This window comes from Homalodisca vitripennis, chromosome 1 (assembly GCF_021130785.1).
Source record: "Homalodisca vitripennis isolate AUS2020 chromosome 1, UT_GWSS_2.1, whole genome shotgun sequence".
Classification (NCBI taxonomy): domain Eukaryota; kingdom Metazoa; phylum Arthropoda; class Insecta; order Hemiptera; family Cicadellidae; genus Homalodisca; species Homalodisca vitripennis.
Window position 1 is genome coordinate 215,605,898 of NC_060207.1, and position 1,153,433 is coordinate 216,759,330.

Consider the following 1,153,433-nt stretch of genomic DNA (forward strand, 5'->3'; position numbering starts at 1 on the left):
TAAGTTGCTGAGAAATATCAGATTTACATACAAAAGCACGGGTTTTTTAGAAAAAACTGAAAATAATTCATTTCAGACCTAATCTTTTGAGTTAGACTTTTTTATAACCGCCATTGTATCACATTTACATTGCATTATAACCCAAAAAATTCTGTCACACCAAGAGCCACTCACCCTGTATATGTTATTATTTCATTACGTTTATATATATATATATATATATATATATATATATATATGGGGATTTTTCTATATCATCACTGCACATAATATAATACAATATCATCATTTCACAGATTGGAGTTGTTTGGAGCAACGACTCTAATCCGTAGGCGTTATGTGTTTTTATAACGTTGTTTACGTTACCTAAATATCAGTAATCATTAAAGCAGATTATTGAAACCATTTGATATTTTTAGAGTTAAAATATATAAATATTAGTTGATTGAAAATATATAAATGCCCCTCTATATAATAAGAAAAGATCACTCATATCACAACAAAAATGGTGTACTTTACAGCAGTGAACATGTAAAGCTATTTGCTACAGCTGGTAGAGTTGACGGGTGCCACATAAACCTACTCATGGAGCATAGAGTTGTATAAAAGCGCAATGAAATGAGAGACTCCAATTATACGCACCGCTCTACACCAACCAGCGCAGCGTGAAGTGAGAGCGACTAGATGTTGCACATGCACGATTAGTTCAAATCTCTACGCTTAATTAATATCAACAATGCTCTGTGGTCCACAGCAACCTTTCCATCGTGAAAGGGATTATCTTCTTAAATTTTAATTCAGCTTATTGTACATTAAGTAATGAGACTGTAAAAGCACTTTTAATATCTTGTATACAATAAATACATCAAATGACTGTAAGGTTTTATGGTTAGATTAAGATTTAATTAGTAAAGTTGTGAAATATTAAAATGTATTATAAGCAAGGGCAGTTGTTAGAGGATTTAAATAGTAGGTTCGATAGGCTGCACAACACACTCAAATGAACTAATACAATATTTTATTTATAGTAGCATCTCATAATATGGATGTAATCCTTAATGAAAAATGGGAATCATCAACAGACATATTGAAAACACTTTAGCCTTAATACAAAACATGAAATATGTTTAGTATTTAATCATTTATTAAAAGTTTATGAATCATTGTTTTTTTATAATATTTATTAGTTAAACATAATAGTAAATTTGTTAGTGCTTCAATAAATATGTATTCATGAATTAAACGTCAGATAACTTTCTTTTAAAATGCCTAAACATTGACATACATGTATATGATGAAAACAAATGAGTGACTTTTACAAATTGAGAAAGTTTACATAAAATATATAGAATAGGAAAATGTGAATGTCAAATATCTAACTATTAATTAGATTTCTACACATGATAATCTTTTCCTTTAGTCACTTTATGTACAGGTACCTTGGAATTTTAAATGAATCATAAAAATGATTAATGAAAACTTTGATGTATAATATTACGTTCCTAAATTTTAATACAAGTTTTTCGTAACTTACATTTTGTTTGCACTTGACACTATTGTGTCTAAAAGATTTTTTACCGCATACAAACACTCGTACTCGCACTCCCGAACGTCGCCTTCCGAATCGACTCCCAGACTTTATCCATCTCCCTCGTTGTTCCTGATTTTTGAAGTTGCCCCCACCAGCTCATCTCCTGACCACGTCTCTGCCAAATTTCTCCATTCTTCAATGGTGAGTACCAATATTTTGATATCAGTATGGCTGCTCTTGCATAGTCGCAAGATTTTTAGAAATAAGCACTTCCGCTGCTTAAACAAGCATTTCGTGTTTGTTCATCATCGGTGTCTGGGTGGATGTGCTTATGCACTTACATCTAGAGGTACCAGACTTCCTTTCCAGCAACAATCTGTTCATTTATTCTATTAATTATGTTATACAAATAATTACGTATGTCTTACATGATAAATTCATATAAATAAACATTGATTAGTTATAATGTTATTTTAATTCATATTTATAATTTTAGTAAGCTATGGCATTTTAATATTATATAATATACATTTATCGTGCTGCAGTGCAAATTTGAGTTCATTATTTAGAACGGTAAATACAACAATAATTATGACTAAGTGCATTTTTTCTGGATACCTCGTGAAATAATTTTTGAATAAGAAGCAATAATTAAAGAATTCAGGATATTTGATCAAGACAAAAGCCTTCCTGAATACTATCCATAATTGTATAAAATCTAATCATACACAGATCATTACTAGGGCAATGTTAATATAATTTCCTTCACAGTAAAGTCTTACGGAGGATCCCTAATATTCTGCGTTGATCAAATCCATATGTAGCAATAACTGTAAAATTATAAGAGTTAGTTATTTTACATTACCTTCACTATTGTATAAAACTAAATCAATAATGTATATATCACACGCACCGGCCTCCTATTACCGTACAATGATATTATCTACGTCGTTACCCAGACAACAGCATAGACAGTTTGTATTCATATTTAATTCTTTCAGTGCGTTTATAACTTAGTTTATAGTTTTAGCACACACGCGCATAGTTACCCTTTATGCACTTTCAATCAATTAAGCGTCTTATGTAAATAACATAATTGACTCGCTTTGAACCAAAACAGATCGATACTCTGTGTACACTTCCAATGTGTTTTCAACAGTAAGTTCACTATGTACTGCTTTGTACTCCCACCAACACACACATATTCTTAATTGTCTTGTATAACATAGCAAACTTGCTGCGTTACAAAACCAATCGATACGTTGTGTACGCTTCCACAGTGTTCTCAAATATGCACAGGAAGTTTACTATGTAATGCTTTTGTACTACTACCTTCACACACAGTTTCCTAACTGTCTTGTATAATATAACAGACTTACTAGGTTACAAACCAATCCATACGTTGTGTACGCTTCCACAGTGTTCTCAACTTTGTACAGGAAGTTTTCTATGTACTGCTTTGTACTCACACATTCACACACAGATTCTACTGAATATAGATTTACTATCGTACTTCAGATGGATTTCCCATAAAGTTTGACGTGGGAGTTTAAGACCTAAAGCTTCTGTATACTAATGTCTGCATTTCAATATTCTAATATTATCCAATATTCTATATACAAAGATGACAGTTAACTTAAAAATAAGCCTTATCTTAACATGATTTATCCACCGTATCTGACTCTTAAACAGTATTTCCCATCTCCACTTATCAAACTCCACCTCGCGTCACATCAGATACACAGATAACGACTATCAACTACCCCACACAGGCTGAGTGAATTTCTATGTCTCTTATTTATCTTTTCTTATTATATTTTTCCTGCATATACTAAAACTGTGAATTGGTAAACCAAGAATGATAAACTTTACAAACGTATTATTTACGTTACAGATTAGACTTACAAAACATTATCTACAACTGTTACCTAATAATTATTGCCTATAAATGTGTATATATAATATTTATTATTATAATTAAATTATTTATGAATACTCAGAAAGTATTTTTAATGTACGAAAATGTTTTAGAGTTGGATCAAATTATCATTGTTTAATAGCACTATAAGTTTCAAACTAACTAACTAATTCTATAATTGGTCGGTCTGAACAATTAATAGCCGTCATTTGTTAAAAAATCCTGTAAAAATTCGCTCTCTAATATTCATAAACGGTTTTCAACGAGTTATAAATCTCTTTTATAATTTGAAGAACAACGAACTGGCTTTGCTTTAAACAAGTACTAATTATTATAAAAAATTACTGTGATTATAAGCTGTGATCATAATAAGGACCTAAACTATTGTGAAAACATTTCTACGAACGAATTTCTTTATACTGTGATTTAAATTCACTCATGATATAATTTTAGCATGAATAATACACAATTTGTGTTATATAAACCCCAAACAATTCTTTGCTAAGATTCATTTACTAGGATGTTGAAACCCACATTGTTAAATCATTGAGAGAAAAAAAGACTAGAATTGTCTATTTAGATCCACTTGTTTGCGCTTCATAACCACAGAACTGCGCAGAACTTTTCAATAAATCATTTATCGTAACCGCACTCCGTGAATGAAAGTACCTCTTGTCCATTTTACATCAAAACTCTCAAGGGCCGGCTGCGGTTTTTCCCAAAATTGAAGGGACTAAGGATTGAGAGCTCATATCGATGATATTTGAATTACTTAATTTTGCTTTGTATGAGATTATATATAGGTACATACTTTATACTCTTAATTACGAAAATTATAGTTTTTTGGTAGGCTACTATCAGCAATAAATAAAGGTAACTATGGTAATAAAGGATAACTTTAATAAACACCATTGGGATCAGCTCTGTACAGAATTTTACTTGTAAGTAACTTATTCAACTAATATATTTTGCTTAATTCCATTGCTTCCCATGTCTTGTATATCTCAGTAAAGAAGTGTAGGACTAGCACTTATACAATTTGTTATTAAAATTGTAAAACTATTATCAAAAATAATTATAAACAATAACCCAGTTGTAGTTATTGTTATTTTTTACAGTGAGCATTGGTTTATTGGTATAGTAATAGAATTAATTCAATTAATCTCCCTACAAGTAATTGGGAAAAGAATATTATATGGTTAATTTTTTATAGTTACCTGAAAGAATACCCATACTGGAAAAGCTTGCTTTAGTACAATTTTAGTCTTTGGACTAGAATTTAGTTATTCGTTTATGAACCATATTAAAAGAATAAATGTATTTTAATCCTTATTTTGAAATTTTCATATTTTAAAATAATAAATCTGATAAGTTACAGATTGATAGAACTCTCCCTCCAATTAACTGCAGACAGAGATTGTATAACTACGAACAATTTTCTTTATAGGTACTGTATAATATGGTTTGTTCAAAAGGCAAGAAGCCCAGCCTACAACTAATATTAAATAAGAAACATAGAACACACAGATCTAATAAGTTAGTCAGAATAATAAAATTATTGAACCTTGCATATAAAAATGTAAAATTAAATTAAGAATTCGATTTTTGTCTAAAGGAAAAATTGAGTACCGCTTCTCTGATCTGTTAAGATCTGCTAAATTAAGACGTTAAGAATTGTGGTAAGTTTTCTCCAGCTTACCAAGCAAGGATATGGGCTCAGAAGTACCACTATAAACCACTGATAGTGTAACCAGTGGTTTCTAATCTCCGGCATAGTTTATGGCCGATATACTCGCTCTCGAGTCTTTCCCCAATGAGTCAACCCATCAGACAGAATTGTCCAACGGCAACCTTGAGAGTGCAGTAATCCGGGGGCCAGTTAAAAAACCCACAATGCACAATCAGGAAACTTGTAAACATAGAATTATAGGCACTACCATTGTCCATAACGAACAAATAGTAGGTTGACCATGGCTTTTACTCATCAGGGAATTAAAAATAGAAATAAATCCAAACTTCTCTTATATTTATGTCCATATCATTAACAAGAAACTTTTTTCTCTAAAATACTTAGAGATTAGAATCCTTAGCCTCTATGAGAATTATAAGTTCCCTTAATAGGGCTAATAATTCCTTAATAACTGATAATCGTTCCAGGTTGTAAAATTACTCACAGCTAATTAAGTAACTAAGTCAAGGGAGGAATCAAGTTTGCTCTTAGCTCACACGCATGTCCACTCGCTGTTATCGAGTTTAGTCTATAATAAAGGAAAATGAACCAAACAGCACACTAGAAACAAAGTAAACAGCTAAGTTTAACTCTGCCGTTTATTGGGAAAGTTTCTACCTTGTCAGAGCCGGATGGTAATACATCCATTGTGTTCCATTATTGATGTTATGAGGGAATGTAAAGTAGTATTAAAGTCCCATGTATATTTTGTGGCTTTTGTAAAAACAATGATTTATAAATTAAATAGTTATTCGTAATAAATATGTTTTAAGAAACCTGAAACAGTTTGTGCAGTTTAAGAAATGGACTTAATTTTTCGAATATTGTTAAATATCTAATCTATCCCACTCTTTGTAACCTCAACATATGAGTTTGTCTGTGATAAAAAAAATCAATTTAATAGTACCCACTTTGAACTCCTCTCTGTAACAGGGTAATATAGTACAATATAGTACGCATAGGAGAATATAGTAAATACAGTAGTATATAGTATACACAGGATAGTATAGTACACATAGAGGAATATAGTATACACAGATTAATAATTTATACAGGAGAATACCAGTTTGATTATTAAGTTAAATGAAACTGCCTCTCTCGGATGAGGCCGAAATATTACATTAATTTAATAAATGTGTAAGTAATTACGAAACGTGCTGAAAACAGGAAAACTTAAACGTTATTCATGAAAAATTCACATAAGACTACAAAATATTCTTGGTGAAGAAACGTTTGGTTTCGACCCATCCGTCAACAAAGGACATTCCCTCTTGACGTTTATTAACAAAGTTTCTTCTGCACAAGAAACATTATTGGTCATTACCTCCATCGTTTTCTTCAGTCATGGAAAATGTAATTTTTTATCTAGTTATTTATGCTTTTGTGAACTCTGTTACGTGTTTACTGATTTACTTTTATTTAATGGATGAATGAAACATAGAATAAATGAAAATTTAAGCCATATTTTTAAGTAATGTATCTCTTTATACACATTTTAAATATGTAAGTATTCACAATACTGTATTCTACAATACGCACAGTATGCACAGTGGATTCCAAATTCAAAATACCCAGTAATTTAGGATACCATTATCTGAAACGTGTACATTTTGAAAGTTTCCAATTGACAAGGAAAAATGAAATGATCAAAGGCTTGTAATGAGCAACCATCATTATTAGCTATTTAAAAATTTGATAACAAAGCGGAATACATATTGCTAAAGATAATTCGTTACATATAACTAGATATTGCAATAAATCTATTTAAATATATATAAGTTTCTACCGAAAGGAATAGTTTATGACAACGTATAATTGGGCAATCAAAGTATATTATACAATTATTGAGTATATTACTCAAATATTCAAATGTATCGTTCATAAAGTTTATCGTCCAAACTTCGTCGAAACTCAAGTACCTTGAATAACTATATTTATGTGTTTCAAATTTTCTGTCCATACGAAATCTCAAGATCGAACTGACTATATATGAATTTTTGGTATCAATTGCAAATAGCATGCCTTAATCTTTTTTATCTATTGGGTGAAACGGCGACATGGTGAGGTGGACTATTACCTCACCGAGTTTCTCACCGGTCATGGATATTTTCAGTCCTACATTTTCTTAATGCGAAAGACCGGTTCACCGGACTGCATTTATTGCCCGGGTGTTCCCGATGATGCGGAGCATACATTCTTCCGCTGCCCACATTGGGAAAGGCCCCGCCTTGAGGCAACACGCACTCTGGGTGTTTTTTCGGTGGACTCTGTCTGCCAAGTGATGCTGGAGGGTCAGGACAACTGGAACTGTGTGTCTCATTTTGTCCAGGGTATTCTCCGCGCTAAAAAGATAGATCTAGACCTAAATGCGGTTTAGACCCTTTGACTTTCTGATGGTTGGATAGGCGCGAGCCCTGAGTGCTTAGGAAAAATTCAGACCTAACCTGACGTAATGTGACAAACAGTTTCCGGGTTGGGATCCTGAAGTATAGAGGAGGTTTTTAGTGGGTAGTTTACCACCTTGTGAGAGTCCCACACTACAGGCTGGCCACCTGTGTGCGTAAATGCATTTTCCTTCATCTCCCTAAAAAAAAAGAAAAAAAAATCTTTTTTATCCTGTACATGGATATTATTCCCAGGTACACATATTAATGAAATGTTTTTGCTATTTTGCACTTTTGTCTAGTTATAAAAACAATTAAACAAGTTAAAGAAAATCTTAAAATATGTTGTTATTGTATAAAATCTAAACCTATCGTACTGTCACATCAATTCATGGTTTACTGGCACGTTAAAAGTGACACGTTATATCAATATAGTACACAAGTTGGAGAAAAACGCCACAGCACAGGACGTACAATTAATCTTCTGTAGGACCCCAACGTGGGAACAATTGTTCAAGATTAATGTAAGGATGCCAGAAAGTGTATGAGATAACAATGCTTCAAATTCCTGAAAATTCAAGCACTAATAACATGGTTTACCTAAAGTAATCTTATAGCATTGATTTTTTCATCCGGTGATTGGACAACTGATTATTTTCTTACTTGCTGTACATTTTGATTAAGCCTATAATTAGAGGGTCTGAAAACACTTTGTTTCTATCCGACTGGAGGTTTTGTATGTCTGTAGTGTCGTGTAATACTTCCACGTTTATCCACAAATTGTCTACTGTATGATAAAACGTGTGTCACATTTAACTTGCCAAACCACCATGAATGGATATGAAAGTTGATCACTACAAATTTTATAGATCAGAAACCATGCAAGTAAGTTGCAGGATTTATTGGGAGTGCTATCGTAAATCTTTAATAGCTGGACAACAATGAAAACAATTCATAAAATATTTATTATTTAAAGTTTACTAATTACGTATTCATAACTTTTTTGTATTCAGAGACTTTCATATCTTCCTCAATAGTTCTGCAGTGGAAAGAAAAGATTTGATTATTAACGTCTGTTGACAATATTGTATACAGAATCTTAATTTAATAATGGTGAAAATATAATATTTATGAGTAACGCACAAAAAAATATGTTATATACAAGCAGTTTTTACTTTAAACAAAAATGCATTGAATTATACTAATATCAACATGAGTTTGAGCGTACGCCAAAACAAAACCGCTTTATTTACTTGGTGGTAACCATTTGACAATGAGGTTAGCGTTGGTCAACCGATAAATCTAGATCAAACATAAACTTACCAAAGACAATTTCTAACATGAACTTGCCTTTTTTGTAACAAGTAGTCAATTAAAATATAATAAACTTAAGTACAAACTGTTTAGTGGTTAATCGTTAAAATTAGCGGATAATACATTTTATGTTTTATATATGTTTATGAATGAATTTTAGTTTTGTAATGTTGTTAAATATCACCTAAACTTTTCGACAGTAACTAACGGTGTTCATATTGAGCATTTTGTGGCAATTTTGACACTTTGTCAAGAAATCAACAGATCTTGTTCTTGTTTCAATTTTTAATAGCCCTGTAGTCTATTTGTAAAAATATGTGCAGTATCTGAAAAACTTTACGCGGTTGGTTATACTTTCCAGAAACGTGTCGCAAGTGAATTTTTGGTTAGTTAAAATTTGAAAATTTTTGATTGGTATATAGTAATTAATTAAATTAATAACAGAATAGTGGGACCTTACATTTTCTCTCCAGCACTAAATCAAGTACTTGTTATATTTTACCATTGAATGCAAAGGGACTGGGAGGGTCAGTGATGAGTCAATAATTCAGTTTTCTTTTGTAAAACACTGAATACAAACAACTGTTTTTAAAACAATGCTGTGAAGTTATGGATTAGGTAATAGGATAAAAAAATTGTATTTTTAATATTTTTCGGACCATTCTGTAATGTTAATCTGAAATATACCAAAATTAAGAAAAATTTGAATCGGAAAAGCATTTATTTCAGATACTTTGGTTAAATCCGTAATTACGTAACTTTGGAGTTTGTCTCAACGGGACGCTCGCTGGTTTCAGGTAATTTATTCTAATTAAGATTAAGTTGTATTCTTCTCTTAGGGTTAAAACTGTCATTATATTTATTTAATCTAACCAGTTTTTAATTGGTCTACTTAATTGTACATTTTAAGTCTAGATCAGGAATATTACATTACTAAAACAATGATGTGAATAAATTACCTTATATAATGAAAATATTACACAATTTAATTATAGACTTAATTCTATTATGGTTGAAATACAAGGCAATACATTTGGTCAAAATGTAGTTAATTACGAATCGAAACCACAATAAACAATTGCAGATTTATACGCTTTGTTCCAATTTTTATACTTTCTTAATAAATATTTGAAATTAAACAATTTGCTTTAAGTCTTAAATATATTAATAATGTTCTATTCATTTCTTTAGTTTTAAAACGTAGGACTTACAAAATTATTAAACAATAATCAAGCACTAAATAAAAAATAAATATTATATTTAATTTTTATAAGACATTGTTTACAATAAGGAATGATATATGCTTCAACACATGTACTCGCTTAATTCGGGGGGTTATTTTGGTTGAGATGGCAATTATGTTAAACATTTTTTAATCATCCTTTTGAACTATGTTATCTAACAAATTATTTCAAATAGGAATTCCAAGTTATCTATTACAATGATACAATTTTCCTTGTTAGTATTATGCATGTGTATTTATGTATTTCATATTATTTCATCTGTTCTATTTTAGGAGGTGTTGCTTTCATTAGTAGTAGAAAAAACCAAATACACGTTGGTTTAATATACCCTCGAAACATAATATATTGAACTTGTTTAGCTGTATCAAAAGAGGCTTAATACTGAATATTAAAAGCCAAATTTAAAAGTCTGTGGCCGTAATTTGGCTACAGAAGTGGCCGTAATTTGAATCACATATTCTGACTTTGGCAAAAAGTTTAATTAATACTATTCAGTTAGCTATTTGTTAGGTGTCCTTCAAAAACTTTACATATTGATTTCATGTGTTAATATTTGTAACATGACAAAGAACCAGTTTCAGTATAAATTGGTGAAGGAGGTTAACCAAAGTATGAAGGCCATATGATAGCGGTATCCTGTGTGTAACCGCAGAACTATTTATCAGTAGGCACCATCGACCTTGTACTAAATCGACTTTATTCCTTGTGTTTGATTAGATCCTCCAACTGAATAGAATACCTTGAGATCGTTCAGAATAAGGCTTTAAAATGAGATCGGTATACTATCTTTGAATAAATAATAGTCAGAAAGCGGCTGAATTAAGTGTCTTGTATTTTAAAACAGATATTCAAACAACTTGAAAAAGTCTATTCATCAAAACCAACAATGATGGATAAGAACCCTTTCGTTGAAACCAACGTTCAGACTGAATCAACTTGCAATAAAACTCAACTGTAGTAGACCTAACGTGGTAAAAATATTTTCTTTAGCATTAAAATGCATTTAACAGGCCTGTTTGTTTGTAGGCAATCATAAGACCGTTTAAGAAGTCATATATACTTGCATTGTGTTTTTGAGGCTTTACATTGTTTTATTGTAATGGTTTTCTTATATAAAAATAACTCTTAAAAGACAACTAACAAATGCAAATTACACCTTTACTAAGTGTTTAAGGTTATAACTCACCAATTCAATTTCTTATGAGGGTAAATGTTCATTCATATCAGCAATGGCAGGGGGAAAATTGGATGTTTGTTCGAATAGGAGTAAATAGAGTTGGGTTTAGTATTATCTTTGAAATAGTACAGGAAATTCAAAGACAGAATCAGTGAGCTGATTTGGTCCTTTGGACTATTCGTCCGATGTGTCCACCGCTTCTTCCGTTTGTGGAACTCACCGCGGGGTGCTGTCTATCTGTTTGCCCGACCGGAAGCGGCCCTTTGACGCCTGACCTGCCAGTGTACCGTCGGATTCGTTCTAAACATAACATGCTCCAGTATTGGTAACTCGTTTATAGTTTGAGTCTCGTCTTAGAACTCGCAGAGTTATTAAGTAGCAGACATGGTCTTATTTTCTTTTTACCAAGATGCGAGTGTATTTAATCCCCCTTGTATATCTCGTTGGACGTAGCAATTCGGTCTTGGCTTTCATCTCGTGATGAACGATATCCAAGCAAACTTTCCCTGTTGTCGTCGGCTGCAGTATTGCCATCATGAGCCTTAATTAAAGACTTTGTAAACTCAGTTGCATTATTAGTTCCACTTTGAACTTTGGCTCGTGTACAGTAGAAAAATGTATTATCTCCAAACTTGCGTCCCACCTCGATGCCAGTGATAAGAGAAAGGTCGTACGACACGTAGGTGGCCCTTTCTTCCATAGGCTCCGCACCTACCCACCCCTTGTAAGAAGACACATGAAGTGGTTGATTTGATCATTCCCTGAATCCTTCTTTTCTAACACTATACCGTACGGAAACACATATTTATATTACAAATAGAAATTAATAAAATTAAATGGAAATACATTGTCACTTCCTTAAATCGTTTCATTGTTTCACAATATGTATTATGTTTCTCACTTCTCCTAACTCAGAGAAAAATTGTTCACAGAACACATTAGAATTATCACTTACAAAAATCTAATACATCGTCTCAAATAAGAGTATGTATTGATTATGATGACCGTCAAGGAGTTGAATAAATTGATTTTTTATTGGTGCCTTTGAGTTACCAATACCAATGTTTAACGAAAGTGCCTAAAAAGCTTATTAAGAACTTTGCATTTTATTCAGTTAATTAAAAACTATTATCTGGCAGTTTTACTATAGTGTGTACCATTTATTTGTTGTATTGTTACCTCTAAATTGATAAAATAAAAAATAAAAATATTTTTCGTTCATTTAAAAACCAACGTAAAAAATATGATTTTTTGAACAAAAAAAGGACAAACTATGTAAATTATTCACCTGTTTTGATTCCCAAGGACGAACAAGGAGAAAACATTTACTTGTCATTTAATAATAAATTTCAACAAAGTCCATGAAGATAATAATTTTAAAAATTAACAATAATCAAATTTAATTCTAATGAAAGGAATTGTACAAAATAATCTTTAATGCATTCGAGTTATCAATACCAGTGTTTAACAAAAGTGGTGAAAAAGCTATTTAAGAACTTAGCATCCAAATTCAGTTAATTAAAAAGTATTACTTGGTTTACAAATTTATAAAACAAGTTGCATTGAAAATCAGATAATAGAAGTCGATTTGGACTCTTTAACTAATATATCATTTGCCCAGGGCACGTACTGTACTTTATACAAGTATTTGGGACGTTGGTATAATTAGGCAACAATATGACTTTTTATGAAGGCTTGTCAGCCATACTGTCCGCTGACAAAACGCTGTTCGGCAATTTTCTGGTAAAGGTTAGGTAAAACGAGAAGGTGTTTGCATAACAAGGGGTCGGCATATAAATAAAATCTCCTCGCCTTTATGGTGCTAGTGTATGTGATAATTATCCTTTATAATAATAGGAATTAAAAGAAATCTATTTTGAGCATCGTGAATAAAAGTAAAGAAATATAAACATAAAGTAAAAACTTAAAGTAATGAAAAATAAACATTCAATAACTTATTATTGATGCAAATGAAGGCTGTATTTTTTTCAGAGTTAAAAGAATGTTAAATGTAATGGAAATATTAATACGAATCAAAATAAGGTAAATAAATGTAATTTAAAAATCACTTAATTTGTATTTAAATGTTCGGATTTTTAATCTGTGCCGAGTGAACGGAACTCTTATAGAACTTTACAATTTGTTTTATTAAAAATCTACCTTGTGTAAAAATTTGTTTTATTAATATATTGACGATTACAATAATAAAAGTAAGTGGTTTATTTACTTCAAATCTGAAGATAAACAATTTTAAGATAATAGAACAGAGAGAACTACCATTTTCTCAAAGAGAAAAGTAACTAAAGGCCAAAGCACAATAGAGCCCTTGGGAGTGTTCCGTGTCCCACTGCAAAACATATTGTCCAAATCCAAGCGAATATACATTGACAGAAGGGATGTTACTGTAGTAAAATGTTTATTCATGCGGTTTCTTTCTTTGCGAAAACAATGTTACACTTACATGTTACATTTTGTTTTTAGATACATTTACAGATACAGGATATTTATAAAATATCTGTGGCCGGATTCATCATGTATATCATGTATAATGTGATATCATTATGCAAATTTCTGAGAACTATGAACACGTTTAAAACATATTTAATAAGAAGTATGTCATAAGGGTTATAGTTTTCCTTGTGGTGTTTATCATTAATATTTTATGGTTACATCTACATTGATAAAATAAAAAAAAACAATCATATTATTTATATTTTAAATACCAATGTGAAATGTATGAATTTTTGAAAGCAAAACGATAATTAATGTAAAATGTTTATTATTCTCACACGCTCATATCCCAAAGACGAAAATATAAGGCAAACAATTAGTTGTGGTATATTAATAAATTGTAACTAAGTGCACGAAAAGAAAATAATGTTTAACCTATAAGTTGTGTTTGACCCAAATATGGTAAATCGACTGTAATGTATTGTATACAAGTATTTAAAGATCCTGCATTTGAATTTGCACTATTTATAAAAAAGTATGTTGAATTTTCAATATTTCAATAACATTATAATATATTGCACTGTTTATAAACACTGTACTACTTTTTCCTGTACTAAAACCAGTATACAAATAGAGATGTCCAGGAAAGTAAAGGATCCCATAAAACGGAGAGTAGTGTGGCAGAAAACTGCGTTTGACATCCAATTTCCTCTTCTCGGGAAACGAGCGTCAACAGTCTGTGATCTAAGAGTTTTAGCTCTCTATATCCTAATATTGTTTTTGTATTTTGTAGAGTTGTAATTGTAAAATAATATAACAAATTATATTTTATTAACTTACAGTGTATTGTTAACTTTTGGATAGTATAAATAAATTGGATTTTATTCACTGAACGATTTATTGCGTTAATGTCTCCTCTATTATATTAAACAATTTCAGAAAAATTTCACTTTGAAATAGCAAACATTCTGTGTCGCGTTATTTCATAAGGAAGAAACTATTATGAAACCGATATTAAGCACATACATATAATTGTATATGCTCATTTAAAACATTTTATAGTACATTTCTCTGGAAAAACATGTGAGATAAAAGTGAGATTTGGGCGTATTTTTAATTGTGTAAGCTAATTGTGTTGTAGAAATAAAAACTTGATTATTCCACTAGACAAATAAAAAGAGAAATGTATAAGTAGTAACAACAGTTGTAACATAATTTCGTATTATATTAAGTTATTATATAGCATACTTAATATGCTGCTGTGGGCAAATGCATGTGTAGCAAAATGTGTTGTAAACTTGTAAGAGTCATTATTTATTTTATCTATTTATTTTAGCTTCACTATTGTATGAAACTAATTAATATGTATGCAACACTCCCTCCAGCCTTTTATTTCCGTACAGTGATTTTATCTACGTCGTTGTCCAGACAAGAACTTAGAAAGTTTATATTAATATCTAAAATCCTGAAGTTTTTTCATAACTTAACTTGCAGTCTTACTACCCACGTGCATAGATATCCTCTGTGCAGCTTCAATATTGTATTGTTAATTAAGCGTCTTATGTAACTAACATTATTGATTAGCTTTAAGCCAAAACGGATCGATACATTATGTAAGCGTCCACAGTGTTCTAGTACGTTACAAAACCAAATCGATATCACATTCCTCTGTTCATTCCTTTATAGGGAACATTTAATGACGTCTCAGTTACGTTATTGAATCGACTTTACTAGCAGTTGGAATTATGTAGTATATATTAACAGTTGGAATTATGTAGTATATATTAACAGTTGGAATTATGTAGTATATATTAACAGTTGGAATTACCCCATGTTTTCTAGCAGTTAGAATTAAACAATGATTACTAACAGTTGCAAAAATAGCCGCCACATCTGGAGAAGGTTGTAGAAAGATTGTTGCTGGATTTCTTCAGAGACAAATTCGAAAATAACGTCTTCAAAATATACAACTGCAGTTCTTAAGGTATAAGGTGTTGGCTCACCAAGACATCCATGAAGCAAAAAGTTAACTAAACGATTTGAGTTACTTTTAAAATTGGCTAAACCAATAGAAAAAATAAATACGCGAAAGAAAGATGAATCATCACAACAAATGAATTTCAGAAATTGACAATACATTTGAATTTGTATTATTATCGCATTTAAGTTACTATAATCCTGCAAGAGAAATGTGCAGAATAAACATAGGTTGTATTTAATCTTTGGGATTCATATTCTTTCATGCACTAGTCAGAATATGAATGTGCAGTACTGAAGTAAAAGATTCGAGTTAATTTCATTACAGTACTCGATTCAGATATTGATGTAGCTGCATTGAACAGAAGTATAGACGTGAGTCAATGTACCGTTCTTCAAGCTGGCTGAGACGTGCAGAAAAGAATTTACTTGAAAGGATCAAAGAAATATGAAAACATGAGTATTGGCGAGCTAGCCACCTGCGATAAGATTCCCCTCTATAAATATTTTATTTCTCAATTCTCTTAAGATCAGTACTCAATGGGTGGAAGGTATATTGTAAAAATATAATCAGTTTATTTGGTTATCCTTCTCAACTAATGTACTCAGCCTAGATTTAAACTGAGGGAAGGAAAATCTACGCAATTGAACAGCTGATGAGACAACGAGAATACTTCTTCACTAATTATCACATTTTATTTTTATATTTTATATTCCATTTTTAGCTTCTTTGCCATCACCTTTTCCTTGATATCATCTGACGAACACGCCTCCATATTGTTCACGTCTATGATAGCGTCAAACTCAGACACTCTATTATAAGGAAAGTGAATCAGAGCAAAACACAACCATCACGTCTTTGAGAGATAGTAACTGTCTGCACAAGAATTTAGCCAAGTTACTCAATCTTAATAATTTCCTGATTCAATTCTCGTATAACACGCTACGTATATAAGAATTACTGCAATATCAAAAGAAGTCAGCTGTTATTACAGAAATCTAAAATACCGACGATTTACTCATTACTTAAGCTCTATTTTGGGGTTACTTATGGGTATTACTAAGGAGATAAATAATGTTTATGGGTACGATATATCAAATATAAAAGATATTGCATTAAGTAATTCTTGTAACCAACAATTTCAATCAAAAGTATTAATATTTTTACTGATCAATATAAAATAAGTGTAATGAAAATAATTGTCGATTTTAAATAAATGTTTAGCGATAAAACTTTTGGACTTGGAATTTATGAAATAAAATTATTAATTAATTTTATTTCCTAACAATAGTTCGGGAAATTCTAGTTTTGTAGTAATATTCCTTAAATGATTTATGTATAATATACTGTAGAATATTTATTTTAAAAAGTTACATGCTGAGAGAACATTTTATTTGAGTTTGGCTAAGTATTCGGGCTAATTAGTGACTAGTCTAACATGGCATAATACACAAGAGCTGTCATTTGGCTGGCAAATAAAGAGGCAACTCTGTGCTAATTAATATTAAATAGTAAAATAAACTTTAGCAATGGTAACTAATTATAACCACAAGGTGATTCGTTTTATATTCTGGGTAGGTCAAACGCCTTCATTCTATTACCCACATTTTATCACATTGTGATTTTAAAGTATTTAATAAAAATTACCTACAATGCAGAATATGGATTAACTATCGTACTTTAGATGGATTTCTCAACAAGATGGAGGTGTTAGTGTAAGAAATCCTAATTCTGTGTTAAAATATCTGCATGTTAATCTTCTAATAACATAAAAAAGATAGTTAAGTAAAAATAACCCTTATCTTATCATGATTCATCAACCGTATCTGACTCTACGACATTTTCCTTCTACATTTTATCAAACTCCAACTCAAGCCCCAGCTAATAGACATCTAACTACTGTCAATAACTTCACATAAGGCTGGAGTAATCGATCAGTACTACTGATTCAGTTGTCGTTGTCTGATCACACAGTAACATCAGAGGCGATATATACAGTCTAAGCTCGTTATTGTTATTGCTTCGTTTTCCATTACTTCGTCAACACGAAGAAGAAATTCTTGAGTGCAATAAAAAAGAATAAATAAATAATAGATACATTATGAACCTAACCTAGTTGTTTTTTTAAACGTGCGTCATATTTACGTTGGAACAGCTGTGAAATATTATCTACCCCTTAATAAATATTATTTATAAAAATTATATAAGTAAATTATTCATAAATACGCAGAAAGTATTTGTAAAGTGCGAAAAATTTCTGGAATTGGATCCAAATATCATTCTTTTAAAGTGCTACAAGTTTAGAACTAACAGTACTTATAATGGGCCGGCCTGAAAAATTAATACCTAATTGTTAAAAAATCCTGTAATAACCCACTCTGTCATAATAATGAACTATTTTAACAGTATTAAATTTATCTCTTAATAATAGACAGAACAGAAGTTTGGTTTTGTTTTATGTAAGTACTGAAAGTAAGTAGTAGAAAACAGTGAGATCATAAGCAGTGATCAAAAGTATCGTGAAAAAACTTCTACGAATTTTACAAATTATTTTAGTCGTGCCTTTGACTCTGTGAATCATAATTTATTATTGTCTGTTCTGGAATCTTATAATTTTAGTTCCGCTGTGGTTGATTGGTTTCAAGATTACTTGACCAATAGACTTTAGCGGATCAAAACAAACAATGGAAATTTATCAGAATGGAAGAATAACTCTGTAGGTGTTCCACAGGGATCCACACTTTCTGCTTTACTTTTTTCTTTATACATTAATAAGATTGGTAGTTCTGTTATATTTTGCAAATATATTGTATGCAGATGATATTCAGTTATATGTAAACAGTAGGCCTAATATTCAATGTGTACACGATGCTGTTAACTGTATGAATGCGGATTTGGGTACATTACATACATGGTGTAAAGATCATGGATTACAGCTTAATATAACAAAGTGTAAGCCGGTATTGTTTGGATCCTCAAGGTTGCTACCTCACATTGATGTTAACAGTTTGACACCTTTGATGATAAACAATGTTGATAAACATTTAAATTTAGAGAGCTCAATTTTCAATTTAGGTTTAAGAATGTCTAATGATTTATCATGGCGTATACAAGTAAATTATATTGTTCGGAGGGTATTCCAGTGTTTGTATACATTTAGAAAATTAAGCTTTAATCCTCCAGTTTATATTAAGAAGCTTCTAGTAGCAACACTAATATTACCTATTTTTGATTATGCAAATATAGCTTATTGTGACATAAATAATGAGTTAACTAATAAGTTACAGAAAGCGCAAAATGCATGCAAAGATATATCTATAATTTAAGGTGGGATCAACATTTCACACCATATTATAAAGACTTTGGTTTATTGAAAATTAAGGAGCAGATGGAATTGAATATAATGAAATTAGCAGTCAAATTACTTAAAAATGAACAACCAGTGTATTTGTTTGAAAGATATAAAAGAATGACTGATGTACATGTTAGAAATACTCGTTTTTCAGGAATAACTTAACAAATTCCGATTCATAGAACTGTTATCTACAGTAAGTCCTTCTTAGTGACATATATTAGATTATTGAATGTACTGGAAAGAGAACTGCAGGAAAGTGATAGGGAAAGCAATGCATTTCTGTTAAGAAAATACAAAATGAAACTTTTAGAAAGATGTGAATTATAAGTTCATAGTACATTAATACTGTGTAAATTATTCTTTCTTGTGTAAGATAATTTTTTTTCCTATACCTATAGGAATTTAGAATTGAGACCATACAAAAAAAAAAAATAAATAATAATTTGGTATTGAATATACAATATATAAAGCAAATATTAAAATATATAACTGAACTGCAAGTAGGGTATATTTAAGTGATAAGATTATTTAAATAGAATATATGATTTAAATAACAATATTGTTGTAGATAAAAAGAAAAAAAAGTTTAGTTTGATAACACATAATAAGGTAATAGATATAAAAGAAATGTAATTTGTAAAATTAGGCTACTGATCAAATATTTTATAACATATGAATATTATATTGTTTACCTGTCATAGAGGTGGAGTGGACCATTGGTCTAAAGCATGACAGGATAAATAAAGAAAGTATCAAGTATCAAATATATCTCTCTCACTCCCCCCCCCTCGCTCTCACTACCATCTCTCTCCCTCCCCCCTCTCACTCTATACATATATACACGACACGAGCTTTGATCGGTATTTTTTCTGCTAAATCGTGTTTTGGAATTCATTTCATGCTGTACTTGTCCAAAAAAGATGAAATTTTTAATCCCAATGCTATTTATTGTTCTTTCAACTTCTGCATTACATGATACTAGACCAAAAGATGCCCTTATGTTTCTTATATTATTATGAAACTATTCGGAATAAAGGTGACGGTTTAAAAAAATACGTACTAATTCATAAAAAAAATGGTTTATTCCATTAAAATTCGTCCACCTTTGGTGATGTTTTTGGACAACATTCACCAAAAGAATTTAATTTAATGCGATTAGAAAGCCGTTTCTCGAGGAAATGCAATGCTCCTCAATGGATACACAAAATTTTAAATGGTCCTAAGGCGTGATATTGTATAGATGCATTAACAGCACATTTATACTCGTATGTCATAGGTATACTCGTATTTATATAATTAATAAGTTCTACAACCCTACGACATCTTCCGTCTTGGTTCTTCTAATCGGTATTCTCGTTGCTTGTCATTTTCGTTAACTACACGTTGTGCCCACACTGCCGCAAATCTTGTAGACGTCGAAACATCTAAATCATGAGACCGTTCTGCTCGTATAATGTTAGTTCAGGTTTGCAGGCTTTTGCCTTTAGCAGTACATGTGAGACGAAATATATAAATTATATTAATAGATGTAATTTTAAAAGGAGTTAAATTATTCCTCAAATTACATTACAATAAAAATTTCCTTACGGTTAGTATATAAAAAATTTTATTTTAAATAGTTTATTTTTACTCTTTGGGGTTTCTGATGATACATCAGCTGTGAGGATTGGTTTCCTTCCTTTTATAATATATCAGATGTTATTTAATATAGAATGTAAACAAAGAAATAAAAAAATAAATAAATATTGACTTTGTAGCAGTTTTTCATTGCTTTATGACACGGATAAAAAGTTTTCTAAAAATGAACCCTAGCTAGAAATTTGTCGCCCCCGAAATCCCTGCATATTAAATTAAAGGTATTATCTGATTTTTAAAGGTATTAAATAGTAAATTTAGTGTAGATAACAGTTTTTTTAACAATGTATATCGTCGTCTCCATGAAAACAGATTTTTAAATTGTTAAACTTCAAAATATTTGACATAGGGCACATCCTCATTTAGCGTAGAATGTGGTTTTGTGACTATTAGTGAGAGGATACAACGGTTAGTGGACTTGAACTCTGTCATATACCAAGATCCGGTGTGTCACCATCTCATCGATATGGGACCCAAGAGGATCAGCCTGGCACCTTTTTTAATGGTAAATCTAAATACTTTATTTATTGCCACAGTCGTAACTCTTCCTATCTGTATATAAGTAGTATAAGGTCTGTAGATGTCATACGTGTATTGCTTTGGGTATTTTTTGTTGAAAAACTATGTAACATTACATTAATGAAGAAACTAACACTCGAGTTAATCCAAAAAACACAAAAAGATTACAAAAGTATTTGTTTTAAATCTTAAAAGTTTGATTTTAAAACTTAACACAATTAAACGATGAGTTATTTCTATTATTAGCAAAAGCTAATAGTAAAAAGTTTTAAAAGATACACCAATTTTTAAGTTTATTGTACAGACGAACATGTTAAGTTACCATCGATTCACACTACATACATTAATGAGTTATCCCTCACAGTCATCATCATGAGACTCTGTCACTGTACGGGTTAAGTAGCATTGCAATTAGCCCTGATAAATAATAACATTAATTACGTTACCTCTTATTCTGGTTGCCCCCTCGGGCAATTTAATAACTATACCAACCCCTTAATTACTTACGATGTAACACTTTTTTTCATAAAATACCGGCCTATTACTCTACTTGAATTACTATCTAAAATCAACAAATGTTGAAGTGTAACTAGAATTTAAATGTTATATGCGTGTTTTTTTCAAGTAATGCTGTAACTTACTCACCCTATAAGGTTCCTGATTTTTTATACAACTGGCTGTCTCATAATTCTTATATTTTAATTTTATGTGCGTAACCTTTAATCTGGTTGCCTATTGCTATATAATTATCTATTAACGACACTCCCATAACCTGCCTAACCACGATACATTTTCCATCCTGGTATAAATGTAGGTACTTATTAATTCTATTCCGTTCAATTATATAATCATCCTCGGTAGTTTAAATGTTTGTATATCCTATTATCTGAAACTGTACTTCATTTCCACGTTTACCTGCCTGATAATATTTTTAAATCATCGGTTGATCGCCTTTTCTGCCTTATTACGCCACTTCTCATGGATCACGGGTCTTCTTGAGGACCCAGGAGGAGGGTTGGTACAGTACAAGGTCGATGTTACTGATAAAAAGACCGATGGTCACTGACAGTATTTGAACTTACGCTATTTCTAATTCAGATCCAAATTCCGAGGTATTAGACAGCTCGTCCATCGGCACTCCAAACCCTCAGGATACTTTTTGTTTACTCTAAATGTGGTCTTACTATTTTGATAAACTCCCGTGCTTCTCATAGGCCCATTCCGCCTTTTGTTTCCAGCCAACAACAAAAAACCTGTAACTCTCTTCTACAAATACTAAGCTTAGCCCCTTTTTGTGTATGACTTAAATTTCAGTATACGTATCTCAGTGATGTATGCCTTCCTGCCTTTTGTATTTGGTATAAATATGAAATTCTAATAACTATGATTCCTTACCAAATTACATGCCTTCTCTATACAATATAGGTTTGTCGAAGCGTTATTACCCACTACCACCATCAACCATTTTTAAGTGAGAGGTGGTGGGATGTAACTCACGGGTTACTCACCAACAAACCGTCTGTTCTTTAGGGATCTACCACGGTATTATCCATAACATTCAGGCTAGGCCTACTTTAGCTTACGCCCTTAGGGCTGTCTTTATTTGTAGCCGTGCTAATATTTGGTTTAGTCCAATACTCGGTCTTGATCAGACATTTCATCGGAGAACATCTTAGGAAATTTGTGACACTCAATCCCAGTTTCTCTTACCCTCCATCACCTTTCGCACACCTCATCCACCAAGAATGTACCACGTGGACGATTGGTCTTTAGGCGAGGGAATAGATACAGTTTGATGCATCGGCTTGCGTATCCAACATTCCTTTTCTAACAATTGCATATTCATCTATATTTCTAAGGGTTCTTGAGAACAAAATAGATTTGGTATTATTATACAATCTCAGTAAAGCATGTTATGGCACGTTGTGATGCTTACTCTTATAAATTGTTGTTAATTATTCTTATTTGGTAATTTTATATGTTATTTGGCATAAGTTTTCTTATTTTATAACCAAAATTATACATTGTATCACCGGTACCGATTACTAAATGTGTTTCCTGATCTTGTTCAACCGATCAGTAAGCACGACCGTTTTGAGGTTGGATTCAGTTGATATTTTGTGGCAGATTAAGCGGGAATGACAGTAGACTGTATTTATTGATCAATTATATTTTCCGTGTGCATATTTAAGTTACAGATCTTGAAAAAATTCAACATGTTATAATTAATTCTAAATTATTTTTCTTTATTTACTGTAATATTTCATTTTTAAAGTTAATATTGTATTTTGTAATAATTTAAATAAATTCTCCAATTTTGGTAATAATGTTTCGCTTATTAGTTGGGAATTAAATTACTTTCATATTGTTTTCTTTACTTTAATATTATATTATTATGATAATATTATTCATTTAAACGAAATCGACAATGAAATAAATGAATATGTTGCTATGAATACAATGCTACAGTTTACACTATTACCAAGCCTCACATTAATATCTTCCTAACTAAATGTATAATAGAAGGATATAAATTCGTTTTTATACAAGTTTATTTACAAATATCTAATCATTCTTTGTTGTAGATCCTTTCAATGATGATTTTTTATTTTCTTTACAATTAACGGAATCGTACATCAATTGTTTGTGGCTGGCATCCTAAGACTTACATCGAAGAAATCTTCTGGTCTTCTCTGACACTGACTATAAAATCATGCACTTGAATAAAACATTTTAGAAAAAATTTTTCAGAGGTGAGATAGTTGTTATTACACTGAGGTAACGTTTTACCTAAGGTATATAGTGTTTATTCCGCTCTAGATAGCTACCTTTGTTCACATATATAAGCTACTAAAAATTTATTCAAACTTCGTCAATGGTTGGCAACCTTATTTAGGTCGGATGGACACAGGGTAAGTTCAATCGAAGAAGTAATCAAATAACAGTAATTTATCTAATATAATAGGTATTAACCCTCCTACTGTTGTTCATCAAAAGTTTGATGGACACAACCTATTGGTGATTGTTGTTCGTCAAATATTGATGATCAAACATTCCCTTGTATAATCACTCATTACAGTATATTCCGGCAACGTATCGATTCGATTCATGCACCATTGGATTCGGGAAAAAAGCCTAAGGAATACTATAGTTTTATTCCTCTTTGTATTGTAGTTGCAACGTACCAAGTTCGTAGTTTGGAATGTAAAAGAAGATGATGCAATTCATTGTGACCGCCATGTTGTCGATGCCGTCTGAGTTGTTGATGTGACGAGTCGTGTTTAGTAGTAAGTATTAGAAGGTTTATTTGTGTTTTAGTTTTGTGTTTAGTGTGTGGTGAATTGTTAAATATTGCAGTAGTGCAAATAAATATATTTTAGAATAAATAAATTTCTCGAAAATTTTTCACAAGTTGTGAGTAATGACAAAATGAAACTTTTTTCGACTCTTCAAAAAAAAAAAGTTATGGAATTTATTTTACTACTGCTGTATAGTTTACTTCATTCTGAGTAATAAAATATGCAATATAACATGTATTGAAGTAAAACTGTATTAGTACAACTTTTATTAGCAAAATCTTACATATACACCCTATTTTCACAATTTATGCGCATCGCTGCTTTTTGTTATATAGTGTTATTATAGTTTTCATAAATTTCTATAATGCTTATGTGTTTCTGAAACTAGAATAAATTTGACACAAAATGGCTATCTCACTTTTATAGTGTTCTTACTATAACTTGGTTTGATAGGTATGGTCCCCCCAAATTAAAAAAAAAGATGTAAATTTTGAATTTCATGGAAAAAAGATTTTTAGTAAAAAATTTTTTAAGGCCAAATTTAAATACTAATAATATTATATGTTTAATTCTAAACACAAAAATATATACTTCTATATATATATATATTACTTTTAATTTATATTTTTAATAAATTTTTAAAAAAACCCTTGCACGAGGCTCGAAAACATGCCGCCACTACAGGAAAAAATGACCGCCAGTTGGAGGGTTAAAATACTAATATACCCTGACCTGGGGTTACTTTTTGATAGAGGTATGCAGGTAAATGAGGGGAAATTTCAATAAATAAATCCTTGTAACCGCAAAACATCATCGCCTAAACATTATTGAGAACAGCAATACTGTTCAATGAAATTGCTTCGAATTACAGTCCGTTAAAATAACGAAATACCGGAGGTGGAGCATGGAGCAAGCCTCACTATACGTATGCTGAGATATATTATTACGTGACAGTGTTAAGAGGAGGTGAGAGCAGGTGGGATTGTATTTTATCCACCTCATCAGGAAGGGAATATAAACTAGCCTTTGCGAAGTGTTTTTGATAGTGTATCGATCCGAATAACTAATAAGGTTGTCATGAACATCGAATGGGTCTAATGCAGGACTTACCAAACCGTGGAAGTCACAACGTCTTATGTGCAATGCTCAACTTAAGATTGATTGCAAAGAACTAGACAAAGGGTTAAGGAATTTTGTTTCCTGTGATTGGTGCAGAATAGACCTTAATATAAGAGCGAAACCCTTTTTTGGTAGAATATTCTACACATACTTTGGATAAAGCCGTTAATATGAAATAAATGTACACCAAGGAAATAATTATCGTAGAAATATTAACGAGTTCCTCGAAAATGTTTGAGATTGGTTGGATTATAACAACTAAGTAATAGTTTGTTGCCACAGCTAGAGCTTGTGATCGTGGGTGATGAAAGAAGGGAATGAAATGTTCCAACCAGGAGTAAAGCCTTAGATCACCGGCTAGTTAAGCTATCCTCGTTTGAAGTACAAGCGATCTCCCTTACATGAATTTAATGATAACAATATTTCATACATCATTTCATGTTATAACTTTTCTTCAGGTGTCAAACCCCTTAAGGTTAAGCATGCACTAAAATTAAAATTTAATGAATATGTAACACTTAACTTATAAAGTCATGGTTCATAAATTAAGTTGTAGGCTATATCAAAAATACTGAAGCATACATTTGAGAGTCAAGAGTTACACGTGACGCACGTACCAACCATGTTAATGAACAGAACAAGTCCACTGAATATCACATTCACAATCCGTCAGTGGTCCCTCTACCTTCGGTAGCTTAGGCATTACGATTTTGTTCTTGATGTTAGTCTTAGTGTGTGTTCAAATGTAGAAGTAGCCTTGCTTCAAAAAAGAGGTGATCTAGTAGTTGATCTGCCAATTTTATGTATGAAACCTGGTATAGTTTACATATAAGGACCATACTGCAAAAATGAATGTCGTGTTTTTAAGCTTTACTTATATTGTATAACCAAAGGCAAGTAAGAAAAAGGGAATAGATTTATGAAACGACAGTTATACTATAACTGACAAAGACCTTTACTGTAATGGTACACTTTAGAATGTTAATGAATGTTAGTTCCACCAATGCAAACAAATTAGAGTTCTACCTAATACAATGAAATAAATTCTTTCTAAGGTGTATTATGTTGATTAAGTTCCACTATGTAATAGTTTTGGACCGGCAAATAATAACGAAGGAAACGCAATCATCTTTAAACCCCTTGTCCTCGAAAGGCCAGCAGCACTGGCCACACCAAGGTTGCAGACAGATCGCGTTATTTTTGCCATAGTTTGTCCTCTCAACTTGTATGGCCAGTGCAGATGGCCGAGCTACTTTCACAGACGGCTCGGCGGCCATATTTGTTGTTTGCCTCCCAGATCGGAATTACTTTTCAATTTCCTCCGCGTTACTTGCAAAGTAATTTAAAACGTTTAAGAAAGAAATGAAAAATTATTTAAATAATTTATACGTACGATAAACATAAGTTTGGGACATTTAACAACACTTATACAGTAGGTAATAATAATAATAAACTTTATTGCGAACAAGTATTTAATGTTCTTAACATGTGTATGTAGGTATGTTCTTAACTTGAAATAAATTGTTATAAATTAGGCTTTTACAGGTATTTTATACTCAGACATGAACTATTAAACATTTTTTTCAGTTCTTTAAATTTTTTACGGAATATAACTTTTATAAATACATTCCTATGTGTAGTCAAGAATAGTTTGCACTAAACTTCTATTAAGATGTTCTAGGTTTCTATCCCTTCTATCACTGTAGTGTACATGCCCACTACGCGCCATTCGTCTTATTTACACAGTCTGTATAATGTTTAGAGAATAATTATAGGCTAATTAAAAATTTACTGCTTTATTTAAAAATTACTTTAAAATAAACGTGCTTGATAGGTTTCAGCACTCAACATTCATTATAAAACAAAGAGGATATTAGAAAATAACTGCTATTTTAGTGGCCACCACGCCTCCCGACCTATGGACGTATCAAATCTTGGCCAGTACAGCTTGGCATACGAGCTGAGATAACATTACGGCAAAATTAATCCGCGCTTCCGACAAAATGGCGGCGGAGTAGAGCTGGGCCATACGAGCCCAGGACAAATAAGTGCATATGGTAAATAAGTGCCTTTGAGTGCATATGGTTTAAGCGTGATTATTTTGTGTTAGGGAAATAGCATTTTCTGTTATGGTACAAATATTTCGTCTAGTCTTTTGTATTACGATTTATGAAATTCTGGTCTAAAACCTCTGAATCACTTAGAATATCAGGGTATTGACGTTCATTAACGTTCATTAATAATAGGAAGGTCTTATATGAAAGGGTGTAAATTATTTTGTTTTTTAACCATTCTATCTGATGCAATTATCATGTTTACAAGCATTTATGAGAATGGTCACTTTCTGGACTTAGTGTACTGTCTGACTACATATTTAGAGTAAAAGTTAAGAATGTCCACAAAACTATAGTGATGACATTTCCTTGAGCTTTAATAATATATATTATGTATAAATCACGTTCTTTTTATCTATTTAAGATCCATCAATTTCGTTAAATAGAATTTACTTTTTTACTTTTAATAGTAATAACCCACTATTAATGTACATAATTTACAAGGCAACCAATTGTAATAATATTCTGATTGTTTTGTTTCAGCATACATTATTAGTTTACATATTCAATGGGAGGAAGTCCAGTACCGTAAGTCTTTGAAACATTTCAGATATAAGTTATAACGCCATTCTGAAACTACTGTGTTGGTCACATGTTTAGATTTACAGCATTCTCTTATAAGTTTGAAGGAATGAAATAGGCAACTTCTTGGTACCATATTTGTGATTCGAGAGTTTTGTTCTGATTATTTTCAGGTGGCTTCGGTCCTACGTTGGCTTGTCGTCCCCTCTGCGACACGAACATCTAACACTTATCCACGTGTGTTGCGAAACACGCAAAGTATGAATGTTGATGAATGAGAGTGTGAAAGTGAGCGTGCGTGTAGAACTACATATAACTCCAGCAAATACCTATTCACTGTACAACACATTCAGGTATACTATATTTATCTTATCCTATTCGACTTAAGCTTACGCATTGTTGTATGACTTTATGTTTACTGACACGTTTAATTCAATATCTAATTGTTTCAGAGATATAACCTTAAAATCATTACTGTAAACATTTATAACGTATTAATTGCAATCATAAAATTAAAAAATACATGTTTTTCTGATTGTTCCAGGGTGATGCGGCCAATGTGGCAGGAGGCCGCCCCACTTACACTAATACACACACTACACATACATTAGGTAATGTATTGTTCTATTTAAAAATATAATCAATTTGACCACACTGGTTGTTTCAGAATGGCACAGTATTAGTAATTATTAGTAGTGTGTATTTCTGCTTAAGAAGATTTAGCATTAGTAATTATAATTACTTTTATAATTATTAATTAACTGACTTGATTTTAGTTTATGATTAATTCATAATATTAGAATTGTTATGTTTTAATTCTTATGGTATTCTCTTCTCAAACTGTTATTACAGGAAAGAGTAATATATGGTGAGTACAGGAAGGAGTAATATATGGTAAGTACAGGAAGGAGTAATATATGGTGAGTACAGGAAGGAGTAATATGTGATGAATAAGGTTTCTTGTAATGATTGCCTAACATTTCCGCGTTTGCAGACTTAGGGCTTGCAACGATGGTGTTTGTTTGTCTCGTAACAATTGTGTCCGTGTATGTGCACGCGTGTGCGCGCGTGTTCTTGTTCCCGTTCGTCTCCACCTACTTCTAGAAATCACCCTTCGGAAGGTTAGATTGCAATGAAAAAGTGACTAGCCAGTTCCAGGCAGATTATAAGATTAATCGGATACTAAAATACACTTGAATATCTTTAATTTTTACAGAGATACGTTATTATTTCAGATGTTGCAATATATTACAAGTATGTTAAATATTCAATTAAAATTTTTATGAAACAGAATAAAATGGTCAAATCCAAATGTCACCTAGAATCTTGAATACGTGTACATTTTAGTATTTTTAACCTCAAAATTAAGTAATAAGAAATTAATCATTCAAAAACTTTTAAGTACATACTAAATAATAATCAGGTTGGTGGTTAACGTGTGGTTGAATCACATGTTAGACGTTCTTTTAAACCACTATGGTAAACGTTTATGGTATGAAGGTTTAATATTTTAAACATAAGTTTTTCATAAAAATTTAAATATGTGGCTAAATGTGTCGGTAAGTGTTAATGACGAAAACGGCTGGACCAATTTGGATATTTCTTTTTTAAATATATTTTGAAATTCACTGACGTTTCGTATGAAAGAAAAGATTTAAAATTTCTCAGTATAATTTAGAATTGTGTAAAGGAATATCTATGTTTTAAATAAAAGTTAAATTACTAAGACGCTGTTAAATCTCTCTTCTGAAGTTTGTCTAATACGCAAAAAAACAATTGTTAGAATTTAAATTTGAGAAAAATAACGTATGTGGTATAGAGGTTTAATATTTCAAACATACGTTTTTCGTAACAACTTAAATATGTGGATAAATGTGTCGCTACGTATTAATGTCGAAAACGGCTGGACGAATTTGGATATTTCTTTTTTAAATATATTTTGAAATTCACTGACGTTTCGTATGAAAGAAAAGATTAAAAATTTCTCAGTATAATTTAGAATTGTGTAAAGGAATATCTATGTTTCAAATAAAAGTTAAATTACTAAGACGCTGTTAAATCTCTCTTCTGAACTTTGTCTAATATGCAAAAACAATTGTTTGAATTTAAATTTGAGAAAAATATGAAATATACGCAAGTAGATGCTTTTTGTCCGAAGTAGATTTCCGGACTTTCATATGTATACGTTTTCTTAATTGGGACAGTAAGGCAAACGGAAATAAGCCACGGATGTATTCGTAAATTAGACCGAATGTGAATTTAACAGCCGGAAGCAGAAATTTCAGAACGCTGTAGGCTTCACAGTTCTATGTACGTATATAATATACATATTTTCTCCATCAGGACAAAGACACAAGCATTATGATTGTGGGAGTGAACTCTATTTGGCCGAAATAGGTTTTCCAGAATATATTTGTATTATTTCATTACTATTTTATTTTATATACTGGTGTGTTGCCACTCTATGTAAAATGTCACTTTACTTTTCCATTATGGAAAATGTGGTATATAAGTGATATCTGTAGGGATATCTATCCCTAAAGTTGTAGCAAACAACCACTAAAGAGTTATTATTTAATGAGCTGAGGGTTAAATTTCTCATATAACTTTAAAATCGTGACTTTCCTATAACGGAAACCCTTAATGATAATAATTTATGTGTCTGTGTTTCAAGTTTAATAGTCGGGATGGAAAGTTTTTGGGACATCTGCTATTCATAATGATTATGTCCTACCATTTTAAAAACAATTCAAACTTATATTTAATAAAGTTATTTAGAGCTTATATAACACTTATTAAACAATACTAGTAATACAATACTATAATTATACTATTGTAATTACTTACTATTACATAAATTGAGTATATAATAGGACTTATAAATATGAGTTGTAATGAGAAATTAGGAGTCTTGCGTTGCGCATATCAGTAACGAGAGGATGAAATATTATCCATAACGGCCCTGATAATATCATCCGTAACACGTTATTCCCGACATTTACCCGCAAATAATGACATTTCTCATCTTTATTTAGATCTCTGCTGATATGATGTAGCTCGTGCTTTGAATATCAGTAACGGGAGGAAGAAATATTATCCATAACTGCTCTGATCACATCATCGCTCCTGAAATTTACCTGCAAGTAATATTTATACCTCATATGGATCTCTGCTGATATGATGTAGCTCGTGTTTTGAATATCAGTAACGGGAGGAAGAAATATTATCCATAACTGCTCTGATCACATCATCGCTCCTGAAATTTACCTGCAAGTAATATTCATACCTCATATGGATCTCTGCTGATATAGCTCCCCTTCCCATAACATTTTAATATTACAAATATAAAACTATAATAATTGTCTTTGATCTATTATAATGAATATAATATATGGTATGTTTTGAATACTTCATAATTTCTATTAAAAAATAGTGTAATTATTTTGAAAGCATTTATTTATAATAAGAAAAGTATATTCCCTACAGTAGATTGGGAAATGAAAACCCATCTATTAACCTTAATTTTATAACGAATTACGACTGTCGGGTGCCAGTTCTCATATATGATAAAAATTTAACGAAAGAAAGTTATTACAAGGTTAAAGTTTGTTTAATAAATTTCAAACACTAAAATTACGTTTCTTTCTCTTCATACGTTAAAATCGCCCAAATAAGTAAATCTAATGACACAAGTTCAAAGTATCCTTATTGGATCCAAATAAATGTGATTAAATTGGAATTAAAACAAAATGACATACATAACATGATGTCGATTACAAAGCGGAGAAATGACAACTACACACCCAAAAACATTTCCCAACCTCATTACGATTAAATGAAAAATGTTATTATACATTTAATCACATAGTTGATACGTTTTGTGTAAGAAGGCACGTTTTCTGCTACATGTATAAAATCTTATCGAAACTCTGAGTCTTACTTATAGCCATCCATGACCAGAAAGGCTGTGAACTATGTAAGCAATTCACTTGACAATGAACTGAATTACATACAGGTACAAAAACTAATCAATAATATGTTTGTGTTCCTTTCACGAACTAACATCCTCTAAATAACGGGACATTGTGATCTACTTCATAGGGTTAAAGCAACCAAAAATACCTAAGGTACAGTCTGTTGTACGAGGGTGTAATATATCCGCTTTGTTTCCAAACTTATCAACATCATGTATATGTGTCTGAACTATCATCCTCATTTCCCGGAAGTTTTCGTCTGTCATTAGGTTAAAGCCCCAACAAAGAGCTGAGTTACAAGCGTGCCTAGTAGGGCGTAATATCTCCGCTTAGTTTTCAAAATTTAGCGACATACTATATATTTGCATTTTGTTGGGGTTTTAAAATATAGTGTAAACCAAATTACCGTATAATTTAAAATGTGTTTGCTGTGTTACTTCGTTTTCCTTTGGACTTTTTATTTTTGGAAGTTTTCTTTATATATTTATGAACTGATATATTGTATCCATTATAAAATCTTACTAGTCTCATCAATTTGTTGGTCTGCCTCGGATTCCTTTATTCGAGCTGCAATTTGGTAATATTTTTAATTAGTGCGCTAAAATACGCAATATTTGTGTAATGAAAATGACTCGAAATGAAATAAACAAAATTGTGGAATATTTTACAATCAAGGATTTCTTAAACATCATAAAAAACTAAAATGACTAAGCCAAGTACTTAAGAACAGGCCCCTTCATCTCTCCCGATCTTTAACATGAACGCAATGCAGCCTTCCCCATAAGTAGAGTACCAGGAACCCCCTCAAGACACCTGTATCTGACGCCTTTGGGCTTCGTCACGATATGTTTAAAAAGGGATCAACAGTGACAAAGAAAGTGATATTTAAACCATATTTTATAACTGCATGAATTTGCAGCAACACACATTGAAACATATAAGGGACAAAAGAATCCAGAAATATATGAGAGAGATCTTCAGTTGCCCACCTATTTGCCTAGCTAGGCATGAACTTTATGATACTAATGCAGAGATATGGAAACCTGCTTCTTTGTATCTCATTTATCAGTGATACTAACTATACAGTGTGGCCACTATTTAAATCATACTAAAAACATTGTTTTTAATCCATTGATATTTTTTACTTTTTTGGGATTCTTGCTATTTGCGAGAGTTTAAAGATTAATCTTAGCTTACATAGATTCTTAAAGCTGTATTTGTTTAATTATATAAACCAGGAAGTTTGAAATTACGCGGATCGACTAGAGTGAGATGCACAGTTGATATTCTGTGATAAATCGGGTTGTATATTCGATCGCAACATTGACAATCAACTTATTTTGAAAACCTCCTTTCCAACATCGGTAACTCACACTTTGAGCTCTCCCCCTGAAATTATGGTTTACGTTGTCAATAAATTGCCATCCATAGATATTCCATCCGTAGCTAGCTGGTGTTAATAATACAGCTCATAAACTAGTTAAGGTATAGGAAATTACTCAGACTACTGAAATCCCCATCACCTTAATAGTGACGGAAATATGAATATTTACTTTTTTACTGTTAATAATAAACATACAAATAAATTTCACATCGAAGAAAGCAAACCATTTATAATTAAATATTGTTTATGTTTATAAAATATAGTATGATGGAATACAAGTATACTTTTATTGAAATTGGATATGTAAATTGTACGGTTGAATCCATGACGTAAGACTTAAAAAGCGTTTTGATGCACGAAAATTAACAAAAACTCAAGCCAACAGCTGTTAATTGGTAAACAAAGTAATTTAATAGAGCACGCGCAGTCTAGTAAACTATATAATTAAAGTATTAACGCATCACAGAGTAAGCAGTCTGCAAAATTATTGATTATGTAATAGGCTAAAATTAAAAAAATCGTTTCCGTCAAATTATGAGATCTGGACTCAAAAAGTTAAGTTTAAGCTTGAGTAATTGTTGAGTTTGGACACTTAAACTTCCATTTACTTCCTTTTTAAGCCAATATTTATGCTATCAGTGTTTTGTGCTTGACTTTATGCTTTTGAGCCCGTGTTAAATAGTCATTTATTAATTATATAGACACATCCCATAGTGAACAGGGGCTTTTAAAATGTATCTGATACTAAGTTCCCTCTTTGATGAAAGACAAGACTTTGTGCTACCGCCGCTTACAGGATAGTCTACAAAGTGTTCTACCTGACCAGCTTTAATATCAGCATTATTGAACCAAACCAATCAATAAAGTTTGCATATACACAGCTAGGCCTACGTACCGTACATTATAATACCTTATCCTGTGTAGTACAGAATGAAGCGTTAAATGGTTGATTTTTATTATTCATAATACTATGAGAGGTAAATAAATGTATTCCCTCCAAATAACAAATAAAAATGGAGTTGGATTCCCAGGTCAGTGCATCTTTACCTGTAGAATAGCCTATTATGTTTTATTTATTACTAATAATTTTACGTACTCTCACTGTAAAAGATTAATATCACAAAACGTTTATGCTGTTGTCCATCTATAAATATTATTAAAGGATTTTGAAATAAGACTGGTTCTGTATATGAACGCCTTTTTTACTGTGGCGAAAACGCCGTAATAGTTTAGGATAGCCGGAATGAAAAGTTTTGTGATATGATTACAGTGTGTTCCGGACGCTAACATACATTTCAGGTGAGAACTTCGTATAAATTGGAAAATTTTATGAATTGAAAAAATGAATGCCCCCTCTATATATATATATATATATATATATATATATATATATATATATATATATATATATATTATATATATATATATTTGGGGTTTTTTCTATATCATCACTGCACATAATATACTACAATATCATCATTTCACAGATTGGAGTTGTTTGGAGCAACGACTCTTTAATAATCCGTAGGCGTTATGTGTTTTTATAACGTTATTTAAGTCTACGTTACCTAAATATCAGTAATGATTACTGCAGATTATTGAAACCATTTGATATTTTTTAGAGTTAATATATATAAATTAATTGATTGAAATATACGAATGCCCCTCTATATAATAAGAAAAAACGATCACTCATATCACACGAAAAATGGTGTACTTTACAGCAGTGAACATGTAAAGCTATTTGCTACAGCTGGTAAGAGTTGACGGGTGCCACATAAACCTACTCATGGAGCATAGAGTTGTATGAAAGTGCAATGAAATGAGAGACTACATTTATACGCACCGCTCTACACCAACCAGCGCAGCGTGAAGAGAGAGCGACTAGATGTTGCACATGCACGATTAGTTCAAATCTCTACGCTTAATTAATATCAACAATGCTTTGTGGTCCAAAGCAACCTGTCCTTCGTGAAAAGAATTATCCTGTTAAATTTTTATACAGCCTATTGTACATTCAGTAATGAGACTGTAAAAACGCTTTTAATATCTTGCATACAATACATCAAATGCCTTTAAGGTTTTTATGGTTAGATTAAGATTTAAATTGTAAGGTTGTGAAATATTAAAATGTATTATGAGCAAGGGCTGTTGTGAGAGGATTTAAATAGTAGGTTCGATTGGATATTATACAACACACTCAAATGAACCAATACATATTTTATTTATAGTAGCATCTCATTATATGGATTTAATCCTTAAAGAACAATGGGTATTTTCAACAGACATATTGAACACTTTAGCTTTAATACCAATCATGAATTATGTTTAGTATTTAAATTATTTATTACAAGTTATGATTCATTGATTTTTTTATAACATTTATTAGTTAAACATTATAGTAAATTTTTTAGTGTTTCAATAAATATGTATTCATGAATTAAACGTCAGAAAACTTTCTATTAAAATGTCTAAACATTTACATAAATGTATATGATTAAAACAAATGTGTGACTTTTCCAAATTGAGAAAATTTACATAAAATATATAGAATATGAAAATATGAATTTCAATATCTAACTATTAATTTGATTCCTACACATGATAATCTTTTCTATTAATCACTTTAGGTACAGGTACTTTGGAATTTTAAATTAAACATATTAAAATGATTAATGAAACTTTGATATATAATATTACGTTCCTAAATTTACATACAAGTTTAAATACAACTTACATTTTGTTTGTACTTGACACTATTTCGCCTAAAAGATTTTTTAATGCACACAAACACTCGCACTCGCACTCCCGAACGTCGCTTTCCGAATCGACTCCCAGACTTTCTCCATCTCCCTCGTTGTTCCTGATTTTTTATGTTGCCCCCGCCAGCTCTCCTGACCACGTCTCTGCCAAATCTCTCCATCGTAAATGGTGAGTACCAATATTTTGATATCAGTATGGCTGTCTCTTGCATAGTCGCATGATTTTTAGAAATAAGCATTTCCGCTGCTTAAACAAGCATTTCCTGTTTGTTCATCATCGGTGTCTGGGTGGATGTGCGTATGCACTTACATCCAGAGGTACAAGACTTCCTTTCCAGCAACTATCTGTTCATTGATTCTACGAATTTTGTTATACCAATAATTACGTATGTCTTACATGCTAAATTCATATAGTAAACATTTATTAGTTATCATTTTATTTTAATTCATATTTATACTTTTAGTAAGCTATGGCATTTTAATATTAGATAATATAAATTATCGTGCTGCAGTGCAAATTTGAGTTCATTGTTTAGAACTGTAAATACAACAATTATGACTAAGTGAAATTTTTCTGGATACCTCGTGAAATAATTTTTTGAATAAGAAGAAATAATTAAAGAATTCAGGATATTTGATCAAGACAAAAGCCTTCCTTAAACTATCCATAATTGTATAAAATCTAATCATACACAGATCATTACTAGGGCATTGTTAATATAATTTCCTTCTTACAGATTTAATTTCTTATAAAGTCTTACGGAGGATCCCTAATATTCTGCGGTGAGCAAATCCATATGTAGCAACACATGTAAACTTGCAAGAGTTAGTTAATTTACATTAGCTTCACTATTGTATAAAACTAATCAATAATGTATGTATCACACGCACCGGCCTCCTATTACCGTACAATGATATTATCTACGTCGTTACCCAGACAACAACATAGAAAGTTTATATCCATATTTAATTCCTGAAGTGCGTTTATAACGTAGTTTCTAGTCTTAGCACACACGCGCATAGTTCTCCTTTATGCACTTTCAATATTATAGAGTTAATTAAGCGTCTTATGTAACTAACATAATTGACTCGCTTTGAACCAAAACGGATCGATACACTGTGTACACTTCCAAAGTGTTCTCAACAGTAAGTTCACTATGTACCGCTTTGTACTCCCACCACCACACAAGATTCTTAATTGTCTTGTATAACATAACAAACTTGCTACGTTACAAAACCAATCGATACGTTGTGTACGCTTCCACAGTGTTCTCAAATTTGTACAGGAAGTTTACTATGTAATGAATTGTACTCACACACAGATTCTTAAATGTATTTTATAATATAATAGACTTACTAGGCTACAAAACCAATCGATACATTGTGTACGCTTCCACAGTGTGCCTACATTTGTACAGGAAGTTTACTATATACTGCTTTGTACTACCACCTTCACACACATACTTTCCTAACTGTCTTGTATAACATAATAGACTTACTAGGTTACAAACCAATCGATACATTGTGTACGCTTCCACAGTGTTCTCAACTTTTTACAGGAAGTTTACTATATACTGCTTTGTACTACCACCTTCACACACAGTTTCCTAACTGTCTTGTATAACATAATAGACTTACTAGGTTACAAACCAATCGATACGTTGTGTACGCTTCCATAGTGTTCTCAACTTTTTACAGGAAGCTTACTATATACTGCTTTGTACTACCACCTTCACACACACAGTTTCCTAACTGTCTTGTATAACATAATAGACTTACTAGGTTACAAACCAATCGATACATTGTGTACGCTTCCACAGTGTGCCTACATTTGTACAGGAAGTTTACTATATACTGCTTTGTACTACCACCTTCACACACACTTTCCTAACTGTCTTGTATAACATAATGGACTTACTAGGTTACAAACCAATCGATACGTTGTGTACGCTTCCATAGTGTTCTCAACTTTGTACAGGAAGTTTACTATATACTGCTTTGTACTACCACCTTCACACACAGTTTCCTAACTGTCTTGTATAACATAATAGACTTACTAGGTTACAAACCAATCGATACGTTATGTACGCTTCCATAGTGTTCTCAACTTTTTACAGGAAGTTTACTATATACTGCTTTGTACTACCACCTTCACACACAGTTTCCTAACTGTCTTGTATAACATAATAGACTTACTAGGTTACAAACCAATCGATACGTTGTGTACGCTTCCATAGTGTTCTCAAATTTTTACAGGAAGTTTTCTATGTACTGCTTTGTACTACCACCTTCACACACAGTTTCCTAACTGTCTTGTATAACATAATAGACTTACTAGGTTACAAACCAATCGATACGTTGTGTACGCCTCCATAGTGTTCTCAACTTTGTACAGGATGTTTACTATGTACTGCTTTGTACTCCTCCCTTCACACACAGTTTCCCAACTGTATTGTATAATATAATAGCCTTAATACGTTTCAAAACCAATCTATATCGTATTCTTCCCAAAGCTCATTACTTGACATTTTACAGTTTAAATTCCTCACACGATTCTATATTTTATAGGCCATGTCTGTGACAGCGTCAAATTCCAGACACTCTACTAAGTGGAAAGAAGTATTGGAATTGGAGTAATACTCAACAATCACATCTAGGATAGATAGTAATAGACTGCATTACAATTTAGCCAAGTCACTCAATCAGATTAATGTTAGGCCAATGAATTCAATAATTTCATCATCTAGGTCAGTAATAACCTGATTCATTTCTTGAGTATCACGCTACTGATGTGAGAACTACTGAACTGTAAAAATAAGTAGGCTGTTATTGCTAAAACGTAAAATAACGAGGATTTACTGACGAATAAAGATCTATTTCAGTTATACTTATGGTAAATGTAACTAAATGATCTTGTATTTAGTATTTACTGTAACTAACCACAACAAATAAATGTAAAAATTTTAACAAATTCAATTGATAATATTTCTATTTGTACTAATGAATATTAAACGAATGTGAATTAAAATACTTTTTGGTTTTAAGAAAAAGGTTGTAGCAATTAAACTTTTAGGATTTGGAGTTAATCATTTAATATTGTAAATTTATTTTATTTCTCCACAATAGTCTAGGAAATTCTGGTTTTTCTAGTATTACTCCTTTAATAATTTATGCGTAACACAGAATATTTATTTATTATTTTTATAATCAGTAGGAAAGTCTGGGCTAAGTAAAATAAAATTGTAAAATAAACTGTAGCGATGTCCATGGCATTAATTATGAAAACAGTGATGGGGTTTTTACTCTAATTAGATATAAGTGCCTTCTTACAATGACCAAATTAATCATTGTGCTATTACAATGTAGATTGTAATAATCATTGTGCTATTAAAACTGAATATCGATATACTATCGTACTTCAGATGGATTTCTCATAAAAATTGACGTGGGAGTTTAAGACCTAAAGTTTCTGTATACTAATGTCTGCATTTCAATATTCTAATAATATACAACGAAGATAGTTAACTTAAAATAAGCCTTATCTTAACGTGATTTATCCACCGTATCTGACTCTACAATAGTATTTCCCTTCTCCACTTATCAAACTCCAGCTCGCGTCACAGCAGATACACAGATAACGACTATCAACTACCCCACACAGGCTGAGTGAATTTCTATATGTCTCTTATTTATCTTTCTTATTATATTTTTCCTGCATATACTAAAACTGTGGATTGGTAAACCATGAATGATAAACTTTACATACGTCTTATTTACGTTACAGTTTAGACTTACAAAACATTTATCTACTGTTACTTAATAAATATTGCCTATAAATAGTGTATAGATAATATTTATTATCATAAGTAAATTATTTTTGAATACTCGGAAAGTATTTTTAATGTACGAAAATGTTTGAGAATTGGATCAAATTATCATTGTTTAATAGCACTACAAGTTTCAAAGTAACTAACCAATTCTATAATTGGCCGGTCTGAACAATTAATAGCCGTCATTTGTTCAAAATCCAGGAAACATTTCCTCTCTATTAATAATAAACTGTTTTTAAACGAATTGCTTTAATCTTTTATAATTTGAAGAACAACAGTCTGGCTTTGCTTTAAATAAGTACTGGAACTAATTAATATAAAAAATTACTGTGATTATAAGCTGTAATCATAATAAGGACCAAAACTGTTGTGAACAAAACTTCTACGAACCAATTGCTCTATACCGTGATTTACATAAATTCACTCATGATATAATCTGAGCATGAATAATACACAATTTGTGTTATATAAACCCTCAAAGATTCTTTGCCAAGATACATTTACAAGGATGTTGAAACTCACATTGTTTGACGTTGTTAAATCATTGAGAGAAAAAACAGACTTTAGAATTGTTTATTCAGATCCACTCGTCTGCGCTGCTTCCACAACCACAGAACTGCAATTTTCAATAAATCATTTATCGTAACCGCACGCCGTGAATGGAAGTAACTCTTGTCCATTTTACATCAAAACTCTCAAGGGCCGGTTGCGGTTCTTCCCAGCATTGAAGGGACAAAAGCTTGAGAGCTGATATTGATGATATTTGAATTACTTAATTTTGCTTTGTGTGAGTTAATATATTTATACTTTATACTCGTAATTACGAAAATTATTGTTTTTTGGTACTATTAGCTAAGAAGCTACGGAATATTATTAATATCTTTATTAAATCATATAATGAGAAAAAAATTAGATTAATAAAAGAAAAAATTTATCTTTTTGTATAAGAAATAAAGGGTAACTGTAATAAACACCATTGGGATCAGCTCTGTACAGAATTTTACTTGTAAGTAACTTATTCAACTAATAAATTTTGCATAACTCCATTGCTCCCCATGTCTTGTATATCTCAGTAAAGAAATGTAGGACTAGCACTTATATAATTGTTTTTATTAAAATTGTAAAATTATTATCAAAAATAATTATAAACAATAACCCAGTTGTAGTTGTTGTTATTTATTACAGTGAGCATTGGTTTATAGGTATAGTAATAGAATTGATTCAATTAATCTCCCTTCAAGTAATTGGGAAAAGAATATTGTATGGTTAACTTTTGATAGTTAATAGCCTAGTTTGCTGAAAGAATATCCATACTGGCAAAGCTTGCATTAGTAGTTATGAAAATACTTTTGGTTGTGCATATAGATTACTATTTTAGTCTTTGGATTAGAATGTACTTATTCGTTATGAACCATATAAAAACAATAAATGGATTTTAAAGCTTATTTTGAAATTTTCATATTTTAAAATAATAAATCTGATAAGTTACAGATTTATAGAACTCTCTCTCCAATTAAATGCAGACAGAGATTGTATAACTACGAAAAATGTTCTTTATAGGTATCATATGGTTTGTTCAAAAGGGCAAAAGGCCAGCCTACAAATAATATTAAATTCACACACAAACATAAAAACACACATATCTAATAAGCCAGTCAGAATAATAAAATTATTGAACCTCGCATATAAAATATGTAAAATTAAATTCAGAATTCACTTTTTGCCCAAAGGAAAAAATGAGTACCGCTTCTCTGATCTGTTAAGATATGCTAAATTAAGACGTTAAGAATTGTGAAAGTTTTCTCCAGCTAACCAAGCAAGGATATGGGCTCAGAAGTACCACTATAAACCACTGATAATGTAACCAGTGGTTTCTAATCCCCGGCATAATTTATCGCCGATATACTCGCCCTCGAGTCTTTTCCCAATGAGTCAACCCAACAGACACAATTGTCCAACGGCAACCTTGGGAGAGTGCAGTAATCCGGGGGCCAGTTAAAAAACCCACTATGCAAAAGCAGGAAACTTGTGCACATTAAACTATTGTAGTACTAAAAGATTGTCCATATCGAACAATGAGTATGTTGACCATGGTTTCACTCAACAGGGAATAAAAAATGGAAACAAATCCAAACTTATCTTATATTTCTTTCCACATTAATAACAGCTTTTTTGCTCTAAAAAGTAATATTTATTTACCAAGCATTTATTTTTAGCCTCTATGAGAATTTTTTAAGTTATACCTTAACAGGACTGAAAATCCGTTAATAACTGATAATCGTTCCAGGTTGTAAAATTACTCACAGCTAATTAAGTAACTAAGTCAAGCGAGGAATCAAGTTTGTTCTTAGCTCACGCGCTTGCCCACTCGCTGTTATAATAAAGGAGTTTCGTCTATAATAAAGGAAAATGAGCAAAACAGCACTGGAACAGAGTAAACAGCTAGGTTTACCTCTCTGTCGTTTATTGGGAAAGTTTCTACCTTGTCAGAGCCGGATGGTATTACCTCCATTGTGTTCCATTATTGTTGTTACGAGGGAATGTAAAGTAGTATTAAAGTCCCATGTATATTTTGTGGCTTTTGTAAAAACAATGATTTGTAAATAGTTATTCGTAATAAATATGTTTTAAGAAATCCGAAACAGTTTGTGCAGTTTAAGCAATGGATTTAATTTTACGAATATTGTTAAATATCTAATCTATCCCACTCTATGTAACCTCAACATAGAAGTTTGTCTGTGATAAAAAAATCATTTTACTAGTACCCACCTTGAACTCCTCTGTACAGGGTAATATAGTACATACAGTACAATATAGTACGCGTAGGAGAATATAGTACACACAGGAGGATATATTACATACAGTAGTATATAGTATACACAGGATAGTATAGTACACACAGGATAATATAATAAATACAGGATAATATAGTACGCATAGAGGAATATAGTACACACAGAATAATATAGCACATACAGGAGAATATAGTACACACAGAATAAAAGGAGAATACCGGTTTTTATCGTTATGTTAAATGAAAATGCCTCTCCCCGATGAGGCCGAAATATTACATTAATTTAATAAATGTGTAAGTAATTACGCAACGTGCTGAAAACAGGAAAACTTATTAACGTTATTCATGAAAAATTCACGTAAGCCTACAAACTATTCTTGGTGAAGAAACGTGGGGTTTCGACCCATCGATCAACAAAGGACATTCCCTCTTGACGTTTATTAACAAAGTTTCATCTGCACAAGAAACATTATTAGTCATTACCTCCATCGTTTTCTTCAGTAAGGGAAAATATTATTTTTGATCTTGTAATTTATGCTTTTGTGAACTCTGTTATGTGTTTACTGATTTACTTTTATTTTATGGATGAAAGAAACACAGAATAAAAGAAAATTTAAGCCATATTTCATGAATAATGTATCTCTTTATCCACAATTTTAATTTGCAAGTATTGACAGTACTGTATTCTACAATACGCACAGTATACACAGTGGATTCCAAATTCCAAAATGCCCAGTAATTTAGGATACCATTATCTGAAACGTGTACATTTTGAAACTTTCCAATTGACATGGAAAAATTAAATGATGAAAGGCTTGTAATGAGCAACCATAATAATTAGCTATGTAAAAATTTGGAGGATTGTAAAAATGGAGGTTTTTTATGTCTGTAGTGTCATGTAATCCTTCCAAGTTTTTCTACAAATTGTATACTGTATGATAAAACGTGTATCACATTTAACCTGCCAACCACCATGAATGGATATGAAAGTTGATCACTAAAAAATTTCTAGATCAGAAACCATGCAATTAAGTTGCAGGATTTATTGAGAGCGCTATCGTAAATCTTTGATAGCTGGACAACAACGAAAAAATTTCAAGAAATATTTAATATTTAAAGTTTTCTAATTACGCATTCATAACGTTTTTGTATTCAGAGACTTTCATATTTTCCTCAATAGTTCTTCAGTGGAAAGAACATATTTTATTATTAACAGTGTTTCAACAATATTGTATACAGAATCATCATTTAATAATGGTGAAAATATAATAGTTATGATTAACGCACAAAACAATATGTTATACCAACATACGCGCAGTGTTACTTTAAACAAAAATGCATTGAATTATTCTAATATCAAAATGAGTTTGAGCGAACGCCAAAACAAAATCGCTTTATTTGCTTGGTGGTAAAGGGGTTAGCAGTAGTCAACCGATAAATCTAGATCAAACATAACCTTATCAAAGACAATTTCTAACATGAACTTGCCTTTTTCTGTAACAAGTAATTAAAAAGTAAAAAAAGTAAAGAATGCCTTATTTTACCAGGCGAAGTTAGGGCTAAGAAGCCCTCTCTAATACTTAACCTGGGGACCAACGGATTAATGGTGACTTCCGAACCACCACCAATGGCCGGACAGGCGGGCCGCTTGCAAGGACAGATCGCTCAGCGGTCACCTATCCAAGCAGCAGCCACGCTCGACGTTGCTTGATCTGGTTATCTTGCGATAACCGCCGTACCCGCTACACTGCGCCATTGATTAAACTATAGTAAACTGAAGTATAAACCGTTTAGTGGTTAATCGTTAAAATTAGCGGATAGTATATTTTATGTTTTATATGTGTTTATGAATAAATTTTAGTTTTGTGATGTTAATAAATATCACCTAAACTTTTCGGCACTAACTAACGGTGTTCATATTGAGCATTTTTGTGATAATTTTTACACTTTGTCAAGAAATCTACTCACTTTGTTCTTGTTTTATTTTTTAATAGCCCTGTAGTATATTTGTAAAAATATGTACAGTTTCTGAAAAATTTTACGTGGTTGGTTATACTTTCCAAAAACGCATCACAGGTGAATTTTGTAAATACTTTGGTTAGTTAAAAATTGAAAATTTTAGATTGGTACATAGTATATTAATTAAATTAATAACAGAATAGTAGTGCCTTACATTTCTCCAGCACTAAATCATGTACTTGTTATATTTTACCATTGAATGCAAAGGGACTGGGAGGGTCAGAGATGAGTCAATAATTCAGTTTACTTTTGTAAAACACTGAATAAAAACAACTGTTTTAAAACAATGCTGTGAAGTTATGGATTAGGTAATAGGATAAAAAAATTGAATTTTTAATATTTTTCGGACCTTTCTGTAATGTTAATCTGAAATATACCAAAATGAAGAAAATTTTAATTGGAAAATCATTTATTTGAGATACTTTGGTTAAATCCGTAATACGTAACTTTGGAGTTTGCCTCAACGGGACGCTCGCTGGTTTGAGGTAATTTATTCTAATTAAGATTAAGTTGTATTCTTCTCCCAGGGTAAAACTGTCATTATATTCATTTAATCTAAGCAGTTTTTAATTTGTCTACTTAATTGTACATTTTAATTCTAGATCAGGATTATTACATTACTAACACAATGATGAGAATAAAATTATATTATATAATGAAAATATTACACAATTCAATTATAGACTTAATTCTATTATAGTTGAAATACAAGGCAATACATTTGGTCAAAATGTAGTTAATTACGAATCGAAACCACAATAAACAATTGCAGTTTTATACGCTTTGTTCCAATTTTTATACTTTCTTAATAAATATTTGAAATTAAACAATTTGCTTTAAGTTTTAAATATATTAATAATGTTCTATTCATTTCTTTAGTTTTAAAACGTAGGACTTTAATAAATACAGCTACTCAAAATAAACATAAATGATACATTATACATGGTTCTTAATTGGTTCAAAAGCTATCTTAAGTTTTTAAAAGATTATTAAAAAATAATCAAGCACATAATTAAAAATAAATATTAGATTTAATTTTTATAAGACATTGTTTACAATAAGGAATGATATATGTTTCAACACATGTACTCGCTTAATTCGGGGGGTTATTTTGGTTGAGATCGCAATTATGTTAAACATTTTTTAATCATCCTTTTGAACTATGTTATCTAACAAATTATTTTAAATATGAATTCCAAAATATCTATTAGAATAATACAATTTTCCTTGTTGGTATTATACATAGGTATTTATGTATTTCATATTATTTCATGTGTTCTATTTAGGATGTATTGCTTTTATTGGTAGTAGAAAAAACCAAACACATGTTGGTTTAAGATACCCTTGAAAAATAATATATTGAACTTGTTTAGCTGTATCAAAAGAGGCTGAATACTGAATATTAAAAGCAAAATTGAAAAGTCTGTACTTAAGAGGCCGCAACTTTTAATAACATATTCCGAATTTGGCAAAAGTTTAATTCATATTAATCAGTTAGCTATTTGTTAGGTGTCCTTCAAAAACTTTACATATTGATTTCATGTGTTAATATTTGTAACATGACAAAGAACCGGTTTCAGTATAATTTGGTGAAGGAGGTTAACCAAAGTATGAAGGCCATATGATAGCGGTATCCTGTGTGTAACCGCAGAACTATTTATCAGTACGGCACCATCGACCTTGTACTAAATCGACTTTACTCCTTGTGTTTGATAAGATCCTCCAACTGAATAGAATACCATGAGATCGTTCAGAATAAGGCTTAAAATGAGATCGGTCTATTATCGTTGAATAAATAATAGTCAATAAAGCGGCTGAATTAAGTGTCTGGTATTTTGAACAGATATTCAACAATGATCGTTTATATTTGAATTTAATTATTGAATAAGTATGTTTGAGGTCAAAGTAAGGTACTATGAACAATAAACAATTGAAAAAGACTGTGGACTTTTTATATTCCAACAAAGTTGCCTTGAACAGTCCCGTGACTATTCATCAAAACCAACAATAATAGATAAGAACCCTTTCGTTGAAATCAACGTTCAGACTGAATGAACTTGCATTAAAACTCAACTGTAGTAGACCTAACGTGGTAAAAATATTTTCTTTAGCCTTAAAATGCATTTAACAGGCCTGTTTGTTTGTAGGCAATCATAAGACCGTTTAAGAAGGCATTTATACTTGCATTGTGTTTTTGAGGCTTTACATTGTTTTATTGCAATGGTTTTTTTTATATTATAACTCTTGCAAGACAACTAACAGTTACACATTACACCTTTACTAAGTGTTTAAGGTTATAACTTACCTATTCATTTCTTAGAGGGTAAATGTTCATTCATATCAGCAATGGCAGGGGCTAAAAGTGGATGTTTGTTCGAATAGGTGTAAATAGAGTTGGGTTTAGTTTTATCTTTGAAATAGTTCAAGAAATTCAAAGACAGAATCAGTGAGCTGATTTGGTCCTTTGGACTATTCGTCCGATGTGTCCACCGCTTCTTCCATTTGTGGAACTCACCGCGGGGTGCCGTCTATCTGTTTGCCCGACCGGAAGCGGCCCTTTGACGCCTGACCTGCCAGTGTACCGTCGGATTCGATCTGAGAATAACATACCCCGGTAGCGGTAACTCGTTTGTAGTATGAGTCTCGTCTTTGAAACTCGCCGAGTTATGAAGTAGCAGAAATGGTCTTATTTTCTTTTTACCAAGATGCGAGTGTATTTAATAACCCTTGTATAACTCGTTGGATGTAGAAATTCGGTCTTGGCTTTCGTCTCGTGAAGAACGATATCCAACAAACTTTCCATTTTGTCGTCGGCTGTAGTAGTGAGGGCCTAATCTGGGGCCTTAATTAAAGACCTTTGTCAACGCAGTTGCATTATTATTTCCACTTTGAACTTTGGCTCGTGTACCATAAAAAAATTTATTTTCTCCAAACTTGTGTTCCACCTTGATGCCAGTGACAAGAGAAAGCTCGTACGACACGTAGGTGGCCCTTTCTTCCATAGGCCCCGCATCTACCCACCAACTTGTAAGAAGACACATGAAGTGGTTGATTTGGGATCATTCCCTGAATCCTTCTCTTCTAACACTATACCGTACGGAACACATATTTATATTACAAATAGAAATTAATAAAATGAAATGGAAATAAATTGTCACTTCCTTAAATCGTTTCATTGTTTCACTGTTCACAGTAAATATGTATTATGTTTCTCACTTCTCCTAACTCAGAGAAAAATTGTTCACAGAACACATTAGAATTATCACTTACAAAAATCTAATACATCGTCTCAAATAAGAGTATGTATTGATTATGACGATCGTCAAGGAGTTGAATAAATTGATTTTTAGTGCCTTTGAGTTACCAATACCAATGTTTATCGAAAGTGCTTAAAAAGCTTATTAAGAACTTTGCATTTTATTCAGTTAATTAAAAATTATTATCTGGCAGTTTTACTATAGTGTGTACCATTTATTTGTTTTATTGTTACCTCTACATTGATAAAATAAAAAATAAAAATCTTTTTCGTTCATTTAAAAACGAACGTGAAATGTATGATTTTTTGAACGAAAAAGGACAAACTATGTAAATTATTCACCTGTTTTCATTCCCAAGGACGAAAAAAATGAGAAAACCATTACTTGTCATTTAATAATAAATTTCAACAAAGTCCATGAAGATAATAATTTTAAAGATTAACAATAATCAACTTTAATTCTTAGAGAAAGGAATTGTAGAAAATAATCTTTAACGCATTCGAGTTATCAATACCAGTGTTTAACAAAAGTGGTTAAAAAGGTATTTAAGAACTTTGCATCCTATTCAGTTCATTAACAATTATTACTGGGTTTACAAATTTATAAAACAAGTAGCATTGAAAAGCAGATAATAGAAGTCGAATTGGACTCGACTTTACCTAATATATCATTTTCCCAGGGCACCTACTTTACTTTATACAAGTATTTGGAACGTTAGGATAATTTGGCAACAATATGACTTTTTATGAAGGCTTGTCAGCCATACTGTCCGCTGACAAAACGCTGTTCGGCAATTTTCTGGTAAAGGTTAAGTAAAACGAGAAGGTGTTTGCATAACAAGGGGTAGCCATATAAATAAAATCTCCTCGCCTTTATGGTGTTAGTGTATTTGATAATTATCCTTAAAATAATAGGAAATAAAAGAAATCTATTTTGAGCTTCTTGATTCTTAATGAAATGAAATATAAACATTCAATAACTTATTATTGATGCATATGAAGGCTGTCTTTTTTCGAGAGTTAAAAGAATGTTAAATTTAAAAGAAATATTAATACCAATCAAAATAAGATAAATAAATGTAATTTAAGAATCACTTAATTTGTATTTAAATGTTCGGATTTTTAGTCTGTGCCGAGTGAACGGAACTCTTATAGAACTTTACAATTTGTTTTATTAAAAATGTACCTTGTGTAATAATTTGTTTAATTAAGATATTGACGATTAAAATAATAAAAGCCAGTGGTTTATTTACTTCAACTCTGAAGATAAACAAGTTTAAGATAATAGAACAGAGAGAACTACCATTTTCTCAAAGAGAAAAGTAACTAAAGGCCAAAGCACAATAGAGCCCTTGGGGGTGTTCCGTGTCCCACTGCAAAACAGATTTTCCAAATCCAAGCGAACATACATTGACAGAAGGGATGTTACTGTAGTAAAATATTTATTCATGCGATTCTTTCTTTGCGTAAAACAATGTTACACTTACGGTCATTTAATACATTTTGTTTTTAGATACATTTACAGATTCAGGATATTTATAAAATATCTGTGGCCAGATTCATCATGTATATCATGTATAATGTGATATCATTATGCAAATTTCTGAGAACTATGAACACGTTTAAAACATATTTAATAAGAAGTATGTCATAAGGGTTATAGTTTCCTTGTGGTGTTTATCATTAATATTTTATGGTTACATCTACATTGATAAAATAAAAAAAAAAAAAAAAACAAATATATTTTTCGTAATTTAAATACCAATGTGAAATGTATGAATTTTTGAAAGCAAAACGATAATTAATGTAAACTTTTTATTATTCTCACACGCTCATATCCCAAAGACGAAAATATAAGGCAAACAATTAGTTGTGGTATATTAATAAATTGTAACTAAGTGCACGAAAAGAAAATAATGTTTAAGCTATAAGTTGTGTTTGACCCAAATATGGTAAATCGACTGTAATGTATTGTATACGAGTATTTAAAGATCCTGCATTTGAAGTTGCACTATTTATAAAAAAGTATGTTGAATTTTCAATATTTCAATAAAATTATAATATATTGCACTGTTTATAAACACTGTACTACTTTTTACTGTACTAAAACCAGTATACAAATAGAGATGTCCAGGAAAGTAAAGGATCCCATAAAACGGAGAGTAGTGTGGCAGAAAACTGCGTTTGACATCCAATTTCCTCTTCTCGGGAAAAGAGCGTCAACAGTCTGTGATCTAAGAGTTTTAGCTCTCTATATCCTAATATTGTTTTTGTATTTTAGAGTTGTAATTGTAAACTAATATAAAAAATCGGATTTTATTCACTTACATTGTATTGTTAATTCAGAGTAGTAAATTTTGGGTACTATACAAACATTTTATTTTATTCACTAAACGATTTATTGTGTTAATGTCTCCTCTATTATATTCAAAAATTTCAGAAGAAACATTTCACTTTGAACTAGCAAACATTATGTATCGCTTTATTTCAAAAGGAAGAAACCATTAAGAAACTGATATTAAGCACATACATACAGAATACTCATTTAAAACATTTTATTGTAAATTTCTCTGGAAAAACATGTGAGGTAAAAAGTGAAATTTGGGCTTATTTTTATTTGTTTTGTAGAAATAAAAACCTGATTATTCCACTAAGCAAAACAATTGAGAAATGTATAAGTAGTAACAGTTGTAACATAATTTCCTTCTAACAGTAAGTTATTATGGAGCATCCTTAATATGCTGCTGTGAGCAAATGCATGTGTAGCAAAAGTTGTTGTCAAACTTTTAAGAGTCAACATTATTTATTTTATCTATTTATTTTAGATTCACTATTGTATGAAACTAATCAATATTATGTATGCAACACACGCTCCAGCCTCTTATTTCCGTACAGTTATATTATCTACGTCGTTGCTCAGACAAGAATATAGAAAGTTTATATTAATATCTAAATCCTGAAGTTTGTTTATAACTTAACTTTTAGTCTTACTACCCACGTGCATAGTTCTCCTCTGTGCACTTTCAATATTATATTGTTAACTAAGCGTCTTATGTAACCTAACATAATTGATTAGCTTTAAGGCCAAAACGGATCGATACATTATGTAAGCTTCCACAGTGCTCTAGTACGTTACAAAACCAAATCAATATCACATTCCTCTGTTCATTCCTTTATAGGGAACATTTAATGTCATCTTAGTTACGTTATTGAATCGCCTTTACTAGCAGTTGGAATTATGTAGTATATATTAACAGTTGGAATTATCCCATGTTTTCTAGCAGTTTGGATTAAACAGTGATTACTAGCAGTTGATAAAATAGCCGCCACATCTGGAGAAGGTTGTAAAAATATTGTTGCTGGATTTCTCCAGAGACAAATTCGAAAATAAGGCCTTCAAAATATACTACCGCAGTTCTTAAGGTATAAGGTGTAGGCTCATCAAGACATTCATTAACCAAAAAGTTAACTACACGATTTGAGTCACTTTTAAATTGGCTAAACAAATAGAAAAAATAAATAAGCGAAAGAAAGATGAATCATCACAACAAATGGATTTCAGAAATTGACAATACATTTGAATTTTTATTCTTATTGCATTTAAGTTACTATAATCCTGCAAGCGAGATGTACAGAATAAACATAGGTAGTATTTAATCTTTGGGATTCATATTCTTTCATGAACTAGTCAGAATATGAATGTTCAGTACTGAAGTAAAAGATTCGAGTTAATGTCATTACAGTACTCGATTCAGCTATTGATGTAGCAGCATTGAACAGAAGTATACACGTGAGTCAATGTACCGTTCTTCAAGCTGGCTGAGACGTGCAGAAAAGAATTTACTTGAAAGGATCAAAGAAATATGAAAACGTGAGTATTGGCGAGCTAGCCACCTGCGATAAGATTTCCCCCTTTAAATACTTTATTTCTCAATTCTCTTAAGATCAGTACTCAATGGGTGGAAGGTATATTCTAAAAATATAATCAGTGTATTTGGTTATCCTCCTCAACTAATGTACTCAGCCTAGATTTAAAATTGAGGGAAGGACAATCTACGCAATTGAACAGCTGATGAGACAACGAGAATACTTCCTTACTAATTATCACACTATATTTTTATATTTTATATTCCATTTTGAGCTTCTTTGCCATCACCTTTTCCTTGATATCTTCTGACGAACATGACTCCATAATGGTCACGTCTGTGATAGCGTCAAACTCAGACACTCTATTATAAGGAAAGTGAATCAGAGCAAAACACAACAATCACGTCTATGAGAGATAGTAACTTACTGTCTGCACAAGAATTCAGCCAAGTTACTCAATCTTAATAATTGCCTGATTCAATTCTCGTATAACACGCTACGCATATAAGAATTACTGCAATATCAAAAAAGTCAGCTGTTATTACAGAAATCTAGAATACCGACGATTTACTCATTACTTAAGCTCTATTTCGGGGTACTTATTGGGTATTATTAAGGACATAAATAATGTTTAAGGGTACGATATATCAAATTTAAAAGATATTGCATTAAGTAATTCCTGTAACCAACAATTTCAATCAAAAGTATTAATATTTTTACTGATCTATATGAAATAAGTGTGAATGAAAATAATTTTCGATTTTAAATAAAATTTTAGCGATTAACCTTTTTGGACTTGGAATTTATTAAATAATATTATTAATTAATTTTATTTCTTAACAATAGTTCGGGAAATTCTAGTTTTGTAATAATACTCCTTAAATGATTTATGTATAATAATTATAGAATATTTATTTTAAAAAGTTACATGCTGTAAAAGGAGAACATTTTATTAGAGTTTTGTCTAATTATTCGGGCTAATCAGTGACTAGTCTAACAGGGCATAATACACAAGAGCTGTCAGTTGGCTGACAAATAAAGAGGCAAATCTGTGCTAATTAATATTAAATAGTAAAATAAACTTTAGCAATGGAACTAATTATAACTACAAGGTGATTCGTTTTATATTCTAAGTAGGTAAAACGCCTTCATTCTATTACCACATTGTGATTTTAAAAGTACTTGATAAATATTACCTACAATGCAGAATATGGATTACCTATCGTACTTCAGATGGATTTCTTAACAAAATGGAGGTGGGAGTGTAAGAAATCCTATTTCTGTGTAACAATATCTGCATGTTAATCTTCTAATAACACAAAACGAAGATAATTAAGTTAAAATAAGCCTTATCTTATCATGATTCATCAACCGTATCTGACTCTACGACATTTTATTTCTACATTTATCAAACTCCAACTCGAGCCCCAGCTAATAGACATCTAACTACTGTCAATAACTTTCACATAAGGCTGAGTGATCGATCAGTACTACTGATTCAGTTGTCGTTGTCTGATCACACAGTAACAGCAGAGGCGATATATAAAGCTACAGCTCGTCATTGCTGTTGCTTAGTTTTCCATTACTTCGTCAACACGAAGAAGAAATTCTTGAGTGCAATAAAAAAAAAAGAATTAAATAATAGATACATTATGAACCTAACCTAGTTGTTAATTTGTAAATACACCTACACTCTCTCTAACAGTAAACCTTACACCGACGTATTGCTGGTTTTTATAATTATATTGTATTAGGTTTGTAGACGATGAACATCAATCAACGTAATTTCTATGTCTCGTACTTATATTTCATATTATCTTATGCCTGCACATCATAAGAATGTGGACTTGTAAACCAGGACTGATATAATTTACATGCGTCATATTTACGTTGGAACAGCTGTGAAATATTATCTACTCCTTAATAAATATTATTTAAAAAACGTTATAAGTAAAGTATTCATAAATACGCAGAAAGTATTTGTAAAGTGCGAAAAATTTCGGGAATTGGATCCAAATATCATTCTTTTAAAGCGCTACAAGTTTGGAACTAACAATATTTATAATGGGCCGGCCTTAAAAATTAATAGCTATTTGTTAAAAAATCCTGTAAAAACCCACTCTTTCATAATAATGAACTATTTTAAAAGTATCACATTTATCTCCTTAATAATAGACAGAACAGAAGTTTGGTTTTGTTTTATGTAAGTACTGAAACTAAGTAGTATAAAACAGTACTGTGATCATAAGCAGTGAAGAAAAGTATCGTGAAAAACTACAACGAATTAATCGCCCTATACTATGATTTAGATAAATTAAATCATAATCTAATCTGAGAATGATTAATATACAATATGTGCTTTATTAAATCCTATCAATACTTTAGATGGTAAATGTTCATTCGTATCAGCAATGGCAGGGGAAAAAGTGGATGTTTGTTCGAATAGGTGTAAATATAGTTGGCTTTAGTTTTTATCTTTGAAATAAGTTCAGAAAATTCAAAGACAGAATCAGTGAGCTGATTTGGTCCTTTGGACTATTCGTCCAGGGTTTTGAAACTGGCATGGTTTCATGTTGTTAAATCATTGAGAAAAAAATCAGGCTCTAGAGATACCTATTCCGACCTGCTCATCTGCGGTGCGAATACCACACCACAGGACTGCAATGTTTAATAAATCGTTTATTTTGACCGCACGTCGAGAATGGAAGGATCTCTCGTCCATTTTCCATCAAAACTCTCAAAGGATGGTTGTGGTTCGTCCCAGCATTGAGGGCACAGGCTTAACAGCTGATATTGATGATACTTAAATGACTTAATTTTACTTGGTGTTAGTTAATATATTTCTACTTTATAATTACGAAAATTATTGTTGGGGTACTTTAAGCTAAGAAACCTTTTAGGAATTTTATCTTATCTAGAGGCCTTTACTATAAAGATAATCAAAAATTTAAACAAACCTTTAATTTACTTATATTTTTACCATATTAATAACAAAAGTTTCTAAAAGAAGCTTTGTCATTCTAAAGTGTAATACACACACACACACACACACACACACACACACACACACACACACACACACACACACACACACACACATCTATATGTAAATAAATAAATAATTATATATATATATATATATATATATATATATATATATACCAAGAATTACAACCTTCTATGAGAATTGATTTTACGTTACTAAATAAGAGGAATAATAATGCCCAAATAGCGTATAAACGTTCTAAATAGTAAAACAATTTACAGCTAATTAAGTCACTAAGTCGAGCAGGAATCAAGTTTGTTGTTAGCTTACACGCTTGTCCATTCGCTGTTATCGAATTTAGACTATAATAAAGGAAACCGAACTAAAACAGCACTAGAACAAAGCAAACAGCCAAGTTTACCTGTCTGCCGTTTATTGGGGAAGTTTCTACCTTGTCAGAGCTGGATGATAAAACCTCCATTGTGTTCCTATTAATACAATTATGGGGAAATGTATAGTTGTATTAAACTCTCATGCCTGTATTGTCTCCCCTATAAACACAATGCATAAGAAAATAATTATTCGTATTAAATATTTTTCACGAATACTGAAATAGTATATTTAGTTTAAGATATGGCATTTTCCCCCAACATTATTCCATATATAATCCACCCCACTCTATGTAACTTTAACATAGAACATCATTGTTGTTGAGTTAATTTGTCAAAGAAATCCGTTAGTCTGTGATTAAAAACCCAATCATGATATAGGTACTCTCTTGAACTTCCCTGTACGAGGGAGAATATCTTATATACAGTTAAATATAGCTTATACATACTTATTGACTAAAGCTGTGTCTTCCCGATTAGGCTAAAAATTTAATTAATTTATTAACTGCGTGAGCAATTACGCAACGAGGAGGAAACAGGAAAACTTAGATATTAGTCACGAAAAGTCACGTAAGCCTGCAAACTATTGGTGAAGAAATGTGAGGTTTTGACCCATCCATCAACAAAGGACGTTTCCTCTTGACATTTATGTTCAAGATTACTATTAGGATACCAGAACGCGTACGAGATAACATTGCATTAAGTTCGTAGAAATTCAAACACTAACAACTTTGCCTACCTAAAGTAATCTTTTAGCATTATTTTTTTTCATTCGGTAATTGGAAAACTGATAATTTTTTATTTGCTGAACGTTTTAACTAAGCCTATTAATCGAGGGTGTGAAAATATTTCGTTTCTTTCCGTTTGGAGGTTTGTATGTCTGAAGTGGGGTGTAATCCCATTACGTTTTTCTACATCTTGTCTACTGTATGATATAACGTGTGTCACATTCAAGCTGCCAATCACCACGAAAGTTATGAAAGTTGATCATCACAAAGTTTCTACATCAGAAACCATGCATGTAGGTTGCAGTATTTAATGTGAGCGTTTTCGTTAATCTTTGTTAGCTAAACCATTAGGAAACCAATTCATGAAATATTCAATATTTAAAGTTCAGTTATTACACATTCTTTTTTTTAGATACAGTCATATTCTCCTCAATAGTTTTTCAGTGGTTTGTGGTGTAAAAATCCAATTAAATTTTTTTTCGTAAAGAACACATTTAATTTGATTATTAACAGCTGTTAACAATATTGTATACAGAATCTTCATTTAATAATGGTGGAAATATAATAAGTATGAGTAACGTCAATCAAACATAATGTATTTTATGTTATATCAAAATACATTAAAACAGTGTTACTTTAGACAAAAAATTCATTGAATACTAATATCATAATGAATTCGAGCGAACACCAAAACAATCTTTTTATCTTGCTTGGTGGTAACCATTAGATAAATGGTTTAGAGTTAGTCAACCGATAAATCTAGATTAAACATAACCACATAAAACAATTTAACATGAACTTTCCTTTTTTGAAACAATTAGTTAATTAAACTATAGGAAAAAGTACAAACTGTTTAGTGGTTAATCGTAAAAAATTTGTAGATAAGATATTTTACGTTTTATATCTGTTTATGAATAAATTTTAGTTTAGTAAAGTTATTCAATATCACCCAGATTTTTCGACAGTAAATTACGATGTTCATATTGAGCATTATTTTTATGATTTTGACACTTTGTCAACAAATAAAGTCACCTGGTTCTTCTTTCATTTTTAATAGCCCTGTAGTCTATTTGTTAAAATATGTAAAGCATCTGAAAAATTTTACATGGTTGGTTATACTTTCCAAAAAGATGTGTCACGAGTGAATTTTGTAAATATATCAGTTAATGTTTTTATTATTAAAAATAAATTTAGTTGAATCAAAAAATCTTTTAAACATTTTAGATTGGTAGATAGTATATTATTTAAATTAATATCAGAATAGTGGTACCTTAACATTTTCCAGCCCTAAATTATGTACTTGTTATATTATACCATTCAATGCAAAGTGATTTGGAGTGTCAATTATGAGTCAATCTTTCAGTTTACTTTTGAAACACAGAATAAAAACTAATTATTTAAACAATTATGTGAAGTTATGAATTAAGTAATAATACTAATAAACTGGAAGTGTTTTAATATTTTTTTGACATTTCCGTTATAGCAATCTGCAATATTACAAAATGAAGAAAATTTGAATTGGAGAAGCATTTATTTGAAATACTTTGTTTAAATCCGTAATTACGTAACTTTGAAGTTTGGCTCAACGGGACTCTCTCTGGTTTCCGGTAATTTATTCTAATTAAGATTTAGTCTTATTCTTCTTCCAGGGTAAAACTGTAATTGTATTCATTACATCTTAGCAGTATTCAATTCTTTTACTTAATTGTAACATTTTAAGCCAAGATTAAGAATAATATATTACTAATAAAATAATTTAAACGTAATTTAAATGAATATCATGTTAATTGAAATACAAGGGAATATTATTTTTCTAAATATAATTAATTATAATAATATTTATAGCATATTAAAAACACAATAAACAACTTAATTTTCATACACTACGTTGCCATTGTTAGACTTTCTTACTAAGTTTATGAAATTAAACTATCAATTCCAGGTCTCTCTAATATATTATTTATGTTATATTTATTGCTTTCATTTTAAAACGCAAGACAAAGCATTTTAAAATGATAAATATAAATAGACAAAGTAAACATAACTAATATATATATATATATATATATATATATATATATATATATATAAGGTTTCTAATTGGTTAAACAAAATTACTGTATCTGCTTAATTTATGAACAAACACTCCAATAATTGAGACATTTTTATTTAAGTGGTAATTGAAAACGAAAGGCCTCACTAAAATACAAATTTCTCAATTATTGTAGTGTTTGTTCTAAAATAAAGCATTTGGTTTCCAAGAAGAAGAAGCTGGTAAAATGTAAGTACTATATCGTAAACTATATTCATAAGACTTGCAACCTTTTAAAGCTTGTACGTGTTTATAAAGCTTTTTTAAACTACTGTTCCTTAATTCATGAAAACAACTGAACTAATAAATATATAACAGTTACAAATTACAAAGTTGATTGATCAAATATTTTGTACGAAAATAAAGTTTTAATGAAGGTTTTATAAGGTAACAATGCGACTACTAGATTAAAAGCTTCATATTAGACTGAACTTTTGTAAGACTTTTTTTAAATATGGAATGTTATATTCTACACTAAATTCAGCTATTAATTTTGTAGGGGTCAGAATTAAATAAATATTTTTTTCATATCATACTTTGGACACATTTATCTAACAAATGATTTAATATAGAAATTCTAAGTCTTGTATTAAATTCAATTCAATTTTCTGTGTTAGTATTACGTAAAGGTATTTATGTATTTTATACCATTTACACCTTTTCCACCATTTGGGATGTTTTCAAGTTTTTCTTTTATTGGTAATATAATAAAACCAAAAGCAGGTTTGTTTATGATACGTAAGGTGAACATAGTTTGCACTTGATTAGCTGTATCAAAAGAGGTCTGATATTTAATATTAAAAACCTAATTCAAAATACTGTATTTCCGAGGCCATGATTTCTAACCGAACATCCTAAATTTTGAAAAAGTGTCATTAATATTATTCCATTAGCTTTTTGCCAGGTGTCATTGAAAAACTGTACTTAGTGATGTTATTTGTTAATTAATTCTCGTAAAATGATATAATTCTAATACGGCAATGGAGGCTAACCATAGTATGAAAGACGTATGGTAGCAGTATTCTGTCTGTGACCGTACAACAGCTTCTTCGACCTTGTACTGAGTCATTCTGTTTGATAAGATCCTCCAACTGACAATTGCCCTGTGAGATTGGTCATAATAAGTCTTAAAACGGGATCGGACTATTATTGTTGAATAAAAAACATTGAATAAAGCGTCTGAATTAGCCGTCTGGTTTTTGAACAGATATTAATAAATGAGGCGGTTGAATACCTGTCTAAACTTGCTTCCTATCCCAATGCCAGTGAATGTTATTATTGACACTGGAGAGGTGTCGCTAATGACCGGTTCTTCCAAGGAACCCGCATCAGCCTTGTAGACCCTGAACGAGTTGGAAGTAAACCTCTTAATGAAGGCAGACATGAAGCTAGAACAACGTTGTTGAAATGGGATCATTTCTCGTCTTAACACTATGCCATGAGCTCAATCTATCTATCTATATTATAACAAAACAAATGCATCAAATTTAATGTAATTAAACTTTGAAAACATATGTCGATCTCATATAAATTAATAATCTAATTAGAATCCAATCTAAAAATAGATATTTGTTTATTATTTCACTATATATAGCAGTGATGTATTAAGTTTTTCACTTATCCCAACGGGACAAGCAGTCTACAAAACACAATAGAATTGTCACTATTAAAAATATATTAATTTGTGTAAAATAAGAATTTTTTTTATTAGTAAAATGTCTTGTTCTGTCAGTAAACAAAATAAAAAAAACTTAATGCAAAATTTAAATACCATTAAGAATACAATAGGTATACACAATTCAGAATAACTACATTTTTAATAATATTTTTAGAGTTATAGGCTGTGCTGTGTGATGAGCGGGACATTTAAACAACCTTTTAATATTTTTTCTTTTTTACAAAAAGGTGCGTTATATAAATCTTTGTTACATTAAGATATTGGCAATTAAAATAAACAAACCCAGAATTAAGTTTTTTTTCATATATTAATACAAACATTTTTAAAGATAACAGACCAGAGAGAACTAACGTTTTCTCAAAGAGAAAAGTAACTAAAGGCCAAAGCACAATAGAGCCCTTGGGGGTGTTCCGTGTCCCACTGTAAAACAGATTTTCCAATTCCAAGAGAACATACATTGACAGAAGGGATGTTATTGTAGTAAAATGTTTATTCATGCTGTTTTTTCTATACATTAAACAAAATTACACTTACAGTCATTAAAAATATTTTGTTTTTTGATGCATAAATAAATATGATTGGGAAGAATATTTATAAAATATCTGCGGCCAGACTCACCATCTCGTAGATCACGAATACTATGATATAATTATGAAAATTTATGAGAACAAGGAACACGCGTGAAACAGGTATGATAAGAAGATACTTTGATAAAATATATTGTTTTGATACTTTAAATACCAATATGAAATTTATGATTTTTGACGGAAAAGATAAATTGTATAATCCTTTTAATACTCTTCCCCATCCATATCACTAAGACGAAAATAAAAAACAAAAACGATTACTTGCCGGATATTAATAAATTATAAGAAAACTCAAGAAGAATATAATTTTAAAGCTAGGCAAACATTTCTAAATAGTTTTTCACCCAAATGAGGTTCATAAACTTTAATTTACAACGAAGGAAATGTAGGAAATAATGTTTAGTGCATTTAAGTTACCAATAACCGTGCTAAAGTGCTTAAAAAGATAATTACGCAATTTGCGTCCTATTCAGTTCATAAATAAGAATTATCTTGATTAAAAATTCTAGAAACAAGTAGTAAAGAAAAACAGTTAATAGGAGTGGTATTAGACTCTGTAGCTAATATATTATTTACCCAGGGAACGTAATTTATACAAGTATTTCGCAGGTTGGTAGAAGTTAACAATAATATGACTTTTTAGGAAGGGTTGTTAGCCTTAGTGTCCGCTGACAAAACGCTGTTCGGCACTTTTCTTGGAAAGGTTGGGCAAAACGACAAGCTGTTTGCATAACAAGGGTTCGCCGTATAAATAAAATCACCTCGCCTTTATGGTGTTAGTATATTTTATATTCATTTAACGGAATATGCAAGTAAAAGGAATCTGTTTTGCGCTTCGTGAATCTTATTTAAAATATAATAAAATAAATAAAAAATGATTAAAATAAAATTATTATTTTGCAAGCATTGTATCATAATAATTTAATCAATAATTGGAAATGTCAAACATCATTTGTTATCATGAGAATAATAAGTAATTATTTTAATAAAATTATTTTTTATTGCTCTTTTAATTTAAAGAGATATAGTTCAATTATTTATTTTGAACTATCAGTGACAGTTCCTTGCTACATAAAAAAACCCATTTTCAATGTACTGGGTTAATTCTTCTACACCTGAATAAGAGAATAGATTTAAATCCACGAAACGTAGTGTTGTACCGTTTTGTACATATGACGAGGGCTATTTGTTTTCCGATAAAGGGATAGTTCACCTGAAATTGTCCACAAATATATATATATATATATATATATATATATATATATATATATATATATATATATATATCAACTGTTATAGCCTATTTATACAGGTTCAGTAACTATAGCCAATAAATCTAAACTGCCGACATATTTAAATCTTTTAAAACCTTCATAGCGGACTATATTCTGTAAGTTAAATTACTTGATATAGTCGCTATAGTTTCATGAGGAAAATCCTTAAAATGATAGCTAAAACTTAAAATTAATAATATAAAAATAAGGATTCTTTGATGTATTATGAATTCTCTTGTCTAGTATAAATAAAAACTATACTACAAACACTATTAAAGAGTCTCATCAGAACTAGCACTTTATGTGATTTAATCTTATTGAAATTTAATTAGGCTATTACTAAATATACCAATTCTATTAGTGTTTTAAGAGTATTTTATCAGATACTAGGCCTCCCGATAATATGTTTAGTGGTTCAAACCGATATGTCACAAAAACTTTCAAATAAAAAATATATAAATAAAAAAAAGTTAGAGCCCCCATGTAGTAGTAGCATGCTAACCAGGAACGCAAGACATACTGGTTTAAGTGATGGCGGGAAAACTATTTTCTGTGATTCAATATTTATTGAAAATTATAGAAATTGTATATGAGAATCTGCGTATCCTGTATTCAAGTTCAAATATTTATAAAAATTCCTAGAGTTATCAATATTTCAATAAAATTATAATATACTGAACTGTTTAAAAACACTGTACTCTAACAACAGTATACAAGTAGTAGAAATGTCCAGGACAGTAAAGGATCCCATAAAACGGGGAGTAGTGTGGCAGAAAACTGCGTTTGACATCCAATTTCCTCTTCTCGGGAAAACAGCGTCAACAGTCCTTGATCTAAGAGTTTTAGCTCTTTATATCCTAACATTGTTTAGGTAATTCAGAGTAGTAATAGTAAGCTAATATAAGCAAACTGTATTTTATTCATTTAGGAATTAGTTGTGTTGCTGTCACTGTTATATTGAATATTTTCTGAATAATTACAGTACGCAACTGGCAAAAATCCTGTCTCGCTTTATTTTAAAAGTAAGGAACGTATAAGAAACCGAAATTATGCACATACACAAACTCTTATATATTAATTTATATCATCTTAGTGCACATTTCTGTAGAAGAAAAGTTTTGAGGTAAAAAGTGAGATTAGGGCTTAATTTTTAATAATATAGGCTAATTGTTTTGTTGAAAGAAAACCCTGATTAGTCCACTAAACAGATCAGTGGTGTATTAGTCCTCATATACAAAACTGTTTGTAAAAGTTGAAAATACGTTTTAAAACATATATTTATTTACATATACTTGTTTAATTTTCAAGGTACGAGTATGCCATACCACTCGGTAACTTCAAATCAAAAGATCATTGCATTCTTATAAATAGGCTCCATATACTGCGGCCATGCAAATAGACAATCATACATAAAAAGTAATCTTTACATTATCCAACATAGAAAAGAGAAACATACTTAGCCTACTGAGTTATTAATGTCAGCATATCGTATTGTTGCTTATCAATATTAATTATTATAGTACGATTTCTCGTCTATGTAGATATACAAGGAGTCACGAAAGATGAAAAGTTTTTATAATATATTTAAAATTTTGTTATTTAAATTTGGTTTCATATCAGTATATAATCAATAGTAATCTACATTGATTATATACTGATATAAAACGAAAACAAATCATCACAGCCCGTGTATTTGGATAGTTGGGCTGCATGTGTTAGTATATTACTTGTTATTATCTTATCCAATTGGGATCAATGTTTTACGACTTTATTTTCCTGCAATTCTTGTTGCTCTGGACAGAACACGAGATAGACAGACGGATAGACAAATTGGACTGGCTCCCAACATTTTCTAGCCTTATAGGCTTTACTAACATTCAGCCAATTATTACCAAATTTGATATATTTAAACATCAGTTCAGTGGTAGGGTACATTTAAAGTGGGGGTTTCCCAATTGTTATACGTAAGATACATTGTCTTGGATTCAATGCTGGAACATACAGAACAGATCATACATCACTAACACGTGTTAACTCGGGCTAGAGCGCTGAGCTCATCCGGTCCTACTAATCAATAGGGACTAGACAGAGCGCTGTGGCACAATTAATTGTTTCGTAGGATCACAAAGAGGAAGCAAGAGTCGAAAATTACGACTGTATTGGAAACTATAAGATAAAATCGCGTCAGTGTGTACTCTCGTCCACATTTTATTTCTCCCAAAATTTCATATTTATATGAAATAGTTTGCATCGTAATTTGTTGTGATTTTGTGTTAGTAAGTCATTAATTTTACAACATGTACAAGTTTTAATTTTCACACAACCCTCACCTACAATTTACTTTTATAAATTGAGAATGACAAAAATGTTCATGTCATCACCCTGAATTGAGTATTGTAATAATAATAAATAATGGTTCCTTATATACGTTTTAAACGTCATACTATAAACGTCATCCATATTTATTTACTTTATTATGATGTTTCCATGTTTAAAGCAGTCTATATCATCGCAACCAACGTTTAGAAACTGGAACCCTTTTACGATGTATGTGTGTTATCTATAACCTTACATAGGTTGACAAGAGTCGTTGAAAATGTTTTTCACACCAATTTTCCTGTTCCATGGAAACCACGCTCCACAGTTTGCAAACTTTTAATAGTGTCCACATGCAAGATGCCTGGAAATTTCTTATAACTTACTAGGACACTTAATAATTCAGTTTTATAAAATCAGCAGTAAAATTTTCTTCATCCTAATTATTATTTTAGTTTAATTCCAAACTTGATTTGAAATATTTAAAAGCCAATTTAAAATATGTTTTTAATTCATTTTATTGTAATATATATGTGATATTCAGCTCTCTATACTTATAAAATATTGCTGTATTATTTCTCTAATCTCGTAGCTAATATAAGGAAACGAATCACTGTAAAATATATTTCGTTATTAAGTTCATTTACTACTCAGTACGTGTAATTTTCAAAATAAAATCAAACTTACATAATTTTTACATATCCTTTCTTGAATGTACTGGATATATCATATTTTCCTTCACAGTTTAGTAAGGAGAATAAAATATTATTTTCAGTGGTTCGTGGAGTAAATGTCGATTTGTGATTTGTAACATTCACATGACAATAGATTTCGTATTTTATATTGTTAGTTATTTTAAAGAAAAACACGAAACATTTTATCAGTGCATAGTTTATATGTTTGATGTTTTTTAATCTTCTAAATATATACGTAAAACGATTTATAGTATTTTATCAAAATTGTGATCATTTAAATAACATGTATACTAAATTTATTGCAAATTCGCCCTATACTGTCGTTTCAAACGCAAATTAATCAAAGTCAAGGACGATCACCGAGTACGTGATAAGATGTAGGGGTGACTTCAGAAATAAACAGCAAAGAACGACAGCGTTCAACACTTACCGTTTGACATCGGCATGAGACTAATAATTTAATCACTATTAAGCTCCTTCAGTGTATTAAACATCTAAATGATACCAAATAATTCAAATGTCGACTAAAACATCTTTAATTGTCAAAGGCGTTTCTTTTTGTTGAAGTCGTATTTATATATATTTATTAGCGAAAGTGAAATCTCAGTTCTAATTTCGAAAGCGATGCCCTAAGTCTTATTGTTGGCAGTTTAATTAGTATTATAGTTATATATTTATAGTAGTATTGATAGATTATATTCAATCGTATTATTGTTTAAGTAATAAAGGGTATTAATATTATTACAGATGTGGTTCCTTCCTTTATGGTCCCAATATGTATGAGTGTTAACATTTCACATTTCTAGATAACGGCGGAGGGAAAGGTTACTACTGAATCAGTCAGTAACTTTTCATGCTTCATAAACGAAATCAAATATCTAAATGAAGAAACTTTGTTGCATGGCAGTAAACACTTACAAACTGAGCGTTTAAAAACAATAAAAAACATTCAACCAACACAATAAACTCTTTCAAACTAGGTAAATGAAATTTCATTCAACTTGTACATTATTTTATTTTGTAAACTATATTCAACGTTTATCATTGTTCAATATATTTGTATCCAATAACTAATCATTCCTTTCTTTGTATAGAATGATATATTATAAATTACTCAACCTTAATATAATACGGTAAAAATAACAAAAAGTTATTACATTTTTTGGCGGTTTGAAATAAGTAATAAGTTTAAACACAATGTGTTCAATGATGTTAGATATTTGAGATTTCAGATGTAACAATGTTACGAAAGGAATTAAATTTGAATTGGAAAAGCTTTTATTTGTGGTACTTTGATTAAAACCGTAATTACGTAACTTATAAGTTTGTCTCAACGGATGCTCACTGGTTTCCGGTAATTTATTCTAATTAAAATTGAGTCGTATTCTTCATCTAGGGCATAACTTTTATTATCTCCATTCCAGCTGAGAAGTTTTATTTGCTTAATGAATCGTAACATTAAAAGTTATTATAGTAACGCAATATTTTATATAAATACACATAATTCTTTTTTTTAATAAACAGAAATATTTTAGTTGTTTTTTTTTAAATATAAATTGCAAAATATATTTTATTAAGAATATTTATGAATTATAAAATTAATACTATATATTTTTAAACACTTTAATGAAAATCTGTTTTAAAATTCATTTAGCCTACTAATTAAAGCTTCAATCTAAAAAAAAAATTGTAAGTAAATAAATTCAATTATATTATATACTTTACATAATTACTTAACTGTCTAAGAATTATAGAAAACTAAGATGATTTGTATTATTCCTTAATTACAATATTGTGTAAACTACAATGACAGGAAAAATAAGAGGGTATTTTCTACCGGGAACAGTAGCAGTATTTATTAAACAATATATGTAGTAGTTTAAATTTTCACAGGTATTCTAGAAAGTATTTATTGCATATGATAAATATTGAAAGACAATTTTCATTTACATTATTGAATTGGATCACTGATCTTGAAAATTGTCCTTGTATAAATCGCTTCTGCTCCATTTTTGTCTATGTAGACTATCCGTTTGAATAACGTAACATTTTAAGATCAGAAGCAATGGACGTTGTTTATGAAAATTTGGCATTCTATTCTAATAGTTCATTGGTTTAAGGTGTACAGTGCACCTTATTTATTACGATAAGATTAATAATAAGGGGTACGTTCCACCGTCCACAGTAACAAGTACCTATTTCATATGATATATAATAGTTTACATTTTCACAGGTATTCTGTAAAAGTATTGATTGTCAATAATGAATATTACAAGAACATATTCATTTAAACTATTGGATTGGATCACTGATCTTGAAAATTTTCCTCGGACACATCGGTTCTGCTCATTTTTTTCTATTTAGACTATCCGTTCAAATTACGTAACATTTTCAGTCAGAAACAATGAACGTTGTTTATTAAAAGTTGGCATTCTATTCTAACAGTTCATTGGTTTATGGCGTACAGTGCAGTATTCTATAGAAGGGCCCTGGCCGATGATAAGTAACTAAAGTACATAGGGTGTTGAGATGTATAACCATTCCAAAGACCATCACTGGCTTCATGTAAGTTGGCACTTTCTGCACAGTAAATTGTAAATTTTTGAATCTTAACACTTTTACTCTTAACTCTTACAATTATTTTTAGAAAAATTTCAAAAAGGGTAACATACATGATACTTAAGTTACAACATGATATATTGTTAATAAATTGGATCGAAAACAGCGAAGGACATGAATAAAAGTATTTAATTAGTGGATAGTTATTGTCCGAGCCTCAATTAAGGTGCTGTGAACAATGAATAGCTCAATGGAACTGCGGCTCTTTCAACCTCTACACAAAGGTACCTTGCACTGTCCTTGGGTTATTTATAAAGTCACCAAGTCTCTGGTGGCTGCGAGTTTTTAGTAACGTCACACTCACAATATTATTCACCAGTTGTATTAGACGTAGACAATTATAAATTTTCTTTTCCTGTTAAAATATCTTTAGTCACCTTTTTGAGGAGTACACTTAAAAATTTGTAGTGGTGTCGAATAAATAATTATATTTTTATAACGCAATATAATTTATTTCTAACTATGGTAAAATCTATGTTAATAAGGATGATCTTTTACACTCATATAAGTCTAGAGAGTTTGTACATAATTATATGACGGACTCCTAGGAGTGGTTACTCTTTTAGATCGTTGTAATGACCTTTATGTGCTTCAAAGGCAATACTTATTCAATTAGGAAACGGGAGAGATTTCTCTTTTATCACAAACGTTATTTAAGTATTTTTTAATCAAAATATTGCTTAGTTATGTTTAAAGACCTGAATTTAAGCTCTCTTAAAGAAAACAAAGCTAAACAATTTAGCTTGTTTCCTTCACGTTTGAGAAATGCTTTTAAAATGTAATTTATGGGCTATAATAGCTGCTTTAAGTTTTTATTAAAAACACATATTTTTGTGGAGGCAAATAGACTGCTAAACATCCCACACAAATTATTTTAAAAAGTACAAAAACAGCCATTGCCAAAGTACTTTTGTAAAATAAATATAATCGAAAACTTCACTGCAATCAGAGTTGGAACGAGGACGAGAAACACTTACTTGACCAGACAAATGGTAGCTAACGGGAGAGTTGGTGGCAAACTCCATTAGTTTTGTTGTTTGTCTAAGTTATTAATGATGAACCAAAACTATTACGAGATTGGCCTAACTGGAGTCATAATGATTGAGAGATCTCTAAAAATAGTTTATCATCCATCAAAGGACAATCATAATTGGAGATGATTAATTTAGTATTTTTCTAAGACTGTTTTACTTATTTAAATCAATTTCATTACAACTATACAGGATTTTAATATTTATTTTCGTTATTATTCTTATCCAGTGTCCTGAATTTGACAATTTTCCACTTAACAAGTGGATGAGTGCAGATGGAACATTGTTAAGATGAAACATAATTCTATTAAGGAAGGAACTGGAAGGACTGCCTAAAATAAAATCATTTAAATATAAACCCAAACATATAATGCTTAATGTAATAGAGGAAACTAGATATATGTAAATCTACTCTTCCCAAATATGTAGCCTATTACAAGGTAGAAGAACACCACATCAAATTATAGAATTCAAACTATAACTTTGAAAAAACCGTTAAAGTGAAAGTTTTTGTCGCTAAGTATGATGGCAACCAGCCAGAGAGATGATGTGTAGCAATCAGCTGACTTTTCAACAACCACCACTAATATCAGTTTGGCTTCAGTCCTGGACACTTCAGATCTCACAGAATACAGTTTTACATAAGTACCTTGACAGAGTTTGGCTGGTAGCACATCCTGCACAAAGGAAATAAGGTTTTAATGTTTTCACAGTATAAAAGAGGTTAGATATATTTTTAAGAATACAATCCAGCCAGAGTGAATGTCACTGGGATAGTTTACATAATTATTATTTACGTCGGAACGGTTTATACTTAATAAATCATATTATCTACTATTTATTAATAAATATTACTTATAAAAATATATAAGTAAAGTATATATGAATACTCGGATAGTATTTTTAAGGTGTGAAGATTTTCGGGAATTGGATCCAAATATCACTCTTTAAAAGCACCAAAATTTTGGAACTACATATATATAATGCACCGGCCTGAACAATTAATATTTAATTTAATATTTCAGATTTAAAGAATTCTCCAAGAACTACAGAAAGAGATTTTTTCTAACTACCAACAATTTTATCTTTATAGGTAGCATAGGGTTTTTTCGAAGGGGTAGTAGTCTTGCTTACTACTGAAATAAAATAATAAACTCGAAATCGCACATATCTGTTAATTCAGTGAGAAAAATAAAGTGAACCTTGCAAATAATTATGTACAAATAAATGACAAGAATTCGCTTTTTCCTAACAGGCAAAACTTTAGTATCGTTTCTCAGATCTGTCAAAATCTGCTAAATTAAGACGTTAAGATTTAGGAAAGTTGTCTCCATTTAACCAAGCAAAGGCATGGGCTTTGAAATATCTCTATAAGCCACTGATAGTGTAACAGGAAGATTATAATCTCCGACACAATTTATCCACGATAACCTCGCCCTCAGCCCCAACAGATATATTTTCTCAAGGGGATACAGTAATCGAGTAAAAAACCCCATCATACAAAAGCTAGAAACTTGTTCATTCTAAACTACAAGTACTACTATTGCTCATCCCGAGCAACGAAGAAGTTGAGCATTGCTTTTACTCAACAGACAATTAAAAATTGTAAAAAGCCATAATTCTCTTATATTAATTTCCATAGTAATATATTCAAAAGAAACATTGTTAACGTATCCTTGGGGAAAACCTTTTGCACCTCTACACTGCGCATCACGTCTCGCGCAGGAAGCCGAGTCGCTCCGACCAGCCACGGAAACGCCCGATTTATCACGTGTAGTGACAAGCCTAAAAGATCAAGCCATTGCGATCTGTCAGTGAAACTAATTAATTGTTTGTGTACCGTTTTTTCTGCATGTATATTATTTAGTTGGTGTAGTATTTTGTATTAATTGTTTTGACTGTTGCAACATGTAGTGTAAGTTAGTTACAGTGTTTCATGGTTAACGCTTTAATCTTCAACTAGGTACATAAAGTACCGGTAGAGCAGTTTTAGTTCTGTTTTAGCGAGACGTCGCGTCGTAGTGTTTAGTTGCAACAATCGTCTCACCCCCCCCCCCCCACACCAGCAAATACTGCAAACCTTGGTTCTTTTGGCGTATGTGTGTATATCATTCGGTAGTTGTAAATAGTGTACTTTATAGTGTATGGGATTTATGTAGAAATTGTTGTAGTAATATTTATTAGTGTTTTTTTTAATTTACTATTTTAATCAGTATGCCTCCAAATTTTATTTGTAGATTCTGCGACAAAGTATTTACAGACAATTTTGTTTGAAACGGCATATGAGAAAATGTACATAATGTAGATATAATAAAGGACATGAAAGGAAATTTTCGCTGTCCAATATGTCAAAATGTTTGCTACTAAACTTGAAGATTTTGATCATCACTGCTCAGTTGTGCATGATATAAATTTGAAACGAGAGACCTTGTATTTTGAGAGTGTGAACGCATTTGACTTGTGGTTGAAAGAAACTGAGCGCATTTCTAAAAACCTGCTTTGTAAAGAAAAAATCCGATCCAATTAAAACTAACAGCGATACAGTTATAAAAAACAAGTCATTTGCATTGTAGTAGGTCTGGGGTTTTTTTAACCCAAAACCTTCTAAAGGAAACTAGAAAAAAGAGAACTAAAAATTCAAGGTACGAGGAAAATAAATGGATATTGTCCTTGTGGCATTAGGTGTTACCTATTTTAATGACGGGAAGGTAACAGCGGTGTATTTTCCCAGTCACGTAGGGCACAAAACTGACTTGGCACACTTGAACTTATCACTAGAAGAGAGAAAAAAAGAATAGCTTCAAGTATGGCGAGAGCAAAATTCCATTCGATGTCATACTTGACAATGTGCGTTTGTACCGTCAACAAACAAGAATTGGACCGAGTCCATCTTTTAACCAAACAAGATTTATACAATATTGAGTCAGAGTTTGGTTTAGATGAGACTGTGTGACATAAGAATGATACTGTCAGTGTAGATGCGTGGGTACAGGAGGAGAACATGTCAGCCAAGAGTTGTGTCTTGTTGTATAAACCACAAAATGAAGTAGTTGAGCAGTACACAACTTTCAAAAAAGAGGATTTTTGCCCTGGGAATCATGACTCCCGCTCAAGAAGAAATGTTAAGAAACTCGGCAGTGACTGTGTGTGCGTTGATGGGACCCACGGACTTAATAGTTATGATTTCGAGGTCGTCACTCTAATGGTCATTGATGATATGCGACAAGGGTTTCCCATGTGCATTTTTTATTTGTAGTCGCATCGACTCCGAAAACAGTAGGCACATTTTTCTCTTTTCATTAAAGAGAGATTAGGCGACCAGCTGAAGCCAACGGTGTTCATGTCTGATATGGCCGACTTAGTCTACAATGGATGGCTACCAGTCATGGGCCCTGTAAAAAAAACGCCTTTACTGTACATGGCACGTGGACAGGGCCTGGCAAACAAACCTGACTAAAATAAAAGAAAAAGAAAAAAGGTTAGAGGTTTACAAAAAAACTCTTGCTTCAAGAAACTGATCAAATTGCTTTCATGAAGATGCTACCGTCGATAAAACAGACGCGTTGTGTGAAGATGAGACCACTAAAGAGTATGGCGAGTATTTCAAGTCTTACTATTCACACTGCTACATGCGATGGGCGTATTGTTTACAGGGATCAATGCAGGGGTGAATACGAACATGCATCTTGAAAGTATGCACAAAACGATAAAACATTTGTTTCTGAAAGGAAAAACTGTAAAACGACTAGATAGGGCTATTCATGCCATCATGCAGATGACGAAGCAAAAACTCTTCGATCGATTAACAATATTAGAAAAAGACAAATTAACTTCAAAGTTAAAAGATGTACGATCTCGCCACAAAACATCGCTAGAAATGGACGCAAATCTGATTGTAAACTACGGTAATTCCTGTTGGGAAGTTGCATCTTCATTAGGGACAAGTCTACACCGTGAGACTTGTAAAACCCGGACTGCATAACTGTCGCATTGAATGCAAACATTGTTCTGCGTGCATCCACAGATACAGCTGCACTTGCATTGACGCCTGCATAAAGTGGAACATGTGCAAGCATATTCACTTACTTTGCCGAAATTGAAGTCTGTGGAATCAACCGCTACTCAAAACACTGAAAAGTCAGGAGATGAAGTGTGCAATCTACAAATTGACATTGATATGAGTAATACCTCTGGCGCAGAAAAAGCCGCAATTTTAGAAGATATTGGAAATAAAAACACAGACAACATTTCTGCACTCGAGGGTAAAAAGATGTAGTTGTTAGACAGTTTCAAATTAATAGTAAACCAAATGGAATCCATAGAAGAAGTCGACATGGGAGCATGCTATTAAATCACTTCAATTAAAATTTAAACCTATAGGCAAGGACAGCAACTGCTTAGTGACGGGACCTTCGTTTCCCGATGTGAAGTCAGGCAAAAGCAAAAAATATCGATCCACAAAGGCGATTTCTCTCACTTAAGAAAAAAAAAGAAAGCAAGGATTTCAAAAAAAACCCCAAGTGAAGAGTGTCAACAAATTGCTCTAGACGCCCTTTTGCCGAAGCTGACAACAAAGTTGGAGGAGACAGGTTTCGTAGTCAATTTAAAGTTATTATATATATTTGGGAAAAGGTAAATTTGTGAAGTTTAATTGTTTTTTTTGTTTGTTTTAATCTAAAAGAAATTTCTTGCCAAAAAATTACAATGTGGGTTTGTCATGTTACGTTACTAAACTTAAAAATCTGATAATTAATTTACATTGTCTTCTGTACTCCTGTAAATTGAAAGGAGGTCGTCGAGTCTATTTCTTTAGAAGTAAGTCTATACTTAATATCTTTCAATTCTAACCAACAATTTTATGAAAATGATTAATGAAAATAATAAGTGTAAAACCTAACGGCTATTTCTATTTCTAGGCAACTCACAAGAAATGGAATAAATCAAATTGCAACGAAAACCACCTGTAAATATTTGTACACATTTAGAAAATTTTACTTAAATAAGAAATTGTTGAAGTTCTACAGTAGTCTTTAATGTAAGTATTACTACTATCCATAATTGTTATTTTAAAAACAAGTGTATTGCTATGTTAATAGTTTGGTATTGTATTTACATGTTTTAGTTTACATATTAAATAGTCACAGTAATCGCGTTTTTATAAAAAGCGACGATAAAGGTGAAAACATTACTAAAATTATCATAAAAAAAATAGACTAAAGAGAAAATAATGTTCTCTGAAAGCGTATAAATAGCATTATTAATCGCATGTAGGATAATATGTAAGAGCCGGAATCACGTGATAGATCGGGCGTTTCCGTAGTAAGTCGGAGCGACTCGGCTCCCTGCGCGAGACGTGATGCGCAGTAAAGAGGTGCAAAAGGTTCTCCCCAAGGATACGTAACATTGTTATCCTATATTTATTGACCAACAAATTATTTTAGCTTCTATGAGAGAATTGTTTTTACATTCCTCCTTAAAAGGAATAATAATCCCTTAATAGCTGATAATCGTTCCAGCTGGTAAAACAACTTACAATTTATTAAGTAATTAAGTCAAGTGAGGATTCAAGTTTGTTATTAGCTTACACGCTTGTCCTCTCGCTGTTATCGAATTTCTCCTATAATAAAGGAAACTGAAACAAACAACACTAGATTAAATTAAACAGTCAAGTTTTTTCTAGTGCCGTTTATTGGGAAAGTTTATACCCTGTCAGAGCGGGATGATATTATCTCCATTGTATCCCTTTTTTGCTGTTATGAGGTAATTTAATTATTAGTAATATCCTACCTTTGTTTTGTGGATTTTATCGAGACAATGCATTGGTAAATAATGATTAGTATTAAATATATGTTTCAGAAATCTGAAATAGTCTGTTTAGCAATGGATTTAATTTCCCGAAAATTCTTAAATATCTAATAAATCCCATCCTATGTAACCTCAACATAGAAATTTGTCTTTGACATAATTTCCAATTACGTCACTGGTACCTACCTTCAACTCCCTTTTACAGGAAAATATAAAAAATACAGTAAAATTTAATAAAACAAGAGAAAATAGTTCATGCAGTAGAATATAGCATATGAAGGAGAATATAGTACGTACAAAATAATATAGAACGTACAAGAGAATATATTACATACAGGAAAACATGCTATAAACAGGAGAATATAGTTCATGGGGTGGAATATTCCACATACAGGAGAATATAGTACATGTAGGGGAATATAGTACATACAGGAGAATACTAGTCGTGGTTTATCATTAAGTTAACTGAAACTGCCTCTCCCCGATGAGGTAGATATATTACATTAATTTAATAAATGTGTAAGAAATTATGCATCATAATGGAAACAGAAATGCTTAGACGTTATTCCCGAAAAAGTCACGTAACTATTCTTGGTGAAGAAACGTGGGGTTTCGACCCATCCGTCAACAAAGGACATTCCCTCTTGACGATTATTAACAAAGTTTCATCTGCACAAGAAACATTATTGGTTATTACCTGTATTTTTTTATTCAGCCAAGGTAAAAATTGTTTTTTATCTTATAATTAATGCTTTTCTTATGTCTTTTATGTTATGTATTTACTGATCCACTTTTAATTTACTAATGAGTTAAACATCGAATAAATTGACATATTATGTCATAGTTCATGATTAATTTATCTCTTGATAAAAATTTCAATGTGCTAATATGCACAGCATTACATTACAATACACACAGTACGCACAGTGGATAATAAATCCCAATACGCGCAGTAATTAGAATTGCTGAACATTTTAACTAAGCCTATCAATCAATGGGCTGCAAAATTTTGTTTCTATCCTTCTGTATCTGTATATGTCTTTCGCGTGACATTTCAAAAACGGATAAATCAATAGAAATCATTTAGACTGAATCTTTATTTCTACATACACAACATTAAGCTCGATCGATGCTGGTGCTGAAGGTACTCGCCGCTGCATAGGATTTACTGAGCGTTAAAGAATATTTTTAAATAGATACCTTTTATTTTTACAGGTCTTATTATTGGTCAAGATGGTAACGAAAAAATCTAACTGTTATTAAATATTATAAATATGCTAAGAAACTGTGTACAGACATATGATATTCTAACACATGACACTAACTCGTGTAGCCTAATGAAATGAACTTGAAATTGTCCACGCAACTTCTCTGGAACCAGTTACATGATACATGGAATGGTGTACTCCTACGGTATTTTTCTACAACCACTAGCTGTTACCTTAAAGTCTGCTCTCATTTATCTACTGTTTGATTTATGCGCCTGCCAATCACCCTGAATGGATATGAAAGTTGATCATCACATACTATTTAGACGGAAAATTTACAAATCATGAAGCCAAGTCAATTCACCGTCCATTTAATGTGAGCGTTACCGTAAATATTTGTTGTTTAATTAATAAGGAAACAAATTTATGAAATATTTTAAATATTAAAGTTCACTAATTTTTAATTCATAGTTTTTTTATATTTAGAAGTTTCCATATATTCCTCAATAGTCCCTCTACGATTTATGGAGGAAGAATTACATTTTTTTAAAATTTCATTTCGAAAGAACATATTTTTTGTATAAACAGCTGTTATCAATATTATATACAGAATTATCAAAATGTAATACAGTGCTAAAAAAAATCACGAGTAACGCATAAACCAATGTGTTATATCAATATACATTCCAACTGTGATAACATAGACCAAACATTTATTGAATATTATATCAAAATAAGTTTGAGTTAACGCTAAAACTTATTTAGCGTTAGTCAACAGATAAATCTAGATAAAATATAACCTAATCAAAACAACATTCTTAAAATACACTTTGAATCTTTGCAACAATTAGTTAAACCAACTCTTCCAAACACAAGAACAAACTAATTAGTGGTTTATTCTGTGCTGAGTGAATGAGACGTTAATTGATCCCTACAATGTGTTTCTTAATAAAATAGGTGTGATATATAGTCTCTTGGTTCATCCCGATATTTCCAATTAAAGTAAACAATTATAGTGTTTTATTTACTTCACCTCTAAAGATAAGCTTGTTTAAGGATTTAAATACCATTAAGAATACAATAAATATACACAATTCAAGAAAAACTAAATTTTTAATAATATTTACAGAGTTATAGGCTGTGCTGTGTGATGAGCGGGAAATTTAAACAACCTTTTAATGTTTTTTTTTCTTTTTTACAAAAAGGTGCGTTATACAAATCTTTGTTACATTAAGATATTGGCAATTGAAATAAAACAAACCCAGTATTAGGTTTTTTTCATATATTAATATAAACATTTTTGAAGATAACAGACCAGAGAGAACTACCATTTTCTCAAAGAGAAAAGTAACTAAAGGCCAAAGCACAACAGAGCCCTTGGGGGTGTTCTGTGTCCCACTGTAAAACAGATTTTCCAATTCCATGCGAACATACATTGACACAAGGGATGTTACTGTAGTCAAATGTTTATTCAATCTGTTCTTTCTTTAAATTAAAAAACTACACTTACAGTTATATAATATATTTTGTTTCTGGATCCATGAATAAATATGATTAAGAATGATATTTATAAAATATCTGTGACCATATTCATCATGTAAATAATGAATATTATGATATCATTATGGAAAATTTCTGAGAACTAGGAACACGTGTTAAACATGATTATTAAGAAGTATATCATATTGGTTATAGTTTTGTTATAGTGTGTACCAATTGTTTGTTCTATAGTTATCTCTACTTTGATAAAATATATTGTTTCAGTAATTGGAATACCAATGTAAAATGAATGAATTTACCCAAAAGGATAGATTGCGTAATTTTTTGTATTATTCCCTCTTGTTCATATACCAAAGACGAAAAGATGAACAAAAAATATTACATTCTATATATTAATAAATTCTTAAGAAGTTCATGACAAACACAATTTTGAAGATCAGCAATGATTTTTAAGTTAGTTTTAAGCCAAAATAAGAAGTATCAACTTTCATTCATAAAGCAAGGAAATGTAGCAAGTATTTTTTAATGCATTTGAGTTATCAATACTCTTTCTTTAAGAATGTTATTAAAAAGCTAATAAAGAGGTTTGCGTCCTATTCAGTTCAAAAAAAGCTATCATATTGTTTACAAATTCTTGAAACAAGTAGCATTGAAAAAGTAGTATGAGTCATATTGGACTCTGAACCTAATATATCATTTGCCCAGGGTATATACTTTATCCAAGTATTTGGAAGATTGGTAGAAGTTGGCAACAATATGACTTTCTATGAAGGGTTGTTAGCCTTAGTGTCCGCTGAAAAAACGCTGTTCGGCACTTTTCTGGTAAGGGTTGGGTAAAACGACAAGCTGTTTGCATAGCAAGGGGTCGACATATAAATAAAATCACGTTGCCTTTATGGTCTTAGTGTTTTTCATGTCCTTTAAAAGGAATTGGAAATAGACGGAATTTGTTTTTCACTTCGTGGATGCTTAAAGATATATAACATTACATATTTTATTTTTAACGCATTTTATGATAATAACGTGATCAATAATTGAAAATATCAAACTTGATTCGATATAATTGATTTAAAATATAATTTATTTTTATCGTTCTATTTATTTAAATTGAGCTAGTTTGTAACCTTTACAAACTGTATTAATAGTGTCCTGAACACATTATTCTCTTCCCATATACGCTGTGCCTGAGCTAGGTCACTCCAGACGTAAGTTAGGTATTATAAAATACTACTTTAAACTCTGAGTGACAGAACCTTGTCACGTGTTTAAGGATTTTAATGTATTGTGTTTATTAAATATAACCCCCCCCCACAGTCACAGCGACTTGGACTTGGACTTGGACCTGAAGAAGAAGATAGATTTCAATCCATGAAACGTAGTTTTATACTGTTTTGTACATATAACTAAGGCAAATTTGTTTGAAATCCTATATAGATATAGTTCTCAAATATATATTTTAAAGTTTCTTTTCAGTTTATCATTTGGTTCAGTAATTATAGCCAACAAATCTAAACTGCCGATATACTGAAAACTTTTAACACCTTCAATGCGGCTATATATTGTAATTTAAAATACTTGATATACTAGTTATAGTTGCAAGGGTAAATCCTAGAAATGAGAGGTAAAACTAGATTTAAAAAAAATATTAATACTTGTATCTATTATGAAGTTCCTGTGTATTATAAATAAAAATTACATTACACAAAATATTCAAGAGTCAAGGCAGAACAAGCTCTTTTTATGATAAAATTTGTTGAATTAAATTAGGTTGTTACTATGTATACAAATTTTATTTGCGTTTTAAATAATGATCAAGTATTTAGCCTTTCAATAACAAATCAGTGAATTAAACAGATATTTCAGAGATTCAGTCAAACATAAAAAAACCAAATAAAAAAAGAAGGCCTCTGTGGTGTAGTGGTGGCATGCTCGCCTGGCACGCGAGACATTCGGGTTCGAGTCCCGGCGGTGAAAGAAAATTGTCCGCGAATCAATCTTTATTGAAGTTATAGACATCGTATACGACAATTTGAAGATTCTGTATTTAAATTTCTACTATTTATAAAAAATATATTGAGTTTTTAATATTATAATAAAATTATAATATACTGAACTCTTTATAAACACTGTACTTTAAAAACAGTATACAAGTAGAGATGTCCAGGAAAGTAAAGGGTCCCATAAAACGGGGAGTAGTGTGGCAGAAAACTGCGTTTGACATCCAATTTCCTCTACTCGGGAAAAGAGCGTCAACAGTCTGAGATCTAAGAGTTTTAGCTCTCTATATTCTAACATTGGATTGTTAATTCTGAGTAGTAATTCTAAGCTAATATAAGGAAGTTGGATTTCATTTATTTAGGAATTTATTCTGTTACTGACACCTACTTATTTTTAAATCTGTAAGCTAGTTGTGTTGTAGAAAAATAAACCTAATTATTCAACATAAAGAAATCAATGATTTATTTGTCCTTATATAAAAAAAACAGTTTGGAAAAATAAAAAAAGTTTAAAAACTTATATTTATTTTTTCAATGTTATGTTTATTAGGTAGGAGTACGCCACACTATACGGCAACTGCAAGTAAAAATCTTATTGCATTCTTATAAATAGGCTACATGTATTGCGGGCATAAAGATAGAAAATCATATATAAAAAGTAATCTTTACATCCTCCACCATAAAAAATAGAAAACATATTAGTCTACTGATTTATAACTATCTGCAAAATTGCATGGTTGAATATTGATATAAATTATAGGAATCATTGATGTAGATATGAAGTTTAAGGCGACATTTAAAATGTAAGGATAAACACTTCCCATATAGTTTATTTATTGTTTTGTTAATTAAGTTTGGATTTATATCAGTATATAATTAATATTAAACTAAATAGTAGCAAAATAAAACAAATCGTCACTTAGTATGAATTGGTATGATTTTGGGATAGTTGGGCTGAATGTGTTAGAATATGATTTGTTTTAGTCTTATGTACTTGTGCTCAGTGTTTTACAAATGTATTTATCCTGCAATTTTTGTTCTCTGGTCAGAACATGAGATAGACAGATAGGCATACATACAGACGTTTTTTAGCCTTATAGGCTTCTCTAGCATTTAGTTAATTATTACAAAATTTTATAACCTTTAGGTAATCGTATATTGGAGAGTAATTTTCTGCGTTGAATAAACCAGATTTTTTTTACAACGTTGTGTATTATCAGTTCAGTGGGAGGTGACATTCAAACTAGGTTTAGTGTCCAATGTTATACCTAAGACACATAGTCTCAGATTCAACGCCGGAACATACATAACAGATCATACATCACTAACATGTGTTAACTCGGGCTAGAGCGCTGAGCTCATCCGGTCATACTAATCGATAGGGACTAGACAGAGCGCTGTATCACAATTAATTGTTGCGTAGACTGCTATAGAGGAAGCGAGCATCTAATATTGCTACTGCATTAGAAATTGTATAAGATACGAGTAAAACTACGTCAGCATGTATTCTCGTTCATACCTGTTTTCTCCCGAAAATTAACATACCTTTAATAAAATGGCATCGTAATTTGTTAGGCTTTTGTGAAAGTAACGCATTATTTTGCAAAAGTCTTTATTTACACACACCCCTCCCCATCACATTTACATTTAGAAACTGAGAATGAAAAAATATTTTTCGTTAATCCCTATGACTTGGATAAATCAATAATGATAAATATATGTTCCTTTATAAATACTGATACATTACTCCGTAAATACTTTCCATAATTATGTATTTAATTTCGTCTCTATACTACGTAGAGCATCAACGTCAATGATCGTTAACCCTCCAAGCGTCCACTCTAACACCTCTTGGCGTCACAGCCATTTTCTACCATTTGTAAGGGTTTTTTTAAATATACAGTAGTCATATTTACTAACAAAACCATGCATTGTTATATATCATTTTATTCACAAATGAATAGAGATTACATAAAAAATCCATTTAATATCCTTACCAGTTAGAAACAAATTCAAGTACTCAATAGGCCTACTATTACGAGGAGGGCAGTTTTTGATACCAGGATTTCTGATTTTCTGGCTCTGTGGGATAAATTCTGAGCCATGGATTCAAATGGCCTGCAGGCCTATCACGGAAAAAATTACCATTATCATAAATATCATCATTATTACCTGGATTTTCTCTGTTAGATGTTTCCAAGTTTTCATAATCGGGAACGTATTCCCTACATCAATGTCGATTCCATTGCTCTCATCTTCACTAGAAATCACTTCGTCTAATATATTCCGTATAGGACTAGATTGAGAACGTAAAATGTCATTCATTTTCAAAAGATAACCAACTTTAAACCCGAACCGACCATAACAAAACAGTGCCACGGCAACCTGCTGTGCAAGAACAGCTGTCAGTAACACGTCATTGTTTTTCTACAAGCCGTGCAGCCCCATACACATTATAACTGGCTTGAGACAGTACTCGGCAGAAAGTTTGTAATCTGCTCTTTACAACGATATACGGTACTTGACGTTTGTTGCGATAGAAACGCATCTAGCGGCGTCTTTGTAAACTACTGTCTACTCGTCGATTATTCGATAACTGACTCTCCAGCGGTGTACTTCGACATCGAATAATCGACTTCTAACGCTGGAGGGTCAATGTATACTACACAAATATGTACTAATGGAATGTAGTTTAAAACACAGCCTTTAGAGAAGGTTATAATCAGGAATAGTTTTTAAATTATATTATACACTCCGAAATACATCTCGTTTTACCATTCTCTACCTGATATTTCAGAACCATCAAAAAAATTTCACCGGGTTTAAATATTCATGAAGGCAGTTACCGTTACGGAAAGATGTTCCAGTTTCACCTTTCTGTGTAGATAACATACGCAATTCAAACCAAAAATTGGTTGAAAATATTCACAGGATATTCATTTTTTATGTTATGATGTAGGTATTTTATCTCTAATCTTACATAGAGTGATAATGATGAAAATATTCATCATGTAAATTTCCCCGTTCCACGGAAACCATGCTCTATAGCTTATAACTTCTTAATAATGCCCTCATACAATATGCGTTCAAATGTCTTCTTATATCTAGACCTTGTGGAACCATTATTTATTCATTTACGCAATATAAATGGAAGACCTACGGATGCTTATTCGAAAAAGTATACTTATACGTCATGATAATTCAACGCCTAACTGAGATATTATCATATTGATCCTTATTTCCTTTTTGGGAAGTAAGGACTTCTTTCCTCTGGGATGTTATTACGGAGTTCTTAGAAATCATGATTTGCACAGGGACTAAAATACCACGAGAAGTAGGACGATGATGATTTATTCTAGAGTCATCCAATCTCGGTGTAATAATATTAGAAGCTTCAGGTTAGAAATGAATCATTGGTAATATTCTACTTATAGTTAATATATTTAAAAACAGTTTCATTTAATCAATTTTTAAAAGATAATCTGTTTTACATTGTTTTAGTACAGATAAATAATCCAGTTCTATAAAATCATATTTTTAATACTAAAATTTTAAACTAAACTATTTGTTTGGTTTAATTTCAAATTTAAATTGAAAGGTTAATAAGTAAAATGAAAGTATTTTTAAATTTCTTTTATCGTAAATTTATTTCATATTCCGCTCTCTTTACTCATAAAACATGGCTTTATTTATCATAAAACCTCGTGACTAATAAAAAAAAACGAATCACATTAAAATATATCCCGTTATTACGTTCATTTACTAGTGATTACATGAATTTTTGAGATAAAAACCTTTCATAAATTGTACATATTCTTTTTTAAAAATACCAGAATTATAATTTTTTCATTCATAATAGTGGAAATTAATACATTACTGGATTACATACACGTGTTCTGTGAAGAAAATGTCGATTTTTTATTTTTAACATTACTCTTCCAGTACATTTATAATTTTATAAGCGTAGTTATTTTAGAGAAGAGAAAGAGAAATTAAAAATATTTTGTTAGTGCTTAGTTTATATGTTTGTTGTGTATTTTTTAAAATTTCTTTAGTTGTAAATAAAACCAATTTAAAGCATATCTAAAAAAATTTATGAGAATTATAAAGAATTATTAGTAATGTCGCCCGAGCATTGTGGTTTCTAACGCGAAATGGTCCAAGGCAAGGTCTCGAAAAGGTCCTCTTGTTTCGTTCTGGTAGACGTGTAAGGACAAGTTCAGAAATAAACACAGAACGACAGCGTTAACACTTGCCGTTTGAAACTGGCGTGAGAATAATTAATTATATAATCACTTATAGGCTCCTTCAGTGTATTAGACATCTAAAAGACACTAAGAAAGTCAAATCTCGACGAAAATCCTTTTTTTTGTCAAATGGGAATCCTTCCGTTGGAGAGGTCATATTATAATTGATGAAGAAGGCGAAATCTCAGTTCTGATATCGAAAGCGATATCCAAAGCCTTATTGGTAGCGTTATAACTGGTATTGTACTTTTATTTATATTAGTATTGACGCATTATATACAATGTGTTATTGTTTATTTAATAAATGGTATGACTATTATTACAGTTGAGATTCCTTCATTTATTTCAAAGTCCCAATATGTATGAGTGTTACAATTTACATTTCATGATATAACAGCCGAGCGGAAGTTTTTTTTTGTTTCATAATCGAAATCAAAAATATAAATGAAGAAAGAATGATTCTTGCCAGTAAACACTTCAAAACGGAGAGTTTATTAATAAAAAATTATTACATTCAATCAACACAACATATATTTCAAATTACCAATTAATTTACCATGTAAAACTAGGTAAACTCAGTTACATTCAACTTGTACAGGTACGTTACATGGTTTTGTAAATTATACTCGACGTTTATCATTGTTCAATATTTGCATCACTAACTAATCATTCCTTTATTTTTAAAGAATAATATGTAATAAATTAATCGACCCTAATACAATATAGTACACATAATAAAAATGTACTACAGTTTTTGACGGTTTGATATAAGTAAAAAGTTTAAACACGATGCTTTCAATGATTTCAAATATTTGAGATTTCAGGTAACAATGTTACGAAAGGAAGTAAATTTAAATTGGTAAAGCTTTTATTTGTGGTACTTTGATTAAAACCGTAATTACACCTAACTTTTACGTTTGTTCCAACGGATGCTCACTAGTTTCCGGTAATTTATTCTAATTAAAATTGAGTCGTTTTCTTCTTCTAGATTAAAACTTTTACTATTTCGTTCCAATCCAGCAGTTTGATTAATTAATTGTAACATTAAAAGTTATTAGTAACGCAATAATTTGTATGGATTCACTTAATTCTTCTTTTTATAAATAGACATTTCAGTTATTTTCTACATATTTAAACTGCAATAATTATGAAATATTATTATTTAAATACAGCATTATAAATTAAATGCTATATTTATTACAATACTTTAATGAAAGTTTGTTTTAAAAGTCATTTACTAATTAGAGCCTCAACTTACAACAAACTAATATATAAATAAATGCAATAACATTGTTGTAAAAAATAATTAATTACTAAACTTACACTAAGCATAATCGAAATCTTAGATAATGAACTTTATATTATTCCACATTACCATTATTATGTAAATTAAGATAAGATGAATAATAAGGGGTACCTTCCACTGTCACCAGTAACAAGTACCTATTTCATATCATATGTAATAGTTTACATTTCCACAGGTATTCTGTAAAAGTATTGATTGTGAATAATGAATATTACAAGAAAATAGCCATTTAAACTATTGGATTGGATTACCTATCTTAAAAAAATTTTTTCCTCGTACACATCGGTTCTTCTAATTTTTTTTCTATTTAGACTATCTGATCAAATAACGTAACATTTTAAGATCAGAAACAGTGGACGTTGTTTATGAAAAGTTGGCATTCTATTCTAATAGTTTATTGGTTTAAGGTGTACATTGCAGTATTCTATAGAAGCGCCCAGGCTGATGATATGTAATTAAATTAAATAGGGTGTTGAGATGTATAACCATTCCAAAGACCATCACTGGCTTCATGTAAGTTGGCACTTTCTGCACAGTAAATTAAATATTTATTTACTCTCAATTTGAAAATTTGGAATATTATTATAATTAAGTTTAGAAAGTACAATATTTTAATTGGGTAATATCGAATTTACCAAAGATCTATGGTCATAAATTAGTTTTCAACAGCGAGAGACATTAATAAATTTAAGTAATTAGTGTATAATTGTTGTCCGAGCCTCAATTAAGGTGATACGAACATTGAACAGCTCAATGGAACTGCGGCCCTTTCAACCTCCACACAAAGGTACCTTGCACTGTCCGGAGGATATTTATCAAGTCGCCAAGTCAATGGTGGCTGTGAGAGCTTTTAGTGACGTCACATTCACAAGAGTATTCATCAGTTGTAGACGTAAACAATTAAACCTTTTTATTATCCCGTTAAAAATATCTTTAGTCATATTAACGAGAGGAACAATTTAAAATGTATAGTGACGTTGAATAAATAATTATTTTCTTTACAACGTAATATGATTTATTTCTTACAGTAATAACATTTATGTTATTGATGACGATATCTTATAGTCTTATAAGTCTAGATAATTTGTAAATAATTATATGGTCGACTTCTACGAATAGTTAGCCTATTAGATCATTGGTGACATTGCTCAATGATCTAAGTAGCCAAAATACTGTTGAAAATTCCTTACTTATTTTTACACAAAATTTCAAATCTTCCAATGCCAAAGTAAAATTGTAAAAATAACTGCTTTTCAAACATTCACTGAAATCAGAGTGACAAAGGGTATGAGAAACACTTAATTGCCCAGACAAATGGTAGATAACGGCAGAGTTGGTGGCTAACTCCATTAGTTTTGTTGTTTTGTCTTGGTTATTGATGATGATTCAAAACTATTACGAGATTGGCCCAACTAGCACCAGAATGATTGAGAGGTTTATGAAAATAGTTTATTTATCCATCCAAGGACAAACATAATTGGTAATAATTAATTCATCATCATCCTAAGACCAATTAACTATAGAAACCAATGTTATTACTACTATACAGGATTGTAATATTTATTTTCCTACTTGTCCTTATTCCAGTGTCCTGATATTCACTATTCTCAACTTAACTAGTAGATGAGTGCAAATGAAATATTATTCAGAATGTGTTCTCCGAATTATACAAAGTTTGGTTCATTTCCATAAATAGATAGTGGTCTACGTCATCGTTGAGTCAATGTGATTAACTATGCAAGATTATCTGAGTAGTTAATAGAAAACACAATTATCATCAATGTTTTATCTCAAGCTCAACATTGAAATTATACTATTTAATTTAAATAGTTATATAGCTTGGACTTTATATAAAGTGAGCATCGTTTAGGTTGGGTAGTTTCGAAAGCCATAGACTATTCTAATTGTTTTTTTTTAGTTATATTTGGATAGCCAGTAATACAATTTAATAAATTTAATAAAAAAATTTTTAGTATTTATTTTAAAATGCATGGCTAATTATTACTTTTAAATACTATATAGATTAGTATATTTTCATGCAATATAGATATGCGTTCTAGTATATGTTTAAAATACAGATTTCCATTGCATAGTATATATTTCACTTGGATTTTGGTCTGATTTTTATGTAATTGCATTAAATAACTGTTTATAATGTTATACCCATATATGAAGTTCTAAAGTTAAAGAATTATTTGTTTGTTGAATAAATTAACCAGCTCCAGAATTTTTGAAAATGTATTTTGCAAATAAATAATCAAACTTCTTTTGAAATATCGACAAGAAAATGTTTAACGATACTCTGTAGACCCTGTAACCTGTAGATTATAAATCCTCATTTTAATATTAATGACACCGCTCTAAAGTTTGAAGCGGAAAAGTATAGTTTGCCTTCCTCATTTATTTAATTTGTTTTACATAACTACATAATGTTATTTCTAACACTAAACTGGAATTCACATGACGCTTTTTAGGTTTTTATGTTGTCTTGATATCGAAAATAAAGTATTTTATTTTGAAGGCACAGAAAAAAAAAATTATACGTAAGAAAGAGAGATGAAATAAACTGTCCAAACAATATTAAAATATTTATTTTAATAAACTAAAACGCACCCTATGGTTAGAAGGATATTTATAATTTAACATTTGAAAATGAAAAAAAGAGTATTCACACTTATTTCACATGACTCAGCACATTGGAATCAAATAAAAATAATCTAAAATAATCGATATACTCTTATATTACTGTCAAAATTATATTCCTACTCTAGAATATAATCTAAACGTGTTTTGAGTTTAGAATAGTTTAATATTAAAGCGTTTAATTCAAATTTACTAGTTCATTTATTTTATAGGATTCAGTGGTGAATTTTCTAATGAACATAAAAACGTAAATTAAAAAAAAGTTCCAGATTAAAAAAAATTTTTAGAAGAGTATAAAATATTACAGAAATTAGTATTCACCACGATGCATTATTAAATGAAATGTGCCAATACTGCAAAAATACGTTAAGAATATGTCCAAGCACACAACTCCTCACACTATTTTCCCATTAAACTCTACCCAACCATGAATGTATCAAACCAGATCATTACACCGCACCCTTATTCACCCCCGGGTCAATACTAAAACCGTGTTAACTTTGCCCCCAATCTGTGACCCGCCATGCCCTTATTCACCCCTGGGTCAGAACTACAACTATGTTAACTTTGCTCCCTATCTGTGTATACTCTCGTCTATACTTACCACAGGGACTCGCGGCCTTATTCACCCCGGTTCATTACTACAGTTTTTGTAACCCACCCCCCCACCAATTTGTGAATACGCGAATTTTATTCACAATTGTCTTTACTTTTTCCAAAATATGTCAATACTAGTGTCCTGTTTTCACCCGCGAGTCATAACTACAGTCGTGGTCACTTTGTTATAAATCGGTGAAAACCCGCGATGTGAAGGATACATGTTAGTACGTCACAGATAAACATCGGGAGAAATTCTAAGTTTCATGAATTTATTATTTTACCCAGAATCAGTGAATATCTGTGAATAAAGTTAAATTTTGTATGGGACTGCTACAAGAAGGTCTAGGTTAATGGTTGATACCATTAGAACCCATGGCGGGAAATAGATAATGCTTAATAAATTTTTTGAGAGAAACTTTTGAGTTCTTTTATTTTAATTAATGGTACACAAAATGCTTATATGCTTCTGTTATATCATCTCCACAAAGAAAATATATAAATTTAAAAATGAATAAGAACAAATGGACTGTTCAAAAGTAACTAAACCATTATAAATAATAGTGTATACGTTAAGTTATAACTATTTAAACACTAAATGTTTAGTTTATTTTGAAAACCTTTTGTATTTAACTGGCAACCTTACAGGAAATGTTTAGTGCCCAAAAGGTTTTATTGACTATGAATTATGCAACACTACTTTTTGTAACAGACTTTGGTGAGGTTGCATGCAAAATTAAAATCTGTAGCTCACGCCACTCTCTACATATCCTGTGGACAATAATATATGAAAGAAGTTGACACTAAAATAATGCATCATGCAACTCATTCTTGTAGAAATAAAGTTTCGTGCAAATTTAATGTATACATATAAAATCGTTCTAGAGTGTATTTACTCGCATACAGGATCCCACATCCTCCACTTCGGTCAAATCATTAACAAGCAGCGAAAACAAGCACAAAGGCACGAATATAACTTTGTGTTAAGCCTTATCAAAACTCTCCGTTATATCTCATTTACATCATAATTGTGCCTGTATCATTATCTTCAACCGATTAAATGATTAAAAATTTTCGTCGAAATACCCATAATCTATGTTGATATTGGAAGTCCGTCATCCTCGGTTAGTTATGTAGAAAGTGCTACCACGAGGGCAAGAGCAATAGGCTTGATTTTGTATACAACACCTACGTAGGATAATACGTAATGTCTATATTATTAAATTTATAAACTTTACAATGTTATGATTTGAGTAGTTTAAGACTAAGCAAAAGATTATTCAATTATCAAGATGACAGCGTATAAAATGGAGTTCAACTATATCCGGGAAACTATATTTCCATATTTAACCGTCCTTGGATCTTCGGGTCTTTGGTCTCGTGCATTATTGTCTGTCTGGATTTGAAAACATCCGTTTGTAACACACATGTTTCACCTTAATTTTTGTCTCAATCATATAAATCCCTGTTGTTCTCACACCTTTTATTTTGTTTCAGGAATTAGCAGGTTAAAAATATCTTGGTAAAAACAATACAATATTATACTATAACTACCGCTATCAGAATAGGTAAAACGAGTATTACGAATACTATAATTATTTATTGAAATTTTCATGGAATTGTTACTTTATAAATAATAATTTGTATCATGACGTGTTGTAAAACATAATTATTCTAGTTTCCTAGAATCCTCCATAAACCTGAAAGAGGTATTACCGTATGGAGATAACTCTATAACAATACGATAGGTAAATACATGTTCTGAGTGAATTGCATTGTTGAGTAATGCAAGCAGTTTATTTTGGATTTAATATTCATAATGCTTAGTACCATTTAAAAGTATTTATTTTGACTTAGTCATTATGAAGAAATGTTTTTAATATAATATTAATAATTATATAAAGTTGACAAAAAATGGTGCGTTTTACTGATCAGCCGCCATGGTCGCAATAACAATACTAAATTAATGACAATGCCACTCTAGGCCGTTGTGGTCGGTACTAATTGGTTCATGGCAAACATCATGGTAGAACATTGGTAACCTCGGGGTTTATAATTAAATAATCTGAAATTAAGTTATTTTATTTTAAAGCTGCAGTTAAAAGTGTTTCAATTAATTCATCAAAGCAAGAATTACTTAAGTAAAAGTGGATCGGTCACTACGTATGTTGGCCTGCGGCCAGATGGTTGATGTGGGAAAAGCTGTTGACTTTTCAAAAACGTTTGCGGATATCAGTTCAGCTTCAACCCTGAACCCTTAATAGAATACTTAGTAAATTGGTTCTGTTTATACTAGAATAGAATATGAGTAATTTATCAGGCTCTCTAAATCTTTCCTTCTGTTTAGCATAAGTGTTACGTGAATGATTAGGAATTACATATGTGAATAATTAATATACATAACGATTCGTTCATCGTTTCTCGTAATTGCAATGTAAGATACATTTTATGGAACATTTCAGCAATTTTTATTGGAACTAATTATATATCCATTAGTATAATTATAACATTATTTTTATTAATTTATACAGTACATATTATTGTGTATTAGTATTGATATAGAATGATTATAGACGCAATAACTAATCCAAATCCTTTTTTATGTGTTTTACGGTGCAGCCTAAGTTGTCGCTAAAACAACATCAAATGACAATGTCAGTAACAGGCTGTTGTGTTGTGACTAATTGATTTCAAACATGCTTCAACGGTAACAGTGTATTCATTATATTTTTATCGAATTGATGTGTTCTCTGTTCATTGCTATTTCGTGTACTACCCATGAAGCATTTTTATGTGATGGCTTTAAATTGGCTTTTATCAGTGTACAAATTAATAACAGATAAATAAACACGTTGCCAAGGATAAATAAACAAACGTATATTGGTGGTGAGGTCTTATGCATGCAATATAAAAATATACATAAAACTTTTTTAAGTTTTCTTTGATAACACATATTTTGGGTACAAATTTAGTTTTTGTTGACATTTTCCTTTCTGGAAACGATTTTTTCCATAGAAATGTCTTTGAGATCCTTCCATGAAAGCAATAATGTGGCTGGATAAATATTAGGTTTTATGGGTTTTGTTTATAAACACAGAAATATTCAGCTGTACACGAAGATCATATCTCTTCTAATGCATTATCGATGGTTTCATCATATTTCTCCTTGAAATTTCCCGATTTCCCCTTTAATTCTGGGGGCACATTGGTTAAATGTGATGAAGTCGAAATAACAGAACTTCTTAAGTAATTATTTGTTTCAAATTTCTAAATTAATCTTCCATAAACAAAGTAGGAATATGTATTTATTTATACTATATTGATATATAGCATTAAACATACATTAAAAAAAATAAATATTAAATATGATAGGGCAGACATTGATACCTAGAATACTAACCGCTTTCACTTTAACCTGCCCCCGAAGTGAGACGGCGGATGATGAACTATTTTCACCGATAAACTCCTCAAAATTCTCTCAGATCTATTAATCATCTTCGAAATCACTAGAAACATTCTTCAAATTCTTCACAAAACCTTTTAGGAGACAAGCTTTTTAAAATTCGAGTGTGTCTTATAAATAAAATCTCTGCGATCTAAGAATTCTGGTCTTGTTTGTCCCATCAAATCCATATTTTTAATAACAGATTTCATTAATTCACAAATAATATGTCAGTAACTGATTTATTTAACTGATGAATAAATAATTAGTGTTTAGAATCTAACAAACGCAAAATCTAAAGAAACGTATTTATTACATTATGTTGTCTCAGACAAAACACGATAGTTGGGGGAAATGTTTTTACTTATCTGCAGAGATTTGACCAGAGATCTGAATAATTCAAGTCCCAATTACCATAACGATGATACGCCTACCGGTCTCCTGCGGTCTGGTATAAAATTAAACGCCGCAGTTTTGCATTTTTCCTACCTCATAAATCCGTTATCAATTACTCTGGATATTTTTTATCTGTCTATACACAATTATAACTACTACAACTGATTTTATGATAATACTCTCTTTAAATTGGAGTATATTCGAAGAAGTAAATAAAAAAAATGTATAAGTATGACAAACCACCTACAAGCCACAACTAAGCAAATTATAAATTTGTTCGTGATACTTGAACATTAACTCCTTTATATAGACATAGTGATAACCGAAAGAAGAACTCCGTAAAGTTATACTGAAGAAATAGAAACGCTTCTATATTGTATTGTTGTACATTTTATTTTATTATTACAAATTAATTTCTAGGCTTGTAACTATCTTCAAGCACTTCCGTCCTTTTACGCCATTTGCCTCACATTGTTCCTTTTTACATTCAAACTGTAAACTAAGATTGTAATAACAGTTTGTAAAGAGTAAAAATAACAAATCCAACCCGGTTTTAACATAGGTTAATATCAGGGGAAATCTATGCTTGCTGTTTGCTTAGAATATGTATAATACAATATCAATAAACCTTTTAACACTTTTTTGTAAACTTTTATTTTTGTTACTATGTACATTTCGAAATCTGAACGAAAAAAGGTGAACTTAACCTTAGTACCTGAAGATGAAATCACAGATTTCGAAATGTACATAGTAACAAAAATAAAAGTTTACACAAAAGTGTTAAAAGGTTTATTTATATTGTATTATACATATTTATGAAACACTTTTCAAGGCTACATCTCTAATATGCTTAGAATAGGTTTATTCTAGGAGACACCTTTGCTTGCTATGAGATCTAAATGAGTTTAAAACAAGGGATACCGCTCTTTTTTCTTAAAATAAATTCATACCAGGATACATGTCCTTGATATGTACTTAAAATCGTCATGTATCAGTGGATAACTGTGCTTTGTTATTTTCTTAAAATTTTACTTATCCCACGAGACACATTGCTTCCTATCTGTCTTAAATGACTTTACACCAAAAGACACCACTGATTATCATCTGCTAAATATAGATTTAGAGCAGCAGATACATTTACTTGTTACGTTCTTGAATTGGAATTAGACCAGGGAATACTTCATTTATAGTATTAAAAGTATAGTGAATTAAGCAATATGGTACAGACGGACATATGTTTGCCAGCCTCTCAACTGATAGGGTTTACTAACACTCTGAAAATAATTATTGTATCTTATATTTGATGTCAGACCTGTCTTTAAGTTTTAATTAGTCTTTTTGAGATTTTTCACCTTCCTACTTTGAGTTTATGTCTTGCTTGATCGTCGGAGATGGAATTCTAGAGGAACTACCCAGAGACGAAAGATGCATGAATCTTCATTTCTACCTGGGCCACATTGCATTCGGTGGTGATGCACATCAATCCATTAGAGATTTTTGCACAACTTTATCTAACGTTTTTTACATTTTTCTTATAAGTATTTAGAGGGGTCAAGAAAAAATTTAAGAATAAATTAATTTATAAAGAACTTGAGAAAAAGCATATGACGTTTTAACGCGTGACGTAATAAGTCACGTAGTCTTGTGCATTAAGCTATAGTCGTGACAAGTAGTATGCCGTATTTCTATGTTGTATTTGCGTTTACTGAAATTTGTAATTTTAATAATATAATTACATACATTAGATTTCCAATGCACGTACGGTAAAAGACGTCGAACTGGATCAAAGCTAGAGATAATGCAGGTTCAAATTATGTATGCAACAGTACTGTGGACCATGTACTGTTCCGACTCCTCCCTTTGATCCGTTTGATTTAATCTTTGTAGAGGCCATGGCCCATTAGGCCGGGCCTAATAAGGGTGAAAAGAGGATAGGCCTCTCATTAAAGTAAAAAGTAAATGTTTTAATATAAACACAAAGCTACATAAAAACGCAGAAACGTTACGTAGTCTTTTTACATTTCTGAACCAAACAACATTAATATGCACAAGGCTAGTGGTATTGTTATTAAATCCAATAAACTTATAACACTAAATGTAATGAAAAATTGAAACTAGTGAGTTAAAGGAAAATAATAATGTAAAAACGTATAGTATATATATACTTATCTATTAAAGGTTTTATCTCTAAGAAATTCTCCCTTCGACTCTTTGTCCTATTTTCCTTTGGTAAATAATTCTTTTGAACACTAAATCCATAAAATTTAAATAATGCACAATTTGCTAATATTTTTCATAGTTAGTTGTATAAAATTATATATTTTAAATTCAATTTTTACTTTACTAAGAGTGTAATCCCTAATTCTCTTTTCTATATTTATTACAAATTGTTTATATTTTTATAAGGCTTTTTATACATATAAAAAGTAAAATATATAATATATAAATAGTGCAAATCATGAAATATTACATCTATATCTCTTCTCTTTACTAAAAGGATTTATATTTATTAACCCCAATGCCAATTCCAATATATTTCTCAAATTCAAATTGAAAATACAGTTTTGTTAGTACAACTTAAACACGGCTGTAAAAATTACATTAAGAATTAATTTACGAACTATTTTAATGTGCAATAAAATTACCAACAATTTATTAACAGAACATTTCAAACCACAGGTTATATGAAAAAATTTTTATAAAAGGAAAGCAGTACAGTATAATTAAATACCAAAACTGTAATGAAGGAGGAGGAGCTCTTCTTAATGGAATATAAATTTTCTATTATTTTACAAAGGAAAACTCACAATTCTCCAATAATTTGTGTATTTTTCACGAGGCCTTTCGACATCGAAGAACTGTAGTTTAAGGTTTAATATTAGTGTAGTAATTTTGGCGAATTATTCAGATTAAATAATTGTTTTGTTGATAAAGCTAGCCTATATTCTCCAACTGCCCATTTCTTTTGATCAAACTTATACTAAATGATATAGTTCAAATAACTAAGAAACCTAGTATTAGTGTAATGAGTTTGACGTAAGATTAAATTTATACCTTTACCACCGTTTAATCTGATGTTTAACTTATAAATTTAATCTGAGTAGCTTCAGTTGAACGTTTGAGTAAATCTCAAATTCTCCACCACCTATATTTTTATTTCATATTAGAGATAGATTATTACGAAAAACATATGTATCAAATTAATAATATTATGACGAGATTATGTTAAAGATGTATTTATTTATGTTCATTAGTTCTATGGATAAGAAATCACACTTTTAGTTCCTTCAGTTACTTCTAATTTTGGCAGTCATAAATGTATAATGCCTAAATGTTAAATAATGCCAAATAATGAGAAGAGATGTTTTCCTCTTAAGATTTAACGTCATTATCATCCGGGCATAGAAAATTAACAAAATCAATAAAACGTTTCTAATAAACTTTGGGAAAAGCTTCACTTCAGCCCATATAGCAGTAAAAATAGAAACATTATTTACCTTAAAATGGTACCTTAAGAACTTCATGATCTATATCATAAACCTGACAAAAACAGTTTGCTGTAAAATAACTTTAATTTTTTTTATCGGTGTCTTTAGCGATAAAACGTTAGATGATTTACTATTGCGAAACAGGTTTTCTACTGATTTGTAATACAGCCTTTTTATAACTTGATAAAATATAACTATTGCAATATTCTGCAAGTAATTTAAACTTTATATGATACAACTGGAGCGGATAAACTCGTTAGTTCACGTTTTAACGGTGTCACTAACGATAAAATATCATTATTCAGTACAATACTACTTTGAAATAGAGGGCGATATTTTGTGCCTGACGATTAATTAAATAACATTTTGAGTAATCGCACATATTTGCTTTGAAATATATGAGTTACTCTAATTTCATGATCAGTGGTTTTTCATTAAACAGATTACATGACTAGAGCGCAAACAGCAAATAAGGTTTTAATCTGTTTCCATAGAGTTGAAAAACAATACCATTAAAAAAATTCCCTTAATTCAAAAAAACATACATATATGTAATAATTTTTTAAGTAATTTTCATTATATATTTATATATATATATATCAAAACTTACTCTTATATTTACAATATTAAAATAATTTCAATTTAATATATATATATAATTTATATATTTCAAATATTAATATTAAAACTTCACATAAAAACGACATTTCTACATATATAAGAACGATACAAGTTTAATCTTGGAATTAGGCCGAGCGTCATTATGCCTATCAATTAGTATGCTGAACCAATTTCTACTAAGAGTTTCGTAAGAAAAATCCATTACAACTACATGAAGAATGATTAAAATTTTACGGACTAAACTAGTGCCATGAACTTATTAATTTTACAAAAGAGGAGCACAAGGGTGCCCAACGAAACAACATGATAAAATGTTTGAAAATTTATTAAAAATAATACAGAGTTAAATATATTAAACTTCCTAGGTATAAAATCATTTATTTACATACATAAAGGTTAAGGAAGCCAAAAAATTCATCTTAACATGACGAATACTTAAATCTTTTTTTATTTTGCTGAGCCTTTGCTTTTAGCACATTAGTTGTCCCAATAGTATTTACTGTATTAAAAACATGGTGTACACAACGTGTTACTTAACAGCCTTTGCCGTGGTTAAGATCACCATATTACGTATAAATTTCATTTAATTTTTGAGATGTCCTTTGGATAGAGAAAAAATCATACAGAAAATAAAGTTCTACAACCACCTTGTTTAATATATCCTAAAATGTATAGGTTTTCACACTAAATTATTATTGCTATTTGTAAACATTTACATTATTACATAGGCAATTCACTCAAATGTTTAGTTACATAGTATAAATCTCTTAAGTTGTATTTCACAACATAGACATAAGAAGAATTAATAAACATTAGCTCCCCCACTCATAACACCCCAATTAATATCGATAGATTCAAAGAGATTTTTAAAGTTATTTAGAAGGAAATATATAGCAAAAGGCTGCTAAAAAATGTGATGCAAATATTATACGAATACATTAATATCGGTAAGAACTAGCTACTCACGTCCACAGACTAAAACAAGAGGAGATGGAGCCATAGCTCTTCTTATTTCAAAATTTTCCGAAGGATACGTTTCTGTAAATCCAAAAAATGCACCTTCTGCATTTCATAACGAATATAAAAAACACTTAATCCTAAACAGTAAAGTAGATGTGCAAAGTTATATGAGCAAATGGCTTAATTCTAAATGAAGAACAAGGAAAAGTACCTAAATGCATTAAACAAGAATGAATTCCTGTATTTTAAAACTAGTATTGGATAGATTTAAATAAATTACAATCCAAGAAACGTAGAATATATTTCAAAGATAGCATTATTGGTGACACTAATTACGTAATATACTATGCCTATGTAATCACTGAGGCTTGGAGAAATAAAACAAATACTTTTGTGTCTGCGGCCATAGAGAACACTAATTGGATTAAAACTACCAGAAGCATTACAATAAAACGTCGTTGGTGGAACGAGTTGGAATCAATTTGTACCAACACACTGGTGTATTGTAACACGCGACTAGCGTTGTCATTTGACATGTTTTTGTGAAAATAATGTCACTGATGTACGAAAACACATTTGTCTAGATTTGCTAATACCATTTATCCTATTAAAATTATGTTATCCTCTTTTGACGCTTTGTCACTACGTGTAGAAATCTTGGCTCTTTCATACTATTTTCACATAGAAAGTGTCTTCTTTCCCGATTTTAAGGCAGAGATTCAGAAATGGAAATTGTCCCAGCTCCTAGAGTGATAAAATTCGCGAACACTCAGGCAGTAAATTGAGCTTTGATTATTTTAAAGGTATATAGCCTTCTTCAAGTGAGTTGTAAATATTGCACTCAGGAGAATGCTTCTGTCAATGTGCATACAAATTTCAGTAGTTCTGTTGTGACATATGACGATAATGGACCAACTCTACATCTGTAACCTGCCATTCAATTCCATACCGAATATGTAATTTTCTTTTTTTTTATATTACATTAAATTGTATCAATGAATGATATTGTTTAATTTCTTAAAACAAGTTTAAAATATTAATTCACCCTGCAAACTGGTTAGTTATTAATTAATGACCAGAGAAGAAATATTTATAAAAATATAGATTACGTATTTTTTAATAAATTTCAGAATAATAATGTATCCAGTATAAGATATTCCCTATATTTTGATTTCTACAATTTATTTACGAGGCAATAAGAAAAAATACCTTAGATATATATATCCTTTCTACATATATTTTCTTTTTAAATTTATATAATGAATTAAAAACTAAAAAATTATCATCAAAGATTTCATAGTATTTTCTTTACTTATTTAATTACAAGGTTAAGAACCTGGATAATACGCATACGTTAAGGAACCATAATACAGAGTTTTTCTTAACCACTAATTGTATCTGTTTGTTGTGTAGTTATTACGATATAACAACAAAATTGTTAGCAGATAAAGAAAAAGCAACGTGTGTAAATTAGGTAAGCCAATAATAACTTTGTAGCCCAGATTTATGAATTCAAGTAGGGATTACAAAAGACAACTCCATCTCGCAGCATAGTTCTGCAATGATAATTGTAGTGTAAGGTAATCAAGTATAAAGGAATACTAAACGATTTGCAGGAAAGAGTAAATCTCGCCCTCTGGTATTTGTAACAATAACTTTTGCCGGTATAGATAAGGAACCTAAACCTTTTGTCACTGATGTACGTTATTGATGAAGCTATTTTTCATATTTCTGGAAAAGTAAACAATGTTGAGGAAGGCCACGTATCATAACAGGATTTACAGAGTGCATGCAAACTTTCAAACTTACTGCCCATTTCATTCTAGAAATTTTGTATGGACAGATACACACACGGACAGAATGTTGAATGCAAGGAAGAAAAAGACCCACGTAGTCACTGAACGCGTGCGAGATTGAATAATTGTGGAACTATTAGGAATGTGGAACTATATATTCTGTAAAACTCCGCCGATAAAGATATTTAGTAATGCTTGACTGTAGGGCGCGGCGTACCTGCCATAGGTCAACGGATTTCCGTCAACACTGGACGCCCATTTCTAGCAACGATGTATTGGAAACAATGAAAACATTGTTCTTATAATATCACAGGTCTTAATGTTTCTTGTGTGGCTTCATAAAGAAAATTATATACAGATCATAAGTACATACAGTAACTTAAAAACATTATGTTTTAGTAAATTTTTACCACAATGGCTTGAGAACCCATAGATAGAACTCGACAATTACCCCGAGGTTTTCCAAGTTATTAATGGAGAGCATAAATTAGACATTAACATTATTTAGAAGGAAACTTTTTATTAAGGCTTTGCATAAATAAAACGAAGTATTTGTTTGCTTTCATATATGCCTTTATATTTCTATTAACCAAAATTTACTACAGTACTCATCTGTGGGTAACCGGTATATTCATCGACACTAAAATTGCTTTCTGTTCCATCAGTATTGAGTTATAAACCTTATAATGGTACAAAACAGTGTATACAAGGTTTCTAAATTAAATTTTTTTAGTTTTAATATATAATTCCTAGTTAAAAAAAACCAAACGTATTTACAAAATATTCTGAATATAATATCGATTTGAATGCTTGATAGGCTAACACTACAAACATGATAAAAAACCTTTGCAGTCTATAATAGTTTTTTATTTATATTTTGTGAGTAAGTATAGTAAAAAATATAAATTTACCCTGAAAATACCCAGAAAATGTTTGCCAATAGCCTTGACTGATAACTGGCTGATGACTGATAAATTAAGCTTCACAAGTTTGTCTGACAAAGCTTATAGAATCACTAGATTACTTCCTATCATATGATTATGACATATTTCATTACTAAACATACAAAATTTTACCGTATACTTCAAAATTTTAATCTTTACATATTCTATCCATCCGCTCAATGATTTACTTAGAAATACTTAACGAAAACTGTCTCCCAGATATCACACAGTACAGTAGCAAGGTATTCAGAAATAATCATGACTTGCAATTTTATACGTTAGAAATTAAAATGAGGCCCACTTTGTTAGCCTAGTGACCCCTTGTTATATAACAGCCTCTCTCGTGTCAGCAAAATTTGCTATAAAAGTGCTGTGCAGCAGCGTTTTGTCAGTAAACGTTTCAGCCAACGACTCTTTATATAACACTGTAGTTCTGTCAACTCCTACATACCTGTCAAATATTCATGTCAATTTCGGCAGATATTTGGGAAACATTTCTTGTTTAAACAATAGTAAGACTATTGTATTAAAAATCGCCGATCTACTTTAAGACTTGTCATGTGTTTGGTTAGCGTTAGTTACTTCGATTTTAATACACAGCAAAGTAATAAATCAAAATAGTTTTGCTAAAGAAACTCTATATAAATCCACGATAAATTAATAGTTCAGTTTTAAAGTATTAATGCTCATTTTTTTAAACTACATTTTGGCCATCAGAGATTGTGTTGTGATGAAATTTGGGTATCTTATTAAGAAACAGTAAAATCATTATCAATTAAGTGAGACATTCGTTTAAAAACATAGGTTCTTATCCAGGGCTTATTCTGTTATTAGTTGTCCAAAAGAGAACACATTACAGGAAGGTTATGTGGGACAAAGTAATCCATATAGCATCAGATTAATATACCAGTTTCTTAACTGTAAATAATTTCCTAAGGAGGTATTTAGTTTTAGTAATGGTAACAGTACTGATAATCCTGTGTTGAAATCCCTTGTAACAAACACTAATGTGCCGATATTCGACACTGCAGTAAAGTAGAGCAATATGTCGATAGCTGGCAAACAGCCAATATGAGCGATATTGAAGCGTTTGCCAGTTGCAAAAGACATTACGTTACATATAGTTGTACACGTAGTGGTTAATATCTTTTCCTGCACGTAATTTATTTTTAAACTTTAGCCCAATGTTGAAAGCGGAGACTGAGATACAGGACCGATAGCTGACTAGTGAGGCCACAATCATATATATATATATATATATATATATATATATATATAAATTAAATTTATATAAAATAACGATATATAGTTAAAATTAAAATTTTTAATTCATTAATTTTTGACTTGGTTTATTACAATAGATAATAACAAACTGGAAAGAAATATTTCATGTTGTTATGACTTTTTATTTTAATTCATCTAATTATCTTTGTACAGTGAAAAATCAATTATGTAAATATGCATTCACAGTAAAATAAATCTACATGTGGTGTTATGTGTTTATTACATTTTTTGGTAAATCTTTGGTAAATCACTTATCGTTTTCTCTTGAAAATGTGTTAATTATACTAAATTAACACAAAGAGTATTATCAAACACGTGCTTCTGATTTTTATTCAAGGTATATCATTATAAATTACATCTTTACCAAGCACATTAAAAAAATTAAGTACTAAACTACAGAAACAAACAATAAAAAAACCTATCTGTTACTAATTTTAAAAATATAACTTTGTCATATAAATGGTGTTATATTATTTTTAACATATAACAATACGTTATATATAAAACGCATTTGTCCTAAATAGGTAACGTTTATCTATTCAGTTCCTTAATTTATAAGTATTTAAACTATCACAATAAATAGAACCAATTGTATCCTTAAGTGTAAAATTATAATACATACACTATGCGAGATATTCTTATTTCTGAACTATCTTCTGAACATGTAATAACTTATCTCCTTGTCTTGAGGGAACCGATGGCCAAGATTATTAAAATAACGATCAGATCACGTGGCTCATTGTTTGGTTATTGCTTCCTCAGTAAGTTTCTGTTACACGGAGCCTACAATAATTGTAGTGTGTTATAGGAAAATAAAACAATTAATGTATAAACACGTTATAAATAAAAATTTATTTTGTATAATACGAGTTTTATGTTTTTAATAAAACGACTAATAACGATGCTGCAAGAATAATCACAAAACATAATAAAACTCTCGGCGTGAATCTCTTAAAACTGGGAAATCTGTTTTATTTCCGGACACAGCATACACCCCAGGGTCCAATTGTGACTTGGCTATCAATTATGTAGTTTGCTGTTGGAGTGAAAAGAACATTTATGTCACAAGTTATTTCTGAAACTTTGAATGGTACCTGTATTTTATGCTTTTTCTAAGGAAAGTGAATATTATTTGTTTTCATATTTGTAATATCAGTTTAAATTGTACTAGGAAAAATTTATATTAATGGCTTGGTTTTCTTGTGTACTTGATAATACTGTGACCTTCGTCTGAACATTATACTCCCCCTTCGTTATGTTTATAAAAAGAATCTCATAAGGAATTTTTCTCAACACTCTCTTTACCTTAACTAATGTGTTTTCACTCCGAATTCTGAATTTAGTTTCTATTTGATTGCCTGTAATATATTCTGAAAAGCTTTGTTTCTTTCATAATTTTTGATGTAAAGGAGTAGACAGAAATATATATTTATTTTTGAATATGAGATAGAATTAGAGTGAAAAGTTAATCTCCTTGCCTTTACACATGGTTATTAAAATGATAAGCACTTAATACGTATATTGAGTCAAACAACTTGGGATGTTCCGCTCCTATAAGGTTCAATGAAATTATATTAAAGGTGGGTGGCAACACATGAGTAGAAGAATGTACTTTAATTCGGTGGTTTTATATACTAAAACTATTCCATAACAATGAATATTTAGCATAAAATCAGCCTATGTCTATAATTACGAGTGTTCATATCAAAAGGAACAGGGAAAGAAATATTTACAAGATATAACGTGCTGTAGATATTTAGAGATGAACGCTGGATATTGAGGACTTTACAAACAATAACAGAACAGTAAGATCCCAGGAGCAAAAGAACTGGACTACATAAAATTTTACGGTATCTTATAGTATTTCGACACTGTTTACACAAACTATTAAGAAATAAAAACAAAGCATTTAACTTTTTGTTCTGTAAAAAGTGTTAGTATCTTGCCTTAAAATTGTACTGAAAATCATTTGATGAGATTTATTCCTGTGGAAAGAAAATTATAATAATTTACATTTATTGCTATTTATAACTTAATGAGCAATTATATTACACATCTCAAAATGTTAAGTAATTGCTAAAATTTTTGTTTTATATATATGTTTTTTTTTTAAAATAAGTGTATAATTTATTATATTACATATATGTATATATATATAACATTTATTATATTATATTATAATATAGTGGGAGAAAGACTAACAACATGCTAAAATGAAGAAAACTAATAATGACAGTAAAGAGTATTTTTATGTTAAAGTTTTGTTATTTTCAATATTAAGGTTAAAAAATAACATACCCCAGGAGGGTTCACCTCTGGCAGGTCTATACCTACTAGTAGAACTTACTCTGGACAAAGCAAAAACCAATGTATCACTTAAATATGGAAACCTATTGGATAACCGAAAATGTCAAGATTCTTGAGTGCAAGGGTAGTTCGATAGGTCTAGTCTAGTGCGGGAAATGAGTTATGGAGTTATGGTGGCCTAAGAGTCGGAGATACTTGCAAGCCTAGACAAAAGGGCGTGCCACTCCCTGCAGGCTTTGACTGGAGAGGCATCTTCAGAGTTTGCTTGCCCTTCTTCCAAGGGGACAGGACTGAAATTAATGCCTTACATTCTTCCTCATGAATTTTAACAGGAAGTGGCATCTACCCCCAATCTTACATATTTAGAATATCCTGTCACTCCGGATACCGTGCAAAGGACCTTTTAGGACGATGCAGTTTCTACGTCTACTGTCCGATGAGAAAAAAAAAAAACTAAATCTTTACATGACGGAGTCCTTTTTAGTGAAAATTTAGACATATAAATTTAAATACTTTAATACTTTCCCCAATTATTTATTTTTTTGACGAAGGCTTTCAAAACCAAAAGGTTTCATCATCAGGCGACTCAAATTTGGTTTCGAAAGGCCTGGTCAAAAAAATACATAATTTGGAAAAAGTATTTTACATTTAGTAGGAACTATAAGAGTTTTTTTCCAATTGCTCCAAGAGAGCTTCCTTCAATTTACACATATGTTCATAATAAATGTTTGTGTCTTAAATAATATTTATATAATACTAAGTTATTTATAATTTATATTTATATATACAAAGTGTTTGTGTATTTTTACACATACACAAAATAAAATCCTACTAAACAACTTGTATAATTTCGTCGTTATTTTAAACATCTGATTATGATAATGCGGGTGGCTCGATACAGTTTAAAAATTGTACGAGTACGAATTGTAATATTTCAAAGAGCTGCGAAATGTAGCTTTATAAGTAAACCACTCAAAGCCTTTCGCAGTGAGGAAAATGACACTCAGCGCAATAAAAGCACTTAAATTTGGGGGCTATAAGAGCCTTTGCCACTTTCTAGCTTGGAAGCTATTGGAAATTACATTGTTTCATTTTCATGACAATTACCTATTGCCCTTATTTACCGTTACTCTCATATACATATGTTATTTCCTCAAAATCTACGTTAGGACAAATGTAGAACGGTTCTTAAAAATTAGGAGGATTGTAACACCATGCGGTTTGTAAACAGGGAGGGTTTATACTTCATAAATAAATTACATACTTCTAATTTTTTTTTTGTTTCTTCCCTTAACATATGTAAAAGGGAATTTTGTTATTGTTATAAAAGATGTAACCTTTTTTAAAATAGTACAGAAAACAATGCTACTTTATCAAACAACTCTTAATTCTCTAAAGTAGTGTCACTAGTGCTATAATAGGTGAGCCACTAGCGATGTAAATTTGTTAGAAAGGTTTTGGAAATTCTTCATTTGACTTTTGTAAAGCCTCTGATAACTTTTTGGGCAATTTAAAAATCTTTATATACATATCGTACAAATGTTTGTTTTTTATAAGCAGCTGACAGTTCATTAAATTAATATAAAGAGATATTCTTATAGTGCTATGGCTGAAATATATTTACAATTCATATTCATTACTATATTAAAATGCAGTAAAGTTAAAATAAATAAGAATTATGAAGGTTGATTTTACTTATGTTTAGCTCGTAAGTTAAAGAATCCATAAACGTTGTAAAGTGATACAGGGACCTGATTAAAAAAATGCCGAAAAATACCTACTTAAAATTAATTATACTTAAAATGTATATTATAATTATTAATTATATATATATATATATATAATATATAATTATATATATATATATATATAAATTTTAATAAGTAAAATGGAAGAGATTTTTATTAAAACAAATGCTATACCTACAATAAAAGTATTGTAAAGCTTTTGTTTTTTTATCATAGTTTTAGTTTAAATTTATCTCTTTGCTATAATTAAGTTAGGGTATGATATATGCTGTTTGTTGAAATTGTGTTTGCACAAACATTTTTTATTGCACTTGCATTAAATTTATAATTTTTACCACCATGTTTAGCTTCCATTTCTCACACCAGTTTTACCCTTCTGCCAGATATTTATTTACAGCGATGCTTTTGCATAAAAAATAATTACAACCAGGTGTCTGAGAAATTTACTTTTGGAATGTTTTGGTGCTAAAGAGAAAGTAATTTAATATTTGTAACTCTAATTTACCATGGTGAAAATTATTATTCATTGTAGCTTTATCAAATAATATCTGTTTTACAACAATATGGAATATTTATACAAATATTGTATTGGCAAAATTAATGAATGCTTGAAAGTGTATAGTGAAAATTATATTGCTAAGTATCACTAATATTAAATAAAATTAATCAATGTTCATATTGAATTTCTGCTTGCCATACGACGATGACAAAATACAATAAGTAAGAAATAACAGCCGGGATAATGTATCATACAACAAAACCAGTGTAACTCTATTATAAATCAGTTCTAAATGCTTTTAGAGCAATTCTTTTACTTCAATATAACATAATTACTGATTCAGTTACCAATTACAGAGGAAATTATATTTATTTAATAGGATTTATATCTATTTGAAAACAATATCTTTTACATTCAATAAACCTTTGGAAAAAGCTATATTACAAATGACTGTATCGTAACATTGACATATAATATGATTATTGCCATGTGGTATATTTACATAACGGAGGTGTCATGTCAGCACATGGCTAGGGATTGTAGCACGGTTCGGTTACGTCAGTTAATACTAATGTAATCAACATCACGCCTGAGATTGTATTAATGTAACACCCCTACCAATCACACTAAGAATAAACCACCTCCCTACACTCCATACCTTTAAATTTTCTGTTTTACTCGTTAAATTTTCATTTTTATTTCTCAATACAAATAACATCTGACATATATATATGAAATTTTAAATCTTAAATAAGTGTTAGATAAAGTTATTGTGAATAACCTGACATTTTGAAACCTGTAAAGCATTACCCCTAAGTACTTATAATATTGTCACTAAAGTAGTAAACGTGAAATGAGCACAGCTAATCGTTCAAAGGAATATATACTGTTGGAAATTGAAATTCAACAGAATATGATCCAATTTCATACATGTAGAAATGTCTTTTCGATGTTAAGCTTAAACTAACTGCAGGTATATGGCATTACTAAATAACTTTATAAATTCTGTAATAATTATAATGTTAGTGAACGTTTTTATTCTAATTTTATTTTAATTTCCTAACGAATAGTTTTTCTTCAGTAATTATTTTTAAAACAGAACTTTAAGAATAATTCTGCTGAATACTTATTTTTAGTTCATATTATTCCACTTTACTATTAATGGTCAAAATTGAGGATTTGTACTAAATTTAACTTATTTTGAGATACGATTCATAAACATGTTGTGGAAAGAATTCTGTAACAGGTGCCTCTATAAAATTGATGTTTCGATAGTCCCAAATGCTACTGAAACCAACGATAGAATTTGGTTGTGATTAGCTAACATCTTATTTTACAGAATGTAAATTCAGTGACATTAATCACTTGATTATATTTTTATTTTTACAGTTAACCATATTTGAAATTTTTATCTCTTCCATGTCATATTTACTTATATACAGTTGAATGTTCCTGGATGACAATTTTAAAACTGAGTAAGTACAATACTTGTCTAATTCATTCAGATTTCATTTGTGAATATGTGCACGGATGAAAATCACTAAAGAAGAAGTTTGGACATTTTATAAGTTCAACTGCTGAGGTATATACCGTACGTTATTGAATAGTTGCGTTTCTTTGATCATATCTGTTTATTTTTGTTTCCATTAAGAACTTTTTACTTTAATCTCAATATTAATTTTATAAAACCTGATAAATAACTATATTTAATCCAATACAACATTTTGATTAATAAAATATATTATTTCACTTGAACTATTTCCCCATGTTCCAGGTTGGTTATAAATTGATAAATATATCTGCTTAATAAAAACACGGAAAACAACTACTATTAATTGAGATAACCTATTAGCAATTTTTGTTGGAAGAGCTTATAAGAATTAGAACATACAATTTTTTTATAGTAATGTCAATTTTAACAATTTCGTGCGATGAAACTTTATTTAATAAATACGGTCTGAAAATGTATAAAGCAACTTCCCAGTAGTTGAAAGGAGGCTGTACAAAGGACATATTCAGATATTCAACAATAGGCGACTCGCCTGTTCAGTGAAAATGCTCTGAAGCCATTATCATTTAGTAACCAACATTGCATGTGCTGTGAATAAAATATTCTCAATTCAATTTGTATGTATTTTTATTAAAAAATAATTACAATTTATTTTACATTCACGCATTATTAGCTAAACCTCTATTATTTATACGAACTATAACTAAATGAATTAGTTAAAGCAGTTTTTCCTTGTCATTATATCTAAGTTTAAGATCCCAGCTACCATTCATAAGCTCTGGAACACGTTATAAGTAATTCTTGGAATTCGCGCTTGTGCAAAAAAATAAACAAACATCAAAATATTTATTTCATCGAATTTCAAAAACTGCTATCCCTGAATAATTGTTTTGCACTAGTTTGTTTTCACAGATTTCTACAAATGTTGAAGATTTTTGGAATAATTTAAAATGTATGGAAATGGACTTTTTGCTCACTGAAAAGTTTTTATTTTTATTTTTCGTTTTGTTATCCTAAACTCAAAATAATATAAAAGCCCAGTAATCACTTCGAATCGATATGCCCCTTAACTATTTTAAAATAAATTAATCTATATTAAATTGTCAAGTTTAACTTCCTTACATTTTTAAGACTAATTACTGTCCCATAGTTCATCATATTTTAAAGTTTATTTTGCCGTATTACTCTCCACGCTTTTAAATTAAAAGTTACATTATTTATTACATATATGAAAAAGTCCATACCATCAAATTCACGTAACACAATTTGAACGTAAGAAGAAAAACATGACATACGAAGTCTGTTGCAGTCTTATTCACAAAACACAGCCTCTCCCAACACTTTCTCTCTTCACCTAACATGTCTTCACACCTCATGTCGCCAACAACTGTGAGACACAAATATATTTCACTCATGAATATGACTTGGCACAACATTACAGTTTGATTTAAAGTGCAAGGGTTTATTAAAAAAAAAATAACAAGTTTTGATATGTGAGATTTATGTTTATTTACTCCAAATAACAAAATATGTCTCGTAAGCTCTTCAGTATGCAATATCACAGGGTCTTTACAATATAAATCAATTTTTAGAAGCTTAAATATCTTATATACGTAAAAAATGTCATGTTGAAGTCCGGTCTAGAATTTCTGCTATACATTACTTTATTATTTTCAAACATATCTCAAGTATAATTTGAGAAATTATTTTTAAAACTTATTGTGCTGTAACCTGTTTTACGAATACAGGCTATAGAACTAAATAGAATAAACAAATAGAAAACACTATTTAATAGTTGGTAATGTTTAAAATAGTGAATAATAATAGTTAAAAATAAAATACAAGCATAAGCTGATTGCTGGCAAATAGCCAAACTTTAGAGTATCTAGGTTGTTTAGTGTGTGTTACTGGAAGATTTAACAGTGGCTACTAGTGTATCAGTATTGCAAATTGCAATAAAATACAAGAATAAACTGACCGCTGGCAAATAGCCAACTTTTACGCTATCTGGGTCAATAACGTGTGTTAGTTTGCCAAGCGTATATCATGGCACTGCAATAACCATATTTACGTAGTAAGCGATAATGATGAATTATACTTTGTATTTATTTTCTGAGCGTTATCGAAGCCTATTAGGTGAGGGGCTCAAAGTTTTCTTACACATCTGTTGTATATCATGAGAACGAACTGATCTAGAAACTTCATTTCTATAGTGGCAATAACTAGTTCAGTGATGGTTCATGTATTTCCATGTAATTTTCCTGAGCGTTGTTGAACATTTTAAATTGAAATTATGGATAACTATCACAGTAACATGAAATTGTAAAGTAGAATTTGTATAGACATGAAATGTTGTATGTAACGTTATCAAACCTGTTGCGCGAAACGCAGTGGAGTATGGCGTTCCTACCTTGTTTACTTCTCACACTTGATGAATGAGGCGCTTAGAGTGTTAGTGGCCCAATTCACAAATTGAGCTATTTGATTGATATTGGCTACGTATTCCTATAAAGTTTTTTATGAGATATCTAATGGCCCAAGACATCTTCCATATTGTGTCTATTGGAGCACTTCGGTGGTCTTTAGAAAACCTATAGTGGCCTAACCCACAAAACATTGGCAATTTGATGAAACTGCTGTTTCTCTGTGGCTTCTCCAAAAGTGTACTGGCATCGCTAAACCAAACCTGATTTAACTAATAGTAATCCCTATGCATTTTATTCAGTGTAGTATTACTACGTACAATTCTAACTGTCAGATATATAATGATTACAAATAAGATAAGTTATTGATAAAATCTTTTTCAAGATATCTTTTAAGATGATTTTATATATCAAGATAAAATATTTTTCCATACACTCACAATTTGTAAATTGAGTTGGATGTCATAGAAATGCTTATATTTAGAAAGTTAACGTACACTTTTAGTATACAGAACACAAAAGGTCACCGAGTATTTTGTTAAGATTATGTTGTATGAGTAGGTATAGTTAAGCAACATGAATTAATATGTCACATGTTAAAATGTTATATAATTATATTATTTTTTTCACAATTTAAGTTTTCTGAAAATGTCTTTTACCCATTATGGTAAATCTTTAGAGCATTTAAGAAATATTTGGTAACAATGAATAAAATTACAAGGAATGAGATGTGCCATAATCAAACTCAGTGTTGAATAAATATAAATGTAGCTTAGTTCGATACATTTAAATTTCATATATAATTTTGTTCTCGAGATGCCAAGCGGTTGACAGAGAGACCAAAATGTGTTTTCCAGCCCCTAAAGTGATATACTTTTCTACGACTCAGCCAAAAATAATTATGTTATTAAACCTAAATTTTCCCCTTAGACTTGTTGACTCTTCAAGATGTAACATAACAGAAATCCATTAGTTATACCAAAAAATAATAGGACCTGTAAAAGCAGATAGTTAGAATGGGGTATATAATGTATCAATGGAACAATAGAGATGCACCAGAGAAAGCGCTCCACGGGACGTTACATCGGGTACTTTAGTGTAATAATGGCTTGCTCTATCTGATGTTATTTTACGCCAAGTGACGTATTTCAATTGAACGAATCTGGTTTAGTCCAATCTGAACATTTATCTTCAAATAGTGAACAGAACACCCAGCCCATAAACAAAGAAGAACCGAGCCTTATAAAATGCTTCAAAGCACCTACATCCTAAAATTACAATTTTTACATAACTTGTTTTATTTTTTAATCTTTTAATATTAAAAACAGATAGTTCCCGACAGTGGGATCCTTATCAATGGAAAACTAGTAATAATCTACATTTTCTGAGTGCCTTAAATCAGAATTTAAAATTTACTTAATCCAGAATCACGTAATTTTTAATTGACGTCATATAATACTAACGTATTAACATTAACTACATTTTATATCCAATCTGATAAATTGTATCTAACAGATTGCGGAATCGTGAAAATAAAGGATTGTGTAGAGAATTATTTGGATGTGATTGATCAATTAAATGCTATATTTTAAAGTGAATTAGATGTACTGCATTTGTCTAATAGTCCATTAAATTAATTAAATTTAAATGTACTTAAGCAATAATAAACACGACATTATAGTCCATATCTTACCAAATGTATGGATATTAGTTTTAGGAAATCAAAACAATCATTATGAAAAATTTTAAATATTATTAGGTGACCAGTGTATTTTCAGTTTTTATTTTCCTTATAACTATTGATCACTCAGACTGTTACCATTTAAATACCTGGAATGTTAATCGTATAACACATATAATCTTTTCATTTATAGTCCTTGGATCATAAAAAAATATACACCATATTTTGAAATATACAAACCTCTTCTTATAGTCGATTATGTTAACAATCTGCAACCAATAAGCGTAAAGTCTAATAATTTGAAACTTATTAAGAGTATTTTATGACACAAGGGTAGAAGTATGACAAATGGTTTATTTATTTCTGGTATATTTATTTCAAAATTGTGACTGTTTATAAACTACTGTTTTAAAAAATTAGAAAGCCATCGATTTCTCGAATATTACAAAACAAAACGCTTTCATTAAAGTTATTGACGCTTTATTGTAATGTGCGTCAATAACAGTCACTGAAGGCATACATCTCTTGAGATCCTACAACACGCAACTGTTTAATGCATTAAGAAAACGCCAGTAGCACAGCACGCCTCATAAATCACCTTTCATTATTTTTTTCTATTAGTTTTACTCATTGCCAGAAGACTACATTATCACGTTAACATATGGTCCATTTAGTACATAATAAATCAATGTCCTCTATTTATTGACTTTTATGTAACGTGTATGTACTAGATTTAGGTAATTCCAATGGAAATTCCAGAGATGTTATTGCTTGCTATTGACTTTAACCCTTGAACGTTCACTGTGAGCTTCTTACCAGTTGGAACAAAAGACGCTAAACAAAGGATGGCAAAGATTGAGTTAAAACAATCAGTTCGTTCATTCCTCTTTTGAGATTTCCTTTGTAACGATTATGTTTTACATTTAGAATTACAATTCCATCACTATTAATCATAAAGGTAAACTAAAAATGTATTAATAATAATATATTTATTTTTTTGAACAAGAACATGAGTTATACAACAACTATAACAGTACACCCTTAACTTAATCTAAATGAAAGGTCTGACCGGAACAATGCTGCTGAATAATGTAACAATGATATAAAAATCACTAAATTAATAGACTTCAAGAGAAAATAAAGGTGAAACCTCCAAGACCAAGCCTGGGTAAGAACGAAGGCGTAGGAGTACTTTTTAAAAATATTATTTTATTCATTATGAATAAATACACTGATTTAAAATTTTATAAATTCACGATACCGGTACTGAAAAAAAATTAATAACAAAGTAAAAGTTTTAACCGCGGGTACGAACATATATGACCCACTCTGAGTAAAAAGTGTTTATCCTATGAATTCTAATCGAAATTCCGTAATTTGACATAATATGGGTTTGATGTGTGACAGATTTATAACAATTAAATAATTTATGAGGCTAGGGTTACAACTTTCTATATACAAGAATTTTATATTATCGTTTATTGAATTATATACTTTCTCTTATACGCCTTTCATCACTCAAACTTTGCCTGTTAGTATTGTCAAGTCATGAAGATCTTGAACACAATATAATTTCCTTGGTTATTTTTATATACTCTAGTCCTTCCCATTCTTGTGCTACTTTGATTATAAGCTTTGATACTTTGATATTTATAATTGATCTTATATTCAAAATATAAATTAAACAATCCACTTATACATATATGTTCTATTATTTTGATAATATTTACCTTCGGTGTAAACACAATCTTAGATGGAAACTCATAATGTGAATGTTAATGCAATATACACAAAATGTATTTGACTCTATCTTTTCACTGTCATTCATGTCTGATTTGATTTGATTCATGCCCTTGCAATTTACATAGTGTCATTCCTATATGCCATTTACATGGCATAATTGGACAGTATACACAATTATTCACGATAAATTTAGCTATAAAATTTGGATTAGGTTAGGGCTGCTATGGATGACATGTTTTTTTTTATTCCTTTTAGGCACTTAGAGACAGAAAATGTATCAATAAAGGCAATATATATATATATATATATATATATATATATATATATATTTTTTTTTTTTTTTTTTTTTTTTTTTTGTAAATGTTGGGAAATATAATTAAGGCTTCAATTAATTAGTATGTAACAAGTTGATAAAAGTGTAAGCTTTAATAAAAAAAGAGAAATATTACAAAATAAAAACATATCTTACTTAAAACACAGAAATATCAGTTACAACAATTTGATTATCATTATGAGTTACGCTTTGTTTAACAGAAGTGTCATATCAGTATGCGGTCTGTGGAGGAGAAGTACGGTTGCAATATTTAATACTAATCAACGCCGACAAGACTGAGATTGTATTAATGTTACATCACCACCCATCTGTCTCTCAGCAAGTCCTCCAGGCAACCACTTGCTATTCAATTTCTAATAAGCAAATTCAACTTTAATGCTTCCTAGAACTAACATAGTAAAACAATTTTTATTAAAATGTATTTTTTCAATAAAATAACACGAAATGGTTTATGATAAGTGCGTTATTTGCCAAAGATATTAATTTAAGTTTAGGTCACGATCTATATTACCATATTATCACTGAAGCGTATTGGACAAGTTTGTTATTGAGTAGTATACGAGTTAATGTAAAAAGAAAATTATTTTGTAAATGATGCTAAATTTTGAAAAGTATTTGTAAAAACAATGCTTATTTTCTGTTTAGAAACAGTCAACAACTCTAAAAACGTATTTATGTTATTATATTATTATTTAAGATATTGACATCAACCTCTAATAAATTATAAAGGTTTAAACTCCTAGCTATTTCACTTTAGTTAAAAGACCCCTAGATTCTTCGGAAGTACATATTACAATTTCAATAAACCGTGATGTATACAATACAATATAATACAATACAATACAATTTACAATACAATACATTGCGATTTACTGGCGATTATTCTTCCACAGTACTTAAAATCTTAAAAATAATCTAAAGTAAACGAATTTAGTATATTCACTTATTATGTATTACTAAAAATCAATTACGAAATAAATCTAAGACATAAAACCACGTTATACAAGGACACACGAGAAGAAACCATGACATACGACGCCTGTTTCAGACTCGTTGCCATACAGCTCCCCCTCCCCCCACCCTTACAACACCAACAGCGCTGTATCACTCCTCTCACTTTCTTGTGCATGTTATGAGCTTCAAGCACCATATATTACGGTAAATACTCTTGAGATATTCAGTCAATTTCATGCTTGCAAAGCGACCAATACTCAACAGAACATTGATTCACTAGTACGTTACATAGAATACAAATTTATAAGTTAAAAATGTACTCCATCAACTAATTTTTAAATAATAAAAAATACACACAAATCTCTTAAAAATGTTAGTATAAATTTTCGAATATTATATATTTAAGATTTTTATGTTAAAAAACTGATGTTACTTGGGTTAAGGCTAGGTGGATAGATGACAACGTCTTAAATGCACATTTTTATACAACGTTAAACAACACATCTGGAAACTATTTTTAATTTTAAGTGAAATAATGTGTATTGATTTACAGAAAAATTAGAAACGACAAGAAATTTCAGAATATCAGGGGATAAAATGGGGATGTGTTGATAGGAAAATGGGTTGGTTTTGCTGGTAATTGCCACTTGAAACTATAAAAACACTTAAGCTCGTAAGAGCAAACGCTCTTTCCACTAACTCTCACTAAATGTAGATTTCCAACATTATTTTCAAAGTAAAGTAAATTAATATGATTGTCTTATATTTACCAGGTCAAGTTTCAGCTAAGAAGCCCTCTCTAACACTCAAGCTGGCGACCAACGGCCGAAAGGTGACTTTTCAACCACCACCAACGGGCGGACAGGCGGGCTGCTTGCAAAGACAGGATCGATCAGCATCCACTAACAAAGCGCTTGACGTTGTTTGATCCGGTTATCTTGCAATAACCGTTGTATCCGCTAAACTGGACTATTAGCTTTTGTTAGACTTTACTTGTGAGTTAGTAATGGTTTTTAAAGAAAGAGTGTTGAGAAATTAATGTTCCTGTGTAAATAATATGGTTTCGGTAGAAATATATCACTGAGAATGTGTGAAATAAACCATCATGTGTAATGACATTTAAGTTATCTGGCTGAAAAAGCGACCACCATCAGAATTATTTCTGCCTCGCTCTGAAAAGCCATCATCAGTCAATATATGTGTACCCGAAAAACACTTTTTACCTTTCGCAGTTAATCTCAAATCAAATAAGGACAGCTTATATTTTCTCTGGAGAACCTAAATATTTCATGTGACTCTAATATACTATACTTTGACATTCAAACCAAAATATTTTAATAAGAAAATAATTAATACATTTACTTAAACCCCAAAATATACAAAAACTAAATTACTAATTCTAATTATTCAGCTAAAGCAGAAAGAATTAAATAAAAACAGTTAAAAACCCCTAATATATAATCATTTATGAACAGTTCTTAAATGAAAAATTTAATATTTCTTAATCAAATAAGGTTTTAAAATTCTCATGGCACAAACATGTTTGATGCTGTCAGATCAGTTCAGACCAGACTCCCTTCCTCAGAACGAGCTCCAAAGAGGAACATGAAACGTTACCTCATGGTTTTGTTTCCTTCAGACCCGCTCAGATCGTCCGGTTGGGTGAAATTCCACTTAGAATGTAGGCCTGATCTAAGGGGGATATACATGCACAGATTGGTTAGGCCAGAGATAGTAAAGTTCTGCTTAACACGAATATTTCATTTTATCAGTGTTCCTTTATTGCTAAACTGCATACAGTAACAACATTTCGAGGCTAGATATTAGCAGAAGTCAAAAAGTGTAGAACACACTTTTCCGTTTCATTTGCACTTTTCACCCGGATTGCTGCAACTGTACTGTACTTTGTATATTGAACGGGCCATAACATATTTAACCAATATTTTTATCTCTAAAGTCATTCCAAACGTGTTGTACCGTTATTATAGTACATATATTAAATTTATATGGAGGTAATACTTCGTAAATCAAAACAACTTTTCGGAAATACTTGATTTATTCCGAGATTAAAGTTCACTCAAAATTTGACAAAGTTTACAAACTTTAGATTCGATTTTCTTCAAAACTTCACGCAATCGAACAAATCTAATTAAGAGTCTGATCAAAAATGAATTAAAATTAAAATGAAAGTAAAAATGTATACTTCTTAAAAAATGGTTTAAATTAACAAAATAAAATAAAAAGTTCTCTTCTCAAAATATTCAAAAAATCAATATAACACAAAACTTGATACTAACTTTACGACCAAAATTTAATTTACAATACTTCAAAAAAATTGAAATAACTCTCAGACTCTGTGGGAAACTTTAGAAATTTTAATTACAACAGTATAAAAATAAAAGATATTAACTAAACGCTGGTACGGGACTTACTACTTTGAAGATTACGGACGCAAATAGGGATTTAATACGCACTGAAAGAAAAATTAAATACTTGAAGTACATTTACACGCGATAAAAGAATTACTCTAAATCCCAAACTATAGGGTTAGAGGAAGAGCTGCCGCTTCTCAACAGGACGTGTGCACCTTCTCGTGGAAACTCCAAGACTGATCTGATCCCCCTCTCTCTACCCAACAAGCCGGGTCGAAACGTATCACCGTAGATATCTCGATCAGCTGATGTACCGGTCTAACTAAACAAACAATGACCACGCACCGCGTCTAGTTAACAAAGAGCCTACTTACTACCGCGATTCAGCATAAATAATTACGACTACGGTACAGTGTTATGGCAGGCTGACATACTACCAAATACTAAACAACAAATATAATACCAAGTATATTATAGCAAATCAATTAGGTGTAAGATAATGCAACCCACTCTCCCACCTACCCATTGAATATCAGAACCCGCATTGAGCACCTCTTAATTAATTGTCTTGAGACGTCTCTATTCGAAATATTCGAAAGCCTCCAAAATATTCTCTAACACTATTATGAAATTTTTAACACAATTTTTAATACACTAATTACTGTACTAAATAAACTGAATTCCAAATACAGCAACGTTTTAAAACGGTAGTCTTTTCTCTTCTTTCACCGTCTCCCACACATGCAACAATAAAAAGCACATGCCCAACCTCCGGGCATATATGTTATTACAAAGGATACAACAGCTCTTCGTTTCGTTGAGACTTTATGAAATTAAAAGAATTGTAATTTTTGATGTTTTTTTTGTAATTTTGGAAAAAAGGGCAAGGGTACTATAAGTAAATGATTACTCTAACCTAATTCCCCGTATATTTCTTGATGTGTTTCTTTGTTTAAGTATCAATGTGTAAAATATTGCATATTAAATATCTTATTACCCATCCTGGCAAGATTAATGAAGATTATAAATATGTAATTAAAGGCACATTAAACAATAAACAAAAAATAACCAACTACATTTACTCATACCTTGAAAACATAAACGTTTAACTTAGATCAAATATCACAGCTAAGGGAATACTGCAACAAATTGCAAACTTTACGGTTGCAACGTATGATACATGCAACAGATCAGGAACTTATTGTAACTGATGCAATGGAGCATGTGATGCAGCGATGGATCCCCAATATGTTCTCACTTTTGTTAGTGTTCTTACTCAATATTATACTGGGATTGCGGCATACATGTTTATGACTTTCCCATTCCTTTTTGACTTGGGTATGTTATTTACTGTTATAAAGTCTTTACTCACTTGTATGCTAAACCTTATATTTAGGATTCGAGGTTAGAAAAAGATTCAAACGTTGTTACTAACCTAACGCCAGATCTAAAAAAAGTTTTGATTCCGTTGTAGAAGTAACTTGAAGTAACACATATTAATATATTAACACAGTAAACTTGTTATCTTTACGTATCACTCTAAAACTTCTCCGAGAACGGGCAGTTTAGTTTATGTAGATTATTTCGGGTATTTTAATATCATATCTTTCTGAAATTTGATTCATGTCTTAATTAGGTCAAAATAGAATATGGATATTCTCCACCAGGTTGAATTTCTCTTTTACACTGATCAAGGAATATTTGAGCTGAAAACGTGAGCTGTATTTACCTTCTATTCAGTTGAATATAAACTAAAGCCCTGAAACGGCTTCTCTGAATATTTGGTTTAAGTGTCTAGCCGTGAACATACCTCAAGTTCTTATTCACTTATGGCTCAACGAAGGTCCACAGTAGCGCAATACACTTTTCTCCTTCTTTTTTTATAAATGTTAAAGCACTTATATAGTTTATTGATTAATACGTATAAATGTTCATGAAAATTGACTGAGATCACGTTATATATAACTAATATGTGGGTGGGTTGAGCATATATGATTTTATCTTAACATTTTCTCTTCCTTATGTTTCATATACCGTTAGTGTTAGATAATAAAATAAATAATTAATTCAAAGCCTGAAATTTCCTTTTGATCCATTTCATCATATTGGAGCAGTTCGCTAGATGTCTACAAAATTTAAAGAAAATACGATGATAATATGTAGGCAAATAATGTTAGAAAATAAATTATGTATCTTGCGGCAACATTATTTCAAGTACCACGTTCCACGCAAATGGAAAAAGTAAATTTCCCTCTCTGTATTATTGGCTCTCTAAGATGTAAAAGCCAAGCATTACATTGGGTTTTAAAATAACAGGATCTATAAAGGAAGATTGAGGTACATAATGCGTACTGGAACAATAGTAGCGCCCGGGAGAGTGAGCTGGGGAACATTACATCGGGAAACTGTACCCCCAAAACGGCTTGCTTTATCATACCTCATTTTTTAAATAAAGTATCTTATTTCTGTTGAAAGTACGCTATATTTATATCAATCGTAATATTTATCTTTAAGTACTAAACAGAGAATTCTACTTTTAAACTGAGAAGCACTAAGTTTTGTTTCATTCTATTATGTATTTATGCTGTTAGTGTTATACTGAAAAAATTTGGGAATACATCACACCATGATTTAAAAAAAATAGGCTTAACTGATGTTGCATGACGATTTCTAGTCTGTAGCTCCTTTAACTGTGATATATATGCTTTATGTGTACATATTTGACATGTTAAGATTTCGTGTGAATTTATTAAAATTTATTAATGCTGCGACTTTCTTGTTGCCAAAATCATTGAACTGGATGTTGGCTATACAAATAAAGCTTCCTGCAAAACTTCGAGTAAATAAATCCATTTTTATCTAGATAACGTGCGGACAGATAGACAGTTGGACAGAAATTAATTTTTTATTCCCTGGATTTCCCTAAAGCTTACATTATTATTCATATAGACAACAGACTTTAATTCAAAGTTCAGGTTCCAACGTCGGTTTGGAACTTAGTCATAGTAACTTTCATATTTTTCAATCATGGGGTACAAAACAATATTTTACTTAGAATGTGTAACTATAGAAACGATAACTGTTACATGGGTTCATACAATTTTATATCCAATGAACGTATATACATGACAGAATAGAACTTATTACTTGGAAGCAACTAATGTGTTTTTTTATAAACATTAATTTCTTATCGGTAGTAATACATATCACCCATGCTAACAGTTTCCAAGGACATAAATATCGTGTAAAAAGTATTGACATCTATCATATAAGAGTACTTTCATGAGATAAAGTTTTGATAATGTCATAAGAAGAGATTTCAATGGTTTAATTTCCTAATTGATTTGAGGAATAACGTTTGGAGTCATAAGTTTGTGCAAATATAATTGAAAAAAAAAAATATATATTTTTTATTTATTAAGACATATAGATAGCCAGATAGAAGAAAATTTTTCACAGAACCCTCAGTTATAGCTAAGCAAATTATATAAACTTTAATGTTTATAGCTAACTTCATTATCAAAATGTTATTATGATTTATAGGCTCCACTATCGCTCAGAACAATTCTACTGAGGAACATGTATTGGATTTTATTAAGATTACAACATTGCAACATGTTAATGAGTAATGTGTTAAGTCTGATAATGTAATGGCAATGTGGTTTTATGGTTATTCAGTTGTTTATTCATGGGCTGTATAATAATGACTTCACATAAATATGGTTTATAATACGCCCACACGTATTTTAATTTTGGGTAAACTAAACATGTTTCTTCATTTTAAGAACAAGTTACTTTATAAAATTATAATATATGATTCATGAAATTCATTTAGTGTTAGTATTAAGACTAACATTTAAAAGTGTTCAGTTTTAAATATAAAATATTACCTATAGCAAATGTCACACAAGAATCTTTTATTTCGTACATTATTTCTCATTTAGTGTTACTGTGCTTAAGAAATTAGTTCAACATTTACTTACGGGTCAATATTTTAATAATGTAACTTACATAAAGAATTTCTAATCGTTAATTCTTTGAGATATGTAACAATTTATACTATAAATGATTATTTGGTGTTATTTATTTAGTCTTTGAATTTTTGCTTATAGAACTAGAATTAGTATTTTTTTATTATTATTTACGTGTAGCAATTTTAATTGAAAGAAATAAACGTTTTAAATAAAGTTTCATTATGATAAAAATTATATTACTTATTTTTATAAATAACAATGGTTTATTTTTAAGTGACAGATATTGGAATCTCAATAAATACTTTTATTTTACAGATAAAAAATGAGTATTTCTGTCAAAAAAAATATCACAAAAAGTGTTCTGATACACATAAGTTAACTGAAGATGGCTCTCCAAAGTGAAGCCGAAATATTTCTGAGCAATCCTTAATAACTTTGTGAGCCAGAAAACTTACATGTTGCTATACATGATGCTTTATTTCACACATTTACATTTATAAATCTCTTCCGAAGCCCAATCTAATTAATACGTTTCTAATATGCATACATTAATTAAAAAAAAACGCTTTCTCTTAAGAAAAACAATTAAAAACGAGTAAAGCCTTACTGAAGATAATGACGGAAATCTACATTCTGCGCGAGTTAGTGGAAATAGGGTTGTTCTTGTGAGCTTAAGTATCCTTCTCCAGTCTCCAGTGGCCATTACCATTTGAACCAACTCCTTTGTCTTTATCAACACATGTAATGTTTCAAAATTGCTCCTCGTTTCAATTTTTCTTTTTCGTTAATCAATACATAGTATGGACGGGGACAGGAATATTACTTTAAAAATCAACGTTCATTGCGAAGTTAGCTATTTAATGTAATAGTCAATAATTAGAGAGGGGCTCAGCACCAGCGAATCTATCACTCGAAAGGTTTGAAAAATGTTACTTCTATATCTGTTCATACGATATCTGGAAAACAAACTGTAGTATCATTCTAGAAAAAATTATACAAACAACCTAACATGTTTATTTCTAATATTTAAGTTAAACGAAAAAGTGGGAAATCGTCGAGTTTGTTTGATAGAGAATTCGTATTTCAACCATTCTTTAACCAATGTTGAACACAGAGTTAGAAAGCGTACAGAGAAGAAAAGTAAAAGTGTTCGAAAAGTATTATTTTAACTAATGGTGTTCTAGCAAATATTAAGTATGTAGTGTTTCTTAATAATATTTTATATTTTAAGGGTAATATCTAACTTTTACTATAAATTTAAGGGCTTTTAGAAAACCCCATTTTAGTTGCCTTTCTCCAGAGGTATGTTTCTCATATCTGTCTGTGTACGAGTATATGTCCGTCGTATGTATATTTACTTTACAGGAAACAAGGCAGAATCGACAATTAAGATCGGAGTAGGTTACAATACCCATAAATATAACTTTTTTGCAGATTGTATTGTTCTTGGCTGTAAGGCAAACTTAACAATGGCGACATAAATATAATTTATTGCAACCAGAAGTGCTCTCACATGTGAAAACCCAACGAAATGGCATTCAAAGTCGCGGGTAGTTGCTAGTGGTATATAAATCTTATTTTCAGAAACAATAATCTTCTTCCCGAGTGAGACATTTTGCACCAATCTTTAAATTGGAGTAACAGTAACATAATTTTATATATCTCCGCATGTTTAGTATTTGAAGTAAAGTACCAACTCCAGATAACTCTATATGAAAATGTAGAAAAATAGCCCTTCATGATTTAATTTTGATAAAATTGTTTTATTTTAATTAGAAATTTAATATATTAATGGTTAATACGGATAATATAAAAATTAGTAAATGGAAATTTTTTTAATAATAATTTCAATAATATATTCAAAACTGTTCCCTGCACATCGTAGGACGAGGTCTTTATTTGGGATGTTAAAGTTTTTATAAGCTCCGGAATAAATAAATTCATTTTTTTAATTATTAATTTTTATTTTAGAGTTTTACAATTAAATTTAGAAATGATAATGTATTCCAGAAACATTTAAAATTAGATACATAAAATTAGAAGTTTATGTATACAAACATTCAAATTTACATAAAGATTCTGGAAGAGAGCCCCTAATAAAGATTACTAAAAATTTAAAAGTCAAGAAGAAAAACAAACAACACCATTACATAAAAATATTAGTAACCTACGATAAAGTTAGGGCTTTGAATCCCTACCTACCACTCAACAAATAATTGAGTGCGGAAACGTGTAACATATTTATACTTTATATCAAAATTAAACAACATTGCTTAATGTTAATTAAATAAAATAACTCTTGAACTTAAAAATACAATTCTTAATAAAGGTAAAGAAAAGATCCAATTAAAAGAGGAAATATAAAGAACAATAACGTATTCACCAACCCCAAACACACTGTCTGATCTCACACACAGCGCAAGCACCATCGCCCGTCACCTCCACACTCCCTCCAAATCTCTGACCCTCGCCACGAATACCTCCAATGCTTCTAATATCATCAGGAGAGTGTTTCAAAGGCCACGAACCTGAACAGTAAACGAGGTATTAAACATAGATAATGTAATACCAACACATTGAGTGATTACTTAATAAGAAGTTGTTGAAAGTATTCATTCAATCATTTAAAAATATTTCTTCTTTTTTTACACTCCAAAATGTGTTTATCTGCAGTTAAAAAGACTTTAATTTTCTTTTATTTCCTTTAACAAAAAAAACTAGGTTTCCATGTGATACTACATTTCGGAAAGTGCTAAAAATTTAATTAACGTTTAAAATTAATATTGCACTGTATATAAATAATAATTATGATAAGGTCTTGTACAATATACGAATATAACGTCAACAAACACGTTTTATCTGCAGAATGTTGCAACGTTCTCCCCTAGGGGAATTGTGCAAATGTCCGGTATCACTCAGTGGAGAAAGGGGGTGGTCCTTGACAGCGCGCCGTAAGGGTAAAGGGTAACCTACGATTAGTACTTCTTCTTCTTTAAGGTTGCTCGGTGAGGGAAAGGGCGCCACCTTGTTGTAGGACAGGTAACAGGCAGGGCTCCAACAAGGAAGAGTACCCCTGCTCCAAGGAAAGTACCAATCAGGCTCCCTACTACCATACACTAAAGCTAATTTTTTTTTGTCAACCAGGCCTTTGGATTACACAGATAGTTGTATTGAAATATTCTGAATATAAGGTTAAATATAGACCCCTAATACTTATGCGAGGTTATCTAAATCCAGTTACTAGGACTGAACAAAAGAAACAAAACACCCAAATGTTTGCAATTAAACTAATTATTTATGTGCAGGAATTGTATGACATTATCACAAGTAATCCAGCCTTACAGTAAGTAAATGCTTTAGACAGAAAATAATCAACAACAAACATAGCGAAGATACAATGTTACCACTTATTAGAGAGAATTACAAATGGCTAAATGAACTCTATTTATGGTAGGGAGCGCTCCACTTCCTCAAAACAACATTCAACATACATAAATAAATACAATAAACACATGCAATAAATGGCCTAGACATGTAAATAATAGACGACACAAGTAAATACACTAAAGATACACTATAATGCACTAAGGTGTGCAGTTAACGTCTGGAGGGTAGCGTTGAACCAAATTTTAAGGGCTCCTTCCACAATACAAAGGCTCCTGGTCCAGAATTAGACATCAGTCCGCGTCCGACTCACTAATCCATAAGAGCACTCTGTGAAATAATCCAAGTCTGTACTCACCAACTGGGAGTCACAACACAAAAGGCCTACTACGTCCGGTCCAGACCGTGGCTCGGAAGAGCGGATCCGCGGTGCGGTAGTGGTAGGTGTAAGGCGGCACGGCTAGGAGCAGATCCCAGTGTCAGGGTAGTGCAAGCTGGAGTACCCACTAGCGGCTCGGCAATAAGTCCACCAGGCTCCGGGCGCAGTCCAGAAGTGTACCCATACCAAATCCCAAAAAGCCCTGATTAATATGTTCAACCAACAGAGAACATCAGATAACAACAGTTCTCAGTAGCAATTGAAATGGACATTTACTGTACATACAAATGAAAAACAACAATGAAAACATTTAAAAATAAACACATTCGGTCTTAGTTCGTTTGAAGCAAAGAAAGATCTTATGCTAGAATGTCTCTCCAGCTGATTAAGCAACAATACTCTAAGGTTAATGAATCCACCTGTATTTATGCAACTTCTCGCTATAAAATCATGAGAATTGTAAGCTTGACTGTTCATATCAAAGGCTAATAAACACTGTCGAAAATAATAAACAGTTAAAGTACCCTACATGTACACAATATGATTTAACATAATAGGCAGTATAATAACAAAATTGAATTTATAAATTTAATGTGATATCAAAGACTAATTATTAATAGCTTGAGGTAATAATTTACCTTGACTTTTATTACAAATAAACATTGATACATTAAGAAGAAACGTTGAAACTATTGTATCGTACTAACATGAAACTGTGACACATCAAATTAGGACTGTACACGGTCTGTTACAAAATATATGTCAATCATGGTTGTATTTTATGCGACTTGTATGTATTTATATAATTAAATACTTACTTTACTATAAAAGAGGTAAATTTTCTTCGATTAAAACATTTAAAACATTGCAGTTATAACAGTTCAAGTTGTGACATTAATTCTCAACATATGTACTATTTATAAGTTTACCTCTTTCTCTTAGAAATGTTGTCAACATAGTTAGCGTAATTGGTTTTGAAACAAATACTTTAAACAAATTATTAGGTAAGATTATTAACTATTAAAAGTAAATGCCACGTTTTAGCTTTACACGTTCAATTCAAACCCTAACAGTTTTTCCAAAGGCTCAGTTGAGTGATTCTATAATCTTGAGTAGTGTTTTAAACTTTAAAATTAGTATATTGAATTCACGTAAGAGTGACGAGAACTAAGGAAAATATATGGTAGTAGTTCACCTTGGCCAATTTATTAGTCGGCTCCCGAAAATCCAGCGAAGCTGAAGGGCTCGTAGACACACACAGCACCGACGCAATCCAGTCACTCGCAAGCTTCCTCACTAATCAATCCACCAGCTGTTTGTTATCAGTTCACCTGCCGCAGCGTGTCGTCCGGTCATGCGGTGAACAGTCCACCGGAGATAAAAGGTTACTCAATGGGCTATTCTTTTATGCAGAACAGGCAAGAGTGACGTACGGGCATTGGTATAATTGGTACAATGTCGGCGCGCTACGACATTGATGAATTGAAATTTATATAATGTAGAGTGATCAGTTCTACATTATTTATACCATAACTCACCATAAACTGCACACGTCACAATGTATTCCAGAAAAAGAATGAATTTTTGCTTTTCATCGTTATATTTTACAAACTCTATAATAATGTTTTCCAATGCTGTAGCAGCGTCAGATAACCGTTCCGTAATAACCTAAACAGGTCACATGTTATCGCTAACGACACCAATAACATATGGATTTAAATATCGTTTCACAATAAACTGTGTTTGTCAGATTTGTTTTATAATATCATTTTAATATAATATATTTCTCTAAAATGTATTCAGTTTTGTGTGTTGAATACATGTAATTTCTTTTACTATATGACCGTAATTGTAACATCTACCATAAGATGTTAAAAATACATCACATCAGAGAAAACTAGACTAAAACGTCAAATTTTATATAAGTGAAGGCGAATTCTCATTTTGAAATCGCCTCATCAGACACCTGTATACCTATATTACAAAGTTCTTCGTACTAGTACTAACAGCTAATTCACTTAGTGATTGGGATGAAAATACATCATAACGTTTAAAGGATTACTTGAAATTGCTATGCTATAAATGTATTAACAAAAAGGTACTATTTTATTACAATGTATTTGTGCAGCGGAAGTGTCACGTCAATACGCGGCTCATTGGGAAGACGTTTAATACTAATCCAATCAGCAACAACAAGACTGAGCTTGTACTGATGTTACATCCCTGCAGATCTGCTGCTCACCAAACCACTCCCTTCCCTACAACAATTCCCCTACAAACCCACAACACACCCAACATCAGGTGCTTAGATCCAATGAACAATTCATCAGTAACTGTTTACGTCCTGTATCAGTTGAACTACTCAATGTCGAGGAAATATTCGCATTAGGAATGTGCTAAAATATTTGCCTCATTAATCATGAGCTGACAATCAATTTATAAAATACATACTTAATCATTTAGCGCGTTTATAATATATTATATTATCTATAAAACATATGAGCTAAGTAACAAGATACACAGTACCTGCTGCAGATGTATTAATAGTACAGTTGATATTTCTTTTAAGTAGTATACCTAGTGTGTATATTCGAAACAAAATGAATTATCAATCTATAATTCAATAAGTTTCTGACAGAGAGAATACGAGCATTCAAACTGGGTGTGTCTGAAAAATATTGCAGGCTGTGAAGTGAAAATATCGTTGTCACTAAACAAACAAGTAGGCTACGTGAAGCCTAGACATGTTCATGGGGTAAACGTGATTGTGTTGAGGTTGAGGGTTAAAATGGAGGGTGTAGGTCGAGTGTGGGTGGGGGTGTTTTTGGGTTAGGATTGGCACGATGTGTCACGTCTTGTTTCTATAGTTCCCGATGCACGTGTAAAGTAAGCTTAGGAGAATCCCTGAACCGTTTCGGTTTAACATCTCATATAATTTAGGTTGTGTGTAGTTAATGCATTTTTGAAAACACAATTCCATGACTATTATAGTTTTTTTTATCGCTTATTTACAAGTTCTGATTAAACCTTGAGCTTAAAAATGATGATGGAATAATCATTAGAAAATAGTAACATAACCTATATGACGTCATTTTGTATAGAATAACACAGAACATATACAAGGTAATTAAAAGGTATGTTACCCGCTACTTTTATTTCAGATCAAAACATAAAAATATGTAATGAACTATTTTATGAATAACTCCCAAAAAAGATTTACATACTTCAGAGCTCTTTATTTTTATTTATTTTAAAGAAATCAAACCTAACAATAAAATCTCTCAAGTACTATGCAATTATTATACTGCCAAATACAAAATAATTTAAGTACTTTAATATTTTAAGTGAGTGTTGAGTTTAGCTCTTGTTCGCATTCCTCTTAGTGCAGCGTCCTCAAGCCTGACGCTGTCACATACTTCATTCCTGGAATTTGGAGTCATGTTCGTCTCTCTAAAAATCCAAAGGTCAGCGATTAAGAAGTTTAAAACGAATTATTTGCCTAATTTTGACATCAGAGACGGCTAGACTACAAAATATATAGTAATCAGGTAAAGAGAGAGTGGGAGGTAGTGTAGTTCTCATTGTATGATCATAGGAACTACACTATTTTAGTCACAGTTCCTTAAGCACGGTGAAGTAACCGATGTTTTCTACACATAACTTAGCAGTGATTGAAAAGGGTTGATTTAATGTGAATGTTGAGTTTTAAGAGGAAGTTGAACTAAACTCCTCATAGAATTATAAACTACCCACCATATACGTGTAGGATTTTCAATAGCCTGCATGTTATCTTACGTATTGCTTTCAACCCTGATCTGTACCATCCAACGTTAAAATTTGGCATTACCGTAGTCAGTATGTCTATTTAATAACCAAATTAAATCCTATTATGAATATGATTACATAATGGTCGTACAACGCAGTGTATGCTATCAACGTAGAGGTCAAAAGAAATATTTCAATTTAAATTTTGAACAATTTCAGAAATAACTAATTACTATTTAGGATCTACTCCTATGTATAATCTGCATAATACGTATCAAGCTAGATACTTTCCTTAAAGAAAGTATTACGATAGAGTCGGAAATAATATTACATGGTTCAATGTGTATGATAATATAGAATTAAATGAAATGTTTTAATTTTAGTATAATTAAGAGATAGTTCATCTGAAATTGTTCTCTCTCTCTCTACACACACACACACACACACACACACACACACACACACACACACACACACACACACACACACACACACACACACACACACACACACACACACACACACACACACACACACACACACACACACACACACACCACACACACACACACACACACACACACACACACACACACACACACACACACACCACACACACACACACACACACACACACACACACACACACACACACACACACACACACACACACACACACACACACACACACACACACACACACACACACACACACACACACACACACACACACACACTATTACTACATACACCAATTGCAATAGTGTTTTAACAGTTGTTTGTATATGTCACAGAAAAGGTCGTAAGGGCTCTGTGGTGTAGTGGTAGCATGCTCACCAGGATCGCAAGAGATACTGGTTTAAGTGGCGGCGGAAAAACTATTTTCTGTGATTAAATATTTATTGAAATTATAGAAATTGTATAAGAGAATTTGAGGATCCTGTATTTAAGTTCCAATGTTTATAAAAAAAATCTAGAGTTTTCAATATTTCAATAAAATTATAATATACTGAACTGTTTAAAAACACTGTACTCAAAAAGCAGTATACAAGTAGAAATGTCCAGGACAGTAAAGTGTCCCATAAAACGGGGAGTAGTGTGGCAGATAACTGCGTTTGACATCCAATTTCCTCTACTCGGGAAAAGAGCGTCAACAGTCTGTGATCTAAGAGTTTTAGCTCTCTATATTCTAACATTGTTTTGGTGATTCAGAGTAGTAATAGTAAGCTAATATAAACAAACTGTATTTTATTCATTTAGGAATTATTTGTGTTGCTGTCACTGTTATATTGAATATTTTCTGAATAATTACAGTACGCAACTGGCAAAAATCCTGTCTCGCTTTATTTTAAAAGTAAGGAACATATAAGAAACCGAAATTATGCACATAAACAAACTATTATATATTAATTTATATCATCTTAGTGCAAATTTCTGTAGAAGAAAAGTTTTGAGGTAAAAAGTGAGATTAGGGCTTAATTTTTAATAATATTGGCTAATTGTTTTGTAGAAAGAAAACCCTGATTATAGTCCGGTAAAATATGGATGCAACCTCGGAATCAAAGATAATAAGCTAAAATTTGCATACTTATTTATTTTGATGGTATAAAACTTACCTCAAAAGTCTCATATAATCGGTATAGAAATACTAACACAGAGAAATACCCTACCATTCCCATCATCAAGTAAAATATCTCACCACCACTACTGTACTTATACATAGAAATTAGAAACTCATTCGTTACGGTTTGTAGAAAGTAAAAAAAACCGGTCATATATAACAATGGAGCATCTGCTACAGCTTCGCAGAAACAGCAAACTTCGAACAAGAGATTTGTATTTTGAGATATAATATTCAAATTAATATATTAATATGGACGAAAAGTATTTCTTTCTGAATAATTAACAATATAACTCATTTATTTATTGTATTCTACTGGCTGACCTCGCATTATCGTATATACAGGTAAGCGGTCCCCTACTCTTTGCGCTGTATCTCAAAAAGGGTTGAACGTACATAAAAATACTTCAGACAAAAGTTGAAGAGAATTTTCCGTTCTACAATTTCTCTGACCACCTTCAAAGTCATTTAGCGTAAGGGAAACGAGATATTTGCAAACAACTGATTTTCGTGAAGTTTGACCTTTAATATCTTAAGTCGCGTACACGTGATTATATGAGACTTTGGAGGTAAGTTTTATACCATCAAAATAAAGACGTATGCAAATTTTTAGCTTATTATCTTTTATTCTGAGGTTGCATCTTTATTTTGCCTTATTTTACTGAGTTATTAGTTGAAAAGACGTTTTAAAACATATATTTATTTGCATATCCTTTTTTTTTATTTTCAAGGTACGAGTATGCCATACCACTCGGTAACTTCAAATCAAAAGATCATTGCATTCTTATAAATAGGCTCCATATATCGCGGCCATGCAAATAGACAATCATACATAAAAAGTAATCTTTACATTATCCAACATAGAAAAGAGAAACATATTTAGTCTACTGAGTTATTACTGTCAGCATATCGTATTGTTGCTTATTAACATTAATTATTATAGTACGATTTCTCGTCTATGTAGATATTAAGTTTAAGATAAAATTTTAATGGTAAAGAAGAAAATTTTTTATATAATATATTTAAAATTTTGTTATTTAAATTTGGTTTCATATCAGTATATAATCAATAGTAATCTACATTGATTATATACTGATATAAAACGAAAAAGAAAATCATCACAGTTGTGTATTTGGATAGTTGGGCTGCATGTGTTAGTATATTACTTGCTATTATCTTATCCAATTGGGATCAATGTTTTACGACTTTATTTTCCTGCAATTCTTATTCTCTGGACAGAACACGAGATAGACAGACGGATAGACAAATTGATAGACAGACTGGTATACATCCCAACATTTTCTAGCCTTATAGGCTTTACTAACATTCAGCCAATTATTACCAAATTTGATATATTTAAACATCAGTTCAGTGGTAGGGTACATTTAAAGTGGGGGTTTCCCCATTGTTATACGTAAGATACATTGTCTTGCATTCAATATCGGAACGGACAGAACAGATCATACATCACTGACCTGTGTTGAGCTCATCCGGTCCTGCTAATCAATATGGACTAGACAGAGCGCTGTGGCACAATTAATTGTTCCGTAGGATCACAAAGAGGAAGCAAGAGTCGAAAATTACGACTGTATTGGAAACTATAAGATAAAATCACGTCAGTATGTACTCTCGTCCACATTTGATTTCTTCCAAAATTTAATATTTATATGAAATAGTTTGCATTGTAATTTGTTGTGATTTTGTGTTAGTAAGTTATTAATTTTACAACATGTACAAGTTTTAATTTTCACACAACCCTCACCTACAATTTACTTTTATAAATTGAGAATGACAAAAATGTTCATGTTATCACCATGAATTGAGTATTGTAATAATAAATAATTAATTGTTCCTTATATACGTTTCACACGTCATACTATAAACGTCATCTATATTTATTTACTTTATTATGATGTTTCCATGTTTAAAGCAGTCTATATCATCGCAACCAACGTTTAGAAACTGGAACCCTTTTACGATTTATGTGTGTTATCTATAACCTTACATAGGTTGACAAGAGTAGTTGAAAATGTTTTTCACACCAATTTTCCTGTTCCATGGAAACCACGCTCCACAGTTTACAAACTTTTAATAATGTCCACATGCAAGATGCCTGAAAATTTCTTATAACTTACTAGTACACTTAATAATTCAGTTTTATAAAATTAGCAGTAAAATTTTCTTCATCCTAATTATTATTTTAGTTTCATTCCAAAATTGATTTGAAATATTTAAAAGCCAATTTAAAATATGTTTTTAATTCATTTTATTGTAATATATGTGATATTCAGCTCTCTATACTTATAAAATATTGCTGTATTATTCCTCTAATCTCGTAGCTAATATAAGGAAACGAATCACTGTAAAATATATTTCGTTATTAAGTTCATTTAATACTCAGTACGTGGAATTTTCAAAATAAAATCAAACTTAAATAATTTTTACATATCCTTTCTTGAATGTACTGGATATATCATATTTTCCTTCACAGTTAAGGAGAATAAAAGATTATTTTCAGTGGTTCGTGGAGTAAATGTCGATTTGTAACATTAACATTACAATAGATTTAGTATTTTTTATTGTTAGTTATTTTAAAGAAAAACACGAAACATTTTATCAGTGCATAGTTTATATGTTTGATGTTTTTTTAATCTTCTAAATATATACATAAAACGATTTATAGTTTTTATCAAAATTGTGATCATTTAATAACATGTATACTAAATTTATTGCAAATTCGCCCTATACTGTCGTTTCTAACTTAAATTAATCAAAGTCAAGCACGATCACGAGTACGAGATGAGATGCAGGAGTGACTTCAGAAATAAACAACAAAGAACGACATCGCTCAACGTTTGCCGTTTGACATCGTCACGAGACTAATCATTTAATCCCTAATAGGCCCCTTCAGTGTACTAAACATCTAAATGATACCAAATAATTCAAACTTCGACTAATACACTTTTTATTGTCAAAGGCGTTCCTTTCTGTGAAGTCATATTATATTTATTAGCGAAGTTAAATCTCAGTTCTGATTTCGAAAGTGATGCCCTAAGACTTATTGTTGGCAGTATAATTAGTATTATAGTTATATATTTATAGTAGTATTGATAGATTATATTCAATCGTATTATTGTTTAAGTAATAAAGGGTATTAATATTATTACAGATGTGGTTCCTTCCTTTATGGTCCCAATATGTATGAGTGTTAACATTTCACATTTCTAGATAACGGCGGAGGGAAAGGTTAATACTGAATCAGTCAGCCACTTTTCATGTTTCATAAACGAAATAAAAAATCTAAATGAAGAAAGATTGTTGGATGGCAGTAAACACTTCAAAACTGAGCGTTTAAAAACAATAAAAAACATTCAACAAACACGATAAACTCTTTCAAACTAGGTAAATGAAATTTTATTCAACTTGTACATTATTTTATTTTGTTAACTACATTCAACGTTTATCATTGTTCAATATATTTGTATCCACTAATTAACAATTCCTTTCTTTGTATAGAATGATATATTATAAATTACTCAACCTTAATATAATACAGTAAAAATAACAAAAAGTTATTACATTTTTTGGCGGTTTGAAATAAGTAATAAGTTTAAACACAATGTGTTCAATGATGTTAGATATTTGAGATTTCAGATGTAAAAATGTTACGAAAGGAATTAAATTTGAATTGGAAAAGCTTTTATTTGTGGTACTTTGATTAAAACCGTAATTACGTAACTTATAAGTTTGTCTCAACGGATGCTCACTGGTTTCCGGTAATTTATTCTAATTAAAATTGAGTCGTATTCTTCATCTAGGGCATAACGTTTATTATCTCCATTCCAGCTGAGAAGTTTTATTTGCTTAATGAATCGTAACATTAAAAGTTATTACGTAGTAACGCAATATTTTATATAAATACACATAATTCTTTTTTTTAATAAAAAGAAATATTTTAGTTGTTTTTTTTTTTAATATAAATTGCAAAATATATTTTATTAAGAATATTTATGAATTATAAAATTAATACTATATATTTTTAAACACTTTAATGAAAACCTGTTTTAAAATTCATTTAGCCTACTAATTAAAGCTTCAATCTAAAAAAAAATTGTAAGTAAATAAGTTTAATTATATTATATACTTTACATAATTACTTAACTGTCTAAGAATTATAGAAAACTAAGATGATTTGTATTATTCTTTAATTACAATATTGTATAAACTACAATGACAGGAAAAATATGAGGGTATTTTCTACCGGGAACAGTAGCAGTATTTATTAAACAATATATGTAGTAGTTTAAATTTTCACAGGTATTATAGAAAGTATTTATTGCATATGATAAATATTGTAAGACAATATTCATTTACATTATTGAATTGGGTCACTGATCTTGAAAATTGTCCTTGTATAAATCGCTTCTGCTCCATTTTTGTCTATGTAGACTATCCGTTTGAATAACGTAACATTTTAAGATCAGAAACAATGGACGTTGTTTATGAAAAGTTGGCATTCTATTCTAATAGTTCATTGGTTTAAGGTGTACAGTGCACCTTATTTATTATGATAAGATTAATAATGAGGGGTACGTTCCTCCGTCCACAGTAACAAGTACCTATTTCATATGATATATAATAGTTTACATTTTCTCAGGTATTCTGTAAAAGTATTGATTGTCAATAATGAATATTACAAGAACATATTCATTTAAACTATTGGATTGGATCACTGATCTTGAAAATTTTCCTCGGACACATCGGTTCTGCTCATTTTTTTCTATTTAGACTATCCGTTCAAATTACGTAACATTTTCAGATCAGAAACAATGGACGTTGTTTATGAAAATTTGGCATTCTATTCTAATAGTTCATTGGTTTATGGTGTACAGTGCAGTATTCTATAGAAGCGCCCTGGCCGATGATAAGTAACTAAAGTACATAGGGTGTTTAGATGTATAACCATTCCAAAGTCTATCACTGGCTTCGTGTAAGTTGGCACTTTCTGCACAGTAAATTAAATATTTATTTACTCAAATTTTTGAATCTTAAAACTTTTAATCTTAACTCTTACAATTATTTTTAGAAAATTCAAAATGGGTAACATACATCATATTTAAAGTACAAGATGATATATTGTTAATAAATTGGATCAAAAACAGCGCAGGACATGAAAAAAAGTATTTAATTAGTGGATAATTATTGTCCGAGCCTCAATTAAGGTGCTGTGAACAATGAATAGCTCAATGGAACTGCGGCTCTTTCAACCTCTACACAAAGGTAACTTGCACTGTCCTTGGGTTATTTATGAAGTCGCCAAGTCTCTGGTGGCTGCGAGTTTTTAGTAACGTCACGCTCACAATATTATTCACCAGTTGTATTAGACGTAGACAATTATAAATTTTCTTTTCCTGTTAAAATATCTTTAGTCACTTTTTTGAGGAGTACACTTAAAAAGTGTTAGTGGTGTCGTATAAATAATTATATTTTTTATAACGCAATATAATTTATTTCTAACTATGGTAAAATTTATGTTAATAAGGATGATATTTTACACTCATATAAGTCTAGAGAGTTTGTACATAATTATATGACGGACTCCTAGGAGTGGTTAATCTTTTAGATCGTTGTAATGACCTTTATGTGCTTCAAAGGCAATACTTATTCAATTAGAAAACGTTAGAGATTTCTCTTTTATCACAAACGTTATTTAAGTATTTTTTAATCAAAATATTGGTTAGCTATGTTTAAAGACCTGAATTTAAGCTCTCTTAAAGGAAACAAAGCTATACAATTTAGCTTGTTTCCTTCACGTTTGAGAAATGCTTTTAAAATGTAATTTATGGGCTATAATAGCTGTTTTAAGTTTTTATTAATAATACATATTTTTGTGGAGGCAAATAGACTGCTAAACATCCACACACAAATTATTTTAAAAAGTACAAAAAAAGCCATTGCCAAAGTACTTTTGTAAAATAAATGCAATCGAAAACTTCACTGCAATCAGAGTTGGAACGAGGACGAGAAACACTTACTTGACCAGACAAATGGTAGCTAACGGGAGAGTTGGTGGCAAACTCCATTAGTTTTGTTGTTTGTCTAAGTTATTGATGAGGAACCAAAGCTATTACGAGATTGGCCTAACTGGAGTCATAATGATTGAGAGATCTCTAAAAATAGTTTATCATCCATCAAAGGACAATAATAATTGGAGATGATTAATTTAGTATTTTTCTAAGACTGTTTTACTTATTTAAACCAATTTCATAACAACTATACAGGATTTTAATATGTATTTTCCTTATTATTCTTATCCAGTTTCCTGAACTTGACAATTTTCCACTTAACAAGTAGATGGGTGCAGATGGAACATTGTTAAGATGAAACATAATTCTGTTAAGGAAGGAATTGGAAGGACTGCCTAAAATAAAATCATTTAAATATAAACCCAGACATATAATGATTAATTTAATGTTATTGATTATTTAATTATAGTAGAGGAAACTAGATATGTCTAAATCTACTCTTCCCAAGTATGTAGCCTATTACAAGGTAGAAGAACACCACATAAAATTATAGAATTCCAACTATGACTTGGAAAAAAGCGTTAAAGTGAAAGTTTTTGTCGCTAAGTATGGTGGCAACCAGCCAGAGAGATGATGTTTAGCAAACAGCTGACTTTTCAACAACCACCACTAATATCAGTTTGGCTTCAGTCCTGGACACTTCAGATCTTACAGAATACAGTTTTATATAAGTACCTTGACAGAGTTTGGCTGGTAGCACATCCTGCACAAAGGAAATAAGGTTTTAATTTCTTCACAGTATAAAAGTGGTAAGAGATATTCTTAAGAATAAAATCCAACCAGAGTGAATGTGACTGGGATAGTTTACATAAGTATTATTTACGACGGAACGGTTTATACTTAATAAATCATATTATCTACTATTCATTAATAAATATTATTTATAAAAATATATAAGTAAGGTATATATGAATACTCGGAAAGTATTTTTAAGGTGTGAACATTTTCGGGAATTGGATCCAAATATCACTCTTTAAAAGCACCAACAGTTTGGAACTACATATCTATAATGAACCGGCCTGAACAATTAATAGCTATTTTAATATTTCAGATTTAAAGAATTCTCCAAGAACTACAGAAAGAGATTTTTTCTAACTACCAAAAATGTTATCCTTATAGGTAGCATAGGGTTTTTTCGAAGGGGTAGTAGTCTTGCTTACTAATAAAATAAAATAATTACCTCGAAATCGCAAATATCTGTTAATTCAGTGAGAAACATTAAGTGAACCTTGCTAATAGTTATGTAAAAATAAAGGACAAGAATTCGCTTTTTCCTAACAGGCAAAACTTTAGTATCGTTTCTCAGATCTGTCAAAATCTGCTAAATTAAGACGTTAAGATTTGTGAAAGTTGTCTCCATTTAACCAAGCAAGGGCATGGGCTTTGAAATATCTCTATAAGCCACTGATAGTGTAACAGGAAGATTATAATCTCCGACACAATTTATCCACGATAACCTCGCCCTCAGCCCCAACAGACATATTTGCCCAAGGGGATACAGTAATCGAGTAAAAAACCCCATTATACAAAAGCTAGAAACTTTTTCATTCTAAACTACAGGTACTACTATTGCTCATCCCGAGCAACGAAGAAGTTGAGCATGGCTTTTACTCAACAGACAATTAAAAATTTTACAAAGCCATAATTCTCTTATATTAATTTCCATAGTAATATATTCAAAAGAAACATTGTTATCCTATATTTATTGACCAATAATTTATTTTAGCTTCTATGAGAATTGTTTTTACATTCCTCCTTCAAAGGAATAATAATCCCTTAATAGCTGATAATCGTTCCAGCTGGTAAAACAACTTATAATTTATTAAGTAATTAAGTCAAGTGAGGATTCAAGTTTGTTATTAGCTCACACGCTTGTCCTCTCGCTGTTATCGAATTTCTCCTATAATAAAGGAAACTGAACCAAACAACACTAGATTAAAGTAAACAGTCAAGTTTTTTCTAGTGCCGTTTATTGGGAAAGTTTCTACCTTGTCAGAGCGGGATGGAATTATCTCCATTGTGTCCCTTTTTGCTGTTATGAGGGAATGTAATTATTAGTAATATCCTACCTCTGTTTTGTGGATTTTATCGACACAATGCATTGGTAAATAATTATTCGTATTAAATATTTGTTTCAGAAATCTGAAATAGTCTGTTTAGCAATGGATTTAATTTCCCGAAAATTCTTAAATATCTAATAAATCCCACTCTATGTAACCTCAACATAGAAATTTGTCTGTGACATAATTTCCAATTACGTCACTGGTACCTACCTTCAACTCCCTTTTACAGGAAAATATAGTAAATACAGTAAAATTTGATAAAACAAGAGAAAATAGTTCATGCAGTAGAATATAGCATATGAAGGAGAATATAATAGTACGTACAAAATAATATAGAACGTACAAGAGAATATATTACATACAGGAAAACATGCTATAAACAGGAGAATATAGTTCATGGGGTGGAATATACCACATACAGGAGAATATAGTACATGTAGGGGAATATAGTACATACAGTAGAATACTAGTCGTGGTTTATCATTAAGTTAACTGAAACTGCCTCTCCCCGATGAGGTAGATATATTACATTAATTTAATAAATGTGTAAGAAATTATGCATCATAGTGGAAACAGAAAAGCTTAGACGTTATTCCCGAAAAAGTCACGTAACTATTCTTGGTGAAGAAACGTGGGGTTTCGACCCATCCGTCAACAAAGGACATTCCCTCTTGACGTTTATTAACAAAGTTTCATCTGCACAAGAAACATTATTGGTTATTACCTGTATTTTTTTATTCAGCCAGGGTAAATTGTTGTTTATCTTATAATTAATGCTTTTGTTATGTCTGTTATGTTATGTGTTTACTGATCCACTTTTAATTTACTAATGAGTTAAACATCGAATAAATTGACATATTATGTCATAGTTCATGATTAATTTATCTCTTCATAAAAATTTCAATGTGCTAATATGCACAGCATTTCATTACAATACACACAGTACGCACAGTGGATAATAAATCCCAATACGCAAAGTAATTAAAATTGCTAAACATTTTAAACTAAGCCTATCAATCAAGGGGCTGCAAAATTTTGTTTCTATCCTTCTGTATCTGTATATGTCTTTCGCATGACATTTCAAAAACGGATAAATCAATAGAAATCATTTAGACTGAATCTTTATTTCTACATACACAACATTAAGCTCGATCGATGCTGGTGCTGAAGGTACTCGCCGCTGCATAGGATTTACTGAGCGTTAAAGAATATTTTTAAATAGATACCTTTTATTTTTACAGGTCTTATTGGTGGTCAAGATGGTAACGAAAAAATCTAACTGTTATTAAATATTATAAATATGCTAAGAAACTGTGTACAGACATATGATATTCTAACACATGACACTAACTCGTGTAGCCTAATGAAATGAACTTGAAATTGTCCACGCAACTTCTCTGGAACCTGTTACATGATACATGGAATGGTGTACTCCTACCGTATTTTTCCACAACCACTAGCTGTTACCTAAAAGTCTGCTCTCATTTATCTACTGTGTAATTTATGCGCCTGCCAATCACCCTGAATGGATATGAAAGTTGATCATCACATAATATTTAGACGAAAAATTTACAAATCATGAAGCCAAGTCAATTCACCGTCCATTTAATGTGAGCGTTACCGTAAATATTTGTTGTTTAATTAATAAGGAAACAAATTTATGAAATATTTTAATATTAAAGTTCACTAATTTTTAATTCATAGTTTTTTTATATTTAGAAGTTTCCATATATTCCTCAATAGTCCCTCTACGATTTATGTAGGAAGAATTACATTTTTTTAAATTTCATTTCGAAAGAACATATTTTTTGTATAAACAGTTGTTATCAATATAATATACAGAATTATCAAAATGTAATAGTGCTAAAATAAAAATCACGAGTAACGCATAAACCAATATGTTATATTGTGGCGTGATGACCACACGTAATTTAATTTTAAAAGTTCTCGGGTTCTAATTCGGATACGGTGATGGAAACTAGCCCAGGTTGCTGTAATAAAAATTCTCTCCTCGGTTGTCCAAATAAAACAATTTAGTTTATTGCGAAAACAATTTTAATTTTATTGCATAATTTAGAATCAGTTGAACAATTACAAATTTAGAACGGGAGAGAGAGCGAGAGAGCGATTTCACGCGAGCTTGACGCGTTCAAAACCCTGGTACGACTGCGACTCAGAACAACGAACTCCAGGGAGCAGCGTTGTTCCAGACGCTACCTCAGCAAATTCCTGCCTGTTTACCACCCAGTAACTGCGCAGCTGCTCTGGGTATGGAAAGTTACCAGGCTTACTGCTGACAGACTTGGACTTACAATTCATGTGCTGAATTAAAACTATATATCTTCTCCACCTGCACTGCTTAACCTAATAAGTCTGACTGCATATATTCATTACTCGTTACTACAATTAGATGTTATGATGAATAAAAATAAAATATATTACTGATATTTAATATTTTAAATTGGCTGATTAAGACCGCATACGATGTCACCGGTCTGGTCTTAGAACTATATGCTGGGGTCGTCACAATATCAATATACATTCCAACTGTGATAACATAGACCAAACATTTATTGAATATTATATCAAAATAAGTTTGAGTTAACGCTAAAACTTATTTAGCGTTACTCAACAGATAAATCTAGATCAAATATAACCTAATCAAAACAACATTCTTAACATACACTTTGAATCTTTGCAACAAGTAGTTAAACCAACTCTTCTAAACACAAGAACAAACTAATTAGTGGTTTATTCTGTGCTGAGTGAATGAGACGTTAATTGAACCCTACAATGTGTTTCTTAATAAAAAAAGGTGTGTTATATAGTCACTTGGTTCATCCCGATATTTCCAATTAAAATAAACAATTATAGTGTTTTATTTACTTTACCTCTAAAGATAAGCTTGTTTAAAGATAACAGACCAGAGAGAACTACCATTTTCTCAAAGAGAAAAGTAACTAAATGCCAAAGCACAACAGAGCCCTTGGGGGTGTTCTGTGTCCCACTGTAAAACAGATTTTCCAATTCCATGCGAACATACATTGACACAAGGGATGTTACTGTAGTCAAATGTTTATTCAAGCTGTTCTTTCTTTAAATTAAAAAAACTACACTTACAGTTATATAATATATTTTGTTTTTGGATCCATGAATAAATATGATTAAGAATGATATTTATAAAATATCTGTGACCATATTCATCATGTAAATAATGAATATTATGATATCATTATGGAAATTTCTGAGAACTAGAAACACTTGTTAAACATGATTAATAAGAAGTATATCATATTGGTTATAGTTTTGTTATAGTGTGTACCAATTGTTTGTTTTATAGTTATCTCTACTTTGATAAAATATATTGTTTCAGTAATTGGAATACCAATGTAAAATGTATGAATTTACCCAAAAGGATAAATTGCGTAATTTTTTGTATTATTCCCTCTCGTTCATATACCAAAGACGAAAAGATGAACAAAAATATTACATTCTATATATTAATAAATTCTTAAGAAGTTAATGACAAACACAATTTTAAAGATCAGCAATGATTTTTAAGATTAGTTTTAAGCCAAATAAGAAGTATGAACTTTTATTCGTAAAGCAAGGAACCTTAGCAAGCATTTTTTAATGCATTTGAGTTATATTTCGTTCTTGAAGAAAATGATTAAAAAGCTAATTAAGAAGTTTGCATCCTATTCACTTCATTAAAAACTATCATCTTGTTTAAAAGTTCTTCAAACAAGCAGCAATGAGAAGCATTTAATATCAGTCATATTGGACTCTGTACCTAATATATCATTAGTCCATTGTACATACATTATCTAGGTATTTTGAAGATTGGTAGAAGTTGGCAACAATATGACTTTTTATGAAGGGTTGTCAGCCTTAGTGTCCGCTGACAAAACGCTGTTCGGCACTTTTCTGGTTAAGGTTGGGTAAAACGACAAGCTGTTTGCATAACAAGGGTTCGGCATATAAATAAAATCACGTTGCCTTTATGGTATTAGTGTTTTTCATATCCTTTAAAAGGAATTGGATATAGACGGAATCAGTTTTGCACTTCGTGGAAGTGTTATATTTCTTTAACATGACATATTATATTTTTCATGCATTGAATAATAATAAAATAATCAATAATTGAAAATATCAAACTTAATTTGTTACAATTGATTTAAAATACAATTAATTTTTATCGTTCTATTCATTTAAATTGAGATAGTTTGTAACCTTAAAAAACTTTATTAATATTGTCCTGAACCCACTATTCTCTTCCCATATACGCTGTGCCTGAGCTTGGTCACTCCTGACGTAAGTTAGGTATCATCAAATACTTAATTAAACTTTGAGTGACAGAACCTTGTCACGTGTTTAAGGATTTTAATGTATTGTGTTTATTGTTCTACACCTGAAGAAGAAGACAGATTTCAATCCATGAAACATAGTTTTATACTGTTTTGTACATATAACAAAGGCAAATTAGTTTGAAATCCTATATAGATATAGTTCACAAATATATATTTAAAATTTCTTGCCTGTTTATCGTTAAGATCATTAAGATCAGTAATTATAGCCAACAAATCTAAACTGCCGACATACTGAAACCTTTTAACACCTTCACTGCGGCTATATATTGAAATTTAAAATACTTGATATACTAGTTATAGTTGCAAGGGTAAATCCTAGAAATGAGAGGTAAAACTAGATTTAAAAAAATAAAAACATATTAATACTTGTATCTATTATGAAGTTCCTGTGTATTATAAATAAAAATTACATTACACAAAATATTTAAGAGTCAAGGCAGAACAATCACTTTGTATGATAAAATTTGTTGAATTAAATTAGGTTGTTACTATGTATACAAATTTGATTTGTGTTTTAAATAATGATCAAGTATTTAGCCTTTCAATAACAAACCAGTGAATTAAACAGATATTTCAGAGATTCAGTCAAATATAAAAAAACTAAATAAAAAAAGAAGGCCTCTGTGGTGTAGTGGTGGCATGCTCGCCTGGCACGCGAGACATTCGGGTTCGAGTCCCGGCGGTGAAAGAAAATTGTCAGCGAATCAATCTTTATTGAAGTTATAGATATCGTATACGACAATTTGAAGATTCTGTATTTAAAGTTCTACTATTTATAAAAAATATATTGAGTTTTTAATATTACAATAAAATTATAATATACTGAACTGTTTATAAACACTGTACTTTAAAAACAGTATACAAGTAGAGATGTCCAGGAAAGTAAAGGATACCATAAAACGGGGAGTAGTGTGGCAGAAAACTGCGTTTGACATCCAATTTCCTCTACTCGGGAAAAGAGCGTCAACAGCATGAGATCTCAGAGTTCTTAGCTTTTCAATATCCCAACATTGGATTGTTAATTCAGAGTAGTAATTCTAAGCTAATATAAGGAAGTTGGATTTCTTTTATTTAGGAATTTATTTTGTTACTGAAACCTGTATTATATAACACAATTTCAGAAAGATTACAGTACACAATTAGCAAAAAATCCTGTCCTGCTTTATTGTAGAAGTAAGGAACCATTAAGAAACCGAAATTATGCTTATACACATACTCTTATATAACAATTAATAACATTTTAGTGGAAATATGTATGGAAAAACGTGTGAGGTAAAAAGTGAGATCAGGGCTTTATTTTTAATTATGTAAGCTAGTTGTGTTGTAGAAAAATAAACCTAATTATTCAACATAAAAAGTTCAATGATTTATTTGTCCTTATATACAAAAACAGTTTGGAAAAGTTTTAAAAAAGTTATAGTTAAAAACATATCTATTTTTTCAATGTTATGTTTATTAGGTAAGAGTACGCCAAACCATACGGCAACTTCAAGTAAAAATCTTATTGCATTCTTATAAATAGGCTACATGTATTGCGGACATAAAGATAGAAAATCATATATAAAAAGTAATCTTTACATCTTCCACCATAAAAAATACAAAACATATTAGTCTACTGATTTAACACTATCTGCAAAATCGCATGGTTGAATATTGATATAAATTATAGGAATCATTGATGTAGATATGAAGTTTAAGGCGACATTTAAAATGTAAGGATAAACACTTCCCATATAGTTAATTTATTTTTTTGTTAATTAAGTTTTGGTTTTATATCAGTATATAATTAATATTAAACTAAATAGTAGCAAAATAAAACAAATCGTCACTTAGTATGAATTGGTATGATTTGGGATAGTTGGGCTGAATGTGTTAGAATATGATTTGTTTTAGTCTTATGTACTTGTGCTCAGTGTTTTACAAATGTGTTTATCCTGCAATTTTTGTTCTCTGGTCAGAACATGACATAGACAGACAGGCATACATACAGACGTTTTTCTAGCCTTATAGGCTTCTCTAGCATTTAGTCAATTATTACAAAATTTTATAACCTTTAGGTAATCGTATATAGTGGAGAGTAATTTTCTGCGTTGAATAAACCAGATGTTTTGTACATCGATGTGTATTTATTGATGAGTTCAGTGGAAGGTGACATTCAAAGTAGGTTTAGGGTCCAATATTATACCTAAGACACATTGTCTTGGGATGCAACACCGGAACAAAGAGAACAGATCATACATCACTGGCATGCGTTAACTCGGGCCTAGAGCGCTGAGCTCATCCGGTCCTACTAATCAATAGGGACTAGACAGAGCGCTGTGGCACAATTAATTGTTCCGTAGAACAACTAAGAGGAAGCGAGCGTCTAATATTGCTACTGTATCCGAAATTTTATAGGATAAAATTACTCCAGCATGTATTTCTCGTTCACAAATGTTTCCTCCCAATGTTTGACAAATTTTAAATAAAATGGCATCGTAATTTGTTAGGCTTTTGTGTAAGTACCGCATTAGTTTTGAAAAAGTTTTCATTTTCACTAAACCCATCACCATCACATTAAAATTCATAAACTGAGAATGAAAAACATATGTTTCGTTAATCCCCATGAATTGGGTATTGCAATAATAATAAATATTTGTTCCTTATAAATACTGATACGACATTCCGTAAATATTTTCCATAATTATTTACTTAATTTTGGTCTGTATAACTACGTAGAGCATCAACGTCAATGTTCGTTAATGTATACTACAGAAATGTGTACTAATGGAATGTAATTTAAAAACACAGTTCTTTAGAGAGGTTATAATCAGGAATCATCCCGTATAGCTTTCATTCCATGTTTAAGTAAAACTATTTTAATCCCCTACAACACCATATCATTATTTGCAGCTCAACGTTAAGAAACTTGAACCCTTTTATATGGATGTTGACAAAAACTCGTAAAAGAAATGTCTTTTGCTTACACATATAAAGGTATTCAAGGGTTCAGTCATTCTTTTTTATATTACATTATACATTAAGAAATACATCTCGTTTTACTATTCTCTACCTGAAATTTCAGAACCATCAACAAAAGATTTCACCGGGTTTCAACATTCATGAAAGGCAGTTACCGTTACGGGAAGATGTTCCAGTTTCACCTATCTGTGTGGATAACACACGCAAGTTAAACCAAAAATTGGTTGAAAATATTCACAGGAGATTCATGTTTTTATGTTATGATATAGGTATTTTTCTCTAATCTTACACAGGTTAATAATAAGAGTTGTTGAAAATATTCATCACATAAATTTCCCCGTTCCCTGGAAACCATGCTCTATAGCTTACAACCTCTTAATAATGCCCTCATACAATATGCGTGGAAATGTCTTATAATTTCTGACATCTAGACCTTGTGGAACCATTATCTATTCATTTACGCAATATAAATAGAAAACCTACGGATGCTTATTCGGAAAAGTATACTTATACGTCATGATAATTCAAAGCCTAACTGAGATATTATCATATTGATCCTTATTTCCTTTTTAGGAAGTAAGGACTTCTTTCCTCTGGGATGCTATTACGGAGTTCTTATAAATCATTATTTGCACAGGGACTAAAATACCACGAGAAGTAGGACGATGATGATTTATTCTAGAGTCATCCAATCTCGCTGTAATAATATTAGAAGCTTCAGGTTAGAAATGAATCAGTGGTAATATTCTACTTATAGTTAATATTATTTAAAAAAGTTTAATTTAATCAATTTTTAAAAGATAATGCGTTTTACATTGTTTTAGTACAGATAAATAATTCAGTTCTATAAAATCATATTTTTAACACTAAAATTTAAACTAAATTATTTGTTTGGTTTAATTTAAAATTCAAATTGAAAGGTTAATAAGTAAAATGAAAGTATTTTTAAATTTCTTTTATCGTAAATTTATTTCATATTCCGCTCTCTATACTCATAAAACATGGCTCTATTTATCATAAAACCTCGTGACTAATAAAACAAAACGAATCACTATAAAATATATCCCGTTATTACGTTCATTTACTAGTGAGTACATGAATTTTTGAGATAAAAACCTTTCATAAATTGTACATATTCTTTCTTGAAAATACCAGAATTATAATTTTTTCATTCATAATAGTGGAAATTAATACATTACTGGATTACATACAAGTGTTCTGTGAAGAAAATGTCGATTTTTTATTTTTAACATTACTCTTCCAGTACATTTATAATTTTATAAGCGTAGTTATTTTAGAGAAGAGAAAGAGAAATTAAAAATATTTTGTTAGTGCTTAGTTTATATGTTTGTTGTTTTTTTTTTTTTTAATTTTCTTTAGTTGTAAATAAAACCTATTTAAAGCATATCTAAAAATTTTTATGAAGAATTATAAAGAATTATTGGTAATGTCGCCCGAGCATTGTGGTTTCTAACGCGAAATGGTCCAAGGCAAGGTCTCGAAAAGGTCCTCTTGTTTCGTTCTGGTACGACGTGTAAGGACAAGTTCAGAAATAAACACAGAACGACAGCGTTAACACTTGCCGTTTGAAACTGGCGTGAGAATAATTAATTATATAATCACTTATAGGCTCCTTCAGTGTATTAGACATCTAAAAGACACTAAGAAAGTCAAATCTCGACGAAAACCCTTTTTTTTGTCAAATGGGAATCCTTCCGTTGGAGAGGTCATATTATAATTGATGGTGAAAGTGAAATCCCAGTTCTGATATCGAAAGCTAAGTCCAAAGCCTTATTGGTAGCGTTTTAATTAGTATTATAGTTTTATTTATAGTAGTATTGACGCATTATATACAAATGTATTATTGTTTATTTAATAAATGGTATGACTATTATTACAGTTGAGATTCCTTCCTTTATTTCCAAGTCCCAATATTTATGAGTGTTACATTTCACATCTCATGATAACGGCCGAACGGAAGTTTTTTTTTATTTCATAATCGAAATCAAAAATATAAATGAAAAAAGACTGATTCTTGACAGTAAACACTTCAAAACAGAGAGTTTATTAATAAAAGAAATGATTACATTCAATAAACACAACAAATATTTAAAATTACCAATTAATTTACTATGTAAAACTAGGTAAACTAAGTTTCATTCAACTTGTACATTACTTGGTTTTGTAAATTATATCGACGTTTATCATTGTTCAATATATTTGCATCCACTAACTAATCATTCCTTTATTTTTATAGAATGATATATTATAAATTAATCGAACCTAATACAATATAGTACAAATAATAAAAATTTACACAGTTTTTTACTGTGTGATATAAGTATTAAGTGTTATATTATTGTTTAAGTAATAAAGGGTATTAATATTATTACAGATGTGGTTCCTTCCTTTATGGTCCCAATATGTATGAGTGTTAACATTTCACATTTCTAGATAACGGCGGAGGGAAAGGTTAATACTGAATCAGTCAGTAACTTTTCATGCTTCATAAACGAAATCAAATATCTAAATGAAGAAAGTTTGTTGCATGGCAGTAAACACTTACAAACTGAGCGTTTAAAAACAATAAAAAACATTCAACAAACACAATAAACTCTTTCAAACTAGGTAAATGAAATTTCATTCAACTTGTACATTATTTTATTTTCTAAACTATATTCAACGTTTATCATTGTTCAATATATTTGTATCCACTAACTAATCATTCCTTTCTTTGTATAGAATGATATATTATAAATTACTCAACCTTAATATAATACAGTAAATATAACAAAAAGTTATTACATTTTTTGGCGGTTTGATATAAGTAAAAAGTTTAAACACGATGTTTTCAATGATTTCAGATATTAGAGATTTCAGGTGTAAAAATGTTACGAAAGGAAGTAAATTTGAATTGGAAAAGCTTTTATTTGTGGTACTTTGATTAAAACCGTAATTACGTAACTTTTACGTTTGTCTCAACGGATGCTCACTACTTTCCGGTAATTTATTCTAATTAAAATTGAGTCGTTTTCTTCTTCTAGATCAAAACTTTTATTATCTTCATTCCAGTTCAGCAGTTTAATTTGATTAATTAATCGTAACATTAAAAGTTATTAATAACGCAGTAATTTATATAGATACACTTAGTTCTTTTTTTTAAATTAAACATATATTTTAGTTATTTTCTACATATTTAAAACAACGATAATTATGAAATATTATTATTTAAATACAGCATTATAAATTTAATGCTATATTTCTTAAAATACTTTAATGAAAGTTTGTTTTAAAAGTCATTTACTAATTACAGCCTCAACTTACAACAAACTAATATATAAATAAATGCAATAATATTTGCAATAATAGTTGTATACAGTAGTTAATTACTAAACTGGCACTAAGCATAATCGAAATCTTAGATAATGAACTTTATATTATTCCACATTACCATTATTATGTAAATTACGATAAGATGAATAATAAGGGGTACCTTCCACTGTCACCAGTAACAAGTACCTATTTCATATCATATATAATAGTTTACATTTTCACAGGTTTTCTGTAAAAGTATTGATTGTGAATAATGAATATTACAAGAAAATATTCATTTAAACTATTGGATTGGCATCACTGATCTTGAAAATTTTCCTCGTACACATCGGTTCTGCTCGTTTGTTTTGATACTTAGATTATCCGTTCAAATAACGCAACATTTTAAGATCAGAAACAAGGGACGTTGTTTATGAAAAGTTGGCATTCTATTCTAATAGTTCATTGGTTTATGGTGTACAGTGCAGTATTCTAGAAGCGCCCACCTAATGATAAGTAATTAAAGTACATAGGGTGTTGAGATGTATAACCATTCCAAAGTCTATCACTGGCTTCATGTAAGTTGGCACTTTCTGCACAGTAAAAAAATATTTATTTACTCTCAATTTGAAAATTTGGAATATTATTATAATTAAGTTTAGAAAATACAATATTGTAATTGGGTAACATCCAATTTACCAAAGATCTATGATCATAAATTAGTTTTGAACAGCGAGAGACATTAATAAATTTAAGTAATTAGTGTATAATTGTTGTCCGAGCCTCAATTAAGGTGATATGAACATTGAATAGCTCAATGGAACTGCGGCCCTTTCAACCTCCACACAAAGGTACCTTGCACTGTCCGGAGGATATTTATCAAGTCGCCAAGTCAATGGTGGCTGTGAGAGCTTTTAGTGACGTCACACTCACAAGAGTATTCATCAGTTGTAGACGTAAACAATTATTAAAACTATTTTACTATCCCGTTAAAATATCTTTAGTCAGCTCTTCGAGAGGAACAATTTAAAATGTATAGTGACGTTGAATAAATAATTATTTTCTTTACAACGTAATATGACTTATTTCTTACAATAGTAACATTTATGTTATTGATGACGATATATTATAATCTTATAAGTCTAGATAATTTGTAAATAATTATATGGCGGACTTCTAGGAATAGTTAGCCTTTTAGATCATTGGTGACATTGCGTAATGATCTATGTAATTGGGTAGCCAAAATACTGTTGAAAATTCCTTACTCATTTTTACACAAAATTTCAAAATCTTCCATTGCCAAAGTAAAATTGTAAAATAACTGCTTTTCAAAAATTCACTGAAATCAGAGTGAGAAAGGGTATGAGAAACACTTAATTGCCCAGACAAATGGTAGATAACGGGAGAGTTGGTGGCTAACTCCATTAGTTTTGTTGTTTGTCTTGGTTATTGATGATGATTCAAAACTATTACGAGATTGGACCAAACTAGCACCAGAATGATTGAGAGGTTTATAAAAATAGTTTATTTATCCATCCAAGGACAAAAAAAATTGTTAACAATTAACAGTATAATTAATTCAGTATCATCCTAAGACCAATTAACTATTGAAACCAATTTTATTACTTACTACTATACAGGATTGTAATATTTATTTTCCTTCTTGTCCTTATTCCAGTGTCCTGAAATTCACTATTCTCAACTTAACTAGTAGATGAGTGCAGATGAAATATTCTTGCACGATTAAGTGAAAATTTGTAAGACAAAACATAATTCTTTTAAGGGAGGAACTTCCTAAAATAAAATCATTTAAATAATGTAAACATATAGTGCCTAATTTAAAGTTATTGATAAATTAATGACTATGGACGAAACTAGATAATATGTAAGTCTACTTTTACCAAGAATGTGGTCTACTACAAGATAGCAGAACCCCACAATCACACTACTACATTCTAACTATGACTAGGAAAACAATGTGTAAAAGTGAAAGTTTTTGTTGCTAAGTATGGTGGCATGCAGCCAGAAAGATGATATACAGCCAGCAGCTAACGTTTCAACAACCACCACTAATATGAGTATGGCTTCAGTCCTGGACAATTCCGATCTTTAAAAAACACAGTTTTATATAAGTACATTTACATAGTTAGGATGATAGTACATCCTACAAATAAGATTTTAATTATTTCACTGTACGAAAGAGGTATGATTCGGTTTAAAAGTGGTGTATTTTTAAGAATAAAAGTCATTTCTGAATAACCCTAGTTGAATTGTAAAGGGTTTAGAACAATTAAAAAAGAGTCAATCCAATCAGAGAGAATGTTACGTGAAAAAGCTGAAGGCGAACTAATGAAAGACAGAAGATGATGTCTGCTCACACAGAGTAGAGCTGAAAAGAAAACCTAATCTTTAGTAGGTATATTTATTAGTTCGTAAATGCCCGTTCAGAATATGTTCTCTGAATTATACAAAGTTTGGTTTATTTCCATAAATAGATAGTGGTCTACGTCATCGTTGAGTCAATGTGATTAACTATGCAAGATTATCTGAGTAGTTAATAGAAAACAAAATTATCATCAATGTTTTATCTCTAGCTCAACATTGAAATTTTAATACTATTTAATTTAAATAGTTATATAGTTTGGACTTTATATAAAGTGAGCATCGTTTAGGTTGGGTAGTTTCGAAAGCCATAGACTATTCTAATTGTTTTTTTAGTTATATTTGGATAGCCAGTAATACAATTTAATAAACTTTATAAAAAAGATTTATAGTATTTATTTTAAAATGCATGGCTAATTATTAATTTTAAATACTATACAGATTTAGTATAATTTCATGCAATATAGATATGCGTTCTAGTATATGTTTAAAATACAGATTTTCATTGCATAGTATATATTTCACTTTGGACTTTGGTCTGATTTTTATGTAATTTGCATTAAATAACTGTTTATATTTTAAATCTGTTATGTACCCATATATGAAGTTCTTCAAGTGAAAGAATTATTTGTTTGTTGAATAATTAACCAGCTCCAGAACTTATGAAAATGTATTTTGCTAATCTTATCAAACTTATTTTGAAATAACGACAAGAAAATGTTCAAAGATAATCTTTAGACCCTGTAATCTGTAGGTGATGACTCCTCATTTTAATGTTCATGACACCGCTCTAAAGTTTGAAGCAGTAGAAAGTATATTATGCGTTCCTTATTTAATTAGTTTGTTTTACATAACTACATAACGTTATTTATAAGATTAAACTAGAACTCCCATGACGCTTTTCAGATTTGTCTTGCTATCGAAAGTAAAGTATTTTATTTTGAAGGATATTTTATGTTCATTTTTCAGGTGGTGTTTTAGGGGCACCGAAATTATAAAGAAAAAAATTTTAGACGTAAGAAAGAGAGATGAAATAAACTGTCCAAACAATATTAAAATATTTATTTTAATAAACTAAAACGCACCCTATGGTTAGAAGGATATTTATAATTTAACATTGGAAAATGAAAAAAGAGTATTCACACTTACAGTATGTCACATGGCTCAGCACATTGGAATCAAATAAAAATAATCTAAAATAATCAATATACTCTTATATTACTGTCAAAATTATATTCCTACTCTAAAATATAAATTAATAAGTTTTGACGTTGAATAGTTTAATATTAAAAACATTTAATTTAAATTTACTGGTTGATTTATTTATAGGCTTCAATAATTAATTTTCTAATGAACTTAAAAACGTATATTAAAAGAATACAGGATAGAGAAAACTTTTAATCAATGTAAAATATTACACGAAATTAGTAATCTCACAATACATTAATAATAGAAACTGTGATAAAACTGCAAAAAAGCATTAAGAATGTGTCCAAACACATAATTCCTCACACTATTTTCCCATTAAACTCTACCCAACTAAGAATGTGTCAAAACCAGATCATCTTCACCGACCCTTATTCACCCCCGGGTCAGTACTAAAACTGAGTTAACTTTGCCCCCAACCTGTGACCCGCCATGTCCTTATTCACCCCTGCTTCAGAACTACAACTATGTTAACTTTGCTCCCCATCTGTGTATACTCTCGTCTATATTCACTTCATGGTCAGTACTAAAACTATATTAACCTTGCCAGTAATACGAATATGTGAACCTTGCCTCGTAAGTGAACACTTGCGTCCTTATTCACCGCCGGTCATTACTACAGTTTTGTTAACTCCCCCCCCAATTTGTGAACCCCTACCAACATTGAATTCGCAATTATCTTTAATTTTCCCAAAATATGTGAATACCCGTGTTCTGTGTCACCCGCGTGTCATTATTACATTTGTTTTCACTTTGTTATAAATCTATGAACACCCGCGATGTTAAGGATACATGTTAGTACGTCACAGAAAAACTTATCAGGGAGAAATTCTAATTATTATGAATTTATTTTTTTTATCCAGAATCAGTGAGTATCTGTGAATCAAGTAAAAACTTTTTATGGAATGCTACCAGAAGGTCTAGGTTAATGGTTGATACCAATACAACCCATGGCGGGAAATTAATTTTAAATGTTTTTCTTTATACATTTTTTAGAGAAACTTTCGTGTTCTTTTATTTTAATGGTACACAAAATGCTTATATGCTTCTGTTATATCATCTCCACAAAGAAAATATATACATTTAAAAATTAATAAGAACAAATGGACTGTTTAAAAGTGACTAAAACGTTATAAATAATAGTGTATACGTTAAGTTAGAACTATTTAAACAATAAATGTTTAGTTTATTTCGAAAAGTTTTGTATTTAATTAGCAACCTTACAGCAAACTTTTAATGTCCAAAAGGTTTTATTAAGTATGAATTAAACAACACCACTTTTTGTAACAGACTTTAATAAGGTTGCATGCAAAATTCAAATCTGTAGCCCACTTCACTCTCGACATGTTCTGTGGACAATGATACATTAAAGAAGTTGACACGAAAATAATGCATCATGGAATTCATTCTTGTAGAAATAAAGTTTCATGCAAATTTAATGTATACATATAAAATCGTTCTACAGTGTATTTACTCACGTACAGCCACATCCCACATCCTCCACTACGAGCAAATCATTAACAAGCAACGAAAACAAGCAGCAAAGTGACTGAGAATATAAATTTGCCTTAAGCCTTATCAAAACTCTCCATTATATCTCATTTACATCACACTCGTACGCGACCCATTATCTTCAACCGATTAAATGATTAAACATTTTTGTCGAAGTACCCTTAATCTATGTTGATATTGGAAGTCCGTCATCCTCGGTTAGTTATGTAGAAAGTGCTACCACGAGGGCAACAGCAATAGGCCGTTTTTGTATACAAACATCTACGTAGGATAAAACGTAATGTCTATATTATTAAATGTTATAACTTCACAATGTTATGGTTTGTGTAACTTAAGACTAAGCAAAAGATTATTCAATTATCAGGATGACACCGTGGAAAATGGAGTTCAACTATATCTGGGAAACTATAATTCCATATTTAACCGTCCTTGGATCTTCGGGTCTTTGTTCTCGTGCATTATTGTCTGTCTGGATTTGAAAACATCCGTTTGTAACACATGTCAATCCCTTAGTTTTGGTCTCAATCATATAAATCCCTGTTGGTCTCACACCTTTTATTTTGTTCCAGGAATTAGCAGGTTAAAAATATCTGGGTACAAACAATACAATATTATACTATAAATCCCGCTATCAGAATAGGTAAATCGAGTATTACGAATACTATAATTATTTATTGAAATTTTCATGGAATTGTTACTTTATAAATAATAATTTGTATCATGACGTGTTGTAAAACATAATTATTCTAGTTTCCTAGAATCCTTCATAAACCTGAAAGAGGTATTACCGTATGGAGGTAACTCTATAACAATATGATAGGTAAATACATGTTCTGAGTGAATTGCATTGTTGAGTAATGCAAGCAATTTATTTTGGATTTAATATTCATAATGCTTAGTAACATTTAAAAGTATTTATTTTGACTTAGTTATTATAAAGAAATGTTTTTAATATAATATTAATAATTATATAAAGTTCACAACAAATGGTGCGTTTTACAGATCAGCCGCAATTGTCGCAATTCTAACAACACCAAATTAATGACAACGCCACTCATAGGCCGTTGTGGTCGGTACTAATTGGTTCATGGCAAACGTCATCATGGTAGAACATTGGTAACCTCGGGGTTTATAATTAAATACTCTGAAATTAAGTTATTTTATTTTAAAGCTGCAGTTAAAAGTGTTTCAATATATTTAACAAAGCAAGAATTACTTAAGTAAAAGTGAATCAGTCACTACGTATGTTGGCCAGCGGCCAGACGGTTGATGTGGGAAAAGCTGTTGACTTTTCAAAAACGTTTGCGGATATCAGTTCAGCTTCAACCCTGAACCCTTAATAGAATACTTAACTTAGTAAATTGGTTCTGTTTATACTAGAATAGAATATGAGTAATTTATTAGGCTCTCTAAATCTTTCCTTCTGTTTAGCATAAGTGTTACGTGAATGATTAGGAATTACATATGTGAATAATTAATATACATAACGATTCGTTCATCGTTTCTCGTAATTGCAATGTAAGATACATTTTATGGAACATTTCAGCAATTTTTATTGTAACTAATTATATATCCATTAGTATAATTATAACATTATTTTATTAATTTATACAGTACATATTATTGTGTATTAGTATTGATATAGAATGATTATAGACGCAATAACTAATCCAAATCCTTTTTTATGTGTTTCACGGTGCAGCCTCAGTTGTCGCTAAAACACCATCAAATGACAATGTCAGTAACAGGCTGTTGTGTTGTGACTAATTGATTCCAAACTTGCTTTAACGGTAACAATGTATTCATTATATTTTTATCGAATTGATGTGTTCTCTGTTCATTGCTATTTCGTGTACTACCCATGAAGCATTTTTATGTGATGGCTTTAAATTGGCTTTTATCAGTGTACAAATTAATAACAGATAAATAAACACGTTGCCAAGGATAAATAAACAAACGTATATTGGTGGTGAGGTCTTATGCATGCAATATAAAATATACATAAAACTGTTTAAGTTTTCTTTGATAACACATATTTTGGGTACAAATTTAGTTTTTGTTGACATTTTCCTTCCCGGAAACGATTTTTCCATAGAAATGTCTTTGAGATCCTTCCATGAAAGCAATAATGTGGCTGGATAAATATTAGGTTTTATGGGTTTTGTTTATAAACACAGAAATATTCAGCTGTACATGAAGATCATATCTCTTCTAATGCATTATCGATGGTTTCATCATATTTCTCCTTGAAATTTCCCGATTTCCCCTTTAATTCTGGGGGCACATTGGTTAAATGTGATGAAGTCGAAATAACTTCTCCTAGAACTTCTTACGTAATTATTTGTTTGAAAATTCTAAATTAATATTCCATAAACAAAGTAGGAATATGTATTTATTTATACTGTATTGATATATAGCATTAAACATACATTTAAAAAAATAAATATTAAATATGATAGGGCATACATTGATACCTAGAATACTAACCGCTTTCAGTTTAACCTGCCCCCGAAGTGAGACGGCGGATGAACTATTTTCACCGATAAACTCCTCAAAATTCTCTCAGATCTATTAATCATCTTCGAAATCACTAGAAACATTCTTCAAATTCTTCACAAAACCTTTTAGGAGACAAGCTTTTAAAATTTGAGTGTGTCTTATAAATAAAATCTCTGCGATCTAAGAATTCTGGTCTTGTTTGTCCCATCAAATCCATATTTTTAAATAACAGATTTCATTAATTCACAAATAATATGTCAGTAACTGATTTATTTAACTGATGAATAAATAATTAGTGTTTAGAATCTAACAAACGCATAATCTAAAGAAACGTATTTATTAAATTATGTTGTCTCAGACAAAACACGATAGTTGGGGGAAATGTTTTTACTTATCTTCAGAGATTTCGCCAGAGATCTGAATAATTCAAGTCCCAATTACCATAACGATGATACTCCTACCGGTCTCCTGCGGTCTGGTATAAAATTAAACGTCGCAGTTTTGCATTTTTCCTACCTTATAAATCCGTTATCAATTACTCTGGATGTTTTTTTTATCTGTCTATACACAATTATAACTACTACAACTGATTTTATAATAATATTCTCTTTAAATTCGAGTTAATTCGTAGAGGTAAATAATAAAAAACGTATAAGTATGACAAACCACCTGCAAGCCACAACTAAGCAAATTTTTAATTTGTTCTTGATACTTGAACATTAACTCCTTTATTTAGACATAGTGATAACCGAAAGAAGAATTCCATAAAGTTATATATCTAAGATGCTCTAACAGTTGTTGATATAAATATAAACGCTTCTATATTGTATTGTTGTACGTTTTTATTTTATTATTACAAATGAATTTCTAGGCTTGTAACTATCTTCAAGTACTTCCGTCCTTTTACGCCATTTGCCTCACATTGTTCTTTTTTACATTCAAACTGTAAACTAAGATTGTAATAACAGTTTGTAAAGAGTAAAAATAACAAATCCAACCCGGTTTTAACATAGGTTAATATCAGGGGAAATCTATGCTTGCTATTTGCTTAGAATATGTATAATACAATATCAATAAACCTTTTAACACTTTTTTGTAAACTTTTATTTTTTTTTACTATGTACATTTCGAAATCTGTCATTTCATCTTCACGTACTAAGTTAAGGTGAACTTAACCTTAGTACCTGAAGATGAAATCACAGATTTCGAAATGTACATAGTAACAAAAATAAAACGTTTACAAAAAAGTGTTAAAAGGTTTATTTATATAGTATTATACATATTTATAAAACACTTTTCAAGGCTACATCTCTAATATGCTTAGAATAGGTTTATTCTAGGAGACACCTTTGCTTGCTATGAGATCTAAATGAGTTTAAAACAAGGAATACCGCTCTTTTTTCTTAAAATAAATTCATACCAGGATACATGACCTTGATATGTACCTTAAAATCGGTCATGTATCAGTGGATAACTGTGCTTTGTTATTTTCTTAAAATTTTACTTATACCACGAGACACATTGCTTCCTATCTGTCTTAAATGAGTTTACACCAAAAGACACCACTGATTATCATCTGCTAAATATAGATTTAGACCAGCAGATACATTTACTTGTTACGTTCTTAAATTGGAATTAGACCAGGGAATACTTCATATTATAGTATTAAAAGTATAGTGAATTAAGCAATATGGTACAGACGGACATAAATTATGTTTGCCAGCCTCTCAACTGATAGGGTTTACTAACACTCTGAAAATAATTATTGTATCTTATATTTGATGTCAGACCTGTCTTTAAGTTTTAATTAGTCTTTTTGAGATTTTTCACCTTACTACTTTGAGTTTATGTCTTGCTTGATCTTCGGAGATGGAATTCTAGAGGACGAACTACCCAGAGACGAAAGATGCATGAATCTTCATTTCTATCTGGGCCACATTGCATTCGGTGGTGATGCACGTCAATCCATTAGAGATTTTTCAAAACTTTCTCGAACATTTTTACATTTTTCTTATGAGTATTTAGGATGGTAACGAGAAAATTAAACAATAAACAAATTTTTATAGAACATGAGAAAAAGCATATGAGGTTTTAACGCGTGACGTAATAAGTTACGTAGTCTTGTGCATTAAGCTATAGGCGTGACAAGTAGTATGCCGTATTTCTATGTTGTATTTGCGTTTACAGAAATTTTGTGATTTTAATGATATAATTATATACATTGATTTCCAATGCACGTACGGTAAAAGACGTCGAACTGGATCAAAGCTAGAGATAATGCAGGTTCAAATTATGTATGCAACAGTACTGTGGACCATGTACTGTTCCGACTCCTCCCTTTGATCCGTTTGATTTAATCTTTGTAGAGGCCATGGCCCATTAGGCCGGGCCTAATAAGGGTGAAAAGAGGATAGGCCTCTCATTAAAGTAAAAAGTAAATGTTTTAATATAAACACAAAGCTACATAAAAACGCAGAAACGTTACGTAGTCTTTTTACATTTCTGAACCAAACAACATTAATATACACAAGGCTAGTGGTATTGTTATTTTAATCCAATAAACTTATAACACTAAATGTAATGAAAAATTGAAACTAGTGAGTTAAAGGAAATAATAATGTAAAAACGTATATATATATATATATATATATATATATATATATATATATATATATATACTTATCTATTAAAGGTTTTATCTCTAAGAAATTCTTCCTTCGACTCTTTGTCCTATTTTCCTTGGTAAATCATTCTTTTGAACACTAAATCCATAACATTTAAATAATGCACAATTTGCCAATATTTTTCATAGTTAGTTGTATAAAATTATATATTTTAAATTCAATTTTTACTTTACTAAGAGTGTAATTCCTAATTCTCTTTTCTATATTTACTACAAATTGTTCATATTTTTATAAGACTTTTTATAGATATAAAAAGTAAAATATATAATATATAAATAGTGCAACTCATGAAATATTACATCTATATCTGTTTTCTTTACTAAAAGGATTTATATTTATTAACCCCAATGCCAATTCCAATATATTTCTAAACGGAATGTCAAATTGAAAATACAGTTTTGTTAGTACAACTTAAACACGGCTGTAAAAATTACATTAAGAACTAATTTACGTACTATTTTAATGTGCAATAACAATACCAACAATTTATTAACAGAACATTTCAAACCACATGTTATATTAAAAACATATTTAATAAAAGGAAAGCAGTACAGTATAATTCAATACCAAAACAGTAGTTTAAGGTTCAATATTAGTATGGTAATTTTGGCGAATTATTCAGATTAACTAAATGTTTTGTTGATAAAGCTAGCCTATATTCTCCAACTACCCATTTCTTTTGATCAAAATTATACTAAATGATTTAGTTCAAATAACTAAGAAACCTAGTATTAGTGTAATGAGTTTGATGCAAGATTAAATTTGTACCTTTACCACCGTTTAATCTGATGTTAAACTTAGCAATTTAATCTGAGTAGCTTCAGTTGAACGTTTGAGTAAATCTCAAATTCTCCACCACCTATATTTTTATTTCATATTAGAGATAGATTATTACGAAAAACATATGTATCAAATTAATAATATTATGACGAGATTATGTTAAAGATGTATTTATTTATGTTCAATAGTTCTATGGATAAGAAATCACACTTTTAGTTCCTTCAGTTACTTCTAATTTTGGCAGTCATAAATGTATAATGCCTAAATGTTATTGGAAGGCATAAATTCTTTTGTAGATTGATATTTATTACAACATAGTATATCTTACAATATATAACTTAGTATTTGAACATGTTAGACACTCAATTGGCTGTTATTACGTTAAAAAATAGATTGTAATTTCCTTTCTGCATGAAAATGAGTTGAAATGAAATTTTCTTTAGAAGAAATTTATGTCAATATTAAGCTCGTAAAATAAAACATGTAATGAAGTCGCACTAAGCGCTGTTAGGGGAAGGGCGCCAAAAATAAAGAATTATCTAAAATGTCAATAAAGTCATATTTTACCTTAAAATTGCATTAGTTGATATTCGATCTATAATATCATTAATGTAATAAATTGTGGAACTATCCTAGCTGCGAGCTACTGGACAAGAAGTCGAGCCAACCCAGTATTGTGCGAGAAAAACACTTTAAAGACTAAAAAAGTTTAACTTCATTTTAACCATGCTCCTGCATATTGTGAAACACTACTTCTTAAATCAAGTAATTTATGAAAATCTAGTAACTATTTAATGTTGACAGAAATTTTAGGCTTTCTTTATTGGTTCTACACCTTTACTTCCCTTTTGAGGCTACATATACAGCATACAGTGATTTAAATTAAGAGAAGAGATGTTTTCCTCTTAAGATTTAACGTCATTATCATCCGGGCATAGAAAATTAACAAATGAATAAAACGTTTCTAATAAACTTTGGGGAAAGCTTCACTTCAGCCCATATAGTAGTAAAAATAGAAACATTATTTACCTTAAAATTGTACCTTAAAAACTTCATGATCTATATCATAAACCTGACAAAAACAGTTTGCTGTAAAATAACTTTAATTTTTTTTATCGGTGTCTTTAGCGATAAAACGTTAGATGATTTACTATTGCGAAACAGTTTTTCTACTGATTTGTAATACAGCCTTTTATAACTTGATAAAATATAAATATTGCAATATTCTGCAGTAATTTAAACTTTATATATGATACAAATGGAGCGGATAAACTCGTTAGTTCACGTTTTAACGGTGTCACTAACGATAAAATATCATTATTCAGTACAATACTACTTTGAAATAGAGGGCGATATTTTGTGCCTGACGATTAATTAAATAACGTTTTTTGAGTAATCGCACGTATTTGCTTTGAAATATATGAGTTAATCTAATTTCATGATCAGTGGTTTTTCATTAAACAGATTACATGACTAGAGGGCAAACAGCAAATAAGGTTTTAATCTGTTTCCATAGAGTTGAAAACAATACCATTAAAATTCCCTTAATTCAAAACATACATATATGTAATAATTTTTTAAGTAATTTTCATTATATACATATATATATATATATATAAACTTAGACTTATATATACAATATTAAAATAATTTCAATTCTATATCTATATATATAGAATTGAAATATATATAAATATAAATATAACTCTATAATATGTACAATATAATATATAAAAATAATATCAATATATATATATATAATTTATATATTTCAAATATTAATATTAAAACTTTAAGTTTCACATAAAACGACATTTCTACATATATAAGAACGATACAAGTTCAATCTTGGAATTAGGCCGAGCGTCATTATGCCTATCAATTAGTATGCTAAACCAATTTCTACTAAGAGTTTCGTACGAAAATCCATTACAACTACATGAAGAATGATTAAAATTTTAACGGACTAAACTAGTGCCATGAACTTATTAATTTTACAAAAGAGGAGCACAAGGGTGCCCAACGAAACAACATGATAAAATGTTTGAAAATTTATTAAAAATATCACAGTTAAATTACAGAGTTAAATATATTAAACTTCCCAGGTATAAAATCATTTATTTACATACATAAAGGTTAAGGAAGCCAAAAAATTCATCTTAACATGACGAATACTTAAATCTTTTTTTATTTTGCTGAGCCTTTGCTTTTAGCACATTAGTTGCCCCAATAGTATTTACTGTATTAAAAACATGGTGTACACAACTTGTTACTTAACAGCCTTTGCCGTGGTTAGAATCACCATATTACGTATAAATTTCATTTAATTTTTGAGATGTCCTTTGGATAGAGAAAAAATCATACAGAAAATAAAGTTCTACAACCCCCTTGTTTAATATATCCTAAAATGTATAGGTTTTCACACTAAATTATTATTGCTATTTGTAAACATTTACATTATTACATAGGCAATTCACTCAAATGTTTTGTTACATAATATAAATCTCTTAAGTTGTATTTCACAACATAGACATAAGAAGAATAAATAAACACTAGCTCCCCCACTCATAACACCCCAATTAATATCGATAGATTCAAAGAGATTTTTAAAGTTATTTAGAAGGAAATATATAACAAAAGGCTGCTAAACAATGTGATGCAAATATTATACGAATACATTAATATCGGTAAGAACTAGCTACTCACGTCCACAGACTAAAACAAGAGGAGACGGACCCATAGCTCTTCTTATTTCAAAAGTTTCCGAAGGATACGTTTCTGTAAATCCAAAAAATGCACCTTCTGCATTTCATAACGAATATAAAAACACTTAATCTTAAACAGTAAAGTAGATGTGCAAAGTTATATGAGCAAATGGCTTAATTCTAAATGAAGAACAAGGAAAAGTACCTAAATGCATTAAACAAGAATGAATTCCTGTATTTTAAAACTAGTATTGGATAGATTTAAATAAATTACAATCCAAGAAATGTAGAATATATTTCAAAGATAGCATTATTGGTGACACTAATAAGTAATATACTATGCATATGTAATCACTGAGGCTTGGAGAAATAAAACAAATACTTTTGTGTCTGCGGCCATAGAGAACACTAATTGGATTAAAACTACCAGAAGCATTACAATAAACGTCGTTGGTGGAACGAGTTGGAATCAATTTGTACCAACACACTGGTGTATTGTAACACGCGACTAGCGTTGTCATTTGACATGTTTTTGTGAAAATAATGACACTGGTGTACGAAACACATTTGTCTAGATTTGCTAATACCATTTATCCTATTAAATATGTTATCCTCTTTTGACGCTTTGTCACTACGTGTAGAAATCTTGGCTCTTTCATACTATTTTCACATATAAAGTGTCTTCTTAATATAATAATAATTTAAGACAGAGATTCAGAAATGGAAATTGTCCAGCTCCTAGAGTGATAAAATTCGCGAACACTCAGGCAGTAAATTGAGCTTTGATTATTTAAAGGTATATAGCCTTCTTCAAGTGAGATGTAAATATTGCATTCAGGAGAATGCTTCTGTCAATGTGCATACAACTTTCAGTAGTTCTGTTGTGACAGATGACGATAATGGAGTTTGTGTGTACCAACTCTACATCTGTAACCTGCCATTCAATTCCATACCGAATATGTAATTTCTTTTTTTTAATATTACATTAAATTGTATCAATGAATGATATTGTTTAATTTCTTAAACAAGTTTAAAATATTAATTCACCCTGCAAACTGGTTAGTTATTAATTAATGACCAGAGAAGAAATATTTATAAAAATATAGATTACGTATTTTTAATAAATTTCAGAATAATAATGTATCCAGTATAAGATATTCCCTATATTTTGTTTTCTACAATTTATTTACGAGGCAATAAGAAAAAAATACCTTAGATATATATCCTTTCTACATATATTTCTTTTTAAATTTATATAATGAATTAAAAACTAAAAAATAATCATCAAAGATTTCATAGTATTTTCTTTACTTATTTAATTACAAGGTTAAGAACCTGGATAATACGCATACGTTAAGGAACCATAATACAGAGTTTTCTTACCACTAATTGTATCTGTTTGTTGTGTAGTTATTACGATATAACAACAAAATTGTTAGCAGATAAAGAGAAAGCAAGGTGTGTAATTAGGTAAGCCAATAATAACTTTGTAGCCCAGATTTATGAATTCAAGTAGGGAGTACAAAAGACAACTCCATCTCGCAGCATAGTTCTGCAATGATAATTGTAGTGTAAGGTAATCAAGTATACAGGAATACTAAACGATTTGCAGGAAAGAGTAAATCTCGCCCTCTGGTATTTGTAACAAAAACTTTTGCCGGTATAGATAAGGAACCTAAACCTTTTGTCACGGATGTACGTTATTGATGAAGCTATTTTTCATATTTCTGGAAAAGTAAACAATGTTGAGGAAGGCCACGTATCATAACAGGATTTACAGAGTGCATGCAAACTTTCAAACCTACTGCCCATTTCATTCTAGAAATTTTGTATGGACAGTAGGTCACATACTTTGTATGGACACACGCACGGACAGAATGTTGAATGCAAGGAAGAAAAAGACCCACGTAGTCACTGAACACGTGCGAGATTGAATAAACGTGGAACTATTAGGAATGTGGAACTATATATTTGGTAAAACTCCGCCACTAAAGTTATTTAGTAATGCTTGACTGTAGGGCGCGGCGTACCTGCCATTGGTCGATGGATTTCCGTCAACACTGGACGCCCAATTCTAGCAACGATGGATTGGAAACAATGGCCACCTTGTTCTTATAATATTACAGGTCTTAATTTTTCTTGTGTGGGTTCATAAAGAAAATTATATACAGATTATAAGTACATACAGTAAGTTCAAAATATTAAGTTTAGTAAATTTTTACCACAAAAAGCTTGAGAACCCATAGATAGAACTCGACCATTACCCCGAGGTTTTCCAAGTTACTGATGGAGAGCATGAATTAGACATTAACATTATGTAGAAGGACACTTTTTATTAAGGCTTTATATAAATAAAACGAAGTATTTGTAGCTTTTATATATGCCTTTATTTTTATAAACCAAAATTTTACTACTACTCATCTGTGGGTACCCGGTATATTCATCGACACTAAAACAGCTTTCTGTTCCATCAGTATTGGCTCTAACCTTATAATGACACAGAATAGTGTATATATTTCTGCCTTCTCAATTATATTTCTTTAGTTTTAATATACAATTCCTAGTTAAAAAACAAAACGTATTTACAAAATATTATTAATATAATATTGATTTGAATGCTTGCTAGGCTAACACTACAAATATGATAAAAAAACCTTTGCACTCTATAATATATTTTATTTATATTTCATAAGTATAGTAAAAAATATAAATTTACACTGAAAATACCCAGAAAATTATTGCCAATAGCCTTGACTGATAACTGGCTGATGACTGATAAATTAAGCTTCACAAGTTTGTCTGACAAAGCTTATAGAATCACTAGATTACTTCTTATAATATGATTATGACATATTTCATTACTAAACATACAAAATTTTAGCGTATACTTCATATTTTTAATCTTTACATATTATATCCGTGAACTCAATGATTTACTTAGAAATACTTAACGAAAACTGGTTCCCAGATATCACGCAGTACAGTAGTAAGGTATTCAGAAAATACCTTGACTTGCAATTTTATAAGAATTTTTGCCTTATTTTAAAATAAGGCCCACTTTGTTAGCCTAGTGACCCCTTGTTATATAACAGCCTCTCGTGTCAGCAAACTTTGCTATAAAAGTGCTGTGCAGCAGCGTTTTGTCAGTAAACATTTCAGCCAACGACTCTTTATATAACACTGTACTTCTGCCAACTCCTACATTCCTGTCAAATATTCATGTCAATTTCGGCAGATATTTGGGAAACATTTCTTGTTTAAATAATAATAATAATATTATCGTATTAAAAATCCCCGATCTACTTTAAGACTTGTCATGTGTTTTGTTAGCGTTAGTTACTTCGATTTTAACACAAAACAAAGTAATAGATCTTTAATATTTTCGCAGAAGAAACTCTTATTAAATATAAATTATAAGCCACAATTATCAACAGATAATAACATTTTTAGGACGTTATGAGCATTCAGACAATAAGTCCAAGTTTCTACAGTGAAGCATTGGTTTTTTAAAAGAATCCTATTTATATTTAGTTTTAAACTTTAGCCCAATGTTGAAAGCAGAGACTGATATTAGCCACGCCCGGTAGTTAACTAGCGAGGCCACAGTTATTTCTATACAAATTTAATTTTAAATAAATGACCATATATAGTTAAAATTAACATTTTTAATTAATTAATTTCACTTGGTTTATTACAATAGATAATAACAAACTGGAAAGAAATATTTCATGTTGTTATGATTTTATATTTAAATTAATCTAATTATCTTTGTACAATGAAAAATCAATTATGTAAATACGCATTGACAGTAATATAAATCAACATGTGATGTTATGTGTTTATTACATTTTTGGTAAATCATTTACACTTATCGTTTTCTCTTGAAAATGTGTTAAAATACAAAAAAACACAAAGAGTATTTATTATCAAACACGTGCTTCTGATTTTTATTCAAGATATATAATTATAAATTACATCTTTACTAAGCACATTAAAAAAATAAAGTACTAAACTACAGAAACAAACAATAAAAAACCTATCTGTTTCTCATTTGAAAAATATACACATATGTCATACAAATAGTGTTATATTATTTATAACATATAACAATAAGTTATATCTAAAACGCGTTTGTCCTAAATAGGTAACGTTTATCTATTCAGTTCCTTAATTTATAAGTATTTAACTATCACAATAAATAGAACCAGTTGTATCTTTAAGTATAAAATTATATACACACACTATGCGAGATATTCTTATTTCAGAACTATCTGCAGAACATGTAATAACTTATCTCCTTAACTTGAGGGAACCGATGCCAAGATTATTAAATAACGATCAGATCACGTGGCTCATTGTTTGGTTATTGCTTCCTCAGTAAGTTCTGTTACACGGAGCCTACAATAATTGTAGTGTGTTATAGGAAAATAAAACAATTAATGTATAAACACGTTATAAATAAAAATGTATTTTGTATAATACGAGTTTTATGTTTTTTTTTTAAAATACTAAGAATGATGCTGCAAGAATAATCACGTAACACAATAAAACTCTCGGCGTGAATCTCTTAAAATTGGGAAATCTGTTTTATTTCCGGACACAGCATACACCCTAGGGTCCAATTGTGACTTGGCCTTCACTTATGTAGTTTGCTGTTGGAGGGAATAGAACAATTTCTGTCACAAGTTATTTCTGAAACTTTGATTTGTACCTGTATTTATATTTTTACTAAGGAAAGTGAATATTATTTGTTTTCATATTTGTAATATCAGTTTAAATTGTACTAGGAAACATTTATCTTAATGGCTTGGTTTTTTGTGTACTAGATAATACTCTGATCTTCGTCTGAACATTATACCTTCCCCTTCGTTATGTTTATAAAAAGAATCTCAAAAGGAATTTTTCACAACACTCTCTTTACCTTCAAAAGAGTGTTTTACTCCGAATTCTGAATTTAGTTTCTATTCGATTGCCTGTAATATATTTCAAAAAAGCTTTGTTTCTGTTTGAATTTTGGATGTAAAGGAGTAGACAACAAAATATATTTACTTTTGAAAATGAAATAGAATTAGAGTGAAAAGTTAATATTTTTTCTATTACATATGGTTATTAAAATTGATAAGCACTTAATGTATTTAGTCAAAGAATTTGGGATGTTCCGCTCCTATAAGGTTCAATGAAATTATATTAGAGGGGGGTGGCAACACATGTGTAGAAAAATGTACTTTAATTCAGTGGTTTTATATACTAAAACTATTCCATGACAATGAATATTTAGCATAAAATCAGCCTATGCCTGTAGCCACGAGTGTTCATATCAAAAGGAACAGGGAAAGAAATATTTACAAGATATAACGTGCTACAGATATTTAGAGATGAACGCAGGAAATTGAGCACTTTACAAACAATAACAGAACAGTAAGATCCCAGAGTAAAAGAACTGGACTACATAAAATTTACGGTATCTTATAGTATTTCCAAACTGTTTACACAAACTATTAAGAAATAAAACAAAGCATTTAACTTTTTGTTCTGTAAAAAGTGTTAGTATCTTTCCTTAAAATTGTACTGAAAATCATTTGATGAGATTTATTCCTGTGGAAAGAAAATTATAATAATTTACATTTATTGCTATTTATAATTATATTAATGAGCAATTATATTAAACATCTCAAAATGTTAAGTATTGCTAAATTTTGTTTAAAAATTTTTTTTATTTAAAAATAAGTGTATAATTTATTATATAATTTATTTATATTTTTATATTATATATATATATATATATATATATATATATATTATATTTATTATATTATATTATAATATAGTGGGAGAAAGACTAACAACATGCTAAAATGAAGAAAACTAATAATGACAGTAAAGAGTATTTTTATGTTCAAGTTTTGTTATTTTCAATATTAAGGTTAAAAAATAACATACCCCAGGAGGGTTCACCTCTGGCAGGTCTATACCTACTAGTAGAACTTACTCTGGGCAAAGCAAAAACCAATGTGTCACTTAAATCTTGGAAACCTAATGGATGTTCGGAAGCAGCACATCACTAACTGAAAATGTCGAGATTCTTGAGTGCAAGGGTAGTTCGATAGGTCTAGTCTAGTGCGGGAAATGAGTTATGGAGTTGGTGGCCTATGGGTCGGAGGTACTTGCAAGCCTAGACAAAAGGGCGTGCCACTCCCTGCAGGCTTTGACTGGAGAGGCATGTTCAGAGTTGGCTTGCCCTTCTTCCAAGGGGACAGGACTGAGATTAATACCCTACATTCTTCCTCATGGATTTTAACAGGAAGTGGCCCCTACCCCCAATCTTAAATATTTAGAATATCCTGTCACTCCGGAAACCATGCAATGGACCTTTTAGGACGATGAAGTTTCTTAGTCTACTGACCGATGAGGAAAAAAATTATCTAAAGCGTTACATGACGGAGTCATTCTTAGTGAACATTTATACATATAAATACTAATAAATTTAAATAATCCAATACTTTCACCAATTATTTATTTTTTAGACGAAGGCTTTCAAAACCAAAGGTTTCATCCTCAGGTAACTCAACTTTGGTTGAGGATCACTGGTTTCGAAAGGCCTCGTCAAAAAAAATTTGGAAAAGTATTGTATTACAAGTATTTTACATTTAGTAGGATTTATAAGTTTTTTCTAATTGATCCAAGCGTCTTCAATTTACACATATGTCCATAATAAATGGTCGTGTGTTAAATAATATTTATATAATACTAATTTATTTAAAACTTATATTCATATACACATAGTATTTGTGTATACACACACACAAAATAAAATCCGACCAAACAACTTGTATACTTTCGTCGTTATTTTAAACATCTGATTATGATAATGCGGGTAGCTTGATACAGTTTCGAAATTGTACGAGTACGAATTATAATATTTAAAAGAGCTGCGAAATGTAGCTTTATAAGTAAACCACTCAAAGCCTTCGCAGTGAGGAAAATGACACTCAGCGCAATAAAAGCACTTAAATTTGGGGGCTATAAGAGCCTTTGCCACTTTCTAGCTTGGAGGCTAATGGAAATTACATTGTTTCATTTCCATGACAATTACCTATTGCCCTTATTTACCGTTACTCTCATATACATATGTTATTTCCTCAAAATCTACGTTAGGACAAATGAAGAACGGTTCTTAAAAATTAGGAGGATTGTAACACCATGCGGTTGTAAACAGGGAGGCTTTATACTTCATAAATAAATTACATACTTCTAATATTTTTTGTTTCTTCCATTAACATATATGTAAAAGGGAATTTTTTTATTGTTATAAAAGATGTAACCTTTTTTAAATAGTACAGAAACAATGCTACTTTATCAAACAACTCTAAATTCCAAGTCTAAAGTAGTGTCACTAGTGCTATAATAGGTGAGCCACTAGCGATGTAAATTTGTTAGAAAGGTTTTGGACACTCTTCATTTGACTTTTGTAAAGCCTCTGATAACTTTTTGGGCAATTTAAAAATCTTTATATACATATCGTACAAATGTTGTTTTTATAAGTAGCTGACAGTTCATTAAATTAATATAAAGGGTTATTCTCATAATGCTATGGCTCAAATATAATCACGTTTCATATTCATTACTATACTAAAACTAGTAAAGTTAAAATAGATAAGAATTATGATGGTTGATTTTACTTATATTTAGCTCGTAAGTTAAAAAATCCATAAACGTTGTAAAGTGATACAGGGACCTGATTAAAAAAATGCCGAATCTTTCCTACTTAAAATTATCAATATATAAAAAACAATATATTAATTTAAATAAGTAAAATGAAAGAGAATTGTATTAAAACAAATACTGTACCTACAATCAAAGTATTACAAAGCTTTTGTTTTTTATCATAGTTTTAGTTAAAATTTATCTCTTTGCTATAATTAAGTTAGGGTATGATATATGCGGTTTGTTCAAATTGTGTTTGCACAAACATTTTTTATTGCACTTGCATTAAATTTAAAATTTTTACTATCATGTGTAGCTTCCATTTCTCACACCTGTTTTACCCTTCTGCCAGATATTTATTTACAGCGATGCTTTTGCATAAAAAATAATTACAACCAGGTGTCTTGGAAATTTACTTTTGGAAAGTTTTGGTGCTAAAGAGAAAGTAATTTGATATTTGTAACTCTAATATACCATGGTGAAAATTATTATTCATTGTAGCTTTATCAAATAATATCTGTTTTACAACAATATGGAATATTTATACAAATATTTTATTGGAAAAAATAATGAATCCTTGAAAGTGTATAGTGAAATTATATTGCTAAGTATCACTAATATTAAATAAAATTTATCAATGTTCATATTGAATTGCTGCTTGCCATACGACGATGACAAAAACAATAAGTGAGAAATAACAGCCGGGATAATGTACGAGTATTATACAACAAAACCAGTGTAACTCTATTATAAATCAGTTTTAAATGCTTTTAGAGCAATTCTTTTACTTCAATATAACATAATTACTGATTCAGTTACCAATTACAGAGGAACTTTAATTTATTTAAAAGTAGTTATATCTATTTGAAAACAATATCATATCTATTTGAAAACAATATCTTTTACATTCAATAAACCATTGGATAAAGCTATATTACAAATGACTGTACCGTACCATTGACATATAATATGATTATTGCCATGTGGTATATTTACATAACGGAGGTGTCATGTCAGTACATGGCTAGGGATTGTAGCACGGTTCGGTTACGTCAGTTAATACTAATGTAATCAACATCAAGCCTGAGATTGTATTAATGTAACACCCCTACCAATCACACTAAGAACAAACCACCTCCCTACACTCCATACCTTTAAAATTTTCTGTTTTACTCGTTAAATTTTCATTTTTATTTCTCAATACAAATAACATCTGATATATATATATATATATATATATATATATATATATATATATGAAATTTTAAATCTTAAATAAGTGTTAGATAAAGTTATTGTGAATAACCTGACATTTTGAAACCTGTAAAGCAATACCCTTAAGTACTTATAATATTGTCACTAAAGTAATAAACGTGAAATGAGCACAGCTAATCGTTCAAAGGAATATATACTGTTGAAAATTGAAATTTAACAGATCCAATTTCATACATGTAGAAATGTCTTTTCGATGTTAAGCTTAAACTAACTGCAGGTATATGGCATTACTAAATAACTTTATAAATTCTGTAATAATTATAATGTCAGTGAACGTTTTTATTTTAATTTAACTGGATAATTTCCTAACGAATAGTTTTCTTCAGTAATTATTTTCAAAACAGAACTTTAAGAATAATTTTGCTGAATACTTATTTTTAGTTCATATCATTCCACTTTACTATTAATGGTGAACATTGAGGATTTGTACTAAATTTAACTTATTTTGAGATACGATTCATAAACATGTTGTGGAAAGAATTCTGTAACAGGCGCCTCTATAAAATTGATGTTTCGATAGTCTCAAATGCTACTGAAACCAACGATAGAATTGATTGTGATTAGCTAAAACCTTATTTTAAAGAATGTAAATTCAGGGACATTAATCACTTGATTATAATTTTTATTTTTACAGTTAACCATATTTGAAATTTTAATCTCTTCCATGTCATATTTACTTATATACAGTTGAATGTTCCTGGATGACACTTTGAAAACTGAGTAAGTACAATACTTATCTAATTCATTCAGATTTCATTTGTCGAATATGTGCACGGATGAAAATCACTAAAGAAGTTTTAGTAAGGGGACATTTTATAAGTGCAACTGCCGAGGTATATACCATACGTTATTGAATAGTTGCGTTTCTTTGATCGTATCTGTTTTATTTTTGTTTCCATTAAGAACTTTTTACTTTAATCTCAATATTAATTTTCTAAAACCTGATAAATAATTATATTTAATCCAATACAACGTTTTGATTAATAAAATATATTATTTCACTTGACCTATGACCCGATGTTATAGAAATTCGTCCAGGTTGGATATAACTTGATAAATATAATTATCTGCTTAATAAAACACGGAAAACAACTACTATTAATTGAGATAACCTATTAGCAACTTTTGCTGGAAGAGCTTATAAGAGTTAGAACATATAATTTTTTTATATTAATGTCAATTTTAACAATTTCGTGCGATGAAACTTTAGTTAATAAATATGGTCTGAAAATGTATAAAGCAACTTCCCAGTAGTTGAAAGGAGGCTGTACAAAGGACATATTCAGATATTCAACAATAGGCGACTCGCCTGTTCAGTGAAAATGCTCTGAAGCCATCATCATTTAGTAACCAACATTTCATATGCTGTGAATAAAATATTCTCAATTCAATTTATATGTATTTATTAAAAATTATTTACACTTTATTTTACATTCACGCATTATTAGCTAAACATTCTTTTATTTATACGAACTATAACTAAAGGAATTAGTTATAGCAGTTTTTTTTGTCGTTATATCTAAGTTAAGATCCCAGCTACCATTCATAAGCTCTGGAACACGTTATAAGTAATTCTTCGAATTCGCGCTTGTGCAAAAAAATAAACAAACAAACATTTAAATATTTATTTCATCGAATTTGAAAAACTGTTATCCCTGAATAATTGTTTTGCACTAGTTTGTTTTCACAGTATTTTATTAGGAAACAAGACATTTTTACAAATGTTGAAGATTTTTGGAATAATTTAAAATGTATGGAAATGGATTTTTTGCTCATTGAAAAATTATTATTTTTATTTTTCGTTTTGTTATCCTAAACTCATAATAATATAAAAGCCCAGTAATCACTTCGAATCGATATGCCCCTATACCAACTATTTTAAAAGAAATGAATCAATATTAAATTGACAAGTTTAACTTCCTTACATTTTTAAGACTAATTACTGTCCCATAGTTCATCATATTTTAAAGTTTATTTTGCCGTATTACTCTCCATGCTTTATTTTTTTAAACTAAAAGTTACATTATTTATTAAATATATGAAAAAAGTCCATACCATCAAATTTACGTAGCACAATTTGAACGTAAGAAGAAAGCATGACATACAAAGTCTGTTGCAGACCTATTCACATAACACAGCCTCTCCCAACACTTTCTCTCTTCTCCTAACATGTCTTCACACCTCATGTCGCCGACAACTGTGAGGCACAAATATGTTTCACTCCCGAATATGACTTGTTGCAACATTACAGTTTTATTGAAAGTGTAGCGGTTTGTTTACTTTGCAAAATAAATAAAAGTTTTGATATGTGAGAATTATGTTTATTTACTCCAAATAACAAAATATGTCTCGTAAGCTCTTCAGTATGCAATATCACAGGGTCTTTACAATATAAATCAATTTTTAGAGGCTTAAATATCTTATATACGTAAAAAATGTCATGTTCAAGTCCGGTCTAGAATTTCTGCTATACATTACTTTATTATTTTCAAACATATCTCAAGTATAATTTGAGAAGTTATTTTTAAAACTTATTGTGCTGTAACATGTTTTACGAATACAGGCTATAGAACTCAATAGAATAAACAAATAGAAACACTATTTAATAGTTGCTAATGTTTAAAATAGTGAATAATAATAGTTAAAAATAAAATACAAGCATAAGCTGATTGCTGGCAAATAGCCAAACTTTAGAGTATCTAGGTTGTTTAGTGTGTGTTACTGGAAGATTTAACAGTGGCTACTAGTGTATCAGTATTGCAAATTGCAATAAAATACAAGAATAAAGAGACCGCTGGCAAATAGCCAACTTTTACGGTATCTGGGTCAATAACGTGTGTTACTTTGCCAAGCGTATATCATGGCACTGCAATAACCATATTTACGTACTAAGCGATAATGATGAATTATACTTTGTATTTATTTTCTGAGCGTTATCGAAGCCTATTAGGTGAGGGGCTCAAAGTTTTCTTACACATCTGTTGTCTATCATGAGAACGAACTGATCTAGAAACTTCATTTCTCTAGTGGCAATAACTAGTTCAGTGATGGTTCATGTATTTCCATGTGATTTTCCTGAGCGTTGTTGAACATTTTAAATTGAACTTATGGATAACTATGACAGTAACACGAAATTGTAAAGTAGAATTTGTATAGACATGAAATGTTGTATGTAACCTTACCAAACCTGTTGCGCGAAACGCAGTGGAGTATGGCGTTCCTACCTTGTTTACTTCTCACACTTGATGAATGAGGCGCTTAGAGTGTTAGTGGCCCAATTCACAAATTGAGCTATTTGATTGATATTGGCTACGTATTCCTATAAAGTTTTTTATGAGATATCTAATGGCCCAAGACATCTTCCATATTGTGTCTATTGAGCAGTTCGGTGGTCTTTAGAAAACCTATAGTGGCCTAACCCACAAAACATTGGCAATTTGATGAAACTGCTGTTTCTCTGTGGCTTCTCCAAAAGTGTACTGGCATCGCTAAACCAAACCTGATTTAACTAATGGTAATCCCTATGCATTTTATTCAGTGTAGTATTACTACATACAATTCTAACTGTCAGATATATAATTATTACAAATAAGATAAGTTATTGATAAAATATTTTTCAAGATATCTTTTAAGATGATTTTATATATCAAGATAAAATCTTTTTCCATACACTCACAATTTGTAAATTGAGTTGGATTTCATAGAAATGCTTATATTTAGAAAGTTATCGTACACTTTTAGTATACAGAACACAAAAGGTCACCGAGTATTTTGTTAAGATTATGTTGTATGAGTAGGTATAGTTAAGCAACATGAATTAATATGTCACATGTTTAAATGTTATATAATTATATTATTTTTTTCACAATTTAAGTTTTCTGAAAATGTCTTTTACCCATTATGGTAAATCTTTAGAGCATTGAAGAAATATTTGGTAACAATGAATAAAATTACAAGGAGTGAGATGTGCCATAATCAAACTCAGTGTTGAATACATATAAATGTAGCTTAGTTCGATACATTTAAATTTCATATATAATTTTGTTCTCGAGATGCCAAGCGGTTGACAGAGAGACCAAAATGTGTTTTCCAGCCCCTAAAGTGATATACTTTTCTACGACTCAGCCAAAAATAATTATGTTATTAAACCTAAATTGTCCCCTTAGACTTGTTGACTCTTCAAGACGTAACATAACAGAAATCCATTAGTTATACCAAAAAATAATAGGACCTGTAAAAGCAGATAGTTAGAATGGGGTATATAATGTATCAATGGAACAATAGAGATGCACCAGAGAAAGCGCTCCACGGGACGTTACATCGGGTACTTTAGTGTAATAATGGCTTGCTCTATCTGACGTTATTTTACTCCAAGTGACGTATTTCAATTGAACGAATCTGGTTTAGCCCAATCTGAACATTTATCTTCAAATAGTGAACAGAACACCCAGCCCATAAACAAAGAAGAACCGAGCCTTATAAAATGCTTCAAAGCACCTACTTCCTAAAATTACAATTTTTCCAGAACTTGTTTTATTTTTTAATATTTCAATATTAAAAACAGATAGTTCCCGACAGTGGGATCCTTATCAATGGAAAACTAGTAATAATCTACATTTTCTGAGTGCCTTAAATCAGAATTTAAAATTTACTTAATCCAGAATCACGTAATTTTTAATTGACGTCATATAATACTAACGTATTAACATTAACTACATTTTATCTCCAATCTGATAAATTGTATCTAACAGATTGCGGAATCGTGAAAATAAAGGATTGTGTAGAGAATTATTTGGATGTGATTGATCAATTAAATGTTATATTTTAAAGTGAATTAGATGTACTGCATTTGTCTAATAGTCCATTAAAGGAATTAAATTTAATGTACTTAAGCAATAATCAACACGACATTATAGTCCATATCTTACCAAATGTATGGATATTAGTTTTAGGAAATCAAAACAATCATTATGAAAAATTTTAAATATTATTAGGTGACCAGTGTATTTTCAGTTTTATTTCCCTTATAACTAATGATCACTCAGACTGTTACCATTTAAATACCTGGAATGTTAATCGTATAACACATATAATCTTTTCATTTATAGTCCTTGGATCATAAAAAATATACACCATATTTGAAATATACAAACCTCTTCTTATAGTCGATTATGTTAACAATCTGCAACCAATAAGCGTAAAGTCTAATAATTTGAAACTTATTAAGAGTATTTATGACACAAGGGTAGAAGTATGAAAAATGGTTTATTTATTTCTGGTATATTTATTTCAAAATTGTGACTGTTTATAAACTACTGTTTTAAAAAATTAGAAAGCCATCGATTTCTCGAATATTACAAAACAAAACGCTTTCATTAAAGTCATTGACGCTTTATTGTAATGTGCGTCAATAACAGTCACTGAAGGCATACATCTTTTGAGATCCAACAACACGCAACTGTTTAATGCATTAAGAAAACGCCAGTAGCACAGCACGCCTCATAAATCACCTTTCATTATTTTTTTCTATTAGTTTTACTCATTGCCAGAAGACTACATTATCACGTTAACATATGGTCCGTTTAGTACATAATAAATCAATGTGCTCTATTTATTGACTTTTATGTAACGTGTATGTACTAGATTTAGGTAATTCCAATGGCAATTCCAGAGATGTTATTGCTATTGACTTTAACCCTTGAACGTTCACTGTGAGCTTCTTACCAGTTGGAACAAAAGACGCTAAACAAAGGATGGCAAAGATTGAGTTAAAACAATCAGTTCGTTCATTCCTCTTCTGAGATTTCCTTTGTAACGATTATGTTTTACATTTAGAATTACAATTCCATCACTATTAATTATAAAGGTAAACTAAAAATATATTAAAAATAATATATTTATTTTCTCGAACAAGAACAAGAACATGAGTTATACAACAACTATAACAGTACACCCTTAACTTAATCTAAATGAAAGGTCTGACCGGAACAATGCTGCTGAATAATGTAACAATGATATAAAATCACTAAATTAATAGACTTCAAGAGAAAATAAAGGCGAAACCTCCAAGACCAAGCCTGGGTAAGACCGAAGGCGTAGGAGTACTTTTTGAAAATATTATTTTATTCATTATGAATAAATACACTGATGTAAAATTTTATTAATTCACGATACTGAAAAAAATTAATAACAAAGTAAAGTTGTAACCGCGGGTACGAACATATATAACCAACTCTGATTAAAAAGTGTTTATTTATCCTATGAATTCTAATCGAAATTCCGTAATTTGACATAATATGGGTTTGATGTGTGACAGATTTTAAAAAATGAAATAATTTATGAGGCTAGGTTTACTCTTTTGATATACAAGAATTTTATATTATCGTTTATTGAATTATATACTTTCTCTTATACGCCTTTCATCACTCAAACTTTGCCTGTTAGTATTGTCAAGTCATGAAGATCTTGAACACAATATAATTTCCTTTTTTCTTTTTCTATACTCTAGTCCTTCCCATTCTTGTGCTACTTTGATTATAAGCTTTGATACTTTGATATTTATAATTGATCTTATATTCAAAATATAAATTAACAATCCACTTATACATATATGTTCTATTATTTTGATAATATTTACCTTCGGTGTAAACACAATCTTAGATGGAAACTGATAATGTGAATGTTAATGCAATATACACAAACTGTATTTGACTCTATCTTTTCACTGTCATTCATGTCTGATTTGATTTGATTCATGCCCTTGCAATTTACATAGTGTCATTCCTATATGCCATTTACATGGCTTTATTGAACAGTATACACAATTATTCACGATAAATTTAGCTATAAAATTTGGATTAGGTTAGGGCTGCTATGGATGACATGTTTTTTTTTATTCCTGTTAGCCACTTAGAGACAGAAAATGTATCAATAAAGGCAATATATATATATATATATATATATATATATATATATATATATATATATATTTGTTGTTGTTGGTGTTGTAAATGTTGGGAAATATAATTAAGGCTTCAATTAATTAGTATGATAACAAATTAAATAAAACTAACAAGTTGTTTTATTTTATTAAAGATAACAAGTTGATAAAAGTGTAAGCTTTCATAAAAAAGAGAAATAGTACAAAATAAAAAAAATATCTTACTTAAAACACAGAAATATCAGTTACAACAATTTGATTATCATTATGAGGTACGCTTTGTTTAACAGAAGTGTCATATCAGTATGCGGTCTGTGGAGGAGAAGTACGGTTGCAATATTTAATACTAATCAACGCCGACAAGACTGAGATTGTATTAATGTTACATCACCACCCATCTGTCTCTCAGCAACTCCTCCAGGCAACCACTTGCTATTCACTTTCCAATAAGTTAATTACATTTTAATCCTTCCTGAAATATTAAACATTTCAAATATTTTTATAAATATGTATCATTAACAAAAATTTATTGTTATTAAACCGAGATATGTTTGGGTAACAGAAGTGTCATATCAGTATGCTGTCTGTGGAGGAGAAGTACGGTTGCAATATTTAATACTAATCAACGCCGACAAGACTGAGATTGTATTAATGTTACATCACCACCCATGTGTCTCTCATCAGATCTTTCTAATAAGCAAATTCAACTTTAATCCTTCCTAGAACTAAAATAGTAAAACAATTTTTATTAAAATGTATTTTTCAATAAAATAACACGAAATGGTTTATGATAAGTGCGTTATTTGCCAAAGATATTAAGTTAATATTAGGTCACGATCTATATTACCACTATAGACAATGTTTCTCTCTGAAGCGTATTGGACAAATTTTTTCTTGAGTAGTATAATGGAAAAAGGAAATTATTTTGTAAATTTTGCCAAATTTTAAAAAGTATTTATAAAAACACTGCGCATTTTCTTTCGAAACGGAAAACACTCTAAAAACGTTTTTGTGTCATTATATTAGCCTTTAAGATATTGACATCAACTTCTAATAAATTATAAAGGTTTAAACTCCCAGCTATTTCACTTTATTAGAAGGCCCCTAGATTCTTCGGAAGTACATATTATAATTTCAATAAACCGTGATGAATGCGTTGCGATTTACTGGCGATTATTCTTACACAGTTCTTAAATCAATCGAGAGTAAACAAATTTAGTCCATTCACTTATTATATATTATTAAAAAAATAATTACTAAATATATCTAAGAGATCAAATCACGGAATACAAGGACACCCACAAAGAAACCATGACATACGACGTCTGTTTCAGACTCGTTGCCATACAGCTCCCCCCCCCCCACGACAACACCCTCAGCGCTGTATCACTCCTCTCACTTTCTTGTGCATGTTATGAGCTTCAAGCAGCTTATGTTACGGTAAATACTCGAGATATTCAGTCAATTTCATGCTTGCAAAGCGACCAATACTCAACAGAACATTGGGTCACTAGTACGTTATATAGAATACAAAATTGTAAGTTAAGAATGTACTCCATCAACTAATTTTTAAATAATAAAAAATACACACAAACCTCTTAAAATGTTAGTATAAATTTTCGAATATTTTATATTTAGGATTTTTATGTTAAAAACTGATGTTACTTGGGTTAAGGCTAGGTGGATAGATGACAACGTCTTAAATGCATATTTTTATACAACGTCAAACGACACATCTGGTAACTATTTTTAATTTAAGTGAAATAATGTGTATTGATTTACAGAAAAAAAATTAGAAACGACGAGAAATTTCAGAATATCAGGGGATAAAATGGGGATGTGTTGATAGGACAATGGGTTGGTTTTGCTGGTAATTGCCACTTGAAACTGGAAAAAACACTTAAGCTCGTAAGAGCAACGCTCTTTCCACTAACTCTCGCTAAATGTAGATTTCCAACGTTATTTTCAAAGTAAAGTAAATTAATATGATTGTCTTATATTTACCAGGTCAAGTTTCAGCTAAGAAGCCCTCTCTAACACTCAAGCTGGCGACCAACGGCCGAAAGGTGACTTTTCAACCACCACCAACGGGCGGACAGGCGGGCTGCTTGCAAAGACAAGATCGATCAGCATCCACTAACAAAGCGCTTGACGTTGTTTGATCCGGTTATCTTGCAATAACCGTTGTATCCGCTAAACTGGACTATTAGCTTTTGTTAGACTTTACTTGCGAGTTAGTAATGGTTTTTTAAAGAAAGAGTGTTGAGAAATTAATGTTCCTGTGTAAATAATATGGTTTCGGTAGAAATATATCACTGAGAATGTGTGAAATAAACCATCATGTGTAATGACATTTAAGTTATCTGGCTGAAAAAGCGACCACCATCAGAATTATTTCTGCCTCGCTCTGAAAAGCCATCATCAGTCAATATATGTGTACCCGAAAACACTTTTTACCTTTCGCAGTTAATCTCAAATCAAATAATGACAACTTATATTTTCTCTGGAGAATCTAAATATTTCATGTGACTCCAATATACTATACTTTGACATTCAAACCAAAATATTTTAATTAATAAGAAAATAATTAATACATTTACTTAAACCCCAAAATATACAAAAACTAATTTACTAATTCTAATTATTCAGCCAAAGCAGAAAAAATTAAATAAAAATAGTTAAAACCCCTAATATATAATCATTTATGAACAGTTCTTAAATGATTAAATTATTTTATATTTCTTAATCAAATAAGGTTTTAAAATTCTCATGGCACAAACATGTTTGATGCTGTCAGATCAGTTCAGACCAGACTCCCTTCCTCAGAACGAGCTCCAAAGTAGAACATGAAACGTTACCTCATGGTTTTGTTTCCTTCAGACCCGCTCAGATCGTCTGGTTGGGTGAAATTCCACTTAGAATGTAGGCCTGATCTAAGGGGGATGTACAGGCACAGATTGGTTAGGCCAGAGATAGCAAAGTTCTGCTTAACACGAATATTTAATTTTATCCGTGTTCCTTTATTGCTATCCTGCATACAGTAACAACATATCGATGCTAGATATTATCACAAGTCGAAAAGTGTAGAACACACTTGTCCGTTTCATTTGCACTTTTTACCCGGATTGCTGCAACTTTACTGTACTTTTCATATTGAACGGACCAAAACATATTTAACCAATATTTTTATCTATAAAATCGTTCCAAAAGTGTTATGGCAGGCTGACATACTAACAAAGACCAAACAACAAATATAATACCAAGTATATTATAGCAAATCAATTAGGTGTAAGATAATGCCACCCACTCTCCCACCTACCCATTGAATATCAGAACCCGCATTGAGCACCTCTTAATTAATTGTCTTGAGACGTCTCTATTTCGAAATTTTCGAAAGCCTCCAAAATATTCTATACCACTATTATGACATTTTTGATTTAAAAAAATTTTCAAATACACTAATTACTGTACTAAATTCACTATAGTCCAAATACAGTACTCGACCTTTTAAAACGGTAGTCTTTTTTCTCTTCTTTCACCGTCTCTACACACATGCAACAATAAAAAGAAAACACAAGCCCAACCTCCGGGCATATATGTTATTACAAAAGATACAACAGCTCTTCGTTTTCCTAAGAGAATTTATGAAATTAAAAGAATTGAAATTCTTGATGGTAATTTTTTGTAATTTTGGAAATAAAGGCCACTATAAGTAAACATTACTCTAACCTAATTCCCCGTAAATTTCTTGATGTGTTTCTTTGTTTAAGTATCAATGTGTAAAATATTGCTTCTTAAATATCTTAGTACCCATCCGAGTACGCTTAATAAAGATTATAAATATGTAATTAAAGGCACATTGACCAATAAACCAAAAATAACCAACTCAATGTACTCATACCTTGAAAACATAAACGTTTACCTTACATCAAATATCACAGCTAAGGGAACACTGCAAAAAATTGCAAACTTTACGGTTGCAACGTATGATACATACAACAGATCAGAAACTTATTGTAACTGATGCAGTGGAGCAATCTCATGCTGGGATACAGGCATGCGTGTGACTTGGATATGTTACTTACTGTTATAAAATCTTTACTCACTTGTATGCAAAACCTTATATTTTAGGATACGAGGTTAGAAAAAGAGTGAAGTGTTGTTACTAACCTAACTCCAGATCTCAAAACGTTTTTATTCCGTTGTAGAAGTAATTTGAAATAATACATAATAATATATTAAGACAGTAAACTTGGTATCTTTATGTATCACTCTACAACTCCTTTGAAAACGGGCAGTTTAGTTTATTTAGATTATTTAACCTTTTTTAAAATCATGTTCTTCTGGTATCTGATTCATCTCTTAATTTAGGTCAAAACATATGGATATTCCCCACGGGTTGACTTTCTATTTTACCCGTATCAAGGAATTTTTTACCTGAAAACGTGAGCTGTATTCACCTTCTATTTAACTGGACTTCTCTAAATATTTTGTTGAAGTGCCTAGCCGTGTACATACCTCAAGTTCTTTTTTTTCAATCCTGGCTCAAAGAAGGTCCAGAGTAGCGCAGTAAACTTTTATCCTTCTTTTTTTATTATTTTAAAGCACTCACACATTGTATTAATTAATACGTATAAAAGTTCTTGAACATTGACTAGCATCACCTAATATTTAACAAATATGTGGCTGACTTGAGCATATATGATTTTATCTTAACATGTTTTTGAAATCTAATAGTCTTCTCTTCCTTTTGTTTCATATACCGTTAGTGTTACATTATAAAATAAATAATTAATTTAGTCCTTTAAATTACATCTTGAACCATTTCATCACCTAGAAGCAGTTCGCAAGGTGTCTACATGATTTAAAGAAAAGACGAAGATAATATGTAGGCACATAATGCCAGAGAATAAATTATTTGTTTTGCGGCAACATTAATTCAAGTACCACGTTTCACGCATATGGAGAAAGTAAATTTTCCTCTTTGTATTATTGGCTCTCCAAGATGTAAAATCCAAGGAACATTGGGTTTAAAAATAATAGGATCTATAAAGGAAGATTGAGGTACATAATGTGTCACTGGAACAATAGAAGCACCCGGGAGATTGAGCTGGGGAACATTACATCAGAAAACTGTACCCCCAAAACGGCTTGCTTTATCATACCTCATTTTTAAAATAAACTATCTTATTTCTGTTGAAAGTACGCTATATTTATATCAATCGTAATATTTATCTTTAAGTACTAAACAGATAATTCTAATTCAAACTGAGAAGCACTAGGTTTTGCTTCATTCTATTGAATACATAACCCAACGATTTGAAAAAAATAGGCTTAACTGATGTTGCATGACAATGTCTAGTATGTAGCTCCTTTAACTGTGATATATATTTGCTTTATGTGTACATATTTAACATGTTAAGATTTCGTGTGAATTTATTAAAATTTATTAATGATGCGACTTTCTTGTTGCCAAAAGCATTGAACTGGATGTTGGCTATACAAATGAAGCTTCCTGCAAAAGTTCGAGTAAATAAATCCATTTTTTATCTAGATAACGTGCGGACAGATAGACAGTTGGACAAAAATAATTTTTTTCTCCCCTGGCTTACCCTAAAGCTTAGCGAATTATCCATATAGACAACAGAGTTTAATTCAAAGTTCAGGTTCCAACGTCGGTTTTGAACTTAGTCATAGTAAGTTTCATATTCTTCAATCATGGGGATTCAAAAAAAATATGTTACTAACTTAGAATGTGTAACTATAGAAACGATAACTGTTACATGGGTTCATAGGATTTTATATAAATAAATATATATACGTGACAGAATAGAGCCTATTAGTAGGAAGCAACTATTGCGTTTTGTATAAATTTTTAATTGGTTATTAGTAGTAATACATACAAGCAATGCTAACAGTTTACAAGGAAATATATAGAGTGTAAAATGTGTTGACACCTATCATATAAGGGTACTTTCATGAGATGAAGTTTTCATAATGTCATAAGAAGAGGTTTAATTCGTTTAATTTCCTAACTGATTTGAGGAATGACGTTTGGAATCAGAAGTTTATGGAAATAAAAATGAAAATATCATTTAATTTTATTCTGATTTATTATAGGTAGATAGATAGGTAGACGGAAGAAACATTCGACAGAACTCTCAGTTATAGCAAAGAAAATTATAAAAATTGTAATGTTTATAGCTAAATTTGTTCTCAAAATATTACTATAATGTATAGGCTCTGCTAACGCTCAGAAAACTTCTATTGAGAAACATGTATTGAATGTTATCACCATTTTGTATCAATGCATGTTGTAAGTTATTATTATGTAAAAGAGAATTATAAACACCAATTGCTATAAGAGAAATAAAATACTTTATTTTAAGGGGCCATAGGGAGAAGGACTTATTGACGTTGATATAACATGTATGTCACTCCTCAAGTATTACATAAGTAAAACTTACGAAGAGTATTTTAGTAGGCAATTTAAATTCGAACGGTTGTGTTTTACATAATTATCAGGTAATCTTTTCATACACTGTTCCTGGGTCATAAAGAAAGAAGAAAATTTAAAATATACAATTTTTTCTTTGAAATTTTAAACCCACCATTTTGTTTCGTACTTAATCATTTTATCGAACCAAAAAGGTTATTTGAGCTTAATTTAGAATGGGTGTTCCTTAAACATAAGGCTAGTAAAAAATATTTTCCACACATCTCACATAACCATGCAAAAGAATTTTTATTATTAATAAAGATTACAACATTTCAACATGCTGATGAGTAATGTGTTAAGTCTGCTAATGTAATGTAATAGCAATGTGGTTTATGGTTAGTCAGTTGTTTATTCATGGGCTGTATAATAATGACTTCACATAAATATGGTTTATAATACGCCCACACCAACATGCTTCGACGAAAAACTAGTAACACTACGGGTGTTACATACAATAGTCAAGAATTTCCAGAATTATTTACTGGGTAATTGAATTATATTTTTTTATTAGAATATTTAATTACAACATTAAGATAAATTTGGTTTAGTGCTTCACATTTAGTGGAGTATTTAACATGAACTTGGCAGCATAAAGAAAGTATTTAGGAATCAATTAACAATGGGGATCCCAGAGATGTTATTGCTATTGACTTTACTCTTAAACGTTCGCTGTGAGCTTCTTATTACCAATTGGAACAAGAGATGTTGAACAAAGGATTGCAAAAGATTGAGTCAAAACAATGAGTTTGTTCATTGCTCTTTAGAGATTTCCCCCCGAAACCATTATCTTTACATCAGGTTACTAAAACGTATTTTTACTATGAAATTCAATTTAATACAATAAACTAATTAAAGGTGCATCCAGTATATTTATAATTCTTAGAAACGTGTTCTTATTATTTGATGTTTACTATCAATGCACTACCTGAAGTAAACTTTCCTGTAATTTATTCAGTGAATCACATAAAATTGTGATTCATATTAGTAATTACTATCGCCTTATGTACCTGAGTTTTAAGTGGATTTGTTACACTTACAGGCATTACCTCCTTGCAAGGGGTCCTTTACTGCTTTCCTAATTAAAGAATTATTCCTAGATCCTGCTCCTTCCTTACACCTTTACGGTGTATCAAAATTCATCCCTTCTTTCTTCATCGTGAGGATGAGAATAGTTGCTAAGTATAAACTGATGTCCTGGAGTCTGTTTGTGCGCCAAGGTGAAAGTCTCCTATACCCTCTTTGTCATCATATTTATTAAGAATGTATGATTTTGGTATTTTAATTTTGTGTAAACTAAACATGTTTCTTCATTTTAAGAACCACTTAATTTATAAAATTATATATGATTTATAAAATTCATATAGTGTAAGAAGCAAAATATTTTGTTGGTATTAAGAATAAAATTTAAAAATGTTCAATTTTAAATATAAAATATTACCTATAGCAAATGTAACACAAGAATCTTTCATTTTGTACATTATTTCTCATTTCGTTTTACTGTACTTAAGAAATTAATTCAACATTTCTTCCTGGTTAATATTTTAATAATGTAACTTACACTAAGTATTTCTAATCGTTATTTCTTAGAGATATGTTACAATTTATACTATAAATTATTATTTGTTGTTTTTTGTTTAGTCTTTGACTTTTTACTTAAACAACTAGAATTAGTATTTTTTTTTTTTAATTTACGTGTAGTAATTTTAATTGGTGTAGTAAATAATTGTTTTAAATAAAGTTTCATTACGAAAAAAAATATATTACTTATTTTATAACTAACAATAGTTTATTTTTAAATCACAGATATTGGAATCACGCTAAATAGTTTTATTTTACAGATAAAAAATTAGTATTTCTGTCAAAAAGATCACAAAAAATGTTCTGATACACATAAGTTAACTGACGATGGCTCTCCAGTGAAGCCAAAATATTTCTGAGCAATCCTTAATCACTTTGTGAGCCAGAAAACTTACATGTTGCTATACATGATGCTTTATTTCACACATTCCCATTTATAAATCTCTTCCGAAGCCCAATCTAATTAATACGTTTCTAATATGCATACATTAATTTAACAAAACGCTTTCTGGGGAGTCGGGAGCTCTATTTAAGCCCATGTTAAATTCTCAAACTTTAAGGAACATTTACCAAAAAACTATAAATGATAGCACTTATAACTTTTTTTCTTGATAAAGCACAACAATATGCATATTTTAACACAAGATTTTTGTAAAAAAATATTTTTTGGATTTTTGGCAATTTTTAAAAAAATACTCTAAAAATTACCAGTAATTTTTATAAATTAGTCGCAATGAAAAAATTGTCTGATTGAAATTTTTTTTAAACCATGTGTCAAAATTTGTAGAATAATGCCCTCTCCAAGATAAAAAAAAATATTGATCTATCATTTATAGTTTTGGAGAAAATGTTCCTTATTTACAAAAAAAAATCATTTTCGGAAAAAGCCATTTATTTGGAACATCCATTAGCTTAGCAACTAAACTTGCTTTATAAATGCATTCCTGCACCATATGAGGGATTGTCTGCTTCCTCTGCTTCATAGTTGTCTTCTAGCCTCTTTTTGCCAAGTGTAGTCTGTCTTCGACACTTTTTTTCTATTTCATCGACGGCTTTATTCGCTTTTTTGATGCGTAGCATGTCCATGTCTTGAAGCACATACACACAGTTTACCCCAGGTACAATCCCTAATTTAGCAAACACTTCGCATCTGACTATATTGCCTTTGTTGAAGACAGCAATAGCATCATATACCCCTAATTCTAGAGTTGATAGCATGACTTAAGTTCGCTTGGGAATACTGGGCGATAATCATGTTATTGAGCGATTCACTTTGGTTCTGTTTCAAGCAGGTTTTGAAGAATTTCCAAATTTACAATGTCATTAGTGCCACAGTTACCTTAGTACTTATTGTAATCTGCAAGACAAGAAGTAATTTTCTTACTAGACAAACTCTCCTTTTGAGGCTCTGGAGGAATTGGGCTTGGTGCACTAGTCCTAGGTTCAGGGCTTTGTGTACTAGGCCTAGATTCTAGGCTTCTCACACAGTCACTATCTACAAACACCACTTTAGGCTTCCCTAATTGCTTACGTTTTTTAAAAACTTTGTTACAAAATCTAGGCATTGCAATACCTTTGAAATAAAACTTCTAACACACAGAAAACACCAGGAACTTCAGAAAATAAACTGTGACATTTGAAATGTTATTCTTGGTTATAAACAGAAGAAAACAATAACAAACAAGGTAATGAAAGAAAAAACAGGTGACAAACAACTGTACCAATAGCAAAAAACATAACAGTAATACAGCTCTCTTTTGCACAAAGATTTATAGTACAATATAAAATACTGTCTCCTGAATGCTGAAACTCTCACCAAAAATTTGAAGTACAGCCTTTAGAAAAAAAAATTTTATTCAAGAACTACTTGACCGATTTTCATTAAATTGGTCTTGAAATAACCGCTATGAAAAGCAGAATAATATTCAATAAAAACACAAAAAAAGTAATTTTTTGACCCATTTGACCTCCCGACCCCCCTTACTGAAAGCCTTACTGAAGTTAATGACGGAAATCTACATTCTGCGCGAGTTAGTGGAAAGAGGGTTGTTCTTGTGAGCTTAAGTATCCTTCTCCAGTCTCCAGTGGCCATTACCGGTTGAACCAACTCCTTGGTCTTATCAACACGTCATGTACTGTTTAAAAATTGCTCCTAGTTTCTGTTTTTCTTTTCCGTTAATCAATACATAGTAAGAATGGGGACAGAACTATTACAATACAAATCAAAGATAAATTTGAAGTTAGCTATTTAATGTAATAGTCAATAATTAATTACTAGAGTGGCTCAGCACCAGCGAATCTATCACTCGAAAGATTTGAAAAATGTTATTTCTATATCTGTTCATACGATACCTGGAAAACAAACTGTAGTATCATTCATGTAAAAATTATACAAACAACCTAACATGTTTATTTCTAATATTTAAGTTAAACGAAAAAGTGGGAAATCGTCGAGTTTGTTTAATAGAGAATTCGTATTTCAACGATTCTGTAACCAATGTTTAACACAGAGTTAGAGAGTGTACAGAGAAGAAAAGTAAAAGTGTTCGAAAAGTATTATTTTAACTAATGGTGTTCTAGCAAATTATAAGTATGTAGTGTTTCTTTTCCGTATTGCAATGCAAATATAAAAATAAGAGGTTAATATCTAACTTTTACTATAAATTTAAGGGCTTTTAGAAAAACCCATTTTAGTTGCCTTTCTCCAGAGATATGTTTCTCATATCTGTCTGTGTACGAGTATATGTCTGTCGTATGTATATTTACTTTATCAGGAAACAAGGCAGAATCGACAATTAAGATCAGAGTATGTTACAATAGCCATAAATATAACTTTTTGCAGATTTTCTTGATCTTGGCTGTAAGGCAAACTTAACAATGGCGACATAAATATAATTTATTGCAACCAGAAGTGCTTACACACGTGAAAACCCAACGAAATGGCATTCAAAGTCGCGGGTAGTTGCTAGTTGTATATAAATCTTATTTTCAGAAACAATAATCTTCTTCCTGAGTGAGACATTTTGCACCAATCTCTAAATTGGAGTAACAGTAACATAATTTTATATATCTCCGCATGTTTAGTATTTGAAGTAAAGTACCAACTCCAGATAACTCTATATGAAAATGTAGAAAAGTAGCCATTCATGATTTAATTTTGATAAAATTGTTTTATTTTAATTAGAAATTTAATATATTAATGGTTAATACGCATAATATAAAAATTAGTAAATGGAAATTTTTGTAATAATAATTTAAATAATATATTCAAAACTGTTCACTGCACATCGTAGGACGAGGTCTTTATTTGGGATGTTAAAAGTTTTTTATAAGCTCCGGAATAAATAAATTAATTTTGTTTTTAAATTTTACCCAATATTAATTTTTATTTTAGAGTTTTACAATGAAATTTAGAAATGATAATGTATTCCAGAAACATTTAAAATTAGGTACATAAAATTAGAAGTTTATGTATACAACCATTCAAATTTAATAAAGATTCAGGAAGAGAGCCCCTAATAAAGATTACTAAAAATTTAAAAGTCAAGAAGAAAAACAAACAACACCATTACATAAATGATTAGTAACCTACGATAAAGTTAGGGCTTTAAATCCCTATCTACCACTCAACAAATAATTTAATGCGGAAACGTGTAACATATTTATACTTTATATCAAAATTAAACAACATTGCTTAATTAACATAAAATAACTCTTGAACTTAAAAATACAATTCTTAATAAAGGTAAAGAAAAGATCCAATTAAAAGAGAAAATATAAAGAACAATAACATATTCACCAACCCCAAACACACTGTCTGACCTCACACACACCGCAAGCACCATCGCCCGTCACCTCCACACTCCCTCCAAATCTCTGACCCTCGCCACGAATACCTTCAATACTTCTAATATCATCAGGAGAGTGTTCTAAAGGCCACAAGCCTGAACAGTAAACGAGCTATTAAACATAGATTATCAATGAATTGGAATTGATAGTAAAGTGGCTCTCATTATAGTAGGTCATTTACTAATATCAGAGGTAAAAGTAAAATAATAATCGGTCAGCTAAATAGGAATTTAGTTTTGATAACTAAATGTAGAATGGAAAGAACAAGGGAAAATCGTAGTTCTTACCGTATTAATACGCGTTAATATTGGACAATTAATTTTGCATAACAGGTATTTAAAAGATCTAATTTTTTAACGAAAAACAAAATGTGACATGCAATCGTGCCTGTTTTTAATACGTCAAGGCTTTTGCTTTCAGTTATAAATCCTTTTTAATTTTTGACGATGTTCATTGAATTCGATGAATTGCATCATTGCATTTATAAAGGGTAGTGTAATACCAACACATTGAGTAATTAATTAATAAGAAGTTTTTGAAAGTATTCATTCAATCATTTAAAAATATTTCTCCTTGTTTTACACTCCAAAATGTGTTTGTCTGCAGTTAAAAAGACTCTAAATTTCTTTTATTTTTATTTCCTTTAACATAAAAAATAGGTTTCCATGTGATACTACATTTCGGAAAGAGCTATAAATTTAATGAACGTTTTAAATTAATATTGCACTGTATATAAATAATAATTGTGATAAGGTTTTGTGCAATATACGAATATAACGTCAACAAACACGTTTTATCTACAGAATGTATACCAGAAAAAGAATGAAGTTTTGCTTTTTATCGTTATATTTTACAAACTCTATAATAATGTTTTCCAATGCTGTAGCAGCGTCAGATAACCGTTCCGTAATAACCTAAACAGGTCACATGTTATCGCTAACGACACCAATAAAATAAGGATTTAAATATCGTTTCACAATCAACTGTGTTTGTCAGATTTGTTTTATAATATCATTTTAATATAATATATTTCTCTAAAATGTATTCAGTTTTGTGTGTTGAATATATGTAATTTCTTTTAATATATGACCATAATTGTAACATCTACCATAAGGTGTTAGAAATACATCACAATCAGAGAAAACTAGACTAAAACGTCAAATTTTATCTAATTGAAGGCGAATTCTCATTTTCAAATCGCCTCATCAGACACCTGTATACCTATATTACAAAGCTTTTAGTACTAGTACTAACAGCTAATTCACTTAGTGACTCGGATGAAAATACATCATAACGTTTAAAGGATTACTTGAAATTGCTATGCTATAAATGTATTAATAAAAAGGTATTGTTTTATTAAAATGTATTTGTGCCGCGGAAGTGTCACGTCAATACGCGGCTCATTGGGAAGATGTATTGTACTAATCCAATCAACAACAACAAGACTAAAATTGTACTGATGTTACATCTCCGCAGATCTGCTGCTCATCAACTCACCCCCTTCCCTACAAGTATTCTCTAACAAACCCACAACACACCCAACATCAGGTGCTTAGATTCAATGAACGATTCATGACTTAACTGTTTACGTCCTGTATCAGTTGAACTACTCAATGTCGAGGAAATATTGGCATTAGGAATGTGCTAAAATATTTGCCTCATTAATCATGAGCTGACAATCAATTTATAAAATACATACTTAATCATTTAGCGCGTTTATAATATATTATATTATCTATAAAACATATGAGCTAAGTAACAAGATACACAGTACCTGCTGCAGATGTATTAATAGTACAGTTGATATTTCTTTTAAGTAGTAGTGAACCTAGTTTTGTACTTTCAAAACAAAATGAATTATCAATCCATAATGCTACAAGTTTCTTATAGAGAGAATAGGAGCATACAAACTGGGTGTGTCTGAAAAAATATTGCAGGCTCTGAAGTGAAAATATCGTTGTCACTAAACAAACAAGTAGGCTACGTGAAGCCAAGACATGTTCACGGGGTAAACGTGATTGTGTTGAGGTTGAGGGTTAAAATGGAGGGTGTAGGTCGAGTGTAGGTGGGTGTGTTTTGGGGTTGGGATTGGCACGGTGTGTCACGTCTTGTTTCTATAGTTCCCACTGTACGTGTAAAGTAAGGTTAGGAGAATCCCTGAACCGTTTCGGCTTAACATCTCATGTAACTTAGGTTGCGTGTAGATTATGCATTTTCGACAACACAATTATATGAAAGACTATAGTTTTTTTAAATCGCTTATTTACAAGTTCCGAATAAACCTTGAGATTAAAAATGCTGATAGAATAATCATTAGAAAATAGTAGTCTAACCTTGATGATGTCATTTTGTATAAAATAACACAGAACATATACAAGGTAATTAAAAGGTATGTTGCCTGCTACTTTTATTTCAGATCAAAACATAAAAATATGTATTGAACTATTTTATGAATAACTCCCAAAAAAGATTTACATACTTCAGAGCTCTTTATTTTTATTTATTTTAAAGAAATCAAACCTAACAATAAAATCTCTCAAGCACTATGCAATTATTATACTGCCAAATACAAAATAATTTAAGTACTTTAATATTTTAAGTGAGTGTTGAGTTTAGCTCTAGTTCACATTCCTCTTAGTGCAGCGTCTCAAGCCTGACGCTGTCACATACTTCATTCCTGGAATTTGGAGTCATGTTCGTCTCTCTAAAAATCGAATAGGTCAGCGATTAAGAAGTTTTAAAACGAATTATTTGCCTCATTTTGACATCAGAGACGGCTAGACTACAAAATATATAGTAATCAGGTAAAGAGAGAGTGGGAGGTAGTGTAGTTCTCATTGTATGATCATGGGAACTACACTATTTTAGTCACAGTTCCTTAAGCACGGTGAAGCAACCGATGTTTTCTACACATAACTTAGCAGTGATGAAAAGGGTTGATTTAATGTGAATGTTGAGTTTCAAGAGGAAGTTGAACTGGAACTTGACTCATAGAATTATAAACTACCCACCATATACGTGTAGGATTTTCAATAGCCTGCATGTTATCTTACGTATTGCTTTCAACCCTGATCAGTACCATCCAACGTTAAAATTTGGCATTACCGTAGTCAGTATATATCTATTTAATAACCAAATTAAAGCCTATTATGAATATTATTACATAATGGTCGTACAACGCAGTGTATGCTATCAACGTAGAGGTCAAAAGAAATATTTCAATTTAAATTTTGTACAATTTCAGAAATAACTATTTACTATTTAGGATCTACTCTTATGTATAATCTGCATAATACGTATCAAGCTAGATGTAGTACCTTAAAGGAAGTATTACGATAGAGTCGGAAATAATATTACATGGTTCAATGTGTATGATAATATAGAATTAAATAAAATGTTTTAATTTTAGTATGTGAATGCTGAACTATTATCCCTCGTATTTGATATTAAATAAGTGTTACACATATACATATTTCATACATATATTTACACACACACACACACACACACACACACACACACACACACACACACACACACACACACACACACACACACACACACACACACACACACATATATATATATATATATACATATATATATCTTCCATTACACTTATTTACGTTAAATTGGAGCGAAGATCCTACTTACATTGTATACAGCACACATCCTGGGTTCCTTAAAACGAATAGAGATATTTTCCTTAATTAATAATTGGATTATCACCCTCGCTAGTTTGATTTGCAGAGAAATAGAAGAATTATAAAAGTAAGAGTAAAGTGAAGAGGTATAAAATACACACACCAATATAAACAAACACTCATGGCAGCACTCAAATAAATTAAGGGTCTTTATTCCAGCAAGTGGTATACCTAAGATGGCATAATGGTTGCTATAAATGAAGTAATAACCTGTGCTGGCCAGTACTGGTACCAAATACTAGTGTGCCAATATTGGGCAATGCAGTAAACTACAGCAATATACCAATAGCTGGCAAACGGCCAAACTGTGCGGTATAAATGTTACGATTGGCTAGTTCTGGAAGATATTATCTTATATGTCACTGAGGGAAGACCATAGGTCGCATTTCTTGTTTCATTGTAAATTATGTACTTATAGCAGACAGTAATATAATGTAAACACAAATACCAAATACACAATTAGCATTGTGCATGTATTTTTGTCTGTATGAATGAACAGACAATGTCCCCTTTTAAAACATGAAATATCATATATATTTGGTAATTCACACAGACAAAAACACATGCACAATAATAATTGTGTATTTGGTTTTAGTGCTAACATTTTATTACTGCCTGTTATATCTACATAATTTTTAATGACACAAGAAGTGCGCTATATATATAACTTATTCAAATGAAAAAAAAGATATAAAACTTCTATATATTTTGTGGAATTTATCGAGAGAACAAGAAACACAACAAATAAAAAGAAAATAATCAAAAATGTAAGTACGCAACTAATACATTAAAAAACCCAGCTGTTATATTTATTATTGGCACAAAATTAAATTTGGAAAATTTAATTTTATCTAAAATTCAAACCATTTGGGTATTTCATTTTAAAAGTAACTGATGGGCCTGTTCGAGATTTTTTAATTTTAATCTATTTACATTTTCTTCAGGACAAGGGACCTTGGTAATTCCTTTAAGGTCATAACACTCTTCAATTTTGTATTTTTTGTGCTCAGCAGCATGTTTGGCCAATGGTTCATTCTTGTCTTTATGGAAAATATCATAACTGTGCCCTGTTATTCTGACTCTAAGGTGGTTAGATGTTTATCCAATGTACTGTTTGTTACAAATTTTAAAATTAATCTGGAAAATTACATTCTTAGAGTCACAGTTTACTTTGCCAATGTTGAAAATTCTGTTACACTACTTTTGAATTCCCTAGAGTCTTTCTTAATTTTACAAGAACCGCAACGTGGTTTTTTGCACGGTTCACATCCATTAGTAATGGGTTGGTGTAATTTAGGTAGTTTAGGGTTGGATAATTTTGTTTTTCAAATTTCAAGGTTTTCGAAATATTACTCTAGGTACTTTAGCCATAAAAGTTAGGATATCAGGAGAGGAAAGTAGGAAATTATGGCCAATTTCCATATTACTGTTAATTTTGTGTAGTCCAGGAAAAAACTGTGTAATAAACTTTGGTTGCGTTTATAATTTAGTCTTGGTGGATGTTTAGGTTTGCTTAATTTTTTTATTTTGTCTGGGTAGTTTAAATGTTTAAAAGTGTTGCCTTATTTTTCAATGTAAGTTAAGAAGTCTATATCATTGATGCATAGCTTCTTGGCTCATATAGATAAACTGTTTGGAAAAGACTTTTATATATATATATTGGATGGCAACTTGAAAAATTTAGATAGTTCATTGTGTTTGTTGTTTTAACATGCAGTTTTGTTTATACGTAGCCTGATTCTAAAACAAATGTCTAAATCTAAAGGAGTAATCATAACATCAGAATAGTCCCATGGAAACTTGAAAGGAGAGAACTCTTGAGAATTTTTCAAAAACTTTTGCAAAGATTCCATCCCATGATGCCATATAAAACATATATCATCGATGAAACGTACCCATTTCAATGATTGAAGATTTTGTGAGGCTAGAATTTTCTTCTCAAATTCGCCCATGAATAGGTTAGCATATGAGGGAGCCATCCTGGTGCCCAAAGCTGTTTCCAAAATTTGGAGATAATTATTTACGTCGTTAAATTTGAAATTGTTCATTGTAAGGACGAATCGGATTAAATTAATCAAAACGTTGGTCGATGAAATAACATTATTTTTTCAATCGTCTAGAACACTCCTACAGCGTGCAGACCCTATTTATGTGGTATGTTTGTGTATAGATCATTTACAGCTTGGTGGATGTTTTGGTTTCTTTATTTGATTTTTTTAAATTTGTCTGGGTAATTTTAATGTTTAAAAGTATTGCTTAATTAATGTAATTTAAGAAGTATATATCATGGCTGCATAGCTTCTTGGCTCGTGTAGATGAACTGTTAGAAATAGACTTTATATATATATATATATATATATATATATATATATATAGGACGGCAACTAGAAAAATTTAGATAGTTCTTCACACACACACAAACACACACACACACACACACACACACACACACATAAATTGGGAGAGACAATCAACATTTTGTAAACTGTAAATTTGAGCAAACAATAAGTATAAAGTGCTCTATCAGTATCGTATTATGGGTGTCAAAGAAGAAAATATCTTTATTTTTATATAGATTAAAATGTTATTATATCTAACTTTTTTCAGTAATTAGCTTCTCAGACCTACTTATGTACATATTTTATTTGTTTGGGAAACCAATAAAATTTATCGATGATACCAGAAATATATAAGAATGGAAGTCAATTCAAATGGCCCAAATATAGACGAAATAGGCTTCTCGAACATATGTATTGTTTCTTAAAAGGGGTCATAAAATTAAATTAAAATATATCAGAAATACCTTACACCGGAGTAAATTAAAATATGCAGTAGTAGGGTATATTCGTTTTGACTGAATTAAGCTTCTCAGATCTGTGAATGAATATTTTCTTTATGAAGCCAACAAGGCGAACTGAACCAGAGCATCCGAAATGTAATAAATTGGAAGCAGAAATGCTCATGTGTATGCAAGGTTTAAAATACATCCCATTCATAATTTCGCTTGACGCATAAAGAAAGCTCTTATTCATAAGTACTGAAATAAAATGTATCTAAAATATACCTACTCCCGTATCTACATTAATTCGAGACTCATTATTATTATATCATAAGTGAGTTATCTGAAACTCTAAGGAGTTAAATCATTTTAGGATTCCTCTACACTGGCCTAAGATAGTGCCATTATTATTGAAAGCGTTGGAGCTATTTAATTGAATATGAAATATCGAAGGGAAAATCGAGTAATTTCACACACTTATATATAACTTACACACACACTCCTCTAAAGTTAAAATCTAAATATAGTTATCTTTTTGTATCCTTGCTATTGAAAAACCTCAGAAATAAAAGATTAAGATTGTTTTAATTTTTCTATTTAATTATTAGATTACTTACGGTACCTAAAATAGTTAGTCAAGTAACTACATGAAAAAAACATCCCTTTGTAAAAATAGTAATGTACACGTTTTCTTACTTCATTTGTAAACTTTGGGTGGCGAATATATCACTCATAATTAAAAGAGAAATGATTTTCCTAATAACACAGTTTTTTTGGGGGGAAAAGCTAGAACATTATTATTTAGTGTAGGTTTTTAAAATCTCTAGGTTGAAAATCCTTATCTTGTAATAAGTGACTTCCACTATGGGAACTTACAAATAAGTTATTTATTCCTATTACCTGAAAAACAGGTAAAAATTAGCGAATCCATAATAATATTTTAAGTGTTGAAAGTGGTCATAGGAAATAGTTGAAATTTAATAGATTTTCCATATTCGTTACAGAGTCATTAATAATGATGGAAAGTCAAGAGTAATACCTGATTCATTCAACGAACCATGGTTATGTTAAACGTGTATCCACAGTCTACAGTAATTAAATCTAACAATATCCTTTAAAAAGCTACTACATTCCGAGTAGTAAAATCCAATACCTAATATTCAAACAAAAATATTAGAAAGTTTGTGCCATCGTTTAAAGCAACATATTTATATACAGTTTTTAAAGATTTAGATAGATCTCTGATTAATAATAAAGAACTTTTAACTCAGTACATTTTTTGTGAAGGATTTCCAAAAAAGACATTTATTTAAGATCTGGTGTTTTGTTTACAAAAATCAATTTAAACTAGTGTATAAGGGATAAAACTTTGTTTTTAATAGCTTATTAAGAATATTTCAAAAGTTTTTACATTTGTATTTATTAAAGCTCATGGCTATACAAAGGGAAACGTTTGTTATGTAAACATTATGGTTGGCTTTAAAACTGATATAATTTTAACTACAACACGGTATATTAAAGCTAATAAAAGGCCTGACAAAGTGAGCCATTATTGGGATAAAGTATCCCAAGGCATTGTCCCGTACAGTGATTTATCACAGTCGTCTCTTATGTTCCAATGACTCATGATATACATTAATATTTCTTTTGAGATACTCGTAGTTGTTTTTCCATTCTCAACTAATATTAAAATTTCAAATATACTTAGTTAAATTATTATCAATCTTTTAAATGTTTTTAAGAGACCTCTTTTTCAATATACAGTACTTCACATTATTTGAAAACGTTTGAATTAAGTGTCCATCTTATTAAGTATCAATGATCAATGAAGCAATGAATCAATGAATCAATACTTCAATGAATCAATGAAGTAACAAAACAACAAAAAGAAGTTTACTTATTTATTGTAACATTTTGTAAGAACTGTCATATTTTGAAATATTTATCTATTAAAAAGTAAATTTTCCCCCCTTATTCTATAATAAAAATATAGAATTTAACATGCATAATTATTGGACTTACTAGAGATATTATTTCGCTATTTTAACGAAGTATAAGGAGTTCCGAGGATCATTATTTAAAGTTTTATATTTCTATAAACATAAAATCGTTTTTATGTATTGCTTTGACATAAGAGACTCCTAATCTACGAAAGATTTCTGACGGGCTTACCCAAGATTCATTCAGCACCTTCTAAATAAAGAAATTGTAGCGAAGTTTAAACGATACACGATGTTTGCTCGCACGTAATCGTGAACGTTCGTTTTGTCTCTCACACTTCCGAGAACTCATGCTCAAGTTTCCAGGTGTCGTCAACGATAGTGACACATTTAAACTAATCAAGAGGTGAAATGAATACTAGAATTCAACTTTTCAGGAACATAAATAAAAATACTACTAGCAATGTTATAAAATACCTTAAAATATTTAATATTAGGATTTCATGAGTCAAATTATTTAATCTCATGCATATCATCTATACAGCCACTTTTATGTTTACGTTTTACACCTTTCTCCGCATCAAAATACAGGTAAACGAGTTTTATATCTTGATCAGTTGTTTTAAATTTTAAGCATGCCCCTAAAAAAACTATTATAGACAACAGGTGCCTTAATATAACGGAATATAGGTTACAGAGAACTCGGTAACATTTTATTTGGCAATGAATCAATGAAAGTGGTTTTAGAGATCGTATTGCTATTGACTTTACACTTCAATGTTCGCATTAAGCTTCTTACGAGTTGGAACAAGAGATGATAAACAAGGAATAAAGGAAGGTTGAACTCAATCAGTTTGTTCACTTTCTCTCGGCAGATTCTTTTTGAAACATAAGGCTTTAAGTTGAGGACAAAGCTTTCATTCATCTTTTTAATGAAAAAAGTACTTTAATAAATGTTAACAAACAAGTAATTATACTAGATAAAGCGTGCGTTTCCTGCTATCAATACTTTTAACGCTTCTTGTTCACAATTCTCCGAAACACATGATTACCATGATTAATTTGTTTGTTTATGTTTGGATGGTGTAAGATAATTTTCTTTTAAAACCTAATAGCATATAATATACACACTATTGCTAAATATAGCTAGAAACTCATTACACATGATATTAAAAGAGTCTTTACACCTAAAGTATTACTTTGTTTTAACTGATACCTTAAAAAATAGTTACGGCATTGATTCAAAATATTTATTTGACTCCAATCTAAAAATATACTTATTTTCACTTAATATAAAAGTTACCGAAGAGAAAGTTATTTATACTTTATTTTAACAACGGTTTACTATAAAATACAAATACAATTTAGCTATAATGCATACATACATTGTGTACTAGTCAATATTTTTATTCGCAGCATCTGTCTAAAAAATCTGTTTTCAAACTATAGGAGAGAATTTCAAACAGTAAGAAATGATTTACAATATACTAGTGTCCCATATTAGTTCCAGACTAATTGTACGGAGTAACTGATCTTTTGACTTACATAAAAGTTTGATAAAAAGTTTTTAATACTTATTACATTTCGCTAGTATTTTAGTTGGACAATAGAATTTTTATTTTAGGCCTTTCATAACTACAGGTGATTATACAAGTGATGGGCTAAATGTTATAAGAACTAATTTCAATTGGGATTTTACGAATAGTAAAATATACGTGCGATATTATCTCTCTTTCAGCACGTCTGAATAGCCTCAACCCCACCGAAATCTCAGTGACATTTTCAACATCAATGCAGAAATTAGTCATCGTTCCTCCTTGCACATAACACATTCCTTCTAAATGTCCGTCAAGCATATTTTAAGGATAATGTTGATAGCACCCCTTTTTTACTAATTAATTTTGCTCGTAGATTCGATATATCGGACGTTAAAAATTGGACAAGATAGGATTAGACACCTAAATTACGGATATCTGATATTTAAACTAAAAAAAAACGTAGGCTATCAGTTATGGTTATCTACGTTTCTATGTCCGTGAATCGCAATACTTAAAAAGTACTCAATTACTTAGAATTAGTTATTATTGGCTGTATGGTGTAATGGTAACACGCTCGCCCACATTCGGGTTCGATCCCAGTGGAGAAAGTACTTTTATGATTATATATTTATCAATATTATACGAGGCTATTACCATTTGTTCAAATTTAACTTACATCTACCTATAAAGTATTGCAACAATCATGACTAAAGACAGTTAACATACCAAACCGAAGTATACATGTAACTAACTAATAGAATAATATTGTTTATTCGGTAGTTATATACTATTACAAGGCAGGACCGGAACACGTGTCGCGTAACAGGTTTCGATGGGTTTCTATCCATTAAGACAATAACTAATTTAATTATTTACAGATGGAACCACGGACAATCATTCTGCAACGTAACAGAAATTTAGCATCCTCCAGCTACGGACTCCAAAGACGCTCAGGTAAATTAGAGAAAGTAGGAGCACCATCATACGGGTAGAATAAATTTTTGGGTAATTCTGAGCAATTACTTGGTCAATCCCAAACTTTTTCATATTTTACTACGATAATCTAGAGATGTATGTGAAATAAAAAAAAACATAATTTAAGTCCCGGAAAGTTAACGTAAATTAAAAATAATACTGAAATGAGCAGAATTTTGATCCAAATGAACGGCAATGTGTTTTTCTTAAATTTCAAGCTACAAATTAATTAGTTGTTATCGAGTTGAGACGAGTGCCTCCGGCCATCAGCGCGGGGCAGCACCGAAAGAAACACATCCCTCGAGATAGTACCTATCAGTAAAATATCAAAATCTAGAGGGCAAAATTTGGTGCGTTGAAAAACGGCGTGTTTTTAAAAAAAAACGTTTTCACTTTTCCTGATCTTCACTTGAAACCGTGAAACTAAGTAACGTGTTCTCACACCCGTCACATAAAAAAAGGATTATCGGAGGAACCACTAGCCATAACGGTACTGTCACAACTGGCCTTCCGCGCGTCTCCAGCAAGCCACTCATATCGCGTGGACTTTGAACCTTCTTATCGCTCTGCAACCTGTAGGACGCCCTTGCGGGGCTTGAATTATATGTTTCCTGATTTATGAGAACATCCTTATGACCGTAGTAAAATATGAAAAAGTTTGGGGTTGACCAAGTAATTGCTCAGAATTACCCATTTTTGTAAATACATTTTTAAATATATATACGAATGAAGAGTTTTGCAAAATTTTAGTATAGAGTTCAAATCTTTTCGAGATACCTTGCTGCACGATATATTATCAGTAACTTTTTCATTATATTACGTTTAAAATCAATGTTAAAACTATATAAATCTACTCACCAAGATACCATAAATGATCTTGTAATTGTTGGGATAGATAGGACTGCATGTTTTAATATGGCATAGGTTCAAATGTTTCATAAGTGCCTGATTTTGTTTAGAAAATTATTTAATATGCTAATTACTCGTGCTATCATGGTTACCCATAAACTTAATATGACAATATTCTACGACGCTTAGCAAAATCCTATAGCGTGACGTGAATAACATGAACTATCATTGAACTCCTTGTACGTAACTGAAGCTCCATGCATGATCTAAAGTATGTAAATCTGTTAGGTTTTGCGATACCGTGAGTAAAGAAAGAGACATGGTCAGACAGACCGGTTTGATAGGCTTCGTTAATGCTCAGCTAATAATGAATATTAAGTCGTTTTACATCGTCGTTTTACATATATATATACTGAATTACAAGTTTAGTTGTTTTAACAAAATTTGTACTAATGGTGACCAAAAACAACATAATTTAATTACAACAGTTTATCACTGTGGTATATAAATAACATCCTCGTGAAGGGAAAAGCAGTGTCATAGTGATTGGTTTTTAACATGTAAAACAGATATGGTCGTATTATTAGACATAGAGTGAGGGGATGACGTGTTGTTGCATAAATGATTCAATTGCGAGTAAACGCGGGGTTCGTTTAATACAATGTTTCATTTATTCCAACAGTGATTTAATTTTAACTCCATTTCACCTGCACTCGTACCGTTTAAATTTCCACTTACTCGGGTTTTACTGGGGATAACTGATAGCAATCTAAGTAAATAACCATTCGTCCTATTAATATTTTTCAAGAAGATTAATCAAAGTCATTAAAAGATAAGTTGTATTGCATTGGAAACAACATAATACGTCCCATGTTTCAATTATTGTAAAGAGTACTGTCAACGCAAAATACAGAGCGTGGGTGAAAGAATAATAGATTATATTCCATATAAGACCAATGTAAATATTTTTGCTAGCGCTTTCGCTGAATCTCATGAGTGACATGTAACATCATCAAACTTGATAATCGTTATATAAATGTTTATCATCCGAATTTTAACTTAGATTTTGAGATATTGTATAAAGAGAGATACAAAATAACCAAAATTTTCCAGCCTCTTCAGTTTTGTTAACACTCAAACAAAAAGAAAAGCCCAGTATCAAATTAAAATTTTCCAGATTTAATTTTCAAAAATCATACCATTATACCATTATCATGTATTACTAATTAATTAAAAATTTTTACTTACTATTTTAATTAAAATCTCAGATATTTGCCCTCTCAAATACTTACACCAATATACGTATAACAGTACATCTAAAAGTGATAAAATATTTACAAAATATCTAACTACACTACACATTAGGCTCATATACGTACTTTATAAGAAGGTGTCCCATGTATACGAAGTAGATACGGATAACAAGTCTGCTATCCTACCCTGTCGCTATATTTATCCAAGGTTGACTTTCTGGTCACGGGTCGGCAAGCTCATGTTTTATGTAAACACAAAAGACCAAGAGACACCTGCTGTCACACCGCGCAAAGCAACGTTTCGCCTAGGCTTAAACTTTGTTAAAATGTTCATATTCTTGTACCCCGTTTATTTCCTCGCATACAATACGACATGTGTGAGTGTACTCACTTGGTTAATAGTACTAAGAACTCTACATTAACAGTGATTCTGACTTTATAATAGTTTCATAACTTCTAGTTTAAACTTTGTGTGACCTGTTTTTGAATAATATTATGAGTAGAATAATTCTAAAATTAATGTTACATTGTTACAATAATATATATTAAAAATCAATATCTGTCTTTATATCTGTAAAATATAACGGTATATAACAAATTGGTATGACAAAACCTCATTTAAAAAATAATAAATGATAATGAAATTTATTAAAAAAATACAGATTTTACAATCAAGATTATTATTGAATATAATCTAACCACATTAACAAGTTTCGTCGTATTTAGATAAAACTAAACAAAAGACAAGGAAAGGTCTGATAATAGTCCGGCCTTCTCTGATAAGGACTTGATTTTCAGATCACTGCGGTAATACTGAAAGTTTCTCACTATATTTAACTAAAATTAAACTTCTTGTGGCGTACTTTTTTTGCTGTTCAATATTTGCTTTCCATTTCCACTTCTTATAAACAATAATCTTAATATTTTATAAGTAAATATATATTGTATGGGAAAATATTTTAATTGTTGGTAAAGAGGGTAAGAAGGGTCTCGCCTTTTGTCCTTAAGATTAAACGTATAAAAGTGTTCTGCGTTACTCTAATATTGTCTATTCTTGTTTTAGAGCTGCTCCCCAGCATATAATACCATACTGCAATCTAGAGATTATATAAGTGTATAATACAGAGTACGTAACAGCTATTCGTGACATAAATTTCTCAAAAAAAATTAAAATTTCTAACGTGACTTCTAATTTGATTTTGGACGGAAGATATATGTTTTTTTTCCAATTTATTTTTAAAAATATAGGCCTAAATACTTTTAAGAATTCACCTATTCTAATTCTATACATTTAAAAAGGTTGTACAAGTTTCTTCGTGATACTTCACAGGCACATTAAAACTAAAGCCCTTTAAATAAAAATTGACAAATCTTAATTAACCGAATAATTTCATAATTCCTTACATGCCCTACAATTACAATATAATTTTACTAGCATGATTAATAACTGTAGGTATTAAAAAAAAAAAAAAAAAAAATTAATGAAATATTACAGATTATGATTTTATTGCCTTCCTACCAATATGACTGAAATAGTTTTAAGTAACCTTCATATAATCTAAAAGCAGAATACGTATAAAATATAAGGATATTTCATATGAGTAAATGATTTCTTTGTCTCAATATCCTTAGTTTGAAATGTACAATTTCATAACACAGATAACGTAAATACTTTCTCATTGCAGCGTTTCATTAATTATATTTTTTTATGATATGTAAAAAAAGATTTTGTAAATTTTAAAATGTTTTAAAAAAAAACTTTTTTCACAGTAGCTTTATTAGAGTTATTCAGAAATTATTGCCCACCTTTTTTCTCCTAAGCTTATTTTTGAAACCGCTAGTAAGTAGTTCTAATAGTTGACTATTTTTGCTTTTTGTAAGAGAATCACTGGTATTTAAGGCACTAATAAAGATGCCCTCTCATTTTCATGTAATAATATTTTATAAACAGGTAACGCATATTAGTACACAGTGAAGCTCAACAAAACTTTATGGAACGTACATACAGAATTTTGTACGATCAACGTCCTCAGGGATCAGGATCCTATTTACCGATTCTATTTAAATTTATGCGACTCATCCGTGATATTATATAAAGAAAGGTTATTTATGCAGACGAAATTCTTGTAGTTACTCAACAGAATAAGGTCCACACAACAGGAGTACACTTAAATTTTACCTTGCAACTCTCAGAAATGTATCTTTTCATTTAATTGTCTATACGCTTAAATCAAAATACGTTGTTTACGAGTTTAAATTTTAGTAACTACTACGTAAAATGCAATAAAAGAGTTGTATTATTACTATTTTAAAGCACTTCGTACCGAATTCCACATTTTGGAGGGAAACCCTGATGACACACACACATTATTATTTGTATTTAGACGAAACTAGTTTGCCGTGCAAGTGTCATGATAGAACGGTTCACACTAGAGTAAACTTGTTCAGTCTAACTAGTTTGTCCTAAGCGTATTAGTTCTTACCAGGTCAAACAAGTTAGAGCAGTGTTTGACACAATCAGCCGTTTAACACAAGGCTTAATCAGAGCAAAATAGTAATTTATCGTTTAAAATTAGGTAATTTAAAAACGTCTTTAACATAGGTAACCTTATCTAGTTTAATTTTTTGCAGATAATGATCTCATAGGAATCCCTGCCATGAAGGTTTTTTTATATATATATATATATAAAAATTATATTATATATATATATATAAATATATATATATATATATATATATATATATATATATATATATATATATATATATATATCAAATTCCGAAATTAAATACTACTTGATATTTCAATCAAGAACAACTTTAAAAATTATTTAAAACGATGTTTAAAGCTTTTTTTCATTTTTAATGTTGTATTGTCTGTTCTTTACTAAGTTCATATAAACTTGCTAAGTGAAAGGAAAGTTAAAATATGCGTTTAATTTTTATTAAAAATATATGTTCAAAGCTTGCTTACTTTTAATGATGTTATAGTGTTTTATTGTCTATTTGAAGCATCACTAGCGAAACACCGTAAGCTCAGTTTGCATTATAAATATCATGTCTATAGATTGTTTCACTTGGTTATACCTCTTCCCTAGCGTTATAAGATAAACGAAATTTTCACGATACCGTCGCGATACCGTAAGACCAATGTAACAATTTTTGAAAATGCTCAGCCAAAGACCATTGGGTGGCAGTCACCAATATCAAACTCGATGTTGCGTATATAGAAATAAAGATTTATACTAAATTTCATGTCTGTGGGTCACTAAGTTCTCGAAATATCTTTCGGATGGACAGACAGACATAGTACAAGAACCGTTTTTATAAACCTCCGATCTCTCGCCGTGAGGGCCCGCTACATAAATTCCTCATTTATAAATGGAATTTTTTTTAACCCCTTTAGTAAAATGGTTCGCTAATGGACAGCCAATTAAGCCAAACTTCATACTGTTTATTACTTTAATTTATGGTGTCCACGAATATAATGGTAAAACAAAAAAATGTATAAATAACCTATTATGTTACATAAAACCCAGCAAGAAATATTATATTTGTCATTATTTTATATATAAATTTACTAATACATGCTTTTATTGGGTAGTTATCTTTGGGGTTTTGCTCAGTCATCCTCCTGGTAAATGTATAATGACCTAAATTTAGGTTTTAAAATAAGCGTTTCCTCCACAACCATTAACGTTTGACGTTATCAAACTCGATTTCTCTTTTCGGTGTAATTAAGTATTATGCGAATTGTCATGCCTTTTTATCATTAATCCAAACCGGTTTGTATTGAAAACTATACCTAATATATCAGCTTTACTAAGACATAAATATACAATTTTGAATAAAGATGTCTACGGAGGCATGTGAATGTATTTTTAAATGGATCTATATATTATATTATTTAGAATATCCATGTAAAATATACACCTGTTTATGTAATTATAAAACGTATTTTATAATATTTACATAAAGTATATTTCCTGGTTTACTTTAAAACAGTACACAAAAGATTATAGAAAGAAAACAATGGAGTAGGAAATGCAGTAAAGAGTTTTCCTTTTGTCCTATTGTCTGGTGACAGTAGACAGCGACAGTGACGGTAGATAGGCTAAAGCGTGGCTACGTAACCCTTGACAACACTTTCTCCAAAAGAGACACTATCTGTTCTACATACAGCTTCGAATTATCAAATATATTTTTAATGCTAAACTTACAATAAAGAGGAAATGATAGTTATTATATGACAACAAATTTTTTTTCTGATAATAGATGTCTCTTATTAGAACTACCAAAGGAACGTATTGGTAAATTACAATTTGGTTGAAAAACTCGTTATTTTCTTTTATTATCTCTCATTTACTTTTATTTTATTCTATTGTATTTTAAATAAATATTTCTGAGTAGTAAATAGCGTGAGTAAATTTGTAATAATTTTAAAATAATTCTGAAAATTTATGATCTGTTAAGAGGGATTACTTTACAACCACTGAGATTGGTTGGTTATATATTTTGATATAGACAAAATATTACCTATGCTTCTATATAAAATAATACAAAAACATATACAAAGCTATACTGTAATATAAGGAGCTCAAAACCGTTTCCAATTTCAATAAAATTTGCTAAACAGACCTTATGGATAAAAAAGCAACCTACAGACTGGGGAAAGATAATATCTGAATCTTTGTGGATCCGGAAGTAACTTTATATTTTTTAATTTAAGGTATCTAAAGAACAGTGAGATAGTATTTTTTTTTTTTTTGCGAAGATCCTCAAGCGATCAAGTACTTAAACAGTTAGGCCAGTGTGTTTGTGAGACTTTATGGATAGGAGCTCCTAGGGTCTAATTATTATTTTCAGGTTAAGGAATCATAGTTACCGTGAGGAAACCTGAGGAGGCTAAAATGAGGGAAATCGAAGGCTCTAAACTGTTAATACCTTACAAAGGGAGAAATATTCTTCATTGTTCTAATAAGTAAGATAACTAGAAACTTTAAATAAATTTAAATTGAAAGAGTTTTAATGGGTGGGGTTTAATATAGTTGATGAGCCTGTGTACTATAATAATCTAGATTCCTAATATTGGCAATGTGTTGGAGAAATAACTTATGAATTATTCGTACGAAGAAATAAGTGTTTTCAGAAACTAATTGGTCTTAAGTGATGAAACATTTACCAGTGTACAGTAATTGATCCGGTAGCGAGTATTGAAGAACATAGAACTTCTCATTGACCAGAATCATATTAAGATATTTTTATTATTTTTCTTCCTTTTGGCGAAAAGAAGATTTTAGATGAAGTTCTATATATTTGCTGCTCTTAATTGTTTATAACATAAATAGTACAGTGTAAAACATTAATATTTACGATAGCAGAGGTAATTTAATCGAGCTATAAAGGATTACAACGGTGATAGCTCAGCAAGACATAGTGAACTCAATTTGCTAAAAGCTAGGGGGATCTAAGCTTTGAGCTCCTGAGATTGTAATCTGCCTATATTACATTCTGTAGTGGCCAAAGGCTTTCTTCGCATTACACCCCATATATCTTACTGATTTGCTTTCTTTTCATAACCTAAAGAGCCTATCGTGATATTAAAGGAAGTTCTTATTAAAAGTAAATTTATGCAGATGTGCCAAAAATAAAATTAATTTTCTTAAATATATATTTGTACGTAAATAATCTTATTCTATTTTAAATCGGTTTTTTCTGATGACAAAAACGGAAAACTAATAGCAAACACAATTACAAAATTAATTAGCTACTGTGTTATAATCATCCCGTACAAATATGTAATAAGTTATTATTATGTTCCCTTATTTTATTTAAAACCAAAAATGTACAAATAATATTAGGTATTGTACGCAATTTTTATTAATTTTATGTGATTAATTATATCGTTTTCTACAACCTAATGTGACTCGTAGCATATGTCGTTTGTCGAAAGATACATTTAAACGCTTCAAATATTAGGATTGGTTTTTATGCCTTGGTGTCCTTTTCATTAAAACGAGAATAACGTTAGTATTTGTCACAAAATAAAGAGGGTTTATCAGGCAATATATAAAATTGTATTAACTATAGTTAATCAAATAATATGTATTTGATGTTTTTTATCCCATTCACATACAACGAAGGAAGTTTAATAATATACAGTGTAAATAGAAAATGTGTAGGTTAATGTATATCTCTTACGTAAAAAATTGCAAGTACGCTACACAGTGAAATGTAACAGATCCTTTAAACCTATAGCTCATTTAATTCTGGAGATGTTCAGTGGACATATAGAAAGACATACAATCATAAATAAAAGAAATAAAATTAATATGCTTCAATGACGCACAACAAAATTCCATGCTTGTACATGCACAATAAATTATTGAATACACACTTGTCTATGAATAAATGAAGTTTTATGAAAAAAATTAACTCTACAGGTGCAGTATTTCTCAAAATATCATGTCACTAGGGAAATTACCATTTTTGTTCGTTTAAAGTTAAGTTCCATAATAGTGTTCAAATAATAAAGTGTCTGTGAGCTGGGGATTGTACTTCATCACAACAATACGTGACGTCAAATTTTGTCAAAGAACATTAATATTCACTTCTCCCTTTTTATTTTATAGTCGTATAAATGAAAACGAATTTATAATTGTGTTTTTCAGTTCCATAACCTTAACGCATAAACAATAATCTCAGGAGTAAAATCGTTAATATTATAAACAGGTACTTAAAAACTGCAACGTCCAGAAATGAACTAACGTTCAAAAATACGTGACATCAATTTGATATCCAGAACGTTTGTCTGTTTTAGATCAAATTAACCTAGATGTTGTCGCTACTCAGACGTTAAGAATACAAACAGTACGTCACGCTCGCACCAGTAAAATTAGAAAACTAACAAGAAGATCAACGTCTGCATTTCTTGTAGTATCGTAGCGCGTCTTCTGTATCAAAGAAACATGAAAGCGATCGGAGAGGAAGTAAGTTTTTAGGTATGAAATTATTTACACCACAGAAGAGGGTACATTTCCATTCTCGGAGTTTTAAAATTTGTTTAACTTAAAAGAATGTTCAATAGTCCAATATGTACTATCCTTTAAAACCATTTGTAGTCAATAAGAAACATTAAAACAAAGTTTTATGCAATAAACTTTCTCGTTGCAATCAATATTACTTATATTATACCAATGTAACGATGTTTCCTAACGCTCAACAATATCCTTTCGGTATGGCAAAAAACCATCATCAAACTCCTGGGTTATAATTAGGACTTCAATGATGCTCAGCCAAATACAATTAATGGGTATGAAATAGAAATTTTTTTCTATATAGAAATGAAACAATGAAACTTCGTCCTCGAGATACTACCTTAAAGAGAGCGATGGAAATTTTTCAGCCTCCTCAAGTTAAAAGCTCCGCTGACGCTCAATTAAAATGCGTTATTACACAAATGATCAGTAAATAAAAACTTACCCAACTATCCACATCATAGTAAAAGATATCAGTAGTTAGAATCCTAAGAGTCCAAAAGAACTCTAAAGCCACTAATATGAAAATCTTAAATTAATACTTGAAAAAACTGAGTAAGCTATTAATTGGGTATCATAAATAATTATAAAGGATGTCTTTGGAAGTGTTTATTTTATTTAAGCACTTCCATTTCGTAAAGGAAGGTAATATTGTTCCAACCACAAAGAGAAGTTCACACACGTTCACTAAAGTAAGAATTTCTATATATATCCTTCACCAGTTGACAAGGATAACTTTAAGGCCACATGGTATGTCTAAAAAGGCTAATGAAAAATAGAAACTTGAATAATTGAAAACTAATATTTTTACTGAAGTATTATAGATTTATAATACTGATTTTTACATAATTTTTAAGGAACATTAATTTTCTGTATAAACCAACAAGTTTTATACCAGTTGGGCTATTTTAATGATGGAGTTTCAATAACTACGACAAACAACAAAACTAATGCAGTTGGCACCTAGCTTTCCTGTTTGCTACCATTTGTCTGATCAACTAATTGTTTCTAGTGAAGAGACTTTTATTGATTGTTGATATTTTATTTCAATTGGATTTTGCACAATATTCTTGTAGTTTTACTACAGACAAAGCTAAGCTTAAAAAAAACTAGAGAGTATAGTCACTATATAAGTAATTGTAAGAACTAGTGAATATTATTTATTATAGGTGGTATTATGGGCTATGTTTAGAATATTAATAATATTTGGTTAAATTTTGTTAGCTGAGCGTTAGTGAGTCCTGTCAGAGTGCAGTAAGAATTTACTTTCCATTTATCTGTCTATCCCCACGATTTATCATGAATTAATTAACCGAAAGACTTCATATGGTGCTTCATTTCTGTATACAAAACTTTGATTTCTTAGGTAGTGTATGTGATTTTCCATGAGATTGGCTAGGAATTAGCAAAAATTATTACATTTGTGTAATTGGTAAACCTATCAAAAACGATATTATATTATTTTAACAAATAAACGAGGAACACAGGTTTCCATACAAACGCATTCTGATGTTAATTAATCGAATTTTATAAAGTAAATGTTTTGCAAAACTAAACCTTTCTGTTAACAGATTTTATATTGTTGGGTGGCCCTGTAATAAAATGTGGCATTATTCTGTTATCTACATATTTACCTATTATGCATTTGAGATTTTTTTAGGTTTATTATATTTTAATTAATGGAGACTTGTTTTATGCAGTTATCCTTTCATCTTAAATCAAATAGGTGTGGCTTCCTAATTTGGCTAAATTTCAAACTCAACTGCCGTGTAAAGTAGACTATTATAAAAATACCGAGCAAATTTTTATAATGATAGATTTCATCCCAGGTAAAATAATGTTATGGGCATGTTAATAGATATATAATAATTAAATAAAGTGTTTAACAAAACTGTATCAATTGTGAGTAAACATTGATCTCTGAGTACGTTTAATACGTTTGATTTATTCCAACAGTGATTTCATTCTAGCGTTAAATTTTCCATTAGCTTTTGTTTTACCGCGGAGGACTGATAGCGGTTATTAAAGCATTAATATCCCATTAAACACTTCCAATTGCTCCTAAAGTAATTTATTTTGTTATTTAATACGTTTAGTTAATTTAGTTTTAAATTTTTTATTATTATCTTAACATGTATGTAGTTAAAATTAGTAAACACTATTACATATACCATAGATTCCATTCAAAACCATTTTATTCATTTTCAAGGAATGTGTGGAATATTATATGTACACACACACACACACACACACACACACACACACACACACACACACACACACACACACACACACACACGATGTTTATATATACATTATATAAACATCGAAAGAAAAAAGTACTTGCTCCACCGGGACTTGAACAGGCGGAATAAAAGTTTTGTAATTCAATGTTTATTGAATTAAATTAATGTGTATATATTGGAAAAAATAATAAAATAATACTAAATACTATCATACACCGCGTTGTAAAACATAGTTAAGTTTTAATTCACTGCAGTAAACTTAGTATAGTTGATTTGATATTCACGATAAAGATTATATCTAGCAATATGCTGCTCTGACAAAAAAGGAATATAATGTTATATTCCTTTATATTCCAAGTTATATTTAACTTTTATATTATATAAAAGTTAAATATAATGTTTATACTATTTTTCTCGTTATTTGATAAAATATTCATTAATTTTATTTATTTTATATGTTACTATTTGAAAATGCACAGTCCATACTGTACCATTCTGTACAGTGTTAATAAGAGGTAAATAACATTATAACTGTATTTGTGATAACTCCCAGTTTCTTTATAACTTTTATTATGTTTGACATTGCACGTTACCGATTGTTACCGGGGTATTTTGTTTGGACAAAGTGAATACTGAAAACCATTGATTACCCAATTATGAGAACTTTAATTTGCCGTGCAATTAAAAACATTACATCTAATGTAAAAAAACCATTTGACACTAGAACACTAATATTTCTTTAAATAATCATTAAAAATGTTGTTGTTTCTATTTTATTGCTTTAACATTTTTTATGTCACTTTGTGGAATTCAGTCTCATAATCTTTACTAGTTGATGACATTTTTATACACGAATACAAACTGACATACTAGGAATTAAGTAAGGAGTTTTGAGTATTAATATCTCCACAAGATAGGAACCTTTAAATTCTAATTCACAATTAGAAAAATATTTGCAATTCCAATAACTACAATGATAATAATATTTACCATGAAATAAAATTATTCCCATTTGAGAAAAATTGTTTTATAACTAAAAACATATAAAGATCTTTAATATAAAAACTTCTGGTTAGCTGAAATTACAAACCTGACTAAAATCTTAAACCGAACTTGTATTTAGTAATTTAAAACTTAACATAACAAGTTTTAAAATTTATATTATCATTTAGAAAAGTATATTATAAAGGTTTTTTACTACTTAAAACATTAGGAATAGTTTTAATAATTGAAACCAAATTTTCTGTTGATAGCCAATTGTAGTTTGTTTAGGTCAATTGCTGACACGATAATTATCCATAGTAAAACATCTGCATTTTTAATATGATATAGTACATTATACTCCTTCAAAGACCAGCAATCTCTATTTTTGTGCTGTTTATTCCAATTAGAATATAAGAAAACACGACGATAATTTGTTTTTTAATTCTTCTAAAACCTGGGTCTCATATCCGTAGCTATAGAAACGAAAAGTTGGGATTAGGAATAATATACCGGTTTTCCTAGTGAATTAATAGTAAATAGCATTTAACACACAGAATAACAAATATAACATAACAAACAGCATGTAAATATTTCGGGAAATGTCACAAACACTTAACACATGAGGTTATATAACGGAGTTCACTAGTGAAACGTTTTAAAACTGCATGTTACAGTGCAAGAAGTTTCTACAATCTGTCTCGCAACTATATAATTCAGTTGGTGAACAAATTCAAAAGTTAAAATGATTCACTTAAATAGTAATGAAGGCAAAGTGACAAGTCTTCTTTGCGCTGAGTGAAAACTTCTACCTCTTGTCTCATCAGTCTGTATTCGCTGGAAAATATCCAAATTAAAAAAATCTAATGCAGAATATGTAAAATTTTTACCGCTGTTAATGTATTTTGATGGTTTGCCAGGTGAACGCTTTCTTAACAACTATTAATTTCTAGCTAAAGACGGGGACAATTTAAGAATGCAAAAGTAAAAAAATCTACGATAACTTAATCTACCGCTTTTAAAAACGATATGTTAATGCTGTACTAAAGTAAAGCATAATTTTCCATTTAGTGATGGATTTTAAACTGTTGTAATAATACAATTGATAACTCACTAGCTGATACAAAGTTTATTAATAATTTCCAAAAATTTTCTCCCTTTTTAACACTAACAATTTTAATAATTTATGAAGTAATTTAAGCACTGTATACCATACAGACATTATTTAAAACTTTCATTTAGTTTATTTTCTCCGTGATTGTTACTAATTAAAATAATGTTACTAATTAAAATAATCTTTTATTACATATCAAGATACGTTGCCCGATGATTTAAATATTATCATTATAAAAACAAGCTAGACAAATTTGACTTATAAGTGTACCAGTTATTTGTTTCAATGGATAACTTAATCTACCGCTTTTAAAACGATATGTTAATTCTGTACTAAAGTAAAGCCTAATTTTCCATTTAGTGATGGATTTAAAACTGTTGTAATAATACAATTGATAACTCACTAGCTGATACAATGTTTGTTAATAATTTCCAAAATTTTCCCCTTTTTCAACACTAACAATTAAAATAATCTTTTATTACATATTAAGATACGTTGCCCGATAATTTAAATATTATCATTATAAAAACAAGCTAGACAACTTTTACTTATAAGTGTACCAGTTATTTGTTTCAATGTTATAAGTTTCATTAATTATTTCAGGCCCAGGCGTCTAGGTTACTCTAATAGTGTACCCTGTTTATCTAATGAGATAGCTTATTGAGATACATATGTAAACATATATTCAAGTTGGAATTAGAATCTTAAAATTAACAATAATAAATTTGACAAGAAACATTACACCTGTATTTACAGTTTTGTCAGAAACAAGTTACCTAAAAACTAAGAAAACCTCTTTTAAAATGTTTAATATTTAAAAAGAAGGGAATGTGCGTAGGATCTAATTTACAAATGCTTGATCAATTAAGGATTCCGTTTCGAATTTATTTAGCAGAAATATCTCAAAAATTAAAAGTAATACACGTTTGCAGGAAGAGTACAAACTATTGTGAAACACAAATGCTTTTAAAAATACAAACCTATTTCAATCTTGATTATTGGTAAAACAGTTAAATGTTTAGTCAGTTGTAATCTACGACGAAAAAGTCTTTACAGTTTTTTTTCTTTGCACCACTTAAAACACAGTGAAAGGAAAGTTTAAAGCTATACTTATATGATATTTAACACTTCATCTAAAACAATATACCAGTTTTTAATTGAAATATGTTGCAATATGTAGTAAAACTAGTCCGTCGGTTTATATTCGTATTTAACATATAGGCTTGTGTATTTCAAATAAAGTATAGAGAGCTACATCAAACTACAATGTTATAACTAATATAAATAAATAGAGGTTTTTAAAAGTTAGGAGACCGATGTAAAATTAGTGTTACAGTAAAAATTACAACAAGCAGAATAAAATAAAGTAATGCATATAGGGTAATGGTTATCCTTTTGAAGAAAAAGAGCACTGCCTAAAATATAAAACATTAATTGGCCACGCACATAATTCCAGATAATTGCTTGTTGAGCGATAAAGTTGCGGGTTGCCTTCTGTTCCCAGGTATGTCACACTTGCACTTCTGTATTCTTTGCCAAACATTGATATTAAATATTCCAGATGGTTGCTAAGGTAACAGACAAATTTTGGATTGTCTGCTCTTCTCAGCTATGCTCCACTTACACATCTGTATTTTCTGTCAAACATTGTTAGAGTTGAGCTCCGAGTTACAGCAGAGTTATAATGTGTTCCAGACTTGGAGAATGTCAATGTAATAAATATAAAAACATCAAGCATATTCTTGTACTTTCACAACTGAAACACTTTCAAGGAGAACCATGATCCCTAAGATGTTAAATAATTTGAGATGGTTTTTATCATTTAGCTTCCATTTATTATATTTATTGTTTTAAGCCTACAATTCTCCATTCCCACCTGTCATTTTTATACAGAATTGTCATACCAATTAAGTTGTACACTGACATGTCTTGCAGTTTATATGAATTTTCCACTTAGATAGACCATCTATTCTTAATATTAGATGACATTTTTAAGTTAATATCTTAGTATCATTGAACTTATTTAAATTTCCTAAAAAGACGTATAGGTATAACACAGTACTTAAAACCCAATTAATTAACAACTCACTGAGTAAGAACCCAAATTATTGTAGTAGTTTGCAGGTAATCCTTTCACCATATAAAATGATAATACAAGAAGAGTGTCTATATCATACCTGCCACCAAAAAAAATCTATTTGGTTAAAAAAGATGAATCATGGATGGGAGATTTATTTCCTGACCACCTTTCATAATTAAAGTAATGCAACTGAGAAGGGTATAATGAAAATCTATAATAAATATCTTTAATTACTTTTAAAAGCGCAGGTATTAAAGAAATAGTTTTCAAGAAGTGTTTTCCATTTATTAAATAGAAATCATTGCCGTTGTACAACGTATTTACTAATGTCAGCGTATATTTCAAACTATAGGTGTTTAAAGGTAAAATAAAACTGTTCCAGTTTGTTTGTGTGTCAGGAGAGTATAAATCTGAGACGAGAATACAAGTCAAGTGCAGTCACGATATGTGATGCTTTTGTGTGAGAGAGACGTTCGATTCTTGCCTCTAATGTTTTAAATGCAACGATTGTTGAATGCAAATTTAATACTTCTACGTGTCAGGAAAGTACAAATCTAATATAAGGGTACAAGTCAAGCATTGTCGCTATATAAGATGCTTGTGTGTAAGAGAGTTGTTTGAAGAGTTTGATTTTTGCCTCGGGTGTCTATAAAACGTGTGTTGAATGTAAATATGTTCTTACCTGCTTTCTTGCTACATATACCGTATATCTGAGTAGATCTATGTTGGCGGTTAAACGTGATAAAATAACGTATATTAATTCTCTGAGCAGTAGCGAAGCCTATCATACGAGAGGCTGAAAAATACATTTCTGTCTGTCTCCATGACGTCTAGAAAACAAACAGGGTGTCATGCAAAATCCCAGAGATAGAGTACCCCGAAAGCTACTCAAATAACTTAAAAAATGACCTTTCATTTTTGTATGTTTTCGAGTTATTAATTTTTCTGTGTTTTTTTACTGAACTATTGGCTGTTAAAAGGTTTTTGGCTATTGTTATGTAAAACGTTATGATTATTTATTGAATTAAAAAAATACCTTACTGGTACATTTATGTGAACTATATACATTTATTACCATAGAATTATCTACGCTAATTTGAAAAATCATTGAATGTTGGAAAACTTTAAAAATATGAAAAAATAATTGTAGAATGTTATATTCTTCAGACTGAAATTTTCTGCTCTGTGCGTTTTAGGTGGAATTTTAAACGATATGATTAAAGATAGCACTGGCGTATTTTTAGAACAAACAGGTGACAAACGTATATTTGTTTAAGTACATCTGAGAAAAAATAATATATTTTTTTTATTTCCCTCAGATATTTTTAACACGTTGAGAATTTCACATTTTCTAACATTGAATAATTTTTAAAAACCGCATAGACAGACGTAAAGTGAACAATTTATATCCGTTAGATACATTATTTGCTAATCAGGTTGTTTTAAAAAAATTCAAGACATTATCTCTACTACTTACGTATTAATAGAATATAGTCAAGAGTTTATAAAAAAACACATACAAAAATAATAACTCGAAAAGTAAAAAAAAAGAATTAGTGGTTGTGTTTTATTCCCAAAATTTGTAAAAAAACAATGCAGTTTTGTGTAATGTCCCAGAGTATATGTAAGGTGATATTCAAATGATAAATGTATATAAAAAACATATTGCTCATATATTAATTTGTCTGACACATCAACCTTTTTTTAAATATTGCCATTATTTTGTTTCTGTTGCATGAAATTTGGTATTAATATAACTAATTTTACTTTTTATAGTACATTTCAATTCTCTAGTTTTAAGTTTTTCTGGGATGTTCAGCGGGAAATTCTAGAAAGACTTAAAGATTGCGTTTTAAAGTTACTTAGGATAGTAGTTTTTCTTTCTCTTAAATTTAAGTACATTATATTTCTCCTTTTTACGTACCGTATAATGACACTGTACATATATTTATGCACGATTTGAAGGTTTGTTCAAGGATTATTGAATGTTTACAAATGAACAGATACTGATATTCTTGGCCAATGTCAGGGAGTACCTACGACAACACTCGGCTAAAAGTATTAGTTGAAATATTACAAAACCTTTTTCTCTCTTAAGGTAAAACCAATAATGAAATATAATATCTTCTCAACCAAAATTTTTAACAAAGTTTAAGAAGGGTCCATTAAAAGTTTGAAGAGTGACCTGCGACACGTCTGAGGCCAAAGTTGAGTAATTGATCTTGGCCCAACTTTTAGTTGCTTCTGAGGTTTGTCACACAACGTCACTGCTTATTACTTTTATTATGATTATTGTGAACACAAATTTATATATTTTTCATAGATATAATAATAAAAATAATAATAATTGTATAGTTATTTTTGCTCTCATTTATAACTAAATATAATTTTTGCAATGTATTACTAAATATATAAAATGGATACATGAATGAGTACAGTACCAAACTATTAAATGTGGCCATAAATGAGCTATAAGATTATTACAAAATGTTCATTGATTTTTATGAAAAATTATTTAATCATTATATTTGAATAACAACTTTCTGCACTCCTTAAAATTTAATTATACAAGTTACAAACCATAAAATGAAACAAATATGCAGTAAAACCTGATTGGGTTTTGGAATTATACGCATATATTATCTCATGTAGAGTTCTCTGGCAAAACTTCTTTACTGTAAATGTTTTGTAAAGGGAAGTTTTCTCTAAGTCTTATTTTTTTTACTTATTTTCATTGTAAAATTTAGTATTGGACATATTGAGTGTACTGGAATATAAATAATTCCAGCCTGAACTAAACATATCATATTAATCTCTGACTTTCTTAGATCGAGGCAATAGCCAAATATCACCGCCAAACCATTCATATTTTTGAAGCAGATTTGCATACTAGGGAACTGACCGGTTTTATGAACTATATCTTTACTGAAGAATGCGCTACCAATGTTTTTACTTGGCATGAAATGGAAAACCTAAAAGGTACTTCGTTATTGAAGCTTTTCATCATCACTAATATAATACTCACTACATTTTCCTTTGCTATATCCAAAATAACGATTCTCGTTAGCATTTCTTCCATACTACTAGTTATGCTACTTATAAACTGATAAAGAAAGGCTCATACTTTGAAAGCGAGTTATTACTAAACTTTTGCATGGCAGCATGAACAGTTTTACTCTATGGGAAGTATCATTGATAGGCAGACAAACAGAAACGAGCACTTGACATGTAATGTAATATCACGCCTTTGAAAACTCTCACCTTTGTTTCTTCCCTTATTTTATCCAGTTTAAAAGAATGAATGATTGTTTGATTCTACAAGGTAGTGTTATAACGTAATATAAAGTTTTTGCTTCACAGCAGTATCGTGGAAAAATTTAATCAAATATAAAAAAAATATTTAGACAATATAGACAATACAAACATATTTTATAGGATAACAAGAACTTACTGAAGTTCAGTACTTCGTTGTTGTATTTCAGTTAATGTTCTTATTGAACTAAGAATATTGTTCATTTTAATAATAAATTCCAATATTTTGACGCAAAGGGCCAGTACTCATCTTCTGTTACAAATTCATGGAGTTCCGTTGAAGCAATATTACATTAAATTAAATTTAGTATACTATCTCTTATATAAATAGTTTTTATAAATTTAATAATTCCCTGAGCTTTAGCAAAGCGTATCACTCCGTGGGGCTGGAAAATGGTCTTTTATGTATGTCAGTCTGTCCGCAAAATATCACGAAAACGAACTGACATACAGACTAAAAGATTTTGCATGAATCTTCATTAATATGACGCACGCTAAATTCGATATTGTTGCTTGTCACTCCATGGTTTTGGATAAGTGTTAGTGAATATTTCTAGATTTTTCTTACTCGTAACAATGATAGAATATGAATACATAAACATTAAACAATAAACTATTTACAATCAAATAATATTTAACAAGTGTCATATTTATTCATAAAAGGAAAACAAAGTATTATATACTGAAGTGAAGGTTTCAATTCGATGTTAATATTTGACATCAGTGCACTCTTACGGACTATGAAACTTAAAATGAACGATAAAATAAACAATTTAAAAATATTAAACGATAAATTATTTTATTTTAATGTATTCTGTCTACAGCTTCTTCTAATTAAAAAAATATACACAAAATTATATATTATGTTAATAATTTATTAACATGCAGGAAATAAATTTATGCAGGTTAAACAATACAATTTCATTATTCTATTCGACCGAGGAATTCACGTGTAGCAAGCTCATGTTTTATGTAAACATAAACGACTGGAGACGAACGCTGTCATGCCGCACCGTCTCACCTCAGCTTAAACTGTATTATCATGTTAAAGATCTTGTACTTGTTTGTATAATACAAAAACAGATGGAATTTGTATTGGGTATATAAGGAAAACAACGCTGTTAGCCAATCATGATACAAGATGTCTCCAAGGTTCGGCTTCTGCTCACGTGTCGGCAAGCTCATGTTTTATGTAAACATAAAAGACCTGGAGACGCCTGCTGTCATGCCGCACCGTCTCACCTCTGCTTAAACTGTATTATCATGTTAATGTTGTTGTACTTGTTTATATAACAACACAACAGATGGAATTTTTATTGGGTATATGAGGAAAACAACGCTGTTAGCCAATCATGATACAAGATTTCTCCAAGGTTCGGTTTCTGGTCACGTGTCGGCAAGCTCATTTTTTATGTAAACATGAACTACCTGGAGACGTCTGCCGTTATGCCGCACCGTCTCACCTCAGCTTAAACTGTATTATCATGTTCATGTTGTCGTACTTGTCTATATAACAACACAACGGATGGAATTTGTATTGGGTATATAAGGAAAATAACGTTGTTAGCCAATCCTGATACAAGATTTCTTCAAGGTTCGGCTTGTGTTAACGTGTCGGCAAGCTCATGTTTTATGTAAACACAAGCGTCCAAGAGACACCTGCTGTTTTGCCGCACAGTCTCACCTCAACTTAAACAGCTGTATTAACATCTTAATGTGATGTACCTGTTTCGTTTCCTCCCATGATTTAACGTATTATTAGCATAATGTAAGTACAAAATACTAACTGTATGAGTTTGTGTTATATATCGACATACGTCTGTGTTGAAGTAATTACTCATATGTAAATTCAATAATAGCCAATACTTAAAATATTTATTTATTTCACAATTTAAATTAAATAATTTGAAAATTAAAGTTGTTGAAATTGCTTATTGGCTTAAAACGCCCATTAATCGTCCATTTTATAAAAATTGTCTTCAAATTAACTCACGAGCACATTTGCTTAAGCCGGGGACATTCTGGTTACTATTACAGTGCAGAAAGTCACAGAATATTTGTGTTTGCGTGATAAATTGTAATTACTCTATCGTAATTTCAATTGAAGTACTTGTAATGATAAAATGGGTTTTAAATGTTTTTATCATCAGTAAAGTAGGAAGCCGTCTGCAGCCTTTAATGCTCAATATTGAAGAGTGGTCTACACAAAGTTGACATCCCCTGTGACTAAAATTATTTAGTGTAGGTTAATATGTCAAAAGTGATTGATAAAAAGCACAGAATCGTTTAAAATTGCAGACCATGGAGTAGTGTGTAAATCCTCTTCCCTGCTCTCCACTTTTATCTCATAAGTAAATTGTAGTTTCAAAAATAATTGTTAATAATATACCAAGTGTATGACCTGCGTTGTCATCAGATTTTGTTTTATATATTTGTAGCCTGTGGTGATATTCCCTGAACCAAATAAACAAAATATAATAAAAATGTTATAGCCTGTGTTTTATTGGCTCTCCTCAGTGAGTTGTGTATTATTTCTACGAGTTCACACTAGAAAATGTACACGACAGTCATGTCGTAAGTCGCGTGAGCCAAATAACTGATACTATATTTGTTTAGTTCAACTAAGTTCTTACAGGTAAATTGAAGAGAGAGTTAGCGAAGTTTATAACACGAGGGACTGAAAAGTTCTCTTCCGTATGCCTATCTGCCTTTTTTTCTTTTTTTTTACGCGATATATCGACAACGAACTGAGCGATAGATTTGAAATTATAAAGCTTTATTTCTATGTTTGCAACATTGAGTTCAATGTTGGTGCATATCACTTCGTAGGATTTTTCTAAGCTTTAGAGAATATTTTCACATTGGTCTTATACCAAGAACAATGATGATAGAAACAAGGATATTGCAAAATCAAGTTTGTATTCAAACTGAATTAAAGATCGAAATGGAAGGGTAGCGTAGTAATATTAAAAAATACAAGTTAAATTCTTTCACACCTTTCTTTCAATCTTTTTCAAACGTAACACACTAAAAATCAACTAGTATTTATTTTTTTCATCTACACACTCTCGTACAAAATCAAGTTCAGAAGCTTGCTCAAAGGCCATAATTTAACAGTTATGATTTATTTTGTTTTCTAACTAACGCCGACGGAAATGTTTCGGTAAAGTTCGATGCCTTTAATTTAAATTTAGAAATGCAATACTTAGCAATGGCAAACTAAAAATAATATTTTATTATCTTAAGAAGTCCAATTACAGTCAACAATAAAGTTTGTGGTACATTGATCACATCCATATTGCAACAGGCCTTTGGGCGAGCTGACCGTCTGCTTGGAAAACAAACAGTGAACTGAGGGTCCTTTCGTTTATCCAAGTTTACGATTGGTTTTCCAAGCGGAATGTTGTCTTGCTCAGAGATGGCCTTTTCTGAAATATCCAACTCAACTTATGAACATGCAGAGTATTTAATTTAGTCGCATTCATATGTTTTGATGTGTTTGGTAATATATTCGTTTATACATAGCTTTTTGAAAATATATTACAGTTTCATAATTTAAAAATGCCAATAACTACATAAAAAATAAGAAGAAATGAGTGAGCTATTAGGACATTTTGATAATCATAATAAAAAAGCTTTTTATCGGACTATCAAATTTAAACAAATAAATATTTTGTTCCTGATATGTGATGAGAGTTATTTTATACGGATTTAAGTGCATGTATCAAACAGTATACATTGGACTAAATCAAAAATGTTCAAAGTTATTTAAAAAGAAATGGAACAAGATAACAAATATAATGCACATCTTCTCTTAATAAGTGTTATAGATTTAGTAAATTGTATTTGGCCATAGAGACTTTAATTACGCCACATTTAAAAATATACATTATAACAATGGGTTAAATCTTTGATATTTATCTTTATTATTATAAATTCTTAAACTTAGTACAAGGTAATCAATACATCTTTTATATTCGCCCGTTGCCTGTCTAATATTAATTCATAGTTCATAAGAAAAGATCATTGTTAGGAGTAAACATTTTTCATTAACGAAATCATTAATAAACAATATTGTTAGTAATTTGAAATGTTTACTATATAATGTGAGTTAAAATTAAGGATATATATATATATATATATATATATATATATATATATACTGTTTAGTCTTTTATGGATAAAGATGGAGGAAATGAACCCAAATGGTAATGATATCCCATTGTGGAGAAATAAGCATAGTTAAAACAGTGAAATACCAACACAACCAGTTGGCATAGTTGCCAATAGCGTAGTGTAACGGGTACAACGGTTATCGCAAGAAAACCAGATAAAGCAACACCAAGCTGGGCGATCCTATCCTTGCAAGCAACCCACCTGACGATAATTGGTGGAGGTTCGGAAGTCACCTTTAAGCCGTTGGTTCCCAGGTTGTGTTAGAGAGGGCTTCTTAGTACTAGCTTCGCCTGGTGAAATTAGACATCTTTACTTTACTTTACTAAAATGTTCACTTCTATTTCCTAGAGAGATGTCCCGAGTTCCATCCCTTTCATCTTTATTCATCACAAACTAAATATCCATACTTTAAACTCATACTGTATATCTTATAAGTAAACCCCGGCCATAGATATTAGTTATATTTAAGCTAAAATAGGTCATTCCTGCGTGTATAAGAATAAAACAGCTTGGTTTTTACACTGTAGTCAAGTTGTTCTGGTCTTACTAGTTTGCTCTGAGTGTATTAGATAGAATACATCGGTTCTCCCACAGCAAACTAGTTAAGTGTAGACTTTGTCTCAATAAATCGAGTTGTGTTAAATTTTATAATGAAAAATTAGTTATTCTTAACTAAAGTATGACATTAAAAACGTTAGTTATTCGTTACTAGATTTTTAAGGTCATAATATCGTACAATTTTTACACCTGAAGTTCATATTAGCTTTATAGTGATATAAGTTGTACTATTATTATTATTATTATATTATTATTTTATATATATAAAGATATATATATATATACTTTTATATATATTCTATGAGTGTTATTGAGGAGCTGAAAAAAATTAATTTCAACCTGCCTGTCTGTCCATAATCCGCAGGATATATCGAGGGCGAACGGACTTATAGATTTGAAATTTTTTTATGAAGCTCAGTTTCACAATATTATTTTTCATTTCCTATATTGTAGACATCAAGTTTGATGAAATTTGTTACAGTGTTGTCATTGGTTATATAAAATTAGTTGAAAGGTAGAATAATGAAATGAGCAAAATACTTGAAATTTGTATATAACTTTAGCATAAACTTGGACATGTTCTAACCTTATATTAAAACATAAATTACTTCGAGGGTGGTGTACTTTTATTATGAGAATAAACGTACGAAATCCGTTCCGGATTTTATAAGGAAAAAATTAGAGATAAATTATATAATTAAACTTTCTGTCGATATATTTATAATTTAACTTAAAATACAATAGCAAAAATGGAAAGGAGACTAGATTTTTGTCCGAAATTTGAAATTAATTTCTTTGAATTGCTGCTTAAAACATTTTAAAATTTAACTACCAGCACTATAAAGCTACAATAAATCTGAAATGCACGATATCTCGAAAATGAACTGACCTAACAGCTTGGAATTTTTAATTTATATATTTTTAACACGCTGTTAAATCATGGTTTAGATCACTTCATCGCTTTTGGCGTAAAGTTATCGTTCCTTTTTACATTAATTTGTCTTACAGGTGAACATAATGAGTACGCTACAAGAAAATATCAGAATATATATATATATATATATATATATATATATATATATATAATTATAAACAGGTTTAGTAAGTAATATCTGAGTTATGTACATGTAAGATTTTTATTTTCATAAAAAATATTAATACAATAGAAAGGGAATGTTCACAGGTAGAGAAAAGTTTAGATTTAAGAGCTTTCTTGCCTTGCAGTAATTTTGCTCACTGAATATTTTAATATTTTCCACTGCTATGAAACCTATCTTAATGTAGGAGAATATGAATAAATTATGTAGCAGGATATTGTTGGAAAAACTACATGTGTATGTTTTAAAAATGTTACCTAAAACTTAATTTGAACATAGTATTGTCCAACCATAGTATTCGTCTAAGGGTCACTTACTACTGAGATAATTTCTCTTTTACTCAGCAGGGGAGTTTACAATTTTATTTCTTGTATAAATATATGTCTGTCCGTCTGTCTGCAAGACGTCTCGATAATGATATAAACGTATAGTTAGAAACTTTTGCAGTCTGCTCTTAATGTTTGGTGTGGTCTACTTATATCTAATCTTAAATAGGATTATTCTGAAATTGAGTTTTATCGGCTACTTTTAAGCATTACTTAGGATGCGTATAGAGTTTAAATGTTTTAAAAATATTAAAAAGGATCTTTTATATGTGTTGGAAATGTGCGAAAATTTTTTGAAACACGTATGAAATAAATTGCCGTACTTTAAAGCGGCTTGTATTAATAAAGTGTACAAAAGGCTTTTAAAATAAAACAATACAGCGGGAGACGCAGTAAAGCGTTGTTCTATTGTTCCATTGTCTGGTATAGTGACAGTGACAGTGGATGGGCTGAAGCGTGGCTATGTTGTTTTCAAGAACACTTCAGTTTAGAAAGTGACTCTTTCTCCGAAACACTTGAAGTAAAACTGTGAATTGCTATTAAACACAGGATATTATAATGTTGTTAAATGATTATAGAAAAAATTTGGAATTAAAATATAATTTATTAACTACTAGCTGTTAATCTTGGCTTTGCATGCGATATTAAAAATTGAATTTTAAAAAAATACTTATGACGTAATATGATGGATGTCTATGAAATTGTTAAACGTAGTTAGGATATATCAATTATATCGTTCGAAAAACAGTTTAACATAAGATTTTTAGTTATAAATATTTATAATTCTCAGTCACAGCTGCGTCCTGATAAAAATATAAATACACAGGTCTCGGAAATCTACTTTGATTAAAAAGCATTTACTTATACCCCTTGTCATATACTTTCATGTAAGAACCATAGTAGAGTATGTCTTGTTGTCCCGAGGGAGAACGATATACACATACGTCGGACTTGGATGCTTACTTCGGTGAAAAATTGCCGTCGTTTAAATTCACTTTTAGAAAGATATTTTGAACAAATATGCAGCAAGCACATGGGATATGACCACTCTTGTGTTTAACTCTACAGAGTTCTCGTTGGTTGTGTCCTGACAATTCCCTTTCTAAGGTGTTTAAAGTGACACTCAAAAGACATGCTTACCCGAAGGATGAAAACCAGTGCCGACAAAGTTATTAATAATATTTTCGGTTAAAACTAGCTGATTTGTTTGATCAGTTGAATATTCTAAGAAAAATACACCAATATCTTAAACCTGTCTGCAAAGATAGAAGGTTTATATAAAACTCGATTTTAGGAAAGCTATAGTGGCTAAATATCACCTTAGATTTCCCGCTTTTTACACAGTTTATGGAAAAAATAATTCCTTTTCTAAGGTGTTTAAGGTGACACTCTCAAAAGACATGCTTACCCGAAGGATGAAAACCAGTGCCGACAAAGTTATTGATAATATTTTCGGTTAAAACTAGCTGATTTGTTTGATCAGTTGAATATTCTAAGAAAAATACACCAATATCTTAAACCTGTCTGCAAAGATAGAAGGTTTATATAAAACTCGATTTTAGGAAAGCTATAGTGGCTAAATATCATCTTAGATTTCCCGCTTTTACACAGTTTATAGAAAAAATATTTGACTGTAGAAGATGAGCTTAATGATCTATTTTTGCAGTATTTTTCTCTAATTAGAGTATATTTTGATGAATATCTACTAAAATCAACTACGTCTCTAAGGTGGGCATCGAATTCGTGGAAATAAGAAATATTCCTACACGTCTAAGCGTCAAAGAGAATGAACAACTGATTGATATTCAAAACTCCTTGCTAGAGCTTCGTTTTAACGTCAAAAAATACCCGCCAATTTCCAAGAAAGCTTTCCCTGTATTGATACCATTTTCTGATTCCTATCTTTGTGAGATGGATTTATCAGCTGTGGCAGCAATAAAATCAAAATGCTGACCAAATTTTAAAACTTTTAAAAGAAGTATGTGGTGTAATTTTCACATAACTCCAGATTTTTTATTAGCAATCAAAGGAAAAAGGGCTCACCCTTTGTACGATTACTATATTTTAAGCAAATATGTCCTATTGACCTTATGCCACTCTAAATAAATTTTATAAACTGTATTACGACATTGAATCTGTTTTATCTGAACTCTCCCTTTTGTAAATCAATTACATTAAACCCATAGGAAAAACAAGCAACGGATATTTTTTGGGGAGTGTTTTGTTTATGGTATATTTCATTCAACAGATTACTTTACACAGGCAAGAAATACATTAAAATTATCTCCTTACACAATTTACTTAGTACACACAGTAAACACAACCCTCTTCAATGTGTCATTTGGGTAAGACATTTTTTAAACCTGTAAGCAATATTATTTTTGTAAGTAAAGCGGATGATATATATTTTGTTGCAGACCATTTTGTTGGTTTATTATCTTTGTCTTTTTTTATATTTTAACTTTATTGCGAATAAAGTGTAAATTATGCTGTACTATATATTGTTTTGATTTGCGGCTTATAAATACTGTATTGACAGAGAAAAAACTAAATATTAACGGTACACTCCGCCTTACAAGAACTACAGATTATTGAGCTGTACGTATTATAACGATGTGGAGTTTTCAACAAGACATAGGAAACCCAATTTGCTAAAAGCTGCGAGAGCCTAAGCTTTGAGCTCACGAGATTGTACTCTGCTTATATTACATTCTGCAGTGGCCAAAGGATTTCATGCCGTTACGCACCATATATCTTGCCAAGTTTTTGTTGTTACAATAGACCACAAAAACCTGTCGAAATATTACATTTTGTAGTATTCTGTAGCTGCTGTCAGTTTCTATAAGACGATAGAAATGTATCCGTTTAAATTTATTGAAAGTATTTACTGGCTAACATAGACAAAAATGTAAAACCAGCCAGTGGTATTTAAAAAAAAACTAACTTTTTAAGTGAAACTACAGTCATTCTTTTTAGATGATATTAATGGAAAAGACATTTTTTATACTTCCACATTAAATTTATTTAAAAAGCGCTTTCACCGGTTAAGGCATCATCACTTTGATATTGTTTACGATATCAAACTGATAATGCCTTAACCGGCGAAAGCGCTTTTTAAATAAATTTAATGTGGAAGTATAAAAAATGCCTTTTCCATTAAAACCTACTCACTTCCACCAAGAATACAAAGCAGAAAATGAAAAACTTTTTAGGTGAGTCAAATATTTGTAAATAAGGATAAATACATGAATTTTATGAGGTACATTCTATTACTCTTGAAATTATTAACTGCAGATAAATGTTGCACTTAAAATAATGGGTAAACCTTACTTATAGAAGAAACAGCAAAAGACAAAAACTAGTTTCTTAAAAAAAAAATTTAAATATTATTTCTTTTAATATTTTCTTTAAGGTGGAAAAATGTAAGCACTGAGTCTCCACACCCAATGAAAACGTTCTTACAACGGCGAAGGGATTTTCTGTTCGAAATTCCTGTTTAAAATCCCTAAATTCAAAAAAGAGACTAGTCTCACTGATAAGAATATAAAAGAAGGACGAATACAATTTCTTTATCACAATTACAACGACTGATCTCAAAACCTTACATTTGTAAGTTTTTTTCTATCATAAATGTGTCTATTGCAGTTATTCCACAATTCCTTTTTCAAGCTTAATGATGAATGATTTGAACGGTTAATAGGATTTTGGAATATTTACAATTATTATATGAATTAAACATGAAAAATTCATTGTTTTAAATTTATAAACTAATTCCGACATCACTTAAACCCTAGATTATTATGCTGCGTTAATATAATGGTGTTTTTTCCAAGATGTTTTAGACTCCTTACAGTTTTGTAATATGTTCTCTATATGTCTGGTAACGTGGCAGAGAATTAGTGCCCGGAAATGACACAACGATATGAAGTCCAAGGCAATAAGGATTCTTAATAATGGTAATCAATAATACTCAGGGGTTGTTTTAACCCTTTTAGTGCCAACGTCCGTAGGCCTCCATATAGAATCTCAGTCGGATTTTGCGTTTTTCTTGTCTTGATCAATACCGATGTATCGTTTGTTTGTTTAAGTTTCTTATTTGAGTAAAAATTTAATAAATGTGCAAATATAGACCGTTGTAAAAAGATGGACAATTTGAACTTACTAAGAAAGAAGTATTGCCTGTATAAACTCATAAATAGATGTCGAGTATCATACTAATCTCAACTTTACAAACTAGATTTCTTATTGAAATTTGTACTTGATACAAAGTCAATAATTATCTCACTAACTTTAACAATTAACTTTAATTTTTTTAAGTGTCACTTTTAAGTGGTTGGACCTGCTCAAGGAAATTAGTTAAATGTTCCAATTTGTGAGGATTTACAAACGGAAAACTACTTTAATAAAGTGCTTATTACCAGGATTTTTAAACATGTATAATAGAAAATAAGGTGACTATTTTTTTCAAAACGCACCTTAGACATTATTAAACATTTTTTCCCTAATATACTTTGCAAGATCTTTAGATCCTATAATAAAAGCAGAAGCAATGTAAACTTAACTGAGGAAAGTTACACCTGTAAATGAGGGAACGTTGAAGGAAGTGAAATTTTTAACACTAAAAAGATTAATTTAAATTAGGATTGATACTAATATATATGTAATAAGGTGTTTCTTGGGGTTTTCAAAGTAACTTTTCCTCTACAAACAATGTTTAACATACTACATCAGGAAAATACTGAGAGTCCAGGAACCAAAAGCCAATTTACGACATTGTGTGAGAACACAACCTGTTTTTTCTTAAAATCACTAGAGACATTACTCCCAATGCGATTTAGTGGAGTTATTATGGAAGGTTATCAAAGTGGTTAAACATATAAAATGTTAATTCTTTTTCTGACCCTACTTTTCTTGGCTTGAGAGTATGAAGCTTAAAACCAACATCAAAGATGGAAATAAAAGTTTAATAACATCCATCCAACCATTTACAGAGCCATAAAGTTGTAGCTGACAGCCCCTTTATCCAGTTATCTGACTATTTAACTACGATTTATGGTTATTACGATTGTTTCTTTCTATAAATTTTAATAAAACTATGCTGCGTGATTAAATAATGCAAATTTTGCACTTGCACTATAGAGATAACTCTTATACGTTAATAGTTACACAAAATGTTCTCTTAAATGTACCTGTAAACTCCAACATTACTGGTTGATTATATTTATTAATTGCTACAAACAAAAATATAGTGTTGTGCTAAGTGTTTGTTATTTCTGCAAGATGACACAAAACAGACGGTTGTATTACACAATACGCCTCTCTCACAGAGAACTCACCGTTTTGTGTGACTAAGTGCTTCTAAAGTGCTTGTGCTTACTTCAGGTCTCGGTTATTATTGTTGGAGGTGATTCTGTTCTTGAGTAAACACATTTTTTTTATCTGCAAACTATATATATATATATATATATATATATACATACACAAAGTATAACGCAATAAACATAACCAAATTTTTCATACAGGCTGCTTAGAAGATTGATTCATAAACTTCTCATTGCAAAACTGGACAGCTTGACTCGGCATGTAATTTGAACATACATCAGTATACGAAACAATTTTTGATATTATTTCCATATTTATAGCTATATTTTGCCCTTCAAAAAGACGCAACGCCCTTCAAAATATTAGGTTTAGAGCCGGCTGTACCAAAATGCCTTTAGCTTTTAAGAACCCTCATAAAAACAATTTATTGCTAACCTTAAACAAACTTGGATAAATATTCCGTATATACAGTTACTGTTGGACATCCTTAAATTGTCGAATGTGATCTGACATCAGAAAATTTGGACTATCTAAAGGTCAGAAAAGTACTTATCAAAGATGCTCATGTTCGTCAGTACGGGCTTAGGCGCCGGCTTGCGCAATTCTGGTGTAAGAAGAAAAATATCCTCGAGATAGCACCTAAATTCATGCTCAAGTCACTTGAGCGCTCCTTACCTTTGTATATTTGTAATATCTACATATATACTTACTTACTTATTAAGCCTTATGAATAATATATACTAGCTTCCTCGCCGACATGGTTTCCTTTTAAAAGGCAGAAAACAAAAACTAATCATCATTATAACACGTAAATTTCACAGTAAGTGAAATAATTCCTATTCTCAGATGTTTCGTCGAAACCGTTCTTAAATATATACTCCCGTTACAAGGATAGACATTACCTAATAGTCTACTTAAATGTTAAACTAGCCTAGTTGGTTCTTTGACACTATGCTACAGTAAGTTCTCCGACTACAAGGGCAATTGTAATAAATTTTTTGGTTCGTCTTCAAATTCTTATTTGAAATTAAATTTTTAAAGCGAAACATCTTTTCACGTTTAAAGAGCCACTGCAATACCAGTCACACACATCTCGAATATATAAGTATCCTTAATATACTGAATCCCTTTACAAGACGTTGGACCCAGCGATTCAATAAACTGATTTCACTTTTCTCAATTCTAGTTCTTACATGAAATTTTGTGAAATGTTTTTATCCATATGGATACTGATTTAGTTTTCTCAATATTAAAATTCTTCATATAAGAAATGTTTTAGTTTCCATATTAAATGGTATATTAAGTATGTCATTGAGAGATGCCGCCCTGAAATGTATATTTCTTCCGACTGAGCCAAAAATGAATATTTTATTACGTACTACCTACGTACGATCTTATACGTATATTATCGTAAATTAATGAATGTTTAATGTTACTTTCTTTGGCTAAATCATTGCGAATTTTATGGATCAGTTCCTGGACTAACTCTGATTGATTTACTGTTGTAGCTCTCCCGGACGCTGAGGTGTGAGCGATCAGGGCAAACTTCCACTACTTCCGTCACTAATGATCTTCTCCATCTCTCGCTCCACTCTAGGTTTGAGACTTGAACTGCGTTTGACTCACCCTACCTGATAAGGCTATCTTAGAGCAAATGAGATATCCTCGTTCAACTACATTACAGAGGCAATCAAACTGAAAAGAATTAAAAATAGTGATTATATAACAGTGTCTATGGATCCCCACAGATATAAAATTCTACAATTTTATAAGAGTTTTTTAATTATAGTAACAACATTCGTAAACCTGGTTTGGCTTATTCTATATAATCATTCAGTTTATAGTTGTAAAGTGTTTATTTCCCATTTTTAACCTCCACGCTTATGATATTGTAACAGAGCAAACATTGTAAATTGTAAGACATGAGTGTATGGGTGTCAAATTAGAGTGCAAATTTACAGGAACATAATTTTTGGCATACACATAATTAATGCACCAAAATATGTTCTCGCTATGTTTTTAAGATGATTGATTACATATCTGTGAAATAAATATACCAATCACGTATTTTTAAAGTATTAAAGTGTCTACAGATTGAACTAGATCGAGAAAATCTAACACACATAAAACATATGTAGAGGGATATTTTTGGGGCAGAGCGTCGCACCTGTTGTCTCCAGGTTCTGTCAAATCATAATACAATACACGCCACATAGATGACTATAAATCAGACTAAGTTCCAACTAAGTTCACTGTTACGGTAAATGATGTGTCTAAATATATTTAACACTTTCTTAAGTACGATAAAGACAAGTGAGGTTAATAAAGAATTAACATTAAATGTTTTGTTTATATTATTCAGTTTTGCTTCATTGTTATGTCAAATAGCCGATACCTGGCAGTTGAAGGACGTTCTTTAAAATAGGTTTTCAAAGATATTGTCAATACTGATGAACGAATGTTAGCACTTAACATTAAACCCACATAAAATAGGTTTTACACATTATCAATTAATATTTTAATATATAAAATATATGAAAATACATTTTCAAGGTATTATAAAGTTCCTCAAAAATTACATAAATCACTTATTACAAGGACACCAGTAGGTTCTAAAATTAAATGTTCAAATTGGACTAAATTAGAGATCTTTAATAAAACTTATGTTCATTACTTCAGGCAGTACATTAAGACTTTATGTATACTAGTATTTACTTAACTTATGTATAAAAAACTTTGAACTTTCACTACGTATTCTAATGTGCCAAAGCGTTTGTAAAATTTTTTTCATAAACTTAATTTCAGTATCAATTCGGATTTATACAGAGGAATAAATGATGAAATACGTAATTTTCAGTTGTTGAAGACGACCGTACAGCCTTTATATGGTCCGATGAGGCTTATTTAATTTTTATTTATGTTTCTAGCTGATAATTTGAGGGCACCCCGAATTACATTTAACTATAGCGATATTACAAAGTACTGCTTTATCTAAATCCTATGGGATTTTTTGCATATTTAAAAAACAATTATTTAATTTTTTTAATCTAATTATTGTTTTTCTATTTCCTTAATCGTGGCAACAAGGCATACTTTAAAACATTGTTGGAAATATAATTCAATGAACGAGAAATCTGTTACGCGGGCAAAGCTTGCGAAAATCGTACGAATCCGTGGAAAACACCTGGTATGTCATAAACAGTAAATAGTTTACTAACGGATTTCCTCCAAAACTCATTTTATAGCCCAGTTAACAGACATAATAAACAATGTTCAAAGGAGTAAATATTTGATTATATTTAGTGTTGTAAATCACTGTAATTAAGAGATTTCAGAGAGTAATAATTAATAAATAAGAGAAAATTTACAAAAAATCTGTTGTGATTTATAGCGCCCTTAATTTAATCAGAATAAAGAAATCATTTAATAATTTCGATACTCTCTAGCTTGACGACTGGTGCGATCGACTATCGATTTATTTCTTAGAAGACCTTCCATAATCGACATTACTTAGGATTATCTTGTGTGATTATACGATGAAAATAGACTCTCGACTACTAGAGTATAATGGATTTATATACAAGAAAGTAAAATGTTGTATGAAAGTATCAGTAAGAAGGGCTGATAAAGGTATGGTGTAGCTTCGGAATCATATATCTCAATATTGTGTCATCGATTTTCACTCGGGATGCAACGTAGATACATCGTACGAATACAATATTGAGGAACTTATAGCTTTTCCTATAATTCAGAACGTAGCTGTAATGCTGACTATTAAATGTTATCTACATATTATATGATTATACCAGTTCAATATATAGAATGAATTTAAGCTGGCCAATATAGTAAACTTCACACAATCCGTACATTGTACATTACTTACGTTAAAGAGGGTTAACCGCATTACCCTCTTTAAGTACTACCAATAAACCGTTTGCAATCATCGTCATCTCATAATAAACGTACACAATAACTTAATCGGATATATTACACCGAACACTAGTGTTATTTGCTTTTATAAAGAATGTTTCCAATTAGTTTTAATCTTATAAACTGAAAAATTAATGCTTAAACTTGGATAGTGCTTACTTAGAATGGTATGCTCTAAGAACATAATCGCTATTGAATATTAAAGGGTAAATCTAATATTCTGTTTTATAAAAATTAAATAAATACATCACAGTTGCGTATTTAATGGTAATTTAAAAAAAGTATAAGATAAAAAGATATATCTTTAAATTCCAAACCATGACTTACACAGCACACAATAGTTTGAGTGAGATTTAGTTGAATCACGGTTTTACACTTGGAGAGGAAAGTTACTATGAGATTTCGCGTCTCCCTCGGACTTCCTGTTTCCTCTAAATCTTATTACTCAAGATCTTTCTTGTCCGCTTCCGTTTTCTCACAGCATCAGAGTTCATATCTTGCTCATTTGTTTCCTATTTAAAGTTCTCCTTAGAAATCTGCATTACTATTGTATTTTTTTCAACTATTTGAATATATAAATAAAATATTTTTATTTATGTATTTAAATATTAAAACTGCAATATATTTTATATTTATCAATATACCAATTTTCTTTTAATATATTAATAAAAGCTCCTCGTTGTGTAAGCCATATCTATTTAAACCCTGCTTGGATGTTACTATACCGTGACATGGGTTTTATAAAATCTCTTGACCTATTACACTTATGTAAAGCCTTTTAAATTTTAAACTGTTTATTGTATTGTAATAAGTTATTCTAAAGAAATCTCACATCTCCAAATCATGAAGCACCTTCAAAGTAATGTATAATATAAATCACTTATTGATAAAATAATCATATTTAAAATATACCATATAAAGATTTTTCCGTTTATCTGTATCAAGTCTGAATACTCAAAGCATTAAATACGACCAAAGCTGAACAGAGCATTACATATTGTATTTCGTATTGGAGACAAGATCACATATATTACCGAACACCTTATTGACTTGTACTATAGATTTGGTTCATATATAGGTGTATCGTGTTGTGCAACGCAAATGATGTTAAAAAAATCATTATGCTTATATTCACTACACTAAAGATCTTCAAGTAGTTCTAACACCGAAAAGTAGCGTTGACAACTTCGTTGATGGTTACAGAATCAATCCACAAATAATGATTTTACAAGAAATCGAAATATCCACCTTTTAGTTTTTTCTACTTCAAGAATAACTTATAAAAACGATCTTGAAAATTCATATTATTCCAAAACACTTTTACCATTTGAGTGCCGGTCATATTTCGTATGTACATGCCAGATATTCTAGATTTTCAGATTCCCGACCCCCAGGAAAGCACACATTTTCTTAAAACAACATACATTTTAATTTCTGAAAGTAATTGTTTTGTATTTTTATTTCAAATTAAATTTATACGTATTCATGTGTAAACTCATAATGAGATTTTCATCACAAAAACTAATAATTAAGACATGTTTGGTAAGTAAAAAGTTGTTCAATCGATTATATTTTAAATATGTATTACTGTATAACATCACAAAGACTTGATATGTTTTAAAGCTACAATGAAATGTTTATGCTTAAATAACCGTCGCAACATTTTTCTGAAAAGGGCAGGGATACAACACGCTAACCGTTGCGTAACAGATTTCACCGAGGGACCATACAATATTTCCAGTCACTCATTTCATTAGGTTATATATATATATGATACAATGCCAAATTTTAAATGTAGCATTTTTTAATTTATGTATTCTGAGACTATTTCCTTGACATTTTCGTATCCCATAATACAAAATAATATAAAGATCTAAACCAATACTCGGATATGGGGCTCGATTGGGTGGGGTTTCATAAGAGTCAAAAGTTTTATTGTGGTCTAGAAGGGCGTGACTACCTCCCTTGTAGTCTGAGTATTTACTGTGAAGCAGTGCTAGTTGTATGGTACATTCTGCATTGACAACACGAAAAGGTCAGCACAACGTGTAGGTGGTCTAGCAGAGCGTGCCCTTCTACCTTGTAGTCGGAGTAGTACTTATTGTGAAGCAGTGCTAGTTCTATGGTACATTCTGCATTGATGACACGATGTCAGCACGTGTAGGTGGTTTAGCAGAGCGTGCCCATCTACCTTGTAGTGGGAGTATGTTACATTCTGCAATGATGACACAACAAGTTAAGCACAACGTGTAAGTAGTCTAACGGGGCGTGTCTATTTTCATTGTATTTGAGTATTTACTGTGAATCAGTGCTAGTTTTATGGTACATTCTGCATTAACGACATGACAATGTCAGCACGTATAGGTGGTATATCAGAGCGTGCTTATCTACGCTTATCCAATTTTTATTTAGAGTATTTACTGGGAAGCACTGCCAGTTGTGTGTTACAATGTGCAATGACGACACGGCAAGGTCAGCAGAAAGTGTAAGTAATCTAGCAGGCCGTGCCTATCATCCTTTTAGTCAGAGTATTTACTGTAAAGCAGTGCTAGTTGTAACATCTGGTTGTTGCTACGCCAAACAATGGATATAGATGGCAGCACCGTTACTTTAATATCTCATAATATGGTATACATAATGTACACATGATATAAGAAAATTGAGGTATTATTGCGACACACAGTATAAATAATATTTTTTATACCTACAATTACAACCAAAGCAGTATATCCAATAAGAAACACATATTTAAAAAGGACTTGACTTCTATATTATTTTAAAGTACCTGTAGCTTTATAGCAAGGAAACACATTTTATTTAGAAGATTACAAAATATAGCAAATTCGTTTGGATAATAATATTTGAAGGATTTCAATAAGTTTCAGAAATGTGCGGTTCTCATTTTTCGAGAAGGTAAAAAGAAGTAATTTTACTTTTATCCTTTCAATCAAACCTAGTTTCTTATATTTTCAGGAATAACAGTAAGCAGTTACAAGCATTTAAAATTTTTCATACTGGTACCGTACTTCATAACTCAACTACTTTACGTATTATACTGATTCCTGTTAAAATAAATCCTGATTTGAAGCTGTCACCTACATGCCTGCATTATGAGTTTTAAACCTAATTCAATCAACCGAATAAGCAGGTTAAATGTGAAAAATATATTTATCGTATATTTATAAGGTTAACAGAATTTATTGAATAAATAAAACAGCCTTTACGAGATGTGAAAAAGCTCAACAATAATAACTGAGTCCAGAGGTAAAAACAAGCACTTTAGAAGCACTTAGTAACACAAAATGGTGAGCGAGACGCATTTTGTGAAACGAACGTCTATCTTAATATGTCATAGAATACATCATATAAGTAACAGGATATTCGATGCTCGTTTACGATGTTGAATGACAACACTATAATTTACCAGTATTGAGTATGTACGTAAAAGAGAATATTTTGTCAACATATTGACGTAGACAGATTAGTTTTGTACTATATTAATTTTTATATAAATAAAAGCCATTTATATTTATTTTCCTATGCTAATTAGCATTTCTGCAGTCGCTGGTGATTCTGGTGTTTTGAAACCATGATAAAAAATCTAGAAATTTGAACTAAATTACCCAAAATCATAACTTTTTACAAAGTTCGTCAACTGCACTTTCTAAATTTTTATGTTGTTTAAGCATACTTATAACATTATTTATAAAATAATATAATAAAATAATTTAATTGCAATATGACAATTATCTGATCATTATTATATCTTATAACTATAAGATATTTTTAAGGGTTTTTGTCTTTTTAGTTGAAAATAAATTTATTTCAAACAGTTTATAGTACTATAAATACGTACCACGACAAGAGTAGGCAAACTGTGTGTGCCTGACGTGTAAATATTGTTTTCCATAAACAAACATCTACGTAAAGCTAAGAAATAATTACGATAAGGAGTAAACGTGTTTGTGTGCAAGATTTGTCCTGGTTTAACATTGGGGATGATATCTGTAAGAGGGTGGGCGTGTTCTGGGACCGAGATAAACACGGTCTGTCACGTTTTGGTGTTATAGTTTCGTTTGTACGTGTCAAATAACTTCAGGGGATTAGTAATATAGCATTGCAATTTTTCTTTCGTTAAATATTTAGCTGTGAATAAATCTGACATACGCTATAATATATTTACCGTATTGAAATATGCTATTTAATGTCTTTTTAATGAAACCATTTTATATAGCTAAAGTCAGAAACTAGCTTCACCTAATATTTAACGGTATATGAAACTGTCCCAATATACAGGGTGATTCAGGAAGTTCTCCCCCCACTTCTACAGCACATTGTACTAGTAAAAATAACGAAAAAATGTTATATAAACATAGGTCCGAAAACGCTTCGTTAGCGAGTTACAGCTAGCGAAAGATTTCGCCTGAATTCCTGGGTAACGAGTAAAATAAAGCCATACTGAACTTTTGGAATGGTTAATTAAGTAAGAAATATCGTGGATTCTTATGTATTTTTACCTGATAAAGCTAATAAAATAGGTTTCAGAACTGTACCTGTAGTAGTTTTTGAGGGATTCAGGGTTAAATGCAAAAAATTGGGGCACGAAACAATGTTTTTTTAAGTTTGATGTACAATAACTTTGTTAAATTGGTAATAAATACAAAAAATCAACAAACAATAATTGTAGAGAAATTAATTTTGAGAAAATTTATATAATCAAAGTCTAAAATAAAACAGAAATAAGTACCAAAAAATCGATTTTATTCAGTATAATACATTACTAGCTGTAAAGGAATATCGTACGGTATTTAGTTAAAATAAAACAAAAACAAAATGTTTGTTCCTTAATGATGAGATAAATTGAGAAAACAAGATGTTCGAAAATGAGGCCATCATTATCAATACATTTTGCAGCACGTTTGTGTATTGCTTTTGTTGCGTTTCTTAATTTTTCAGTACTTCCCTGTATCGCACAGCCGAATCCATAATACGGGCAATTAATTCATCACGAGAATTCACTTTTGTCTTGTATACAATGTCTTTCATCCATCCCCAGATGCAATAATCCAATGGAGATAGATCTGGTGATCTTGGTGGCCAAGGGAGAGGCCCTCCACGACCAATCCAGTGTCCAGGAAATTGATGATTTAAGTAAGCAGAAACGGCACGTGAAAAGTGGGGAGGTGCTCCGTCATGCTGGAAGTACAAATTTTGTCTGAGATGTAAAGGAACATTATCTCACAGCTGCGGCAACTCTTCTTGAAGGAAGTGCAAATAGAACTCAGCATTTAGGCGTCCAGGTAATATGAAAGGTCCAATCAGCCGATTGTGCAAAAGGCCACACCAGACATTGACGCTAAATCGGTGTTGAAAGTTCTGTTCCACTACCTCATGTGGATTTTCTTCTGCCCATGAGTGTTCATTGTGCAAGTTATTGACACCATCCCGAGTGAATTGTGCCTCATCCGTAAACAAAATACGCTTGTAAGTTGATTATTAATATTCAAAAAGTTGCAAAACTCCAAGCGAAGCGGACCATCCCCTACCTGTAGATGTTGAACCTTTTGTTTATGAAACGGATAAAATTTCTTTAGATTAAGTGACCTCCACACCGTTGACTGCGAAACTCCTATCCGCCTAGAAATACGTCGTGTACTTACACCTGGACTGCGATGAACAGCATTAATAACAATATCATCATCAAGTTGGACAGCTCGTTCATAATTGGTTCTAGTACTTGGTAGTGATCCTGTTTCCCGAAGAGTACGAAAAGTTCCTGAAGTTGTTTTGGTATCTGGAATCCTCCTATTAGGGTAACGTAGTTCATATTCTTCTACAGCAGCTCTAGCATTACCATTACAGTAACCCAAAATAAAAACCATATCAGCGTATTCCTCTGATGTAAAATAAGTAAGGCATTTTTTCGCTGAATAAACAATCGAATTATAACTCACAGAAAAATTGCATTTAATAACACGATTCACAGAACCCGATCTCGTGCTGTAGCTTGCAAAACACCACTAATACACAGTTCTAAACGTAACAGTACAGAATACCATTGTTGATCAGCTGTTATTCGTGCGTTACCAACTTATAAATTAATAAAACAAAAAACTGGATTTCGATGATTAGTAAACAATAATGGGAAAATGTTTGATTCATTTTTTTTCGAACATTTGATGTAAATTTTTATTTAAAAAAAAGTACAACGTAATAAAACATGATATTTTTATTTACAAACAAATTTATTTAACACTTAATCTTGTTTTCTCAATTTATCTCATCATTAAGGAACAAACATTTTGTTTTTGTTTTATTTTAACTAAATACCGTACGGTATTTCTTTACAGCTAGTAATGTATTATACTGAATAAAATCGATTTTTTGGTACTTATTTCTGTTTTATTTTAGACTTTGATTATATCAATTTTCTCAGAATTAAATTCTCTACAATTAATTTTCGTTAATTTTATGTATTTATTACCAATTTAACAAAATTATTGTACATCAAACTTAAAAAAAACATTGTTTCGTGCCCCAATTTTTTGCATTTAACCCTGAATCCCTCAAAAACTACTACAGGTAAAGTTCTGAAACCTATTTTATTAGCTTTATCAGGTAAAAATACATAAGAATCCACGATATTTCTTACTTAATTAACCTTTCCAAAAGTTCAGTATGGCTTTATTTTACTCGTTACCCAGGAATTCAGGCGAAATCTTTCGCTAGCTGTAACTCGCTAACGAAGCGTTTTCGGACCTATGTTTATATAACATTTTTTCATTATTTTTACTAGTACAATGTGCTGTAGAAGTGGGGGGAGAACTTCCTGAATCACCCTGTATAGAACAACGTGCATATTTTATATTGTATCCTATCCAGAGTCATTGAAATATTAGGTTCTGCAATTTTGTAAACAAACCCTGATACAGGATTACTTATCTCCATAATTTCAGTAAATACGTTCAAAATCATTGCTTATGCAACATATTGGGGATAAACCTCACATGAGGAGAAGATAAGGAGAGGATTTTTAAATATACCACCAACAATAATACATGCCAGCGAATGAGCTAAAATGTCTGCTTAAATGATTACATTGTCGAGTTCCTCTCAAATACAAACAATAATAATAAAAAGGCTTTTAGGTATACGAGATAATCCCAAATTTTGCCACCGAAACAGTGAATAAGAATGTAAGCTCTTTAGTATGCCCCTATAGTTACAAACTCTTAAGATTGAATACAATGCCTTAGTCTGAAATACAGCGAGAATATAATTTAAATATTATTTAAGTACCGGTCAGTGTGAATGATGACGTAGTTAATCAAGGTAGCACTCATCATGAACTACTAGTTGCCCTAGTATAAGAAACTTAAAAATATATATGTTCAATACTATCTTTATCTCCCTTAATTATCGAAAATTTTTCTGTATATTGTATCCTTTCACCCACCCATTTATTTATAAAGCCAATAGGAATATCATATTCTATTATCGTATTAAAATTTGATATAGAAACTAGTAAAGAATTTACATTCACGTGTCCATCGCATGACATGATTAACTGACTCTGCAATTATGACTACGTTCTTCAGAAAAGACAAATGTATGAATGAAGTGAAGTCCCAATGAAGGAGTCCCTTTTGAGTCACATAAATCACGATAAATTAATAGTTCAGTTTTAAAGTATTAATGCTCATTTTTTAAACTACAGTTTGCCCATCAGAGAATTTATTTTATGAAATTTGGGTATCTTATCAAGAAACAGTAAAAACATTATCGATAAGTGAGACATTCGTTTAAAATTAATATAGGTTCTTATCAAGGGCTTATTCTGTTATTAGTCGTCCAAAAGAGAACACATTACTGGAAGATTATGTGGCACAAAGTAATCCATATAGCTCCAGATTAATAACAGATCTTAATTGTAAATAATTTCCTAAGGTGGTATTTAGTTTAGTAATGGTAACAGTACTAATAAACCTGTGTTGAAACCCCTTGTAACAAACACTAATGTGCCGATATTCGACAATGCAGTAAAGTAGAGCAATATGTCGATAGGTGGCAAACAGCCAATATGAGCGATATTGAAGCGTTTGCCAGTTCCAAAAGACATTACGTTACATATAGTTGTACAAGTAGTAGTTATATCTTTTTATTGCATGTAACGAAATATCAAAACAAAATGTAATATGATATTAAATTATAATATGAGATACATACCCCTATTACACCATCTCTAGTAGTATCCATTGATTTCCTGCAGCGAAATTGCTTTCGTCTTTTGTTTCTTTTTAGTTGTAAAATCCGTTAATAAAATCAATTTAAATTGCAATTTGTTTTATAAGAGCTTTGTGTTAAGATCGTATAAGCTTATTTTTATTATGTTCCATTTGAAACTCATATTAGAAGTCACAATATTTTCATGTTGGCAGTTCGATCAAGGGTCAATGTACTTGAATAGCAATACTACAATAATGAATATTTGCTATATTCACCTATATAGTTAAAAGCTTCTCCTCGTAATGTGCATTGTTTATGTTCGTAACGTCTGAATATGACCTTATATCCGTTGAAAGGGTGACAATTTAACTAAGCATTCAGTAACGCTTTAATAACAATGTTATTATAACTGCCGGGGGATATACTACTATGTATAACAATAGAGAACTATAAATAAATGTCCAAATACGATGCATATAAGAGACAGCGTTATATATGTTATTTGACATTTTACAATAACGAAACAACAAGGTAACACAAACACAATGTGTACCAGTAAGTTGTCTAGCAGGGCGGGCCTATCTCCCTTATAATCAGAGTATTTACCGAGCGGCAGTACTAGTTGTATGTTACATTGTGATAAAACAAAAAATTCAGCACGCCGTGTAAGTGGTCTATATAACGTATAGTCTGAATATTTCCTGTGCAGTAGTCAAATTCTCCAATGACGAAACAACAAGATCAGCTTGATGTGTAAGTATTCTAATAGTTCGCGTCTCTCTCAATTCTACTCCAAGTATTTACTGTGGAGTAGTGCCAGTTGTATGGCGCATTCTCCAATGACGAAACAATAAGATAAGCTTGATGTGTAAGTGTTCTAATAAGGCGTTTCTGTCTCAATTATAGTCCAAGTATTTACCGTGGAGTAGAAACAATAGTTATTTTTTTCTTTTATTTAGAGGTAGAGGCAGGAAAAATGCAATTACGCACCCAGGTGGCCAGCCTGTAGTGTGGGACTCCCCTATAAACGGTTTTACCCACTAAAAACCTTCTGTACTCTTTAGGATTAGGAGCCTACTTCGCGGTCCAGATCAGGTTTCTTTTCCAGGAGGATGCCCCGGACGAACTGTGACAAACAATCCCAGTTCCCCTCATCCTCCGTAATCTTTTCGCAGACCGTATCAACCGATAAAACACCGAGTTTTCTTGTTGCCTCCAGGAGGGGCCTTTCCCGACGCAGACAGCGGAAGAAGGTATCTTCCACGTCGTCGGTAAAGCCAGGGCAGTAGATGCAATCCGTACGGTTCAGGTACGACTTGAAATAGCCGTGACCTGTCAGTAACTGCGCGAGGTAGTAGTCCACCTCGCCATGCCGCCTTTCGACCCATGGTTGAACCTGCTCGATGAGTCGCGCAGTCCATCGTCCTCGGGTTTCGTGCTGGAAGGTTCGGGCACGCTCTTAGGATCTTGTTGCGTCCTTGTCGATCTCGCCTTGTCTCTGATAAATCGCCTTCCTCTCCCCTGCCAAGAGCTTGACAGGAATGACTCCGGCAACCACGAGAACGGCAGGCTCGGATACTGCTCGATAGGCGGAACACACCCGGAGCACAGCTTGACGCTGAACCCGAGCGTGTCGCAACCTATAAAATTCCTTGGTAAGAGTGTCTGCCCACACCTCTGCCCCATAAAGGAGCACGGATTTGAATGCGGACATCAATAACCGTCTTTTGCTTGACCGAGGATCCCCAAAATTGGCCATGAGCTTACTAAGATAAGATACTACCTTAGAAGCCTTGTCCGCCGAACGGAAGATCTGGTTTCTCCAGCTTAACTTGTTGTCTACCATGACTCCGAGGTACTTGGCGGCACGCGTTGACTGGACCACTTCCCTTCCCACTCGCAGCGGGACGACGGTGTTAATTCTCTTCTTTGTGACAATCACGATCTCCGTTTTGCTCAGAGCAAGTGAAAGACCGTGATTAGACATCCAGGCGTTGACCACTCGCATGACCTGGTTCAACTTTAGCTGGGCCAGCTCAACATTGCGTGCAGCGATGAGAGCCGCAACGTCATCGGCGTATCCAACTAAGACGGTTTCCTCTGGCATCTCGGATCTCAGGAGGCTGTCATAAGCGATATTCCAGAGATCCGGGCCGAGTATTGAACCCTGGGCGGCACCAGAGGTGACTTCCACCGTCCGCGCTCCGCCTCGAGTGTCGTATATCAGACGCCTAGAACGGAGGTAGTTCTCGATGAGCCGCAACAGATACTTTAGAATGCGGAAGGTGTCATGAAGTGCATCCAACATATCGACCCATCTCGCCGAGTTGAAGGCATTTTTGACATCAAGCGTAACAAGAAGCACTACTCGGCGGGAGAAATGGTTGTGGCTCACGGCTCTCTCAACTGCTTTCTGTACTTCCGTAATCGCGTCGATTGTTGATCGTCCCTTTCTGAAGCCGTGCTGACAGCAAAGGTCCCCGACAGCTACCATGGCAGAAATCAGGCGGGAACGAATAAACTTTTGAAAAAGGAGTAGAAGCAATACTGAGTTATATTTACTTTAAGTAGTGTCAGTTTTGTATAGGATTTACAATAATGAATAGGTCAGTTCGACTTTCAAGTGGTCTAGTAGGGCGTGTGTATCTCCCTGGCCGGAGTATTTACTGTGGAGAAGCTGCAACATCAGTTTGTAACATCAGGTTGTTGCTGCGTCAACGAATGTTGACGGTAGAACAATGTTTACCCGTGCTAGTCGATATACATACAACACACACATAATGAGTTTACATGAAACCCTGCACATTATACGGAGTGAAAATTATGTACAGTGACGAAACAACAAGGTCAGCTAAATCTTACCTTAAGTACTTCAATATTCCTATTACAATATACACCTTACGTGTTTACATGAAAGCATGTGCACAATACTGCGAGTGAATCATGTAATAATAAATTGTGTATTACATGTGTATGCTTAGCAACTGCATACTTTATTATTAAATACGAGATTATATATTATTATATTTTTTATATAATTATTATATATTTAATATATAATATATAATATATATATATATATATATATATATATATATATATTGATAATATCTCGTATTATATATTTCCATATTGTAGAAAAAAAGACCGTAAATAATTAATTACGAATATTTAATAAAATTTATTATAAGTTTATGAACTCCTGTTACAGGAGTATAATATATATATATATATATATATATATATATATATATATATATATATATAAAACTATAATATATACTGTACAAACTTTATATTCTAGCTAGTGAGAAATAGATATTTCTTTCGTAAGGTATTCAAACGTTTACATAAATAATATCGATTTGGTCAAAAATATATTACTGAATACCACAACACGTGTAACTAGTTAAAATCAGTCTAAGAACTCCAGTATTTGTAATTCTATTTAGTAACAAAATGTCACAGTTTAAATAATTAAAGTAGGTTTTGTATATTACCAGACAATGAAGCACATAAAAAATGGCTTTTATCGATTGATTTAAAATTTTGGTATACATATTTTTAGTAATAGAAAGCAACATTAAACACCACCATTATAATCACCATTATTTTAGTATTATTTTTATTGTAGTAAATCATATAAATCTTACTTGTAAATCATAGAAAATTTTTATTCCTGTAGAGTAACAGGAAACAGGCTTGTTCTCCTGAAGCAGAAGGACTCTCTTTTGCTAGCCATAAACAATCACAAGCAAAAACACCTCGTCCTGTCAAAACATCCCGATATAAGTCGTATACTTCTCTACAGTACTTATGATTGACAAATGTTTTTAAATATATAGTGTTTTATGGTTATATTAAAAGGAAAATATGAATATAAACTACTATACTTTACACAAAAATGTTAGTTTTATATTTTTATAAACCTTTTTTAGATTTATTTTGGGAAAAGGTGACGTTTTTATCACAAAACGTTTTATCAAAATATACCTTTCCATTTTGTCGTTATTTTGAGATAATTACTTGTAACTATGTTATCCCTTTTGTATATTTAAGTTATGACGCATATAAATGACTTCTACCTGGATTAGGTTGGTATTAATCATATCTTTCTTTATAATATAGCCAATAAATGAAGTTGTTCGTAGAAATTAAGGTGTCATTGAGTTTTCTTATACAAATATCAATAAATATACTATGCTCTCAATATTACCTGAATAAATCGGATCTCTATTACTACATGGTAACAACGTTACCGTTCATCTTCTAAATTATATACAGCTTTTAAATAAATGTATCAACTGCAATAATAAATGTAATTGAACTTAATACTACATTATTAAAATTTTAATACAAAACTGAAAACTCTAAACAACTGATATACAGTTAATATGGGTTTCTAACCCTTAACTAAAAATGTACTTGGTACTTATTAGGAGTAGTAGCAAAACAAAAATTTATTGTCAGTAATAGATTTTAAAACTTATCCTTTCCTTTTGAAAGTAATTCATTTTTATAGTTTATTATCTCTAATATACACAGAACACAAGTATTGGTTCTATTTATCCGATATGGAAATACACTCTGTACAATACTTAAGATTTTACCAACCAATGAGCCCTCTTCTTAATTAATTACGAAGGGCATAACTGTGTAATATTTAGTTACATTTCGTGTAAACGTAGATTATTGTGGTGAATAAAGAAGGAATAGGTTTCTTGAAAACAGCGAAACCTCAACAATAATAACTGAGGCTTGGCGCAAGCACAAACACTTTGGAAGCTCTTAGACACAAAACGGTAAGTTTTCTGTGGGAGAGCCGTATTGTATAACACAACCGTCTGTTGTGTGTCATTTTTCAAAAATAACAAACACTTATTGTTACAGTACGGTTCTCCTTTGCAAATCCAAGAAAAAAATCTTTAGACATTATAGATGAATCATATTTTCAGAACTATTATAGTCCATTTCCCGTCGGTAATGGAAAAATAATTTAAATATTAACATAAACATTTTTCCCATTTATAAAGTGGAAGTGTGATATCTTATAAATATTTTATATAAATACCGTACGTTTTATAAATGCCTCATTAAAACATACTTGGATAAACGAAATATTAGGAAAGCAACGGAGACTGATTAAAATGTATAAAGATGTTTGACATCCTACACCTTACTTTTGACAAATAAGTTTATTAAAATTTGATAAATTGTAAAAAAAATCAATAAGCGTATATGTTGCAGGCTTTTTTTTAACAATACTACAATACAGAGGTGGAAATATTTATTATATTATAATAAATAAGTGCCTTCCTTTGCATCCTGGTAGATATTGATTCAAACACCGGAAATACATTTATTAACAAACGGAAAAGATGGGACATTGGGTATTTATAAGTTTAGAAATTTCTAGATGATAAAAAAATAAAAATGTGTTTTGGGTTAACATGTTAGAAATTCATATATGACTTATAATTGTACTAAATTGTATTGTGAAGGAAACAGGATTTTTCCGGATATTTGCCATCGTTCATGGAAAAAAAAATCAGTAACACTATGTTTCGAGATCTGAAATCTGATCTCTTCTTCAGGTAAATAACTAACCTAAAATGTATTGTAGCTTTGAAGTCTATTAAAACTGGCTGTAACAGTACTATTTAAAAAAAAAAAAAAAAAAAAAAAAAAAAACAATGATATACTCAGAGAGTACAGGATGTTTAGTTTCAAAATGTTTAGTCATTAATCTAGGAAAGTGCATAACTAACAAAAACAAGTTTAAACATATAAATTAGTATTAAATTTTAAAAGTTTAAATTAAATTATTTAATTTTATAAGATTAAGATCAGGATACACTTTTTAAACTTCTTCATTGCTTCTTTAAAATGATTTCTTTTAAACAAAATGATCGCAGCAACAAACATTATGATTAATTGTTCAAATATTTGTAAAAAAACTAAACACATATTACAATTTAAAATACGTATTAATATTTATGTTTATATACTATATGTGTCGTAATTTATTCACAGTAAATACTCATTTCATGCTTTTGTTTTTATGTGATCATTTAAACGAAAAATAATTTTTGGAAACCATGCCATTCAGAATTTAAAACTAAATGTTAAAGATAAAAATGGTTTTAGTATACGATTTATTATTAAATTTAAAAAAATAACAGAACATACTTTTACTGTGAAGGAAACAGAATTTTTCTGGACATTTACCACTATTTAGTAAAAGAAAATTCAGTAACACTACGTGTCGAGATCTGCAATCTGATCTCTTCTTCATGTAAATAACTAACCTAATACATAATTACAAACTAGGTTAAATAAACAAATCATACCAAATCGTTGTGACACGCCTAATTCAGGAATCACAACCACCATGTTGTACATCAACTTCACTAACTATAAAACATGCACTTAATAAAGAACTATACACAACACTAATCATTAAAAATGACCTACAGACTACAGGTTACAATACGTCTGCATTAGTCAGCCAACTACCTACGGCAGCAGATTCCTGACTAAGTCTAGTGTATTAGGTTAGTTATTTACCTGAAGAAGAGATCACGTTGCAGATCTCTAGACGTAGTGTTTATGTTTATCTGTTTCATTTAACAATGACAAATATCCGGAAAATCCTGTTTCCTTCACAATCCTTTCATAGTCAAAAATAAACTTCAAACAAAGAATACTTTTACTGGGGCCCACAAATGCCAAACAGTCAGAAGGGGGATCGGAAAATTGTGCTCTAAATGTTTGTCAGCAGGATATATCGAGAGCAAATTCTGCTATTTGGAAGAAACTTCAATTCGTCTCACAACAAACATATAAATTTCACTTTACTACTTTTAGTAATGGTACAACATTGACAAAATCGAAATAATAAATAAAATTAAATTTTTAGTGCTGCTCTTATATAAGATTCCTTTCTAACCCCTGGTGGGCCATCCCATGACTGGCATGACAAGAAATGGTAGTTACATCAAAAATTAGATTTATAGTTGCAGTAATTACGTACCAAGTTGTATTACTTTAACTGTAGCGCTCGGGAATTATCAAACTACGTCCTCGACCTTTTTACACCCTGCATATTTATAACACATTTTTCGACAAACATTGAATCACAAAATCAACTTGCTCTGCCAGAATTCAAACCCGAGTCTTAAATTATATTTATAGGTAAGCTTAGTTAAAGTTATTAGGTTCTATAGATGTATACAAGAAATAAACACATTTTAAAAATATCGACAATCGACATTCAAATGTTTACTAAATAAATAATGAACTTTAAGTGTTTTTTGGTTATCAAGTGGGTATTAATCTATATATATATACAGAAATGAATGTTTGTGTGTATGTCATTTATAGACTCAGAAACTATTAGATCGATTTAGATGAATTTTTAGTGTGTTTTCAGTGGAATTTTAGAATGGTTTAGATTAACAATTTAGTCCAATTTAAATAGTTTATCTAATTAATTTTTTTATTATAAATTGTTGTTGATGTTGCAGTGTTTTATATTGGATCGGACAGACTGCGCTACGACACGTAATACAAAGCGAACTGATGCTTAACAGCTGTTAATACTTTCAGCTGAAGTTCATCATGGAGGCAGAAACATTTGTTTACATTTAAAATTTAGAAAGTGCTTGATTAGTAGTGTAATGCAGGTTGCATAGAAGACGTCATTGCCTAATTTTAAATTCAGATTGCACCAATGATCAATAAACTATCTAATACAATTAAATTACAATTAAACGCTATTATGAACACAACCTCATTGTACAAATCCGTGAATGTTTACACATAAGGTAATCGAATTTGGTTACATCAAAGGTAAATGAAAAGAGCCGAAAGAAGGCACTTTATGATCGAAATTGGGTTTCTTTGGTACATTTTCTTGAAGGCACACTCCTAAATAATACTGGAAATATCTTAGACAGAAAATTTATTTTATCAGACCGAATTTGATTCTTTATAACCTAATTAGTTTACCGAGATTCATCCATATACATTAAGTGTTCTGAATAACTTATCAACCCCTAGCAAAAACCACGAAAGATAGAGGCAGGAATATGGTACATACCTTCATAAATCGCCCAAGAGGCTCACGAAGGAACGACTATCAATTATCTCAGCAATGTTTAGAATGTGATAGAAAAAGAATAAGTGAGTATAGTGTACTGTTTTCAACGGGAAATTGCGTGCGAAGCCGCGGGTAACTGCTAGTTTATTTTATGAAAACCAAACCATATATGAAAGTTTTATAGTCAAATCACCTTGTCAAAAATTGATCTTATAACATCTTTGGCTCCTAAAATGCGCGTGTTCTTTAAATATCACCCCATTTAGCAGTGTTTTGATCGTCAAATTTGTGAAATATTCTCAAAACCTTCGACCTACCGATTACATATTCATATACATTAGACTGATATCCTTAAAGATTTTTTTTTATTACACTGTTCTTTTATTTTAAGAGTTTAAAATGTTTTTTAAGAAGACATTTGCTTCGTATATTGGTTTTAATTTTTTTGAGTAATCGTATTACTTGCAGTATTACTATAATAGGGTCTATTTATTTGTTATATTTTGTTAAATATGGGAAGTGATTTTTCTGTGTAATTTGATAGTTATAAGATATAAATATATAATATATAATATGTTACAATGTAATTGGATTTTGCCATCGGTATTGTAGCATTTAAATAAATAAATAAATATGGAATTCTCTTACATCACCTGAAAAAGTGGAGTCTGATTTTTTTTGCTTTCTAGACACGTTACAAGAGAAGAACTTTGTATTAGTGTACTACTTCATAAACTACACAGAATACTATGCAGTTCATCTGCATACTGAAATGACTTATGATTGTACTCAATATGCTTACGTATTAAGCTTAGTTTATTTATTTTATAATATTTTAGTAGCCATCAATGTCAGCCTTAAGACCATTGTAAACATTTTGCAAAATAAAGCTCTAGGAAAAATTTCAAGTGAATAGGTCGCTTAGTTATCATTTGGTCAGATAGAAATATAAATAGACTGAAAGTGAAATCTTTCTTTCTTCTCGTGTAATAGACTATACTGACGCTCAGCCAACGAGGCAAAAGCCACTAGTGACGAAGTCAGTTGTACTGTATTGATTCCTCTCCAGAGGTGCTTATTTACATGTCGTATTCTACACTCCACATCTCTGCCCCGTTATTTTTATCCAAGTCCCCTCATAAAACAGTACTTGTTACGGTAATAAAACCCTAATAGTCAGCCATGTGGGCTAATGTCGATTTACTATCAGACAAAGTACAATTTGCCACCAGTAAACGTCGTATGCAGGCTTGTTGTTAGATCTACTCCTTGGCTGGATATGGTCGGGTTTTTGTGTAAAAACATTCACAAAAAATTAAAATAAAGTCCAAATTATTTACAGTGAATAAATTTGTTTGAAATGGAAATTTGCTATTGCCTGTCTTATTGATTTATTGGCGCTTCTATTGAGAGAAATACGATTGGCAGGACCTATTTTGATTTTAGAAAGATTAAATCTATTATTAAATTATTCACTTCCACTGTCAAGATTTAGAGGCGTAACCATCATCTTCTAAATTGAAGCCAATGCATACAGTTATCTAGTTAATTTTTCCTTTCTTATCATCGTCCTTTCATTAAACAACTATGCAAAAAACAAGTGGGGAGACGATTATAGGAATGAAGTTCCTCATCATTTAAAACTCATATTTTTAACTGGTTTTAATCAAATATGTAATAATTTATCGTTATTATGTATGTTGCCTTATGTAAACAATCAATATTTCGAACTAATGTAATAAAAGCAATATATTTTTAGATATAAATAATAACAAAATTAAATTTAAATACATAAATTGAATAAGATTGACTTGAAAAATTGAATTTGATAATCAATTATGAAATCTAAACAGTTACTCTTAGTACAATCTTAAAATGTTTTAGAACAAAGTTGTGCTCTAGATGCAATTCTTGAGAGGTTTAGAGCCTGCATGAAGAACTGAAATATAAAATATTATAATAGTTACTTTCTCCATGTTGGCATAACTAAAGGTTCTATTAGAATTCAAAAATTAAAAATAAAATATTTAAAATATCCCTTTATTATGTCTTTTCCAAAATTGGTTTATTACAAATCCACATACCTGTATCTCTGGAAAACAAGAGATACTTCTGAAAGGACGGTTAGGTTTTGGAAATCTACCATTGTTATATGTAACAAACCGTATAACACCGTTTATAATTTTGAAATTCAAATTATTCTTTAAGACTCAAAAACCCGAATTTCTTGATAAATGAAGGAGTAAATTCTTTTCCTGTGATTTTGCTGCCGGACTGATTTCTAAAATATCTTCTGTATAAGATTTTACACTTCATTCAAGTACTGTGCACATCCATTCTGCAAAAATTGCTCAATAATACTGATAGATCACAATGACTTTCCTACTTAAAATATTTTGTAACATATTTCCCCCTCCTCTATTGATACAATATAACTGCAGAATACTGCATATAAACAAAAATTTCCGGTATGAGCAGGCAAGTGTAAAAAAATCATTTATTAGTGGTTCCTTTGGGTATTTTTCACAACCACTATGATATAGTGTTTATATATAAAATATTTTATAGTATTCATATATTTGTAGTAATACTTAAAAAACCTTTTAAATATATTCCAACAGGGGAGTTAAGAGAGCATCGCCATCAGACATTTAATAGCAAATATTCAATATAAAACTATAATACACCACTTATCCTGGTAAAAAAAAACATGTTTAAGTTTAATTTCATTATTTATATTTTTACAATTATGTTTGTATTCCTAATCTTGAAATATCTAAACATCTAAAGACTGAAATTTTTACTCAGTTTTAGGTATTAAACATGGAGAAAGCTATAATATCCAACTTTAATTTTCTTAAATAAACTGATAATAAAAACTCATTTATTATTTATGGAAATGTATAACAGAGTAACTGTTTTAAGAAGACGTTATTCCAGATTACCAGCCAGTGTTTCTAATGCCTTAAGCCCTTAAAATCGTGCAACTAAATAAGGCATGGATTGTTAATTGCTCAAGTAGTGTAATTTGCAATTAATTATATTGGAATGCAGTATAGTTGTGTGTAAAGTTATAATAATGTTATCAAACTGTGATAATATAAAACAACTTAAAATCCATCTAATTTGAAATATTTAATTTTGAGAACACACCCCATTAGTTAATTTAAATTCTTTCTTCTGTATTTTATGGATATGGTAATTTTTAATAAATATAAATAAAAAATCAATCCATTTCAGTAGGGCCCGTGATTTTCATGTATGTAACGTTCCATTCTATAGATAGTCATAAATTGTCCATAATACTACAGCCCAGAACTGCGACTAGACAATTAATACTAACACATAACTTCATCAGGCAATAGTCATAACGTTGCCATAGTATCAACTTTTAGTGTCATCTTCTGGTGTCAATAAGTATTAAAGTTTGGGACTGTTCACCAGGAGTAGTCATAGTGTGAAATGTTAGTCAAAGTAAAAACAGGATAATAGGTACATATGCGTTGAGTATAACCCGACAATACAATGTTTTAATAAAAGATATCTTAGATCCCGTAGCGTAGAACTAGTATTCAAGACGACAAACAGCAGGAAGAAACTTTTAAATAAATGTCTCAAAGGAAGGATACTAAATAATCTTGATAGAAACAAAATTATAAGGATTTCAAATGGAATACATTAGGGAAACTCGTGTTGAGTAGCTACAATTCGGTTCTCATTATTGGTTCATATAGCACTCCATCGTAACAGCACCTCGTCTACTGACCTATAGTACGCCAAATATTGTGTGTTTCGTAATATTTTTTTTTTATTTTCGTTGTGTTTTTGTTGTGCTTGTAATATTCAAACTACGACTCCAGATGGATTTTCGCTGTTAATACTTATTGACGCTAGAATATGACTACTAGAAGTTGAAGCTATAGTTGCGCCATAAACATTGTTTTAACTGTTTAACAAAGGTATGTGTTATTATTATTATTCATCGTTTATTTAAAAAGTAAAATACTATAAGGACTGAGGAATTTTGTTGAAAAGGCCTAAGGGATTGTTGTTAATATACAAATTCAAACTCTGGATGTACAGGATAGTATATATTTAGCTGAATGATTCTAGTATCGAGTAACCTTTCCTGAAATCGTAGATAACTGGACAATAGTGGTTGACTTGCGGGATGGTTCATGTAAAAGTTCTAAACAAATTTATTAAGTTGAATTATTTTTTAAAAAGGTTTACTTGGATACCGTCATAAGAAACATCAAGGAAACATAAACTTCAATGTTTTTTTATTTTATCATAAAAACGTTTAAAGTCGGTGACAGATGTAGACTGAAGGATGGAAAAGTGTACAAATTCACATCTTAGTTTTTGTGTTCTACCATGGTAAAATTGGTTTTAGGTTAAGTAAGTATTCTTTAAATCTTATTTCTAGGCGTGCCAGGGTTAGAAATTTAGGAGTGGGATGGAAATTTTCAAAATATTTTAACTTGCGTTTTTATCAGATTTCATTATCACTAATAATTAGTGATAAATCTGGGAAACTAATTATTAGTTTTCCATAGGAAAAAGTCTCTATGAATGGTGAGTAATAATGCTTGAGACAAACAGTGGCAGGACTGTTTGGACTTCTCTAACTAATTAACCTAACATACAATCATCAATTTTGCCGATAATATTTGATTATTCAAACAGTTTAACAATATATTTAGATTATTGGAATAAAATTAGGTATAGTTGAAAATATAAACATATATTTTAAACAGGAACTGTAATATGGTTGCTGGAAAAACTTCGTAACAAAAACTAATGGGCCAATATTGGACACTGCAGTAAAGAACAACAATATCGGTGTCCTGGCAAGAGGCCAACTTTGCAATATCGATGTAACGCCAGATTGGTGCTAGGGTTTATTATGTTAAATATGATTCTACGTTTTTACTACTACATTTGAAAGCACAGATATTAGTTTCAGCTTTGTCGCTAATGCGGAATGCCTCAGAGGTCTAAATATGGACACTCTGTATAATGAATAATAACAGTTTCAGAATTTTTATTTTTCAGATCAACCATTTTACCTTGACAAAAATTTTATAATTTGATATTATAAGCAAAATATACTTCTCAAATTTAATTAATTTTGAGACTTAGAGGTTAAGAATTAGAATTAATTACAAAGGCTATAGCTTTGTCATTTTCATTCAAAGGTGACCCTCTTTCTTTAAATTCGTAAATAGAATTCTTTTATTTTTCCATCATAATGCACTGAATTCTTATTGATTTCGTTCAATTTTTAAAGAATAATTTGTGTTGTAGGCGAAAGTAATAAATCTCAAGTATTAGCAATAGTAACTTTTGTAGATTTTTATGCATTATTATACGCACGATAATGAGATATGGTTAAATTTTTTTCTCATTTTCCGATTGTTTGGAAGTTTTCTAGAATCAATATACCTCATGAAGGCAATATATCCATTTATTTAATTTGGATCTACAATCCTAGTAGCTTTGACTTTGAATGATGACATAACAGCGATTTCCTTAACAAGGAGCATTTTAAAACATTTCTAAACATTTATTTGACATAGTGATGTATGGATAGGACAAAGTTGTTTTAGTCGATATTTGCCACTAGAGAAGGGTTCTTAAGCCGCGTGAAAACAACCCTCTTTCTGGTAACTTTAAGATTTTGCAATACCCGTTACCTTCTCGGTGGACAGTTCACTTTAATTTGTTTAAAAAAATGTGAATATGAGATAAATGGTTATTAAACAATCAGTTTAACTAAAATTCAAAGATATTTTGAAATGTTATGGATAAAAACAACTATTTCGTCTATGGATGGAATCAATTATGTAATACGATAACTAGTTAAACAGGATAGTGCCCAAAATTGTATAGTACATCATAAACTACTACATTATATTGTCTTAAAGTTAAGGCACTAAAGTTATCTTGGGTTAGGATGAGTAGGTTTCCTTTAGAAATTTGTTTAAATAAATCATTTAGAATTTGAAATTATTGTATGAATTTTTACTAAGACACATGTGATATTTATGAAATAAATAGTCTAATTGTGTATGCATATGAAGTGACAATATGGTTTATATTATATATTATAATTTATATTAACATATATATTATAATTTATAAAAATATATGTTATAGATTGTCAGGACGCTACTCAATGTCATATATATATATATATATATATATATATATATATATATATATATATATATATATATATATATATATATGACATTGAGTAGCGTCCTGATAATCTATAACATATATATATAACTTATGGCTGCTCGTGATTTTACTTGCAAGTAAAGTTATAACGTAAACCTTAAAGGGCCAATTTCTTAGGAAATCTTAAAAGTTTAAAAAGTGGCACTTAGCACTTTTTAAAACTCAAATTGGTTACATGTTTTGTTTAAGCGCGATTCGTCAAAATGTTATATATATATTTATATATATATATATATATATATATATATATATATATATATATATATTATACGTCATATATATAATTTCAATAAATATCAAATCACAAAAAGTACTCGCTCCGCCGAGACTCGAATCTAGATCCCTCACATGCTGGATGAGTCTACTAACTCTAAACCTCAGAGCCCTTAATTTTTACGATTAAATTATGCATACGAATAAACCCTTTTAGTATTTAATTTATTAGGGAAGACTCCTAAGCTGTATTTTTAAAAATAAAAAGGTCAATATTTTAGAATAATATAATGATAACAATATTTTAGTTATAACATTTATCACTAACCGAAAATTGTGGTCCTTTATAATTAACTTATATTTTACACCTAGGGCGAGAACTTAAGTTTTTATCCGTCTCCATTTACAGTTTTTTTATTATTGAATATTAATAAGTGCATTTAAATAAATTAAGATTTCTTAGAAAAGAAACCTGAAACCATACATGGTACTTTACATACTGACTGTGATGTTTAATTATTGGTATATTAACTGAGCAAGATTGAACTTCTTGTGTAACATAGAAACAGTCAGATAAGTCAGCCCTGGTACCTAGAGGGTACAAAATGTACTAATAACGTACATGGTATTGTTATAAGGTGGTTCATTAAAACGTACATATCTAGGTTACAGTTGTAGTTGGCTGTGTATGGTTCGGTTCAGTGCTGCAATATGAATAATTTAAGTCCCAATTATCATAACGATGACAGTCTCCTCCGTTCTGGGATACTTTTCTAATTTTATGCTATGATTTTATTACCTAGTATGAGTATATATGTATGTATGATTATATGTAGTATGTTAATAAGTACATTAATAACAATCCTTTTTTTAAGTTTGCAATTTCTTCTTTTCCGGACCTTTTGATACATACGGTAATAAATTTTAAATCTCACAAAGATTCAAGGCCTATTCAAAATAATTCTATTCTTAATTGTCCTCCTCAAAGATAAACCAATCATTGGCCACACTTGATTGCGGTTGTGATATGCGGGTATATGCGGGGTAAATATTACATGACATATTTCTAAAACAATATTATACTTAGCTTTACACATTTCAACATAAAGACATACAGCAGTTTTATCACAGTAATATAATATAAATTAATTTAAAGTCACTGTTTCTACCGAGTAATCACTCTGTGAACACAATGGTTCAGTATTTAGTTTATAAATTAAAGCGTTCCCCAATTATCAATAAAAGAAATAACTGATCAAACTATTCATGAAAGCAATATCTCGATAGAAACTATAAAGTATTTGTATTAAATATCCAATACCTAAAGTATTGCAACAAGGAGAGAGAAATGCATAAACCTAATCACAACAATGCTTGAATGATATCCATCAGTTATTTGGAACGTTTGGTATTACTTGTTAAAACAAACACTGAGCCGCTGAGATTGGCTCCACCAGAAGACTGTAAAATTTATTGAATCATCGAGCTGAAGCAATTCTACTTTCCGTCCCTTCTTCGTGACTTATTCAAGAAATCGGTCTTCGATAACACCGAATTGTTGGTTTTGCATTATGCAATTCCAATTTAATGTAAATTCGAGTAGCATTCTATTCAATACTCATAATAATGTGGGGAAATTTACATCTCTGATTGTGCTAATAAATTGAATATTATTTTGATAATTTCGTCAGGGCAATAATGTACACCGAGTAGGGATCAGTCCTACTACTGTGCCCAACATAAATCGATGTTTCACTTAAATATGGGTAACATTATGCATATCCCGGATTGGCACATCGCTAACCGCAAATGTCTAGTTTTTGGGGTGCAAGGGTACTTCGATAGGTATAGTCTGCTGGTGGACATGAGTGTTGAAGTTCCTGAGGTTCATTCCCAAGTATCAAAGGCCCTTGCTAGCCCCAACCTCAAGAGTGTGCCACCCCCTGCGTGCTTTGACTGGAGAGGCTAGTTTAGAGTTACCCTCCCCTTCTTTTGAGTGGACATGACTTGATACTAGTGCCCTAAATTCTTCCCTTTCTCATGGTTCTCGATTAGAGGCAGCCCCTACCTTCAAACTTATACATCCAGAACATCCTGTTTCTCTGGAAGCAGCCCAAAGGTCCTTATAGGAGCCACTTATATTGTCCAATGCTTCTTGTCCTAAGAGAACAAAAACGGGCAATAATGACTTTTGCAATTATTGCTGATTGTCTAGCATACACTTTTGTAATGCACGTGGTATCTCGAGCATTGCAGACAGAAGTAATGTCCAAAATTCATGTGATATTTTACTGTCCAATGAATGGTAAATGAGAGCAAATAAAAGTATCTGTTTTATCAAATATAGTACGCCTGTTTTTCCATAATCTCATCTATTTCACCAGACCAGTGGTCGACAGTAATTTTGTAGCATTGTTGCTTGTTTTATAATGACTGTAGTCCAGCTAAAATATTTATCTGTTAATATATATCACACACAATTTTAAAATGCGAAGAAGTATGTTTTGGTATTGGCCACAACAGTTTATTGCCTAAATTTATAATTGGAATGGCCATTTATCCCTTTTCTTGGTATTTGAAAATTAAGTATCTTGAATAATACTTTTATCAATAAAACTAATTTTATTATATGTAGATTACATTTGGCTTTTCATTAAGACAGTAATACTGTGTCTCAATATGGCATATGACGTATTTTACTGAAATTTCCAATCAAATGCAATCAAAGTAAAATTGTTTGTCTGCATTTTTATTGTTAGGCCTAATTCATGTTTTTCAACTGTGGGTATTGAAACTTTCAAGGGCACATTAGGAATGGTCCAATAAGCTATACTTCTCAATTGAAACATGATACTTTAAAGCTAATCCAAGGCCTGATAAAGTGAGCCATTATTGGGTTAAAGTATCCCTAGGCATTGTCCCAGTGATTTATCACAGGCGTCTCTAAAGTTCAAATAACGAATTATATGCCTTATCTTATCTGATTTTAACAATGAAATAGTTGGATTTTACGTCCTTAAGCAACCCAATACCAAACAATGGCAATCATTTTAGTTTGTAGTTCTGTTTTTTAACTATATATATAAATTTTCGAGTAAACATTCTGAATGGCCCAAACATCTTTATTTCTCAATTGAAACATGATACTAGCTAATCCAAGGCCTGATAAAGTGAGCAATTATTGGGATAAAGTATCACAAGGCATTGTCGCACAGTAATTTATCACAGGCGTCTCTAAAGTTCAAATAACGCATTATATGCCTTATCTTAAACAGTGAAGTAGATGGATTTAAGCCCTTAAGTAAACAATCAAAAAATGCCAACATGTATTTTCAAAATGTATTCTTCCCTTTATATACATTTAAAGAATGCTCCAAGTAATAAAATTCCCATCCTTAATACATACTTATCTTGATCGTGCCAATGAAATCACATAAAGAGATTGATACCTTATTAAATTTCTTAGAGTTATATAGTTTTATATATTTTAAGAATTTTCTTCCAAAATGTTTTAAAAGAAATCGATTTTATAGCATACCTTAAATATAAATGATCGGTATAATTAAATACTTAGCCGTTACTGAACTTTTAAAAGTAAATGTATCACTTGTCACATGCATTGAAACTATTATTATCATTTCACCACAATAATTACGGTTGCTTAATAGATAATCAACTTTGTAGCTAAGAATTACTAAAGACAATCCATCAATGTATATCAGCATAACACAGTATTATCTCGCTTTTTTATATTTAAGATTTAGTAGGTAACCAATTCGTTTCTGTTATACAAGGAAATATACCGGCTGTCCCCAGGGCATACCTTGTTTACATCAAGATTTCTATATAAATCCATAAATGAAACCAATATTCATGCATTGTATATATATATATCAGTCAGACAAGGGATATGCAATACTTGCTTCATCAAGTTGCTCTGCAGTTGAAATTCAGTAAAATATTTGTGGAAAAGTGGTTTTAGAGATGCTACTGCTGTTAAATTTATACTTGAATGTTCACAATAAGCTTCTAAGAAAATAAAACACTAAATATTATACAAATAATGAGTAAAATTTAATAAAAACTATAAATTTAGTAATTTTACTCTTTATATCGTTTCTATCTTCTATTTGTCTAAAATAGTAAAGATTATACTCAGAATTACAATATTGTTTACTGTTTAAATTTTTAACATTTAGCTAGTATTGTTTACTATTTATTTAGTATTATTAACTAAGTTATTTAAACATCAATTCTTTCAATTCTTACAGCACTTATTTGATCATGTAATTAATGATTAGGTAAATGTAATAATTTATCATGTTTCTTTTTTATGAATATTATTCAATGATATCACAATATATGTCATAATAAATATGTTTATCTTGTCAGGCAACTACATAATGAGGCTTATTTCAATAAATATCCCTACCACAATTTTAAAAATAATAATTTCACGTAACAGGCTTATCTAGCTTGGCGGACAAAATTTTGGAAATTTATTTCATTTATTTGGATTATTTGTTTTTTAATTTTATTTCTCGTAATTGGTTCGTAGTCATCATGGTTACCTATAAAATCAATAAAAAAGTGTTCGCTAATGCTCATCCGAATCCACATCAACGAAATCTAAATAGAAAAATCATAATTCAAGCAACATTTCTAATCTATAGATTTACTTGTTCTCGAGTTATCATGTGTTCAGTATTAAATCAAATTCGTTTACCCCATCGAGTAATAAGCTTCACATCGCTCAGCCAAGTGATATTTAAAGCAATATTTCATATATTTTGCTATTTTTAGACGTTAGTGTGTATCGTAAGAACGTAAAATCCTATTACAACATTGGTACTAAAATTTTAACTGTGTTCGTTTAAATAAAGACTGAGTTAAATCTCTAGATGAATCACTTAATTATACAGTATCTTTGAATATTTAACTCAGTATTGCTTAAGTTAATCAGGATACTTATTATATTTTAGTTCTCAATATTAATCGTACATGATGATTAAAATTAAGAGGTTAAATATGCCAAGTAATCCATCAATCTTTTAAAAAAGATAAATCTTATACATCTGTAACTCATTTTACTGGGGTATACATATGTAAGAGTATAAAAGGATACATCAACTGCTACACACAGCCTTATTCACAATACCTTATTGAATGGCGAATTTTACAGATGGATACAAATCTAGTAACGTATTTCCGCTCTCCATTCATACGTCCTGCTTTCTCGCAATTTCATTACTTACGACTTTCCCCTTTTGATTTCCTTTTCATAACCTCAAACTTTTCATAATCTGCTTATAACACTATTCGATTTTAGTGATATACAATTATAGGGTATTAAAATGAAACATCTTAATTTTTCTATTTAATTTATAAGTTAGATACGTAGTATACACAGTCACGTGTATTTTGATTGTAATGAATTATTTATTGAATATTAAAATTAATTTTTTCAGTATAGACAGTTTTTAAAATTTTGCGTAAGAGGTACAGCTCATCTAACTATCCCTATGCAAGGAAAATACATAAAATTAATAACAGTATTACAAAAATTCTAAATAGTTAAATGTTCTAAATAGCTCTAATGTTAACAAATTCTACACATATCTGTACTAATGCAGACTGTCCAGTCTAGTAGTTATGAAATTACACTATAAGGTTTTGTAGTTTTTTAAGTTATGCTGTCAAGTGTTGTAGTGTTGTCTAATAGATTTTTTCAAGATTCCTACAAACTAGTATATATATATATTTTTTTTTAGTATATATTTTAACCTTTACCTTTTTTACTGACTTCTTTACTCTCCATTTCTGGAGAAAGACAACATCCTTTCCAAATCAGTTGGAATAAAGATAAAGTTATTATGTAACCGTAATCTGTAAATATCAAATAACGATGCTTTATTACTTTAGGTGTTAAGTTTGCACAACATTTATGAGACATCCACTCTCCTGTGTTAGGAGATTAATATACAAGTAAGTCTGAGAACTCCGTAATCAAAAAGCCGTGCAGATAAAATTGTTATAACAATGTATAACTTATTTCTAATCACGTGGACTTTATTTAGTTACAATTGTTCCGAAATTAAATTACTAATCATATTCCCATACAACGGTTCATTTGCATACTTTCATAACTACAAACCGTCACTATCCAATCCTTTTTTTAAACCTTCCTTTCCCAAAACTCACTTTATACAGAGAAATCCCAGTTTTGTATAATAGTTAAACTTTTGAACGCCACAAAAATTAAATATTACTCAGTATAAGAAATACGGAAGTATGTATCATTATTTAACATTACCTTAAAACTCTAAATGAGGAATAATGTATGACGAAGGTAACCTATACATAACCCTTTATGCGCATCAGGACACTAATGTAATAATTTTATTTTTTTTTTTATTATCATAACTTTACTTTATTTAGAATTTTGTATTTTTAATTTTTACTAATTTTATTCTATGTAGTCTGTAGGCAATATTAGTACATGTTGTGATAACCTTATACTTTCTTCCAAACCTTCCTTATACCAAAATCTAGTTTTTTTAACAATTTAAATTTTTTCACAAAGCAAAAAATACTAAGAGTCTAATTTTATTTGCACTATAAGGCATAAAACTTTTATAAGACTATTAATTTTTCAAATCAATAATAACCACCATCTTGAAACTTTAAGATATAAGTAAAAAGCAGAAAGAATAAAAATAATTTATGTTAGTTTTATGTTATTGTAGGTAAAGTAATATATTTTTAAAATGTATCGCTTGGGTCTATGTTGGCAATTAGTCGACATAACAGTGGTACTCGAATTGATAGAATATAATAATTCTTTATTCTCACGTTCAGTTTGTGTTGGAGGTAATTTTAAGGCTAACTTTTAAACATAAGTATCATAAGACAAACAATTTTAAATTAACCCATGTATTATTGTAACGAAAATTAATAAATATTATTTCCGCTAACCCGTTGTTAAATTTATTGTATCTACCTATCCACCAATATTTTATGAAGGTTAAAAGATTTTTTTACACACCCTCAGTCATTCTTAGACCAGTTTTTCCAATCTCGTAATAGCTTTGGATCATCATCAATAACCAAGACAAACAACAAAACTAATGGAGTTCGCCACAAACTCTCCCGTTAGCTACCATTTGTCTGGTCAAGTAAGTGTTTCTCATCCACGTTCTCACTCTGATTTCAGTGGAGACTTAAGAATGCAATTTGTAAAAATGTCACTTTATACACCTTATACACCTTTGTTAATTTTTATGTATTTATAATATTTATCTATAAATGATTGTTAAGTTTGTATAATCTACTGAAAGATTTAACGATGATTATTTGTTTGAAGTTTGATTTTGAGGATGGGAATATTGTGATGAAAACAAGAATTGGCCAGAAAATTTGAAATCGTTCAGATACATATATCAGTGTCATTACGTTTCAAAACACGCAACCCTATGTCTTCTTCAGGTGAATAACTAACCTAAATACAATCTAGGTTTAAATAAACAAATCATACCAGAGCGTTTGGGCACGCCTAAGCCAGGAATGACAGCTAATACGTTGAGTATCAACTCCGAGCACACCAACTCTAAACCATGTACTTAATAAAAATAAAATACTAATTATTAAACTTTCCTAAAGAATACTTACCTGCACTAATCGACCAACCACAGAGAACTGGCAAGAACCCAATATTAAATATCGATCGTCATATCAGAAACAAGACGGCGAATAGTGATAATGTTCTGCAATATTACGTTAAAATTGTAATTCCAATAAAACAATTTTGTTCTTTAATCAAAACTAAGGGTTTTCTCTTAATTGAAATAAAATTTACACCGCCAAACAATTAATAAAATGCATTACAAGTACACGTATTTACGACGTAAAGAAAAACTTAGTAGTTTTATACTTTAGTCTGATATATATCTTATTTTATCAAAGTAGGTTAAAACAATTAATTTATCTTTCACACAAAAACATAGACCTTTTTAATGACATTTAAATACTGATAAAGTTTTAAACATCAGTAAATATTTATGAATTCTCGATTAATCACTGTATACCCACTATATAATTCTCTGACTGCATGAAAACAAAATTATGTTAACTGCTGATCTATATCATTATTACTTAAAGCTTTATGTAATATAACTTTAGCGTTAGATCAATTTTTTGAATATGTTTTAGTTTTCATGGAAACAGTAGAATGTAACAATTTTGTTTCAGTAAATTTACGTTTCTTTCATTGGTAAAGTAAACGTAAGGTATCCAACACAATTCATTATTAAAATAACGATTATACTGATACGTTTTAGATAAAATACAACACAGGAACGACCACGAAAATAAATTTAAAATAAGCGCTTAATATGAAGTGTTGTAGAATAAATGTTTTAACTGTAAGTAAGCAAAGGATGCTGCATTTATTTATTACAACGTTCTATTTATTCAACAGTGATTTCATTTTAACTGTATTTTGCTTGATCCCGTGGCTTTAAATATCCACTGATTTTTAATTTACCACTTGTTGTTATAGCAATTATACTAAGCAAAATATGTAACCAAACACATTCCCGCTGATTAAGAAAAGCAATTTAAAATTGAAATTAGTTCAAAAATATTTAAAACATTTTGAATGCATATATTTATGAATATTGGTACTGTTAACGTTATACGAACTAAACAATTTAATCATATTCGTTAAAACAAAAATATTTTTGTATATACAAATTATAATAATTTTTTATGTGGTTGAATAAAATAAATTTGCGCTGTGCTGTAACATAACATAAAATAAAACGGATTATATAACTTAAACTACCTGAAAATCCTAAATATTTCAAAACATTACTTTAATAATATTATTAAAACTAATTCTACAGAATCATTATGATTTTATAGATAGTACTTAAAAGTTGCCCATAATAATAGGCACTTGAATATTTTTAGTAATTGTTTAATTCACTTCTTCATAGTGGTAATGCTATAGGTTTTGTTTACCTGATATCAGGCTTATATTGATTTAAACCATCTTCTATAAATAAAGAGTAAAGTCATAAAAATCCATTTTCGTTAAGAAATTAACCTTAAATAGCTATATAATGCAGCAAAGCATTCAGATATCCTATTTTGTTATTTAATCGTTTAATAGTTAGTGAAAATAAAACTTTAATTACAGTGTATTTTGTACAAAAGGTACAACCAAAAAGCTATACTCAAAGTTGTTTGGAAAATGATATGGACTTTGTAAAATTATTTTTGATATATTATTGTGTTGTATTTCGGGTAAAGTTTAAAACAATTTCCATGGTAAAAATCTACCTTGTTGTAAGTATATGCATTTCTATAAAGTCCTGGTACGACTTAGTAATTTCACTAAGAGAGAATTACTTAGTAATTCTTAGTGGCGAGAGAAAGAGAGAGAGAGAGAGAGAGAGAGAGAGAGAGAGAGAGAGAGAGAGAGAGAGAGAGAGAGAGAGAGGAGAGAGAGAGAGAGAGAGAGAGAGAGAGAGAGAGAGAGAGAGAGGAGAGAGAGAGAGAGAGAGGGAGAGAGAGAGAGAGAGAGAGCGAGAGAGAGAGAGAGCGAGAGAGAGAGAGAGAGAGAGAGAGAGAGAGAGAGAGAGAGAGAGAGAGAGAGAGAGAGAGAGAGAGAGAGAGAGATTTATAACGTGTACATGGTATTGTTATATTAATTATTCTAAGAATGATGTGCGTCAGGAAAGGATTTTTACATATACAATAAACAATCTAATACAGCTAAAAAATATTATCAAAATGCTATTCTAATTGACTAACAAAGAGTACATTACATTTTTATCTATTCATCAAGTTTATATAACGATGTATGCCCAAAGATCCCAGTTTTAAATATGTCATATTTTCATATGCAATTTCAAGATACGTGTAGTAATTATTTTTAACCCTGTACGATAAAACAATAATAATTTTAAATTTTAATCATTGTTTGTACCATCCAAAACACATTCTAATCTTAATAATAATTGCATAATTAAAAACACATTTTATTTTTATAAGCATATTCTTTACACGTAATTATACAATACATATTATATTTTGATATGAAAAACTTTATATACATATCATAACAATATTAATAAATAATCATTAAACATTAGTACAAAAAAGCTTTAATCTAATTTTCTATAGTGTGAAATGTATGGAATTGAAGCGAATTCTAATTTAAGCAATTTAAAACTTCACCTCCATGTCTCAGGGGGGCTGAATTTTGCTAAAGCGTCTATATGTGTACATGTTGAGGATGCTATTACTTAATTAATAATGAAATCCAATATAATACAAAAAGAACTGCACAATTGTTCCAATTCAAAACACAAACTGCCAAGAGACACCTCTTGTCGTACCGCACCGCCTCGCCGATACTTTAACTGAGGTTACGTGTTGTTGTACCTGTTTGTTAGGTAATACAACAGGTATAATTTGTTTGTCGCTTTCATGTTGTGTACAAGACCGCAAGTCTTCATTGTCACTACATTTTTCCAATGTCGTTTTTTTTTGGTCACAGATCTCCAAAATCATGATTTATTTATACACAAACGACCCAAGCAGAAATTCAAAGTACAATGGTCTTTAAACATTAAAACTCATAAAAAAACCAAATATCACTCCATAAATTACAAATGATAATTTTCACTGGGTTAAAGGAATGAAGGGAGTTTATATATTACGATCAAATAACTGTAAACAAAAATGTTAACCCCATAACAGACTAGATGTGATCTGCAGTAACATTCTCACGTAATTACCTATATTAAATGGTTATAGCTTGCGTTTATAAAATATAGAGCGTAAACTATCAGTGTATGTTAGTAAAGTCGAAAAGTAATAAATCACGATAAATATGTTATAATAATTATTAAAAAATTCAAACGGGTAATACTCGATTAGTCTTCTCATAAAAACACGATTCCTCTGCCTTAAATTCAATAAGCTAACTTAATGAGTTTTTTATAAGGGTTGCAGTCTAGTAGTCTATTTTAATTGTTGTAGAATTATTATATATTTATAATGTTTCATATGATTTTGTAAAAAAAAAAACACTGTTCTATTGGTATAACTGAATGTGTACAGAAAAACACTGGGACTAAAGAACTACTTGAATAATTTAAACGTTAAATGTGTTATATGATATTAAACGAAATAAAAGTGCCAACATATCCACGTCTTAACATTTAGCTCTTCTGAACATAAGAATTTGCCGATTTCCTACCGAGTTACTACATTTCTCCAAGGTTGGGTTTCTGGTCACGGGTCGGCAAGCTCATGTTTTATGTAAACACAAACGACCGAGAGACACCTGCTGTCACGGGGTGCAAACCCGCCTCAGCTTAAACTGTGTTAACATGTTCATGTTGTTTTACTTGTTTACTTTACTACATGGAAAACACACCCATCTTCCTTATATAATAAATAACAATATTTCAATATATTAAGTCTGTAAAATTCAATTTAAAACTTCATTCCTTCAGGCATTGCATAAATTAATATTATAGACAAGCTTAACCTTCACGAATTGACCGTTGTTAAATACCATTATTTCAGATTTCACAAATACAAATTCAAATAACTGCGTGATAAAATGACAGATTGATATCAGTATAAACATTCAAAATTAACATATAAACCTGGTTTTTTATTAATTAAAACAAGTACAACATTTGAATTAAAGTATATTCACATATCAATACATTAAACCAATATAATACAATAATCTATTATCGAACTAAGCATTATATGAAAGATCTGTTCCGCAAAGACAATTATATCTGATTACATAAAACATATTTTATAGATGAATTTATTATTAATTTTAAATGTTAACAACCGGCAAAAGGGTCTAAATAGTTATCTTTTACTAAAGTTTAATTTCTAATGGCATATAAGAAATATTTTTATCTGACTCACAGAAAATTTAAAGGAACTTAAATTACTTATAAAATAAACTTCTACATAAGTATTATCATGCAAATGTTTCAGCTAGTTCACTCCATATTGTAAATAATGTTTTATTTAGAAAAATATCTATTAAGAACTGGGTATAAAAACAAGGCAGGAGGATGCAAACTACAGGTTGGTAACATACTTTATATTATAAGAGTATTCCAAATACCGTTAAAGTGAAACAATAGAGAGAAATAACGAGACGCAGGAAAGCGTTTTTATACTGTCTAATTTTCTGGTATAGTGACAGTGACAGTAGATTGGGTAATACGTGGCTATGTTGTCCTTAAGACCTCTTCAATCATCGAAATTACCTCTTTCAATTCTCCACTTAAACTGTAGCTTTTAGTTATTATTAAATAAGTCTTCCATAATCAGCAAAATGGCAAATGCATTGCGAAATGAATTTCTGATATTACTATATCTTGCATTAATACTTTTTTTGTGTATCTTTGTAGTATTGTTGGCTAAGATATTTTAAAATTATAAAATATTAGTTTATTTTTACTTTTTTATTTAAAATAGCATATAACATCTTGTTTTTTGCGTTCTGTAAAGTCTCATCAATCAACAAATATAACCGTTAAGCATGCACAAAAATTAACAATTCGCTACACAATGAACAACTTAATCATTAAATTTATTTTAATTATACGTCATATAAAACTGTATTGTTATGGCCTTTGCTATGTGTCTTTTCTATATCCATTTTCTAAAATAAGCTGGTTATACAAACTTTATTTACAAAGGAGTATTTGGTAATTGCTTTAAGGACAAAGATTTTTGTTTTCATAAATCATGAATTCAAAACACAGCAAGATTTTTTGTAATGAGAAGCAGAACATAATGTTAATATTGGACCTACTGTTAAATTTTTTAACTGTGATACCAGTGATAAATAAACAAATTAGTGGAAATACAGACTCTAATATTAATCAAAGTCATTCATCAGTAAGTTAGCAACATATGATGAATATCGGAATCTCATTGTATTGATGTCTGCAAAATTAACCATGAGACATTTCAAGCTCACAGGGAAGAAATATCTGAAGTAAATATATGTAAATGCAAAATGTGCAGAGCCAATTATAATCCCATGGAGGGGAGAAGAGACGACGAAGAGTAAAAGTTGATTGGCTTAATCATCTAGCAATTAAGAGAGGGAACGATTTGGTTGATTTGATTAAAAGCTTGAGCGTTTTCCTTTAATGTGTAACGTCCTTAGTGCTAAGATCTAGCTTCAGGTTATCGATATAAAAGAAACAAAGCGTTTGCAAAATTCGTTTACTTTAGTTTTTTGATTGAGTATCGATTTCATTCAGTATGAGGAATAGTATGGTTTTATCAAAAAACATTTGACGGCTAAGTGTATAAAGTAGATACAGTAACATCATAACAAGGATTAGATTAGTCAAATATTTAATATGTTCGTATAAGGGGAGTAACAAATAGATGGTTGGCGATCTACTAAAAAAATTATTATTCCTCGATTGCTAAAAGTGTTTTTGTCTTGTATGTACAGTAAGTTTCCTCGGTTCGGAGAGAATGAGAATAATTTGTTCGCTAACATATTATTATTAACCAATCGTTATCGGGATATATTGCTTGGTAATTCATTCATTAAATATGACGAGGTTCTTCTGTATTAATTTAGTAAAATGACTATAAGTTTAACGACATTTACTTCTGTTTATAACATAACATTTGTAGACACACTGCTATTTTGATGCATTTGTAAAGTATACAATACATCCTTAAAAATATTTGTTCACGAGTATTTATAAGAGGAAGGTCTGAGTATGTACAACGCTTGTTGTTTCCTTGAAGCTGCATGCCAAATTAAAATTCTAACATATATGTGAAAACGGATTGCATCTCATCTGTATGACCAATTCTGGTTGCAGGGAATTATATTTCTGGCGTTAATGTTGAGTTTGAATTTTTTCAAGAAAATAAGGTAAAAAGTGTACATTTATTGCTAATTAAATTACCTCTGGTCTTTGTATTTTTGCTTCCACAACAGATTTTCCTTTTCCCCGATCAATAAAATATGCTTAGACACACAGATCCGAGAAGCCTATTTCAAACAACTAGGATAGGTTTCATAACAATATTTAAATGTATAGTAAAAGTTATACCACTCTGTTTTTCATATTTGCACTGATGTCAATTACCCGCTGTTTTGCATACAATTTAGTAGCTTTTGTACCTGTATGAGCGCCAGTATGAGCACCTGTAATATATATAGACGTACACAGGTTTGAGAAACATACTTGTGTTAAAAGACAACTAAGATGGGTTTTATAGCAGTCTTTAAATTTATAATACAGTTAGTACCATTTTCTTTTATATGTGCATAATTACGGTACTAAAAAAGTATCGCATAATAATATTTAGTAAAATTTAAATTTTAAAAAGTAAGTTTTTAATATAAATTTATATTTTTTTTCTTTTGAACAGAGGTTGCAGAAAATTTAAAGTAAGAATTGTTCTTATTATCATATTACTCTCTGCTCTAACATTATAAATGTAAACAAATTGAAAATATTGGTTATATTAATAAAACATATTGTTGCGCGCTTTCATTAAAACAATTTTTATTCATTACAGTTTAACAGGCTCTTACAATTAATATTTCACTATATTTCAGACGAAGATGGGGTGTATCGCAACATTAAAGACTAGTGAGAGTAGCCCGGATGGATTTTAAAAATAATAATATCCTAAATTTATCACAGGAACTCTATGACACCGTGTAAAATTTCAGTACAATAATTTAAATAGTTTATGCATGAATGCTAAAAAACAAACAAAAGCACTTTCATATTTATATGATAATATTTGGATGACACATGAAAGTAATGTATTTATTTAAAAATGTTCTCGATGCTATTAGCATATCATATCACTATAAAAAAATTCAGCTATTGCATTTGTAAATTTTATTTCTGTTGCATTACACTCATCTTCTTAAAAAAAATTATAATTATTTAACTACTAATTACTTCTACTTACAACTCCTTTAATGTCAATAATGATGTCTCCTCTGTATTCTTAAAAATAAAACATACTTTTTTATATACATGAGTTTTAACTTGGATGTACGATGTCTATAAAGTAGGATAGACATATTTTTATTTCTTCTAATATGATAAGTTCTTAATTTATCCATACAACCAGATTAACAAAAACTATTAGGTTTCTAAACACATGTGTACAGCAATAACTGAATTCATTAATTCTGTAAAATAGTGCTACTGATTAGTTCTATTCTAAAAACAAAATAGATTTGAAAATATAGAAATTGTAATATAAATGAAAAAAAAACAGAAACTAATCCATCACTTTTACTGCAGGGTATTATCATCACGTTAGTTCGGCAATACATAGTAAACTCAATTTGCTAAAAAGCCACAAGAGTCTAAGCTTTGAGCTCCCGAGGTTGTATTCTGCTTATATTACATTCTGCAGTGGCCAAAGTCTTTCATGCAATTTACTCTTCACATATCTGGCTTGCCTTTCTTTTTATTTTAACCTAAAAATATTAATTTACTCTCATATTATTTACTGTACTAAACGTTACTTTATTATATAATTATAAATAACTGCTATATTAACCACAAAAATGGTACTAAACCTTGTTAAACAGTTCCAAAATATTGTAGATGTTCACCACATGTTTCGAAACAATAGCTTCATTATCAAATGGTTCAAAAATTTATAAAAGACCCCTCATGGGATTGTCAAAGGTACAAATGTTAAAATAAAAACGTGTAAAAACACACAAATGAAATAGGGACACACAAGTCGAAGTGTGCAGCTGTTTGAGGCTCCTCTTTCTGGTACTTTGTTCTTATCGGTTAGTTTATCAGCTGTAGATAAGATAGTATACTGTGTCAGAATAGTTTTAACAATAAGGTGAGCTAAATTGTTGTTCCATAGAGGTCTTTCTTATATTTACGTAAAATTTATAAATTGATCTTAATTTTCCCCTTATTATTATAACTGTTTTCAACAAGATACTGTACGAAAGACGATTTTTGTTTATGTAACAGAGGGTAGGGATGATGTTTTTTATATCTGGGGTTAAAAAACCTGTTCAGTTTGCCCGATATATATGCTGTAACAATCACTACAATTTGACGTATATACATCGGTTACTATGTTTGGCTCGTCGTGGCTGCCTCCATTCTGCTCAGGATTTTACGTACTTTGTTTATATTTTAAATATTAAATGTATATTTCAATCCTTCAGTGTATTTTCTGGGTCTATGTTGTCATATTTGGTTATAGTTTTCTATTGGTTATTGATCATGTTATTCTCCTCTTTGTATATATGTTTATGTTCAGACATTAATATAATTACGTCCATTAGCTTTTTATTATATCCGTTAGATATGTCAAAATATTCTATAATATCGACTTCTCTATTATTTGACTATCATGACAATGGTACGTTTAAAAGGCGATGAACAACTTTGTTGTAGACGGCAAATTTGTTAGAGAGAGGATGGAAAGAATTGTATTGTATGGTTCGTTCTGAAGATGTAGATTTCCGGTACATACTGTATTCCAGTTTACTTATTTTTTGTTGCTGGTTTTTTTTAATGAATTAAAAAATATTTTATTTGAGTTCACAAGTTCAAATAGTCTGGTATAACCATTGAAAAGTACTAGTATGTCTACATTGCTATGGTAAGGCAGACTATTCTCACTGAATTAAATAATATAAAATATGTCATACTTTATTATTTAATATTATATAAAATTATATATATATATATATATATATATATATATATATATATATATATAAATAATTTTTATGATAGATAAATTTTCAGTGTGGTTTACACTAAAGCTCTGAGTTTAAATTGAGAAATTAAAAACATAAATTTACATTTTTCTCAGTTTTAATAATTGACCCATTGTAAATAAAATTATCTAGACATTTTAATTTATATCAATACCTGGATTATTATTATTAGGATCAGGAATGCATATAGAATGGTAATAAATTTCGTAGTTTGCAAAGTTAAAAATTTCATAAAATTTGTGTCGATTATAAGGAAATAAATTACACCTTCGGACTTAATAAAGTGAAATGCTGGGATTTGCAACAGTTAAAACGTCTGACAAATAATGTCGCTAGCCCCGGAGCAGCCCTAAAGCATTTTAGTGTCCAGGTCGGAGTTCTCAAAAATGTGTTGTAAGAAAGTAATGACTATTATTCAGAGGACTTTTAAAGAATATACAATACAAATATATAAAATATAAATAAAATAAAATGTAATTTTAAATAAATAAATATATATACGTATGTGTTTATATATATATATATATATAAACATATATATATATATATATATATATATATATATATATATATATATATATATATATATATATATATATATATATAAATATATAATATAAATAGCAAATATATAAACAAATAGGTGTTGCAAAAGACGTATCATAAAGTAATACCACCCTGATAGTAGTTAACAAATGATAAAACAGTTTTAATATTCATTGTACACGATAAAATGCTTAGATTTGTAATTACAAAATAAATTTTAGCAAAATTAACATTATTATAAATTAAAATAAAGATTGTCTCACTTTCATGTACCAAAAAAATAAACGTGTATGAATAATTTGAATTTAGTAATATTCCATTAGAACAATGATATCCTAAAATTCGGGAGATATACGCTTTAAGGGTGTGAGAAAAAGGAAACAAACAGGAAAAGTCTTAAGTAATAGAATTTAGAGGAAACCGGAAGTCCGAGCTGAATCCCCTGGCAACTTTCTTCTCCAAGTGTAAAATCCTGACTCAACTTCACTTTATCTGTTGTTTGTACATGCCGTGTGGTCAGAAGTCCTGGTTTGAATTCTACAATCGTACACCAAATGATATAATAGAATCTCTTGAAATAGAAGTGTATTTATTTTAGGTGTTATTTTATGTATGTATATATATATATATATATATATAAACGAGCGCTTACTTTTTCCGATTAATTTATTTTGTATTTGGCCGTATCTGTCACATATGCTTTTAAATAAGCAAACTAACATATGGTCGGAAGACCAAATACCTGTCAAACGACTTTTATTTACATTAAATTGTATAAATGGCAATTGCCTTATTTAATTTCAATAAACATTGAATCGCAAAAAGTACTTGCTCCCCCTCTGTAAGAGCACATGCAATGAATAAGCTCCTGGATTTGTGTCAGATTGCTCATCTACAAGTATTCTTCATAAAAGCACCTTATTTCAGAGACATAAATTCGTTATTAAACTAAGGCCGTTTACTCACGATGTATGTAAAACTATTCAATCATAGAACGTAAGTAAGATAGAACTAGGTAAACACTATGTAACGTGATTAACAAGCAATACTTTGAAATGGTACTCGTTAGCTGACGTTGAAATTAAAAATGGTTAACTTTTATCAATATGTCCGTTAAAAGTTTTAACTGAATAAGGAAAGAATTGCTTGGATTTCAGATGAATCATTAATTCGAAATATTTGTTAAATGATAATTACCGGCGCAAATTATATGTTTAGTTTATGCGTGTTTATAAAATAACAGATTCTATGTATTTTCTAATAATAAAAATCGTATTTTTCCATCCTACACAAAAAAAGTTTTCAGTTATTTCAGATAAAATTTACTGGATTGTACACTACTGGAAGTTATATCGTTGTATTCAAATAAATGTTCATTTCCAAATGAGTTACTCTACGGATACTAATGGTTTACTCCAACATGGAAATCACAGTATTTATATGTGCCATATGGCGTAACGTGTAACAAGCATAAAATGCTCAAACAAATTAGAACTAGTAACAAAAATGTTTCATTGTCAAAATCTGTAAACCATTTCATACCAATATGGCTGGCTTTAATTTCTTTCTAATTCACAACTTAGTTCAAAACTAATTCATAACTTAGTATAAGCATATACTAATATCAAAAATTGGAATGCTAATTACATTGCCTACCTAAATGTATTGTTGGAACAATAATGTTGTATCTCGACCGCATTGTGAATTAGAGATTACATATAAATCCAGTAAAAAGTAATAAATTACTATTTTTTGTGTGAAAAAATCTCTAATATTGAAGGAGAAGGAATATTTCTGTATAAAATAACAAAAAAAACATTTAAAGTTACGGGCTGCAGGCTTAGCGTTGGAATTCAGAACTAACTTAAATAATCACTGGACTCCAGCAAACATTGTTTGCAAATTATTGATTTCTTTTTAACTAATAAAGGCAAAGGATATGTCTTCTTAAAAGATTTAATTTCGTTTCCTAGGGATACTGTTAAATGATTATTTCTTCACATATTGACTCAAAGAACCAAAACGCTTTGTTTGGTCGTCAATATTAAATGATTCACATTTCCGGCGCAAACGTATTTAATTTGAGAACTAACCGTATCTCGTGTTGTAAAACATCTATTCCTACTACATTTAAAATTATAACAACGTAAACGTCTTAGACTGCCTAAATGTTTTTGAGCCAAGAACTATTCGGGTTATGAAGATATTATTTTTATTTATTGCATTGGCTACTTCAAATTGCATTTACTAAAAAGGCCAATGCTTTCCGATAACATTATAATTTCGAGGTATTATTTAACTAAAGTTTGACCGGTAATTTACTATCCAATGTTTACTATTTAAACAAAGGGTCGTTTAAAGTACTTGCTTCGCGACATTTGCCTATTTTGGGTTTCAGACACTTCTTTTTATTTTACATAAACTAATATCGACAAAATGTAAATTAAATTAAATTATGTAAAGGTTATATGTTAATAGTTTTATATTTATATATATATATATATATATATATATATTTATTTATTTATAGTAATGTATAATATGTTAATAGTTATGCATTAGGATTTTAAAATGATGGTTCTTAAGTTATGATAGTAGGAATAACAATCGGAAAGTCGATAAAAACATTATCTCCCTGCTATTACTGTATCTTATTCATGACAGTGAATTAAACGTAGATATTAGATTTGTACAAATTTTAAAATACAATCTATTATACTGTATTACATTTTACATTTCGTAAATGGTGTTAGGGACAATTTTACAACTACTAATTATATTATAATACTATGTTATAGTTCAATATTTGATGAACTATCAATAATTAAACGTGAAAAGATTCAGTCGCATTAGTGGATTGTGTGTTGATACATTAAGCGGTCGTGTGTTGATAATTAAGTGACCTTTGATTGATGCATTAGGCAGCTGTATTCTGGTGTACTAGGTGAATTAGCCCACTGAGTACCTGCTTTTATGGATCATGGTTGACTTTATCATAAATATTAATACACAGGTAGTTTATTTGTAATAGACTGAGAATTGAGCCTTTAAAGAATTTGAGGTGACGCGTATAAGTAGCCAACATTTTCCAAACTACAAGAAAAAAACAATTTTTACTGTTTAGTTCTATTTGAACAATTATTGCCTTGTTTTTAAGTGCTCTTTCGTACATAATGAGCGGGTAATGTGATAGTTTTTATTCCTGAATTATGCGTGTTACAATGCACTGATATGTTAGTTATTTAGCCCCCTGAGGAAGATATCAGATCGCAGATCTTGATACTGTGCTTCTGATTTCATCTGAAGGATCGCGAATTTCTGGAAAATCTTACTTACTTTATAGTTGTTTTTATTATCAAGTATTTTTTCATAAATACATGTCAAATTTCATCTCAATACAATATAGTACAATAAAATAAAATAAAGCAATCTCATTATGATATAGAAGAATTAAATTAAAAGAACAAAAGGATAGTCCAGGATCCCAGATACAGTTAGCACTGTATAGGCACGTTACCTGGGTTTACTTGAAAAATTGTGCAAAAATTTTCCTTTAGAAAGAAACCAAACGTTAGCTGTGCTGGTTTTGGAGTCAGTCGAAATGGAAGTGTATCAAAAGGGTAAAATTTACGATAAAAAGGTTAGGGGAAATCATTTTTATAAAATATCATATGCAGACTCTTTTTAAGACAAGTTGTCTCTGTATCTAGTTGTCTGACACAACCAAAAATGAACTTTATTTTACGTTTAAATTTAGCATTTCTTGACACAGGCCTAATATAATTCATATTTAACGTTATTCAATAAAATATCATGAAGTATTGAACATAAACTTTAGAAATGTCAATAAAACAGCTGTGCTCTCCGACTTTAGGGCTCCACTTCTAAACTTAAATCTAAAGTGGATCATACGATTCGAATATCATTAAGAGATTTCTACTTATCTCCGGATTGTTTGAAACGCCATTTAAAAGGAACATAGATTAGAATATATTACATGCCCAAGGTGTTCCTATTTTTAAAGTTAAATTGCATGCGAAACCGTGGCAAAGTGCAATAATGTTTATGAGATATACATGACAGTTAATTGAACACAATATTTAAATTAAAATCCTTTTCCCTCGTAAATAGTGTTAACATTTGGTGTACTATAATTCGTTTAAGTAGCATTTATTGGCGTCTAAGGATAGTTTACATAAATAAGAAAACTATCGTAAATTTTGTTGTCAAGCCAGTCCTAATCTATTAACCGGAATTTGATTTCATTACTAAAAAATATCACTAAAAAGTTATGATTTCATTAATTTATAGTTGAAATCTTAAGGTATACACGAAAGTGACGTATTTTACTTTCTAAGATAGTTCAGTTACTGATTTACAAGGACGCAGTTAATTCAGCACTAAAGAACTGTTTGTGTACGATGAGTATCTTGTGTATTTTAGGTCAGTAATTTATGTATTAGAAACACGACGTGGAATTTATAGCTAAGTGTTCAAAGTATATCAAAGTGATTAATAATTCAGATATTTAAAAAGTTAACAGGAAAAACGTAACGAATCGCACGTGAGCACCTTTAAAAGCGTTTACTATATTCGATTGTATTTCTATTAAAAAGATAAATCCAGTATGTCTGTCTTTGTAAAGAAAATAATATATTACACTTATGAAAGCTTTTATTAGTTCAGTAATATGATCAATTTTATTCCCAATTAAGCAGTAATATTATAGATTAAACGTGTTTATAGCTCAGATTTTGGCGTTAAAAGTTATTAGGCGAGAGCAAGAAGAGAGAACGGGGTGTGGGAGAATATGTTACGGCATGAGTCTGAAACAGACGTCGTATGTCTTTCTTTCTTACTGTGAATATTTTCAAGTAATTTTGTGTTACGGATTTTGTTCATAGTTTAATATAATATAGTACTTAAACACGACCATCGGCCAATATTCCAGTTATGGTAAGAGTAAATCAAATCATAATTCATAATTATTTTAGAGTTTTAGTTCTTTGAAACAAGATCAGCCAAATTTAGGTCAATAAAATTACTGCTGTTTCATTATCGTAGAGGTATTTATTTTGAAACTGTATAAACTGTTTACACAAATTTGATGGGCTGCAAGACTTATTCGGACTCATTCAAACATATTCGGACTGAGGAGATACACAAGTTTTGTTTAATTACAGGATTTTCCCCTCAAGAAAGGTTAAAGTTAGTGAAAGACGTTTATAAAAGTTATTAATTTTCCTTAGTTAAATGGGTTGATAAAGGATTGTTAAGAGAAAGGTTGTTTTGTACAATTGTATGAGTTTATAATCCTTCCTGTATTCAACGGTATGTGGATTACGGTGTGTTGAGTTGCAGGTTATGATTGGAGAAAACACATAAAGTTTCTTAGACACTCCGAGATGAGGGTGATTTCAAAAGGCAGATATCCATTTAAAATAAATAAAACTTTACCGCTAACCAAACATGATCGTACTAAAAAATTCGAAAACATCTAGTTTATTATCCCTTCCATACTGTAGTAAATACAAACAGTTTATTGGTACAGGAAAAAGATACCGGTAGCTTATTCAAATATATATAATTACAATAATAATTATGTGTGTGTTGGTGTGTGTATGTGTTTAGGGACATATTGTGTTAGACTCACTTAAAAAGTTTACTTAAAGCTGATGCTTGTTACTCGTTTTAGTTTCTTCTCCCGGCGAGTGCTATATATCAAGTATGTCGTATGTTTAGTAAAAAAAAAAAAAAAAAAAAAACGCTTGAGACAAAAAAAGGTTTCTGTGATATTAGTTTTAGATGTGAAAATCCACTATTAAAAGAGTTTAAATTAATGAAAATACGAATTATCAGTAATTGAACTTTAATAGGTTTAGAACACTTTCATTAAGTGAATGAAATAGTCATCTTTAGTGAGTTTCTGAAAGTGCCCTTTGTGCAGTTACAATTTCAATTACGGGTAAAGTGTTTCTGACACTTCCTGAAAAAAAAATATTAGTTCATAAGACTGATGTCTGAAACCTATTGTCATAGAATAATAAAGTAAAAAAATAAAATCCCCTCCCACTTATCATTTCATTCACATTAAAAATGTTTAATGGTTTTCAATTTATCCACACAAGAATAAATTCAGTAAATATTTCTCCTGCTATAAACAGTTTTAGCACATTATTGTTATGAGCTACCCATGGATAATTTATTACTTGCAAATATCAAAGTTATTAAGTTTTATATAGATTCTGAGTTATCCTTCTGAACTGGGAAAGATTATAAATTATTAGGAAGGGGGAAAATCTTTAAATTACTAATATTTGGATTTCCGGCCTGCTTTTCAATAACAGTTTATAATATTTTGGTTTACTAGGATAGCAGTTTTCTAGATGTGTATACAATTTTATAATTAAATAGTTTAAATACTATGCATGTAAAATACGTATTAAATAAGGATTGAAATAAAAAAAGGAAGATGTTTTATACATTTTCATTAAGAGAAACCTGACAAGTAAAAATACTCTTTTTGTACGAGATTAAATAATTTAACCTACTTACAAAAAATTTCTTAAATTTTTTAAATCAGTTTTAAGTCAGCTGTATTTTTTTTCTCAGCGTTAATGAAGCCTATCCCTTGAGATGCTGGAAAATTTTAATTCCTCTTTGATCACTAGAAATATCAAGAATGAATTTACCGATAGTCTTGACATTTAGCATAGTCTTTCATTTTTATATAAGCAACATATAGTTTTGATAACTGTGCGTTTCATAAAAAACGCTATGCAAATATTATTTTTCCATTACTTGACTTATTTTATTTATTAATGTATAATAATGTTTTTTTACATTAGTTGTGCTACTAATAAATTAATCAGTAACTGTTAATCAGCAAGTTAGGATACTGATAAAGGAGCGATCAATCTCATTGTTGTGTGCAGCGACTGTATTGTTTCTTGGTATTGCACCACAAGACACCAAATACTGTATTCCATGGAGCTTAATTAGAGTGTCTGAAGTCATTATCGCTTCATGTTTGCTATAGAGGTATCAAATAGTTTCCTCTCGTTGCGGTAACTGTTGTGGAAGTCAAATTATAGTTTGAACATTGATGTGGTCCAATCGGTGTTAGGATCGGATAACATTTTGTTTTTAACTAGTTTTGGCTCTTCCGATAGATTCAATGAAGATATAAAAATTAGTAGTATTGTGACACGAAGACTAACACAATACCGTTTGTCAAATAATTAAAGTACTCCTACATACTAATATTATGTAGGATACTAATACATACTTATACACTAATAATACTAATACATTTAAGTACTTCTCTCTTCATTTGAACTAATCAATACAAAACCAAAGCCACTAAGAAATAAATACATTTTTAGTAAAGAATACTTAACTGTCATCAAGAGCAGTAAAAAACGCTAACAGTGGCGCAATTTCTAGCAGACTCCGGGAGAATTGATGAAAGCATTCACAGCCCCAGACTGTAAGGGGTCTTCTTACGTAAGTAGTCATTTCTTCGCTACAAAAACGTCCAATGGTTTAGGTACTTACGTACGCCTAGGCACTACTTCTACAGCTCTTTTAAATATCATATTTTTATAGGGTAAAATGAGTTTGTGATATCGTATTATTACACACTGTATAATATCTGTTGGTGACCCTAACACTAGAAAATTATGAAATGATGGTAAAAGGGTTAAAACAATTGCAATTGTTATATGTTACTAAAGGTTTAAAGATTTAAATTGAAAATTTTAATTTCAATTTAATAATTAAATTAAAAATGAAAACTAAAATCTTCTTTAGGAGAGTATATAGTTACTTTTGTGAAAAAAAGAAGATAAGCAAAGAAAAAGAAAATGTGTAAAACATACCCGAAAACTACTTGGAATTCATACAGGAGAAATGAACCCAGGTGTCACTGCACAGGATAAAAGTCACTTAATAAGAAGAAATCATTGATGGTAGAGGCAGCCGCCTACGGCCCTTTGTTTTGATCCTAGATCCGTTAATTATTATTGGGGTTGTTATCAATTCCGATATCAAGGGGGTTTGATTAGTAATAGAGGTCTTTTTATAAAGCCACTATAATGTTTATAGTGTATCGCTTTAAAATATGTCTAATAAATGATACCATAGAGTGAGAAAGAGATTGCAACGTAAAAAATAGGTTCCGCTTAAACACTTTACGTCTTCATTATAAATGTCGTTATTTACCTGGGACATATTTTGAAGGTTAATACGATTTTGGACATATGCAGAACAAAAATATAACCCCATGTTCTAGTTCAGGTGCAAAACCTCCTAATATATAAACATGCTTAAATAACTTAAAAAGTAAAAAGTGCAACAGTGAACTTTCACAAAGAACATAAACAAAATTCATACACACACCATGACACTGAGTTTCAGAATAAAAATAAACTGGAAGCGTTGAGGCAGCTCATGACCACTCCCCTTACCGACCGCCAACTTCCTGTAGTTTTTTTTCCATTTCAATAAATGTCAAATTTTAAATTCAATACAATCTTCCACCACCGCTAGTTCGTATGAAGTTTTGGAAAGTGATATTGGTTCTTTGAAGTAACATCTTCTGGAGGAATTCTTACCAATCTGGACTCCATGCTCTTCGTATAACTCAGGTATTAATTGAAATTTAGATTTTTAAATTTTTATATATTACCATTATCTGAAATTTGAACTATTGGTTTCAATCGTTGAAACTTTTTGCTCTTTTTTACCATATAATAGCCCTCTACTTGCGCATCTGAAATTATGTAATTATGTTTATGATTTAGTGATTTTAGATAATTCGTGGGTAATGCAGTAAATCTACGTACCTTAATTAAAATTTTTGATATAAATAAAAACAGTTAACGAACACAAGATTTATTGATAGCTTGCTCACAGTTTATGTTAAAATTTACTAATTCACTTTCATTTAAAACTTGTGAAAACTTAGAACTGTGAATTAATAAATGTTTCATTTTATTTAAATCTAATAACTCAAATCATAGCTGAATTCATTCATACAAATAGTAATATGATCACTTATATATAAGGGTATAATGTGTATTCAATTCACTTTTCAAATTAATTTAACATGTTTTTGGATACAGATTTTACCTAAAAGCTAGTAATAAATAAAAGATGAATTTTTATATTTGCTGTGGTAGTTCCAGGCATGAATAATAAAAAGTAGTCATTATAGAAGCAAGCAGAAAACGCAACAGGGCCGTCCCCTACAAAATCGAGTATATTGCAGTAAAGTGGGCTTATCAATAAATCACTCTCGTTTTCCTATATAAACCAAATAACCCATAGTTATCCCCGTCAATAGGCACTCTACATTCCATTTAAATAAAAGGCGCTTATAAATCCTATTCAATAATTTATTGGTAAATGTAAAACTAAAGGAATGTACATTTTATATAATATAAAGTTCAATGGCTCGTTATAATGTCTTGTGCCAGAGAAATTCATACCAATCGGTAAGTCTTGTGCTATGTGTGAAATAGATAAATCAAAGCGTTATTAATGTAAGAGTGTAATTTCACGTGTATATTTTTTATATATATATTACTGTTAAATTAAAAACCGATAAAAATCTGAAAAATAACAATTCGCTGAAAAGTTTTAAAATATTGAAGTAATAAACACGTTACTCTAAAAGGTTTTCCGTATAACGTTTTATAAAAACGTTCATCTGTCACAGTAGAACTGCTGAAAGTTGTATCCACATTGAGATGTGGCATTCTCCTTCGTTTTAAAAGTATTATATATTCAGTATAGAGGGGAATGGCAGGTATAGATGCAGAGTTAGTACACACAAACTCCATTATTGTCAACTGTCACACCAGAACTGCTGAAAGTGTTATATGCGTTGAAATTTAGTATTAAACTTAGATAAATATTGGTCCTGTCTTTTTATGATTATAGTGTTCTCTATTGAGATAGGGGCTTCTGACTAGACCTTACATAACTCTTTTGCATTCATACTTTTAAAAGTACCTTTTATTTTTTGTTCTGATTCCAATAGACTCATGTTTATTTATAATACAAATAGAAATTTATAATTTATTTTTACACAGTAAACAAATGAAATGCTTAATCAAACCATCCCTTCACGGTACATGAGTGACTGGTTGGCAAAAGGGTGTACACTTCTGGCGGGGGCTTTAATAACCAGAAAAAAACTTGAAAACTATATTAAGCCATACAGAAAATGGATTATAAATGACAAAAATAGTCTCCTAAAACGTGGTATTTCTCTATTCAGTATTGAATATAAGTAAGATGTAACGATCACATATAACATGTGCTAGCCATCACAAATTTGTCTACTGTACATCTTTACTTTCCGATGACCAATAATATTGTTATGACCGACAACATAACCACTATTGTACAAAATAAAAATAATACTACCGAATAGTTTTAAACCACTCACATGACACATTCAGTTTAGTATTATACACAAAACTAAATAGCAAACACGTCACTGCTAGTGTCATTCAACATATTTCAATATTCAATATATTTAGATTAGTCAGTGGTCGGTTTGTTCCATTGCTAACATATTGGATAAGTTAAGAGTAAGATTAAACACTCATATGTTTTTATATTCTTACACTAAAAACCTTAAGGATGGAATTTCCTACTAGTAAACCATTTTGGCCCCTCGTTTATCGTTATAATGGATTTTAATCAGTCGGGTTTTCTTTGTCAGCAACTTTTCAAAAATGTTTATTTTATTAATCCCTGGAAATGATTTATCCGGCATATTTTCCTCTTTAGGAAATTATACCAGAAAATATAATTTTTATTTTTTATTATATCCGACCTGTAGTGTAACGTGTGCGGAAAAAAACGGTAGAGACCTTGATGTCTTCGACGTTAACATTAAAGTGTGATCACTTTCAGGAAGAACATTTATCGGACAAGGTAAAAGCCGTCAAATCACCTCAAAAACTGCACCTCACTGAGATATTTTTCTCAGCCTTTTGTATCCTAATTATTAATCTAAAAATTATAAAATACTAATAAATTTCATAATGAGTCCCAAATATGTACTTACATAGCTTACTTTTCTATTCATATGTCGTGTAAAAATATTAAATGGGAGATGATGTGTACATTTTAAAATATAAAATACCGTAAGAGTAATGTCATAACTAGTTTCAATTGTTTATTTTATATAACAATTTAGGATATGATGGTTTTAACTGAAGAATGTAGTATTGTTTTTGTTATCTGCAGATATTTGGGTGAATATCTGAATAATTCAAGTCACAATTACCATAACGATGATACTCAAACCCGTCTGCTTTGTTTTGGGATAACATAAAATACGCCGTACATTTCCTTCTGATACACTCTCTTTTTAAACGGCATTGAATTATAAGTTTTCTATTAACATAAATTTAAATACTCTGTACTGATTAATGAATGTAATTCAATACAATTGATAAGAATATGCTTTGGTAACTACGATAACATGTGTTAAAATAGCCGGGCCTAGTTGAAACTCTGCCTATATTAATTTAAGCTGATTAATAATCACGAAAGACCTAAAAAATTTTATCATTCGCTATAGATTACTGTTAGCCCAAAAAAACAACCGAACATGAGCGCAGCGCCATCTGTATGACACGTGACGTACTGTCAGCTGACGCCCTTTGTTCGGTGGACCAAAATAACAAGAGGGACACCCAGCTGTTGGCGTGTAGCGAGTTAACGCTTAGTTGGACGGTAACTTTAATCTGAAATATACATCGCTTAATATATACGCGTAGTATGGGCAGTTTGCAATATACAATATTTTCAGTATTAAAACGTTATAATTAATTCACTGTTCTTCGTCACATGTTGTTGCTGTAAACTAATTGATATTTTAGTGCGACTTGCATGCCCTTACCTAAATTATAAACTGTGACCTCATTTACGATTACACTATATTTCTCTTAAATAGCAATTTATATTAGGCTATTGTGGAATTAAAATAGGAGGTAGGCGATGTAGAATTCAATTACGTAGCAAAAAGCTAAACGAATGAAAATAGAGAAATCAGACAATATTTATATAAAACAGTATACAGCTTTTTTATTGTTGATTTTTTAGTAAACAATACTGTTTTTTTTTAAGTTTGGGTGCTTGGGCTTATATGTACATACTAAGAAGTATAAAATAAATTATATTTAAAAAAATACTGCATTATAATTAACAATGCAATACGACTATAATATGCTTATAAAATCAAAATGCCTTCTATTTATAAAAAAAAATCTTTTTTTAATAAATCTCTTAAAATCGAAAAAATCCTTACATAATGTTTTCCTAATAGGCCATATAACAATAAATCCATTCCTTACAACTATTTATACAAACATAAAAAATTCTAGACTAAAACATGTTACACCAAATATGCATATATTAATTATAAATACAATACCAAACAATAAAAAACCCTTTCTAGAGCTTGATTATGATTTTACATTAAAGTTTTCAACCATTTAAAATTCTATGGCATTTGTGTTTTAATAGTCATCCATGCAATACGTTTTGAACACATTAGTAAAGATTTAGAAAGCGAAAAAAATGACTTATTTACACTAACTGCAAAAAATTCAAATTCAAATTCAAATGACTTTATTTGTATTATATATACAAAAGGGCGAATTTAGGGCCATAAGGCCCTGTCTTACAATTGACCCTAATATAATAAAATAGAACTTAAGTCAAATAAAACTACTACTGTACATTTAAAATAAAACAAAATTATATATAAATAAAGGTATCTTTAAGAATTTAGTATACATACATTCATACAAAAAATTCATACACACATTCACTAGCACCCTATCCGTCCTCCAAAAACCTACCCCACCAATAACCCGTCGCTGACATCGTTTCTAGCAATTTAGCTTTCAATAAGGCTGCAAACCGATTTCGACTCCCTACTGACTTAATATGGTTAGGAAGGGAATTCCAAGCTCGACAAGCAGTAACGACAAATGATTTGTTGTAAGTTGAGGTTCGATGGCGGGGAATAAGAAGCATTGATGAGGCCATTCTTGTCTCTCTTGCGCTCGTTTCAGAGATTCAATTTTTATTTGTCAGCCAGATATATAGCTCTCCAGAGTTAAGACTAGAATACACCAAAATAAGAATTTTTAATAATCTTGTATCGGCCAATTTTAGAATGGAATTTTGAATATAGATATGCGTTATATGATTGTCACGTCTTAGATCAAATACAAAACGTATAAACAGTAATTTTGGCATCGCTGCATAATTTGTTAGCCAGATCCACAGTCATATCATTGATTATAGAGTTACAATATGAAAAATGAGGAAAAATCAGTGTTTTTACCAGTAAAAGTTTCACACGTTCTGGCAAGAAGTGCTGCATCCTCTTTAGTGAGTGAACTGAAGCAAACACCTTTTTACAGATGCCCACAACAGCAATCACACCATCCAAGAGTTGTGTTCATAGTTAGACCCAAATTTTTTACTTTGTCACAGTACGGAAGAGAAAACGTTGTTTACAGTAATTTTGGGGCAATATTATTTGTGTCTATATAGTTCTTTAGTCGTGAGTGAGAGATGACAATTGTTTGGGTTTTGTTTTCGTTAAGCTTCAGTTCCGTGTTTCGTTGTCCATTCCACAAGTTTTTGAATGTCAAAGTTTATGTTGCGTATTGTCGTTTGTATATCACGGACCCCACAGTGGGCGTAAATTTGTAAATCGTCAGCGTACATGCGGTATCTAGTGAATGTAAGTACTGTACAAATGTCAGTTACGTAGAGTAAAAATAAAGAGGTCCCAGTATTGAACCTTGCGGCACACCACCAAGTGAGAATCCTGTAGTCAGATACTTTTGTCAGCCACACTTACACACTGCCGCCGATTCGAGAGATAAGATTTTAATCCAGGTAATACTAACCTCGGAAAATCTAAAGCACGCAGGCTTTCTTAACAACAAGCCGAATATAACACAGTCAAATGCCTTGGAGAAATCAAAACAATGCCATAATAGTGTACTGACTTCTATCCATCGCTTGGCGAATGTCATCAGTAACACTGAGAAGCGCCGTTTCAGTGCTATGATTTGATCGAAATCCTGATTGAAACTTATTCAAAATATTATTTTCTTTTAGGAATATTGAAATTTGACAGTGCACTATATTCTTTCCAACCCTTTGAGAGAGCAGGAGAATGCTGATTGGTCTGAAATCTTTTGCTTCAGTGGGAGAAGAAATTTTATTTGTTGGACGGATAAGGGCAGACTTCCAATGTTCAGGAAAAACTCCCAGTGGTTAAAGATTTGTTATATATAACAGTCACCACAGGAAGCACAGCATAAAGGATCTTTTTCCAGCATCTTAATAGATATTTTATCAGTTCCGGTGGCATTACTTTTAATCCTGTTTTATAGCTCGTAGAGTGTCAACCTGGAGAATATGTTGAAATATGAATTTCTCATATGGGAAGATGGGTGGAGGTTGGTTGTCTAGTTTCTTGCAGAAATGATTCAATAGCATTTGGATTAGTTGATTGTGATGCCAGTAATAAAAAAATCATTAAGTTCGTTTAATGGTATATTGCATTGAATATCCATTTTCCGCTTGCCCATACCTAAAGATTTAACATTCCGCCACATTTCGGTGGATGAGGATCTTTTATCAGGAAACAAACGTGAATATATCGCAGGCCGAGAGTTACGAAGGTCCTGTTTAATTCTATTGCGGAACTGACGATACTGAGCGAGGATGTCTGGGTCATTAGTTCTACGAGCTCTGCGGTACAAAGAGTCGCCACTGAGCCATAAGACTGCGTATAGCAGGTGTTAACCAGGGACGGGCCGCTTCTTAGAAACTCTCCTTGTAATTAATGGAGCGTGCTTATCATATAGACCCAGAACAAAGGAATTTAACCTGTCAACCATTTCATCGACTGTTTTTCAAGGTGGGTAATGGACTCCCAAGGCGTATTTGCAACATCACAAGCAAAAGAACATTCATCAATTATTTTTAAAATCTCTGTAGGTTATATAACACGAAGACTTAACACTAGGAGTTTTAGTTTTTAGAACACAGTATATATGAGGTCATGATGTGAGATGCCAGGGACTGGAAGCTGCCATGAAGGAGGACCTCGGAAGGATCACTGACCACCATAAGGTCGAGTAGGGTATGGGAGCGTAGCAGTGTGATGTGTGGGATTCAATGGCAGTATAGTCAGATTGCACGAGTTCAAACATAGTAGTCAGTTGATTGTAGTCATAGTTGCGTCTAGTCATTAGAAGGTCTGTGTTCAGGTCCCCCCATTCACCAAGACACGAGTGTAGGTCGGCATGTAGCGCAAGAGAGCATTTTCGAAATCGACCATGAATCCTACCCTCGGAGGCCGGTAATAGCAGATCCCTAACAGGAGGTTGCTCATAACCTGGAATAAAAATTTCAACTAGCATAAATTCAGGCTTAGCTGAATACTCAGAAGGTGAGGAATATAAAAAGTTTGTATTTTCAAACCCAACGCACATAAAGCGCAACTCCACCGCCTTTTTTATTAATCCTGTCATTCCGCAAGAGTGAAAAACCCAGGGAGCGCTACTTCATGAGACAAAACTACGGCTTAAGCCAAGTCTCTGAAATACCTATTAAGTCAAAATTATTATACCGGAATATTGAATTGACCTCATCAATATGTCCTAGAAGGGATTGGGAATTTATGTGAGCAATTTTGAGATGTTTTGGATAGGGATCGAGGGCGGGCAGAGAGAATGTCCGGCTTGTGGAGTGAGAGGAAGTGAGGCCGTCACCGTGTTACATACCATCACTGTGAGAGTCAGGTCCAGTCCCTACAACCATCATGTGACGCAGCAACTGGCCAGCCACGACGCAGCAACGAGCCAGCGAGGAGCATACCTGAGGACAGAATTTAGCGCGCGCGCGCACGCACGCACACACGCATGCGCACACACACACACCACACACATGCACACACACTCTCTCACACCCGCACACACACACACGCACATACGATACTCAAACACAATCAATTCATTTTTGTACGACAAATTTATCATTGTCATTGAAAAATTCAGCTCCTTTGGAACATGTTTACGAAGATTAGATTTAGTTTGATAAATTTAATGTTGAAGCCGAACAGATCTCGTTGGTGGATCGTTGTTGGAAATCCATTTGAACATCCCACACGACGTTTATTCTGCAGCAAGATTAAATATCTACTACAAACTTATACGAAAACTTACTGCGTTCAGAATCTCACAGCATTTTGAAATTGAAGTCCTTCTGATTATTATTATTATAATTTCATTTACGACTGTTTAAATACTACTTATGTCAAACAGAGTAATATTATTTATATAAATTATTTGTAAATATTGTGAAGAATTCAGAGGGTTTTATGAAAAAGAGGATTTTGAAACTAAATCCTAATATTGTTTCATAAATTGAAACCTCGCTTCACCTAATTCTCGTGATTCAACGAAATAATCGATTCAAAACTGTATTAAATACATAGCAGTATCACAGTAATTGATTATACGGCAGTACTTAAATGAATAGAAGGCTGATGACTGAAGTACAGGAAATAATTATGATTATAAAATGTATATTTATATCAAAGCAATACCCCTGTACGTGACAAAATTTAACATAAAATACATGTACATCTGTTATAAAGTTCACCAGTTTACAAGGTATTGTCCTCAATCAGACGCCACCTCTTTCATCACGACTATAATTGGCTGAAAAAACAGTTTTTGTGATAGTAAGAGAAACAGGACCTCATCCAAAAATTTTGTGAATCCATTAACTTAGCCAAGTCCTTAATCTGTAAAATTCAAAAAACCTGGTGTTCAAAAAGTATCCGGATTGCTGATGTGAAAAAATTAAGGATTTTATTTCAGATCTTGAGACTTTTTAGTCTTTGAATTAGTTACTTTTTGATACCATAATCTGGGCCCAATCCATATTCCACTGCTTCCAAACTCGTTTTTAAACTAGCTTATTGTAACTGAAAAATATACTGCGTCACATTTTTTGAATCTTCATCGCATTTTAAATCAAAGACATTTTCAGCTGAAATTATATTTTTGGAAACACAGAATAAGCCATGCTCCAAAAATTCACGAAGCGGTATTTTTTCAAATACTAAATTTGGAGAGAAACAGATTTAAAATCCAAATTATATGTTTTAAACTTCTGAAACGGATCAATATTGATTAATAAATCCTCCCATAATTACTTTAAAATTTACCGTATTTTATTAATTAGAGTTTTTTTAACTGCATTGTTACTTATCAAGGTTTAAAAACTTAGTTTTAAAATTTAAATTGAAACAAAGGTCAGTATTTCTTTCACGAACTCCACGAAAACCATTTTTATTTCTAAATATTTGGATAGTTTGGATAGTTGAGTACCATGAAAAAATACTTAATTTTCCCGAAATTGGACCGCAGAATATAAAATATGCGTTCACAGTGTTTTTATTCCTCTTTCAAGCCTAAGATGGTCAACATCACTATTAAAATTGTGAAATCTATGCTTTAATTTATACAGAAATAATACAAACATATCCAGGCACTAATTGTATTTATTTTTAAAGGGAAAGTGTAGAAATGCGGATTTTTATTTCATTCTGGACCACACAAGATGGGAGAGTACCATCGGTATGGTAATTGAGGCTTGAAATATTCAGTTCTCTACCCAAATATCTGCTGATAACAATAATATTTCCTCTTGCTATCTTTTCCTCTCTAAAACGCCATAACTAAAAGAAGTTAATTATATTGATCAACTGTGCGTTGACATCGTATAGTAATTTTTTTTTCATGCTCAGACATTCAATTAAAACTGTGTACAATGTATGGTTAATGGGGGTCATTTGGTGTGAAAGTCAATTGCCAAAAACTTTTGTAATGTATCATTTGGAAAGATTATTTTAATGTATTATATATACTTATTCGTGCTCAACTTATTATGTGAAAGGAAATGTATATTTCAAACTCTTTCCTTTATATATACAGTATCATGGGGCTTAAAACTTGTGTATATTAAAACGTTTCATGCACGATATGTATTCTTTTCCGGTTTCAGTTATATGTTATTAAGGAATTACACCTTCTATGAGTCGAATATAAGCACCACATTATAGCAAATATGATCTCGTTATCAACAGGACCAAGCTTCTCAGTAAAACACGTAATACAAAAATCATAAAGACTAGAGTTACTTAAAACCAGCTAAGTTTAAATATTTGTAACAAGATCTATAAAGCGTTTCAGTGGTTAAATCGTTTCCTTAGGTATAAATTACACGTAAAATGGTAATCGAGTGAGTGAAATCTAAAAGTGTATAATCGGTTTATATTTGTATTACCACCACAATCATAATGCCTAAATACAGTAGTTTTATTTTTTCTGAGCTTCACTGAGAGTATTATCCTTTAATTTTAAGAATTGGAAAAGTAAATTTTTTTAACTAACACATTGGATATCCGTGAATAATAAGTGAGCAATGGAGTCTCCTATAGGTTTGCTATCGGAATAAAGGTGGAACAGTTAATATTAATGTAGTTGTTACCAGCCAAAGCAACAATATGGTTAAAAATAGAGAAACGTTACATGCTATTGTTGAAACAATCGGGAATCAATTATTGCCAACGGCTACAGCCCGTGACTGACATTGTCATTTGATGTTGTTTTTGTGACAACTGTGTTTGAGCAGTTAACCACATTAAGCAGAATGTGTATTACTTTTTAGGTGTAACCGCCCTGCAATAAAATCTTGATTATCCAATTCTTTTATAGAATTATATTTATTATACATTTGTAACTTCCATTAAAGATATAAATTGCATAAAAAACATCCTACAACGTTTTTACACTATACCTACCAAAAAAGGAGGAAATAATGTAGTTAATCTTGTTTATAAGTCACGATTTGTGTTTCTTAATCTTTTAATTTCTCAAATATAGCATTTTGTAGGATATACGTTAAAAAAACTTAAAGTCTATGTATCTAGTAGCTAATTTGTAATTTTCATAAAATAACTACGACTTACATCAGTAATCAGGTAAGTTTTTGAATGTCTAGCACCCTGCATCGATCACTTCTGGCTGGCTTATTCATTCCAGTTGAACCTACCAACGAGTACAGGAAAAACCGATGTGTCACTTAAATCTGGGCAATCCTATGGATGTCTAGGATTGCCACATTACTAACAGGAATGTCGAGATTCTGAGGTGCAAGGGAATTTTGATAGGTATATTGTAGGGGGTTGATGGCTGAGTTTGGTGGGGTTCGTTTCCTAACTATCAGACATTTTTGCTAGCCTCATCAAGAGTGTGCCACACACTGCCTGCTTTGACTGGAGATGCTGGTTCAGAGCTGGCCTCTTCTCCTTCCGGGGTGATATGTCTTAGAGATTAGTGCATTTATTCTTCCAACAGGAGGCGGCCCTTACCTCCTAACCCTACCTATCCTGAATATCCTGTAACTCCTGAAGCAGCGCTAAGGTTCTTACAGGACTAAGTGCAATATAGCCTACTTGTCGTAAGAGAACAAAAGGTTTTGGAATAATACTGACGATAAATCTTCTTTTCTGTCTGGTTTTGCAATAATATCCCTGTTTGATCTTCCCACTGGAATTTGAAATCCATCCTGAAAAAATTCAGACAGGTTACAGATTAGAATTTGTGTAAATAATCATAAGTTACCTTGGAGATGTTTATTTGAGCTTAAAACTCTAATTGTACTAATTATTTATCTAAATCTTCTGATTTTTAGAATAATATCTACATTGCAGCGAATTAAAAGTCATTATTATGCAATTAGAAATCACATAATAAATACTTTGAGATTTTCTAAATTACTATGACTTACCTTCAGGCAAAATAGGGTAAGTTACTGTCAATTATGAATCCTAAGTACTCACAAATACACTAAAAATTAGCCAAAAAAATATAAGCAAGGTAGATTTAGTCCAAGGTAGATTAGTCAACGTAAACCTGACATTTTCTCAGTAGATAAGTTAATACATTCTCATTTTCAGTATGCATAAGACTCGAGCATAATGAGATAAATATAATTCACTTATAAATTTCCATGAAATTTTAGTAATAATACAAAGACATTCAAACAAGATATTTTTATTACATAGATGAAGATATTTGAAAGCGACAAACATTTTTGAAGTCCAAATTTTAACCAAACTTAAAATTAAGGTAATTAAATGTTGGATTGGTTGGTAATATTTAATATAACAAGATAAATATTGCACAGTAACTTACTTATAGAAAGGATTTGTGTTCAAGCTTCCATTGAAATACTTCGCTAAGAATGTAGTTTTTATTAATAAATGCTGTATAATCCTAAAACAATTTTCTTTAAATTTTTGCTAATACTGCTATTAATTATTATGCTATTTATAAATGAATAATATCTATATTGTTGCTTTCAATTTTCAAAAATACAATATAACTTGTTATTGTTATTATAAAATGCACTTAACAAATTTTCATTTTATTTATAATATAACTAAATTTAGTATATTATATATAAAATAGATATGTATTAATTTATTTAAGCAATTTTTAATGAAGTTTGGCACCAACCAAAATTGTGGGTATCGAGTAGGAATCATTTAGGGTAGTAAAAAAAACCAGTGATGTATTTTAGTTAAATTTTCCCGGTATAATTTTATTTTTAAATCGGTCGTAATTTTTGTACGTACTCTGCCACAGTATAATATTACATATTTTACTACGTAATCTTCCGCATCCCGTATCCCACATTTTGAAGAAATTAACTTCATAAAACATCATAAATTATACATGTTCATTCGTTTTCTTAATTGTATAAACTGAGCTCATTTACGATACACTATATTTCTCTTAAATAGCAATTGAAGATATCAATTGCTTAAATATCAATTCTACAATAGGCTATTGTAGAATTGATATAGGAGGTAGGCGATGTAGACTTCGATTACGTAGTCAAAGCTAAACGAATGAAATAGAGAAATCGGACAAGATTTATGTAAAACAGTATACAGCTTTTTTATTGTTGATATTTTTCTTGTATAACAATACTGTATTTTTTAAGTTTGGGTGCTTGGGCTTATATGTACATACTAAGAAGTATAAAATAAATTATATTTTAAAAAACAATAACTGCATTATAATTAACATGCAATACGATTATAATATGCTTTTAAAAAACCAAAATGCCTTTTATTTATAAAAAAAACTTTTTTTAATAAATCTTAAAAATCGTAAAAATCCTTACATAATGTTTCCTAATAGGCCATCTAACAATAAATCCATTCCTAACAACTATTTTATATACAAAATAAAAAATTCTAGACTAAAACATGTTACACCAAATATGCATATTATTAGTTATAATTACAATAACAAACAATACAAAAAACTTTCTAGAGCTTGATTATGATTTACATTAAAGTTTTCAACCATTTAAAATTCTATGGTATTTGTGTTTTAATAGTCATCCATGCAATACGTTTTGAACACATTAGTAAAGATTTAGAAAGCGAAGAAATGACTTATTTACACTAAGAAATGGGACATGTTTACGAAGATTAGATTTAGTTTGATAATTTAATGTTGAAGCCGAACAGATATCGTTGGTGGACGTTCTTTGAAATCCATTTGAACATCCCACATGACGTTTTTCTGCAGCAAGATTAAATATCTAGTACCCACTTATACGAAAACTTACTGCGTTCAGAATCTCACAGCATTTTGAAATTGAAGTCCTCTGATTATTATTATAATTTCATTTACGACTGTTAAATACTACTTATGTCAAACAGAGTAATATTATTTATATAAATTATTTGTAAATATTGTGAAGAATTCAGAGGGTTTTATGAAAAAGAGGATTTTGAAACCAAATCCTAATATTGTTCATAAATTGAAACCTCGCTTCACCTACTGCTCGTGATTCAACGAAATAATCGATTCAAAACTGTATTAAATACAAAGCAGTATCACAGTAATTGATTATACGGCAGTACTTAAATGCATAGAAGGCTGATGACTGAAGTACAGGAAATAATTATGATTATAAAATGTATATTTATATCAAAGCAATACCCCTGTACATGAAATTTAACATAAATACATGTACAACTATTATAAAGTTCACCAGTTTACAAGGTCTTGTCCTCAATCAGACGCCACCTCTTTCATCACTACTATAATTGGCTGAAAACAGTTTTTGTGATTAGTAAGAAAGAGGACCTCATTCAAAAATTTTGTCAATCCATTAACTTAGCCAAGTCCTTAATCTGTAAATTCAAAACCTGGTGTTCAAAAAGTATCCGGATTGCTGATGTGAAAAATGAAGGATTTCATTTCAGATCTTGAGACTTGTTAGTCTTTGAATTAGTTACTTTTTGATACCATAATCTGGGCCCAATCCATATTCCACTGCTTCCAACTCGTTTTAAACTCGCTTATTGTAACTGAAAAATACACTGTGTCACATTTTTTGAATCTTCATCGCATTTTAAATCAGGACATTTTCAGCTGAAATTATATTTTTGGAAACACAGAATAAGCCATGCTCAAAACAAAAAATTCACGAAGCGGTATTTTTTCAAATACTAAATTTGGAGAAACAGATTTAAAATCCAAATTATATGTTTAAACTTGTGAAACGGATCAATATTGATCAATAAATCCTCCCTAATTACTTGAAAATTTAACCGTATTTTATTAATTACAGTTTTTTAACTGCATTGTTACTTATCAAGGTTTAAAAACTTATTTTAAAAACTTAGTTTTAAAATTTAAATTCAAACAAAAGTTTCAGATTCTTTCACGAACACCAACCATTTTTATTTCTAAATATTTGATAGTTATGGATAGTTGAGTCATGAAGGTCATGACTGGAAAATCATCAAGAAATTCCAACATAGAGGTGGTGCAAATATACATATTTCCATTAAATTTACCTAAAACTGTACAACTTGTCACTCCGCTACCTAACCAAGTCTGTACTATAACAATCAATAACACGTTTCTTGTATATGATTCTTTCCATACCGTAGTGCCAAAAATGTATTATTACAGTGAAAAATGCAAGGTCCAAATTCAAGTTTATGTCTATATTTGTGTGCGGGTTTGTACTTTAAAATATTCATGCATTAAGAAAAGAAAGAAAGAAAATATTTATTTCCCAAAATAAAACATAGTTAATACATAATGAACAATAACAGATATGTATACAATAAAGTCCTTGACCTGCCAGGGTGTCGACCAGAAAAAATATGCTATAAGATTTACACTAAGATAATTGAAGCTCACAAAATTAAAATATTAATATTTACATAGACATCAATATAATCTAAAAGCTTAACTCAACTGTTTTCCTAGAATGTACTAAAATTAAAATAAAAAATAAAAAAAACACGTTTTGGTTAATTAACATACTTAAAATACTCTCCCCCAGCTCTAAATAATTCATCTTTTTTTATATTTTGGGAAATATAATATACCTCTAAAGGCAAGCCTGTGCAGAGGTACATCTTCTACATTGACAAAATATTATAAGTCGAGCATAATAATTAAATAAATAATATAGTAGCTAACTCATTATATAATTAATAGACTACAAATAATGATAGGAAAATATTCTTTTTAGGTGCTGATCATATGTCCCTAATTTTGGCCGTAAAAGTTTAAATGTGTCAAGAAAAAAACCAAAAAAGAAAAAAAAATGACTTTGTCTGTCTGTAGGCTTTCGTGATTTGAGCAGCGTTTTGTGTGTGTGAGTGTGTGTCGGTTTATGTGTTGGTATGGGTGCATTATTTACTTAGATAATATTGTATGTAGGTGTAAGTGTACGAATTGTTGTGAATGTTGCTGCAAGGTCGCCACTCAGACTGAAGGCATCCTCGCCACTTGCTCCATCATGCGGCTCTGAGCGGAGACACTCCGCCCGTCAAAGCTCAGTCCATGCATGGAAGGCAGTAATGCGAGGCGCCCCAGCCACAAGTCACGCCTTAGCCCACTACATTGAATAGGTAGTCTATACTGTCTTGTTTGAACAACCAGCTTCTTAGACTGCGTAAAAATAACTTTAAACTTGGTAAAGCTTTTATATTTCCAGGAATAACGTTATATATGCGAGGAGCTATATAAAATTAAATGTTTTTCTAAAATAATCTATATAGGGTTTCGGGACACAAAAATTCCTTCTATTTCGCAATGCCATACTATGTAAAACCTCTTCTCTTGCGGCATATTTATCACGATTTATGTGAAAAATTTCAAAACTTTAAAAACATAAATATATCTTACTGGTAAAATTTTTGTTTGACTAAATAATGGAAAAGATGGTTTCCTCGACTTAGATTTATTAATTATACGAATGAATTGTTTTTTGTAAAACAATTAAAGAATTTAAATTCGTTGCATAAGTACCACCCCAGGCTTAAATTGCGTATTCCAGTTTGCTGTGAACAAGCGAAAAGTATACGGTACGTAACACTTCACTGCTGCATATATCTTTAAGGAAATAAAAAATTCTTAGATGATTGCTGAGCTTAGATGATTAATTCATATACTTACTTCAAACGTTACAATCAGTCGGCGACTACTCTATAAAATATATATGTGTGGTACCTAAAAATCATTGAGAGTAAATACAATTTCTTTCTTACTAATTAGAGAAGTGAAAAACTTGATTGAGAGAGTTTTAATTACTGAAAATAAAAAGTATTGGTTAATGAACAATGATGGCTTTATAACACTTTCATTAGGCGAACGAAGAGTCATTTATTGTTGAGTTTCTGAAACGTGCCCTTTGTACATTTAACCTTTCAATTACGAGTAAATTGTTTCGGACACTACCTCACGCAATTCATTGGTGCCACATATTGGCAATTGAAGCCTATTGTCACAGAATAGTAATGGTTAATTCATGTTCAAATCCTCTCTTTCCTATCATTTTATCAACTGTCAAAATTCTCAATAGTTTTTAATTAATCGAGAATATTTTTAATTAATGTATTCCTTTTAACTTGTAAATATTATAATATTTCTATTTCAAATTATTTAAAAAGTAAATACAACCTTTAATTCACTAATGTTAACATTTTCGGCTTACTGTGCAACTACAGGGATATGGTTTACTTGAATTATATTTTTTTTAGATAATTAAGATGTGAACAACTCAATGAAGTAATTTTTCTTGAAATATTGCGCGTACAACATGCATAATAAATAATGCATGAAATTATTATACATGTTTATAAAATTTCATACAAACTTTTAATACAGTTTCATCAGGGTAAACTTGACAAAAGGCAAAAATATGTCTGTAATGTGCAATAGTTGAGATTAACTTAATTTAACTATTTAAAAACATTTCTAAAAATTTTCTAATCGGTTTTCCTAATTTTTGGCTAAACGTTAACAAATTCTATCACTCTAGAGGCTGGAAAATTAGCATTTCTGTCCGTCCGCGCAACAAAAAGCGTCAATCAAGAACAAATTAACCCATAGTCTTGAAACTTGGCAGATTTCTTCCTTTCTATATAAGCAACATCGAGTTCGATGATAGTGATTCTCATGTAATGTTTTTCCAAATAATGTATTTCCAATAAATGATGTATTTAACCTATTAATATACAGGTACAGGAATCTTTGTGTAAATTAGTAATGACACTAATAAGCTAACCTGTAACTATAAATTAGCGAGATCGAAGTTGATTAGAGAGTGATCAATCCCACTGTTGTCTGTAGCGACTGCATTGTTACTTGGTATTGGACCACAAGAAATCAAACACTGTGTTGCAAGGAGCTTGATTAGAATGTCTCACGTCATTACCACTTTATACTTTGCTATAGATGTATCAATTGTCCCCTCCCTGTATTTAAAGTGTTATTGGAGTATAAAATTATAGTCTGAACATTAATTTAGTCTAATCGGTTTTTGTTTGGATTAAGTTTTTTTACTTCAAGGATTCTTACCTCGACATACAGTAAATTTTCTGATAGTATGGAAATAAAAAAAAATGTTTACGTCACAAGAAATTACAATTTAAATTAAAATTGTACATTTATATGATTTTTTAGCGGGTTCATATAAAAAGGTCTAAAAATAAAAGTTTAATTTGTGCATTATGCATTTACTTAAACTTCAAGTACATTAAGTACCAGAGGATGTTTTTAGAAATGAATGAAAAGAGTCTTTTAAGAAAAACATAATTTGATAAGGTTATTTTACTCGAAAGATAGCTGATATAACTGTAGTAGAATTCCAAACAGTTGCCATTGTTCTGTTAAAAAAATAGAATATTTCATAGCGATTATACTGATTTTACCTCTTCCTCAGGTGTAAAACGCCACAACACATATTTAAGATCAGCACTAAAAATTTCCACACTAACCATTAAGATAAATAGAAAAAAACTAAAATGTTTTGGAACTAGGGTGAAGCTCAGACGAACCCTATAAAAAATGCACTATCATTGCTAATAAACTTGCCCATTTAAAAATGACTGTTTATTCAAAATTTGTTCATTGATAGCTCAACTCGTCCACAAGATATCTCTCCGAGTGGTAGGTCCATCTGACAATCAACTTAATAAAAGTAGGATGTTTTTCATTTTCAAATTTAATAAGTTCCATGGAGCATTTGAAGAGCATACTCAATTAGGTTCTCTAGATAGGATATAGAGCATAGAGTCCGTTAACGCTGACCATCATTCTTCAAGGTATAAAAAACAACCAATGTGTTTTTAGTATATACATAAATAAGTATTCAGCTAACAATTTCAGTCTTTGTCTGAAATCATTCTCCATATATGTTGCGACAGAAAGATAGACGAAAAAGAAATATTGAAAACACTCTAAGTGATAGAACTTGCTAATGCAGAGCCAACAATTCAGACAACACTAACACGCTAACAAATTCACCAATTTTAAACCGTCATCGCTAACTAAAAACAGAAAAATGTTTATTTTTTCATTTACCTATATAAAACAATTATTAATTCAAAATTAAAACGCAAGAGCATGTAAAACATATACTGTGTAGAACAATGTAAATGTAGTTGCAATAAAGCCATATATTTCTTAGCTGCAAGTTTTATATATATATATATATATATATATATATATATATATATATATATATATATATATATGTATTCTGTTAAATTTATTTTCATAATAATTAACGAAAGAACTAGGGTATTTGAAAAATAAATGAACTAAGGAATGTTTATTTTTGCAGGTGATGGTAGGACATTTGCTTTAGTACACCTAACCTGAGTCATAGTAAAAGGTTTCTAGGAGAAGATATGAACGTCATATATACACATAAAAATGTGTGTAACAATATTTACATTACGGCATGATTAATATATTTTGTGTTGCAACTGGCCGTGTACTCTGGATTGTGTATTTGGAGTAGTTATTTAAATACTGGTAACACCTGGCAAATATGATTTTTTTAACTATTTTACCAAATTATCTGTAATATTAAAATTTACAATGGAACTCTAAAACTCAAATAAATTAAATATTTTGTATCTCACCCTGTAAGGAAACTAAAATAAATTCAAATACAGTATAGAAAGGAAATCCTGTTTAAACCAGACCATACGCTTCAAAATCTTTCCACCTATACCCACAGACATATGCCGACTACAATTCCATAATTCCTCATCATTTAAACATATCACATAATTAACATATACTGGAAATTAGACATGAATATCACAAAACATATTGTCACATCAAATGGATAATAATGCAATTTATGAAACATAATTATTTTGATATATGAAAAAGAAGTAAATTCTGTAGGGAATAACCAAAGTAAAATATTTATTTATGTAGATTAAAGCCAAACAGTATAGATTTAGCAAAACACTGAAATATTCAGATACACCTCCGACATTTAAAACAAATATTGAACTACGTAACATCTTAAAAAGTAATTGGAACAACCACGACAAGCCAAAAAAATATAACTAATATCCAAAAATATGAAATGCTGTAATTGTCATGCCATATACATGGAAAAAACTGGGAGGTCCTGGAAAACTACGTATATTTAATTAATACGCTCTCTATCCCGCAAAAAAATTTTTAAACATTTCAAACACCAAGACTTCAGATATATAATTTTAACGAGAAATTTCAGTTTAATTTGCATTGTATTTTTAACAAAATATTCTTGGAAGGTATATCATATAATCAGCTAATAAAACTAGAGACAAGAACGCACCGTGAAGCAGAGTGACATAACATTTGCAAACTGTTTATTTTCCGATCGACCGTGATCGTATGCGCGGTTGTCCGTACCGTCGTAATGTTCGTTAATTGTATGTGACTATTACTTCTCGTTGTAGTTCTGGATGAGTATTTTTTTTTACAAGAATACCCATTGTGGAGCAATTTAACTGTTATTACCCACCTGAAGATAAAACATTCGTTCTGAAACATGTGGTAGTAATCTGTAAAATTATGAGAGGTTTTTTTTTAATACGTAACATATTTTAGTTAATTGGAGATCCATTGCTTATTGAAATTCGATAAAAAATGTAATGTACTTAAACGATTGTGCTAAAACAAATCCTAGCCTAAACTTTAGACTGAGTTACTGGCCAGGATGTAAACGTGAGATAAACGGGAACAAACGTATGAAACGAGATACACAGTGTTATATTGTTTACCTACTATGCGGCAAGGATTAATAGCTACACTTTGCACTGAGTTATTGGAGAAGGCACAAATTTTTATATAAACAACCAACTTGTATAACAAGATACACAGTGTTATATTGTTTACCTATTGTGCGGCAAGGAATAATAGCTACACTTTGCACTGAGTTATTGGAGAAGGCACAAACTTGAGATAAACAACCAACTTGTATAACAATATACACAGTGTTATATGGTTTACCTATCGTTCTGCAAATAATTACAGCTTATATTCTGGACTGACTTATTTGAGAGTCTAAACACCTGAGATAAACAGCAACAAACTTATATAACAATATACATATGTTATATTTTTTACCTATTGTGCTGAAAGTAATTATAGCTTATTCTCTGGAGTGAGAGACCGTAGAAGCTATGCACGTGAGATAAATAGCAATAAACTTAGATAACAATATTCACAGTGGGGTATGTTTTACCTAATGTGCAACTGGATATTATAGCCTATACTCTAGATAGACATACCATAGAAGCTGTAAACGTGAGATAAACAGAAAAAAATAGTTACATATCAAGATACACATTGTTAAACGCTTTACCTATTTAAGGGAGGATACAGTACGTCTCTTGACTGTTACCGACCAATTACAAAAATTTCAAGTATAAGTAAGTTATTTGAACTGATTTTTTAAAATGGATTATCACCGTACTTGCTCACAAATAATATTCGAGAGAGAAACAGTTCGGTTTTGTCAAGTGCCGCTCTACTGGTGAGGCACTGGTGACTTTTGTATCTCATGTGGTCGCGGAACTGGAGAGAAGACAGCGGACACTTGATGTAATGATAGATCTGACTAAGGCGTTCGACTGTGTCAGTCATGGCAGACTGATGGAGAGTTTGCAACGCAAATGAGATACTGAGGTGGCTAGAGTCGTACCTGAGGAATCGTAAGCAATTTATCAAACTCAACAACCACTGCTCATAACTGATTGAGATTAATTTTGGAGTTCCCCATAGATCAGTACTTGGACCAATTTTGTTTACATCCTTTACATACATTCTTAAGTGCTGACTTTATACAAGGAAAATACTGTTATGTATGCTGATAATATTGCCTTAATATTTTATAATTATAAGAACAAGATAAAATTAAAGCAACGTACCTTTATCCATTGACACTAGGCCTATGAATTTATAAACAATCTAAATTTACATCCTAATTTAAAAAACATACCTTAAAGAATTCAGCCTCCATATATTGAAATAAATATGAAAAAATAGAACATCAATTATCAGTAAAATATTGGGACTTCAGGTGGACCATAACTTGACTTGCGATCCCACATGAACTTTGTATCTGCATATTTGTCTTCATCGTCCTACCTGATATTGTTTCTAAAATATCACTATATTCAGTTATTAAAACAAATTTATTTTGGTTTGGTCTCTACCGTGACTCTTTACGGTTGCGGTATTGACTTCTAGTTTAGGGCTCAACACCTTAATACTGCCAAAAAGTGTTTTCGTTTTACAGAAAACGAATTGTGCGTGTAGTGGCTGGCATATCTCGCAGAAGTTCATGTAGAAATGCATTCAAAAGACACGCCATTTTGATCTTACCATCTTTGTATACTTACGAAACAATCATCTATGGCAGGTTTAATTGTGCAAATGTAGTAGATGGAGCTGCTATACATGAGTACAACACAGTAGCCCGCGACAAACAAAACATCCCTCCGCTCTGGCAGGTGGACTGCCTCAAAACTCAGTGGCTAGGTTATTTTGGAAGCTCCCTAGTCATAAAAAAAATATAACAAAAAAACTGTTTTTATACACATCTAAACGAATATCTATTAGAGGGTTAATTATATTCAGTTTGGGAGTTTATAGCCTAAACACTATTGCATTAATCAATTGTATTGTTTTTTTTATATTTTTTACTTAATATAAGTTTAGTTTGTTATTATTCTAGACTTTCATAGAAATATTGTATTTTTATATTTTAAATTACAATAATATACTACTGAATTTTGTTACGTATATATGTAATACATGCATATGTCAATAAATTATTGAAATTTTAACCTATGTGCCGCCAGCAATAATAGCTTATATTCTGGATAGAGATACCCGAGAAGCTATACACGTGAGATAAACAGCAAGAAACTAAGATAACAAGATACACATTGTGGTATGCTGTACCTAATGCGCCGCAAGTAACTAGGTTGTTAAACGATGTAGTAGAGACACGTGTTCTACCTGATTATACTCAAAATATATATTTGTTGATTTTCAAGACTATAAATATAGTAAATTAATAATTCTTATTTCTTCGGAATTGTGGGAGTTGCAATTAGTTTTACCAGCATATTCTTACTCCAGTAATATCTTTACATATTAATATTATAGACGTTACATTATAAAAATTTTAAAAATTGTTTCAATAATTAAAAATATCATGAAATATAAAATTTGGGGGAAAAATTTACCACTTTCTCTATGATTTATAAAATAAAATCGTTCAATGCTAACGGAAGTTAGTAGCAATCAAAATCCAATTAGATTCTTTTTGTCATATCCATCTGTGTTCTGCGTTCACACACTAACATCAAAGCTCAGTTATTAAAAGAAAAACAAGGAACATAGTTTGCATAAGTAACATAACCAAAATATAGTTGAATAGTTATAGTTTTATTTATATATAATTTATTAATTATATATTTATATAATATTTATAGTTTTTTTTTTATTTATATTATAATTTAAAAAATTACACTACGGAAGTTATAACAGGGCATTTTAGATAAACATAGATATTGTAAGTAGTCCGGAGTCTTTCTCGATATTTTGATATTACAGTTGATTACTGATTACTTTACCTTTATTTAAATTCTCTAAAGCCTATTACTTTTAGTAGGTAAAGATATTGTTTCTTTTTACAGAAACGCATGGATATACATTCTGGGTAACCTATAATCGGTCATAAAGTAAACATACATCCTAAATCTGCCGGACCAATACTGAAGTAATTTAAAAAAAATTACCGATTTAAAACTCTAATTAAAAACAAGACATATTGGAACGTTGTTAGTATTGAAAATGATAATAGGGCGTGCGTTCCAAATAACTATTTTATATTATTCTTCATTTTGTGACTCAAAGATAAAACAGAATGCCGATTGTCAAATAATTAAATTAAAATTATTTATTTATTTCTTACTTGATTGGTACTGATCGCAACGTAACAGCAGTGATAAGAATAAAACTCAGTTTCAGTAAACAATAAGTAACTGTCATAAAAAGCAATTAAAAATGCGATGTAAAAAAATGTTAAAAAAGCAGTGATGTAATTTCCATCAGTCTTTGGGAAAAGTGATGAAAGCATTTACAGCCTCCAGAACGTAAGTGCTCCTGTTACGTTTGCAGTAATTTTTCCTCGTTACAAAAACGACGAACCATTTAGTTTTTGACCACTAACTCTACAGGTATTTTAAATATCACATTTGTGTTTTAGAATGTAACAAGAGTAAATATAAGAATTGATGTCATTTTATTAACACATTTTATACATGTTTTGGTAACATTGACGCTAGTTAATTATGGAAAGAATAAAAGGGCTTAGGACAAATTGAAATTGCTGTAACCAAATGTACAACACAATGGTATAAGGATTGAAATCTATCCTCGTCGTCAGGGGAGGTTATAAGTATTTCATAAAAAACATTCTGAAAACAAGCAGTCAAACATACCAATTTAATTACAAAGAAGCTAATTATTTTTATGGTTGTTATATATCACGATTTCTAGTGGGTTCAATTGTTAATAGATATGTTTAAAATCTATTTTATACTTTCAAGTGTACAGCTTTAACAAACTTTAAACAAAGTTCAACCTAAAACTGTACGACTTATTTAATATACGACTTAAATTAAAGTTTTTCATTGACAATATATAGGTTTAAAGGTAATAGCGATTGTAAATATAGTTAAAAAATTTACAAACTAAAAATTAAACTAATTATTAGTTGCCACTAAAACAAAATTCAACCTGTAAAGTCCATAAATTCAATACTGAAGTCCAGTTACAAAAAACGCCGGAAGCGGTGTGGCAGAACTTGAGCGCTCTCCCTACCGACTATCGACTTCCTGTTCTCTTTTTTCAAATAACAATGAATGGGACAGTATCATTGAAAACTGCGACGTTGATTTTCTACTCACTCTCTGATTCGCTAGAGCGTATAACGTGTTATTTACGTCATTGTTTCGGTGAAGTAACATCGATTGGTGTCGTCCTCACCAGTCTGGACTTCTTGCTCTTGGTATATAATTTTGATATTACATTAATTTAATAGTTAAATATTTATTCATTTTGACATATTCATCTATTTAATAATAGAATACAAAGAATATTTTGTTGGCAACAGCACACTTTTACATAAAGGGTCGGTTGTTATCTCAAGGGTTCGCTGGCAAAACGCCGTTCAGCATTTTCCTAGTAACGATTGGGTAAAACGACATGCTGTTTGCATAACAAGGGATCGCACATAAAAATGAATTTTCTCTGAACATCATTAGTGTAATAGGGCTAATAAGGTTCGTAGCTACTACCTCCTCATTCTTGCAAGCGTCATGAGTGTTTGATTTAAATAGACATTTTTAACAAATTATGTAAATATAAAATATAAAAACGCAAGGCTTACAATGAAGTATGAACATTCTTTATCTCAAATACATTAAAGCTATAATACTTCCTACACATAACTATGCTTGGCAAGAAGGACTGATTCAACGAAAATTTTTAGTTTCCCTCAATTTCACCTCACGCAATGTCTGAAATCTGCAATCTGAAAATTGAACATCTTCGTCAACTACTTTTTCTAGTAGTATTCAGATGGAGGGAGCTCCAGATTCCAGAGTTCAGGTCTATCACAGTGTCAGGTTTTAGCCGCTGAACTCAGTGCAAAGTGAATTAGAGCTAAACTTAAGATTTTGTTAGCTGATATCATGAGGCACAATTTTGTCGATTGCTTTACTTATTTTTAAGTTTTTTATACCTCCAATCTGTATGTTGAGTTTTCAGCTCTTCAGAAGAAGTTATAAAAAACTCTGTTTGCACATACATATAAATTATAAAATAACATTTGATACAAACATATTATGTATAAACTATTTTTGGACAAATATTATGTTAAAACGTGTATCGCGTCTTTTACTCAAAAACTATTGGTATTTGTTAAATCTGAATCCAGCATATCTATTTTGAGAATAAATTTTAAATCGGTATAATCTAGGCATCTCATATCTTTTTGTAGCATGATAATTGGAAAATGACTGTCACAAAAGGTATGCAATTGGACATACCTGTTTAAGCATCATATACAGTATGAATTTCAGTTTTGGTTACTGGGTGAATTTGCCATTTGTTCACCTCATTTATTTTACTGTACTTTACAAAAATTGGAATGCAATGCGACATCCACCCTTGTATGCATTCGCTCGCCCTTCTGAATCAACCTTCGACATTCGCGTATCAGGTCAGCAATTTGACTGATTTTAGTTCCCTTTAATGTGTTACTGACTAAATAATTTTCTTCTAGTTGGCGTTACAATTATAGTATCATACCGCTTGAAATAAATTTATATTGCACGAAACTGCAATGAAAATGTGTGTTTTAAGTCGTATCTAGGTAAGAAAAGATTACAAACAACTAAACACTAATGTAGTTATACTTACTATGCATTAATTAACAACGTTTGCATAGAACATTTACAGTATATGCCCAAAGCATAAGAAGCATACGGCCCACAGTATAAGGTATATGAACCGAATCACCTATAGAGAAGACTATTGTTTTATGATTTACGTGGATATTTAATATTTTTTATATATATATATATATATATATATATAAATATTTAAAATAATTATATTCTTAAAAGTGAACAAAATTTAATTATATAAAAAATATGTACTTATTCTGGAAAACGTTTTCATGGTACAATATACTTTATGTTGAACGCATAACAGCGCCAAAATAATACTGGATGAAAACATAATGCAATGTTTATTTAATCCTTCTCTCTTTAATATTCTTTGTTGGTTGGTCGTGAGCAAATGGTTTGTTTGTTTTTCTTTTAATGTGGTAGTGAAGTCACATTATATACACGAATATATTGGTTTCGTTAAATTTTTATTTTTTACTGTATATAAATATTTTATTGGATTCTGAACTTCCATGAACATATAATGTTAGGTATGACATTACATGTTTAGTTTCAAATTCCTTATCACTGACTAGTAAAATATCCTAAAATAGACAATTTTATAACTGTTGCTAAATTTTATTTCTCAGTTTCTTACACCCATTGTTTTCCTGTTATTATTTAAAGTTTGTTTTTGAATCCAAAGTGCACAATGTCTGTTCCACATAATGGTGGCTTAAAATATCAATGTATCGAGTAATGTAAATTTAAATTACATACGGTACCTGCGAGTTTTACAACCCTAACTAGTGTTGACTATTGCTTTCAAACATTAACTTATAGTATGCATACCACTACTATAATGGTGTATGGAGTATGGTGTTTGTGTCTTTAGAGATTTGTCTCTAAAAAGTTCTTGATTTTAAACAACGTATATTCTAAAATAATATATCATTATAATACTTTCTTATAGTCTTTAGAGTTATAAAAAATACGGGTAGTCTATTTGACTGTTTTGGTCTTTATTTTACACCCTTAAATGATTTATTTTAAGAAGTTCCAAGACCACCTTAAAATAAGGAATAAGAAAACCTTCTTCCTCACTGTGATTCATTACAGTAATATGATAAAAAGTTTCATTACTTATTTTGCATAAAGTATTTAGAATTTAGTAGCTTTACTGAAAAAGGTAATAAGAGGAAACATTTTTTGTCATCTGCTGGGATTTAGGATGGTTATCTGAATAATTGATGTAAAAATTACCATAATGATGATACTCTAACCCGTCTGCTTTGTTTTGGGATAAAATTATGTACTTTGAGCATTTCTTTCCTTCCTTCCGATATACTCTTTCTTAAAACGGTAAATAAATATATATAAAACTTTTTGTCAATGAAATTTTAAATAATACGCACAGATTATGAAATTTATGATGATATTTATTGTAGTAGATCCAGAGCCTGAAATTCTGCCTTAAATATTGGAATATTATATTCATTCCACGTGATTACAAATTGCAAACAATATTAAATCCTATTATAGTATAATACCATTTGGCAAAAATTCCAATGAGTTCATGTACTACTATTAATTTTAATGTTGTATTTATCTACTTCTATTGATATCATCATGCTACATTTTTTATATACAAGTAGGCCTACTATAAGAAACTTTATGTGTGATTCTATTTGACATTGGTCCCTAGTACAGAGTTTGTAAACTGTTATTATTTATAAACTATAACATTACATGAATTAAAACGTTATAATACTTTCTTTATTTTAGATGAATAAAGAACAGCTGGTAACAAAGAACATAGTGAGAAACTCAAAATACGGTTAGGAAAGGGGACAAGAGGCAAGGAATAATATAGTAGAGCAAAAAGATATATGACATATTTGTTTTACCCACCCCCCCCCCCCCCCACCCCCCCCCCCCCCCACCCCCCCCCCCCCCCACCCCCCCCCCCCCCCACCCCCCCCCCCCCCCACCCCCCCCCCCCCCCAACGTCAATTAAAACTGGCTGTAACAGTACTTAGTTTATAAAACTGTGATATACTGAGAATATTGGATTTCTTGAACTTCATGAATATATTTTAAATTCTGTACTGCAGATATATTTTTATTTGAGATATCGTCTTCGGAACAAGACATAGAGATTCAAATATCAGAGGATAATATAAGTCCGCGCCCATTGAAAATAGAACCATGACCAAAACATTTTTTATGATTTTTTGCTGTAACAAATGGTATTACAGAAATCGTATCATTTATATATTGTTCAGGAATAACTGTTAAATTACGTTTTCCAACACAATAAACAGCCCGTTAATAAACATTGAAAATATAAAACCGTTGTTTCTTGTTTGGATTGTGATTACTTAGGACCTTTACATCTTGTATAGATTTTGTTGGGTAATAGAATGAATGTCTAAGGCGGTGCTTTGTATAGTTTTTTTAATGGTAAACTACATTTAAACAACTACATAGATTCACAAGTATAAACGAAATTTCAGAGAGATTTGCTCAAGAAGGACCACGAAGGTACTTGTTATCTAACATCGGTTCCGGCTGGTAATGAAATACAAGATTTTAAATTCTGATTTAAAACAACATTCTCTAATTCAAACATAAGCTTGAAGAAAGTATATATTATTGATATAGTATATATATTATATATATTGTAAATATATATATATATATATATATGTAATATATATAATATATAACGTATATACTTCAAATAATTTATAAACTAACTTAAATGCCCACATGTTTCTTAACAAGGAAGTGAACCCCATGAGCATTGAAAATAAAAGTTTATACTTTACTTCCCAATCAAATAATAGTACAGGATTCCTTCTTTCCTATGTATAAAAAAAATATACTAAAGTGGATTTTAAATCAATAATATTTTATCTTTAAGATGCTTTATATCAACATTTATAATACTCTAATAAACTCTGAAAAGGTTATGGCTTGAAAAGGAAATTAAGTTTTATCCGGATTAGTGGGAAATCCGATTTTACTTTCCAAATTGTACGAACCTATTTGCCTTATACATTACAGGTGTGGTTTATATTCTACCTAATTTTGTGTGGTCTATAGTTAAATATAATAATCATACCCTTTTTTAAGTAATTCAAATGAAATGTGTATTAGGTAAAATAGCATATGTAATTAATTTTAAATAAAAGCACTTATAGCATTCTGTGATTCATGTTAAATAAGTAATTTAAAATCAATTTTTATTGAAATACAAAGAAATATCTTTATTGTAACAGGAAAATTTAGCGACACAAGGCACTTCTCGTAAAATAATCCAGTGTGTGTATAGTGGCAATAGATCAACTACCGTGAACATTTGTTATCCATCAAAATATGATACACATTTAAATTTAATATGTTACAAAACATTTAACAAAACTTTAAAAAAGTCCATAAATGAGCAAAACACCTCTTTGCCTTTGTTTGCTAAACAAGAGTATGTTATGATAGGAGCAAAATTATTAGAACCCTTTCAGATGCAATGGACCTTCCAATGGTTTTGCTAAGAGAGTAGATTCACTAAATACACACTACAACTACAAATAATCGTATTTCAACGATTCTGTAAACCAATGTTTAACACAGAGTTAGAGAGTGTACAGAGAAGAAAAGTAAAAGTGTTTGAAAAGTATTATTTTAACTGATAGTGTTCTAGCAAATATGAAGTATGTAGTGTTTTTTTTCCGTATTGCAATGCAAATATAAAAATAAGAAATTAATATCTAACTTTTACTATAAATTTTAGGGGTTTTTAGAAAAACCCATTTTAGTTGCCTTTCTCCAGAGCTATGTTTCTCATATCTGTCCTGTGTACGAGTATATGTCTGTCGTATGTATATTTACTTTACAGGAAACAAGGCAGAATCGACAATTAAGATCGGAGTATGTTACAATAGCCATAAATATAACTGTTTGCAGATTTTCTTGATCTTGGGAATGTAAGGCAAACTTAACAATGGCGACATAAATATAATTTATTTGCAACCAGAAGTGCTCACACACGTGAAAACCCAACGAAAAGGCATTCAAAATCGCGGGTAGTTGTTAGTTGTATATAAATCTTATTTTCAGAAAGAATAATCTTCTTCCTGAGTGAGACATTTTTGCACCAATCTCTAAATTGGAGTAACAGTAACATAATTTTAATATATCTCCGCATGTTTAGTATTTGAAGTAAAGTAACCAACTCCAGAATAACTCTATAATGAAAATGTAAAAAAATAGCCCTTCATGATTTAATTTTGATAAAATTGTTTTTATTTTAATTAGAAATTTAATATATTATGGTTAATACGGAAAATATAAAAAATTAGTAAATGGAAATTTTTGTAACAATAATTTAAATAAATATATTCAAAACTGTTCCCTGTACATCGCGGGACGAGGTCTTTATTTGGGATGTTAAAAGTTTTTATAAGCTCCGGAATAAATACATTCATTTTTTTAAAATTTTACCCAATATTAATTTTTATTTTAGAGTTTTACAATGAAATTTAGAAATGATAATGTATTCCAGAAACATTTAAAATTAGATACATAAAAATTAGAAGTTTATGTATACAAACATTCAAATTATACATAAAGATTCTGGAAGAGAGCCCCTAATGAAAAATTACTAAAAATTTAAAAGTCAAGAAGAAAAACAAACAACACCATTACATAAAAAGATTTAGTAACCTATGATAAAGTTAGGGCTTTGAATCCCTATCTACCACTCAACAAATAATTGAATGCGGAAACGTGTAACATATTTTATACTTTATATCAAAATTAAACAACATTGCTTAGTTAACATAAAAATAACTCTTGAACTTAAAAATACAATTCTTAATAAAGGTAAACAAAAGATCCAATTAAAAGAGAAAATATAAAGAACAATAACATATTCACCAACCCCAAACACACTGTCTGACCTCACACACACACACCGCAAGCACCAATCGCCCGTCACCTCCACACTCCCTCCAAATCTCTGACCCTTGCCACGAATACCTTCAATACTTCTAATATCATCAGGAGAGTGTTTCCAAAGGCCACAAGCCTGAACAGTAAACGAACTATTAAACATAGATTATCAAATGAATTGGGATTGATAGTAAAGTGGCTAGTGATAATATAGTAGCGTTAATATTTGACAAACAATTTCCCATAACAGGTATTAAAAAGATCTACTTTCTTTATCAAAAACAAAATGTGACATGCAATCGTGCCTGTTTTTAATCCGTCAAGGCTTTTGCTTTCAGTTAAAAATCCTTTTTAATTTTTGACGATGTTCAATTGCATTTGATGAATTGCATTGCATATATAAAGGGTAGTGTAATACCAACACATTGAGTGATTACTTAATAAGAAGTTTTTGAAAGTATTCATTCAATCATTTAAAACATAATTTCTTCTTGTTTTAACACTCCCAAAATGTGTTTTTCTTCTGGAGTTAAACAGACTTTAATTTTCTTTTATTTTTATTTCCTTTAATAGAAAAACTAGGTTTCCGTGTGATACTACATTTCGGAAAGAGCTAAAAATTTAATTAACGTATTAAATTAATTTTGCACTGTATATAAATAATACTTGTGTTAAGGTTTTGTGCAATATACGAATATAACGTCAACAAACACGGTTTTATCTACAGAATTTATACAAGAAAAGAATTAATTTTTACTTTTTACCGTTTATATTTTAACAAGCTCTATAAAAATTTTTCCAATGCTTTAGCAGCATCAGATAACCGTTCCGTAATATCCTAAACAGATCACATGTAATCACTAACGACACCAATAAAATATAGATTTAATTATTGTTTGACAATCAACCAGTGTTTGTCAAATTTGTTTTGTAATATCGTTTTAATATAATGCGTATACTTGTTTAAAATGTATTCAATGTTTCTGTGTTGAATATATGTAATTTATTTTACTATATGACCACAATTATAACATCTACCATAAGGTTGTTAAACATACATCACAATCAGAGAAAACTAGACTAAAAACGTCAAATTTTATCTAAGTGAAGGCTAATTTTCATTTTCAAATCGCCTCATCAGACACCTGTACACGTATATTACAAAGTTTTAAGTGCTAGTACTACCAGCGAGTAGACTTAGTAACTGGCATAAAAATACATCATAACGTTAAAAAGATTACTTGTAATTTCTATGCCATAAATGTGTCAATAAAAAAGGTGCTATCTTATTACAATGTATTTGTGCAGCGGAAGTTTCGTGTCAATTACCCGGCTCGTTGGGGAGATGTACTAACCAAATCAACAACAACAATACTAAAATTGTACTAATGTTACATCTCCGCAGAATCTGCTGCTCATCAACTCACCCCCTTCCCACAAGTATTCTCCAACATACACACAATACGTCCAAGATCAGGTGCTTAGATTCAATGGACGATTCATGACTTAATTGTTTACGTCGTGCAACAGTTGTGATACTCTTTCGTAGAGGAAATATTGGCAATAGGAATGTGCTAAAATGTTTGCTTCATTAATTATGAGCTGATTATCAATTAATAAAATACATACTTAATAATTTAGCGCGTTTATAATATATTATAGTATCTATAAAACATTTATACTAAGTAACAAGTTTACAATGTAACCTGCTGCAGATGTATCAATAGAACAGTTGATATTTCTTTTAAGTAGTGTTACCTAGTGTGTACTTTCAAAACAAAATGAATTATCAATCCATAATTCTATAAGTTTCTTATAGAGAGAATATGAGCATACAAACTGGTGTGTGTCATGAAAAATATTGCATGCTCCGAAGTGAAAATATTGTTGTCACTAAACAAACAAGTAGGCTACGTGAAGCCAAGACATGTTCACGGGGTAAAACTTGATTGTGTTGAGGTTGAGGGTTAAAATGGATGGTGTAGGTGTTTTAGGGTTGGGATTGGCACTGTGTGTCACGTCTTGTTTCTATAGTTCCCGCTGTACGTATAAAGCAAGCTTGGGAGAATCCCTGAACCGTTTCGGTTTAACATCTCATGTAACTTATGTTGCGTGTAGTTCATGCATTTTTTGACACAACACAATTCCATGGGCGACTATAGTTTTTTTTATCGCTTATTTAAAAGTTCAGGATAAACCTTTGAGAGTAAAAAAATTGAAGTAATAATCATTAGAAAATAATACCATAACCTAGATGATGTCATTTTTTGTAGAATAACATGGATTTAAAGGTCTGTGGCCTGCTTCTTTTATTTCAGATAAAAAAATAGAAATATTAAATTGAAACTATTTTATGAATAACACTCAACAAAAATTTACATATTTGAGAGATCATTATTTTCTTTAACAAATCAAATATAACAATAAAAATTCTCAAGAAAACTATGCAAATATTATATTGCCAAATACAAAATAATTTAAGTACTTTAATATTTTAACTTTATGAATGTTTAGTTTAGCTACAGTTCACATTTCCTCTTGGTGCAGCCTCTCAAGCATGATGCTGTCACAGACTTAATTCCTAGAATCTGGAGTCATTTTCGTCTCTAAAAATCGAATAGGTCAGCAATTAAAAAGTTTAAAACGAATTCTTTGCCTCGTTCCGACATCAGAGACGCCTAGACTACAAAAAAAGAGTAATCAGATAAAGATAGAGTGAGAGGTAGTGTAGTTCTCATTGTATGATCATGGGAACTACACAATTTCAGTCACAGTTCCTTAAGCACGGTGAAGAAACCGATGTTTTCTTACACATAACTTAGCAGTGATGAAATGGGTTGATTTAATGTGAATGTTGAGTTTCAAGAGGAAGTTGAACTGGATCTAGACTCATTGAATTATACACTTCCCACCATATATGTGTAGGATTTTCAATAGCCTGCATGTTAACTTACGTATTGCTTTCAACCCTGATCAGTACCATCTAAAGTTAACATTTGCCAATTACTGTAGTCAGTATATATCTATATAATAACCTAATTAAATCCTATTATGAATATTATTACATAATGTGTCATACCAACGCCGTGTATGCTATCAACGTTGAGGTCATAAAGACATATTTCAATTTAAATTTTTAACAATATCAGAAATAACTAATTAACTATTTAGGATCTATGTATAATCTGCATAATACGTATCAAGCTAGATTTATTACCCTAAATGATGTAATACGATATAGTCGGAAGTAATATTACAGGGTTTAATGTGTATGATAATATTGAATTAAATAAAATGTTTTAATTTTAGTATGTGAATGCAGAACTATTATCCCTCGTATTTGATATTAAATAAGTGTTACACATATAAAACATTTCATAAATATATCCACCACACACACACACACACACACACACACAACACACACACACACACACACACACACACACACACACACACACACACACACACACACACACACACACACACACACACACACACACACACACACACACACACACACACACACACACACACACACACACACACACACACACACACACACACACACACACACACACACACACACACACACATACACACACACACACACGCACACACACACACACACACACACGCGCACACACACACACACACACACACACACATATATATATATATATATATATATCTTCCATTACACTTATTTAAATTACATTGGAACGAAGATCCTACTTATATTGTATACAGCACACATCCTGGGTTCCTTACAATGAATAGAGATATTTTCCTTAAATAATAATTGGATTATCACCCTCGCTAGTTTGATTTGCAGAGAAATGGAATAATTATAAAAGTAAGGGTAAAGTAAAGAGGTATAAAATACACACATCAATATAAACAAACACTCATGGCAAGCACTCAATTAAATTAAGGGTCTTTATTCCATCAAGTGTTATACCTAAGATGGCATAATGGTTGCTGTAAAGGAAGTAATAACCTGTGCTGGCCATTACTGGTAAAAATAATATTAGTGTGCCAATATTGGGCAATGCAGGTAGACTACAGCGATATACCAATAGCTAGCAAACGGCCAAACTGTGCGGTATAAATGTTACGATTGGCTAGTTCTGGAAGATATTATCTTATATGTCACTGAGAGAAGACCATAGGTCGCATTTCTTGTTTCATTGTAAATTATGTACTTATAACAGACAGTAATATAAAATAAATAAAAATGCCTTTATTTTCAATCGATTTTCCTGTTATAAAACAGCTTTTCAAAATAATTTTCGTTCAAAAACAAACAATACAATAAAAATACAAATTCGGTCTTAACCTAAATACTTATCTAATTAGAGTACATTTGATTTTTTCTCTAAAACTTGCAAGACAAAGGTCTTTGAGGCTCACCGGGAGTCCATTGTACAATGCCGGACCAAAATAGGCAAACCCCCTCCTGCCAACTTCACGACTTATCCTTGGGAAATGGAGGAGCCCGTCCTGCCGGGTGCCTCGCAAAGCGACATCACGCCGAAGGGAGAGTTTGTTCACAGAGGTACTGAGGCTCTCCAACAATGAGAGCTTTATGGACCAAACAGCATGTCAGCACTCTGCATATGACATCCATGGGGGGTATGTGCAGGGCATCTCTGAAAGGCGACACTCGGTCACGGCGGCTGAGGCAGAAACACAAACCTTATGGCGCTGTTCTGAACCTTCTGTATACTCCCCATTTTCTCTTTTGAGATACTATTGCCATACGCAGGATAACAGTATTGAAAATCAGTGACTGTACAAGCTGAATTTTTGCTGCCTCTAGCAACAACTTTCTAAATCGGTAAAGTCCTCTTAATCTACCAACTGCACGTTGAATATTCAGGCTAATATAGTCAGAAAAGGAGAGTCATATCACGATCTAATGTGACAACCAAGAGTTTTGACCTTGTCACTTGTCATGAGTGCCTCCCCATTTCAAGTAATTGCCAAGGATCTCTCGTTAAGGGACTGTACAAGTTGTTGTGACGCTATGTGGACTGCACTAAATTTCTTAACGTTTAATTTTAGACCATTTTTGGCAGACCAACAGGATATATTCTGTAGATCATCATTGATGTAGCCGATTGCAAAGTCGACCGTCTTTGGGCAGTAAGCAGTAAACAGCTGACAATCATCAGCGTACATGTGAACCGTACAATTTTGCAAACATTTTGGTAAGTTCAGATGTGTACAGGTTAAACAATACTGGCCCAAGGCAGCTACCCTGAGGTACACCACGATCCTTTATAAGCAACCCAGATGTCTCACTTCCCACTCTGGTGACCTGCGCTCTGTGAAATAAGTACGACCTAAACCAAATTTACTGCATATGAATGTTAACACAAATACCAAATACACAATTAGCATTGTGCATGTATTTTTGTCTGTATGAATGAACAAATTCAACTTTCAAAATATGAACTATCATATATATTTGGTTAATTCACACAGACAAAAACATATGCACAATAATGAGTTTCTTCTGACTCCTAGCGGGGCCGCCCCCCTGAGGAAGTACCGGATCACTTGAATTTTTGTGATGAATATATATTTTTTATGTCCAGTAACTTTGTGTAAGGTTTTGTAGCTCTATTTTAAATATTTTGAAAAATATTTAACCGACCCGGGACTTTTTGGACCCAAACTCTAGCTATCTTTGAACGGCTGCCATTTTTGACTCGGTTATCCATTTGAGGTCGTGTTTGCGGCTCTGTACTCTACTAATAAATACCTTTTATTTGATATGCATATCAACCTATGCTTACGTTTAAGAGTTTCTTCTGTCTCCTAGCGGGCCGCCCCCCTGAGGAAGTACCGGATCACTGAATATGTGATAATATAGATTTTTATGTCCAGTAACTTTATGTTAGGTTTTTTAGCTCTATTTTAAATATTTTGAAAAATATTTAACTGACCCGGGTCTTTTTGGGACACCCTGTATATATATATATAATAAGTTAAATACTATATATATATAATATATATATATATATATATACATAGTTATATGTAGTATTTTAACTTATTTTAATGAAAAACAAAAGATATAAAACTTCTATATATTTCGTGGAATTTATCAAGAGAACAAGAAACACAACAAATAAAAAGAAAATAATCAAAAATGTAAAGTACGCATTTAATACATTAAAAAACCCAGGTGTTATATTATTATTGGCACAAAAGGAAATTTTTAAAAATTTAATTTGAATCTTAAATTCAAACCATTTGGGTATTTAATTTTTTAAAGTCACTGACGGGCATTTTCGAGATTTTTTTAATTATAATCTATTTACATTTTCTTCAGGACAAGGGAACGTATTATTCCTTTAAGGTCCATAACACTCTTCTATTTTCTATTTTTTGTGCTCAGCAGGATGTTTGGCCAAAGGTTTCTTCTTGTCTTTATGGAAAATATCATAAATGTGGCCTGTTATTCTGACTCTAAGGTGGTTAGAATGTTTATCCAATGTAATGTTTGTTACAAAGTTTACAATTAATGTGGTAAATTACATTCTTAGAGTCACAGTTTACTTTGCCAAGGTGGAAATATTCTGTTACACTACTTTTGAATTCCCTAGAGTCTTTCTTAATTTTGCAAGAACCGCAACATGGTTTATCGCACGGTTGACATCCCTTAGTAATGGGTTGGTGTAATTTAGGTAGTTCAGTTATTTTGTTTGTCAAATTTGGAGGTTTTCCAAATATTACTCTAGGTACTTTAGCCATAAAAGGTTGGGATATCTGGAGAGGAAAGTAGGAAAATTATGGGCAATTTCCATATTACTGTTAATTTCGTGTAGTCTAGGAAAAAAACTGCGTAATAACTTTGTTTGCGTTTATAATTGACGTCTTGTTGGATGTTTAGGTTTGCTTAATTTTTTTATATTTTATCTGGGTAATTTAAATGTTTAAAAGTGTTGCTTAATTTTTAATGTAAGTTAAGAAGATATATCATTGATGCATTAGCTTTCTTGGCTCGTCTAGATAAACTGTTTGGAAAATACTTTTTTATATATATTAGATGGCAACTTGAAAAATTTAGATAGTTCGTTGTATTTGTTGTTTTAACATGCAGTTTTTGTTTATATGTAGTCTTATTCTAAAAGAAATGTCTAAATCTAAAAAGAATAATCATAACATCAGAATAGTCCAATGTAAATTTCAAAGGAGAAAACTCTTGAAGATTTTTTAAAAACTTTTGCAAAGATTCCATCCCATGATGCCATATAAAACATATATCATCGATGAAACGAACCCGTTTCAATGGTTGAAGATTTTGTGAGGCTAGAAATTTCTTCTCAAATTTGCCCATGAATAGGTTAGCATATGGAGGGTGCCATCCTGGTGGCCATTGCTGTTCCCGATATTTTGAAGATAATTTACGGTCGTTATATTTAAAATTGTTCATTGTATGGACGAATTGGATTAAATTAATCAAAAAGTTGGTCGATGGAGTAACATTATTTTTTTCGATCGTCTAGAACCCCTCTCTACAGCGTGTCAGACCCTATTTATGTGGTATGTTTGTGTATAGAGCATTTACAGCTTGGTGGATGTTTTGGTTTCCTTATATGATTTTTTAAAATTTTGTCAGGGTATTTTTAATGTTTAAAAGTATTTATTAATTTATGTAATTTAAGAAGTATATATCATGGCTGCATAGCTTCTTGGCTCGTATAGACTGTTAGGAATAGACTTTTTATATATATTGGAAGGCAACTAGAAAAAATTTAGATAGTTCATTACAAACACACACACACACACACACACACACACACACACACACACACACATATGGATATATATATATATATATATATATAGAGAGAGAGAGAGAGAGAGAGAATTTGATAAATTATTTATTTAACCTGCCCTGGTTTAGACCAACGGTCCACTCTTACACCAGAACAGGCAGAAAAATATACAGAATATTACAAAACATTACAGTTGCGGGTTTTGTCTTACAATTGTTGCTAAATACAAATATGTTATATATTATATAGCACATATTACTACACCCTAAATACATTTCATATTACAAGTTAGATCGCTTTTTTTGTACAACTCTAAAAATCCTAAAATCAATACAGTTGTCACTTATTTTATCACTAATTATACACTTACAACACAGACACATCATAGAGGATAAATTATTTGGCGTTAACTATTACACGATTATCTATTCACTATATCAATATTATCTTACAAAAAGTTATGATGTTGCTGCAATTACATTGAGCTGACAGTTATATCACTGATAACAATCGATCACTATTTCTAAACATACATATCTTATATAACTCAGGAAATTACATTTTTTAAAATTAATTTTTCTTTTTGTTAGTTCTCATATCTTAGTAACAATAAATCTTTTACTTTACCAGCAAATATGTGTTCTTTTTCAATTCTCTTTATACTGCTATCCAGACTATTCAACAATCTTATTGATGTCACTAAAAACGACTTTGTGTACGTGACAGTCCTGTGAATTGGAAACTGAAACATCTCATCGCCAAATCTGGTTGCTCTTAAATGGACATTGTGCATTACATTATAACATTCAAATAAATATTCTGGTTTTTTATATTTTAAAATCTTAAAAGCTAAATATAGTACACTAAGTTCCCTTCTTTCCTGTACTTTTAGCCATTTAATTTTTTATAGTAAGGTGTTACATGCTCATCGTATTTCAAGTTTATATATATAACGTATGCAAGCATACTGAGCTGTTTTGCAGTTGTTTCGTTAGTACACTGTTAACATCAACAGTAAGCTGCGAATTCCGTAATCGATTATAGGAAACACTAAAGCCGAAACTAGTTGCCTTCTTACATCCAAAGAAGGTCTAAAACGTAAACGTCTAAATTGATATAAACATTGATATATCCTTTTAGTGACATAATTAACTTGATTATTCCAAGACAATGAATCACTGAGCCTTAGACCTAAGTTAATTACATCCCTTTCAAGCTTAATAGTCTGCTCGCCAATTTTTATCGGAGCTATGTTATTGTGTAAAACATTGTTCAATTAGTCTAGAAGATCCAATTAAAATCGGTTTACATTTGGTTATATTTAGGTTCAAGCCATGATCTCTACACCAAAAGTACACAGTCATAAGGTCAATATTAAGATGGTTCGTAATTGTATGATTCAATTTATCTACGTCCACAATGAATATATAGTTGCATGTCATCCGCATACATCATCGTATTACTAAACAATATATTATCACTTATCCTATTTATATACAAACTAAACAAAAGGGCTAACAACCGTAGAGCCTTGTGGAACACCATCAGAATTATCTCTCCAATCAGAGGTTGCTCCACCTTGTGTCTTTACTCTTTGCATTCATCAGACAAATAGGATTCAAACCATTCGATAGATGCATTGCCAAAATTGTACGATTTTCAAAATGGACATTAGCAAGTAAATGATTGACACAGTCGAAAGCACGACTGAAATCCAACAACATAAGTACAGTTAGACGTTTATTGTCAATAGCTCTTCTAATATCGTCTGTAACTTTAATTAGCGCTGTTTGTGTTACTGTAACAACTTCTGTAACCTGACTGGTACTTAAACATTATGTTATTTCTATTAACAAATTCATTTAATTGATAATATACTAACTTATCAAGTAACTTGCCCAGTACACATAATATATTTATTGGTCTAAAATGACTACATTGTACAGAATTGGCTACTTTAGGCAAAGGCAAGATATTGGCTTTTTTCCTTCATTGGGATAAACACTATTACTAATGGAGTAATTAAAAATATGACATAGCACATGCTCTATTTCCTTGAAAATCAACTTAAGAAATTTAACTTGAACCCCATCTGGACCAACTGCATTTGATGAGATTGTTATTAAAAGCACGAAAAATCTGTTCCTTTGAAAACTCACAAAAATTAAACGTTTGTTCGTTAGGTTTACTTAGGCTCTCATAGTACTCAATGAGGTTCAAGTTGAACTCCACAAAAATAATCATTCAAATTATCAAGATTAATCATAGGCTCAATTACCCTATCGGTTTGTTTACCAATACCTTGATTTCTAATAACATCCCACATTTTTTTATTTGTACCCTCAGAAGAAATCAATGACTGAAAATAGCTGTTTCGTTTGTCTCTCAATAATCGTTTAACATTATTTCTCAGTACTCTGTACCTTTCCCATATATTAACATTTCTTGTTTCTAACGTAATGTCTATTCAAAATATCTCTCTCAGTCATCATATTTTTTACAGCAGTATCCAGCCAAGGGCAAACAGGCCTCTTTTTATGTATTCTCCTTTCCGGAACATACTTATTAAATAAAACATTAAGATTATTAACAAGTATTTTTACTTTATCGTCAATAGATCTTTGTTTCATACAAAATCATTCCATTGTACATTAGCACATTCGGCTTTAAGCTCCTTAATATTAATATTCTTAAAATCTCTAACTAAAATTTGTACACATATTACTTATCTTAACTTTTAAATCTATTGCCACATATATCATGTCATGGTAAGATACCCCGGATGCTGGAACCTGCCCATAATTCTTCACCTTGTCCATGTCATTACAAATAAGTCAAGCCATGTATCAGATTGCGGTAGGTGATAGGTAGGTTGTAAAGGTAAGATAGTGAAACTTAAATTATCCACCAGATTTAGTAATTGAGTTCTGTCATAAGACGGTCTACTAGTATTAAGGTCTATATTAAAATCACCTAGGACTAAGATATTCTGGTAGAATTAGGTACTAAATTTGCAAACACATAAAATAATTATTCAGCTAATTGACCCGCTTTAGGAGGTCTATAAACACACATGATAATAATTTCCAGCCGTGACATACTTCTACAATTAAATACTCAGGTTTTTTTACAGTAAGTGGGTTTGAGATGATGATGATACTATTTTTAATATTTAAACATTTGATTAATATATAAAGCAACTCCTCCCCCTTCCTTACCCCCTCTGTCGTTCCTTACAATATTATATCCGTTTTATTTTATATGGCAAAGATGAAATTACAGGTTTAAGAAAGGTCTCGGAAACAGCTATGAAATCAAACCCACCATCATTGACAAGACTAAAGAAAGAATCGTAATGCACAATTAAATTTTCCACATTAACATGAGCAGCTTTGAAACACAATTTTTAGATTTATTACAACCAGCTGATCTCGTTTCTCTTTGAGTAATCAAGTTATCCGACATAGACAGGACTATAAAACATAGCGCAAGACTTGTAATACTTAAATTCACAGGTGGTAAGGAGAAGTGACATCTTAAACATTAAACACAATAAAGCACATTAATCCACAAACAAAAAACTGAAATCTGAATATAAATGGAAAAAAACGCTCATGCGTATTGGCAACTATTATACTTTCCTTAGAAACTAATATATACGTTTTTCCTGGAAATAACTCATGAAGTCATGCCAACTTTTCCAAGTCACTGACACTTTCTACAGTCACATACCGATCGCCCTCATTTTTCCGCAGGAAGATGCGTCCGTTTTTCACCCAAAAATACGCGTATTGCTTACTCTTCTTTACTTCTCTCGCCGCTCTCAGTAGTTGGCGGCGCTCTCGAGTTAGAGTGTCATTGACATATATAACGTGACCGTCTCCAGTATTGAAACCAAGGTCCCGCGAATTGAGATTTTTCTTCTTCCGACGACAGTCAATAAATTTTATTTTATCACGTTTGCGAAGAAAGCGCACAACAATGCCATTAGGTTTAGTGGGGTCCGTATAGTTAGATTTGTATCTGTAACAATTATCGACCATTTCTTCCTCAAATTTAAATCCTATTACTTCATATATTTTTTCCAGTATTACTATAATATTTTCTACCTTTTCACAAGGTAAGCCCTGAAACTCAACTTCATTTCCCAACTCCCGTTGTTCCAAATCATAACATTTATTAGTCAATTTCATAAACTTTATTTTTAAAATTGACATTTTCTTGAAAAAGTGTTTCAATATTATTTGAAACAACAGTAAGCCTATTAGATACATCCTCAATTTTCTTCGCATTTTCTTCCAACCAATCTGAGTACTTTTGCAATGTGCAATTAAGAGAGAGAGAGAGAGAGAGAAAGAGAGAGAGAGAGAGAGAGAGAGAGAGAGAGAGAGAGAGAGAGAGAGAGAGAGACAATCAAACATTTTGTAAACTGTAAATTTGAGCAAACAATTAAGTATAAAGTGCTCTATCAGTTTCGTATTATGGGTGTCAAAGAAGAAAATATCTTTATTTTGTTATAGATTAAAATGTTTTTATATCTAACTTTTTTTTGTTATTAGCTTCTCAGACCTACTTATGTGCAATTGTACATATTTTATTTGTTTGGGAAACCAATAAAATTTATCCATTATACCAGAAATATATAACAATGCAAGTCAATTCTAAATGGCCCAAATATAGACGATATAGGCTTCTCGAACATATGTATTGTTTCTTAAAAAGGGATAATAAAATAAAAATTAAAATATATCAGAAATCCCTTAGACTGGAGTAAATTCTAAATATGCAGTATTAGGGTATATTCGTTTTGATTGAATTAACCCTCTAACTGTTGTTCATCAAACTTTTGATGAACAAACATTCCCTTGCATAATCCCTCATTACAGTATATTCCGGCAACGTATCGATTCGATTCATGCACCATTGGATTCGGGAAAAAAAGCCTAAGGAATACTATAGTTTTATTCCTCTTTGTATTGTAGTTGCAACGTACCAAGTTCGTAGTTTGGAACGTAAAAGAAGATGATGCAATTCATTGTGACCGCCATGTTGTCGATGCCCGTTCTGAGTTGTTGATGTGACGATTCGTGTTTTATTAGTAAGTTTTAGTAGGTTTAATTTGTGTTTTAGTGTTGTGTTTAGTGTGTGGTGAATTGTTAAATATTGCAGTAGTGCAAATAAATATATTTTAGAATAAATAAATTTCTCGAAAATTTTTCGCAAAAGTTTTGAGTAATGACAAAATGAAACTTTTTTCGACTTTTCAAAAAAAAAGTTATGGAATTTATTTTACTACTGCTGTATAGTTTAACTTCATTCTGAGTAATAAAATATGCAATATAACATGTATTAAGTAAAACTGTATCAGTAAAACTTTTATTAGCAAAGTCTTACATATACACCCTATTTTCACAATTTATGCGCATCGCTGCTTTTTGTTTATACAGTGTTATTATAGTTTCATAAATTTGTATAATGCTTATGCGTTTCTGAAACTAGAATAAATTTGACACAAAATGGCTATCTCACTTTTATAGTTTTCTTACTATAACTTGGTTTTGCTAGGTATGGTCCCCCCCAAATAAAAAAAAAAATGTAAATTTTGAATTTCATGGAAACAAATTTTTAGTAAACATTTTTTAAGGCCAAATTTAAATACTAATATTAATTATATGTTTAATTCTGAACACAAAAATATATACTTCTATATATATATATATATATATATATAATATAATATATATAAAACTTTTAATTTATATTTTTAATAATTTTTTTTAAAAAAACCCTTGCACGAGGCTCGAAAACATGCCGCCACTACAGGAAAAAAATGACCGCCAGTTGGAGGGTTAAGCTTCTCAGATCTGTAAATGAATATTTTCTTTATCAAGCCAACAAGGCGAACTGAACCAGAGCATCCGAAATGTAATAAATTGGAAGCAGAAATGCTCATGTGTAATGCAAGGATTAAAATACATCCCATTCATAATTTCGCTTGACGCATAAAGAAAGCTCTATATTCATAAGTACTGAAATAAAATGTATCTAAAATATACCTACTCCCGTATATACATTAATTCGAGACTCATAATTATTCTATCATAAGTGAGTTTATCTGAAACTCTAAGGAGTTTAAATAATTTTAGGATTCCTCTACACTGGCCTAAGATAGTGCCATTATTATTGAAATCGTTAGAGCTATTTAATTCAATATGAAATATTGAAGGAAAAATCGAGTAATTTAACAGACTTATATATAACTTACACATACACACACTCCTCTAAAGTTAAAATCTAAATATAGTTATTTTTTTGTAACCTTGCTATTTAAAAACCTCAGAAAATAAAAGATTAAGATTGTTTTAATTTTTCTATATAATTATTAGATTACTTATCTAAAAATAGTTAGTCAAGTAACTTACATGAAAAATACATCCCTTTGTAAAAAATAATATTGTACAAGTTTTCTTACTTCATTTGTAAACTTTGGGTGGCAATATATCACTCATAATTAAAAGAGAAATGATTTTTCCTAATAACATAGTTTTTTTCCGAAAAACTAGAAAATTATTATTTAGTGTTGGTTTTAACATCTTTAGGTTGAAAATCCTTATCTTGTAATGATTGACTTCCACTATGGGAATTTATAAATAAGTTATTTATTCCTATTACTGAAAATTAGAGAATCCATAATAATATTTTAAGTCTTGAAAAGTGGTCGTAGGAAATAGTTGAAATTTAATACATTTTACATATTCGTTGCAGAGTCATTAATAATGATGGAAAGTCAAGAGTAATACCTGATTCTTTTCAACGAACCATGGTTATGTTAAAACGTGTATCCACAGTCTAACAGTAATTAAATATAACAATATCCTCTAAAAAGCTACTAATATTCCGAGTAGTAAAATCCAGCATCTAATATTCAAATAAAATTATAACTAAGTTTCTGCCATCGCTTAAAGCAACATATTTAATAGAGTTTTTAAGGTTTAGATAGATCTCTGATTAATAATAAAGAACGTTTAACTCAGTACATTTTTTGTGGAGGGTTTCCAAAAAAGACATTAATTTAAGATCTGATGTTTTGTTTAAAAAAATCTATTTTAAACTAGTGTATAAGGGATAAAACTTTGTTTTTAATAGCTTTATTAAGAAAATTTCTATTTATTAAAGCTAATGTCTATACAAAGGGAAGCGATTTATTAAATAGACATTATGGTTGGCTTTAAAACTGATTATACTTTTAACTAAAACACGTTATATTAAAGCTAATAAAAGGCCTGACAAAGTGAAGCCATTATTGGGATAAAGTATCCCCAAGACATTGTCCCTTACAGTGATTTATCACAGACGTCTCTTATGTTCCAATGACTCATGATATACGTTAGTATTTATTTTTGAGATACTCTGATTTCTATACCCAATGAAGTAGTTGTTTTTCCATTCTCAATTAATATTAAAATTCAAATATACTTAGTTAAATAATTATCATCTTTTTAATCGTTTTTAAGAAACCTCCTTTATAAAATACAGTAGTTTACATCACATCATTTTGAAAACGTTTGAATTAAGTGTCCATCTTATTAAGTATCCTGCATCAATGAAGTAACAAAACAACAAAAAGAACTTTACCTATGTATTGTAACATTTCTAAGAACTATCATCTTTTAAAATATTTTTCTTTTAAAAAGTTACTTTTTCTTACCTTATTCTATAATAAAAGTACTGAATTTAACATGCATAGTTAATTGGACTTACTATGATATATTATTTCTCTATCTGAACGAAATATAGCGAGTTCCTATGATCATTATTTAAAGTTTTATATTTCTATAAACTTAATATTAATGTTTTTATGTATTGCTTAACATAAGAGACTCCTAATCTTCGAAAGATTTCTGACGGGTTTACCCAAGATTCATTCAGCATAATCTAAATAAATAATTTGTAGCAAAGTGTAAACTATACACGATGTTTGTTCGCACGTCATCATGAACGTTCGTTTTGTCTCTCACACTTCCAAGAACTCAATCTCAAGTTTCCAGGAGGCAAGTCAACGATAGTGACACATTTAAACGCTGTACTAATCAGGAGGTGAAATGAATACTAGAATTAAGCTTTTCAGGAACATAAATAAAAATACTACTAGCAATGTTATAAAATACATACAAACATTTAATGTTAAGATTTTTATGAGTCAAATTATTTAATCTCATGCATATCACCTACACAGCCACTTTTATGTTAGTGTTTTACACCTTTCTCTGCATGAAAAATACAGGTAATCAAGTTGTATACCTCGATCAGTTTGTTTAAATTAAGAATACCCCTAAAGCAACTATTATATACTACAGTTTCCCTAATATAACGGAATATAGATTGCAGAGAACTGGGTAATATTTTATTTGGCAATGAATCAATGAAAGTGGTTTTTAGAGATCTTATTGCTATTGACTTTACACTTCAATGTTCGCATTAAGCTTCTTACAAGTTGGAACAAGAGATGAATAAACAAGGAATGAAGGAAGATTGAACTCAATCAGTTTGTTCACTTTCTCTCGGCAGATTCTTTTTGAAACATAAGGCTTTAAGTTGAGGACAAAATCTTCCATTCATATTTTTAATGAAAAAGTATTGTAATAAATGTTAAACAAACAAGTAACTATACTAGATAAAGCGTGCGTTTCCTGCTTTCAATACTTTTATAACGCTTCTTGTTCAACAATTCTCCGAAACACATGATTACCATGATTAATTTGTTTGTTTTATGTGTGGATGGTGTAAGATAATTTTCTTTTAAAAACTAATAGCATATAATATACACACTATTGCTAAATATAGCTAGAAACTCATTACACATGATATTAAAAAGAGTCTTTACACCTAAAAAGTATTACTTTGTTTTTAACTGATGACCTTAAAAAATAGTTACGGCATTGATTCGAAATATTTATTTGAATCCAATCTAAAAATACTTTATTTGAAACAACGGTTTACTATAAAATACAACTTTAGCTATAATGCATACATGCATTGTTTACTTGTCAATATTTATATTCGCTATCTGTTTTCAAACTATAGGAGAGAATTTCAAACAGTAAGAAATGATTTACAATATACTAGTGTCCCATATTAGTTTCCAGACTAATTGTACGGAATAACTGAACTTTTGACTTACATAAAAGTTTGATAAAAAGTCTTTAATATTTATTAAATTTCGCTAGTATTTAGCTGGACAATAGTAATTTTTATTATAGGCCTTTCATAACTCCAGATGATTATACAAGTGATGGGCTAAATTTTAGAACTAATTTCAATTGGGATTTTACGAATAGTAAAATATTACGTGCAATATTATCTCTCTTTCGCACGTCTGAATTAGCCTCAACCCCACTGAAATCTCAGTGGACATTTTCAACATCAACGGAGAAATTAGTCAACGTTCCTCCTTGCACATAAACTACACATACTTTCTAAATGTACGTCAAGCATATTTTAAGGATAATTTTGATAGCACCACGTTTTCACTAATTACTTTTGCTCGTAGATTCGATATAACGAAACGTTAAAAATTGAGCGAGATAGGATTAGACACATAAATTACGGATATCTTATATTTAAACTAAAAAAATAGTCCTGTCACTAATGGTTATCTACGTTTCTATTTCTGTGAATCGCAATACTTTAAAAAGTACTCAATTACTTAGAATCAGTTATTAATGGCTGTATGGTGTAATGGTAACACGCTCGCCCACTTTCGGGTTCGATCCCAGTGGAGAAAATACTTTTATGATTTAATATCTATTAATATTATATGAGTCTATTACAATTTGTTTCAAATGTAAGCTTACATCTACCTATAAAGTTTTGCGACAATCATGACATAAATGAACCAGTTAATACCATACCAATACGAAGTTATATCACTGTAACTAACGTAAAATTAGAAATATTGTTTTATCTCGGTAGTTATATACTTATTACAAGGCGTAGGACCAGAAACACTGTGTCCCCGTCCTGTAACAGGGCCTTCTTTCCGATTGGGGTTCTATGCGTTAAGTTCCTGCTAAACTAATTTAATTATTAACGGATGGAAACCACGGACAATCAATTCTGCAACGGAACTCTGAAATTTAGCCACTTCCTCCAGCTCACGGACTCAAGGACAGCTCAGGTAAATTAGAGGAAGTAGGCGCAAACCCATCATACGGGTAGAATAATATTTTTGGGTATAATGTCTGAGCAATTACTCAGCGTCCAATCCCAAATACTTCTTTTCTCCAATATTTTACTAACGATTGAATGTACGGAGATGTTATTTGATAATTAAAAAAAAAAACACATATTTAGGCCCCAGAATAATTAATCTTAACATTAAAAATAATAGTGAAAATGAGCAGAATATTTGGAATCCCAAAGATGAACAATGTGGTTTTTTCTTAAATTTCCAAGCTTACAAATTAATTTAGTTGTTATCGAAATTGAGCACGAGTGCCTCCGGCCATCAGCTGTTCGGGGGCAGCACCACGGAAAGAAACACATCCCTCGGAGATAGTATCTTATTCAGTAAATTTATATCAAAATCTAGAGGGCAGACCTTTGGTGCCGTTGAATAACGGGCGTCGTTTTTTTTACAAAAAATAACGTTTTCACTTTTCCTGATCTTCATCTTGTACAACCTGTGAAAACATAATAGGTAACGTGTTTCTCACACCCACGTCGACATAAAAAAAAGGATTATCGGAGGTGTACCCACCTAGCCATTAAACGGTACTGGTCACAACTGGCCTTCAGATCCGCAGCGTCTCCAGCAAGCCACTCATATTCGCGCGTGGACTTTTGAAACCTTCTTATCCGCTCTGCAAACCTGTACGGACGGGCCCGTTGCGGGGCTTGAAAATAAGGATGGTTTCCCTGATTTATGAAGGGAACATCCTTATGTACCGTAGTAAAAATATGGAAAAGCTTTGGGGTGTTGACCAGAAGTAATTGCTCATGAATTAACCCATTTTGTAAAATACATTTTTTAAAATATATATGATGTACGAATTGATGACTGATTTTTTGTCAAAATTTTTAGTATTGTAGAGTTCAAAACTATTTTCGAGGATACCTTTGCCTGATCACAATTATATGTATCAGTTTAACTTTTTCATGTATATGTACGTTTAAAATCAATGGTTATAAAACTATAATAAATCTATCTCACCAAAGATACTCATAAAAACGATCTTTGTAATTGGTTTGGGATAAGATTAAGACTGCATGTTTTTAATATGGCATAGGGTTCAAATTGTATTCATAAGTGGCCTGATCTTTGTTTTAGGAAAATTATTTAATATGCTAATTACTCGTGCTATCAATCGGATCTTACGCCAATAAACTTAATATGACAATATTCTACGACGCTTAGCAAAATTTCTATAGCGTGACGTGAATAACATGGAAACTATCATTTGAACTCCTTGTACGTTACACCTAAATCTCTCCATGCATGATCTTATAAGTATCTGGTAAACCTGTTAGGTTTTGCGAGATACCGTGGAGTACAAGAAAGAAGACTCATGGTACAGACAGACCGGTTTGATAGGCTTCGTTAATGCTACAGCCTAATAATGAATATCAATATACTGACATATATATACTGAATTACAAGTTTAGTTGTTTTAACCAACAAATTTGTACTATATGGTGATACAAAAAAACAACATAATTTAATTACAAACATGTTTATCACTGTTGGTATATAAAATAACATCCCTCGTGAAGGGGAAAAAGCAGTTGTTCATAGTGATTGGGTTTTTAAACATGCTAAAAACAGACTATCGGTTCCAGTATTATTAGACATAGAGTGAGGGGATGACGTGTTGTTGCATAAATGATTCAATTGCGAGTATAAACGCGGCTGCGTGATGGTTCGTTTAATTTACAATGGTTTCACTCTTATTCCAACAGTGATTTTAATTTTAACTCCATTCTTCACCTTGCACCTCGGTAACCGGTTTTAAATTTCCACTTACATCGGGGTTTTACTGGGGATTAAACTAGATAGCAAATCGTAAGTTTAAATAACCATGTCCGCTCCTATTAATATAATGGTTGCAAGAAGAATGTAATCAAAGTCCATGTAAAAGCATAAGTCTTTGGTTATTGCATTGGAAACCAACATAAATACGTCCCATTTTTTTCAAATTATTCTGTAAAGAGTACTGTCAACGCAATAATACAGAGGCGGGCGGTGAGGGACACTGAAAGAACTAATAGATTATATTCCAATATAAGACTCACAACTGTTAAAATATTTTTGCTATGCGCTTTGCTGAATCTCAATGGAGTGGACATGGTAACATCATCAAACTTGATCAATCGTTATAGAAATGTTTTATCATCCGAATTTTTACTTATGATTTTGAGATATTTGTTATAGAGAGAGATACAAAATGGTCCAGCCCCTCCAGTTTCTTAACGCTCCATTTCAAAATGAATAAGCCCAGTATCAAATTTTAAAATATTTCCAGATTTAATTTTCAAAAATCATACCATATATACCATTATTCATGTTAATTATTACTTAATTAGAATTAATAAAAAAATTTAGTTATTTTTTAATTTTTAATAAAATCTCAGATAATTTGCCCCCTCACATATCATCAATTACACCCAATATAAAGGTTACGTTATAACACGTAGCATCTAAAAGTTGGAGAAAATATTTTACCAATTTATCCTAAACTACATACTACACATTTAGGCCTCATTTTTACACTTTATAACAAGGAATGTCACCATGTATAACGAATTATATACGGTATAACAAGAGGGGGGGGGGGCATTCTGCTATTTTACCCTGTCGCTATATTTCTATCCAAAGGGTTTGGTGATTTTCTGGTCACTGGGTACGGCATAGCTCAATGTTTTTATGTAATTACAAAAACAAAAACCGACCAAGTAGACCACCTACTGTCACACCGCGCACTCAGGCTTAATACACTTTGTTAAAATGTTTCATGTTCCTTGTGTACCCCTTTTATCGTCACTCGCATAACAACTTTATCGACATGTATGTGAGTGTACTCATTTAGGTTGTAATAGTACGTAAGAAACCTCTATCATTAGAACAGTAATTCTGACCTTCTAATAATCAGTTTCATAACTTCTAGTTTTAAAATGTGTGAACATGTTTTTTTTAAATAATATCTTATGAGTAAGGATAATATCTAATAAATTAATGATAACATTGTTTACCATATTAATATTAGAAAATCTCTAATATCTGTCTTTACATAATCTGTTATATAATATCAAACGGGATATATAAACAAAATTGGTAATGGACAACAACCTCATATTAAAAAACAAAACAAAATAATAAACATTTATTCCGAAACAATTACAGACTTTACCCAAATACAAGATTATTATTGAAATATAATCTAACCACTTTGAACAAAGTTTACCGTATTTAGATAAAACTAAAAAAAAAAAGACAAGGATAAGGTCAGATAAAAGTTCGGCCTTTCTCTGATAAGGACTTGATTTTCAGATCACTGCGGTAATTTCTGAAAGTTTCTCACTATATTTAACTAAAATTTAAACTTCTTTTGTCCGTACTTTTTTGCTGTTTCAATATTTGTCTTCCATTTCCCAATCTTATAGCTTTGTATAAAATCAATAATCTTATGATTTTATAAGTAAATATATATGATTGCATGGGATACAATATTTTAATGTTGTTTGGCTAAAGAGGGTAAGAAAGGTCTCGGCATTTTGTCCCTAAAGAATTAGACGTATTTTCATATAAGTGTTCTGCGCTTACTTTAATATTGTCTATTTCTTGTTTTTAGGAGCTGCTCCCTTAGCATACAAATACCGTACCGCCCAAATCTAGATTATATTAGTGAACAAAAGCTATTGGAGGGACAAAAATTTCTCAAAAAATAAAACATTTATAACGTGGTGACTTTTCTAATTGTGATTTTTGGCAGCCGAAGATGTTTCTTTACCATTTATTTTCTTTTCTGGTAAAAATATACGCTCTAAATACATTTAAAATATTCACCCTATTCCAAATTCTATACATTTACCAAAGGCTTCGTGCATGTTTCTTCGTGATATTCACAGGCACATTAAAACTAAAAAGGGCTTCTTTAAAGTCAAAATTGACTAAACTTGGTCAACTGAAGAATTTCATAATTCCTTAGATGCCCTACAATAACTATATAATTTTACTAGCATGTTTTAATAACTGTAGGTATATATAAAAATAAATAATGAAAGTATTTACAGATTATGAATTTTATTGCCTTCCTACTTAATATGACTGTAATAGTTTTAAGTAACCTTCTTATAATCTAAAAATGCAGAATTCGTATATAAAACAAGGATATTTCATAGGAGATTAATACTGATTTATTTGTCTCAATATCCTTAGTTTAAACATGTACTAATTTCATAACACAAGAAACGTAAATACTTTGTCAACTTGGCAGGCGTTTACAATTAATTATAATTTTTTTCTAATGATATATCATAAATATGGTTTTGGTAAATTTAAAAATTGTTTTAAAAAACTTTTTATCACAGTTAGCATTTGTGTAGAGTTATTCCCAGAAAATTATTGACCCACCCTTATTTCTCTTAAAAGCTTATTTTTGAAACATGCTAAGTAAGTATTGTTTTAATAGTTGACTAATTTTTGCTTTTTTCTTTTAAGAGAAATCACTGTGGTATTTAAGCACTAATAAAAGATGCCCTCTCATGTTTCATGTAATAATTATCTTATAAACAGGGTAAAACGGCATATTAGTACACCAGTGAAGCTCAACAAAACTTTATGGAACGTACATACAACGTTTTGTACGATCAAACGTCCTCATGGGAATACAGGATTCTATTTACCGATTTCTAGTTTAAAAATTTATGCGACTCATCCGTGATAATTATATAAAGGAAAGGTTAATTTATGCAGGACCTGAAATTTCTTGTAAGTTACTCAACAGAATAAGGTCCACACAATAAAACACAGGAGATACAACATAAAATTTGTACCTTGAAACTTTCTAAGGAAATGTATGCTTTTCATTTCAATTGTTATATACGCTTAAATCAAAAATACGTAGGTTTTGGTTTACGAGTTCTTTAAATTTTAGAGTAAACTACGTTAAAAATGCAATAAAGAGTTTGTATTATTATATTTTAAAGTCACTTTGAACCGAATTCTACATTTTGGAGGGAAGGGGAAACCCTGATGACACACACACATTATTATTTGTATTTAGACGAAGACTTAGTTTGCCGTGCATAAAATTGGTGTGTCATGATAGGAACGGTTTCACAACCTAGAGTATACTTGTTCAGGTCTAAAAACTAGTTTGTAACTATGCGTATTAGTTCCTTACTAGGTCAAACCAAGTTAGAGGCAGTGTTTGGGACACAATCAGCCGTTTAAAACAAGGCTTTAATCAGAGCAAAATAGTAATTTATCGTTTAACATTAGGTTAACTTAAAAGGATCTTTAACATAGTTACCTTATCCAGTTTAATATTTTGGAGATCATTATCTCATATGAATCCCTATCTGAAGTTTTTATGTAATTTGCACAAAAGAAATATTTTTTTAAGAATATATATATGTATATCATATGAAATTAATTCCGAAAATTAAATACTACTTGATTATCTCTAAATCTAGAACAATCAATTATTAACATATTTTTTTTCATTTCTAATGTTTTAGTAATGTTTTTATTGTCGCCTGCTTGCTACTAAGTTTATAATTTAACTAGGTAATTGAGTGAAATTTTAAGTTAAAATGATTTCGTTTTAAATTTGTATTTTAAAAAAATATTATTTTGAAACATTGTTCACATTTTTAATGGATGTTATTGTATTTTATTGGTCTATTTGATTACAATCACCAAACGAAACATTTTGAGTTGAGATTGCATTATAAATGTTATGTCTATAGATTGTTTTTCTCTAAGGTTACACCTCTTACCTAGTATTTATTAAGATGACACAAAATTTTTCGATACCCGTTGCGGGGTAACCGTAAGAACCAATGGTTAACAATTTTTTGAAACATGCTCAGGTCCAAAGACCATTGGGGGTGGCAGTCACCATCATCAAACTGGGATGTTTGCGTATATAGGAAATAAAAGATTTATAATATTGTAAAATTTCAATTTCTGTGGGTCACTAAGTTCTCAAAATAATATTTTCGGATGGGACAGACAGACACTCAGTACAAGGACCATTTTTATAAACCTCCGATCTTCTCGGCCCTCTAAATTGTGACGGCGCCCGCTACATTAAAGTTTCCTCATTTATAAAATTAGGAATTTTTCCAACCCCTTTAGTAGTATGGTTCGCATAAATGGACAGCCAATTAAGCAAAATTTTCATTACTGTTTTTATATATCTTTAATTGTTATGGTGTTCAACGAATAATAATGGGCCATAAAAAAATAATCCTATTATTTTACATTAAAACCCAGGCAAAAAATATTATAATTTGTCATTACAGTATTTCTAATATAATTAATTTAACTCAATACATGCTTTTCTTGGGTATTGTATCATTTATCGCTTTTGTTCAGCTCATTCCTAACTTGCTAAATGTATAAGATGACCTAAATTTAGGTTTTTTAAACTAAGCGTTTCCCCTCCACATACCATTAAACGTTTTGACGTTTTAAATCAAAAGTTCGATTCTCTCCTCTTTCGGGTGTAACTTAAATATTATGCGAATTGTCATGGCCTTTTTTCTCATTAATTCAAACACGGTTTTGTATTGAAGAACTATAACCTATATCCTAGCTAAACTTTAATAAAACATTCAAATATATAATTTATGAATAATATATGTCTACGGGAGGCATGGTTGATATTAAATTTTTATACCCTTTTAGTGCTTACAGCGTCTACGTCGTAGTACGCAGCAGTATTTTTATATGTATTGGTTTATAGTTTATATGCATAGTTTACTGGCTGCAAACGAATGACAGTTCATGCCAAAAAGCCATAGAGTAAACGATATTTGTTACTGTTTTGATTGCCGACGACCCAGCTGTTTATACGTCTTCGACCGGTAAAATAAAAAGTAAGCGGTCCAGGTTCCGGATTGGTTATACGTTGCTACAAGCGAAACTGGACCGGCGTGCTTTGTTTTAACTCAGTTTATTATCTTATTTTATCCATCTAAGATTGTTGTTATAAATTGTGTTAATACTAACTTCAGTGTAGTATTCCAAATCATTTGTATTACTTCATTTTTTTCATGTTGATGGTTTTCCCGTTGTGGTATTAGTATTTTACTAAGTTACAAACTATTGTCTAATAATAACATTGCGGGTCCATGATGAGTTTACTTTATCACCTTTTTATATTGTGTTTTTATTAGAGGAATAAAAACAATTTATTTGTAGGTAAACGATTGTTAACTGTGGCCATGAACTTCTTCTTTTAATAAATAATAATAAAGTTAATAAAGTAAATGTAATTCACATTACTTCTTGAGCGTTTTCAATAACATTACATGTGGAGGTCAAAAATTTGGGCCGCGGACAATCATAGTTATAATTTTCATCTACACTTATTATTTGTAAGTAAATAAATAAAATGAAAATAAATAATATGTGGAATTTTGTTTTTAGTTTTTAGTTCTCTCTTTCCGATGGTAGCATGCAGGAAAAATAATATATAAAATTGTTTACATAACTATAAATTGTATGCCCAAAAAGTGAAAGAAATATATAAAACAATTTACTCTTACTAAAGAAATCGTTTTTTTCCAAACAATCCAAATATGGTACAAATGTACTTTTTTGTATTTTTATTTCATGTTTAATTGGATTATTTATCTTTCAATACAAAAAAGAATGTAACACAAGATAAGGCTTCAATTAAATGCCCTAAATGCCTATGCTTAGCACTCTTGGGGTATGGCAATGCACCCACCCTCTTGAGCACTAAAAGGTTTAACAATGGAATCTATATATTATATTAATTTAGAATATCCATGTAAACATATAATCCTGTATTAAAGTAATTATATAACGTATTTTATAATATTTTACAATAGGTATATTTTCCTAGGTTTATTTTTTAAAACAAGTACACACAAAAGACTATACTCAGAAAACAATGGAGTAGTGAAACGCAGTAAAGCATGTTTTGTCCTATTGGTCTGGTGACAGTATAGAACAGCGGGACAGTGACCGGTTAAGATAGGCGTAAGCGTGGCTACGTAACCCTTGACAACACTATTCTCCATAAGAGACACTATCTGTTATACATGTCAGCTTTCGAATTATCAAATATATTTATAATGTTGTTAAACTTACAATAAAGAGAAAATGATGGTCTAAGTTAACAACTGACAAAAAAATTGTTGTTTACCTGATTATAACAGTTGTCTCTTACTAATAATGCAATTGGGTTTAAACCTACCAAAGGAAGGTAATTTAAATATTAATATTTTTGATGAGGGAACTCGTTTATTTTTGTTTAAATTACCTCTAATGTAATATTATTTTCTTTCTATTGAATTAGTTAACAATATTTTTCGGTGTAACTATATAGTGTGAGTACATTCATAATAATCGTTAAATAATTAATAATAAAATGTTGATGATCTGTTAGAGAGCGTGTTAATTTTTTTAGATCACTAACCGATTGGTTGGTCTATTGTATTTTGATATGCACAATAAATGACCTTTACTCTCATATTATAAATTAATGCATTATTTACATAAGTAGAAGTACAAGTACATTACCAGGAACTCCAAAAAGCCGTTTCACAATTTAGGATTTATAAAAAAAAAAACTTATGGATAAAATAAAACCAACCTACAGATTGTAGCGAAATTAAATAAAATCTTATGAATGAAAACTTTATAAATCTAGGAAGAAACTTTATATTTGTGTTAAGGCACAAAAAGGGCTTTTGAGATTAGCATATCTCTTTTGTGCTCACACCGATCAAGTACTTTAACAGAACCATTTTTGCCAGATGTAAAAACCTTTAGGGCCAGTGTGTGTGTGAGCCTTATTGGGAGGATCTCCCAGGGTCTAATTATTTTCAGGTTATAAGCAACCATACTTTCTGTGAAGGGAATACTTGATGAAGCTAGATTTGAGGGAGAAACAATAGGGTCCTAAATATTACACTTCTAACAAAGGCAGGAAGATTGTATTCATTGTTCTAATAAGCAAGATAACAATAAAACTTCAAATAAAATTTAATATTGCTAACAGAAGTTTTTAATTAGATGGGGTTTAATAAAGCTTGATGAGCATGTGTGCCATAAGAATATTAGAGTCCTAATTTAAGCAATGTGTTGTAGAAATAAAATGTGTGTTAAGTGATGAAAAAAAAAAAAAAAAAAAAAAAAAAAAAAAAAAAACATTTACCAATGCAATTGGCATCCGGTTTTAGCGGGGTAATTGGAAGGGAACATTGAAAACTTTTCTTATGGACCATGAATGTTTATTTCAAGATTTTATTATCAGATGATATTTATTATTTTTACTTCAATTTGCTGAAGAAAGAAGATTTTCGGATATAAAGTTTTATATATTTTACTGCCCCTTTAATTTTCTGTAAGGGCTACATTATAGAATTAAAGTGTAAACATTAATAATTTTACGGAAGAAAGAGGTAATCTTTCATCGACGCTATAAAGAATGATTACAAAGCGGGGTGATGATAGGGCCTCAGCAAGGACATAGTGTAACTCAATTTGCTAAAAAAGCTACGGGGGGATCTAAGCTTTGAGGCTCCTGAGCATTGTAATCTGGCCTATATTTACATTCTGTAGTGGCTCCAAAGGCTTTCTTTTTTTCCTCGCATTTACACCACCATATATCTTACTGAATTTGCTTTCTTTTTTTATAACCTGATATAAACCTATCGTGATATTAAAGGGAAGTTCTTACTAAAAATAAAAATATTTCTATAGATGGTGTCAAAAATAAAATTAATTTTTCTTGGATATTTTTTTTTTGTTTTTTAAATTAGTGTTGTAATTACAAATAATTATATCTGAAACTTATTAAATCGGTTTTGTTCTAAATGGCGAAAAAAACCGGAAAGGCCTACTAGCAAAACTCACAATTACAAATTTTCATTTACCTTACTGTGTTAATAATCAACCCGTACAAATATGGTTAATAAAAGTTATTATTATGTTCCCTTATTTTTATTTACACACCAAAAATTTGCAAATAATACTAGGTATTTCGTACGCAATTTTTTATTAATTTTTTTGGATGTGATTAAATTATATAGTTTTTCTACATCCTAATGTGACTACGTAGCATATGTTGTTTGTCAGAAAAAAGATTTTTTTTTTTTTTTTTTAACAATTTTAAACGCTTCAAAATATTAGGATTGGTTTTTTATTCCTTGGATGTCCGTTTCATTAAAGAACGAGAATAATCGTTAGTGTTTTTTGTCAAAAAAATTAAAGAGGCGTTTTAATCAGGCAATATATTAAAATTGTATTAAACTATAGTTAATCTAAATATTATGTATTTGATGTTTTTTTATCCCATTCACATCCAATGAAGGAAGTTAATATATACAGTGTAAATAGAAAATTGTGTAGGTTAATGTATATCTCTTACGTAAACAATTGCAAGTACAGCTACACCGTGAATTGTAAAAATGTATCCTTTAGAAAATTCTATTTTAGCTCATTAACTTTTCTTGGAGTTCAGTGGGAACAATATATAAAAGACATACCAATCATACATAAAAAGAAATAAAATTCAATATTGCTTCAATGACGCAAACAACAAAATTCCATGCTTGTTTTTTTTTTTTAGCAATTGCACAATAAATTGATTGGAATACTACCACTTGTCTATGAATCCAAAATGAAGTCTTGATGAAAAGAGATTAAACTCTACAGGTGCAGTATTTCTCAAAATATCATTGGTCACTAGGGAAATTACCCATTTTGTTCGTTTTTAAAGTTTAAAGTCCCATAAATCAGTGTTCAAAATAATAAAGTCGTCTCGGTGCAGGCTGGGGGATTGGTACCTTCAACACAACCACATACGTGAAGTCAAATTTTGTCAGAAGAACACAATTAATTTAACTTCTCCTTTTTTATTTTTTAGTCGTAATAAATGAAAAACGAAATTTAAAATTGTGCTTTTTCAGTTCCATAACCTTAACCGCATAAACAATAATCTCAGGAGGTAAAATCGTTAATATATATGAAATACACGGTATTTAAAAAAAACTGCAACGGTCCAGAAATAAAAAGACTAACGTTCAAAAATATATGTGGCAATCAATTTGCTATCCAGAACGTTTTGTCTGCTTTAAGATCAATATTAACCTAGATGCTGTCGCCACTCAGACGTTAAGAATACAAAACGGTACGTCACGCTCGCACCAGTAAAATTAGAAAACTAACGAGAAGATCAACCGTTTGCATTTCATTTTAGAATCGTTTTTAGCGCGGGCGTGTTCTTTTCATGTATCAAATAAACACATGGAAAAGCAGATCGGATAGTGAAGTAAGTTTGTATGTATGAAATTATTTTACACCACAGATAGAGGGTACATTTCCAATATTCGGAAGTTTAAAAAACTTTTTAACTTAAAAGAATGTTTATTAATAGTCCGATATATTATTATCCTTTCAAACCCACTCGTAGTCAATAAGGGAAACAATTTATAAACCATTTTTATTGCAATAAACTTTTCTCTTTGCAATCAAATATTAGTTAATGTAAAACGATGTTTCCATAACGCTTACCAAATGGTCCTTTTCGGTTATTGCAAGTACACCATAATGAAACTCCTGTAATTATAAATTCAGAACTTCAATGGATGCTCAGCCCAAAATACCATGTAATGGAATATGTATAAAATAGGACTTATTTCTGTCCTTATATGGGAAATTGAAACTTCGATGAGTAAAAAAAGCAAATATAAGGGCCAGCTCGTTCACGAGAATAATATCTTAAAGAGAGTGATGGAAAATTTTTCAGCTCTCTTCAAGTTATAATCTCCGGTGACCCTCAACAGAAAATGCGTTTTTACACAAAATGATCGCAGTAAAGTAAAACTTAACCCTAACCAATCCACATCATAGTAAAAAGTCACATTAGTCCAAACATAAATCTAAAGAAGCCCATCTGAATATGAAAAAATCTTAAAATTAAATCCTACTTGAAAACAAAACAGAGTAAGCACTTGGGTATTAATTGTTATCATAAGTAATTATCAAGGATGTTCCCTTTGGAAGTGGTTTATTTTAATTTTAAAGCACCCATTTTGTAAAGGAAGTAATTACTGTATCGCAACCACATAAAAGAATGTTACCTACCACACGTTCACTAAAGGTTAGAGAAAATTTCTATCAATATTTTCCTTAAACCCAGTGGACAAGGATAACTTTAAGGCCACATGGTATGTCTGAAAAGGCTGATGAACATTAGGAAACGTGTGGAATTAATATGAAAAATTGAATAATAATATTTTTAACCGAAAGTATTTATATGTGATAATATGCTAATTTTTTATATAATTTAATAAGGAAACATTAATTTTTCCTGTATAAACCAACAAGTTTTTATACTAGATTGGGCTATTTTAATGATGGAGTTTTCAATAACTACGGATACAAACAAACAAAAACTAATGGAGTTAGAGCACCTAGCTTTCCTGTTTGCTAACATTTTGTTCTGATCAAACTAACATTGTTTTCTAGTTGCCCCCCGAGTGAGCCCCTTTTTAATTGTATTGTTGATATTTTATTTTCACAATTGGAATTTTGCACAATATTCTTGTAGGTTTTTAACTATAGTTAGACAAGACGTTTATAAGCTTAAAAAAAAACTAAAGAGAGTATAAGTCACTATATAAGTTAATTCGTAAAGAACTCTTAGTGAATATTTTTTACTGGTATAGTGTGGTGTTATGGGCGATGTTTAGAAAATTAATAATATTTGGTTGAATTTTGTTAGCTTGAGCGGTTAGTGAGGTCCTGTCAGAAGTGCAGGAAGAATTTACTTTCTATTTATCCTCTCTAATCCCCAAGATGGTATCATGAATTAAAATACACCAGAAAGGACTTACATATGGTGCTATCATCTTCTGTATAGAAAACCACTTTAATTTTCCTTAGGTTGAGTGTATGTGATTTTTCCATTGAGATTGGCTAGTGATTTAAGCAAAAATTTTATTACAATTTGTGAGTAATAAGTAAAACCATATCAAAAAATGAATATTATATTATTTTAACAAAATAAACGAGGAAACACAGGGTTTTGCCATACAAAACGCATTTCCTGATGTTAATTAATCGAATTTTTGTAAAGTAAATGTTTTGCCAAAAACTAAAGCCTTTTCTGTTAAACAGATTTTATATTGTTGAGTGGCCCTCCCTGTAATAAAAATGTTGGCATTATTCTGTTATCATTACTTATTTAACCAATTTATGCATTTGAGATCTTTTTAGCGTTTATTATATTTTAATTAATGGAGACTTGTTTTATGCAGTTTATCCTTTCATCTATAAATTCAAATTAAGGTGTGGCCCTTCCTAATTTGGCTTAAATTTCAAACTCAACTGCCGTGTAAAGTAGGACTATTATGATAAAATACTAGAGTCAAATTTTTATTATAAGATGATAGATTTCATCCCAGGTCAATATAATGTTATGGGCATGTAAAATTAAGATATATAATAATTAAATAGTGTTTTAACAAAACTGTAGTCAATTGTGAGATAAACAATTGATCTCTGAGTACGTTTAATACGTTCTGTATTTTATTCCAACAGTGATTTACCATTACTAGCGTTAAACTTGTTTTCCATTAGCTTTTGTTTTACCGCTAGAGGACTGGAACTAGCGGACTTATTAAAAGCATTACTATCCGCATTAAAACACTTCCAATTGCTCCTAAAGTAATTTCATTTTGTTAATATATTATAGATACTCGTTTAGTTTAAATTTAGTTTTCTTAAATTTTTGTATTATAAGTATCATAACATGTATGTAGTTAAAATTCGAGTTAAACACTATTACATACACCCATAGATTCCATTCAATGTAGTTAAAACTTAGTAAACCACTATTACATACAACCATAGATTTCCATATCAAAACCATTTTTATTCATTTCCAAGGAATGTGTGTGAATTAATGTATATGTTCATCAGGTACAACCACACACACACACGCACGCCACGTGCACGCACCTTGCACGTCACACAACAGGCAATCACACACCCACACAAACACACACACCACACACACACACACACTCTGTTTAAAATATACATTATATTAGGACATCGAATGGCAATAAAGGTACTTGCTCCTTCCGGGACTTGAACAAAGCGGAATAAAAGTTTTGAGTAATTTCAATAGTTTTATTGGAATTAAATTTAATGGATGTTATATATTGGAAAAAAATAATAAAAAATAATACTAAAATTACTATCAGTATAACCCACGTTGTTAAAATAAACATAGTTTTAGTTTACATTTCACTTGCAGTAAACTTTAGTATAGATTTGATTTGATATTCCACGATAAAGATTTATACTCTAGCAATAAATTGCTGCCTTCTGGACAAAAAGGAGGAAATTTAAAATATAATGTTATATACTAGTTTTTCTCGTTATTTTGGTTAAAAATATTCATTAATTTTATTTATTTTATTATGTTTACTTATTTGAAAAATGCACAGTCCATACTGTACCATTCTCGATACAGGATGCGAGTTAATAAGAGGTAATATAAACATTATAAACTGTATTTGTGATTCACTCCCCAGTTTCTTTATACATACTTTTATTATGTTTGACATTGATACGTTTCCGAATTGTTACCCGGGGTGTATTTTGTTTGGACAAAGTGCCCCCATATCTGAGAATCAGTTGGATTAGCCTAAATTATACGAAGAATCTTTTAATTTTGCCGTGATGCCAATATTAAAAAAACTTTACATCTAAAAAAAAACCATTTGTACACTTAGGAACACTAAATAATTTTCTTTAAATTAATCATTAAAAAATGGTTTGTTTGTTTCGTATAAATTAATTGCTTTTAAAATCTTTTCTATGTAATGTTGTGGGAATCGCAGTTCCTCATAATCTTTACAAGGTTCGATGGACATTTTTATACACGGAATACAACACTTGGACATTACTATGGTAATATAATGTTAAAGGAGAGTTTTTGAACTGATCAATATCTCCACAAGATAGGAAACCTTTAAATTCATAATATTCAACAATTAAGAAAAATATTAGAAAAATTTTCAATAAATTGCATTGATACCATGAAATTAATATTATTCACATTTGAACAAACTCTGTTTTATAACTAAAAAAATTGTAAAGTTGCTTTTATATAAAAATACTTCTGGTTAGAGCTGAAATCTAACAAACCTGACATAAAGGCTTAAACCGAAACTTGCTATTTAGGTAATTATTAAAACTTAACAATAACTCAAAGTTTTTTTAATAATATTGTATATTATGATTTAGAACGTTTATTTAAGGCTTTTTCCTACTTTATAAAACATTAGGAATAGTTTTAATTAATTGAAAACCACATTTTCTGTTGATAGCCAATTGGTTGTTTTCCTTTAGGCTCAATTGCTGAGACGATAATTTATCCATAGAATAAAACATCTTGCATTTTTTTTTAATATGATATAGTACATTACACTCCTTTCAAAAGACCAACAATCTCTATTTTCCGTGCTGGTTTATTCCAAATTATTAATATAAGGAAAAACCACGACGAATAATTTCGAGTTATTTTTAAATTTCTTCACTAAAAACCTGGGTTCTCACACTCCGTAGTCTATAGAAACGAAAATAACTTGGGATTTAGGAATAATATAACCGGTTTTTCCTAATGAATTAATAGTTAAATAGCATTTTAAACACACATTAATAACAATATAACATAAACAAACAGCATGTGATAATATTTCGGGGAAATGTCACAAACACTTAAACACATGAGGTTATATAACGGAAGTTCCACTAGTGAAACGTTTTTTTTAAAAACTGCATGTTTCAGAGGCAAGAAGTTATCTACAATCTGTCCTCGCAACTATATAATTCTGATGGTGGAACAAATTTCACAAAAGTTAAAATGATTTCACTTAAATAGTATTGATATGGCAAAGTGACAAGTCTTCTTTGCGCCTGAGTGATAAACTCTGCTACCTCCTTGTCTTCCATCAGTTCTGATACATTCACTGGCACAATAATCCAAATTTAAATAAAAATCTAGATGACAGAATATGTAAAATTTTTTACCTGCGTGATTAATGTATTTTGAATTGGTTTAGGCCCAGGTGAAGCGCTTTCTTAAAAACTATTAATTTCTAGCTAAAACGGAGGGCACAATTTAAAATGCAAAAGTAAACAAAATTCTACGATATACTTAATTCTACTACCGCTTTATAAAAACGATACGTTAATGTGGCTGTACTAAAAGTTAAAGCATTAATTTTAGTGATGGATTTTAAAACCGTTTGTAATAATGCAATTGATAACTCACTAGCAGATACAAAGTTTATTAATAATTTCCATAAATTTTCTTTCTCCTTTTTAACACTAACAGATTTTTAATAACTTATGAAGGCGGGGGGGGGTTGTGGGGGCGTGGGGGTGGGGTGGGAGGTCGGGTGTGGGGGGGGATGTGGCGGGGGCGGGGTGGGCGGGGGGCGTGGTGGGGGGGTGGGGTGTGTTGATTGTGGGGTATGTCTAGGTTGGGGAGATTCTTAGTGAGTGTAGTGGGGTTGTTTTAGTCTTTGTTTATATTAGATTAAGTAAACAACTCACACACTCAGGGAAGAAAATAAACTACAATGGAAAAGTTTTTAAAAACATGATCTCTGTTGACATGCCATAGCTTAAAATAATCTCAGTAATTATTTCAAATGAGTTCGTGCTTAAAACAGCGGAGAAACAAAATTTGGCAAATTTTTAATAAACGTTGTATCGGCGTAGTGATTATCAATATATGCATTATTACAACGGTTGTGAAAATCAGATCACGAAATTCTAATGCCATTCTACAATTCTCTTAGTAACAGCATTCTCTAACTTCACGTGTTTTTAAAAGCGTAATTAATTAGACGGATGATTTGGTGTGTAGGTTTGACATGTCTTTAAATTGTTCCCCGTTTTAGCTAGAAATTAATGAGTTGGTAAAGAATTAGCGTTCACCTGGCAAACCATCAAAATGCACATTAAACCAGGCGTGTAAAAATTTTTACATTGTATAAGCGAGATTTGATAGGTAGGTGGGGAGTTGGCGGGTGGTGGGGGAAGTGTTGGTGATGTAGGGTGGAGAATATTGATGGTGTTTTTATCATACAGAATTACGCGAAATGTATCAACATATAGTCTGCGTCAAGCATCTCGTGGAGTCTAATCTCTCTATGCGCGTTGATTTCTCTCACACGTAGAGCCTTGTTGTGCGAGTGTATGGAGATTATCAGTCATCGATTTGCTATTTTAGCTCTTACACTGCATTGTCATCAGGACGGCATATTAGCGAGCGTGAGGATTGTGAGGGGAGATATACATCCAAAACACATGATAAAAATTGTCGTCGTCTTCAGCTTCGGCTGCGACGTAACATCTTACAGACAAACACTATCTTCAGACTATGCAAAACCCTCTGCACAGCTATCTATATTCAATACTTCTCGTGGGGAAGCGATTAGGCGAGTGGACTCACTAGTGGACCACCAGACTTAGATTATTAGAGATTAAATTATCCATCTGTGTCTACTAGTGATATACTCATCCACTGTTACAACTCATACCGACAGATAAAGTCTTATATGCTATCTCTGAGATAGCGCGTGAGGGCTCTGAATACAGTCTGAAGGTGGTTGTTGCTGTTTCGGCTGACGCATTTCTTCTCTCGCGATATTCAGATTACTAGAATTAAATATCCTTAGTGTCATTATATCGAGTGCGCGATATCTGCGAACGATGATTATACTCTGACTTATTGACACCAGATGTTACAACGATCAATATATGATTAACTCTCTTCTTCACATCAAAGTAGTTAACAATCTCAAATACAGAATCTACATCTCCACTCCCGAGCTTGAGTCCGTACTTATACGCTTAGACTGAAATAGGTCTATCAGACACGACACAACACCGTCGTAAGTTTTCTGTTAATTTCGAGATGGCTATTTTCTTACTAGATCAAGAGTTACTCGAATAAGTGTCGGGAGCAGGGCGATACACACAAGGCGCGATCGCATTCTGTTTTTAGTGTACAATGCGGAGTTATTTGACAACATACATATAGCTAACATGCTTAGATGTATTCGGAGCGGCTTCATTTGGAGCGGGGAGGTTGATGTTCGGAGCACTCTTGAACTCATGGGTACTATCTGTCCCAAATATTACTTTTAGATGAACTATGTTGGGGTGCGGGATAGGAGGGGTTGCTCTCAATTGCGTCAGAGAGGACATAGCAGTTACTTGCTGTGTTCTCACATATGGGTGTACTAAATCTACGTCTATTCCCGGATGACCTTCAATTTACACAAGATGTATATACATAGGCTTTCAATCTCATGAGCGGACTATATAATTAGCAGAAAGATTAGATGGGTCTAATCACCTCAGAATATTTCATCACCCATTTAATAAAACGGAATCTCACACATAATATAACAATATCTTTAAAACCCTGATCTATTGGGATTATATATGTAGAGAGTATCAACGAAAAATACTAAATTTACACCAGTTATCACGGTTTAACGCATATTAGTCTAGATGCGATGTCATCTATGACAATAGAACGCGAACACAAAGCAACTACCAACAGACAACTTTAGGGGTCTTTCTTATTCTATTAACAAAATCTGTAATTATAAATTTGTGGCTGTTTTGGGTCGGAGCGAAATAGACAAGTAGGGCGACGCGCATACACATTGGTTTCTCGGTGAGGTGTTGTCTTACGTGCATTATTTAAGACGCGACGATGCACATTGAGACTTGCAAACGGGAAACAACAATTGGTGATTGTGCCTAGTGGCGTCACACCTAGATCAGCATTTTATTGCACTATTCTAGGGGGGAAAGAATTTGGCTTTCTGGAGGGCAGCAAACACAAGGTATAAATACAAAGGGGAGTATGGCGGATATGGTGCGTCAGTGACAGGAACATTTTCTCATCGTAAACTGATTTTAGATCTAGGTATTAGAGAACACAGCAGTTGCACGAACAGTCGCGAATGCGTTCTGGTCTCTGATGCGGGATAGATAATATGGAAATGAAGACACTGGTGATATTTTTTTTGTATTTGCGTGTAGTGATGGTGTTATTGATAGGATGTGACGAATTATGATTCTACATTTTGTTGGTATAGGACAATTGGTGTGGGTAGTCATGTTTTCGCGTATCTGTAGTATAATCTTAACTTCATTAACAAAAGGATGTGTGTGCGTTCTCTACGGCAGGGAACTTTTTGTATTTTATCTTTGTTGTTTGTTCTAGCTGGGACTTTTGAGCAAGATCCGAGCGGGAGTGGTGTCCAGCGTTGCTATAGTCGCGAGCGCAGGATACAGGGAAACGGGTGCGTGATAGGGCGTTTTTAAGAAGTATCATTATGGGATTGCTGAGTACGGCGTGTTATTGGAGGCATCAGTTATTTAGACATATTCGGATCTGACATGACATAGAAAGCTTAATAATAACCAGATTATGTAGCGGACATTTTGAACACAATAATGTACTAGCAAAGGGTACAATTCAGGAGGTAGTTATACATGAGAGAAACTGCGGAACAATATTACGTTAAGTGCCGACGGGCGAGTTTTGTTTTTCTATAGGGAGAACGGTATATACTGAATATCATTCGATCACTATCGATGCAGTGTGCATTGTGAGTTAGTTGTGTCTACATAGAATCTCTAGGACGGTTGACGCGGGATTGATGGATGCGGTCTGACATGAGGGGGAAGGCTTGACAGGTAGAGGTTAGTAGAGGAATAGTAGCATTGCGTTAGTCAAATTCATGAAATTTCGAATGTGTATGTTTTTTTTTTATTGTTGTATCTATACATGACTCTCGTATGTGGGACTCTAAACCGAGAGATTTTTATCAAAGAGTATCTATATTAGTATTAGGTATCATAATGCGCTAAAGGCTTTAAGATCAACGTATAGTCAGATGATAAATACAACGTAACATGCTCAGACTAGTGAGAGGTAAGTAGTTGGAGTTATTGAGGTAAATGCGCTGGCTTCGCTTTTTGTGTATAATGAAACTCGAGCAGGAGGGTCTGTAGCGCCGTGATGTGATTCTTGCGGAACAGTAAACTGTCATAACAGTCACAGAGTTAAATGGAGTGGGGGGCCTACTGGGTGCACGCGATGTGCGTCTTCTTAGTGGCGCCTGGAGTAGCGGGATGGCCATTATGTCGGTGACTGCGGAGAAGGGAGGGTGGCGGGGTTGCCGTTGAGCTGTTGGGGGTGCGGGTGGGGGGGTCATGGGATGGAGAGATAGGGGTGTGTCGACGCTACGTCTTGGGGGGCGAGGGGAGTCTCGAGAGTCGTTCTGAGGATGGGAGGGGGGTGCTAGTGTGCCGTGCAGTGGCTTCTCAAGACTGGGAGTTGCCTAATGTACGAAAATCACGGAGCGGAGGCAGATTAGAGATGTGAGAGTTTGATTGGGACTTAAGAGTTCGTGGGTGGGATGGAATGACGAAATATAAGGGCGAGGGGAGCTCTGTGTTGGTGTTCTGAGTCGATCCTGCTGCGGTGAACACATAATTAGGATGCTTCCATGTAGGTTCACTGGACCAGTGTGGGGGGTAGATTGGGGTCATGTGAAGCGAATGCGACAGTTGTCAGGGGATCAGAGGTTCAGGCTCCCGAGGCTTAAGTGCAGCAGGAGGTTATAGTGGGATGGTGGTTAATCGGGAGGAGGTGCGCAGGACGAGTTATAGGAGGGGGAGAGATACGTGATGAAAGTTGGTCAAGGGTGGTGAGGACGAAAGCAAGCCAATCATGATTCATTGAAGGCAACAGTGTAGTACGAGGCAGAACGTGTGACAGAAGGCGATATTCAGGGCGTTGGGAGAAGAGCGGCAGGGTGGTGAGTGGAATGGGCGCTTCCTAGATTAGGGCATGTCGTTGTTATAGTATTGGAGGGTGAGTGAGACGAGGAGTGAGAGATTATGAGATGAGGGGGTGAGTTATTTTAGTAGGCGCGGAGGACTGTGAGGAGCGGCTGGGTTGTTAACGGTTGGCGAGCGTGCAGTGTTAGGGTTGGTTGGGTAGAGGTTGTAGGGTTGAATTAACACTAGGGGTCGTTCTGTGGGGTGCTCACATGGGATATGAAGGTCTCATAAAGGCGATGCATCGCTCATAATGATGTTCTAACACTGGGATACATCAGGAAGCGAGAGGTTTTACATATATATCTCCGTATGCGCAGTTTGAGGGAGTTGGTGGTAGGGGGCTGGGGATCTACGGGGCGTGCGAGGGGCGGTGTTGAAGGGTGCTGAGGGTACTGGCTGTGATAAAAAAGAGAGGTACGGTGTGATTCGGGTGGGGAGCGAGATTAGCGGTAGTGATTTAAATAATGAATTGGGGAGGGGGTATAGCGGGTGGGTGACCACTGATGCAGTATACGAGTCAATATGGGGGGGGGCGGGGCTGAGTTTTTCAGCACAAGATAGTAAAGAGGTGGAACGATAGGTGGTGTTTTTTAGGGTTTACTTATTCGGTTATACTGTGTGGAGTGGCGAATTGGATTGGGACTGGTTCGTTGAGGTATGATTTTATGAATCTCTTTTGGGTGGTTGACAAAATTGCGGCTGGCGAGTGGTTATGGGAGTGGCGGGGAGCGGTATAAGCAGTCTCTATTGAGATGCAGGGTTCTTTAGAAGAAGCGCGGCCGGAGAGGGGGGGTGGGAGTGGAGATTGGTCTATCCATCGGGGTGTCATTCTGACACATTTGATAAACTGTACAGGCGAGACGGCAGAGTATTATGTGAGATTAGTGTGCGACTCGGGAGTATGAATGCCAGGTAGTAGCTGGGCTGTGTAGAGCAATCCGATATGGGGTGACAGAGACTAGATACATGAGGGCCAGAGGGGAACACTATGTCGAAGTGTCTTTCATTGGGTGGCAGGTTATGCCGGGTGACGGCGGGGGGGGTGTGTCAGTGTCTGGTTAGTGGGTGGTTAGACCCATTCCCAGTGGGAGGGAACGGTGATGATTTTCCTATCATTAGCGAGAGTGTGCGTGTGTGTTAGAGGAGGGAGGATGTGGTGGAGGTGAGTGGAGAGATAGGACCGCGGTGGGGCGGGAGTCGCGGCGGACACTGGTAAGGGATTCAGTGAAGTTGAGGGGAAGTGTAGGAGAGAACTGGGGGCATAAGTCGGCTGACACTCGAGAATGGGTGAATAGAAGATTCTGAGGAAATCGGGTGAGGTTTTGGAGTGTGTCTCTACCAGGGTTGAGGAGGGGAGGGGGCGGTATGAGGGAGCGTGTGGACTGTTATAGGAGGAACGGAGTGGGCGGGCGTTAGCAGGTATGTACATAGGATCAGGTCTGGCTATTGAAGGACAGTAGCAAGTTGTACATTAGGGGGGGGATTGGGTCTGTTGCTTTGAACGTGGTCTGTTGCTAGATTAGTGGACAGATATGGAAGTCGGATGATCTGTGGACGATTGAGCGCGGAGTTGGGTCTAGGGGGGTGCAAGAAGGGTACTCGGATGGAAGCGTAATGGGTTTGCATGAGCGGTGTAAGTCGTAAGCATGGTGACATTGGGCGGACGTGGGTCCTGTGCATGGATAGCGTTAGACATCTTAATAAGTGTGAAAACGGTACCAGGACGTTGATTACGGGGGGCTTCTGAGGCTTTGGTAGATCTTTGTCTCTTTTGGTACAGAGAGCGCGATTGCGCTCTACGATCATGATAGACGGTGGGTATAAGAAATACTGGTATGCAACGGGACAGTAATGATAGATCTGTCTCTTCAAGAGAGCATTAGAATCTCATAGGTGATGATATAGATGGGCGAGTAGTCGATGACTGTTGTAGATGATAATCGGTACTAAACAACGGACCAGTCTCTTGATTGTCCTTGCTCAATACTTACAATCGACTTTACTACAGTTCAGTAAGCACGAATTGACTACTCTCTGAGCGTATTGTTGTACAAAGTTCTATCAATATACTCCTCAGTTTATCATAACGAGGGAGTGATGAGAGAGTGAGAGATGCAGGTGTCGGTGTAAATCTACTTGTTCAGGAAGAGTTTTATCATAGCAACTTTGTTGTGATGTCGATTATTTCTTGACAACATTGCGATTGTTCTATTTAGCGAGATCGTCACATAATGATGATGAGAGTAATGAGAGACAGGTATACGCTTCAAAACTAGAATGAGCAATTAGTGTGCATTTTGCCTCTCACGAGCGTGGTCTACTGAACAACGTGAAATGTTTGAGACAATTTGACTGGAATAAGTACATTCTTATAGCGTGAGTGAGAGCGGGCTCACCGCTGTATTGGCTGCCTTGCAGATGATGGGTGGGAGCTCTGTTCTATACTCTGTGATAGATCAGATCTATTGTTGACAATTCACTTAATTATAGCCTAATATAATCTATAAGCTGTGACTACTACATATATGGCGAGAAGGTGCGTAGTGTCATTACGTACATTCTTTTCACTTCTGGAGGGCTCTCTCTTCTGACAACTGAGTCAACATTATCTTAAACACAATGAGTCTCTGCCAATCTTATATCAGTTTTCTTGATTATGTACCGACTTTAGTTCCGTTTCTTCAGGGGGCAGACACATCTCTATGGCATAGGATAGTCTGTAGCGATTAACCCCACAGAGATACTGACTACTTAACTGGGGCTACAGAAAGAGTCAATCAAATAACTTACAAACATAATTGATCGTACACATTACCATCTGCGGAGATATAGAGTTATTGGAAGGGCGATGTGATTAGAGCAGGTATCATTTGTGACATCACTTCTTTGTCCGATGTGTATGTGTCTTCAGTTCTCTACTGATCGAGCAGTCTAGAGAGTGAGGCGAGAGTAAAAGGTTGGTTTGGGTCTAGGGGGTGGGGGTTAGGAGGTGAGGGAGGGAGGGGGGGGGGGAAGGAGGGGGTCGAGGTGGTCGGCGGTGGAGGTGTAGTTTCATAATTCAGCGATGATCGACGAGAGAGAGAGAGGGGGAGGAGACTCTGTTATACCTGGTCACAGACTGGAATGATTAGTGACTTCTTGAGTGCGTGACTAGTTCTTTATATACCTATATTTATAATTGCTTACATTATCCGTTACTTAGAAACATTAGTGTGAATACGACATCTCTACTAGTGCTGTGAGTGAGAAGATGTAGGTCTTTTGTGGAAAGGATTAGAGTAAATAACGATGAGGGATGAGTATAAGGGGGGGGGGGATGAGGAGGGGAGAATGATGTGGGGGGGTGTGGAGGGAGGAGGGGGTGGAGATTATTCTCACGTCAAAATGGGTATCTTAAATAGGTTATTACATCGTGCTGGCCTGAGGTATGAGTGCGGTGTCTTTGGTAGAGTGTCTTGGAGATATCATTTATAACGGACGGCTATCAGAGTTCATAGGGTAGGATAGCGTTCATGGCGATAGGCTCTCAGGTTTTCTATAAGAGAGGGGGGAGGGGGGACACACACAGGGGTAACACTCACTCGAGGTAGATGACAGAAGGCGAGAGAGGGGGAATTATTTTTATAGCATATTTGATACACACAGATGAGGGGAATAACTAGTGATCTGGTCTGAATAACTGAGAGACATGTAGGATATGTTTTTTATATTTATCACTAATATCTCCTACAGGAACATTGATTAGATTTAGCGCTACAGATACAGAGTACACAATACACACGAGCACACCATTTCTCGGCGGCTGGAGAAAACATGATCTAGTGAAGGGTGGGCGCGTTAATGTAGACGTATACTATCACGCGTCTGCCCTATGTGTGACATGTCTGCTGGAAACGTCAGCTGTTATGATATACAATGCCGTTCTAGAGGTGAGGCGAGATGCGTGGGAGCGAAATCTGTATTATTTATGGAGGTTCTATAACGATATAGGTCAAGTTATCAAGAGCACATTTATCGTCTCTACTACGTGCACAATTATTTCTGAATGAGACAGGTAGAAGGACTATATTCTAGAAGATCAGTAGGGTTTTTAAAATAAAGAGCACAGTCGGAAGCTATTTACCGATCTTCGTCGAGAGGACAGATTTAATAGGACGAAAGAACGATAACTTTACTCAGGATATATGTTGTTATTTGGGTACACTAAGTTCGCTCTGCAATCGTTATTGCAGACATCAATCATGAGGAGTTTGTTTGATTGAATGCACGGCAGGGGTATAGTATGTGGGGGTGGTGCATAGATACTCTCTATGTATCTATCTTGACAGGGCAGTATATGGCTAATTGGGTATGGGTTGGGTTTTTGGCGGGGGGTAGAATTGTGGGTTTTGGTTGAAACAGAGGAGGGGGGGTTTGTATTTTGTAATTATGTATCTCTCTATGTGTCTGAGAGATTAGGGGGGGGTGTGGGGGCTGGTAGAGGGATGTGGGTGGGGGTGAACTGTTATAGAAGTAGTATAGATATCATACTTAGTGTTTTGGACTATTAGGGGTGCGTGAGTCTATATATATAGGGGATGTTGGGGTAGGGGGAGTTTGATAGTAGAGCTCGTGAGAGTGGGGGGGTCGTCATATCTCTATATCAGTATATTAATATCTCTCTATCTGTGGGGTCTTGGGTGAGGTGATGTACATCTTTAGAATGGGGGTCTTATTCTCTATATTGGTGTAATATGTGGGGTGTGTAGGGGGTTAGGGGATAGGATGGATGTGTGTAAGTGGTGTCTTTGAGGGGATTGGGGGTTCAGGGGTGTCGTGGGTGTGTGGGATTTATGAGAAGGGAGTAGTGTTGTGGTTCGGTGTGGACAGTGTCACAGTACAGAGGTCTTTATCATTTGGGGGAGAGTCATTAAGCGATGTGGGATTTTGACTAGTGGTGGGGGTGAGGGGGGGATTATTTTGGGGGTATTTGTGTCATACAGTAGATGTTCTAGGTATAGTGGGGTACAGATGGGTGTGAGGCTTGGTAATTGATCAGTCTGTGGTGGGTATTGTACTGTGAGTTTGATGACTTGTGTGTGTGTGTAGTGATGGGTTAGGTGTGTCTTTGGGAGGTGTGATATATGTCTGTAGTGTATGGGTGATGTAGATAGTGTGTGGTTTTGGGACGGTAGGGTTAGATTGTCTGAGAGATGATTCACTTCATGAGTGAAGATATACACATTTGTGTAGTCATGGTACTGTGTTAGAGGGACGAAGAGATGGTGGGTCTTCTGTGTCTTGAACAAGTGGTGGTAGTCTCATGAGTTAAGGTGTGTTATATCTGACTTATAGTGTGGGATATGTGGGAGTTGGTGTGTGTATTGGTGGTGGATAGGGTATTGTATCGATTTACAACACTTATGAGATGGTGTGGGTTATTTAGTAGTGGATATATAGGGAGATAGGTGAGGCATATAGTGACATTGTGGGGAGGGGACACATAGATCTTTCTGAGGATTACGTGATGGCGATGTGTACGTCTGTGGGGTGAGGATATGAGTGTTATTGAGTGGGTGGGGACACTTGTGAGAGGTTTGTAACAGAGATGTAGGTGTGGTGGTGTGAGAGAGAGTGTTGGGTGAGAGAGGTGGGGGGGGGTGGGGTGGGTGAGGTTGGGTGAGGTGAGTGTTGGGGTGTGGAGAGAGTGAGGACAGTGATACGGAGGCTTTTGTGGTTGTCTATATGATACAATGTATTATTGGAGATTGATGAGTTAGCACTAGAGATGGGATAGGTACTAATGTGTGTATGTTGAGAGGAACGATAGTTGAAGTGGTAGGGAGTTCTTGGTTGGGTAGAGGGTCTGTCAATAGACGGTTGTTGTATTTGGGTTGGGTGTATCATATGGGGATTAGTTTGTTGTGTGAATTTAGGAGTGGATAGGGTCATGGTGGTATGAGGGACTAGAGAAGAGAGTGTGAGTTAGAATACTATGATACTGAGTGGTGAGGAGGATTAAACACTTCGAGTGGCAGTCTCAGGCGTTAGTGCACTGGAGTGGTACAGTGGTATGGATGATGGTTAGTGTGATGTTTCTATATCTTGCAGATAGTAGGTGGGGGTATATTAGGCTCAGTTGTTGGATAGTGGTGGAGATGGTTATTGTCTTATGTGGGAGTTATAGAGGAGTGTGACACTTTGAGGGGAAGAGATTAGATTGTGTTGTTTTTGTGGGAGGTATTTATTGTTTTGGGTTGACTGTGTACACAGAAGGTGGAGACAGAGAGTATTAGCGGGGGATGGGGGGGGTGTCTTGGGGACGAGAGGTAGGGGGTTGTGTAAGTGTTGAGGAGAGGTTGGTTAGCGAGGATGAGGTGGTGTGCGAGGGTGTTGTTGTGGTGGGGTTCTTTGGAGTGGTTATTGCATAGACTTGTGTATAGTTGAGACATGGTTACAGATATGAGGCGAGTGACACAAATGGGAACAGATTTAATAGTGAGTTGTGTGTGTAGAGTGATGTGATAGTTATAGACATGTCATGTAGGTGGGTGCAGGGGTTATATGTTTTTTTAATGGGTTGGTGTTGGTTTTATTTTGTGGTGAAGAGGTCTTGGAAGGGATTTATGAGGTAGGTTGGGGGGGTTTTGGTTGAGTTTATAGTTGAGATGTTTTGTCTATGTTTTGATTTGTATTGTTTGAGTTGTGTATTGTAGTTGTTGGGTATGGTATTGTTTTTTGTATATAATGTTAGTTTGTGTTCTTTGTGATAGACTGACTTTCTTAATCGAGGCATTAGACATATATCAACCGACGAACATTCATATTTTTGAAGCAGATTTTGCATACTAAGGAACTGACCGGTTTTATGAATTTAAGAAGCGCTACCATGTTTTTACTTGGCATGAAATGGAAAACCTAAAAGGTACTTTCGTTACTTGACAGCTTTTTCATCACACTACAATATATAATCACTATATTGCCCTTTGTCTATAACCAAAATAACGAGTTCTCGTTCAGCAAATTTTCCTTCCATACTACGATGGTTGCTACTTAAAAACTGATAAAGAAAAGGCTCATCCTTTACAAGGCGAGTTTATTACATAAACTTTTGCATGGCAGCATGAACAGTTTTCACTCCTAGGGGAAGTATACATTGATAGGGCAGACAAACATAAACGAGCACTTGACATTTAATTGTAAATAACACGCTTTTGTGAAAACTCTCACCATTGTTTCTTCCCTTTATACTATATCCAGTTTACGAGAATAAATGATTGTTTGATTTCAACAAGAGTAGTGTTTTATAACGTAATATGAAATTTTTGCTTTCTCAACAGACAGAATCAGTGGAAAAATCTAATACAAATATAAAAAAAATATTTTAGACAATAATATACAATACAAGACATATTGTTACAGGATAACAAAACTTACAGAAGTTTCAGTCCAGTTCGTTGTTCTGTATTTCAGTTTATGGTCTTAATGAACTAAGGAATATTTTTCATTTTAATAATAAATACCAATAAATTATGACCGCAAAGGGCCAGTACTCATCTTCTGTTCACAAATTCATGGAGTTCCGCTGAAAGCAATAATTACATAAAAATTAAATTTATGCATACTATCTCTTATATAAAATAGTTATTATCAATTTTTAATACTTGGCTGATCTTTAGCAAAGCGAATCACTCTTCTCCACGGCGCTGGAAAATAGATCTTTTTATGTGATGCGTCATCCAATTCCACCGCGCAAAATATCTACGAAAACCACTGACATACAGACTAAAAGGTTTGCATGAATCTTCAATTAATATGAGGACGCACGCTACAATTATCGATTGTTACTTTGTCACTACATCGGTTTTGGATAAGTGTTAGTGAATACATTTCTTTATATTTTTTCTTTTTTACTCGTAATCAATATAAATATTAAAGTAATTTAACATCTTAAGCACAATAAACTATATACATACACATAAATTATTTAAACAAGTGTCCTTATTTATTCATAAAGGATAAAACAAAAGGTTCTAATATACTGGATGTCCAAGGTTAAATTCGGTGATAATATTTGACATCAGCGCACTCTTACGTTGCAATACCCTCGGCATCTTTTTACCGAAAAATTTATTTGACAAACTGATATAACACTAATTTTAAATGAAATATGGTAATGATATGAATAGGCAAGATATCCTTGAAAAGATAGTTTATTTCTAAACTCAAAATTTTCCATAAAACTTAATATTGTCTTCTGAAACATGATGTCCCATGTAGAATCTGGTTAGAGCCTGATTGGAGATAGTTATCACTCAGATGGGCACAAATTCCTCTCTTTCTATATGATTGAATGACATTTCTATATCTGAGACCTTAGGTGACAGAGGGCTATAGGGTAATAGTATGAGATAGATAAGAGTTTAAGAAGAGTTTACTTTTAATACGTTTTCAATTTTGCTGAACATGCTTATTCAGCAAACGTCCGCGACACATGGTGTGCATCACTCACATCGCAGCGTATATTGCAAAAAAATAAAAAACACTATGTAAAGCACATGTGTATAATTACACAGTTGCACTTATTGTATACTTGGCAAAAGCATTAAAGAAATTCTCTAAGTTCTTCTTATACTTGAACGTTTCATTAAAGTGACCCGTAAGAATGGATGCATATTGTCTAGAACTGCAGACAATCAAAAATGTATATAGAGTTATTTATAGTTTTGTTGTTGTGGTGAAATTTTAGAGAAAGGAAAAAATCATTCCAGATTAAAGTCTAATTTACTAAGGATTAACGCCCTAAACAGAACGTTAATAAAATCCTTTAAAATTCACTGACCTTTAGGTGATAGTTTCTAATCGTGCAACGAATTGTGTTTTTTTTTATTCCCGACATTTACAAATATTTTCTTACCCAAGAGTTGATGTGAGTTATCGTACACAAACACTATATTATATTAATAAATTATTTAGGAAAGATTGATAGCATGTAAGAAATAAAAAAATCTTCAATTCAAATATATTCTATCGATCGAGAATTAATTAATTGGCAAGCGTCATGTTTTATACATGTTTCAACTATAACGACCGAGAGCAAACACGCTGTCATGCCCGAACCTGTATTATCATAAATCTGTGATAATTTTGTTGACTACTTAGCTCTCTATATATAGAAACACAAACGCATGTGAATTTGTATAATTTATAATACAGGGAAAACACCAGTGTATAGGCCAATCAAGGATAAGACAATATCTCCAAGGTTCATTTCTGCTCATCATGTCGGATCAAAGCTCATGTGTTTATGTAAAAATAAATGACCTGGAGACGCCGACTGCTGACATACCACACAGCCCTCAACCTCAGCATTAATCTGTATTAATCACTCTGTCACATGTATGGTTTACATCTTGAGTTTATTTATGAAACAAAAAACGCATGGAATTTGTATACTCTTATACATAAGAGAAAATCACCATTGTCTAGCCATCATGATAGAAGAGATTTCTCCAAGTTCGGTATCTAGGTCACGTGTCGGCCAAAATCATTGTTAATTTATGTAAACATAAACGACCTTGAGGCCCCGTTTCTGTCATGCACTCACCGTGACTCACCACAGACATTAAACATGTACTATCAGTTAATGAGTTGTCTCGTACTTGGTGCTATATAACACATCACCAACGGCTGGAAATGATTTGTGGTATTGTGTTAATTCATAAAGTGGAAAAACAACCTGTTAAGTGTACCAATCATAATACAAGATTTCCCATCACAAGGTTTCGTTTTTCTGGTCACGCTGGTCGGCTATAAACTCATGTTTTGTGTAACATAGAAAAAACGACCATAGGAGACGTCGGCACCGTCGTCATGATTGCACCGTCTCACCTTAGCTAATAAATGTGTTAACAATTTTATTGAATGTTGTAACTGTTTATTTTTGAAACACAACGAATGGGAAATATTGTAAATTAGGTATATTCAAGAATAACAACGCTCGTTAGCCATCTATCACGGATTCAAGATTTCTCCTAGGCTTTCAGTATCTTGTCACGTGTCGTCGGCAAGGTACATGTTTTGATGTAAACCCCTTAACTAACACTGGTGACGCCTGTCCGTTATGCTGCACACGTCCCTCATATCCTCTGCGGAAAACTGTATTAACATCTTACATGTGATGTACTGTTTTCGTTGTCCTCCCATGATTTAACGTATCAGTTAGCAATAATTGTAAGAAACACAATAACTAAACTGTTTGAGTATTTGGTTAATATATATCGACATAATGTCTGCGTATTTTGATATGTAAATACTCATATGTAATTACAATCTAATAGACCTAATACTGAAAATATTTACTATATTTCCAAATTTTAAATCTATAACTAATTAATTAAAAATCTAACAAGAGTTGTTTGAATATTTGCTTATTGTGCTCTTAAAACGCCCATATATTCGTCGCAATTTGTTATAACGACTTTAATCGTTTTAAAATTGATTTTTTAAAAGGTTATCATTAATGCATTAAACAATTATGAAAAAAAACTAAGACTTATATTAAAGGGTGAGGTTTTTGTACTTTTGATCGATAGTTTTTAGAAATTGTCCATAATCGCACTTGTAATATACAACAAATTGTCCTTGAAATTTAAACTCACGAGCAAACTTGCTTAAGACGGGGACATTCTCAAGTAACACTTTACAGTGAAGAAAGATCAGTAATAATGAGTTTGAGTTCTACCAGTGATAAATTTTAAATTATAATGCTGTCTCAATCGTAATTTTTAATTGTTTACTATCGGAATAGCGTTGTAAATAATAAAATGGGTTTAAGTGTTTTTTATCAGTAAAGTAGAATGTCCCGATCTGCAGCCTTTAATGCTCAATATTGAAGTAGTGGTGTACACAGAGATTCACACTCCCCTGTCCCTGAATCTTCCTAATCTTAGATGTCGCGTTAATATGTCTAAAAACTGCGTTCATTAAAAAGTACAGCTATCTTTTAAATTACAAGACCCTTTTACGATGTGTTAAATCATGCATCTCTGCCTCTCCCATTCTGTTATCTCATAAGTAAATTGTAATGTTTCAATAATAACTAATCAATACGTGTTAATAATTTCTTCCTAAAGTTTATGACCTGCGTTGTCATCTGATTTTTTTTTAATATTTGTTAGCGTGTGGTTGACTATTCTATAAACCATAACAAAAAAAATATAATAAACGAGTTATAGCCTGTGTTATTATTGGCTCTCCTCAGTTTTTGTACTTGATTTCTTCGTGTTCACACTTGAAAATGTACACTACAGTCAGATGTCGTAAGTCGACGAATAGCCCAAATAACTGAGTAATATTATTTGTGTTAGTTCCAACAAGGCTTCCTTACTAGGGTATCAATCTGGAAGAGCGAGTTAGCGAGTTTTAACTAAGACTAGGGACTGACAATGTGTTCTTCCTGTAAAATGCCTACCCTGGCCTGGTTATTTCAGCCGCGATATCTCGACAAACGAACTGCGAGCTAGTATGTTTTGGAAAATTCATAAATGCTTTACTTGTCTACTAGTAAGTAATATTGAGGCTTCAATTGATGGTGCAATATCATCATTCAGTATGGATATTTAATCTACAGCTTTCAGTGAAGAACATTTTTCAGACAGTGCGTGCTTATACCAAGAACAATCAGAATGATCAGAAACATAGTATAATTTGCAAAATACATAGTTTGTATTCACAAACTTTTTTATAAGGTCGTAAGTATGAAGGAGGTATCGGTAATATTAAAAAGAAACCAAGTTTACAAATTCTTTCACACCTTTCTTTAAATCACATTTTAAACGTAAAACAAGTAAAAATAAACAACGTAGTAATCTTTAATTTTATTATTCATCTACAAAACATCGTCGTACACAAGATCAAGTTCATGATGCGTTGCTCAAAGGCCATACAGAATTAACAGTGATATGATTTAGTTTTGATTTTCTAACTCTAACGCCGCGCGGGCATGAATGTTTTCGGTATAGTTCGAGATGCCTTTAAAGTTAAAAGATTAGAAGATTGCAAATACTTCAAGCAAAATGGCAGAACTAAAAATAAATATTTTCATGTTATCTTAAGCTCAGATCCAGGTTAACAGCCGAGACAATAAAGTATGTGGTTACATCTGATTCCACATCCCATTATTGCTCAACAGACCTTTGTGCGACGCTGACCTGTGTCTGTTTTGCGGAAAACAAACATGGCTTGAATACTAGACGGTTCACTTTCGATTTATCCATAAGTTTTAACAAAGATTTGGTTTAATCCTAAGCGGAATGTGTGCCTTCTGTATCAGAGATCTAGCCTTATTCTGGAAATGATGTCCAACTCGACTATAGGTCAACTATTCAGGTAGTACTCTTTAATATAAGTCGTATTCATATGAGTTATTGTATTGTGTATTGGGTAAAATATGCTGTCGTTTTATACATAGCTAGTTTGTAAAATTTATTACAGTTTCAATAATTTACAAAATGCCCCAATAAACTCCATAAAAAAATTATTGAATAATTGAGTAGTGACACATATCGTAGGTAATTTGACGTGTAATGGGATCAATTAATATAAAAAGCTTTTTATCTGGGACTATCAATCAATTCTAAACAAATAAATATGTTGTTCCTGCGAATATGTGATGAGCAGTTATCTTTTATACGGATTTAAGTGACAGTAATCAAATCAGCTATAACATTGGACAAAATCAAATTGAGTTCAAAGTTATAATTAAAAAGAAATTGGAACAAGATTAACAAATACATGAATGCACATTCTTCACTATTAAGCAATATGTGTTAGTAAGTCAGAGTTAAATTGTCGTAATTTGGCCATAGAGCAACTTTTAATTAACGCCCAACATTACTAAATTCAATATACCATTATAGAGCAAATGGTGCACTGTAAATCATTTGGATGCTTTAGCTTATATTATTATAAGAAACTCTTAAAACTTAGTACAAGGTAATGTAAATAAACAACTACATCTTTTAATTTCCCTCGTTGCCTGCTCTAATATTAATTTCATAGATTCATAAGAAAAGATCATTAGTTTCTGGATTGTAACATCTTTCATTAACGAAAATCATAAATAAACATAACTCATTGTTAGTAATATTGTGAAATGTTTACTCTCTATTACATGTGATGTATAACAATAATTACGGATAATTTTATATACTCTTCTAATGAGCGTAGTGGTTATTGAGTGAGCTGAAAAAAAATAATTTCAACCTGCCTGTTCTGTCAATAATCCGCCTAGGATATTATCGATCGGGCGACTCGAGATTTATAGATTTGAATTTATTTTATTGAAGCTCAGTTTTCACATACATTATTTTTCTCTTTTCCTATTATTGTTAGAACATCAAGCGCTCGCGATGGAAAAATTTGGTTACAGTTGTTGTCATTGTGTATATATAATTAGAGTTGAAAGGTAGATATAATGAAATCAGTGCAAAATACTTGTGATATTTGTCATATCAATCTTTTAGCCATAAACATAAAAAATAATAAAATATAAATGCGGACCATGTTCTATACCTTACTATTAAAACATAAATCATTACAGTCTCGAGGGATGGTGTACATTTATTATTGAATAATAAACGTACGAAATCCCGGTCCGCGATTTATAAGGAACAAAATTAGAGATAAAATTTATCCATTTCAACATTCTGTCGTTATCTTTACTATAATATAACTATAAAACTACAACAGGCGAAAAATGGAAAGGATACAAGATTTATTATCCGAAAATTTTGAAATTAATTTTTTGAATTGACTGCTCTAAAACATTTAAAATTTACAACTACCAGCACTATAAGGCTACAATAAATCTGAAATGCACGATATCCTCGAAAATGAATCTTAACTTTACCTACTAAAACTTTAATTTTTGAAACACATAGTAATTTTGTCCCAAACCACAGAGTATTTGTCTAATGGGTACACACTTACTACTGGCGTAGAGTAATTTACGTCCCTATTTACTCAGTACAAGGGGAGTGTAACAATTTTAGAATATTGTTCTTGAATCCAAATAATGTCTGTACCGTCTCGTCTGCAAGACGTCTCGATAATGATAAAAAAATTAGCGTTATAGTCTTAAGAGTAAAACTAAATTTAGCAGACTGCCTCTAAGTTTTCTGGTGCGGTCATACTTTATCAAATACCATAAGATAGGATTATTCTGATAAATATGCAGTTTTATCTGGCTACTTTTAAGCATTATACTTAGATGCAGTATAGAGTTTAAATTGTTTTAAAACTATTAAAAAGGATTCATTTATAATGTGTTGGATAAATGTGCGAAAATTTTTTTAAACCACGTATGAAATAAAATTGCCTGTACTTTAAAGCGGGCATTAGTAGTTAAAAAAGGATAGATGAAAAAAGGTCTGTATTAAATTAAAAACAATAACCAGCGGAGATGACGCAGTTAAAAGCGTTGTCTACGTGTTCCAATAGAGCGTCTGGTCTACTAGTGAACAGGAGACATGTGGCGATGAGTGCCTGAAGCGTGTGGCGGCTATGTTGTTTCAGAACCACTTCAGTGTTAGAAAGACGAGTGTACCTCTTTCTCATAAGCACGTTGAAGCTAAAACTGTGAATTGCTAGAGTCAAACATAGCAATATAATGAATAGATTTAAAATGATTATAGAGAAACATTTCGAATTAAAATATAATTTATAAACTACTAGCTATTTGTTAAAATCTTGCGGTTTCTGTGATGCATCCGATAAATTAAAGATATTGATATTTTTGAAAGACGATACCTTATGACCGTTACAATTATGATGGGAGTGTGCAAAGAAAGTTATGTATTCATACGTAGGTTATGGAATATCTCAATAATATCCGTTCGAAAAAGGAGTCTATTTAAAAAAAATCGAAATATCCCCCTTTTAGTTTTTATACTTAAGAAAACTTATAAAAAACCTCATGAAAATTCTTTAGTCCAAAAAAAACTTTTACCTTTAATTCCATTTATTTTTCGATGACATGCCAATTTCTAGTTTTTTAAATTCCCGACCCCCCGAAAGCCCCTTTTTTTTTAAAACAACAAATTTTTAATTTTCTGAAGTTAATTTTTTTTTATTTTTATTTAAAATTAAATATTACGTATTCATGGTAAACTCAAAACGAGTTTTTCATCACAAAAAAAATTAATTAAGACTTTTGGGGAAAGTAAAATTTTTTGTTGTATTTTAAATATTTTTTACTGTATAACACCCCAAAAAGATTAATGTTTTAAAGCTACAAAAAATGTTTATGCTTAAAAACCGTCGAAAATTTTTTGAAAGGGCGGGATAAAACGAACCTTTTGGAAACGATTTCACCAGGGACCATAAAATTTCCAGTCATCTTTCATTAGGTTTTATTTAAAATGCCAAATTTTAAATGTCTTTTTTTTATTTATGTATTCGAGACTTTTCCCTTTGACATTTTCGTGCCATAACAAAAATATAAAGATCAAAAAATACTCGGATTTGGGTTGGGGGCCGACTGGGTGGGGTTTCAAAAGTCAAAATTTTATTGGGGCTGCAGGGGGGCCTCCCCTTTGTGCGAGTATTTACTGTAACAGTGTAGTTGACGGTACATTCTGTTTTGACGACACGACAATGCACAGTGTAGGGGTTGCGAGCGCCCCCATTCCTTTGTCTCGGGTATTTTTGAAGCAGTGCAGATGAAGTTACATTCGAATGACGACACGACAATCCACCCCGTGTGGGGGGGTCTGCGCGGCGTCCCATTACCTTGCATGGGGTTTTACGTGAACGGCTGTTTTCGGAAATTTTTCCATTGAAAACACAAAGGTCAGCACAACTTTAGGGGGCTGCAAGCGTGCTTCTACCTTGTAGTGGGTTACTTTTTGTGAAAAGTGCTATTTTATGGTACTTCTGATTGATGACACGATGACGCACGTTAGGGGTTTACCGGCGTGCCCATTTACCTTTTGGGGGTAGTTACATTCTCAATGATACACAAAAAGTTAAGCAAAAAAGTGTAAGTAGTCAAACGGGGGTGTCTATTTCATTTAGTCGAATATTTATTTTGGAAGCGTGCTATTTTTAGGGTACGCATTAACGACATGACAAGAGCACGAAAAGGGTTACAGACGGTTTATCTACGTTATCTACCTTTTTTTTAGAGTTTTTACTGTGAACCTGCCATTGTATTTCAATGTAAATGACGAACAAAAGGGTAAAGAAATGTAATAATTAGGGGCCGTCCTATCACCTTTTAGTCGGGTTTTATGAAAACAGTGCAGGTAAATTGGGTTTTTGCTACGCCAAAAAAAAATTTAAAAAATAGCCACCCTTACTTTTAAAACTTAATATGGGATAAAATGTACACAGATATAAGAAAATTGGGTATTATTGCACACCTTATAAAAAATTTTTTTTATACCTACAAATTTAAACCATACATAACTAATAAGAAACACTTTTAAAAAGGATTGCTTCATATTATTTTAAAGTACCTTAGCTTTTAAACAAGGGAAAACATTTTTTAGAAGGTAAAAAAATAGAAAATTTTTTTCGAAAAAAAAAATGAAGGTTTTCAATAAGTTTCTAAAGTCGGTTCTCATTTTTTGAAAAGGTAAAAAAAATTTTTTTTCCTTTTGCTTTCAAAAAAACCCTTTTTTGTTTTTCAGGAAAACATAAGCAGTTACAAACATTTAAAGTTTTTCATATGGCCCTACTTCATAATTTTTACTTTACGTTTAACGATTCCGTTTCATAAACCGATATGAAGCGTCAGCACATCCTGCATTTGATTTTAAACCCATCAATAAAACCCAATAAGCGGTTAAAAGTGAAAATTATTTTTCGTATTTTATAAAGGGTTTCATTTTTTAACAATATACAAATTTATTGAATAAATAAAAACCTTTACGAGATGTGAAAAAAACCTCAACAATAAAAAACGGTCCAGAGGGAAAAACAAGCACTTTAGAAACTTGTGACACAAAATGGTGGTGAGAGCTTTTGTGAAACGAACGTTATTTTAAAGATAAAATACATCATAAGTAAGGGGTTTTTCGTGCTCTTTTTGCGATTTAATGACAACATAAATTTCCCAGTTTGGTATAGAATATTTTGTCAACTATTGATGTAGCAGATTTTTTTTTAATTTTTTAATTTTTATGTGTAAAAGACCTTTAAATGTTTATTTTTTTTTCTTAATTAGCTTTCTGCAGTCGCTGGCAATTCGGGGTTTTTTTAAAACCGAAAAATATACGAAATTTTACTAAATTCCCAAAAAAAATTTAAAAAATTTCGTCAACTGACTTTTAAATTTTTTGTTTTTAAAGGGAACTTATAAAATTTTTACAATTTTAAATTTAAAAATATGAAAATTATTGCATTATTATATGTTACAACTATAAGGTTTTTTAAAAAGGTTTTTGTTTTTTTTTGTTGAAAAAAATTTTTTTTTAAAATTTTTTTTTTTGTACTATAAATAAGTACGACGTAAAGGCAAAAAAATGAGGGGGCCCGAAGTGTAATTATTGTTTCCCATAAACAAAAACTCGTAAAGCTAAGACGTGTTCCCTTAAGGAGTAAACGTGTTTGTGTGCAAGATTTGCCCGGGTTTAACTTTGGGGGATATATCTGTAAGAGGTGGGGGTGTTCGGGCCCGAGATAAACACGGTCTGCCCTTTTTGGTGTTATTGTCGTTTGTACATGCCCAAATAACTTCAGGGGATTAGAATATAGCATTGAATTTTTTTTTAAATTAAATATTTGCTGTGTATAAATCTGAATCGCTATAATTGTTTACTTTATTGAAATATGTATTAATGTTTTTTAATGAATCATTTTATATAGCTAAAATCAGAAACTCCCTTTCACCTAATATTTAAAGGGTTATGAAACAGTTCCCAAAATTTTAGAACAAAAGGCATATTTGAATTGTATCCATCCAAGTCATTGAAATATTTGGGTTTTGCAATTTTGTAAACAAACCCTGATACCGATTGCTTATCTCCATCATTTCAGTAAATAGGTTAAAAATCATTGCTTTCGCAACTATTGGGGGGTAAACCCCATGAGGGGAAGAAAAGGAGAGGCATTTTTAAAATTCACCAACAATTTAAAACATGCCAGCGAATGAGCTAAAATGTCTGCTTAAATGATTACATTGTCGAGTTTCTCTCAAATACAAAAAATTATAATAAAAAGGCTTTTTGATATCAGATAATCCCCAAATTTTTTCCTCCGAAACAGTGAATAAAAATGTAAATCTTTACTTGCCCCTATAGTTACAAACTCTTAAGATGAAACAATGCCTTTGTCTGAAATACGCGAGAATATATTTAAGTACCGGTCATGTGAAAGAAAGGGGCGTCGTTAAACAAGGTACACTATCATGAATACTAGGTGCCCCAGTATAAAAAACTTAAAATTATATATGTTCAATACTATATCTCCCATAATTACTAAATTTTTTCTGAATTGTATCCTTTTATGCACAATTTTTTTTATAAAGCCAAAAGGAATTCAATTCTATTACGTATTAAAATTTGTATGAAACTATAAAGAATTTTTATTCACGGTCCCATCGCATGACTGATTAACTGATCTGCAATTATGACTACGTTCTTCAAAAGGACAAATGTATGAATGAAGTAAAGTCCCAATGAAGGAGCCCTTTGAGTAATAAATCACGATAATTAATAGTTCAGTTTTAAAATATTAATGCTCATTTTTTTTTTAAAATAGTTTGCCCATCAAGATTTTTTTTAAGAAATTTGTGTATCTTATAAGAAAAAGTAAAAACATTATCGATAAATGAGACATTCGTTTTAAAAAAATATTCTTATCAATGGGGTCATTCTGTTATTAGGGTTTTACAAAAAAGAACAATTACGAAATTATGTGGCACGAAATAATCCCTATAGCTCCAGATTAATAAAAGGTTTAACTGTAAATAATTTCCTAAGGGGGTATTTAGTTTAGTAATGGTAACAGACTGATAAACCCGTGTTTCCCCACCCCCCCCCCCCCCCACCCCCCCCCCCCCCCACCCCCCCCCCCCCCCACCCCCCCCCCCCCCCACCCCCCCCCCCCCCCACCCCCCCCCCCCCCAATTTAAACTACATGAATTTCCTGAAATAGTAAAAGTTGAAGATTGGTATAAATTACTTCTCGTGTATTTCAACATTTAATCCACTTTCTATTCAGTCCTAAATAAAATTGGGCTGAGATTGGTGTTAAATTATACCAAAACATTATCTTCCATGAAATTACTAGTTTTTAATCCGCTTGTGCTAAATGACAAGCCAGTTTTGTATCAATAAAATTATTGACAATTACGTTTTAAACGTATTTTTTATTACTCTAAATTACAATTGTTTATTTATTTTGTCCCGATTAATGTTCTATAAATTTCTAATTGTAATGCCTGTAAAGATTATAAAAAATCCTGTGTGTTTTTTTTATTCAGGGCGTGTTTTTTACATAACTTCGGTCTAAGTAACACAAAATACAAATCCAAACACAAAATCCAATTGTAAATGAAGATGGTTTTTATCTATTACCAGATTAAATTGTGCCATTTGAAAGAATGCATAGAAACGCCCTTTTCAAATCCCGTAAAGAACTTACTTGCATGGTAACCCATAACTGCTCTAACGAGTGAAAAGAGCTGCAAACACTGGCCCATTTTGTAAGTTAGAATAAGCTGACACATCCTGTTTCTAAAAACTTCAACCACCCTTGGAGAACTTTTAAAATGATAATATCCTGCGCAGAACTTTAGATTAATTGTCCAGACATCCAAACTTTTTAAATGCTGCGCCCTTGTGGAATCATACTCTGCAAGTTTATTTAACTTGTAATTAAAAATTCAAGGGCGGAGAATTTATTGTTGTTTAGGTCCTTCCAGGAGGATGTAAATATCCTTATTCTCTGCAGGTTATTTTGTCTAATTTATCCACAGAACTCGGAAGAATGACAAGCAACGATAATTTTCTGGAAATTACCGGGATCAGGCTGCTGTACAAATATATATTTTATCTCATTTAAGATTATTGTTTGTCGGTTTGACTCTATATTTTTAAGGGTTTATTTTAAAACGCTGTGAACCAATAATAATATTAAAAGATTATGGAGGTTTTGTTTTGGGTATTTTAAAGTCATGTTTAGGTCATGTTAATTCCTCTTAATTATGAGTGTAATTTGATAAATCGGTGTCCACATCTCCCCTGAATATGTAGTTTAATCCTAGGCGGGTCTAAAAATTTTATTTTGCGATATTAAAATTATTATTTAGTATATTAGTTTCCTGAGACAATGGAGAGAAAAATGTATATAAATAAACGGTTTCCGTGAAAACCACCTAAACAAAAAAGGATAATTATTATTCAAATAAACAGATAAACAATTCATCTTAAAAATCATTTAAAAGGCATCCAGGTGCATAAATCCATTGAATATCATCTTTTTCCTGTAGTAGGCTGGCCATCTTTCTTACTAAATCTGCGGCCTCTTTAAGTTTGCCCTTCTAAGATGCTGCTCCTGCGTCAAGTGATTACAATGCGTTGATCTGTGAGTTCTGCCATATGTAGCTGAACCCAAGTTCTTTTTAGCACTTTCAGAGCCTTGATATGTTACTCATCATGAAAGATATGACTTGCCACGAAACACTCCAGGCTCTAAGGGTTAGGCTACCTATTAAATACTGTTGTTTTTGGTAGCCTATTCCATACTATATATGGTTGAATGCTTCGTGTCACACATTCGTGAGTTGTGATTTCCGTGGAGACATCGCTTGAGCAGATTTAGCTGGTTTTGCTAGTTGTTGTAAAATCAGCTGTGTTGACTTTCCATCACAAGCAACAGGGATAAGATTTTTTTATTAGTTTTGTAAATAGCTAACTCACCTTTTTCTTCGGCTTTCCTGGTAAGATTACAGCCAGGTGTCCGGGGCCTTTGGACAGAGCCCAATATGAGGCGATTCGTCGGTGATTACTTTTGGTGATGAGTAAATGTAGCCCCTACTGCGGGGGGAATTTTGAATTTTTTTAGATGCTGTGCATTGGCTTGCTGATTGCACTTGCGTGGTATATATGTCTGTACGTCAAACAAAACTCAGAGCACAAGAGCACAACTCTGTCTAAAACAATAATAGAATAAAAAATACCAACGGTTTGAAGGTATGTATTAGTCAACTTTTGTCTAGGATCTTGTTGGCAGCGCTAGACAGGCACACGTACACAGAGAAATTAGAAAATCAACCGTCACCCAAACACAGTAAAGGCAAAGTAATGCCTTAATGTTAAACTATAAAAAGATTTCATGCAATGATGGCGCCTTGGTGGATCAGCAAAACTCCTTGCAGACAATTATTTTTCAAAAATCAAATAAATGCATACTTACGTTACGGTGGTGAGAAGTTTATAAACGAACACAGATTATTGTTTCATAAGAACCAAATAATAATAATATAATATTTGATCAAAAATATTTAAATTTTAAATATAGTTTTCGGTTTTATTAGGTAACCTTAAGCACAATAGTGTTGTAAAGTTGTGGTTTTTGTTGACTGAGTGTGTGTGAACTGTAATTCATTCTTTCAAAATATTCTTTAATCTAGTATAGTACCTTGTGCAAACTCAGCTATTTTGCTTGCCCGCCGACAGTCGGATTGGGCGTTAGAAGTCAATTCTGGTTATATTACTTATTAAGTTATCTATCAGGACAGTTCCCCCCACCCCCAACGAAAAACTATACTGTGCTATCGATATCACTGGTTTGTTATCTTTCTGGGTCACTAAAATTGTGCCTTATGTCCCACTTGCTGTGTATCTATGTCAATAAAGCGATTGCGTTGAAACCAAGTATAGAAATACTTACTTTATTGGATTGTATTGATGTAATTCTGTTTAACAACTCGTAAAAAATTTTACCCGTGTTAATAAATTTATGAGTAAAATAATATTAAATAAAATAATTGATGTTTCATCAAGTAATAAATAGGAATAGTGCCAGCCAAATATGGGTTTCATGGTCAAATTGAGGGGGTGATGTTCCACTTTAAAAAGCCGTTTACACCATGGTGACAATTTTAGAGAAAATCAAACGCAGTAACTAGATTTTTGTATGAGGATGAATCCTAAACCTTCCCAATGGAGCCAAAGTAGAATTGTCGGTACTACAAGACATACTGTTTTAACAAACCATTGCCGGTTTTAGACCTGATTAAATGATTTTACGGATAGAGTCCTCATGTGAGATGGGAGCAGTCATGGTAATTTTCAATCCAGAATTAATGTTTAGATTATAAATGAAACGTAGCGCCAAAACATAACTTTTTGGATAGTCACACACATACTAATTATGATTAAAAGGAGATACCGTTTGTCTTATACTAAGAAGTGTGGCCCCGCAGCAAGCAGAATAAATTACGGACATTATGAATGTAATTTTAAATAATTGTATTACAACTGAGTTTGTGCATAATATGCCCATACTGAGTGAAAATGTCGCTCTGTTGATAATGCTATGGTTTTAGGAAAGTAAACTTGGACATCTTTCTTATTATACAATGTCATTATATATTAATATAACTATATATCGTGAGGGATATATACATTATATAATCGGATACTGTCTGAGGCCCTCTGTAATGGATACTTACAAGCTCAATTTGTTTTAACATTACATATTTTGAATTCACCGACGACACGGCCCTGATGGGTCAGCGGTGGCGCCTGAAAGAGGTTTTATGACCGACATCGAGAATCCTTTATGAAATTGAGGATCTGGTTTTTTTCTAGTTCAACTATAAATGTTTCCCTTACGTTATAAATGAATCTTCCCATGCAAAATCGTCAATCTGTTTATAATCCATTATATTTCTTTCTCAACATAGCTCGTGAGGACAAACACCGACAGAAATGAAATATAGTACAACTCTATCGTGTGATAGCCGTTCACTGACACAAGTAAATTTTATCCAATAGATTAATCACTTCAAGTACTGTCAGCACGCACGAATAAGGGAGATATATGCGCACACAGTCCACTCAGCAACATGTAACAATCCAGCAAACTATCCATTGTTTTTATTCTAATGAATTAGGAGATAATAGTTTCCTGTTTGAAACTATCAAGTAACCAATCATTGTAGGGTTCTCTAACCGTTGGAACAATACATTACACAAAACACTTTAGATACACCTGATTTGTTTCCTTTGGAGTAATATATTCCATGTTGTGAACACAACTTGTTTCTGTTGCTCCAGATTCGTAATGAAAATTATTATCTTCTTTCTCTATCATCTTGGACTTTTTTTCCATTATACTACCAGAAAATCTATATACGATCAATGCTGTTTGTATCATTAGTCGAATGTAGGTCCATCAAAAACAATAAATGTACATAACATTCACCCAAGTTGATTGTTTAAAACGGAATACTTCAGATTGGTTTTAAACCTCATGTTGAATTTATTGTTTTTAAAGTCATGTATAAAAACAATGAATGTATTTAATTAATTTTCTAAATTAATGTATAATCTATTCAGCACTAATCTCATATTACTTTATAAACACATTAGACTTAAAAAACTTATGCACATTGTTCTTTTATTTGATTTAAGAGTTTTTGATATATCTTATATTATAAATTAAGTTGGACTTCAGGTGACCAAGTGACACAAGTTATAAAACGACCGATAGTACAAATATTGAGGTTGTTTTATATTCATATCATTTACTCACCTTGTTTACAAATTGGCTTTTTAACATCTATTTAATTTTCGAATTTGTCATGGCTTTACAGTTATTAAGCGTCCATGGGCAAAACGGGAATAAAGGTAAGTGACTTTTGTAAGGTTGTTTTGGGTCATAACTGAATACTATCATTCACTCTTATATTTCATTTTAATATTTTAATTATTATATAAGCCTTAATCAAGGTTTTAACCAAAAGTTGATCTCTTTTCGTATACTTATAGACCCTCCTACCATACTGTCACTTGAAATTCTATAAAAAGCCAGATACAATACAGAAGTGTGTGTATCATTTTAAATTATAGCAAGCCTAAAAAATCTAATCATAATTTAACATTAACATATATGCCCTATATAACCATATAAAACTATTGTAATAATCGATTAGTTTTTCATCTTATTTAAGTTTCTATAATGTGTGTTTGTAAGTCATATGAGGTTAACATGTAATAAGAATAAACTATCTAGCCTACATGTATATAGGATTGAATTAGCTACAGATATTCAATAGTTATATCTGTCTGCAAGTAGTGAACACAGCAAGTAATAGAAAAAACAAAACATAGAAAAATTAATAACTTTCTCTAAATGAAAAGTGATTGATACAACTATCATCAACAAGATTCTAATATCATAGTTTTATTTTATAATGCGTATTGTTAAAACTTAAGTTTAAAACAAACACTGATGGTTCTTTATAATCCAAGCAAAACCCTTATCATTGTTTATATCATGAAGTTTGAGTTTTGAATCGCAAACTACTTCTTAACAACAGGAGCTGCGGAGAAGAGAATAGACAATCAAACACTCCGCTCGGTACTAAGAGTAGCGCAAAGTAAACATACGGGTGGTATAGCGAACTGTCAACCGGGGAGAATTTAATGCCTTCTGTATTAGACTAAACACCCATCGTTTGTCGGGCCTTTTGTTTGTGAGATCATTTAAGGATTATTGTCATGTCCATGTATAATATAATGTAATGTAATAAGAATTCCTTTTTAATTTAGAGACTGGGCAAATATGCCATCTGTATTAGTCAAATGATATTCTGTTTGACTCGCACATCATCAATCTTTTACTTTATCTCGAACTTACAATTACTTGCATCATATATTTTCGACTCAACCATTACCAATGTCTTCAGTCCCAGTGCTAGAGAGTTTTATTTAACCAAATAGGGTGGTTTCTACAGTTGTTATGCCTGAACTTGTCTTAAAGAGCGTATCAGGCTGAGCTTTTAGTCCGCTCTTTAGAGTGAGTAGAGCATTTATGTCCATATTATGGCATAGCTTTTGCTGAGGGAAACCCCTTGCATTTCTCAAGGCAAGGGTATACAAAATCTACCATTCTGTAGAGTTTTCTAAGTACGGCTAAAGTTTTTCTCATGCCCATCAGTTTTTCTTACCTACGAAATCGCCTAGAGTACCTCTTATCAAGACACATTTTGAGACCCTCACACAAACAATGTCGGCTATATCCCAGATATATATTTTTGCCTAACTGACATATTGAATAGTGCTTTTTCTGAAGTACGAAGTAGAACCACTCAAACATCAAGATTGCCTTTCACCCTTATGTTCCCCATAGCACCGAACTCCGTAAGAGATTTGTGTAAATGAAGCCTTGATAATACTCCTGAATCAGCATCGCTACTCTAGGACACCTCCAAAATATAATTCATGATAATCAGCTTGGATATTTAGAGGTTGCAGCGAGGTGCTGTTACATCGAATTCTTCATAGGATTATGATCCTTGAATCATTATAGGTTATATTTCCAAACGAGGTGTTTAAAATAAATTGCATTCTCAACATACTAAGCATGGAGGCTGCCAACACTGCTGACAGTGCCACACTGGAGAGATGGGTAGGCAACATGTAAGAAAGTATATTATTCGAAGCTATTGATTTTGAGAAATATTTTATGAGATTTGGGTGGAGTTGAAATTTTTTATGCAAGTTTTGGGGAAGTCGACAGAATATATAACAAACTATCCCTAATTTTCTTGTGGAGTTTGAACACTATTGACGATACTTATGTCCGTTGATCATAAATCAATAATCTAGGTACTATATCATGATAGTAGATCGAATAAAATAACATTCTATAGGGGAATTGAATTGTAAAAATCTGGTTTTAAAAAATCCTACGCAAATTTTTGTGATCTGCGGCTAAGAAAAGAGGATTCAGCCCAGTTTGGGTGTGTGACTCCTCGAATGCCAGTGTAATTCCTAGTTTGTCGAGCAGTATAATTGTGCGAAATTCGCCGACAATAAGTTTGATTTATATAGTCTTTGTTTAGAGTAGTGGGAGCGTTAAGTAGCCCCCATTGTAACATATCAATTCTACTTAACAAAGCGGAGTGCGAGAACTCACTTATCTGACAAGCGAAAACAAATCTCACTCCGTTTTGGGATACAAAGAGTGCGCAATAGTAAGATTATGGGTGTTGTATAATGACTTCAAGCAGCATAAATCAAAGGCTTGTCTGTTTTCAACTACCACTCATGTATTACCTTAGGCGTTGTGGTGAGACTCATAAATTATTTTCGCCGTCTAAAAATGTTCATGGTTAATTTAGTTTTATTGGTAGGTAGCAGTTTTTGATTTGCTATTATTAGTTTAGGAAATAGTAAATTTTCTCGAGGATATATCAATAAATCAGAATGACTGGTACTTTGTTAATTTGATAACAGATGACACTTTCGATTGTACTATTTTCTGGTCTACGTTTCTACCTGACAAAATTGTGTTATTACACAGTTTATTCTCATTCCTTTTGATGGCCTTCTAAGTATATAAAAATACAAGGACACATAATGCAGAATACGATACTGTTATATACCAACCACGTATAAAACGTAGATTTTAGATGATTGTAGCAGACAAAAATCTGTTACTATCATACCAAGATCCCTTGAGATGGATGTATGTACTGCGATAATTATGTCACCATCATTAAACTAAAATCTTTCCTATTGTAAATGAAAATAATCTGATCGAAAAAGTTACTAAAGATGACTATGTTCTATAATATCTTGCGAATTAGCTTGGGCTACGTATGTAAAAGGTTTTTAGTATTTTTGTTTTTTTCGTAAGGACGGGTTGTACGCGATTTTGTATTACAAAATCATTACTCTTCAATTTTCCCATGGCCATTATAGTTGCCCAATACATAAATAATGTTCTGTAAGGTTTAGAAAATATCCATATCATAGTGACATGATCATGATTATAACTCGATGTTCTCCTATATGGCTCAATGTTTAGAAGAAAATGTAATAGATAGAGGACTATTTCTGGATTATCGTTGCGAGGGCGGTCTTGTATAAATAAAATAAAAAGTACATATAATATTTTCATCATATATTCAAAATCAATCGCAGATGCGAAATTACATATTTAACAACGATTAATGCTCATATATTGTAATAGATTAAAAAATAAAAACTTTTTTAAAACTAGATTAATTCTATATAAATAATCCTAGACTTTAATATATCAAGATAGTGATATAGGTCGAAATATCTAACCAAATGTTTATTACGTACTCTCTTGGGTTATTAGTATAAATATTATCAGTACCATTACGACGATAGAAACATACATTTGTCTTAGAGTAGTGTGTGTATATCGCTTCATTTGAGGTTTTCCTTCTAAGGGTCGTGTATTTCACACCCATATGAAAATCACGTACCAATGTTGTGTTTTTATTTTGGCATGTAAAGTTTGCCGTTTTATGTTTTAATTAAGTAGTAGAATAATGTTTCTCTTTGACCTCGCTATTCAGCCAAAGACAAGTTACATTATGCAGATATCAAGCATGTTAATACTGTGCAAGAAACAATCCTGTAATAAGTTTATTATTTTACCGCCAAAACCCTGCATACGAGTTCATGCGATATAGTTGAATTGTGTTCAGTATAAAAATTCTACAAATACGTCATTGTATGTTATCCCTCTCTGTTGTTTTAGGCAGAAGTTTTTTTGTTCTTTGCCTATCTCAGTTTCTAAAAGTTGTATTAGTTTGGAGTATAAGTTGAGCAACAAAAGTATAATACCTCTAATCTTCACTCACTACCTATAACCTCGTATAACCTCGCATATCTACAGTTTTATATAGAATTGGGAGTTGGAAAACATAATTATTCGGAACGTTTTCGCCATTTAGTTCGGTGAGTATTAACACTAAAAACAATGGTAGGGTTATCCGTAATTGACTTATTCTTATGCATCACTTTTACATACCGGTTGAACATGTCATGCAATCAGACCTGGATCCATCCCTCTAAATAATTTGTGGTATACTATAAGATATCTAAATTGCATTCCTTTTTGAGTATTACTGTCTTAATTATACTGATTTTTTGTTGGTAATCCTACTGCACTTATTCAAACCTGTAACTATACGCCAGTTACGGTTGATTATTACCGTATTCCTGGTGTTTCATCAGGATGCATGTTACATAAACTGAGGAGATTAACAAGACATATCTCATTTAAAGCTGCGGCATGCTTAATGATCATAGAATAAATCACATTAGATATGGTCTAGACTAGTCGGACTAATGCGTGTGATATGGTAGACAGTAAGTCTCCAACCAATCCACAGATATAAGTATCCGCTACTCTCTCTCATGGTCATTACCGAGTAATAAGTGGGTATTCCTTGCTTCCCACTGAGTTAAACAAGTTTTTGATCTCGATAAATGAATCTGCCACAGTGAAAGGGTCTAAATAATTCGATTTTAAAATGTGTCTGACGTCCGGAATAAAAAAAACCTGTAATACTCAGTGAAAATTAGATGTATATCCAAATTGCTACCACTACAAGGATTAAATTTTACCTGTACTAAAACCATTGATTGCAGCACAAATATATTTCCGCAATAGATATTTATATAATTTTATTAGTGTTATGTTGAATATAAGCGAAGAAAAATATAATTTCTGAAGAATGTAAGATTGACAAATATAATGTACTAGTCAATATGGCAGCAGGATTTTAGTCTGGCAGTTGACTGTTGATAATGGAATTATAACAATGAGTGGTAATTTTGAAGTTTTCCTATCCTTCTTTCTGTCATAGTAATTATAAGTCAGAGGCCTATCAAAGGTTGGTCGGACTATAATTAGCTGGTTAGAGGAAGGGTTTGGTATAAAAACCTCGTCAAGTGGCCGAATTTGTGTGTAGATATCGTTTTTGCTTTTTAATTGTTTCGATTTTGATTGAATTTTACTGTATCAAAACCGAATTGATTGAACTCAAATTTATTAATTCTGGTAATGTTTTACCAATAATTAATAAATGTCAATATATTTTCAAAATTTGAACTGTGTGAATTGTGTGATAAACTACTCATCATTTACACTATATTAAATTACAAATACTGTAATAATTTAGTAATGAAATGGGTAGTAAATGATATTTACAAATAAGCTAGAGAATAACTAACACAAATACATAGATGAAAATCACCTTAACAATCATGGCATTTAAAGTGTTTAATAATATCAAGTTGAATAATCATTGTTAATGATAACCGAAAAATTAGTAATAATTTCTTATGAAACAAAATTGTATAAACATTATTTTGGACATCTCCTATCCAGTAGCTAAGTTTAGTTAAACTAGGCTACTGGTTAAAGTGTAACGGTGACGTCACCCATCGTCTCTTATCAGGAAGTTGGCCTCGGATCCCGCTATTTGTCCGGTGCCGACAGATACTAATGACGTCCATGACCATCCTTCACGCTCAGTGCACCCGACTATCGCTGGAGCTCGTTTTTTTCCAATAGTATATTAAATCATCCATATTTTGTGAGAAAGTAATTAAGGTAGACGAGAAAATCATTTTAAAATAAATTCATGGTTCCATAAAATAGTACTTTATGCTTGTAACTATATAGAATAATTTCCAAGAGTTCAGCCCGAAAAGCATTTTTTATATTGACGATAAAAGTTTACACATAAATATAAATTTAATCAAATAAAGATACATTTTGTTTCCGAAGCTAACAAAGCCTAGGATTTTATAATAAAAACAAAAACCACAAATAATTCATGAAAACCCCTTAAAATCGTGATATTCAAGGTGTTTATCGATTAGAATAAATTACTCCCCTGTATCGATTGATAAAACATATCTTTTGTCTTTTAATTGATTACGAGTCATGAACCCTTTGAATTTTCCCCCTATGATACAAATTTTATATAAATTAAATTCTAATCATTTAACTTTAAAATATAATATTTTTGCGAAAACGTTCAATGGTTACAATATGTGTATAGTAATATAATCAGGACCTTACAGAAAATGTAAAAGCCCATTATAATTATACTGTCAAAGACAAAAAGATTTATACCAAATTTAGGCTATAACAACCTAGTAAATAGAATGAAGTAGATTGGGCTTTAGTGGAAAGGATATAAGACATATTATTTTCCACTATGATGTCAAATTTATCAACGGTTTAACATACAACCACGGAAGCTCCCATTATTGTTCATTATATTCTATATCCAATGAAAATATATCTTAATGAGGATGGATTACCGTATATTGAATGATGGCTCCTCTCAGGTTTTTCTCAGAAATTTTTGAGATAATTCACTATTAACTGTATATAAAATTAAAGGTTTTTTTAAATTTTAAGTAGTTTATAAGTGCGTTTTTAATTTAATTGTAATAATCTATAACAAAACATTGTTTTATTTCAATTTAATACCATTAGCCAATTATTGTAGGAATTATTATTATTTGCTAAGGGTTTTTTATTAATATTTCAATAAGGAATAATATATTTTATCAGACTTTTTTCTTCTATGAAGTGTTAGGTCTATTTTTATTGTTTACAATTTCTCGTGTTATTTTAAGGGGAAAATTTATAACCTTTCTCTTATTATTGCTAGAAATAGGGGTTTGGACATAGCAAGCTGGAATATTCATAATACACTGTTACGTATTCACACTGTTTCCTGCAGTTTACGACTTGTTGGTACTTGTACAACAACCGCGGTGCAAGACGAATAAAACAACAGAATGTCTGCACATACGCGCTAGTGGGAGCGTTGAATAGTTAAACGCCTCTAAACAGGCGGAAGTTGTTTCTCCAGTGATTGTTTTTCACCCTCTGTTGTCTGTTATTATTGTCTTTGTTTTTGGTAAACCATTTTTGAATTTGGCTATGATCCTCTAGCTTTCTTAAATAAATTTATTTAGACTTTGGACAAATTATAGATACTAGACTGTTCAGTAGAAACATTAACCTTCCATAAAATAGAAAATCATCGCATGTTTTAAAACATTCCTAAAGGCTTTTATAATGGTATTGATAGGAATTTAAAAAGCATATTCGATGATTTCGGTTAGTATTATTTTATATTAACACCACACACACACACACACACACACACACACACACACACACACACACACACACACACACACACGTACAATTACTATATATATATATTATATATATTATATATTTATATATTATAAGTATATAGAAAATAAGTCGTATTATTATCGTTCTCATATTATGGAAATTATGTGACACAATATTCTATCTAAAAAATCCGTCCATAAAACCTGAAGTAAGAAATTAGGTACTTAAAGGATTTTTATGTAATTAAGATACTCTAAATAACTAAATATTTATTGATTTTGAGGTTGAAAAAAACTTGAAAAAGAAGATGATAAAACTTACACAACGTTTCTCGGTTATCAACTATCTCGTTAATATCAACTCGTAACTATTTCGCTATCTGTCTTCAGAGCCGAAATATAAGAATGAATTTAAATATGAAATGTGAGAAATCTGAAAAAAAAATATAAAACCATTAAATCGTGTTATTTAAAAACTATTAGTCAATTTTCAAAACGGAAAATAAATGTTTGGTGGTTCCATACTTCTTTACTTCAATACACCCTCCTTTCTTCTGTTATTTACGAAAATTATTAAAAAAGCTTAGTTCACTACCTACAATTTAAAATGAAGTCGATGTCCAAATGATTAAAGGAACACGATCGATAGCAAAATTAAACCCAATACTTGTAAATAACTTTTTTCATCTTTTTTGTGGACATTGTGCAATTATCCTTATATTATTAGCTGCAAATGTTACTCTGAATTAAGAGGATACAAGGATGTACAAGTATATCCTTTCAAAACGGCCCAACAAACGCTACCTGAATAAGTGATAACCACAGGAATATTATTCCAATCACTATCAATTTTATTATATGACATTTAAATTTTAAAATCCACGAAACCTTGAAATTGTGGGGAGTAAACAGTTAAATCTTTCAACCTTTATTTTCATTGACATTTTGGAATCATAGAGTTGGAGGCCATAATTGTCTTAGTGAAAGCAGAATTAGAATTATTTTATGATAATTAATAACATATTTTTTCAAACAGTGATAAGTTCTTCTGCCGGCTCCGTACAATATTCTAGTTTTTTTAAGCCCTAATGTAAAGGTATTAATTAATAGTTTCGGATACCGTGGGAACATTAGCATTGTTAAATGTGTTGATTTATAAGTGATACTATAATTTCGCTGTACATGTTTTCAAATAGAATGGATTTCTGATGTGTAATAAGCAATGATTGAATGGATTCTTCCCTAATACACTCTTTGCTCATGCACAAGCAGTTATTTGTTTTTCAAGTACATCTCAACATTGCCAGTTACAGTTTTGACGTACCAAAAGGTAATATATTGTAGAATGGTTACACTATTTAAAAAATATTAAGTTACAGTTATTGCTGTACGTACACACGTCAAGTATAGACTTTTATATAACATGTCTATACTATAAAACAATTGAATAGTCAATACTGCTTGTTAAAAAGATAAAAACGTAAAGTGAAATAAAATAAATTTCCTTTATCATTGAATGTTACTTTTATAGGTTTTAATTTGATTGTTACTAGTAAAACAACAAAAAAGAAAAACATATACTTTTCTCTCATTACGTAAATCACAAAAAGTATACTTTTAATTTTATTTAGGTGAAAGAAATAATATAATTTTAAAGATATAGAAACCGTAAACTTGTAACATAACTAGATATTTTTCATCTAAAATTTTATTTAAATACCAATTTATACTATCAAAATTTTATTATTAGTTTTGTTTGGTATATAATTGGTTATATATCTAAAAGGATGCAAAGCAATGACACAGTCCGTATCTGTAGATACACGTTACATTCTGCCTTATAAGAGTAAAAATAGCTGAGTGCCAGAACAAAATGCAAGTGAAAGGGTAAATAGTTTAAGTGTCACTAAAAGTGGTTAAAGTTGTACTCAGGAGATTGTTTGACACCTTTTTTGTCTCTTTTTTATAGTTCATTGTATTGTTTTACCTACTATGCCGTAGTATTATAATAAGATAGGTACAGTTTTAGGACCCTTCTTAATACTGTAAAGAACCACATTGAATTTTGATATTTTACGATTCAAGGAAATTTATAAATTGATAAGTGGCACAGTTTAGTTTACTGAAGATTCCTATTAAACTGTATTAATATCATTCTTTTTTCCCATATGCAATAAAGGTATATGAGCTTATAAATTGCACTTAGCCATGTTAAGAACCTTTGCGCTGCTTCCGGATTGACAGGATATCACAGAATGAGTAAGGTTAGTGAGTAGGGGCCGCCTCCGATCGCGATCCATGACGAAGAATTATAGCACTACATCTCAAAGTTATGTCACCCCGGAAGAAGGTGAGACCAGCTCTGAACCAGCCTCTCCAATCAAACTAGCCCTTTTATAGCTTCTGTAACCTAACCTTTGATGCTCTATTCTACTTTTGAGCTTTACTGGTCTTTAATTTGCTTTTCTAGCTTATAAATATTCAGAGCTTCTAAAGTATGATAACTAAGATTTTAAAAGTTACTTGTTTCTAAATGTTCTGAACCTAAAGGAACTCCCAATCTTTGCATATTCCAACTTTTAATATTGTCCTCTTGATCCATGCTTTCTTGGCTTTAAATTCCATGAAATATATCATAAATTTTTATTGTAAATATTCATTTAGACTTTCTTCAATTTCATAATAGATAGAATAATGGTTTTGCCTGGGGTTTCTTGGCCCCAAGAAAGAATCTGAGGTATCTTGTTTTATAATTTGGTGTCACAGTAAAACCAATTTTGTTTAAAAATCCATGACACCAAAAGTTTTTTACTTGGTTTTATGTGGGATACATATTTGAATTCGGGTATTCACCCCATCGGTCCGATTTCTCAAACAAACTTGACCTTGCAATTTACTTTGTAGAATGTTGCTCAACAGGATCTGCAAAAATGAGTTACATTTGGCGCATAAGATCGTGATGATAGATGGATACATACGAGATTAATTTGGTTTATTCGTATCAATAGGTACTTCCGAAATCCAGATAATGGATTCATTCCGGTTTTAAGAATTTTAAATGTAAAAGGGCCGAATTCTTTATCACTTATGCTTCTAGCTGCTACTCGCACATGACCTATCCCGCAGTGAAAATACAACATATCTTTAAGTTGCTGTATTAAGCACTTATAAAATAATTATAGTTAATTTTATAATATCCTCGAATATTTTATGGATCAGTTAAAATAATCAGTTGTCTAATCAAAAATACAAGATGTTTAATAATGTTGTGAAAAGTTTAATATGATAATTATTGAAAAAATAAATTTCATTCAAACTGGGTAATTAAATACCTCTACGACTTGTTCAAGAATTGTTTCTTCCGGTATCTGATACGTTAGCCCCGTTATTATTCCTGCAACTGCACATAATTAATGAATGCATTGTAAATTGTTGTATAATTTTAACTGATGATAACATTAACCATATTGTACAATGGTTATAATTATGTCCTTTTCGAGAGAGAAATGATCATGAACCTTATATTAACCAACAAGCCTTTTACGTAATTTGAAACGTAAATAGCATAAAGCTATCCGGATTAAAAACACATCGTTATGGAGATAAGAAGCTTTTGTTTATATACACGTATAGTTTTAATGGCTATAGAGTCACTAATCATATGAGGTAAACAGAACCTCATATGTTGCACAGGCAACAGTTTATTGAACAATGTGAAACACGCCCTAGGAGTGTTACACGCATACTATTATTGTAATTTATAGCAGATTATGAGCGTATGAGGATACCATGAGATTATTAGAGTGTTTTATAAAATACGAAATGCAAATCTATAGCTGCAATATTACAAATGTATTTGATGGTTTTGAGGAAGCTTTCACTGAGGTTTATTTCATCATTATAGTTTCAGTAACAATTGGAAAGTACATATTTAAATCACAATCTAGCTATGTCTCCACTTATTCACAGTCAGAAGAGGATGAAACTTACTTACCTTGTCAATTTCAGGTTAGTATATATATATCTTCACTAAAGGTACCCTTACTGAGCAGGGAAAAATATATTAAATTTAAGATAAGATTTAGGCGTGTTATAAATCAACGAAATGTTAATATATACTACTGAACTTTGTCAATGGTCCTGTTTTTATGATATTTACGCCTCCTCTTATCACCAGGTTAAAACGTTGAAATTTTTTACGGATTGATGATATGATGGTAGGATTGCGAAGGTAAAAGTGTTTTTCCGCTGTAGTTCAGTATATTTATTTATTACTGAGGATTACAAATGTCCCGCAGAATCTTATTTCCCTTTAATATAAGATCATAGAAATCCTTATATTTTTCAAATAATAATCTACTATATTCAGACATAAACAGTTTATGAAGAAGAATGATTAAAAATCAGAACAGCTGTTGAGTTTTAATGAAGCATTAAACTGAATTATTCACTCATATCACACAATCATAAACATTCAGTTTATTGACTGAACGTTAGCAAAGTATATCACTCGAGGGGCTGGACATGTAATTGTTTGACTATGTGTCTCTCTGTCCAAATAACCTATATTCTATAAATTTTGAATTAAGTTTCATTTCTATGTAAGAAACTTGGAGTTTGCTCATGGTTCATGTCACTACGTGTAATTTAGCTGGTTATTAGTGATAAATTTAACAATTTCTCTTATGGATAACCATTGCGACAAAACAAACTTCGAAGAAAAAAGTTTGAAAATGCGTAGTTATTTTGACATGTGGCATAGTAACACGTGTAGGCTATTATATATATGCAAAATTCAGTGAGGCTTTTTAATTCATCACACATGATATAGTTTACTCCTAATTTAAATAAATAATAAACCTTAACGAATTAATATTATTTATTTTTTCTATGACCCAACAATCAATGTATTACAAAAATTAGATATAAATTAAATTTGTGAGGAGATAAATCTGTACTGTCACCATTTATTTCCTATAAATGAATCACAATACCTAATGCATGCGGTAAACCTGTAATTATGTTCATAAAAAAGTCATACAATTAAGTCTGCAGTCCGTAATGTTATCTTGGGTTTTGTAATACACAAATACTTAACTTCTTGAGATGCTGCGAAGCATCCAAGTGTGGAGATTTATTACTCTCTGCACTTTATATCTGTAAATGTTTTCCTGGTCACTATATTTTTGTCAGTGTATTTGGAGCGTGAAATATTTATGTACTACAACAATCTATTCTTATACTACGTTTAAAACTAAGTGCAAAATATATTTCTTCTTAATTGTATCACTACATTTATCTAACATTCGGTAGTAACTTATTAGACAGAGTTTTCATGTAATCATCTGACATATTAAATACTCTGTATTCGATAATTTAAACGACCTTGAAATAAAAATTATGAATTAGTTTATAAATATAAACAATTTTTTGCCCTATTCGCATCTTTATACTGAAACCTACTGGTAAGGTATAACATAATGTCATGATCTGTTTGAAACGTTACTCATATAAAAATAATTGTGTATCTAAATTATACAAAGCAAAATATAGGTACTTCACATTCACTAAAATCAGATTGGTGATGTCACTCTATAATATAAATATGATTTGATAAAAAAAGAAAAGTTAATTTTACTGCAAGTTTCATATTGTTCTTATTCTATAACTCTATTAAATATTACACAAGGTATACTATTATATGTTTAGTGTTTATACTCATGTGGGCGATTTTATTAATTTGTCGTACTATTTTACAATAAAAAATTAAACAACACATACGCCATGGCACAATTGTTGGAAATAGATTTCATACAAACAAGATACTAAATAACGTCGTTTGTTTTTATACTATATTCGTTCTAGAAATTATTCACAAAATATTTTGAAATTAAGCCTATTTTTTTAGTTTTACTGCTTGATAGCTACCTAAGGCCTACAAACTTGAGAGGCTGGAGAGCTTTTATATCTATCATTCTGTAATGCTCATTGACTTTCTCTGTCTATATTATCAGCTCGATGTAATTAGTACGAACTAAAATATATATTTTATCTTATATTTATTTATTAATATACTTATTTATTATATGAAGCTTCATTTCTATATACAGAAAATAGAATTTGCTGGTGATGCATGTCACTCCATGGGATTTGGGTTAGCTTCATCGAATATGTTTTACATTGGTCTTATGAGTTAAAATGATGCAACTAGAAAATTACTGAATAAACATTTTTGTAAAACACTCTGGGTACAAATATTATACATGTTAACTTGCTATTACATAAGAAAATTTTAAACTACTTTTAACATTGTAAACTTGATATTCGACGCGAATATTTTCCAATGTTCACTAAAAAGTAGATAACGTCCACATTTATACTTTTTCTGTATACTTAGTAGATAATATTTAATATAAAGTAAGAATAGTAGCACAATTAAGATAAAATCCTCGTAGAAGGAGTTATCAGGGAGGGCCATTCGGAGAACATTATAATCGTCTCCTAACGTTTGATATTGTAATACATTTTTAATTATTATAATAATATTAAAAAAGGTGTGGAAATTTACATAAATATTTTTAATATTAACAAAAATTAACAGTTAAATACAGTACTATTAGAATTACATACCTATTCCCTATAAAAATGGTCTCCATAAGATATGAAAGTATTTAACAGATAGGACGTCTTTTATTTATATACATATAGATACGTCTTTGATATTAATTCAACAAAAAATTATTTCAACACAGTTTTAAAAACGATAATGCGTTGGTAGATACTTGATTTGTTTCAGAAATCTTCTTTTGTTTATAATTTGCACAAGAAAACTTACAGCAGATCCACTGTGGGTGAGTAGGTCCCGAGTAAATAGACTAACTTCGTCTGCTTGTGCCCTACAGCTCTGTAGATAAGCTGTAAAACACGTATGATTCGGCGCTTTAGGCGGCTTGTTAGAAGATATTTTAGTGAAACTGGTATTAAAGCAAGAAGTACGTAATTCAATTGTGATAAAGGGCGAAGAATTCTGTATTGTGTTTTTAATGATCCGCAATGATAAATAATGTTTTCCTTCTAGTAATATTTTGGATATTTAAACAATTCAAGTATTTTAACCTTTAATATAAAAACAAAATTTTTTTAGTTACATATTATATCTTTAACTATAAGCATTTTTAAGAATCTAATTCTGTATCATTTTTAAGTTGTTGTATTGTCTAATTTGAGAATAAAAAATGAGTCTTTAATTAATTAAAACGTTTACATAAATATAAAAATAAATACAATCACTGTATGATTATTTACTTAAAATTATTTGATAGTGTTCATTAAAATATTTTTAGTGTGAGATCACTTTGAGGATATAAGTATTTAAATCTAGGTCATTAATAATCTTACTTTTCGATAATTACAATTCTTTAGGAGTCTGATTTTTCGTGTATTATTTTATTGTTCTGTTATTAAAAATTGTATCCATCAAATTCTTTCCCTATTTAATACAACAATTGAACCATTATATTACAATTTCGTCTATTTTCAATAACATATAGTTGAGGCCGAAGGAAAAAATTGAATTACTTACATCAAAACATAATAAATCTACTTCAAGATTATCTACAGAATTAATATAAAATGTACATACTTATTTTTAAACATTATTAACGAAACTTATATAGCAAATTATCGTATTAAATTATAATTCTAAGTTTTCTCGCTTAGAAAGCTATGGAATCCAACTTAAGGATTCCTTCACGCTAGTTTTAAAATATAGTTAAATTGACACTGAAATAAATATTGAAAGATTTTTCAGAATATTCAACACATTTCATTTAAGGATGAATAACTGTTTCACTCCGCGATTTGAAGGTTTTCAAACACGGTGTATTTTTAAATTTAAATTATATCAAGTAAAATGTATAAGGAAATTGGTATATCTTGCTGTGGCCACCACATATCTCGTTTGTTACGCCATTAGAAGGGATATAGTTGTACCTATAAAATTCCTATTATTCTATCTAACATTGCAGTTAATTAAGGATAATTGCAAATGTCCTCAAGGATGAGACAAAATGTACTTGTAATTAGTTATGGGTTTAATTTTGTTATTGATTGCATTCCTGTGATGATTTGAACGTATACGTCTTTTCAAATTGTAAGTAATGAACTAAGCTCCTTTTATAGTTTTCGAAAACAACAAAAGAATGAAGGTTTGAAATAAAGAAGGGTGGAACAACCAATCATTATTTTCCGTTTTTAAATTTGCTAATAGAGTTTTAAATAAAACAGTTTATCAATTTTATGTTTTTATGTTTTTCTTTCAGATTTAATACGTTTCATACTGAAAATTCAAATCCATAATAATGCTTTCGGCTATCAAAAATTGTCAACAAAACTGTTTTATGAGGTGAGATTAACAAGCTAGTATAATGAATAAAACGAGTAAGTTTTCTACTCCTCTTAAATTTCTTTCAACCTCACATTAGTATTTATTGCACGTTTTCTGAATTTCCTGCTTACGTAAAAATCCGTTTTGGTAACTACATTTTTACTTAAGTTCTTACGGACGGATTTTTTCATACAGAATAACTTTCCCACATAATTTCCATATATATTTGAGAGATAGGAACCACAAATATCTTATAATAAATAAATGTCATAGTGCACCATGCAATATATATGGGGTGTTAATGTGAAATAATACGATTTGAAAAAACATATGAATGAAATGCTATTTTATGAAAGATTAATATTACTACTGAACCGTCTATTGTTTCCAAAATCCTTTGTTTATTTTTAACTATAATTTTTTTTCAATCTAAGTAAATTTATTTAAGCCAGCTACAAGATCATAGCTCAATTAAAAAATGGCTTACGAAAACATTTAATGAGAATAATCACAGACAAAAGAGGTGCAAAAAAAAATCCCTGTAAAACAAAATTCTGCCTGTTTTAGAGGCGTTTAAATATTCAACGCTTCCACTTGCACGTATGTGCCAGACATTCTGTTGTTTTATCGTCCTGCAACCACAGTAGTAACAAGGACCTCAAGTCGTAAACTACAGGGAACAGTGTGAATACGTAACAGTTTATTATGAATATTCAATATATCATGTGTATGCTTGCCTTGTACGCACCACTATTTCTAACTAGGCTAAGGAAAATAATATGAAAACAAATATAACAATTATCTCTTAAAATATAACACGAGAATCCTTAACAGTGAACATAGACAGCACTTCCATAGCAGTTAAGAACGAGATCAATGACAATATTATTCCGATATACGAATAATATTTAATAAATAGGAATAAAAAAACTTCAGCACATATTAATTATAACAATAATTGACTGATAATGTTTAAACTGAAATGAAAATAATAAATTCTTGTTACTAATTAATACATTTAAACTACAAACACACGTTTAATTTAACTTTAAATTTACACACGCCTATAATTATTTACATATTTGTCAAATTAATTGATGATTATGCATTTTATGATAAATTACGTTATACACCATTAGAAATACTATACCATGACGTTATTGAATAAATATATAATAATTCAGGTTGGTAACAAATCATTAAATTTGGCTCAGAACTTTGTGAACACCCTGTGAGATCCATCTGCGGTAATAGTGATCAATTTCTTAATAGTATATATCTTCATTGCTTTCAGAATTAAAGAAATATAATGGAAGCCGTAGCTTGCCCATTGTTGTGTGTTAAATTGTATATCATAGTAATAAATATCATGTTTTATATCCTATTCATTCAAGCCATTCTACGTCATTATATCTGTAAATTTCTATATCCAAAAATTAGTATAAATACAAAATAATATACTGTCCTTTTTGGAAATATCATAATGTCTTTGACATGTATTGTAAGGCCTCAGAATTATATTGCTATACACATACTTAATCATTGGATTTTAACCCATAAAAATATCAATATTTTTGTGTAAATTATGATAAGTTACGGTATTCAAAATTTGTATAATAAGGAAGAGAAATAATATAGGGTGATTGACTCGCAATCAATTAGTTAGAGAGAAACAAGTTTTTATTTATAGATTACAGTAATTAAATGCAATCTAATCGTTGAAAAATATTAGAATATCAAGATTATTCAGGATATAGTTTTGTATTTTTGTGTGTTAGCTTTAGAATCTCTGTGTTTTGTACAGAAATTCCTAAGTTTTGAGAACTTTGGAAATGACATGTATAGTTTTGAATAATTTGTTATTTCAGTTAAAATCCTGAATATAAAAATAAGGTTTGAAAGGTTTAAAGGCTGGAAGTTATAGTATATAGCTACAAGCAGAAAAGTATTGTTTTTATAGGACTATATTGATATTAAAATAATTTTCTCGTTTGCCCTAATAATATCCCACAAAATGTGGATGATTAATAGGCCATTGGAAAAACGAGATCAGCGATATCCGGTGCACCTGAGCCGTGAAGGATAGTCATGACGTCATTAGTATCTGTCGGCACTGGACTAATGGCAGGTTCCGAGGCCACTTCCCTGATAAGAGAAGATGGGTGACGTCATCGTTAAACTTTAACCTGGACCCAAGTTTAACTCACTTTGCTACTGGACAGGAGTTTTCCTAGGAGACCATTTATAAAAATTTTGGTTTTATAAGAAATCATCAATAATTTTTCCAGTTTAACATATACCATAATTGTACAATATTTATTTGTTATGTTGAGTTGGCCATAGAAACCACGCACATGGTATCAGTGCTTTATAAATTATTATGCATTATGATTTATGTGTTTTTTTATTAGTAAGAATAAACATTTTCCTTTTAAGCCCCATTTTTGCCCATCCTTGGAGACTACTGCTTCATCCAGAATAAGGGACCTTTGTTTCAGATAGAAAGTGCCAATTTCAATGACAGGATTTGCATCTGAGCTATCTCTAAACTAAAATCTAAATTCTGACGTTTTAGATCCCTCTGCCATCGGCACTTCAATACATGTGCCTTGTTTGTATTTATACCAGAATTTTATAATATTAATTGGTCTTAACGTAATAAAACATTATATCAATGAGTTAAAAATATATACCTTTAGATAACCAGTTATCATACATTATACTGTCATACATTTTCTTAGCATCACAGAAATTGAATTAAAATACTTTATCTTTTTAAAAACTTTAAATTAATAACATTCTCAACAGCGTACACAACTGATTGTGTAGCAAAGGTTTTTTAAGTATTCTTCTTTTAATTAAAATAACTTTACTTCTTGTTTGAAATCTAATATCGAAAGACAACGAGGCTAAATAAAAAACTGAAACTAAAAACTTACAAAAGAATACTTCCAACTACGTGTGTCACAATCTGTTATTGTTGCAACAGACTCCAAGTTCAAACTGTAATTTATTTATTGTTCACCCTAAATTATTTTCAAAAAATTGTATATCTTGATGTATAAAAGTTATTCAGTAGTATACTGAATTGTTATTACAATTAACAATTAGTATTGGAATATAATAATCTGCTTTGGAAAATCCTTACAGAAAATGTACTTTCTTGATAACTTGGGTTAGTTATTAAGTGAATTCAAATATGATTTCCCTTTTATATCTAAATAATAAAATAATCCGAAAAGTCTCGTACACACTTGTAGACTAAAAATGTTTTTGGAAAACATCAGCAAGTACCCCTTAAAAATGTACTAAGCAAAGACGCCGAGATGAGAGTGTCAGAGAATTATTACGCCGAGCCCCTTCCCCTAACCAGCTAACTATAACCGACTCTTTGGGTCCGCCTCCGACGATACTATTACACAAGGCCAGAGAGAGAAACCAATTAGAAATTTCAAACTTCCCCTTATTATAATCCCGGTATCAAAGCGACTATCAGAAAAAACACGCTCTCTTAATTTACTATTCCTATATCGGCAGAGCATTTCTTAAGAAATAAAGTTATTTATTTTATCTATATTTGGCATAACTTAATAAATACTAAAATATTTCATTTGTTTCCCTATAGATATTAAGTAAATACAATTAAAAATTGCCTGTGTAGCAAATGCTGCAGTAATGTTTTTTAGGGGGGATTTATCGTCGAAAACTTTAAAAACGAATGATTTAGGCCTCACAGTGGAGATCCATTTATCAGCAACCATTTTGAACTAGTAGGAACACTAATCCACTTCTACTGGTTAATGAGGGAGCGCGTTGCTTTACTATGATTGGCTGAAGCTTAACCAATCAACGATTAGTCCAACTAGTCAGCCATCTATTGTGGTTATTTATCATAGGCTGCCCAGCTTCAACTGGGATGTATTGACATCAACAAAGATTATTGAATGCATCGTAAAATGTCAGAATACGGAAAAACTAACCATAACTGTGAAGTTACAGATTGATACGTTAAATAGAATTCTACAACAATTATATTATAAGTAATCAACAAGGTATTGTAATGTAACTAGAAATTTGTTATAATCATAAGTAAATATAGTAATAAGACCATTGTTTAAATAAAATTATACGCTACCTAGGATTATATTCAACAGAGATTCTTCTTAATCCAGTCCTCTTTTGATTTATATTAACGACATAGGGTTGTCAATAGCTAAATAATACAATCGAAGTATGGAATTTTAATCCTCGGTCGACTTCAAAACTTGCGTCCTAATATTTCAAAATTCATCAATCTCATAAATGAATTTATCAAAAATCAACTGTTTTATATATTTTCTCGCAGCCTACACACACTCACAGTGTAACCTTGTAACAATTCTGGCGGACTCTTTGCTGGTAGATATCCATTAAAAAATATCCTTGGAAATTAACCTGGATCAATGGCTTACGTGGAATCAATAACATCACTGCCACTGCCGTCTGTGCCAAGCTTTTATCATGCATTTATTTCCTGAGATCAATAGATGCTGATGCAGGCATATTATGGCTTCATTTACCCAAACCTCTCTTACGGAGTTCTGCTTTTGGGAGCATATGCAAAGACACTCTTGATAAGGGCACTTTGGCTTCAAAAAATGCTATTCGAAATCATATATCTCCTGGAAACTACATTGTTCTGTACCTCTAAATGTTTCTTGACAAGAGGGTTAGGCATGCGTAGGTAAGACACTAGGGACAGAGAAAAAACTATCGAAACTGAAAAACACACCAACGGTAGTTGTTCAACCCTTGCCCTCAAAAGCGGGTGCTCCCTTTAGCAACAAGCTGTCAAATACAAACAGAAATGCCCTAATTACTTAAAGAGTTAAAAAGCTAGCCTGATACGCTCTTTAACAATTCAGGCATAGAACTGGGAAACCACCTATTTGGCTGACTGACGTTAGAGCTGGGACTGCGATTGAATAATTTGCTATTGATTTAGTCGAATGAATAGTGGCAATTATTGTAAGTTAATAATGAAGGAAAGTTGTGGTATGCGAGGAAAATCAATTGAGTAGTGCAATTCAATAAATGTTATTGATTCCATAAATAAAATAATTCTATTATATTCTTCCATTATACATGGAATAATACTTAAAGATCCGGCTACAAACAAAGGCTGCAAACGAGGGTTAGTCTAAACAGAAAGGCTTTGTTCCACCGTGAAGTCTCTTATACACACCCGTATGTAACTTTGCGCACTCTTAGTACCGAGACGGAGTGTTTGTTTTCTTCATCAGTTTCTTTGTTATATATATTGTTTGCGTTCAGAGTAAACTCGACGTATAATAAGAGGTTTTATGGCATAAAAATATATAGCTGATTTTACTTAGAATTTTAAAAATAAATTATAAAACAGTATAAAGAAATCTTGTGTAAAACTTCAGTCATAGTTTTGACCTAAATGCATTAGCGAATATCTATATTGTCCTATTCTATATATTCTTGTAGACTACCATAGCAACAAAATATTGTAATATCACAATAAGTTAAGTATAACAACAGTTCTTATTATTACATATTACTAAAATTTTAAACACAAAAGAAGAAAATTGAAGATCATAATGTGAAATAATTATCCATTATTCGACAGTTTTATATAGTCTCTTGTTCTATATGTAAGTTAAATTTGATAGGGCATTGGAATTTAGTAATTACAACACTTTGTGTGATCTTGTTGTTGTTGAATTAAATTTGAGACTATTGTAGGAGATTCTATCTATAGAACCTTTTGTGTTTTTACTTGTAAGTTAGTATCTATGACTAGTTTAAGTTTTCCGGTACGTTGCTGAGACAAAAGCAAAATTCAAATCTTTGCAGAGAAACACAATTCTGAAAGATAATGTATTAAAACCCGTTATAGACTATAAAATTTAATAGAAAAGTGTCACGAGTTATGATGCTATTAGTTTCCAAAACAACCTCAGATAATTAACCTTTATGAACCATTTCTTATACATTTCCCGTTATTTAAACTGTAATGTCATGACAAATTAAAAAAATGTTAAATAGAATATCAGAATAAACAGATACATGAAAATGAAATATTATAATTCATACCATACTTTTTATAATAATATCACGTGGTCTCCTTCATAAAGTTATTTAAATTAAGATCTATCTAAAATTTAAAAATTAATAAACAGTGTCATAATTTTATGTGATATAAAGTAACATGAGTGCTGTAGTTGTAAAATATATAACGTTTTTAGAAATTTGTAATCATTGTTTATTTCCGAACCACCACAAACGAATTAACCTAAGTATTAAAAAATGTCTATATGCACGTTGTTGAATAACTTATGGTTTAATAATTATTCTTATATAAGATTTAAATAGAACAAGATACAAATAGCTGTGATTGTATATATATGCTATATTTCGGAAAAAGCAAGATATTGGGTAAAGCTAACTTTAATTACTCCTGGAAAAACTGCAGAATTGTTCGTAACATAAATAATATTCCCCGGCACAACTACATGTACTGACGTGTTAGTAATGTATTGCAAGTTAAACGGCCGTGAACCTACGATGGTTGGTTTATAGTTCAGGCAGGAACTATTATCACCTACTTCATTAGATACAATATGGTAGTTTGGCTGGTGGTGAACTGTTTGCCATGCATTGTTCCATGTGCTACGGACAGTAATAAATATTGCTTAAGTGTGAGTGAAGCCTATCACTTTAGGACCTGATAAAATTTAATTTCTAACTTTTTTGTCTGTTTCGCACGATATGTCGAGAACGATCTGGTTATGGATTGAAGATTTTCCACAAAGCTTCATTTCCAAGTAAGCAACATTAAGTTGGACTATAAAACCAGATCGTAATTTTCATAAGATTCTGATGCTTCCAAATATGGCACCTGATGTGCCACCCGCTGACAACAAGGACGTGTCGTCGTTACATATATACACACACACACCGATGTTTAATTTTACATATAAATATAATAAGGGTGAAATTACCCATGATTGCTCCAATCTCTCATTAAATCCTTCCCTAAAATCATTGACTTCAGGTATAAAAACCGACAATGGCAAACACGGTAGTTTGTGTACCGGCCGCGGCGCGGCGCTTCTCCTTTTCTCACCGATTGACGAAGGTTTTAACCAGTTCAACATTTTAAGTGGAACAACTGCGCTCAATCTGAACACTGAAACCCATATTTGCTGGCACTATTCCAGCTTACAATAGATAAACTTAACAGATATTTTAAAACTATTTTTTTATTAATAAATTTATAATAGGGTAAAATTATTGCCGAGTTATTAACCCTCCAACTGTTGTTCATCAAAATTTTGATGAACACAACCCAATTATGATTGTTGTCCATCAAAATTTTGATGAACAAACATTCCCTTGCATAATCACTCATTACAGTATATTCCGGCAACGTATCGATTCGATTCATGCACCATTGGATTCGGGCAAAAAAAAAAGCCTAAGGAATACTATAGTTTTATTCCTCTTTGTATTTGTAGTTGCAATGTACCAAGTTGGTAGTTTGGAACGTAAAAGATGTGACCGCCATGTTGTTTGTCGATGCCGTCGCTGAGTTGTTGATGTGACGAGTCGTGTTTATTAGTAAGTTTTAGTAGGTTTATTTGTGTTAAGTGTGTGGTGAATATGTTAAATTATTGCAGTAGTGCAAATAAATATATTTTAGAATAAATACATTTTTTCGAAAATTTTTCGCAAAAGTTTTGAGTAATGACAAAAATGAAACTTTTTTTTCGACTCTTCAAAAAAAAAGTTATGGAATTTATTTTACTACTGCTGTATAGTTTACTTCATTCTGAGTAATAAAATATGCAATATAACATGTATTGAAGTAAAAAATGTATTAGTAAAACTTTTATTAGCAAACTCTTACATATACACCCTATTTTCACAATTTATGCGCATCGCTGCTTTTTGTTATATAGTGTTATTATAGTTTCATAAATTTGTAAAATGCTTATGTGTTTCTGAAACTAGAATAAATTTGACATAAAATGGATATCTCACTTTATAGTTTTCTTACTATAACTTGGTTTGCTAGGTATGGTCCCCCCCAAAACTTAAAAAAAAAAAAATGTTAAAATTTTGAATTTCATGGAAAAAAATTTTTAGTCAACATTTTTTTAAGGCCTAATTTTAAATACTAATATTATTATATGTTTAATTCTGAACACAAAAATATATACTTCTATATAATATATTACTTTTAATTTATATTTTTAAATAAATTTTTTAAAAAACCCCTTGCACGAGGCCTCGAAAACATGCTGCCACTACAGGGAAAAAATGACTGCCAGTTTGGAGGGTTAAAAGAATGACAACTAAGCCAAAAAAGGTATTTAGATAAGGTACAGGAACACTTATTGCACAGGTAACAGCAAGCTGGACAAGGCACAATCTACCACTCAGAAGATAACGAAAACGACATCCGATAACAGGTCCGAGTCGTTGGCTGTCTGATAATACCCGATAAGAATACAACTAGAATTAACTAACAAACCGCTATCAGCGGGCAAGACAACTTGTTACTTTCTACAATTCGGTTACGTACCGAAATGATGAGGAGCGGCTGTGGGATGAACTAACAAACCGCTGTTATCGGGCAAGACAACTTGTCACTTTCTACACTCCGGTTACGTACCGAAATGATGAGGAGCGGCTGTGGGATGAACTAACAAACCCCTGTCAGCGGTCAAAGACAACTTGTCACTTTGTACAATCCAGTTACGGACCGAACCGAAGAGGAGCGGCTGTGGGAAGTACTAAAACCCGCTGTCAGCGGGCAAGACAACTTGTCACTTTCTACAATCCGGTTACGTACCGAACTGATGAGGAGCGGCTGTGGGATGAACTAAAAAAACCGCTGTTATCGGGCAAGACAACTTGTCACTTTCTACAATCCGGTTACGTACCGAACTGATGAGGAGCGGCTGAGGATGAACTAACAAACCGCTGTCAGCGGGCAAGACAACTTGTCAATTTCTACAATCCGGTTACGTACCGAACTGATGAGGAGCGGCTGTGGGATGAACTAACAAACCGCTGTCATCGGGCAAGACAACTTGTCACTTTCTACAATCCGGTTACGTACCGAACTGATGAGAAGCGGCTGTGGGATGAACTAACAAACCACTGTCAGCGGTCAAGACAACTTGTCACTTTGTACAATCTAGTTACGGACCGAACCGAAGAGAAGCGGCTGTGGGATGTACTAAAATCCGCTGTCAGCGGTCAAGACAACTTGTCACTTTCTACAATCCGGTTACGTACCGAAATGATGAGGAGAGGCTGAGGATGAACTAACAAACCGCTGTCATCGGGCAAGACAACTTGTCACTTTCTATAATCCGGTTACGTACCGAACTGATGAGGAGCGGCTGAGGATGAACTAACAAACCGCTGTTATCGGGCAAGACAACTTGTCACTTTCTGCAATCCGGTTACGTACCGAACTGATGAGGAGCGTCTGTGGGATGAACTGACAAATCGCTGTCATCAGGCAAGACAACTTGTCACTTTCTACAATCCGGTTACGTATCGAACTGATGAGGAGCGGCTGTGGGATGAACTAACAAACCGCTGTCATCGGGCAAGACAACTTGTCACTTTCTACAATCCGGTTACGTACCGAAACTGATGAGGAGCGGCTGTGGGATGAACTAACAAACCGCTGTCATCGGACAAGACAACTTGTCACTTTCTACAATCCGGTTACGTACCGAACTGATGAGGAGCGGCTGTGGGATGAACTAACAAACCGCTGTCATTGGACAAGACAACTTGTCACTTTCTACAATCCGGTTACGTACCGAACTGATGAGGAGCGGCTGTGGGATGAACTGACAAACCGCTGTCATCGGGCAAGACAACTTGTCACTTTCTACAATCCGGTTACGTACCGAACTGATGAGGAGCGGCTGAGGATGAACTAACAAACCGCTGTTATCGGGCAAGACAACTTGTCACTTTCTACAATCCGGTTACGTACCGAACTGATGAGGAGCGGCTGAGGATGAACTAACAAACCGCTGTTATCGGGCAAGACAACTTGTCACTTTATACAATCCGGTTACGTACCGAACTGATGGGGAGCGTCTGAGGATGAACTAACAAACCGCTGTCATCGGGCAAGACAACTTGTCACTTTATACAATCCGGTTACGTACCGAATGATGAGGAGCGGCTGTGGGATGAACTAACAAAACGGTGCTGACGGGCTCTAAATGTCCCGCGTGACACAATCAGCAAATTTTGTTACTGATCGCTTTGTCATGATTGCTCCATGTTACCTCGTCACAGCAAATACTCTTTAATTAACATCGGAAAACGACTGGTTATGTTAATTAATTAGGTTATTTTAATAATAAGGTTTTTAAAGATGCAACTGTTCTTACATATAGTGTTCAAATACAGATTTACTAAACAAATGGGTGAACGCAGAAATCAGTCTTCTCATTTTTGGCTTTGCACCGTTTATGATTACTGACTAAACAAACCCTCTATGAAACAATATATTTGAAACTTTGTAGAGGTTCAAATTATACAACGTGTTTGGTAATTCCTTTAAAAATATAAATATGAATGTCCAGTTTCCTACCATCCAAACAGTTTTTTCTTTTATATAAATTTATTTACATGTGTTCAAAAATATTGTTTTTTGATTGTCACGTTACCTCACTGACGATGTATCCAGAAAGTGTACACACTGAACTAATACTAATATAAAAAAAGACAATTTCAATTATTCAATTTAAAACTCATAAAGTTCAGTTTTGTATAACTTGCAGTGAAAAAAAAACCAATGACACCATATCCAATAAAAGAACAGTCGTAACGTAAGAACTAACGTGGTGTAAGAGGCGAAACATTGTTCAATGTCAGTAAACGTGTTTCAAACATGTGATGTTGTTATATTACATTTTCAAGTGTTGGACATGAGCTGGAGACATTTTTACGAGATGAAAAATATTCACTATGTAAAGTAACTGTACACATGCCGTGTGTATGTGTTTTACCTGGTACACATAGAATTAGACATTGTTACATTGATATCTTTATATGTTACATATAAATTATATAGGAAACTTGTATTTGAGTGGTTTTCTTGGCTCTAAGGAAGGTTCTTTTTTATGTATTTTTTTATAACCTCTACAAGAGGCCAAGCTCACTAAAGGTCTAGTTGAAGTTGAAACAGAAGGGTGTAAAATTGGTTAAACATATGAAACATTATTTTCTTATCTCATACTTTACTTAGCTTGCCGCATTTAAATAATGCGGTCTTAAACAAGTAAATGTGAAATCTGCGACAGGAAACAATAAAGCCACTTAAAATGGTTTAAATCATTTTCCTTACCTAGTTTTCTAACAATACTTTAACTGTTATTTATGTTTCTTATATTTTTTTTAAGTGTAACAGTGTAAAATAATATAATCTGAAAAGCTCATTCCATGTTATTACCCCTTTGGATATTTCTCCCCATTTCAACCTCCGCTAAAACTTTCAAGGTTTTTACATGATCTTCTTCTATATTCTATTTGTTTTACAAAAGATTCCTCTCTCTATTACTAGAAATAAACTGGTTGAATGCTTTTATAGTAAAAAAAAAACTTGGGTCTTGGCTCCCAGACTACTATTTTTATGACATTTGTTACATGGCTAACAAACCATCTACTTCCTTTTCTCTTGGTAGTTATGGGAAGCATGATTGTAAATTTTGTTATTTAGTGTATGTATTGAAGGGAAATTCATTTTAGATTAATATTTTTTACCTAGTATAAAATCTGCAAAGAAGTATTTTATTGAATATAAATAAGAAGTATGCTAGAGCAATGATACAAACAATGTTGTGAGGGGTGTATAATAGCATTGCCGTGATGAAAAATATTAAAAGCAAAAATACATAATATAAAGTCACGTAAATTTAAAGAAAAAATGAAATACAGGATTAAGTTCTTTTTACAGTATTAAATACAGTACATCGTAACAGAGAATAGGTTTGAAAAAACGCAATTAAACATATGTATTAAAGAACAAAAAGAAAACAGTAAAGCAAAATATTACAATCAAAGATACAGTATCAATTGGTAATAAGAGATTATAATACATAAGAACCCCAATCGTTGGAAGGGAAATAAATCTAGTACTTATACTTTCAATGAGGTAAAAAAAAGATAAGTAAACCATCAGTCAAAATTACACAGATTAAATAAACAATTTAGAAAATATCTAGTCAAAGATTAAATCTAAAGCATCAAATAGATGTACAATTTCTAATTAGTCGTTGCAAAGTAACGGTATGTTTTTATAGGTTCTTTAGTGAGGACAATAAAAAAGACCCACCCCTTCCTGTTTGCAGCCATATTTTTTCTGACAATTAACAGTTACCATTCGCCTCTGATCAGTGATTGGTTGGTGGGTACAGATCTATTGCAATTTGCATTCTACTGTTTAGTTTCAATAGTTAGTGTAGTTTACTAAGTGCATGTTTTAATATCAATGTGTTTAGTGATATTACATTTGTTCTAATCCCTTCAGGTTACAACGCTCTCTTGTGATTAGTTTATTTTAAAGTAATTTATGTTATATGTCAGGTCATTTACGTTCATGACGAAGATGTCAGATAGTAGAACCCTAAACGAAGTTTTCTGATTATTTTATTACTGAAATTGGAAAATGCCTGGAAAAAACCTGTTACCTCCCGAATCCTTTCGTCGTAAAATATACTTTAACCAAAAATGAAATGTTTCCTACTAGATCTTTTGTTTCCCAAAGCTATCTCTTTAGAGTGTATTTCTATTTTGAAAACTGAGTTTTAAGTTTAACACCATATGGTTTGTAACTCTTGATATTCTCCTTGTTTAAAATATATTTGCTACTTCCCCTGAGGCTAATTTAGGTGTAATCCTTGATACCATATACAAATTCCATGTTGTAACATTGTCAATTTACTATTACATTACTACATATCTAACACAATAGCTAAGGCACTAAACCAGGCACTGTGTTGTGTTGTACTGTTCTCAGTAATCTGTGACATTACTATCGTAGACGACTGGTAGTGTCTTTGACAGGCGTTCAATGCTCACTGATATTACACATCCTTCAAGACAATAAGCATTGCAAGGCTGTACGTCTGTGTAGCAGGATCATCTTATCTACAAAGCGAAGGTTGCCAGTCGTATGAGGCAGTCAAGCTGCACTGAGATCTGTCAGCAGTTGCACCTGTTTAGCCAAAGTGGCGATTGGGTGTTTAATATTAGCCCTAACTACCGATTATAAAGTTAATCTGATTTGGGTATCGAGGCGTGAGGGAATTGTAGGAAATAAAACATCGGACAGGTTGGCAAGAGTGGAGCTATATCGCGACTCACAGTCCCGGAGCACTTTCTTCGCTTAGCCAAGTGACAAGTCAGAAGCAAAATCAGCACACACACACACACACACACACACACACACACACACACACACACACACACACACACACACACACACACACACACACACACATATATATATATATAATAGATAAATGTATATGGGGTAATGTATATAAATCGTGTGGAATAACTTAAATAAGGTACAAATTTAATAATACGTCCTCCCACTTTGTATAATTTTTATTAGGTGACGTATTATCCACATGAAGTAGGAAACAGTGGAGCCCATGATCCCAATTTAGTTAAAAGAGTAAACAATTCTGCTAATGGATTATAAACTGAAGCAGTATATGATTATCTGGTATCCCTTGCTAACCATTATCTTTTTATATCGTTAATGAATTAGTAGAGGATTCTATGGTGGGTTTGGGTATGAAAATACTGCTTTATGTTCCATTCATACCCCTTGGAGATAACTTATGTTAATATTGAAAAAGTATTTTTCTCGATCACTGCCTGAGAAAGTACCGGTATTAAACTTAAATACATATATTTTTTGAATATTGTATTCAGTTTTAAATAAAAACTGCTGGAGATAAAATTGTGCACATTTTACAGTAGGTACAAGGGTTAAAGATAATGAATTTTTAAGTATTCCATTAATTAAAAGAGTTTCCTTTTTGGAAATTAAAAAAACATGCAACCTGCAGCAACTGTAACTCTTGTCTATACAGCAAAATTAAGCATTTTTTATTTCCACTAATATTTATTTTAACGTAATAACAAAATTGCCTACGTTTCCTATTATAAACCGACATAATATCTCGTAAGGTGACCAAAAAGAATTTTGTTGCTTAGGGAAGTTGTCATAGGCTCAATAATACTTAAATTAATAATTCACCGGAAACAAGTTACCACTTAAATTTTAATACAGTTGAGTAATGTTACGCTTGTTATCGCTTAATTTAATCCGAATTAAATAAAATAACCTCAAACAAAAGTTTTATCACTATTGAACAGTTAAAACGAACTGATAATTTAGTAAGTAATCTATCAACGAAATAAAATTGATTGTTTGACCCAGATTTACTACAAAAAGGTAATAAGAGACCACTGCAGCAAATATTTTGCCATTTACTTCTTTGCGCTGCTGAGGAAGTCGTTTTACGCTCATTTATAATCAAGCCATTACCCAGTTGATTAAGTCGTTGTTTCCCCTCACAAAGTTACTGATTATTGTTATTGTTTCCTCCACAGTAATTAGAAAGTCATTCATTTTGTTACAAAGTTAATTATACTCTGCTATATTAGCTAAATATCTAAAGTATGTGATTAGCTGAGTGTCAGCGAAGCCTATTATTGAGATTTTCTATAAAGTTTCGTTTCTGGTTATGCAACATTGAACTCAACTTTAAATCATTAGACTACACTTTGTCAAACAACAGTTACGTTGGACTTGATTGCAACAATAAAGTTGCAGAATAAATAGTTTAGTAGACATACTGAGTACACTTATATGATATTTAAAAATTATAACTAATGTAGCCAAACTACTACCAGATGATATATTCAGAAAGCTTTTGTCAGTAAACGTTGCGTGTAACTTCCTTTTTTATAGACAAGAAGGACCTCTATGATGCTACATGTTCATCCCTGGAATTTATATGAGCGTTATTGAAGAGCTATATTTCTCTTTTGTCTGCCGGGAGGATTCTTTCCCTCTCTGCGTTACTGACTGTATTTCCGCTAGACTTCTGAGGAAGGAAATAAGTTTTAAACTAGAAATTTTGCTTGCAACTTCTGCAAAATCCTGTTACGCGACAAGGCATAGCATGACGTAGTTGTACATTTTTATTTACAAATAAAATTTAGGATTATAGAGTTTGACAAACAACTTCTCGCGCTTATTTAGTTTCAATCAATCTCTAAAACGGTCGTTCATGACATAGCATATAAATATTTTCTGTGACTGAAAGATTTTAAATATCACTGAGTAACTTATCCAGTATATTATAGTAGCTTTGTAATATCTGTTCATGTATGATTCTTGCATACATGGTAAAATTTATCATTTTAAAGGAAAAATTATAAATTTTTCAATCAATAAAGTATGATACAGTAAGAGTTAATCAGAAAATAGTATAAATAGTTTTAAATAGTCAATAAAATTTACTTTCTATCGTAATGTTTGTTCGTAAAGCTCTTAAAACAATGTTTCCTTATCTTTTTATGTATTAAAATGTTTTGCAATAAAATAATTACCTCGTAGAGAGTTATAAAGGGATTTATTGTGTAAAACTATCTAAAAATATTATTTACATACAGTATCCATCTAAGAAAGGAAAATCGCAAAAAATATAACTGTACATTAAAAAATAAAACACCAAAAATTAATTAAAGCTAGTCTTTTACAAGGTAGGCGTAAACTATACTAGTTAATTAGCCCAGTTTAAAAACTCGTTATGTGCAAAACAAAATTTCCAGAAAGGGCAAAATACTCTGACTAGTTTATTTTACACCTTAAGGTATATTTTTATAATAATTAAATAGAAACAATATATTGTAGCAAAAAGTAAGAAATGTTTGGTGATAACGATATTTGCAGCAGCTTTTGGAACTGAACGAGTGTTACATCAGTATTGGACATAGTGTGTTTTAGATATGAATATTTCCTGTTATATTTTTTAATATTAAAATTATAGAAAAATACCATGCTGAGAATTTATCTTAGTGTTTATATTTGAAAACAAAAAACAAATTCATCATTTTTACAATATTTTTCAAAGTTGAAATCAAGATGTGAAATAATATCAAGGAAAGTTTTTTACTTAAAAAATACAGAAAGATTAACTTATTTAAATTGTATTTTTTTTAATTATTTACACAAGAAACATCTAACTAAAATTTTTTTAATTATTTGGAAAAGTGAATATAAAATTATAGTGGAACATGTGTGGCTTCTTGTAAAATGTCGTCCCTTTGCTGATTTAAGCTGGACTTCTTTTGCAATGAGACTGGGACTTCTTGAGGTAATTTTCCTCCCTCGCTTTAGAAAGCTTTTCACGTAACCAATGTTTTTATTACAATGAATTTCTCCCCTAAAACACAAGTCCCAGTTTTCTTTGTTTTTGAAACAACTATTGTGTTGCACGACTATAATGTGAAATGCCAGTTAGCAGGCCTTTTTCAGTACCTCAAACATAGCCTTTTTATACTTAAAGACAGGACGATAGTTGTGTCCTAGTCTTATGAGAGTAGTATGTTTCTTAAAAATGTTTATGTAATCCTGGTGGGTTAGGAGGGTTCTGTGTGTTATTATCCTTCTCGAACTGAGCAAAGATCCTATCAGTGGGAATATAAGAATGTCTGGCAATCGGAAGTAACTTTAAAGAAGGCGGAGCATCATGCATACAAAATTTAGACATTATGAAACTAATTATGTTATTATTATTCTGTCCTCCACAGGCGTCAGAAACAAGCTAGACGGAGCGGTGTCTAGTCAGGTCTTTAATTTATTAAACTATCTTAGAATCTTAGATTAATCATTCAATAATTCTGGATTAGAACATTTAAAATGCAAAACCTGAAATTTTATAAGTCCCAATTTAGAGAATTAATATTACTCTAGTCGAATATTAGATTTTCTTGTAGATACCATTATTTTACACAACCACTATGTTAGGAAAGTTAAATATTATTTATATATTTTAGAATTCCAACGGTGCAGTGTCATATACAGCTTAGACCTTTGTTCATGTTGGGTAAATCACTGAGAACCGCAGAAGTTTAGTGTTAATAAATGACTATGTCCCCTATTAGAGTCAGCCCCAGTGTCAGTGGTTCGGTTCTGTGGCCTATTAACCTTAATCTGCAGACCTTTCTTGTTGTTAATAACAAAAACTGATCATTTATATTCTATTAATTTTTGGAACATATTTTCTTAAGTAGTTTTACAGCACTGTAAACGCAACTACAGGACCAGGAATCAAGAGACCGGAAATAGATTATAATGGCATGTAATAGTATTCTCTTTACCAAATAAGCCTATTTTGCTCTATATATGTAACCATTTTCTTGAATAGACAATCAAAACAAAAGTTAATCGAAATACCTTTTTGGCTAATGTTGTTTGCTAAGAATATTTATAAATTCTTATTTCACACAAAACTACTGAGGCACTAAAAATAATTTATATAAGAAGATCATTACAAAGGCGTAAATAAACAGAATATAAAATTGTTTTATTTGGGTAACTAATTAAACTACCATGGTATGTGAATATAATTATTATTAAATTCTAACCAAAAAAGCCTTTTCTCGTGCTAAACCGAAAGTACGAACCAACGCCAATTTTTTTGTAACTTTTTATCTTTTTAAAAATAAACACTGAAAGAATATATATACCATAACCTTGTCTGGAAGTGAAAAAGTTTACTATAGAACTCTATTGTATTAAATCAGAATTGGCTTCACTAGAATTATTATGTATTTAGTTTTTCTAAACATTAACATAAAATAGTTGTTTAAAAGTTTTAGAACTGTTCATTAGAATAGTATAGTATGTTGTAAAAAATGTTGTGTAATTTATCGGTACTCATAAAAATCGGTTTCTCTTTCCGATTTTAGGGCCTCATAACATTGCTCCTTAACCTTAAAGTACATTTATTCTGAACTGTATTATGGGATTGCAATATTTTCTAGTTAATATCACTTTTTCCAATAGTATTTATTATCCCATTTATAAAAGATATTTCTAGGGTATACCTGGTGTTGAATAGGTGCAAATGATTTATGTTCAAAGCTGCGGGTTACTGATAATGAAACATATTCGTGCCGTTGAAGTATGTTTTAAAGAATGAAGTGATACATGCGTGTGGATTAGATAATATGCAAGATATACAGATTTTTTTCAAGTTAATTTATTTGATGTTTAAAATAGACAGATATTGTTTATTTATGTTAAATATGGTATCCACATCTATAGTATGGAAAATTAAACATTTGAAATAAGAGCAGCAAAAGTCATTAGGGTTTTAAATTTTATTTAGATGGAGTAACATTGTTACAACTGTACCTTCTTGTGTCTGACAGAGCAACACAGTAGTATGTAGCGGTGATAAATGAACGTGACTCCTATTTTAGCCTCAGTCTCTATGGCTCAACAGTGACGGTCGTTAACGTTTAAACTGCCGTTCTTTCTTGTTTCTTATAAATAATTCTCAGCATTTAAGCATATTGACTTCTTTCAAAATATTCGTAAGCATTTGATTACTAAAATTTTACTTCCATAGTCTTTGAATCATAGAAAAGCATGAGAATTAAAAATACTATTGTATTTTTATTAAAAAAAGGAAAGGATAATAGGCCATACTGTGTAGAAAATTCCACATCATTACGAGGTATGTTGTCGCCAAATCATGTGACGTTACTGAGATTTCATGTCAATAGGTCATTATATTTTATTTCCTTTTTTAACCAAATTAGTGTTAGTATTTGTCGAATATTAGAAAGATAACTTTAGCAGAATTCAAAGATTAAAATTGATTAGTTCAATGGGGTTAATGTCCGTTATAAATATATTCTACTAACGCATTCATTTATTTTCCCAAACAATTAGGTTTATCAGAAGGATGAGATTTAATTTTTGAAAAATTTGTTTTATTTAAATATTCAGCAAGACTTATTCTGGTCTAAATTGAGTGTATAAAGCGTAAATTAGAAACTAGAAATTTTAAATATAACATAAATTAAATTTAAATAAAAGTATTGTAATTAAAAAGAAATGTCCTATATTAATACGCCTGTATATAAAAAATTTTATAGTAATAATAATGAATGATTAGAGATACTGAACGGAACACACTTCTGCTAGTCATTGTATAATGAAACAAGATAGTTCTAAATATAAATTAAGGGTGATGAACATAATGCATTTGGATTATTGAAAACATCAGATTATGGTTGATATTATTCAAAATTAGAGTATTTTTCTCTTGCTTATATTTAATTTCATACGGATATTATATGGAGATTTTTAATATACTTGACCTTAGAATGATTGATTTTGCAAAAAATATTGACTCGGTTAAATAATAAAACATATGTCTGCTAATTTCACCATATTGCAGCTTAGTATGTATTAGTAATATCTTAATTTTTATAAATAGGTATCCATATACTGTGAACAGTAAATAAAATTAGGTAATTGTGTAATAATGAGATGGAGTTTAATTTTCTCTTTCTTGCTAAGCGCTATCGAGGATGGTAGATTTGTTCCCGAAATTGCATATTTTTATCGGCAAAGTCCAAGTTTTTTGAAGCTTCTATACGGGATTTATGGCGCTATATCTTTTTAGCTGTCAATTTACAGAAGTGTCGTATCTTTACTGTTTCATGAAACTCGTATCTTACTAAAAACAAAACCGATGGACTTAAATAAAATAATAGACTGACATAATAATATTGTTGTAAGTCATTACTAAAAATTGAAGAAATAAGAAAGGTAAATTTACTTTACAGCAAGTCTAAGTGGATTTATGAACTGAGAATTTTCTTTCGACTTTGACCTCATTTTCATTCTACAGTAATTACATCACTACTTCGAAAGCGTTAAAATTAAACTAGAAATTAAAATGTTATTGTTTTTTACATTTTAACCGATTTTATAAGAGAAATTATCTCATTTCGTTAATTATTTCTAGCCCTTCTTAACTTACTTTTTGTAATGATTTATTTCCATTATTTAGGTCATGATCTTAATAATATGATTAATTATTTAATCAGCAGAATAGTACAAATATATATTTATTTATTTAATACTGTTCTTATGCTATTTAAACATACAAAAACTTCGTGTCATTAATAAATTTTTCATAAATTATCCAGGATTAATTCTTGTTAGAATGTATTCTTATAATGTATTTCAGTCTTATTTTACTTACTAATTATTTTCAATTTTAGTATTTTTATTTTGTGCTTTGTTATGTCTTCATAGTAATTTTACTTTAAACTATATTTTATGTAATACTGCTCGATTATTAAATTAATCTTCGTATTTATATAAACACTGACGTAAATTTTACGAAATTTATATTTACCGTAATTTAGTGTACGCGGTAAAGTAGATATCATTGTTAATTATTATCATTATTTCTATGTTTATAGTTTATTAATAATGATGTAAGGTTAGAAAGGATAGTAGGAATTTGGAAATTTGCCATCGATATATATATATATTACAAAATGTACAACACACGTTTTGTGGATTAAAATGTATACTACCTTCGTCAGATGCGGGCCAATAATACATACATATTAAAACGTGCACCGTTGGACTGCAACTTAGTGTCCCACTTTCGCATGTAGACGGGTGTGACGTGTGTTTGTGCTCTTGAATTCTAGTGTTAGCGATATCCTGTGGATAGACAACGCCTGGGTTTATTTTTCTCCTTTATGGACTCGAAGTACTTTTCAGGTTTAACATCGTTTAACATTAATTTCCCTTTTTACAGTTAGTAATTGTTAGCAGAAGTGTTTATTTAAAATCTTGTAACACTACTATTTAAGGGTATAAATCTATCTTCTTCTCTAGATGAAGAAGCCCCAAGGCATTCAAAGTCTAAAGGATTTTGCCAGGGACTGCTATTCAAAGTTAGAGTAATTATATAACACGTCAATCATTGTTTCACCTTCGTTAGTTTGGGTTGACGTGTTTGCCCTATTGCTGTGATATACGTTTTTGTACTGAAATCCTATTTTTCTTTCTTATCCGTAATGCATTAGTTACACAAGAGATATCTCACTAAATATTACAAATTGAGGCACGGCAATCGTTTGCACTCGGAATGCTATCTGTAAAGTGAGAAGTCACGTAGTAAGTATTCGAAAAGTGACAACCAAAGTTACGTGACGCTGTTCTATCGGCATACCTCAGAACTAACTCTTATAATTCGTCGTATCACAGCATACCTCATCACATTGAGTTAATCATCTCCTGCGTAAACTAACACAATCAAACATCTTATTAATCCGTTTACTTTTTAACTCAAATAATAACAGATTAGAAATAACGTTACTCAGCTTCCAATAACATTATTCATAATCTCTTAGACAATTTTATAATATTCGTGAATTAGTGTCACATTTTTTTGATAATCAATTCACGCCTGGTAATGTAATCATAGCGATAAATCGTTTGATATCTTCTTATGAATATGCAGCTGCACTTCATTAAAGCATCACTTGCCTGCAGCAATCTCTTCTGACCCCGTTTATGAACTATCAATTTATGAATTTAATTATCAACTATTGTAAAACTATCGTTTTTAATAATATAGTGAAATTTTCTAAAATACTTTCATAAATTCTAATTCACCATTTTATGTCTATGTTCCTTATTTTTACCCAATTCCAGTATATGTATTAGGAGATAGATATTAATGTTGAAATTCTTAACGCTAGTAAGTTAATATATTTTAGCACACAGTTGAATACAAGGACATGTTGTAAAAACGAGTATTAAATATAAGAACTAACGACATATAGTTTAATAAGTTTGTTAATAATTGAATGGAAACACAAATAAAATTCCCTTTATATTTGTATAAATAATCCAGTAATCATATGAATATTTATGTAAATATAATGTTCTATATGTTGCTGTTCTTAGATTTATCTTTCGTAAGAATCGTAAGAATTAAAGAATAATAGCATTATTATAGTCAATAATACTATTTTAAAGTAAATAAATATTGGTAAGACTAAAAGAAAATGAAATACAGGAAGATATACTAATATGTCTTAGAGATATACAAATCTAGTACGATAAACAACATGTAAAAACTATTGGCACCATTAAGGACATTTGTTAAGTAAAATGTTTGAACAACTAGGTTAAAGGGGCCACAGACTGTACTTTATTTTGCTTGATCTACTTTGTCCTGGTGAACTTGTTTACGTTAATTTACAACAAAGTAATTAACAAACTAGTTCATTAGGTCTTTCTTGTCAATCTGTAAGTGGCTTATTAGGGTTAATGTTCGCTTTCATGCTGACGACGATTAGATATTCTTTGTTTTAACGGAATCACTGCCATATAAAATAAAGACTGTTCAATTAAATAAAATGAACATTTTATTACTGAATTTAACAAAATGTTATTCCACATAACCTAATGGTATTTTTATTTATATTTTATGCGTAATGTCTACAGTTCTTAAAGAATTAATATGTAATACATTTTTATTATTCTAAACTAAAAAGGTTTCATTCATTACAAACAAGGTAACTGTAAACATCTATTGTTCTAGTACGTACACGATAATATTTGTTTAGAATCTAAAATAAGCATTAAACAGAGAAGGAAAAAATTTTAATTTATGTGAAAAAATGTACTTTACTTTCAAAGCAGACTAGTATTAATACTCAGTCAATAATGCGTTAAAATATTAAAAAACCCTCTCTTAAATACCTACTTTATTGCCCACTTTAAAGTGGGTCATTATATAGTAGTTTACTTTCTTTTAATCTGGATACAATTTTCATTTATAACTATCAAAAATTATTTCTTTGCATCTATATTATAATTAACGAGACTCGTAATATTGAAATGAAATGAAATATGCCTTTATTCAAGAGGAAAAAAAAATATAATATCCAAATTTATATATATATATATATATATATATATATATATATAGATATATATAAATTTGGATATTATATTATTTATTTGCCTCTTGAATAAAGGCATATTTCATTTCATTTCAATATTACGAGTCTCGTTAATTAAACTATATGGTGTCCCTTGTAAATTTATCTAATGGATTGGTTTCACCGAATTTGCAGAAGAGGTTAGCAGATTATTTCTGTGGGATATTAAATGTAAAATACATATAATTACATTAATAAATTTTGATATTATATTATTTATTACAATATTTTTAATGCGTTTGTGTAGCATTATACACTTTATATTTCTCTGAACTTCATGGTCATAGGTAATAAGAATGTAGTAAAATGGGCAAATTCGGTTCGATAACTACCATAAGACCACTACGCAGAGTGAATATTAAAGTAGACATTTCTACTAATTTTTTTCGTTTAGCAAAGCTATAAATTTTTGCGACAGATCGAGTGCAAATGATCTGAAGATGTAAGCAAATAAAACTGACGCCGGTAAAACTGGAACTAGTGAGATTTATACTCAGTTGGACGTTACAAAGGTAAACTAAACCGCATTAGTTCAGGTAAAACACGTAAAGGTTTCTCATACAAAGGAACTAACTGTTTTACTTGTTTACGACTGTTCTACTATACTACCTTTCTTTGTGGTGGAATTATCGGAAATATATTTACGTCAGTTTTTTTTAATATAATTTAACACTCCCTTAATATTATTGCATGTATTTTGTAAAAATTAAAGTGCATCACAATGTAATGCTCTAAAAAAAAGAATGTTACAAGAAAAAATTTAGAGAAATTGGCTGTTCCGTTTATAAAATAAAATAATAAATTATAACACTTCTGTTAAGTTAAACAATCCATATGACACTCAATTGATGGTAACTTGGTGTATTGAGTTATAAGTATTAACTGCTCGAATAATAATCCATATTTTAAGCATACAATCTTGTATTTAGTCTAATTTATAAGGGAACCATGTAGCTTATCATTTTTAATATTGTGGTATGGCAGATAGTATGTTGGGTAGTAAAGCACGTCCTGTCATATCTGGAACCGTATTCACCAATTTTGAAGTAGTGTGTAATGTTTAAATATTTCAATCCATATTATTGAAATTAAAACCATTTTTCTAATTAATGTTTGTTTTATTATATTTTTATAATTTTATATTAAATACTTTATTAAACTTTATACAAACATTTATTAGTTACACTTTTATAGTTATTATATTTTTATTTTAAAAATTTTATTATATATGTACATATGAACATTTATTTGAGGCGTTATCAAGAAACTTTAATTAATAGTAATTAGTAATGACATACTGTTTCAAACATATTTTTTCTTCAATAAATGGAAATCAATCTTTTAAATAAATCTTTAACTTTAATTATAAATCTCTCTTCTTGTTAAATTTGTTTAATCAGCAGAGGAATACTTTAAAATTGAATTAAGTAATTTACTGAAATTCATTCAGTCATTACAAATATTAGTAGTTTATTTATGAGGTCTAGACAATCTAAATACATTACCTCCTGATTCTAAATCCAATGTACATAAATGAAGGGAAAACTCGTTTCAACATTGTCAGAAATGCTGTTACCAAAAGGCCACGTTTGTTGTTGTAGTTAATTCACGCAGTGCCATATCATCAGAGCAGTTAATGGTTTGAGAGCTGCTTATGAATATGCAGGTGCACTTCCCTTCCACACAGCTTGGCATGAAATTTCTGACCCCGAGAGCAATGAGTTATCAACCACTATTCATAATGTTTGGAGATAAATGGCTGGCTCCCTCATAAATTGATACTAATTTGCATCTTTACCTATGTTTAAATTGTACTTATTTCTGTAACTGTATATATGAGTCATATTTGAACGTAGCCGTTAAGTTTGATAGCTTACCGTTGGTTTTATAAGTTAGATTCATAAAATATAATAAAGCATGCCTATCTGATTAGAGCAAAGTATTTTGGAATATGCAATATAATATTTTATAATTTTAGATATAAGAGTGTTCATAGGCAGCGTAGATTTATAAGGCATGGGTAGTTTTATCTCCCTGTGCGTGTTATAGTGGCGGGTGACTTCAACGCCCGTGCGGTCGAATGGGGTATGCCCGTGACTAACGTGAGGGGAAGACATATTTTGGAGATGGTCTCGAGACTCGATTTGGAAGTCGTGAATAGAGGGACAAAGCCGACCTTCCGAAGCACTCTCGGTGAGTCAATACCAGATATTACGATGGTATCAGCCGATTTGTTCCCTTTAGTAGCGGAATGGCGAGTGATGGACGTCTACACTGCTAGTGACCACGAGTTCATCGCTTTCCATCTTATCGATAATCGGTTGCCGCGGCGAGCAAATACCTAAAACACTCTTGGCTGGAATCTGGCTAAGCTGGACAGGGAAAAACTCGTCGAGCAGCTAGATCGTAGTATCGAGGCTGGTGTTCCGGGGTTTCCCGACTCCACTGTAACAGCTGAGGTTGAGGCTTATATCGACTCTTCCATGAAACTGAAAGAGCACGCTTGCAATTCGTCAATGCCTCGGAAACGACCCTACCGGAGTCGTCGCCAAGCCAAGCCTTCTGGTGGACGGACGAAATCGGTGAGCTCAGGAGAACTGCACTAATGTGCAGACGTACAGCGCAGCGAGCTCGAAACCGGCCTGAAGCTATAATTAGGTCGGCAGAGCATTAGGCTGCTAAGAAAGCTCTGAGTGCAGCAATTCGTCTGAGCAAGGCGCGATGCTGGCGTGAGCTCTGCCAGGAGCTGGACTCGGACCCTTAGGGAAGAGGATACAAACTTGTGAGGAAAAAGCTCGGAGGAATAGGGAACAGCACAGAAATGCCAGCTGGAATGATTTCGGCGATCGTGGAAGCTCTCTTCCCATGTCACCCTGTTAGGCGGGAGGAGAGAGAGTAGCGAGACCGGTTCCAGACGTTCCCATTTTTACGGAGCAGGAGCTTGTAGCGGCGGTGTCTACTATGCGCAATAAGAAGGCTCCAGGACCTGATGGCTTTCCAGCTGAGGTTTTGAAGGTTGTGGCGGCGAGTTATCCGCTCTTGCTGCTGAATATGTTTAATCATGTTTGGTAGCGGGTGTGTTCCCGTCGCGCTAGAAGGTTGCTAGGTTGGCGCTGATCAGCAAAGGCAAAGGTGACCCGAACTCCCCGTCGGCATACAGGCCACTTTGTATGCTTGACACCGCGGGGAAGCTCTATGAAAGGTTGCTGAAACCCAGATTGCAGTCGTCCATCGAAGCCGCCGGAGATCTCTCTCCCTGGCAGCACGGCTTTCGACACTCAAATCTGAACGCCATTACAGAGGTGATCAGTGCCGTCCAGCAAGCCTTGACGTAAAGAACGCGTTTAACTCTGCTCGTTGGGAGGACATGCTAGAGGCGTTGCAGCGGGACTTCAGCGTGCCCGACTATCTCCTGGTCGTTGTGCAGGACTACCTGAAGAACCGTCGGCTGTTGTATGAAACCAAAGACGAAAGGAAAACGAAAGAGGTCACTGCCGTTGCGGCTCAAGGGTCTATTCTCGGCCCAGACCTATGGAGTGTTTCATACGATGGTTTGCTTCTCCTCGAGATGCCCCATGACGTCTTCCTCGTGGGTTATGCTGATGACGTGGCTGCAGTCATCACGGCGAGGACTCCGGACTTGGCACAGTTACGCCTTAATCAGGTAATGATTCGGGTAAATGCCTGGATTACGAGCCATGGACTTGAGCTGGCGGTCGCCAAGACCGAAATCGTTATGCTCACTCGACGGAGAATCCCCACTCTGATCTCTATGAATGTGGGGGGTGTCGAGGTTCGGACAAGGACTGCGGCGAAGTACCTGGGTGTGTTACTTGACTGCCGTTTTCGGTATTGGGAGCACATTCAGGCGGTGTGTGACAAAGCCTCTAAGGTGGTTATGTTTCTCGGCAGGCTGATGTCTAAAGTAGGAAGCCCTAAGTCAAGTAAGAGACGCCTCCTCATGTCTACTGTAAACTTAACCCTTCTGTATGGCGCAGAGGTTTGGGTGGGTGTCATGAGGATAAGGCGATACAGTCAAAAATTGTTATCGGTACAGAGAAGAGAGCACTTAGGGTTGCCTGCGCTTATCGCACCGTTTCCGGTTCGGCCGTGGCGGTCGTGGCTGGGGTGATTCCTATTGATCTGATGGCCATCGAGAGACAGACCGTCTTCCAGGAGGCTGCCGAGCGGGGTAGAGAGGATGCCTTGGCTGCTGCCAGGGTGGAGACTCTGCAGGTTTGGCAGCGGAGGTGGACGGAAGGATCGGACGGTCGCTGGACCTTCCGTCTCATTCGAAAACTTCAATCCTGGATAGATCGTGGCCACGGGGAGATAGATTTCTACCTGTGTCAGTTCCTGACGGGGCATGGTTACTTTAGGAAGTACCTCTACAGGATTGGAAAAGTCAGGTCGCCTCGGTGTGTTTACTGCCCGGAGGAAGATGATGATGTTCATCACACCTTCTTCGCTTGCAGGCGCTTCACTGAAGCCAGGCGAACGCTTGCCACCACAGTTGGCGAGGTTTCGGCAGAGACCATTGTGGAGATAATGCTGCAGAGTGAGGACGCCTAGAATGCAGTCACCTCTCATGTACACGCGATCCTTCATCAGAAGCGTGAAAACGGATGCTTGGCTGACCCCTAGCTTCCGAAACAAGTAGTTTTGTCCTGGTTGGGATATAAGACACACGGACCAGGCAAGATGCCATCCGAAAGGGTTCCGGCATGGGCCCTCCGTGGCCCGTAGGGGGTTTAGTGGGTAGTCCGCAAGGGAGTCCCACACTCCGTGCGCAAATGCATTCCCCCTACGTTAAAAAAATGGGTAGTTATATCACGTCATATATAGTTGAAATGTAAAAGTAATTTGTTTTATTGTCATTTACATACTTACCTAAATAATTATTACTCACCTGATTTTCCCCTTAATATAAACCTGTCGTAATTTGTAAAATATTTTGTATTCTTTGTTGACTTTTGATTTACGACCAACGTAACTAAATATTAACAAGTCTACAATTAAAAGGTTAACAATAACAACCGTCTGATGAAATCATCAATATACAATATTTCAAGAATAATATCAGTAAATAATTTCCACTAAGAATTTAAATAGATTTGTATTAAATATTATATGCAAGGGTTTATTATTAGGTAAACATTTCTGCTTTCTGTTGTAAATGAATTAATTGTTGTGAATGTGTTTGTTAGGTTTTCATATTTAGTTATAATAATTAATCAAATTTTACGCATTAATATAGTTTTTTTACTAATAATCAAAAATTGTATGTTATTTAGAACTGCTCTTTGCCCACCATTGTTCGATACCATTTTTAATTATAAGCTATCTATTTTCACTTATCTTTGTATAAACACACACACACACACACCTGCATTCCAAATCTATAGTGGTCCGATAGTCACGTGGTATGAGGTGACTTCTGTCGACCAATCAGGCGTCCAGGACGCAGACAAGAAAGGCCCCCCGAGGCAAGACTCCGTACAGCTAGGTTGTACGTCAACACCAGCTTTAACTAAGTTCGGGCCGTGCCCCCTTGTCTTGTCCTTTGCGAACCGTAAGCCGTTCTATGGCCATTAGCAGTCCCCTTGCCGGACATTATTTTGTTAACGAGCCAAAAGTAAACTTTGTCTCAGCGTTCGTGAGTGAACCGAAAAACAGTGTCAAGTGAAGGTGGAATCTTCATCCATCAACAAGGACTCCACCAGTGCAGCGTTCCTTGGAAGCAACCCAGGTCGAACTGCAATCAACCCAACTTCATTTGTGTCGAGGTATCAGACAATGGACGGTGCAAAGTAACAGTGTTTCATCATTCTTATCATGGTCCTTTGCAACTAAAGACAATTTTCTTCTCAACCAAGATTTAAAAATGCTCAACTAATTTGGCCATTTTTGGACAGTTTTAATAGAAAACGAAAATCATTTTGACACCTGTATTCTTGATGTAATTGTGTGCCTTTTTTCTAATACTATTTTTTGTGAGCTCATTTCGTATTTTTATTTTTCCCATTCGACTAATAGTTATTCTTAGAAAGTCAACGTATGGGCTCCATCTGCTCAGCTATCGAAGTATGAGTTTAATATTAGACATAATTTATGGTCCTTCGAACATAATTGCGGTCCGCCAAGCCTGATCTCCTACATAATTTTTGGGTCCTTCTGACCGGATCTAACAGTGTTTGTTTTACTAAAATTTTTTAGAATGTATTTTTTTATATTCCTTGTGATGGTACTGTTGTCAAAAGTATGTAATCAATTATAATTTTATATCACTATTGGTATAGTAAACATTAAATAACATAATTAAATAATATTCTAAATTACTTTCCTCAGTATTAATGCTACATCGTGTATAATGGACGTGTATAATGACCTGTGATGGTACTGTTGTCAAAAGTATGTAATCAATTATAATTTTATATCACTATTGATATAGTAAACATTGAATAACATAATTAAATAATATTCTAAATTACTGTCCTCAGTATTAATGCTACATCGTGTATAATGGACTCGTGTATAATGCTACATATAGATATTTTTATATCACTATTGTAGAATCTTACATATAGAAGCTTGATTTCTATGCAGGGAACATCAATTTCGATTATAGTGAATGTAATTCCATGGGATTTAGCCTTGAAATGATGGATACGACCTTAATGAAGCTTGTTACGCTACTTGTGGTATGGTGTCCTCCTGCCTTGTTCTTATTATTTGTTTTATTGAGTTTGAAATTCATCCGTTAAAACGTATGCTAACTTTACTTTAACTCTATATTGGAACACTCTATTTCTCTCATTTTGTAATATTCCTGTGTGTTTTTCCTTTCTAACCGGTTTTGTTGTTGAATTTTATGTCAAACAAAACAAAACCCTTTGTTTAGATAAAATAAGACTTTGAGAGTGGTAAACGTTAGCCACTGACAGAACAGTAGCAGTATAAAGTGTTGATAAATGACCGTAAGAGTCACTTCCAGTGTCTGAGTCTTAGCCATGTCGGTCGTTAACGTTTAGTGTTATTCCCTTTCTCGTTTCATATAATTCATTTTCTTCATTTATTGTTAATTAGATTTTTATTTCTTAGTTTTTTAAGACAAACATACACTTTCGTGTTCTAATATTGACTCAGATAACATATTTTACATGATAAAATGGTAAACGATGTTCAAATATGATCTAGGTAAAACTAAGAAGAACAAGAAGTAAGGTGTTTCCAACTGTGCTTACCTAGGCACGTTAAAGGATTTTACAAGCAATATTAACTGTTCTATATAATCTTTTAAATAAAATTTGTCCCTCAGAGATGAAATAAATACAATCACATTAAAACGGCGTATCTTAGAGTAAATATTGTTGTGCTATTTTCGTATTCTATGACCGTAAGAGACAGCTCCGGTGTTGGGTGATACTGTACCAGGCACCAACCAATGTCTAAACATGTTTAAGGTTTTTTAAATACGTCTAGGTTATTTATTTGGCATTCGCTTTCTTAGATTTCGATCGTTCAGTAGTTTAACCATAGATCTCTAAAACATGGATGTATTGGTAAGTCCCTGCATATTATTAAAATATACAGTTATTTTATAAAATATGCTCTTTAAATAAACTAGAAAGTTAAAAAAAAACTGTCCAAGTCTTACAGAACCTTGTCTCTCATGTGGTTGGAAGAATTTCATTTCAGTCTGCCACACTGTCGGCAGTTATCTCGATATCGAACTGACCTATATACTTGAAATTCTGCACGATTTTGATACGTTTATGTATCAGCAGCAGTGAGTTTGGTGTTGGTGCATTTCACTCAATTTGATTTGGCTAAGAGTTAGTGAATATTTTTACATGTCTTAGTTATGAATGTAACATGTTACAAGATATTTCAATAAATATTTTACATGAAAGCTTTAAACTGTGTACAAAACTTTATTTGTATAAGAATTCATTCTATGACGCATTATTTACGTGCCAAATTCTTCTTTTATGGTTGACTCTCTGTGCATCATAGAAAACATCTGTATGTTCACGGTTGATATCCAAAATTATACTTGATAAGTGGTGCATTTTCATTAAATTCTCATTCTTTTCTTAACAATATTGAATGGCATTTAAAAATTAATTACTGAAAGATTTTAAACTGGATAAATACTTATGGCTGGGACCATTCAAAACAAGCTTATGTCCAACTCTATATACTCTATTTAGAAAGTTATGAAGAAAAACAGAACATAATTGTGATCGCTCAGGAATATTGTTAATGTTGTATATGATATCGACCTTTACGTACCGCAAACTGCAGGTTGCTCTCCATTTTTCGGTGCCCTGTGGTCTCTGTAAAATATTAATATTGTAAGTTCAGTTTAATCTCATGGTATGAATTGTCTAATAACTTTCGGCTGCAACCATTTTGCCATATATATGTTAAATGTAGCTTTAGTATTGAGTGTAAAATAATCATAACCTAATGTTAACGATATTAATTTATAAACTTTTTGACTACATTTATTAAATATGAAATTAATAGAGAGTTCATTTTTATCCTCTTAGGGTTCAGAAAAATTTTAATTTAAAACAAACATCCTCCAAATACAATTCAGGTAAGGAATAGTTAAGTAAAATTCTATACGTACACTCATAAAAGTAACGTTCAAAATAATTCAAGATCTTAAATGATACTGTTTGAGCTTCATAACGTCAGCTATTAACATTTTTTTTTATTTAAACATTCTTATTAATTGTAGAAAACATTTCAGAATTTATATTTATGTCACCTCCGTATAGTTAGTATAATAAACTAAAAAGGGTTTTCTTTATTGTATATAAGGTTATTGCACTACATTATATCCTACAGGAAGTAATAAACAAAAAACGACAGAAATGAGCTTTGTTAACTCACCGATATCACAGTCACGTCTATTACTGATCTCGTTTATCCCAACCTCAAAGGCAGTCAAATGAATTCCGGTATCACCCCAAACTTTAAATATAGTTAAGATCTCAGAATACTCAACATAATTTAAAATTTTTATGTTTTAAAATTATTATAATAAATATATGTTTGCCTGTATTTATTGAATACCTGTAAGTTTGTAAAACATTTTTTAAAGCGAGCGTGAAGGGTTTCGGTTAGATGTAGTGAATATCACGATTTATCTTTTAATATATGTGGAGGCATTATAACAGATGTAATTAGACAGTTTAGTAAAACATATGAATGAAAGATTACTGAAAAAAGTATTTAATAAACAGGCCATGTGCTATATTCTATCGCTTCAATCTCCTGATGAAAAGTAATACCCTTTGTAAGGGGTCTGGGAATGAGAAAAAATATCTCTTTCAACCAGATTTCTGATGAGGAAATATTTTAAGAAATGTATTAAGCAGGCGTTGAAATTGTGTATACAATAAACACTAGTTGAATAGTTTATTTTAAGTACTTTTATTTGAAGAGTTTATTATAAATTACGAGCAAAACTTAGTAGAGCTTACGAACGATAGCAATTAAAAAATGGTTTAGAGTAGTTTATTTCCATTCTTATAAGAATTAATAAATGCAATAATTTAATAAAGAATGCCCATCGTATACGTAAGTATTTGATTTACGGATACTTTGTCAGTGACTTTTCTGTATTAAATATGAAAACGCAGTAATGAGAATGTGATCATACTCTATTTTGATATATCAACTTATGACGTGACGTAAGCAAAACCACTCAGGCCAAATACAGTACAGAGAATTAGATATGTTACTGAAATGTAATACTATTATCGGGATTGTCCAAGTGTTTGATTTTCAGCCATCAGACAGGGTATATGGCGCTCGAGCTTGTCAGCTGTCAATTAGCCAGAGTGTTTTGCTGTTTGTCGACAAATACCCTCTCTGTTTTGCACACACTAAACTATTGTTATTAAATATAATATGTACTTACAGTATTAAATAAAACCATTTTTGTGAATAATTCCATTCAATTGGTATTTGATTCTTCATCACTATTTATAGTACTAACTGTGTTAAAAACTATAAAAGAGTTCAAATAGATAAATGCTTTTTTCTGCAATTGTAAATAACTTTATCACGCTTGAAATGCCCAAGGTATTACCAGTAAAAACCTCAAATATTTCACATATGTAGGCCATTTCGGACAAACGTATTTTTATTTAAGGATATTTTACACTAAGAGAGAGCTCGAATGTCATACGTAGGTGAATTAGTCACATTACAAACTAGGCATATTTTTATTAGAAAACCCTCTCGAGGTGTTTTGAAGCTTAATGTCTAGTATTATCAAATACAGAGTCAGGATAAATCCCTGATCCTTTGAATTTCTTGTTTTTCGAAGCTATATACTTTTGAATCTTGTGTATTCTATATACATGGGACGCATTTTTAAGTAATTGTAATAGGTACCGATTCCTTCTTTAAATGTTCAAAGATATTTAAAAAAAATGTACTATAAAATTAAAGAGATATATAAAACCCTTCTTAGTTCTCTTTTGACAGAAGTAGGATTCTCTAATTAGTTTTGTATATTTTCTTGATCTGGAAACGAAAAACAATCGCCTATTGAACTAAACACACTAAGAACTAAATAACACCTACAATGGCCTCAATTATAAAATTTTCACGTATTTCATTTTTAAGCGGCACAACATATCAAACTAAAAAAAACTCTGTTTTTGGTTAGAGTTTGAAATATAATTGACTCGAACCAGCAGTGGTTTTATAAACGTGCAACGCCTACTGTATTGCGTGCAAAGAAACGAATAACTACTAGCAGTGCAGCTATAAGACACAATAAGGTCTAACTTTTAATATACGAGTACATTTAAAGATTCTTGTGAAACCTATCTAAATTGTCTTCTGACAAAAGTAGGCTTCTCAAGGCTGTGTATGTATATATATATATTTTCTTGATCATGGGATGGAGGAAAATTCAAAAGTGGCGTAGGAAATATATTTTACTGGAAACAGAAGTGCTCATACAGATTGAAAACCAGCAAATATTGCTTGTGATGCCACGGATAACTGCTAGTATAAATTACAAATAAAATACTATTGTACTAATAAACCGTTTTTTAATATTGAACATTAAAGCATGTCTAGTATAAAAAATATATTTTAGGTTATAATCCCTACATTTAAAAGTTAATTGCATGTCACATGGAACATAGTATACTGAAACAGGTGTTGAATTTTTAATCTGTATTTAAGTTCCGTTAAAATGAAATGCCATATCATAGCAATGTAGGAGTTTGTTGATACATTCACTATATTTTATGTTTATAAACATTTTACATTCTTACTACTAATGATGTTCCTTGAAAATCACCTTATAATAAACAACCTTGTAAGCTATAAATGTATTGTATATAATTGATTTCAAGAAAAAATCATTTACAATTGTAAAATATCCTTTTAAATTAATGCAAATATTGAATAATTTTGATAGAATACTTGTATTATAGGTGCCTTATAGTATATCCCTGACTCCAATCTTACAGGATTTTTCCGGAAATTTGCCATCGTTCAGTAAAACAAGAAAACAGTAACACTACGTTTCGAGATCTGCAATCTGATCTCTTCTTCAGGTAAAGAACTAACCTAATTATACCTCTAACCTAAAATAGTAAGATTTGTTTATTTTAACCTAGTTTGTACTTATGTATTAGGTTAGTTCTTTACCTGAAGAAGAGATCAGATTGCAGATCTCGAAACGTAGTGTTACTGTTTTATTGTTTCACTGAACGATGGCAAATGGTCCGGAAAAATCCTGTTTCCTTCACAATCCTTCCATCGTCAAAAATAACCTTCAAACAAAGAATCCAATCTTCCATTTGATAGCCTTAATACATTTGATTAAATGAACAACTAAACATGAAGGGCCTTACGGCAATTATATAGTGTTATTAGTTATATTAATTGAAATTAAATATACCGACAAATTTAAATTATTCGGCTAATAACTAAGGTAGTTAATAACCCTGTTATATAAAATTATTTTGGTTTTTCCAATGTAACGGATTAGTCTTAAAAATATTTTGTATAAATTAAGAATTCATGTACTTTGCTCGAAAATTTATATAAAAGCTTACCCTTATCCAAAGTAAATCTGCTTATGTCAGATTCGAAGGAGTTTTATAGGATTCCAGAAATGGCTTATCAGCTTTGTTTTTTCTTAAAACCAATCAACGAGAGAGCTCTTTGTTGGATTTAAATTCAATAGGGCGTATCGAAGTAGAGCGCTAAGCTTCATTGCTTTTTAAATTACGGTGTTAAATATCTAAATGTGTTTAATGGAACAAATTAGGTTGTATAATTAACTCACATACAGAATACTTGATGAATAAATGTATAAAAAGAATTTTTTTAAGCGATCATGAAGTTATCGGTTTAATTTTGTATTTGATATGCTATATTTTGTTATCAATGTAATTCAGTAATACGACAGAATAGTCTATTTTTGGTTTCAGGAAGGTAATTTAATGTTAAATCCTTACTAGTGTCCATGTTGTGTTTTCCATATAGGAAAATACTTAAATAAGTAATATTTTTACGTTTAACGCCAAAAGTCTTATATAAACAAAGTAATCAGTAATATTATTTAGATTTGATAGTAAAAAATAAAACCGTTCCATGTTCCTAAATATGCTTTATCATATTGTATTGAATGTATCTTAGATATGTCTTTGTATCCATTCATATAGGATTAAGTATTAAATGAAGGTGATAACCCTCTTAGCCTACCTAAGTATGTGCAAATTTAATTGAAAGAGAGTAAACCTAAATATCTGACATTTAATTTAATTTTGAGTTTGGCTCCAGTTCACCTTCCTTTTATTGCAGTCTCGTATCTGACCCTATCGCAGACTTGACTCTTGGATCCCACTCTAATTGTGCAATGGTGCAATCAATGGTGTGCCTGGTGAAACATTGAGACTATCATTTTAACTATTTATAGGTGTCTTTGATGTCGAAACAATGTAAATATTTCGTTTTGAGCTTCTTTGTTGTCGACTTTCTTTGGATCTCTTCTGAAGACCAAGATTCCAGATTCCAGCAGTCAAATCTGAGTGTCAGATACCAGACGCTGCAATAAAAGTAAAGTAAACTGGAGCTAAACTCAATATTCAGTTGAATCAACCCTTCCTACCATAACTACGTTATGTATCTCATATACATGTTTGTCTAAACATAGCAAAGGGAATATGTAAGTAGGATTAAGTACTAAAACCAAAGATGCGGTCCATGTTTACCACCACCAGGAATGTTTATTAGGTGATAAAATATTCCAGTAGCTCTGTCTTCAAACACATCCATAAATTAGGGTGAGCTCCAAACCCTGCAGGTCCCTAGGGCTGCAACCGCAGCGTCGTAATGTGGGTATGAAATGTGTTAGCAAAAGTCCTAGAGTATTAAGGCATTAATGAAAAAAAAACTTTTACTACGTCAAACTTTTCATAAGTGTAAATATGGATATTACAGTTATTTAATGTATTAGGCACAAAGAACTTCAGGATATGGGAAATTATATCACGAGGGCAACATTAACAAAAGTATCCATGCAATAGAATTACGAAAGCAATGAAGGTAGGTCGATATATATTAAATAAACTTCTTACTTTCTATCTACAATATCAAGTACAAGACTAATTACTAGTACTAATTAAGTACTAAGAATAATTAATTATTATTTACCTAGGTAACGTTTTATTGGTTTTGTGGGTGTAAAGACAGTTATTTTAAATAATGAAACAGTTATATGTGCTACAAGATTATATTCAATTTGTTGTATTATAAATATTTTATTTTAAATGGATGTTATTATAGTTATTTAATATATGAACCTAAAAAATGTTTTGGTCATTTAGTTTCTAATTTCGTTATAGACAACATTAAAGCATTACCTTGAGTGCCTTTGTTATTCCACAATGTCAAATATTATATTATTTCAACTTTCCTTAACAACACGTTAATTAAGCAGTAAGATCCTTAGAAAATGTTTAAAAAGGAACAAAATAAAAATAAAGATGAAATATTAACCTGCAGATGTTAAAATAAAAGCAAACGAATTACTTCCATCCAACTTACTCGTCAAGTACACAACAATGTCTTGACGAGAACCTGTTAATTCTGACTTCAAAGGCAAACAGATTAGGTCTAGACGAATTGTTTTATAAAAGTTCCATGATGAAATTATACTTTCTTCAAACACAAAGAAATATATTACGATATTTAAATCCGTTTTATATTTTAATGACTTGTTTTAGTTATAGCTAAAATAAGAAATGCTATTTGAAAACATGATTTAATTTTGTTACTAACCAAACCGTGGAATATCGTTAGAAGTATACTCTAAGATTTATATGAAGGTCTTGACTATTGTTAGGCCCTATTATTTTATCACCAAATAAGAGTAAGTTAGTTTTCTCAAGAGTAAGTTGATACTTTTATAAGAATATATTATTTTAAAACAGAGCAAAAAAAAAACAAAAAACCTAATATATATCATAGCACGATCCAAATTTTAGCAGCTTATCAATAAAGCTAATAAAAATTGTTTCTATGTTATATTGATTGTAGTTATTCAATATTTCGACAAATTTTGAAACTATACTATTCCTTCTATTTAAAATTATAAGTGGATAATCATTAATGGCTTTGTACGGTTTTGGTTTGAAATATTATCACTGAGATAGGCTCTTCATAGCCAAATCGAAATATCAAAAGGTTGAATTGGGATATTGATGTTTTGACATAGTAAGTAAAGGAATACTTAATTGACTGTAAATAATACCTCCATGTCTCTCGTGGCACGTATGAATACCATTATGAAGGTGCTCAAATATAGTTTTAATCTTAAACGAGTCAATAACTAATTCAATATGACTGTTTGTACGTGTAACGTATAGTTTGAGCTAGATTTTTTATACATGAGTACTTCCCGAAAACGTCAACATGACGTCAATGAAAATTCCCTAGATATCCAAAAACCACTTTGTTATTGATATATTTATGTATTTGTATATATATATATATATAAATTATTATATGTATGCATATATATATATACTATATATAAAACTATGGTATATAAAGCGGCTTGTGGAAACAGTAAATATCCCAAGAAATCCCCCTGAAAGGTGAAAATAGGTACAAGAGTTTATTAATGTTTTGTTACGTTATATCCTTTTAATATGACGATCATTTAATCTTATTTATTAATTTAAAAATTCGTCATGTAGGAACCTACAGGAAAAGCTAAGTATTCTGATCTGCTAGTAAAAATTACTAAAAATAACATTCGGTATATAGTATCTCTAATATTTTTCAAGATATTGATAACATCTAAGTTCCATAAGCACTTTTCTATAACCGAGAACTGGTTACAGAAATAATAAAAAAAAAAAAACATTTCCACAATGATGAATTTTTATATCTATTGTCTATGTTCATTATCTATATTCTATGTACACAACATATTTTATGTACATAGAGCGTAGCAATGGTAAGAAGGGTTGATTCAATGTGAATGTCGGTTTTAGCTTCTGTCCCCCTTCATATTGTGAACCGAGTGTGTAGTTTTCTACTGACTGTGTAGAAAACTCAGTTGGTCCACCGTTCTTATAGATCGTGTCTAACACATACAAGGACACTCAATTATTGTGCATCTAATGATACATCGAGAAAACCTCTTCACCTAGACTGCAATATATTTTGTAGTCTAGGCATCTCTGATGAACACACGATTGTAAAGTTCTGTATTTCTACATCAAGAGGAAGGTTAACTAGAGCGGAAATGAACATTATGATATATTTTATAATAATGCACTGTTGCGTAATATTACTTCTTCTTCTTTTAATTTTTTACAATTAAACTGTATCTATGTTTTGTGATTTGGCTGAAGATGTCGTAGTTTTATCAGAGATGTAGGTGAAAGATGGAGATAAATAATACTTATTTTTACCAAAGAACATATTGCATTGAAGGACAAGGCAATAATACTGTCTTATTTTGGACAATACCACACACACACACACACACACACACACACACACACACACACACACACACACACACACACACACACACACACACACACACACACACACACACCACTTGTATTGTAATATTTAAAAAAATGAAATCTCCGTCATTTAGGAACCTACAGGAAAAGCTAAGTATTCTGGAATGCTAGTAAAAAATTTTAAAAATGATCATTTGGTTATTACAATACTACACTTATATTGTATTAAAAAACCTCACACAAATGTCTGCTAATTTTAAAGTGAAGCTTAGTGAACAATTTTGTTCTTCCTTCACTACAATATCCTTATATTACTTCCTTTATGAAAGCTTTTCATCACTTCCTAAGAGGTTTTTAATAATAATCGCATGTTTGATAATTAAGGGTGGATTTTTAATCATACTGTAGAACGCTTAATTATATAACACATCTAACGTATAGAACGCTCTGGATGGTAAGGGTAGAATAATTGTTTACGTAGGTGTTTACGTAAAATAAATACGTTTTGTTTACATAAACTGTATGTAACACTCCAAAAGTAGTTAAACAAGAACGTCTTCATAATTAACCCAGACACGAGATCAAGTTTATTTTAGAACTAAAAACACATCACAAGTAAGAGATAAGCGGATATGAAATTTTTAGTGCCGGGACACTAAAACCTCCGTAAACCCTCGAGCCTCTTAGCGACTTTGATGTCTTAATCTTAAAAGTCTTATAGCTCTCTTACCTGTAATGAATAAGATATTCTAAAACGTGTTGTCTGTTTATGACCAATAATGCATTCATAATTGTAATATTAACTATCTGAATTTTAGACGTTTGTGTAAACCTAATTCCATTTTGATAATTCAACATTGCTAATAATTTTTAAAGTTACTTATCAAATATCTAGAACCTTAACATTTTGGGAACAATATAAAATTGTATGAAAATGCAATAACGTTGAAAAACACTCACTAATTATGAGTATGACTGCAAATATAATAAAAGAACTTTATAGATTGTTTTAAACGATAACAATATTGAACCGTATTATCATTTGTGATGAGGTCTTCAGCAAACTTAGAGATTTAGTTATAATTTTGACGTGACAACGTCTTAAATTAGGTTGCGGCTCGGAGTCACTCATGAAAAAGTGTAACGCCCGGTAACGTTACGATGCCCGTCCAGTGGGTCCGCCGCACGGGATCCGCACGGGATAAAGCAGATAACTGTGGGTCCGCCGCACGGGATAAAGTAGATAACTATGTTTATTCGTGAAAATGTGGAGTGCTTAGATTCGTCATTTACAACAACTACAACAATAAAGGTAAATAATTGTACACTGATATTTCATTATCGTAAACTATGATTGATTGATTAATTGTTAGATTGACACAAAAGTTGAGAAACTGAGTTTATAGGTTATGTCATACTATTGACAAATGTACAACAATAAAGGTAAATAATTGTACACTGATATTTCATTATGTCATAACAGTGCGACCAAACAAACGAACTAAACCGACCAATCACCACGCGCGGAGTTAGAATTTAAATGTGTTTAGCAAGAATTTCAAATTCCAATTTTAGTAAATTTTTTTATTCAACTTTACCATTTACAATAACAAATTTTAATTAATTTCAAATTATGTACAATGTTTTCGTAAACAAAATATATTTCTATAGTTAAAATTTGTGCAATTCTTATTTTCATTCTATTCCTTGTTCCTATTGTGCAATTTAATAATATTCATATCAATAAATATTCTACCGAGAAAAAGACGTTGTCACGTAAAATCTTCGCCCGTAAAACCAACTTTACAGGCAACCATAATTCTTTTATTGTGAATAGGTGACTGAAATTACCATTTGCTATTAGTATTTGTGATGAGGTCTTCAGCAAAACTTAGAGATTTGGTTATAATTTTTATTGTGAATAGGTGACTGAAATTACCATTTGCTATTATTATTGACAGTAAAAACTGCTTGAAATTAATTTTGCCTGTCTATTAAGAACAAATATTGCAATTAGTATAAACTAACTTCGGAAAAATCTAGGGATTTCAAAGTTTTAACTTAGCTCAAAAACAAACTATGATTAAACTGTGTCATATTGAATTCTATATATTCTCACCATTGCTACGCAATGTGAAAAATGTATATATGTCACAGGTCAATTAACATTTTACTTTGCTAGCATTCATGTCTTATATCTCCCGACTGAGATCATATCTCAACTAAAGAGTGTATGTGATATGTGTGAAAAATATTGTAAACTATGTATAAAAAGTTTTATATATATATATATATATATATATATACACCTTTTCTTAGAATTTTTAGCTTTCGTTGTGTGTTACACCATAAATCTCCCCTTCAGTCCTTAGAGGTTGGAGTATACTTTTAAGGTATAGAACACATATAAGCACATGTACAGAACAAATATAAGCAATACAAGTTACAATCGTAATGTCATCATATAATTTACATTAGAAACTCATAAAATATGAAGACAGTAATAATCTGAAAAATAATGATAGTAATATGGTAATGAACAAGATTCTTCTTGTTTGGATTACATTATTTTTCGAGAAAGAAATCATTAGAAAACTACTCATTATACGGTTACTTTATAGACCAAACCAATTATTTCATAACAATTGATACAAGTAAATCGTTATGCAATCAAAGGAGCTGAACCTAATGTAATATATTTATTTCCCTTGTTTTGCGACTTCAATATAACGCCTAACCTCTTTTTAAATTTTTTATTTAATAATAAATATTACAAAATAATTTATTTAATCATTTTATTCTGAAACATATAATTTACAAGAACACCAAAAAAGTGTTTTGCACACAAAATAATCATAACTTTGAAATTATAACGCCCCCTGTATGATTAAACTCAACCTTCCATGTTTAAAATATTGATATATTATACCTAGAAACATACCTTAGTTCATAACTAAACCAACATGGACAACCTTATCAAAATTCGTTTATTGGTTTAGAAATGCCAATGCACAAACTGTCAGAATTTACTGTTGCTTTTTATAGACAAAAAACACAACTTAAATTTATACTTTGTACTCATAACATGTTATTTTATATACTTTATTATAAAAAGAGTACGAAATTAAACACCCAAGTTACAATAAACTTGACGGTGTTGTGCCTGGTGTAACGGAACGCCGCTGTGACTACGTGGACAATGCCCGCTTGTTGTAAAGCGCCAAAAATCACACCCTAATGCACTGCTCCAAACAGCATTAAACGGTAATTCACTCTTTATTTATATAATTATGTACTATGTTAATAAATATAAAAAAGTTAAGTTTCTTTACAATAAAATGTCATTTTATTTATAATATTTTTGTAAGAAGGCCTAATCAAAATTATCATTTGTGATATAAACATCTTATTGAAGAAATATGATTATATTAATCCTGAATTTAAGTGATTTCAAAAGGGGAAACGATTTGACAACATTCATCTCAGTATTAGGACTAAAAATCTGTAGTGCAAAATTATCATATCCCCAAGACTAGCTATAAAGTATCAGCAATCAGCATGCATGTGTAAAAAGAACGTACGAGAAAAATATTTCTTAGATTAATAAAAGTCTATCAAAAACATTTTTATCAAATTATAACGGTTAAGTTTATAATCCACCCGAATCCGATTAAAGGGCAAGGGTTTACGGGACTCAGGTAAATACAGTACTTACACTTTTTCCCCTTTCAATTAAGATTCTAAAAACACGCTTTATGCTTTTATTGCTGAACCGTCCTTTAAAAACAGAATGGAATATTTATATGGCTTTAATACTTTTTTGAGACTCAATTCGTTTACTCTCTTAGTCTTAACATTTTAGGTTAAAGCTTTGCAGTCGTCGAACATTAATTTTTATGAACCGTTAAAAATTATTGATAGTATTAATTTTAAAATATATAACAAGGACCTGTTTCTATTTCAATACAGCATTACGAGTTGTTTCTTATATTTTCAACCCATTAGATTAACCTATCTATAATTTTTATTTATTATGATATATTATCTCTTTGGGATTCTATATTTGGAGAAGTGTCAACAATTATTTCATCTCACTTAGAAAGAATAAATTCTTTAAATATCACATTTACAGATTTTAATATATAGATATATTCCTTATTCGATACAGGGCTTTACTTGTTTCTTAAAAACTTTGAGTATTCATCGATATATTATGTAGGATACTTTTTTACTTCCACTTTATTTAGAACAGCAAAGCAATAAGCATATTTTTATTTTGCTTAAAAAACTCTTAAGATCTTTAAAACTTTCAATACCTTAAATATTCTTACTTAAAATTTAATTTCCCTTTATTATAACATCTTTTAAATTGTTCAACTCTTGCTGAACAATTTATATTTTTCATAACGCAAATTTATCGTACCAGATGCTTAAAAATGTTATAAAATGTATTACAATTTGTTTCAAGATTTCCTGTCTGCATACTCAAATCAAATGTGATGCTTCTAAATAGTTTTTTGCTATGCACTTTATGTTTCTGTTTTATTTTTAATTTGAAAATTTCTAATAAATATATCTATTAAAATGTGATATAATCGGGATTAAGTCATGAATGCCTATGCATCCCTGATGGTCCCAAGAAAATCGAAGAAATGGCATTTTAACATACAAAATAGTAACACATGTGGCCTGATACAATGTGTGTGAAATCTTACACGTAATGCTAGCGAAGTGTTACGCAAGACATGGTTGAGTACTCCTATTTTGTTACTGTAATATATGATCTGAAACAAGAGAATATTATGCTGTCATATAAACCATCAAGGTACATAAGTAAATCGCATATTTTAGCGAGACGTAATGGAGAGTTCTGTCTGAAAATAAATATTCCTAATGTATAATCAGAACATTTAATTAATTTCCATAGCAATAATGTAATGATAGAAAAATTTCCCAATACATATTTTCCTAAATAACCTTATTATTCGTTTAATAGTTAAAGTTAATCGAACAAATAAATAATATAGATTATTAATGCGCCAATGCTCTGATAAAAGAGAGGACTACAACAACCAATATACATTTCATAGTTTAATTCCACGATTCACCGAGAAATCGACTAAAATAACCAGGCATATTATAATTATCAATGTGATTTAATAGATCACTACTCAATGGTTAATTGCCAAACCATGTATAATACAATACTCAAATAACGTATTAAGCCAACGTATATGAGTAAATTTATTTTCTCTCTAAATGAAATTAGCATATTGTGTACTCTTAACTAATAGTTAATTCTCTTCAGACGACGTATCTCTTTAAATAAACCAGTCCACCTGGGCCACTGATTGTAGCATTATAATACGTGAAGAAAGAAATTCCGTTTCAACTATAGCCCATCTCCTTATTTTGTGGCAAAAGATGTAGATAAATAATTTTGACTCCCTCACAAAAATCTGTCAGGGATATTTTAGGGGCCTACAAACATAACCTAAAGAGCCACCATAAAGAAATGTTTTTGCTGCGATGTGACAGGCAAATTAGCCTTAAGTAACTGAAGACAAATAAATGATAAGTAAATAAAAAATACACAAAATTAATTATTTCATAATGAATATGAATATGATTTCTTAATCAATTTAAATATTTTTGTTATTGGATTATTTAGTCTAATGCTTATAACCAATTCCTAAAAATTATTAACGTATTAAGATATTCGGTCTAAATAAATAATTATTTAGCACAAAAACAAATCGAATTTTGAAGGAACAGTGAAAAAAACTGTATACTCGTATATCGCTATGAACTAAGTAATTTGAAAGAAATGCATTTTTAATATAATTGAAGTATTTTAAAATACTTCATATCAACTTTGATAATAATTATTGAATAACTGTTCAGCAGTAGCTGCGTGTTAAACTTCTTATTTACGTGTAAAATACAAGAATTATTTTAAGGAGAACGAGAAATAAACTAACTTTAACAACATCAACGTGATTCAAAGCAGTCAAGATCCAAGGGAAATACTGTATCCTTTTGATAAACATAACGCGGAATCCTTTCTTACCCATCAACAATGTTCAAGGAGCGGTTGTCTTTGAATATCTTTTTGCATGATTTAAATGTAATATTATTTTTTAAACATGTATTTATAAATATCCCTGTCCTTGCAGAAATATTTTAATAATTAATTAATAAGTCAAATTATCTTATTTTTTCAAGTTAAAATATATGAAATATATGAAACTAAATAAAGTGTAGCTACGTATCTTTCTTTTTTATTTTACAGGTTTTATATTTGGTTTTAGTGTTCTAAAGAATGAATTATTAATAATGGTGGTATATCTTCTCATCCTAGGAGGGATATAATTATTGTTGTATATATTTGATTAAAACTAATATATTCCTTAAGGAATATTATACAGAGTGAGTTTTATGTCCCGGCACACCTGGATATAATTTAAACGGCCCGAGATATCTATGTGACACCTTGACCCTACCTATTATAACATATTTTTTTAATTTTTCAAGTTGTTGTAAATTCCCCCCCTTTTCTAAAGGGGGGCAACTAAAACTTTTTAAATACAAACCCCTATAATGTGACCCCTCATTTTAAAGGTAATAAAAAAAGAAATCCAATAATGCAAACTAGAGGTCTCTACGTTTATTTTAACTGATTTTATGACAAATTTACAATAATAAAATCAGTAACTGTCTCGTCCTGTTTATCGTAACATGAGTCAACACTAACGCAAATTCTAAAAACAGTTACCAGTTTTAATGTAGCAGGTGTTCAAACTGTTCACCTTCGGCTGTTTGACAGTGTGCTAGACGTGTGTAAAAACTTCAGACATGATAGGGGTTTGTATTTGAAAATTTTTAGTTGCCCCCCTTTCCTCAATTGTAAATTTATCATAGCATCTGTTAAAATAAACGTAGAGACCTCTAGTTTGCATTATTGGATTTCTTTTTTTATTCACCTTAAAAATGAGGGGTCACGTGATAGGGGTTTGTATTTGAAAATTTTTAGTTGCCCCCTTTACCCCCCCTTTAGAAAAGGGGGGGGGAATTTTAAACAGCTTGAAAAATTAAAAAAATTATGTTATAATAGGTAGGGTCAAGGTTTCACATAGATATCTCGGGCCGTTTAAATTATATCCAGGTGTGCCGGGACATAAAACTCACTCTGTATATAATTAATAGAAGGAAGTTAGCTAAGGATTAACAATCGTGATATATTTACTAAGTCATTTTGCACTTAACAGCACAACGTAATATTCTCACTCTAATAAAACACGTGGAATAATGAAAACTCGGAATATTAAACTGCAATTCAGTCAGTTATGTGCAATCTACCTAATGCGTACTTAAAAATGCATTAAACTGAATAACTAGAGACCACATTAAAGAGATTGACTGGCCCATAGGATCGTTTTGTTGCATAAGTCATGAAGAAGGAACCGATCGGAGAATTACTTCCCTTCGATGATTTTGTAGATTAAAAGCTATCCGAAAGAAGCAGTCTACTGCTGTTTTCTTGATTAAACAATTAATATGGAATATTTTGATTAAGAAATTAATTTCACTCGAATATTCTTACTATAGGTTTGAATCATTTTTATTTCTAAATGACTTAAGGATTTTAATTTTTCCACCATTTTATATCTCTTGTTGCGGTAAAAATAAATGGCTTATTTAAGAAAATAACCTTTTTAATCATATTTATTCTATGATTTTATCAATTATTTATGTCAAACTCTTTTTGTGTTTAAAATGTTTATAAATTAAAATAGTTTTAGTAATATAATAATGTGCATAAAGCATTACAATGCATTTAGAATATTTAATTCGTATCAAAATATGATTTAATTTATTTTATATTGAAAAATTGAAAAGAATTAACGTAATTAGCTTTCATAAATAAATGACATTCCTAAAAGTAATGAGTATATTTAGTACGTTATTATAAGTACTTTATATAATATATATACTTTATATAAGTACTTTATTATACATGCAAAAGTATAATACAGTATTATAAACTGTAAAACAAATCCATTCAACAAGAGTTATCACTGTCAACTTTATTGTTATTTAACCCATTGTTTCTTTCTTACAGTTTATATTTAAATATTTTTATATGTGTATATTACCCGCTTGTACTTTGGACTGTTGCCGTTGGAATGTAAAAAAAAAGAAAAAAAAGGAATACAATGATAGGAATATTGGCTCAATACCTTTGGGAAATCATTGTTTGTTTTCAGTAATAATGAGATTATTTAAAATTCAAATTTGCCTCTAGGAATATTTGTAGCACAAATGATGAATATAAGCGTGTATTCATCTTTCCGTACAAACAATTTCTCTCTAAATAAAATACAATAAAAGGAAGGTACAGTATTGAATAAAATAAAACAACTTACCATTATTCAACTACTAATAAAAAGTCGTATAACTGCACATATTTAAAAGTTTTGTTTTCAAAACTTCAGTGGAATAGGTGATGTTTTAAAAGAAGGTTGCAAGAAGGAAGAATTAGTCGTTTCATATAACTATATTTTATTGCTTAATTGGATACGTAAAAATAAAATAAGGTTTAAAAGAGACAAGTCAGAGAATATTATAAACCCAACCTTGTCACTGTAAATATTGTAAAATCCTATAGAGGATGGCCTGTCTAATGAGCTTCATAAACACTTAGTTGATAGTTACTGATTTCCTTAACATTCACTTCGCGTTTGTCAAAAATAAGTGTATAATTTAATATGTTTAGTATTGGGCAGCATGACAATATATAGGTTATCGCAATATGTGGTTGATTTTGTTATGAAAAGTATTTAATCGACACAAACACACACATTTATAATGAAATATGCACTAAAGATTCTTTGGATCTATTTGCTCTTCTATGTGGTAGTGTAAATAGCTAAGGGTTAGCAAAGTCTGTCCGTAGGGAAAAGGGACTAATTAAAATTTGTTTTCTGTTTGTTTGCACACATAAAGAATAAACTAACTAATTGCTTGAAATTTTGCACTCAGCTTCATTACATTTATAAAAAACATAACATTTAATGTTGGTGCATATTACTCTATTGATTTGGCTGAGCGTTAGCGAACATTTATAAAATATTTTCTTATGGTTAACCATGTAACAGGTAAATCAATGAAGGAATAAATGTGTAAACTAGCTACAATTTAACAACCCTATCACATGACATATTAACATATGGCAAGGTAACAAATGTAGCATATTAAAATGATTTAGAGACGGGATGGGAGGATTTAGAGAGTTTTTTTAAAGTAACCTAGGCGGACAATGTCACTCGACATGTGGTGTGGTGTACTCCGATATATAATTAACACGATTGTAACAAATTAAAAATTTTAATTAATTAAAACACAAAAATTATCAGTAAATATGTGCCGGTTGCATATGCTTTATATTCAAATAAAGTTTTAGAATGTTGCATATAAATAAACTTATGCAATTATAATACAGTAGTTAAGGTTATATCAACGTTTTAGCCATTGAAAGAAAATAATTTAAATTAACTTAAACAGAGGGCACTTAAAAATATTAAATAATTGAATAAACCGTTTAATTAATTTTTTTTATATCAAAATATGTAAAATGTCATCAGTTACTTTCGTTTATCATTAAGTGATTTGGTCACTGTCATCATGGTTATTTTTAAGATAATAATAAATCCTTCACTAACCATCAGCCAAATACTATAGACTTACTTGCGCAATTTTTAAGTTCAATTAGCTCCCTGAAAAATTTTATGATTTTAAGACACTAGAAATATTAGTGGGAATAGACAGACTGACGAATATTATATTACCAGCTCTTTGAGTAATATCCAAGTATAATTTTGAGTGATATAAACCATTTTAAAATAAATAAAAGTAATTAAAATCCAATAATTAATTAACTGTAACTATGAAACAAGTTAAATAAGTTTGTTTATGAAAAAACCGCTTATAAGAAATATCAAGCGGATTAATGAGATTTAACAAACATTACACTTAAAAAATATAAAATGGGTTTTTAAATGAAAACTGCAGTAAAATATTATTACAATACCTGTAGCTGTTCATAAAGCAACCGTCAGCTGTTACCTCAAGTGTACGAGATGTGTGTAGGATGGGATTATATTACAAGTCCGGATCTCAAAGAAATCGAGAAAGTAGCCCCAGAGTCCAACTTGGTGGAAACTTTTGGATTCCATCCAAGCGTATTTTACGTATACTTGAGCTGATTTGTTACTGAACCAATATTTGGTTAAAATTGTGCTTTGCTTACTCAAAAATACATACTTCCGCCACAATACTCAATTCAACGATGAATAAATTTTGTAAAATATTGTATATTAATTTACGATAAAGATTTTTCCTTTCTGATTTTAAAGATTCTCTTTATTTAGCATAATTTTAATATTCTTTGAAAGAAAGAAAAAATGTATCAAAGTTAAATACCTATTCGTTCTCTCGGTTTATACAAGGAAGATTTACGCCACACGAAATGTAGTGCAACAACCTACACTGAGGTTTCTTGCAAAGTTTTAAATCTATGTACACGTGTAACATTTCATATTATTAAAGTCAAGTTGTTTACAAATTTCTTCATTCTAAGATTTTTACGTTTCCACGTAAGGCATAAGAATAATGGAAAAATGTACACTAATGTACAGCTAAGACCCATGAAAGAACATGAAACATCTTTGGTGTTGTCTGTATTGAAAGAAAGGTTAAAGCAACATTTCGAGTCTATAAGTCGATTCGAACTCAAAATATCAAGTAGAAAAAAATATACAGACAGGCCAAACATAAATCATAATTTCCCACCCCCTAGAACTATGGGCTTCGACAACGCTCAGCCAATGTATTTTTGGTATTTGAACAAAACTCGTGCATTATCTGTCACATATTTTCTTGAAAATAAATGTATGCATTGAAAGTGTAATAATTACAAATAAAATAGGTGGAAGGTAACATGTTTATTTTAATATGCATTCTGAATTTATTTCTAGGAAACACATTGGAAATAATGATAGAACTGGATAATTACATTTATGGCAAATGGACCCAATACTGTATACCACAGTTACAACGTTCCTATCCAATACTTGAGTGTACCACAACAAATAGTGGTCACGGCAAACAATAGACTTTGTCCGGTGTTAATTAATGATTCTTGAATTAGCATCTATTCAAAATTAGATACAGAGCAATCTGCTAATATACATTTTGCTTCACTTAGTGATTAATAAATGCATAGTTCATTGTGGACCTTGTACAAAATTTTAAAACCTGTTATAGCATTAAAGTATAGATTAGTTAAATAAAAATATAGAAGTGAATTTTTCATATTTAAAATACTAAAATGTGTGAAAATAGATTTAAAAAAATACTGCAAACATGCAGTAAACAATAAAACCAAAAAATTCAAGGATAAATATATTTGGATGCTATTACATTGTTTTAGCATCTCCTAGTAATCACAAATGAGGTATAAGTTTTCAGACATTTTCCGTGAAGAAACTAATATAAAATGAATAATCGCAATTTTATTATTTTTGGTAAAACAGAATAAATTCGACTATGCACTCCATAGTTTTTACTGTTCGAACACATATGTTTTAATTTGTGATCATTTATTATTTACACATCTTTGTCATGTGCAAGAGACGCAGATATCCCAAACAATCAGAGTCCTATTATTAGGTATAACTACTTTTGCCCACAAATTCAGCTATGTGTCTTTTTTCTGTTAAATTCGTACAAAAACGCCTACAGTTTTTTAATAAACAAATGTTTCCTTTGAACTGTAAACAACTGGCCTGTAATCAAATAAAAAAGATTTCTAACCTAGGTATTCTATGGATTAAATCTTATTTTAAACTATATCAAGTCGGTAATAAATGTATTCCTATACGGTTCAATTAATTTTCTTAACTATAATATATCAATTTTCAAACTCGCAATTATACATATATACTTTTCCTGATTAGCCGCTTAAAAGATTATGGAGATAAGGACACAAATTTTTTATTGGCCTACCGATCACATGTCATCACGGTTATGTAAAAAGCTTTAAACAATAATATCAAATTTACTTTTAAAAATTCTAAAAAGATCTTTCCAGTATAAACGTGCTCACTCAGAAAACTTCAGATTCGCATGCGAGTCAAAAATGGAGGAAGTATTTCTTCTATTACTTTCATATTCTTCTATAAGAATGAATATATTATGTACTAAAATGATTGCCTAGAAAGTGCTATATCTAATTAAAATGCCCAGTAGATGCAGTAATATTTTGTAAATCAGTATTTGATTTTAAGTATGAAGTAGCCGAGGGAAAGTAAGCTAAGTAACGAGTTACTTTATCAAATTTTAATACTTAATTGTTATACAAATATGTTTTTCTCCGTGGAATACGCATATAAAAACATTCAAATCTGCAAGTTGATTAGTTTCAGGAATATTGTACAGAAGGTGGAGAGAAGGTTTTTCAGCCCTCTTGAATTATATACTTTGCTTACGCTTCGCCAAATATCTACAAAGTTTAAAAAGATTAGTTTTGTACGCTTTTTTCCTCAGTATATTTGAATAAAAAACTAGAAGAAATGTTTTACCGCATTCAATTGTTATAATTTGTTTATCATTATTTAATATTTAAGCTATAACAATTACAACACCAAACATACTTTACTTGTGCAAACGAAAGCTGGAAACATATAATATTAGCTCCCTCTTGTACACAAAGCAACCATCACCTGTTCCTTGAAGGGTACGATACAAGGAGATGATGGGATTATATTACAAACCCGGAGTTCAAAGAAATCAAAAACCTAACTTCGTGGAAGCGATTGGATTTCACCAAAGCGTGTTTGACGTAAATTTGCGATAATTTTTATTAAAACATTCCTCTTTTATATGGTAATTAACATAAAACTAAGTATCATCCCAAATATCAAAATATTTGATACGAACAAAACATTAAAATAAAATAATTTATGATAAAAATATATACTGTTGAAATGAAAAATGTATTTATGGATTTTTTGAATAAGTAAATAAAATCATTTTATACTTAATTGAGGCTGTCAGTTTCCAAAGTGACCTATCTACCATAAAGTTGAATTTGAGAAAAATGGCTTTCAAAGTTTTTGGAGATTTTTTGTAAAGCTGGTTTTAATTAAATTTTTTGTATATATGTCTGAATAGGAAATTATTAATTAATGAAACACACCAACAATTTAATATTATTCTACACATAATATTAAACATATCTTATATTACAGTCATATAGCTGAATGGTGCTTAAGTCTCATTTTTGTGGTGGATGAGACACTTTGGCTTTATTGTAAATAAAATTAAAAAACATTTCCTTTTATGAAGATAACAAGTTGTTTATTATTTGTACCCACAACAGTGTTCATTTGCTTCCTCTAGGTAAAAAATTACCTTGAAAACATTATTATTACTATACATTTACGTAAAAAAGCTACAAGTGGCACTTAGGTTCTTTTTGGCATTTTACTAGTACAGTATGTTGGGAAAAAATTGGAACATAAGATTTTAAAGTAAGTTTTGTATGCTGAGAATAATGTAATGTGTAACAATAAAAGCAATAAAACAAAACAAGTTCAGTCTTAGAATAGTAACTCAAATTATTTTAAATGTATTCTTATTCAGTAATCCCTAAGAGGGAGTATTACAGCTTAAAATAATAAAACTTATATAAGAAAATGCAACACACTAAAAATTAATCACTCGTCATTGGCCAAATTAAGCTAAGTGTATGGCTAACAAAAATGTGTAACAAGAAACAATAGCAACAAAACGAAAATTTTATTATTTAATATTACATATTTAGGGAATTTCAAAAACTACATAATTATATAATTAATAAAATATATAAAAATTAAGAATTACTCATCCTCATCACTGCTTGATGTGTACAATGCTTCATCAACGTTGTCTCCATGCATAAGGCTTTTATAAAACCTTTGAGAAATCAGAGGTAATAAATGGCATTAAGTCATCAAGGTCTTTTAGCTTCTTAGAATCTACTGTCCGCCCTTGAGGATACAACAACGGTAGTTCTGTAGGAAGTGTTGCTGTGGCATTTCTTTTCTTAAGGCAGATTGTGTTAAAACCATAATTTTCTTCAAAATTGTACTTGAATAACATTTCAAGATCGGTGCCTTTCTTTATTTGTACATGCATAATATCTCTCCATTTCACTTTTTCACCATTTTGCATTTTCCTTCCCTGTTTGTCACTCGTTTTAGTAACACTCCAGATGATAAAAAAATTGTCATGGGACATTTCATGGACAATAAATGGTTTCTTCTTACATGCAGCTGCTGCTACCTTTGACCAGTCAGAAGGTAAGTAAATAAGTTTGTGAAACTTCTTTTCCTTTTCTAATGAGACCAAAATCCTGGTCGCATGGCAGGTACGAGTGGCCTGAGACTAAAAACTTATGATCTACTTGTTTTACTTTAAATTTGGAGCTATTTAATACATAATCTAACATTGCAACAACTTTTATATTTTTATTTTGGCCACCGCACTGGTCACTGTACATAATAATCTTAGATCTGTCACTGGACATGGTTTTCAAAACAATGAAGAAGCCATGATGCTATCTCATCTGGTCCCCTGGAGGCTTGTGCCTCATGCCATAAGTAGACGAACACATCATTTGTTGTCAAGTTGTGAACACCAAATAAGTCCATAACTGACGTTTGTAGTAACATATGCCTACATCCAGATCTGGAGTTGGTTAAAGTCTTCATGAGATCAAAACTAATCACATAACTATCACTGCTGGGTTCGCTGTTTAAGTTAGAAATCATATTTCATCATTTCCCTGGCTTTTTCGGCAAGTTTTTTGATGGTTGTCTAATTCTTCTTTAATTTTAAATTTTTTCATTTTCAATAGATCTGTAATCAAGCTTATTTTTTTTAAGTAGTTGAATGTTTTACAGGTAATCCTTTAAAGGAGGGTGAAAGTGGTAGTCTGAAGTCATAATTGAAAATTTCTCGAAATTTAAACAAACTGCAGCTCATCAATTCTGGTGTTTGCTCTTTGCAATACTGCATATATAAATTAATACATAATATTCTGTTTAAATGATGGAGACAAATTACTTTCTTTGATTCTTTTTCCTGGTATAGTGTGATTCATAGACTGGAAACTTTTTTATGAACTCCTTCACTTGCTCACGAACAATAATCTTTGTTTTGTTGTGGGGCTCATGTTTTCCACGTAAATCATTGGGTGATTTTTTTGTAATAGCACGTGCAATCGTTGATCTGAAATCCTTAAAGTGTGTTTAAACACATTTTTTCAAACCTCCTTCTTGTTCCCAACTCGTATCAAGGAATATAGTAATGGCGAGAAAAAGTGCCTCCTACTTACATCTTTTTTCCGTTCTTTTCCTGGTTAACTTCACATATGCTTACATTAGACTGAATAAAACATAGTTTGGAGGTTCCACTCTTTTAGCCATAGAAAGGTTTATGAATATTTTCACGTTCTTCACAAGGGAAAAGTTTACCAAACATCTGAAGTTACACTTGCATTCAAAAAACCTGAATTCGTTTTTTCTTCGACAATAGTTTCCTTTTACTGATGTGTATTGTTGTCCAGAATTCCTCAATCGCTTGCGAATTTTTTTTTTCCGGTTTGCTTCTTAGTTCTTTCTATTTCTTCCTCTATGAGCTAAACTATCTTCCTGGATAATAACTGGGTAAATTATCATTGTTAACATTTTCTGACAGTATACGATCATCATTTACTGTACTTTCATTATTCAACTGACGTTGTTCGGGGTCCAACATTATAGTAGTTTTGAAATGATCACTTTCGGTTTTTTTAAATCATTATTGAAGAATCCAATGTTACATCTACAGGAAATTGCTTCTTGAACACTGTCCATAATCAATACCTCTTCACTAGTTGATTCTACACTAATACTGTGGGTTATATTATTTACACATTTTGGAGATCGTCAAAAAATATTAAGGCATTGTTTGCAGCTTCTAAAATTAAGCTTTGTGAAGAGTTGTTTAGGGCAGTTAACAATAAATCGTCAAAACTATCATTGTTATTTAAAATTTCGCCTTGATTGGGGTCATTCACACAGTTTCCTTTTGTTGTTTCCTCTTGAGTTTATTTTACGAATTGTGGTAGGAATTTCACTTTCAATAATACTAGGAACATTGTAATTTACATCAGAGTCGTCCATGTGCATCTATATTGCAGTGATTTCCCTCTTTGTCTTTTTCATTATTTACCTTTTGATTTGGGAGTTCATTCAAATCTGGAAATAATAATAAAGTTGTAAAAGTAAATTCAAAGACGAATAATGTTTATGCCAAAGTAGCCTAACCGCCAAAATGAACCTATGTGCCCATTTAACTGCAAACCGAAAATGCCAAAGTAGCCTTTGCGCCAAGACAACTTTAATCTTGTTATACTATTCTGTATTATTAATTTTTCACCTTTAACCAGAAAAATGAGTGTTTTCCATTGCACTCTATTGGTATAACTGTGAGTTAAACATTTCCTCACTTGATTATTTAGCCTAGCAAAGAAAATAGCTAGACACTATTACGATTAGACTAGCCTTTTTATTGTTTTATATTGTAACATTAATTACAATATTATCTTTATGGCACTGTAATTATGTGAAAGAAAATAATTTTTTCTATAAACCTACTTTGTGTTTTAATATGGATATTCAAGTAATTCCCCCATGAAAATTACAATCTAAGAGAGCACTGCTCATAACCTAATTCAAGGATAACAGTGTTTACAAACAAAATATATCATATAATTAAACTTACCTGTTTTTTGTCACTGTATCAGGAGCATTTTTCATCATCTGCATGATACGTTTTGTACGTTTACTAAACATGATTACACTTAAAACATTAAAGTAACAGCGTTTTAAAGGCACTACGAAATCACGTTTTCCCTTATGGCAGAACAACATGTGTTTGGAAGATAGTTCACTTTGGCATATGAATCCTGGGGTGGGAGAGCAGTGCTGGCCAAAACAAATCTAGTGGGGAAAAATACTCTACCTGCCGTTTTTATGTTTCATAAGTCACTTTGGCATTGTAGCTTACCCTTCAAAAGACCCCACTAGACACATAAAAGCAAAAATAAAAAAAAATGTCGCTTAGGTCACTTTGGAACTGACAGCCTCAAATTTAAAGTAAATGTTATTATTTTCGATAGGTTATTTAAAAGCATCATTTTACAATGCAATCAAAAATATTCTTAACTGAGGTTGTATGCATCTTTTTAATTCGGAGAAATTTTCATAGAAATATGCTTTATGCAATTAGACGAATTATGGCTCCTACAATCCAGAAATAACATAATCTGAATATAAACGTGTATTTATGTATGTATTGGCTTATGCAATATATCGAAAGTTTGTGTACACAAAACATTCTTTTTTATAACACGAAAGTGATTTTTAATAGATCCAGACGAAACCTTATACAGAGAGAGTATTCGCAAATAGCTTGGATGAGTTTGTTAACGAGTCTTAATGTTGATTAATTTTACGTGAAAGGTTTCAAGATAGTGGCTATTTTTATTTGTCCAAACATTCTACTTAACCATTTTTAACATATTAAAAATGTACACATTTTGATATAAATATTTTGTCAATTTTAATTAATTTTTATTCCGATACTTTTTTCGATGGCTCTTACGATTTAAAACCATCATATAAGATTTCATACTGATTTAATGTTGATACATTGCAGTGGTCAAGTAACGAACTTAGGCTTATGTGGCAGTACTACTCCATTGACAATTTCAAATGGGATAAATAGTAAATTCCAATATAAATTTTATTATAATTCACCGCTACATCGTGTAACCCATCCATGTATATATACACGTAAAACGATTAAAAAGTGTTTACCTGATTTTTTGAAATGGTTGGAGATTCTAAAAAGGTATACAAAATAAATCAAATGGATGTCAATAACACAGGAGTTCAATAAAATTGCCATTATTGGATATGTTCTCTTCTTCTTCATAAATATTGTTGTATTGAACATACCATACGGTGGTATAAAAAACATATTTGTACAAATATGTCATATCATACAATAGCATGCCACATTTCAATTATATACGTAGATCTAATATTTTTCATATTCGGGCTGCGTGTGTCGCTATGTGACATATTAAATTTCCATAATATTTTAATAAATTCCTTTAGAATTTCATTTATTTTGAGATTCTTTATTGTCATTATGGCGACCCATAAGATCGATATAACCATGTCCGTTAATGCTTAGCAATAGTAAAATCCCATAGTGAAATGCAACTGCATTTAACTTTTCGTTTACTTGAAAATATGAAGCTTCTTGAATAATTTTTAACATTAAGGCCAGTTTTTTTATATATCTTGCAGTAAAAAATACATGGAAAAATACAATTTTATCAGCCTCTCAAGTAATAGGGCTCAAGTAATACCTTTCAGCCAATATCAAAATCATCTTGAAAAATACGAATTACAATTTATTTAACATCTTACAATATCTTGAAATAAATCTATTATAATTCTATAAATATTTAATGGATATATGTATTATATCTTTATAGTATGTGTTGAGCTCCACTACTTACTATTCTTTATTAAAATATGTAAAATATAGTGGCAAGTATTAAAAAAATTAAAATTATATTTATATCACAGATTTTCACTTGCGTTAGTAAAAATATTGATATTCCTTATTCTCGTAGTTCTAATATATACAGTATTTATAAAAATTATTCAATTAATTATAATTGCTCAATATTTTATCTAAATAATTGCCATCATTGTTAATGATATAAAATTGATTTAAACGTAATAGAATATATTATTTATAAACACATACTAATAAATATTCTGTTATTATTTGCATTACCGTAAGGGGAATTATTAAACAAATTATGTTTAGTATCTCCAAATATTAGGTACCTCGAAAAGTGTACTCAAATGCTTTACACCAAGCATACTTCCAGGATTCGGAACAAAAATAAACAAATGTTCAACACTAAAATGTTCTCATTTGGTTGTGTTTGACATCAATTGCAATATTTTTACTGATCATCAAGAACATACAACTAACTACTTGGCTGAAAGAGAATGTTTCTATTCTCTAGTTTTATATAATCTATTTACCTTTGATGAGGATGTCTGACGTATAGTTTAAATTTGTGAAGCTAAGAAAATTTATATCTAACGAAATAAGTAATAGTTTAATATCTTTAAACCATTCGATACCATTTTATTTCAACGTCTATCAAAATTAACTTTGCCAACGATTTATTTCTTTCATAGGAGAATTTCTTCTGTCCATGTAAAAAATCTTTTGTATTCAGCAAAAAATTGTGTTTGTCTCTTGTATTAAACGAAGTACGATGTTGAAGAAAACAGATAATACTTTAGTAAAATTTTAGAAAGATAAAGTCTTTTGAAGGGCTATTAGATTGGTGAAGACCAGCAGTGAAGGGCTATTCGCTCAGTATAGTTAACCAGTGAAGGGCTATTTGTTCAGTATATACCAACAGTGAAGGCATATTCACTCAGTATAGTCTAACAGGAGAGGCTTTTCCATTAGTATAGATCAGTAAGGAAGGGCTATGGTTACCTCACTAATAGACCTGTTTTGAATGACTGTTCCTTACTTACAAGTTCTCGTTCAGCATATTGAATCCCTTTAGAGAGAGTATTGGCCCTTTTAACTTATAAACACAGTTTTATAAAAACCATGATACGACACACTTCACATTGTACCTTTAAACTTAGCATTTCAAGACCCCACTCTGTCTACAGTAATGTTTATAGTGATAATGACGCCAGAAACTCTAATTAAGCTTCATTGAATACAGTGTTTGATGTCTTGTGGTCCTATACCAAGTAACAATGCAGTCGCGAAGAAAACATTGGGATTGATCACTCTCTAATCAACTTCCTACTAACTGCAGGTAACATCAGTAATATTGATTGACAGTCACGGTTAAATTAATTATATATTGAACACTAATGATTAAAGTACAATAAGTCGAAATAATCACTGTTGGAGTAATTGAGAATACTCAGTACTGTTGAGAGCCAATTTACTTTGAATACGTTATGCATATAAAGAATTGTAAACCGTAATTGTATTATACTCAGAGTATTACACTAGAGTATGACTCGTTCAACTCAAAGTATGACCATCTTTATAATTATAATTTATTTTTATATATTAAAAAATTTCAGACGTCCAGTCACAATGCGTTTTAAGAAATTCGTTCTCAAAACAATTTAAATGCTACATAACTAACGTAAAATTTTGACACTTTTTAATCTATGGTCTCACGGAAACTGTATCATAGACCTTCATATTAACTTACAACCATAAGTTATTGTTTAGATATATTTTTTGTTCTTTAGATAACGTGACCATTAAAGGGTAGATAAATAAAATGTCCTGTAGCTCCACTATTATGATATTGGATGTAAAAACTATGTTTGCTTTATGCACGAAATATTAAATAAAAGATCTGCACTAAGAACCTATTTAACATATCCAATTAGTTCTGAATACTTTCAATAACACGTGCATGTATTTGGCACTGGAAGTGAGTGGCAATACCTGCCGAAACAAATGACATATACTAGAAAAATTGGAATAGAGATATATAATATAACATTTTAAAACTTTAAGTCTAGAACTAAAATAATTTCCTGATTAAATAGTAGAATAATATAATATAAAGCTAATTATCGAAATATAAAACAATAATTTTTTAACAATGCTTTGTTTATAACGTAGCTATGGTAGGGTAAGTTCATTCAATTTAATAATGTTAAGTCCAGCACCAGTTCTCAGTTTTATTGCAGCACCTGTCATCAATCCAAGTGTCACTTAGAATCTGGAGTCATGTTATTCTGAAGGGATCCATAGATATTCGGTAACGAAGAAGCTCAAAACGAACCTTTTTATCGTTTCCACGTCAGAGACACATTGGTCTACGATGTTGAAAACAACCAAAGAAAAACATTTTTGTATTGATGTAATTTAACATTTTTGTTTAGAATGCTGGAAGAGTTCATTTTAACATTTAATGTAATAATAAGTTTATATTTGTTGATATAAAAAAATAACAGCACGTATAGTGAAATTAGTTTCTTAAACTTAACGCTATGTAATTCGCACTTGTAAGGCAAACTATACAGTTCTAAAGATTTGGAGTTAGTTTATAATTGCAAAAATGTCTATCTATGCTTTATAATGATCATCTACATTTGTGGAAAAAAGACGGAAACCTGCATAAGCTACTATGAAAGTATTTGCTTGCATAGATGCCTCTAATGTCGAATTGATTTAAAGGTTCTTGTATTGTTTCTTCGTCGCCGCCTATCTTTAGGCTTCTTCAGACCATCATGACTCCAAATTCCAAGAGTCAAGTTTGAGACAGCGGAAATTTTTAGTTTACCTCCACTTCATCTTCCTTTATTACAGCGTATGACATCTGACGCTTTCTCAGACTTGAATCCTGGAATCTGGAGTCATATTTGTCTGAAGAGATTCAAAGAAAGTTGATATCAAAGAATCTCAAAACGAAACATTTACATTGTTTAGACAACAGAGACACCTTTTAATAGGTGAGTTGGTAGTCTCATTATTTCATCAGGTACACAACTGGGTGTGCTACTATGTGATAGACACTATTTCTAAGCTCGATGGAGCAACTGTTCTCTACAAGTAACGTAGTAATGGTAGGGAGGGTTTATTCAATTAATTTCATTTTCAGTTTAGATCCAGTTCACCTTCCTTTTGTTCATAAGGAAAAAGAATTACAGTCGCTCAGTGAGAGTATCGTGAGGTTGACCTAGTCTATTATCTGTCACCTATTACAAATGTAAAAAACATAGGTGTCGTGATTGAATTTCAATTTCTAATCACGGCACTCATGCAATGCAACGAGCTGTTTTCAGACTTACAGGGCTATATAGATCCAAGAACTTAGTATACATTAAACTGCAGCTTATGTAACCCTGGTTCCTTCAGTGTTCTATTAATGATACCCCATGAACGACAACAGCATATCTAGTTAGGGCACTAATAGAATTCAAAGAATTCAAAACTCAGCAATATGCCTTGAGATCTATCTAAGACGTATAACCACGGGTTTTTAAGATGTCAATATGCTTGAAAAGGAAAAAAATTACAGCTAGGATAGCGTTCCACAGTCCATCATGAGTTCTGTCATCGTAGTACCCGCAATTATAAACAACTACACTTTCACAAAGTGAGGCTGAAGATGGACTGGTGAAGCTTCTCCTATTTCGGTCTCATTATTTATAACGACCTCCCTAAATGATAAAGAAATACCTCTATCTTTTAATTTTAAGAATAAATTAGAGTGCTGTATACTTTTTTATATATGAGGATTATATACATGTTTGTATGTATGTGTTTGCGTTTAATTACAATATTAGTCGTTATATTAGTAAACTTAGTTATTTTTTACTTTAAATATTAATAAAATGTAATACTACATTCAATACTACAATTTGTACAAATACTTTTTGAGTAGGTTTATGCACGGAAAGACTAAAATTAACAGTTGGCTCTAAAAAGCGTATTCCAAAAATATATCTTCTTGTAATACCTTGAACGTGATTTTCATTTGGCTGTATGAGGTAATTATTAATGAGGTTTTAAACACATTATAAGCAATTTCATATGCGATACACATTTTAGGATATTTACGTCTACAGCACAGAACGCTTATATATTATCCAACTTCTGAGGTATGATTGAAATGGGGGTAACAATACGTTTTCTTCATAGCGAAAAAGATTCTATTTATTTTATTTGCGCTCAGGGAATGGTACAAATTTGTTATACTAATAGATTGTTAGTCATCACTGATTTCATAATTGAAAAGAATAAACATCTATAGAAATCGCTATGGGTAACACCCTTTGAACAGACCAATCTTAAAATTGATAATACTTTAATCTATGCCTTTGAGATGACCAAATATCCGAGTAAATGATAAAGAATTGATGATAAACTTTACTGAGCTCAAAGAACTTTGCTGAGTTCAAATAAGGAAAATATTCATAGAAATGGTGTCAGATTAATTACGTTATATCGCTCAATCCTCATATTGTTCTGACCATGTAATTGTAACGACAATACTGACCTAAAAGCGCAGTCCTCATTACTAGTAAATAACTGATACTGCACCACATGGCTATTGTACGTATCTCATAAAACCACAGCCGCCATTTACAGCACTGTGTAATGACGCTTGATGCAACCACAACAGTTTTGTGGTGGCTTTGAATCACGAAATGCAGCCGTCTCTGACAGTCGACAATCGGCCTTATGGTATTGAACTATTACCTCAATGGTATATAACTCAATGAGTAATATTACTCTACTTTTATATAACGCTTTCATGGAGAGGCATTAGATATTTAATAATGAGGATGCCAAGATTTTATCCCACAGGTTTAAAGCATGTATTAGGTTCGACTCATGCTGATGTACAATAGTTTTCGTCCTTTGACTTTTTTTGGAAACTCTATGTTATAGAATTAGTTTTATTCCCTGGTATGCCAGGTTTGCTCACTTTTCTCGTTTATAGGTTCAGTTTTCAGTTCTTCTACAGGTGGCCTATTGCCAAGCATTTATCACTCAGAACTTAAGGATAGTCATTAAAAATTTTAGCATTTCTATAAACCATCGAAAACAACTAACTGATCACGTTCTCCTGGACAGATTTAACACCCTTTTTCAGACTATCAAATAATGGAGTAGGGCGACCTTGCTTTCTTAAAAAGGATTTTAAAATGTTATACAATACAATTTATGTTTCTGTACCCAGATTTCTATTTGATACGTCATCCTTGGTTGTGTCAGAAGTTGTATCATGTTTTATATAACTAATCAGTATCGTATTCCTCATCGGTGCAAAACGGATCTACTGTCCCTCTATGTTTTTCTCGGCTCTTATAAATTGCACTTTTTGTCTGGCACATTACCTTCTGATTTAAGATTGTAATGGCCACGGGCTCGCAGCGCTCCCTAGATTCCTCAGATTGTAGCACACCGTGTGTTAGTGTCCAGTTCCTGGTGTTTTAAAAAACTTTTGCACTTACAATAGTGATAGGAACATTCCATTCTGACAGACTATATACCTTATGTAAGTAAACAATCTCCAGTAATTAATTTTCATTATCACGGGTAACGCAATATCCGTCATTCTACATCTAAAGTAAAAAAAAACAGAACCCTATTTATATTATATTTCATTTTATTGTATCCATTCATAGGGTAAAAATATAGTGTCCCGTGATTTTACAGCTATGAAGGTAAAAAAGATTGAACAATTCTTTCTTCCCTCACATTGTTATTCAATATTTTAAGAAAAATAGTTATTTTAGCCTTTGTAACGAGTAACAAATCTTCTTATATTCTTACTTGAGCCGTTCATCTCTAAATAAATGAAATTTAATCAACACTATACAGATATTTAGTGTAGTATTATCAAAATAAAAATTAAAAACGTGGGATTATTAAGTGCGTTAGGAATATAATAGTACCTTGATAAAAGTAGAAATACTCGTAATATTCACGTTTTAGGAACTCATTGTATCTTGAATATCATCTTCACATGTAATTAATTGAATTTTTTCCCCAAACAACTATCTATACATACAAATAAAAACCATAAACTGAGGTGGATTAGATAGTTCTTCAAGAGTATAAACATCTTGCGAGGGTGCACACTTGCGGAACAAGAGACTAGTGTTAAGATGGCGCAGTGTATCGTCTGTTTTACTATTGACTAAAGATTGTAACAATAGGTAGATAGCTTTCTTTGCCAATTTATCCTGGTATAAATTAAATTGGTTTTAATATCACTTGTTTTAGCGCCTAAAATATAGAATATTTAAATATGTTTAATGCTTCATATAAACTACGGCTCGTACATAAAATAGAGTGGTGGTAGTTAGACCTATACCATTTATGAAGAAATGGCTGTACTGGCTATAATGATCTCTGATTTGTTAGATTCGTATTCACACAGAATAGCAGATTAACTATTTACGTACTTAAAACTTTACGGAAAAATCAGGCAAATAGGAAAAGAAAGATGTTTGCTTATAATTGTATAGATTTAAAGAGCTTGTTAAATGTTATACGTTTTCTTTGTAAACATTGTTTTCTGACAGCTAATTCAACACTTTTTATCAATTTATTAAATTTATACCTTTAAACAAACAGAAAGCTTAATAGTAACAATATTTCTTATTTCAACTTTGACTAGAACCTCAGTTGAACACACAGCAAGATAATATGCAGATAAGAATATTATAAGTTTCTGTAAATATATATTTAGAACTGCAAATTTTAGCTTATACTAAGTGTGCAGTGCTTTATTAGTATTTTTGTGTAGATAACTAAGAAAAGTTTGCTATCTAACTTTTACTATACATTTAATTAGTTTAATAAAAAAATATATAAATATAAAATATAAATACATAACAAAAAAATATAATTATTTAATAAAACCAATTTCAGTAGTTTTTATTTATATATAAGTAGTCTTTTCAGATCTGAGTACTCGTATGTATGTTTATTTCCTTGATTGAGAAAACAAGGAAAAATAAAATATGATACAAAAACTACTACAAATGAAATAAAATTTCAGATTAACAAAAGCACACTTTTAGACATAATTGTGGATAGAAAACAAAGCACTTCCAAAATTAGCGTCTGAGTAATAATTTACTGGAACCAGAAGTGCTCATACACGTCCAAAGCCTACTAAACTGCGTGCGGAGCCATGGGAACTGCTAGTTTTGCAACATTAGAAAATTATTAAATAATTAGTAATCTCAATAAATTACAAAAATTAAATGTGTTTTAAAATTTATATTAACACTGGCTAAAGATTATAAGAATGTAGTTAACTATCAACCCAATAGATTAATTTATTAATGAAGTATTATTATCAGACCCAGTACCTGTTAGTATACCTAGGTTTTCAGACTGAATTTTAGTAAACCAAGGATAATTAGGCCTACGTAAATTTTTCCCAGAGTTTAGGAAAAATCTCTTCTTGTTCCTTTAAGTTACCGCACAGAAATTTTTTCTTTCATTTTAGATCCCCTCTCACATTATTTTACAATGTACTCCGTATTAATAATTCACATTTTACACCGCTTCAGATTCAGGCTTCAACTGGTTTGAACGTTATCATGTAAGACACTAATCCTGGTTTTTAAAGATTGTATTGCAGCATTATTCTCATTGTTCTCAATTCATATTGCCCCTTATAAGCAGTACAAGTACAAAATATACATAATGTAGTTGAACTTTTTTATTAAGAAGAGGAGGCGATTTACCTAATAGATTGTTTGTTGGAGAAATGTGTACTGGAAAGTTTTGAATAAGCTTGGATTAAGGGACATGCTTGAGAATATCCATCCTAAATTTAACCAAGATCCTTCTGATACAAATATTTCCATAAAGTTGTATTATTCCGATTTTTTATGACTTTTATACTAATTGAAACAGTTGATATCATCCTAGACATGTCATAAATTAATTGGTTATACATACCAATTTTAAATATTATAAACTATAAGAAGTTATAGTTTTCATACCGAGTCTAACTTGTTTATTCAAAACTGTTCTGATTGCAATGTAATGTAAAAGCTGTTAGCTTATGCATATATCAATGTTGTATATGTTCCCTGGAATTAACCAAATCCTGATATACTTGGTGAACGCTCTACCAACGAATTATGTGTATATATTTTTAATTTTGGATTAATATTACTAAATCTTATAATAAAGATAAAAATTAATCTCTAAAAAGAAATATTAATTATCAAAGAACTATTTAACAAAGTAAAACTATTAATCACAAAGTAGACATTTTTGTAGCAAAATAAAGTAACTAAGATTTGAGAAGGTTAGGAGGACAATAAAACCCAGTGGATTAAATCGAAACGTTACGCTAGATTATTGGATATGTGGAAGAGAGAGGAAAAGATTGAGGTTGATTAAAGGGGATGTTTTCCAATAATGCCTCCAGATGACGCCGCGCTGGCCGCCGAGTTTCTGTGTCGGCAGTGAACCAATCAACATCTCGCTGTTTTCTAATATGGCCTTGTACTCTAGGACAGTAAAATTCCAAATACTTAATTTTGAAAATATGCATTTATTAGATTCCTATATATATATATCAGGTATAATTAAAATAAGTTATTTACTTTAATAATCTTAAATTTAACGAATATTGCAACATTCTTAACGTTAGAAATGCAATGAAATATGTTTTAAAAGTTAACATATACTTTTACAAGTGGTTAACTCTCAAAATATGATGAAGTCTAATCTCAGAATTTATCCCGTTTCAAATTTTCACTGTTAGACAAACGGTAACACAATATCTGTTGGTGAGTAACTTAACACAACTGAAGTTCTTACTTTATTTGTTTTAATAACAGAAGGAAAGCAATAATACTGTGTATATATTTATTTAAATATGATCAAGTACTGTTATATGACATTTTTGACCATATAATTTTATCCGCTTTGAAGTACGACGAAATCGTTACATCACAGAGATGTAGCAATATTCTCAGGGGTGGAACACGATGCAAGCGAGCATCGGCGTGATCTAATATAACATTAAACAATATGTTACATACGTTACATACTGTACAAATACCTTAAAGAACTCTGAGATATTTACGGACAGTTATAATTAACAAATAATCCACTTTATGTCGTGATAAACGAAATTCTCTCGATTGTTAATATAAGTATAATGAATTTCTGATTATTGTTGATTTAATTGTTCTTCAAATATTTAGTTTGTATAATAACCAATGTGACCCAAAATGACAAATCAATGTACATTTATGTTCGCATCATTAATTATAAGAGAAAAATATTTGTGAATAAATTTCAAAGTTCTGGTTTGACTATAAAATTTAATTAAATTTAAAAAATAATATGTTTAAATTCATCATGTATTTGCTCCAAAATGTACTTCGCACTTTGTACTTTGAAATTTATTATGGTATGGATCTGTATTGGAGATCTTTGTTATAATACAAAACAAATAGAATTGATATTACCAAAATATACTAATATATGCATTTAAATTGTAAAAAACAGTGTATGTATCTCATCCGGGCATCATATCGAAGATTTTGACATCGGTTAGAGCTTGCATTTAATCACTGCAAAGTAAAAAGAACGAAAGCTAGCTCCCATAATCCATACATTAGAATGAAGTGTTCTATGGCGGGTAAAACACTATGGCAAGAAGGTTTAAAGTATATTTATCCTTAAAAATTTAGTATTATTAACGTCTATTAGGCACAAACAGCCGATATAGGTCGTGTATATTTTGACATGTGTAAACCTTAAAGAGTACATGTATACTATTAAACAGAAGGAAATAAAAAATAAAGCCAATTAAAAATCGTGATTACTTTAAATTTGGGCGTGGAAACAATTTAGCTTGATTAAAGGGGATGATTTCCGATCAACTCGTTAAAGGCACTTTACCAAGGTAGTACGCCATTGCGTTGAAGGTAAATTCTGTCCACGTCCTAACGTTATAGATACGTAACTTAATGCTTGATGGCACAACTCATCATAAAAACTACTATATTGTTATATTTCTTTGAATGTGACTTCTTTGTGTCTTTTTATGTATAAAACTATTTAAAAAATAACTAGTTACTCTATAGTCAGTTATATAGATATTTTTAAAGTATAATTTTATAACTGTCTTCAATAAACATTATGAATACAATAAAATAATTGTCTTATTCCACTAAGCATACTATGTCCAAAAGTTGTTAACAAATAAGATTGGCAATACAATTCTATAATTTAAGTAACTTTAGAAAGCAAATATATGTAGAATCTTTCGTCCTGTTCATAAATCCATATAACAATCTATTTGTGAGATTAATGCTTAGTACATATAATTCTTAAACTATTTACTTATAACAAAGACGTTTTTTCAATTAATATATAAATTCTGCATTATATTTTAAGTTAATTACATAACAAATACATCGTATTTAAAGTAGTAGCGAAAATAAAAATAAATAATACCATATAAATTCAATTTTTCTTATATTAAATACGTATGCACTAAAAAATAAATCAAAATCTGGTTTACTGTCAAGGGAAATTAACGTATAATACCGATTGGAGAAGGTTCTCTAATGACACTTTAGAAACTTTAAAGGATATCCTAGTATACATATTGTATGTTATACACACAAGCGCGCGGGCACACATACAAACACATTGACACGTGTATTATAGTATTGTAAATAAATTTGATATAATTAGAAGTGATATTAATTTAAGTCGTTCGAAAATACACGTACAATATTTCGAGCTCGGTTTCCGTTAAATAGCTCAGAAATTAATAAATAAATTTTAGATTTGTGGGTAATAATTACAGAATGTAATAAAAAATACCTCATTTTACATCTATTTAGCATTTTATTGTCTGAATATCGAGAGCATACATTTTAGTGTTTACTTATTGAAATGTATTCAAGCAATGACAGTTCAGAATAAATTATATTTACAAAATGCCTGTTAACAAAAATAGTTTTCTTATTACCTTGCAGTTAATCACGGAATAAAGAGAGAAACTTTAACTAATAATACGTAGTCATATTGGTGAAGAAACTATATTTTATTGTTATTATATTAAAAGAATTCCAGTAATAAAGGATACAGTGATAAAGGTGTAGTGGTACATTATGCAAGTCAAGAGCGTGAATGGTTTTTAAACATAATACAAATTAACAAAACGTAAGCGATAATTTATCAATGAAAATGAGGTATTTCTAGCTCTTGAAACCGAGTTAGTTAAATCTGTTGATAACTGTTATAAAGGAATTTGGTGCGGTATAAACGGTAAAACATAGACGACAGTAAACGATTGATAAAAGTGATGTAATTATTGTTTTATGCAAGAAAACTCTGCTCTAAAAACGACTGTTAAAGGTTGAGATAAAAATTGCGCGGCGCCGACCAATATTCTAGAGTGAACTGCTTAGAGATCAACGGCTTTCTAGAATCCAACCAGGAAGACGTCACAGAAATCACAAAATCTTCCGAATCACACTGTAAGTATAATTAAATATGGAATAATGATTAATTTATGCCATCGCCTGGGTTATAAAATGATGGAAGAAGGAAAGGAATTATCATGAAATTTGTCAGACGACAGATGAAAGAAGATATGCTGCGTAAAAGGAAATATAAATGAACTTAAACACCTCTGACATCGGTGTGGCAAATAGTCCAGCACAAATGGTCTATATAAACAAGAGCATCAAGAAAGTCTACAGCTGTTGAATGCAACGCGCCTACTTAAGTACGAGCATAACTACTGATATGTCTACCAAAGAATGAAAATCGTCCGTACAAAAATGGACCGTCATTGGGTAAGCAACCGAACTGAAGATGCAAGGTAATGAACTCTTTTCAGAATCTTTCAAACGTGATCTTAACCAGATATACGTTTAGTAGAATTGCTTTTTATAATTAAATGTATATTAACAGCATTCAAATTTTAATTAAGTTCGCGATTAGTACATTTGGTAGAAGTATAAACAATTTAAAAAAAGTAATCGAAGCATATAAAAAAATTTAAAGAATACGCTCAAAAAAAATCTTAATACTCGTACATTAACCGCTATAGTTTGTGATGGTAAATTTATTGATGATAACAAAAGTTATATTTATAAACTACCAGTAATGCATTCTATTCTAAATGCAATCCTTTTTCAAAGATCAGTTTTCGTTATTATGTTTGTTACAGATTTTAATCTCTTGTGCGAGTAGATAATATAAATTTTAGAAACAGCTTATTTTGTCCGTTTAAGGATTACCCTCGGCAATTTATCTTGTTAGATATCTTAAAAATTTATAGAGTTCACGGTTTTCACCAGTTCTTTTTAATTATGAACCAGCTATCGATTAAAAATTCATTATTAAAAAGCAAATATGTTTTGATAAATGGCAATACGAATATAATTTTCTTAGGCTCTACAAACTATTTAAATAATTACATTATGTTTATGACTATTGTTTTAGATGTAAAATTAGTAATATAAATAATAATAAAAACTTTAAGCATTGTAGATTTACAAACTAATATTAAGGCTTGAATGTTCGTTTAGATTTTTTTAAATAGAGATAAAACCAGTTTTTGTTAAAAATACACTAGATAATATTGTAAATTTTTTGGTTTAATTTATTAATTTTAGCCTTTCTTTAGAAAAGGTTTCTAAATGTTTGAAGAATGCTATTGTTATTCCTCTAAAAATCTTACTTTCTACATTATCGAAAACTTAAAATAATATAATGGTTACTTGGAAAAATACTATTTAAAAACCAAAAACCAAGCTTCTAACAATTGGAAATGCGGTCATAAGACCGACCGACAGAAGTGACTTCTTATAACGGGCTGCGAATATATCTATATATCTATAAACAAACTGCATTACCAAGGAATAGGTGTAGAAGCATGGATAAATCCATATACTTGTAATATAATGAAATTACTATGTACATTTTATTTGATTTAATTTGACATGTAGTTTATTTTTGTTTGTCAGAATTTGCTTATATTTCTAATATTTTACTTAATGAAAATATAATCACAGTATGATTTTCTTTGTCACTTTAACGGTGAAGGAACTCTGATATTTTACAATGGGACGAAATATCTTCTCATAGAGTGTTAAGTATTCATTGGTTGTGATCGCAATCATAATGATAGCTTTTTTCAAAGTAATTTAATTTATTACAACAGTAAGTGTACATTTATTACTTTGGTATCTAAAACGTTTGTTAATATTGTTATTGGGTGTATTTGGGCATGAACGTTACAACTGCATTAAAAGGGACATTTTCCAATTAGCCTTTGGATACGGCGTGTGATGACCGTATATATTGTTTGACAGTGTTAAATCATTATAGATTCCGTTCCTATGTAATAATTATGTTCAGTGCGGTTACCAAAATGGATACTCTAATTACTTTGAATGGTAAAAAATCAATTACTAGCCAGTTATAATTAAATGTCGTTATTAGTTTTAATCGTACGTTTGCTAATTAAAGTAAAGTACTTTGAAGCGTATTTAGTTTTTATATATCCAGATAACAGCATTATTTAACGTCTATTTACGCTACTACGTATAAAATTTCAATGAATAATGTAATGGTAATTTACATTGGTAATGGAGTCCCTTTTAAAGGTCCACCTTTTAAAATAGGAATTAAACGTTAGTAGTGGTAAAACCATACTTATTTTTCTAACATTTGGCAAAACTTTATAAAATATGTTTTACCCTCATATAATAATAAATATATAAGTGTTTAATAAAAATAGAGTAATACATTTGAAAGATAATTGCAGTTACATCATTTCAAATATCAAACCATCTTAGATAAATAATTATAATTTATGACATAGATATGGACATTAATGCTACACTCACAAATCATTCGTGTGCAAGGCGTAGCAAATAAATTAGTATTTTTTAATATATCAAATAAATGCAAAAGAATATTGAAGTGAATTAAGAGAATATATATGTATGTGTTACTTTTGCTAAAATAAAAAAATCTTATTAAATTAAAGTATTTATAACAACACGTTCGTGAGATTTATATCTATCAGTTGGGGTTTAAAGTGTATGTTATAATAGACAGTGTATTTTTATCACGTTAATTTGACTCCATAATGAACTTGATAGTGTAGTAAAAAAGTCTTTAGGGAAAACCACATAATATCAAAAACATAAAATCTGTCAGTAGCCAATCATAAAGAGGGGGAACAACAACGGTAACATATTGCGAGGCTTATAGAAACATTGATGGCTCTTGATGGTTTACAATCTCTGTGGGAAACCGAAAATAGAAGCCATTGTTTCATTGTTTGCGTTCTCCATTCTTCAATACATATAAATCCGGAAAGCATGACAATAACTGCTAGTTTTTGGAAGAGAATCTTTTGTGCTTTATTTATTCATTAACACATTCTATCATAGTAGCTACAAGCGTTATTGTTGTATTTCAACGGTTTAAATTTATTTGCTCTGTATTTGAAGAAACAAAAACTGTTTTTTCTTCCAAGTAGCCTTTTACTTGATATAAATCACTTGACGTTTGTGTTTTACATAATACTTGCATCTGGGAGATATAATGAAAGATAATGTTTAAATTAGTTTTTTATGATGGTAAATAAGCCCTTTTTAATAGGCAATTATGAAACCTTTTAAATCAGAATTTGTTTTATTTGGAATAATAGTCTTATAATGGGCAGTGTTTTGGCAACCTTAACTTTTATCTTATAACCATTCGCATTTTACATAATGATACTCCATCAGTAAAATATCTCTCAGTTTGAGTCATGCGGATAATTGAAAGAGAATACAAACTAAAATAACAAGGAGTGTTTAAATTATAAATTAAGCAAACTTCGTTGCGCCACCGTTCTCATTTCTGACTTATTCATCTCTTAGCAAAGATGTTGACTTATAGAACTACCTGAAAATATTTGAGTTTAAATTTTTTTTAGTAATGTACATTTTTTCGTATTTAAAATAAAATAAACAAGAAACAGTAAAATATTGACGACACAAATTTCGAATAATATATCGCAAACCAATTAATTAAATGCTCAAAGAATATATGATATCTACTATATCATCAATCTGTTACTACTCAATACTTATATGTATTTACATTCTCTAGGTATATGTCGGTTAGCTGAAACCTTCTAGATCATCAGAGATTAGTTGAATAGCCAATACTCTTACTAATATATTTGTAATATTTTACTACTATTATACTTATTACTAGAATATGTAACCCTTTTAATATTTAACCAAACTGCGTTCTAAACATTTTAGCCAAAAACAATTGCTTGCCCAGATATACAATCGTTAAAAGCACACCCATTTTTAATATCCTTCGTCTTTAGGACCTCGACACAAATTCAATGCTTCAAAAGATATTATTGTGCTCCGAGGATACAGTTAACCGTGCATGGGTTTCATTACCTGTCATATTTACGCTTATTTGAATATTGTATATTTAAAAAAGTATCTTATTTTATAACAACCTTCATGTCTCTAGTAATTTAATATCTCGCAATTCGTTTTCAATGTATGAAAAGCTAAAGAATCGTTTGTAAAAACTTTTGTTAGATTCTTTACTGGTTTTCCACACTCATAAACCATCGCCAAAATGAAAACATTGAATGCTGATTTTCGTATAAGGGAATGTGAATGAATTTGCAATTAGGAAAATGTAGATTATTTTCTAAAAAAAATTGCGCATTGACTGCTGTCTCCCACATTTAAATTTAATAAAGTGATATAATTCCCTAAAATTGTATGATAATCTTAGCAAAAATATTTTATTCCTGCATTTCCCCTCCATTGAGTGTACGCGACTGATGAATTCAATAGAAAAGCCAAACTAACTGGAACCGATGCACCTGAGTCATGAAGGATGATCATGACGTCATTAATATCATTTTGGCCGCGCGAGAGAGATAGCAGAATTTGCACCTCATCAACTATTTACTGGTAAGTCGAAGACTATATTTTATTATCTGTTTAATTAACTTACTAGTTAATTACTAAATATTTTTAAAAGTACTACTTTATTATCTTTTTATTATTTTATAAGTCTTATAAAATCTATAAAATAACAGGCCTATAGTTGTTTTATCAACTAAATAGTATGTTAGTTTTATTAATAATCATGCGTGTGTAAGTTGTTAATACGTGCCCTGACTGCTTATTTTATACATTACAAATAAAGGTAAAATAACTTTTATTTTAGTTTCACATAACAAGCTATGTAAACATTAAAAATATAAAAATCTTGTTATGTTAACTGATAAACTCCCAGAGGGACGACCAAAAAGATTCAGAGTAAAAATGGGACCATATCTCTAGTAGCAAATCGTATTAAAGATCCTTTAAAGGTAGAATTAAAAATTCCGGACAAACCAGACATCAAAATATTGATCCGAACGATAATGACGGGTTACAGATGGTTCAAAATATTTTCAGTGTCAACTTTGTTACTACCCTTATGTGAATAGCAAATAAAATATGATAAAACACATGTTCTAAAACCAAATTGGAAGCTTTTTTTAGTAGTAAAAATCTGTTAATATTGATTTATTTTTAAACACCCCAAGTCAAATCATGTTGTTATTATTGATGAACTAGGGTCACTACTTTTACTTTAAAATGTATCCTGCCATGTTCAATATCGATCCTTTTATACTTTCTTAAAATAAAATTGTAACCTACATTGTTTATTCTTGCGGTATTTGTCTTATGTTCCCATTAAAAATTATAAACTGATTGCTTTCGAACTTTCATCTCTCTAGGAGCATAGCGGTCCTCTAAATATGTTAATGTATTAACCCATGTCCACTAACTTAAAATTGATAAAGTAGTTAGAACTTAATTGACACCCTGATAAAAACAATTCAATTATGTTACAACTAATAATGTGTTCAATTTATACTTATAAAGGATTCTTTGATGTTAAGACTCTTAAGTAACTTTGATAAAATCAACATTCTTAATTTTTAAAGAAGCTTGGTCTAGCTTCTAGCCCAATGAAATATATTGAGCTAGGTCTCCAATATATACAGTGTCATAGCTGAGATTCCCTTGTTGTCTCAATGACTTCAATTATACACACCACTGGAAAACTGACAAGCACATTACGGTCTACGGGAAAATCTTTCCTACTCCCGGTATAGGGGGAAAACTACCAGTTTAATGCTCTTGTCGTTTATGGACTCTATCGGTATCGGTCTACGAGAGATGGATGATTAAGCCATACATGTTAGTATTTATTTGTATTTTTCACCAACAGTGTAAAAGTTGTCTTAGTACAATATCAAGATAGCCCACCAATTTCAAGTAACTTATATAAACATTTCACAGCTTTTTCACTCTTGTTTGTTTTATAACATTATTTAAATAAAATGAATTCGATGATTTAAACTCGTCACTGGAGTTAGATATTGACTAAGAATTTCCCACTTGATCACACTACTGATCGAGCAATGTTCAATAAATTGAATGTAAACCAAATTTTCCTCTTTCGTTGAGTGTTAACAACTTAGAATGTTAACAGCTGTTTAGTGTCAGTTATATTTGGATTTAAAACATAACCAATAATATTTTCAGAATTCCTAAATATACCTGGTACCTGTTCATATCTTTCACTTCATACAAACTTCTCTCCTATTCCATCGAATATTTTGTAAAAAACAATTAATTATCCAAATTGTTCAATCCATTGTTCAGATTACCTCGTAGCAATAAGTTTTGGGATTTTCATTTACAAGAGGTGTTGATCCATCATATATTAACATGTCATACGATTGCACTCTGTTTATTTCATAATTTATTAAGCTATTTTTTCGTTGCCATAATGGTTGCATATAAAAGCATTGTTAGAAACTTCATTAATGGTCAGTTAAATCCTATACAACTACATGGAATATCATCGCATTCCAGGTTACCTGCATAGAAATTAAGCTACAAAACAATTTTGTTTTTGAGACTTTGTGAGGACAGACGTGCAAGCTGGTAATCATTAAGAAATTTAATTTTTCAACTTCACGTGTGATATGTTTTGGTAACGGTCAGCCAATATTACATACAATTTATAGACACCTCTGGTGATGACAGAATATGGAATACCGAAAGAAAATAAACTTTGGTAAGGATCTTACGAAATTATAAATTAAGAATTAATAGCTTAGAACAGAAAGATAACAAATATTTGGGAAAGTTGTGTTCATATTCTAGTTTTAAAAATATAGAGATCGCCTAATAAAGGTTAACAATATTATAGTCGTTTAGTAGATAGCTCTATCAGTAATACTGATAGCTCATACCGATGTTACAATGTACGAACTGGGTCATCATTCTGCAAATTGTTTGTTTGTACACAGTACACTGGTTATTGGGGTGGAATCTAATCTATGACAGAATTATAATACACATTCTGCAAACGCATATGGTATTATTAGATGTATCTTTTATTTATTCAATGCTTCCAATTCAAAAGCAGAAATTCACATCGCTAATTTGGATATCTTTTTCTCGCTCGCTGAGTTCTGAATATATTTTATTAAATAAATAGGATTAACTTAAATCGCCTTGCTTTTTGTTTCGAGTAAGAAAATGACTAATATGAAATATATTAGTTGATCAAATAATCTACATCTTTAGATATTCTTATACGTTATACGTTCTTTGTCAGAAATATTTCCTTGGTAAACCTAGATCTCTTTTTATAATACTACTTTTCTCTGTATGTAAGCTGTCTTTCTCTATTAATACTTTTATTACTGTTCTTGAGACAATATTTTTAAACTCACGAATCTCTTTATGGGGTAAATTGTATCTTTGAAACCAAAGACTATTCAACCAGATACAATCAAATAGTAGGCTATCCCAACTAACATAATTTCTATGTCTAATAACAGCGCTATAAATTGAAAAAGCCAGGATTAGGAAGTAAATACTCCGAATTCTATTCTAAGTGTAACAAAGTACGAAAGTACAATATCTATCACAGTAAATTGTTGCCCTTCTTTCTGAAACTTGTTTACTAGCTTCAATAAAATGTACTTTGGTTTTCTAATAAAATAAAACAGATATTACTTTAATTATATTTAATAATTTTATCAAGACTATTTTAATTAACTTCTCAAGGTTTATTATAATAAGCGTTTTATAATTTTGAAACCATTTCTCTGAATTGGTCACACTATTACATAAATGGGTTAACGGCTGACTTTAACGTATTACGTTCTTATTTAGTAAAAAAATAACTAAATGGGTTTCTCAGCTGTATATGAATAACCTCGTCTAATTTTGTTCAATACAGCAACGTTTTGACATCAATGCTTTCGACAAATTGTATCACAGAAAGTTTAAGCAGTATGGAGTTCATCATACCTAACTATGAATTTTGTTCATGCTTGAACTACCTCATGTTTAGGATTGAATTGTAGTATATTTTAAACTGAAATATTTACCAAGCCGATTTCTTAATAATTAAGCATTGATGTGAAAATTAGTATAGTTCCTGCCGTGATAACAATGGTTTTCATGCTATATATTCAGTTTTGGTTGGTATACGTGTCATAGGATTCAACAGGCCCTGGAATAGTTCAATACCAGCAATTGTTTTGAAAACTTAAAATTATTCTATTCTCTATTGTCTAATTTATACTACGGATTATTAGAGCTATTATGAGAACTTGAATGGAATGATTGCATACTATATACGGCCTCCATATTGCAAGCCTTATTTTCAAGCCAGTCTGCAATAGTTTTAATACTCATTGATTCTACAGATTTAAAACATTAAGGATAATAGATGATAATTATCGCACATTGGTAATTTAAAAAAAAACTTTAATGAACACCCTAATAGTCTTAAGGATCTTTGGTGTCCCTGTGTGTACAACATTAAACAGTTAATAGAAGGGTTTTTAATGGACGTAATATTTCAGAATATAAGAAGTGTAAGTTACCGTATACTGTTAAAGATTTAAAAACGAGGTTAGTGTATATATTTAAGGAGAGAAACTTCATTATCTCTCTTATCCTGGTTTTTTACTATGAATTATCCATAATTTTTACTATTTTCAAGGTGCTCTAGATAATTTCTCATAGGCATTTAGCAAAATGTAAACGATTATTATTCTTTAGTACTATTTTAAATACGATCGTTTGACAGTTTGTGTCTCAGTGGTTTATCAGTTGTGGTAAAATATAATTTTATATATTGGCAAAATTTATAAATTTCTGAATTTTATTATTATGTTTAGTTTTCAAACTTTATTTCCTTAACTGGTGGAATATTACAAAGACGTGTGAACACTCACACCCGATTCAACATAACTGAAACCAAGTACGTCAGAAGAACTCAAATATGATAGCCTACGATTAATCTCAATTGATTTATTATTGGCCTTGTGTGTATAAACATCTAGGCAGTTTAGAGAAAAACAATACTAACCTTAATATTCAATATACCTATTCAATATAATATAATATACCTGTCTCATTTCTTATCACTTAGAAACTGTTCATAAAAACTAATATTATTCATTTATATTTTTTCTTAGAGGATTTAAAGCAAAGTTTTTACTACTCATAGCTTTAAAGCATACCAGAAATATAAACATTTTACACCGTTATTTGTGTTGTCGTTGAACAACTGAATACAAGTTCACAAAGTTTTGTTTGTAAGTAAACGCCAAATGGAAAATTTGTTCTCTGTTATTATTTTGCAGTTCTTTAATGTTTGTAAAAAAACGAAACAATCTTCAGGCATTTGTAAAAATATTTGCCTAAATTTATCTGCCAGTAATTCTTCATTTATTTTTCAATATGTCCAACTTTTATACAACCTCAATGAATTAAGCTGGAATTGAACTTTGCTCCAGCGCTCAAACAGTATAAAATGTCTTGTTGACGAGTATAAATAAATAAACCTGTTTTGCCTAAATATGCTTAGCTATGTTGACATCAGATAAGGTGACATAAAACAAGATCTCAGAGTTCTCAACATTTTTCATGTAACATTAATCCTCGTCACTGCTCCATATATTATACTGACTCAAGACAGCGTCTTCATCTGCTCTTGATAAATGTGATGTCCCTCACAACGCGACTAGCAAACTTCACACGATATACTTTAGGTTTACCGTCATGTGTCAATGATTTCCCTAAGTATGCTCTATTATATACTATTTAAATAAATGTTTCAATTGCACTTAAATCAATAAACAATATTCAATTAATAGAATAAGTAAATGAATTGTTTGAAAAGAACAACAGCATTCACTCACCTGTAAATAAAATCTTGAAGCTTTCACATTACATTATTGTTGGTCATAATTAAAAGTTATTAGCCCAACAGTACGGACGAAAAATCAAAGATCTAGTTTTTTATCAGCTACACACAAATTGGATTTGTAAATTTATTTTGCATTTCTGATATTATACAAATATACGATAGAAAAAAGTTTTGGGGAAAGCTGGATTTTATATGTTTTAAAAGTTTTTGGAACTGTAGTAAACTAAAGATATTTGGTTGGAAACTAAAAGTAAGACAAATATTTCTCACTAACATTACTGAAAATTTAGTAAAGCTAACACTCTGTGTATGGTTTTAACTCAACTTTTATGGTAAAATAGGTAACAGTATAACTGTTGATATATATATATATATATATATATATATATATATATATATATATATATATATATTGGAGGCAGTTTTTAATTTTTTCGGTTGTTTTAATTAATTTACCCTATACAAAGAATCACTTTTACGGCTCTAATATAATAATACTTCACAACCAGATAAAGCACATAAAACTTTGTTTAGAGCCACTCAGCTATATAAAGGCTGTGTAAAGTGGTGTCCTGAAGTGGTGTTGGTTTGGACTGAAGCTAATGAAGGTACGTTTCATCTCACTGTTATATTTACAACTGAGAATATTTAAAATAATTTATAAACCTAAGATATAATATCATGTTCGTCTTGAAATAAAAAAATTGAATACTATGGTAATTGTTCATAAGGTAACGATTAATGGTCATTTTAAAATTATTGAATGTAAAATTTTAATGGGAAAGTTCAAATTCTTCATTAAATCTTAAAATACTAGATTTTACCCGGGATTTCACGCGTAATTATCAAAACCGAAGGGTTTTACTTTCTTAGAGAAAGCCTATATTATGCAATATGATGGAGTCGTATAATATCTGAAAGATGGAGATAGATCAGGTAAATATTGCAATGCTCCTGGTTTAGATATTCAAAAGTAAAATAAAATTAAAACTAGTTATATTTTAGGTTTATATTAATGAAAAATATGTATGTATATATATATATACATATATATATATATATATATATATATATATATATATATATATATATATATATATATACGTCAAAACAAATGATGTCAAGGATGAAACTGCCCTCTGAGTAATTAAACTTTCCTTCTAAGAAATTCCAAGTGCTGTTTTTGAGTTTCCCTTTTCCCTTGGTCACGAAAATATATACATATGTTAGTTCTTAAGGTCCACTTGGACCGGTGCTTTTTGTCTACCTTCAATCTAATATATTTAAAGTGCCGTAAGTAGATTTTCCTTTTTGCCCCCATGAAGAAAAATATATTAACCGAATAAAAGTTACTGTGGTGAAATGTCTCATTTGCGGCCGTTTAAATTCACTATTGGTCTAATTTAATTACGGTTCCCCAGTTGAATTTATGTTGTTGAAACAAATACATATTTAATCTAAGATATTTCAGGTGTTACGATTGATCTAGAATTTACAACACAATTTAGAAAATATGTACATATGTACGCTTAAAAAGACTGCTTTAGTAAGAAAGAATATATTTCCGTGATTGTGTTTTATCTGCTTCCGGTATAACCAAAAGAGTGAGCCATCCCTTTGTTTTTCCTTAACCTACAGTAAAGATTCTGTACACAATGTGAAGGGAGCTAGTTTAGAGTACCCTACTTGCAAACATTCACAGCTTTGTTCATTAAGGTTGGTTTTCTAACAGTTTTTACATAGTATTATCAACGTGTTAAATGGCTTACTCGTCACTGATGCAATGTAAATTACAAATTAAATAGGAACTTCATCTTTACAATCTATATTAAAATACCTATTTATCACTTTATACATAGCTCTCTGAAATCTAGATCTGTCAAAACCCGATTGCTCCTTCTCTTTTAATTTTCTTTCAATTTAAGATATATATAGTTTTATATAAAGCCTAGGGGAGTGAATATGCCTTTTTGCCCCTATGAAAAAGTAAAAGTACGTGTACATCTGGAGGAGTGAGAAGCCTATCACTGTCAAATGGTAAACCCTGTATATTTCGGTTATAAAAGGGGAATCCTTTTTAGGTTCATGCAAAATTTGAAAATAAACTTTTAAAAGGTTTCAATTAGAGAAGTCTTGTTAAAATCATGCATCACTGAAGCATGTTGGTGTTTATTTATCTGTTTTTCTTGAAGACTGTAAAGGTTTCAAGCAACCCCACCAGTTTTGTATACCTCAAGTGAAAGAAATCACAGATTGGATCAATAAATTAGGCTTTAAAAGTGTTTAAATAGTATTTGAAATGCATTAGGTATTTAAAATACGTCACTGGCTCAATTGAAAGCAAAATAATTTAAGTTTGTCCTTCACATCTGCATCACTACTCACCAACCACTGTTATTAAATTCAAACTGCAAACAAATGTTTCGTGTCAGTTAAATTAGGATAATGAAAAGTAAATATGAATGATTCAAAAAATAAAAAGTTTAAAGGTAACTATTTAGATCCTCCCTTCACAAATACCTTCGTTAAATTTAAAAAAATATTAAGAAAACAATTAGACGAGTCGGTCTAGTTGTTATTGATATTAGTACTCAATTAGAACAGTAAATATTAATTTCTATTTATAAGTTAAATCAATGAGTTAGTAAGAATTTATTGTTCTCTTATGATAAGTTACTCCTTTTTACACCTTTTTACAAATTTAGAGACTTTATACCTAAATAATCTTTGGAAATACTATATTCTTTATTTTTTTAACAAATTTATACTTGTTTTAAACAAAAGATTTACAATACGAATAAAATGTTATCCATATTATACTGTAGTATAGAAGGGTTTACTTAATTAAATAACACAGCCTTAAGATATATGATAATATTTCAATATAACGCACTGATTTTTATTAATGGAACTATTCCAAGGACGAAATGCTCGCTGACTTACTTATTAAGAGAAACCTAACCAAATGTACTCCTGAAATTTAAATTCAATTTCAAAAATCAATGTTTCTAATACTTTCACATGAAAAAACTTTTCGTCAACTGGACGACCAGGAATGTTAAGTCCATGAAGTTAAAATCACTACAATGATAATGTTGCTGCCACGAAAACCGGTAACCTCGAAGTGTTACTACCTCGACCTTGCTTAAAAACCTCGAGACTGTAGTAGCAAATCACGACGTTCAAGGAATTCTTATGGTCACAATAAATTCAAATTCAAAATTAAAATAGTATTGTTAGAGTTATCCTAAAAATTAAGTGAAGTTTTAAATATGGGTATCAAACATTAAAATTCAATTCCAAAGGTTAGAAATCGTTGTTGAATTAGAGAAATTGCATAATATTTGTTGGATTTATCATCATTTCTTAATGGAACGTCCTTTTTAGTTAATATTCCTAGTACTAGACGTGAAATCGAAGATTAGACTGTGTTCCAATAACGCCCATTCTTACTGTTATGCGGTATAAGTCTAGCCGTCCTAACCTATGAGGAATAATATTACTCTGAATTAATATATAGATCCATAAGTCTCTAAAAGGATTTTAAATTTAACTTTTTTAAGAATATATTCCTTGCTCTTCACTATATATTGTAGTTTAAATTATTCATACTTGCTTGCCGTTGGAATATAGGCTGAAATAAAAAATCCAAATTCTAGATTGGAATATTTCTAAAAATTTGGCTTTAACTTTATGAAACATTTTAGATTAAAGATTTCACACACACACACACACATACACACACACACACACACACACACACACACACACACACACACACACACACACACACACACACACACACACACACGTATGTTTGTATGTATAAAATTTATATGTAACTTATATATCTCTAATCTTACTTATCATGTTTTGGCTCAAAGAGAAACCGAATAAAAATGTAAAAAAACACACGTTATTGTTATTCATGAAGTTTGTGAAAGTCTCTTCATCACATAAATTGCAGATAAAAGGGAATGAGTTGCGAGACAGTAACGACCGTTATTAGTTCAGGGAGGTCTCTCGACAAGCTATCCTCTAGACGGTGACAGGCTTCACAGTGACAGACGACTAGTGATTGTATATTCCCAGCTCTTGTTGACACGGTGTTTACCTTCATTATTTATTCATTTATGGGTTTATTTTGCTTGAGATAAAAACAATTAATTTGTTTTAAGTTTTTAAATTTTTATACTTTGCTACTGAAATGTTTTTTTTTTTCAAAATATTTCACTACTTAAAAACCATTGCAGCGATTAAATAAAAATGTCTTCACAGTATAATAATACAATAAAATAAACAAAACTTTATAATTTAAATTCGATAAATTATATTAATTACGAAATTTTATTTTATTATCTCCTAAAATAAGAATTGATATAAATTAATTTAAGTATGTTAGATATGAATGGTATGAATTTGTTACAAGGCAATAAATATTACGCAAATAAAATACATTTTCCATATTACTTAACATATTCTCTCTTCACCGGACACTGTTGTAAAGTGCCTAATACAGACAGCTTTGGTGTAGACATGTTTTAAGGGGAGCACTTCGCCCTATCTTCGTAATGTTAACATAGGTACACTTATCTCAAGAACTACTTGAGGTATCTTCATAATTCTTTTTTTCATTTAAAGAGGGCTTCTAGGGGAACACGTGGAACCAAAAAAAAAATTTTTTTGGCATATACCCTAAAAGTTATATATTTTTGTTTTAACGCTTGTCAAAAACCTATATAAATATGTGTATATGTATGTATATAAATATTGAACCTCAGTGAAAATGTGATGTTTTTAGTGGTTCCACATATGTAAAACAGTGCTACAAACATACAAAAAAATTTCATATTCCTACCATTTGTAGTTTTTGAGAAAAATGTACTTTTGTATTGAAAACCCGCAACTTTCGGAAAAAAACACAAAAAACGGAAAAAAATACTGCTTTATTACCTTTTTCAGTACATTCCAGGTGCATAGGCTGGCTGATCTCCTTCCTGCTCCTCATATTCATCCTCCAGACTTCTTTTTAGTAAGTTTTTTCTTCTGTCTAATTTTTTTCTCTATATCTTCTTGAGCTTTCTCTGCCTTCCAAATTCGCCGCCGGTCAAGCTTTTTTCATTGCTGTAATAAAATGCTGCCCTGGTGACACTCCTATTTCTTGAAATACTTTGCAATTTGCCAATGTAGCCATCATTAAAAGCTGTAACAGCTTCATATATGCCAAATTTCAAAGTTTTAATCTCCACAAATGTTCTTTTAGGTATGTAGGTCCAAATGACATTGTTGAGGGACTCATTGGGATTTTGAGTTTTTCCCTTAGTACATTTGCCCAGTAGAGTTGGATTGGCTAGATCTTGAAAAATAGGTTTAATAAATGTCATTAGGTTTTCAGGCAAGTGAAAATGGCTGCCATGATCATAGTTTTCATTGGATTTTACGGCTTTTGCGGTACTTACACCAGGTTTCTTCATCATCTGGACATAGTCCATGTTGAGGGCCTTTTCATTAGAAGACATCACATGGAAAAACTCTGCCCAAATGGCTTTTTTCATGTCTTCAACAGAGTTTGTGTTGCGTCTAATTGCCAATCCGTAGTATTTTTGGAGCTGAATAATGCAGAATCTGTTAGCTTGTTCTTGCCGCCAAGTCGTGAGCCGTCAGGGAGTGTTTTAGTCTTAGCTTTTTAGATTTTTTAATCTCGATCCCAATCCGTTTCTGGACATGGCCTATGCATTCTATCTTTTGTTATGGCAGTATCACCATAGGGCTTGGCTTCGCATACACTGGAGTACGCCTTGCTGTCTCCATCACCAAGGTATTCAAGGTAACGAGCCTCATACAATGCCTGCGAGCGCTGAAAAAATTGCGACTGCTCCAGCAACTTCCATGGCTCCACTAGAACCTTCAAAGTTTGCGATACAGCCATCACCATGCGTGTTGTTTAAGTCTATTAGTGCATCTGCAATATTTAGATAAAATCTCGATGTCTAGGGACCTTACCGGTTGATAAAGATGTCACTGATACCACTCCATTTAGTGAAAAGGTGACCCCGCTTTCTGCCATGAGCCATCAGCAGCTATAGCGAGGTCTCTGCAACCATCATTATCCGATACAGCTTCTTGCACAGCACTTTGCATTGACTTCTTACACACACTAACTCAGCAATTGAACCCAAGTAATGCTCATGTTCATGATATCTCAAAGGCGGAGGTGTAAGATTCATAAAAGCGCAAATTTTCTCCGCAGCCACTCTACCCTTTGCCTATGTTACGCATAGCATAAACCAAACGAAGATTTAGGTCATAAAATGTGTTAGGCCTATCAGACTTTGCTTCATTCTGATTAGTGTTAGGCCTGACTAATTCAGAGTTTGTCACAGTAATAGTGTTTTTTCCACAATCAGAACAGCTGACTATTAATTTTTGATGCTAGGCCTACAATGTGTTTTACTTTGTAAACAAGTTGGCCATGGCAATTTTTACACACTGAAACGTTACTAAGAAGCCTCATTCAACAATCCTATATTAACTATACAGTTTTCAGACTCATCATTTTCATTCAATTGGTACTGTTTCAAAAAAGGACTGACCTTCTTAGAAGATGCACTTTGAGGTCTTGGCCTATCCACATTTGGAGTATTGGTACCTCGATTGTTACTTGATCCTGAGAAACTAGGCCTAGGACTAGTTGGAGGGTTATGTTGATTTCCTTTGAAAACGCGTTTCTTGAAAGCAGGCTTTGAACGTGGCATTATAAAATTCACTACACTTATAACAAAAAATACTCAGAACTTCTCCACTAAACTCACAAAAAACCATAATCATTTTACGTAATTTTCACTCTCTAAAAACAGAAATGTCAGTAACCAAAACATGTATGCTACCTAGGTTATAAGCAATGGTTATAAAACAGATGTTTTTGTTGGTTAGTGTAAGTTGTTGACATAACAAACTGTCACTGCCAACCAAATCATGAACATGACTGCAACGAAGTAGTACTATAACAGCACCATTCAAAGTGTGACTGCTACAGGCCCGAAAACTGCCTGCAGGCCTATTTAAAAAAAAAATATTTCGGACACTTCTAGTCATCATAAAAAAAATTTAATACCACCATTGTTATCGGGAAATTCCAAACTTTAATAATAAAAAAAAAAAAAAAATTTGTTAATTTTTGAGATTTTTTTTTACGAAGTGCTCCCCTTAAAAAAGAAAAGGCTTTAAATATTTGTTTGGGTTTTTATGATAGAAATTAAATTACTAAAGATCAAAAACACGTACCATTTTTTAACGACTTTTGTTAAACCTGAACTGTCGATAAGTTTTATTAAGATTTGAGGGGGAGATTTGGGACCGTTACAAATTATGAAACCTTTATTCATTATTTGTCCAAATATAAACAGTATTAGGCAGATTTTTCGTGCTCAAAAATATTGTAACCATAATTTCGATGATAAATCAAACTGAAAGTGTCACTGGCAGCATGATTGATAACCTACCTTTATTACATCACATACTTCTAAAAGTTTATTGTCATTTTAGCCCTGATTAGTCCTGATATAAGCAATCTGGATTATTTATACTAAGCCTCTGAGATGTAAAATAGGTTGAGTCATGTATGTTGCAAATTACATAGTTTTACTTTTTATTTTGTTAGTTATCGGGCAGTTTACTACCTGTTGTCAAATTCGAAATATCTTTGGTACGTAACGAATTTTAAGAGATAATATTTCTTTCGAGTTCGAGACATAGTTTACAGAAATATTTTTATCAAAGAACTACTAAGAGGAAATACGAAATGTGACAAAACAGACAGACCCTACAAAAGTGTAAATAACGAAAAACTTAATGTCAAATTACAATTGCCTTATCCTCTGTAGACTGGAAAAACTAAAGACTACTCTGTTTGCGGTGATAAGATATCGGCCAAAGAAAATGTAATAATTTCTTTTGCAGAATATCCTCCAACAATCCAGGAGTCCATATCGGCAAAAATTGTAAAACTACTACTCAATCAAAAAGCTAAAAGAAGAATAAATAAAAGTTTGCCACAGTGACCGCTTATAGTCGCAATAAAACTGTAATCTCTTTCATTATTAAATAAGTCTCTAACTTTATTTTCAAATGTAAAACAAAAGAATGCTATAATTCCATTTGCTGTGTCTGTTAATTTAGTAATACAAAGTTATTTGATTTAGTAGCGATAAAAAAGTAATTTGTTTTTAATTCAACATCCCACTTGTAAACATCGCAGGTTGTGATAAAAATAGTTCCAATTGGATGTCCGAATGGCGATAACAACTCATGTTAAAGTCTGAGCTGTCTTGGATTAACGCGTGGCCAGTATGAATGACATCCCTTGGGTAAGTGACTATCCGATAATACAGATTGATCTACATTTGAACAGATAATTAAGGAAGGTTTCATTATTATTTTGTAATGGTCACCGTTCTATAATATTTATGTAGTGTTTACCAACAGTTCTATTTTAAAAAAGGTTATTGAAAATGGTGCGTTTTATAACCTTTCATAGAATTGTAATCCCTACAATAAAAACACCCAAAAATATTTATAGCCTTGTGATTGTAAAATATTTCCCGAGGTTTTCTTCATCAGGCACCTGAAATGTTTTTTTTTTGGTGAAGACACCATATGTAAGATTATGTGTAACATGTAAAATATATGTTATTTCTGTATTACATATTATATACACTTAAACATGCATACTAGCCCTACCTTATATGTTTAATTTAGTTTATTAAATTCTTATTTTAAACGATAATTTAATTAAATCTTGTAATACCTTTATCTTAATGAATTTAAATTTTATTACAATGGTTTATAATGTAAATGCATTGGTCTACTAAGACTAATTGTAATAGCTTTCTAAGTTAAGAAAGAATTTGAAAACAAAATTTTAGTAACAAAATATTTAAATGGTAAAGTAATACTTTATTGTACCACGATCTAACGAAAACCGTATACGGATAAATAATGAATGTAAAACACCACGTCACCAGAGCTGGGAATATATAATCACCAGTCGTCTGTCACTGTGAAGCCTGTCACCGTCTAGAGGATAGCTTGTCGAGAAACCTCCCTGAACTAATAACAGTCGTTACTGTCTCGCAACTCTTTCCCTTTTATCTGGAATTGATGAGATACAGAAAATGGTATAAACTTCATGAATTCATTATTTCATTACAATATTTCATCCTTACGCAGGTCTGGTTTTTAAAACCCCCCCTGATATTTATCATAATTCTATTTTATTGCATTATGAAATATTTTATTTACTGTTACATTCTTAATTTTAATTTTATTATTTAATTTATATTTGCCAATAGTTTGCCATTCCCTTTACTCGAGGGGCTGAAAAAATTAAAATCCGTCCGCATGATATTTCACCAGTTTAATGAGCTTCTATATCAACCTTAGTAAAGCTCATTAAATGAAATTTTACGTGGCTTCTTATACTTAATAAATTTATTTAGAGTACTAACCAAGTAAAGTGAACATTGAGTGATTTTTTGCTCTCCTCTCATTGGCCATACAAAATCAACTGTAACAGCAATCTTACGTAACGACTCTATAGGTGGGTCATCCTATTTTTGTAGGTCATAAAGTTTTAACTTGTAGAAATCATTTAACTTGTGCGATACCCCGCTTTTTATTTGATCTCTCAACTGGTATTTTAACTTGATACCCCTCTTTCTTTTATTTGCAATGTACTTGACATAGTGGGTATCTCATATGTTTCTCAAACTATACATGCATGCTGGATTAAACAATTATATTAGAAGTAATTCATTTATCTCCGTGAAAATTTTCCATAACAAATTAGCTACAGACGTTTATATACAGACTGACAACTAATAGACTGTCCAGAGATATATACGAAGCCAGTGAGCCGTTCTTCGTGGCAGTGAAGGCATAGCATTTGTAATTAAAGCACTCATACTATTGTAAATAAAATCTTCATTTCCTCTGTGTTTACCCTTTCTGGTCCTCACCTAGTTATTGGTATATATTGTATTGTAGTCTAGTCCAGTCCGTTTTCCTACAAGGGCAATAAACTGGAATAAGAGTATTAAGTTGGTTTGGTAGGAACTGTAAATGCAATCGAACTCAGGACTAAATTTCTAGGTTTATTAAATATATATTATAAATATTTTATATAATATTTCATTTAACCATTTTGTTTATAAGGGATAAAAGAAATGAAACCATCCAATTAAAAGGTGTAAATCAGTAATAAAATTTTTAACACAGGTAAACGTAGAACCGTTTCCAATCAATGTTTCATTTTATTAAAAAATACTACCTTGCACTAAACAATATTAATACAAAATGTACTAATTATGTAATGTTACGTGTTCCTTAATGCCATCAATAGTTTTAGTGTTGGTATCCACCACAGTTGTTGTAGTTTCAATACATAAACTTTTAGTAATTAGTTACATCCCAAAACTTTTATCACGTGCTTTGTTCCTTGATGAGTCTTCCAATATTTTTACTTACTGTATTTCAACAAAGGTGAGTGTTAATAAAGTACTAAAGTTAAAATTTAATATGAGCCTCTGATTTCCCAAAGTAAAACTGTATAGATGTCGTTGAGTCTTTATTCTGTTTAATATTCTTTACAAAACTTGAATATTTCATTTGGTAGAGTTTACAGGTTTTATTCATTACAATTCGTATAATAAATTACACAAGATAAGAGTACACCCCACAAAGTGCTTTTGGCAAACGGCAATCTTTCAGTTTAAAGCTCATTTAATTGTCCAGAAATCCTATAGTTAATTATACATACAGGGCTAATACAGAATAAGTAATTGTTACATCCTCTCCGTAGGAAAAGAAAATATTTCAGCACACTAAATATAGGCTTCTATGAATCTTAACCAAAATCCATGGTTTAAATATAAACCGGAAAACAACTCATTTTTATTTATGGATCAATATTTTATTTTATTTTATTTTACATTTCAACGAACACACACATTTTTACAGTTTTAAACAATAATTAAGCAATGAAAGTAAACAACCACAGTGACAAATAGAGCAATAACGATTAATAAACTATTTAAGTGACGAAACGGATATAAACCATGAATGACAATAACGTAATTAATTACTAGTGTACCGTGATTTGAACTATGGAAAACAACGAACAATAACAGCAATAAATTAGCATGAAACAATGAGAATAAAACCATGAATAAACAAGAATAGACAAGAATTAACAAGACACAATATATAAATAACAGCAATGAGAGACGTACAGGTAAAGTGTAAGAACGAGTGTCTTCCCTCATTGTGCAACTCCTAGGCAGATAACATTTCTTACAAAATATAAAGTGTGCAAGTGACATTATCAAGTTATAGTTCCACAAGGTACATCTCCTTTTTCTCCAGTGAGTAAGTTTTAAAATAATAAATATTACGATGAAGTAGTTAGAGTACCGCAAATGCAAGAGAAACAGATCTGAAGTTTCTAGATAAAAAATCCTCATATGATAATAGCCTATATCACGTTACGAATATCACACAATTATACTTATATTTTTGTGATTTATTTATTCTGATTTATTTAGCCATTACGGTGACACATAAGAACAATATAACAATATTCTTAACACTCAGCCAAATTCCACGAATTAACATGCAGCATCATCGAAATCAGTGTTGATAGTTTATAAATGAAGCTTCATACAAAATTTTAAATCTATAGTTGAACGAGTTGTCGAGATATCGTTTGGACCGACAGAAATTAAATTTGTTCATGCCCAGTGTGATTAGCTAATGCTCAGACTATTTATTAAAGTTAAATAATCATTATTTAACACACATAACGGTTTTTAACTACTATATGAAAGCACATAATTTATAACACGCCAATGACGTCACCTAACTTGTTCCAGTGTTTGATTTAACACATCGGCTGGAATCACTCCAGCGTGACAGCTGCCAATTGTGGTAAGTGACTGTACCCATGACGTATGTAGAACTTGTAAATTCACGTTACATAGAACTGAACATAGAAGTGATGTATGTATAGTGTGGTCTTGGCCTAACTTCAAAACGTTTTAGTGATAGAACAAAAATATTTGGCACAAATACAAAATTAAAAACCTACTACAAAATATATATCCAAAGAGAAAAATTATTTCATTTAAAAGTCTTTAGATCAGCCCAATATTTAAAGCTGCTGCAGTGTCATAGTATTAAAAATATAAAATAAGGTTTGTTCGATTAATAAAATCTTAAACATATAGTATTCGCTTCGTAAATTTAGTGGGTGTAGAGTGGTGCAGTTATAATTGTTTTAAGAAAAAAGGTTGTCAGTTTATTTATATTTATTTTTCAATCATTGCCACGCCACATTAGGTAAATTTACATGAGTTAGATTAGTGTAAATTTTGGCTTGGAAATTGTGATAATTTACTTCTATCACATGAGGAAGGCACACATAAACGACTTTATTCTTATAGTAATAAGAAAAGGTACGCAAGTAGCTACATGAAAATTAATAAACAAAATAATTTAAATTTACAACTTCATTTCATTTATTTTCTTTCTTTATTATTTACTTTATGTTTTAGCTTTTCCTTAACTTTCACTGTTGCACGTTATGTAGTAGTTCTTATTTTTAAGGACTCAAAAATTTTCAAGTTTTGTAACTTGAATCTCCTTGTCTTGTAAAAAGAACTTTGTCTGTTCATAAGATTTATAACATAAACAGAGATGGTCAATCTTAAATTTGATGCCAGTCACGTTTCACATAGAAAATGTATGTGAATGATTATGATCTTCTGATATTGAGATTGGAAAGTTATCCATACATCTCCAAGTTCATGAAATATAGTTGTTCTTAAAGAAAAACTTATGATTCTCTCAGTTTTTGAAGTAATGAATTATTCATGACGAATATGACAAAAGAAACATAAGTTACAATACATCATTTCATCTTTATAAACGCTTTAGATTTATGATATAACGTTCAAGAAAGATTGAACTCTACTTCGTCTACACGAATTAGCAGTGACAATTGTATATTTTAATAATGTTTTTATATATAAAATATATATAATATATATATATATTGAAATTAAGATGTTTATTAATTTTTTAAGTTTTAGTCAGACAAAATACAAAAAATCCCCGTAAATTTTGTCATGAATCCTAGCAGATTTCTAAAGCAATTTTTCATAAATGGGATTGAGCTTTTATAAGTTTTTATTTAAAAATAAAAAAATATATAGTTTAAGCTCTATTTTTAGGATAATAGATAAATAAATTAAGGAATTTTTTTATTTATACATGACAAACACACACACAATATCCAAATACATGGACTATGTGTATATGACGCATTTTAAAATCAGAAATAAGTTTAAGGATCCACAAAAACTAATAATTCAGAAATCTAGAAATAAATACGCCAAATCATACTGAAACATAACTTTCGTAGAAATCTAAAATAATGGTGACTTTAATAATGTCTAGAACAACACAAAAAATTACAATTAAACACTACAATCCCATTCCTGAAATAAAAGCGGTGTAAGATTCAAAGTAACGTAAGTACACGTACAAATCCTACATATATACATTTACAGTCTTTATGTATAGTCTATATAACAAAGAGCAATGTAAGAAATGCTGTTATGCCTGCCTTACCAGGATTCCTCGTAGGGAGAACCGGTTTCCACACAGTCTATGGCGTAGGAATTTATATCTGAGTTCAAATCCTGCAGGATCCAACCATATCTGTCCTATTAATTCCGAATGTCCCATTAGTTATGTTTGATAAGATCCTACCACAGGTCAGTAGCTCATGAAGACAGCAAGTAAAATACAGTTTAAAAAGAGGATTGGCCTTTTTTTTTAATTACAAGTAAAAAACATTAAATCGTAAGTTATTATTGTTCTAAATATTTTCTGAATTCCATAACTTACCTTTTATTTTTATTTATTTACCTTTTATTTTACCTTTTTAACTGAAGTTTCTTTTTATTTAAAAGTATTATTTATAGTATATGCCACGGTAGGTAAAAAAGGTTTATCTATATTACAGTATTACCTACGGCTCCGTGAAATACTCAAAGTATTGACAATATTAACCACGTCAAAAGTAGTAGTAGCAATGTTAAAATAGTTTGGTAAAGTGTGGAGAAATATCATAACAAACCAGCTTTGATTTCTTAATATGATGGATTAACCATATGAGGCTATAAGTATTAGGTTAAAGACAAATATCAATCGCTTTTTACTGTTATGATTGTAATTTGAGTTCAAGTGGAAAACAGTGTTTTATAACAGGTTTCAATTCCGATATGAAGCACATAAATGTGAACCACTAAAATTCAATAGAACACAGCTTTAGAAAAAATATTTCCTTTAGGAGTATACGAAATAACACAATTTACAGTAAAAACTTTTCCTTATTACAATGTTTTCGGGAATTGTATTTATAAAAGAATCAACAACTCAAACAATGGCTTCGTTGTTTAGTTTCCCACAGAGATTGGAATCCATAAGAGTCATCGTGTTTCTATAAGCCTTGCAATATATTGCTGTTACTGTTACTCTTCTTTGTGATTGGCTGCTGACAGTTTCTATATTGTTTGTTCTGTTACTTTCATATTTTATAAACAGAGCTTTAATTTGAAATATACTACTAATTGCGTTAAACATGCATGTTAATGTGATAAAAATTAATTGTTTATTATGATAATTCACCAATGAAAACTGATAGAAATAAGACTCACAACCCTAAAGTAAAATGAATCTTACAATGTAATGAGCTTCTTTTTATAAAAATGTAGAAGCAATGTTGAAAACGAAGATAAATATTTTTACAAACCTCATTATTTTTAGTATGTTAATAGCAATTTCGTTGTAGTAACCGGAAATAATACGACAGTATAGATAATAATTACTTCGGTAATATTCATATTTATTACAAATAGCGGGCCCGGCGCGCTTTTGCTGCGCATTTCAATAATTTTTTGCAAAAGTTTGCCCGCCGGCTTCGCACGCAATTTCCCGTTGAAAAATAGTACACTATATTCACTTATTCTTTTTCTATCACATTCTAAACATTGCTGAGATAATTGATAGTCGTTCCATCGTGAGCCTCTTGGGCGTATTATGAAGGTATGTACCATATTCCTGCCTCTATCTAGCTGTTACCCACGGCTTCGCACGCAAATCTTAAGAACCGAAGTCCTTTATATTACTTAGTAAAATTTTTTTTTTTTACTATAATAAATTTTAGATTAAATTAGTTATATCTCCGATGCCACGATTGGAGCTTGCTTGAGTTGTCTCGATCGAGAGAATATGTACACACGGAGTTTTGAGAACCATACTTCTGTCAAAAAAAACAACTAAGGTTGATTTTTATAACATTCTTTTATATTTGTAGCCAACGTAAGATAGTAAATTATGATATCTGCATTACTCTTCTGATCAAGCATGAGCATGGTTTATATTAAATAAATATTGCAGTTAAAGGTGAATTTTTACGTCAAATTTGAATTGTATTATCTGGATAGTAAAGTCTATGTTTAACAGTGATTGCAAAAACAGTTTAAACAAAATTTGTCGTTTCTCTTAAGCTTACTCTATGCTTTAAAAACTATAAGTGTAATATATGTTTACAAAAGAACAGCTGATTAAAAATTTGAAAAGACGTTAACATATGTTTGCTGCAATGCATTTCTTATGGGTATTTCTGTAACCAGTGGGGCGTAATCCTGAATCGGGAAAGGGATGGGCATAGCTTATAAACCTTCTCCGTGGAAAAATACATATACGTACAAAATTTTCATCATGATCGGTCCAATAGTTCACGATTCCATAAAGGACAAACATACAAACATTCATTTTTATATATATAGATTAATCAAGAGCATTTTATACTTTAATGGTAGAAAAATCCATCTTGGAACGTATCTTCATCATTTTAGAATGTAAACAATACATTGGCATATTTTTTATAAAACAAGCGTTTAGTCCCCAAGTGCTGAAGAAGATATTTATAATTAAATACTTTATCAAACATAGCAAAATTTCTTGTGACATAAAACAATTCAAGTTTGCCTTTGTTGAAACTATGTGAACTTAGGATTGTATAGAGATAAATTAGTGTTTTAGACTTTATGAAGTTTAAAAATTGAAATACTTAATTTTTATCTCAGACTAGGGTAGTACTATTTTAAATCTTCTACTCAAGGAAATATAAAATGACTATTCAATTAATAAAAACAAAGAAGCATGATGCTATGACAGTATCGAACAAGAGGACAAACATGTTTAGTTTGTCCATAAAACAAGTTGGCAGATATGTTTAAAATCTTAACCTTTTAAAAATGTTTTAACCTTTTAAAAATAATTACTAAGTTTAGTTCAATGAAAAACTTCACTAATATTATTGCCGCTAATTGACAGTTAAATTCTTTAGCAGTATTTTATTGTGTAACATAGTTTTTAAGTATTGTATGAAATATAAATACTTTCATGTATTTTTATTCATTTTGTAAATATATAATCCTCCCATTTAAATGTGAAGAAGTTGCGTTGTTTATACTTGAGAATATACGGATCAATAACATCACTAATTATTATATCTTTATGGAATTTAAAATCACCACCATAAGCTAACTAACTGTGAAAATAATGGTGGTCTGAATAAAGCATTAAGACGATTCAGAGATAATTTTAAATTGATTGTCTTTTCGTTTTAAAATAATTTATATAATTAATATGAAGTTGATTTTGAATTTCCTAAAGATATAATTCGTGATATTGATCCTTATATTCCCAAATAATAAATAAACCAACTTCTTCACATTTAAATGGGAGAGTTACACTTTTAAGAAATGAATAAAGATACAAGGAAGTATTAATATTTTATCTAATACTTTAAAACTATGTTGCACAATGGAATACAGCTTAAACACGTCACTTTTAATACGCGGCAATAATATTCGTTAAGTTATTAATTGAATGAAACATAGTAATCGTTTTGGATCTTTCCCGTACGTCCAGACTTTCATCATATATCTCCCTTTACAGTTGTCCATACAAATCCATTCACATTTTAGACCATTTTGCCATCAAAAAAAGTAAATACAATATTAACATGACGTTTTAGAACGTAAATAGAACTTTGTAATAACCCATACAGGATGTCAAATATTTTAGGAAATTTAACTACCAATTCTGTTGGGCTCGGGGAATGAATCCTCAATATGAGGGTAGAGGGGGGATTTCTGAAGTTAGTTCTCTTGAACGGTTATTTTCAAAAGTAACTAAAATAAATTTTAGAAGAAAATATGAATAGAATATATGAACAGTGCATGGTTATTTATTTCTTCACAGCTAAATTTTTTTATGAAATATTGGGATTACTATATATTATACGATTATACAACACAGACAAACTTTAACGTTTTTCCATATGCTTACGCCGTTTATTTATTGTAAATGCACGTTTTAGCCTTCCATTGATTATACGTTAAATACGATTATACAATCAAACACACTGTCTAGACATAAATAGGAGAGTTAATACTGAAGCAGTAGTGGTGAACTTAACATGTCGTCTACCAGTTTTATTCTTCAGCTTGTATAAACCACTCGTCTGGTTCACCAATCTATGACTACAACAATTACAGCTGATGATTTTGAAACTCAGTATCATCATTGTGTAAAAGACATTTTTATCTTTAAAATAGTTAAATATTCGTAAGCATAATTTATTCTAAAATTGTCAATAAAATCAGTTTTTTTTATTGGAAGGTAAAAAACGTTTTTTTTAAAATATTAAAATAATTTGAAAAGAAGTAAGTGATTAAACCATAAGACTCAATGAAACTACTACACGAACTTCACTATCTCTGTAGATTATCCGCACGTAACGTATTGAAATTTTGTACATAAAAATATAAATTTAACAGTTAATAATGACGTTCTTTAAAAGGGTACATAAAATTGGTCAAATTAACATGGGAAGGATAGGGCATACCGAACCCCCTTAAACACTTGATAACTAACCATAGTGTTCCAATATGGTTTTACATTAGTTACCTTACTTAAGGAATGCTCTACGAACCACATATTTAATTAAAACTAATTGCGACATTCTATAACAATAAGCTAGTAATTGATTATAACTTTTAATTATAATTTCAGGAACCACTCAGAACGTGAATTTTTTAATGGAAAATTTATTGATCTACCACTATTTAACACTTAAAGATGTGATTACCAAGGCCAAGGGCAGATCGGAAAACGACTCCTTAGACCAAGTTGCATTTTTCCTTCTTCCAAACTTTGTATGATGTTGTACTGAACAAACATTTTACAGCTTTTGCCAGCGTTTGCAATTATGGTTTCCCAACGTAGTCTTTTACATTTAGTCATCATTTCATTGTAAAAATTAAATTTGACTAAGATATGGTATAAAATGTTAGTAACTTGTTTGTGATAACTGCCTACGAATATGTAAACATTTTTGTGACATTTAGTTCAGCGGCTAAGTAAGGATACATTGGTTATGCATTTATTACAGAAGAGTATTAACAATTGAGAAATACTCCAGTAAAACTATGCAATATATTAAATTAAATTCTAAAAAATGAGGAAATCATTAGAAGATTGAAGCATCTCAATTTTCAATCGTTTTTAATTTTCTTACTGTATCCTTTTGCACCTACTTTTAAAAGGAATAACTTGCATCAATATAGAACATTTACAATCTTAAAAAACCAGTAACTATATGATTTTTAATTTTCAAGATTAAATGGTTATAAGCTGTGCCCCGTACAGTTAACATTTTATCATGCATTGGTAATATATTTAAATTATATTCGCTCCTATCAGCGCTGAGTTCTCTCAATTATTCCTACAGAGATTTGTTGTTACTCAATAAACATTAGCTTCCTGTGAAAATGACACAATTATGATAATTCATTATATAAGTAATACGTTTATATAATTATATAAGAATATTTTTAGTATGTAGGAGATTTATTAGAGAGAATTCAATCCCATTGTTGTCTGTAGCGACTGCATTGTTAACAGGTATTGGACCACAAGACATCAAACACTGTATGCCATGGAGCTTAATTAGAGTGTCTAACACCATTATCAGTTTATACTCTCCTTTAAACAGAATGTTATTTTTATTACGAAATAAATATAAACTGTAATCGCACAATATGTAACGGTAGTAGCTAGCTTAATATAAATTTTATAGATATGTTGTAATTTAATGGCAGGTTAAAATAAGTTTATTACAGTTGTATTTTTCATTAAAGACTTTTTTAAAGAAAAATTTGTTATTCATTCTGTTAATGTGTTAATGGGGGAGACTGGGAGAGTGGTGAGGGGGCAGAGGATTTTTAGCGATCTAAATTGTAATTTCGCATTCAAATTCAGTGACTCTTGGTATGGATTGATTCTACCTTAATAAATTCATTTCCATATATTATAAAATTTAATTTTTGTCCTAATTCTTACAACTATTAGATGTATAATATATTTATAAAACCACGTCAAATCCTCGTTATGCTGAAATGAGCTAAATAGTCGTATCAGGTACTGGTTATCATTTAAAACTTCTTTGGCAATGTTGTGGAGATTAATGAATCCATATGATTCAAAGACTCTTATTGCCTTCCCTTTGACTCATGGGCATTCATGAGAGTAAAGGTTATATGAAATATCAATAAAATTTGTTTTGGACCGAATTAAATTTTAATATTATAGAAGTGTACTAAATTAGAATTATGCAGAAGCACAAATTTTTAAATTGTGCAGATTAGCAATATTATAACTATGTTACTTAAATCTTAAAATTATAATCTGAAAGCTGTATTAATGAAGTCATCCTGGGTCTGTTTCTTATATCATAATAGCAATCAGCTTCTTTCACAGCAGTGAAAAAATATAGTTTGTCTCAATCATACGGAATACGTTAAATATTATATACTTTCTCCTATACTTATTCCTAGGTGTTATTGTGTCCCCCATTTTGCGCCGCGCGCGCGCGTGTGTGTGTGTGTGTGTCAAGTAGGGGAGAAAATCTACCAAATCTAAGACTTGGTTATGAATAGCTATATATAGAATAGATTATGAATAGTTTTATTTATCTACCAAATCTAAGACTTATATATACAGTATATATATATATATATATATATATATATATATATATATATATATATATATATATATATATATATATAGTCTTAGATTTAGTAGACAAAATAAAACTATTCATAATCTATTCCCGGATTCATGACGTAATATTACGGTCATATTTATTGCATCATTGATTGCTACTAACGTATTTAATGCACCCTAATATTGTTCTTGTTTTATTATGTTTTCTGCCATAATATTGTGCACGAAGCACTTATATGGCAGCCACGTATTTGGAAAGTTGTTCTAGCATTTTATACTTCAAGTCATGAGTTCCTCCGTTATAAATGTTAACACCTTGGCGGGATGTTACATACCGTTTTGTCGTATATAGGGATTTATTTCCCGTGTTTTTAGAAACATATAATTATCCGATTCACAAACTGACGATTGGTTTCGTTTCAATTACAACAAAAAAAGCAAGGAGTGAAAATGACTTAGTGGGCAATAAAGTATATGAACATTTAAAAAAAATCTCTAAGGATAACTTTCTTAAAACATAAACATTTAAATATTAAAAATCAATTCCTTTAAAAATACTTTATCAAGAAAATGATTTAACCAATGACCAATAATTTTTCATCTGTAAAATTGGAAGGTCGATAGATTACTCAAAACTGACGTTGCACACTAACAAATTGATTTTAATTTTGTGTTTCACACTTTGTCTTGTGATGCAGCCTAAACATAGCATTTACGACTTGCCGCATATGTTACGTGCATGCTTAAATGAGGTATTTCAACTTAAATGTTAAATAAAAATCACTTAGTTATTTTTAAATACAATTAAGTGAAGGCCGCTCAAAATCCCACCATTCTTTTTCGGAGATCCTTTATTAACATATAAGTAGGACCACTACATTAAATTTACTAGTTTACTAATACTTAAATCTGTATAAGCCCATGGAGTCAGTATCGACCCTCTAATAGTACAAGCGTATGTTAGAGTAACAGTTTATATGCTCCATATTCTGGGTATATATGAGGTAATACTATAGACAGATAGCAACTGAATTTTTATATTTGTAAACAATTTACAATGTATTTAGTTGTATCTCAATAACACATCACAAACTAAATTTTGCATTTAGTCTGTAATAAAAAAATACACGATTTTATTATTTAGTCAGACGGTTTTATGCTGTCACGTAAATAAAACAGAAGGAAGTTAAAAATGCAAAGACACCGGTGGAATGGTAGCAGATGTCATACTCTTAAGAGTGCGGCGTGAATAACTCATGAAAGGGACGTGTTGGCAAAATCTGGTTTTTTTTTTTGTTTCCTCGTTATAAATTCTACAAAATTTACGAGGTTTATGTATATGTATTATGAAATTTATTGCGTATATAATTTTTCGTTCAGATTAAATGGACAAAATATTATAATATGTTAAAAATAATAATTTAAACTATAACCATTAAAATTCACATTGTAATATTTTTAATATCTTACTTAAACCTATAACTATTTTGTTACGACTCCCACGTAGACACAATACAGTCGGTTGTCATGTAGCCGCTATTACGCATGAAATATAGTGTTTGTATGTAGACGAGAATATCAATAGCTCATCGCCTGTCGATGGGTGCCTACATTTATCTTGTACATGATATGATACGATGACATCCTCTTCAGTGGCTGTTACACAATAGAATTTCTGCCGCAATGAGCCAAAGTAAGTTTAAATATCCCCCAATGTAATAAACCATTTAATTTGAAACACCTTCAGAAAAAAATCACGATTTATTTCATATTTTAAGTTATACAGTTGATTATTAATCTAAATTATCTATGTGAATGTTTAGTTTAGCTTCGGTTAACCTTCCTTTTAGCGCCGCACATGAAATCTGATTCTGGCACAATCGAGAGAAGATTCACTAAAAGCAACGATGAAGAAGCCCAAAGTAAATGAAGCTTTACATAGACTTAATATCAGAGTCACCTATATTACAAAATATAGTGCAATCTAGATAAAGAGTATTATCATTGTCTCATTTGGTGCATTATGGAACCGGAGCTTAATTCATTGTTAATACTGAATCAACTATTCCTTCCATTAATACCGTACGTGTATAAATTAAATAACTAATAGTAGATATTAATGTCTTTGAAATCTTAGTCTACATTACGTTTAGCACCTGAGAATATTTATTTAAGTAATTTTTATTTTCAGCATCTTCTTGAAAGATAAGTTTCCAGTGATAAGTTTCAATTGCCTATACACTAGAAACAAGCAACCTGTAATGCTACTTTTAACTATATTAGAATTAACATGATACACACTTATTTATTTACATACCTGTAGAAGAGACTATTTAAGTCACAACATCATAGACTCTGCACTCTTTATATTCGTACCAACGGCTATATCTACAAACTCAGGAGTCTAAAGGTTTTACGACGCTTTCGGAGTTTGTTTTATTAGAAAAGTTTGGAATACCAGTTGGCAGAGCACTACCCTGACTATAAGATTAGCTTTATCCCGATTTCTGGTAAATAAAATCTCTCTATCTGTAAAATAAATATTTCCGTGTGATGAAGGTATTTGAATTACAGTGTGAAACATTTTTGTTTCCAGATTCTATAAATTTACGGTATTGGGAATCTCTCTTTTTGAAGTTTTTAAATCTTTAAAATGTCTAATTAACCTCCCAGAATATTTTTTTTTCTATGTACCACATAACTGTATTACCTCTTGATTTTTGGGCATCCCGCGACATTTGACAGCTCGTAGCTTCTGAGACCTAATATAAGTTTGTATCATATAGATACTTCTAGGAAAATCCAGACTCTGCAAGCTCTATTTGAAAGCACAGTGCTAAAATAAAACAGTGCAGTTAATAATATTTGATAACCCTCGTTTCTAAAATGATATTAGTTACATGCAAAAAATAAGAGTAGTAATAACAAATAAATAACAACCATTAAATAAATACCACCAAGAGTGACCGCAGGGATCCAGGTATCGTAGTAGTGTCGCTGCAGCTTAATCTTGCGGTAAGATACTATACCGTAGTGTGTCACCATTTTCCTCTAGTAACACAGATTTGTGTTAACTACTAAGTGTAGTAATTCACAACATTTATGAATGAGCTTCTAACAATACACTATTATAAAATTCCTGTACTACTAAAATATACCCTAAACTATTTTCTGCCAATAGCTTACAATACTATATTCAATTATACATACATTTGGGAAAACTGAATGATAAAAAACAAAAAATAATCTTCTTAGAAAATTTAAACTTCTAATAAAAATGAAAGTAAAAAAATTTCAAAATCAGTAAGAAAATTTTTAATAGTGCCATGTTATTCTTATTACTTGCATCACTTATCTTTTATTAGGGCCATTAAAAAATCCTCATGAAAAATGTCATTATAATCGGTGTATGTTTTACGTAATTAAGTAAAGAAAATACACACACATACTATTCAAATCGTTTTATGATATAGCGTTAATTTATCATAGGAGTAATTCCAAATATAACAAGGTTATCCGACTAATAAAAATTTTTAAATCTACTTTATTTGTAATATTCCCACGTAATTTCAGTTTCAATAGTGCAGTACAGAACATACAAGGTAAATGTAGGTTTTGCCTCTGAATCCAGATACGCTTTGGATGACGCATAGTTATAATACAAATATACATAGACAATTAATTGTGTTCAAACACATGTGTTTATAAACAAAGCGTTCATAAACATGATGCAACCCCTTTTGTAGGGTCATGAATTGGTCCATAAACTTCAAAAACATTGATTTCGATGGTCTTCTACAGGACACTACTGTATCAAGTCATATAGAACTTACCTATATGAAGTGTAATATTCAGCAAAACAGTCTACGTAGAACCTGTAAACATTCTAATAAATAAATGCTTAAAGTCTCTTTTGTAATCATAACGATGTTCAATATATATATATATATATATATATATATATATATATATGTGCCTTAAAACAAAATTATAAAATGACCTGATATAATTTTAACATCTTATCGTATATCGCACAAAACCTTTACACTACGGGATACCCCTGCAAAAATTATATCAACATTTTATTTCTAATGGGAAAACCACACTGTTTGGTGAACATCTACCAAAAATTGATTCAAAATCCTTAAGGTTATAAATTATAATCAAAAGATAAATTGTGTCATTTTATTGAGATCTTAGTTTTGCAATATGAAATATACAATTCAAAAAATTTTAATTTTATATCTTGATGTATATTTCTCATTTAATAAAACATAGATCATTTAAAGACAGGTTTTATTTCATACAAAGACTGAACGAAAAATACTCTTTTATTCCTTTATACAATCTAAACTCAACGGAACGTGATAGTATGGTGTATATCGACTAAGCCAATATGGTTACTATATTATACAGTAACAACATTGTCCCCAAATATTGGATCTTACTCTAACATACTTAGATAGCGGCATTCAGCAGACCCTGTTGTTATTAATTAACCAATAATGAAAAAGCAACGTAGTCGTAGCAACCATTATTACACACTAAACCAAAATTTGTGTTGATCGTAATTTAATTCTAGTGCAGTAACTTTTCTTCAGATGTAGAAAATTTATTATTAAGTTACGTATTTTTAAAAGAATAATTTTTCTGTTTTAAGTTTATATAGCTGGTTACAGTTGTGCAGTAACAAAAGAAACGTAATTTTCTACAAGATAGTTTTCATACAAGCCCATTTTTTCTGTTATCAGCATTCAATAAATATACATTTAGGAAAATACAATACCCTAAATAATTTTAAAGATTAGATTTCCAATAGTATAGGTGACAGATAAATTAATAATTGTGTAATATCTGAATGGTTTTTAAAAGGTTATTTTATGTGCTCCAACCGTATATCATAACAAATAATTCCTTAGAAAAAAAAGTCATGTTACCAATGCCGTTCCATCACGAAGACTCAGACCTGAAGTCTATGGAATTTAGCCTTATTAACGCTATATATTATAGATTCCGTTCCTATGTAATAACTATGTTCAGTGCGGTTACCAAAATGGATACTCTAATTACTTTGAATGGTCAAAAATCAATTACTAGCCAGTTATAATTAGATGTCGTTTATTAGTTTTAATCGTACGTTTGCTAATTAAAGTAAAATACTTTAAAGCGTATTTAGTTTTTATATATCCAGATAACAGCATTATTTAACGTCTATTTACGCTACTACGTATAAAATTTCAATAAATAATGTAATGGTAATTTACATTGATAATGGAGTCCCTTTTAAAGGTCCACCTTTTAAAATAGGAATTAAACGTTAGTAGTGGTAAAACCATACTTATTTTTCTAACATTTGGCAAAACTTTATAAAATGTGTACCCTCATATAATAATAAATATATGTGTTTAATAAAAATAGAGTAATACATTTAAAAGATAATTGCAGTTACATCATTTCAAATATCAAACCATCTTAGATAAATAATTATAATTTATGACATAGATATGGACATTAATGCTACATTCACAAATCATTCGTGTGCAAGGCGTAGCAAATAAATTAGTATTTTTTAATCTATCAAATAAATGCAAAAGAATATTGAAGTGAATATATATGTATGTGTTACTTTTGCTAAAATAAAAAAATCGTATTAAATTAAAGTATTTGTAACAATACGTTCGTGAGATTTATATCTATCAGTTGGGGTTTAAAGTGTATGTTTTAATAGACAGTGTATTTTTATCACGTTAATTTGACTCCATAATGAACTTGATAGTGTAGTAAAAAATTCTTTAGGGAAAACGACATAATATCAAAAACATTAAAATCTGTCAGTAGCCAATCATAAAGGGGGGGAACAACAACGGCAACATATTGCGAGGCTTATAGAAACATTGATGGCTCTTGATGGTTTTCAATCTCTGTGGGAAAACGAAAATAGAAGCCATTGTTTCATTGTTTTGCGTTCTCCATTCTGCAATACATATAAAGCCGGAAAGCATAACAATAACTGCTAGTTTTTGGAAGAGAATCTTTTGTAGTTTATTTATTCATTAACACATTCTATCATAGTAGCTACAAGCGTTATTGTTGTATTTCAACGGTTTAAATTTATTTGCTCTGTATTTGAAGAAAAAAAACTGCTTTTCTTCCAAATCACTTGACGATCACAAATCACATATAAATAACTTGACGTTTGTGTTTTACATAATACTTGCATCTGGGAGATATAATGAAAGATAATGTGTAAATTAGTTTTTTTATGATGGTAAATAAGCCCTTTTTAATAGGCAATTATGAAACCTTTCAAATCAGAATTTGTTTTATTTGGAATAATAGTCTTATAATGGGCAGTGTTTTGGCAACCTTACCTTTTATCTTATAACCATTCGCATTTTACATAATGATACTCCATCAGTAAAATATCCCTCAGTTTGAGTCGTGCTGATAATTGAAAGAGAATACAAACTAAAATAACAAGGAGTGTTTAAATTATAAATTAAGCAAACTTCGTTGCGCCACCGTTCTCATTTCTGACTTATTCATCTCTTAGCAAAGATGTTGACTTATAGAACTACCTGAAAATATTTTGAGTTTAAATTTCTTTTAGTTATGTACATTTTTTCGTATTTAAAATAAAATAAACAAGAAACAGTAAAATATTGACGACACAAATTTTGAATAATATATCGTAAACTAATTAATTAAATGCTCAAAGAATATATGATATGTACTATATCATCAATCTGTTACTACTCAATACTTCTAAGTATTTACATTCTCTAGGTATATGTCGGTTAGCTGAAACCTTCTAGATCATCCGAGATTAGTTGAATAGCCAATACTCTTACTAATATATTTGTAATATTTTACTAATATTCTTCTTATTACTAGAATATGTAACCCTTTTAATATTTAACTAAACTGCGTTCTAAACGGCTCAGCCAAAAATAATTGCTTGCCCAGATATACAATCGTTAAAAGCACACCCATTTTTAATATCCTTCGTCTTTAGGACCTCGACACAAATTCAATCCTTCAAAAGATAATTTGTGCTCCGAGGATGCAGTTAACCGTGCACCTGACATATTTACGCTTATTGGAATATTGTATATTTAAAAAAGTATATTATTTTATAACAAACCTTTGTGTCTCTAGTAATTTAATATCTCGCAATTCGTTTTCAATGTATGAAAAGCTAAAGAATCGTTTGTAAAAACTTTAGTTAGATTATTTATTGATTTTCCACCCTCATAAACCATCGCCAAAATGAAAACATTGAGTGCTGATTTTCGTATAAGGGAATGTGAAGAATTTGCAATTAGGAAAATGTAGATTATTTTCTAAAAAAATTGCGCATTGACTGCTGTCTCCCACATTTAAATTTAATAAAGTGATATAATTCCCTAAAATTGTATGATAATGTTAGCAAAAATATTTTATTCCTCGATTTTCCCACCATTGAGTGTACGCGACTGATAAATTCAATAGAAAAGCCAAACTAACCGTAACCGACGCACCTGAGGCATGAGGGATGATCATGACGTCATTAATATCTGTCGGCGCGAGAGAAATAGCAGAATTTGCACCTCATCGTACAATTACTGGTAAGTCGAAGACTATACTGTATGAACTGTTTAACATTATTCATCAGCATGCGTGTGTAGGTTGTTAATACGTGCCCTGACTGCTTATTTTATACATTACCAATAAAGGTAAAATAACTGTTATTTTAGTTCACGTAACAAGCTATGTAAACATTAAAAATATAAAAATCTTGTCATGTTAACTGATAAACTCCCAGAGGGACGACCACAAAGATTCAGAGTAAAAATGGGACCATATCTCTAGTAGCAAATCGTATTAAAGATCCAAAACAAACCAGACAATAAAATATTGATCCGAACGATAATGACGGGTTACAGATGGTTCAAAATATTTTCAGTGTCAACTTTGTTACTACCTTTGTGAATAGCAAATAAAAATATGATAAAACACATGTGCTAAAACCAAATTGAAACTTTTTATTAGTAAAAATCTGTTAATATTGATTTATTTTTAAACACCCCTAGTCAAATCATGTTGTTATTATTGATGAACCAGGGTCACTACTTTTACTTTTAAATGTATCCTGCCATGTTCACTATCGATCCTTTTATACTTTCTTTAAATAAAATTGTAACCTACATTGTTTATTCTTTCGTTATTCGTCTTATGTTCCCATTAAAAATTATAAACTGATTGCTTTCGACATTTCATTTCTCTAGGAGCATAGCGGTCCTCTAAATATGTTGATGTATTAACCCATGTCCAACTAACTTAAAATTGATAAAGTAGTTAGAACTTAATTGACACCCTGATAAAAACAATTCAATTATGTTACAACTAATAATGTTTTCAATTTATACTTATAAAGGATTCTTTGATGTTAAGACTCTTAAGTAACTTTGATAAAATCAACATTCTTAATTTTTAAAGAAGCTTGTTCTAGCTTCTAGCCCAATGAAATATATTGAGCTAGGTCTCCAATATATACAGTGTCATAGCTGAGATTCCCTTGTTGTCTCAATGACATCAAATATACACACCACTGGAAAACTGACAAGCACTTTAAGGTCTACGCGAAAATCTTTCCTACTCCCGGTATAAGGGGGAAAATAACAATTTAATGCTCTTGTTGTTTATATACTATATCGGTATCTGTCTACGAGAGATGGATAATTAAGGCATACATGTTAGTATTTATTTGTCTTTTTCACCAACAGTGTAAAAATTGTCTTAGTACAATATCAAGATAGAGCACCAATTTCAAGTAACTTATATAAACACTTCGCAGCTTTTTCACTCTTGTTGGTTTTATAACATTATTTAAATAAAATGAACTCGATGATTTTAACTCGTCAATGGAGTTAGATATTGACTAAGAATTTCCCACTTGATCACACTACTGATCGAGCAATGTTCAATAAATTGAATGTAAACCAAATTTTCCTCTTTCGTTGAGTGTTAACAACTTAGAATGTTAACAGCTATTTAGTGTCAGTTATATTTGGATTTACAACATAATCAATAATATTTTCAGAATTCCTAAATATACCTGGTACCTGTTCATATCTTCCACTTCATCCAAACTTCTCTCCTATTCCATCGAATATTTTGTAAAAAAACAATTAACCCTCCATCAGGCGCTTAAAATTAGAAACACCATCAGGCGCTCACGGAGGTTTCCTCCAGGTTAACGAATAATGGATATCATAGTCGTTTAAACTGTTTTTATTTGTTTAAATATTCATACTGATTTAATTACAATGTAATATATTCAATTTTAGAAATTAAATAAAAATTACTCTCTTATGTAATGAATTTTCCAAATAATAAATTCAAAATAAAAAAAAATGTTATTGTATAGTAACAACATGATATATATTAAGGAATAATGCAATTAATTGTAAAAATGTTTAACCTACTGTAATAATATATGGAAATTAACTTAGTTTATAACTTCTTACAAAAACAACTTACTTCAATTCTTGAGATATTATACAATTGTAATGTCAATTATTACTCTAAAATCAAAATTTATTCTTTAATAAAACTTTTTTAACACTACACAAAGTTTTCAAAACATATTCCTTCTGGTTCTTATAACGACAATTTTCACTCCATAAACAGTACTGAAATGTTCCCTAGCACACGGGTACTGTACTGACAAGTCTCTCGTCTGCATTCTCCATTTCACAAAATTCAAATAAAATATATTGTAAAACTTAAAAAGAAACCATCACAGGTCACACATTTAGGCGCACACGGATTATTACTCCATAAAAACTTAACACTCTAAGGCGCTTACGGAGATTTCGTCCAAGCACTACAAATACAACATCGGGCGCTCACGGAGACAATCGTCCAGTCTCGCACGGAAGTAGACCTCATACTGACCGATTTTGACAAAGATAATCGGGAGGCTATTGTTTCGCTTCCCCGAAAGATGCTCGTGAAGTACACTGCGGAAAACGACTGCCAACATCAGAAAAGTAGTACTATTTTTAATAATAAAAAAATACACGGAGGAAAATTCCGTTTAGCGCCCGATGTAGGGTTGCATCGAATATTTTGCAAAAAACATTATCAAAATTGTTCAATCCATTGTTCAGATTACCTCGTAGCAATAAGTTTTGGGATTTTCATTTGCAAGAGGTGTTGATCCATCATATATTAACATGTCATACGATTGCACTCTGTTTATTTCATAATGTATTAAGCTATTTTTTCGTTGTCATAATGGTTGCATATAAAAGTATTGTTAGAAACTTCACTAATGGTCAGTTAAATCCTATACAACTACATGGAATATCATCGCATTCCAGGTTACCTGCATAGAAATTAAGCTACAAAACAATTTTATTTTTGAGACTTTGTGAGGACAGACGTGCAAGCTGGTAATCATTAAGAAATTTAATTTTTCAACTTCACATATTACATACAATTTATAGACACCTCTGGTGATGACAGAATATGGAATACAGAAAAAAAATAAACTTTGGTAAGGTTCTTAAAAAATTATAAATTAAGAATTAATAGCTTATAACAGAAAGATAACAAATATTTGGGAAAGTTGTGTTCATATTCTAGTTTAAAAATATAGAGATCGTCTAATAAAGGTTAACAATATTATAGTGGTTTAGTAGATAGCCCTATAAGTAATACTGATAGCTCATACCGATGTTACATGTACGAACTGGGTCATCATTCTGCAAATTGTTTGTTTGTACACAGTACACTGATTATTGGTGTGGAATCTAATCTATGACAGAATTATAATACAAATTCTGCAAACGCAGATGGTATCATTAGGTGTATCTTTTATTTACTCAATGTTTCCAATTCAAAAGCAGAAATTCACATCGTTAAATTTGGATATATTTTTTCTCGCTCGATGGGTTCTGTACATATTTTAAGAAATTAGAATCCCCCCCCCCACCCCCCCCCCCCCCCACCCCCCCCCCCCCCCACCCCCCCCCCCCCCCACCCCCCCCCCCCCCCACCCCCCCCCCCCCCCACCCCCCCCACATTTATTGAAGACAAAATATGTTTCAAACAGTATGTCATTACTAATTAATATTAATTTAAAAGTTTCTTGATTAACGCCTCATACCGTAAACGTGTATCATATGTACATAAATACAAAAATTTTTGAAATCACAAAAATTATATAATAAACTATTAAAAAGTGTAACTAATAAATGTTTGTAATAATGTTTAATAAAGGTTAATTTAATATACAAATTAATAAATTATAATAAAAACAAAACATTAATTAGGAAAAAATGGTTTTTAATTTCAATAACTAATTTATGATTGAAATATTTAAACATTACACACTACTTCAAAATTGGTGAATACGGTTCCAAGATATGACTGGATCGTCGCTTTTACTACCCAAAACATACTATCTGCCATACCACAATATTAAAAATGATAACCTACAATTGGTTCCCTTTTAATGTAGACTAAATACAAGATGTGTATTGCTTAAAATATGGAATTATTATTCGAGCAGTTAATACTTAGATAACTCGAATACACTCCAAGTAGTTTACCATCAATTGGAGGTGTCATATGGATTGTTTTAAACTCTAATCAGAAGTGTTATAATTTATTATTTTATTTTATAAACGGAACAGCCAATTTCTCTAAATTTTTTCTTGTAACATTCTTTTTGATAGAGCATTACATTGTGATGCACTTTAATTTTTACAAAATACATGCAATAATATTAAAGGAGTGTTAATGTATTTAAAAAAACTGACGTAAATATATTTCCGGATAATTCCACCACAAAGAAAGGTAGTTATAGTAGAACAGTCGTAAACAAGTAAAACGGTTAGTTCCTTTGTATGAGAAACCTTTACGTGTTTTACCTGAACTGATGCGGTTTTTAGTTTACCTCTGTAACGTCCAACTGAGTATAAATCTCACTAGTTTCCAGTTTACCGGCGTCAGTTTTATTTGCTTTACATCTTCAGATCATTTGCACTCGATCTGTCGCAAAAATTTATAGCTTTGCTAAACGACAAAAAATTTGTAGAATTGTCTACTTTAATATTCACTCTGCGTAGTGGGTCTTATGGTAGTTATCGAACCGAATTTGCCCATTTTACTACATTCTTATTACCTATGACCATGAAGTTCAGAGAAATATAAAGTGTATAATGCTACATAAACGCATTAAAATATTGTAATAAATAATATAATATCAAAATTTATTAATGTAATTATATGGATTTAACATTTAATATCCCACAGAAATAATCTGCTAACCTCTTCTGCAAATTCGGTGAAACCAATCCATTAGATCAATTTACAAGGGACACCATATAGTTTAATTATTAACGAGACTCGTAATATTGAAATGAAATGAAATATGCCTTTATTCAAGAGGCAAATAAATAATATAATATAATATCCATATATATATATATATATATATATATATATATATATATATAGATGCAAAGAAATAATTTTTAATAGTTATAAATGAAAAATTGTATCCAGATTAACTAGAAAGTAAAACTACTATATAATGACCCACTTTAAAGTGGGCAATAAAGTAGGTATTTAAAGAGGGTATTTTATATTTTTAACGCACTATTGACTGAGTATCAATACTAGTCTGCTTTGAAAGTAAAAGTACATTTTTTCACAAAAATTAAAATTTTTTCCTTCTCTGTTTAATGCTTATTTTAGATTCTAAACAAATATTATCGTGTACGTACTAGATCAATAGATGTTTACAGTTACCTTGTTTGTAATGAATGAAATCTTTTTAGTTTAGAATAATAAAAAATGTATTACAGATTAATTCTTTAAGAACTGTAGACATTACGCATAAAATATAAATATAAAATAGCATATTAAGGTTATTTGGAATAAAGTTTTGTTAAATTCAGTAATTAAAAAACGTTCATTTTATTTAATTGAAACAGTCTTTTTTTTATATGGAAAGTGATTCCGTTAAAACAAAGAATAGATATTCTTCTGTCAGCATGAAAGCGAACATTAATCCTAATAAGCCACTTACAGATTGACAAGAAAGACCTAATGAACTAGTTTGTTAATTACGTTGTTGTAAATTAACGTAAACAAGTTCACCAGGACAAAGTAGATTCAAGCAAAATAAAGTACAGTCTGTGGCTCCTTTAACCTAGTTGTTCAAACATTTTACTTAACAAATGTCCTTAATAGTGCCAATAGTTTTACATGTTGTTTATCGTACTAGATTTGTATATCTCTAAGACATTATTAGTATATCTTCCTGTACTTCATTTTCTTTTAGTCTTAACCAATATTTATTTACTTTAAAATAGTATTATTGACTATAATAATACTATTATTCTTTAATTCTTACGGATTAAAAGATAAATCTAATGAACAGCAACATATAGAACATTATATTTACATAAATATTCATATGATTACTGGATTATTTATACAAATATAAAGGTAATTTTATTTGTGTTTCTATTCAATTATTAACAATCTTATTAAACTATATGTCGTTAGTTCTTATATTTAATAGTTGATAATTAAATTCATTAAATTGATAGTTCATAAACGGGGTCAGAAGAGATTGCTGCAGGCAAGTGATGCTTTAATGAAGTGCAGCTGCATATTCATTAAGAAGAATATCAAACGATTTATCGCTATGATTACATTACCAGGCGTGAATTGATTATCAAAAAAATGTGACACTTAATTCACGAATATTATAAAATTGTCTAAGAGATTATGAACGAATGTTATTGGAAGCTGAGTAATTTTATTTCTAATCTGTTATTATTTGAGTTAAAAAGTAAACGGATTAATAAGATGTTTGATTGTGTTAGTTTACGCAGGAGATGATTAACTCAATGTGATGAGGTATGCTGTGATACGACGAATTATAAGGAGTTAGTTCTGAGGTATGCCGATAGAACAGCGTGACGTAACTTTGGTTGTTCACTTTTCGAATACTTACTACGTGACTTCTCACTTTAACAGATAGCATTCCGAGTGCAAACGATTGCCGTGCCTCCATTTGTAATATTTAGTGAGATATCTCTTGTGTAACTAATGCATTACAGATAAGAAAGAAAAATAGGATTTTCAGTATAAAAACGTATATCAAAACAATAGGGCAAACACGTTCAACCCAAACTAACGAGGGTGAAACAATCATTGACGTGTTATATAATTACTCCTAACTTTGAATAGCAGTCCTGGCAAAATCCTTTAGATTTTAAATACCTTCGGGCTTCTTCATCTAGAGAAGAAGATAGATTTATACCCTTAAATAGTATTGTTACACTATTTTTAAATAAACACTTCTGCTAACAATTACACTAACTGTAAAAATATGAATTAATGTTAAACCTGAAAACTACTTGGAGTCCATAAAGGAGATATAAAAAAAACCCAGGCATTGTCTATCCACAGGATTTCGCTAACACTAGAATTCAAGAGCACCAAAACACCCGCCACACCCGACATGCACGGAAAAGTGGGACACTAAGTTGCAGTCCTACGGTTGCACGTTTTTTTAATATGTATATATTATTGGCCCCCATCTGACGAAGAGTATACATTTTAATCCACAAAACATGTGTTGTACATTCTTAACTTATACAACTTATATATATATATATATTATCTATCAATATATATAATATATCAATGGCAAATATCCGAATTCCTACTATCCTTTCTAGCCTTACATAGTTATTAATAAACTATAAACATTGAAGTAATGATAATAATTAAAAATTATATCTACTTTAATTGTACACTAAATTACGGTAAATATAAATTTCAATGTTACGTCAGTGTTTATATAAATAAGAAGATCAATTTAATAATCGAGCAGTATTACATAAAATATAGTTTAAAGTATAATTAAGCTATGAAGACATAACCATGACATAACAAAACATAAATACTAAAATTGAAAATAATAAGTAAGTAAAATAAGAATAAAGTACATTATAAGAATACATTATAACATGATTAATCCTTGGATAATTTATGAAAAATTGATGAATGACATGAAATTTTTTCGTAATTTTTAAATATCATAAGAATAGTATTATATAAATTTATATATATATATATATATAATATATATATATTTGTACTATTCTGCTGATTAAAATTATTAAGCATATTATTAAAATCATGACCTACATAATGGAAATAAATCATTACATAAACTAAGTTAAGAAGGGCTAGAAATAATGAATGAAATGAGTATAATTTCTCTTATAAAATCGGTTGAAATCTAAAAAACTAGAAAATTTTAATTTATAATTTAATTTTAACTCTTTCGAAGTAGTGCTGTTATTAGTATAGAATGAAAATGAGCTCAAATTCGAAAGAAGATTCTCAGTTCATAAATCCACTTAGACTTGCTGTAAAATAATTTACCTTTCTCATTTCTTCAATTTTTAGTAATGACTTACAACAATTATTATGTCAGTCTATTATTTTATTTACGTCCATCGGTTTGTTTTTAGTAACATACGAGTGTCATGAAACAGTAAAGATACTACACTTCTGTAAAATTGACAGCTAAAAAGATCTAGCGCCATAAATCCCGTATATCAGCTTCAAAAAACTTGGACTTTGCCGATAAAAATATGCAATTTCGGTAACAAATCTACCATCCTCGATAGCGCTTAGCAAGAAAGAGAAAATTAAACTCCATCTCATTATTACACAATTACCTAATTTTATTTACTGTTCACAGTATATGGATACCTATTTATAAAAATCAAGATATTACTAATACATACTAAGCTTTTGCAATATGGTGAAATTAGCAGAAATACTGTTTTTTTTATTATTTAACCGAGTCAATATTTTTTGCAAAATCAATCATTATAAGGTCAAGTATATTAAAAATCTCCATATAAATATGTCCGTATGAAATTAAATATAAGCAAGAGAAAAATACTCTAATTTTGAATAATATCAACCATAATCTGATGTTTTCAATAATCCAAATGCATTATGTTCATCACCCTTAATTTATATTTAGAACTATCTTGTTTCATTATACAATGACTAGCAGAAGTGTGTTCCGTTCAGTATCTCTAATCATTCATTATTATTACAATAAAACTTTTTATATACAGGCGTATTAATATAGGACATTTCTTTTTAATTACAATACTTTTATTAAAATTTAATTTATGTTATATTTAAAATTTCTAGTTTTCTAATTTACGCTTTATACACTCAATTTAGACCAGAATAAGTCTTGCTGAATATTTAAATAAAACAAATTTTTCAAAAATTAAATCTCATCCTTCTGATAAACCTAATTGTTTGGGAAAATAAATGAATGCGTTAGTAGAATATATTTATAACGGACATTAACCCCATTGAACTAATCAGTTTTAATCTTTGAATTCTGCTAAAGTTATCTTTCTAATATTCGACAAATACTAACACTAATTTGGTTAAAAAAGGAAATAAAATATAATGACCTATTGACATGAAATCTCAGTAACGTCACATGATTTGGCGACAACATACCTCGTAATGATGTGGAATTTTCTACACAGTATGGCCTATTATCCTTTCCTTTTTTTAATAAAAATACAATAGTATTTTTAATTCTCATGCTTTTCCATGTCTTTTCCATGATTCAAAGACTATGGAAGTAAAATTTTAGTAATCAAATGCTTACGAATATTTTGAAAGAAGTCAATATGCTTAAATGCTGAGAATTATTTATAAGAAACAAGAAAGAACGGCAGTTTAAACGTTAACGACCGTCACTGTTGAGCCATAGAGACTGAGGCTAAAATAGGAGTCACGTTCATTTATCACCGCTATATACTACTGTGTTGCTCTGTCAGACACAAGAAGGTACAGTTGTAACAATGTTACTCCATCTAAATAAAATTTTAAACCCTAATGACTTTTGCTGCTCTTATTTCAAATGTTTAATTTTCCATACTATAGATGTGGATACCATATTTAACATAAATAAACAATATCTGTCTATTTTAAACATCAAATAAATTAACTTGAAAAAAATCTGTATATCTTGCATACCTAAGCCACACGCATGTATCACTTCATTCTTTAAAACATACTTCAACGGCACGAATATATTTCATTATCAGTAACCCGCAGCTTTGAACATAAATTATTTGCACCTATTCAACACCAGGTATACCCTAGAAATATCTTTTATAAATGGGATAATAAATACTATTGGAAAAAGTGATATTAGATATTAGAAAATATTGCAATCCCATAATACAGTTCAGAATAAATGTACTTTAAGGTTAAGGAGCAATGTTATGAGGCCCCAAAATCGGAAAGAGAAACCGATTTTTATGAGTACCGATAAATTACACAACATTTTTTACAACATACTATACTATTCTAATGAACAGTTCTAAAACTTTTAAACAACTATTTTATGTTAATGTTTAGAAAAACTAAATACATAATAATTCTAGTGAAGCCAATTCTGATTTAATACAATAGAGTTCTATAGTAAACTTTTTCACTTCCAGACAAGGTTATGGTATATATTCTTTCAGTGTTTATTTTTTAAAAGATAAAAAGTTACAAAAAAATTGGCGTTGGTTCGTACTTTCGGTTTAGCACGAGAAAAGGCTTTTTTGGTTAGAATTTAATAATAATTATATTTACATACCATGGTAGTTTAATTAGTTACCCAAATAAAAAATTTTATAATCTGTTTATTTACGCCTTTGTAATGATCTTCTTACTCTATAAATTATTTTTAGTGCCTCAGTAGTTTTGTGTGAAATAAGAATTTGAAAATATTCTTAGCAAACAACATTAGCCAAAAAGGTAATTCGATTAACTTTTGTTTTGATTGTCTATTCAAGAAAATGGTTACATATATAGAGCAAAATAGGCTTATTTGGTAAAGAGATAATACTATTACATGCCATTATAATCTATTTCCGGTCTCTTGATTCCTGGTCCTGTAGTTGCGTTTACAGTGCTGTAAAACTACTTAAGAAAATATGTTCCAAAAATTAATAGAATATAAATGATCAGTTTTTGTTATTAACAACAAGAAAGGTCTGCAGATTAAGGTTAATAGGCCACAGAACCGAATCACTGACACTCATGGGGCTGACTCTAATAGGGGACATAGTTCATTTATTAACACTAAACTTCTGCGGTTCTCAGTGATTTACCCAACATGAACAAAGGTCTAAGCTGTATATGACACTGCAACCGTTGGAATTCTAAAATCTATAAATAATATTTAACTTTCCTAACATAGTGGTTGTGTAAAATAATGGTATCTACAAGAAAATCTAATATTCGACTAGAGTAATATTAATTCTCTAAATTGGGACTTTAAAAAATTTCAGGTTTTGGCATTTTAAATGTTCTAATCCAGAATTATTGAATGATTAATCTAAGATTCTATGATAGTTAAATAAATTAAAGACCTGACTGGACACCGCTCCGTCTAGCTTGTTTCTGACGCCTGTGGAGGACAGAATAATAATACAATAATTAGTTTCATAATGTCTAAATTTTGTATGCATGATGCTCCGCCTTCTCTAAAGTTACTTCCGATTGTCAGAAATTCTTATATTCCCACTGATAGGATCTTTGCTCAGTTCGAGAAGGATAATAACACACAGAACCCTCCTAACCCACCAGGATTACATAAACATTTTTAAGAAACATACTACTCTCATAAGACTAGGACACAACTATCGTCCTGTCTTTAAGTATAAAAAGGCTATGTTTGAGGTACTGAAAAAGGCCTGCTAACTGGCATTTCAAATTACAGTCGTGCAACACAATAGTTGTTTTTAAAAACAAAGAAAACTGGGACTTGCGTTTTAGGGGAGAAATTCATTGTAATAAAAACATTGGTTACGTTGAAAAAGCTTTCTAAAGCGAGGGAGGAAAATTACATCAAGAAGTCCCAGTCTCATTGCAAAAGAAGTGCAGCTTAAATCAGCAAAGGGACGACATAGTACAAGAAGCCACATGTTTCACTATAATTTTATATTCTCTCTTCCAAATAATTAAAAAAATTTAGTTAGATGTTTCTTGTGTAATAATTAAAAAATAAAACTTAAAAATATAAATTTTTCTGTAATGTTTAAGTAGAACACTTTCCTTAATCTTATTTCACACTTAACATCTGGATTTCAAAAATATTGTAATAATGATGAACGTGTTTTTTGTGTTTTAAATATAAAACATTACGATAAATTCTCAGCATGATATTTTCTATAATTTTAATATTAAAAAAATATAACAGTAATAATATTCAGAACTAAAACACACTCTGTCCAATACTGGTGCAACACTCGTTCAGTTCCAAAAGCTGAAGCAATTATCGTTATCTCCAAACATTTCTTACTTTTTGCAGTGAACTAAAAATGTCAGATTGCCTTCAATATCCTGATAAAAGTATATTTTTTTTCTATTTAATTAAAAACAGATCTTAGGGTGTTAAAATAAACTAGTCAGAGAATATTATGCCCTTTCTGGAAATTTTGTTTTGCATATAAAAAGTTTTTAAACTGGGCTACTCAAATAGTATAGTTTACGCCTACCTTGTAATAGACTAGGTATAATTAATTGTTGTAGTTTATTTTTAATGTACAGTTATATATTTTGCGATTTTCCTTTCTTACTGTATGTAAATAATATTTTTAGATAGTTTGACACAATAAATACTTTTATAACTCTCTACGAGGTGATAATTTTATTGTAAAAATTTTTAATACAATAAAAGGACAAGGAAACATTGTTTTAAGAGCTTTACGATCATGCGATCATTACGATAGGAAGTAAATGTTATTGACTATTTAAAACTATTTATACATTTGATGTTTAACTCTTACTGTATCATACTTTATTGCTTGAAAAATATATAATTTTCCTGTAAAATGATACATTTTACCGTGTAAGCAAGAATACTACATGAACAAATATTACAAAGCTACACAAAAGCTACTATAATATAATGGATAAGTTACTCAGTGATATTTTAAATCAATCAGTTACAGAAAAGTTTAATGTCCTATGTCATGAACGGCCGTCTTAGAGATTGATTGAAACTAAATAAGCAAAAACTTGTTTGTCAAACTCTATAATCCTAAATTTTATTTGCACATAGAAAAAGTACGACTACGCCATGCTATGTCTCGTCACGTAACAGGATTTTGCAGAAGTTGCAAGCAAAATTTCTAGTTTAAAACTTATTTCCTTCCTCAGAAGTCTAGCGGAATTACAGTCAGTAACGCAGAGAGGGAAAGAATCCTCCCGGCAGACAAAAGAGAAATATAGCTCTTCAATAACGCTCATATAAATTCCAGGGATGAACATGTAGCATCATAGAGGCCCTTCTTGTCTATAAAAAAGGAAGTCACACGCAACGTTTACTGACATGAGCTTTCTGAATATATCTTCTGGTAGTAGTTTGGCTACATTAGTTATAATTTTTAAATATCACATAAGTGTACTAAGTATGTCTACTAAACTATTTATTCTGCAACTTTTATTCTTGCAATCAAGTCCAATTTAACTGTTTGTTGACAAAGTGTAGTCTAATGATTTAAAGTTGAGTTCAATGTTGCATAGCCAGAAACGAAACTTTATAGAAAATCTCAATAATAGGCTTCGCTGACACTCAGCTAATCATATACTTTAGATATGTAGCTAATAGAGCAGAGTATAATTAACTTTGTAACAAAATGAATGACTTTCTAATTACTGTGGAGGAAACAATAACAATAATCAGTAACTTTGTGAGGGGAAACAACGACTTAATCAACTGGGTAATGGCTTGATTATAAATGAGCGTAAACGACTTCCTCAGCAGCGCAAAGAAGTAAATGGCAAAATATTTGCTGCAGTGGTCTCTTATTACGTTTTTGTAGTAAATCTGGGTCAAACAATCAATTTTGTTTGTTGATCGATTACTTATTAAATTATCAGTTTGTTTTACTGTTCAATAGTGATAAAATTTTGTTTGAGGTTATTTTATTTAATTCGGATTAAATTAAGCGATAACAAGCGTAACATTACTCAACTGTATTAAAATTTTAGTGGTAACTTGTTTCCGGTGAATTATTAATTTAAGTATTATTGAGCCTATGACAACTTTCCTTAGCAACAAAATTCTTTTTGGTCACCTTACGAGATATTAAGTCGGTTTATAATAGGAAACGTAGGCAATTTTGTTATTACGTTAAAATAAATATTAGTGGAAATAAAAATGCTTAATTTTGCTGTATAGACAAGAGTTACAGTTGCTGAGGTTGCATGTTTTTTTTAATTTCCAAAAAGGAAACTCTTTTAATTAATGGAATACTTAAAAATTCATTATCTTTAACCCTTGTACCTACTGTAAAATGTGCACAATTTTATCTCCAGCAGTTTTTATTTAAAACTGAATACAATATTCTAAAAATATTTGTATTTAAGTTAAATACCTGTACTTTCTCAGGCAGTGATCGAGAAAAATACTATTTCAATATTAACATAAGTTATCTCCAAGGGGTATGAATGGAACATAAAGCAGTATTTTCGTACCCAAACCCACCATAAAATCCTCTACTAATTAATTAACGATATAAAAAGATAATGGTTAGCAAGGGATACCGGATAATCATATACTGCTTCAGTTTATAATCCATTAACAGAATTGTTTACTCTTTTAACTAAATTGGGATCATGGGCTCCACTGTTTCCTACTTTCATGTGGACAATACGTCACCTAATAAAAAATGTTACAAAGTGGGAGGACGTATTATTACATTTTTACCTTATTTCAGTTATTCCACACGATTTATATACCTTACCCCATATAGGCTACATATTGTCTAATAAATAATATACATATGTGTGTGTGTGTGTGTGTGTGTGTGTGTGTGTGTGTGTGTGTGTGGTGTGTACTTGTGTGTGTGTTGTCTGTGTGTGTGCCGCAGCGCGGCGCGCGTCTAAATCTATTATATGATCTATAATAGTTTTTGCTTGTCTAAAGGACCTGAGAGGACTTTAAAGTATAAATAAGATTCCAAAGCCAACTTTGTGATTTTGCTTCTAACTTGTCCACTTGGTTAAGCGAAGAAAGTGCTCCGGAACTTTGAGTCGCGATATAGCTCCACTCTTGCCAGTCTGTCCGCTGTCTCATTTCCCACAATTCCCTCATGCCTCGGTACCCACATCAAAGTAACTTTATTACCAATAGTTAGGGCTAATATTATACACCCAATCGCCACTTTGGATACACAGGTGCAACTGCTGACATGTCTCAGTCGAACTTGACTGCCCGATACGACTGGCATCCTTCGCTTTGTAGATAAGATGATCCTGTTACACAGACGTACAGCCTTGCAATGCTTATTGTCTTGAAGGATGTGTAATATCAGTGAGCATTGAACGCCTGTCAAAGACACCGCAAGTCGTATACGATAGTAATGTCACAGATTACTGAGAGCAGTACAACACAACACAGTGCTGGTTTAGTGCCTTAGCTATTGTGTTAGACAGATAGTAATGTAATGGTAAATTGTCAATGTTACAACATGGAATTTGTATATAGTATCAAGGATTACACCCAAATTAGCCTCAGGGGAAATAGCCAATATATTTCCAAGAAGTACAATATATCGAGTTACAAACCATAGGGGGTTAAACTTAAAACTCCAAAGAGTGTTTTAGGGAACAAAAACTCAGGTAGGAAAAATGTCTTTTTTGGTTAAAGTATTTTTTACGATGGAAGGATTGGGGAGGCAACAGGTTGTTTTCCAGGCATTTTTGAGGCAGAAATGTTAATTTAAGCTGTGCAATATTAACGGATGGTTGACTTATCGGTTGTTTACCTAATTTAAAAGAATGAATAATAGATTTATTTCCCTTCCAATAAGTGGGGTTTTCATGTATTATAAGTATCTTATTACCAATTTCATACTGTATCTTTGATCGTAATATATTTTGCTTTACTGTTTTCATTTTGTTCTTTAATACATATGGTTAATTGAGTTTTTTGTAACCTATTCCCTGTTAATATGTACTGTACTGTAAAAAGAATTTAATCCTATATCTAATTTTTTGTTTAATTTTACGAGACTTTATATTAAGTATTGGTTCTTTTAATATTTTTCATACGGCAATGCTATCATACACTCTACACAATATTATTTATATTATTGCCCTAACATACTTTTTATTTATATTCATTAAAATACTTCTTTTCAGATTTTATATTAGGTAAAAATTAAATCTAAAATGAATTATCCTTCAATACATATACTAAATGAAAAATGGACAATCATACTTCCCATAACTACCAGGAGAAAGGAAGTACATGGTTTGTTAGCCACATAACAACTGTCATAAAAATATTATTCTGGGAGCCAAGACCTTAATTTTTTACTATAAAAGCATTCAACCAATTTTTTTCTAGTAATCCGAGAGAAGATTTGTTTGTAAAACAAATAGAATATAGAAGTAGATCGTAAGTCTTGCAAATTTTAGCGAAGGTCGAAATGGAGAGAGTATCCGAAGGGGTAATAACATGGAATGAGTTTTTCACATTATATTATTTTAAACTGCTTCACATAAAATAAAATATAAGAAACATAAATAGTAGTTAAGGTATTATTAGAAAACTAGGTTAGGAGAATACAAGAAACACTTTTAAGCGGCTGTATGAGGTTTCCTGGCGCAGATTTAACATTTACTTGTTGCGGCAAGCTAAGTTAAGTATGATATAAGAAAATAATGTTTCATATGCTTAACCAATTTTATACCCTTCCGTTTCGACCTAAACTAAATCCCAGGTAAGTTTGACTTCTTGTTGATGTTACATTAAACAAAAAGAACTTCCTTAGAGCCAAGAAAACCACTCAAATACAAGTTTCCTATATAATTTATATGTAACTTATATAGATATCAATGTAACAATGTCTAATGCTATGTGTACCAGGGAAACACATACACACGGCATGTGAACACAGTCACTTTATATAGTGAATATTTTTCATCTCGTAATAATGTCTCCAGCTCATGTCCAAAACTTTAAAATGTAACATAACATTATAACATTGTTGAAATACGTTTGCTGACATTTAGCAATGTTTCAACTCTTAAACTACGTCAGCTCTCACGCTACTACATTTATTATATTGGATATGTTGTCATTGTTTTCTGTGCACTGTAAATTATTAAAATTAAAATGTATAAGTTTTTAATTGAATAGTTTAAATCTTCTTGTCAGCTATTGGTATTAGTTCAGTTTATAAATTGTTCTGTGTCTATTATCTGAAAGGTAACGTGACAATCCAAAAACATTATTGTTGAACACAAATTAATTAAATTTAAATACAAGAATAACTATATATGTATATTTTTCAACTGGTTAAATGAATTAGCAATCGCTTTGTACAATTTAAACTTCTACACAGTTTCAAATGTATAATTTCATAGAGGGGTTGTTTTGGAGTACTCATAAAGAAAATTAAAACATAGATTTCTGCGTACACCCATATATTTAGTCCAATTTTGCGTGGACACTCTTGGTAAAAACAGTTGCAGCTGTAAAAAACAATATTTCCAATCGTTGAGTCCACAAAATTATATTTCCTCGTATATGAATAAGGATATTTTTTAAATTGTTATGCAAATATATTTAATTGTTATAAAATATACACTGATGAGCGATTATTTCTTATACAATAGTCACTTCTAATATAACTTTATTAATAAACATATCCCACTATTTTCGGACGTTAAACCATTACTGATTGCAGTGACGAAGTAACGTGGATCGATCATGTCAAAGCGATGAGTAACAAGATTTGCTGATTGTGTCACGCGAACATTTAGAGCCCGTCAGCACCGGTTTGTTAGTTCATCCCACTGCCGCTCCTCATCACTCCGGTACGTAACCGGATTGTACAAAGTGACAAGCTGTCTTTGCCCGATGACAGCGGTTTGTTAGTTTATTACAGTGCTTATCAGTTCCTATCAGATAGCCAACGAAAACGGATATCGCGTCCTTTTTCTTCTGAATGCTAGAATGTGTTGTGTCCAGCTTACTGTTACCAGTGCAATGCGATTTCTTGTACTATCTATAAATACTTTGTTCTTGGCTTAGTTATCGTTCTTTTAACAACTCGGCAATAAAGTTACCCTATTATAAAATTATTAATTAAAAATTATTATTAAAATATCCGATAACTTTATCTATTGTAAGCTGGAATAGTGCCAGAAAATATGGGTTTTAGTGTTCAGATTGAGGGCAGTTGTTCCACTTAAAGTGTTTTTTAACTGGTGAAAAATCGTCAATTAGAGACAAATTACGACAAGTGCCGGTATACAAACAACCGTGTTACAATTTGTTGTCGCTTTTATACCTGAAGTCAATGATTTTAGGGAAGAGTCTAATAAGAGATGAGGGCAGTCATGGGTAATTTGTTCCTAATTATAATTAGATTTAAAATTAAATATGGGTAAAAACTGTAATGTTTATGATGTAAATTCTATTGTGAAGAACAGAAGAAAGGTATAAAGGGTTTGGGAAGACTCACTTCTCAACCAAGAAATGGTCATAACAAGCAGGAATTTGCGTATTCACATCAAAGGCACTAGGAAATAATGTTCAAATAACAGGGAATCCTTTCGCACAAAGGAAATTAATATGCATATATATATAGAAGGATGTTTTCATCATCGTTCTGTGATAAAAACAATGAGTAATACTAAGTTTCTGGATCTGCAACCTGATAACTTCTTCAGGTAAATTACTAAACCAATGCATGACAACAACCTAGTTTGAAGTACAAAAATACAAATACCATAGTGTCGTGACACGCATAAGTCAGGAATCACAACAGACATTAATTGTGTGTCACCAACACTAACTCTAAAACATGGACTTAGTAAAAACTAACACGAATTAATATAAAAATTTAATTTGATAATATAGGTCACAATAAGTCTGCACACACTAGGGCTCATTTTAAAATTACATTTTTGGCTTCACTCTAACTTAGCCAATATTTATCACTTGAAGTGCTGTCAGTACGTAGAACAATGCCTGGCAACAATCCACCATCAGGCAAACTACCATATTGTATCTAATGAAGTAGGTGATAATAGTTCCTGCCCGAACTATTAAACCAATAATCGTAGTTTCACGGCAGTTTAACTTGTAATACATTACTAACACGTCAGTACATGTAGGTGTTCCTGGGAATATTATTGATGTTGCGAACGATTTCGTCGATTTTTCCTAATTTATTTAACAAATATCTTGCTTTTTTTAAATATAGCATCAATATGATCACAGCTATTTGTATCTTGTTCTATTTAGATCTTATATAAAGGATAGTTATGAAACCACAAGTTATTTAACAACGTGAAACTATTACATTGTTCGTTAATTTAAAAAAATATCTTATTTAAATAAGTTTATTAAGGAAACCACGTGACATAAATTATAAAAAGCACGGTATACCATCGACGCTCTTAACATTTTTCTATTTTATTGATATAGCCTATACAGTTTAATAATTATTAATATATTATCTTTTAACATTATGTTTCTCAGCAAGGATTGAACATTTACTTTACTCTCTGCAATGCACCGGTAATCTTAAACTACTTATAGTCATAAAAAGCAATTCACATATAACAACACAAAATATTGTATAAATAGACTCCCCAACATTATTTTCAAATTGAATCCAAAACAATAGAATCAACAAATATAAGTGATTAATTACATTTAAATTTCAAAGCGATATCAAAGTTTTAATTTAATATTCATATTGCACAAAGCACTGCATAAAACTTTGTGATAGTACATAAGTATTTCACATTATGATATTTATTTTCTTCTTTGTGTTTTAAGTAATAGAAACATACAATAATAAAACTGTTTATACTTAAGTTATTATGTTATTACAGTAACATATCTATTACTATGAAGGTCAACAAGATCGGATAGAATAAGAAAAAAAGTTATTCTGCTATTTCCTGTAAGTTAAAAATAATTAATAAAGTTTTTCATAGTGTTAATATTTACTTTTTTCAAATTCAGTTTAAAATCATCTATATTTTTCCATCTATATGCCAGAAAACCTCTCATTATGCATGAAGTTTACTCTGAACGCAAACAATATTTAACAGAGGAGCTGAGGAAGAAAACAAACACTCCGTCTCGGTACGAAGAGTGAGCAACGTACATACGGGTGTGTATAAAGACTTCACCGGGGGAACAAAGCCTTCTGTTTAGACTAGCACTCGTTTGTAGCCTTTGTTTGGTGGGATCTTTAAGTATTATGCCATGTATAATAGAAGAGAATATAATAGAATGCTTTTATTGAAGGAGTCAATAACACATATTGAATTGCATTACTCAATTGATTTTACACGCATACCACAATTTTCTTCACTCAAACGTACAATGATTGCACATTCATTCGACTAGACTATTAGCGAATCATTTAATCGCAGTCCCAGCTCAAATTTCAGTCAACCAAAAAGGTGGTTTCCCAGTTTCATGCCTTAATTGTTAAAAGAGCGTATCAGGCTAACTTTTAACTCTTTAAGTATTAGGGAATTTTTGTTTCTATTTGGTAACCTGTTGCTGAAGGGAGCACCCGATTTTGAGGGCAAAGGGGTTAAACAACAACTACCATTCTTTGTTTCTTAGTTTGATACTTTTCTCCGTCCCTAGTGGTCATACCTATGAATGACTAGCCTCTTGTCAAGACAAATTTAAAGATACAAGCATCTATTGATCTCAGGAAATATATGCGTGATAAAAGCTTGGCACAGACGGAAGTGGCAGTGATGTTGTGATTCCACGTAAAACCATTGATCCAAGTTAATTTCCAAGGATATGTTTTAATGGATATCGATTAGCATAGAGTTCTGCCAGAATTGTGACAGGGTCAAACTGTGAGTGTGTAGGATGTGAGAAAATATTTAAAACAGTTGATTTTAAGAAATTCTTTATGATATTGATGGAGTTTAAATATTGGACGCAAGTTTTGAAGTCAGAAGAAGATTAAAATTCATACTTCGATTGTATTATTTAGATATTGACGACCCTATGTCGTTAATATAAATCAAAAGAGGACTGGATTAAGATTAGATCTCTTGTTAAGTATAATCCCATGTAACATATAATTTTATTTAACAATGGTCTTACTATAATTACTTATAATTAATTTTTATATAAATTAAAATTCCTTGTTGATTACTTATAATATAATTGTTGTAGAATTCTACTGCACGTATCAATTTGTAACTACGCAGTTACGGTTAGTTTTACCGTATTTTGATGTTTCACAATGTATTCGATAATCTGTGTTGATATCAAACATACCAGTTGAAGCTGGGCAACCTATGATAAACAAACACAATAGATCGCTGACTAGTCAGACTTATCGGTGATTGGTTAAGCCTCAGCCAATCACAGTAAAGCTACTCTCTCGTTACCAGTAGAAGTGGATTAGTGCTACTACTAGTTCAAAATGGTTGCCATAGTTGGATCTCCACTGTAAAGCCTAAATCATTCTTTTTAAAGTTTTCGACGAGAAAACCCCCTAAAAACATCACTGCTACAAACGTAATTTTAATGAATTTACTTAATATCTATGGGGGAAAAGATGAAATATTTTAGAATTGATTAAGTAATGACAAAATATAGATACAATAAATAATTTTATTTCTTAAGAAAGGGTCTGCTGATGTAGGAGTGGTAAAGTAAGAGAGCATGTTTTTATGATAGTCAGCTTTGAAACTGGAATTGCAATATGGGTAGTTTGAAGTCTCCAATTTTTTCTCTTTGGCCTTATAATAGTATTGTCAGAGGCCAACCAAACCGTCCGGTTATAGGTACCTGGTTAGGGGATGGGCTCCGTACAGTATCCTTCGACACACTCATATCGGCGTATTTTTTAGTATATTTTTTGTAGTTTACTTGTTGATATTTCCGATAACATTTACTGCATAAGTGTGCGAGAGATTTTTTTTTCGGATTATTGTATTATTTAGATATAAAAGGGAAATCATATTTGAATTCACTAAATAACTAAACCAAAATATCAAAAAAGTACATTTTCTGTAACTATTTTTCAAAACAGATTCTTCAATTTGAATACTACTTAAAAGTTAATTGTAATAACCGTTCAGTATACTACTGAATAACTTTTATACATCAAGATATAAAATTGTTTTTAAATAATTTGGATTGAAATTTAATTAAATTCAAGTTCGAACTTGGAGTCTGTTGCAACAATAATAGGTTGTGACACAAGTAGTACGAAGTATTCGTTTGTAAGTTTTTTAGTTCATTTTTATTTAGCCTCGTTGTTGTTCGATATTAGATTTCAAACAAGAAGTAAACTTATTTCATTTAAAAGAAGAATACTTAAAAAAAAACCTTTGCAACACAATCGGATGTGTACGCTTTTGAGAATAATTTGTTTAAAGTTTTAAAAAGATAAAGTATTTAATTTAATTTTGTGATTCTAAGAAAATGTATGACAGTATAATGTATGAAAACTGGTTATCTAAAGGTATATATTTTAACTCATTGATATAAAGTTTATTACGTTAAGACCAATTAATATTATAAAATTCTGGTATAAATACAAACAAGGCACATGTATTGAAGTGCCGATGGCAGAGGGATCTAAAACATCAGAATTTAGATTTGAGTTAGAGATAGCTCAGATGCAAATCCTGTCATTGAAATTTGCACTTTATATCTGAAACAAAAGGTCCCTTATTCTGGATGAAGCAGTAGTCTCCAAGTATAGGCAAAAATGGGGCTTAAAAGGAAAATGTTTATTCTTACTAATAAAAAAACTCATAAATCATAATGCATAATAATTTATAAAGCACCGATACCGTGTGCGTGGTCCTATGGCCAACTCAACATAACAAACAAATTTTGTGCAATTTTGGTATATGTTAAAACTGGAAAAATTATTGATGATTTCTTATGAAACCAAAATTTTATAAATGGTCTTTAGGAAAACTCCTGTCCAGTAGCTAAGTGAGTTAAACTTGGGTCCAGGTTAAATTTTAACGATGACGTCACCCATCTTCTCTTATCAGGGAAGTGGCCTCGGAACCTGCCATTAGTCCAGTGCCGACAGATACTAATGACGTCATGACCATCCTTCACGGCTCAGGTGCACCGGATATCGCTGATCTCGTTTTTCCAATGGCCTATTAATCATCCACATTTTGTGGGATATTATTAGGGCAAACGAGAAAATTATTTTTAATATCAATATAGTCCTATAAAACAATACTTTCTGCTTGTAGCTATATAGTATAACTTCCAGCCTTTAAACCTTTCAAACCTTATTTTATATTCAGGATTTTAAATGAAATAACAAATTATTAAAAACTATACATGTCATTTCCAAAGTTCTCAAAACTTAGAATTTCTGTACAAAACACAGAGATTCTAAAACTAACACACAAAAATAACAAACTATATCCTAAATAATCTTGATATTCTAATATTTTTCAACGATTAGATTACATTGTAATACTGTATTTATAAATAAAACTTGCTTTATCTCTACTAATAGATTGCGAGTCAATCACCCTATATTATTCTCTTCCTTATTATAGAAATTTTGAATACCGTAACTTATCATAATTTACACAAAGATATTAATATTTTATGGGTTAAAATCCTATGATTAAGTATGTGTATAGCAATATATATCTGAGGCCTTACAGTACATATCAAAGACATTATGATATTTCCAAAAAAGACAGTATACTATTTTGTATTTATACTAATTTTGGATATAGAAATTTACAGATATAATGACGTAGAATGGCTTGAATGAATAGGATATAAAACATGACATTTATTACTATGTTATACAATTTAACACACAACAATGGCAAGCTACGGCTTCCATTATATTTCTTTAATTCTGAAAGCAATGAAGATATATACTATCAAGGATTGATCACTATTACCACGGATGGATCTCACAGGGTTTTCACAAAGTTCTAAACCAAATTTAATGATTTGTTACCAACCTGAATTATTATATATTTATTCAATAACGCCATAGTATATTATTTCTAATGGTGTATAACGTTATTTATCATAAAATGCATAATCATCAATTAATTTGACAAATATGTAAATAATTATAGGCGTGTGTAAATTTAAAGTTAATTAAATGTGTGTTTGTAGTTTAAATGTATTAATTAGTAACAAGAATTATTATTTTCATTTCAGTTAAACATTATCAGTCAATTATTGTTATAATTAATAGTTGCTGAAAGTTTTTTATTTCGTATTTATTATATATTATTTGAATATCGGAATAATATTGTCATTGATCTCGTTCTTAACTGCTATAGAAGTGTTGTCTATGTTTACTGTTAAGGATTCTCGTGTTATATTTTAAGAGATAATTGTTATATTTGTTTTCATATTATTTTCCTTAGCCTCAATAGAAATAGTGGTGCGTACAAGGCAAGCATACACATGATATATTGAATATTCATAATACACTGTTACGTATTCACACTGTTTCCTGTAGTTTACGACTTGTAGTCCTTGTTACACTGTGGTGAAGGACGATAAAACAACAGAATGTATGCACATACGTGCAAGTGGAGCGTTGGATATTTAAACACCTCTAAACAGGCGGAATTTGTTCTACAGGGATTGTTTTTGCACCTCTGTTGTCTGTTATTATTCTCATTAAATGTTTTCGTAAGCCATTTTTTTAATTGAGCTATGATCTTGTAGCTGGCTTAAATAAATTTATTTCGATTAAAAAAAAATTATAGTTAAAAAATAAACAAAGGATTTGGAAACAATAGACGGTTCAGTAGTAATATTAATCTTTCATAAAATAGCATTTCATTCATATGTTTTTTCAAATCGTATTATTTCACTTTAACACCCCATATATATTGCATGGTGCACTTATTTATTATGATAAGATTTTTGTGGTTCCTATATCTCAAATATTATGAAAATTATGTGAGACAGTATTCTGTATGAAAAATTCGTCCATAAGAACTGAAGTAAAAATTAAGTTACCTAATGGATTTTTATGTAATTAGGAAATTCAAATATGTGCAATAAATAATAATGAGAGGTTTAAAGAAATTGAAGAGGAGATAGAAAATTTACTCGTTTTATCATTATACTAGCTTGTTAATCTCACCTCATAAACAGTTTGTTGGCAATTTTGATAGACAAAGCATTATTGTAGATTTGAATTTCAGTATGAAACGTATTAAATCTGAAAAAAAACAAAAAATCAATAAATTGTTTTATTTAAACTGTATTAGCAATTTTAAACCCGGAAAATAATGATTGGTTGTTCCTCCCTTCTTTATTTCAACCCTTCATTCTTTTGTTGTTTTCGAAAACTAAAAAAGGAGCTTAGTTCATTACTTACAATTTGAAAAGACGTAGACTTTCAAATCATCACAGGAATGCAACCAATATCAAAATTAAACCCATAATAATTACACGTACATTTAGTCTCATCCTTGAGGATATTTGCAATTATCCTTAATTAACTGCAATGTTCGTCAGAATAATAGGAATGTTATACGTACAACTACAGTATATCCCTTCTAATGACCTAACAAACGAGATATGTGGGGTCACAGGAAGATATACCAATATCCTTATCCATTTTACTTGATATAATTTTAATTTAAAAATCCACTGTTCGAGATCCCTCAAATTTCGGAGTGAAACAGTATTTCATCGTAAATTAAATGTGTTGAATATTATGAAAAATCTTTCAATTTTTATTTCGGTGTCAATTTTACTATATTTTAAGCTAGCGTGAAGGAATCCTAAAATTGGATTCCATAGCTTTCTAAATAAAAGCACTTAGAATTATAATTTAATAAGATAATTTGCTATATATGTTCCTTATTAATGTTGAAAAATAAGTATGTAAATATTTTTATAAATTCTGTAGATAACATTGAAGTGGATTTTTTAGGATTTTGTATGTAATTTAAATTTTTCCTTCAAGTAAAACTATATGTTAATGCAAATAAACGAACTTGTAATATAATCCTTTCATTGTTGTATTCCATAAGAAAATATTTGGAGGATACAATTTTAAGAACATAACGATAAAACACTACACCAAAATCAGAAACCTAAAAACTGTAACTATCGAAGAGTAACAATATTAATGAGCTACCTTTAAGTGTACTCTAAATTTGATTTACCTAACAAACTTTAATTAACACTATAAAATAATTTGAAGTAAATAATCATACAGTGGTTTTATTTACTTTTCAAATTTCTGTAAAAGACTTACTTAATTAAAGACTCGTTGTTATCCTCAAATTAGACAACACGAAAGCTCAAAAATTATACAGAATTATAGTCTTAAAAACAGTTTATAGTTAAATACTTGAATTGTTTAAATATCCTAAATATTACTAAAAGAAAAATATTAATCGTCGTTGAGGGTATTAAAAGCATTATATTGAATTCTTCTCCTTTATCACAATGAATTACGTACTTCTTGCTGTAATTCCAGTTTCACTAAAATATCTTCTACCAAATAACATCGTTCCAATAAACCGCCTAAAGCGCCGATCATATGCGTTTACTGCTCCTCTATACAGCTTTAGGGCACAAGACAAAGTTGCGCTGTTTAACCGGGACCTACTTACCCGCATCGGATCTGCTGTAAGGCTTCTTATGCACATTATAAACAGAAGCAAACTTCTGAAACAAATCAAGTATCTACCAATGCATTATTTTTTCAAAACTGTGTTGAATAATTTTGGCAGTTTTCTCCTTTTTGAGGGTTTGAATTGCCTACAAAATATCTAAGACTTATCTATATATATATATATATAATATATATATATATATATATATACAAATAAAAGACGTCTTACTGTAAAATACTTGATATCTTATGGAGACCATTATTTATAGGGAATAGGTATATAATTTATAGTATTGTATGTAACTGTTCATTTTGATAACATTAAATATATTTATGGAAATTTCCACACCTTTGTATATATTTATATTAATTAAAAATGTATTACAATTTCAAACGTTAGGAGACGATTGTAATGTTCTCTGAATGGCCTCTACCTGATAACAGCTGTATACGAGGATTTTATGTGAATTGTGCCACTATTCTTACTTTATATTACATATTATCTACTAAGTATACAGAAAAAGTATAAATGTAGACATTATCTACTTTTTAGTCAACATTGGACAAATTCATGTCGAATATCAAGTTTAAAATGTTAAAAGTGGTTAAAATTTTCTTATTTAATAGCAAGTTAACAATTTAATATTTGTATTCAGAGTGTTTACTATTCTATTTATTCAGTAATTTTCTAGTTGCATCATTGTTACAAATAAAACCAATGTAAACATATTCGATGAAGCTAACCCAAATCCCATGGAGTGACATACACCACCAGCAAAGTCTATTTTCTGTATATATAGAAATGAAGCTTCTATAATAAAAAAGTATATAAATAAATATAAGATATATTTAAATATATTTCAGTTCTTACTAATTACATCGAGTGGATAAAATAGACAGAAAGTCAATGAGCATTACAGAATGGTAGATGTAAAAGCTCTCCAGCCTCTCAAGTTGTAGGCTTAGGTAGCTATCAAGCAGTAAAACTAAAAAAATAGCTTAATTTCAAAATCTATTTTGAATAATTTATAGAACGAATATAGTATAAAAAACAAACGACGTTATTTAGTATCATGTTTGTATGACGTCTATTCCAACAGTTGTGCCATGGCTTGTGTGTTTAAGGTTTTATTGTAAATAGTACGAAAAAATAATAAAATACCCCAAATGAGTATAAACATTAAAATATATAATATTATACCTTGTGTAATATTTAATATAATTTATAATAAGAACAATATGAAGTTTGCCGTAAAACTAACTTTTCTTGTTTTATTAAATTATATTTATATTATAGATTGACACATCACCGATCTGATTTCAGTCATGTGAAGTTCCTATATTTTGCTGTGTGTCGTTTAGATACAAAATTACTTTTATATGATTAACGTTGCAAACAGATTATGTCAATGTTATACATTACAAGTAGGTTTCAGTCGAAAGATGCGAAAGGGGCAAAATTTGCCTTTGTTTCTATTTATAACCAATTCATAATTTTTATTTCCAGGTCGTTTAAACTATCGAATACAGAGTATTTAATATGTCAGATGATTACATGAAAACTCTGTCTAATAAGATATTACAGAATGTTAGATAAATGTAGCGACACAATTAAGATGAAATATATTTTGCACTTAGTTTAAACGTAGTATAAGAATAGATTGTTGTAGTACATAAATATTTCACGCTCCAAATACACTGACAAAAATATAGTGACCAGGAAAACGTTTACAGATATAAAGTGCAGAGAGTAATAAATCTCCACACTTGGATGCTTTGCAGCATCTCAAGAAGTTAAGTATTTGTGTATTACAAAACCGAAGATACATTACGGACTGCAGACTTAATTGTATGACTTTTTTATGAACATAATTAAAGGTTTACTGCATCCATTAGGTGTTGCGATTCATTTTTAGGAAATAAATGGTGACAGTACAGATTTATCTCCTCACAAATTTAATTTATATCTAATTCTTGTAATACATTGATTGTTGGGTCATAGAAAAAATAAATAATATTGATTCGTTAAGGTTTATTATTTATTTAAATTAGGAGTAATCTATATCATGTGTGATGTAAAAAGCCTCGCTGAATTTGCATATATAATAGCCTACACGTGTTACTATGTCACATGTCAAAATAACTACGCATTTTCAAACTGTTTTCTTCGAATTTTGTTTTGTCGCCATGGTTATCCATAAGAGAAATGTTAAATTTATCGCTAATAACCAGATAAATTACCGTAGTGACATAACCCATCCAAGTTTCTTACATAGAAATGAAACTTAATTCAAAATTTATAGAATATAGGTTTTTGGAGAGATATATATACAGTCAAACAATAACATTTCCAGCCCCAAGAGTAATATACTTTGCTAACGTTCAGTCAATAAACTGAGTGTTTATGATTGTGTGATATGAGTTAATAATTCAGTTTAATGCTTTATTAAAACTCAACAGCTGTTCTGATTTTAATCATTCTTTTTCATAAACAGTTTATGTTTTGAATATAGTAGATTATTATTTGAAAAATAAGTTTTTCTATGATCTTATATTGAAGGGAAATAGGATTCTCCGGATATTTGTATCCTTCAGTAATAAACAAATATACTGAACTACAGCGGAAAAACACTTTCCTTCGAAATCCTACTATCATCCGTAACAAACTTTTAAACGGTTTAACCTGCTGATATGTGTAGGCATAACAGCATAAAAACAGACCATTGACAAAGTTCAGCTTGTATTAATAGTTCGTTTATTTATAACACGCCAAAATCTTATCTCAAATATAAAATATTTGTCCACGCTTCAGTAAATTACCTTTAGTGAAAAGATAAATATTAACCCGAAATTTACCAGGTAAATAACTTTCATCCTCTTCTGACTGGGAATGATGGAGACAAAGCTGAATTGTAATTTAAATATTTACTTTACAATTGTTACTGAAACTATAATAATAAAACAAACCTCAATGAAAGCTTCCTCGAAACATTCAAATACATTCGTAATATTGTAGCTATAGTATTCCTACACGTATCTTATAAAAACACTCTAATAAACCCATGGTATCCTCATACGCTCATAATCTGCTACGAATTACAATAATAGAATACGAATAATACTCCTAGGGCGTGTTTCACATTGTTCAATAAACTGTTGCCTGTGCAACATATGAGGTTCTGTTACCTCATATGATTAGTGACTATAGCCATTAAAACTACACGTGTATATAAACAAAAGCTTCTTATCTCCATAATGATGTGTTTTAATCCGGATAGCTTTATGCTATTTACGTTTCAAATTACGTAGAAGGCTTGTTGGTAATATAATTTTCATGATCATTTCTCTCTCGAAAAGGACATAATTATAACCATTGTACAGTAATTAATGTTATCATCAGTTAAAATTATACAACATTTTACAATGCACCATTAAGTATGTCCAGTTGCAGTAATAATACAGGGTAACGTATCAGATACTGCATGAAACAATTCTTGTACAAGTCGTAGAGGTATTTACATTAACAGTTTTGAATGGAATTTATTATTTCAATAATTATCATAATAAACTTTTCACAACATTATTAAACATCTTGTATTTTTGATTAGACAACTGATTATTTTAACTGATCTATAAATATTCGAGGATATTATCCAATAAATACATTGTATAAGTCCTTAATACAGCACTTAAAAGATAGATGCCTTTGTTGTATATCCACTGCGGGATAGGTCATGTGCAAGTAGTAGCTAGTAGCATAAGTGTTAAGGAATTCGGCCATTTTACATCAGAAATTCTTAAACCGGAATGAATCCATTGTCTGGATTTCTGAAATACCTATTGATACTAATAAACCAAATTAATCTCGTATTATGTATCTATCTATCATCACGATCTTATGCGCCAAATAATATATATTAATTATATATAATTCAATTGTTTTATAGTATAGACATGTTATATAAAAGTCTATACTTGACGTGCGTACGTACAGCAATAACTGTAACTTAATATTACTTTAAATAGTGTAACCATTCTAAATATATTACCTTTTGGTACGTCAAAAATTATAACTGACAATGTTGAGATGTACTGAAGAAAAAGAACTGATTGTGCATGAGCAAAGGTGTATAAAGAAGAATCCATTCAAACGTTGCTTATTACACATCAGAAATCCATTCTATTTTAAACATGTACAGGCTCAATTATAGTATCACTTATAAATCAACCCATTTAACAATGCAAATTTTACTACGGTATCCGAAACTATTAATAATACCTTTTGCATTAGGGCTTTAAAAAAACTAGAATATTGTATGAAGCAGAAGAAACTTATTAGTGTTGAAAAATAACTGTTCACTCCCCGATTTCAAGGTTTCGTGGATTTTAAAATTTAAATGACATCTAGTAAAAATGGATAAGAGATTGGAATATACTCCTGTGGTTACCACTTAACTCAGGTGCGTTTGTTGGGCCGTTTTAAAAGGATATACTTGTACACAATTGCAGCTAATAATATAAGGATAATTGCCAATGTCCATAAAAAGATGAAAAAAGTTATTTAAAGTATTGGGTTTAATTTTGCTATCGATCGTGTTCCTTTAATCATTTGGACATCGACTTCATTTCAAATTGTAGATAGTGAACTAAGCTTTGTTTTAGTATTTTCGTAAATAACAGAAGAAATGAGGGTTGAAGTAAAAGAAGTATGGAACAACCAAACATTATTTTCCGTTTTGAAAATGACTAATAGTTTTAAATAACACGATTTAATGGTTTTATATATTTTTTTAAGATTTCTCACATTTCATATTTAAATTCATTCTTATATTTCGGCTCTGAAGACAGATAGCGAAATAGTTACAAGTTGAAATTAACGAGATAGTATGATGATAGAACGTGTAGGTTTTCTATCTTCTTTTCAAGTTTGTTTCAACCTCAAATCAATAAATATTTAGTTATTTGAGTTTCCTAATTACATAAAAAACCTTTAAGTACCTAATTTTTTACTTCAGGTTTTATGGACGGATTTTTTAGATGGAATATTGTGTCACATAATTTCCATAATATGAGAGATATACGACTTACAAAAATCTCATAATAATAAACAAGTAAAATATGCAATATATATATATATATATATATATATATATATATATATATATATATATATATATATATATATATATATATGTGTGTGTGTGTGTGTGTGTGTGTGTGTGTGTGCGTGTGTGTGTGTGTGTGTGTGTGTGTGTGTGTGTGTGTGTTGTGTGTGTTAATATAAAAATAATACTAACCGAAATCATCGAAATGCTTTTAAATCCTATCAATGCCATTATAAAAGCCTTTAGGAATGTTAAAACATGCGATGATTTTCTATTTTATAAAAGATTAATGTTTCTACTGAACAGTCTAGTATCTATAATAAATTTGTTTAAGAAAGCTAGAGGATCATAGCACAAATTCAAAAATGGTTTACGAAAAACAAAGACAATAATAACAGACAGAGGTGAAAAAACTATCACTGGAGAACAACGTTTGTTTGTTTAGAGGCGTTTAACTATTCAACGCTCCACTAGCGCGTATGTGCAGACATTCTGTTGTGTTATCGTCTTGCACCGCGGTGTAACAAGTACCACAAGCCGTAAACTACAGGAAACAGTGTGCACACGTAACAGTGAATTATGAATATTCCAGCTTGCTTTGTCCAAACCGCTATTTCTATCATTAATAAAGAAAATAATAAGAGAAAGGTATAAATTTTCCTCTTAAAATTAACACGAGAATTGTAAACAATAAAGATTGACCTACCACTTCATAGAAGAAAAAAGTTTGTTAAAATATATTATTCCTTATTGAAATATGAATAAAAACCCCTTAGCAAATAATAATAATTCCAACAATAATTCGCTAATGTTATTAATTTGAAAAGAAAAACAATGTTTTTGTTATAAATTATTAAAATTAAACTAAAAACACACTTATAAACAACTTAAAATTTAAAACGCACCTATAATTTTATAAACAGTTCATAATAAATTATTTCAAAAATTTCTAAAAAACCTGAAAGAGCCATTCATTCTAATATAACGCTAATCCATCCTCAATAACATATATCTTCATTAGATCTAGAATATAATGGACAATAATGGGAGCTCCCCGTGGTTGTATGTTAAGCCGTTGATAAATTTGACATCATAGTGGAAAATAATATGTCTTATATCATTTCAACTAAAGCCAATCTACTTCATTATATTTCTAAGTAGTTATAGCCAAAACATTGTTATAAATAAAAATCATTAAACTGTAAAATATAATTATAATGGGCTTTTACATTTTCTGTGAGGTCCTAATTATATTACTACTACATATATGTAACCATTGAACGTTTTCGGAAAAAATATTTCTATTTTAAAGTTAAATGATTAGAATTTAATTTATATAAAATTTGTAACATAGGGGGAAATTCAAAGGGTTCATTGAACTCGTAATCAATTAAAAGACAAAAGATATGTTTTATCAATCGATACAGGGGAGTAATTTATTCTAATCGATAAACACCTTGAATATCACGATTCTAAGGGGTTTTCATGAATTTTTGTGTTTTTTTTTTTTATATATAAACTCCTAGGCTTTGTGAGCTTCGGAAACAAAATGTATCTTTATTTAATAAATTTATATTTATGTTAAACTTTTATCCTTAATAAAAAATGCTTTTTCGGGCTGAACTCTTGGAAATTATTATATATAGTTACAAGCATAAAGTACTATTTTATTGGACTGAATTTATTTTAAAATGATTTTCTCGTCTACCTTAATACTTTCTCACAAATTATGGATGATTAATATACTATTGGAAAAAAAACGAGCTCAGCGATAGTCGGTGCACCTGAGCCGTGAAGGATGGTCATGACGTCATTAGTATCTGTCGGCACCGGACAAATGGCGGGATCCGAGGCCATTTCCCTGATAAGAGAAGATGGGTGACGTCACCGTTACACTTTAACCAGGAGCCTAGTTTAACTCACTTAGCTACTGGATAGGAGATGTCCAAGATAATGTTTATACAATTTTTTGTTTCATAAGAAATTATTACTAATTTTTCGGTTTATCATTAACAATGATTATTCAACTTGTTATTAATAAACACTTTGAATGTCATGATTGTTTAAGGTGATTTTCATCTATGTTTTGTGTTAGTTATCTCTAGCTTTTTTTGTAAATATCATTTAGTACCCATTTCATCACTAACTTATTATAGTATTTGTAATATAATAATAGTGTAATGACAGTAGTTTATCACAAAATTCACACAGTTAAATTTGCGTTATATTTATATCCTTTCAAAATGGCACACCTTTAATCTGTTAATGGGTAAAAATATTCCCATTTAAATTGATTTTGTGTTTGGATTTGTATTTTGTGTTAATTGTCCAGTTATGTAAAAAAAACGTCCCTGAATAAAAAAAACAGTATTTTTTATAATTTTTACAGCCATTACAATTAGGAAATTTAGACCATTAATGAGGCCAAAATAAAAAACAATTGTAATTTAGGTAACAAAAATATATTAAAATCGTAATTATCTTTAATTGTATTTGATACAAAACTGGATGTCTTTAAGTCACAAGCGGATTAAAAAACTAGTAATTTCATGAAGATATAGTTTTCCTGTACTAATTTTACACCAATCTCCAGCCGATTTTATTTAGACCTAAATATAAAGTTTATTAAAATGCTTGAAATTTCACGAGGAGTATTTATAACAATCTTCAACTTTTTCTATTCTCAGGAAAGTCATGTTAGTTTAAATTTAAAATAAAAAAGTATTTTCAAAATATCGCATTGGCTTAACGGAATGTGTATAAAAATCCTGATATCATATCGAAAAAAACGTTTATATAAAAATCAATAACTGAAATATCAACTAAAAATATCTTCGTTCCATAAATAAATCTTATAATATTTTAAGAGCAGTACTTTCAAGCCTCCTAAAAACCAGAGCGTGGTGCACTAAAGATGAAGTCCTTAGCCCTTTCATAGTTCACAGCTATGAAGTAATATTACAGGGGTACTTTGTGCTTTATAACTTTATAAAACGTAGTTCTATAACACAAAATAATAATATTATTATTATATTGCATAAATGATAATAAAAGCTCAGCATAATTGTTTAATAGCAGGTTGTGTATCATAACAATAGATAAATACAATCGCATTGTTATTAGTTTTTATTCGTTTTACGTTTCATTTTCTTGTAGAAACACTAGCCTACTGATCGCTTGTGCCCTCGACTGTTTCCAGGGAAACTATGCTTTTATATTGTAGAACATAATACAATTCATTTTGCATTCTTCTTTTTTGAATTTGCTCAATGTATTTCCTGTATTCCCTTAATATACAGTGCAGGAATTATATCAGTAGTATAGTATAATATTATGGTATGATAGAAGTAGTTTCCTTAGGCGTTAAAATGTTCCATTGTCGATCTTTTCCATTATTTTCAGTGATAATTGTGATGGACACGGCTGTACTCAAAGAAGAATGGGCTTATTAAGTTTGTACTACGTCGTTCTTATTTCTATACATCATATTTCCCCTTAGCCTTTGATCACAAGCTGTCTTGCCATATCATAGAATTTAGTTTGGAGTACCGTGATTGCTCAAATGCATAGCACTGAAACTAATAATCTATCTTAAAAACGTTAAAAATATATCCTAATTCAATGTTTTGCTTATATACTTTACATAACCAAATATTTTAAAAAATTAAACTTTACATTAGACTTTTGTCAAATGGCGTTTACAACCCATTCTTCTAGAAAGAAATGCAAAGTACGTTAAATGCAACCTTCTATAGATGGTATACTAAAGTTCTGTACATGTTTACAACATGCTCTTGTCGTTAGCTTATAACGTAGGGCGTCGGGAAACTACGACAAAGTGCTATAGATAATGGCGGGAGCAGAACATCTCAAATGTTAGGAGGGTTCTCAGTAGGTGACCAGATGCAAACTAGTTTTACTTGTAAACTTCACTTTAGTGGTTCACAGTTCAAAACCTTGCTTAATATTTTACTCGTTAGTCATGTAAGTTACTTATATTTATTCTTTACCAATGGTGGTGCACTTTACAATATTAATTAATATTAAAGTGATATTTCCAATGTAATATGAAACTTGAATCTACAACATTCTTCTAGAAAGAAATGCAAAGTACGTTAAATGCAACCTTCTATAGATGGTATACTAAAGTCCTGTACATGTTTACAACATGCTCTTGTCGTTAGCTTATAACGTAGGGCGTCGGGAAACTACGACAAAGTGCTATAGATAATGGCGGTGAGCAGAACATCTCAAAGTTATGGAGGTCCTCAGTAGGTGACCAGATGCAAACTAGTTTACTTGTAAACTTCACTTTAGTGGTTCACAGTTCAAAACCTTGCTTAATAGTTTACTCGTTTAGTCATGTAAGTTACTTATTTATTCTTTACCAATGGTGGTGCACTTTACAATAATTAATTAATATTAAAGTGATATTTCCAATGTAATATGAAACTTGAATCAACATAACTTTGGATGAATTTAATTATCAAGACTTATGTATTTGGGCCGAAAACAGTTTTTATAAAAAGAAAAAAATTATGTTGAAAAAAATGAGTTAATTTATGAAATATCATTATAAAATACTAGAAGTTACCCGCGGCTTTGTACGCAATTCGTAAATTTTTCACATTTATAGGCACTTCTGGGTCGAGGGAAATATATTTACGACACAAATGTTGTTTAACTGCTTGCCAAGATTAATAAAATATGTTATCAATGTATATTTATAGCCATTGTGATTTACTGCAGTATTAATTCCTGTGTACCTTCGTTGATTTTGTCTTTTATACGATCAAGTAAATATGTATACCTACACAGCTCTGAGAAGCCTACTTCTCTCAAAATATAAGTAAGATAGGTTTCTTTTGCAACAGTTTATAACTAAAAGTTTTAAATGTAAGTGTAAAAATTTAGACTACGTTCTCTGTTTATACCTTCACAGCTAGCTGTTTACCACGCAAATTGATAAGCCATGTATGGCCTCTAATCTAAAATTTATAACCTTAAATTTATAAACAACCTGGTAACTAATGGTTACTCATTGGAGTTTAAACAATATAAATCTACACAAATTGAAAATAGTGGTTAAATTATTAAACATATGGTGGTGCTGCATATCTAAACAATGTTTTAAACGTATGTAAATGTAGATTACATTTGACAGGATCTTTAAAATAAGATTTCTCAACTTTAAAGACCAAGATGGAATCTTTCACCGCTTTAGTAACCAGTGGGGCATAACGGGCAGATTTTAAGATAAGAACAGGCCTATATTCATCCAAGAGACTCTAAGAATCTCCATATAAAATTTCAGTAGTTAATATTAATTCACATTAATAAATACAACTACATGAATATTTTTACTTAAATAGGATTCTATACGTAGTCGTTTCTCAAATTTTATTAATGAAAGATCGTTTCTAGATCAGTAGTATTTCAATTTATTGCTCGAAAACTTTAAGAAGAAAACAATATAAACTTATTAAAAAATTGTTTTGGCTTTCTTTAGGAATCGAAACCCATGATCTCTGAGGTAGATCCACAGCATTATTTCTATGCCACAGTGTCTTTATACAAATACCTACAGTGAGCTGTGATGGGCGGTTCAGTTTAGAGTTTCATGTCAACTTTTCTATTAAAAAGTACCTTCATCCATTTCAATATGGTAGCTGTGCTTCAAAGTGAAGCAGTTGTTATAAAGTTTGTCAGGCAATTAAAATTTAATGACAATTCCGAATTGGCCGTCACTCCAAACATTAACGCATGTTACAGAATAGTCACTGTTCTTTTAATAAGGTATTTATTGTATATGGTAATAATGACATTACAGATTAATTATATCAGCTATCTCTAACAATTAGATTGCAATAGTTTATATTTATTGAACGTTGAAACAGAGTTAATAATTTTTTTTATATATTTTCTGATTGCAAGGAAAATGTAATTATTTTGAAGTGGGGTGCAAGTAATGTGTTGTGTAGTCGATACTCATTTAAAATATAATAATAACAAAAAAAAAAATTACTTTAAAACAAAACATTTATTATCACAATTTTTGTGCTTAAAAAATATTAATATTTACTATTTATGAGTTTCTTTCTTTATCAATAAACGTAATCTTTTGCAAAAAAAACAAATATTTTTTAAATTATTAAGTTAAGAATTCATATTGGATTTATTTTATAGCAGTTCCTACTATTGTTGAATTTTTTTCACTATATAGGAGGAATAATAACGTAATGTATGTTTTGGATAAGGCTAATCTATGTAAGTAACATTAAGACAATTATATAAATAGGGGTGTAAACCAATAAATTGGCAAAACGTTTTATAAGAACAAACATATCGTTCCTAAGCAATATGATTTAAATAACTATTTCAGTTTTAAAACTTTTTCCAATATTTATTTATTATTGGATAAAATACTTTATTAGATTATAGATAAATTAGGGTTTATTATTTTACAGAAGGTAAGGAAAATTAACACTTTTGATATATTTTTTTTATTTCGTACGATGTACATTTCAAATTCTACGAATTCATCTTCAGGTACATGTTTTCAATCATTATAAAGAGAAACACATTGTTTACATAAAATTTATATATATATATATATATATATATATATATATATATATATATATATATATATATATACAGGTTTTTTATATTTAAAAAAAAAATGAACCACATTTCTGCAGAAACGAAATAGAATCACAGACAACAGTCCATGTGCGTGTCACTCTGTATTATGTGAGTATTATATAATAGTTTTGTTCTGTTATATAATATTTAAAAACGGAATAACATTACTATAATGTAAGTCTACGATGCTTAACTGTTCAGTTTCTTTCAAAGCCGACGTAACAACGTTTAAGATCTCACACTCCTTATATAAAACACGCATAGCATTATTTATTATTAATGCGCAATAATATTACAGAACTCTTGAATAAATGTTTCTGGTTGTGTCCTGGACGGTAAAATCACTTAATTTAAGTATGTTGAGATATTTAAACGTGCTTGTTGAGATATTTCCAATCATAATATTCATGTTTCCACATCCGACGTCCACCTTGAACGATCTCCAAATTGTTAACTTTCTTTTTAATTGTATTCGGTTTTTGATCCGTTGAGACGTATTATTTATATAATGAGAGGTAATATTTTATCATATCCTCTAATATTTTTATTGCCACATTCTGAGATTAAAGTTTATATTTTATATATTCAACTGTTTCAGGGAGTTGATTCAAATTGTCGAAGTTCAGATATATTAAACTATGGTTAAGACTGTAGTAAGAAATATTTACCGTCTTTAAACTTTGCCTGCTATATAATAGTTAATACTTGTGTTTTTAGTGTGAATGACTTTGGAGAATGTAAAAATATCAACCTAACGTATTATAAATTTACGTTTTCTTTACTAAATAAATTCAATTTTGCATTAGTGTATATGTTAATTAGAGAAAGAATACGATAGAATCTTTCACTACCACATTATAATATAAATTAAAGCTACTTAAAATCGTCCCTTCATGTCAAATATGATATATTCGTTTAAGGATTACTTGGACTCTATAATTAGGCTACCTTCCTTGATATGTATGCTATTGTGTATTCCGTTCTTGATTACTTAATTGAATAGTCAAAGTAACTGATAGTTTTTAGGAACACTGAAAATTTTTAAAGAAAGTTACGAGTTAAGGACTACTTAACGGTTAAAACATTAATTTTATATTTAGCTCATTAGTTATTAATCATAAATAACTCCAATTTTGTTTTATGTATTCTATTTGTCACGTTTTGAATCAACTGCTATATGGATGGACAGGCTGCAAACATTAAAAATGTATTTAAATATCGTCCTTTCCCTCTTTTACATTAAAAGGCCCAGAGTTAGTGCAAAATAAAATTCAAATATTTAAAACAACGTTGAGACATACTAAAGCATACCATCGGCTAAGTAACAAATATAAATGTTTAGATTTCTACAGGAGGATTTACTTCTGTCTAATTTTATAATCTGTATTCCCTGTTGACTCTATCTATATTGGGTATAGTAAATACTGATTTTTCATTTAAATCTTAGCAACCACATTGACGGTTTTAAGAGTGGTACATCGATAGTCTCAAACAAAGAGATAATGGATAGAATGTACTGGAATATAGGTCTAGTTGACTGCAGAGAATGACTGTTGGTACTCCTTTTAATCTTAAAGTATTTCACGCCCTAAACGTGAGGAAGCATGCCTTCCACTGCCCACTTTGACTGAAAAGAGGTAGAAAAAAGCTATGACATGACATAGCTCCTGTTCTTCAAATATGACATGACAGATCTCACCCGAATCCTAAATGGAACTTCAGAGTCGGCTCCTACACGTTACTTTAGCCATCCTGAACATTTTGTGATTATATGCAATGAGGAGTTTCCTAATATCACCAAAAATATAAAATTTTAGATTCGAAAATTGAAATAGTTCTCTAAATCAGGATACAATATACTTATATTTTTTCCCATGACAATATTTTTTCTCCCATGACACAGTCCTCTGTAAATGTATAGGTTACATTTCTCATTTTTTCCGCGAAGTAGACCAGTAAATCTCATATGACGTGTTTAAGATAGACAGCCAAGTTGAGAGTCAAAGTTGCTCCTGTTTTTTCTCACCTCTGACACACTCACACGTGTACATTCTCTGTCAGGTATTGTTTGAGTTGAGCTTCAAGTTACATCGCATATCTAATACGAGTTCCACACTTGATGTAATATTGAAACGGTCTAAGCACTATCACATCTGTGGAAAATAGTTTTCTAAACTGTCGCAATGCATACAATGCTAAAATATATATCTAATGCTCTCCTAGTCCAGGTCACTTCATAGGATTTGGAAGACCGTTAGTGAACATTATTTATTAGCCTTATGGGTAATCATGATAGTGAGGAGAAAATGACAAAATTAATATTAATTTTTTATACGAACTAATTACATTCATTAGGGATTTTTATATACTATAAAACACATATAGGCTAACTATACCAACAAATACAAGATGCCATTTTTCAGTTTAATACATAGATTTTTATTATTTAAACATTGCTTTGGAAAACTATTTAATGAACGATAGTTTGAATGTATCGTTTGAAAGATAACTTGAGGCAGATTTCTTCTGCGGAATTCGACAAAATATCTCTGTGACTGACGGGAAAACGCAATAATGTATTTTCTGTATGATTGTCTATCTATTTCTATGTCCTCGCGATATATCGAGAACACAGTGACCTAAAAACTAGAGAGATTGCTTGATACTATAGTTCTATATAGAAAACATGGAGTTAAATTATTACGCAGAAAGGGAAAACTACCTAAAGTTTCCTGGAGAACGAATTAAGCTGTGAATTAAAACTTTTTCATGCAACCCAAGCGTAGCCGGTTAATTGGTATGAGATACAGTGTGGCTTAAAATTTTATATATTTAAATACTAGATTTGTTCGTCTACAATTATTAGAAAGAAGATTGTATATAGTGCTTTTGTAATTTTTTTAACCAAATTTGGATTTTATTTTAAGTATTTATAGTTTCGTTAATTAATAAAATATTTCACAGAATACGTAAAAGTTTTAAGCAGAAAGAACTTGCGTTAAAAATGAATTCATTATAATACCATAAAGTCATGACATATGATCTCAAGCAAGATGGTGAACTTGCAGCTAACTCAAATTAGTTTCTGCAACTCCTTTTTGAAAATTAATGCTAAAATATGCTCGTTAATAACGTGGCTCCATTCACAATAAGTACTGAAGGTGCTCATTTTCGTTCAAGCCGAGTAACTTAAGAGTAAACTTTTACATTTAAACCATATTGTTCTTAAGATTTTAAGTAGGCTAGCATGTTTGCATGTCTTAACAAAGATATCAGGTTACGTATTTTAGTCAAATAAGTAATTTTTATTTGTATAAATACATCGAGTACGATTGATAAGGTAAAACAGTAATAATTTATATGTAATATATAGGATTTTTCAATTGAATTGTAAGGAAGTAATGGTAATATTAAAATAATTTGAAACAGAAACAGACCACAAGAAGTAATTTTTTTCATAACTTTACACAATATTTCAAAAACTCATGTTTGCCTATTCACCAAGTATATCACTTATCGTATAGTTTAGTTGGTGTGAAAATAAAATGACAATAAAGATGATGGCATACCAATTGCAATGGGGTCCTCTCTCTCCAAGACTTGTTTTCCAAGCAGACCTATATTTGTTAAATTACATGATCCATTTTTTTGCAGAAGCATTCTCAGTGAAAAACATTATTACTATTTAGTGATACCTGCAAAAAAGAACAGTAATCATGAAAAATAAATTAAAAGATAGTTCAGTTTGGTGTTAGGTAGGTACTTGTCTTAAAAATGTTAAAGTTATTAGTGTGCACATACCAGGAACTATGAAGCGTTTTCAAAAATAATACAATACATAAAAAAACCAAAAGAAAATTTGGATGCTTAGTAAATGTATCTTTAGAATGAGATATAAAGTTTCAAAAATTGTCTGATAGAATTCTAAATAAGATGGCTATCAGTAAAGCTGTCTCTTAAGTATTAAATTTCCTATAGTGTTGCTTTTACGCCAATCTACCCCTGAGGACCCTAAAAAATATAAATCTGAGGGCAAACTTTAATTATAGAATCTTTTTGATTTTTAGGAAGCATATAAATATGTACACGCAACTTTCAAAATTAATACGTTTTTTAACTTACGATATTATATTAACATTTTAGAGGATTCAAATGGTCCCATATCCTACAGATATTTTCTCAAACATAAACCATCCGTCATATTTATTTGAATATCAGTACTTTGAGGTCTCATATTTCCATTATTAACGGATGTGCCAAGAAAACAGTCGAATAACTTTTTATAATAATAATAATTTGCAGGATGTTTTTTCTTAGAAGAAATAAAAAACATATTTTACTTATAAAAGAAAACAATAAAAGTTACCTTATTTAAAGTTTTTTTTTCATGTTTATATTTTCCAACACTACAATAGTGGCCTATTAAAAATTACTACTCGAGGTCTGATGGGTTTTGCGAATGTCATCTGAGGTATATATATAGAGTTCTAAACTTAACCCACGTGTGGTACATTTCGGTTGCTGTATTTGCATACTTCAAATCAAACAATATGCCGTCAATATTATAAACAAAACTATAAGTAAATCTATTATATAACAATCATGTGTTTTTAAATTACTATCCATTTCGGTAGAATAGAAGCATAATTGGTCTCGTGAGGGGAGACAGGATATCAGAAACGATTATCTTAGTGATATAGAAAAATAATAACAAAATTCCATATAAATACTGGTCATCATCATTAAAGAATCATTCGTTAGAAATTGACACATTACTTATAAAATATTTGTACTTACTTTCATTTATTATCCAGAATGCTACCTGGCATACTTTTTAAGGGATTTAAGACTAGACTAAGATGATAAAAACATGTAGTTTTTTATTAAAACAATTTTAAAATAATTAAAAGTGTCAAAAAGTTATGTTTACTTCCTATTTTCATAATTTTTTCCTAATTTTTTTAAGTGCTTCAATAAAGTATAATAATCAAGTATAAGTCAACTCAGAGTAATTTTAATACAAAAAAAATCGTTATTTTAGTTACCATGCGTCTCAAACTAAAAAATAGAGGTGTTCAAGATTTGGTTTGTGTCAGCAAAAGAAATGTACAATAATTAGACATGAGCAAATTTTAATAAAGTCGATGCATTTTTTAAAATATCAAATATAGTATATAATCTGACAACGCAGTGTTTAAAATAAAATATAAAATACTAGAATTAACATAATTGAAAAATCCCTGTTTAATTTTTCATTATAAAATATAGTGCTATGCAAGAAAAAACACGACTTAGTAATAGGTATTTTGATTTAGAACTGCAAATTGATGTATTTTTATTCATTTTTGTGATCGTTAAAAATGGTCATTCTTTGAGTGCCGCAGCGTCACTAATTTTTACCGTACAAAAAGTGCGTAAAATGCCGAGCGTCGCAAATTTTAGCATTTCGTATTTCTGTTTAATTTTTAATTTTACAAAGTTATTTCGGCTAAATAACCAGATGTATATATTCAGTATATTTCATTAGAATCAGTAAGTTCCAGTTTTATGTTGTTTTCCTAACTGTTTGATCTGCCATACATGCGTTGTTTGGGTACCTAGGTACATAACGAGTTTTCTTTATCAGGAAAAAAATAAATTATAGTATTTAAAAAAGACATACATAAAGAAATGTTTTAATTGTTTATTCTAAAAGCCTATGAAATTAATTACAAGCTATTCTCTAATTTATTTCCAAACGTATGTTGAAAAATCGTGAAAATAAAAAGATAAAATGAATACCTTTTTACAATAATTATTTTGCTAAATGCATGTAATTCGAACTAAACTTGTACATTTGGTTTGAGTAACATTATATGGTTTTTTTCTGATAAAAATGACATAATATGTGGAATTTGTAAAGATTTCATTGCCTTTTTACACCTAATAAAAATAAGAAATGCCGCTTACTCTAAAATTTATTTTAAACAACTTTTTTCCTAAAAGCTTGCAAGTATGTAAAAAATACACTGCACTCCATGCGTTAGCTGGCACTCATGTCATACGCATTTTAGATTTCAATGTAGATAAAATACTAAGCGCATGTTAGATCAAATCAATGTTAGATTTTAGATATTAGTTGAAACTTAGTAAATGCTTTGCCTTCAAAGCTACGTAAAATACAATTAATTAACGTTTTATAATTGTACATATGTTCCTTCGTGACCACAGTGTGAAGGTAACTTAAGTAACGCTAAGCTAATAAAGCATTCGCTGAATGTGGTACTAAATTGACACTCACTCAGGGTCAAAGCTTTATTTAAATATGATTTTTCTCTCAACTGCCAGTTTAAAAAAAGTTTAAAGTAGGGTCCATTTAAAGTTCAAAGATTTGACCTGCGTTTAAGTCTAAGGCCAAAGTTGAGTAATTGATCTTGCCTCACTTTTAGTTGCTTCTGTGGCTTGTGACACTTAACCACAGCTTATCACTTCCATTGTGACTAGTGTTTAAAAACATTTATATATTTTTCATTTCTTTATTATATGATATTTCGCATATGTTCAGAACGTCTTTATATAAAAGTCAAAGTCCCTAAACTCACTCATTACTAATTTTCCACCCATATAGATTATATCAAAACGTTTATGGTGTAACATACCATGGCTTTAATAAAAAAAAAATAAAGTATTTTATATATAACGATATTTTTTTCATTTTTTAGTATTTATATCAATATAATAAGAATAGGATTATGTAGGGATTAACTATCCATAGAGGCTGTAATATTGTTGAAACCTAGAGTTGTAAACCATTTTAAAATGTATATTTTTGTTTTTCAACTTCGCGTAAGCCAGAAACAATGACAATACACAGTCCTGTCCTCAAACAACAAAGTAACATTTTATTTCAAAAACTTTAACTACACAAGGGTTTTTTTGATTTCCAATGTCCTACAGCAATGATATTTGAAATACACGTGGCTTTTAACAGATAAAAAAAGTATTCTCCATAAGGTCAAAAACCTTCTATGCTTGCAACTGCTAAAATACATTGCGGTTCGAGTAGCGTTATAGTGTGGTTGATTTTTCCTGTTATAAAACTTGTATTATAAGCCTACTATTTGTTTTATGTTCACTATTTGTGTGGGTAAGGAGATAAGATGTAAAAATCTTCCTGATTCTGTCTCTAACCTAAGTAACAACATAAATTTTGTTTCTTTTCAGTATAAATTTTATTTTATTTCATTTTACAACATAAATACCGAATAAGTATGTCTTCAATACAAACCTGTTTCAGGCCGGGCCCGACATGTCTGGAGGGTCTGGCCGTTGATGCCCTTGTGGCAGATTATGAAATAGAAACTCAAAAAGCGTAGAAACCATTTTAGAACATAATTATAGTAACAACACTAATACCGAAATAAATGAAAATAAACGAAAACGAGATACAGATTACAGATCACATACAACCTAATGAGAATAACAAGGAATATCAAAATACACATGATACAAAAAGAATGTTTACCAAAAGGTACTACAAACATGATAACAAAGGTCCCTTTGAAATTATCATACAGGCGACAAACAGAAACGTAAATTAAACCCCTTTTGTATAGGGAAAATAATTAAGACACATTACTCGGACATTGAATATATTGATCGGGCTGGTAAAATATCTATCAATTAAATGTAAAACATACGAGCAGCAAATAATCTAGTTGATTCCCAATATCTTTCACAGTATAAATGTATTTGTACCCTCTGTAAGAATTTACTCTGTAGGTGTAATTTTTGTAGAACGCGAGGTATCTGATGAAGAAATTCTCTCGAGATACTGAAAGCCCATGTAGAATAATTCAAGCCCAAAGAATATAAAAGGCGAGTGAATAATGAACTCACATCCACACAATTCGTAAACTAACATTTGATTCAGATAGTCTACCTGAATATGTTAAATTAAATTATGTTAGAATCAAAGTAGATACATTTTTTAATACCTGTAAAACAATGCTTTTCGATGCTTTGCATATGGCCATGTTGCAAGTACCCCTTTGTAACAACAATAGGCTATGCAGTGATCATGTGGTGTGGAGGCCTATCACTCGGATGAATGTAATATGCCAGCAAAATGTATCCATTGTTCAGGAACACATAATAGTAACTCTAGAAACATGCCCAGAATATACCCGCCAAAGAAATATAAAGGACAGGATGAGTAACATGAAGGAAGATTATTTTACAGCCAGTAAATATTTCCCTATGTCTTATAAAAAAAAAAATTATAAAGGTCTGAAATCTAAATTACTATTCTTATTCAGAAGCTACTAGAAATGGCACATATGATTCAAACTTCCCGGACCTTCCCTCATAATAAGAACCTAGAAACAAGCAACAGGTTTTCAACTCTAACCGATGAATACTACCCAGACCAAAATAGCCAAGGTAGTGAAAGTAACCTTAGTTAAAAAATATTTCATCCAACTCAGTTGGCTTATATAGGACTCACTCTCACAATATAAATAAAAATAATACATATAGACACCTTAATATAAAAACTAAAAATAATAGGCCTACTAATATTGTAGCTTCTACGCAAAACCTAACACACAACAGTCGTCAAACATCTTCAGTGTCAGAATTAGAGGTCCGTCCACAAATTACTGCACAGGATAAAGAACATTTATTATGTTTATTAAATAAGAAAATTGAGTGAAGCACGATCCAAAGTGCAAACTAATTCTCAATTTACAGGTACACAAAAAAAACAAATGGATGAATTTTTTAACATCGTTTATGGTTTGGTACAGGTGCCACAAAAACAAGTGTTGGTCCAAAAACACATATATAAAACCAAATCAAAACAGAAGTACAGGTACAAAAAAAACATTACCACCAGATAAAATGTTAAAAGAACTTAAACTTGTACAGTACAAATTTAGATTAATTTAGCTTAGTGATCCAAAATCAAATATCAATAAATGTCAACAAATAAATTAATATAATGCAATGGAATGCTAGATCACTAAAACCTAAATGGCCGAGATCATGCAATTTATTTGCTATTAAAGATATTCACATAGGCATTATACAGGAAACATGGCTAAAACAAAATGATACATTACTAGATAATAACTATGAAATACATCATCTAGACAGATATGATACTTATGGTGGAACCGCTTTTATTATCCATAAATCAATTACCTTTAATACTATTTTCGAATATAATAATAATGTAATCCAACTACAAGGAATACAGATAACTAATATTTAGTTGGCCTATTAACATTTATAATATATATTGTACAGGTAAAAAAGTAGAAAAATAGTTTTTGGCGAAATAAGTTATTTAGCAAAGACCAAGGCTATACTCTGTTATGTGGTGACTTTAATGCTCACCTCCCTTTTGGAATTCTAGCAAGGCGGATCATAGAGGTAATATAATATTTAAAGAATATAATGATTCTCAATTTATATTTGTGAATAACAAAAAATGTACGACCTTACCTTCCCTGTATCACCAAGCATCGACCCTAGATCTAACCTTTGCCACGCCCAGACTATACACTCTACTGGAAGAAATGGGAGGTAGGTAATGACACATTAGGCATAACCACCTACCAATCTACATGCAATTTAAGACTAATTGTTTATCACAGAATTATAACACTAATGATAATATTAACAATATAAGTAACAGCCTACATGGAACTTCAAGAAAGCAGGATTGGTCACTATTATACTAAAACTATTCACAAATATATCAATAATCTGCCTCATTATACCATTGGAGGAACAGTGGGAAAAGATACACACAACATTATTATCAAGCAGCTGATAAATCAATACCAAGGTATCAAGTTAGCAAACAACTGTACAAAATTTACACCTAAAAAATGGTGGAATGAAGCATGCTCTCATGCGGTGGCTCTTAGAAGATTAGCATTTAGTAGATTTAAAAATAATATGACCGCACTTAACTATCAAAACTTTCAATTAGAACAAATTAAAACCAGAGAAGTAATTCGAGTTGCAAAAAAAAACAAGGATGGGAAAAGGTATGTCAGGAAATAAGTAACAAAAATAATTCTACATTTGCATGGAAGATAATTAAAAAACTTAAATCTAAACACTAGAGTTAAAACACATCATCCACTATCTTAAATGATGAAGAATTATGCGAAAAATTCCATGTGTCACATAATACCCCGAACATGTGCCAATGAAATGTGAGATATAATATTCCAACTAACATCTACTGTAACAATATAGTAGGCTCAACTATAGAAAAATAATTATAGTATTAAAGGTTAAATATAGCCATAGACCAGTAAAAAAAGGATACCACTCCAGGTTTGGATGGTATATCTTACAGCATGCTACGTCACCTACCAGAGAATGCACGGTTATGTATAACTTAATATATATAATAACATATGGAACGGGAACATAGATATACCAAGTAAGTGGAAAAAATTTAGAATAATAGCCTTATTAAAAACCAGGAAAAGATAAATTGTTAGAAAGTTCATACAGACCTATAGCATTGATACATGTATATTAAAAATATTCAATACTATGGTTAAAAATAGACTAAATGGTTTATTGAAAAATCAAACCTGTTACCGAACACCCAATATGGTTTAGGAAGGAAGAGGCTATGTAACGATTATTTAATAAACTTTATCGCAGACATTTATACATCATTAACATACAATGAAACAACTATTGCAACTTCCTTAGATTTATCCAATGCATATGACTTAGTCCAAGTACCGGAATTAATAGGTAAACTTAAATTTTACAATGTTCCAACTAAATTTCATTTAAATATTATTAACTCATGGTTAATTAAATATACAGTTAACATTAGTTGGTTCTAAGTTCAACATAACCGGCATACTAATAGAGGATTACCCAAGGAAGTGTGTTGAGCCCTTTATTATTTGCTCTATATATAGCACACATTAACTCTCTTATTCCAAATAATGTCAAATCTCTGCAAGTTCTGCTGATGATATTATGATTATATGAATCAGGTAAGCATATCGAGACACTCATTCCATTATACAGGAGACAACTCAACAATGTATGCAATGATTTTACATATATCTCCACTTGAGGTCAACGGCATCGAAAAAGCAAGGTAATATATTTTCACGAAAAAGGAACATTTAATTCAAAGACAAATTAACCATGATGATCAGCAGGTTCATGTGGTAAGCTACATCCAAACTATTAGGTGTAGTTGTAGACAGTAAGTTAGATTTCAAAAACCCACATTTAACAATATTAGCTTAAAATTGTCAAAGAGACATAGGAATAATAAAAGCAATAGTTTGTGGGTCAATGGGCCCTACTCCTGATTTGCACTCACAGATTTATAATGTTTTAATAAGATCAAAAAACTGGATTATGGTTCCGTTTTTATACGGACATTGTCAGTTAAAGGAACTAAAAAAATTAGAACTCTATACAAAACCAAGCCACTTAGATTATCATTGGGAGCTTTAAAACTACTCCTATTATAGCTCTAAAAACTGAAGCCATATAATGCCCCCTTAGTAGTAGAAGGCAGTTACTAAACTGACCAAGCTTATTTATTAAAATTATCACAGATAAAGGGACCATCAGCATTTTCCAAAGCTTGATATTCCTCAAAATGCTCACTGAATGTCATCCATACTGGACAAAAAAAAAATCAAATTAATATACATTAAAATCATTGACAAAAATTAACAATTTGGACCTAATATCTCATTAAAAGAAAATAAAAAACCTTTGGGATTTTAATATTACCATCTATTAATGTGAAAATGCACCTAAATTTTCTGTTATCATATTTAAGAGCTTAAGTTGTCCCAAAAGAGCATGCAATAATTACAGTTATAAAGCAAAATTTTTTTTATTATTATTAAATACTAACTACAGTCACTCATTACACATCTATTACAGTTGGATCGAAGATCCAGATCTGGAACAGGTGATGCTTATAATATTCCAGAACTGAACATCACTGGTAAGTTTTTCACTGGATAAACTTTCTCAACGCTACACAAACAGAACTTCTGGCTATTTTAAAAGTAACTCAAATATTTCATCTCCAATAAAACAACAAGAAGGCCTATAGTAATTTTTTACGGACTTCTCAATCAGCAAATTACACAGCACTCAGCAAGGTCTACAATAAATGCAGTGGTAACGGAATTCTGTGAGTATTATCCATGATTATTAAAATGTGATTCAAAGGTAACCTTTACAATGGATCCAAGGTCACACAAACATTAACTACAATGAATACCGTGGATAACCTTGCAAAGGAAGGCCAGTAAACAACGGGAGTGAGGTAACAGTTATTTATATCCCCCCATCAGCTGATTTTAAAGCTATTCAAACGCAAAGAAGCTACAGCTGCAAATGAACAGGTATACCAACGCACAGAGAAAGGTAAATGGTGATAACAAATTCAGACTACAAGCATCCACAACAGATGGTATGAAATGACAAAATTCAATAGATGGGAAATAGTTAATATAATTAGATTAAGAATTTGGGACACGCCAGGGTGAATCTAGGACTATTTAATTATTAAGCAGTATTTTACTCACTATGTTTAAGTTGTACGCGAGCTCAGCAAGAGACGCTCCGATCACGTTATCCTACTTTGTTCCAGCTTACGAATTCGCGAGAAATAAACACTTCAAAGTCATAAAAAACTTATTAACCTACTCACGGAACGGTAAATTTAATAAAATTATTGAAACTTGAAGACATTAGAAATATATAAAGAAATAAACAACTTTTCTAAATTTATATTAAGAAAACACCTATATTAAAATAGAGGCATCAACCAGCACATAAAACTTATTTGTAATCCTGCGGTGTTGGGCTGTATATCGTCGGTCCATTATTTCGGATTAGGAATGCCTGACGGACCCCTGGCGGGAAGATTCACCTGATACCCTAAATTTCCATTATTAGAATCCTTGGATCAATCATTCTGAAAACTATCCAACACAAACAGATGAGTTTTTTCAAACATATTTGTTTATCCCAATAATAAATATATCTTAAACAAAATAATTTACATTAAATAGTATGGCTGAAGGTTAATTAAACAGTGAACAATGAGGCTGCATAGATTATACCTAAGCCTGTTTTTTAAATAAACGAATAGTAAAAAAAAAAAAAAAAAAACTGCTAAAATAACTATATTTAATTTTCTATACCATTTTCTTTATACAGGCGAAAATTGACACATTTGCCTTCACACTCTGGATATGATTATAAAAAAACTTAAATTCTGATACAAAGGGAGCTAATATGGTTTTATGAAAAAATACAAAATATGTTTCAGTTAAGATTTTCATATAAAAAATGTAACATTAATTTGCTGATATATTACTGTTTATACATTAAAAATTCATATTATACGAGTTATAAAAATATTAAATAAAGTCTTATCATAATCAGGTAAACAGTTTTGGCATGAAAGTTTATATAATTAATTATTTAACTTTGATCATAATATCCTGGTCAGTATTTACTGTACTGTATGGTATATTTTCATCTACGTTTTCAATTACATTTATGTATACTTTTTATAAAGTTGTGTAATTACAAACAGTCAGTAACACAAAAAGAATTCATCTACACTATTAAATTTTAAATTTAGAACTAAAGTTAATTATCTATGCACTTCACACACTTCGTTTATTATAAAAAATTTCATAATATTTAACATGATTCTAATTTTAATAATATCAGTTCATCAGGCAAATTTAGGAGATATCAGTAAACTTTTGTGTATTTGATTCCTAAAAAACTAACATTCACATTGGCACCAGTTTATAAATTTAAATGAGACGTTCAGGCTTAAGTTCACAATTGCTCGTAATTCTAAATATATTTACCAAAAATTCATACAATGTTAAAAGCCCTGGACCCAATTTCTCAGAATAGACAGTTATATTTAGCTGAACTCTAAACCTGAAACCCAGATGAGAACGTCTGTTTGAAAGTTAGAATTTGTGAGTGGCAACACGTGGAAATATATTGTTTAAGCTCACCTCGTGATGAAACTCATAACAAGACTCGTATATCGTGTAACGTTTCGTACCAAACTTTAGTACTAAGTTTATAATAATTTTGTAACGTGCGATAAAAATGAGAATACCTCTTCAACCAGATAAACACTATTATTTTGTTGGTCTAGGATTATGATTTTTGTCTTCTGTTGTCCATTGTCGTTAATATTACATCTCGTTCTCCAATTTTCCGGCTAAAAAACTTAATTAATAGAAAATTAAATTGCCAAACAACTAACATGTTTAATTGAAACATTTATAAAATGTTATAAATTTAAGAATGGTATTCTTAGGTGTTTTTTATGTTCATCTAAATCAGTGAGTTACTACAAGACGTTTCGGATAGGATAAAATGATTCAAAACGGGAATAAGTCTTAAGTTCACAGGGATTACTTTAAGGCATTCAATTTTGTTTAGTAAGTCAAGACAAAAGGGGGGTGGCTAATGGCGTTACGGGGTTGCAAAATTAAACTTTATCAGTCATCTCTAAACACAGGAGTACGTTAATATTTTCGGATTGAATATTAATGAAAGCTTCTCCACAGATATGTTATGGTAATTAATTGTTTGAGGGTTTTCAATTAAAAAATTAATCACACGCTTGCTTTTGTGCAAGCTAATAGTCTAGAAGCGAATGCCATTTTGCAGTATTATAAGTAATCATCAAACCTGGTTCTTTTAATTTATAGGAAAAATAATTATGAAATATGGAGTAGATCAAACCACTACGCTATTTGTCGGAAGGAATGAATTGAAATTTTATCTAAAAGAGGTAAATACGACAAATTTAAAGTCAACCATAACACTCGTAAATGAATGTTAACCGGCAGTTCCGGAAAAAAGATATTGGTTCTGATTGTGGGCAATTTTGCAGATCTGTCGATGTCTGTTAGTGAAATAAAATAAAACTTATGGCAATAAAAAAGCCATGTGAGAATGTCAAGTAGAAAAATCTTATGATCTGAGGAAAACATGTTTGCTTCAAATGTTTAAACCGCTTGGTACTAACCCATTTTAAGACTTCCACCAAATCAGTGTGAGCTGACCATCCAACTGTTCGTTAGAATCATTCCTTTATGGATTTCAAGAAAACACCAGTTAAGAGTTTTGCATATTTAGTTTTTCGGATCCTAGGCTATTTTATTTTATGATATCATGACAAGCACTCATGAGTACGAGACCTTCTGTCTATACTTTGAAATGTTAAAAGTAGGACCTGCTTTCTTTCCCTAGTAATGGACAATCAAGTACAGCTTGAATCTTATGGAATAATATGATTATAAAAGAAACATTCTTATCATTGTTATCATCTCTACCAAAATTGTAAAGACAAATGGGGTGTGAACAACAAGACACGAGTCACAGGACAGTGCCGGAGCTCGTCTCGTGATCTGATGTAACACCAATATCGCGTCTTATCTCTTGAAGCTTGTCTCTCGTGTTTGTTCCGCCATTGTTGGTATTTTGTCTTCCGCCTCAGCAAAATAACCATTACTTTCTGGAATATCCGATCTGATTGACACAGACTGTTCAGAAGACTTACAAATCGTTATTGGCATTACCCGGATTGTATAACTCAATGATCAGTGGCTTTGTGTAATACTATCGCTTTCGTAGTTGTCCTTCAAAGCCACCATTATAAATTTTATCTTAATTAGTTAGTAAATGAGACATCTTTCAGAAAATTAATTTACCTAAAAAAAATTATATGTAAAGTATCATATTTTGTGTAATTTATAGTATTTTTTTTACTTTACGATGTATTATTACACTTATAATAATATAAAAGAATCGTAAAACCGTTATGTATAGTATATTTTTTCTTTTTAAATAATTTTTCACTTTCTTTATGTGTAACACATTTAATACTTTTTGAATATGGTCAAGTCAAAAGAATAGATTTCAAAACAATAAATAATGTTTACAGTACATTTTGAAAACAAGAACAAAATGGAATAATTGGATAAAAAGATTAGAGAGAAAGAAATGAATAGAGGAAAGATGTCACTCTCCCAATAGTAGTATTTAATTGTCACAACGCAAATGCACGGCATGGCTGATATGTCTTATCAAAGTCTATGGTCACGCAACTGTAGTGGAAGACGGATTAAAAAATATCAACCACACTGTTACGTTCCATTTTTGGCAAGGTCAGTAGAAAGGAGCTCATAGCAATCTGTACTATATGTCCAGAGCTAATAAGTAAAAACATTTAGCGGTTATATGCAGACAGAGAGAACGCTACAAGGATTAGACCTTGGGCAGTATGGGTAACCATTTTATGCAAATATGGAAAAAATAGGATACTCTGATTGCTGTTTGCAGATGGAAATAAGTCTTGTTGTGACATTTTGAAGCTCCTGTAGAGAGGTTTTGTATGAGTTAAAACCCATTTCTAGAAAGTTCATGATTGGGGTTAGAAGCTCTATTGATACTTCAAAATTGTTAGATTTCAGTGATGATGTCAATCAAACATTACTTTGAACGGGGAGGACATCGGATGCACGACGGATCGTAAACCTTCAATTTTGGGCTAAATTGTATCAGTTGGTATGGAAAAAGGTGGGAAAAAATGTATACCATATGTCACGGTTAGCGAGATGGTCGACAGGAAGAGAGAGAGAGAGGTTGAGAGGGTCACCAAACTATAAGTTGGAACGTTTATCATTGGGATTAAATGGACGGAAAAAACATTTTTTAAAATTTTTTTCATTCAAATTGGGGGAAGGACTTTGTAAGAAACCTAAATAAAAAAATATTACAAATTTTATTTGAATTTTTGATCTGTCATTCGGACATTATAGATAGAGATGCTGAAAACCTGGTCTTGTAAATGACATCATAAAACCGTGCGATTTTAAGAGTTCTACTAAAGATGGACTTCGAACTTCTTAAGCATTTTTGGAAGAACCGGCACTGGCAATAAAATTTTTTCAGTAATAAATGGAGAATTGTAATGTTTGTAATATTTGTTAATACAAGTTCATACAATTCAGATCCACACACTCATCGATGAAAGCTAAAGTATAAATTAGGTAGAGAAGAAAATAAATGTTAAATATAGTACTTGGATATGCTCGTAACTTTCACATACTGTAAAAAAATCTCTCAAAAAACCCATAAATCAAGGAACCAAGACAGTTCAATATAACGCACTTTCCACCGCAGAAACAGACATATTCCTTAATAAAGTATATTTGGTCAAAAATATATTGGTGTTTAAACTCTATCTAAGTTAGTAAGTTTATACTTGAGGATCATTTTTTTATCTGTCTATTTATTTTTTGTATTAATTTGTTTGTCATTCTCGATGTCACAAAAATAAGTTTACTATTACATGCATGTAGTGAAATTAAGTAAAAAAGACGAATAATATATAAGATGGATGTAACAGTTTAACATTATACTAATTTCCGGGTTAGTATAATCTTATTTTGGTCAAGGACAACTTGTCCTTTGCCCACAAAGACTGAGGTGAAGGAATTCACTGGAGTAGTAACAAGGGGAAGGGTGAAAATATCTTGAGGTAAAATTTGCTTCAATTTCTTGCCAAAAAAATGTTTGCATTAGATCGAGTTCGATATTCCAGTACCCACTCTCGCAGTTAACTTTGAATTTAGCTCGAGGGGATGACAAATTGGTTTCTTGGTTCAGCACAAATTGACCTACTTAAAATACGAGTTTAAAACTTCCTCATAGAAAGAAAAAGAACAAATAAAACCGCAAAAAGCGTGTGGGGTTTGATTTACAGTACATTGAATGTACTAGATTTTTAATGTTTTTTTTTAATTCATCCCTCGAGGGATAGGTATTCAATTGTGCGGAATGCTCACTTTATGTAGTTCCAAAATATGGTAAAACAGTGAATCATTTATTAGTATGAATCCTACTATAGCAATCAAATAATCAGAAAACACAATTACACCATATATTTCTAAACTAATATTTTTTAGTTGTACAAGTTATAATTTAAGAAAATGGATAGTACATTACTTGCATATCTTCTAAGACTTGAAAGTTAAATTCCATATGTTTTTTATTTTTCGAACATGTACTCGTAAAAGCAAAATATTTCTCAGAATACCATTCGTATCATATATTAAATTATATCATTTAAATACTCCCCAGGATACTGATCTTACTGTTATTTAAGTATCTAACGTTTAAAAGCATGGAATAATTCTGTTAATCTCTATTATAGTAGAGTTCTGATATTATATTTCTCTACAAAATTTAGAAACACAGATTTTTATTATCTGTTAAAATCTATCACGTCGTATTTTGGATCCGCTACGGTTTTTAGTATAGCTAAGTTTAGGATAGTTAAATTTAGAGTGTAGCTCCACCCACCTTCCTCTTAGTTGCAGCACCTGAAATATGACGATGATCACAGGGACTTGACTCCTGGAATCTGGGTCAATGTTGTTTGAGGAGATCCAAATAATTCGTGCGAGAAACTAAAAGTGAATTCTTCAACATCCTTTCGCTTTGGAGTCTTTTAGACTACAAATTTATTGTGTATGTAATCTAGGTGAAAGAGAAATTCTTATTGTCGCTTGATCTCAATTTGTACTTGATTAAAATAGTGGTAACACATAATAATTAAAAAATAAACTGCTAGTTAACTTATGAATTTTTCTTTCCGCTTTAAAAAAATAATATAATCTCTATCAAAACGACTAAGAAGATACTGTATACAATTGTAGGTTTCATATTCAAACGTATAGTAAATGTTATTTTACATTACAGTTGTGCTTTAGTTTTAGTACAACATCTGCTAAAAACAAATATATTATCAATATTTAGTAAAGCAGCTGTGGATTGGTGGCCTGGATACTAAAGAAATCACTTTTCCAGTGATATGATTAGATACGCCCATTTATGCTCAGCGTTGGAAGATTACATGCCTCACATATCTAGGAGATGTCGGGTTTGTGGTATTGGCAACTTGATCTTGTTCTGTTTTTTATATCACGCTCTAACTCGGTAATAAGTCCAGGTACATAAATCCTAGTTGAAAGACAAAAGCTATTTTATTAAGGTTTAATATTACCAATGTGATGTGTGAACTTGAACTATGCATAGATTATAGGTACCCTTACTACTGATTGAATTAGGAGTAAAAGTAAACTTTTATGACGTTGCAGACAATAAAAGTTTATTTTCACTTTGTCTAAACTATTAATTTAGGCAGGAAGTTTAAAAAATATAATAATTCTAATTTGATTATACATGTAGTATTTTATATTTTCATCTCCATTGCGACAAAAATATTGTTTTGTAGCTTTATTCATTAAACGTTATAGAAAATGTAAAAGTAAAATCCATATTTCAAGTTTTACATTGTTCGGTTAAAAAGGCCACCTCGTTTCTAAAGCTTAAAACTTACCTTATCAATTAGGTGTTAAAAAGGTAAGCTACCTACTATAGATGATATGAAGAAAAACGCGAATTTTTATTATTCTTATCACATTACAGTTCTACAAATAACTCAATTGTTTGTCTGGGAAAAAATTGACATCACTCACTTTTTTACGCGAGGTTCTTTGTTATAGAAGGTATATTGGTATTATAACTCAAATATATATTATTTGATCAGTGTTAGTAAAGGCCTAACACTCGACGGGACTGACCAATGTCGTTTTCCATCTGTTCGTAGAATATCTTCGAAAGAACTAACCTAAAGGAATGACAAATGTTCAAGCGATGAGTGTGCATATCATCCGTGGATTTTAGGACTGATATGTTAGCAACTATTATTATTATATCAGTCTTTTGTATAACCATGAAGGCAGGCGATTAGTATCAACAGATATTAATTTGTTAAACCGATTGGAATACAATAATATAACTGTAATATACGTGTCCATAGAAAAACATTCTACCTAATGAAATACTTTTTAGACTTGAAAGTGTGGAATTTAAATACTCAACGAAGGTGCTATGTTACATGGATGTGAGGTGGGCTGTTTTTCCTACTTTGTAAATTAATGTCAGTTTATTTTATTAAAAGTGTTCCTGAAATAAGTTATCAATTAATGTTATGTACAAGTATCCTCAATAAGAAACTATGAAGGACTGGATGTCTAAGCAAGTTATTTTTATTAGGAAACACAATTCTGAGCTAGTGAATTCAAGATCGGAAAATAAATCTTTAAAAATTGTGGATATCTTGAAGTATTTTTAATTTTACAGTAAACTAATTTTGGTATCAAATACAATTGTTGGTTGTTTTGTTACAGTGCTTTCTTTGCTTATTTTGAATTCCTGACTGGTAGAAGTATTTATGACAGTTTCTTAATTGTAATTGTGTGATTAATTATTGGTACAAAAATATAGAAGACGTTGCTACAAACAATTCTTGTTCATTTGAGGTAACAGGACTATAAGGCCTTATGTTTAACGGCATCAAAGTCGCTAAGGAGGGCTCGTGGGATTTTCGCGAGGTTTTAGTGTCCCAGCACTAAAAATCTTACATCCGCTTACCTCTTACCGCTTGTGATCTGTTTTTTTATTCCTAGATAAACTTGAACTTGTGTCTTGGTTAATTATAATGATATAATGTTAAACTAGGTTACAGTTTTAGTAGTAGATGATAAAGAACAATAATTGCTTCCTTTTCGGGGGTGAGCGTCTGTCTTTTATTGTGTTGAATGTTGAGTGGCATGTAAGGACCGTTTGAACACGATAAAATTGTTTTACAGTGATATATATTGTAAAATAAATTTTACAATGCTGTATTTTAAAATATAAAGAAGGTACAAAAATTTATTGGTACAGTTGGTTAAAAATAAATTTAACAATATAAATTTATATTTTAAAATGTATTTCTACATACTGATAGTGTAGAATTCCAACGCTAATCTGAATCAAAAATCACAAAGCATACAATTTAGAAAAAGTTGTAATGCAATAAACATATCTGTTGATAACAAGTATATTTGTAATTTATTCATCAATAAATCAATTAGGAAAATAGTTTTTACTATTAACTATGTGCTACTTAAGAATCAAGGCACGTTAAAATTACTTTAAACGACATCATTACTACAGGTACGTATACAGGACACAACGGTTTGGTTGTATTTATTAACTTTAATTATAAAAAGATGTTAGTTATTAGTGATTATTTCGCCATTTCATGTAATCTGTACTTTAAAGTGTAGACAATGACAAAGGAAGAGACATCAAATACCAGTCCTTGAAACATCGTCTGTTGTGGTTTTATCATTATAAAGGTTGTAAAAATATATTCGTATCTCTACTACCGTTTTATTTAATCTCGCTAAATGTAATTGGTAACAAGGGAATAATAAAGCTGATTATAAATAAAAATGAAATTGTTACTGACCAAGACTATCTTAATATTTTCACTACTAAAACAACTTTACTATCATCAAGTTGGACAATTTAATTAAAGACTGACATTTTATTTATAATTTAAAATAAAAAAGGAAATATCAAGTAAATAAATGTTTACGGCCGGTCATTTTAATTATTATAAATGCGTTTTGCAAAAGACATAAGGTTCGATCATGCATGTGATTAACAGCTATTCTATCAGATGACTAATTAATAAATATTATAAGAAATTTAGAAGATCTTAAATTTAGAACCAATATATAGTAAGATATATTTCATGGATGCTGAATTAGTAATGTATAGAACATGGTGTGGCAAAAAAAATTACGCGTATAAAAATACGTCGTGCATATAAAAGCTTATATGGTGAGTGGTTATAAGAATGAGCATATTATGAGTTAAAAAATACCCCAACTCTGATTTTAGTTAATACAGGACAATAATAAAAGCTTGTCATGGTCTTACCCAAAGCTACGAGTGGAGCAAATAGATGATAGATATTAGAATTTCTTTTTAGAAGCTGATATATAAGATTGTGACCATAATTACATGTACTGTAGATAACTGTTGGCATTGATAAACAGGAGAGATTATTCTGAATAATTTTTTCCATCGTCAGTTCTTCTTAGTGATATTGATTATTGAGAGTTTTGATCATTGTAAGTACTCGTAAAATGTCTTTTTCTTCCATTCAATTATATGAAGGAAAATGTTTTAGATAGTGCGATCAGTGATTTAATTTTCGTTTATAAAAAAGACACTATTATATTTTAAGATGAAAAAAATTGAAGGTTTAATTTAATCATGGAAAAATTTTCTAAATAATATTTTCGTATTTATAATTGTTTGGCCTTTGAAAGTCGGAATAAATAAGTTCTAGAAGAAGGACACGGGGGTATTCCTGTGAACTCTGCCAATCAAGATATGCAATCAATCTGCTGGGATAAATCTTTTCTTTCTTTACGCACCTAGGCACTTACATTTTGTAATATGAAATGAAAACCATGGATTAAAATAATGAATCATTCTATTGGTTTAGTTAACGAAGCTATCAGCTCAAATTTTAACAAGATAATCATATTAATTTCAATCATTTCTTTCTGCTGAAAACGAGTCTTAATGTTATAGACGTTAAATAATGTTTATATATTTGAAATCTAAAGAATTCTATTAGTCAACATAAACAAATTTTTCCCTTATAGTTATATTTCACACTGATAATACAGTTATGTGGTCCCTGTTCACATCCTAGGGTTTGATGTTATAAATGGTAGTCTTTTATATTATTAGATGATAATTATTTATACTTAACAGGGCGAAGACGACTTATCAGGGTATCTTTGCGTTTTGTGAAGGAAATTTTGTTTAGGTTACCTAAATTTTATAACATACTGTAATATTCTGATTTAGGATTCTTATTTCTCGCATTTCTCCTGGTTTAATATGGTTTGTTTGGTTGACTAACCGTAACAGCCATATTAAAGGTTGTGCACCAATGAGTTGCTACATAATAGTGCAGTACTTGAGTTAGACTAGATCACTTTTTCTAGGGATAGATTTCAGTAGAGATACTAGGTAACGACTTTCATAGAAGGGGAAAAGTGTTAGACAGTTCACTTTTCAAAGATTGTTTCAACAACTACACTCATACTTATTTTAAAAATATTCCCACTTATTCCCTGTCCATTAATTTCAGTAGAAATTTTTCAGTGGTTTAGCGTTGCAGTACACACCTTTTGTGGCCTGCACTGTTTAGGTCTGTGATAAGTACGAACGTTGGACGAACAAACATGGTTATTGTAACTCCTGGTAGTTTAACGTATCACGCCGGTATGTTATAGTTTTTATATGAACCTTGGTTTGTGCTATTGTTGGGTAAGAACTTCCATTTGCAGAGAGATAAGATTGCAGATCTGAAAACTGGATTCTTTTATTATTCAACGTGGGTAGCTGTGTGAAAAAAATCCAATTTTTTTACAAGGTTTGCTGGTATACATATTAGTCGGTTGATATAAAGGGAAGAGTTCATCTTTGTGAATGTTAGGTTTAGTTCCAGTTTACTTCCCTCTATTAGTTTGTTATGTATGGAATCTGACGCCTGTAAATAAACTTCACTTTGACGACTCAAAATTTTCCAGCTACGTTATATGTTGAGAATTCGGTTTCTCCACTGTGGTAAGATCAGGTATAAAAACAGCTAAGTTCACTCATTGGACCCTAATGAAAACAATGGGAATGTTGAAGACTCCTGGAGCAATTGGAAATATTATAAATATTTTTAATGTAAATAATACATCTCATTTCCTCAAATTTATTTATTTTTTCGTGCGAAACCTTTCAAACCGATGGTTTTCCCTCATCAAGCGGACAATTTATTTGTAGAGTCGCTTGATAAGAAAAACCTTTGGGTTATGAAAAAGGCAGCGCACGAAGAATAAATAAAAAATTGAAATGGATATGTTTATTTACTTATATTTATTGGGGGAATATATTTGACCTAGACGACATAAAAATCTTTAGTACTAGTTTTCTTTGATGTAGGAACGATTGTGAAAGCTTCTTTTGAGGTTTCTATGTTGCACAATCTCTTTCTCTTCAACGAAAATGGAGAATGGACTTACATATCCCAGAAGTCGGACTATTGCAGGTTTAGACACTTCAAGCTTCATTAAGAGAAAATGTAAAGAGGAGCTAAACTCGATTTAAGTCAATCAATCACACTACGTACGTCTTGTGTAGAAACCTTAGGTTGCTCCAACCGATGTCCTAGTTGGACCCTCATTGTCACAAAAAGCCAGTGCACTAAATTGTACACCATGATGGAGACAATGAAAATACCTCATTAACTAGATTTATATTATATTTTGCGAGTACAGGCTTCTATATATAATGTCAATTAAATTGATAAAGAGTTCATTTTGAGTCGACATTTTTATTCTCTTCAGATCCTCAGATTCGAGGAGATGATTTAGTGATCAGCGTTTGATTCCTGACGCTGCACTAAGAGGGGAAGGTGAATGGAGCTAAAATCTACATTTACACTTGAAATCGACTCTTCCTATTAATAAATATCTTGTTTTGTATTCAAATTAGTAGTCTGCAGATATACGAGTTTCTTCTAATGATACATCCTAACTATCAAATACTAGGATATATTTGAATCATAATTAGGGTTGTAGCCTCAAAAGGTGTTGATGAAATTTTATACAATAATAAACATTGAACAACTTTTGATATATTTTTTTATTTCGTACAGGTGTTACATTTTAAAATTCTTATGAATTCCATCTTCAGGAAGCAAAATTGTTAAGGTTTATTATTGTTGTTATATTTGCATTTTCTTATACTTTTTATTTTCGTAATCCTATAAAGTTGAAGAAATTAAACGTTTTTAAATATCATTAGATTATTAAAAATGCAGTGGGCCCTCCTGAAGAGATTGGACAAAGTAAATAATTTACTTAGCATTTGTCATCAGTCTGTTAGATTACTGGTGTAATATTATCATTTTCATGACGTGGTGCAAAAGTGACTAAAAAGTTGAATGACGTCGTTATGAATGTAAAATCAAACAACCTTATATATGCCTAAATGGAGATAAAGACAGAGTGGTGAGTTAAAAAAAATTATGACCCTTAATTTTATATTTCTGCTAAGTGCGGCAAATTTTGATCACTTATAGCTGTTATTAAAGCCTTTAAGTAGGCCTTTGTTGAGATGGCTTTATGTAACCAAAGAAGTTGAACACGTGCTGAGGGTTTGATGCTGAGATTCTTTACTTACTTAACTAAATTCTCTCCAAAAAATGTATTGTACTCATTCACGAATAGAAAAAAGAAATTGTTAGAGTATCTCAAAAGGGTAACCAGCTTTTAACAAATCGTTAATTTTTATAGCAACATCTTAAATTATGTGTTAAAAGCTGGGGAAATATTGAAAGATTTATGGACTTTTATTTTTTTAAGAATGCAAAGATATAAGTTTATATGTTTTTAAATAAATAAGATGTATTTTCAGTACTTAAAAATTCCCATTGATATAACTGTGCAGTACTTATTTATAAAATTTAAAAACATTTAACGTTATTGTAAACACTATTCATATATTACGGTTACAATGATAGATCCAGTATTATCGTTCTTTGAATATGATCGATCCAAGACTAACAACTGTTTTACCAATAGCCGAAATCATTAGCGGTAAATTAATAAACTATGGTTCTTTAAAAATGTACGGTGGTATCCTCATTTTTTATTGATCAACATTGTATACAATGGTTACTTCCGGTTTTCAAATAGATAATTTTGGCTGTAACAAAGCTGAACGAAACATAGATGTCTTTATTACTCCACTACTTGACCCTATATAACATTAACATAACCATTTTTAAAACGAATTTACAAAGTCACTGAGGTTTTGACGTGTGGAGTTGATACAAATAATTAAATAGTAGAGCTGGGGGAACTGGAAGCGTTTGCTGAACGCCTTTTTGTTTTTTTGTCAAATGGCACTTTACTTTTAAATTCTAATGAGTGCACAGGTCTAAACTCTCTTTTACGATTTAATTTTTTATTGCTAATTTTTCCTGCTTTTTGAGCAAACTCACGTTTAAAATATAATTCATTAGGACCTTTACGCTTGGAGAAACAAACACCTTAGTACATAATGTAAAGTCATCATATGAGTAAGTATTTTTACATCTGATACAAAAAACCTCATTTAGTCTAATCTTTCATAACGTATAGATATGTTTTGTTACTATTTAAAAGTAGGGCTAGAACTTGTCGTTACGTTAATCTGCACCCACACAACTTATAGAGCGTTCTCAAGGTACTATTTTGTTTGTGGTAAATATCCGTACTAAAGTCACTAAAGTTCCTTCCATGTATGTTGTTCAACAATTGTCAGAGGAAATGCGATTTGAAAGTCTCTCTGTGATGAAACTAGTTGTAAATACATGACATTAGAGGGGATTGGTGACTCCTTACACAAAAACACAAGAAATGTGGATAATTTTAAAATCCTTAATGTTTAATAGTTATAAATAATTATCCTATATATATATATTTATATATATATATATATAGTATCTTATATATTTATAGCTATGAGTTTTTTTATAAATTTAAATGCTGCGGAGAATGAACTGTGAAAGATAAATTTGATTTTGATTTTAGCATAAAAATCTTCAATCTTTTTTGTTTATAAAAAGATTTTCATAAGCTATTGAAAGACAAAAGTTATAAGTTTGAGTCTTAGTAATAATTTGTTTACTCGAGTGTACTTACTGCTGTGCTACCCGAGGTGTAATATGTTGTTTTGTCTTCATTTACGGCGTAATTTTAGGACTAAAAAGAAAAAATATTCAATAGAAATACTTAAAAAACTTTGAATTAATTATCCCAGGAAATTCCAAGGACTGTTCAGCCATTACTATTGCTTTATCATAACTGTTTAATGAGCAAAGTGTTTGGACTTGGTTTATTTAAAAGAAAAATAATCTAACTATAATGAATTTAGGTACTGAGGATTTAATGGTAGCACATTCACCCGGCATAGTGAGAGATCCGGGTTCGAGGCCGTCCTGCTCAGGGTGGAGGCCTGTGGCAATGAAGGTGCGTAGCAAGTACTTTTTGAGATTCAATGTTTATGTAATTAAATATGCTATTTCCATTTATACAATTTAACGTAAATAAAAGTCCATATGACAGGTATTTGGTTTCCGATCCAAATCGTTAGTTTGCTTATTTAAAAACACATATGTGGACAGATACGCCAAATACATAATAAATTGGATCGGAAAAAGAAAGCGCTTTTGGTGTAATGGTTAGCTCATTCACCCGGCAAGTGAGAGATCCGGGTTCGACTCCCGGCGGAGCAAGTTACTTATTGTGATTCAATTGTTTATTGAATTTAAATAAGGCTATTTCCATTTATACAAATTTTAAACGTAAATAAAAGTCATTTGGACAGGTATTTGGTCTTCCCGATATATGTTAGTTTGCTTATTTAAACACTTATTGTGACAGTTACGGCCAAATACAAAATAATTGAATCGGGAAAAAGTAAGCGCTCTGTGGTGGTAATGGTAGCACATGCACCCGGCAGGTGAGAGATCCGGTTCGACTCCCGGCGGAGCAAAGTACTTTTTGTGATTCATGTTTATTGAAATTATATATATATATTACATTTATTGTGACGTCGGGGCCCATGTTCCCGCCGTCTGGAAAAGTACTGGAGGGGGAAGAGGTCAGCATGGTGGAGCGCCCGAGGCGGGTGTGTTTACGTGAGAGGACTCCGGCAGCGGAGCGGACGTCCGAGCTCCCTGAGGCCCGATCTATGTAGGGCTTAGCTAAGTGTTGGTCGTTGGACGCCGTGGTGTCCCGTGGAGTTCGGAAGTGTATGTTGTTTAAAGTTAATAAAGTTGCTGTAATCTGAGCTGACAGTTTTGGTTCCTGGTTACACCCCTTCGGCCCCAGTGAAGGAGGGTGAGAAATTGGTGGAGGTTGCCGGGATATCCTGAGGTGATCACTGAACCAGTGACGGATTAACGATCCCAAGTTAGTATTTAATATATAATTAGTAATATAATATAATAGTGAATTTCTCTTTTTATAATTAGGATTTTTTTTTCAGTAAATTGATTATGTTGAAAAAAAAATGTAGGGGTTCGACTCCCGCGGAGCATAGATACTTTTGGTGATTTCAATGTTATTTGAGAAATTATATATATATATACATAAATAGTGACGGCGGGGCCCATGTTCCCCCGCCGTCTGAAGTACTGTGGATGGGATGTCAGCAAGGAGAGTCGCCGAGGCGGTTGTGTACGTGAAGAGGACTCCCGGCCGCGAGCGGACGTCCCGAGCTCCCTGAGGGCCGATCTATGTGTAGGGCCTTATGCCTATGATGGTCGTGACGCTGGTGCCGTGGGTTCGGAAGTGTTGTTTGTATTAAGTTAATAAAGTTGCTGTAGATCTGAGCTAGAGTTTGGTTCCTGTAGTACACGACAAAAATCAAACACAACAAAACACAAAAACCTGTCAACAATACAACAATACAACAACAAAACAAACACACAAACAACAAACAAAGAAAATCAACAACAGGCAAAAAACACACAAACAGAAATACAAACACACACACAAAAAAGCAACACACAACCACAAAATTTACAAAACGACACAACAAAACATACAAACAAACAACAAGAAACACACAACAAAACAGACACAAAACACACACAAAACACAAACAAAAGACACAACCAAACAAATCAACCACATACGAAACACACACAAAACACAAGCGAACAGCACACACACGAACTAAACGACAAACAAACAACGCAAACAAAGCAACAGAGCAAACAACATAACAACACACAAAACAAGTACAGACACAATCATCAAAAAGCTAGGAAAAGGCACATAAAAGAAAAAAAACAAAAAATCACACACTAAAACAAAAATACCTCACAGAAACACTAGCCAACAACAACACAACAGCAACAAAAAAAAAACAAAACACAACCAAACACATTACAAATACACAACAATACAACAACACACAAACCAAACACAAAGCAACAACAACACAAAGAATTACACACACAAAACAGAAAAACAAAGAAGACTACAAAATACACAGAAAACATCAAACAAACCACACAGTACAAACCAACCACAACAAAAACAAACAAACAACACAAAGACAACCACAGGACAACAAAAGCCACACAACAAACACAACACACACAAAACAAAAACAAAACACAACATCCACAAAACAGCACAAAAGGAAAACAAACAGCACAGATCATCAAAAATACACGCAACAACAAACACAACAAATCACAAACAATAAACCATCAAAACCACACACAACCAACAAAACAAAAAAAACAAAAAAACACCAAACACAAACAACAAAAACAGTAACACACACAACAACACCACACCACATACAAATAACACAACAAAAAACACACATATCACATACAAACTACCACACAACAAATATCAAACAACACACAAAAATCGCATACAAACACACCAAAGAAACAAAAAAACTACAACCACAAACGCCAACAAAAAACAAGTACAAACTAATACAATCAGACAACAAAAACACACACACCACAAATAAAAAAACGCAGAAACAACAAGCATACACAAAACATCACACACAACAACAAAAACCATACCTAAAACGCCACACCCCAAACACAATCTGTCCGAAACAGGCCACACATAAACACATTACAATCAGCCAACAGAAACAAACAAAAACAAACAAACACAAAATAACAAGAAAACAAAACACAACCAAAACCACACACCATAAAATATCAACAAACACAAAGACAGAAACCTACATGCCAATGCCCAAAACCAGCCAACCACACCAAAATTACACATGATACCAACACACCACACCAAACACCAAGATGTCCACACAAACAAACAAACCACATCATAAACACCAGAAACTACAAAAACAAGCATCAAAAAAACACACACACAACGACAACAAAAAACAAAACAACAACACACAGACACAAAATACAACACAAATACACAAAAACGACAAAATCAAAAACAAAATAACAACACAGCAAAAAGTCACAAACAGCAGATAACACAACAAACACCACACCAAACATACAAACAACAAACAAATGACAAAAACAACAACACAACAAACAATACAAACAAAACACCACGCCCAAAAAAAAACACACCCAAAATCACAAACACACACAAGTACAAAAACACAACAACAAACAACCAAACAAAACACCGCAACACCAACACAACAACAACACACAAACAAAAAACGAAACAAATACACGACTAGCCCCTCTTTGATTTCGTGACGTGCCCCAGACTGAACAGAGCGTGACAATTGGTGGAGGCCGGGTAATCCTGAGGTGATCCAGAACCGAGACGATTAACGTCCCAAGTTTAGTAATTTAATATATTTATTAGTAAATAATATAATAGTGAATATCTCTTTTTAAATTCGGATTTTTTTTTCAGAAAATTGATTCAGTTTGAAAAAAAAATGTAGGATTGAAAGAACAAGAGAGAAAGTTAGTTTTTGATCCAAATAATTGTAGTTACCTTTTGAAAGCAAAGTGTAATTTCTAGTAAATAATTTTATTTGTTTTCTCGTAGCTTGTAAGCCGAACATAATTTTGTAGTTGTTGTAAGAGTAGCCTACTTAGCAGCCACAGTGCGTTGAACCAAGGTACCGGTAAGGGAGGCAACCTACCCGTGATGTAAACAAAGCTGTTTCTTTTTATTGGTGAATAGAATAATTTTGAGAAATAGTTCGTGTTTTTATAAAGTGGTTTAAAAAAAAAGAGCTTGTCCATGGGTAGGCCAGGTCAAACCCAATTGGTACGACGACTGTCCGCGACATTGAAATGTTGTTTGTTGTGGTGTTTTGAATAACCCTTGTGTGTTCAGGGGAATATGTATATTTAAATTGTTGATTTGATTTGGATTGTGATTGTGATTTTGATTTTGTTTTGATATATTTTTGTTCTGATTTGGTTTTTATTTAAATCGTAATTCGTCATAGGGTGGAGCAATCGTATGTCGTCCCCAAACAACAAGTTTAGTGTAAAAACAAGAAGTCAGTCAAGGCTGATATCAGTTAGTGAGGTTCCCGAAGACCCAGGACAACCCCAAAGACATCTTGTGGAAGTAGGAAACGTAGCTGAAGTCGATTTAATTCCCCTACCTGGTAGGTGGTCCTGACGGTGAAGAGGGAAGTAGAAGCTATGGCTGAAGCCAGGGGGCCTGTTATTACTCCAGGAAAGTTCAGGGGCGGAATGGAGGACAACGTGGAGGAGTATCTAGCCCAATTTGGAAGAGTGGCAAAGGCCAATGGCTGGAACGAGGATAAGATGTTCGTTATTCTCCCCTGTTACCTGGAAGGGGCCCGCTCTGAAATGGTACGAAAACCTAGAGCAATCTTTTGGAGCGAATATCACCTGGGAGCGGGTAAAGAATGGAATGAAGGATACGTTTCCAAGCAATCGCTTGGGAATGAACAGATGGAGTTACGACTGCGGATGCGGATGCAAGGGGAGGAAACAGCCGTAGAAATCGTATGTGCAAGATGTGTTAAATTTATGTTCAAAAGTGGACCCCGGAATGAACGATGAGAACTAAGATCAAAACATGTATTAAGAGGATTAAGGCCATGTCTATTGGAGAAAGTGATGGTGATGACCAATGACACTCTAGAAAGCCTACTGGCTAACGTAAGGAAGATCCAGACCGCACGTTTCATGGGCTGGACAGCGGGTAGACCACCTACTGGGGGAAGTCTCATCAAAGGCGACAACTACAGGGAACGCCAGTCAGCCATCCAAGACGGAAAGAACACAGGAGCTAGAAAGCAAACTAGAAAACTAACACCAAAAATTTGTTTTGTTTTTAATTGTCTGATATGGTATCTTTATACCAAAAACGCTTAATAAATGTTGACCTTAAACTGTGTGTCGAGTTATATTTCAGCCTATAGTTCTTTTGTTTGTTTCTAATTCTTTTAATTCGCAGGCCATGTCATCTAACATGAATTTCAGCAAGATAAACCACAAAACCATGCAATAGGGAAACGAACTTTGTTGTAATAATATCCATCTATTTTATTTTATAAGTATATTATGCAATAAAAAAGTATACAAAGAAAATGTATTATATGTTCTGTTTCCAACAAAATATCATTATACTTACTTAACTTAATATTTAAATTATACATTAACATATAATACCAATGGATTACAATAAAATAAAAATATTGTAAGTAAAAATAACTATGTAATACATGAACAATATGTTTAGCAGAGTTCTTTACTTTTCTTAAACGTATTTAGCATTGGCATATATCTTGATTGTTCATCATGATATAATCGTCTAAGTAAAGCAACTGTTACTGAAATATCATTATTTAAATATAAATATAAAAATAAAATTATTTGTTATAATTTAAGTTTCAAATATTTTTAAGTTATAATTATATATTTAAATATAGAATAATTAGCTATTTCGATTCTTTCTTTAATTTATGTAATAATTTCAATTACCTAAACGAAATCAATGAAGTGCGCTTGTACTTCTTTTATTTTTAAACGTATACGTTGGCATTTAAAATAAACAATGCTCTCTCACATGATTGGATCCAAAAAAAAAACAAAGGCTGTTAAGCTATTCTGTAATTCTATCAAACTCATCCAATTGAGCAATAAATAGTTCACTTTCCATAATGGAATAAAGTCTATTAACCTTTTAGAAACAAAGTGAATTAATTCCTACTTTATTTAAAATAGACATTAACCCTAATCAGTGATGTTTTGTTTGGAAACGATCCTAATGAAGCACTATGCAAATGAGTTTTTTATAAGCGAAGTAAATGAGTTCACCAGAGTAAAATGTCAATTGAAAATATAAATGTCATATATATAAACAATGTATTAGTTAAAAGTGTTGATACAATGTGAACTGTTGCGGTCAGCTTTAATTCAACTTACGCATAGTTTAGTGTCTTATACTTGACTTTTGATAGTTGATTTGTGATATATGGTGTCTATATCTGACTGAAGTAATGTAGTAAGATTGAAGCGGTAACAAAATTTGGCGTGAAGGTACTACCATCACCCAAGTACTGAGTTTAGGATCCAACCAAAAGTTGGCACTTCACTCAAACGGTCGGTGGACAAAAAACGTTAACAGATAATGTCGGGAAAACAACGAGTCTTGTTATAATTACTGTTTAAAAAACGTCGGAAGAAGAAAATACAGCTTAACTGAAACAAATCACTCTGTATCAAAAATTCTACGCATACATTTTTTTATGTGGTATACAACTCATTTGCTCTTGCCGTGCTCTGAGATAATATTTAAAAAATTGTATATTTTTAAATTGTACTAAAACAACTACTATCATCAAGTTGACAATTTAAGACTGACATTTTTATTTATAATTTAAAATAAAAAAGAAATATCAAGTAAATAATGTTACGGACGGCGTCATTTTAATTATTATAAATTGCGTTTTGCAAAGACATAAGTTCGATCATAGCATGTGATTAACAGCTATTATCAGATGTAATTAATAAATATTATAAAGAAATTTAGAAGATCTTTAAATTTGAAAACCATATATAGTAAGATATATTTCATGATGCTTGATTAGTATATGTATAGAACATGTGTGGCAAAATTACAGCGGTATAAAAATACGTCCGTGCATATAAACGCTTTAAATGGTGAGTGGTATAAGAAAGAGCATATTATGAGTTAAAAAATACCCCAACTCTATTTTAGTAATACAGCAATAATAAAAGCTTGTCATGTCTTACAAAGCTACGAGTGGAGCAAATTGAAGATAGATATTAGAATTTCTTTTTAAGAAGCTGATATATAAGATTGTGACCATAATTACATGTACTGTAGATAACTGCTTGGATTGATAACAGGAGAGATTATTCTGAATAATTTTATTCCATCGTCAGTTTTCTTAGTGATATTGATATGAGAGTTTTGATATTTTAAGTACTCGTAAAATGTCTTTTACTTTCAATTCAATTATATGAAGAAAATGTTTTAGATAGTGCATCAGTGATTTAATTTTCGTTTATAAAAAGACACTATAATATTTTAGATGATAAGAAGGTTTAATTTAATCGTGAAATTTTCTAATATAATATTTCGTAATCTAATATGTTAGCCTTTGAAGTCGGAATAAATAAGTTCTAGAGAAGACACGGTTGTGAACTCTGCAATCAAGATAATGCAATCAAAGCTGGGATAAATCTTTTCTTTTCTTTACGCACTAGGCACTTAAATTTTGTAATATGAAATGAAAACCATGATAAAATAATGAATCATTCTATTGATTTAGATAACGAAGCATATCAGCTCAAATTTTAACAAGATAATCATATTAATTTCCAATCATTTCTTTCTGCAGAAAACGAGTCTTAATGTTATAGACGTTAAATAAATGTATATATATTTGAATCTACAGACTTCTATTAGTCAACATAACAAATTTTCCTTTTAGATATATTTCCACTGATAATACAGTTATGAGGTCCCTGTTCACATCACAAGGGTTTGATGTTATAAAATGGTAGTGTAGTCTTTTATATTATAGATTGATAATTATTTATATTAAATGGCGAAGACGACTTATCAGGGCTATCTTTGCGTTTATGTGAAGGCATTTTGTTTAGTTACCTAAATTTATTACATACTGTAATATTCTGATTTAGGCTTCTTATTTCTCGCATTACTCTGGTTTAATATGTTTTATGGTTGACTAACCGTAACAGCCATATTAAAGGTTGTGCACCAATGAGTGCTACATAATAGGCAGTACTTGAGATAGACTAGATCACTTCATTCTAGGGATAATATCAGTAAGATACTAGGTAACGACCTTCAAAGAAGGGAAAGTGTTAGACAGTTCACTTTCAAAGATTGTTCAACAACTACACTCATACTTATTTTAAAATATTCCCTTATACCCTGTCCAATAATTTCATAGAAATTTTTCAGTGGTTAGTCGTTCAGTACACACCTTTTGTGGCCTGCACTGTTTAGGTCTGTGTTAAGTACGAAGTTGACGAACAACATGGTTATTGTAACTCCTGGAGTACACGTATCACGTCGGTCTGTTATAAGTTTTTTTATGAACCTTGGTTTGTGCTATTGTTGGGTAAGAATCCATTTGCAGAAGAGATAAGATTGCAGATCTCAAAACTGGTTTCTTTTATTATTCAACGTTGGGAACTGTGTGAAAAAAATCCAATTTTTTTACAGTTTGCTCGGTATACAATATTAGATCGTTGATATAAAGGGAAGAGTTCATTCAATGTGAATGTTAGGTTTAGTTCCAGTTCTCCCTCCTCTTAGTGTTATGTCTGGAATCTGACGCTGTAATAAACTTCACTTCTGGACGACTCAAATTTTCCAGCTACGTTATATGTTGAGAATTCGGTTACTCCACTGTGGTTAAGATCAGGTATAAAACAGCTAAGTGCACTCAATTGGACCTAATGAAACAATGGGAATGTTGAAGGACTCCTGGAGCAATTGGAAATACTTATAAATATTATTAAATGTAAATAATACATCTCATTTCCAATTTATTTATTTTTCGTGCGAAACCTTTCAAAACCGAAGGTTTTCTCATCAAGCGACAAAATTTATTTGTAGAGTCGCTTGATAAGAAAAACCTTTGGTTTTGAAAGGCCGCGCACGAAGAATAAATAAATTGGAAATGATATGTATTATTTACTTATATTTATTGGGAATATATCTTTACCTAGACGACATAAAATCTTTAGTCTAGTTTTCTTTGATGTAGGAACGATTGTGAAAGCTACTTTTGAGTTTCTATGTTGCACAATCTCTTCAAACGAAAATGAAGAATGACTTCATATCCCAGAAGTCGAGACTATGCAGGTTTAGACACTTCAAGCTTCATTAAGAGAAATGTAAAGAGGAGCTAAACTCGATATCCACATTAAGTCAATCAATCCCACTACGTACGTCATGTGTAGAAACATAGGTTGCTCCACCGTGCCTAGTGACCATGTCAAAAAAGCAGTGCACTAAATTGTACACCTGATGAGACAATGAAAATACCTCATTAACTAGATTATATTATATTTTGTAGTACAGTCTTCTATATATAATGTCAAATAAATGTAAAGAGTTCATTTTGAGTCGACATTTTTATCTCTTCAGATCCTCAGATTCGAGGAGATGATTTAGTGACAGCGTTAGATTCCTGACGCTGCACTAAGAGGAAGGTGAAATGGAGCTAAAATCTACATTTACACTGAATCGACTCTTCCTATTAAAAATATTTGTTGGTATACAAAATAAGTAGTCTGCAGATATACGGTTTCTTCTAATTGATACATCCTAACTCTCAAATACTAGGAATATATTGAATCATATTAGAGATGTAGCCTCAAATGTGTTTGATGAAATTATATACAATAATAAACATTAAACACTTTTGATATATTTTTTTTTATTTCGTACGATGTACATTTTAAATTCTATGAATTCATCTTCAGGAGCAAAAGTGTTAAAGGTTTATTATTGTATGTAATATTTGATTTTCTTATACTTTTTATTTTGTAATCCTACTAAAGTGGAGAAATTAAAAGTTTTTAAATAATCATAGATTATAAAAACTGAAGTGGGCCTCCTGAAGAGATTGGCAAAGTAAATAAATTTACTTAGCAATTGTCATCAGTCTATTAGATACTGTGTAATATTATCATTTTCATGACGTGGTCAAAAGTGACTAAAAAAGTATGACGTCGTTATGAAGTAAAAATCAAAACCGATATAATGCCTAAATGGAGCTAAAGACAGAGTGGTGAGTAAAAAAATTATGCCATAATATTATATTTCTGCTAAGTGCAGCAAATTATGATCACTTATAGCTGATTAAAGTCCTTTAGTAGGCCTTTGTAGAGATGGCTTACAGTAACAAGAAGTGAACACCGCTGAGGTTTAGATGCTAAAATTCTTTACTTACTTAAATAAATTTTCTCCCCAAAAAATGTATGTACTCATTCACGAATAGATAAAGAAATTGCTAGAGTACCTCAAAAGGGTAACAGCTTTTACAAATAGTTAATTTTTCTAAGCAACATCTTAAATTATGTGTTAAAAGCTGGAAATAATTGAAAGATTTATGGACTTTTATTTTTTTTAAGAATGCAAAGATAAAGTATATATGATTTTAAATAAATAAGATGTATTTTCAGTACTTAAAATTCCCATTGATAATAACCCCAAAGACATCTTGAGGAAGTAGGAACCGTAGCTGAAGTCGATTTAATTCCCCTACCTGGTAGTGGTCCTGACGGTGAAGAGGAAGTAGAAGCTATGGCTGAAGCCAGGGGGCCTGTTATTACTCCAGGAAAGTTTAGGGGCGGAATGGAGGACAACGTGGAGGAGTATCTAGCCCAATTTTGGAAGAGTGGCAAAGGCCAATGGCTGGAACGAGGATAAGATGTTATTCTCCCCTGTTACCTGGAAGGGGCCGCTCTGAAATGGTACGAAAACCTAGAGCAATCTTTTGGAGCTAATATCACCTGTGAGCGGGTAAAGAATGGAATGAAGGATACGTTTCAAGCAATCGCTTGGGATGAACAGATGGAGTTCCGACTGCGGATGCGGATGCAAGGGGAGGAAGAGCCCGTAGAAATCGTATGTACAAGATGTGTTAAATTTATGTTCAAAAGTGGACCCCGGAAGAATGAACGAGAGAACTAAGATCAAACATGTTTTAAGAGGATTAAGGCCATGTCTATTGGAGAAAGTGATGGTGATGACCAATGACACTCTAGAAAGCCTACTGGCTAACGTAAGGAAGATCCAGACCGCACGTTTCATGGCTGGACAACGGGTAGACCACCTACTAGGGGAAGTCTCATCAAAGGCTACAACTACAGGGAACGCCAGTCAGCCATCCAAGACGGAAAGAACACAGGAGCTAGAAAGCAAACTAGAAAACTAACACCAAAATTTGTTTTGTTTTTAATTGTCTGATATGGTATCTTTATACCAAAACGCTTAATAAATGTTGACCTTGAACTGTGTGTCGAGTTATATTTCAGCCTATAGTTCTTTTGTTTGTTTCAAATTCTTTTAATTCGCAAGCCATGTCATCTAACATGAATTTCAGCAGATAAACCATAAAAACCATGCAATAGGGAAACGAACTTTGTTGTAATAATATCCATCTATTTTATTTTATTTTATAAGTATATTATGCAATAAAAAAGTATACAAAGAAAATGTATTATATGTTCTGTTTCCAACAAAAATATCAATATCTTGCTTAACTTAATATTTAAATTATACATTAACATATAATACCAATGGATTACAATAAAATAAAATATTATAAGTAAAAATAACTATAAAATACATGAACAATATGTTTAGCAGAGTTCTTTACTTTTCTGAAACGTATTTAGCATTGGCATATATCTTGGTTTGTTCATTATGATATAATCGTCTATGTAAAGCAACTGTTACTGAAATATCATTATTTAAATTTAAATATAAAAATAAAATTATTTGTTATAATTTAAGTTTCAAATATTTTTAAGTTATAATTATATATTTAAATATAGAATAATTAGCTATTTCGATTCTTTCTTTAATTTATGTAATAATTTCAATTACCTAAACGAAATCAATGAAGTGCACTTGTACTTCTTTTATTTTAACGTATACGTGGCATTTAAAATAAACAATGCTCTCTCACTGATTGGATCCAAAAAAAAACAAAGCTGTTAAGCTATTCTGTAATTCTATCAAACTCATCCAATTGAGCAATAAATAATTCACTTTCCATAATGGAATAGAGTCTATTAACCTTTTAGAACAAAGTGAATTAATTCCTACTTTATTTAAAATAGACATTAACCCTAATCAGTGATGTTTTGTTTGGAAACGATCCTAATGAAGCACTATGCAATGAGTTTGTTATAAGCGAAGTAAATGAGTTCACCAGAGTAAAATGTCAATTGAAAATATAAATGTCATATATATAACAATGTATTAGTTAAAAGTGTTGATACAATGTGAACTGTTGCGGTCAGCTCTAATTCAAACTTACGCATAGTTTAGTGTCTTATACTTGACTTTTGATAGTTGATTTGTGATATATGGTGTCTATATCTGACTGAAGTAATGTAGTAAGATTGAAGCGGTAACAAAATTTGGGTGAAGGTACTACCATCACCCAAGTACTGAGTTTAGGATCCAACCAAAAGTTGGCACTTGACTCAAACGGTCGGTGACAAAAACGTTAACAGATCATGTCGGGAAAACAACGAGTCTTGTTATAATTACTGTTATAAAAAACGTCGGAAGAAGAAATACAGCTTAACTGAACAAATCACTCTGTATCAAAAATTCTACGCATACATTTTTTATGTGTATACAACTCATTTACTCTGCCGTGCTCTGAGATAATATTTAAAAATTGTAATTGACGAAACTATACTTCTAATGAAAAACCGAGAGCGCCTTTTCATTTAGTACTGACTGTATGGCTACTAATTAAACCAGATATGTAGACTAAGTGTCTCTGATGTCGAAACGGTGCATCACGCAGGCCGAACATTCTTCTTATTTTTTTCTAATCTGATGTAAGCTAATCAAACATTTTATTACTTTCAGATTCCTCCGAAAATAAAGTCTGATTAATAAATCTAGTAAGAAGTTATCCTTAGAAACTGGCAAATGATAAATGAAATGAATAAAAGCTTTATATCTAATTGCTTTTACACGTTTAGTAACGCGTACAGATTCAAGCTTGGGACTGAATCGGGAGTATAAAATAGAACTTATTGTAATTTTTTAAGGTGCTTATTAAACTTTTATCAAGGATTGTAAAATTTTAATCAATTTAATTTATTTACTTGTATTATGTATTTTCTTCCTGAAATTTCAATAATAGCTACCTATAAACAGATGAAAATCTGTACCTCTGCCTCATTCCTGGAAAAAAGTCAAGCCTCGAGTGGAATGAAGAGCAAGAAAAGTGCAGTTTCACATCCCCACACAACTCACGACTTTGGACCTACCTCCCCTAACTATGGCATAGCTCCTAGAGATGGTCGCCACAAATACTAGGACAAAATACTAGGAGACAGGTTCCCATGTCTGTGAGGAACCTCTGAAGGCATTTTAAGAACTAATTAATTTTGTAATCAAACAGAGTAAAACAGTTTCAGTTTTTTGCATATTAAGTATTTAAATAATTATGGGGAAATTTTTGGATTTAAAGATGTTAATCTTTTTAACATTAGCCTATAAATAATTTATTACGTTCGCACAAATCTGTGAAAAAATCCATTAACAATTTAGTGATCTTTTATTTGTATTTTGACAGTAAATTCTAAGCACTCTTCTGTCCTGTGCTTTATACTATACATGGAAATATCATATCTAATTTTTGATTTAAAACGTGTTTGCTACATTCAGCTAAGTATGTACTTTAATATATCTTTTACCTAGCTGAGCCAATGCACAACAGAATGGCATGTTTATTAGTATTAAACTCACAGTCGAAGTCCAGCTGAATGGTTTTTTTTTCAGTTCAAGAGGTCACACAAAGGAGAGAAAAATAAAAATATATGATAATTTATCAAATTGTTAATGGGATGAACATAACAAAATAAAATACAAGGATAAATGAGGAAATAGACAATATGTAATGTACCTTCAAATCTATAAATATGATTCCCGTTTAATATTTTTACGTGAAAGGTTAGATTACATTTTTATTGTTACATTCCTAAATAATGTTTTTATTATTCAACAGTAGTGAGGATTGTATGGTTTGCTCAGAGAGAAAAATACATCTTGTACTTCTGTATTACTTTTTCTGCAATAAATCAAAAATAGAAACATAAATAATAGAGATCGGAAACTGGCTCATCTACTATGCGTAACGTGACTGAAATATGAGAGTCTGACCAGCGTTTTTTGCTTTAAAAATATATTTATAAAAGGTTTTATACAAGTAAATTGTATACATTATGCGCTGTAGTATTACTGTTATGTCTTCCATCACAAACACCGGCCAGGCGCCCGTCACTCATATGTCACGGCACTAATGGGTGACTGTACTGCAGTATTTATTGAACATATATATCACCCTACCTGTCCACCCCCTCATTCCCTCTTTCACCATAATTCTCCTTTCATCTTCCCTCTCTAAAATACTGCATTGATAGAACTTTAGCAAAAATTTCAATGGAAATTAGTATTTTCTATATTTAAAGAAATGTAAAGGATATATTTTGATGCTTTTAATGTACAAATAACAAGATCGACAGATATATAGTTTGTAGTGCTTTTTTTAATGTGTAACATTGCTGAGTTAGATAAAAATGTTTGCATCAAAGTGACGGTTACGGAACAAAAGTCACTTTTTCTAATCGTAACAACATTAAAGTCGTAAAATGATAGTTAGTATGCTAACACAAACAAAAAGTAATCCGAACCTTTTTACAACCCATTCAGGTGGAAAACTTTTTTATTTCAAATTACTTAATTCAAAAATTTAATACAAAGAATGAAATACTTTTGTTCGCGTTGTCATCAACACCGGATTATTTCAAATATATACCATTTTGAAACATAGTTTATTGTATAAATTACGTACAGGATTTTAAAGAAAACTTAATTTAAATGTTGGATATTCTTCATTTCGTTTAAATTTTATCCACTTATGTTATACTGGCATAATATTACATTGTAAATAAATTTGATTTTTCGGTAACCCTATCTCGCCCAACGCCAAAGATGAATTTATTGCTTTACATATAAGTTTGTATATTATCTGGAAAAGGTTTTTAAAATATAATGGAGTTTATTTTGTAAGTGGAAGGTATATTGAAGTGCAATGTACTTCCGAATGATTTTGATTTTATTTCAATAATCATATTTTTTAAACTAATCATTTAATAAAAAAAATTTAGTAAAATATTAAAACCGATATAGTCCACTTATTGATACAAATTTGATAAATACAAAAATATAAAACATTTTAAAAATAAAGTATTTAAAAGTGGAAATAAAAATAATTCAACAATAAATCTAACAATACTTTAAATCTTGAAATATGTTAAAAAAAAATTATGGTAGCCTGTAAAGTCGGTTTTACGGGCGAAGATTTTACGTGACAACGTCTTTTTCTCGGTAGAATATTTATTGATATGAATATTATTAAATTGCACAATAGGAACAAGGAATTGAATGAAAATAAGAATTGCACAAATTTTAACTATAGAAATATATTTTGTTTACTAAAACATTGTACATAATTTGAAATTAATTAAAATTTGTTATTGTAAATGGTAAAGTTGAATAAAACATTTACTAAAAATTGGAATTTGAAATTCTTGCTAAACACAGTTAAATTCTAACTCCGCGCGTGGTGATTGGTCGGTTTAGTTCGTTTGTTTGGTCGCACTGTTATGACAGGTTAGAGGTTATAATTTGTTTATTTTAAATGTTTGACTAGCAATACGCGCTGTTTCTTCTCAATCGACTGAATTACGATTGATTGCAGAGTGATTTAAACTAGTAATTTACTTAACACTATCAACATTTGTCAATAGTATGACATAACCTATAAGCTCAGTTTTCTCAACTCTTGTGTCAATCTAACAATTAATCAATCAATCATAGTTTACGATAATGAAATATCAGTGTACAATTATTTACCTTTATTGTTGTAGTTGTTGTAAATGACGAATCTAAGCACTCCACATTTTCACGAATAAACATAGTTATCTGCTTTATCCCGTGCGGCGCGGACCCACAGTTATCTGCTTTATCCCGTGCGGATCCCGTGCGGCGGACCCACTGGACGGGCATCGTAACGTTACCGGGCGTTACACTTTTTCATGAGTGACTCCGAGCCGCAACCTAATTTAAGACGTTGTCACGTCTTAAGATTTATTTGTTTAAAATTTATTTAAATTTTAGTCTATTTGTGCAAGTCTAATCCAAGTTTCTTTGAAATTAGGTAACAGTTATACAATGGAATAGTTAGTAAAAAATTATCAGATTCTAAATAATTTGTTATCTGTTTTTTCCGTTATCTGTTATGTTAAACTCACAGCCAATTCTTATGGAATGAAATACACTACCATTAGGCTAAATGTGGCCTATTAAACTTTCCTTATATCGATTATTTCTTAGGACTCTTTAGGAAAGTCAGACACAAAGAATTGAAAAAGAATTGAAGTTTTCATAAACCTCTGATTTATATTAAGTTTTAAAAATCCTTAAAAAATTTAATAGATATTTATCTATTCAAACGATGGATAACATTAGTATTTTTAAACTGTGAATTTAATAATACTGATTTTCTGATATTATATTTAATTGCACGTATTATACCATGATCATACACAATACATGACGATATCCAACACAATTTGTGGTTACGAAAATAATACTGGAATCAAGAGATGCCATAAAATATCATTAGTTGGTAAAACCTTGTTCAACGTAAAATTAATTTATTAAACCTCATGCTGGTTGTACTACTATAAATATTCATAGTTTCAGTAGGGCTGGTTTATTATTTATACCGGAGCATTTGTGGATGCGTTTAACATAACAGCTTTATACCAAGTACCTATATATCTTATTAATAATTTAAAACATAATTGGGGGTTTTACCCTCTATAAAATTAATTAATTGAAGTGCGTTTATTTTAAACGCTAAAATAGCATAAATGTATGAAACTTATTGTATAATTTACTACGCCCAATGGACATCACAAACAAGTTTTGGAGTTTTTATTGTTGTACGAAAGAAGGTGACACTCTCCTTATATATTTAAGATCGTGAAAGTGATAGTTCGTATTTTATAATTATTCCATACATTTTCTTGTGGACAAATGTTCAAAATTTTACAATCTTAAACCATAAAAAAATAAATATAGTAGTGCATTCTTTGGATATCATTTCAACATTGCCAAAAAGCCTGTAAATGTGTGCAGATACTTATATCTTAATGCATGAAGTTATTAACTAAGAAGTAAGGTAAAATATAAATATAGTGGTACGCCATGTTTACCGATTATAAAAGAAAGAAAAAATGGGGACGGTTTTATCATGAAACGGTGATTCTTGGAAAAGGGGTAGCAGAAAGTCTATATTCATTGCGCGAACGAGATTGTTTTCAAAATCATATAAATGATCGCAATACTCACATTTTTGAGGCATAACTATTGAGTTTTTTGTGGTTATATCAGATATAAACTGATGTAAATTGATATAATTCCTAAGCCATAGTTGATATTACATAACCGGGTAATTATATCACCCAAACAGAGCAATCTACGTCAGATTCTAGTTTAAAGTTCTTGTAATATATTCATCCGCAAGCCCAATAATAATTCTTGACTTCAAACATGAGTGTAGTATGATATAAACACATCTAAAGACGGTGATAATTCTCACGATGTCTGAGATAAATTACTTGTAAGTGTTGTAGCTTTCTTCAATAAAGCCAGCTTCTGCGAACTGTGAGATAATACGTTTATTAAAACAGTAGAGCTACCGGTATAGACTAAGTGGGATGAAACGTGCCAATGAAAGCCTCAGTTCAAACCAACGCTACTTGAGGACACCACTCTAACCAGCCACTACCCTCATGTAGCTGAGTGCCCCTCATCAAAGTTGTGCCGCTTTGAAGCGTTCAGCAAGTGGTAATAATAACCTAAATGTCAGCTATAAACTGATTAGAACAATCAATTAATCCTTTGTGTAGACTAGTTTTTATGTAAAAGAGCTTTCGAGCTGAATTACAATAGTTGTTTTGGAGTATAATATCTAGTATAACTATTCCATCAAGATATTTCTATGATGATCGAAATTTTATGGTTTCATTAGTCAGTCCAAATATAATGTATTTCATTATCGCGCAATTTTTAAAATGTAATTTCCTTAAAAATGATTACATATTGGTGTCGTATTAAATATAATAGAAAATTATTATACCAGTACTTTAAAACTTTATGGATTAAAAAGTAAAGAAATCTTAATTATAACTGTATTTTTGAACTTTTTAAAAGTATGTTGCATGGAAATATTCGTTTTTCATATTAAATATCAATTTATTTAAAGGAATACCAACATAAAAATTCGGTTATTGTCTATAATATTTGGTATAATTTAGAACTCATGGAAAATCACAATACCATTTGAGCTGAATTTTAATCTTTTTTATGTGAGAAAATATGATATGATATGATATATTAGATCTTGATACTAAATTAAAAACCATTAGTTTTATATAAAAGACAAACAAAATAATTTGTATGATACAAAGGTCTATAAATAACTATAAGGGTCTTTTCTAGTATGTCCCCGCATTCTATATTTTAATTTCTATAAGTTATATTACGTTACTAGAGCTACAAATGTAATTTCTAAAGGTAATAGAGGTTAGGTTAAGCTAGGTTTTTTGACAATAATTTGCAAAAACAATTGAAAAAAAACGAGTTTATTAATTTGTACGAAAAAAACAAATTAGTAATGAATGATGTTTAAAATTATATACTAGTCTGGTGCCCAGAACGCTTTAATGTCCTCCAGGATTTTGTGGAACAAAATCTGTGTTTTGGTGGCGATGTTTTCCACAGAAACTCACACAAGTATGAGTCTAGCAAGTTGCGAATTGTACAGCATTCGTTCCTATTACGCCGTTTTTGGCCGACTCTCTGTGTGTTTGCACCTGTTTTAGGATCAACAAAATTTTCAGAATGGGTTAGATCACGCGATGCTTGCCCTTTGCGCAGCGCTTCGCGCTGCTTACTCTTTTAGAAAAAAATTAACTCGAGCTTGCAAAGTCCAAGCCCAGATCAAGCTGCCGCGGTGCGCGTTTATCACTGATATTTAATTACGATCTTTGTGAATGCGGGGACATATTAGAAAAGACCCAACTATAAAATACATGGAGGAACTCACTATCTCAAAACGAAAGAGAAGAGCGGTGAAATTTGTATGATGAAATGTCCCGTATAAAAAGCAATCAATACTGTGACCACACAAAATGAACCCAAAATTCCCTCATTGTACACAGTCTATTAAAACCTAAATATATTCAAAAACAGCTTTTTGAAATAATTCCGGATGCTGTGAGCCCAAATTTACGTTTAAGAGCGATACAGAGGCCCTAATTAAAATATGAGTTAAAATGAGTTTGAATGAAAAAACAAACACCCACCACTTTTTAATCAGTTTCACAAGTTGGTTATTCACAGCGCAAAAGATAAGCTATCTCCAGAGTCCATTCCTCTTAGCTTATCTTATCTTACAATGGAAATACTGGAATACCTTACTTGTGCAATATTATTCTATAAAATACGAGTTATGAAGATATTTATTAAATAAGTCTAGTATATTTATAAGCTAATATAAAACTATTGTTACTGAATATTAAAACAAACATACATATGTCTTAAATTAATTTATTCAGATCAGTGTTCTGACATATATATTGCTAAGTATAATACTTTAATTTATCTCATGTTGATCTTATGATATTTGCTTGATTGTAATTTTGTTGTTTTCTTGTAGTATTGTAATTGTTGGAGGAGTATTTAAAGTGGTTTACTATAGTTTCCTTTGCTATTTTTCCGTTCTATGTTGATTATTATAGTTACAAGGTCCTATGCAATTTTCGTAATGATCAGAACTCATATAATCTGTACTTTTAATTTTTTTTTTTATTTGACTTTAATTTGATTTTAATGTACGTCTAACTAACCACATTACTGGTAGCGTGGTTATTTCGTTTAAGTATCTCATGTGATCTGAAAATTGGATTAAAATGGAGGAATAAATCATTAGTTCAGTATTTTACATGTGTATATAACTAAACTGTTCATGTAAGATTCGAGTCATATAATTTGTTTTAAGAGAGTCTACTTATTTTATTCCTATACAAATCTAACTACTCATTAATTAAAAATGTACACTATAATCGTGAGTAATTGTCGAATAATAACAAATGAATCATACTTTGACTTTGAGTTTCGAGAGAAATAAATCAGAAATGAGTTTTTCTTTTCAACGTAGAAATGAAATTTTTCAAAATAAAATATATGAGCAGTTACAATTTTGAAACGTAGACCTAGGGAAGGATAATCTTTTAAATGATTGTGTATCCCCGTATGATAAAGGTTTCTGCAAAGCTTAAACGACTTATCTTAAATCGTTCTTGAGATAATATATTTTCTAAAAACCACATTTATAGATACTTAATTCGAAATTAAAATATGTAAGACACAATATAGTATATTTGTTACGCGCTAAAAATTTTAGTAAAGTTTTATCAAAGCTTTATGAAACATCCTGTATATTATAATATATTTATATTTTTTTTAGAATGTTTGGAAGGTAGCAGACGCTTTGTGGTTAAAATGAAACGAGTTGTTGAACATTTTGACAGGTACTTCCATACCCGCGTCATTTCCCGCTCGCTGACACAATTTAAAACCTAATCTCCACAAGACCCACCTTCTTTCGCTCTCTCTCCTCTCTCTCTCTCTTAGTTATTTTTGTTAGATGGAAATATAAATTGAATTTCAACATAAATACAAACTTCAATTAAAAAGAAAACAATTTTAGATTTATAATCAAATAAATTTACAAAATTACAAAAATTATTACAAAAGCCAACCGAATCTCTTTACTTAGTGCACGATCGTAAGTAAAGACTGTTATTCAAGAAGCTGGAAAAATCCGCTGACTGGTCGTAAAATATCTCGAGATAAAACTAGTTTTAGACACTGGATATTGTGCATGAAGCTTCATGTCTATGTAAGGAATGTCAGATTGGATTATGAGAATCCATTGAATTTAGCTAAGTGTCAGCAAAACACTTTTACATTAGTACTATGGAAATTCATGATGGTAATGAGATAATAACAGAATAAGTAAGTGTGTACTTTTAAACTGAGTATCATAGTATGGCGCATAAAACATAATGATACTATGCCGTATTCCTAATTTATTAAGCATCACACACGTCACAGGCTTTTGCTCTAGCTGATATAGTTCAAGAAAACAAATAAGGATTTAGTAATACACAAATAATACACAGTATAGAACTTCTATAAACTGTTTACAAATACTATGCTGGAATAATGGTATATAGTTCAAATGTCTCCAACACCCAAAATTAAGATGATGGATTCACTCAACGTTTAAGAGTTAAGAGTAAAATATTAATGTATAATCTAGTACAAATAAAAATAAATTAAAATGTTTATTTTTTACACTTTTTATTCGTTTATCTTTTAGACAAATTATATTTGCATAGTCTTTTCGTATAATTTCCTTATGCTTGCATCGAAGGTTTCTCAGATTTGCCGTAGATTCACTGTAACTATATTTCTACTATAAAATACTTCCTTTATAATGAAACGCCTATATAATATGACTAGTATGATTAGGTGGTCAGTTATTCTTAAAAAGGAAATTATTAATTAATAATCTGGCTTTAACCCAGATCCAAGGATGTGGCTTTCTAATAATATTCACCATAGTACTAATTATTTTCGTAAAAGATTATGGTAATCTGGAATAAAACATTTTAACGCATTAAAATATTTCATAATGTAGAAGTCTATGTATAGTACTGGATTTCTTAGCATGAAAGAAATTGTGTCTTATCAGTATATATTGTTCATACTATCTACATTCGTCGAGAGGGATAGATATTTTGAAATGAATTTAAAGTAAGTATTATACCGCAAAGGTTTATATTCATTTTTGACCAATTTCAATAATTACTTAAAGTATTATAACAAAAACAAATGTTGCAATACATTTATAAATTATATAGATGATTAAATAAAACTTTGAGACAATACAAATTGAAGTTATATTGAACATGAGAGAACAACTCATAATATTCCATCCCGCTTATGGCTGTTATTAAATATATTATAACATTTAATTAGTATTTCTTTATAATTGTTACACATACTTTCATTATCTAATATTTTCAATATTAAATTTATATTATCAAACGTTACTCCCTTCAATGCTATATAGATAAATTATTAATCATAATAAAATAAAATACTTCGATCATTTAACGAAATATTACGAATAATTAAAATTCACTATAATTTTTACTTACCAATTGCGATATAGTAATAAAGTATAAAAAATACTATAGGAAATAAATAATTTCTAGCCTTCTAGTATTTAAATCGTATAATTTTTTTATTGTCAGTAAAATTTCTTGTTTATAGCGAAATCGAGTTATTTTCCTTTCAATTGAGCCACATTCTTCACATTTCCTCTCTAAATGTCTTTTGTTTCGTTATTTCATATATTCCATAAATTCTTTTGCACGCTTCTCATCTCTCAACAAGAATTCCTTGTATATGCATTGTATCAGTGAGTCGGTACTTCACTTTTCCTCTAGAATTTCGCAACCATAATGCATCAATAGTGATACCGCGCTTTTTTCTATGAACTGAAACAAGAATTAATATTCATTATTAGAGTACTTTTAACACTATTTTATCCGGAGGTATATCAGTAATACTGCGCTGAATTCTGGACTTCTATATAAAAAATAATCGCCTCGTGGACATCTAGCAGTGTCTACAAAGTAGTACGTTTACATATGTGAATAAACTTTTGAAAAGATTCAAGGTACTTACTTTGACTGCTTTTACGTTTTTATGCGATACAGTTGATATTGCTTTGAAACACGTTATAGTTTTACAACGTATGTTATTGATTTCGGGGTATACTTTTTAGCAAGTTGAGCAATATTATTTAAATTAATTTACCAAAGAATAAAGATTTCCATTGTCTGAACGTAATGTATTATTTATTTCTAAATTGTCCATAACAAATTTCGACCAACAATTCTGCTAAATGCCTACTATCATGAGTAGGGAAAGAAACTCTCGTATAAGTTTTAATTTATAATTTATACAAATATGATGGCCAGATGTAACATCATTGTATTGATCTCATCAGTACACTTTCCTCTTGTCTCGACCAGCAAGATTTCACGAAAGTCGCATGAGAACAAAAATATACATCCGCCCATAGGTAAATTTATATTTCGTTAATCACGCATTGATCTATTTAATGCTTCCACTAATGTTTTGTTTGCCACATTACTTCATCCCAAATGATTAATGAGCATTAGTTCTTTACCTGAAGAAGAGATCAGATTGCAGATCTCGAAACGTAGTTTTATTGATTTCTTGTTTCACTGACCGATGGATAATGTCCGGAAAAATCCTTTTTCCTTCATTAATGAGCAGTTACGCATTAATTATCCAATACTACTCAGTTTTGCAATGCTACAAAAGCCACAGGTATATTCAGTACCCCTTTTAAGAGGGAAATTGAACATTGCACGTTCAGTTGCTTTCCCTTCTAAAAGTTTAGTTACAATACCAGACTAAAGTCTAATAAAATTTTTCCGGTTGATCTTAATTTGTCTAAGAGTATATTTATTACGGACGTTGTTTACGTTATTTGTTTGCTATAATATATACAATCACGGAGGGTTAGAGGTCATTATTGAACATGTAATGTCTGTACGTTTCTTTTATTATTTCACCCACGGATATAAAAACACTTACAATACATATGATACAAATTTCATCTTTAGAACCCGCCATATAGCTTCACCTGCTCCTAGGCAGGTTAACCTCGCATTCTCTAGAACTAAAATTTTATGTCACATGATGTGCTAATACTACAACACGTCGAAGTAAAGTTTGAAGACATAAGTATTGCATACCACAGGAATGATCAAACCATAAATGTGTCCTTTTTTAACAGCCATATCTGTATTGTATTGGACATATTTTTTGAACATTAAAACATGTTAAACTTGAAGAAAGTAGGACAGGTAGTATAATTCTATCATGTATAATTCAAGCAATAATAATGAACTATAATACATCAACTTGACTGTAAATACCCCAAGTGGATTGTGTTTTGCCTCTAAAGCTCAGGGCATGCATTTTCTCTTTGTAATATCCTCCCTTTGCGTTTTAAAGGAAATGAGTTGTGGTTGTTTATTATAACAAAGATGACCTAATCAGGAACTATGCAGCGTCAAGGAAAGTTTTGATGGTTTTATTATAGTATTTTTATGGTTTTCTTAATAAATATCATAAAAAATATAAAAGTATCAGGAATATACAAAAATTGTGTATACGTTAATCTTTGGAACGAGGTACTAAGCTGCAATTATATGTGACACTATATATTTTTGCAAAACACTTTAATACATTTGGCTGTAGATTTTTATTTTACTTATAAATTAAAAATAGGTCGAAAATTACTAATCAAATTGAATATAACATAAATAATAAACATTATTTATTTAGTAGGGGCGAAATTAATAAATACATTAGTTCGTAGGTATGGTCCTGATCCATCAAATGAATACTTACAAAAATCATTAAAAACAATGTTTAAGAACTATAAGACATCCTCCTGTAATCGGCAGAATGCCTTTTTAAGTAAAACTCTTCGTGACATAAAGTTATCACAGCAACGAAATCAGACCATAGCCGTCTCCATTTCCCTTATCGTCACAATTGAATCGTTTATTTCAGAAACCCCCTAACTAACAAAAAGTAAATTTTAGGAAAACAATAAAAAACTCTCCTCTACAAACACATTTTTTTTTTCTTTATCTTAGGTTTTTTACGTTGGTTCCACCTACATTTAGAAATTGCTTAGTTGTGTTTTTTATCTCTCTACATATTACATTTTTGTAGAAAAAAAATTATTTAAAAAAATCAGTTGAAGGGTTTCTGCACCAAATGGTTGTTCCATATACACTTTTCATTGTCTTTATATATTATTTATGGTATTTTTGGTGTAGTTAAAATAAATTACACACTGAACAAGTGTCAAAAATGATTATTTATTACAGAGAAAACATCTATTTGCAAATAAAAAGACAGAAGTGCAACTTATTCACACCCTTGATCCACTTCCTCAGGGTTTTCAGAGTCAGTTGTAGGCCACAGTAGGATTGCATTATAAAAAATGTTCATAACCTCTCGTGTACTCAGTTAATTTTCTCAAATCCTGTATCTTTTTCTTGTTAATGGGTTACCTGAAACCATTCCACTTTTTATAAAAAATGCAGTTTACTGATGAGAAATAAATAACAAAAACTTGTTTGCTAATTTTATCATTCCTTTACATTATTCTCATGGAGTTAGTCTAAATTTTAGTGGAACAAATTTTAAGAAATAAGTTTAGGGCTTACCTTTCCTTGGGGGATAGGCCGGCTGATTTGGTAGTTCTGGAGGCTTATCACATTTCAGGAAGGTGAATGTAGATGAAATCATACCATCAATAAACGGTTTCACTACTACTTTTCCCTTTGTTCTTGAGCTGAAACAAAACTGCTTATATGTTGAAAGTTTGAAGGGCTCCTTGTCTTTTTTCGGAACATTCCTTCCTGAAGTTTCATCAGAAGCATGAAGTGGACTTTTTATAAGAAAGTGGCCACCAGTCCTTGAAATTCAAGATTTCATCTGTTTTAACCAATGTGAACTGAAAAGCGGCCTGTATTACTAGCCCTCAAAATAAGTTCTCTATATTCTTCAGGGGTGTAGATCCTGTCTACCTTTCTTATGAGACGCTTTATACAACCAAAATCCCTATCACAAGGAGAGTACGAGTGCCCTCGTACTGGGAAGTTGTAAGTGATTGTCTCTAGGTTGCAGTTGTCACACAAATTCATTAAAAAACCTAATTACAGTGTTGTTCTTGTTTTGGCCGAAAGGTCCATCACTGAATAAGATCAAATGTTTTACAGAATCTGGGATCTCCGTTTTTATATAGTCAAAAATAAAAGAAACACACCTCATTGGGAGATTTGTTTCCTTCCCCTTCGTGATAGACGTACATCTTGGCCTTATTTGATTTCAAATCATCATGAATACAAAAATTGTTTACCCATAATTGCCTCATGTAAAATACCTCCTGTACGGGTATGTGGGGCAGGGGGAGGTTCTGCATAAAATCAAAACATATAGCAACAGTGTCATCATTTGTATCTTCACTTGCTAACTGTAAGGAATGATAAAATTTTTTTGCTCTCCTTTTGTGAAGAATTAGCTCAGCAGCACATTACGTTTAGCATTGTCACACATAAGGGGATCCTTTAATTTACTGGAAAAAACTTTCGCACTGACAGCATACGTCAACTTGAGGACGACCCAAATGAGAAATTAAAATTTTCCTTAAAAGTAGCCGTAATAAAAGTTGTATTTTACAACTTTTTCTAGATCAGGATGTTTATTCTATAAACATTTCATGCATTTTCTTGACAGTAAGCCGAGCATCTAAGTATTTCTTTGGCTTACCACCATAATGAGTTTTCCTTTATTTCATATGACTTTATATGTTGATCAATAAGTATACAGATATTTCCTGGTATGGCGTTTCCACTTCGGGTTTTGCCCCTCAAGTCACGTGGACTTTTTCTCCTGGAGCAAAAGCTGACAAATCCTTTTCATACGATCAGCTGAAATTCCATGGACTTTTAAAAACACACTTTTGCAAACAGGTATAAGACAACCGTTAATTTTTAAATGATAAACATAAGTATGATTTCTCTTGAAAACTTCTAGTGTCCTGTTCCATTAGCTCATTTGGTTCTTCACTCATTGATTCAATATTTTGTCCACATTTGGAACGCCCTACCAATTTCTTTGGCCTCAACAAGTGTTTGAAGGTAGACATCTTGAGCATTTTTTGTTTCCAGGGAGTAAAAAAAGTTCCAAATGTTTTTCTTGGACTCATTGTTTTATCTTACGATGACATTTGATTGGACACTTACAAACTATATCCTCGGTAAACACTTTACTTGACACCTGCTTACCTTTGTAGGAAACATAACCTGCCCCCTTTACTCTGGGCATCACGTATGATATAACGTTTATAACTTTCTGGTCGTGTTGTTCCTCTTTTCTTCCTTGGTGGTTGTTGCTCCTCATCAGAACTTTCACTCATTGTGACAAACACGTATAGTTAATAAACAAAACTGTGATCACTATTCACTAACTCAGATTTCTGACAAGTTTAGGTTTAGGTTAGTTAAATAAGCAGTATTAACAAACAAACAACAGCTGACCAGAACTGAATGAGTGGGAATAATGCTACTGGCTCAGTGTTTACCAACTGTCATTTCTCATAAATTTAAATTATCCCCTATTTGTTTCAGAAACCCCTCAAGTGTTGTCACTTGAGGGGTTTCTGCACTAAACAGAATATTCACTTGCATTTTAGTGTTGGTTATAGAGGTTACAGATAAGGGGTTTCTACACCAAACTGTGTGTTTATACTAATACTATAGTTTTCTAACAATAAAAGTCAAATTAAAAAAAAATGTCGGTTAGGGGGTTTCTGAAATAAACTATTCAATTTGAAACCGCATTATTGGTAAACTAATAATTGATTTCTTGCCTTTCCGGAATCCTATCTTAAGCCTTTAACCGCTGATTTAGTAATCCGTAAACGAAGGTATTTGTGGCAACCCATGTATCCTCATTAATTTCAATACTTTATATTGATTCATTAAAGTCTTTAATTGGTTTTTAACAAAAATGTAAACTCTGTTGTTATATTATGATTATTACTCTATCAAGCAGAACCAAAAGGTGATAAAAAGTTGTTCAAATAACCTGTTATTAACTTGAACAAATAGTATGTAGGAGATATCTATTCTATTTTGTTATTGACGATGGAATTTGTTTCAAAAGATAGTGCGATTTAGATTATTTGTCACAGTTATATTTTGCACAATGAATTATAACAACGTTGGAGGATTTTAAATGTATCGTCTTCGTTATGTGAGAAGAAAATTAGTACGCAATTGTTAAAACGTGCTGCAATTTACTGCCCCCTTAAGGACTAAAAACATTTTGACTTAATTTAAATGTAATAAAAAACAGGAGAAAATTACCTTGGAGAAATGTACACAACGAATTGCCAGATACATATAGACATAGTCCCGAATGTAATTTAAGAAGAGGCTAAATTACCGGTCAACGTGAACATACTTTCTACATCCTGCATGTGTTTTACAAGTTTTAATCAATAACTTAGAGTAGTAATATCAATCAGTATTAAAATATATCATGAAGTATATATTCTTTTAGTTTGTATAGTTTCTTTTACTTATGTATATATTTGGGAGTATCGTATTAATCATAGTTTTAATCATTAACAATTAGATGTATTATATCAATATTAAAGATGCTGCAACACTTTAGATTAATGGGGTAAACTTATTGGAGATATTGCATTTGCTTTGATGACTACCGATCCAGGTGTAAGTCATTTACTGAGGTCGATGTGCAGTCGTTGTAAAGTCAACATGGTGATGCAATAATGGGATCCTCGAAAATTAAAAGTAGATTTTTGGTTAACTATAAAATTGCTAAACATTTGAACAGAATATTGTAATCAACCAAAATGTTATATTATATATTATAAAATTATTAATTTAGTATTGTACGAGTATAACACCTATCTTAGGTTAAAAAAAACAAGTCTATTCTTTAAGAATAATATAGCAATCAAGCTATAAAAATTTAGTTATACTTAAATTTATATTTGCACTTTTAATGATTATTAAATATAATGATTGGTTTTTAAGTAAACAAAATAGAAATTATAGCTACGTACAATATCCCAAGTACATTTTGCTCAAGTAACTCTATTGTACTCATTTTTCATGTCTAGTATTTCCATTAGTCCTAAAAAAATACGATTAAGATAAAGTTACAAGTTTTTTGTATTTTAAAAATAAATTGCAAAGTTAAAATAAACTTGTTCTTAATTAATTCGTAAAGTATATATTACGTACTTTATTAAGATTTGAAATGAGAAACATTTCGAAATTTATTAGTTTTTGTATGATGTAATAATTTTAAGTTTAAATCAAATAAGCTATAAAAATGAAGATAAAATGTTTAGGGGGTCTGCAGGATTTGAACAGTAATAAACATAATTCAATTACAAACTTCTTAGTTTATGTTAGGATTTCATCTGATAATATATAGGTTGAAGGTCATAAGGAGACTTATGTATCATCGTATAGTTTGTAAAAAGTCTCATATAAAACTCTTAGGGTCGCTTTAGTAGGACGTGAAGTTATTTTACAAAGTGCCGTGATAAATTAAGATAAGAAGATACATCAAACTAGAACATTGGTGACGTATGACATCACTACATCACGCTGCAGTGATGTTCATTTAAGTCACCTTCAGCTGGGTACAGCCACTCCATCACAGATAATAGTGCATCATCATACACTCAGGAATACGCTATTTCCATGATGGATAGTAAACTACTTTTCTGTATTAGTAAAGAAATAATAATAGTTGTAAAACTTTACACTTAACAGCTCTATAAAATATTTTAAATTTCGTTAGTATACTACGAGCAACTAAAGAAGTATATTCTTTGAAGTAAGCTAGAACAAAAATAGGAGCATAATCTTAATATAAATGTTGTCTAACAATCTACCTAGCAAAAAGGGTCCTGTCTTCCTTATATCCAAGGAAGAACTGACAACATAAGGAAAATGTTAAAGAGATAAAATATGAAAATATTAAAATTGTTAGAAAGGTGACTTTTCCTTTCATTCGATTCAAGTAGGTACGCCAAGAATCTAAGAACTGGTTTTTAGTTGTTGTGTAGTCTATATTGAGGAAACAAATAGTGAAACATCTAAGTAACTTTTTTAACACGTCACACAACACATTTTAGTTTATATAATGATTATAAGTATAATGAAGCCTGAAAGATTATTGAGAAAAGAATAATCTCAACAAAGAAGGATTGGAGAAAAAGAATTACAGATATATAGTAAACAATCGTTTCTTCAGTATAACAAACGTTTGAGCTTAGATAAAGTTAATTTTATTTCAGAAGCTAAAAGGATATATATTTTATATATTCTGGTTGGAATTCAAAGCAATTTATTTTCATGTATTTAATGACATAAAATAAGACAATATCAATGTTTTTATATTATTATATCATGTATATGTAGTGTTATATCTTTTTTACCCATAAAAAAGGGAAGTGTCCGTAAACCTGTTTTCCATCGTCAATAAAAAAACTTTAAAGAAAGAAAAAACAGTGCTTTACAACCACGTGTTTGTTAATTATTTGAAGACTATTTCAGAAAAAACCTATGTAATTAATAGTTAATTGACAAAATATTTGTTCTCTGGATTGTATATTAGGTTGTATACAAGAACAAAATTCTTATTGTAAAATAATTGGTTATATCAGAATAATATTTGTTATTAAAGAACTATACGCTAGTTATTTTAAGGGGGTTCAGATAGCAGAAAAGAATTTTTTAACGCATTTTAATATCATTATATATATTTGTGTTCACAAACATTTTAAGACCACTCATATCAAAATCTGTGATTTATAAAAAAAGGTAATCCACTTATAGTGGACTTATGTCATGCGTCCATACCAAATTTTTAGTAGCTTTGCCGTGAATTGACAAGACAGGAGCAAATTGCTTAACAACAACGTATAATTTCTGCAATGAAATTTATAAAGTACAACTGTAAACATTTTACATTTTTACAGGGGGTTTAAATAAGGCATTTATTTAGAGGAAAAATATTTTTTTTAGTTTAATGACATGTTATGATTTTTATTTCTTCCCCTACAATTATTCTCCATTAGCCCAACTTCAACGCAGGGGACGTCAGCTGGCGGGGTCCGGCTCGACCGGGTAACTAAGACGGAGTTTCAGGATAAATCCGCCGGAGTTCGCTTCAAGGGCTGAAGCGCCTTACAGCGGACGGCTCAGGTACTACAGTACGTAAGTACGCTGAGCCTGGCTGGTAGTGATGGGATAAACCGAATGGATTTTATAACCGACTAACCAGTCAGTTATTTTTCTCGTTAATCGGTTTTTTAGTCGAATGAATAACTGATTACCTTTTTAATTCAATCCACATTTTAGTACACAATTTCAGAGTTTATTTACAGATAACAATTACACTTAAACAATTAGCCTAATGCTCTGCTTAACTTACTCTCAATATAACGCATTTAATTTTTTTTTATTTAAACAAAACACTATTATTCACGAAACACCTTAACCATAACACCTACACAGTTATTTTATTTATGTCTTATAAAAAAGTAATACATTTGATGTTTGATAAAGTAAGATATTCTATTGGAGATAAGTAGGTAATGTTTGAAATATAGCATAAATAAATAAAAATTTAAAACTTGTCTTCAATTATTGTTTTGAGATTTATTTCATGGCATTTTAACTTTTGCAAATTAATTTACAGCTAAGAATACCTACATTACAAGAAAGCTAAATTGGTAAGTTATAAAGAAATTCTTAATATAATATACAAGTTAATGTAATAAAAAAGTTATTATATAATATAAATAAAATAAGTAAGTTTATGAGTTTCATTATTTATGTTAAAAAATAATAAAAGCGATTAATGTATCATTATTGAAATAAAAATTACTTAGGAGCAAGATGAAACAATAGTTGGATTAGAAAATAAGTATACAGACAAATTGACAATTTAAATAATCCTGGAATGTAGCAAAACACAGTGCGTTATGTTTTCCATCTTATAATATTTTATATAGAACCATACACGAACGAAACGCTTAACGAAAAAATTTCTTTTTAATTTTTGGTATTTAAATCAAGTAACAATGACTAATTAAAACATATAAAATACACACACAAATTATATTACACTGTTATGAAAAACATGGTTACAAACTATTTAAAATTAATGTAACTGGCTCCGGTAGAAATTGTACAAAAAAAACCCGGTCCGAGTTCGGACCTGAATATACCATCAAAACATTCCAACCAAACCCGAACCGGCTGAGCCGTATTTGAAAACGAAATTTTGTAATTGTATTATAACTTCTTTCTGTGCATACATTTTAGTCATAACATTTTAAAATTTTATATTATCATATAACATCTATAACACTACAAGATGATTACAGTTAAAATTGCAAAATTATAATTGATTTTAATTACGAATCACCAAAGTTAACCAAAAGTTAATCGCTAAAGTACGATATTTGAGTAATAAAATAACTTATTATAATAAACGAGCAATTCAAGTATAGACTGTCTGTCTGCACAATAAGTTAACTTATAGTAATTAGTAGGTAGAAAAATTTATCTAAAGACTAATTTAAAGTAACTGATCAGAATAAACTACTAGTTCAAATATGGAGTGAGTCTGCACAACCAGTTAACGTATAGAAAATTATTTGGTAGAAAATTAATCTAAAGACTAATTTAAAATAACTGATCAGAATCAACGACTAATTCAAATATAGACTAAGTCTTCACAACCAGTTAAATTATAGAAAATTATTTGGTAGAAAATTAATCTAAATACTAATTTAAAAATAACCGATCAGAATCAAGGACTAATTCAAATATAGACTAAGTCTTCACAATCAGTTAACTTATAGAAAAATTAGTCGGTAGAAAAACTAATCTAAAGACTAATTAAAAATAACCGATCTGAATCAACGACTTATTCAGTATAGACTGAGTCTTCACAATCAGTTAACTTACAGAAAAATTAGTCGGTAGAAAAACTAGTCTTTAAACTAATTTAAAAATAACCGATTAGAATCACCTACTAATTCAAGTATAGACTAAGTCTGCACAATCAGTTAACTTATAGAAAAATTTATCGGTAGAAAAGTTAGTCCTTAAGACTAATTTAACTGGATGTAGCAAAAAATAACCGACTAATCGGTTAAATTAAAATAAACCGGTTATAATATGCAACATACTTCGTTGGCGTTGCATACATAATTCCAGGTTATAACTTATTTTATCATCTCTGTATCCTGCAAACAAACATACAAATTGGGCGGAGAGAACGACATTTCTGCAGACCCCAGGCATACAAAATCAAAACTTTGAAACCTATTGAATGGTAGGCTTCAATGACTATCAGCAAAATCCATGAACAGACGGGCGATATAATTGAACTCATTCCTATCTGTATAGAAATGAAGTTCCTAGCTAAATTTATAAGTATACATAAATATATTTTAAGGGTATCTTTCCGATATTTAAGCTGTTTATGGGACCATACTTTAACATCAAATGGCTATAATGAATATAAATCTATTTGTTCTGAGATTTTTTCGTCGCAAATATGGTTACCCATAGGACCAGTGTAAAAATGCTATATTGACACTCACTCAAATAAGGAAAATTCATTACGTTCGAACTCGATGTCGCAAAAAAAATTATTAAGTTAAATGAAAATTTGTATGTCTGTAGCCCACTTGGTTTCTTACATATTGAGTAGGCAAAAATGTAGACAGAAAAGGAATTTTTATCACTCCATGTGATAAGATTCACTAACGCGTACCAAGAGAACGTAATTAATACTAGGTTTCATTTTAAATTTTTTAACATCAAAAAAACTCCTAACCAATATGTGTATCCCGTGAATACACTAAAAAATGTAATATTTACTACTTTTTGTATTTTTGAGAAGCTATCGTAATTTTGTGAAACCTATAGCTTTAGTAATATTATAAGTTTTGACCCGTTTACCAAACTCAAATGCTTTAATTCTCTATTAATAATCTGATGCCAGTCTCTTGTAGGTATGACCAAAAGGACGTCATTGAATAGATTAAAATAGACCATTTCTCATTTAAATAAGTTTTATTAATACATATGCCAAATCAAAAGTACACGGAATGAAAAGTGTTTCTTACACTGATGGTAATTTTATAGCATAACTTGTAAGTAATTTTAAGTTCCGACTGTTTTACAAGATATATTTTCGCTTAAAATTGCTAGTTTACAATGTGGCATATCTAAACTAATTTCAGAAATACGAAAACCGAACAAAACTATAAGGTAAATATCCGATGTTATAATAATATGTAGTGCCATTTAAATTTCTTATAGGTTTTTAACTTAAATTTTTAAGTAACTATAAGGCGTTGAAAGTTATAAAAATATGGCATTTAAATTTTACACTTACAAGGTACATGGCACAGAAAAAGATTCCCTTGTAATATATTTTTCTTCAAATCAACGCCCTGTTTAAGTCTCTTATTTACCTCTTTAGATAAAGTTTCAATAATACTTAATGGTAAGGGCTGGATTCTTTTAGATTCTTTGACTCTTTATGAATGCTTAAAATAAGAATTGCAATACAACAACTAAATATATTTCATTGATTTTTTTGATACGTAAAGTAGAAAGGTAAGTAAAAAGTCGTATTATATGAAATCTCTACGTATATCCTAAGAAAAATATAATGAATAATTTTTAGGTTGCAAAACGTTTTAAATTGACGCCTTTTGAATCAGTTGTTCCTAAGTACACCTCAAACCCACATGACAACACTGCGGTTGCGGCTCTGAGACCTAGAGGGTTTTGGAGCTCACTGTGGTTTATGGATGTGTTTGTATACAGAGTTACTCTAATATTTTATTACCTCATACATTGCCTTATACGCGGTTAAATGGATCCCCATTGAATTGAAACTTACACTACTCAAAGTATTTTACGATGGTACTGGGTGAAGCCTTTTTTTAACAATGTTGTTCGTATTAATTCGGAAATTCTTACAGTGGTTTTATGATATACGATAAATTAGACAATATTCAAATACACCCTGGCTATAAAGACTATAGCGATATAAAGAAAACATATAGTTACAATATATTTTATACATCTCATCATTGGACTGACCTGTTAAAAAGATTTCATATATTATGTGGTTTATGATTGATAAGGCAACTCTTTAATGACATGAGTAATAGTTCGAATGAGACAAAGTTTAAGAATTTTTTTCTAAGAGTTTTGTTGGATACAAGACTTTAGAAAGCTTGCCACAGTTCACGCTCAAAGATATTTTCAGCGTAAATTTTAAGGCAGGGAAAAATTATTAACATGCGGCTTAACTATATAGATACGAATTGATCTTAATATGGAAATTCTGTAGGTGGATAAATATTAAAATTGAATTTTGAGTACTTGAAAACTATTTGCAGAACACCGTCTCTTCCTTTAAGGAAAAAATGGAAAAAATAGACACGATTAGTGACTATACTACGTATTTAATATTTTAGAATATTAATATATTATATATGAGTAATAATAATATATTAGGGACAAATTTTAATATAATAAGCGTTTTTTTACGTTAATTTATTTATTGTTTAGTAGTTTTATTACTTAATAATTGTTACGATGTAATGTTTATAACTGAGTGATAATGTAGGGAACTTTTTCTCGGTATAATATATATAATATATATATATATATATATATATATATATGAGTAATAATAATATATTAGGGACAAGACAAATTTCCCTAACAACATAATCAAAAGAAATAATTGAAATAAAACAACATGGTCTAATAGTTCAATTAATTAGTAATAATGTACTGTCAGTACTAAATTATATATTACGTTTTCTACTTCATATTTTTTATGCTATCTTGAAATGTTACTAAATTTTGTTATGATTTTTTTAAATTATACTAGTGTTACAATAACTAAGTATATTAAAGAATATTATAATTGGTTACTAAATACAGTTGTAATGGTTATCGAACAAACTGATATAAAATATTATAGATATTATACCCTATACATTTTTATCAGCAATTTTATATATAAAACATTTATTTACATTTTGTTTTACAATTCACTAACTTAATTCACGTTTAATAGATATGCACATCGATTAAATGAAAATCTACATCGCCCTATATCCACGAGGTGGTGAAGTTAATAAATAACGATCATATCGTATAAACTCCCAGTTTACCTTGGCTAAAGATCTTGATTTCTATATGTCACGTCTGTTTCTAGAGTAGTATGTTTATATCGATTTTGTGGCTGTTATGTCAGACCGCACCTGCATGGACACACATTTATAAATTAAGCAGAATACGATAATAGGTGTTATGTTGGTCGTACGACTATAATATTATAAATTAACATGACAGTAAATATGTCCTTGAGTGTCGCCTTAAAGACGTTAATAATACCGACTATATAAGGATAAAAGTATGTTTTAAATTTTCTTACCATAGTGTTTTAGCCGCTATATAAGAATTATTGTAATTTATGGATTATGGAAGCTACCTTTTGTTCTTTTCACTTTGCAGTGATTAAATGCAAGCTCTAACCATTGTCACAATCTTCGATATGATGCCTGGATGGGATACATATACTATTTGTACAATTTAAATGCATATATTATGATATATTGGTAAGAGCAACAATAATTCTTTTTATTATAACAAAGATATCCTAGACAGATCACTACATAATAGATCTCAAAGTATAAAGTGCAAAGTACAGTTTGGAGCAAAAGGATGAAAAATTTAATTATTATTTTTGGAAATTAGTTTTATTTTATAATCAAAGCAACATTTTGAAATTATTCATAATTTATTTTCTCTTAAAATTAAAAAGGCCAGCATAAATGTACATTGATTTTGTCATTTTGGGTCACATTTTATTATATGAACTAAATAGTTCAAGAACAATTAAATCAACAATAATCAGAAATTCATTATACTTAGTTATTACTTTATTACAACATACATTGGTTTTTTTCTTAAATATAACTGTCCGAAGATTTCCTAGACATTTTGAAGGTATTTTTACAGTATGAATCGTATTACATATTATTTAATGTTATATTAGATCACGCCGATGCTCGCTCGCATCGTGTTTCACCCTGAGAATATTGCTACATCTCTGTGACGTAACGATTTCGTCGTACTTCAAAGCGGATAAAATTATATGGTCAAAAATTGTCATATAACAGTACTTGATAATATGTAAATAAATATATACACAGTATTATTGCTTTTCTCTGGTATTAAAACAAACAAAGTAAGAACTTCAGTAGTGTTAAGTTACTCACCAACAGATATTGTGTTACCGTTTGTCTAACGAGTGAAAATTTCAAAGAGAATAAATTTTGAGATTTTACTTCATCATATTTTGAGAGTTAACCCTTTTTATAAGTATATTTTAAGTTGTAAAACATATTTCTTTCCATTTCGAACGTTAAAAATTTTGCAATATTCGTTAAATTTAAGATTATACAAGTAAAGAACTTATTTTAATTATACCTGTTGTATATAGGAATCTAATAAATGCTTATTTTAATAATTAAGTACTTGGAATTTTACTGTCCTAGAGTAGAAAGCCATATAAGAAAACATCGATATGTTGATTGGTTCACTGCCGACACAGAAACTCGGCGGCCAGCGCGGCGTCATCTGGAGGCATTATTGGAAAACATCCCCTTTAATCAACCTCAATCTTTTCCTCTCTCTTCCACATATCCAATAATCTAGCGTAACGTTTCGATTTAATCCACTGGGTTTTATTGTCCTCCTAACCTTCTCAAATCTTAGTTACTTTATTTTGCTATACAAATGTCTACTTTGTGATTAATACGAGTAGTTTTACTTTGTTAAATAGTTCTTTAATAATTAGTATTTCTGTTTAGAGATTAATTTTTATCTTTATTATAAGATTTAGTAATAATAATTATAAATTAAAAATAGGACTGTTGGTAGAGCGTTCACCATGTATATCAGGATTTGGTTAATTCCAGGGAACATATACAACATTGATATATGCATAAACTAACACATTGCTTTTACATTACATTGTAATCAGAACAGTTTTGAATAAACAAGTTAGACTCGATATGAAAAATATAACTTCTTATAGTTTATAATATTTAAAATTGGTATGTACAAACAATTAATATATGACATTTCTAGCACGATATCAATTGTTTCAATTATTATAAAAATCATAACAAATCGGAATAATACAACTTTATGGAACTATTTTTATTACAAGGATTTGGTTAAATTTAGGATTTAAGGATATTCTCAAGCATGTCCCTTAATCAAACCTTATTCAAACCTTTCCAGTACACACTTCTCCAACAAACAATCCATGAGGTATATCGCCTCCTCTCCTTTATAAAAAAATCCAGTATGTATATTTTGTACTTGTACTGCTTATAAGAGGCAATATGAATCGAGAACAATGAGAATAATGCTGCAATAGAATCTTGAGTAACCAGGATTAGTGTCTTACATAATCACGTTCAAACCACATTGAAGCCTGAATCTGAACCAGTAAAATGTGAATTAATAATACGAAGTACATTGTAAAATAATGTGAGAGGGGATCTAAAAAGAGAGAAAAAATTTCTGTGTGGTAATTTAAAGGAACAAGAAAAGATTTTGCCTAAACTCTGGGAAAAAGTTACGTAAGCCAAATTTTCCTTGGTTTACTAAAATTCAGTCTGAAAACCTAGGGTATAGTAACAGGTACTGGGTCTGATAATACTACTTCATTAATAAATTAATCTATTGGGTTGATAGTTAACTGCATTATTACAATCTTTAGCCAGTTTTAAAATAAATTTTAAAACCAATTTAATTTAATAATTTAGTGTGATTACTATTTATTTTCTAATATTGAAAAACTATCAATTAACCCTGGCTCCGCACGCAATTTCGTAGGCTTTGAACGTGTATGAGCACTTCTGGTTCCACTAAATTATCATTATGACGCAAATTTTGGGGGTGCCTTTTTTTCTACCTACAATTATGTCAAAAAGTGTGCTTTTTTGATTTTTGTATTTTATTCCACTTGCAGTAATTTTTTTCATATTTTATTTTTGTCTGTTTTCTTAATGAAGAAAATAAGCATACATACGGGTACTCAGATCTGGAAAGACTAATCATGTATAAAAAACTACTGAATTTGGTTTTATAAGAGTATTTAAATTTATAGTAAAAGTTAGATAGCAAAAATTTCTTAGCTATCTGCAAAAAAATACTAATAAAGCACTGCATACTTAGTATAAGCTAAAATTTGCAGTTATAAATATATATTTACAGAAACTTATAATATTCTTATCTGCATATTATCTTGCTGTGTGTTTAACTGAGGTTCTAGTCAAAGTTAAAATAATAAATATTGTTACTATTAGGCTTTCTGTATGTTTAAGGGTATAAATTTAATTAAATTGATAACAGGGGTTGAATTAGCTGTCAGAAAACAATGTATAAAGAAAATGGGGAGTCGGGAGCTCCATTTAAGCCCATGTTAAATTCTCAAACTTTAAGGAACATTTGCCAAAAAAACTATAAATGATAGCACTTAGAACTTTTTTTTCTTGATAAAGCACAACAATATACATATTTAAACATAAGATTTTTGTAAAAAAATATTTTTTGGATAAAAAAAAATACTCTACAAATGACTAGTAATTTTTATAAATTAGTCGCAGTAAAATATTTTTTGAATGAATTATTTTTTTTTACTTTGTGTTAAAATGTGAAGATAAAAAAATTATTTATCTATCATTTATAGTTTTAAAGATAATGTTCCTTATTTACCAAAAACTTCATTTTCGGAAAAAGCCATTTAATGCCTCATAGTCGTCTTCTAGCCTCTTTTTTGCCAATGTAGTCTGTCTTCAACACATTTTTTCTATTTCATCGACCGCTTTATTCGCTTTTTTTGATCCGTAGCATGTCCATGTCTTGAAGCACATACACACAGTTTACCCCAGGTACAATCCCTAATTTAGCAAAAACTTCGCATCTGACTATATTGCCTTTGTTGAAGACAGCAATAGCATCATATACCCCTAATTCTAGAGCTGATAGCATGACAAAAGTTTGCTTGGGAATACGAGCCCAAATCATGTTATTGAGCAATTCACTTTGGTTCTGTGTACCGCCATGCAAACACCTCTTCAACAATTCATTATTGCTAAGGTCCCTGAAAATGGGCTTAATTTCCTCCATAACCACAGCTGGAAGGTGAAAGTGCTCTTTGTGTTGTTATACTTCCTTATTATGGAGTCCTAGGAATTGGGCTTGGTGAACTAGTCCTAGGTTCTGGGCTTTGTGTACTAGGCCTAGATTCTAGGCTTCTCACACAGTTACTATCAACAAACACCACTTTAGGCTTCCCTACTTGCTTAAGTTTTTTAAGGACTTTGTTACAAAATCTAGGCATTGCAATACCTTTGAAATAAAAATTATAACACACAGAAAACACCAGGAACTTCAGAAAATAAACTATGACAACTGAAATGTTATTCTTGGTTATAAACAGAAGAAAACAATAACAAACAAAGTAATGAAAGAAAATACAGGTGACAAACAAGTGTACCAATAGCAAAAAAAGTAATAGTAATACAGCTCTCTTTTGCACAAAGAGTTATAGTACAATATAAAATACTGTCTTCTCAATGCTGAAACTCTCACCAAAAATTTGAAGTACAGCCTTTAGAAAAAACTTTTTTATTCAAGAACTACTTGACCGATTTTCATAAAATTGGTCTTGAATTAACCGCTATGAAAAGCAGAATAAAATTAAGGGGAGGCGGAATCCCTATCTCCGTAATGCTAACTTTATGTTCCTTTTCTCAAAATCTATTAGGGCCTATTCATTCTGTAATTTTACCAGTTTATTTATTTGGTTTTCATACATAACCTGAGTTTTTTTCATGTACTTTAATCAAGTCTTAGCCTAGATATGATTTTTTTTCTACCTGTATAAAAAATATTTTTATATTTTTATCAGTTTTTATTTTTTTTCTTATAAGTTATTCAACTTAAGACCTTAAAAAAAACTCAGCTTGTATAGAACAATAATATATATTTTGAGTAAAAATTTCAACTCTGTATCTATAGTGGTTCCTGAAAAAAGGAACATTACAACTAAAAAAATTACAAACTTGCGGAGGAAAACGGCAATTAAATGAAAATATTTGTTTATTTTGACTACCTAAAACATTCCAGCATCATATGAAGTGGCTGCTTCTTCATCTTCTTCAAGTTTTTTCTTCCTTAACTTTTCTAGTCTTCTTGACTGTCTCAAAAAAACCCTGAGATAGCTTGATCGGCTCTGCGGATGCGTTCGCTGTCCAAAAACTTCATGGCACGAATAGTATTATAACTTGGTTCAAGTCCCAATGACTTTAACACTCGACACTTAGTTATGTTACCATCATTGTAGCTGGCCACAGCTTCAAAGACACCAAATTCTAAAAGTTTGTAATGTAACAAAATTGTTCTTAGGAATTCTGGTCCATATAACGCTGTTGACACTCTCGTTCAACATTTTGTGTCTTGCCATGTGTACATTTTTTTTTAAAAATTTGGATCAATCAATGCTTTGAATATGGGCTTGATTGCTTGCATTATAGGCTCTGGTAAAATTGTTCTTGTGCTCATACATTTTGCCCTCAGCCTTGGCCTTGTTGTACTTACACCAAGATTTCTCACCTTGCGGACACAATCGGTGCTCGGGTTTTTCATCAGAAGATCCTGTGTGGCAATAAATAGCCCATATGGCTTGTCGCATTATCTTGAACAGTTTTATTCTCTCTTATGGCTTTGCCGTAGTATGACTGTATCTGGTCAATTTTTTTATCTGTTAGGCGATTCTTTCCTCCAAAGACTTTCCATCGTCGAGCTTCTGTTTTTTCAAATCCTGCTTCAGTCTGCGCTCATCTAGCACCCATTCTCTTACTAACGTGGTTTATACACTCTAATTTTTTAAATTTCAGTATTTCCATAGGGTTTTAATGCAAACAATGCTTTCAAAAGCTACTACTGTCTCCATCACCTAGGTAACTAACATATCTTACTTTTATACTTTTCTTCAGACCTCAGAAAAATTTGTCTTATACCGGCACCCTCCATGCTGCCGCTCGAGCCTTTATGGTTTGAGTAACAGTAGGCATCATGATTTTGCTTGTCCACACAAATACAGTATTTAGACAACACTGCCACATCCATAACTTTACCACTATCAATGCTAGTACATGTTACCACTCCGTTAAGAGACTGGTGGCCTCTACGCTGCCATGTACCATCATAAACCAGCTGATATGTCTCGGGGTTCCAATATAACATCAGGTAACATTACGCTTCTCTTCTTCAATCATCACTTCATTTTCTTGCACAGCCTCTTCTACAGCGTTTTTCATAGAGTCAAATGCAGCTATTTTACATTTGTTATGTAGTATGGTATGTATGGAGAAAACTTTGTTGGAGGTTGAGGAAGGTTGAGAATTCCGCACAAAGCTTGACCAGCAAGTAATCCCTTTCCGATGCATCGTAAAGCCTACACTAACCTAATATTTACAATCAAAGTATGTTTTATTTACATCAGGAACTTTAACTTCCTTAGTGTTACTGAATTTTACAAACAAAAATCACAATGTAAACAATGCAGAATCAATGTAGAGGCCAAACCAACACAGTTTTCAGAAACGAATTTGTAAACCGTATTGTTTACAAATTTTTACAAATAGTATTTTGCAGTAATATATCTGACAAAATACTTAGATCAATTAGTTCATTCTTATAACAATTGTCAATGTCATCATACTTATCATATTCAGAAAAGTCAATCTTCTTTGAAGAGCTTGATACCTTGTAAGGCTTGCAAGTTTTCAGGCAAGTTAGGCCTAGGTGTGGAGTTTTCAGCAACTTTCTGTTGCATTATTAGAATTTACCACTTTCTTCTTCCCACGACCACCAATACCTTTTCTACTTTTGGTAATCTTACCAATAGCTCCGCGGCATTATACTTATAAAATATATCTAATTCCAACCTGAATTATCAAAAGTAAACAATAACACACACTCACACCAATAATCTTGACAAAAGGTTATGATATGTTTTGATTCAATTCAATTCAATTTGACAGCTGTGAGTCCAGTTCAGACACATTACATTATGCAGTGTAGCCAACATATGGACAAGAAATAGCAAACAAAAGAAAGATGGTTGTATAAATTACAAGTGTGACAGCGCGAAATATTGTAATGTAAAACTTTTTCTAGGTATGCATATTTGTTTCAGATTTTTTTCAAATGGATAACATATTTTAATAGCAATGTGTTATATATCAAATTGTTCAGAAAATAATTCTCTTCAAAATAAAATAAAAAAAAAAAAAATTTTTTTTATTAAATTTTTACCTTACCACCTCCCCTTAAATAAAAACACAAAAAAGTAATTTTTGACCCATTTGACCTCCAGACTTCCCTTAAATTTAACAAGCTCTTTAAATCTATACAATTATATTCAAACATTTTTTATATTCCTATTTGCCTGATTTTTCCGTAAAGTTTTAAGTACGTTAATAGTTAGTCTGCTATTCGGTCTGAATACGAATCTAACAAATGGGAGATCATTATAGCCGGTACACAGCCATTCTTCAGTTATAAATTGTATAACTACCACCACTCTATTTTATGTACGAGCTGTAGTTTATATAAACTATTACAAATATTTAAAAATTCTATGTTTCAGGCGCTAAAACAAGTGATATTAAAACCAATTTAATTTATACCAGGATAAATTGGCAAAGATAGCTATCTACCTGTTCTTACAATCTTTAGTCAATAGTAAAACAGACGATACAATGCGCCATCTTAACACTAGTCTCTTTTTCCGCAAGTGTCCACTATCGCAAGATGTTTGTACTCTTGAAAAACTATCTAATCCACCTCAGTTTATGGTTTTATTTGTATGTATAGATAGTTTGTTTAGGGAAAAAAATTCAATTAATTACATGTGAAGATGATATTCAAGGTACAATGAGTTCTAAAAAACAAGAAGAATATTTCTACTTTATCAAGTTTCTATAATATGACTAACGCGCTTAATATCACGTTATTAATTTTTCTTTTCCTAATGCCACACTAGAGGGACTGTATAATGTTGATTAAATGTCATTTATTTAGAGATTTAACGGCGCAAGTAAGAATATAAGAAGATGTGTTACTCGTTACAAAGGCTAAAATAAAAAATTGTCTTAAAATATTGAATAACCATGAGATGGAAGAAAGAATTTTTCAATATTTTTTACCCTGATAGCTGTAAAATCACGGGACACAATAATATTTTCACCCTATGAATGGATACAATAAAATGAAATATAATATAAATAGGGTTCTGTTTGTTTTCACTTTAGATGTAGAATGACGGATATTGCTTTACTTACTCGTGATAAGGAAAAATTAATTACTTGAGATTTTTTACTTACATAAGGTCATATGGTCTGTCAGAATGGAATGTTCCTATCAATATTGTAAGTGTAAACAGTTTTTGTAAAACACCAGGAACTGGACACTAACACACGGTGTGCTACAATTTGAGGAATCTAGGGAGCGCTGCGAGCCCGTGGCCATTACAATCTTAAATTAGAAAGCCAGACAGCACATGTGCCAGACAAAAAGTGCAATTTATAAGAGCCGAGAAAAACATACAGGGACAGTAGATCCGTTTTGCACCGATGAGGAGTACGATACTGATTAGTTTTATAAAACATGATACAACTTCTGACACAACCAAGGATGACGAATCAAAGAGATATCTGGGTACAGAAACATAAATTGTATTGTATAACATTTTAAAATCCTTTTTAAGAAAGCAAACACGCCCTACTCCATATTTGATAGTCTGGAAAAAGGTGGTAAATCTGTCTATGAGAATGTGATCAGTTGTTTTCCGTGGTTTATAGAACTGCTAAAACATTAAAATGACTATCCTCAGATCCTGAGTGATAAATGCTTGGCAGTAGGCCACCTGTAGAAGAACTGAAAACTGAACCTATAAACGAGAAAATTGAACAAACCTGGCATACCAGGGAATAAAACTAATTCTATAACATAGAGTTTCCAAAAAAAGTCAAAGGACGAAAACTATTGTACATCAGCATGTGTGGAACCTAATAATTGCTTTAAATCTGTGGGATAAAACCTTGGTATCCTCATTATTAAATATCTAATGCCTCTCCATGAAAGCGTTATATAAAAGTAGAGTAATATTACTCATTGAGTTATATACCATTGAGGTAATAGTTCAATACCATAAGGCCGATTGTCGACTGTCAGAGACGGCTGCATTTCGTGATTCAAAGCCACCACAAAACTGTTGTGGTTGCATCAAGCGTCATTACACAGTGCTGTAAATGGCGGCTGTGGTTTTATGAGATACGTACAATAGCCATGTGGTGCAGTATCAGTTATTTACTAGTAATGAGGACTGCGCTTTTAGGTCAGTATTGTCGTTACAATTACATGGTCAGAACAATATGAGGATTGAGCTATATAACGTAATTAATCTGACACCATTTCTATGAATATTTTCCTTATTTGAACTCAGCAAAGTTCTTTGAGCTCAGTAAAGTTTATCATCAATTCTTTATCATTTACTCTGATATTTGGTCATCTCAAAGGCATATATTAAAGTATTATCAATTTTAAGATTGGTCTGTTCAAAGGGTGTTACCCATAGCGATTTCTATAAATGTTTATTCTTTTCAATTATGAAATCAGTGATGACTAACAATCTATTAGTATAACAAATGTACCATTCCCTGAGCGCAAATAAAATAAATAGAATCTTTTTTGCTATGAAGAAAACCTCTCGCTACCCCCATTTCAATCATACCTTGGAAGTTGGATAATATATAAGCGTTCTGTGCTGTAGACGTAAATATCCTGAAATGTGTATCGCATCTGAAATTGCTCATAATGTGTTTAAAAACCTCATTAATAATGATCTTATACAGCCAAATGAAAAACCTTTCAAGGTATTACAAGAAGATATATTTTTGGAATACCATTTTTAGAGCCAACTGTTAATTGTAGTCTTTCCGTGCATAAACCTACTCAAAAAGTATTTCTGCAAATTGTAGAACTCAATGTAGTATTAAATTTTACCAATATTTAAACTAAAAAATAACTAAGTTTACTAATATAACGACTAATATTGTAATTAAACGTAAACACATACATACAAACATGTATATAATCCTTATATATACAAAAGTATACAGATAGTCTAATTTATTCTTAAAATTTTAAGCTAGAGGTATTTCTTAAGCATTTAGGGAGATCGTTATAATATAATGAGACTGAAATAGGATAAGCTTCACCAGTCCATCTTCAGCCTCACTTTGTGAAAGTGTAGTCGTTTATAATTGAGGGTACTACGCCGACAGAACTCGTGCTGCACTGTGGAACTCTATCCTAGCTATAAATTTTTTCCTTTTCAAGCATATTGGCATCTCTAAAAACGTCTTAGATAGATTTGATGGCATATTGCTGCGTTTTGAACTCTTTGAATTCTATTAGTGCCCTAACTAGATATGCTGTTGTCGTTCATGGGGTATTGTTAATAGAACACTGAAGGAACCAGGGTTACATGAGCTGCAGTTTAATGTATACTAAGTTCTTGTATCTATATAGCCCTGTAAGTCTGAAAACAGCTCGTTGCATTGCATGAGTGCCGTGATTATAAAATGAAATTCAATCACGACACCTATGTTTTTTACATTTGTAATAGGTGAAGATAATAGACTAGGTCAACGTCATGATACTCTCATTGAGCGACTGTATTTTTTCCTTATGAACAAAAGGAAGGTGAACTGGATCTAAACTGAAAATGAAATTAATTGAATAAACCCTTCCTACCATTACTACGTTACTTGTAGAGAACAGTTGCTCCATCGAGCTTAGAAATAGTGTCTATCACATAGTAGCACACCCAGTTGTGTACCTGATGAAATAATGAGACCACCAACTCACCTATTAAAAGGTGTCTCTGTTGTCTAAACAATGTAAATGTTTCGTTTTTTTGAGATTCTTTGATATCAACTTTCTTTGAATCTCTTCAGACAAATATGACTCCAGATTCCAGGAGTCAAGTCTGAGAAAGCGTCAGATGTCATACGCTGTAATAAAGGAAGATGAAGTGGAAGTAAAACTATTGCCTTGATCACTGGACACGGGCCACTTCAGGAAACACCTAAACACTCTAGGTTTACGAAATGAGGACTCGGAGTGTAGACTCTGCAATAAGTCTGAAGAGACTGCAAAACACATAATACTGGACTGTGAGAGACTGGGAGCAAGGAGAAGGGCTCTTTTCCGGTGGATAAACAACCAGGCGACGAACCAGATGCTAGTATCGGGGAAAAAGCTTCTTAGCCTAATTAAGGGCACGATGATAGGCTTACCCCTCTAACATCAAAGGGGCACACTATAAGCTCAAGTTGACGTGTGAGGATCTATGAATCCACCCCAATATCCCAAAAGGGAAAAAAAAAGGAGGTAAACTAAAAATTTCCGCTGTCTCAAACATGACTCCTGGAATTTGGAGTCATGATGGTCTGAAGAAGCCCAAAGATAGGCGGCGACGAAGAAAAAATACAAGAACCTTTAAATCAATTCGACATTAGAGACATCTATGCAAGCAAATACTTTCATAGCAGCTTATGCAGGTTTCCGTCTTTTTTTCCACAAATGTAGATGATCATTATAAAAATAGACATTTTTTGCAATTATAAACTAATCCAAATCTTTAGAACTGTATAGGTTGCCTTACAAGTGCGATTACACAGCGTTACGTTTAAGAACTAATTTCACTATACGTGCTGTAATTTTTTTTGTATATCAACAAATATAAACTTATTATTACATTAAATGTTAAAATGAACTCTTCCAGCATTCTAAACAAAAATGTTAAATTATATCAATACAAAGATTTTTTTTCTTTGGTTATTTTCAACATCGTAGACCAAGGTGTCTCTGACGTGGAAACGATAAAAAGGTTCGTTTTGAGCTTCTTCGTTGCCGAATATCTATGGAACCCTTCAGACTAACATGACTCCAGATTCTAAGTGACACTTGGATTGATGACAGACGCTGCAATAAAAACTGAGAACTGGAGCTGGACTTAACATTCAAATTGAATGAACTTACCCTACCATAGCTACGTTATAAACAAAGCATTGTAAAAAATATTGTTTTATATTTCGATAATTAGCTTTATATTATATTATTCTACTATTTAATCAGGAAATTATTTTAGTTCTAGACTTAAAGTTTTAAAATGTTATATTATATATCTCTATTCCAATTTTTCTAGTATATGTCATTTGTTTCGGCAGGTATTGCCACTCACTTCCAGTGCCAAATACATGCACGTGTTATTGAAAATATTTAGAACTAATTGGATATGTTAAATTTAATAGGTTCTTAGTGCAAATCTTTTAGTTAATATTTCGTGCATAAAGCAAACATAGTTTTTACATCCAATATCATAATAGTGGAGCTACACGACATTTTATTTATTTACCCTTTAATGGTCACGTTATCTCAAGAACAAAAAATATATCTAAACAATAACTTATGGTTGTAAGTTAATATGAAGGTCTATGATACAGTTTCCGTGAGACCATAGATTAAAAAGTGTCAAAATTTTACGTTAGTTATGTAGCATTTAAATTGTTTTGAGAACGAATTTCTTAAAAACGCATTGTGACTGGACGTCTGAAATTTTTTTAATACATAAAAATAAATTATAATTATAAAGATGGTCATACTTTGAGTTGAACGAGTCATACTCTAGTGTAATACTCTGAGTATAATACAATTACGGTTTACAATTCTTTATATGCATAACGTATTCAAAGTAAATTGGCTCTCAACAGTACTGAGTATTCTCAATTAATCCCAACAGTGATTATTTCGACTTATTGTACGGTAATCATTAGTGTTCAATATATAATTAATTAAACCGTGACTGTCAATCAATATTACTGATGTTAGCTACAGTTAGTAGGAAGTTGATTACAGATCGATCAATCCAATTGTTGTCTGCAGCAACTGCATTGTTACTTGGTATAGGACCTCAAGACATCAAACAATGTATCCAATGAATCTTAATTAGAGTGTCTGGCGTCATTACCACTATACACATTACTGTAGACAGGTCTTGAAATGCTAAGTATAAAAGTACAATGTGAAGTGTGTCGTATCATGGTTTTTATAAACTGTGTTTATAAGTTAAAAGGGCCAATATCCTCTGTGAAGGGATTCAATATGCTAATCGAGAACTTGTAAGTAAGGAACAGTCATTCACAACAGGTCATTAGTGACGTAATACCCCTTCCATACTGATCTATACTAATCAAAAAGCCTCTACTGTTAGACTATACTGAGTGAATATGCCTTCACTGTTGGTATATACTGAACAAATAGCCCTTCACTGGTTAACTATACTGAGCGAATAGCCCTTCACTGCTGGTCTACACCAATCTAATAGCCCTTCAAAAGACTTTGTCTTTCTAAAATTTTACTAAAATATTATCTGTTTTCTTTCAACATCGTACTTCCTTTAATATAGGAGACAAACACAATTTTTTGCTTAATACACAACTTGATTTTTTACATGGACAGAAGAAATTCTCCTATGAAAGAAATAAATCGTTGGCAAAGTTAATTTTGATTGACGTTGAAATAAAATGGTATCGAAAGTTTTAAGATATTAAACTATTACTTACTTCGTTAGGTAGAAATTTTCTTAGCTTCACAAATTTAAAGCTGTACGTCAGACATCCTAATCAAAGGTAAATAGATTATATAAAACTAGAGAAATAAAAACATTCTCTTTCAGCCAAGTAGTTAGTTGTATGTTCTTGATGATACAGTAAAATAGTGCAATTGATGTCAAACACAACCAAATGAGAAAATTTTAGTGTTGAACATTTGTTTATTTTTGTTCCGAATCCTGGAAGTATGCTTGGTGTAAAGTAGGTACCTAATATTTGGAGATACTAAACATAATTTGTTTAATAATTCCCCTTACGGTAATACAAATAATAACAGATTATTTATTAGTATGTGTTTATAAATAATATACTCTATTACGTTTAAATCAATTTTATATCATTAGCAAATAATGGCAACTATTTAGATAAAATATTGAGCAATTATAATTAATTGAATAAATTTTATAAATACTGTTTATTATAACCATGAGAATAAAGGAATATCCATATTTTTACTAACGCAAGTGAAAATCTGTGATATAAATAAAATTTTTTTTTTAATACTTGCCTACTATATTTTATATATTTTAATAAAGAATAGTAAGTAGTGGAGCTCAACACATACTAAAAAGATATAATACATATATCCATTAAATATTTATAGAATTATAATAGATTTATGATAAGATATTGTAAGGTGTTAGATGAATTTTAATTCATATTTTTCAAGATGATTTTGTTATTGGCTGAGCGGTATTAGAGCCTAATACTTGAGAGGCTGATAAAATTGTATTTTTCCATGTATTTTTTACTGCAAGATATATAAAAAAAACTGGCCTTAATGTTAAAAATGATGCAAGAAGCTTCATATTTTCAAGCTAACGAAAAGTTAAATGCAGTTGCATTTCACTATGGGATTTTACTACTGCTAAGCATTAACGGACATGGTTATATCGATCTTATGGGTCGCCATAATGACAATAAAGAATCTCAAAATCAAATAAATTCTAAAGGAATTTATTCAAATATTATGGAAATTTAATATGTCACATAGCGACACACGCAGCCCAAATATGAAAAATATTAGATCTATATAATTGAAATGTGGCATGCTATTGTATGATATGCCATATTTGTACAAATATGTTTTTTTATACCACCGTATGGTATGTTCAATACAACAATATTTATGAAGAAGAAGAGAACATATCCAATAATGGCAATTTTATTGAACTCCTGTGTTATTGACATCCATTTGATTTATTTTGTATACCTTTTTAGAATCTCCAACCATTTCAAAAAATCTGGTAAAAACCTTTTTAAACGTTTTACGTGTATATGTATATATATATATATATATACGTGGATGGGTTACACGGTGTAACGGTGAATTATAATAAAATTTATATTGGAATTTACAAATTTTTCCCATTTGAAATTGTCAATGGAGTAGTACTGCCACATAAGCCTAAGTTCGTTACTTGACCACTGCAATGTATCAACATTAAATCAGTATGAAATCTTATAAGATGGTTTTAAATCGTAAGAGCCATCGAAAAAAGTATCGGAATAAAAGTTAATTTAAATTTACAAATATTTATATCAAAATGTGTACATTTTTAAATATGTTTAAAATTGTTGTGTAGAATTTTGGGACAAATAAAAATAGCCACTATCTTGAAACCTTTCATGTTAAAATTATCAACATTAAGACTCGTTAACAAACTCATCCAAGCTATTTGCGAATACTCTCTCTGTATAAGGTTTCGTCTGGATGTATTAAAAATCACTTTCGTGTTATAAAAAAGAATTTTTTGTGTACACAAACTTTCGATATATTGCATAAGCCCATACATACATAAATACACGTTTATATTCAGATTATGTTATTTCTGGATTGTAGGAGCCATAATTCGTCTAATTGCATAAAGCATATTTCTATGAAAATTTCTCCGAATTAAAAAGATGCATACAACCTCAGTTAAGAATATTTATGATTGCATTGTAAAATGATGCTTTTAAATAACCTAACGAAATAATAAAATTTGCTTAAACTTCAGGTATAAAGTTATTTTATTGACTTATTCAAAAAATCCATAAATACATTTTTCATTTCAACAGTATATATTTTTTATCATAAATTATTTTATTTAATGTTTTGTTCGTATCAAATATTTTGATATTTGGGATGATACTTAGTTTTATGTTAATTACCATATAAAAGAGGAATGTTTTAATAAAAATTATCGCAAGTTTACGTCAAACACGCTTTGGTGAAATCCAATCGCTTCCACGAAGTTAGGTTTTGGATTTCTTTGAACTCCGGGCTTGTAATATAATCCCATCATCTCCTTGTATCGTACCCTTCAAGGAACAGGTGATGGTTGCTTTGTGTACAAGAGGGAGCTAATATTATATGTTTCCAGCTTTCGGTTGCATAAGTAAAGTATGTTTGGTGTTGTAATTGTTATAGCTTAAATATTAAATAATGATAAACAAATTATAACAATTGAATGCGGTAAAACATTGTTTCTAGTTTTATATTCAAATATACTGAGGAAAAAGCGTACAAAACTAATCTTTTTAAACTTTGTAGATATTTGGCGAAGCGTAAGCAAAGTATATAATTCAAGAGGGCTGAAAAACCTTCTCTCCACCTTCTGTACAATATTCCTCAAACTAATCAACTTGCAGATTTGAAAGTTTTTATATGCGTATTCCACGGAAAAAACATATTTGTATAACAATTAAGTATTAAAATTTGATATAGTAACTCGTTACTTAGCTTACTTTCCCTCGGCTACTTCATACTTAAAATCAAATACTGATTTACAAAATATTACTGCATCTACTGGGCATTTTAATTAGATATAGCACTTTCTAGGCATTCATTTTAGTACATAATATATTCATTCTTATAGAAGAATATGAAAGTAATAGAAGAAATACTTCCTCCATTTTTGACTCGCATGCGAATGTGAAGTTTTTCTGAGTGAGCACGTTTATACTGGAAAGATCTTTTTAGAATTTTTAAAAGTAAAAGTTTTTTACATAACCGTGATGACATGTGATCGGTAGGCCAATAAAAAATTGGTGTCCTTATCTTCCTAATCTTTTAAGCGGCTAATCAGGAAAAGTATATATCTATAATTGCGAGTTTGAAAATTGATATATTATAGTTAAGAAAATTAATTGAACCGTATAGGAATACATTTATTACTGACTTGATATAATTTAAAATAAGATAATTTAATCCATAGAATACCTAGGTTAGAATTTTTTTTATTTGATTACAGGCCAGTTGTGTACAGTTCAAAGGAAACATTTGTTTATTAAAAAACTGTAGGCGTGTTTGTACGAATTTAACAGAAAAAAAACACATAGCTTACTTTGTGGGCAAAAGTAGTTATACCTAATAATAGGACTCTGATTGTTTGGGATATATGCGTCTCTTGCACATGACAAAGATGTGTAAATAATAAATGATCACAAATTAAAACATGTGTGTTTTTGAACAGTAAAAACTATGGAGTGCATAGTCGAATTTATTCTGTTTTTACCAAAAATAATAAAATTGTGATTATTCATTTTATATTAGTTTCTTCATGGAAAATGTCTAAAACTTATACCTCATTTGTGATTACTAGGAGATGCTAAAACAATGTAATAGCATCCAAATATATTTATTCTTTGTATTTTTTTGGTTATTGTTTACTGCATGTTTGCAGTATTTTTTTATCTATTTTCACACATTTTAGTATTTTAAATATAAAAAATTCACTTCTATATTTTTATTTAACTAATCTATACTTTAATGCTATAACAGGTTTTAAAAGGTTTGTACAAGGTCCACAATGAACTATGCATTTACTAATCACTAAGTGAAGCAAAATTTATATTAGCAGATTGCTCTGTATCTAATATTGTATAGATGCTAATTCAAGAATCATTAATTAATACCGGACAGAGTCTATTGTTTACCATGACCACTATTTGTTGTGGTACACTCAAGTATTGGATAGGAATGTTGTAACTGTGGTATACAGTAGTGGGTCCATTTGCCATAAATGTAATTATCCAGTTCTATCATTATTTCCAATGTGTTTCCTAGAAATAAATTCAGAATTCATATTAAATCAAACATGTTACCTTCCACCTATTTAATACGTAACTATTACACTTTCAATGCATAAATTTATTTTCAAGAAAATATGTGACAGATAATGCACGAGTTTTGTTCAAATAAAAAAAAATACATTGGCTGAGCGTTGTCGAAGCCCATAATTCTAGGGGGTAGAAAATTTTTATTAATGTTTGCATGTATGTATATTTTTTTTGTACTTGATATTTTGAGATCGAATCGACTTATAGACTCGAAAAGTTGCTTGAACCTTTATTTCTATACAGACAACACAAAACATGTTTCATGTTCTTACATGGGTTTTGGCTGAACATTAGTGAACATTTTTCCATTAGTCTTGTGTTTTACGTGGGAACGTAAAAATCTTAGAATGAAGAAAATTGTAAAAAACTTTACTATAATATGAATTAATGATATTTAATATTGTAATAATATGAAATTTTACAAGTGTACATAGATTTGAAGCTTTGCATGAAACCTCAGTGTACGTTGTTGCGCTACATTTGGTGTGGCGTAATCCTTCCTTGTATAAACCGAGAGAAAATTGGTATTTAACTTTGATAAATTTTTTCTTTCTTTCAAAGAATATTAAAATTATGCTAAATAAAGAGAATCTTTAAAATCAGTAAGCGAAAAATCTTTATCGTAAATTAATATACAATATTTTACAAAATTTATTTCATCGTTGAATTGAGTATTGTGGCAGAAGTATGTATTTTTCAGTAAGCAAAGCACAATTTTAACCAAATATTGGTTCAGTAACAAATCAGCTCAAGTATACGTAAAATACGCTTGGATGGAATCCAAAAGTTTCCACCAAGTTGGACTCTGGGGCTACTTTCTCGATTTCTTTGAGATCCGGACTTGTAATATAATCCCATCCTACACACATCTCGTACACTTCAGGTAACAGCTGACGGTTGCTTTATGAACAGCTACCGGTTGCTTTATTGTAATAATATTTTACTGCAGTTGTCATTTAAAAACCATTTTATATTTTTTAAGTGTAATGTTTGTTAAATCGCATTAATCCGCTTGATATTTCTTATAAGCGGTTTTTTCATAAACAAACTTATTTAACTTGTTTCATAGTTAAAGTTAATTAATTATTGGATTTTAATTACTTTTATTTATTTTAAAATGGTTTATATAACTCAAAATTATACTTGGATATCACTCAAAGAGCTGGTAATATAATATTCGTCAGTCTGTCTATTCCCACTAATATTTCTAGTGTCTTAAAATCATAAAATTTTTCAGAGAGCTAAATTGAACTTAAAAATTGCGCAAGTAAGTCTATGGTATTTGGCTGATTGTTAGTGAAGGATTTATTACTCTGGTCTTAAAAATAACCATGATGACAGTGACCAAATCACTTAATGATAAACGAAAGTAACTGATGACATTTTACATATTTTTTAATATAAAAAAATATTAATTAAACGGTTTATCAATTATTTAATATTTTTAAGATCCGTCTATTAAGGTTAATTTAAATTATTTTCTTTCAATGGCTAAACATGTGGATACAACCTTAACTACTGTATTATAAATGCATATGTTTATTTATATACAATATTCAAAAAACTTTATTTGAATATGAGCATATGTAACCAGCACATATTTACTGATAATTATTGTGTTTTAATTAATTTAAAATTTCTTTTTTATAACCTTATTAATACTATTAAACTAATAATAATAATAATAATATTAAAGTAAACCACACCACATGTGGAGTGACATTGCCTGCTAAAGTTTAAAAAAATTTCCAGTCTCTAAATCATTTTATTATGCTACATTTTTACCTTGACATATGTTAATATGTCATGTGATATGGTTGTTAAATTGTAGCTAGTTTACACATTTATTCCTTCATTGATTTTCTTGTTACATGGTTAACCATAAGAAAATATTTTATAAATGTTCGCTAACGCTCAGCCAAATCAATAGAGTAATATGCACCAACATTAAATGTTATGTTTTTTATAAATGTAATGAAGCTGAGTGCAAAATTTCAAGCAATTAGTTAGTTTATTCTTTATGTGTGCAAACAAACAGAAAACAAATTTTAATTAGTCCCTTTTTCCCTACGGACAGACTTTGCTAACCCTTAGCTATTTACACTACCACATAGATGAGAAAATAGATCCAAAGAACCTTTAGTGCATATTTCATTATAAATGTGTGTGTTTGTGTCGAATAAATACTTTTCATAACAACAAGAACCACGTATTGCAATAACCTATATATTATCATGCTGCCCAATACTAAACATATTAAATCATACACTTATTTTTGACAAACACAAAGTGAATGTTAAGGAAATCAGTAACTACCACTAAGTGTTTATGAAACTCGCTTGACAGGCCATCCTCTATAGGCTGTTACAAGATTTACAGTGATAAGGTTGGGTTTACAATATTCTTTGACTTGTGTCTTTTAAACCTTATTTTATTTTTATTATCGTTAATTCTATAACGATGTGTCTACAATAATGCAAGTCGGTGCATCCAATTAAGCACTAAAATATAGTTATATGAAAAGTCTACTTCTTCCTTCTTACAACCTTCTTATACCACATCACCTATTCTACGGAAGGCTTGTAATCAAAACTGTTAAAGATGAGCACGTGTTATTTTATGTTTAAATACATATCAAACGCAATGGAGAGAAACTTCGAAAGTGTTTCTTAATACCCGGCTGTGCAGTTATACGACATTTTAGTAGTTGAATTATGGTAAATGTTTAATTTTATTCAATACTATACTTTCCTTTTATTGTATTTTATTTAGAGAGAAATTGTTTGTATGGAAAGATGAATACACGCTTATATTCATCATTTGTGCTACAAATATTTCTAGAGGCAAATTTGAATTTTAAATAATCTCATTATTACTGAAAACAAACAATGATTTCCCAAAGGTATTGAGCCAATATTCCTATCATTGTATTCCTCTTGTTGAATGGATTTGTTTTACAGTTTATAATACTGTATTATACTTTTGCATGTATAATAAAGTACTTATATAAAGTATATATATATTATATAAAGTACTTATAATAACGTACTAAATATACTCATTACTTTTAGGAATGTCATTTATTTATGAAAGCTAATTACGTTAATTTCTTTAAATTTTTCAATATAAAATAAATTAAATCATATTTTGATACGAGTTAAATATTCTAAATTTATTATAATGCTATGTGCACATTTTAATATAACTTAAATTATTTTAATTTATAAACATTTTAAACACAAAAAGAGTTTGACATAAATAATTGATAAAATCATAGAAGAAATATGTTTAAAAAGGTTATTTTCTTAAATAAGCCATTTATTTCTACCGCCACAAGAGAGATCAAATGGTTGCAAAATTACACTCCTTAAGTAATTTATAAATAAAAATGATTCAAACCTATGGTAAGGATATTTGAGTGAAATTAATTTCTTAATCTGAATATTCCATATTAATTGTTTAATCAAGAAAACAGCAGCAGACTGCTTCTTTCGGATAGCTTTTTTAATCTACAAAATCATCGAAGAGAAGCAATTCTCCGATCGGTTCCTTCTTCATGACTTATTCAACAAAACGATCCTATGGGCCAGTCAATCTCTTTAATGTGGTCTCTAGTTATTCAGTTTAATGCATTTTTAAGTACGCATTAGGTAGATTGCACATAACTGACTAGAATTGCAGTTTAATATTCCGAGTGTTTATTATTCCATGTGTTTTATTAGAGTGAGAATATTACGTTGTGCTGATAAGTGCAAAGAGACTTTGTAAATATATCACGATTGTTAATCCTTAGCTAACTTCCATCTATTAATTATATACAGAGTTAGTTTTATGTCCCGGCACACCTGGATATAATTTAAACGGCCCGAGATATCTATGTGAAACCTTAACCCTACCTATTATAACAAATTTTTTTTTTTTTAATTTTTCAACTTGTTGAAAATTTTCCCTCCCCTTTTCTAAAGGGGGGTAAAGGGGGGCAACAAAAAATTTTCAACAAAAAATACAAACCCCTATCACGTGACCCCTCATTTTAAAGTGAATAAAAAAAAATCCAATAATGCAAACTAGAGGTCTCTACGTTTATTTTAACAGACGCTATGATAAATTTACAATTGAGGAAAGGGGGGGGCAACTAAAAATTTTCAAATACAAACCCCTATCATGTCTGAAGTTTTTACACACGTCTAGCACACTGTCAAACAGCCGCAGGTGAACAGTTTGAACACCTGCTACATTAAAACTGGTAACTGTTTTTAGAATTTGCGTTAGTGTTGACTCATGTTACGATAAAACAGGACGAGACAGTTTACTGATTTTATTATTGTAAATTTGTCATAAAATCAGTTAAAATAAACGTAGAGACCTCTAGTTTGCATTATTGGATTTCTTTTTTTATTACCTTTAAAATGAGGGGTCACATGATAGGGGTTTGTATTTAAAAATTTTAGTTGCCCCCCTTTACCCCCCTTTAGAAAAGGGGGGGGGGGATTTTCAACAACTTGAAAAATTAAAAAAATATGTTATAATAGGTAGGGTCAAGGTGTCACATAGATATCTCGGGCCGTTTAAATTATATCCAGGTGTGCCGGGACATAAAACTCACTCTGTATAATATTCCTTAAGGAATATATTAGTTTTAATAAAATATATACAACAATAATTATATCCCTCCTAGGATGAGAAGATATACCACCATTATTAATAATTCATTCTTTAGAACACTAAAACCAAATATAAAACCTGTAAAATAAAAAAGAAAGATACGTAGCTACACTTTATTTAGTTTCATATATTTTAACTTGAAAAAATAAGATAATTTGACTTATTAATTAATTATTAAAATATTTCTGCAAGGACAGGGATATTTATAAATACATGTTTAAAAAATAATATTACATTTAAATCATGCAAAAAGATATTCAAAGACAACCGCTCCTTGAATACTGTTGATGGGTAAGAAAGGATTCCACGTTATGTTTATCAAAAGGATACAGTATTTCCCTTGGATCTTGACTGCTTTGAATCACGTTGATGTTGTTAAAGTTAGTTTATTTCTCGTTCTCCTTAAAATAATTTTGTTGTATCTTGTACTTTACACGTAAATAAGAAGTTTAACATACAGCTACTGCTGAACAGTTATTCAATAATTATTATCAAAGTTGATATGAAGTATTTTAAAATACTTCAATTATATTAAAAATGCATTTCTTTCAAATTACTTAGTTCATAGCGATATACGAGTATACAGTTTTTTTCACTGTTCCTTCAAAATTCGATTTGTTTTTGTGCTAAATAATTATTTATTTAGACCGAATATCTTAATACGTTCATAATTTTTAGGAATTGATTATAAGCATTAGACTAAATAATCCAATAACAAAAATATTTAAATTGATTAAGAAATCGTATTCATATTCATTATGAAATAATTAATATTGTATATTTTTATTTACTTATCATTTATTTGTCTTCAGTTACTTAAGGCTAATTTGCCTGTCACATCGCAGCAAAAACATTTCTTTATGGTGGCTCTTTAGGTTATGTTTGTAGGCCCCTAAAATATCCCTGACAGATTTTGTGAGGGAGTCAAAATTATTTATCTACATCTTTTGCCACAAAATAAGGAGATGGGCTATAGTTGAAACGGAATTTCTTTCTTCACGTATTATAATGCTACAATCAGTGGCCCAGGTGGACTGGTTTATTTTAAAGAGATACGTCGTCTCAAGAGAATTAACTATTAGTTAAGAGTACACAATATGCTAATTTAATTTAGAGAGAAAATAAATTTACTCATATACGTTGGCTTAATACGTTATTTTAGTATTGTATTACACATGGTTTGGCAATTAACCATTGAGTAGTGATCTATTAAATCACATTGATAATTATAATATGCCTGGTTATTTCAGTCGATTTCTCGGTGAATCGTGGAATTAAACTATGAAATGTATATTGGTTGTTGTAGTCCTCTCTTTTATCAGAGCATTGGCGCATTAATAATCTATGTTATTTATTTGTTCGATTAACTTTAACTATTAAACGAATAATAAGGTTATTTAGGAAAATATGTATTGGGAAATTTTTCTATCATTACATTATTGCTATGAAAATTAATTAAATGTTCTGATTATACATTAGGAATATTTATTTTCAGACAGAACTCTCCATTACGTCTCGCTAAAATATGCGATTTACTTATGTACCTTGATGGTTTATATGACAGCATAATATTCTCTTGTTTCAGATCATATATTACAGTAACAAAATAGGAGTACTCAACCATGTCTTGCGTAACACTTCGCTAGCATTACGTGTAAGATTTCACACACATTGTATCAGGCCACATGTGTTACTATTTTGTATGTTAAAATGCCATTTCTTCGATTTTCTTGGGACCATCAGGGATGCATAGGCATTCATGACTTAATCACGATTATATCACATTTTAATAGATATATTTATTAGAAATTTTCAAATTAAAAATAAAACAGAAACATAAAGTGCATAGCAAAAAACTATTTAGAAGCATCACATTTGATTTGAGTATGCAGACAGGAAATCTTGAAACAAATTGTAATACATTTTATAACATTTTTAAGCATCTGGTACGATAAATTTGCGTTATGAAAAATATAAATTGTTCAGCAAGAGTTGAACAATTTAAAAGATGTTATAATTAAGTTTTAACCAATGCTCTGATAAAAGAGAGAACTACAACAAACAATATACATTTCATAGTTTAATTCCAGGAAATTAAATTTTAAGTAAGAATATTTAGGTATTGAAAGTTTTAAAGATCTTAAGAGTTTTTTAAGCAAAATAAAAATATGCTTATTGCTTTGCTGTTCTAAATAAAGTGGAAGTAAAAAAGTATCCTACATAATATATCGATGAATACTCAAAGTTTTTAAGAAACAAGTAAAGCCCTGTATCAAATAAGGAATATATCTATATATTAAAATCTGTAAATGTGATATTTAAAGAATTTATTCTTTCTAAGTGAGATGAAATAATTGTTGACACTTCTCCAAATATAGAATCCCAAAGAGATAATATATCATAATAAATAAAAATTATAGATAGGTTAATCTAATGGGTTGAAAATATAAGAAACAACTCGTAATGCTGTATTGAAATAGAAACAGGTCCTTGTTATATATTTTAAAATTAATACTATCAATAAATTTTAACGGTTCATAAAAATTAATGTTCGACGACTGCAAAGCTTTAACCTAAAATGTTAAGACTAAGAGAGTAAACGAATTGAGTCTCAAAAAAGTATTAAAGCCATATAAATATTCCATTCTGTTTTTAAAGGACGGTTCAGCAATAAAAGCATAAAGCGTGTTTTTAGAATCTTAATTGAAAGGGGAAAAAGTGTAAGTACTGTATTTACCTGAGTCCCGTAAACCCTTGCCCTTTAATCGGATTCGGGTGGATTATAAACTTAACCGTTATAATTTGATAAAAATGTTTTTGATAGACTTTTATTAATCTAAGAAATATTTTTCTCGTACGTTCTTTTTACACATGCATGCTGATTGCTGATACTTTATAGCTAGTCTTGGGGATATGATAATTTTGCACTACAGATTTTTAGTCCTAATACTGAGATGAATGTTGTCAAATCGTTTCCCCTTTTGAAATCACTTAAATTCAGGATTAATATAATCATATTTCTTCAATAAGATGTTTATATCACAAATGATAATTTTGATTAGACCTTCTTACAAAAATATTATAAATAAAATGACATTTTATTGTAAAGAAACTTAACATTTTTATATTTATTAACATAGTACATAATTATATAAATAAAGAGTGAATTACCGTTTAATGCTGTTTGGAGCAGTGCATTAGGGTGTGATGTTTGGCGCTTTACAACAAGCGGGCATTGTCCACGTAGTCACAGCGGCGTTCAGTTACACCAGGCACAACACCGTCAAGTTTATTGTAACTTGGGTGTTTAATTTCGTACTCTTTTTATAATAAAGTATATAGAATAACATGTTATGAGTACAAAGTATAAACTTTAGTTGTGTTTTTTGTCTATAAAAAGCAACAGTAAATTCTGACAGTTTGTGCATTGGCATTTCTAAACCAATAAACGAATTTTGATAAGGTTGTCCATGTTGGTTTAGTTATGAACTAAGGTATGTTTCTAGGTATAATATATCAATATTTTAAACATGGAAGGTTGAGTTTAATCATACAGGGGGGCGTTATAATTTCAAAGTTATGATTATTTTGTATGCAAAACACTTTTTTGGTGTTCTTGTAAATTATATGTTTCAGAATAAAATGATTAAATAAATTATTTTGTAATATTTATTATTAAATAAAAAATTTAAAAAGAGGTTAGGCGTTATATTGAAGTCGCAAAACAAGGGAAATAAATATATTACATTAGGTTCAGCTCCTTTGATTGCATAACGATTTACTTGTATCAATTGTTATGAAATAATTGGTTTGGTCTATAAAGTAACCGTATAATGAGTAGTTTTCTAATGATTTCTTTCTCGAAAAATAATGTAATCCAAACAAGAAGAATCTTGTTCATTACCATATCACTATCATTATTTTTCAGATTATTACTGTCTTCATATTTTATGAGTTTCTAATGTAAATTATATGATGACATTACGATTGTAACTTGTATTGCTTATATTTGTTCTGTACATGTGCTTATATGTGTTCTATACCTTAAAAGTATACTCCAACCTCTAAGGACTGAAGGAGAGATTTATGGTGTGTAACACACAACGAAAGCTAAAAATTCTAAGAAAAGGTGTATATATAACTTTTTATACATAGTTTACAATATTTTTCACACATATCACATACACTCTTTAGTTGAGATATGATCTCAGTCGGGAGATATAAGACATGAATGCTAGCAAAGTAAAATGTTAATTGACCTGTGACATATATACATTTTTCACATTGCGTAGCAATGGTGAGAATATATAGAATTCAATATGACACAGTTTAATCATAGTTTGTTTTTGAGCTAAGTTAAAACTTTGAAATCCCTAGATTTTCCCGAAGTTAGTTTATACTAATTGCAATATTTGTTCTTAATAGACAGGCAAAAATAATTTCAAGCAGTTTTTACTGTCAATAATAATAGCAAATGGTAATTTCAGTCACCTATTCACAATAAAAATTATAACTAAATCTCTAAGTTTGCTGAAGACCTCATCACAAATGATAATACGGTTCAATATTGTTATCGTTTAAAACAATCTATAAAGTTCTTTTATTATATTTGCAGTCATACTCATAATTAGTGAGTGTTTTTTAACGTTATTGCATTTTCATACAATTTTATATTATTCCCAAAATGTTAAGGTTCTAGATATTTGATAAGTAACTTTAAAAATTATTAGCAATGTTGAATTATCAAAATGGAATTAGGTTTAAACAAACGTCTAAAATTCAGATAGTTAATATTACAATTATGAATGCATTATTGGTCATAAACAGACAACACGTTTTAGAATATCTTATTCATTACAGGTAAGAGAGCTATAAGACTTTTAAGATTAAGACATCAAAGTCGCTAAGAGGCTCGAGGGTTTACGGAGGTTTTAGTGTCCCGGCACTAAAAATTTCATATCCGCTTATCTCTTACTTGTGATGTGTTTTTAGTTCTAAAATAAACTTGATCTCGTGTCTGGGTTAATTATGAAGACGTTCTTTTTTAACTACTTTTGGAGTGTTACATACAGATTATTACGTAAACATTAATTCTTACCTTACCATCTAGAGCGTTCTACGTTCGATGTATTATATATTAATGGATTGAGTATGAATTTCAATCCACCCTTAATTATCAAAGCAGGTGATTATTATTTAAAACCTATTAGGAAGTGATGAAAAGCTTTCATAAAGGAAGTAATATAAGGATATTGTAGAGAAGGAAGAACAAAATTGTTCACTAAGCTTCACTTTAAAATGATCAGGTTTTTGTGTGAAGTTTTTTAATACAATATAAGTGTAGTATTGTAATAACCAAATGATTTTTTCACCAGCATTCCAGAATACTTAGCTTTTTCCTGCAGGGTTCCTAAATGACGGAGATATTAGTTTTTTAAACGATTACTATTCAAATGTGTGTGTGTGTGGTATTGTCCAATAATAAGACAACATTATTGCCTTGTCCTTCAATGCAATATGTTCTTTGGTAAAAATAAATATTATTTAACTCCATCTTTCACCTACATCTCTGATAAAACTACGACATCTTCAGCCAAATCACAAAACATAGATACAGTTTAATTGTAAAAAATTAAAGAAGAAGTAATATTACGCAACAGTGCATTATTATAAAATATATCATAATGTTCATTTCCGCTCTAGTTAACCTTCCTCTTGATGTAGAAATACAGAACTTTACAATCGTGTGTTCATCAGAGATGCCTAGACTACAAAATATATTGCAGTCTAGGTGAAGAGGTTTTCTCGATGTATCATTAGATGCACAATAATTGAGTGTCCTTGTAGGTGTTAGACACGATGTATAAGAACGGTGGACCAACTGAGTTTTCTACACAGTCAGTAGAAAACTACACACTCGGTTCACAATATGAAGGGGGACAGGAGCTAAAACCGACATTCACATTGAATCAACCCTTCTTACCATTGCTACGCTCTATGTACATAAAATATGTTGTGTACATAGAATATAGATAATGAACATAGACAATAGATATAAAAATTCATCATTGTGGAAATGTTTTTTTTTTGTTTCATTATTTCTGTAACCAGTTCTCGGTTATAGAAAAGTGCTTATGGAACTTAGATGTTATCAATATCTTGAAAAATATTAGAGATACTATATACCGAATGTTATTTTTAGTAATTTTTACTAGCAGATCAGAATACTTAGCTTTTCCTGTAGGTTCCTACATGACGAATTTTTAAATTAATAAATAAGATTAAATGATCGTCATATTAAAAGGATATAACGTAACAAAACATTAATAAACTCTTGTACCTATTTTCACCTTTCAGGGGGATTTCTTGGGATATTTACTGTTTCCACAAGCCGCTTTATATACCATAGTTTTATATATATACATACATATAATAATTTACATATATATATATATATATATATACGTTAAATTGTATAAATGGCAATAGCCTTATTTAATTTCAATAAACATTGAATCACAAAAAATACTTGCTCCGCCGGGAGTCGAACCCGGATCTCTCACTTGCCGGGTGAATGTGCTACCCATTACACCACAGAGCGCTCACTTTTTCCGATTCAATTATTTTTGTATTTGGCCGTATCTGTCACATATGCGTTTAAATAAGCAAACTAACATATGATCGGAAGACCAAACACCTGTCAAACGACTTTTATTTACGTTAAATTGTATAAATGGCAATAGCCTTATTTAATTTCATATATACATGGTCTTCCGATCATATGTTAGTTTGCTTATTTAAACGCATATGTGACAGATACGGCAAATACAAAAATAATTGAATCGGAAAAAAGTGAGCGCTCTGTGGTGTAATGGTAGCACATTCACCCGGCAAGTGAGAGATCCGGGTTCGACTCCCGGCGGAGCAAGTACTTTTTGTGATTCAATGTTTATTGAAATTAAATAAGGCTATTGCCATTTATACAATTTAACGTAAATAAAAGTCGTTTGACAGGTGTTTGGTCTTCCGATCATATGTTAGTTTGCTTATTTAAACGCATATGTGACAGATACGGCCAAATACAAAATAATTGAATCGGAAAAAAGTGAGCGCTCTGTGGTGTAATGGTAGCACATTCACCCGGCAAGTGAGAGATCCGGGTTCGACTCCCGGCGGAGCAAGTACTTTTTGTGATTCAATGTTTATTGAAATTAAATAAGGCTATTGCCATTTATAACAATTTAACGTAAATAAAAGTCGTTTGACAGGTGTTTGGTCTTCCGATCATATGTTAGTTTGCTTATTTAAACGCATATGTGACAGATACGGCCAAATACAAAATAACTATATATATATATATATATATATATATATATATACAAATACATAAATATATCACTAACAAAGTGGTTTTTGGATATCTAGGGAATTTTCATTGACGTCATGTTGACGTTTTCGGGAAGTACTCATGTATAAAAAATCTAGCTCAAACTATACGTTACACGTACAAACAGTCATATTGAATTAGTTATTGACTCGTTTAAGATTAAAACTATATTTGAGCACCTTCATAATGGTATTCATACGTGCCACGAGAGACACGGAGGTATTATTTACAGTCAATTAAGTATTCCTTTACTTACTATGTCAAAACATCAATATCCCAATTCAACCTTTTGATATTTCGATTTGGCTATGAAGAGCCTATCTCAGTGATAATATTTCAAACCAAAACCGTACAAAGCCATTAATGATTATCCACTTATAATTTTAAATAGAAGGAATAGTATAGTTTCAAAATTTGTCGAAATATTGAATAACTACAATCAATATAACATATAAACAATTTTTATTAGCTTTATTGATAAGCTGCTAAAATTTGGATCGTGCTATGATATATATTAGGTTTTTGGTTTTTTTGCTCTGTTTTAAAAATAATATATTCTTATAAAAGTATCAACTTACTCTTGAGAAAACTAACTTACTCTTATTTGGTGATAAAATAATAGGGCCTAACAATAGTCAAGACCTTCATATAAATCTTAGAGTATACTTCTAACGATATTCCACGGTTTGGTTAGTAACAAAATTAAATCATGTTTTCAAATAGCATTTCTTATTTTAGCTATAACTAAAACAAGTCATTAAAATATAAAACGGATTTAAATATCGTAATATATTTATTTGTGTTTGAAGAAAGTATAATTTCATCATGGAACTTTTATAAAACAATTCGTCTAGACCTAATCTGTTTGCCTTTGAAGTCAGAATTAACAGGTTCTCGTCAAGACATTGTTGTGTACTTGACGAGTAAGTTGGATGGAAGTAATTCGTTTGCTTTTATTTTAACATCTGCAGGTTAATATTTCATCTTTATTTTTATTTTGTTCCTTTTTAAACATTTTCTAAGGATCTTACTGCTTAATTAACGTGTTGTTAAGGAAAGTTGAAATAATATAATATTTGACATTGTGGAATAACAAAGGCACTCAAGGTAATGCTTTAATGTTGTCTATAACGAAATTAGAAACTAAATGACCAAAACATTTTTTTAGGTTCATATATTAAATAACTATAATAACATCCATTTAAAATAAAATATTTATAATACAAAAAATTGAATATAATCTTGTAGCACATATAACTGTTTCATTATTTAAAATAACTGTCTTTACACCCACAAAACCAATAAAACGTTACCTAGGTAAATAATAATTAATTATTCTTAGTACTTAATTAGTACTAGTAATTAGTCTTGTACTTGATATTGTAGATAGAAAGTAAGAAGTTTATTTAGTATATATCGACCTACCTTCATTGCTTTCGTAATTCTATTGCATGGATACTTTTGTTAATGTTGCCCTCGTGATATAATTTCCCATATCCTGAAGTTCTTTGTGCCTAATACATTCAATAACAGTATTATCCATATTTACACTTATGAAAAGTTTGACGTAGTAAAAGTTTTTTTTTCATTAATGCCTTAATACTCTAGGACTTTTGCTAACACATTTCATACCCACATTACGACGCTGCGGTTGCAGCCCTAGGGACCTGCAGGGTTTGGAGCTCACCCTAATTTATGGATGTGTTTGAAGACAGAGCTACTGGAATATTTTATCACCTAATAAACATTCCTGGTGGTGGTAAACATGGACCGCACCTTTGGTTTTAGTACTTAATCCTACTTACATATTCCCTTGCTATGTTTAGACAAACATGTATACGAGATACATAACGTAGTTATGGTAGGAAGGGTTGATTCAACTGAATATTGAGTTTAGCTCCAGTTTACTTTACTTTTATTGCAGCGTCTGGTATCTGACACTCAGATTTGACTCCTGGAATCTGGAATCTTGGCCGTCAGAAGAGATCCAAAGAAAGTCGACGACAAAGAAGCTCAAAAAGAAATATTTACATTGTTTCGACATCAAAGACACCTATAAATAGTTATAGTCTAAAATTATAGTCTCACTGTTTCACCAGGCACACCATTGATTGCACCATTGCACAATTGAGGATTCAAGAGTCAAGTCTGCGATAGGGTCAGATACGAGACATTGCAGTAAAAGGAAGGTGAACTGTAGCCAAACTCAAAATTAAATTAAATTAAAGTTTACTCTTTTTTAATTAAATTTGCACATACTTAGGTAGGCTAAGAGGGTTATCACCTTCATTTAATACTTAATCCTATATGAATGGATACAAAAACATATCTAAGATACATTCAATACAATATGATAAAGCATATTTAGGAACATGGAACGGTTTTATTTTTTACTATCAAATCTAAATAATATTACTGATTACTTTGTTTATATAAGACTTTTGGCGTTAAACGTAAAAAAAAAAAAAAAAATTACTTATTTAAGTATTTTCCTATATGGAAAACACAACATGGACACTAGTAAGGATTTAAAATTAAATTACCTTCCTGAAACCAAAAATAGACTAATCTGTCGTATTACTGAATTACATTGATAACAAAATATAGCATATCAAATACAAAATTAAACCGATAACTTCATGATCGCTTAAAACAAATTCTTTTTATACATTTATTCATCAAGTATTCTGTATGTGAGTTAATTATACAACCTAATTTGTTCCATTAAACACATTTAGATATTTAACACCGTAATTTAAAAAGCAATGAAGCTTAGCGCTCTACTTCGATACGCCCTATTGAATTTAAATCCAACAAAGAGCTCTCTCGTTGATTGGTTTTAAGAAAAAACAAGGCTGATAAGCCATTTCTGGAATCCTATAAAACTCCTTCGAATCTGACATAAGCAGATTTACTTTGGATAAGGGTCAGCTTTTATATAAATTTTCGAGCAAAGTACATGAATTCGTAATTTATACAAAATATTTTTAAGACTAATCCGTTACATTGGAAAAACCAAAATAATTTTATATAACAGGGTTATTAACTACCTTAGTTATTAGCCGAATAATTTAAATTTGTCGGTATATTTAATTTCAATTAATATAACTAATAACACTATATAATTGCCGTAAGGCCCTTCATGTTTAGTTGTTCATTTAATCAAATGTATTAAGGCTATCAAATGGAAGATTGGATTCTTTGTTTGAAGGTTATTTTTGACGATGGAAGGATTGTGAAGGAAACAGGATTTTTCCGGACATTTGCCATCGTTCAGTGAAACAATAAAACAGTAACACTACGTTTCGAGATCTGCAATCTGATCTCTTCTTCAGGTAAAGAACTAACCTAATACATAAGTACAAACTAGGTTAAAATAAACAAATCTTACTATTTTATGTTAGAGGTATAATTAGGTTAGTTCTTTTACCTGAAGAAGAGATCAGATTGCAGATCTCGAAACGTAGTGTTACTGTTTTCTTGTTTTACTGAACGATGGCAAATTTCCGGAAAAATCCTGTAAGATTGGAGTCAGGGATATACTATAAGGCACCTATAATACAAGTATTCTGTCAAAATTATTCAATATTTCCATTAATTTAAAAGGATATTTTACAATTGTAAATGATTTTTTCTTGAAATCAATTATATACAATACATTTGTAGCTTACAAGGTTGTTTATTATAAGGTGATTTTCAAGGAACATCATTAGTAGTAAGAATGTAAAATGTTTTATAAACATAAAATATAGTGAATGTATCAACAAACTCCTACATTGCTATGATATGGCCTTTCATTTTAACGGACTTAAATACAGATTAAAAATTCAAGCACCTGTTTCAATATACTATATCCCTTGTCACATGCAATTAACTTTTAAATGTAGGGGTTATAAACTAAAATATCTTTCTTATACTAGACATGCCTTAATGTTCAATATTAAAAAAGGTTTATTAGTACTATAGTATTTTATTTGTAATTTATACTAGCAGTTATCCGTGGCATCACAAGCAATATTTGCTGGTTTTCCATCTGTATGAGCAATTCTGTTTCCAGTAAAATATATTTCCTACGCCACTTTTGAATTTTCCTCCATCCCATGATCAAGAAAATATATATACATACACAGCCTTGAGAAGCCTACTTTTGTCAGAAGACAATTTAGATAGGTTTCACAAGAATCTTTAAATGTACTCGTACATTAAAAGTTAGACATTATTATGTCTTATAGCTGCACTGCTAGTAGTTATTCGTTTCTTTGCACGCATTACAGTAGGCATTGCACGTTTATAAAACCACTGCTGGTTCGAGTCAATTATATTTCAAACTCTAACCAAAAACAGAGTTTTTTTTAGTTTGCCATGTTGCCGCTTAAAAATGAAATACGTGAAAATTTTATAATTGAGGCCATTGTAGGTGTTATTTAGTTAGTTCTTAGTGTGTTTAGTTCAATAGGCGATTGTTTTTCGTTTCCAGATCAAGAAAATATACAAAACTAATTAGAGAATCCTACTTCTGTCAAAAGAGAACTAAGAAGGGTGTTATATTTCTCTTTAATTTTATAGTACATTTTTTGAAATAACTTTGAACATTTAAAGAAGGAATCGGTACCTATTACAATTACTTAAAAATGCGTCCCATATATATTAGAATACACAAGATTCAAAAGTATATTGCTTCGAAAAACAAGAAATTCGAAGGATCAGGGACTTATCCTGACTCTGTATTTGATAATACTAGACATTAAGCTTCAAAACACCTCGAGAGGGTTTTCTAATAAAAATATGCCTAGTTTGTAATGTGACAATTTACCTACGTATGACATTCGAGCTCTCTCTTAGTGTAAAATATCCTTAAATAAAAATACGTTTGTCCGAAATGGCCCTACATATTTGAAATATTTGAGGTTTTTACTGGTAATACCTTGGGCATTTCAAGCGTGATAAAGTTATTTACAATTGCAGAAAAAAGCATTTATCTATTTGAACTCTTTTATAGTTTTTAACACAGTTAGTACTATAAATAGTGATGAAGAATCAAATACCAATTGAATTAAATTATCCACAAAAATGGTTTTATTTAATAATGTAAATACATATTATATTGAATAACAATAGTTTAGTGTATGCAAAACAGAGAGGGTATTTGTCGACAAACAGCAAAACACTCTGGCTAATTGACAGCTGACAAGCTCGAGCGCCATATACCCTGTCTGATGGCTGAAAATCAAACACTTGGACAATCCCGATAATAGTATTACATTTCAGTAACATATCTAATTCTCTGTACTGTATTTGGCCTGAGTGGTTTTGCTTACGTCACGTCATAAGTTGATATATCAAAAAAGAGTATGATCACATTCTCATTACTGCATTTTCATATTTAATGCAGAAAAGTCACTGACAAAGTATCCGTAAATCAAATACTTACGTATACGATGGGCATTCTTTATTAAATTGCATTTATTAATTCTTATAAGAATGGAAATAAACTACTCTAAACCATTTTTTAATTGCTATCGTTCGTAAGCTCTACTAAGTTTTGCTCGTAATTTATAATAAAATCTTCAAATAAAAGTACTTAAAATAAACTATTCAACTAGTTTTTATTATATACACAATTTCAACGCCTGCTTAATACATTTCTTAAAATATTTCCTCATCAGAAATCTGGTTGAAAGAGATATTTTTTCTCATTCCCAGACCCCTTACAAAGGGTATTACTTTTCATCAGGAGATTGAAGCGATAGAATATAGCACATGGCCTGTTTATTAAATACTTTTTTCAGTAATCTCTCATTTATAAGTTTTACTAAACTGTCTAATTACATCTGTTATAATGCCTCCACATATATTAAAAGATAAATCGTGATATTCACTACATCTAACCGAAACCCTTCATCCTCGCTTTAAAAAATGTTTTACAAACTTACAGGTATTCAATAAATACAGGTAAACATATATTTATAATAATTTTAAAACATAAAAATTTTAAATTATGTTGAGTATTCTGAGGTCTTAACTATATTTAAAGTTTGGGGTGATACCGGAATTCATTTGACTGCCTTTGAGGTTGGGATAAACGAGATCAGTACAAGACGTGACTGTGATATCGGTGAGTTAACAAAGCTCATTTCTGTCGTTTTTTGTTTTATTACTTCCTGTAGGATATATTGTAGTGCAATAACCGTATATACCATAAAGAAAACCCTTTTTAGTTTATTATACTAACTATACGGAGGTGACATAAATATAAATTCTGAAATGTTTTCTACAATTAATAAGAATGTTTAATTTTAGTAAAAAAATTTTAATAGCTGACGTTATGAAGCTCAAACAGTATCATTTAGGATCTTGAATTATTTTGAACGTTACTTTTATGAGTGTACGTATAGAATTTTACGGAACTATTCCTTACCTGAATTGTATTTGGAGGATGCTTGTTTTAAATTAAAATTGTTTCTGCTTGGAACCCTAAGAGGATAAAAATGAACTCTCAATTAATTTCATATTTAATAAATGTAGTCAAAAAGGTTTTTAAATTAATATCGTTAACATTAGGTTATGATTATTTTACACTCAATACTAAAGCTACATTTAACATATATATGGCAAAATGGTTGCAGCCGAAAGTTATTAGACAATTCAACCATGAGATTAAACTGAACTTACAATATTAATATTTTCCAGAGACCACAGGGCACCGAAAAACGGAGAGCAACCTGCAGTTTGCGGTACGTAAAGGTCGATATCATATACAACATTAATAATATTCCTGAGCAATCACCATTATGTTCTGTTCTTCTTCATAACTTTCTAAATAGTATATAGAGTTGGACATAAGCTTGTTTTGATTGGTCCCAGCCATAAGTATTTATCCAGTTAAATCTTTCAGTAATTGATTTTAAATGCCATTCAATATTGTAAAGAAAAGAATGAGAATTTAATGAAAATGTACCACTTATCAAGTTTAATTTTGGATATCAACCGTGAACATACAGATGTTTTCTATGATGCACAGAGAGTCAACCATAAAAGAAGAATATGGCACGTAAATAATGCATCATAGAATGAATTCTTATACAAATAAAGTTTTGTACACAGTTTAAAGCTTTCATGTAAAATATTTATTGAAATATCTTGTAACATGGTACATTCATAACTAAGACATGTAAAAATATTCACTAACTCTTAGCCAAATCAAATTGAGTGAGATGCACCAACATCAAACTCACTGCTGCTGATACAGAAACGTATCAAAATCGTGCAGAATTTCAAGTATATAGTTCAGTTCGTTATCAAGATAACTGCCGACAGCGTGGCAGACTGAAATGAAATTCTTCCAATCACATGAGAGACAAGCTTCTGTAAGACTTGGACAGTTTTTTTGCGCTTTCTAGTTTATTTAAAGAGCATATTTTATACAAATAACTGTATATTTTTATAATATGCAGGGACTTACATCCATGTTTTAGAGATATATGGTTAAACTACTGAACGATCGAAATCTAAGAAAGCGAATGCCAACTAAATGACCTAGACGTATTTAAAAAACGTTAAACATGTTTAGACATTGGTTGTTGCCAGGTACAGTATCACCCAACACCGGAGCTGTCTCTTACGGTCATAGAATACGAAAATAGCAAAACAATATTTACTCTAAGATACGCCGTTTTAATGTGATTGTACTTATTTCATCTCTGAGGGACAAATTTTATTTAAAGATTATATCGAACAGTTAATATTGCTTATAAAATCCTTTAACGTGCCTAGGTAAGCATAGTTGGAAACACCTTACTTCTTGTTCTTCTTAGTTTTACCTAGATCATATTTGAACATCGTTTACCATTTTATCATGTAAAATATGTTATCTGAGTCAATCTTAGAACACGAAAAGTGTATGTTTGTCTTGAAAAAACCAAGAAATAAAAATCTAATTAACAATAAATGAAGAAAATTAATTATATGAAACGAGAAAGGGAATAACACTAAACGTTAACGACCGACATGGCTAAGCCTCAGACACTGGAACTGACTCTTACGGTCATTTATCAACACTTTATACTGCTACTGTTCCGTCAGTGGCTAACGTTTACCACTCTCAAAGTCTTATTTTATCTAAACAAAGGGTTTTGTTTTGTTTGACATAAAATTCAACAATAAAACCGGTTGGAAAGGGAAAAACACACAGGAATGTTACAACATGAGAGATATAGAGTTTTCCAATATAGTGTTAAAATAATCTTAGCATAGGTTTGGACGGATGAATTTCAAACTCTATAAAGAAAATGATAAAAAACAAGGCAGGAGTACACCATACCACAGTAGTAGTCAAGGTAGTCAAGTAGCGTCACAAGCTTCATTAAGGTCGTATCCATCATTTCAAGGCTATATCCCATGGATTTACATCCACTATAATCAAAATTGATGTTGCCTGCATAGAAATGAAAGTTCTATATGTAAGATTCTACTCTCAGATAAAAAAAATCTATATACATAGCATTATATATATGCCAGATCCCTTTGGACCTAGATTAACATAAATCCACTGATGTTTGAGTTGTAGTATAATACTCCTTTGTTATTATACACGACGTAGCATTAATGCTTACGAAAGTAATTTAGAATATTATTTAAGTATGTCGTTTTCTGTTTACTATACCAATAGTGATCTAAAATTATAATTGATTACATAATTTTGACTACAGTACCATCACAGAAAATATAGAAATATTACATTCGAAACAGTGTGTTTACAATGTTTCTTTAATTTTAAGTTTTGTGATTCCTCTAAGGCACAATAATTATACATTGTTTCTTTGAATATTTAAAGTTTGTATGTAAACATTTATAACAGTAGAATTATTTTAGTAAAACGAAACTTATTTAAACAATTAATTCATTTATAACATAAAGCAGAAACTTTGACTTAATATTAAACTCTGGCTTATAATATTTTATACAAATCTATTTAAATTCTTAGTGGAAATTATTTATTAATATTATTCTTGAAATATTGTATATTGATGATTTCATCAGAAGGTTGTTATTGTTAAAATTTTAATTGTAAACATGTTCATATTTTGTTACGTTGGTCGTAAATCAAAAGGCAAAAAAAGAATACAAAATATTTGTCAAATTACGACAGGTTATTACTAAGGGGAAAATTAGGGGATTAATAATTATTTAGGTAAGTATGTAAATGACAATAAAACAAATTAATTTTACTCTTCAACTATAGATGACGTGAGGAAACTACACATCTCTTATAAATCTACGCTGCCTGTGTACACTATTATATCTAAAATTATAAAATATTATATTGCATATTTTAAAATACTTAAATGCTCTAATCAGATAGGCATGCTTTATTATATTTTATGAATCTAACTTATAAAAACAAAGTTAAGCTGTCAGACCTAACGGCTACGTTCAAATATGACTCATATATACAGTTACAGAAATAAGTAAAATTTAAACATAGGTAAAGATGAAAATTAGTATCAATTTATGAGGGAGCCAGCCATTTATCTACAAAACATTATGAATAGTGGTTGATAACTCATTGCTCTCGGGGTCAGAAATTTCATGCCAAGCTGTGTGGAAGGGAAGTGCACCTGCATATTCATAAGCAGCTCTCAAACCATTAACTGCTCTGATGATATGGCAATGCGTAAATTAACTACCACAACAAACGTGGCCTTTTGGTAACAGCATTTCTGACAATGTTGAAACGAGTTTTCCCTTCATTTATGTACATTGAATTTAGAATCAGGAGGTAATGTATTTAGATTGTCTAGACCTCATAAATAAATTACTAATTTGTAATGACTGAATGAATTTCAGTAAATTACTTAATTCAATTTCAAAGTATTCCTCTGCTGATTAAACAAATTTAACAAGAAGAGAGATTCATAATTAAAGTTAAATATTTATTTAAAAGATTGATTTCCATTTATTGAAGAAAAATATGTTTCAAACAGTATGTCATTACTAATTACTGTTAATTAAAGTTTCTTGATAACGCCTCAAATAAATGTTCATATGTACATATATACTAAAATATTTTAAATAAAAATATAATAACTATAAAAGTGTAACTAATAAATGTTTGTATGAAGTTTAATAAAGTATTTAATATAAAATTTAAAAAAAAAATAATAAAACAAAAATTAATTAGAAAAATGGTTTTAATTTCAATAATATTGAATGAAATATTTAAACATTACACACTACTTCCTAATTGGTGAATACGGTTCCAGATATGACAGGACGTGCTTTACTACCCAACATACTATCTGCCATACCACAATATTAAAAATGATAAGCTACATGGTTCCCTTATAAATTAGACTAAATACAAGATTTTATGCTTAAAATATGGATTATTATTCGAGCAGTTAATACTTATAAATCAATACACCAAGTTACCATCAATTGAGTGTCATATCAATTGTTTAACTTAACAGAAGTGTTATAATTAATTATTTTATTTTATAAACGGAACAGCTAATTTCTCTAAGTTTTTTCTTGTAACATTCTTTTTTTTAGAGCACTAAATTGTGATGCACTTTAATTTTTACAAAATACATGCAATAATAGTAAGGAAGTGTTAATATATTTTAAAAAAAACTGACATAAATATATTTCCGATAATTCCACCACAAAGAAAGGTAGTTTAGTAGAACAGTCGTAAACAAGTAAAAGGGTTAGTTCCTTTGTATGAGAAACCTTTACGTGTTTTACCTGAACTGATGCGGTTTAGTTTACCTTTGTAACGTCCAACTAAGTATAAATCTCACTAGTTCCACTTTACCGGCGTCAGTTTTATTTGCTTACATCTTCAGATCATTTGCACTCGATCTGTCTCAAAAATTTGTAGCTTTGCTAAACGAAAAAATAGTAGAAATGTCTACTTTAATATTCACTCTGCGTAGTGATCTTATGGTAGTTATCGAACGAATTTGCCCATTTTACTACATTCTTATTACCTATGACCATGAAGTTCAGAGAAATATAAAGTGTATAATGCTACATAAACGCATTAAAATATTTTTATAAATAATATAATATCAAAATGTATTAATATAATTATATGTATTTTACATTTAATATCCCACAGAAATAATCTGCTAACTTCTTCTGCAAATTCTGTGAAACCAATTCATTAGATCAATTTACAAGGGACACCATATAGTTTAATTAACGAGACTCGTAATATTGAAATGAAATGAAATATGCCTTTATTCAAGAGGCAAATCAATAATATAATATAATATCCATGTCTATATATATATATATATATATATATATATATATATATATATAGAAATAATTTTTGATAGTTATAAATGAAAATTGTATCCAGATTAAAAGAAAGTAAACTACTATATATTGACCCACTTTAAAGTGGGTAATAAAGTAGGTATTTAAAGAGGGTATTTTATATTTTAACGCATTATTGACTGAGTATTAATACTAGTCTGCTTTGAAAGTAAAGTACATTTTTTCACGTAAATTGAAATTTTTTCCTTCTCTGTTTAATGCTTATTTTAGATTGTAAACAAATATTATCTTGTACGTACTAGAAAAATAGATGTTTACAGTTACCTTGTTTGTAATGAATGAAATCTTTTTAGTTTAGAATAATAAAAATGTATTACAGATTAATTCTTTAAGAACTGTAGACATTACGCACAAAATATAAATAAAAATTGCATTAAGGTTATTTGAAATAAAATTTTGTTAAATTCAGTAATAAAACATTCATTTTATTTAATTGAACAGCCTTTATTTTATATGGGAGTGATTCCGTTAAAACAAAGAATATCTAATCGTCTTCAGCATGAAAGCGAACATTAACCATAATCAGCCACTTACAGATTGACAAGAAAGACCTAATGAACTAGTTTGTTAATTACTTTGTTGTAAATTAACGTAAACAAGTTCACTAGAAGGGCAAAGTAGATCAAGCAAAATAAATTAAAGTCTGTGGCCCCTTTAACCTAGTTGTTCAAACATTTAACTTAACAAAATGTCCTTAACGGTGCCAATAGTTTTACATGTTGTTTATCGTACTATCTCTAACACATATTAGTATATCTTCCTGTATTTAATTTTCTTTTAGTCTTACCAATATTTATTTACTTTAAAATAGTATTATAAACTATAATAATGCTATTATTCTTTAATTCTTACGATTAAAGATAAATCTGGCATCGGCAACATATAGAACATTATATTTAAATAAATATTCATATGATTACTGGTGTATTTATAAAAATATAAAAAGAACTTTATTTGTGTTTCCATTCAATTATTAACAAACTTATTAAACTATATGTCGTTAGTTCTTATATTTAATATTCGTGTTTACCAAATGTCCTTGTATTCAACTGTGTGCAAAAATATATTAACTTATTAGCGTTAAGAATTTCAACATTAATATCTATCTCCTAATACATATACTGGAATTGGGTACAAATAAGTAACATAGACATAAAATGGTGAATTAGAATTTATGAAAGTATTTTAGAAAATTTCACTATATTATTAAAAACTATAGTTTTTCAATAGTTGATAATTAAATTCATAAATTGATCGTTCATAAACGGGGTCAGAAGAGATTGTTGCAGGCAAGTGATGCTTTAATGAAGTGCAGCTGCATATTCATAAGAAGATCTCAAACGATTTATCGCTATGATGACATTACCAGGCGTGAAGTCATTATCATAAAAAATGTGACACTAATTCACGAATATTATAAAATTGTCTAAGAGATTATGAATAATGTTATTGGAAGCTGAGTAACGTTATTTCTAATCTGTTATTATTTGAGTTAAAAATTAAACGGATTAATAAGATGTTTGATTGTGTTAGTTTACGCAGGAGATGATTAACTCAATGTGATGAGGTATGCTGTGATACAACGAATTATAAGAGTTAATTCTGAGGTATGCTGATAGAACAGCGTCACTTAACTTTGGTTGTCACTTTTCGAATACTTACTACGTGACTTCTCACTTTACAGATAGCATTCCGAGAGCAAACGAATGCCGTGCCTCAATTTGTAATATTTAGAGAGATATCTCTTGTGTAACTAATGCATTACGGATAAGAAAGAAAAATAGGATTCAGTACAAAAACGTATATCACAGCAATAGGGCAAACACGTCAACCCAAACTAACGAAGGTGAAACAATGATTGACGTGTTATATAATTACTCTAACTTTGAATAGCAGTCCATGGCAAAATCCTTTAGACTTTGAATGCCTTGGGGCTTCTTCATCTAGAGAAGAAGATAGATTTATACCCTTAAATAGTAGTGTTACAAGATTTTAAATAAACAATTCTGCTAACAATTAATAACTGTAAAAAAGATGAATTAATGTTAAACGATGTTAAACCTGAAAACTACTTCGAGTCCATAAAGGAGAAAATAAACCCAGGCGTTGTCTATCCACAGGATATCGCTAACACTAGAATTCAAGACCACAAACACCCGTCACACCCGTACATGTGAGAGTGGGACACTAAGTTGCAGTCCAACGGTTCATGTTTTAATATTTATGTATTATTGGCCCGCATCTGACGGAGATAGTAATACATTTTAATCCACAAAACGTGTATTGTACATTTTTTAATATATATAAATAGCAAATTTCCAAATTCCTACTATCCTTTCTAACCTTACATAGTTATTAATAAACTATAAACATAGAAATAATGATAATAATTAAAAATTATATCTACTTTACCAGTACACTAAATTACGGTAAATATAACTTTCGTAAAATTTACGTCAGTGTTTATATAAATACGAAGATTAATTTAATAATCGAGCAGTATTACATAAAATATAGTTTAAAGTAAAATTACTATGAAGACGTAACAAAGCACAAAATAAAAATACTAAAATTGAAAATAATTAGTAAGTAAAATAAGACTGAAATACATTATAAGAATACATTCTAACAAGAATTAATCCTGGATAATTTATGAAGAATGTATGAATGACACGAAGTTTTTTGTATATTCAAATAGCATAAGAATAGCATTAAATAAATAAATACAAATACATTTATATATATACTATTCTACTGATTAAATAATTAATCATATTATTAAGATCATGACCTAAATAACAGAAATAAATCATTACAAAAGTAAATTAAGAAGGGCTAGAAATAATCAATGAAATGGGATAATTTTGTTATAAAATCGGTTAAAAATGTAAAAGACAATAACATTTTAATTTCTAATTTAACTCTAAACGCTTGCGAAGTAGTGATGTAATTACTGTAGAATGAAAATGAGGTCAAGTCGAAAGAATGATTCCCAGTTCATAAATCCACTTAGACTAGCTGTAAAATAAATTTACCTTAATTTTTCAAAAAATACGTATTGATGTGAAATTTTCTACTCGGTAAAGCCTATTATCCTTTATTTTTTCATAAATACAGTTTTTAATTCGCAAGCTTTTCTATGATTTAAAGACTATGGAAGTAAAATTTTAGTATTCAAATGCTTACGAATATTTTTAAAGAAGTTAATATACTTAAATGCTGACAATTAATAATAAGAAAAAAAAAGAAAGAACGGCAGTTTAAACGTTAACGACCGTCACTGTTGAGCCTTAGAGACTGGGGCTAAAAATAGTAGACACTTTCATTTATCACCGCTACGTACTACTGCTGTTCTGTCAGACGCAAGTAGGTACGGTAGTAACAATGTTACTCCATCTAAATCAAATTAAAAACCCTAACGCCTTTTGCTGTTTATATTTCAAATGTTTAATTTACCATACCATAGATGTGGATAAAATATTTATTATAAATAAATAATACCTGTCTATTTTAAACATTAAATAAAAAAATCTTTATATCTTGTATATTCCTGTTACCTAAGCCACACGCATGTATCACTTCATTCTTTAAAACATACTTCAACGGCACGAATGTATGTCATTATCAGTTACCTGCAGCTTTGCACGTGAATCATTTGCACCTATTCAACAGGTCTACCCTAGGAATATCTTGTATAAATGGGATAATAAATACTACTGAAAAATGTGATATTAACTAGAAAATTTTGCAATCTCATAATACATTTCGGAATAAATGTACTTTAAGGTTAAGGAGCAATGTTTTAAAGCCCTATAGTCGGAAAACTGATTTTTACGAGTACCGATAAATTACACAATTTACAAAAAATTGGCGTTGGTTCTTACTTTTGGTTTAGCACGAGAAAAAATCATTTCTGGTTTAAATTTAATCATAATTATATTCACATACCATGGTAGTTTACTTAGTTGCGCCAATAAAACAAATTTATATTCTGCTTTTTACGCCTTTGTAATTTTCTTACTCTATAAATTATTTTTAGTGCCTCAGAAGTTTTGCGCCAAATAAGAATTTATAAATATTCTTAGCAAACAACATTAGCCAAAAGGTATTTCGATTAACGTTTTTTTATTGTCTATTCAAGAAAATGGATCCATATTTAGAGCATTTGGTAAAAAGAATACTACTACATGACATTGTAATCTATTTACGATCTCTTGTTTTTTAGTCCTATAGTTGCGTTTACAGTGCTGTAAAACTACGTAAGAAGTTCCAAAAACTAATAGAATATAAATGATCAGTTTTTGTTATTAACAACAAGGAAGGTCTGCAGATTAAGGTTAATAGGCTACAGAACCGAACCACTGACACTGGGGCTGACTCTAATAGGGGACATAGTCATTTATTAACACTAAACTTCTGCGGTTCTCAGTGATTTACCCAAGATGAACAAAGGTCTAAGCTGTATATGACACTGCACCGTTGGAATAATACAATCTATAAATAATATTTAACTTTCCTAACATAGTGGTTGTGTAAAATAAGGGTATCTACAAGAAAATCTAATATTCGACTAAAGTAATATTAATTCTCTAAAAAGGGACATTAAATTTCAGTTTTGGAATTTTAAATGTTCTAATCGATAATTATTGAATGATTATTCTAAGATTCTATGATAGTTAAATAAATTAAAGACCTGACTGGACACCGCTCCGTCTAGCTTGTTTCTGATGCCTGTGGAGAACAGAATAATAATAAAATAATTAGGGTCATAATGTCTAAATTTTGTATGCATGATGCTCCACCTTCTCTAAAGTTACTTCCGATTGTCAGACATTCTTATATTCCCACTGATAGGATCTTTGCTCAGTTCGAGAAGGGTAATAACACACAGAACTCTCCTAACCCACCAGGATTACGTAAACATTTTTAAGAAACATACTACTCTCATAAGCCTAGGACACAACTATCGTCCTGTCTTTAAGTATAATAAGGCTATGTTTGAGGTACTGAAAAAGGCCTGCTAACTGGCATTTCAAATTACAGTCCTGCAACACAATAGTTGTTTTTATAAACAAAGAAAACTGGGACTTGCGTTTTAGGGGAGAAATTCATTGTAATAAAAAACATTGGTTACGTGAAAAGCTTTCTAAAGCGATGGAGGAAAATTACATCAAGAAGTCCCAGTCTCATTGCAAAAGAAGTGCAGCTTAAATCAGCAAAGGGACGACATAGTACAAGAAGCCACATATGTTTCACTATAATTTTATATTCTCTCTTCCAAATAATTAAAAAAATTTAGTTAGATGTTTCTTGTGTAATAATTAAAAAATAAAACTTAAAAATGTAAATTTTTCTGTACTGTTTAAGTAGAACACTTTCCTTAATCTTATTTCACACTTAACATCTGGATTTCAAAAATATTGTAATAATGATGAACGTGTTTTTTGTGTTTTAAATATAAAACATTACGATAAATTCTCAGCATGATATTTTCTATAATTTTTATTATTAAAAAAATATAACAGTAATAATATTCAGAACTAAAACACACTCTGTCCAATACTGGTGCAACACTCGTTCAGTTCCAAAAGCTGATGCAATTATCGTTATCTCCAAACATTTCTTATTTTTTTGCAGTGAACTAAAAATGTCAGATTTTTGCCTTCAATATCCTGATAAATGTATATTTTTTCTATTTAATTACAAACAGATCTTAGGGTGTTAAAAATAAACTAGTCAGAGAATTATGCCCTTTCTGGAAATTTTGCTTTGCACATAAAAAGTTTTTAAACTGGGCTACTCAAATAGTATAGTTTACGCCTACCTTGTAATAGACTAGGTATAATTAATTGTTGTAGTTTATTTTTAATGTACAGTTATATATTTGGCGATTTTCCTTTCTTACTGTATGTAAATAATATTTTTAGATAGTTTGACACAATAAATACTTTTATAACTCTCTACGAGGTGATAATTTTATTGTAAAAATTTTTAATACAATAAAAGGACAAGAAAACATGGTTTTAAGAGCTTTACGATCATACAATCATTACGATAGGAAGTAAATGTTATTGACTATTTAAAACTATTTATACATTTGATGTTTAACTCTTACTGTATCATACTTTATTGCTTGAAAGACATATAATTATCCTGTAAAATGATACATTTTACCGTGTATGCAAGAATCCTACACGAACAAATATTACAAAGCTACTATAATTTCAATAAATATTGAATCGCAAAAAGTACTTGCTCCGCCGGGACTCGAACCCGGATCTCTCACTTGCCGGGTGAATGTGCTACCATTACCATTGCAAATATTTCGGAAATCTCACCCGGCAAGTGAGAGATCCGGGTTCGAGTCCTGGCGGAGCAAGTACTTTTTGCGATTCAATATTTATTAAAATTAAATTAGGCTATTGCCTCTTATACAAAATTTAATGAATGTAAACAGAAGTCATTTGAAAGGTATTTGGTCTTCCGATCATGTGTTAGTTTGGTTATTTAAACACATATGTGAAAGAAACAGCCAAATACAAAATAATTGAATCGTAAAAAGTGAGGGCTCTGTGGTGTAATGGTAGCACATTCATCCGGCAAGTGAGAGATCCGGGTTCGAGTCCCGGCGGAGCAAGTACTTTTTGCGATTCAATATTTATTGAAATTAAATTAGGCTATTGCCTCTTATACAAAATTTCATGAATGTAAACAAAAGCTACTATAATATAATGGATAAGTTAGTGATATTTTACATCAATCAGTTACAGAAAAGTTTAATGTGCTATGTCATGAACGGCCGTCTTAGAGATTGATTGAAACTAAATAAGCGCGAGAAGTTGTTTGTCAAACTCTATAATCCTAAATTTTATTTGTAAATAAAAATGTACAACTACGCCATGCTATGCCTTGTCGCGTAACAGGATTTTGCAGAAGTTGCAAACAAAATTTCTAGTTTAAAACTTATCTCCTTCCTCAGAAGTCTAGCGGAAATACAGTCAGTAACGCAGAGAGGGAAAGAATCCTCCCGGCAGACAAAAGAGAAATATTGCTCTTCAATAACGCTCATATAATTTCCAGGGATGAACATGTAGCATCATAGAGGTCCTTCTTGTCTATAAAAAGGAAGTTACACACAACGTTTACTGACAAAAGCTTTCTGAATATATCATCTGGTAGTAGTTTGGCTACGTTAGTTATAATTATAAAATATCATATAAGTGTACTAAGTATGTCTACTAAACTATTTATTCTGCAACTTTCTTGTTGCGATCAAGTCCAATTTAACTTTTTTTCACAAAGTGTAGTCTAATGACTTAAAGTTGAGTTCAATGTTGCATAGCCAGAAACGAAACTTTATTGAAAATCTCAATAATAGGCTTCGCTGACACTCAGCTAATCACATACTTTAGATATTTAGCTAATAGAGCAGAGTATAATTAACTTTGTAACAAAATGAATGACTTTCTAATTACTATGGAGGAAACAATAACAATAATCAGTAACTTTGTGAGGGGAAACAACGACTTAATCAACTGGGTAATGGTTTGATTATAAATGAGCGTAAACGACTTCCTCAGCATTTTATATTTCATTGATAGATTACTTACTAAATTATCAGTTCGTTTTACTGTTCAACAGTGATAAAACTTTTGTTTGAGGTTATTTTATTTAATTCGGATACAATTAAGTGATAACAAGCGTAAAGTTACTCAACTCTTATAAAATTTAGGTGGTAACTTGTTTCCGGTAAATTATTAATTTAAGTATTATTGAGCCTATAGCCCTTGACAACTTCCCTGAGCAACAAAATTCTTTTTGGTCACATTACGAGATATTATGTCGGTTTATAATAGGAAACTTGGGTAAATTTTGTTATTACGTTAAAATAAATATTAGTGGAAATAAAAATGCTTAATTTTGCTGTATAGTCAAGAGTTACAGTTGCTGGAGGTTGCATGTTTTTTAGTTTCCAAAAAGGAAACTCTTTTAATTAATGGAATACTTAAAAATTCATTATCTTTAACCCTTTTACCTACTGTAAAATGTGCACAATTTTATCTCCAGCAGTTTTTATTTAAAATTGAATACAATATTTAAAATTATCTGTATTTAAGTTAAATACCGGTATTTCTCAGGCAGTGATCGAGAAAAATACTATTTCAATATTAACATAAGTTATCTCCAAGGGGTATGAATGGAACATAAAGCAGTATTTTCATACCCAAACCCACCATAGGACCTCTACTAATTCATTAACGATATAAAAAGATAATGGTTAGCAAGGGATACCGGATACTCATATACTGCTTAAGTTTATAATCCATTAGCAGAATTGTTTACACTTTTAACTAAATTGGGATCATGGGCTCCACTGTTTCCTCCTTTATGTGGATAAAACGTCACCTAACTAAAATTGTACAAAGTGGGAGGATGAATTATTACATTTTTACCTTATTTAACTTTTTCTGCAAGACTTATATACCTTACTATCAACCCCAACCCTATGACATCATCCTAAGCTACTACTTAATATTTACATCAAAACATATAACTACAACTATCATATCATTATTGTCTTTATTAATCTTAGAATAGAATAAGATGTGTGTTATGTATTAAAATAAGCTCTTAACACGATGCATTCAATGTAACCATCTTCTCCAATGTACCTCCATGATTAGTCGAGCCATTTTTACGGCGATTATCTTTACCTTATATATGTGGTAGGATTTCCCCTCACTATGCAGCACGGAACAAGCTTCACTTAAGTTGGATGTAAAATAGTTAGGTGGCTTGTTACTTCATCATTCTTAACTGGGAGCACGCGCTGCGAAATTTTCAGCTTTTAAAAGATAATGAAGGCGTGACCTTTGAAGGATCTTACCCTATTTCAATAGTTCGCTGACTATTATTAACGGGTCATTGGCAGATTAAGCAAGTCTCATATTGAATTGAATTGAATTGAATTTATTTCATGTCTTTAGGCCTTGTGAGCAATGGACACAGTCATCTTACAATTAATCAGTCAGCATAATATTATATACTAGAGTAACTTATAAACTAAACACCAACAATGTTGAGTCAACAAGAAAACAAATAATCAACAAGTCAATAACAAAAAATATAAAAAAATCTATAAAATTGATAACAAGATAAAATCCAAAAATATAAAATTTAACAAGACAAAATCAACAAAATAGAATAAACGAGATAAAATTTAGTAGACAAATAAAAATGTGGACTTTCTTAAGTTAAAAACTACAATCTACATTTTTACAAGTCAGTTACTCATTGATTGAATAGAAAGGGTTTTTTACAAGCCAAATGAAATTAACATGTTTGAATTTCTTTAAGTCTACAGAATTTGCCATACGACCGAGTTTATTAAAAAAGGTAATGGATAAATAACCAAAGTTCTTTTGAGTTTTGCTTAATCTACAGTAATCTTTGTCTAGTAAATGACCATCTCAGATCTGGGAGGACTTTCCATTAGAAATAACTTTTAATAGCCACCTATTTTTTAATCGAGTGTCTGACTTGTCACTTGGTTGAGCGAAGAAAGTGCTACGGACTGTGAGTCGCGACATAGGTCCACTCTTGTCAACCTGTCCTCTGTCTCATTTCCCATAATTCCCTCATGCCTCGGTACCCACATCAAAGTAACTTTATTACCAATAGTTAGGGCTAATATTATACACCCAATCGCCACTCTGGATACAAGGTGCAACTGCTGACAGGTCTTAGTGGAGCTTGACTGTCCGATACGACTGGCATCCTTCGCTTTGTAGATAAGATGATCCTGCTACACAGACGTACAGCCTTGCAATGCTTATTGTCTTGAGGGATGTGCAATATCAATGAGCATTGAACGCCTGTCAAAGACACCGCAAGTCGTATACGATAGTAATGTCACAGATTACTGAGAACAGTACAACACAACACAGTGCCTGGTTTAGTATCTTAGCTATTGTGTTAGACAGATAGTTGTAATGGTAAATTGTCAATGTTACAACATGGAATTTGTATATAGTTTCAAGGATTACACCCAAATTAGCCTCAGGGCCTATTTTACATAAATAGCCTATATATTTCCAAGAAGTAGAATATATTGAGTTACAAACCATAGGGGGTTAAACTTATAACTCTAAAGAGTGTTTTAGGGAACAAAATATCTGGTAGGAAAAATTTATTTTTTGGCTAAAGTATTTTTTATGATGGAAAGATTGGGGAGGCAACAGGTTGTTTTCCAGGCATATTTGAGGCAGAAATCTTAATTTAAGCTGTGTAATATTTACAGATGGTTGACTTATCGGTTGTTTACCTAATTTAAAGAATAAATAATAGATTTATTTTCCCTTCCAATAAGTAAGGTTTTTATTTATTATAATATCTCATTACCAATTCATACTGTATCTTTGATCGTATTATTTTGCTTTACTGTTTTCATTTTGTTCTTTAATACATATGGTTAATTGAGTTTTTTCTTACCTATTCTCTGTTAAGATGTACTGTATTTAATACTGTAAAAAGAATTTAATGCTATATTTATTTTTTTGTTCAATTTTACGAGACTTTATATTATGTATTTGTTCTTTTAATATTTTTCACACACATAATTTTTTATATTCATTAAAATACTTCTTAGCAGATTTTATATTAGGTAAAAATTTTATCTAAAATTACTTTCCCTTCATTTCATATACTAAATGGAAATATTGACAATCTTGCTTCCCATAACTACCGAAAAAAAAGGAAGTAGATGGTTTCTTAGCCATGTAACAACTGTCATAAAAATATTATTCTGGGAGCCAAGACCCAACTTTTTTACTATAAAAGCTTTCAACCAGATTTTTGTCTAGTAATCGAGAGAGGAATGTTTCGTAAAACAAATAGAATATAGAAGTAGATCGTAAGCCTTGCAAAGTTTAGCGAAGGTTGAAATAGGGAGAGTATCCAAAGAGGTAATAATATGGAATTAGCTTTTCAGATTATATTATTTTACAATATTACACTTAAAATCAAATATAAGAAACCTACACCTACAAATAATTAAAGTATTGTTAAAAAACTAGGTAAATAGAATGAATGTAACCATTTTAAGTGGCAGTATATGGTTTTCTGACGCAAAATTTACATTTAATTGTTTTAAGACGACATTATTTAAATGCGGCAAGCTAAGTAAAGTATGATATAAGAAAATAATGTTTCATATGTTTAACCAATTTTACACCCTCTGTTTCAACTTCAACTAGAACTTTAGTGAGCTTGGCTTCTTATAGAACTTATATTAAAAAAAGAACCTTCCTTAGAGCCAAGAAAACCAATCAAATACCAAGTTTCCTATATAATGTATATGTAACATATAAATATATCAATTTAACAAAGTCGAATGCTATGTGTACCAGGAACTAACATACACACGGCATGTGTACAGTCACATTACATGGTAAATATTTTTCATCTTGTAAAAATGTCTCCAGCTCATTTCCAACACTTGAAAATGTAACATAACAATATCACATGTTTGAAACACGTTGGCTGACATTGAACAATGTTTCGCCCCTTACAATACGTCAGCTCTCACGTTACGACTGTTCTTTTATTGGATGTGGTGTCATTGGTTTTTATGTTCACTGCAAGTTATTGAAAACTAAAATTTTTAAATTGAATAATAGAAAATTTCTTTTTTGCTATTGGTATTGGTTTAGTGTGTATACTTTCTGGATACATCGTCAGTAAGGTAACGTGACAATCAAAAAACAATATTTTTGATCACATGTCAATACATTTATATAAAATAAAAATTGTTTGGATAGTAGGAAACTGGAAATTCATATTTATATTTGTAAATGAATTACCAAACACGTTCTATAATCTGAACCTATACAAAGTTTCAAATATATTGTTTCATATAGAGTTTGATAAGTCAGTAATCATAAACGGTGCAAAGCCAAAAAATGAGAAGATAGATTTCTGTGTTCACACATTTGTTTATTATATCTTTATTTGAACACTCTATGTAAGAACAGTTTCATATTTAAAACACAATATTTTAATTCGCTAAGTCTAAAAAACTATATTTTTTCCTATATGAATAGTATTTGTTTAGAATTATTATGAATGTATATTAATTTCTGTGGAATACGAATTTCATATACACTATTCACTTATATCATAACCTTTATTAATTAACATAACCAGTCATTTTCCGACGTTAAACCAAGAGTATTTGCAGTGACGAGGTAACATGGAGCAATCGTGTCAAAGCGATCAGTAACAAGCTTTGCTGATTGTGTCACGCGGACATTTAGAGCCCGTCAGCACCGGTTTGTTAGTTCATTCCATAGCCTCTCCTCATCAGTTCGGCCCGTACCCGGATTGTACAAAGTGACAAAGTTGTCTTGCCCGATGACAGCGGTTTGTTAGTTCATCCCACAGCCACTCCTCATCAGTTCGGTACGTAACCGGATTGTAGAAAGTGACAAGTTGTCTTGCTCGATGTCAGCGGTTTGTTAGTTTATCCCACAGCCGCTCCTAATCAGTTCGGTACGTAAGCGGATTGTATAAAGTGACTAGTTGCCTTGCCCGATGACAGCGGTTTGTTAGTTCATCCCACAGCCGCTCCCCATCAGTTCGGTATGTAACCGTATTGTAGAAAGTGACAAGTTGTCTTGCCCGATGACAGCGGTTTGTTAGTTCATCCCACAGCCGCTTCTCATGAGTTCGGTAAGTAACCGGATTGTAGAAAGTGACAAGTTGTCTTGCCCGATGACAGCGGTTTGTTAGTTTATCCCACAGCCGCTCCTTATCAGTTCGGCCCGTAACCGGATTGTAGAAAGTGACAAGTTGTCTTGCCCGATGACAGCGGTTTGTTAGTTCATCCCACAGCCGCTCCCCATCAGTTCGGTATGTAACCGTATTGTAGAAAGTGACAAGTTGTCTTGCCCGATGACAGCGGTTTGTTAGTTCATCCCACAGCCGCTTCTCATGAGTTCGGTAAGTATCCGGATTGTAGAAAGTGACAAGTTGTCTTGCCCGATGACATCGGTTTGTTAGTTCATCCCACAGCCACTCCTCAGCAGTTCGGTACGTAACCGGATTGTAGAAAGTGACACGTTGTCTTGCCCGATGACAGCGGTTTGTTAGTTCATCCCACAGCCGCTTCTCATGAGTTCGGTACGTAACCGGATTGTAGAAAGTGACAAGTTGTCTTGCCCGCTGACAGCGGTTTGTTAGTTCATCCCACAGCCACTCCTCATCATTTCGGTACGTAACCGGATTGTAGAAAGTGACAAGTTGTCTTGCCCGATGTCAGCGGTTTGTTAGTTCATCCCACAGCCACTCCTCATCATTTCGGTACGTAACCGGATTGTAGAAAGTGACAAGTTGTCTTGCCCGCTGACAGCGGTTTGTTAGTTCATCCCACAGCCGCTTCTCATGAGTTCGGTACGTAACCGGATTGTAGAAAGTGACAAGTTGTCTTGCCTGTTTTTTAATTGATTCTAGTTGTATTCTTATCAGGGATTATCAGAGAGCCAACGACTCGGACCTGTTATCGGATGTCACGTTCGTTATCTTCTGAGTGATAGATTGTGCCTTGTCCAGCTTGCTGTTACCTGTGTAATAATATGTGCCAGCAAATATGGGTTTTAGTGTTCAGATTTAGGGTAGGTTTTCCACTTAAAATGTTTAAACTGGTAAAACCTCGTCAATCGGTGAGAAAAGGAGAAGCGCCGCGCCCGCGCCGGTACCCAAACTACCGTGTTTGCCATAGTCGCTTTTAGACCTGAAGTCAATGATTTTAGGAAGGATTTAATGAGAGATTGGAGCAATCATGGGTAATTTCATCCTTATTATATTTAGATGTAAAATTAAACATCGGTGTGTGTGTGTATATGTAACGACGACACGTCCTTGTTGTCAGCGGGTGGCACATCAGGTGCCATATTTGGAAACATCAGAATCTTATGAAAATTACGATCTGGTTTTATAGTCCAACTCAATGTTGCTTACTTGAAAATGAAGCTTTGTGCAAAATCTTCAATCATCACCAGATAGTTCTCGACATATCGTGCGAACAGACAAAAAAGTTAGAAATTAAATTTTATCAGGTCATAAAGTGATAAGCTTAACTCACACTTAGGCAATATTTATTACTGTCCGTAGCACATAGAACAATGCATGGCAACAGTTCACCACCAGCCAAACTACCATATTGTATCTAATGAAGTAGGTGATAATAGTTCCTGCCTGAACTATAAACCAATCATCGTAGGTTCACGGCCGTTTAACTTGCAATACATTACTAACACGTCAGTACACGTAGTTGTGCCGGGGAATATTATTTATGTTACGAACAATTCTGCAGTTTTTCCAGGAGTAATTAAAGTTAGATTTACCCAATATCTTGCTTTTTCCGAAATATAGCATCTATATTATATGATCACAGCTATTTGTATCTTGTTCTATTTAGATCTTATATAAGGATAATTATTAAACCATAAGTTTTTTAACAACGTGCATATAGACATTTTTAATACTTAGGTTAATTCGTTTGTGATGGTTAGGAAATAAACAATGATTATAAATTTCTAAAAAAGTTATATATTTACAAATAAAGCATACATGTTACTTTATAAAGTATCACATAAAACTATTACACTTTTTATTAATTTTTAAAATAGATCTTAATTTAAATAACTTTATTAAGGAAACCACGTGACATTATTATAAAAAGTATGGTATGAATTATAATATTTCATTTCATGTATCTGTTTATTCTAATATTCTATTTAACATTTTTTAACTTTTTCATGACATTATAGTTTAAATAACGGGAAATGTATAAGAAATGGTTCATAAAGGTAATTATCTGAGGTTGTTTTGGAAACTAATAGCATCATAACTCGTGACACTTTTCTATTAAATTTTATAGTCTATAACGTTTTAATACATTATCTTTCAGAATTGTGTTTCTCTGCAAAGATTTGAACATTTACTTTACTCTCTGCAATGCACCGGTAAACTTAAACTAGACGTAGTCATACTAACTTACACGTAACAACACAAAAGGTTGTATAAATAGAATCTCCTACATTATTTTCAAATTTGAATCCAAAACAACAAGAATCAACACATATAAGTGTTTAATTACATTTAAATTTCAAATGCGATATCAAAGTTTTAACTTACATATTGCACAAAGCACTATATAAAACTTTGTCGAATAATGGATAATTTTTTCACATTATGATATTTATTTTCTTCTTTGTGTTTAAAATTTTAGTAATATACAATAATACAACTGTTATACTTAAGTTATTATGTTATTACAGTAACATATCTATTACTATGATGGTCAACAAGAATCGGATAGAATAAGAAAAAATAGATATTGCTAATGCAATTAGATCAAAAGTATGACTGAAATTTTACATTAGCTTTCTTCATAGTGTTTATATTTACTTTTTTCAAATTCAGTTTAAAATCATCTATATTTTTCCATCTATATGCCAGAAAACCTCTCATTATACGGCAAGTTTACTCAATAAACGCAAACAATATTTAACAGAGGAGCCGAGGAAGAAAACAAACACTCCGTCTCGGTACTAAGAGTGCGCAACGTACATACGGGTGTGTATAAAGACTTCACCGGGGAACAAAGCCTTCTGTTTAGACTAGCACTCGTTTGTAGCCTTTGTTTGGTGGGATCTTTAAGTATTATGCCATGTATAATAGAAGAGAATATAATAGAATGCTTTTATTGATGGAGTCAATAACACATATTGAATTGCATTACTCAATTGATTTTACACGCATACCACAATTTTCTTCACTCAAACGTACAATGATTGCACATTCATTCGACTAAACTATTAGCGAATTATTCAATCGCAGTCCCAGCTCAAATTTCAGTCAACCAAAAAGGTGATTTCCCAGTTTCATGCCTTAATTGTTAAAGAGCGTATCAGGCTAACTTTTAACTCTTTAAGTATTAGGGAATTTTTGTTTCTATTTGGTAACCTGTTGCTGAAGGGAGCACCCGATTTTGAGGGCAAAGGGTTCAACAACTACCATTCTATGTTTCTTAGTTTGATACTTTTCTCCGTCCCTAGTGTCATACCTATGAATGCCTAGGCCTATTGTCAAGACAAATTTAAAGATACAAGCATCTATTGATCTCAGGAAATAAATGCGTGATAAAAGCTTGGCACAGACGGAAGTGGCAGTGATGTTGTGAGTCCACGTAAACCATTGATCCAAGTTAATTTCCAAGGATATGTTTTTAATGGATATCGATTAGCATAGAGTCTGCCAGAATTGTGACAGGGTCAAACTGTGAGTGGGTAGAATGTAAGAAAATATTTAAAACAGTTGATTTTAAAAAATTCTTTATGATATTGATGGAGTTTAAATATTGGACGCAAGTTTTGAAGTCGGCAGAAGATTAAAATTCATACTTCGATTGTATTATTTAGATATTGACGACCCTATGTCGTTAATATAAATCAAAAGAGGACTGGATTAAGATTAGATCTCTTGTTAAGTATAATCCCATGTAACATATAATTTTATTTAACAATGGTCTTACTATAATTACTTATAATTAATTTTTATATAAATTAAAATTCCTTGTTGATTACTTATAATATAATTGTTTTAGAATTCTACTGCACGTATCAATTTGTAACTACGCAGTTACGGTTAGTTTTACCGTATTTTGATGTTTCACGATGTATTCGATAATCTGTGTTGATATCAAACATACCAGTTGAAGCTGGGCAACCTATGATAAACAAACACAATAGATCGCTGACTAGTCAGACTTATCGGTGATTGGTTAAGCCTCAGCCAATCACAGTAAAGCAACGCGCTCCCTCGTTACCAGTAGAAGTGGATTAGTGTTCCTACTAGTTCAAAATGGTTGCTGATAAATGGATCTTCTTCACTGTGGGGCCTAAATCATTCTTCTTAAAGTTTTCGACGATAAATCCCCCTAAAAACATTACTGCAGCATTTGCTACATAGGTAATTTAAATGTATTTACTTAATATCTATAGGGAGAAAAGATGAAATATTTTAGTATTTATTAAGTTATGACAAAATATAGATAAAATAAATAATTTTATTTCTTAAGAAATGATCTGCTGATATAGGAATAGTAAAGTAAGAGAGCGTGTTTTTCTGATAGTCCGCTTCGGTACCGGAATTATAATAGGGGAAGTTTGAAGTTTCTAATTTTTCTCTCTGGCCTTGTAATAGTATCGTCAGAGGCGACCCAAAGAGTCGGTTATAGTTAGCTGGTTAGGGGAAGGGCTCGGCATAAAATTCTCTGACACACTCATCTCGGCGTCTTTGTTTAGTATATTTTTAAGGGGTACTTGCTGATATTTCCGATAACATTTTTAGTCTACAAGTGTGCGCCAGACTTTTCGGATTATTTTATTATTTAGATATAAAAGGGAAATCATATTTGAATTCACTTAATAACTAACCCAAAATATCAAGAAAGTACATTTTCTGTAACTATTTTTCAAAGCAGATTATTCAATTCCAATACTACTTAAAAGTTAATTGTAATAACAATTCAGTATACTACTGAATAACTTTTATACATCAAGATATACAATTTTTTGAAAATAATTTGGGGTAAAAAATAAATAAATTACAGTTCGAACTTGGAGTCTGTTTGCAACAATAACAGGTTGTGACACACATAGTTCGAAGTATTCGTTTGTAAGTTTTTAGTTCAGTTTTATTTAGCCTCGTTGTCTTTCGATATTAGATTTCAAACAAGAAGTAAAGTTATTTTAATTAAAAGAAGAATACTTAAAAAACCTTTGCAACACAATCAGTTGTGTACGCTTTTGAGAATGTTATTAATTTAAAGTTTTAAACGGATAAAGTATTTATTTAAATTTTGTGATGCTAAGAAAATGTATAAAAGTATAATGTATGAAAACTGGTTATCTAAAGTAATTTATTTTAACTCATTGATATAAAGTTTATTACGTTAAGACCAATTAATATTATAAAATTCTGGTATAAATACAAACAAGGCAAAATTATTGAAGCGCCGAAGGCTGAGGGATCTAAAACGTCGGAATTTAGATTTGAGTTAGAGATAGCTCAGATGCAAATCCTGTCCCTGAAATTTGCACTTTCTATCTGAAACAAAGGTCGCTTATTGTGGATGAAGCAGTAGTCTCCAAGGATGGGCAAAAATGGGTCTTAAAAGGAAAATGTATATTCTTACTAATAAAAAAACACATAAATCATAATGCATAATAATTTATAAAGCACTGATACCGTGTGCGTGGTCCTATGGCCAACTCAAAATAACAAACAAATATTGTACAATTATGGTATATGTTAAAACTGGAAAAATTATTGATGATTTCTTATGAAACAAAAATTTTATAAATGGTCTCTAGGAAATCTCATGTCCAGTAGCTAAGTGAGTTAAACTTGGGTCCAGGTTAAAGTTTAACGATGACGTCACCCATCTTCTCTTATCAGGGAAGTGGCCTCGGAACCCGCCATTAGTCCAGTGCCGACAGATACTAATGACGTCATGACCATCCTTCACGGCTCAGGTGCACCGGATATCGCTGATCTCGTTTTTCCAATGGCCTATTAATCATCCACATTTTGTGGGATATTATTAGGGCAAACGAGAAAATTATTTTAATATCAATATAGTCCTATAAAACAATACTTTCTGCTTGTAGCTATATAGTATAACTTCCAGCCTTTAAACCTTTCAAACCTTATTTTATATTCAGGATTTTAACTGAAATAACAAATTATTAAAAACGATACATGTCATTTCCAAAGTTCTCCAAACTTAGGAATTTCTGTACAAAACACAGAGATTCTAAAACTAACAAACAAAAATAACAAACTATATCCTGAATAATCTTGATATTCTAATATTTTTCAACGATTAGATTACATTGTAATACTGTATCTATAAATAAAACTTGCTTTCTCTCTACTAATTGATTGCGAGTCAATCACCCTATATTATTCTCTTCCTTATTATACAAATTTTGAATACCGTAACTTATCATAATTTACACAAAGATATTAATATTTTATGGGTTAAAATCCAATGATTAAGTATGTGTATAGCAATATAATTCTGAGGCCTTACAGTACATGTCAAAGACATTATGATATTTCCAAAAAAGACAGTATATTATCTTTTATTTATACTAATTTTGGATATAGAAATTTACAGATATAATGACGTAGAATGGCTTGAATGAATAGGAAATAAAACATGATATTTATTACTATGATATACAATTTAACACACAACAATGGCAAGCTACGGCTTCCATTATATTTCTTTAATTCTGAAAGCAATGAAGATATATACTATCAAGGATTGATCACTATTACCACAGATGGATCTCACAGCGTTTTCACAAAGTTCTGAGCCTAATTTAATGATTTGTTACCAACCTGAATTATTATATATTTATTCAATAACGTCATAGTATAGTATTTCTAATGGTGTATAACGTAATTTATCATAAAATGCATAATCATCAATTAATTTGACAAATATGTAAATAATTATAGGCGTGTGTAAATTTAAAGTTAATTAAATGTGTGTTTGTAGTTTAAATGTATTAATTAGTAACAAGAATTATTATTTTCATTTCAGTTTAACATTATCAGTCAATTATTGTTATAATTAAATTATAATTAAATTAGCTGAAAGTTTTTTATTCGTATTTATTATATATTATTCGTATATCGGAATAATATTGTCATTGATCTCGTTCTTAACTGCTATGGAAGTGTTGTCTATGTTTACTGTTAAGGATTCTCGTGTTATATTTTAAGAGATAATTGTTATATTTATTTTCATATTATTTTCCTTAGCCTCGATAGAAATAGTGGTGTGTACAAGGCTAGCATACACATGATATATTGAATATTCATAATACACTGTTACGTATTCACACTGTTTCCTGTATTTTACGACTTGTGGTCCTTGTTACACTGTGGTGCAGGACGATAAAACAACAGAATGTCTGCACATACGTGCAAGTGGAGCGTTGAATATTTAAACGCCTCTAAACAGGCGGAATTTGTTCTACAAAGATTGTTTTGCACCTCTGTTGTCTGTTATTATTGTCATTAAATGTTTTCGTAAGCCATTTTTTAATTGAGCTATGATCTTGTAGCTGGCTTAAATAAATTTATTTAGATTGTAGAAAAATTATAGTTAAAAAATAAACAAAGGATTTGGAAACACTAGACGGTTCAGTAGTAATATTAATCTTTCATAAAATATCATTTCATTCATATGTTTTTTTTCAAATTGTATTATTTCACATTAACACCCCATATATATTGCACGGTGCACTAATTTATTATGATAAGATATTTGTGGTTCCTATCTCTCAAATTTCATGGAAATTATGTGAGACAGTATTCTGTATGAAAAATCCGTCCGTAAGAACTTAAGTAAAAATTAAGTTACCTAACGGATTTTTACGTAAGTAGGAAATTCAAATATGTGCAATAAATAATAATGTGAGGTTGAAAGAAATTAAAGAGGAGATAGAAAACTTACTCGTTTTATCATTATACTAGCTTGTTAATCTCACCTCATAAACAGTTTGTTGACAATTTTGATAGACGAAGCATTATTATGGATTTGAATTTTCAGTATGAAACGTATTAAATCTAAAAAAAAAACATAAAATCAATAAATTGTTTTATTTAAACTGTATTAGCAATTTAAACCCGGAAAATAATGATTGGTTGTTCCTCCCTTCTTTATTTCAACCCTTCATTCTTTTGTTGTTTTCGAAAACTAAAAAAGGAGCTTAGTTCTTTACTTACAATTTGAAAAGACGTAGACTTTCAAATCATCACAGGAATGCAACCAATAACAAAATTAAACTCATAACTAATTACACGTACATTTAGTCTGATCCTTGAGGACATTTGCAATTATCCTTAATTAACTGCAATGTTCGTCAGAATAATAGGAATGTTATACGCACAACTACAGTATATCCCTTCTAATGACCTAACAAACGAGATATGTGGGGGTCACAGGAAGATATACCAATCTCCTTATCCATTTTACTTGATATAATTTTAAGTTAAAAATCCACTGTTCGAGATCCTTCAAATTTCGGAGTGAAACAGTTTTTCATCGTAAATTAAATGTGTTGAATATTATGAAAAATCTTTCAATTTTTATTTCAGTGTCAATTTTACTATATTTTAAGCTAGCGTGAAGGAATCCTAAAATTGGATTCCATAGCTTTCTAAATAAAAGCACTTAGAATTATAATTTAATAAGATAATTTGCTATATAATTTCCTTAATAATGTTGAAAAATAAGTATGTAAATATTTTTATAAATTCTGTAGATAACATTGAAGTGTATTTTTTAGGATTTTGTATGTAATTTAAATTTTTCATTCAAGTAAACTATATGTTAATGCAAATAAACGAACTTGTAATATAATCCTTTCATTGTTGTATTCCATAAGAAAATATTTGGAGGATACAATTTTAAGAACATAACGATAAAACACTACACCAAAATCAGAAACCTAAAAATGTTTACTATTGCAAAGTAACAATATTAATGAGCTACCTTCAAGTGTACTCTAAATTTGATTTACCTAACAAACTTTAATTAACACTATCAAATAATTTGAAGTAAATAATCATACAGTGGTTTTATTTACTTTTCAAATTTCTGTAAAAGACTTACTTAATTAAAGACTCGTTGTTATCCTCAAATTAGACAACACGAAAGCTTAAAAATAATATAGAATTAGATTCTTAAAAACAGCTTACAGTATATTTAAAGATATTATATATAACTAAAAAAATTAGTTTTTATTTTATAGGTTAAAATACTTGAATTGTTTAAATATCCAAAATATTACTAGAAGGAAAACATTATTTATCATTGCGGATATTAAAACACAACACAGAATTCTTCGCCTTTATCACAATGAATTACGTACTTCTTGCTTTAATACCAGTTTCACTGAAATATCTTCTACCAAATAACATCGTTCCAATAAACCGCCTAAAGCGCCGATGATACGCGTTTACAGCTTATCTAAAGAGCTGTAGGGCACAAGACGAAGTTGCTCTATTTACCCGAGACCTCCTCACCCGCAGCGGATCTGCTCTAAGGCTTCTTATGCACATTATAAACAGAAGCAGACTTCTGAAACAAATCAAGAATCTACCAACGCATTATCTTTTCAAAACTGTGTTGAATAACTTTTGCAGTTTTCTCTTTTTTGAGGGTTTAAATTGCCTACAAAATATCTAAGACTTATCTATATGTATATAAATAGAAGACGTCCTACTGTTAAATACTTGATATCTTATGGAGACCATTATTTATAGGGAATAGGTATATAATTTATAGTATTGTATGTAACTGTTCATTTTGCTAACATTAAATATATTTATAGAAATTCCCACACCTTTCTTTATATTATTATAATAATTAAATGTTATTACATTTCAAACGTTAGTAGACGATTGTAATGTTCTCTGAATGGCCTCTCCCTGATCATTCCTGTATACGAGGGTTTTATGTTAATTTTGCCACTATTTCTACTTTATATCAAACATTATCTACTAAGTATACAGAAAAAGTATACATGTGGACGTTATCTACTTTTTAGTAAACATTGGGCAAATTCATGTCGAATATCAAGTTTAAAATGTTAAAAGTGGTTAAAAGTTTTTTATGTAATAGCAAGTTAACATTTACAATATTTGTACCCAGAGTGTTTACAAAAATTTGTATTCAATAATTTTCTAGTTGCATCATTGTTACTCATAAAAACAATGTAAACATATTCGATGAAGCTAACCCAAATCCCATGGTGTGACATGCAACACCAGCAAAGTCTATTTTCTCTATATAGAAATGAAGCTTCTATAATAAATAAGTATATAAATAAATATAAGATATATTTAAATATATTTCAGTTCTTACTAATTACATCGAGTGGATAAAATAGACAGAAAGTCAATGAGCATTACAGAATGGTAGATATAAAAGCTCCTCAGCCTCTCAAGTTGTAGGCTTAGGTAGCTATCAAGCAGTAAAACTAAAAAATAGCTTAATTTCAAAATCTATTTTGAATAATTTATAGAACGAATATAGTATAAAAACAAACGACGTTATTTAGTAAATTGTTTGTATGACGTCTATTCCAACAATTGTGCCATAGCTTGTGTGTTTAAGGTTTTATTGTAAATAGTACGACAAAAAATAATAAAATGCCCCAAATGAGTATAAACATTAAATATATAATATTATACCTTGTGTAATATTTAATATAATTTTATAATAAGAACAATATGAAACTTGCCGTAAAACTAACTTTTCTTGTTTTATTAAATTATATTTATATTATAGATTGACATCACCGATCTGATTTCAGTCATGTGAAGTACCTATATTTTGCTGTGTGTCATTTAGATACATTTAGATACTTTTATATGATTAACGTTTCAAAAAGATTATGTCATTATGTTATACATTACCAGTAGGTTTCAGTCGAAAGATGCAAAAGGGGCAAAATTTGCCTTTGTTTCTATTTATAACCAATTCATAATTTTTATTTCCAGGTCGTTTAAACTATCGAATACAGAGTATTTAATATGTCAGATGATTACATGAAAACTCTGTCTAATAAGATATTACAGAATGTTAGATAAATGTAGCGACACAATTAAGATGAAATATATTTTGCACTTAGTTTTAAACGTAGTATAAGAATAGATTGTTGTAGTACATAAATATTTCACGCTCCAAATACACTGACAAAAATATAGTGACCAGGAAAACATTTACAGATATAAAGTGCAGAGAGTAATAAATCTCCACACTTGGATGCTTTGCAGCATCTCAAGAAGTTAAGTATTTGTGTATTACAAAACCCAAGATACATTACGGACTGCAGACTTAATTGTATGACTTTTTTTATGAACATAATTACAGGTTTACTGCATGCATTAGGTGTTGCGATTCATTTTTAGGAAATAAATGGTGACAGTACAGATTTATCACCTCACAAATTTAATTTATATCTAATTTTTGTAATACATTGATTGTTGGGTCATAGAAAAAATAAATAATATTTATTCGTTAAGGTTTATTATTTATTTAAATTAGGAGTAAACTATATCATGTGTGATGTAAAAATCCTCGCTGAATTTGCATATATAATAGCCTACACGTGTTACTATGCCACATGTCAAAATAACTACGCATTTTCAAACTTTTTTCTTCGAATTTTGTTTTGTCGCCATGGTTATCCATAAGAGAAATGTTAAATTTATCACTAATAACCAGATAAATTACACGTAGTTTCATAACCCATCATGAAACTCCAAGTATCTTACGTAGAAATGAAACTTAATTAAAAATGTGTAGAATATAGGTTACTTGGACAGAGAGTCACATAGTCAACCAATTACATTTCCAGCCCCTCGAGTGATATACTTTGCTAACGTTCAGTCAATAACTGAGTGTTTACGATTGAGTGATATGAGTGAATATTTGAGTTTAATGCGTTATTAAGACTCAAAAGCTGTTCTGATTTTAATCATTCTTTTTCATAAAGTTTATATATGAATGTAGTAGATTATTACTTAAAAAATAAGGATTTCTATAATCCTAAATTCAAGGGAATTGGGATGCTCCGGAAATTTTTATCCTTCAGTAATACAAAAATATACTGAACTACAACGGAAAAACACTTTCCTTCGCAATCCTACCATCATATCATCCGTAAAAAAATTTCAACGGTTTAACCTGGTGATAAGAGGAGGCGTAAAATCATAAAAACAGACTATTGACAAAGTTCAGTAGTATATATTAACATTTCGTTGATTTATAACACGCCTAAATCTTATCTTAAATTTAATATATTTTTCCCTGCTCCAGTAAGGTACCTTTAGTGAAGATATATATACTTACCCGAAATTGACAAGGTAAGTAAGTTTCATCCTATTCTGACTGTGAATAAGCGGAGACATAGCTATATTGTGATTTAAATATGTACTTTCCAATTGTTACTGAAACTATAATGATGAAATAAACCTCAGTGAAAGCTTCCTCGAAACCATCAAATACATTTGTAATATTGCAGCTATAGATTTGCATTTCGTATTTTATAAAACACTCTAATAATCTCATGGTATCCTCATACGCTCATAATCTGCTATAAATTACAATAATAGTATGCGTGTAATACTCCTAGGGCGTGTTTCACATTGTTCAATAAACTGTTGCACAGTACCTCATATGATTAGTGACTGTAGCCATTAAAACTATACGAGTATATAAACAAAAGCTTCTTATCTCCATAACGATGTGTTTTAATCCGGATAGCTTTATGCTATTTACGTTTCAAATTACGTAGAAGGCTTGTTGGTAATATAATTTTCATGATCATTTCTCTCTCGAAAAGGACATAATTTTAACCTTTGTACAATAATTAATGTTATCATCAGTTAAAATTATACAAAAATTTACAATGCACCATTAAGTATGTCCAGTTGCAGTAATAATACAGGGTACCGTATCATATATTGCATGCAACAATTCTTGAACAAATCATAGAGGTATTCAAATTAATAGTTTGAATGAAATTTTTTATTTCAATAATTATCATAATAAACTGTTCACAACATTATTAAACATCTTGTGTTTTTGATTAGACAACTGATTATTTTAACTGATCCATAAATATTCGTGGATATTATAGAATAACTATAATTATTGTATAAGTGCCTAATATAAAACTTAAAGATAGATGCCTTTGTTGTATACCCACTGCGGGATAAGTCATGTGCAAGTAGCAGCTAGTAGCATAAGTGATAAAGAATTCGGCCCTTTTACATCAGAAATTCTTAAACCGGAATGAATCCATTATCTGGATTTCTGAAATACCTATTGATACGAATAAACCAAATTAATCTCGTATGTATCCATCTATCATCACGATCTTATGCGCCAAATGTATCTCATTTTTGCGGATCCTGTTGAGAACATTCTACAAAGTAAATTACAAGGTCAAGTTTGTTCGAGAAATCGGAACGATGGGGTGAATACCCGAATTCAAATATGAATCCCACATAAAACAAAGTATAAACCTTGTGGTGGCATGGATTTTAAACAAAATTGGTTTTACAGTGACACCAAATTATAAAACAAGATACCTCAGAATCTTTCTTGGGGCCAAGAAACCCCAGGCAAAAATCATTATTCTATCTATTATGAAATTGACGAAAGTTTAAATGAATATTTACAATAAAATTCATGATTTATTTCATGGAATTTAAATCCAAGAAAGCATGGGTCAAGGGAAAAATATTAAACCCGGAATATGCAAAGATTGGGAGTTCCTTTAGGTTCAGAGCATTATAGAAACAAGGAACTTTTAAAATCTTAGTTATCATACTTTAGAAGATCTGAATATTTATAAGCTATAAAAGCAAATTAAAGACAGTAAAGCTCAAAGTAGATTAGAGCATCAAAGGTTAGGTTACAGAAGCTATAAAAGGCTAGTTTGATTAGAGTGGCTGGTTCAGAGCTGGTCTCACCTTCTTCCGGGGTGACATAACTTTGAGATGTAGTGCTATAATTCTTCGTCATGGATCGCGATCGGAGGCGGCCCCTACTCACTAACCTTACTCATTTTGTGATATCCTGTCACTCCAGAAGCAGCGCAAAGGTTCTTACATGGCTAAGTGCAATTTATAAGCTCATATACCTTTATTGCATATGGGAAAAAAAGAATGATATTAATACAGTTTAAGAGGAATCTTCAGTAAACTAAACAGTGCCGCTTATCAATTTATAAATTTTCCTTAAATTCGTAAAATATCAAAATTCAATGTGGTTCTTTACAGTATTAAGAAGGGTCCTAAAACTGTACCTATCTTAAGTATAATACTACGCATAGTAGGTAAAAAAATACAATGAACAATAAAAAAAGAGACAAAAAAGGTGTCGAACAATCTCCTGAGTACAACTTTAACCACTTTAGTGACACTTAACTATTTACCCTTCCACTTGCAAGTATTTTGTTCTGGCACTCAGCTATTTTACTCTTATAAGGCAGAATGTAACGTGTATCTACAGATACGGACTGTGTCACTGCTTTGCATCCTTTTAGATATTGATATAACCAATTATATACCAAACAAAACTAATAATAAATTTTGATAGTAAATTGGTATTTAAATAACATTTTGGATGAAAAATATCTAGTTATGTTACAAGTTTCAGTTTCTATATCTTTAAACTTATATTATTTCTTCACCTAAATAAAAGTAAAAGTATATTTTTGTGATTTACGTAAAGAGAGAAAAGTATATGTTTTTCTTTTTAGTTGTTTTACTAGTAACAATCAAATTAAAACCTATAAAAGTAACATTCAATGATAAAGGAAATTTATTTTATTTCACATTACTTTTTTATCTTTTTAACAAGCAGTATTGACTATTCAATTGTTTTATAGTATAGACATGTTATATAAAAGTCTATACTTGACCTGCGTACGTACAGCAATAACTGTAACTTAATATTTCTTTAAATAGTGGAACCATTCTAAATATATTACCTTTCGGTACGTCAAAACTATAACTGACAATGTTGAGATGTACTGAAAACAAAGAACTGGTTGTGCATGAGCAAAGATGTATAGAGAAGAATCCATTCAAACGTAGCTTATTACACATCAGAAATCCATTCTATTTGAAACATGTACAGCGCAATTATAGTATCACTTATAAATCAACCCATTTAACAATGCAAATTTTACTACGGTATCCGAAACTATTAATAATACCTTTGCATTAGGGCTTTAAAAAACTAGAATATTGTATGAAGCAGAAGAAACTTATTACTGTTGAAAAATATGTTAGTAATTATCATAATAAATTCAAATTCTAATTCTGCTTTCACTAAGACAATTATGGCCTCCAACTCTACGATTCCAAAGTGTCAATGAAATAAAAGTTGAAAGATTTAACTGTTCACTCCCCAATTTCAAGGTTTCGTGGATTTTAAAATTTAAATGTCATATAATAAAATGGATAAGAGATTGGAATAATATTCCTGTGGTTATCACTTAACTCAGGTGCGTTTGTTGGGCCGTTTTGAAAGGATATACTTGTACCTAGGACAGGCATCCTTGTAATTCAGAGTAACATTGCAGGTAAATATAAGGATAAATGCCAATGTCCACAATAAGGAGAAAAAATTTATTTACAAGTATTGGGTTTAATTTTGCTATCGATCGTTTTCCTTTAATCATTTGGAAATCGACGTCATTTCAAATTGTAGGTAGTGAACTAAGCTTTTTTTATAATTTTCGTAAATAACAGAAGAAAGGAGGGTTGAAGTAAAGAAGTATTGAACCACCAAGCAATATTTTCCGTTTTGAAAATGACTAATAGTTTTAAATAACACGATTTAATGGTTTTATATTTTTTTCAGATTTAATGCTTTTCATATTTAAATTCATTCTTATATTTCGGCTCTGAAGACAGATAGCGAACTGGTTACGAGTTGAAATTAACGAGATAGTATGATGATAGAACGTGTAAGTTTTCTATCTTCTTTTCAAGTTTCTTCAACCTCAAATCAATAAATATTTAGTTATTTGAGTTTCCTAATTACATAAAAATCCTTTAAGTACCTAATTTTTTACTTCAGGTTTTATGGACGGATTTTTTAAAAATTTAACTTTGTTTAAAATAATTTCCGTAATATGAGAGATAAACGACTTACAAAAATCTCATAATAATAAACAAGTAAAATATGCAATTAATATATATATATATATATATTATATATATATATATATATATATATATATATATATATATATATATATATATATACATATATATATATATACATTAATTGTACGTGTGTGTGTGTGTGTGTGTGTGTGTGTGTGTGTGTGTGTGTGTGTGTGTGTGTGTGTGTGTGTGTGTGTGTGTGTGTGTGTGTGTGTGTGTGTGTGTGTGTGTGTGTGTGTGTGTGTGTGTGTGTGTGTGTGTGTGTGTGTGTGTGGGGGGGGGGGTGTTAATATAAAATAATACTAACCGAAATCATCGAAATGCTTTTAAATCCTATCAATACCATTATAAAAGCCTTTAGGAATGTTAAAACATGCGATGATTTTCTATTTTATGAAAGATTAATGTTTCTACTGAACAGTCTAGTATCTATAATTTGTCCAAAGTCTAAATAAATTTATTTAAGAAAGCTAGAGGATCATAGCCCAATTCAAAAATGGTTTACCAAAAACAAAGACAATAATAACAGACAACAGAGGTGAAAAACAATCACTGGAGAACAACTTCCGCCTGTTTAGAGGCGTTTAACTATTCAACGCTCCACTTGCACGTATGTGCAGACATTCTGTTGTTTTATCGTCTTGCACCGCGGTGTAACAAGTACCACAAGCCGTAAACTGCAGGAAACAGTGTGCACACGTAACAGTGAATTATGAATATTCCAGCTTGCTTTGTCCAAACCCCTATTTCTATCATTAATAAAGAAAATAATAAGAGAAAGGTATAAATTTTCCTCTTAAAAATAACACGAGAATTGTAAACAATAAAAATAGACCTAACACTTCATAGAAGAAAAAAGTCTGATAAAATATATTATTCCTTATTGAAATATGAATAAAAAACCCTTAGCAAATAATAATAATTCCAACAATAATTGGCTAATGGTATTAAATTGAAATAAAACAATGTTTTGTTATAGATTATTACAATTAAATTAAAAACGCACTTATAAACTACTTAAAATTTAAAAAACCTATAATTTTATACACAGTTTATAGTAAATTATCTCAAAAATTTCTGAAAAACCTGAGAGAGCCATCCATTCCAATATACGGTAATCCATCCTCATTAAGATATATTTTCATTGGATATAGAATATAATGAACAATAATGGGAGCTTCCCGTGGTTGTATGTTAAACCGTTGATAAATTTGACATCATAGTGGAAAATAATATGTCTTATATCCTTTCAACTAAAGCCAATCTACTTCATTCTATACTTCTAGGTTGTTATAGCCAAAACATTGTTATAAGTAAAAATTATTAAACTGTAAAATATAATTATAATGGGCTTTTACATTTTCTGTAAGGTCCTGATTATATTACTACTACAATACACATACGTAACCATTGAACGTTTTCGCAAAAATATTTATATTTTAAAGTTAAATGATTAGAATTAAATTTATATAAAATTTGTATCATAGGGGGAAAATTCAAAGGGTTCATTGACTCGTGATCAATTAAAAGACAAAAGATATGTTTTATCAATCGATACAGGGGAGTAATTTATTCTAATCGATAAACACCTTGAATATCATGATTTTAAGGGGTTTTCATTTATCTTTTGTGTTATTTTTAGAATCTATCGTGTTTTTTTTATATATAAACTCCTAGGCTTTGTGAGCTTCGGAAACAAAATGTATCTTTATTTAATAAATTTATATTTATGTTAAACTTTTATCCTTAATAAAAAATGCTTTTCGGGCTGAACTCTTGGAAATTATTCTATATAGCTACAAGCATAAAGTACTATTTTATTGGACTGAATTTATTTTAAAATAATTTTCTCGTCTACCTTAATACTTTCTCACAAAATATGGATGATTAATATACTATTGGAAAAACGAGCTCAGCGATAGTCGGTGCACCTGAGCCGTGAAGGATGGTCATGACGTCATTAGTATCTGTCGGCACCGGACAAATAGCGGGATCCGAGGCCACTTCCCTGATAAGAGAAGATGGGTGACGTCACCGTTACACTTTAACCAGGAGCCTAGTTTAACTCACTTAGCTACTGGATAGGAGATGTCCAAGATAATGTTTATACAATTTTTGTTTCATAAGAAATTATTACTAATTTTTCGGTTTATCATTAACAATGATTATTCAACTTGTTATTAATAAACACTTTGAATGTCATAATTGTTAAGGTGATTTTCATCTATGTTTTGTGTTAGTTATCTCTAGCTTTTTTGTAAATATCATTTACTACCCATTTCATCACTAACTTATTATAGTATTTGTAATTTAATAATAGTGTAATGAGAGTAGTTTATCACACAATTCACACAGTTTAAATTTTGAAATATATTGACATTTATTAATTATTGTAAAACTTTATTAGAATTAATAAATTGGAATGCAATCAATTCGGTTTTGTACAGTAAAAATTCAATCAAAATCGAAACAATTAAAAAGCAAAAAGATACTCAAAAATGCGCTTGACGGAGGTTTTTATAGCGAACCCTTCCCCTAACCAGCTAATTATATCCGACCCCTTTGATAGGCCTCTGACTTATAATTACTATGACAGAGAGAAGGATTGTAAACTTCAAAATACCACTATTGTAAATCCATTATCAAAGTCAACTGCCAGAAAAACCTGCTGTCTTACTGTACATTCCTACATCCGCAGACCCTTTCTTCAGAAATTATATTTTTTTCGCTTATATTTTGACATAAACTAATAAATTATAAAATATTTTCGTATATATTTTCTGCAATCAATGTTTAGTAAGTAAAATTTAAATTTATGTAGCAAATTGATAAATTATTTTTTACGGTTTTATCGACGTCAAACACTTTTAAAACGAATTATTTAGACTTCACTGTGGAGATTCATTTATCGTCTAAAATTTTTAACTAGTGGGAGCAAGGAAGCCACTTATACCGGTAATGAGAGAGTGCGTTGCTTTACTGTGATTGGCTGAGGCTTAACCAATCACCGATTAGTCCGACTAGTCAGCCATCTATTGTGTTTATTTACCATAAGCTGCCCAGCTTCAAATGGTATGTTTGATATCCCCACAGATTAGTAAATGCATTGTGAAACATCAGGATACGGTAAAATCAACCGTAACTGCGTAGTTACAGGTTGATAAGTGCAGTAGATTACCACAAAAAGTATAATAGAAGTAATAAAAAGATGCAATTTATATACTTATAGTAATTATGAGGGATACAGGTCTTTTCTGATATTTACCGTTGTAAAGTGATACATAAAATAATCAATACGGTAACCCTACCATTGTTTTTTTGTATCACCGAACAATGGAAAACGTCCGAATAATTATGTTTCCCTCCCAATTTATATAACTGTAGTATTGCGAGGTTATATACGAGGTAAGGTGTGGTAGTTGAGGTATTTTATTTGTTCTCACTTTAAAACTAATACAATTTTAGAACTGAGATAAGGCAAAAAACTCTGCTCAACAACAGAGGTACATAAATACGTTATTGTAGAATTTTTAATAACAATTCAACTATAATTGATATCGTATAAAGGATTTTGCGGTAAAATAATAAACTTATTACGATATTCTTGCGCAGTATTAACATTGCATCTGCATAATGTAACCTGTCCTTGGCTAATAGAGTAACGAGAAACATATCCTACTATGAAAATAAAAGTCAAACTAATGCCAAAAATAAAACACACAACATTTGGTACGTGATTTTCATATGTGTAAACACTAGAAGGAAAAACAAAGGAAGCGATATAACTACTCAAGACAAATTTTGTTTTATCTGTAATGGTACTGTTAATATTTTATAATAACCAGAGACGTACGTATAAATATTTGTAGATCTTCGAGCTATATCACTCACTATTTTGATATCTTCAAGGAGATTATTATATAAAATTGATCTTCAAACAAAGTTTTTATTTTTTAATTATTACAATATTTAATGTTTTAAATATGTTTTCCCACTGCAATTATTTGAATATATGCTGAAAATATTTATTACTTTTTACTATTTATAAGAGCCCCGCACGATAATCCAAAAACCTATCTATAAATTTTTATCTAACATGAGGCATATAGGCAACATCGAGTTTGATCATGATCATGTCACTCTATAGGATTTTTCTAAACCTTAAGAACATTTTTAAATTTTTATTATTGGTAACTATAATGGCCATGGGAAAATTTAAGAGTAATGATTTTGTAAACAAATCGCGTACAACCTTACGAAACTTTTACATACGTAGCCTAACTATTCGCAAGAAAACTATAGTTTAGAATTAGTATTATTAGAATAAGTTTAGAAAACAGTGTCATCTTTAGACTTTTTCATGATTCTTTTCTAAATAGGAAAAATTTTGTTTAATGATAGTACATATCCATCTAAGGGTTTTGGTTGATATCACAGATATGGCTGCTAAAATATCTAAAATCTACGTTTTATTGGTGGTATATAACAGTTGTATTCTGCATTATTTCTTATTTTTATATACGCAGGCCATCAAAGGAATGAAATAAGCTGTGTAATTTAAAATTTTGTAGAAAACCTGACAGAAAATAGTACGCGAAGGGTCATGTGGTGTCAATTAACAACGTTCCCTCTGATTTATTGATATATTCTCGAGAAATTTACATTTCCTAAACTAATAATGAAATCAAAAGTGCTCCTACCTATAAAACTAAATAACATGAAATTTTACACGGCAAAATAATTTATGAGTCTACCTACAAAAGGCAATACATGAGTGGTAATTGAAACAGAAAGCTTTGTTTAGCTGCTGAAGTCACTATACACACCCATATGTACTTTGCGCACTCTTCGTACCAAGACGGAGTGATTGTTTTATTGTTAAGTAAGTCCTCAGCTCCTTTGTTAAGTAACGTTATATGTTACATGGGATTATACTTAACGCTCCCACCAAACAAAGACTATAAACAACTATTCGGCGAATTTCGACAATATACTGCTCGACAAACTGGAATAACATGGCATTCGAGGAGTCACTCTCAAATGGCTGATCTCTTTTCTTAGCCGCAGAGCACAAAAACTCAATTTAAAACAAGTTTTTCCTATTCAAAATACATGTAGACTGCAGAGTCAATCAGATATCTGATCTCAATCCAGTCCTCTTATTGATTTGATATCAACGACATAGTATCGTCAATAGTTCAAACACACAAGAAAATTAGGATTTTTAATATTTTGTCGACTTCAAAACTTGCATAAAAAATTTCAACTCCACCAATCTCATAAAATATTTCTCAAAATCAATAGCTTGAATATTTTCTTACATCCTACACACTCACCGTGTGGCACTGTCGCAACGCTGGCAGGCTCCATGCTGGTTGAGATCAATTTTTAAAAATCCTTGGAAATTAACTTGGATCAATGGTTTACTTGGAATCGTAACAACACACTTCCGTCTATACCAAGCGTTCATGACGCCATTTATTTCCTGAAATCAATAGATGCTCATTCAGGAGTATTATGGCTTCATTTACCCAAATCTCTTACGGAGCTCTGCTTTGGGGAACATATGAAAAGGCATTCTTGATGAGGACACTTTGGCTTAAGAAAAAGCACTTCAAATCATTGCAAAATATATATCCTGGAAAGCACATTGTTTTGTGTCTCAAAATGTGTCTTGACAAGAGGCCTAGGTATTCGTAGGTAAGAAACTAGGGGCTGAGAAAACTACCGTACTGAGAAACACAGAATGGTAGTTTTTGAACCCTTGCCTTAAAATGCGGGGTTTCCCCTCAGCAAAAGCTTGCCAAATATGGACATAAATGCTCTACTACCTAAAGAGTTAAAAGCTAGCCTGATACGCTCTTTAGCAATTCAGGCATAAAACATGAGAAACCACCCTATTTGGTTAAATAAAACTGTAGCTGGGACAGCGATTGGATAATTGGCTTATGGTTGATTCGAATGGATGTGCATTAATTTGTACCGTTATTATAGTACATATATTATATTACTTTGGAGCTAATACTTTATAAATCAAAACAACTTTTCGGAAATACTTGATTTATTCCGAATTAAAGTTCACCCAAATATTTAACAAAGTTTACAAACTTTAGATTTGATTTTCTTCAAAAAATTCTCACAATCGGTCAAATCTAATCAAGAGTCTGATCAAAATAAAAATGAAACTAAAAATGTATACTTCTCCAAAATGGTTTAAATTTAACAAAATAAAATAAAAAGTTCTCTTCTCAAAATATTCAAAATCAAAATAACACAAAACTTGATATTAACTTTACGATCAAAGTCTAATTGACAATACTTCAGAAATTGAATTAATTCACAGACTCTGTAATATGGGAAACTTTAGAAATTTAATCACAACAGTATAAAAAAAAGATATTAACTAAACGCTGGTACGGGACTTACTACTTTGAAGACTATGGAGGCTGATAGGAAACTAATACGCACTAGAGAAAATTAATAACTTGATTTAAATACACCCGATAAAAAGAATTACTCTATATCCCAAACTAGAGGATTAGAGGAAGAACTACTGCTTCTCAACTGGACGTCTGCACCCTGTCGTCGACACTCCAACACTGCTTCCTCTCTCTCAAACCAACCGGATCGGGAACGTATCACCGTAGACATCTCGATCAGCTGTTTTACTTGTTTCCAACCAACAAACAATGTCCACGCACCGCGTATAGTTAACAAAAGAGCCTACTTCCTACCGCGATTCAGCATAAATAATTACAACTACGGTACACATTGTAAGTAAGAGTCAAAATTATCAATTGACTAATGCAATGCAATACATTTTAATGACTCCTAAAATTAAAGAATTCTTTTACATTACATTCTATTATACATGGAATAATACTTAAAGATCCCACCAAACAAAGGCTACAAACGAGTGTTAGTCTAAACAGAAGGCTTTGTTCCCCCGTGAAGTCTCTATACACACCCGTATGTACTTTGCGCACTCTTAGTACCGAGACGGAGTGTTTGTTTTCTTCCTCAGCTCCTTTGTTAAATATTGTTTGCGTTGAGAGTAAACTTGCCGTATAACAATGAAAGGGTTTGCTGAAATAAAAGAATATAACGTATTTTACACTTAATTAAAAAATATATAAACAATAGTTTTAAGAACAACTATGAATAAATCTTATATAAAAGTGTATTAATAGTTTTAATTTAATGATAGTAGAAATATCTATTTAGTCCTATTCTATTACTTCTTGTTCACTACCATCGCAACAGATATTTTTATAGCATAATAAATAAGTATAATAGTTATATTATTACAGTGTTACTAAAACTTACAACACAAAGAAGAAAATTAAATGTTGTACGTTTTTCATTATTACACAATTTTGTATAGTATATTGGGCAATATGGAAGTTAAATGTTGATATCACTTTACATTTAAATGATACAACACTTTGTGTGATCCTGTTGTTTTAAATTTAAATTGAGAGTATGGTACGAGAGTCTATTTGTACAATATTTGTGTATACAATTATTTATGTGTGAATTGTTTTTTATGACTATAACTCGTTTAATATTACCGGTGCATTGCAGGGTATGAAGCAAATTTTAAATGTTTGCACAGAAACACAATGTTAAAAGGTACTTTATTAAACTGTTATAGGCTATAATAATTAAATAGAAAAATGTTAAGATTGATGATGGTATTAGTTTTCAAAACAAAATTTAAGTCAATTACCTTTATGAACTACATTTATTATTAAATTCTCATGCCTTAAACTGTAATACCATGACAAAGAAGAAATAAATAGTGTTAAAAAGAATATGAAGGTGAGTAAATATATTATATAAAACAATATATTTATACTATGGTTTTTATAATTGTGTCACTTGGTCACCTTAATCAACTTATTTACTATAAGATATATCAAAAATTTAAAAATAAAGAACAATGTGATAACTTCACGTTATAGTTTATAAAGCAATATGAGTGCTATAGATATAAATTTATTAGAAATTTATCTTAATTGTTTTTATCTTGACTAAAACAATAAAATCAACATGAGGTTAAAAAATCTAAGTTTACGTTTTACAATAACTTTTGATTTATTAATTATCATTTTATAAGACCTAAATCTAATAAGATACAAACACCTTTGATCGTATATAGATTTTCTGTTATATATGGAAAAAGCAAGATATAGAGTAAAGATAATAGTTATTACATCTGGAGCAACTAAACAATTGTTCACAACATGAATAATACTCCAAGGAACCACTAGGTGTACTAAAGTGTTTGTAATGTATTGTAAACGGTTGAGAACCTACGATGATTGGTTTATAGTTCAGACAGGAACTATTATCACCTACTTCATTAGATAAAACATGGTAGTTTGCCTGGATTGTTAGACTGTTGCTGAGTGGACTGTTGCCATACATCTCCCTATTTGCTGCTGACAGTACTTGAAGTGATTAATATTGACTAATTGTTAGTGAAGGCTATCACACGAGGAGCTTGTAATATTTCATTTCTGTCTGTGTGCCCGCACGATATGTTGAGAACGATCTGGTTATAGATTGAAGACTGCAGAAAGCTTCATTTATAAGTAAGGAACATTAAGTTGAACTAGAAAACCAGATCTCAATTTTCATAAGATTCCGATGCTCGGTCATAAACCTCTTCCCAGGCGCCACCCGCTGACACCAAGGCTGTGTCGTCGGTGAATCAAAAAATGTAATTGTAAAACAAATTGAGGTGTTTTATGTCTAATTACAGAGAAATAAGTATAATTATGTAATATATATATACATATATAATGATATTATAAATAATTACATTGTATAAGAAGAAAGGTGTCCAAGTTTACTTCCTTAAACCATTGCATTATCATCAGAGATACTTTCACTCAGTATGGCATTTATGCAAATCAGTTGTATTCAATTATTAAAATTGCATTCCTAATGTCTTGATGTAAATCCGTAATTCCTTCCTGCTGCGGCCTCACTTATTAGTTAAGACAACGATTCTCCTTTACTCTATTTTTCACATTTAGTTGTGACATTCAAAAAATTTTGTTTTGGCTTACGTTTCATTTTACATCTAAACATAATTCGGATGAAATTACCCATGACTGCATTCCCATCTCTCATTAGACTCTTCCGTAAAATCATTTACTTCAGGTCTAAAACCGGCAATGGCTTGTAAAACAGATTTTTGAGTACCGACACTTCTACTTTGTCTCCAATTGACGAGGTTTAGGATTCACATACAAAATCCAGTTACTGCGTTTGATTTCTCTAAATTGTCACCATGTAAACGCTTTAAGTGGAACATCACCCCTCAATCTGGACACTGAAACCCATATTTGCTGGCACTATTCCTAATTATAATTGATGAACCCATCGAATATTTTATTAATATTATTTTACTCATAAATTATTAATAGGGTAAAATTTTTGACGAGTTTTTACAACTCAAAGAATTACAGCAATACAATCCAAGAAAAAGCTATTTATAGATGGTTCAAGAAATCGTATTGCACTAGTAACAGCAAGCTGGACAAGGCACAATTTATCACCCAGAAGATAACAAACGCGATATCCGATAACAAGTTAGTTTTCGTTGACTGTCTGATAGAAATTGATAAGAATATAACCAGAATGAACTAACAAACCGCTGTCGGCGGGCAAGAAAATACTGAGTTTGAAAGGTAATACTAAGATTAGAATATTTAAAAGAATGAATTACAGTCACACACACTCAGTCACAAAACACAATTACAACACTATTGTGCTTAAGGTTACCTAATTAAAACGAAAAATATTTTTAAAATTTAAAATTTTTGATAATATTATATTATTATTATTTGGTTCTTACTGAACAATAATCTGTGTCGTTTATAAACTTATGACCACTATAAGTATGTTTATTTTTATTTTTGAAAATATGTATGCAAGGAGTTTTGTGTCACCAAGGCGCACTCACTTGCATGAAACTTCTTATAGTAAACTTACAGCATTACTTTGCCCCTTTACTGTGTTTAGGTGACGTTGATTTTCTATTTCTCTGTGTAGTGTGCTGTCAGCTGCCAACAAGAATAGAAAAAGTTGACTAATAACCTTCAAACCTTGGTATTGTTTATTCTATTATTGTTTAGACAGTTGTGCTCTTGTGCTCCTGAGTTTGTTGAGCTACAGACATATTACAGCAGTGCAATCAGAAGCAACTGCACAGATCTAAAAAAAATGCAAAAAGCAGTCTGAGCTTTTTTACTATCAAAAAGTATCCACCGACGAATCGCCTCATCTTGGGCTCTGTCCAAAGCCCCCGGACACCTGGTGTAAGTACAGGCAAGCCGAAGAAAAAGGTGAGTTAGCTATTTACAAACATAAAAACTCTATCCCTGTTGCTGTGATGGAAGTCAACAAGCCTGATTTTCAACAACTAGCCAAACCTAAACTGCTCAAGCGATGTCTCCACGGAAAAACTCAGAATGTGAACGAAGCATTCAACCATATAGTATGGAATAGGCTACCAAAAAACGTATTTATAGGTAGACTAACATTAGAGCCTGGAGTGTTAGTGGCAGTCATATCTTTCAATGATGGTAACATATCAAGTCTGAAAGTGCTAAAAGAACTTGGGTTCAGCGACTATGGAGAACATACGATCAACGCCTTGTAATCACTTGACGCGGAGCAGCATTAGAAGCAACTAAAGAAGCCAGATTTAGTAAGAAGAGTGCCAGCCTACTTCAGGAACCAGATGATTCAATGGAGTATGCACCTGAAGCCTTTTAAATGTTTGTAAGATGAATTGTTTATCTGTTTATTGAATAAATATCCTTTCTCTTGTTTAAGTTGGGTTTTCCCTGAAACCGTATTTTTATACATATTCTTCCCATTATCTCAGGAACTAATACAGATATCGCAATAAAATTTTTACCACAGGTTAACTACATATCAGTGGAGATGTGGAAGCCAGCATTTATCAAATTACACTCATAATTAAGAGAATTAACCTGAATAACATGACTTTAAAAACAAAACAAAATCAATAATTTTTTAATATTTTTATTGGTTCACAGCGTTTTAAATAAACTTAAAAATATAGAGTAAACAGACAAACAATAATCTAAATGAGATAAAATATATATTTGTGCATAAATTGGATTTTTTCTCGTGTCATGACAACACAGGAGTACACAGTACCAGGCCTGATCCCGGAATTTCAAATTTATAGCTTGTTTCATTCTCCAGATATCCTGTGGATAGTTAGACAAAAAAACCCTGCAGAATAAGGATATTTACATCCTCCTGGAAGACTAACAACAATAAAGCCCTTGAATTGTTAATTACAAGTTAAATATTGCAGAAGTAGATCACAAGGGCTGCATTAAAAGTTTTGATGTATGAATTAATCTAAAGTTCTAGCAGGATATTCATTAAAAGTTCTCCAAGTGGTTCAAGTTTTAGAACAGGATGTCAGCTTTTTGTGGCTTATTCAACTCTACAAAAATGACAGTTTCAGCTCTTTTTACTCGTTACTAGCAGTTATGGGTTACCATGTAAGTTAGTTCTTTACTGGATTGAAAGGGCGTTATATTCATATCCTTTCAAAATGGCACACCTTTAATCTGGTAATGGATAAAAATATTCCCATTTAAATTGATTGTGTGTTTGGATTTGTATTTTGTGTTAATTGTCCAGTTATGTAAAAACACGTCCCTGAATAAAAAAACAGTATTTTTTATAATTTTACAGCCATTACAATTAGGAAATTTAGAACATTAATCAGGGCAAAATAAAAAACAATTGTAATTTAGCTAATAAAAATACGTTAAAAACGTAATTGTCTTTAATTTTATTTGATACAAAACTGGATGTCTTTAAGTCACAAGCGGATTAAAAACTAGTAATTTCATGAAGATATGGTTTTCCTGTACTAATTTTACACCAATCTCCAGCCAATTTTATTTAGACCTAAATATAAAGTTTATTAAATGCTTGAAATTTCACGAGGAGTATTTATAACAATCTTCAACTTTTTCTATTCTCAGGAAAGTCATGTTAGTTTAAATTGAAAATAAAAAAGTATTTTCAAAATATCGCATTGGCTTAACGGAATGTGTATAAAATCCTGATGTTATATCGAAAAAAACGTTTAAATTAAACATCAATAAGCTGAAATATCAACTAAAAATATCTTCGTTCATAAATAACTCTTATAATTTTAAGAGCGGTACTTTCAAGCCACCTAAAACCAGAGCGTGGTGCACTGAAGATGAAGTCCTTAGCCCTTTCATAGTTCACAGCTATGACGTAATATTACTGGGGTACTTTGTGCATTATAACCTATATAAACTTAGTTCTATAACACGAAATATTAATATTATTATTATATTGCATAAATGATAATAAAAGCTCAGCACAATTGTTTAATAGCAGGTTGTGTGTCATAACAATAGATAAATACAATCGCATTGTTATTAGTTTTATTCGTTTAACGTTTCATTTTCTTGTAGAAACTCTAGCCTACTGATCGCTTGTGCCCTCGACTGTTTCCTGGGAAACTATCCTTTTATATTATAGAACATAATAAAATTCATTTTGCATTCTTCTTTTTGAAATTTGCTCAATGTATTTCCTGTATTCCCTTAATATACAGTGCAGGAATTATATCAGTAGTATAGGATAATAGTATGGTATGATAGAAGTAGTTTCCTTAGGTGTTAAAATGTTCCACTGTCGATCTTTTCCATTATTTTCAGTGATCATTGTGATGGACACGGCTGTACTCAAAGAAGAATGGCTCATTAAGTTTGTACTACGTCGTTCTTATTTCTATACATCATATTTCCCCTTAGCCTTTGATCACAAGCTGTCTTGCCATATCATAGAATTTAGTTTGGAGTACCGTGATTGCTCAAATGCATAGCACTGAAACTAATAATCTGTCTTAAAAACGTTAAAATAATATCCTAATTCAATGTTTGCTTCTACTTTACATAACCAAATATTTTTAAAAATTAACTTTACATTAGACTTTGTCAATGGCGTTTACAACCTTCTTCTAGAAAGAAATGCAAAGTACGTTAAATGCAACCTTCTATAGGTTGTATACTAAAGTACTGTACAAGTTTACAACATGCTCTTGTCGTTAGCTTATAACGTAGGGCGTCGGGAAACTACGACAAAGTGCTATAGATAATGGCGGGAGCAGAACATCACAAAGTTAGGAGGGTCTCAGTAGGTGACCAGATGCAAACTAGTTTACTTGTAAACTTCACTTTAGTGGTTCACAGTTCAAACCCTTGCTTAATAGTTTTCTCGTTAGTCATGTAAGTTACTTATTTATTCTTTACCAATGGTGGTGCACTTTACAATATTAATTAATATTAAAGTGATATTTCCAATGTAATATGAAACTTGTATCAACATAATTTTGGATGAATTTAATTAAAATATTTAAATTTGAATATTTACTGCTTCTTTATATAAATTGTCTGAAAACTTTATCAAGACTTATGTATTTGGGCCGAAAACAGTTTTTATAAAAGACAAAAATTTATGTTAAAATAAATGAGTTAATGTATGAAATATCATTATAAAATACTAGAAGTTACCCGCGGCTTTGTACGCAATTCGTAAATTTTTCACATTTATAGGCACTTCTGGGTCGAGGGAAATATATTTACGACACAAATGTTGTTTAACTGCTTGCCACGATTAAGAAAATATGTTATCAATGTATATTTATAGCCATTGTGATTTACTGCAGTATTATTTCCTGTGTACCTTCGTTGATTTTGTCTTTTATACGATCAAGTAAATATGTATACCTACACAGCTCTGAGAAGCCTACTTCTCTCAAAATATAAGTAAGATAGGTTTCTTTTGTAACAGTTTTAACTAAAAGTTTTAAATGTAAGTGTAAAATTTAGACTACGTTCTCTGTTATACCTTCACAGCTAGCAGTTTACCACGCAATTGATAAGCATGTATGGCCTCTAATCTAAAATTTATAACCTTAAATTTATAAACAACCTGGTAACTAATGGTTACTCATTGGAGTTTAAACAATATAAATCTACACAAATTGAAAATAGTGGTTAAATTATTAAACATATGGTGGTGCTATCTAAACAATGTTTAAACGTATGTAAATGTAGATTACATTTGACAGGGTCTTTAAAATAAGATTTCTCAACTTTAAAGACCAAGATGGAATCTTTCACCGCTTTAGTAACCAGTGGGGCATAACGGGCAGATTTTAAGATAAGAACAGGCCTATATTCATCCAAGAGACTCTAAGAATGTCCATATAAAATTTCAGTAGTTAATATTAATTCACATTAATAAATACAACTACATGAATATTTTTACTTAAATAGGATTCTATACGTAGTCGTTTCTCAAATTTTATTAATGAAAGATCGTTCTAGATCAGTAGTATTTCAATTTATTACTCGAAAACTTTTAAGAAGAAAATCTAAACTTATTACAAATTGTTATGGCTTTCTATAGGATAGAACCCATGATCTCTGAGGTAGATCCACAGCATTATTTCTATGCCACAGTGTCTTTATACAAATACCTGCAGTGAGCTGTGATGGGCGGTTCAGTTTAGAGTTTCATGTCAACTTTTCTATTAAAAAGTACCGTCATCCATTTCAATATGGTAGCTGTGCTTCAAAGTGAAGCAGTTGTTATAACGTTTGTCAGGCAATTAAAATTTAATGACAATTCCAAATTGGCCGTCACTCCAAACATTAACGCATGTTACAGTATAGTCACTGTTCTTTTAATAAGGTATTTATTGTATATGGTAATGACATTACAGATTAATTATATCAGCTACCTCTAACAATTAGATTGCAATAGTTTATATTTATTGAACATTGAAACAGAGTTAATAATTTTTTCTTAAGATATTTTCTGATTGCAAGGAAAATGTAATTATTTTGAAGTGGGGTGCAAGTAATGTGTTGTGTAGTCATACTCATTTAAAATATAATAATAACAAAAACAAAATTACTTTAAAACAAAATATTTATTATCACAATTTTTGTACATAAAAAATATTAATATTTACTATTTATGAGTTTCTTTCTTTATCAATAAACGTAATCTTGTGGAAAAAAACATAAATATTTTTCTAAATTAATTATTAAGTTAAGAATTCATATTGGATTTATTTTACTGCAGTTCCTACTAATGTTGAATTTTTCACTATATAGAAGGAATAATAACCTAATGTATGTTTTGGATAAGGCTAATCTATGTAAGTAACAATGAGTCAATTATATAAAAAGGGGTGTGAACCAATAAATGGGCAAAACGTTTTATAAGAACAAACATATCGTTCCTCGGCAATATGTATGATTTAAATAACTATTTCGGTTTTAAAACTTTTTCCAATATGTATTTATTATTGGATAAAATACTTTATTAGATTATGGATAAATTAGGGTTTATTATTTTACAGAAGGTAAGGAAAATTAACACTTTTGATATATTTTTTTTATTTCGTACGATGTACATTTCAAATTCTACGAATTCGTCTTCAGGTACATGTTTTCAATGATTATATTAGTGGTTCAATCTAGTTTTGTATTTACTTGTAAAAATTTTTTATACGAAAAACACATTGTTTATATATATATATATATATATATATATATATATATATATATATATATATATATATATACAGGTTTTTTATATTTAAAAAATAAACCACATCTCTGCAGAAACGAAATAGAATCACAGACAACAGTCCATGTGCGTGTCAGTCTGTATTATGTGAGTATTATATAACAGTTTTGTTCTGTTATATAATATTTAAAAACGGAATAACATTACTATAATGTAAGTCTACGATGCTTAACTGTTCAGTTTCTTTCAAAGCCGACGTAACAACGTTTAAGATCTCACACTCCTTAGATAAAACACGCATAGCATTATTTATTATTAATGCGCAATAATATTACAGAATTCTTGAATAAATGTTTCTGGTTGTGTCCTGGACGGTAAAATCAAGTGACTGAAGTGACTGAACATTTAAGTATGTTGAGATATTTAAAAGTGCTTGTTGAGATATTTCCAATCGTAATATTCATGTGTCCACATCCGACGTCCACCTTGACGGATCTCCAAATTGTTAACTTTCTTTTTAATTGTATTCGGTTTTTGATCCGTTGAGACGTATTATTTATATAATGAGAGGTAATATTTTATCATATCCTCCAATATTTTTATTGCCACATTCTGAGATTAAAGTTTATATTTATATATTCAACTGTTTCAGGGAGTTGATTCAAATTGTCGAAGTTCAGATATATTAAACTATGGTTAAGACTGTAGTAAGAAATATTTACGTCTTTAAACTTTGCCTGCTATATAATAGTTAATACTTGTGTTTTTAGTGTGAATGACTTTGGAGAATGTAAAAATATCAACCTAAAATATTATAAATTTACATTTTCTTTACTAAATAAACTCAATTTTGCATTAGTGTATATGTTACTTAGAGAAAGAATACGATAGAATCTTTCACTACCACATTATAATATAAATTGAAGCTACTGAAAATCGTCCCTTCATGTCAAAAAATGATACATTCTTTTAAGGATTACTTGACTCTATAATTAGGCTACCTTCCTTGATATGTATGCTATTGTGTATTCCGTTCTTGATTACTTAATTGAATAGTCAAAGTAACTGATAGTTTTAGGAACACTGACAATTTTTTAAAGAAAGTTATGAGTTAAGGACTACTTACGGGTTAAAACATTAATTTTATATTTAGCTCATTAGTTATTAATCATAAATAACTCCAATTTTGTTTTATGTATTCTATTTGTCACGTTTTGAATCAGTCACTGCTATTTGGATGGACAGGCTGCAAACATTAAAAATTTATTTAAATAACTTCCTTTCCTCTTTTACATTAAAAGGCCCAGAGTTAGTGCAAAATAAAATTCAAATATGTAAAACACCGTTGAGACATACTAAAGCATACCATCGGCTACGTAACAAATATAAATGTTTAGATTTCTCCAGGAGGATTCACTTCTGTCTAATTTATAATACGTATTCCCTGTTGACTCTATCTATATTGGGTATAGTAAATACTGATATCTCATTTAAATCTTAGCAACCACATTGACGTTTAAGAGTGGCAAATCGCTAGTATTAAGCAAATAGGTAATGGATAGAATGGGCTGGACTCTAGGTCTAGTTGACTGCAGAGAATGACTATTGGCGCTCCTTTAATGATGAAGTATTTTACGCCTTAAACGTGAGGGAGCATGCCTTCCACTGCCCACTTTGACTGAAAGAGGTAGAAAAAAAGCTATGACATGACATAGCTCCCGTTCTTCAAATATGACATGACAGATCTCACCCGAATCCTAATGGAACTTCAGAGTCGGCTCCTACCCGTTACTTTAGCCATCCTGAACATTTTGTGACTATGTGCAATGAGGAGTTTCCTAATATCACCAAAAATATAAAATTTAGATTCGAAAATTGAAATAGTTCTCTAAATCAGGATACAATTAAGTTATACTAAACTATGTTAAATATTTTTTCTCCCATGACACATTCTCTGTAAATGTATAGGTTTCATTTCTCATTGTTCCGCGAAGTAGACCAGTAAATCTCATATGACGTGTTTAAGATAGACAGCCAAGTTGAGAGTCAAAGTTGCTCCTGTCTTTTCTCAGCTCTGACACACTCACACGTGTACATTCTCTGTCAGGTATTGTTTGAGTTGAGCTTCAAGTTACATCGCGTATCTAATACGAGTTCCACACTTGCACAATACAAATTACAAATCAAACTTATCATGTACTGGTGACAATGTGAGAAGCTGATTTTATGTAATATTGAAACGGTCTAAGCACTATCATATCTGTGAAAAATAGTTCACTAAACTGTCGCAATGCATACAATGCTAAAAAAATATATCTAATGTTCTCCTAGTCCAGGTCACTTCATAGGATTTGGAAGATCGTTAGTGAACATTATTTATTGGCCTTACAGGTAACCATGTTAGTGACGAGAAAATCACAAAATAAATATATTTGTATACGAACTGATTTCATTCATTTGGGATTTTTATATAATATAAAACACATGTAGGCTAACTATACCAACAAATACTAAATCCCATTTTTCAATGTAATATATTATCGATTTTTATTATTTAAACATTCCTTTGGAAAACTATTTAATGAACGATAGTTTGAATGTATCGTTTGAAAGCGAACTTGAGACAGATTTCTTCTGCGGAATTCGACACAATATCTCTTTGACTGACGGGGAAACGTAATAATGTATTTTCTGTATGATTGTCTATCTATTTCTATGTCCTCGCGATATATCGAGAACAAAGTGACCTAAAAACTATAAAGATTGCCTAATACTATAGTTATATGTAGAAAACATGGAGTTAAATTATTACGCAGAAAGGAAAAACTACCTAAAGTTTCCTGGAGAACGAATTAAGCTGTGAATTAAAACTTTTTCATGCAACCCCAGCGTAGCCGGTTAATTGATATGAGATACAGTGTGCTTCTAATTTTATATATTTAAATACTAGATTTGTTTATCTAAAATTATTAGAAAGAATATTATATATAGTGCTTTTATAATATTGAAACCTATTGGCTTTTATTTAAGTACAGTATTTTAGTTTCGTTAATTATAAAATATTTCACAGAATACGTTAAAGGTTTTAGCAGAAAGAACTGCTGTTAAAAATAAGTGTATCTAATACCATAAAGTCATACTTAAGATCTCGAGCAGATGGGGAACTTGCAGCTAACTCAAATTAGTTCGACAACTCCTCTTGAAAATTATTGCTAAATGTGCTCGTTAATAATGTGGCTCCATTCACAATAAGTACTTAAGGTGCTCATTTCATTCAAGCCGAGTAACTTAAGAGTAACTTTTACATTTAACTTGACCATATTGGTCTTAAGATTTAAGTAGGCTGCATGTCTTACAAAGATATCAGGTTACGTATTTAGTCAAATAAGTAATTTTTATTTGTATAAATATGTATCGTACGTTTGATAAGTAAAACAGTAATAATGTATATGTAATATATATGATTTTTCAATTGAGTTGTAAGGAAGTAATGGTAATATTAAAATAATTTGAAACAGAAACAGACCACAAGAAGTTATTTTTTTCATAACTTTACATAATATTTCAAAAACTTTGCCTATTCGCCAAGTATCACTTATCGTACAGTTTAGTTGGTGAAAATAAAAGGACAATAAAGATGATGGCATACCAATTGCAATGGGGTCCTCTCTCCCAGACTTGTTTCCAAGCAGACCTATATTGGTAAAGTACATGATAAATTTTTTTGCAGAAGCATTCTCAGTGAAAAACATTATTACTATTTAGTGATACCAGCAAACAAGAACAGTAATATGAATAATAAATTAAAAGATAGTTCAGTTTGGTGTTAGGTAGGTACTTGTCTTAAAACTTTTAAAGTTATTAGTATGCACATACCAGGAAGTATGAAGCGTTTTCAAAATAATACAATATATCAAAAAACCATAAAAGAATTTGGATGCTTAGTAAATATATCTTTATAATGAGATATACAAGTTTCAAAATTTTCTGATAGAACTCTAATTAAGATGGCCATCAGTAAAGCTGTCTCTTAAGTATTAAAGTTTACATAGCGTGGTTTTCACCAATCTACCCCTGAGATCATGAAAAATATAAATCTGACAGCAAACTTTAATTAGGGAATCTTTGCTTTTTTAGGGAACATAAAAATATGTAAACGTAACTTTTAAAATTTATAATTTTTTTAATTTACGATATTATATTAACATTTAAAGGATTAAAATGGTCACATATTCTAGAGATATTTTCCCAAAGTTAAACTCCAATTAATTTATTGGATATCCGTACTTTGAGGTCTCATATCTTTATTAGTAACGGATGTACCAAGACAAAATTCAAATTACTTTTTATAATAATAATATGCAGAATGTTCTACAAGAAACAAAAACATATTTTACCCGATATGTTGGAGAAAATTACAAATTTCCCTTATTTATAGTTTGCTTTCATGTTTATATATTTTCCAACACTTCAATAGTGGAAGTTTAATTAACATGCGTATCAAACTCAAAATATACGTTTTCAAGCATTGGTTTATGTCAGAAAAAGATGTGAACAATAATTAGACTTGAGAAAATTTAAAACCGGATGTAATTTTTAAATATCAAGTATCGTTTGTAATCTTACAACGCAGTGTTCATGGTAAATTATAAAATACTAGAATTAACAAACTTGAAAAATTCTGCTTTCATTTTTATTATAAAATATATTTCTATGCAACCTTCGGAAATTTTTAATTTTTTCCCGAAAAAAACACAATCTAGTAATAGGTATTTGATTCCGAACTGGAATAGATGTATTTTTATTAAAAATTTTTATCGTTAAAAATTTGTCATTCGGAGACCAATTCTTTGAGTGCCGCAGTCACTTATTTTGACGGTACCTACAAAAAGAGCGTAAAATGCCAGGCGTCGCTAATTTTGGCATTTCGAATTTATATAATATTTTAAATATTACAAAGTTATATCGGCCAAGTTATAACCAAAACCAGATATGTGTATTCAGTAGATTCCAAACTATCAATAAGTTCCAGTTTGATGTTGTTTTCCTAACTGTTTGATTTGTGAAACATATGTTGTTTCGATACTTAGGTACATATGAGTTTTCTTTATCGGGAAACAAAATACATTATAGTATAAAAAAGATGTATGATAACGAAATGTTGTAATTTTTTATTCTAAAAATCCATGAAATTAATTGCAAGCTAATGCCTTATTTATTTCTAAAATTTTGTTAATAAATCGTGAAAATGAAAGGAATAGCTTTTTACAATATGATTTTCCTAAATTCATATAAATCGAACTAAAATTTTACATTTGGTTGAGATACATCACATGGTTTTTTTTTGTAAAAATTATAAAATATATGGAATTTGTTCATATTTTTATTGCCCTTTTACATAGAATAAAAAAATTGCCGTTTACAGTAAAATCTAGTTCAAACTTAACTTTTTCCTTAAAAGCTTGCAAATACGTAAAAAACAGCACTGCACTTCATTCGTATGATAAAATAAAGTGCCAGTTCATATCATAAGCATTTTAGATTTCAATGTAGATAAAACATAAAACGCATGTTAAATAAAATCTATGTTAGATTTTAGATTTAGTTAAAACTTCGTAAATGCTTTGACTTCAAAGCAACGTAAAATGCAATTAATTAACGTTTTATAATTGTACATATGTTCCTTCGTGACCACATAGGTAACTTAAGTAACGCTCAGCTGATAGAGTATTCGCTGAAGTGTTACTAAACTTGACACTCACTCAGGCTAAAAGCCATAATGAAATACGATTTTCTCTCAACTACAGTTTTAAAGAAACTTTAAGAAGGGTCCATTTAAAAGTGACCTGCGTTAAATCTATGGAGAAAGTTGAGTAATTGATCTTTCCTCATCTTTTAGCTGCTTCTGTGGCTTTGTGACACTTAACCACAGCTTACCACTTCCACTGTGACTAGTGTGTATACACATTTATATATTTTTCATTCAATATTGTATGAAATGTCACATATGTTCAGAACGTCTATACATAAAAGTCAAAGTCCTAACTAATTCACTCAATCACTCATTACTAATTTTCCACCCTACAGATATATCAAAAGGTTTATGCTTTACACACCATGGCTTTAATAGAAAAACTAAAACATTTTATATATATATATATATATATATATATATATATATATATATATATATTTATATATATATATATATATATATATTTATATATTACGATATATATTTTTTTTTTATTTTGGAGTATATCTGTCAAAAGAATAAGAATAGGATTATCGTGGAGATTAACTATCCATAGGGGCTGTAATATTGTTGAAACCCTAGAGTTGTAAACCGTTTACAAAATCTATATTTATGTTTTTCAACTTCGCGAAGGCCAGTACAAATGACATTAAACATACACGAGTCCCGTTCTTAAACAACAAGGAAAATTTTATTCAAAAACTTTAACTACACAAGGGTTTTTTTATTTCCAATGTCCAACAGCAATGATATTTGAAATACACGTGGCTTTTAACAGATAAATAAAAGCATTCTCCGTAAGTTCAACCTTCTATGCTTGCAACTGCTAAAAGAACTATATTTCATTTTCTAAAATTTTCTATATAGGCGAAGTTTGACATTTGTCTTAAACCGTAAATATGATTATAAAAACCTTAAATTCTGTTACAAAGACTAATATGGTTTTATGAAAAATACAAATATGTTCAGTAAGATTTTCATGTAAAATGTAACATTTAATTTGCTGAAATATTACTGTTATACATTAAAAATTCATATTATATTTATAAAATATTACAAAAAGTGTTATACTTTATGATAATCAGATAAACAGTTTGGCATGAAAGTTTATATAATTAATTATTTAACTGTGCTCACTAATATATTGAACATACATATCCTAGTCATTGTTTACTGTATTGTACAGCATATTTTCTCTACATTTTCAATTAAAATTTATGGATAGCTTTTTATAAAGTGTGTAATTACAAACAGTACAACAAAAATCTTCTTCTAGACTATTTAATTATAAATATAGAACTAAAGTAATTATCTTCTTTGCATTCACACACTTCGTTTATAATAAAACATTTCATATATTTAACATGATTTTAATAATAAATATCAGTTCATCAGGCAAATTTAGGAGATATCAGTAAATTTTGTGTATTTGTTTCCTAAACAATAATATTCACATTGTGCACCTGTTTATAATTTAAATGAGAACGTCTGGCTTAAGTTCAATTGCTCAACTTCTAACAAAGATTTACCAAACAACATACAATGTTAAAGCCCTTGACCCCAATTTCTCAGAATAGCCAGTTATATTTAGCTGAACTCTAAACCCTGAAACCCAGAGAGAACATCTGTTGAAAGTTAGAATTTGTGAGGTGGCAACACGTGGAAATATATTGTTTAAGCTCACTCGTGAAACTCATAACAAGACTCTTATATCAGTGTAACGTCGTACCAAACTTTAAGCTACTAAGTTTATAATAATTTTGTAACGTGCGAGAAAATGAGAATACCTCTTCACCAAGATAACACTATATTTTGTGGTCTAGGTTTATGATATTTTGTCTAGCGTTGTCCATTGTCGTTAATATTACATCTCGTTCTCCAATTCCCGCTAAAAAACTTAATTATAGGAAAATAAATTGCAACCAACTAACATGTTTAATTGAAACATATAAAATGTTATACATTTAAGAAGGTATTTAGGTGTTTTTTTTGTTCATCAAATCAGTGAGTTACTACAAGACGTTTCGATAGGATAAAATGATTCAAAACGGAATAAGTCTTAAGTTACACAGGATTACTTTAAGCATTCATTTGTTTAGTAAGTCAAGACCAAAGGGGAGGTGGATAATGGCCGTTACGGTTGCATAATTAAACTTTATCAGTCATCTATAAACACAGAGTATGTTAATATTTTCGGATGAATATTAATGAAAGCTTCTCACAGTATGTTATGGTAATTAATTGTTGAGGGTTTTCAATTAAAAAACTTAATCACACCGCTGCTTTTGTGCAGCTAATAGTCTAAGAGCGAATGCCAATTTGCATATTATAAGTAATCACTCAACCTGGTTCTTGAAATTTATAGAAAAATAATTATGAAATATGGATTGATCAACAACTACGCTATTTGTCGGAAGAATGAAGTGAATTTGTATCTAAAGAGGTAAATGTGACAAATTTAAAGTCAACCATAACACACGTAAATGAATGTTAAACCGGCGTCCAAAAAACATATATAGATCCTGATAGTGGCAAATTTGAGATCTACGTGTCTGTTAGTGAAATAAAATTAACTATATGGCAATCAAAAGCCTTTGAGAATGTCAAGCTAGAAAACATATGATCTGAGGAAACATGTTTGCTTCAAATGTTTAACCCGCTTGGTACAAACCCATTTAGACTTCCACCAAATCCAGCGTGACTGACCATCCAACTGTTCTTAGAAAACATTCCTTTATTGATTTCAAGCAAACCCAGTTAAGAGTTTAGCAAATTAGTTTTCGGGTCCTAGGCTATAATTTTATGATATCATGACAAGCACACAAGTACTCATGAGTCCGAGACCTTCTGTCTAACTATGAAATGTTAAAGTAGACCTGCTTTCTTTCCCTAGTAATGGACAATCAAGTACAGCTTAAATCTTAATGGAATAAAATGATCATAAAAAGAAACATTCTTATCATTGTAACCTCTCGACCAAAATTGTAAAGACAAATGTGTGACAAACAGACCGAGACACAGACAGAGCCGCGAGCTCGTCTCGTGATCAGATGTAACCCAATATCGCGTCTTTGAAGCTTCGTCTCTCGTGTTTGTTCCGCCATTGTTGGTATTTGTTCCGCTCGGCAAATAACCTACTTTCTGGAAATCCGATCAGATTGACACAGACTGTTCAGAAGATATACAAATCGTTATTGGCAATACCGGATTGTATAACTCAATATCAGTGGCTTTTTGTAATACTATCGCATTCGTAGTTGTCCTTTAAAGCCAATTATACGTTTTAATCTTAATTAGTTAGTAAAATGAGACCATTGTTTTCAGAAAAGTGATTTACCTAAAATAAAAAAAAAACAATTATATGTAAAAGTATTATAATTTTTTTAATTTATGGTATTTTTTACTTATTATAACACTTATAATAATATAAAAGAATCGTAAAACGCTTTATGTATAGAATATTTTTTCTTTTTAAATAATTTTTCATTTCTTTAGTGCAACACATTTTATACATTTTTGAATATGGTCAGTCCAAAGAATCTGATTTCCAAACAATAAATAATGTTTAAACTACATTTTGAAAACAAGAACAAATTTAATACATTTGGATAAAAAGATTAGAGAGAGAAAAGGAATTGAATAGAGGAAAGATGTCACTCTCCAAAGTAGTATTTACTTGTCACACGCAAAGCACGGCATGGCTGATATGTCTTATCCAGTCTAGGGTCACGCAACTGTAGAGGACGAGGATGAGAGATATCAACCACACTGTTACGTTCCATTTTTGGCAAGGTCAGTAGAAAGGAGTTCATAGCAATCAGTACCATATGTCCAGAGCAAATACGTAAAATATTTAGCGGTTATTATGCAGACAGAGAGAACGCTACAAGGATAGACCTTGGCAGTATGGGTAACCATTTTATGCATACTAAGGGACTCAAAGGAGAAGTCTACGTTTTAAGTGAACGAGTTACTTTCAGAGAAGAAATGTAGGCCTTATATGGAAAATAGGGATAATCTGATTGCTGTTAGCAGATGGAAGTCTTGCTGTGACATTCAGGAAGCTCCCGTAGAGGTTTGTATGAGTTAAAAACCCATTTCAGAAGTTCATGAATGGGTTTAGAAGCTCTATTGATACTTCAACATTGTTAGTTTCAGTGATGATGTCAATCACACATTACTTTGACAGGGAAGGACATCGGATGCACGAGGGGATCGTAAACCTTCATTTTGCGCTAATTGTATCAAAGTTGGAATGGAAAGGTAGGAAAAACTGTATACGGTACCATATGTCACAGTAGCGAGGTGGTCGAGAGAAAGAGGTTGAGAGGGACGCCTAAATATAAGCTGGAAACGTTGATCATTAGGAATTAAATGCACGGAAATATATCACATCAATTGGGGAAAAACTTTGTAAGAAACTAAATAAAAATATTACAAAGTTTATTTTGAATTTTTGGTCTTGTAATTGGGACATCATAGATAGAGAGGCCTAAACTGGTCTTGTAAATGACATCATAAAACCGTGCGGAGTTTAGGAGTTCTGCTAAGAGACTTGAACTTCTTAAGCATTTTGAAGAACCGGTAATAAAGTTTTCAGTAATAAATGCGATTGTAAAGATTGGTAATATTTGTTAATACAAGTTCAAACACATTCAGATCCACACACTCATCGATGTAAGCTAAAGTATAAGTAGGAAGAGAAGAAGATAAATGTTACAAAAAGTACTTGGATATGCTCGTAACTTTACAATACTTGAAAATCCCTCAAAGCCATAAATCAAGGAACACAAGACAGTTCAATATTAACGCACTTTCCACCGCAGCAACACACATACTCCTTAATAAATATATTTAGTCAAAACATATTTGGTGTTTAAATCTATCCTAAGTTAGCAAGTTATATGTGAGGATCAGTTTTTAATCTGTTTATTATATTTTGTGAGTAAATGTTTTGCATTTCAATGACAAAATAAGTTTTTTATTACGTGCATGTAGTGAAATTAAGTAAAAATACGAATAATATATAATGGATATAACAGTTTAACATTATATTAATTATTTCAGGTTAGTGTATCTTTATTATTGTTGAAGGACAACCTGTCCTTGCCACAAGGAGACAGATGTGAAGGAATTCACTGGTAAGTAACAAGGGGTAGGGTGAAAATATCTTGAGGTAAAATTTTGCCTCAATTTCTTGCAAAACGTTGCTAGATCGAGTCGATATCCAGTAAACTCTCACAGTTAACTTTTAATTTAGTTCGAGGGGATCAAATTGGTTTCTTGGTTCATCGCAAATTAACTACTTCAAAATAGAGTTTTAAAACCCCTCATAGAAGAAAAGAACCAAATAAAACCTCAAAAGCGTGGGGGCTTTAGATTTACAGTACATTTACCGTACTAAGAGTTTGCTTTATTTTTTAATTCAAACCTCGAGGGGTAGGTATCATTGTGCGGAATGCTTCACTCAATGTAGTTCCAAAATATGAAAACAGTGAATCATTTATTAGTATGAATCCTACTATGGTAATCAAATGAACAGAAAACACTAAAAACTAAATAATAAACCAACCAAATATTTCAAAACTAATATTTAGAATACAAGTTATTATATTTAAGGAAACGCATATTACATTCACTTACATATTTTCTAAGACTTTAAAGATAAATACCACAATTCTTTATATTATTCGAACTAATACTCGTAAAAGCAATAGTTTTCTCACCATAGATTCATATCATATAATAAATTATATCCTTTAAATACCCCCTAGAAACTCAATCTTACTCTTTTCTAAGTATTACACGTTTAAATTTATTGAATTAAATTGCACTCTGTATTATAGAGGGTTCAGATATGATATTCCCAGCAAAATTTGAATTAGATTTGGATTATCCGTTAGTTTTATCACGTATTTGATCAGCTACGGTTTTAGCATAGCTAGTTCAGGCATAGTAAATATAGAGTATAGCCCCACCCACCTCCTCTTAGTGCAGCGTCTGAAATATGACGTTGTCACAGACTTGACTCCCGGAATCTGGAGTCATGGTTGTCTGAGGAGATCCAAATAAATTCGCTGGCGAGAAACTAAAAGTGAATTCTTTAAATCCTTTCCACATTAGGGACAAGTTAGACTACGAAATATTGTGTAATCTAGGTGAAGAGGAATTCTCATTGTCGCATGATCTCAATTGTGTACTTGATTAAAAATGTGTACCCTCGTAAAAAATTTAAAAATAAACTTGTAGATAACTTATGAAATTTTCTCCGCCGCTTTTTAAAAATAATAAATTCTCTATCAACACCGACTAAGAATTCTTATACAAATTTATGTTTCATATACAAAGTATAGTAAATGTGATTTTACATTCCAGTTGTGTTTTAGTTTTAGTACATATATTGCTTAAAAATATATTATCAATATTTAGTAAAGACAGCTGTGATTGGTGGCCTGGATACTAAAGAATCACTTTTACAGTTTTATGATTAGATTCATATATATATATATATATATATATATATATATATATATATATATATATATATATATATATATATAGCCATTTATGGCCATTTATGCTCAGCGTAGGAAGATTACTGCCACACATCTCTAGGAGATATCGAGTTTGTGGTATAGGCAACATGATTGAGTTCTATTTATATCGCTCTCTGGTGCAGGTAATAAATCCTAGTTGGAAGACAAAAGTTATATTATTAACGTTTAATATCAACAATGTGAAGTGTGTTCAAGAACTATGCAAGGAATATAGTGTACCCTTACTACTGATTGAATTAGGAGTAAAAAGTAAACTTTTTATGGCGTGCAGACAATAAAAGTTATTTTCACTTTGTCTAACTATTAAATTAGGTGGGGAAGTTTAAAAATATAAATGCTAATATGATATACATATAGTATTTTATATTTTCATCTCCATTGCGACAAAATATTGTTTTGTAGCTCTATTCATTAAACGTTATTAGAAAATGTAAAATTAAAATCCATAATTTCAGTTTTACAGAATTCGGTTAAAAGGCCACCTCGTTTCTAAAGCTTAAAACTTACCTTATCAATCTGGTGTTAAAAAGGTAAGCACCTACTGTAGATGATATGAAGAAAACGCGATTTTTATTATACTTATCACATTACAGTTCTACAAATACAATTGTTTGTCTTGGGAAAAAATCGACATCACTCACATTTTACGCGAGGTTCATGTTATAGAAGGTATATGGTATTATAACTCAAATATATATTATTTGAAAAGTGTTAGTAAAGCCTAACACTCGAGGGACTGACCAAATGTCGTTTCCATCTGTTCGTATAATATCTCGAAAAAGAACTAACCTAAAGAATTGAAATGTCAAGCGATGAGTGTGCATATCATTCCGTGGGTTTAGTATGATCGTTAGCAACTATTATTATTATATCAGTCTTTTGTATAACCATGAAGGCAGCGATAAGGTATCAACAGATATAAATTTGTTAACCGATTGAATACAATAATATAACTGTAATACGTGACATAGAAACACATCTACCCTAATGAAATAACTTTAGACTTGAAAGTGTGAATTTAACTCAACGAAGAGTGCTATGTTACATGGAGTGAGGTGTTTTCCTACTTTGTAATTAATGACAGTTTTATTTTATAAAGTGTTTCCTGAATAAGTTATCAATTAATGTTTTGTACAAGTACCTCAATAAGAAACTATTAAGACTGGATGTCTAAGCAAGTTATTTTTATTAAGGAACACAATTCTGAGATAGTGAATTCAAGATCGGAAATAAATTTTAAAAATTGTGAAACTTGAAGTATTTTTAATTTTACAGTAAAACTTATATTGGATATCAATACAATTGTTGTTGTATGTTACATAGCTTCTTTGCTTATTTTGAATTCCTTGATGGTAGAAGTAATTATGACGTTACTTCATAGTAATTGTGTGATTACATCATTGGTACAAAATATAGAAGACGTTGTACAACCTCTTGTTCATTAGAGGTAACACGACTATAAGGCCCTTAAGTTTAAGACATCAAAGTCGCTAAGAGGCTCAGGGTTTACGGAGGTTTTAGTGTCCCGGCACTAAAAATTTTACATCCGCTTACCTCTTACTTCTGATCTGTTTTTATTCCTAAGATAAACTTGAACTTGTGTCTTGGTTAATTATAATGATATAATGTAACTAGGTTTACAGTCTTAGTAGTATATTGATAAAGAACAATAATTGTTTCCCCTTTTCAGGGTGAGCGTTCTGTCTTATATTGTGTTGAATGTTGAGTGGCCTGTTAAGACCGTTTGAACACGAATAAAAAATTGTTTTACAATGATATATATTGTATTAATAATTATAAAATTTAGTTTAAAATACTGTATTGTTAAAATATACAAGAAGGTACAAAATTTATTGGTACAGTGGTTAAAATAAATTGAACAATATAAATTAATATTTTAAAATTTATTTCCACATACAGATAGTGTAGAATTAATTCCAACGCTAATCTGAATCCACTCACAAAGCATACAATTTACAAAAAGTTGTAATGCCAATAAACATATCTGTTGAAACAAGTATAATTGTAATGTATTTATCATTAAATCATTAGGAAAATCTTTTTCGTAATTCATATTTGCTACGTAAGAATCAAGGCACAATATTAAAATTACTTAAACCGCATCATACTACAGGTACGTATACAGGACACCACGGTATGGTTTATTTATTAACTTTAATTATAAAAATTACATAAAATTACAGCCAGATGTTAGTTATTTAGTGATTATTTCTCCATTTAATGATAATCAGTACTTTAATGTGTAGACAATGACAAAGGAAGAAGACATAAAATACCAGTCCTTGAAACATCGTCTTCTGGTTTTATCATATAAAGTTGTGAAGTATCCGTAATTCTACTATCGTTTTAATAAATCATCACTAATAATTAATTGTTAACAAAGAATAATAAAGCTTATTATAAATTATATAGAATTGTTATTGACCAGCTACTTAATATTTTCTTTACTAAAACACCTACTATTATCAAGTTGACAATTTTAAGACTGAATTTTTGAATTTTTGATTTATTATTATGATTAAACAGAAATATTAAGTTCAAAAAATATTAAGGCCTCACTTTAAGTATTATAAAGTACTTCTTGTGAAAACGTAAGTTCGATCATGCATGTGATTAACAGCTATCATCAGATAAATAAATAACGTTCTTATGAAACATTAATTTTCTACGTCTCAAAAGTTTAAAATGTAATTATTTAATATTATAAAGAAATTTAGAACATCTTAAATTTGATAACCATATATAACAAGAAACATTGCATAATGCATGATTAGTATATTTACAGAACGTATGTAGCACAATTACAGCGGTATAAAAATACGTCCGTGCAGATAAACGTTTAAATAGTGAGTGGTATAATAAAGTGCATATTAGGAGTGTAAAAATATAAAAATTAATTCCAACTCTATTTTAGTAATACAGCAATAATAAAAGCTTTTCATGCCTTACAAAGCAACGAGTGGAGCAAATTGTAGATTGGTATTAGTATTTTTGTTTTTAAAGCTGATATATAATATTGTGACCATAATTACATGTATTATAAATACTTCTTGGATTGATAACAGGAAATATGATCCTGAATAATTTTATTCCATCGTCAGTTTTCTTAGTGATATTGCTATAAAAGTTCTGATATTCTAAAAAACAAAATGTTTTACTTACAATTTAATTATATGAAGGAAATGTTTTAGATCGTGCATCACTGATTTATTTTCGCTTATACAAAAAACTCTGTAATATTTTAGATGACAAGAAGGTATAATTTAATCGAAAAAATGTTCTAATATAATATTTCGTGATCTAATATTTTTGCCCTTAAAGTCGGAATAAATAAGTTCTAGAGAAGACGCGGTTGTGGACTCTGAAGTGAGATAATGCACTCAAAGCTGGGATAATATTTTTCTTTTCTTTACGCACTAGGCACTTATATTTTGTAATATTTAATGAAAACCCTGATAAAGTAATGCATAATTCTATTGATTTAGATAACGAAGGCATATTAGCTCAAATTTTAACAGGATAATCATATTAATTTCAAATAATTTCTTTCTGCTGAAAACGGGTCCTAATGTTACAGACGTAAAACAAAAGTACATTTATTTAAATCTACAGACCTCAATTAGTCAACATAATAAATTTTCCTTATGGATATCCTTCCACTGATAATACAGTTATGAGATCCCTGTTCAGATCACAAGGGTTTGATGTTAAAAAATGGTAGTCTTTTATATTATAGATTGATAATTATTATTTATATTAAATGGTGAAAACGACTTATCAGGGCTATCTTTGCTTTTAAGTGAAGGCATTTTATTTAGCTACCTAAAATTATATCATACTGTAATATTCTGATTTAAGCTTCTTATTTCTCGCATTACTCTGGTTTAATATGATGTTTTATGGTTGTACTATCCATAACAGCCATGTTAAAGGTTGTGCACCAACAAATGCAACATATTTTACGTAGATGAGAAAGTTGATCTAAAATGTTGTAGTACAGGCCTTTACTACTTGCCTGACAGTAATACAGGCAGTACTTGAGACGTACTAGATCGCTTCATTCTAGGAATAATATCAGTAAGATACTTGGTAAAAAACTCTCTTTACACGAACTTAAAAGAAGGGAAAATGTTAGACAGTTCACTTTCACAGATTGTTCAACAACTCCACTGATTTTAATAGTTCTCATTTTAAAAAGATCTCCTCATACTCTGTCCAATAAGTTCATAGAAATTTGTCAGTGGTAGGTCGTTCAGTACACACATTTTGTGGCCTGCATTGTTTAGGTCAGTGTTAGGCATTAAGTTGACACGCAACATGGTTGTTGTAAATCCTGGAGTTCGCGTATCACATCGGTCTGTTATGAGTTTTGCATTAACCTCTGTTTTTGATATTATTGGGTTGGAATCCATTTGTATAAGAGATAAGATTGAAGATCTCAAAACTGGTTTCTTTTATAATTCAACGTTGTGAACTGTGTGAAAAAATCCAATTTCTTTTACAGTTTGCTTGGTATACAATGTTAGACCGTTAATATAAAGGGAAGAGTTCATTCAATGTGAATATTAAGTTTAGATCCAGTTCTCTCTCCTCTTAGTGTTACGTCTGGAATCTGACGCTGTAACAAACTTCACTTCTGGACGACTCAAATTTTCCAGCTACGATATATGATGAGAATTCGGTTACTCCACTGTGGTTAGAGATGATGTCTAAAACATCTAAGTTCACTCAATTGGACCTAATGAAACAATTGGAATGTTGAAGACTTCTGGAGCAATTGGAAAAACTTATAATTATTATTAAATGCAAATAATACATTAATTTCCAATTTATTTATTCTTCGTGCGAGGCCATTCAAAACCGAAGGTTTTCTCATCGGGCGAAAATTTTGTCGCCTTCGGTTTTGAAAGGCCTCGCACGAAAAATAAATAAATCGGAAATGATATGTATCATTTAAATTTGTTAATATTTAATGGGAATATATCTTTACCTAGACTACATTACATCTTTAGTCTAGGTGTATCTGGTGTAGGAACGATTATGAAAGTTAATTTTGAGTTTCTATGTTGCACAAATTTTTTTAAGATCTCTTCAAACGAACATGAAGAATGACTCTATATCCCAGGAGTCGAGACTGTGCAAGTTTAGTATTACGAGAAAGGTGAACTGGAACGAAACTCGATATCCACATTAAGTCAACCCATCCCACTATGTACGTCATGTGTAGAAAAGTGCTTAGTGACAATGTCAAAAAAGTAGTGCACCGAATTGTGCACCTGATGAGACAATGAGAATACCTCTTAAACTAAAGTATATTACATTATATTTCGTAGTAAATGTGTCTATAATGTCAAATAGATGTAAAGAGTTAATTTTGAGCCGATTTTTGTATCTCTTCAGATCCTCAGATCGCAGGAATTTTGTGACAGAGTTAGATTCCTGACGCTGCATTAAGAGGAAAGATGAAATGGAGCTAAACTCCACATTTACACTGAATCAACCCTTCATATTAAAGACATTTTATTTGTACAAAGTAAGTAGTCTGCAGATATAAGGTTTCATCAAATTAACACAAACTAACTCTCAACTATTAGGAAAAAGTTGACTGTTTTGTAATACTTATTATTATTTATAATTTTTTAATCCTACTAAAGTGAAGAAATTAAAAGTTTTTGTAATAATCATATATTATAAAAATTTAATTGGGCCTCCTGAAGAGATTAAAAAAGTATATAACTTTACATAGCAATTGGTATCAGTCCATCAGATACTGTGTAACCTTACTTTTCATTTTCATGATGTGGTCAAAAGTGACTGCAAAAGTATGACATAAAAGCAAAACGTTTAGAATGCCTAAATGGAACTAAGGACAGAGTGATGAGTAAACAATTTATGCAATAATATTATTTTTCTGGAAAGTGCAGCAAATGATGATCCCTGATAGCTGATTAAAGCCCTGTAGTAAGCCTTTTAGAGATGGATTACAGTAACAAGACGTGAACACCGCTGATATGTAGATGCTGAGATTCTATACTCACTTAACTAAATGTTCTCCCCAAAAAAATGTATGTACTCGTTCACGAATAGAAAAAGAAATTGCTAGAGTACCTCAGAAAGGTAACAACATTTACAAATCGTTAATTTTTCTAAGCAACATCTTAAATTATGTGTTAAAAGCTCCTAAAAGTTGAACGATTTGTAGAATTGCATCTTTTTACGAATGCGCAGATAAATTATATATGATTTTAAATAAATATGTTTTTTCAGTACTAAAAGTTTGATAAATAGTAACTGTTCAGTAATTATTTTAAAAATAGAAAACATTTGAACGGTAGTGTAACATCTATCATATATTAGTTTACCATGATAGATCCGTATGATGTTATTTTAATATGATAGATCCAAGACTAACACTGTTTACCAATAGCCGAATCATTAGCGGTAAATAACAACTATGATTCTTAAAAAGGTTAAGGTGTATCCTAGTTTTGATGTCAACTTATACAAATTATACTTCCGGATCTCAAACGATATGTTGGCTGTAACAAAGCAGAACCAAACATGGGAATCTTTATTATTCCACTAAATGACACTATATAACATTAACATAACATTTAAAACGCATTTAGAAAGTCACTGAGGGTTTTGAGTGTCGTGTACTACAAATAATTAAGTAGGCAGAGTTGTGAAGTGGACGCGTTGCTGAACGCCTTTTTGTTTGTTTTGTCAAGGCACTTTACATTTAAATTTAAATGAGTGCACAGACTAAAATCTCTTTTACGATAATTTATATTGCTAATTTTCCTGCTTTTTAGGCAAACTTACGTCTCAAACATAACATATTAGACTTTCCGCTTTGTGAGACAACACCTTAGTAGATAATGTAAAATCGTCATCACTGATTAAGTATTTTTACATCTGATAATAAAAACCTTCCTTATTTAGTCTAACTTTCATAAGTATAGATATGTTTTGTTGCTATTTAAAGTAGGCTAGAAACTTGTTAGTTACGTTAATTCTGCCCACACAATATAGGGCGTTCTCAATGGTATATTTGTTTGTGGAAAATATCCGTACTAAAGTCACTAAGTTCCATTCATGTATGTGGTTCTACAATGATAGAGGAAATGCGATTTGAAGGTCTCTCTGTGATGAAACTAGTGTAAATACTGACATTAGAGGTGATTGGTGCTCCTTACACAAAACACAAGAAATGTGGATAATTTTAAAATCGTTAATGTTTAATAGTATAAATAAATTTTCCTATATATATATATACATATATATATATATATATATACATATATAGCTATGAGTTCTTTTTATAAATTTAATGCAGCGGAATGAATGTTGAAAGATTAAATTTAATTTTGATTTTACCATAAAATCTTCAATCTTTTATGTTAAAAAGATTTTCATAATAGCTATTGAAGACAAAAGTTATAAGATTGGGGTCTCTAGTAATAATTTGTTTATCGAAGTGTACTTGACTGCAAGTGTACCCGAGGTGTAATACTGATGTTTTGTCTCATTTACGGCGTACTTTTACGCTAACACAAGAAAACAAATTCAATAGAAATACTTTAAAACTTAAAATCAGAATTAATTCCAGAAATTCAAGGAATGTTCAGTCATCACTCTTGGTTTATCATAACTGCTATGAACAAAAGTTATGGACTTTGGTGTAATGAAAAGAAAAAAATCGAACTATAATGAATTTAGGTACTGTGCATTTTAATTGGAAATTTATGTATATATATATATACATGTGAGTGTGTGAGTGTGTGTGTGTGTGTGTGTGTGTGTGTGTGTGTGTGTGTGTGTGTGTGTGTGTGTGTGTGTGTGTGTGTGTGTGTGTGTGTGTGTGTGTGTGTGTGTGTGTAGTATAATATAAACCTAAAGTTTTTTTGTTTTTATTCTCTGATCTTTATACCAAAACGCTTAAGAAACGTTGACCTTAAACTGTGTGTCGAGTTATATTTCAGCCTATAGTTGTTTTGTTTGTTTCAAATTCTTTTAATTAGCAGGCCATGTCATCCAACATGAATTTCAGCAAGATAAACCACAAACCCATGCAATAAGGAAAAGACCTTTGTTGTAATAATATCCATCTATTTTATTTTATTTTGTAATTATATTATACAATATATGATTACTCGTATGTGCTGTTTCCTAAAAAATATCATTATCTTGCTTCACGTAATATCTAAATTATGCATTAACATATCATGTCAACGGATTACAATCAAATTAAATATTACAAGTCAAAATAATTATAAAAAACATGAACAATATGTTTAGCAGAGTCCTTTACTTTTCTGAAACGTATTTAGCATTGGCATTTATATTGAGTGTTCATTGTGATATAATAATCTAAGTAAAGCAAATTTTACTGAAATATTATTATTTAAATATAACTATAAAATTGTTGGTTATAATTTTATTTTCAATTATGTTTAAGGTATAATTATAAATTTAAATATAGAATAATTAGCTATTTCGATTCTTTGTTTAATTTATGTAATAATTTAAATTACCTAAACGAAATCAATGAAGTGCGCTTGTACTTCTTTTATTTTAACGTATACGTGGCATTTAAAATAAACAATGCTCTCTCACTGATTGGATCCAACAAAAAAACAAAGCTGTTAAGCTATTCTGTAATTCTATCAAACTCATCCAATTGAGCAATAAATAATTCACTTTCCATAATGGAATAGAGTCTATAACCTTTTAGAACAAAGTGAATTAATTCCTACTTTATTTAAAATAGACATTAACCCTAATCAGTGATGTTTTGATTGGAAACGATCCTAATGAAGCACTATGCAATGAGTTTTTTATAAACGAAGTAAATGAGTTCACCAGAGTAAAATGTCAATTGAAAATATAAATGTCATATACATAACAATGTATTAGTTAAAAGTTTTGATACAATGTGAACTGTTGCGGTCAGCTCTAATTCAACTTACGCATAGTTTAGTGTCTTATACCTGACTTGTGATACTTGATTTGTGATATATGGTGTCTATATCTGACTGAAGTAATGTAGTAAGATTGAAGCGGTAAAAAAATTTGGCAATATTACTGAAGGTACTACCATCACCCAAGTACTGAGATCAGGATCCAACCAAAAGTTGGCACTTTTAGGTTGGATCTTGGTTGGATCACTTTGGTTTTCCGGTCGGTGACAAAAACGTTAACAGATAATGTCGGGAAAACAACGAGTCTTATTATGTTTACTGTTTAAAAACGTCGGAAGAAGAAATACAGCTGAACTGAACAAATCACTCTGTATCAACAATTCTACGCATACATTTTTTATGTGTATACAACTCGTTTGCTCTGCCGTGCTCTGAGATAATATTTAAAAATTGTAATTGACGAAACTATACTTCTAATGAAAAAATGAGAGCGCCTTTTCATTTAGTACTCTCTGGATGGCTACTAAGTAAACCAGATATGTAGACTAAGTGTCTCTGATGTCGAAACGGTGCATCACGCAGGCCGAACATTCTTCTTATTTTTTTTTCTAATCTGATGTAAGCTAATCAAACGTTTTATACTTTCAGATTCCTCCGAAAATAAAGTCTGATTAATAACTCTAGTAAGAAGTTATCCTTAGAAACTGGCAAATGATAAATGAAATGAATAAAAGCTTTATATCTAATTGCTTTTACGCATTTAGTAACGCGTACAGATTCAAGCTTGGGACTGAATCGGGCATATAAAATAGAATTTATTGTAATTTTTTATGAATGCTTATTAAACTTTTATCAAGGATTGTAAAATTTTAATCAATTTAATTTATTTACTTGTATTATGTATTTTCTTCCTGAAATTTCAATAATAGCTACCTTTAAACAGATTAAATGTGTACCTCTGCCTCATTCCTGGAAAAAAGTCAAGCCTCGGGTGGAATGAAGAGCAAGAAAAGTGCAGTTTCACATCCCCACACAACTCACGACTTTGGACCTACCTCCCCTAACTATGGCATAGCTCCTAGAGATGGTCGCCACAAATACTAGGACAAAATACTAGGAGACAGGTTCCCATGTCTGTGAGGAACCTCTGAAGGCATTTTAAGAACTAATTAATTTTGTAATCAAACAGAGTAAAACAGTTTCAGTTTTTTGCATATTAAGTATTTAGATAATTATGGGGAAATTTTTGGATTTAAAGATGTTTAGCTTTTTAACATTAGCCTATAAATAATTTATTACGTTCGCACAAATCTGTGAAAAATCCATTAACAATTTAGTGATCTTTTATTTGTATTTTGACAGTAAATTCTAAGCACTCTTCTGTCCTGTGCTTTATACTATACATGGAAATATCATATCTAATTTTTGATTTAAAACGTGTTTGCTACATTCAGCTAAGTATGTACTTTAATTTTTTTTTCCCCTAGCTGGGCCAATGTACAACAGAATGGCATGTTTAGTTGTATTAAACTCACAGTCGAAGTCCAGCTGAATGGTTTTTTTCAGTTCAAGAGGTCACACAAAGGAGAGAAATACAAAAATATATGATAATTTATCAAATTTTTAATGGATGAACATAACAAAATAAAATACAAGGATAAATGAGGAAATAGACAATATGTAATGTACCTTCAAATCCATAAATATGATTCCCGTTTAATATTATTACGTGTAAGGTTAGATTACATTTTTCTTGTTACATTCCTAAATAATGTTTTATTATTCAACAGTAGTGAGGATTGTACGGTTGCTCAGAGAGAAAAATACATCTTGTACTTCTGTATTATACTTTTTCTGCAATAAATCAAAATAGCAACATAAATAATAGAGATCGGAAACTGGCTCATCTACTATGCGTAACGTGACTGAAATATGAGAGTCTGACCAGCGTTTTTTGCTTTAAAAATATATTTATAAAAGGTTTTATACAAATAAATTGTATACATTATGCGCTGTAGTATTACTGTTATGTCTTCCATCACAAACACCGGCCAGGCGCCCGTCACTCATATGTCACGGCACTGATGGGTGACTGTACTGCAGTATTATTGAACATATATATCACCCTACCTGTCCACCCCCTCACTCCCTCTTTCACCATAATTCTCCTTTCATCTTCCCTCTCTAAAATACTGCAGTGATAGAACTTTAGCAAAATTTCAATGGAAATTAGTATTTTCTATGTTTAAAGAAATGTAAAGGATATATTTCTTTTAATGTACAAAAAACAAGATCGACAGATATATAGGTTGTATTGCTTTTTTTAATGTGTAACATTGTTGAGTTAGATCAAAATGTTTGCATCAAAGTGACGGTTACGAAACAAAAGTTACTTTTTCTAATCGTAACCATATTAAAGTCGTAAAATGATAGTTAGTATGCTAACACAAACAAAAAGTAATCCGAACCTTTTTACAACCCATTCAGGTGGAAAACGTTTTTATTTCAAATTACTTAATTCAAAAATTTAATACAAAGAATGAAATACTTTTGTTCGTTGTCATCAACACCGGATTATTTCAAATATATACCATTTTGAAACATAGTTTATTGTATAAATTACGTACAGGATTTTAAAGAAAACTTAATTTAAATGTTGGATATTCTTTATTTCGTTTAAATTTTATCCACTTATGTTATACTGGCAAAATATTACATTGTATATACATTTGATTTTTCGGTAATCCTATCTCGCCAACGCCAAAGATGAATTTATTGCTTTACATATAAGTTTGCATATTATCTGGAGAAGGTTTTTAAAATATAATGGAGTTATTTTGCAAGTGGAAGGTATATTGAAGTGCAATGTACTTCCGAATGATTTGATTTTATTTCAATAATCATATTTTTTAAACTAATCATCTAAATTAAAAAAAAAATTTAGTAAAATATTAAAACTGATATAGTCCACTTATTGATACAAATTTGATAAATACAAAAATATAAAACATTTTAAAAATAAAGTATTTAAAAGTGGAAATAAAAATAATTCAACAATAAATCTAACAATACTTTAAATTTTGAAATATGTTAAAAATTAAGTGATTTATTTCAATTTTAGTCTATCTATGCAAGTCTAATCCAAGTTTCTTTGAAATAAGGTAACAGTTATACAATGGAATAGTTAGTAAAAATTATCAGATTCTAAATAATTTGTTATCTGTTTTTTCCGTTATCTGTTATGTTAACTCACAGCCAATTCTTATGGAAGGAAATACACTACCATTGGGCTAAATGTGGCCTATAAAACTTTCCTTATATCGATTATTTCTTAGGACTCTTTAGGAAAGTCAGACACAAAGAATTGAAGTTTTCATAAACCTCTGATTTATATTAAGTCTTAAAAATCCTTAAAAAATTTAATAGATATTTATCTATTCAAACGATGGATAACATTAGTATTTTTAAACTATGAATTTAATAATACTGATTTTCTGTTATTATATTTATTGCACGTATTATACCATGATCATATACAATACATGACGATAGCCAACCAATTTGTGGTTATGAAAATCATACTGGAATCAAGAGATGCCATAAAATATCATTAGTTGGTAAACCTTGTTCAACGTAAAATTAATTTATTAAACCTCATGCTGGTTGTACTACTATAAATATTCATAGTTTCAGTGGGGCTGGTTTATTATTTATACCGGAGCATTTGTGGATGCGTTTAACATAACAGCTTTATACCAAGTATCTATATATCCTATTAATAATTTAAAACATAATTGGGGGTTTTACCCTCTATAAAATTAATACCTATTGAAGTGCGTTTATTTTAAACGCGAGAATAACATAAATGTATGAAACTTATTGCATAATTTACTACGCCCAATGGACATCACAAACAAGTTTTGGAGTTTTTATTGTTGTACGAAAGAAGGTGACACTCTCCTATATATTTAAGATCATGAAAGTGATAGTTCGTATTTTATAATTATTCCATACATTTTCTAGTGGACAAATGTTCAAAATTTTACAATCTTAAACCTTAAAAAATAAATATAGTAGTGCACTGCAAAAATATACTACGAAAGTACTAATTCAGTTTAATAACAGACGGCAAACAAATCTGTCTATTTCTTTGGATATCATTTCAACATTGCCAAAAAGCCTGTAAATGTGTGCAGATACTTATATCTTAATGCATGAAGTTATTAACTAAGAAATAAGGTAAAATATAAATATAGTGGTACGCCATGTTTACCGAATATAAAAGAAAGAAAAAGTGGGGACGGTTTTATCATGAAACGGTGATTCTTGGAAAAGGGGTAGCAGAAAGTCTATATTCATTGCGCGAACGAGATTGTTTTCAAAATCATATAAATGATCTCAATACTCACATTTTTGAGGCATGACTATTGAGTTTTTTTGTGGTTATATCAGATATAACTGATATAACTTGATATAATTCCTAAGCCATAGTTGATATTACATAACCGGGTAATTATATCACCCAAACAGAGCAATCTGCGTCAGATTCTAGTTTAAAGTTCTTGTATATATTCATCCGCAAGCCCAATAATAATTCTTGACTTCAACATGTGTAGTATGATATAAACACATCTAAGGACGGTGATAATTCTCACGATGTCTGAGATAAATTACTTATAAGTGTTGTAGCTTGCTTCAATAAAGCCAGCTTCTGCGAACTGTGAGATAATCCGTTTATTAAAACAGTAGAGCTACCGGTATAGACTAAGTGGGATGAAACGTGCCAATGAAAGCCTCAGTACAAACCAACGCTACTTGAGGACACCACTCTACCCAGCCACTACCCTTATGTAGCTGAGTGCCCCTCACCAAAGTTATGCCGCTTTGAAGCGTTCAGCAGTGGTAATAATAATCTAAATGTCAGCTATAAACTGATTAGAACAATCAATTAATCCTTTGTGTAGACTAGTTTTTGTCTAAAAGTGCTTTCGAGCTCAATTACAATAGTTGTTTTGGAGTATAATATCTAGTATAACTATTCCATCAAGATATTTCTATGATGATCGAAATTTCATGGTTTCATTAGTCTGTCCAAATATAGTGTATTTCATTGTCGCGCAATTTTTAAAATGTAATTTCCTAAAATGATTACATATTGGTGTCGTATTAATATAATAGAAAATTATTATACCAGTACTTTAAAACTGTATGGATTAAAAAGTAAAGAAATCTTAATTATAACTGTATTATGAACTTTTTAAAAGTATGTTGCATGGAAATATTCCTTTTAATATTAAATATCAATTTATTTAAAGGAATACTAACATAAAAATTCGGTTATTGTCTATAATATTTGGTATAATTTAGTACTCATGGAAAATCACAATACCATTTGAGCTGAATTTTAATCTTTTTTATGTGAGAAAATATGATATGATACATTAGATCTTGATACTAAATTAAAAACCATTAGTTTATATAAAAGACAAAAAAATAATTTGTATGATACAAAGGTCTATAAATAACTATAAAATACATGGAGGAACTCACTATCTCTAAACGAAGAGAAGATAGCGGTGAAATTTGAATGATGAAATGTCCCGTATAAAAAGCAATCAATACTGTGCGCACACAAAATGAACCCAAAATTCCCTCATTGTACACAGTCTATTAAAACCTAAATATATTCAAAAACAGCTTTTTGACATAATTCCGGATGCTGTGAGCCAAAATGTACATTTAAGAGCGATACAGAGGCCCTAATGAAAATATGAGTTAAAATGAGTTTGAATGAAAAAACAAACACCCACCACTTTTTAATCAGTTCACAAGTTGGTTAATCACAGCGCAAAGATAAGCTATCTCCAGAGTCCATTCCTCTTAGCTTATCTTATCTTGCAATGGAATACTGGAATACCTTACTTGTGCAATATTATTCTATAAAATACGAGTTATGAAGATATTTATTAAATAAGTGAAGTATATTTATAAGCTAATATAAACTATTGTTACTGAATATTAAAACAAACATACATATGTCTTAAATAATTTATTCAGATCAGTGTTCTGCCATATATATTGCTAAGTAAAATACTTTAATTTATCTCATGTTGATCTTATGATATTTTCTTGATTGTAATTTTGTTGTTTTCTTGTAGTATTGTAATTGTTGGAGGAGTATTTATAGTGGTTACTATAGTTTTCCTTTGCTATTGTTCCGTTCTCTGTTGATTATTATAGTTACAAGCTCTAATGCAATTTTCGTTATGGCAGACACCCAAAATGTGACATGTAACTGTTTGTATTAAGTCTACAATATGTTCAGAACTCATATAATCTGTACTTATAAAATTTTTTGTATAATTTGACTTTAATTTGATTTTAATGTACGTCTAACTAACCACATTACTGGTAGCGTGGTTATTTCGTTTAAGTATCTCATGTGATCTGAAAATTGTATTAAAATGGAGGAATAAATCATTAGTTCAGTATTTTACATGTGTATATAACTCAACTGTTCATGTAAGATTCGAGTCATATAATTTGTTTAAGAGAGTCTACTTATGTTATATCTATACAAATCTAACTACTTATTAATTAAAATGTACACTATAATCGTGAGTAATTGTCGAATAATAACAAATGAATCATACTTTGACTTTGAGTTCGAGAGAAATAAATCAGAAATGAGTTTTTCTTTTCAACGTAGAAAAGAAATTTCACAAAATAAAAAATATGAACAGCTACAATTTTGAAACGAAGACCTAGAGAAGAATAATCTTTTAAATGATTGTGTAACCCCATAATGTAAAAAGGTTTCTGCTAAGCTTAAAGATTTATCTTAAATCGTTCTTGAGATAATATATTTTCTAAAAAATCACATTTATAGATACTTAATTCGAAACTAAACTATATAAGACACAACTATAGTGCACTATTTGTTGTTTTTACGCGCCTACAAATTTTAGTAAAGTTTTATCAAAGCTTTATGAAACACCCTGTAGATTATAATATAGTTATTTTTTTAGAATGTTTGGAAGGCAGCAGACGCGATGTGGTTAAAATGAACGAGTTGTTGAACATTTTCACAGTTACTTCCATACCCGTGTCATTTCCCGCTCGCTGACACAATTTAAAACCTAATCTCCACAAGACCCACCTTCTCCCGCTCTCTCTCTCTCTCTTACTTATTTTTGTTAGATGGAAATATAAATTGAATTTTCAACATAAATACAAACTTCACTTAAAACGAAACAATTTTAGATTTATAATCAAATAAATTTACAAAATTACAAAAATTATTACAAAATTCAACCGAATCTCTTTACTTAGTGCACGATCGTAAGTAAAGATTGTTATTCAAGAAGCTGGAAAATCCGCTGACTGGTCGTAAAATATCTCGAGATAAAACTAGTTTAGACACTGGATATTTTGCATGAAGCTTCATGTCTATGTAAGGAATGTCAGATTGGATTATGATGCATTTCAATCCATTGAATTTAGTTAAGTGTCAGCAAACACTTTTACATTAGTACTATGGAAATCCATGATGGTAATGAGATAATAACAGAATAAATAAGTGTGTACTTTTAAACTGAGTATCATAGTATGGCGCATAAAACATAATGATACTATTAGCCTTATTAAAAGGGCTGCACATTTGAAATGTTACGTGCAACCTTATAGAAGCCTGTAACATGAACGTAGTATGGCGTATTCCTAACTTATTAAGCATCACATACGTCACGGGCTTTTGCTCTAGCTGATATAGTTCAAGAAGTCAAATAAGGATTTAGTAATACAAATAATACACAGTATAGAACTTCTATAAACTGTTTACAATGACTATGCTGGAATACATGGTATATATAGTTAAAATGTCTCCAACACCCAAAATTAAGATGATGGATTCACTCAACATTTAAGAGTTAAGAGTAAAATATTCATGTATAATCTAGTACAAATAAAAATAAATTAAAATGTTTATATATTTTACAATATTTAATTTTTTTATCTTTTAGACAATTTCTATTTGCATAAAGCATTTTCGTATAATTTCCTTATGCTTGCATGGAAGGTTTCTCAGATTTGCCGTAGATTCACTGTAACTATATTTCTACTATAAAATACTTCCTTTATAATGAAACGCCTATATAATATGACTAGTATGATTAAGTGGTCAGTTATTCTTAAAAAGGAAATTATTAATTAATAATCTGGCTTTAACCCAGATCCAAGGATGTGGCTTTCTAATAATATTTACAATGGTACTAATTATTTTCGTAAAAGATTATGGTAATCTCGAATAAAACATTTTAACGCCAGCATTAAAATATTTCATAATGTAGTAGTCTATTTATAGTACTGGATTTCTTAGCATGAAAGAAATTGTGTCTTATCAGTATATATATATATATTGTTAATACTATCTACATTCGTCGAGATTGATACATATTTTGCAATTAATTTAAAATAAGTACTATACCGCAAAGGTGATATTCATTTTTGATCAATTTCAATAATTACTTAAAGTATTATAACAAAAACTATTGTTTCAATACATTTATAAATTATGTAGATGAATAAATAAAACTTTGAGACAATACAAATTGAAGTTGTATTGAACATTAGAGAACAACTCATAATATTCCAGCCCGCGTATGACTGTTATTAAATATATTATGACTAACATTTAATTAGTATTTGTTCATAATTATTGCACATACTTTTATTATCTAATATTTCCAATATTGACTTTATATTATCAAACGTTATGCACTTAAATGCTATATAGATAAATTATTAATCATAATTAAATAAAATACTTAAAGCATTTAACAAAATATTACGAATAATTAAAATGTACTATAATTTTTACGTACCAGTTGTGATATAGTAATAAAGTATAAAAATTATTTTAGGAAATAAATCATTTCAATCCTTCTAGTATTTAAATTGTATAATTTTTTTTATTGTCAGTAAAATTTCTTGTGTAGAGCGAAATCGAGTTATTTTCGTTTCAATTGAGCCACATTCTTCACATTTCCTCTCTAAATGTCTTTTGTTTCGTTATTTATATATTCCATAAATTCTTTGCACGCTTTTCGTGTCTCAACAAGAATTCCTTGTATGTGCATTGTATCAGTGAATCGGTACTTCACTTTTCCTCTAGAATATCCCAACCATAATGCATCAATAGTGATACCGCACTTGTTTCTATGAACTAAAATAAGGAGTAATATACATTATTAGAGCACTTTTAACACTAGTTTATCCAGGGGTATATCAGTATTACTGCGCTGAATTCAGGAATTCTATATAAAAAAATAATCGCCTCGTGGACATCTAGCAGTGTCTACAGAATAGTAGGTTTACATATGTAAATAAACTTTAGAAAGATTCAGGGTACTTACTTTGTCTGCTTTTTCGTTTTTAGGTGATATAGTTGATATTGCTTTGAAACACCTTATAGTTTTACAACGTATGTTATTGATTTCGCGATATACTTTTTAGCAAGTTGAGCAATATACTTGAAATTAATTTACCAAAGCTTAAAGATTTCCATTGTCTGAACGTAATGCACCATTTATTTCTAAATTGTCCATAACAAATTTCGACAAACAATTCTGAAAAATGCCTACTATCATGAGTAGGGAAAGAAACTCTCGTATCAGTTTTAATTTATAATTTATACAAATATGATGGCCAGATGTAACATCATTGTATTGATCTCATCAGTACACTTTCCTCTTGTCTCGACCAGCAAGATTTCACGAAAGTCGCCTGAGAACAAAACTATACATCTGCCCATAGGTAAATTTATATTTCGTTAATCACGCATTGATCTATTTAATGCATCCACTAATGTTTTGTTTGACACAGTACTTAATCCCAAATGATTAATGAGCATTAGTTTTTTACCTGAAGAAGAGATCAGATTGCAGATCTCGAAACGTAGTGTTATTGATTTCTTGTTTCACTGAACGATGGAAAATGTCCGGAAAAATCCTGTATTTTTCATTAATGAGCAGTTACGCATTAATTATCCAGTACTACTCAGTTTTGCAATGCTACAAAAGCCACAGGTATATTCAGTACCAATTTTAAGGGGGAATTTGAACATTGCACGTGCATTTGCTTTTGCTTCTAAAAGTTTACCTGCAATACCAGACTAATGTCTAATGCAATTTTTCCGGTTGATCTTAATTTGTCTAAGATTACATTTATTACGGACGTTGTTTACGTTATTTGGTTGCTATAGTATATACAATCACGGAGGGTTAGAGGTCATTATTGAACATGTAATGTCTGTACGCTTATTTTATTATTTCACCCACGGATATAAGAACACTTACAATACATAAGATACAAATTTCATCTTTAGAACCCGCCATATAGCTTCACCTGCTCCTAGGCAGGTTAACCTCACATTCTCTAGAACTAAACTTTTATGGCACAAGAGGTGCTAAAATACTACAACACGTCGAAGTAAAGTTTGAAGACATAAGTATTGCATGCCATAGGAATGATCAAACCATAAATGTGTCTTTTTTAACAGCCATATCTGTATTGTATTGGACATATTTTTTGAACATTAAAACATGTTAAACTTGAAGAACGTAGGACAGATAGTATAATTCTATCATGTATAATTAAAGCAATAATAATGAACTATAATACATCAACTCGACTGTAAATACCCCAAGTGGATTGTGTTTTGCCTCTAAAGCTCAGGGCATGCATTTTCCCTTTGTAATCTCCTCCCTTTGCGTTTTAAAGGAAATGAATTGTGGTTGTTTATTATAACAAGGATGACGTAATCAGGAGCGATACAGCGTCAAGGAAATTTTTGATGGTTTTATTATAGTATTTTTATAGTTTTCTTTATAAATATCGTAAACAATATAAAAGTATCAGGAATATACAAAAATCGTGTATAATTTAATCTTTGGAACGTGGTAATAAGCTGTAGTTATATGTGTCACTATATATATTTTTGTAAAACACTTTAATACATTTGGCTGTAGATTATTATTTTACTTATAAATTAAAAAATAGGTCGAAAACTACTGATCAAATTGAATATAACATAAATAATAAACATTATTTATTTAGTATGGGCGAAATTAATAAATACATTAGTTCGTAGGTATGTCCTGATCCATAAAATGAATACTTACAAAAATCATTAAAAACAATGTTTAAGAACTATAAGACATCCTCCTGTAATCGGCAGAATGCTTTTTTAAGTAAAACTCTTCGTGACATAAAGTTATCACAGCAACGAAATCAGACCATAGCCGTCTCTATTTTCCTTATCGTCACAATTTGAAACCCATTATTGGTAAACTAATAATTGTTTTCTATTATAATCCGGAATCCTCTCTGAAATCCTTTAACCGCTGATTTAGTAATCCGTAAACCAAGCTATTTGTGGCAACCCATGTCTCCCCATTAATCAATACACTTTATATCGATTCATTAACGTCTTTAATTGGTTTTAACAAAAATGTAAACTCTGTTGTTATATTATGATTCTTACTCTATCCAGCAGAACCAAAAGGTGATCAAAAGTTGTTCAAATAACCTGTTATCAACTTAAACAAATAGTGTGTAGTAGGTATCTATTCTATTTTGTTATTGACGATGGAATTTGTTTCAAAAGATAGTGCGATTTAGATTATTTGTCACAATTATATTTTGGAAAATGAATTGTAACAACGTTCGAGGATTTAAATTTATCGTCTTCGTTAGGTGAGAAGACAATTAGTACGCATAAGTTAAAACGTGCTGGAATTTACTGCCCCATAAGGACTAAAAATTATATATCATTTTGACAATTAAATGTAACGAAAACAGAGAAAATTACCATGGAGAAATGTACACAACTAATTTCCAGATACATACATAAATAATCCGGGATGTAATTTAAGAAGAGGCTATAAAACTGGGTAACTTGAATATCCTACAAGTGTTTTACAAGGTTTAATCAATAAATAATAGTGGTATTATCAATCAGTACAAATATATACCATGAAATGTATATTCTTTTGTTTTGTATAGTTACTTTCAATTACTTTTGTATATAGTTGGCAGTACCGTATTTATCATAGTTTTATTCATTAACAATTAGATGTATTATATCAATATTAAAGATGCAGCAAAACTTTCGATTAATGGGGTAAACTTTTTGGAGATATTGCATTTGCTTTGATGACTACCAAACCTTGTGGTCCAGGTTTAAGTAATACTGTAGTAATTAATTACTGTTAAGTAATTACTGCGGTCGTGGTGCAGTGGTTGTAAAGTCAATGTGGTGATGCAACGATGGGATCTTTGAAAATTAAAAGTAGATAAGTGGTTAACTAGAAATTTGCTAAAAATTATAACAGAATATTGTAATCAACCAAAATGTTATATTATATATTATAAAATTATTAATTTAGTATTGTACGAGTATAACACCTATCTTAGGTTAAAAAAGAAACAAGTCTATTCTCTAAGAATAATATAGTGATCAGGCAATAAAAATTAATTTATATTTAAATTTATATTGGCACTTTTAATGATAATTAAATATAGTGATTGGTTTTTAATTAAACAAAATAGAAATTATAGCTACGTACAATAACCAAAGTTTATTTTGCTAAAGTAACTCTATTGTACTAGTTGTTCATGTCTAGTGTTTCCATTATTCCTAGAAAAAAATACAATTAAGATAAATTTACAAGTCTTTTCGTATTTTTTGAAATATAAATTGCAAAGTTAAAAAAATAAACTTATTCTTAACTAATTTGTAAAATATATATATATATTATGTACTGTATTAAGATTTGAGATAAGAAACATTTCGAAATTTATTAGTTTTTGTATGATTTTTGTAATAATTTCAAGTTTGAATCAAATAAGCTATAAAAATGAAGATAAAATGTTTAGGAGGTCTGCAGGATTTGAACAGTAATAAACATAATTCAATTAAAACAACTTCTTAGTTTATATTACGATTTCATCTAATAATATATAGGTTGAAGGTCAAAAGGAGACTTATGTATCATCGTATAGTTTGTAAAAAGTCTCATATAAAACTCTTAGAGTCGCTTTAGTAGGACGTGAAGTTAGTTTACAAAGTGCCGTGATATATTAAGAAGATACATCAAACTAGAACATTGGTGACGTATGACGTCACTACATCACGCTGCAGTGATGTTCATTTAAGTCACCTTCAGCTGGGTACAGCCACTCCATCACAGATAATAGTGCATCATCACACACTCAGGAATACGCTATTTCTATGATGGATAGTAAACTACTTTTCTGTATTAGTAAAAAAATAATAATAGTTATAAAACTTTACACTTAATAGCTCTATAAAATATTTTAAATTTCGTTAGTATACTACGAGCAACTTAAGAATTATATTCATTGAACTACGCTAGAACCAAAATAGGAGCATAATCTTGCATATAAATGTTGTCTAACAATCTAACTAGCAAAAAGGGTCCTGTCTTCCTTATATCCAAGACAGAAATGATAACATTGGGAGGATGTTAGGGAGATAGAATATGAAAATAATTTTAAAATTGTTAGAAAGGTACTTTCCTTTCATTTAATTCAAGTAGGTACGCCAAGAATCTAAGAACTGGTTTGTAGCTGTTGTGTAGTCTAAATTGAGGAAACAAATAGTGAAACATTTACGTAACTTTTGTAGCACGTCACACAACATATTTTAGTACACATAACGAATGTACAACTAATAATCTATACGTTTATCTAATGATTATAAGTATAATGAAGCCTTAAAGGTTATTGAGAAAAAAATTATCTCAACAAAGAATGATTGGAGAAAAATAATTACAGATATATAGTAAACAATCGTTTCTTTAGTATACCAAACGTTTGAGCTTAGATAATGTTATTTTTATTTCAGAAGCTAAAAGGTACTTTTTATATTTTATATAATATTCAGGTTGGAATCCAAAGCAAGCGAAAATTTATTTTTCATGTATTTAATGGTATAAAATAAGACAATATCAATGTTGTTAGATTAGTATATTATGTATATGTAGTGTTATATCTTTTTTTACCCATAACAAAGGGAATTGTTCGTAAAACTGTTTTCTGTAAAAAATTTCCATCTTCAATAACAAACTTTAAAGAAATAAAAGAACAGTGCCTTACAATCACGTGTTTGTTATCTATTTGAAAACTATTTCAGAAAAAAAACACATGTAAAGAATAGTAACAAAATATTTGTTCTCTGGGTTGTGTATTAGGTTATTTTCATCGTGAAAATATTCTAAAGAGCTAAAGGTTTTATTGGTAGAAACAAACCTCAGTATAATTGATTTTAGTTATTATACTATAATCACAGAATATTTATTATATAATTTACTTTAACATACATAAGGAATTTTAATAAAGAAATCTTTTACTATCATTTCACTTCATCCTTTTTATATTTATGAAAAGTAAAAAATTAATGAGTTCTTCTACTTTCATACTATTTACTGTCCATTATAGAGTACAGGAATGTTTATTCAAAAGTATTGAAGAGTCATGTAAATCGCGTGAAAGGTAAATAATTATGAATATGACAGAAAAATATAACATACTAAGTTTAAGAACGGTTTTTCTAAATATCCGTCCCGTAATCAGTTAGTTTTTTCCTACATAAGGAACAAAAATCTTACATCTTAAAATAAATGGTTATTTTAGAATAATTTTTGTTATTAAAGAATTATACGCTTGTTATCTTAAATAAATATTTAAATACCTACATAATATGTTAAAGCTTTAAGACATTTTTAACATTTTCGCCTAGAAGATCAAGTGCAACAGTACCACTGCGCTTCTAGTTATCTTTGTAAATATAAATAAAAAAAATATATGCAAATAAAACGCTTGAAATATTTGTAAATATATAAATTCAAAAATTCTTAGATCCACATAGTCATGAATGTAAGCTAAAGTATAAGTAGAAAGAGAAGAAGATAAATGTTACACAAAGTACTTGGATATGCTCGTAACATTACAATACTTGCAAATCCTTCAAGGGGATCTCTCAAAGCCATAAATCAAGGAACCCAAGGCAGTTCAATATTAACGCACTTGCCACCAAAGAAACACACGCTTCCTATCTCTTGAGACTATGTACAGGGATATTTGTAGCGCTTGTGGCGTTATTACTGTTTTTATTAAGCACCGATAAATCTTATTGGGGTCAAAGTACTCAATTATAAATCTATCTCATTATGGGGCTTAGATTAGGGATCGGTTTTTAAATCGATTTGCGTAAGTAAGTGTTTGGCATTTAATGATATGCTGAGCATGTCACTTTTTTACCAAATGCATGTGGGAAAGTTAAGCGAGGTTAATAAAACATGGGAAAATACGATTAAAATTCTTCAACAGTATACTAACATGAATTGAGAGAGCCTTTTGTAAAGGTATAAGGACCAGCCACGTGCCAGACAGGGTAGATAAAGTAACTGGATCTTTCCGATTAACCGGTCAATGATATCTTGAGGCTCACTTAGACGTGAATTGTGGAATAGGAAAGTCAGTTCATGTATCACCGAAATCGTGTTTATAACTGATACGTGAATCTGTACATTCCCACTGGATACTGGACACTGAGGTAAAGGAGAGCAACAGGTTTGTGGGTTTAATAGGTATACGTGGCCTTACCGAGAGTTGGACCAAAATTTTACGTGGCTTCGCACGCTCTGCCTTATTTTTTAATTGTTTCCTAGAGTGTTAAGTACTTTTCCGCGGATATACCTCACGCTGTCTTACTTTTCTGTAACTAAACCAAAGTTTTAAAGAATAAATAATGTTATCATAATTTAAAGATAAAATATCTAAAAGTTTAACAATTTTAAATATTTCACAATACAAAATGAAATTTGTTTGTAAGAAGTAAAATACTGTATTTGTTCTACTAAGATATTTTATACATAAATATCGAAATAGCTTTTATCCTTGAAATGTATATAATTTCGAATACCTAACCCAAGGCCATATTACGATAGTCCCAGGATTAAACCACAGGTGATTGAGTTCCCAAGCAGACCGGATTGCATTTGGTACCGTATTGTGTGTTATAATCCATGTAGGAGGTTAACAGGGAGTTAACATCACCAAACAATACGGTAAGTGATAAAAGTATAAACTTGTTTATAATATGAGGAAAACTTGTTAATTTAAACAGTAACACAGTTTGGAAATTTTTAATCCAAAAAAGTATAAAAGCTCCTAACTTTACTATGTCAAAAGAAATGTCACAGATTTACGTTGCAAAAATTATAATGATTAATTTATTAACTAGAGCTTCCCGTCTTAACTCGTTTTGGTATTGTCACAGCGGTGTCGTTTTTTATCTTTTGAGATAAAATTGCGACAATTTTACTACGAGACATTCATTGCAAGCCTGTGTTGTGGCAACTGTTATTTAATGCATTTCGGCTTGAGATATCATGTTTAAACTTTACACGAGTATGAGGGATTCATTATTTATTATAACACTAGGATCCCTTGTAATAATATTAATTTCTCGTACTGTGCCGCTTGTTATTAATTGAAATAGTTCCATACAAGTTGAACAATAGTTAGTGGTATCTAGATAAGTGATAATTTTTTTTTTTATTTATATTTAAAGGTTAATCATAGGCTCGAGTAGAACATTTCTAGTGAGACCCAACATAACCCCAGAACAAATGGTGTGTTTAAATAATACGTTCTTGTGCAGTTGTTTCATTCGGCTTGTTTTATGTCTTCAGGGTTTCTGGACACGAATCTTATGATTTACAATAAAACATTATAGAGGAAAACATGAACATAAAAAAAGATTTTGCCTCATTAATTTTAAAATAGGCATTTTAACCGTCACATAGTCATTTTTAATTATTACACTACTATTAACTGTTGTCATTTTAAGTAAAACCAACTTTAAATTTTTATCTATAAAAGCAATATCTTAGATGGTGAATTTGTGTTTCATAAACAATCATGGTAAAGGACTGTAATATTTTACATCACAATAAGGTAAGCTGTATTCGTGGTTATTTTCTGATACAATATTTCGTAATCTAATCTGTTTGCCTTTGAAGTTGGAATAAACGAGCTCCCGAGAAGACACGTTTGGCACTTTGCGAGTGAGATAATACTCAAAGCTGGGCTAAACCTTATTCTTTTCTTTTACCTTTTACAAAGTGAGATGTTATTGTAACAAGCTTTTGCCGAAAGCATTGAAGATTTAAACATTGCATCATGTAATAATCATCCTGAAAACAGAGCACTGCACCGTTCATTAGGAAACGATGTTAAGATTTGGTTTTGAAACTGTTCGTCGCTGAATTGTATTGGATCTTTTGAAACAGATGTGGACTCCAGAATCCGGGAGTCAAGATTCATCTCAGACACTGTACTAAGCGGAAGATGAAATAGAGCTGCACTCAACTTTCCTAAAGTAACTACAACCTCAGTAATGCACTTATTATATCCGGAGTGTCCTGCGTAGTTTAATATTAGGGTGAAAGTGGAATATACTCCAGAAGAAGAAGACAAGATAAAGTACGAATATTTCAATATCACTAATAATCAAAAGTAACTTATGGTTAAATATAGTTTATTCATCTAACTTTCCTCAGCACTTTTCAGCCACAATATGAGTTTTGGTTGTTCGTGATTTTTATAACTTTTGACATTATGAAGAAGGCGAGTAGCCTACTTCAACATCTGATGAAGTTAGGCCAGAGTGATGAGTTAACCGTTGTATTACGTTTTCATTTACCTCAGGACGCTTCCTCTTTTACATAAAACTATGTCTTAACATAGTTAATCTCTGACGTCTGTGAGAAAATTCGCAGATTCCGTCATGATTGCTGTTGGCGCTAATTTTGACGGCTTTTTAAGCATAATTTGTAATATTAATTCAATGTGTTATTTTCCTCCAAAGACAATCACTGAAGAAAATGAAGAATAAACGACAATTTTTTAAATAATGAAAAATAGTTTAGTCCTTTTCCTGCCATTCTCTAAAACAGGGAGAAGACAACCTGTCTTCAATTATAGTTTTACTCTTTACTATGGGTCCCTGAACTGTGCAAGGATTTTAACAATCAATACGAAGTTTGGCTAAAAAATACTTAAAAACAATTGTAAAAATTGTTATTAATCGAAAAACACGTTTTTAATCGTACAGTTTAAAGAACATAAAGTTGCGTTTTGAATTACGAATACTCTGAATAGAATTTGTTATAAAACTATCAAACAATTATTATAGCAAGCATCCCATTATTATTAATGTATAACAAATAATGGAAAATTATGAAAACAAACTTTAAAAGTTTCTAAAAACTGATATAGAATAAATTTGTCATTCCTTATTGAATATGATATTATTTATTTAAATTAAAATTTTAAACACACCTTTTACCAATGATTAAGTAACCTAGTTAGGAATAAATATTAACTCTAAACCCTTAAAAGGTGTGTGGGGTGTTTTTGTTATATTTAATAGGAGTCTATATTATTATAATTCCAGATAACAAACAATGGCATGGGCTGTAACTAAAGGTAACTAGTACAAAAAGAAGAATCAAAGATGGTAATGTCTGTTGCTTCACTAACTGGCAATGTATTATGTTTGCAAAACTTGTGCCATGTGACTAGAATGTTACGGTAGGTAGGGAGTGTCAAGTAGTGGGCACAACACAAATATTTAATTGGGTACAGCTGTGAACTGGACGCACTCACTCAGCGCCTTTTATTTGTTTTGCTAAAGTATTTTATATTTAAATTGAACCAGTGCATGATTTAAACTCTCTTTTCTGATTATTTTAATTACGAAATTTTGTACGAACAAAATATTTTTGGATTATAATTATGCATTATATATGTCTTTTATTTTGAGATTTTTGAAAGCCTGTGTACATATACAATAAATACGAGACGTAACTCATTAATCCTTAAAATCCTTAATAGAACTATTGAAACAAATCTCTTATTTCCAAGACTTATTTCTTTTTCCAAGGTATCAGTATATTATACCACATGTTGGACCACATGTATACTACAGGTATACTTCGTTGGCGTTGCATACATAATTCCAGGTTATAAGTTATTTTATCATCTCTGTATCCTGCAAACAACATACAGTTGGGGAGAACGACATTTCTGCAGACCCCAGGCATACAAAATCAAAACTTTCAAACCTATTGAATGGTAGGCTTCAATGACTATCAGCAAAATCCATGAACAGACGGGCGATATAATTGAACTCATTCCTATCTGTATAGAAATGAAGTTACTAGCTAAATTTTAAGTACACATAAATATATTTTATGGGTATATTTCCGATAGTTAAGCTGTTCATGGACCATACTTTAACATCAAATGGCTATAATGAATATAAATCTATTTGTTCTGAGATTTTTTCGTCTCAAACATGGTTACCCATAGGAGCAGTGTAAAAATGCTGCTACCTGACACTCACTCAAATAAAGAAAATTCATTAGGTTCGAACTCGATGTCGCAAAAAAATTATTAAGTTAAATGAAAATTTGTATGTCTGTAGCCCACTTGGTTTCTTAGATATTGAGTAGGCAAAAATGTAGACAGAAAAGGAATTTTTATCACTCCATGTGATAAGATTCACTAACGCATACCAAAGAACGTAATTAATACTAGGTTTCATTTTAACTTTTTAACATCAACAAAACTCCTAACCAATATGTGTATCCCGTGAATACACTAAAAATGTAATATTTACTACTTTTTGTATTTTGAGAAGTTATCGTAATTTTGTGAAACCTATAGCTTTAGTAATATTATAAATTTCGACCCGTTTACCAAACTCAAATGCTTTAATTCTCTATTAATAATCTGATGCCAGTCTCTTGTAGGTATGAACAAAAGGACGTCATTGAATAGATTAAAATAGACCATTTCTCATTTTATTTCTCATGTATTAATAAGTTTTATTAATACATATGCCAAATCAAAAGTACACGGAATGAAAAGTGTTTCTTACACTGATGGTAATTTTATAGCATAACTTGTAAGTAATTTTAAGTTCCGACTGTTTTACAAGATATATTTTCGCTTAAAATTGCTAGTTTGCAATGTGGCATATCTAAACTAATTTCAGAAATATGAAAACCGAACAAAACTATAAGGTAAATATCCGATGTTATAATAATATGTAGTGCCATTTAAATTTCTTATAGGTTTTTAACTTAAATTTTTAAGTAACTATAAGGCGTTAAAAGTTATAAAAATATGGCATTTAAATTTTACACTTACAAGGTACATGGCACAGAAAAAGATTCCCTTGTAATATATTTTTCTTCAAATCAACGTCTTTTTTAAGTCTCTTATTTACCTCTTTAGATCAAGTTTCAATAATGCTTAATGGTAATGGCTGGATTCTTTTAGATTCTTATTTATGAATGCTTAAAATACGAATTGCATACCACAACTAAATATATTTCATTGTTTTGTTTAATACGTAAACTAGAAAGGTAAGCAAAAAGTCGTATTTATGAAATCTCTACGTATATCCTAAGAAAATATAATGAATAATTTTAGGTTGCAAACGTTTTAAATTGACGCCTTTTGAATCAGTTGTTCCTAAGTACACCTCAAACCCACATGACAACACTGCGGTTGCGGCTCTGAGACCTAGAGGGTTTGGAGCTCACTGTGGTTTATGGATGTGTTTGTATACAGAGATACTCGAATATTTTATTACCTAATACATTGTCTTATACGCGGTTAAATGGATCCCCCATTGAATTGAAACTTGCACTACTCAAAGTATTTTACGAGGTACTGGGTGAAGCCTTTTTTTAACAATGTTGTTGGTATTAATTCGGAAATTCTTACAGTGGTTTTATGATATACGATAAATTAGACAATATTCAAATAAACCCCGGCTATAAAGACTATAGCGATATAAAGAAAACAGATAGTTACAATATATTTTATACATCTCATCATTGGACTGACCTGTTAAAAAGATTTCATATATTATGTGGTTTATGATTGATACGGCACATCTTTAATGACATGAGAAATTGTTCGAATGAGACAAAGTTTAAGAAGTTTTTTCTAAGAGTTTTGTTGGATACAAGACTTTAGAAAGCTTGCCACAGTTCACGCTCAAAGATATTTTCAGCGTAAATTTCAAGGCAGGGAAAAATTCTTAACATGCGGCTTAACTATCTTGATACGAATTGATCTTAATATGGAAATTCTGTAGGTGGATAAATATTAAAATTGAATTTTGAGTACTTGAAACTATTTGCAGAACACCGTTTCTTCCTTTAAGGAAAAAATGAAAAAATAGACACGATTCTTTGGAGATTATTGACTATACTACCTAGTTAATATTTTCGAATATTAATATATATATATATATATATATATATATATATATATATATATATATATATATAATATATATAATAATAATAATAGGGACAAATTTGAATATTAAAGCGGTTTTTACGTCATATTTATTTATTGTTGAGTAGTTTTATGACTTAATCATTGTTACGATGTAATGTTTATAACTAAGTGATAATGTAGGTAAATTTGTCTCGGTATAATATATATATATATATATATATATATATATATATATATATATATATATATATATATATATATTTGCAGAACACAGTTTCTTCCTTTAAGGAACAAATGAAAAAAATAGACACGATTCTTTGGAGATTATTGACTATACCACCTAGTTATTATTTTCGAATATTAATATATATATAAATATTCGAAAAAAATATATATATATATATATATTATACCGAGACAAATTTCCCTAACAACACAATCAAAAGAAATAATTTAAATAAAACAACATGGTCTAATAGTTCAATTAATTAGTAATAATGTACTGTCAGTACTAAATTATATATTACGTTTTCTACTTCATATTTTTTATGCTATCGCGAAATGTTACTAAATTTTGTTATGATCATTTAAATTATAATAGTGTTACAATAACTAAGCATATTAAAGAATATTATAATTAGTTACTAACATTTAGTACAACTATATTTAATATAGTTGTAATGTTATCGAACAAACTGATATAGAATATTATAGATATTATACCCCTTAAATTTTTATCAGCAATTTTATATATAAAAACATTTATTTACATTTTTTTACAATTCACTAACTTAATTCACGTTGAATAGATATATACATCGATTAAATGAAAATCTACATCGCCCTATATCCACGAGGTGGTGAAGGTAATAAATAACGATCATATCGTATAAACTCCCAGTTTACCTCGGCTAAAGATCTTGATTTCTATGTCACGTCTGTTTCTAGAGTAGTGTGTTTATATCGATTTTGTGGCTGTTATGTCAGACCGCACCTGCATGGACACACATTTATAAATTAAGCAGAATACGATAATAGGTGTTATGTTGGTCGTACGACTATAATATTATAAATTAACATGACATTAAATCTGTACTGAAGTGTTGCCTTTCATATTTACTTATTCTATGAAACGAAAAATTATAATACTAAACACTTAGATTTCTTTTTAGTTAAGAACAATAGAAAATAAACAGGTATTGTTATTAGGATACCTGGAGAAAAAGAGAATATTCCAATAAATTATGGCTAATTTACTATTTAAAAAAATCACAATTCGTAAATTTATGATTGGTGTTAGTCATCCAAATAAGGGAAGAATGGGCGTATAAGCATTTGCACTGCGCTCATACAATGTTTACTACGACCATACCAGGTAGTACTGTCTGCTAAGTCAGTTGGTGGGAAGTTACATAGGTTACCTCAAGGAAGTTATTATTTAACAATAGACGGGCAGTCAAGTGTTACATCAAGAAAACAACGCTCTACTTTGTAATAAATAGATAATTTAAGTAGTAGTAGTGGAAACTGAGTAGTATGCTCGCAGACAAAGACACCTTGCCCTGCCAAATATTCGGCCTGACATGCCATGCGTGCACAATCTACGGTGAAAACATCGTTAAAACGGGAGTTACATAGTAAGTTTAACGCTTCTATGAGCCTTCGACTCATGCTTTAGCGCTGAATATAACTTTAGTTACAGTAATATAATTTTTCAATTTAACTAATTAGCTTTTAAAACCGTTTCTGGAGGTTTCAAAATTTTTATCAGCCATTCTGGATAATTTAAAGTGTGTGAACGTATCACAAATCAGGAATCAAACAAAAGCCCTCGCCAAGGGATAAAAAAAGAATCTTTTTTAAGGATTTCTCTATCCCCTTTTAAGTTTTTATCCTTCCTTCCTTAAGAGCGACTGTGCGAGCTAGATGATCTTATCAAACAGAGTCGATTAGAGTCGATACAGTACAAGATCGATGATAGTGGAAAAAACTATTGCAGACATGATTTAAGCATGTGCTGTATGAACACAAATTAATGAGTGCTGTAAGGTATCTCACCATGACGCTTGAGACCAGATCTCTGGCATGGCATGACAAACAAGTCGGCCTTTTTGAACCAACTAAAGAACAACATCGGTGGATCTGTGGCGACTGCTCATGTGAGTCAAGTAAATGGTGCTCCTGTATGGGTATAATTTATAGGCAGACACTCTACGCCAAGAGTGCCACAGGCACAAGAGCGCAGCAGTCAAGAGAAAGCGGGCATTCCGGATCTCCAAACCAGCCGTCCTCGCTCTCGGAAGGAAAGGGTATACGAGGGGAACAGAATGGTGACACCTATGTTCTGGTATCCACCAAGGGATTGATAGGAGAAAAAGGCTTCTAGAGAGAAGATGACGTTGGAGAGACAAGCTAATTGAAGTCTTGAAAGAATTGTTGTAGCGGATGCACGGTGATTTGGCATTATACCTAATCAAATTTCTCTTCGGTGACCACGTTCGAGTTATCTTGTTCAAGATGGGCAGTTTCAAAGGTCGAAGTGTCCCTATCGGATCCAGAACATTACGATCAAACCCTTCTGTTAATATTTTTCTAGATTAAGGTGAAACGATAGAAGGGGATTTGAGATTGCCATAGGCAAACTATGACAGGTCACCACTGTTTAGAAAAGGTTTCTAAAATACATATTTATAAATATTCTGTACTGTATATGTAGACATGATATTGAAAACAAAGAAATTATAACAAAGATAGTACAGCCACGGTGTTCCATGACCGATAGCTTGCTACTGTAGGAGCCCTCTGTTACCCTAAAATGGCACCCTTTTGAAGTAAGGCGGAAAGGAGTCCTAAGGGCCCGGTGGGAATTTTAATGGGTGCGAGTCCAACTCATCAGTGTAATACACTGGCGGTCCATTAGGATATCATCAAAACAATATGAAAACATAAATTTACTACATGATCTTTTACTATACGTCAGTAATTTCATGCAGAAAGCATGAGTGAAAAAATGTATGTATATTTTGCAGGTTTTTATCATTTAAATATTAAGAAAAGTAAAGTTAAAAGCTACACTATGTGTACTCAAAATATATCTAAAATTTTATAATGTCGTGTACACCCGTCATTAACATACTCACCATATAAGATAACAATATCATTATTGGACGGAAGAACAAATAAAAGGAAAACAGCTGTTTACTTAAAAATCATTGGAATAGAATTATATTTTACATTATTTTCTTCTAAATATATCTTATTACAATGGTAAAATATTTAGACAGCCCTAGAGAATGATAATACAAGAAATAATTTTTAATACAACGAAAACCTACGTCAAGTTGACCAAACGAAAACCTTAGATAAAGAAGTAATGAAAGTAGACACCAAGTCAATAGAACTATAGTTTACGTTTTTTCTTCTAAATATATCTTATTATAACGGTAAAATATTTAGACACCCTGTGAGAGTGATAAGGCAATAAATAACTTTTATTAAAATTAAAGCAACTTAATTCACGTTGATCAAACGAAAAGAGTAAAGGAATAAATAATGAAGGTAAACACCACGTCAACAAGAGGTGGGAATATACAATCACCAGTCGTCTGTCACTGTGAAGCCTGTCACCGTCTAGAGGATAGCTTGTCGAGAGACCTCCCTGAACTAATAACAGTCGTTACTGTCTCGCAACTCTTTCCTTTTTTATCTGGAATTGATTTGATACAGATACTGATAAAAACTTCATGAATAAAAAGATAGGTCTATCTTTATATTGTAAGATAGTTCTTGTTATTGTAAAATCTATTGTCTGCGTCATTTAAACTTATATTTTTTAATATCGTAAAACATTTTTCTATTATAATCTAATAAATCTATATGACCTAAGGTATATTTCCTATTACACTATATAATATACAATATTTTAAAATATATTTCAATTAAATATTGAGTTCGAAATAGAGCATTCGCTGACAAAAGAATAGTCACATATGTTACATTATTTAATAACTCTAAAAATAGTTTAGTGATATTTTCATTTTTATATAACCCATCAAATAAAAATGTCGCTGAATTTAAAATTTACCACCATATCACAAATATTATCATATAATCAATTTTCGACCTTAGTAAGTGTAGAAATGGGGTCAAAAAACTTACTTATTTGAAGTTAACCTCAGCCATGCATTTTAAATATAAACTTGATTTATAATGAGGTAAAAGTTCTACAATAATAATTTTTAATAAATCAAGAATTTTAATAATTTATTAGCCGCTTCCGTTCTGTTCCGTTTTCGGCTAACACTTAGCCACCATGTTTGGAGAATGTAGCGTTTTTAAAGCTACAATGGTTGATTTTTTAATTAAAACTTAATGAAAATATTGTCAAAGAAATAATGGGATTTAATTTTAATTAGATTGTGAGAAGTTAGGATAAAAACGAATATGTAATCCTTTGGCAAGTTAGTTCTGGTAACTTTAAATTATTAGGTTCACTGCCTTGAATTGATCAGAACTCTTCTTGTGTACTGCAGTTACGTGAGATCTGAGAGGGCTATTGTTTCTCGAGTTGGGTACGGCTGGGCCAATGAGAGAACACCGCAGATGTCCATCAGAGGGGGTTGGAAAGGGAACTATAAAAACTGCCAGCTCATAATTTTCGCCCTTTTTTGGGGTAATTATCGGGAATTTAGTTGATGACAGTGCGCGCCGTGTTTTTAAATTTTTTTCCGCGAGGGATTTTGAGGTAAGCTAGGTAAATAAGTTTAGTAACTTATTTTACGTTATATTGAAGTAGTCTTCCAGATCTGATATTAAATTAATTTTGTTGTCTTTTTTATAGGAAAAATTACATTTATAGAAATTACAGAACAATCTGCATAGCTGATTCTTGATGAACAATAAAGCACAATAGAATCAAACCAGTTACATTGGGTTCAAACTTGCAAGAAAAGTGAATTGAAATTGAGCTTTGTTAATTAATAACTTTGATTAATTTTGGAAATGTAGTAATTTATTAATATTTAATTGGAACTGTTTTATTGTGAATTATTATTTGGAAATTAACTGAAATTTAGTAATTTTTGAGAGTCGTATCAGAATTTCAAAGACTTGAAAGTTAAGGCACAACTAGTGAAAAGAGAAGTTTTATTTTTTTTATTTTTGAGTAAACTTAGTTAGAAGCGAAAATTTTTATTTTAGTTATTTCCAAGTGGTATTTGATTTTATTTGAAAACCTTATTGTTTTATTTCTGAAGAGAGCTCTGATTTTTAGTTAGATATAATTTGACTGATATTTTTATTTCTTGCCAAAGGATCTTTTAATATTACTAAACGGTTAGTCAGTTCTTCGTGGAATTTTCTATTTTCAATTTTTTTTTCCTATTTAGAGGGATGAAAATTCTGAAACATTGAACTTTTTAATTTGCCATTTTAAAATAAATCCATTATTTTTATTTAGTACTGTGATTTTTATTTGAGACATACCAGATAATATTTAATAGTTACAAATTTAGTAATACATTTTACTGAATATTCACTCGGAGATTACTAATCAAAAAATATTTTATATCGTCAGGGATGTCTGATTGATAATTTTATTCAGAATATTCTGGAATAATAATATCTAAAATCCAAGTCGTTATAGAGAAAATACACCAATTTTCAAAAAATGGAGCTTCATGAAAGTCTTTATCTCTTTTCTTTCTCGATATGCATTATGGAAAACAGAGACACAGAATAGCACATCGTAATTTTATAGAACATAAAATAATATTTTTCATTTGGTGTTTAATTTTGTTTGCATTCCTTTTAACTATTGACATAGCATACTTTAATGCTTCAATAAGTAAAATAATACTATAGTAGTAACTTTTGTTAATATGATTTAAATATGTTTGACATTTAATACATAGATCGAGAACAATGTTTACTAATATCAGTACTTTATAATTATGTTAATGTGGATATAAAATAACTGTTATTTGCGTATCTAACAATATTTTGCCTGTATCATATAAAATATGCTGATAACTAATAATACGTGGTTGGCAAACATTATGCTAGAATGGGTGGAAACCATAGAATGCCATTCGATGGTAATCATTAGATGGATTCATTGTAGAATTAATTTAATTTAACCTCATGGTGGTACCAACAGTTTAGCAATATTAATAGTATCTGTGGTGAAGGATCATTATAACTTGCTGTAACATTGTGGCTATAATCTTATCATTATAGATTTATAAGAAGTACAGATACATATCCTATTAAAATGCTTAACCATAATTTAATACTTCAGTGGTTTAACTTACTCCCCAAAAAACTTAGTGAAATGATTTTCTTAACATCTGAAATCCTAAATAACATCTTCTTTAAACTTCAATAAGACTTAAGCGTTCAAATATGGGAAGCCCCACAATATCCGTATCGCAATCATAAAACCATAAACTTGTTATTTTTGTAACAAAAGAGGATGAAACTCTCCTGTAATTTCAAATATTGAAACTAATAACAATTATAAATATTATTGTGAAAATAGGTTTCCCCGGGAAAGAGAATTTGAGGATATAATCGTAGATTTAAATTCAGCTTTATAGGATATAGACAGTTCCTAATCCGTAGTACACTGAAAAAATTCGTGAAAAATTCAAATTTAGTGTAATTTAAGATAAAATTATATTCCATCTATCTATTATTTTTACATTGATAAATAAAATAAATCATTCAAGAAACTTGTAAATATGTGTATATGAGGTACATAAAGTCAACTAACCAGATATTGCATATAGGTAATACATTTTGTGGCACGCTATGTTTATTTAAACTAAAAAAATACACATTTCAGGTGTTTTAATGCTAAAGCAATACATCGTGGATTTTTGTAGCGATGAGAGATAAAATACTGGTCAAATATGAATTGATATAATTCCTAAATCTGCCTTGCAGTACGCGCTCTTAAAAGTATTGTTAAAAAACAAGCAATGTTAATAGATCTGTTGTCAGCGAGCACTCGACATGTGCAGTTCTCACCTTTAAAACAAATATTTTTCAATAGGATAATTTACATCTAATATGTTTATTTAAAAACAATATATTTTTATTTATCTATACCCTAACTTGATAACGTCATAAATCTCATAGGAAGGTTAAATTCTGGCTTATTTACGGGTATACCTTCCATTAGAACCTAAACTAGGTACGTCATAAAACGATGTGTCACTTTTATCTAAGCTACCCCATGGGTATTCAGGAGTGGTTCATAACTAACAGAAAATGACAACATATTGTGGTAAAAGTATTTTGGATCGATAGGCCTAGTCTAAAATGGAGGGTTGGCTGATCTGAGAGTGAAGCTCCCTTTTTGTTTAAGGATGGAGCTAGCCTGGACATAGATGAGTTCCTTCCTTTACCCGCTGTGATTGGGAAAGGCTGGAACAGAACTACACCCACTTCATCCCAAGTGACATAAGTGAGATATAAAGTCCATTATCTCTTCTCATGGGATCTCGAAATGTGGCAGCCACTCTCATATATCTTATTCATCAGTAAAATTATATTGTATAGTATTTAAAATACAAAATACAATACCTAGTGAAGTTAATGAGGCTCACACCTTAAACTACGTTAAGGAAAACCAGCTCTTCAGAACTATGAGATAATCTGCTTATTAAATCAGTGGAGCTACAGACTCAGATAGAATAAACCAGCCTTTATTAGAGTCCTTATTTACTTTATTTACTTAGTTTTATATATCCTTACCAATATTTTCATCCAAATTAACCCCTTGCATACTGGTTAAGTTTTCCTACATTTTTCATAGTTTAACTGAATATCCGGCACTGCAAGGGTTAAATTACATTGAACAATTAAGATTTAAATGCATTATACATGTTTCGGATTACAAATGAGTTCCTTCAAAAAAGACTCCTGCAATGCAAAAGATGTATGTGTTATGTTTTGTAACAGTTCTCTGAAATGCAGGAGATTCACGAATGTTAAACACTGTTTTCATCCTCTTGGACTGGAATTTGTTTCAATTCTACTACCTATATGAGGTCCAAACCAATACCACTTAAGGACACCACTTTACTTAACCTTAATAAAGCCGAGTACCTCTCACAATCTCACCAAAGTTCTTCCACTTTAATGTGCATTAACTGAAGTCATCGTAATCTAATTGTGAGCTATAAACGGGATATAACTATCAAAATGTCTCTATCTATAGGCTGGTATACAAGTACACTTGATCTGAGTTACAATAATTAGTTTTGGAACGATAATTACTCTGAACCATTGCAACATAATATTACTATAATGAACACGGTTTCCTGTCCTTATAGATATGTTTTACATTATTAACGGACGTTTGATTATTAAAAGTAAAAGTAAAGTAAAAAAAAAGTAAAGAATGTCTTATTTTACCAGGCAAAGTTAGGGCTAAGAAGCCCTCTCTAACACTTAACCTGGGTGTTGTAGCCACCCAGCATTAAAATGTTGCAGTAGAGAAGATTTCAGACATCGTCAACAAATTACTATTTGCAGTAGTGTCCAAGCTCATCAATTCACCCAATACTAGGATTACAGGTTTTTAACCTTACCCCGTATCCTGAAATGACCTATAGTATCTTATAAACTTTCATATTTAATACTTTTTTTGAAATAATATAATCATTACCACGCAGTCCATTATTTTCCAATGAAAACACAGCTAGCTGAGCGTTACCGAGCCTATTATTTTAGGAGCTGGTTTATTTCTGTCTATCTATCTCTCACGAAATATTGAGAACTAACTGACCTATTCACTTGAAATTTAACACAAAGCTTCCTTTATAAATAAGCAACACAGTGTTTGATGATATCACATGTCACTCCATACCATTAGGCTGAGGGTTAGCGAATACTTTTACATCCATCTTATGGGTGACTATGATTCCAATGAGAAATTTCAGAATAAATAAATTTGTAAACAAATTGAGTGCAGTCGTATACAATTGTAAAATGTGACATTATAATACATAAATCCTTAAAATGTGATATAGACTTTATTTTTAATGCAACTTTAACTAATTCTGCTACACGTGGTGTTGCTTACTCTTATACAGTTTTAACAGAATTCTTTCTCATAGGAATGATTTAGTGAAACTAAATTTATTATTTATATAAACCTGAAAATAGCAGATAATAATGAATAATTCGGAAAATCTGCGATAAATGACGGTCAACACAAAGTATATCATGAGATGTTTGCTAGTCGCGTTGTGAGGGACATCACATTTATCAAGAGCAGATGAAGACGCTGTCTTGAGTCAGTATGATATATGGAGCAGTGACGGGGGTTAAGGTTATATAGAAAGTGTGGCGAGTGCGGAGATCTCGTTATATATCATCTTTGTTGATTAAAAAGTGTTTCTACTCATTAATACTAATTCTTTTTAGTCATATTTAATAAGTAACCAGAAAATTTTTAGATTTTACAAAACACACATATAGACAATACTGGTTGTTATAAGATTATAAATATCTAAATACCTAATCTAGACAAGTTTTCCCTCATTTGCATAGTCCTATGTTTTATAAAAATAAAGAGATGTGAAAGGTTAACAAAATTGATATGATTTTTTTTAGTCTTCTATTTAACACCTGTTCTCTAAAGACATCGAGCCTGTATTTTAAAATGATAATTGTGTAAGCAGTTTCTCGACACAGTGTGATGCAGAGGAGTTTTATGTTGTCTTTATACTGACAGCGTAAACCCAGGAACAAAACAGCGTAAAAACTACGAAAATTAAAACCTGTAAATAATAGTCTTTTATACTTTAAGAAACGATGGTATTCAATGTTTTGTGTCAAATCGTATTCGTTGTGTTAAAGATTGAGCACTTGGTCTATATTGTTTATCAACTACTGTATTGTCAACACCAAATATAAAAAGTCTATAAGTTCAAATATATCCGTAGTTAATTTTAAAAATACTAACATTTAATACATAAATGAAATGCGTTCAATAAAATGTAGTAAGTACAGAACAAAAATGAAAATAGCAACTCGTACTGAAACTTAACATAGAGTAACTAATAAAACAAACCTCTTGGATCACAATATGTGAAAAACTATCACTATCTGCGGACTATTAAGCCAATACGACTCATTTTATTTATTTTTTTTTATTTAGAGTATTGAAATTTAAATCATTTAATTGAAATAATATTTTACATTAAAGAATAAACTCAGATTCAGTTTTAAACATATGAGGTTTAATATGCAAAATTAATTTCATTAAGGAGGAAGCGGTTATATAATACAGAAAATATCCATCATTGTACCATAACTTGCTATCAACTACTGTTTATTAAATTGACTTTTAATAATTCTTATTTAAAATAACAACACAATTGTTAATATTTTAAAATTTAATAACACATTGGAGTAGTTTTGAGTAACCATTAATAATTTTAAACCTAATCAAGGAATAATGGTAATAATATTTATTCCTGTTTATTCTATTGTATTATTTTTATAAGGAGTTTACTTACGTTATGTCTATACAAAAGTAAATTAAAATTAATTGATTAATACAAAAGTGGACTGGCCTGGCAAGTAGTTGCAGTTTAATACCAAGAGAACCAGGCGTTGACCTTTACCATGAGAGGTAAATAAATAAGAAATGAGGAACAGTGGAGCAACGAAGTTTGCTTAATTTATAATTCAAACAATCCCTTTTATTTTAGTTTGTATGCTCTTTCTATTACTTTAAATAAAGACTTAAATTACTCATGTTTAAATAAGAGGTAAACCTATTAAGGTTTAATTCTTAAGATTAACGATAGCAGGATTTTGTGTCATAGTTTTATGTTGTATTAAATATAACAATTCATGTCGAGGATTGAATTGTACACTTTTCTTAACATGTCAAATACCAATTTTCATCTAAGGGTTACACCTTTAAGTTCGCGACGTGTTGTTTGTGCTGTTAACTCTTGGGCAGTGACGTCACTTGGGTTCATTGTCTCAGTCTGGACTACATATAGTTGACGTAGCTGTCATGTATCACTTGTGACATTAAATTGTAGTAGATTACCACACATTTTGTTTTTATGTATTATTTTATATATTTTTATTGACACGTAGCAACGATAGAACATGTCAAGAAACCATAGGGAGTTTTATATCTTTTAGTAAAACGTCGTTAATAACAATTTTTAAACAAATGAATTTTGGAAAATATTGGTTTGAACGTTAATATTTTGGCAAACAGAATCAATCTAAGTATCATGTACGTATCGATTAGTTTAACAGTTTTTGATAACTTTTAATAACGATCCGAAAATAAATATACTTACATTAATTGTATAGGAAGCAAAATAGTCATATTAAGCATTATATGCAACCTATTCATGTAAATGAGAGAAGATTGTAAAACGTATTAAAATAATTTCAATCTTTTGGAATAGAAAAAACAACATTATCAAAACTACGAAAGGAATTTAATTAAAAATTATGATTATTTTATTTAGTAGCACATTTATTTAATATATACTTCATACAAAGATAAATACAACAGTGCTGCGTGATAACATATTTATTATTATTAATTAAACGGGTATTATTTTACGGCTTTTAAACAGGTAACATTACGTAAAAATATAAATTAATGTCAAAGTCTTTATTTGTATAAATATTCATGTCTAAGTAAATGTACAAATTGCCATACAAGGAATATGTTAATTAATTAACTAACTGACCTCACTCTATAAATTATTTGTGCGCTGCAGAGACTTTGTTATGATAACTTAACCTCAGGAACAGAGTAGGCAGAGTAAACATATTATTTTTTGTACTAATTTAACTAAACATAACTCTACTTTCCCATATTTATAACAATACTATGTAACTTGTTTCACAATACTTTTACATACACTTTAACTATAATTGAAAACCTGCATTGGGCAATTTTTAAAATAATTTTCTTCCATACATAATTCAGAGTTTTATTAATGGTTATATTGCTTGTGTTTGGTAAAAGTATTTCTTAGTCTAAAGACCAAAATTCAATTTGTATTTTTAAGCACACAATCCGTTTTTTATTAAAATAAATAGAGAAATTAACTCTAATCAAAGTTAATACTAATCACTCACCACAACGTTTTAATTGGTGGTAGACATGGCTGAAACAAAAATAACTCTACTACAAACAAATATAAATCTTTTTTATTTTGTTCTTATATTTCAATCGAAATTCTTGTTGTGGTGATCGGAGGGGAGTGATATGAAGAGGATTAAAAAAGTCATATTTATTTAGCGTGATAATTCATACCAACCGTCGAACGAGTAAATAAATATTAGTTCAGCGTCAATTGACCAAGTAAAAACCCTTAAGGTGGCAAAGATCAGTCTGTATTTTTTCAAGACTGTAGTATAACTATTATTTATGAGACATTTGGTAGATTTTAAGCTTCTTCATCTCATAAAATATAAAATTAGAAAACAGTCTTGTTTAATTTGAATGTTGATTTTAGCTACTGTTCACCTCCCTCTTATAGCAACGCCTGGTATCTGAATGTGGTTTATTATTTCAAACTCTTTAATACCTCCCGACTTCAACTAAACATGGCGTGGGTAACGATTAACTTCTCTTAGTAAAAATGCCTTTAACAATATAAAACAATTTAGACAGTGTGCTTATAAAGTGAAAACTTGCTTTTTTGTTCGTAAACTATTAGGTTTATGGTGTCGATTGGAACATAAATGTCAATAACCAAGTTTTTGAAAGACGTACCTCTATCTTGAAATGAAACAATAAATTATTTGAAAAAGTTCTGGCTACACGAAGAAAACCTTCCGTAGATCAGAAATAAAATAGTGCTTTTCTTAGAGCTTGAAATGTAACTACTCAGTATACACAGTTCACAAATTTTGAAAGTATAACAGTATTACAAACATTTACCAACGTTATATGTTGAGAAAAGTGTAAAAATCGTTTGGAGAATTGGAATATATCCTCTTCGTCAAATGTAGGAGGTACTAATACATACAAACATAGAGAACAGGGAGAAGGAAAGAAGGGAAAGAAAAGAGTTCAAACAAACTCACAGAAATAATTTTCATCTGTGTTTGATTGTATTGAATTGAAAATTTAAAGGGGGTACTACTCAAATGTCTGGAATTGCAAGTGGTAAATGTGAAAAGAGATACAAACAATGAATGGAGTTGCATCTTCAGCCGAGGCGTGGAGACAAAGCCACTATCAACTTACTTTGGAAGCTTGACACCTCGCAGTGGTAACGGTTAATAAGCATTATAATTAGTTACTACTCTCGTAATTAGGTATTATCATTAGTACGTGTGGATTAGTCTTATATTATAAATGTCTACTGATAAATATGCCTGTTAATGTGGATACCTAATCCAAACTGGCTCAGAATGTCTTATATGGCCAAAATAAATTTTATGTGATTAAGTTACATTTTCTATTGTACACAGTTGATAGTACATTTATATTTAAATCATACATACAAAACTTTATCCTGAACATGGTGATCACGGTGAGTATATACAAATTTTTGCTCTACAATGTTAGAATATAAAAAAACTAATAAAACAAGCCTTGAATTTTACGAACAGGTGTTTTAAATCATTTTAAAATTTTGAAAATGTGTTTCTGAGAAAAAGGCATTTCAAAATCATTTCAAATCATATATATATATCCTATTGAAATAATTAAAATACATTCCTTCTGCAAGGGGAGTATAACAGTTTTAGCTTTTGAGAATACTATTTGATACTAATTGCTTTACAAGGAATGAGTACTCCACACGATCATAGGCTTCGCTGATGTTTAAAAAATATGACTATACCTGTGAAAATGCATTTTAACAAATCATTCATATATCGATAAATGTTTGTATTTAGTTCTCTTTTAGTATAACATAGCTATCTTAGTTATCATTACGGCAGATATAAAAATGTACATTATTAAAAATAATTTTCAAATTGTGTATATAAAACATATTTAAATATATAAGGCACAATTCTAGCAAATATTTCAAGAAAGTTCAAGTTGAATTTAGTGAATAAAGTGCTCTTTACATATTAACTCTTTATTAGACTACTTTCAAATTTGTCTTTGGGTTTCTGTTTTATGTATTAAAATAGGTACTAACAAAGTCAATGCGTTTGATTATTGGGAGACAATGCCACGTAGTGAGAACTTTCCGAATACATCACGACGTAGTTGGTCTATACCCATCCAGATAAGCATACCAATAAATACTATACTTTAATATTTTATATATCAGTCTAATTTTCTATATTTTTCTCTTTTCATATTTAGTTATCTCATACAAAACATTTAAAACGCTTTATCTAAAGAAAACTGCTTTAATATTTAAACAGGTTATTGGTTATTGGAAATAAATATGCAGGAAAAACATCTTGACTGTCAAAATCTAACTGTAAAAAATTTAATACATAACATGACACAATTTTCTGATTTACTGCAGGTCTCCGAAATGAAGGGCTGTTATAGAAACACTGAAGTATAGTACTGAGCTTTATAAATGAATTTTATAATATTTTCCATTTAAACTTTGTCGTTTGATTTAACCCAGGATTTAGAGTGGGAATATTGGTGCCAAAAGGCAAGAGGGCTAGAACTAATTCTATTTTAAACAGCCCTATTTGTACAGAATTGATATTATAGGAACATTTTAGAAAGTCGGTCATATGGTGATACGTATTTCAAAGTACGGGTCATTTATTTTGCTTATACTGTAACTTGTATTAGTATTAAATATGTTTGTACCTAATGAGGTAACTCCTCCGTTTATATACCTAGAATATCACAATGGTCCTCCCTATATAGAACATAAAATATTTAACTGTTCTGGCCTGTAATTATTATACAATCGATATATTTTTACATTACACAAATGGTGGCAAAAACGTTTTTCTTAGTAGAATTCATAAGGTTTTTAATACAAAACCAACAGTGTTTTAAACTTTATAATTACTAGTTTCAAATGTTTGAATTATATCAAAACGTTTACAGAATCCAAATATGGAACAGTAAATGGAAGATAAGTAGAACGTAAATACGTACATGTAAATTTAAATATTGCTTGCAAGAATGAGTACCGGTACCTAATGCAGCAGTTTGACGTGGAGATAACAGCTGCTGTCAACTCTCTATGGATGTGTGTGTGTGTGTGTGTGTGTGTGTGTGTGTGTGTGTGTGTGTGTGTGTGTGTGTGTGTGTGTGTGTGTGTGTGTGTGTGTGTGTGTGTGTGTGTGTGTGTGTGTGTGTGTGTGTGTGTGTGTGTGTGTGTGTGAGTTGGGTCGGTGTGCTTCACACTATTAATGAGAAATGTGTTTGGCGTTACGTTCTTTCTGGAAAATGTTTCGTAATAGAAAACTCTCTTTCTTAAAAAATTATTAACAAAATTATTAAAAAATCTCTTTAAAATTTTATAAATTATAAAAGAAATTTTCGAAGCTAGGATGAACGCAACGTGTCAGATCGAGTGTGACCCGATGAACGGATGATGTCCACGGTTTGTAGCACGTTTCTCTAAATCCCAACTGTAAACCCAGTTCAACTATCCCTTGTATACTCACAGGTACTCACCAGATAGTATTTATTTTAATAAAACCTCCTCTCAATTTACGATTCAATCGGCAAATCGAGTTTTTATTGTTCTCCTGCCTGGTCAATTACATAATAAAAGTATAAATTAAGCTGATTAACTCTTATTTACATATTAAATAAATATTATTATTATACGCCAAATAATGTTTATTTTTGTATTAAAATGTGTTAATAAACATACATACATACATAAACATAGGTATTAACAATACCTATGCACTTTGACTTGAGTAGACTAAATTAATATAAATGAAATATATAACTTCATGATAAATTGGTTTACTGATTTATATTATTTTAAAATTCGTAAATTAATAGTTAAATTGTTATGTAAGTGTGTATATTATTTATAAAACCTTTAGCTAATTAAAATAAAATGTTGTATTTTTCATAAATAATTCAACATTTGTAGGTTTTCATATCAGATACATGTTTATAAGATATACTAATATTTAACTTGATTTCAAATTATTATTTTGAAGAACAGACCTATTTGATAGCCTTAGCTATTTGTGCCGACTTATTTCCTGTTAATAGCGTTTACTTATTTTCAAAAATATAATAAACCTAATCGTTTTTAAATGTCACACCATTGAGGCAAAGACGTAAGATTGAAAAACACATTTAGACATTTCTTATATCTAAATATACACTTTTAGTATTCATTGGTTACGGCACCGGTACTCATTTAATTATTTTTACTAAACATAACAAAATATAAAATTCTCCTGCAGTATAGTTTTGAGTCTGGCATCTGATGCTTTCACATAATAGAATTCTGGGATCTGGAATACACGTGTTTCTGAAAAGAATTTCGGTGCCCTCGAATACACCAGTATTGCCAAGGTCCTGAGACAGAGAGCCTAACAATGGTTAACAAACAACACAGCTAGCTGTCAGTGAATACGTTGCCAGGTTTCAGCTAAGGTCATGTAATGGAAGTAAACATTTACATTAAGTCAAGCCCTCCCACCACAGCTTTGTTATGTGCAGTGATTAATTCAATACCTTTTAATTAGTTATATTCTAATTTTGTTATAGAAATTCTAGGTTATTTCTTAAAATATAGATTTAACAATAAATAGGTTATATTGTACTGGGATAAGAGAATTTACGGTGAGAGGATGCTGAAAGTCATTGGTAGTGAAACCGTTAAACAGAATAATGTAGTGAAGTTGAGAAGGCTATACATGTCTCTAATTAAATTATAAAACCATGACAAATTGTTATTAGTTTAAAACCATTTTAGTTACCTGAAATTGAAGCTATATAAATATTTCGTTAGGAAATCATTACGAGTAGCCTATAGAAAATAAGGTCATAGCTCATTAAATGTTTAATACGATTATAAGTGGCTTGTAGGACGCAGTTAATATTAATCAGAATGGTAAATGTATATCAGGATTTGATTGCTACAAACCTCAGGCAGTAGCATTTCTGTACACATCATGTATCTTTTAGGTCAATACGTAAAAACTGCCTCTTATAATCCCCCTGCCAAGCGTTGCATTCCTATCCTCTTTGTTTCAGAAGACGTTCCACGGACACAAAGTTCCGATATCGGTTTTCTCCCCAGTATCTCACCTTACCTGGTGCGTGTGACAGGTATTGTGAAGAGTAACCTATTCTGTCAAATAGCATTGTCTTTGATCATTCTCACCAGTCAGACATTGCAGGTATATGCTTGGATTTCGTGTATAACTTGTTCTGTTAAAATGTTGACTCCCGAAAGAAAGAGTGGATTCCAATTCTTGAAACGTAGTGTTAACTTTTTAAAAAATGACAAAAAAGTGTACTATATAACGAAATCAACCACAGCTCTGTTGCTGTCTATATGGATTCTTACGAATCAGCAATGCTATTGTAATTTTCCAGTTTCAATAATGACATTCTGTGGTCCTGCTAATGTACACTACCTCTGTATTGGACACACGTTGTGATGTGGTTTTAAAATAATTCTGGCAAATAACCTAATCTAATGAATAAAGTGTAAGAAACTATATAGTTCCTGCTAAAGACTGCCTATATTTAGATGGCAATTTTACTCTTTCACAATATTTACTATAAATCAGTACCTGTACAGAAATATAAAAAGAATGTATAACATCATGGTACAATGGGTATAAGTTAACTGTCTGAGTTGCTATAGTTGTTTTATCGTTGTTATAGTTTTCATTTCATAAGTACACAAATAACTTAGAAACCAAACGATATTAATCATAACAATACATTTTCGGTATAATACATTTAATTACTTTCCTGTTCATGTTTCAAATGGAAAGAGACAAGTTGGACCGATGAAAGTAGCTAGATTACTTTACTAGCATATTGTTAGATACAAAATAAGCTTATAAATATCAGACTTCTTGTCCATTTTCTACTGGTATTTTGATATAATAGACTTGTTGAAAACTACTTAGTAGTAAAGGTTAAGAAAGACTATGAGTACATATCCATACAGAAACTCGTTATCTTTTTACACACCTTCTCTGTTTGTATTTAGTATAGAAGTGGATCGCTTCTGATTTAGTTTCATCGATTCATATCGGTGGAGAAAAAATTACAAAATCTTGTTGGGGTAGTATTTTATATCTCCAACGTTCATTTACAACTAAAAAAGAGGCCAATATGATTGCTCATGAGTGAAACCTAAACCATAATTTCTTACAATCCTGTAACAAATAATTTAAGTTTATTGCCTCCCAACAGCGAACGGCAAGAGAATGGTAGGTCAAAATTAATTTGGCAGATCGAACGCCAAAAGTCCAATCAACATGTGTCAATGACGACCGCATTGACGTGCCTCAAAGCCACAACGAAACTCGTGCGGTTGCATCAAGCGTCTGTATGTAGTATTGCTTTTGATCGCTGTGGCTTTATGAGATAAAGTATCAATGTGGTGGAGTGGGATTCATTGCCACCAATTTGTAACTTTCATTGCAACCTCGATATTGATTTTGAAAGAGGTGACGATCTACGAGGTATTACAACCAGTTACGAGTACGCCTCACCACGTGAACGTGTAACGTCCATGAGGTTACATAAAATATTTTAAATTTATAGACATGTTCATTATATTTAATATGTTACAAAAAAAGAAAAATAACATTATTAAACTAATTTTGTTTTATAATTTATTCATCATGCGACTCCACAAATAAATAAAAACCTTCGTTTTCGATTGGCCTCGCACAAAAAATCAATAAATTGGAAATTTTATGTATTATTTACATTTATTAATATTTATACGTTTTTCCAATTGCTCCAAGAGTCTTCAAAGTGAAATATGTTTTTGATTCAGAAAAATTTCAATCCGAATTGCACACTTCGATTTTTATATACGATACTGACACACAGAGAGACCTACAGGCATTAATTCATACCCTTGAATGATCGGCTTTGCTAGCGTTCAGTAGATTAGCTTGTAAGGAAATTGTGAATTCCAAGCTGCTTCTAATTTAGAAAAGTGGTCAAGAAATTATATAAAGAAATGACAATTTTTATTTCATAATTAAATCTAATTTCAATTCCATCAAACATAATGAAAATCACGATAACATGGAGTGGTCTGAAAATAGGCTAAACAGTCCTATTACAATGGACACTAACATCATTGTTTCATAATACTGGGTGGTGCCGCAAAAATAATAATTAAGATAGAAAATGTCCTATTTCATTTAATAGACCACTCAATATTAGACAACGATTAGTCAACTATTCATAGCCTACTTTACATTTCTTAGCACAGAAATATTTGTAGCGTACTTTACTTTTGTTACCTTATCATATATTAGAATAATACATGTTTTATGTTCAGTGTATTGGTATTAACGTATTTTCTGTAAAATTCTCATACAGATAAATTTATAATAATGTATTTTAAAAGTATCTATGAATTGCAGTACTCAGTTCAGTAAACAACGCACTTTTACTTAATAAATATAAGTGAACGATGAAGCGGTAACTACCGTTATTTGTTTACGGAACTCGCTTTACAGGCAACCCTCTATAGGTTGTGACAGGATTTAAAGTCATAAGAGCTAGGTAAAATATAATCTCAGACTGGTCTCTTTTAACCTTATTTTAATTTTACTCTTGCTATTTTCATCGTGGTGTACAAAATACCAATTTCACAACATCTAGAGTTTGATGTTCATTTCATTATCAATAACTTTGTAATTAAGGCTCGTCTCACTTTGTTTTATACACTCATAGAGAAAGAGAGAAAGAGAAAGAGAAAGAGAAAGAGAAAGAGAGAGAGAGAGAGAGAGAGAGAGAGAGAGAGGGGGGGGGGGTAGAGAGAGAGATTGAGAGAGGGGAGAGAGAGAGAGAGAGAGAGAGAGAGATCACAAACACAAGTGCAGGGGTTAGTACAAAGATTTATTTATGATTTTTTATAGAAGTGACTAGTTATGTGCATGCAATGAAAATATTGCTATAGGAATAGTTATAAAAAATTTTCTATTAAATACTGAAATTGCCTCTTTCGACTAAAAGAAAGGGAATATTTATATATCCTGCCTAGTCGATGGAAGTTGGTTACAAAACTCCCGTATTAAAAAAATTCTTGACAATTGAAAAATAGGATATATTTTAGTTCTCAAAACGTGATTTTTTTTTCTTACGCATAGTGGCTTTGTACTAATAATGTTATCCTTTTAATATCCCTTCAAAAGTATACCCACAGTCCATAGTCATCCACATGTCTTCCTATATGTTATTCAGATATTGTTTCACTCCAAGGCGATTAAAAAAAACATCGTTTTACTGTAGTTAAAAAATGTATAAATAAGTCAGGTTATTCTTCTAGAGAAACTCTTAAGCGCTTAGAGGGTCGAGCGTGGCTGCTGCTTGGATGGGTGACCGCTGAGCGATCCTGTCCTTGCAAGCAGCCCGCCTGCCCGGCCATTGGTGGTGGTTCGGAAGTCACCTTTAAGCAGTTCGTCCCCAGGTTAAGTGTTGGAGAGGACTTCTTAGCCCTAACTTCGCCTGGTAAAATAACACTTCTTTATTTTACTTTATAAAAGCGGATCATGTTATACGGACCGTGAAAAACTGCCGCAAAGTTACCTCTATATACATTATCACAGTTAATTCTTAAAATAACTTAGAAAATGGTATGTTCTTTAAGATGACACAAGAACCTGTAATAAATTAACCAGTGAACTATACGTACATCATGTGTTGTGACTCAGTGTAACTTTTTCATGTAGAACTCAAGCTTGAACATTTAATAATCAACACTAATATATTTAAATAGAATGAGAAGGTTGAATCAATTTGTTCTCCTTGAATAAAACGTTAAGGTACTTATAACTATTAATATGCTTACTAATCTTGAAAATCAACAACTAAATTTGTTTTCATCCAATAAATTATGACAACGAAATAAACTGAAATTAATAAATTTTAATTATATTATCGATTAAAAAAAAAATTAAAAGATTAATTTCACAAAGTTTGTATTTTCCCGTGTACATAAAACAGAAGTGAGGTAAAAATTCAGAGACCTCGGTGCGATGGTAGCAGGTGTCGTTCTCTTAAGAGTGCGGCGTGAATAACTCATGAAAGGGACGTGTTGGTAGAACTTGGTGTTTTCTCTTCCTTCGCTTTATATTCTGCAGAAGTAACAAGCTCTACATAATTTTATACTAAAATCAAATTAAAGCATGCATTCATTATAACAGAAACAACTTTTGATTATAATACTACTGATATATTACAACGATTGTAGTTATTAATATTGACGTGTTTAAATTCGGAAGAGTTTATTCCTAAATGAAGAACATAGGATTAGTAGTTCTGAATAAGTTAGTTATCCACCTGATGAAGAGATCTGATTATAAATCTTGAAACGTAGTTATTCTGATTTCTTGTTTCACTGTAAATGTGTATACGTATCCTCTTTCCCTCTAAATTTATATGCTGTGCAGTGCTAATTGGTATATTTTATTATATAACTTAATAAAATATAAATACGTATGTCACAAATCAAATATTCTTCTAAAATGAGGAAAACTAAGCTTTACAAGGCCGGAATAAAAAGCAGTTTCCATTAGTAAATATCTGCATTTTATTATTAAATTTGAGTTTCATCATCGGAACCTGTAATAGAAAGTGGTGTTCTTCAACTAAGTCAATATTGTTTCTTTATACAGTAAAAATATTGTCCACCAATATTGAAACGGATTTCTTATATATTGTTTTGCATAGTTTAATTTTATCTTTAAGTAAACCATATGTTAATTTAAAAAAAAACCAACTTTTATTATTATGCTTTCTTTGGTGTACTTTATAAGGACAAATTGGATTAATGAATAGTAATGACATAGAAAAATTAAGATAGCATATTACGTGGAATTCAGAAACCTAGAACTGGTAACCATTGAAACGACCTACCTTTAAATCTATCCTCAAATTTTGTCGCCTAACAAAAGTTTAATTAAAATTATTAAATAATTTAAGTAAGCAAACATACAGTAATTTGATTTATTGGTGTAAATTTCTATTAATGACCTGCTTAATTAACGACTCGTTGATGCCAAAGTAGATAGTATAACAGCTAAAAACTTAATATAACGTTAAATATTTAATTGAAGATAAAAATATTACTTTGAAGTAAAAGAATTATTAAAGGTACTCTTTGATGGTTAAAAGCTATAACACTTATTCATCATTATGGACAGTAGAATATTTTACATAATTCTTCTTCTTTATCACTAAGAATTCTGTCCTTATTGCTTTAATGTCAATCACTACAATATCTTCTACCAAATAACAACGTTCCAACAATACGCCTAAAGCGCCGATCATACGTGTTTACAGCTCGTCTACAGAGCTGTAGGGCACAAGACGAAGTTGCGCTATTTACCCGAGACCTTCTCACCCGCAGCGGATCTGCTAAAGGCTTCCTGTGTACGTCGCAAACAGAAGCTGACTTCTGAAACAAATAAGGTGTCTTGGCATTATATTTACAAAACTGCTTTAAATAAATTTGGCTCTTTTTTAACTTTTCAGTATCTGCAGAATATATAACGTATCCATATATATATATATATATATATATATATATATATATATATATATATATAATATATATATATATATATTATATATATATAAAATAAATAAACATTAATTTTAATTATTATAAATAATATCTAAACTTAGACTTACTACTGTTAAATACTTGGTATTTTATAGAGAGCATTCTTTATATAGAATACATATAATTTCCTGTTCATTTTGTTAACATATTAAGTAGTTTTGTAAATTTACAAATCTTTGTCTTTATCATTATAATAATAAAAAACAATTAATTTTACAGTATTCAGTGACAATTATACGGTTTTTTGTCCATACATCCATCTCTTTGGCAATTCCTGCATACTCAGACATCATCTTAAATATATCACTATTCCGAAATTATCTCACATAATTAGTACCTATACATAAATGTAAAAATGGGGACGTTATATACTTTTTAGTATACATTTCACAAATTCAGTTCAAACATAAAACTTTGTAAGTTAAACGTTGTTAAAATATAGCAAATATAATTTCAAATAAAATTAATATAATAGTCAATGAAAAATTTCAATATGTTACAAATGCGTCTAACCTTATTGGTGAGGCCATGTGTCGCATAAATGATCAGGGAAAAGTCTTTAGCTACATGTGTAACTATATCATAAGTTTACATATCTTATAGTAGTACTCAGTATGTTTTAAATATCTACTCATTCAGTAATTTTATAATTGCATGGCGATTAATTATAATGCCAATGTAAAATATTCATTAAACCTAAGCTAAATCATATGTAGTGACATGCACCACCATCAAAGTCGATTTTATTTATATAGAAATGAAGATTCACGTATAATTTTCAATATATATATATATATATACTAAATAAACCGCAGTTTGTAATAAATTAACCGGGCGGACAAATAGATACGTTAGTTAGACAGACAGGATGATAGATATCTAAACTCTCTAACCTCTCAAGATATAAACTTAGCTGACTCTCAACCGGTAAACGTTAAATAAGTTTAAGGATGTTTACGTAAAAAATCTATTGTGAATAATTAATAGTACGAGTATGGTAAAAAATTTATTAAGTAAATTGGTAGTATGATGTCAATACTAACAATAAATTGTGCAATCGTGTATGTGTTTAAAGTTTGGTTGTAAACAGAAAGATAAAATAATTAAATCGTCCCCATGAGTATAGAAATACAATATATGATGTTATGTCTTTTAATAATATTAAATTCAATTTTGCAACAAGACCAATCGGGACCTCGCAGGTAAAATTAAATTTCCTAGTTTAAATTGGCTGATAGTAAATTTTCATGGAGTATATTGAAAGTAATATTTATATTATAGACACGTTATCAATCTAGTTTTAGTGAGATAAAGTTCCTATACTTTTTGAGTGTCATTTGAATACACAATTTCTCTTATATGATTACCGTACTAAACAGATTATGTCAATATGTGTACCAGTAGGTTATGTGGTAGGTTTAGTGTGTGTCTAATTATAACTGGTATGTTATTTTAACGTCTTATAAGTTCTCGAGTAAAAATCTATCTATATGTACGAAAATATGTTAAAAAATTCGTGTAATAAGTTACTACCGAACGGTATTAAAAGTAGCGATAAAATCAGAAGAAATATATTTTGCACTTAGTTTTAAACGTAGCATAAGAATAGATTGCTGTCGTACATAAATATTTCACGCTCTAAATACACTGACAAAAATATAGTGACCAGGAAAACCTTTACAGATATAAAGTGCAGAGAGTAATAAATCTCCACACTTGGATGCTTCGCAGCATCTCAAGAAGTTAAGCATTTGTGTATTACAAAACCTAAGATACGATTACTGGTGTATCACATGCATTATTATTGTGGTTTATTGATTGGAAATACATATTGACAGCTACGATTCAATACGCCACACATTTAATTGATATTTAATTTGAGAATTATGTTAATGAGTAGTCATCGAAAAATTAATATTATTGGATCTGGAAAATTTATGATATATGCTAATTTGGATTATTGAAATAGTGTGATGTAAAAAGCCTTGCAGAATTTTTATTTATAATGTGTTACTATTCCACATGTCAAAATGGATGTACGCAGTTTGCAAACGGTTTTCTTCGAATTTGTTTGCTGTCACCATGGTTACCCATAAAACCAATGTTACATTTATCACTAATAGCCAGCTAAATAACCTGGAGTGACATGCACTATTATCAAGCTTATGTAAAAATAAAGCTTGATTCAAAATTTAAAGTTCATAGGCTTCGATCGACGGAGATAAAGGTATAGATTACAACCTCTAGCTCTCGTCTTTGCAAACTATCAGTCAATAACTGAGTATTTAGGATATTGTGATATCAGTGTACAAGTGAGAAGCGAGTTAATTGTTTTTTTAGAATAAATAATAGTTATGATTTTTATCATAATTTTTCATAAACAGTTTATCTCAATGTAGTAGATTACTATTCAAAAAAATGCATTTCGCTTATTTTCAAGCGAAAAAAATAGGATTCTCCGAAAATGTGCATTACTTTGGTGATAAAAGAACACTCCGGACAATGGGGGGAAATCCATTATCCTTCGCAATCCTGCCATCTTCCGAAACAAACTTTGAACCGTTAACCAGATGATAAGAATGGGCATTAAAGCATTAAAAAACCATACACAATGTCCAGAACAACGTAGTAATAGTTGTTTGGTTTAAAACGCACAAAAAATCTTGATTTTTAAATTTAAATTATTTGCGTTCCTCGGATAAGGTAACTTAAGTGAATAGATTCAACCGAAATTATCAAGGTAAGTAACTTTCATCTTGTTTTAAGGGTGAATGTTGGAGACGAGCTTGATTTTAATGTAAAATTTATCTTAAAAACTGATACTAAATTTATAATTATAAAAACGCCTCAATGAAAGCTTTCCAGAGACCATAAAGTACATTCCTAATATTTCTACCATAATTTTGGACTACTTATTTGATAAAATACTCTAATAATCCTATGGTATCCTCTTACACAAATGATATGCCATAAATTACAACAATGCAATGAGTATAATTCTCGTAGAGATCGTTTCACATTGTTCAGTAAACTGTTCAAAAGTACTACATGTGATTGTTATTGGATGTACCCACTAAAACTATAAGAGCATATAAATAAATCTTCTTATCTCAATACCTGTGTGTTGTAATCCGGACAGCTGTATACTAATTACGTTTCAAATTACTTAAAAGGCTTGTACGTATTATTGTATCATGATACTTTCTCTCTCTTAAATGACATAATTCAAAGCATTGAATAATTAGTTGTGCTATAATTTATCTAAATATACTTAGACTAAATTATAAAAAAATTACAAAACATATATTAAGATTGTCCAGTTGCCGTAATGTTACTGAGTACCTGATCAAATACACTGCATGAAACTATTTTAGAACAAGTCGTAGGGGCATTCATCTAAACAGTCTGATTTACATTATATTTAAATAAGTATAACTAATAAACTCGCCACAACTTTATTAAACATTCTGTATTTATGATTTGGCAACAGGTTATTAATAAGTGATCCATGAGTATTCAAGGTCATTTTACAGTAACTATAGTGTATTTTTAAAATGCTTAAGACGGCACTTAAATATATGCATGCCTTTGCTGTATGTCCACAGTAGGAAATTTCCTGTGTGAATAACAGGTAGTAGCACATAAACATTTGGCCCTTTTACGCCACAAATTCTTAGCCAGAAATCAATCTATTATGGGGGTTTCAATACCACCTATATAAATGTATAATCGAATTCCATTCTCTATTAGTGTTGTCTATGAATATATGTATCCATCTATTATAACGATTTTAGACGCAAATTGTAACGCAACTTTACTAAACCTAGTGTGTCACCATTTTAACATGTGAGTATGTTGTGAAATCAGGCAGATAGGGTGAATCCCCAAGGTCAAATATTTATCCATCGTAACTACGTTAGGCACCTTGTGATGGGATTTATTGTAACCAAAATTGGCTGTTGATTCCTATAAAACAAAATATAATCAAAGATAGCTAAGAGCCATGGGGCTAAGGAAGCCAGGCCTCAGGGTGGGACTGGCCAGATGTCGGGAGTTACCAGAGACCACAAGCTTCCCAAGATCGAGGCATGCCAGCCAGATACAGGGAGCTGTTAGAGGTATTACAAAGGCTTTTACGAAGTGTTGAGTTCGTTGACGACAAGCTGAAATGCTCTCAGATCTCGGTAGCTGCCAAATGCCATGATCTGTAAGAGGTCACTAAATGGAAGTGACAGAGAGCTCTAAAGCATCAGAATCTTCCATAAAGAGAAATCTGCTACAATCCGGATGCTGACGGAGGCAAAAAGCTTCCAAAACCAGTAACTCCATATTTTATTAGAGCTATACTTGGTCAGTAAATTACAAGAGTTGGGAGATAGTAAGAATTACCTCCCAGAAAAAAGAAAAGTTCAGAGTTCAAGCACTCAGGTTCAGGAGTTTAACAGTTCCAAGAGGATAAATTCTCACAAGGTATGAGAGCTTTAAAAATCAAGAGAGTTAACTTCCAAGCGACGAGATCCAAACACACTTACAGGACACACTAAGAAGCTGTTGGTTTATGTTATATCCCTTCTAGAAGATGGGAGGTATCAGGTTAAAAGCATTATGTCAACTAGCAATTATTTGGCTTACTTTGCAGCAAGACATTGGCTATTTGAGTACTGTGATGTCATAAGGTGTAAAGAGTTTCATGGTCTATATATTATAAATATTATATATTGCTTCTTATCATTGTTTATTGGTAGGGTATTGATATTTATTAGTATTTATTGTTAATTATATTTGTGTATGCATTGTGGTGTATAATTTATTTATTTTGTGTATTTTTTTATTGTATGTAATTTATTTTCTGAATTGTATTATTGCATAAATATTTTTTTTAGATGGCAGCTCAAAGTAATAAATGATGATAGAATCTCGTAAATGTGAATTTTTTGTTTTTTTTTCAATTTAATCACTGGCCACACTACTAGTAAAAGTGGTCAATCAATTTCCAAAAATGATAACGCTATAATGATGTTTACATTGATTGGAAATAAATTCATTTCATTTATTCAGGTTACGGAAGCTCCCAAACACAAGGTGCTGCCAAAAACTGCCAAAGCCAAAGGTTTACATAGGGTACGATAACTAAACCTTAAAATTTTCTACTTGCTAGGCTTAACCAACAACGTAAATGTACCTGAATTTTGGTCAGAAATCGTTGACAAAATAATAAGCAAAAATAAGGAATTGCTTTTTTTAGTTTTTGTAAAAATAGATCATAAGCTAGCTTCCACCGTAACTATGTAATTTGAATTTATACATCTTTATTGTATTTAGGATAAAGTAAAAAACTAATACATTTCAAGAAGAATATTCAATACATAAACTTATGCTACTTATAAATTTATAATTTGTGCTTGAAATACGGTGAAAATTAAGGAAATTCAGTGTGGTTGTTTACAGTATCAAGAACGTACCTAAAACTGTACCTATCTTAGTATAATACTACGTACAGTATGTAACACTTTACAATGAACAATAAACAAGAGACAACAAGGTGTCAAACAATCTCCTGAGTACAACTTTCACAAGTTTATAATGCTGTTAAACTATTTAATGCTCCACTTACAAGTATGTTGTTCTGTCACTCAGCTGTTTTATCGTTGTTCGGCTGAATGTACCTTGTAACTACAGATACAGGCTGTGACATTGCTTTGAATCCTTTCAGACATTGATATATAATCAATTATATACCAAACCCTAATGGGTATTTCGTATTTATTTTTCGTCTCATAATATAATACACAAATAGTTATAAAATTATACTTGAAATTGGTATTTAAATAACATCTAAGTTAAACTATCTTGGTACGTTAAAATTTTCAGTTCCTGAATCTTAATAGTTGCACTATTTCTTCACCTACTCAAAAGTATCTACTTGTGATTTCTATAAATATAAAAAATAAGAAATTTTGTTATATGTTACTTGTAACAAATATGTTAAAACTTATAACATTAATATTCAATGATAAAATCAATTTAGTTCATTTAACATTACATTTTTCCGTGCATGACAAGGAGTTTTTTTTATAAACGTTTACAATATAGATATATTACATAAATGACTATATGTCGAACAACAACAACTGTACCTTAATATTTATTTAAATTATGTAACAATTCTAAGTATATTACCTTTTATTATGTTAAAACTATAACTGGTAGTTATATATAAAAGAGCATATTTTAAAAGTTGAAATGTTGAGATGTGCTAAAAACAAAGAATATACGCTTTTTGCTAATAAATATGTATACAAAACAATCTTTAAAAAACGCAATTTATTAGTTATCAGAAATCCGTTCTACATGAAAAATGTAAAGTGTAATTCTACTATGCCAAATACAAAGCACATTTTCTTCCTGCATATTAAACTTAAAATAATACCACTACATTTTATCTTTAAATTTCAATAATATTGTACGCAGCAACATATAAAAAACCACTCATACAAATATATTTTAGGTAAAACATTACTATGATTTATGATTACGGTAAAAAGAAAGATTGAAAAAGTACTATATTGGAAACCACACAAGGTGAAGTGTTCCTTAAAAGTCGCATTTTAAAATGTATTGGCGAGCTATCCACATGAACCTAATAAAAAAAAGAATGAACAAATAATGATCAGGTAAATTTTTTTTAACTAGGCAGATTGTATTTTGACAAAAAATCACATAAACTAAATATACTTGTAGTTTTTAAGACTCAATGAAATTAATCTAATACCGTTCTAAAATAAATAAAATGTTGTTATTGTGATAGATTTTATATTAGTCTGCTATGAAGAAGTACATAGCCTAGTGTTATTTATAAACTAAAGAAACTTTAAAACCTAATATGCGAATGGAACATGTTTCTTTCGGAAATTTTCCATCTTTTAGTGATGCAAGAAATCAGTAACACTACATTTCAAGGTATGCGATTTGATTTATGCTCTCGGTAGATGACAATTATTGACATATAACTTCAATAAATGGTAGATAAAATTAAACACACCATAGCGTTGTGACACGCACAAGTCAAGAATCTTAGTGTAATGTGTGTCAAGCCCAAGCACACTTTCTTTGAAACATACATTTCTTGAGTAATAGTATATTGTTTGCTAGAAATCTTATTATAGAGGAGAGAACAATGAGGTAAAACTTAACCGTGTATAGTATTTACTAATGGATTGCGTAATGGATGTGTGTTCATTCATTAATGGTTACTTAACAAGGACAGGGTCTATTGTTTACCGTGGCCAGTATTTGTTGTAGCACGTTTCAATATTGGGGAACAATATTGTTACTGTATATAGTAACAAAATTGGCTTAGTTGATGAATATCTCGTTCTATTATGGGTTCCGGTGATAAAACTCAAATATATTAATAAAATGAAGATATTCACTGAAGAAAACTAGTTTGTATTCCGGTCGCTTAAAGCTTAGTTTTATTGCATTTTAGAAGAGTATCTGATGATTTCTGACATATTTGTTTATATTTTATTATGTTTCATAATAAAATATCTAAAGTGTACATCTCAGCACATAAATTGTAAGGGCAACAGGATATTTCTAGATATTTTCGATCATTCTTTGATACAATAAATCAGTATAACCAATTTTCAAGTTTTAAAATCTGATCTCTTCATCAGGTGGATAACTAACCTATTAATAACTACAATCCAATGTTGAGGCACGCATAAGGTACGTTTCATAACAAGCACGTAGTCCATCAACTTCTTTCTTACTATCTGTATAACCTGTATTTAACCAAAATTAAACAGTGGTAATTGAAACCAAACGGAGGAAAATATCAGTTTGCAGATCTCGTAACGTGGTGTTACTCATTTCTTGTATTTTTTTATTCTTCCAAAAATGTATGTTTCCTTCACAATTCATCATCAAAAACAAATAATAACTATAAATGTCCATATATTTCCTTCATGACCAAAGTTTTAGTGTTTAAACTGGAAGTGAATGAGTATTAAATTTCTAGAATTTACAAATATACAGTGTACATTATATAGATTTGTGTATTACATTATTAGTTAATTTTTGTATTTCAAGTCCTACCACCCCCCCCCCCCCCCACCCCCCCCCCCCCCCACCCCCCCCCCCCCCCACCCCCCCCCCCCCCCACCCCCCCCCCCCCCCACCCCCCCCCCCCCCCACATTTGTTTCAGAAATCTGTTTTCTATTCATAATGTGCACAAGAAGCCTTACAAGCAGATCCGCTGCGGGTAAGTAGGTCCCGGTTAAAACAGAGCAACTTTGTCTTGTGCCCTAAAGCTGTATAGAGGAGCAGTAAACGCATATGATCGGCGCTTTAGGCGGTTTATTGGAACGATGTTATTTGGTAGAAGATATTTTAGTGAAACTGGAATTACGGCAAGAAGTACGTAATTCATTGTGATAAAGGAGAAGAATTCAATATAATGTTTTTAATATCCTCATTGACGAGTAATATTTTCCTTTTAGTAATATTTAGGATATTTAAACAATTCAAGTATTTAACTATAAGCTGTTTTTAAGACTATAATTCTGTATTATTTTTAAGCTGTCGTATTGTATACTTTGAGAATAACAACGAGTCTTTATAAGTAAGTCTTTTACAGACATTTCCAAAAATAAATAAAACCACTTTATGATTATTTACTTCAAATTATATGATAGTGTCAATTAAAGTTTGTTTGCTGAATCACTTTTAGAGTACATTTCAAAGTAGCTCATTAATATTTTTATTTTGTTATTTTTAAAATTGTTTCCACCAAAATCTTTTCTTATAGAATGCAACAATGAAAGGATTATATTTAAAGTTCGTCTATTTGCATTAACATATAGTTTACTTGAAGGAAAAATGTAAATGACTTACAAAATCCTAATAAATCCACTTCAATGTTTATCTACGGAATTAATAAAAAATTTACATACTTATTTTTCAACATTATTAAGAAACTTAGATAGCAAATTATCTTATTAAATTATAATTTTAAGTGCTTTCATTTAAAAAGCTATGGAATCTAACTTTAGGATTCCTTCACGCTAGCTTAAAATAAAGTTAAATTGACACTGAAATAAAAATTGAAAGATTTTTCAGAATACTCAACACATTTCATTTACGATGAAAAACTGTTTCACTCTGCAATTTGGAGGTTTTCAAACAGTGGATTTTTAAATTTAAATTATATCAAGTAAAACGAATAAGGATATTGGTATATCTTCCTGTGACCACCAATTATCTCGTTTGTTACGCCATTAGAAGGGATGTAGTTTATACCTTTAAAATTCCTATTATTCTAACTAACCATAAGGTTAATTAAGGATAATTTCAAATGTCCTCAAGGATTAGGAAAATTTACTTGTATTTAGTTAGGGCTTAACTTTTTTATTGATTGCATTCCTGTGATCATTTGAAAATCAATGTCTTTTCAAATTTTATGTAATAAACTAAGCTCCTTTTCTAATTTTCAAGAACAAAAAAGAATGAAGGGTTTTGAAGTTAAAGAAGGGTGCAACATCCAAGCATTATTTTCAGTTTTTAAAATCGCTAATAGTGTTCAAATAACACGATTTATCGATTCTATGTTTTTCCAGATTTAATACGTTTCATACTGAAAATTCAAATCAATTATAATGCTTCGGCTATCAAGATATACAGCAAACTGGTTATGAGGTGAAATTAACGAGATAGTGTAATAATAAAACATGTAAGTTTTCTACCTCCTCTTCGAATTGTTTAAACCTCAAATTATTAATTATTCCAGATATGTGAGTTTCCTACTTACGTAAATATCCGTTAGATAACCTAATTCTTACTTAAGGTCTTAAGGACGGATTTTTCATACAGAATGTCTCACATAATTTCCATAATATGTGAGATGCAGGACTAACAAAAACTAACTAAAATAAATAAGTACACCATGCAATATATATGTGGTGTTAATTAGAAATAATACAATTAAAAAAAAAACATATGAAGCCTAATGTTGCCTAATCCTTTGTTCATTTATTAACTATAATTTTTCTACAATCTAAATAAATTGATTTAAGACAGCTAGAAGATCATAGCTCAATTAAAAAATGGTTTACCAAAACATATAATGACAATAATAACAGACAACGGAGGTGCAAAACAATCTATGGAGAACAACTTCCGCCTGTTTAGAGGTGATTAATTATTCAACGCTCCACTTGCACGTATGTGCAGACATTCTGTTGTTTTATCGCCCTGCACCTCAGTGTATCAAGGACCACAAGTCGTAAACTACAGGAAACAGTGTGAATACGTACCAGTGTATTATGAATATTCAATATATCATGTGTGTGCTTGCCTTGTACGCACCACTATTTCTATCGAGGATAAGGAAAATAATATGAAAACAATTATAACAATTATCTCTTAAAATATAACACGAGAATCCTCAACAGTAAACATAGACAACACTTCTATAGCAGTTAAGAACGAGATCAATGACAATATTATTCCGATATACAAATAATATATAATAAATACGAATAAAAAACTTTCAGCAAATATTAATTATAACAATAATTGACTGATAATGTTTAACTGAAATGAAAATAATAATTCTTGTTACTAATTAATACATTTAAACTACAAAAACACATTTAATTAACTTTAAATTTACACACGCCTATAATTATTTACATATTTGTCAAATTAATTGATGATTTTGCATTTTATGATAAATTACGTTATACAGCATTAGAAATACTATACTGTGGCGTTATTGAATAAATATATAATAATTCAGGTTGGTAACAAATCATTAAATTTGGCTCAGAACTTTGTGAAAATCCTGTGAGATCCATCCGAGGTAATAGTGATCAATCCTTGATAGTATATATCTTCATTGCTTTCATAATTAAAGAAATATAATGGAAGCCGTAGCTTGCCATTGTTGTGTGTTTAAATTGTATAACATAGTAATAAATATCATGTTTTATACCCTATTCATTCAAGCCATTCTACGTCATTGTATCTGTAAATTTCTATATCCAAAATTAGTATAAATACAAAATAATATACTGTCTTTTTTGGAAATACCATAATGTCTTTGACATGTACTGTAAGGCCTCAGATATATATTGCTATACACATACTTAATCATAGGATTTTAACCCATAAAATATTAATATCTTTGTGTAAATTATGATAAGTTACGGTATTCAAAAATTTGTATAATAAGGAAGAGAATAATATAGGGTGATTGACTCGCAATCAATTAGTAGAGAGAAAGCAAGTTTTATTTATAGATACAGTAATACAATGTAATCTAATCGTTGAAAAATATTAGAATATCAAGATTATTCAGGATATAGTTTGTTATTTTTGTTTGTTAGTTTTAGAATCTCTGTGTTTTGTACAGAAATTCCTAAGTTTTGAGAACTTTGGAAATGACATGTATCGTTTTTAATAATTTGTTATTTCAGTTAAAATCCTGAATATAAAATAAGATTTGAAAGGTTTAAAGGCTGGAAGTTATACTATGTACCTAAAAGCAGAAAGTATTGTTTTTATATGACTATATTGATATTAAAATAATTTTTCTCGTTTTGCCCTAATAATATCCCACAAAATGTGGATGATTAATAGACCAAAGGAAAATCAAGATCAGCGATATCCGGTGCACCTGAGCCGTGAAGGATGGTCATGACGTCCATTAGTATCTGTCGGCACTGGACTAATGGCGGGTTCCGAGGCCACTTCCCTGATAAGAGAAGATGGGTGAACGTCATCGTTAAACTTTAACCTGGACCCAAGTTTAAACCCACTTAGCTACTGGACAGGAGATTTCCTAGAGACTGTTTATAAAATTTTCGTTTTATAAGAAATCATCAATAATTTTTCCAGTTTAATATATTCCATATTTGTACAATACTTGTTTGTTATTTTGAGTTGGCCATAGGACCACGCACACGGTATCAGTGCTTTATAAATTATTATGCATTATGATTTATGTGTTTTTTTATTAGTAAGAATATACATTTTCCTTTTAAGACCCATTTTTGCCCATCCTTGGAGACTACTGCTTCATCCACAATAAGCGACCTTTTGTTTCAGATAGAAAGTGCAAATTTCAGGGACAGGATTTGCATCTGAGCTATCTCTAACTCAAATCTAAATTCCGACGTTTTAGATCCCTCAGCCATCGGCGCTTCAATAAATTTGCCTTGTTTGTATTTATAACAGAATTTCATGATATTAATTGGTCTCAACGTAATAAACTTTATATCAATTAGTTAAAATAAATTACTTTAGATAACCAGTTTTCATACATTATACTGTCATACATTTTCTTAGCATCACAAAATTGAATTAAATACTTTATCTTTTTAAAACTTTAAACAAATTATTCTCAAAAGCGTACACATCCGATTGTGTTGCAAAGGTTTTTTTTAAGATATTCTTCTTTTAAATAAAATAAATTTACTTCTTGTTTGAAATCTAATATCGAACAACAACGAGGCTAAATAAAAAATTAACTAAAAACTTACAAACGAATACTTCGAACTACGTGTGTCACTACCTGTTATTGTTGCAACAGACTCCAAGTTCGAACTGGAATTTAATTAAATTTCAATACAAATTATTTAAAAACAATTTTATATCTTGATGTATAAAAGTTATTCAGTAGTATACTGAATGGTTATTACAATTAACTTTTAAGTAGTATTCTAATTGAAGAATCTGCTTTGAAAAATAGTTACAAAAAATGTACTTTCTTGATATTTTGGTTTAGTTATTAAGTGAATTCAAATATGATTTCCCTTTTATATCTAAATAATACAATAATCCGAAAAATCTCGCGCACACTTATGCAGTAAATGTTATCGGAAATATCAACAAGGAAACTACAAAAATACACTAAAAAAGACGCCGAGATGAGTGTGTCGAAGGATACTGTACGGAGCCCATCCCCTAACCAGGTACCTATAACCGACGGTTTGGTTGGCCTCTGACAATACTATTATAAGGCCAAAGAGAAAGATTGGAAACTTCAAACTACCCATATTGCAATTCCAGTTTTCAAAGCTAACTATCAGAAAAAACATGCTCTCTTATTTTACCACTCCTACATCAGCAGACCCTTTCTTAAGAAATAAAATTATTTATTGTATCTATATTTTTTATCACTTAATCAATTCTAAAATATTTCATCTTTTCCCCCATATATATTAAGTAAATACATTAAAATTACGTTTGTAGCAGTGATGTTTTTAGGGGTTTTCTCGTCGAAACTTTAAAAAGAATGATTTAGGCCTTACAGTGGAGATCCAACTATCGGCAACCATTTTGAACTAGTAGTAGCACTAATCCACTTCTACTGGTAACGAGAGAGTAGCTTTACTGTGATTGGCTGAGGCTTAACCAATCACCGATAAGTCTGACTAGTCAGCGATCTATTGTGTTTGTGTATCATAGGTTGCCCAGCTTCAACTGGTATGTTTGATATCAACACAGATTATCGAATACATCATGAAACATCAAAATACGGTAAAACTAACCGTAACTGCGTAGTTACAAACTGATACGTGCAGTAGAATTCTACAACAATTATATTATAAGTAATCAACAAGGAATTTTAATTTATATAAAAATTAATTATAAGTAATTATAGTAAGACCATTGTTAAATAAAATTATATGTTACATGGGATTATACTTAACAAGAGATCTAATCTTAATCCAGTCCTCTTTTGATTTATATTAACGACATAGGGTCGTCAATATCTAAATAATACAATCGAAGTATGAATTTTAATCTTCTACCGACTTCAAAACTTGCGTCCAATATTTAAACTCCATCAATATCATAAAGAATTTCTTAAAATCAACTGTTTTAAATATTTTCTTACATTCTACTTACTCACAGTTTAACCCTGTCACAATTCTGGCAGACTCTATGCTAATCGATATCCATTAAAACATATCCTTGGAAATTAACTTGGATCAATGGTTTACGTGGAATCACAACCTCACTGCCACTTCCGTCTGTGCCAAGCTTTTATCACGCATTTATTTCCTGAGATCAATAGATGCTTGTATCTTTAAATTTGTCTTGACAATAGGCCTAGGCATTCATAGGTGTGACACTAGGGACAGAGAAAAGTATCAAACTATGAAACATAGAATGATAGTTGTTGAACCCTTTGCCCTCAAAATCGGGTGCTCCCTTCAGCAACAGGTTACCAAATAGAAAAAAAAATTCCCTAATACTTAAAGAGTTAAAAGTTAGCCTGATACGCTCTTTAACAATTAAGGCATGAAACTGGGAAACCACCTTTTTGGTTGACTGAAATTTGAGCTGGGACTGCGATTGAATAATTCGCTAATAGTTTAGTCGAATGAATGTGCAATCATTGTACGTTTAAGTGAAGAAAATTGTGGTATGCGTGTAAAATCAATTGAGTAATGCAATTCAATATGTGTTATTGACTCCATCAATAAAAAGCATTCTATTATATTCTCTTCTATTATACATGGCATAATAATTAAAGATCCCACCAAACAAAGGCTGCAAACAAGTGCTAGTCTAAACAGAAGGCTTTGTTCCCCCGGTGAAGTCTTTATACACACCCGTATGTACTTTGCCTAGTCGTCATACTTAGACGGATTGTTTGTTTTCTTCCTCGGCTCCTCTGTTAAATATTGTTTGGGTTATGAGTAAACTTCATGTATAATGAGAGGTTTTCTGGCATATAGATGGAAAAATATAGATGATTTTTAAACTGAATTTGAAAAAAGTAAATATTAACACTATGAAAAATTGTATTAATTATTTTAACTCACAGGAAATAGCAATATAACTTTTTTCTTATTCTATACGATCTTGTTGACCATCATAGTAATAGATATTTTACTGTAATAACATAATAACTTAAGTATAACAGTTGTATTATTGTATGTTACTATTATTTAAAACACAAAGAAGAAAATAAATATCATAAAGTGAAATAATTATGTACTATCACAAAGTTTTATGCAGTGCTTTGTGCAATATGAATATTAAATTAAAACTTTGATATCGCTTTGAAATTTAAATGTAATTAAACACTTATATTTGTTGATTCTATTTTTTTGGATTCAATTTGAAAATAATGTTGGGGAGTCTATTTATACAATATTTTGTGTTGTTATATGTGAATTGCTTTTTATGACTATAAGTAGTTTAAGATTACCGTTGCATTGCAGAGAGTAAAGTAAATGTTCAATCCTTGATGAGAAACATAATGTTAAAAGATAATGTATTAATAATTATTAAACTGTATAGGCTATATCAATTAAATAGAAAAATGTTAAGAGTGTCGATGGTATACCGTGCTTTTTATAATTATGTCACGTGGTTTCCTTAATAAATTTATTTAAAATAAGATATTTTTTAAATTAACGAACAATTTAATAGTTTCATGTGATACTTTATAAAGTATCACGTATGCTTTATTTGTGGAGATATAACTTTTTTAGAAATTTATAATCATTGTTTATTTCCTAACCATCACAAATTAAATGATCTAAGGATTAAAAATATATATATTCACGTTGTTAAACAACTCGTGGTTTCATAACTATCCTTATATAAGATCTAAATAGAACAAGATACAAATAGTTGTGATCATATAATATAGATGCTATATTTAAAAAAAGCAAGATATTTGTTAAATAAATCTGGAAAAACGACGAAATCGTTCGTAACATAAATAATATTCCCCAGCACACGTACGTGTATTGACGTGTTAGTAATGTATTACAAGTTAAACTGCCGTGAACCTACGATGATTGGTTTATAGTTCAGGCAGGAACTATTATCACCTACTTCATTAGATACAATATGGTAGTTTGCCCGGTGGTGGACTGTTGCCGTGAAATGTTCTATGTTCTGCTGACAGTACTTTAAGTGATAAATTTTGGCTAAGTTTGAGTGAAGCCAAATCACTCGAGGACCTGGTAAAATGTAATTTTAAAATTAGCCTTTGTGACCTATATTATCAAGTTAACTTTTTATATTAATTAGTGTTAGTTTTTACTAAGTACAAGTTTTAAAGTTAGTGTGCATGGACTAGTCACACAACATGTCTGTTGTGATTCCTGACTTATGCGTGTCACAACACTATGGTATTTTTTTTACTTTAAACTGTATTGTAGTCATGCATAGGTTTAGTAATTTACCTGAAGAAGAGATCAGACTGCAGATCCAGAAACGTAGTATTACTGTTTATATACAATACAACTACGATACACTGAACGATGGATAATATCTGAAAGATTTGGTTTATCTAACAATCCTTCCATCAAACTTGAAATAAACCATATATATATATATATATATATATATATATATATATATATATATATATATATAGCTTTTCTTTGTGCAGCAGGATTCCCTGTTATTAGAACATTATTTCCTAGTGTCTTGATGCGAATACACTATTCCTGCCTGTTTTGGCATCATTTCTTGGTTGAGACAACGAGTTCCCTTCGCAAACCCTTTACACCTTTTGTCTGTTCTTCAATTAGATTTAACATCCTAAACCTTACAGTTTTTACCCATATTTAATTTTAAATCTAATTATAATTAGCATTAAACTACCCATGACTGTTCTCATCTCTTATTAGAGTCTTCCCTAAAATCATTGACTTGAGGTCTAAAAGCGACAATGAATTGTATCACGGTTATTGTGTACCGGCACTTCTCCTAATTTGACTCTAATTGGTGAGGTTTCACCGGTTAAACACTTTAAGTTAAACGACTGCCCTCAAACCAAATACTAAAACCCGTATTTGCGGCCACTATTCCAGCTTACAATAGATAAAATTATCGGATATTTTAATAATCATTTTTAATTAATAATTTTATAATAGGGTAAATTTATTGCCGAGTTGTTAAAAGAACGATAACCAAGCCAAGAACAGAGTATTTATAGATAGTACAAGAAATCGCATTGCACTGGTAACAGTAAGCTGGACACAACACATTGTAGCACTCAGAAGACAACGGACGCGATATCCGTTTTCGTTGGCTATCTGATAGGAACTGATAAGCACTGAAATAAACTAACAAACCGCTGTCATCGGGCAAAGACAGCTTGTCACTTTGTACAATCCGATGGCGCAGTGTAGTGGGTACGGCGGTTATCGCAAGATAACCAGATCAAGCAACGCCGAGCGTGGCTGCTGCTTGGACAGGTGACCGCTGAGCGATCCTGTCCTTGCAAGCGGCCCGCCTGCCCGGCCATTGGTGGTGGTTCGGAAGTCACCTTTAAGCCGTTGGTCCCCAGGTTAAGTGTTAGAGAGGGCTTCTTAGCCCTAACTTCGCCTGGTAAAATAAGACATTCTTTACTTTTTTTTTTACTTTTACAATCCGGTTACGTACCGGAGTGATGAGGAGCGGCTGTGGGATGAACTAACAAAACCGCTGTCATCGGGCAAGACAGCTTGTCACTTTGTACAATCCGGTTACGTACCGGAGTGATGAGGAGCGGCTGTGGGATGAACTAACAAACCGGTGCTGACGGTCTCTAAACGTCCACGTGACACAATCAGCAAATCTTGTCACTGATCGCTTTGACATGATTGATCTACGTTACCTCGTCACTGAGATCAGTATTGGTTTAAGATCCAAAAATTGTAGGCTATGTTAATTAGTAAGATTATGTTAGAAGTGAATATTGTATATAAAATCATCATTCATCATAGTATATTATAAAACAAGTAAATATACTTTCATAATAATTTAAAACAAATCTTATTCATGTATAAGGATCCAAAACTGAATCCATATCAAAAAATATAAAACTATATTCCACGTACGTGTAAATATATTTTTATGGACTTAGCGAATGAAAATATTGTTTTGTAAATACGCAACTCTTCTTATCGAAAGTGTACACGCAAAAATGTACTAAATAAATGGGTGTACGCCGAAATCTGTTTTCATTTTCTTTATGAGTACTAACAAAACACTGAAAAAATACATTTGCGACCTTTTAGAATTGTAAATTATACAAAGCGATTGGTAATTCGTTTTACCAGTTGAAAAAACATATAGTTCTTCTTGTATTTAAATTAATTTATTTGTGTTCAACAATAATGTTTTTTGGATTTTCACGTTACCTTTCTGATAATATATCCAGAACAATTTATAAAGTGAACTAATACTAATAGCCGAGAAGAAGATTTAACTATCCATATAAAAACTTATACATTTCAATTTGAATAATTGACAGTGCACAGAAAACAATGACAACATATACAATAAAAGGAACAGTCGTAACGTGAGAGCTGACGTATTGTAAGGGGCGAAACATTGTTCAATGTCAGCAAACCTGTTTCAAACATGTGATGTTGTTATGTTACATTTTCAAGTGTTGGAAATGAGCTGGAGATATTTTTACGAGATAAAGAATATTTACTATGTAAAGTGACTGTACACGTGCCGTGTGTATGTTTGTTCCTGGTACACATAGCATTAGACGTTGTTACATTGATATATTTATATTGTTACATATACATTATATAGGAAACTTGTATTTGATTGGTTTTCTTGGCTCTAAGGAAGGTTCTTTTTTTAATATAAGCTCTACAAGAAGCCAAGCTCACTAAAGTTCTAGTTGAAGTTGAAACAGAGGGGTGTAAAATTGGTTAAACATATGAAACATTATTTTCTTATATCATACTTAACTTACCTTGCCGCATATAAATAATGTCGTCTTAAACGAGTAAATGTAAAATTTGCGTCAGAAAACCATAAACAGCCACTTAAAAAGGTTTCAATCATTCTCCTTACCTAGTTTCTAACAATACTTTAACTATTTGTAGGTGTAGGTTTCTTATATTTGATTTTAAGTGTAATAGTGTAAAATAATATAATCTGAAAAGCTAATTCCATGTTATTACCCCTTTGGATACTCCCCCCATTTCAACCTTCGCTAAACTTTGCAAGGCTTACGATCTACTTCTATATTCTATTTGTTTTACGAAACATTCCTCTCTCGATTACTAGACAAAAATCTGGTTGAAAGCTTTTATAGTAAAAAAGTTGGGTCTTGGCTCCCAGAATAATATTTTTATGACAGTTGTTACATGGCTAAGAAACCTACTACTTCCTTTCTATCGGTAGTTATGGGAAGCAAGATTGTCAATATTTCCATTTAGTATATGAAATGAAGGGAAATTAATTTTAGATCAAATTTTTACCTAATATAAAATCTGCTAAGAAGTATTTTAATGAATATAAATAATATGGATATTAGAGCAATAATATAAATAATGTTGTGTGGAGTGTATGATAGCATTGCCGTATGAAAAATATCAAAAGAACAAATACATAATATAAAGTCTCGTAAAATTAAACAAAAAAATTAATATATGATTAAATTCTTTTTACATTATTAAATACAGTATATCTGAACAGGGAATAGGTAAGAAAAAACTCAATTAACCATATTAGTCCAGGAGAAATAGCAGTTAAAAATGGTCAAATAAATAAATGTTTTCTTACAGCAAACTAATGGCACAGTTTAGTCAAATACATCATAAATAAATAAAAAAAACCATTCCGAACCAAAATCGTCTATTAGGGGGTATAGGAGGGGTGGTTTTTAGGGGTGAAAATGGTTTTTTGCAATTTGTGAGTAAACGATGCATCCTATTGAAAAAAGTCAAATGTAAAAGTGGTTGGAAATAAAAAGATCTACAACTTATGTTGTAATCATTTTTGCCCTAACCTCAAAAATTTCCCCAAAAAATTCAAAAAACAGTTTTTTTTGGTTTTTAATTTTTTTCTTTTACAAAAATGGTTCGATTGAGCTGAAAGTTTGATCAAATATACTTTGTGCTATTCTAAAAATACTGTATTTTTTTCATTAAGAAATATTCAGCCGTTATAATAAAATTTCACTTTAAAAAAATATTTTGATAATTTTCAATCACCATTTTGAAACATTTTTTTTAATAAAAAAAGGTTCTATGACGGCTCATTATTTTCGATTTTTAGTCTATTTTGAATAAATGAAATAAAAATATGTAGTTTAATTGAAAAAAATTGCATAAAAATTGAAAATAAACAAAATATTGACATTTTTCATTATACATTGTATTATTTACGTGGAAAAATTGTTATTATTTATTTAAATTATAATTTTTTTTATACCAGTGCTATTTGTAAGCATTAAGCAAAATAATAATGAATCATGGATATTTAACAATTACGTGGAAATTTTTAAATAAATCAAAAAACAGAATTCGAGTCTTAGTAAATTTTTTTTTTAATTTTTATTTTTCATCATATATTTTTTATTTCTTTGCAATATTTTTTACAATTCTTATTGAAATTGAATCAAGAAACCATTATTTCCTTCCAAAAGTTTTTTTTTTTTTAATTTATGTTTTTTCAGTGAACTTAAAAATATAAATATCTTTTTTTCATATTCTACGTCATCTGATCGTGATTCATACTATATTCTACTCAATTTTTTCCCTGCTTTTTTTAAATGTAATGATTGTATCTCCTTTCATTGAAGGAAACGCAAGATCGTTATCAAAACTATCACTCAATTTTTAAAAAATATATTTAATGTTGGGATATCACCATCAAAATCTTCTTTAATTTCGTTAAGGGAAAATTGGCACTCGGATGAATTTATTTTAAGTAATACACGCAGTAACTTATGAAATCTTTAGAATCTACACTCGATGTATGTCTACAAGATGTTGAGCTGTCCCATCATAAAAAGATGACATGCACCTAGTATGATAATAAGCTTGAACTTCACCTGATTCTTTGAGAAAATTCACTCTAACTAACAGACTTTTATTAAATTATTCTGAAACATCTCTTCCCTTTAAAGTTGATTTTTCTTTAGTCCCAACCTTCTGCATGCCGCGAAATGCTCTATTTTGGTTACAAGGTCCTTCACAAAAAACACAACACAATGATGCTTAAAATCAAAATCACATGCTTCTTTCATAATCTTCTTCCCAATAGATTTTTTTTCTTGTTTGTTCTTCGGAAGCTGTAACAATTGATTGAGGTCTATTGTATGCCGATCGACAACCATCATGAATGTGTGCTTCAGTCAATTTCTGAAATGTTTTGTACCGCTGATCATTGCTTTGTTTACTTGACGAAATAAAAGTATCTATCCCTCGACTTTTTATTTTCGCCAAATCTCCATCGCGGCTTTTACAAATGATACAAGAAGGTACCTTTTCCACCATTTATACGAATCTATAAAATGCAGAAAGCACGATAAAATTAGTATACTGAAAATATGTAAAAATTACTATATAATTAGCATGCGTAAAATTGTATGTACAGAGACAAAGTTTTATGATCTGTATTATTTTTAATAATTTTTATTGAATAATTTTTATAAAATTTTGTTTCGAAAAATTTTAAAGTTTTACTTACGATTTGTATTTTATATAGACAAAAATCTTGTAAATTGCTAATCACGAGGCTTATTTCACGACACTACTCCAATATAACTTCACTGACGACAATGCAGCTGCTTATTGTATGCTTAGAAACATACTGAGACCCGTATAATAGAAGAATAGGATTGACCCCGCCCTTTTGCTTCAAGTACACTATTATATACCTGCACTATATATACGTGTAATCCAACTTTCACATTCAACAATGTTTCTAAACTTTACAAAATATTCGAAAATTCTTCAACATTAAAAAGAATTATAATTTAAATAAATAATAACAATTTTTCCACGTAAATAATACAATGTATAATGAAAAATGTCAATATTTTGTTTATTTTCCATTTTTCTGCGATTTTTTTCAATTAAACTACATAATTTTTATTTTATTTCTTCAAAATAGACTAAAAAACGAAAATAATGAGCCGTCATAGAACCTTTTTTGATTAAAAAAAATGTTTCAAAATGGTGATTGAAAATTATCAAAATATTTTTTTAAAGTGAAATTTTATTATAACGGCTGAATATTTCTTAATGAAAAAAATATAGTATTTTTAGAATAGCACAAAGTATATTTGATCAAACTTTCAGCTCAATCGAACCATTTTTGTAAAAGAAAAAAATTAAAAACCAAAAAAACGGTTTTTTGAATTTTTTGGGGAAATTTTTGAGGTTAGGGCAAAAATGATTAAAACATAAGTTGTAGATCTTTTTATTTCCAACCACTTTTACATTTGACGTTTTTCAATAGGATGCATTGGTTACTCACAAATTGCAAAAAACCATTTTCACCCCTAAAAACCACCCCTCCTATACCCCCTAATAGACGATTTTGGTTCGGAATGGTTTTTTTTATTTATTTATGATGTATTTGACTAAATTGTGCCATTAGTTTGCTGTAAGAAAACATTTATTTTTTCAATCAGGTAATACGACTGGACTATATGTATTAAAGAACAAAATGAAAACAGTAATGCAAAATATTACAATCAAAGATACAGTATGAATTGGTAATAAGATAAGGTTATTATAATACATAAAAACCCCACTTATTGGAAGGGAAATAAATCTATTATTAATTCTTTAAATTAGGTAAACAGCCGATAAGTCAACCATCTGTAAATATTTCACAGCTTAAATTAAGATTTCTGCCTCAAAAATGCCTGGAAAACAACCTGTTGCCTCCCCAATCCTTCCATCGTAAAACATACTTCAGCCAAAAAAGAAATTTTTCCTACCAGATTTTTTGTTCCCTAAAACACTCTTTAAAGTTTTTAAGTTTAACCCCCTATGGTTTGTAACTCGATATATTCTACTTCTTGGAAATATATAGGCTATTTCCCCTGAGGCTAATTTGGGTGTAATCCTTGATACTATATACAAATTCCATGTTGTAACATTGACAATTTACCATTACATTACTATCTGTCTAACACAATAGCTAAGATACTGAACCAGGCACTGTGTTGTGTTGTACTGTTCTCAGTAATCTGTGACATTACTATCGTATACGACTTGCGGTGTCTTTGACAGGCGTTCAATGCTCATTGATATTGCACATCCTTCAAGACAATAAGCATTGCAAGGCTGTACGTCTGTGTAGCAGGATCATCTTATCTACAAAGCGAATGATGTCGTATCGGACAGTCAAGCTCCACTGAGACCTGTCAGCAGTTGCACCTGTGTATCCAAAGTGGCGATTGGGTGTATAATATTAGCCCTAACTATTGCTAATAAAGTTAATTTGATGTGGGTACCGAGGCATGAGGGAATTGTAGGAAATGAGACAGCGGACAGGTTGGTAAGAGTGGAGCTATATCGCGACTCAAAGTTCCGGAGCACTTTCTTCGCTTAGCCAAGTGACAAGTCAGAAGCAAAATCACAAAGTTGGCTTTGGAATCTTATTTATACTTTAAAGTCCTCTCAGGTCTTAGACAAGCAAAAACTATTATAGATCATATAATAGATTTAGACGCACATGCACACACACACACACACACACACACACACACACACACACACACACACACACACACACACACACACACATATATATATATATATATATATATATATATATATATATATATATATATAAAAGAAAGTCGTGTTAGTTACACTATTTATAAGTCAAGAACGGCTGATCCGATTTGGCTGAAAATTGGTGGGGAGGTAGCTAAGAACTGGGAGAAGAACATAGGATACATTTTTATCCCTTTCCCGATTCAGGATTTTGCCCCACTGGTCTCTAAAAGTTACAAAAAATCCCGTAAGAAATGCATTGCAGCAAACATATGTTATTAAGTGAAAGAGCCTTTTCAAATTTTATCAGCTGTTCTTTGTAAACATATTACGTTGGCTACAAACGTTTTTTTTGACAGAAGTATGATTCTCAAAACTCCGTGTGTACATATTCTCTCAATCGAGACAACAAAGCAAGCTCAATCATGGCATCGGAGATATAACTAATTTGATCCAGAAGTGATACACGCGCAAAACCTAAAATAAAAACCATACGCAATTTCGCTTAACATCTGAAGCTCATAATCATTAGACTGTAAAAATATGTACCTAAAATATGCCTATTTTCGTTTCAAAATTACATTGAGCGCCATCATTTATTACATTGTATTTGCGCTAATGAATTCTGACTTTTTGACTCCTGTCCACGATTGTCTAATATAGTTCAATTGTATAAAAAAATCTCCATGATATTGGAGAAAAAGTCCAGTTATTTCACAGGTGCATATCGAGACTGTTTTAAAATTTAAATCTTAAATAGATCATGAGCTTGGAGTATCTTTCAGTGACTATCATTTATCTCAGAAGGGTAATAACGACCTTCAAAAGAAATATGCCTCATATGTCCCAATTTTTATGTAGGAAATCGTGTGCGAAGCCGCGGGTATTTGGTTGTAATTGGTATTTTATTGAAAATGAAGAGTTTTCGTTATAAAATACTACGAATTTATTGACGAACTAGCTGTTAACCGCAGCCAATCGCGCATAGTTGCTTTTACTAAGTAACATAAAGACTTCAGTTCTTAACATTTGCGTGCGAAGCCGTGGGTAACAGCTAGTATATATATATATATATATATATATATATATATATATATATATTAATATATATATATAATAGATAAAAGTATATGGGGTAAGGTATATTAATCGTGTGGAATAACTAAAATAAGGTACAAATGTAATAATACGTCCTCCCACTTTGTACAATTTTTATTAGGTGACGTATTATCCACATGAAGTAGGAAACGGTGGAGCCCATGATCCCAATTTAGTTAAAAGAGTAAAAAATTCTGCTAATGGATTATAAACTGAAGCAGTATATGATTATCCGGTATCCCTTGCTAACCATTATCTTTTTATATCGTTAATGAATTAGTAGAGGATTCTATGGTGGGTTTGGGTATGAAAATACTGCTTTATGTTCCATTCATACCCCTTGGAGATAACTTATGTTAATATTGAAATAGTATCTTTCTCGATCACTGCCTGAGAAAGTACCGGTATTTAACTTAAATACAAATATTTTTTGAATATTGTGTTCAGTTTTAAATAAAAACTGCTGGAGACAAAATTGTGCACATTTTACAGTAGGTACAAGGGTTAAAGATAATGAATTTTTAAGTATTCCATTAATTAAAAGAGTTTCCTTTTTGGAAATTAAAAAACATGCAACCTCCAGTAACTCTTGTCTATACAGCAAAATTAAGCATTTTTATTTCCACTAATATTTATTTTAACGTAATAACAAAATTGCCTATGTTTCCCATTATAAACCGACTTAATATCTCGTAAGGTGACCAAAAAGAATTTTGTTGCTTAGGAAAGTTGTCATAGGCTCAATAATACTTAAATTAATAATTCACCGGAAACAAGTTACCACTTAAATTTTAATACAGTTTAGTAATGTTACGCTTGTTATCTCTTAATTTAATCCGAATTAAATAAAATAACCTCAAACAAAAGTTTTATCACTATTGAACAGTAAAACGAACTGATAATTTAGTAAGTAATCTATCAACGAAATAAAATTGATTGTTTGACCCAGATTTACTACAAAAAGGTAATAAGAGACCACTGCAGCAATATTTTGCCATTTACTTCTTTGCGCTGCTGAGGAAGTCGTTTACGCTCATTTATAATCAAGCCATTACCAAAGTGGTTGATTAAGTCGTTGTTTCCCCTCACAAAGTTACTGATTATTGTTATTGTTTCCTCCACAGTAATTAGAAAGTCATTCATTTTGTTACAAAGTTAATTATACTCTGCTCTATTAGCTAAATATCTAAAGTATGTGATTAGCTGAGTGTCAGCGAAGCCTATTATTGAGATTTTCTATAAAGTTTCATTTCTGGCTATGCATTATTGAACTCAACTTTAAATCATTAGACTACACTTGTCATCAATAGTTACGTTGGACTTGATCGCAACAAGAAAGTTGCAGAATAAATAGTTTAGTAGACATACTGAGTACACTTATATGATATTTTAGAATTATAACTAACGTAGCCAAACTACTACCAGAAGATATATTCAGAAAGCTTTTGTCGGTAAACGTTGCGTGTAACTTCCTTTTTTATAGACAAGAAGGACCTCTATGATGCTACATGTTCATCCCTGGAATTTATATGAGCGTTATTGAAGAGCAATATTTCTCTTTTGTCTGCTGGGAGGATTCTTTCACTCTCTGCGTTACTGACTGTATTTTCCGCTAGACTTCTGAGGAAGGAAATAAGTTTTAAACTAGAAATTTCGCTTGCAACTTCTGTTAACTAGACGCGGTGCGTGGACATTGTTTGTTGGTTCGAGACAAGTAAAACAGCTGATAGAGATGTCTACGGTGATACGTTCCCGATCCGGTTGGTTTGAGAGAGAGGGAGCAGTGTTGGAGTGTCGACGACAGGGTGCAGACGTCCAGTTGAGAAGCAATAGTTCTTCCTCTAATCCTCTAGTTTGGGATAGAGAGTAATTCTTTTTATCGGGTGTATTTAAATCAAGCTATTAATTTTCTCTAGTGCGTATTAGTTTCCTATCAGCCTCCATAGTCTTCAAAGTAGTAAGTCCCGTACCAGGGTTTAGTTAATATCTTTTATTTTTATACTGTTGTGATTAAATTTCTAAAGTTTCTCATATTACAGAGTCTGTGAATTAATTCAATTTCTGAAGTATTGTCAATTAGACTTTGATCGTAAAGTTAATATCAAGTTTTGTGTTATTTTGATTTTGAATATTTTGAGAAGAGAACTTTTTATTTTATTTTGTTAATTTAAACCATTTTGGAGAAGTATACATTTTTAGTTTCATTTTTATTTTGATCAGACTCTTGATTAGATTTGACCGATTGTGAGAAGTTTTTTAAGAAAATCAAATCTAAAGTTTGTAAACTTTGTTAAATATTTGGGTGAACTTTAATTCGGAATAGATCAAGTATTTCCGAAAAGTTGTTTTGATTTCTAAAGTATTAGCTCCAAAGTAATATAATATATGTACTATAATAACGGTACAAATTAATGCACATCCATTCGACTCAACCATAAGCCAATTATCCAATCGTTGTCCCAGCTCTAGTGTCAGTCAACCAAATAGGTGGTTTTCATGTTTCATGACTGAATTGATAAAGAGCGTATCAGTCTAGTTATTAACTATTTAAGTATAAGGGATTTTTTTTATTTGGCAACCCGTTGCTGAACGGAACACCCGCTTTTGAGGGTAAGGGTTCAAAAACTAGAATTCTGTGTTTCTCAGTTCGGTAGTTTACTCTGCCCCTAGTGTCTTACCTATGAATACCTAGGCCTCTTGTCAAGACATATTTGGAGATAAAAAGCAATTGTGTTTCCAAGATATATATTTTGCAATGATTCTAATAGCTTTTTCTTAAGCCAAAGTTCCCTCATCAAGAATGCCTTTTCATACGTTCCTCAAAGCAGAGCTCCATAAGAGATTTGGCTAAATGAAGCCATAATACGACTGCATGAGCATCTGTTGATTTCAGGAAATAAATGGCGTGATGAACGCTTGGGACCGACGGAAGTGAGCTGTTATGATTCCACTTAAACCATTGATACAAGTTAATTTTCAAGGACCTTTTAAAAATTAATCTCAACCAGCATGGCATCTGCCAGCGTTGCGACAGTTCCACACGGTGAGTGAGTAAGATGTAAGAAATTATTTAAAACAGTTGATTTTGAGAAATTGTTTATTAGATTGATGGTGTTAAAACATTGGACGCAAATTTTGAAGTCGACAAAAGATAACACTTTCTAATTTTATTGTATTTCTGAGCTATTGTTGTTGATATCAAACCAAATGAGGACTGGATTGAGATCAGATATCTGATTGGCTTTACAGTCAATATGTATTTTGAATAGGAAAACTGGTTTTAGATTGAGTTTTTGTTTTCTGCGACTAAGAAAAGAGATCAGCCATTTGTTTGAAACTCCTCGAATGCCATGTTACTCCAGTTTATCATGCAGTAAATTGTAGACAGTCGTCGAATAGTCGTTAATAGTCTTTGTTTGGTTGGAGTGTCAAGTATAATCCCATGTCACATATAACGTTTTTTTAAAAAGGAGCTGCGGAAGAAAACGAACAGCTCCGTCTTGGTACGAAGAGTGCTCAAAGTACATAAGGGTGTGTATAGTGACTTCAGCATCTAAACAAAGCTTCTGTTTCAATTACCACTCATGTATTGCCTTTTGTAGGTAGATTAATTAATTATTTTGCCGTGTAAAATTTCATGTTATTTAGTTTTATAGCTAGGAGCATTTTCGTTAGTAGTTTAGGAAATGTAAATCTCTTGAGAATATATCAATAAATCAGAGGCAACGTTGTTTAAAAGACGCCACATGACCCTTCGCGTACTATTGCCTGTCAGGTTTTCTACAAAATTTTCAATTACATTGCTCATTTCATTCCTTTGATGGCCTGCAGATAGAAAAGCATGAAATAATGCGGAATACAACTGTTACATACCACCAATAAAATTATACTGTAGATATTTTAGCAACCATATCTGTGATATCAACCAAAACCCCTAGATGGATTTGTACTATCATTAGACATTATTTTTCATATTTAGAAATGAATCATGAAAAATTCTAAATATGAAACTGTTTTCTAAACTTAATCTAATAATACTAATTCTAAACTATAGTTTTCTTGCGTATGTAAGGGTACGTATATAAAAGTTTCGTATGATTGTACGCAATTTGTTTAAAAAATCATTAGTCTTAAATTTTCCAATGGCCATTATAGTTACCAATAATAAAAATTTAAAAATGTTCTTAAGTTTTAGAAAAATCCTATAGAGTGATCTGATCATGATCAAACTTGATATTGCCTGTATGCCTCATGTTTAGATAAAAATTTATAGATAGGTTTTTGGATTATCGTGCGGGGTTCTTATACATTGTAAAAAGTAATAAATATTTTCATCATATATTCAAATAATAGCAGTGTAATAATTAAAAAACAAAAAATTTGTTTTTAAGATTAATTTTATATAATAATCTCCTTGAAGATATCAAAATAGTGATATAGCTCGATGATCTACAAATATTTATACGTACGTCTCTGTTTATTTTAAATATTAACAGTACCATTACAGATAAATTTGTTTTGAGTAGTTATATCGCTTCATTTATTTTCCTTCTAGTGCTTACACATGTGAAAAACACGTACCAAATGTTGTGCTTTATTTTTGGCATTAGTTTGACTTTTATTTTCATAGTAGGATATGTTTCTCGTTACGCTATTAGCCAAGGACAGGTTACATTATGCAGATGCTATTTTAATACTGTGCAAGAAATATCGCAATATGTTTATTATTTTACCACAAAATCCTTTATACGATATCAATTATAGTTGAATTGTTATTAAAAATTCTACAATAACGTATTTATGTACCTCTTTTGTTGAGCAGAGTTTTTTGCCTTATCTCAGTTCTAAAATTGTATTAATTTTAAAGTGAGAACAAACAAAATACCTCAACTACCACCCCTTACCTCTTATAACCTCGCAATACTACAGTTACATAAATTGGGAGGGAAACATAATTATTCGGACGTTTTCCATTGTTCGGTGATACAAAAAAACAATGGTAGGGTTACCGTATTGATTATTTTATGTATCACTTTACAACGGTAAATATCAGAAAAGACCTGTATCCCTCATAATTACTATAAGTATATAAATTGCATCTTTTTATTACTTCTATTATACTTTTTGTGGTAATCTACTGCACTTATCAACCTGTAACTACGCAGTTACGGTTGGTTTTACCGTATCCTGGTGTTTCTCAATGCATTTACTAATCTGAGGGGATAACAAACATACCATTTGAAGCTGGGCAGCTTATGATAAAATAAACACAATAGATGGCTGACTAGTCAGACTAATCGGTGATTGGTTAAGCCTCAAAAAATCACAGTAAAGCAAGGCACTCTCTCGTTACTGGTATAAGTGTATTCTTGCTCCCACTAGTTAAACATTTTTGAATATAAATTAATCTCCACAGTGAAGTCTATATAATTCGTTATATAAGTGTTTGACGTTGATAAAACCGTAAAAAATAATTTATCAATTTGATACATAAATTTAAATTTTACTTACTAAACATTAATTGCAGAAAAATATATTCAAAAAAATTTTATAATTTATTAGTTTGTGTCGAAATATAAGCGAAAAAATATAATTTCTGAAGAAAGGGTCTGCGGATGTAGGAATGTACAGTAAGACAGCAGGTATTTCTGGCAGTTGACTTTGATAACGAATTTACAATAGTGGTACCTTGAAGTTTACAATCCTTCTCTCTGTCATAGTAATTATAAGTCAGAGGCCTATCAAAGGGCTCGGATATAATCAGCTGGTTAGGGGAAGGGTTCGGTATAAAAACCTCCATCAAGCGCATTTTTGAGTATCTTTTTGCTTTTTAATTGTTTCGATTTTGATTGAATTTTTACTGTACAAAACCGAATTGATTGCACTCCAATTTAGTAATTCTGGTAAAGTTTTACAATAATTAATACATGTCAATATATTTCAAAATTTTAACTGTGTGAATTTTGTGATAAACTACTGTCATTACACTATTATTATATTACAAATACTATAATAAGTTAGTGATGAAATGGGTACTAAATGATATTTACAAAAAAGCTAGAGATAACTAACACAAAACATAGATGAAAATCACCTTAACAATTATGACATTCAAAGTGTTTATTAATAACAAGGTGAATAATCATTGTTAATGATAAACCGAAAAATTAGTAATAATTTCTTATGAAACAAAAATTGTATAAACATTATATTGGACATCTCCTATCCAGGAGCTAAGTGAGTTAAACTAGGCTCCTGGTTAAAGTGTAACGGTGACGTCACCCATCTTCTCTTATCAGGGAAGTGGCCTCGGATCACGCCATTTGTCCGGTGCCGACAGATACTAATGACGTCATGACCATCCTTCTCGGCTCAGGTGCACCGACTATCGCTGAGCTCGTTTTTCCAATAGTATATTAATCATCCATATTTTGTGAGAAAGTATTAAGGTAGACGAGAAAATCATTTTAAAATAAATTCAGTCCAATAAAATAGTACTTTATGCTTGTAACTATATAGAATAATTTCCAAGAGTTCAGCCCGAAAAGCATGTTTTATTAAGGATAAAAGTTTAACATAAATATAAATTTATTAAATAAACAAATAAATATACATTTTGTTTCCGAAGCTCACAAAGCCTAGGAGTTTATATAAAAAAAAAACACAAAAAATAAATGAAAACCCCTTAAAATCATGACATTTAAGGTGATTATCGATTTGAATAAATTAGTCCCCTGTATCGATTGATAAAACATATCTTTTGTCTTTTAATTGATCACGAGTCAATGAAGCCTTTGAATTTTCCCCCTATGATACAAATTTTATATAAATTAAATTATAATCATTTAACTTTAAAAGATAAATATTTTTCCGAAAACGTTCAATGGTTACATATGTGTAGTAGTAATATAATCAGGACCTCACAGAAAATGTAAAAGCCCATTATAATTATATTTTACAGTTTAATGATTTTTATTTATAACAATGTTTTGGCTATAACAACTTAGAAATATAATGAAGTAGATTGGCTTTAGTTGAAATTATATAAGACATATTATTTTCCACTATGATGTCAAATTTATCAACGGCTTAACATACAACCACGGGGAGCTCCCATTATTGTTCATTATTTTCTAGATCTAATCAAGATATATATTATTGAGGATGGATTAGCGTATATTAGAATGGATGGCTCTTTCAGGTTTTTCAGAAATTTTTCAGATAATTTATTATGAACTATTTATAAAATTATAGGTACGTTTAAATTTTAAGTAGTTTATTTTGTTTATTTTAAGTGTGTTTTTAGTTTAATTGTAATAATCTATGACAAAGCATTGTTTTTATTTCAAATTATTAACATCAGAGAATTTTTGTTGGAATTATTATTATTTGCTAAGGGTTTTTTATTCATATTTCATTAAGGAATAATATATTTTATCAGACTTTTTTCTTGTATGAAGTGTTAGGTCTCTCTTTATTGTTTACAATTCTCGTGTTATTTTTAGGGGGAAAATTTATACCTTTCTCTTATTATTTTCTTTATTATGATAGAAATAGGGGTTTGGACAAAGCAAGCTGGAATATTTTATTTTATTTTATTACATTCCAACGGCAAACAAGCCAAAGTACAAGTGGGTAGTATACATATAAATATTTAAATATCAACTGAAAGAAAGAAACAATAACAGTGATAACTGTGATATTCATAATTCACTGTTACATGTGCACACTGTTTCCTGCAGTTTACGGCTTGTGGTACTTGTTACACCGCGATGCAAGACGATAAAACAACAGAATGTCTGCACATACGTGCAAGTGGAGCGTTGAACATTTAAACGCATCTAAACAGCCGGAAGTTGTTATCCAGTGATTGTTTTGCACCTCTGTTGTCTGTTATTATTGTCTGTGTTTTTTGTAAACCATTTTTTAAATTTGCTATGATCCTCTAGCTTTCATAAATACATTTATTTAGATTTTAGACAGATTATGGATACTATACTGTTCAGTAGAAACATTAATCTTTCATAAAATAGAAAATCATCGCATGTTTTAACATTCCTAAAGGCTTTTATAAAGGTATTGATTGGATTTAATAGCCTTTGCATGATTTATGTTTGTATTATTTTATATTAACACCACATATATATTTATTTCATATTTTACTTGTTTATTATTATGAGATTTTTGTAAGTCGCATATCTGTCATATTATGGAAATTATGTGACACAATATTCTATCTAAAAAAAATCCGGCCATAAAACCTGAAGTAAGAAATTAGGTACTTAAAGGATTTTTATGTAATTAGGAAACTCAAATAACTAAATATTTATTGATTTGAGGTTGAAACAAACTTGAAAAGAAGATAGAAAACTTACACGTTCTCTCATCATACTATCTCGTTAATTTCAACTCGTAACTATTTCGCTACCTGTCTTCAGAGCCGAAATATAAGAATGAATTTAAATATGAAATGTGAGAAATCTGAAAAAATATATAAAACCCTTAAATCGTGTTATTTAAAACTATTAGTCATTTTCAAAACGGAAAATAATGTTTGGTGGTTCCATACTTCTTTAATTCAACCCTCCTTCTTTCTGTTATTTACGAAAATTATGAAAAAAGCTTAGTTCACTACCTACAAATTGAAATGAAGTCGATGTCCAAATGATTAAAGGAACACGATCAATAGTAAAATTAAACCCAATACTTTGTTTGAAGGTTATTTTTGACGATGGAAGGATTGTGGAGGAAACAGCATTTTTCCGGACATTTGCCATCGTTCAGTGAAACAATAAATCAGTAATACTACGTTTCGAGATCTGCAATCTGATCTCTTCTTCAGGTAAAGAACTAACCTAATACATAATTACAAACTAAGTTAAAAAAAAAACAAATCTTGCCAAAGCGTTGTGGCACGCCTTAGTCAGGAATCACAACCTACATGTTGTTTGTCACATTCACTAACTCTATAAACATGCACTTAATAAAAAACTATACAAAACACTAATCATTAAAACTGAACTACGGAATACAGGTCACAATACGTCTTCACTCGTCTAATAACCACCTACGACTGACCAGAGGGTCTAGCTAATGGTGATCGTCACGGCTGGCTAAAACAAGATGGCGGAAATAAAAGGGAAGGTGGACAGGAATGGGCCCTTTCGTTATTATTGATTCATGCAAGATGAACTTCTTAAAACCATATTGTGACTCCGCATTGGTTTATTTATTTATTTATTTATTTACATACGGTATACACCATTTCACATTTGTTATAGGTATAGTGAAAATACAAGAGGATTGATATAAACAACTTACATAAATAGTTTACATGCATACATGCTAAAGCAAACAAAAGCAAAAAAATAAGTAAAACAAGTGCCAAATAACATCAACATCGTGAATAAAAAGAAAAATTACAACAGCAATATAGTTCATAAACAAGTGCAACATGAAGGTGGAACCGTAAAAAAGACTTAATTTATTGCAAATATCTGATCCGTTTGATACTTTTAGTTTTCTCTTTAGTTCATTTTTTAGAATTGGCAACCGAAGCGGCCTAATCTTGACTGATGGTTGACTGATTGGTTGGTCTGCTAATTTAATGTATGTTGCCTCAATTAATTTCCTTTTGAAGAAATGTGGTTTCCCGATATATTATGTTGGCTTCATCCCAATTCATATGATGGTCTTCGGACCAACAATGGTGTGCAATTTTTGACTTTTCTGTGAGATCCTTTCTCGTGTTTTCTTTGTGCTCTTTTATCCTTACGTTTAGAGGTCTTTTTGTCTCGCCTATGTATTTCCTATTGCAACTACATTTTATACTGTAAACACAGTTTTTGGAATCCTGTGTTCCATTTTTTTTGTTTAGTTTTTACGAGACTTTGTCTAAGAGTGTTGTGTGTTTTAAACGCGGTTCTAATGTTGTACTTTCTACCTACTCTTCTAATTTTCTCCGATAATCCCGGCACATAAGGGATTGACATAAACGCAAATTTATCACAATTCTGTTTTTCTGACTCTGGAATGATTCTTCTGGTTCTTTTGCACTTATTTATTATTAATTGAGGGTATCCATTGCTTCTTAGATCCGATTCAATTTTCTTAAATTCTTCTTTTAGTCCATCTTTATCTAAGCACAAGCTCTTTGCTCTATCAAACAACGAGTAGGCTACTCCTTCTTTGACAGATTTTTGATGGTTGGATTGATAATTTAAATATTTTCCTGTGTGTGTTATCTTTCGAAAAACAGTTGTCTTAAGGACATCCCTATCTCTTAATACACACACATCCAAAAAGGGAAGCTTGTTTTGGACTTCCACTTCCATTGTGAGGCGGATGGAAGGAGAAATACTATTAATGTGATTCAAAAAATTATTTAATTCAATGTCTCCATGAAAAAAATAACAAAGGTATCATCCACATACCTCCACCAAATCTTCGGTTTGAACTAAGCTGGAGCCAAGCTTTTCGCTCATATTCCTCCATAAAGATATTGGCGAAAATAGGAGACAGTGGAGAACCCATTGCCATCCCCTCATCTTGACGGTAAATTTTACCCTCTAACTCAAAATAATTGCATTGAGTGCATAGTTCTAACAGTTCCATAATTACTTTCGGATACCGTGGGAACATTAGCATTGTTAAATGTGTTTGATTTATAAGTGATACTATAATTGCGCTGTACATGTTTCAAATAGAATGGATTTCTGATGTGTAATTATCAACGATTGAATGGATTCTTCTTTATACACCTTTGCTCATGCACAACCAGTTCTTTTTCTTCAGTACATCTTAACATTGTCAGTTATAATTTTGACGTACCAAAAGGTAATATATTTAGAATGGTTACACTATTTAAAGAACTATTAAGTTACAGTTATTGCTGTACGTACGCACGTCAAGTATAGACTTTTATATAACATGTCTATACTATAAAACAATTGAATTATATATAATTAATATATAACATTTGGCGCATAAGATCGTGATGATAGATACATACGAGATTAATTTGGTTTATTCGTATCAATAGGTACTTCAGAAATCCTGATAATGGATTCATTCCGGTTTAAGAATTTCTGATGTAAAAGGGCCGAATTCTTTATCACTTATGCTTCTAGCTGCTACTCGCACATGACTTATCCCGCAGTGGATATTCAACAAAGGCCTCTATCTTTAAGTGTTATATTAGGCACTTATACAATAATTATAGTTATTCTATAATATCCACGAATATTTATGGATCAGTTAAAATAATCAGTTGTCTAATCAAAAACACAAGATGTTTAGTAATGTTGTGAACAGTTTATTATGATAATTATTGAAATAATAAATTTCATTCAAACTGTTAATTTGAATACCTCTATGATTTGTTCAAGATTGTTTCATGCAATATCTGATACGGTACCCTGTATTATTACTGCAACTGGACATACTTAATGATGCATTGTAAATTGTTGTATAATTTTAACTGATGATAACATTAATTACTGTACAATGGTTATAATTATGTCCTTTCCGAGAGAGAAATTATCATGAAAGTTATATTACAGACAAGCCTTCTACGTAATTTGAAACGTAAATAGCATAAAGCTATCCGGATTAAAACACATCGTTATGGAGATAAGAAGCTTTTTTTTAAATACTCGTATAGTTTTAATGGCTTCAGTCACTAATCATATGAGGTACTGTGTAACAGTTTATTGAACAATGTGAAAACACGCGCTAGGGATATTACACGCATACTATTATTGTAATTCGTAGCAGATTATTAGCGTATAAGGATACCATGGGATTGCTAGAGTGTTTTATAAAATACGTAGGAATACTATAGCTGCAATATTACGAATGTATTTGAATGTTTCGAGGAAGCTTTCATTGAGGTTTGTTTTATCAGTATAGTTTCAGTAACAATTGTAAAGTAAAGATTTAAATTACAATAACAGCTATGTCTCCATCATTCCCAGTTAGAAGAGGATGAAAGTTATTTACTTGTCAATTTCGGGTTAACATTTATCTTCTCTCTAAAGGTAATTTACTCAAGCGAGGACAAATATTTTAAATTTAAAATAAGATTTTGGCATGTTATAAAATCAACGAACTATTAATATATACTACTAACCTTTGTCAATGGTCTGTTTTTATGGTTTTACGCCTCCTCTTATCACCAGGTTAAACCGTTGAAATTTTTTTACGGATGATGGTAGGATTGCGAAGTAAAGTGTTTTTCCGCTGTAGTTCAGTATATTTTTTTATTACTGAAGGATAAAAATGTCCGGAGAATCCTATTTCCCTTCAATATAAGATCATATAAATCCTTATTTTCAAATAATAATCTACTATATTCAGACATAAACTGTTTATGAAAAAGAATGATTAATATCAGAACAGCTTTTGAGTCTTAATAACGCATTATACTGAATTATTCACTCATATCACTCAATCGTAAACACTCAGTTATTGACTGAACGTTAGCAAAGTATATCACTCGAGGGGCTGGAAATGTAATTGTTTGACTATGTGTCTCTCTGTCCAACATATATTTTAAAAGTTTTGAATTAACCTTTATTTTCTTATTAGAAACTTGGAGTTTTATAATGGTTCATGTCACTCTCCGTGTAATTTAGCTGGTTATTAGTGATAAATGTTATATTTTTCTTATGAGTAACCGTGGTGACAACACAAAATTCGAAGAAAAAAGTTTTAAAATTCGTAGTTATTTGGACATGTGGCATGGTAACACATGTAGGCTATTATATATGCAAATGCAGCGAGGCTTTTTACATTACACATGATATAGTTTACTCCTAATTTACATAAATAATAAACCTTTACGAACCAACGCTATTTATCTTTTCTATGACCCAACAATCAATGTATTACAACAATTAATTATAAATTAATGTGTGACTTGATACATCTGTACTGTCACTATTTATGTCCTATAAATGAATCACAATACCTAATGCATGCGGTAAACCATTAATTATGTTAATAAAAAGTCATAAAATTAAGTCTGCAGTCCGTATTGTATCTTCGGTTTTGTAATACACAAATACTTAACTTCTTGAGATGCTGCAAAGCATCCAAGTGTGGAGATTTATTACTTTCTGCACTTTATATCTGTAAATGTTTTCCTGGTCACTATATTTTTGTCAGTGTATTTGGAGCGTGAAATATTTATGTACTACAACAATATATTCTTATACTACGTTTAAAACTAAGTGCAAAATATATTTCATCTTAATTGTATCGCTACATTTATCTAACATTCGGTAATAACCTATTAGACAGAGTTTTCATATAATAATCTGACATATTAGGTACTCTGTATTCGATAAACAACCTTGAAATAAAAATTATGAATTAGTTATAAATATAAACAATTTTTGCCCTATTCGCATCTTTATACTGAAACCTACTGGTAACGTATAACATAATGTCATGATCTGTTTGAAACGTTACTCATATAAAAATAATTGTGTATCTAAATTATACAAAGCAAAATATAGGTACTTCACATCACTAAAATCAGATTGGTGATGTCACTCTATAATATAAATATGATTTGATAAAAAAAGAAAAGTTAATTTTACTGCAAGTTTCATATTGTTCTTATTCTATAACTCTATTAAATATTACACAAGGTATACTATTATATGTTTAGTGTTTATACTCATGTGGGCGATTTTATTAATTTGTCGTACTATTTACAATAAAAAATTAAACACATACGCCATGGCACAATTGTTGGAATATACGTCATACAAACAATTTACTAAATAACGTCGTTTGTTTTTATACTATATTCGTTCTATAAATCATTCAAAATAGATTTTTAAATTAAGCTTTTTTTTAGTTTTACTGCTTGATAGCTACCTAAGCCTACAACTTGAGAGGCTGGAGAGCTTTTATATCTACCATTCTGTAATTCTCATTGACTTTCTGTCTATTTTATCCACTCGATGTAATTAGTAAGAACTGAAATATATTTTATATTTATTTTATATACTTATTTATTATAGAAGCTTCATTTCTATATAGAGAAAATAGACTTTGCTGGTGTTGCATGTCACACCATGGGATTTGGGTTAGCTTCATCGAATATGTTTACATTTGTTTTATGAGTAACAATGATGCAACTAGAAAATTACTGAATAAATAGAATAGTAAACACTCTGAATACAAATATTATAATTGTTAACTTGCTATTACATAAGAAAATTTTAACCACTTTTAACATTTTAACTTGATATTCGACATGAATTTGTCCAATGTTGACTAAAAAGTAGATAATGTCCACAATTATACTTTTCTTTATACTTAGTAGATAATGTTTGATATAAAGTAGAAATAGTGGCAAAATTAACATAAAACCCTCGTATACAGGAATTATCAGGGAGAGGCCATTCAGAGAACATTACAATCGTCTACTAACGTTTGAAATGTAATAACATTTAATTATTATAATAATATAAAGAAAGGTGTGGAAATTTCCATAAATATATTTAATGTTAACAAAGTGAACAGTTACATACAATACTATAAATTATATACCTATTCCCTATAAATAATGGTCTCCATAAGATATCAAGTATTTAACAGTAGGACGTCTTCTATTTATATACATATAGATAAGTCTTAGATATTTTGTAGGCAATTTAAAAACCCCTCAAAAAAAGAGAAAACTGCAAAAATTATTCAACACAGTTTTGAAAAGATTATTGCGTTTGTGGATACTTGATTTGTTTCAGAAGTCTGCTTCTGTTTATAATGTGCACAAGAAGCCTTACAGCAGATCCGCTGCGGGTAAGTAGGTCCCGGGTAAAGAGCACAACTTCGTCTTGTGCCCTACAGCTCTGTAGATAAGCTGTAAACACGTACGATCGGCGCTTTAGGTATCTTGTTAGAAGATATTTTAGTAAAACTAGCATTAAAGCACGTAATTCATTGTGATAAAGGCGAAGAATTTTTTAAAATATTTTAATATCCTCAATGACAAATAATTGTTCCTTTTAGTAATATTTTGGAAATTTAAACAATTCAAGTATTTTAACCTTTAAAATAAAAACAAATTTTTTTTAGTTACATATTATATCTTTAACTATAAGCATTTTTAAGAATCTAGTTCAGTATTATTTTTAAGTTGTCGTATTGTCTAATTTGAGAATAACAATGAGTCTTTAATTAAGTAAAACGTTTACATAAATATAAAAAATAAATACAATCACTGTATGATTATATACTTCAAATTATTTGATAGTGTTCATTAAAATATTTTAGGTGAATCACTTTGAGGATATATTTAAATCTAGGTCATTAATAATCTTACTTTTCGATAATTACAATTATTCTTTAGGTGTCTGATTTTCGTGTAGTATTTTATTGTTCTGTTATTAAAATTGTATCCATAAAATGTTTCCCTATTTATACAACAATTGAACCATTTTATTACAAGTTCGTCTATTTGCAATAACATATAGTTTAGGCGAAGGAAAAAATTGAATTACTTACATCAAAACATAATAAATCTACTTCAAGATTATCTACAGAATTAATATCAAAATGTGCATTCTTATTTTTAAATATTGTTACGAAACTTATATAGCAAATTATCGTATCAAATTATAATTCTAAGTTTTTTCGCTTAGAAAGCTATGGAATCCAACTTAAGGATTCCTTCACGCTAGCTTAAAATATAGTTAAATTGACACTGAAATAAAAATTGAAAGATTTTTCAGAATATTCAACACATTTCATTTACGATGAACAACTGTTTCACTCCGCGATTTGAAGGTTTTCAAACGATGTATTTTTAAATTTAAATTATATCAAGTAAAATGTATAAGGAGATTGGTATATCTTGCTGTGGCCACCACATATCTCGTTTGTTACGCCATTAGAAGGGATATAGTTGTACCTATAAAATTCCTATTATTCTATCTAACATTGCAGTTAATTAAGGATAATTGCAAATGTCCTCAAGGATGAGACAAAATGTACTTGTAATTAGTTATGGGTTTAATTTTGTTATTGATTGCATTCCTGTGATGATTTGAATGTATAGGTCTTTTCAAATTGTAAGTAATGAACTAAGCTCCTTTTCTAGTTTTCGAAAAGAACAAAAGAATGAAGGGTTGAAATAAAGAAGGGTGGAACAACCAATCATTATTTTCCGTTTTTAAAATTGCTAGTATAATTTTAAATAAAACAGTTTATTGATTTTATGTTTTTATGTTTTTCTTTCAGATTTAATACGTTTCATACTGAAAATTCAAATCCATAATAATGCTTCGGCTATCACAGTTGTCAACAAACTGTTTATGAGGTGAAATTAACAAGCTAGTATAATGATAAAACGAGTAAGTTTTCTATCTCCTCTTAAATTTCTTTCAACCTCACATTAATATTTATTGCACGTTTCTGAATTTCCTACTTACGTAAAGATCCGTTTGGTAACTAAATTTTTACTTAAGTTCTTACGGACGGATTTTTCATACAGAATACTGTCTCACATAATTTCCATGATATTTGAGAGATAGGAACCTCAAATATCTTATCATAATAAATTAGTGCACCATGCAATATATATGGGGTGTTAATGTGAAATAATACAATTTGAAAAAACATATGAATGAAATGCTATTTTATGAAAGATTAATATTACTACTGAACCGTCTAGTGTTTCCAAATCCTTTGTTTATTTTTTAACTATATTTTTTTTCAATCTAAATAAATTTATTTAAGCCAGCTACAAGATCATAGCTCAATTAAAAAAATGGCTTACAAAAATATTTAATGAGAATAATAACAGACAACAGAGGTGCAAAACAATCCCTGTAGAAAAAATTCTGCCTGTTTAGAGGCGTTTAAATATTCAACGCTCCACTTGCACGTATGTGCAGACATTTTGTTGTTTTATCGTCCTGCACCACAGTGTAACAAGGACCACAAGTCGTAAACTACAGGAAACAGTGTAAATACGTAACAGTGTATTATGAATATTCAATATATCATGTGTATGCTTGCCTTGTACGCACCACCATTTCTATCGAGGCTAAGGAAAATAATATGAAAACAAATATAACAATTATCTCTTAAAATATAACACGAGAATCCTTAACAGTAAACATAGACAACACTTCTATAGCAGTTAAGAACGAGATCAATGACAATATTATTCCGATATACAAATAATATATAATAAATACGAATAAAAAAACTTTCAGCAACTATTAATTATAACAATAATTGACTGATAATGTTTAACTGTAATGAAAATAATAATTCTTGTTACTAATTAATACATTTAAACTACAAACACACATTTAATTAACTTTAAATTTACACACGCCTATAATTATTTACATATTTGTCAAATTAATTGATGATTATGCATTTTATGATAAATTACGTTATACACCATTAGAAATACTATACTATGGCGTTATTGAATAAATATATAATAATTCAGGTTGGTAACAAATCATTAAATTTGGTTTAGAACTTTGTGAAAACCCTATGAGATCTATCCGTGGTAATAGTGATCAATCCTTGATAGTATATATCTTCATTGCTTTCAGAATTAAAGAAATATAATGGAAGCCGTAGCTTGCCATTGTTGTGTGTTAAATTGTATAACATAGTAATAAATGTCATGTTTTATATCCTATTCATTCAAGCCATTCTACGTCATTATATCTGTAAATTTCTATATCAAAAATTAGTATAAATACAAAATAATATACTGTCTTTTTTGGAAATATCATAATGTCTTTGATATGTATTGTAAGGCCTCAGATATATATTGCTATACACATACTTAATCATAGGATTTTAACCCATAAAATATTAATATCTTTGTGTAAATTATGATAAGTTACGGTATTCAAAATTTGTATAATAAGGAAGAGAATAATATAGGGTGATTGACTCGTAATCTATTAGTAGAGAGAAAGCAAGTTTTATTTATAGATACAGTATTACAATGTAATCTAATCGTTGAAAAATATTAGAATATCAAGATTATTCAGGATATAGTTTGTTATTTTTGTGTGTTAGTTTTCGAATCTCTGTGTTTTGTACAGAAATTCCTAAGTTTTGAGGACTTTGGAAATGACATGTATCGTTTTTAATAATTTGTTATTTCAGTTAAAATCCTGAATATAAAATAAGGTTTGAAAGGTTTAAAGGCTGGAAGTTATACTATATAGCTACAAGCAGAAAGTATTGTTTTATCGGACTATATTGATATTAAAATAATTTTCTCGTTTGCCCTAATAATATCCCACAAAATGTGGATGATTAATATGCCATTGGAAAAACGAGATCAGCGATATCCGGTGCACCTGAGCCGTGAAAGATGGTCATGACGTCATTAGTATCTGTCGGCACTGAACTAATGGCGGGTTCCGAGGTCACTTCCCTGATAAGAGAAGATGGGTGACGTCATCGTTAAACTTTAACCTGGACCCAAGTTTAACTCACTTAGCTACTGGACAGGAGTTTTCCTAGAAACCATTTATAAAATTTTTGTTTCATAAGAAATCATCAATAATTTTTCCAGTTTAACATATACCATAATTGTACAATATTTGTTTGTTTGTTGAGTTGGCCATAGGACCACGCACACGGTATCAGTGCTTTATAAATTATTATGCATTATGATTTATGTGTTTTTTTATTAGTAAGAACAAACATTTTCCTTTTAAGCCCCATTTTTGCCCATCCTTGGAGACTACTGCTTCATCCAGAATAAGGGACCTTTGTTTCAGATAGAAAGTGCAAATTTCAATGACAGGATTTGTATCTGAGCTATCTCTAACTCAAATCTAAATTCTGACGTTTTAGATCCCTCTGCCATCGGCACTTCAATACATGTGCATTGTTTGTATTTATACCAGAATTTTATAATATTAATTGGTCTTAACGTAATAAAGTTTATATCAATGAGTTAAAATATATACCTTTAGATAACCAGTTTTTCATACATTATACTGTCATACATTTTCTTAGCATCACAAAATTGAATTAAATACTTTATCTTTTTAAAACTTTAAACAAATTATTCTCAAAAGCGTACACATCCGATTGTGTTGCAAAGGTTTTTATAAGTATTCTTCTTTTAAATAAAATAAGTTTACTTCTTGTTTAAAATCTAATATCGAACAACAACGAGTCTAAATAAAAATGAACTAAAAACGTACAAACGAATACTTCGTACTACGTGTGTCACAGCCTGTTATTGTTGCAACAGACTCCAAGTTCGAACTGGAATTTAATTATTTTTCACCCCAAATTATTTTCAAAAAATTGTATATCTTGATGTATAAAAGTTATTCAGTAGTATATTGAATTGTTATTACAATTAACAATTAGTATTGGAATTGAATAATCTGCTTTGGAAAATGCTTACAGAAAATGTAATTTCTTGATAACTTGGGTTAGTTATTAAGTTAATTCAAATATGATTTCCCTTTAATATCTAAATAATAAAATAATCCGAAAAGTCTCGCGCACACTTGTACACTAAAAATTTTTTTGGAAACATCAGCAAGTACCCCTTAAAAATATACTAAACAAAGACATTGAGATGAGAGTGTCAGAGAATTTTATGCCGAGCCCTTCCCCTAACCAGCTAACTATAACCGACTCTTTGGGTCGCCTCCGACGATACTATTACAAGGCCAGAGAGAAAAATTAGAAACTTCAAACTTCCCCTATTATAATCCCGATACCAAAGCGGACTATCAGAAAAACACGCTCTCTTAGTTTACTATTCCTATATCAGCAGGTCATTTCTTAAGAAATAAAGTTATTTATTTTATCTATATTTTGTCATAACTTAATAAATACTAATATATTTCATTTGTTTCCCTATAGATATTAAGAAAATACATTTAAATTACCTGTGTAGCAAATGCTGCAGTAATGCTTTTAGGAGGATTTATCGTCGACAACTTTAAAAAAAAAATGATTTAGGCCTCACAGTGGAGATCCATTTATCAGCAACCATTTTGAGCTAGTAGGAACACCAATCCACTTCTACCGGTAATGAGGGAGCGCGTTGCTTTACTGTGATTGGCTGAGGCTTAACCAATCAACGATTAGTCCGACTAGTCAGCCATCTATTGTGGTTATTTATCATAGGCTGCCCAGCTTCAACTGGTATGTTTGATATCAACAAAGATTATTCAATGCATCGTGAAACATCAAAATACGTAAAACTAACCGTAACTGCGTAGTTACAAATTAATACGTGCAGTAGAATTCTACAACAATTATATTATAAGTAATCAACAAGGAATTATTTATTTATATAAATTAATTTATATAAAAATTAATTATAGTAAGACCATTGTTAAATAAAATTATATGTTACATGGGATTATACTTAACAAGAGATCTAATCTTAATCCAGTCCTCTTTTGATTTATATTAACAACATATGGTCGTCAATATCTAAATAATACAATCGAAGTATGAATTTTAATCTTCTGCCGACTTCAAAACTTGCGTCCAATATTTAAACTCCATCAATATCATAAAGAATTTCTTAAAATCAACTGTTTTAAATATTTTCTTACATTCTACACATTTACAGTTTGACCCTGTCACAATTCTGGCAGACTCTATGCTAATCGATATCCATTAAAACATATCCTTGGAAATTAACTTGGATCAATGGTTTACGTGGAATCACAACATCACTGCCACTTCCGTCTGTGCCAAGCTTTTATCACGCATTTCTTTCCTGAGATCACTAGATGCTTGTATCTTTAAATTTGTCTTGACAATAGGCCTAGGCATTCATAGGTATGACACTAGGGACGGAGAAAAGTATCAAACTAAGAAACATAGAATGGTAGTTGTTGATCCCTTTGCCCTCAAAATCGGGTGCTCCCTTCAGCAACAGGTTACCAAATAGAAACAAAAATTCCCTAATACTTAAAGAGTTAAAAGTTAGCCTGATACGCTCTTTACCAATTAAGGCATGAAACTGGGAAACCACCTTTTTGGTTGACTGAAATTTGAGCTGGGACTGCGATTGAATAATTCGCTAATAGTCTAGTCGAATGAATGTGCAATCATTGTACGTTTGAGTGAAGAAAATTGTGGTATGCGTGTAAAATCAATTGAGTAATGCAATTCAATATATGTTATTGACTCCAAAAAGCATTCTATTATATTCTCTTTTATTATACATGGCATAATACTTAAAGTTCCCACCAAACAAAGGCTACAAACGAGTGCTAGTCTAAACAGAAGGCTTTGTTCCCCGGTGAAGTCTTTATACACACCCGTATGAACGTTGCGCACTCTTAGTACCGAGACGGAGTGTTTGTTTTCTTCCTCGGCTCCTTTGTTAAATATTGTTTGCGTTTATTGAGTAAACTTGCCGTATAATAAGAGGTTTTCTGGCATGAAAACATATAGCTGATTTTACTTTGAACTTTAAAAATAAATATAAACACTGTAAAGAAAGCTAATGTAAAATTTCAGTCATACTTTTGATCTAATTGCATTAGCAATATCTATTGTGTCCTATTCTATCTATTCTTGTAGACTACCATAGCAACAAAATATTGTAATATCACAATAAGTTAAGTATAACAGTTCTATTATTACATATTACTAAAATTTTAAACACATAGAAGAAAATGAATATTATAATGTGAAAAAATTATCCATTATTCGACAGTTTTATATAGTCTCTTGTTCTGTATGTAAGTTAAAATTTGATAGGGCATTGGAATTTAGTAATACAACACTTTGTGTGATCTTGTTGTTTTGAAATAAATTTGAGACTATTGTAGGAGATTCTGTCTATAGAACCTTTTGTGTTTTACGTGTAAGTTAGTATCTACGTCTAGTTTAAGTTTTCCGGTGCGTTGCTGAGACAAAAGCAAATTCAAATCTTTGCAGAGAAACACAATTCTGAAAGATAATGTATTAAAACGTTATAGACTATAAAATTTAATAGAAAAGTGTCACGAGTTATGATGCTATTAGTTTCCAAAACAACCTCAGATAATTACCTTTATGAACCATTTCTTATACATTTCCCGTTATTTAAACTATAATGTCATGAAAAAGTTAAAAAATGTTAAATAGAATAGTAGAATAAACAGATACATGAAATGAAATATTATAATTCATACCATACTTTTTATAATAATATCACGTGGTCTCCTTCATAAAGTTATTTAAATTAAGATCTATCTAAAACTTAAAAATTAATAAAAAGTGTCATAATTTTATGTGATATAAAGTAACATGAGTGCTGTAGTTGTAAATATATAACGTATTTAGAAATTTGTAATCATTGTTTATTTCCGAACCACCACAAACGAATTAACCTAAGTATTAAAAATGTCTATATGCACGTTGTTGAAAAACTTATGGTTTAATAATTATTCTTATATAAGATTTAAATAGAACAAGATACAAATAGCTGTGATTGTATATATATGCTATATTTCGGAAAAAGCAAGATATTGGGTAAATCTAACTTTAATTACTCCTGGAAAAACTGCAGAATTGTTCGTAACATAAATAATATTCCCCGGCACAACTACGTGTACTGACGTGTTAGTAATGTATTGCAAGTTAAACGGCCGTGAACCTACGATGATTGGTTTATAGTTCAGGCAGGAACTATTATCACCTACTTCATTAGATACAATATGGTAGTTTGGCTGGTGGTGAACTGTTGCCATGCATTGTTCTATGTGCTACGGACAGTAATAAATATTGCCTAAGTGTGAGTTAAGCTTATCACTTTATGACCTGATAAAATTTAATTTCTAACTATTTTGTCTATTCGCACGATATGTCGAGAACTATCTGGTGATGATTGAAGATTTTGCACAAAGCTTCATTTTCAAGTAAGCAACATTGAGTTGGACTATAAAACCAGATCGTAATTTTCATAAGATTCTGATGTTTCCAAATATGGCACCTGATGTGCCACCCGCTGACAACAAGGACGTGTCGTCGTTACATATACACACACACCGATGTTTAATTTTACATCTAAATATAATAAGGATGAAATTACCCATGATTGCTCCAATCTCTCATTAAATCCTTCCTAAAATCATTGACTTCAGGTCTAAAAGCGACTATGGCAAACACGGTAGTTTGGGTACCGGCGCGGCGAGGCGCTTCTCCTTTTCTCACCGATTGACGAGGTTTTACCAGTTAAACATTTTAAGTGGAAAACCTGCCCTAAATCTGAACACTAAAACCCATATTTGCTGGCACATATTATTACACAGGTAACAGCAAGCTGGACAAGGCACAATCTATCACTCAGAAGATAACGAACGTGACATCCGATAACAGGTCCGAGTCGTTGGCTCTCTGATAATCCCTGATAAGAATACAACTAGAATCAATTAAAAAACAGGCAAGACAACTTGTCACTTTCTACAATCCGGTTACGTACCGAACTCATGAGAAGCGGCTGTGGGATGAACTAACAAACCGCTGTCAGCGGGCAAGACAACTTGTCACTTTCTACAATCCGGTTACGTACCGAAATGATGAGGAGTGGCTGTGGGATGAACTAACAAACCGCTGACATCGGGCAAGACAACTTGTCACTTTCTACAATCCGGTTACTTACCGAACTGATAAGGAGCGGCTGTGGGATAAACTAACAAACCGCTGTCATCGGGCAAGACAACTTGTCACTTTCTACAATCCGGTTACGGGCCGAACTGATAAGGAGCGGCTGTGGGATAAACTAACAAACCGCTGTCATCGGGCAAGACAACTTGTCACTTTCTACAATCCGGTTACTTACCGAACTCATGAGAAGCGGCTGTGGGATGAACTAACAAACCGCTGTCATCGGGCAAGACAACTTGTCACTTTCTACAATCCGGTTACTTACCGAACTGATAAGGAGCGGCTGTGGGATAAACTAACAAACCGCTGTCATCGGGCAAGACAACTTGTCACTTTCTACAATCCGGTTACGGGCCGAACTGATAAGGAGCGGCTGTGGGATAAACTAACAAACCGCTGTCATCGGGCAAGACAACTTGTCACTTTCTACAATCCGGTTACTTACCGAACTCATGAGAAGCGGCTGTGGGATGAACTAACAAACCGCTGTCATCGGGCAAGACAACTTGTCACTTTCTACAATACGGTTACATACCGAACTGATGGGGAGCGGCTGTGGGATGAACTAACAAACCGCTGTCATCGGGCAAGGCAACTAGTCACTTTATACAATCCGCTTACGTACCGAACTGATAAGGAGCGGCTGTGGGATAAACTAACAAACCGCTGACATCGAGCAAGACAAACTTGTCACTTTCTACAATCCGGTTACGTACCGAACTGATGAGGAGTGGCTGTGGGATGAACTAACAAACCGCTGTCATCGGGCAAGACAACTTGTCACTTTGTACAATCCGGGTACGGGCCGAACTGATGAGGAGAGGCTATGGAATGAACTAACAAACCGGTGCTGACGGGCTCTAAATGTCCGCGTGACACAATCAGCAAAGCTTGTTACTGATCGCTTTGACACGATTGCTCCATGTTACCTCGTCACTGCAAATACTCTTGGTTTAACGTCGGAAAATGACTGGTTATGTTAATTAATAAGGTTATGATATAAGTGAATAGTGTATATGAAATTCGTATTCCACAGAAATAAATATACATTCATAATAATTCTAAACAAATACTATTCATATAGGAAAAAATATAGTTTTTTAGACTTAGCGAATTAAAATATTGTGTTTTAAATATGAAACTGTTCTTACATAGAGTGTTCAAATAAAGATATAATAAACAAATGTGTGAACACAGAAATCTATCTTCTCATTTTTGGCTTGCACCGTTTTATGATTACTGACTTATCAAACTCTATATGAAACAATATATTTGAAACTTTGTATAGGTTCAGATTATAGAACGTGTTTGGTAATTCATTTACAAATATAAATATGAATTTCCAGTTTCCTACTATCCAAACAATTTTTATTTTATATAAATGTATTGACATGTGATCAAAAATATTGTTTTTTTGATTGTCACGTTACCTTACTGACGATGTATCCAGAAAGTATACACACTAAACCAATACCAATAGCAAAAAAGAAATTTTCTATTATTCAATTTAAAAATTTTAGTTTTCAATAACTTGCAGTGAACATAAAAACCAATGACACCACATCCAATAAAAGAACAGTCGTAACGTGAGAGCTGACGTATTGTAAGGGGCGAAACATTGTTCAATGTCAGCAAACGTGTTTCAAACATGTGATATTGTTATGTTACATTTTCAAGTGTTGGACATGAGCTGGATACATTTCTACGAGATGAAAAATATTTACCATGTAATGTGACTGTACACATGCCGTGTGTATGTTAGTTCCTGGTACACATAGCATTCGACTTTGTTAAATTGATATATTTATATGTTACATACACATTATATAGGAAACTTGGTATTTGATTGGTTTTCTTGGCTCTAAGGAAGGTTCTTTTTTTAATATAAGTTCTATAAGAAGCCAAGCTCACTAAAGTTCTAGTTGAAGTTGAAACAGAGGGTGTAAAATTGGTTAAACATATGAAACATTATTTTCTTATATCATACTTTACTTAGCTTGCCGCATTTAAATAATGTCGTCTTAAACAATTAAATGTAAATTTTGCGTCAGAAAACCATATACAGCCACTTAAAATGGTTTCATTCATTCTCTTTATCTAGTTTTCTAACAATACTTTAACTTTTTGTAGGTGTAGGTTTCTTATATTTGATTTTAGGTGCAATAGTGTAAAATAATATAATCTGAAAAGCTAATTCCATGTTATTACCCCTTTGGATACTCTCCCCATTTCAACCTTCGCTAAACTTTGCAAGGCTTACGATCTACTTCTATACTCTATTTGTTTTACGAAACATTCCTCTCTCGATTACTAGACAAAAATCTGGTTGAAAGCTTTTATAGTAAAAAAGTTGGGTCTTGGCTCCCAGAATAATATTTTTATGACAGTTGTTACATGGCTAACAAACCATCTACTTCCTTTCTATCGGTAGTTATGGGAAGCAAGATTGTCAATATTTCCATTTAGTATATGAAACGAAGTGAAATTAATTTTATATCAAATTTTTACCTAATATAAAATCTGCTAAGAAGTATTTTAATGAATATAAATAATATGGATATTAGAGCAACAATATAAATAATGTTGTGTGGAGTGTATGATAGCATTGCCGTATGAAAAAATATTAAAAGAACAAATACATAATATAAAGTCTCGTAAAATTAAACAAAAAAATTAATATATGATTAAATTCTTTTTACATTATTAAATAAAGTATATCTGAACAGGGAATAGGTAAGAAAAAACTCAATTAACCATATGTATTAAAGAACAAAATGAAAACATTAATGCAAAATATTACAATCAAAGATACAGTATGAATTGGTAATGAGATATTATAATACATAAAAACCCCACTTATTGGAAAGGAAATAAATCTATTATTTATGTTTTAAATTAGGTAAACAACCGATAAGTGAACCATCCGTTAATATTGCACAGCTTAAATTAACATTTCTGCCTCAAAAATTGCCTGGAAAACAACCTGTTGCCTCCCTAATCCTTCCATCGTAAAAAATACTGTAACCAAAAAAGAAATTTTTCCTACCAGATTTTTTTTTCCCTAAAACACTCTTTAGAGTTTTAAGTTTAACCCCCTATATTTTGTAACTCGATATATTGTAATTCTTGGAAATATATTGGCTATTTCCCCTGAGGCTAAATTGGGTGTAATCCTTGATACTATATACAAATTCCATGTTGTAACATTGACAATTTGCCATTACATTACTATCTGTCTAACACAATAGCTAAGATACTAAACCAGGCACTGTGTTGTGTTGTACTGTTCTCAGTAATCTGTGACATTACTATCGTAGACGACTTGCGGTGTCTTTGACAGGCGTTCAATGCTCACTGATATTACACATCCTTCAAGACAATAAGCATTGCAAGGCTGTACGTCTGTGTAGCAGGATCATCTTATCTACAAAGCGAAGGATGCCAGTCGTATCGGACAGTCAAGTTCCACTGAGACATGTCAGCAGTTGCACCTGTGTATCCAAAGTGGCGATTGGGTGTATAATATTAGCCCTAACTATTGGTAATAAAGTTTACTTTGATGTGGGTACCGAGGCATGAGGGAATTGTGGGAAATGAGTCAGCGGACAGACTGGCAAGTGTGGAGCTATATCGCGACTCAAAGTTCCGGAGCACTTTCTTCGCTTAACCAAGTGACAAGTTAGAAGCAAAATCACCAAAGTTGGCTTTGGAATCTTATTTATACTTTAAAGTCCTCCTATATAAATCGTGTGGAATAACTTAAGTATTATCCACATGAAGTAGGAAACAGTGGAGCCCATGATCCCAATTTAGTTTAAAAGAGTAAACAATTCTGTTAATGGATTATAAACTGAAGCAGTATATGATTATCCGGTATCCCTTGCTAACCATTATCTTTTTATATCGTTAATTAATTAGTAGAGGATTTTATGGTGGGTTTGGGTACGAAAAATACTGCTTTATGTTCCATTCATACCCCTTGGAGATAACTTATGTTAATATTGAAATAGTATTTTTCTCGATCACTGCCTGAGAAAGTACAGGTATTTAACTTAAATACAAATATTTTTTGAATATTGTATTCAGTTTTAAATAAAAACTGCTGGAGATAAAAATTGTGCACATTTTACAGTAGGTACAAGGGTTAAAGATAAATTAATTTTTAAGTATTCCATTAATTAAAAGTTTCCTTTTTGGAAATTAAAAAAACATACAACCTCAGCAACTGTAACTCTTGTCTATACAGCAAAATTAAGCATTTTCATTTCCACTAATATTTGTTTTTAAACGTAATAACAAAATTGCCTACGTTTCCTATTATAAACAGAATTAATATCTCGTAAGGTGACCAAAAAGAATTTTGTTGCTAAGGGAAGTTGTCATAGGCTCAATAATACTTAAATTAATAATTCACCGAAAACAAGTTACCACTAAAATTTTAATACAGTTGAGTAATGTTACGCTTGTTATCGCTTAATTTAATCTGAATTAAATAAAATAACCTCAAACAAAAGTTTTATCACTATTGAACAGTAAAACAAAACTGATAATTTAATAAGTAATCTATCAATGAAATAAAATTGATTGTTTGACCCAGATTTACTACAAAAAGGTAATAAGAGACCACTACAGCAATATTTTGGCCATTTACTTCTTTGCGCTGCTGAGGAAGTCGTTTACGCTTCATTTATAATCAAGCCATTACCCAGTTGATTAAGTCGTTGTTTCCCCTCACAAAGTTACTGATTTATTGTTATTGTTTCCTCCACAGTAATTAGAAAAGTCCATTCATTTTGTTACAAAGTTAATTATACTCTGCTCTATTAGCTTAATATCTAAAGTATATGATTAGCTGAGTGTCAGCGAAGCCTATTATTGAGATTTTCTATAAAGTTTCGTTTCTGGCTATGCAAACATTGAACTCAACTTTAAATCATTAGACTACACTTTGTCAAAAACAGTTAAATTGGACTTGATTGCAAGAATAAAATTGCAGAATAAATAGTTTAGTAGACATACTTAGTACACTTATGTGATATTTTAGAATTATAACTAATGTAGTCAAACTACTACCAGAAGATATATTCAGAAAGCTCATGTCAGTAAACGTTGCGTGTGACTTCCTTTTTTATAGACAAGAAGGACCTCTATGATGCTACATGTTCATCCCTGGATTTTATATGAGCATTATTGAAGAGCATTATTTCTCTTTTGTCTGCCGGGAGGATTCTTTCCCCTCTCTGCGTTACTGACTGTATTTCCGCTAGACTTCTGAGGAAGGAAATAAGTTTTTAAACTAGAAATTTTGCTTGCAACTTCTGAAAATCGTGTTACGTGACAATGCATAGCATGGCGTAGTCGTAATTTTTTATTTACAAATAAAAATTTAGGATTATAGAATTTGACAAACAACTTCTCGCGCTTATTTAGTTTCAATTCAATCTCTAAGACGGCCGTTTCATGACATAGCACATTAAACTTTTCTGTAACTGATTGATTTAAAATATCACTGAGTAACTTATCCATTCTATTATAGTAGCTTTGTAATATTTGTTCATGTAGTATTCTTGCATACATGGTAAAATGTATCATTTTATAGGAAAATTATATATTTTTCAAACAATAAAGTATGATACAGTAAGAGTTAAACATCAAATGTATAAATAGTTTTAAATAGTCAATAACATTTATTTCCTATCGTAATGATCGTAAAGCTCTTAAAACAATGTTTCCTTGTCCTTTTATTATATTTACAATTTTTACAATAAAATTATTCACCTCGTAGAGAGTTATAAAAGTATTTATTGTGTCAAACTATCTAAAAATATTATTTACATACAGTATCCATCTAAGAAAGGAAAATCGCAAAAAATATAACTGTACATTAAAAAATATAACACCAAACAATTAATTAAAGTTAGTCTTTTACAAGATAGGCGTAAACGATACTAGTTCATTAGCCCAGTTTAAAAACTCGTTATGTGCAAAACAAAATTTCCAGAAAGGGCAAAATACTCTGAATAGTTTATTTTACACCTTAAGGTGTATTTTTTATAATTAAATAGAAACAATATATTGTAGCAAAAAAGTAAGAAATGTTTGGTGGTAACGATATTTGCAGCAGCTTTTGGAACTGAACGAGTGTTGAATCAGTATAAGACATAGTGTGTTTTAGATATGAATATTTCCTGTTATATTTTTTTAATATTAAAATTATAGAAAAATACCATGCTGAGAATTTATCTTAGTGTTTTATATTTAAAAAAAAAACAAATTCATTACTTTTACAATATTTTTGAAAGTTGAAATCAAGATGTGAAATAATATCAAGGAAAGTGTTTTAATTAAAAACTACAGAAAAATTTACTTTTTTAAATTGTAGTTTTTAATTACTACACAAGAAACATCTAACTAAAAAAGTTTTAATTATTTAGAACAGAGAATATAAAATTATAGTAGAACATTTGTGGCTTCTTTTACTATGTCGCCCCTTTGCTGATTTAAGCTGCACTTCTTTTGCAATGAGACTGGGACTTCTTGAGGTAATTTTCCTCCCTCGCTTTAGAAAGCTTTTCACGTAACCAATGTTTTTATTACAATGAATTTCTCCCCTAAAACACAAGTCCCAGTTTTATTTGTTTTTGAAACAACTATTGTGTTGCACGACTATAATGTGAAATGCCAGTTAGCAGGCCTTTTTCAGTACCTCAAACATAGCCTTTTTATACTTAAAGACAGGACGATAGTTGTGTCCTAGTCTTATGAGAGTAGTATGTTTCTTAAAAATGTTTATGTAATCCTGGTGGGTTAGGAGGGTTCTCTGTGTTATTATCCTTCTCGAACTGAGCAAAGATCCTATCAGTGGGAATATAAGAATTTCTGACAATAGGAAGTAACTTTAGAGAAGGCGGAGCATCATGCATACAAAATTTAGACATTATGCCACTAATTATTGTATTATTATTCTGTCCTCCACAGGCGTCAGAAACAAGCTAAACGGAGCGGTGTCAAGTCAGGTCTTTAATTTATTGAACTATCATAGAATTTTAGAATAATCATTCAATAATTCTCGATTAGAACATTTAAAATGCCAAAACTGAAATTTAATGTCCCTTTTTAGAGAATTAATATTACTTTAGCCAAATATTAGATTTTCTTGTAGATACCATTATTTTACACAACCACTTTAGGAAAGTTAAATATTATTTATAGATTGTAGAATTCCAACGGTGCAGTGTCATATAGAGTTTAGACCTTTGTTCATGTTGGGTAAATCACTGAGAACCGCAGAAGTTTAGTGTTAATAAATGACTATGTCCCCTATTAGTGTCAGCCCCAGTGTCAGTGGTTCGGTTCTGTGGCCTATTAACCTTAATCTGCAGACCTTTCTTGTTGTTAATAACAAAAAACTGATCATTTATACTCTATTAATTTTTGGAACTTCTTACGTAGTTTTACAGCACTGTAAACGCAACTACAGGACCAGGAATCAAGAGATCGTAAATAGATTACAATGGCATGTAGTAGTATTCTCTTTACCAAATAAGCCTATTTTGCTCTATATATGTAACCATTTTATTGAATAGACAATCAAAACAAAAGTTAATCGAAATACCTTTTTGGCTAACGCTGTTTGCTAAGAATATTTATAAATTCTTATTTGGCGCAAAACTACTGAGGCACTAAAAATAATTTATAGAGTAAGAAAATTACAAAGACGTAAAAAACAGAATATAAAATTGTTTTTTTTTTTGGGTAAGTAATTAAACTACCATGGTATGTGAATATAATTATTATTAAATTCTAACCAAAAAAGCCTTTTCTCGTGCTAAACCGAAAGTAAGAACCAACGCCAATTTTTTTGTAACTTTTTATCTTTTTAAAAATAAACACTGAAAGAATATATACCATAACCTTGTCTGGAAGTGAAAAAGTTTACTATAGAACTCTATTGTATTAAATCAGAATTGGCTTCACTAGAATTATTATGTGTTTAGTTTTTCTAAACACTAGCATAAAATAGTTGTTTAAAAGTTTTAGAACTGTTCATTAGAATAGTATAGTATGTTGTAAAAAACGTTGTGTAATTTATCGGTACTCATAAAAATCGGTTTCTCTTTCCGATTTTAGGGCCCCATAATATTGCTCCTTAACCTTAAAGTACATTTATTCTGAACTGTATTATGGGATTGCAATATTTTCTAGTTAATATCACTTTTTCCAATAGTATTTATTATCCCATTTATAAAAGATATTTCTAGGGTATACCTGTTGTTGAATAGGTGCAAATGATTTATGTTCAAAGCTGCGGGTTACTGATAATGACATACATTCGTGCCGTTGAAGTATGTTTTAAAGAATGAAGTGATACATGCGTGTGGCTTAGGTAACAGGAATATACAAGATATAAAGATTTTTTTATTTAATGTTTAAAATAGACAGGTATTATTTATTTATAATAAACATTTTATCCACATCTATGGTATGGTAAATTAAACATTTGAAATATAAACAGCAAAAGGCGTTAGGGTTTTAAATTTTATTTAGATGGAGTAACATTGTTACTACCGTACCTACTTGCGTCTGACAGAACAGCAGTAGTACGTAGCGGTGATAAATGAAAGTGTCTACTATTTTAGCCCCAGTCTCTAAGGCTCAACAGTGACGGTCGTTAACGTTTAAACTGCCGTTTCTTTCTTTTTTTTTCTTATTATTAATTGTCAGCATTTAAGTATATTAACTTCTTTCAAAATATTCGTAAGCATTTGAATACTAAAATTTTACTTCCATAGTCTTTAAATCATAGAAAAGCTTGCGAATTAAAAACTGTATTTATGAAAAAATAAAGGATAATAGGCCTTACCGAGTAGAAAATTTCACATCAATACGTATTTTTTGAAAAATTAAGGTAAATTTATTTTACAGCTAGTCTAAGTGGATTTATGAACTGGGAATCATTCTTTCGACTTGACCTCATTTTCATTCTACAGTAATTACATCACTACTTCGCAAGCGTTAGAGTTAAATTAGAAATTAAAAATGTTATTGTCTTTTACATTTTAACCGATTTTATAACAGAAATTATCCCATTTCATTGATTATTTCTAGCCCTTCTTAATTTAGTTTTTTGTAATGATTTATTTCTGTTATTTAGGTCATGATCTTAATAATATGATTAATTATTTAATCAGTAGAATAGTATATATATAAATGTATTTGTATTTATTTATTTAATGCTATTCTTATGCTATTTGAATATACAAAAAACTTCGTGTCATTCATACATTCTTCATAAATTATCCAGGATTAATTCTTGTTAGAATGTATTCTTATAATGTATTTCAGTCTTATTTTACTTACTAATTATTTTCAATTTTAGTATTTTTATTTTGTGCTTTGTTATGTCTTCATAGTAATTTTACTTTAAACTATATTTTATGTAATACTGCTCGATTATTAAATTAATCTTCGTATTTATATAAACACTGACGTAAATTTTACGAAAGTTATATTTACCGTAATTTAGTGTACTGGTAAAGTAGATATAATTTTTAATTATTATCATTATTTCTATGTTTATAGTTTATTAATAACTATGTAAGGTTAGAAAGGATAGTAGGAATTTGGAAATTTGCTATTTATATATATTAAAAAATGTATACATTTTAGTATACTATCTCCGTCAGATGCGGGCCAATAATACATAAATATTAAAACATGCACCGTTGGACTGCAAACTTAGTGTCCCACTCTCACATGTACGGGTGTGACGGGTGTTTGTGGTCTTGAATTCTAGTGTTAGCGATATCCTGTGGATAGACAACGCCTGGGTTTATTTTCTCCTTTATGGACTCGAAGTAGATTTCAGGTTTAACATCGTTTAACATTAATTCATCTTTTTACAGTTTATTAATTGTTAGCAGAATTGTTTATTTAAAATCTTGTAACACTACTATTTAAGGGTATAAATCTATCTTATTCTCTAGATGAAGAAGCCCCAAGGCATTCAAAGTCTAAAGGATTTTGCCATGGACTGCTATTCAAAGTTAGACTAATTATATAACACGTCAATCATTGTTTCACCTTCATTAGTTTGGGTTGACGTGTTTGCCCTATTGCTGTGATATACGTTTTTGTACTGAATCCTATTTTTCTTTCTTATCCGTAATGCATTAGTTACACAAGAGATATCTCACTAAATATTACAAATTGAGGCACGGCATTCGTTTGCTCTCGGAATGCTATCTGTAAAGTGAGAAGTCACGTAGTAAGTATTCGAAAAGTGACAACCAAAGTTAAGTGACGCTGTTCTATCAGCATACCTCAGAACTAACTCTTATAATTCGTTGTATCACAGCATACCTCATCACATTGAGTTAATCATCTCCTGCGTAAACTAACACAATCAAACATCTTATTAATCCGTTTAATTTTTAAACTCAAATAATAACAGATTAGAAATAACGTTACTCAGCTTCCAATAACATTATTCATAATCTCTTAGACAATTTTATAATATTCGTGAATTAGTGTCACATTTTTTATGATAATCACTTCACGCCTGGTAATGTCATCATAGCGATAAATCGTTTGAGATCTTCTTATGAATATTCAGCTGCAGTTCATTAAAGCATCACTTGCCTGCAAAAATCTCTTCTGACCCCGTTTATGAACTATCAATTTATGAATTTAATTATCAACTATTGAAAAACTATAGTTTTTAATAATATAGTGAAATTTTCTAAAAATACTTTCATAAATTCACCATTTTATGTCTATGTTACTTATTTGTACCCAATTCCAGTATATGTATTAGGAGATAGATATTTAATGTTGAAAATTCTTAACGCTAATAAGTTAATATATTTTTGCACACAGTTGAATACAAGGACATTTGGTGAACACGAATATTAAATATAAGAACTAACGACATATAGTTTAATAAGTTTGTTAATAATTGAATGGAAACACAAATAAAGTTCTTTTTATATTTTTATAAATACACCAGTAATCATATGAATATTTATTTAAATATAATGTTCTATATGTTGCTGATGCCAGATTTATCTTTAATCGTAAGAATTAAAGAATAATAGCATTATTATAGTTTATAATACTATTTTAAAGTAAATAAATATTGGTAAGACTAAAAGAAAATTAAATACAGGAAGATATACTAATATGTGTTAGAGATAGTACGATAAACAACATGTAAAACTATTGGCACCGTTAAGGACATTTTTGTTAAGTTAAATGTTTGAACAACTAGGTTAAAGGGGCCACAGACTTTAATTTATTTTGCTTGATCTACTTTGCCCTTCTAGTGAACTTGTTTACGTTAATTTACAACAAAGTAATTAACAAACTAGTTCATTAGGTCTTTCTTGTCAATCTGTAAGTGGCTGATTATGGTTAATGTTCGCTTTCATGCTGAAGACGATTAGATATTCTTTGTTTTAACGGAATCACTCCCATATAAAATAAAGGCTGTTCAATTAAATAAAATGAATGTTTTATTACTGAATTTAACAAAATTTTATTTCAAATAACCTTTATGCAATTTTTTTTTATTTATATTTTGTGCGTAATGTCTACAGTTATTAAAGAATTAATCTGTAATACATTTTTATTATTCTAAACTAAAAAGATTTCATTCATTTACAAACAAGGTAACTGTAAACATCTATTGTTCTAGTACGTACAAGATAATATTTGTTTACAATCTAAAATAAGCATTAAACAGAGAAGGAAAAAAATTCAATTTACGTGAAAAAATGTACTTTACTTTCAAAGCAGACTAGTATTAATACTCAGTCAATAATGCGTTAAAAATATAAAATACCCTCTTTAAATACCTACTTTATTACCCACTTGAAAGTGGGTCAATATATAGTAGTTTACTTTCTTTTAATCTGGATACAATTTTCATTTATAACTATCAAAAAATTATTTCTTTGCGTCTATATATATATATATATATATATATATATATATATAGACATGGATATTATATTATATTATATTATTGATTTGCCTCTTGAATAAAGGCATATTTCATTTCATTTCAATATTACGAGTCTCGTTAATTAAACTATATGGTGTCCCTTGTAAATTGATCTAATGAATTGGTTTCACAGAATTTGCAGAAGAAGTTAGCAGATTATTTCTGTGGGATATTAAATGTAAAATACATATAATTATATTAATACATTTTGATATTATATTATTTATTACAATATTTTAATGCGTTTATGTAGCACTATACACTTTATATTTCTCTGAACTTCATGGTCATAGGGAATAAGAATGTAGTAAAATGGGCAAATTCGTTCGATAACTACCATAAGATCACTAAGCAGAGTGAATATTAAAGTAGACATTTCTACTATTTTTTTTCGTTTAGCAAAGCTACAAATTTTTGAGACAGATCGAGTGCAAATGATCTGAAGATGTAAGCAAATAAAACTGACGCCGGTAAAGTGGAACTAGTGAGATTTATACTTAGTTGGACGTTACAAAGGTAAACTAAACCGCATCAGTTCAGGTAAAACACGTAAAGGTTTCTCATACAAAGGAACTAACCCTTTTACTTGTTTACGACTGTTCTACTAAACTACCTTTCTTTGTGGTGGAATTATCGGAAATATATTTATGTCAGTTTTTTAAAATATATTAACACTTCCTTACTATTATTGCATGTATTTTGTAAAAATTAAAGTGCATCACAATTTAGTGCTCTAAAAAAAAGAATGTTACAAGAAAAAACTTAGAGAAATTAGCTGTTCCGTTTATAAAATAAAATAATTAATTATAACACTTCTGTTAAGTTAAACAATTGATATGACACTAAATTGATGGTAACTTGGTGTATTGATTTATAAGTATTAACTGCTCGAATAATAATCCATATTTTAAGCATACAATCTTGTATTTAGTCTAATTTATAAGGGAACCATGTAGCTTATCATTTTTAATATTGTGGTATGGCAGATAGGATGTTTGGGTAATAAAGCACGTCCTGTAATATCTGGAAACGTATTCTCCAATTAGGAAGTAGTGTGTAAAGTTTAAATATTTCATTTCATAATATTAAAAATTAAAACCATTTTTCTAATTAATTTTTGTTTTATTATTTTTTTTTTAATTTTATATTAAAAACTTAACAACATTTATTAGTTACTCTTTTATAGTTGTTATATTTTTATTTTAAAAATTTTAGTATATATGTACATATGAAAATTTATTTGAGGCGTTATCAAGAAACTTTAATTAGTAGTAATTAGTAATGCCATACTGTTTGAAACATATTTTTCTTCAATAAATGGAAATCGATCTTTTAAATAAATCTTTAACCTTAATTATAAATTTCGCTTCTTGTTAAATTTGTTTAATCAGCAGAGGCATACTTTAAAATTGAATAAAGTAATTTACTGAAATTCATTCAGTCATTACAAATTAGTATTTATTTATGAGGTCTACACAATCTAAATACATTACCTCCTGATTCTAAATCCAATGTACATAAATGAAGGGAAAACTCGTTTCAACATTGTCAGAAATGCTGTTACCAAAAGGCCACGTTTGTTGTGGTAGTTAATTCACGCAGTGCCATATCATCAGAGCAGTTAATGGTTTGAGAGCTGCTTATGAATATGCAGGTGCACTTCCCTTCCACACAGCTTGGCATGAAATTTCTGACCCCAAGAGCAATGAGTTATCAACCACTATTCATAATGTTTGGAGGTAAATGGCTGGCACTCGCATAAAATTTTATACTAATTTTCCTCTTTACATAACTTTAAAATTGTACTTATTTCTGTAACTGTATATATGAGTCATATTTGAAGGTAGCCGTTAGGTTTGATAGTTTATCGTTAGTTTTTATAAGTTAGATTCATACATTGTAATAAAGCATGCCTATCTGATTAGAGCAAAGTAATTTGGAATATGCAATATAATATTTTATAATTTTATATATAAAAATGTTCATAGGCAGCGTAGATTTTATAAGGCATGGGTAGTTTTATCACGTCATCTATAGTTGAACAGTAAAAGTAATTTGTTTTATTGCCTTTTAAATAATTTCCTAAATAAATATTACTCCCCTAATTTTCCCTTTATTTTAGGCTGTCGTAATTTGTAAAATATTTTGAATTCTTTTGTTGAATTTTGATTTACGACCAACTTAACTAAATATTAACATGTTTACAATTAAAAGGTTAACAATAACAACCTTCAGATGAAATCATCCATATACAATATTTCAAGAATAATATCAGTAAATAATTTCTACTAATAATTTAAATAGATCTCTATGAAATATTATATGCTAGAGTTTAATATTAGGTAAAAGTTTCTGCTTTCTGTTGGAAACGAATTAATTTCTGTAAATAAGTTTCGTTTACTAAAATAATTGTACTGTTATAAATGTTTACATACAAACTTTAAATATTGTAAGAAACAATGTATTATTATTGTGCCTTAGAGGAATCACAAAACTTAAAATTAAAGAAACATTGTAAACACACTGTTTCGAATGTATGTTTCTATATTTTCTGTGATGGCACTGTAGTCAAAAGTATGTAATCAGTTATAATTTTAGATCACTATTGGTATAGTAAACATAAAATAACATACTTTAAATAATATTCTAAATTACTTTCCTCAGTATTAATTCCACGTCGTATATAAGACAAAGGAGTATTATGCAACAACTCAAACATCAGTGCATTTATGTTAATCTAGGTCCAAAGGGACCTAGCTTATATATAATGATATCTATATAGATTTTTTATCTGAGAGTAGAATCTTACATATAGAACTTTCATTTCTATGCAGGCAACATCAGTTTTGATTATAGTGGATATAAATCCATGGGATTTAGCCTTGAAATTATGGATACGACATTAATGAACCTTGTGACGCTACTTGTGGTATGGTGTCCTCCTGCCTTGTCCTTATTATTTGTTTTATAGAGTTTGAAATTCATCCGTTTAAAAACGTATGCTAACTTTATTTTAACACTATATTGGAACACTCTATTTCTCTCATGTTGTAACATTCCTGTATTTTTTTCCCTTTCCAACCGGTTTTATTGTAGAATTTTATGACAAACAAAACAAAACCCTTTGTTTAGATAAAATAAGACTTTGAGAGTGATAAATGTTAGCCAATGACAGAACAGTAGCAGTATAAAGTGTTGATAAATGACCGTAAGAGTCACTTCCAGTGTCTGAGGCTTAGCCATGTCGGTCGTTAACGTTTAGTGTTATTCCCTTTCTCGTTTAATATAATTCATTTTCTTCATTTATTGTTAATTAGATTTTTATTTCCTGGTTTTTTCAAGACAAACATACACTTTGGTGTTCTAATATTGACTCAGATAAAAATATTTTACATGATAAAATGGTAAACGATTTTCAAATATGATCTAGGTAAAACTAAGAAGAACAAGAAGTAAGGTGTTTCCAACTGTGCTTACCTAGGCACGTTAAAGGATTTTACAAGCAATATTAACTTTCAGATGTAATATTTTAATACAATTTGTCCCTCAGAGATGAAATAAATACAATCACATTAAAACGGCGTATCTTAGAGTAAATATTGTTGTGCTATTTTCGTATTCTATGACGGTAAGAGACAGCTCCGGTGTTGGGGGATACTGTACCTGGCACCAACCAATGTTTAAACATGTTTAAGGTTTTTTAAAATACGTCTAGGTTACTTGGCATTCGCTTTCTTAGATTTCGATCGTTCAGTAGTTTAACCATAGATCTCTAAAACATGGATGTGTTGGTAAGTCCCTTCATTTATTAAAATATACAGTTATTTTTATAAATAATATGCTTTTTAAATAAACTAGAAAGTTACAAAAAAACTGTCCAAGTCTTACAGGAACTTGTCTCTTATGTGATTGGAAGAATTTAATTTCAGTCTGCCACGCAGTCGGCAGTTATCTTGATAACGAACTGACCTATATACTTGAAATTCTGCATGATTTTGATACGTTTCTGTATCAGCAGCAGTGAGTTAGTTGTTGGTGCATTTCACTCAATTTGATTTTTTCTAAGAGTTAGTAAATATTTTTACTAGTCTTAGATCTGAATGTAACATCTTACAAGATATTTCAATAAATACGTTTACATGAAAACTTTTAACTGTGTTGAAACCGCACATCGCCGCTCGCACACCCACAGCAGACCAACAGGGAAGCGCGTGCCCATGGTGGCGAACGGGATGCCGGATCAAAACTAAACTAGGTAAAAAAAAAAGAACACCGTGGTCAGTATACTCAGGTTCATTTACTAAGACAATAACATGGGCCTATCCAGTCAATATAAATATGTATATATATACTATAAAAAAAAAATTAAAAAGTGCCCACAGTAGTATACCTCAAAACAATTCTTGTCAGGTGCAACCTGCATACCAAAAATTAGAAACGCCATAATTTGAAACAAGAAATGCCAAATTCCACCCGGTATCCTTCGGCTAAGGGCGGGCTCCTAATGAAATCCAAGAAATAACTAAATAATATCTAAAACTAACTTAAAATTAAATAACAAAATATAAACTATATAAATGGCAACAATAACAATATCACAGGGTATCACAGATGTTGACTGGTAGGTATGTCCATCATGGTGGCCGTCCTTCAGCAGAGCGCAAAGGCGAAGGTTCTCTGCGACCACGCATGATGGAGAGATGACAGGAGAAAACAATTCATCCCTTGGACCCTGAAACCAGGTTTCAGCCTAGTAACCCTTTTAAAGTTAATAAAAATTAATAAATAGTTGCCAAACAATATAGATTTTAATAAAAGTAAAGTTGCCAAAAGTTATCTATCAAGAATTTTAAGTTAAGTTAAATTACCAAAATTTCAAAATAATCACAGACCAATCAATTACTGATAAAAATTAAAATAAACCTTAATATAGAAGCTGGTAACATTAGAAAACAATAAATAAACAAGATATTCCATTTAAAAGACTAAAACAATAAGTTATAAAGAAATTTATTCGAGGTATACGCAGTAGCCTACCATACGTAACAATTTGGTTAAAACATTTTTAAAACAGGCATTTATTGACAGAATAGGCTCAAAATTGGTGAAAAGCAGGGGAAGGGCATCCTGCACTTAAAAATAAAATTCCCAACTCAAAACAACAACCCCAAAGAAAGTTAGTATGAAAATCCCCTCTGTCACAGAACAAAATTAAGCGTTTTACTCTTGGTGAAAAAAAAAATTTTAATGATTAGGAAAAAAAACTGATGGCCAAAAGTAGCAGCCTAATAACAGGAATCTAAATTTAAAATTTGATGGCAGAAGGCCTTTAAATTAACCAAGTAGGCTATAAGGGGGAGTTATGGGCTAAAAGACCCGAAGAACGTTACATCTCTCAGAAAGGCTTAAATTTAGCAAAATGAACCTTCAGCAGTCTCTCTGGGTTTGTTTACAAAAACTACATAACAAGTGACACATTACAAACAATATTGGCTGCAGAATAAAAAGAACTGTAACATAAGCCTAGGACTGGTCCTCACTGAGAGACAGAAAAATAATTTAAGCTGAAGAGAAAGGGTGAAAACTAATAAAAGTGTAAGAGAAATAATTTGAAAGCCAATTTAAAATTTAGTTAACAGCCAGAAGTACTAAAATTTAATAAAAAGCAAAACTACAATTTGGAAAACCATGTGCTCTTAACCTTCACAGTTTGAAAAAAGAAAATAATCACTAAATTTTTAAAAGAAAGCAAAACTTACTCATCAGTGAGGGGCCGTAAACCTAGCCGCACATGTTAGAAGGAAATAGCTCAGCAAAATTCCAAAACACTTAATTAAACAAAAAATATTAAATCTGGAGCTACTTCTAACCAGTACACCACGGCTCAGAGTCTCTACCACTCTACCGGAAAGGCCAAACGCCTCCAAACGCCTTCAAAAGGTCAGTCGCCTCTGCAGCCAATAAACCACACACACACTATATAAAACACACATGAGCCGGGGAGATGTAGGTATTGAACCGGCTCAGACTCCCCCCCCAAAAGGAGGAACTCCCCTCTGTTAAATTTCTTCAAAAAGAAAAATCGAACGAAATGCCTCTCCCCCCCAATGATTGAAGAATTATAAACCGGAAACCCTTAAGTCTGCAGAAGGGAAAACCAAGAAAATCCAGTTGGAGGCAAGAAAACCCTCCAAGAGTAGCGTGGGTACAAAGAAGAACACAGGAACCTTGATCAGGAAGAAAGAGCAGAGGTGATCAGGCCTCTGGACCCAAAACCCTCCCGCACAGACTAAAGAGAAATCACGGATGACTCCGGCAAGGCTTCAGATGGGATATGTGCGCCTTCCTGAATATCTTCCCGGACTGAGGATCTCCCAGTCGGGCAGTCACCGGAGTCAGAAACTTCAAGATGCGGAGGGGACCAGTCCACCTGTAGCAAAGTTTAGCAGCTCTTTTATCCACAGCCGAACTGACTGGGTGAGCCTTGCAGTAAACTAGATCCCCCCACCTGGAAGGGATTGGCAATACGACCTCGGTTTGTACTTCCTCCTTACTAACTCCCTAGCCCGAATGAGATTCCGCCTGGCTGCCTCCCAAGTGGCTTTCACATTGGGAGTACCAGGAGGTGGCAGAAGATCGCTAATTTTCCAAAGGTTCGCCAAAGGGTTGTTTGGCGGAAAGCCAAATAATAACTCGAAAGGTACCGCCTTGTGACTTTCATTGCTGGGCCGTATTAAAGGCAAATTGGATCCAAGGTAGTTGTTGATCCCAGGTGGTCTGATTTTCCGCATGAAAAGGCAAATGAGAGCAGATCGAAGATTGCCGATTAAACCGTTCGGCGTGAGAAGGCTGAGGATAGAAAGGGGAAGTAGTCACATGGCGGATTCCGTGCCCAAAGCACATTCTTTTAAAGATATTGGAGACAAACTGTGAACCATTATCGGAAACTAAGGTGGCGGGGATTCCAAAGTGTTGAAAGAAATGGTTACGAAGTGCTTGCACCGTGAGCTGCGCGGTAGCACTCCGCAATGGGAACAACCAAACAAACTTGGAGAAGGCATCCACACAAACAAGTAGGAACTTATTTCCGGACTTGCTACGCGGGAGAGGCCCAACATAGTCAATGAAAACCTTCTCCAAAGGTTTTTCCGCCACCTCAGATGACAAAAGACCCAACTTGGTATTTTGAGCGGGTTTGCTTAGCGAGCACAGTTCACAAGAACGTACTCGAGCTGCAATATCCCGGTCCATACCTTTCCAGATGAACTGATCCCTAATCTTCGCGATGGTCTTATGAATTCCTAGATGTCCGCCACAGGAGAAGAATGAAAATACTGAAAGACCATCGGTACAAGAAAGCTTGGCAGCACTAACTTAGGTTTTCTCCGCTGCTTGTCACGGCAGCATAGAGCACCTCGGTACAGAAAATAAGGAGGGTGGGCACCTCCGTTTTTTAAGCTCATTGATGATAGCAGTCAGCTCGGGATCCTTAAGTTGGTGTGGAAACAATGTCCGAAAATGCCAGAGGAAAGTCTAGGAGCAACGCCACAACATGGCGGCTCTGATAAATTCTGGTGGTCGTTGGGTAAGTGATACATGCGTGACAGAGTGTCCGCTATGATATTTTGAGTGCCTCGCACGTGCTGCACTGTGAACTTAAGGGCAGAAAATTTGGACTACCCAGCGACCAATCTTCCCGAGCTGACGGGGGTGGGCAAGGAGCCAAGAAAGTGCCTGGTTGTCGGTTTTCCAACAAAAATTCTTTATGTTCTAGGTAACGCCTGAACTTGTTAATCCCCAAACACGACAGCCAAACATTCCAGCTCATAAACAGAACAACTCTTCTTCTCACAAGGGGTTAACGTGCGTGAAGCATAAGCTATGGGCTGCCGGATACCATCTACTTCTTGCGATAAAAACAGCAGCAACGGCTAAGGAGGAAGCATCAGTTTGCAAGACGAACTTACGACTGAAAATCAGGCATAGCCAAGACTGGAGGCTGCATCACTGCCTCTTTCAGCTGCTCAAAAGCAGTCTGTTGCGCTTCACCCCACTCAAACCTTGGCACCCTTTTTCCTAAGAGAGTTCAGAGGGGCCGCCACTTCAGCAACATTGGGGATGAAACGACGATAAAAATTTATCATTCCCACAAAACGGGCAATCCCCTTGGCATCCTTAGGAGGAGGAAACTCCCTGATTGCCTGGGTTCTCTCTGGATCAATACAAACACCTCGAGAAGAGACAAGATGACCCAGAAAACGATATTTCAGGCTGAGCAAAACTCACCTTTTTCAGGATTGACGGTAAGGCCAGACTCTCGCAGCCTAGTTAGAACTTCCTCTAGATGAGTCAAGTGCTCCTCATAACTCTCACTGTACACAAGCAGGTCATCCAGATAGTTGAAACACGAACTTAAATTTGACATCATGAAAGATAGAATCCAGGAGTCTGGTGAGTGTTTGGGCCCCCACAGCCAAGCCCATAGGCACTCGGGTGAACTGGTACAAATTCCAAGGCACAACAAAAAGCAGTGAGAGGTCGAGACTCGTGTTTTAGTGGAATCTGATGGGTATGCCTGGTTTAAGATCAAAAATGGAGAAATACTTGGCCTTACCAAACCAGTCGAAAGCAGAATGCAAATCGGGGAGAGGCACGGAGTCAATTTCTATCTGAGCATTGAGCTTTCGATAATCCAGGACCAATCTGGACTTTTCCCATTAGGTTTCGGCACTAGAAACGCTGGACTGGAGAAATTTGAGCAAGGACGGCTCGATCACCCCACTCTTAAGTAAATCATCAATCATATTTCTCAGAATCTCCATCTTGGGCGGAGCAAGCTTATATGGATGGGAACGTACAGGACGGGTGTCTGTAAGACGAATCTCGTATTCCAAGAGATTGGTCGTACCCAGTTTGTCAGTAAGGACTTCAGGAAAACTGGAACAAATCTGCCTTATGTCCTCAGCCTCTTTCGGCGTAAGATGTCCTAGTTGGTCAGGAGGAGTCAAGCTCTTATCTTCCATCTCTAAGGCAGCAGTCCCACGAGACTCGACATCAGAAAAGGGAACGAGCACCCGCCTGGCGAAAGCAAAGAAAACATGACTGGAGGCCAAATCCAAAATCATGCCAGTTTTTTCCGATAAAATCTGCTCCCAAGATGAAAAGGAAAGTCAGGTCCCTTAGCCACCAAAAAGCTCCAATCCCAAGAGAAATAAATTAATTTTGATGTGAATCTGGGCACTACAGATAATAGGTAAAGGTGTGCGTGAAGCAGTCCAGCAGATAAGTGAACTAGGCTCAACCTGCCGTATTAGCCCAGAGGATTTTAGATCTTCAAAAAACGACAAAGAAATCAGGCTGCGTGCTGACCCAGAAATCAACCAGGGCCTTCTGCACCACATTCCCCACAAGCACATCCAGTTGTGGGCAGGTTGAGCGGGCAGCCCTTACTCCCTGCGCAGCCAGAGCAGCAACCTACCCTCCCCTCTCGGCCAACGATGATAACTGTCCCCAAGTCCTATTTCTTTCTGTTTTCTTTCTGTTCTGTATTAAACCAGCTACCCTTTTACCATCAAAATTAGGTACATATTTGCCCTCAAAATTACCTTTACGGCACGAGTCGGGCTTACTCGTCCGCAAGCTTACTAGTTTTTTTTATTAAGTGGACAAAACGGTCTAATATATGTCCCACTTGCTTGCAGCCATAACAGGTAGGAGGCTGCCTACGGGAAGGAGCAGCTGCTGGCTCAGACTGCACCGGAGCATGGACCGGCCCCGGAGGCAAGTGAAGGAAGATGCCTCGACAATGGCCTCCCCTTTGATCATCCGCATCCTGAACCCCTCTAGAGATGATGGAGAGGCGGTCCAAATCCGCAAAAGATGCGGGACGCGGGCTACAAAAAATCAAACGGGAGCGTTCCTCAGGTTTAATGCCCTCCAAAATAAGGCTCACCAACTCCGTTTCGCTCAAGCTCAAGCGCAACACCCGGGCTAACATCCCGTATCTCCCCGACAAAATGGCTCAACGTCTCGCCTGGTGCCTGAGGACGGTAAACGCGTTCCACCCCGCAAGCGCTCCCTAACCCGAGCAGGTACAAAGAACTCCAAGATCTCGGCGTGGAACTGGTCAAAGGTGGCACCTCTCTTAAGGCAGTCTAGAAGGCGATCAAAAAGGGGCCTTAAGGAAAAACTGCGCTAAAATCTGCATAAGCATAGCATCTGTCATACCAGGAAATTCTCTCAGCTTAAAAACTTCTAGAAGAAAATGGATAAGTAAATTTAGTGTCAAGTCCATCAACTCTGGGGAAGTGTTGTAACACACTCCCCAAAGGATGAGGCAGTTTGCCAAAGCTAGAAAAATGAAGGCACAACTATAGATGAAAGCCTCACCAGCCGCTTCAGCAGGGCCACTACCCCATCGGAGACATAGTAACTCTGGGAGGCTCGAAAGAAAGAGCCGGTGGATGGTTAGCAAAAGTAATGGTAGTGGGAACCTCCGTTGGAGTGACAGCGGTAAATAGTACCCCCCCTTCTCGCTTCCGAGCGCACCTCACTCAAACCATCTAGGGCTTGTTTTAATTTATTACTGGCCCGAAAAAGCCCAACTTTTAATATCAGAGTCTAAACTAGGAGCCGACATAAGTAACAACTATTCTGTCACACGCCAATGTAAAAGCTGAGATGCCAATCTAGGCCTTTGCTGACCCGGACATGGGAAGTGACTCAAAATTAATATCGTTCTTCTAATTCCTCCATACGGGTTTTACAAAACTCAAATTCTGTGTTAAATTTGGAACTCTGCATTCCAGCTGCGGTCCAACGCTATACAAGGCCCGCAATTGAGCTCTTAATGCCCTCACATCTCCCTCGGGCTTCTGTCCTCTCGCCAGGACCTCAAAAAACCAACTCGGGCTTGCGTAGATGTTCAGGCACCAGGGAAAAAGCCATACCAAACAATTAAGAACAAATAAATAAACAATAAACAACAAAGCGTACGCAAAAATTACTTAGTAACCTAAGTGGACTCAACTCACAAAAGGCTTACACTGACGAGGTCCAAGTGAAGAACTCAATACCTGCCACCTAATAGAAGGATACCCTTGCAAATATACACTAACCACAACCTACAAACACAGAAGCAATAAATATAAACAAAACAAAACATTGATAGGGGAGAAGTAGAGTACAGTTAGATAAATTTAGCGGTTTAAGCAATTTAGAGTCCCTTGCTCCCTGCAAAGGGTAAGTCTGCAGGAAGCAAGACACTAAACCAATTCCACCCGGTATCCTGTGCTAGGGCGAGCTCCTAATGAAAAAAGTTGTGTACTCTAACCTCCCCCTACCTAACACTAACCTACAACCAACAAACAAAACCAGAACTGAGAGACAGCTGAGAGAGCAGCTAACCACGCTCTGCTACCATTGAAACCGCACATCGCCGCTCGCACACCCACAGCAGACCAACAGGGAAGCGCGTGCCCATGGTGGCGAACGGGATGCCGGATCAAAACTAAACTAGGTAAAAAAAAAGAACACCGTGGTCAGTATACCTCAGGTTCATTTACTAAGACAATAACATGGGCCTATCCAGTCAATATAAAATATGTATATATATACTATAAAAAAAAATTAAAAAGTGCCCACAGTAGTATACCTCAAACAATTCTTGTCAGGTGCACCTGCATACCAAAAATTAGAAACGCCATAATTTTGAAACAAGAAATGCCAATTCCACACGGTATCCTTCGGCTAAGGGGCGGGCTCCTAATGAAATCCAAGAAATAAACTAAATAATATCTAAAACTAACTTAAAATTAAAATAACAAAATATAAACTATATAAATGGGCAACAATAACAATATCACAGGGTATCACAGATGTTGACTGGTAGGTATGTCCATCATGGTGGCCGTCCTTCAGCAGAGCGCAAAGGCGAAGGTTCTCTGCGACCACGCATGATGGAGAGATGACAGGAGAAAACAATTCATCCCTTGGACCCTGAAACCAGGTTTTCAGCCTAGTACCCTTTTAAAGTTAATAAAAATTAATAAATAGTTGCCAAAACAATATAGATTTTTAATAAAAGTAAAGTTGCCAAAAGTTATCTATCAAGAATTTTAAGTTAATTAAAAATTTACCAAAATTTCAAAATATCACAGACCAATCAAAAACTGATAAAAATTAAAATAAACCTTAATATAGAAGCTGGTAACATTAGAAAACAATAAATAAACAAGATATTCCATTTAAAAGACTAAAACAATAAGTTATAAAGAAATTTATTCGAGGTATAACGCAGTAAGCCTACCATACGTAACAATTTGGGTTTAAAACATTTTTAAAACAGGCATTTATTGACAGAATAGGCTCAAAATTGGTGAAAAGCAGGGGAAGGGCATCCTGCACTTAAAATAAAATTTCCCAACTCAAAACAACAACCCCAAAGTAAAGTTAGTATGAAAATCCCCTCTGTCACAGAACAAAATTAAGCGTTTTACTCTTGGTGAAAAAAAAAATTTTAATGATTAGGAAAAAAAACTGATGGCCAAAAGTAGCAGCCTAATAACAGGAATCTAAATTTAAAATTTGATGGCAGAAGGCCTTAAATTAACCAAGTAGGCTATAAGGGGGAGTTATGGGCTAAAAGAACCCGAAGAACGTTACATCTCTCAGAAAGGCTTAAATTTAGCAAAATGAACCTTCAGCAGTCTCTCTGGGTTTGTTTACAAAAACTACATAACAAGTGACACATTACAAACAATATTGGCTGCAGAATAAAAAGAACTGTAACATAAGCCTAGGACTGGTCCTCACTGAGAGACAGAAAAATAATTTAAGCTAAAGAGAAAGGGTGAAAACCTAATAAAAGTGTAAGAGAAATAATTTGAAAGCCCAATTTAAAAAATTTAGTTAAACAGCCAGAAGTACTAAAATTTAATAAAAAGCAAAACTACAATTTGGAAAAACCATGTGCTCTTAACCTTTCACAGTTTGAAAAAAGAAAAATAATCACTAAATTTTAAAAGAAAGCAAAACTTACTCATCAGTGAGGGGCCGTAAACCTAGCCGCACATGTTAGAAGGAAATAGCTCAGCAAAATTCCAAAACACTTAATTAAACAAAAATATTAAATCTGGAGCTACTTCTAACCAGTACACCACGGCTCAGAGTCTCTAACCACTCTACCGGAAAGGCCAAAACGCCTCCAAACGCCTTCAAAAAGGTCAGTCGCCTCTGCAGCCAATAAACCCAACACACACAATATAAAAACACACATGAGCCGGGAGATAAAGGTATTGAACCGGCTCAGTGTACAAAACTTTATATGTATAACAATTCATTCTATGATGCATTATTTTACGTGTAAAAATTCTTTTTTATGGTGACTTTCTGTGCATCATCGCATAACATCTGTATGTTCACGGATAAATATATTTGGATGCCATTACATTGTTTTAGCATCTTCTAGTAATCACAAATGAGGTATAAGTTTTAGATATTTTCAACGAAGAAACGAATATAAAATGAATAACCACAATTTTTTTATTTTTGGTAAAACAGAAATAAATTCGAATATGCACTCCATAGTTTTTACTGTTCGAACACACATGTTTTAATTTGTGATCATTTATTATTTACACATCTTTATCATGTGCAAGAGACGCATATAGCCGAAACAATCAGAGTCCTATTATTAGGTATAACTACTTTTGCCCACAAAGTAAGCTGTGTGTTTTTTTTTCTGATTCGTACAAACACGCCTACAGTTTTTTAATAAACAAATGTTTCCTTTAAACTGTAAACAACTGGCCTGTAATCAAATAAAAAAATGTCTAACCTAGGTATTCTGTGGATTAAATATTATTTTTAAAATATCAAGTCAGTAATAAATGTATTCCTATACGGTTCAATTAATTTTCTTAACTATAATATATCAATTTTCAAACTCGCAATTAATGGATATATACTTTTCCTGATTAGCCGCTTAAAAGATTATGGAGATAAGGACACCAATTTCTTATTGGCCTACCGATCACATGTCATCACGGTTATGTAAAAAACTTTTACTTTTAAAAAATTATAAAAAGATCTTTCCAGTATAAACGTGCTCACTCAGAAAACTTCAGATTCGCATGCGACTTAAAAATGGAGGAAGTATTTCTTCTACTACTTTCATATTCTTCTATAAGAATGAATATATTATGTACTAAAATGAATGCCTAGAAAGTGCTATATCTAATTAAAATGCCCAGTAGATGCAGTAATTTTGTAAATCAGTATTTGATTTTAAGTATGAAGTAGCCGAGGGAAAGTAAGCTAAGTAATGAGTTACTATATAAAATTTTAATACCTAATTGTTATACAAATATGTTTTTTCCGTGGAATACGCATATAAAAACATTCAAATCTGCAAGTTAATTAGTTTGAGGAATATTGTAAGGTGGAGAGAAGGTTTTTCAGCCCTCTTGAATTATATACTTTGCTTACGCTTCGCCAAATATCTACAAAGTTTAAAAAGATTAGTTTTGTGCGCTTTTTCCTCAGTATATTTGAATATAAAACTAGAAACAATGTTTTACCGCATTCAATTGTTATAATTTGATTATCATTATTTAATATTTAAGCTATAACAATTACAACCCCAAACATACTTCACTTATGCACAACCGAAAGCTGGAAACATATAATATTAGCTCCCTCTTGTACACAAAGCAACCATCACCTGTTCCTTGAAGGGTACAATACAAGGAGATGATGGGATTATATTACAAGCCCGGAGTTCAAAGAAATCCAAAACCTAACTTCGTGGAAGCGATTGGATTCCACCAAAGCGTGTTTGACGTAAACTTGCGATAATTTTTATTAAAAGATTCCTCTTTTATATGGTAATTAACATAAAACTAAGTATCATCCCAAATATCAAAATATTTGATACGAACAAAACATTAAATAAAATAATTTTTGATAAAAATATATGCTGTTGAAATGAAAAATGTATTTATGGATTTTTTGAATAAGTCAATAAAATAACTTTATACCTGAAGTTTAAGCAAATTTTATTATTTCGTTAGGTTATTTAAAAGCATCATTTTACAATGCAATCATAAATATTCTTAACTGAGGTTGTATGCATCTTTTTAATTCGGAGAAATGTTCATAGAAATATGCTTTTATGCAAATAACTGGACGGATTATGGCTCCTAAAATCCAGAAATAACATAATCTGAATAGACACGTGTATTTATGTACTGTATGGGCTTACTCAATATATCGAAAAGTGTACACGCAAAATTCTTTTTTAGAGCATGAACGTAATTTTTAATACGTCCAGGCTACACCTTATACAGAGAGAGTATTCGCAAATAGCTTGGATGAGTTTGTTATCGAGTCTTAATGTTTATTATTTTAACATGAAAGGTTTCAAGATATTGGCTATTTTTATTTTTCCCAAAATTCGACTCAACAATTTTCAACATATTTAAAAATGTAAACATTTTGATATAAATATTTTTTAAATTTTAATTAACTTTTATTCCGATACTTTTTTCGATGGCTCTTACGATTTAAAACCATCCTATAAGTTTTCATACTGATTTAGTATTGATACATTGCAGTGGTCAAGTAACGAACTTAGGCTTATGTGGCAGTACTACTCCATTGACAATTTCAAATGGGAAAATTTGTAAATTCCAATATAAAATTTTATTATAATTCACCGTTACACCGTGTAACCCATGGTAAAACGTTTAAAAAGTGTTTACCTGATTTTTTGAAATGGTTGGAGATTCTAAAAAGGTATACAAAATAAATCAAATGGATGTCAATAACACAGGAGTTCAATAAAATTGCCATTATTGGATATGTTCTCTTCTTCTTCATAAATATTGTTGTATTGAACATACCATACGGTGGTATAAAAAAACATATTTGTACAAATATGTCATATCATACAATAGCATGCCACATTTCAATTACATAGATCTAATATTTTTCATATTTGGTCTGCGTGTGTCGCTATGTGACATATTAAATTTCCATAATATTTGAATAAATTCCTTTAGAATTTATTTGATTTTGAGATTCTTTATTGTCATTATGGCGACCCATAAGATCGATATAACCATGTCCGTTAATGCTTAGCAGTAGTAAAATCCCATAGTGAAATGCAACTGCATTTAACTTTTCGTTAGCTTGAAAATACGAAGCTTCTTGCAACATTTTTAACATTAAGGCCAGTTTTTTTTTTATATATCTTGCAGTAAAAAATACATGGAAAAATACAATTTTATCAGCCTCTCAAGTATTAGTCTCTAATACCGCTCAGCCAATAACAAAATCATCTTGAAAAATATGAAAGAAAATTTACCTAACACCTTACTATATCTTATCATAAATATATTATAAACCTATAATTATTAATTGGATATATGTATTATATCTTTGTAATCTGTGTTGAGCTCGACTACTTACTATACTTTATTAAAATTTGTCAAATATAGTGGCAAGTATTAAAAAATTTAAATTTTATTTATAGCACAGATTTTCACTTGTGTTAGTAAAAATATTGACATTCCTTATTCTAATGATTATAATACACAGTATTTATAAAACTTATTTAATTAATTATAATTGCTCAATCCTAAATAATTGTCATTATTGCTAATGATATAAAATTGATTTAAATATAATAGAATATATTGTTTATAAATACATACTTATAAATAATCTGTTATTATTTTTATTACCGTAAGAGGAATTATTAAAAAAATTATGTTTAATATCTCCAAATATTAGGTACTTACTTTACTTCAAGCATAATTTCAGGATTCGGAACAAAAACAAACAAATGTTCAACACTAAAATTTTCTCATTTGGTTGTGTTTGACATCAATTGCACTATTTTTACTGATCATCAAGAACATACAATTAACTACTTGGCTGAAAGAGAATGTTTCTATTCCTCTAGTTTTATATAATCTATTTACCTTTGATAAGGATGTCTGACGTATAGTTGTAAATTTGTGAAGCTAAGAAAATTTAAACTTAACGAAATAAGTAATAATTTAATATCTTTAAATCTTTCGATACCATTTTATTTCAAAGTGTATCAAAATTAACTTTCCCAACGATTTATTTCTTTCATAGGAGAATTTCTTCTGTCCATGTAAAAAACATGCGTATTCAGCAAAAAATTGTGTTTGTCTCATGTATTAAAATAAGTACGATTTTGAGGAAAAAACAGATAAAACTTTAGTAAAATTTTAGAAAGATAAAGTCTTTTGAAGCGCAATTAGATTGGTGTAGACCAGCAGTGAAGGGCTATTCGCTTATTTTATTTTAACATTGAAGGGCTATTTGTTCAGCATAAACCAACAGTGAAAGGCTATTCACTCAGTATAGTCTATCAATAGAGGCTTTTCGGTTAGTATAGATCAGTATGGAAAGGGCTATGGCTATTACCTCACAATAGACCTGTTTTTAATGACTGTTCCTTACTTACAAGTTCTCGTTTAGCATATTAAATCCCTTCAGAGAGAATATTGGCCTTTTTAACTTATAAACACAGTTTTTAAAAACCATGATACGACACACTTCACATTGTACCTTTAGACTCAGCATTTCAGGACCCCACTGTGTCTACAGTAATGTATATAGTGATAATGACGCCAGACCCTCTAATTAAGCTTCATTGAATACAGTATTTGATGCCTTGTGTTCCGATACCAAGTAACAATGCAGTCGCGCAGACAACATTGGGATTGATTGCTCTCTAATCAACTTCCTACTAACTGCAGGTAACATCAGTAATATTGATTGACAGTCACGGTTAAATTAATTATATATTGTACACTAATGATTACCGTACAATAAGTCGAAATAATCACTGTTGGAGTAATTGAGAATACTCGGTACTGTTGAGAGCCAATTTTCTTTGAAAACGTTATGCATATAAAGAATTGTAAACCGTACTGGTATTATACTCAGAGTATGATACTAGAGTATGACTCGTTCAACTCATATTATGACCATCTTTATAATTATAATTTATTTTTATGCATTAAAAAATTTCAAACGTCCAGTCTTAATGCGTTTTCAGAAATTCTTTCTCAAAGCAATTTAAATGCTGCTGAACTAACGTAATATTTGGACACTTTTTAATCTATGGTCTCACGGAAACTGTATCGTAGACCTTCATACTAACTTACAACCATAAGTTATTGTCTAGATATACTTTTTGTTCTTGAGATAACGTGACCAGTAAAGGGTATAGAATTAAAATGTCGTGTAGCTCCACCATTATGCTATTGAATGTTAAAACTGTTGTTTTCACTTTATATAAACCTCTTCAAAACCTGCTACTGATCTAAGACAACGAAATATTAACTAAAAGGTTTGAACTAAGAACCTATTTATTGTATGCTTTTAGTTCTGAATACTTTCATTGAAATTTGCATATATTGGCACTGGGAGCGGCAATATCTTCCGAACCAAATTAAATATACCACAAAAATTGGAATAGGAAATTTAAATAATGATTTTTTAAGTTTAATTTTGGAACTAGAATAAGTTTCTGCTTAACAGGTAGAATAATATAATATAAAGCTAATGATCAAAATACGAAATAATAATTTTTTAACAATGCTTTGTTTATAACGTAGCTATGGTTAAATGAGTTAATTAAATTTAATAATGGTAAGTCATGCACCAGTTCACCTTCTTATTTTATTGCAGCGTCTGTCATCAATCCGACTGTCACTTAGAATCTGGAGTCATGTTAGTCTGAAGGGATCCATAGATATTCGACAACGAAGAAGCTCAAAACGAACCTTTTTATCGTTTCGACGTCAGAGACACCTTGGTCTTTCATGTTGAAAATAACAAAAGAAGAAAATCTTTGTATTGATATAATTTAACATTTTTGTTTAGAATGCTGGAAACGTTCATTTTAATATTTAATGTAATAATAAGTTTATATTTGTTTGTATAAAAAAATAACAGCAGGTATAGTGAAATTATTTTTTAAACGTAACGCTATGTATTCGCACTTGTAAGGCAACCTAAAAAGTTCTAAATATTTTAGTTAGTTTAGAATTGCAAAAATGTCTATTTTCATGCTTTATAATGATCATCTACATTTTTTATAGAAAAAAGACTGAAACTTGCATAAGCTGTTGTGAAAGTATTTACTTGCATAGATGTCTCTAATGTCGAATTTATTCGACTGTTCTTGTTTTCTTTCTTCGTCGCCGCCTATCTTTGGATCTCTTCAGACTATAACAATAATAATAATAATAATACTCATTATTACATCAAAAACCGTTACAATTGCATTATTGCATTGCATGCAATATAAAATGGAATTCAAGTTGGAACTTAATTTGAAAATGCAACTTTAAAATAAAACCGTCATAAATTAATAGGCCTATTTTGCAAAAAAAGAAACAGTATCCGTCACCCTGCTTTATTACTTTATGTCATTCGGTCTTTATTTATCTATATCATAACCGGGTTTTGTGTAATAACTCTTGAATAACATAATTAATTTCTAATATTTCCATCCCAGCGGCCCATTATGAGCAGAGTAAAATGCATTTGACACCAGGAAGTGCTTTAGTAGAGCTTTAAATTGACTGGGATCGTTTAATTTTTTAATACCCTCAGAGAGCCTGTTGATTAGCCTAACACCAACTTGTGACGGTAAGCGTCCATAGGCCGTCGTTCTGTGCTAATCGAGTTGGAAGTTGTTACTGCTTCTAGTCCCGTACTGGTCGATATCCCTGTCCCGTTCAAACTCACACTTGAGACGACAGTACACGATAACCTCTAAAATAAAGAGAGAAGGTAAAGTCAGTAATCCAAGATTCCAGACTTCCAATTCCAAGAATCATGTCTGGGACAACATGAATTTTGAGTTTAGCTACAGTTTATCTTCCTTTATTGCAGCGTCTAGTATTTGACGCTGTCTCGTTTCTGTGACTTTACTCCTTGAACCTGGAGTCATATTTTTCTGAAGAGATCCTTAAGAAAATTGAAATCAAAGAATCTCAAAACGAAACATTTACATCGTTTAGAAAACAGAGACACCTTTTAATAGGTGAAGTGGTAGTCTCATTATCTCACCAGATACACAACTGAGTGCCCTACGATGTGATAGACACGATTTCTAAGCATAGAGGTGAAACTGATTTCTCTACAAGTAACGTAGTTAGGTAGAAAGGGTTCATTTAATGCAATTTTCAGTTCAAATCCAGTTCAACTTGCTTTTTTCAAAAGGAAAACAATTTACAGACACTCAGTGAGAGTATCGTGAGGTTGAACCGGGCTATAACTGCCCCACTATAACAAATGTAAAAACCATAGGTGTCATGATTGAATCTCAACTTCTAATCACGGCACCCATGCCATGCAACGAGCTTTTGGCAGATTTACAGGGCTAAATAGATCCAAGAACTTTATATACATTTAACTGCCATTAATGTAAACCCTGGTTCATTCAGTGTTCTATTAATGATATATCATGTACGACAACAGTATATCTAGGTAGGCCACTAATAGAATTCAAAGAATTCTAAAACTCAGCAATATGCCTTGAGATCTATCTAAGACGTCATAACCATGGGTTTTTAAGATATCAATATGCTTGAAAAGGAAACAGTGTACAGCTAGGATAGCGGTTTACAGTCCATCATGAGGTCTGTCAGCATAGCACCCGCAATTATAAACAACTACACTTTCACAAAGTAAGGCTGGAGATGGCTACGTGAAGCTTCTCCTATTTCGGTCTCATTATTTATAACGACCTCCCTAAATGATAAAGAATTCTCACTATCTTTTAATTTTATGAATATAATAGAGTGCTTATATTTTTTAAATATGAGGATTGTCTATATGTATGTTTGTATGTGTTTGCGTTTAATTAAATTATTAGTCAATTTAATTATTTTTTTACTATTATTAATATATAATATTAACAGTTCTTTCAATACTACAGTTTGTACAAATAATTTTTGAGTAGTTTTATTAAGACTAAAATTAACAGTTGGCTCTTAAAAGCGTTTTAAAAAAATATATCTTCTTGTAATACCTTGAACGTGATTATATTTGGCTGTATGAGGTAATTATTAATGAGGTTTTAAACACATTATAAGCAATTTCATATGGGATACACATTTTAGGATATATATGTCTACAGCACAGAACGCTTATATACTATCCAACATCTAAGGTATAATTGAAATGGGGGTAACAATACGTGTTCTTCATAGCGAAAAAGATACTATTTATCTTATTTGCGCTCAGGTAATGGCAAATGTTTTATACTAATAGATTGTTAGTCATCTGAATTCATAATTGAAAAGAATAAACATCTATAGAAATCGCTATGGGTAACACCCTTTGAACAGACCTATCTTAAAATTGACTTTAATCTATGCCTTTGAGATGACCAAATATCCGAGTAAATGATAAAGAATTGATGATAAACTTTACTGAGCTCAAAGAACTTTGCTACGTTCAAATGAGGAAAAATATTCATAGAAATGGTGTCGGATTAATTACGTTATATCGCTCTATCTTCATATTGTTCTGACCATGTAATTGTAACGACAATACTGACCTAAAAGCGCAGTCCTCATTACTAGTAAATAACTGATACTGCACCACATGGCTATTGTACGTATCTCATAAAACCACAGCCGCCATTTACAGCACTGTGTAATGACGCTTGATGCAACCACAACAGTTTTGTGGTGGCTTTGAATCACGAATGCAGCCGTCTCTGACAGTCGACAATCGGCCTTATGGTATTGAACTATTACCTCAATGACACATAACTCAATGAATAATATTACTATACTTTTATATAACGCTTTCATGGAGAAGCATTAGTTAATAATGAAGATACCAAGGTTTTATCCCACAGATTTAAAGCAATATTATTATTTGCTCATGCTGATGTACAATTTTTTCGTCCTTTGACGTTTTTGGAAACTCTATGTTATAGAATTAGTTTTATTCCCTGGTATGCCAGGTTTGCTCACTTTTCTCGTTTGTAGGTTCAGTTTTAGTTCTTCTACAGGTGGCCAGCATTTATCACTCAGGATCTGAGGATAGTCAATTTAATGTTTTAGCAGTTCTATAAACCACCAAAAACAATTGAACGTTCTCATAGACAAATTTACCACCCTTTTCCAGACTATCAAATATGGTACTGGTGGTCCTTGCTTTCTTAAAAAGGATTTTCAAATGTTATACAATACAATTTATGTTTCTGTACCCAGATATCTATTTGATACGTCATCCTTGGTTGTATCAGAAGTTGTATCATGTTTTATATAACTAATCAGTTCGTATTCCTCATCGGTGCAAAACGGATCTGCTGTCCCTCTATATTTTTCTCGGCTCTAATAAATTGCACTGTTTGTCTGGCACATTGCTTTCAGATTTAAGATTGTAATGGCCACGGGCTCGCAGCGCTGCCTAGATTCCTCAGACTGTAGCACACTGTGTGTTAGTGTCCAGTTCCTGGTGTTTTAAAAAACTTTTGCACTTACAGTATTGATAGAAACATGCCATTCTGACAGACTATATGACCTTATGTAAGTAAAAAATTTCAAGTAATTAATTTTCCTTATCACGAGTAACGCAATATCCGTCATTCTACATCTAAAGTGGAAAAAAAACAGAACCCTATTTGTATTAAATTTAATTTTATTGTCTTCATTCATAGTATGTAAATATTATAGTGTCTCGTGATTTTACAGCTATTAATTAAGGTAAAAAAGATTGAAAAAACAAGTAATCTGTAGGTTATTCAATATTTAATAAAAATAGTTATTTTAGCCTTTGTAACGAGTTACACATCTTATATTCTTACTAGCGCCGTTAAATCTCTAAATAAATTACATTTAATCAACACTATACAGCTATTTAGTGTAGTATTAGCAAAATAAAAATTAAAAACGTGGGATTATTAAGTGCGTTAGGAATATAATAGTACCTTGATAAAAGTAGAATTACTCGTAATATTCACGTTTTAGGAACTCATTGTATCTTGAATATCATCTTCACATGTAATTAATTTAATGTTTTCCCAAAACAACTATCTATACATACAAAAAAACCAAAAACTGAGTTGGATTAGATAGCTTTTCAAGAGTACAAACATCTTGCGAGGGTAGACACTTGCGGAACAAGAGACTAGTGTTAAGATGGCGCAGTGTATCGTCTTTTTACTATTGACTAAAGATTGTAAGAATAGGTAGATAGCTATCTTTGCCAATTTATCCTGGTATAAATTAAATTGGTTTTAATATCACTTGTTTTAGCGCCTGAAACATAGAATTTTTAAATACGTGTAATAGTTTATATAAACTACGGCTCGTACATAAAATAGAGTGGTGGTAGTTGTACCGTTTATAACTGAAAAATGGCTGTACCGGCTATAATGATCTCTGATTAGTTAGATTCGTATTCACACAGAATAGCAGACTAACTATGAAAGTACTTAAAGCTCAACGGAAAAATCAGGCAAATAGGAAAAGAAAGATGTTTGCTTATAATTGTATAGATTAAAAGAGCTTGTTGAATGTTATACGTTTTCTTTGTAAACATTGTTTTCTGACAGCTAATTCAACACCTTTTTATCAATTTATTAAATTTATACCTTTAAACATACAGAAAGCTTAATAGTAACAATATTTCTTATTTCATCTTTGACTAAAATCTCAGTTGAACACAAAGAACGGTAATACGCAGACAAGAATATTATAAGTTTCTAGAAATATATATTTAGAACTGCAAATGTTAGCATATACTAAATGCAGTGCTTTATTAGTATTTTTGTGTAGATAACTAAGAAACGTTTGCTATCTAACTTTTCCTATACATTTAAATACTCTTATAAAACCAATTTCAGTAGTTTTTTATGTATAGTTAGTCTTTTCAGATCTGAGTACTCGTATGTATGTTTATTTCCTTGATTGAGAAAACAAGGAAAAATAAAATATTATATAAAAATTACTACAAATGAAATAAAATTCCAGATTTACAAAAGCACACTTTTAGACATAATTGTGGATAGAAAACAAGGCTTGGAACCAGAAGTGCTCATACACGTCCAAAGCCTACGAAATTGCGTGCGGAGCCATGGAACTGCTAGTTTTTCAACATTAAAAAATTATTAAATAATTAGTAATTTCAATAAATTACAAAAATTAAATGAGTTTTAAAATCTATATTAACACTGGCTAAAGATGATAAGAATGTAGTTAACTATCAACCCCATACATTAATTTATTAATGAAGTAGTATTATCAGACCCAGTACCTGTTAGTATACCCTAGGTTTATGGACTGAATTTTAGTACACCGAGGACAATTAGGCCTATGTAAATTTTTCCCAGACTTAAGGCAAAATCTCTTCTTGTTCCTTTAAGTTACCGCACAGAAATTTTTTCTCTCATTTTAGATCCCCTCTCACATTATTTTACAATGTACTCCGTATTAATAATTCACGTTTTACCGCTTCAGATTCAGGCTTCAACGTGGTTTCAACGTTATCATGTAAGACACTAATCCTGGTTTTTCAAGAATCTACTGCAGCATTATTCTCATTATTCTCAATTCATATTGCCCCTTATAAGCAGTACAAGTACAAAATATACATCATGTAGTTACACTTTTTTATTAAGAAGAGGAGGCGATTTACCTAATAGATTGTTTGTTGGAGAAACGTGTACTGGAAAGTTTTGAATAAGCTTGGATTAAGGGACATGCTTGATAATATCCATCCTAAATTTAACCAGGATCCTTCCAATATAAATAGTTCGTACATACCAATTTTAAATATTATAAACTATAAGAAGTTATAGTTTTCATACCGAGTCTAACTTGTTTATTCAAAACTGTTCTGATTACAATGTAATGTAAAAGCTGTTAGCTTATGCATATATCAATGTTGTATATGTTCCCTGGAATTAACCAAATCCTGATATACTTGGTGAACGCTCTACCAACGAACTATGTGTATATATTTTTAATTTTGGATTAATATTACTAAATCTTATAATAAAGATAAAAATTAATCTCTAAAAAGAAATATTAATTATCAAAGAACTATTTAACAAAGTAAAACTATTAATCACAAAGTAGACATTTTTGTAGCAAAATAAAGTAACTAAGATTTGAGAAGGTTAGGAGGACAATACAACCCAGTGGATTAAATCGAAAAGTTACGCTAGATTATTGGATATGTAGAAGAGAGAGGAAAAGATTGAGGTTGATTAAACGGGATGTTTTCCAATAATGCCTCCAGATGACGCCGCGCTGGCCGCCGAGTTTCTGTGTCGGCAGTGAACCAATCAACATCTCGCTGTTTTCTAATATGGCCTTGTACTCTAGGACAGTAAAATTCCAAATACTTAGTTTTCAAAATATGCATTTATTATATTCCTATATATAACAGGTATAATTAATACAAGTTCTTTACTTTTATAATATTAAATTTAAGAAATATAGCAACATGTTAAACGTTCGAAATGGAATGGAATATGTTTTAAAACTTAAAATATACTTATACAAGTGGTTAACTCTCAAAATATGATGAAGTCAAATCTCAGAATTTATCCCGTTTCATATTTTCACTTGTTAGACAAACGGTAACACAATATCTGTTGGTGAGTAAAACTACTGAAGGTCTTACTTTGTTTGTTTTAATACCAGAGAAAAGCAATAATACTGTGTATGTATTTATTTAAATATTATAAAATACTGTTGTATGAAATTTTACGACCATATAATTTTATCCACTTTGAAGTACGACGAAATGGTTACATCACAGACATGTAGCAAATTTTCAGGGGTGGAACACGATGCGAGCGAGCGAGTGAGGAAATTTTCGGACAGTTATAGTTAAGAAAAAATCCACTGTATGTCGCAATTAACTAATGACTAAGTATAATGTATTTCTGATTATTGTTGATTTAATTGTTCTTGAACTATTTAGTTCATATAATAAAAAATGTTACCCAAATTGACAAATCAATGTACATTTATGCTGGCGTTTTTAATTTTAAGAGAAAATAAATTATTAATAAATTTAAAAATTTTGGTTTGATTGTAAACTGAAACTAATTTCCAAAAATAATATTTCAATTTTTCATCCTTTTGCTCCAAACTGTACTTTGCACTTTGTGCTTTGAGATCTATTATGTATTGATCTGTCTAGGAAATCTTTGTTGTAATAAAAAATGTATTGTTGCTCTTACCAATATATCATAATATATGCATTTAAATTATAATAAATCAGTATATGTATCCCATCCAGGCATCATATTGAAGATTGTGACAATGGTTCGATCTTGCATTTAATCACTGCAAAGTGAAAAGAACAAAATCTAGCTTCCATAGTTCATAAATTAGAATAAAGTTTTCTATAGCGGCTAAAAAAACTATGGCAAGAAGTTTTCAAACATACTTTTATCCTGACATTGTCGGTATTATTAACGTCTATTAGGCACAAACAGCCGATATAGGTCATGTATATTATGGCATGTGTAAACATTATAGATTACAACTATATATATATGTTTTCTATATTTTGCCTAAAATTCATAAGGAAACAAGGCCACTACCAGGGAGACCGATAGTTTCGGGTTATGGTTCTCCAACAGAAAGAATATCCAGCTTTGTCGACGACATTTTGCAGCCAATGGTGAAAAAATTGAAGTCAGACATCAAGAACACCGATTACTTCATCGAAAGATTGAATGAAATGAAGCAACCTATTCCCAGCGATGCAATTATGGTTACCATTGATGTCCAGTCTCTATACACAAACATTCCTCACAGTTTGGGCGAAGACGCAATACATAGTTTTTTAACCACTAGACCTAAGCAAGCCAGTCCCAGCACAAAATTTATAATGACATTACTTAATTTTATTTTAACTATGAACAACTTTAAATTTCAAGATAAAAATTACCTCCAAATTAATGGAACAGCTATGGGCACCAGGATGGCACCTGCGTATGCTAATCTATTTATGGCAAAATTAGAAGAAGATTTTTTGAATTCTCAATCCTACAAACCTCTTGTATGGTTGAGATTCATTGACGATATTTTCATGATTTGGAATAATAGCTTTGAAAATTTAAAAGAATTTTTGGAAAATTTAAACAAATTCTCGATTTTGAAATTTACCTGGAAATTTTCTAAAGAAATCATAACATTCTTGGATGTAGATGTTTTTATTAAATCTGGATTTCTCAAAACAAAAATTCATATTAAAGACAGTAACACAATGGATTATCTACATTTCAACAGCTGCCATCCTGTACATGTCAAAAAATCAGTACCAAAGGGTTTGTCAGTTAGGGCCAAAAAATTATGTACTGATAGTGCAGATTTTCACAATTATCTAGGAAAACTCTGAAATGCATTTGTCAAAAGAAAATATCCTTCAAAATTTTAAAATAATCAAATTAAACACTCTAATGTTCATAAAACCCAAAAGAATGATGACGTAAAATTTATAACAAAATATTTTCCTGGTTTATATAAAACAAACAATATTCTAAGAACGGCACACAAAATTCTTGAATCTTTACTAAAAATTACTAAAAACTTATTTTCAAAACCACCCAGGCTAGTGTTTCGTAGAAATACTAACCTGAAAAATCTTCTGGTACGGCCCAAATTGCCACCTACTGATATTCAAAATTCAGAAAAGAAGAAAAATTTTAAGTGTCAACCCTGTAAAGACAAACGATGTAATACTTGCAAAATTATAAAATCGTCCAATTTTTTCACCAGTAGTAATACAAAGAAAATTTACCCTATTAGAGGAGAAATTAATTGCAAAAGTAAAAATGTAATTTACCAATTAACATGTAAAAATTGTGCAATGGATTATGTTGGATTGACAACAAATCCATTGCACATAAGAATGAATAATCATCGTTGTTCGTCTAAAAAACAGGATGAAAAATTGGTTTCACAACACGCATTAGGCCACCAACAAAGTTTTGAACAATGTTATGCACTGACAGGTATTTGCAAAGTACCCGAAGATAGAAACAAAATTGACTTAGAAAATTTAGAACAGGCACATCAGTTAATATTAAAATCAAAAGTACCCTTTGGTCTGAATAAAAGATGATTGATCAATTGTTTTTATTATATATTATTTTTTCTAAATTATTTTTCTAAATTCATTTTCTGTTCATGATATTATTTATTTCTCTTTGGTGTTAACCACATGTTCAAAAATTCTTGTTTATTTATTTATGTCAGTTTTTATTTATTTACTTTTGTAAATTTTGTTGCTTTGTTGTTATTTTGTATTATACCTTATTATACCTTTTTGAAAACGGCAAAAAGCCGAAATATTAAAGGTACTTTATATCAAGAAGTCTAATAATTGATATATATATATATATATATATATATATATATATATATATATATATATATATATATATATATATACTATTAAACAGAAAGAGATAGCAATAAAATAAAGCCAATTAAAAATTACTTTAAATTGGGGTGTTGGATACGATTTGAGTTGATTAAAGGGGATGATTTCCGATCAGCTCGTTAAAGGCACTTTACCAAGTTTGTACTTAATTGCGTTGAAGGTAAATTCTGTCCACTTCCTAACGTTATATATACGTAACTTTATGCTTGATGGCACACATAATCATGAAAACTACTAAATTGTTATATTTCTTTGAATGTGATATCTTTGTTACTTGTTATGTATAAGACTATTTAAAGAATAACTAGTTACTCTATAGCCAGTTATATAAATATTTTTAAAGAATAACTTTATTATTGTCTTCAACAAAAATAATGAAAGTAATAAAAAAATTGTTTTATCATACTAAGCATACTACGTTCAAAATGTGTTGTATAATCTAAGTAACTTTAGAAGGAATCAAATCCTTTGTTCTGTTCATAAATCCAGAAAATCTGAAAACTTTAACAGATTATGTAGTGACGGTATACTGCTCTCCAATTTCGTCACCTTAAGCTGAAGCCCTCTTGGTTAAATGGAGCCAAACTGATGGAGCCACTTTTGGGGACTGATTTCGTTGTTACGTTATCATTCCGACGAGCAACTCAAAATAATCGACCAGTTATTCCAAGAAACGGCTACAACGCTTACCCTGAAAACATGTCGCTCTGCATGTTAAGTGATGAGAGAAAACACATTAGGCCACCAACCACTTTTGAAGGCAAGGTCAGAACAGAAGGATGCGGTACGGAAGTTTGCGATACCTAAACTAAACTTCAAAGCTGAAGATACATCAGCATTATCAACTCGGCTGAGGTAACAGAATCACCAAAGAGAAAGCACGTGACTGATGAGGACTTAGCCAAGTACATAAGTGAATCACGAGATGTAAAATGTATAGTTGAGAACATTGAATATTGATTTAGCTTTGTTACAATGTTTCATTTTTCTATTATTTGTATTTTATGAATATAAGTGTGTTTAGTGAATAAAATTTGACTTTATTGCATAGGTTTCTATTCTTTGATTTCGTTGAATATTATTACTATACTATAAAAAAGGAGAAATTATTAAAAAATATTTGACAAAGACACATCATCACAATATTATATCTACCAATATCTTATTACAGCAAATCCAGCAAATTTTTCAATACATTTTTCAAGTTTAATACCCACTAAGTGGGCCTATACAATGACTATTAAATCAAATGAAATTTTTTTCATGATTTTAGACTTAGTTTTAATTAAAAATAATAAACATAAAATACCATCCCAAAGAAAATAAAATAACATTCTAGAAAATTTTAAATTCCATAGACAAAAACTATTTTAAAGGATTTTGCGGCACCTCAAGACGTGACACACATAAAAAGACAAGTTTCTTTCACTATTAGAATGTATAAAACAGAAAATTATTTTTTGCCCTGTACCAACGCTCCACCCTATGGATTGCCACTGATTGTAAAAACGCACTCCCTGACATAAAAATTGGCGCGATAGTCCCTCCCCTAGCGGCTAAATAGCAAAAAGTGCGACAATATCTTCCGTTGCATTGTTTCTGAAGGTTTATTAGAAACGAATTGCTGTGATTCTTGTGCACATTGTCTTTGGACGTCATGGAATCCATCGCTAAAATAGGTTACTCACCAATTTTATGGTAAATATTTAAATCCGGAATCAGAGCAGTCGATATTTATGGTGTTAATCTCATATTACAGGACGGAAACATTGAGTAAGAGTCAGAAGCGATTTTAGCAAGGAAGAAGAAATTATTTATGACGCTTTGCAGGGGTCCGTGATATCTGGGGCTCTTTTCCTTATTTACATAAATAGCGTATGTGACGGTAAGTTCCAAGGCAAGTTAATACGTTTTGCTCACGAGACCTCACTATTTTTATACCAAGATCTGCCTTGAAACTATATAATATTTTATCCGAAATTATATTAATTGACTTTAAAATTTGTTTGCAGACAATTATTTAGGAATGAGTCAAAATAAATTAAGCATTGTTGATTAATTTGGCCACTAGAAATGAAGTAAATGTATCATTGAATTTACCATGAAATAAAAACTGTGGGTTACTAATTTTTGGTTGACCACTTACTAATATAGTGGAGAGTTTATAATATTTAGGTTTATTTGTAGGTATTGCATTTAACTTGCAGACCGATGAGAATTATATAAAGGAAAATATATTAATATATATTAGTATTATTACAAATCAGACCTTTCTGCGGCGCTGCTATTCTAATAAATATATTTTGACTTAACTATATATCAAATATATTATGCTTTATAATGGGATAAAATTTATATTTCTACTTAAAAATAAATTAAAATTAACAAAAACAATTTATTTTTGATAAGAATATACTGTAAAAACACTAAAATTGCCTGGATTTAGACTAAAAATATTATTATTAATGAATTTATATATTTATATATATATATAAACTATATATAAATTATATATATATATATATATAATTAAGTACTAAAATAGCGAAATTATAATAATTACACCCATATTGTATAAGAAGTAGATTAAATACTTATTTAGCTAACCACAGTATGTATAAGAAATGCCTTAAGTACCTGGAAAAACCTGTGTAGCTATTCATTCAATAAAATACAATTCATCTAGAATAAAAAAATGACGAAAATTAAAATTAATCTCTATTCAACGATACTTTAGGTACATTTTACGATAGTTTCGTTAGATGTACCTTTTGAAGGTTTGTATGGTTTATATAAATGTTCAAAAAACGTAAATATGAGTGAAATAAATGCAGATATTATAAGTTATGTTTATGTATGGTTGTATTATTTCTTCTTTATGAATAAGATAAATTTTTCAATAACTCTAAGCCCTGCTAGACTTTATTTTTAGTTTTAGTCTTACGTGTAACCTTAGGGAGAGACATTATCAGCCTCATAATACCTGTTATATATTACGTGAAATACTACATGAACTCTTGGCCTATAAAGAGATTTTAATCATTCACTATTCGTGATATAGGTCTAACTGATCCTGAGTTTAGAAATACAAGCTTTAGACAGTGGCTCTTACTTTGAAATAGAATAAAAAAATCGCCATATGATTTAGGTATGGTTATTGTTTGGTAAATATGGTTATGTGTGGTGATTTGTAGATACACATACATTGCTACATGTATTTACATATACTTGTAACATATTAAAATTACTAGTAATTTTTACATTTAATTTAATTTAATTTGAGATATAGTTTTTGTTTGTTTGTCAGAATTTGTTTCTATTTGTAATATTTCACTTAATTTAATTAAAATTACAGTATTATTTTGTTTGTCACTTTAACGGTGAAGGAAGTGATATTTTACAATTAGACGAAATATTTTCTCATAGAGTGTTACATATTCATTGGTTGTGATCGCAATCATAATGATAGCTTATTTTATAAAGTAATTTAATTTATTACAACAGTAAGTGTAAAGTATCCAAACCTTTGTTAATATTTGTATTGGGTGTATTTAAGGATGAATGTTACAACTGTATTAAAAGGGACGTTTTCCAATTAGCCATTGGATACGGTGTGTGATGACCGTATATATTGTTTGACAGTGTTAAATCATTATAGATTCCGTTCCTATGTAATAATTACGTTCAGTGCTGAGCCGGTTCAATACCTATATCTCCCCGGCTCATGTGTGTTTTATATAGTGTATGTGTGTGTGGTTTATTGGCTGCAGAGACCACTGACCATTTGAAGGCGTTTGGCCTTTCCGGCAGAGTGGCGAAAAGACTCCGAGCCGTGGTGTACAAGTTAGGAGTAGCTCCAGTTAAAAATTTTGTTTAACTAAGTGTTTTATTTAGTTTTGCTGAGCTGTTCTCCTTCTGACATGTGCGGCTAAGTTTACGGCCCCTCACTAATGAGTAAGTTTTGCTTTCTTTTAAAGTTTAGTGATTATTTTTATTTTTCAAACTGTGAAGGTTAAGAGCACATGGTTTTCCAAATTGTAGTTTTGCTTTTATTAAATGTTAGTACCTCTGGCTGTTAACTAAATTTTTAATTTGGCTTTCAAATTAATTCTCTTACACTTTTATTAGTTTTCACCCTTTCTATTCGGCTTATATTAATTTTCTGTCTCTCAGTGAGGACCAGTCCTAGGCTATATGTTACAGTTCCTTTTTTTTCTGCAGCCAATATTGTTTGTAATGTGTCACTTGTTATGTAGTTTTTGTAAACAAACCCAGAGAGACTGCTGAAGGTTCATTTACTAAATTTTTAAGCCTTTCTGAGAGATGTAACGTTCTTCGGGTCTTTTAGCCCATAACTCCCCCTTATAGCCTACTTGGTTAATTTAAGGCCTTCTGCCATCAAATTTTAAATTTAGATTCCTGTTAATAGGCTGCTACTTTTGGCCAGTTTTTCTTCAGTTTTTTTTCTAATAATTAAATTTTTTTTTTTTACCAAGAGTGAAACGCTTAAATTTTTGTTCTGTGACAGAGGGGATTTTCATACTAACTTTCTTTGGGGTTGTTGTTTTGAGTTGGGAATTTTATTTTAAGTGCAGAATGCCCTTCCCCTGCTTTTCACCAATTTTGAGCCAATTCTGTCAATAAATGCCTGTTTTAAAAATGTTTGAACCAAATTGTTACGTATGGTAGGCTACTGCGTATACCTCAAATAAATTCCTTTATAACTTATTGTTTTAGTCTTTTAAATCGAATATCTTGTTTATTTATTGTTTTCTAATGTTACCAGCTTCTATATTAAGGTTTATTTTAAGTTTTATCAGTAATTGATTGGTCTGTGATATTTTGAAATTTTGGTAATTTAACTTAACTTAAAATTCTTGATAGATAACTTTTGGCAACTTTACTTTTATTAAAATCTATATTGTTTGGCAACTATTTATTAATTATTATTAACTTTAAAAGGGTACTAGGCTGAAACCTGGTTTCAGGGTCCAAGAGATGAATTGTTTCCTCCTGTCATCTCTCCATCATGCGTGGTCGCAGAGAACCTTCGCTTTTGCGCTCTGCTAAAGGAGGGCCACCATGATGGCCATTTCTTCTAGTCAACACCCTGCTTCTAGTCTTCTGTGATACCCTGCTTATATTCTTTATTTATTTGTTATTGTTGCCATTTATATAGTTTATATTTTGTTATTTAATTTTAAGTTAGTTTTAGATATATTTAGTTATTTCTTGGATTTCATTAGGAGCCCGCCCTTAGCCGAAGGATACCGGGTGAAATTGGCATTTCTTGTTTCAAATTATGGCGTTTCTAATTTTTGTATGCAGGTGCACCTGACAAGGATTGTTTGAGGTATCTACTACTGCAGGCACTTTTTATTTTTTTTATTTATAGTATTTATACATAGATATTTCTATTGACTGGATAGGCCTATGTTTGTCTTAGTGAATGAACCTGAGTATACTGACCACGGTGTTCTTATTTTACCTAGTTAGTTTTGATCCGGCATCCCGTTCGCCGCCATGGGCGCGCACTTCCCTGATGTTTGCTGTGGGTGTGCGAGCGGCGATGTAACGGTTTCAATGGTAGCAGAGCGTGGTTAGCTGCTCTCTCAGCTGTCTCTCAGTTCTGGTTTTGTTTGTTGGTGTAGGTTAGTGTTAGGTAGGGGGAGGTTAGAGTACACAACTTTTTTTCATTAGGAGCTCGCCCTAGCACAGGATACCGGGTGGAATTGGTTTAGTGTCTTGCTTCCTGCAGACTTACCCTTTGCAGGGAGCAAGGGACTCTAAATTGCTTAACCGCTAAATTTATCTAACTGTACTCTACTTCTCCCCTATCAATGTATTGTTTTGTTATATTTATTGCTTCTGTGTTTGTAGGTTGTGGTTAGTGTATATTTGCAGGGTATCCTTCTATTGGGTAGCAGGTGTTGAGTTCTTCACTTGGACCTCGTCAGTGTAAGCCTTTTGTGAGTTGAGTCCACTTAGGTTACTAAGTAATTGTTGCGTACGCTGTTGTTTATTGTTGTATTTATTTGTCTTAATTGTTTGGTATGGCGTTTTCCCTGGTGCCTGAACATCTACGCAAGCCCGAGTTGGTTTTTGAGGTCCTGGCGAGAGGACAGAAGCCCGAGGGAGATGTGAGGGCATTAAGAGCTCAATTACGGGCTTGTATAGCGTTGGACCGCAGCTGGAATGCAGAGTTCCAAATTAACACAGAATTTGAGTTTTGTAAAACCCGAATGGAGGAATTGGAAGACGATATTAATTTTGAGTCACTTCCCATGTCCGGGTCAGCAAAGGCTAGATTGGCATCTCAGCTTTTACATTGGCGTGACAGAATAGTTTTACTTATGTCAGCTCCTAGTTTAGACTCTGATATTAAAAGTTGGGCTTTTTCGGCCAGTAATAAATTAAAACAAGCCTTAGATGGTTTGAGTGAGGTGCGCTCGGTGAAAGAGAAGGGGGTACTATTTACCGCTGTCACTCCAACGGAGGTTCCCACTACCATTACTTTTGCTAACCATCCACCGGCTCTTTCTTTCGAGCCTCCCAGAGTTACTATGTCTCCGATGGGTAGTGGCCCTCCTGAAGCGGCTGGTGAGGCATCGTCTATAGTTGTGCCTTCCTTTTCTAGCTTTGGCAAACTGCCTCATCCTTTGGGGAGTGTTTTACAACACTTCCCCAGAGTTGATGGACTTGACACTAATTTACTTATCCATTTCCTTCTGGAAGTTTTTAAGCTAAGAGAATTTCCTGGTATGACAGATGCCATGCTTATGCAGATTTTAGCGCAGTTTTCCTTAAGGCCGCTTTTTGATCGCCTTCTAGACTGCCTTAAGAGAGGTGCCACCTTTGACCAGTTCCACGCCGAGATCTTGGAGTTCTTTGTACCTGCTCGGGTTAGGGAGCGCTTGCGGGTGGAACGCGTTTACCGTCCTCAGGCACCAGACGAGACGTTGAGCCATTTTGTCGGGGAGATACGGGATGTAGCCCGGGTGTTGCGCTTGAGCTTGAGCGAAACGGAGTTGGTGAGCCTTATTTTGGAGGACATTAAACCTGAAGAACGCTCCCGTTTGATTTTTTGTAGCCGTCCCGCATCTTTTGCGGATTTGGACCGCCTCTCCATCATCTCTAGAGGGGTTCAGGATGCGGATGATCAAAGGGAAGCCATGTCGAGGCATCTTCCTCACTTGCCTCCGGGGCCGGTCCATGCTCCGGTGCAGTCTGAGCCAGCAGCTGCTCCTTCCCGTAGGCAGCCTCCTACCTGTTATGGCTGCAAGCAAGTGGGACATATTAGACCGTTTTGTCCACTTAATAAAAAAAACTAGTAAGCTTGCGGACGAGTAAGCCCGACTCGTGCCGTAAAGGTAATTTTGAGGGCAAATATGTACCTAATTTTGATGGTAAAAGGGTAGCTGGTTTAATACAGAACAGAAAGAAAACAGAAAGAAATAGACTTGGGGACAGTTATCATCGTTGGCCGAGAGGGGAGGTTGCTGCTCTGGCTGCGCAGGGAGTAAGGGCTGCCCGCTCAACCTGCCCACAACTGGATGTGCTTGTGGGGAATGTGGTGCAGAAGGCCCTGGTTGATTCTGGGTCAGCACGCAGCCTGATTTCTTTGTCGTTTTTTGAAGATCTAAAATCCTCTGGGCTAATACGGCAGGTTGAGCCTAGTTCACTTATCTGCTGGACTGCTTCACGCACACCTTTACCTATTATCTGTAGTGCCCAGATTCACATCAAAATTAATTATTTCTCTTGGGATTGGAGCTTTTTGGTGGCTAAGGACCTGACTTTTCCTTTCATCTTGGGAGCAGATTTTATCGGAAAAACTGGCATGATTTTGGATTTGGCCTCCAGTCATGTTTTCTTTGCTTTCGCCAGGCGGGTGTTCGTTCCCTTTTCAGATGTCGAGTCTCGTGGGTCTGCTGCCTTAGAGATGGAAGATAAGAGCTTGACTCCTCCTGACCAACTAGGACATCTTACGCCGAAAGAGGCTGAGGACATAAGGCAGATTTGTTCCAGTTTTCCTGAAGTCCTAACTGACAAACTGGGCACGACCAATCTCTTGGAATACGAGATTCGTCTTACAGACACCCGTCCTGTACGTTCCCATCCATATAAGCTTGCTCCGCCCAAGATGGAAATTCTGAGAAATATGATTGATGATTTACTTAAGAGTGGGGTAATCGAGCCGTCTTGCTCAAATTTTTCCAGTCCAGCGTTTCTAGTGCCGAAACCTAATGGGAAGTCCAGATTGGTCCTGGATTATCGAAAGCTCAATGCTCAGATAGAAATTGACTCCGTGCCTCTCCCCGATTTGCATTCTGCTTTCGACTGGTTTGGTAAGGCCAAGTATTTCTCCACTTTTGATCTTAATCAGGCATACCATCAGATTCCTCTAAAACACGAGTCTCGACCTCTCACTGCCTTTTGTGTGCCTTGGAATTTGTACCAGTTCACCCGAGTGCCAATGGGCTTGGCTGTGGGGGCCCAAACACTCACCAGACTCCTGGATTCTATCTTTCATGATGTCAAATTTAAGTTCGTGTTCAACTATCTGGATGACCTGCTTGTGTACAGTGAGAGTTATGAGGAGCACTTGACTCATCTAGAGGAAGTTCTAATTAGGCTGCGAGAGTCTGGCCTTACCGTCAATCCTGAAAAGGTGAGTTTTGCTCAGCCTGAAATATCGTTTCTGGGTCATCTTGTCTCTTCTCGAGGTGTTTGTATTGATCCAGAGAGAACCCAGGCAATCAGGGAGTTTCCTCCTCCTAAGGATGCCAAGGGGATTGCCCGTTTTGTGGGAATGATAAATTTTTATCGTCGTTTCATCCCCAATGTTGCTGAAGTGGCGGCCCCTCTGAACTCTCTTAGGAAAAAGGGTGCCAAGTTTGAGTGGGGTGAAGCGCAACAGACTGCTTTTGAGCAGCTGAAAGAGGCAGTGATGCAGCCTCCAGTCTTGGCTATGCCTGATTTCAGTCGTAAGTTCGTCTTGCAAACTGATGCTTCCTCCTTAGCCGTTGCTGCTGTTTTATCGCAAGAAGTAGATGGTATCCGGCAGCCCATAGCTTATGCTTCACGTACGTTAACCCCTTGTGAGAAGAAGAGTTGTTCTGTTTATGAGCTGGAATGTTTGGCTGTCGTGTTTGGAATTAACAAGTTCAGGCGTTACCTAGAACATAAAGAATTTTTGTTGGAAACCGACAACCAGGCACTTTCTTGGCTCCTTGCCCACCCCCGTCAGCTCGGGAAGATTGGTCGCTGGGTAGTCCAAATTTCTGCCCTTAAGTTCACAGTGCAGCACGTGCGAGGCACCCAAAATATCATAGCGGACACTCTGTCACGCATGTATCACTTACCCAACGACCACCAGAATTTATCAGAGCCGCCATGTTGTGGCGTGCTCCTAGACTTTCCTCTGGCATTTTCGGACATTGTTCCACACCAACTTAAGGATCCCGAGCTGACTGCTATCATCAATGAGCTTAAAAACGGAGGTGCCCACCCTCCTTATTTTCTGTACCGAGGTGCTCTATGCTGCCGTGACAAGCAGCGGAGAAAACCTAAGTTAGTGCTGCCAAGCTTTCTTGTACCGATGGTCTTTCAGTATTTTCATTCTTCTCCTGTGGGCGGACATCTAGGAATTCATAAGACCATCGCGAAGATTAGGGATCAGTTCATCTGGAAAGGTATGGACCGGGATATTGCAGCTCGAGTACGTTCTTGTGAACTGTGCTCGCTAAGCAAACCCGCTCAAAATACCAAGTTGGGTCTTTTGTCATCTGAGGTGGCGGAAAAACCTTTGGAGAAGGTTTTCATTGACTATGTTGGGCCTCTCCCGCGTAGCAAGTCCGGAAATAAATTCCTACTTGTTTGTGTGGATGCCTTCTCCAAGTTCGTTTGGTTTTTCCCATTGCGGAGTGCTACCGCGCAGCTCACGGTGCAAGCACTTCGTAACCATTTTTTTTAACACTTTGGAATCCCCGCCACCTTAGTTTCCGATAATGGTTCACAGTTTGTCCCCAATATCTTTAAAAGAATGTGCTTTGGGCACGGAATCTGCCATGTGACTACTTCCCCTTTCTATCCTCAGCCTTCTCACGCCGAACGGTTTAATCGCAATCTTCGATCTGCTCTCATTGCCTTTCATGCGGAAAATCAGACCACCTGGGATCAACAACTACCTTGGATCCAATTTGCCTTTAATACGGCCCAGCATGAAAGTCACAAGGCGGTACCTTTCGAGTTATTATTTGGCTTTCCGCCAAACAACCCTTTGGCGAACCTTTGGAAAATTAACGATCTTCTGCCACCTCCTGGTACTCCCGATGTGAAAGCCACTTGGGAGGCAGCCAGGCGGAATCTCATTCGGGCTAGGGAGTTAGTAAGGAGGAAGTACAACCGAGGTCGTATTGCCAATCCCTTCCAGGTGGGGGATCTAGTTTACTGCAAGGCTCACACAGTCAGTTCGGCTGTGGATAATAGAGCTGCTAAACTTTGCTACAGGTGGACTGGTCCCCACCGCATCTTGAAGTTTCTGACTCCGGTGACTGCCCGACTGGGAGATCCTCAGTCCGAGAAGATTTTCAGGAAGGCGCACATATCCCATCTGAAGCCTTGCCGGAGTCATCCGTGATTTCTCTTTAGTCTGTGCGGGAGGGTTTTAGGTCCAGAGGCCTGTTCACCTCTGTTCCTTCTTCCTGATCAAGGTTCCTGTTTTCTTCTTTGTACCCACGCTACTCTTGGAGGGATTTCTTGCCTCCAACTGGATTTTCTTGGTTTTCCCTTCTGCTGACTTCAGGGTTTCCGGTTTATAATTCTTCAACCATTGAGGGGAGAGGCATTTCGTTCGGTTCTTCTTTTTGAAGAAATTAACAGAGGGGAGTTCCTCCTTTTGGGGGGGGAGTCTGAGCCATTTCAATACCTATATCTCCCCGGCTCATGTGTGTTTTATATAGTGTATGTGTGTGTGGTTTATTGGCTGCAGAGACCATTGAGCATTTGAAGGCTTTTGGCCTTTCCGGCAGAGTGGCGAAAAGACTCCGAGCCGTGGTGTACAAGTTAGGAGTAGCTCCAGTTAAAAATTTTGTTTAACTAAGTGTTTTATTTAGTTTTGCTGAGCTGTTCTCCTTCTGACATGTGCGGCTAAGTTTACGGCCCCTCACTGATGAGTAAGTTTTGCTTTCTTTTAAAGTTTAGTGATTATTTTTATTTTTCAAACTGTGAAGGTTAAGAGCACATGGTTTTCCAAATTGTAGTTTTGCTTTTATTAAATGTTAGTACCTCTGGCTGTTAACTAAATTTTTAATTTGGCTTTCAAATTAATTCTCTTACACTTTTATTAGTTTTCACCCTTTCTATTCGGCTTATATTAATTTTCTGTCTCTCAGTGAGGACCAGTCCTAGGCTATATGTTACAGTTCCTTTTTTTTCTGCAGCCAATATTGTTTGTAATGTGTCACTTGTTATGTAGTTTTTGTAAACAAACCCAGAGAGACTGCTGAAGGTTCATTTACTAAATTTTTAAGCCTTTCTGAGAGATGTAACGTTCTTCGGGTCTTTTAGCCCATAACTCCCCCTTATAGCCTACTTGGTTAATTTAAGGCCTTCTGCCATCAAATTTTAAATTTAGATTCCTGTTAATAGGCTGCTACTTTTGGCCAGTTTTTCTTCAGTTTTTTTTCTAATAATTAAATTTTTTTTTTTACCAAGAGTGAAACGCTTAAATTTTTGTTCTGTGACAGAGGGGATTTTCATACTAACTTTCTTTGGGGTTGTTGTTTTGAGTTGGGAATTTTATTTTAAGTGCAGAATGCCCTTCCCCTGCTTTTCACCAATTTTGAGCCAATTCTGTCAATAAATGCCTGTTTTAAAAATGTTTGAACCAAATTGTTACGTATGGTAGGCTACTGCGTATACCTCAAATAAATTCCTTTATAACTTATTGTTTTAGTCTTTTAAATCGAATATCTTGTTTATTTATTGTTTTCTAATGTTACCAGCTTCTATATTAAGGTTTATTTTAAGTTTTATCAGTAATTGATTGGTCTGTGATATTTTGAAATTTTGGTAATTTAACTTAACTTAAAATTCTTGATAGATAACTTTTGGCAACTTTACTTTTATTAAAATCTATATTGTTTGGCAACTATTTATTAATTATTATTAACTTTAAAAGGGTACTAGGCTGAAACCTGGTTTCAGGGTCCAAGAGATGAATTGTTTCCTCCTGTCATCTCTCCATCATGCGTGGTCGCAGAGAACCTTCGCTTTTGCGCTCTGCTGAAGGAGGGCCACCATGATGGACATTTCTTCTAGTCAACACCCTGCTTCTAGTCTTCTGTGATACCCTGCTTATATTCTTTATTTATTTGTTATTGTTGCCATTTATATAGTTTATATTTTGTTATTTAATTTTAAGTTAGTTTTAGATATATTTAGTTATTTCTTGGATTTCATCAGGAGCCCGCCCTTAGCCGAAGGATACCGGGTGAAATTGGCATTTCTTGTTTCAAATTATGGCGTTTCTAATTTTTGTATGCAGGTGCACCTGACAAGGATTGTTTGAGGTATCTACTACTGCAGGCACTTTTTATTTTTTTTATTTATAGTATTTATACATAGATATTTCTATTGACTGGATAGGCCTATGTTTGTCTTAGTGAATGAACCTGAGTATACTGACCACGGTGTTCTTATTTTACCTAGTTAGTTTTGATCCGGCATCCCGTTCGCCGCCATGGGCGCGCGCTTCCCTGATGTTTGCTGTGGGTGTGCGAGCGGCGATGTAACGGTTTCAGTGCGGTTACCAAAATGGATACTCTAATTAATTTGAATGGTAAAAATCAATGACTAGCCATTTTTAATTAGATTTCGATATTAGTTTTAATCGGATGTTTGCTAATTAAAGGAACTACTTTGCAGCGTGTTTAGTTTTTATTTATCCAGATAACAGCATTATTTAACGTCTATTTACGCTACTACGTTTAAAATTTCAATACATAATGTAATGGTAATTTACATTGATAATGGAGTACCTTTTAAAGGTCCACCTTTTAAAATAGGAATAAAACGTTAGTAGGGGTAAAACCATACTTCTTTTTCTAACATTTGGCAAAAATTCATAAGACGTGTTTTACCCTCATATAATAATAAATATGTAAGTGTTTAATAAAAATAGAGTAATACATTTGAAAGATAATTGCAGTTACATCATTTCAAATATCAAACCATCTTAGATAAATAATTATAATTTATGACATAGATATGGACATTAATGCTACACTCACAAATCCTTCGTGTGCAAGGTGTAGCAAATAAATTAGTATTTTTTAATCTATCTAATAAATGCAAAAGAATATTGAAGTGAATATATATGTATATGTTACTTTTGCTAAAATAAAAAAATCGTATTAAATTAAAGTATTTATAACAACACGTTCGTGAGATTTATATCTATCAGTTGGGGTTTAAAGTGTATGTTATAATAGACAGTGTATTTTTATCACGTTAATTTGACTCCATAATGAACTTGATAGTGTAGTAAAAAAGTCTTTAGGGAAAACGACATAATATCAAAAACATAAAATCTGTCAGTAGCCAATCATAAAGAGGGGGAACAACAACGGCAACATATTGCGAGGCTTATAAAAAAATTGACGGCTCTTGATGGTTTTCAATCTCTGTGGGAAACCGAAAATAGAAGCCATTGTTTCATTGTTTGCGTTCTCCATTCTTCAATACATATAAATCCGGAAAGCATAACAATAACTGCTAGTTTTTGGAAGAGAATCTTTTGTGATTTATTTATTCATTAACGCATTCTATCATAGTAGCTACAAGCAACGGTTTAAATTTATTTGCTCTGTATTTGAAGAAAAAAACTGTTTTTCTTCCAAATCACTTGACGATCACTTGATATAAATCACTTGACGTTTGTGTTTTACATAATACTTGCATCTGGGAGATATAATGAAAGATAATGTTTAAATTAGTTTTTTATGATGGTAAATAAGCCATTTTTAATAGGCAATTATGAAACCTTTCAAATCAGAATTTGTTTTATTTGTCTTATAAAGGGCAGTGTTTTGGCAACATTACCTTTTATCTTATAACCATTCGCATTTTACATAATGATACTCCATCAGTAAAATATCTCTCAGTTTGAGTCATGCGGATAATTGAAAGAGAATACAAACTAAAATAACAAGGAGTGTTTAAATTATAAATTAAGCAAACTTCGTTGCGCCACCGTTCTCATTTCTGACTTATTCATCTCTTAGCAAAGATGTTGACTTATAGAACAACCTGAAAATATTTGAGTTTAAATTTTTTTTAGTAATGTACATTTTTCGTATTTAAAATGAAATAAACAAGAAACAGTAAAATATTGACGATACAAATTTCGAATAATGTAACGTAAACCAATTAATTAAATGCTCAAAGAATATATGATATCTACTATATAATCAATCTGTTACTACTCAATACTTCTATGTATTTACATTCTCTAGGTATATGTCGGTTAGCTGAAACCTTCTAGATCATCCGAGATAAGTTGAATAGCCAATACTCTTACTAATATATTTGTAATATTTTACTAATATTCTTCTTATTACTAGAATATGTAACCCTTTTAATATTTAACCAAACTGCGTTCTAAACGGCTGAGCCAAAAATAATTGCTTGCCCAGATATACAATCGTTAAAAGCACACCCATTTTTAATATCCTTCGTCTTTAGGACCTCGACACAAATTCAATGCTTCAAAAGATATTTGTGCTCCGAGGATGCAGTTAACCGTGCACCTGTCATATTTACGCTTATTGGAATATTGTATATTTAAAAAAGTATATTATTTTATAACAACCTTTATGTCTCTAGTAATTTAATATCTCGCAATTCGTTTTCAATGTATGAAAAGGTAAAGAATCGTTTGTAAAAACTTTTGTTAGATTATTTATTGATTTTCCACCCTCATAAACCATCGCCAAAATGAAAACATTGAGTGCTGATTTTCGTATAAGGGAATGTGAATGAATTTGCAATTAGGAAAATGTAGATTATATTCTAAAAACATTGCGCATTGACTGCTGTCTCCCACATTTAAATTTAATAAAGTGATATAATTCCCTAAAATTGTATGATAATGTAGCAAAAATATTTTATTCCTGGATTTTCCCACCATTAAGTGTACGCGACTGATAAATTCAATAGAAAAGCCAAACTAACCGTAACCGACGCACCTGAGGCATGAGGGATGTTCATGACGTCATTAATATCTGTCGGCGCGAGAGAAATAGCAGAATTTGCACCTCATCGTACAATTACTGGTAAGTCGAAGACTATACTGTATGAACTGTTTAACATTATTCATCAGCATGCGTGTGTAGGTTGTTAATACGTGCCCTGACTGCTTATTTTATACATTACAAATAAACGTAAAATAACTGTTATTTTAGTTCACGTAACAAGCTATGTAAACATTAAAAATATAAAAATCTTGTCATGTTAACTGATAAACTCCCAGAGGAACGACCACAAAGATTCAGAGTAAAAATGGGACCATATTTCTAGTAGCAAATCGTATTAAAGATCCTTTAAGGGTAGAATTAAAAATTCCGGACAAACCAGACATCAAAATATTAATGTGAACGATAATGACGGGTTACCGATGGTTCAAAATATTTTCAGTGTCAACTTTGTTACTACCCTTATGTGAATAGCAAATAAAAATATGATAAAACACATGTGCTAAAACCAAATTGAAACTTTTTATTAGTAAAAATCTGTTAATATTGATTTATTTTTAAACACCCCAAGTCAAATCATGTTGTTATAATTTGATGAACCAGGGTCACTACTTTTACATTAAAATGTATCCTACCATGTTCAATATCGACCCTTTTATAGTTTCTTAAAACAAAATTGTAACCTACATTGTTTATTCTTGCGCTATTCGTCTTATGTTCCCATTAAAAATTATAGACTGTTTGCTTTCGACCTTTCATCTCTCTAGGAGCATAGCGGTCCTCTAAATATGTTGATGTATTAACCCATGTCCACTAACTTAAAATTGATCGTGTAGTTAGAACTTAATTGACACCCTGAAGAAGCTTGTTCTACCTTCTAGCCCAATGAAATATCTTGAGCTAGGTCTCCTATATATACAGTGTCGTAGCTGAGTTTCCCTTGTTGTCTCAATAACTAACAATATTTACACAACTGTAAAACTGACAAGTTCATTACGGTCTACGGGAAAATCTTTTCTACTCCCGGTATAGGGGGGAAACTACCAATTTAATGCTCTTGTTGTTTATGGACTCTATCGGTGTCGGTCTACGAGAGAATGGATGATTAAGGCATACATGTTAGTATTTATTTCTCTTTTTCACCAACAGTGTAAAAATTGTCTTAGTACAATATCAAGATAGAGCACCAATTTCGAGTAACTTATGTAAACATTTCACAGGTTTTTCACTCTCGTTGGTTTTATAACATTATTTAAATAAAATGAATTCGATGATTTAAACTCGTCATTGGAGTTAGATATTGACCCACTTGATCACACGACTGATCGAGCAATGTTTTATAAATTAAATGTAAGAAAAATGTTCCTCTTTCGTTGCGCGTTAACAACTGAGAATGTTAACAGCTGTTTAGTGTCTGTTATATTTGGATGTAGAACATAATCAATAATATTATTCAGATTTCCAAAATATTCCTGGTGCCTGTTCATATCTTCCACTGCATACAAACTTCTCTCCTGTTCCATCGAATATTTTGTAAAAAAACAATTATCCAAATTATTCAATCCATTGTTCAGATTACCTCGTAGCAATAAGTTTTGGGATTTTCATTTATAAGAGGTGTTGATATATCATATATTAACAGGTCATACGATTGTACTCTGTTTATTTAATAATTTATTATGCTATTTTTTTCGTTGCCATAATGGTTGCTTATAAAAGCAATGTTGGAAACTTCACTAATGGTCAAGTAAATCCAATATAATTACATAGAATATCATCGTATTCTAGGTTACTTGCATAGAAATTAAGCTACAACAAAGTTTTGTTTTTGAGGCTTTGTGAGACCAGACGTGAAAGCTGGTAATCATTAAGAAATTTAATTTTTCAAACTTCACGTTTGATATGTTTTGGTAACGGTCAGCCAAAATTAAATATAATTTATAGACACCTCTGGTGATGACAGAATATGGAATACCGAAAGAAAATAAACTTTGGTAAGGTTCTTACGAAATTATAAATTATTAAGTAATAACTTAGAATAGGCAAAAAACTAATATTTGGAAAAGTTGTGTTTATATTCTAGTTTTACAAATATAGAGATCGTCTAATAAAGGTTAACAATATTATAGTGGTTTAGTAGATAGCCCTATCAGTAATACTGATAGCTCATACCAATGTTACAATGTACGAACTGGGTCATCATTCTGCAAATTGTTTGTTTGTACACAGTACACTGATTATTGGTGTGGAATCTAATCTATGACAGAATTATAATACAAATTCTGCAAACGCAGATAGTATCATTAGGTGTATCTTTTATTTACTCAATGTTTACAATTCAAAAGCAGAAATTCACATCGCTAATTTGGATATCTTTTTCTCGCTCGATGGGTTCTGTACATATTTGAAGAAATTAGAAGAATTAACTTAAATCGCCTTGCTTTTGTTTCGAGTAAGAAAATGACTAATATGAAATATATTAGTTGATAAAATAATCTGCATCTTTAAATATTCTTATACGTTCTTTGTCAGAAATATTTCCTTGGTAAACCTAGATCTCTTTTTATAATACTACTTTTCTCTGTATGTAAGCTGTCTTTCTCTATTAATACTTTTATTACTGTTATTGAGACAATATTTTTAAACTCACGTATCTCTTTATGGGGTAAATTGTATCTTTGAAACCAAAGACTATTCAACCAGATACAATCAAATAGTAGGCTATCCCAACTAACATAATTTCTATGTCTAATAACAGCGCTATAAATTGAAAAAGCCAGGATTAGAAAGTAATACTCCGAATTCTATTCTAAGTGTAACAAAGTACGAAAGTACAATATCTATCACAGTAAATTGTTGCCTTCTTTTGAAACTTGTTTACTAGCTTCAATAAAATATACTTTGGTTTTCTAATAAAATAAAACACATATTACTTTAATTATACTTAATAATTTTATCAAGACTATTTTAATTAACTTCTCAAGGTTTATTATAATAAGCGTTTTATAATTTTGAAACCTTTTTATGAATTTTTCACACTATTACATAAATTGGTTAACGGCTGACTTTAACGTATTACGTTCTTATTTAGTATAAAAATAACTAAATGGGTTTCTCAGCTGTATATGAATAACCTCGTCTAATTTTGTTCAATACAGCAACTTTTGACAGCAATGCTTTCGACCAATTGTATCACAGAAAGTTTAAGCAGTATGGAGTTCATCATACCTAACTATGAATTTTGTTCATGCTTGAACTACCTCATGTTTAGGATTGAATTGTAGTATATTTTAAACTGAAATATTTACCAAGCTGATTTCTTAATAATTAAGCATTGATGTGAAAATTAGTATAGTTCCTGCTGTGATAACAATGGTTTTCATGCTATATATTCAGTTTTGGTTGGTATACGAGTCATAGGATTCAACAGGCCCTGGAATATTTCAATACCAGCAATTGTTTTGAAAACTTAAAATTATTCTTTTCTCTATTGTCTAATTTATACTACGGATTATTAGAGCTATTATGAGAACTTGAATGGAATGATTGCATACCATACGGCCTCCATATGCAAGCCTTATTTTCAAGCCAGTCTGCAATAGTTTAATACTAATTGATTCTACAGATTTAAAACATTAAGGATAACAGATGATAATTATCGCACATTGGTAATTTAAAAAAAACTTTAATGAACACCTAATAGTCTTAAGGATCTTTGGTGTCCCTGTGTGTACAACGTTAAACAGTTAATAGAGGGGTTTTTAATGGACGTATTATTTCAGAATACAAGAAGTGTAAGTTACCGTATTTACCGTATGTTAAAGATATAAAAACAAGGTTAGTGTATATATTTAAGGAGAGAAATTTCATTATCTCTCTTATCCTGGTTTTTAATATGAATTATCCATAATTTTTACTATTTTCAAGGTGCTCTAGATAATTTCTCATAGGCATTTAGCAAAATGTAAACGATTATTATTCTTTAGTACTATTTTAAATACGATCGTTTGACAGTTTGTGTCTCAGTGGTTTATCAGTTGTAGTAAATATAATTTATATATTGGCAAAATTTATAAATTTCGGAATTTTATTTATGTTTAGTCTACCTACATTATTTCCTTAACTGGTGGAATATTGAAAAGACGTGTGAACACTCACACCCGATTCAAGATCACTAAAACCAAGTACGTCAGAAGAACTCAAATATGATACGATTATTCTCAATTGATTTATTATTGGCCTTGTGTGTATAAACATCTATACAGTTTAGAGGAAAACAATACTAACCTTAATATTCAATATACCTATTCAATATATATAATATACCTGTCTCATTTCTTATCACTTAGAAACTGTTCATAAAAAAACTAATATTATTCATTAAAATTTTTTCTTAGAGGATTTAAAGCAAAGTTTTTACTACTCATAGCTTTAAAGCATACCAGAAATATAACATTTTTCACCGTTATTTGTGTTGTCGTTGAACAACTGAATACAAGTTGCAAAGTTTTGTTTGTAAGCTAACGCCAAATGGAAAATGTGTTCTCTGTTATATTTTTGCAGTTCTTTAATGTTTGTAAAAAAACGAAACCATCTTCAGGCATTTGTAAAAATATTTGCCTAAATTTATCTACGAGTAATTCTACATTTATTTTTCAATATGTCCATCTTTCAAAGCTGGAATTAAATTTGAATCCAGCGCTCATACAGTATAAAATGTCTTGTTGACGAGCATAAATAAATAAACCTGTTTTGCCTAAATATGCTTAGCTATGTTGACATCAGATAAGGTGATATAAAACAAGATCTCAGGGTTCACAACATTTAAATGTAACGTTAATCTTCGTCACTGCTCCATATATCACACTGACTCAAGACAGCGTCTTCATCTGCTCTTGATAAATGTGATGTCCCTTACAACGCGACTAGCAAACTTCACACGATATACTTTAGGTTTACCGTCATGTGTCAATGATTTCCCTAAGTAAGCTCTATTATATAATATTCACATAAATGTTTCAATTGCACTTAATTCAATAAACAATATTCAATTAATAGAATACGTAAATGAATTGATTGGAAAGAACAACAGCATTCACTTACCTGTAAATAAAATCTTGAAGCTTTCACATTACATTATTGTTAGTCATAATTATAAGTTATTCTTCCAACAGGAAGGACGAAAAATCAAAGATCTAGTTTTTTATCAGCTACACACATATTGGATTTGTAATTTATTTTGCATTTCTGATATTATACAAATATACGATAGAAAACAGTTTTGGGGAAAGCTGGATTTTATATGTTTTAAAAGTTTTTGGAACTGTAGTAAACTAAAGATATTTGGTTGGAAACTAAAAGTAAGACAAATATTTCTCACTAACATTACTGAAAATTTAGTAAAGCTAACACTCTGTGTATGGTTTTAACTCAACTTTTATGGTAAAATAGGTAACAGTATAACTGTTGATATATATATATATATATATCTTAACGATTTCCAGTATGGATTTAGAAAGGAAAAAAACATTTCAGACGCTTTGTTTGCTTTATCAAAAAACATTAATGATGCTATCACTTGCAATGATCGTTGTTTGTTAGTCTTCCTGGACCTTGCAAAAGCGTTTGATTAAGTAGACAGAAGTAAACTATTACACAAACTGGAATCCATAGGTTGTCGAGGGCTATCCCTATCTTGGTTCCGAAGTTTCCTCTCTGATCGCAAACAGTTTGTCACGGTTATTCAGGGAAGTACCCTTGGACCAATTCTCTTTCTTGTTTATATAAACAATGTTGTCAAGCTAAATATATCCGGCCAGTGTTTTTTATTTGCCGACGACACTGTGGTCTTATGTCGGGGTAAAAACTGGGACGATGTCTATAACAATGCGTTACATGATTTGTCTGTTCTTAAAAGTGGTTTGATCAAAATATTTTATCTCTGAATGTTTCAAAAACGAAATTCATGCCAATCTCACTAACACAGAGATCAGACCCACATTTTAATTCTCCTTACTCTGCACACTTGCGGCAGCTGCATTAATACAACTTGCAAATGCGAAAAGATTGAAAAAGTGGAGAAATACAAGTATTTTAGGTGTAATATTTGATACGAGAATGAAGTGGACTGCCCATATTGAATATTTAAAAAAACAAAATTCGGAAAATACATATTTGGATTCAAACAATTACACGGAATATTAACATTTTCTGAAATAAAACTTGTCTATTTTGCGTACTGTCAGTCTTTGTTTTTGGGGGGTATTGTTGCTTGGGGTGGAGCGCTCAGAACAACTTTGGAACCATTTTATATAGTCCAAAAATCAATTTATAGGCCGCGATTGTGGAGTTGGTACTAGGTTTCCGACACATGATCTATTTAATATTTTTTGAAGTTCTCAGCATAAGACAGCTTTATGTCAAAACCATCTTACTCTACATATTCAAACAACCGAGATTAATATTTAACAATGTATCCCATACATACTCTACACGAACCGCAGAATCGATAGGAATACAGCCACTGCAGCTAAGCAGGTCTTTTTCAACAACAAGTCCATTTTATATTGCGCATATATTATATAGGAATATTCCGAGCTATTTGAGAAACTCTGGAGGATGTTCTGTAAGCTCTTATAAAAAGAGTGTGCATGGCTGGATACTTAGTATTGGCAAAGACCGCGGCCGAAAGCGTCATAGTCTCGGGATACAGATAAGCCTACCTTGACCTCTTCACTGACCTTGACAAACAGTCCACTATCCGTTATCTTACAGTTAATCACATCCTCCGGCGGTTGGCGCGCCTTGTGTCTGTTGGTTGGGCCTTCGCGGGTGGCTATTGTTGGGCCCGGCGGTGGCTGCTGGACGGTTTGCCAAATCACAGACCGCTGGTGTTGATGAACAGCGGTCGTCGTTGGGCCGGGGCGGTGGTCGCTGGCGGTGGCCCGGTTCGCGGATTGTGGTGCGTAGGTCGTACTGGAACGCGTTTCTCGTCGGGCTGGCTCTCTCGTTGGAGCAGAATTATGTCCATAACCACAACATGCATTTTTTTTTTTTATTTTATATTTACAGACTTTCCTTTTTTTTTCGTTTTTTTTTTTATTAAATTTTGGATTCCTCTCACCCAATTATTACCAATGAAAATACTCCATACTCGTCATAATGTACCAGACCAAAAAATGTCATTTTTTAATTTGAACCTCCTCAATATTGTACATTATATTATGTTACATTAAAGGCTCGCACCCACGCACAGGCTTCAGCATATGTGGGTGTCAATTTCCTTGAATGTTTGTAAAGTTTATTTTGTAAATTTTTGGAAATAAATCTTTTTGAATTTTTGAATTGGAGGCAGTTTTTAATTTTTTCGGTTGTTTTAATTAATTTACCCTATATAAGGAATCACTTTTACGGCTCTAATATAATAATACCTCACAACCAGATAAAGCACATAAAACTTTGTTTAGAGCCACTCAGCTATATAAAGGCTGTGTAAAGTGGTGTCCTGAAGTGGTGTTGGTTTGGACTGAAGCTAATGAAGGTACGTTTCATCTCACTGTTATATTTACAACTGAGAATATTTAAAATAATTTATAAACCTAAAATATAATATCATGTTCGTCTTGAAATAAAAAAAATTTAATACTATGGTAATTGTTCATAAGGTAACGATTAATGGTCATTTTAAAATTATTGAAAGTAAAATTTTAATGGGAAAGTTCAAATTCTTCATTAAATCTTAAAATACTAGATTTTACCCGGGATTTCACGCGTAATTATCAAAACCGAAGGGTTTTACTTTCTTAGAGAAAGCCTATATTATGCAATATGATGGAGTCGTATAATATCTGAAAGATGGAGATAGATCAGGTAAATATTGCAATGCTCCTGGTTTAGATATTCAAAAGTAAAATAAAATTAAAACTAGTTATATTTTAGGTTTATATTAATGAAAAATATGTATGTATATATACATATATACAAATACATATATATATATAACATATATATATATATATATATATATATATATATATATATATACGTCAAAACAAATGATGTCAAGGATGAAACTGCCCTCTGAGTAATTAAACTTTCCTTCTAAGAAATTCCAAGTGCTGTTTTTGAGTTTCCCTTTTCCCTTGGTCACGAAAATATATACATATGTTAGTTCTTAAGGTCCACTTGGACCGGTGCTTTTTGTCTACCTTCAATCTAATATATTTAAAGTGCCGTAAGTAGATTTTCTTTTTGCCCCCATGAAGAAAAATATATTAACCGAATAAAAGTTACTGTGGTGAAATGTCTCACTTGCGGCCGTTTAAATTCACTATTGGTCTAATTTAATTACGGTTCTCCAGTTGAATTTATGTTGTTGAAACAAATACATATTTAATCTAAGATATTTCAGGTGTTACGATTGATCTAGAATTTACAACACAATTTAGAAAATATGTACATATGTACGCTTAAAAAGACTGCTTTAGTAAGAAAGAATATATTTCCGTGATTGTGTTTTATCTGCTTCCGGTATAACCAAAAGAGTGAGCCATCCCTTTGTTTTTTCCTTAACCTACAGTAAAGATTCTGTACACAATGTGAAGGGAGCTAGTTTAGAGTACCCTACTTGCAAACATTCACAGCTTTGTTCATTAAGGTCGGTTTTCTAACAGTTTTTACATAGTATTATCAACGTGTTAAATGGCTTACTCGTCACTGATGCAATGTAAATTACAAATTAAATAGGAACTTCACCTTTACAATCTATATTAAAATACCTATTTATCACTTTATACATAGCTCTCTGAAATCTAGATCTGTCAAAACCCGATTGCTCCTTCTCTTTTAATTTATTTCAATTTAAGATATATCTAGTCATATATAAATCCTCTGGGAGTGAGTATGCCTTTTTGCTTCTATGAAAAAGTAAAAGTACGCCTACATCTGGAGGAGTGAGAAGCCTATCACTGTCAAATGGTAAACCCTGTATATTTCGGTTATAAAAGGGGAATCCTTTTTAGGTTCATGAAAAATTTGAAAATAAACTTTTAAAAGGTTTTAAATTAGAGAAGTCTTGTTAAAATCAGGCATCACTGAAGCATGTTGGTGTTTATTTATCTGTTTTTCTTGAAGACTGTAAAGGTTTCAAGCAACCCCACCAGTTTTGTATACCTCAAGTGAAAGAAATCACAGATTGGATCAATAAATTAGGCTTTAAAAGTGTGTAAATAGTATTTGAAATGCATTATGTATTTAAAATACGTCACTGGCTCAATTAAAAGCAAAATAATTTAAGTTTGTCCTTCAAATCTGCATCACTACTCACCAACCACTGTTATTAAATTAAACTGCAAACAAATGTTTCGTGTCAGTTAAATTAGGATAATGAAAAGTAAATATGAATGATTCAAAAAATAAAAAGTTTAAAGGTAACTATTTAGATCCTCCCTTCACAAATACCTTCGTTAAATTTAAAAAAATATTAAGAAAACAATTAGACGAGTCGGTCTAGTTGTTATTGATATTAGTACTCAATTAGAACAGTAAATATTAATTTCTATTTATAAGTTAAATCAATGAGTTAGTAAGAATTTATTGTTCTCTTATGATAAGTTACTCCTTTTTACACCTTTTTACAAATTTAGAGACTTTATACCTAAATAATCTTTGGAAGTACTATATTCTTTATTTTTGTAACAAAGTTATACTTGTTTTAAACAAAACATTTACAATACGAATAAAATGTTATCCATATTATGCTGTAGTATAGAAGGGTTTACTTAATTAAATAACACAGCCTTAAGATATATGATAATATTTCAATATAACGCACTGATTTTTATTAATGGAACTATTCCAAGGACGAAATGCTCGCTGACTTACTTATTAAGAGAAACCTAACCAAATATACTCCTGAAATTTAAATTCAATTTCAAAAATCAATGTTTCTAATACTTTCACATGAAAAAACTTTTCGTCAACTGGACGAACAGGAATGTTAAGTCCATGAAGTTAAAATCATTACAATGATATGTTGCTGCTACGAAAACCGGTAACCTCGAAGTGTTACTACCTCGACCTTCCTCAAAACCTCAAGACTGTAGTAGCAAATCACGACGTTCAAGGAATTCTTATGGTCACAATAAATTCAAATTAAAAATTAAAATAGTATTGTTAGAGTTATCCTAAAAATTAAGTGAAGTTTTAAATATGGGTATCAAACATTCAAATTCAATTCCAAAGGTTAGAAATCGTTGTTGAATTAGAGAACTTGCATAATATTTGTTGGATTTATCATCATTTCTTAATGGAACGTCCTTTTTAGTTAATATTCCTAGTACTAGACGTGAAATCGAAGATTAGACTGTGTTCCAATAACTCCCATGCTTACTGTTATGCGGTATAAGTCTAGCCGTCCTAACCTATGAGGAATAATATTACTCGGAATTAATATATAAATCCATAAGTCTCTAAAAGGATTTTAAAATAAACTTTTTTAAGAATATATTCCTTGCTCTTCACTATATATTGTAGTTTAAATTATTCATACTTGCTTGCCGTTGGAACATAGGCTGAAATAAAAAATCCAAATTCTAGATTGGAATATTTTTAAAAATTTGGCTTTAACTTAATGAAACATTTTAGATTAAAGATTTTACACACACACACACACACACACACACACACACACACACACACACACACACACACACACACACACACACACACACACACACACACACACACGCGTATGTGTGTGTGTATAAAATTTACATGTAACTTATATATCTCAAATCTTACTTATCATGTTTTGGCTCAAAGAGAAACCGAATAAAAATGTAAAAACACACCTTATTGTTATTCATGAAGTTTGTGAAAGTCTCTTCATCACATCAATTGCAGATAAAAGGGAATGAGTTGCGAGACAGTAACGACCGTTATTAGTTCAGGGAGGTCTCTTGACAAGCTATCCTCTAGACGGTGACAGGCTTCACAGTGACAGACGACTAGTGATTGTATATTCCCAGCTCTTGTTGACACGGTGTTTACCTTCATTATTTATTCATTTATGGGTTTATTTTGCTTGAGATAAAACAATTAATTTGTTTTAAGTTTTTAAATTTTTATACTTTGCTACTGAAATGTTTTTTTTTTTCAAAATATTTCACTACTTAAAAACCATTGCAGCGATTAAATAAAAATGTCTTCACAGTATAATAATACAATAAAATAAACAAAATTTATAATTTAAATTCAATAAATTATATTAATTACGAAATTTTATTTTATTATCTCCTAAAATAAGAATTGATATAAATTAATTTAGGTATGTTAGATATGAATGGTATGAATTTGTTACAAGGCAATAAATATTACGCAAATAAAATACATTTTACATATTACTTAACATATTCTCTCTTCACCGGACACTGTTGTAAAGTGCCTAATACAGACAGCTTTGGTGTAGACATGTTTTAAAAAAGAAAAGGCTTTAAATATTTGTTTGGGTTTTTATGATAGAAATTAAATTACTAAAGATCAAAACACGTACCATTTTTAACGACCTTTGTTAAACCTGAACTGCCGATAAGTTTATATTAAGATTTGAGGGGGAGATTTGGGACCGTTACAAATTATAAAACCTTTATTAATTATTTGTCCAAATATAAACAGTATTAGGTAGATTTTTTTGTGCTCAAAAATATTGTAACCATAATTTCGATGATAAATCAAACTGAAAGTGTCACTGGCAGCATGATTTATAACCTACCTTTATTACATCACATACTTCTAAAAGTTTATTGTCATTTTAGCCCTGATTAGTCCTGATATAATCAATCTGGATTATTTATACTAAGCCTCTGAGATGTAAAATAGGCTGAGTCATGTATATTGCAAATTACATAGTTTACTTTTTATTTTGTTAGTTATCGGGCAGTTTACTACCTGTTGTCAAATTCGAAATATCTTTGGTACGTAACGAATTTTAAGAGATAATATTTCTTTCGAGTTCGAGACATATTTTACAGAAATCTTTTGATCAAAGAACTACTAAGAGGAAATACTAAATGTGACAAAACAGATAGACCCTACAACAGTGTAGATAACGGAAGACTTAATGTCAAATTACAATTGCCTTATCCTCTGCAGACTGGAAAAACTAAAGACTACTCTGTTTGCGGTGATAAGATATCGGCCAAAGAAAATGTAATAATTTCTTTTGCAGAATATCCTCCAACAATCCAGGAGTCCATATCGGCAAAAATTTTAAAACTACTACTCAATCAAAAAGCTAAAAGAAGAATAAATAAAAGTTTGCCACAGTGACCGCTTTATAGTCGCAATAAAACTGTAATCTCTTTCATTATTAAATAAGTCTCTAACTTTATTTTCAAATGTAAAACAAAAGAATGCTATAATTCCATTTGCTGTGTCTGTTAATTTAGTAATACAAAGTTATTTGATTTAGTAGCGATAAAAAAGTAATTTGTTTTTAATTCAACATCCCACTTGTAAACATCGCAGGTTGTAATAAAAATAATTCAAATTGTGTAGGAGAAGGCCACCGCGTTGAATGCCAGTCTGAGAATAGGATGGGCAGTGACATTGGATGTCCGAATGGCGATAACAACTCATGTTAAAGTCTGAGCTGTCTTGGATTAATGCGTGGCCAGTATGAATGACATCCGATGGGTAAGTGGCTATCCGAAAATACAGATTGATCTACATTTGGAACAGATAATTAAGAAAGCTTTCATTATTGTTAATGGTCACCGATCTAAAATATTTATGTAGTGTTTTACCAACAGTTCTATTTTAACAAAGGTTATTGAAAATGGTGCGTTTATTAACATTTCATTTAATTGTAATCCCTACAATAAAAACACCCAAAAATATTTATAGCCTTGTGATTGTAAAATATTTTCCGAAGTTTTCTTCATCAGGCACCTGAAATGTTTTTTTTGGTGAAGACACCATGTGTAAGATTATGTGTAATATGTAAACTATATGTTATTTCCGTATTACATATTATATATACTTAAACATGCATACTAGCCCTACCTTATATGTTTAATTTAGTTTATAAAACTTCTTATTTTAAATGATAATTTAATTAAATCTCGTAATTCCTTTATCTTAATGAATTTAAATTATATTACAATGGGTTATAATGTAAATGCATTGGTCTACTAAGACTAATTGCAATAGCTTTCTAAGTTAAGAGAGAATTTGAAAACAAAAGTTTAGTAACAACATTTTTAAATGGTAAAGCAATACTTTATTGTACCACGATCAAACGAAAACCGTATACGGATAAATAATGAATGTAAACACCACGTCACTAGAGCTGGGAATATACAATAACCAGTCGTCTGTCACTGTGAAGCCTGTCACCGTCTAGAGGATAGCTTGTCGAGAAACCTCCCTGAACTAATAACAGTCGTTACTGTCCCACAACTTTTATCTGGAATTAATTTGATACAGATACTTTTACAAACGTTATGAATAAGAAGATTGGCCTGTCTTAATATTATAACATATTTCTTGTCTTTGAGAAATGTATTAGGTAAGCAACTTCTAAAACTATCTAAACTCAATATTGTTATATTTTAAAGTATTTTTATGTTATAGCATAAAAAATTTGATAAGACAGATTTAATGCTAGACCAAATAAATAAATAATGAAGGTAAACACTACGACAACAAGAGCTGGGAATATACAATCACCAGTCGTCTGTCACTGTGAAGCCTGTCACCGTCTAGAGGATAGCTTGTCGAGAAACCTCCCTGAACTAATAACAGTCGTTACTGTCTCGCAACTTTTATCTGGAATTGATTTGATACAGAGACTTTTACAAACGTCATGAATAAGAAGATAGGCCTGTCTTTATATTATAACATATTTCTTGTCTTTGAGAAATGTATTAGGTAAGCAACTTCTAAAACTAACTAAACTCAATATTGTTATATTTTAAAGTATTTTTATGTTATAGCATAAAAATTTGATAAGACAGATTTAATGCTAGACCAAATAAATAAATAATGAAGGTAAACACTACGACAACAAGAGCTGGGAATATACAATCACTAGTCGTCTGTCACTGTGAAGCCTGTCACCGTCTAGAGGATAGCTTGTCGAGAAACCTCCCTGAACTAATAACGTTCGTTACTGTCTCGCAACACTTTCCCTTTTATCTGGAATTGATGTGATACAGAAAATGGTATAAACTTCATGAATTCATTATTTCATTACAATATTTCATCCTTACGCAGGTCTGTTTTTTAAAACCCCCCCTGATATTTATCATAATTCTATTTTATTGCATTAAGAAATATTTTATTTACTGTTACATTCTTAATTTTAATTTTATTATTTAATTTATATTTGCCAATAGTTTGCCATTCCCTTTACTCGAGGGGCTGAAAAAATTAAAATCCGTCCGCATGATATTTCACCAGTTTAATGAGCTACTATATCAACCTTAGTAAAGCTCATTAAATGAAATTTTACGTGGCTTCTTATACTTAATAAATTTATTTATAGTACTGACCAGGTAAAGTGAACATTGAGTGATTTTTGCTCTCCTCTCATTGGCCATACAAAATAAACTGTAACAGCGTGCTCACGTAACGACTCTATAGGTGGGTCATTCCATTGTTGTAGGTCATAAAGTTTTAACTTGTAGAAATCATTTAACTTGTGCGATACCCCGCTTTTTATTTGATCTCTCAACTGGTATGTAATTTGAAACCCCTCTTTCTTTTATTTGCAATGTAATTGACATAGTGGGTATCTCATATGTTTCTCAAACTATACATGCATGCTGCATTAAACAATTATATTAGAAGTAATACTCTGTGTATCTCCGTAAAGCTTTTCCATAATAAATTAACTATAGACGTTTATATAGACTGACAACTAATAGACTGTCCAGAGATATATACGAAGCCAGTGAGCCGTTCTTCGTGGCAGTGAAGACATAGCATTTGTAATTGAAGCACTCGTACTATTGTAAATAAAATCTTCATTTCCTCTGTGTTTACCCTTTCTAATCCTCACCTAGTTATTGGTATATATTGTATTGTAGTCTAGTCCAGTCCGTTTTCCTACAAGGGCAATAAACTGGAATAAGAGTATTAAGTTGGTTTGGTAGGAACTGTAAATGCAATCGAACTCAGGACTAAATTTCTAGGTTTATTAAATATATATTATAAATATTTTATATAATATTTCATTTAACCATTTTGTTTATAAGGGATAAAAGAAATGAAACCATCCAATTAAAAGGTGTAAATCAGTAATTAAATTTTTAACACAGGTAAACGTAGAACCGTTTCCAATCAATGTTCATTTTATTAAAAATACTACCTTGCACTAAACAATATTAATACAAAATGTACTAATTATGTAATGTTACGTGTTCCTTAATGCCATCAATAGTTTTAGTGTTGGTATCCACCACAGTTGTTGTAGTTTCAATACATAAACTTTTAGTAATTAAGTTACATCCCAAAACTTTTATCACGTGCTTTGTTCCTTGATGAGTCTTCTAATATTTTTACTTACTGTATTTCAACAAAGGTGAGTGTTAATAAAGTACTAAAGTTAAAATTTAATATGAGCCTCTGATTTCCCAAAGTAAAACTGTATAGATGTCGTTGAGTCTTTATTCTGTTTAATATTCTTTACAAAACTTGAATATTTCATTTGGTCGAGTTCACAGGTTTTATTCATTACAATTCGTATAATAAATTACACAAGATAAGAGTACACCCCACAAAGTGCTTTTGGCAAACGGCAATCTTTCAGTTTAAAGCTCATTTAATTGTCCAGAAATCCTATAGTTAATTATACATACAGGGCTAATACAGAATAAGTAATTGTTACATCCTCTCCGTAGGAAAAGAAAATATTTCAGCACACTAAATATAGGCTTCTATGAATCTTAACCAAAATCCATGGTTTAAACATAAACCGGAAAAAAACTCATTTTTATTTATGGATCAATATTTTATTTTATTTTATTTTATTTTACATTTCAACGGACATCTCCATTTTTACAGTTTTGAACAATAATTAAGCAATGAAAGTAAACAACCACAGTGACAAATAGAGCAATAACGATTAATAAACTATTTAAGTGACGAAACGGATATAAACTATGAATGACAATAACGTAATTAATTATTAGTGTACCGTGATTTGAACTATGGAAAACAACGAACAATAACAGCAATAAATTAGCATTAAACAATGAGAATAAAACCATGAATAAACAAGAATAGACAAGAATTAACAAGACACAATATATAAATAACAGCAATGAGAGACGTACAGGTAAAGTGTAAGAACGAGTGTCTTCCCTCATTGTGCAACTCCTAGGCAGATAACATTTCTTACAAAATATAAAGTGTGCAAGTGACATTATCAAGTTATAGTTCCACAAGGTACATCGCCTTTTTCTACAGTGAGTAAGTTTTAAAATAATAAATATTACGATGAAGTAGTTAGAGTACCGCAAATGCAAGAGAAACAGATCTGAAGTTTCTAGATAAAAAATCCACATATGATAATAGCCTATATCACGTTACAAATATTACACAATTATACTTATCTTTTTGTGATTTATTTATTCTGATTTATTTTGCTATTAAGGTGACACATAAGAACAATATAACAATATTCTTAAACACTCAGCCAAATTCCACGAATTAACATGCAGCATCATCTAAATCAGTGTTGCTAGTTTATAAATGAAGCTTCATTTAAAACTTATGTATCTAAGAAGTATATAAGTTGAATGAGTTTTCGAGATATCGTTTGGACAGACAGAAATTAAATTTGTCCATGCCCACAAGTTATTAGCTAATGCTCAGACTATTTATTAAAGTTAAATAATCATTATGTAACACACATAACAGTTTTTAACGACTACATGAAAGCACATAATTTATAACACGCCAATGACGTCACATTACTTGTTCCAGTGTTTGATTTAACACATCGGCTGGAATCACTCCAGCGTGACAGCTGCCAATTGTGGTAAGTGCCTGTACCCATGACGTATGTAGGGCTTGTAAATTCACTTTACATAGAACTGAACATAGAAGTGATGTATGTATAGTGTGGTCTTGGCCTAACTTCAAAACGTTTTAGTGATAGAACAAAAATATTTGGCACAAATACAAAATTAAAAACCTATTCCAAAATATATATCCAAAGAGAAAAATTATTTCATTTAAAAGTCTTTAAATCAGCCCAATATTTAAAGCTGCGGCAGTGTCATAGTATTAAAAATATAAAATAAGGTTTGTTCGAATTAATAAAATCTTAAACATATAGTATTCGCTTCGTAAATTTAGTGGGTGTAGAGTGGTGCAGTTATAATAATTGTTTTAAGAAAAAAGGTTCTCAGTTTATTTATATTTATTTTTCAATCATTACCACAATAAGTACATTTACATGAGTAAGAGTAGTGTAAATTTTGGCTTGGAAATTGTGATAATTTACTTCTATCACATGAGGAAGATACACATAAACGACTTTATTCTTATAGTAATAAGAAAAGGTACGCAAGTAGCTACATGAAAATTAATAAACAAAATAATTTAATTTTACAACTTCATTTCATTTATTTTCTAAATGTCTCAATCCAGACTCTGTCTTTTCTCCTCTCTTTAAAGAAAATAAAACTCTAACAGTTACTTTATGTTTTAGCTTTTCCCTAACTTTCACTGTTGCAGCTTGCACGTTATGTAGTAGTTCTTATTTTTAAGGACTCAAAAATTTTCAAGTTTTGTAACTTGAATCTCCTTGTCTTGTAAAAAGAACTTTGTCTGTTCATAAGATTTAGAACATAAACAGAGCTGGTCGATCTTAAATATGATGCCAGTCACGTTTCACATAGAAAATGTATGTGAATGAATATGATCTTCTGATATTCAGATTGGAAAGTTATCCATACATCTCCAAGTTCATGAAATATAGTTGTTCTTAACGAAAAACTTATGATTCTCTCAGTTTTTGAAGTAATGAATTATTCATGACGAATATGACAAAAGAAACATAAGCTACAATACATCATTTCATCTTTATAAACGCTTTAGATTTATGATATAACGTTCAAGAAAGATTGAACTCTACTTTGTCTACACGAATTAGCAGTGACAATTGTATATTTTAAATATGTTTTTAATATATAAAAATGTATGTATGTATACATTTTGAAATTAAGATGTTTATTAATTTTTTGAGTTTTAGCCAGACAAAATACAAAAAATCCCCGTAAATTTTGTCATGAATCCGATTGCAATAAGCAGATTTCTAAAGCAATTTTTCAATTAATGGGATTGAGCTTCTATAAGCATTCTCTTTAAAAACAAAAAAATATATAGTTTAAGCTCTATTTTTGAGGATAATAGATAAATAAATTATGGAATTCTTTTATTTATACATGACAAACACACACACAATATCCAAATACATGGACTATGTGTATGATGTGTTTTGTGTTTAGTTTGATACATTTTCAAATCAGAAATAAGTTTAAGGATCCACAAAAACTAATAATTCAGAAATCTAGAAATAAATACGCCAAATCATACTGAAACATAACTTTCGTAGAAATCTAAAATAATGGTGACTTTAATAATGTCTAGAACAACACAAAAAAATTACAATTAAACACTACAATCCCATTCCTGAAATAAAAGCGGTGTAAGATTCAAAGTAACGTAAGTACACGTACAAATCCTACATATATACATGTACAGTCTTTATGTATAGTCTATATAACAAAGAGCAATGTAAGAAATGCTGTTATGATTCCTCGGCTTACCAGGATCCCTCGAAGGGAGAACCGGTTTCCACACAGTCTATGGCGTAGGAATTTATATCTGAGTTCAAATCGTGCAGGTTTCCAACCATATCTGTCCTATTAATTCCGAATGTCCCATTAGTTATGTTTGATAAGATCCTACCACAGGTCAGTAGCTCATGAAGACAGCAAGTAAAATACGGTTAAAAAGAGTATTGGCCTCTTTTTTAATTACAAGTAAAAAAAATGAAATCGTAAGTTATTATTGTTCTAAATAATTTTTCTGAAATCCATAACTTACCTCTTTGCCTGCAAAGTCATCTAAACATTTAATCCAGTCAATTAACCATTCTTTTTTCAAATATTATGAAGTTTCTTTTTATTTAAAAGTATTATTAATTTTAAAAGTTATTTTGCCACGGTAGGTAAAAAAGGTTTATCTATATCACAGTATTAGCTACGGCTCCGTGAAATACTCAAAGTATTGACAATATTAACCACGTCAAAAGTAGTAGCAATGTTAAAATAGTTTTGTGAAGTGTGGAGAAATATCATAACAAACAAGCTTTGATTTCTTAATATGATGGATTAACCATATGAGGATATAAGTATTAGGTTAAATACAAATATCAATCGTATTTTACTGTTATGATTGTAAACTTATTTTAGTTCAAGTTGAAAAAAGTGTTTATAACAGGTTTCAATTTCGATATGAAGCACATAAATGTGAACCACTAAAATTCAATAGAACACAGCTTTAAAAAAAAATATTTCCTTTAGGAGTATACGAAATAACACAATTTACAGTAAAAACTTTTCCTTATTGCAATGTTTTCGGGAATTGTATTTATAAAAGAATCAACAACTCAAACAATGGCTTCGTTGTTCAGTTTCCCACAGAGATTGGAAACCACAAGAGTCATCATGTTTCTATAAGCCTTGCAATATATTGCTGTTATTGTTACTCTTCTTTGTGATTGGCTGCTGACAGCTTCTATGCTATTTGTTTCTGTTAGGTACTTTCATATTTTATAAACAGAGCTTTAATTTGAAATATACTACTAATTGCGTTAAGCATGCATGTTAATGTGATAAAAATTAATTGTTTATTATGATAATTCACCAATGAAAACTGAAAGAAATAAGACTCACAACCCTAAAGTAAAATGAATCTTACAATATAATGAGCTTCTTTTTATAAAAATGTAGAAGCAATGTTGAAAACGAAGATAAATATTTTTATAAACCTCATTATTTTTAGTATGTTAATAACAATTTCGTTGTAGTAACCGGAAATAATACGACAGTATAGATAATAATTACTTCGGTAATATTCATATTTATTACACATTAATCAAGAGCATTTATACTTTAATGGTAGAAAAATCCATCTTGGAACGTATTTTCTCATCATTTTAGGATGTAAATAAAAGGTTGGCATGTTTTTGATAAAACAAGCGTTTAGTCCCCAAGTGCTGAAGAAGATATTTAAAATTAAATATTTTATCAAACATAGCAAAATTTCATGTGACATAAAACAATTCAAGTTTGCCTTTGTTGAAACTATGTGAACTTAGGATTGTATAGAGAAAAATTAGTGTTTTAGACTTTATGAAGTTTAAAAATAAAAATACTTAATTTTTATCTCAGACTAGGGTAGTACTATTTTAAATCTTCTACTCAAGGAAATATAAAATGACTATTCAATTAATAAAAACAAAGAAGCATGATGCTATGACAGTATCGAACAAGAGGACAAACATGTTTAATTTGTCCATAAAAAAAGTTGGCAGATATGTTTAAAATCTTAACCTTTTAAAAATGTTTTAATCTTTTTAAAAATAATTACTAAGTTTAGTTCAATGAAAAACTTCACTAATATTATTGCCGCTAATTGACAGTTAAATTCTTTAGCAGTATTTTATTGTGTAACATAGTTTTTAAGTATTGTATGAAATATAAATACTTTCATGTATTTTTATTCATTTTGTAAATATATAATCCTCCCATTTAAATGTGAGTAAGTTGCGTTGTTTAATAATTGAGAATATACGGATCAATAACATCACTAATTATTATATCTTTATGGAATTTAAAATCACCACCATAAGCTAACTAACTGTGAAAATAATGGCGGTCTGAATAAAGCATTAAGACGATTCAGAGATAATTTTAAATTGATTGTCTTTACGTTTTAAAATAATTTATATAATTAATATGATGGTGATTTTGAATTTCCTAAAGATATAATTCGCGATTTTATTGATCCTTATATTCCCAAATAATAAATAACCCAACTTCTTCACATTTAAATGGGAGAGTTACACTTTTAAGAAATGAATAAAGATACAAGGAAGTATTCATATTTTATATAATACTGTAAAACTATGTTGCACAATGGAATACAGCTTAAACACGTCACTTTTAATACGCGGCAATAATATTCGTTAAGTTATTAATCGAATGAAACATAGTAATCGTTTTGGATCTTCCCGTACGTCCAGACATTCATCATATATCTCCCTTTACAGTTGTCCATACAAATCCATTCACATTTTATATCATGTTGCCATCAAAAAAAGTAAATACAATATTAACATGACGTCTTTAGAACGTAAATAGAACTTTGTAATAACCCATACAGGATGTCACAATAATTTAGGCAATTTAACTACCAATTCTGTTAGGCTCGGTGAATGAATCCTCAATATGAGGGTAGAGGGGGGATTTCTGAAGTTAGTTCTCTTGAACGGTTATTTTCAAAAGTAACTAAAATAAATGTTAGAAGAAAATATGAATAGGATATATGAACTGTATATGGTTATTTATTTCTTCACTGTTATATTTTTTTATGAAATATTGGAATTACTATAAATTATACGATTATACAATACAGACTAATTTTAATTGTTTTCCCAGTATATGCTTACACCGTTTATTTATTGTAAATGTAAGTTTTAGCCTTCCATTGATTATACGTTAAATACGATTATACAATCAAACCCACTGTCTAGACATAAATAGGAGAGTTAATACTGAAGCAGTAGTGGTGAACTTAACATGTCGTCTACCAGTTTTATTCTTCAGCTTGTATAAACCACTCGTCTGGTTCTCCAATCTATGACTACAACAATTACAGCTGATGATTTTGAAACTCAGTATCATCATTGTGTAAAAGACATTTTTTATCTTTAAAATAGTTAAATATTCGTAAGCATAATTTATTCTAAAATTGTCAATAAAATCAGTTTTTTTTATTGGAAGGTAAAACGTTTTTTAATATTAAAATAATTTGAAAAAGAAGTAAGTGATTAAACCATAAGACTCAATGAAACTACTACACGAACTTCACTATCTCTGTAGATTATCCGCACGTAACGTATTGAAATTTTGCACATAATAGTATAAATTTAACAGTTAATAATGACGTTCTTTGAACACTTGATAACTAACCATAGTGTTCCAATATGGTTTTACATTAGTTAATTTACTTAAGGAATGCTCTACGAACCACATATTTAATTAAAACTAATTGCGACATTCTATAACAATAAGCTAGTAATTGATTATAACTTTTAATTATAATTTCAGGAAACACACAGAACGTGAATTTTGTAATGGGAAATTTATTGATCTACCACTATCTAAAACTTTAAATATGTGATTACTAAGGCCAAAGGCAGATCGGAAAACAACTCCTTAGAACAAGTTGCATTTTCCTTCTTCCAAATATTGTATAATGTGGTACTGAACAAGCCTTTTACAGCTTTTGCCAGCGTTTGCAATTATTTCTTCCCAAAGTATTCTTTTAAATTTAGTCATCATTTCATTGTAAAAATAAATTTGACTAAGATATGGTATTAAAATGTTAGTAACTTGTTTGTGATAACTGCCTACGAATATGTAAACATTGTTGTGGCATTTAGTTCAGCGGCAAAGTAAGGATACAGTGGTTATGCATGTATTACAGATAAGTATGAACAATTGAGAAATATAACAGTAAAATTGTGCAATATATTAAATTAAATTCTAAAAAATTAGGAAATCATTAGAAGATTGAAGCATCTCAATTTTCAATCGTTTTTAATTTTCTTACTGTATCCTTTTGCACCTACTTTCAAAAAGGAATAACTTGCACCAATATAGAACATTTACAAGCTTAAAAAACCAGTAACTATATGATTTTTAATTTTCAAGATTAAATGGTTATAAGCTGTGCCCCGTACAGTTAACATTTTATCATGCATTGGTAATATATTTAAATTATATTCGCTCCTATCAGCGCTGAGTTCTCTCAATTATTCCTACAGAGATTTGTTATTACTCAATAAACATTAGCTTCCTGTGAAAATGACACAATTATGATAATTCATTATATAAGTAATACTTTTATATAATTATATAAGGATATTTTTAGTATGTAGGAGATTTATTAGGTAGAATTCTATCCCATTGTTGTCTGTAGCGACTGCATTGTTAACAGGTATTGGACCACAAGACATCAAACACTGTATGCCATGGAGCTTAATTAGAGTGTCTAACACCATTATCAGTTTATACTCTCTTTTAAATAGAATGTTATTTTTATTACGAAATAAATATAAACTGTAATCGCACAATATGTAACGGTAGTAGCTAGCTTAATACAAATTTTATAGATATGTTGTAATTTAATGGCTGGTTAAAATAAGTTTATTACAGTTGTATTTTTTCATTAAAGACTTTTTTAAAGAAAAATGTGTTATTCATGATGATTTTGATAATTTTTCAAGGTTGATAGAGCATGTAAATACAATTTTTTGTTCCAATACAGAATGGGGCGCTAATGTTTCGTTAAGATTATTAATTAGTTGATTTCAAAGATTTGCAGTTGTTATGAACGGATTTTGTCGTTTATTGTTAACAGACTCTCTGTTTTACTGTTATGCTACTTTAGACAGAACTTTTAAATATTTTCGGTCTGCCTTAAAAGTGAGCTAGGCCCACGATATTACTATCTACTCATAAATACTTCTGAGAATCCTACTTCTGTCAAAAGACTACTAAGATTGATTGTATATCAATTCTTAAACTTATAGTAAACCTTACAGTGTAACTTTGTCTTTGATATTTTCATTTCAGTACTGACCAAGCACTGCATTCTTAATATTTGCTAAAACGTGTAGATTTGTACTACAAATAGCCTATGCAACTTCTTTATTAGGTTCGGATAGCATTTAATTTAGAAATGAATCAGTTCACTACTGGAGCTTAACTGAATTTTCACACTAAAGTAACACTTCCCACTTAACTCCATCGTGCTTTGGTACCGAGTCTAGAACATCGTACAGTAGCGCAATCAATAGTTTTTGATGAGATAATGAGAATACCTTTTCATTTATAATACCCAAAAAAGCTATTGGAAAACCAGACTGAACTCCTTTGTAGCCTAGTTGAAAACCAGACTGAACTCCTTTGTAGCCTAGTTGAAAACCAGACTGAACTCCTTTGTAGCCTGGTTGCCTGTGATGTAGAAACGGTGCCAGGAGTTCGATTTAACGCCTTCGATTTTGACATTTTGTGTCTGTTTAGGCATACGATAACCCCATATTCTCGGATTCAATCTGTACCAGTACCAGATGGAGCTAAACTTATCAATCATATTATTCAATCTTTTCCCCGTTCACTACTACTTAAACTATATATTTGAACGCAGAACTTTCCCCATGATATACTTTCTGTTATGTATTATGGTTGTTCAACCACTATTTTAATAAACAGAATTTATACTTTTTTAAAGGTTTTATAAGCATATGCAGGTGGGCTATGCGACATACTGGTGGATTGAAAGTTTCGATAATTTCGTAATGTTTAATTTATTCCTTTAAAACTTGTCAATGGATTAGTACCTACAAATAGCTCTTGGCAAGTTCTTTACCCAATTCACCCAAAATAAAAATTTTCAGAGTTTTTATAAAATTTTTAACTATATGCTGTATAACATAAAAGAAAACCAAGTGTTTATGGAGATGGAAATAGCTAGAATACTCACAAATTAACGGAATTATTCGTTTAGAAATTTGTATCTCCGTTTTTGAACATCGTAGATAATAAAGGAAAAGCGTTGTTACAAGTTAATTCAAATAGCATATCGATCTTTCTGTGTTATTAATGACACGCTAAAACATCGATAATTAATTAACACAGTATAAAGTGTATTGTTTGTTGCGACCAGTATTTGTTATGGCACAGTGCAGTACTTGGGGATAATGTTGTTTCTGTATACAGTGATGGAACTGTCTGGCCTAGTTTGAATTTACCCATTCTATAGTTTTGCATTATGATTCATGCAATTACAATTACTGTACATAGAATATGGAAATAAATTGTTACACTTTCTATATACTATACGAAATAATTATTGAATAATACACGAAAAAATATGCAAATACTGTAGCTTATTGGCTGAGCGTTATTGAATTATCCCAACGCTGGAGTATTTGCTTTTCTGTCTTCTGTGAGATTAGGCTAAGCATTAGAAGACATTTTTAACTGCTCTTATAGGTAACCTAGATGGCAAAGAGAAAATTTCAAAATAAATCAATAAAAAATAATCTAAAATCATTAAATCACATAACAGGATATTTTATCATTTAATTTAGTAACACATATTTTATCATGCATATGTGCTACGAATGTTATAAATTATTTGGATCTTCAGCAAAGAAAGTTAACCAAAACGTGCTGGGGTATATTCCTACTGTTATATTGTAGAATGATGTTCCTAAATAAACAAATTAATTACAAAAATGTAGATACAATATATTTCTTAATATTTTTACGGTCGAGTTTTTCCTATATTTTCAAAACAAGAATTATTATCTAAATGAAAATATAGTAAATGTCTGTCATGAAATTATAGTCTTTACTTTATTTATTGAATATTTTAGCAGTTATTCTTAAAAAATCATCGTTTGGCTATATTTTGTTTTAATAAGAAATAATCATAAAGTTGAATGGAGCACGCGTCGATAGAATCTGAATGCTTCCACGAAGTTGGGCTATATATCTCTTTGAACTCCGGGCCTGTAATGTAATCCCATCATCTCCATGTTAGTACACATTGAATACGTGACGGATGCTTTGTGTACAAGAGGGATTTTGTGTTAGAATATTATATATTTATGTATTTGCTAACATGATATTATTCCTCGAGTAACTTAAAATTGTAATAGTGGTAAACAAATTCAGATGACAATTGAACGAAATAAAAATTTTCATTTAAATCAATAAATAAATCTACATAAACAACATCGTTAAAAAACTAAAAAGAATTGACAGCTTTGTTAACGTTTTGTTAATTTGGGATGGCTGGAATTAATCCTCTTTCTCTGTCTCTTTAAACGAATATAAAAAACTGAGCTGTAGAATTTTAATAAAGTTTAAATTGTATAAATAAAAATAAAGTTTGATAGTAATGCACCAAATAAATTTTCATAAACCTTGTGGAAAATTATTTATTTCAACCTTTTATGAGGTAGATAACAGTATAAAGCAACCTGGCCTTGTACTTTAAGATATCATAGTCTTTATACAAGGATGCTCTCTATATCAATACTTCGATCTTAATTTTTGCCTGGTAATTTATTATACTTTACGTATTTAGGTGTTTACTTCAACGTTTGTACTCCAGTAACCAAATTAGTAAGTTATGGATAAGATGGGAAATTAAACCGTTTAATTAGTTTTATTGGTTGATATTTCAATTTCGATGGTTCAAACCATTTGTAATCAAATAAATATTCCAGGTCTAAAAGAGGTGCAGTTAAGTAGGAAAACTATTCTGACTCTGCAAAGGAATAAATTAAAGACGAAGAAATTTATAACCCTGATTGGACATTATCTGTCACACTCATAATTATGTGCTCGCATGACTATTATCTTAATAAATGACGTTTTATTAATAAATAATTTAAATTTTATTAAAAAATTTCGTATATATAAACTTATTCGAAAATTTTATTCAGAAACAATATTAAATGCAATAAGATAATTATACATAATTTTATTTTATTCTTACACTAAGTTTATTTAACACTTTAACTAGACCTAACGTATTAGTGATTTCTTATTTCCTGAAGTTACAGGATATTCAAGATGGTTGAGTAAGGTTGAGGGTAGGTGCCGCCCACTGTCCATGAGGGTGGTTAGCGGACATACTTCTATAGTAATCTTCCGCGGTTCTATGATGGTTTATATCCAACCATGAGATTTGGCTTCGCGTTACAGAAGCAGTAATAGGCTGAACCAATTTTTTCATCTGACGAGTGAATGTAAACATTTCTTATTTATATCTGTCTATCTGACCACAAGACATCTCGAGAATGAAATTAGCTATAGATACAGGCATGTAATTTTGCATATAACGGTAGCTAAGTCCTATATACGACACATTGTAGAATAGTCCTTCTTTGTTAATATATTATTAAGTTCCTATTTTTACTTCATCCTTACAAAATAGTGTTAATAGTTATTAGTTGGATGTCACCCTCAGTTTTAGGTCCACAATGTTTGGCCTAGTCTTATGTATATACAAGGTATAAAACAAATATGTTAGTCATTATGTCATTCACTTATTCACATTTATTTAATAAAAGATCATATTCCAGACCGCAAACGTAGTGTTAATGATCAATTGTATCACTGAACGTTGAAACTTTTTCAGAAAACATCCTGTTTTTCCAAATCCTTACGTCGTCAAAAACAAAACAAAGAAACACGTAGTAATATTAAACTGTCATTAAAGTTTATATTGTATATTATATACCATGAGCACTTAAAAATGCATTAAATTCCATCAATAGAAACCACATTAAAGAGCTAGACTGGATCATAAGATCGTTTCGTTGAATAAATCATGAAGAAGGAACAGAACGGAGAATTGCTTCTATTCTATGATTCAATAGAGTTTGCAGCCTTCCCGCAGAGGCACTCTGGGGTTGATTGCTTGGTTAAACAAGTAATATGGGAAATTCAGAATAAGGGATTAATTTCACTCAGATATATGTATGAAGCATTTCCACTTTGCAATTACTTGAGTATTTTAATCCTCTGCTTAGTCTCTCTTACGGAAATACCAATAAACGGTTCATTTTAAGAAAGTGTATAAAGCATTTTGTGATTTATTTTTACTAAAACAGTTCATCGATTATTTAAAAAAAAAGATTTTGTATGTAAGTTTTGGATAAATTGAAAATGTATTTTTATTTATTATAATGTGGATTTAGTATCGCAATGAATTTTAAATGCTTGACCCCTATCATTACGTTATTTAATGTCTAAATTATACTTTATACTAAATCAATCTAGGGAAATGAACGTAATCGTCCTTTTTAAATAAATGAAATTCCAATAAATACTAAAGTACAGGTATAATGAGACATACTACAGATATATTGAACGCGAGGAGTACAATGATAGGAATATTACCTCAATACGTTTAGGAAATCAAGATTTGTGTTTCAGTACTAATACAATTCATTTAAATTCAACATGGCGTATAGTAATAATGGTAGCACAAATGGTGAACATAAATGTTAATTAAATGTTTCCGTACGTGAAAATACTGGAAAAATGTGTATATTCATATTACAAGTAGAAAGACTTTTGAGAGAAAATGTAATCACAAACTGGTTTGACTATATGAAGTACTCTTTCTGAATTTCGCAACTAAAATTATTTTATTAGCATAATAGTTTAAAAAGCTGCAGGTTGTATGATCTTATTAGTTGAGACCTGTTCTTTTAATTTCTATTTTAGAGGGATTAGAGTTTAGATAGAATCAAAATTTGTGTGAAGTTGAGATGAACAACATTTAAAGTCAATCATTTAACATATAGAAATGTTGTTAAAAGAACTTCTGCACCCTACTTAAAAAGGCGTTCTAACACCTTTTTAATTGTAGTTAATTATATTTATTAAATATTTACATTCCAAAAAATACTAAATACGTCACAGTCATGTTTACAAAACAGTGGAAACCATTAAAAGATCTTTACTTCATATTAGTGTATATAAACTTTGAGTAAATTTTATACAGCACTGTCTCCATGAATATAATTACAATTTGAAGGACCCGTTACAAATACATATCTTCTATTGACAGCAACTTTAAACGGAATAGAAAGCTGTGAAATCCGTTATGTTCATTACTTAAATCTGCATCAACACTCCTGAAAGCTATCGGGCTTTTTAAACCGAAACTTAAGGAGATTCTGACCTCATAATTCACTTGGATAGTAGTAGATTCCAAAGTCTCGAATAAATCAGCTCTTGAATGCTTACAGTTCTAACATTTTCCAACCCCCAAAAGACTTCCTGGCTTTTGTACAACATTGAATAAATTCTTGCGTGTAGATTTACTCCAAAATTTCTATCCCTAGAAGATTCCAAAATCTGAGAGCATACCCTACTAATTATCAGAGGTGGTTGACTTCTGGGAGATTTCCAAAGTTTAAACGATTTCTAAGAGAGTTATGTATAAATGGTTTTAGCTATATATAGTTTTATGTAAGCATAACTTGTCTAGGCTCTTTGTGCTGTATTCACGGTTTCCCCTGGAACTCAGCTCTTTTCGTTCCAAATTCCAAAAAATCCATCTTAAGCTAAAACATATTGCATACAACATTTATAAAGGTTCTTTTTATATCCGTCCAGTCCCTAGGAGTTGATATTTATTATTTGTGCAATGGGTTTTATACTAGAGCTCCGCGTCCTTGAATTAACGGATGTTAAAACCCATCCAAATTGAAATAAAATATTTAAAAAATATTTGTTTCAAGAACTTACTTAGCTTGAAATAAAAAAAGATATCTATAAATATTTTCTCCATTAACTGTACATAGGGATGAATAATGGTTCATCCATAACTGTCCATGATTCTAAAAATCTAAATACCTTAATCGTTATCTAAAACACACGGAAAATATAATAATAATTTATGATCAGACAGTAATATGGACATTAAAAATATATGTTTTTAATGCTTAATCAAACTAAAAATTAAAGCTTTCTGTTGATACAGAATATAGATTAATCTAAATAATAACCTGACCAAACATCCGAAGCTAAAAATTTTAAATATTTTTTTTTACAATGTTCACTCCATTGTTGCTTAAATTCCACCTCAATTTCTTATAAAGACGGAGATATTTATAAATATATCCTTTTATTACAGAATATTACGCTTAAATAAAGGAGACAGAGGAATCCGTTCCGAGAATATTGTTGATTATTAAGAAAGGTTTCAGCGTTATGTTTATCAAAGGATAAAGTAAATTTCTTGGGTCTTGAATTGTTTTGAGCTGCAGTGACGTTGTTGAATGTATTACTCGATCTACTGAAAATAACTTTGCTAATTTATTGTTTTGTAAAGCTTACATAAAATGTTTAATATACTGACACGGTACAGGAGTAATTCTTTAATATAAACATAGTTGTCATGAAATATTTAGCTATAGTCCAGTTAGTGGAACAATTTGCAAAGCAAATATTGCATTGTAGGACACCGTTCGCCGACTGACAGTTTAAAACTATAACTGGTTGAATAAAAAACATTTTAATTAGTCTGAATACTCTCTTTATACATATTAAGCTAAATTATAATTTCTTCACATTTATAAATAATAAATTTTCTAGGCATTTATTTAACGAAAATTCCGATACAGTAAATTTTAGTTAACCAAAGTGCTCGTATTCGTTTATATATACGGTTGTTCAGCAGTTATTCAACAGTCCTTATAGAAACCTTATATATAAGTGATTAAGATTATAAAAATGTAAATTATTTTCGGGGGTGCCAACGGTCGGCCGTCTGAGACGTCCTATTTAAAATAATAGAGTAGTAGTTTATATCACTAAATTTCGCCATAAAATTAGTTCAGTGCTTCACTATGTTCGACGAAAGAGCCGAATTCGGAAAGACGAGAGAGTGTTGCTCCGTATGGAGAAGAAAGGATTTTATCAATCGGAAAATTAAATAAAAGTCCTCACGTTTATTTAATTTTTACTGCATTAATTCTTTAATTCTTCATTAAATATTTGTGTACCAGCAGATTTTTATACGATTGTTAAAAGGTAATTATTTACTTTATGGATCATCTTAATGTTTAAAAACAAAGATTTACTCTGTGATAAAAATATAGTTCGATGAAAAAACCAATTTCCTGTAAGAAAAAAGTGTCAACAATATAGTCTGAATATATGCTTACATGTATGGTTCAACAAATAAAATTTACTATTTGGTCTCAAATTATCTTATTACAGTTTGTAATTTCCATTTTAATAGAGTTTGAATTCTTATGGAAAAGTCATGAAATGTCATTGGAAATAATTTTTAAATCCTGGACGGTATTTAATTTATTTGTCATAAGCTGTTTTTATTTTATGTCAGTAATTATGAAAGAGCGATAAAAATATATTTTCTTCATAAAAAGTATATATCTAAGAAGAATAAATATGTACAGTATGTATATAAATCGATAGAAAAAATGTATCTGGTCAAATTAAGTTAAACAATTAAATATCAGAATCTGACAACTTTCGATCTCTAGGACATATTTCTTCTCTGGAAGATTCAAGACTCTACACCTAAATGGTCTTGTAAGGTCACAATCTGGAGAAACTCTAGAATTCTGGGGATTTCTTATCTGTAAAACCCCTTGGCAGTAGAAGCTCCTGCCCTATATACTACACCCTATGCCCTATACCCTTTAAGTTTGTAACCTATTAATGCTTCTAGTCTGTGTTATTCCGTGGTTTTTGAGTTTTCTGTTTTCGGTAAATGTTAAAACATGAGAAATTGTATTATTTGAAGGTTCTTCATCTCTTACTTACTATGGTATGAACACGCTCTGGGATGTCCTTAATGTGCTGACTTCAGACATTTCGCTAATGACTGGGAATATCCATACAAATAAATTTTCACTTAAAGATTCATGTATTTAAAATGTTTCACTTCTTTAAAACCGACTAGCAGGGATAGTTTGTGAACTCTCTCAGTTTTACTTTCGATTTAGTAAAAAAATCAATATTTATTTGCATGCTTATATTTCATTTGTCTAATTAGCTCACAACAGTTATTTAGCTGCAGTAAAATATATTTCAGATATGAATGTTTCATTAATGAACTAAATAATTATATCGAATTATCAATTAGCTATCAACATTTGAAAATTGCGAGCGCATTACACGGAACTGATTGTAATCACAGACAAAACAGTTTAATTTAATTAATATTCCAATAAATCCATTGTATCTGGTTAGATACTCATTATGATAAACTAAATTTCATTTTGTAAAATGAAACAATATTAGCAGATAATAAATAATTGGATGCAGTACTAATTATTTATTTGACCATTATCAAATAATTTAACAAATGTGTGATGTTGTAAAAAGTTGTAATTTATATTAATTAGTCTGTTAATGTGTTTATGGGGGAGACTGGGAGAGTGGTGAGGGGGCAGAGGATTTTTAGCGATCTAAATTGTAATTTCGCATTCAAATTCAGTGACTCGTGGTATGGAGTAATTCTACCTTGATAAATTCATTTCCATATATTATAAAATTGAATTTTTGTCCTAATTCATGCAACTATTAGATGTATAATATATTTATAAAAGCACGTCAAATCCTCCTCATGCGGAAATGAGCTAAATAGTCATATCAGGTACCGTTTATCATTTAAAACTTCTTTGGCAATGTTGTGGAGATTAATGAATCCATATGATTCAAAGAATTCTTATGGGGATATTGCCTTCCCTTTTACTCATGGGCATTCATGACAGTAAAGGTTTTATGAAATATCAATAAAATTTGTTTTGGACCGAATCAAATTTGAATATTATAGAAGTGTACTAAATTAGAAACATGCAGAAGCACACATTTTTAAATTGTGCAGATTAGCAATATTATAACTATGTTATTTAAATCTTAAAATTATAATCTGAAAGCTGTATTAATGAAATTATCCTGGGACTGTTTTTAATACCATAATAGCAATCAGCTTGTTTCACAACAGTGAATGAAAATATAGTTTATCTCAATCATACGGAATACGTTAAATACCATATACTTTCTCCTATACTTATTCCGAGGTGTTATTTTTCTCCCCTACTTGCCACGCGCTCGCGTGCGCGAGTGTGTGTGTGTGTGTGTCAAGTAGAGGAGAAAATCTACCTAATCTAAGACTTGGTTATGAATAGCTATATATAGAATAGATTATGAATAGTTTTATTTCTCTACCAAATCTAAGACTTATATATACAGTATATATATATATATATATATATATATATATATATATATATATATATATATAGTCTTAGATTTGGTAGAGAAATAAAACTATTCATAATCTATTTCCGGTTTCATGACGTAATATTACGGTCATATTTATTGCGTCATAGATTGCTACTAACGTATTTTAACGCACCCTAATATTGTTCTTGTTTTATTATGTTTTCTGCTGTAATATTGTGCACGAAGCACTTATATGGCAGCCACGTGTTTGGAAAGTTGTTCTAGCATTTTATACTTCAAGTCATGAGTTTCTCGCCCTCCGTTATAAATGTTAACACCTTGGCGCGATTGCTGTATTCACACAGTGCAAACAGCGATCGTATGTTGTTTTGCATACCGATTTATTTCCCGTGTTTATCGAAACATGTAAATATCCGATTCACAAACAGACGATTGGTTTCGTTTAAATTACACCAACAAAAGCAAGGAGTGAAAATGACTTAGTGGGCAATATTGTATATGAACATTTAAAAAAAATCTCTAAGGATAACTTTCTTAAAAAGTAAACATTTAAATATTAAAAACCATTTCCTTTAAAAATACTGTATCAAGAAAATGATTTAACCAACGACCAATAATTTATCATCTGGAAAATTGTGACCTCTTTAAATTACTCAAAACTGACTTTGCACACTAACAAATTGATTTTAATTTTGTGTTTCACACTTTGTCTTCTGATGCAGCCTAAACATAGCATTCACGACTTGCCGCATATGTTACGTGAATGCAAAACTGAGGTACAGTACTTTCAACTTAAATTTTAAATCAAAATCACTTAGTTATTTTAAATACAATTAAGTGAAGGCCGCTCAAAATCCCACCATTCTTTTTCGGAGATCCTTTATTAACATATCAGTAGGACCACTACATTAAATTTACTAGTTTACTAATACTTAAATCTGTATAAGCCCATGGAGTGAGTCAGTATCGACCCTCTAATAGTACAATCGTATGTTAGAGTAACAGTTTATCTACTCCATATTCTGGGTGTATATGAGGTAAAACTATAGACAGATAGCAAATGAATTTTTATATTTGTAAACAATTTACAATTTATTTATTTGTATCTCAATAACGAATCATATGCTAAATTTTAAATTTAGATTATTTAATAAAAAATACACAATTTTATTATTTAGTCAGACGGTTTTATGCTGTCACGTAAATAAAACAGAAGGAAGTTAAAAATGCAAAGACACCGGTGGAATGGTAGCAGATGTCGTTCTCTTAAGAGTGCGGCGTGAATAACTCATGAAAGGGACGTGTTGGCAAAATCTGGTTTCTTTTTTGTTTCCTCGTTATAAATTCTACAAAATTTACGAGGTTTATGTATATGTATTATGAAATGTATTGCGTATATAATTTTTCGTTCAGGTTAAATAGACCAATCATTATAATATGTTAAAAATAATAATTTAAACTACAATAATTAAAATTCACATTGCAATATTTTTAATATCTTACTTAAACCTATAACTATTTTATTACGACTCCCACGTAGACACAATACAGTCGGTTGTCATGTAGCCGCTATTACGCATGAAATATAGTGTTTGTATGTAGACGAGAATATCAATAGCTCATCGCCTGTCGATGGATGCCTACATTTATCTTGTACATGGTATGATACGATGACATCCTCTTCATTGGATGTTACACAATAGAATTTATGCCACAATGAGCCAAATTAAGTTTAAATATCACCCAATGTAATACACCATTTAATTTTAATTAACTTCAGAAAAAAAATCAGGATTTATTTCATATTTTAAGTTATACAGTTGATTATTAAACAAAATTACCTATATGAATGTTTAGTTTAGTTCAGCTCCGGTTCACGTTTCTCTTAGCGCCACATCTGGAATCTGGTTCTGACACAATCGACAGAAGATTCACTAAAAGCAACGAAGAAGAAGCCCAAAGTACAGAAGCTTTACATAGCTTAATTATCAAAGTCACTTATATTACAAAATATAGTGCAATCTAGATAAAGAGTATTATCATTGTCTCATTTGGTGCATTATGGAACCGGAGCTTAATTCATTGTTAATACTGAATCAACTATTCCTTCCATAAATACAGTACGTGTAAATGAAATAACCAATAGTAGATATTAATGTCTTTGACATCTTAGTCAACATTAAGTTTAGCACCTGAGAAAATATTTAAGTAATTTGTATTTTCAGCATCTTCTTGAAAGCTAAGTTTCCAGTGATTTGCCTATACACTAGAAACATGCAACCTGTAGTGCTACTTTTAACTATATTAGAATTAACATGATACACACTTATTTATTTACATACCTGTAGAAGAGATGTATTTAAGTCACTAAAATTATAGACTCTGCACTCTTTATATTCGTACCAACAGCTATATCTACAAACTCAGGAGTGTAAAGGGTTCTTTATTCTCAGCTTTAACGACGCTCTCAGCGTTTTTTTTATTGCAAAAGTATGGAATACCAGTTGGCAGAGCACTACCCTGACTATAAGATTAGCTTTCTCGCGATTTCTGGTAAATAAAAGCTATCGATCTGAAAAATAAATCTTCTCGTAAATAGTGAAGGTATTTGACATATAGTGTGTAATATTGTGGTTTCCAGGATCTATAAATTTACGGTATTGGGAATCTCTCTTTTTGAATACTTTAAATCTTTAAAATGTCTAATTAACCTCCCAGAAGATTTTTTTTTCTATATACCACATAACTGTATTAACTCTTGATTTTTGGGCATCCCGGGACATTTGAAAGCTCGTAGCTTCTGAGAACTAATATAAGTTTTTATGTTATAGATACTTCTGGGAAAATTCAGCCCCTGCAAGCTCTATTTGCAAGCTCAGTGCTGTAAATAGTACAGTGCAGTTAAATGATAGGTCATAACCCTAGTTTCTAAAATGATACTAGTTACATGAAAAAAATAAGAGTAGAAATAACAAATAAATACCAACCACTAAATAAATACCACCAAGAGTGACCTGTGATGTGGTGGTAAGATACCACCACATCAATAGTGAATCACCATTTTGCTCCAGTAACACAGCTTCGTGTTAACCACTAAGTGTAGTAATTCACAACATTTATGCATGAGCTTCAAACAATACACTATTATAAAATTCATATACTATTAAAATATACCCTAAACTAAGTCCTGCAAATAGCTTACAATACTATATTCTATTATGTATACCTTTGGGAAAACTGAATGGTAAAAAGCCAAATATAATCTTCTTAGAAAATTTAAACTTCACATGAAAATGAAACCGAACAATTAGAAATTCGGTACGAAACTTTTTAATAGAGAGCTATATTTTTTCTTGTTGCTTGCATCACTTATCAATTATTAGTGGCCTTAAAAATCCTCATGCAAAATTTTATTACAATCGGTCTATTTTTACGTGCTTTAATGAAGAAATACCTACACATACTATTCGAAATTGTTTTATAACAATATAGCGTTACTTTATAATAGGAGTAATTACAAATATAGCAAGGTTATCCGAATATAAAAATATTTAAATCTATTTAATTTGTAATATTTCCACGTAATTTCTGTTTCAATAGTGCAGTTCAGGACGTAGTATGTTAATTTTTATTTAGAAAGCAAAAAGTATGCGGATTGTTCGGTAAAGTTAGAAAATACAAGGTAAATGTAGGTTTTGCCTCTAGATCCAGATACGCTTTGGATAATGCATAGTCATGATACAAAAATACGTAGAAAATTGTGTTCAAACACATGTGTTTATAAACAAAGCGTTCATAAACATGACGCAACCCCTTTTGTAGGGTTATGAATTGGTCCATAAATTTCATAATCATTGATTTAGATGGTCTTCTACAGGACACTACTGTATCAAGTCATATAGAACTTACCTATATGAAGTGTAATATTCAGCAAAACAGTCTACGTAGAACCTGTAAACATTCTAATAAATAAATACCTAAAGTCCTTTTGTAATTATAACGATGTTCAATATACAGGGTGTACATAAAGTCCTGCACTGGTATAATATTTTTCTAAACGATAACAGATAAATGAACAAGATTTGGTACATCAATACTACACCTAAAAATCTACTTTTTGAAGGAACTATCAGTTTTCTGTAATATCATGGGGACGTCCGGCAAGGAGTCGGAAGGAAATCTTAAATAGGAGCATAGGTCAATATGCACATCATTTTAAAGGGCTTATCTAGCAGAGTTTAATGCCGCAAACCGCACTCAAAAAGATTGATCCAGTACAAAATGGCGGCTGTTCAAAGGTTTTACTTGGTTACATTTCATTAGTAGCCATAACCCCGGTAAAGCAAAACTGCAACCAAACGAATACTGCAGATAAATACTACATTATGATTGTCAGTTGTACAGAAGTGAATTATGACGTAGGTTATCCTCAAGGGGTACAAATATGGTCCTAATATATTGATAACGGGGAAAAGCTGATATTGACCTATGCTCCTATTTAAGATTTCCTTCCGACTCCTTGCGGGACGTCCCCATGATATTACAGAAAACTGATAGTTCCTTCAAAAAGTAGATTTTTAGGTGTAGTATTGATGTACCAAATCTTGTTCATTTATCTGTTATCGTTTAGAAAATATTATACCAGTGCAGGACTTTATGTACACCCTGTACATGCTCTAAAACAAAATCCTAAAATGACCTACCGCTGCAAAAATTACATCAAACGTTCTATATCTAATGGGAAAACCGTATTGTTTTCATATTGTTATTACGGAAACATGATAGTATGGTGTATAACGACTAAGCCAATATTGTTACTATATTATTATACAGTAACAACATTGTCCCCAAATATTGGATCTTACTATAACATACATAGATCGCGGCATTCGGCAGATCCTGTTGTTATTAATTAACCGATAATGAATAGCAACGTAGTCGATATTAGGTACAGAGCAATCCAATATCAAACTTAAGCAAGATACGTGTTGATCGTCGTTTAATATTAGTACAGTAACTTTTATTTTCAGATGTAGAAACTTTATTATTAATAATTTTCGTATTTAAAAAAATAATTTATCAGCTTAAAAGTTTTCATAGTTGGTAATAAAAGAAACTACATTTTTACAAGATTTTTTTTCATATGACCCAATTTTTACTGTTTAGCTGCATTAGACCAATATACCTTCAGAGAAATAAAAATTCCAAAATAATTTTAAAGATTAGAATTGCAATGAATTAGGTGGTAAATATGTTAATAATTTTCAAATATTTGGTTGTTTTCAATGCGGTATTTCTGTCCTATAACTGTATATTATACTAATACTAACTGAGAAATTAAAACCATTATACCGTCTTGTAATCATTACTGTGAAGCCTTAGATTGGAAGTCATCCAATTTCTAAGCAAATAAATAATAATTTTAAAATTAAGTTTTAAAATACTAATCCATTAACCATTTTTATTTCTTGAATTATTAACAGTATGTCACTTTGAAGTCGATACGATGTTGATTATTTATGTAATCAAAATGCTCCTCTAACTATACATTATATAGTTTATAAAACTGCTTAAGGCAATACATAATCAAGTTCTAGATGTGGTTTAAAAACAAGTGTATAAAAATAGCAATGGACAATAAACAAGAGACAAGAGAGGTGTTAAGCAATCTCCTGAGTACAACTAACACCAGGTTAGTGCTTTTAAACTATTTCATCTTCCACTTTAACATATCTCGGTTATTCATCTTACAGTTGAATTTAGCATGTACTTACAGATAAATACTGTGTCATTGTTTGTTACTCTTGAAGTTTTTCGTGCAGTTAAAACACGTATATGGGTAGAGGGGTTGCGACAACTAAGAGAAATTTATATATTTTTGTAATACGTTTCGTCCAAAGAAGGATAAAATAATGTGATACACATGAATAGTATAATTGCAATAACTATAACGTCATAAAAATACTAGACCTGAAGTACATTACAGTGGTTGAAAGTTGTCGCATTTGACTAAGAAAACCTTTAACCGACTTTCAGATAGTTATTTATTGATATACCTAAAAATCGGGGTTAGACACCGGAAATGGATTAGAACAGGAGTAATACATAGCCGGAAAGAAACTCTTCTTGACCGAAGAAGACTTCATGTCAAAATTTTAAACATTGCTGACAGAATTGACTACCCAGCAACTGAACTTCGTTCTGATGGGTGATTTTGACATCGATGCGATGAACAAAAGTCATCCGTCGACTAAACGACTTTGGCTTGGAGTTGCTGGTCAAAAATCCAACGAGAGTGACGCCAACAACTCAATCTGCTATCGACAATGTAATTTCAAATCTCCCAAATGTCGAAGTGTCCGTGATCAACACAGCAATCGCGGATCATTATGGCCAAGAGGCTATAATTACAGGACAAAAAATCGAGAGGGAGCCCAAAATTAATAAAACAATAAGAGACATAAGGCCTAGCAACATTTCCGTCCTAAACGCCTCTATTTTTAAAGAACAATGGCATTTTCTAAATTCAAGCCAAACAGTAGAACAGCTGTTCCAGGCATTCAATAATTGCCTAAATTTTCATCTAAATCTTTGCTGTTCTACAAAAACAATTAAAATATGCCAAAAAAGACAAGAAATACTTGGATCACGAAAGGAATGTTGGTTTCAAGAGATAAACTAAAATTCCTTTCCGAAATTTATAGATCAGATTCAAATGAAAATTTCAAAATTTATTACCGAAAGTACAAAAGAATTTACCAAAAAGTGATACAAGCCACGAAATCATATGATGTCTCAAAGAAAATTCTTTCTTCTAAAAATGTTTCTAAAACTGTTTGGGACATAATTAACAATAAAAATAAAGCTCACAACAGATCAAAATTAAAATTGGAGATACCTTGGTGCAGGATGAAGCTGGGATCGCCCACGAGTTTAATAGATTTTTTGCGTCTGTTGCTTGTGGGCGAGGTCCTCGACCGTCAGAGCCCCACGTTACTCACACGCGAAGACGTAGTCCAGTAGAATCAATGATACTGGCACCTGTACTTGAGGAAGAGTTGGAAAAAATTATTCAGCAGCTCCCGGCCAAAAAATTAACCGATACAAATTGCTTTGTTTTCTTAGCAAACACAACCAGCTCTCTGAAGACCCAAAACTTTGGCTTCAGAACGGGAAAATCGACGGTAGACGCAGTGGTGAGTCTGATCGAAATGGTTGTAGAGGGGTTAGAGTGTCGGAATTCCACCATAAGTGTGTTTCTCAACTTATCCATAGCATTCGACTGTGTTGACCATAATACACTTCTTGACAAACTTGAATCTCATGGCATTCGAGGTGTGCCCCTGCTATGGATTAAATCATTTATAAGCCGTAGAACACAGACTGTCCAAATTACAAATCACCTTTCAAGTCCATCGGATTTGAGATATGGAGTTCCCCAAGGCTCCATCCTCAGTCCAATCCTTTTTCTGGTATATGTCGATGACATCGAGTCATCACTTCTGTACGGGAATCTCGTGCAATATGCTGATGACACGACTCTCTGTTTTAACGAAAAAATCAAAAGAAGTTTTGGAACAAAAAGCTTTTGTTGACCTTAACAACTGCGTCCAACACTTTCATAGCCTCAACCCGACAAAAAATTCCACAAAATCTAATTTTCTGAATTTCGCCCTGCGGCCAATGGACGTTGGGTGTGGACCTTCCGTCATGCTGGGAGACTCCATATTAGAAGAAGTTAACTCCTCCAAATTCCTTGGTATATACCTTGATCGAGGTTTGACATGGAATGTTCACATTGATTCAGTTTGTTCAAAATTAGCATCTGGCGTTTATGTTTTAAGATCTTTAGCCAAATACTGCCCAAGTCAGGTGCTGATGGCGGCGTATTACGGCCTGATTTACCCACATCTTTCCTACGGAGTGATTTTGTGGGGAGCTTGTTCAAACAATCAAATTTTGAGAGTTTTCAGGCTTCAAAAGAAAGCGATCAGAACAATCGCCAACATGAACTTCAGAGAGTCGTGCAGACCTGCTTTCAAAAAGTTGCAGCTGTTGACTCTGCCATGTCTCTATATCTTGGAGGCAGTTTTATTCTGTAAGTCAAAAAGTGCCCTGACTAGGGGCCGTGACGTGCATGAATATGAAACGAGAGGCAGAGACAACTACCGTACTGGGCGACACAGAACGGTGGTTTATGAACACTTGCCCTCGCAGGCAGGTGTCCGTTTCATCAACAGTTTGCCTGATTCCATGAAAAACGTACAAACGCCCAAGGCGTTAAGAACTCGTCTGAAGCGCTTTTTAGCATCTAAAGCAATCTATAGCGTCGACGAGTTTTTTAATTATAGTTTAGAGACCTCCAATCTAGAAGACTGACACTGGCGTTGGCGGTGGAGAGAATTGGCGATTAAGTGGTATGGATCAATGTAACGATTGTATGTCTGAATGTGGTATTGTGAACGAATGTAAAAATTTTAGATTTATTCGGTATGACCTTTGCCACATAATTGTATTATTATCAACGGTAATAAAAGACTTGACTTACCTGATCAGATTAACATTGCAAATTCTATTACGTCACCTACAATACCTTTGACCAGAAATAAGATAAAAAGACCGGACTTATTTACGTTTCAACCAAAGTGACTTTTAAAACCTATTTATGTTGTATTTCCTTTATTTAAAATTCATATAAACGCTACTACGACACATGAAATATAATTTACAAAAATAAACTTCAAACAAAGAAAGGAAATTAAATACCTTAGACCGGAAGTAGATTGCTACGACATGTATGAGTGTATACTTTCATGGGGGCCACATTGCAATACACTTCTATGGAACCGGAATCACATTAGCCTGTAGTATATCATTAGTGAAGGAATGTTTTTTATACCAATTTATATACATATTTTATTTGTGGGGCCAACACTAAAGACTCTGCTAGGGCGCCATGTATAACTAAGCCCGTAGAAAGTTTAAAAAAGACGATGTTGGATGAAAGTAGGATCCCAGTACTTGTTATTCAATAAGAAATCACATACAATATGTGGATAATTGCTAGTAATGTAATAACGCTTAAATAATAATCTGCATGGATAAAAATACTATGATGGTAAAATATATTAAAGCACAAGATAAAGTACACCGCCAAAATATCGACTAATTAGTTATATTTTTGTACCAAATAAAGTTAAGTGGACATACACTTTTATGACCCGAGGTACAAGCAATGTTTCATATAGTATTGCATTTTTCAACGCAATAGTAACAATAAATTAAAAGATGAAATAAAATAATATAATAATAACAATAAGGTAAAGTCACTAATTTTAAAAGGTGTATTTTATTTAAAGTGATATTAGGCTACAACTCACATGCTCTAATTAATTCGATCATGATAATATTATTTTTATATTCTCTTCATACGCAGAGATATCATGGTATTTAAATAGGAATTAGCTTGTAGTTTTTCTCTATATATTGCCATTTCAGTTATTTTTTTATTTTTGTGTATAAATTTATTACAAGACGACTATTATAACATTTGTTGCTTAAAACGACTATGCATCTAAATATAGACTGTCATATATCTGTGAATACAAGTTTAAACACAAAAATGTAAGAATTTGTATGTTACAAAAACAAGCACTCAAGCAATAAACAAAACTTTTATGATATAAACAAAGATGAACTATCTAGTATAGCTAAATTTTTTTAGTAGAATATAAATATTTAGAATTTTGGCCTTTTATTTCAATAAATATAAAAAAGAAAACAATCAAACACTAAACGTTAGAACAAAAAATTTTACTTCGTAGGGAATATTATGATTTTAAGAAATAACGACTTCTGCATTATAATATTTTTACTTGTAAAGGAAGTTATATTTATTACATAAAAATTTTGGATAGGTGATCCAACATACACAGTGTTTGTTCCGTCAGGTTTGGAAAAGAAAGACATAGTTTTGTGATATTCTCTACAAAAGCTATAGGCTGATAGTATGAGCCGCGCTCTGTCAATAACTAATTTAATAATTTAGAGAAGATAAATTTATTCCACACTGTTACAAAAAAAAGAAAAATAGACCGTAAGTAATGCTCGTGTTTATTATTGTCTGGTTACTTTGGGAAGAACACTGGCAATGTTATAGGCATGAATGATAAGCCTCGCTGTGTGAGTGGCTAATGTAATTACTCCTCGTGTGTTTCACGCTGGTACCAAGAGGGATTTTATTTAGGGATGTAAAGATTGCTGACTGGTTACTTTGTGATGTTTACTACAATATTTATATGCAGGGTAATGAGCAGCCCAGTGTGAATAGCTAATTTAATTAGTCCTCGTTTGTTTCATACTGTTACTAAGAAAGACAATTATTATTTATGGATGTGAGTATTAACGTTTCTTTACTTTGTAATTTATGCAAAACTATGCTTCGCGATGAATATATAAGTTTGTTGGTAGGTGGTGACAATCAAGGAGTTGAGAAGATTAATTTTTTTCTGTCTTACCACCCACAAGATTTACAAATTAAAACTTAGCTTTATGTATAATTTCAAATGTATTAGTCTTTTAGTTTTATATAAAACGAAGTAAGTAGTACATTTGATATCATACTCAAAGGTTAATTTGTATAGTATTCGACAAGTTAGAAAATATTGCATACCACACTATGGCATTTGGCTGAACTTTATTAAAATTCTACATTGGATTAGAGTTAACCATGATTACAAAAAGAATTCGCAGAGTAAATACATTTGTAAACTAACTCTAAAGTACAATCATGTAATGCTTTTGAACCTATGCCACAATTACAAACGTGTCGTACCTTCAAGATATCTTGAAAATTCTACCAATGAACTTTGAACCGTGCATGAATCTTAATTTGTACATACTCAAGAATGAGTTCTTTGATAGAGCAAGACCAACCATTACATATTGTTAAGTTTCACTGAAACCTATCTCTTTGTAGGCTTCCAATATTTACATGTGGGTTAACGTGAAGATTTAAAAATTTATTTTATTTTCACAGTAAATCTTCATAAATAAATAAGTTTGTAATTTGAAATTTTAAGAAAGCAATCTCAGCGAAACAATTTACGCACCACTAGATGTGGCGTACTCCTACCTTGGATAATGCTTCAGTTGATTTAAAATCTACTTAACTTTCACTTTAACAATAGTCCGGTCAATTTAGCCAAAAAATAGGGGTAACTTTGCATTAATTCCCAGAAAGCTGAAAATTTGTGTAGATGTTAGGGACACCATTGTTATGAAATTTCGAATAGTACCCATCGATCTCATGTCTGCAAAATCTTTTATTCAAGGTCAAATTGCACAAAAATAGGTTTTTTATCTTTTCTGCAAAAACGGTTAGTTTTATGAAAAATAATGTCAATCAAAAATTGTAGGTCATGCAATTATCTACAAAAATGCTCCTTGTAATTGTTTTCATAACACTATCCATTTTTGAGAAAAAACAATTACAAAGTTTCTTACACTGTATTGTCCATAATAAGGAAGACTAAGCTGCCTACGATACCATTGGGAGTGTAGTATAAGTAAAACTATAATTAACTAATTACTTGAAGAATGTAAATTCAGCGACAAATCATGTGCAGTGTCGCAAACTAGACAACAGAAAGAGTACAATTGCAGCAGCAAAACGGCAACATGAAGAGGAATAAGCTAGTACCTATAAAAAATTCCTTCCCGTACACTAGACACATGTAAGTAAGTAATATTTTCCTTTTAAAAATTGTTGTTTATTTTGCGGCGACAAGTTGAGTGAGGAATACCAAAAGAAAACAAGCACAGAAATTTCGACGTAAAATTTGTAACGTTACTCATTCATTTTATAGTCCCAGTTATAAAAGCAGCTCAGTCTCGTTTCTGATGATACCGCAAAAGCTAGTGTTGCTCGCATCGGGTTTGAACAAGATTTAGTTGTTGCTGAAGATAAGTACCATAAATGGTTGCTTTGTATCATTTTTAAAGCCGACCACTGGAGGCTAAGTCGGCCGTCCTCAAGATGAAGCATTGTATCTCACCATGGGGGAAATATTTTCATATATTAAAAGTAGTGATGACTACCAGTTTACGTTAGAAGAATTAGAAAATATATTTAAAAACGTACGTGCTGATAACAGATAAATTAAATTATGAATGAAGTTAAGTTATTGTAGTAGAGCCATTATCACTCAAAAAATTAGAACAATTAATATTGTATGTTTTCTTGTTAATTATCATGATATTATCAATCAAGCTTGTAGTGAAAAAAACCTAAAGGCAAAGAAAGAAGCCATATAAAAGTCTTATCAACTGCGGGCACCAATTATTCGGGAATATGATCAATTCAGTTCAATCATATACAGTTTTTACATGCTATTACTGGCTGTGATATAACATCAGCAACGTTTCGAAGGGGTAAAACAATTTTTTAATTGTTTGAAAAAGAAAATTGTATTACTTGTGCACAAGCTTTCAAATATATCAACTCTTCACCAGAAACTCGCTTTCTTCTGTCTGTATAGAACGGATTCTCCAAAATTTACTTCCATAGACAAATTACATTACTTATCTTTTGCAAAACAAACACGTAATAAAAAACATTTGAATTAGCCAGCCTTCTTCCAACCGCGGTTTCCGCCCACCAACAGTTTTATCGTGTATATTACTAGGTTCAGGTGTGTGGCTTGGTAATAAACAAAACCAGAACAATAGGATTGCAAGCATATCCCACACGCTTCTTCCACCTGAACAACAAAACCTCCTTAATTCTGTTTTTTGGAACTGCAAAAAAGGTGTAAATTAAGATGCGGGCGCGAAAAAGTAGGCTTATTTTTTTAATAGCGTGCACCACTTGTCAAGGCCACTCGTGTTCAAATGTTGAATCTCCAACAGAAGAAGGGGTTTTCACCAACGACGGAAACAACTGATGTATCGCTGTTAGTACAATTTATGTCTACTCAAGAAGATGAGGAAGAAGAAGAAGAAGAAGAGAGAGAGAGAGAGAGAGAGAGAGAGAGAGAGAGAGAGAAGATGGAGGGGAAGAAGAGGAAATAACTAATGACGATGATAAGGAATAAAAATATGTTTACAGTCAAATATAACGGGACTAAAAAGAAGAAAAATAACCAAACATTCATTACATTTTACTTGAATTGACTGTGGAAAAGCCTACCGGGGAAACCACATAAAAAATCGCGCTAGGTACACTACCTCATAGGTGGCGTGGAAACGTGTTCATATTATAAACAATACAGTGTAAGAAAATGTTGTAATGGTTTTTTTCTCAAAAATGAAAAAAGGCATTAGGAACTTTTTTGTAGATAATTGCATGATCTACAGTTTTTGCCTGACATTTATTTTCATAAAACTAACCGTTTCACTGAAAATATTCAATAAACCTATTATTGTGAAAGTTTACCTTGAATAAAAAAAATTTGCAGACGTGGGATCGATGGGGACATTTCACAATTTCATAACAATGGTGTCCCTAACATATATGCAAATTTTCAGCTTTCTGGGAATTTTTGCAAGGGTTAATGTCTAAATTGACCGGACTACAAGTAATACCAGAGAAGTATTAGTTGTTATGACATTACGTATCGTATTTTAATCAGAAAGACTGTGCAACTTATACAACATTATTATATTTTACACATATATTTAATATAATTTGATACATTCCTTTACAAAGACTTCAAGATTTTCGTATGCTTTTTATTTGTGCAATATATAAAATTTTTTTATAAGAAGCTTTGTGTTTATACCCTTGTAATAGAATAAAAATTTTTAAAGACTGAAAATATTTATATTATAAGAACCTATTTGTGTATTATATAAACTTCTTAAAGCTTGTAGGGTTTAAATATTCAGAAGTTTCTAAACTGAAAACTATTATAAGTGATTACAAAAAATTATAAGTTATCTTATATGAAATTTGCACTAATTTATATACATTTAAAATACATGAAATTTAAATGTACATAAATTGACTAATATATATATATATATATATTAGTCTATATAAAATGTCTATATATATATATATATATATATATATATAGACATTTTAGCCTACAATTGTCATTTTTATTTAATAATTCTAGATGAGAGCTACATATGACATCAAAATTCTTTTGGAATTAGCTGTAGGAGAATTTTATTCCTGTCGAAAATTTTATCACCCACCTTTGTCTGGTCTTAACACATTACTTTGATTCCTATTCCACAGGTAAGCATGACAGGAGAATTACAAATATAGAAGACTAAAAACCTTTGGGAAACGCATCGCATCATTTCTTTATCAAACGTCTTTCAGAATGCGGTATTATTCTCCAGGGTCTGTTGGAACATTCACAGCCTTACATAGTTACTACAGTTATTCTCTTCATCTAAAATATAAAGTACATATATTTTATTTGCATAATACTGTCCATCCTTGAGAACTCAATTTTGTCTCTACATTAATGAATTTACGTGGAAAATATAAAATCTACTTATGGAATCTTTCTCAAGATATCTTAGAGACAGTTGGAGGTACGCGAATTCTCAACCACATCCCATAAAGGAACATGCCTTACATCATACACGACTATGTCTAAAGTTAAGTTCCATAGCTAAATTCATTCTTGAGATATCCAGCGGAAAAGATAGACACAGGCAGATAGACAGACGGACAATTACAGCTAAGCGACATCTTAGGAAACTAGTTATAAATTTAGAGCTAAAGTAATTTTTGGGATTTAAACTTTAAAATGCCTGATGCGGTTATAGCCTTTCCTAAACCTCGGCCAAATTCCATGTAAGGTTATGCATTATCAACCAACTGTATTGTAAAAGATATATAATATGATTGAAGATTCGTACAAAAGTCATATCTATAAGTAAATAGCCAGTAAAATATCATATTAACAGTCAGGTACAAATTAAATTTATCTAGACCATTGAATAATGTACTCTTCAAGTTTTAAATAAACAAAATTTTTTTATATGCCTTATATTTCCTTAAACTTTTCAAAATATAAATAAATATAAAACATAGATAAATGTAATGCCGTGTAATATTTTTTCATCATGTAAAATATTCAACTCTTTATAGTAAAATAGAAACATGAAGTAACATGGAGACTTTGTTAAACGCTATCTGAAGCTCCAGGTGAGTGTTTATCAAGCGAAGCTTCAGTACCGGTTCAATGGAGCCAGAAACTTTGCTAAAACAATTGTCAATGTCTTATCGTTCCAAACTTTCACTATACTGTGAAATGTCTTTATGTTAACTGGAAATGTACATCAAACGTGATGTAATTGAATTGCCACATATTTTTGTACCACAGAGATAAAACTCGGAGAGTTGTAGCTCGTGGCGATAACTATTCATTTGGTAGAATTTCTGATAAAAACTATTTATATTTTAATTCTATAACAACATTAAGATTCATAATGGTATATAAATATATTTTTTTTTATTTTTAAATTATAATTATTTAAAATATATGTATATATTACAAAACAATTTTTTGTGAAAACAATCACATATTACGATCACAATCGGTCAAGCCTTCCTATTGATTGACACTCAATTATAAACTCTATTTTTATATATGATATTGTGTATGCAGTATACTTGCTAAAATTAGAATGTAAATTAATTCCCTTATTAACACACATATTTAAATAACCATTATTACTTAATAAAAGTGCTCATGAAATTTCTTCTATGTGTATGTATAAATAAAACTATCTTAAAGAATTTAAATTCTGGTATGTAATTTCGGTCATGCCCCTTTAGGACATACAATCAAGATAAAAAAAAAATGTATTATTGCCTTGTTTTTATTTAAACAAGCCATCACAAGATGATTTTTCTGTGCTAACATAATTATGAAATTCTAAAGTTAACTGTTTTCAACATAATTTTATGTTCACAAAAGGTGATCTGTAGTTTTACGATTGTACATGTTTAGTTACAATATTATTATTAACATTTACTTCGATTAAATTTTAATTAAAAACAGACATTTTGAAATATGTAGATTTTATAATAAAATTATAAGTTTTTGTTTCAGTATTTCGACTGAGGTAACACTAATAATAAGACAATCAAACTACTTCCTGTCATACAGACAGTTGCAGTTAAGAAATTCTAAGAGATAATTGTTTCAAATAATATTATGGCAAAGTAAAGGCTATTAAAAAAAGGCATCCTTCTAATACAAAGAATAATAGGAATATAAATCATTCTGATATTCAAAAGAAATACAATTAAAACAAATATAGTAAATAACCACTATAAACCTGTAAGAATTGCTTTTTGGTTGTAAGAGCTTATATAATAATCAACTTAGAAATTTAAATCACAAGGCATTTAACATTTATATCCGAACAATGTAACTAGGATACCAAACAATTGAAGTCAAGTAGCAAAATGCTTTAAGTAACAACAGGTAATATTTTAAACAACAAATATAATTGTAAGTTAAAATAACTTATATAGTACTGATATAGTAGATTAAAATAAAATGGGTTACTGAATATGCAGAGGTAGTTCACGTAAAATGAAGGCACAGTATTTAAATATATTGCAAAATAATACCGAACTCAGATAGTAACTAGAACTAATTTTGAATAAATAACAAGGAACTCTAATTAAAATAAAGTAATAATTAAATATACTAGAATACTCTAACCATGAAGATTACACCATTTCTTTTTTTTTATTTCATTACAAAAGACGAAGGCTTCTCCCGTATTACCGGTACAATTTTAACAATTTCTATCGTAATAAAAATATTATTAACAAATTAAATACATCTAATAGAGGCTATATATTTTCATGTGTATGATACATAATATATATATATATATATATATATATATATATATGCTCCCGGCGGAGCAAGTACTTTTTGTGATTAAATGTTTATTGAATATATATATTGAAAAATATATATCAATATATATGTATATACGTATATATATATATATATATATATATATATATATATATAGTTTATAATAACCCTGTCTGGTGAATTTTGCCACCTCTCATGACCAGGTACTCTAATTTCCTGCCTTTGTGTTTAAAGGAAATGAGTTTTGGATGTTTAGTATACCAAGGATGACGCCATAATTTGCCGTGATCTGTAATAAGGGAAATTTGACGAAAATCGCTATATGAACAGATTTTTTACAAACCATAATTTTTAATATGTTGATTATACAATTAACAATCTTTTAGGGTAAAAATTTTGTAAAAATAACGAAACAGAACAATTTAATAATTAGCTTGCCAAGAATAATAATTTTCCTAACATTTTTAGTTTATTTTATGAGATTGGACTCAAATATATATCGTAGTATTTCAGACAGTATTTCGGTATAATGTAAAATAATGTAATTTTAATTGTAAACCGGTTTGTTTATATCTAATTTTTTTTTTAGCTAAACTAATATTTAAATATTGAGGGTTATTGTCACATTAGTTTCGTGCCAACTAAATATCTAAATTCATAACGCAACTTCAATTTCACATCTTCAGTTTTTCATCGACGGCATAATGTTAAATCTACCTTGAGTTGAACCTAGTGTTTTTGAAATCTGTAAATTAGATTGAAACTATTCAGTTGTCACCTCATGTATAAGTAGGAAAGGAAGGATATAAATGCATAAAGTGATTAGACAACACCACAACACTAGAAAATCTCTAAAGGAAGTTTCACAAAACCATAAATCAAGGAATCCGGAGCAGTTCAATATTAACACGCTTGCCACCACAGCCAAAAACACACATATATTCTCTCTATCTAGAGATATTTACAGGGATATTTGTAGCTCTTGCCGCTTAAATATTGTTTTTATTGGGGCCAAACAATGACCAGATCTTCCACTTTGTTTATATTTGTATCTGCCCAATAATAAGTTGTTACATTTTGTGGTTATTATTAGTGCTGTAATAGAATAAGTATGTTACATAGCGACAAGATGTCATCAGAAATGTTAATGGGATAAAATAATTTAAACTATACTGATGTCAAGAAATTTCGACTTTTCCATAAACAGTTTAGACTAGATACGAAATGTTATTACTTTCACTACTACATATTTAAACAATTCGTGTTTAATGCAATAAATAAACATTGGAATTGAAATGAAAACTACGTGAAGCAAGAATTTCTTTTTTCTAACAATTTTAGATAAAGAATTATTGTTCTTTTATGACACAAACACTTTAATAAACTTTTATAATGAATTTTAATTTTTTGCATTTAGAATAGAAAACATTGACGTATTCTGAAAATTATTTGTCTCATTCTATAAATGCTGACAATTTGTTTCATAAAATTGAATTATATGGTACGAGATTAATTTTTGCAATGCAAGCAGAAGTTAAAGGAAATTTATTATTATATAAAAAATTTAAAATTTGAATTTTCAGCCTAGAATCAACTTACGCGATAAAACAAACAATATGTATTGTTTTAAGTAATTACTTATGAAACAGGAAACCATATATTAATATGCTAATATTTAGGCCAAGTACGATAGATAAATAAGAAATTGTAAAATGTGTAAACCATGTAACTTTAATACATATTCAGGTGAATGTTCAGTTCATTTTGAACTTTTTAAACGTCTTTCCTTCTAAAAGTATGTAAAAAATGTAATTTATAATCCATGGCATAATTTGTCATATTAAAATAGCAGTTACTCGCAGCTTCGTATTCAATTACGTAGGCCTTGCACGTGTATGACCATATCTGGTTCGAGTTTATATTTTCGGCGCTCATGTTGAGTTTATTTTATTGCAAACATTGATAATAAAGCTGTGTACAAATGTTTCCGATTATTAAAACCTAAACGAGCTTTAATCCCAACTATAAAAAGATACGTGAATATTTGCCAATTTGCTAGCTGATATCGTAGAATATTATCACTACCTTCAAAACGAACCTGAAAAGTCACTTAGAATTGAAAGTGTCGAGTAATGGGAACACCACAAATAATTAAGTGGGCAGAGCTGTGAAGTGGACGCGTTGGCTGAGAGCCTTTTTGTTTGTTTTGTCAACATACTTTATATTTTAAATTAAATAAATGTAAATTACAAGAATTCATTAACAGGTGCCTTTGAACGTTCCTTTCTTTCTTAATCCGCTAAACTAATTGACGAATCCACTGCACAGTAGTGTGTGCTATGTGGGAGAAACTTATTATACAGAATGTACAGTGTTCCGGGTGTTGAACTTGTGGAACTAAAGATCGCATTTACTGTTTAGTAAATCCTCACCCTGGATCCGAAGAGTTTTAGAAAATACTGAAGAGGCTTGAAAGTAATGTCAGTCATGGTATACGTATGACGTAGGTATATTTAATGGGAATATTAAACATAATAGAACTATTTGTATAGAGTTTGTTATTGAAGATAAGGTGATGGAAAGGATTTCACACATTAGCTATTAATAGTCAGATATTATAAAATGTATAGCACAACGTTTCTAGAAACCGGATGTCCCATTTTCGCCTGTGCTGGTGTGTATTGTCTTTAAGCCCAGGATTTCTCGTGTTTGTGACTTCCTTCTTGTGCACTGCAACAATTTTTATAGTTTGACTGTTACTGTCGTAAACCTATCTTAGTATTCATTATTAATGTTGTGAAATGTATATAATTTTTCTAGCGTAATATAACAGTACGGAAAAGGCTTAAGCATTGCGGGCACATAAGTGATTTTGACCTAAGTGGGATATGGATACAGTGTATCACTTAATCATACTGGTAATTCTATATCCGCGTTCACAATGGACCAACAGTTTTAAGTTATATTGTAAAACATCAATGGATTTCCAATGTTAGTGTTTTCAGCCATATATCATACTGACTCATTACGACTCTGTGGTCTGCAGCTCAGGCGCCTGCAGGGTTTGGAGCAAATTCTGATTTAGAGTTGTGATTGTAGACAGAGCTACTATAATATTATATCACTTGATAAACATTCAAGATAGCGATAGTAATGGACGGTATCACTGACTTTTTTTCGTTTAAGTGGTTTACTCTTATTTTTAAAAGCATTAGTTTCACTTAATAATACAATTTTTATACAGTATCTTGTAAATATAATACATTCTAACATAATATTGGAAATGGTAACTACCAACATAAAATACAAATAATATAACTGGGTTAAAAATGTATATTATTATGCGTAAATGTCTTAAATGAATAATTAAAAGAAAATATACTGTACTTTGGTGCTGGTGTTAAAGTACATTAAGCATTGAACAATAACAAAAACAATTCTCGTAACTCAATTTTATTTAGAAATACTGACTTGTACTTTCAATTTCAATACAATAAACAAAGAGCTGTCTCAATGATTGAATTGAACCAAAAACCAATCTGTAAAGTAATTTTCTGTAATCCCATTAGCAATTGTCATTATATAGTGGAGTGATGTAAATTATGTTTTTTTTAAGAAATAATAAAATTATAATTAATTACAATAAACAAAGAGCTGTCTCAATGATTGAATTGAACCAAAAACCAATCTGTAAAGTAATTTTCTGTAATCCCATTAGCAATTGTCATTATATAGTGGAGTGATGTAAATTATATTTTTAAAGAAATTATAAAATTATAATTAATTACAATAAACAAAGAGCTGTCTCAATGATTGAATTGAACCAAAAACCAATATGTAAAGTAATTTTCTGTAATCCCATTAGCAATTGTCATTATATAGTGGAGTGATGTAAATTATATTTTTAAAGAAATAAAAAAATTATAATTAACATGAGACATAACATTTATAATTATTTATATAAAAAATGTTTAATTGATATAATACTTTATATCAAAATGCTCGAATAGAAGCTCAGACAGACCGGTTCATTAGAAGGACAAAATAAATAGGGACGAATAAATTAATGGCTTTCTTAACTTAATATGGTATGATTTTATATATATATATATATATATATGTATATATAAATTCAAAATTTCATATGCTTAAAAATAGTATACATTAAATCGTTACGAAATAAAAAAACGTGTTAATGAAAAATACTAAAATACTACTACTGCTACTATATATGATATAACGAAATCTAGAAATTTACATATACAAAACAGATGCGGCCAAATACAAAATAATTTAATCGGAAAAAGTAAACGATGTGTGGTGTAATGGTAGCACATTGATCCGGCAAGTGAGAAATCCGGGTTCGACTCCCGGCGGAGCAAGTACTTTTTGTTATTCAATGTTTATTGAAAATATATATATATATATATGAAATATTGTACTGCCTATATCACTACAATCAACAATTAATTATGACCGATGTTTTTATGTTTACATTCTATTAACTTAATAGCTTAATGTATTCAAACGCATTCTATAATATTATAAATAAAAATGCTTCTTACCCATCCATATACTTCATGACTTTTTTTAATCAATGACTTGTGAGTAGTGCAGCATTAACATAAACTACATTTTCTTTTACATTGAATAAAGCAAATAGTTGAAATGGTTTACCACGAGAGTGCTCGTTGTATGCCCTTTTACTAAAGCCACATTTTGTGGTTTTCAAAATACTCCTCTTTTTTACGATTTCTATCTAGAAATTCTACTATTTCCACTATATTAGAGATAGCAAGCAATATTGAAACAAGCCGTAACTGTTTTACACACTATTTAATATAATATCAGGAATTGATTAAAATCATCGTACAAGTATGACATAAAATTAGAAATAAAACTTATTGGTGTACAATATTATTAACATTATGTTTCTAGATAACATGAAAGCATAATTACTGGGCCTTTATGTCAGTGGAATACTTATTTTTATAGCTAGGCATTCCTGCAGTTTATATATGTCCGTAATCAAAAAGTTTGTTAGATTATTATGCGATTGTCCGCTAAAAAGTACATGAGGCATCTACTGTCATTATGTGGGGTGTTTATAGACAAAGAATGGTTTTTATTTTACTAAATTAACAATAATGGCAAATGATGAAAAAAAATGTACAATAAAATCTATAGGATTTGTAATAAAACTGTTTCAGTAATTAATCCATGTACAGATTGAAATCCATTTGGTTAGTGTGTATGTAACAGTAAGTATAGTGGACGTGTGTCGACAAACAGAATAGGTACAACACTTCGGGTAATTGACAGCTGACAAACTCGGCGCCATGTATTCTGTCCGATGGCTTAAAATCAAACACTTTGACGTTTCCGATAACAGAATTACATTTTGGTGACAAATCCACTGTAACTCGAAAGTGTATTATAACGTTTTCTGTTAACATTTCACATATTGACTTAATTAGTACCTCTTTTCTTTTCCAGTTGTATGCACTCATTAACAAGACATCAAAACTTTGTATAATATTAACTTATTGAGATAAATTTTAAGTGGGTGTGGGTATGTTTGTATTTTATGCGAATGAGTCGACAAAATACTAAATAGTATATTGAAATTGAAGCGTTTAATACATAAATATTATTTACTTAAAATAAGGCAAGATTCAGTAATTTTATCTCAGAAAGCTCGATATCTTACTTAGGAAAAATAGAAAAGTAGTTTTATATTTTGTACAATAATGGGGACTTAAAAAACCAAGAAATTATTAAATCTAAATAAAATAATTTACATTGCTGTAATACATTTCAATGTGAAGCATTCATTGAAGATGAAATTAAGTTATACTCTTATACAATTTAGTGTTTAAAAAATATATAGCATTTTTTATTTTATGTTTTTCACTTTCTGTAAATTATTGTTCTCTCACTATCGAAAAATTTAAGAGTTATTAACTACCTCTCTCAACAATGATTAAATAATATTTCTTATTCAATTTTCAATTAAAAATCATTTCATTCAGAGCTTCGATTTTTTAGATACCGTCGTTAAAATATAACTAGTTATAATTGCATTATTTTATATAATTTTAACTTTAAACGTGTTAAAATAAATTACTAAACCATATAATGTCGGAGTTTATGTTTCATTAGAGAAAACATCTTAAGCAACACAAGAAAACAAAGCCCGCAAGAAATTAAACATGCATATTCATGAATTTTAATAGACGTTAAAGCACACCCGGAACACAAGGCTACTCATTTGCATCAATGTTTCTAACCTGGACGGATTTTAATACGTGTGATAATAAAGGAGAAATAAATGAATTTTTAGTTAGAGCTATTGTTATTAGAAAAATAATAGTAAGGCTCGGTTGAATGAATAGTTTCTAAATAAAAATAAGAAAGCTATTACTGTATGAACCCTAAAATAAACAACTGTAGGAGAATCATTAATGAAAATATAATATCTATTCGTCTTATAAGGTGTGACCAGACTATACAGTTGTGCTATTAACTAGTTGATGTGTTGGAATTTAAATAACTGTTTTAAAACCCTCGTTCCGGATTGTCTCTGATTAGAATACAAATAGACAATACTAATTAGGAGTTGTATTATTAGCTCCATGTTTTGGAAACTGATCTGTAATAGTTAACAAGTCTGTAATATTGTAATTATATATGATTTCGACCACTTGTCATTGCTTTCATCTATGTTAATGAATATAAAATCCTTATCGAGAAATGACAAAAATGACAGGTGTCATTAATCGTTGAATAATTCAAATCAACCATCTCAACAATTAAATTCCATTGTAAGGTAAGTTAAATGTACACATAAACTAAAAAAGCCATTAAGAATAGTTTAAAGTAATCCGAAATAATTATTTACCTAATAAAAGAAACACATGTGAAGACTCTTATTTCAATACAAACAGAGTGATCGTATTCAGAGTTCGGGTCTTCGTCTCTTCACGTAATAAAAAGTAAATAACAAATAATAACTTGATAATACATAATATTATACCTGAAGATTCATTTAAAAATGACATAAAAAGGCAAATACAAGTAATTCCCCAAAAAGATAAGTATTACCATAGTAGGGTTTATAAAATATTTTACCTTATTTAGTACATAGTAGATTCCAAAACTATAACTTCGTTTTAATCACTTAATAAGTGACGATATAGGGTTAATATAAAAATACATAACTAAAAATGCTCTTACAATATATTTTTCTGAATAGTTATTTATTACATTTCAAACTAAAAAATAAATATAATATTTCATATCTGGTTCACTTATTATTGATCATAATGGGCGTTAAAAGTCGTATAAATACATATAACCAGTTGAGATGTAAACTATGTATCAAATAAGGCTTTAGATGGATTTAGCTTACACATAAAGCTTTACAATTATTTTATACTAGATCTCTCCATTTAATAAATGTTTTTATTTAAATCTGTTGTACTTCTTTATTATACGAGTAATGATAATGGTAGACCTACAGATTGAAAAGCAGCTATTGCAAGTTTTTTTAATAAATTATATTTTTATACATAGTTAAGAAAATCTATAAGGAATGCTGATTAGATTTTGTTTTTGTTTATAATGGTATAAAATATAACCCAGTTATAATATTTAAATGACGCTATTTATATCTTATGTGTGAGAAAACATAGAGGTTTTAGTATGAAATTTTTATAACTAAAACTAGTTTGGCTATAAATTGGTTCTCTTTGAAGTCATAATAAACAAGTTTTGTCCTAGACGTGATTTTGATGGCGAGTTTAATAATTTACAAAGCAAATATCCGGTGTTTTAGATCTTCTCCTTCCTACAGGACGCGATGATATAGTAATAACTTTGTAAATCTTTCATCTTGTTCGGGTACGTAGTCCAGTTATAATCATGTCAGACGATAATCATGTATATAATTAATAAAACTCTATCATTATAGTAAGAAGATGCGAATTAAAAACTAAATTAATGAAATGAATGATCTCTTTATTTGGCAGGTAAGTTAACCACTAATAAAACCTTTCACACCATTAATTTTACTTCATGTATTAAAACATAAATAATTTTAATATATTACTAGAAATTTTATAAAAAAAGGATTTATTATTTTGTTTCATTACAAAAAAACATTACTGGAATTTGGCAGAGTATATTGCATAATGCTGTTTTCCTCAATCAAATACAAACTACTGGATTGTTTGATATCGGTTGATTAATAAGTGGCTTAAACTGTAAACAAAATCAAAATACCACTAATTTGCTGGAGATCATTGATTTAGATACAGAGTAATTTACAGGGTTAAAACCAGATCTACCACTAATTCAGGTTTGGTTTATATGTATGTATTATTTAAAATATAGTTGTAATCGATTTTAGGTAACCAAAATAAAATTCTTAGTTAAAAACAACACAAGGAATACTCGAACTGAATTCATCAATTGTTACCAATGATATAAAGCAATAATGGTAAACTGTTCGATCAACCATTGCACAGCCCCCGACGTTGAAGTTGACTGAAGCAGCAGACACGGTCATAAATTACACTTAACATACTGGTACGATTTTCACAGAGGCTTTCAGTTAAGGTTGTTTAAGTCTTAGGATACGTAATAAAGATGATTAAATTACCATGTCTCTGTTTATTTATTTAAATTTTATTACAAAATTATCATTTAGTTTTTCAAAGATTATTTGTTGTATAAAGTTAGCGCACAAATTACTGCTTTAAATTAGTTTGGCTTTTAAAAGTTATACAAATTATATCCAATTAATAAATCATTGCACATGATTTAATGATTAGTAATACATAAAAAAAACTATACAATATCATTATTAGAACATTGGTGAAAATGTACGGCGAATAACAAACGGTTTATAAACAGTATTCGATTCAGTGTTCGTGCTAAAAAATTATTATATAGTGAATTTTATTATTAAAATGAATTTCTATTACAATTTACAAAATTACAGTTCACGAAATCTATTATTTAGGAGGGCATTAGTGAATACTCTCACTTGAGATGCAAGAACAATTAGATCTCTCATTGTCTGGAGATATTTAAATAACGAATTGACCTAAAGACGTAATTAATAAACTTCATTTCTAAATAAGCAACATCAAGTCGCTGAGAGGACATGTCAATATAGGCGATTTGTCTTATCATTAGCAAACATATTTATATACGTTACAAATGGTAACCGTAATGACAGCAGGAATTGGACACTGTAAATAAATATGAACAAAAGTTATGTGTGCAATCATTATTCCTGATTTAACTTTTAGAGTTTCATCGGTGTTCTCCATGAGTCATTAGAGGGACATACGAGATCTACTATTATAGTGGTAAATCAATAGTACTCGTATAAATTAGTTCTAAATTACTGTAACATATGAGATTTGAAACAAAAGAGTGTTAAAACACTACAAATATACTTATCACGTCCACGTCTTTTTACAAATTTAAATATTGCTTTTTATCTGCATCGAAAGTGACACACTCCGAAAATACAACAATTACATATTAAACTTACTAAACCATAAATAGTTGTTCATGGGTGGCCATTCGAATAAACATTCACGTCAAAGAACAAAACAGTTCGAATGCTACAACTTAAAGGTGCCCTCTTATCCACGATTTTGCAAGCGTACATCCCGGGGGCCTGGGGCGAGCCGAAGGCGATTACTACTATATAAAGGTGCATTGCACATTCTTCTAATATAAACACCTGCCACTGCTTCGTCACTCACAGTTGTCACATCACTACCGACAGGCAGTACTAAAGTATTATTCAATATATCTCTATATCTCTAAATACATGTTAACAATGAAAGGGTTGTGAAAATGCACATACCATTACTGAAGATGTTCTAAACCACATTTAATTATAAACACCTGTCACAGCTCCGTCACTCACAGTTGTCACATCACTACTGACAGGCAGTACTAAAGTATTATTCAATATATCTCTATATCTCTAAATACATGTTAACAATGAAAGGGTTGTGAAAATGCACATACCATTACTGAAGATGTTCTAAACCACATTCAATTATAAACACCTGTCATAGCTCCGTCACTCACAGTTGTCACATCACTACCGACAGGCAGTACTAAGTATTATTCAATATATCTCTATATCTCTAAATACATGTTAACAATGAAAGGATTGTGAAAATGCACATACCATTACTGAAGATGTTCTAAACCACATTTCATTATAAACACCTGTCACAGCTCCATCACTCACAGTTGTCACATCACTACTGACATTAAATACTATTATTTAACATATCTTTATCCCTAACCATATGTTTACAGTGCTAGGCTTTTCAGAATACAGATACGTACGATAGTTAAATGTGTTTTAATTTATATTATAAACACTTCCACAGGTGTGTTACTCACAGTTGTTACAACAATGAGACATCGGAGGTAACACGTATTCATATCCGTCAGTGTTGCTTGTCATTTTTTAATTTGGAATAGGTATGAAACCACTTTTAATGTCTTTTGATAAGATTAGCCTTTTATGCACACCTTTACACCTTTAAAAGGTAAAAACAATATTTCAGTTCGACATCTTGTTTGAAATCCTTTTGTGTAGTCTTTTTTCACCGTATCAGTATTATGTTGGGTCGCTTTTCCTACATGAACTTAGTGTCGAAAGTAAAAGATATGTTGTTAAACTTCTTATATTATTACTTGAATTATTTTTTCTTACATTACACGTATAATGTTTGGGGTATGTTTCCTTAAATTTCTAGGATTGCCATACAGTCTAAATTGATCTGTGCGGTCCAGCTTTACGTAAGAAATATTTTTATTTTAGATAAAGGTTATAGCATATTCAGTTTTATACTCAGCCTTTAGTTTTTCTAATAGGCTATTTGGAATACAGACTTTGAGAAATAAAGTTGGAAAATCATGGCTTTACGTGAAAAAGAGTATCCTAGGATACTTTCATCATAGTATTTATCATAGTATCCTAGATAAGTTTCATTAAACAGGGATGTATTGTTTTTTTGAAAAAAAACTTTAATGTAGATCGTGTAATATTGTGTAATGTAAAACTTTCTTACGTATAGATTGAATATTGCCTGAGTAATATACTGTCTATCACGTATTAAGTACGGTACTATTTACTGCGTGTTTTTGAAATTCAGATACATTCTGCGCAGGTTAGAGTTAGCGGTAACGTTTATTTTCAACTATAACAACAAAGTACATGAAATATTTCATTTTCTGAAAATTGTACTGGTTACTTAAACCTAGAGAGAAGGTTGGGTGCTGATAATTTATTCAGGTTTCAAATAAAGAAATACCTATAAAATCATTACAAACACAATTTATTCCGTTAAATTGCACTCGTAGTTCAATAACAGGTAGTATCTCCAGAACATAGTAGTTGTGTTTGCTCAGTGGTGGGTGAAGGCAATGTATAACCCACACATACATCACAGGTACTGCCACTTACCGTAATTGACGGCTGTCAAGCCACAACCATATATCCCAGCTGATGGCTCAAATCAAACACTTGTACATGAGCGATAAAAATATTAGTTTTCTACCTAACTGATTAGTTTTTACAAAGTAGTGCTATACTAAGGCAAAATTTTAAGTATAATTATTTAGTTACTAAATATTGAAAATTTCTCATTTGCTGTCTGGAGAATATAATTAGATTTTGAGTAATCCATAAACATGCATTGAATAGAAATAACATCTGTTTTAAATCGAATAAATATGCCCCAAACAATTGTGATTATGGAACAAAGAATTTACCAACAAATTTACTATAGAGCTATTCGTGTAAATTGTTGGAAACATTTATTTACGAGTACATATAATAGTAATATTTTAGTATTTTTATTTGAATATTTATTTGTTCCTGAAATTCATAACAAATAAATTAAATACACATGAATGTTAAAAAATTTAGGTTAACTATGTTTAATTGTTTGCAGAAACCTTTTATTACGCATTTTAACAAATTAAACAGATTAACTATTAAAAATCGACAACCGTGAATACCATATAATTAACTTTTTTGCTTTTATTGATCCTTGTAATGCAAACTAATTAGTGTTGAAATGTATAGCTTCCCTCCCCATTTCAACTAATGTTTTTATTGTGTGTAAAACACTTTTATTATGCATTAGTATTTTCATATCCGACAAAATCGTTGAAACTTATGTCTTTTTATCTAAAGTTGAAAAGATGCAACTCATTAATATGTGGGTTTCCAACCAACGACTCAGATGCTGTAAAATTTAATCTGTTTTATAGTAAACAATCTAATTCTTTGAAACTTCTCAATTTATTGGCCTTGAGTCTCTATTTCCCTGCTGATTGTACGAAATTAAACCGTAAAAAATGCCCTTTTATTAAATGCTTAAAATGTTTTAGACTAATTTATATTGACACGAACATAAATTCTTTGATTTTATTTACTGAGTCATATAAGAGTATAATACTCTTTAATGTGTTTATAGACCAATTTTACTTACTACGTATTAGATCATGTAATTAAAAAAATTAAATATACGTTAAAAACATAATTTTAAAACATTAACGTTCATTTAAGTGGATTTCCTGGTCATATTAAATAATTAATAAACCCTACAGTAAAAGTTATTTTTTTAGTTAATTTGTTATACAGTCTTTATAATATAAAATGCCTCTTCACATAAGTTCACGACTTGTGTTGTTTCTCTATGGAACAGATGTGAGGCATCAATCAGCTGGCTACTCAACATCACTCTTCCAAGAAAAATGTTTTTCACGGTTCTAATGCCTGATTCATGTGACATTATTAATATAAAGGTTGGTGACCTAATTTCTATAAGAAAAAATATGGTATCCGATGAAAGCTCAGGAAGACATGTACCAAAAGAACGAAAAATTCCTTTTAAAATTACTAAGTTTCTACAGTTTACTCATTCTCAAACTGTCAAAAATAAAGTTCAAGCTCGAACATACATATACGATATGTACTTCAGCTACAGACATATATTTTAAGAAATTCTAAACAAGAACAACTTGGTACTTCCAGAGACTTTAGCCTACCCTGGTGGGTGTGTTCCAATAAATAAAAAAAAAATTAACATATCAAAAAACTCAGTCCATACCTCCCGGATGACGAAGAAGTGAAGGTTTTTTATGAACAATTAAATGCTTGGCCAACAATCAATACGGAGAGGCCAGAAGTGGAAAATGTTTAGTTTAAAACCTGACATACATAAAAAGCTTTGTAGCTTTTGTATATTTTCAAATTAAAAATGATTTATGTCCATGGACCAATTTTTTACTAAACTTATGTAAACTAAAGTTAATATGTAATACATAATTTTGCATTGCGAACTAGAGTTTTATTTAATAACCTGAGCTATTATGCCTCAATAATAAATGCCATCATTTATTGTTAAAAGCTTTCGTTCATTTGAGAAACGATAAGTCCAAGTCAAAAAAGATTTTTTTTCTTAAATGAAAAAATGAAAAAACTTTTTTACACCTACATATAGACTTAAGCCATGTTTTACGATTATTCTTCGTTTTTTGTTTATTTTTATTGGTTAATGTAACAATATTGTACAGTTTTTTTTTAGTTTTCCTAAAGTTTACATTTTTGACTTTATGTTTTTTCTCAAATGACCCATTCAATTAACAGGAATACAGAGTGCAAAATGGTATTTTAGTTGGTGAAGGTACAAAAAATTTGGTCATAAAGTCATTACAAAACATGGAAAAAATTAAATACTTTATGGACATAAATAAACAAATATTTAAATAAATATGTTAAATATGTACTTTGGCTAAGTTATAACACAATTCGTATTTAAAACGAGGTATTATTATAGAACATGAATGTTTTTCTGCTCATCGATCATAAAGTTTGCTAACACATGGCGAGTTAGGGTTATCAACTAATTGAAGATTTGGATGAACATTAATTATTATCTATGCTAACCTATTTCACCCCGCAGAGATCACTTCTGGCTGGTTTATAACTACCAGTTGAACTCACCACTGGGCAGAGCGAAAACCGATGTGCCACGTCAATCTGGGCAACCTTATGGATGTCCAGTAGCGGCACATCACTAACCGCAAATGTTGACATTCATGGGCCATTCGATAGGTTTAGTCTAGTGTGAAGGATGACTGTTGGAGTTGGTGGGGTTTGTTCCCTTATCTCAGAGGTTCTTGTTAACCTCAACAAGGGTGTGCCACAACCCTGCCTACTTTGACTGGAGAGGCTGGTTCAGAGCTGGCCTCTCCTTCATCCGGGATGACTTTGAGATTTAGTGCCCTAATTCTTCCTCATGGATCTCGATAGGAGGCGGCCCCTACTCCCTAACCTTACCCATCCTTAATATCCTACCACTCCGGAAGCAGCGCAAAGGTTCTTACAGGACTAAGTTAAATTTATAAGCTTCTTGTCCTAAGTGAACAAAAAAAACCTATTTCAATCTTCACCTACATGTTAAATTACATAAAAAAGAATTACGTGTTGTTTATTGTTATTTAAACAATAACACTTTCCACATTTAAAATCATGTTTTTAAGAAGTTTTAGGTTTGCTAAATGCAAAATTAAATCACTGGAGCTCTATACACTATGTATTTACCACTGCAAAAAGATATGGGATAAAACAAATTCCATTCTCCTGTCAATGTGAAACCTGTCACTGTCTATTCTAAAACATGGCTTGTCGAGAGGCCTCCCCGAAGTAATAAAGGTCGTTCTCACAACTATTACCATGTATCTGGTATTGATTTGCAATGTATACACACAGAGAAACTTCAGAAATACCAAAATATTTACGTCCTCATAATCTTATTTTGCTTCCTTTATGTATTAAGTCTCATTGGCGTGGTTATACAGTTTTTTATGAATCATTAATTCAGTCGATCTTCAGAAAATATAATATGCTTGGGAAAATATTGCAATAATTGTTTTTTAATTTTTTTACAATATACTCAAACAGAAGGCTGAGGTAAATCCCATAATTAAAGTCACTTAAGGAGATATGCAATAGTAATTTGACCACAACTTTACTCGTAAATGTATGAAAGATTTTGATACAAGGTGACTTAGGTAAAATAAGTGAAACAGTTTACATACGGAATAGATTATGAAAAAACATATATATATGTAGAATACTCCATGGACTTCTTCGTTGTTGTTCCTTTTTGACGATGGAAACATTTAAAAACAAACATAATTAGTTACGTGTTAGATTAATTATCCACCTGAGGAAGAGGTTAGTTAGAGATTTAGAAACGTAGATATACTAAACTTTAATAAAACTGAAAAATGGTAAAAGTCTGCTTCCTTCACGGCCAATAAAAATTAAGATAAAATTATTAAACAGAACCTGTAGAAACCTGAAGGCCATATGTTAAGATCTTGATATCTAAACGGTATAAATAATTTACTACACCAGCAAAGAGTTGTACAAGTTATGTCATTGTAGTAAAAACTTACAAATGATTAAACCTCTTTGCTTCAACAATGAATTTAGATGAAGTTGTAATTCAACTTCCCTTCCTATTGGACTGAAAAACTACAAAGTACTGCTAATCGATGATAATAGTTAAATAAATCAACCTGTCACAACGTATTTAGCAACATTCTCTTAACGCTAGATTACTTGTATTGAAGCAGGACTTGTCCATGTCCAAGGTTTCTAACACAAACAAACACTAACATGACATAAGCTTACTGGTTTAAAAGTATCTGATAACTACAGTACAAAATGAAGGAACTGAAAAATAAATTTGCAAATGTACAAAATGTTAATAAAAAATACTTCTCCAAATAGTATATTTTGCACTATTTATAGAACAAATATTAATTGTTTTACTGATTCAGCACACGTGAACTAAAAATATATTTTATCACATTAGTTCCTCCACGTAAGTTTTTTTGTAAGAATATTTATTCAGTAGTTAGTCAGATATAAAAAAAAACATTAGTTGCAAAAGCATATGTTAAATTATAATAGAAATAACGTTTTATAAAATAAAATTTCTATTTCGTGGGTCCTACATTTTACTGTAATTTCTTATAATTTGATAATGACTTTATACCTGCCTAAACGCAAATTAACATCTCAAGCATTAGTAATATCCATAGTGCATATGTGGATTGTTAACTAGCAAACAATTACTTATAAATAGCACATAAAATTGATGGGAGTGTTATATTACCTTACAAGTGTCAAGTGACAAAGTCAAGATCTGGCAGGGTTTAATTAAGGACACATTGTCTCATGTAGCTTAAATTAACCGAGTGGTATGTAACTCAGTGCTGTTATATACCATAATTTACACATCTTGTTAATATTACTAAAAAGAAAGGAGTATGCCGTCACTGAACAGACTTCGCTGAAGGTTTATGCCGAAATTGAATTCATAGCTGTACGTTACTATGTCACACGTTATAACATTTACTGCCATCGTCTCTCATCAACATGTTATAACTGCTTTTTCATGCTATCTCCGATCGGAGACACAACGGATAACGTCATATTTCCGGGGTATATTAGTTAAATGTCAACATAATACTTTTATTGGTACACTTTAAAAGCATGACGTGTTTGAAAATTAGTTCTTTTTAAAGCTTTTAATGGGTTAATATAAATTGTGTTCCTTATACATTAGAAAGTCAACCAGCTAAATACTGCAACATTGAGTATTTAACAACGTAGACTTTTTAACACCCAACAGGTTTTTCTCAGCAATCAACAAAAAGCATCAGAATATCCAAACATGACGCTCTGACTGTTACGGAAAGAATGATCTTATTCTTTGGCTCAAAAATAGAAATTCCATAGAGTTGAACATATTTTGTTTAACACAGTTAATATTAAGTTCCAGGCAATCGAAATTGTAGTGATGGGTTTGCTGTTTAGGCTTTTATAATGTGGAATATTTACTATGTATCTATGGTCAATAAAATAAATAACTTCGTTTCTTTTGCGGACAGTATGGAAGACTATAATGCTACACCACAGATAGAAAAGAATATTAGGATAAATTAAGAGTAAAATAAAAATACTTTTCATAATAACTTTCGTAGCAGACCACTGTCAACAGTATTCCACAGAACTGTCGTGTTACTAAACAATAATTAACTCAATGATAGTGGAATCCATTGTTTTACTTACAATGAATACTTTATTTGGTAGAGAAGTTCACTGTACAGGAATATTAGAAAGTACACTACGCCACACTGTACGTTAAATTAAAGGCTTCTCTTGGGTGCAACTAAATTTCATATCTATAGATCTTTACAATTGCCTAAATACTTTAATATAACATAAAATGTCATAAATTACTTCATTGAACTCATTTGCTATTAAAATAAAAAGCATGCAGTGACATTTAAAAGTAAAAATGTAATCATGGAACTCTGTGTTGCTTTTACAGAAACGTTGCTTCATGGAAAATACTAAAGTCTCTAAATCACTTTCTTCATGAGATATAGCACAAACAGATGTAAATTTAAATTTTCCAGTCCCTCGAGTGTCAGATTTTGAAACCTAGATATTTTTAAAGGTATTACTCAATAATGTAATATAGTTAATGGAATTTCGAATATTAATTGTTATTAAATTAAACATATAAATATAATTGGTTCTTATGCTGTCATAGATGAAAACAATGGATTGATTTGATATTCTCGCACAGTTAAAGAACCTGATACAATCATATTGAATTTACAGATTCATAAAAAATATCAGAAAACTAGTGAGAACGACGAGTAGCCTTCAACTGTGAGCCGGGTCAAATTCTCGTGCCCCTTTCGGTTTTCCCGACTCTTTTTTTTTGTTATAGTGTTTTATTTTGTTGTTGGTGTTTGCTCTCGTTGACTCTTCGAGGCTTTGGTGTCGTCTGCGACTGGATCGAGAGAGTAGCGACTTTCACTTCTGTTCAGACCGTTACTAGTGAAGTTTATTTTGTTTTTACCCTTTTATTTAGTTTTGGGTTTTGTTTTGGGTTTTGTTCTGCCCCAAATGTCTGGCTAAACACGGCTGTGTCAACTGACGAGGTTCACGAGCTCCAGCTCCAATGTCCGCCTCTCCCATGATTCTTGGGCCGGGTCCTTACACCGGTGCCATGGCGGGCTACTAAGGTTTTCCTACCTGAGGACATTATTTCTCTGTGATACCCTGCTGTGATATTGTCTCAGTGTGCCTGTTATTTAAGTATTGTTATCCAGTTTGTTATCTAGTTTTAAGTAGTTAAGTTTAGGTTAATTCTATCCTTTCAGGAACCCGCCCTGTGCCACAGGACTCCGGGTGATTTTGGCTTTTCCTGTTTGAAATTTGGCGCTCTAAATTCTATCTAACTTAAATTTATAAAGATTTTTAATTTTATCCATAAGTCTGGATTGACCACTTATAGTTTTGTTCTCCAGGTGCACCTGAGTAGGCAACCTTTCTGGGTAGTTTTGTCTGCGTTTGTCCCCTTGTTTTTTTTTTATTCTCAAATATATATATATATTTTCACTATGGCTGGCCATCCACGTTCTTTCTTTGCCTTTCCTTGCTCTCTCTCCGTGAGTCGGGCCCCGCTCCGCTCCAATGGGAGTACGTTCTTTGTTAAGCTAGCTTGGTACGGGCGAGCGGAAGCGGGGTGTGGCTCAACTGTATTGTGCAGAACAAACTGTTGGGGCACATTTGTTTCGTTAGCTCCAAATTCGTTCATTTTAGGGATTATTGGCCCCATTTAAAAGAGTTATATACATAATTCCGATCAGTTTACGTATTGTAAAAATATTATTCATAAAACTACGTAAGTAAAACTAAATAAAACCGCTAAGTTGCTCGTGAAATCTAAAGCTTCATTTCTAGCAAAGAGACGACTGAAACAGAAACGACGCATTGAAAAAAGCTTCTAAATTTTTAATTATTTTAATAAGAGTAAATAATCCTGTAACACGAAATGTGTTTCTTATATTTTTCTACGACAGATATATGATAATTCTTTATATTAATTATTGAAGACAATGTAAAACAAGTAAACCTAACTTTAATAATAATTAACTTAAGAGAGTATATGGGCAGATCGTAATTAAAACTCCCTTAAAATGTAGATGCCTGGCTTTTCATCAAACAATGTTCTTTGTCAGCTTAATGAAGTAGCGGTATTCGCTAAATTCTCTGAAAAAAAACTTTTTTGTTTTGGTCTGTAACGGTTAATGAGTTGTTCACACAACGAAATTTCGTTTCTTCCTCGTAATAGATCAACACCTCATTAAAAATTCCTTTAAACAGTGGTGTAATATATTACCAAACATGTGCAAGCTATCTTTTTCATTATAACTAATTATAAATTATATTTGAATGAAACATATTGTATATGTCATTTATAAGATATGAGAACAGATTAATCTGATTACAAATTTTTTTGATAGTCTAAAATATATATATATATATATATATGGTAGAAAACTTATTTTAGCAGCTTATTAAACTTATTAGTTAGCATACACCAATCATCATTAATACAATGAATTTACTTTATTCCAATAAGCTATCTGTTTTAAATTATACAATGAATCATCTGATCTTTACCAGCCAATTGCTCTTAGAAACATAGACCTTCTAATACACCATAAAATTGATATCTACTAAAGACCGAGTTACTTTAGAAACAAAGGTATTTTATGGTAGGAAACTTGCTGAGACTAGTGGTAAATGGTACAAAACCTAACATTCGACTGTGGACCTTGACTTGAAGAAGCCTATCGGAAGCAAAGAATTTGTAAACGCTCCTCGAGGCTCCTTCATTCTGAGATCTCTAAAAATATGGATAATACCCTTAAAAATTTTCAAAGCCTACAAACTATCGGACAAAAGGAGTTCTCATGATGTTCTAAAAGACCTACATCTTACAGAAATTTGGAGCTCTCATAACCGATGAGACTCTTGTGCCATAAAACGTTTTGAGGCAGCAATCATTAGGATAAAGAAATGTCTCACTGGTAGAACACCTCAAAAAGACTAGAAGTCTAGTCCCGGAATCTCCTAGGATCTGTAAACTTGTAGATACTGGAATCTGTTTGTTGCTAACATATTCCAGATTAAAGAGCTCATATAATTTTGGAGATACTAAACGGTATGTTGAAATCATGAATTTATAACTGACCTATTGCACGTTTACTCCGAGCATTCAGGTTCAACAAGAATAAATTTCTTTACAATAAGAAAACATTTTTTCAATGGAACAAATGACAAATAACAAATTACTATGAACTTTTTAACATATTTTACTATTATAGATCATTCAGTTGAATTGGTTTTTTATTTCTTTTACTATTCTTTGTGAATATGGTTTGGTACAATGTATTTATAATTTTTCTTTAAATTGTGTTTCTTCTATACGCACCTTTTGTGAGAGACAGCGTCCTTTTAGCTTCAAATAATTGATTTAAGGACGTTTTATTAATTGATCATTCAGCTGGTTTTATTATACTACAGACACTTAAATATTTGTAAAAGAGCCAAACTGTGTATGCAGACAATTTTTTTTTTCAATCCAGTTAGTTTTGCATTTACGTCAAATTTTAATATCCAATAAATTAATTTTTAATTTCAGAAATACGTTTTAGTTACATTTTATGTAACCTGCAACATTGGAATAAATACTCAGATATTGGGATTACTCCAAATTACCATGTCCACAAAGATAGTCAGATACATTTGTCTCTCTTGAAATGAGTTGCCGAGTTTTGATGTATTTGTATTTTATGTTAAACAAATTTGTGATTAATAATAGATTATATGGGTTAAAAGTTGTAAGGGTATTATGATAGATTCCATTTATGAGTGGCGAATATTTTATACCAATTTTGAGACAACAGGGAACATTAGCTTGAAATGAGTTGCCGAGTTTTGATGTATTTGTATTTTATGTTAAACAAATTTGTGATTAATAATAGATTATATGGGTTAAAAGTTGTAAGGGTATTATGATAGATTCAATTTATGAGTGGTGAATCTTTTCTACCAATTTTGAGACATCAGTTAATTCTTAACAGGTAACTGCAGCTTGTGAATTTCTGTAAGTACTTGGCTTTTATAAGCTAAAAAGGTTAGAATCTTGTACTTTTAATTATACTTGCTCATACTCCCAATATTTGAGGATGAGTAAAGTTTAAATTTTTGCGTCTTGTATCGTCCTCTAAATATTGCGTTTCTTGGTAAAGAATTTTAGTACATTCTCTTTCTTCTTAAACAGATTTTTGGTTAGTTTAGTACTAAAATCCAGCCCTATTTAATCTATTTGTTTTTTTAAATATCTGAAAAACTGAATTAATTACTGTATCCTATTGTATCTTAAATACATATTTTTTTATATTAAATAACCAGGGTTGAAAATAAAGGTATACACTGAAAACAAACGAATCCACACTCTTTGATTAACCTCGTAGTTGTCTGCCTTGACTTAATATTTGTAGGTATGTAAATAAACATAAGAAATTGCGATAACAAAACGTTGCGTAACAGTTTGATTAACGTTTCTTAGTTACAGAAAATTTTCCTTTGGGAGAGTATATAATTTGTAACGTGCTATATATCTATACACAGTTTTGTTCTTATAAAGTATTACTTAATGTCTTTATCAAGGTTATTTAATACCAATCAAAGTTTCTTAACACAAAGGAAAATTCTTTGTATAATTTCCTTAAGGTTTAATTAAAACAAGTATTTACTTAATATTAATTATTATATATTATTAAATTAATTATATATATATATATATATATATATATATATGTATATATAAAACTTTATTTTATCTAACTTATTATATCTCTAATTTACAAGTACGTAAATACATGCTAAGTTTTGTAAATTTTAATTTTGTAAAGAAGAATAGAAAAACATAATCATATAATTCAAGGTCTTAATCTAGTGTGTATATTCTTCTTTGACAACACTATTGAAAACGTTTTGTAAGGCAGTCTACGTTTAAACGCATATATTATTCTATGAGTGTGCTTAAAGTATTACGTTTTACAATTTAAATGTCCATTTTTACACGGTAAATACTTTGTGTATTTAAAACGTAAGGAAACTGTACAACTATACTTTGTTTTAAAGAAATGTATTTGGAATTAAATAACCTTGATAAAGGCACATATTACGAATAAATATATTCTTAAGAAAAACTGATTCAACTATTTATTTTAATGTTGATAAAATTATTATGACTACAAATTTCATCTTTCTACTCGACACTATTTTATAACCATGTGCATTAATATAAATAAATTAAATTTTTTTCCTAGCGTATTTTTTTTCTGAGTAAAAGCGTTTAGTGCTTAAAAATATATAGAGATATAAACAAAATCTGTTTAAGTAATTTTTGGACAACATAAATCCGAAAGAATTACATAACAAAAGTATATTGAAAATGAAATTATTATGTCTAAAAAGTTCTGAGTTAAATGGATATAACTTTGAATGTATTCAAATATCGAAATAACGATATGTGGTAAATGAGTAGGTGATATTCCATAGCATAACATCAAACAGTGAAGTTATAAGCGATAGGTGCGCTATAAAATGCACGTTTTTGAAGAATGGTTATAAACGCATTAATTAAAAATTCTGCTTTGGAAATTTCTCGTTTGGATTTTATTATTCTTGGTATTAATAATGGAATGGATGGAGTCTGTCTCTCTCTCCCTCCTTATCTCACTCTCTCTGTCTCTCTGTTTCCTACAACACTTATTAGTAACATTGAGTGCAATATGGTTCGTGTCACTGTATTAAATTTTATTAGAAGATGTAAACATTTCTACGCCGATCTTAAGGGAAGCCATGGTGGAAACGAGTAAATCACAGGGTAAATTTAGTTGGAAATAATTTAACCCTAAATGAGCCCAATGAAATAAGAGATAGACTTAAAAAATTTCAATGCAATTGTTAACTTCAATCCACCCCTCAATACAAATTTTCAAAAAGGTACCAAACGATACTTTTTATCACAATGCAAAAAAGCAAATAATATATTTTTAAAATTATGTGACATTTTGTTTTCTACTAATCATTCATATTATTTCATGAGGAAGCGTAACACTATTAACACTATTAACGAGGGAAGGAAAATTATGTTAGGCACAAGAGAAAACAGCTGACTTTATTACGCGGCAAATGCTGATTTTCATTGATCTTAACTGTATTGGCGAATATTTCTATAGAGATAAATTAAAAAGTTTTTACTCTGCTCTGGACCTATAACTAAATTAAACGTAGTATTTTTACATGTAAGCGAACATTCAAATAATAACAGGAAGCTCAAGACTGCAAAATGCCTTCACAGACAACACTAACTCTTGGTTATCCTTTAAGCCTTAGAGTTTCTGGAGCTCTCTTTTATGTTGCCTCTTAACGACATGCTACTACTGTGTTTATCCTTGTTAGGGTGTTTTTTGGATTAATGTAATTCTAATAACAGTAATCTTTCATTACTGACCATAACCAGTGACAGTTATCTCGATATTTTCCTAACATTATACCATTATCGATACTGTATTTAATGAAAAAGAAAGTAAATGACTACTTGTTACACTATGGAAAATATGATAATTATGAATGATATTTGAAGAAAATAGATTATTTAAGAATATTAAAGTAATAACCTATCACATGTGTCTAATAATAAGATAAGCAATTAGTAAATTCAAGTTCAGTACCGGCAATTGCTGTGTATCTTTTAAACACAACCAGTGCCAGGAAATTGCAATGGATATAGTAAAATGCTTTCTATTTATAGTAGGTAAAGCTTGATTGGAATTTTTATGTACATTCAGACATTTTGGAAAGTTAATATTTAATAATATTTACCACCTCTTGTTAGACATATTTTGGGACTTGATACGGGATGCAAAATAATTTCCGAACTTTGAAATTGTATCAGAGATTTAAAATGTTAGTTTCCCTAATTTCAGATTCTTTCCTATAAATGCGTAATTGATCTATGCCATTGTGTGAACTATTCCAATTATCTAACCTTCTGAAATCGAGTAAAAGTTTGATTATATTATTGATTTATTTTATCAGTTAGTATTATGAACTGTATAACTTATTACAATAACGTTATGGTTTTAATCTTTTATCCATTAATAATAACTTTATTGCAAAAGTCAAACTTATATAAAAAGTCTTTAAATATGTTAGCCATGAAATATTTATTAAATTATTATTTAGGTTCTTAGTTAGAGCACCAATGGTCGATTTGCTTTCCTAAACCCAAATATTTTAAGATAAGAAATTCCATATCTTGTGCTTCTTAAATAACTATTTTTCAAATGCAGAGGACGGAAGAACATAAAAGTTTGGTAATTAATTACAATGCATGGATGTTGCTTTTTGAAATTGGACGACTCGTCTGTATCATTCATTTATTCCAAAAATAACATACTTACTATCTTAATAGGAAATAACCAAAGCCCTAATAAGTGTAATTTATTTTTAGAAACAATTCGGTTGGTGATGTGAGGTAGAGGACCTTACTGTCCTAAAAGCTTTCCTATTTGTTCAACGTTATATCACTCGCTAAGCATCTTTTATAATATAGCCATAAAATCTTATTCTACAGGGTAAATGCTGTTTTATGTTGTTTACAGTTCATTAAGTAAGTAAACAAAATTGGAGTGTGTAGTCACCGAAAAGTCTCGTATTCTTCATTGACTTGGTGACTGACATATGGCCCGGAGACACTGTACCTTTGTGTAGGGGTTGAAAGGGCCGCAGCTTCGCTTAATTATTCTTTGTTCGCACAAAAATAACGAGAACACATAAAACTATCCACTAATTAGGTACTATAATTAGCTAATTACCGTTGAGGAACAAATTTAGCTCTTAAGACGTACACGTACCAGACCAAATTTCTAGGTTTTAAAACTTTTTAAATAAATTAAAATCAATTTTGGAAACATTCAATACTTATTTTAACAACTATTTGAACACATAACGCCTGCGTTACCACTTGAATATATTAGTCACATGATTTTATGATTTGAAAATATTAGTTTGAATTTACAAACTGTTTTATTAATAAAGTTTTAGCTAACACTTCAGTATTAATTATAGTTGTCTCAATTACACAACAACGTACTTTCAACAAGTGCCACTCTAAGCCTAATAGACATGTGAAGGTATTAATTTTCTGATTTTAATTTTGATGAAAACGCATATTTTAAAACTAATTACTAATAACATATACACCGTTTTTGTTCATATTAAATATCATTGAGACCAGTTTGTATTTTATCAACAAACCCCAAATAATTTTAAGCAAGTAGTGTGAAATCTAAAGAATATTTGTTTATGCCCCCATCTAATGTATTGAAGGCCTTAGGATAAAGTTAAAACTTTTGTATCACTTTGTGGATTTTTCCTCGTGGTGCGTGTCTGTAATGATACGATTAACCAAGAAAATCCAAAAAGTGCAACTGTAAGTTAAATAATAACAATAACATCTCTGAATGAAAATAACATTCAATTCGAATTAGAATAAATTACCGGAACTAACTCAACTGTAAAATTAGGAAACTTTTTATCTATATGTTTTTACCTAAAAAAAGTATATAATTACATTACCATATTATCGGTTTCCTTTTTATTTAGACTTTTTACTACACTAACAATCTTCTGTAATAAATTAACAAAAAGCGTTGTTAGATTCAAAAGGTAACTTGTACAGTATAATATGAGTAAATTATAATCTTTTATTTTTGTTTTTATTATAAAGTCCCGTACATCTTCCGTTAATATTCAGATCACGTATTTTATCAGTTTTAAAACTGTATTTGGTGTTCCAATCAAAGACGTCACATGGTAAATGTTTATTGATGATGCAACCAAGGTCTTTAGCTGTTCATATGGAGATTATGTATGTCGTTCCTAATATCCTTAGAAATATTATATTTACATAATATTTATTATATGTCATAAAGTCCACATAAATTGAAATATTTATATAATTATTTTTCTGCATTATTGGAATTCGTTTTTGACTGGGTCTGAGGACTATCTTTATATACCTGATTATAGAAACAAGTAAGATAATAGGGCATAGTAATTTATTGTTCTTTAAAGGTAATTTTTAGTAAATAAGAGTACGATATATTCTCCAAGATATATTTTTGTAACACACAAAGTTATTCTTTATTTTCTTAGAGCAGAGATAAGGATTAGCCCTAGTAAATACATCAATTTAACTAGAAAACGTGTTGACAATAGTGTCAGTAACAACGTGTCTATAATAAAATATATTAAATGCCTTAATGCTTTAAAATACCATATAACACAACACTGCATACTGAGAAAACTAATATTAGGTTTTAGAACCTTAGACATGCAGATCACAAACTGTTGGCGCTCCTTTCTCAAGTAAATTGGATGTCAAACGCAGTTTTTTGTGACAGTAGTCTCCTTTCATAGGTTTCTTTACAACCTGTCAGGTATAATAAGTTTTATTATATGTGTTTCATATAGATAAGTTCCACATTATATTTAATACAGGTTAAAAAAATAAAAACATTTATAACTTTTAACAGTAAATCTCATGAAATATAGAAGTTTTTTTTCTTATTTCAACAAGTGAAATATAAAAATTAAAAAATATATAGTATTTTCACTTATTCACATAAGAAAAATAAAAATCTTCCATATTTCATGGGATTTACTGTTAAAAGTTTTAAATGTTTTTATTTTATAACCTGTATTAAGTATAATGTGGAACTTATCTAGTTCCTAAAATAATTCATTTGAATAAGGCTCTTCATAATACAAAGCACATAATTTCGAGTGTATTTGTTCCACACTACAGTTCAATGCATTCTGGAATGATTAATGATAAATTCTGTGTGCAATAGTCCATTTAGCCAACAACTGCTTTGTCAGACAAGAATTTATACAAACCCGAGTTTTCCCAGCTGTGCATGCTTTTATTCTTTTAGTCTGCTAGATATATTCTTCTTTTAAACTATAATTACATTGTGATAATAACACAATATTGGTAGTCTGTTGAGGAAATAATCATGAAAACCTATATATATATTGAGCCGGTTCAATACCTATATCTCCCCGGCTCATGTGTGTTTTATATAGTGTATGTGTGTGTGGTTTATTGGCTGCAGAGGCCACTGACCTTTTGAAGGCGTTTGGCTTTTCCGGGAGAGTGGTCAAGACTCCGAGCCGTGGTGTACAAGTTAGGAGTAGCTCCAGATTTAAAATATTTTGGTTTATTTAAGTGTTTTGTTGGATTTTCTGAGCTGTTTTCCTTCTAACATGTGCGGCTAAGTTTACGGCCCCTCACTGATGAGGTCCAAGAGATGAGCTGTTTTTCTCCTGTCATCTCTCCATCATGCGTGGTCGCAGAGAACCTTCTCTTTTGCGCTCTGCTGAAGGACGGCCACCATGATGGACATTACTGCTAGTCAACATCTGTGATACCCTGCTCATATTCTTTATTTATTTGTTATTGTTATTGTTGCCATTTATATAGTTTATATTTTTGTTATTTAATTTTAAGTTAGTTTTAGATATTATTTAGTTATTTCTTGGATTTCATTAGGAGCCCGCCCTTAGCCGAAGGATACCGGGTGGAATTGGCATTTCTTGTTTCAAATTATGGCGTTTCCAATTTTTGTATGCAGGTGCACCTGACAAGAATTGTTCGAGGTATATACAACTGCAGGCACTTTTATTTTATTTATTTTTTTTTATTTATAGTATAATTATATACCTTTTTATATTGACTGGATAGGCCTATGTTATGTTGTCTTAGTGAATGAACCTGAGTATACTGACCACGGTGTTCTTATTTTCACCTAGTTAGTTTTGATCCGGCATCCCGTTCGCCACCATGGGCGCGCGCTTCCCTGATGGTTTGCTGTGGGTGTGCGAGCGGCGATGTAAGGTTTCAATGGTAGCAGAGCGTGGTTAGCTGCTCTCTCAGCTGTCTCTCAGTTCTGGTTTTGTTTGTTGGTGTAGGTTAGTGTTAGGTAGGGGGAGGTCAGAGTACACAACTTTTTTTTATTAGGAGCTCGCCCTAGCACAGGATACCGGGTGGAATTGGTTTAGTGTCTTGCTTCCTGCAGACTTACCCTTTGCAGGGAGCAAGGGACTCTAAATTGCTTAACCGCTAAATTTATCTAACTGCACTCTACTTCTCCCCTATCAATGTGTTGTTTTGTTATATTTATTGCTTCTGTGTTTGTAGGTTGTGGTTAGTGTATATTTGCAGGGTATCCTTCTATTAGGTGGCAGGTATTAAGTTCTTCACTTGGACCTCGTCAGTGTAAGCCCTTTGTGAGTTGAGTCCACTTAGGTTACTAAGTAATTGTTGCGTACGCTTTGTTGTATTTATTTTGTCTTAATTGTTTGGTATGGCGTTTTCCCTGGTGCCTGAACATCTGCGCAAGCCCGAGTTGGTTTTTGAGGTCCTGGCGAGAGGACAGAAGCCCGAGGGAGATGTGAGGGCATTAAGAGCTCAATTACGGGCTTGTATAGCGTTGGACCGCAGCTGGAATGCAGAGTTCCAAATTAATACTGAATTTGAGTTTTGTAAAACCCGAATGGAAGAGTTAGAAGACGACATTAATTTTGAGTCACTTCCCATGTCCGGGTCAGCAAAGGCTAGATTGGCATCTCAGCTTTTACATTGGCGTGACAGAATAGTTTTACTTATGTCAGGTCCTAGTTTAGACTCTGATATTAAAAGTTGGGCTTTTTCGGCCAGTAACAAATTAAAACAAGCCTTAGATGGTTTGAGTGAGGTGCGCTCGGTGAAAGAGAAAGGGGTACTATTTACCGCTGTCACTCCCACGGAGGTTCCCACTACCATTACTTTTGCTAACCATCCACCGGCTCTTTCTTTCGAGCCTCCCAGAGTTACTATGTCTCCGATGGGTAGTGGCCCTCCTGAAGCGGCTGGTGAGGCATCATCTATAGTTGTGCCTTCTTTTCCCAGCTTTGGCAAACTGCCCCATCCTTTGGGGAGTGTTTTACAACACTTCCCCAGAGTTGATGGGCTTGACACTAATTTTACTTATCCATTTCCTTCTGGAAGTTTTTAAGCTAAAAGAATTTCCTGGTATGACAGATGCCATGCTTATGCAGATTTTAGCGCAGTTTTCCTTAAGGCCGCTTTTTGATCGCCTTCTAGACTGCCTTAAGAGAGGTGCCACTTTTGACCAGTTCCACGCCGAGATCTTGGAGTTCTTTGTACCTGCTCGGGTTAGGGAGCGCTTGCGGGTGGAACGCGTTTACCGTCCTCAGGCACCAAACGAGACGTTGAGCCATTTTGTCGGGGAGATACGGGATGTAGCCCGGGTGTTGCGCTTGAGCTTGAGCGAAACAGAGTTGGTGAGCCTTATTTTGGAGGGCATTAAACCTGAAGAACGCTCCCGTTTGATTTTTTGTAGCCGTCCCGCATCTTTTGCGGATTTGGACCGCCTCTCCATCATCTCTAGAGGGGTTCAGGATGCGGATGATCAAAGGGAGGCCATGTCGAGGCATCTTCCTCACTTGCCTCCGGGGCCGGTCCATGCTCCGGTGCAGTCTGAGCCAGCAGCTGCTCCTTCCCGTAGGCAGCCTCCTACCTGTTATGGCTGCAAGCAAGTGGGACATATTAGACCGTTTTGTCCACTTAATAAAAAAAAACTAGTAAGCTTGCGGACGAGTAAGCCCGACTCGTGCCGTAAAGGTAATTTTGAGGGCAAAAATGTACCTAATTTTGATGGTAAAAGGGTAGCTGGTTTAATACAGAACAGAAAGAGAACAGAAAGAAATAGACTTGGGGACAGTTATCATCGTTGGCCGAGAGGGGAGGTTGCTGCTCTGGCTGCGCAGGGAGTAAGGGCTGCCCGCTCAACCTGCCCACAACTGGATGTGCTTGTGGGGAATGTGGTGCAGAAGGCCCTGGTTGATTCTGGGTCAGCACGCAGCCTGATTTCTTTGTCGTTTTTTGAAGATCTAAAATCCTCTGGGCTAATACGGCAGGTTGAGCCTAGTTCACTTATCTGCTGGACTGCTTCACGCACACCTTTACCTATTATCTGTAGTGCCCAGATTCACATCAAAATTAATTATTTCTCTTGGGATTGGAGCTTTTTGGTGGCTAAGGACCTGACTTTTCCTTTCATCTTGGGAGCAGATTTTATCGGAAAAACTGGCATGATTTTGGATTTGGCCTCCAGTCATGTTTTCTTTGCTTTCGCCAGGCGGGTGCTCGTTCCCTTTTCAGATGTTGAGTCTCGTGGGACTGCTGCCTTAGAGATGGAAGATAAGAGCTTGACTCCTCCTGACCAACTAGGACATCTTACGCCGAAAGAGGCTGAGGACATAAGGCAGATTTGTTCCAGTTTTCCTGAAGTCCTAACTGACAAACTGGGCACGACCAATCTCTTGGAGTACGAGATTCGTCTTACAGACACCCGTCCTGTACGTTCCCATCCATATAAGCTTGCTCCGCCCAAGATGGAAATTCTGAGAAATATGATTGATGATTTACTTAAGAGTGGGGTAATCGAGCCATCTTGCTCAAATTTTTCCAGTCCAGCGTTTCTAGTGCCAAAACCTAATGGGAAGTCCGGATTGGTCCTGGATTATCGAAAGCTCAATGCTCAGATAGAAATTGACTCCGTGCCTCTCCCCGATTTGCATTCTGCTTTCGACTGGTTTGGTAAGGCCAAGTATTTCTCCATTTTTGATCTTAATCAGGCATACCATCAGATTCCTCTAAAACACGAGTCTCGACCTCTCACTGCCTTTTGTGTGCCTTGGAATTTGTACCAGTTCACCCGAGTGCCAATGGGCTTGGCTGTGGGGGCCCAAACACTCACCAGACTCCTGGATTCTATCTTTCATGATGTCAAATTTAAGTTCGTGTTCAACTATCTGGATGACCTGCTTGTGTACAGTGAGAGTTATGAGGAGCACTTGACTCATCTAGAGGAAGTTCTAACTAGGCTGCGAGAGTCTGGCCTTACCGTCAATCCTAAAAAGGTGAGTTTTGCTCAGCCTGAAATATCGTTTCTGGGTCATCTTGTCTCTTCTCGAGGTGTTTGTATTGATCCAGAGAGAACCCAGGCAATCAGGGAGTTTCCTCCTCCTAAGGATGCCAAGGGGATTGCCCGTTTTGTGGGAATGATAAATTTTTATCGTCGTTTCATCCCCAATGTTGCTGAAGTGGCGGCCCCTCTGAACTCTCTTAGGAAAAAGGGTGCCAAGTTTGAGTGGGGTGAAGCGCAACAGGCTGCTTTTGAGCAGCTGAAAGAGGCTGTGATGCAGCCTCCAGTCTTGGCTATGCCTGATTTCGGTCGTAAGTTTGTCTTGCAAACTGATGCTTCCTCCTTAGCCGTTGCTGCTGTTTTATCGCAAGAAGTAGATGGTATCCGGCAGCCCATAGCTTATGCTTCACGCACGTTAACCCCTTGTGAGAAGAAGAGTTGTTCTGTTTATGAGCTGGAATGTTTGGCTGTCGTGTTTGGAATTAACAAGTTCAGGCGTTACCCAGAACATAAAGAATTTTTGTTGGAAACCGACAACCAGGCACTTTCTTGGCTCCTTGCCCACCCCCGTCAGCTCGGGAAGATTGGTCGCTGGGTAGTCCAAATTTCTGCCCTTAAGTTCACAGTGCAGCACGTGCGAGGCACCCAAAATATCATAGCGGACACTCTGTCACGCATGTATCACTTACCCAACGACCACCAGAATTTATCAGAGCCGCCATGTTGTGGCGTGCTCCTAGACTTTCCTCTGGCATTTTCGGACATTGTTCCACACCAACTTAAGGATCCCGAGCTGACTGCTATCATCAATGAGCTTAAAAACGGAGGTTCCCACCCTCCTTATTTTCTGTACCGAGGTGCTCTATGCTGCCGTGACAAGCAGCGGAGAAAACCTAAGTTAGTGCTGCCAAGCATTCTTGTACCGATGGTCTTTCAGTATTTTCATTCTTCTCCTGTGGGCGGACATCTAGGAATTCATAAGACCATCGCGAAGATTAGGGATCAGTTCATCTGGAAAGGTATGGACCGGGATATTGCAGCTCGAGTACGTTCTTGTGAACTGTGCTCGCTAAGCAAACCCGCTCAAAATACCAAGTTGGGTCTTTTGTCATCTGAGGTGGCGGAAAAAACCTTTGGAGAAGGTTTTCATTGACTATGTTGGGCCTCTCCCGCGTAGCAAGTCCGGAAATAAGTTCCTACTTGTTTGTGTGGATGCCTTCTCCAAGTTTGTTTGGTTGTTCCCATTGCGGAGTGCTACCGCGCAGCTCACGGTGCAAGCACTTCGTAACCATTTTTTTCAACACTTTGGAATCCCCGCCACCTTAGTTCCCGATAATGGTTCACAGTTTGTCTCCAATATCTTTAAAAGAATGTGCTTTGGGCACGGAATCCGCCATGTGACTACTTCCCCTTTCTAACCTCAGCCTTCTCACGCCGAACGGTTTAATCGCAATCTTCGATCTGCTCTCATTGCCTTTCATGCGGAAAATCAGACCACCTGGGATCAACAACTACCTTGGATCCAATTTGCCTTTAATACAGCCCAGCATGAAAGTCACAAGGCGGTACCTTTCGAGTTATTATTTGGCTTTCTCCGCCAAACAACCCTTTGGCGAACCTTTGGAAAATTAGCGATCTTCTGCCACCTCCTGGTACTCCCAATGTGAAAGCCACTTGGGAGGCAGCCAGGCGGAATCTCATTCGGGCTAGGGAGTTAGTAAGGAGGAAGTACAACCGGGGTCGTATTGCCAATCCCTTCCAGGTGGGGGATCTAGTTTTACTGCAAGGCTCACCCAGTCAGTTCAGCTGTGGATAAAAGAGCTGCTAAACTTTGCTACAGGTGGACTGGTCCCCACCGCATCTTGAAGTTTCTGACTCCGGTGACTGCCCGACTGGGAGATCCTCAGTCCGGGAAGATTTTCAGGAAGGCGCACATATCCCATCTGAAGCCTTGCCGGAGTCATCCGTGATTTCTCTTTAGTCTGTGCAGGAGGGTTTTAGGTCCAGAGACCTGATCACCTCTGCTCCTTCTTCCTGATCAAGGTTCCTGTTTTCTTCTTTGTACCCACGCTACTCTTGGAGGGATTTCTTGCCTCCAACTGGATTTTCTTGGTTTTCCCTTCTGCAGACTTAAGGGTTTCCGGTTTATAATTCTTCAACCATTGGGGGGAGAGGCATTTCGTTTGGTTCTTCATTTTGAAGAAATTAACAGAGGGGAGTTCCTCCTTTTGGGGGGGGGAGTCTGAGCCGGTTCAATACCTATATCTCCCCGGCTCATGTGTGTTTTATATAGTGTATGTGTGTGTGGTTTATTGGCTGCAGAGGCCACTGACCTTTTGAAGGCGTTTGGCTTTTCCGGGAGAGTGGTCAAGACTCCGAGCCGTGGTGTACAAGTTAGGAGTAGCTCCAGATTTAAAATATTTTGGTTTATTTAAGTGTTTTGTTGGATTTTCTGAGCTGTTTTCCTTCTAACATGTGCGGCTAAGTTTACGGCCCCTCACTGATGAGGTCCAAGAGATGAGCTGTTTTTCTCCTGTCATCTCTCCATCATGCGTGGTCGCAGAGAACCTTCTCTTTTGCGCTCTGCTGAAGGACGGCCACCATGATGGACATTACTGCTAGTCAACATCTGTGATACCCTGCTCATATTCTTTATTTATTTGTTATTGTTATTGTTGCCATTTATATAGTTTATATTTTGTTATTTAATTTTAAGTTAGTTTTAGATATTATTTAGTTATTTCTTGGATTTCATTAGGAGCCCGCCCTTAGCCGAAGGATACCGGGTGGAATTGGCATTTCTTGTTTCAAATTATGGCGTTTCCAATTTTTGTATGCAGGTGCACCTGACAAGAAATTGTTCGAGGTATATACAACTGCAGGCACTTTTATTTTATTTTTTTTTTTTTATTTATAGTATAATTATATACCTTTTTATATTGACTGGATAGGCCTATGTTATGTTGTCTTAGTGAATGAACCTGAGTATACTGACCACGGTGTTCTTATTTTCACCTAGTTAGTTTTGATCCGGCATCCCGTTCGCCACCATGGGCGCGCGCTTCCCTGATGGTTTGCTGTGGGTGTGCGAGCGGCGATGTAAGGTTTCAATATATATATAGGTTTGCTTATTTACCTACTGTATATCTCTTGAAAATGTCTTAAGACGAAATATAGAGAATTTTTATGTTCTTTTTTTCTATTCTTTTCTATTCTTATTGAAGATATATATATATATATATATATATATATATATATATATATATATATATATATAACAGAGGTGTGTAAAATATCAAAAGTTTTGTTTATTACGTGAACATAGGGCATTTTTTTTAGGAAAAGCAAGGTGTTTATTGCATAGGGAAGTTTAATTATGATCTACTGATCCTTGAATAATAAATAAGCTGTCTTACTTTCGTTACAGTTCAGATAATTAAAACAAGATGAAAATAAATTAAGTATTGCTATTAACAAATAATGTTCACAAGAAAGTCAGATAAAAAAGATTATTATAGATGTAAAAGACTGAAGTCCATGGTTACGTCAAAGACCGTTATATTGAATAACTGCAAATTAAATTTATATAGCTTTCAAATCCATTAGTTTACTAACATTTTTCTTCATAAATGGTAAATGTAAGAAGAGGTAAATTAAAATAATCAATGACTTGTTAATTGCTATTTTTCAAACTCAAATTGGACACAATCTAAAGACTTTAAAGAATTGTTTTTATAAAGGAGTTAGCTAATAGATTTCTGAGGTGTATGATCGCCTTACATTACCTATTTCCTGAAAAGAAGTTTTAATACAAATTGACATGTGCGTAGAAGATAAGGGAGGGAACATTCTCGCACATCTACTTCATGTAGCTGAGGTCATGTTTTAAAAAGCTACAAATGCCAAATATCTCAGTGATTTAATAAAATCAGTAACACTACATTACGAGGTATACAATACGATTTAATGGACTGGTGCAGACAAAACCCGTCATACATCATTCAAAAATACACGGAACGTCGTTAGGGTGAAGTAAAATATTGGATAAATGATTTGATTCAACTTAGTGTGGATTTTATTTGCATGTAATAGGTCATAGTCTTATTGAGTAACACTCATTTATTATTCTTGGAATATTAAAAAAAAGATTACTTCATACTAACTTTAACTGAATAAACATCATCATAATAACACATTCCAATAATGAATTAGTCTGTTAACAATCCTGTAACAAGAACTTGCTCATACTGATTTAATATTCAAAGCTCAAAATGCAGTCTGTTACAGTTCTCTTGTCAAGTTTAAAATATAGTGTAAGTAAAACCTGGTAAGAGGTAGATTAATCTTTTAGTCTCACTATTATAAGATTAGTTTTTCTATCATTTCCTTCAGCATAAATCAAATTCGTACAAGAATACACCAAGATCTGAGAAAATTGATACAAATATATGAATATAAAAAAGGTATTTACTAGAATACTTGAAATAAGTTTTTACATTCTATTAATTCGGGCAAATTGTAATAATTGTAGTACATACATATGTACAAAAATATGTCTACGCCGTTTATATTATTAAGTCGTTTATACTATGACTCTATATAAATTTCATCGAATTGAAAATGGATTCTTATGTATAAATGTAAAAAAATCACGTATATTCAACGTAAGTAAAAAGGTTTGCAAGATATGTTCCTTTAACTTTTTTTTATTATTGCCTAAGTGAGCAATTTACAAAGTAAAACTAACTGTTTTAATCTTATTTTATATTAGTTGAAATTTTAATCGAGTTAAGTAAAATATTTTATTAAAAATTCAAGGTTTGCTTACAATTAAGATATTTGATTTAAAATTGAAACACCAACTATTTTTATGCATATGCTTATATAGTGGAGGTGGATTTAATCGTATTTCATTATGTCTAAATGATCAAGCTTTCAATAACAACATTTTAAAAGAGATTTTAATTTTTCAATAAAAATTGTACCATAGTAATCTTTATTTGTTTTGTGGTTTCCGTATTCCGTATTGTGGCCTGTGTATCAATAAAGATTTTATATATATACATGAAGTTTTGCATGAGAATTCTTTCAATATATTTAACACCTATTCTGATTATCCTCCATGGCACTCTCTAGAATTTGCAAAGGATTAGCGAACATTTCTCTACTGGTTTTATGGGTAACCATTATGACATCAATAAAGACTCAAAGAAAATAAACTTGAAAAAAGTGACTGCAACTATATGACATTTTAACTTGTTACATAGTAATACATGCGATTTAACTAAATATATACATACTTGATATTGTGAATGCTACTTCAAATATAACTCGACTATTAGAATTAAATGTGTATAATATTTTAAGTTTGGCCTTGTATTAAGAGAAATGTGATGTGCTATTAAGCTACATTGTTTTTAAATCTCATTTTAGGTGAAAGTCATGAGAAGCCAATAATACCAATAACGTAATAAATAATCTGAATTTTATTTTCAGTATTCTAAATAATAAAAGTAATAGTAAAAATGTATTTTTAATAACAGACTTCTTTGTGTTTACAGGAAGCGCAAAACTTAATATTACCAGAATAATCCTGCTTACACAGCTTGGTATATTACCCTGCAACCTTGTGTACAGTCTGGTTCAAGCGCAACAGTGATAACAAATAGTTGTAATTAGCGAGTGTGAATGTGACCATTTGTTTGGAAGTGGGACATGTATAATGTTCTATCTATCTATACACTCGTGTAAATAACGTGCAGGTAAACAGCGTCAGTAACAGTTACCCGTTGTAACTGTTACTTAAATAACTCAATAATGGATCCTGAGTGTGACAGAGCGACAGGAAAGCGCGGTGAGACGAGGGACTGAAGCTTTTAGCGGACCGTCCTTTGGGACTCTTCAAAGCAACTTCATAAATCGTTTTTCTGAGAGAAACCCTCTCTAATACAGTTAGTTAACTTGTTGGTATTTCTGAAATTACCAAAGAGAATTTAAAAAACCCGAATCATATTCTATGTATTTCCATGCAGTTTGCTAGATTTGGTTATATAATCACGTTTCTGTAAAAAGCTTTTAATATAATAATATTAAATATAGGGAATTTTGAAAAATACTCGTAAAAATGAATCTGATTTTATATATAAAATTTTTAATTGTTAGGAAAAATCTGCCCTAATTGTCCTTTATATTGGTTTTTCTGGACGATACCATGATTGTAATTGCTACATTTGCCTTATAAATATTTATATTTATTGTAGTAAATTTTATTTCAAATTATATAACCATAAACATTTTTAGGTTTTTTTATTATAGCATAACCGGTAGGCCTTTACTTGATAAATTAGCGCCTTACTGATTTGCAACACTTAAAATAGAAACATTTCATAAATTTTACGTTTGTTTTTGTCTGTCTGAGCGATATCTTGAATACAACTAATCAACAGGTTTGAAAATTTGAATTTCGTATGAATATTTCTATTTAGGCATGATCTAGTTCATATGTGGTGTGTTACCCCAATACGTATTGATGACGGTTAGCTGGATGATGTCACTGAGATTCCCACTTTTAAATACAGTTAGGACAAAAATACGATATTTTAACATGCAATATAGTAGTATATGTAGCCAAGCTATCAGAATTACACAAGATATACCGTGCAAACCTCAGAAATGACTTCATATACAACACGTGACACGTTTTTCAATCAAATAAAATCTAATTATTCTTTATTTTTTATATAATACAATAAGTACAAATAGATTTCTTAGTTTTAAGATACTGTAACATGGGCCGATGCCTGTGCGTGACGACAGGTTCGTTTTTAAACAAAATTGTAATAGTAATAGAAAATGTGTAATATTTATCTATACACTAAACACAATTCAATTGTTAAAACAAGTTCCACAAAATAAAATATTAGTAATGAAGTAAAAGATTATAGCAAAGCAATATACAACACGACGGCAAATAAGCTGAAGTTAGTTTATAGTACAATGTACTCGTAATTAAATCTGTAAGTAGGAGTGAAGAAAGACTCAATGATGACGATCCGCAGCCAGGGATAGTGATCAAGCGTTTAAACTGCCCGGCCGAGTTGGAGGCAATCGCCTGTACAATATATTCATAAACTTCAGTGAACCTCAATGATAGGGATTATTGATAAAGTTGAATATCCTGACGTAAAATGATGGTTCTTACTTAGTTTACTGAATTAATATATTTGCATAATTTTTTGAGTTTTTAAAAACCCCAGGTCAAAATGTCCACTTATTTAATTTAATTTATGTTACACCAATAATTATAATCAATTATACCACAGTATAATAAAACAATGATCTCGCTTAAATTTATCTCTCTTTGTATACATGACTGAGTTAAATATTCGTTTCTATAATTGTGGGGATATACCCTAGACAAAATTTTCTGTCTAGGCCACAAACTCTAAATTCCCCAAAGGTGTTTTTGTTAAATAATACTATGTACTGATTATTGAGCCAAAAAATCCTAATTAATGTTTATCCTATTGTACATTTTAATCTACTTTAGATTAACTCATTTCTTACCGTGTTTTGCTTTCTATTATTAAAACCAGGAATTTTAATGTTCTAAACAACACTATTTTGTTAAAAATAGTTTTTTTTTTATTAATAATTTCTTGGATTAGAGCTAATTATTTTTTGATTATTTTAGGTGGGTTTGCGGAAGCAATAATGTTATGATGGTTCATTTCGTGGTCGGTAAGTTTCGTGGAGACCAGATTTGTAATCATTCAATTAAAGAGAAATCTTTTGAACAATTATGGAAAAGTCTACCATGTTATAAAAGAGACGGCCAGGGATTAGGACATTAGAATATTATGTTTCTTAATAATTAAGTCAGTCAGCGATATTCGTCCCAGGGAAAGAGGCAGTACGAATTATACTGTTAAAATAAACAAGTATTATCACCTCAGATGGCTTAGATTTTTTTTCATTGCTTTACATCTGGATGTGTCTGTACTCAGAGAGAAACATTTTAAGCGATAGTAACGAATCAAATTGTAAAATGAACATTTTGGGATTGTCACTTCAATAAACGTAATATAAAATACTTTAACTTAAGCTATTAATAATACAGCAATGCAGATTGAGTACGGATATAAAGTCAAATCAATAATTCAGAAAATTGCGCTAAGAAGTAGGACGTAAATTTCGACGCTCGATATTTCCATACATTTTACAAAATCTCCTTTCTCCGAGGCTGGCATAGTCTGGGCTTGACGCCTCACAAATTATTTCACACCACTTTTTCGTAACGTTTTCTATGTCGAAAGATGAAAAGCGAGAACGGATTTACGGCACAGCTCTTATCTTTCATTATTTACTAACCCATCCGCGCCATTATTTCTGATGTTTCGAGTTTACAACTTCTTCAACGTCCATAGCATTTCTCAATGAATTAACGATTCGATTTTTTTTAGATTTAAGAAAAATGCCCTCGCTCTCTGCAATGAACTTAAATCATCGCTTGAGATAATAAATATCGGGTAAGGGTATCATCCTGAATGCCTCCATCAAACAGTGCGGTCTGTAGTAGAACCGGACGAAAGTGAATAAAACAATACTGAGGCAAATACAGGCAAAACCAAATTTTATTAAATTTGTGAACACTTAATAGTGTTTAATGCTATAAAATAAATCCACCAACAATTAAATATTACATTTTGTTTGACGCACACTAGAACTTATGTCGAAAATTATTTATATAAAAATAATGTGCGGTTATCAAATATTTTAGTCTTATATGTTACAAAAGTTTCAATCTATACTTTGACTGTAATGTGTCTATTATATATTTTCTGAAACTTTAATATATGAAAGAAGAGAAATTCTGGAAATAAAATCTACTTTGGATGAGATTAAATGTTCAGAGTATTTCCAGAGACACCAAAAAGTTATACATATTCATGTATTGAACAGAGTGTTCATTGTACAGATGAAAACTTGGCGATACAGATTTACATAAATATAAACCCAATCCGTGGTAACTAAATCCGAAATAAAAATGCAAATAAACACTTTTTATAATATTAAATATTTTTGCGTGAAATAATATGTTTAAAAAAATGTATTCACATTACAAGTACTGAAACTAGCTTTGGGGCTATATAATTAAAACTACTCTTCGTGTTAATCTAAAATTTCCAAACGTGTTGTAAGATATATTTTATTATATTATTTGGCCAAAGTAACGTATCCAAAAATAATAGCTAAAGCTTTGCCTTTTAAAAATTTCTTAAAAAAAAAATTATGGTTGCCTGTAAAGTCGGTTTTACGGGCGAAGATTTTACGTGAAAACGTCTTTTTCTCGGTAGAATATTTATTGATATGAATATTATTAAATTGCACAATAGGAACAAGGAATTGAATGAAAATAAGAATTGCACAAATTTTAACTATAGAAATATATTTTGTTTACTAAAACATTGTACATAATTTGAAATTAATTAAAATTTGTTATTGTAAATGGTAAAGTTGAATAAAACATTTACTAAAATTGGAATTTGAAATTCTTGCTAAACACAGTTAAATTCTAACTCCGCGCGTGGTGATTGGTCGGTTTAGTTCGTTTGTTTGGTCGCACTGTTATGACAGGTTAGAGGTTATAATTTGTTATTTTAAATGTTTGACTAGCAATACGCGCTGTTTCTTCTCAATCGACTGAATTACGATTGATTGCAGAGTGATTTAAACTAATAATTTACTTAACACTATCAACATTTGTCAATAGTATGACATAACCTATAAACTCAGTTTCTCAAGTTTTGTGTCAATCTAACAATTAATCAATCAATCATAGTTTACGATAATGAAATATCAGTGTACAATTATTTACGTTTATTGTTGTAGTTGTTGTAAATGACGAATCTAAGCACTCCACATTTTCACGAATAAACATAGTTATCTGCTTTATCCCGTGCGGCGGACCCACAGTTATCTGCTTTATCCCGTGCGGATCCCGTGCGGCGGACCCACTGGACGGGCATCGTAACGTTACCGGGCGTTACACTTTTTCATGAGTGACTCCGAGCCGCAACCTAATTTAAGACGTTGTGACGTCAAAATAACTGATGTCATAACTAAGAAATATTAACGGTTCAAACCTTGTGTATGATACATACTAAGTTATTTTTCATTAGAAATTACAACATAATCACTCTTCAAGTAATTCACTTGTTACAAATGATAATTCTTTACTCAGCTAAATAACCCAAATAGGTATTTAATATATTAAGTTCTTTATCGTAATAATCCACGAAGATGTATTGCTTGCACCTATAATGTTTTCCCTGGCTAATAACGAGCCTAGCATAAATTTCAACTAATAGACACACAAACGATTACTGAAACATATATGAATATTTATGTTTAAAGGAGAGGCCGATCACCTTTTAGACCTTACAGAATGAAGGATAGTGTCGATACAGTACCAGGTACGATGGTACTGATAAAAGTTGCTACCGTCACAGACCTAATTTGAACCTTTGAACCGCACTCTAAATGAGATCCAAACTCTAAAGACAACCGCTCGGCCATCGGCAATCCCAGTGATAACATACAACAAAATGTGTGGATCCTAAGGATGGCGAGGAAAATATTAGTTCCTGTTTAAATGGTTCAGCACAATGATTTGCATAACTTAAATACCAAATCTATGATATTGTTCAAAAACGAATGCAAACTCCAGGATTAAAATTAAGTCATCGAAAGCAAGAAATAGAAGAGTGTTAAAGTTAAGTACAAGCTGCCCAAGAACACGAGTGTACTTAAACTGAAGTTAACAGAGGAATCTCTGCAGAATATGAGTTAAATAAAGAAGATTAACTGAGTCCTCTATGTTTATTACAAATGTTTATTTAACATGCTTATTGGGTTCTTTTGAACAAGTTGAGTGAGTTGGCGAATAGTCCATACATTTGGAATATAAATAATGAAATACTAAATACTAAATCGTTGTCAATTCTTATTTTCTTATTAAAAAATATATATAAATTAGTTAACATATATTTTAAGTTTTGAAACACAAACAGTTATTGTATTTGGCAAGACCTGCCTTATAGTGGCTTATAGTTTTGAAATAAAATATTTTTTTTCGATATTTTATACATTCACCTTAATGTTTATAGCATCACGTTATAATTTAATGGTCCCACTTTCATACCCCATAGACCGTTCACTACTCAAAGAATAAAGCTTATTAAGAATCGTAGCACTCAAGTCTACTAATATTTTAACTAGGTTCTTTTCAGTAATTTAGTGTTAATTAGTCTCATCCATAAAGTTCGTGTGTTATATTAAAATTCGACCAAGGTACTTTTTGAAAAATTACATTTCTGAACCAGTCTCTCAAATAAAACTTTCGACATTACCTCTTATACGGATATTTAACTTAACGCATCTGTGTAAATGTGTAGGAATATATGACATTGGACACAGTGTGGTGCATGAAAACGCCCAAAAGTTACGGGATTTTGTTCAAAATTTACTTCGATCAAGATATCCAAGGTGATTATTTCTTGATGAAAATTCTTGTTTCGTATATGTGATGGAATAAATAGCACTATTTCATAGAAATAAGACCGTAAAAATAGCACTAGACTAATGATAATATAACTTTAGATTATAATATGAATAGTGGAGGAAGTTTAAAAAAGTTCTTAATTGTTCCAAGCATACAATGATACTAAAAGTATAAGAAATTATATATAGCATTTTCTCTTTGTACTACAGACTCCAAAATAACAATACGTCCTAATAAAAACTATTTTTCTTACACTTAGATGTATCAAATGGTCTTATCTCATCGTTGGAAAAACTTCCTACGATTAATGGTCTGTACTAGTGTATATATTGTTCTATAAACCACTAAACCGCGAAATTGAACTTTTTATCATGGTGTCCTTGAAAATGAGAGCAGTTTGGATCATCGAGTAGGGGGTACACACTCCTTAACAGGTACAAAACCCTTCTTGTAAAGCTCCCTTTTAATTACATGATAGAAACAAAATAAAATGGAAATTTATATTCCTATTTAAAAAATGAGCTAAAAGACACATTTTCATGCGTTTAAAAATATAGCATCAAATCAATTTTAAAACCCAGTCTGTAAAAACAAAATACCAAAATACGAAAGGTTCAAGAAAGTCGAATTAGCTTCGAGAACCTGTTAGGCAAAATATGGGATAAGAAAACATTGGACTGTTGCAAAAGTTTTATGTACTTATGACTATTTCGCCGTATATGATATAACCTAAAACAAAAATGTGAGACAATAATTTCTATTGTCCCTGTCTCTCTCTTCAGAATAAATAATAATATAGCATACAGAATAATATTTCTCCAGTAAATTTCCCTTTCAATAACTACGCAGTCAAAGAAACGATTAGTTTCAGTAAATGCGTCATGTCATATTTACCTGGTAATATAATATTTCACCAACATTGGACCGCAAACACATTCATAAATCAAAGTGAAGTGTAACGATGCCAACCTATAACGATGCCCAGAGCTATAACCGCAGTGTTGTTTTATGTATATACTATGTTAGTCACCAAAAGCTTCAATATAATAGACACGCAGAGGATAATGAATTTGTTAAGGAGGATTTATTATTGAACCGCATAAGTATTTTAATCTATAAATTGGGTAACGTGATTTCATCCACGGGGACCCAAAATTAGGGCGAAATATATAAAAATCTTGATCCTTAAAACACATAAATTTAACTATAAACGTACTAGTATTTATTACAGAAGTAAAGTAATGACTAACATAAAAAAATGGACTCGTGGTTTGGCTTTTTTCATTTTGGAAAATTCAATAGGATTATTCGTATTTCTGTGTACCACAAAATAATTATGGTACATAACACACATTAATGGTTATTAATTAGTTAACCACCTAAAATATAACTGAGCCTTTACGTTGGGGGCTAATTAAAGTGATGAGACAATTTTCTTCCCACAGCTATATGTGACGGATTAGAGATGCCTACTTCTGTCAATAGGGAGATAAAATGTGTTTTATACTCGTCCTAATATTTAATAAGAACATATAATCGAAAGTACATTACCAATGACACTAGCGTTCTTTTTTTCTTTGTAAACTGAACAAAATTGTTAATACTGTAAAAATTTAGAGCTAGAATTAGTACATTTGTCCAAATCCAGCCCAGTGAACCTTCTAGCATAGTTTTTGCCGACTGCTTCAAAGGGAGTTTTCGATATCAAATTCTCATCATCTTATGTTTTAGGGCGTTTTGTACAATAGACGGGTACTTACCTACTCTGTGAAACCTGAAACAGTGACAAAATTTATTACTAGCCTTAAAGAATTTTCTCACTACAAATGTAAACAAATTGACTATCACATTATATTATCAGCACTTAATGCAAATAAAAGGATTAAGAGAATATTTATTATTTATTAAGTTTTATAAATTAATCGTGTAACCTTAAAGGAGTATACTACAGCGACGGTTTGACCGAAACCAAATCACCATCAACGTCACACAAGAACAAACTTCGAACAGTTTATGACCGGGACAATTTACACCGAAGGCTACACACGTGTGGCGGTGTGGCTGGACGTACGGTGTAAACGTGTAGAGCGTGTGTATTAGTAATGTATTATAACCAATTGAAATGGACAGCATTTATATTGTATACGAGAAGTAAGATAAGGGAACGAATATTAATAAAAACATATTATTGCATTAACATTTCATCTAGAAACTTATTTACTATTTATTCGTACAACCTTTTCTGTAGTAAACAAATTACTGATTAGCTTGGGACATTTAGAAGCTGTTACAATATGTAATCGTCCAATAAACAGTGAACAGTGTTGCCTTGTTAAAAAATTACACTTATCCTTCCGAACGGTTATTTTACCACAATAGTTTCATAATTCCATAGAAATTGAAGAAGTCAGTTATTGGCACAAAGGAACAGTACATAGCAAATAATGTTCTATATTATGAAAGGGAGAGGGGGGTGAGGGAAGAGAGAGAGAGAGAGAGAGAGAGAGAGAGAGAGAGAGAGAGAGAGAGAGAGAGAGAGAGAGAGAGAGAGAGAGAGAGAGAGAGAGAGAGAGAGAGAGAGAGAGAGAGAGAGAGAGAGAGAGAGAGAATTCAATGAGATTAATCATACCGAGAATAATAAAATTTGTAAGAGAATTTTCTAAAGCAGACATGTTTTACTTAGTGGTTTATAATCATTCATCAAAAACGTGCATTTCGTATTTTATAGCGCACCTGTCGTTTACTACGTCACGGTTTGATGTTTGATCATTACCTGCTCATTTACCTCAAATCTTCGTTATTTTAATACTTTAATTCATTCTTCAATTTATTCAAGTAATATCCTTTTAAAAATCACTTGGTAGTAATTATAAATTTTTTATTTAATCAACTCTTATTGCGTTTTTTGAGAGAGATCGCAATTTATTACCATTTCTTCATTGTCATATACATATTTATAATATTGATATCAGATTGTAAATCATTTTTATTTAAGCATTAATTAAGTTTATTTAATAATTTGGATTATTCCATTATTTACTACATATGTATGTGTTCTTCTAATACTTATATTATTATATTTGTATGGATTCATACTTACAGTCTGCGCTCTTTCATGGATCATTTCATGTACACGCTACACTAAATGCCGTAACTTATAAGAGGAAACATAAACTCATTAATAAATTCATTATAATTTGCATACCACATAAAATGGTATGTTATGTACGATCATAACGATTTTATTTTATAAGCAATAATGTATTTCATGAAATATTATTATTTAATACTGACAGTTATGCTAGGATTGACTATTCCAATGACGTTAAGAGCACGTTGAATATTCATGATCAGCCCTTACAGCATGAACAGCCGTTCAGTTACTTTAAATAATGAAATTCTGAAATATATTCTAAGTTATTGAGATATTTTCCTTGAATATTGATATAATATACTTATGTTTTAATCTCTCAACACATTATACGAAGTGTCTACCTATTTAGCAACGAAAATTCAAAATTGTTATATATATGTTCTTTTAATTAGGTTTGAAATTAAACACTCCCATTGGTTCTTGTATAAATGTTAAACGTTTTTACTTTAGCAGAGTGTATTTTTAACTGAATAAGTTCTTTCATGTTAAACCTTAAAGATAAACGCTGGTTTTTATGTTAAACTCTAATATTGATTTAGTAGAACATTTTACATGTAAAATATTTTGTCAATCAAACTTTACCAAAATACATGTATTTTCTTTGTAAAAGGATACCATTACAGATATAAATATTAGTTTTTTGCAACCAATATTATTGGTGGTTAAAAATATAACCTGTTTAATAATAAATATGCTTTAAAAACATATATGGTTTCAACCATGTATTCCTACGTGGGATTTAAAGTCAAGACCGTGGATTAATGAATAAAGAACATATTATTTTTTTATTTTTAGTTTTAGTTATAAGTTTTCCATTACGAAATTACTTTAATTAATTAAATTTTAAGTTTTAAATAACAGAAGTGTTTGAATTTCAGAAATATTGTATAATTTTTATACAAATATTATAACTTATAGGAGATTGAAATTTGTATGCGCATCTCTGTCAAGATATTAATGTAATTTTTAACCGCTAAATATTAAAAAGATAATGAAAATGTCCAATCCAATGTCTAATCCAAATTGAGTGTTATGACATCAATATGGCTACAATATTTTATGGCAAAGTTAAAATTGTTAAAATTTCCTATTATATAAATTCCTATATTTTTAATTAATTAATGTTTCGTTCATTAGTTTCAAACAGAAATTTTTGGTATCGAAATACTTTAAGTAATTCAACCTTTCTTCACTGAATGTCTCTCCTGCAAAAATTAACTAAATGACTTCTCAGAAAACGTAATATCATCAGCAAATGGGATATAAAAAGAGCAATCCTTTTGTAAAACAACGTATATGGACTGGAGGCAAATGTTATTTCTTTAAAAAAAAACGTAATATAATTAAAGGTCATGAAGTTAGTGAACACATGGACAAAATCCAATACATTCTGCATTGAAACAAAAAAATATTGGTTCTATTAGTATTTTAAACTGCAATACCATCCACTAGTAAACGAGGTAGGGGTATACCACACCACATATTGCGTAACAAGCTTTGCTGAAACTGCTTGCAGAATTTATTCTACAGGTATATTTCAGAACATACCGGATGTTCATTTTAGCATGATTTTACAAATTTTCCTTAATTTATTTAGTCCTACGAATTTCTTTATGCCATAACGTGTACTCATAAGACTTATTTAACTGTGTTTGCACTCCCAGCAAAATCTCATGATGTTAAATGGACCATCATTGAACTTTATGTTTCTTATATAAAAATAAATCGTTACACAAAATTCTAAGTCTTATTGATATATCGATTGGATACAAATTTATACATAAATGCAGTCAAATCGAATTTTTCCAACCCTTCGCTAATCTCAGCCAATTTTCTAGAAATTTCGAATTATAGCGTCTAGAATATAGCTTGTCGATTGACTTCTTAATACCAATAAAGGTCGTTAATACAGCGCTTTCCAATTTTTATGTAATTGATTTATTAAAAAAAACATATTGGAACTAGGGAAATACAAAAAGAAATATATCATAATAACTTTATTAGGATCTATTATAGTATTAAATCATATTTGTGTTATTATTAAATATAGTGTTCTTAAGAATATGATTATTATTGAAGTTTTTCTGCAAAAAAGTAACACATTTTATGAAGCTATTTCAAAATAAGGCTAAGTTTTTATATAAAATTTAGATAAGAGGATGATAAAACGTTAAATAAAGTCAAAAATATTCAGCTGTGACCTAAGGGATATGAAACAACCCTTTGACAGAACGCTCACACATAAACATTTCTTTTTGATGCAGGCCAATTAATGTTTGAAATTTGAACAGAAAGTTACTGAAAAGGAATTAATAATTGTATATCTTTCCCGTTTATCCCGTGAATTACTTTAGTGAAAGTAATTTATGGACTTTGAGTGAAAAACTGGATTGGTTTGACTAAATATATAAAACTTTCTCGTATACTTCATACATATCTTTATTGAAAGTTTCGTCTATAAGTCGTTTTTGAAGGAATCATCATTTTCTATATTACCTACGGGTTATGTTAGTAAGACGTTAGGTTGCAGACAGAAACGTAGTTTACGTAATATTACTGAACAATGTATTACGTAATGATGACAAATGTCAGTAAAACATAGTTTTTCTCCACAGCCTTAACAAAGAGTTAACGTATTTTAATTTTTGAGATAGAGAACTTGTGAAAAATCTTTATCCTTATAACGTATACAAAATACTTAAAAATGTAATCGCCAGATTTTCATTACAAGGTAATGAGTTTTAAGAAATCACCCAGTTTCTTTAAAGTTACAAATACTTCAACACGGTTTAATGGAAATATAATTTCAGCCATTTCTTATTTTCTAATAAACTACAGTACTTCTTCCTTCTGCTAATGGACGATATGTAGTTCGATAAATCAACCTGCCAAAACGTTTTTAGCGACTTTCTTTTGCCTATGCATGTCATGACATTTACCTTTATCCAGGCCTTGTTCATCTCAGTCCATAATATGTTTACGCAAGTCAACTTAAAAAATGGCTTTTATAATAAAGGGCTTCTTGGTGCTCGATTAAGTTATGATACAAATCACCAGTTATAGAGGATTGTAATGTAAATATAATTACCCCAAAATTATTTAAATAGTACAATAAATAACTGATTAAAAGCAGATTTACTGCTAATAAATATGGGCCGTATTGAAGTTCTCTGTGAATAGTGAGCAATACAAAAGTGAATAAACTGTCACTTTTAATGTGGGCTATGACTTGTAACAGTAAATATGATTTAAATTAGTTATTTATTATTTGATTTAAATAATTTTGTAGTCATTAGATTTGAAATACTATCCCATTTTTAAATTTTAATCTTGTAATTCTTGAGAATAACTGCTGGTATTTAAGATATTCTAAGTCTAAAAGCTTTAACGGCCGCCATTTAAAAAAATACTAACGATAATTTAATTATATCATTTCAGTAACTGGCCTTGTTTTTATAAAGATTTGAACAAAATTTGGTATGGTTTAATTTATTAGTTTTTAATTTTTTTTATGAAACACGCATCCAGATATACATATTGGAAAGCAGGCATTGAAGAGTTATATTCATGTGGGGAAATATTTCTGTCTTGACTTGAGCAAAAGCGTGGTATACCTTTGTCCAGAGAATTACGGGACACTCTATATAAAGAATAAAACGAACGATAATTTCAGGTTCAGTTTGAAAAAGTATCACATTTAGTTTAGTTGGGATCAACTCTTAATACGAAATACTTTTCCAATGTTACAGATTTCTCATGTGATTGATGTTCCTTTTTGATTCCTCTTAATAGTTCGCTCTGAGAAGACGTAAGTTTCCTCCCAATCGAACTGTAGTTCATTTGGGTCTTTATATCGCTTAAGGTCTTCATTTATGTGTCACCGTTATTTAAGTTTTTCTTGTTTCAGCATGGATTCACGAAGGTACAACAAATTACTTAGATTCTGCTGATGTAAACATTCTAATTATATAGAACATTTTTACCTTTACCCAAATTAATGAGTTCCTATTTATGTCTCTTAAGCAAGACTATAGGTGTAATAAATTATTATCCATAAGTAAAACTTTCTGTAGTTGATATTTTTATTTTTATTTAAATTCCTTTGACATACACCATCTTGGAATAACCCTATTTTTCAAAATTGTGGTCCTTCAAATGACACAGGGTCCTTATATTCCCGAACTCCACACCTTCTACTGTTTTACATAAGGATTATTATTTTAATTTTTACTTCCATTCCAGGTATCGGATTTAATCACAATTCCTGCTTTTATATCTAAATTTGTATTCTTGCCTAATAAACCCTTTTTATTATTTCCAGATCTTTGTATCTGTTTCAGTATTGACAGACTCAAGTTTTCACCAGTTCCGGATTTATTAAACAAAATAACTTTTGCAATTTCTTTTAACTCTTTTATTATCATGATATTTTATGATTCCTTCAAAGTACCTAACGTTTAGATTATCTATACCACAGTGTTCTGGATTGAGAAACTATTAATCTCTTGTGCTAAAACACAAGTAGATTAATTCAAAAAATAGGTGTGCATTGTTTAGTTAAACTTTACAATATTTAGATATAATATAAAATAGTTACAATTAAATGTACAACTAAACCATTTATCTAGAAATGAATGGTTTTATGGATTAACTTACAACTTTATAAATATAAATTTAGGAAAATCTGAAATAAATAATTTGTAGTTTTTTTTTGAAATTACTATAAAATAAATTCTAGTTAGAAAATCCATAATTATAATAGTATATACAACTCATAACGACTGCTGATAATTCAAATGTACTATCGTAGATTGGTTCAGCCAATCATCGTACAGCTCCTACCGTCTTTAGTGAGGTTTATAAATGAAATTGTACCTCTATTTACGACAGGTATATTTTATTTACCGTATACAAATATAAGTAATAATTTTCATATATTAATACTTATTTAATCTATTTTAAATAATTTTTATAAAATAGTAACATCATCAAGTATAACTAAAAATACAATCAATTTTCAAGCGTACTTAACCAAATATGGATTAGGCCAATCTACATAAAATAAATCAATATTATTGACAGCATTATTGTTTTAAATTCAATACGGTTTTTTATATATCACATAAATGTTGTATAATATTTATGAATTAATAACATGATCTTACCTAAAATACAAAATCAAAATAAAAGAGAATTGTGTAAACATTTTTCATTACATCATATAAAAGAAAAAGGTAAATATGGTTGCAGTTCTGGATGTTCCACAACAAGTGCTTTTGTCTACGGGCGATGTTTTGTAATATCCTAGACAAAACCTGGAGTTACTGTACAGCTTTGTTTGCAAGTATGCAGTGTTTATTTGTTCATATTTATGTGATAAATGCTCACTGTTAATTTTCACTCTGGTTTAGTGAACGTAGTCTTTTCACTACATAGACAATCTATTAGTTTAATATTTAAAATATGTTATCACGGATGGCCAGAGGCTTTAGGAAATGTCGTTTCATTGCTTTCAGCAAACGTTAAGAGATAATTGCTTGCATCCTTAGAGAAAGTAGAATCATCTTTGTTATTAAATCATGGTTTATTATTAGCATAAAAATAAATTATTTAATTTTAAACGTGCCTCTGGATTATAAAAACTTTATCAGTTTGTTGATATAGAAACTGAATTTAAAATCACTTTCTAAAAGGTAAAGTGGTAATTTCAATATCAATTCAGTTGTACAATGGGACTGGGACTTCACCCAAATTACGCTATATTATTGTATTTTGTATAATAGATGAATAAGATGTCGAACGATTTAAACGTTCGTTTTGAGCTTTATTGTTGACTAAACAAAATATTTTCGATCTCCTTCAGACGAATAAGACTCTATATCCAAAAGTCAAATCTGAAAAACCTTAAGATAATAGACGCTGCAATAAGAGGACGGTGAACTGGAGCTAAACCCAACATTCAAACGGAATCAACGCTTTGTACAGTACCATAGTTACGTGACTCCTAACATACTTGTCTCGTCAACTAATATTAAGGAACAGGGTAGTAAACCAACTCTCACGGAAAGAATATTCCTATTCCGTTTGACAAAATTTGGAACATATAACTGCTAAAACTGATACTGTATAAAACAGTTTAATGTAAAGCTACATGCAAACTACATTGCAGTAATCGGTTTGTGGTTCAAGCTGGAATGTTTACGAAATATTTCTTTGTAAGTGAAAACAATTATTTCGTTTCCTATTTCAACCTGTGAACCGCATTGATTAAACTAACGAGTTAAAATACGCATAAGGACGCAATGTTTGTTTACAAATATAAAGGAGATTAGTAACCAAATAAATACAATAGAATGAATTACGAAAAACATTAAAATGTTATGATGCTAATACTTAGATCCCCATCAGACCACTGTGGACAGTATTCTACGTAACTGTACTGTTATGAAAACCACAACTAACTGTTTGATAGCTAAACCATTATTTTACCTATAACTAAATACATCAATTGGAAAAATATATTTGTCAATAAGAATATTGCAAACTATAAGGATTCCACCCTTATGATAAATAAAAGGCTCGCTGAGGTTGAACGCAATTTCACGTCTATAGCTCATTTAAATTGGTTACATATGTAGCTATCACAATTTAAAATATCATAGAATTCTGTAACTATAACTTAAGACCAACTTTAAAGTTTTCATTAAAATCCTATGGAATGACTAAAGAGTCATTCCACACAAAATCAAATACAACACACAATCACAATTAATTTTCAGGTACAATCGAATTTGATATTGATAAACATCAATATCAAATTTGATTTTTCCTATACACAAATGAAGCTTCATGCTAGAGGCTATAAATCAGGTCGCTCGTAAAATGTCATGCAAACAGACTTAATTTTTAAACAAAAAGATTAAGTAATAATAATACTTGGCTGTCAATACAATCTAGAAATTCAAGGATCTGGCAAACATGAAGAACCCAGTTTATATTAATTTCAAAACGAAGATTTAAAATATTTACCGCAGTTTGCAAGATCGTAGGTTCAATCATTCTATAAACCATGATTTTAGTTAGTTATTAAACCCTTTAAGAGACCACCATTCTATGTTATCATCAAGAAACTCTCAATAGTCTAGAAGTTTTGAATGCAACTAGTTTTAAGATTGTGGGAGATGCAAGATAGAAGAAATACTCTAGTCTAGAATTCTTTAGAGCTACGAGGATAAAGCTGTTAGACACGACAAGCTGTCTACAGCTATGCGTTTTGAGTGACGAAAATTCATAAAGTACATTATTCTTTTATGGATATTTAATATTTCTAAATTTATAAAAGCTATGAAACCCGAAATAATAATATGAGCCATAAGTATATCTATAGCAGGTCGAGGGATCCTAGGTTTCGGAAAACTCTTAAAAGGCATTTAAAAAGTTTTTATAATACATTTCCTATGGATTCAGAACTGTCACTCATTGAAACAAAGTACGTATTCCTTTTAGGTTATAAAAAGCACCTATATCAGAATTCATGGTTATGCAAAATCTGTATATGTTTAATTTGAGTAATCATCGTAGCGATTATTATTTAACAATAAATAATCGCAATCAATATGTTTCTTGCGAAAAAGTACTTCTTTTAATCCTTTAATAGTAAAAAAAACTAAATACAGTCGCTGCGACTGCTATTTAATATTCAAATTTAGTTTTGAATTCTAACTCGCCATGAGTAGAAATATCCTTTCTATATTGACGAAAATATGGAGAGGGCTATATGAAGAACAGCCAAGAAATACGTTTATATTTTACTTCGCTTGAAATTGTGAATGCTTTAGATCAAACTCAATATTGTTAACCCACAAAATCACCAACTTATATTTTACATGACTTTATTAGTAAATATTGTTTTTATTAAAATTATTTAAGAAAACAAAGGTAGAACTAACTCTAAAAACAATTAACTTAAGAGAGTTGTACATGGTCAGATCATAATTAAAACTCTGTTATAAAGCAGATTCCTGGTTTTTTCACCAAACAATATTCTTTGTCAGCTTAATGAAGTAGTGTTATTCGCAAAATTCTCGTAAAGAACTTTTCGTTTGGGCCTGTAACGGTTAATGAGTTGTTCATTACGCCTTTACATTTCGCTTCTTCCTTGGAATAAATTAGTACTTCAATTTTTAAAAATATTCTAACAATTGTTTAAGTTGCAACAAATGGCATGTAACAGGCTGTCATTGTCATTATGATTTGTATTTTGTAAATTATATTTGTTTACAAAATTATTATACTTATTTTATAAAACTTTCGAACAGCTTAATTTGATTTCAAATATCCTAAATTCAAATCACTAATGCGTAACACGAGAAACTAATTTAAATGGGTTAAGGTAAGATTTAAATTAGAACTAATTAATAATTACATAAAACAATATTTTAATATGAAATGTAATCGTCGGATTTCACAGGCCAGTACTTCCCAGAATCTGAGGGTTTCTGAAACCAGGGTACTCTATGAATTTGTGATATACCAAAGACGGAGTTACTTTTGAAGTCAAAAGTGTTTAAAGGTGGGAAAATTGCTTTCAGCAATAGTAATTAATGGTAAATTGACTCCCAAGGGTCTGTGTACCATCACCTGAAGAAACTTATCAGAAGTTAGGACTTTTTACATTTTAAATCCGTTAGAGACTCGTGAATTCCGAGAACACTTAGATTCTTAGAGTCCGTAAACCATCAGAGAAAATTAGTTCTCATGGTGTTCTCAACATCACTGGGATTTTCAGTCGTACAAGGCATTTTAAGGCAGCATTCTTTAAAAAAATTTAAACGTTAGCTCACCTCTTTAAATCTTAAAAACAATTTCATTCCCGGCATCTCCCAAGGTTGTAGAAAATGGAACTTGACCGGGCCCAAGCTTAAACCTTTCCGTAACACATGGTGGGACGTACTCTTATGCAGATAGGGAGCGGTTCATATATTATTAAAAACAGGTTTGATACTTAATTTATACTGCAACCATACTTGACGGTTATATACCTATTTACATAACAAATCAATGAATATGTAGTTGTGTTGGAATATAATCGTCAAAGAAAGTAGACTATATTAAAAACGCATAATCCAAAATGTTTCCTCAAATAGTAAAAATATGTTACCATGTTGTATAAAACTGAAATAGCTACTTTTTATGAATGCCAGGTAGCTGGAAAGGATATTTTAGTGGGGTTAATTGCGCCATGTACAAATATCAAGTATTTCATGCTGATTAAGAGTCGTGTCTGTTCACTGATACTAGGAGATAATTATAGATACTGACAGATACTTCAAAAAGCAATAGAAACTTATTTAAATAAAAGAAATAATAAATATATGTTCGTTTGCTTTAACTCGTTGTTTTATTTCATTTTTAATGCCAGTGGTATATTATAAGAGTTCATGGTATCTTTGTTTTATATATGTTTATATATATATATTTCTTGTGTGCGTGTGTATGTTACTGAACTCCTAAACGGGAGGACCGATTTTAATGAAACTTTTTGTGTGTCTTCAGTTGGATCCGAGAATGGTTTAGATTCATAATTCGGTCCAATTGTAATAGTTTATTTAATTAATGTTTTTCAACAATTGTTCTATGTAAAAATTATAATATTACAACACAGCCATACTGTTTTTCTATTTTAATACCAGGTTGTCTTAACAGTCGACAGTAGTTGTTGCTGCTATCAAATTTGAGTGTTGTTTTGTAACATCGTGTAGTTATTGTGCTAAGTGCTATTAATGCTATTAATGTAATAATACATTAATAGAGATTGAAAATGTTTGAAGTGCATAAAAAACTATAGTTATTTATTGAAGTTATTGAACTCATTTTGCAAATTTAATGAAGTGAGTATATTGGTCGCATAACCTTAGTACCATACAAATCAAAAGGTTGTGTTTCTATGTGTCAATAACTATTGTTAACAGTTTTAATAATCAAGTTTTAAACTAATTGGATTTAAAATAATTTGTTGTAATTTAAATTTATAATCTGCAGTCAAAAGTGGTCACATAAGTTCAAATTAAGTAGCATACAAATCACATGTGTGAATAACTATTGTTATAGTGTAGGAAATGGTTTTAAATTAAATTCTGTTGGCCAGTTCCGATACTAGGCTATACTTTAATTTTAAATAACTAATTTTATAACATGTATTTTTCTTCAATTCACAACTTAATTTATCATAATGCCATTTAAAGTACAATATTTTTTGTTAATGCTTCAGGAGTATACACAAACAAATTAGATGGTTTTCCGATAGGACTGAAGTATAATAAGAGGCCTCCATCACAATCGAATAATTGAAATTTCTGAATAGCCTATCTAAACTACTATCAGAATTACATTATAGTTATGTAAAAGCTGAAGTATAATAAGCGGCCACCATCACATGAATTAGATAATAGTTATGTAAAGGCTGAAGTATAATAAGCGGCCACCATTACAGTCGAATTATTGATATTTTTTATTAACCTCTCTAAACTACCGAATTTCATTATATTTAATTAAAACTACAGTATAGTATCGGAACTGGATCCAAATTAGACTAAAGTTATTTAAAGGCGGAAGTATAATAAGCGGCCACCATCACAGTCGAATTATTGATATTTTTGATTACCCTATCTCAACTACCAAATTTCATTATAGTAATTTAAAACTACAGTATAGTATCGGAACTGGATCCAAATTAGAGTGTAGTTATTTAAAGGCTGAAGTATATAATAAGCGGCCACCATCACAATTGAATTATTGATATTTCTGATTAGTCTATCTAAACTACCGAATTACATTATACTTATTTAAAATTACAGTACAGTGTCGGAACTGGCCAACAGAATTTTATTTATCTAAATTTTTAAATAAGTATTCCCTATAGGGCTGATGTATAATAAGTGGCCACAATCACAATTGAATTATAGATATTTCTGAATACCCTATCTAAACTACTAAAATGACAATCCGAATTAGATTATAGTTATTTAAAGGCTGAAGTATAATAAGCCGCCACCATCACAATCAAATTATTGATATTTCTTATTAGCCAACAGAATTTAATTTAAAACCAATTCCTACACTATTAACAATGGTTATACACTCACATGATTTGTATACTACTGAATTTGAACTTATGTAACCAAACTGTTAACAATAGTTATTCACACACAGAAACACAACCTTTCGATTTGTATGCTACTTAGGTTATGCGACCAATACACTCACTACGTTCAATAAATTTTCAAAATTAGTTCAATAACTTCAATAAATAACTATAGTTTATATGTACTTCAAACATCTTCAATCTCTATTAATGTAATATTACAATTAGCACTCACACAATAATTACACGATGTTATAAAACAGCACACATATTTGATAGTAGCACAAACTGTCGGTAAAACCAGGAATTAAAATGAAAACATTCGAAACTTTGATCGTAGCGCATTCTGCTGGATCTATTGTAAAACATTCCAAGATGGTTCACCCGTTTGGGAGAAGTTCAGCTCCATACACACGCACACAAGAAATATAAATATAAAGATCATGAAATTCGGTAGTTTAGATAGGCTAATTAGAAATATCAATAATTTGATTGTGGTAGTGGCCACTTATTATACTTCAGCCCTGTAGGGAATACTTATGTAGTACTTTAGATAAATTAAATTCTGTTGGCCAGTTCCGATACTATACTGTAATTCTAAATAACTATAATGAAATTCGGTAGTTTAGATAGACTAATCAGAAATATCAATAATTTGATTGTGATGGTGGCCGCTTATTATACTTCAACCGTTCCATAATTATAATGTAATTCGGATAGTAGTTTAGATAGACTATTCAGAAATATCAATAATTCGATTGTGATGGAGGCCACTTATTATACTTCAGCCCTATCGGAAAACCATTTAATTTGTTTGTGTATACTCCTGAAGGATTAACAAAAAATATTGTACATTCAATGGAATTACGATAAATTAAGTTGTAAATTGAAAAAATATACATGTTATAAAATAGTTTGTTTCAACTTTTTTACCTTCAGACTAAGTAAGTTTTCATTTACAACATCCTCTACATTTCACATTACTCATGTTATACTCACACACTATCGGTTGGTCGAAGTGTGATTAAATGTACATGTAATGAAGTTAGATAATGTAATAACTTTTTAATTGGCATTTTTATCAAAACAGCCCAGATTGTTACAGATTAATCAAAGTTTAAAATTTTCGAATTAAAGACGTGTGTCCAGGACAACGTCTGTCGGGTCTGCTAGTATATATATAATTTTTAAACATTTAATCACAAAAAGTACTTGCTCTGCTGGGACTCAACTATATATATGAAACATATATATTTCATAACCTACTATATATTATAATTATAATACCTATCATAAAATATTGTAAAACCCATTACATACAAACACAAGCAGTGCTTATTACCACCAGAATAGAAACTATCATTCCATACTGTATGCCAGTTTGACTAAGTTTTATTGGAAATCTATAGTTTGTATATAATAATACAAGCTTAATCAAAGAAAAGAAAATCAAGAAACCTACATGTATTAGCTCTATATACTGGGTATGTAAAAATCCAGTTTAACAACTCATAAGTTAAACAGATTATTAGGCTCCCAGTTTAGTTTATTAAATGTACCCTACTATTAAACAATAACATTTTTTATTGCAATAAATATCTATTTTAGTGATTAGGCTAGCTTTATATTTATTCATAATCAGACTTGTTATTTCTAAGTTATGTTTAATAGAAACAAACCTGTCCATACTATTTCTATACCACAATGGTAGAAATATTACAACTACTCTTGTAAAGATAGCTATTAAAGTTAGTACAACAATCCTGTACTAAAACTGTTGCCTGAGTAAGCTAACAATGGATCCCGAGTGTTACGTTATTATAGTGCAAGGAAGCAAAGACACACGGTAAGAGATGGGACTGGGCTTTTAGCGTACAGACCTCTGGGATCCTTCACTTTCGTAAATCGTTTTGAGGCAAACATTCTCTCTAAAACTGTAATAATGTTAAGTTAAATAAAATGCAAATAGTATTATTAAAAAATAAATTGATATAGTACTGTTTTGTATTAGATCGAACTACATGGTTTGTTTGGATATTTTTGCACTTTATAAAATAAACTAACAAAAAAAAATAATTTATTTTATTTTTGTTTTAGCAGCAAGCTTCACTTACCCGTTGATATTTGTTAAAGTACAACCATAATATAAAACCTATTTGAAACTTCACATTTTTATATAAGTAAACTACTTTCTTACTTTGTTTATTTCATTGACGGTGTTACAAATAAACCAAAACAATTTCAGGGTACTAGGCATATCATCTCTTGCCGTCCAAGAAGGATTTCATCTGTAATTCTTGATTTTATTCCGAATTTTCAACTGAACGAAGACACAATTTTCACACTGATTCTGATTTAAATCAAGATTTAAAAACATTAGATCACAGACGAATTAATTATAGTTTTCTTTATATATCTCTAAATCATAGAAGGTATCCATGTATTATACACTAATAATTAGTTGATTACATGGTAATCATTTACACTCTAAATTTATTAACAATATTATTGTTTATTAGTTTAGTCTACAACGCAAGTTGTAACTAGGTAGTTTTATGAAAATAATATTTTCCAATAAAATTTGCATTCTTTAATTAGAAATACTTATATTTATATACTTTAATTTTACATTTTTAAACACACTTCTACATAAGGCTTAATGTTTACTTAATATAATGAAATTTAATATCATATTTGTTTTTTCATACTATCAGCTTAGTAAATTTGTTCAAAAATAATTTTATAAATTTGATGTATACAAATGTAACACATAACTGGTTTTAAGCTAAACTAACTATAAAATGGTGAAACTGGCTGAGTAAATAATTTTTTACTATTCCCTTAAATTAACCTATTGCAATAGTTACGCATTAGTTATACATACCTAACACCTTTTAAAAGACTGTACTTTCAGATTTCTTTAAAAATAATGTGTGTTCCTCATAATGTTAATATGAACCAGGAACACGTATCCCATCTAGTACTTTTTTAACTTCCTAGATAAAATGTAATTTTTGTATATAATTGAATTTAACTAGATGTTTATCTTCTGATTGTGCTGATTTAAATTTGTGGACATACGAGTTGTTGATCCTGGAATCTCACCCTCAACTAGAACAAATGGAGTTCTAGGAACCAGGAAAAACTGCCAAGAAAGCGGATCAGGCTTACCAACCCTGAATTTGATATCCCTACACAACTTTCCTACCAACTTTCGAAACATGAAAAGTCCATTCCTTACAGGATTAAGGCTTCTAAGCTTTTAACTTTGAGGAATTGTCATTAAAGTAGCTTTAATTTTTTGTTATCCACTAATGTTAGACCAATCATTATAGTTTTGACATTTCTCATTATACATGAAATCTAATAGCCATTTATTAATAGAGATGGAATTTAATTACACTCTTTATATTAGACATAATTGAAATAAATATCAAGTAAAAAAAATCTTTGCTCCGACTTAGTTTAAATGCATTTTAGAAAATTAGAATGATATTTAAATTAATTAATAACATGATTTACATTTTACCTAAATATTTATTAATACACAATTTATACGCTAAAATTTATACTCTTTAAACAATTATATTAGTCCTGAAAATAAATATTTTAATTTGAATTCCTGCAGTTCATCCCCTTTGATAATAAATTTATGATTATATTATTTAATTGTAAAATACCTATTTCTTCTTCTTTTGACATGTTCCATAATATATTAGATTTCTTGTTTAGGAATAATCGCCAAATAATGGATTACTCTAAGATCTGCATTAACTATAATGGCATTTAGTTTCCTTATATATAATTATACACACGTATAACGAAACTAAATGCCCTGAAATGTATTAATTGTATTTGAGTTTGTAAGCATAAATCTATAAAACAAACAATTTAGAAACTTGTTCTGATGAACACGATTAACATAGTAAATGTTAAGGGAATCTTGATGTTTGTTTCCTTGTTAGTTCCAGAAGTATTTAGTTACATCTAACGAATAATAAGGAAACGAGGAAATAACTGAGACGTCTCTCACTACAAGGACGTGTTCATTAAAATTTGTACAACATAAGGTGAATACAACTTGTCACTTCAGAAGTTTTGAGATTTCATTCGGTAAAATTCAACAATAGGTACACGATTCAAGCACTTTTTATTCACCTCAAATTATGAATATTCTTAAAATCAGATTTATGTCCTCTCAAAAACATCTTTATTTACACACACACAACAAAATAAGTGTCCCACCGATTAAAAAATGCTATACTTTTCATATGTCCAAAATCAGTTTTTATATTATATTTATTAAAATAACTAGTAATTGAAACAAAACCTGTCACACGCAATAACGAATTATTATAACAAATCCTGTGGTAAGGTAAATAACAGTGGATATACGTGTGGTGGGTGCTAGTGTTACATATATTTCTCAATAACCCTTATTAAATCAATATTCCACGCCCAGTGTTCTCTACTGAGTTTTTTAGTTTCCAAAGAGAACATTATATTCCTTTGAGCCACTGCATTGAGAGTTAGTGACGGATATTACATGATACAATATTTTACGAAAAGTGATTACCACCGTTGCTGGTCAAGTAATAGTTATATTTAAAGGGTCCCCTAGGAACCGAAGCCTTTGTCAGACTAGCTTGTCTAATAGACCTTGAACAGCTAGCTTTAAACTCACGAGCTGCCCGCACAAACTTCCCACATAACATCGCTGTGGCTACATCTCTAGGGACTGTGGCTAGTGTGGTCATACCTCACTCTGATTTATGGATGTGTTTGCGGTTCAGTGTCGGTGGAATACTATATTACCTGATAAACATGCTTGGGGGAAGTTAAATATACCACCACTCTCCACACTGGCTGGCGAGGTAAATTGTTAATGTAGAATGGTTTAAATATGTAAAATACGGGTTTACATATTATCCTAACTGCATTATATTGTAACGGTTGTGGGTTTTGTAATTATTGGTTTCTAATCGTTTCTGTGAATAACATTATCTAACATAGTAATATTTTATTACATATTTGTTTGATAAGTTTACAGTAAAGTTATTACAAATTCCTTTGAATATTACTAGAATTGTATTGAACTTTCGAATGGAAGCCAATATGCTTTTAGAGAATCTACAATAGGATATTAGGTGATTCAATTATAAAAAAGAAATTAGAAAGCGCAAATATTTGAGTGATTATCAGTAAAGATTTGGATTTCAAAGCCAGTTGTACTAGCGGATTCAAGTACAACATTAAACCTCGTGAAATTTTACGACCTTATCATATTTATATTAGGCATATTGATAAAGACTCAATTAAAAAATACGATTATGTAATCCGCATCCAAATGCTTTTTGGGGTTTCTTAAGTTACTTTCTTAATTATTTATATAACATTCCTAAGATTTTACACTCAATCAATTAAATTTGATGAAAGAATATCCTTTACGAGAAAAAATAAGCAAATTTTTTATGAATATTAATCGGATAAGTTACATATTTCCTATAACACTGCGATAGAATAGTAATGAGATAGACGGGATATATTATTGTTCTTTTAAGGAAATAATCAAGAACCTTGCACTACAGAAGGTTCTTTAAAAATCGTGCTTACTTTAAATTTCTTCCACAGAATAAAATTAACCTTAAACAAGTCGCTAAAAATTTTTATTATTTATTTCAACATTATTGAAATGATATGAAAATGAAGCTTAACAACTAGTAATGTGTAAAAGTTTTTATATTTTTAAGAATTTAATAAATTCAGGCTAATATATGAAACAAAATAAAATATCATTTTTTATGAGCAAGAACACTGTGTTCCTGGTAACAGGTTGTAATAAGTAAGAAATGGCGTCAAAAAAACTCAAATAGTTAGCACATCAAGGTGGTTTAACAACACGTGTTCATTAAAGTTATATTTTGTGTAGGACTCGGAATCTGTTAACTTCAAAATTACAATTACATAGAGACCACGGTTAGTTCAAAGACCCCATTCCATTTCTACGCTTACATTTTGGTATATATATATATATATTTAAAACCAGGTCCCCTTAACCACCAAGGACCAACCCAAGGGTTTACGGTTGGTGACCTAATAACCTTCATGCCATATTCGTGATGAAGATTGCATCATTTCAAAAACAATGACTATTACAAGTTTATCGTTAAGAAAATTCATATTTCATATATTTGAAGATAGATTTATTAGTAAACGCATTTTGTAAATACGCTCATTTCCTATGTAAACCTGACATATTTCAGACTGACCAGCTTTAGTTTTATGGATGTATATAATCGTATATTAAGTTTGCTACTATGTGCATAAATTCTCTACTGAATTGAGAGTCCTAATTTGATTAAGTTTAAGTTCTCTAACTCAGATCCAAAGTCCAACGTCTTACACCTATGTGCCTAGGCGCACTAACGCCTAGATTACATGTAAAGTTTGTAACTAAAAAATTTCTTCTGTTTATTAAATATTTATTATTAAATTCACTAATTCTTATTTTTCATTTCAGTCAAATTTTTGTTATTCTAGCACAAAAAAGGCGTAAAATAGATTTCTAGTTATTTGATAATATTTTTATTCTATTACAAAATAGTCGTTTAAAACTGGCTAGGATCTTACCATACACACATTATTTCCATGTTAGGGTTGATGGAAAGTGAATTTACGAACCCTACATACATCATGCGTATAGACACTTACCATAATTGACAGCTGTCAAGCTAGAGGGATAACCCAGTCGATAGCTTCAATCAAACACTGACAAGTTAGATGACGTCATTGGAGTGTAAAACGTGTGTGTTGTGATATTTATGTTATGCTCAGTTTGTTTACCATTGTTTGATTTATTTATTCAGAAACGCGTAACTTAATGAATAATATGACATTTAAACACATGTGCCAATTATGTGAGTTATAAGAAGTTCAAGTGAAAAACAAAATCCCTCACCTACTAACAACTAAAACATCATTATAAATACGTCCAGTTCTTCATAATTAGTACTAATGAATTAGAAATATAGGCGAAAATCGAACACACCCACATTAAATTTTGAACATAAATATAAATCATAGCGTACAAATAGTGAAAGATTCAACAAAAAACAGAGTATGTAATCAACATTTAAAGGATCATTAAAAATATTAGTTAGTGAACTTATAAGAACTAGGAGTCCAACTGTAACTAATAAATGAAGGTAACAACTTGTTTCATTTCCTAAATTCTGAAATGTGATTGTACAAAGCATAATTTAAATTAGGTTACTATTACAAAATTTCATTTACCGATAGAGGTTGAATGGAACAGCGTTAACTTATTATTATTTCTACGTTTACTTACATAAAAAAAAGGATATAAACTGATTTACAAATTTGTTTCTGATAATATTATTTATTGGTTTCTCTAATAAATTAAGTGATGAGATTGAATATCGTACATAATTTTATCCCTAAATTTTATGCCAAATTAAGAAAAAGGACACACTTTCAAGTTCACGCGTGCGAACGACCATATACGTGTAAGAGTTTGCTTGGCTGATGAATTTCTTGAATGCTTTACAATCGTTAGTTTTACCTAATAATACAGTCATTTTATCATGATAACATATTACATTCGATCGCAATATGGGGAGGTGTATATATCAATATAGGATGTAAATAAAACCTTGTAAAACACAAATTTAGGGTTAAAATATTTAATACACATTTATTTTAGTATAAATACATAATTCTCTCTCCTTTAGTTGTTGATAAATATATAAAAGTATTAAAAGTCTGTAATATACTGCTACACTAGTACTTTCCAATGTAACTTCTTTTCATATACTAACGCTGTATAGCTTTTTTTATTTTTATACCTAATTAGACAAGCTTCTGATGCAATCTTAGCTATTCAAATATATTATTAATATACTCAGATGTTTTGGTTCTTATTTCAAACAATGTTGATATTGACATTGATAAGAAGAAAATGGTTGAATCAATTAAATTTTGGAATAATTTCAATTTAAAATAAACAAAGAGCTTTCCAACTGATTGAATTAAACAAAACAGTATTGAGCTATTTTCTGTAACCAAATCAAACTCATTCGAAATGATGTAATCAATTTATATCATATAATGGAGTCTTTTATATTACCGCGTTGGAACAAATTTAATGAAATCATAATTTATATGAGATAAATGATTTACTATAATAGTTATTTTCAATATTGCAATAAACCTAATGAATTAATATGGCAAAAAGCTTGATTAGAAAAATCACATAATCCGGTTCATTAGCGGGTCAAAATAACCAGAAGTGAATAAATTACGGGTCTGTTTAATTTTATTTGGTATGTATGGATATTCATTACGTTCAAACGCTTGTAACATAGAATACATTACAGTACAGTGAATATTAATATCACATTAATAAATAACAGTTATTAGGCAGGAGTTAATGAAATATACAAAATTACATATATTTTATAGTATTCCTTATCCAATATTACTATACTTGATTAAAATTGATTTAAAATGTATATTTCCATGTTTAAATTCCATTAATTTATTGGCCTAATATTATATAATTCAGTGCAAAATGAGTTCTTTATTTCCATGACGTTATTGCAGTGGGAGATATAACAATAAAAAATATAACAATAATACAACAAAGATCGTTGTTTTTTTATGACAGAGTAACTAAACGTCCCAATCGAAATAAGGAACTCTTTAACAATTTACCACATTTTAAGCAATTACCAATCTGATAAAAGTTGATTTGCATTTTTCCATTATGTTTTGTATCACCCTCAACATCGCTAAAGAAATTTACCAGATCAGTACATTTACTGGTATTTACTGAGTCTAGATTGTGTAGTTGGCAAAATTCGTATTTTTTCAATATAATTTACAATCTGGTTGCTATGGTCCGTAACTGGTGGACCATCACTCAAATATAAACTATTGCAACTAAGATCAACCAGTATAAATGGAATTTACACCAAAAACATGGTGTGTAATGTATAATTTGTGTAATGTATCCAGAAATTATATGTATGTATTATATATAATATATAATAGTATATTACACCAGAATTCGGTCCTCAGTTAAAAAGCAGTTCTGTTCTGTACTGTCAATATTTATGATTTTTCTAGTCAAAACAACGTTTATATTACTTAATTAGTTTTTAATTAACAAAATTAGGTAGACTATTGCATCATCCATTTGGAATTTTCACTAGGTACTCTTTAAATATTTGTAGCCTATGTACACATTAAATCCAATTGGTTACAGTAATTTGGTAACAGTAATAACAGAGGACTTGTGCCGACAAACAGAATAGGTATAGCACGGATAATTGACAGTTGACAAACCCGGCGCCATATTTGCTGTCAGATGGCTTAAAATCAAACACTTGGACATTTCCGATAACAATATTACATTTTGGTGACTCTAACTGTAATAATTGTAACTGTAATAACTGGTGTAATACTGTAACTCTAAACTTATTTCTCGAGTTTTCTGTTAGCATTTCAAATAATATCTTTGATCCTCTCTTCTCTCCTAGTTACAGGAACATAGGAAAAATTATAAATAATGTTTTTAAAATAATCGAAGAAATAATCTGGGTATAATTATATATGTTAATGAATTAACATTAAACTGAATAGTGAATTCAAATTTAATTAATAAATACATACATTTATACAACACAAATTCCATTATTTGTATCGCAGAAAGCCTGATATTTTGCTTAGGACAAATGAAAAAGGAGTTTAACTTTGTAAATTTATTCGGAAATTAAGAAACCAATAAGTAGTAAAAAATAAAGCAACAGCTGCAAAACATCAGGAAATGAAATGAAACTTTACAAAATTTTGTTTATAAAATCGTAAATAGTAAATTTCTCTAATATTTCATTGCCATAATACATTTCAACGTGAAGCAGCTACTGATTAGTTTTGTCATTTGCTACATAAGAAATTAAAAATGTATTTATCAAATATTGATGGGATGAAATAAATGCGAAATTATTTTATAATTCAATGAGTGATGTCAAAATATACGTAAATTAAATAATGCAATTTTTCAAGGAACGATCCACGGATGGTACAGTAAGACAGCAGGTTCTTCTGGTAGTCTCCAATGTTAAAAATACGGGTAGTTTTGGTTGACAACGAGTCTCTCTGTCTCTGGCCTTGTAGTTTGGTTAGTCGGAGGCAAATTAAAGGTCTCGGTGTTAGCTAGTCTGGTGGAATGGGTTGGTATAAAAACCTCCGACATGCGCTTCTCGGCGTCTTTTAAGTATCTTTTTGTGGTTTAATTGTAGGTAGTTTAAGATATATGAATACTACACAATTATATTCACGAGATTTTTAGGAAGTAGCTCTTTCAATTTCAAATTGTGATTTTCATATCAGAAATTTGTTTTCAAATAATGCTGCTGTTTTTTTTTTACTAATATTATTTCATTATTTTTATACAAAAGGAAAAAAGAAGATTTTTAATTTGCTCGGTTACTAAAGCAAATATTCTAGAGGGTACATTTCGTTGCAAGCATTGTTTCAAGTTTATTATTATTTAAAGTTACTTGTAATAACCATTTAGTATGTATATACAACAGTCAAAATAATTGTTATACATCAAGATAAAAAATTGTTGTAAATAATTGTGAATTAAAATTAGTTAAATTGCTGTTTGAACTTTGAGTTTGTTCTAAAAGTAACACACAACTCCAGTGGTACAAACAACTGATCAGAAAGTTTTTAGTTTTCAGTTTTATTTATCCTTGTTTAAAGTACATTGAATTTTGAGTTGAATTATAAACTTTAGTTTATTTAAATTTTATTTTATTTTAAGGTTACTTTATAGTTCATTTTTATTTTTAAATTAAGAATTAAAATATTTTTTTTTTTCATTTCATAGAAGAAAACCTTATCTTGAAAAACCTTTACAGCAAAAGTGGTTGTCTAAGCTTTGGAAGTTAAATATAAATATCTAAGTACATGGATTGTTTATAAAAGCCCAATTTCATTTGGAATTATTAAACGGCAAAATTATTGGAGTTAATATATAATTTTTTAATTCAGATTTAAGAAAGTATTCTTCTGTCTATCTATCATAAGATATACGTATAATTCATTAGAAAATTAACTCGCTAATTAAGTGTAACTAAACTAATAAATGAATTATATACTGTGATTTTAATTAATTTGCTGAGTTAATTAATTAACTTTAAACTACACTACTCAGCTTATTTATATTGTTGTTTTCTTGCCGGGGAAACGTTTATGAAGTTTTTAAAGTAAGTTTTACTAGAGAATATGACAATATTTTTCAGTCTGCGGGTTAGTTTCTGGTATCTGCAGTGTCCAGGGGTTGCCCGATATCCTGTTCCTTATTTCAAAATGAATTTAAAATGTTTAAGAAAGTTATAAATTTAACTTTGTAAAGTTGAGTAAATAAAGCTAAAAATGACATTAAATGTGGACTTGCTTTTTAACGCGCTCCTCGGAGTCTGAGTCATATAGTATGCTACGTTGTATGAGCTATTGATAAGACGTGTTTAAAATCAAGTGGCAACAAGGTTTTTAATTTAACAACAACTTTAATATAAATGAGGACTGGAACGAGGCTGCGGTAATGAATAATTAGTTACTGTTATTAGTTGTTGAATGATTATCATTGTTAGTTGTGTTTGTTATTAAATATTATGTATGGGTACTTGTTAAATTTCATGTGAATAATATGACCTTAATTTATTAAAATAGTGAAACATATAAAGATAATTTATAAATAATTTAATGCAAAAAAGTAAGAATGTATGATGTTTCAAAACTGTTTATGTCAGATATTTCATAAGTTATATAGTTTTTAAAGTAATAAGGTATTTAATTTCAATTCTGGTATATATTATATATTGAAGCTTTTACATACCTAAATATATGACGTTATATTTAACAAAGTTAAAAGTCTTTATACATATACATACACATATATAAATATATTACAATATTTAGATCCCGGAAGTAGTTTGAAATAACTTGTAACCTTTATTATGAAAACCTTTCTTTGACAGGTTGATAAAAACAGAAAAATAAAAAAAAATCACGTTACAAAGTATTTTAAAATCCTGAATTTAAGAATTTTAATCAACAAAGTTAAATTTTACAAATATGGAATTAAATCAATCTCTTATAAAGTACAGTTTTTTATGACACTACCTAAATATGATTGTTATTTATGCTAAAACTTTCAGTAAATTATTAATGGGGGTTCACGGGTTTAAAAATTTAAAATTTTGATTTTTTTGGATTATTAGTGTAAAAAAATTATTTGTTTCTTCCTTAATAAATAAAAAAAACACTCATGTATATACCTAATATCCTTTGTTTTTCATTTGTGTTCCGATTTGTGCACCAAAATATCAGTTACAGTACATCATTGTTTAGTGTTGTGTTTTTACCTTACTCTATGTAGGCTATAAGGCAAAAATGTGCAGCCATATGTTCAGCAGACAGCTGTAGTTTGTTTATGTTGTGCTTTTATTATATTAGTCAGTTCTGCTACAATATTGTGCACATATTGAAAGTTAGTGACATATTTTTCTTTTAGTTCATTAGAATATACTGTGCTGGTTTTGTGATAAAATAATGACTAAATCCAAAGGGTGTATTTAAAAAAGGTTAAGTTTAGGGGTAATCAATATACTAAGAAAACTGTTTCAAAATATTGATTTGACTAGTGTACGCCTACAACCAACAAAATCAACGCTTAGGGTCTAATACTCCTAATTCCAGCAAGTCTATCCCTACTACAAGTACTAGTGCTTCAACAAAGAAACTGTCACCTGGGTTAGGAAACTATGACAAACTATATAAATACTGGCAATGATGGAAATATAATTGTAAGTGTAAATATTTTATCTGTAGCAATTAGTTCTTTTGTAAAATGTAAAAACTGTGATTCCACCGAAAGCATTGTTATCGAAGAAGATGTTACAAAAGAGAAATGGTCTAGCTTGCAAACTACTTGTGAAATGTAAAACATGTTTGTTCACTACTTCTTTTATGACTTCTAATAGGCCTAGCCCATTAAAACCATATGAGATCAACACCAGAATGGCTTATGGATTGCGTTGTAGTAGGAAAAGGGGGTAACCGCAGGTCGAATGTTATGCGGTGTTTTTGAATTTTCCTGAACCTGTTACAGAATTTTATTCCAATATATAAAATATATATTACCAGCAATAATTCAGGTTAGTCAAGACAGTATGTATGAAGTTTAGCAGCTTCAGAAGCCGTTCAAGAAAACAATGGATGCACAGATTTGGCCATAGCTTGTGATGGGAGTTGGCAAAGAAGAGGGCATACGTCATTGAATGGAGTCATAAGTGCTAGTAGCATAGATACTGGAAAAATTATTGATGTAGAAATACTAACAAAGTTCTGCTTTGCCTGCAAGAAAAATAAGAACAAGGCCCATGACTGTAAAAAAAACTTTGTAGGATCCAGTGGCAGCATGGAAGTTGCAGGAGTAAAAAAAATATTTGAACGATCGGTGGAAGATCGAGGAGTGCGTTACTCTCACTTACTTGGGTGATGGCGATAGTAAAGGCTTCATGAGTGTTCTTGAATCTAAACCATATGGTGAAGATGTGATCATATCTAAGTGGGAATGTGTTTGCTCATGTTCAGAAGCGCTTAGGTACACGATTGCGAGGTCTGACAAAAACTATGAAAGGCGTTCGACTTGAGGACAATAAATTGTTATATGGTAAGGGTAGACTTTCCAAAATAGAAATAGATACCCTTCAAAATTACTATGGGGGAGGCTATAAGAAGAAACAAAGGAAATCTTGAAAACATGAGGCAGGACATATGGGCCATTTTCTTTCACAAGCTCTCAACAGATGAGGATCCACATCACGGTCTTTGCCCCAAAGGTATCAAGTCCTGGTGCAAATACAACCGTTCTCAGGTCACCAAGGAAAAGTATTTGCATAAACACTCCCTTCCAAAGCCAGTTTCTTGATGCTGTAAAACCAATCTTTAGGGATCTGTCATCTCCAGATTTATTGAAGAAATGTTTACATGGACTTACTCAGAATCCTAAACGAGTCTTTTAATAGTGTCGTTTGGAATAGGATTCCCTAAGACAGTTTTTGTAGGATTAGATACTCTCACTTTAGGTGTTCAGGATGCTGTGATCTCCTTCAATGAGGGAAACATTGGAAAATGTAAAGTGTTGGCTAAATTAGGTATAAGTCCAGGCTCCAATATGATATCAACAATGAAAAAAACTTGATGCTTTGAGAATTAAGAGGGCAGAAAAAGCGGTGACCGAAGTTACCAAAAAAGCTCGACAGGCTCGAAGAGGTGCCAAGTTAAGAGAAGAGGATAGGCTAGAGGATCCCTGACAACCCAGAGTATGGAGCAGGAATGTTCTAAGGAGTAATATTGTGAAATTTATTAAATTATATACATATATTAATAGTTTTGTGTTTATTCGCGAATTTCCGAAACCCAATTTTCAATTACATATGACCCATTATCTCAGGAACCTTAAAATCAATTTACTTGAAATTTTAAGCATATATTATGTACCTATACTGCTTTTGTATACTAGCAATTTGAAGCATTTAAAAAAATAATTAAGCCTAGTACAAATTTTGTTTTTGTTACAAATTTTTAGAAAAAAATTACGAAAATCTAGAAAATGTAATAAAAAAAAAACTATAAAGGCTATGTTATTAAAAGTGCTTGGAAAGGTTAGACATGATGTTAGTCTCCATACAGTAAAAAAATCAAGCTTGTACCTACTACTGTTTCTGAGATAACGGGTCATGTTTTTACCTAATTTTAACATTGTTTAGTATAGGCACCCGTGAACCCCCTTATAAATGGTCTTCCTCGAGAGTGCTTTAATAATATATCTTATAAATTATACATTTTCAAAAGATTTCAATGAGAAGGGTACGTTTATAATAGTTTATTAAAATTTACTTATTTATTAGGATTGAACGATTTTGTGAACATCGTTATAACTAGAATTTTAAATATCCTAATATAAAATTATAATGTTGGAGAATATTTGTTATTTGTAGAAACACCAACAGAGAACACAACAAACCAGCAAGAAAATGACAATGCGTATTCATGAATTTCAGCTAAACGTTAGCAAACCCAGAACTCAGGGATTCTCATTTGCATTTATCGCTTATAAGTCAGACAATTTAAATAATTATGATAGTAAAGAAAAAAAAATAATAACCGTTAGAGCTATTGCAATTTACACAATTACTTTCAATTACTATGCAAGTTAATTACTGGTTGTGAAGGAAACAGGATCTTTCAGGACATTTGCCATCGTTCAGTGAAACAATAAATCAGTAACACTACGTTTCGAGATCTGCAATCTGATCTCTTCTTTAGATAATAACTAACCTAATACATAATTACAAACTAGGTTAAAATAAACAAATCATACCAAAGCGTTGTGGCACGCCTAAGTCAGTAATCACAACCACCATGTTGTTTATCAACTTCAACTAACTCTAAAAACATGCACTTAAAAAAACTATACACAACACTAATCATTAAAACTGAACTACAGAATAAAGGTCACAATACGTCAGCATTCGTCTACCAACTACGACTTGGCAGAGGGCACTAGCCAATGGCAATCGTCACGGCAGACAAAAACAAGATGGCGGAAATAAAAAGGAAGGAGGACAGGAATGGGCCCTTTTATTATTATTGGTTCATGCTAGATGAATTTCTTAAAACCATATTGTGACTCCGCATTGGTTTATTACAAATATCTGATCCGTTTGATACTTTTGGTTTCTTTTTAATTCATTTTTTAAGTTGATTCTCTATTCTTTTTTTTCTAATCGTAGTATAATTTATCATTCATAATGTAATACGCTGAAATACTATGGATTATAATGAATAGGATTGAGAAAATCTGGATGAAGAAAAATGATGATATAATGTTTACCAATTTTGTCTATAGAAATATATAGTTTTGATTTTGTAAAACTAGGCACAATAATATTATTAGTTATTTAAAAAGAAAGGCGTGTTTCGAACCTACTTATTCCTGCAGTTTATAGGGTAATACCTTAAATAGTTATACCTAGCACATTTAAAAGTCTACTAGCAATTATCTAGACATTTGATGTAGATCTAACAGACTTGTAAGAATTTAATACTAAAGAACAATATGGTCTATCATGACGCTCCGACTACTACAGACAAAATAATCCTACCCCATTTCACAAAAACGGAAACATTAAACTGTTATTGATGAAAAAGTTTTGAAGTTTAAGAAGTTTAACCTTTAAGAAGTTTAAGAAGCTCCACAAGCAGTTTTATGGATTAGCCTTTTATATCCTAGAAAGTTTACTAATTCTCTATCGTAAACGAAATCAATAATTTTGTTTCCTGGCCAGACTGTATCTATTAAAATATTTAATTGCTACACAATGTATACCAAACATTAGAATATAAAAGGGATTCATAAACATATAAAAGTAGATTTTTCCTAATGTTTGCTAATTTTTATTTCCCTAGGAGACCACTTTAAACATTCTTTAACGTAACACTTAAGTTAAGACAGCTATAACGATGTATATTAAATCAGGATCCATTAATTTACCTTCAAATAAGTACATTAATAGTAAAAGATCTTTTAAAATATTACATGGTTATTATTGTTTGTAATCTAGCAAAGTTATTTATGGACAATGCCAATTAGTTCTTGCGTAATTGATTCATTGGCTCTGATTAACAATGAGACTCAACGTTGAATTCCCATTCAGGAATGTTGTAATTAGATTGTGGATACATCAATACTACCACTAGTAATTTCTAGTTTTGTTAGGTAAATTTGTATTTTTTATTCCCAACGTGTAAGTAAACAAATAAAATTACATGGAATTACTGCCAGTGGAATACAGTTCAATCCCGACATTAGGGCAGATTAGATGGAATGGGCTTGAGACTTTCGTGAACATCTTTATTAGTACGGATTTTAACTAAAATATTGGTTCTTGTATATCCAAGATAATTTACAACTGAAAATGGTACTAGATTGAGTTTAATAAGTCATACAACAGATATGGTGGGAATGGCTGATTCAATGTAAATGTTTAATTTAGCTCGAGTTCACATTCCTCTTACGTGTAGCATTTAAAATCTGATGGTGTTGCAGACTTTACTCTTGAAATCTGATTTTCCTATGAAGTGATGGGGGTGATTTGTTTTGAACGTCTTCGTTTTTCGTCAACGACTATTTTTGTATCCCTTCAAACGAACTTGACTCCAGATTTCAGGAGTCAAGACTGCAACAAACTTTAGATTTTTATCGTTATTATTATTGTTATTATTTATATGTTATCGTTATAATAACCTATTCCTGAAACTGAAAGTGTCAGCTGTTTATTGTCTGTTCAATTTGTATTATGAAACATAAGTAAAACTATTTTATCTGAATTATAAAAGCGATTAATGTTTATTTATAAGATGTGAGATTTGAAATTTGGGAATAATTTTATCCTTGTAAATCATTATTGTTGTTGTAATGTATAATATTTTTAAACATTTATGTAGGTTATTATATTTAATACACGAATTTAATCCAAAACGTTCAATATATATAGATTGCCATAATTGGGCGAATTTTGAGTCATAGTGTAGCCTGTGATTCGAGGGGCTGTATAAATTTGATTTCTGTCCGTCTACCGTTCCACACGATATCTGGAGAATGGTCTTATTTCTATATAAGCAAGATCGATTTCGATGAATGTGCATTTTACGCAATAAGATTTAGTTTAATGTTAATGAACGTATTTACATGAGTGTAATTACTACAACAAGGAGAAAATTGCAGAATAAATAAATTTGTGAACTAACTGCTTACAATCATATGACACTTTAATATGTGTTAGAATAACATATGTAGCCAAAACAAATTTGTTGTTGGCTTTAATTATATGTTATTGCATATTATATTAAATAACCCATTTTTCGTTTTCAATATAATTAATCTACAAGTTAACAATGTTTGTCTTGGGACTTTTTAAATACTTTGTTCTATACATTAGGTCTAAGAATCGACGTTAGCCTCTTTCCACGACGCAAAGGACTTAGATATTTTACAAGCAAGCAGATAATATTTTACATTTCACGATTTTTTGAAAAACATGTTAATGAGTCGTATGTTCTAACAATAAGATAAAAAGACATATAGCTTAAACGAATGGTCAGAGTTAAAAATAAGAATACAATAGAGGTAAAAGGTTATTAATTCCAAGATTACTTGTTTACGAAACAATTTACAGTTTCTACTAAATAATTTATAATTTCTAAAATGTTATTCATACGTTGTCGACTTTAAGTACTTCTGACAAAATGCGTGAATTGTCAATAGGATTTGTAAAACGTAGCAGCAAAACATTAAACATAAATAACATCCAAAGTTCTTATTCATTACGTTTAATTATTTATTAGTTAATTGTGCATGAAACTTTAAATATTGAGATAAAATACCTTATATTTATTATCATACATACATATAAGACATATTTCTGACAATTTACATACGAAGCGTTTTAGTGAATATATGGTAAATTTTTTCATATCCAACCATCGTTGCATGAGTCGAAAATATTTATTTTATTTATAACTGATGATTTTATTACTCAAACCTGTTTATTAATTAAAACATGGAATTTATTACAAAAAATATTGGACAATGTTTCTCAAAGGAAATGAAATCTCTACATTAATTAATAACTAAATTATCCCACTTAAAAATTTGTCTGTGCATGCGAGTACTTTCTAAACAATCATCAGTTAGGTAGAACAGAAATATTGTTATCGCTCATGTCCAAATGTTTGATTTCAGCCATCAGCTGGGATATATGGTTGTGGCTTGACAGCCGTCAATTACGGTAAGTGGCAGTACCTGTGATGTATCTGTGGGTTATACATTGCCTTCACCCACCACTGAGCAAACACAACTACTATGTTCTGGAGATACTAGCTGTTATGTAATGGTAATAAATCAAGTTTTCAATGATTGTGTAATATAATAATAATAATAATAATAATATAACTTTATTGCGGTAACAATAATGAAATTGCATACAAACGTCACAGAATATTTAAATAATAAAAAGTTAGGCCTACACTTCATTCACTCACTCACACAGTCACATGTTTCTCTTCATTCACTCTCATCTTCATTCTCACACCAGACAATCCTGCCACTGCCACACCAGAACCAGAGGATTGATCGTGTTAGTTTTGAATTTCGTCCCAGCGGCTCTCCATAAACTCGTCAACTGAGTAAAACACCCCTCGACACCAAAAGGTGTCTTAGTCGAGTTTTAAAATCTTTTTTGGTCATTCAATTGTTTGATCTCTTCAGGGAGCTTATTGATTAGCTTGACACCAACCTCAGACGGTAAACGTTCGAATGCTGCAGTTCTGTGTTGTTGAACGCGGAAGTTGTCCCTGCCTCTAGTCCCATACTGGTGAACGTCCCTGCCTTGAACCAAGTTACACTTAGAACGGCAGTACAGGACAACCTCCAGGATATAGAGACAGGGCAAAGTCAGCAATCCAAGCTCCCTGAAGGTGTTTTTTTGCATGAATCTCTGAAGTTAAATTTTGAAATGATTCGGACAGCTTTCTTTTGACTTCTAAATACACGTTCGAATTTGTATTTAGAACAGCTGCCCCACAGTCTCAAACCGTATGTCAGATGTGGATATACCAAGCCAAAGTAGGCCGTTCTTAGTATATCCAAAGAGCAGAATTTTGCAAGCTTCCGTAAGACATAAATGTCTGAGGAAAACCTTTGAACAAATGCTGTCAATGTGATCGTCCCCAAGTCAGCCCTCGATCTAGGTGCATTCCGAGGAACTTGGTGGAATCAGTTTTCTTCTATTAGAACATCATCCGCCATCACGGCAGCGAAGTTGTCAGGTTCTTGCTGCCGAAGAAAGAAATTGACAACGCTTGATTTTGAACTGTTGGTCCTCAGATTTAGTGTTGAAAAATACTGAATACATGAATTCAGTTCTAAAAATGAGTTGATTTCTAATGTCATGTTTTGTTTTTGCTCTGATGCAGAGAGTTGTATCGTCAGCATACTGAACCATCTTCGCTGTAAGGATCGATGAGTTCAATCTGTTGACGTACACAAGGAATAGGACAGGTCCAAGGATAGATCCCTGTGGGACACACCGTAAGTCATTTGAACCTTTCCTGACAGGGTATTCGCAATCTGCACACACTGGCTTCTATCCCTGAGGTAAGTCGAGATCCATTCGTGCGGCAGACCTCGAACACCACATGTCGTCAACTGGTACAACAGTGTTTCGTGATGTTACACAGTCGAATGCTTTAGAGAGGTCTAGAAATATGCTTAGCACATGTTCCCTTTCTCTCCAGGCCATCGACAACTGTATCGATTAGGTCTGTGACCGCATCGATTGTGGATTTGTTTTTTCTGAAACCGAATTGTTCGGAACAGAGGATTTCAAAACGATCAAGAAAATTTTTAAATCTGACAAGAAAAATCTTTTCAAGAACTTTGCTCATGACTGGGAGGAATTGAAATTGGACGATAGTTGCTTGCAAGGCAAGGATCGTCTTTTTTGAAAATGGGTGTGACTTTCGCAGATTTCAAAAGGGAGGGAAAAATGCCTTGTGCGAAAGACAAGTTGATCAAATTTGTAAGTGGAGCCAAAAAATGCTTAGAGCAACGTTTGAGCAGCCACACAGACATGCCGTTGATGTCACATGATGTTTTTGGTTTCAATCCTTGTATCACGCGGGCCACCTCCTCCTCACTCACAGAGACAGTGCCATGGATGAGACCGGTCCCATCGATGACACTTCGCTGCAATTGAGGCCCTTTGAATGATGGGTCAAGTGATGCCACAGATGAAAAAAAATGAGTTGAACTCACTTGCCACTTTAGAGGGATCTGAAATAATTTCGTCCTGGATTTTGAGCTTTGGGAATTTGGGAATTTTTTGAGCAATTTGGCTGTGTTGTTTACATTTTTAATAATGCCCCAAGCAGTTTTTGGAAAAGTTTTCGCAATTTTTCAATTTTTGTTTTCAATTTCACGTGCTTTTGCAGATTTTATTGTTTTCCGATATTTGCTCTTGAAATTTCTAAAAAATGTTTTAAAATTGTTCATTTTCGGTGCTAATGTAAATCGAATGGTAAAATTTTAGCCGTTCTCGTAATTCTAAAGTTTCCTTCGTCACCCAAGAATTTTGTTTTGCTTGTTTGCGTTCTTTAAAATTTTTGAAAGGACAAGTTACATTTTCAGTGATAGACAAAAAGATTATGAAACGCGGTGTAAGCTTCATCTACGCTTTCAAGATTGTCTAAAAACGACCAGGACCCATTTTTAAAAACGAATTCAAAAGGGCAATGTTTTTCGAGCTAGTGTCTCTTTTGATTATGGATGACAGGTGTTCAATTTCTGGCTGAAAGTTACTGATAGTGGTCTCCTGAGCGAAGTGGTCAGAGATGGCCGCATTGAAAAACAGTGAATGAGGCGATTGGAATGTTCGTGATGACGTTGTCGATGGCTTTACCTCGATGTGGCGGTCACTTGTGTTGGCGTGTTTACTGACCAGATCAATCCGAAAGAATTTAGGATGTCGCGTAGCCGCTGTTCAGGGGGTTGGTGTGGTCTAAAACATCAATGTTAAAGTCGCCAGTTATGATAAACTTTGACGACTTCAAACAGATGGAATTTAGAAGATTTTCAAAATTTCAAAAAAAAATATTGCTGCAATCCGTTTTGGAGAACGATATAAGCCAATAATTGTAAATTTTGTCATCAGAGTTTCAGGTCGATTTTTATTCCATCCACTTCAAAATCTAAATCACGACTGTGAGTCAACTTGTGTGGAAGGAATTCAATATCAGATTTAACGAAAATTGCCACACCTCCCCCTTTAAAATGAGTTCGATCGTAAGATGTTGCCAATTTATAGTTGTCAATCCTGAACAGTCTGACTGTTTTCAGGGTTTGAAACCATGTTCAGAAATAACAAAAACGTCAGGATGCAGTTCGCGTGCCATGAGCGACAGCTCGTCTGCTTTGTTGGTGGCAGTCTGTGCATTTTGATGCACAACCGAGAAAATTTTGGTTGAATTTTGAATTTTGTTGGTTTGATGTTTTTTGTGGAATTTTTGACGCAAATTTTGATGATCTGGTTCTGATGTGTCTATCCTTCTTCTTTGCATTGGTTAAAAACTGACAGTTTTTTTTTGTCCAGAATTATCACTGTAGTGAAGGTTGGCTGGGCGTTGGCTCTTCACCGCCGCGGCGAAGGAGTCGTAGGCCATGGTCCCGGACTGGTGGTTCAGGAGGAGCTGGCGACGCATGGGCGGCGGGCGAATCTCGGCTGGGGCCGGCGGCGGCGGTCCGCAGGGGTCAGCGGGCGGTGTCGGGTGACTGCGTGTCCAACCTTTGCAAAGGTGTCGAACGGATCGGCGCAGTTACTTCTGTGACGCGACGACGGGGCCTAGGCATCATACCGGCGATCCTCTGAAGTATGAGGTCGGCCAACAGTTGTTTGCCACTTGCACGCAGGTGGAGGCCGTGTGGGTGAAGTGGCTGCGATCCATTTTGCTGATATCCAGCATTTCCGCGCCCTCGTAACGGATACACAGCTCGGCAATATAATTATTGACGAGAGCCGTGGTCTGATGAACTGGGCTGTCAGAGGGCAGGTCGTGCCTCGTAGGCAGCGACAACACCAGGAGCGCGGAGGACGAACAGCAGTCTTCCCACAATTTTTATCTAGTCTGCTGAAGATGATGTCCTGGTTCCCAGCAGCCACGTCAGCCCTGTCCCGGCCAGTAGTACATAGCAACTTAACAGACCCGCGCCAGGCTTGCAGAATCCGCCGATGTTTGTTCCTCTTGTACTTCTGCGCGCATTAGAAGAGGCGAGATGGCGTGAGTGACTGTCCCCTATCACAGTCACATTCTTAAACTGCAATTAATTAATGGTGCTGTTTCAGGGTTTGCCGCTTTTATTTGTTTTTTCTGTCCCGGTCTGAGATTTTGTTGAATTGTGAGTTTTTTATCGTGTTTTTTGGGCTTTCTTTTCTTTTTCTTACTTGTTTTTTTGGTGACCACTGTAAAGGCGACTCCCTCTTCAGCCGGTGCGGCTGTGGACTCCAACTCCTTTTGCAGATAGAGCTTGATCACTTGACATCTTTTAAGTTTCATGTGTTCATTTTAGTTTTCAGTTCTTTATTTTTCTGCTTCAAACAGTCTTAAGGTACTTATTATTTTCTTGGTTTCTTCTTCATATATTTTACATTTGGTACATGGTAACTCAACCCTTAATGACCAAGATTTGTTTTTTCAATTCTTCATTGTTATCCCTTTCCAGTTTTAATAAATTTTCCAGAGATTGAGAGGAGTTCTCAGCTGGTTAATAGTTTCATTTCCAGCAGAAACTGCCGGGGTCGCTGTACCTGATGAACCGTCAACGCGTGTCGATGGCTCGTGGATGCGCGCGGTATTCCTCGTCAGCCTCATTGTCCTCGAACCGTGCTCCGAGCTGTTGATCGACTACTCCTGTAGTTATAGAAGGACTTATATTTCCAGCAGAACCATTTGCAATTCAAAACACTTCACTAGTGTACTGTAAAAGTCGTGTGTCTGAGCTATTGCGTGATCATTACGTCTCTTAATTGTTTTTTCAGGTCAGTAATTGTATTTTTAAGAGAAGAATTTTCTAATTCTAATTCGTCTATATTTACTGATCTATTACTTTTTAATAAAAATATTTGGAGTAGAGTGGGTCAAAATGTCAGGTGTTTTTTATATGGAGTTTTGTGCGGTATCTTGAATGTCTGGTGGAGAGGCGGTAGTTCGACTGGGTTGAGACCAAGACGAGCCTCGCCTCCACTACAGCAGCAGCAGATGGTGTTGTGCAGCCAGCCTTGGGTGAGGCAAGGCTCCGTATAGTGACCGTGGGTGATGGCCCGAGTGCTGAGGTTTACAGCTGATCACTGCAGTCATGTCAGGGTTGGTTGTAACAGTGGGACCGCAGGTTTTTTCCAAGGCATCTCCAGACCACTTTTCTCCATTTTTTCTACAATAACTTTCTCTAAATTTATGTCCATTAAAAACAATATGTGGTTTGCCGTTCGTAGTTGACTGTATTTCAATTGTCATTTTTCGTATAAAAAATAACTGCACAAGTATAAATAAATAGGTACAATAAATAAACAAATAGGTATAATAAATAAGTAAAATAGGTCACTAATATATAAATATAGTCCACATAAATAAATAATTTCTTAGTGACACGACGAGAATAACAAACACAATAAAAATAAAAATTTAAAAACAACTATTTAAAAACAACGATCTAAAAACAACGATTTAAAAATAAAGTCCAGATTGTGGGTCAGGTACGTAACAGTAAAATGCAATAGCGCCTGCGAGTGACGGACGCAGTCAGTACAATCAGGGATGTTGCGGGTTGACGGACAGGTATCTGTGGCGCCAGACAAGAACAACCAGTTGCCCGACCTGTGTTGCCCTCTGTCGGTGACTTTGTGAAAACCAAGCGGGAACTCCTGGTAATTCTTGTTGCAGATTGTTGGCAGCAAATAGTTCAAAGTGCGCATGCGCGAGAACGTTATAAATGCAATAACCGGCCAGGTAGCTTTGATAAAGATGGAATTCTCAGAAGGTTATATTGGTAAATCAGTAAAGACAGTTCAGAGTTTCACAGATTACATTCAAGCTTACCCGAGATTTTACATCAAATAGTAATAACTGGATATCGCGCACATATGCCAAACTTAAAATAGAATGAGGAACACTAGCATTTAACTACTATAATTGATAAAATATTGGAAAGAGAACATTTATGTGTTTTCAATTAAGCTCCAGGCTTGCCAACCCTTGTCCATATTTTATATTTAAAAACTGTTACAATTTTGCAAATTTTCAACTAGGTTTAATGACGGTTGTCGTTTTCTGAAAATAAAACAATGTTTGTACTTGTGTTTATGAAAACATACATTATCGCTAATTAAAAATTATACAGAACCTGTGTACATACAGAAACACATTTTTTAATATTTACAAAACATCAATACAGATTATGCTTTAGTTTAGTTTTTTTTATATAATAAGCCTCCTCGGTATAATTTAAAATGGCACTCCAACCAGGATATGGACCAATGGGCTGAACAAGTAATATGGACCTATCGTCCAATATAACGGCCGTTTGCCATTGGTGGAACAATCGCGTGGTCCTGTGTGTTTTTTCTGTTTGTCTGCTTCTCCTAAACGTCCCTTATGTACGAGCCGGCAGTGTGACATCTGAGTCAATCTGAGCATGATATGCTCTGTAGCTCAGTAAAGTTTCGCTTTTTTTCGTATCGTTTTTAGTGCCAAGTTCGTCATGGAACTCGCCACGTTATAAAGTACCAAAAGCAGTTTTTTTTTCTCTTCACTAATTTGCGTGACTATTGAAATACCCTTGCATATCTCGTTGGATGTAGCAGTGCCCTCGTGACTCTCGTTTCGATATGAGTGATATCTCAACATATTTTCCTTTGTCTTGTTACGTTGTAGCAGTGCCGTCTTCGGTCTCGGCCTTTTGTGTACACGGATAAAATATTGTGCCGCTTTGAACTTGAATCCCTGCACAATTACGTTAACCTGATGTCAGTGACTTCTAAGTGACAAGATAGAGGTGTAGTAAGTGACCCGTTCTTCCATGAAACAGGTTCAAGTACTGGAGGCCCTGAACGAGCTGGAAATGCCCCCTTGGATAAAGCCAGACAGAAGATAAAACAATGCTGGTGAGTTTACATCATCCCATGAACCCTTAATTTCCAACCTCATGCAGTAAATATGTAAATATCATTATATATTATATATAAACAAGAATGATTCACACGCAATAAAATACTTACAAATAATAAATAGAGTGTTTTTTTAGCTAATAAGTCAACTATCACTATTATATAACAATTGGTGTTGAATTGTGATATTAAGAAGTTACACGATCTACATTCAAGTTCCTCCTTCGTTTTAGAAAAAAAACATTACTTCTGCATCCAATGAGGATATCTAGAATTCTATGATAAGGTTATGATATCACACACGTTATTTTTCTCAATCTATGTATAAAAATATCCTAAAAATAACTAATAGCTGAATATAAAACTACATCTGCCACACGCCTAATCGGAAATTCATATTTTAGCATAAGACTGGGTAGATTGTAAAGATGAAGGTAGATTATATGGAATTATTATAAAATAAGATAAACTGGAGAAAATTTTGAATGTAGGCAAAAAATCTTTACCACTATAAGAATTTTATGAAACTTTCAACACTTATTTTTGGAAAAGGATTTAGGTAAACTTACATATTAATGATACAATAAGATCCCAAACAAACAGATAATAAAAGATTTGATCAATGTATAAAGCCCATATATAAATTATTACAAAAGAAGTAGAACAGACTTACCGGATTCTCAATTTAAAGATATGAAAATGTCAAAAAAAAAAACACTATAAAATTTGCAAAACACATTATAAGTAATTTTATACCTATTTCAATTTAAAAACTCTCAAGGATCACTGATGAAGATGAGTATTTTTTACCTATTTTCACAGTGATATGACATATGCGAGTGTTTATAATGGATGGTGATGCAATGCACATTCATTAAAGGTATCTGTATTCTCACCAGCTTATACCTTTAACAAATGTCTATAGGGATAGCGAGAGATGTTGAGAGGTGGTGCAATACACCTTTATTTGTATTGTTTTTTTACGTAATAATCAGTCTGGATTGCTGTATATTGCAAGTTTTAATAGATCAACTAGTTCCTTGCTACAATAAAATACTAATCACAATAATAGCATTTGAGTAAACACCACGAACTATTTGACTTTATAAACTTCTGCCAGTGTACATAATTTACAGAGTGTGGCACCTCACTGTGTCCTAAGTAATTTAGTAAGCAAAGAGGTAGATGTATACGCGTAAAAGGAGAAAAAGTGCAATGACTCTAAATCATATACAGGAATGCTATTTAACATTTTTTCATCCGTTTTAAGGAGCTTTATATGCCCAGACTGATCGTCTTAACGTTCATATCAGAAACTTTTTAATATTAAAGTAAAGCACATTAAAGCTCTATTTGAAAGAATCATTTTAGATAAACTTGTTTAGTATATATTTAGAAATTAAAAAATGGCGCTCCAAAATACAACAAAATTGGTACTTGATATCAACTTGCTATTCTTAAAAATTTGTTTAGGAGGTACATATTGCAATAGTTTATATAAATGACAAGTTATCGTATGTTCATAAAAAGTTGCATTAGTAACTTAAAATGTAATTAATAGCAAATCCTTATATCTGAAAAACACACAAGAAATACTTCTTCATACCCTTAAATATTTCCAAAATCTTGGATAAATTTTATATAAAGTGACGTAAAATAAAAAGTTAATTAAGTTAATATATTGTCTACATAACATCGCTGTTATATGCAATGTCCAATAATAAATAGGCCTTTTGCTTCAAAGACGAGGTTTGCAAATTACTGGACATCATGGATTTCATCTGCTGCTTTTGGGCGTCGTTAAAAGGCCTCTTCCTCCGGAAGAGTCCTTTCCTATTGCTGGTAGTCCCGAATGCTTCACAAAGAGTTGTCTATAATTTTTTTTTCTTATATATATATATATATATATATATATATATATATATAATATATTTAATGTGGTTGGTCTTTACTCTGGATGTTGTTATTTATAATTATGTATATACTTTGTTTTTTGTTGTTATTATGCTTTGCTTTTGTAATAATGCCACTGGAATTAATAATCTTTTTGATTTATACTTGCTACTATTACTTGCTATTTATTTATTTACAAAATTTTACCTATTTATCAATTAGGTTTAATGGTTTGATTTGTTTTAAATAACCAAAAGTGATAATAAATTTAACATGTTCTTTATATTGCCACATTGTTTAAAGGTATAGAAGAGCCATTCTTGCTTTAAGGGCTGATCATGAATATTCAACGAGCACTGAACTCCACTGCAGTAGTTAATCATAGCCTAACTGACAGTATCAAATTATATTATTTCCGTCAGAACATAATCTATTATAATATTAAAGTACTATAGAAGTAAACTTTAACTTAAAGTTTCCTTTCATATTCTAATGCTATTTCGTTGATTGCAGTAAAGAACTGATTAATTTAGATAGAAATGATTATGAGCTATTTCATTTAGTTATGTTAATATGATAGAATCAACAATAAATGGAAAATGAGAAGTTACTTGGCTATTGAAAAGGTAATTTTACTACTGATACTTAATTACTTAATTTATTATATTGTTTCCGAAAAGAGCAGACTACAATTTCTGTGTTCATTTACATTTAAGTGCTCTTCGTTTTTATATGTAAATATTTATTTGTAATGATTTTAGTCCATATTACGATTAAAAATTATCATAATTAACACGTGACCTGTGTCAGGTCATTATCGGACATAATAGATTTTAAGGGTACGCCCTAAATTTAAAACTGAACAAAGAAACATTTAAAATATTTTTTTAAATCACCCACAGCACAATCACATATTGTACAAAACTCATTCAATTCCGACTTAAAAGACAAGCAGATGAGGTCTAGTCAAGTTTTATAGTTGGGTACTAAAACTCTAGAGAAGTTCGATACTAAGAACTCCATGTTTTCTCACGCATAAAATATACTTAGTATCATCCTAATACTTGGGTCAGTATTTTCTTTTACATTCTAAGCAACCGTGAATGGAAATTAATTAGTAGTTATTAATTGTTAATTTGATGTTTCTGCTGCCTTTCAGATGTTGGGTATACCAAGACCATTATTTGTCTATTGAATATTTTCAGATTAGACAGATTTTAGTAAAAAGTTTTAATTAGAGCGGTCTAGTATTAAAATAAGTGTAAATGTTTTAACCTTTGTAGGTTAAATATATAAAAAATCTTATTTAATAATATATTAACCCTAAAGGGCGATTTATGTATTTGAATGATGTTTTAAAGCGTTAATCTTATAATCAATTATAAGCAAACCGGAAAAATAATTTTTCAATTTTCTAATATAACATCTACTTACTCATTTTTGAAAAAATTTTGAAATTATTTAGTTATTTAGGTAAAATATTAGTAGTATGTGATGCTTGTAAGTATGAATGGATGTAGCTATTAATGTAGAAATGTAAATTTTTAAAATATGATGTTGCAATGCAATGTGTTATTATCGAAATGCAAAACATTGATTTATGAACTAATATTTTACCAGTTTATTTTGATGTTTTTCATACAACCTATCTTAACTGCATAAATAGTTCTACTTGAAAGTTCTTACAACTTACTTTTAGTTTTAAACTTACTTATTAAACTCCTTCCACCTCATACGTATTGATACATATTAGTTCCCTGTATTTTCGGTTTGCTTTAAAATTGCTACTAAAAATACAATAATATGCATTGTCACTTTCGTGCGGGGTTTTATTGTGTTAAATTCTTCTTATGTTATCACAAATTAAAAATGAAATGTGAAGTTATGATATTCTGTTACTTATAAAAAATATTTTTGTCTAAGAAATACATTCTTAATTCAATCCATTGTATAAAATACTTTATTTTGTTAGAATTTCATTTAATATAATTTTCAATAAAAGGGTCACCTTTTAAATGTATTATTGCTATATTAAATAAAAAAGGCGTTTAATTTATAAATGTAACGGTTTTAGTAAAGGTTTTATATAATTTTAAACCGCTTAATGATGTTTGCAGCTAATGACTTATGTTTAATTATTTATTTGTTTCTTAAGGTCTCATTTAAGGTAACAAATTTAAACTTCTTTTCTATTTTTATTACTAAAATATTTAACATTCTGCGATAAAAATATTAAACCGAGAAAAAGGTTACATTATCCATTTAATTAAAAGTATTGATACTCACTAAATCAATATATGATAACATAAAACTTGATAAGAGACTTACAGTACGAGACTTGTCACCAAAATGTAATTCTGTTATCGGAAATCTCCAAATGTTTGATTTTAAGCCATCAGACAGGATATATGGTGCTCGAGCTTGTCAGCTGTCAATTAGCCAGAGTGTTGTACCTATTTGTTTGTCGACACACGTCCACTACACTTACTGTTACATACACAGTAACCAATTGGATTTAATGTGTACAGGGATAACAGTTATTGAAAAAGTACCTGGTGTAAATCGCCTAAAATTGATTAAACATTCTACATCAACATTCGTTATTTTACCTAATATTTTACCAAAGTATAGAATTTGCTTTGACTAGAAACACCTTAAATATTGAAAATGGAATGGTCTTTTATTATAAACACATTTAACTGTTATAATGTCTAGCTGTAATCTAATGCCCAAAAGTAATATTTCCCATTGAATTAAGGCCCAGTAATTATGTTTTCTTGCTATCTTGGAATAAAATTTGCACGAAACGTCACATTGGAGTCTATGAAGTTATTCGTTCTTATTGCATTTATACTGGTTCTACTATTTTAAACAAATATTTGTTTGAGAGATGGTGTGTCTAAAATATATGGCGCAATTCGATGTTGCCTTTTATCTCCAATATAAAGGGTGTTTCGTAGCTCTCTGGAAAAAGGTATACCACGTTATTGCTCAGATCAAGATAAACATATTTAATTATTTGAACATGAGTCTCTGATGCTAAGTTTCTGTGTATGTGTTTTATAGTAAAGTAATTATCTTAAAAACTAATGAGTTCAATTATAAAAAGTTTGGCTCAAATGTTTATGATAGCAGCTCACAATTTGGAACATGTTTTCTCACAGTAAATATGTAAATCCGTCATTTATTAAATGATTTGACCGTGTACCTTGCGAAGTTTCTGGCCTTTTGCCGATGGAAAGTGTATACAGGAAGCAGACTGCATTATGATGCACAAGGTTCTGTAACTTGAGGAGCCTAAATAGGTGAACGGGAAGGTCTAGTGTCGGACCAGGTCTCTCAATACGGTACGCAGCAATATAGTGCATTCGTTTCCCTTCTTCAAATGTAAGTCGATTAGGGAAGGGGAGCTTATCCTACTTTGCTCTTAAAGTATTTAACGGTCTCCGGTATTATGTATTTTTTCTTGATCACCAAACAAGGCGAAATCAACAATATAACTAAATTACTAAGACCGGAGTGAATTAAAATATCCATAAAAAAACATTTTTTTTACGGATTTTTCTGATCGTGGGAAAAACTCGAATAAATTGCGTGCAAAGCGAAGGAAAACTGCCTGCAGCGTTACTTAGATGAAGAAATTAAATGGAGAAAAAGCATTGCGTTAATTTTTGACAAATCGAGTATATTGATAAGGTATATGAATGCTGAAATCTATATATATAAAAATGAATGTTTGTATGTTTGTCCTTTATAAAATTGTGAACTATTGGACCGATCATGATGAAAATTTGTACGTATATGTATTTTTTCCACGGAGAAGGTTTATAAGCTATGCCCATCCCTTTCCCGATTCAGGATTCCGCCCCACTGGTTACAGAAATACCCATAAGAAATGCATTGCAGCAAACGTATGTTAACGTCTTTTCAAATTTTTAATCAGCTGTTCTTTGTAAACATATATTACACTTATAGTTTTAAAGCATAGAGTAAGCTTAAGAGAAACGACAAATTTTGTTTAAACTGTTTTTGCAATCACTGTTAAACATAGACTTTACTATCCAGATAATACAATTCAAATTTGACGTAAAAATTCACCTTTAACTGCAATATTTATTTAATATAAACCATGCTCATGCTTGATCAGAAGAGTAATGCAGATATCATAATTACTATCTTACGTTGGCTACAAATATAAAGAATGTTATAAAATCAATCTTAGTTGTTTTTTTTTGACAGAAGTATGGTTCTCAAAACTCCGTGTGTACATATTCTCTCGATCGAGACAACAAAGCAAGCTCAATCGTGGCATCGGAGATATAACTAATTTAATCTAAAATTTTATTATAGTAAAAAAAAAAATTTACTAAGTAATATAAGGACTTCGGTTCTTAAGATTTGCGTGCGAAGCCGTGGGTAACAGCTAGATAGAGGCAGGAATATGGTACATACCTTCATAATACGCCCAAGAGGCTCACGATGGAACGAGTATCAATTATCTCAGCAATGTTTAGAATGTGATAGAAAAAGAATAAGTGAATATAGTGTACTGTTTTCAACGGGAAATTGCGTGCGAAGCCGCGGGCAACTTTTTGCAAAAAATTATTGAAATGCGCAGCAAAGCGCGCCGGGCCCGCTAGTAAATCATAGATTTAACAAAGTAAATAGTATGATATAGTGAACATGGATTTGGGATGTACATGCAAGGGATGTACTTAACTGTTGCAGGTTTACAAATCATCTTTAACTTAAAATTAAGGTACCAAAAAGGCAGTGAGCTTTGTTACACGAAAAATAGGCATAAGTTTCCTTTTAGAGGATTTAACTAATCGTATATATTAACAGTAAATGGGGGTGTTTAAAAGATATTATGTCTTTGTTTTTATGTCTAAGTAGGTTTCTCCACGCATTATCTCTAAATCCGTCTGACTTTCCAATAAGGGATTTTAGCACTAAGATATTTCTCTCGTAAGAAACAGCTGAAAGTTAGGATTTTTCACTCTACCACTTTACGCTTAGTAGAATACAAGCATAGAAGTACACTTTTTAATGCTGGTAGGCTCATCAGTCCAAATTATGTACAATATATGTCTGGTGCAAATATTATTTTGAAGAAAATAACTCTTTTATGAGTATGAAGAGCTAGTAATTCATTTGATAGCGTTAACCTCAATTTTGAGACACCTTATTACGTGCACATGCAATTGAATATAGCAAAATCATTTCGAAACTGATCAGCCCAAAAGTAAATTTCATTTATAACTTAATTTTAACAATAAATGTTTTTACAAGCCACTACACTGCAATTATAGAAGAAATATATGGCACCTTATCTTGCCATCAGTTCCAAAAATCATTTTTGTAGATTCTCACTACATGTTTTGGGACAAAATCTCCATCGTTAGGTGTATAAAAACGCAGGACTCATATAAATTAAAAGTTGATTGAAACCAAATATTCAATAAATATAACATAATATCCTATAAATATTTTAAGAAACACATAAATGTAGGCTTACCTCACACGTACTGGCCGATCGACTGCGCAGACACTGAGGGCTGAAGGTTATGACATTCTTCTTCCCCTAATTCCTGTCCTAACCTCCAGACTATTATGGTTATCATTCATAACATGATTATTTTCAAAGATGTGTTGTTCGAATTATGATTGTTTTTATTTACTTGTGGATTCGTCAGACGTCCCTTAAATCTAGTTATAAACACTCGACTAGTTTGCTAGAAGTAATGGCTTAGAAACATAATTATTTAGAACCAGAAATGCTCTTAAAAGAGCAAAACTCCGGGTCCTCTTCACCCTGAACACCGAAAGTTGGTACTTCATGAATTATATATGAATTATTATATTTTAAAAAAAGGGTATAGGACCCTATCACATTACAAAAAAGTGCTTGCACTAAAAAAGCTATAAACTTCGATTTTAGAGTTCATCCACTTTGATCTATTATAGTACATGTGTTACTGAAATAGTGGGAGTTATTCAATCAAATACACGAAAGTTTCCAAACAAACTGCATGCGAAGAAGTGGGTATGTGTTAGTACAAAAAACTTAGAGAGATCAGTAACTTATTAGATTCATTTTTATTTTGACCTTCTAATGAATCGGATTATGTGAGTGCCCAATTAATTTTTAATACATTTTGTTTTATTTTTTGTATAAAATTAATTATATAGTAAATCTGTTATCTCATATAAATTATGATTTTATCGTATGTATTCTAATATGGTAATATAAAGCGCTCAATTATATGATGTGAATTAATTGTGTCTGCATCGAATGAGTTTGATCGGTTTACAGAAAATAGCTTAACAGCTTTGTTTTTTGTTCAATCCAATCAGTGGGAGAGCTCTTTGTTTATTTTAAATTGAAAGATAAGTCAATATTTGCAAATTGAATTGAGTCGTAAACTTTATATTGTTTCTCTTAATTATTTAGATGTCACCACCAACGAATAATGTTTTAATTTTAACCAAAACATCTGTGTAACATAACATTATATTTGATTAGCTAGATACGTTAGCAGATTCTCTAATTAGCTATATGAATAATCCATAGGGCAATGTTATGAGACTAAACATCTATTGCGTATATATATATATATATATATATATATATATAATATATATATATATATAATATATATATATAATATATATATATATATATATATTTATTTATTTATATACACATAAACACTTTATTTTTCTAACCCTAAACAGACACAAATCTGCCATCGAGTTACATTTCACTTTAAGAAAATTGATAAAAAAGAACAATGCTGTAGATTAAAGGTTTCTGTCCAAATATAGGCAAGTATGGAGTCCTGTAAATGCCGACTTACAAAATGCGCTGATAAATAATTAGTTTGTTAACAAGCCATCTATTTAGATAAGTAAATAAAATATATTTTTAAATTTATAAATCTATTTTTGTAATCAGATAATTGTGTGATAATACACATATGACCGATACGCACGGGCTAGGTACTTTATCGCGATTTGCACAGAAATTAGCTAAGCAATGTACCAGTCAGTGTGGTAACAACATCACTTACCCTTGATAACTAAAAAACATGTATCCCATTATCCCTATGTAAAACAAAATTACTAAAATAGCGTACCTGGGATTGAAATCTACCCTTTTTACCAACTGAGAAGAAAAGAAAGTATACACGTACATAGAAGTTGCAAGATACGGCAATAGACTGCTACTAAAAAAAGAAGAAAAATAGCAAACAAATAAAATATAAGTTACTTGAAATCCTGGAAGTTACCTGGCGTTGTCACTGAACAAAATTCAATTAACGAGCATAATTCGCGACCATGAAAAGTCAAGAACTCTAATATACGTGGCAACAGCAAAGGTGAAATATGTTCATATTATTTCGTGAAACTTTGTGTTATGCATTCTGAAACATATGACCATGGGAATGCCCAAATTCCTTTCAAACATTTCATCGTCAATAACACACTTTTAATAAAATACTAAACTATGTTTAACATTTTCGTTAAATATTCCTGCGTAATACATATTATTAAACATACATATAATATGATTGACATTTCTTTTAAGTTTGCTCAGTAAAGTTCACTAAACATTATTGTGACGTTTTACCAAACAGTAAACGCAAACTTCAATTCCAAAGGGTAAACATCTGGTACACTGCACATTCTGTAGAATAAGGTTTTATCGCATAGCGCACACACCAAATGCAATCGACAAGTAGTTTAGCAGAATACGAAATAAATGTAAAATAAAGCTACCTGTTAACAAGTGTTTTTATTTTGCATTTATTTCATTTAAAATGTAAAGTACGTTGACAAAACAAACAAAAAGGCTCTCAACCAACGCGTCCACTTCACAGCTCTGCCCACTTAATTATTTGTGGTGTTCCATTACTCGACACTTTCAACCCTCCGTGACTTTCCAGATGTGTTGTGAATGTTGCGCTAAAATCCTACGTTGTACAAACACAACTGCCATCATTATAATAATAGCATTGCCTAGCTTTAACCTTTAAAAAATTGCTGCTTTGACTTTTCACGATGATTAAAATTTTAAAACGTGGCTTTATACTGTCGTAATTGGTTTATGTAATATAATATCTGAATTCACCGGTGAATTTGTTTAATTTTGAACCATGTTAAGAATTAAAAAATAAACAAATTAGATATTTTCAATAATATAATTATGTCAAATATATATTTAGTTCAGTACTAAGGCCACCGGTAATCAAGTAAACCTTAGGCAAACGTTTCATAGGATAAAGGCCGTATTTAATACCTACACCAAGAAGTTAAGGATCGAACCCATCTTGGAGTCTATTTTGGTGGGTTTCTATGTAAAATCCACGTATTGCAATAGTCACATTTGAAAAGATAATAAATATATATATATATATATATATATATATATATATATATATATATATATATATATATTTCATATATATATATATATTTCTCACAGAGCTCACATATCGGGCCTAACACCATTGTATTTAGTTTAGTACAGCGTCTAGAAGCAGAAAATTACGGCGAGGTAAATACGTATATATTTCTAATTAGATATAGAAATATACTTTCACAAACACCAAGGTAATAGGTAATGAATGTTCACCGAAAGTCTCCGCTACAGTCGCTCATCACAGTGGTGAACCGAGAAAGAAGAGAAGAGGCAATAGTAAACAAAGAATCTCATCAATTATTATTGAAGGAGATAGCCATACACGTGTTTTTTACAGGTATTTTGCGTCGGATGGTGACTTTGCAAGACCATGGTTGGAGGTGTCCTAAAACCTGGAGCCAAGTTAATGGAAGCAACATCTGACGATTCACCCCCGGCCGGTGGCTGCTACGTCATCGTGGCTGGGCACCAATGACGTTGCTTCGGGTCAGCAGTACAATATATACAGACATCTCGAGCGCCGCATCACGAGTAAACTGAGAACCTCAAGAGTTGTTGTCTCCACCCTGCCTCACAGACACGACCTGCCAGCCAGTCACAAAATCAACCAAGAGACTGTGCTGATTAACAACTACATCGAAGAATTGTGTGAAAGGCATCGTGGGGCAGAGGTTCTACGATTCAATAACATCGGGAGAGGCGCTATTAACACAACATGGGGGTGCATCTAAAGAGGAAACACGAAGCATCTGCTGGACCAGGAATTAATAGAGTGCCTGCGGAAAATGGACTCTACCGTTTCTCGAGAGACGTCCCAACCACGCGTCACAGCCAGATGAGTTCAAAATAATGGGCGGAAGTCAGATCAAGCCCTTGCGTCTCCAACTGCACTACTATCGACTACCTTGCAGCCACCAGCCGCATCTGAGCCCCGCACACTCCTGTATGCCTTTGCGGAGGCAGTGAAATGCCGCTCACCGGTGCGACAATTCGGCCCATCCAGCACCATCAGAGACACAACGGAGAAAAAAAACTGCTTTCCTCTAAAGTGTCAAAAAAACAAGAATTAAAATAACAGAATTGGGGTACAATAAGTTTCAGAAAACCAAAACAAAAACGACAAGCAAAACAAAATCAAATTCACAAAATTCCAAATTTAACTCGTGCAGTTTCCGTCGTGCATCAAAATGCGCAGTCTGCCACCAAAAAAGTTGATGAGCTAATGCTAATGGCAGAAGAGCTGCACCCCGACATATTTGTTGTTTCTGAACATGGCTTCACGGCTGAGACCGTCTCTATGTTCAGAATTGACAATTATGAATTGGCTAAAATTTTTCACCGAACAAATTTTAAAGGAGGTGGTGTGGCAATTTTTGTCAAATCACGATTGAAATTTCAACCCTTCAGGATGGAATTACTGCTGTGATCTAGACTTTGAGGTGGGGGAAATTAAAATTGATACAAATTCCGCGGACAAAATTATAGTGATTGGCTTATACATATCCCCAAATGGATGTAACGAAAACTTTGTTGAAAGGTTTGAAACTTTACTAAATTTTCTCAATTCAAAATCGTTGAAGTTCATCATTACCGGTGACTTCAACATCGATGTGTTAGACCACACCAACCCTCTGACCCAGCGACTACGGGATATTCTCACTTCTTTCGGCTTAATTTGGTCCGTGAACTCGCCAACTCGAGTGACCGCTTCGTCGAGTACAGCCATCGACAACGTCATTACTAACGTAATAGACTGTTCTGTTTCTGTCATAGATGCGGCCATCTCAGACCACTACGCACAGGAAGCCGTAATATTACACCATAACCCAAAATTTGAAACTCCGTCAATAAAAAGAAAACGGGATCTAAAGCCGGCAAACATAGAGCTTTTTAAGAAGTTTCTAATGAAAACATCATGGGAATTTCTGATTGCTTTGAACGGGTGGAGGATGCCTTTAACGCGTTTTTTCGACTGTTTAACACACTGCCCTAAATTTGACTTGTCCATTCAAAAATTTTAAAGACCGTAATTAGAAAAAGAGTATTACCTGGATTACTCAGGGTATACTTGATTCAAGAGAAAGACTAAAATTGTATCATTCAATATATGTTAAATCTGAAAATGAGGATTTCAAACGCTGTTTTCGAAATTTCAAAAAAGGATTACCGCAAAGCCATAAGAAACGCCAAGGCACGAGACGTTGAAAAACCAACTAAAACAATCCGATAATCTTTCAAAAAAAGCGCCTGGAATATAATTAACCTAAACACAAAACAACAAAATACTTAAAAATGTTCAATTCCGAAACTTAAAATTAATAAAAAAATTATTGATGATCCATTAAAAGTGGCAATTGCGTTTAATGATTTCTTTTCAACTGTTGCTGGAACAGACAGTTCTTCTTTGAATCAGAATATACCCTGCGGAGGGTTATTGACTAGATCGGCCTCGTCCATGAGTGAGGTGGAGGTGGCCCGTATCATGCAGGATCTCAAACCTAAGAGGTCTTGTGACATTAATGGAATGTCTGTGTGGTTAATCAAAAAAGTGCTTTAAGCATATTTTGACACCACTCACAAAATTAATCAATCTCTCGTTTGCACAGGGTGTCTTTCCGTCCGTACTGAAGATATCCACTGTGATTCCAGTTTACAAAAAAGATGATCCTTGCACCTCTAGCAACTTATCGTCCAATTTCTATCCTCCCAGTTCTTAGCAAAGTTTTTGAAAAAGCTTTCCTCAATCAGCTTGAAAAATTCCATGACCGCTTCGAAATTCTCTGTCCTGAACAGTTCGGGTTTAGGAAAGACAAATCGACCATCGATGCCGTAACTGAACTTATTCATAATGTTGTCGATGGCCTGGATAAAAGAGAACGTGTTATGAGCATATATTTCTCGACCTCTCCAAAGCCTTTGACTGTGTGGCATCATGCGACACACTTGCTGCACCCAGTTATGGACTAGTGGTATTAGGGGTTTGTCGTACGATTGGCTCTCGTCGTATCTTAAAGATAGAGAACAATGCGTACGGATTGCGAATGCTCTGTCTAATAGGGTCAAAATGCCCTATGGTGTCCCTCAGGGATCAATATTAGGGCCAGTTTCTCTTCCTTATTTATGTCAACAAGTTTCAATACATCAATCAAGAATGGAAAGGTGATTCAATATGCTGATGACACAACTCTCTGTATTAAATCAAAATATAAAACTAACCTTGAAGTGAAATATTTATCGATTTAAATTCATGGGATCGAACATTTCTCAAGACTCAATCTGAAAACAAACAGCTTCAAAATCAAACTCAATAAATTTCTGCCTTCGGCATCGACAAGAACAGGAGTATCGTCCCTCAGTTAATGATGGACGATGTTCTCTTGGAAGAGGCCGAATCCGTTAAGTTCCTTGGAATGTACATTGATCGAGGACTGACATGGGACTTTCACATTGACAGCATCTGCTCCAAGGTTGCTTCTGGCATTTATGTTTTGCGTTAACCTTACAAAATTCTGTTCTATTGATGTATTAAAAACTGCCTACTTTGGCCTGATACAATCTTATTTGTCTTACGGTTTTGAGATTGTGGGTCAGCTGTTCTAAATACAAATTCGAAAGAGTATTTAGAGCTCAAAAGAAAGCTATCAGAATTATTTACAAATTGAACTTCAGAGAGAGTCGTGCAAAGATGCCTTTAGAGAGCTTAGATTGTTAACTTTAGCCTGTCTCTATATTCTCGACGTCGTTCTATACTGTCGAATTAAATGCGAGTTGATCCAAGGCAGTGACGTCCACCAATACGAGACAAGAGGCAGGGACAACTTTCGGATTGTTCAACATAGAACGAGTGCATTTTAAAACACTTGCCGTCCCAAGTTGGTGTGAAATTGATAAACAAGCTGCCTGAGGGAATAAAACATCTCATTGATTCTAAACTATTCAAATCTCGATTAAAACACCTCCTGGTGTCAAAGGCGTTTTACTCCTTTGAAGAGTTCATGTTGAGTTGCTGGGATGAAAATGATTGAAAACTATTGAAAACAAGAATAAAAATAAACCCCCAGTTCTGTTATACAATTAAATATCAATAACTGCAATGGAACTGTATCTTATTATGAATGTACTTGACGCATGCATGCAATGTAATAATTGTTTGACGCAATGAAGATTATTATTATTATGAACCTATTCTATGCATCTTCCATCACTAATTCACTTAATTTTGTTGTTAACAGGTTTAATCTTACCTGGGTACAAAGTATTTATGTCAGAATGTAAAACGTTTGTAAAAGTTTATACTGTCTCAACAATACACGGCCTAATAGAACAAGATTGCCTTAGTTCTAACTTGGCATAAATTGAATTTACTGGAGCGGTTCAAGCATTTAAAATGCAAGAGGCAAATAACTGAATTACAAACTTCTTGTCATTCCGTTTATTCTAAGAGATACGTTTTGAGCATTTCCTTTAATTTATATATATAACTTTAAGTACTAGTATTATTTAATATATTAAGAATATTGATACTGTTAAAAACAATGTTGACGTTAAAATATTGTAAAACATTAATGACTGACCCTTACCGAAGCCTATGGTTCGATGGACGTAAACATTTTTAATACGTCAGTCCGCACGATATCCTATGAACTAAATAACTTATAGATTTATAACATTTTATAAAGTTTTATCTCAATATAAGCAATATCAAATACCGTAATAGTTTATTTAATTCCTTGTAATTTAGCTAAGCGTTAGCCTGAATTTCAAATGATCTTATGCGTAACCATTATGGCATCAAGAAAATAGCAGAGGAAATAGATTTGAAATCAAACTATGTCATTCGAGTAAGATTTTTACACCACCCGTTTTAATTCAAAGAGATACATTAAATTTATTTATTAGGAAATATTCAATTAAACCACATAGCATTTTTTCTGAATCTATCGTACATATATCGATATTCTCAATGGATTATTAAATTAAACATATTTGAAATTAAATACAAAACCGCAAACGTAATACATAGTAGATAAGTCATCGTTGTAATGATAATTAATTATTTAACCCACCGTATTGTTTGTTTTTTAAGATGTATTTTTTGAATACCTTGGTAATAAAGAGACAGTGGAAATATAGTTTAATAGTTATTGTGTGCTATTGGGTAATCGGTTCAGTGTTTTGCTTTTTTGCATATTTAACATTAAACCATTTATCATACTATCAATTCATAAAAATAAAAATGATTATTGCCGATTATGAAAGAAATTTTATAAAATTTAAATTTAATTTTCTTGTATGCCTGGATTACATAGTATCTTATATCTTATAGTATCTTATATCTTATATATATATATATATATATATATATATATATTTATTTATATGTTATATAAAGGGTATAGAACCCAAAGAGCCCTAAAAGTAAGAAAGTAAAAGTAGTTATTTAAAAGCAACTCAACTTCTTTAAATTACAAAATTATATTAAAACATAATAAATAAATGGCTTTAGTAGGGCCATACACAAATACAAAAACAATCAGTTGTTTAAAAAAATCTGCTAAATAAATAAATGAAACATGTATTTAATTACGTATCCAATGATTATACAATTTTATTGTTAAGATACAATAGAAACGTCAGACACATCTTTATCTTGGCAGATAAGACTATAATCTAGGCCTGTTTGACAATAGAACTGATTATTTTATTTCATCAAGGTTTTATACTAGTTACAGTAAAACTTTAAAAGTTAAATATTTATTTCCAATTTGTATAAAAATGACTACCGATAAACTTGCAGGAATAAGAACAAATTGAAAATGTGACAGTGATTACTATTTAATTCATTTACATTCTAAACATGAAAGCTAAAGGAATATATAATACAAACTTTAACATTCAAATATTTCTCCAAATCTTTTATTATCTGTATATCGAAACTATTGTTTGAATTTTTGATTCCCTTCTTTATGTTTTATGTTAATTAATTTAGACGTGCTGGAGGCCTGAGGTAGGACAACACATGCTGGTTAATTACGCTGTGACAGTCTGATATATTAAGTACCATGTCACCTGTCATAATTTAACAATTGTTATTAACAGTAAACTACTGGCCATCTGGTAACACATGTTTATACAGTTACTGTAACCTTGATTAAATAACCAACATTTCATATTATTAATATCTATGCCTACGTTGCCGGAAACCTTACATGGTTTATTTTGAGTAATATCCATAATCAATAATCTAACAACTCACCAACACTGAAACACTAAATTGTAAATTTGTATAAAAAAAATTATGGTTTGCCTGTAAAGTCGGTTTTACGGGCGAAGATTTTACGTGACAACGTCTTTTTCTCGGTAGAATATTTATTGATATGAATATTATTAAATTGCACAATAGGAACAAGGAATTGAATGAAAATAAGAATTGCACAAATTTTAACTATAGAAATATATTTTGTTTACTAAAACATTGTACATAATTTGAAATTAATTAAAATTTGTTATTGTAAATGGTAAAGTTGAATAAAACATTTACTAAAATTGGAATTTGAAATTCTGGCTAAACACAGTTAAATTCTAACTCCGCGCTTGGTGATTGGTCGGTTTAGTTCCTTTGTTTGGTCGCACTGTTATGACAGGTTAGAGGTTATAATTTGTTATTTTAAATGTTTGACTAGCAATACGCGCTGTATCTTCTCAATCGACTGAATTACGATTGATTGCAGAGTGATTTAAACTAATAATTTACTTAACACTATCAACATTTGTCAATAGTATGACATAACCTATAAACTCAGTTTCTCAACTTTTGTGTCAATCTAACAATTAATCAATCAATCATAGTTTACGATAATGAAATATCAGTGTACAATTATTTACCTTTATTGTTGTAGTTGTTGTAAATGACGAATCTAAGCACTCCACATTTTCACGAATAAACATAGTTATCTGCTTTATCCCGTGCGGCGGACCCACAGTTATCTGCTTTATCCCGTGCGGTGGACCCACTGGACGGGCATCGTAACGTTACCGGGCGTTACACTTTTTCATGAGTGACTCCGAGCCGCAACCTAATTTAAGACGTTGTCACGTCAAAAAACGTGTTTAGATTCATTTAAAGTTGTTACTGTATCAATAAAACAGTTTTACAAGATAAATTGGTGTGTAAAAAACAAATCATAACTATGCTATTACTAAAACTAATATAGTACTCTTTTAATGAACAATAATAAAATTTGATCTTTAATTTGCTTCACAGGAGATGTCATAAAATAAATATGTAGTATTATATAATACTCTAATGATGTAGTCTCAAGCACGTTACACGTATTGTACTAAAATTGCATATAGATATTTTGAGGCTCTCTGGTTAACATATAGCCCTATCCCTATTACAAAAATTCCTATAAGCTACACCCCACTGGTCTCTAAAATTTCTAAAATTATGTTTAAGTCTCCAACGTTGCTATATATTTTAATTGAAATAGCCTATTAAATTTAATCAACAGATCTATATAGATACGTTTGTAAGAGAGCACAATCATACATACTCCTGATTAATCTAACTAACTACCATTTGCAATTTATTCACAATAATAGTCAGAAAAGTAACTTTAATAGTAACACTTGTTCAAAATTTTCTGCAAAAGAGAGTGAAAAGTATCCAGTTAAGAAGTTTAGAAAAAAATATATTTTTCACTGTGTATTAACACATTATTAAACGTTGTACTGTTACAATTATTATAGTGAACTACTTAAAAATAAAACCTTCTAACTTAATCAGTTGATGTTATTCTAAAAATAAAAATTCTGATGATTCTTAAACAGTAAACATTTCTATATCTTCTAATTTTTTAGTTAAATATTTAATATAATGTCATATAATTCAATATTATGAAGAGAATATGTAGGAGTTAAAATGTCACGATTGGGAATTCTTCCTGATTTTAGTGTCACAGTTAAGCAAAATGTGTTTCGCATGAAAACATCTTAAGATACAAAATGTATACGTTTCAATAACACCTTACAAATCCTACAAGTTAAATCCACAGATATTAAGGAATGATCATAATTTCTTATAAAGAGTAAAAATAAAATTATTTGAACTTGTGATCATTCGTTATGACATATTTGCCGTTAGCTAACACATTTTACCCTATTACGTCATAATCGATGGCTGCCATATGTTTAAAATAATACTGGACATACATAAACGTAAAGAAAGAGAGAGACCAGGTAATTAATCGGTTCGAATGAAAACGCGAAATCGCGCGCGCGGATGTGTGTGTGTGTGTGTGTGTATTTTGTTATGGTGGCAAGCGTGTTAATATTGAACTACCTCGGAGTCCTTGATTTATGGTCCATTGATAAATTTGCTAGTATTGTAGTGTTATAAATATATCTAATTACGGTATGCATAATTTACCTCTACACCTACTCCATATACATGAGGTTGCAAGATTGATTTTGTAGAAACAAAGAATAGTTTAGAAATAATTTTTACAAATTATAGATTTGACACGAGTTAGATTTCACATATAGCCGACAGTCACATAGAGACCAGATGTAAAAATTTAGATGTATTATAATTTTAGATATTTAATTTGCATAACAATAATGGGACAAGAACTCTAAATGTTTGCATGTAATAAAATCTTAACACTTTCAACGTTTATAAACTTTATATTCTTGAACTGCAACTTACAAGACAAAACCTGCCATACTTTTTGAAATTCATTGCAAAAATCTGCAATTAATGTAGTTATGATTATTAAAACATTATGTCTGTAAATACAATGATTTATAATTGGTCGGTTTTTATACTTCTATAACGTGCACATCCATCATCTAGAAACCTTACGAGATATTGGTGAGTAAAAGTTCTTAGTAATTAATTACCATTGTCTATGCTAAGATTTGATCAAGATAACAATTTTACTCGAGCGCGAATAGCCACAAACCTGTCCCTACTGTATACTATATTAGCGAATTTAATGTAGGTAGCTTATTTGAATCTATAATGAAATATGGTAGTTATCGTGTTTACAGTGGTCTAAACTATTTCTAAACCTATACATTTGTTTGCTACTAATGTGCAATACCTAATGTATAACCATTTCGTTCGTAACTATGAATCATTATGGAATTAATAAATCCGCCATTAGATACTTTAAGAGAAATCGGAAAAAGTGAAATAATGAAAGATTTTTTATAATAACCGAGTATAATTTTAAATGTATTGGGTTTAATCTAAGCTATAAATTAGGTAAGTTAATTTTTATGCATGATTGTGAATATCCACTGCTCAAAAAATTTTATTGTTGAGACAAACGCGTCCAAATTATATTAATAGTTTAAAATTTTTATACTAAGATGGTTTTTGTTTTTAGGGGTCATGATCGAAAGAAATTTTAAAGTCTCCCCAATAGTATGTCATGAAGGCAATCGGCCGGGCACATTTTATAATTAAATCTACCTATATAATATACTGTAACATATGTCACAAATTTTAAACTCGAAGTTCATTAAATCAATTATTTTTAATGTTAAACTGATTTTAAAGATACTCCCGGTCTAAAATGTTCGAAATCAGCACGTATGACTGTCATATCTCGGTGTAATAACTGACAAAAATATAAGAGGGTATTAGACAAAAGTGCTATGGTAATAGCCTAACGCGATGAGAAAATGTATCAAATATTAAATTTTAGTTTATTATTATAAATGCTGTATTATTTTGTAAAAGTATAATTGAAATAAAAATTTTATTTTCTTACATATCCGTTTTCTGACTCTTTATTTTTAGCAGGCGCTTAAAAGTTTTATGTTGCCACGATTTTATTATTTTTACCCATTACAATTTAATACATCGAAATCTATATATTAGGAATTTATTGGATTATGAGGCATGAATTAGCTGCAATAGCTCACCTTGCGGTAGATTAAACCTGTGGTAGTAGTAGTGGTATAGGACGGAGAATTATGGGGTGTTATCGGGAGAAATCAATTGGTGTACCTATAATGGGCGTTGAAATTGTTTTCATAGCAAAAATTAAAACGCTTAAATACTGTAAGATTGTCATAAAAATTTTTAGAACAATTTAAATTTCAAAACGTTATTTTTTATGTTTGCAGTGTAAATCCTTGTTTCAGATCCGCGATGAATCACTGCCAAAACCTATCAGTTCATTCATCAGATTATTTAGATATAAGTTCTGCAATAAATGTTTGAGTCCACCCTCAAAAACTAAATTAACAATGTTATACTGTATAATGTTGTGTTTATTTATTTTGGTTAAAATACTACCATAAAAGGTTATTCTTTCTTGTATCACTAGATTTTAAACTTCTTGTTAAAATATGGTTCATTTAGTGATTGATTTAATTAATTTATAATAGTAGATCGACAATTTTCTCTTGTTGCAGAACAACGCACGTTATGACTTCATCCTTATAATACTAAACAACCACAACTCATTTCCTTTAAAACACAAAGGCAGGAAATTACAATGCATGGTCAAAATAGCCCCACATGCTAGTCAAATTCCTTCAGGAGTGTTCATTAAAAACTATGTTTAATATTATTGTTATATCTCAATATCATGTGACGTGCACATGAAAATTAATGCCTGTATCAGAAGTTTGTAATTTGGTATATTGTTTTCATCATGATATATTTTGGGGAAATTGGTACCGGTACGAAGGAAGAAGATTTGACATTGGTAATAGAATTTAAACAAAATTTAAATATAGTTGTTACTTAACTCATCATGCATAGATAATTCATTTAATAAATGTAATTATTATTTTATTTCGATGATGAATTATGATTTTATAATTATTAATTCTTTTTACTCTCTCATGTTGGTTTTTTCAGTACATTTCTATAAAATGTGTATATTTTATTTGAATTTCTCAAAATCTGTATTATGAATTTTAAATTTCTTTTAATCATGTACAATACTATTTATTGCTTACAATATAACCCTATGTTACTTCCTTAATATTGTAAGGCTTATGTGCTATATGTCATACAAAATTTAGAAATAAACTAACTTTAAAATTGTACATTTCAATTTAAGGTATTTGTATACCAGATAAGGAGAAGAACCAGGAATAAACTTAATCCATTAAAACATTTACTTAATTATATATTATTTATCTATTTTATAGAAAGTAACCAACCACGTGCATTTGGTTAATAACTCAAGGTTTAACCTAGGTCAATTGACAATAACTGTATTCCTCATAATGTCATTTGAATAAAGTAAGAAATTACTAGTTTATTCGTGAGTGTAAGATAAAAAAAATGTAATTTATACCCTAATATGTTGTGATCATGCTAGCAATTCCCTTTTTAACATTTTTATTTATTTAGTTTTAGAGTTGCAAAATTTTAAGCAATAGTGCAATGTTTTTAATTTAAACTGGTAAAAAGCAATTAAAGTTACTTTTCATGTCATCTATAGTAAAAGAAATATAAATTCAAATTAAATGTTATTATTGCAAAATAAAATATTGAGGTGCATTGGTATAGATAATATTTGTATACAAATAGAAAATAATCTGTTTATTGTATTGAAGTTTCGTAACTGAACTGTAAAATCAACAACACGCCCTTTGCAGTCGGTAATAACTCGATTTAAACGCAGGTTCCATCAGCGAAACGTATTTTGTTATTATTAACGTATCTTTCCTGAAGAGTTTTAGTTCCATTATTAGGTGTATAAATCTTGATAGTCAATTACTTGCCTTTCTGCCATGTTCATATTACATAATTGAAAGGTGGATATGAAGTTAAATAATTCATTTGCTAACTATATGTATTAAATTTATTGAGGATATTTTGGTTGGCTCTTTTGTTTTCCTATATGACCGGTGTAAAAATGTTCTCTAACGCTCAGTCAGATCTTATGGGGTGAGATACAAAATCATGTAACATAATGTAGTTTGTATAAGAATTAAGCCTCTTGCAAACGTTTTATGTATATAGGTAATTTTAATAACGAGATATCGTAAGGAGAAGACAGTTATGGAGAAATACATGAAATACGGAAATTAAACTTCTCTAGCCTAGAATATTGTAATGTTTTAGCATATTGTAAACTTTGTTTTTGTTTTACGTTCTTTACACTACGATATATTTTAAATTATCTTATACAAATTTTACTATATACAAGAAATTGTCTAATTACATATTATGAGCCTTATACAGGGTGTCCCATGAGGAAACGGAGAAACTGTCAGGACTTGTTCTTACGGTGAAAATAACTAAAAAATTTCATATACACATAGGTCCAGAAACGCTTAGTTAGCGAGCTATACAGGGTAAAAAATTTCGCCCAGATTTCAGTGCCACCGTTAAAAGGGAGCCCTATTAAATTATATTGAGCGTTACCCAGGACGTAAAATTTAATGCATATTATGCAAATTGAACTGAAAAATTTAATAAAATTAGTACCAGACCTCTAGCTGCAGTAATTTTTAGTATATCGAAAGAAATACGCAAAATTCGGTTTACAAAAACAAGTTTCATTTAGGTTTCAAGTAGATTAACTTTGTTAAATGTGTAACAAACACGTAAAATTCTTTAACAAAACTTGTAAAGAATTAATTTCTTAAGATAATGATGTAAAATAAGCCAATAAAAATTATACGAAATTAAAATTAAGAAAATCAATTTTTAATTAAATAAATAACGTACGAAGAATAGAGAAACACTTTTACACTTTTTTTCTTACTGAACGTACATATTTTTATAAACTTTTATTTTCACTTACTATTGCAAAAAAAAATAAATGCTAACAAAATAACTAACCTTAGTTTAGTAACTGTTAAAATTCCCTCCTTCACAATGCACACAGCACTCTGCTCGACGTAAAATATTTGTGGTGGCTCTGGGAACTATGTCTGGATTGTTTCTTATACTGTCAAATACGTTGCGAATTCTAACGAGTAATTCTTCCTTGCTATCAACTTTACGTTTATACACCTTAGCTTTGATATGTCCCCATAAGAAGTAGTCAAGAGGCGATAAGTCAGGCGATTGTGGTGGCCAGTGGATTGGTCCACCACGCCCAATCCAGTTCAAGAAATTAGCATTCAAATGATTTCTATTGTATAATTGTATAATGTAAGTCAATTTATTTGTAAATATTTGAATAGACATGTTACAGTCCTAAAATAGCGAAATAAAATAATTTCTTTTTTTATTTTCTTAAATTATTGTATATTACAAAAACTGTTTTAAAAGTATGTTGTTTGTTCTTTCTTCATATTGTACTATAAAAAAGACTGAAGGTTGTCTATAAAAGGCTCATATTTAAAATACTATTATTTGACGTTTTCTCTCACAAGTATGACTTATATTTTATAAATTACAGATGCAGTAGTACGGTAATCTTTTAGAACACGAGAAAATGGTTAGGAATTTAAGGATTGTCCGAGGAATCAACATTTTGAGATTCAATATGAATAATATATATTAAAACTGAAATGAAAGAAACGTTAGATTTTGTTAAAACGAATTTACAATGTCAAATTAAAATCAGTCCTCTTTATCTTAAGAAATTTTAGTTTAAAGTATATTATTAGCTTTAAATGTGAAGCAAATAAATACATCACAAGAAAATTAACATGCAATTACATCAGTTAATTTATTTTTACTTTAATAGTTTAAATATTTAGCAATCTCTTCATATAAATACCTTAAATTCCTAGTGTAGGGATAGAAATATTTGCTCTACATTTCCTGTATTCACGGCATACATCAAGTACTTTGAATTGACACTATAAAATACTTTACTAACCAGAAATGTACTCCCTTACTTCTTTTTATTTCTTTAACTGCTACGGTAAAAACGGTTTAATATATCATCAATATTAAATTGTATATTATTACTTCACTTAGTTTATAGTTAGTAATGATATGAAACACCCCCATTTAACAAATGCTTTTTTATTGCTGGTAATAAAATATTCGCGTTGAATATTTAAACACAATTTCAACCAAATTCTATTTCGAAAACCATAGTTTCTAATTAACCATTGTTAATTGATTTGCAATTTTTTTAAATATTGTTGCAATATCGACATAATTAAATTCTACCAGTTATTTTAGTACGTTAATATTGAACTCGCTGTACTGAACCAACTACGCAAACTGCGTATACATATTTGTATTTACAATTTTAATAATCTCATTATTATCCTCTTTGGTAGAAAGACTCAGAATCTAGGTTGGAAAGTTTTGGAATTTATAATGTACAAAATCCTGATTCAAAATTCAGTATAAATCGGTTTGTATTGATCAATATTTTATTAGACTATGTAATTAACCTCTAGCCATAGTGTTATATCAGCGGGACTCCATATTAACATGCCTGTCACTCGATATCTGGAAAAAGTACAAGGCCAGGTAAAACTACTTATTATACCATTAGTTATGTTTGATATAAAGTCTCGTATCATAAATATACACTAACAAAATATAAGCTCTAGGAATAAAATTTGAATTGAAGTGTTAAGCAATATCTATATCACCTTAAAATGAAATACCTAGGATGAAAGTTACTCTCTAAGACTTACATTTAAATATTCATTTAAAAAAACATCTTGACATTTAATTGAAAAAAATCGCTTTTATTAAAGGCGGGACAAAAATATTGAAAAGCGGCAGCTTATGAGAAAGAATTGGCTAATAGCTGGTTGGATTAATCGTTTATTTGCAAAATGTGGACCAATCACGTTACACCGCCATCCCTCTCATCTTTGTAGGCAGATCTGCATTACCAGTCAGTATTGCTTTTAATATTTATTTAGTTTAGTACAGACGACTCTAAAAACTAAGCTAAAATATTTACTCCGATAACTATCACTATGGTGCTAACCGGGGAAGTTATAAATAATGTTAACTATTACGCACGCCGTATGACTAGATTGAGAAAAATATTGAAAGAAAATACACTTAATTAAGCGTATAAATATCAAATAATTCCATCATAATACTTTAATGATACAAATTGTATGGAAGAAATTTAAAAACTAAGATATGTGCAGTCAAAGGCTTGATTTGTACTATATCAACAGATCTTCAGGTATGAAGTATTGTCATTGTTATATATAATATACTGTTATATGGAACTATGAATAGTCTCTAAAGCATTTATTTTCAACAATCATTTAACATGTAGTATAAACAAGTTAAATTGGCATTTATTTAGAAAATATAATTTATATTTCCATCCAACAAAACTAAGTAGGGAGATAGAGAGGGGGAAAGGAGGGTCTTGTAGAGATTAGGTTTTAAATTATATCAGAGAGCGGAAAATGACACGGGTATGGAAGTAACTGTGAAATTGTTCAGCGCCTCGTTTGGTAGAACCACAGCGCGTCTGTAACCCTCCATATATTTACGTGAACGAGAGATGTTTTTAATCTATTTTATAAACACTTCTGTTTAATATCAGAATCTATGATTTACTTGACATAGTAAATACACCCAAACTATTTTGTCAATATTTATTTACTTTTTGATCGTACTTTACTGAGGATTTGTTTCAATACTTTTTTAATTCAGGCCTCACTAAATACAGTACCTTTAGTGAAAAACTACTGGAATTGTAGTGCATAAAACTATGAAGTGTATTTTGCTATTTATATAACTTTCTAATATGTACAGTTAGAAACAGTTGCAATTGTAAAATATTTAAAAAATTTTTGTAAATAGCGGTGGGACTAGATACTCGTCGCTAATCATTGGTAGAATAACATTTTGCAAAGGTCATTCTCTACGTGGGTGGGATCCATACTCTTTTATTCTTCTTTAGGAATTTCAACACTTTTTCCTACGCTAACAAGCAAAAACGCCACTGTGTATGGCAACAGTAATTGAATCTTTAGAAACACAAAGAAATTGTTTAAAGGTTAATTAACCTATCTTCATAGATAAAGGGTTTAATATTCCTTTCTATAGTATAATAAATGTAATAAACTGTTTTGTATAAACATAGTTTTATGACAGTACAACCATGTGTTTCATTAGTTAAACCATAATTTTTATTTTATTACTGTTATGGTCTTTAAGCAATAAATTAATCTTGATAATAATATTAATTCGTATATCAAGTTTTCTGTAAATGCTGTTTAGAAAAAAGCACAAAAATCCAGATAAAAAAACAGTAATATAAATAAAAATAACTCTTCCCTACAAAATTATAGGATATGATAAGAATTCTGTATTTGGATAGTATTGTAATGTCTATATAAAGTGCAAAGTTACTAGCTATATTTTACTATATATTTAAAATATAAACTATATTATAAATTATTATATAATTACTTTTACTTTTGAAACCTATCTTAGTTGTCTTTTGACAGAAATTTGCTTCTATCTCCTCAGCATGTATAATATTTTCTTCAAAGGGAAACAAGGCAAAACCAAATATGGAAAAAGATGCAAAGACCTAAATAATTTACAATATCCATAAAAACACATTTTTGAATGATTTTGATGTGGAAACAAAGCGAACTACACTTTGGCGAAAAATATTATACATTCGAACCAGAGGTGCTTATACACGTGTAAACAAAATTTTAAAAGTCCACGAAGCATCAGGTAATTCATATATAAGCGATAAATAATTTTGATACTACTTACTTATTAGTTATTGCAACTGAATTTAATGCAATACTTAATAATGCATTAGTTGTACATAATATTTATCGTATTGTAACCAACGGCACAGAGAAGCGTGACTAGGGTCAGCTAGGTACTGTAAAATCATGTTATAGCCGTTTGCTTCCATTGACATATGGCAATAGTAATAATTTGTTAGCGAATAACTATTTCTAAAGGGCTATATCCAGTAAATTTTAACGAACTGAAAGTACTTTTATTCTGAAGATATTACTATTAATAATAAAAATGTTAAAATTTCATACGTACTATTATGTAATGATAGGGGTTAAATAAATGATTTATTTTCAATTGCAAACATTCAGTAGTTTTAAAAGTACACATACATTCAGTCAAAGATTCACATATAAAATTACTTAAGCTTCCAAGTTAATTTTAGAGTGTCAGTCAGTAAGAAGGCTCTTCTTGTTTAGGTCAGTTGTTTGTCTTTGTTTGCAAAAAATATTCAAGCTTATAAATTGTAAATAAATATCAATGTAATTTTAAATCTGTATCCCAAAATAAAAAATTAACATTTCTGTAAGTTAGTTATATTTCTGTTAGATTTTAACAAAATACAAACAAATGAGTAATTTTAATGAGTAAAATGAGTAATCGATCTTCTTTCTCTGTGATAGGAAATATATAAATGAATTCAATAACATTACGTTACTTGTACGTTTCCAGTTAACACAAAGACATTCCATTACACAATACTTCGAAAGTTTGGAACGATAAGACATTGACAATTGCTTTAGCAAAGTTTCTGGCTCCATTGAACTGGCAGTGAAGCTTTGGCTGATAAGCACTCCCCTGGAGTTTCTGGTAATGTTGAACAATGTATCCAGGTATCCTATTTTACTGTAAATAATGAATAAGTTCACATAATATATGAAATAAAAAATATTTTTCATACAACACAATATTAGAAGAATAATAAAATAAACACTTACAGCAAATATTTTATTTGGTATATTTATTGAGTCAATAACTCGAGGGACTTTTTCATTCTGTCGTCGACTATCAGTGCGATATCTATCCTTTAGATTTGAAATGTGTACGAAGGTTCCATTCTCTCTCCGAAGGAAAAAATTAAATATGTTATATAAGTGTTCATGCACCATTTCTTAATAACATAAAATGTATTTCAGAATAGCATTATTTAAATTTACTGATGGCCATGCTGCAAGGGCTGATCATGAATATTCAACGCGCTCTTAAGACATTAGAATGGTCAATCATAGCGGAGCTAGCAGTACTAAATAACAATATGTCCTAAAGACACTATCTTTTAGGCAAAGAGATCTTTACGATCTTATAATCAAAATTAACATTTGATTTGGTATATAAATTTTGAATGAAGAAATAAATAAGCATTTTATTTTCTCATATAAAGCACAACATTTAGTGTAGCATGTACAGGATCATCCAAAGTAAAAAATGTATTAAATCTGTGGCTCTCATCTTGAATAATAAAATCTAAATGACCTCCAGGAATTAAATTGACAAGATCTCACGTATATCGGTACAGATTTATTATTAGATAATTTAATTTTTGCAGGGATAATATTTTCACTATGTACAAACTTGGACATTTTAAAATTTTGAAACTCTTTACCATGTAACACACATTAATAGTTTTTGATATTATAAAGCTATTCAATCGCTAAAATGTCATAGTTTACCTGTATCATCACAAATATATTTTAAAAATATATTTAACAACATTAATTGTACAAAATAGGAATAGTATTACTTTTATCTGTATAAAGAAACATAGTAAATTAAATTGATATGTGAGTGTAAAGTTTAAAATTTGCTTATATATTGCGCAGTGAGACAATAATCCCTGATATTCTTACTGGTTACTGGTTGGGCTTCTGCATGTCAAATTAGTACAGATTGTTCTCAATTTATTTCTGAGAACGGTAATGTGTATTGTGTTTGTTTATATTTTCAGATATTAGAAATGAAAAATATAAAGAGAAAAAAAAAATTGTTTGACCATTCAAATTTATAGTCTCACCTCTTAAATTCATTACATATACAAAACATAATTCAGTTGCTAGGGTGACTGGCAGTATAAATTGTTTTTTTTTTTTAACATAAAGAATTTATGAATTTGATGATAGCTTACTTTTAACAATTGATAAACTAACAGTTTAATTCAATTAAATTAAACTATAGATATGCCTTATAAGATAAGAGTATAACAAATTTAGTGGCGGGTAACTTGCCAAGCTAAGGTTGTAAAAATTACAAGTCTAACCTGATTTAATTCCTGAGATGTCCTATAGACAGAAAATAAACATTATTAAATACCCTAAGATAGCAAATATACTACGTTATAGGCTTCAAAGAATCTCAACCAAATCTTATGGATAGGCATGCGCTATCACAGCAGTCATTCTTGGTTATGTAAAAATGGAGATTCTTGAAAACGTAAATTTTATAGATTGAATATTTTTCGGTATATGTAGCGGGTAGAGTAAATTTCTTCCACAACATAGCTTCAAATTTTGAATGATTTTACTGCAGATTTACTTTACAAATATAAATTCTGTAACATTCTCGTTACTGCCATGGTTAACTATAAGACAATGTAAAAATATTTAAAAACGTTCAGCCAAAATCTACGGAGTGATATGCACTTTATCAAACTCAATATATCCTGTACCAAAATTAAGCTACATTACAAATTTCTAGTCCAAAGGTAAATTAGTTTTTATCTATAGCGCACAGAGTGAAAGACAGAAGTTAATTTTTCAGCCCTAGAATTACAGGGCTTTTGAAGAAACACAAATAGCCTTCATTATTTAGATTTATTAAATGCGTATTTTGTGTGCACTGCAAAGTAACCTAACAGCAATTCTCACTTGCAAATATAAAGTTAAGTTTCGGTCTTAGTTCCAGCTTCGTACGTACGAAGAGTGATTACATTAGTCATTCACACAGCGCGGCTCATCATCATCTCTGCCTGTAAAGTTGGTAGTAAACATCACAAAGTACGCATACGATAATACTCATATGAATAAATAAAATGCTATTTATGTCTTGGTAACACCGTGGAACACACGAAGAGAAAAAAATTTGCCATTCATTCTCTCTGTCTGTAATGGTTGTATGAACATCGCAAAGACCACATGTCTCTGCTTTCAAAACTGACTGAACGAACACTGTAAAAGTTTTATGAGCTACCTAACGTTATTATTTGCATTTTTATAAATATGAGCATATTTTTTTTCATTTAACTAAAAATTAAAACAATATAAACATTTTACACATTATTACTTAATTCATAACGTTCCCCATGACATTTTTAGATGTTTGGTTTGCTCAAGAAATAAAAAAGGATAAATTAAAATATTTTGTATTTTATAGTTAATATATTTGGAAAATAAATAAAAATGTAATAATTATATTACACTTCCAACGTATCATCTACTTTACACCTTATAAAATAAAAGCTTAAATATTATGAAAATCATTACAAGTTTATACCAATTCTAATGAAAACGATCATACTACAAAAATGTCAGGCTATGATGGATGTGTTTTAATTTTATATTACAAAAGGTTTGCTTATTTATACTTTTATTTGTTTTGTTCTGATATACTGGTAAATATATTATAGCTTCATTTTTAAAGAAGTTGACGTATCTCTGATACATTCGGTTGAAATGGGTAATCTTGTTAGGGACTAAGGGTTATATTTGCTGTTAAAAAAATTATAATTCTTGGTATGAAGTGACAACAAAAATAATATCATGATAATTAATAAAATTGGTGCAGAGATGGTTTAGACAAATATTACAACAACACGTACTATTTTTACTAATTTATTTAGCCATATTGTTGTATTCCAGTATTTTACGTTCTATTTTTAAAACTATATATATCGAATTTAAGTAAAACTTTAAAAACTATTTGTAACAGTTTGGATGCGGAATTTTGTAAACAGGTATTTTATACATTCCAAGCTTAACAAAGCAAGAACACAACCCATATATTCAGTTACACGCTACATTCAGCCGTGCAACAATAAACAGCTGAGTAACAGAGCAATATACGTGCAAGTGAAACATGAAATAGTTAAATAGCCCTAAACAGCTGGAAGTTATTCTCTGGAGATTGTTTTACACTTCTCGTGTCTCTATAGTTTATTGTTCACTATACTATTTTTAATACAATTGCTTCAAAACCACATTCATAAGGTGAATCTGTATTATCCTGCGTAGCTTTTTTATGTTAGAATGAGTTGTGGTGTATCATGTACCATTAATGATGAAAGACACAAATATGGTTAATGTATGTGTCATATAAATAATAAATAAATAAATAAATATATATATATACATATATATATACATATATATATATATATATATATATATATATATATATATATATATATATATATAATTTTATAGTGTATAGTAAGTGTTTTAATTCATATGTAAATATTTTCTGTACTTTGAGGAGAGAAAAAGAAAATCTCAATTTTTAGTAAACATATATTTTAAATGTAGCATTTTGGCAATCATGAAATATGCAGCTCTTTGTCATCAAATAATTTTATATAAATTTCAATTTAAGTAAACACAGTTTTTATTTTGCTGCATATTCTTTATTGTGATAATATTTAATATTATCACAATAATACTTGTAATAAATTTAAGTACCTTATTTTGTACCTGAAGATGAAATCACAGATTTCGAAATGTATATCGTAAGAAAAATAAAAGTTTAAAAAGTGTTAATGGTTTATTCATATTGTGTTATACATATGTAATAATTTGTTTTGAACACGCTGTATATATTTTCTTCGTAAAGGAAAGGAGACATCAAGTGGGGCGTAAAAAAATACAGAAACCAGGTTAAATTAAAAGAGCTATAAATATATATTTTTGACACATTTTCTTTATAGTGGTGTAATCCAATGTATATAACGTGTTCGTAATTAAATAAAGGGTCTTAAATATTTTAATACAGTTTATGAAGGAAAGAATGAGCAATCTTCGAGTTGGATAAAAATTAAAAATGTTTGAAAACGAAACGAGACAAGCTCTGAAATTCCGACATAAATGGTGACAAAGGGGACTTATGTCATAGTAAGAGGGAATGTTCTGTTTGTATGTGAAATGCTGTGGAAGTGAGAAACGGAACACACTAACACTGGTCACACCGGCGCGCGGCCCACCGGCGGTTCTAGCAACGGGGATGGTGGCTACGCTACGGACCAGGGTACGACACGGCTACATCGACGCTCACGCACTCACTGACTGAGGGAGCTGATGTCCATAGATAGACGTCGACAGGAGGAGACCGGAAAGGACAAAATTCCTTGGACTGGGAACGACTGGTCAACTATAGATATAGTAAAATTAGAATTGTGAGGGTATTAGGGTTCGCTATCTCGAGTCATTGTTCTACACACATTCCTTTGATAACGGCCAACTATTATTTGTGTAACTGTTCTGTCTGTTCCAAAAGCATTGGTGGGTAACTAAATGATTTACGTTTTAAAAACATTTTTAATTGCTAATTGGTGTTAAATTTCTTTTTATCAACTGCAGGGCCGTATTTAGAAGTAAAGGAGGGGGAGTAATGTAGCGTTTTTAAAGCTACATTGATTTATTTTTTTAATTAAAACTTAAATTAAATAAAAATTTTGGGATCGAAATATTGGGACTTAATTTTAGATTAGATTGTTAAATCTCAGGGTAAAATCGAACATGTAATCCTTTGGCAAGTTAGCACTGGTAGTTTTAAATTGTTAGGAAGGCAGGTTGACTGCCTTGAATTGATTAGAACTTGTCTTGTTGTGAGTATTGTTCTCCTGGTTTGATACAGCTGGACCAATGAGAGAGCTCCACGGATGTCCTGCAAAGGTGATTGGAAAGGGAAGTATTTAAGCGCCCGCTCATAATTTTCGCCCTTCTTTTGGTTATTTTCCTGAGTAAAGTTAATTGCAGTGCGCCGTTTTTCTTAAATTTTTTTCCGCGAGTGATTTTGAGGTAAGCACCACCTTATTGTACGTTTTATTGAAATAGTCATCCTGATCTGATTTTAAATTAATTTTGTTGTCTTTTTTATAGGAAAAACTTAAATTCATAGAAACTAAAGAGCAATCTGAATAACTTATTCTCGAAGAACAATAGAGCATAATAGAATCATACAAGTTACATTTGGTTCATGCTTGCAAGAGAAGTGAATTAAAATTGAACTTTGTTAATAACTTTAATTGAGATTTGAAAAGGTAGTAATTTATTAATATTTAACTGGAACTGTTTTATTGTGAATTATTAATTGAAAATTAATTGAACTTTAATAATTGTTAGAGAGAGACTTGTAATCTGAATTGCAGAGACTTGAAAGTTAAGGTTCAAATAGTGCAAAGAGAAGTTGAAATTTTTATTTTGAATTTTGAGTGAACTTAGAAGTGAACATTTTTATTTTTATTATTTCCAAGTGGTATTTCATTCTTATTTTAAAACTTTATTATTTTATTTTAGAAGAGAGCTCTGATTTTTAGTTTGATATATTTGATTAATATTTTTATTTCTTGCCAAAGGAATTTTTAAATTTACAAAAAGGTTTGTCAATTCTTTGTGGAAAATAGAGTGATAAAAATTCTGAAACGTTGAACTTATTATTTTTCAAGTTAAAAATAAAATAAATCCATTGTTTTTATTTAGAACTGTGATTTTTATTTTAGACAAACCAGATAATATTTAATAGTTAACAAATTTAGTAATACATTGTACTTAATATTCACTAGAATCTTTACTAATAAAAAAATATTTTATATCGTCTTGGATGTATTATTGATGATTTAAATATTAATACTCTGGAACATTAATATCAACAATCCAAGTCGTTATAAGTGGCAATTAGGCAAACTCTACATTATCGTCAGAAGTATAATTCACTCAAACCAAGAGTGCTCATATACATGCAAACTTACGAAATTGCGTGCAAAGCTGCGGATAACTTTAAAGCTAAGAAAATTTAAACGATATGATTTTAAAATTTAAATTATAGGCGGTTATATAATTTACTAAAAGTTTTAGTAAACTAGTAAAGTAAACTAAAACGATATAGCAGGTATGTGATTCAGATTTATTATTTTAGGCTATTGAGAACATTCAGATTAGAACATACTTTAATAGTGTGTGAATTTTATAACAGTGTATTGCTTGAAGCTCATGCATAAAAGTTGTTCACTGCCACACTAAGTGGTTAACACAAAGCTGTGTCACTTGGAGTACAATGGAGACGCAATGCAGTTAGTACCTTACCGCAAATATTAAGCCACAGCCACGCTGCTACAGATACCTGCATTCCTGCGGTCAGTCTTGGTGGTACTTAATAGCTTATATTCATTTGATATTACCTACGTTTGAACTCATGTAACTATTATTATTTTAGAAAATATGATCATGATTTATTATTTACAGCACTATTGGTTTCATATACTACTTTAGTATTGAGATCGCACAAAACAAACAAAAAGAGCATCCAGAGGCTGAATGTTCCCATCACCAGGTTATGAGAGAAAAATTCCCAGACGTTGAGAGATTTCTTAGGCTGCAAGCATCTGTATGCTAGAGATTCCCATAAAGTCCCTGAGGATAAGGGAATCCAGATATCTCGGGAATCCCACAATTATACAGTTTGGGTTATTTACAAAACGAAACCTACCCAGAGGCTCAGGCAATATTAAGTTTCCAGAGTTTAAAGTCTCCAAAATCGTACAATGGAAATGTCTAGATCCCGGAAGCTATCACTGAAAACTATTCCAGAGAAGGTGTATTTTAGAGATCTGGTGCCTATATCTACTTAAAATTACGACGAAGCGGGATATCTAGTAATCAGAAAAGCGCCCTGCACGTTAATTACTATCCATAACACTCAAATAATATGTATCTTATCGTGTGCTTATTTACGTTTACAAATATCATAGGTGATCGTCATATTACATCATAAGACCTTTGCATGAGTAGAATAAGGAGTTTGATACTTAAATATGCCTGCGGCAAAGAAATTAAAATGTATAGAGGATAGGTAAATTAAATACTAAGTTTAAAAAAATTTTAATTCAGTTAAACAGTGCAATGCTTTAAATATATACTAAAAATGCTTTCACATTTTCCACGTCGGGGTTATAATAAAATAGTTAAAAGTTTTCAATTAGAAATTTAGAAAATTGATGATTTGATGAATGGTTATCTAAGCAAAGCAGGCCCACATTTTTATATTAGCAGTAAACATTCATCTAGTATAAAAATTTATATGAACGTTTTTAGAATTTATAACGAAGGAAGTGTAAACAAACCAAGTTCTACCAACACGTCCCTTTCATGAGTTATTCACGCCGCACTCTTAAGAGAACGACACCTGCTACCATCGCACCGAGGTCTCTGCATTTTTAACTTCCTTCTGTTTTATATACGTAACAGAAAAAAACAGTTTCACCAAATAAGGAAATCTTCTACGTGTTATATTAGACGCTCTAAAGTAGAAATTGTACACTTAGAATTATTATTGCAGTAACAAAATTTTCATTTGTTGGGAACAAAAACTTTCTGTAACTGTCTTAAAACATATTTCTTCTGAATTCCATAGTTGATGACTAGCAGATGTGTAAATAGTTTCTCTGTAATAATTTAGTCTGGATATATATATATATATATATATATATATATATATATATGAAAATAATTCTATTATGGATTATTTTGGTTTTGGATTTTAGGCCAAAATCATAGAAAATAAAAGACATGCCGGTACACGAGAAATTTTGTCAAAAGGGTTATTTCAATAGACATATTTCTATGAAACCTACTCAACAGAACGATTTTAACATGAATTTACTTCTTGTTTATACATGTAAATTACTTAATAATATGGCTCAACTATCATGTTACAGACAAAACCAAAATCTCGTTAATTAACGTTCAACAAACAAAATTACAGTTACAATATTGTGACATGCCATTTATTAGCAAACAAATGCATGTTAAGCTTACTGTTTAGGTTGTTTTATTGTATAATCTGATCAGTTACAATCCATAATTAACTAAACTTTACGGTTCCGTGGAACAATAATGTTGAACTCGTTGGTAATATGATTTCGTTGTTCGCTGTTCAAAACGTAACTGGGAGATAATATGGACTAATTGTCAAATACTCTTAGTATAACCTACTTACAGTTACATGTTTGTATGATGAAACCGTTTATACGTGTTGAATTAAGTACTTGCAACGAGAATAGTGAGGTAAGTATATTACACTTTGTTTACATTTGTATACACTTTGTACATAGTATATTACACTTTGACTAGATCAAAGGTTTGAAACACAGCCTATACCAGCGTCTATAATCACATTTGGCCCAAGGATGCATAGATCATCCTTTCATTTAGGGAAAGTAATTCAAATAATGTAATCATAGGTTACGTTCATCAAATATATTGCTCTCAATAAAGCTTAAAAGGTAAAGGCAAGCCCCTTATTGTTACATACTCCCCCATTGTTACATATATATGAAATTCTATATTCAATTTCAAGTCTGTAGGGCATTTATTTCTCGGGGTGCAATGTTAACATACATATAGAAATCAAACCTTAACCTTTGTGGCGGCCTTTGCTAACGTTCAACCAATAATAATATTCGTTTTCTAATATCATTATTACAAAAAAAGCTAACGTGTCCTTTTATATACTTACTAAACAATTTGTAGTAACATGTTTCCTCATCCCATTTCGGTAATAAGCGTACTAATAATTTAAAAATGTAATAACGATATTGAATACGAATACTATAACAAGACTCCATACGTTACTATAGTAACATAGTCCCTTCTATACAAGAAAAGTTACAAAGCATGACGTAATAAAAATGAGCCTAATATTCATTGAACAGACATTATTTTAAGCACAATAAGTTTCATCCTCCTTACGGTTATTAGGTGTAAAATGTATTAATTTATTTGTTGAATGTCAATGCTAACTTCTAAGTACCAGTGACAGTTTTAACTTTGTAACGTTTTTGCTAGACACCTCTTCTTCAGAGTAAGAGCAATAGTTAGTACATGGTTTGTATATTGCATAGTAGAACAATTAAAACAACTAACTGAAATATACCCTAACGAATATTACAGACAGATTACATCTCTAAATAAGCTTGAAATTGTCGCTAGTAGTTTATTTACAAATATGAAATATATATTTCACGTTGTGCATCCAAAATAAAATAAATGTTATAATAATGGGTAAAAAAACGTACATGTTTTAAAATACAATAAAACATTATTAATCACAGCGCATCATAAGAGCATCAATTAAGATTATTTTAATTTTTTACAAAAGTCAAAATTTTAAATAAGCGGGCCAAACAAAGATCACTAGTCTATATGGATAGGTAAATTTCATCTAACTTTTACAGTACGTATATTATAACTAAACAATGTTAATAATGTACCAAACTTTCAAATATGTTTTTTTAGAAAATCTACATTTGTAATGTGTAAACCGTATGTTTAAGATAAGCAATACTCAATTTAACTTTTGAATTTACTTAAAACAAGTTAACTGTAAGAAAACAGCACAATTTCGCGATTTTCAATTTTAAAAAATGTCATAAAACCTTTTTTAATAACAATAATAAATATTCCAAGAGGAATACATGATAAAAACACCCCAGCCTATGTAGATTTATTCATAAAATATATCAAAACAATACAATGTTCAACTCAACATTACTGGTCAGGTAGGAAATTAGTCATTTACACGAATCAGAGCTTTGATTTTTCTTTGCAAATTGTTTATTTATATAAATTAATAAAAGACATAAATCATTATTTCGACCTCAATGAGTGAAATAAAGCAAACTAGATTAAAATTACATGAGTTTTAAGGGAATATTTTTTAAGGATTGGTCTGAGATCAGACAATGGACGCTCTTAGTTGTATTAATAATTAAATTCAAGAGAATAAACATTACAATTTAATTACATGTATATTGGTAGGTATGATGTGATGTAACCACAACTTCAAATTATAAACTAAGAAAGTGTTTACAGAAGCAGATTCATCTTGTCAAAGATTGCAGTAGTTTCTCTACTCGTCTTTCTAACACCCTCACTAATACTCCCACAGCCAAATCCCATGGAGTGACATTCACCCTATAGAAACAAAATGACATATACAATTTGTAGTCCTTAGGGCAAATCGTTCTCGAGGTATAGTGTTAACAGAGGGATATAAATTAAATTTATATATTCTCATTAAATTTCTATAATATCCCACCTGCGCAGGAAGAGCATATCCAGGGAGGACCCTGAATAAATATTGTTTCCTATTTACTATAGTTTTGTTACTGACGTCAAATAGTATATTTTATAGTAAAAAACTAGGGACATTGCAAAATAAAGTGAACAACGGTTTAAGGAGAGACAAAGTTTTTATGTAGGAATAAACAGTGTGTTTAATAATAAAGCCTTTACTGTCTAAACTTTCACAATGCAAAATTTTAACGTAAAAAAGTTCAATCTTAAAAAAGGATTATTTAAGTTTTCAGTATGATCTCGTTCCTCATTCCTCCTACGCATTATGTGATATACGTAATGATATCATAATATAACTATTTTACGACATTACAGATTTGTTTAATGACTCGCTGATGGTCAAATAAATAATTAATATTGTATCCAATTAATCAATATCTGTTAATAATGTTTCATTTAACAAAAGCGAAAGTAGATTTGTAATAAAACGTACCTAATCTGATATAAATAATTTAGCAGTGAATTAATTATCATATCCTACAATTTACCATAATTACCCTCATTTCTCTTTAATTTACCCGCAATTGTTCCCTAGTTTATTGCTAACATGATTGTTTTATATAAGTATATGTAATAAAACTACATTTTTTTGCTGAAATATACTTTATTCCATAAAAAAATAATTGTTTTTTGTTGATTAAAAATATGAGAGGATACAAAGAAAATAAATATTGGATTTTTTACTAAATTAAAACTAAGAGATATCACGGACTTTCTGTGACAGAAACTATTTAAATAGTAAAAGACTTGAAAAGCACAAAATTACAATAGACTAAATAATAGTGTGGTTTACTTTCATTCAATAGGGAAATTCCGCATTTCCCAGAGTCTAAAAGGTTTCAGATAATGGACTAATTAGGAAAAGAAGAATCTCAAAAGCTTGAAATCTCCTATGATTTAACTTGTACTTTAAGCAGAAAACTCCCAAAGCATGATCACACAATACCAAAGACCTAAAGGATTCATTGGTTAAAAACTTAAAGGATATAGGACAATAGAGTTTAATGCCTAGGGGTCCTAAGAGGTAATAAACCCCTAGACTTTAGGACCTCGCAATGCCAATTAGATGTAGAGTCATGAATCTTCTAAAGAGTATTAACTCCTAATAGCCGGAATTGCCAGATTCTGAGATTTTAGTGTTTAATATTGCCTAGATTTATCAATCACACGTACCTATTTTATGATTGTATTTCTTTTCTTCGTCTTCTTAGGTTACTTGGTTATAAATAATGAAAAATTCTGTATTGATATCGATATTTCCGTATTTAACGGAATAGAGACATCTTTAGTTTAAATATATAATATAATAATATATATAAATATAATTATATAATATATATATATATATATATTATTATAATGAATTAATTCAATTATTACATGCAAACTGTAGTTAAATAAATAATACAACAAAATTAAAACAGATAAAAATAAAATATTTGTTAATGTAATATAGTTATTAGATTGTTTGGCCTAAAATTATTAACGAGAATATTCAAATTAATGAACATATTGAAAAATTCAAATCAAGTATAACGTAAAAATAATAGTTGGCTAACTGTGTTTCACAGCGTAATGTTTTTTTTATTTTCAAAAGGTTTAGAGTAATTGGAGTGAGGCTAAACATCTCACGACTACTGTAAAAATTATTCAATTACTCTTTTACGCATATTTTCATTACATCAAAGTTATTTTCAGTAGAATAAGTTACAACGTCACTGTAGTTCAAAGCAAATCAAAACCAAAGAAAAATACCTTATCCTTTGATAAACATAACGCTAAGACTTTCCTGAAATAACAACGATATTCCTGGAACGTATTTCTCTGTAAATTATCTCAATTATTTAAATGGAATATTCTGTTATAATTGTGTATATTATATCCATCCCCATCTTTAGAGAAATTTACATTACTTAAAATAACATATCACTTTTTCTTCTTTCTAAAATACTTATGAGATTAAGTATAATGTATACTTAACAGGTATTGTATAGTATACAGGGGTGAAATTTGATTTTAGTGTTCTCAAATAGAATTTATTACATTAATTTGTATATATCCCTCCCTCCCCCCTCTAACACCACGTGAGATAAATCTAGGTGTCAGATCTACAGAGCTTGAATTGGGATTTAATCAACATTTAAATTAACGTTGTATTAAAAAAACAAATCCTGTGCTTTGGATGATTGGTATTGTTGGTATACTGGTATATTCTGCATCAAAAACAATGTTTATATTTAGTATTCTTATTCATAAAATAACTTTTAACTTATTTTCATAGGTTAACAAGTTTTCAATGACTTTTAATTCTGTTACGTTGGTTTGATGATGTTTCTCGTAAGCAACAGTCCTCACAGAAATAAAATTTAGTGATGATTGGAGTATTTGTTTGGAAATTAGGTAAGTTATTCTAACAAGAAGTAGCCGGTACAAGTGATTAGGGAATAAATATACAGGCACAAATATACAAAATGATAAATGCCTTACCTAGTCCAGAGAGTTTATTAAGAATGGAAACCGTAACAAATGTACGCATTCAAGGCTTTCAGATATTGGAAGTTACTATAATCCGAGAGAACTCAGAGGTCTGGACGTCCCAAAGGGTGGGAACTACTAGTGGCTGATACCTCCCAGGAGCACTGGTGGTTAAATATTAAATAGAACGGGTTTCCCAACCTGTCATTCTGTTTAAAGTTACATGCTAATAGAAGACTTGTATTTTTCTGTTCGTTTTAAATAGTATAAACCTCTAAGTAGTCAGTGGAATATAACATCTAATGCTTGTTTATATGCACCACTACAAAATAAGTTACTTTTAATGATTTCAAGAGTTTATAAATATTATTTTATTATTATATTTAACAACATATGTCCTTTGCTGGATTTCATTATTTAATAAACGTAATTAATTACAATTGAAATCGTGTCAGAAAGCTCTTTTATTTAAGGTTTTAACATTTATAAATCCCCATATAATTATAGTTATTGACATAACCTAAATTTAATAAATATTCATTGTGTTCAACACATTTATACCTTGAAATATTTGTATTTTATTGAAAAAAAGGGTGCGTCCAAAAAGTCCTGAATGTAGTTTTTGTAGGGGACGAGCTGAGATTTAATATATTGGAGCTCTATGATAATCTTGAGTTGAGCGTATGCATATTTAAGGAATGTATTATTACAGTGAACTTTATTTTTGCTTACACAGTAAAAGTGATTCAACCTCAACTATTAAATACCTCTCTTTAATATGCTTTTGTTAAAGTCTTGTAAAATAATATGGATTGGTTATATTTTTCATCAATGATTTTTGTAGATTTTTGTAATCTGTTATTTTTGTCCAAAATTACTTATGTATTATTTTATTTCAGTATTTTTGTGGACGAAAAATTATCTTACCGTTTATATTCACCATATTTGACTCAATAATTACTAGAGGTAATATTTAATTTCAAAGAATCTCATTGTTACTGAAAAACAAGCCTTGATTTCCATGAAGTATTGAGCTAACATTGCTACAATTGTATTCCTCATGTAAAACATTTATTTTTTTATGATTAATTGTACTGTATTACTTAATGGAATTAAATTTATTTATACAATAAAATTCGGCTCATTTCCATTAATTTAAAAAATGTATGAACATTTTGCACATTACATACGGATTAAGTAAAAACTACGTACTGAAAACTACATTCTATTCCTAAATGAACGTTAATGTATATCTAAACATTTAAAAACAAAGACACATTCTTGTAAAGAAATAGTAAAATAATAGGTAAATTTATTAATTACAAAACGTTAGGCAATTATCTTACAATAAAAAGATACACTTTATTGCTGTAAGAAATATCAAATGATAGAAAAACTAAATTATTTTGTAATTGTTAAATGGAAATGCATCTAACCAATGATAAGCACTTAGATTAATCTCCTACTCTGAATATCTATCACTTTTTTAACCAAGCATTCAGCCCCATACGGCCTCTGCCGGAAGGCTGCTAAATCTGTAGAATCTTTGAATAGAAGCATTTCACCGTTCGGTTCCTTCTTCATGATTTATTCAACAAAACGATATTATAGACTAGTCGAGCTCTTTAATGTGGATTCGACTGATTCAGTTTGATGCATTTGTAAGTACGCATTATATAGATTACACATAACCAAATTCAACGTGACATCAAACTAATAAATGTTTATACTATGATAGAAGGGTGAATGAAACATATAAAATTATTTCTATATCTACAAGGTGTGACTTCGCTACAATACATGTCACGTAACAGACTACGCTAAGGTTATATGCAAAATTTCAATCCTACAATCGATACCTTATTACATTCTTCATATATCCTTCAATCAGACAAACAGACATTCATCGTACAAAAAAGAAATATTTTATCCACTCGGAAATATAAAAATAAATTGTGTCAGCTTAATAATGCTTCAATAACGCTCAGGAACAATTCATCTTTGGACATGCGTTTTAATAGAACTTTGGAAGATGAATTTTCGAGTGTGCCCATTTTCATCCCTATGTATGGGTGCAAGGTGCAGCCCCTACCCTCAACCTTACCTATCCTTAATATCCTACTACTCCAGGAGCAAAGAAAACTGTAATACATAAATGCATGTTATATATTGCTATTATTTAAAAAAAACATGTGTAAAATTCAAAATATCACTATTTCAAAGTCATAATATTGCATATTTTTAGAGTGTTTCTGAATAAAATTTGACTTTCCGTTTTTAATTTGCGAATGTTGTGTAAAAAAGTAAATAATAGTATTAAAGCAGGATTAAAATGGAAGGATAATATTCATGTGACAACGGAGTCATGGCAGTGAGATATAATGTCCAATCAGGATTTCCTTTCTCCTTATTTTATTCTTTTGCCAGATATTCGTCCGCGTTAACTTGGTTCTCTTTCAGACATTTATCATTCTTTGATAACAAAAAGAGATGAATTAAAACGCATTGTACGCATTTTTACATATTGTTACTTGCAGCTCTTTCCTTAAGTAACACTTTACATAGTATATATTTAAAGTACCGTATAGTGAGTGTCGGGTAAATAGTACAGTTTTCTGAACTTTTCCAGAGGATGGCAACCAATTTTAGATGGAAAAAAGTCTGTGTAATGAAATCTTTTGACAAGTTTAGGTTTCTCAATTTGTCTACACATATATTATAAATTCTTTATCAACGAAAGAAGGAAAACTCAAAAATTAGTTTAGGGATTAAAAGTTTAATTTGTATGAAACTGTTAATTCAGTGTAATTTAGAAATATGTTCATCTAAAACGTTCCTAAAAGTTTCAGGTTATTGTTCCTGAATAAAAAGTACAAATGTGACATTTAAATATTCGTTATTAAATCATTTTCCTTTCATTGTTTTATGGATGTTCTTTACGCAAAGGCTCACAGCCCATAATATCTAAATGGTTTGTAAACATCCGATTTCACGACGTTTGTGCTGTATTATTGAGATGTATACAGGTAAGTTTTTGTTACAAAGTTTTTTATATTGAATTTTATACAAAAATAAATATTTTTGTGGTAATTTAATTTTAGTTGCTTTTTAATGTCACTATTTTGACCAATCGTAAGCGCCATGAAAATCGACTATTTGGCTAAAATGGAAGATTCTGAGTCATAATTTAGATTTATATGAATACCTATGACTTCTAAAGGTGTGAGCCTTTAATTCTCGGCTAAAGAAAATTAGATTTGAGAAAAATATTATTGTATAATATTTTTAACCATTTTGATACCCTCCCATTCCGATATCCACCAAAACTTGCGTGGCCCGTGAATGGTTTACTCACGGAAAATCCCCCTATATATTTCAAAACGAACAAAGATGCTTACTTATAAAAAAAAAAGAAATGAAACTCAATTCCTGAACTATAACAATAGAATTAGTTACGTAATCGAAGGAAAATTATTCAAACTTTGCTTGAATTCAAATTTCTTGTTTATATTATAAAACCCATTTACTACAAATATCAAATGTTTTGCCATAGTATCAACACCTTTGTTTTAAGAAATCAGTAGGTTGCATGACATTGGTCTTGTTCTCCAAAGATTCGCATATCAAGATTTAATTCCATCTTTAAAACATTTTGAAAAAGATAATGATGTGAAATAGAGTGTCTCTAATTAAGCTCCATGGAATACAGTGTTTGATGTCTTGTGGTCCAATACCAAGAAACAATGCAGTCGCTGCAGACAATGGGATTGATCGCTCCTACTTACTAATACTAACATCAGTATTACTGATTGACAGACACGAATTAATTAATTACCATACTCAAATAATTTTCACATATAATTACTGTAGTTAAAGTAAAATGTATCTCAGAAGGAATATGTAATAAAATGTAGTGATGTTGATTGACAATCTATTTTGAATGCATGGTAAAATGTTTATTTTAAATAGACAACAATTGAAAAACCATTTAAACCTTATACATTACTAAAATTTGGCAAACATTTTCAGACCTCCTGTTATGTTGCATTTTAAGCAACTCACCTTGAAAATATTTTACCAGTTACTGAACAACGCCAAATATTAATTTTATACATTGTTTCTTAATTTAAAATACGTGAAAAGGCTAAATATATAAAAATTAATTACGTGATTATTTTGATTTATGTTATGTTCTTTAATGAAGGAGATTTCATGCTCTTGAGCTAATTTTAACATTGCCTATTATTTTGTTGGATTTTTAAACGATATTATTTTCATTTGAAATCATTTATCTCAAAAACCACTATGGATCTATGACTTCAAAGAATTGAATTAAATATTTTCACTAAATCTATATATTCAAAAATTATGCAGATACATATATTTATAAAGGGATTTACCTTTTACCTTTTAAAGTTTTTTATGCCCATTTACACGGGGCAATAGCATGTGCGATGGTTTATCAAACAGAATAAGGAAGATCTTCTATATATTGCAACTTTTATAGTACCGATAAAAAGTGCTGCATTCACAGACAAGATTTTAAGCTTAACTAACTTTAATTATGATTAAAATTCCGATGTCTTAAACCTTGTGGAAATTGATTTCAGACTATTATTGTTTACCATCTAGTAAACTATAAATCTGAGTAGTTGTTGGTTTGTTAGTTAAGTATACTTGTAATTAAGTTCATTTGGTAATACATTTAAACGCATATAACTTTTTTAAATTAAAAAGATATAGAAGTTTTCTATCAACTTGCATTCTTTAATATAAAGTACCTGCTTAATTGGTAGCCTAAGTTTAAAATAATACTCTGTTGTTTAGAACGTCATATAATTGAAGTATTTTTTTAACGTAAGGACAAGAATCTTTACTTTGCTATTACAAAAACATCCATTGAACTTTTGAACGGATGTACTAGTTTCACAGAACTGTTTTGTCTGTATGCATTGTATGTTTACATTGATGAAATGAGCTTTCACAGTTGATTTCCATAGAATTCATTTATGTATTTACTTCAGAAAAGACTGACAAAGTTGAAGTGTCCAGTATCCCAAAATTACTCTTAGTTGGAACCGAAACAATATTAATACTACTAGCAATAACATCATCACGACACATGATATAGGTGCGAAAATTTTAATTCATTATACAATTTAATAATTATTTAAAGGTATATAATTGTCTATAAATGCAGTTGCACTCTAAACAGGAAGTACTAACCTTGGGGGACTGGCATCCTCATCGGCATCAGCCACTGTCCCAGATGGGATCGTGGGTGATGTACCATCCTCGTCTTGTGCTGCAACTTCTAAGGGAGTGGCAAGGCAAGGGGAGGAAGCCACCTTCCCTTGTCACTATTCCATTGACAAGGGTAGAAAACCTTTCCCCCCTCTTGGTTTGGCCCTGAAATTGAGAGTAGTTACCTATCCCTTCCTTTCCTGATGTTCCTACACCTACTTTATCAACAACCCCAGACTAAGGTGTCATGCGACCCGTGCTGAGAGTCTCGTGGTACTGGGGGTATATTCAGTGTCTTCAACGGAGCCTTCTGGGAACCAGGGGGCACCCAGTCGTAATTACCCTTATCTTCCTAATCGGGTCACTGGGAAGATGGACTGCAAACACCCGGTTCTCGTGGGAACAGAATGGAGAAGGAAAAAGTAAACATAAACAAAACTGAAACTCAAGAGGTAAGCGAAACTCAACCAGAAGAGCTACCGATTGAGCAATTAAGAGTGTCTGAGATGACTCCAATGGAGAAAGACAGACTTCTCTTATCAGAAGGCGAAGTTCGGCCGGAAGAGCCAAAAAAGAAGCGGCTCTCGAGAGTCGAACTACGAAAGCGGAGGATTGAAGAGGCTGTCGCTAGAGGTGAGCCGGTAATCCGCCGCAAAAAAAGGCAGAAGAGATGGGAAGAGAAAAACCGAGCTCTGATAAAACCACACAACGAAGCCGGTTCCTCAAAAGGGAACTTGGTTGTTGTCGGGGCCCCAGAGCAAGGGAAAACTCATTCCGTACCAGCCTAAAAACAACAAACCCTAAGCTATGGAGGTGTCAAGAGGCTGCGATCGCAGCTGACACCTGAAGAACAAGCAAAGGGAGGGGAGAAAAGAAGGAAGGGGCATGATGGACGTGTCACAAACAAGACACCCGATACATATGCCTAAAAGATCACTGTGGAGAAGCTGGCTATTGTCCGGCTCGAACACCCAGAAGTAAAACTATCGACGGAAGAAGCCAACAACCTGAAGAAAGTGCTGGGCAAACGCGCCTTTAAGGGCAAAAACGTTAGGATGTCCAGCTGTCATGTTGAAGGTGGAGCGATAGTGGTCGGCTGTGTAAACACAGAAACTAAGGAGTGGCTGGAAAAGCAGGTCTAGGAGCTGAGTCCTGGAGTTTCAACTTTTATCCCTAAGTAAAGCATGCAAAAGCTGTTCAAAGCCCTCAAAAACCAAAATGACCTTGACACGGATCAATGGACTGCTGTTGGAGGGAAATATAGCACCAACGGCGAATTCCTGGTTCTTCATGTGGACGAAAACTCCCTGAAGAAGCTGAAGACTCTGGCTATGCGCCCATTTTGGGCAGCGACAGGATCAGCTTCAAGCTGCATGGAGGTAACGACAAATTGAGGATGACAGCGGTGCTCCAGATAAACCTACACCACAGCAGAGCAGCTACAGGAACACTCTGTCAGAAGATCCTGGCTGACGACATAGGCGTGGTCCTGATCCAAGAACCATGGACCGTTGGCAGTCGTGTGATGAGGATGAGCACCGCTAAAGGTAATTTGATATATGATTCTGGCAGTAACAACCCTAGATCATGTATATATGTCAGTAACAAAATCAAATCACTAAAAATGGCAAAAATGTGTTCCAGAGACACAGCCGTGACAGAGGTTCACTTGCAGACAGGTGATGGCAACATCAGAATCATGCTTGCAGCGGTTTACCTCCCATACGATTCTCGAGAACCACCGCCAATTGCGGAGATGAGGCGGATTGTGGAGTTCGGAACCCTTACGCGGAGGCACCTGATTGTCGGTTGTGATGCGAATGCCTACCTCACGGCTTGGGGGAGCCGCAACATTAACATTAGGGGTGAGTGCCTCTTGAATTTTGTAGTAGATTCTAACTTAGTTATTATGAATCAAGGCCGTAAACCAACTTTAGTACAAAGAAGAGGTACAGGGGTAAGAGAAGAGGTCTTAGATATAACTCTGGCTAGCAAATATATTGCAACTAAAGTTTTAAACTGGAGTGTGCTAGATGAAGCATCTGCTTCAGATCATAGGTATATCTCCTTTGACATGAGGTCGTACAAAATAAATGAGACCTATATAAACCCAAAGAAAACAGATTGTGTAGCTTTCAATGCAGAGCTAAAAAGCAATCTAGTAAGGGAAAATGGGTATCAGGGGCAAGGGGTCGAGGACATGGCGAACTATTTGTAAAACTCCATGAAAGAATCGTACCACAAAGCCTGCCCCATGATAGAAAAAAACTCAAGGAAAAAAGCATGTTGGTGGAACCAGGGGCTGGAAACCTTGAGGAAAAACCTTCGCATGGCATATAATACATGCAAAAGTGCAGGGAACTGGGATAGGTACTCTGCTGCCCTAACAGAGTACAATAAAGAGGTGAGAAGAGCTAAGAGAAACTCGTGGAGAGAATTCTGTCAGAGTATTGATAAGGTACCTGACTGTGCAAAACTCCAAAAAGTCCTAGCTCGAAGCCCCATAAATGTGGTGGGTACTATACTTAGGGAAGATGGGAATCACACCAAGGATCCTGAGGAGACTCTTCAGTGTTTACTGAATACACACTTCCCAGGATCTTTTCAAACCAGTGAAACAGTTGTTAGTGAATTGCGGCGAGAACCTAGAGATAGCTCGTCCAAGGAGGACTGGAACTGTGCAAAGACAGTTATCAACTACTTAGGGATAAAAAAGGCCCTGGAGTCTTTTGAGCCGTTCAAATCACCAGGTACCGATGGCATTTTTCCTGTTTACTGCAGGAAAGTGGGGACTTGGTGATACCTCTGCTTCTACGACTGTTTACAACCAGTCTAGCGACAGGAGTCATACCCTCATCATGGAGGACCTCTTGGGTTATATTTATCCCGAAGCCAGGTAAACCCTCCTATGAGGTTGCAAACGCTTATGCAACCAATAAGCCTAACAACCTTCTTTGTCAAGACCATGGAGAAGGTTCTGGATAGGCATTTAAGGGACACAGTCCTCATCAACCGTCCCTTACATCCGAATCAACATGCCTATTAGAAAGGCAAATCTTGTGAAACAGCCCTACACTGTCTGGTTGGCAAGATTGAGCAAGCTATTTAACAAAAGGAAATAGCTTTAGCAGTATTCCTGGATATAGAAGGGGCTTTTGATAATACGATTACTCACTCTATAGTAAAAGTAAAAAAGTAAAGAATGTCTTATTTTACCAGGCGAAGTTAGGGCTAAGAAGCCCTCTCTAACACTTAACCTGGGGACCAACGGCTTAAAGGTGACTTCCGAACCACCACCAGCTATAGTGTATAAGCTTACATCCAGGGGTACGGAGAAAACTGTTTTTAGATGGATAAATAACATGCTTAAGAGCAGAAGAGCACAGTATGCTCAAGGCTATGCAGATGCTATTGTCTTACTCATAAGAGGCAAGCATATGGTTACGTGTCTGGAAATGATGCAGAGAGCACTGGCCATTTTGGAGCGATGGTGTGACGAAGAAGGACTTGCAGTGAATCCTTCAAAGACCGTCATGATACCATTTACAAGTAGGAGGAAACTGGAAATCACCCAGCCAGTCCTATGTGGGGGCCAGATACAGATAAGCAGGGAGTTCATATATCTAGGAGTCAAACTAGATGATAAACTCACTTGGAATAGTCATCTGGAATACATAATCAGCCGATCTCAGACTACAGTGATGATGGTGAGACGTGCGGTAGGATGCACATGAGGGCTTAGACCCGACATGTCGCATTGGTTGTACACCAGAGTCATCAGACCAATGTGGATGGTTGTATGGCTCAGTGGTATGGTGGCCAAAAGTCCAAGAGGTGACTGCCGCAAAAAACCTGTCAAAGGTACAGCGGTTGGCATGCTTGGGGACAATGGGCGCCATGAGAGGAACACCAACCGCTGCTATGGAAGTAGTGCTAAACCTCCCACCCCTAGACATATTCGTCATAGGAGAGGCTAGGATGGCTGCCTACAGGACTGAAGTGCAATGGGAACTGGCATCATCACCATGCTAGTAAGCACTCCAAGATCGTTGCCATTCTCAAACTGGATATTCTAGAAATGATGTCTGACAGAATGGCAAAGGTTACGGACTGGGAAAAAAACCATTTCAAGTCAACATTGTTGAAAGGAAGGAATGGTGAAAAGGTGAGCCTGACTACACGAAGAAGGCTCTAACCTGGTACACGGGACGGGTCAAAGACTCTGAAGGGTACTGGCGCAGGGGTCTGGGGAGCCAGACCTAGGGTTAACTTAAGCTTTAGCCTAGGTATACTTGGCAACTGTCTTTCAGGCTGATGTGCAAGAGTTAATGTGGAAAGGGGCTACAAAGACAAAACCATCTATATTAACTCGGATAGCAGGGCTGCTCTGCAGGCCTTGGCCAACCATGACTGTAATTTCGAAGACAGTCTGGGAATGCCTTAAGGTCATGGAATTGCTGGCGAAAACCAATAAAGTTATTCTAACTTTGGGTGCCTGGTCATAGAGGAATCACAGGTAATGAAGGGGCAGACAGTTGCGCTAACTTGGGAACCAACTGTCCTCTTACCGGTCCTGAACCATCGTGTGGGGTCTCATATAACTTAGCACGTAGATCAGTTTACCAAGTTGATGGTTAACAAACGCCTACAACATTGGAGAAATACTGAGGGGAATGTACAAGCAAAGCGGATGCTCAAGGGACCATCAAGGAACATTGCAGCAGATGCCCTTAGAATGAGTAGAAACGGAGATCCGAAAGGTGACTGGTTTTATTACAGGTCATTGGATATTCCGAAGCCACCTGAACAGAATAGGCATTCCAGTTCAGGAAACACTGTGCAGGAAATGTGGCGAGGCTGACGAAACAGCCATGCACGTCATATTTGAATGTCCGGCATTACAGAGCAAACGCTCAAGATCCCTAGGTGGTTCTTATGCATACGGAAGAGGGGTTGGAACAGGAAAGCATTGTTCAGAAGATCTCATGGTTTTGTAAAGGTCTGGGATTTGACACAGCTTAAACCTGGGAGAGGGTGCACAATAAGCCGGATGGCTTAGAGGCAACTACCAGGCCTAGGAAACCTGGCCCTCTGTTACAAAAAAAAAAACTGGAAGTACGAGTATCTTTAACACAGACGCTTCGTCGCTAACACAGGTGATAACTATCATATTCGCCTAGCAAGATTACTACGCCTTGGTAACATATTTGGAGGCAGCATCGACTAGTTTAATTAAAACACGGAGTCTGTTCGTAGACTTTGAAGTAGCTTAGTATTTTATTACGTACCATAATATATACTACTTGTACCTTCTTTACTAAAAGGACTATCCTATAAAGATAATTTGAAACTACATCCTAATATATATTTCAAAATATTAAGTAGGTACTATTCTTGTAACATATCAAGAAACATGTTCAGTACATTCTAGAACTATCTTATGAATTATCAGTGATAATGACTCTTTATCTTAGTATTACATAACTTCAATAGCAAAATGGACTGTAAAATAAACACAAAAATATACTTCCAAAATTTTATGACGGTTTTAAGATCCTAAAATGAAAGCTTAGCTTAAAACCTTTCTTCTATACACAAGAAATAAATACCTTGTATATCTATTAACAACCCCGAGCAACCTGAAATAGGCTATTATCTTGTCAAGTGTGTTTTTAGGAACCTTCTGGATTAAACATTTTACAGCAGCGTTTGATCCAGTATGATAAAGTGCAAATAAATTATCTCCAACTTTAAACGCTACGGATACTGGAATTGATATATTTCATTTAAGGTTTAGTTTCTATTCAAACTATAATTTATGAATCACAAATTCTTAACACCTTACCTTACTTCATTCAACTTTAGCATTTATTACTTAATACACAATTAATTATTTAGTCTTCAAAACACAACGATCTTATGATTACATTTGCGTAATTGATTAACATATATCAAAAGCAATCTTAGGATGAGATTATATCTATGTGAAACACTCTAAATCGTCAGAACTAATTGATACAGGTTTAGTTGGATTTGGACGCATTGATTTCTGCCGCTAATAGCATTATCAAATTCAATGTTGAGGCAAAACACTTCCAGCACATCTTCAAGTTCTCCAAAAACACTGCTGTTTGGTTTTATTTAAAAGAGGAAGTTTAAAAACAATGTAACTTTTGTGTTACTTAATGGTTTGATTATAAATTTAATATAAATTTTTGGGCATTTTACAGCAAAAGTCACTAATAGGTAATATTTGTAAAGTTTGTATTGTTGAATTTATTAGGCTGCATATTTGACATACAAAAACTTGGTTCATGACATAAACTTGTACGTGAAATTAAAATATACCAACGTGATTTTCTAAAAAACTTTAAGGAAGTATTGCATGTATGTATAAAAAAAACTAAAAATCGGTTTCAGTTGGTAACTATGTATAAAGTTTCGTATCAGAACTTTATAATTTAAAATATATTTTCCAAACATCATTAGTTGCTGCATAATTTTAAAATAACCATAAATAATCTTTGATATTACGATAACAATAACCTCTGTAAGGATAGAAGAACGGAACGTATGTTATATTGTTGAAAAATGATATTGCACCTAACAAATGAAAACACGTTATTTTTTATAAAAAGACTTAATGAATTTAACCCAGATCCAGTGATCCGATTACTCTGACCTGTTTCCTCTCTCACGGTATATTCCTAGCATTTTATACCAGGGGGTTTATCTATATTTCCTTGTTTAAAACGTTATTATTATTTCCAATTAGTTCTGTAACGAGATATACACAATCTCTTCTAGAATGCTATGTCACGGTTCTGTAGGTTCAACCCGTTGTCGATATTTCCCATGAGGATATTACCCTGTAAAATCCATGTTAATCTTTCCTCTCAATATTGATAAACAGGTAATAACATAATTACGAACGTGTACTAGGTAGAACAATCCTGACGACTCAAGACTAACAAAATGTCTACAGCCTGTTCCGATACATTTGCTTTTTTAAATAGCCTCTGCCACATCTGAAAGGTTTATTTCACAGCCATAACTTTTGAACAATAAGAAAAAGGAAAGGAAAAATCCATATTACTCTTATTTCGGCAGACACTAAGTGAAATCAATAGAAGAAAAATCATATGAAATTCAAAGAGAATATTTAATACACACAACTAAACGTAGAATGCACGTAATTCTATAGAAATAGAAACAATAAAAGTGAAAGATGCACTAGGGGCATGTAAATTCAGCCAATTGAAAATGAAAGTATCTATGTATAATTGGGACATGAAAACTGATAAGGCTTATTAAAGGGAAGTTTTCCGATCAGCTCGTTAAAAGCAATGTACCAAAGATATATGTCATAAGTTGGTAGTAAATTCTGTTAAACTTTACTTCATGACAACATTTATTATTTATATAGGTATTTTTTTTGTTTTTTTAAACGATTTTTATTTTATTTTAATGTATAATTAGTTACTCTATAATTGCAGTTAATTGAAATTTTTAAATTACTCTTACATTTTACTCTTGACTTTTATACTTGATCCATTGTAATTCCTATGTTGTAAAACAGTTAAAAGGTGAGATTAGTTGTAAAATTATAGAATTAGATTGATCCATTGTAATTCCTATGTTGTAAAACAGTTAAAAGGTGAGATTAGTTGTAAAATTATAGAATTAGATTGACTTGGGAAAGCGAATATCCATAAAATCCTTAGTCATTTACCATTTTAAGAAATTAATGTCATCATATTTATATTATTGCATACTGTATCAATTTCTAAACTATTTATAACAACCAAATAGATTTGCTATACAAATAAATAAATATTCAAATAAAACCTTGCAAGATACAACGGCTAGACCTCAATATTTTATATAATTTTTAATAAAATATTTTCATGTATGAAATCAAGTCAAGATATTTTTGACTCTCAGTTTGATTTATTATACCGTTTTGAGAGTTTCCTCAACTGATACACGAATAATATTGTGATATTGATTGTCTATATAAGCATTTTTATACTTAAAAAGAATGATTTCACTATCAATAAAAAACACACAGGACCCCACTATTACAGTTAATTAAATTTTATTTACAACTACTTACATAATATTTTAACTATATAACGACAGGCAAATAAGACATCTTAAGTAAAATGTTAAATTAGGCCTAAAATTAAAATAGTCACTGACTTTTGTTATTGTAACTTATTTAAAAGAAAGATATTCAGAATTTATTAAATCATAAACAAGTTTCATTTTAGATCAGTAGGTATTGTCTATAGCATTTATTCAAAAATCCACTTAAATTTAGTGTGGTACTGTTCATATTTTCCATCCTACTTTAATGAAGTTTATAAATACACGGACATTTTAGTAGTTTAAGTACCCGTAATAACTTTAAATATAATAAATATTCATATAGCTTTGTATGCATCTAGGAATAGGATGGGAGCTGTTGCTATGATTACGTTTTTGATATTTTAAAAGCAAAGACAGTCAATTACAAATATGTATGAAACTTTTTAGTTCTTTAGGCAGAGAGTGAAACGATATCAGGAGTCATGATGGGCTTAAGAGTTATTTCCTATTGCTACTTTACCTCATTTACGAATAAACTAGTTTATTTTTAATATTAGTTTCGATGTTAGAAAAAAATTTTTTTTATAGAACAACAGAATTTTGGAAGACTTCCAATCGTTTTATGTTACAAAATTACGCTCTAATTCGATAATTGAAATGTATAACTTTCGTCTGGCGTAAGGATAATGAATAGACGTGGAAGTACTTTTAATCTACAATGGACAATGCATTGTTTAGTTTTGTTTCTAGAGACAGAACAAAGTTATTTTGTAAAATTCTAAAATTTCATATATTGATCGAAGTTAATCCACTTAGAGTGTAGGCTCTAGTAGGTAAAATAAGTTAGTAAAACGGTTGACAGATGCAATGTTTTAAAATCCTAACAATTACCTTATTTTTCAAATGTAATTTAAAATAATGGATATTTTAGTCATTGTCTAATAATAAACTTCTTAATACTTTTCTTTAATAAATTCCTAACCACCGTATCTTTCCTTAGGTACTAACAACTAAGCGATCAAAACGTTTAAATATTCGTAGGCAGTGAAAAAAATAATTTACTAACAACTTATACGAATACTTCATGAACGTTAGTTTAAATAACTGCATGATTGCTAAAGGTGAAATGAAACTTAGGGAAGGGATAAGTAAAATCCAGGAGAAAGGCTGGTTAAATACAATATGATTGCGTGTACGTTTTGGAGAAGGAAGAAAAAGCTTTATTGAAAGGGTGGTTTTCCAATCAGACTTTATTCACGGTCATCACCCCTTCATACTGTTAAATGGTGGAATATTTGTGAAGGGCTGGTACTACCTGCTCTGTAGATATGAAATAATCAATAATCTAGTAATTATTGAAGGCAATGAAATTAATTACTATATAATTGTAACTATGGGTCGCAGTTAGTTTTAATTAAATTTGTGGTACAAAGCATGTTATCTAATTAAAGCAACCAAAGTAAAAACCTATTTGAAAACTATTGTTAGTGATAATGCGTTCTTAGAATGCTGTTATTAACGGTTTAGTATTTTCATTAAAGAGAGTTGTTCCATTACAAACAGTTGATTTATTTTCTGACCAGTAATTTTATTAATTAGTATTATGTTGTTCTTAAGAGTAAAATAATGGAAATGCGATTGTGAATTTACTTAGTTATCGTTAAATCCTTTCCTTTAATCACTTATTCACTTAACTTAATCACTTATTATCCTTTCCTTTAATCACTTATTCACTTCACTTAATCACTTATTCACTTAATCACTTATTACCCTTTCCGATTATTGAGATAGTAATAACATATTGCCTCCATGATTTTAAAGACTTTGCTCTTTTCAAGAAATACATTATTTTAATAACAATTTCATTATTTTAAATATCAAACTGTCTCTAACGCAACGATGGTACTTGGTTAAAAAATTCAATGCATCTGCTGCGAAACGTAATTTCAACCACTACAAGGTCGTATAATAATTAACAAGACGAGTAGTTTTTACAACTGAAAAAAAATAAACTGGTTGATGGTAAATTACGTTTGCTGGTACGAGGTAAGTATCCACTCTTCCGTTATGGTCTAAAGAGTAGGTTGAACTAACAACGTATAACCAATGGAAGGCCAAAACCAATTGCTTACAATAAATAAACGGTGACAGCATTCATAGACTATAAAAAGACCGAATTTTTCCCATATAATATATAATATAAAAAAATCAATATTTAACCGTAATCATTACGAGTAGAGAAATAAATAACCAGGCATTGTTCATGGAGTCTATTCATATTTTCTTCTAATTCATAGTTTAGTTACTTTTGAAAAGTGAATTGAACCCGTGATTTTACTTTGTCTTTCAAATTTTCCCATCTTATTAATGTTTCGCGTGCGAGTTTATTTTTTCCGCAATAGAATTTTAGCTGACGTAGGTTCTAAATGAAACTTCACCAATATATTTCTAACCAATATTGCTGTGGTAGAGCTATCCTAATATTTTTATTTTAGTAACCAAAGTCAGGACAGAATATTGAATGTTGAAATAAATAGTATATAGATAAATCTGTATTATTTATCTATAGAATTGATACAGTATATCTTAAAGTCATCGAGAAATAATGCATCACGCTTTTTCAACACATTAAAATAAGTTTTTTTAAATAATCGCTAAACTTGTCAAACTAATTTAAATTTAGTAATTCTTTTAAGTTTAATGTTTTTTATTACGTTTAAATTGCTTATAGATTTTATTAATACATAATTTTGTTAGGTCAGATTTAAATGAAATTAAAAGAGAAATATTAAAAATGCCTATGATGGATAAATTACTATACAATTACAATAATCCCATAAATTACCATTATAAACAAATAATTCACCATCTAATTCACATAGAAAGTGACACATAAGTCCATAAGTTGGATGGTCATTTGTGTGAAAATGTATAAAGGGAAACGTATTGTGAACGTCTGAACGTAAAGGAATGTCCAAAATTGATTATTAAGTTTAGTTTGGTGGACATTTTTACAAATACCACTGATTCTTATTGTCAGTTACAATTTTAAGCTGAATTCTATTCTAAGACAGAATTTGAAAGGCGTCTATAAAACCCGAATATGTTTCTTACTATGTATTGTAATTCGTGACCTAAATATGATACACTATTATTTCAATTCGAAGATGTTGGGGTTCAGCTCATTTTGCAATATGCAGATCAGCAACATCACGCATTATAGTGTTTAAGGAATTAAAGAATATATGTCATAATAGAAGTCTAAAGACCATTATGAGATAATATAAATAATTCGTCTTTGAATTCGCGAACCATGAAAACCAGTAGTGAATTGTATAAAAAACCCTAACCTTATCAGTGAAAAAGGTTTAGAATTTCTAATATTTGTTAGAAATATGCCATCTAATTCATCACGCTTCTAGGATTATATGGATTTAAAATTATTTTCTTCTGGAAAGAAATGGGGGAGTGAAATATTACTACCAAAACGTTGACTAAAAATTGTAACAATTCAATTCTGTATAGTACTGAATGCATTTGTTATAAGAAAAGAAAAATGAATATATCATTATTAATATAATAAATATTGTTGAATACTTTAAATAAATATTAGGGTGGGGTATATTATTACCACATATCCGTATCATGTGCAGAGGAATAAGTTAACTCACTGTTATGTATTTTATGAGGTATAAAAAAAAATTCTTTCCTTTAAATTAAAACATAAAATTTGCGTGTTTTTATTGACTTGCTAGTTACTTACTTCAGTTTAAAAGTCATTATTGGGGATTGATCGCTTATTGACTTTGCTTATATAGCTGAACAAAATTCGTTATCATTCGGTATCTAAAGTTAATTTTTTATTATTAAGATCATAGTGCAAATGTAAACTTGCACATTTTAAAAATTCAGTATAAATAACTCTTTTCGAATAGATAATATTAAAAACTTACTAAAGTACGTTATATTGAATCGGAATAACTATCTTAGAATTAGCATGGGATTGATAAAAACGTGTAATAAAACATTGTATTTTTGATCAAATATTCTCTCATAGTAAAAACATTTCTGTTTAAATTGTTAAAAATAAATTAAAGAGTATACAAACTAAAATAACATGAAGTGTTTGCATTAGAAATAAAGCAATCTTAATTGCGTCACCGTTCTCATTTTCTGGCTTATTCATCTCCCAGGCTGGATATTAACTCCATGGTACTTCACTAAAATTATTTGCCTTTTAATTTTTCTCTAGTACTATAATTAAGTAAAAATACTTTAATTTTTAAAACTTTGACTTAGAACGGTTTAGTGTAAAAAGGAATGTGAAAATTAACTGCTACTAAAGATTAGTCTCCAACTTGTCTTTTGGGTATGTGTAATTTAAAACATTACCGTATTATTCCGAATTCTTTCTTTATCCGTACTATAATCAAATTCCACGTTAAAATAAGATCTATAAGACTATATTAAATACTCAGTAATTTATTACAAGCTTAAAGTTTTTTCATCACTGAAAACCACCATTTTCAACCAATGTGAATTCATTTACCATATAAATAGTTTATCTAAAAATATATTATTCTGCCTAGATTTTGTATAGTATATCTCCATTTTGTACAAAGTTTTGCTTTAGTCTCCTAATATATATAAATTCACTGTTACAATTGTATTCCTTTGTAAAAATTCACTCAGTACGTTGTTTCTGTATGTTCATGTTATTTTCTAAGAGGAATATTTTTAATAAATGTCATTTTCAGTTTCAATATCTAATTAAAAAACGAACATTTTACTTAGACTACAATACATACCGGTTGGTTTTAAACGCATTTATACCTAAATAATCATCTGTAAAATAATTCTTTTAACACATTGTCAACAATTCAATACTAAGTGGTCTCCACAAAGAACATGTGAAGTGATTTATTTTAGCTTAGGGTAAATTCCTCTATCAATGTCAAAAAAACTAGACTCATTTCTTACGCAATTGGAATTGTCTCTCCCTTATATTAAAATAAAATATCATAGTAGAATACCCTATAATTTTACGATAATTTTGGCAAAATTATTTATCTTCACATTTATCTACCTTTTATTCTATATGACTGATGACTTCACTGGCTAACCCGAACTAACCGTAACCGACGCACCTGAGCTCTGAAGGATAATCATGACGTCATTAATACCTGCCGGCTCGAGAAAAATACCAAAATTTTTCAACTCATCATTCTAACTACTGGTAAGTGAAATACTAACTTGTATGATCTATTCAATTCTATGGCTAAAAAGAGTGTCATGTATTATATTTTAATCCTCTGTTGCAATAAAATATGTGAAATGAATTTCATTAAAGTAAAAGTATGTTATCATTTAAAACCCCTACAAATCTGTACAGAAATATTGTTTTATTTAGAAATGGTTATGTGGAATTTCAATATAGTCTAGGAAACAACCAAACGATCCAACATGAATCTTCCTTTTAATGAATCTAAATCATTCAGAGTAGTTTTGTAAATCATTAATTTTTCAGTTATATATATATATATATATATATATATATATATTTACTTTCGTAACCAATATCTATTTTTACTAGTTAAGAAGATCTTTACTTGTTAGTTTACGCTCTATTTTGAATTGTTTAAGGTTTTGAAGAAAATTGGTACTATTGAGTGTTCAGGCAGTAACGTGCAAAATTTTTCTAGAGGATGCATAACAAATAAAGTAAATCTTCATTTGAATTACAAACTGTAGATAACCACAGCGAAGAATAACAATTCTAAATATTACCTGCTAGTTATATAACTAGATTTCACAGATTGTAATAACCTTTTACGTTATTACAACACCTTAATTGCTTTACCAATCACTTCAACCTCATCAGGTTTATTTTCAAATTCTGATGAAAAAATTTGTACAGAACTTGTAAATCTAATATATGCTATTGTTTAGATGTAAGTTATTATTTAACAATTCATTTTGCAAATTTGAAACCCTATGAAGCTTTTTGAAATATATCACACTATAATTCTGTTTTAGCTACGAATATAGATATTTACTTTGATCGGTTACATTGCTCTGTTTTGTGTTTTTCTGTACTTAATAATTTTTAATATTTAAATGTTTTAATATTTTACTTTTAATATAAAAGCTAGGACTAACTTTCATACATTCTTTCAATTATGTAACTGAATATGTTAATACTTTACATAATAAAATAACACTTGATTATTCTCCGTTTATTTACCAATGTTTATTAGTTACCAATAAGAACAATGTTAACAATTTCTTTAATATTAAGCTAAATCCTGCTATAATACATCATAATCAAATCTTGCATGCTTAGAACTGAAGCTTCATACTAAACTTTAGTTTATGCTTGCGATATTCTGTGGACAGGCAGACAAAGTAGACAGCCAGATAAAAACTATATTGTGAAATTCTATATAAATATGCTTTAATAAATCTTTAATTTATTAGTGCTCTTAACAGATCATTAACAATGAATATTTGTAGAGAGGGATTATTTGTAATAGCTACATAATTAATACCATACTCACGAATGTTTGTGGTTTTTTTTATTTTTACTTCAACACCAAAACTTATATGATATAAATGTAATACAAGTTTTACACTTAGATGAAAAATGTTGTATACAGTGTTATTACGCTCGGGATGACAGAAGTAAGCTATGGTTGTTTTGATAAATCTGTGTTAACCGCTAAAATGGTCCGCTTCTAAAAGGCATATATTACAAGTAATCACATGCAGGGGCGTAATTTGTATAGTTCACATTAAATTAGTATTTGATTTCAAATGTATACGATACATTTCGTATGCTTTAACATGTTTTTAGTAGCATTTTAAGTACATTATTGTAATATGTAGCATTTATATTGCATATATTAAAGAGATATTCTGCAGGTATAACAAATAAAAAATCATTTATCAATTCAAATTCGTATTCATTAGATCGAAACTAGGATTATTCTCTCCATAATAACGTAACCTTTACTGTAAACTTTTACTGTAATATGAGTTTAACTGTAAAAACTACAAAGATATTTCCGAATAGTAAATCCGTTTAGACGTTTTGTCAATACTTCGTACTTCTAATTTGCGCACACACAAGTATTAAACTATCGGAATCGTGTAAGCTCAAACAACCATTCTATATAACACATAGCCCCAAAAATGTTTCCTTTCACAAAAGACGTTAAATCATTCACGTTTAATATTTAAATATGGTCTAAAACTACAGTTCACGTGCATTTATGCCTAGCTTATAACACTTTATTGAATATAAGAACCTGCTTATCAGACCTAATCAAAATTGGAAATGCTGATATGAAGTTATAAAAATATAAGGATGAATAATATCGCTCAGAATATATATATATATATATATATATATATATATATATATATATATATATATATATATATATATATATAACACTGTTTTTAAGCAACGTTGTTAATATTTGAGTTATTTTAATAGATAATTTCATTACTCATTAAATATTAAACACATAACAATGGATTTGATGTCAGGCCTATCAGCAATTGTGAAAGCTTAACCAATGTTAAATCGAACGGAATTGGGTCACCATTATGTGAATGGTTCGTTTGTATACAGTACACTGATTATTTGGATGGTGTCTAGTCAATGAGATTATAAACGTTCTATGTTTTCTTTATAAATAAATAATATTAAGAATATTGTTTCTTTTTAGTGGCTTTGATACAACGCTTAAAAAATTTATAATGCAATTATCTCTTATTCTTGGGATTTGGTTCTTGGTATTTTTTATTATACTCCACAAATAACTACCAAGCCATGAAAAATAACAACAACATAAATAAAATACATCTAAAAAACCTTGTTTATGCTAATAAAACATACATATTTAATTAAATGCCTTGTTTAATAAATTACCTTCCCCTTAGATGTATTTGCTTCGTATTTCTCTTGGCAGGAATATTTTATAGGTAATAATAGCTTAACGTTTGTTATCAAGGATTGCATAAATTGAGAATACCAAAGCTTCTATTGTGCCAAAGCTTAATTTGTTTAATTTACTTGTTGTACTGTTTTTAAGACACTATAGCCTTAAGTTCTCATGTTTATAATAAATAATGTGTGCATTGTAAAACTATTATATAGACAGAGAATTATTGTATTTTGTTTTGCAAGGAAACTTTGTTCATTTGTGTATTACTACTCTACAACGTTTAAAAAGGCAGGAAGAGCACGTAACTATTATGAACGCTAATCTAAAAGTTATAAAGTACAAAATTATAATAGTAAAAGTCTAAAGGACTGATAAGCTTTTGAACACTGGTTTATTAGCTTCAATAAAATTCTTTCTTGCTTTTTGTCAAAGTATTGTTATTTTTTTTATTTAACCTATTTGTTACGTATTACATAACAGTAGTGACAAGTTTAACAATTACCCTTTAGTAATCAAGCATCATAATTATGAATTTTTTATGATTCCATTGTTAATATGTCTCCTATAATTGGTTAACTTCATCTTCGAAGGCTAAAAATTAGCTTTGATTTAAGAAAGGATGATTTTCTTACGTTTAGGGTCTAATCTATATGTACTGTAATAGCTCAATCTGTCCCTGATTCATTTTCCTAAATGAGGTTATTAACACAGAACATTATCCTTTAGAGGGACAGTAGTCATACATTGACTGCATAAACGAATTCACGACTTTCTTGATATTTATGCAGATTTATATTTTACATAGAAAATATATAAATCAGAATTGTCAGCTTTATTTAAACAAAAAACCAGAAATTTCCATTCTAGCAAATTTTTAGATGACTAAAAATTATAATTTAAAATGTAGGCAGTGTGGATTGTACAATAATTTTCCTATGTTTTGTCCTAAGCCATATTGCAGTAGATTAGCCGAGTTCCACCAAAATTTCTATAAATTTATTATAATTTGCAATATTTATAAGAAAGTTTTTTTTTGTTCCTGCTGTAACTGTTTCTCACGCCGGTTGATGAGCTTTGGTTAGTGGAAAATGTAGAAACATTCAAAAAGCACTATTTTTTGAAAATGTTAAGTTCATTGATTATTTTTTCCATCATGACTTTTGTGTTTTATGAAGGCTTAAGTCAAATGTTTATATGTGCTACACGGTATTCGTAACCGTTATCTCTGCATTAAATAACTTTTTTTCAGAATGCATTTAGGTTAATGTGGCAATATACGGTGTCTGTACTAAGTACAAAGTAACATGTAATGAACCTGTAACAGCCGGTAGGAAATAGAGCTTTTGAGTTGTATCCTGCGGAATTTCAATCTAAAAATTATATTTTATGCATTCTTTGTTTTAAAGGCATTTAAAGCAGGCCACCGTTGATAGAATAGATAATAAAAGAAGATTGGAGAAAGGGCTACACACAACTTTAAACATTTCCACAAGCAGCTTTGTTTATTGTTCAAAGAAAACAATTTCTCTGTATTAGCTACCAAACTACGATTATGACGTAATTATATTGATGACCATTTTATGGAACTCTAGCACTACTTCATGTAGGTTTTTTACAGGATTTAAAAGGCTACTACTATAGTTTTACTTTTCATGTAAGCAAACTAATACTTTGTCATTTAAGGGTATGTGATCTTCTGATTCTATTGCGTGGTTATATTGACTCGATTTGGACATTTTTCCACTAGTGAAAATTTTAAAATTAAATACGTAGTTTCTCATCACTAACAAACTGTTTTAACACTCTAATATCATCCATAGAAGCAGTATTAAAAGTAAAAGTCTGACCAATAATAATCTGAAGGCATACAAGGATTATAAATATTTGGCGCCATTTACTGTGTTTTGGTTGAACAACTGAAATACAAGTCGCAAAGTACTTTTGTTTATCCGCAAACATCAAATGGTACATGTAAGCATACCTATCATCCCTTCACAGTCCTTCAATGTTTGTAAAACAACAACGAGTGTATGCCCATACTTTTGTACACATATTTACCTCTATTTACTTGCATTCTTTGGTTAATTTTCTATTTAATGTTGATATTTACTGATGTACAAGATCTATGAAGTAAGCTTAAATAAACTAAGTATAACTCAAGTAAACAAATACGTAATGCTTTTTTATTTTTATAAAAAGTTATAAGTTTTTCGTTTAAGTATGCGTAGCTATTTTTATGTCAACTAAGGTGACATAACACGAGATTTCAGAGTTCTCCACACTTTCTATATAACATTAACCCTCGTCACTGCTCCATATATCATACTGACTCAAGACAGCGTCTTCATCTGCTCTTGATAAATGTGATGTCCCTCACAACGCGACTAGCAAATTTCACATGATATACTTTGTGTTTATTGTGATGTACAGGTTACTTATTTCTCATTATTATATAAACTCTGTTTCTAAATTATTAGGGCACACACCTGTAATTTTTAAATGTATAACAAAAATGTAGGTGATAATTTAGACTTCTTTGTCCAACAAAATGGAAGATCAATTAATAAACTAGGTTGTTTCGTATGTGAAATTCCTGATATTTAAGGTATTAAAATTTCTTTTAGGAATAATAACAAGACGCCTTGCTCCAGGCCGCACTATAGCTATACACAGAATATCATTCTAGCCCTAAGATCGATTCCTAAAAGACAAATAATTTTGATAATTTTAAATTTAAATGTGGCTTAAGACACTCCAAACCTAGATAAAACCCTTTCATTTAAATTATTTATGAGTTTTGAGCTTTAAAATTTAAACATAGGTTTTGTATGCTATTTTATTTGTTGTATGAATTTCTCTATGCAGAAGAATAAAATTAGCTAACTGGTTCAAGTAAATAACCGGTAACACCGAGCAAGAAGAAATGAAGGTATATATTTCTGAGTGGATCGACTGTAAACTCTGCATCCAACACATGCATGACGTTGCATACTAATTAATGTATTAAACCTTGTGACAGGAATCCCTCAACAAATTTAGTTAGACCGGTTAAAAGTTATGTTTGTCCTATTTTGTAAAATTATTGACGTACAGGCTATAGAATAAAACTAACACGTATTTTATTGCGGCAAATGTTCTAACACAATTTCAATTAAAATTCTTGTATTATTCGGATATAAACAAAACATTATAGCATTTATTTATAGATTTATAACTAATTATTTCAGATTTAAACGCTTGAAGTATGAGGTACCATTTCAATTCATTTTTGCTGTTGATATTTGTTAAATGATTGACTCATATCAGACTCTTCTCTATAAGAAACGTCTTATAAGATTTTTAATATGTGTTACAAAATTGATGGATTATATATTTAAATAATATGACTAAATCGGACGAAAAAAGATTTTTAAGCAAATTAAAATATTTTAAAACGTAATAGTATGTTTTAGGATTTATATTCACATTTTAAGTTTATTTTACAATATTATCACAAAATTTACTATAGTTTACCAGAAAATGTAGTGTAAAATTCAAAGTTTCAAATAAAATTACTCTTTTAGGCAATGCTGGATTATCTAGAATACAGCTGGTCAAACAAACAAAACGTTTAGACAATGGTAAACAATTTGTTCAAAGCCAGTAGGAACAACTTCAAAACCAAGTAAATATAAGTTAACACAAATGTGGATATATCAAATATAATTTATGATACGTACAATAGTGTTAATGACCCATAACGGTTCCGTGTATAATTTAATTATTAGTTACATAACTTCCACTTAAAATTGAAATTACTTTACATATATACGATGCTATTATTAATAGTGGAAATTATGATGGACATAACATAAAATAAAACTTAACAAAGATTTAATTTATGGCTTCGTATGTTATGTCTCTGAGGAATATCAAAGTTAATATAAGTAATAATATTTGGTGGAAAATTAACCACAAAATATATAAAAAAGACTGTGCCGTAATGGAGTTTTTATTTATAAAGTATCGAACCATGTTGTTATATAGAGGAAGAATCTTTTTCAGACGTATCAAACTAACTTTCTATTAATTTCTAATGTAAAGTTAACATAGCCTAGTTTCTATAGCGTAGTGGCAATAAAAATTGAAATTATGACATACTAATTAGACCATAAAAATTTTTAGGCAGGAGAAAATATTAGGATATCCTCTTTTTTAAGTATTCACAATTTTGTAGTTATTGCTCTTTTATGTAAGAAGTAAAAAATGGCGGACTGAGTGGAATGGCTATACGTGAGTTTGGGGACATTACTAACGAACTTAGCCTTAAGTTAAAGGTAGCAATCGTGGTATCTGTTTCGACTTTGATGAAGTAAATAAGGAAGTCTCTGGACAGAAAACGTGAAGATGAGTTGAAAAACTGACTTTAAAAGGACACAATGAATATAAGACCTATATCAGGATATACTATAGAATATACCTTGTAAAGGCCCTCCCGGATGTTGAGTTGAGAATTATAGCAACATATTTGATTAGCTCTGCTAAGAGAATATCGAGTTTTACCATTCGGAAAAAAAGTATATGGAGTTAGGCGTTAGAAAAAAAATTAAATGACGTAGACTGGAGTGATTCTGGAACAGAATTCGATGAAGAGCAATGACTGGAACAAAGCCCCTTACTACTGCTAACATATATCACTCATGAAACTCTCTCACATCGTTGTTGTCAGTAACAGCCAAACACAATGATGATCCAGTTCTATTCACAGAATGTTTTACTTGGAGCCTCAGCTGGATCATCAAAAAGTCAACAGTGGGTAAAAAAGGACGAATGGTGATAAAAACAAAATCTTACAAATGCTTCCTCTGCCATATACGTTGATTGATTGATCAAGACGTATCACTTTGTATAGTTTCACTTAAGCGCAACGTTCACCATGCCACAAAGTATTAAAAGGTCTTATTATATCAACATTGCACTGTTTTGGATTTCTTTATTAACCGTTGCTTTATATAATTAAATACTACAATTTAGAAATAGCTCTGTATTTTATTATATTTTCATAACTACTATAGAATATGTTTTATTACAATTTATTATATGGAGTCCTATATATTTTAACTTGATTAACGGGATTTTGTAGTAATTTAACATGCATGAAACTATATAATAATTCTATTACTAATCATCCACTAACATACCAAAATGTGTTTTTATATTCAAATCGTTATCTTTTAGCATAAATTTTAAACAGTATAGATGAACAGTTTTAGTGTTGTTTCATAAGGCCTTGTCGCAAAAAACTAAATATATTTTTGTACTATCAGGGTTATTATGATACAAACTGACCTATAAAAAATATTAGCAATTACCTAGCATTAACTACTTCTTTGTATGGTTTTGGCTAAAGGATCTGAGTGAGAACGTAAACACAAAGCTTATTGTTATTCATGAAGTTTGTACCAATGTCTATATCAAATCAATTCCAAATAAAAGGGAAAGAGTTGCAAGACAGTAACGACTGTTATTAGTTCAGGGAGGTCTCTCGACAAGCTATCCTCTAGACGGTGACAGGCTTCACAGTGACAGACGACTGGTGATTGTATATTCCCAGCTCTTGTTGACGTATTGTTTACCTTCATTATGTATTCCTTTGCAGTTTTCGTTTACGCGATGTACAATAAAGTATTGCTTTACCATTTAAACATTTTGTAACTAAAATTTTGTTTTCATATTCTTTCTTAACTTAGAAAGCTATTACAATTAGTCTTAGTAGACCAATGCATACCTGTTTCAAAATTTTGTTATTGTACTCTTGATCTCAAATACTGTCTAAATATGTACTTAAAACATATTAAAAAGATTAATAGCTACATATTTTACTTTTAAGTACTCGGAGTATGAATTTGTTAAAATGCATAAAAATATAAAAAATTACTAATTTCTCATATAAAATCTTAAATAATATGCTGCTTTTATCAGAAGCTTTTGTGGAGTGCTTGATGTAGACAGTATCCCTGTCAAAAGTCTTAAAAATTAAAACGTTTTCACTATATGTTGTGACTTACCAATATAGTAATAACAATAAATTGGATTTGCAATATCGTATTACTTTAAGTAATATTTGTAAAGATGCAATTGGTGAAAACGTTTTGATTGTCAATATAATAATTACTATATGTTTATGATTAATCAAGCTGTCAATATGATTCACAACATGAATGATATCAAGATATAATACATGATTTTGTTTAAAACAACCACATAATACTACCTTTATTATAATATATAGTTTCAACCTTAAATTATTGTTACTCGTGTTACTCTCTAACGTTTATTGTCTGAGCATTAGTAAAGCCTTCCCCTCGAGTGTAGTTTATATGTCTGTTTGTACACATGATATCTCGAAAATTAACTACTAGCCTATATACTCTTAAAATTTTACGTATTGCATAATTTCTATACATTGGGTAACACTGATCTCAACAATGAGACATGTCCAATTATGGAATTTGGCTGAGTGTTATTGAAGCCCATCATTTAGTATGCTGCGTAATTTCTTAATTTTCTGAGCGACCTCTTTGTCCACATGTCGAGAATGAATTGAGATATATACATTTGATATTTTGTATGAAACCTTATCTTGTACATAAATACTTTGTTTAGAATACAGACCATGTAAAGACAGTTGTAAGCAAGAAATTTATGGGTGGGTCAAGAGACTATGCTCTTGTTGAAACACCATTGAGTAGTTATATGTTAGAACGTTTAGACTCCTATACAACATTCTTGGTCAATTCTCATGGTAGCTCGGTTTTTATTTTACCTATCAACTCTTTAGTAGTCTGCATACGTATTTCATTTATCTGCAATCCAAATCTTATTCTGGATCTGGAAAAACAAAAAAATTATAATGAAATTGAGTTATATTTGATGAAAAATTGTAAGAGTCGTGCTTGTTGGAAACAAGTAATATAGTTCATATAAGAATTAAGGCTGATTATTCTCATAATTTCTTTGTATAATCCTTGGCATCTTTTTGCTGACACAAACTTACGTATTAGGAATTAGTAAATGAATTATTAAGATTTTGGGCTGAAAGAAGTTATTATTACCCGTAGATCAAGGCAAGTCGTCATTTTCTCCATGTTTCATATACATCAGGATGAGTCCAGGAATAATTTGTCACTATGTAATGGTTATTTCCTCACCTATAATTAACCAACCTATCAAAAACTTTTCTGTAACGCGTATAATTTCCAATTACTACATACATCTTTCTAAGCCTTTTCACCAATTGGTGTTTACATATAAACATTGGCATATTCATATAAACATTTGACCATAATAGAATATATTAAAAATACTAAGAATGTTATATTATATTATACTATATTGCAATATTGCTAAAATTAGGCGTTTCTTTTCTTATAAAACGGGCGTGATCAATTACGAACATTTTGATCAAACGAGTAAAACCTACCTAAGGTATGGATTAGTTGGCAACGTCAGTTATTCTGTTAATACACCTAACTTTATGCCATTCACAAATAGGAAGGATAGATGATTTAAAGTTATTCTGCTAAAAAATATTTCAATAATTAACTATGCTGCTTAATGCTATATAAATTACAGATAGATACACCTTATAATGTACCAAAATTAGTTGTTGCCCTTTGTTACTTTTTTCTTATTACATCTATTAAATATAAATAAAGACCATTACTTATGGAAGCAAACTGTAAGTATATTGTAGATGGGAACTGAAGTGTGCCTCTCTGAACTAACCGTGGCCTCTCTGTCATCGTAATTTTGTGCCAACGATTTACGAGCCCTACATAAAATACAACTTTAGTAGAAACATCTTTTACTTACCCTCTTGCACTATATTTTGTAAGTTCTCTTAAACCCATTTCTCATTTATAGTGATCCATTACCAGTAACACATTTTATCTCTTTGTAAAAAATGATTATTTGTAAATTGTTTAACAGCGAATTTAATTACAGTTATAAATTACGAAAACAATCTGCATAAGCCAAGTTTTAATGTAGATTTTACATTAATTTTCAATAATGTTGCAACAACTTATTGTCTTTTTAATTTTTTAGTTCTTAATTTTTGGGTTGAAGGCTTTAAAGAAAGCACGATATTTCCAATCATTTCAAGTGACTCAGTGAAAAATCATTTTGAAAATATTTTTTAACTACATATCGTAAATGAAACTGCATAAATAATATGTGTTTGTAATACGTATACAATGTTCTATCTTAGGTTAATAGGTTTGAAATCAAGGTGTGTACACTCCGTGTTGTATAAATCAACCATTCATTATTTTGAACAATATCCGTTTATTATATACAGAAAAAAATACATATGATATCTTAGGTATGTAACACCAACTAATTAAATACGGATATTTTTCTGTACTTCTACTGCACAAGAACTGAATGATGTGATGCATAGTTTAAATCTGTAACTTTCACTATACTTGAAAGGGATAAAAATGTGATTCGTATATCATGAGGCCCATGCAATAGCTTAATAGACATTTTGAAATCCCTCCCATATCCAAAATTCGCTTGTAGTTAAATATAATAGTCCTTATTAAGCCTCATATAAAATTCATGTCAGAATTCAAGATAGAAGTGGCTAGTGTGAGAGTTGGTAGAGGGGGGAATGTATTGTTTTGTGTAAAACATTCACGATTAATTTATTATGTTATATGTAAGATTCAATACAGTTTACAAAACTATATTACTAATAATGAATAATGTTATTAAACTCATCATTATAATAATAATTAAGTATTATACTAACAAAGCAACCAATGTAGCAAAATACTGTAATTCCAGTAGTTTGTCTACAAGATTTTCAAGGTACAAGAACAAAATACTAGGATAAAGGAGGATTAAATACTAAAACCATAACTAGTACTAAACTACATTGATACAAAAATCATTTAAACTGCTGTAAAAGTCAAAAAAATAACTCGGATAAGAACATAACAAGGCTTGGCGCTAAGAATCTTTTCTCCTATATCTCATAGCATAAGAAGTGTAAATGGAATTTATACTTCTTATGTTATGTCTAGCATATGTTATGTTATGTTAAGTCCAGCGCTCGTCTCTGTAATCGACCTTACTTACAGCTTACTCTCTCACCTATCTGCCCTTCTCAGTCTCCCAAGCCCTTTCCTTAAAGAGGATATACTGATAGTAATGATGGAGTGCAAAATATGATTGAATGTTTATCTGAAAATAAAAAAAAATATCGAGAAAGCCAAAAATATAATATAGGTGTATATTATAAATACACGTATTTTTTTAAGTTATACATAAACCAAATTTCTATTGAAAGTCACAAAATTTTATGAGGTTTAATGATATTTTTACAAAAAAATAACTAGATGGCTACTAGTACAGCAGGCTCTGGAAAAAATATCTGTATTAATAGCCACGATGACATTTCAAATTAATTTTTTATAACACCTCATATTCAATTCCTATAATCTTAAAAAGCATACAGGCTTTTCATGCATAACCTTTATAAGCATAATAAAAGTAAAATAAATGTTAATCACGTTACAGTTTAACCTTAATAAAATCTTTTAATTCTCCCCTTTACATCATTGTATTTAGCTAAACAATTACAAACATACAGTTACACTACTCAAGATCGTTCTAATGTAGCTTATATTAGGTCAATAATGTAAAACCTTGTATAATTAATTCTCTCTAAGGTTATTAACAATTTGCCTCTCCTGTGTGGAGAGTGGTGGGATATTTGACTTCCCCCAAGCATGTTTATCAGGTAATGTAGTATTCAACCAACTCTGAACCGCAAACACATTCATAAATCAGAGTGAGGTACGACCACACTAGCCACAGTCCCTAGAGATGTAGCCACAGCGATGTTATGTGGGAAGTTTGTGCGGGCAGCTCGTGAGTTTAAGCTAGCTTACAGCTGAAGGTCTATTAGAAAAAGGCGTCTGACAAAGGTTTCTGTCCTTAGGGGGATCTCTAAATATAATTGCAAAAAACTGTTGCAATCACTTTTCGTAAAATATTGCATCATGTATTTATATTCATGCAATATTCACAGTGTAGTGGCTCAAAGTAAATTTTCTTTTTCGAAATTAAACGGTCATCTCAGTATATAACACCCGATTTTAAGTATCGTTTCAATGAGAAATCATAAGTAATATACGTAATACAACAAAAGCTAACTTAAACTGGCCTCTGCCTTTTATCTCATGACAGATCTTTTAGAATTATTCGTGATTTTTGCGTGGCAAGATGTGTTTCAATTAATAATCCTTTAATATGTATAAGAATTAGTTTTAGAAATACGAAACGTTTAACTTATTTCAATGCATGTTGCACTTATTAAATAGCGTGCAATAATAACCATTTTTTAAGAAACGCTGAATGTTATTTTAAAACAAATATTTGATTTAGGTTAAATAAAAAAATTGCTTGTATCGTGTAAAAATTCTGTACTTTTATTGTGAGAAAGGTCAATAATTCTAAATCGAAAACTTAGTTTTTACCTTACATAAAAAATACAGTATTCCCAGAATCGATGATAAATCGTTCCAGAAAAATGTCTTTTAATTATTTTGTATCAATGAATTATACTTGGAGGTAAGGACGAAGAATTAATAAGTTATGTTATTTACACCACCGACAAACCAACAGTTTATTTTTCTTATACCTCACGTAACACGCAGGCTGAAACTTAGACGTTTGCGAACGTTGGAATCGTTACTTATTTATATGTAACTGTGTAAAATTGTTACAATGCGAATGTATAGCAAACATTTCCTAGTGACGATATAAACCTTAGTTATTTCTTCTTTTTCTTACCCATCGGTTGATTTTACAAAATTAATCTGAAATAACAAGAATTAGAACAATTTAGAACAATTGTAAAATATTCTTTTTATCACATCATGTTTTAAAATCGGTGCTGGTGTTGTACAATTTTAGATTCATAAAACATGACAGACTTCTGGTTTTAGTTTAATATGAAACTTTGACTATTTTTTACATACACTAAATAACGCTACAAGGAACAAATATATATGAAAATTACTTGAACACTAATAAATCGGTACTTTATTGCATTTTGAGTCATTACTATACTTTTCAGATGATTTAAATCTATGTTTTTAAAATATTGTTAACCATTCCTTCCACCATACCCATTATGCAATTTATGTATAATTTTTGATCCAAGTAGATCCTAACTTCTAATTCCTTCTACGATTGCGCACTCAACATGTTCATATGTTTATCAAAACTAAACATCCATTTGTCATCAGGAGAGGGAAGGTAAAAATATCCAGTAAATAGTATTTAGTTTTGCCATTGTAACTAATTTGTTCGCTTTTTATCAGTAATGCAATTTTACTTATTTTAAAAATTTATTTAATACACAAAAAAATTTATTTTAAGTAATAAATTTCTTACTAAATGCTAAATTATATTACTGGATACAAACAACAATGTTTTGTAATGTAATGAATTTCTAAAAAGTTTTTAGCTAAAATGCCATATATTGAAATTTTATCAGCAATTCTAGAAAATTCGTAATTTCTGCAAACTACATGTGTATCAGAATGACTTTCAGAATAATGCATCACTGTATGCATCATTAGATCTGTTTATCCTCTATAAATAACATAATGCACAACTACTATAGATTTTATATTATATTATATTTGCTTATATGTTATTTTAATTATATGGAGAAGCCTTAGGTGTTTCGTTAATTACCAAAATTGCACATTCAGTAAAAGATATTTGAACAAACGTATAATACGTTAGAATAATATTAATACAAAGGAATAGAGATCAAGTAAAGGCGTTAATTATTGAGTTAATGCACCTTATATTATCCTATTTTTAAAAATAAAGAATATATTAGCAAAAGTCATTCTTATGATAAAATGTCAAAAGTTAATTATGTTGCTTACTTTTGTAGAAATGATGGATAGATGCAACTTAGTATATAAGTAAGTAGCTGCCCTTTGTTAATTGTTTCTCATTGCGTGCAATAATAATAAGAGAAAACATTACTTATATAACCAAACTGTAAGTGTATTGAAGACGGGAACTGAAATGGGTCACTCTGAATTAACCGTGATCTCTGTAATCGTAATTATGTATGTGACCTATTTACGAGCACTACATAAAATATAACTTAAATAACATCTTCTTTTTAACTCTTTTGGAAGTTCGAGTAACACGAATTATAGTTTTAAAATTATGACAAATAATAAAATATTCTTGTTTTAATGTTGATTGTTCATACTTTTTCGAAACACTGCAATAAATTATATTCTTCATAATTTAATTAATACAAAGTACATGGATTGTACATGGATTGAATGATATTATACAATTATCATTATAATAATATATTTTACATCCATTACATGTTTCAAAATGTTTTACATCCTGGGTATTTTTTATTATTTTATTTACTTCTTGGCTTGCGATAACACTATCTCTGGAGATATTCCGTTACAATTATATGCCTTATGTTATGCTTTATCATCAAATGTGTTGGTTCTTTACATTTTTACCACAGCGAACAAGAAATACACATAGCTTATGCTATCATCGTACCTTTATAATTTTAGTAACCTAACTGGTTCTGTACTGTTTAGTCGCTGCTTCCTCTCTATTTTCTTTACTGTCTCATGTAAATCAGCTTTACTTTGTAAAATACTTTTGTATGCTTTTACGTATCACCTAAAAGTATTTAGACCAGGAAATATTGTTTTATTATATGAATAATTATTAACGGTTATTGGTACGAAAATAAATTTATTAATTTTCGTTATTTCCAGGTTTTTTTAGAGTATATAATATTTACATCATTTCAGTTATATTACAGTTATATTTCCTTGATAATTTTAATAAATATTTTAAGTTTTGACATTAGTTTCTGCTGGTATTATATTTTACAGAATATACCACCAGTAGGAGGTTCATATTTACAATAATATCTGAAGACAAAACACCGCTAACATATTGCAAGAAAATAATAATTAAAACCAACAATAAAGAGTGACAGGACAAAGCCTCCAACACTGTAGCTGACTCTTAAAGAGGGCGCGATCGTTTATCAACTCTTTATACCACGTGATCTCAGCTTAGTTATGAAACAACGCTGGGTGATTATGTCTCATAAACCGTCACTTAATCCTAAAAACTCAACAATGGTAGATGAATGTTTGGGCTTGTGACAGTTTAACAGCACAATGAAGACATTATACATAACAAATTCAAATAAAATATTTTGTATATCATTATGGTAAACATAGGTTGTAATTGAATTTTGTTTTCATAGTGTTAGAATAGAGCTATTTGTACGTATGTGAGAAAATTAACCTGTGATTGCGTTTCTTTTTCATTCTCAAAGTATAAAAAGATTGATTACGATACTATTCCTACTTGGATAAAATGAATGCTTACCCCAAGGAGAAGTAATAAAAAAATTATGGTCAATTGAAATGAAAATAAAATGAAAAGACATAAAAATAGTTTTTTTAAAGATAGTGTTATTAAGACAGTACAATATTGTGTTTTATACGTATAAATGAAATACTTATTTGGGTTCAACATAGAAGGTAATATTACCCTTATAAAACTATGCACGGAACTAATTTTAAAGAATTACAATAAAACTTATAGACAGTTTAGTATCTTATGATAAAAGAAAATGGTTAAATGATTTGGGAATACACCTATATGAATACAAATAAATAATAGAAAACTAAGTTTATTTACAGATATTTTTACCAAAACCCTTCAAATAATGTTCTTTGTTTCAAATGCTAAAGCAAAATATTAGAAAAGGGTTACGCACTTTTATATCTTTATATAAATTAGAAAATGTATTAAAATTTTTACATGAAAAATTAAATTTTCTAAAAACATTTCTAAAAAACATACCACGCTTGTTACGTTTAATTTAAATTTTCGAAATAAAATTATTATGTGCAAATTACGTAATATTGTAAATTTATTTGTTTCAAAGCACTAATTTTAAATCATTGTTTAAGTTTTTTATGACATCTGTACGCTGTTATTGCTTTCCAGATACTCGGTTAACAAATTAGTATTAGTGCAGAATGAGCATATACTCATTGAACAACATGTTCCAAATACAACTAGACATTTATTAAATTTAGACAAAGAAGTAGCTATTTATTCACCGTAAATACGAATTAATAATTTAATGATTGGTAATATATAAAGAAATTATCATCAGTAAAGTCTATAAATATGATGCCGTTTCGATGTCGGTTGGTTATACTCATAGATACAATTTTAAGATTGTATATAGTCATCTGTTGTATTTAAGTACTATAGCAGATTACTTTGCAGATATGAAGACTTTATTTCTATTTTTATGTTTTATTTTGTAATATAATACAGCTTTTAAGCCCAGCCATACCACAATAATTTCATTTGAGGTATAATGTGCTTTTAAGAAACTTACATTATTATCTTAATTACCTAAATATAAATAGGCTTAAACAATTCCTAACCAACACGTATGCATAGGCCTTTATTTTAAAGTTTCATATATTTATTCACTGTCTCCACCTAGTAATATATTATTAATTCTTTGACGTCCGAAATGTATCTCACTGTTCAAAATAAATCATGAAAATACCAGGGCCACCAGAATTTTGATAAGTTAAAAACCTACAGACGAGTGCTGAATACTATTCTGTAAATCCTAGAATAATTGAGGTTATTAGCTATTTCAAAGTATCCCATTCATTAATATGAATGTCAACACATAATGCTTACGAAATAAATTATTAAAATCACTCAAAAGGTATATATTTTTTAGGGTTATTATTGAAGATGGATGATTTAAAATAAAAGTAGGATTTAAGAAATTTTCCATCGATGTATGATAAACCCTAATGGAAAGTAACGCCACTTGAATGTATAGGTAAGTGATACCTGATTGATACACCAATGGCATAAATTCCAGAATGGAGCCTGCAAGAGATGCCACTGTACAAGAGACTAAAGCACAAACTATACGTCACATTAATGAGCATGGGTAGAACACTAATGACTCCTTGAAGAGTGGATTGGTTTTAACACATGATAAAGAGGGTGGGATTAATTCTTCAAACTTTGTGTTATACATTGTGAAACATATAACGATTGCAAATGTACGGAATTTTACTGTTCTTTCTAACAGGTATATTACAATATTAAAAGTATTGCTTGTTGTGTGCTTTAAATGCAATAAAAGTATTTACCTCAAATAAATATGAAATTCGTTTTGATTAACTTAGAGCCAAATAACAACCGTTGTAAGTAAAAATTATTTTTTTATTTTAAAACGATCTAAAAGTATTTTTTGCACAGTAATGTTTTAAACCTGCAGGTAAATTTATTTGTCAAGGAGAGGTGTACTTGCAAATACAGACGACTATAACTTGAGCCTTTCTTCTGTTATAAAGTGAAAACGGGAACAGACACGCGAACAAAGCTAACTTGTTCAATTGAATTCCAGGAGATACTTCGCCTACATTAAGCCAATAATTAGAACAATTACTGAGTCAGTTTCATTACAAACTAAATTTATTCCAAATAAAGCAACCGAAGTAAGAGTATTAAAAATTTCGAGGGCTTATTCAAAAACAATTTAATGCCACTTAAATTACCAGGTACATTAATATTAAGGTAGCACTTAAATAGGTTTATATTATTTACGTGGAAGGCATTTAATTTCGGAATAAATATGGATGGCTTGTAATATCATTGTGTTTAATTGCGCGTTAGGCTATAATACTGATTTTCAATACAACCGAACAGAATCTATGTTCTTAGTCTTACGCGCTAGACATTAAATCCTCTAGTTTTTTTTTTCTTTAAAACCCGTAAAAGTGGTGTGAATAGCCGAAAGCACATGATTTTTACTCTAACAATTCTCGAAAATAGTACATTAAACTTCTGAAATAAACTATATTTCACTGTTAACACCTATAATTTAATAATATATGAAATTTTATTTACATTATAAAATTAAATTTTGGGCCGTACCTACTTAAAAATTTAAGCATATAAGTTTTGAGAATTAATTAAACCATTCACCACAAAACCCCTGCAATATTTTTAAAAATTAAGCTTCGTGCAAACACTTTATGTCAATACGATATTGTGCGGTCAGGCAGAAAGACAATAAAACAGATATACAGAAGAGAATGGTTCAGCACTTAAACTGATTGGTTTTGATACTGCTCTGCCAAAAATTATACGCTTGATCAAGTGAAATCCCGATTTTAAAGCAATCTAAAATTAGGAAAATCTGAGTACTTAGAGCATTAAGGACAAGCATGTGTGTTGTGTAAAAGTAGTTTAAGGGGAAAGTTACTTTAAAGCTACTTTAATGTTTTGGAACATGTTTAAGCTTTTAATGGTTGTAAGTACCTTCTGGCGTTTAGTAACAATGAAGGGGTAAATTATGAAGAGCAACTCCTGTTAGGTATTTTTCAACGACATAAGTCATAATTTATATTATTTATGTACTAGCAGAATAAAACGAATTACTTATGATACTTTTGACCTAAGATATCCTGTTTTGTAATGTTCTCTTTACTATGTCAGTTTATTTAATAGGATTAATCAACTGTTCATAATATTTGTATTGCACGAATACATTTTTAAACCATAGTAATATTAAGTAAAAAATATAGCTAAAAGATGTATAAATGTATAAAATACAATATAGTAATAAAACGAACGATTAAGATAGATGTATAAGCCCAATACATGTTGATCTGCATCTTCAGATATATATCGTGTAAGAACCATCCATTTTGAATTCTTAGAGTTCAACTTGAGAAATAACTGACTAGAATAAGTTTTGTGAGGAGACATAGGTACAGAGAATTTGAAATGTAATAAAACTAATCAATAGGTATGTGAAAATACAAATCTCTGGCCTATTTGCCAAATTCATCATTAGTTAGTTAGGCATCAGCCAATCACCACAAATTTCAGAAATATTAACTGGCCAAAAGATGTGATTTTAATATTTAATGTTTGATATCGTAATCCTTCGAGTGTATTTTTTACTATTTCTTGTATAGAAATGTCCTTCCAACAGGAAGCAAAAATACTTCAAGATTAGAATTGCATAATCAAACATTTTGAAGTAGATGAAAACAACAAATTTACTTTTAAAACGAAAAATTGTTATATTATTTTCTTTATAATAATTGTTTCATAATGAACAAACTGTATAGTTCAATGTATTATTTTTACACTCGGAAATATATTCGTATGTTATTTATATGTACTGAATAATACGAAATACGAGATCACTCGCCTGGGAACTTTTATAGAACGCAAGACTAACAGTGACACCATACATATGTGAGAATATGAAATCCGGGAGAAAAGTGTTATTGGTCGCAATTCACTAATGGAACATTTAGAAACTTATTTTAATACTCATTCAAGATAGACTCTTTTATTTTTATATATTTACGAGATCAAGAAACTTACATTTATTTACATCTCACTCAGTGTTTTATGTACTTGTATAATAAGTTCATAATATTACATAACAGAAGATATCATGTAGACACATATAAAATAGCTGATTATTTATTCTCCTGTTTATAAATACAACTATACGTAAAGCAAGTAGATTTTAATTTAATCAAATATTTCAAGAAAATACTATATTGCAAACAAACAATTTGAATTAAAAAAATCAAACACCAATCTATAATGTTACAAATCAAAGAAAGAGAATAAAAGTGGACTAACTTTCTATTGTACGGATTTTATTAAAATATGCCTGTTTGAATATCAATATCAGTTTCTAGAGACTTTTTGTTTATAAATTAACTGCTCTTAAGATATTTAGTTTGGCAAATAATAAGATAACATTTTTAATAATCTAAATATGAGTCATCTATAAATTTTTGTTATTGCAATACTCTTGATATTCATATCATGATACAAAGTACTTGATAGCCGAAACAATAAGGAGATCATACTTGAACTATATTGAATTATAAATTTCTTAAACATCGGAATGTTAATCTTAAGTAAAGAAGAGTATCGCTACTCAGTTTTCTGCACACTTTTAAAAAATATTTAAGATATGACTATGAAATATATTTTAAATTACATGTGATATATTGGTAAATGATATTTCTAATTAAATACATTTTAAATTTCATATATATTTTTAAATATTATGTTAGAGAAAGTTCAAATTAAAACTATTAAACATTACTGAAATAAATCAGAAAACTATGTTAGAAGCTTGGAACGTATGCAGTTCTCTGTGTGTATAACTGTAACATTTTATATATATTTTCAAGCAAATTCAAGAAAGAGATAGCCTTTGAAATTATTCGCATGAGATCAAACACAGACTACTCTCGGTCTGACGGCAATGGATGCTGTGTATAAATTATGGAATTATCGAGCTTAAAACTTTCCGATCTGTTTCTGAGCTATTTCTTTTTACTACAGTAAACAAACTTTACAGCTATACTTAGATTTTCTGAGTTATAAAATAACATAAGACACTGTTGTGTCTTATGTTAAATTTACTTACATTTGGTTATGATAAAACACACGGGCTTAAAATTTCGCTAATAAAAACACTGAATGCTTACGTTGTAACCTGTTCTTCCAACCTTGTATAAGAGGATTTCGTAGCTCAAAAATGGGAACAGTTGATTTTAATCGTATGCATACTATTTATAAGTATACGTTTCTTCATTGTTAAATTATGTAGTATAATGTATTAAACATTGTGCAGTTTCAGTAAATGGAACATACTTTAAACGGTTTCCAAAATATCCACTGCAATGGTGAATAAAAATCCAACACCAGGACTAGGTACGATTTAAATTATTCGTTACATAGTCATCTTTTTGGAAAAAATTTATTTTTTGGTTTTGTGTTTGCAAAATCCATTGCTCGAGGGGCAGGATCACTATCTGACCTATAAGTTTGCAATAACATGAAACTGAGACCGATGCAGGTTAATGTCACTCTATGCAAGTTCAATAGGCTGACTTAGGCAGAATAACAGAAATTATTTTTCCGCCGGAAGTTTATTTCATGCATGTATTTTTGTCACTCTATCTGTCTGCAGGCAGTATTTTTGAAGTGCAAAATTATATATCAGGATTTTGCATGTACACTCGGCAAAGCCTGTTACAAGAGACGTTATTTACCATAATCTTATATTTTTTAATATTAAATGGTCCTTTCCTTAAGGTTTAAAGGGTATTAATTAATAGGAATTTAGTTTATTACTGTTTATGATAGTTTCTCAAGGTTCAGGTAAAAAACCAAATAAATAATACATGTGTAACAAACAACTACGTGAAAAACTAGGCTTGCTGCTAAAGAAACGATAACTGAAATTGTCTGTGTATTAGTTTAAATTAAAAGGTACTACAAATTATTCTAACAAGAATTGTAGAAAAGTTATTTCTTCCAATTTTTAAAGTGTTATCCTGTATAACTTATTTGAGGCAACAAGTTAACAGGATTAGAGAGAATTTTCGCCTCAAAACGATTTACGAAGGTGAAGGATCCCTGAGGTCTCTCCGCTAAAAGCCCCGTCCCAACTCTTACCGTGTCTTTCCGTCGCTGCACTAAAGTTAACACTAGGGATCCATTGTTAGGGTATTTCAGCGACAGTTGTACCACAGGATTGATGTATGAACATTAGTTACTATTATTACCATTATAATTTAGAATTAAAACTCAAATTAAGGACTACGAATTATTATAGTACAATATTCTTTCTTTGATTATTTTATGACGTACGCTACCAATATTTAATAATAATTTGTTTATGTTTCATAAATTATTATGAGAAACTATTAAGTGTCTATAGCTACTGTTAAATTTCTTGAATCCAAACAGAACAAAGACATGGAAACCTTTAACATTTTATAAATTAAAAGTCTATTTATATTTATTTAGTTATTAAAATAATAGTACTTCAAAATGTTATACATATAATTTTGACTTTCAATGTTATAAAACAACATGAGGATCAACTTTACATATCTTTGTAATCCAAATTTATAAGTAGAGTAATAATTGTAAAGTAATTATTTCAATATTTTTCTTCTATACTTTGATATTTCTTAGCACAAAATGCAGTTTAATTACAAACACACATGTAAATGGAATGGAACCTATTTTACCCATGTAGTTTTACAGTTAATTAAAATACCCTGAATACACAAACACTCTCTTATTTATGATTAGTTTAAACTCACCATTCATTATGGGAATAACTGAACGTAATAAAACATAAACACCACATGTACAAAATTTACTAGAATTTAGTCTGACTTTAATACAATTATTTTTACTGTGGTTTTGGATTCAGTATAGTGTTTATTGTTGAAAAATATTAATATGTGTTTATTTTTAAAAGTAATGTTAATTTGTTATTATAACCAATTGAATTGGTAATAAATTGACGCAGTTACGTTACATTTACAATGTCATACGTACTAATACTGTATATTATGTTTAATTATAGTTAATAAATAGAAAATGTTCGTTATAATTATTTATTTATTAGTTTATTAACCGATATATATATATATATTTATTTACACAAAACCTTTATGTTCAACCGTAAATAAATATTCAATTCCACTCAATGCACTATGTGTCACTAACCCATAAATGCATCAAAAAGTTTCTGTATATCTCTTAGATAAACCTGTATCTTATTTCGCAGATCACGGCCATAATAGGTTACCACTACTAAAAACTGTTTAATATCTTTTGTTAAATGTATATCTACATATTGATATTTAAGAAACTAGTTATAAGAATAAAGAAAGCTAAAGTAGTTCCATGTGAGTAAGCTGAAGTTTTATAAAAGTTTATTGGGAACACAATTATATATAATCAGGGTGTTCTCAAACTAACAGTTCAGGGTTCCCATTAAAAAAGGTTGTAAATATAAATATACGACACTTCATAAATTATTTTAAAGCTCTATAAACAATAACATTTAGAGGAAGTTCATTTTCAAAAATATTTAACCGTTTTAAAATGGTAGACTAAATTATAACATTGCCGTTTTTAGAAAGGCCAATATTCTCTAAAAGTGTATAAATAAAATGAGGAAGCTGGCGTGTTCTGAAATCTGCAATAAATTCCAAATAAAAATTGAAGGTAAATTAAAAATATTAAAACTTTACTTTATTATACAAATTGTAATTGACTAACACAGATAACTTCAAAGAGTGTAAAAACACGAAAAATAGTAGTCAATTTTTTATAATAAAACAAGGGAAAAAGCACGTAATCTTGCTATCCATTCATGTCAACGATTACTCCGTCGATATACGATACAATATAGTAATACATCGACTAATCCCATTATACTATGAATGTTGGAATCATGAGTCAGGTTTATATAAATATATTTTAAAACTTTGGCATTGAAGAAGCTCAAAAGTAATTATTTACATCTTTTGATCATCATAGACACTTAGGAAACAAAATATAGTGTAATATAGGCGAAGATTAACAAAGGTTAAGATGAACTAGAGCGAAACTCAACATGTACATTGAATCAACTATTCCTACCATTCCACTACACCACCGCCAAAAATAAATCTTTGGTAAAACAACTATCTTTTTTTCTTAGTTTAGTGAAATTTATTGTTGAATTAAATTAAAATAACAAAATTTTGTGGTGGGTAAAAATATTTATATCAGTTTGGTAAAAAATGGTAGAACAGTGAAATAATGACGATTTAAAACGTAAAGTAATATAGCTACCCACATCATACGAAAACAGGATTCAGCGTAACAACGTAACAAGTTGATTATTCATGGTAGAAAATTTTATACTTGGTATCCTCCAGTTAGTTGAGTGCTCTTGAGTGTTTACTTCTTAAAAACTAATGTCCCCTTTATATTGCTAACTACAGCAGTGGTCGACCACATCTTTCTAAATGTACAAAGTTATATATTAATTAAATACCACAATTAATTATGTAACCTGGTTTGATCCTTTGAGATACTGGGAGTAAACGAGTATTCTGATAGCTTTAATGGTCTAAAGCTTTCCACTACACAACTTATGCTAACATTTACACTCTATAATTGTAGGAATTTTTTTTCTAGTGCAAAACAGTCAACGAGGTCACAGAATAATATATGGCTACAGTATGCCCTATAAGGACGTGTTTGTATAACAACGATAAAAATATGTTTTTTCTGTAACTGTATTTTGATCTAAAATAGACATAATGTGTCAAAAGGACTTTGGTCCTTGGTCCTAAGCATATCAAAGACTTTATAATATATGCAAAATATTCCAACCATTGCTGTATTAAATTATCATACTCAGTAATTTATCATTTTACATTAAAAGAAAATGAAAATATCTAGTCTGATTATGTATAATTTTCAAGTATACCTACATCATTCTATGCTAATTATCAGAAAAAATTATAAAAAGTTTCATGTTTAGTCTGCTGTGTGGATATACATGTACAAGACCATAAACATTTAAATTTTCTATATTCATCACGTTTATAATAGGTATTAATTTTGTTACTTATTATTTCTGGTTAAGGGATGTAATCAATTTATATATGTTTGTCTGTCCATCTCCACGATATCTCAAGAATGAACGTATGCACTCCATATTTGAATGAAGCTTGAGGAAAAACTACGTTATTTCCATATCCGTTGTTCACGGCAATAATCTTAGATTTTGTGATTATGCAGTTTATATCAAGATTAACGTTTTTGTTTTTACGTTTACATTCCCTTAGTTGTAAATCGATTCTCAGAAATGAAATTTAACTTGGTTTTTAGGTAGTTTGAAGACGAAAATTTAGAATATATTTACATAGAAAATGTTCCATTTTCATAGGCTGCTGCCTTAAGATGCTTTATGCCTCATTGATACTAGTGAATATAAGAACAAGCTGTACGTCTCTCAGAGAACCATAATATCTCATTTTATTTAATAGTTTACAGACTCTCACACATTTTTAAGTCTAGAAGAATCCGGATTCTGAGAGTTGTTGGAATTTATAATCCACTAGGAGGTTCAAAATTTAGAAATTCTTGATTCTGACTGGATTTTTCAGGTCGTGGTCTACAGTCTTTTGGTTTTTTTTTACCATTGACGGCCATTATTCATATCAAGTTTCCCACTTTCAAATACCTCTGGCATCTAAAGTTGGTCGGTCTTTGTTAATGTTCAAATTAATAAAGAACAACTTTTTTATAAATTCTTAGTTTCTAGGATTTACTGATCGGTGAAATCCTATGACTCCATTTCATATAAAAGAAGTTTATGTAAAGGGCTTTTTGTGTTTTATCACATATATAACTTACTTAAATTAATATCTGATGCTGCGCATTGGGGATATTTATTTAGCATCTTAGTAATTAAATCTGTTTTACTAATTTAGAAATTATACTTACAAATTTAGACGAAAAATATCGTTTATACAATACAAAAATATAAACTACAAAGACAACATGTTACATTCCATTTGTTAAATAGAAAAAATAAGACAATTATTTACAGATGGTTTATTATAAGGAAGGAAGGAAATATCAAGGCATGATGAACAACTCATTAACCGTTACAGCCCAAAATAAGACATTTCTTAACGAGAATTTTGCGAATAACACTACTTCATTAAGCTGACAAAGAACATTGTTTGATGACAAAGCCAGGCATCTGCTTTATAACGGAGTTTTAATTACGATATGCCCATACAATCTCTTACGTTAATAGGCTTCATATTAAAGTGTACCTTTGTTTCCTGTAATAATTTTAATCAAACAATATTACAAACAACAAAGTATTTTTATATACACTTTGAGAAATTTCTGGTACATAAGAATCCTCAACCTGTTACAGAACCACTTAAAGCTCTAGAAAAGTATGGGTCAAGAGAAACAGGATATTATATCATTTAAAAGATCTTATTATATATATATATACAGGGTTCGGCAAAATGATCTGACGGTTTTCGCCACCGTGCTGTAGAGCGAGTAACTGGTGGGGGGTGGTGGGGATAAGCGCGTTCGGGAGCCCACATATGAACATTTTTTTTCAGTAGCCATGGAGCAATGGTCGGCTGAGCATCGTGCGTTCGTTGTCGAGGCGTTTTTTAAAAGTGGCGATTCCTGCGTCGCTGTTCAGCGGCAGTTCCGTAGACGTTTTAATGTTGGTCCCAGAGTAAGAGTCCCAACTCGTAACACGATTATGTTATGGGTGAGTAACTTCAGAGCTACCGGTTCAGCCGTTAAAACGTAAGTCGACTGGACGTCCAAAGTCAGCCCGGACACCAGAGAATATCGATCGAGTGAGAGAAGCGTTGGAAGCCAGTCCTCGGCGGCCGGCCCGTAAACAAGCTGCTGCTTTACGCATGTCTGACCGCGCGGTACGACGAATATTACGTTTTGATCTGCATTTCCACCCATACAAGATGGCTATCGTCCAGCAGTTGAAGCCTACTGACTATGCACATCGGCAAGCGTTTGCAGAGACAATGATTGATTTGACGACTGATGACAAAATTGTCATGATGAGCGGCGAGGCACATTTTCATCTGGATAGTTATGCCAATAAACAGAACTTTCGCAAGAGTATACAAAAACAAACCCCGCACACTGGTCGAACTAAAAAAATCCATAAGTCAAGAAATTGCAAACCTGCCTCCTGCAATGTTACAGAAGGTGTTCGACAGCTTCAGTGCAAGACTTAAAGAATGCTTGGCCAAAGAAGGACATAATTTGAAGGACGTTATCTTCAGGTCTTAAATGTGTGAAATAAATTGTACTGATGTTATTTCCATTAATTTACATTAACACCCTTATGTAATAACCAATAAAATACTTTTTATCACTTTTAATTTTTGTGTTTATTTATTTTAAATACATCAGATCTTTTTGCCGCACCCTGTATATATATATATATATATATATATATATATATATATATATTTATTTATTTATTTATTTATTTATAAATATTATAGTATCTATTAAAAAAAATGGGCTTCATGGTTTTCCGCCACTGACAATATTCACGGTGCCTGACATCTTGTCGTCTCTAACAGCATTTTACTCGTGCGACTTAAATATCGTAGACTAGAGTAATTTTGGTATAGTGAATCTACCACAAACTGAAACATGGTGGAGTTTGAAAGTTCTAGACTACTGAGAGTTTCCTGAAGATAATGTGGCATGTTGGTAACTTAGATGTTTCAATAATTACCAGAAGCTCTTGTCTCTATAGTGTTTAAGTTCTACAATCTCGCAGACTATTGTAGGTATAAACGTGTTACAATCTATTTTCAAGTTGTTCTCAAGTGCCTTACTAATCATATTAGATTCTTGAGTTTCTTGAGATTTTAGTGACAATCAATTGTGATTATCGTTTCTTTTTCGCTTAAAACGTTGGTCATATATCTAAGATTTCTTTATTATCACTTGCTAGAGGGTGCCTATGTTGTATGCACGTAGTTATATTTATTAAATATATACCTTACGAATACTTCTAAATGTATTGTCAGAGATGTGTACCGCGTGCTAATTCATGGAAGTAGAGTTCTTAGGTTCTTAAAACACCGGCCTTAAGTATGTCGCTCACAGAGAATTGAAAATAGATCACAGTAATTAATACACATCTATATCAGCAATCCTATATTCTATGGAATCCACAAGATTTGTCAAAGATTATTAAAAAATATTCGTTTGTAGGTTGTCTTATACCTATCAAAAACTTTGGTATAAACCTTCCTACATTAAGAGGCACATACAAATCTCATTTCCATGTAATTTAACTAAATGAGTTTTGTTCACTTTCACCATATACATGTTCTTTTCAGAAAGGTCTGTCATATAGATGGATACATGGTATAAATTGTATAAGTAAAACATGCTTAGTAACATATTATAGTATATAAAGTAAACTAACATTAAAATTTTACCTAATTAAAATAGATTTGATTGGTGTTAAGTTACTATTTTATGAAGATATAAATATTTCAACACTCTAATAACAACGTTCAAGAATATGGATCCATCGAAGAGATAAAATTTTAAATGCGTATAATAAATCAATTATGAACGAACTGAAGCATCTTAAGGTACTTTCTAAATGACCGACTGTGCAGTTTGAACAAAACAATACTTATTGACGGAAATATTTTGTGATAAGTTAATAATCACATTGATTTTTTTTTTAAATCTTTTAATTTTTAACACTCTATTATAAAATATTGTCTGATTCGATTTGTTATTGTTTAACACACACACACACGCACACACACACACACACACACACACACACACACACACACACACACACACACACATATATATATATATATATATATATATATTATTTTTACTGCCAACATTTTAAATAACGCAGTCTACTCTTGCTATAGACTTCTAGATGCACAGTGAGACTGCCGCTGAATCAAACTATATTATTGTTTTCTGTATGCAAGGTGTCTTTGATGTGAATCGATGCAAAGATTTTTCAGCATATTCGTCGCCGAATTTGTGTTAGATATCTTCAGGCCATCTTAGCTCTAGATTCCACAAAACAAGTATTTGAAAGTGTTGGATATCAGACTTTGCAATAAGAGGAAAGTGATCTAGAGCTAAACTCAAGTTTCAATCTGAATCGAACCTTCCTATTATGGCTACGTAATGTGCAGACAGTTCTGTTCCTCACCGGACTTAGAGATCGTGTTAGAAACATTAATGCGCTTAATTTTCACTTGATGGGACAATGAGAATGCCTCTTTACAAATTTTACACGACATTATTTTATTTTGTATTATAAGTGTCTCTGATTTTGAAAAAAATGTAAAGGTTCATCTACAGTTTCTTCGTCGCCGACTTTTTCTGGATCTCTTCAGACGAATATGACTACATATTCCAGAAGTAAAACCTGAGACAGTTTCAGATACCAGTCGCTATAATAATAGAGAGGTGAATTGGAGTTAAACTCACCAATCAAGCATAATGCCTGTTAAACATACAAACAAATTATTATATTTTGAAACACCAGAAGTCGGTTTGCTAGTGGTTTTTCTAATTTGCAAGGCAATTTACAATATAATCTATAATCACGTTATTAATGCTGCACAAAGAATTAGTTTTGTGACCTACTTTTGAAGTGAACAAAAAATAATATTGCGTTCACATTGGGTTTTTTAACTAAAATCTATTGAAAATGTGACGTCATCGGATGTTACTCCGATCGGAGTCGGTACCACAAAGCAGGTAGAAACAATCTCCGGTATATAAGAGATGGCAGCACAAAGCATTTAGAAACAACAATGGGTCTCCGGTCGGAGACGTAGCATAAAGCATTTAGAAACAATCTTATATAAGAGACGGCACAAAGCATTTAGAAACAATGGGTCTCCGGTCGAAGACGTAGCACAAAGCATTTAGAAACAATGGGTCTCCGGTCGGAGACGTAGCACAAAGCATTTAGAAACAATGGGTCTCCGGTCGGAGACGTAGCACAAAGTATTTAGAAACAATGGGTCTCCAGTGGGAGACGGTAGGACAAAGCAGTTAGAAACAATGAGTATTATGTAAGAGGCAGCAGAATAAAGCAGTTATAAAAAATTATTCTCCCATCGGAGACGTTAGCACAAGACAGTTGCAAACAATGGGTGTTCTATCGGAGACGGCAGCACAAATCAGTTACAAGCAATAGGTCTCCTATTGGAGGCGGACACACAGAGCAGTACATATTGGTTGGATATGCCACAAAACCTTTTTTTCATTATTCTAAAATTTCCATTTTACTAAATTAAATCTAATGTAGTTTTCATTTACACTATTTACAACATAAATACCGACAAAATCTGATTTTTTAGAGCGCGTCCATTTGTCAAATCAGGTAAATGCACACTCGCATCACTCATTTCTCTGTCACTGGCTAAGAATAGGTCTTGTAAACCATTATCCGACAATTGTACCTAGCCCCGCAACTGCAAACCACATGGAGCACACACTGTATAATGTAACCCTAAACAAGCACACAGCGTTGCCTAAAATGAAACTGTTTACCTCCTGAATCAAGTATAAAAATATCAGGTTACTAAATCTGTCAACATTTTAGCTCGAATGCTGGAGTTAAAATGAGCGTATATTGTAATGACTGAAGGACTCCGATTAGAGGCTGAAGCACCCGGAATAGGTTTCGCGTGTCTCCAATCGCAGACGTTAGCGATGAATATTATCACGTGGTATAGTAACATATGCATATAACATATGTATATTAACATACAGAAATTAAATTTTACATACAATCCCAGTGAAGTATGTTAGTGACACGTGGTGTAGTGTACTCCTACTTTATTCTAGTAAAATTTACAAGAAGTTTAGATTTGACGAACATCGGCACTGAGAGTATACCACTTGCCAAATTAGCTAGACACGGGCTAACGTGTATTAAACCACATTTTACAAAATCATTATGATATAACAATTAAAAACAAATTTTGAGTCAACTAATACACAGTGTTTGACAATTCTTCTATTATGTTTTGTGAATGATTATCCTGTATCTAATATTATAGGCTACATTGCAATTTAACGCTAGACAGAACTGTTTTAACAGTTAGTTAATATAGTAGTTTAGGAAAACAGGGAGGTGATACTTAAACAACAGAAAGTGATATTGATGATAATGTGTGTTCCTTAATAATTAAAACAACTAATAGTATCTTGAATAAACCTCTTCTAAAAACAAATATTTAAATCATTTCTCAGAAAACATAACATATTTTAGCTAATAAAACATTACTAAAAAAGCAGTTTTTATTTAAAATCAAGGCATGGTAGCCAGAATCAAATGTTATTTAATTTGGAAAATGGATTAAAAATAAGAGTAAATTTTATGAACCCATTGACGAAAATCAATACTTTTCGTACATATTATATTTCAATTTTGTGTATTCAGTTCTATTCGTATTTTACAATATAAAACTATCAATTGTTATAACACATTACATAAAACAGCATATCAAACGTTTCTGAGGCTGGTAGCAAAATATTGTCTATAGGTACATTTCGTACTATGTCACATGTTAAAATGTATCATAGTACTTAGTGTGTTAAAATTTTGTTTAATTCTCCTTTTTTTCTCGTTGCTATTATATTTACTCATAATACCAATATATAAATTTTCTCTAACGCTCAGTAACATCCTATAAAGGGATATGCACTATCCCTTATGGAACTTCATGCTTCTTACTTTGTATTGATATGCTATTCAAAATGTCAATCCTTTTGGGATATTAATCTGTAAAAGAGCCACACTTACATATAGAAAATCACAAAAATCTGGAAACCTTTGCTAATTTTCAGCCATTATTAGAGAGGATTTATAAAGAGCTTATACTTATGCAAAGAAATTTCAATTATTTATATCAATAGATCTTTATAAAGTATGTATGTACAGCAACAAAAACAGATAGGATCAAACAATATCCAGACGTCTGTAACAGTCTAAGAACGTCTTGTTAAGGGACCTCCCTGAACTAATAACGGTCGTTCACAAAACCTTTCACTTTTTTCTAGAATGTGTTTCGTTTGGAGAAACATGCACAAAATAAAAAAAATAATGAAGTTTCAAGGAAATTATTTCGTTTCTTTACAATGTTACTTTATATGTATGCTGCATGTAATGCATTTGTCTTTTAAATATGAATATTTTATAATTTATTCAGGAAATAAGTAAAATATTTTAGAAAAACAATGCAATAACCCACTTACCTTTAATGAAAATTGACCTTTGATACGAGATTTAAATAAGAGATTGACAAAAGTAGAAAGTAACAGTCAGTAATATGTAGCTGTTGTTTCCTTAAGGCATAAACTAATGTCTTCTTTTATAGGGCGGCCTATTGTTATGTACTTAAGGCATAAGGGCTAATGTGCACCCCCAGGAGCACACCATGAGGCCGACTAGTATATGGGTTCAGCAGTTCTACAAAGCGCCGAAATCATCTGATCAGTTCCTCCTGGGGAAATTCGCCACCCCTATCTTGCTATTGCCGGGCAGTCAATTAGCAGGTGTTCACCCGTTTACTCCTCATCGGTACACGTTCTGCAGAACGGAACCTCCCGAAGGATTCCGACTCTGTGAAGATGCTTCCTCAGGCGACCATGTGCCTTAATCAGACCCATTACCAGAGAAGACACCAATGTACTTAGTGAGAGAAAGTCATACGCCATCCTAGTGGAAGGCGACTGTAGAACCATTCTGCTCATTCTCAGACCCGGCTGCAGCCTCTACCTTTTCTCATATTCAGGGTGAACCCATTCCGAGACATCCCCAAAAGATTCACACTCATAAATGCCACAGAACGGTTGATATCCCATAATATTCGAAGCTGAGCTCAAGTTAGCCAGGACATGGGCTCTTTCGTTTCCAGAAATCCCCTCACGACCAGGAAACAAAGAAACAGTCACATTTTTTACTCTGGCAAGGAAAGAAATGTCTTCATAGCAATCATAGACAAGTTGGTAGTTGAATACATAAGAGTCCAACGTCTTTCACAATGCTGCCTGGCTATCTGTGAAAAGGCATATCGTCTTATTCCTACACTGCAGAAGAAGATTCTCAGCACTCCATAAGTGCTGTGACTTCTACCTGAAATACTAAGGACCCATAGGGATCACTAACGTCCTACAAGGTCTCATCCCCACATTCCGGCACCTGTACCACTTTATGTTTTAGAGCCATCTGTAAACTATTCATGCTCCGCTGGGGGAAAACGTTCCTTTACCTTCGGCTAAGACTCCCAAAAAGGTATGGAAATTCTGAAGGGTTTTTCGAAAGAAAAATCTTTGTTGCATCTGATCTTAGATAATGTGCAGAGCATATCCCGGAATCCCAAAGCTATTTCTACAGTTTCCCCTGCTGGAGCCCAAGGTCGACCTAAGACAAGCCTGCTGAAGTCAGTTTAGGCAGTGCTGCTGCACCCAGCGTGCTTGGAAAAGCCTTTGTGACAGCAAGGCAAGCCAACCTTTAGATGCTAGACCAGCTACTGCCATCTTGGACTCCAATTTAGGCCATCAGACAACAGCCCCAAATCTTAATGTAGGTCTAACCACAGAGACAAAAAGCCAATACAAAAGCCTCGGCTTACAAAATACAAAAAAGTCCCCAAGACCCACCTATCACACCTCTGGTTTGCATTAAAGACTATTTCCCTCTGGTGACAACCCTTTCCAAATGGATTTCCCAGTTCTGAAACCTATCAAGGATTACATCTAGGTACTTAACCATGGAAGATTCTCTTAGTAAGAATGGGCCAATACCCTTCAATCGACGTCTTCTAGTAAAGGCAACCACGACAACCTTTGTGGGGTTGACCCTAAAGCCCATCCAATCAGACCAAGTTTAATTTTACTCCCATTACGGAAAAATTTTCAAAATTAAATTTATTTTTTTAATGTACTTCTTAATTTTTTTAAATATTTGAACCTCATTCCTTCTTCCAGATATTAGGGTCTATTTGATACCAAAAAACTAAAGATATAAACGGTGTCAAGATATACTAGGTAAACATGACATGCAATTAATTACATATTTTAGAAACGCTTTCATTACCCTGACATTTGGTGAGGTCTTTAAGGTTCCTATTGTTTAGATTATCCGTACCATAGTGTTTTAGACAATAAAATATCTTAACTGTTATTTTTATCCTTCTCTGTCTGCTTAAAAACTGGTAGATAACTTAAAAAATATAATTCCCAGTATTAGATTTTTATATATATATATATATATATAATATATATATATATATATATAATATATATATATATCTATATTGTATGCAATAGATATTACTATTATATTAAATTTATTATATATAAAATATTATATTTTTTAATTCTATATAACTTTATTTAAAAGTATTTTCATATAAAATATTGTATTAAAAATTAATTACATGTTATTACCCGAAGGATACGTATAAAAAATATGTGTTAAACAATTACTAAGTGCATCATATCAAAGAAAATACACTGGAAAAGTAGCAACGTAAATAATTATGGTGGCAGTTCTGGACGCTTTACAACAAGTGCTTTTGTTTACGAGAGATGTTTTGTAATATCATAGACAAAGCCTGGAGTTCCCGCACAGAGTTGTTTGGAGGTGTGCAGTGCTTATTTGTTCATGTGATAAATGCTCTTTGTTTATTTTTACACTTTTTTAGCAAATGTATTCTTTGTACTTATTGTTATATGATTAATGAAAGGAACGTTTTATAATATTAACAAAATAATTTTAATATTAAAATTAAAAAAGAATGTTGTAGGTCGACACATGACTACTATTTCAGATTTCTTTAAATATGTATTTTGGAATAAATATCCTTTATATATTGTTATATATTGGGATTCTATTATTGCTAGTTAACATTTCATTTTTTTAAAGTTAATTAATAAATTAACTTTTGAATTTAAGACAGGGAAACGTATACTTAAACTCCTGATAGTTATATTGATACACTAATATGTGGTTCAACAATACTTCTACCGTAGAATGAGCTACTACGGTATTCTTATTAGAATTTAAAAACGCGTGTGAAACTCCCTTTAAATGTATTAGTGGTGTTATATATTTAAATTATCATTGTAAAACATTGTTGATAATACTTTAGTACGACCTGTCTATAGTGATGTGACAGCTGTAAGTGACGGAGCTGTGGCAGGTGTTCATCATAGAAGAAGGTGCAATAGACCTTCATATTATAAAAATGCTATTATATTATTATTTTTCGTGAGTATTAATCTGAATTTGTATATACATAATTAATATTTTAATAGGCTGGCCGTTTAGTAGCTTTGCAAACAATATTAGACACTATTGTGATTGACCCAGAAACGAAAAATATAGGACAAATATTTAACCGTCCAACCCCCTAACAGCTTATACAATATAAGGACTGAGTCAGCTTTGTTGCCATAACCATTTTATTCAGAGAATAGTTAGAGCTATAATAAAGACACAAAATAAAACCCCCTTAATTAAGTACAGAAACATTATTTCAAGTAATTGCATTACTTTTAAGTAGGGCAACCAACTAAAGGTCTTTGGTTTAAATAATAAAATATAAACTTCTTACTTATGGCACATTGTTTAAAAATATGAGTTTAGAGTATTGAGGTTTAACGACAATATTTGTGTTCAAAAATAATACTGTGGTTTCACATTAAATCCACGGTTTTTTTTATTTAAAATGTAACTAGTTATTCGTTTAGAAGCTACATTCTAACTCTACATACTTAAAAAAGTGAATTGTTTCATAAGCATTATCGGAGTAATTTGATAAAAAGCAATATACAAACGAGTAAAAAAGATAGAAAACACTTTTAATGCCATTAAAAATTTAAACTTTTATCAAAAAAGTATACGCGTTGCATAAATTGTTGTAAAAATTAACAACATAATTGGGTTTACATAACGTTCAATGAACATATGTTAATAACAGATACAGTCTTTAAAAGATTGTTACATTATGTAAAGTTACTGAAGAGCTGTTTATACTGTAAGGGCTGATCATGAATATTCAACGCGCTCTTAACGTCATTGGAGTGGTCAATCTTAGTGTAGCAGTTTTAAATAAGAGAATCTGATTTAAAAGACATATTCTCTTAAGATAGGAAAGCGTAATGTATTATTAAATGCATAACTAGCTAATAATTTGGTATGTAACATTAGAACTCGTGAAATAATAAGTTTTTTATTTCCTCATATTTTTACAGATCACAGCATTTAGTATAACATGTACAGGATATGATCTAAAGAGCGTAGTCTGTGAGTTAAGCTAGAGGCGCGATCAACAAGATATATAATACGAGTAAATGAACTAAATAATCTCAAATCCAAAGTAAAGAGTGAACAAATATCGAGGCGCAATCAGCAGCTTGGATGAAAAAAAAGTTAATATCGGTAAGCACTTGATAACCTTAAAAAAGAAATAAAGTCATATTTTGTGCATAGTAAAACAAAGAAAGTTTATTAATCAATGTATAGTATAAAAAAATTATATAATGAAGGAAACCTATGAAGACGAATAAAATAATTACAACCACACATACAAAGCATATCTCTCTCTCTCTCTCTCTCTCTCTCTCTCCTTTCCAAAATTCTCTCTCTCTCTCTCCTTTACTAAATATAAGTTGATGATTTCAATGGCAACTGTCTCGTACTTTATGATGATGGTGTTTTTGATTCCAAATTAATCATAATAAACAAGTGACAGCTGTCAAGTGACAAGATTCTTGGGTCCGAGAACAGCGATCAGACCACAAACCTAATTCATGTATCTCTTTCGGGTGTAATACAGTTATAATATTATATTACTTAGCCAATATACTTGTAATTTTGTATACTAGTATATTTAAAAAGGCTACCTACCAGTAAATTCAAATAGGCCATTATCATACATCAGGAATTAGGTTTCCACGTCTTCAAAATGTGATAGGACCAACTATAGTATAGGTTGGTGGTAATTTTTATTAGTTTTGAAAGTACATGTCTCACAATAATAAGTATCTCAATCAAATTTTGAATGTAACTACAATTTTAATGAATTAAAAGGGCGTTGTAACTTTCGTCCTGTTTTGGATACTTCAATATAGTCAAAGAAAGAAGTCATTCCAGAGCCAGATTGTCTAGATATTTAAATAGTTAAAAACATAAAATAATAATTGATAGTGTGATCTGCTATGGTTGATTTCACTATAAATAATAATACAAAATCTTACTTGGATATAACTTTTTATTTAACTTATCCAAAGTTTCGTATTTTTTGCATGTTTTAATTTATAGTAAATATTGTTATATTTTACAAATAACTCAATTGAAATGGAAGATTTCAAAGAAAATATTTAATAAATTAACCCATCATTCGTACTCTTAAAACAATAATAGTATTATGTACGTACATATAGAGTGATGTATGCAATGATCTGATGCAGTTTTGATTATAAATGAAAATACGAAATAACCATTGTAAGGGAAGAGACGAAAATAAATTATCTCGATAAAACCTCTCAGTATCTTTACTGTTGATTAAATATGCACTTTTGAAAAGGGCTCTCACAATGTAGTTATTTATAGTACCGGAATGTTTGATATGTTATGCTACCTAATATATTCGTTTGTTCCAATATAAACAGAATTCATGTATGGAATGTAACGACCCATTTGAACCCAACCAGACTAATTTCGTAGTTTTAATTAGTATATTCCATTTGAATGCAGTAAAATATGGTTCTCTCTACAATCCATGTGTAAATTAAATGTATAACATCGACGATGGTCCCCTGACAATATTTCAATCACAAGACATTACACTTATCATACAATTGTTTGTGAGACAGACTTCTTAATTAAAACAAAGAAACTGTTTATAATTTGAATTTAATTTAGTTAAAGAATTAATAGAATAACGATATCTACATATGGTTATTACTATTAACGAATTTTAATGTATGTTTTAAATTTACGTATGTCAATATGTATCATTATAAATATTATAATGTGTCGACTATGACGATTTTATCTATAGTTATTAATTTTTTTTTAATTATATCGCCATAAATAATCAACGAGTAAAACACATTTAATGTTTGTCATAGAGACCACCGGATCTGCCGAAGTCCAGCAGTTGATCGATATAAAATCCTGGGCCAATCAGTATTTGCGGAAAAATACAGGAAGTAGAGATCGTTCCTAAATATATAGAGAAAATAAAGAGCCAATAGAATTTATAGTTAAATTCCAAACAACTATCCGCGTATAATTTTATTTAAACAACATCTAAAGGACACATGAATTAAAAATTAAGTTAAATAAAACAAATTCGTCATATAGTTTTGAATACACAAAATGAAAATTTTAAAACGTTATCTTACTTTAAATAAAGCGAATTAACAAAACATTAGTATCGTTATAAAATATATTAAAGTTTGTGATATATATATATATATATATATATATATATATATATATATATATATATATATATATATATATAAATCACATTGCGTAAATATTATGTTAACCTAGTCAAATACTTGAAACATTTCGGTCTTGATTTGAAGGTGTATCATTTTACAGACACTAAAATTTAAAATGTAAAATAACAATTTAAACGAATAAGCTTATACAGAGGAATTGAAAGGGAAGAGCTATAACATCATTGGCCATAGCCTTAAAGATCAACGTTCAATGAGCAAAGACAATCAGTAGAGTTTCTTTAAAATGGGGTTCCACCTTTTTAATAAGTTTATGACATAATTGTTTTACACCCTTTTTCATTAACAATAATTAAATTACATTTCTTCTTGCCCCTTATTATTATTACAATGGAATGTTGGCATATAATGTTGTATTAACGAATCCTATCCTCAACAGGATAATTTAAACAACAGTTACGATCTCTTAATAGGAGGGAAATTTTGTTTTCCTAAAATGTTATAAGTTTGATCCTACTATCAAGTTGAGGTTAACAACTCATTGAACCATTGGGGCAATTAGGCAAGTTGCAGTATTTAAATTATATATCGTAACTATACTGTTTAATTGGAGTAAGAGCTACAAAAGTTCAATATTTTGGCTTAATCTGTCCACCCATTATTATTTTGATAAAAGCAAAACTAACATACTAAATATTCCTATTCTGTATCTATTCTATTCAGAAATTACATTTCTTTAAGTAAAAACTAATGTAAGTACGCATGATAGTGTTCTGACGAGTTTTAGTTCAGAAATAACTACAAGTGAATACAGTGTCATTCCCTGTGATTCGTATATTAAATTAAGACTTACGTTGTGGAGGGATTGAAAATAATGTAATATTGTAAATATTACAATATTGTTCCTGACAGAGTAGGAAAAGAATGAATGTTAAGAGAAGTATGAATATAAATAAGTTACAACAGTAAAGGTATAAATAACTCACATAATGGTATAAATGTATTTATTGTTTTGCTATCAGCAAATTGATAAAATGTTTTCGATAGTCTGTCATGAATTGTATTTGTGTGTTATAAAATATCAATAATAACATGGGACACTTGTATTTTGATGCTACTATTGATCCATCTGGAAAGCTCTAGTGTGTTTTTTTACATAGGCTTTTTCTTACTGGATAGAGATATCAGACCTATCCTGTACATTGTTTATGACGTACACACAGACAGCAGCGGTCTCCCTCTCCAAATCAATACCAACGTCCAAACACTCGTCCATTTCCGAAATTGGAATTCCATCCCTCTCTCATTGTCTCAGTTATGTACAGTATATTCTACGATGTTTTTTTAGCCATTCATTTTCACTGTATCTATTCAAACACAAATGTTTACAATACATTATATTTGTGTATGAGCGCATTATGCATTTAGTATGATATAAATTATGTAAGTTTTTCCTCTCTGTGTGTGTGTGTGTGTGTGTGTGTGTGTGTGCGTGTGTTTTTGTGTGACACATGAACTGTGCTAAGCTGGTTAAATATTGTGATTTATTTGTGCTTTATTTTCATGGATTCTAGAATTTTGTTCTTAACATGGAATGATAAGGCTGCACTGTTATTATTAAGTGGCTTCATCCTCAATCTTGAGTGAAGTTGCTGTATTAATAATATTCTTTGTTTGAAGTTTATTTTTGTCGATGCAAAGATTGTTAAGATTCGGTTTTTCCTACCAATGGCTTTAAGATGTCCAAGAAAACTTTAGACAATTCCCTGCATGCTGAACTAATCACGATAACTAATGCTGGGCTGGAGAGGAATGATAGGTTTGTGGATTTTGGGGAGGCCATACATATGTGGGGTTTTTGGAATGGTGAGAAAATAATTTAGATCTAAATTTATCTAAAACAATATGTTTTTTGTTTCCTTAACGTGTTTGCTACTTTGCGTTCAAATGAATCAGTCGGGTCTTTATTTAAAACTGTATATTTGCCAGTATTTAAAGCTGCCGCAATCTTTTCTTTATACGCTACTGAGTCCAAGTACAACAGTAACGTTGCCTTTACAGGCTGGTAGGATTTTGAACTTGTCGTATTTCCCAAGGATCGAGAAGGCCTTTTTCTCTTCTATTGTCAAATTTGGCTTTTTCCTGAACAAAAGACTCGCCTCACAAAGAAACCGGTCACCCTGTTCCTCAGATAACTGTGAAAACATAAAACAAGGAATTATTGTCTCTCAAGCCTGTTTTGGCTGTTAAGAGGTTGGACTAGAGCTAGCTTTCCCTTATTCCAGTATGCCATGGCTTAGATTATCCCTCCTCCCTTTCCATGTTGGATGTAACATTTAACGTCATAGGCTAAGCCAAGTGCAATGAAAGGTTTCCTCAGCTTCTTGTACTAAATATATTACAAACTTTGCTCCAAATTTAGGTAAGATGTATTTTAATTAAATCCTCAATTAAGAGAAAAAGGATAGCTCGGATTTGAATAATTAAAAGGGTTATCGTTGAGTCAATAAATTGTAGAGGTCAATTACTAAACATTTTGTTATTCATTAATTTTGATTTCAGCCAAATTGTAAGTAATAAAACTAATTACACATTAGAAGACACCACTAGCAACTAAACTCTTTTTTGTATGTATCTCATAATAAATGTACAAATTAAGTACCAGATGTATAGCTAAAGTAACTCACAGTTACCCTGCATTCCTAATTTTCCCCCACCCCCCCCCCCCCCCACCCCCCCCCCCCCCCACCCCCCCCCCCCCCCACCCCCCCCCCCCCCCACCCCCCCCCCCCCCCACCCCCCCCCCCCCATAAGCCCCATTAGGGGGAACCCAATTTTCAAAAGCCAAATATTGCATTTGTAGGACACACGTTCGCCGACTGACAGTTTTAAAACTATAACTGGTTGAATAAAAAACATTTTAATTAGTCTAAATACTCTCTTTATACATATTAAGCCAAATTATAATTTCTTCACATTTATAAATAATACATTTTCTAGCATTTATTTAACGAAAATTCCGATACAGAAAAGTTTTATTGAACCAAAGTGCTCGTATTCGTTTATATATACGATTGTTCAGGAGTTATTCAAACAGTCCTTGTAAAAACCTTATATATAAGCGAATAAGATTATAAAAATGTAAATTATTTACGGGAGTGCCAACGGTTGGCCGTCTGAGACGTCCTATTTAAAATAATAGAGTAGTAGTTTATATCACTAAATTTCGCCATAAAATTAGTTCAGCGCTTTACTATGTTCTACGAAAGAGCCGAATTCGGAAAGACGAGAGGAGTGTTGCTCTGTATGGAGAATAAAGGTTAATTATTCAATATATTATTATATGTTATTATTCAATATTCAATAATTATATTCAATAATTCAATAGGAAAATTAAATAAAAGTCCTCACGTTTATTTCATTTTTACTGCATTAATTCTTTAATTCTTCATTAAATATTTGTGTACCAGCAGATTTTTATACGATTGTTATAAAAGGTAATTACTTTATGGATCATCTTAATGTTTAATAACAAAGATTTACTCTGTGATAAAAAATATAGTTCGATTGAAAAAAAACCAATTTCTTTCTTTAAGAAAGAGTGTTAACAATATAGTCTGAATATATACTTACATGTATGGTCCCAACAAATTGGTATAAAATGGTATAAAATGTTATTACAGTTTGTAATTTGCATTTTAAAAGAGTTTGACTTCTTATGGAAAAGTTATGAAATGTTATTGGAAATAACTTTTAAATCCTGGACGGTATTTAATTTATTTGTCATAAGCTGTTTTTATTTTATGCCAAGTAATTGTGAAAGAGCAATAGAAAAAACGGATATTTTCTTTCATAAAAAAGAATATATCTAAGAAGATTAAATATATACAGTACGTATATAAATCGATAGAAAAAAATGTATCTGGTCAAAATAAGTTAAACAATAATAATATCAGAATCTGACAACTTTCGACCTCTAGGGACATATTTCTTCTCTGTAATATTCAAGACTCTACACCTAAATGGTTTTGTAAGGTCCAATCTAGAGAAGCTCTAGAATTCTGGGGGTTTCTTATCTGTAAACCCTATTGGCAGTAGAACCCCTGCCCTATACCCATTAAGTTTATAAACCTATTAATGCTTTCAGTCTGTGGTATTTCGTGGTTTTTGAGTTTTCTGTTTTTGGTAAATGTCATAACAAGGGAGATTTTATTATTTGAAGTTTCTTCATCTCCTAATTACTATGGTATTAACACGCTCTGGGATGTCCTTAATATGCAGACTTCAGACATTTCGCTAATGACTGAGAATATATTATGCCATACAAATAAATGTTCACTTAAAGATTCATGTGTTTGAAATGTTCACATTCTTGAAAATTGACTGGCAGAGATAGTTTGGTTACCTCTAATCAGTTTTACTTTCGATTTAGTAGAAAAAAAAAAATTATGGTTGCCTGTAAAGTCGGTTTTACGGGCGAAGATTTTACGTGACAACGTCTTTTTTCTCGGTATAGAATATTTATTGATATGAGTATTATTAAAATTGCACAATAGGAACAAGGAATTGAATGAAAATAAGAATTGCACAAATTTAAACTATAGAAATATACTTTGTTTACTAAAACATTGTACATAATTTTTAAATTAATTAAAATTTTGTTATTGTAAATGGTTAAAGTTGAATAAAACATTTACTAAAATTGGGAATTTAAATTCTTGCTAAACACAGTTAAATTATAACTCTGCGCGTGGTGATTGGTCGGCTTAGTTCCTTTTTTGGGTCGCACTGTTAATGACAGGTTTAGAGGTTATAATTTGTTATTTTAAATGTTTGACTAGCAATACGCGCTGTTTCTTCTCAATCGACTGAATTACGATTGATTGCAGAGTGATTTAAACTAATAATTTACTTAACACTATCAACATTTTGTCAATAGTATGACATAAACCTATAAACTCAGTTTCTCAACATTTTGTGTCAATCTAACAATTAATCAATCAATCATAGTTTACGATAATGAAATATCAGTGTACAATTATTTACCTTTATTGTTGTAGTTGTTGTAAATGACGAATCTAAGCAACTCCACTTTTCACGAATAAACATAGTTATCTGCTTTATCCCGTGCGGCGGACCACACAGTTATATGCTTTATCCCGTGCGGATCCCGTGGCGGCGGACCCCATGGACGGGCATCGTAACGTTACCGGGCGTTACAACTTTTTCATGAGTGACTCCGAGCCGCAACCTAATTTAAGACGTTGTCACGTCAAAAAACAATATTTATTTACATGTTTATATTTCATTTGTCTAATTAGCTCACAAGAGTTATTTTAGCCACATATATTTCAGATATGAATGTTTTATTAATGAACTAAATAATTATATTGAATTATCAATTAGTTATCAACGGTTTGAAAATTGCGAGCGCATTACACGGAACTGATTGTAATCACAGACAAAACAGTTTAATTTAATTAATGTTCCAAATAAATCAATTGTATCTAGTTATATTACTCATTATGATAAACTAAATTTCATTTTGTAAAATGCAGCAAAATTAACAGATAATAAATAATTGGATGCAGTATTAATTATTTATTTGACCGTTATACAAATAATTAAACAAATGTGTGATCTAGTAAAAAGCTGTAATTTATATTAATTAGTCTATTAGTGTGTTAATGATGGAGACTGGGAGAGTGGTGAGGGGGCAGAGGATTTTTAGCGATTCTAAATTGTAGTTTCGCATTCAAATTCAGTGACTCGTGGTATGGAGTACTTCTACCCTGATAAATTCATTTCCATAGATTGCAAATTGGAATTTTGGTCCAAATTCATGCAACTATTAGATGTTATAATATATTTCTAAAAGCACCTCAGATCCTCCTCAATGCAGAAATGAGCTAAATACAGTTAGTCATATCAGGTACTGTTTATCATTTAAAACTTCTTTGGCAATTTTGTAGAGATTAAATGTATCCATATGATTCAAAGACTCTTATGGGGATATTGCCTTTCCTCTTACTCATTTGCATTCATAACAGTAGTTGTTTTATGAAATATCAATAAAAATTGTTTTTGGACCGAAAAAAATTTGAATATTATAGAAGTGTACTAATTAGAGACAATGCAGAAGCACACATTTTTGAATTGTGCAGATTAGTAATACTATAACTATGTTACTTAAATCTGAAAATTATATTCTGAAAGCTGTACTAATGAAATTATCCTGGGACTGTTTCTAATACCAAAATTGCAATCAACTTGTTTCACAACAGTAAATGAAAATAATAGTTTATCTCAATCATACGGTTTAAATACCAAATACTTTCTTCTATACCTTATTCCGAGGTGTTATTGTGTCTCCTACTTGCCATACTTATATATATATATATATTTTATATATATGGACTGATAGAGATTTGATTAAAGAAATAAAACTGTTTTCATAACCTATGCCCTGTTTCGTGTCGTAATATTACGTTCATATTTATTGCGTCATAGATTGCTACTAACGTATTTTAACGCACCCTAATATTTTTTCTTGTTTTATTATGTTTTTTGCTGTAATATGTGCAAGCACTTATATGGCAGCCACGAGTTTTGGAAAGTAGATCTAACATTTTATACTTCAGTCATGAGTTTCTCGCCCTCCGTTATAAATGTTAGCACCTTGGCGCGATTGCTGTATTCAAAACAGAGCAAACAGCGATCGTATGTTGTTTTGCATACCGTTCTGTTTTGTATAGGGATTTGTTTCCCTGTGTTTATCGAAACATTTAAATATCCGATTCACAAACAGACGATTGGTTTCGTTTAAATCATGACAGGAATATATTGTACATAGGCAATATTGTATATAAACATTAAATAAAAATCACCAAAAATAACTTTCTTCAAAAGTAAACATTTAAATATTAAAAACCATTTCCCTTAAAAATACTGTATCAAGAAAATGATTTAACCAACGACCAATAATTTATCATCTGGAAAATTGTGACCTATTTAAATTACTCAAAACAACAATTGATTTTAATTTTTGTGTTTCACACTTTGTCTTCTGATGCAGCCTAAACATAGCATTCACGACTTGCCGCATATGTTACGTGAATACAAAATTGAGGTATTTCAACTTAAATTTTAAATCAAAATCACTTAGTTATTTTAAATACAATTAAGTGAAAGGCCGCTCAAAATCCCACCATTCTTTTTCGGAGATCCTATTTTAACATTTATCAGTAGGACCACTACATTAAATTTACTAGTACACTAATACTTAAATCTGTATAAGCCCATATATGAAGGTAAAACTATAGCAAGTCAGCAAATGAATTTTTATGTTTGTTCACAATTTACAATGTATTTATTTGTATCTCAATAATGAATCATATGCTAAATATTACATTTGCAGTATTTAATAATAAATGTACAATTTTATTATTTAGTCAGACGGTTTTATGCTGTCACGTAAATAAAAGAGAAGGAAGTTAAAAATGCAAAGACACCGGTGGAATGGTAAGCAGATGTCGTTCTCTTAAGAGTGCGGCGTGAATAACTCATGAAAAGCGTGTTGGCAAAATCTGGTTTCCTTTTTGTTTCCTCGTTATAAAATCTACAAAAATTAAGAGGTTTATGTATATGTATTATGAAAATATATTGCGTATATAATTTTTCGTTCAGGTTAAATAGACCAAATATTATAATACGTTAAAAAATAATAATTTAAACTACAATCATTAAATTCATATTGCAATATTTTTAATATCTTACTTAAACCTATAATTATTTTATTACGGCTCCCACGTAGACACAATACAGTCGGTTGTCATGTAGCCGCTATTACGCATGAAATATAGTGTTTTGTATGTAGAGAATATCAATAGCTCATCGCCTGTCGATGGGTGCCTACATTTATCTTGTACATGATATGATACGATGACATCCTCTTCTGTTACACAATAGAAATTTATGCCACAATGAGCCAAATTAAGTTTAAATATCACCCAATGTAATAAACCAGTTAATTTTAATTAACTTCAGAAAAAATCAAAATTTGTTTCATATTTCACGTTATAACAGTTTGATTATTAAACAAAAATTACCTATATGAATGTATATTTCAGCTCCGGTTCACGTTTCTCTTAGCGCCACATCTGGAATCTGGTTCTAAACAAAATCGACAGAAGATTTACTAAAAGCAACGAAGAAGAAGCCTAACAGAAGCTTTACATAGCTTAATTATCAAAGTCACTTATATTAAAAAATATAGTGCAATCTAGATAAAGAGTATTATCATTGTCTCATTTGGTGCATTATGGAACCGGAGCTTAATTCATTGTTAATACTGAATCAACTATTCCTTCCATAAATACAGTACGTGTAAATGAAATAACCAATAGTAGATATTAATGTCTTTGACATCTTTGTCAACATTAAGTTAAGCACCTGAGAAAATATTTAAGTAATTTTGATTTTCAGCATCTTCTTGAAAGCTAAGGTACCAGTGATTTGCCTATACACTAGAAACGTGCAGCCTGTAGTGTTACTTTTACCTATTACTGCCATGATTAACACTTATTTTTTGCGTAATTTTAGAAGATATGTTTTTAATTCACTAAAAATTATAGACTCTGCACTCTTTAAATTCGTACCAACAGCTATATCTACAAACTCAGGAGTGTAAAGGGTTCTTTATTCTCAGCTTTATTCAACGCTCTCAGCGTTTTTTTTATTGCAGTAGTTTGGAATACCAGTTGGCAGAGCACTACCCTGACTATAAGATTAGCTTTCTCGCGATTTCTGGTAAATAAAAGCTATCGATCTGAAAAATAAATCTTCTCGTAAATAGTGAAGGTATTAGTTACTTTTTGGAAAATTCAGCCCCTGAAAGCTCTATTTGCAAGCCCAGTGCTGTAAATAGTACAGTACCTATCATTTGATAGGTCATAGGTCATAGGTCATAGGTCAAAATACTAATCCATTAACCATTTTTACTTCTTGAATCATGAACAGTATATTATATTCAAGTCAATATGATGTTGATGATTTATGTAATCAAAATGCTCCTCTAACTGTACGTCATATAGTTTATGAAACTGCGTAAGGCAATACAGAATTAAGTTCTAGATGAGGTTCAAAAACAAGTGTATAAAAATAACAATTTACATTAATCAAGAGACAACCAAGCATTAAGCAATCTCCTGAGAGCAACTAACAACAGTTAGTACTTTTAAACTATGTAATCTTCCACTTTCATATATCTCGGTTATTCAACTTGCAGTTAAATTTAGCATGTACTTACAGATAAAGATTGTGTCATTGGTTTGTTACTCTTGAAGTATATACTATAATTCTTTTATAAAAAAGTTATATAAAAGGCAAAGCCCTCATTATTCACCCATCACTAGTTATCTAACTTCCCGATATCTCACAAAGTTGAAATTTGGCACACTGCTCATAACTTTACAAATTCAAAAAAAGAAAATACTTCCACATGGGTTTAAATGGATTAGCTCTTGAAAGAACAATCATTATTTTTATAACTTACGATGTAAAAAAGTTTAATTTTAACACAGAAATTTGAATTTTAACACGGAAAGTTGAAATTTACGATCTCAACATCTCAACAGGTAAAAAAAAGGTTTTTCGTGCAGTTTAGTCAAGTATATGGGTAGACGGGTTGCGACAGCTAAGAGAACTTTACGTTTCGTCCAAAGAAGGATAAATGTGATACGCTTCAATAGTATGATTTCAGTAACTATAACATCATAAAAATAATAGACCTCAAGTACATTACAATGGTCGGAAGTTGTCGCATTTGACTAAGTAATCTTTAACCGACTTTCAGATAGTTTTTGTTATCGATATAGCTAAAAAGACGGTTTTAGACACCGGAAATGGATTATAACAGGAGTAATACATAGCTGGAAAGAAACTCTTCTTGGCCGAAGAAGACTTACCTAATCAGAGCAACATTGATATTACGTCAATAAAATACCTTTGACGAGAAATAAGATAAAAAGATCGGACTTATTCACGTTTCAACCAAGGTGACTTAAACCTATGTATGTTGTATTTTCTTTATTTGAAATTCATATAAATGCTACTTCGACAAATCAAATATAATTTACAAAAATAAACTTCAAACAAAGAATGGTAATGAAATACCTTAGACCGTAAGTAGATTGCTACGACCTGTATGAGTATATTACTTTCTCGATAGGAGCCACATTGCAATACACTACTATGAAACTGGATTAACATTAGCCTGTAATAGATCATTAGTGAATGTGGGTTTTTTTTTATACCAAATTTATATACATATTTTGTTCGTAGAGCAAACACTAAAGACTCTGCTAGGGTACCAGGAATAACTAAGCCCAGAGAAAGTATAAAAAAGACGATGTTGGATGAAATTAGGATCCCAGGACTAAGTTTTTGATGTACCTGTTATTAAATAAGAAATCAATTACAATCTGTGGATAACTGATGGTAATGTATAAAGCTTAAAAACAATTTGTAATGATAAACATACTGAGATGGAAAAATATATTAAAACACAAGATAAAGTACACCACCAAATTAGCGACTAATTAGTTTTATCTTTTAAAAAATAAAGTATAGTGCACATAAACTTTTATGAACCGAGTTATAATCAATATTTCATATAGTGTTGCATTTTCCAACGCAATAGTGAAATTAAATGAAAAAGAGGAATAAAATATAATATTCTAATAACATTAAGGCAAAGTTAATAAGTTTAAAAGGTGTATATTATTATAGGTGAATATTAGGCTACAACTCTAATACACTAATTAATTCAATCATGATGAGATTATTTTTATATTCTCTCTTTATACCCAGAAAATATCATGGTATTTAAATAGGAATTAGCTTGTAATATTTCTCTATATTGCCATTTCAGCTATTTTTTTATTTTTGTGTAAAAATTTATTACTAGATGACTATTATAACATTTGTTGCCTAATACGACTAATCATATAAATATAGACTGTCATATATCTGTGAATACAAGTTTAAAAACAAAAATGTAAGCATTTGTATGTTACAAAAACAAGCACTCAAGCAATAAAAATACTGTTATGATATATATAGAAAAGATGAACTATCTAGTATAGCTCAATTTTTTTAGTATAATATAAATTCTTGGAATTTTGGCATTTTATTTTATTAAATAAAAAAAGAAAAACAATCAAACACTAAAGCGTTTGAACAAAAATGTTAACTTCGTGGGGAATATTATGATTTTAAGAAATAACGATTTCTGCATTATAATATTTTTTACTTGTAAAGGATGTTTATATTTATGACATAAAAATGTTGGATAGGTGATCCAACTTACACATTGTTTGTTCCGTCAGGTTTGGAAAATAAAGACATAGTTTTGTGATATTCACTACAAAAGCTATAGGCAGATAGTATGAGCCGCGCTCTGTGAATAACTAGTATAACTACTCTAAATGTATTCCGCAATGTTACCAAAAAAGAAAAATAGACCGTAAGTAATGCTCGTGTTTATTATGCTCTGGTTACTTTGTGAAGAACACTGGCAATTTTATAGGCATGAATGATAAGCCTCGCTGTGTGAGTGGCTAATGTAATTACTCCTAGTGTGTTTCACGCTGGTAACCAGGAGAGATTTTATTTTAGGATGTAAATACTGCTAACCGGTTACTTTGTGATGTTTACTACAATATTTATATGCAAGGTAATTAGTAGCCCAGTGTGAATAGCTAATTTAATTACTCCTCGTTTGTTTCATACTGTTACTAAGAAAAGAAATAATTATTATTCATGGATGTGAGTATTTAACGTTTTCTTTACTTTGTAATTTATGCAAAACTATACTTAACAATGAATATTTAAGTTTGTTGGTAGTTGTAGCGTCAATCGAGGAGTTCAGAAAATAAATTTTTTTCTGTCTGACCATCCACAAGATTTACATATTAAAACTTAGCTTTATGTATAATTTCAAATGTATTAGTCTGTTAGTTTTTATATAAAACGAAGTAACTAATACATTTGAAATCATACTCAAAGCTAAATTTGTATAGTATTCGACAAATTTAGAAAATATTGCATGCCACACTATGGAATTTGGCTGAACTTTATTAAAATTTTACATTGGCTTAGCTTATTCATGATTACAACGGAGAAGTTCGAAGAATAAATGCATTTTTAAACTAACTCTAAAGTACAATCATGTAACTTTTGAACCTATGCCAATTGTTACAAACTTTTCGTACCTGCCAGATATCTTGAAAAGATTCTACTAATGAACTTTGAACCGTGCATTGAATCTTCATTTGGACACACTCAAGAGTGAGGTCTTTGATAGAGCATGGACCAACCATTACATATTATTAAGTTTCACCTGAAACCTACCTCTTAGTAGGCTTCTAATATTTATATGTGGTTCAACGTGAAGATTTATAAATTTATTTTCTATTCACCGTAATCTTCATAATTAAATAAGTTTTGTAAATTGGAATTTTGTATGTTTGCAATCTCAGCGAAACAATTTACACACCACTAGATGTGGCGTACTCCTAAATTGGATTTAAAAATGTTAAAAATAAAAATCTAAATAATTAAAAATTTTAAAATCTCCTTCAGTTGATTTAAATTTATTTAAATTTCCCTTTAAACAAGCAAAAATAGCCGCCATTACAGACCTGTCTTAATATTTTGGAATACTCTGTATTTAATTCCACCCTGTATACATTTCTAAGTAGGGGAGCAGTAAAAAACTGTACTTTACCCACCAACACAACACATAAAGAAGGTATCTCATATACGCGTTTACGTACCGTTAAAGAGATAAATAATATTAAATTCAATGATTTTGTTTCATTAATCTTCATTTAAATTTATGATTCTCCTCCTTTAAATAGGTATACAAATACCTTGCAATAAGTGTAAATGCATTATCTATTATGTCAGTCAGTTTGATTGTCAGATTTTATAAGACATGTGGCCCCAGAAGGGACTGTCTGAATTAAGTCGACACAATCTGCTGCTAAGGGATCAAACCAAACAGTTATATTGACAACTTAGAAATTTAAATCACAAGGCATTTAACATTTATATTCGAACAATATAACTAGGATAACAAAAAATTGAATCAAGTAGCAAAATCCTTTAAGAAAGTAACAACAGGCAATATTTTTAAACAAAAAATATAATTGTAAGTTAAAATAAAATTAAATAAGTACTGATATAGTAGATTAAAATGAAATGGATTACTGAATATGCAGAGGTAGTTCACGTAAAATGAAGGCACAGTAATTCAATATATTGTAAAATAAAACCGAACTCAGATAGTAAACTAGAACTCATTTTGAATAAATAACAACGAACTCTAATTAAAATAAAGCAATAATAAAATATACTAGAATAATCTCACCCATGAACTTGACAACCAATTTCTCTTTTTTATTTCATTACAAAAGACAAATGCTTCTCCCGTATTACCTCTACCGTTTTAAAAGAATTCTATCGTGAAAAAAATATTATCAACAAATTAAATACATCCAATAGAGCTATATATTTCCATGATTATGATAATTATTGTTCTTCTTGCGAGACAAGCAAAATAGCCGCCATTAAAACATGTCTTAATATTTTTTAAAATTACTTTGTCTTAATTACTCTTAATTTCACCCTCTCCAATTGCTAATTTATGGGAGCAATAAAACCAAAAACTGTCCCCATCAACACAAACACACGTGTAAGGTATCTCAGTACTCGCATTTATTATTCTCCATTAAATTTCTTATTCTTCTTCTTTAAAAGGTAATTTTTGGTTTTGAGACTAATGGCGTGTAGTCTTGAGGGATTTTCTATATAAGAATGGCAGGCCTATATATATATATAATATGATGTATTGATATGACTGCAATATATAAATATATAATTTCAATAAACATTGAATCGCAAAAAGTACTTGCTCCGCCGGGAGTCGAACCCGGATCTCTCAGATACAGCCAAATACAAAATAATTGAATCGGAAAAAGTAAGCACTCTGTGGTGTATTGGTAGCACATTCACCCGGCAAGTGAGAGATCCGGGTTCGACTCCCGGCGGAGCAAATACTTTTTGCGATTCAATGTTTATTGAAATTAAATAAGGCTATTGCTATTTAATACAATTTAATGTAAATAAAAGTCGTTTGGACAGGTATTTGGTCTTCCGATCATATGTTTAGTTTGCTTATTTAAACGCATATGTGACAGATACAGCAAAATACAAAATAATTGAATCGGAAAAAAAATAAGCACTCTGTGGTGTAATGGTAGCACATTCACCCGGCAAGTGAGAGATCCGGGTTCGACTCCCGGAGGAGCAAGTGCTTTTTTTTTGCGATTCAATTTTTTATTGAAATTAAATAAGGCTATTGCTATTTAAACAATTTAATGTATATATATATATATATATATATATATATATATATATATATATTGTTTATAATAATCCTGTCTGGTGAACTTTGCCACCTCTCATGACCAGGTACTCTAATTTCCTGCCTTTGTGTTTAAAGGAAATGAGTTTTGGGATGTTTAGTATACCAAGGATGACGCCATGACGTGCCGTGTTCTATCATAAGGGATATTTGACGAAAATCACTATATAAACAGATTTTTCTCAAACTATAATTTTTTTATATATTGATTATACAATTAACAACATTTTGGAGGCTAAATTATCACATTGCACTCAGTGTAATTTTAAATGATTAGAAATAAAACGACTGTAACAATTTTCACTAACGCTCAGTTAAATCCTGAGGAATTAAGGGGACCACCATCGAACTCGATTTTGCTTTATATAGAAATTAAGTTTTATTAGACAGTTTTAAGTCCAGTTTTAAATTTTTAGGCATATCTTGCGGGCAAACTAAAATTAATTTTTTATTGCTTATCAGATTATAGGCTTCTTCAATCTGATAAGCGTTGATAATTCTTCTAAATATCTTAAGCCTTGGTCATTAATGTTTAAGATATTTAGACCCCACATAATAATACCATTCAATGATAATGGTACGAAAATTTTTGTCTGATTTTAAATAAAAAGACATAAAATGTATATTTTAAAACTAATGAATTAAAAATCTAGTAACTAAGTTATATGTCTCTTGGATATTAGATGGTTAATCCGGTCAACGAAAATCAATGTATGCTAATTTAGAATTAAGGAATTTTTTACCTGTTCTTTTAGTCCTTGGATTATTGAGTCGAAGACAATATAAACATAGTACAAATGTATAATATTCAGAAAAATCGCTTTGTATTTAGATAAACGTAAACTACACGATTATTGTAATAAATTAAAATGTGAATATCTAGAGGCGTTTCCGGGAATTTAACAGGGCCTTTTAATTATTATTTCACTGCTTTTGAGACCAAGGTATTTTTGGTTTTGAGACTAATGGGGTGTAGTCTTTAGGGATTTTCTATATAAGAATGCAGGCCTATATATATATATATATATATATAAGAAACCCTAGGAATGGAAATGTAAGATTTCAGTACAATATGTCCCGTACGTTTTACTTGATTGAACAAAAACACACAGATAGAATTCATTACATGTTTTTATAATAGGTATAACATTATTATATTATATATATATATATATATATATATATATATGTATTATAATATTATATAACATTATTAGTTCAAGAAATTGACTAAGAAGCGATCATATAGGTCTAAAATTTCATTCAAATCCTTGTGTATATGTCAAATTAGGAGTAAAACTTGAACGGTACAGAATAGTAACTAATATTAATAATTAAATGTAAATATTAAATTAAATTTATCATAATCGTTGGTAACTATATAAATTTACTTTGTAAATAGTCCTTTCAGCGCAGTTGGAAGAAGTAGGCAGGTTTTCTGTCGGACGTACGTGTAGATACGTAATATCATTAGATAGTTAAGAATACATTTTAATAAGTTTAATTAGCATTCGTAAATACTTTTGAGTTTTTCTGCCTCAAAACGTATTTAAATGTCAACAGCCGCCATATTGGGATTAAATGACGTTCCAACCTGGCCAATAAACACAATCTATGTATTTTTGAGATCAATCTTCGTGCACAATTACATTTTTCAGCTTTTATTTATATAGTTCTAAGCATCGAGATATTCATATGAATACTACCTTAAAACATTAAAAAAATAGTTTATGATGTCTTATGAGCAATCCGGAACTCGTTTTGATTCACTTTTATTCCGCAAAATAACAAATTCGTAAATTGTTTTACATTTTAACAACCACTATGCTGTATCTAAAATATTGTCTCAGTTGGCCAACGAAGATTTATAATTCAAAACATAAAAAAATAGTTTTTTCACCACGGAGACGGTGGAGCTCAAGATGGTTCAATCCCAAAATGTCTTGGTAATAGACATTACAAATTTCCTCAATCTTTATAAAGTGCGAACGTAAGTCTGATTGTTTACCAGGTGAATTAATGTTAAATTAAAGTTTTGTTTTCAATTAATTATATTATAAAAACATAAGAGAATAATTCTTAGAACGAAACCAAACATATGCTCCGGTGAAATTGAGGTAGTATATTACAGAAGCCAACTGAATTATTATAAATCCATTTAAAAAAACTTTAAATACCGAAAAATGTAAGAGTACAATTTTTGAAATGTAAAAGTCAGGAAGATTCCAAACATTATAATAAAGCTGTGTACAAATGTTTCCACTTATTAAAAAGTGAATGAGCTGTATCTAAACTAAAAAAACATACGTGAATATTTGCCAATTTGCTAACTGACATCGTAGAATATTATCACTACATTCACAAGGAATCTGAAAAGTCACGGAGGGTGGATAGTATCGAGTAATGGGAACACCACAAATAATTAAGTGGGCAGAGCTGTGAAGTGGGTGCGTTGGCTGAGAGCCTTTTTGTTTGTTTTGTCAACGTGCTTTATATTTTAAATTAAATAAATGTAAATTACAAGAATTTGTTAACAGGTGGCTTTGAACGTTGCTTTCTTTCTTAATCCGCTATTGTTGGAAATGTGGGAGAACCTTATTATACAGAATGTACAGTGTTCCGGGTGTTGAACTTGTGGAACTAAAGATCGCATTTACTGTTTAGTAAATCCTCACCCTGGATCCGAAGAGTTTTAGAAAGTACTGAAGAGGCTTGAAAGTAATGTCAGTCATGGTATACGTATTACGTAGGTATATTTAATGGGAATATTAAATGTAATCGATCTATTTGTATCAAGTTTGTTATTGAAGATAAAGTGCTGGAAAGGATTTCATACATTAGCTATAAATAGTCAGATATTATAAGATGTATAGCACAACGTTTCAAGAAACCGGATGTCCCCATTTGCGCTTGTGCTGGTGTGCCTTGGCTTGAGCCCGGGATGTCTCATGTTTGTTTTGCATCTTGTGCACTGCAATAATTTTTATAGTTTCATTATTAATGTCGTAAACCTATCTTAGTATTTATTAATAATGTAGTAAAATGTATAAAATTTTTCTATCGTAGTATAACAGTATATAGAAAAAGCTTAAGTATTGTGGGCACATAAGTGATTTTGACCCTAACTGCGATATGGATACAGTTTGTGACTTGATCATACTGGTAATTCTATACCCGCATTGTTGGCGTCTGCATGGTTTGGAGCTCATTCTGATTTATGGTTGTGATTGTAGACAGAGCTACTAGAATACTATTTCACTTAATAAACATTCAAGATAGGGATAGTAATGGACGGTATCACTGATTATTTCGTTTAAGTGGTTTACGCTTATTTTTAAAGGCATTAGTTTCACTTAATAATAAAACTGTTCTACTGTATCTTGTAAATATAATACATTCTTTCATAATATTTGAAATAGTAACTATAAATATAAAACACAAATAATATAATTGGGGTTAAAATGGTATATTATTAAACATAGATATTTAAATTATTTATTAAAATAATATAATGTACTTTTGTGATGGTGCTAAAGTACATTAAGCATTAAACAATACAAAAAACATCTATCGCGACTAAATTTTATTTAGAAGTATTGACTTATGCTTTCAATTTAAATACAATAAACAAAGAGGTCTCCCACTGATTGAATTGAATCGAAAACCTATCTGTAAAGTTATTTTCAGTAATCCAATTAACAATTGTTATCTTATAGTAGAGTAATTTATATAAAATTGTTAAAGAAATTATAAAATCATAATTAACATGAGATAAACGTTTATTATTATTTATATGGAAAAGTTACTTGAAATAATACTTTATATCAAAACGCTCAAATGGAAGCTCAGATAGACCGGTTCATTAGAAGGTCAAAATAAATAGGGACGAATAATTTAATGGGCTTCTTAACTTAATTTGGTATGATTTTATATATATATATATATATATATATATATATATATATATATATAAAAATTTTAAATTTCATATGCTTAAAAATAGTATACATTAAATCGTTATGAAATAAAAAAAAGTGTTAATGAAAAATACTACTACTGCTACTATATTTTATATAACGAAATCTAGAAATTAAAACACACACACACACACACACACACACACACACACACACACACACATATATATAGCCATTAAGTTAATGGAATGTAAACTTAATAAAATCGGTCGTATATAATTGTTGATTGTAGTAATATAAGCAGTACAATTATATATATATATATATATATATATATATATATATATATATTATATATATATATATATAATTGTACTATTCTAAATATATATATATATATATATATATATAATTGTACTGCTTATATTACAGTCAACAATTATATATGACCGATGTTATTAAGTTTACATTCTATTAACTTCCTGGCTTAATGTATTCAAATGCATTCTATAATATTAAAAATAAAATGCAACCTCGGTATCATTATATTTCATAAATTTTTCGTTTCAAATACTTGCGAGAAGTCCAGCATTAACGTTAACTACATTTTATTTTACATGTTGCATCAATAAATAGTTGAAAGAGATTTACAAGGAGAGTGTACGTTGCATGCCCTTTTACGGAAACCATATTTTGTGGTTGAAAAAATTCTCCTCTTTTTACGCAATTTACAATCTCCAGAACTACTACGATTTCCACAGATAGCAAGCAATATTGAAACAAGCCAAAACTGTTGGACACACTATTTAAAAAATAAAGAATCAATTAAAATCATCGTACTAGTATAACATAAAATTAGAAATAAAACTTATTGGTGTACAATATGAGTCGTAATAACATTATATATCTGGATAACATTAAAGCATAACTACTGGAGTACTGGCCCTTATGGCAGTGGAATAATTATTTGACAGCTAGGCATTCCTCCAGATTTAATATGGCCGTAATAAAAAATTATATTAGATCATAATTCGGTCCTCCGCTAAAAAGTACTTGAGGCATCTACTTTCAATATTTGGGGTGTGTTTATAGACAAAGCATGGTGTTTCTTTTACCAAATAAACTCTAATGAAAAACTATGAAGAAAGATGTACAATAAAATATATGAGATTTGCTATAAGTACTGTTTCAGTAGTATTAAACGATGTACAGATTGAAATCCATTTGGTTAGTGTGTATGTAACAGTAAGTGTAGTGGACGTGTGTCGACAAACAGAATAGGTGCAACACTTCGGGTAATTGACAGCTGACAAACTCGGCGCCATGTATTCTGTCCGATGGCTTAAAATCAAACACTTTGACGTTTCCGATAACAGAATTACATTTTGGTGACAAATCCACTGTAACTCGAAAGTGTATTATAACGTTTTCTGTTAACATTTCACATATTGACTTAATTAGTATCTCTTTTCTTTTCCAGTTGTATGCACTTATTAACAAGACATCAAAACTGTGTATAATATTAATTTATTGAGATAAATTTTATTTGGGTGTGAGTATGATTGTATTTTATGCGAATGAGTCGACATAATACTAAATAGTATATTGAAATTGAAGTGTTCAATACATAAATATTATTTAATTAAAATAAGACAAGATTCAATATTTTTATCTCAAAAAGCTCGATATCTTACTTAGAGACAAATTGAAAAGTAGTTTATATTTTGTACAATAATGGGGACTTAAAAACCCAATAAATTATTAAATCTAAATAAAATAATTTACATTGCTGTAATACATTTAAAAGTGAAGCATTCATTGAAGATGAAATTAAGTTATACTCTTATACAATTTAGTGTTTAAAAAATATATAGCATTTTTTATTTTATTTTTTTGACTTTCTGTAAATTATTGATCTCTCACTATCGAAAAATTGAATAGTTATTAACTATCTCTCTCAACAATGATTAAATAATATTTCTTATTCAATTTTCAATTAAAAATCATTTCATTCAGAGCTTTTATTTTTTAGATACCGTCGTTAAAATATAACTAGTTATAACTGCATTATTTTATATAATATTAACTTTAAACGTATTAAAATAAATTACTAAACAATATAATGTCGCAGTTTATGTTTCATTAGAGAAAAAATCTAAAGCAACACAAGAAAACAAAGCCCGCAAGAAATTAAACATGCATATTCATGAATGTTAACAGACGTTTAAAGCAAGCCCGGAACACAGGGCTACTCATTTGCATCAACGCTTCTAACCCGGTCGGATCTTAATAAGTGTGATAATAAACGTGAAATAAAAGAATTTTTAGTCAGAGCTATTGTTATTTGAAAATTAATAGTAAGGCTAGGTTTAATGAATATTTTCTAAATATATAAGAAAGCTATTACTGTATGACCCTAAAATAAACAACTGTAGGAGAATGATTAATGAAAATATAATATCTATTCGTCTTATAAGGTGTGACCAGACTATACAGTTGTGGTAATAACTAGTTGATGTGTTGGAATTTAAATAACAGTTTAAAACCATCTTTCCGGATTGCCTCTGTTTAGAATTAAATTAGACAATATTAATTAGGAATATTATATTTAGCTCCATGTTTTGGCAACTGATATGTTAAACAGGTCTGTAATATTGTAATTATATATGATTTCGACCACTAATCATTGCTTTAATCTATGTTAATTAATATAAAATACTTATCTAGAACTGAAAAAAATAACAAGTGTCATTAATCGTTGAATAATTCAAATCAACCATCTCAACAATTAAATTCAAATGAAAGGTAAGTTAAATGTGCACCTAAACTATAAAATCCCATAAGAATAGTTTAAAGTACTTCAAAATTATTATTTACCTAATAAAAGTACACATGTAAAAATTCTTAATTAAATACAAAAAGAGTGATCTCTTCGTCTCTCCACGTAATAAAAAGTAAATAACAAATAATAACTTGATAATACATAATATTATACCTAAAGATTCATTTAAAAATGGCATAAAAAGACAAATACAAGTAATTCCCCGAAACTTTAAGTATTACCATAATATTTTTATACAATATTTTACCTTATTTAGTACATATTAGATTCAAAAACAATAACTTCGTTTTAATCACTCAATAAGTGAAGATTTAAGGTTTTAATATAAAAATACATAACTAAAAATACTCTTTCAATAGATTTTTCCGAATATTTATTTATTACATGTCAAACTAAAAAATAAATATAATATTTCATATCTGGTTCACTTATTACTGATAACAATAATAGGCGTTAAAAGTCGTATAAATACAGATAACCAGTTGAGATGTAAACTATGTATCAAATAAGGCTTTAGATGGATTTAGCCTACACATATAAAATAAAGCTTTACAATTATTTTATACTAGACCTCTTCATTTAAGAATATTTTTATTTAAATCTGTTGTACTTCTTTACTAGACGAGTAAAGATAATGGTAGACCAACAGACTGACAAGCAGCTATTGTAAGTTTTTTTAATAAATTATATTTTAATAAATAGTTAAGAAAATCTATAAGTAATGATTAAATCTCGTTAATCTTTGTTTATAATGGTGTAAAATATAAGCCCAGTTATAATATTTAAATGATGCTAATTATATTTTATGTGTGAGAAAACATAGAGTTTTTAGTACGGAAATTTTATAACTAAAACTAGTTTGGATCTAAAATTGGTTCTCTTTGAAGTTAGAATAAACAAGTTTTGTCCAAGACGTGATTGTGATGGCGAGTTTAATAATTTACAAAGCAAATATCCGGTGTTGTAGATCTTCTCCTTCCTACAGGACGCGATGGTATGGTGATAACTTTGAAAATCTTTCATCTTGTTCGGGTATGTAGTCCAGCTATAGTCAGACGATAATCATGTATAAAATTAATAAAACTCTATCATTAATAGTAAGAAGATGCGAAATAAAAAATTAATTAATGAAATGAATAATCTCTTTACTTGGCATTTAAATTAACCACTAATTAAACCTTTCACACCATTAATTTTACTTCATGTATTAAAACATAAATAATTTTTAACTTATTACTATACAATGTTATAAAAACAATTATTTATTATTTTGTTTTATTACCAAAAAACAGTACTGGAATTTGGCAGAGTATATTGCATAATTTCTGGCTATTTAAATTTATACATTTACATATATCTATATTGGTATTATATTATTATATTCAGTATTATATAATATATTTTATCAGTATTATATAAATATTATATAATCTCTCTGTGCGTATGTTTTCCTCAATCAAATACAAATTACTTGATTGTTTGATATCGTTTGATTAATAATTGGCTTAAACTGTAAACAAAATCAAAATACCACTAATTCGTTGGAGATCATTGATTTAGATACAGAGTAATTTACAGGGATAAAACCAGATCTACCACTACTTCAGGTTTGGTTTATATGTATGTATTATTTAAAATATAGTTGTAATCGATTTTAGGTAACCTAAATAAAATTCTTAGTTAAAAACAACACAAGGAATACTTGAATTGAATTCTTCAATTGTTAAAAATGACATAAAACGATAAAGGTAAGCTGTTTAAATGTTAACGACCTACGTTGCAAAGCCCCCGACGTTGAAGCTGACTGAAGCAGCAGACACGGTCATAAATTACACTTAACATACTGGTACGATTTTCACAGAGGCTTTCATTTAAGGTTGTTTAAGTCTTAGGTTACGTAATAAAGATGATTAAATTACCACGTCTCTGTTTATTTATTTTAATTTTATTACACAAATTATCATTTAGTTTTTCAAAGATTATTATTGTTGTATAAAGTTAGCGCAAAAATTACTGCTTTAAATTAGTTTGGCTTTTAAAAGTTATACAAATTGTATCCAATTAATAACTCATTGCACATTATATAATGATTAGTAATACATAAAATGACCTATACAATATAATTATTAGAACATTGGTGAAAATTTATACCGTCAATAACAATCGGAATTGTATAATATAATTTATACAAACAGTATTCGTTTCAATGTTGGTGCTAAAAAATTAATATATAGTAAATTTTATTATTAATTTTAATTTCTATTACAATTTACAAAATTCCAGTTCACGAAATCTATTATTTAGGAGGGCATTAGTGAATACTCTCACTTGAGAGGCAAGAACAATTAATTACATCTCTCATTGTCTGGAGATATTTAAATAACGAATTGACCTAAAAGACTTGTAATTAATAAACTTCATTTCTAAATAAGCAACATCAAGTCGCTGAGAGTACATGTCAATCCACTCGATTTGTCTGATCATTAGCAAACATATTTATATAGGTTACAAATGGTAACCGTAATGACAGCAGGAATTTGACACTGTAAATAAATATGAACAAAAGTTATGTGTGCAATCATTATTCCTGATTTAAATTTTAGAGTTTCATCGGTGTTCTCAATGAGTCATTAGAGGGACATACGAGATCTAGTATTACAGTGATCAATAGTACTCGTATAAATTAGTTCTAAATTACTGTAACATATGAGATTTGAAACAAAAGAGTGTTAAAACACTACAAAGATACTTATCACGTACGTATTTTTACAAATTTAAATATTGCTTTTTATCTGCATCGAAAGTGACACTCCGAAAATACAAAAATTACATATTAAACTTACTAAACCATAAAGAGTTGTTCATGGGTGGCCATTCGAATAAAAATGCACGTCAAAGAACAAAACAGTTCGAATACTACAACGTAAAGGTGCCCTCTTATCCACGAATTTGCAAGCGTACATCCCGGGGGCCTGGGGCGAGCCGAAGGCGATTACTACTATATAAAGGTGCATTGCACATTCTTCTAATATAAACACCTGCCACTGCTTCGTCACTCACAGTTGTCACATCACTACCGACAGGCAGTACTAAAGTATTATTCAATATATCTCTATATCTCTAAATACATGTTAACAATGAAAGGATTGTGAAAATGCACATACCATTACTGAAGATGTTCTAAACCACATTTATTATAAACACCTGACACAGCTCCATCACTCACAGTTGTCTCATCACTACTGACAGTAAATACTATTATTTAACATATCTCTATCCCTAACCATATGTTTACAGTGGCAGGCTTTTCATAATACAGATACGTACGATAATTAAATGTGTTTCACTTTATATTATAAACACTTCCACAGGTGTGTTACTCACAGTTGTTACAACAATGAGACATCAGAGGTAACACGTATTCATATCCGTCAGTGTTGCTTGTCATTTTTTAATTTGGAATAGGTATGAAACCACTTTTAATGTCTTTTGATAAGTTTAGCCTTTTATGCACACGTTACACCTTTAAAAGGTAAAAAAATATTTCAGTTCGACATCTTGTTTGAAATCCTTTTGTGTAGTCTTTTTTCACCGTATCAGTATTATGTTGTGTCGCACTAGAGCTTTTCCTACATGAACTTAGTGTCGAAAGTAAAAGATATGTTGTTAAACTTCTTATATTATTGCTTAAAATATTTTTTATTACATTACACGTATAATGTTTGGGCTATGTTTCCTTAAATTTCTAAGATTGCCATACAGTCTAAATTGATCTGTGCGGTCCAGCTTTACGTAAGAAATATTTTTATTTTAGATAAAGGTTATAGCATATTCAGTTTTATATTCAGCCTTTAGTTTTCTAATAGGCTATTTGGAATACAGACTTTCAGAGAAATAACGTGGGAAAGTCATGGCTTTACGTGAACAAGAGATTTATCAAAGTATCCTAGGTAAGTTTCATTGAACGGAGATGTAGTGTTTTTTTGAAAAAAAAAAAAAATTGAATGTAGATCGTGATATATTGTGTAATGTAAAACTTTCTTAAGCATAGATTGAATATTTCCTGAGTAATATACTGTTTATCACGTATTAAGTACGGTACTATTTAATGCGTGTTTTTGAAATTCAGATACATTTTGCGCAGGTTAGAGTTAGCGGTAATGTTTATTTTCAACTATAACAACAAAGTACATGAAATATTTCATTTTCTGAAAATTCTACTGGTTACTTAACCTAGAGAGAAGGTTGGGTGCTGATAATTTATTCAGGTTTCAAATAAAGAAATACCTATAAAATCATTACAAACACAATTTATTCCGTTAAATTGCACTCGTAGTTCAATAACAGGTAGTATCTCCAGAACATAGTAGTTGTGTTTGCTCAGTGGTGGGTGAAGGCAATGTATAACCCACACATACATCACAGGTACTGCCACTTACCGTAATTGACGGCTGTCAAGCCACAACCATATATCCCAGCTGATGGCTCAAATCAAACACCTGTACATGAGCGATAAAAATATTTGTTTTCTACCTAACTGATCAGTTTTTACAAAGTAGTTCTACACTAAGGCAACATTCTAAGTAGAATTATTTAGTTACTAATAATTGAATATTTCTCATTTGCTGTCTGAAGAATGTAATTAGATTTTGAGGAATCCATAAACATGCATTGAATAGTAATACCATCTGTTTTAAATTGAATAAATATGCCAAAAACACAATGGTGATTATGCAACAAAGAATTTACCATAAATTTACTATAGAGCTACTCGTGTTGTTGGAAACATTTTTTTATTTACATATTATAATAGTAACATATAACGTATTTTTATTTGAATATTTATTTGTTCCTGGAATTCATAACAAATAAATTAATACACATGAATGATAAAAACATTTAGGTTAACTATGTTTAATTGTTTGCAGAAACCTTTTATTACGCATTTTAACAAATTAAACAGATTAACTATTAAAAATCGACAACCGTGAATACCATATAATTAACTTTTTTGCTTTTATTGATCCTTGTAATGCAAACTAATTAGTGTTGAAATGTATAGCTTCCCTCCCCATTTCAACTAATGTTTTTATTGTGTGTAAAACACTTTTATTATGCATTAGTATTTTCATATCCGACAAATCGTTGAAACTTATGTCTTTTTATCTAAAGTTGAAAAGATGCAACTCATTAATATGTGGGTTTCCAACCAACGACTCAGATGCTGTAAAATTTAATCTGTTTTATAGTAACAATCTAATTCTTTGAAACTTCTCAATTTATTGGCCTTGAGTCTCTATTTCCCTGCTAATTGTACGAAATTAAACCGTAAAAAATGCCCTTTTATTAAATGCTTAAAATGTTTTAGAGTAATTATATTGACACGAACATAAATTATTTGATTTTATTTACTGAGTAATATAAGAGTATAATACTCTTTAATGTGTTTATAGACCAATTTTACTTACTACGTATTAGATTATGTAATTAAAAAATTAAATAAACGTTAAAAACATAATTTTAAACATTAAACGTTCATTTAAGTGGATTTTCTGGTCATATTAAATAATCAATAAACCCTACAGTAAAGGTTATTTTTTTAGTTAATTTGTTATACAGTCTTTATAATATAAAATGCCTCTTTCACATAAATCGACAATTACTCAGCTGCATGTCGCGTCGCAGTTAACTCCTAGCTGTCAGATTTATCGCCTATTTTCAAGTGTCTTTGGAAAATAGTTGATCTGAGGAACAACATAAGTCCAGGACTTGTGTTGTTTCTCTATGGAACAGATGTGAGTCATCAATCAGCTGGCTACTCAACAACACTCTTCCAAGAAAAATGTTTTCACGGTTGTAATGCCTGATTCATGTGACATTATTGACTATAAAGGTTGGTGGCCTAATTTCTATAAGAAAAATATGGTATCCGATGAAAGCTCAGGAAGACATGTACCAAAAGAACAAAAAATTCCTTTTAAAATTAGTAAGTTTCTACAGTTTACTCATTCTCAAACTGTAAAAAATAAAGTTCAAGCTCGAACATACATATATGTACTTCAGCTACAGACATATATTTTAAGAAATTCTAACAAGAACTACTTGGTACTTCCAGAGACTTTAGCCTACCCTGGTGGGTGTGTTCCAATAAATAAAAAAAAAATTTAAGATATCAAAAAACTCAGTCCATACCTCCCGGATGACAAAGAAGTGAAGATTTTTTATGAACAATTAAATGCTTGGCCAACAATCAATACGGAGAGGCCAGAAGTGGAAAAATGTTTAGTTTAAAACCTGACATACATAAAAAGCTTTTTAGCTTTTGTATATTTTCAAATTAAAAATGATTTTTGTCCATGGACCAATTTTCTACTAAACTTATAAGTTAATATGTAATACATAATTTTGCATTGCGAACTAGAGTTTTATTCAATAACCTGAGCTATTAGGCCTCAATATTAACAATAAATGCCATCATTTATTGTTAAAAGCTTTCGTTCATTTGAGAAAGCACATAAGTCCAAGTCAAAAAATTTTTTTTTCTTAAATGAAAAATGAAAAAAAAAAATTTTTACACCTACATATGGACTTATGCCATGTTTTGGGATTATTCTTCGTTTTTTGTTTATTTTTATTAGTTAATTTAACAATATTGTACAGTTTTTTTTAGTTTTCCTAAAGTTTACTTTTTTGACTTATGTTGTTTCTCAAATGACCCATTCATTAACAGGAATACAGAGTGCAAAATGGTATTTTAGTTGGTGAAGGTACTAAAAATTTGGTCATAAAGTCATTACAAACATGGAAAAAATTAAATACTTTCTGGACATAAATAAACAAATATTTAAATAAATATGTTAAAAATGTACTTTGGCTAAGTTATAACACAATTCGTATTTAAAACAAGGTATTATTATAGAACTTGAATGTTTTTTCTGCTCATCGATCATAAAGTTTGCTAACACATGGCGAGTTAGGGTTATCAACTAATTGAAGATTTGGATGAACATTAATTATTATCTATGCTAACCTATTTCACCCAGCAGGGATCACTTCTGGCTGGTTTATAACTACCAGTTGAACCCACCACTGGGCACAGCAAAAACCGATGTGCCACTTCAATCTGGGCAACCTTATGGATGTCCAGTAGCGGCACATCACTAACCGCAAATGTTGACATTCATGGGCAATTCGATAGGTTTAGTCTAGTGTGGAAGATGACTGTTGGAGTTGGTGGGGTTTGTTCCACAGTTCTTGTTTCAACAAGGGTGTGCCACACCCTGCCTACTTTGACTGGAGAGGCTGGTTCAGAGCTGGCCTCTCCTTCTTCCGGGATGACTTTGAGATTTAGTGCCCTAATTCTTCCTCATGGATCTCGATAGGAGGCGGCCCCTACTCCCTAACCTTACCCATCCTTAATATCCTACCACTCCGGAAGCAGCGCAAAGGTTCTTACAGGACTAAGTTAAATTTATAAGCTTCTTGTCCTAAGAGAACAAGAAAAAAACCTATTTCAATCTTCACCTACATGTTAAATTACATAAAAAAGAATTACGTGTTGTTTATTATTATTTAAACAATAACACTTTCCACATTTAAAATCATGTTTTTAAAAAGTTTGAGGTTTGCTAAATGCAAAATTAAATCACTGGAGCTCTATATACTATGTATTTACCACTGCAAAAAGATATGGGATAAAACAAATTCCATTCTCCTGTCAATGTGAAACCTGTCACTGTCTATTCTAGAGGATGGCTTGTCGAGAGGCCTCCCCGAAGTAATAACGGTCGTTCTCACAACTATTACCATGTATCTGGTATTGATTTGCAATGTATACACATAGAGAAACTTCGGAAATACCAAAATATTTACGTCCTCATAATCTTATTTTGCTTCCTTTATGTATTATGTCTCATTGGCGTGGATATACAGTTTTTTATGAATCATTAATTCAGTCGATCTTCAAAAAATATAATATGCTTGGGAAAAATATCGCAATAATACTTTTTTAAGTTTTTTAATTATTTTTTACAATATACTCAAACAAGAGGCTGAGGTAAATCCCATAATTAAAGTCACTTAAGGAGATATGCAATAGTAATTTGACCACAACTTTACTCGTAAATGTATAAAAGATTTGATACAAGGTGACTTAGGTAAAATAAGTGAAACAGTTTACATACGGAGTAGATTATGAAAAACATATATATGTAGAATACTCCATGGACTTCTTCGTTAAAAGGTGTACAAGACTGTGAGTTATTTCGTGCTGTGGAATAAAAATTTGGAAAAAAAAACCCAAATTTGCAACGAAATTAGTTACGTGTTAGATTAATTATCCACCTGAGGAAGAGGTTAGTTAGAGATTTAGAAACGTAGATATACTAAACTTTAATAAAACTGAACAATGGTTAAGTCTGCTTCCTTCACGGCCAATAAAAAATTAAGATAAGATTATTAAAACAGAACCTGTAGAAACCTGAAGGCCAAATGTTAAGATCTTGATATTAAAAAGGTATAAATAATTTACTACACCAGCAGAAAGTTATACAAGTTACGTCACTGTAGTAAAAACTTACAAATGATTAAACTTCTTTGCTTCAACAATGAATTTAGATGAAGTTGTAATTCAAACCATTCCTATTGGACTGAAAAACTACAAAGTACTGGCTAATCGATGATAATAGTTTGATAAATCGACCTGTCCCAACGTATTCAGCAACATTATTTTAACGCTAGATTTCTTGTATTGAAGCAGGACTTGTCCATGTCCAGGTTACTAACACAAACAAACACCAACATGACATAAGCTTACTGGTTTAAAAGTATCTGATAACTACAGTACAAATTGAAGGAATTGAAAAATAAATTTGCAAATGTACAAAATGTTAATAAAAAAATACTTCTCCAAATAGTATATTTTGCACTATTTATAGAAAAAATATTAATTGTTTTACTGATTCAGCACACGTGAACTAAAAATATATTTTAACACATGTTAGTTTTGTTGTAAAAATATTTATTCAGTAGTTAGTCAGATATAAAAAAAACATCAGTTGCAAAAGCATATGTTAAATTATAATAGAAATAACGTTTTATAAAATAAAATTTTCTATTTCGTGGGTTCTACATTTTACTATTATTTCTTATAATTTGATAATGACTTTAAACCTGCCTAAACGCAAATTAACATCTCAAGCAATTAACCCAGTAATATCCATAGTGCATATGTGGATCTCCTGAGATTGTTAACTAGCAAACAATTACTTATAAATAGCACATAAAATTGATGGGGGTGTTATATTACCTTACAAGTGTCAAGTGACAAAGTCAAGATCTGGCAGGGTTTAATTAAGGACACAATGTCTCATGTAGTTTAAATTAACCGAGTGGTATGTAACTCAGTGCTGTTATATACCATAATTTACACATCTTGTTAATATTACTAAAAAAGAAAGGAGTATGCCGTCACTGAACAGACTTCGCTGAAGGTTTATGCAGAAATTGAATTCATAGCTGTACGTTACTATGCCACACGTTATAACATTTACTGCTATCGTCTCTCATTAACATGAGACCCATTGTTATAACTGCTTTTTCATGCTATCTCCGATCGGAGACACAACGGATAACGTCATATTTCCGGGGTATATTAGTTAAATGTCAACATAATACTTTTATTGGTTCACTTTAAAAGTAAGACGTGTTTTAAAATTAATTATTTTTAAAGCTTTTAATGGGTTAAGTTAAATTGTGTTCCTTATACATTACAAAGTCAAACAGCTAAACACTGCAACATTGAGTATTTAGCAATATAGACTTTTTAACATCCAACAGGTTTTTCTCAGCAATTAATAAAAAGCATCAGAATATCCAAACATAACGCTCTGACTGTTACGGTAAGATTGATCTTATTCTTTGGCTCAAAAATAGAAATTCCATAGAGTTGAACATATTTTGTTTAACACAGTTAATATTCAGTTCCAGGCAAACTACATTGTAGTGATGGGTTTGCTGTTCAGGCTTTTATAATGTGGAATATTTACTATGTATCTATGGTCAATTAAATAAATAATTTCGTTTCTTGTGTGGACAGTATGGAAGACTATAATGCTACACCACAGATAGAAAAGATATATTAGGATAAATTAAGAGTAAAATAAAAATACTTTTCATAATAACTTTCGTAGCAGACCACTGTCAACAGTATTCCACACAACTGTAATGTTACTAAACAATAGTTAACTCAATGATAGTGGAATCCATTGTTTTACCTACAATAAATAATTTATTTGGTAGAGAAGTTCACTGTACATGAATATTAGAAAGTATAAGTACGCCACACCGTGTGTTAAATGAAAGGCTTCACTTAGGTGCAACTAAATTTCATATCTATAGATCTTTTCAATTGCCTAAATATTTTACTATCACATAAAAATGTCATAACTTACTTGATTGAACTCATTTGCTATTAAAATTAAAGCATGGAATGACATTTAAGAGTTAAAATGCAATCATGGAACTCTGTGTTGCTTTTAAAGAAACGTAGCTTTATGGAAAAGATTAAAGTCTCTAAATCACTTTCTTATTGAGATATAGCACAAACAGATGTAAATGTAAATTTTCCAGTCCCTCGAGTGTCAGGTTTTGAAACATAGATATTTTTAAAGGTATTAATTACTATCGTCAATAATGTAATATAGTTAGTGGAATTTCGAATATTAATTATTATTAAATGAAACATATAAATATAATTGGTTCTTCTGCAGTCATAAATGAAAACAATGGTTTGATTTGATATTTTCGCTGATACAATCACATTAAATTTACAGATTCATAAAAAATATCAGAAAACTAGTAAGAACGACGAGTTGCTTTCAACTTTATTGTGCAGAATGAACTGTTGGGTAACATTTGTTTCGTTAGCTCCAAATTCGTTCATTTTAGGGATTATTGGCCCCATTTAAAAGAGTTATATACATAATTCCGATCAGTTTACGTATTGTAAAAATATTATTCATAAAACTACGTAAGTAAAACTAAATAAAACCGCTAAGATTGCTCGTGAAATATAAAGCTTCATTTCTAACAAAGAGACTACTGAAACAGAAACAACGCATTGAAAAAAAGCTTCTAAATTGTTTACGATTTTAATAAGAGTAAATAATCCTGTAACATGAAATCTGTTTCTTATATTTTTATACGACAGATATATGATAATTCTTTATAATAATTATTCAAGACAATGTAAAACAAGTAAACCTAACTTTAATAATAATTAACTTAAGAGAGTATATGGGCAGATCGTAATTAAAACTCCCTTAAAATGTAGATGCCTGGCTTTTCATCAAACAATGTTCTTTGTCAGCTTAATGAAGTAGCGGTATTCTCCAAATTCTCGGAAAAACACTTTTTTGTTTTGGTCTGTAACGGTTAATGAGTTGTTCACACAACGACATTTCGTTTCTTTCTTGTAATAGATCAACACCTCATTAAAAAATCCTTTAAATAGTGGTATAATATATTACCAAACGACATGGAACAAGCTATCTTTTTCATTCAAATTAATTATAAATTATATTTGAATGAAACAATTTGTGTATGTCATTTATAAGATACGAGAACAGATTAATCTGATTACAAATTTTTTTTGATATTCCAAAATAAATATGGTAGAAAACTTATTTAATTGAGTTAGCATACAACAATCATCATTAATACAATAAATTTACTTTATTCCAATAAGTTATCTGTTTTAAATTATACAATGAATCATCTGATCTTTACCAGCCAGTTGCTCCTAGAAACATAGACCTTCTAATACACCATAAAACTGAGATCTAATAAAGACCGAGTTACTTTAGAAACAAAGGTATTTTATGGTAGGAAACTTGCTGAGACTAGTGGTAAATGGTACAAAACCTAACATTCGACTGTGGACCTTGACTTGAAGAAGCTATTGGAAGCTAAGAATTTGTAAACGCTCCTCAAGGCTCCTTTATTCGGAGAATTCGGAGAAAAGTGATGTTTCCACATATTTAGCTGGTAGTGTAAATTACTATCGCCTTGGCGCTTAAAAATCTTGATAATAACCTTTAAAAATGATCAGAGTCTAAGAACTATCAGATAAAAGGAGTTCTCATGATGCTCTAAAAGACCTACATCTTACAGAAATTTGGAGCTCTCATAATCGATGAGACTCTGGTGCCATAAAACGTTTTGAGGCAGCAATCATTAGGATAAAGAGATGTATCATTGGTAGAAAACATAAAAAATACTAGAAGTCTAGTCCCGGAATCTCCAAGGATCTGTAAACTTGTAGATACTGGAATCTGTTTGTTGCTAACATATTCCAGATTAAAGAGCTCATGTAATTTTGGAGATACTAAACGGTATGTTGAAATCATGAATTTTAGAACTGACCTATTTCTCGTTTATTCCGAGCATTCAGGTTCAACAAGAATAAATTTATTTACAATAAGATAACATTTTTTCAATGGAACAAATGACAGATAACAAATTACTATGAACGTTTTAACATATTTACTATTATAGATCATTCAGTTGATTTGGTGTTTTATTTCTTTTACTATTCTTTGTGAATATGGTTTGATACAATGTATTTATAGTTTTTCTTTAAATTGTGTTTTTTCTATACGCACCTTTTGTGAGAGAAGGCGGCGTCCTTTTGGCTTCAGATAATTTATTTAAGGTCAATCAGCTGGTTTTATTATACTACACAAAATTAAATATTTGTCAAAGAGTCAAACAGTGTATGCAGACAAATTTTTTTTTCAATCCAACTAGTTTTGCATTTACGTCAAATTTTAATATCCAATAAATAAATTTTTAATTTCAGAAAGACGTTTTAGTTACATTTTATGTAACCTGCAAAATTGGAATAAATACTCAGATATAGGGATTTCTCCAAATTACCATTTACTCAAAGAGAGTCAGAAACATTTGTCCCTCTTGAAATGAGTTGCCAAATTTTGATGTATTTGTATTTTAAGTTGAACAAATTTGTGATTATGAATAGATTATATTGGTTAGAATTTGTAAGAGTATAATGATAGATTCCATTTATGAGTGGCGAATCTTTTCTACCAATTTTGAGACATCAGGGAACTCTTAAAAGGTAACTGCAGCTTGTGAATTTCTGTAAGTACTTGGCTTTTTTAAGCTAAAAAGGTTAGAAATCTTGTACTTTTAATTATACTTGCTCATACTCCCAATATTTGAGGATGGGTAAACTTTACATGTTTGCGTCTTGTATCGTCCTCTAAATATTGCGTTTATTGGTTAAAAATTTTAGTACATTCTCTTTCTTCTTAAACGGAATTTTGGTTATTTTAGTACTAAAATCTAGGCCCAAATCATATATTTTGTTTTTAAATATCTGAAAAAATCAATAAATTACCGTATCCTAATACATCTTAAATACATATTTTTTTTATATTCAATAACCAGAGTGGGAAAGAAAGATATACACTTCTTTTACTATGTTGTTCTTCTTTTATTCTTTCAATATTGTTGTCAAAAAAGAATATGTACACTTGATTAAGACCTTGAATTATATGATTATTTTTTTATATTCTTGTTTACAAAATTAAAATTTACAAAACTTAGCATTTATTTAGGTACTTGTAAATCTGAGTTATAATAAGTGAGATAAAATAAAGTTTCTATATATGTATATGTATGTATGTATATATATATATATATATATATATATATATATATATATATATATAGATCTGTTTAAGTAATTTTTGGACAACATAAATCCGAAAAAATTACACAACAAACATTTATTGAAAATGAACTTATTAAGTCTACAATGTTCTGAGTTAAAAGGATAAAAATTTGAATGTATTAAAATATCTAAAACACGACAGATTGTGGTAAATGAGCAGGTGATATTCCATAGCATAACATCAAACAGTGAGGTTGTAAACGACAGGTGTACTATAAAATGCGAAATGCACGTTTTTGAAGAATGGTTATAAACGCCTAAATTTAACATTCCGCTTTGGAAATTCTCGTTTCGATTTTATTATTTTTGGTATTAATAATCGAATGGATGGAGTTTGTATCTTCCTCCCTCCCCATCTCACTCTCTCTGTCTCTTTCAGTTTCCTACAACACTTATGAGTAACATTGAGTGCAAAATGGCTCATGTCACTGTATTAAATTTTGTTAGAAGATTGTAAACATTTCTACACCAGTTTTATAGGAAGCCATGGTTAAAACTACGAAATCACAGGGTAAATTTAGTAGGAAGGAATTAAATCCTAAATGAACCAAATGAAATAAGCGATAGACTTGAAATTTTCCAATGCAGTAGTAAACTTCAATCCACCCATCAATAGAAATTTCCAAAAAGGTACCAAACAATACTTTTTATCACGATGCAAAAAAAGCACATAGTTTATTTTCAAAATTATGTGACATTTCATTTTCTACTAATCATTCATATTATTTTATGAGGAAGCTTAACACTATTAGTAAATGATTGTCGTGTTAAAATAAGCTGTTGAAGATAGTACTGTGAAGGAAAATAACGAAATCAAACTGATCATTTTAACAAGGGAAGGAAAATTATGTTAGGCACAAGAACAATCAGCTGACTTGATTACGCGGCAAATGCTGATTTTCATTGATCTTAACTGTATTGGAGAATATTTCTATAGAGATAAATTAAAAAGTTTTTATTCTGCTCTGGACTTATAACTAAATTAAACGTAGTATTTTTACATGCAAGCGAACATTCAAATAATAACTGCAAGCTCAAGACTGCAAAATGCCTTCACAGACAACACCAACTCTTGGTTATCCTTTAAGCCTTAGAGTTTCTGGAGCTCTCTTTTATGTTGCCTCTTAACGACATGCCACTACTGTGTTTATCCTTGTTAGGGTGTGTTTGGATTAATGTAATTCTAATAACAGTAATCTTTCATTACTAACCATAACCAGTGACAGTTATCTCGATATTTTCCTAACATTATACCATTATCAATACTGTCTTTGATGAATAATAAATTAAATGGCTACTTGTTATACTATGGAAAATATGATAATAATGAATGAGATTTGAAGAAAATAGATCATTTAAAAAATAGATCATTAGATTATTAAAATAATAATCTATCAAATTTGTCTTATAATATGATAAACAATTAGTAAATTCAAGTTCAGTACTGGCCATTGTTGTGTGTCTTTTAAATACAAGCCGTGCCAGGAGATTGCAATGAATATAGTAAATGCTTTCCATGTATACTAAGTACTGCTGGATTGGAACTTTTTTGTACATTCATACATTCTCAAAAGTTAATATTTAAAAAATATTTACCAACTCTTGTTAGACACATTTTGGGGCTTGATACGGGATACAAAATAATTTAAGAACTTTGAAATTGTATCAGAGATTAAAAATGTTAGTTTCCCTAAACTCAGATTCTTTCCTTATAAGATGCCATTGCGTGAACTATTCCATTTATCTAACCTTTCTGAAAGTGAGTAAAAGTTTGATTATATTATTGATTTATTCTATCAGTTAGTATTATTAACTATATAACTTATTATAATAACGTTATGTTTTTAATCTTTAATCAATTCATAATAATTTTATTGCAAATGTCAAACTTATATAAAAAGTCTTTAAATATTTAAGCCATAGAAAATTTTTTAATGTTCTTAGTTAGAGCACCAATTGCCGATTTGCTTTCCGAAACCAAAAAAATTTTAAGATAAGAAATTCCATATCTCGTGCTTCTTAAATAACAATTTTTCAAATGCAGAAGACGAAAGAACATAAAAAGTTTGGTAATTATTTACAATGCATGGATCTTGCTTTATGAAATTGGACGACGCGTCCGTATAATTCACGTATTCCGAAAATAATGTACTTACTATCTTAATAGGAAATAATAATAAGTGTAATTTATCTGTAAAATGAATTCGATTGGTGATGTGAATTAGAGCACCTTATTGTCCTCAAAACTTTCCTATTTGTTCAACTTTATATCACTCGCTAAGCATCTTTTATAATATAGCTATATAAGCTTATTCTACAGGGTAAAGGCTGTTTTATCTTCTTCACAGTTCATTAAGTAAGTATACAAATTTGGAGTGTGCAGTCACCGGAAGGTCTCGTATTCTCCATTGACTTGGTGACTGACATATGGCCCGGAGACACTGTACCTATGTGGAGGGGTTGAAATAAGGTAGCTTCGCTTAATTATTCTTTGTTCACACAAACCTAATGAGAACACATAAAAATATCCAATAATTAGGTAATATAATTATCTCATTACCGAAGAGGAACACATTTATCTCATAAGACGTACACGTACCAGACGTACACGTACCAGACGTACATGTACCAATTATCTAGATTAAAAAATGTTTTAAATAAATTAAAAACAATTTTAAAATATTAAATACTTAATATATGATCAAACACTCCAATAAAATGAAAAAGTTTTATTTTGTGAGGCCTTTCGTGCTCAAAGAACACATCGTCAGACCCACATAACTGAAATAAAAGTAAAGTAATAATAAAATTTAGTAAAAAAGTAATTAATAACTAAAAAACATATTAGGAAATCCAAAGAATAAAATAGATGATGATGAAAAATCTGGAATATATCAAATTAATTGTGACAACTGTAATTTAAAATATATTGGCCAAACAAAAAGGAAAATAAAAAAGAGAGTAAAGGAACATAAAGCATGTCTGAAGTATCAACAAGAGGAAAGATCGGCCATGGCGAAACATGCACTTCATACTGGACACTGCTTTTCACAAGTGAAATTATTAAAAGAAGTCAATAACAACAAATTCCTTGATGCTTACGAAACTATTTTTTATGCAGAAGAACCAAAATTATCTAGTAAATAATGAGCCTGGACCTCTACAAAATTCACCGTTACTGCCTTTAATCTAGTTAAATATAAATTTTTACATATACATACAGTAGACATACTTCCTGGCCTTTAAAATCTGATCTCTTTGTATTTTTCAAGACATATGTTTTTATTTAAGTCTAAATTGTTTGTATTATTACTTTACTTTTATTTCAGTTATGTGGGTCTGACGATGTGTTCTTTGAGCACGAAAGGCCTCACAAAATAAAACTTTTTCATTTTATTGGAGTGTTTGATCATATATTAAGCATTTAGAATTTCCAATAAGAAGACGCTGGTAAAATGTATTAAATACTTATTTTTCCAACTGTTTGAACACAAAGACGCTTGCTTTACTACTTTAATGTATTATGCACATGATTTTATTGCAACTACCGAATTTTTATATACCTTTTATGTTTGGAAATTTGAAAATAGTAGTTTGAATTTACAAACTGCATTATTAATAACGTTTTAGCTAACACTTCAGTATTAATTATAGTTGTCTCTATTACACAATAACGTACTTTCAACATGTTGACATATCCAAAGCAATAGCTTCATTTTTAGTGACTTTCTCTTTGTTTTCATTAAACAATACATTGACAGTTTTTGTTAAGAAATGCTAATTAGGTCGAAGCTAAATGTATTTCATAATACTTTTTAATAAAAGATATATATTCTTTTATTACACAAAGCATTCATACAATATGTTTACTGTAACACATTATTAATTTTTTTTATCATAATAATTTTAACTTTAAAAGGCAGAATGGTATGAAAAGAAAAATTAACTTATCAAGTTATTCTGTATTTTATTAGAGTAGAGATAAGGATTACCTCTAATAAATACATAAATTTAACTAGAAAACGTGTTGGGAATAGTCTCAGTAAATGCGTGTCTATAACAGAGCATATTAAAAATTTTAATGCTTACAAGTACTATATAACACAACACTGCATACAAAGAAAACTAATATTAGGTTTTAGAATCTTAGACATGCAGATCACAAACTGTTGGCGCTCCTTTCTCAAGTAAATTGGATGTCAAACGCAGTTTTCCGTGACAGTACTCTCCTTTCATAGGTTTCTTTACAACCTGTCTGGTATAATATGTGTTTTATATATATATATATATATATATATATATATATATATATATATATATATATATATATATATATATAGTACTTTTACTTGTACAAAATTTTAACTTGTATATTTCATGCGATTTCCTGTAAATTTTTTTTTTATTTTCACAACCTGTATTTAAGTATAATGTGGAACTTATCTAGTTCCTAAAATAATTCATGTGAATAAATCTCTTCATAATACAAAGCACATAATTTCGAGTGTATTTGTTCCACACTACAGTTCAATGCATTCTGGAATGATTAATGATAAATTCTGTGTGCAATAGTCCATTTAGCCAACAACTGCTTTGTCAGACAATATTTATACAAACCCGAGTGTTTCCAGCTGTTCATGCTTTTATATTTTTAGTCTGCTAGATATATTCTTCTTTTATACTATAATTACATTGTGATAACAACACAATATTGGTAGTCTGTTGTGGAAATAATGATGAAAACCTATATATATATATATATATATATATATATATATATATATATATATATATATATATATATAACAGAGGTGTGTAAAATATCAAAAGGTTTTGTTTATTACGTGAACATAGGGCATTTTTTGTAGGAAAAGCAAGGTGTTTATTGCATAGGGGAGTTTAATTATGATCTACCGATCCTTGAATAATAAATAAGCTGTCTTACTTTCGTTACAGTTCAGATAATTAAAACAAGATGAAAATAAATTAAGTATTGCTATTAACAAATAATTTTCACAAGAAAGTCAGATAAAAAAAATAATTATAGATGTAAAAGACTGAAGTCCATGGTTACGTCAAAGACCGTTATATTGAATAACTGCAAATTAAATTTATATAGCTTTCAAATCCATTAGTTTACTATCGTTTTTTTCTTCATAAATAGTAAATGTAAGAAGAGGTAAATTTAAATAATCAATGACTTGTTAATGGCTATTTTTCAAACTCAAATTGGACACAATCTAAAGGCTTTAAATAATTGTTTTTATAAAGGAGTTAGCTAATAGATTTCTGAGGTGTATGATCGCCTTACATTACGTATTTCCTGAAAAGAAGTTTTAATAAAAATTGACATGTGCGTAGAAGATAAGGGAGGAAACATTCTCGCACATCTACTTCATGTACCTGAGGTCATGTTTTAAAAAGCTACAAATGCCAAATATCTCAGTGATTTAATAAAATCAGTAACACTACATTTCGAGGTATGCAATACGACTTAATGGACTGGTGCAGACTAAACCCGTCATACATCATTCAAAAATACACCGAACATCGTTAGGGTGGAGTAAAATATTGGATAAATGATTTGATTCAGCATAGTGTGAATTTTATTTACATGTAATAGGTCATAGTCTTATTGAGTAACACTCATTTATTATTCTTGTAATATTAAAAAAAAGATTACTTCATACTAACTTTAACTGAATAAACATCATCATAATAACACATTCCAATAATAAATTAGTCTGTTAACAATCCTGTAGCAAGTACTTGCTCATACTGATTTAATATACAAAGCTTAAAATGCAGTCTGTTACAGTTCTCCTGTAAAGTTTAAAATATAGTGTAAGTAAAACCTGGTAAGAGGTAGATTAATCTTTTAGTCTCACTATTATGAGATTAGTTTTTTCTATCATTTCCTCCAGCATAAATCAAATTCGTACAAGAATACACCAATATCTGATAAAATTGATACAAATATATGAATATATAAAAGGTATTTACAGGAATACTTTATATAAGTTTTTACATTCTATTAATTAGAACAAATTGTAATAATTGTAGTACATATATATGAACAAAAATATGTCTACGCCGTTTATATTATTAAGTCTACTATGTCTCTATATAAATTTCATCGAATTGAAAATGGATTCTTATGTCTAAATGTAAAAAAATCACGTATATTCAACGTAACTAGAAAGTTTGCCAGATATGTTCCTTTAACCTTTTATTAAATTATTGCATAAGTGATCAATTTACAAAGTAAAATTTACTGTTTTAATCTTATTTTATATTAGTTGAAATTTTAATCTAGTTATGAAAAATAGTTTAAAAAATCATGATTTGCTTACATGTAAGATATTTGATTTAAAATTGAAACACAAACTATCTTTATGCATATGCTTATTTAGTGGAGGTGGATTTAATCGTATTTCATAATGTCTAAATGATTTATCAAGCTTTTAATAACAAAATTTTAAAAGAGATTTTTCATTTTTCAATAAAAATTGTACCACAGTAATCTTGATTTGTTTTGTGGTTTCCGTAATCCGTATTGTGGCTTGTGTATCAATAACGATTTCATGTATAAACTTCAAGTTTTGTATGAGAATTCTTTCAATATATTCAACACCGATTTTGATTATGCTGCATGGCACTTTCTACAATTTGCAAAGGATTAGCGAACATGTCTCTACTGGTTTTATCGGTAACCATTATGACATCAATAAAAACTCAATGAAATAAAACTTGAAAAAATGAGTGCAATTATATGACATTTTAACTTGTTACATAGTAATACATGCGATTTAACTAAATATGTACATACTTGATGTTGTGAATGCTACTTCAAATATAACGTGAATATTAGAATTAAATGTGTATAATATTTTAAGTTTGGCCTTGTATTAAGAGAAACGTGATGTGCTATTAAGCTACATTGTTTTTAAATCTTATTTCAGGTAAAAGTGATGAGAAGCCAGTACGTTAATACCAATAAGGTAATACAATAAAGACTTTATCATCACACACAAATAATCTGAAATTTTCTTCAGTATTCTAAATAAGAAAATTAATGGTAAACACGTACTTTTAATAACAGACGTCTTTCTGTTTACAGGAAGCGCAAAACTTAATATTACCAGAATAATCCTGCTTACACAGCTAGGTATATTACCCTGCAACCCTGTGTACAGTCTGGTTCAAGCACTACGTTGATAACAAATGGCTGTAATTAGCTAGTGTGAATGTGACCATTTGTTTGGTAGTGGAACATTTATAATGTTTTATCTACCTATACGATCGTGTAAATAACGTGCAGGTAAACAGCGTCAGTAACAGTTACCCGTTGTTACCCGTTGTAACTGTTGCTTAAATAACTCAATAATGGATCCTGAGTGTGACGTAGAGCGACAGGAAAGCGCGGTGAGGCCAGGGACTGAAGCTTTTAGCGGACCGTCCTTTGGGGCTTTTCAAAGACGGTTCATAAATCGTTTTTCTAAGAGAAACCCTCACTCATACAGTTAGTTATCTTGTTGGTTTTGTGGAAATTACCAAAGAGAATTTATAAAACCCGAATATATATATGTATATTTTTCCATGCAGTTTGCTAGATTTAGTTATATAATGGTTTCTTGTAAATAGCTTTTAGTGTAGTAATATTGAGTATAGTGAAATTGGAAAATGCTCTTGAGAAATTAGTCTGGTTTTATAAAGTTTTTAATTTTTATGAAAAAATCTGTCCTCATTTTCCTTCATATTTGCTTTTCTGGAACATATCACGATTTTAATTACCTCATCTGCCTTATAAATATTTATGTTTATTGAAGTAAAGTTTATTTCAAACTATATAATAATAAACATTTTCTCTTTTAATTTTTCATTTATAGCAAAAGTCTTAGGCCTCTACTACTTAAATTCGCGCCTTACAGATTTGTAACACTCAAAATGGAAATATTTCATAAATTGTGTGTCTGTTTGTCTGTCTGTACGATATCTTGAAAACGACTAATCAATGGAATTGAAAATTTTAATTTCGTATGAATATCTCTATTTAGGCAATATCTAGTTCAGATGTAGTGTGTTACCCCAATAAATATTGATGCCAGTTAGCTGGATGATGTCACTGAGATTCCCACTTAATAAATACAGTTAGGAAAAAATACGATAATTCAACATACAATCTCGTAGTAATATACAGTTCATATAAAACACATGACACGTTTTCCAATCAAATGACGAATTACTCTTTATTTTTTCATATAATACAATAATTACAAATAGATTACTTAGTTTTAAGATACCGTAACATGGGCCGATGCCTGTGCGTGACGACAGGTTCGTTTTTAAACAAAATTGTAATAGTAATAGAAAATGTGTAATATTTATCTATACACTAAACACAATTCAATTGTTAAAACAAGTTCCACAAAATAAAATATTAGTAATGAAGTAAAAAAAATAGCAATGTAATAGGTTTACACGGTAGAAAATCAGCTGAAGTTAGTTATAGTACAATGTACTCGTAATTAGGACTGTAAGTATTAGTGAAGAAAGACTCAGTGATATCAGAGCTGACGATCCGCAGCCAGGGATAGTGATCGAGCGTTTAAACTGCCCGGCCGATTTGGTCCACCGCTCCCTAGTCTCTTATCATGGTTGCCAATCGCCTGTACAATGTATTCATCAACTTCAGTGAACCTCAATGACAGTGATTATTGATAAAGTTGAATATCCTGACGTAAAATGATCCTTACTTAGTTTACTAAGTTAATATATTTACATAATTTTTTGAGTTTTTAAAAACCCCAGATTAAAATATCACTTATTTAATTTAATTTATGTTACACCAATTATAATCAATTATACCACAGTATAATAAAACAATGATCTCGCTTAATGTATCTCTCTTTGTATACATGACTGAGTTAAATATTCGTTTCTATAATTGTGGGGATATACCTTAGAAAACTTTTTCTGTCTAGACCACAAATCTAAATTCGCCAAAGCTGTTTTTGTTAATATTTCTGTGTACTGATTATTGAGCCAAAAAATCCTAATTAATCTTAATCCTAATGTACATTATAATCTACTTTAGATTAACTCATTTCTTACCGTGTTTTGTTTTTTATTAATAAAACCAGGAATTTCATGTTCTTAACCGTTTTGTTGAAAAATTGTGTTTTTTTTTATTATTAATATCTCGGATTAGAGCTAATTACTTTGGGGTAATTTTAGGTGGGTTTGCGAAAGCATTAATGGTATGATGATTGATTTCGTGGTCGGAAAGTTTCGTGGAAACCAGATTTGTAATCATTCAATTAAAGAGAAGTCTTTTGAACAATTATGGAGAAGTCTACCGTGTTATAAAAGAGACGGCTAGGGATTAGGACATTAGAACATCATCTTTCTTAATAATTAAGTCAGTCAGCGGTATTCGTTCCAGGAAAAGTGGCAGTACGAATTATACTGTTAAAATAAACAAGTATTATGTCCTCAGAAGGCTTATATTTTTTTCATTGCTTTACATCTGGATGTATCTGTACTCAGAGAGAAACATTTTAAGGGATAGTAGCGAATCAAATTGTAAAATGAACATTTTGGGATTGTCACTTCAATAAACGTGATATAAAATACTTTAACTTAAGCTATTAATAATACAGCAACGCAGATTGAGTACGGATATAAAGTCAAATCAAGAAGGCAGAATCTTGCGCTGAGATGCAGGACGTAAATTTCGTCGCTCGATATTTCCATACATTTTACAAAATCTCCTTTCTCCGAGGCTGGCATAGTCTGGGCTTGACGCCTCACAAATTATTTCACACTACTTTTTCTTAACGTTGTCTATGTCGAAAGATGAAAAGCGAGAACGGATTTACGACGCAGCTCTTATCTTTCATTATTTACTAACCCATCCGCGCCATTATTTCTGATGTTTCGAGTTTACAACTTCTTCAACGTCCATAGCATTTCTCAATGAATTACCCATTCGATTTTTTTACGATTTACGAAAAATGCCCTCGCTCTCTGCGATGAACTTAAATCATCGCTCGAGATAATAAATATCGGGTAAGGGTATCATCCTGAATGCCTCCATCAAACAGTGCGGTCTGTAGTAGAACCTGACGAAAATGAATAAAACAATACTGAGGCAAATACAGGCAAAACCAAACTTTATTAAATTTGTGAGCAATTAATAGTGTTAATGCTATAAAATAAATCCAGCAACAATTATGTTTTGTTTTGTTTGACGCACACTACAACTTATGTCGAAAATTATTTATAGAAAAATAATGTGCGGTTATCAAATATTTAGTCTTATATGTTACAAAAGTTTCAATCTATACTTTGACTGTAATGTGTCTATTATATATTTTCTGAAACTTTAATATATGAAAGAAGAGAAATTCTGGAAATAAATCTACTTTGGATGAGATTAAATGTTCAGAGTATTTCCAGAGACACCAAAAAGTTATACATATTCATGTATTGAACAGAGTGTTCATTGTACAGCTGAAACTTGGCGATACAGATTTACATAAATATAAACCCAATCCGTGGTAACTAATTCTGAAATAAAAATGCAAATAAACACTTTTTATAATATTAAATAATTTTTGCGTGTAATAATAAGTTAAAAAAAAACTTATTTACATTATAAGTACTGAAACTAGCTTTGGGGCTATATAATTAAAACTACTCTTCGTGTTAAACTAAAATTTCCAAACGTGTTGTAAGATATATTTTGGCCAAAGTAACGTATCAAAAAATAATAGCTAAAGCTTTGCCTTTTAAACATTTCTTTAAAAAATAACTGATTTCATAACTAAGAAATATTAACGGTTCACACCTTGTGTATGGTACATACTAAGTTATTTTTCATTAGAAATTACAACATAATCACTCTTCTCCTAGTATTTCACTTGTTAAAAATGACAATTCTTTACTCAGCTAAATAACCCAAAGAGATATTTATTTAATATATTAAGTTCATTATCGTAATAATCCACGAAGATGTATTGCTTGCACCTATAATGTTTTCCCTGGCTAATAACGAGCCTAGCATAAATTTCAACTAATAGACACACAAACGATTTCTGAAACATATATGAATATTTATGTTTAAAGAGAGTCCGATCACCTTTTAGGCCTTATTTTGTCCGTCCTCATGAGCCAATGGCCTGTACGAGGGTCATACCAAACAGAATGAAGGGGAGTGTCGATACAGTACCAGGTACGATGGTACTGATAAAAGTTGCTTCCGTCACGGACAGAATTTGAACTTTTGAACCGTACTCTAACTGAAACCCAAACTCTAAAGTAAACCGCTCGGCCATCGGCACTCCCAATGATAACATGCAAAAACATGTATGGATCCAACAAGATGGCGAGGAAAATTGTTGTTCCTATTTAAATCGTTCAGCACGATGATTTGCATAACTTAAATACAAAATCTATGATAATGTTAAAACACGTATCCAATTAACAAAAACAAATACAAACACGAGGATAAAATTAAGTCATCGAAAGCAAGAAATAGACGAGTTTCAAAGTTAAGTACAAGCTGCGCAAGAACACGAGGGTACTTAAACTGAAGTTAACAAAGGAAATTTCTGCAGAATATGAGACAAATAAAGAAGATTAACTGAGTCCTCTATGTTTATTACAAATGTTTATTTAACATGCTTAGTGGGTTCTTTGAACAATTTGAGTGAGTTTGCAAATAGTCTATATATTTGGAATGTTAATAGTAAAATACTAAATACTAAATCGTTTTCAATTCTTATTTTCGTATTAAAAATATACTGTATAAATTAGTTAACATATATTTTAAGTTTTGAAACACAAACAGTTATTGTATTGGGTAAGGCCTGCCTTATAGTGGCTTATAGTTTTGAAATAAAATATTTTTTTAAGCAACACTCAACTCAATATTTTATCCATTCACGTTAATGTTTATAGCATCACGTTATAATTTAAATGGTCTCACTTTTATACCCCATAGACCGTTCACTACCCAAAGAATAAAGCTTATTAAGGATCATAGCACTCAAGTCTACTAATATTTGAACGAGGTTCTTTTAGGTAATTTAGTGTTAATTAGTCTCTTCTATAAAGTTCGTGTGTTACATTAAAATACGATAAAGGTACTTTTTGAAAAGTTACATTTCTGAACAAGTCTCTCAAAAAAAACTTTCGATATTACCTCTTAGACGGATATTTAACTCAACCCATATGTTTAAATGTGTAGGAATATATGAAATTGGACACAGTGTGGTGCATGAAAACGCACAAAAGTGAAGGTTTTTTTTTCAAAATTTTACTTCAATCAAGATATCCAAGGTGATTATTTCTCGATGAAAATTTTTGGGTCGTATATGTAATGCAACAAATTTCACTATTTCATACAAATAGGACTGTAAAAATAGCACTAGACTAATGATAATATACCTTTAGATTATAATATGAATAGTGGAGGAAGTTTAAACAATTTCTTAATTACTCCAAGCATACGATTATACTAAAAGAATAAGAAATTATATATAGCATATTTTATCTTTGTACTACAGACTCCAAAATAACAATATGTCCTAATAAAAACTATTTTTCTTACACTTAGATGTATCAAATGGTCTTATCTCATCGTTGGAAAAAATTCCTACTTTTAATGGTCCGTACTCGTGTCAATATTGTTCTATAAACCACTAAACCGCGAAATTGAACTTTGTATCGTGGTGTCCTTGAAAATGAGAGCAGTTTGGATCATCGAGTAGGGGGTACACACTCCTTAACAGGTACAAAACCCTTCTTGTAAAGCTCCCTTTTAATGACGTGATAAAGAACAAAAAAATGGAAATTTCTATTCATATTTAAAAAATTATCTAAAAGACACATTTTCATGCGTTTAAAAATATAGCATCAAATCAATTTTAAAACCCAGTCTGTAAAAACAAAATACCAAAATACGAAAGGTTCAAGAAAGTCGAATTAGCTTCGAGAACCTGTTAGGCAAAATATGGGATAAGAAAACATTGGACTGTTGCAAAAGTTTTATGTACTTATGACTATTTCGCCGTATATGATATAACCTAAAACAAAAATGTAAGACAATAATTTCCATTGTCCCTGTCTCTCTCTTCAGAATAAATAATAACATAGCATACAGGATAATATTTCTCTAGTAAATTTCCCTTTCAATAACTACGCAGTAAAAGAAACGATTAGTTTCAGTAAATGCGTCATGTCATATTTACCTGGTAATATAATATTTCACCAACATTGGACCGCAAACACATTCATAAATCAAAGTGAAGTGTAACGATGCCAACCTATAACGATGCCCAGAGCTATAACCGCAGTGTTGTTATATCTATATACTATGTTAGTCACCAGAAGTTTCAATATAATATACACGCAGAGGATAATGAATTTGTTAAGGAGGATTTATTATTGAACCGCATAAGTATCTATAAATATTGGCTAACGTGATTTCATCCACGGGGACCCAAAATTAGGGCGAAATATATAAAAGTCTTGATTCTTAAAACACATAAATTTAACTATAAACGTACTAGTATTTATTACAGAAGTAAAGTAATGACTAACATAAAAAAATGGACTCGTGGTTTGGCTTTTTTTCATTTTGGAAAATTCAATAGGATAATTCGTATTTCTGTGTACCACAAAATAATTATGGTACATAACACACATTATTGGTTATTAATAAGTTAACCACCTAAAATATAACTGAGCCTTTACGTTGGGGGCTAATTAAAGTGATGAGACAATTTTCTTCCCACAGCTATATGTGACGGATTAGAGATGCCTACTTCTGTCAATAGGGAGATAACATGTGTTTTATACTCGTCCTAATATTTAATAAGAACATATAATCGAAAGTACATTACCAATGACACTAAGCGTTCTTTTTTTCTTTGTAAACTGAACAAAATTGTTAAATTGTAAAATATTTAGAGCTAGAATTAGTACATTTGTCCAAATCCAGCCCAGTGAACCTTCTAGCATAGTTTTTGCCGACTGCTTCAAAGGGAGTTTTCGATATCAAATTCTCATCATCTTATGTTTTAGGGGGTTTTGTACGATAGACGGGTACTTACCTACTCTGTGAAACCTGAAACAGTGACAAAATTTACTCACCCTAAATTTAAATAAATTGCAAATATAGAAAATTTTTACAAAAAACTGTTGATTTCGTTATATATGCTACATTAATTCATATTTCACAACCTTAGAAACCAAGATGGAATTTAGGTTATGTTAAGGACCAGTATGGCATGGCTTGGAGGGATTCTTTTTATAATAATAGGCCTATATTCATCCCTGTTACCCTATGAATGTCCAAGTAAAATTTCAGTTTAATCGGCTCTGAAGTTGATGAATTGAATTATGAGTACCATAATTGTAAATATATAGAATAATTAGAAACATCTTTATAACTTTTTAATAGAATAAAATAAAATAAATTATATAATAGTATAAATTTCGATTATAAAAATTTGTCATATTATTTCGTCACTTAATGCAAATAAATAAATTTAGAGATTATTTATTTAAATAACGAAATTTGTACATATTTACATATTATTAGATAAGCTATAAAATGTTTAAGAAATTATACCAGCCAATCATTAAAATTGTTGGATAAATGTTGGATTAATCGTGTAACCTTAAAGGAGTATACTACAGCGACGGTTTGACCACAACCAAATTACCATCAACGTCACACATTAACAAACTTCGAACAGTTTGTGACCGGAACATATTACACCGAAAGCTACACACGTGTGGCTGTGTGGCTGGACGTAAGGCTACACACTTGTGGCTGTGTGGCTGGACGTAAGGCTACACACGTGTGGCTGTACATACGGTGTAAAACGTGTAGAGCGTGTGTATTAGTAATTTATTATAACCATTTGAAATGGACAGAATATATCCTGTATATGAGAAGTACAGTAAGAAAAAGGGAACAAATTTTAATTAAACAAATTTATTATTGTATAAACATTTCATGTAGGAAATTATTTACTATTGATTCCTACAAACTGTTCTGCAGTAAAAAAATTACTGATTAGCGTTGGGACATTTAGGACCTGTTGCAACATGTAAAAACATAAAACTTTGTTGCCTTGTTAAAAGATTTAGGGTTTGAATTTGCCTTTTATAGACTATGTTATTCCAATTCGGAAAAGTTATTTCGAATAATTCCTTCGAAATTAAAGTAGTCTATTATTGGCTGAAAGGAACACTACATAGCAAATAATGTTCTATATTATGAAAGGGAGAGGGCGGTGAGGGAAGAAAGAGAGAGAAAGAGAGAAAGAGAGAGAGAGAGAGAGAGAGAGAGAGAGAGAGAGAGAGAGAGAGAGAGAGAGAGAGAGAGATTGAGAGGAGGGGGGAGAGAGAGGAGGGGAGAGAGGGGGGAGAGAGAGAGGGGGGAGAGAGAGAGGGGGTGAGAGAGAGAGAGAGAGAGAGAGAGAGAGAGAGAGAGAGAATTTAATTAGATTAATCATACCGAGAATAATAAAATTTTTAAGAGAATTTTCAAAAGCAGACATGTTTTACTTAGTGGTTTATTATCATTCATCAAAAACGTGCATTTCGTATTTTATAGCGTACCTGTCGTTTACTACCTCACGGTTTGATGTTTGATCACTACCTGCTCATTTAACACAAATCTTCGTTATTTTAATACTTTAATTCATTCTTCAATTCATTCAACTAATATCCTTTTAAAATAACTTGGTAGTAATAATAAATTTTTTATTTAATCAACTCTTATTGCGTTTTGTTGAGAGAGATCGAAATTTATTACCAATTCTTCATTGTCATATACATATTGATAATATTAATATCAGAATTTTTCCGGACATTTGCCATCGTTCAGTGAAACAAGAAAACAGTAAACACTACGTTTTCGAGATCTGCAATCACCTTGTAGGCTACTCCTTCTTTGACAGATTTTTGATGGTTGGATTGATAATTTAAATATTTTCCTGTGTGTGTTATCTTTCGAAAAACAGTTGTCTTCAAGGACATCCCTATCTCTTAATACACACACATCCAAAAAGGGAAGCTTGTTTTGGACTTCCACTTCCATTGTGAGGCGGATGGAAGGAGAAATACTATTAATGTGATTCAAAAAATTATTTAATTCAATGTCTACCATGAGAAAAAATAACAAAGGTATCATCCACATACCTCCACCAAATCTTCGGTTTGAACTGAGCTGAAGCCAAAGCTTTTTCGCTCGAATTCCTCCATAAAGATATTGGCGAAAATAGGAGACAGTGGAGAAACCCATTGCCATCCCCTCATCTTGACGGTAAATTTTTACCTCTAACTCAAAATAATTGCATTGAGTGCATAGTTCTAACAGTTTCATAATTACTGGCACGGGAAGTTTAGTTCTATCCTTTAATGTTTGGTCTTCTTTGAGACGTGATTTAATAATTCCGAGAGTTTTCTGGAACTGGTACATTTGTAAATAGACTTTCGACATCAAAGCTTACCAAGTTTGTCAGTTTCAGTCAACTTTAGGGATTTTGACTTCTCTGACGAAATCCCTGGAATTTTTGATGAAAGGAGTCAGTTTTTCCTACCAATGGCGTTTAAGGATGTCCAAGAGGACTTTAGACAATTCCCTGCAAGGTGAATCAACGAGAACTAATGATGGGCCGAAGAGGGATGGTAGGTTTGTGGATTTTGGGAAGGCCATACATATGGGGGATTTTTGAGTGTGTGAGGAGTTAATTTAGATATAAATTTATCTGAAAAAAAAATTCTTTATGTTTTTTCTTAAGGTGTTTGCTACTTTGCGTTCAAATGAATCAGTCGGGTCTTTATTTTAAAACTGTATATTGCCAGTATTTAAAAGTTTCCGCAATCTCTTTTCTTTATACGCTACTGAGTCAAGTACCACAGTAGTGTTGCCTTTGTCGGCAGGTAAGATTTTGACCGTGTTCGTCTTTCCCAAGGATCGACCTGGCCTTTTTCTCCTCTATTGTCAAATTGGTTTTGTGGAGGAATTTTTTCTGAGTAAAAGACTGGCCTCAACAACGAAACCGGTCACCCTGTTCCTCAGGTAAGTGTGAAACAGCCGACTCGATTCCAGTTACGAAATCCAGTGCCTTTACCGATTTTTGTGCCACAGAAAAGTTTAAACCCTTGGATAAGACTGATATTTCCGCTTCATTCAGGATTTTTGAAGAGAGGTTGATTACATTTTTATTATTTGCATCCGTATTCACGTTGCCATCCCTTAGGCAAATCACATTTTTTAGGCCTAATTTTTTCCAGTTTGGAGATTTTTCTTTTCTTATCTGTTTCAGAAACTTTTATACATCTATTTTGGATGCTTTCGAGAATGTTGTTGAATTCTGTACCGATCAGTGTTTTTAATTCAGTTTTTTTTTCACACTCAATTACTATTTGGAGGAGGTATCTTTCACGATGATGATATGCAATTCTTTCTTTAAGTAAAGATTTTAGAAGCAGAAGACAAAATTTTTACTGGCTTTCCTACTATGAAAAGGAGTTTTTAGAGTTAACCCTATAGGCATAAGGTCTTCAACCTTACATTTATGCAAGAAAGTTAAATGATTAATGTGTTTAGTTAATTTAAGATGCAAGCTCTCAAGGTCTTTGATTGTGTTTACTGGTTTCCGGGTCCGTACCGAGAATCAATTCTTTGTTTAAAGGTTATTTTTGACGATGGAAGGATTGTGAAGGAAACAGATTTTTTTCCGGACATTTGCCATCGTTCAGTGAAACAAGAAAACAGTAACACTACGTTTCGAGATCTGCAATCTGATCTCTTCTTCAGGTAAAGAACTAACCTAATACATAATTACAAACTAAGTTAAAATAAACAAATCTTACTAAAGCGTTGTGGCACGCCTAAGTCAGGAATCACAACCTACATGTTGTTGTCAACTTCACTAACACTAAAGACATGCACTTAATACAAAACTATACAAAACACTAATCATTAAAACTAAACTACGGAATACAGGTCACAATGCGTCTTCACTCGTCTACTGACCACCTACGACTGACCAGAGGGGACTAGCCAATGGCAATCGTGACGGACGGCTGGCTAAAACAAGATGGCGGACATACAATGGGAAGGGGAACAGGAATGGGCCCTTTCGTTATTATTGGTTCATGCGAGATGAACTTCTTAAAACCATATTGTGACTCCGCATTGGTTTATTACAAATAATCCGATCCGTTTTGATACTTTTGGTTTTCTCTTTAGTTCATTTTTTAGAATTGGCAACCAAAGCGGCCTAATCTCGACTGATGGTTGACTGATTGGTTGGTCTGCCAATTTAATGTATGTTGCCTCAATTAATTTCCTTTTGAAGAAATGTGGTTCCCGATGTATTATGTGGGCTTCATCCCAATTCATATGATGGTCTTCGGACCAACAATGGTTGTGCAATTTTTGACTTTTCTGTGAAACCCTTTCTCGTGTTTTTCTTTGTGTTCTTTTATCCTTACGTTTAGTGGTCTTTTTGTCTCGCCTATGTATTCCCTATTGCAGCTACATTTTATACTGTAAACACAGTTTTTGGAATCCTGTGTGCCACTTTTTGTTTTTGTTTTTTACGAGACTTTGTCTAAGATGTTGTGTGTTTTAAACGCGGTTCTAATGTTGTACTTTCTACCTACTCTTCTAATTTTCTCCGATAATCCCGGCACATAAGGGATTGACATAAACGCAAATGTATGTCCGCCATCTTGTTTTAGCCAGCCGTCACGATTGCCATTGGCTAGTCCCTCTGGTCAGTCGTAGGTGGTCAGTAGATAGACGAGTGAAGACGCATTGTGACCTGTATTCCGTAGTTTACTTTTAATGATTAGTGTTTTGTATAGTTTTGTATTAAGTGCATGTCTTTAGTGTTAGTGAAGTTGACAACAACATGTAGGTTGTGATTCCTGACTTAGAGCGTGCCACAACGCTTTAGTAAGATTTGTTTTAATTTAACTTAGTTTGTAATTATGTATTAGGTTAGTTCTTTACCTGAAGAAGAGATCATTGATTGCAGATCTCGAAACGTAGTGTTACTGTTTTCTTGTTTCACTGAAACGATGGCAAATGTCCGGAAAAAATCCTGTTTCCTTCACAATCCTTCCATCGTCAAAAATAACCTTTAAACAAAGAATTAATATCAGATTGTAAATCTTTTTTATTTAAGCATTAATTAAGTTTATTTCATAATTTGGATTATTCCATTATTTACTAAATATGTATTTGCTCTTCTAATACGTATATTATTATATTTGTATGGATTCATACTTACAGTCTGCGCTCTTTCATGGATCATTTCATGTACACGCTACACTAAAATGCCGTAACTTATAAGAGGAAACAAAACTCATTAATAAATTCATTTATAATTTGCATACCACATAAAATGGTATGTTATGTACGATCATAACGATTTTATTTTATAATCAATAATGTATATTTCATGAAATATTATTTATTTAATACTGACAGTTATGCTAGGATTGACTATTCCAATGACGTTTAAGAGCACTTGAATATTCATGATCAGCCCTTACATCATGAACAGCCGTTCGGTTACTTTAAATAATGAAATTCTGAAATATATTCTAAGTTATTGAGGGTATGTTCCTTGAATATTGATATAATATACTTATGTTTTAATCTCTCAACACATTATACGAAGTGGTCTACCTATTTAGCAACGAAAATTCAAAATTGTTATATATATATTTTCTTTTAATTAGGTTTGAAATTAAACACCCCCATTGGTTCTTGTATAAATGTTAAAGTTTTTTACTTTAGCAGAGTGTATTTTTAACTGAATAAGTTCTTTCATGTTAAACCTTAAAGATAAAACGCTGGTTTTTATGTTAAACTCTAATATTGATTTAGTAGAACATTTTACATGTAAAATATTTTGTTAATCAAACTTTACCAAAATACATGTATTTTCTGTGTAAAAGGATACCATTAAATATATAAATATTAGTTTTTTGCAACCAATATAATTGGTGGCTGTAAAATATAACCTGTTTAATAATAAATATGCTTTAAAAACATACTATATGGTTTTAAACCATGGACTCCTACGTAGAATTTAAAGTCAAGACCGTGGATGAATGAATAAAGAACATATTATTTCAATATTTCTAGTTTAGTTTTAGTTATAAGTTTTCCATTATGAAATTACATAAATTATTTAAATTGTAAGTTTCGAATAACAGAAGTTCTTTCTTGAATTTCATAAATATTGTATAATTTTTATGCAAATATTATAACTTATAGGAGATTGAAATTTGTATGCGCATCTCTGTCAAGATATTAATGTAATTTTTTACCGCTAAATATTAAAAAGATAATGAAAATGTCCAATCCAATGTCCAATCCAAATTGAGTGTTCTGACATTTATATTTTTGTATCAATATAGCTACAATATTTTATGGCAAAGTTAAAATTGTTAAAACTTCCGATTTTATTTTTATTGTTTTATTTTATTAACTCATTGTATTTATTCATTAATTTTAAACAGAGAAACGTGTTCTTAACCATCTAACAGTGATATAGATACGTTCATTTGTGGTATGCAAACACTTTAAATAATTCAACTTTTCTTCGCTGAATGTCTCTCCTGCAAAAATTAACTAACTTACTTCTCAGAAAACATGTATTGTAATCAGCAAATGGGATATAAATAGACCAATACTTTTTTTAAACAATGTATATGAACTGGAGGCAAATGTTATTTCTTTTTTAAAAAAAAACGTAATATAAATAAATGTCATGTAGTTAGTGAATACATGGACGAAAACCAATGTTTTCTGCATTGAAATATAAAAATATTGGTTCTATTAGTATTTTAAACTGCAATATCATCCACTAGTAAACAAGGTAGGGGTATGCCACTCCATGTATTGCGTAACAAACTTTGCTGAAACTGCTTGCAGAATTTATTCTACAGGTATATTTCAGAACATGCCAGATGTTCATTTTCGTATTATTTTACAAACTTAATTTATTTAGTCCTACGAATTTCTTGATTGCATAACGTGTACTCATAAGACTTATTTAACTATGTTCGCACACCCAGCAAAATGTCAAAATGTGAAATGCACCATTATTGAACTTTATGTTTGTATATAACAATGAAGCGTTACACAAAATTTCAAGCCTTATTGATATATCGATTGGATACAGAGATATACATACCTGCAGACAAATCGAATTATTCCAACCCTTCGCTAATCTCAGCCAATTTTCTAGAAATTTCGAATTATAGCGTCTAGAATATGGCTTGTCGATTGACTTCTCAATACCAATAAAGGTCGTTAATACAGCGCTTTCCAATTCTTATGTAATTGATTTATAAAAAAAACATATTGGAACTAGGGAAATACCAAAAGAAATATATCTTAATAACTTTATTAGGATCTATTATAGTATTAAATCATATTTGTGTTAGTATTAAATATACTCTTCTTAAGAATATGATTATTATTGAAGTTTTTCTGAAAAAACGTAACACATTTTATAAAGCTATTTTAAAATAAGGCTTAGTTTTTATATAAAACTTAGATAAGAGGATGATAAAACGTTAAATACAGTCAAAAATATTTAGCTGTGACCTAAGGGATATGTAAAAACCCTTTGACAGAACGCTCACACATAAACATTTCTTTTTGACGCAGGCCAATTAATGTTTGAAATTTGAACAGAAAGTTACTGAAAAGGAATTAATAAGTGTATGTATATCTTTCCCGTTTAGCTCTTGAATTACTTTAGTGAAAGTATTTTATGAAATTTGAGTGAAAAACTGGATTGGTTTGACTGAATATATAAAACTTTCTCGTATACTTTGTACATCTCTTTATTGAAAGTTTCGTCTATGAGTTGATTTTGAAGGAATCATCATTTTCTATATTAGTTACGGGTTATGTTAGTAAGACGTCAGATTGCAGACAGAAACGTAGTTTACGTAATATTACTGAACAATGTATTACGTAATGATGGCAAATGTCAGTGAAACATAGATTTTCTCCACAGCCTTAACAAAGAGTTAAAGTATTTTAAGTTTTGAAATAGAGAACTTGTGAAAAATCTTTATATTTGTAACGTATACAAAATACTTAAAAATTTAATCGCCAGATTTTCATTACAACTTAATGAGTTGGAAGAAATCGTCCAGTTTATTTAAAGTTACAAATACTTCAACAAGGTTTAATGTAAATATAATTTCAGCCATTTCGTATTGTCTAATAAACTACAGTACTTCTTCCTTCTGCTAAAGGACGATATATAGTTCGATAAATCAATCTTCAAAAACGTTTTTAGCGACTTTCTTTTGCCTATGCATGTCATGGCATTTACCTCTATGCAGGCCATGTTCATCTCAGTCCATAATATAAACGTAAGTCAACTTAAAAAATGGCTTTTATAATAAAGGTCTTCTTGGTGCTCGATTAAGTTATGATACAGATCACCAGTTTTAGAGGATTGTAAGGCAAATATAATTAAACCAAAATTATTTAAATAGTACAATAAATAACTGATTAAAAGCAGATTTAATGCTGATAAATATGGCCCGTATTGAAGTTCTCTGTGAATAGTGAGCAATACAAAAGTGAATAAACTGTCACTTTTAATGTGGGCTATGACTTGTAACAGTAAATGTGATTTAAATTAGTTATTTATTATTTGTTTTAAATAATTTTGTAATCATTAGATTTGAAATACTATCCCTTTTGAAATTTTAATCTTGTAATTCTTGAGAATAACTGCTGGCATTTAAGATACTCTAAGTCTAAAAGCTTTAACGGCCGCCATTGAAAAAAAAATACTAACGATAATTTAATTATATCTTTTCAGTAACTGGCCTTGTTTTTATAAAGATTTGAACAAAATTTGGTATGGTTTAATTTATTAGTTTTTAAAATTTGTTTATGAAACACGCATCCAGATATACATATTGGAAAGCAGGCATCGGAGAGTTATATTCATGTAGGGAAATATTTCTGTCTTGACTTGAGCAAAAGCGCGGTATACCTTTGTCCAGAGAATTATGGGACACTCTATATAAAGAATAAAACGAACGATAATTTCAGGTTCAGTTTGAAAAAGTATCACATTTAGTTTAGTTGGGATCAACTCTTAATACGAAATACTTTTCCAATGTTACAGATTTCTCATTTGATTGATGTTCCTTTTTGATTCCTCTTAATAGTTCGCTCTGAGAAGACGTAAGTTTCCTCCCAATTGAACTGTAGTTCATTTGGGTCTTTATATCGCTTAAGGTCTTCATTTATATGTCACCGTATTATTTAAGTTTTTCCTGTTTCGGCATGGATTTATAAAGGTACAACGAAATACTTAGATGCTGCTGATGTGAACATTCTAATTATATAGAACATTTTTACCTTTACCCAAATTAATGAGATCCTTTTTATTTTTCTTATGCAAGACTATAGGTGTAATAAATTATTATCCATAAGTACAAATTTCTGTTATTGAGATTTATATTTTAAATTAAATTGCTTTGATATACACCATCTTGGAATAACCCTATTTTTCAAAATTGTGGTCCTTCAAATGACAGAGGGTCCTTATATCCCCGAACTCCACACCTTCTACTGTTTTACATAAGGATTGTTATTTTAAGTTTTACTTCCATTTCAGGAATCGGATTAAATTTAAAATTCCTGTTTTCATATCTAAATTTTATTTCTTGAATAATAACCCTTCTTATTTTTTCCAGATCCTAGTATCTGTTTAAGTATTGACAGACTCAAGTTTTCACCAGTTCCGGATTTATTAGACAAAATCACTTTTGTAATTTCTTGTAACTCTTTTATTATCATGATATTTTATGATTCCTTAAAAATCCCTAACGTTTGGATTATCTATACCATAGTGTTCTGGATTGAGAAACTATTAATCTCTATCTGCTAAAACACAAGTAGATTAATTAAAAAAATAGGTGTGCATTGTTTAGTTATACTTTAAAATATTTAGATATAATATTAAATAGTTACAATTAAATGTACAACTGAAACCATCAATAAAAATGAGCGGTTCTATGGATTAACTTACAACTTTATAAATATAAATTTAGGAAAATCTGAAATAAATAATTTGTAGGTTTCGCTTTTTTGAAATTACTATAAAATAAATTCTAGTTAGAAAATCCATAATTATAATAGTATATACAACTCATAACGACTGCTGATAAGTCAAATGTACTATCGTAGATTGGTTCAGCCACTCATGGTACAGCTCCTACCGTCTTTAGTGAGGTTTATAAATGAAATGAAAATGAAAAATTCTTTATTTTTACAGGCAAAGTTAGGGCCCGCATGGCCCTTTCTTACACTTAACCTGTTGCAATGTAAAATTTAAAACATTAAATAAATATTACCTAAGAATAAAACAAAACATAATAAAGATAATAAAATAAAGAAATGAGTACATTTACACAAAGTAGTGAAATTAATGTAATATTTTAAACGTGTAATAATTAAAATTTAACACATTAATAAAATTAACCATCTCTACTATTCTTAAAACATAATACAAATTTATATTTTTAATATACAAATAAATTAAAGTATTTATTGCTAAATGAACTTTTTCACACCACAATCTCACGTCATTCATCCCTCTGCCAGTGTCACGCCCACAGCATCTAAGACCGGAACTGCCCCTGCTAACCGTTCAAAGATACATTTCTTTCAGTTTCGCCACAAACCGGGAACTGCTATCGATGGAAATAATTGTTTGGGGAAGGGCATTCCACAACCTACAAGCTATTACATGGAATGACTTATCAAACACTGCAGTCCTGTGCTGAGGCATTCTCAAAATGTATGAGCCAGAGCGAGTGCTTCTTACACCTACATGAGACACAGATTTAAAATATTCAGAAAAATATCTTGGAAAAACCAAATTTTCAATATTGAATGAACTAGTTTAAAAAATTTTGATGGATCTTTGATCTTTTAATTTTAGAATATTTGACTGAATATAGTACGGTGTGATGTGCTGCTCCCGTCTTACATCGTAAACGTAACGTATACAGTAGTTTTGAGTTCTTTTCAGCTTCTCACGTCATTACTATGGTCCATATCATTGATCACGGAGTTACAGTAATTGAAATGAGGAAGTACGAGTGAGTCAAGAGCAGCTTGATATGTTCTGGTAAAAATCGTTGTAAACGTTTCAGTGAGTGAATAGATGCGAAAACCCGTTCAACAAATATCCGCAACAGCGTCAGTTCAAGTCAAAGTCGAGTTTATAGTAAAACCAAGATCCTTCACCTTGTCCGTAGTATGGCAGGGTGTTACCATTTACAGTTAACGTTTCAATAGTATTGAAAGTTTATTGAGTTTCGTAAACGAGAGTGACAAAAAATGATTGGTTCGTTTTTGCATGGTTTAGTCTCAGGCCATGATTTTTGGACCACATAACGATATTTTTGTAATGTCACTATTGATTTTGGTGATACATTCATTAATGGAGTCAATTTTAAAGTGTGAATAGATTTGCAGGTCATCAGCATACATGTGATACGAGCTATGTTTTAAGTACAGAATGAATGTCGTTCACGTACAGTAACAAATAAATAAAGGACCAAGAATCGATCCCTGTGGCACCCCACAAGTAACAATTTCCCAGTCCGAAGTCATGTCATCCACTTTTACACACTGCCGTCTCCCTGACAGATAAGATCTCAGCCAAGTTAATACATGACTAGAAAACCCTATTAGCCTTAAGTTTAGCTAGCAATACTTTATGGTTTTACGCTGTCGAAAGCTTTTGAGAAATCGAAAAGAGTGGGAATTGTGCCCTGTCTGTGATACATAGCCAAGCCTAATGTCATCCGTCACTTTTAAAAGTGCAGTTTCTGTACTGTGGTTGGTCCGAAAACCAGATTGATAGTCACTAAATATGTTGTTGTAAGATAGATATTCAGTGAATTGGCAGTGCAAAATTCTCTCTAGGCCTTTAGATAATGCAGGAAGAATATTTATCGGCCTATAATCTGAACATGACGCTGGTGCTAGAAATCTTATTAAGAGGACGGACAAAAGCAGACTTCCATTGTGATGGGAAAATACCACTCCTAAGAGACGTGTTTGAAAATAAATGTGACTATTGGAAGGACAGCAAATAGAATATTCTTTATGAGGCGTATTGGATGCCATCGTAACCAACAGCATTACTGCGAATACGGCGTATAGCTTTCAACACGTCACCTTGTATCACAGGTTTAAAAGTAAACTCAGGATAACCACAACTACGGCGAGGTAGGTTTTGAAGATGTAAGTGTAACTCTATTTACGACAGGTATATTTTATTTACCGTATACAAATATAAGTAATAATTTTCATCTATTAATACTTATTTAATCTATTTTAAATATTTTTTATAAAATAGTAACATCATAAAGTATAACTAAAAAATACAATAAATTTTCAAGCGAACTTAACCAAATATGGATTAGGCCAATCTACATAAAATAAATCAATATTTATTAACAGCATTATTTGTTTTAAATTCAATACGGTTTTTTATATATCACATAAATTCTGTATAATATTTATGAATAAATAACATGATCTTACCCAAAATACGAAAATCAAAATAAAAGAGAATTGTGTACAAATTGTTCATTGCATCTTATAAAAGAATGATGGCAGTTCTGGATGTTCCACAACAAGTGCTTTTGTCTCCGGGCGATGTTTTGTAATATCCTAGACAAAACCTGGAGTTACTGTACAGCTTTGTTTGCAAGTATGCAGTGTTTATTTGTTCATATTTATGTGATAAATGCTCACTGTTACTTTTCACTCTGGTTTAGTGAACGTAGTCTTTTCACTACATAGACAATGTATAAGTTAAATATTAAAACGTTTTTTATCACGGATGGCAAGATACTTTAAGAAATGTCATATTATTGCTTTCAGCAAACGTTAAGAGATAATTGCTTTTATCCTTAGAGGAGGTAGAATAATCTTTGTTATTAAATTGTGGTTTATTATAGAGAAACATAAAAATAAATTACATGATATCAAATGTGACTCTTAAGTGTAACAAACTTATCACATTTTTTATATATCAACGAAATTAAAATCACTTAAAAGGAAAAGTGGTAGTCTTACTATCTTATCAGTTTCACAATGAGACTGTAACTTCACCTAAATTACGCTATAGTATGGTATTTTTTTAGTATACATGAATAATATTTCGAACAATGTAAATGTTCGTTTTGAGATTTCCCGTTACTAAACTATTTTCGATTCCTTCAGATGAATAATTCTCTATATCCAGAAGTCAAATTTGAAAAACCTTAAGATACCAGACGCTGCAATAAGAGGACGGTAAACTGAAGCTAAACCCAACATTCAAAAGGAATCAACCCCTTGTGCGTAATTCCTAACATACTTGTCTCGGCAACTAATATTAAGGAACAGGGTAGTAAACTAACTCTCACGGAAAGAATATTCCTATTCCGTTTGACAAAATTTAGAACATATAACTGCTAAAACTGATACTGTATAAAACATTTTAATGTAAAGCTACAGGCAAACTACATTGTAGTAATCGGTTTGTGGTTAAAGCTGGAATGTTTACGAAATATTTCTTTGTAAGTTACAACAATTATTTCGTTTCCTATTTGGACCTGTGAACCGCATTGATTAAAGTAACGAATTAAGAAGACGCATAAGGACGCAATGTTTGTTTACAAATATAAAGGAAATTAGTAACCAAATAAATACAATAGAATGAATTACGAAAAAACATTAAAATGCTATGATGCTAATAGTTAGATCCCCATCAGACCACTGTGGATATTATTCTACGTAAATGTAGTGCTATGAAAACTAAAAGTAACTGTTGTGATAGCTGAATCCATTATTTTACCTACAATTAAATACATCAATTGGAAAAATAAGAATATTTCTCAATACGAATCTCACAAACTATAAGGATTTCACCCACATGATAAATAAAGGGCTCGCTGAGGTTGAACGCAATTTCACGTCTATAGCTCATTTAAATAGGTTACATATATAGATATCACAAGTTAAAATATCATACTTTAGTTGAATTCGGTAACTATAACTTAAGACAAACTTTAAAGTTTTCATTCAAATCCTATGGAATGACTAAAGAGTCATTCCACACAAAATAAAATACAACACACAATCACAATTAATTTTCAGGTACAATCGAATTTGATATTGATAAACATCAATATCGAATTCGATTGTGCCTATACAGAAATGAAGCTTCATGCCGAAGGCCATAGATCAAGTCGCTCGTAGAATATCGTGCAACAGACGTAATTTATAAGCAAAAGGATAAAGTAATAATAATCCTTGGCTGTCAATAGAACCTACAAATTCAAGAATATGTCAAAATTCAAGGACAATTAACAATAATTTCAAAACGAAGATTTAAAATAATTACCGCAGTCTGCAAGATCGTAGGTTCAATCATTTTATAAACCATGATTTTAGTTCGTTATTGAACCCTTTAAGAGACCAGCATTCAATGTTATCATCTAGAAACTCTCAATAGTCTAGAATTTTTGAACGCGACTAGTTTTTAGATTGTGGGAGATGCAAGATAGAAGAAATGCTACAGTCTAGGATTCTTTAGAGCTACGAGTATAATGCTGTTAGACAAGACAAGCTGTCTACAGCTATGAGATTTGAGTGACGAAAACTCATAAAGTACGTTTTTTTTTTATGGATATTTTAATATTTCTAAATTTATAAAAGCTCTGAAACCCAAAATAATAATATGAGCCATAAGTATATCTACAGCAGGTCGAGGGATCCTAGGCATAGGAAAACTCTTAAAAGCCATTTAAAAAGTGTTTATAATACATTTCCTATGGATTCAGAAATGTCACTCATTGAAACAAAGTACGTATTCCTTTTAGGTTATAAAAAGCACCTATATCAGAATTCATGGCTATGCAAAATATGTATATGTTTAAGTTTAGTAATCATCGTAGTCTTACTAGTTAAACAATCTTAATAAATTATTAATCGCAATCAATATGTTTCTTGCGAAAAAGTACTTCTTTTAATCCTTTAATAGTTAAAAAACTAAATACAGTCGCTACGACTGCTATTTAATATTCAATTTTAGTTTTGAATTCTAACTAGCCATGAGTAGAAATATCCTTTCTATAATGACGAAAATATGGAGAGAGCTATATGAAGAACAGCCAATAAATAAGTTTAATTTTACTTCACTTGAAATTGTGAATGCTTTCAATGAAACTCAATATTGTTAACCCACAAAATCACCAACTTATAATTTACATGACTTTAATAGTAACTATTGTTTTTATTAAAATTATTTAAGAAAACAAAGGTAGACCTAACTCTAAAAACAATTAACTTAGGAGAGGATATGGACAGATCATAATTAAAACTCCGTTATAAAGCAGATTCCTGGCTTTTTCACCAAACAATGTTTTTTGTCAGCTTAATGAAGTAGTGTTATTCGCAAAATTCTCGTAAAGAACTTTTCGTTTGGGCCTGTAACGCTTAATGAGTTGTTCATTACGCCTTTACATTTCGTTTCTTCCTTGGAATAAATTAGTACTTCAATTCTTTTTACATATTCTAACAATTGTTTAAGTTTCCAATTTAACAAATGGCACGTAACAGGTTGTCTTTTTCATTCCGATTTGTATTTTTTTAAACTATATTTGTTTACAAAATCATTATACTTATTTTATAAAACATGCGAACAGCTTAATTTGATTTCAAATTTTCTAAATATATATCACCAATGCGTAACACGAGACACTAATTTAAATAGTTTAAGGTACGATTTAAAGTACACCTAATTAATAATTACGTAAAACAATGTTTTAATATGAAATGGAATCGTCGGATTTCACAGGCCAGTACTTCCCAGAATCTGAGGGTTTCTAAAACCAGGGTACTCTATGAATTTGTGATATTCCAAAGACGGAGTTACTTTTGAAGTCAAAAGTGTTTTAAAGGTGGGAAACTTGCTTTCAGCAATAGTCATTAATGGTAAATTGACTCCCAAGGGTCTGCGTACCATGACCTAAATAAAATTATCAGAATTTATGACTTTTTACATTTTAAATCCGTTAGAGACTCGTGAATTCCGAGAACACTTAGATTCTTAGAGTCCGTAAACCATCAGAGAAAATTAGTTCTCATGGTGTTCTCAACATCACTGGGATTTTCAGTTGTATAAGGCATTTTAAGCAAGCATTCTTAAAAAAATGTAAACGATAGCTCACCTCTTTAAATCTTAAAAAAAATTTCAGTCCCGGCATCTCCCAAGGTTGTAGAAAATGGAACTTGACCGGGCCCAAGCTTAAACCTTTCCGTAACACATGGTGGGACGTACTCTTATGCAGATCGGGAGCGGTTCATATATTATTAAAAATAGGTTTGATACTTAATTTATACTGCAACCATACTTGACGGTTATATACCTATTTACATAACAAATCAACGAATATGTAGTTGTGTTGGAATATAATCGTCAAAGAAAGTAGACTATATTAAAAACGCATAATCCAGAATGTTTCTTCAAATAGTAAAAATATGTTTACCATGTTGGATAAAACTGAAATAGCTACTTTTTATGAATGCCAGGTAGCTGGAAAGGATATTTTAGTGGGGTTAATTGCGCCATGTACAAATATCAAGTATTTCATGCTGATTAAGAATCGTGTCTGTTCACTGATACTAGGAGATAATTATAGATACTGACAGATACTTCTAAAAGCAATAGAAACTTATTTAAATAAAATAAATTATAAATATATGTTCGTTTGCCTTAACTCATTGTATTATTTTATTTTTTATGCCAGTGGTATATTATTAGAGTTCATGGCATCTTTGTTTTATATATATATATATATATATATACACATAATTTCAATAAACATTGAATCGCAAAAAGTACTTGCTCCACCGGGAGTCGAACTCGGATCTCTCACTTGCCGGGTGAATGTGCTACCATTACACCACAGAGCGCTTTCTTTTTCCGATTCAATTATTTTGTATTTGGCCGTATCTAAAAAGTACTTGCTCTGCCGGGACTCATACATATATATATATATATATATATATATATATATATATATATATATATATATATATCAAGAAGTCTAATAATTGTTATATAAACATTGTTCAATAAACATTTAATCACTAAAAGTACTTGCTCTGCCCGGACTCAAACATATATATTTCATAACCTATTATATATTATAATTATAATACCTATCATAAAATACTGTAAAAGCCATTACATACATAAACAATCAGTGCTTATTACCACCAGAATAGAAATTATCATTCCGTACTGTATGCCAGTTTGACTCATTTTTATTGGAAATCTATAGTTTGTATATAATAATACAAGC